At 45.5% G+C, this 1,153,433-nt stretch overlaps 4 protein-coding genes, 4 non-coding genes and 1 pseudogene across 15 annotated transcripts; 4 read left to right on the top strand and 5 right to left on the bottom strand.

Annotated features, from left to right (window-relative positions):
* The first annotated feature begins 2,189 nt into the window (after window positions 1-2,189).
* Window positions 2,190-2,283, top strand: LOC138986165 (small nucleolar RNA U3; annotated as a pseudogene).
* Window positions 2,284-12,107: 9,824 nt separating this feature from the next.
* Window positions 12,108-71,614, bottom strand: LDB3 (LIM domain binding 3). Of its 3 annotated transcripts, XM_070364766.1 has the most exons (15): window positions 71,456-71,614; window positions 71,244-71,359; window positions 61,599-61,750; window positions 61,050-61,125; window positions 54,892-54,914; window positions 53,650-53,853; window positions 48,624-48,793; window positions 47,959-47,995; window positions 35,320-35,502; window positions 32,027-32,169; window positions 26,182-26,623; window positions 24,570-24,750; window positions 23,857-23,977; window positions 18,825-18,940; window positions 12,108-14,912 (listed from the first exon to the last, which is right to left on the bottom strand). In XM_070364766.1, the coding sequence occupies exons 2-15, from the start codon at window positions 71,334-71,336 to the stop codon at window positions 14,823-14,825; spliced, it is 2,031 nt and encodes a 676-aa protein (XP_070220867.1). In that variant the 5' UTR covers window positions 71,337-71,359; window positions 71,456-71,614; the 3' UTR covers window positions 12,108-14,822. The 3 variants fall into 3 exon arrangements, with proteins under 3 accessions (XP_070220867.1, XP_070220868.1, XP_070220869.1); XM_070364767.1 differs by lacking the exon at window positions 35,320-35,502; XM_070364768.1 differs by lacking the exons at window positions 12,108-14,912; window positions 18,825-18,940; window positions 23,857-23,977; ... (2 more) ...; window positions 32,027-32,169; window positions 35,320-35,502 and adding an exon at window positions 41,344-42,128 and having other exon boundaries at window positions 71,456-71,612.
* Window positions 71,615-74,326: 2,712 nt separating this feature from the next.
* OPN4 (opsin 4) lies at window positions 74,327-84,283 on the bottom strand. Of its 2 annotated transcripts, XM_014483044.1 has the most exons (11): window positions 84,140-84,283; window positions 82,727-82,894; window positions 81,822-81,832; window positions 81,586-81,719; window positions 81,059-81,262; window positions 80,225-80,396; window positions 79,623-79,787; window positions 78,645-78,752; window positions 77,611-77,791; window positions 76,322-76,465; window positions 74,327-74,365 (listed from the first exon to the last, which is right to left on the bottom strand). In XM_014483044.1, the coding sequence occupies exons 1-11, from the start codon at window positions 84,281-84,283 to the stop codon at window positions 74,327-74,329; spliced, it is 1,470 nt and encodes a 489-aa protein (XP_014338530.1). The 2 variants fall into 2 exon arrangements, with proteins under 2 accessions (XP_014338530.1, XP_005910045.1); XM_005909983.1 differs by lacking the exon at window positions 81,822-81,832 and having other exon boundaries at window positions 82,749-82,894.
* Window positions 84,284-156,816: 72,533 nt separating this feature from the next.
* On the top strand, window positions 156,817-234,525 carry WAPL (WAPL cohesin release factor). Of its 2 annotated transcripts, none has more exons than XM_005909982.3 (19): window positions 156,817-157,546; window positions 160,267-160,781; window positions 180,981-182,021; window positions 184,007-184,107; window positions 212,441-212,536; window positions 213,586-213,738; window positions 214,009-214,145; window positions 214,857-214,968; window positions 216,762-216,989; window positions 219,933-220,044; window positions 220,395-220,492; window positions 221,168-221,244; window positions 223,788-223,963; window positions 224,279-224,394; window positions 224,613-224,777; window positions 227,131-227,338; window positions 228,105-228,193; window positions 231,587-231,682; window positions 232,193-234,525. In XM_005909982.3, exons 2-19 carry the CDS (start codon window positions 160,289-160,291, stop codon window positions 232,256-232,258), a joined length of 3,564 nt encoding a protein of 1,187 aa, XP_005910044.2. In that variant the 5' UTR covers window positions 156,817-157,546; window positions 160,267-160,288; the 3' UTR covers window positions 232,259-234,525. The 2 variants fall into 2 exon arrangements, with proteins under 2 accessions (XP_005910044.2, XP_070220988.1); XM_070364887.1 differs by having other exon boundaries at window positions 156,820-157,546; window positions 183,989-184,107.
* On the bottom strand, window positions 176,629-176,731 carry LOC138986146 (U6 spliceosomal RNA). The gene has a single exon (XR_011463047.1). It is a non-coding gene; the product is annotated as a U6 spliceosomal RNA (small nuclear RNA).
* On the bottom strand, window positions 189,323-189,429 carry LOC138986137 (U6 spliceosomal RNA). The gene has a single exon (XR_011463038.1). It is a non-coding gene; the product is annotated as a U6 spliceosomal RNA (small nuclear RNA).
* LOC138986151 (U6 spliceosomal RNA) lies at window positions 226,507-226,610 on the bottom strand. Its single transcript, XR_011463051.1, has one exon. It is a non-coding gene; the product is annotated as a U6 spliceosomal RNA (small nuclear RNA).
* Window positions 234,526-308,437: 73,912 nt separating the features above from the next.
* Window positions 308,438-995,705, top strand: GRID1 (glutamate ionotropic receptor delta type subunit 1). 4 transcript variants are annotated; one of them, XM_070364588.1, is made up of 18 exons: window positions 308,438-308,575; window positions 310,710-310,865; window positions 452,900-453,184; window positions 519,030-519,235; window positions 524,449-524,571; window positions 720,204-720,257; window positions 764,052-764,222; window positions 776,881-777,042; window positions 778,956-779,075; window positions 871,184-871,285; window positions 872,668-872,865; window positions 876,075-876,399; window positions 877,578-877,716; window positions 948,179-948,374; window positions 978,590-978,756; window positions 983,352-983,592; window positions 983,853-983,943; window positions 994,699-994,836. In XM_070364588.1, exons 1-17 carry the CDS (start codon window positions 308,497-308,499, stop codon window positions 983,940-983,942), a joined length of 2,814 nt encoding a protein of 937 aa, XP_070220689.1. In that variant the 5' UTR covers window positions 308,438-308,496; the 3' UTR covers window position 983,943; window positions 994,699-994,836. The 4 variants fall into 4 exon arrangements, with proteins under 4 accessions (XP_070220689.1, XP_070220686.1, XP_070220687.1 ...); XM_070364585.1 differs by lacking the exon at window positions 983,853-983,943 and having other exon boundaries at window positions 994,699-995,704; XM_070364586.1 differs by lacking the exons at window positions 524,449-524,571; window positions 983,853-983,943 and having other exon boundaries at window positions 994,699-995,705.
* On the top strand, window positions 691,932-692,003 carry TRNAC-GCA (transfer RNA cysteine (anticodon GCA)). The gene has a single exon. It is a non-coding gene; the product is annotated as a tRNA-Cys (tRNA).
* Window positions 995,706-1,153,433: the final 157,728 nt, after the last annotated feature.

The following is a 1,153,433-nucleotide window of genomic DNA, read 5'->3' as shown; positions in this document are numbered from 1 at the left end:
TTGCTCAGTCGTGTCCGACTCTTAGCGACCCCATGGACTGCAGCCACCAGGCTTCTCCGTCTATGGGATTCTCCAGGCAAGAGTACTGGAGTGGGTTGCCATTGCCTTCTCCAATGCTTGAAAGTCAAAAGTGAAAGTGAAGTTGCTCAGTCATGTCCGACTCTTCGCAACCCCATGGACTGCAGCCCACCAGCCTCCTCCATCCATGGGATTTTCCAGGCAAGAGTACTGGAGTGGGGTGCCATTGCCTTCTCCGATACATATATACCTGTACACAACATTATATATCTCATAGATACATTACATTTTATTATATAACATTATATACCTTTCAGGGCATTTGGGGGAAATGAAAGTGGCAAGATGTATATTTGTCAGAATTAAATCAATTAGAATCCCATATAGGATGTGTAATTAATTAAAATTTTCATTTTGATTTCATTTTCATCAGTGCAAATGCTCAACACAAAAAATTATTCTGTTGTTATACTTGGAATAATACATCATGCCAATCAAAATTTATATATGTACCATATTTCATCAAAATAAGATAACGATTATAAGCAACATTATGTACAACTAGGAAAGAAAAACACTGCCAATTAAATTATGACGTATCATTAATTGTAAGACATCCTAATTTCAGAAGTGATAAAATGTCAAAAAGTGTGCATCTGAGCATTGATGAAACACTGTGTGTTTTAATGCATTGAAAAGGCAAAACACCACCATATGGTCCAGTGGTTTGAAATGTTAAGTTTCTGGGTTTTTGACATATAACTTATTTGTTTATTACACACGATCCTCGAATAATCACACTGTGAAAGTTAACCACAAGAGCAGAGACAGTACAGTTCAACTGTATATAAACATATAAAACAAACATGAATAACTTATGATTCAGTCACATAAAGTTTAAAAGAAATACTAGCATCCAGTCAATGTAATGTAGTATTTGGATTACATTACAAATAAAAAATTAAGTTTTGGACAGCTGCTTATTCTGAAAATGTGTGATGACAAGGAGAATGGACATATTTTTATCCTTGGAAAAGTCAAACTAAACAATCAGAAAAATCTCAGCAGTGCAGTAGAACGACTTTACATTTATCCCGGAAGCTGAACAATAGTCCTTGTTGCTTGTGGGGCCATCAGGAAAAGCCAGCTGTGGGTTTCTTTTTAGTACAATTAATTGCTTCCGCTGTATATAAAATTGAAAGAATTGGGTGCTTTAGTGCGGAAAAAGGATATCCTGTACACTGCTCCTATTTCCTCACAAAAGCTATTATTGAGCCTTTTGCCATTAATTCACATGCATTGGATTATCCTGTGATGAAAGAGCAAGTGGCTTCTCATTTTTATAGTCTCTTATCTCCTATTTATTTGGCACCTCTCTGGAGATACCTGCTCTTCTCCCAAGACTGGTTAATTGCTAGCATGTCAGAAGGTAGCTAATGACTGACTTCCTTTTCTGAGACTAATTGTGAGCTCATCTCTGTACTTTTTCTTAGAGTGGCATTTCTCATTGTTGAGAAATAGTCTGAGTTCTGTTATTATTTGAAATGACAGAGGCAGCATGTTCAGTACCAATTTTCAATCCCTGCCCACCGTTCACTTTGAGATCAGCAAGTGACTCATTATAAATCCTCTGGATAAACCTGAACGGTCCAGTATACAACAGCCATTTGCTAAGTGTGACTGTGTAAATTTTAAATTAGTTAAAAGGAAATCAACATTTAAAGTTCAGTTTCTCAGTCTCTGAGGGGCTTCCCCGGTGGCTCAGAGGTTAAAGCGTCTGCCTGCAATGCAGGAGATCCGGGTTCCATCCCTGGGTCGGGAAGATCCCCTGGAGAAGGAAATGGCAACCCACTCCAGTACTCTTGCCTGGAGAATCCCATGGAGGGAGGACCCTGGTAGGCTACAGTCCGTGGGGTCACAAAGAATTGGACACGACTGAGCGACTTCACTCACTCACTCTTCCCAGTCTTGGCTCATTAAGTGCTCAATAGCCACATGAGGTTAGTGGTTACCATGTTGGAAGAGGGAAGATACAGAACATGGCCATTTTCACACAAAGTTCCATTGGACAGTGTTGCTATAAACTGTGATCTGGTTCCCTCAGGCCTCGTGAATAGTGTCTGAACCCTGAATTGATGTTTCTGTGCTCACCATTGAAAACAAATGGTACAAAGGCTACTTTCAGGATCATTTCTGTAGTCTGTTACTCGAGAATTTTCTCTGAGCATGTGGAGCACCAGAAATGGGGGGCTGCTGTTCATCTGGTATAAAGTTACATAAGGTCTGGGAAGATCCCCTGGAGAAGCAAATAGCTACCCACCCCAGTATTCTTGCCTGGAAAATTCCATGGACAAAGGAGCCTGACAGCCTATAGTCTATGGGGTCACAAAGAGTCGGACACGACTGAGCAACTAACACACACACACACACACACATACTATAAGTGTTCTTACCACAATAAATATATATATATATATTTCTTTTTTTTAATTATTTATTTAGTTTATTTGAGCGTACTGGGTGGTACATCTTAGATCTTTGTGGTGTCGTGTGGGATCTAGTTCCTTGACCAGGGATTGAGCCCAGGCCCCCTGCACTGGCAGTGTGAAGTATTAGCCGCTGGACCATCAGGGAAGTCCCTACGTGTATTTCTTAATGGTAGAAAATTGACGAAAATGCAAATATGCAAATAGTGTCCGTGGTATCTCCAGGTAGAGGGACTATGATTACTTTTTTCTTCCTATTTATATGTGTTTTGGGGGTTTTATTTCTTTCTTAATTAGTAAAAATCACATTTAACATCCTTAAACCCATTCATTTATCACCAGTTTCAAAGTGGTTTTATCCAACCCCTGCCTTAAGAGAGGAAGTAGTCATTTTGAACAACGGTTTCTTTAAAAATTAAACTCAGCCAGCAGTGTAGTTAAGAGATCTGTATTCCCTTCACTTCTAGCATGAAAAGCATCAGAGAACTTGCATTTAGGATGCCCTAGAGCCCCGATAAATAGAATTACAGAACATCCCTCAGGAAGAGATGGCTCATGATCACTAGCAATCCTCTAAACCAGGCACTTGTTGGGCATTTTGCCAGGTTATACATATTTCTAGACTATACTTCAGAGTCTCAGAATCAAGGCCCAACAGGTTAAGGAGGCCTATGGAGCTGAAGAGGGCTCTGGTTTTACCATTGAAAAGAGAACCATAAAAAAAGAATTCCTTGTTTCCTAAAAGTTCAGGCATGATCATACAGGTTTAATTAGGAACAGCCAGCTGTTTACAGCAAATTATAAACTGCATAAGCAGACCTCAGTGGACACTCCCAAAACATGTCCCATGAACCCTTACTTCTCCAAGTCCAGATTCAGCAGATCTGGCTTGGTGAGGCAGGGTGCTGTGATGCCAGCCAGAGGAGTATTCTAGAAGTCCCTTTCCATAGCTTTCCATGACCAAAGGAGAGGGTCAGGAGGGCATGGAAGGCCTCTGCTTTTCTTTCCTTTTGTCCTTGAAACTTAAAGCCAATTCACTGTTTTCTTGACTACTACCGCACCCGCCCAGTAGAGAGGCATTTCAGAAACAAGTTAAGCAACAAGATAAGAGCACCAACTTTGGAGTCAGAATTCTGGCTGAACTTCCTAATTTTTGACCTTGGGCAGAGTTTGTCAACCCTGAATCCCAGTTTCTTCGTCTATAAAATGAGGATAAATAATATCGATTTAATGAGGCAGATATGAGAATTAACCAAGAGTATTTGGAAAACTGTTGGCATAAAATCAACACTCAATTATTTTTACTTACCTTTCCTTTTCCTTCTAGAAGGCGATTGGTCCATTGGTGTTTCTACTGAAGGGGAAGGAAAACAAACTGTAAAACTCTTAATGAGCCTTACTTCAAATACTGCCCAGTACAGTTCAGTAATTAGTATATGAGTTCTGCTTGAGCTTGGGCTGGGTTCCAGTTCTTTGCTCCAGCCTTAGCTCAGGAATTTCCTCCTCTAGAAAGCCTTTGCTATGCAATCCCAAGCTGAGTAAGTGGCTTTCCCAAGTAGTCCCATGGCACTCCAAGCTTGTTTCTATCCTAACCATTTACCTTGCATTCTGCTTCTCAAAACAGCGTACCTAGCATTGAGCATGGAGTACAGGATGTTATAAGGCATCTTCTCCAGAGCATCAATTTTATCTAATAACGAGTAAAACAAAGGGCATGTATATATTTTTAAGATAAGATATTAGATTATATAAGAAATTTCACAATGGCAGAGCATTCCTAGAAGACACGTGCTCATCGTCCTTTGCTTTTAGATCTTCTTTGCAGAGAAGTTGGAGAAGCACGTATTGCCACGTGACAGTGAATTTACACAGTAACTAGTCTGTCTCTCCCAGCAGACCATGAGCTCTGCTAGGGCAGGCATTGTACCTCATTTGCCCCTGAATCACAAAACTTGCCTACATAGCATGAGGCCTGTCTCAAGGTAGAGGCTCCAGGAATGTTTGTGGAGCTGAAATCAACTCTCTGTCTTCTCCCAGTACTCTGGGGAAACTGTAGTTTTTCCATCAAGGAGAGCAACTTTGAAATTGTTTACCTGACAGGACTTCACATTGAGTGCCTGTTAGAGAGAACACAATGCTAGCTGTACTTTTGGGAAAGGTATTTAACCTATCAGACTTTTGGCTTCCCAACCTGGTAGGGTGGTTAAGGCTTAATGAGAAAAGATTCACAAAGTAAATTGAGCTTGGCACATAGAAGGTGCGTGCAAAAAAGCTTCTTTAGTTTTCTCTAAAGTGACTAATCATTAATTAATTATAATCATTAATCTACAAACAAAGAGATGATTTTGGTTATTTCAGTCATTCCAAGCAACTCAAAAGGGACCTGAGCCACTGCCTGAGGCTTCTTCTACAGCACCCTGGTCCTCCTTCCTGAACTTCCAACCTAATATTACCACATCATCCAGCAGTTTCCTTACTGTCTCAGTGACTGTCACATTAAACCTGGACTTAAAAGATAGAGATAATTCAACTAGAAGGTGGAGAAAGGTAACCACCTATTAGGAGAGTGAGCTGCAGAGTCAGGGCCCATTTCAAGCCTTGCCTCACTAAGTAATCTGATTTGCTTTTCCAACTCTGAGGCATGTCTTGATCCTGGTTCTGCAGACAGAATTGGGTCTTGGGCAAAGTTGCCAATTCCTAACTTACAGAATGAGCCAGGGAATCGGGATGCACAAATGGCTATGTCCTTCATTCTATTGGTCTGGGTCCAGATTAACTTTACTCAGAAACTAGTAATGGCGCCCCACTCCAGTACTCTTGCCTGGAAAATCCCATGGATGGAGGAGCCTGGTAGGCTGCAGTCCATGGGGTCGCTAAGAGTGGGACACGACTGAGCGACTTCACTTTCACTTTTCACTTTCATACATTGGAGAAGGAAATGGCACCCCACTCCAGTATTCTTGCCTGGAGAATCCCAGGGACGGGGGAGCCTGGTGGGCTGCCGTCTATGGGGTCGCACAGAGTCGGACACGACTGAAGCGACTTAGTAGCAGCAGCAGCAGTAAAGCTTAAGCTTCAGGGTCCCTCACTATCAAAGGCCCCTGTTTATGCTGAGAGTTGCTTAAAATGTTCTAGGTTGAGAAGGGAAGTCAGGGTATTATCAAGGAGCGTTCTTATGTAAGCTTTTCTGATAAGTTGCCTAAGAGATTTCAGAAGAAAGAGACCTAGAGAACCATGATTCCAGGAATTTGATTCTTTCTTCTCATTCTAAACGAATACTCTGTAGTTTTATTTTGTGTTTGAAATTTTATATTCTTTTTAAGGATGACTCCCAAAAACCTGAAGCTACTTTTATCTATTGCCTGCCTACCCTACAGCTCACCAGAAAGTCACAAGTACAGGAGAAGGGTGTGCAGGGGCCTGTGTCACAATGACTCCATGAGAGGTGGACTCAGCCTCAGTACCTGCAGTCTATCTTCTCTCTCAGGAACCTATTGAACACCTTGTACCAATTTCCTTCCACAAATGCTGGGACCCTCTAGCATTCCCAAGTGCTTTGCTAGAAATAAAAAGATAAAGCCTCTATTAGCTGACTTCTCCCTTGATCTAAAAACAATTTTGAAGTGGTCTTTTTATACCTATTTTTATGCATCGATAGACTTGGTACTAGGGAGGGGTCAGGGGATAACTGACTTGTATATGGAAAGGTAGTCTGTTAAGAATTTTTCCCTTTTTTTTTAAACATTAAAAAATTTTTAATTAAAGTATAGTTGAATTTCAGTGTTTCAGGTATACAGCAAAGTGATCCAGTTTTATGTATATATATTCTTTTTCAGATTCTTTCCATTATAGGATTATTACAAGATATTGAATAGAGTTCCCTGTACTATAAGGCATGTCCTTTAAGAATTTTAATAAGATGTCTTGGATTTTTTTTAAAAAATAGAATTAGTTCGTAAAAAAAGGAACATGGATCCCAAGTAAATGATAACAGTGATGGCATCCTTTTGCATTTCTGTTCCTAATGTCTCCACTCTAATGCCTAACTGTAGATGGAGTTCTCATGACCATTATTAGTCAGTTCAATTCAGTCACCCAGTCGTGTCTGACTCTTTGCGACCCCATGAACCGCAGCATGCCAGGCCTCCCTGTCTGTTACCAACTCCCAGAGTTCACCCAAACTCATGTCCATTGAGTTGGTGATGCCATCCAACCATCTTATCCTCTGTCGTCCCCTTCTCCTCCTGCACTCAATCTTTCCCAGCACCAGGGTCTTTTCAAATGAGTCAGCTCTTTGCATCAGGTGGCCAAAGTATTGGAGTTTCAGCTTCAACATCAGTCCTTACAATGAACACCAAGGACTGATCTCCTTTAGGATGGACTGGTTGAATCTTCTTGCAGTCTCAGGGACTCTCAAGAGTCTTCTCCAACACCACAGTTCAAAAGCATCAATTCTCCAGCACTCAGCTTTCTTTACGATCCAACTCTCACATCCATACATGACTACTGGAAAACCATAGCCTTGACTAGACGGACCTTTGTTGACAAAGTAATGTCTCTACTTTTTAATATGCTGTCTAGGTTGGTCATAGCTTTCCTTCTAAGGAGTAAGCGTCTTTTAATTGCATGGCTGCAATCACCATCTGCAGTGATTTTGGAGCCCCAAAAATAAAGTCAGCTACTGTTTCCACTGTTTCCCCATCTATTTGCCATGAAGTGATGGGACCAGATGCCATGATCTTAGTTTTCTGAATGTGGAGCTTTAAGGCAACTTTTTCACTCTCCTCTTTCACTTTCATCAAGAGGCTCTTTAGTTCTTCTTCACTTTCTGCCATAAGGGTGGTGTCATCTGCATATCTGAGGTCGTTGATATTTCTCCCGGCAATCTTGATTCCAGCTTATGCTTCCTCCAGCCCAGCAGTTCTCATGATGTACTCTGCATATAAGTTAAATAAGCAGGGTGACAATATACAGTCTTGACGTACTCCTTTTCCTATCTGGAACCAATCTGTTGTCCCATGTCCAGTTCTAACTGTTGCCTCCTGACCTGCATACAGGTTTCTCATTATTAGTCGGATAACCTTTGAAATGTATTTTATAGAGATTAAGTAGGATGGCATTAGTGAAGTTCATTGTTTTAAAAAGAAAGCAAATCTCAGAACGGCAGGCACAGTATGATTCCAATCAAGTAAAGCGCGGTGTGGGTGTGTGAGTTTGTGTGAGTATGTATACAAGGATAGGTCTGTGTTTCCCAGATTTCAGAAAACAACACTGTGCTGTATCCACAGAGAACTAGTGTTTCCCAGACTTTACACAACTGCATACACCTTTTTTTTTTTTTAATCTTGCCGCACTGTGGGGCTTGCGGGATCCTAGTTCCCTGCCCAGGGATCAAACCCAGGCCCCCTGCAGCAGAAGTACAGAGTCCTAACACTGGACCACCAGAGGAGTGCTTCATACAACCTTTTGCCATACTCATCCAGAACTACTTGATGAACAGCTTTGACACTTTTTTTCAAAAGCTTTACAAGGAAAATAAAATTTATTCTATTCACAATAAAATTAATCTATTCACTAATAGGGTCAAATATTAACTCTTTGCAACTGGCAGGTATATGAAAACATTGCCCACCCTGACTTCCCGTCACTTACGAGGCCCTCTGTGCTCTTTGCCACCTCTCCTGCTGCTCTTTCCTTACCTCTGCTCTCAAACCCTGTGCCTTCATTGTACCAAAACTGTGCCCTGGAAGCCTCCACGTTTCTTTCCCCCTCAACCTCAAATTTTGGTGTGGTTGGTTTCTTCTCATCATTCAGACCTCAGCCCAAGTATCACTTTGCAGCCAGGTCTTCACTGACCACTTGCCCAAAAGTAGCTTATGCCAGCCCCCAGTATATTGCTTTGTTTCATTTTCCTGTAGCACTCACTATTTCAAATTGTACTGAATATGTGCTACCTGTTTACCGTTGATCTCTTCCCTTGAGTGTAAGCTTTATGAAAGCAGGAACCTTGACTGTACTGTCATCTTCCATCCCTACAATGCTGCTGCTGCTAAGTCGCTTCAGTCGTGTCCGACTCTGTGTGACCCCATAGACAGCAGCCCACTAGGCCCCACTGTCCCTGGGATTCTCCAGGCAAGAACACTGGAGTGGGTTGCCATTTCCTCCTCCAATGCATGAAAGTGAAAAGTGAAGGTGAAAGTGAAGTCGTGTCCGACTCTTAGTGACCCCATGGACTGCAGCCCACCAGGCTCCTCTGTCCATGGGATTTTCCGGGCGAGAGTACTGGAGTGGAGTGCCATTGCCTTCTCCCATCCCTACAACAGAGCCTAGCAATTCAGGAGTGTTCGTGGAATGAAAAGTAATGATTCTGAAATATTATTCAATGCTAAAAAGAAATGAGATATCAAGCCATGGAAAAATATGGAGGAAAATGAAATGTATATTGCTAATTCAAAGAAGCCAGTCTGAAAAGGCTACATACTATATGATTCCTACCATATGACATTTTGGAAAGTGAAAAACTATAGAGACAATAAAAAGATGGGTGGCTGTCAAGGGTTAAGCGGGCGGGAGGAATGAGTAAGTGGAGCACAGTGAATTCTTAGGCAACTATATATGATATTATAATGGTGGATACACATCGTAACTCACTTGTTCAAACCCATATAATGTGCAATACCAAGCGTGAACCCTAAAATAAACTATTGACTCTGGGTGATATGGAGGTGTCTATGTAGGTTCACTGTTTATGACAAATGTAGATTCTGGTGGGGGATGCTGAAAATGGGGAGGGCTTCCCTGGTAGCTCAGTCGGTAAAGCGTCTGCCTACCACGTAGGAGACCTGGGTGCGATCCCTGGGTTGGGACGATCCCCTGGAGAAGGAAATGGCACCCCACTCCAGTATTCATGCCTGAAAAATCCCATGGACCAAGGAGCCTGGTGGGCTACAGTCCATGCGGTTGCAGAGTTGGACACGACTGAGCAACTCCACTACACTTCACTACTACTATGCCTGAGTAGGGGCAGGGAGCATATGGGAAATCTGTATACCTTCTGCTCGATTTTGCTGTGAACCTAAAACTGCTCAGGGGCTTCCCTGATAGCTCAGCTGGTAAAGAATCCTCCTGCAATGCAGGAGACTCTGGTTTGATTCCTGGATTGCGAAGATCAGCTGGAGAAGGGACAGGCTACCCACTCCAGTATTCTTGGGCTTCCCTTGCGGCTTAGCTGGTGAAGAATCACCTGCAATGCGGAAGACCTGTGTTGGGAAGATCCCCTGGAGAAGGGAAAGGCTCCCCACTACGGTATTCTGGCCTAGAGAATTCCATGGACTATATAGTCCATGAGGTTGCAAAGAGTCAGACACGACTGAGCAACTTTCACTTTCACTTAAAACTGCTCTAAAAATAAAGACTATTTAAAAAGCTATACTGACCCAAGTTGTGGATAGTTTCGAGTGTGTAAGTGATCACCGAGTCACATTGCTGCACATCAGACACTAACACACCTTGTAAATCAACTATACATCAATACAGAGGTTTTAAAAGCTTCAGTAATGAGAACAAAAATAATGCTGCTATGAACGTAGGAGTGCATGTATCTTTCAAACTAGGCTTTCTGTGTTCTTTGGATACATACTCAGAATAGCTGGCTCATATGGTGGTTTTATTTTTAATTTTTGGAAGAATACTGTTCTTCATGGTGGCTATATCAATTTATAGTCCCACCAGCAGTGTATAATTGCTTCCTTTTCTCCACATCCTCACCAGCATTTATTATTTCTTGTCTTTTCCATAATAGCTCTTCTCACAGGTATGAGATGATATCTCACTGTGGCTTTGAGTTGTATTTTCCTAATAATTAGTGATGAATATCTTTTTATGTGTCTGTTGGCCATCTATATGTCTTCTTTGGAAAAATAGTTATTCAGATCCTCTGCCCATTCTTTAATCAGGTTGTCTGGCTTCCTGTTGTTGAGTCGTATGAGTTCTGTGTGCATTCTAGATATTAATCCCTTATGAGACATACAATTTAACAGATATGGCCTTTATTATGTTGAGGAATGTTCCCTGTATACCCACTTTGTTGAGAATGTTTCTTACAAACGGGTGCTGAATTTTGGAAAATGCTTTCTCTGCATCTGCTCAGATCATATGATTTTTAGCCTTTGTTTTATCAAGGATGTATCATGCTGATTGATTTGTGGATGTTGAACCATCTCTGTATCCCTTGAATAAATCCTACTTGATTGCAGCGTATGATCCTTTTATGTTGTTGGATTTGGTTTGCTGACATTTTTTTAAGGATTTTTGCATCTGGGTTCATCAAAAATATTGGCCTACAATTTTGCTTTTCTGTGGTGTCCTTGTCTAGTTTTGGTATCAGGGTAATGCTGGTTTTGTAAAGTGTTGAACAAGCAATTTTTATTTGGTCCACAATTCCTCAGTGAAGAGGGAAGAAATTTTGGTATCAGGTAATACTACCAGATTCTGATTCACATGGTTCATACTTCTGCGATATTTGTGTAATATTTATTCTTGCCGCTGGCTTTCCCAGTATTTTTTCTGGATGAACAAGTTGAAGGAGTTTAAAAAATGACGCAGAAGTGAGGAGTTCTGACCCCACTCTACTGCTGATAATAACAACTAACATTTGCATTGAAATTTTCTTCCCAAAGTTACTGTATTTGGCTCTCAAAATAAAATGCAGGTGCTATATTAATAGCTTCATTTTCAGGTAGATAAGCCGGCTTATAGAGAGTCTTCTGATACCACACTGGTGGTATCAGATCAGCCTTGATCTAAACACTGGTCTTACAATGTCAAAGTCCATGTTTATTTCATGGCACCTGGCCGCCTCCCTAGCTGGTTGTGTGCATGCGGGGAAGCCACTTCCCCTTTCCGAGACTGAGTTCTTACATCTAGAAAATACCCAGGTGATCTCTTGGCTTCTTTTCAACTTCAAATTCTGTGCCTATGAATCTTTTTTTCTCCATCATCTGCTTGAAAAATTGCTAAAGCTTTAAAAAGTACTAAAATAAGAATATTTTATTTCTACTTGTAACTGTACAGCTATTTGAAAATCTGATTCAGGTATTAAAAGTCAAATAAGTTATAAAAAATATCTTTTTAAGTAATGCCTAGAAACAGAATATCTCAAAAAAGGATGAATTGGTCATGCGGAAGGCTCCTCAGAGGGGCCTTCATTATTCTTAAAAAAAAATGCCATGAGGAGATGTTACTCTGAGCTTATTTTAAGACAAAAGGCATGGAAGAAAATATACTTCTAGAAATGAAGTTATTTAGAACAGAATAAAAAGAAATAAATATGAAATAGCTAAATAAATAAATCCAAAAGGAAAAGGCCAAACCTGGTCTTCAGGTTATTATTTACTGGTAAATTCACTTTGTATGCATAACATCTGTATTATTCATGTATCCTTCTTTGTTTAAATGGCTGTTAGACCACACAATCAAAAGACCAAGTAAGTTATTTGTTTTTTCTCCTTAGGGCATTTTGTTTTCTCTCAAACTTATATTTGCAGTCATAGAGAAGTAATCTACTTTTGGTTATCACACGAAAAAACTTTACACAGAAAAATCTGTATTTGCACATCCGTTTAGGGTTTTATTTTGCTAAAAAGAATTCACACAGGCCAAAAACAAAAAAACAAAAAACCATGCAAAACATTTTTGTGCACACTTTTTACCACACTATATTCCATTTCTGAAATGTTAAAATTAAAAATCCCAAAGCAAGAGTACTTAGGTTGAAAAGTTAACATTATAAAAGCTAGATTCCTAACAAAACACACTGCAGACATAAATCACTCAGTTGCAAAAAGTTAATGTTTATAAATGTTAAATAAATGTCAACAATGAGGAGACAAGAACTGTAGATCCAAAGTGTACTCCTCACCATGAATTATTAAAACTTGTGTTCGGTGTTGTAGGACATCCATGATGTTAACTGGAAGTAGCTACAACCTTAACCCAACACTATGCCAAACTTAGAAACACTGAGGGAACCATACTAAAAATCACCTCCTTTTCCTGCTACCTTTAAAATGTTTCTGTTGTTGATTTTGGGTTTTGGTAACTAAGAGTCCCTCAGAATACACACTAGCTGTGAAATGTAGAAAAACTGCTTCAATAAATGACTATGATGAAGCTCACCTTTGAGATTTCGCTTTTCTTTTTGATGATCATATGCTTTTTAATGGCCACACTTGTGTGTGTGTATGTGTAAAATCTTTTAAATGATATTTTTGGGGAAAAAACTCTAGGGAACTTTATTCCCTTTCCTTGAGACCAGTCCTTGATAATTTAATAGTTTTTTATTGTTTTTTTTTTAAGAAAATCTGCCTAGAGGCTTTCTGTACAGTCAGCAACCTCCTTGTCCCTGTGTATTTGAACTTTCCAAAAATAACAGAATGCTTGCTTGCAACTCCTGAAAAATCTCCAGGCACTCCCTGCAGATGTTACTCTGCCTGTGCTTCATATTCACTTTCTCCCTGCACCAAAGCTAAAGAAGGGCCCTGTGGTAGGAGCACATTTATGTCCCTCCTGGTGTTCCCTGGGGGACGTTAGTGGCTTCACTCTTGGGGGAAAAAAACAACACGGGCCTTCTGTTAGAGACAAATCTAGCTGCTTCTTTCTCCCTCAGGTAGAAAGGCAGTCCCCGGAAGCCTCAGTTCTCAGAAGAAAAAGTAGTCTAATGCATTCTCATAAAACATTTCAAACATGCAAAGAGAAAATCCAAAACAGGAGTGAGGAGAGGGTAGCAGTGATTGGAAGATGGCCTAAATATTGTGCTCAAGTGAGAAACATCCACTCAAACCGCCTCCTTTGATGCCAGGTTCAGTGAGCATAACAGCGCTTCCTAAAAGGGAAAGAGACGATAACCATTTCCAACCTCAAAAACTAAGTTTCTCTCTTTACCACCAAACAGCTTTAAAATGCTTACTTAACTCAAACTATCACTAATACTTTAAAGAAGTTTGAAGATCCAAGTCTATTTCAATAAATGCTTAAACAATTGCTAGGTCAACTCAGCTCATACTTTTTTCAAAATACTAGCCAAAATGGCAGACGCGTCTACATCAGGCCATCTTTCCCTTCCAGCAGGCAGCACAATTGTATACTATCAGTGTGCTGCATTTAAAGGAAGATACGAGAAGGATGGAGCAGCTCTGCAGTGGGAGGTCCTGCCAGCTCGTGTGTTCTTACTCAGGCTGGCAGAAAGCAAGGTTTCTCTTTCCCACCGGGAGTTTGGGCACATCCTCAGCCTATTCTGCCATCCTGTTTGCAACACTGTCTCTCTCTTCTTTTCCGCAGCTCATTAAGCCTGTTGAGGAAAGGGATGTTGAAGAGGACCTCAGCGGTGAGCACTCACAGGACTGGGAGTGAAACGCATGCACAAGACTAGACATTCACGCTAATGAACCTCATAAAGCCAAACAGGGGCCAAACACAGCCCAGGGTTATTGTGCAATCTCCTCTCACACACAGCAAAGTAAAACTGGAAGAAAGCCCAATTCCACTTGCCCACCACAAGTCAAAAAGAAGCTAAGCTTTCTGGGGACATTGGCTGTTTCAGGCTAAAAGAAGGTGGCAGAAAAGCCCTTCTTTCCCTCAGCCGTCTGCAGCGTGAGCCCGATCCTTTCCCGAAGCCCTGTCGCTTGCCCAGAGGCTCCCAGAAGACGCCCCTCCAATGTCCGGGCTCCCATGAGAATGTTCAAGCCCGTGCAAGGTCTGAAGTCTGATGCGCCGAGGTAGCACCATGACGCGAGGAATGGAATAACACTTCCTTTTTTGGTGAGGAAGGCCCAATCGGTCTTAGCTAACAAGCTCTCAGCTATGGCTCTAAAAATACCCTGCAGTGAGAACTGTTTGGCACTTCATTTTGTTTGTTAGAGGAGCTCTAAAGAACTCCACAGAAAGCTTCAGATTCTCCACAACTACTCTGAGCTCTGTCCCTGCTCTGGTGACCTCAGGGAAGTGTATCGCTTTGGGAAAGTGACTTTTTCTTTTTAACTTTTGAGTTCTTGGAATTCTGTCCTCAATGTTTGAAGTACAGTTCCAGTCTTGGATTAATTACTAGCTTGGTTCAGGAATCTTCATTTGGCTTCTAGTCTGAACTATGCAAATACACGATCTGTGTGCAGAAGAAACGACTAAAATTATACTTCAAAAGGGCTCAGTCGCTTCCTGTCTTCTCCCTTTCCCCCCAAAAAAGAAACATCAGCCTCCTTCAATCCTTTGTTGCCAGCAGCAGGAGCAGCTCCCTGCCCGTCCATATCAGATGCCCTGGGCTCCCTACACGTTGATGGCGTGTGCATGCTTCTTGCACAGGGGTTTGTCCTTCTTGGAGTAGAATGGCTGCCCCTCCAGATTCACGTGGCAGACCTGAAACAGAAAACAGATAGGCATGAAACAGTCCAGGAGAGAGGGGGACATGAGCAAAGATTTCAGCCATCCTTTTAAGACAAAGCACAGTCACAGAGAGACGGGGGGAAAGGCAACAGCCAGCTTCTCCTCACGACAAATGCTTTACAGTAAAGCAGTATATGCACAGCATTTACACTCAGTCGTGTCTGACTCTGTGTGACCCCATTGCCTATGCAGTCCATGGAATTCCCCAGGCCAGAATACTGGAGTGGGTAGCCTTCCCCTTCTCCAGGGGATCTTTCCAACCCAGGGATCGAACCCAGGTCTCCTGCATTGCAGGGAGATTCTTTACCATCTGGGCAACCAAAGGAGACCAAACCAGTCAATCCTAAGAAATCAACCCTGAATATCCATTGGAAGGACTGATACTGAAGCTGAAGCTCCAATACTTTGACCAGCTGATGCAAAGTGCTGACTCACTGGAAAAGACCCGGATGCTGAGAAAGATTCAGGGCAGCAGAAGGGGGCAACAGAGGATGAGATGATTGGATGGCATCACCAACTCAATGGACATAAGTTTGAGCAAACTCTGGGAGACAGTGAAGGACAGAGAAGCCTGGCGTGCTGCAGTCCATGGGCTTGCAAAGAGTTGGATACAACTTAGTGACTGAACAACAACAATTAAGATGATCAATTGATGATATCCACAGAGGTGATTAATATTTAAAGAATTATAAAATGTCAGAAAAATGATCCTTGCTAATAATTAAAGGAAAAATAAATTAAAACCTCTATGAGATACCTGTTAACCTAGTAAAATAAACAAAACAAAAAGCCTCAAAAGCTTGTCACCTTTAGCCCATGTGACTAAAGCCAGAAAGAAAAAAAAAGTGATCAGTCAAAAGTCAGCAATATCAAAAGAGATCAGGCCTACTTGTCACTGTTTAGGGAATGTGAATCAGTCCAGCCTTTGGCAAGGGATGTGGCAACACTGAAGAGAAGCCAAAAAGAGGTGCCTGCCCTGTACCCCAGGAACACCACTCTGGATAATTTCATCTTGCAGCAACTACTCCCCAGAACAAGAAAGCAACATATGCTCAACTACAAACCAGGTGGCCACTAACATTTCTCTCAGGGGATGATGATTAAGTTAATTTTTATGGTGCATTTTCCCAATGAAATGCCCCCATGAAATGTAAATCAAATATGGCAGAGTATATGCAGGAAAATATTACATGAAAAAAAGGCAAAATTATATACCCCCTTGATGACAACATGTGAGTGGAGCTTAAAGATGGAAACACAGCAGAAAGGAAGGACATCAGTAGTATCTGTCAATGTGGTCAAATATGATACCAGACACTCTGTATACACGATCTCATTTGATTTTCACAAAACTTTATGGGATAGGTATGACTCTTCTCTATTTCACAATTGAAAGTTAAGGCTCAGAAAGCCCAAGTATCTTGCTCAAGTCACAGACCTTGTTAAGTTGTAGAACCTAGGAATCCATATTCAGGTCTGCAAGACTCTACTTCTAAGCTCATTTTCCCCATACCTCACAGCAGAAAGGGACTATGTCTACTTGAAATTGTTCTGGGTTTACAGACTTGTATCAGGGTAGCTCACTAAGCCCATGTCAGCTAGGAGAGCTAGTCCTGATCTTCCTTTCTTACTAATTCTTTTTCAAGTTACGGGAAAATATACACTCATTAAAAGTGATTTGGAAATATAAAGTGATGGAAAGAGGACCAAAAAAATCCCTGAAAGTTTTCCAATCAAAATATTGCTTTCCAAAAATTAAAACCACGTTCCCCTTAGATACAGACAGCTTCATGGGGCACTGAGTGCTACCCTGGGCTAGTTTGGGGGAAGGCATAATGGTTCTCTGTGATAATTCTCCAGAGGACGGGAATTGCTTGGTTTCTTTGAGTAGATCCTGTGGGCAGTGCTGTGGGTCTTTCATACCAGACTGGAACTTATTTGTAATCTCAGACTGAGCAACCCCAAGCTTTACTGCTTCTTCTGGTCTCTCTCTGGGACTTGCACCATATCATGATTCTCAGACAAACACAGAAGGCTCGAGGGAGCAGACCCACGCTCACCTTTGTGTGATTTCCTCTGCACGTGACAGACTGCTCATCAGCCTGCTCTTAGAGAACAAGCCTTCTGTGCCACTGTCTTCCCTGAACCTCCTCCAAGTCTCTTAGATCTTTCTAGAAGTTGGGTAACCAGATTTACAGGCAGCATCTTAGGATTAGACAAGCTATGGCTTGAAGGTAAGGTAAGAGAGCCCAGTACTGTGCTTGCTGAGCTGTGGCTCTGCAGGGGACAACCCCAAAACCAGTATATTTACATGGCTTTGTCCCTTTTTGAAGGGAGGTCCTGATGTAATTAAAAGACCCTAAAAGATGATTAGAGGTGTTCAAAGGGCTGGAAAATCAGAGTGCTATGGACTGAATTGTCCCCCCACCACTAAATTCACATGTTCAAGTCCCAACCCTGTGTACCTCTAGCCTACCCAGAACAGGGAAAACAGTGACTTTATAGGGAAATAGGGTCTTTGCAGATTTAATTAAGATGGAGGTTAAGATGATGTCATATGGAGTAGGTTGGGCCCTTAATCCGATATGACCAGTTCCTTACAGGAAGAGGAGATGAAGACACAGAGACAGACACCTGTACAGAGGGGACTGTCACGTGAAGACAGACTCCAGAGGGAAGGCAACCATGCGGCGATGGAGATCGAGACCGGAGCGACACGACCACAGCGCAGGAAGCACTGAGCACGGCGGGTGACCACCGGGAGCTCGAGGAGGCAGGGCCCTGCTGACACCCTGGATTTGGGCTTCTAGCCCTCAGGACTGGGAGCGAATAAGGGCTTCTGTTGCCTAAGCTGTTCATATTGTGGCATTTTGTTATGGTAGCCTTAGCAAACTAATATACAGAGTGAATACAATGCACCCCACAAATGGGAGGGGATCAGACATGCAGTGTAAAAGCTGAAGTGAACTACAGTGAACTTTATGACTGGGGTTGCTCTATGTCATAAGTCTATAAAAAGTATTCAAGTTTAAACTATATAGATCTTTCATATATTCCTAAAATTTATCTTGAGCAGCTCTGGTAAAAAAAAAAAAAAATAGGCCTAGTAGCACATTAACTTTCCCAAATAAAGTTTAGTCAATTACAAACTCATATTACGGAGTTTTATCAGGGACAACTATTTTCTAAGTCTAATGTGGAGTCTAAGTGTCAGCACGTTCATTGTCAGATCCCTTCCCTAAACCAAAGCCCTTGTAAAGAAAATGTCAGTCTCATGGTAAAAATGACCTGGCTATTCAGCAGAAATAAACCGCACGTGGTTAATACTTAATCTAGGACTTATCTCCTGGCAAGTGCATATCAAGAACAGGACCATGTAGGAAAATGAAATTATATTTAGTCCTGGCTTCTAAAGGTTCAGTCAAAAGAAATCTTACCTCAGCTTTTGATAGGATTAATCAATAAGCTCTGATCTAATGTTCATGGTGAACATTTGGGGGAAAACCCTTGAATCACTTCGTCATATCTTAAACAGCTTATAACCATGAGAAGTCATCTGCCTCTATTAAATCCAAACATTGTTCGATCCTCACACTTATTGAGGGCACTGCTGTTGAGGCCAGCTGCTGGTGTGCCACATCCTGAGACACTCCTCCGTCCTTAAAGAAGTGGAGAGTAACAACGCCATGTTGGTTTATAAATCATTATTAGTAACAAAGCTTGGCTCATCTGTGACCTATCAAGGCATCATGGTATCTGCCAGCTTTTAAAGAAAATAGAATATTAGAATAACAGTCGAAAGGTATGTGGAGGGTTTGTCATCTGGCCCCAGCTGGTCGCTCCAATCCCTTCTCAGAAAGTCAGAACACCAGGCTAAAAACATACTGCGCAAATGAAGCAGGTGTCATGCCAGGTGTGGCCCAGGGCTTCGATAAACTTGTCGCCGGCCTCCACGGGGAAATCACAGCCGTGACACTTGGTGCTGAACAGATTGACGTAGTCTGAAATGAAAGGCAGAGTAAGGACCAGGCTGGGAGGGATGCCCCTCCCAGCCACACCAACCCAATACCAGAACCACCCCCCAGATCACTGAGCTTGAGGCAGTGATGAAACCCAATTGGTTACTTGTCATCTGGCACACAAAATTCTAGTTACATGATTGGTTTTTTCCTTTTCCAATGATTTGCACTGGGGTTGTGCAGATTCAGGCTCGTCACCACCCTGTGCTGGTTTGATTTGCAAACACTTTCTGGAACTGTCATTCACTTTCTGCAGGGTGATTTTCTCTGCCTCTGTCACCTCTCATGGCCCAAAGAGACCAATCCCCTAGAAGAAAAAGCAATCCTATTTCCCAGCAACTATGCTTATTTTGGAGAAATGAGAGCCTTTAACATTTTTTTGGAGTTACGGAATGTTCTTTGCTTGATTATTCTTCGGTCGTGAGGTATCTGTGTTGATAATAAATTTTCACTACAAGAAACAGGATTTGATTTACTTTGTCAGAAGTAATTCCCCTCCCCCAGCCAAGAGGATAATAATACCAAATATTATTTATGTAATGCTTTACAGTTTACCAGGAATCCTCACATAGATGGTCTTATTTGCTAGTATCTCAATGTCAAGGTCTATGTATTCGTTTTCTTTGTACTCCCAGCACAGTGCCTGGCACACAAGTTGGTACCCAACACATGTATATCAAATGAATGAGTGAATGAATGAATCAATAAATCAATGATTTGGGGAAAAAAAGATAAGTCAATGAATGAACTTAATCTTTGCAAGATTACTTTTGTTTTCTTTCTTTGGGTGAGGAAACTGAGGCTCAAAGAGGTAAAGGCTGTAGCCAGAGCCACATGGGTGAGACAGCAGGCCAGGTCCCGAGCTTCTCTGCCACAAGCTGTCCTGGCTGGGTCACGAGCAGCACTCCCAATGCACTCACAGTAGAACTCTTCCAGATTCTTCTAGAAAATCTTGATGCCTTTTACAAAGCCTTTATCCCCCCATAAGTGGACTTGTCTTTCCAGCTCTGCCACAGTTGGCTTTTTCTTATAGCAATTTTTAACTCTGATCTCCTTGTGGAAAGTGTGCCCGATCACTGTCTTAGACCACTACTGAGAGTCAGCATGTAGTGGGGGCCATGAACTTGGATTCCGAAGAAAGAAAGACCTGGGCTCAAATCCCACCTCTATACGGGAATTGTTCAAATGCAGGGCAAGTCACCTAACTTCTTAGTGCTTCAACTTTTTCATCTATATAATGTGAATAACTACAGATTAAATATAAAAAAGTATGTGAAGTACTAGGCACCAAAAATGTTGGCTTTCATTTTGAATGCCTTTAAGATGATGAAAGGAGGGAAGGGAACATGATTTGAGCATCTACTATGTGCTAGTATGAGTGCTCTTTTATGTTTCCTGTTTAATCTTCACAGTAGCTCTGCAATGAACTATTGTTTTCATTTTAAAGACCATGAACCTGGCTGTAGCAGTTCCATCACGCAGTGGTCAGGAGCCACAAAGTCATCCCATCTCCCTGACTTCACACTATTTCCAGTTATCTATTTGCCATGAAGCTTTGATAAGTTATATCTCTTGCATATTTTTTCCAATGTATGGTTTCCTCTTTGGGGTTTAATTATACTTTGTCATGCAAATACTCTTACATACATCGCAAGCCATCAATCTTGTTTCTGACAGAATACTTAATTTCTTTAGTAGGCAAAAATCGATTGCCTCACCAGGTAGGAAAACATCATTCTGCTTACTTAAGAGAGTTATGGCAAGTTTATGGTTCACTCTGTGGTCTGCAGGAACTTACTAGTGTGTGATGAGAAGCAGGACTATAGGCCAACCTGCCTCCACTTGAGAGAAAGCCCTGTACCCCACTTATGAGTTCTCTTTCATTCTGCCCAGCTGGTCTCCAGATGCCCTGGATTCTTTCCTCCATCTTCGTGCCTCTTTATGAACCGAGTCCTGCACTCAGAAATCCCTCCCCACTTTGTCTACCTGAATCTCTGCAATTCTTTGGGCAGCCTTCCTTCTAGGAAGACCTCATTCCTCTCCCACCCAAGGGAGATGAGACAGCCTTCCTGAGGGCTTCTCCTGGACTTCTCTCCCTCCCCATTCATTCATCACCCACCCGTCTTTTCACTGTTTCTTAATGGTCTGTTTGTATGCCAGCATATCAGGCGTCGATGGGTCTGCTTGAGGTTCTTCAGGGCAGCGACCCTCTTCTCTATGCTTAGCGCCCTTCATAGCGACTGGCACATGTTTGATGGTGAAATGATGAATGGACAAAGATATGTTTCAAACAGCCTTGTTAAATTTGATTCCTTTTGCTGTTGTGCAGCCTGTTTTTTCTGCCCCCCGACAGATTAAGCTCTTGCTTCCCTGGTGGCTCAGATGGTAAAGAATCTGCCTACAATGCAGGAGACCCAGGTTTGATCCCTGGTTGGATCTGATTTCCAACCTGGGCTGGAAAATCCCCTGGAGAAGGAAATGGCAACCCACTCCAGTATTCTTGCCTGGAGAATCCCTGTGGACAGAGGAGCCTTTGGGCTACAGTCCATGCGGTTGCAAAGATTTGGACACGACTGAGCAACTAAGCACAGCACAGCACAAACTCCTGCAAGGGCTTGAATTTATTTCTGGAATGTCTAGTCCTGTCTACTGATTAATTTCGCTTTGTTTTGTTTTAAACTTGTCTTTGTACTATCTGGAGAACTGCCAGTTTGTTTTGGAATTTGATATCACAGGTCTGACTCTAATACATTGTTAATTAATTATTTACTTATGGGTCTCACAGCCAATGTGGCATGTAGGATCTTAGTTCCCCAACTAGGGGTGGAACCTGTGCCCTCTGCATAAGAAGTGCAGAGTAGTAACCACTGGACGCCAGGGACATTCCCTCATATTTCCCTATAAATAATAAAAAAATGACAAGGTCAGAACCAAACACAATATCCGTGGTATTATACTGGGGACCTTCCCCAAGGCTGACTCTGATATTTTATCTCAAGCGTAGGTTAACCAACCAGGCTTGATTTTACTGCACTATTGGGTCATCTAGCTCTCCTTTCTTTACTTTGTTCATATGAGTGTCACACTTTATCACATTCAACAAGCACACTAAATTTCTAATGCTCTTGCTAGAATAAAAATCAGATTATGTTACTTCTTCACTTTAAAACATCGCAGTGACTCCCACTTCTTAAAGGCCAGGTTTCAAACTGTGCTCCTTGGAGAGCTGTGGGTCTCCCGAAACCATTAGAGGGATGATGCCAGTTGCCCATTCACCACGGGCAGGTGTTCTGTCAAGAACTCTGTGCCCACTATCTCAGCTAATCCTCACAACAGCCTCTGAGAGTTAGGTGAGGAAGGAAGAGACTCAGAAAGGGTAAGCGTCTTCTCCATCATCACACTGCCTGGAAGTGACCCCTAAGGGACTTCACTTGTCAGGGTCTCTCAGAGTGCCTGGGGTTGAAACTAAATCTGCTTCCTTGCAGTCTTTTCTTAATACCTTAAGACCCTTTTTACTCAAAATATCATTTTTGAAAATCTTTTTTGGGGGATTGCTAGGGAGAAGAGCAGTAAGAAGAGTATAGATCTATTATTCTTTCACAAGCCTCAGACATAAACTGTGGCTTATCACACATTATGAAAGCTATCATGCTTTTAGTTGACTAATAATAGCAATTTGTATTGGTACCACAGCAGTTTTTTGGACAACCCAGGGCATGTGGGACCTTAGTTCCCAGACCAGGGATTGAACCTGTGCCCCCGGCAATGGAAGCAGAGTCTCAGTCACTGGGCCACCAGGGAAGTTCTGGTGTCACAGCACTGTTACTAACTGCCGACCATCATCGTTTCCACGTAAGGAGGGAAAAGACAGGCGCTACCTTCTTCCTCTCACTGATACGGAAACTGAGGCCGGAATGACTGAGTGACGTTTACAGTCATCCAATGAGCCTTAGAGCTGGAAAGGGAATTCACCGGGACCTCAGAAACCAAGACGCTTCTTTTATAATTCATTGTCAAGGGGAGGAAAAATGTTTTATTTTGTTTTGCTTTTCCCCTTGAGGAAATGTTTTCTCCTTTCTGGTTTTAAAGTAAACCAACTCACTGTGTTGCCTTTTTTGCCCTCAATTTTGCTGCCCAGTCACTGAAGCTCTGTTATTCGTCATAACCAGCACGTTTCTCTCCCCCTCGTCTGCTTGGTGCTGATCTGCTCAAGTTCTATTGTCTTCACTTTCACGTTTATGCTGCCTTTGTTGGAACCTGCCTCAAATCCTCACCTGAGACAGACAGGCTATGAATAAATGAGTGTGTAAGTGTCAGTGAGTGAGCAAATAGCTAGTTAACCAGGACGCCCAACTCTAACAGAATGCTTTGTCTTCAGAGTTCACCATACCTGACTCCAAGTTTTAAGATAAGATTCAGTATTGGGGGGATTAGAGAAACTCCGAATTCAGAGAGCACATGGCAGGACCCTGAAAGAACACCCAAGTCTGGTAAACATCACAGGAGCTGGGAGGGGACTTGCACATGCTTGGTACTTAACAAATTTCATACTTTCTCTGAGTTTAATCCTCACCACAACTCTATGAGGCAGGTGTTGATCTTCCCCTTTGGCAGATGGGGAAAGTGAGGCTCAGAGAATTTTAGTAACTCATTCAGGGTTACAAAACCAGCCTGAGGTGGAACCTGGAACAAAGGCCAGAGCCAAAGCCTTTTCAGACCAGGCCTCGTGGTCTCCAGATCAAAATCATCTGAAAGCTTTCCTAAATGGTCACAAGATGCCGACTTGGGTCCACATATTTGGTGCAGGGAAGGTAGCAGAGACTGAATGTCTGTGAAAGGGAACTCCTAAACCCCCTTCTTCCAGACTGTGGGGCGTCCCCTTGGCACAGAGGTCCTACCTTTCTCACAGTAGGGCTCCCCATCCTCCATGTGGAAGAGGCTGTTCCCGAAGGGCTTCTTGCAGGCTGCACAGACGAAGCAGGTGGTATGCCATGTCTGCCTCAAGGCATGCATCACTTCCTGGGGAAAAGAGCCTCAGTTCAGGACAGAAAGGCCAGCAGAGAGAAGGAGGCAGGCTTGACGTCCACACTAGGCCTCAGTCACTGCAAGAATGTCCCATCAGGGAGCGGGACAGGCAGCCCAAAAAGCGGGCCTCAGACACATGGAGGAAGGTCAGGGGTGGCAGACGAGGGGCTCCTACTCGCACAGTGCATGCTGGGTGCCAGGTTCTGTGTGTGCTCATATAAACTGTGATGCTTCCCCTCCCATTAAACTTGGGAGGGAGGCTGCTTGTTACAGCCATTTTACCAAAGGGGCATCGAGTGTCAAAGCCACACAGAGGTATACGGTGAGGTGACTTGCTTTTCAAAAGCTCCGCAAGCCACTTCAAGCTGTGTGGCCCAGGGATACGATCATCTCTCACTTCAAGTTCATTCACTCCCTAGTTCACTGGTGCCGAACCGATGCCCTTCCAGGACAGAGATGGAGCTGTTCTTGCTCTGTTAGCACAGCAACTGCTTGGCTTCCAAATGGGACCCCACAACTTTGGGAAGGAGGAGAGACTGGTTGGAAAACAGACAAGGGTCCGAGGAGAAGAATGCTGCCCACTTACCCCCATGATTTTGGTGTTACACTTGGCACAGACTGGGGCAAAGAACTGCTCATAACACCGCTCACAGTAAACGTTGTTCTGCTCCTCCACAAAGCACACATCTGCCAGGGAGGTCTTGCAGTAGGCACAGTTGAACTCTTCTGGATGCCAGGAACGGCCCATGGCTACCAGAAAGGGGCCCCTGGGAAAGCAGAGAACAGTATCTCCTAAGTAGCCCCAAAAGCTTATGACCAGGTATTTCAAAAACTCCCAACAATATTCACACTTTGACCCTGATAACCCTGACTTTTGTGACTGTTCTAATGAAATAACAGGAAATTCAGATAAAGCTCCATGAAAAAAGATGAGGTTGCATCACTTACAAAAAAGAGTAATGGGGAGGCGACTCAAACATCCATGACTAGGGGGCCCAGTAAGTGTATTATGGGATATCCTTCAGTTGAATGCTTGTAGTAAGAAGAGCCATGATGATGGTGCCAATGGCCAACATTTATTAAGTGCTTACTCTCTGCCAGGCACCATTCACGAAGAAATTTGCATTTATTAGTGTGTTTAACTCTCACAACAACTCTATGAAGCAGGTACTATCATGATACCCACTTTTAGATAAGAAAACTGAGGTACAGATGTTAAGTAAGTTGCTCAAGGCCATAGGGCTATTATGCTAGACCCAGGACACAAACCTGGATCTAGATCAGTCTCAGAACACTGAGGCTAAAGAAATGCTTTATATTTTAATTTTTATTGTTCTGAATTTTCTAATTATTCTCTAATGAGTATATTCTTTCTGTTGTTGTTTGGTCAACTAAGTTGTGTCCAACTCTTTTGTGACCCCATGGAATGTAGCCTGCCAGGCTCCTCTGTCCATGGGATTTCCCAAGCAAGAATACTGGAGTGGGTTGCCATTTCCTTCTCCAGGGGATCTTCCTGATCCAGGGATTGAACCCACATCTCCTGCATTGGCAGGAAGGTTCTTTACCTTGTGCATTGGCAATGGGTTCTTTACCACTGAGCCACCTGGGAAGCCCCATATTTTTTCTAATGATACTTTATTTTTAAATAAAAGTATATTTTTCATATACATAAGTTCATCCTCCCCCACACACAAGCACATACTATAAACATGTTATATTCAAAAAGCATCACCCATGATCCTGGGCTTCTAAGTATGAAATGACTTGTTTTCCTTTCAGTGTGGCAGATGGCCACCAAAACCCTGAGCAGCACAGGCCTGACTGAATAGACCCAGAAGCAGCCCCAAAGGAAAGCTGGGGCAAAACCAGCACTGTCAGCCAGCTTGCAACAGGCCTAATAAACCTACCAACCAGACCTGCAATTCTCAGAACCCAGCCTTAGCCCAAGGGGGTGCTGCTGGCCCAAGCACCATACTGGAGCTTTACCCACTGACCTCATGGAATCCTCACAACTCCCTGGGGAAGTGGGTGTCACACAGGCATAGAAGCTAAAGCTCAGAGAGGCTTAGACCAGGGACAGCTAGCAAGAGGGACCTGAGGCTGCCCCGCACGCGGCTTTCTCCCTGCACCTCCCTCCCTCCCATCCCCCTTGCCCTGCCAGCATCCCAGTACAGGGGCACAGTGGGATCTGATCTTACCGGATGATGCTGTTGCAGTGGCCACAGAGCGGAGTCCGGCTGCTGGCTGGGAAGCGCTCGGCCCTCTGCACCGTACCCCTGGCAAGGGGGGACACCTGGGGAGCCGGTGGTGGCGGGGTGTAGGCAGGGGCGCCTCGGGGCAGACTCTGCTTGCTGACAGTGGTGGTGGTCTTGCCAGGGGCAAACTTCTGAGAGAAGCTGTCGTCTGTCACCCATGGGGGACGGCTGGCAGACTCTGCAGGGCCCCCACTATACAGTGTAGGATTATAGCTTGGGGCTGGCGAGGGGGTGTAGGCTGGTGCTGGGGAGGGGGAATAGGTGGGAGCAGGGGAAGGGGTGTACGCAGGGGTAGGGGATGGGGTGTAGGCAGGGGCAGGGGAGGGCGTATAGGGGGTTGGACTGTAATTGGCCCCCGGGGATGGACTGTAGGTAGACGCAGGCACTGCAAGCCAAAAATATCCAAAGAAAAATGTGTCAGGAATTCATTTCTCCCAGCTCCCCCCACCCCCAGCCAGGGAACTGTAAAAGACAACTTTAATATTAGAGCGGCACAATTCCAGTTTTTACACAGAGATGTGTCCCGAGCTTCTTCATGGCCTTGATTTGAATTTGCAGCAAGAAGCCAAGGGAGATAAAGAGCCATGGAGCAGAGCCCTGGGGGAGCTTGGACAGGGCTGGGAAGGGATAGAACTATAAATATCCACAGCTGTGCGGGGTGGGGCTCAGCCAGGCCCTGGCTGCCAGGAGCCTGCCGGAGACAGTGAGTGGGGGCAGGGGGCGCGGGCAAGGCTGGTATCTGGATCCCCTCGGCTGGAGAGGGTGAGAGTGGGTCATTCTGGCCTTGACTGGAAGATGCTCTTGTTTGCACTCTGACCAGTGATTTGACATCTAAAATGCCTCAGTCATATACGTTTGCTGAACCTGGACCTAGTCCAGCCTTTGAGACAAAGCAGATGACGGGACAGTTAGGTTTTCAAGTTTAGATTCCAGGTTTAGTTGCAATCGTGTTTTGTTTGTTTGTTTGTTTGAACAGCTTGGCTTGGTGTGTAATGGGGAAAGTCCATTTTGGTTTGAATTGGGGTGGTGGGTCTTGAAGACATCATTCAGAGGAAGGCTAGACAGAGATGCTGAAGTGACACGACCCAGGTCTAGCTGCTTCCTCAGCCTGTGGTTGCCTCTGGGGGACCCAAGCTCCCCTGCCTCGCTTTGATGGAAACTGAGAGCGTGTCCGAGTGTGTTAGAGGTTACCTTCCAGGCAGGAGGAAAATTCCCTGCCTTGATTCTGGAACTCTCTCCTCCAGCTCACTGAGCGCTGAAAACCCTTTTAGGGCAGCAACACAGAGGAGCAGAGCAGCTGCTCACCCAAAGCCCTCCGAGGTCTGGGCCTCAGAATCCAGGTTTCTAAGTTCTGCTGCCTCTCATTGTGAAACTAACAAGGGCAGACCCAGCTGGCCTGGCACACCTGGTTTAGCCAGCCTTCACTCCTAGGGAGGGAGGTTCCGGATGCCTCACCTCAGCTCACACTTTGCTCCTCTGGAAAGAGGCTTTATTCCTTCTACCCCAGGAAGTATGTCAGGGCAGCCTCCCTCCCCATCCCTGCGTCTGGCCTGGTGAACGGACTATGCTGATAGGTGCGAAGGCAGCCCTCAGCAGGCTCCAGCCTGGAAAGGAAGGTCATTCTCAGGGCTAAAGTTCCTGGCCTGGCCTCTGGTCTCTCCCCACCTGGTTCCCCTGGATTAACCTGCTGCTCCAACCCTGTATCTCCTGCTCCCAGATGATTGGCCCTTCAGAACTGGGTGACATGGAAACCCTATTGCTGGGAATGGGTAGGGACCAGGCCTGTGTTATTGAAAGCAGAAGGGATACAACCCTCCACAGCCCTGCCCTAGAGCCATCCTGGGAGTGAGGCTGGCTTCCAAAGGTAAAAGTTTCTCCATAAGGAATCTTCTTCCCACTTACTAAGGGGATAGGCTAGGAACGTAACAAGTCAACTGGGTAGTCCTCTTTAGAGCTGAGGTCACTGAGGCTCAGACAGAGCTAGTAAGCGGTAGAGTGAGTCTCCAAAACCATTTTTTCTATCACCCCAAGAAGGCAATGGCACCCCACTCCAGCACTCTTGCCTGGAAAATCCCATGGACGGAGGAGCCTGGTGGGCCGCAGTCCATGGGGTCGCTAAGAGTCAGACAAGACTCAGTGACTTCACTTTCCCTTTTCACTTTCATGCATTGGAGAAGGAAATGGCAACCCACTCCAGTGTTCTTGCCTGGAGAATCCCAGGGACGGGGGAGCCTGGTGGGCTGCCGTCTGTGGGGTCGCACATAGTCAGACATGACTGAAGAGACTTAGCAGCAGCAAGCTGACTCTGTGAAAAAACACGGGTCTGATTTCCAGAAGATTTGAGTGTACTCTGTTGATAGGGGTACCTATCAACCTGGAGGGACGCCATGGTCTGGCAATGTAGCACAGTCACCAAGAGTCCTGGGTTCAGGTCCTCGCTCTACTACATCCTGGCTGTGTGTCCTTGGACAAGTTCCTTAACATCTCTAGGCCTGAATTTCCTCGTCTAAAAATGGCAATAATAATTCTTAGTGCCTTATTAGGAGGATTAAGGGAAATAAGAACTGTAAAGGCTGAGCCTAGTACCTGGCACCTAGTACCTGGCACTGTGTATGTGTCACAACATGTTAGTGGGGATGGTGAGGTGAGTGACTCCTGGGTCTCACGGTCCAGATGACCTGTCAGCTCATCTCACAGCCTGATCGTGACATCACCTGAAGGACCCCAGCCCAGGGAGACTGTAGGATTTAGAGGATGGGAGATGTGACCTAATCCTAATACTGTGTTATCTAGTGCATAGTCCTAATGTGGCCATTAAGCACTTGATATGCAGCTAGTCCAAACTGAGACATACTATAAAGATAAAATACACACCGATTTTTAAAGACTTAGTACAAGAAGGTAGAATATCTCACTAATAATTTTATATTGATTGATTATATTGATTAAAGTGATACTTTGAATATACTGAGTTAAATAAAATATATTAAAATTAATTTCACCTGCTTCCATATGCTTTTTTGTAAATTTATTTTTAATTGAATATACACTTTTTAAAAAATGTAGCTACTAGAAAATGTATTGTTACCAGATAGTGCCATCCTAATCGGGACAACAGTTACCAAGTACTGCCTACTTTCACATGCCAGGGCCTTTATGTGCATTATTTCATGTAATACTTGCTGCAATCCAGTGAAGCAGATAATAGTCTCTAGTCCGTTTTACAGAAGAGGAATTGAGGCTTGGAGAGCTTATGCAACACCGAGCTGCAACAGGCGCTCAGGCTGCAGGACTCAACCCCAGATCCCTGCTTAACCACTCCCCAGGCAGAAGAACAGGCTTTAGCACGCCCCTTCCAAATCTGGCCCTAGCCCACTTTTCCAACGTCTCTCTAGCAATACTAACCCTATTGCCTCTGCCAGGCAATCTTTCTCTTCCCTCATCTGGAAGGCCTTCCAGTCTCCATGATTCACTCCCTTTTTCTAAACCCCAAGAATACGAAGGTCTCAGCAGGTCAGAGGCACGCTGGCATCTGGGCACGGTGGGCTGATTCCTTGCCCAAGAGTCCCCCGGCACCCTCCTCCCCTCTACGATCTAAGGCCGTTCCCTTCTTCCCGGCGCAGGCCAGCAGCCTCCCTCCACTATCAGGTACCCAGTGAGGATCGGGGCGCAGGGAGCAGCTGCTTCACAGTTCTCTTCCCTCTGCGCCCTTCAGCCTGGCTGCCCCTGCCATCCCCGACGTGCCAGGAGAGAGACTTGATATCCCATCTCCGAGCCCGAGGCTGTTGCTATTTCTGCTTGATGGAATGAAGCCCGTCCAAATTAGAAGGTGATATTTCATCTCTAATTGGCAAGTTCAAAAGGCCCCTATCGCACTCGGCGGCTCGGGAATGTGTAATTAAACAAGGTGATTTCTGACTCACTCCAGGTCGGGCCCGGCTCCCGCGAGCGCCTGGCCCCCACCCGGCCCGCGGGCCGACGTGGCTTCCCTCGGCCCGTGTGGGGGCCCCTCCGCCCATGGTCCCCTCCCGGGCCCCAGGTGCTCCAGGGAGCGGCCGCCCGGTCTCGGCGCCAGCGATAGGATCCGGGTTGCGAACGCCACGGTCGGCCCGGAGGAGCCTTCGTGAGGAGCTGCGGCTTGGGCTACACACAGGCTCTCCGCCCTCCCCAGGGCCGGGGTCGGCAGAGGCGAGATGGGGAGAGGCCCGGGCCCAGGTTCCCGGTATCTCGCCGGGCCGCCTGCCAGCCTCCCGGGCACTCCACCCTCAGGAGAGGGGGCGGAGGCAGGCCGGCTCCGGCGCGAGCCCGCCTGGCGGCTTCCTTCCCCGCCGGGCAGGAATGAGTTAACGTCTGCTCGGCCTGGGAACGCGGCAGAGGCCCGCAGCTCCGGGGCTCCGGCACGTCTCGCCCGCCCGGGCTCCAGTCCCGGAAGGAGGAGGGGGCGCGCCCGACGAGCCAGGCGGCGCGCGCCACCGGTGCCGTGCCGCCCCCTGGCGGGCCTGCGGAAGAGAGCCGGCGGCCCGGGCGGGGGCGCCGAAGCCCAGGGCCCGCCCCGGAAGACGCCCTTAAGGACCCACCTGGGAGGGGAGCCCGGGCCAGGGCGGAAATGGCCACCTTGCGCCCCGACAGAGCCTCGCCTCCTTTCGCAGGAGGTGCTCCAAACTCCTTATCACCCTCCCTTCTGTGCTCCCCATAGCTGCCGAGCAACTGCTTCCTCCAGCTCCATCCGAGACTTTTCACCCTTGCAGCCGGCTGTAAATTGCTCCCTAATACTATGGACTTTTAATCTCAGAACTCTTGTGTTCTCGCTTCTGAAGAGACAGAGCAGGGCACCTCTTGTGTACCAAGCACTGTCCTGGGTGCTTCATTCTCATCCCCAGAGCATCAGGTGTACACAACATGCCTGTTTTTTAAACGAGGAAATACAGGCTTGGGAGATGGAGTACTTTACCGTGGATAGCAGAGCAGGACCTGGCAATGGAGTCTGATGCTAAACTCACTTCCACCCACACTCGACCCTGCTCAGAGTGCGTTTTATGAAACAGATGGCTGATCATGGCTCCTCTGCCCTACACATCAAGTCAACACCCCAAACAAGGCTCTTCCTGTCTCAGTCCCTGTCTCATTTTCTCAAGTTCACTGAGCATGCCGGAGGAGATACCTAAGCCAGCCTGAGAACTGCCCTGGAGCTCTGGGGAGAGGCCCAACTTTGCCTAGGAAAAGGGAGGACATAGGCTGAGCCCTTGGCTGTGCAGTGATGAGAATGGGGACCAAAGTGATAGAACAGAGCCAGTGAAGCCAGCTACTGGCAGACCCTGTGTGGGTCCCTCTCCCGCCCGTCACATGTGCTTTCCATGGCTCTAGTTAGCCTGTCCCAGCTGAAGAAACCAAAGACCAGACAGGTGAGCAGCTTGCCCAGCATCACATTCTGCAGTAGGTCTGTCCAAAGCCCGTGGCACTTCTGTTACAGCTCCGCATCCACTGGCTTGAATCAGACCCAGACTCCTGGAGGAACAAGACCCTCCCCCCTAAACCGTCTCTTGCTCACTTGGAGCCTGCAACTCCCCAGGCAGGAAATGTCTTGAGATCTAGGAGGCTCCATCACTGCCTGATACTGCCATCTGTCTCTGCAGTGCCAGAGACAGCTTCCGTAGGATTCTGGCCCATAATTGGGAGAAGGGAGGATGAACGTCATTAACCACCATCCTTCTGGGGGATGTGGCTTTAGAGCTGACCCCTGGAGCCCATGCCCAGGCTAGACAGCCTCCCTCCCCGCTCTGCCTCTCACCTGGCTGGTAGACAGAAGGCCGGATGCTGGCAGTGGTAACAACCCGGGGCTTGGGTGCAGGGGCAGCTGGGGCCTCGCTGTATGTATGGGCAGCAGGTGCTGGAGAGGTGGCCACAGCAGGACTGTAGGTGGAGGCCTGGGGCCTGGAACCAAGTGGGGAAGAGTTAGCAGCCAGAAGGACAACCCCAGCCAGGCCCTGGAGCCTGAAGCCACGGTAGGCTGGCTCCCAGATCTTTAAAGAGGCTCTGTAAGAAGGAAACCTGACAAAGACTTGCCTGGGGAGCTGCCAGAGGCTGTGAAGAAAAGACCAGGAGGTCTTAGGGGGAGGAAGCTGCTCTTTGGGTGCTAAGTCTTGGTGAGTCTGGTGAGAGCAGCAGAGACACTGTGAAAATTACAGCCCATTGCTGGAACTACGACCTTAGCAGAGGGAGGAGAGGACCAGTCAGACCAGAGGATGATGGGAAACCCTTCACCCCTTGTGGAGAGACAGAGGGATGGGGGTGGGAAGCTGGGGCGGGGAAGGAGGTTGAGGCAGGAGGAAAGATGGAGACAGTCAAACCTACTTCCCAACCTTTGGGGCACCTCACAGCCTCAGACCACCTGGCTTCCTCCCCCTCCCCCTTTCTATTGTTGTGGAAGGAGCAGCAAAGTCTCAGGCTCCAAGGAGGGGAGGTCAGGAGAAGCCCCCAGCCCCAACATACACAGAGGCTCTTCTGTATAGAATTTATGCTGCCCTCCTCCCACTGCCTTAGCTGCCAAGAGGCCCAAAGCAGGCCTTTTCCCACTTATGACCCAGGGACCCTGGGACCAAAGAGATGGAAAAAAATAGTGTACCAGTTCATTGCCCTCAGGAGATGCTGTGCTTGGCCTCTCCTCTTAGACAACTAAAGACTCCAAGAGCTCCTGCAGCTAAGCAACCTGTTCAGTGTTGTCTGATTCAGTGTTTCCCAATTTCATTTGCCTGGGAAATCCCTCATCTTTTCTTCATTTTAAAACTAACAAATACCTTACAGAACATGTCCCTGGTTGGTCTGTGCATCTTTCAGGCACTAATGGGGATGACATGACCCACACCCAGGGAAAATGGGACATTGACAGGGGTGTGGAGAAATGAGCCCCTGGAAATACACTGCCTCCTGCTTCCTGTATTCCTTCCCTCTATGGGCCCAGGGCCTGCCCCTCTCTGCTGGGCAGAGTCATAGGATAAGGGAGTGCCATCCTCTCCAGGACTCTGGGAGGGGGTTGTCCTGAGCTTAGAATCTACCACCAAGCTCCTAAATGGATCCAGAAGGGTCTGGGTGCTGCCCCAGACAATTAGTTAGAATGCATCTCAGAGAGCCAATGTGCCAGACCTGGGGGCTTGTCCTGCCAAGTTGTCATGTTGCTGGTTGAGTGAGACCACTGTCTGCCCTCTCTGGGGCTGCCCTTCTGTGATATATCCCTGTTAAGACCCATGGAGTAGGAGCCTCAGTGGAAGAGGAAAAGGCCATGTCCAAGTGGTGCCCAGCTTCCACTGTGGTAGAAGAAGACGAAGGGTCAGCTGGTCTTAGTCAGACTCGCCCACCAGCGAAGGATGCTTTCCCAGCATCCAGGAGCCACAGGTGATCTGTCAGAGATTGGCGCTGGGGGAGCAAGCAGAGGCTCAAGATATCCAGCAAGAATTCGGAGGCCATGTAGGGTGTCCATTTGTCTCCCACGGGCTCCCTCTGGCACCACTCCAGCCCGTGTAACAAGGAGGGCAGAGAGCTGGGCCCAGAGTGAGGTCCCCTGGCCCCCTCTGCTCCAGCCTGATGCTGGCAGCCCTCCATGGCTTTCTCCACTCTCCACCCAGGCTTCACATCTCTTTGTAAGACAAAGTGGAGGGAGGGTTTGCTCTGTTGAGGGGGTCCCACGGCCCCCTGGACAAGGAGGCCTGGAACGTGGTGCTGAAGCCTGCCTTTGAGCAGGGCTGGGGCTAGACTGTCCATGGGACCCAGGCATCTAAAGCCTTCCCCTCAAACTGGGGTGGCATCTTCTCACTAGACGGTAGGGGCATGTCTTATCCCCCTCAAAGTTTCTTCTTTGTGTGGGGAGCAAGGCCCTTACTGAAAGAGACTCTGGCGTGGGAAGCAGCTTGCTAAGTGCCCCCAGGAAGCTGGGATATGAGGACCCTGGAAGCCTGGGCCAGGCTCACCCTTGATACTTGAGTTGGGTTGGGGAGAGGCTGGGCTCAGCATTACCCAGGTCACTGTGAAGCCAGGGGGTAGAAGCGGGGCGCACAGGCCACTCTGCCCATCCTTCACCCTGGCTTCAGGCTGCAGCAGGGAACCATGCACCCTGACCTGCTGAAAAGGTGCCCTTTTCAGCAAAACCCTGGGAGGGGAGTGTGCAGACTGGGAAAGCTGGCTCTGACTCCAAACACCAACTTGGCAGCTCCACACAGCCCAGAAAGAGCTGGGCCGCCCGGCCTGTTACACTGCCTGGCCGCTCCAGAATGACCTGTCCAGCCTCCCCCTCTGCCTCCCCACACCTCCCCTCATCCTTTTCAACACCTCCCTTGCCTTGCCTTTGCTGAGTATCCATGAGGGCAGACAGGAATGCAGTAACTTGCAATACTTGAGAGCATTTTACGTGCTGGGTGTTTAATGCACTTTTTCTATCCTGACCCTATAAAATTATGGACATTATGCATTGATGCATTGTGCATTAATGCCTTAGGAGATGAGGAAACTGAGGTTCTGCAGAGTTGAGTCACTTTCAGAAGTTACAGACAGTAAGTGGTAGAGCAGAGATGTGAGCCCCACTGCACCAGGTGTCTCTGGGGCTAGCGTGCTTCTCCATCAAGAGAACAGAGGGTGAGGGACAAGGGCGAGGTAGTTTGTAAATAGTCTGACCCACCTTCAGTGCTCAGGTCAACGCTCCCTCCTCCACGGAGGCATCCTTGATTTCCTTTCTTTCTCTGTAATCCCAGTTCCAGGAACATGGATTTTCCACACAGTCTCTCTGTTATTTAACCTTATGGGCATGTGTGTGTGTGTGTGTGTGTGAGACAGAGAGAGAGAGACTTTTACCTCTTTCCCTAGAGCATGTGCCCCTGGGGCGGGGTGACACGTCCAGCCTCTGTCCTCAGCCACACACACAGTGCATCTCCCTGAAATGCACCTCCAGTATCCCCTTCAGCCCAGGGTCCGAGGGTCCTAACCACTTTGGACGGGCCTTTCCGAGGACCCAACACAGCTGCCGACAGACGGCCCGGGGGAGGCCTCTCCTGCCTCCCTCCCCACGGGCAGAGCCGGCACCTGTGGGCCAGTTACCTTGGACTGTCCGCAGGGCTTGAGGCAGGGGCTGTGGCAGAGGCAGTGGCAGCATGGGCAGCGGCTGTGGCCGGGGGTGGCGAGGCTGTGCTGGGAGAGGCAGCAGCAGGCGACTGGGCAGAAGCGGGCAGCAGTGGGGTGGCGGCCTGGCTGGTGCACACTGGAGCATGCTCAATAGGGGTGCTGATGAGGCGACCAAGAAAGACAACAGGTCAAGGGCGCCACTCTGCAGGGGGGGCGCGGTGGGTGCAGCAGAGGCAGGCTGGGCAGAGGTCACCAGCCTTACTGTGAACAGAGCTGGATCTTCCAGAAGACCTGTTCCCAGGCTGAGGGAAAGAGCACCCCCACAACCCAGGACTCCCAGAAGGAAGGGCTCAGACCACAGGGCAGATCACAGGAACATCAAAAATATTCTCAAGCCTCCTGAGACTCCCCTACATGATTCCCCTTTCTCAACATGCAAGATAAAAACAGTGCGGTCAAAAAGGAGTCTAAATTATCAACCAAGTCTTCTCCCCAATCCTGTTTTCCTCCTTCTTTCACTGTTCCCTCTTTAGTCAGAGATAAGCATTGCCTTTGAGAAGGGGTTATACAAGGAAGAAAACAGAGGCAGGATATTTGGTTGTCAAGGGCTTAAGTTCTGAAGTTGCGAGAACTTGGGCTTCAGGCTGCGAAGGACTCGGAGCACTGATGGTACCTTTGGAAGATGGTAAAAGCTACCCTGCCAGGCAGACCAAGGTCATCTGAACAAGAAAGGGGGCAACGTGCACTGAGGGATTCAAGAATAAAGGGAGCTGTGCCTGTTTTCTGGGCAAACCCTGCGGAAGCGGCAGGGCCACAGGCTCCCCTGTGCTCAGGCCCCTGGTGAAGGGCGGGCAGGCCTGAGGCAGCCCAAAGATCTGCGGGCCATCTTGTGGCCTGGGGGCTATGCACGGCTTCCTACACCCCTGAGAGCGATATGGACACGGCGCTGAGTGCCTGCACATGTGGAAGTCCCTGTGATTGGGATCATGAGAGGTGACTGCTCTGCCAGTACAGACCACTGTGACCAGATGGGAGGGGGATGTCCCAGCAGATGCCAGCACAGGCAGATCATGATCAAGGACCAGGTGCCCAGACTCCCCATCCCACCTGCCTTGGCATTCTGCAAGCACCTCTTCCCCAAAACCACCCCAGACAAAAGAGGAGCATCAGAGCCTGGATCAATGGGATTAGATTTCTGCCCCCTGTGAAATGAGGCAGAGAATAAAAATTAAACTATAGGAAAGCAAAGAAAGGTACATTCTTTGCTCACTTGGGTTATTGGACTAAGATCTGTACTTTCTATGATGGCAACTTGTTGTTCAGTTGTCAAGCCGTGTCGGACTCTTCGTGACCCCATGGACTGCGGCACGCCAGGCTTCCTTGTCCCCCACCCTCTCCTGGAGTTTGTCCAAGTTCATGTGCATTGAATCAGTGATGCCATTCACCCATTTCATCCTCTGTCCCCCAGGATATTGCAAATCCTATGGGTGGGAATGATTTTCCTCATGCGATGACATCCAATTATTGACCTCCCGCTATGTGCCAGGCCTGTCTTAAATCCTCACAAAAGCCCTCTGATGTGGGTATTACAGATTCTTTTTAACAGGTGAAGAAATGGAGACAGAGAATTCCATTGCTGGAGCTCCTAGAACTTGGTAGTGACAGCAGGATCTGATTTAGGTGATAGATTTGAAGCCTTACCCAGTACTTCAAGTGGCCCTCAAACAGGAAGAAAGAACCTTCTTCCTGCCGTCAAGTAGAATCCTTCCCCAGCAAAAGGCACTACTCTTACTTGAAATAATTAGAATAATCCTCTTCCCTCTATAAGTGCATATCATATGCCAGGCCTTGCACTAAACAGCTTATATGAGCAGTACTCCACTTGATCCTTTCAACCTGGCTGGGCAACTGGTATCAAGATCCTCATTTTACAGATGGGGAACTTGAGGTCCAGAAAAATTGAATCTCCACTAAAACATCAGTTTGTCACCAAGTGCCAGAGACGCACGTGATCCCTAACCACTACATCATTTCTCAGACTTGAATATGTGGGCAAATTGGCCCGGAAATCTTGTTTAAAATGCAGCTTCTGGCTCAGAAAGTGGGTAGCGGGGCTGAGCGTCCGCATTTCTAACAAGCCCCCAGGTGATGCTGATGCTGCTGGTCCGCGGACCACACTGAGTAACAAGGTACCACACAGGTCGGTCCCGGAAGGAGTGCCAGGGGCCGCGAGCTGTGCACCAAGGAGTCACAACTTGCTCTCCTCCGTCCAGGGAGGCATATGGTAGAGAAAGGTATGAAACAGCACGAGAGGGTCAGGAGGAAGGGGCCGGAGAAGAGGCAAGGCTGCAAGCTGACTGCCACACGGGGGGGAGCACCGTTTTTCTCCGTGACCACACAGGAAGCATCTAGATGGACAGGGGCAGTGGCCACGCCCTGCCCAGCCCTTTCCCAGCTTAGTGGTCCAGAGAGGCAGCCATGGGCACCGCAGCTCTAGGCTCATGGTGGTGCCCAGTCCTGGCCCACCATGAGGCCACTCAATGCCCCCCGCATGAAAGAACTTGGCTTCTGGAAGCCATGCCCATGAAGTGGCTGCCTCAGAGAAGCAGCTGCAGCCCCTGACATCCCCACTGAGCTGGCTGCTCAGACCCCCATGGCGTGGACATGTTTGGGAAGGCCTGTCTGACAAAGGACACCCCATTTCCTTTAGCTGTTTCTCCCTAACCCTGCCACATGCTTCCAGGGGGCTTCTGGGAACTGCAGACAGCAGCGACAAAAATACCCAGGCTGGGAACATATTCTCTGCAGGACAAATAGGAAACTGGCTTTACCTGTCTCCTGTATTCCAACCCCCTGTCAGACCAGCTTACCTGTTGCTCTCCCCAAGCATAGCTCCACATGAGTCCTGGCTTCTTGAGGGGTGAAGTTGGAGTGGACATGACCCTGGGAAAACTCATCATCTACCCCAGGGCAGGACAAAGGGCACGCTGTGAGCCTGCTGCCCAGGGTTGTGACTGGGTAGCCTATCTTGGGTTACTGGCTACAGACCCCAAGCGGCCGGGGCCTAGGGAACGTAGGAGCGCCGCTGAAGAGCATCCAGAAGGATCTCGGGCTCTTGTCCAGGTCAGTTCATGCCTGAAGCTCCCTGAGGAAGGGGCCTCAGAAATCAAGCACTGCAAAGAACTTACCAGACCCTGGCTTCAGTCCTCAAGACAGTGCCTGTTAGATCACCCCGGCCTGGTCAAGGACTCTGGCCTGATTCATAAATCACCTTAAACATCTAAGCAAAAACCAAGCCAACCCAACGATATCAACTGGCTGGGGGCTGCCTGGGAAGGGTGCAGCCAGAGGAGAAACACAGCCTGGCTACAGTCCCCCTTTCAGTCCATCTCTTCCTTCCACTCAGTTGGCATCAGGGTACAGTGTGCCAACCCTGTGCCCTGCTCTGTTGAAGTGGCCCTTGGTTGTTGCTCCTATTGGCGACAGTGGTGTTGCTGGGCCAGGAGGGGTCTGTGGTCACCGGGCTCAGGCTGGAACTATCGGCAACGCATGCTGTGACTGATGCTGCTGAGCGGTGTTCACCTCTACTGGGGTGATGATGCTATTTGTATGAGCTAAAAGAATGGAATATGAACATCTCTGTTGATTCAGTGATGATAGAATGCCAGTCAAGTGGCTGGTCTGGAAACTACTCATGCTGCCACCCACCTAGTTAGCTGATGGCAGTTGCTCAGGGCGGCCCTGATCCCGTCGCTGTGCAGCAGTGTTGCGCACGGCTCGAGTCCAGGAGCCCTGTTGACCCTGTTGTCTATGCAACGACACCCCTCCGGAACTGCTCAGTGCACAGCCACCCCCACAGGCTGTGGTGTGGACGATGCCCTGCAACCTTCACGAGCTCCACACAGCTTTCGGAACAGAGTCAAAATCCAGAGCCTGGCATTCCAGCTCTGGACCACTGCTAACCAGAACATCCTCTGCCCGTCTTCCATTCCAGTCAAAATAATTAACTCAGGGTTCTGGGACATTCCTTCTCATCAGCATCTCTGCTTTCTCTGCTTAGAATAACATAGGCAGCCTTCCGTGACTGTGCATGCTCCACTCCTGTCTGTTCCCGAAGATCACACACACAGACCCCTTCTTCCAGGAAGCCTTCCTGAATACTCCAGATGGGAAAGCCATCCCTGTCTCTGGACCTCACACAATCAGCCTTTCATCACGGTAAGTCACAACCACATCAGCCATTTCTGATTCCTTGGGCACCCACAGTGGCCAGGAACCCAGTGCCTCGACGGATGCCCATGGACACGGAATGCTGAATAAGGACACTCTCCTGTTTACCTCAGTGCTTCACACAGACCCCTGGCCTGGGGCCACCCAAAGTGCTGCCTGCAGTGGCCTGGGGTCACTGGGGAGGCACCAGGTGGGCTGGAAAGCAAATAGCCTTCCAGGACTTCAATTAGGTGGATCCAAGAGGGTTCCATCGGACAGGCCGGGGGGATAGGGACAGGGGACTGGGAGGCCACCAGCTCTGACGGATTAGCTCAGATCCTCTGCTAGTCTTAGGACACCCACTACCGCGGCCTCACTCTGCCTGGCAGCCCTCAACCCCCAACCTACCCCTGGTCTTGGAAGTCCTCAATAAAAGGTCAACTAAATATGAGCATGCCCGAGGATGCCTAAATGCAGGCAAAAGTGCACCTCTCCCCACTTCCCCTGTTGATCCCCTGGCCAGCCTGCCTTGCCTGGTCCTTGCCTTGACCCTGGGGTCAGACTGCTAGAGGGAGGATGAGATGGGAGGTCAAGTTGGAACAAGATGGTGTGTGTGGGGGTGGGGATGCGGGGGGCACTTTGGGGAGCATCTCAGGGTGGTAGGCAGGATAGAACACGCTCCCTGACCAGCCCTTCTAGATGGGATTGCCAAGGTCCCTGGAGGCAGAAAGGAAGCCTGTGCCGGGCAGTGGGAGTGGGAGCAAAGCTCTGGCCCAGTCCAGTCCCAGGGCTGGCGGGGAGTCCTGAAGGATAGGCCTCAACACCTGTCATTATTTGTCAAGTGTTGATGATCTCATGTTCTCAGCTTGGGGTTCCCTCAGTCAGGGATGAGGCTGATGAGTAGGCAGGTGAGTAGGGAGGACATGAGCCTGCCAGACTGGCCCTTCCTAAATGCTCAGGACTAGGACAGGCCGTAGGTGTGTGGAAGCCAGGAATGAGAACCTTCCTTGCCCTCTTGCCATGTGAGCCAGCCTCCGCCAGGCACACCTTCCAGCTCCTCCCTCCTGAGCCATGGCCTGCTTATGAGGGACCCCTGCAGTCTCCCTGTGAGCCACGCCTTGGTCCAGCTGTGTCCACCTCGGCCACTTCTCTCCCTCCTGGCCAGGGCTGGGCATGCGCAGCGCCTTCCTGGAACCAGGGTTTGTGGTGCGCTTTCTGATGGGGAAGGAGGGCGGGCTCAGCCTGCCGGCTATGGCTGGTGTGGGAGGGGAGGCAGGGAGCACTCACACACACTACCCGAAGGAGGCTAAGGCTGCCCTCTAGCCCACAGAACAGCTTCCCACCCACGGTCCTCTCTGCCTGCTCTCTGGAGCCCTGGGCAGGGCCATAGGGACAGGGAAACAGTGGTCTGCATTGGAAGGACTGATGCTGAAACTCCAATACTTTGGCCACCTGATGTGAAGAGCTGACTCATTAGAAAAGACCCTGATGCTGGGAAAGATTGAAGGCAGGAGGAGAAGGGGATGACAGAGGACGAGATGGTTGGATGGCATCACCAACTCAATGGACATGAGTTCGAGCTAACTCTGGGAGATGGTGAAGGACAGGGAACCCTGGCATGCTGCAATCCATGGGGTTACAAAGAGTCGGACACCACTGAGTGACTGAACAACATATCCCAGGCCTAGTGGGCACTGCCCCTGGCCCTCTCCTGCAGGCACCTGTCCTCTCCCCATCTCAGACCTGCCCCCTTGGGTGATGCGCACACAGGTACAGCAGGACTGGGGCAGGTTTGGTTCATTTCAAATCCTCTTTATTTCAGAATAAGCATGCTTGTATGTACAGGAGAGGGAACTAGGGAGCCAGCACACACGGCACGGAGAGGGGAACACGCGCTCCAGTCTCACCACGGCCAGGACGGGCCTCTCCCTCGTCTACCCTGGGGCCTCCTCTTCCTCTGCAGGGAGCCCTGTCCTGGGCTACCTGGCTCCAGAGGGCTTGAGGGAGTAAGTGGGGCCAGGGAGTTGGCGTCTCAGGACCCTGATCTGTGGGCTGCTCGTTCCAGGATGGCACTAGGCCGGGCTGCTTCTCCCGGGAGCTGGGCTTGGTGGGGGAATGGACCAGTGGCGGTCTTTTTCCCTTGGTTTGGGGGTGTCCTATCAGCAAACCCCATCGCATCCTCTCTGACCTACAGGAAGGCCCTGCGCAGGGGAGCAGAGGCTTGGGCTGTTTGGGGGGTGGCAAAGGTTGCGGTGAAGGGCAGGGGCAGAGTGGGTGCAGGGCTGCGGGGCTGGGCCCGGGCCGTCAGCACTGGGCCGGGCAGAGAGCACAGCTGCTGCAGGTGACGAGCAAAGGTGCCCCCCAGCACAGCTATACATTCTCAAGCATCACCATGGGGCTCACATGCCAGATCTGTGTGGGGGGAAGGAGGGAGGGGTCAGGCCTGCAGGGAATGGGGGGATTCCAGACAGCCTCTTTCTTAGCTTTTAACGTTAAGAATTTGGGCCGAAAGGCCATGGTGCCAGTTGCGTAATTTGGCAAAACGTGGGCTGTTACGTTCCGTTTCAAACCTTTCCCTGTGGCACAGAGAGAAACAAAGAGACAGAGACAGAGAGAGAGAAAGGAAGAAAGAAGGGGTTAGGGGATGTATCCGCCATCACCCTGTCTGACAGCTGGGGCAGAGGGCATGGGAGGGAGGGTTCAGCTTGGAGAGGCTTTGCCACCCATGGGGTAATTTCCAGGTGGTTAGGCCTGTTTGGGGGCAAGACCAGAGTTACAAGGACCAGGATGGATGGCCTACTGTCCCTGACTTGAGTGAGCCATGGAGAAGGGGCCTGGCTAGAGGACCTGAGGGCAGGCGGGGCACCGGGTGGGTGGGGGGTCTCCAGGTTCTCCCTGGCCCGTGTGGTTAGGGCTGGGCAGGGCTGCTTTGGCTGTGGGCTCTTGGGACTGAGCACAGTCCCAAGGCAGGCAAGCGTTGCATGGTCTCTGTCCCCTAGCTGGGCATCAAGAAGGAGGAACACCTGTCCCCACGACAAGGCTGGGTGAGCAGACCTGCCAACTCCCTGTGCTGCCCCAGTCTCTGCCAACCATTCTCTGTCCCCAGAAAGAAGCCTCCAAACACCACCGACTAGCCCGCCCACCTGGGCCTGAGCACAGCCAGGCACACACGCGTGCACATGTATGTATACTCACAAGGCTCCCGGCACACACATACAGGGGCCGGGACTTCCCGCCACTTCCTGCCAGCAAGGCCTCTGGGGCTCAGCCCACAGCCCTCTTAGCTGAGGACATAGGACAAAGCAGGCAAGGAAGAGCCAGAAATACAGATATGGAGGGGAGATTGTGCCAAAATCCTAGACTTCCAGACCAGAGGGACCGCTAACGTCTTCCAGAATAGAGGTGCAAGTTGGTGGGGCCTCATCTAGCCACAAACACAGTGTGTTCAACCGGGACAGTGTTGGAAATTCATCTAAAAAATTAACGGCTACATCCAGATCATAGAATACTACTCGGCAATAAAAAGATGAATGAGCCACTGGTATACTCCACCACTTGGATGAGTTCCCAAAGAACTAGGAGGACTGAAAAAGCCCATTCCATAAGGCCTCAAGCTGTATAATTCCATGTACATAACATCCTTGAAATGACAATATTACACAAACAGAGGACAGAGAACAGATTAGTGGTTGCCACAGGTTAAGGACAGGGCGTGTGCAATAGGGAGGTTGAGAGTGGTCTGAAAAAGCAAGAGAGGGCGTCTGAGGATGATGGGAGCATTCTGCGTTGGGTGGCATAGGTGTCGACACCCTGGTGGGGCACTAGTTTCGCAAGATGCTAGCACTGTGGGTAAAGGCTATGTAGGCTCTCTCGGTATTATTTCTTATAACCACATGCCAATCTGCAATTGTATCAAAAAAAATAGTTTAACAAATGAATTGTCAGCATATAAAAATCAGAAAGATTGGCTTTAGGTCTTTAAAAGTCAAAGGATGGGGCGATGCTAGACTTACATTTCTGCATGATAACAATCCTGTGTCCCCAAGTGTACACCTGGCCACCTCCCCACACCTGTATTACCTGGCAGACTCCCCCTCTACACCTCAAGGCCTGCAAGTGGGTCCCTGTGTGAAGGTCCTGTTTGACAAGAGGGGTCCCCTGCTCACATATTTGCAAACCCCTGGTCCAGACTCTCCTAATACCACAGAGAAGCCAAGGCGCAAATACATCACATGAATAGCCTATAGTCACATGGAATCTCAGAGGCAGAACCATGATCTAAGCACCAGGCATCCCTCGCTATTGCCTCTCTGAGCGTGGGGAGAAGGGGGTAAAGACGGTACGAGCCCAGGCCCTGTGATGGGGCCCGCACAGCCCTGCCTGCTGACAGCACCAGGGGCGGCAACTATCTACCAGCACGCAGAGCCCCCAGGACACAGCTGCAGCCAGTTTGTCCAGCCAGGCCCGAGCCTTTATCATCAGCGCCCGGTGACACGGTCAGGGATGGTCCCACAGAGCTAGCAAGGCTTGTGAGTCTGCTCTGCTTGGAGCTGTTGGGAAATTCACAGCCAGCCAAGACAGGAGCAAGAAGATGGAGGAAGAGAAGAAAGGGGAAGAGACTGCAGAGCAAAAGGGGAAGCGGTCCCGGGAGACCCACGAGGGCTGCGCAGGTGACACCCAGGGGAACTGTTCACTAGAACCAACTTTGTCCTTAACACATGAAGGCCACGAAGAGACGCAGAGTTCTTTACTGAGGTGAGCATCAGGTAAACAGAGACTGAACTTACAGACAGCTGCACCACCCGATGGGGGCTGGGTCAGGGGGTGGGGTCTGAGCTCTGACCACAGCCCTGGAGGATGGTTGGGAAATGCGGTGGGACCCAGAGGCCTGGCAGATTCAAGCCCTGCCTGGGGTGAAACTAGGCTTCCCTGCACTCCCACCCCCCATCAACCTTCTGAGCCATCCAGGCGCTGGAATGCGCTCCTGGGGTCAGATGGAAGGTGTGGTGACCTTTCTGGGATTATAGGCTCTGCTACTTCAGATGAAGGCTGGGGGCCACACTACTACCTGTGCCCACGTGGAAACTGGCAGGAGGCTGCTGTTTAAGCCCACTTGACAGTTTGCTAAGGCGATGGGTCTTTCCTGGGAGAGGAACCATGTCCACAGCCGATACTCAGACTGCTCTGTGGCTCACCCTATGTCCCCTGTAAAGACAGAGTCCCTGGAGATTAGGCCCTGGAGCCTTGGAGGAAAGCTCAAGCTCAAGTTCAAAGTGTTAGTCGTGTCTGACTCTTTGCGATCCCATAGACTGTAGTCCACCAGGCTCCTCTCTCCATGGGATTCGCCAGGCAAGGGAAGACCCGGATTTGATCCCTGGGTCAGGAAGATCCCCTGGGGAAGGGAATGGCTATCCACTCCAGTTTCTTGCCTGGAGAATTCCATAGACAGAGGAACCTGGCGGGCTACAGTCCATGCGGTTGCAAAGAGTCAGACATGACTGAGTGTGGGTTTCCATTTCTTCCTCCAGGAGATATTCCCAGCCCAGAGACTGAATCCAGGTCTCCCACATTACAGGCAGATTCTTTACTGTCTGAGCCACCAGGGAAGCCTTACTTGCTACCAGGTACCAAAGACATTGCCACAGTGCCAGGAGCCAGGGCCCAGGAGGGGAGGAGGGGAGGGCAGGGTAGGGTGGGGCTCTGAGCTGCCCTGGGGCTTGGTGGGGGCTGCCCCAAAGGTGGAGAAGGGGCAGGTGAGGGGCAAGTGTGCAGGTCCCCTGACATGCAGATTATACCTGTCCGGGAGGCCACCCAGTGCCCTGCCTGGTACAGAACAACTGGCGTCCTGCCAGCTTTCCCAGCACGCAGCAACAGAAAGGAAAAAGCATCCCAGCAGACATACAAGCCTAAATAGGCTGCCCGGTGCCCAGGTTGCTGGGCCCCAGATTTACCAAACTCAGGCCATGCTGGAATGAGCTCCCTGGAAGCAAGGTGCAATGAAGCCTTCCTGGGGAGTGCAGCCTTTGTGAGAGACTCTCAGATCCCCCACTGTGAGTCAGGCTCAACTGGGAGCGGGAAAGACAGAGGCCGTGTCTGCCCTCAGCCAACACGATGCATCAGCAAGGTCTGGGGTACAGATTCCAACTTGGGAGGAGGGCCGGATGCAAGTGGGGTTCAGCCCCTCAAGGGAGCAAGATCTCTGACCAGCTTGGACTCAGGGTAGGCAGGGGTAAGTGCGTTCCCTACTGCTCAGATGGCCTCTCGGTTGAGCCTGGGGCCCCAGCTGGGACCAGTGGCCAAAGTCAGTACTTTGGGCATTAATCACAAACAGAACCGAACCACAGCACCCGTTGTACCCCATCTCTCACTGCCCGGGCCAGAAGCTGCTTGGCATTCAGCAAAATAAAAAAGCCTACTTTCCTCCTTCGGCCGTGGGGAGAAGGGGCATTTGGTGGGGTGGCTGTAAGGACAAGCTTCCAGAAATTAAAGTCAGGAAAAGGGAGAAGGGGAGGAAGCTTAGGCTCCTCCAGTCCCAGACAGAGGCTTCCTGGGGGCCCAGAGCCTGCACTGCAGGGTCCAAGACTCAGAGGGAGGGGCTGACAGCGGTGCAGAGCTGTGTGTGGCGGGGTGGGTGCTGCTTTCTTAGGGTGGGTCGAGGTCCTTGACTGAGGGAGGAAGAAGGCTGAGGTTTCTTCTTGGGCCCCTCTCTTCCAGATTTCCCTACAAGGCTAAGAGAGAGACTCCAAGTCCTGCAGCAGAGTTCTTAAGACACCCTGCCTTCTCAAGGGATCTGAATGGAGTTTGTGGGCAATTAGACCGCAGGGTGGGGAAAGGGCCTGGTGGGGAAAGACAAGCAAGCCGAACAGGCCCCAAGAGATGCTTCTGAAAGGAGGGGAGGGGAAGGCCCGCGCCGGACCACCGTGAACACTGCCTTTTGTGTTCTCAGTGACTTCGCAGAGCCTACAAGTATTCCAGGGAGAACACGTGAGACAGAGGTTCTCTACCCATGCTAAATGTGCAGAACTCCACCTTCCAAAGGGAGCCTGGTTACTGAGATGCAGACTGAGAGTGACCGGCCCCAGAAACATAGAGTAACCGGAAGTGCTGAGGAGGGGTGATGGGGGGCTGGAAAGGCAGGGCAGGCCCCTCCTGGCTTCTTGACGGGAGGGACCTGGAGATCTGTGAGCAATTTGCGATGTGTGCTGTAGAGCCGCTCCATCAGACCTTCAGTAAAGACCACACTGCTCACCGGAGTATCTCTGAGCGGCACTCAGAGGAGGCGGTGGGATAAACACAGGAATGACGCAGGAGCAGAGGAGCACGGGGCGGAGAGAGCTGACAGCTTAGGTACGCCTCAAATAGCTCGATACTGCCTTTTGTGCTAAATCAAACACCATCTCATTTCAGGCTCTTTACAGACACACTGCAGGCACCGACAGGTTAAGAACCATCACGGGAACCGCATGCCATTGTTAGCAGGCCGGGGAGGACCACACTTCAGGCTTAGACGCCCCAGCCAAAGAGTGGGAGCAACTTCAATTGGCAGAAACAGAGGCTCAAAAAGAAAATCCACATCAACTCGAGCTGACCCCCGAGTCCCACTCTCCACGTGGACCCGTGGCCACTACACGCTGGTTAGCAAAGACAGAAAGCTTGGCCCAGGGTGGAAAGGCACCTCTGAGCCCCAGCCCCTCACATGGAGGCCACCACGGGACGTGCCGGCCCAAGGCAGGCTCTCCCAGGAAGGACATGCAGACAACACATTTGCTTCTGGAAGTGTAAGCACAGTCACACTGGGCCCCATGCCTGCCCATGGAAGGCCCTAGCGGGTTCCAGTGGGTTCCAGGGCAGTGTGCCCACCTCATGCCCAGGGCTTGGCTTCCTTGCAGCAGCTGTGGTGCTGTGAGCAGTCTGTGGAACTGGTACCTCAACGTGGGTCTGGACAAGTGAGTCCAAAGGCCAGGTGCCCCAGCCCAGCATAGCCCTCCGCGTGCCAGCTAGCTTCCCAGTGCCTACCCTTCAGACTCACAGGGGACAGGCCCTGAGATGAGTGGGCAGGCCAGGCAGCCAGCCCGGTGCCTCATAGAAAGAGATGCCCTCATTCTCAACAGCCCAGCAAAGGCCAAAGCAGCCCTGTCCCTTGCCCAGGGAGAGAGCCGGGAGAGCCCAGCGTCCTTGCTCGTGCAGCCTGGGCCAGGGGGATAGAGACTCAGCTCCAGGCACCCACCTCACTGACCTGGGACACACACACCCCAAGCCAGCATCTGCCAGAGCCCCTCAGGGGCTGGAGTTTTCAGATGCATTAACTTGAGATGTTCCTTCTGTGAGTTGTGTGACCTGGGGGCTGCCCTGGGAGGGATGGGGTTAGGAGGGCCAAGGCCACAGAGCCTGAGTCCAGGCACTTACCTTGACCTTCGCAAAGCTTCTTCATCAGGGTCTTGCACTGTGGGTAGGAAGTTGCAGATCAGGAGGAATCACATGGAACATCAGGAACAAAAGCTACTGGAGCTTGTGGGCAGAGTCCCCACCCATGATGGGACACTTACCGCCTCCTACCTGTGACCTCTGGGAGGAAAAGGCTGTGTGCTGGGCAGAGGGCAAGGAGGAGAAAGGGGGCCTTAGAAGAAGTGGTGCAGCTGGGAGGGAGTGGCCAGAGGTGTGGCCTGTAAGGTTCTCTCTTTTTTTGTTTAATATTTATTTATTTATGTATTTGGCCGTGGCAGGTCTTAGTTACAGCATGCGAGATCTAGTGTCCTGACCAGGGATCAAACATGGGCCCCCTGCATTGGAATAGTGGAGTCCCAGCCACTGGACCGCCAGGGAAGCTCTGCTAGGTCCTCTTAAACCAATCCAGGCACTGCTGGAGTCAGGGAGCAGAAGGCTGATGTCAACATGCCTGCCCCAGGGGGCCAGAAAGGGCGCAAGAAGCCACTATCTATCAAGGCCAGCTCATCTTCCAGGATAGGGGGCTTGACTCCCTGGCTTCTGTGGGACAATGGCGTAGGGCCCAGGACCCTCATGGCCCTTCAAAGTCACCCCTTCCTGCCCCACCCCCAACAGCCCTCCCTTACTATATTCTGTCCCCGTCATCTGGGCCAGGATGCGGAAGGAGCGAGACTGTAGGTTGGAGGAGCGGCGAGCCCAGTCATCAGCCTCATCTTCCGGCTTGTTCTGGTTCTTAATCACAGCCTGATACACTGGAGAGGCGCTGTCCACGGTGAGGTCTTTGATAGGAAGGCTCCTGCAACGCAGAGAGAGGCCGTGGGCGAGGGCAGGGCTGGAGCCTGCTCCTGGCGCCTGCACCTTCCCCACGTCACATTCCCCTGGCACCCGACCCCAACACCCCCAAGCCTGTTGGCAGCCCCCCTACTTGTCTGAGCCCACCGTTGCCTTTCCCCACTGCCATCTGAGAGCCTGCAACAAGGGCTTGGCCTGAATCCTCAGTGCTCAGGGAGGTCACGGTGAGTCAGTGAATTCCACTCATGGAGGGTCAGGAGGCTCAGACCCTCCTGTCAACAACCCGCCCCCCCCCCACCCTCCAGTCTATCTCCAGACACAGGTCTGAAGATACCCGCCCCTCTTGGGAGCTGGATCTCCTTGACGGAAAGCAGAGGCAGAAGACGGCTTCTGGAAGTAATTTTGACCTCCCTAAGCAGTTCCTGAGTTTGGGGCTGGGTGAGGACAGGGTCCTTGGGGACTCGGAGGCTTCCTCCAGGTCAGTCCCTTGGCCTCCTCAAAGCTTGGGGTCCAAACTGGGAGCCAGCACTGCCGTGACTTCTCTGGAAGGACTGTGGGCTCCTGCTCCGCAGAAATAAGCAAGCTCGGAGAGGATGTGGTTGGACAATCAGACAACTGGGCCCCAGAGGCCCAGCATCACCCAGGGATAGTGGGGTTTCTCGTCCAAGGGAGCTGGGAGTGGAGTTGTGGGGAGGGTCACCAGTCCTCTGCCCCAGGGGAGCACAGCCTTTTGAGGGGGACCTGGTGACCTTCTCTGAGACCCCTAAGGTCTGGCATATGGTAGGTGCTCAAAACTTAGTTGAATGAACAAATCCTTGATCTGAACCAGAAGGAACTCCAGAGCCCCTTGAGTACGAGGTCTATCAGCCCAAATCAGACTGCAGGGCAAGATACATTCAAAGCTTTGCGGATGACCACTCACCCAACCAGAGAGGGCTGGGGGATCCAGGCTGCCCAGTCCACTCTCTGGGGAGTCAGGGTGGGCTCAGGAGAAGCTCAGAATAACAACAGCCTGCTGTGGACTGGTGGCCCAGCTCTCTCCTCTTACTGACGCTGAAACTGAGGTCCAGAGAGGCCGGCTGACTAGTTCCAGGTTATGTCATGTAGGGACCCCCATGGAGTTAGAACCCAGGCTTCCCAGCCCCCAGTTCAGCCTTCCTTCCATCAGACTCTCTGCAGCAACAGGCTCAGGAAGGCCACTTCTGCCCACTGGGGATCTGCACACCCCAGGTGTTCCCCACCTGGAGAGATGGCCCAGCCCAGACACTCCCCCTGTCTAGGCGCACCCTGCCTGCTGCTATGGCTGCCTTGACCTCTCCCCCCATCCCCCGAGTGCTGGCTAGCTGCAAAGACGACTCCCCCAGTGCTTCCGTCATCTACCCTCTCGCAAGGAGCTGGACAGAAGAAATGGCCTAGTCTCCCAGGACTGGTCCCCTGTGTCGGCTCAGAGTGGGCTACACGAGCAGAGGAGGAGGAGGAGGACAGACGGTAACTGACCAAGGCGGGGTGGAGCTCCCCTACTTTCCTGAAGGCTTTGCCCTGGCCCAGAGAGCTGCAGGTCCTGGCAGCCTGTGGTTGGGATCAGATAGGGAAACCAGCAGATCCCTAGGAGGTCCCAGCCAGGGAGGAGACTGGGAGCAGAGGAGAGGCTGGGATCTCACTGGGGAGGTCATCTCTAGCAGGGAGGAGTCTCAAGGGGACCTGAATCAGCTGGAAGGCTTTTGCTGCTATTTCCCTGGAATGTTCCCTTGAGGGAACATATTTCCCTGTTCCTTCCATAGCTCCAAGGGCTCAAGAACGAGAGCCCCAGAAGTGAGTCCCTTAGGAGTCCCATTGTCGGCTTCCCTTCCCACAACACTGTGCAAAGACCAGGGACTTGTGGTGCTGTCGCAACAGACACTGGGAACCAGACGAAGGAACTGCTGTGCCTTTGAGAGTCTGGGCCCAGACACAATCTATGCAGAGGGGACAGGACAGGCCCTGCAGTTCTAGGACCCTGGGTCGGAGGCCACTCTCTGGAGCCACTCCCAGAATGAATTTCTTACTACCAAAAACACTCCACAGTCACTACAACCTCAAGGTCACCTGTGGGCATTCACTCCACTGTACACTGCCCCCAAGTCTGACTCTGGTTTCATCTCCTGTGGGTGGTCCTGGTAGGGCCTGGCTCCTTCAGATCCACCTTTCATGAGGATTCTGGGGAGTGGCCTCCAAGAGGCCCCCTCATCACCCTCTCCCTGAGTAATGGCTTGATGTGGATTCTGACGTTCAGGTCTACACCGTCCCAGTGCAGACCAGAAAGGCTGGGGGGAGCCCCCACGAAGCACGGCAAGCAGAACATGAGCCCTAGCCAGGGTGGTGTCATTGCTCTGATTTCCACGTCTGTAGTGATGGTATCTGGGGAAACCCCCGAAGACAAGTACTTGCCTGTAGAGGCCGCAGGCATGTCATTTACCTGTGAGGTGGGTGTGAGGAAGAGTGTGGACAGAGCCACGGTCCTCAGCACATCCCACTAAACCCATACACCATCCCGCAACCAGACAGACGGACGACGGAACAAATACTGTGGGGTCTACTTACGCCAGTGGTGACGCCCTGCCAGGCAGAGGAAAGCCCAGCAGTGAGTGCGTGTCCATCATGGGAGGGCGGGGGGCGGCGCATACACAAGGGAGCAGGGTTAGGATCAGAAATGAGTTATGGGAGCGGGCGGATAGAGGAGGAAGAGAGAGAGACAAAAAGAAAATGTCAGTGAGGAAGGAATCATGGAAATTAAGAGCAGAAACGGAACACCTTATGGCAGACGGGGCACCACGGCAGCATCAGCCCAGCAGGGCTGAGTCAGAGGGAAAGGAAGCGTGTTGCTTCCCAGGCTGGCAAGGGAGAGGAAAAGGATGGGAGGGAAGGTGGTAGGAAGGAGAAGCCTAGATTAGATCAACGGTGCATCATGTTAAAAAAAAAATTACAGCATGGCCATCTTAGAGGTAAAACCAAATGAGAGCAGTCTTGCCCCAGGGTGCAGAAAACACAGAATCAGTGAACAGTAGCTCTTTGCCTATCTTCCACTGTGCTTCCCTTTGGCGAATATTACCATATTAAGATCACACTAAGGACGCACACGGCTAGCAAGTATTAGCAGGAAATCCCTGTTCACTCTTTGGCTTAACCAGACAGTCTTGTTTTCCTGGGCACCCATGAGCTAATGGTTGCATTTTAAAACTTGCATGGTCATATTTTCTGCTTTGAAAGATGGGATTAGATAAGTCAGCACTACCCAGAGAGTTCCACAAAGAACTAAAGCCCTGAGTCCGTGGGGTTTGAGATTCACTGCTCCAGGCAATGGCACCCCACTCCAGTACTCTTGCCTGGAAAATCCCATGGACGGTTGAGCCTGGTAGGCTGCAGTCCATGGGGTCGCTAAGAGTCAGACACGACTGAGCGACTTCACTTTCACTTTTCACTTTCATGCATTGGAGAAGGAAATGGCAACCCACTCCAGTGTTCTTGCCTGGAGAATCCCAGAGACGGGGGCGGGGGGAGCCTGGTGGGCTGCCGTCTCTGGGGTCGCGCAGAGTCGGACACGACTGAAGCAGCTCAGTCGTGAGCTCAGAAGCAGCAGCAGCAGCAGCTCCAGGGAAAGCAACCTCCGCCCCCTGGTGGCCCAAAGGAAGTACTGCGTGCCTGAGAGGGCCAGGCTCCCTCGCATCAGGAGAGCCAGGAAGACCACACCATTTTCTATCCATTGGCTTCTGGAGGCTGCACCTTAAACCTGCACACATATCATGGCCACGAGGACTGGGCTCTGCACAGGCCAAAGACTACAGGAGTTATCCGGGACTTTAGAATGCCTCTATCCCTCTTACAACATCTGGTTTTCCTAGCTTTGGAAAAAAGCACAATCATTTTAAGATTTCTTGCCTTGAGCTGTTACAGATCTTGACTCAGGGATAACATGTTACCCAAAGAGATAATCAGTTTTGAAAGTCAACACTAATGGCGTTCCCAAGTAGAGTACAGTATGGGTTCTGTGTATGTGTAAGGAAGAAAGAAAACAACAGAGACAGAAAAAGATGAGATTGAGACAGAGACAGATAGAGAGACAGAGAGGCAAACACAGAAAGAAACGCAGAGAAGAAAGGGACTAAGATAAACAAAGACAGAAATTCAGAAAGAGGGAGTGAGGTCCCCATTAAACTTTGCACTCTCACCAGTGTCATCCACAAATGATTTTTAGCCAACTCCTTCCCTACTCAGCCCTCAAGTTCCTCAACCGCGGTTAACAAGCAAATTCAGGAACCGGGGAGGTCCTAAGTCCCACCCACCTGAGCCTGGCTTCCCCTGGGCACACAGGAGGAGGCAGGTCCTGGGTGCTCCCCGGGCTCTGTGGCAGCGCTGACTGCCAACAGCATGGTGGGTGACTGGTCTGGAGGCCCCTTCCCAAGCAAGAAACCCAGGCATGTATTGGAGAAGAAAGCGACGACTTCCCCTCAAAGAATGGCTTAGCTGTGAGAGCCAGGGGTATCCAGAATGTGACCCCGGTTAACGAGATTCCAGAAGTCTCCTTCTAAACCAGCCCCCTCAGGGAGCCTGGGAAAATGCAGAGGCTGTGTGGAGCGCTTGGAGGAACCACCGCACGCTGTGTTTCTCTACCCTTCTCCTAAAGTTGACCGTGAAACTGACTGAAGAGCGAACACCATGTTCTGTCTGAAAGGCCCGGTCAAGGCTGGCTGTCTTCCAAGGGCTGTGCCCTGGGAAGCTCAAGACGGTAGAGGAAGACTGGTCCCGACGGCGCTCAGCGGCCCGGTGCCCTCCGCGGTGATGCAGCGGTGGAGTCGGCGCGGGCGGCGGAGGGGAGGCGCTTACCCGCTGAAGTCACTGCCCTGGGCCTGGGCCTGCCCGGCGATGGCGTCCATGATGGCGTCCTGGGAGTACATGCTGATGGGCGTGTTGTACTGCGCGTGGATGATGGTGGCCTTGCCGCCCAGCCCCTTCACCTCGATGGGCTTGTGGGTCGACAGGGCCGAGTCCTTCAGGGCGCTGGGGTTGAAGCGTTCCTGGTAGTCGGCGCTGGGGGAGTTCGGGGGAGGGGAGCGAGGGAGAGGGGTGCAAGGAGAGAAGGGGGACAGGCGGTGTTACACCGGTGAAGGTGAAGGCTGGTGGTGCAGGATGTGGAGAGAGATCTCCCTGAGCCTGATCCTAGGAAGGCTAACCAAGTTCCTCAGATCCACTTGCACTGGCTGGGTCTGGTCAGGAATATTCTCACCCTCCCCAGAGCCCTTTGCAGAAGGTGTTTCTTGCCCGTCTGCTCTTTCCCGGGTCAGTGGAGGCCCCCGCTAAGCCTGAGCTGGGGGGCGTGGAAAGATCTCTCACCACTCCCCCAGGGAAACAGACTGCAGAGGGTGGAGGTGGGATTGGGATTAGGGGACAAGAGCTGGGTCACGAGTCAAACGCAGCAGCAGCCGAAGCAGAGTCCGGAATGCCCCAAAGGCAAAAAACAGCCCCACTGGGCACCCATGGGGATTCTGAGCTTGGTTCCTCCACGAAGGGGCTCATCCGGGGTCCCCCTGGGGCTCTGCTCCTTCAGACTCTTCAGCCCGTGTGCTTCTTCCTCGGAGCAGGGCTTAGGTGCTCAGGGCCCCCAAGTCCAACGCGCTGGGCAGCCCACCAGCTTCTACCCATCAAGACTTTTCCCTTCAAAACGTTAAGTGCGCTCCGCAGACAAGGACAGGGCCAAGCGCAGCCCTTCTGAGGGATCCGGCCAGGCTGGACACGTCTTCAGGCTCACCGGGAACCAGCATCAGCACACACTCCACCCGGCAGCCCACCAGAGCCCACCTGCCTTCTTAAGCAGCTGCAGCAACGGATTGAGAGCACAATGGCCCCAGGCATCCGACGGGGCCCCAGCACCCCTCCCAACGCCTTCACTTCATCCTCGCGGCGTCACACACATGCAGCCTCGCTCAGGGACACGGATGCACCCTCACTCACGCATGCACGTACATGTGCCCATGCTGACACAGGCGCACGCTGTTCAGACCCCAGATACGCGGGCGCATGCTGGGATATGCAGGCAAGCGCACACACGTGCTTTCCTGTGATACTAACTTGGCTGGAGAGTTGGCTACCACCTGGGGAGGAGAGAAAGAGCAAAGAAGACAGGACTATCAGAGTGAGGCTCCTGCCAGAGGGTTTGAGCATAAGGACGTAGGGATGGTCCTCAAACTGGCCTTTGTGGAGGCGGAGTCAGCCCAGACAGGCACTAGGTGAAGAGAGCGCAGAGAGAGGAGTGGGCAAAGCTCAGAGTCTGGATCATAGCCTTTCAGTTTGGGTCAGAGATGCCAACTGCAGCGTGGGTCCACAGTGCCTGAAGCTTTGCCTAGGAGAAGGGTTTTTTGGGTCCATCTTCACGGGTGCTCATTTACCATGTTCATGAATCTCCCACATACAACCTGGCCCTAGACCCTGGAGAGGAAGCCAAAGATGGAGACAGGACCAGCTCTGGCTGCTACAGGAATGGCCAAGGTCCCAGGTGGCTCCTGGCCAGCCACACACAGCCTCTCTAGACTTGTCCTTGTTGAATGAGGGGCGGCTCTGGGAGTGCTGCTCCCTGAACAAGAGCTGCCGTGGTGCTGGGGTGTGTACAGTGGGGTTTCTCACAGCCCTGGGAACATGTTCTCTTTGCCAGAGGAGGGGCAGGCAGCTCTGGACACACCTCCTGGGGCACAGTAGTAAGGGATCTGTGCGGTTTCCAGTAACCACCCATAAAAGCCTGTGGATGGGCAATGATTCAGGATGGAGGAGTAGGGAAGCCTGGGAGAAGTGTGGGCCCTGGCATTTGGCAGGAAGGCCCCCAACCAAGACAGCCCAGCTTGGACACTACAAGTGGGACCCCTCCCTCACTCTTATCTAAGAGCCAGCCTCCTGGAGCATCGTCTCCTTGAAAGAGGCTTTGCCTGCCTTATGTTTCTTTAGATGCAAATTCCTTGCAGTGACAGACGCTGGTCAGAAATCTGAGGGGAGAAGAATGCAGAAAGTGGCGCCCCTGCCCCCACACTCTGCCACCACTCTGGACTCTGGCTGGGAGAGCCTGGGCTTCCATTGGCCTGGCCTGGCCTGGTCATCTCTTGGCCAGGATCCTGGGGATCCAGACCAAAGTCAGGGAGATCCCCCAGTCCCAGGCTCAACCCTGTCTCAGAGCTGATAAAATTCCCTCTGACCTCCCAGGCTCAAAATAGCTGCCAGTGGAGCTATATTAGGAAAGGGCCAGCACAGATCTCCCATTCCTTCTCCATTTTTGGCCAGTGCTGACAGCTGCAGGGCCAGCTTTTGCCCTGACTGGCCCAGTGTCCCCTGTAGAGGGCAGTGTTGGCCTCAGGGGAGGCTTCTGCCCTTCCCCGCCCATGTAGCCAGTTCCTTGTTTAGCCCCCTGCTTAACTTGCGCCTGAGAACCTGAAGGCTGGGATGCCTGCAGCAGACATAGCTCAGAGAGGAGCACCCAGGTCTTGGGGAGAATGAGCCAAAGCTATGAGGCCGGCCTGGGGAGGGGGCCCTTGCATCTACTGGCCTGAGGGACACTGCTCTTCAGTACCAGCCCCAGAGATGAGGAGGAGGAGGGGCTGCAGGCCACGCTGTGCTTGCACCCACTCTGTTCCTCTCCATTCCTCCTAAGGGGATACAAGGTGCCAAGGAATCACCTTGCAAGTTGCCCAGAGAGTAAGAGAAGGAACTTCCTTGTGGAGCCAGACAGGATAGAATTCAAATCCTGACCTTTCCTCTTCCTAGTGCTATGACTCTGAACAAGTTACTTACCTGTCTTAGCCTCCGTCTCCTTATTCATAAAACTGAGAGGGTGGTGCCCACCGCAGAATGAACAGAATCCTGAATGTAAAACCCTCAGCATGGGTTAAGAACAGAATGAAAGGACAGAGGGCTTAGCATTTGCCAACCCTGCCTCCCGTGAGCTGTCAGACACGGCAAAAAGTGGTGGCCTTGGCCCTCGGCTACCCCTGGTCAGAGGCCCCAACCTTCCTGCTGGGGCCGTAGCATCAGCTTTTGCTTTAAATGAGGCACGCACCACACTCCCTCTCTAGCCCATTTCTTCTTCAAAGAAACTCTTGTGCCCTGATGCTCTGAGTGTCAAGTAATAATTTGATAGTTGTCAGGTTCTGAGAAGCCAGTGCACCAATGGGAGGGCACCTCGGGAGTCATGAGAAGCAGGAATGGGGCACGCAGGTAGGTCCCTGTCTCCACGCAGGGAGAAGTCAGATCGACCGGCGTGCCAGTCCTGTCTGCCACTCAATAGCCAGTGACCTTGGGCAAATGACTTGCTCTCTCTGGGCTTCTACTTCCCAGTTATCACATGAGGGAGTGGTACCCACCTCTGAAGCTGCTGAGAGAATTGTGTTAGACAAAGCATATGGACTGTTAGTCAGCCCCCAACCTCCATGGATGGTTCAGTGAGCAGAGACCTTACCATCACTGCAGGTGGGCAGAGGAGGTTTAGATCCACCAGAGCCTGACCTCCCTGCTAGGGAGCTAGTCCCAAAGAGGGCCAGGAAGACCCACCAGCCTTCTCAAGGCAGGAGAAGGGCACCACTTCTACTCTGTCTTTCCCTCAGCCTCCTAGCAGAAGCCCCTTACTAGAAAAGGCCTGGGGTTCGAAGGCTTTGCCACCTTGGTCCAGGGAAGCCAGGATCCAAGTGCTCAGACTATTGATCACCCAGCTTCACTTGGAAGCCCAGAAAGAGCTTGGGGCTCTGGGGAAGCTGGAGATCCCCAGGGAAGGAGCAAGCAGGTGCAGTACAGGTACCGTGTACAGCAAGGTCACAGGAGGGTGTGGGCTTGGATCAGACTGACCCAGATCGCCATGCTGACTCATCAATGTGCCTGCTGCATGGCTCCAGGCAATGATGCCAGGTAGCATGTAGAGAGTGTGCCAGAACAGAGCCCAGTACTACACACGTGTGATCTCCTTCAGTCCTCCCCATAGTTTAGGTGTATGAACAGCCTCATGGAAGAGCCCTGAACCCCTGACCACTGGGCCGTATGCCTTGACTCCGCTTGCTCTGCCTCTAGTCCGGAGATGACACCAATTGCATGGGGCCGTGGGAGAAATTATAATGAGATAACAAACATGCCGGGCTTGGCAGCGAATGCATGCTCTGCTTGGCAGCTCCCTACCCTCAACCTCTCCACAGTGCCCACTCAGCTCTAGGTTTTTTTAATTCCTGTGCTCCAAGAGTCCCATCAGTTAGACCTCAGGGGCCAGGGGGTGGCATGCTGTTCTCCTGCATGGCTCCTTTCTCCTCAGAGTCCTGCTCCCTTGCTTCCCCACCCTAGTCAGAGTTGTTCCTGCCAACCACTCCCCTCACCCCACTGCCCAATCTCTCTGTACCCAGCTCAGGTACTCCCTCCTCCAGGCAGCCTTCCCAGACCACTACCAGACCTAGAGAACATGCCCTTCTAATCCTCAGGGCTCCCAGAAGGGTGGGATCAGTGCATTCCCTGGCAGCAGAGTACTTGGAGGTATTAGGACAGGCTTTGTCCTGCTGTGGTGGGTGGCCTGATGTCAAAGTTTGGGGAGTCTGAGGCTCTTGCATTCAGGCCCATCTCGGCCACTTAGTAGTTGGGCAGCTGGACCCTAACCTTCTCTGAGCCTCAGTTTACCTCTCTGCAAAATCTGACACACCACGCTGGCTTGTGTAAAGTAATGAGGACAAGTGTCAATAGGCTGACTGCGTTCAGGGCTTTTAGCCTGTGCTGCCTCATGGGCTTGGAGCTGGCCGCAATGAGACCAGTCCCCACTCTACCCTGATCAGGCCTCTACGAGCACTGAGGACCCAGGTGGCCCCTGACCACCAGCGGAGAGCTGTGCGCCCGTTACCTACCCTCCTAGGAGTCCAGCACCTGAGGCCTTCCCTCGGCGGCTCATCTGATACATCTGAGCCATCTCCCTCAGGGTCTCTGCTGAGTACAGGCCAATGGGGTTGTTATACTGCCTTGGCTGGCTCGAGCCCAGCGGGGCTTTCGGGCTGAGCGAGTCCAGGGCCCCCTCCAGGCTGATCTTGGCCCCGGGGCCGCCCCGGGGAGGGCCGGGGTCAGAGGCCTCCGTGTGTGAGGAGAAGACGGAGGTCTGAGAGAAGGAGGAGCTAAAGATCTGCCCGAGCTCCGGGGTGCCTGGGGTGCCCGGGCCGGCCCTCGCCTCGGGGTGGGGGCTGGCTGCTGCCAGGCTGCTGTTCGTGTCCAGAGCAGGGTCCTGGCAGGGCAGCGCCATGCAGGGGAGAGAGAAAAGAGCAGTTAGAGGCCACACCCGCCCCAGCGCTTCCACGTGGACCTGAAACAGAGGGGTTAGTGCCAGCGCCCCGCAGCCCACCGCCCTGCAACCTGCAGCCCCCTGCGCCGAGTTCGGGGTGGGGAGACGGCCTGAACACCTGGAGAAGAAGAGTTTTCTAAAAAAAAAAGCAGGGTGAGGCATATGGCTCCTGGCCCTGATGCTATCATCAAACTAGACTAAATGCAAAGCCCCACACAGAAAGCTAGGCCAAGCCAGCCTGCCTGTGGGACTTTAAGTAAGGGGGGTGTGGCCTCAGGGAACTGGGGGGAGACCCCTCTATCCTACATCTGTTCCCCTTCCCCTGTAGGAGGACACTGGTGAGCACAGCCCTGCCTCCTGCTCTGTGACCCCACGCTGCACGTGGCCAGTGGGACGAGCCTCCTGGGCTGGTGAATAGGCAGGGCGGACGTGCAGAGGGGAAGCTGCGGGAGGAGCGGGGCTGACATCTGCTTCCCTAGGTCTGCCTCTGCAGCTTCTCCTGAGAAGCACTCTGCCCACTTCCTCAATCTGTCGTCCAGCCCAGACCCCCGTTATCCTCTTCTTGCCTCTTCTCCCCACCCTGCCCATCAGCCACTCTGCCCTTGTGGACTGACAGGGTCAGTTTGAGGTCATTCAGGGCGGTGGGTGGAGAGTGGTGGGAGCGTGTGGTCCTGTAGGCTTGGTGGGCTGGCCTCCTGTGTTCTCAGCCCCTCAGGACTGAGCTGCTTGGAGGGAGCCAGGGAGGGGCCTGGGGCGAGCGGGTGAGGTGTGCCTGCTGCTGTGCCTGCCTCTGGGCCTCACCAGCACTTCTGAGTGCAGTACGTGCATGAGTGCCAAGTAGCTTCAGTCGTGTCCGACTCTGTGACCCCATGGAATGTATCCCACCAGGCTCCTCTGTCCGTGGAATTGTCCAGGCAAGAATACTGGAGTGGGTTGCCAACTCCTTCTCCAGGGGATCTTCCCAACCCAGGGATCACACCCACATCTCTTGTCTCCTGCAGGAGACAAGGCAGGCAGGCTCTTCAGCTCTAGCACCGCCTGGGAAGCCCTTGCGTGCAGTGCATGCTTAGTCCTCGGTCATGTCCAGCTCTCTGCAACCCTGAGGACCGTAGCCTGCCAGGCACCCCTGGGTGCAGCACAAAAGGAGCTCACAGTGAAAATGGTTCAGTTGTCTCTGACTCTTTGCGACTCCATGGACTTTACAGTCCATAGACTTCTCCAGGCCAGAATACTAGAGTGGGTAACCCTTCCTTTCTCTGGGGGATCTTTCCAACCCAGGGATCAGACCCAGATCTCCCGCATGGCAGGCGGATTCTTTACCCGCTGAGCCATAAGGAAAGCCCAAGAATACTGGAATGGGTAACCTATCCCTTCTGGGGATCTTCCTGATCCAGGAATCAAACTGGGGTCTCCTGCATTGCAGGCAGATTCTTTGCCACCTGAGCTACGAAGGAAGCCAAGGGGCAGGCAATTGGGAGGAGAAAGGAAAACTGGAGGGAGAGTGCCTGTGACAGAGGAGAAACCCTGAGGGCCAGTAGACCCCCCAGGGCTGAGAGCTTTTCCCGCAGTGACTGACTCAAACTGGGGCCTCGGCTTTCATGCCAGAGTCAGCCTCCTGCTAGTGCCCTCAGGATCGTGAGGGTCAGAGCCTTCTGGACACATGTCCCTTCCCTGAAAACACTGTGGACTAAGTAGATTTCCCATCAGCCCAACCGTGAGGCCCAGGTGTTGGCTAAGCACCCAGGTGGAGACCCCTACATTATCACGAAATGAGCATTTCGTCGGAGCTCGAACACATCTCTCTGGGAGCCTGCCCCAGCTCTGCCCCTGGCATCGCTGATTCTACCACCCTGCCTGAGTGGGGCCAGCAGAAGTTCAGGTAGGCAGACCAGGGCTGCACTCTAGGAACCATGGCTGAAAGTGGAGCCTGCCACCCACAGTCAGCACCTACCTTCTGGTGCGGGATCACTGGCAGAGGGGACTGGATCGGGGGCGCTGCCGTGGAGATGGGAATGGGACGCTTCGACCTGGAAAAGCCAGAAATAGGAGCAGGTGAAGACAGTTGTTCTCGGGGCCCAGACACCCACCTGGGCAGGGTTGGCGAGGGGAGAACATCTGAAACCCAGGGAGACGCGGCGTCCCCTGGGCCTGACCAGCAGGGAGAAGTCACGTCTCTTGGGTACTTAGCAGCCATGGGTCTCTGCTAGGTCCCAGGGAGGCTGCCTGTGCACAGAGAAAGCAGGGAAGACCCTGGCCTCCAGACCCAGCTGCCCGCACTCTGGCAGCGCCGTGCCCTATCCTCTCTGAGCTCCTCTGTAAAGTGAGGCACAGACGTGTGCTTGATGCCTTGGGCCTGTCCTCACTCTGGCCCAGGGGCTGTCCTCACTTCGCAGCGCAGTCTGGTAGCACAGGGTTTGGCCCGTGCTGGACAGCTCCTCTCCCCGGGATGCCGGTGCCCACACCCAGCCTCCGCCCCCGCCTCTGGAAAGCGCCCACCTACTTCTGCAGTGTGAGACTCAGGTTGTAGCTGGCAGACTTGATCTTGTTCTGGGCCTCCAGGTGGGTCATGGTATCTGTGTTGACGCCGTCAATGGCCACCACAAGGTCACCCTGGCTGAGCTGGGACTGGGCGGCCTTGCTGCCTGGTGTGATCTGAGAGGATAGCAAATGGAGGGTAAGCAAAGAAGGGTGACCTGAGGATGGGACAGTCCTCAAAGAAGAATCACCAGGGAATCATCCGGTAGAGGCTGGCCATTTTGTCTTTCATTCAATGTAGCCACCAAGCCTGCTTCCTCTTCTTGCTGCAAACCTGACATATTTCTTGGTGCTTTGTATCCGAGTGTGGTCACGAGACTAGCTCTGGCTAGCGGAATGTAGTTTAAAGCAATGCACATCACTTCAGGGCCTGCCCCTAGCAATCATCTTGCCATTCTCAATTCTCCCTGCTTGTCCGCTGACTAGATATAAAGGACCCAGAGGAGATCAGTCGAGCCACTAACTGAAAAGGACCTGGATCCTGGAGTCACTGCTTGGAGGAAAGATGACTAAGGAGCACTGAACTGGATGTTGCATGAATGAGAAATAAACTTTTGCAAGAGACCTGGGGGTTGTTTGTTACACCAATTAGCCTACGATAGCAACTGCACCCTGAAGACCCAGGGCATACTTCCTGGCTCCAGAAGAACTCAGATGCTGCCAGGCCAGCAGGCCAAATGCAGCCTCACAATAGCACCCTAGTGCAAGAGCCTAGTGCTGCACCATGACAGGTGTACAGAGAGGGCTGGCAGAATGTCAACCTGCCTGGGGGAGCAAGATCAGCTGGGACAAGGAACTCAGTGCTCTGTGGTTGGCTTCATATTCCCAGAGGCACAAATGTGGAGGCCAGTTCCCAAATCTTGCACTCTAGTGACATCACAGAATATTAGAGTCCGGGGGCCCCACCCCAGTGTGATCATGCAGAATGCCATGGGTACACCATCCCATGAGCATCACATGTAGTGTCAGGAAGGTTGCACTCCCAGGGACATTACTTGTGATGCTGAGATGGCTGAGACGCTACTCCCAGTGATATCACACACCATGCCAAGTTCTGCACATCCAGCCCCCCAGTAATACCACCCTGAATGTCACGGTGGCCTCCTCTACAGTAACATCACATGAAATGTGAAATTCTGGAGGGCCTGGTGACGTCACCTAAAATAGCTTTGTGGCCAGCCCCTAGTGACATTATAGACAGTGTCATGAAGCTTCACTTCTAAAAGTGTCTCATGGGATGTCATGGAGATGCTGACTCCACCCCCTGCTGACATCACATAGCATGACTTTGTCACCTGACCCCCATGACATCTTCAGGAAGCCCCCTGTGACATCACATGGGATGCCAGGCAGGCCTTGCCTCCAGTGACATCATAGGAAAGAGGAGACCCTGGGAGTCACCCCCCCACAATGAGCTGTGCCTGGAGGGTGTCCCTTGGCTCTTCTTCCCCGACATGCCCACCAGCCAGGCCTCCTGGCTTCTCTGGGCACATTCCAGTCACCTTTCTGGCTATACTCCAAGGACAAGGCTGGCTTCTAACATTGGCAGAAGCCATTATCTGGCCAGGGCTTGGGGACCAGCCTAGAAGGAGCCCTAAGAGGACCTGGGGACTGTCCCTGGATACCAGGCCTCATGGAACCCTGGCCAGATTCTGGACTTCAGACATGGATGGAAACCTCCTGCTAAGCCCCTGTGAGGGGCCCTGCAGTCACCAGCCCTCAGCCCATTCCTAGATGGGCTCTAGGGTAGGCCAGGAACCATGTGTGCTAACACAGGGATTATAGCAATTCTAGGCGAGTTCTTGCTAATTGTCATTGTCTTGCCATTTCAGACACAAGAGCTGTGGTAACTTCTTAAACACTGGCCACCTTGTGCCCAGAGCAACCTCCCCACCACTCCCAGAATCTGCTGAGATGAGGCAAGGACAATACAAAAGCAAATGTCTTAACTGTCAGGAAGCCACGCTGTCCAGTTTGCCAAGCCCCACCTGCTCTCCAGGCTCCCACAGGGGTGTCTTGAACCACGTGGACCATCTCAAAATACATGTTGCCTTTAGTCCCAAATCAATGGCCATGCAGAGCCTGCACTAGTGACAGGAGTTCGTTGTTTCCTTTGATTTAAATGGTTGAACAAAGGGTAAAAAAAAGATAACAAAGAAAAGCAAAACACTTTCTAGACTGAGAGGGGACTCCTAAAGGCAAGCTGAGTTGCCCAGCCAGGCCTGTCCTGCAAGAAAGTTACCTTCCCCTATACCTTCTAGCTTCACGTTCAGACCTCTGCTCTTCCTGGCATTGTATTATAGACACCTTTGAACACAGAGGGGCTTCCCTGGTGGCTCAGACGGTAAAGCATCTGCCTGCAATGTGGGAGACCTGGGTTCGATCCCTGGGTCAGGAAGATCCCCTGAAGAAGGAAATGGCAACCCACTCCAGTACTCTTGCCTGGAAAATCTGATGGATGGAGGAGCCTGGTAGGCTACTGGTGTCTCAGAGTCGGACACGACTGAGCAACTTCACTTTCTTCACTTTGAACACTGAAAGGTGGAACTAATTCTACGGTGAAAACTCAAATGCCCGCCGCTGCGGTTCTACTGTAGCATTTCACTCAACCTGCTGGTCATGTGTCCATCCCTCTCACCATCCATCAATCCATGTCATATTTGAAGCACTTCAGAGACAGTAGCAGATGCCAGCATGCTCCTATTCAGGGTAAACTGCAATGCCTCTGCTGTCTTAGTAGACTGCCCACAGAGCTCCCCCACAGCAGGACACCCCTGTGCTGGGGCTTCCCAACCCAAGGTTCCCCCAGATGCTTCTAGGAATCTACAGAGAAGGGGCCATCATCCTGCAACAGGGAGCTCCCAGGCAGGGTAGGCACATTCCCCAGAGGAGAGGGCCTCATGCCTACAGAAGTGATGCCTGCCAGGCAGGACCAGATCTGTGTCCAGGAGATCATGGTTAAGTGTGAACAAGGACACCAGAATGACATCCAAGAGATGCTGGTGCCAGATCAGCTGGAACAAACCACAGCCATCTGGAATGCCCTCCCTTCCAAGATGCCTTGAGGACATCTTTCTCCCTCAAGCCTGGGGTGCTAACACAATATCTTCCCAAAGGGCTCCCACCTCCCCCTTGCCTGGCACGGCCTGGCTCCCCCTCATCCTCGGGTAATGGACTTAAGTGATTCCCAGGGAAGAGCCCAGCCTCCCCGGACCTGGTCAAGAGCCAAACTCCCTGAGGAGAGCCGCCTAGCTGGCTCCAGCCTGCCCCTGGCGCCTCTCTCTCTGCACCTGTGTCTGCTCATCAGGGCTCAGTTGGCCTGACCTTTGGCTGCCCTGAGCAGGGTTCAAGACCCCCTCGGGCTGGTGGGTGGAGGATGCTATAATCCTCTTTTAGGAAGGTGTTCTGCTAGTTCTGCCCAGGTCTCCTTAGAGAAGAAGGCAGTATGGAGACAGGGACCCTGAGGAGGTTGTCCCTCAGCTCTGCCCAGGGAAGCGTCCTGCCCAGCAGAAGGTCAGGGCCACCCTTGAACCATCACACAGAACCTAAGGCGTGTGGAGAGTACAGTCCAGGCGCGAGGTACCCGTGTATCTCTTGTCTGACTCCCTAGCCCCTTCCCTCTACTGTCCTTGTCCCAGAAAAGACCCAAAGCTGCTAAATCCTTGAAGGATACATATTTTTTCTTTAAAGTTTTTATAGCCCCTTTGGAGAATTTGAAAAGCTCTTTGTAATGGTTATTTCACCCTCATTTTACTTTTCAACTTCTCCAGTCACCAGCCAGCTCTCAGTGGGGAGCCTAGCCACAGGCAGAGCTCCAGGACTAGGGTTCTCTCTCAGAAGCTTCTAGGATAGGCTTTAGGTGTTTAGAGGCCAAGATTGCCACCTAGCCCACAGGAGTGTTTCCTCCTTGCTGGGCCATAGTTTAGGGCATCCCAGAGTGGGCACAGGGACAGCTGGTGCCAGGGAGCAACTGTGGTGCCCGTGACCTTCAGGTGCCTGAGAGAAGCAGCAGAGCAAAGAGCATGGACTTTGGTCTGAGCCAGACCTGAGGTTGCAGCGCCCATCTCCGTGCCCTTTGTGTAAAGACAGCAACGATCCTGTTCTCCCGGAATTCTGGTGAGGATTTCATCCTTAAATGGGATATTATACAAGGACAGCGCAGAGCTGAGAAAGTTTCAGGGAAGCTCCTAAAGGAGGAGATGCGAGTGCCGCCCCCAGCCCCTTGCCCTGGAGTGTGCAGGAGTTGGGAGGCTGGGAGGCTGCAGCCTCCGACTCCACAGGAAACAAGATCAGGAGCTGGCAGAAGGTGGTGTGTGAGGGCCGGCCTGAGCATCAGCTGGAGGAGAGAGAAGTCCTCTCCAGGGCCCCGGGCAAGCAAGATGCCGGCTGAGGCTCTGACCTACCCCTGCGCCTGGCTCCTATTTCCCCAGCTTCCTGGTATCAGAGGGAGCCCCTGGCTCCACAGAGGTTCCTGGCCATCACTCCCAGTGTTAAAAGCCAGATAGGCCATGCCTTCTTTTCCATCTAGACCTACCAGTGTAGATGTGGCAAGGAACGGGGGGCCAGGGCAGGCAGGGGATGCTGTGGACTGTGCAACTTCCAGCATCCCCTCCTGACACCGCCACTAAGGCTGACGCCCCAGGGGATTTCCATGGAGCCCTAAGTGCATTTTACATTGTGTGATTAAATTACTGTCATGCCGTGCTCTGCTCCCTCTCCATCTGGCTTCCCCTGGGGCCTTGCTCCCTCCCTCACTCTCTCACTTCTGTCTTCTCTTGGTCCTGGTCTCCAACTCCACCCTGGCTGATAAAAAAAAGAGCACCAGAGTCTCATCTATGCTCAAAAAGCCTCTCCTTACACAGAGGATTTTTAGAGAAGTGAACATACTCTCTGTGATACTATAATGCTGGATACATGTCAGAATACATCGGTCGAAAACCATAAGATGTACACACCAAGCGTGAACTCTAATGTAAACTATTTGTTCTCTGTAAAAATGACATGTCAGTGTAGCCTCATTGGTTATAATATATGTACACTCTGGTGGGGGATGTTGGTAATGAGAGAGGCTGTACATGTATGTGGGGGGTGCCAGGCATGGGATAGGGAAAATCCCCGTATCTTCCTCTCAATGTTGCTATGAACTTAGAGCTGCTCTAAAAAACTGAAGACTTAAAAAAACAGCGTCTCCCTGTTCATGCCTTAGCTGCCTCAGTCAGTCCCTGCCATGTGTCCCTCCGTTTCTTCACTGCCAGGCTTCTCCAAAGAGTGACCAGCAGGCCTCTGCAATCTCCCATCCCCCTCACATCAGCCATCTGACTTTGGCCCCCGCCACTCCACGCATACCAGTGACCTCCCTGTGCCAAAGCCAGGGGTCACTGGGCCCTTTTCTAGCTGGCCACACACTTTACTGGCCTTCTGAGTCTCTCCTCTTATCCCACAGCTCTATGTCAAGAATGTTACACAGTGAGTCCCCAAGAGTCCTGGGACATGATGAAGACCGCTTCATGCCACTTAGGATGGTTCCTGGGAAGAGGTGGATCCGGGCTTCAAAGGCACAGAGACGCTGTATTTGGGAACAGGAGGGCCCTGGGTGGGGCCCTTGGCAATCATGGCTAGCCCCTAGATGAGATGAAGGTTCAGGGAACTGGGGAGACGTCTCCCAGGCAGGAGGGCTGCCCCAGCAAACCTAGCGGACCTCACCGAGGAAGCTGTACTCTTCACACTCGCTCCTCTCCCACACCTTCAGCCCAAGGAGCCCTGGGGGCTGCCAGTGAAGTTGCCCTTGTCCTGTGTCCTAGCCCAGGACCTCAGAAGGCCCGCTCCCCAGTACCTAGCCAGCCTCATACCCACTTTCTTCGGGGCCCTCCTGGGGTCAGGAACAGCTCTGAGCCCCAGGGAGAGGAAGCATGCTGGGAGAGGGTCTGGCCTGGCAACCTCTAAGCATGCATTTCCTTGCAGTGGGCCTCTGTCCGTTTACTGTCCCCAGTCCTGTTCGTTCCTTTGGGAAGACCCTGCCAGCCCCGCAGCAGCCCTCCCGAGGCTCGCCTGACCTTCAGCGCAGCTATAAACAGAACGGCTGTCAGCACCACTAGGTGCTGCCCAAGAAACAGCACCACGACCTTAAAATTCCAGGGATCGTCAGCGTGGCTGCCCCAGAATAGCCTCAGCCTGTCCTCCTTCCCGTCCCCGGGGACCCTCTGTTCACCCCACCATAGCCAAGAGACTCTGGCAAATACTGGAGCTCAGCAAGGGGCAGCGGCCACTGGGCTGGCGCCCCAGGTGAGCCTGCTGGGTGGGTGGGCGAGGCTGTAAGGAGTGGCGGCTTTGGAGCAGAGAGACAGGACCCCCCTGGGCCCAGGCTCAGCTTCCCTCACAAGCAGCCCTGAGGAAAAACAGGTGTATTTTCCTAAGTGTATATTAGAAAGCACTGGCACATGCGTGCGTTCCCTGATGCATTATCCCCATTTCACAGATGAGAAACCTGAGGCTGAGCAGGTGAACTCACTTTCTAAGGTGACCCAGCTGTGAGGAGCGGAGCCAAACAAAATTTTAACGTCTCTGCCACACAGTCAAGGACCGCAACACGCACCAAGAGGCAAGTCCCAGAGCGCGGCCCTAGCCGTGGCCTAGCCGCTCAGGTACTGGGGCTGGGTCCTCGGAATGTCTCCCTCTCTGCTCCCACCCCTCCCCCACTTCCTGGAGCACTGGCTGGGCTTGGGGGAGGGTGGGGGTGAGAGGGCAGCTCATGTTGCAGGCCCAGCCGCACCTGTCCAGGGATAAATAAAGGCATTTCCCCTCCACCCTCTGAGCCTCTCTCCTGAACCCATTTCTCTGTGGGTCCTCAGGCTGAGACTTTCACTGAACGGAGGACTTGAGGGGCTGTTATTGCTCCAAGGTTAATTCTGTGGGGCTGGTGGGCAAAATGGGGTACATACGGGAGTTACTACTCAGGCTGCAGGTGGCCAGCCTTCTTACAGGAGGAGATGCTGCAGACAGAGACGGCCCCACTCAGGGCTTTATTGCTAGTCCTTAGCCAGAGGATGAGGTTGCAGCCATGGGAGTTAGGAGTTACCAAGGATACAGGAGCGGGTGAGCAAGTTTGAACCTGTTAGTCTGGCTCTGAAGTGAGATGCCCATCCTAGCCCTGTCCGGGGGCCCACAGGCCTCAGGGTTATGGTGCGGGTGCCCCTGCTGAGAATGAGCTGGCCCGGCCTTTGCCTATACCCCGCACCGCCATCCACCACTGATGCCTTGTTTTTGGCAAAGACTCAGGCCAGGACATCTGTTGCCCCTCTATGGGAAGAGGATTCTTCCAGAGAGCTCTGGCCTTGTTCCCTTAGGGAAGAAGTTTCTGCTGCAGAAGGACCTTAAGTGCCCCAGCGAGAAAACGGCCCTGTTGGGAAGGTAGGGCTTTGTATTCCAAGGCCTGCACTGAGACCGGGACGCCCAAGCCCAGGGTATCAGCGGCTCACCAGAGGGTTTATCAAAAGGCTCCAAGCCCTGGGGAGGCCCCAACACCCAGCCCTGCATGTTTCATGATTTGGGGCATGCCCCTGAAGGGAGGTGAGAGGCCCACCCCCCGATGGCCTGCCTGAGCTGCGGGTTCTATTTTTAAAAGTACCCCCTAATCACTGGCCCTAGTACATCCCAATGTACTAGGATGTACCTAGTACATCCCCTGCCTACAGTGAGGACATTCTTCCTGCTGTCTAGCTTAAGGCCTCTGTGCTGCAATATAAGCCCTGGGCTGGCTGGGGCCAGGTGGTGCATAGACCCCGGGTGAAGTCACTGCTATCCTGGGTGCCACTGAGCTGGGAGGGCTAATATCCGCTCGCACGGATGGGGTCGGGACCAGCGCTAGGAGGCCCTGGGCGTGGTAGCACTGAGAGAGAGCTGGGCTGTCAGGCGTGGGAAGCTGGCAGACCCATGAGAGGGGATGGTCCTGCCTTGGACAGGGAGGAGACTTGCAATCAGGGGGTGGGGAGCTGTGCAGGCTTCTGGGGGAGAAGGGGGCGTGTCCACCGGGGCTCAAATGCCCACATGTCACCATATCGTCAGGCAGAGTGTGTGCGTCTCTGGGTGTTCTTTAGTATATGGGGCCGTGGCATCTCCTGGGCAGGGGGCCTGGAGACTCAGGTGAGAATAAGCCAGACCTCCAGCAGAAGGATGGAGACAGTGCCTTTTCCTCGCACTAGAGCCAGGCCAGCACCCAGAGAAGTATGGCCTCTTTTGCTCTTGTGAGTCTCCCATAGCACCCCTGAGTGGGGATTTTCCATGGCAGGGCCCCTCCAAGTGTCCACATTAGGTTCCACAGCCAGGATTGTGCCTGCCGTGGGGACATTGGCTCCCTGCCCCTCTGCCAAGCACCTTTCAGGCCTCTCCTGGCTACCCGCTTCAGTGCCTCCCTGCTAACCTCCCCACCCCACCCCCAGGCCCAAGGCAAGTTTCCTCTGCCCTGGAGAAGTCTCCCTGTCTCCAAGTGGGCAGTGACCCAGACACCCCTGCCCATCCATCACCCTCCAGTGACAGGCTGGGGCCTCAGCCTGCCCCCTTGTGCCCACACCAGCACTGCTGGGGCTCGGCCTTGGCCATACCCCACCAGGCAGGGGTTATCTTTGCCCGGCACATTTCACAGTTCACTGTGAGCGTAGCTCTGCTTCAGCCCGGCTCTGTTGGACTTCCTTTTACTTGACAAGTATTGTCTGAGCACCTAGGTACTGGTCTGGGTACTAGGGACACAGCAATGGTTAAAACAAAGTTCTGTCTTACAGACAGCTTTGTCTCAAGCAGATCTAGCTTCTTGCTTCTCTGGACTTCAGTGTCTCCAGCTGGGCAATAAGATTTCTCAGACAATCTCCAAAGATCTCCGACTTCCCCATCAGGCAGTGCTGTCCCCTGGTCACAGGCACTGCAGGACACACAGTCCGTTTCCCCAGATGAGCATGGGGACCCAGACGTGAGACAAGCAGGCAGAGCAGCTGTAAGTGAATGGCCAGGTGCTTCAGCAGGTGAGGAAGGCCCAGCTCCATGAAGCCAACCCGTGGGAGTTACCCCAGCAGGCCCAGGGAGGCAGGGGAAGAGGGCTGTTATCTCGGGTCTGGGATGGAGTGGGTGTGGGAGCCCAGTTATCAGCCCAGCCCAGTTCTGACTGCAGGACAGCCAAGGTCAGCAGTCTGTCAACTGTCCTGTCCTGTCCACGCTAGGAACGCTCTCTCCCCAAAGCAGCGGCCTACTTCCAGGCAGATGCTCCAGGCTTGGGTGTACCCCAGCACACCTGGAGAAGGGCTTCGGAAGGCCCTGTACTTTCTGTTTACCTGCCTGCTTGCAAACTTAGCATTTCCTGCTCTACTGAAAACATCAGCCACTTGCCATGTTTCATTCTCTTAATAGGCTAGCAAACCCAGGTGGCTAACAGCTGTGGCAGACACCAGAGGCCTGGGGCAGGCAGGATCAGATTAGGTCCAGTCCCAGCCCCCAGACCGGGAAAGTCTGCTCTGCTTTCCAAGAGCCTCTGGGAGGACAGACAGATGGACGGATAGACGCACACACCCTCCTTCTAGCATGCCCCGCCCCCACGGGCGGTAGGCTGCGGGCCATGCACACTCACCCGGGAGATGGTGAGCGGCATGTTGAAGTCCTTGCCGCCCTGCAGGCGGAAGCCCCAGGGCCCAGGCCCCGTCAGGGTCACGCTGTAAGACATGCTGGTGCTGACGCCGGCGGCCTCTGCGGACAAAGGGAGGAGAGTGGAGTGAGAGGACCCTCGTGCCCCCTGCCTCCCCAGTCCAGACCTCAGCCCCAGCCCCCGACCCCCGGCCTTGCCTGCTCTGTGCCTTGCTGCCCAGCCGGGCTGTGTGGAGCTCCTGAGAGGCTCCTAAGAATAGCTGGGAACGAATGCCATCGACACTGATATCTGCCCTCCGCTGCGCCCATAAATGGACTGTAACCCTATACTGTGCCCGCCCGCCCTCAGCCTCCCAGCGGGTCCACCGTGACTCACGCAGCTAATATAGCCCCTGGGGAGGGTTGTCCAGCTCCCAGTACCCCCCAGGGGGCAGGAGAGGGGCCTGGGCGGGTTAGTGATAATGCTCTGCCTCCCTGCTCTCCTCTCCTTGCTCCCTCTGCCCTCTGGAGAGCCCGGTCTGCCCAGCCACACTCTCTGCCTGCTGTACCCACTCTCTTGCCCAGAAGACCATGGCTAAGTTCCCTTGGCCCAGGGCTTTGTGACTTGGGTGTTTGTAGCCCTGTGATCCCTGGAGAAGACCCTGAAGTTGTCCGCTTATCCTCTTATCCCCAAGAGAACTGACAACTTCAGGGCCCAGAACTGTCCAACCCCATCAAAACAGTAGTAGTCATAGCAGCAGCTCTGGGCACAGCCAAGCTCAGCTCTGGGCCCTCCACACCATTGTCCCCTCAGATCCTGCGAGGCGCAGGAACCAAGGCTCAGAGAGAGGTTAACTAACTTCCCCAAGGTCACACAGGTAGACCCAGGCCATACTGGAGCCTGAGCTCATTCCTATGGGGATTTGTGCCAGATAACAGGTTCTGCCCAGTACTGGCAGTACCTCTTGATGCTCAAGCCTGGAACTGGGGAGGCCCTGCCTTTTGAAAGGTACCCTTCGCACGGGGTCTGGACGCAGGTCTGGGACAGGCCCCACACCCTCCAGGCCCTCTGGGGGCCCAACAGTTATTCTTGGCTCTCCTGTCTCATTTGTGCCCTGGAAAACTTGACAGCAGCATGGAAAGCTCCAGCTGCCAGTGTCGCACGCCAGGCCCCTGTGCCCTTTGAGCCGGAATGGCAGGGGCCAGGGAGGAGGGGAGGAGAGGCCATTTGCTCAGCTGCTGGGACAAGGGGCCAGAGGGGCAGCAAGGGGAAAATGTGTGTGATGTGGCCAGCCCGTAACCCAGAGACAGTGTGCTCTAGGTGGGGCCCTAGGCCCCTCGGGACTCCTGCCAGTGTGGTCTTCGAGCCAAGATACCTCTAGAAGCCCTTCCTCAGAAGAGACCTCAGGCTCGACATAGTCTGGAGGTAGATCAAGGCCCCCACTAGTTCCCTGCTCTGGAAACCAAAGCTCAGGGAAGGCAACTGGGCTGGCTGTTCTCTGCCCTCCTGGAGAGCCCTAGCCTGAGCTGGGCCCTGAGGACTCAGAGGAGGGCTGGGTGCAGGTAATTTCCCAGATGCCCGCACCCAGCCTCACACTCTGGGCCTAGCACATACGACATGAATGGCAAGAAGGAGTCCCCACTGCACAGGGGCATTTGGTAACTTGCCCAAGGTCACAGAAATATCAAGTGGAAGAAGCCAGTGAGGGACCTGTGCTCTCTCCCCCACTTAACCACCTCTTCTGCTCCGTGTCATGATGCCCAGCTGTCCTCCCTGCCCAGGCCTGGCCCAGGAGTCCAGCAGCTCATGGCCAGCACTCCCATCCCCTGCCCCTCCCCCAGGTCCCATCCAATCCATCCCTCATTCCAGCTTCATCTCCTTTCCCGAGTGGGGGGAGGTGCATCTGTCCGGTCAGGCTAGAGAGGATCCAGCAGCAGGCCATGACCAGTGTGGGGAAAGGAAGGAGCCGAACCCACACAGGGAGAGGGAGCCCCGAGCTAAGCTGTACCTGGAGTTGCAGGCTCTTTCTCTGGACTCAGGCACCCGCCATGCCGCCTCTGGGGAAAGGGAGGCGTAAGGAAAAGGATGCTCTTAAAGGGGAAGGCCAGCCTCCCTCCATCTGCCTCCCCTGGGAGGTCTGAAGCCAGCCAGAGAGCAGCTGGTACTCACAAGCTGGGCGTGAGCTGCTTTCCAATAACAGCAGCTCACTGGGGAGTAGGGATGGGGGCAAGCCTGGTCTTTCCCCTCCTCCACGCTCCTCCTTGCAGTTTGGGATGGGGTTTTAGGCTTGAAAATCACAAGGTGGAGGACAGAAGGAGAGTAGGAAGAGAGAGGCTGCTGCGGGCTTCAGAGGCCAGGCCCCTGGGCCTCTCCCTCCCATGGCGGCACCAGTAGGTAGAGACTGCTTGTCAGACCTTCTCTGCTTTTTATTTTTCTGCAGCCCTCCAGGCGCACACAGCCCTGGGATGAACTTGGACTACTGATTGAAAACACACTGTAGGCGCGGTGTGTGTGCGTGTGTGCTTGGTGTGCATGCAAATACATCCACACAGGAGCGTGTGCTGGAGAATGAGCGTGTGCACAAGAGGGTGGGCCGTGGTGGAAACAGCGCTCTGCGGGGAGAGCCAGAGGGGAGTAAGTTTCCAGAGAGTGAAGGTCTGTGTGCGGCTTTGAGTGCCGGCCGCGGGAGACACAGTGCTGTCCTTTTTGTGCCAGTGAAATGCCCAGCCCAGGTGCAGAGGCAGCTCATAAACAGCCGGGGTGTCTGACAGAGCCATCGCTGTTGTCATCGCCCGGACAATCACAGCACGCAGCATCCGAGGAGAGGCGGACGACTCCAGGCAGTGGGAGGGCCTGGGCGCCCGCTCTTCCGTCTGAGCCTCAGGTGCAGGCTGTTGGATTGAGAAGTGGGTGCAGCCCACATTGCAGAGCAGGAGTTTCGTGGTTCGGGGCCATGAATCTAGACCGGCATGGGTGACAGGACCGCTCCCAAAGCCTGCAAGCCCACGGGTAATGCTGGGTCTGTGTGCGTGAGGGAGACGTGAAGGAGCTGGACGTGTCCCAGATGGAAGGCAGGAATGATGGTCACCCTACATCCTGGCGTCCAGGTTGGGGAGCAGCCCCTTGGCCTGAAAGCAAGCAGCAGACATCAGTTTAGCCCAAAGAGTGTCCCACTGGAAGTAGTGGCTCAGGGACCCTCTGTGTTTAGGGGCACCTCATGATAAAGGGAGGTAGCGTGGGGGTGGGGAGGGGCAGGTTTTGTCCCGGCTGGCGGTTGGGCCTTCTCCAGGCCATGTGGCTGGAAAATGGAGCTGGTAATGGCCGAGGTTGCCTCCAGGCGGTCCCCCAGGCTGGCCTGTCCTAGGGTCTGGACTCCTGGGGTCCAGACTGAGCTCTCCTCACCTCCACCAACCAATTCTCCACTTTCCCAGGCTTGGGTGTCTCCTCTCTCCCTGTCGTCTTAAATACCTCATTTCTTGCCTATCTACTGACTTGCCTATCTACTGACTTGCCTATCTACTGACTTCCTCCCATCTTCTCTCTGCTGGATCATTCCACGCAACCTATCCTTCTGCAGCTACTGAGGAGAGGCCCAATCTACTCTGCCAAGCTGACCAAGCCCACCTCAGTGCCCCAATAAGTCCTCCAAGGGCTTCCTGTCCTCCAAGGTCCTGACTGGAGACCCCTCATGCCAGCACCTGGTTGGGCCTCCCCATGGCTCCTACCACCTCCTGCCCCTTCTCTATCCTCACCTCCCACTGCTAGAGTCCCTTGGCAGCTCCTAGGGTCACAGAGAGACATTCTGTGTCTGTCTGTTCAGGACACCCTGTGCCCCACTGCGTTTGTGTCGGCTGTTTGCTCAGCCCGGGCCGCCCGGTCCCTGCTCCTCGGCCCCATCCCACCTGGCAATCCCCGTTTACCTTCACCTTTCCCAGGATCCCTTGGGGCCTTGCCTCTGCTTTCAGCACCCTGTGTGCTGATACCTCGATGGCAGTGCTTATCACGCGTGTTAGGTGACTGCTGATGCGCTGTCCCCCTCTGCCCCATGCCCCACCCCAGGCCAGTTTTCCCTCCAGGAGAGGTGCAGGGCCTTTCATCCTTTGCCCGGCCAGCCTGGGGGATGCTGCTGGCCTTTGCCCCAGCCTCTGGGGTCTTGCACAATGCCTGGCCTCAGGGCTGGGGACAGAGTCCTCTCTGGGGCTGGAGCCGCTGGGGAGTGGTGTTCCCTGGCATGGCAACGATGGAAGAGACAGAAGCCCCCCACTTGTAGGGAGCTGCCCAGGGCTCCCCCTCTCTGGGACAGGCAGGGGAGCAGCCTTGAGGAAGGAAGGCAGGAAAGCGCCTCTGGTCTTAGTCTTGCTGCCCTAGAGCCCAGGAACTGGGGGTGTTGTGTGGGTGTGAGTGGAGGGGCAGAGTGGGAGCTGTCAGCTGAGGGGGAAAAGCAGCCGCGGGGCCTGTGCACACGGCATTTCCAGCGTTCCAGAATCCGGCCTTCTCTAATCGCCATCGACATTCCGTTCCATAGGCACTTGGGCTGACAGCTGGCCTTCTTTTAATAGCCACAAGTATTCTGGGCAACGTCCTAATCTCAGGGCATTCATAGCAAGCACATACACAGCTTGCAGCCCCGCCCCCCTAGGTACATCCCGTTTCCAGTCGCAGAGAGGTACATGCCACTCACACTTGGTCACATTCTCAGCTTAGAGCAGACACATTAGGGCAGCACTGAAACCCATGCCCTGTGGTGTCAGAAGGACAGAAGCATGTGCCGGGCACATGGTCACACATTCACATACATGCGATATACATTCATCATAATATAGCCACCACCACCTGCTGTGTATGTGCACAGACAAGGTCACGCACACACACACGCTCTCAGGCGCAGTCACGTCAGGCTTGCTCAGAACACCTTGGAGTCAGAGATTCCCCCAAGACCCCCAGGTGGGCAAGGGAAAGCTGGGAGGTGCAGGGAGGGGGTGATTCCCAGAGGTCACTGGGCCTGCCCCCTTTCCTGACAACTCCCTGGGCTACTTGCTCCTGTCCCACCTTTGTACAGGTTGGCAGGTGTCAGACCCAGTTACCTTCCCGGGAGCCTCTGAGTCCCGTCCCTGGGGCCTGGCCAGGGCCTTGGCTTCCACATCATCCAGGCGCTGACTGCAGGGGGACCATCCGCTCACCTGCTGGCCAGCCCCCCAAGCAGCTGTTGCTTCTGTGTCCATCCAGCCCTGGGGAAGGGGGAGAGTCGCTGTGAGGTGAGGGGGGCATTTGCAGCATTGCTTCTGCCCCCTTCCTGGCCAGGCCTTTCTCCATTCTCCCTACAATAGTTCACTGGGGTGGAGACCATGACACTGTTTGCAGGGCTGCTGGTCACCAAACCCTTGCAAATTGTGAGTGTGTGTGCTGGGATGTGTGTGTGTGTGTGTGTGTGTGTACATGCTTTTGTGATTTCTTAACACATGGGATGAGCACGTCTTCATGAGGTTCTAGGCCTCTCTTAATGGATAAGCTTCACTCCTTGATGTGCGCTACAGTAGTTCAGGGATTCTGACAGCTCCTCCCTCAGCCCCTTCAACTGAGACCCCCAGGGATGGGGGCAGTGGGAGGAGGTCAGTGGAAGCTCTTGGTGAGGCAGGCCCAATGATGGAGGAGCTGGGACAGGAGCCCACGGCACAGGGAACTCTCTTGGGGACCTCAGGGGGCATCACAGTTCCAGGCCCCAAGTAGGTGCTGGCAGACTGGTAGCTCCTACGGCTGACCACAACGTGGTGGGTCATTCACGCGCACCCCATCTAGTATGTAGAGATGATGGCTTTCCCTTTTGGAGAGGACACAGAGCCTCAGAGAGGGTGAGTAGCCTGCATAAGCTCACACAGTGAGACTTGAACACAGGTACCCTGGCTCCAGGGCCAGTGCTCCTTCCGCTGTATCCTCTGAGCTCCTCAAGTCTCCCTCCTCCAGGAGGAGCGGCCTTAACAATGAGGATGATGGGCTTGAGCTCGCACCTACCTGTCTCTCTAGCAGCCCATCTAGGGAAGAAATGCTCATCTTTTCGATCTGAGACTCTAAGGCCCTGGGATAGTGCTGGTAGGGAAAAGAGTTGGCCTGGAGTGGGAAGACCCATGTTCAGTCCCAGCCCTGCTGCTGAGTGACCTGGGGCCAACATGTTGCCTCCCTGAATCTAGTGCCCCTGCCTGGCAGGGAGGATTGTATGAGGGAAGGCCATGTGGAGGCGGTGAGGGGCTCTTCCTGCCAGTGACCCAAGTTCCTGAGGGTTCCTGAGTCTCAGAGGCAGGCCTGCCTGGAGACCTGAGGCTGGACTAATTGAGGAAAGATCGTGAGATGCCAGCCAGTGAGGGCCCAGCCTCCTTACCACCTCGCTCTCAGAGCCCAGGGATGCCTGGCGCCTCCGTCCAGAGATCCAGCTGAGGTCCGAGGCCTGGCTACTCAGCGTGGAGCGATGGGTGGAGCGGTAGCTGGTGTACAGGCCAGTGCGCTGGCCCGACACGCCCAGCAGCACCCCCAGGCAGGGCAGGTGCTGGGCGATGGCCAATCTGGAAGGACAGCACATCAGGTTAGGGGGGTGGACAGATGGATTCGAGGAGATGGGGTGGGTGGACAGACTGACACTGGGCAAATGAAAGTGGGCCAGGAGCCACTGGGGAGTCAGGGACATTCAGACACTGGGGTTATGAAGATGGACAGACAGACACTGGGTCCATGGACGTGGAGGCAGAGCCTTAGGGCGGCAGGTTCAGCCAGATGCTTGGTTTTAGCTCTCAAGTGGCTGGCCCAAGCCACAATTCTGCAAATGGAGACCAAGAACACTTCTGAGCTGCCTCTGAGTTTATGGACTAAGGCCTGCAGCTGGCCTCTGCAGGGCCGCTGAGTTACTGACACCACCAGGCAAAAGGAAGCACTGAAGGCCCCCTCGTGGAAGAGGCCAGCCCTGCGGGGCTTCTATCAGCAGAGAGTGCTCCGGGTCAGAACCAGTCCCAGGCCGCTACCACGGCCCGGAAGCAGAACAGAGCTCTCCCTGCTGCAACCTCTCCAGGCTGTCACTGTCTGGGGGCCTCTCTTGGCAGCAGGCAGCACTGCTGATCAGCCATCCTGGTTGCCTCTTGGCCTCAGTTTTGAAAATCCAGTTAGTACTGGACACTGCCCAGGGAGCTCTGATGTCCCCCCATGCTGAGCCCTCTAGGAAGCTGAGGTAGCAGAGGGGGTCACACCAGCTCCAGATCCCACCCAGGGTCACGAGCTGTTCTCAGTAGCTAGAGTTCCCATCCGATGCAGATACAAAGGACAGGAATGATGGCTAGCCTCCACCCCCATTTATAGGCCCAGGCCCTCCATGCCCATGAGGGTGGGCCTGGGGATCTGGGCCTGGGTCCTGGTGGAGGGTCCCACCTGTACTTGGGGTGGGTGATGGCGTAAATGATGGGGTTGTAGATGGCAGAGGCCTTGGCAATGACAGCTGGCACCGAGTTCATGTAGGGCGTCAGGATATGTGCGTACCTAGGACAGAGAAGCTGAGGTCCCCCTGCCAGCTGACCCTCCCTGGAGACTCCACAACCCACCCGCCCGCTCAGGCACCTTCTTCTTCTTAGGCCAACCAAGCCTTGCCAGGGCACAGCCCAGCCTGGTCCAAAGCGGCATAACTAAGTCATTCCCAGGGGATGCACTGTGATGCCAAGGAGAATTCTGATCTGAGGTGAATGGGAACCCAGGGAGCGGTTGAGGGAGTGGTGCTGAGAAGATGTGCCAGAGTGGGGGGTCTCACAGGTCCCACAGTTCCTTGGAGACTGTGCTGCTGCCAATAACCCCACCCCTCACCCTCAATGACTCTGGCCGTCTGACCAGCCCTCCCCACACCCCATCAAACCCTGATGCCCGCTGCTCCCCTGGCCCTTTGGGAGTTATTGCAAAGGAGGGCCCGACAGGGGACCCGAAAAGGTCTCATAACCAAACACCTGAAAGGATTCACAGTTCTACTGTCTCACGTGCTCATGAAGTCTGGCCAGTGTCCATGCTGTGCAGGTGTCAAGAGTCCCCAGACACTAGCCACAAGAAACCAGAAGCTCTGGGAGGGCTGCATGCTCCCCAGGGGTCTGGAAGGACCTGACAGCCGTTGTAGGCCCTCAGGCCAAACCCACTGTGGCCCAGAACTCCCGAGCATGTCTCCTAGCCCCTCCAGGAATAAGGCAGGCCCAGCTCGGGTGGGGCGTCTCACAGCAGCAGGGAGAATAAGGCTACGAGGCTGGACCTAAGGTGTGAGGATGGCTGGCTTGGGCTTGGGCTTGGACTGGGGGGAGAGAGGCTGCCCCAGGGTCCCTTCACCCTTCTCCCACCCTTCCAGCCCAGCCCAGCCCCTTAGCCACTGCTCACCCAGCAAAGCCCATCAGGGCGACAGTGGAGTAGGGGGCCCAGGAGAGCACAAAGAGAAGGATGACCAGCAGCTCGATCTTGGCCATTTTCCACTCATTCTGTAGCCGCTGCCGCTGCCGGGGACACTCACTGCCACCCTCGCAGGTCCCGAAGGTCTGGAGAGCTCTAGGAAGCATGCAGAGTCTGGGTCTGGCCCCACTCAGCTTGCAGTGAGTGCCAGGGCCATGGCTACTATCGGGGAGCCTTCTTGGACCTGGCCATCCTTTCCATGCAGCAGCCCTGACACCCGGAAAGTCCCCCATGATATCCAGGCTAAGCTGCCTGCCTGTGCTTCTACCTGTGGTGGTTTCTCTTTCCCCCAGACCCCTTGGCCAAGTCTGAAGCCCTCTCTTCAGAAGACTATCTCCTGAGACTTTTCGAAGCACCGAGTTTGCACCAGTCTGTAGGGAACCCACCCCATAAGCACATGTGCTGAGCTGGTCTTTGCCCATCTGAGTCTGGGAGTGCCCTGGGCGGCTGGATACAGACTGAGCCACAGGAAGCCCTGGTGAAGGGGCACAGTCCTCCTCCCATCAAACCCCTCCTTTGCGCCCAGCTCTTACTGGCCCGTCTCTCGGATGGCCTTGAAGATGAAGATGTAGCAGTAAATGATGATGAGCAAGGGGAGGAAGAACACGAAACAGAAGAGCAGCATGGTGTAGGCGCGGACGGACGGCGTGAAGCTCACGTAGTCCCAGGAGCAAGAGGTCAGCAGGCCTTCGGGCACATAGGCACCTGGGAACCAGGGGCAGGGCGCTCAGCCTCCAGGGCAGTGCTGACCCAGGCTCCTGATCCAGCAGGAGCTTTGGATGTGGAGGCTGAGCTTCTCAAACACTGGCCCTGGCCCCGGCCCCGGCCCTGTGCAGCAGAGCAAAGAAACTGGGCACGTAGAAGGGAGTTTTCCAAGCTGGTGCTACTAGAAGATAGCTCATGAAGCCCACTGCTGCCCAATCTTACCAGTTTGGAAGATAGACCTCACCACAGCCCCAGGGTCTTACTCCCTCAGACTTAAGCCAGCTTCCTGGTCCCTCCTTAGAAGGGTAGGTGCCTGCTGCTAACCCTTCTACCTGCTGAGGCCTCATATCCCAACCCTTGCCTGTCTGATGTATTGCAAACTCAGCATCAGATGTACCTGTCACTTCCTGCCAGTCAGGAACCATGTGGTCTTCCCTTCTGTGTATGGGGAAGGGAGCCCAGGTTAGCCTCTGATCGCTGACGGTACAGCCTCAGTACAGCCCCCTGCTGCTAGTCATGTCCCCTGAATGTCCATTTGCCTGAGGCTTCAGCAGTCCCCTGGCCCCTCCTGCCAGCTTGGGGACCCAAGTCCACCTACCTGTCCCTTGAACATGCCCCTCCCAAATTATCTTCCCGTCCCCTGGTTCCCTGAGCTCACTTACTCCAGCCAAAGAAGGGCGGCAGGCTCCAAGCTAGGGCATAGAGCCAGACGCCCAGCAGGACAAGCGCGGCCCGCCTCTTGGACACCATCCCGACGGTGGCCAGTGGGCGTGTGATCACCAGGTAGCGGTCCAGGGCGATGGCCGTCAGGGTAATCATGGAGGTGATGCCAAAGAGAGCCCCACAGAAGGCATAGAATTCACAGCCTGTGGGCATAACTCCCTGACCTCAGTGCTTGGCAGGGAGCCGATCAGATACCCGAGGGCAAGGAGGGTGTGTGGATGGTGTGTACTTAGCTCCAGCACTGGCCTCTCAAGGAAAACAGGCCTGTGTTCCTCTCACCCTGCCTGCCTGCATCTGACAGAGGCTCGTGGAAGCCTCTTGCCAACTCGTGAGTCTGAGCAGGGTGCTACCCACCCATGGCCCAGGAAGAGCATATCACCGTCTCATCTGGGCCACCCTCCACTGTGGACATCCCCTGCCCCAAACCTCCTCCTCCCCCCAGCAGAAGGGAATTCCAAGTGTCTACCTGCTTCTCCAAAGAGCCACTGCTTATAGAGGCTGCTGGCGAAGAAGACGGGGGCCTGAGTGAAGGACATGAGGAAGTCGCTGACTGCGAGGTTGATAATGAACATGTTGGCAGGTGTCCTGAGGCCTCTGCTCCTGGGAGGGGTCAGATGCTGTCAGGAGGAGCTTCTTCTGGGGAGCTTCCCTCAAACACATGTGCACATGCATGCATACCCATGCACACATGTGTGCTTGCACTGAAGCATGAGCTGCTGGGTCACAGACCATCCCGCTGCCCAGCAAGTACCAGCCAAACAGTTCTGGAGCCTGGCATCATGGGCAGAGAAGTGAGACCCTGCAAGGCAGCAACTCATGCCTCTCTCGTCCTCCTCTCCCAGCATCTTTGCAGTCCTCACCCTCAGGGCTGGCAAAGGGGAGAGGAGCTGATGATGGTGTCCACGGGTCAGGTACTTCCACGAACCCTGTCTCTTACAATCATCCATCTGTGTGTCTATCCCCCTCCTTCACTTTGCAGTAAGAACACTGAAGCTTCCACCCGTGAGGCAGCTTGTGATCACAAGACTCAGTAAGTGGCACAGTCAGGATTCACTCATTTGCTGGGCACCACACACACAAAAACTTACTTAATCGTCACATTGACTCCATGAAGTAAGTGACAACTCCATTTTGCAGATAAGAAAAGTTGACTCAAAGGAGATAAGTAATCTGCTTAAAGTCATTTCAGCTAAGGGTTATTCACGCCTCCACATGCCCATCTCAGCCATTCAGCTGGTGAGTGGGGCAGGTAGAGAAGGAAGCCAAGGGTGGTGGGAAGGCTGGCTGCTAAAGGACTGGAAGGCTCAGGATCCCTATACCAGGACTGCTCTTTGAGTCAAGGGAAAATGCCCACCGGGGCAGGTGATGGTGGAGGTGAACAGAGGGCAGAGCGAACAGGCAGAGATGTGTGTGTGTCCTTCACAGGGCGTAGGGGGTGCACCTGGGGCCCAATCGGATATGCCACTCAAGTTGCTCTGGACTACTTTTGGGCTCCTTTCCTGGCTTTGAAGGCTAGGCTCAACAGTGCCCTGGCAGAGTTGGCACCAGAATTTCAGTCCTGTGTTCTGCCCCATCTCTTCCTGGCTGACTGCCCTCAGTGCCCAGGCTCCCACCCTGCCAACTGGGCACCTGCAGAAGGTATAGATGACCGTCAGATTTCCCAGCATCCCCGTAAGTCCCACCAGCAGGATCACCGTGCCCAGGGTGTAGTGGGCGTGGTCTGGAACATCAACCGTGGGGAAGGGGACCCAGGCAGCAGCCTGAGCCCTGACTGCCTGTGGAGAGACAGAGAAATAAGGGCATCCCATGACCTCATCACTTCCAAATAGTCCTGAGAAGAAGAGTTAGGGTTCCCAGTGGGGCAGAAGGCTTAGAGTGGCAAAACCATTTGCTCACACAGCTTGCAGGCAGCTGAGCTGGAATGGAAACATGGGTCTCCCTAAAGTTGAGCGCAAGCTCCTATGGCCCAGAGGCAAAAGTCTTCTAGAAGTATGCTAAGATTACCTGTTGGAGGCTGACAGGACAGACAGACACACGTTTGGCAAGCAGGGACATGGCTGGAGTGGCTCCATGTTTCCTAGAGAAGGCAGAGCCCTCTCCTAGGTGGGTTCCTCCCTTCTGTAGGGGCCCCATCTCAAACACCTGAGACAGTTAGCAAATGTATTCCAGTCCCCTTGTACGTGTGGAGGCGCAGTCAAATTAATGAATGAATTAAAAAATAATAATGTTTTTTAAAACAGAGAATTTATGGGGAATTCTCTGGTGGTCCAGTGGTTAAGGAATTCGTGTTTCCACTGCAGGGGGCACAGGTTCGATTCTTGGTCAAGGAACTAGGATCTTGCATGCTGTGTGGTTAAAAATAAATTTTAAAAAATAAAAAGAAAATTCAGCCCTCCCAAGTCACTGAAGGGAGGTCATCATCCTACGAGGCCAGAACAAAGGGCCTTACAGACCTCCCATCACAGCTGCTTTCCAGGAATGGGAGTGGCTTCATCTCTGTCCTGCCCTGGCTCCTATAGCTACTGGAGCCTTTCCTTCCTGTCCAGAACCTAGGCCAGCATCCCACAGCCCTGAGGGAAGGCTTATCACTCCCCAGCTAACTGTGGGATGTTGGGGGATGGCCCTGGGCCTGGCTAGGATGATGGAGGCAGGAGAAGGCACCAACACCTCACTCTGGCCTGGGACAAATCCTGAGGCCCAGAGTAAGCCTTCCTCTTTGGAAGGCTCTGGGGGCATCCTACCACCTCCAGAAAGAAATGGATGGGCCATTCCAGCCCTTTGTCCCATAAGGCTGGCCTTTCTGTTCCTCAGATGCTCTCCATGGCGAAGTAAAACTTGCCACACTCTCCTCTATTGGTCTTTTTGTGTAGGACAGGTTCGGAGAGGTTCAGTAACATGCCCACCATCCCAGAGCAGAGCTCAGGCCTTTCTATCTCCCTGTCAAAGCCCCTGTTGTCCCTAGGAAGGGCACCAGGGGAGGGGAGGGAGGCTTTGCATGCACACACTCGCCCCAGGCTTACCGTGGGGCTGATGGACGGAGGGTGGCCCAGGCTGGAGGCGCTGCTCCGGGAGCTGTCCCACCTGCTGGAGGAGGCTGGGGTGGCCAGGCAGCTGGATTCCTGCACCGGGCCCAGCGGGGCTCTTGGCCCTGAAGGAGGGTTCATCCTGAGGTGGGCTGGTCCTTTCTCAAGCCCACAGAGAAATCAAGGGCACCAGGAGTTCAGGACGTTAGCTGTGCCCGGCCTTCCAGCTTTCCCCCATCCTTAGCACCCCTTCCTGGTCTGCCGGCTGTCTGCTCCTGTGTCCAGCGTGGACCCAGCCTGGAGCTGTTCTTGGGGGTGGTGGCTGCGCTGCGTCCAGTGAAGCACAAAGGAGAGAGTGTCACAGTTATGGCGACTGAGAGTCACAGGGTCCGTCCCCACCTTTAAGTAGCGGAGCTGGGCGTGCACATGCCCAGCCGCTCGGCGCCTCGGGTCCCTCAGACACAGGTCCCTGAAGATGGCAGTATGCATGTGTGAATGTGTGCAAGTGTGTGTGTGTGCATGCAGGGAGTCTGAGAGCATGTGTCTGTTTGAATGTGTGTGTATGTGTATATTACCGAAGAGATTGCTAGGCTCTGGCTCTTGGACTTCGCCCTTCCCTCTGGCCAAATTTCTTTTTCCCCGAGCTCATCAAACACAGCTTCTGCCTCGCCTAAGACCCCCCAGGTCGGGGTTGTCTGTGGCCTATACTCAGCCTTTCCACAGGGCACCCTCTCATGTCTGCCCACATTACCCATCACCCCTTCACAACCATCCTGTGCAGGACCAAGGCTGGGCACCTGAGGTCACAGACGCAGAAGCTGAGAAGATGTGCCAGAATATAACGCAGCTGAGGGGAGATCAGATCATAAGGCAATTTTTGTTTGTTGCTTTTTGATCATAAACTTTTTCATTGAAGTGTAAATAGGGAAAAAGAAACAAAACCCCCACAAAGCTGGTAGAAACCTGGGAGCTTCCCCAGGCTGCAGGCCCGGCCTGAAGCGAGTGAGTGTCAGAGGCGGAGGGCCACACTCACAGTAGGAGCAGAGTGAGAGCCGTGGAGCTGGAGCAGATGGGGGCCATGCACTCTGCCTCCAGGGCATCTGCGCTGCTTCCAGGGACGTCCTATGCGGTCACTGTGTCCTGGGGCACAGTGCCAAGATTTGAGGAGCCCTGGAGTGGAGAGATATGCCCTGTCCTCTTCCTTGCCCCCAAGTCTTTACAAACAGCTCCCGAGAGCCCCAGATTCGGGCGGCCAGGGCAGGCGATGCCTACCAACAGGTGCCAGCTCATGGTTGAGATGCGTGTCCTCCCCAGGCCCCTCATTACAGGCTCACCATGGTGACGCAGGAGGCTGGAGGAAGAAGCTCAGTGCAGGGTCAGACAGGGTGGGGGTCTTTGAGGACCAGTCCCACCAGTTCCCACCCTGGTTAGTGCACATGCCCTCAGAGACGGACCTAACTTTCCTCCTCTCCCAGTGCTGAGGCTGAACTCAGGGCTCAGTAACACCCACTGGCTCCTGGTGCTTCTGTGGCCCCGGGGTCCCCTGAGTTAACAACAGAACAGACACACACACAGCTCCTCTCTCCAAGGCCTCCCCCTTTCTCCTGCCCATCTTGTTACAACCCATTCTTCCTGCTGCAACCCTAAAGGTGTTTGGAAACACGGATTCCATCAGATAATCCTATGCTTAACCCTTCGATGGCTTCCGTTGCTCTAAAGTCATAGATAAAGACTGAATGTGGCGAGGTGGTCAGGAAAATACTACAAACGTCACCGAGTGTATAGGGATAAGAGGGGGGTTTTATTGGGGAAACTAAACCAAGAATCAGCAAGAAGAGGTGTGCCGTCCCCCACTCAGCGTCTGCTTGTACAGGTCAGGCCGTCCTCACAGGGGACTGTATGCCTAGGCAAAGACCTGCCTCCCCTGCTACTGTCCCTTTTGAACGCAATCTCCACAACAACCTTGCTTCGAGAACTAGCAGCCAAGCTCAGGCGCCAGGCAGTCTGGGTGTGGCTGCCAGCCGAGCAGGGAAGTGTCTGAGAGCGCCAGCTGCCAGCACCTGGAGACCTTCCTGGAAGTTAGGTTCAGGTCTTGGGGGAAGGGGAGTTCTGATCAGGGAGGCGGTCAAGTTCAGCTGCAGATCCTCCTGCTGAGGAGGAGCCAGCTTGGTGCCTGGTGACCTGAGCCTCTGGGCCCGCCCACCGCCCCTGCACTCTCGCCTCTCTGGGCTGGCCTCTCAGACCACAGACTACACACAGTCCTGTGGTCACCCAGCCCCTGCTCACTCGCTGCTCTGGAATCTTCCTCTGCCCCTTCTCTGGGTCTCAGCTCAAACACCATCTCTTCCAGGTGTCAAGGAAGGCATCCTGGAGTCTGAGTGTTCACAGCCTCCTGTCCATTTCCTGAAGCACTTAGCAGTGGTGTTGTTTACTTCATCTGATTGTGTCTGTCTCCCTCTCTAGACTGCAAACAGGTTATTTGTTTCACTGTCGTGACCTAATGCCCAGCAGAGTGGCTGGCACGTTGTCTCAGTAATGCAAAAGCCTCCCTGGTCCTCGATTCTCAAAGTGTGGTCCAAGGACCAAGCACATCAGGGTCACCTGGAGCCTGTTAGAAGTGCTCCAGACCTACTCAGTCAAGTGATCCAGCTATCCATTAAAGGGGAAAATGCTGATCTAGATTTTCCAAATGACATAGGGACTGGTGACAGGTAGTGGAAGCCTGTCTGAGGCATCCAGAGATTAGCAACAGCAGGGCACCACATCCGAGGCTGGGAGGACAGAGGGATTCCAGAGGCTGGAGCTGCCCCCAGGGTGCCCAGGGAGAGGGGGCTCACAGCGGGGCGAGGGAGCTGGAGCCTCCGTGGGGACATGGCTGCCAGCAGAGATGCCACGGGGAACAGAACACAGGGCACGAACGCCCACCACTCCCCTCCCTGATCTCCCGTCTTCCTCAGGTGTCTCGCAGTGGCCAAGCCTACCTGGGAGCCAGAGGTGGGGGGGCCTGAGAGATGCGGTTCTCTCCAACAAAGCAGAGCAGGGAAGTGTTACGGAGCCCACGTGTGTCGTCCCTCCACGCCACCCCCAGCGGCCACGGTAGCCAGTGGACAGTGTATGTTCCTCCAGCCCCAATACCGGCCAGGAGGTCATCCCTCTCACTTCACCTGTAGACACTGTTCTTTAACTTCTCACCCTACCCCAGGGGCTGCTCATGGAGACATGGCCCGTGCCCTGGGTGGGCTGTGGTGCCAACCGCCTATTCAGCCTCCATGTTTCTCCTGGACCGGCCCAAGCCACCCTCTGTTTAACCCGGCCTAAGAGTTTATGGACGATCATACCCATCCCCCCCACCATCCCACTTGCCATGCCAGGGAGATCCGAAGGTGTCGTGCGCCTTGTGGTACCCGGAGCCCTCGCCCACAGCGCTACACTGATTTGCTCTCTGCTCTTCACACTTTGCTGGTGTGGCTGGAGGTGGGAAAAGCTTTCCAGGCCCCTCACTCATGGGGGAGCACCAGGGACATAGGAAGGGGGAGGCCTGAGAGCTCCCCTGGGATGAGAAAGAAGGCTTGGGCATCTGCGCAGCCAGGGGCCAGGGAGGCAGGGGGATGATGTTTGATGTTAGATCACGCAGGAGTCAGAAACGTCTCGACAGTGGGCCCTCAGCACACATGTAACTGCACTTGTCGAGGGATGGTGACCAACCAGCATCATGACACTGTCCACAGGGCCCTGATGACGACTTCACCTACAGGTCTCCCGAGTTCCAGAATTCCTGTCCTCTGCAGAGAAGCTGTAAAAGTCCTTGTAAGAAAAGCCTCATGGTCCTGCATTTCTGGGATTCTGGCCACAGCACCCAGCATCCAGGGAGGGAGGCAGGCCTTCCTGCCCTCCAGCCTGGCCTAGCAGACAGCACAGTAATGCCATTCCCATCCTGTCTACTCCTGGGGATCAGTTTCCTCATCCTGGGGCTGGCCAGGACTCTCTGGTTACCCAGAGACTCCTGGGAAACTCCCTGCACCTGTTTCCAGGGGAATATTAAGTGTCTCAGTGAACACGTTCCTGCAGGCACCCGGCCAACCGCTCACCTGGACCCTCCCTCACCAGGAATCTGCTGGATTCCAGGCAAACCCTGATAGGATAGGGCCCTCCTTCCTTCCCTTAGCCTGAGGGAGAGACCATAAATGAGAAGCTCCTTGTATCATATAGCAGCAGTGTTGCTCCGCTCTTCTAGCTGCCCTGGGCTCAGGAGTGCCATCCATTCCTCCCCCAACCTGGCATGTACCTGCCCACTGGGAGACAGTCAATTGACCTGGTGGTCTGTCAATGTCTCTGTGGCCGACCTCTGTCTCTGGTGCTCTCTCCACCCTCACTTCCCTTCTGGGCGCTCCCACTGAGTTCTCTTCTATGCAGCCTGTGCTGGCCAAGTGGGGCGGGGCAGGGCAGGTGGGGAGAGTTTAGGCCCCAGTACACAGCTGTGTGGGACTGTCTTCTGTTCCTGGGTTTGACACCTCCTGGTCCTGCTGGCCCAGGCGCTCAGGGCTGTCCCCTCTGAGCCCACGTTCCATTCCTGCTGATCCGTGTGGGTCATTTCAGTGAGTCCGGCCCAGGAGTCTTCAGCTTCATCCTCATCCTGGTGCCATGCCTTCATCAAACAGCTACAGCAGTGTGCCACGCCCTGAGCTGGCACCACTCACAGCGGCTGCCCCGGGCAAGGTCACCCCTCTGAGAGTGGTCCCTTCCCCCGCTTTAGCTGGAGGCTTCTGTTGAGGGAGTCGGGGCCAGTTAATAGGTGTGAGAGAGGTTCAGGAAACAAAAAGTCATGGAAAACATAAGTAAGGCCAAAAAAACAAACCTTTAACTAGAGAACTGACCACACACTCTAGAAGGGCATGTGGGTGTTAAAAAAAAAAACCCTTCGAGTGGGTGGTCCTGTATTTCACATACCTTGGGCACACACAGAAGCCCATCAAAAGCAAGAATTTGCTACTGGACTTAACGAAATTTAGAGTGAGTGAATTGGGTGAATGTAGTCAAAAAATAGAAACTTCCAGTTGTAAAATAGCTAAGACCTGCGATGTAGGGTTCAGATGGTTAATAATACTGTATTGTATATTTGAAAGTTGCTAAGAAACTAGATCTTAAAAGTTCTCATCACAAGAAAAAGACTTGTAACTATGTGTGGTAATGGATGGTAACTAGACTGATCTGGTGATCATTTTGCAATATATACAAATATTGAAACATTGTGTTGTATCATATAATGTTATGTCATGAAAACAATATAATGTCATGTCAATTGTATCTCAGTCAAAAAAACAAACAAACATGAAACTCACTCCTTAGCGCCTGTGACATTTTCTAGTTGAGCACTCTACTTGGGGCACACAGAAAGGCTCGATCTACCCTAGGAATTACTACATACTTGTTCTGATCTTTTGGTGATCTGCTGGAACAGCAGGAAAAACAATTTTCTTCTTCAAAATTTTTAGCTGGGGACTTCCCTGGTGGTCCAGCGGTTAGGAATCTGTCTTCCAATGCAGGGCACATGGGTTCGATCCCTGGTTGGGGAATTAAGAGCCCATGTGCCGCAGGGCAACTGAGCCTGTGCGCCACAAGTAAAGAAGCCTGCACACCGCAGTGAAGAGTGTGCCTGCCACAGCTGAGGCCCCGCACGACACGACTAAGACTCAGTGCAGCCGAATACATAGTAAAAAAATTGTTCTGTATCTGTTTAAGAAAAATCTTCTAAACAGTGCATGTTTACAAAAATGCATACATATGAAGCTACACACCTTAAATATATTAGAAGAGCCTCCTGTGGGGAAGAAGGTCATGAGAGTGGGGAATGGGGATTAAAAAGGAAATAAAAGGGTAAAAAAGACTATTAAAAAACATTTTTTTTAGCTGATCTTAACCACAATCCCAGGGAGCAGGGAGCCTGGTGGGCTGCCGTCTCTGGGGTCGCTCACGACTGAAGCGACTTAGCAGCAGCAGCAGCAACCACAATTCTTAGCTGTTCCCCATGGAGTGAAGCATTTTTCCGAGGGCGAGAGGAAGGGAGGAAGGTACACATTTTGACTTAGGACAGTCCGGAGCGATTTCTGACTGCTCAGAGCGCACAGGTGTAGACGACAGGATGGAACCCTACAATTAGCTAGAGATGTTCTTAGTGAAGAGTGATTCTGGATACATCGTGTGTCTGGGTGTGTGCCCACTGACCACCCCACAAACCCTCCTTTATCCGAGCGTGGCATGAGTAGCACTGGAAGACTTTTGAATGAAAATCCTGCATTGAAATCGGATTTGTCTTTTGATGTGACAGTAGACATGTCAGCTTTGGGAGCAGAATCCGGAAACTGTCAACACCGAATTTCCTTTCGCGTCTGCCCAACGCTGCTCCTATCCATAAGCGCCTGGGAAGGAACAAGCAGCATCTCTGAGGCTCAGTTTCCTCAGCCCTAGAATGAGGCGCTAAAACTGCTCTATTCATAAGGAAGTGCATAGAGGACACTAGCAAGCTACCCCAGCGTCAGGGCCCCGGGCTAACAGGGGCTGTCGCGCCTGGAGCTGCACATTTTGGACAGTGCAAACATGTGCATCATCACCAGAGCACGACGGGATCACCCAGGCCTGCACCGCCGCGTGGAACTTTGTGACTTCGGGCAGCTCCTACCTTCTGAGCCTCCTTTCTTGCCTATAAAATGGAGACAGTGGTGCCAGCCTCATTGGCTCCGATGACTGAATTGACAAGAGTGACTCAGTGAGTCACCTGCACAGTGCCCGGAGCTTGGCAGGCCTTGGCAGTGCCAGCCCCCGTGTCTTGCACCTGGTTGCTGAGGCTTAGGGTGGTTACCAAGCCTTCCCTTCTCTCTCTGCGGCCCAGGCAGGTCTTGTCACAGGCCATTTTGTGGCAGAGCCCCTACCCAGACTCTCCGGGAGGCGGCATAGGAACAACAGAAGGAAAGGCAGGTATGCGGACCACAGCCCCTTTCCCAGAGTGGGGAAGTGAGCTGGCATGGGAGCTTGTAGCCAAGCACGCCAGCCCCACAGCCTCCAGGGGCCCCAGCTCCCCTACCTTTAGGAGCCACGGGGGTTAGTTCTTTGCAGAGCAGTGAGTGCGTTGGTGGGGAAGGTGCTCATTCTCTCCTTTTGCAAAACCAGCTAATCCCAGGAGATGCTAGCAATTTCAGGCAGCCAGAGTTAGGGGCTGGTGTTGGCTGGCACCTTCCACATTAGGGTCCTCAAACTCAGCAAAAATTGCAGGGTCCCCCAGTCCTCTGTCCTGTCTTCCCTTCCCTGCTTGGTCCGGTTCCGGCTCTGGGCTGAGCACACAGATGTGCCTCTGTGAGACTTCTAGGGCCTCTTTTCTCTCTCTTCCCACCCAGTTCTCTGTCTTCTGCCTTCACACCCAGCCCCCAGTGCACGCTGGAGTCACTTGGGAGTTTAATAAATTACGACACCTGGAGCCCAACCCCAGAGACGGCTTTAGTTGGCCGAGGGTGTGGCCTAGGCATTGGGATTTTTAAAAAACGCTGCTGAACACAAAGTGATAGGCACCAACCCCCATCTTTATGTCAGTGCCATCCACGCACACATCTGGACTTACACATCTGGACACACTCCTGCCCTCCCACCTGCTCTCTGCTCCATCTCCTTTGTTCATTGCTGCTGCTTTGCAAACTCTCTGTATGGTCAAGCCACTCAACATGGTGGAGCTCTTGCTCTCTGTACATTCCCTGCCTGACCAGTGCCTACTTCATGTAGGTCTTGCTGCTGCTGCTGCTGCTAAGTCGCTTCAGTCGTGTCCGACTCTGTGCAACCCCATAGACGGCAGCCCACCATGCTTCCCCATCCCTGGGATTCTCCAGGCAAGAACACTGGAGTGGGTTGCCATTTCCTTCTCCAATGCATGAAAGTGAAAAAATAAAGTGAAGTCGCTCAGTCATGTCCGACTCCTAGCGACTCCATGGACTGCAGCCCACCAGGCCCCTCCGTCCATGGGATTTTCCAGGCAAGAGTGCTGGAGTGGGTTGCCATTGCCTTCTCCGTCATGTAGGTCTTAGGCATGTGATTGACCTTCCTATGTACTTGCTCCAGGCCCCAGCTGTTGACAATTCTCATCAAGAGGGCGGTGAGGGGCCTGCCCCCCTATCAGTTTCCTTGGTAACTAATGAGCCCACCTGATGTCAACTCTTCTGTAACTGGTGATCTCTCCTTCCACCAACCCCCCAGGAGCAAAGACTGCTGCCCTGTTTTATCCACCGGCTGCCACTCACTATGGTGTGTCCCTCCAGGACCTAGCTTCAGACAGGTAAGATCCCCCTCCCACCCATTAAACCACAGATGTCTCTATTGCTGACTCCTGGGCAAGTACAGGCCTGAGGGGTGTGGCCCAACACTCAGCTTGCTCAGGGCACAGTCTGGGTTCAGACCTCAACCAGCCTGTTTGAGCCCCTGGAAAGTGGGGGAGATGGGTGGTGAAGGAGGTCCAGTACCTGATGCTGAGGGGCAGAGGGGCACAGAGAGGAGCCTGGTGGCAAGGAGTGAGAAAAGCAGATACTATGAGGTAGGGCACCAGGTAAAAGGCAGGGTTCTTAGCCTGGAGTTTGCAGGTTGAGTTTAAGGCAGCCATGAAGTTGGGTGAGAAAAAAAAGGATGCTGTTGTTTGCACTACCCTCTAGCTGAAATTTAGTGTTACATTCAGTATAAATGTGGACAAACCCCATGTACTATTACCTGTGACTTTGTTACCGGTGGAAATCACTGCCCCTTTTCTATGACGGAAGAGTTGTTGCAGACAATGGTTTTGCTCGTCACTACTTCAGAATTGTATGTGCACGCTAAGTCACTTCAGTCATGTCTGGCTCTGTGCAGCCCTATGGACTGTAGCCCACCAGGCTCCTCCGTCCATAGGATTCTCCAGGCAGGCATACTGGAGTGGGTCACCTTCCTCTCCTCCAGGGGATCTTTCTGACCCTGGGAAAAAAACCATGTCTCCTGCATTGCAGGCAGATTCTTTACCGCTGAGCCACTGTGAGAGCCCATGGGCCTGCTTAAAGCCTCCACTAGGTCTTATTTCTGATTTGTTAAGAAGCGCACATATTACTCCATCGCAGTTTATTATTTAATAATAATATTAACCGATTCACTGTAATTGGTTCCCTTTGTAATTCTGTGTATTTTATTTCATGCGTTGAAAACATTCTGGAAAAGGGCTTCGTTTTAGGCCGCACAGCACCCTCAAGGGGTCCCTGGCACAATAGAGGTTAAGAAACATGGAGTAGAAGATGGTGGGGGTGTTCAGAGACCAGCAGATGGCAGCCATGATTGCAGGGACTCGAGGAAGCCTCCCTTGGGTCCCCCCAAGGGCCACCCGGAAGTCTTGAGAGCTACCCGTTCTGCTGGAAGCCTTGGTCTGTGCCAGTCCCGTTGTTCAGGTTTGCCTGGGTGCCCTGAACCTGCCAGAGTCCGGAAGGAATTTCCTGACCTCAAGGCCCCACTCTGCACCCCGACCCCTGAGCCCTGACACCTGGCTGCAGGTCTCGCCTTACCCTTTCGTTGGATAAACTGCAGTCTTGGCAGCCAGCAGAGCTGACCGACGCAGGGAGGGCAGAGTCTGGGGGAGGCCTGGGCCACCAGAGACAAGAGGACCCCAGGGTGTGGAAGTTGCCCCAAGACAGAGTCTGAGCATGGGAGGTGCAGTCCCAAGCAGGGGACTCTGAGCTGTGCTTGGGACCATGCCTCCCTGGAGATACAGGAGCTGCTGGGCTTCCGGGGAGGGCTAGACAGAGTCTGGAGGTGGAGACAGGCTAAGAGTACAGGACTGACTTCCAGCAGAGGGGTGGGGAAAGGGGGTCCCTGCTCCCCTGCCCTCTGACACAAAGGCCGCCCAGACTCACACCCCCGTAGCTCAGACCCTCCTGCCAGGCTGCCCCTCTGCTCTTTCCACTCCCAGAGGCTGCCTCAGCCTTTCCCTGATCATCTAAAAGTATCTCAGAATCCTACTCTGAATTGGAAAAGCCTAAATTAGAACAAATGACCTTAATTTGGGGACTTGAAATAAAACCATTACTTGATTTTACAGAACCCCGAGCATAAAAACCTAAAAGTTTTTAAAGCACGTCCACACTCTCCCCACCCTTCCCCAGGGCCTCCTCTAATCCCAGGTCTAATTAAAAAGCACAATCAGAACTTCAGACCCCTCCCCCAATAGCCAAGCCCTGAATTAGTTTCCTTGGGTTCAAGTTTCCGACTTTTAGACTTCTTGCACAAAAATGATGTTTCCCCACAAGATAGAATCCAGGCTTGGGGATCCCTAAGCATTGTTTTCAAACTCACTGAAGAAAGCTGAACTGCATCTCTCTCCATCACAGGTTCTGCTGTGCCTGCCTCTGGGTAGTGTCCCCGGAGGGGCTGCAGTCCAGGAGGTGTGAGGTTTCTGGTCCCCCCGAGCCCCCTGACATAGGCAAATCTCCATCCTGGGTCCAGCACCTGCTGAGCACACAAAGACAGGTTTTTGCAGGAAGTAGGGGGGAGCTAAGCCTTGAGGAGGAAGCTGGCCTCACAATAACAAAGCCTCCCGGTGCATCAGACCTCCTGTGCCCCTGAGAAGGGTGGAGGTGCTCGTCTGAGCACGTATGTGCCTCACTGAGAGCCATAGCCGCAGGATATCCCACTGAAGAACAGCTCCTTGCCCCACCCTTCTGCCTCCCCCTCCACCCTGCTCTTGGGCCTGGTCTCAGCCCTCCTGTGCTCAGAGATGGCTCCTAACCAGACCATCCAGTTCTTGAGGGCCCACGCAGACAACCCCTTTGCCACTTTTTTTTTTTTCTTCTTGCCACTTTTGATTAGAAATTTCTGGTACTTCAGTTCCAAGAACACTGGGTGGAAAGGACTCAACTGGTCCTGGGAGTGAGGTGAGCAGAGTAGCAAAGGGGAAAGGCAGTCAAAGGGACCATCTTAGGCAAAGTCCTAGCCTTCACCTGATTCTGGGGGGAAGTGTGGTGTGTAAATTACCGTTGAGAGTTGGCCCAACCTCGAGGAAGGGAAGTTTAGCTTTCCTCCACTAGCAGTTCTTGGCTACAGGCTGCTCTGGAGGGGCATAAACACTTAGGCATTTCCTGTTCACTCCAGAGCCCAAGGAACAAGGAAACCCTGATGCCAGCACTTAGAAGAGGGTGAGTGCACAGGACTGGTGAATGAGGGCCACAGGACCTGGGCAGAGTACCAAAAACTCCTGCTACACGGAGCAAATAATTGGAATAAAATTCTCCAAAATACAACAGGTGCTCAGTGCAGCACAGGATCCCTGAGTGGGAGGGAAGGTCAGAGGTCGTTAGTGGACTCTCAGCTTCTGGTCCACCCTCTCTGAGGGAGAATCCCTTCCTCTCGAAGGTTTAACCTTCCAAATTCGTCATCTTCTCTTGAGTCCACCAGAGTATCCTGTCCTCCAGTCTGCGGAGTTGACCAACCCATAAGCTGCTAGAAGAGTCTTAGGCCAATATTTTCTCGGATGACTACTGTGACCCAAGTACTCACCTCGCCAGCACCCCTGCCCATCCACTCTAGTCGACTTTCAGGAAAGGGATTATCTGGCATGCAGAATTTGTATAAATCTAGCCACTGTCCCCTTTCTCCTTGTTCACAGGTTTTAGAATTGACCTATAATAGACATAAAAGCTTCTAGAATTTGCTTTCCTTGCTTTCTGGATAATGGGATATTTGTTCCCCACATCTCTCTTGGTGCCTGTACCCCAAAGGCTCTGGGGGAAGGACTGTACCTGTTGTCTTCAGTACTGCATCCCCGAAGTTTCTCCTGGTGCCCAGCAAACAGGAGGAGGTGCTAAGTGACTATGTGTTGAGCAAAACTGATGTCACAGGGCGATTTTTTGTAAAACAAAGTGTGAAGAATGAGCTTTGCCTCAGCCTCGATTCCCTGGAAAAGTCTGAGGCAAAAGTTTAGATGTTAACACTTTTGGGGGGGATTGAATCCCAGGGTAGCTGGAGTGAGACAGGCAAAGAAGGAAGGAAGGCAAGAGTGAGCTGGCCATAGCACTGTGATAAGCATAGCGATTGCTCAGCTGCATAAGAGATCTTCAGAGAGGCCATAGGAACCACTGTGATACCAAGAAGTCTGCCTCAGGGGAGCGAGGGAGAAGAATAGATCCACAGGATCCCACCTCCTAGCTGCCGTGTTTTCTGGGTGGCCTCACCAGGCACTGTCTAGCCCTGCACTACACGTGCTGCCCCTGTGGCCTCAGCAAGCGCTGGGAGAGCTGCATCTGAAGACCATGGTGGTCTACAGCCGTGGTGGTCTACGGCCGCAGCTTGTAGGGCAAGCCAGGCAATAAGCAGAAGCCAGTGGCACTCCCCACCTGCTCTCCTGCAGCCCACAACTCTGCAGGCTGCCCGGGCTGGCCAACAAGCCAGCAGAGATGCCAGGCGGGCCTGCAGCTTCTTGTGTCTCCATGGGAACAAGCTTCAGAATAGGAGGAAGAGACATGCAGCATGAATTGAGGGTGGGGGGCAGGTGTGCCGCAGGGCTTCCCAGGTGGGTCAGTGATAAAGAAACCGCCCGCCGATACAGGGGACGCAAGAGACACGGGTTCAATCCCTGCATCAGGAAGATCCCCTGGAGGATGAAATGGCAACCTACTCAGGGTTCTTGCCTGGAGAATTCCATGGACACAGGAGTCTGGCAGGCTACAGTCCTTAGGGTCGCAAGGAGTTGGGCGCAACTGAGGGACTGAGCATGCACAGGTGTGCCACAGGGTCAGGTGGTTGGGCAGGGGCCACTAGGCAGACCTGGCCTGTACCACCAGGCTGTGCCCAGTTCAGCAACTCCCTCCTATGAAGATCCAAGTACTCACTGTGCCTCAAGGATATGGAGGCATCAGGCTGCAGCCAACACTGACCAACACCTGCTATTAACATTTAGTTTTCTAGTCTCCCTCTCCTGGAGCTGCAAGCTTACTAGGTTCATTGTCTTCCAGTTTATTGTAGGTGATGGTTTTGTCAAATTCACTCGTGTATAACAGCTTCCGTAATCATCTTCCTTGCCCCACAAGTCAATGCCACAAAAGTCAGATTTTGTTAAGATAACCTCCATCTCCCAGAAGCAATTTTTGTACCAATCAAAGTATGCCAGATTATGACAAAATTTGAATGACATGAAGTAACAAATGTTTGCTTCTTGTTTACGTCGTATGTATCTATTGCAAGTTGCTGGGTCCTCTTCACTTTACACCTTCTCACTCCAGGATATAGGCTAATGAAGTAGTCGCGATCACTGCCATGAACAGTCATGAACACTGCCAAACGCAAAAGCAGAAGTATTGATCTGGAGGGTAACAAATCAGCAACTAGATGTTCTGGCCCTGAAGTGACATACATTCGCGCATAACAGAGTGGCTGGAACTAGTCATGTAGTACCCCATCCAACCACAAGGGGGCCATGAAGCGACAAGGAGTCCTGAAGGCAAAGAGTAGGAAATATTTGGTCAACAACACAATTCAACTGCTTGTGAAGTATGTAATTGAATGTTCTCTGGATCTAGGGAATAGAGGCCTAGTTTTACTAGAGTTTCAGCCCCTCATAATCCCATTTCCAAACTTAAGACACTGATAACCAGTTTTAACAGCACAAGTACATACTATGCACAATTTTACTAGTTTTCCACCAAAGAACTTGAGGTGATTTTGCCAGGTAAAGAAGAACCTCCCAAACTTTCAGTTACAATTGACCCTGGCTCAATAAAACCTCAAAAAAATAAACCCTGGAGTCAATAAAGCCGCTTCCTTGATTTGTAGACCACCAGTTTGGTCCTCCAGTCAGGACTTTAAGAGCCTCAGGTGATAACTGAAACTTTGGCCACGGTCAACAGCAGGCTTCAGTCATCTCCCCAGTTTCTGATTGTGTAGATGGAGCAGAAGACCTGACTGCCATGGAACTGCTCCCTGACTTAAAGAGTAAGCCTATTGTAATAGGAAAAGCCAAGCAGAAGCCACTGGCGCATCCCTTCTGGCCTAAGAGGAAACAAAAAAGAAGTTAGCTCCTTGCTTCCTATGGTTTGAGACTGTTGGTGTTGCATTTGTTTTCTCTCCTGTGCCTGAGTGATTGCTGCCAGCTAGCATGAAGAGTGCCTGCAGCTAGGAGAAAGGAATCTGCGAGAACCCAGCAGAGACTAGGGGCATAGCTGGTGGCACCCAGAGATGGCCAATAACCAGAGACAAAATCCAGAGCATATTCAGAGAGTTCCGTCTGTGGAGGAAGTGAGACACCCGGTCAAGGGCAGTGGGTGGAGAAACTTCATAGAATAAAAAAATAAAGACAAGGGGAGGCAGAGACTTCTTAGGAAATGAGTCTGTCCTTCTATAACTGGAAAATCACCTTTACAACGCAATGCGTGATAACTCTTCATCCAAATAGCTCTACTTTTACAACTTCTGTTCATCATGAATATATATATATATATATATATATTAAACTTTTGAGATATAGGGGGAATAGTTATATCTGTGTTCATCCAGTTTAATAATTCACTCATATTTTAAACCATAGTTTAAAGTGACGTTCAATCTATAAATGTTTCTTTCTTCTATTATGCATTTAGTGAAACAACTCGGTGTCTTTGTTAGTCCTGGGGCCTCCTGTTGAGTCATCCAACAGGTTTCTTGGAAAAGGTCATTTCTTAAGAGCAGAAAACCAAAAAAGCCTTGAGAATTCCAACTCCCCACTTACCATCAAAAAGGCCCCAAGGAAATGCGTTTTCAGATGGTACACTTACTAAAGGTGGAAATGGGGACCCGCTTGACCGCTCTGTGGAGGTGTGAGACTGGTGCAGCTCCAGGGGAGCACCCAAAGCGCTGTCTACAGAAGGGTGGGAAAAGCAGCGGCCCTGGGACCTGTGACATGGTCACAGCGCGTTAGCTTATGCACAAAGGATCTAAAAACATTTCTTAGGTTAAAAAAAAAAAGAGGAACTTTAATAGGTTAAAGGAAATATAAGTCATGTCATCAGAATGCAATGTGTGACTCAAACCAACATTTGGAGATAATCAAGGAAATTTGACCCTGATTAGATATTAGATGTTTCAAAGAAATGATTATTTGTTTTAAAGATGAAGTAATGGTATGGTGTTTATGTTCAAGGAATCCTTTTCTTAAAGATATATAATGTCTAGAATTTACTTTAAAATAAGCCAGCAGCAGAGGTTGGGGAGGAGATAGAGGAAATGTGTGTGTGTGTGTGTGTTTAAGGGGAAAATAAAGAGGAAACAAGATTAGCTACAGCTAATAATTGGCGGATGAGTACTTGGGCACTAATCACACTATTCTCTTTGCTTTTACATATGACATTCTCCAGGGACTCCAGCGGAGAACTGGTGTATCTGTATACCCGTGTTCCTAGCAGCACTGTTTACAACAGCCAAAAAGCAGAAACAACCCAAGTATCCGTCAACAGGTAAACTGATAAATTAAATGTGATATATAAATGCAATGGAATATTATTCAGCCATTAAAAGGAATAAAATTTTGATACATCCTACAACATGGTAGACTTTGAAAGCATTATGCTTAGTGAAATAAGCCAGACACAGAAAGTCAAATATTGTATGATTTCATTCATATAAGGTACCTGGATTGGCACGCAGACAGGCAGAAAGCAGAATAGAGGGTCCCAGGGGCTGGAGGATGACTGGAAGTGGATATTATTATTTAATGGGTATTATTTATGTTGGGAAGGATGAAACATTTTGGGTATAGACAATGGTCATGTAAACAGTGTTGTGAATGTTTTCACTATCACTGAATGGTACTTACGAATGGTTAAAAGGATGAATATTATGTACATTTTACCATGATTTTTAGAAGAATTTTTATTAATTTTTGGCTGCAGTCCACAGCATACAGGATCTTCATTCCCCAGCTGGGGATTGAACCAGCGTCCTCAGCGGTGAAAGCATAAGGTCTCAACCACTGAACCACTGGGGAAGTCCCCACGACAATTGTTTTTTAAAGCTAATTAACAATAATGAGTGGCAAAGTACTTATTGGATCAGACCACCCCAAAGCAAAAACAAATAACTGTGTGATACTGGGCCCTGCTGGTAAATGCTATCAATGGCTCGGAGCGAACAGTCCAGAAACAGAGCCCTGGGCACATGTGCCTGAGGGAGGGCTCCCTAGTAGCAGAGCCTGACTCTGGGATCCTTGTGTAGCAATTTGCTGAGGGACAGCTCTTAGGAGAACTCTTGGGGAGTGAGGAAAAAGCAGGACCAGATGGGCGAGAAGAGGCAGAGCTGTGGGCTCAGGAGAAGCCTAGACTCAGCCTGATCCCTCAGGGACTCGGGAACATGACCGGCACCACAGAGGTTGTCCCAGGCATCAGTAACCTAGTACCCCCTGAGTCCATCAGTCAGTGGCATGCATGGGGTGGGGTGTGACCTTCCAAGCATCTCTAGGCAAGGCAGCTCCTATCAGTCAAGGTCAGCCCTCCCAAGAACAATGCAAGGGTGAGCTGTTAGCAGTCAAGGACTCCAGCAGCAAGAAGGTGGGGGTACCAGCCTGATGGAAGGGCTCTAGACACCAAGAACCTCATTACAATATGGTAAGTTAATAAATTAAAATGCAGCATTTCAAGTCAGAGTGGGAAGGATAGAATATTCAATAAATAATGTCAAGACCATTGATTATCTATTTGGAAAAAAAAAAACAGTTTGAGCTACACCTTATACTATGAATGAAAATAGGTTTCAAATGGACCCAAGATTTACCTATTTTACAAAACAAACAAAGAAATGGATTTGTTCTCTAGATTTACATGACAAATTAGTCCCAAATTTAGCAGCTTTAGACAAGCATTTGCTATCTCAGCTTCTGTGGCTCAGGAATCTCAGAGTAACTTAGCTGGATGGTTCTGGCTCAGGGTCTCTCATGAGTTTGTAGTCAAGATGTCATCTCAATGTTCAACTGGAGAGGGATCCACTTCCAAGATCACTCAGGTAGTTGTTGGCAGGCCTCAATCCCTTAGTGGTTATTGGCCAGAGACCTTGTTCCTTGCCAGGGGAATCTCCATGGTTTATCTGAATGCCCTAAAAATATGGCAGCTGACTTGCCCCACAGTGAGTGACCTAAGAGAGAAAGATGGAGGGTACAGTCATGTATAACCTACCCTCAGAAGTGACAGAGCATCACTTCTCACATTCTTCTCATCACATTGTATGAACTCCTGCACAGGGAAGGAGGGGCCGATGCCATGGTGTGAGTGCCAGGAGCAGGGATCACAGAGGTCATCTTGGAAGCTGCTTACCACACAAAATCCTTGAAAATATATAGAAAAGCATTTTTATAATTGGCAGCTAAGCATGTTAATAAATCCAGAAGGCACAAAAGAAATATTATTTTATCTGCTGTAAGGTAAAAGACATGACCAGTATTTCATTTCTCTCTTTTTAAAAACATATATACCTTCCTGGATTTCTTTTGGAAAATTGCTTCCCCCTGCCTGTGTGTAGCTTTGGTGGCTGTGATAGTCTGAATATGCTCAGTTCAGTTCAGTTGCTCAGTCGTGTCCGACTCTTTGTGACCCCATGGACTGCAGCATGCCAGGCCTCCCTGTCCATCACCAACTTCTGGAGCTTACTCAAACTCATGCCCATTCAGTCGGTGATGCCATCCAACCATCTCATCCTCTGTCATCCCCTTCTCCTCACGCCTTCAATCTTTCCCAGCATCAGGGTCTTTTCAAAGGAGTCAGCTCTTCGCATCAGGTGGCCAAAGTATTGGAGTTTCAGCTTCAAAATCAGTCCTTTCAATGAATAGTCAGGGCTGATTTCCTTTAGGATGGACTGGTTGGATCTCCTTGCAGTCCAAGGGACTCTCAAGAGTCTTCTCCAACACCACACTTCAAAAGCATCAATTCTTCGGTGCTCAGCTTTCTTTATAGTCCAACTCTCACATTCAGACATGACTACTGGGAAAATCATAGCTTTGACTAGATGAACCTTCGTTGGCAAAGTAATGTCTCTGCTTTTGAATATGCTGTCTAGGTTAGGCATAGCTTTTCTTCCAAGGAGCAAGCATCTTTTAATTTCATGGCTGCAGTCACCATTTGCAGTGATTTTGGAGCCCAAGAAAATAAAGTCTGTCACCGTTTCCATTATTTCCCCATCTATTTGCCATGAAGTGATGGGACCAGATGCCATGATATTAGTTTTTGAATGTTGAGTTTTAAGCCAGCTTTTAAACTCTCCTCTTTCACTTTCATCAAGAGGCTCTTTAGTTCTTCACTTTCTGCCATAAGGGTGGCGTCATCTGCATATCTGAGGTTATTGATATTTCTCCCGGAAATCTTGATTCCAGCTTGTGTTTCTTCCAGCCCAGCGTTTCTCATGATGTACTCTGCATGTAAGGTAAATAAACAGGATGACAATATACAGCCTTGACGTACTCCTTTTCCTATTTGGAACCAGTCTGTTGTTCCATGTCCGGTTCTAATTGTTGCTTCCTGACCTGCATACAGATTTCTCAAGAGGCAGGTCAGGTGGTCTGATATTCCCATCTCTTTAAGAATTTTCCACAGTTTATTGTGATCCACACAGTCAAAGGCTTTGGCATAGTCAATAAAACATAAGTAGATGTTTTTCTGGAACTCTCTTGCTTTTTCAATGATCCATAGGATGTTGGCAATATGATCTCTGGTTCCTCTGCCTTTTCCAAATCCATCTTGAACATCTGGAAGTTCATGGTTCACTGTTGAAGTCTGGCTTGGAGAATTTTGAGCACTACTTGCTAGTGTGTGAGATGAGTGAATGAAAACTGACCTTTTCAAGTCCTGTGGCCACTGCTGAGTTTTCCAAATTTGCTGGCATATTGACTGCAGCACTTTCACAGCATCATCTTTTAGGATTTGAAATAGCTCAGCTGGAATTCCATCACCTCCACTGGCTTTGTTCATAGTGATGCTTCCTAAGGCCCACCTGACTTTGTATTCCAGAAGGTCTGGCTCTAGGTGAGTAATCACACCATTGTGGTTATCTGGGTCATGAAGATTTTTTTTGTATAATTCTTCTGTGTATTCTTGCCACCTCTTCTAAGTATCTTCTGCTTCTGTTAAGTCCCTACTGTTTCTGTCCTTTATTATGACCATTTTTGCATGAAATGTTCCCTTGGTTTCTCTAATTTTCTAGAAGACATCTGGATATGCTAGCCATTGTAAAAAAACAAAAACAAAAACAACCTCCAAAACTCAGTCTCGACCCAGCAAAGGTCTCTTTCTGGTTCATACCAAGTCCAACCCAGAGGTGCCTGTTTCAGTGGCTTTCTCAAAAGCATTTAGGGGGTCAGGCTGTCTGTATCCAGTGACTCCAGAGTCCCCAGGGCTCTTGAATTCTGAATCTGGCCACTAATGTGCAATGCAGGAATGTGGAGAGTTACATTAGAAGTTTGAGGGCCAGCCCTGGAAAAGGCACAAGTCACATCTACCCACATTTTCTTGGCCAGAATTAAACATCTTAATGCCAGGGGCTGTGATGCTGTGAAAGTGCTACACTCAATATGTCAGCAAATTTGGAAAACTCAGCAGTGGCCACAGGACTGGAAAAGGTCAGTTTTCATTCCAGTCTCAAAGAAAGGCAATGCCAAAGAATGCTCAAACTACCGCACAATTGCACTCATCTCACACGCTAGTAAAGTAATGCTCAGAATTCTCCAAGCCAGGCTTCAGCAACATGTGAATCGTGAACTTCCTGATGTTCAAGCTGGTTTTAGAAAAGGGAGAGGAACCAGACATCAAATTGCCAACATCCGCTGGATCATCGACAAAGCAAGAGAGTTCCAGAAAAACATCTATTTCTGCTTTATTGACTATGCCAAAGCCTTTGACTGTGTGGATCACAATAAACTGTGGAAAATTCTTAAAGAGATGGGAATACCAGACCACCTGACCTGCCTCTTGAGAAATCTGTATGCAGGTCAGGAAGCAACAATTAGAACTGGACATGGAACAACAGACTGGTTTCAAATAGGAAAAGGAGCACATCAAGGCTGTATATTGTCACCCTGCTTATTTCACTTATATGCATAGTACCTCATGAGAAACGCTGGGCTGGAGGAAGCACAAGCTGGAATCAAGATTGCTGGGAGAAATATCAATAACCTCAGATATGCAGATGACACCACCCTTATGGCAGAAAGTGAAGAAGAACTAAAGAGCCTCTTGATGAAAGTGAAAGAGGAGAGTGAAAAAGTTGGCTTAAAGCTCAACATTCAGAAAACTAAGATCATGGCATCTGGTCCCATCACTTCATGGCAAATAGATGGGGAAACAGTGGAAACAGTCACAGACTTTATTTTTTGGGGCTCCAAAATCACTGCAGATGGTGACTACAGCCATGAAATTAAAAGACTTGTTCCTTGGAAGAAAAGTTATGACCAACCTAGACAGCATATTAAAAAGCAGAGACATTACTTCGCCAACAAAGGTTCATCTAGTCAAAGCTGTGGTTTCTCCAGTGGTCATGTATGGATATGAGAGTGGACTATAAAGAAAGCTGAGCACCAAAGAATTGATGCTTTTGAAGTGTGGTGTTGGAGAAGACTCTTGAGAGTCCCTTGGACTGCAAGGAGATCCAACCAATCCATCCTAAAGGTGATCAGTCCTGAGTGTTCATTGGAAGGACTGATGCTAAAGCTGAAACTCCAATACTTTGGCCACCTGATGCGAAGAGCTGACTCATTGGAAAAGACCCTGATGCTGGGAGGGATTGAAGGTGGGAGGAGAAGAGGGCAACAGAAGATAAAATGGTTGGATGGCATCACCGACTCAATGGACATGAGTTTGAGTAAGCTCCGGGAGTTGGTGATGGACAGGGAGGCCTGGTGTGCTGCAAAAGTCCATGGGGTCGCAAAAACTCGGACACAACTGAGCAACTGAACTGAACTGTATCCAACAGGACTGGTGTCCTTATAAGGATTAGGACATAGACACATGGAGGGAAGACTGCCCAAAGACACAGGGAGAACACAGTCACCTACAGGTCAAGGAGACGGCTCAGAAGAGACAGCCCTGCTGGCACTTAGACCTTGGATTTCTAGCTTTCAGCTCCATGAGAAAATTAATTCCTGCTGCTTAAGCCCCCTGGTCACGGGATGTTGATATGTCAGTTGGTGCTTTACTGTCCCTCGTTCATTTTCCTGAATCTTCTCCACACCTTTATAAGATTATCTCTAGAAACTGTTCCGATGAGCAAAATTCCTTTTCCTGTCAAGACCAGAATTGGCTTCTCCTTCCCATTAATACCAGGACTAATACCTTTCCAGAGATGCCCCTGGCGGCCCCACACCTTCCTGGCTGACACTCAACCCTACCCTCCAAGTCTCCCACCCTGGGCTTGGTTTTTGTTGCCCAGCACCACCCCTCCAACTCTGTCCCCTTGTTTCTCAGGCCCTGACCACTTCTCATGCTCTCCCTTCACACTCCGGAGGAGCCAGAGCCTACAGAAAAGATCCCTGAGGACACCACAGTCTGTACCCCACATCTCCAGCTTCAGCTGTGTCTGATCCCAACCACCCTCTCAGCATTTCCACTCAACTGCTACCCCTCCGTGGGTTTGGGAAGTGGTTGCATTTCATGAATTTGAAATATCCCCTGTAGCTGACTTTCTTTCCTCCAACAAACCACTGAAAAGGGCGGTGAGGTCCTGTGGGCTCCAGGGTCCCGTGACGCTCTCACCGCTCTTCTGGTTCCTGACACAGGTACTACTTCAACCTTTGGTGTCTGTCCTTGAGTAAAATTCAGACTTTCTCTCAAATCATGCCCCTTAGGGAAAGAGGTTGGTTTGAGGTGGAGACATCACTGGGAAGATGGACTCTGCTGTAGGTGGCCTGGTGAGGCCATAAAGCCTGGGCTCAGGCACCCAGCAAAAACCAGCAGAGGAGGCCAAATTCCTGGCACCCCATGGAGGTTGAGTTGGAGCCAAAGGGTGTGCCAGGCTTGCCAGAGCAGCTGTAGGGATTGGTGAGTATGTGGGTTACATGCCCAACCCAGGGTCTACCTGTAGCAGGAACTCAGAGAATGGTGCCTCCCTGTTCCACATCTTGAGAAAGACTCATTTGAGAAAAGCCCCAGGGCTGGCTAGGTGGACATCAGGTAAGAGGGCTGTGTGCCTATCTGTAGGTGAAAGTATCGGGGACTCATGCTTCAAACCACAGAGCTGGCAGCAGAAATGACCTAGGGAACTATCCCCTCCCTCCCTCCCAGAGCAGGGTGTTGAATGACTACCAGGCTTGCTCCTTTCTTCCCATTCAGCATGAGGACAGGGCCTTGGGGAAGAGAAAGGGCATCTGGGGCACAGGCTGGTGTCACCCAGACTTCCAGAGTCCTCTTCAGAGGCCCATGAGTTTCACATTAGGTCACCGGCTTGCTCCCAGTCCACAGGGAGGAACATGTCCCTAAATTCTTCCTGCCCAGATTTGTTATCACTGGAGCACCAGAAGAGCCCTCTCAGCAAAGACTGGTGAGGTCCTTAGGGAGATGGAAGAAAGGAGGGACTTAGTCATTTGAGCTGTCCGTCACTAATGCCCTGGCTGGAACTGTGCCTTAGGCTGCTTGTCTCGAAAATGATCACAATCACAGTGCTGTTTCCACTCTCGTGTGGCCACTTGAAAAGAGATCTCAGAATCTTGCCACTGGACCAATGATTCTCAACCACGGGACACCTGGCTGTGACTGGAGATGGTTCTGGTTGTCAGAATTGGGGGAGGGAGGTGCTTTGGGCATCTGGTGGGTAGATATTGCTAAACATCCTACAATTTGCAGGACAGCTCCCACAAAAGAGAATTATCCAGCCCCAAATGTCAATAATAGGCATCAATTCCTCAGGGCTCAGCCTTCTTTATGATCCAACTCTCACATCCATACATGAGTACTGGAAAAACTGTAGCTTTGACTATACAGACCTTTGTCAGCAAAGTACATTCAAAAAGCTAAGATTGTGGTATCCAGTCCCATCACTTCATGGCAAATAGATGGGGGAACAATGGAAACAGTGACAGACTTTATCTTCTTGGGTTCCAAAACCACTGCAGACGGTGACTGCAGCCGTGAAATGAAAAGACGCTTGCTCCTTGGGGAAAAAAGCTATGACAAACCTAGAGTCAAAGCTGTGGTTTTTAAAGCTATGGTTAAAGCTTTCACCGTATAGTCAAACCTATGGTTTTTCCATTAGCGTCTTATCCAAGTGTGGGTCCCGTCCAGCCCCGTATCTTCACTGCATCCCCCATAGACAGTTTTGGTTGCCAGAACTGAGACGTGAAGTAAAGTATCCAAGGTCACTCAGCCCACAGGTGGCAAAGTCTAGATTCAAACCAGGTATAACTACAGGGAAACTGATGGATATATTTGGGTGATAATTCATAACATATAAACAGAATCATTACATTAGACATTGGGTAGAAATCTTATTTTTTCTCTTCTCTATTTTCCAACTTTTGGACAATATGCTTATATTGTTTTGGTAACCTTGAAATATATTTTAAAATTTAAATAAAGAGATCAGAAAAGCTACTTTATTTCTATGAACTTTGGTTTCCAAGAGAAACTCAGAATTCTCTGTCATCTACCTTCTGCAGTGACTGGAAGTTTTCTGGGAGGAAGTTGCATCATTATTCTTTTTGTAGGTCTTTCTCCTCTTTCTCTCATTTAAACCAATATTCCTGACATCCTGTCTCACACACTTAATTTTACTGAAAGCCGCAGACTTCTAGGGAGTGGGGCTTGAGATGGTTCCCTAGGGGCGGTCACTCAGGCTGGTTTTTAGTTGTGAGGTCATTTCTCTCTCTCCTTTTACCTTGTCCAAGCTCCTCCATCTTCAGTTTTCCAGCCCATGACCAGCAATTTTCAACATTTATATTTGATATCAAGCTGAGCCCCCTTTGGATTTATAAATGTAGCCTGTGATGGGAGAAAGGGGAGACAGAAAAGAGGACAGGAGTGACAGATTCTGTTGCTTCTGTGCTAGAAAAACGGCTTCATGATGTTCAAATATGCAAGGATAGCTACCCTGATGGGAAACTATCTCCACCTGATCCACAGTAAAACTCTCCAGGGTCCCAGCTCCGTAACTCTCCTACATGGCTTGGAGTTATTTTTTTTCTCCTGGAACAAAAAGATGCATTTTAAGCTCTTCTTACAAACATTTCTGCTGCTCCAAATTTCAGGTCAAGGTCTTCAATACCTCCTTCTCTTAAATCTGTCTTGTCATCTTGGTCAAATCACTCTCCCACTGAGTCTAAGACCTCATCAGTAAAATGGGATAATACTAGCTCCCCAGGAGTATTGTGATGGTGAAAGGAGAGGGTGGGTGGAGAAGAAGCTGGCACCAAAAGTTCACCAAATAATAGCCACCTCTGGATTATGGATAATACTGATGAGCTTTTCAGACGGCTGACCTCAACCACAAATAAATTGCTTTTAATAATTATTTGCTTGATTACAAAAACATGTACAATTTTATTTTACCAAATGTGGGAGGGCAGAAAAGAACAAATAAGAAAAAAAAAAAAAAAATTGCCAGTCACTCTGCCCAACCATATTGCAAACTCCCATGCAGTTCTCTCCCAGCTCCATTTTAATAGCTGTCCAATGTACCATTTTATGGATTCATTTCTATCTCCCATGGCTAACTTGTTTGATTACTTAACAGTTGTTGACTGTTGCTAAGAATGTTATGGTAAATCCCCTTAAAGAGAAATTTCAGTGCACATCTACCATTATTTCTTTAGAAGAGATTCTTAGAAGCAGAATTTTTAAGACAAAACACAAGTATAATTGTAAAGGGCCATGTTATTAGGGGTTAACTGATTCCTCAAAGAGAGTTGGGAGTCTGGCTCCTCTGTGATTTACTGACCTGAACGCACGGCCTGCCTGCTGGCATCAATCTTCAGGAACATGACCAGAACGCTCTAGATTTAGAGCATCCCTTTTCGGGATTTTAACCAAGGCTCTGACCATTCGCTTTCTCACTCTGGCTTTTATGCGTCTCCAAGAAAACTGGTTACGTTTTGCCTTTGGATGTTTATTTGATTCTAGAAAAAATTCTAGATTTATCGAATATGTCTTTAACCTTTGAGGGCTTCCCACCTGTAATATTCTGGCATTTTTCCGAGAGAGCAGGACCTCCCACTGCTATGTGAAGAACCACTCCATTTGCTTGACTTTGTTGCCAGGCCCCAGCTGTCAGGAGCAAAGCCATGTAGCTGTCGGGTAGACACAGGATGCAAAAGCTTGAAAGTCGATTTTGTGTTCCTGTTCCCTTCCCCCCACCTCCGCGCTCCTCTGGGGTGCCAGGGTGGCCCCATTCCCTTTTTGCACAGATGAGGGGTTTACTTTTTGCCCCTCCATCTGGACTCAGGTTGGAGGGGTCTGCTCCCTGGTATCTCCCTGTGATCCGTCCTTCTTGGGGAAGCACAGCCCCTCCTCTCACAGCTGCTCCTCCCGTTCTCAACCCTTATTCCTTCTCTGGAATTCAACTCTGATCTATTTCCCTGAGCAGAGAAGCCTTATCCTGAAACTACACGTCATGCCAATCTAAGAAAAAGGCTTAAAAAAAAGAAAAAGGCTTGAGGGTAGGGAGAGGTCAGGAAGGGAAAATTGCATCCTCGTCTGAGATCAGGAGTCTTGGGGCCCCTTATCAGAAAGGGCCTGTAAGTCACTCAGAAGGAAACCGAGGCCCAGGGAGGGGTGTGGCACATCTAAGGATATCCAGTGAAGAAGTGCTACAGCCAGGACTGATGAGGGCCTTCCCCTGCGTCCACTGCTCCCGATGACCAAAGTCAAAGCCTGACTGTTTCCAAGCATGTGGCAGGTGCAGCACCTTCTGAATTGCAGCCATATACCAGCTTGGTGAGGATGCCGTGCATGAGACCCAGCCCTTGCCCCCGGGTGGTACAACTGACTGAGGAATGATAGTGCCAACTAAACAGGGCACAGCATTTGCACATACTTTTATCTCCAGGGACTCATTTATTTCTTACAACCCAGCAGAGCAGGTTGTAAGAAATAAATATTGTTATTATCCTCCATCTTATAAGAAAACAGAGGCCAGTGAAATTAAGTAAACGTGCTTGTAGTCTCAACCACAGATAGTGGGCAAAACTGGAATATGAGTCTAGGCTGAATAAGCTAGATAGAAGAAACTGGGGTCTCACATTTAGGTCTTTAATCCATTTTGAGTTTATCTTTGCGTATGGCGTTAGGAAGTGTTCTAATTTCATTCTTTTACGTGTAGCTGTCTGGTTTTCCCAGCACCATTTATTGAAGAGGCTGTCTTTGCCCCATTGTATATTCTTGCCTCCTTTGTCAAAAATAAGGTACCCATAGGTGCATGGGTTTATTTCTGGGCTTTCTACCTTGTTCCATTGGTCTATGTTTCTGCTTTTGTGCCAGTACCATACTGTCTTGATGACTGTAGCTTTGTAGTATAATCTGAAGTCAGGAAGGTTGATTCCTCAAGCTCCATTCTTCTTTCTCAAGACTGCTTTGGCTATTTGGGGTCTTTTGTGTTTCCGTATGAATTGTGAAATTTTTCTTCTAGTTCTGTGAAAAATGCCATTGGTAATTAGATAGGGATCACACTGAATCTGTAGATTGCAATGGTAGTATAGTCATTTTCACAATATTGATTCCTCCAACCCAGCAACATGGAATATCTCTCCATCTGTTTATGTCATCTTTGATTTCTTTCATTAGTGTCATAATTTTCTGTGTACAGTTCTTTTCTCTCCTTAGGTAAGTTTATTCCTAGATATTTAATTCTTTTTGTTGCAGTGGTACATGGGATTGATTCCTTAATTTCTCTTTCTGATTTTTCATTATTTGTGTATAGAAATGCAAGTGATTTCTGTGTATTGATTTTGTATCCTGCAACTTTGCCAAATTCACTGATTAGCTCTAGTAATTTTCTGATATCATCTTTAGGGTTTTCTATGTACAGTATCATGTCATCTGCAAACACTGAGAGCTTTACTTATTTTCCAATCTGGATTCCTTTTATTTCTTTTCCTTCTCTGATTGCTGTAGCTAGGACATCCAGGACTACGTTGAATAATAGTGGTGAAAATTGACACCCTTGTCTTGCACCTGATCTCAGGGGGAATGCTTTCAGCTTTTCACCACAGAGAATAATGTTTGCTGTAGGTTTCTCATGTATGGCCTTCACTATGTTGAGGTAGGTTCCTTCTATGCCCATTTTTTAAGAGTTTTAATCATAAAAGGATGCTGGATTTTGTCAAAGGCTTTTCCTGCATCTCTTGAGATGATCACGTGGTTTTTATCTTTCAGTTTGTTAATATGGTGTTTCATACTGATTGATTTGCATATATTGAAGAATCCTCGCATCCCTGGAATAAACCCAACTTGATCATGGTTTATGAGCTTTTTGATGTGTTGCTAAATTCTGTTTGCTAAAATTTTGTTGAAAATTTTTGCATCTATGAGAAAAACATAGGCAGAACACTCGATGACATAAATCAAAGCAAGATCCTCTGTGACCCACCTCCTAGAGTCATGGAAATAAAAACAAAAGTGAACAAGTGGGACCTGATTAGACTTAAAAGCTTTTGCACAGCAAAGGGAACTGTAAGCAAGGTGAAAAGACAACCTCAGAATGGGAGAAAATAATAGCAAATGAAACAACTGACAATGGATTAATTTCCAAAATATACAAGCAGCTCATATAACTCAATACCAGAAAAACAAGCAACCCAACAAAAAGTGGGAAAGAGACCTAAACAGACATGTCTCCAAAGAAGACATACAGATGGCTAACAAACACATGAAAAGATTCTCAACATCACTCATTATTAGAGAAATGCAAATCAAAACTACAATGAAATATTACCTCACAGCGGTCAGAATGGCCATCATCAAAAAGTTTACAAACAATAAATGCTGGAGAGGGTGTGGAGAAAAGGGAACGTTCTTGTACTGTTGGTGGGAATGTAAATTGATACAGCCACTATGGAAGATGGTATGGAGATTCCTTAAAAAACTAGGAATAAAACCACCATATAAGCCAGCAATCTCACTACTAGGCATATACTCTGAGGAAACCAAAATTGAAAAAGACACATGTATCCCATTGTTCATTGCAGTGCTATTTACAATAGCTAAAACATGGAAGCAACCTAGATGTCCATCGACAGATGAATGGATAAAGAAGTTGTGGTGTATATATATATATATACACACATACACACACAATGGAATATTACTCAGCCATAAAAAGGAATGAATGCATTTGAGTCAGTTCTAATGAGGTGGATGAATCTAGAACCCATTATACAGAGTGAAGTAAGTCAGAAACAGAAAGGTAAATATCATATTCTAAAGCATGTGTACAGAATCTAGAAAAATAGTACTGAAGAATGTATTTACAGGGCAGCAGTGGAGAAACAGAGGAGAAGGCAATGGCACCCCACTCCAGTACTCTCACCTGGAGAACCCCATGGATGGAGGAGCCTGGTAGGCTGCAGTCCATGGGGTCGCGAAGAGTCGGACACGACTGAGCAACTTCCCTTTCACTTTTTACTTTCGTGCATTGGAGAAGAATCCCAGGGACGGGGGAGCCTGGTGGGCTGCCGTCTATGGGGTCACACAGAGTCGGACACGACTGAAGCGACTTAGCAGCAGCAGCAGCAGTGGAGAAACAGACATAGAGAATAGACCTATGGACATGGGGAGAAGGGAGGAGAGGGTGAGATGTATGGAAAGAGTAACATGGAAACTTACATTACCATATGTAAAATAGATAGCCAACAGGAATTTGCTGTATGGCTCAGGAAACTCAAACAGGGGCTCTGTATCAACCTAGAGGGTTGGATGGGGAGGGAGATGGGAGAGAGGTTCAAAAGGGACACCTATGGCTGATTCATGTTGCGGTTTGACAGACAAAAAAATTCTGTAAAGCAATTACCCTTCAATTAAAAAAATAAATTAATAAAAAAAAAAGTAGTGTCTGCGCTGATCCTGAAGGTGCATTTTAGTAGAGTGGGAAGGGAGAAAGGACAGTAGAAAGGAAGAACAACCTGAGTCTCAGGCAGATACAGCGACCTAGAGCCAAGTCTCTGTGCCCAAGGATTCCAAAGGCATTGAGCCTACTTCTCTGACATTCCACCACCATTTTAACCTTGGCTGGAAAGTGCAAGAAGGTGACCCATTGATGACCTTCACCTCCTGCAGTAACTGGTCTCCACCCGCAGGGGACTGAGTGGACGAGCCCTCGGCGAGTAGCCTTAGTACATACAGCCAGCCCGCCACTGGGTGGCGCTGAGGCTCCTCAAGAAAGGGAACTGGCCACAGTACGGAGTGGGAGTGCTGCTGGGGTTACAAGACAGACGAGAAATAGCTCCGGCCTTCCGAGAGTCCGTGGTGAGACAGACAGACACGTGGATAACGAATTAATTGTTCTGACAAATGGTTCCAACTGAAGGGCCCAAGGGAGGAGGAGGAATTTGAGCTTTGACATCAGATTCTGGGACAGGCTATTCTGGGATAAGATGGCTGCGGTGGTGCTGGCTCCCAGGGCACAGACACGGGGTGGAGGGAGAGGGTTTTGCAGAATCCCTAGGAGTGCAGCAGGCAGGGGCTGAGGCCTCGGTCAGCAGCCTGCCCTGGGGGGCGGAAGGAAGGGTGGGACTCTGTGCACTGGAGCTTCAGTGCCACTCCCCACGCCCTCTCCCATCTTGGGATGCTGTTTATCTCCATGAAGCATTTAACTCAGGGGCATGGAGACGCCTCTGGTATTAGGATAACTGGAAAATGCTGGAAGCCCCTGGCAAGGATGAAAGAGCAGCTTCCTGGCCGTTATGGAGTTCGACCTTCAGTCCCAGCTGTGGTGCCATCTTGCTACAGGACCTGGGCCTAGACCCTGCAGCCCTTGGGGCTCAATGACTGCATCTGTAAAAGGGGTCTTTCATGTGCAAAAATGAAAAAAGTCTGAAGCCACAGAGTGGGGGAAAATCAGTCAAATAGCAACAGAGCAGCCCGTGTGGTTTCCTGCTGACCTGAAGTCAGGCCTGGTCTGCTGCTGGGAGGTGTGGCAGCTGCAGGAGGCAGACTCCCTCTGCTCACTTTAGGCCCGGCCAGGGCCCATTAGAAAACCAGAGTATGTCTTCGTCCTTGAAGAACGTTTATCTCCACAGAGTCTGTAAAATTTGATAGGCTGAGCTTTGCCGCAGGGAAATAAATGGTTTAATATCTGTTAGATATCTTTTCATTAACTTTTAAAAGATGGAACAAAGACTTTCTGTTTTCAAATTTTCTATTCAAAAACTAACCCATCATGATGTTGAAAGCCACGTTCAAATGGCTGAACTAAAATCAACTGCCTAAAACGAAACTCAAGTGAAGATGGACTGGCTGAGCGCATTGCAGGTGGTCGGCATCGGGGTCAGGGGGCTGTTATCCCACACACCCATCAGCTGAAGAGGCTGCCTGTTTTTTTCCCCCAGTCCTGCCACAGGCACGGGCAGGACAGCCTGGGTGTGGGGCTGCGGGGCAGGACCCAGTGTATCTTTTAGAGCAGATATTCTGCGCCTTCATTTGTCATTTATAAGTGACTGGTGAGAGATGATAAGGGGGCTTGGAGGTGCCCAGAGTTTGCCAAGGAGAAGGCTCCTCCTCACACTCCCCTCCACCAGTTTGCAACTCCAGAGCCAGACTTGCCCACCTGAGCTGGGGAACCCAGGTCGCCTTTCAGAGACTCCAGAAGAGGCCACAAGAGGCTTTGCTGCAAGCAACATGTGCAGAGTGCTGCACTATCTTTTCACTTAAACAGTGTATTACAGATTCATACAATCTGCAGTTTTCCAAAGTTGCTGTTAATTATACATTTCACTGTAAAACAACAGAAAATTGATGTAACTATCTGAGTAATGATGAGGGGAGAGGAGGAAGATGGCCTGAGGAGAGCTGATGGGGATTAAGGGAGATAAAGCCCTCTGGTCCTGACTTCTCCTCTGCCCTTGCCCTTTTGCTCCTAAGCAATTACTTTTTAAAGTTACAGAATTGACAGTCATGCAGCAAAAAGGCTAAGGAATACACTTGGCCGAGGCTTTGGGGTACCACACCCTATAGTGAGATTATATGTAATTTCTCGTCCCGAAATTGATAAGGAGCTTTCAGCTCAGATCAGACTAGATGCAAAAATGCTTCAGCACTGAAGCTGGTCTTAGAGGAAGGGCAATTGAGTTTTCCAGGGCATGATGCAACTCCCAGGCACAGATTTATTTTCTGCAACTGTGTGTTCCAGGAAATGATTTGGGGAGAACTGGGAATTTATCTACCCCTCATCTGTTCTGCAGAATGCTTCTAATCTCTTTATGTTGTATCCTGACACCACTGAGTTCCTTTTGTAACTTGTGAAAGTGAAAGTGAAAGTCTCTCAGTCAAGTCCAACGCTTTGCAATCCCATGGGAATTCTCCAGGCCAGAATACTGGAGTGAGTAGCCTTTCCCTTCTCCAGGGGATCTTCCCAACCCAGGGATTGAACCCAGGTCTCCTGCATTGCAGGCAGATTCTTTACCAACTGAGTCACAAGGGAAGCCCTTGTAATTTTTAGATATGCAAATTTATGCAAGTGATGAGATATGTGGTCATTCTATCAGAAAGAGCTTACTCTTGAGTTTGTCAACAATATCTTGGTGATGTATTATCCTTGGAACATAAAGAACTCATATAGACTAAATAAAAAATGACTACCCCAATTGAAACATGGGCAAAAGACATGAAAAATACACTTCACTAAACGTTAAAACACCCAGTGTTAGCTGAAACTGGACTTCACCTTCTATGATTAGGCATATCATTTTATACAATCTATCAGTTGAGAAAAGTTTCAAAATCATTGAATGTGAACACTCTTTGATTAAGCGATTCCACTTCTAGAAATTTGTGCTGTAGAAACTTCTGCCCAACTAAGCAGAGGCAGATGCACAAGGATTTTCCTTGTAGGTCTATTTACTATATAGGCAAATCGGAAAAATCATTTTACATCAAGAGTAGAATGGTTCAAAAAAGGAGTAGATTGGTTAAACTATGTTATACACACAATGGGGCACCATATAACTATTAAGAAGGATACGGTAGATCTGTATTTCTTAATGTATGCCAATATAGCAATATATCCTCAATATATTGTCAAGTTAAAGCAGATTAAAAATTAGTATGTTTCCTGTGAGTTCTTCTATGTAAAAATAGAAATCTATGTATACATAGGAAATCTGGAAAGTTATACAGCACATTAAACTTTACAAGTGGCTAGCTTTGGGAAGGGTTTCAAATTTCCTATTTCTACTCTCCTGGATTTTAAAAAACTTTTATAATATTTCTCAGTATTTTATAATATTTCTTAGAAGTATACTTAGTATTTCGTAGTATCAGTAAAAATAATAGAGTTTCTATCTGGGGAAAAAAGCAAATATTCCAACATTTTAATCCCTCTATCTTTGGATGTTTCGTGAGTTATCTGCCTGCTGTGTATTGGTTTGATATGCTTTCAAACCCACTTGTTCATGAGTAAAGTTGTTTTAATATGCATGTTTATGGCAAAGATTTTTTTTTTAATTGCTTTTAGAGGTAAAATTGTTTTAGTATAGATATGAAGTAAGTCATGTCCAGAGGTCGTCATCTGGTTCGTTGTCACTGGTGAGCATTCAGTGGCTCGGCTGCTGAGCGGCCTCACTGGAGGCTCACTGATAAGAAACGTGCAGAGCAGGCATGCCTCAGAGATATTGCAGGCTTGGTTCCAGACCACCACAATGAAGCAAGTGATACTTTTTTGTTTGTTGGTTCCCCAGTACCTATGAAAGTTATGTTTACACTGTACTGTAGTCTATTAAGTGCAATGGGCTTCCCTTGTGGCTCAGCTGGTAAAGAATGGGTCTGCAATGTGGGAGACCTGAGTTCCATCCCTGGGTTGGGAAGATCCCCTGGAGAAGGGAAAGGCTACCCACTCCAGTCTTCTGGCCTGGAGAATTCCATGGACTGTATAGTCCATAGAGTCGCAAAGAGTTGGACGCAATTGAGCGACGTTCACTTTCACATTCATTAAGTGCAATAGCATTATGTCTAAAAAACGTACATACTTTAAAAATACTCTATTGCTAAAAAATGCTAATCATCATTTGACAACAAAAGGTTGCCACTAACCTTCAATTTATTTTTTAAAAATGCAAATATTTGCCAAGTGCAATAAAGTGAAATGGAATAAAACAAGGCATGCTGGTAAATACTGAGTGTCTGGGCAGGCGGCCCTTTGCTGATCTAAATAGTGTGGGAGACTATTAGACATCAGCTTCTGCGAGGTAAGGGCTAGTCTTTTACTGGCAGTGGGAAAGCCTGGCCGCTGCTCCTCCGAGGAGACCATCCCACCCATCAACAGCAGTGCCTCCCTTCCCTAGCAGTGTGCTCCAGCGACAAGGAGCTTTCACTTCTGTGCTGGCAGCTGGATGTTAGCTAGCAGTTGCTAAGGCATCTGTCCCCTCCCAGCTTTTATAAAGGTACATCACAAGCTGTTTGGACTTTATTCCTTTCTTCTCCCCTTGCCTGGAACAACAGTGTGATTAATCTATCAGTGGTTCGGAATACGTTATTTCTTTTTTTTGGCTTATTAAAGAGACATTACCCTGTATACTCAGCTTTGAGCTTCCCACAGTGAAACTGTGTTAAATAAATTGGTGAGCATTAATTTTACCAAAGTAGAGTAATATAAAGCACTGCCCCTCTCCAGGTCGGAGAGGAGGCCAATAGATTCACCTCAGTTTTACAGATGGGCACCTTGAACCTCCAGGACTGTAGGGAACTTGACCAGCATCATGTGTGTGCTCCTTTATCTTCAACTAGATGTTTCACAAGGTACTTTTTGTTTTTCTTTTTTTATGGTAGCCAGCCCCTGTGCCCTGAAGATCTTTAAGTAGTCACCTTGGTATTCTGTATTTTCCTGTAGCAGATGCTATCGATACCTTACCTTACACACTCTTAATTTTATCATTTCATTATTTGCTGGCCTGACTTCTGAATGCTAGCACTTGTATCTAATTGCCTTCAGAAACAGTCCAGAAGTGACAGAGGGTTCATCTTTCACGGTCACAGCCCTCTGCTTAATCACATGCAGGAATGGGTATATAAATACCCCAGTTTCCTCACTCCTCAGCTGGCGGCACACTGACCCAACTGCTGTACATTGGCTTCCAGAGTTCTTAGCAGACTGATCTCTAGTAACTTGCTTGATAACATATGACTTCTTCCCTGTCTTACTTTCCCAAACCCTTAATGGGATTTTCAGGGAGCCTTTCTGAAATAAATTATGTTCATTTAAATCCTTATGTCAGAATCTGCTTCTGGGCTACTCAAACTAAAATGCCATGTTTTGTTAGCAAGTAGGAAATGGGAGTCAGCCAGGATGGAGGAGCCAAGAGGTTTGAGAAGAATCGGTTCAGTTCAGTCACTCAGTCATGTCTGACTCTTCATGACCCCATGGACTACAGGGCGCCACTTCCCGGAGTTTACCCAAACTCATGTCCATTGAGTCAGTGATGCCATCCAACCATCTCATCCTCTGTCGTCCCTTGTTCCTCCCACCTTCAATCTTTCCCAGCATCGGGGTCTTTTCAAATGAGTCAGCTCTTCACATCAGGTGGCCAAAGTATTGGAGTTTCAGCTTCAACATCCGTCCTTGCAATAAATATTCAGGACTGATGTCCTTTAGGATGGACTGGTTGGATCTCCTTGCAGTCCAAGGGACTCTCAAGAGTCTTCTCCAACACCACAGTTCAAAAGCATCAATTCTTCACTACTCAGCTTTCTTTATAGTCCAACTCTCACATCCGTACATGACTACTGGAAAAACCATAGCCTTGATTAGATGGACCTTTGTTGGCAAAGTAATGTCTCTGCTTTTGAATATGCTGTCTAGGTTGGTCATAACTTTCCTTCCAAGGAGTAAACGTCTTTTAATTTCATGACTGCAGTCACCATCTGCAGTGATTTTGGAGCCCCCCAAAATAACATCTGCCACTATTTCTACTGTTTCCCCATCTATTTGCCATGCAGTGATGGGACTAGATGCCATGATCTTAGTTTTCTGAATGTTGAGCTTTAAGCCAACTTTTTCACTCTCCTCTTTGACTTCATCAAGAGGCTCTTTAGTTCTTCTTCACTTTCTGCCATAAGGGTGTTGTCATCTGCATAGCTGAAGTTATTGATATTTCTCCCGGAAATCTTGATTCCAGCTTGTGCTTCATCCACCCCAGCATTTCTCATGATGTGCTCTGCATATAAGTTAAATAAGCAGGGTGACAATATACAGCCTGATGTAATCCTTTTCCTATTTGGAACCAGTCTGTTGTTCCATGTCCAGTTCTAACTGTTGCTTGAGGGCAATAATCACATCTTAATATCAAGTTAGGAATAACCTTAAAAAAAGGAGAATACCAAAATCCCCCCACAATTCCAGTGTGCTCCCACTCCAGTACTCTTGCCTGGAAAATCCCATGCACGGAGGAGCCTGGTGGGCTGCAGTCCATGGGGTCGCTGAGAGTTGGACACGACTGAGCGACTTCACTTTCACTTTTCACTTTCATGCATTGGAGAAGGAAATGGCAGCCCACTCCAGTGTTCTTGCCTGGAGAATCCCAGGGATGGGGGAGCCTTGTGGGCTGCTGTCTATGGGGTTGCACAGAGTCGGACACGACTGAAGTGACTTAGCAGCAGTAGAAGGACAGGGTTTGGCAAGCTTTTTCTGCAAAGTAGGTAAATATTTTCATCTTTTTGGACCATATGGTCTCTGTTGCAGTTGCCTAGCGCTGTCATTGTGACATGCAAGCAGTCATAGATAATGTGGCAAGGAACGAGTGTGGCTGTATTCCAGTAACACTTTATTTGTAAAAAGGTAGCAGGCCAGCTTTGACCACAGGCTGGGTTTACTGACCCTTGCTCAGGGACAACAAAGAGAGGCTAGGCAGTTAGCTAGCCAGAATGGGGTGCTGGGTGGGAGGTGAGGCCTGTTGCTGCCTTAGACTCTATGAATCCAGCAGCAGGGCTGTCTGCCTGAGACTCCTATGGCTGTGCTGCCAAGTCAGGAAAGCCTCTGACAGCTCTGCCAACAGTGGGGCACTCGGTATCTTAGCTTTCAAGCTCAGGATAAGTTTTCTACTTCAGTTTTATGCTAATAGGTCACTTTTCCCAATGGGAAGAGGTCTGCCCACTAGTGAAAAAAATCTAGTCCCTGGAAGGAAAAGCATCTTAATATTTTAAAAGGCGTATAAAATGGTAAATTCAACTGATGTTTCAAATAAGACAGGTAATACCAAACTTGATTATAAATAATTTTTGGAGCAAGAAATGGAGTTTTTTGTTGTAAACTGAAGATCTAATATTGATAAATGACTGCAAGAGAGACTTTGTTTATGATAGTGAAAAGTACAGAACCAAGTTCACCAAAAGGAAGCTGATCCAAAGATGAGTAACAGCGTTAATAAGCAAATGGTTCTAAATATTGCAATGCAGATTTCCTGATCTGGTGAATTGCATTCTGGAAAACTTACAAATAAACTCACACAACTAGTTTGTTACTCCTTCCGGTTTCCAAAGAAGATTTCTCTGTAATGAACCTCATGCAGACCCAAGATCATGTTGCAGACCACATTTTTGGAGAGGCTGGTTTGTGAACTGACCCAAAAAGGCAGTGAATCCCAGAATGAAGAAGAGACAGTGACAGGCTAACTTTATTTGCTCTTTTGATGGTGGTTACTGTGCTGGTATGTCAAAAAGTGCAGAAGACAGAGGGTGTGGTAGAAATACATTTTAAAATATTAATTTTGTGCTTTTCCCTTTTCACTTCCTAGTATGTTGTGGCCCTTCCCCAATTCTGGAGAATCACCTTCCAATCCTGTGGCAAATCATCCAGGCCCATCTCCCAATCCTGGGTCAAGACAGGTCAATTACTTCAAATTGGTATAGATATCAAAGAACTCTTTGAATTCTAAAATAGGCTTTTAAAATGTGTGACAAAGATTCCACTTTGATAGAAAGGGTTTTAGGATTCCCAAAGCTTTCTGTTGCCTTGGATGTCAAAAATAAAGCCCCAAAGAACTCAGGATATCTAACTTATGTCATAAAATAACTGTTTGGGGGAATTATGTGTAAAATACCAAATTAATCTCACCTCACACATTTGAGATAAAGTTCCAGTTCCCTGGGGACAGGCAGGACAAATATTACCTGGCAAAGATATTAGAAGGGTTCAAGTCAAGATTACATAGACATGAATTGCACGGAAAACAAGATTAGAATCAGCATGAAGAAATGGCCTAGAATGCCCTCCTAAACTTGGAGTGGGGACATCTCTTTTAATGTTAACATTCTTTGAAATCCAGAAGTCAATAAATTTGATTACATAAAATCTAGACATTCCTGTGTGGAAAAAAGTTAGGAACAAAACGAAAACTCTAGAAACAAATTGTCAGCAAACGACAGACTTCCACTTCAAGCTGTCACGGAATAAAAAGGACCAGATTTAGCATTCCACCAAAAGACAAATAAGCGAAACACTAGACAGATTATGTGAAACTGATCTCAGACCTCAAATCACAGTCAACACACAATTGTGATACCTGAGAGAAAGGAGACAAATGAGTTGAGCCCTGTGATCACCACAGCTTTCTGCCTGGAGGTGTATTTCAAACTGTGGAGTGAAGAAGAGGAATCCAAATATAGCCCAGCAATTTTGTTTAGATGAAGAATCAGAGTTCAGGATATCTGAGGTGGCTAGAAACTGCAGGGCAGAGTTCAGAGAGGAGTGGATTTTGGAAGAAAAGAATTCCAGAAATCTCCAGGTACCTCCATGAATCTCTGCTAAGTACTAGCATGTGAATATATGGGATAAAACTTCAAGAGGCTGAATAAAGACCAGCCAGGACACACGAGTTCTGATCAGCCAGAACAGAGAGGTCTAGTCGATCCCTTGGTGTCCTAAGTGGGCCATGCCTTGTAAAAACGCTAACCTTTCCCTAGAACATAGGCCTCTCTAAATCTGCTGTGTTCTTCAGTTCCTCAGTCATGTCTGACTCTTTGCGACCCCATGGACTGCAGCACGCCAGGCTTGCCTGTCCCTCAGTAACTCCTGGAGCTTCCTCAAACTCATGCCTATTGAGTCAGTGATGTCATCCAACCATCTCATCCTCTGTTGTCCCCTTCTCCTCCTGCCTTCAGTCTTTCCCAGCATCGGCGTCTTTTCCACTGAGTCAGCTCTTTGCATGAGGTGGCCAAAGTACTGGAGCTTCAGCATCAGTCCTTCCAGTGAATTTTCAGGATTAATTTCCCTTAGAATTGACTGGATCTCCTTGCAGTCCAAGGGACTCTCAAGAGTTTTCTCCAACACCACAGTTCAGAAGCATCAATTCTTTGGCACTCAACCTTCTTTATGGTCCAACTCTCACATCCATACATGACTACTGGGAAAATCATAGCTTTGACTATACGGACCTTCATTGGCAAAATAACATCTCTGCTTTTTAATACTCTGTCTAGGGGTGTCATAGCTTTTCTTCTAAGGAGCAAGTGTCTTTTAATCTTATGGCTGCAGTTACCATCTGCAGTGATTTTCAAGCCCAAGAAAATAAAATCTGTCACTGTCTCCATTGTTTCCCTGTATATTCGTGATGAAAAGATGGGACTGGATGCCATGATCTTCATTTTTTGAAAGTTGAGTTTTAAGCCAGCTTTTTCACTCTCCTCTTTCACTTTCATCAAGAGGCTTTTTAGTTCCTCTTCACTTTGTGCCATAAAGGTGGTGTCATCTGCATATCTGAGGTGATTGACATTTCTCCCAGCAATCTTGATTCCAGCTTGTGTTTCTTCCAGTCCAGCGTTTCTCATGATGTATTCTGCATATAAGTTAAATAAGCAGGGTGACAATATACAGCCTTGACGTACTCCTTTTCCTATTTGGAACCAGTCTGTTGTTCCATGTCCAGTTCTAACTGTTGCTTCCTGACCTGCATATAGGTTTCTCAAGAGGCAGGTCAGGTGGTCTGGTATTCCCATCTCTTTCAGAATTTTCCACAGTTTATTGTGATCCACACAGTCAAAGGCTTTGGCATAGTCAATAAAGCAGAAATAGATGTTTTTCTGGAACTCTCTTGCTTTTTTGATGATCCAGCGAATGTTGGCAATTTGATCTCTGGTTCCTCTGCCTTTTCCAAATCCAGCTTGAACATCTGGAAGTTCATGGTTCACTGAACTTGTATTGCTGAAGCCTGGCTTGGAGAATTTTGAGCATTACTTTACTGGCGTGTGAGATGAGTGCAATTGTGTGGTAGTTTGAGCATTCTTTGGCATTGCCTTTCTTTGGGATTTGAATGAAAACTGACCTTTTCCAGAACTCTTACAACCTAACAATTTTAAAAATCCAATTTAAAATTGGGCAAAATACTGGAATACACATTTCTCCAAAAAACAGATATACAAATGACAAATAAGCAGATGCTCAACATCATTAGCCAGTAGGGAAATGCAAATCAAAGCCACAGTAAATTACCACTTCGTATCTATTATAATGGCTATAATTTTTTTTTTTTTAATGAAAGGATTTCCCTGGTGGTCCAGGGAAGACTCCACGCTTCCAGTGCAGGGAGTGCAGTTTCAATCCCTGGTCAGGGAACTAAGATCCCACATGCCACACAGTAGAGCCAATGACGTTTTTAAAAAATTAAAAATGGAAAATGACAAATGTTAGCAAGAGTGTGGAGAACCGTCATACATTACTGATAGGAATGTAAATGGTGCAGCCACTGTGAAAAGCAGTTTGGCAATTCATCTAAAAGGTAAACACAGAACTATCATTTGACCCAGCATTTCCACTCCTAGGGGTATACCCAAAAGAACTGAAAGCACGTTCAAACGAAAACTTAAACACGACTGTTCAAACAGCTCAAATGTCCATCAGCTGGTGAGTGGATAAGCACCGTGTTGCGTACAGCTACAGTGGACTTTTGCTTTTGGCCGTTGTCAAGCAGCTTGCGGGATCTCAGTTCCATAGCCAGGAATGAACCCGGGCCTCGCAGTGAAAGCAGGAATCCTAACCACTAGGCCACGAGGGAACTCCTCCTACAACGGATTATTATTCAGGAATAAAAAGGAGTGATGTACTGATACATGTTGCAACATGAATAAACATCAAAAACATTACACTAGGTTTTAAAAGCCAGTTGCAAAAAGCCATAAATTGTATGATTCCATTTATATGACTTTTCTGGAATAGGCAAATCCAAAATAGAGAATCTAGGTTAGTGATGGCAGGACCTGAGGAGGGGGGAATTGGGAGTAACTGGTAGTTACTGCTAGTAATTACATATGGAGCCTTTTTTTTTTTTAAGAAAGATAACCCAATTTTTTAAGCCAAAGATTTAAACAATTACTTCATAAAAAGTAGATACCAAATGGGCAAAAAACAAAAGTTTTCTACATCATTACTCGTCAAGAAAATGCTAATTAAACCTACAATGAGATATTACTATGCCCCTACAGTTGCTAATATGAAAAGGCTAGCAACATCCAGCACGGGGCTTCCCTGGGTGGCTCAGCGGTAAAGAATCCGCCTGCAATGCAAAAGACGTGGGTTCGATCCTTGGGTCAGGAGCATCTCCTGGAAGAAGGCATAGCAACTCACTCTAGTATTCTCGCCTAGAGAATCCCATGGACAGAGGAGCCTGGCAGGCTACAATCCACAGGGTTGCAAAGAGTCAAACACGACTGAAGCAACTGAGCACATATGCACCAAGTATTGGCAGAGATGTAGAGCAATTGGAACTCTCATTGCTGGTAGGAAAGTGAATTAATACAACTGCTTTGGTCTTCGCTGGTCAATCAGTTGGTAAGGAATCTGTCTGCAATGCAGGAGACCTAGATTTGATCCCTGGGTCGGGAAGGGAATGGCTACCCACTCTGGTAATCTTGCCTGGAGAATTCCATGGACAGTGGAACCTGGCAGGCCACAGTCCATGGGATCACAAAGAGTCGAATACGACTGAGCGACGAATGACGCAACACACACACTTTCGAGAAATGTGCTCACTGTCTCCTCAAGATGAACATATACTTTCCCTCTGACCCCATATGAAGTTTATTTTGACAGATAAGAATGTTCAAAAATTTTATAGTATACTCTTTGAATATAGTAAAATTATTGAATTGTACATTTTAAAACGGTGACATTTATGATATGTGACATATCTTGATAAAGCTATAATTAAAAAATGGACCATAGGCTAAGTGAAAAAGCTAAAATTATAAAACATTTGGAGGTAAACATAAGAGAAAACCTTTGCAGCCTCGGGGTAGACAAATACAGTTTAGATAGGACACAAAAAGCACAAATCATAAGGGAAAAAATAATAAAGTAAATTTCAAAAAAAAATGTAAAACTGCTGTTTGAAAGACATCATTAAGAAAATGAAAAGACAAGTCACAGACCTGGGAAAATATCTGTAATATACAAACCTGACCAAGGACTTGTTTTCAACATATATAAATAAATCATTCATTAAGGAAAAAGAGAAAAGCCTGGTGAAATATGGACAAAAACCTCACCAAAGAAGACATATCAACGGTCAGGAAACATAGGAAAAGATGCTCATCATCTGTAATCATCAGAGAAATACAAAGTGAAACAATGATCAGATACCACTACATACCCAGTAGGTCAACTACAACTACAAAGACTGCCAAGTATTCATGATTATAAAGCAAACTAGAACTCTCATCTGTTTCTAGTAGGAGTATGAAAGGCTAAAACCAATAGGAAAACATTTTGGCAGTTTTTAAAAAAATATAAAATGAAACATATTCTAACATAAGATATAGCAATTGTACTCCAAAGAGAAAAAATATATATATTTACACAAAGGCTTATTTATACATGAATATTCATGTTATGAAAGTAAAAGTGTTAGTCGCTCAGTCGTGTCCAACTCTTGGTGACCCCTTGGACTGTAGCCTGCCAGGCTCCTCTCTCCATGGAACTCTCCAGGCAAGAATACTGGAGTGGGTTGCCATTTCTTCCTCCAGGGGATCTTCCAGACCCAGGGATCGAACCTGGGTCTCCTGCATTGCAGGCAGATTCTTTACCCTCTAAGCCACCAGGGAAGCCATTCATGTTATTCTTATTCATAATAGTCAGAATATGGAAACAATACAAATATCCATCAACAGGTAAATGGATAAATATGATTGTATATCCATACAGTGGTATATTATGCAGGAAAAGAGGGAAAAAAGAAAACAAATGAACTATTGATATGCAATATGGTTAAGTATCAGAAACAATCTGCTAAGCAAAAGCAGCCAGACAAAAAGGTACATACTGTACATTCTATTTATATAAAATTTAAGAAAAACAAATCTATAGCTAGAGGAAGAAGAGGTGGGATTTCTTGGATCTGAGAGTAGTGGCTGGACATCTCCTGGGGATGGACAAGGGAAATGTTTAGGTGTGATAAAATTGTTCTGTATCTTGATTGCAGTACTGGTTACATGTTGTGTGTATGTTTTTCTAAACTCATCAGATTGTACTCAAAATAGGAACATGTTATTGTATGTAAATTATGTGTCAGTTGAGCTTATTTTAAAATATTTGCGGTTCAGGGAATTTCCGGGCAGTCCAGTGGTCAGGTACGACTCAGCACTTTCACTGCTGGGGGCCCAGGTTTGCTCTCTGATTGGAGAACTAAGAGCTAATATCCCACAAGCCTCGAGGTACAGCAAATTCAGATCACAAGGCCAATCTCTCATTAATTAATAATAAGGAACTTCTGAAAATTAAGAAGTCAAGGAGCAACAATTTATGCAGAAAATTTCTGCAGAAAAATGTTGAAAGGCATGCATATAACTTTCAGAAAAAGCAATACAAATTGCCCTTAAACATATGAAAAAATGTTCAACTTCACTTATAAAAAGACAATGCAAACCTAAACCACAGTGAGGCTGCATTTCTCACCTATCAGATTGGCAAAAATTCAAAAGACTGATAACATACTTGCTGGGACTGTGGGAAAGCAGTCATGTAGGAGAGTCACATACATATGCAGCTCAAGCATAGCTGGTTAAGATGCAAAATGGCAGCTTTCCCAAAGAAGGGAATTTGGCAATATCTGCCAAATTATAAATGCCCACACATTTTGACCCAGCAGTCTCACTTTTGAGAATGTATCTGACAGATATTCCCATGTATAGACCAAATGCTGTGTTCAGTTCAGTTGCTCAGTTGTGTCTGACTCTGCAACCCATGGACTGCAGCATACCAGGCTTCCCTGTCCATCACCAACTCCCGGAGCTTGCTCAAACTCATGTCCATTGAGTCGGTGATGCCATCCAACTATCTCATCCTCTGTCTTCCCCTTCTCCTCCTGCCTTCAATCTTAACCAGCATCAGGGTCTTTTCCAATGAGTCAGTTCTTCACATCAGGTAGCCAGAGTATTGAAACTTCAGCTTCCAATGAACATCAGGACTGACTTCCTTTAAGACTGACTGGTTTGATCTCCTTGCAGTCCAAGGGACTCTCAAGAGTCTTCTCCAACACCACAGTTCAAAAGCATCCATACATGATTACTAGAAAAACCAAAGCTTTGACTAGATTGGACCTTTGTCAGCAAAGTAATGTCTCTGCTTTTTAGTATGCTCTCTAGGTTGGTCATGGCTTTTCTTCCAAGGAGCAAGCGTCTTTTAATTTCATTAAGATTCATTAAAATTTCATTAAAAATTAAAATGCTGTGTTTACAATTTTATTTACTATAAGATGGTTTTTAACAGTAAATATTGAAAACTCCTATGTCCATTTGTGGGTTTTTAATTAAATAAACCATAGTTCATCCATATAGTGACAGGTATTTTCAAAAAAGATTAAGAAACCTTTTTATATATTGATATGGAAATTTCTCTAGAAAATATTGTTAAATGAAAAGGTAGGGGACAAAATGGAGAAGGCAATGGCACTCCACTCCAGTACTCTTGCCTGGAAAATCCCATGGACGGAAGAGCCTGATAGGCTGCAGTTCATGGTGTCGCTAAGAGTCAGACACGACTGAGTGACTTCACTTTGACTTTTCACTTTCATGCATTGCAGAAGGAAATGGCAACCCACTCCAGTGTTCTTGCCTGGAGAATCCCAGGGACGGGGGAGCCTGGTGGGCTGCTGTCTATGGGGTCACACAGAGTCGGACACGACTGAAGCAACAGCAGCAGCAGCAGGGCACAAAACACTGCCCTTAACATACTACCTGTTTTTGGAAGAAGGAGGTAAAAAATATATAAAATAAACCACTTTATTGAGGTGTGATTGACATACCAAAAGCTGTGCATATTCAATAAAACAACTTCATGAGTAGTAGACACATCTATATTTTCTTTTATTGGCAATGAATAAACACTGGAAGAATCCACAATAAATGAATAAATATAGTTGTCTCCAGAGAGCAGATAGGGAGGTAATGGGCAGATGGGGATGTGAGTGTAAGCAACACTTCTAAGCATGGATATTTTTATACTCTTTATATTTGAACCAGGTAAATGTATTACCTATATTTTTAAAAATTTGAGACAAACCCAACAAAAAGATATCATCAAATCTAATAAGAATGTAATAAAATGATTTCACATATCATACATATGCACACACACAAGCCCCATCTGCATCCTAACAAATGTCATTCATTGCCAGCATCAGAGATCAATTTCTTGATTTTTTTTTTTTTCGGCCATGTCATGTGGCTTGTGGGGTCTTAGTTCCCCGACCAAGGATCCAACCAGGCCCTTGTCAGTAAAAGTGCAAAATCTTAACCACTGAACTGCTAGGGAATTCTCAATTTTTCTTTGAACCTTCAGTATCGCCAGTATGGACTACAGAGTAATGTGGAACATGTGAACTCAGGGTTGTTATTAAAAATTATACACGCTCCAACTGCAACTAAGCGACAGTTCACTGTCACAGATTCTCTATCCTAATGCCACTCGCAAGCTTTTACTGCTGATGATAACTGGCTGAAACTGTCAGCTGTGTGAGCCTGCCAACGCTTCCCTCCCAACTTAGGCCAGAATCCTATGTTCTGGGCAGTGATTAGTGCAGTGACACAGGAGGCCAGAAGAATCTAGCTGAAGATTGGTAGAATGTAGCTTTGACTCTTTTTTAAAGCTGCCAAGCATGAACATATCTATGTCTGTCGGTCAGAGGCAGAGATCATCACTTTCCACGGTGAAAGTCGCAGAGGCTGGACACCCACTTTCCCAGTTTCCTTTGCAAGCAGGCCACATGCACATGCACACACAACACAGGCTTAGTCAGCTGCATCCTCCCTAGAACCTGCAGGGAGAGCCAGTGAGCTCCCTTAGGATCATCAGCTGCAACAAGGGTACCACCCAGGTCCTGGGGCAGTGCAGGTATCCCGGAAACAGAGGTGGTAGAGGGTAGAGGGCTGACGGTGGGTCCAGTGGTGATGTCCCAGATTCCATGCGGACAGACCCAGTGGATGCTGCAGTAGTCTCCTTTTATATCACTGGTTTCATTTTTCAGCATAATGTTTACTGTGGCTCTGGCTGCATAGCTTCCCCTGGACCTATTGTCCAGGCCTCTGTCTCCAAGTCTCACCATATTCACTCTGTACTTTCCATTTTCCTTAAATCTTTCAGAATTGGCTTCAGTTGCTTGCAACTAATAATCCTGATTCAGGCATCTGGATTTTTATCAGGGAATAAAAATTTCATCAGGAATTTTATCTATCTAGAGAATCTAGATAGAAATCAAAGCAAATAAGGGAACCCACAACCTAGCATGGCTCTTCAAGCCTGCACTGCTGGTGGAAAAGGAAAAGAGGCTACAGAAGTCCCATAAATCGTAAAACTGTGTGTGTGTCTCAGGACAGCAGTAGGAGTCAGAGTCAGACGTGAGAACATAAGAGGCTTTCCTAAGAAGAGGCTGCTGGACCAGGATCCTGGCCTATGCTGGGAGGGAAGCGTCTGCAGGTTCACACAGCTGACAGTTTCAGCCAGTTATTATCAGAAGTAAAACTTGCGAGTGGGATTAGGATAGAGAATCTGTGACAGTGAACTGTCGCATTGTTGCAGTTGGAGCGTGTATAATTTTTAATAACAACCATGAGTTCCTATGTTCCTTTTGAAATTTAAAAGACAGATGGGAAAAAGGGATTCAGCCATGAAGGTTTGTGTGACTGCTCCTCTGTATATATCCAATAACACTTCCATTAGATCCAATTCATTTATTCATACAATGCTATTCACTAAGCAGATAAAAAGGTGCATTAGACATGTACATCTAATTTCATTACTCTGAAAACCTCGATAAAACTGCAATAATGGAATTTATAATTACTCTTCATTTGGATTTATATATCTTTTTTATTGTGGTAAAAAAGACATAATATAAATTGTATAATATTAACTGCTTTTAAGCATACAGTTCCGTGGCATTAAGCACATTTCTAATGTTGTTCAGCTGTCATCAGTATCCAGTTCATCATTCCAAATGAAAACTCCACATCCATCACACAGTAACTCCATGTTCTTTCCTCCGTCCAGCCCTGGTGTTTCTATTCTGTTTTCCATCTCTATGCATTTGCCTTGTCTTTGTACCTCGTAAAATGGCATCATACACTATTTGTCCTTTTGTGTCTGGCTCATTTAACTTAGCATAATGTTTTCAGGGTTCAACCATGTTGCAGCATGTGTCATTGCCTTCCTTTTTAAGGCCAAATAATAGTCCATTGTATAGACATCCCAGCTTTTGTTTACTCGTTCATTGATGGGCACCTAGATGTCTCCATCTTCTGGCTGTTGTGAATAACGCTGCGGTGAACATCAGTGCACAGACATGTGTTCACGCTCCTGCCTTCAGTTCTCTCAGGTCTTTTTGCGTATGCCCTGAAGTGGGATGTCTGGATCATGTGCTAATTCTATATTTCACTTTTTGAGGAACTGCCAAGCTATTTTCCATAGCGACAGCATTGTTTTATATTCCTACCAGCAATGTATGAGGGTTCCAAGTTCTTCACATCCTTGCCAACACTTATTTTTCATTAAAAAAAAAAAAAAAGCCATCCCCAAGTGATATCTCAGCATGGTGTATTATTTTTCAATGCATAACCTCACAAAGGCAGGGATGTACATCCAGTCCTGTCTGACAGATATTTCCAGTCCACAACATGGCCCTTCTGAGGCCCAGGCACATTTGTTTTAACAAAGCAGAAGCTTTCCCGACATGGTAGGACTTAGCTTAAACATGCAATGTTTGGCGTTTGTATCTCATCTTTAAGCCTACACCTTGGAATCTTGTTTCAAGAGTTGTGGGGAAAATGAGCCTCAAGAAGGACTAACTTTGATGTATAAAAGTGTCCATGGTAGCATTCTCTTATTTAAGAAAAGAAAAAGCTAGAATAACATAAATGCACAACAGGTATATGTCATATAAACTACAGCATTTCTTTTCAATTAGGTATTATGCAGTGATTAAAGAATGGTAATTATGAAGTCTTTGTTGAACATCGCACCACTGAAAAACACTTAAGTGGAGAAAATGGTCTATAGGTGTAGCAAAATAATATGACTTTACATGAACAAAGCCCAGAAAACACACTTCAAAAGAAAATTGCTAGGATAGGGTGTGGGATTATAGGTGATTTTCTTTTTTAAAAAAAATCACTTGTGTCTTTTTATTGTATTTCTAGTAAGAAAAGGGAGGACAAAGTGAATTGGACACTTCACTGTGTTGCCTGGTGAGTGACAACTAAGTATCAGTTCTCCCTTTTTAAAATCGAGATACAATTGACATAAGGCCTTGTGTGAGTTTAAGGTGTACAACGAGTTGATTTGATACATTTGCACTGCAACACAATTGCCAATGTAGCATTGACGCCCTGTCACATCACCTAAGTATAATTTCTTCAAAGTGATGGGAACAAGTAAAGATTTAGTATCAGCAAGTTTGATTTTATAATCACTGATTATGTTGTCTGTAATCACTTTACTGTGCACATGAATATAATATGATAATGTTGCCTATAATCCCTGTACAAGTGAGCCTTCAGGACTTATTTATCTACCAGTTGTATGCACCCTTATATAACATCTCTCCCGATTCCTCCACCCCTGAGCCCCTGGTAACCACATTCAACTCTGTTTCTTCAAATTTGGGTTTTTAGATTCCACCCATACGAGATATCATAAAGTATTTGTCTTTCTCTGTCTGACCTAGTATAATATCCTCAAGGTCCATCCATGTTGAGGCAAATAGGAGGATTTCCTTTTATCCTATGGCTGAACAGTATTCTAATATATATTTATGTGTATATATGTATAAATAATATTAACACACATATATACATATATGTATATATTTACATATATTAGAATTGTTGTTTAGTTACTAAGTTGTATCTGACTCTTTTGCAACCCCAGGGACTGTAGCTCTCCAGCCTCCTCCATCCATGGGATTTGCCAGGTAAGAATGCGGGAGTGGGTTGCCATTTCCTTCTCCAGGGCATTTTCCTGGACCCAGGGATTGAACCCACATTGAATAAAATAGAATCACATTCTATATATGATAGAATTATGCATATTATATATTATTATATATGTTATCTTCTTTACCCACTCATCTGTTGACATTTTGGTTCCATATCTTAGCTATTGTGAATAGTGTTACAATGAATATGGGTGTGCCTGTATCTCTTTAATACCAGTTTTCATTTTCGTTAGGCAGCCCACCTCGGTATGCTTTTGAAATTTGTTCCGAATCCTCTGCTGGCACCTTTTGCCTAGCTGTATCTTTAGATGGGTTCCAAAAAAAAAGATGTGATTAAAAACATGGGGTCCAGATTCCAGGAGGCCTAGACGGATTGGTCACCTTTGGATGGAAACCATCACTGAGGTGTATGGCAGTTGGTTTGAGGGGTGTATGATGATCCCCACATTTCCCCATGTATTAAGCAACCACTAGATGCTGCTATCAGCTTTGATATACTTCCCAGAGAGGCATCGTTTCTCTTTTCTTCTTCCTGTGGGGAAAGGACAAAAGTGCATTTAAATGTTCTGTGTAGGATACACCTGTATGCATTTTTATGCCAAGTATAGCCCAGTGAATTGGAAGCATCACCTTTTCTACATCTTTTGAGTAGTGAGTTGGAACTAAGGTCTACTGATTGTCTTCTCTAGGCCAGGTACTCTTGATTCATTTTCCATTTAATCTCTGCACCACCCCCATCCAGATCCATTCTCCACCCTTCTCCACCCACTCTGTGTCCCCAGAGGCTGAGCTGTTGAGACAGCATCAGCCAGCTCCTTCCTCCTCCAGCTTCCCCTTGGGTGTGGCTAATGGGGAGCGCCAACAGGAGGTGACCCACAGAGGAGAGAGGTGTTTGTTCCCCATTTTTTACTGAAGGGCCCCACCCCTCACAGGGTAGACCTCCTCACGCCTCTCTGTCTGCAGGTTCCGTCCTTCAGGCCCACGGGAGATGACACCCTTCTTGTTGCTAGCCTCAGGTCTACTCTCGGACGACCACACTATCCCTAGTGGCTATTCTAAACCTCATTCACACCTTTGTAAACAGTCTCTTTATTAAACTCTCCTCAAATTACCCCGTCGAATGTGTCATCGGTTTTCTGCCAGGGCCCTGACCTATAAAACCCCTAAAGAGATAAGGAGTAACTCACCCAAGGTTAAGAGTTCGTAGGTGGCAGAATCATGCTGGGAAACAGGTCTCTCTGCATCCTTTGCCAGGTCAGACTGCACTGCCCAGGAAGGAGCCAACTTGAGAAGTGGGCGATCTGGGAACCCAGGGTGGGGTCCCGCACTGGGCGCAGGGAATGGACTCTTCTCCTGCTCCACACCCTAGGCTGCTGCATATCCTGAGCCCATCCCTTCTCTGTATTTCCTAAAGTTGATGTATGCCCCTTTCATGATTCAAACACTGCTTTTGCCCAGAAAGCCTTTGCTTGCAGAGCCCAGAGCAGTCTCCCTAATGGTTCCTATGGTGGTTTTGAATACATGGCCACAAATTCTTAGAGATTCTCTCCAATAGGAGTGGAGTCTATTTTCCTTCCCTTAAATATGGGTTGTCCCTAGTAATTTACTTCTAGTAAAGAGAATACAAAGAAGTGATATGGAACTTTCAAGGCTAGGTCATAAAAGCAGATCAAGCTTCTGTCTGCCTCTGTCCTCCTGGGACACTCCTTCATGGAATCCAGCTATGAGGAGACCTAGGCCAAATAGAGAGGCAACAGGCAGGTGATCCAGTTGAAATCCCAGCTGAGGTTCTGACCATGAGAAAGCCTTCAGGACCCCACCATGATTTGACTACAACTACATGAGAGATGCCATCAAGAACTGCTGAGCTGAGTTAGGCAGTGACCAAGAAAAATAAAATAATGATCACTATTGTTTTAAGTCACTAAGTTTTGGGATGATGAGGAAATGCAATAAAAAATTTACAAACTGCTTCCTGCATTGGTGTTGTGGAGTCATCAATATTGACTGAAGTGTCCAGGGTATTCTGGGAGGCTCCCCCTCTCTAATTCTCTTAAAAAATCTCCAAATCTCCAATTTTTAGTTTCACCATGACTGTCCTGGATTTTGCTTCTGGATAACTTCTTGCAGTTAGTCTGTTTTCTTTTTAAAAACTTTGTATTTATTTCTGGCTGCTCTGGGTCTTCGTTGCTGTGCATGGAGCGGCGGCTACTCTTGGTTGCAGTGCCCGGCCTCTCATTGCGATGGCTCCTCTAGTTGCAGAGCACAGGCTCTAGGGTGCAGGGACTACAGTAATTGCAGCACATGGGCTCAGCAGTTGGGGTTCCTGGGCACCAGAGCACAGGCTCAATAGTTGTGGCACATGGGCCCAGCTGCTCTGTGGCATGAGGGATTTCCTCTGATCAGGGACTGAACCCGTGTCTCCTGCACTGGCAGGCAGATTCTTTACCACTAAGCCACCACTTCTTGGGATTTAATGTAGCCAGATTTCGTTTAGAACAAGTTCACGTTCTAGGACTTGCTTTTTTCAAGTAATGTATTGTAGATTACTTCCCAAGTGAGTAATTATAGATATCCTGCTTTTTAGAAACTAACTTCATGTTAATAAAGTTTTTGAAGAGTTTTCCCCAAGCTGAATATGCCACCAGATAACATCTGCCTACTACTGAAGAATTTTTAATTCATTCATTGATAACTTCATTTTCTCATTCATTCAAAAAAACATAAAGTGCATACCTAATGGTAGTTTTGAGAATATCAAGAACTTTTTTAGAAGCCTAAGCCTAATTTTATAGAGGCCATTTTTACTTAAGTTAACCAGAGTTGGTTTTTTATTTTGCCATGGAGAACCCAGAATAGAATAGCAGTTCATATGAGGTATGAGGTGTAAGCAGTAGACTCTCAGGGATATGGAGAGCATCCGAGACTGGTCATCTTCCCTCAGTTGGGGTTAAGCTCACGGTGTCAGGCACCTTTAAGACGGCTGCCAAGGACCCCTGCCTCCTGCTGTCCATGCTGTGTTGTAATCTGGACTTAGTGACTCGCATCTAACAAATAGAATATGGCAAAAGTGATGCGTTATCAACTTCCATGATCAAGTTACAAAAGACTATGATTTCCATCTTGTTCCGTTGCCTTCTATGTTTGCACTTTAAAAAAAAAATGCAAATCAAAACCACTATGAGGTACCATTTCACGCCAGTCACAATGGCTGCGATCGAAAAGTCTACAAGCAATAAATGCTGGAGAGGGTGTGGAGAAAAGGGAACCCTCTTACACTGTTGGTGGGAATGCAAACTAGTACAGCCACTATGGAGAACAGTGTGGAGATTCCTTAAAAAACTGGACATAGAACTGCCTTATGATCCAGCAATCCCACTGCTGGGCATACACACTGAGGAAACCAGAATTGAAAGAGACACATGTACCCCAATGTTCATCGCAGCACTGTTTATAATAGCCAGGACGTGGAAACAACCTAGATGTCCATCAGCAGATGAATGGATAAGAAAGCTGTGGTACATATACACAATGGAGTATTACTCAGCCATTAAAAAGAATGCATTTGAGTCAGTTCTAATGAGGTGGATGAAACTGGAGCCTATTATACAGAGTGAAATAAGCCAGAAAGAAAAACACAATACAGTATACTAATGCATATATATGGAATTTAGAAAGATGGTAACAATAACCCTGTATACAAGACAGCAAAAGAGATACTGATGTATAGATCAGTCTTTTGGACTCTGTGGGAGAGGGAGAGGGTGGGATGATTTGGGAGAATGGCATTGAAATACGTATAATATCATGTATGAAATGAGTTGCCAGTCCAGGTTCAATGCATGATACTGGATGCTTGGGGCTGGTGCACTGGGACGACCCAGGGGGATGGTATGGGGAGGGAGGTGGGAGGAGGGTTCAGGATGGGGAGCATGTGTATACCTGTGGCAGATTCATTTTGATATATGGCAAAACCAATACAATATTGTAAAGTTAAAAAATAAAATAAAATTAAATTTTAAAAAATAAATAAATGAAAATAAAAAATAAATTTAAAAAATGAAGTATAGTTGATTTATAGTGTTTCAGGTGTACAATAAAGTGAGTCATATATATATATATATATATATTCACTTTTAGATTCTTTCCCATTATACATTAAGATATTGAATATAGTTCCTTGTGATATATGGTAATCCTTGTTAATATTATACATAGTAGAGGGTATATGCTAAGTGCAAACTCTTAATTTATCTCTCCACTCCCACCCCGCTGTCCTCTTTGGGTTATAGCAGTAAGTTTGTTTTCTATATCTGTGAGGTTTTTTCCTGTTTTTCAAAGAAGTGCATTTGCATCATTTTTAAGGATTCTGCATATTAACATGTGATATCATATTTGTCTTTGTCTGACTTACTTCACTTAGTATGATCATCTCTAGGCCCACCCACGTTGCTGAAAATGGCGTTGTTTTGTTTGTTTTATGACAGACTTCTCTTCCATTGTGTGTGTGTCACATCTTCTTTATCCATCGCCTGTCAGTGGACATTTAGCTTGCTTCCGTGTCTTGGCTGTTGTGAACAGTGATGCTGTGAACATGGGGGTGCATGTATCTTTTCGAATTAAGTTTTCATCTCTTCCAGACATATACCCAGGACTGGGATTGCTGGATCATGTGATAACTCTATGTTTAGTTGTTTGAGGAACCTCCATACTTCTGTAGTGGTTCTACCAATTTTCATTTCCACCATATATTTGCACTTTATAATGAAGCGAATGGACATGTTGGAGACATCCAGATAGCAAGGAAATGAGGGGTATTTCTGACCAGTAGTTCACGAGGAACTGAATCTTGTCAACAACCATGTGAGAGAGTTTGAATATGGATCCTTCTCCATCAAGACAGGATCACAGTCTCAGCCGATACCTTGATTGCCACCTTGTGAGAGACCTTGGCATAGAAGATGCATATAGACTGTACCCAGATTCCTGACCCACAGATGCTGTAAAATAATAAGTATATGTAGTTTTAAGCCCCTAAACTGCAGAGTAATTTGTTATGTACCAGTGGATAGTTAATAGTAATTATTTAGGGATGGGAACTTGTAATCTATGTCATGGAGTGATGAAATAAGTGATTTAAGTATTGCTTAGGGTTGCCTGTAATGAAGTAGCCACTGAGGCAAGGCTCTGGTAGACCCAGTGGCTGACACCAAAATCCAGCATACAGGGAAACAAGGAATTTAAGGACTATGGGCGATGCCATTGCTTTGAACTCCACTGGGTAATTTAAGGGAAGAGATTGATAAGCACAAGATCATAAATTCTTACTCCTCTTCCACTTCGTTTTGCTTTTCCTTTTTCTTCTTTTCCCTTACCTTCCTGAAAAATTCAGTCCTAAAGGCATTAGGTAGGACAGAGCAGGGAAGGCATCTGTGCCTGGATTTTAAGGAACTACAGGGACTCAAAGTGGATATTGATGTCTGAATTGGGTAAAGAGAGCACCTGTATAGGAGGGCTGCCCGGCACAGAGAGTTAGAACTTGAGTTGGCCGAGGAGGCGTTACCCAGGAAGGTGGTCTTGCACAGGTGTTAGAGCCCAGGAAGGGTGGAAAGGACAGCCCTGCAGAGGTCACTCAGGGAGGGTATCCTAGCTGAGGCATGACACTGACAAGTCATCTTCCGCTCCATAGGAAATCACCCCCAAATCTGGTACATTAGAACAATGATCTTTTACTATCTCACAGTTTCTGCGGGTCAAGAATTGAGACAGGGCACAGCAGGAATGGCTGGTCTCTGTTCCTTGACATCTGGAGTCCTGGCTGCCAAACTCGATGGGCAGAGGCTGAAATCGTCTGAAGTCTCAGCTAAGGCTGGGGCATCTGCTTCTAAGGTGGCTCATTTCAGACTTGGAAAGCCGGTGCTAACAATTTTTTTTCTTCCCATGTGGGCCCACCCAGATGTGACCCCCTCCACAGGTCTTGGAGGGGCCTCACAATATGGCAACTAGCTTCCCAAGAGTCAGTGATCCTAGAGAGTCAGTCAGGAAGAAGTGATCCTTTTTATGATCTAGCTGAGAAAGTCATGTGGCATCATTTCCTTCACATTTCATTCAACAGGAGCGAGTCCCTAAATCCAGGCCACAGTGAAAGAATTTGTTCCTGCCTTTTGAAGGGAAGCATATCAGAGAATTCACAGACATATTTTGAAACCACTATAGAAGGCATAGAGGTACAGTCTCTATGCTGTACCCACACCAGTGGGTTCTCACAGTCTGAGCAGGGTGAGAAGGGCGCACACCAAGGGGAAGCTGGCATGAGTTTCCAGAGCCCAAGCAGGACGAGGAAGACACGTGGAGAGACAGACTGGTGTGGGGAGTTAGAGAAGAAGTGATCTGAGGAAGGCATCTGTGCTTTGTGGGGTGGGAGGGGTGGTGGAAGATAGTTTATATGTAGGGGATTGATCATATAAGTAAGTATATTAAGGATAACTGGAGTTTCTCACTGTCAAAAGAGTGAGTTACAAATATGGAATGGGAAAAAAATAACATAAATGTTATGTTATTGAATGTAGGAGTGTTAACTCATAGTTTTCTAGATGGATAGGTAAGTGTGTGTGTGTGTGTGTGTGTATGCGTGTGTGTGTGTGCTTCCTATTTGCTGTCTAGGAGGCTTCGAAGAGGAGAATCCTAATAGCAATGAGCATTCCTAGCACCCAGAAATACCATTTCCCCTAAAAAAGAACCAGTGTTCCTTACAGAAATGGCAGATTCCAGGCTTAGAGCAGGAAATATACAAGAAGAGCTCAGAACATCTTTTTGTACCAGAAGGCAAGGATTTGCTCAAAGTCTGTTGGAGACATGTCAAAAGGACCTGTGAGCCAGCACGAATGGGTTCCTGCTGGCCAAATCTGGGATAGTCTGAGCCCGTCAAAAGAAATGACATTAAGAAAGTACAACTAATTAAAATAAAATAGGAAAGCATGAGTTTGTATGTATTAATAAATAAATTAATTAGGAATGTGATATTCACAGAGTTTCAAAGTAGCCACAAAATATTTGTTAATTTCAAGGAGAAAAAGGTGACTTTACAGTGATGAGGCCTGGCAGACACTACCTGACTTAAGTGGGCAAAGAGGACATCATCAGCAATGTGACAAGTCAAAATAATGCACCATCTGATTGGACACACATTGAAGGAAACAGTATCACTTCGGTGATAACTCAAAACCTAATCATGAGGAAATAGCATACCCAAACCGGGAGCTACAAAAAAATAACTGAGTTATAATCTCCCAAGATGTCAAGGGTATAAAAGTGAGGGAAAGACTGAAGAACTGTTTCAGAGTGAAGGAGATTAAAATGACATGAAAACTAAAAGCAATGTGCCAATTTTCACTGGATCCCATTGTTCTAAATGATTTTACTAAGACATCTGGCAAAACTTAAATGGGGTCTGAGGATTAGATGGTAGTGATGTTAATTTCCTCACTTTGATAAAGGTTGCCTTATCATAGGAACTACATCCTAATTTAGTGTTCTTTCAAAGGAGTAAGCTCTAATATCCTAAGCACCCATAATATAGTATGAATTAACTCTCTCCTAAACATAATGATGCCAAAGGCAATGCCAAAGAATGCTCAAACTACCGCACAATTGCACTCATTTCACACACTAGTAAAGTAATGTTCAGAATTCTCCAAGCCAGGATTCAGCAATACATGAACCATGAACTTCCAGATGTTCAAACTGGTTTTAGGAAAGGCAAAGGAACCAGGATCAAATTGCCAACATCCGCTGGATCATCGAAAAAGCAACCGAGTTCCAGAAAAATATCTACTTCTGCTTTATTGACCATACCAAAGCCTTTGACTGTGTGGATCACAATAAACTGGAAAATTCTGAAAGAGATGGGAATACCAGACCAGCTGACCTGCCTCTTGAGAAACTTGTATGCAAGTCAGGAAGCAATAGTTAGAACTGGACATGGAACAACAGACTGGTTCCAAATAGGAAAAGGAGTACGGCAAGGCTGTATATTGTCACCCTGCTTATTTAACTTATATGCAGAGTACATCATGAGAAACGCTGGGCTGGAGGAAGCACAAGCTGGAATCAAGATTCCCGGGAGAAATATCAATAACCTCAGATATGCAGATGACACCACCCTTATGGTAGAAAGTGAAGAAGAACTAAAGAGCCTCTTGATGAAAGTGAAAGAGGAGAGTGAAAAAGTTGGCTTAAAGCTCAACATTCAGAAAACTAAGATCGTGGCATCTGGTCCCATCACTTCATGGCAAATAGATGGGGAAACAGTGGGTGACTTTATTTTTTGGGCTCCAAAATCACAGCAGATGGTGACTGCAGCCATGAAATTAAAAGATGCTTACTCCTTGAAAGGAAAGTTATGACCAACCTAGACAGCATATTAAAAAGCAGAGATATTACTCAGTCAACCAAGGTCCGTCTAGTCAAGGCTATGGTTTTTCCAGTAGTCATCTACAGATGTGAGAGTTGGACTATAAAGAAAGCTGAGTGCCGAAGAACTGATGCTTTTGAACTGGGGTGTTGGAGAAGACTCTTGAGAGTCCCTTGGACTGCAAGAAGATCCAACAAGTCCATCCTAAAGGAGATCAGTCCTGAGTGTTCATTGGAAGGGTAGATGTTGAAGCTGAAAGTCCAATACTTTGGCCACCTAATGTGAAGAACTGACTCATTTGAAAAGACCTTGATGCTGGGAAAGATTGAGGGAGAGAGGAGAAGGGGACAACAGAGGATGAGATGGTTGGATGGCATCACCAACTAAAAGGACACGGGTTTGGGTAGACTCCAGTAGTTGGTGGTGGACAGGGAGGCCTGGCGTGCTGTGGTTCATGGGGTCACAAAGAGTCGGACATGACTGAGCGACTGAACTAAACTGAAACATAATAATACCAATTATGTGCCATCCTTGGGAGAGCTGGAATAAATAGTCTCTTGAATCATTTTTTCCTCGTCTGTCATTCAGTTGAAGAATGCTGGTTGAAAAACTTTGCACTTTAGTACTATAGGATGATCATGGCAGCAACTTACTCTTAAATGTTTCTGGGAAAAATAAAGTAATTCTGAGATTGTTAAAGGAAATCTCAGAGGTTTCCTTTCCAAGGTTAAAGGAAATAAATTGTCATAATTTTTTTTTGATGTTAGGATAAAACCTTTATTTACAAATATTCTATTCCTTTAAATATATATACAGAGAAAAGGATTTGGAAAAGTATGAAAAAAATTGAGAAGAAATTGGTGACACCTGGAAAATCAAAACCAGTTAAAACTATTACAAGAGGGTCAGGGCAAATAGATGTAGGGAGAACAGCCACATTAAATTTCCCTTGAACCTTCTGCCCACTGCTTTCCTTCCACAAGGAATTAATACTAGCTCATAATTTCAAGGTATCTATAATCTTCTACCCTCCTCACCTAGTGGTGAAGTCATGTATTTAATAAGAACAAAATCAAGGACTTCCCTGGCGGTCCGGTGGTTATGGCTCTGCACTCCCACATGCCGCAACTAATCGCTCGCGTGCTGCAAGGAAGATCCGAGATCCCACGTGCCACGACGAAGACCCGGGGTAGCCAAATAAATAAATCAGTGTTAAAAAATACCGAACATGACGTCAGGGAAAAGGACTGCCTCCATTCGGAGAATACAGGGGGAAAACCACTTGCTCAAAGTGACTGGGGACCCTTTGAGAAATGAAATCGTATAACCTGGGATTGTGCTTGAAAAACCTCTCACCTTTTGTAGCCACGTGGCTGAGGTAGGCAAGAGTCAGACCCGAAGCTTGAGTGCTAGTTTGATAAATTACATGGTCAGTTAAAATCATAACCTCACTGTTGCTATGCTGAAAGTCAAGGCAGTGACGAGGACTCTCAACAGTGAAATGGGGCTCACACTATTCCTAACCACGCTCGCCCTCGTTTGTCTGAGGAGTCACTTTGCTTGAAGACCCCTTAGAGACTCTGAAGTGAGTTACCTGCAGGAGGAGGTGAATCCCGTCTGGCGCTGTATCTAGACCTACTATGAGAACTATGATTCTCAGTCTTGGCTACACATTGGAATCACCTGCGCTGTGCTTAGTCGCTATCTTGTCCGACTCTTTGTGACCCCATGGACTGTAGCCTGCCAGGCTCCTCTGTTTGTGGGATTCTCCAGGCACAAATCCCAGAGTGGGTTGCCATGCTCTCCTTCAGGAGGGCAACCTGGAGGTTGCCTGGCAATCTTCACAACCCAAGGATTGAACCCAGGTCTCCTGCATTGAAGGTGGATTCTTTACTGTCTGAGTCACCAAGGAAGGCTGTAATCACCTGGAGAGTCTTAGAAAACACTGTCTCTGGCTTTCATGTCCAGAAATTTTGATTTAATTTTCTGGGGTTCAATTTACTTCAGGTTTTAACAACTCCCAGAGCATCTAACTTGCAGTCAAAACTGAGAACTACTGAACTATAGCGATCAGACCCAGTATGTCCCCAGGTCAGATTACAACATAAAATCCAGGAACAGCCTTTTATGCAAAAAAAAATTTTCAAGATTTAGCTAATTCACATCAGCACCATGTGTTATTTGGAGTTCTGCATAGGAGATTTTTCTTTCCCACTTATTTAGTCAATCACATATATCAGCATGGAGTCATGGATAATTATTTTATATTTAATAAAATATATAAATAAATTATATGGATTATCATTCAGTACTACTTTTACGGTTCAAATTGCTCCAGCTTTAGTCAATGGGAGCTCTATCAATTGGCTTCTATGTCCCCTTGACACTCCAGAATTGTGGGGCTTTGTTTTTCAGCACTTTCTTACTTTCTCGTGCTACAAGATGCTCCAGACTTTTCTTGTATTAATACATTTGTTGCCACAGTCCTAGAATTAGTTGTTTCTCCAAGGGACCCTGGTTCCTTTTATTGGAGAATAGTATTTGAAACCAAGAGCTGAGAACCAGGTGTGATTTTTATATCCTGCTACAATAAAACAAGGAGAAAGCAATGGCACCCCACTCCAGCACTCTTGCCTGGAAAATCCCATGGACAGAGGAGCCTGGTAGGCTGCAGTCCATGGGGTCGCAAAGAGTTGGACACGACTGAGCGATTTCACTTTCACGTTTCACTTTCATGCATTGGAGAAGGAAATGGCAACCCACTCCAGTGTTCTTGCCTGGAGAATCCCAGAGATGGGGGAGCCTGATGGGCTGCCATCTATGGGGTCACACAGAGTTGGACATGACTGAAGTGACTTAGCAGCAGCAGCACAATAAAACAAAACCCCACATTAAATTTTTTAAAAACTCTGAGTTCCTAGGGTCAACCTTGGAATCCCTTTCCAGGCATCCTTTGAGAGCTGGGTTGGATGTCATCCTGATCATCATCTGTTTGGTGACCTCCTTTCAGGTGGGCACCAGCCTGGCTCAGGTGGGCACTGATAAAACTAACACTTGACAGTAGGAAGTACCCAAAGAGAGGAAAGTAAAGGCGCACAGAAGGAGGAGAAATTAATAGAGTGGGGAGAAGCTGGAAAAATTTCAAGCCTTGAGAGCCGCTCATGGTGTGTTGCTTGAGTGCAGACTCGATGGCTGTCATCGTTTAGACCCCATGCTTTTGGGCTTCCCTGGTAGCACAGCTAGTAAAGAATCTGCCCACAATGCAAGAGCCTGGGTTCGATCCCTGGGTTGGGAAGATCCCCTGGAGAAGGGAATGGCTTCCCACTCCAGTATTCTGGCCTGGAGAACTCCATGGACTGTATAGTCCATGGGGTCACAAAGAGTTGGGCACGACTGAGTGACTTTCACTTTCAACCTGAACTGTCTTGCTGCCTGACACACACCAGTCCTCCATCAGCATCCTGTAGATGGTCCCACTCCACTGAGCCTGAGAAGCCCACAGAATATTAGCAGAGCCCTCAGTTTGGGAAGTCCCAAAGTAGATCTCCAACCCTCTGCTTGTCCTAGGCAGAAGAGTCCTGCCAAGTGTCTGACATTATTTTCTGTGTTTTTTGGAGACTTCTGAACCATCCTTGGTGACATCTCCACCAAAAGCAGCATTTGGGAGATTACCTCTAAAGGCGAAGCTATCAGAGGGGTCCTCCATTCAGCTCTGGTCTAAGGTGAGAGGAGAGGGGACAGAAAAGAGCAAAGTAAAGGCCCGGTTCCAGGTGTGCACTGGTCATAGGGAGACAAACCCACTGAAGAGAAGGGCTAGGAGGCAGCTGGCTCTAGGTCAGAAGGTTCAGGCAGTTGTGTAGCAGTCATGAGGTGATGACCCCTGGCTGTGATGGAGGGTGGGAGGGGTGGGAAAGTTGCAAGGGGTGGCTTTCCTGTGGGCAGCTCACTGCTAACAAAGATGCTGAAGCTAGACAGCCCAGGTACATGCTAGGGAATAACAAGTGTGCCCTCTTGACAGGAGAAAGGGAATAAATAAGGAAGTGGTGTCTGGGAAGGTTTTGGAATGAGATTCTTACACGTGGGCCCCAACACATTCCGTGGTCTGGACCCTGAAACTGGGTGCAAAGCTGAGAGATCATGTGCATTTTCCAGAACACAGTTAACAGAGCATATATCCTTTTCTCAAACATTGAGGCCCACTGCTGTTTCTGGGCAGAGTGAGTTAAAACTCAAGCTGCCTCGCATGGGAACTTACAGTTTATCAACCTGGCCTCAAGTCGAGTGGCCCCTAACTCACTGGGGCCTCCTAAAACCCTTCCTGGAGGGGGAAAGGGGGCTGGTATTATCCTTTTCATTTGACTGACACTGACCATTCCTTACTTTTCTACAACCCCGGGGGTCCTCTTGGAGGTATCTCCCTGATTCCAGAGAATGAGGTGCCCAGTTTAAGGTGAGTGCAGTAGACCCGGATTCATTAATCCAAGGCAGACCTGGTCCCAAGGGAAGTCAAGGCCTGAAGCCCAAAGGGCACACAGCTAATTATAATTGCCAATGCAAGTTTGTGAAATGCAGTCGGGGTCACCGAAGGGTTTGGGGGCAGAGAAGAGACCACGGGCCAAGGCCTCAGATTTTTTGGGTCAGTCTCGGGAGGACTGAGAAAGCAATGCAGCTGTGAGTCTGGGAGGAAGGTGACAGCAGCCAAGCGTGTGGAGACAGCAGCCGGCAGAGTGGCGCATTCCTAGATGGGCATAGCGCGTTGCCTTTTGACTCCTAGGACCTGCTGCAGACCGCGAGTTCGCTCCCACACTTCCATCTTGAGCCTCACAGGCCGCACCTCGATAGGACGCTGCGGGCGGTAGGCACGGAGGCGCGGGTGTCCACTTCATCCGAGCTGGCACGATGCCCGTCGTTGCTAAGCCCTTTTGGACTCAAAATCCTCAGATAAGGAGATCAAAGCCCAAGTGGGGGTGGAGGGGCCAATCCTGCCGCTGCTAGCCGGTCCCCAGCGGCTCCCGAGCAGCGCGTGGGTCAGCAGAGCCGGTGTGCTAGAGCGAAGGCCCACCGGAGCCCAAGGACCCTCCTTGGTTCATCACCCCCCTTTGGTCCCCGGGCCACTGCCGAGTAGCCTCGCGTACTCACTGGGCCATCGATCAGTCCAGGAAGTGCCCGCAAGGTCATCTGCACAACAAAGGCGGCCCCAAGCGGTGCCTTCTGTATTGTAAATACCAGGCCTTGTCCCCGGCGAAGCGGAGCCCCGGGAGAGAAGCTGCCCGAGGAATCCTGCCCCCACTCCGCATCCCTTCCCCACAACTCCGGAGCGCATTCATTTGAAATGTTAATGTTTTGAAGCTTCCCTCTAGGACTGGATCAGTTTCCTTAAAAGAAGGCTGAAGCCTCTGGGCTTAATAAACAAGCCGGCATTTGACTTGGGTGGGAACCGGGTAAACATTTGTTGGTTTCAGAGAGGCAGGTGTACGAGGACAAACGCCGGTAGATTATTACACAGCCTCGCCAGTCGCTTTAGAAAGACTCCTTTGTGCACCGATTCCAGGAGAGAGACGTTTTCCTAATCTACAGACCCTTATTTGCACCCTTCAGGCTGAGGGCCCCAGCGGCACTGGGAGGAATCCAGGCCACAGGTAGAGGGCGGGGCGGGGCCGTGCTAGGGCGGAGCCAAGCCTCGGCCCCGCCCACGCGTTGCCAGGCAGGATCCGCTCCCGAGGCTCAGCCGCCGAGCCGCCGCTGGAATTCCCGCTGTTGTCGGGTAACAGCCGATCACCGCGAGGGTGTGTGTCTTTGGCCCGTAGGCCTGAGCCTAACAAGTCTGGCCTCCGTACCAGGAGGACACAGAGGGTTGTCACAACCGGTGCTTTTTAAAAGTCTTGGCCTATGTCTCCCTCCTCACATTCGATAGTTATCGGGTTATTGCCAAAGTAACATCAAATTGAATTCTTTGCTTAGCCCAGCTGCTAGCGATGATAATGGTACCGGCGAACACTCGGGCAGCACCGACACTCTGCCAGTCACTGTTCGTACCCTTCTCATGGATTACTTTGTGATGAGGTGACTCAAGTCATCGACGCACTTCTTTCTAGAACGGGTACATCACTTACTCCCACTCGTCCTCTCCAGTGAGAGCAAACTGGGGCAGGTGCATAGGAAATGGGGGCTCCAATTGTACAGGTATGACTCCAAGGGCTGGGGGCTCGTGTGTGCTGGAGAGGGGCTGTAGAAGTCACCGGGGTGCTACTGTGGGCCTAGAACGCTGCCAGGCCCCCCGCAGTTCCCTAACTCCAACATTCTTTAATTGATGAAGCAAGCGCTACCTGGTCTTTCAAAAGTTTTGCTTTTCCCTCAAGCTGGGAAAACCCACAGAGGAATGATCCGTGTTTCAACTCTGGGAGCCAACAACACTCATACATAATGAAGCAAGTCACACAAAAGAAAGAATTAGCTCCCACACTCCTGGGAGAGGCCGCTCAGCCCAGAGACTCTCAGAGCTGCCCAAACTATGGGCCGGCCAGGTTAGGGTAGATAGGGAGTAGGAGGCCTCCCACCCAAGAGCTGGAGTTTGTCCCCAGAAGAAATCCCGGTCCTGGTTATTCATAAGCATTGCTTACGCATTAGAAACCCCAATTCCTGCATTTCTTCTGCCTCAAGCTGTGGATTCCCTGGCCAGCTGAGGGACACAGGGAAGGGAAAAGGAACAATGTAGAACAGAGGAGCCCACTCTCTGTCCCAGCAATAGCATTTGGACGGTGTCAGAGGACCCAGTGGACAAGGTGGGAAGAGACTGTATATCACCTGGTTAACATTAGGCATTGTGGCCCCAAACTAGTGAATAAGCCTGGTCTTATAGACACCTGTCTGCCCCTTGACCCTCAGGGTTCACAGATACATATCTCCTAGGGTCTCCTAGATTTGTTGTATCTTCCTTCAAGGACTAGTCCTTTCCTGACTTCAACCTGGCCTCTTCCTCTAAACACCTCCAAAATCTCAACCAGATTCTTTCTTCTCCAGGTAGGCCTGGACCTTTGGCTTAAAATGACAGCAAAGGAATGGCATTCCTCTTCGTGGCCTGATATTAAGGGCCCCGGATAGTACATGCTTCATGCCTGTGACCTTTGGAGAAAGACACCTAAGTAGCTGGGTGACCTTGGGCAAATCATTAAGTTTCCCATCAGCATAGTGGTTGGATAATAGAATCAAAATCCCCGAAAAGGAGAGATAGGGAAATCTGCATTGTAAACTCTGCACCTGGAAGCCCCGCTCACTTGTTTTCTCACACACTCTACTAAGCTGCTGCTAAGTCGCTTCAGTCATGTCCAACTCTGTGCAACCCCATGGACGGCAGCCCACCAGGCTCCCCCGTCCCTGGGATTCTCCAGGCAAGAACACTGGAGTGGGTTGCCATCTCCTCCAATGCGTAAAAATGAAAAGTGAAAGTGAAGTCGCTTAGTCATGTCTGACTCTTCGAGACCCCATGGACTGTAGCCTACCAGGCTCCTCCACCCATGGGGTTTTCCAGGCAAGAGTATTGGAGTGGGTCGCCATTTCCTTCTCCAACACACTCTACTGAGGTTCTACTGTGTGATAGTAGAGATGGTAATGTCACTACTATGCTATCATCTGCCCTGCAAGTGAAATACATGAAACCCAGTCACCCTGGCATCCTAGCTTGGGTGAGCAGCAGTCAGAGACAGATTGACTTTCAGAGCAGGTGACAACCCAAAGGCCTGTCTCCTGTCACTGTAGCCAGACAGTCAGCTAACACCACCTCACAGTTTGGGATGGATCCTGCTCCCAACAGGGTATCCCACTGCCTCCTACCTAGGAGGTGAGCCCAAGCAGATCTTCACTGACATTCAATAGCCTTGTTTTGCTTCCACTGTTTCCATCTCAAGGATATTAATCTCTAGTCCACCTGTGGCTGTCAGAATTCTTTTTCAACACTTCCAAGATTAATACATATATCCATTATGTCCATTTTCTAAACTTACTAGAAAGAGGCACAAAACTTTGAAACTGCCCAAACTCCACATACCTAGTTTTCTGTATCTACTTTTAATTTAGAACTAGGGAAACATGAGATAGAGAATGATTGACTTATATGAGACAGTATGTGATTCATGATAGGGTTTCACAAATGGAGAGGAAGAAAGACTTTTCAGGCAGAGGGGACTGAGTGAGTTTTGCAGTGAAGGCTTGCGATCCTTGAGTAGTGATACAGGTAGAGAGAAGAGGAAGCAGAATGGGAGGTGCAGTCAATGTCACTGCAAATACCAATGGATGTGAACTCACTTCTGGTAGACAGTGGGGAGCCACCAAAAGTTTGTAAAAAGAGGTAAGTGGTTTATTCCATTTATGTTTTACAAATTATCACTCTGGTGGCTGTGTGTGAATTCATTTTTTTAATTTTTTTTTTTAGAACAGTTTTAGGTTCACAGAAAAATTGAGCATATAATACAGAGAATTCCCACATACCTCTCTTCCCACCCCCAGTTTTTTATTGTCTTGCATTAGCATGGTGTGTTTGTTACAATTAATGAACCAATATCGATACATTGTTTTTTTTTCTCTATACATTGTTAACTAAAGTCTCAAGTGTACATTAGTGTTCGTGTGTTTTATGGTTCTATGGGTTTTGACACATGCATAATATCATGTACACACCATTACGGTATCATATAGAATCATTTTCGCTAACCTGAAAAAATCTCCTGCTTCACTCATTCATTACTCCTCCTCCCTCCCTGTAAATCTCTTGGCAATCACTCTATCTCAACTCATCTTGCTTTTCCAGAATGTCATATAGTTGGAGTTAAGTGGTATATGGACTTTTCAAACTGGCTTCTTTCTCTTTGTAATATGTATTTAAGGTTCTTCCATGTCTTTTTGTTGCTTGATAGCTCATTTCTTTTCATAAATATATTTTTTTACATTTTTCTTCAATAAATATTTACTGAACTTTTATAGCAACTTCTATAGATTCTGTCTGTCCAAAAGAAATACAGTGCAAGGCACAAATTTACTTTTTCTAATAGCTATATTTAAAAAGGTAAAAAGGAAATTAATTAACTTTAACAACAAATTCTACCTAACACAGCATATTTAAAATATTTTCATTTCAACATTTTATCGATATAAAAATTGAGATACTTTATATACTTTTTTGTACTATGCCTCCAAAACCCAGTGTTTTATATTTCCAGCACATCTCAGGTTGGACTGAACATGTTTCCAGTGTTCAGTGGCCACACACAGCTGGACAGTGAAGAACTGTGCTAGGGTGCTGAGGACGGAGCAGAGAAATAGAGTGGACAAGGTCTCTGACATCACACCATTGACAGTCTAGTGTGGGAAACAGACAGTAAAGAAGTCAACAAATCATTCTGGAAGGCAGCAAGTGTTATTGAGAAAATAACACACCTCTATTATACTGGGGCTTCCCAGGAGGCACTAGTAGTAAAGAATCTGCCCACCAATGCAGGAGCATTAACAGACTGGTTCCATCCCTGGGTTGGGAAGACCCTGGAGGAGGAAATGGCACCCGACTCCTGTATTCTTGCCTGGAAATCTAATGGACAGAGGAGCCTTGCAAGCTACAGTCCATAGGGCCGCAAAGAGTTGAACACGACTGAGAGACTGAGCACATATCATACAGAGACTGGGAAGCAGACTTAGATTGCCAGGGTAGTCGAGAAAGCTGTTCTGGGGCTGAGACCCAAATGAGGAGGCATTAACCATCAATTATCTATTGACACAATAATACTGTATAACAAACCACTTCAAAATTCACAGGCTTAATAACTAGTTATTATTGCTCATGAGTCTGTAAGTCAGCTGGGCAGTTTGTCTGGTCCTAGGTGGGCTCATGTATGCAACTCTGAGTAGCTGCAGGTCAGGTGGGTGGCTATGCTGATTCTGATTGGGCTTGCCTGTTTGGGATCTGCTAGCTGTTGACTGGTGTAGGATGACCTCAGCTCTTTTCCATATGTCTTCTCATCCTCTAGCAGGCTAGCCCAGGCCTGTTCTTATGGTGGAGGCAGGGATCCAAGAGAAAATGTGGAAGCATTCAAGGTTTCTGAAGGCTCAGGCTCAGAACTATTTATCACTTCTGCCACATTCTTTTGGCAGAGGCAAGTTACAAGGCCAGCCCAGATTCTGGGAGGAGCTGCAAAGTCACATCGTGAGAGGTATGTGTATAGGGAGGGATGGAAAATTCAGGCAATTTTGGCAATTCATCTCCCATATTACTTAAAGCTTTCAACACCACCAGGAAGTTATAACAATGCTGAACTTGTCTGTGCCCAATAAAATATCCTCAAAATATATATATAAAAAAGTAGAATTGTAGAAAAACCTTGACAAAATTCCTCTTACCATGAGAGGTTTCAAAGTAACTTTTGCAATTATTGATAGGTCAAGTACATAAAAAATAAGTAAAGATATAGAAGACTTCAACATAATTTATGAGGTATTTAGTCCATCAACTACAATAATTGTTGAACAAAAGTCAACAATCCCTATCCTCATAGAGTTTATATTCTAGTGGAAGGAAATGAATAAACAAGTTAATATGTAAAACAAACATGACCTTTACGGAGAAAGACAAGAGGGAAAGGATATGGAGTGGGGGATGGCAGGGTGAGGGGTTTAAACCAAGCAGCACAGGGTAGGACAGTAGGGCAGGGTAGGTCCTACAGAGGAGACACGGGAGCCAAGCCCTGAGAGAGGCAGAGGCCAGGGAGGGAGCCCTGTGCTTATCTCCAGGACCAGTGGAGGGAAGAGCTGCACGGAGACCCTGGGGCAGGAGCTGGTTTGGCAGGTTCTAGTTGTAGACAGAGGCAGGCTTGGCAAAGTGGGAAGGGAGAGGGGTACTCAGGGGCCAGATCATGCAGGGCCTTACAGGCCATGGTAAGGATTTGGGATTTTAGTTTTGATGATGGAAAGCACCAGGAGGCTTTTTTTTTTTTTTTTTTTTTTTGGGAGGGGTATCATAGAGCATTTGGGGAGAGGATCCTGGGGAGAAGAGGGCTGTTTCTAGACAAGGGTCAAATAGCCAGTCCTTGAGGGATGGCTGGATACCAATCCTCATCAGGCAGCCTGTCCCCAAAGAATTTCCCTTGCTTTGTCTTTCAATTACCTAGACAGCAGTTTATTCCCCAAAGGATGTCACCACCTCCCGAGAACATATTCCAATTATCCCAGAAAACAAGGTAATTGGGATTATAGTAGTATTCATCATCTCAATTCTCAAAATGAAAACCTATCCAAAGCAAGAACAAAAGGTAGCTCCAGAAAGCAGCCCCCTTCCCCTTGGGAAAACTCAGTGAACAACTTACAGAGTCACAGTTTATATGAAACTGTTGTTAGTTTCAAGTCACTTTCCTTTCAGGATATAATCTTACACAAAAGAAAGAAAGAAATGGGGCTATTTACTCAGCAAAGATCCATGCCCTCATAGAGAAAATATACAAAATATGTGATACGTTGGATGAGGAGATAAATGCCCTAAAGAAAAATAAGGGGGAAATAGGGAACATTTGAGAACAGGTGTGTCACAATTTAAAATAGGCTGGTCAGGGGGAGATTAGTTGAAAAGGCCTATCAGCCCAGTATTCACAGAACAGAGAGAAGTGTTGGGGAGGATCAGTGATAAAGGCAGGGTTGGCCCCACAGCTTGTGACACAGTTGTGTCACACACTGATATGTTAAGTGTACGATTTATTAAGATAATTTTATTCCACGTTCTGTGAAAAGGAAAAATTTCCTCCAGCCAATGTGTGTAGTTCTCTGAATTGTATAAATTGTAATACATTTTACTACACATTATCAGAAAAAGACTGCACAGCTCTATTTGGCAACTCCAGTTTGGACAGTTCCTATGCCAGGGCTGAAACAAAGGCAGGACAACAGTGGCAGAACGGATTCTTCTGTTAGTTTTCTTTGTGGGATTTTCTCTTTTCAGCTAGAGTCCATCTGAGTGCAACTCAAGGTAGCAGGGATGCTGTCCTCCGCTGGAGGCGGCACAAAGGACAGCCCGCAGCATCAAAGGGTACACGCTTAGCTCAGGTCCATTTCAGTTTCTGGAATACGTATGAGAGTTAATGGAAAACAAAAAGCAGACATCTAAGAGCTTTGCATAGAAGCATAACAGCAAAGAGAAAAACACCTACTGGGTGTGTATGTGAGCAGATTCAAATGAAGTGAAGAGAACCGACCCAGGGGATGGGGATGGGCAGGAGGCCAAGCTGAGGGAACTAAGAAACCAAACGCAGTAAAATTAAAAAATAAAACAAAACGGCTTGTCCTTGCGTTATCCACACCACAGTCCAGTTCACTCTCTTTGGTGTGGAACTTCAGGCCATGGCCAAGTTTTTTTGCCTCAGTGGAACCAGGGAGGGAAAGGGTAAAGTGGTGGTCCAGCCTGCACATCCAGAGTCTGACCTGCCCCCAGGAGGGGCCCGGGAGTGAGCAAGCTCTCCACCTGTCTTTAGTGTGGGTCATATGAGGGTGGAGAGCCCTAGCACAGCTCTTTTCAGTATTCATATAGCAAACTTCTACAGACTCAATGCACACACGTACAATTTTTTCAAATCACGTACCAGATTTGTTATTCATTCACTAAGTCTTGTCCAGAAGAGCTTCTCTGGTGGCTCATATGGTAAAGAATCTGCCTGCAATGCAGGAGACCTGGGTTTGATCCCTGGGTTGGAAAGATCCCCCAGAGAAGGGCATGGCAACACACTCCAGTATTGTTGCCAGGAGAATCCCATGGATAGAGGAGCTTGGTGGTCTACAGTTCATGGGGCGAAGGCGGGAGGAGAAGGGGATGACAGAGGATGAGATGGTTGGATGGCATCTCTGACGCAATGGACACAAGTTTGAGTAGGCTCTGGGAGTTGGTGATGGACAGGGAAGCCTGGTGTGCTGCAGTCCATGGGGGCACGACTGAGCAACTGAACTGAACTGAAGTCATGCCCAACTCTTTGCGACCCCATGAACTGCAGCATGCCAGGCTTTTCTGTCCTTCACTATCTCCCAGAGTTTGCTCAAACTCAAGGTCCATTGAGTCAGCGATGTCATCCTACCATCTCATCCTCTGTCGCCCCCTTCTCCTCCTGCCCTCAATCTTTCCCAGAATCAGAGTCTTTTCCAATGAGTTGGCTCTTCACATCAGGTGGCCCAAGTATTGAAGTTTTAGCATCAGTCCTTCCAACAAATATTCAGGGTTGATTTTTTTTTAGGATTGACTGGTTTGATCTCTTTGCTGTCCAAGGGACTCTCAAGTCTTCTCCAGCACAACAGTTCAAAAGCATCAATTCTTCAGCTGGGCTTTAGCAGTATCAGATTTAAGAAGGTCTGTAAATAATAATGTGAATCGAATGCCTAAGAAAAAGTTTGATTCCCTCATTAGTTACAATACCTCGAGCAAATGCCAACATCTCCATTACCTCACTTGTAGAATAGGGATGACTTCCCTCAGGAGATTGGTATTGTATCTAATGCATAGTATGTTCTTAATGTTCTCCCCCATCCTAAGAAAAAGAAATTAGATTGCCATCAAATGCTATGGATATACTTTAAAACAATACTTATTAACCTTTGGGGCTTCCCTGGTGGTTCAGATGGTAAAGAATCTGCTGCAATGCAGGAGAGCCAGGTTGGATCCCTGGGTCGGGAAGACCTCCTGGAGAAGGGAATGGATATCCACTCCAGTATTCTTGGCTGGAAAATCCCATGGACAGAGGAGCCTGGAGGGCTACAGCCCATGGGGTAGCAGAGTCAGACATGACTGAGCAACTAACACGTTAACCTTTAATCTGTGGACCAGTCACCTGGGGGAATCCTGTTAAAGTGTAGATTCTGCTTTTGGGGGAGTTGGGGTGGGGACAGAGATTCTTGCTTTTCCCAAGAAACTTCCAGGTTCTGACTATGGGGGTCATTCTTTAAAGTAGCAAGAATTTAATATTGAGTTCCATTATTTAACATGCCTACCGCACCAAAAGTTCTCAAAAGGAGTTTCATAGACTAGCTATTTCTTTAAAAATTTTACTTTTCCACTTAAGCTTCATGCAAAGTCACTGACCCAGCTAAGTGCCAAGCGCCAGCGAGGCCACGGTGTAATGAGCTGTGTGAGGGCATCATTTGGTCCCAGAGGGTTCACAGTACTCTTTTACAGAAAGATCCTGCAATTGTCTCGCCACCACTTTCAGCTTTTTGATCTTAGCCTTTGCCTCTGATGATAATTACCCCTTAATTAGCACCCACCACCATGTCATCTAAATAATTATAGTAAGTGCAGCTTGCACCTCTGCTGGGAGTCTTCAAACCAACTGATAAAACAAGATGCTATGCCAATTTTTTTAAAAAGACAAAACTGACCCAAATAAAAGTCACATGCTGTGGAACACACAGACCTGTTATAACTTCCATTAGAATAAAGCTATTTAAGAGTCGGTTTTGAAACAATCAAGTATTGATGTATTTCAGAAACTGTAAATGTCAGAATGTAAATTTTGCAAGCAGTTGTACAAAAGTAAAACAGCTCAGTCAAGCTAAAATCCACCTTAAATTTCTGTTGGGAAGGGCTACAGAATGTCTGAACTATTTTTTGTCTGTCTGGATTTTGCCAATATATTGAAGGAGTTTGGTAACTTCTGGGTGCATTCTAAGTAAATTAACTTTTGTGGAAGAAGAGGTAGGTTTTTCACTGAAAACAATTAGTAGTTTTCTAATTTCCCAGGTGGATCATCATTCACCCCTCTCACCAAACAGCAGGGCCACCGGAGCCCAAATAATCACGAAACTCTCTTAGGAGGAAACCAATTGTGTTACTCTTTAAAAGGCTGTCTTCCCACCGTAGTCTTAGAACACCATCACAAGAATTTACAATTTTCTGAATAGGTAATACATTGACAAGGAAAAAACTTCGAACAGCACAAAATGTTGTATAGAGAAAAATAAATTTTCTTTCTTCCCATCATCTACCTCCTTGCCTTCCCCAGAGACAAATCACTGGTTCATAAAATTTTTTATTATGAGAAATTTCAGATATACAAGCAGAGAAATTGTAATAAGCTCATGCATAACACAGCATCAGCAATGAAACACACCCCACTGGGTTATTTTCCCTCCATCAGTGTTTGTAGGAGTTATTTTCCCAGATACTTGATCATTTTATCTGTCAAAACTTTTAGTATTTTGCCATTCCCCCCGCCTTCTCTCCTTAACCTAACCACATTACCGTTATCACATCCAACAAGGTTGGATAATTCCTTAATACCATCCAATATTCTCAGGGGTCACTTTTAACGGCTTCGGGACAGACTGAAGGAGAAAAGAACGACGAAAGGAATCCAGGGGATCCTAGAAGAGCATTAAAAAGCCAGACCGACATCACTTCGGGGTGCGGTCACTGATCGGGTGCCCTGCTACCAGGGCCTCCCAGTTCCCGCCGTCATTAACTGCGCCAGGTCAGCACCAGCCAGTCTGGGTCAAGAGCCGCTCCGAGCCGCAAGCTCCCGGTCTCCCGGCTCCCAGGCGGCGACTCCAGCAGGCCCGGCGCAGCTGCACAACCCACCGTCCCCAGACACCGGCGAGTCCCTGGAGGGGAAACGATTGACACAGACGCCTGCACTGAGCCCCCAGTCCTCCCCCGCTGCACCTGCGTCTCCCGGCGGGGCCAGGAGCTGGAACTCGCTCGCTCGCGAGCCGAGGCCAGCCAGGCCAGCCACAACCGCTCCGCCCGCTGCCCGCTCCCGCGCCGGGCTCTCAGCACCTAGACCTCTCGGACAGGGACTACAACTCCCGTCGGGCCCCACGGCCGGACCAATGGCGGGCGCCGGAGCATGCGGGGCGCGGCGCCTGCGCGGCGGTTTGAGTAAGCAGCCGCGCGATTGGCTGCGGGGTCGGGCGGTCGCGCGGGGCCTGTGGGAAGCGGAGTGACGGAGCGAGCGGCTGTTGGAGGAAGGAGGTGGGGGCCGGGAGCGCAAATGGCGTTGAGATGGTTCAGGGCCCTGTTCAAACTCTAGCGCTGACCATTCACCGACGGAAGCGGCGGCGCAGGAGGCGACGGCGGCCCATCGGGGGCACGTAGCGGGCTCCGGTACCAGCTCCAGAGGCGGCGACAGCCAGGGAGGCCTAGGCCCGGGCCCGGCCGGCGGCGCTCGAGGCGGGGAGGGAAGTTGCGGTGCCGCCACTCCTCCCCCCCTTCCACCGGGTTTCCTATTTACAGAGAGCGGAGTCGCGGGTTCGGACGGTGGCGGAGCCCCTTGCCTCTCTTCGCTCACCAGCCGGCCCCGTTCTCCCGCGCGGGGCTCCGGCGCCCGCCCGTGGGCCGTTGGGAGCGGGAGAGGCGGAGGCGGCCTGAGGCTAAAGCACCCGCCAGGCGCCGAGGGTAAGTGAGGTCTCCAGGGCGGCTGCCTAGGCCCGGAGCTTGCCGAGGGTAGAGGAGGCAGGGGTCTGGGAGGGGGTGATGGAAGTCCTTCTATCTCACCCACCCGGTCTCTGAGGAAGTTGGGCAGCGGAACAGTCTGAAGAACTCTTTTTCCTCTTTTCCCCTTTATTCTGAGTTCTTTCTGGGCGACGGCTGATTTACTTCCCTCCCCAGGCGCGGTCAAGTGTATTGGTTTCAGGCCGAAATCTTTTGCTGCCTTTTCTCCGCCTCTGGCTGCCGCTGAGGCCTTCCACTACCCTGGGGATTCGGTGGCAGAGGCTTCCGGGGCGTCGGAAGCAACATCCCTTTCCTGGGAGGTGGAGGTGGGGGTGGGGAGGAGAAAAGTTGCGTGAGCTTCCAGGGGCAGGGGGGCCGCTTCTCCCCGCCACCTCCTAGCGCACCGCCGCCCCCAGGTGAGGATTTCTGGGTGGTGAGGTTTGGCCTTTCCGGCTTTCATTCCTGCAGGGAAGCCCCTAAGCCCGTGGAGATTTGAAGGACTCGATTTGGTTGGGGGTTAAGTGTGAGGACTTCTTTATTCCAGCGCACTTCCCGAAAATTCGACAAGCTTTGGGCTGAGGCAAAGGCCCAACGACCAAAAAGACTTAGTTGTGAATCATTCTTTCCTTTTTGGTAAGGTAATGTTTGGAGTTTGAAGCCTGAGCAAGATAGCCTGTGTTCTTAACTTGAATATACTTGAAATATAATGTCAAATACATCTACACACTTATTTTTGAATTTCTACATACTTTACACTCTAGTCTTACTTAGATAATGCCATTACAATTGTCTGTCTGGTGACTTAAAAAAAAAAAAAAGGACATGGAAAACTGTATAAAGACCAGCAAAGGGGATATTATATAATGAACTCCCATGTATTCATCTTTCAGACTCAACAGTTATTAACTCTTAACCAAATTTTTCTCATCTCTGCACTTTCCATTCCACACACCTTAAAGTTGGAGAATCACTGACATTATTGCATCAGTATTTCAATGTATATTTTTCGAAGGCATAGGTTCTTAAAAAAAAAAAAAGCATAATTTATCAGTTAAAATAATTAACTCCTTGGTATCAGGTGTTCATCGGCAGACTTTGAGCTTGTCACAGTGAATGCTTTATGGTTCTAGGACCATTTTTACCATGAATTTTTTTGGTGTGGACCTAAAGTAGTCCAAGTCTAGGTTTTTTGGTTTAGCCTTTAGTCAGCATTTTTAGGTAATTACCATGCTAGTGTATCCGAAACGTTTTAGCTTTGTTGGTGTATATGTAAATGTAGGTCTGTAGATTAGGGCTGTACATTCAAAGAGGAATGAAAAGAAATGACTTATTTTGTGTTTCTTGTAGCTGCCAAATACACTTAGTTTCTTTAGGTTATGCTTAGCAAGAAAGACAGGATTCTTCAGTGTAAATCTACAGTAAGAGGGGAAATAGATATCCCTCAGAAAAAAGTTTTTTGACATATTAAAAGGTCTTCAGACAAATTAGAAAGTTTTCTCTTAAAAGTAGATGGGTATAATGACTAAATTAAGTATTATTTTGTCCAATTAGAATCGGCTTCTAACCAAAATATGAGAGGGCAAATTCCTCTGCTGAATATATAGAGATTCCCTATAAACTGGGAGGATTAAGTTAATCAAGGGAAACATTTAAACTAATAGATAAAAACATTAAAAAATATAGGTCAAAATATAACTCTGATTGTTGTATTGTAAATTTCAAGAGTATGAAGTTTTTTTCAAGCCCTTAGGCAGTTGTTCACTTTTTTTCCTGGTTATATTTAATTTATTGATATTTAGATTTTAGAAGGTCAAAGTGTGAGTAATGGATAAGGACTGATAATGTTTAAAAGGTACCTTGTTTGACTCTATTTACTGTCCTGAAATTTTTTTTGTCGTAGTACTTAGCATGTAGATAAATAATTTTATCTTGTCTTAAATCAGAGAGGAACATAAATTCATGATTTTTTTTTCTTTTAATAATCCCTGGACCAGTCAGTGTAATATGCTAGAGTTCACTAGCTTCAGAAAATGTAGTTCAGAAAATGAGCACAGCACTATGAGGACAAGGAAGGAAGAAAGATGAGTATGGTTTCTTGCATTAAGGGAAATGACCAAGTACGGAATATTTTTCAAGTCATAGTTTATATTATGTTAGACCAAAACTCAGGATCTTTGAGGTTGGATTAAAAGTAGCAGGTTCTAATATGTGAGAAAATAGCACCAGTTTTCTGACTTTTCACCCTTCATATGAGTAAGTGCTCTGAAATTTCAAAGAACTATATTTAGTCAATTATTTGACATCTCTAAGATCTTGAAAAAAATTAACATTTTGTGCTTAATATTTTATATTAAGGGTAATTAGCCTATTCAGATTATTTTTTATGGTAAAATTTGATAGAATAGTAAGTAGATTCATTTGAAACTTAAAAAAGCGATGTTAGGCTTTCTTGTTCTGAAAATAGCCTATGAATATGTACTCATATAAAAGATTGATATAAGTATATAGGATAAAAAATGAGCCTCTCTATACTCCCTCCCCTTATTTAACTGTTTTTGGATTTGTATCTTGAATGTGGAAAAGCTGTATGGGGAGAATCCCTATTTTCTTATTTTTATATTCAGTATTAACACTTCTTAAATATTTGATGATTATATATTTTCTTACTTTTTTTTTCCCCACAGAGAATATGAAACAGGTGTCAAAATGACATCCAGATTTGGGAAAACATACAGTAGGAAAGGAGGAAATGGAAGTTCAAAGTTTGATGAAGTCTTTTCCAACAAACGGACCACCCTTAGCACAAAGTGGGGAGAAACCACATTTATGGCTAAATTAGGACAGAAGAGGCCCAATTTCAAACCAGATATCCAAGAAGTTCCGAAGAAACCTAAGATAGAAGAAGAAAATACTGGAGATCCTTTTGGATTTGATAGTGATGATGAATCTCTACCAGTTTCTTCAAAGAATTTAGCTAAAGGTTCCTCTTACACGGAATCTAGTGAAGCTGCTCAGTTGGAAGAGGTCACATCTGTACTTGAAGCTAATAGCAAAATTAGTCATGTGATGGGTGAAGACAGTGTTGTATCTGATAAATGCTTACGTTTGGAGGATACTTTGCTTGGGAAAGAAAAGAGCACAAACCGTGTCTTAGAAGATGATGCAAGCAGAAGTAGCTGTGCTAAATTAATGACTTCAGGTAAGTTTTGATTTTCTTTTTTTTTCTTCTTCACAATGATTTTCTTTATTCTGAGCCAGGAGAGTTTTGTGTAATTTAGTCAAATGCTTTTGACTTTAGATTCTGAAATACTACACCTCTTAAATTTTCTTTCTGCATTTATAATTAATGGGGACCAAAGATAATTTTGTAGAAGAGATTTAAGAAATTCAAGAAACCAATTAGGAGTTGAAATTTTACTTAACTTGGGAATTTGCAGACTGTACATTTTGGGAATGATCTTTCATTTGTCCTTAATCCAGTTCTCGTTAAGAAACATCTCTTTTTGTTGTGTTAGGATTGCACAGTATCTCACTTCTGTTACTGTGGAGGATTTGGATAGTTACTGATAATGAAAATGAGATGGGCATTTACAATAAGGTTTAAGTTTAGGGGTGTTAGATTTTCTTTCAAAACTAGAAAGATTAAGGAGGTATTAAGTGGAAATGTAGAATTGAACTTGACTGCAAATTGAAATTAGTTGGGGGCTTGGTGCCAGTAGTAATTTGTATTAATAGATTTTCATCTACAAAACCAGTTGTATTTTTAAAATGTTAGCTTGTAAATCTGGCATCTAGTGTTTATTCCTAAAACAATATATTTTACTTGTTTTTGTAAAGGATTTGAGACTTACAGTAATAAATGATTAAAAAAGTGCAATTAATTAAAAGACCGTAGAGCTTAGATTGGAGATGGAAAGGGAGATAGCTTGTGGACTTTATCAGTGTAGGGCTGAGCAATAAGGCTCACACTTTGGTCTAAAACAAACCTTAGTTCTTGACTTCTTGGGAAAATTTAGTGATAATAAAAGGTTACATAGTGCTCATATTTTAAAAACATGTAAAGACAAAACTTCTTAGTTTTCTTGAGAGGAATTTGTCCTTTGGGGTCTTTCTTTAAGACACTGTCTTTCTATAAGGCACCTCAAATACTTTGCCTAGCATAGTTCCACAAAAAAATGCTGAACATTTTTCATTCTTTCTCACCCTTGGATGAGAGGATGAGCCAGCTGTTACTGTCATTCCCTTGATCTCCTGGTTAATTCTGATTTGGCTCTTCTTTTCCTTTGCCCACATTTCTCCTGAGCTGTTGTTCATAACTTAAGGTTAGGTTCAGTTTTTATTAAAAATGAGCAGAAAAGCAGTTTCCCAGATCAGCTGTTAAAAATGTTTTCTAATCATAGAACCATTGAGCCAAAATTAACTTGAATTCAGTTCTCTTAGCTTCATAGATGAGATTCAAAGAGGTTAAGTAACAGTCTAGGTTGGGTAGTGGCAAAATTGGACTGAGATTCATTTATTGATATTTCAAAACTTTGACCAGCTGCTCTGTGTCCTCCACTCTTTTAGGCTCTGGAAATGCTCTTCCATGTCAGGTATCTAGTGTCCAGTGCTCAGTGTGAGGCAGATGGGCCAGAAGAAGGGAGATGAGGATAGAGAAGTGGTGCAGTGGGTGAGGTACTCAGACACAGATTTCTCAAGCACTGTGTTTGGAAAAGAGAGGGGCATCACTGGCAGGCAGAGGGTATCAATAGGATAAATGTTGAGGTATGGGGGAACAGGAACTTGGAAATGAAACATTCAAAGGCAGCAACTGCTTATATAGTCTTACTGTTGTTAAACCTACACATGTCCAGACTGCCATTTGAAGTTGTTCGGTGAGAACTGGAAACAACTCTTTCTGTGAAAATGAGGTTTTAGCTTGCCGGTCTAATGTAGCTAAATTGTAGTTCTGGTGTTAATCCTGTGGACTGACTGGGAATCCAAACTCCATTATAACGGGTTTGTGAGGGGAAAGTGTATACTAAAATACAGAAAATAGATGTTCAAGAACATCTTGCTCTTCTTTCTTCACAAGGCAGCCTTAGTTGGAAGGGAATGGTGTAGCACTGTGAATATTTACTTTCTCCTCTCCCTTGACCATCCAGAGCCACAGCACCCCTGGTAGCTTATTGTAGGATAAGAAGGGAACTTTGAGGGAGTACTTCGAATTCTGATGGTCTTACCCTGTCCCTAACATGTAAAAGATAAACTTTTTATGTTTATGTAATAAGTTCAGGGAATACTTCCAAACTTTATGACCTTCCTTTTTTGCCTCTAAAATTTGGGCATCTCTCTGTGCCTAGATTTTTTTTTGCATATGTCTGTCAGTTTGTCGTTGCTTTTACGAGTGTTCAGGAGGCCTTCTGATTTTAGTTGAAGTTTAGAGATTCAGACCTAAGGTTTGGATAGAAGGGGTCTCTATAAATCTAAAGTGTTTCCAAAACTTTTTTTTTAATTAGAGATCTTTGGAGAATGATGAAATTTTGGACTTCAGATTAAAGTGCTGTTAAACCCATTTAGGTCTCAGAAATTCTTTGGAGGTCATGTACAGGCATTTTTTTTAAGAACCTGTGAGAAACGTTATGATCATTCTGTTCAAAGTGCACAAGTTAGGTTCTTTAGTATCCTTCCAGTGGGATGTTCTTGCTCATTCATACCATTTTTTTTGCTGCAGAATTACATCACATCAGTGAAAAGGGCTTATCCAAGCTCAAGCTTATATCATTTTTCCTGGCCTTAAGTTTTAAAGTGGATCTCTTTATAGGGTAGTATATGGTTAACTTTTAGGTACTATTAAAATTCTTTGTTTTAAATGTTTTGTACCAGATAGTGCTTTTTAAGATTGTGGCTTATTTAAAGACGAAATCCAGAGTGAGGTTGTGATAGAATATAGTGGTTGCTGTTTTCCAAATGCTTGATGGGCAAGGGAACCCATCAGGATTACTACCCATGCAAGAGTACAAACTAAATGAGAACTGCAGGGAAGGATTGAGTTGCTAAAACATCCTCATCTTAATTTAAAACACACACACACACACACACACACACACACTTTTAGTATGGAACTTTTAGACACACAAAAATAGAACATTAAAAGAACCTCATGTGCTTGTTTTGTAGCTTCAGCAGTTGTCAATATATGGCAAATCTTGTTCCATCTATTGTATACACTATTCTGTCTCCTGGATTATTTTAAAGTGGATTTAGGATATCTTACTTTATCTGTAGATACTTTAATGGAAGTTTTCATTAAAGCCAGTGAAATCTCAGACAAGTGTGAAACTTAAAAATGACTTAACAGGACCTAAAAACTTGGCCTTTTGAGAGATCTTGGAGTATTCTTATAAAGTTTGGCATCCAGAGCTATGTGCATTAGGGGTAAAAGAAAGCTGCTCTTGCCTTTTATATACAGCTACTCCTATTTTCCATCTTTGTGCGTTTTGCTACAGGTTTTTAATCTGGGTTCTAGAATAAAGTGTGCAAAGACTTGTATTTCTACTTGGCACACTTGCTAGCCAGCTGGGATTCAGTCTACATACCCTGCCAAATATTGAGATAACTATGGCATAGGCTCTTAATTTGCATGCCTGTCTTTGTAGCCAATTTTTTTTTCTATTTGCTTAAAACTGTACTGAGTATTTGTATAAGTTAGAGGGCTGTTACTGTCAAGAAATTAGGAACTTTAATTTAGAACTGAAGATCATTTTTAGAAAGGGAAATGAATTGTTCTATTCCTGAAAGCTTAAAGTAGGCCAGGGACTTGTGACCTGAGAGGCGATTGTCATCTACTCATTGGATAAAGTACAGGTGATTAATGAGGATTAAAGAATTCTGCAAGTATAGCATTGCTAAGAGTTACCTACCTTCATTTAGCTTTGAATATATTTGTCGTATAGAATATACTTGTCATTCCTAAAATCAGCTTCTTTTAAGGGAAGAGGGTAAGATGCCTGTTACTTTGTGCTAAGCTCTTCATATCAGTTGATCTTTAATCTCAACTATTTAAGGGAGGCTTTATTCCCATTTTAGAGGAGGTAAAGCATATTTCAAAGAAGTTGAATCACTTGAACTATTAAGTAGAAGATCTGAGAAACACCTAAAGTGTTCTCTTCATACAGTGCTGCTGTATTCTGATGTGAATGAACTTAATTCGATCATATTTAAAGCTTTATATTTAAAATAACAGGCTGTCACTGTACGAGTTTTCTCTTGAAGTTGGAAATAACTTGGACAAATAACAAATTATGTGTTACCTCTTGCCTCTGTTTAAATAGTTTTCTTTTTAGTAAGAATGGTGGCCAAACCAGTTATAAATACTGAAGAAAGCTGACCTTAATTTTTGCTAATAGGTACCCTCTGTTTGCTAATGTCTAAAAATTCTGTATGGAAATTTAACAATATGCAAATTCTGAGAGAGACAGTGTAATTTCAAGTAAATAGATTTGTTTTAAAGTAGAACTTTAGTTTTTTGTAAAAGATTTTCTTAGTGAAAGGACGTTCATTCTCAGGGTTTGACCAATAACACAAGTGCAGGTAATCACTGATATAACTTGAATAGAAGTGAGTACACAGGGAGCAGTGTGTACTCAGTGGGAAATGGGCTTGGCAGGTGTACACAACTTGTTAAAGATTAAAGATGTTTGAAGGAGAGAAGAAAAGGGGCAGCTAGAGATATATGAGGGGTTCTGGAAAGTTTGATTGCATAAGAGAGTCTTGAAGCATAGGATCCAAAGCCCAGAGAGGGAGAGTGATCTTGGGAGAAGGGACACTGCATTTCTTGGCTGGGCGGAGAGGGGGGTGAAAATGTGAGTTTAATGGGAGGATGGAAGATAAGGTTGTTTATGAACCAAAACTGCTCCCCCACCCCCCCCGACCCCCACCATCCTTTCTTTTATAAAGTGACAAAGGAGGTCATCTCTGAAAGGGAGAAAGAAAAAAGGATGTGTGTGGTGGCTGGAGGGGAGAGGCAAAGTGTTCACATAGATTTTGGAGAAAGTGGAAAAGGAAGGAGCTGTCTAGAGAGAGTAGAATTTCTGGACATCATTGATGCCTTAGTTGAAATTTGTTATCACTGAAAACTCTTGAGCATGTGTGTTTTCTCCTCTCCTTTAGTAGGCCCTATTAGCCAGAATCTGTACAAAATATAGAATATTGGCTAGAATAATGATAATTATGCTGGATTGGCATTTTGTCTGACTAGATATGGAATGAACAGATAGAAAAGAAAGAGAATTTAGGTTATTGACCAGAGAGTGAGTGAAATGATGAACTGTGCACTTTAAACTTGACTAACTGGACAGGGGTGGGTGGATAGGAGGAAGAGAAGAGAGGTCAGTATACTGAGAATCTTAATAAAAGTCCAGAGTAGGAGTCCTGAGACAAGTTGGTTAGCTGGTGGTAATTATGGATTGTCTTATTCTGATATTTAAGAGTTGAAGCATTTTAGGATATGAGAAGTTCCTGCATGAAATTGTGAACAGGTGACTAAGATAGAATGTAGAGGACTTGATGGGAGAATAAGGAGCTGGGAGTTGATGGGGTTGGAATTTGGCAGAATTCAGGGTGATAGCAGAAGTGACATGGAAGGGTGGATTACAGACCTGGTTTAAAACCCTTAGATAAACGAAGAGTAAGAGGCTTATAGACGACAGTAAGAGGGATATTATAGCGTAGCTAGATGGGTGGCACATGCCTCAAAGGAATCGACTTTTTATGAGAGAGGGGAATAGGAGAAGTTTCATAAGAGGCTCTGGAGAGCCAACATGTGAGTAACTGCAAACCATCCTTCTCTGAGATCCTGGAAGGGGCTGCATGAGAAGTGGCACTCTTAGTCGGGTTTCAGTTAGGGTTTCCCTGGTGGCTCAGATGGTAAAGCGTCTGCCTGCAGTGCGGGAGACCCGGGTTCTATCCCTGGGTTGGGACGAGCCCCTGGAGAAGGAAATGGCAACCCACTCCAGTACTCTTGCCTGGAAAGTTCCATGGACAGAGGAGCCAGGTATGCTACAGTCCATGAGGTCGCAAAGAGTTGGACACAACTGAGCGGCTTCACTTCACTTATTTCAGTTAGGGCAAGGAAGTGGTAGAGGGCATGAGCCCCAGGTGTATGTGATGTGCTGATCACTGAGCCTTGGATACTCTGGACTTAAAAGCTGTGGGGTGAGAGGGGGCAGTGGATTGTTGAGTAGAAGATGGGAAAGAAGTATAGGTACATTTTGAGTGTTACAGTACAGGAGGAGGTAGATGGCAAGTTTGCATTTTAATTTATCCATCAGGGTCCCAACTGGAAACATGGCATGCCCCAGTTAGGCTCTTAACCGGAGATTTATTTTTGTAATGGTTAATTACAAAGGTGTGTGAGGAATGTTAGGGAAAGCCTAGCCTGGGTTAGGTGCATTGAAGCTCTTCTGTGGTGGGTCCCTCTTCCCACCTCCAACCCTGGCATCCACTGATCAGTCTTCTGCCCCTGTAGCTTTGTTTTTTCCAATATTTCCTATACAAAGGGTCATTCAGTATGTAGCAATTTCAGCCTGGCTTTTTATTTAGCATAATACTTTTAAAGAGTATTCCATATTGTGTGAATCAGTATTTTTATCGTTGAGTAGTATTCCATTGTATATACCATAACCTTTTCACTATTTGAAAGACATTTTGACATTTGACATGTGGGCTCTTAGTTCCCCAGCCACAGATCCAACCCATGACCCCTGCATTGGAAGCATGGAGTCACATTAAAAACGTGAGAGGAAGTTTTTCTTTAACAACCAGAAGATTTACAGCACCCTTTTTCTTTTTTGAAATTGTGGTTTTTTGTTTTTGTTTTTTTTTGGCCATGTGGCATGTGGGACCCATGTGGAGTCTTAACTGCTGGACCGCCAGGGAAATCCCTTGAAATTGTATTTCTGTCCTACTTCCCCTTTAGGATTTTACCCTAATGAACATGTCTGTTAATGGTCATCTCTTCATAATTTTGTAGTACATACATTTTTTGTGTATAAGTTTGTGTGCTAAGTCACTTCAGTTGTGTCTGACTCTTTGTGGACCATAGCCAACCAGGTGCCTTTGTCCGTGGGATTCTCCAGGCAAGAATACTGAAGTGGGTTGCTGTGTCCCCCTCCAGGAGATCTTCACCTAGGGATGGACCTGCATCTTTTACGTCTCCTGCATTGGCAAGTGGATTCTTTATCACTAGTGCCACTTGGGAAGCCCCATATATAAGTTTAAATGTAAACTTTTAAGAATTTTTGTGATTCTAATGTTCAAAGTATTTGAAAATTCTTCTAGATTATCACCACAATTATGAGTGTATAATTGATCAAATTAGTGTTAAATTGATTAACTATTAGAGTATAATTAGTCAACCGCATTTTAAAGGCAAAGTTTATTGGAAATGTACCTCTTAATGGTATGGGTAAAGCTGTTTTCAATTAGTTCATGTATATATGGATAAATATTGCTGGAATTAAGAAAAAGCTCTGACATCAGTCTGTTCCTATTTTTTAATACATATAAATATGGAGGTACTATATTAATAAAAAATAAGAGTGGAAAGAATTTTGCTATAGTAGTTTCTATTCGGAAAGCAATAAATAATTAGAACCACCTGACATGCAATGGATTTGTTTCCAGGACATTAGAGTAACTCAGTTATTAAGCATGGATGCCAGTAATGTATCATATTATTTCTTTACTGTCATGCCAGAGTAGGAGCAATGTTCATAGTAAGATTAGGGATAAGTGAGTGATATGCCATTATTTGTAATGTGGGAGAATAATTATTAATCCCAGGTGGGTTGGTACATCAGTTTTTGGACCACAGTATATGAGAAAGGTGGGGATTTAGAAATGCATGTCCCTAAAACTTGGGCTTCCCTAGTGGCTCAGTGGTAAAGAATCTGCCTGCCAGTGCGGGAGCCATAGGAGACACTGGTTTGATCCCTGAGTTGGGAAGATCCCCTGGAGGAGGAAATGGCAACCCACTCCTGTATTCTTGCCTGGAGAGTCCCATGGACAGAGGAGCCTGGTGGGCTACAGTCCATGGGTTCTAAGTTGGACACAACGAAGTGACTGAGCACATGTGCACATAAGGAAGACGGGGATTTAGAGATGAATGTCCCTAAAATTTAATTGTGCCTTTGTATGTTTTGGCATGCCTTTCTGTAACTCCAGAAGTCTCTGTATATAGTTGAAAGAGTTAATTTTCTGTGTGGCTCATTGGTTGAGGATTGACTTGGGTATGTGGATGTGTTCCCTATTCTTCTGCAAGGGTGGGCAGAGATAGGCAGCTTGAGCAGGAGGCCATGGGAACAAACAAGCTTCTTGGCGTGTGGGTGGGCAGTGGCAGTGGGCCATGAGGTTCTCCGTGGGCAGCTGTTGATAGGGAATGAGAATTGAGTTGGACTGTTCTGTGTAGTGGGCCCAGCTGAATGGTTCTTTTGGAGTTGTTTTATCTTTAACATTACATACAGACTTTGTGTTTGATAGGTATGTTTTATAAATAATTAAAAAATTATAAATATAATTGAAATCACCACTTGAAATACTTAGCATTTTTTTCAAGTACTTTTTACTTTCCAAATCTTTGAGTAAAACTGATCCACTGAGGAAGTGTGCCATATTTTTCCTTTGACTTCTTAGGTGCCCCTTATAAGTAGCCACACACCTTTGTTGATAGTGAAAAATCAGTTTCCATTCATAGAAGCATGCTGTTGACAGTTTCTTATGTATATTTTCATAATCTTCAATATGCACAGCATGTAAATCTATATATCCCGAAAAATATAAACACATAGATGACAGTGTGGTATACACGTGTGTATACTGTGTATGTATGTGTGTACGGAAAAATCATTAAGATATACACATCAGTATTTATAAAATGTACCTTTTCTTCATGGTTTTCTGTTATATGAATATACCATACTTAAGTCTCTTAGGAATAGTTTGGCTGTTTTGTGGTCATTTGCTATTAACTAAGAAATGCTATATGGAACATCATTCTACTTTCATGTTTGAGCATCATGTTCTCATATATAATGGTAGAAGATGTTTCTAGAAGTGGACTTGAAATAGCATACATATTTAAATATTCAGCTGATATTGCAATATTTCCCATTGACACTGGCTTTTTTCCCCTAGCATTATTCTATTGAACTTTGGAGTTTATCTAGCTGAAAGATAGAAAAAATATCTTCTTTATTTTGGGGGTTTAATTTTTTCTACTTTAGAATATGTGAAGTTTTATTTTTTTTAATGTAAATAAAATTATCTGCACATGGTACAAAATTACAGTGGTTAAAAGCTTCCCCACCTCCTTTTTCCAGTTGTGCCGGTTGTTCTTGGAGGGATTGACCATTCATAGTTCCTTTTGTTACCCTTTCTGACATATGCTGTGTATCTACAAGAAGTTCAAGCAGTTACAAATTTGTGTGTGTGTTAGATCTACAAAATGATGACTTGGTGTTTAATACCTTGCTTTTTCACTTAATATGTATCGGGAATAAGTCTCTGTCAAAATATGGAAGTTTTCTTTCAGGCCTCCTTCTCTTTTTTATTTAAAAATACTGTTGCATTCATGGTATGTCAATTCCCCCTATGTTTTTTTTTTTTTGTAATTTCCTAGCCAGTTCCTTGTAGATGTCAGACTTTGGGTTGTTTCCAGTGTTTTTGTTTTCTTTAAAAAGTTGCTTTATTTTTTAGACAGTAAACAGCACTTAATAACTGTGTGGCTGTTAACTGTCTAGCAACTGAAATCTACTGTCCCTCATGTGCAGAATGGGAGACAGGTTTACATTTCTTTATCTGAAACATTTTAGGCCAGATCTGTCTTGGAATTGGGGTTAGTTTGGAATTATAAAGTATGTTTTTTTAATATGAACCCCCATCAGGTGCCTGGCAGGCAGCACTCTATTCAAAGACAAGTTTTATTCAGAAAAAGAAAATACTATCAATAGCCTTACTTAAATGAGGTCAGGTTTTGCTTCAAAAGGCATTATCAGAAAACTTTGTTTTCAGAGCTTTTTGGATGTTGCAGTTGTGGATAAAGGCTTGTGAACTTGTAATAGTACCTACATCAGATGGTTGCTATGAGATCAAATGAATTAATGGGTGGAAAGTATTTGGGACAGTACCAGGCACATACTGAGGGCTTAGTAAGTATAAATATAGTTCAGCTTTGTTTTACTTTCTTTTTCCAGCTTTATTGAGATATAATTAATATATAATGTTTACTCTTGATTTTTAATTGTGGATGAAGTTGAGTATCTTTTCATAAGTTACTGATTCATTCTATTTCTTTTTCTATTGATCTTTGTGTCTATACCTGCTTTTTCTGCTGGAACATTGATTGACTTACTGATGCATAAGATTCTTATGACACCACTATATTAAGGGAATAAGCCTTTTCTATTTCCCTAATGATTGATGATCATTTTCCATGCTTATTTTGGTATCAGTATAGTTTCTTTGATGTACCCTCACATTTCTTTGCTTATTTTTAATTGAGTTGCTTATTTTCTCATTGAACTTTAAGACTTCTTTATTTCCGATACAAGTATTGTATCAGACATTTATTGCAGATATTTTCTGAGTCTGTGATTTGTTTTTGCTTTCCCTTAACAGTGTTTTTTGCAGGGCAGAAGTTAGTTGTTTTGATCAAGTCCCGTTTTATCAAGTATTTCTGACAATAGAGTACACTCTCCTCCCTAGGCATCCCCTTCTTTAGACAGCTCTAGTTAATCTTTAATGCTGTTGCTTATCAGTCCTTATAGTTTGAATTGAATGATGTCTATAGGTTTAATAAGTTTGTTCCCTCTTTGCATGACAGCCATGGGCACCCCACTCCAGTACTTTTGCCTGGAAAATCCCATGGACAGAGAAGCCTGGTAGGCTGCAGTCCATGGTGTCGCTAGAGTCGGACACGACTGAGCGACTTCATTTTCCTTTTCACTTTCATGCATTGGAGAAGGAAATGGCACCCCACTCCAGTGTTCTTGCCTGGAGAATCCCAGGGACGGGGGAGCCTGGTGGGCTGCTGTCTATGGGGTTGCACAGAGTCAGGCACGATTGAAGCGACTTAGCAGCAGCAGCAGGATAACAGGACCACTGACAAAATGTGGTTCACTGGAGAAGGGAATGGCAAACCACTTCGGTATTCTTGCCTTGAGAACCCCATGAACAGTATGAAAAGGCAAAAAGATAGAACACTGAAAGATGAACTCCCCAAGTCAGTAGGTACACAATATGCTACTGGAGATCAGTGGAGAAATAACTCCAGAATGAAGAGATGGAGCCAAAGCAAAAACAGCATTCAGTTGTGGATGTGACTGGTGATGGAAGCAAGGTCCAGTGCTGTAAAGAGCAATATTGCATAGGAACCTGGAATGTTAAGTGGCAAATTGGAAATGGTCAAACAGGAAATCGCAAGAGTGAACGTCGACATTTTAGGAATCAGCGAACTAAAATGGACTGGAATGAGTGAATTTATTTCAGATGACCATTATATCTACTACTGTTGGCAGGAATCCCTTAGAAGAAACGGAGTAGCCATCATAGTCAAGAAGAGTCCAAAATGCAGTACTTGGATGCAATCGCAAAAACGACAGAATGATCTCTGTTTGTTTCCAAGGCAAACCATTCAGTATCACAGTAATCCAAGTGTATTCCCCAACCAGTAATGCTGAAGAAGCTGAAGTTGACCGGTACTGTGAAGACCTACAAGACCTTCTAGAACTAACACCCAAAAAAGATGTCCTTTTCATTATAGGGGACTAGAACAAAAGTAGGAAATCAGGAAACACCTGGAGTAACAGGCAAATTTGGCCTTGGAGTACAGAATGAAGCAGGACAAAGGCTAATAGAGTTTTGCCCAGAGAACACACTGGTCATAGCAACAACCCTCTTCCAACAACACAGGAGAAGACTCTACACATGGACATCACCAGACGGTCAACACCGAAATCAGATTGAGTATATTCTTTGCAGCTAAAGATGGAGAAACTCTATAGAGTCAGCAAAAACAAGACTGGGAGCTGACTGTGGCTCAGATCATGAACTCCTTACTGCCAAATTCAGACTTAAATTGAAGAAAGTAGGGAAAACCACTAGACCATTCAGTATGACCTAAATCAAATCCCTTATGATTATACAGTGGAAGTTGAGAAATAGATTCAAGGGATTAGGTCTGATAGAGTACCTGATGAACTGTGAACAGAGGTTCGTGACACTGTACAGGAGACAGGGATCAAGACCATCTCCAAGAAAAAGAAATGCAAAAAAGCAAAATGGTTGTCTGAGGTGGCCTTATAAATAGCTGTGAAAAGAAGTGAAAGCAAAGGAGAAAAGGAAAGATATACCCATTTGAATGCAGAATTCCAAAGAATAGTAAGGAGAGATAAGAAACCCTTCCTCAGTGCAAAGAAATAGAGGAAAATAATAGAATGAGAAAGACTAGAGATCTCTTCAAGAAAATTAGGGATTCCAAGGGAACATTTCATGCAAAGATGGGCTCAATAAAGGACAGAAATGGTGTGGACCTAACAGAAGCAGAAGATATTAAGAAGAGGTGGCAAGAATACACAGAAGAACTGTACAAAAGAGAGCTTCACGACCAAGATAATCACAATGGTATGATCCCTTACCTAGAGCCAGACATCCTGGAATGCGAAGTCAAGTGGGCTTTAGCAAGCATTACTATGAACAAAGCTAGTGGAAGTGATGGAATTCCAGTCAAACTATTTCAAATCCTGAAAGATGATGCTGTGAAAGTGCTGCACTCATGCCAGCAAAATTGGAAAACTCAGCAGTGGCCACAGGACTGGAAAAGGTCAGTTTTCACTCCAATCCCAAAGAAAGGCAATGCCAAAGAATGCTCAAACTACCACACAATTGCACTCATCTCACACGCTAGTAAAGTAATGCTCAACATTCTCCAAGCCAGGCTTCAGCAGTACGTGAACCGTGAACAGATGTTCAAGCTGGTTTTAGTAAAGGCAGAGAAACCAGAGATCAAATTGCCAGTGTCCGTTGAATCATCAAAAAAGCAAGAGTTCCAGAAAAACATCTGCTTGATTGACTATCCCAAAGCCTTTGACTGTGTGGATCATGACAAACTGTGGAAAATTCTGAAAGAGATGTGAATATCAGACCACCTGACCTGCCTCTTGAGAAATCTGTATGCAGGTCAGGAAGCAACAGTTGGAACTGGACATGGAACAACAGACTGGTTCCAGATAGGGAAAGGAGTACGTCAAGGCTGTATAATGTTACCCTGCTTATTTAACTTACATGCAGAGTACATCATGAGAAATGCTGGGGTGGATGAAGCACAAACTGGAATCAAGGTCCGCGGGAGAAATATCAATAACCTCAGATATGCAGATGATACCACCCTTATGGCAGAAAGTGAAGAAGAGCTGAGGAGCCTCTTGATGAAAGTGAAAGAGAAGAGTGAAAAGTTGGCTTAAAGCTCCACATTCAGAAAGCTAAGATCATGGCATCTGGTCCCATCACTTCATGGCAAATAGATGGGGAAACAGTGTCAGACTTCATATTTTTGGGCTCCAAAATCACTGCAGATGGTGATTGCAGCCATGAAGTTAAAAGATTGCTTGCTCCTTGGAAGAAAAATTATGACCAACCTAGACAGCATATTAAAAAGCAGAGACATTACTTTGCCAACAAAGTTCCGTCTAGTCAAGGCTATGGTCTTTCTGGTAGTCACGTATGCATGTGAGAGTTGGACCATAAAGAAAGCTGAGCACCAAAGAACTGATGCTTTTGAACTGTGGTGTTGGAGAAGACTCTTGAGAGTCCCTTGGACTGCAAGGAGATCCAACCAGTCCATCCTAAAGAAAACCAGTCCTGAATATTCTTTGTAAGGACTGATGCTGAAGCTGAAACTCCAATACTTTGGCCACCTGATGCGAAGAACTAACTCATTTGAAAAGACCCTGATGCTGGGAAAGATTGGGGGCAGTAGGAGAAGGGGACGACAGAGGATGAGATGGTTGGATGGTATCCCTGACTCAGTGGACATGAATTTGAATAAACTCTGGGATTTGGTGATGGACAGGGAAGTCTGGTGTCCATGGGTCGCAAAGAGTCGGACATGACTGAGCGACTGAACTGAATTCAACTGAGGATAACTGTTAAGTTTAACTTTGTAGGTAATGTCAGAGTGGTGGTTCCCGGTTTTGCTACGACCAGTTGAACTTGCTTTACGTTCTCCACAGTACTTGGCATTGTGAATTTTAACTCTTGGTGGTTTTGCAGTAGCATCTTATTATAGTTTTAATTTGCATCTTCCTAATAACTTACAAATTAAATGTCTTTTAATTTATTTTATATGTTTATTGAATATTCTTTTTGAAATCAAGGGAGTGATCAAATCGCTTGATACTTTTTTTTTTTTTTTTTATTGGATATCTTGTTGTTGAGTTGTAGGCATTGTAATTCCTCTGCCCCACTGGTCTGGGTAGTTCTCTTGAAAAACATTGTAGTTTTTAATCTTTTCTTTTTTTGTGGTTGCGGGGGGGCGGTGCACACTGCAGCATACAGGATCCTGGACTGGGAGGAAATTCCCTAAATAGTGTTTTTTTTTAAGTTTTTAATTGGAGTATAATTGCCTTACAGTGTTGTGTTAGTTTCTGCTGTACAACACAGTGAGTCAGCTACTAGCATACATGCACCCTCTCCGTCTGGAGCCTCCCCGCCTCCCCCGTGGGTTGCCCTCTAGGGCATCGTGGAGCACTGACCCCTGTGCTGTGCGGCAGCTTCACTCAGGGACCTGCTTCACAGGTAGTGGGTGTCAGTGCTGCTCTCTCAGTTTGTCCTGCCCCCCCTTCCTGTTCTGTGTCCACAAGTCCATTCTCTGTGTCTGTGTCTCTGTTTCTGCCCGGCAGTTTCTACCATTTTTGCCCTCTATTTCTGCCATTTTTCCCCTCTATTTCTGCCATTTTTCTAGACTCCATATATATGCATTAATTATGATATTTTTCTCTTTCTGACTTTACTCTTTATGACTGACTTTAGGGTCAGAGTATATGCCTGGTAGTGGGATTGCTGTGTCATATGGTAGTTTTATTTTTCGTTTTTTTTTTTTTTTTTTAATTTTTATTAACGATAATTCTAGTGATAACAGGTAAAGAGATCATTATTTGCTTTTTTTAAAAGGATAAAATTATTAAGCCTGAGGCTATTGTGACTGGAGTTGCAGCAAGCAAATTCATGACTAGGGACCCATGATTCCTAAGCAAGTTTGTGAATGGCAAGTCCAAGATAATATTAAACAGTAAACATAGGCTTTACATCTGTTACCTGTGTAGACCTTTAAGAGGCCCAGCTGCTGTAGCATACATGGTAAAGTAAAGTGAAGTCACTCAGTCATGTCTGACTTTGTGACCCCATGGAGCCTACCAGGCTCCTCCACCCATGGGATTTTCCAGGCAAGAGTACTGGAGTGGGTTGCCATTTCATTCTCCATATTTTTTGTTTTTTAAGAAACGTCCATACTGTTTTCCTGGAGAAGGCAATGGCATCCCACTCCAGTACTCTTGCCTGGGAACTCCCATGGACGGAGGAGCCTCGTAGGCTGCAGCCCATGGGATCATGAAGAGTCGGACACGACTGTGCGACTTCACTTTCACTTTTCACTTTCATGCATGGGAGAAGGAAATGGCAACCCACTCCAGTGTTCTTGCCTGGAGAATCCCAGGGACGGGGGAGCCTGGTGGGCTGCTGTCTATGAGGTAGCACAGAGTCGGACACGACTGAAGCGATTTAGCAGCAGCAGCAGCATTCTGTTCTCCATAGTGGCTGTATCAATTTATATTCCCACCTACAGTGCAAGAGAGTTTCCTTTCTCCACACCTTCTCCAACATTTATTCTTTGTAGATTTTTTGATGATGCCCATTCTGATAATTGTGGTTTTGATTTGCATTTCTCTTATAATGAGTGATGTGGAGCATCTTTTCACGTGTTTGATGGTGGTGCATCTTCTTTGGAGAAATGTAAAAATGTGGGGCACTTCACAAATTTACATGTCATCTTGTGCAGAGGCCATGCCAATCTCTGTATCTTTCCAATTTTAGTATATGTGCTGCCGAAGCGAGCACATTAGTGGTTTTTTAATGGACATTTAATTTTGGTGAAATTTCTTTTGCTTTGGAGAAGGTAAAGAAGTTGGAAGATAAATGATGTTTCAAAACATGTTATTGAATAGTCTTTCCCATAAAGATATGAAGTTCTACAGTTAATATACTGATTTCCCACAGATATTTTGCACCTTCCCTTGTCCTTTATCAGTTAAAAAATATATTTTGGAGTGTGTGAAAACTTGCTGAAATTATAGATACTCTCCCTGAAAACTGTGTGCACAGACATTTTTTTCATACAGTTTCATGAGATTTGTGGAAACCATGAAATCATTCATAAATCTCTAATCAAACCTCCCTTCCCACTTTTTAAGTATTTCAGCGTTCACTTCATCCATGGAAGCCTTAAATTATCCCACCTGAGTAATTTCCTTTATAAAACCATGTATACTCACATTATTTGGACACGACTGAAGCAACTTAGCAGCAGCAGATGTGTTTTTATTTTAAAAGGAATCCTCTATTTCCTTTCAAAATTAAGACTCTTAAGGAAATAGTAGACCTTTAATTAAACTTCTGTGTAAGGTTGCTTACTGTCTTTTAGATAAGCAGAATTAAGGTTAGAGAGGAAATAAGAGTTGCCAAATTTTTACACATCTAATTACTGTCTTAGGTGTGTAGTTCGATACCATGTTTCTCAAATTCCAAATTCCATGTAGTCTTTACTATGCTAAATTCCCTCCCTCATATGCTACCTAATATATAAAAGACTGGGTAGATGCTAAAATCTAGTGACATTAAAAGGCATTTACTAAGTATCTTTGAAGATGGTGCTAGGGTAAGTCTTCTTCTGGAAACTTTCTCCATAATCCAGTCTTCACCCTCTAGGTTAAGGAAAAACAGTAGGCTTTAAAATGTAATTTTGGAATCCTTGCTTGAAGCTGATAGACACAGGGTCTTAAGGAAATATTGATGAATGTACAGGTTAAATTCCACTAAGAAATGTCTCACTAAAAGGTTATTAAAAATATACTCTATATTTTGGCAGAGTTGTTACAATAGTTTGCATTTGTGTGGTGGTCTTTAACCTGCAAGTATCCGTAGTTACATTATCTTCTTTTATCTGTTCAAATTGTCTTTGAGACAGATTTTATTAGCTCATTTTTTCAGGTGAAGAAATTGTCCCCACTTCTTAGGGTGACTTGCCCAAGGTCATTTTAGCCAGTAAGTGGCAGAGCTGGCACTTACCCATTTAACTCCTGAACTTTATCTTTGCTAGAAATGCATTTCTGTTTACATAGCTGGTTTAGCTTAAAACAGAATTAATACTTACCTTCTCTGTTAAAAAAAAGAGTTGAAGGTGCGTACTGGGTTGCACATTTGAACAAAGATAGATGAGTATGCTTTCTTGCTGAGGTGGTGTGAGTGAACCTGTTGGCATTTGGAAAAGAGTTTAGCCATCTAAGAACTGGAAATAAGGAAGATTTCCAAATAGAAATGTTACAGAAGCCCTAAAATTGTCTCAGTACAAGCCATTGTAAAAGAAAGAAAAGAGAAAAACAACCCAATTTTTACTCCCTTTCTCCCTGCCTTGATGTTTTGAGATATAACTTTATCTGACAGGGAAGCTGGGGTCCGTTTGAGGAGGCAGGATAGTTGAAAGTAATTGCTCTTTTGCATTTTAGAACAGGATAGCCTTGCTCTCTCTTCTGAAGGTGTAGTTGAGAATATTTGTTGAAGACATAAATGGTGAAGGACTGTAGAAAGTATTCAGTTTATATGTTAGAATACCGTTGTAGAAAACTTAGGTAGCTTTTCTTGTGCAGAGCTCTTTGTTGATTTACTTAGCTTTTATCTATGTAACATATTTCATAAATTTAAAAATTATAATATACTCATAATTCATCTGTAAGATTATGCTATGTAATTGAATACATGAATAAATTATATTTGCTAGTGACATAACTTTTAGTGACAGTACTTCATTCTATAGGGCTCTTTATTACTCTTTGCACTTGAATATATAAAGGTATGCTCACAACAGAGTTAGATTTACACGTGAAAGGCAGCCCATGAGAATACTCTGATTTTAGGGGAAATGGGAGTGGTAAGTAAAACTTGAAGTAGTAGTTTTTAAAAATGTGAATAATAAAGTTTATTGTTATCATAAAACTTTTTTTGTCAAAAGGATGTTTTTACATAAAACAATTAGAGATAGCTTAAATTTTGTAACATTAAGACAATACTGTGTAGCTGTAAAAATGGTGTGGTATGATATTTGATGATATCTTATACACATCTTTGTAGCTAAGCATACAAAGCATTCCCATAGGCATTTGTTAGCAAATAATTCCATTAATAATGCTGTAAAGTAGTATGGGTCAGTTGCTTCCCTTTTGAACAGAGGAAGAAATTGAAAGCCTCGGGAAAACTCCCTAAGTTAAGGGTCTTCTCTGAGCCCTACATAAGTCTCCAGATTGAGCTACTAGTGCTCTTTCCACTTGTTATAAAAGCAGTGGTATCGTTTCTTAAGGTTTGGTTTTAAACTTGGCTTTGTTTCAGCCCCTTTTAAGAACGTATCAGATGTCAGTCAGCTATTAATTGTTAGCTTTTCAGTATTAGTGATATGATACTTCTGAGATTATGAAAACTATAGTTCCTTGCCTTTGCCTGAGAAATATCTAAGAATAAAGCACGTATACCTGTAAATTAGATGCCTCCTAGAAGTAAGTAAATATAAATTACATTTACAACCATTGGGTAGCATTAAAAATTATATAGTGGATTCATGTAAAGCACCCCTTTGCTTGTATTTGATGGTTTGTTAATTGAGATTTGTAAAGGACTTTTATAAATGTAGTTTTTTTTTTGTTTTGTAACTGTATTAATTTATCATAAATATTGAACCTGGGTTTTTCTACCAACAAGTACTTGGAGAATTAATTGTAATACCAGTTTGAATCATATTTCCACCTCTTATTTAGAAAGATTAAAAAAATATTTCTGATGTCAAAATTAAAGACAACAAAAATGGATTCCCCAGCTATAAAATGAATAGGCAATTCATGATTTACCACTGGTTGATATGGATAAATACGGGCTTCCCTGGTGGCTCAGTGGTAAAGAATCTGCCTGCGGTGCAGAAGACGCAGGAGGTCCTGGGTTCTGTCTCTGGGTTGGGATGATTCCCCTGAAAGACTGCATGGCAGTCCACTGCGGTATTCTTGCCTGAAGAATCCCATGGACAGAGGAACCTGACAGGCTACAGTCCATAGGGTACGAGTCAGATATGACTGAAGCAACTGAGCATGCAGCAGGATATGGATAAATAACCACTGTAGCCATGAAACTTAGGCATCAGAGGCACTGTTTTTAAAAAAGTGTTGAAATTATATGGCTTTCACGATTAGAAGAAGGAATGAAAAGCAGAGTTGACTACAGAAACCTGAATCTGGAACAGGTTTCTAGACAGAACTGACATGCCCTGTGGGCAACTCTACTCTGGAGAAACAGGCATTGCCAGAATGTCTTCATTAATTGTGTTACATTGTTTCATTTCATTTCAGTCACTCAGTCCTGTCAGACTCTTTGCGACCCCATGAATTGCAGCACGCCAGGCCTCCCTGTCCATCACCAACTCCCGGAGTTCACCCAAACTCATGTGCATGGAGTCGGTGATGCCATCCAGCCATCTCATCCTCTGTCATCCCCTTCTCCTCCTGCCCCCAATCCCTCCCAGCATCAGAGTCTTTTCCAATGAGCCAACTCTTTGCATGAGGTGGCCAAAGTACTGGAGTTTCGGCCTCAGCATCAGTCCTTCCAATGAACACCCAGGACTGGTCTCCTTTAGGATGAACTGGTTGGATCTCCTTGCAGTCCAAGTTACATTGTTTAGGTTCTACTAAATAATTTTTAGTTTAAGCATTTCTGTTTGAAAAATCCATTGTACCTCTGAGAAGGTTTGACTATGTGTATGTCATTGAATTGATCCTGTTGTTTAACACTGCTGAAATCTCTTTAATTGAGGGTAAAATTTTAAGGGACTTGGATACCTAGGGAGAGGTCAGTAGAAGACATGAGAGCTATATACTGAAAAGGTAGAAGAATAAATTGTCAGATACATAAACATTTATTTTTTCCACAATTTAAAATTATTACAGTTATTTCACAATTAAATGACTTCTATTAATTAACCAAATGTCCCTTTAATTAACTTTTACATTGATACCACTCATATTTTTATCCTTTGACCTATTTTTCATTTTTATAGATAAAGTGGAGAACTTTAGTGAAGAACATGAAAAGAATAGTCACCATATTTACAAAAATGCTGAAGACAGTACTAAGAAACACAATGCAGAAACTACAGTGGCTTCTGGATACAAAGCTGATGAAATCAAGGAAAATGATACTTGGAATTCCCAACTTGGGAAAAGGTCAGAATCGCCATCAGAAACATCATCAATCAAGGGATCTGTAAGAACTGGTTTATATGAATGGGATAATGATTTTGAAGATAGCAGATCCGAAGATTGTATTTTAAATCTGGATAGTGATCCTCTTTTGGAGATGAAGGATGAGGATTTTAAAAATCGGTTGGAAAATCTAAATGAAGCCATTGAGGAAGACATGATGCAAAGTGTTCTTAGGCCAAGCAACTGTAGGACGTACTGTAGGGCCAATAAAGCAAAATCCTCACAAGGAGCGTCGAGTTTTGATAAGCTAATGGACGGCACCAGTCAGGCCTTAGCCAAAGCAAACAGTGAATCTAGTAAAGATGGCCTGAATCAGGCAAAGAAGGGCAGTGTAAGCTGTGGGACCAGTTTTAGAGGGACGGTTGGACGGACTAGAGATTATACTGTTTTACATCCATCTTGCTTGTCAGTTTGTAATGTTACCATCCAGGATACTATGGAACGCAGCATGGATGAGTTCACTGCTTCAACTCCTGCAGATTTGGGAGAAGCTGGCCGGCTAAGAAAAAAAGCAGATATTGCAACATCTAAGACCACTACTAGATTTCGACCTAGTAATACTAAATCTAAAAAGGATGTTAAACTTGAATTTTTTGGTTTTGAAGATCATGATGAGACAGGAGGTGATGAGGGAGGTTCTGGGAGTTCTAACTACAAAATTAAATATTTTGGCTTTGATGATCTCAGTGAAAGTGAAGATGATGAAGATGATGACTGTCAGGTGGAAAGAAAGACAAGCAAAAAAAGAACTAAAACAGCTCCATCACCCTCCTTGCAGCCTCCTCCAGAAAGCAATGATAATTCCCAGGACAGTCAGTCTAGTTCTAATAATGCAGGTAAGACTTAAAAAAAAATAAATTTGTTTTTCAGGCTTAAATAATAGTTACTTAGTTTTCTCCTTGATAGCTTATAACTTGTTACTACATTTAACTTCAACAGAAGTACCTATTTAGTGCCAACGATTACCTTATCTAAAGATACAGCATTTTAAATGTAAATAAAGTCCTACCTTGTAAGGAACCAATTTGTAAATTGAGGAGTCTTTTCATATTTGTATTTTAATTCTGCCATTGGCACTTGAGAATTTTTAAATAGTGTATATTTGTGTGTATACAGAGATACCAAACATCTTGATGTTTTAGTTTTGAAAAACTAAACCCAATGGAGACAGAGGATAGACTTTGGTCATATAGAATTCTATTGATATTAGATGGTTGAAATGAGGGAAATACCTTGAATTTATAAAGTTAAGATTAAATCTTAAGGATCACCCTCGTAAGTTGACTTAATAAAATTGAAAGATGCTAACTAAAATGTTTTTACATTCTTATCAGTGAAATTAATTTGTCCCTTAAGATAGTAGGACTCGTAATGACTTGAGGATTGATAGTCTTCACTGAAAGACAAAAGAAATAGGTTAGCCTTGCTATGAGTAAATCACTACTTGACAAGAACATTATGATGTGAATTGACTGTTGAGGAAGAGTATGTGAAAGCCTCTGTGATACAGGGGCTTATATTTATTTATATTTAACCAAATACATTTTTCTTATATTGGTTTTCTTGTTAAAGCTTTTGTCCTTTTAGGGTCACAGAACAAGAATCATGGTGAATTAGAGCTATCATGGTGTTTCTGTGTATAGATTCTCTCACAGAGTATGTCATACTTGAGACTACTTAGCATTTTGCTTCAGTTGACCTAAAAATAATTTTGCTAGATTAGAATCATTCTTATTTTCAAAACTAGAATTATACAGGAGTACCCCCTAGCAGCCTGCCTTACTCCCCACTAGAAAAAATAAGACTATTTTCAGAATTCATCCCATGTTGTCTTGAATCCCTTCTGAAGAAATGAAGTCTGCTGCATCTTTGCTAGTCACTTGAGCTATGACTGGGCAGACAGCTTTACATTTGCTTTCTCAGGAGGATGATTAGTAACTGAATACTGAAACCTGAACTCCTGTCCTGCTACAACCTACTTAGTTAGCTTCTGTGCTAACCTTGATAGCAAGTTATCCTAAATCATTAGACTCCCTTTCAGAAACATCAAGTTGGTACCAAATAACATTTAAAAATTAGAGACCATTTGATTGATACATTCTAAGTTGGAATCTAAGTCTTCATACAGTGTGTGAAACAGCAGACAGTTTTAAGAGTTAGGATAGAGAAAAGTCTCCCTTTTTTTCCCCCCTCTTTTTTTTGTTTAGGCTAGGGAAAAAATACAATCTTTTGGAAATTAATCTGATCCTTTGGTTGGTTTTGTGAGAATGCCACAGACCATTGAACTACATTGTACTAGGTTATTCAGTATCTTTTGTCAAGGATAGCTATATCCTTTTTTTTTTTTTTTTTAATGTGGCTTCTGTAGATGTTAAGCAGGCATTCCTTGAAGGCCAACATGATTCAGTGTACTTTAATTCTAGAAAAATGTTACAGGTACATATCATCTGTTGGTGTGTGCATGTGTGTATTTTAAACTAGACTGCCAGTTTTACTGTTGAAGATAACAAGCAGTTGTATGAACATTGAAGAACAAATTATTCTGGAAAAGAATTGATTTTGCTGATAAAATTGGAGCACATGCACTGCAACTAAGTTTCTGATTTTCTTCTAGAGTAGGGTACAAGCAGGGAGTGAGTATGAGAGAGTGAGAATAATATTGGAGTATTTCGTCAGCTATGTGTTGTTTTTATTTTATCTTTTCCTCCCCACAGTATGCTTCTTTCTCCCCCAAATGTTCATTAGTTGTCTGGTAGATAATTTGAAATAATAGAAAGCTAGCTAGTTTTGATTACCATTTCAGAAAACTTGGATTTTACAGAGGACTTGCCTGGTGTGCCTGAAAGTGTGAAGAAGCCTCCAAATAAACAAGGAGATAAATCAAAGGAAAATACCAGAAAGATTTTTAGTGGCCCCAAACGGGTAAGTAAAGCCCTGGCAGTCATTTGTATTATTTGTTGTTGGAGGGCTTAACTCTTAATTTTTTAATTTAAAAGTAACCAGCAAACATCATGGCAATATAATTTTGTCTTTCGAAGGCTATATGGAAGTCAGTTTGTAAAAGCATTGTTACCATGTTTTGAAGTGTGGTAAAACATACATAACATACTCTACTATTATATGCAAGTATACAATTAAGTGACATTAACCATTAACAAATAGCTCCATTAAACGATAACTCCACCTTGACCTGCCCAGCCTCTGGTAAACACTACTTTTCTGTCTCTGTAAGTTTCCCTATTCTAGGTAACTCATGTAAGTAGAGTCACACGATATTTGTTTGTGTCTGGCTTATTTCACTAAGCATTTGTTGTCCGGGTGTTCCATCCCTGTTGTAGGGATGTATCTCATATCAGGATGTTTGTTTTTTATGGCTGAATAATATTACAATGAAACTAAGCCATGGCTGTGGGGCAACCCAAGGCGGGCGGGTCATGGTGGAGAGATCTGACAGAATGTGGTCCACTGGAGAAGGAAATGGCAAACCACTTCAGTATTCTTGCCTTGAGAACCCCATGAACAGTATGAAAAGGCAAAATGATAGGATACTGAAAGAGGAGCTCCCCAGGTCAGTAGAGGCCCAATATGCTATTGGAGATCCGTGGAGAAATAACTCCAGAAAGAATGAAGGGATGGAGCCAAAGCAAAAACAATACTCAGCTGTGGACGTGACTGGTGGTAGAAGCAAGGTCCGATGCTGTAAAGAGCAATATTGCATAGGAACCTGGAGTGTTAGGTCCATGAATCAAGGCAAATCGGAAGTGGTCAAACAAGAGATGGCAAGAGTGAATGTAGACATTCTAGGAATCAGCAAACTAAAATGGACTGGAATGGGTGAATTTAACTCAGATGACCATTATATCTACTACTGCGGGCAGGAGTCCCTCAGAAGAAATGGAGTAGCCATCATGGTCAACAAAAGAGTCCGAAATGCAATACTTGGATGCAATCTCAAAAATGACAGAATGATCTCTCTCAGTTTCCAGGGCAAACCATTCAATATCACAGTAATCCAAGTCTATGCCCCAGCCAGAAACGCTGAAGAAGCTGAAGTTGAACGGTTCTATGAAGACCTATAAGACCTTTTAGAACTAATACCCAAAAAAGATGACCTTTTCATAATAGGTGACTGGAATGCAAAAGTAGGAAGTCAAGAAACACCTGAAGTAACAGGCAAATTTGGCCTTGGAATACGGAATGAAGCAGGGCAAAGACTAATAGAGTTTTGCCAAGAAAATGCACTGGTCATAGCAAACACCCTCTTCCAACAACACAAGAGAAGACTCTACACATGGACATCACCAGATGGTCAACACCGAAATCAGATTGATTATATTCTTTCCAGCAAAGATGGAGAAGCCCTATACAGTCAGCAAAAACAAGACCAGGAGCTGACTGTGGCTCAGATCATGAACTCCTTATTACCAAGTTCAGACTTAAATTGAAGAAAGTAGGGAAAACCACTAGACCATTCAGGTATGACCTAAATCAAATCCCTTATGATTATACAGTGGAACTGAGAAATAGATTTAAGGACTAGATCTGATAGATAGAGTGCCTGATGAACTATGGAATGAGGTTCGTGACATTGTACAGGAGACAGGGATCAAGACCATCCCCATGGAAAAGAAATGCAAAAAATCAAAATGGCTGTCTGCAGAGGCCTTACAAATAGCTGTGAAAAGAAGACAAGCAAAAAGCAAAGGAGAGAAGTAAAGATATACCATTTTAATGCAGACTTCCAAAGAATAGCAAGAAGAGATAAGAAAGCCTTCTTCAGCGATCAATGCAAAGAAATAGAGGAAAACAACAGAATGGGAAAGACTAGAGATCTCTTCAAGAAAATTAGAGATACCAAGGGGACATTTCATGCAAAGATGGGCTCGATAAAGGACAGAAATGGTATGGACCTAACAAAAGCAGAAGATATTAAGAAGAGGTGGCAAGAATACACAGAACTGTACAAAAAAGATCTTCACAACCCAGATAATCCTGATGGTGTGATCACTGACCTAGAGCCAGACATCCTGGAATGTGAAGTCAAGTGGGCCTTAGAAAGCATCACTACGAACAAAGCTAGTGGAGGTGATGGAATTCCAATTGAGCTGTTTCAAATCCTGAAAGATAATGCTGTGAAAGTGCTGCACTCAATATGTCAGCAAATTTGGAAAACTCAGCAGTGGCCACAGGACTGGAAAAGGTCAGTTTTCATTCCAATCCCAAAGAAAGGCAATGCCAAAGAATGCTCAAACTACCACACAATTGCACTCATCTCACATGGTAGTAAAGTAATGCTCAAAATTCTCCAAGCCAGGCTTCAGCAATATGTGAACCGTGAACTTCCTGATGTTCAAGCTGGTTTTAGAAAAGGCAGAGGAACCAGAGATCCAATTGCCAACATCTGCTGGATCACGGAAAAAGCAAGAAGAGAGTTCCAGAAAAATATCTATTTCTTCTTTATTGACTATGCCAAAGCCTTTGACTGTGTGGATCACAATAAACTGTGGAAAATTCTGAAAGAGATGGGAATGCCAGACCACCTGACCTGCCTCTTGAGAAATCTGTGTGCAGGTCAGGAAGCAACAGTTAGAACTGGACATGGAACAACAGACTGGTTCCAAATAGGAAAAGGAGTACGTCAAGGATGTATATTGTCACCTTGCTTATTTCACTTATATGCAGAGTACATCATGAGAAATGCTGGACTGGAAGAAACACAAGCTGGAATCAAGATTTCCGGGAGAAATATCAATAACCTGAGATATGTAGATAACGCCACACTTATGGCAGAAAGTGAAGAGGAACTAAAAAGCCTCTTGATGAAAGTGAAAGAGGAGAGTGAAAAAGTTGGCTTAAAGCTTAACATTCAGAAAACGAAGATCATGGCATCTGGTCCCATCACTTCATGGTAAATAGATGGGGGAACAGTGTCAGACTTTATCTTTTTGGGCTCCAAATTCACTGGAGATGGTGACTGCAGCCATGAAATTAAAAGACGCTTACTCCTTGGAAGGAAAGTTATGACCAACCTAGATAGCATATTAAAAAGCAGAGACATTACTTTGCCAACAAAGGTCCATCTAGTCAAGGCTATGGTTTTTCCTGTGGTCATGTATGGATGTGAGAGTTGGACTGTGAAGAAAGCTGAGCGCCAAAGAATTGATGCTTTTGAAATGTGGTGTTGGAGAAGACTCTTGAGAGTCCCTTGGACTCAAGGAGATCCAACCAGTCCATTCTGAAGGAGATCAGCCCTGGGATTTCTTTGGAGGGAATGATGCTAAAGCTGGAACTCCAGTACTTTGGCCACCTCATGCGAAGAGTTGGCTCATTGGAAAAGACTCTGATGCTGGAAGGGATTCGGGACAGGAGGAGAAGGGGATGACAGAGGATGAGATGGCTGGATGGCATCACTGACTCAATGGACGTGAGTCTGAGTGAACTCCGGGAGTTGGTGATGGACAGGGAGGCCTGGCGTGTTGCAATTCATGGGATCTCGAAGAGTCGGACACAACTGAGTGACTGAAGTGAAGTGAATATTACAGTGTATGTGTATACCACATTTTGTTTATTTACTCATCTGTAGATGGACACTTGGGTGGTTCTCACTTTTTGGCTGTTTTGAGTCACCTGCTTTCAATTGATTTGGATACTTAGGATTGGAATTTTTAGGACATATGGTAGGTCTGTTTTTTGTTTTTTTTTAAAGTGTTTATCGGGCTGTGCTGGGCCCTTCACTGCTGTGTGAGCTTCAGCGGTGGCAGGCAGGGGCTCCTGCCTAGTTGCAGTGTACGCGTTCCTCACTGAAGAGCTCTCCTTGAGGAGCATGTGCTCTAGTGTTCAGGCTTCAGTAGTTGTGTCATGTGGGCTCAGCAGTTGTGGCGCCTGGACCACAAGTAGTTGTCCCGCAGCATGTGGGATCTTCACGGACCAGGTGTTGGTGCCTCCTGGCATTGACAGGCAGATTCTTTACCACTGCGCCACAAGGGACGCCCAGGTCTGTGTTTTACTGCCAGACTTGTCCACCTTGACTGCACCGTTTTTATATTCTTAGTGCATAAGGTTTCCAATTTTTCCACATCATTACCAACATGTTATTGTCTTGAGTTTTCTGATAATAGCTATCCTCATGTGTGGGAAATAGTATCTCATTGTGGTTTGATTTGTATTTTACTAATTAATGATGTTGAGCATCTTTTCATGTACTTACTGGACATTTGTACACCTTTTTAGAGAAATGTCTATTTAGTGCCCAATTTTTAATTGTTTGGTTTTTTGTTGAGTTATAGGAGCTCTTTATATACTAACGCCTCATTAGATACATAATTTGCACATAAATGTTCCTGTACTGTGAGTTGTCTCTTTACGTTCTTGATAGTGTGCTTTAATATCAGTGAAGTCCAATTTATCTTTTTTTTTCGTTACACACACTTTTGGTGTCATATTTAAAATCATTGTGAGATTGAATGTCTACCTTTTCACCTGTTTTTTCTTCTAAGTTTTATAGTTTTAAGTTTTACATTTAGGTCATTGATTCATTTTGAGTTAATTTTTGTATATAGTGTTAAGGGTAAGTTCATTCTTAGGCATTTTATAAGTCTTTTTTTTTATCTTTTATTTATTTTTAGTTTTTTAAAATTTTATTTTATTTAACTTTACAATATTGTATTGGTTTTGCCATATATCAAAATGAATCTGCCACAGGTATACATGTGTTCCCCATCCTGAACCCTCCTCCCTTCTCCCTCCCCATACCATCCCTCTGGGTTGTCCCAGTGCACCAGCCCCAAGCATCCAGTATCGTGCATCGAACCTGGACTGGCGACTTGTTTCATATATGATATTATACATATTTCAATGCCATTCTCCCAAATCATCCCACCCTTTCCCTCTCCCACAGAGTCCAAAAGACTGTTCTATACATCAGTGTCTTTTTTGCTGTCTTGTATACAGGGTTATTGTTACCATCTTTCTAAATTCCATATATATGCGTTAGTATACTGTATTGGTGTTTTTCTTTCTGGCTTACTTCACTCTGTATAATAGGCTCCAGTTTCATCCACCTCGTTAGAACTGATTCAAATGTATTCTTTTTAATGGCTGAGTAATACTCCATTGTGTATATGTACCACAGCTTTCTTAAAATATGAAACGCTTAATGAATTTGCGTGTCATCCTTGCGCAGGGGCCATGCTAATCTTCTCTGTATCGTTCCAATTTTAGTATATGTGCTGCCGAAGCGAGCACTGTGAGTCTTTTAAATATGGTCCTGCATAGGTATTGAGAATAATTTGCTTGACTTTACCCTTGTATTTAAAAATTCCTTTACTTAAATAGCGTATATAATGTTATTGTAGTTTTGTTATTGTAGATTGAACTACTTTTAAGCAACTAAAAAATGAGCGTGTCTATATTATCTGGCCTCATTTTATTTTTAATTCTTTTACCTCTGAAGAGCCAGTTAGGAATCTTTTCAGAGTGATTGTGTTATACTTTTGTACCGCCATGTACCCACCTCCCAGCAGGGGGGAAAAAAGTGCTTAATGCTAATTTCAATGGCGCTAACTTGCTCTGGAGCCAGGGGCTATGGTAGTGTGGTGTAATGACTGTGGTCCTTAATTTTTAGGTGAGTGTTTGATTTCTAAAATTGTGTATGGCATGTGTTGATTTCTAGTGTGAAAGTTACCACATTTTTTGGTCTCAGGACTACAGTCTTAAAAATTTTACTGAGAATCCCAGAGCGATTTTGATTATATATGTTACTATTTACCAGTATTTACCAAGTTAAAAATGAAAACGTATATCAAAGATACTTATAATTCACTTAAAATAATAATAATGATCCGTTATTAATGTAGCATTTTAGTGAGAATTATTTTCTTAAAACAAGAAGTGAGATGAGTAGCAGTGTTTTACGTTTTTTGCAAATCTTTTTATATAGTTTGGCTTAATAAGACAGCTAGATTCTTCAGAATTGTTGTTGTTTAGTCACTGAGTTGTGTCTGACTTTTTTGTGACTCCATGCTGCAGCATGCCAGGATTCCCTGTCGTTCACCATCTCCTGAAGTTTGCTCAGCTCATGTCTGTTGAATTGGTGATGCCATTCAACCATCTATTTTCTTTCACCCGCTTCTCATCCTGTCCTCAGTCTAATGAGTTGGCTGTTTGCATCAGGTGGCTGAAGTATTGGAGCTTCAGCATCAGTACTTCCAATGAATATTCAGGGTTGATTTCTGTTAATATTGATTGGTTTGATCTCTTTGCTGTCCAAGGGACTCTCAAGAATCTTCTCCAGCATTAAAATTCGGAACCTTCAGTTTTTTGCCACTGAGTCTTCTTTATGGTCCAGCTCTCACATCCGTACATTGACACTGGAAAAAACATAGCTTGGATTATTCGGACTTTTATTGGCAAAATAATGTCTCTGCTTTTTAATAGGCTGAAAGAAAACAGCTTTTCTTTCAAGGAGCAAGTGTCTTTTAATTTCATGGCTACAGCCACCATCTGCAATAATTTTGGACCCCAAGAAAATAAAGTCTGTCTCTGTTTCCATTGTTTCCCCATCTGTTCGCCATGAAGTGGTGGGACTGGATGTCATGATCTTCATTTTTTGAATGTTGAGTTTTAAGCCAGCCTTTTCACTTTATTTCACCTTCATCAAGAGGCTCTTTAGTTCCTCTTTGCTTTCTGTGATTAGAGTTGTGTCATCGTATGTCTGAAATTGTTGCTATTTCTCCCAGCAGTCTTGATGCCAGTTTGTGGCTCAACCATCCCGGCGTTTTGCATGATGTACTCTGTATTGTAAGTTAAATAAGCAGGGTGACAATATACAGCCTTGACGTACTCCTTTCCCAATTTGGAACCAGTCTGTTGTTCCATGTGCAGTTCTTTTGCTTCTTGACCTGCATACAGGCTTCTCAGGAGGCAGGTAGGTGGTGTGTTATTCCCATCTCTTTTAAGGATTTTCCACAGTTTGTTGTGATTCACACAAAGGCTTTAGCATAGTCAGTGAGGCAGAAGTAGATGTTTTTCTGGAATTCCTTGCGTTTTCTAAGATCTAACAGATGTCGGCAGTTGGATCTCTGGTTCTTTTTGGGATTAGCAGATGCAAACTAGTCTATTTAGGATGGATAAACAGCAAGGTTCTACTCTTTAGCCCAGGGAACTATATTCAGTATCCTGTGATAAACCATAATGGAAAAGAATATGAGAAAGAATATATATGTATAACTGAGTCACTTTGTTGTACCACAGAAGATAACACAGCATTGTAAATCAACTGTACGTCAATAAAAATTTTTTAAGAGACAGCTAGATTCTCATATCCTCTACATTCAGTACTTTTTATTATATTGTTTTAGTTGAAAAGTATGAAGACATTCTAGCCTAACAGTATTTTAAATAGCTTTTTCAGGTAATCATGGACATTCTGTTTTGCTACTACATCAAAACGCATCAAGCAGGAGTTACTTAAAGATTAATTGAAGCTTGGGATCTAAAACCATGCCAGTGAACTTTTCATACTGTTACATTAAAATCTATTGGTCTGTCCTGCTTTTGAATGAATCTTTTACACATGAGTGTTTTATAACATCATACACTGGTCTTTTGGAAAATACTGATTACACTGGTTTATCCCAGCTTTCATATGATGACACACTGTATTATACAGTATCAAAAATATCACTGTCAGACTGAAGCTGTCAGGTTCAAAATAGTAGATAAAGTTCTCCAAAATTTTAGTTTTTGCTTAAAAGTAGAAATTTTTTTCATTGGCAGAAAATACTTCAGGGAAAACGACTGGTAGTGACAGGCCTGCTTTGTTCATTTTTGAGAAAATGTCTGCCTGACACCAGGTCTGTGTAAGCAGTTTGTCAGTCTTTCACACAAACAACGGTGTTCAGAAAAAAAGTAGCTAGTTCAGCTTGAAACTTGAGCAGTAAATAGTGTTTTTTATTTGATACAACCACACTTTGTATGCAACAGGAGTGTTTTAGGTACACTGATTTTTTTCACATAGATCATTAGTGCACTTAAGGGTTACAATTTAATCAGTAATTTTACCTAATTCATCAAAGGCTTTTTTCTTATGTGACAGTGGCATTTTATTTTGATTGTTTATTTTTCTTTGGGGTGTAGGTGCTTTACAACGTATGTTAGTTTGAAACTGGCATTTTATTTTATAACTGGAGTATGTAGCATTGAAGAATACAATTACTTATATACAGTTCAGAGCCCCTACCTTGATTCATGCTAAGACATCAACAGCTTTACCCAGCATTGCTTTTGCACCATCCCTACAAATATCCACACAGTGAAAAGGGCAGATAACACAATATTTTTCTGAAAATGGATTTTTCTTTGTAGACGCTCTGAAAGTTTCCATAGACCATAGTTTGAAAACTTCTGATTTATAATATTCTACCTTATTTCCCCCTCCCTCAACTTTTTATTATGAAAAGTAAAATTTACACAAGATGTGAAAAAAGCAATGTGATGAATACCATATTCCTCTACCTAGATTGACCTCTCTAGTTGTTGTAATGACACACCAAGGCACCTTCCTCTCCCCTCTTCATGTGTGTATGTGTGTGTGCGTGTATGTGCACATGTGTATTACATAACATTTTACCCTGTCCATTTGAAAGTAAGTTGTGGAGTTATAGATCACATGCATTTCTCAAGAAAAAGGACAGTCTTCATAGCTAACTGTGGTTATATGATTAGTAATTCTTTGATATAATCTGATGTTTAGTCCATATTCAGTTTTTCTCAACTCTCTAAAATGAGACATATACTTTTTTCCCCAAACTGAACTGATTTACGTGTTATGTCTCTGTAATCTTGAGCAGTCTCTTCATCTTTTAAAATTCCCCATGACAGTGATTTTTTTTTTTTAAGAGCCCAGGATATCTGTCTTGTAGAGTGTTTTCACATTTAGAATTTAACTGATTGTTTCTTGATGATATAAGTCATTACCCCACTGTGTTAAAATAGTATAGTGTCATAGAACACTGGAATTAAGTTTGTATGTTTGACTAGGCTGAGGTTAAACGTGTTTTGGCAAGAGTACCTCAAAAGTAATATTGTGTATGTTGTATCACATTGGCAGCTGTGTAACACCTGCTTATTCTGCTTAGTACTGACTGCCTGCTGAACTGCTGGGCACATGGCTGCCTCCACAACTGTCCAGTTGTGATCACTGGAGCCTCAAAAATAAAAGTATATTTTTCCTTTTATAATTTAGTTAGTAAGCTTCTGGGAGTTACTTTGGCGCCATGTGAATATTCTATTGCCCATTAGGTTTGGCCAGCACAACCATTTCAAGCTATTTCTTGTCTCCTTTTGATAGAGCCCCATCATCTTTGAGCACTTTTTTCGCTTTCTGCACAGATGATGACCCAGAGTTTACTTTCAGTCATGGAATCATTCATTCATCTAAAGATCAGTTCTTTCTGTGGGGATTAGTACTTAGAAACCCAGAACTAAGTGCTGTGTGTATTCATTGCTTCTAGACTTGTTCATTGGATAGAGCTATGAAATATATTGAAAATAAACTGAGTTAATAGTTTCATTTCAGATTTAACATTTCAGAATTTTGTACTTTGTTTTCTTGGTTTATTCTATAGCACACATTACTTTTTAAATTATAATACCAGTATTACTATGAACAGTAAATACACTGAAAGAAGTTTACGATTTCTTTCTAGCTCCTTTTGTCTTTAAATTATTTCTCTAAGGATGAAGTGATAGTAACGTGTTCCAAAGGTTTTTTCTTCTTAAATTAATTTTTACTGGAGTATAGTTGTTTTATAGTGTTGTGTTTCTGCTGTAGTGTTTGAAAGTTTTGAGGTAATTTTTATCTTAGGTATTTTAATTTAGTATTCGAGTTCATTTGTACTTAATTTCATTTCTTTAACTTAGTTTTAAACTTTATATTGGATTCATTTCTTTGCTACTAGCATGACTTAGGAGGCAGCAGTGTACATGTACTTGACCCGATTATGAAGGAATCTCTCTGGCCTAAAGTAAATCAGGTCATGCAAGCAAGTAGGCAGAAGACCTATTTACTGTTGATGGATAATGTCAGAAGAAAATTAAGAAAATCATTATTATGAAACCAAAAGAGCTATGAGTTTGAACTCATTTGAAAGATGTAATATAGGTAAAGCCCTGCCTTAAAACAGTAGTGCTGATTTAATCCCCAAAGAGGCTTCAGTAAACTTTTCATTTCATTTTTAACCTCCTATTGAAAGGTTTACCCCAAACCCTTTTTAAGTGGAATTGTGTCAGAATTTTTTTCACTTAGATATTACTACTGTTTAGGTGGATCAGTAAACTTCAAAAATGAGACTTTGATCCTGAGTGTTATAGTACTTTAATGAAAAGTAATAATAATGCTTTAGATCCCATGGAAATTACATATCCTTATGAAAATATCCAAAGAATTTAGAAGCCTACGTCAGCAAGAGAGCAACAAGAAGCTAAGCAGTATAAAATCCTTAGGTCTTAATAAGAAATAGGTCATCCATTTGTCTTCAAGACAGCTAAAGAACTACTTGAATTGTTTAAAAGGAGAGAACCATTGAGAAACACAAAACTGAAATTTAACCTATTGAGTTTCTATGAGTATAAAGGAATAGAGCAAATAAATGGGATCAGAGTTTTAAGCATTTATAAATTCAGTGAAAAGAATAGATTTGTTTCATATATAAGAAATTATGATTCATGTTTTTGATGTTAAAAAAGACAAGCTCAGTTCTTCAAGGAGTTTTTATGTAGGTTACCCCCCAGATCTCCAGAAAAAAAGGAAAGGAGGGGGTCACTAGGTAGTGGGTGTAGAAAGTGTTCTCAGCAGTTGCTCCATTTCTCCATTATAAGAGGAGTACCCCCTGGTATTCACTGGTAGGACTAATAGGTCAGTGAGAGTATCTGGGTCTTCTCTAATCTGATTAAAGGCACTAATGACCTCATTTCTGAGTGGTGGAAAGGTGGCCCATGTCTTGCAGTGGCAAATTTTTCTCCTTACCTATCAGGCTTTCTTGGCTGTTTTGCATTGAGTAAATCTTTGTTATGGAGGGTAGCCCTGTAAATTGGAGAATATTTAGCAACATTTCTGGCCTCTGTCCAACAGATGGCTGGTCCCATTCCTCCCCTACCCCCATGCCCCTGTTTTCAACCAAAAATGTCTTGGATACTACTAAATATCCTATGGGGTTCTAAATGGGCCCCCCTATCATGTATGGCTTGAGAATAAGTTGCAGACTTAATGCTGATTACTCCCAAATACTGGGTTCAGTTCAGTTCAGTTCAGTCGCTCAGTTGTGTCTGACTCTTTGCGACCCCATGGACTGCAGCACGCCAGGCTTCCCTGTCCATCACCAACTCCCAGAGCTTGCTCAAACTCATGTCCATTGAGTTGGTGATGCCATCCAACCATCTCATCCTCTGTAGTCCCCTTCTCCTCCTGCCTGCAGTTTTTCCCCAGCATCAGGTATTGCGTTGGCCAACACAGTACCTTAGTTTATAGAAATGAGAGTACTTTACTCCCCATTGTAGGCAGATGCTTTACCCTCTGAGCTACCAGGGAAGCCCCATAGCTATAGTATACCCATCAAAACCATGTAGTTAATAACACTGATACAGTAATTCAGTGTAATCCACATATCCTGTTCAGTTTTCCCAATTGTCTGAATAATGGCCTTTATAGCAGAACAAATCCTACCCTCCCCAATCTTCCATGATCCAGTCCTGCATCACATGTTGTATTTAGTTGTCATAAATCTCCATCCTTCTTCAGTCTGAATGTCTGTGTCTTTCCTAGTCTTCTCATGGCTTTGACATTTTTGAAGAGTTAAGATCAGCTATTTGTTGAATGTCCCTCAGTATGTGCTTATCTGATGTTTTCTTGTGGTTCAGTTCAGTTCAGTCGCTCAGTCGTGTCCAACTCTTTGGGACCCCATGAATCGCAGCACACCAGGCCTCCCTGTCCATCGCCAACTCCTGGAGTTCACCCAAACTAATGTGCATCGAGTCGGTGATGCCATCCAGCCATCTGATCCTCTGTTGTCCCCTTCTCCTCCTGCCCCCAATCCCTCCCAGCATCAGGGTCTTTTCCAGTGAGTCAACTCTTCGCATAAGGTGGCTGAAGTATTGGAGTTTCAGCCTCAGCATCAGTCCTTCTAAAGAACACCCAGGACTGGTCTCCTCTAGGATGGACTGGTTGGATCTCCTGGCAGTCCAAGGGACTTGCAAGAGTCTTCTTAGGTTATGTGTATTTGGTGGAAATACCTCAGAAGAGATGCTCTGTTTTAACTGCATCTTACCAGGTAGCACACAATGTCAGTCTGTATCATAACTATATATGTTAACTATCCCCTGAAGTTTATCAGGTTCTTCAGCTCCTTATCAAGCTTTTACCCACTAGTTTTTTTAAGAAGTTTAGTTTTGGTTGTTCTGGGTTGTTTCTGTGTGAGCTCTTCTCTAGTTGGGGTGAGCAGGGGTGCTCTTCGTTGCAGTGCATAGGCTTCCCGTTGCTGTGGTTTCTCCTGCTGCTGAGCGTGGACTCCAGGGCGCGTGGGCTCAGTAGTTGAGGCTCCTGGGCTCAGAGCACGGGGCTCAGGAGTTGTGGCTCATGGGCTTAGTTGCTCTACAGCATGTGGTATCTTCCTGGGTCAGGGATCAAACAAGTGTCTCTTGAGTTGGCGGGCGGATTCTTTACCACTGAGCCACCAGGGAAACCCTACCTACTAGCTTTAGCATTGAGTTTTTCATGAATCGATCTTTACTCTGATTGTTGTTGAGTGTTTTTTTTTGTGTGTTAATTGTATTGTTCCTTACATAGTTGTTACTAGTTGGCCTTCTACTGTAAGGTAGATTTTTTTTCCCCCTCTCACTCATGTACATAAAGAATATGTGTATTTATATATTCTTATTATGTACATTATGTATTCATTATTACATATCCATTTATATATTAATTTCTTTATGTCAGTATGAACATGGATTTCTTGTTTTATTCAGTCATTTGTTACTGCTATTTATTTAAATAGTAGCACTATCATTAGTTCAGTACTCAGGTTTTCTTAGATTTGGCCTGTGGGTGTTTTTTCAGACGGGCTTTTAACATGATCCACTATTTTGCATTTCCTTACTAATGACACACTAAGATGGTTGTGATACACATTCCCAGGCCTGGAGTCAGCTATGTCTCCAGGGACCCCTGTTTTCTTAGTGGAGAATGATCTTTAAAAATAAAATCTGGTCCCAAGGTTTGGTCATTTCTTCTGGGGTATCATTGCTTCTAGGCCTACTTTGAGTCAGCAGAGCAAGGAAACATGTGAATATATGCATTTTCTTCCTCTCTCTCACCCCTAGTACCCACCACCCAGACACATATTTATTTCATATCTGTGTATTTTTAGAAACATCACTTCACACTGCTGCTGCTGCTGCTAAGTCGCTTCAGTCGTGTCCGACTCTGTGCGACCCCATAGATGGCAGCCCACCAGGCTCTCCCGTCCCTGGGATTTTCCGGGCAAGAACACTGGAGTGGGTTGCCATTTCCTTCTCCAATGCATGAAGGTGAAAAGTGAAAGTGAAGTTGCTCAGTCATGTCCGACTCCTAGCGACCCCATGGACTGCAGCCCACCAGGCTCCTCGTCCATTGGATTTTCCAGGCAAGAGGACTGGAGTGGGGGTGCCATTGCCTTCTCCTTCAGTTCATACTAGATAGCTGCATTTCTAGTTCAACACCATGTTTTATTCTAGCCTTCCCGCTTTCTGCATTTTACTTCCCTTTTCCGATACTGAGTATCCTTAATACCGTCCTTTTGTATAGAGCCAGTTTCCTGGCCACACAGGCCAGCTCCTCAACTTCAGTGCCACTAGCTGAGACGTCCCACTTTCCTCTACCTGTCTTCCCATGTTAGAAAACATTAACTTTCTGTAAGCTTGCTGGCAGTGAGAATTTTCCCCAACTTCACCAGGAATGTAAAGAAGGGTTGTTTATAACAGAATTGAGGGCTGGCTGGGTGAAAAATGTGTCAGAAAGATGAGGAAGGTAAAAGTTCTGGTAAGAACATATTTAAAATGATTATTCAGAAAAGTTGTCACTTGGAAGGCAGAAAAAGTAAAGACATGGTTTGAGGGATTAGGTTGAAATAAACCTGGTTTTAAGTACCTGTTCTTTCTGTGTGTGGTTTTATTTGAACATCTGGTAATTTAAATTTTTGTTTTTCAGTGCTACCTTATTTCTGATCACTGGCTGTAGCCAGTCTCCCTGAATTCCATTATTTTGTTATTGCCATATATGTTCTGAGAAACTTAGATCATTTCTTTTGCCTGATCTGTTCTTTGATTTTGATCTTTCCATTCAGCTGTTGCCAGTTTGCTCTCTTCGTAAGGGATTATCCATATAATCATCCCAACTAACCTTCTGTGCTTACATTTTACCTTAGGCTTTGGCTGTCTTATTTTGCCAGTTAAGATTATTGCTGGGTCATTGGTGAAACTAACCATAGTGTCAGTCTCAGTTTCAGTTCTCAAATATTTATACCTTCACTTTCATCATTTCCCTGTGGTTTTATGCTGGGCCCATCTGGTAGTGTCTTTTGTTTGACTCTCAAAGGAACATTTTGGACTTTTATTTTTCTTCCCTTCTGTTTTTCAATATGACACAGGATAGTAGGTTTTTTGGGTAAGTAAGTTAAAACTTGATTATCAGCTTGGTAATAAACTTAGCTGTATTTGAAAGTTAAAATTGTGTAAAGCTGTGGTTTTAAAGTGTAGTTTTTATGATTTTGTAAACTCATTTTTTGTTTTGTTTTGTTTTATAAAATGAGTTTATCTAGGTTGTCAGTCAATTTAAACCCAGAATCTTAAAGTTGAAGTGATTTTAAAGAACACCTCTCACTCAAGAACAGATATTCATTTATAGTATCCTTCTCTAACAGAACTCTGATGAAGCAGCTTATTTTTCTTCACATTGTTGGTTACCTTTGTTCTGTGTCTGGGTATTCATTGACCATCCCTGGATTCAGTCATCAAAACAGTATGAGATTTACTGTATTCTCATGGTATAGAGAATGGACTAGAAATCTGAGACACAGACGAATGTGAAGCCTGAGAAAGAGACGCTAACCACTGGTCTGCTGGTGAGAGGGTTGTTGGCCAGAGCATAAACATAAAAAAGCCACTGTTCCCAGGTTGGTGAGTCAAAGAGTTGTTGAAGCTGAGTGTGTTCTGGTTGAACCTGGATATGGAAGAGGGTCAGTTTTAGTTTGCTTTTCTTTGTCATTGTTTTAGTTCAGCACATAACTACATGCATTTCACAGTGCTAGGTATTGGGGGTATGAAAAGGAAAAAGATAAATGTCTTAGTGAGGTATTAATAGAATGTTTTTCCCCATGGAAATTTTTGAGTAGTCTTAGTATTTCATATTTATTCCAAAGCAAGCATATCTCTCTTCCTTTTATATAGGTAGTATTTAACTTAAATATTAAACCAGGTACTTAAATCATTGATCTACATTCTATAAAGATATAGGAAAATGTAAGTTATTTTCTCTATGTGATCTAATTCTGGTGTTTTTTTTCCTTTAATATTCTGGGAGGATTTTAATAAGGCATAAAAATACCATTAATCTTTTTGTTTTCTTTAGTTCAAGTTCCTTTAAAATTGGAAAATTCAAAGTATTTCACTGTGGCTTATTTCCCAGAAAATGAAGTTCAAATTGAGAAAAATGTAGCCATGAGTTAATCAAGAGCATGGGAATTCTGACATACTTGTGACATTTAAACATACAGAGAGAGAGAACGTGTTTTAGGGTGTTTATAGTTTGGAATTTGGTTTTCCAATTTGTAATACATTTTATTTAGAGTTCATTGAGCTTCTGGCATCTAGAATACTTTTTGCTGAACTTATTGATACTCCTATGACTTCATACTAATGATGACCATAAATTAGCATCAGATGTATAATACTGGGAGTTTTTTGAGGATGGTGACCATATATTTTTTCCCCCCCAGCATTAAGTTCCTAGTGTCTGAGCTACAGAAAGTGTACATATATGTTTATTTCTAAGATTTTTGGAAGTATCTTTCTGCAAAGAATGTGTATAGTGAAGTGAAGTGAAAGTTGTTTAGTTGTGCTTGACTCTTTGCAACCCCATGGTCTATACAGTCCAAACTCTCCAGGCCAGAACACTGGAGTGGGTAGCCTATCCCTTCTTCAGGGAATCTTTCCAACCCAGAGATCAAACCCAGGTCTCTTGCATTGCATGTGGTTTCTTTACCAGCTGAGCCACCAGGGAAGCCCAAGAACACTGGAGTGGGTAGCCTATCCCTTCTCCAGGGGATCTTCCTGACCCAGGAATCGAGCCGTGGTCTCCTGCATTGCAGGCGGACTCTTTACCAACTGAGCTATCAGGGAAGCCAAAGAATGTGTATAGTACTAAATATTTGATTTTTATATTTGACAATTGGTCAACATCAAATCTGGGGAAATTTTAGCCAATATTCTTCTAATAGTTTTTGGCGCTTTTCCCCCCTCTGGGGACTGGTCTTACTTTGAATCAGCCTAAAATCAGCAGAAATTGCCTGTAGTCTAACAGAATCAGGCTTATTGACTTATTGCAGTAAAGGATACTGCACAGCAGAGACACTCACGGGGCATCTTACCAAAGAAAAGTTTTTATAGGATTTTGGGGGAACTGGGAAGTTTAGGTGAAATTTAAATGAAATAGTATTTGAGAAGTTCAGGGCAAAGTGGTGTTGTCTGTGAAGGGAATTAATTTTTGCCTTCTCATTTATTTATTGGGCTTGATGAACCTTTTCCCGGTGTGTGCTGCCATTCTATCCATCTTTTTAAAATTTTTTCAGTCTTGGTTTCATTTAGTTAGATAGTTTAGATAGTTTTCTGTTGACCGTTTTCAGGTTCTTCAACGGTATCTGTGTGTGTTAGTCGCTAAGTTGTGTCCGACTCTGTGAATCCATTCACTGTAGCCCACCAGGCTCCTTTGTCCATGGAATTCTCCAGGCAAGAATACTGGAATGGGTTGCCATGCCCTTCTCCAAGGGATGCTCCCAACCCAGGGATTGAACCCAGGTCTCCCTCATTACGGGCAGATTCTTTACCGTTTGAGCTACCCGCTGCCTAGTCAGCTATTAATCCCAATTATTAGTTTGGATCTCTTTTATATCTTCCTTTTCTACTTAACATAATTGTTTCCCTTACCTTTTTACCTATGTGGGATATGGTTACAGTTATTTTCAATATCTTTTGTCACCTAATTCTGTCATCTGTATTGTTTATAGATCTGTTTTTATAGTGTACAGAGGTGAATTTGGTAGAACCAGGTTGAAAAATAACCAGGAGGAAATTGTGCTAAGAAAAAGTATAGATGTGTTAGTCACTCAGTTGTGTCCGACTCTTTGTGACCCCATGGACTGCACCCTCCAGGCTCCTCTGTCTATGGGATGTTCCAGGCAAGAATACTGGAGTGTGGGTATCCCTTCTCCAGGAATCTTCCCGACCCAGGGATCGAACCAAGTCTCCTGTATTGCAGGCAGATTCTTTACTGTCTGAGCCACCAGAGAAGCCCTAAAGATTGGATGAGTTGAAGCTAAAATTCACGCCCTTTGGTCTTTATGGATTTCCTAGGGACCTACCACGAATACAACTATGAGCTTCTTAGAAGCCAGGGCAAAGAAGATTGTCAGGGGCCCACTGGCTTTTTAGGGAAAAATCATTAAAAATAGAAGACTCTTACTAACTTTGGGCAAGGTACAGGTTATGTTCTCATCTCTTTCTGTGCTTCAACTGAGAAGTATTGCTGTTGAGCTTTCATTTGTTATGATTGTTTAATATTTTATTTAAGAACATAAATAAAGGATATCTTTATTCCTTCCCATTTTGTAGCGATTGCCTATATTAAAGTTGAATTATTCTTTTTATTACTCTTTGATTTCTTTCTTTTACTCTTGTCTGAATTTGATTTAGTTGTTTCATGGAAATTAAAATAATTAACTGATAGAATGATGATTTATACCTTTTCTATTTTACACGTTTTCTGAGGGAATTTTAAAAACTTTTTAATATTTTTATTTGGAAATAATTTTTAAAATAGTTTATATTTGGAAATAATTTAAAAATTATAGAAGAGTCACAAAAATAATATAGTACAATGAACATTCCTTACCCTGATTATCTTAATATTTGCTTTTTCATTTGTTCTGAATAGTTAAGGGTGAGTTTGTGTATGTACATATGTATCATTAGCCCTTTACTCCTAAATACAGTGTGTATTTTCTAGTTAATGTCCACATCATCTTTAGTAAATTTAACATTGTTTCAGTATTTTTACCTAATGTGTTGCTTCAGTTTTGTCATTTGACACAGTAATGTGCTTTGTAGCATTTTCCCCTCCCTGGTACAGGATCCAGTCTAGGGTGAGGTATTTTATTTAGCTGTTTAACTGTGTCTTTAGTCTCTTTTAACTAGGAACATTTCTATAGTCTGTTTTTTATGACTTTGACATTCCCCCGATCCTCCCTTCAAAAAATAGCTTCTCATTTTGGTTTAATCTGAAGTTTCCTCATGATTAGGGTCAGGTTATTCATTCTATGCTGAAATACTGTATAAGTGATGATGTATTCTGTTCAGTGTGCCACCTCTGGATGGATGTTAATTATAATCACCCAGTTAAAGGGGTAGGCCCTTATATAGTTGCTGTATGATTATTTTCTTCCTCTTGTAACTAAAATGCAGTCTTTGAAGAGACTGTTCAACTACTTTGTTCTTCATACTCTTCGATTTAATATGCATGATGATGCCTTTCTGATTCAATGTTTAACTGTGCTGCTTGCAAAATAATCATTTAGTCAGTTCTCAACACTGCTGTAAGCATCAACCCATCCCTTTCCCCATTTGTTTTATTTACTTATTTTTATTTGTTTGGTTGTTTTATTTCTGTCATTATGGACTCATGAGTCATTACCTTTAAAAAAAAATGGTTCATAATTCATTATTTATTTTATAAGTACATTTGTCATGATGTGGCTAGTGTGCCTCTTCTGTCACTGTGACATACCCCCATCATTCTGTGAGCACTTTCTTAGTTTTTGGCATAACACAGTGTTCGAGATTCATCTCATATGTGCTCTGCTCCAGCCCTGGAATCAGGCCCATTCTCTGAGTTCTGTTCCCTCTAGTGAGGAGCAGAGACCAAGATTGGGACAGTAGACATGGTCTTCACTTCTTGGCCCTTTTTGGAGATGGAGATAGGAAATGCGCATCAAAACACATCCAGATTCCAGCATATGTATGCATATGCATATAGATTTCCGCACATATCTGTTCTAGAAATCATGAGTGCACACTACAATATTAGCCCGTCCCTGCAGGGTTCTCTCTTGCCTTCTGTCTTTACTCGCAACACTTTTACTCAAACCTGTAATAGGTCTAAAATAGTTACAGAGTTGCTTTGTCCATTCCACTGCAATAAATAACTCTACTAATGTGTTTAGGATTTATTTGTAATCCTGCACTTGTCCTACCCTACATTCTCTGTCTTGAGGTGTAAAGATAAATACTGTGCTCATAAGTTACTGAGATTAGTTCTGTCTGCCCGTCTCTTGGGCTTTCTGTCTTCCCTTCATTGTATTTGCTGTTCATTTGAATGGTGAGTAGGTTTGTTTGTTCTGGTTTGCTTTCACTTTTAGGTTTTTTCCTCCCTTTTATTTGTATTTATTTAATTTATTTGACTGATTATGCACAACATTAACATGCTTCCAAAAGTCAATACTGTACAGAAAGGTAAATTCAATGAAGGGTCACTTTGTTGAGCAGTGTTCTATCCCATCACTCACCCCTGGTCAGGAACTGTTAATTGTTCTCTGCTTTATCCTTTTTCTATTTCTTGCTATAAAAACAAGCATAAATTTTCTTATTTCTCCCCTTTCTTATAGAGTAAAAGGTAGCATCTATATGTGTACTTTTGCACTTAGTTTTCTTTTAAAATTTTTGTTTAGTAGTAATTCTTAGAAATCGCACCATGGAAGTTCATATAGAGATCTTCCTCAGAGTATATATATTATTAACAGGTTTTTTAAAAGAAAAGTTGACTTTAGATTGTGTTTTTTCCTTGTTCTATTCTTGCAGATGTTCTTTATATCCTTCAGATTGTTTCTTTTTAAGATTATATGTGTGTAGGATACATATACACAAGTCTGGTGTTGGCAAAATTTTATGTATTTATCAGATTCCTATCATTATTCATTCCTAACTAATTTCAGTAGCATTTGACTCAGCTAATGTATAAGAAATCTCAAATTAGTTTTCAGTAGCTGGCTTATTTTCTTTGGTTTATCCGTCCTTGGCTGTTTCTCTCTGGACTGTTTTCAAATTGCTATATTGTCAGGGACCCATCTTCCTGTTGTGGTATTCTACCATCTCTATGGAGTATTGAAGAATATGAATAGTAAGAATGGGAAGGGGAGGCAGTCAACATCCCTAGAAGGCCAGGCTCCAGAAGGTGTACTGCACTTCTGTACATGTATCATTGACTAGAACCTGGTCATATGCCCACACATGTAGCAAGAGATGTTGGAAAGTCAGGGCAAGCATGTGTCCAGCTAAATGAAGGGGAGATTGAATATTCTCTATTTAGCCATATTTCAAGATATTTTCAGCTTCTCTTTTTGTGTTTCTAAATTGGATAAGTCATCTCCCTAATACAACTGGTTCATTCTATATTTATTATATTTAGTGATAGTTTTACTTGTAAAACTGATGCTTGTTTCAGCTGATTTTTCTTTTTTTTTTTTTTGACTCCTGCCTCATCCTAGTATCTTTTTATTTTAATAATTGTTGAGCTGTAGCCTGCTTAGTAGTTTTCAGAGTGTCAAGTATTTTATTTTATGCTTTGTTATTTGGACTTTTTAGAGCTTATGCTCAGGTCATGCTGTTTCAGGGTGATATTCTGATGTGCAAGTACCTGTTTTATAAAGTTTTACTAAAATTTTTAGAGCTTATGCTCAAGTTATGCTATTTTAAGATGATATTTTGATGTGGCAATACCTGTTATAAAATTTTATAAAATTGTTACAAATTCTTTTGAAGGTAAAACAGCTGAGTAGCAGATAAATTGTTCTCGTGGATAGGAGTTGACAATTTATTCATAAAAATAACTGTCTCTTGAAAGTTTTATCTGTAGGGTTTAATTGAATCAGGAAAAATCTTCAGTTCTACTCATCCCATGTACTTGTGGATTATACCTTTGCTTAGTGCTCTATCTTCACACTTCTGAATGTCTAGTTCTTAGCAGTAGAGACATTCTTGGTTTTAGTTTAGGGGTAGGTGCAGTTTTTCATCAAATTATGCCCTGAATATTTAAACAAACTAGGAAATTTTACTTTAAGGCTGTTTTGATCATAGTTTAAGACAATCTGAGATTATATCATTATGCTTAAAAGAAAGTTCTAAAGAGCCAAAAGGTACCCTAATCTTTGTGAAACTTTCTTCCTCAAATACTGTCTGCCTCTCCTGCCCATCTTAAACAAAAAGAAACCTTAAGAATTAAAAAAAAAGTGATATCCAGATTAATTTTCTCCCTTCTTAATTGTCACTGAAGTGCAACACACGCACCGTTGTGCACTGTGGCACTCTGCTTTTTCAGAAGTCATTCAGTTGTAGTGCACGCTGACAGAGTTACTGCTGAGAGTGCAGTTGTGTTATGATATCCTTCTGTGGGTAAGGCTGCTGCTGCTGCTGCTAAGTCGCTTCAGTCGTGTCCGACTGTGTGTGACCCCATAGACGGCAGCCCACCAGGCTCCCCCATCCCTGGGATTCTCCAGGCAAGAACACTGGAGTGGGTTGCCATTTCCTTCTCCAGTGCATGAAGGTGAAAAGTGAAAGTGAAGTCGCTCAGTTGTGTCCGACTCCTAGCGACCCCATGGACTGCAGCCTACCAGGCCCCTCCGTCCATGGGATTTTCCAGACAAGAGTACTGGAGTGGGGTGCCATTGCCTTCTCCGGTAGGTAAGGCTGGATGGATTCAAATCAGCTTACTGTATTTGTCCTCATTTAGTACACAGTGCTCTTTAAAACTCAGAAATAAGTTTGGTACTGCTAAAAAGTTCACATGGCTTAAAAGCAGTTATTCCAATTTTTTTCCCCCTTTGAGAGCCAGCTCAATAAAGAATACCATAATATTGTCATTTCTTCTTAGCTTTTCATGAAAAAACTCTTCTTACCTCTTTTTTCTAATTGTGATTCAACAAGCCAATTTGTTAACCATAGCCTTGCATTATAATTATAAAAATTGGTCCATTGTTTTTGTAGAAATTGAATTCTCTCTCATAGATAAATGCGCCATGCGCCATGCATGTGTCACTGGCATATTTTTTCTTTAGCTGTAACACAGTGTTACATTTGAGGTTCTTATTTGTCATGCCCCTGGAGAATTGAAACAAAGGAATAGTATGTTAGTATGTTTAAGATTACTAGGATTGATGATTCCAAATCTTTAGGATGTTAGAATAGTCTTAAGAGCTTTTTTACTTTTTTTTTTTGTTTGTTTAAGTATTCTTCGGAGTAGATTTCAGAAGAAATGGAATCCACAAATAAGTTTAACACTGAAAAGATAAGGAATCTAGTTAATATGATACATCTAGTTTTTAAACCAGAATAAAAATGAACAAGATTTAAGTAAGCCTGGTAGTGCAGTCGAAAGGACTCAGTTACAATTTAGCTGGGTTGCTGAGTGGTAAGAGGGGTTTTGTTTTCCATGAAAAGTTGATGGCTGTCTGGTGTTTTTGTAGGTACTGTACACAGTACCGTGTGTGATGTGTACTTAGGTGCGTGTGAAGTTGCTAGACTATTTGGAATGATGTCAAGAGCTCAGAGTCCGTGTTGGTTGTATCTTACCTCTGACCCGTGCCCCAGTGTGTCCGTATTAACCACATGCATATGTTTTTTTATTTTAACTTTTAAATAGTAGGGTGTATCCTCAAATCCTCCTGCTCCCTATAATAAACCCTATATTAACTTTGTAAAACTTTGAAACAATTAACAGTAGGGAACAGCAGTTCTCATTGGATTCACTCTTTTAGATTAGTCTTTAGCATTAAAATGGCAAAACCTTGTCAAAACTTTTAAAATAATAGTGTTTACTAAGCCACCTTAATTCAACAAAGTAAACAAAATGTTCATGAGTGTATCTTTTGAATATAACTTGTATATTTATTCTGTATACTGTTAAGCTTCAAATGCTTTTCAAAGTTCTTTTTTTTATTGTGATAAAAACTACAACATGAGGTCTACCTCATAGGAAATTGTTAAGTGTGTAGTAACTGTTAAGTGTATGTTAATTGTAAGCACAGTATTGTACTGTGGTTCTCTAGAATTTTTTCATGTTGCCTGACTGAAACTTTATACCCATTGAATAGCAACTCCCCATTTTGGCCCCTGTCCAGCCCCTGGCAACCACCATTTCTATTTTTATTGAGTTTGACTAGAATTCTTACAAGTGGAATCATGCAGTATTAAGTCCTTCTGTGACTGGCTTATTTCATTTAGGGTAACATCCTGAAGGTTCATATTATAGCATATGATAGGATTTCCTGTTTTTTTTTTTTTTTTTTAATGGCTGAATAATGTTCTGTTGTGTGTGTAACATTTTCTTTATTCTCTGTTGATGGATAATTAGGTTATTTCTACCTTTTGCCCATTTTAAAAAATACTGCATTGAACATGGAAGTACAAATATCGAGATCCTGTTCTTAATTCTTTTGAATAAATACTTCAAAGTGGGATTGCAGGATCATATTTGTTGTTCAGTTGCTTAGTCGTGTCCGGCTCTTTGTGACCCCATGGACTGCAGCATGCCAGGCCTCCCTGTCTTTCACCATCTCCCAGAGTGTGCTCAAATTCATGTCCATTGAGTCGGTGATGCCCTCTAGCCATCTCATCCTCTGTCCGCTTCTCCTCTTGCCCTCAGTCTTTCCCAGAATCAGGGTCCTTTTAATGAGTCAGCTCTGCGCATCAGGTGGCCAAAGTATTGGAGCTTCAGCTTCAGTCCTTTCAATGACTATTCAGGGTTGGTTTCCTTTAGGCTTGACTGTTTTGATCTCCTTGCTGTCCAAGGGACTCACAAGAGTCTTCTCCAGCACCGCAGTTTGAAAGGATCAATTCTTCAGTGCTCAGTGTTCTTCTGTTCAAGTCTGTTGCCTGTTTTTCTTTTCCTTTTTTTTTTTTTTGCTATTGACTTATAGGAGTTCCCTGTATATTTTGGATAGTAATCTCTTATCAGACAAATGGTTTGAAGATTTTTCTTCTGTTCGGTAGGTTGCGTTTTCCACTCTTGATTGTTTTCTTTGCTGTGCCGCAGCGTTTCATGATGCAGTGCTAGCTGTTTGTGCTTGCTTTTGTTCCTTGTGCTTTTGTGCTTGTGCTTCATGGCAAGAAGTCATTGGTGTAACCACCGTTAAGTACCGCCCCCCCCCCCCCCCATGTTTTCTGGGAGTTTTAGCTTCAGGTCTTACCTTAAAGTTTTAAAAATATTTTTGTGTATGGTATAAGATGAAGGTCAAGTTTCATTGTTTTGCATGTGGATATCTAGTTTTTCCAGTACCGTTTGTTGGAGAGACTATCTCCACTGGTGAAGATAATTTGACCATATATATGTGGATTTATTCCTGGGTGTTACATTCTGTACACTTGGTCCATATATTTGTCTTTGCATCAGTACCCTACTCTTGATTACTGTAGCTTTGTAATGTTTTGAAATCAGGAAATGTGGGGCCTCTGGGTTTTTTGTTATTTCTCAAGACTGTTTGGCTATTCCGGGTCTTTAGAGAGTCCATGTAAGCTTTAAGTTTGGTCTGTTTCTATAGAAATTACCGCTAGGATTTTGACAGGCATTCCATTGAAGTTGTAGATCACTTTGAGTAGTGTGGCCATTTTAACTACTAAGTCGTCTAATCCATGAACAAAGGGTGTTTTTCCATTTCTTTGTGTCTTTTAATTTCAGCGTTTTGTAGTCCTCAGTGCACACAAATCTTTTGCCTCTTTGGTTAAATTTATTCCTGAGCATTGTATTCTTCTTGATGTTGTGAATGAAATTCCCTTCCATCTCCGCTTCTGATGTCCTCTGTTGGTGTGTATAGTGCAGCCTTGTATCATGTTGTTGTTCAGTCACCGAGTCGTGTCTGGCTCTGTGACTCCATGGACTGCAGCATGCCAGGCTCCTCTCTTTGTCCTCCACTATCTCCCAGAGTTTGCTCAAATACAACTTTATTGAATACATTTTTATTTGTTCTAATGGGTTTTTTTGTGTGTGAAATCTTTATGGTTTTCTATATACAAGATTATGTCATTTGTGAACAGAGAAAATGTTTTTTTTTAATTTGGATGCCTTTTATTTCTTTTTCTTGCCTAATGACTTTTGTTATATGTTCAGTATTGTGTTTAATCAGTGAGAGTGGACATCCTTACCTTATTACTGATCTCAGAGGAAAAGCTTTCATTTTTTTCACTGTTGAGTATGATGTTAGCTGTGGGCCTTTTAAAGTATGACCTCTGTTGAGATAATTTCCTTCAGTTTCTGTTGTTGAATGTTTTTCATTAAAGAGAGTTGGATTTTGTTTAGTGGTTTTTCTGCACCAATTGAGATTATTATGTGATATTTGTCCTTCACCATAAAGGTGGTGTATCACATTGATTGGTTTTCATGGTTGAACCAACCTTGCATCCCAGGAATAAATCCTATATATAGTTAGGATGTATGATCCTTTTAATGTGCTGTAGAATTTAATTTTCTAGTATTTTGTTGAGGATTTTTGCCTCTGTATTTATCAGGGATATTGTTGAATTTTGAGATGAATTAGAACAGTATATCCCAGTCTGCTTTTTATAATAGTATTTGTTAACAGAGTATGTTTATGTCAGTTATCCTTTTTATTGCAGTCCTCTGTTATGTGAGTAGATTGTGTGTGTGTGTGTGTGTGTGTGTACACTCCAATTTTCTGAACTCAGACTTGCACATCATCACATAATAGTTATTATAATTAGTACTATCAGTGATAATACTTGTATACTACATACTGTTTCAGGCACTCTAATATGTGTTTTACATACATTCATTTAATCCTCACAACAACCCTTTTGCAGTAGATACTGTTATGAATGCTGTTTTATAGATGAGAAAAATATTTAGTAACAAGTAGCAGTAGAACTTACTATTTACCTGGATTTTAACCCACACCATGTGGTTGCTGTCTCTCCTTTGTAACTGTTAGGTGTATTGCCACTTGCAGTTAACTAGAAGGGGGTCTGTTTAATATACATCTATATTTTGCTATTAATTAAAAAGATTTTATTGGAGTGTAGTTGACTTACAGCGTTGTGTTAGTTTCCGGTGTAGAGCAAAGTGAATCAGTTACACATATACATATACACACTCTGTTTTAGATTCTTTTCCCATGTAGGCCATTACAGAGTATCGAGTAGACTTCCTGGTGCTACACAGTGAGCTCTTACTTGTTTTATGTGTAGCGATGTGTATGTTTTATGTGTAGTAGTCCCAATCTCCAGGGTCTGTTTAATTTAGAGCATTGACTTCTGCTGTTTTGTTACTGGTGGAAGCGGATAACCTTTATATTATCCAAAATATTCTTACTTGAAATCAATGCTTTTTAAAAATAAGTGCTTCAGGTTTGAGGCACCTATTCTTTTAAAAAGTCTGTTATCTTCCTGGGCTTATGGCTGTGCTTTGGGTATTTGAGGTGAAATGAGGGATCTAACAACTAGCAGGCATGTAAATTATATAGACATTGAGAGAAAAATAGTAAGGAATAGAGGTTTAAAAATTTATGTTGAGTCTGCTCTGTGTGGTTGTGCCTCACAAGGCCTGATAAGTCATTGCATAAACTGCTTTAGTGTACTAACACTGCATTACTTTATGCTAATATATAAGAATCCTAATGTGTTTGTGTACACAGTACAAGTGAGACTTTCTGCTTGATGTAAGTTTCACAGTAGATTCCTCTTCACATTAAGATTTTCTAATAAAATTAGTATGTGAATTAGTTTAAACTCTGTCTTTTGAAAAATCAGTTCTTGAGCTTACACAGTTGTTTTTGTCACAGCATGGTTATTTTGAAGAAAATATTTATATAAAAAGATAACTTTGTATGATGCTCAATTCCAATAATGTTACTTCACTGAGGCTAGTAAGGGAAGATGGTTAATTTTTTATGTAGATTTTTGGCCAGCCTTGAAGTATGTTTCTTTTCTTGTACTCCTTTGTTTTTTATATGTAATACTGAAAATACAAAGATTATTAATTATACTCTTACAAACAAAAAATCTCTAATGAGATTATTTGAAGTTTAAAGGGCATAATTTAACATCATTTTGTAAATAATGGAGAAAATGTTATCAGTCTGTTTAATCAGTTTCCTTTTGAAAATGAAGATTTGTTCCTTTTAATACAGATTTAATTCTGTGGATTTGATTATGCAGGCTCATAGTTATTTATACTCAGTTTTTAAATTCAAAGTGTTAAAGCTGAAGGGTCTTTTTCGTAAAGTTTATTGCATATTGATTTGGCAGTAAACTAACTTGTAGTAGGGTGGGGTGATTTACATCTTTATCCTACCCAGTATGCATTTTTATACATTTTGCATGTATTTTAGTATGTAGTACTGAATTAGATTCCACTGTGTTATGTAATATTTGGTATACATACCATATTTACTTTTATATAAAACCTGAAAAAAAAAACCCTGAAAACTTTAATAATGACACTCATCTGGAAACACACCAGTTTCACCTAAATGAATAAGGACTTTTATCCCTTCTTGTAAGCTGGCTGATTTTCATTGTTGGAAGAATGTAGGGCATGAATCAGTAGTATGAGGAATAAAGAACAGGTTGAATTAACTGTATTGATTAGTAAGTTAATATGAGCCAAACAAGAGGTTTAAATTTCTTTTCTTGGTTGGTAATAGTTGCCCAGAACACTGATTGTTGATTTTGTGTCAAAATAGGACGGTGGCTCCATATCTGCCATTGGCGTGGTAGGAGCATAATGGTAATATAAATCAGAGATTGTGTATCTTGGCTTCCCAGTTGGTGCTAATGGTAAAGAATCCAATTTATATAAATTATTCTTTGTGATTTTTAGTTTTAAAATGTGACAGTCTTATAAGGATGCAGAGTAAGATGGAAATAGTTGATATTTTTCTCTTTCCTCTAGTCTCCTACAAAAGCCGTATATAATGCTAGACATTGGAATCATCCAGACTCGGAAGAACTACCTGCACCACCAGTAGTAAAACCTCAGAGTGTCACAGTAAGTGAACTGTACTCTTCAATTTCATGTTTGTATGAGGAATATTAAGCAGTTGCTATCTTCATTCATAATTTGAAAGTCTCTAGCTTTTCTGTTTAATAGTTTATTTTCAACTTCTTCACTAAAATTTAGTGATTTTAGTTTAATTTACTGGAAAAGTAAGGATTGTGGGCAGGACAACAGAAATTCTGGTGTTACTAGGTTATGAATGAAGGCCTTAAAAATACTGGACAATTTTTGATCCACATTTTATGGAATTTTTAAATGATGGAGAGCTATATCAGTATATCCTACACTGATCTTAAAGTGGCTTTGAGTGATTAATTTGTTTTTTAGAGCAGAACTTTTTTCTTGCATTATACTAATACCTTTCAATTCAAAACACATTTGAAAAAGATTTGTAGCAAATTATTTGCTCCAGAATAACTGGTAGGATCATGCATTAATACTTACAGACTAATAGTGACACCTCAGTCATATGGAGCTATCAAAGAATGAGTTCTTTATAGACAATAAAAAATAGGGATAGAGATCATCCTAAAATGTACAGTTCTCTGTCTTCTTGATATATTAAGCTCCTTTTAGTAGTATTAAACCATTATTGTGCATATTAGGTATTATTGTGCATGCTCTTATGGCTGATTTTTTTCTACCGTGAACTGTGGACTCCTATACTTTACAAGTTCTTTTGTCTATCTGTTGTCGTTTTCCTCTTCCTGTCTCTCCTGAGTTGTTTGTCAGTGCTATTTTTGTATGTCATTTTGGTTCTTTATTCCTTCTAATGATTCTGGACATGGATAACTAATTGTATGAAATGTTAGGTTGAAAAGACCAGAATAAGTTCCTGAGTGGTTCTTCTGTGAGTAAAACACATATAAGTCTTACCTGATAGTGCATGGAATTTTTGAAGTATCCCCAGAGGCCTCCCCCTACCTTTGAGGGCGAGAATTGGGGTTTTATTACTCTAAAGCTAAATTTACCAAGTAGATGAGATGTTACTATTTTTATATATTTATTTAGAACAACTAATTTAATACCTTTATTAATAGGTGAGGCTGTCTTCAAAGGAGCAAAATCAAAAAGATGATGGAGTTTTTAAGGCTCCTGCACCACCACCCAAAGTGATAAAAACTGTGACAATACCTACTCAGCCCTACCAAGATATAGTTACTGCACTGAAATGCAGAAAAGAAGACAAAGAAGTAAGCATCCATATACAGTTTTACTGCGTGTGGATAGAATTTTGTATGTAATTTAGCCTTTTAATGTCTTGAGCACATATCAGTAAACTGAAACTGAGTTTTGAACCACGAACTTACTTTGTCCTACTACTACCAATGTTTTTAAAAGACTTGTTGGTTGCCATCTAATAAACTTACTTTATACACTTTTAAATACAGCAGAGCAAGTTCATAGATTTAAATATGCTACTTCGTAGTTACAGAAGAGGTGGACTTATTTTTTCTTGGCAGTTGTATACTGTTGTTCAGCACGTGAAGCACTTCAATGATGTGGTGGAATTTGGTGAAAACCAAGAGTTCACTGATGACATTGAGTACTTGTTAAGTGGCTTAAAGAGCACACAGCCTCTAAACACACGTTGCCTTAGGTAAGATCTTATTTTTATATTTGAAAATTGTATGCATGCTCCTCATTAAAATTTTTTAGCTCAGTGGAGCCAAACATTTGCAATTTTTGTTATCATAGGTGTAGGTTATAGCCAGTGATGTTAAAATGTGATTGATTTCTTTTAAGGGACTTGATCCTACATGGACTAAAGAAAGTTGGATGGTACAGCATTTTAGCATAGCATAGGCTTCAGTTTCCAGATGTTTGAAAGTGTTATGCCAAAGAATCTTTTCTTTTTTAGCACCAGATTTTATATAAGCAAGTGATAAATGATTTAAGCATGTTTTGATTTGGATCATCTTTGGCATACTATAATGGTTTGAAAATCTTGGTTTGAGTGAATTATCCAGTCATTTGGAATATGTCCAATTATATATTTATACTTTTTATGGATCAGAAACATGGAAGATTCCTAAGATGTTTTTGCGTTTAATGGTAGCAGTAATACAAAGGATACACTGAAGACAGTCGTGTATTATGTGTTTTTTTAATATAGCGTACCTAATCACATACTGTGCATCAGTGAGTATTTAATAAATTTGGTTTGCCCATGTGATCTGCATGGGCAATGCTTTGACACACATAAACCCCCAACCCCCGAGCATTCCATTGTTTATTTAGGTATTATGCAAATTAAAACAAAACACACTAGCTATTTTCAGTCCCCTTCACCTAGTCTCTTTTCTTCCAGTGTTATTAGCTTGGCTACTAAATGTGCCATGCCCAGTTTTCGAATGCACCTGAGAGCACATGGAATGGTAGCAATGGTCTTTAAAACCTTGGATGATTCCCAGCATCATCAGGTATTTAAGTTTCTGGGGTTGAGAAGCATTATTTTAGAATTCTAGTTTATATTTACTAAATTTGTTTTTGTTGTTTAGTAGCTAAGCTGTGTCCCAACTCTTTGCAACCCCAAGGACTGTAGCCTGCCAGCCTTCTGTCCATAGGATTTCCCAGGCAAAAATACTGGATTGCCATTTCCTTCTCCAGGCGATCTTCCCCACGCAGGAATTGAACCTGTATCTCCTGCATTGGCTAGGCAGATTCTTCACCTCCACCAGTGAAGCCCCATATTTGCTAAATATTTAGAAAAACTTAATGCCAGGATTTTTTGCTTAATAAATCATTTCAGACTATTTGCTCAACATTTTTTCCTCCTTGTCAGTTTATACTGTTAACCATTGTCTGACATGACATACCTACCATACTGAATACTTAGTTCTGTAAGCATTGATTACCTTAAATCAGAAAGTACTTGGGGAAGAGGGGGGACAACTTTTACTACTTTGTGATATTAATAGCATGGATAAAAACTTTAGATATTAACATTTTAAATATTTTGCTTGGATGTTGAATCCCATTGTGAAGAGGAATCACATCTTCATCTTTATTATGACTTGACACTTTCTCTTAAAAAATAGAGCATATTTACATATAAAAGTTAGGTTTAACATTTTCAAAGTTAGAAAAAAATCATTACTAATCATAAGTGGTGGTAATTTGAAATGGCTTTATTATATTTTTATTCAGGAAAATTATATTCGAAGTCTAGATTAGGTAACAGAATCTAATACTGAGTCTTCTGAAACTGAAAGCAATACACTTAATAAGCCCAAATGAAGATAAGTCAGTTACCAAGTTGTAGCAGGTTCAAAACAATGAGGAAGAAGAGAAATAAGAATTAATGTGCTTTCTTACGAAGTTATGAGAGGACCAAAGCATTAATATATATTCTTAGCAGCAGTGGATCTCTAAAGCCTTATTTCCAAACATATTTTGCTCTGTAAGCAGTTAATTAGAAACCTAGTTTGAATTTTAGAGATTTAAAGTTTAAATTTTAGATAGTTAATTGTGTTTCTGTGCATTGAAATTCATGTAAGATCAAGTACACTTCAATTAGATATATAGAAAAAATGTTTAAGTACAGAATATCCCAAATGTTGGGAATATTCTAACATAGACCTCTTTGTTCTGTTAATGCTTATCTATATCACCTTCAGTACATGTAGAGTTTATAAGCTGAATGTGCTAACTACCTGATCTGAATGATTTTGAGAGCACATGATATTAATGATTTTTTAAAAAAACTACTTGGTTCAACCAGACCTGATAGGTTTATTTTAAAGAAATGAGTCTGATATGTTTCTTCGAGCATCCTGAGTTTATGTATTAACACAAACTCAGCTGTGTTTATTTTTTTTAAATACATTTACATTATTGATTTTAAATGGAAATTTGACTTCACTATATTATAAAGAGCAAAGAGTGAAGTATAAAGTAGGATTATATAGCTGAAAAAAAGGTCTTGTAAACTCTTCATTTAGCACAGAATGGCCAGAAAAAATATAATTCCACTTAAACACTTCTGAGACATTTGTATAGAGAAAGTCTGTAGAAAGGAAAATTTTAAGCTGTGGTACTTTATGTATTTATTGAAATCACATTTCCCTAGAATATTTTAAGAGGGAGATTTTCACTGAATAAACCATTTTCAAGGTTTCTAAATGTAAACAAATGTCAAAATAGTCTTTTGTTGCCTGAAATTGTCACTAATTGCTTACATTAACTTTTTTTCCCCTTTTTGGGTCTGTTGAAGAATCTGTCCCTTTGTACAGCTGCCCTCATGTACATTCTGAGTAGAGATCGTTTAAACATGGATCTTGATAGAGCTAGCCTAGATCTGATGATTCGACTCCTAGAACTGGAACAAGATGCTTCTTCAGCTAAGCTGCTGAATGAAAAAGACATGAACAAAATCAAAGAAAAAATTCGAAGGCTCTGTGAAACTGTACACAATAAGCACCTTGATCTAGAAAATATAACGGTGAGTTCCTTCCTTTGGTTGTAAAATGAAAATGTCAGTTTTTTTTAAATGTAGGAACTACATTTAGGCTACTAGGAACTTGAATTCTTAACACTATATGGGTTTTAGGAATAAAGATTTAAAGGATCTTAAGAAAGAGCCATATTCAGTGAGCATTCATTTATTTCAGAGTATCTCAGGATGTCTGATTAACTGCTGCAAGGGACCAAGACTCAAAAGGGGGATTCCTAGGCATGAACCCCTCCGTAGAGCAATGTCCCTCATACACAGGGTCATGGCCATGGCTATGCTTATGCTCAGTACAACTCCCCAAGTTTAAGATGATTATGTTGCTTTTGGTTGATTTTAGTTTTACTTTCCTCTGGCTTTTTTAAAAACTCGTAGAATCAAGAATATCCCCAAAGATTAGTAGGCCAGTGGAAGATAACTGGCCTTGTCATTTTGAAAAAATAAGATTATTTATTTATATATACTTGACTTTCAGACAGTTCCAACATTATATAATTATTGGTTTTTCTACTGTCCACTAAACTGAAGACTGCAATATTTGCTTTCAAAAATTACAGAATGCTTTGTGCTAGCCATATAATGACTTATGATTATTGCTCTTCTTAGTTAAGGTAGAGTAGGGAATAGATTCAGGTAGAGTGGGAGTTGAGGGGGAAAGCAAGTTAACATTAAAAGATAGGATACAAAATTGACATGTATTTAGTACTTTCACTTACTAAGATTAGAAAATAGCTATTATGCTCAAGTGTGGATAAACAATCATTCTACCTCACCAAACTATTTGTATCCTAATTTTAAAATACATTCATACTTTTAATGTTAACATTTTTAGAACATATACTGTTTTTTAATGCTATAAAGGAATGTTTGAGCCTATAATTTTTATTTGCTGCATAATTGAATAAATACAGCTTTTAAAAATTATTGTTACTATCATCATTATAATTTTCTCTCCCAACATTTAGATTCTTTCCAGGCATTTGCTCTTAAATAAAGATGATAAACTTGCGTGTTGAATTTTTTCCCATCATTTATTGAATTTACTAGGATGGGAAATACCAGTATAATAACTGTGCTGTGTTAAGTAGTTAACTCACATGATTAAAACGAGAACACACAGTTGCTAATATTAGGATGCGGTGTGCCCCCCGCCCCCCACCCTTCAGCTAATCTTGGGTATTGTGTTCGTTTTAAATTTTAACAATAGACATTGTTTTGTACAGTGACTGTCTCCTACACATTGTTTTATTCATTACTCAACCTGTTCCTTGACATATGTTGCTATTCCTGATGTACCATGGAAAGATATTTTTAAATATTAATTTTATAATATTAAAATATAATTCAAATAACAGAGCTCACAATTGCTGAATAGTATTCTGATTAGTGATTTGGTTGTGTTTTTAACTCTTTGACAACTATTCCAGTTTCAAATAAAATGTTTGAATTGTAGGCTATTTTAAAATAGTAGCATATTATATACTGAATATAGCCTAAAATACCAAACAGTCCTTTTTAATGCCTATAGAAACAAACAATAAAGTTGCTTTTTTGCATCAGATCTTACGAATGTTTGTTGTATTAATATCAAATTACTATGCCCTTTTCTTCTTAAGCAAAGAAAGCCTCATTAGTCTTCATTTTCACTGCTGTGACTCATGAGCTAACCCTGCCCAAACTGATCTTATTACATTACTCTTTCAAGGACTTAGAATGAGAATTGAGCAAAATTATATCTATTTTTGTGGTGTTGAATTCTAGATCTGTATTTGTCACCTTGGACATCAACCTTGTTCTTTTAAAGTACAGAATAAAATCTGTAAGGTATAAAATAAAATCTCTTCTAAATAAGTAATATTAAGATTTTTTGCTGATAAGATCTGTTTTTTTGCATTTCTAAATATCTGATTTATATTCAGTTCAAAATGGGCCCGCAAGACTTAGTGTAAACTTGCATCTTTCAAAGCAGTAAGCTTTGTGAAGATAACCAGGTCTTTTCAGCTTTGTTACATTAAAGCATTTCTTTGGTTATATTAAAGTTCCTTTATTGTCACAGGAACCAAGTTGCCCTTTTAAAAGAAATTGAATTAAAAAGTAAAATTAATAATTGAAGGCAAATGAAGGGATGGAAAAAAACCTAGCCTGGTTTATCAATATGGCTCTGAGTGTTCTTTGCTTCCTCCAGTAGTAGTCCTAAATCATTGTTTATATATAATTTTGTCATAGAGGCCAAAGTATCCAAGCTGCTAACTCTGTAGTATAAAGTTTGAAATTGGTGAATATGAAACCCTAAAAAAAAAAAAAACAAAGTAATTTTGTTCGGAATAGATAAGAAAATATATAGAACAGTAAGTAAAAGACAAGCTACTTTACATGAATATAAAGGGAAGAATATTTGACAGGGGACTTACACTAAAAGAATTACAGGTAACTGATAAATATGTGAAAATAAGCTCATTTGCTATAGTTAGAAAACATAAAGCAAAGCAGTAAGATACCAGTTTTTACCAACAGATAAAAATTTTGACACACCCACACCTTGTTTCTGGAGTATTTCTTCTTACAACCTTTGTGGTAAATTAATCCAGTGTATTGATCTACAGTTAAATATACCCTTTGATTCGCCCTTGAGCCTATATGACGGTACCAGTATACATTTTATCGAACTAGCAAGTGATAGACTAAATAATGGATTTTCTCTGAAAACAAGCCAATGGATAAAAACACTTCTTTAGCTTAAGACTGTTCTGATACCAGTTTTAAACTAGTTTTACTTTTTTTTTAGTTTTACTTTTAAAAAGCATTTACTATATTAAAAAAATACTGTGGGCTGGTAGCATGCAATTTCCTTTTTTAAAAAAGCAATCTCTAGAAGTATTGCCTCGGAATTACTACTTAGAGTCAATATTCATTAATGGTGCTTCTGATTTTCAGACTGGGCATTTAGCTATGGAGACTTTACTGTCCCTTACTTCTAAACGAGCAGGAGACTGGTTTAAAGAAGAACTACGGCTTTTGGGTGGTCTGGATCATATTGTAGATAAAGGTATGATATATTACACATACAACATTTTTTTATTTAAAACCTGAATATTCTGTTCATATATTTCAAAGAATAATTGCATCAGTTTGAAAAGATGTCTTCCTTTTAGTAGCATCTTCAAAATCTTTTAACTTTTAAAGAAAAGGCCATTAATAGTTTGATATTGGAAAGTTAATTATTATAAATTAGAGTCTCATACATTTCAGCATCTCACTGTATAAAACTTAGAATAAGTGTTCAGAGAGGTTCCAACACATTGATAGCATGTATACAGATGACTTTTAATGTTAGTAAAGGGGGTAAGTATTGAAGTGATGAGACATGTTTATCTATGTCCATTTCCTTTCTCCTAGTGAAAGAATGTGTGGATCATTTAAGTAAAGATGAGGATGAAGAGAAACTAGTAGCCTCATTATGGGGAGCAGAGAGATGTTTACGAGTTTTAGAAAGCGTAAGTATGGACAGCTATTTGAAGAAAATGATCTAATCTTAAATGTGCTCTGTGTGTGAGACTGTCATAATTTATATATCTCTAGAGTTTCACTTTTGTTAATCCAAATTCAGATTGTAATGCAGTCTGTCTGTTTTTTGACTTTTATGAATGACTTAGTTCAATGTAGATTAGAATTTATGCTGCCAGTGAATTTCAGGATGCATAGACTATGTTGACCAGATTGGATTAGCTGAGTACTTCATGAAACATCTATGGGAAAATAATCTAGTGTGAATGAAAAGTTCTTGGCACAGATGAAATTCACATTGTTCCTTTTTTCTTCTGGAGTGTCAAGTACATTAAATAAACATCTAATTTTTTAAAGTCTAAATGAATCTACTTAAGAACTTTAAAATATTAGTTTATTAAGTCAGTGACAGCACTTTTCTGACATTTAAAATGCTTGGTAGTTTATTACAATGAATGTATAGTACAGAATATATTAATGGTGAGGAAGCAGTTATAACAGTCGTGTTTTGATTTTGTAATAAAGCAGTAGCTCTGTTATTTTAAATTTAGAACATGTGGGTTGTTACTCCCTTTAGACGACAAGGACTAATTCTTCCTCATCTTTATGTCTTTTAGAGTGCTTTGTGTTGTGTGTGAACAAAATTTCAAAATTTTCCCTTTTAGGTAACAGTGCATAATCCAGAGAATCAAAGCTACTTGATTGCCTATAAAGATTCACAACTCATTGTTTCGTCAGCTAAGTAAGTTTTTCTGAAATGTCATGCTGTTTATTTAAAGCATTTGGATTGACTCTAAAGGAAGTGCCATTGTCAGCTTTCTCCATAAAGTACTTCTGTCTGTCAAGTTTTGTGAACAAAAAGCAGTGCAATAAGGTACAAAAGTTAGGAGTACAGATTCTGAAGCCAGAATGACTTGAGTTTGGATCTTGAGAACATCAGCCCTATAATAGCTCTGAACTTACAGGTTCTTAGAGAAGGGGGGTAATAATTGTGTCTACCTACCCAAGGTTGTTGCAGTAAAAGAATTAGTATATATGTTAATATATTTTAAGTTATATATGATACATATTTTAAATAATACTTTAATTCTAAAAAGATTTTAAAATATCATTTGTATATTGTATATAATATAGATTATGTACTATATATAAGGAGTTAATATACATACGTAAAGCCTAAAACAATGCTTGGCATATAGTAGTAAGCATTAGTCCTTATTTTTATTGTAAATGAATTTTACTAGCTGCTTTCTGCTGTTTGTTTATATCTGTTTTCCCAGATCTATATGTAGCTTCCTTCATTTCACACTCTGCCAGCTTTCTTGACACTGGGCTAATGATATCACCTCAGTGTGTATAAAGTTTCCAAGTATGTCTCCAGTCTTGGTACTAGCTTATTAACAGCAGCTTCTTACTAATAAGTCTGTTTAGTTGTTGCTATCTCTGCCCTGGTACTCTGGCCTCTAGCCTGTCTAATGTTACACCACAGTGGGTTAACCTTCCTCAGATTTTTGTTATGTAAAAATAATCCCAAACTCCCAAATCTGTGTGATTTCTTATCTTTGGATGTATGTCTAAAGTCCTTAGTATCAAAGGCCCACTACAGCCCGACTCAAGTTTATCTGTTTTTTAACTTCTTGTTTTGGAGAATTTCAAACAGAGATAAGAGTAGACAATAATATGATAAGCCCCATTGTACATGCAGCTTGAATGTGATCATCAAACATTGGCCAGTCATGTTACCATGTATATATAACCTTATCCATTCCACCCTCTATGTTATTTTGGAGCAGATTACAGATTTCATATAGTTTCATCCATAAATACTTGAGTATATAATCTGTAAAAGAAGACTCTTTTAAAAATATAACCATAATAGCATTTTCATCTCTTAAAAATTAGTAATTGCTTAATATTATAAGTCCAGTCAGTATTCAGTTTTCCCATAATCCCAAATTTCTAATAGTCTCTAGTTCCCAGTATTCTTATTTTTAGTCCGTAGGTTTTCCCTCCATCCTGTATTTGTGAATTCTGTGTCATACTTAATATCCTTAAGGTATGTGTTCTAGTTGTTCTGTTACTGTTTTACTGTCTCACCAAAGAGTATTTGTGCAAGTTAAATTTGTATCTTATTTTTAAGATGTCTCCTATATACTTAATGACTCCTGACACATGCCTTCTAAAACAACGTTAGGAACCTTTGTAGTTAGGAACTTGTGTCAGTAGACATTAGAATTGGATGTTTGTAGAAGACCACTCCTCAGACTTTCTGAAGCTTTCAGTAGAACGCAGATAAATGCAAGGATAGTATATTGAATAATTAAACAATTACTGTCTCTTCTCACCTCCCAACAGATTTATTTCAGTGCTACTTAGGCAGTTAACAGTAACAGCATGGTAATCTTGGCGAACATCCCCAAACATCTGAACACATTGTTTTAAGTTAGACATGAATACCTTCCTAATTAGAGAGTGTTTTTTAAGAAGCAGCTAGAGGGGAATTAGACATAGTAGTTTTAAGGGTTTTGCATGGTATATAATACATGAAGAATCAACTCACAGTTCGTGGATTTCATCATTATCTCGTAGATATTAAGTTAATGGACTCAGTGATTTAAACAGAGTCTCAGAAATACTAGAACCACTTAAAGATTACATTTCCTTGTTACTTTGGGTAGTATCTTGTGAATCCTTAGATGTAGCTGATACCCTTGCATGACTGCCAGGAGACAAACATGTCAGTTAAATGACCTCATGTTTTTAAAAATGTTCTAATGTTTATGAAGTATTTAGTATCTGTTTATACAAGGTTATTATGCAATATTAATATAAGTAATATTCTCTGCCTGCTGAGAGTTTACATTCTAAAGGACAAACATCTAAATGAAATTCAGAAGTGTTCAGTGTTGGCTTTTAATGGGTTTTACCTTGGGTGAGGTGGGGTAGTAGGTTTGTTATGTTGGAGAGATTGTGAAAATTGGGGACAGCTGTTGGTAGTATAAACTTTTGCATCGTTTATAATTTTCACTTTGCTTAGAAAAATTTATATTATCATTTTCCCAAAATAAAATTTAGCACCTAGTTTGATATCAGACATGTTTGATACATGATTAAAGAGTTCACATAACATCTGGAGTAGAAAAAGATTAATTTGGCAGCCTTTATGACAGATTTAAAGCATTAAGGAAAAAAAATAAATAAATAAAGCATTAAGGTCCAAGTCAGTAGTTCTTAATATAACTATTTTTGTTGAGCATAATAGTCTGTATTTTGTCTTCTCTTAAGGGCATTACAACATTGTGAAGAGCTGATTAAGCAGTATAACCGTGCTGAGAACAGTATATGCTTACCTGACAGTAAGCCTCTGCCTCAGCAGAATGTAACTAACCACGTGGGCAAAGCAGTGGAGGACTGCATGAGGGCCATCATTGGGGTGCTGCTCAACTTAACTAATGATAATGGTAAGTCATATTTCCTGCATATCTTCTCATTGATAGATTATACAATATTACATGTAAAAATAAGTTAATTCCCTTGTTTCTTCTCTCAATGTAATGGTTTTTAAATTGCTGTCATGTAACTCACTTATTCATGTATAGATTTAACTGCTTTTAAGAGCTGTTATTTTTAGAACCTGCTTTGTGGCTTAGAAATATTACAGTCAACAATATATTTTAATAAAGAAATAACTATTTTTTAAGCTATATGTTTTTAACCTTTAATATCTGTGTTAATAGTTTGCCATAATTTCATCCTTTCCCCATTCCCCACTTCAGAATGGGGCAGCACCAAAACAGGAGAGCAGGATGGCTTGATTGGCACAGCCATGAATTGTGTGCTTCAGGTTCCAAAGTACCTACCTCAGGAGCAGAGATTTGATATTCGAGTGCTGGTGAGTTTGAGGGACTTGTTTCATAAATGCGTACTTGATCTAGTAAGATGATGCAAACAACATCTTTGTTTGCGAAGATCATCATTTTATATACTGGTTTTTAACCATGTAGATGGTAGAGCACTGGCTAGCTTTCTGGCTGCCTGTGAGAGACGTATATTGTGTTCATTTGCTTTTAATCCTCACCTGTGGTAACATGCATGTTTTCATTTTTGTAGGGTTTAGGTCTACTGATAAATCTAGTGGAATATAGTGCTCGAAATCGGCACTGTCTTGTCAACATGGAAACATCATGTTCTTTTGATTCTTCCTTCTGTAGTGGAGAAGGAGATGATAGTTTAAGGATAGCTGGACAAGTTCATGCAGTTCAGGCTTTAGTGCAGGTAAGCAACAACTTAAAACCATAACCCTTTGTTTGTTGCATCTGTCCAAATTCTTGATCACTTGCATCTTCTCTCTCCCTTCAGCCTCCTCTCTCTGTCTCTGATATTTTTACCAGTTGAGTGAGAGGTTAGAATGTGTACCATTACTTCATTTACTCTGCTGTTTTCAGCTATGACAGTCACTCATTAGATACTGTTAGCAAAAAGCAGAAATAAGGCCCATTTGTTTATGAATCAAAGATAGATTATTAACAACAAATTAGGAATTAACTTCTAGCCCATCTGGCTCAAGTCTTCGAGCATTTACTGGTCTGATCTGTGCCCAGGACTGTGTGCATTTGAATACTGGGACATACTTTTCAAAGTATGTATGTCTTTGGAGTAATTTCCTAACTTAGAAATTGTTAGAATATGTACTAATATGTTAAAACTGATGTCCCCAACTCACCCCACCCCAAACACTCCCTTTCCTCTCATTTATACTTCCTCCCACAACTATATGTGAGGTTTTGGGGTTTTTTTTTGACAATGCTGGCATTACAGTTTTTATCTTTTCGCAAGCTACTTTTGTCATTTCCTTAAGTGACAGTAATAATGAACCATCCTTTTCATTTTTTTCTGAGGTCTTTGCTAACCTTTAATCCTTTTGGTCTTTTTGAAACTAGAAGTGCTTGAACTGTGTTTTCAGGAAATAATCTGCAACTAGATGCCTGTCATTCTCTTTTCAAACATTTTGATCTCAAGACTTCTTTATACTCTTAACAGTTATGGGGACTCCAAAGAGCTTTGTTTACGTGTGTTTTATCTGTTGGTATTTACTAAATTAGAAGTCAAAACTGAAAAAACTATAAAATATAGGCACACATTCTATTAGCCATTGAAACAGTAGCATAATTACATAGCGTGTAGATTCAGGAAAACTCCACCATACAGTCATGAAAGAATGAAAGAAGTCAGTTGACCTTTTAATATTCTTATGAATGCAGTTTTGACGTCACGTACTCCCTGAAAGGATCTTGGGTTCCTCTTGAACCTAATTTTAAGAAATACTGCTTTATATACAAGTTACATTTTACTTTCTTAAGGGTATTAAAGGTTACATACCATTCTTCTGTATATTTCAGCAAGTTTTTGAGATCTACTTGGCATTTAGTTTTCTGGTAGCTGTCATCAGTAATTTAGGGTTTCTCCAGATCATATTAGCAAATATATGAAATGCTTTCTGTACATTCAACATTGTGCCAGCACAGGGAAATAAGTGAAGGCAAGAGTTTTTTTAGTATGTTCCCTTTTTAGACTTTTTTGGTGTATACTTCCATTGACAATTGTACTTGCATTTTTTTTTTTATTGAAGTGTAGTTGATTTACAGTGTTAATTTCTGCTGCACAGCAAAGTGACTCAGTTACATATGCATTCTTTTTCATATTCTTTTCCCTTATGGCTTATCCCATCAGTCAATATAGTTCCCTGTGCTATGGAGTAGGACCTTGTGTCCATCCATTCTGATGTAGTAGTTGACATCTGTTAACCCCAAACTCCTAGTCCTCCCCTCTCCCGTCCCCCTCCCTGTGGGCAGCTAGTCTGTTGTATCCGCGAGTCTGTTTATGCTTTGTAGGTAGGTTCATCTGTGTCATGTTTTAGATTTCACATATAAATGACATCTTATGGTGTTTGTCTTTCTCTTTGTGACTGACTTCATTTAGTGCGATAATCTCTGGTTGTAAAAAAAAAAATACGGAACACTTCATGAATTTGGTTTCATCTTTGCGCAGGGACCATGCTAATATTCTCTATTATATGTGTTGCTGAAGCAAGCACTATACTTTTATTGTTAATATAGCAGTTGAGATTTAGTTCTCAGTCTTTCTCTGAGAACTTGTTTTCTACTTTCTTTGGTTTTTCTTTCTTTAAATTTCTTTTAAAGAAGCCATTTTTTCCCCCCAATATTATGAAACTTTATTCAGTGTCCTCTCTTCCTTCCAGTTAATTTATCCAGGCTGCTTGGATTTAAAGAATTTTTAACTGTTTTAACTTTTAATTTGTATTTTTTTGCTTGAACTTCCTGCCTGTTATTATCCAAATTAAAGGAAAGTGTTGAGATTTTCATTCTTAAAAATAGAATGCATACATCATTGGTAGATAATTTACTTAATTGAATCCCAGCAGCATTTATAGTTTTATTTTTGTCTTTCAGTTGGATGTAGAGCTAGGGCTTTTATGATACTTAGCCTTTTTACCAGACAGTATGCTTCTTAGGGGTAGTGATGTTTAAAAGCAAATAGAGCCTTATATTTGGGTACATTGATGTTGGTAGGTGATCCCTTTTTAATGATCTTCAAAAATGTTTATCAGCTGTTCCTTGAGCGAGAGCGAGCAGCACAGTTGGCAGAAAGTAAAACAGATGAACTGATCAAAGATGCTCCCACCACTCAGCATGACAAGAGTGGGGAGTGGCAGGAGACGAGTGGGGAGATACAGTGGGTGTCAACTGAGAAGGCTGATGGTGCAGAAGAGAAAAATAAGAAGGAGGAGGACGATGAAGAACTTGACCTCAATAAAGGTATATTTAATTTGACTGGTTTATTTTTTAAAAGATGTGTTTTTTTTCCCCCTGTGAAACTTTTTTTTAATTCATGTTGTCATAATCTTGCTATTTTATGGCCTCTCTAGTTCAGTGCACACAAGCTTTGCTCTTTCATAGCAGTTCTACTCCTAGCAGTGAGAATGGTATATGTGCATTGTTGGAAAGATCTGCTTTTCCTCCCTGGGCCTTTCTTTACTCATCTGTAAAGAGAAGCAGCCAAATAATATGATACCTAAGGGTTTTTACAGTTTTGATATTTTGCCCACATTTTAAATTGGGTTGTCTTTTGTTGTTATTGAGTAAGAATTTTTAGAGCCTCGATTCTTAACAAGTACCTGGTTTGGAGATAAATTCTATGAGTTGTCTTCTTGATGGTGAAGCTTTAAATTTGATAAAGCCTAACTTACGTATTTTTTATATTGTCTTTTGTGGTCCTAGTGTTGTATCTAAGAAACCATGTCCTAACCCAAGGTCACAAATATTTAGTCCTGTGTTTTCTTCTAAGGGTTTTATGGTTTTAGCTTTTATATTAAGGTCCCTCTACCATTTGTGAATTGTCTTTTTTTTTTTAATTTGGTTAATTTGTGTGGGTATTACATCTTCCTAGCACCATTATCAGTGTTTAGCAGTTTTGAAGGAAAGATGGCACAGTTGCTGGTTCCCTAGGTGCCTTTGTTTGTTGTGGTTTTTGGTTTCTATATATGCACATGCACACTATTAGTCTTCTGTTTAATACTTCCAGCCCTTCAGCATGCTGGCAAGCACATGGAGGATTGCATTGTGGCCTCATACACAGCACTGCTTCTTGGGTGTCTCTGCCAGGAGAGTCCAGTAAGTAAGAGTTCTGTGTTTGTTGTTTTATGTTATCGTAAAAGAATTTCATTGCAGCCACTTCACATCGTTACTTAATTATCTTGTTACTTTATTTTTCCTTCCTGTTAAAAACTTTTAAATATTTGGTGAACTTTAGAAAGGTACATTTCAAAGTAAGAGTATATTGGTTTTGATGAGAAAGTTTCAGATTGATAGATAGAGGAATCAATTCACATGTCTTTGGTTGAAGCAAAAGAGCATCATGTAAGACCTGTGCTCAGCTGGCTTAAGGTGGAAAAGTTTAGCCTCAGTGATATCAAGGACTTGTAATTTCTACTTTTAAACTCTGCTGTCCTCTGTGTGTTGTCTCTTGCTAGCTTTCTTCATGGACCTGTGCTGACTATGTGTCTCACCTAGTTAAATAATGCCCAGCAGAAGAATGTGGCCTCTTTGTTTCTCTTTGTTAAAAGAGCAATGGTTTCTTTTTCTTTTCCCTAGGACTTTTCCACACCCAATGCAAAAAGTAGACTTCCTTTACCTTGGCCAACATTGGCTCACATGCTTTTGTTTGATCTACTCATTGGCCGGGAAAATGGAATTACTGTGTGAGATTTAGATCATGATTTAACTATGAAAAATCATGGCTATCCCTGGTGGCTCAGAGGGTAAAGCGTCTGCCTGCAATGCAGGAGACCGGGGTTCGATCCCTGGGTTGGGAAGATCCCCTGGAGAAGGAAATGGCAACCCACTCCAGTATCCTTGCCTGGAGAATCCCATGGACAGAGGAGCCTGGTGGGCTACAGTCCATGGGGTCGCAAAGAGTCGGACACGACTGAGCAACTTCACCTTCACCTGAGATACTATGGGTGAAGCCTTTAATATGAGGTGGGTTTTTTTCCCTTACAAACAAGGGTGTATGGGTTGCAAGAAAGAATGGAGATCTGTTGTATAGTGGGATGGCTAGTTTCTCTTTTCTTAAGACTAGAGGGCTAGAAGAAAAGAACATAATCATGATATGAAGGGCTTCTACCAACCCACCCACATTTCCTCATTTTTGCCATCGAGTTTTCTGCCTTGTCCTTTTTGTTCTTCCTGTGTACCTTATTTGTCTTAAGTCCAGTGTGTTTTTCTGGATCTTTCTTGTTCATTTATTCCATATTGTAGAAAGGCTCTGAGCTAAGTGCACACTGGCCCACTTCGTTGTTGGCCCTTACTGGCACAGCTGCTTTCAGGATCAAGACCAGAGTTCTTACCATGGTGCTACAGGCCCTGCAAATTTTATTTCCTTTCCTGGACTCTCTTCAAGCTCAGCCCTTGTCCTTATTTCCTTAAAATTCAGAGATTTTAAGGGCAAATGGGAAAGCACATACCAAGCAAAAAGGAGGAGGAAAGCACACCCCCCCCAACCCCAAATAAAGAGTGGGTATGCTTGCTATTTAAATATTTTTACATATTTTGCATACACCCTGGTTTCAGTTATGTTCTTAAATAATGAATCTTAAAATTGAGTTTTTTTCAGATGTGAATTATTTCTCGTGTCTAAAGAGAGGTTAGGTTGTAGACAATATTGTTAATTCATAGAGCCCAGGATGTCTTTCTTACCTTAGGGATCATTATGATTAACCCTAAAAAGCTAGCTGATTCCACAAAATCTAAAAGTAATTGGTTTGCCCAGTGTTTAAGTGGAGCAAAGACAAGAAAGCAGGTGGTTATATGCAGTAAGGGCTATTTTAAGGTAAAGTGCAGCATGCTTAGGAAGCCCAGGAGACTCTGGTGTTATTTTCCATTACCCAGTATATATCTGGTGCATTTTAATGGTCAGTCTTCTCTGTGGTCTTTCTGTTCTTGCTGCTTTCGACTCTCCATTCCTGAAATCCTGCATACCACCACCATAGCTAACTTCCTTAAGAGCACATCTGATCATGTTAACTCTCTTCAGTCTCACTCTCGCCAGTCTTTCTTGACTATCATTTAGGAAATGATAGCTTTGTTTACTGCTATAAGACTCCAAACTTAAATGCTTCTCCAGTATTTTATTTTATTGAAGTATAGTTGATCCAGTATTAAAATCTGTCATACCCCTTGGTTATGTTTGTAAATTTCTGATATAGGCCATGCCGTTTCACACCTTTTCTTACCTCCTGTACACTACCATTTATTGCACACTGTTTTAAAATAAACGCTCTGACTCTCCTTCCCATGCCTTGGCTACTTATTGTGTTGTACTCAGTAATTTGTTGATAGAAAAGGATTTGATTTGGGTTGTTGAGAAGCTTTCACTTGAAACCTAGGATCTAATTATTTATTCTGAATGAGAGGAGTACACTTTTCTATTGAGCCATCTTCACAGTCAACATCCTATTCTTCCCACCACTGTGCGGTCATGTCCCTTTCCTTGCGGTTGGTTAAAAATGTTTTTAAATCCAGCATTCCTTCACCTCTGCAGTTAGTTACCATAGCTGTTGCCCTTGCGATATATTCTTCAATATATTCTCAGTGTATTTTTAAAATACAAGTATTAAAGATTGTAAAATATCTCAGGATTTTAGCTGCAGGGTTTTACTGAGTAGCTGTAAAAGTGGGAGAGAGGGGATTGGTTGCAAATTTCCTAAGAGGGTAATATGTACTCTTCCACGTCTTCATCAACAAATATGAAATCAAAAGCATCCCTCTTCCCATCTTTTTTTTTCTTCTTGTATGTGCTTTTTATTATAGGTGAGCCTCCTAAGAAGAGCTTTTTCCTTTTATTCTTTATGAATCTTTAAAGCATTTTAAATACATAATGAAATAAAACATTTTAAGCAGGCCATGTATTTTTCTTACAATAAACTGCTTTATATACAGTTTGGCTGCTTCTTGCTAATAGGGGAGGGAAACATCCTAATCTTCTGTCCTAACATTGCCTACATTTTTTTTTCCATAGATGATACTAGATTTCCTTTGGAAAGATACAGTTAATTCCTAGCCTACTTGAAGAATTTTCCTTGATCTTTTTCTTCATATTCCTAATCAGCTTTTTGCATACATTCTCAGTCTGCATTTCCTTGCTCTTCTTATCCCTGCCTGTCCTGGCCCCCCCCCCCCCCAACTCCCACCCCCAACAGTGCATTGTTATTTCAGGTATTTTTCTGTGCATTTACAAAGGTAAATATGCACATAAATGTTTCTTTGTAGTCTTTGGCAGCTTTATCTTTTTCCTTTCTTTCTGAGGATGGGATAGGGTGGGGTAGGGAATGGACTCACAGGCTTACAAAAGTTAGAGTGTGGAAAAGGAAATTGCATATTAACCAAGGAGTTTAAGGACCTTGTAGAAGTTTGAAATAGGATGTGTGCCAAAACCAACTACACAGAACAAGGTTCACACTCATGTTCCTGCCACCTGACCAGTGTTCCTTTGATTTGTTTCCTTAGATCAATGTGACCACTGTGCGGGAGTATCTGCCAGAAGGGGACTTTTCAATAATGACAGAGATGCTCAAAAAATTCCTGAGCTTCATGAATCTTACCGTAAGTAACTTCTATTGCAGCTTCTGTGGTTTTACATATGATACATTAATGACAGTAGAAATACAGGACTTCTCTGGCAGTCCAGTGGTTAAGACGGCACCTTCATTGTAGGGTGTGCAAGTTCAATCCCTGGTCAGGGAACTAAGATCCCACATGATTTGCAACCAAAAAACCAAAACCTAAACAATACTGTAATTAAAAAAAAAAAAATCAATACTTTTTAAGAAATGATGGTAGAAATACAAGTATTATGGCCATCATGAATAGAAGCAAAAAAATGATTTTCTTTTAATAATTGTGGTTTCTTTAAGGTAACTGAATTATTAGGGCCAAATATACTGATAGTGTATTATGAAAGCCATAGTTTGCTCTCACCTTGTTTTGATTCATAATGTTTGGTTTACTAAAGCTAAATAGTTTAAGCTCTGATTCAGTGCTTTGGAAAATTAACTGTGGCTTCCTCTCCACTCCCACCCCACTCGCCCCCACCTCCACCCCTCCCCTTTGCAGTGTGCTGTTGGAACCACGGGCCAGAAGTCCATCTCTAGAGTGATTGAGTACTTGGAACACTGCTAGCTGCTTGACCTTTGCTTCAGGTGCTCGGTAATGCTGGAGCTATACTTAGACAAAGAAAAGTCACGGAAGAAGTCCTTGAAGATAAACCAAGAACATTCATCAGTATCATTCATATTTGGATTTTTAAGGCCACCTGATTTCTTCTTCGTCATGCATTCTGCATTTGCTAAATGACAGTTACTACATCAATCTGCAACTATCAAAAATGAGGGAAAAGGTTCAGGCTGTTAACAGTTCCACGCAGTATTTAAACACACTTTGGCAGAATTGATACTCTCCCTTGTTCTCTTGCTTTATTCTGGGCAAGTTTAAGGGGAAAACTTGTGCTGCTGTTAGTGCAACTGCTGTGTATGTTGAGCCACTGTTGTCATGCCAGCCAGGTGCAAAGGCAGCTTAGCTACTGAGGTATTGAATGTTCTGAGGACATTCTAGACAACAGCTTAGTTCCTTTTTCAGGCTCATTTGCTTTTGCTTTTTTGTTGAATGATTCCAATCGTAAATAAAGCTTTTAATAATTTTGTGAATTTTTTTTGTTGTTGTTCCCTGAACTACTGTCTATATTTAAAATTAGATGGAATCCAAAGACACAAGGGATTAGTATATTTTTTTATTCTTGATTTGGTTTGGGTTGTTGAAGTATTTTTCACCTTTGAGACCATGACCATACTCATTATCATACCATAGTAAGTCATAGCTATAGATGCAAGAAAACAAATAACAGTTTGAGGGAATATAAGATGATGTGCCCTGTTAAAGGATGAAGCAACATAGACAAACCCAGGGTAGTTTACCCTTAAAGTTAGGGGAGACTCTTGAAACATGATTAAGTTTTGAGGGAGAACTCTCTAGATATATTTTCTAATGTTCAATACAGTAAATATAAGGAAGCTAAAACACCAATGTGGAATTCACATTCCCAGATACCATGTATATTCTTCTATAGGAGTGACAGGATCAAATGCATAAACGCAAAGCCTTAAATTGTTGGTTTAGAGAAGACCCTTTTCTTCATCCAGATTCTTAGTTCATAGAACAGTGTGTGGTTTGGAGCACACAGTAACATATTTTATATATTTAATTTTACAACATTGCAAATTTTTATTGTATTAATTATTGTTCAGACCACTGGTTATACATTTTTTCTTTTACTGATTGGGCCTGAATACAGGCTTTCCAGAGATTTTCATTTAATACTTTAAAATACCTTTCAGGTAGTTATATCATGTTTCTTCATTGGATTTGTAAAACTTGAAGCCATAAAAATATTAGTTTGGTGTGTATTGGGGAAAATAGCTAAAAGTCTAATTTTTACCCACTTAGACTTGGTTATTTCCTTGTATAAAGTGACAAATCGGGGCTCTTGGATCAGTGCCAGCTGTAATGTTTTTAATGCAGTGGCTGCCTTTTATTGTCTTCCTATTTTTGATAATGCAGATTGTTGGGAAATCTATAAGGAAGTAACTGATTTCAGTCAAATTGTTTTCTTCTTCCTCCTCCCCCCGAGCCCCCCACCCGTCACCTTTTAAGAGCATAGTATGCCAGTGTAACTTGAGAAAAGATTGAGGTTGTATTTGCCCTGAGTATACAAGCTAGCTTAGCAAACTATTTTAAATGCTTATTGGTAAATGATATCCATAAAATTGAATTAGTTAAATTATTTTAAAATACATTGATATTTATTAATCATTGGATTTAGGAAAAGGAGGAGATTTTTAGTAAAACTGACTTGTGGCTGAATGGTAAGGGATATTATAAGACATTTGGATAAGAACAATCAGGGCGAACTACATTTTTCTGTTACACTGGTAATCATTTGAGAATTGATTTACCTCAGTGTTTAACAGTTTTTTGTTTTGTTTTGTTTTTTAAATAATAACTAATTGTCAAGCACTGATAGAGATGCAGATTTTGGTGGGGAGTGGTGGGGGAGAAATCACCTCACCAAACGCAGTGCATTTGTGTGTTTTTAACCCTCAGAGAACTCTGCATTTTAGGGTACTTGAGGCTGACTTGCAAATTAACTAAAGTTTTAAAGTAACCTTTTTTTCCATTGTAAATATTTCTGTAAATACTACCAATTGGAAACTAGAAGGTAGAGTACTTTTCTGAATCCAATCCTATTTTTATTTTATACAGTATTTCTCAGCTGTGATCTTTGGAGCAAAAGCCAACGGCAGGAAAAAAATAGTTTGTACCAGTTTCATGAAGTATGTCTTTGGGTTTTTGTAAATAATTTTAACTCAAATAAAATTGCTACTTTCAATACACATGTTGTCTTTAACATAAATCTATTGAACTTTTTTGGAGGAGGAAGACTCGCAAACGATACAGCTGACTAATGGGAAACACAGTGTGTCACTCCAGTGAATTTCACACTTTGAAAATGCACATAAAAATTTAGCCAGTTTTTGTTAAACACTATGTATATCCCTGTGTTTTTAATAATACTCATCTAAATGTAGTGTCAGCTTGGCAGCTCACGAACGGGGGATGGTGGTTTTCTGGTTGAGTACTTGTGCCCTTGTTATGTTTATTAAGCTGCTTTAGTCCTTCTGCACCTCTGAATATGACCTTTGCATTTGAGTTCTGAGAACTGCTTCTTAGTTTTTCAGTTTCTTCAGTTGTCAGCCTTTGAGTTTCCTGTATTTATTCAAGTGGGTTCCTCAACCTCTACTGAATGCTTTTAACTATAAACCTGGATGAAACGATCTGTCCTGGGAGCTTCTGTCTGCTTTTCCCTCTCATACACATAGAGGCAAGTATATAACCGTGTTTTAAGAGTGCAGGCTAAGGAGATAAATCTTAAATCACATGCATAAATTTTGAATATTACTGCTGATGTTTATGGACTTTGAGCAAATTCCTGAACTTTTTTTCTGTTTATTCAACAAGAAATAGGGGATACTACTGGGTTGGCCAAAAAGTTTGTTCCGGTTTTTATGGGTTTTTTGCCAACCCAGTACTTAACCTCAGTGCCATGAAGATCAAGATGGTACACGTAGAGTATTCGCAGTGTTTCAGACAGGGCTTGGTAAATTGTAGCTTTTATCAAACAATTTTCACTCCATCAGGAAATTAAAATACAAAGAACAGAGGAAAATAGTGTGATAATTTTAAACACTGGAGATAATACCTTGTCATATCACTGAGGGCATTGGGTTTGAATTACCTTAACAGCAAATCTCTAATTAATATCTTGGTAGTAACTAATAATGCAGGGGGAAAACAAGTGATCATTAAAAAGTTGCAAACAAGTTTTTATATACTAGAAAGGACTAGAAGAGGTTTGCACAGTTCACTGTCGGTTAATGATCTCATACAGGATGCATAGATAAGTAATTTGATATAGAAAGTCTTTAAACTGAAGAAAAAATTGAATACAGTTGAATGTTTTGATCAAACCTCTGTTTTCTTTGCTTATATGTCTGCAGTTTGAATACTCCAAAGGTCATGCACTGGCTTAAGGAACAAAAATGGAAAACCATACCTGTATATCACCTAGATTAAAGGGACCTTTTTGCTATCCAGAGTTGTATAACAGAGGGTATGGTAAATAGAACGTCAACTACAAATTGGCACTTGCCATGTGTCTCTACAAGGACTAAGTCATGTGCTGTTGGAGCTGCTGATTTTCAACACCCACTAAAAGTTGAGGGTGCACAGAAATGAGGTGCTCTATGCTAGTGTGAGGGGTATGGGGGGCACTGGCAGAACAGGTCTTCAGATACTTCAGGAGCTGATTTTATTAGCCCAGTAGTATCTCCTCATATGGAGAAAAGCACTAAAATCCTTCACAGTGGTAACTGTTCATCTTGACTAGCAGAAAGCTTCATGAGACTAGCAGAAACCTGGGAAAATGTGTGCCTGACTGCATGTACTCATCCTTCACCAAAATCACATATATACGGTCCTTTCCCCACTCAACCTCTGGAGCAGTTTTTCAGAGCTATCTGAGGTGCTGCCTAAGTCCACAATACCTTACTCGCTTACAATAGCAAACATTTTTAAGGAGACAAAATGACCTAAAGTTCACATGGCACTGCAAAGGACCTAAAGGAGCAAGAATCCTGAAGAAGGGTGTACACGAGGGACAAGAGGAGCCTAGCCAGTTACAGTCCATGGGGTCACAGAGGCAGTGAGCGACTTTGACATACACTTCTGAACTTGAGGTTTTGCTACAAAACTAAAAACCATGTGATACTAGCATTAGGGCAAATAGATGAGTACAACAGAGTCTAGAAACAGATGCACATACAATACATCACCAAATTATTTTTGGCAGAGGCACCAAAGCGATTTTTAATGTGGAAGTACTTTTTAACAAATCGTTCTGAAACAATTAGATAACCATTTTTAAAAAACCTTGACCCTACCTCTTACCAAACACAAAAATTCCAGATGATCATAGATCTAAGTGTAAAGGCTGAAACTACAAAGCTTTTAAAAGCATCAAAGAACATCATTTGGGGAGTGGCAATTTTTTTGACAAGATGCAGAAATCAATGAAAACTGATTAAATTCAAGAAATGCATGTTCATATGAAGATACATCATAAGAAAGTGAAAAAGCATTCTGACTGGGAGAAAATGCTCACAAATCATTTGCTTGACAAAGGACTTTATCCAGAATATAAAACTTATAACTCAATAAAGAACAGCTCAGTTTTTAAATGGACTTGAATAGGTCCTTCACAAAGGATGATACATGAGTACTAATAAACACATTTAAAAAGCACTCCGCATCACTAGTGATCATGGAAGTGCACTTTTAAATTACAGATACTACCTATTCAGCAAAACAGCCAAAATTTAACCAATAACACTAAATGTTGCAGAAATGAGCAATTGGAACTTTGTCAATGTTGCTGGTGAGAATGTAAAATCGTAACACCACTTTGGAACAAAGTTTTGGGAGTTGCTTGTAAAAGGTACATTTCTCTTTCAACTCAGCATTTGCTTTTTGTGCAGGAAAAAGCCTTCAACAGATGGTTGTGAAACAATTTTCACAACAAATTTGTGAAAAAATGTTCATAGCCATGTTATTAATAGTAGCCAAACACTGGAAACACAAATGTTTGTCCATCAGCAGGCAATGGATAAACTGTATTTATTTATGCACCAGAATTTAGCAATAAAGGGGAATGACCTACTAATTCAATCAGAAATGTGGATAAATCTCATTTTTAATGCTAAGTGGAAGAAGCCAAATAAGCTTACATATAGCATGAATCAACTGACACAAATTTATAGGACTGGCAAAAGAAAACTAAGGTGAAACATTGACAACAGTTCACTTAGAAGACAATAACAAAAATGAAAAAGTCCTTATGTTTAGAAAATTAAAAGCTAACCTGACAACTTATGGGTTAGAGAAGTTACGGTGGAAAATGTTTAAAAATTAGGACTAACAACAAAAGCCTTAAGATGTATCAAAACCATACTAAGGATAAATGTTTGACTTTAAATGTTAGTATATGAAAAACAATGGCTGAAAATTCTAAAAGACAAGTCTCCATTTTAAAGATAAAACAAGAGCAATACAATAAACCTTTGATAAGGAGAAACAAGGTAATAGAAAAAAACCTTTAAAATTAGCCCAAAATAGACTTTGAAAAGGGGAATTAACTTTGGGGACACTGACCAAGAAGGAAAAATACATATATAAAATTAACTATAAAAATACAAAAGTACAGAGATAGAAATTTAAAAGACATTAATTGAATACTCTGAATAGATACGTTAATGAATTTGATAATGTAAATGAAATTATCAAATTAGAAAAATGAATAAAAATGGAAAGCAAAGAAGCTTTATAACTTCTAAAAAAACGTTTAAAATTCCATAACATATATAACACAAAAGTTCATGATTTTGAAAGTTCTTTCTACTAAGTTTTCAAGAAGTCTTAATTTTACACAGATTCTTCTGGAGCACTGAAAAAGAGGGAAGACCCCTATAAATACCTGATGAAGTACATATAACATTGGTAACAAGACAAGGACAACAAGGAAAAAAAATTGCAGGATTACCCCATTGAAAACCACTGACAGTAAATTCCTTTAAAACATGTAAGTAAATTGAATCCAGGAAAATATATGTATGTCAATATATGTATTGAACCCAGGGCTCCTGCATTTCAGGTGGAGTCCTTACCATCTGAGCCATCAGGGAAACCCCATCACGCTTAAGAATGCATAGACAGAAAAACTCCAGAAGGCTACTAATCAAACACATAACAGTGATTTTTCTGTGGGAAGATGAGATGAAGGGAGATGTCAAGGTGAGTTTTGTTTAATCGGTATTCATTTGGGTTTTATTAAAAATAACATTCATTTCATATAAATTAAAAAAATAGATTTGAAAGGCCAGAAAAATCCAATGAACAGACACAAAGCTGGTATTTTTGCCAATGCTTCCTAGTTGCTGTCTGCAGAGGATGCTGAGAGACTTAATGGTGATCTGGATGGCATCATCAACTCAGTGGACATGAATCTGAGCAAAATCTGGGAGATAGTGATGGACAGGGAAGGCCAGCATGCTACAGTCCATGGGGTCACAAAGAGTTGGACATGACTGAGCAACCAAACAACAAATACTACCTGATGACTAATTTGAAACCTGATGATTTTTTTAGTTGTTCAGTCATGTTTGACTCTTTGCAACCCCATGGACTGTAGCCTGCCAGGCTTCTCTGTCCACGGAATTCTCCAGGCAGGAATTCTTATAAAATATGAAAGATCAGAATTTTTACTGGGACAATTTTTCTCATAACCACTGCAAGGAATTTCTGACATGCAAAACTTGAGCTCTGAAATGAGGATGAGTTGCAACAAAGGGTTTATCTTCCAGTAAAACTGAGCATTTGGGACTTCCTTGGCAGTCCAGTGGTTAAAATTCCATGCTTCCAATGCAGGGGGTGCAGGTTTGATACCTGGTCAGGGAACTAAGATCCTACATGCCTCGAGGAATAGGCCAAAACAATTTTTTTAAACTGAGCTTTTCATTCCACTAGCTACAAAACTGTAAAAGCCCAAAGTTTGTATGGTGGTTTGGGGGAGAATGATTGCAATATGAAATTAATGTTGGCACAAATCCTGAGGTATGTGAACCTTGTGTTTTATTTGGAGAGTTTTCCTGTGACTGTTATGGTCCAAAGTAGTAGTAGGTGCTTTCCCATGTCTCTTCTCTTATAGAATCTCTCCAACATTCTGGAAAGGTGAGTGGTATCTGTATTTCATTGAGAAATAAATTGAGGCTCTGGGAGGTTAAGTTGGTTACCAGAGGTCCCACAAGGGGCAGAATCAGGATTCAAACCCACATCTGCCTGACCCCAAAGGAAAGCACCTACCCAGTTCCACCTGGGATGACCTCTTGTTTCTATTCCCTGCAAGTGTCTCTGCATCTTTCTGTTTCATGGGTTTCCTCATTCAGACTGAGTTTATTGAGAGCACGAAGCTTGAATGCTCAAGGTCCTGATAAAACTAGCTTAAAATAACTATATCTCAACCAATTTCTAAAATAATTCTGATTTCTTAGAGCAAAGAAGAAACCATTTAAAGTTCTAAGGAAGACAGTAATTTGAAGCAGTAGGACTCTAGGAGGGACACAGTTAAGAAAAAAAATTAGGCTGCTGGATATCTCATTAGTTTGAATGTACTGAGGAGCAATTTACATTTCAGTTGGCAACTTGGGATAAGTTAGAGATAGGTATTTAGAAAACCAAGCAAATTGTTAGCTTGGTTGCCAAAGTTCTTGTGCAGGAACTTGATTAAAGAATTGAAATCAAAGCATATTATATACAACTCATCTGGGAATAATATTTACATAATAGTTATTATGAATATTGAATACTGAATATTGATTTCACCAAAACTTGTGATAATAGGTAGGTTGGAAGGATAAGTGTGGGGTGGGGTCCATAGGAGAGGAAATCCCAGTCTTCCAGGGTGGCCAGTTGATGGAAAAAATCAGAAATCACTGTACAAGCATATTGTTTAGAAATAAGGAGGTAACGGGCAGAAGCAACAGCTGAAAGAACAGGAAGTGGGTGCTTCTGGGGAACTGGTGGGGTGTGTTGGAGGAGAGCCAAAGGAACTGCTGTATTTCACTGTCAGCTTTTCCATTGTAAAACTTCTGACTTTAAGGTACGTACATATATTACTTTGATAGAGATAAAACTTCAATTATAAAGTGAGTGGTAGCTGCCACTGTCTGCAGGGTGTAACCCACATCCTGAGTTGAACCTTTAGATCATGGAACAGTTTCTGAAGTACTTGAGCATGAATTCCTACATGATTAGCCATGTGGAGCATCAAATAATTTTTAGTGACTAAACTGAAACAAAAATAAGTATCTGGGGTTTCAGTGCTGAGGTTATTAGTACTCGCCATACAGTACATCATGGAAAATAACACAAATCGAATATTACTTAAGCACATACTGCTATTTCAACTTTCCTGTTTTCTGTTGCTGTCATTCAAGATGAAAATGTAAGCACAGCTTTCAAATAAAGAACTCACCTATACTGAACACTCACTGTATCTGTGCCAGACCCTGAATAAACCACTTCCTGCCTTTAACCTTTGGATCGCTGAACAGTTTCTGAAATGGTAAGCATGAATGACTGCACAAGCTACCGCGACCAGCCAGAAATAGCTTAAGTGGGCTCGTATTAAATACAGCATTTACTTGTAGGGTTTTAGGAGTAAGTGACTGGGGAAAATCATAGAAGAGAAATGAAAATGGAATAAAGCAAACCATCTTTTTAAAGCACCTGTTAATTTTCCACGGACTACCTCATCTTGCCTCTCCAACCTAGGATGGCGTTTTGAGTGAGGTTTTAATGTAAACTGCTAACCTTTTCTCGGCATCTAGGCTGTGCCTGGCACAGTGTCCAGTGTTTAGATTCTTCCACAAGAGTTCTGGGGTTCTGGGGTCCTAAATCTATCCTTGAAGACTTTACAAAGTATGAACAAGCTGATTTGTAACTAAATTTTAAGGCAGTGTGAAGGTGAAAAGCTATTGGAGGCTGTCAGCCTTGCTTGGAAGTTAATGAGTTATTTGTGATGTATTTAACAGTATGTCGCCCTCTTCTATGCATCAAGTTAATATATAATGATGTTTCCATCAAATCTTCTATGTGGTCAAATGACCCACCAGTGCTGGACCACAAGAGTGTACAGCCTCATGTAGGAGAAGAATGAACGATTCTTTTGGAAGAGGCAGTGCCAGGTGGGGACAGCCTACTGGGAATGGTTGCGTGACAGTGATAAAAGTGGCTGGGCACAGCCAGCTGTCTACAGACCTGTGCTGCTCCAGCAGTCCCAGTAGAAGCCGATCGGCTATTGTGTTATCTACAAGGTGCTCTGTATGGTGCTAGGGGCTTTATGCACTGCCTCATTAATCATCACACTAGGAGGAACTGCAGCCTGGAGAAGGCCAGGATCACAGTTAGCAGATAATGACTAAGTCAGTACTGTAACCCAATTCTCTAAGCCTGTCCTGTATCAGCGATGCTCCCTGAGTCTGCAAACTCTGAAGGGCAGTTATGCCCTGCTTGAGCTCCATGGATGTTTTCTGAAATTATCTACTGGTTTAGAAGGCTGATTGATGTATTTTATCTGCAGCCTTTCACATTTATTTCTGTTTTGCTCCATCTGCATTTTTTATGGTACTTTGGTTTTTTGAAGATGTAGCTGGAGTGAGATATACAGGAAAAAGCTAGGTGTAGCGGGTACCAGTTTCAAGAGAGAGGACTGACTTAATTGTCCAGATATGGGTTTACCCCCAGATAAAGTTTTCTTTTGTAAAAGAAATAAAAAATCTTAATCTCCCAATTATGGAATGGATGATACCTCTGTGTATTTCCTTAAGCAAGTTTTCTTAGACACACAGAGGATACCTCATACTGGTGCAAAGCCCAAGGCTGTGGTTTAACATGTTTCTATGTTTGTTTTAGGGACAGTGGCAGCCATTATCTGAAACTTTCACAAGAGCTCAATGGGAAAGGAAATGATGTGTTAAAGTAATGCCTGCAGGCATGTTAAGAAGAGGGAAGCCCTTATTTGAGCTGCCCCAGGTGATACCGGGCTTCTCTTACAGCTCAGTCGGTAAAGAATCTGCCTTCAACGCAGGACACCCCAGTTCGATTCCTGGATTGGGAAGATCAGCTGGAGAAGGGATAGGCTCCCCACTCCAGTATTCTTGGGCTTCCCTTGTGGCTCAGATGGTAAAGAATCCGCCCGCAATGCAGGAGACCTGGGTTCGATCCCTGGGTTGGGAAGATCCCCTGGAGAAGGGAAAGGCTACCCACTCCAGTATTCTGGCCTGGAGAATTCTATGGAGTGTATAGTCCATGGGGTCGCAAAGAGTTGGACATGACTGAGTGACTTTCACTCATAGATGATACTGGTAACATGGAGAAGAAGCCATGCCTACTGAGCCCTGCTCAAATTTCTGACCCACAGAATTATAACTGACAAAGGACTGTTGTTTTAAGCTACTGAGTTTTAGTATACTTTGTTACACAGCTATAGCTGACTGAGACAGAACTTAGGAAGAGCCTAAGTTGCAAAGATTCATAGGCCAAGGTTGAATCCAAGCAACCTAAACTCAAGAGACGTAAAAGATCCACAGAGAAGAGGGTGAAACGGTGAAGGAATGAGGCAAATACAGAGAGAACAAACTAGGGTAGGATGAAGCTAGTTCTGCTGCTGAGGGATGAATAAGATGGCCTGACCCTTAGAGAACTTCCTACTGCGTCTGCCCATGGCAGAAGTTCAGAAAGTATTTGTTGAATAAACAAGTGAATTCATGAGGCAGTCAGCTTTCCTGTTCTACTTATCTCTATCCATCAGAAAAATACATTCCTCTCAGCTGGTTGAGAGGAATGTTCAGCTGGTTTCTTGTTTATCTATGAGCCATACTGTGTCCCTAATAATACTCAATTTATTTGCTGTGTTTGCTCACTGCGATTCAAGAAGCTTTCCTCAGCCAAAATGTCAAGGGTTCCAGAATTATACAGCGCATTCTGGGGAGGAGAAACTGGGTTTAAAGGGGACATGAAGAATTTTTTAAAATTGTTATCACCTACATATGGTAAATACCGGAGAAGGCAATGGCACCCCACTCCAGTACTCTTGCCTGGAAAATCCCAGGGACGGGGAAGCCTGGAGGGCTGCAGTCCATGGGGTCGCTGAGGGTTGGACACGACTGAGTGACTTCACTTTCACTTTTCACTTTCATGCATTGGAGAAGGAAATGGCAACCCACTCCAGTGTTCTTGCCTGGTGAATCCCAGGGACGGGGAAGTCTGGTGGACTGCCGTCTATGGGGTTGCACAGAGTTGGACACGACTGAAGTGACTTAGCAATAGCAATGGTAAATACACAAATCTTAATTGTTCAACAATATGAAATGTGTATATAATGACATGCACATGTATACACCATACAGTCACCACTCAGATCAATATCCAGAACATTTTTATCATCCCAAATTCCCTCGTGTGTTTCCCTAGGTACCATGAGGCAACCACTACTGACTTCTATCATCAGAAATTAACTAACCTGCTCTTGAACTTCATACATATGGAAATATACAGCATGTGTGTATTTGACTTTTTCTCCACATAATGTCAAAGATTTGTCCATGTTGTATCAGTAATTTGTTCTTTTTATTATGCAAATATATCAGCACTTCCATACATTGCTGATGAACATGTAGGTCATTTTCAGTTTAGGGCTATTACAAATAAGGCTGCCATGAACATTTTCATCCATGTCTTTTGTAGACATATGCGTTCATTTCTCTTGGGTGAATACCTGGTAATGAAATTACTGAATGATAGGGTTGAGCATATGTTTAGCTTTAGTAGATAAAGTCCAACAGTTTTCAGAAGAGGATACGATGATCTACTCTCACTCTGAAAATGAAAGCTCTCTATCCTTTTCAGCACTAATATTGTCAGACTTCTATGTTTCAGCTGTCTTGTCTGGTACATGTTGGTATCTCACTGAGGTTTTAATTTGCATTTTCCACATGAGTGATGAGGTTAAGCACTTTCTCAATGCTTATTTACCATTTGGATGGCTCTTTGTGATGTGCCTGTTTAAGACCTTTTTTTTCAAAAAAATTATTTTTGGCTGCACTGGGTCTTCGCTGCTGTGCTCAGGGTTTCTCCAACTGCGGTGAGCAGGCACTACTCTCTGGTTGGGGTGCGTGGGCTTCTCGTTGTCATGGCTTCTCTAGTTGTGGAGTACAGGCTCTCGGGCACGCAAGCTTCGGTAGCTGTGGCTCACGGGCTCCAGCGCACGGGCTTAGTTGCCCCAAGGCATGCGGGGGTCCTCCCAAACAGGGTAGAACTGGTATCCCCTGCATTGCAAGGCAGATTCTTAACCACTGGACCACCAGGGCAGCCCTACAAAGTGCCTGTTCAAGTTTTTTGCCCATTTTTTAGTTGAGTTGTTTGTGCTTTTTTAATGTAGGTGTTCTTTTGTCAGATCGATGTGTTACAAATGTATTTTCCTAGTTTCTGGCTTGCCTCTTAATGAAATATTTTGCTTGACATTAATATTTAATCATCCAAGAGTTATTTTTTAAAAATATGATGTATACATAAATTACAATAGTAATAAAAGGGATACCTGCAAACCCACCCCAAATTTCAGGTCTAGAACATGATTCCTACTTTGGAGCAGCTTACCCTTGAAGTCAAGTACTCCCTCCCTGCCTCTCCCTCAAAGGTAATTCCTGCCTTGAATTCTGTGTTTATCATGCTCATAGTTTTAAGAATAACGTTACCTAATATGGACATATCTCTAAACAACATGTTGCTCACTCGTGCTTTTGGGATTTATAAACAGTGTCATACTGTGTGTCTTCTTAGGCTTTCTTTTTCTTTCTTCCTACTCACTTTACGTTTCCAAGATTCATCTCTATTTCTGCCTGAAGTTGTAGGTCATCCATTTTCACAGCTGGACAACATTCTGCTACGTGATCTTTTTTCATTATTTATGCATTATCCCACCCATGGAAATTCAGGTTGTTCTCAGTACTTGTTTATTTCAAAGAATGCTGTTAGGGTCCATCTCGCAAATATCTTTTTGTGCACCTGTTCAAGGGTCTCTCTGCTGCTGCTGCTGCTGCTAAGTCGCTTTAGTTGTGGGTCCGACTCTGTGGGACCCCATGGGGTGCATACAAAGGAGTGGAATATACAGCTCATAGGATGTGGTCGTATTCAGCTTTGCAAAACACTGTCAAATTGTTTTCCAGAGTGGTTGTACCAATCTATACTCCCACCTGCATTAAAGATACTCCCATTGCTCCACATTTCCCCTAACACTGAAGTATTAAATTTTTTTTCTAATTTAATGGGTATAAAATGATATCTCATTGTCCTGTCCTCTTAACTTCCATTTTCTTCATTACTAATGAGCTGGAGCATATTTATGGACCACTGGTCTTTTGTCCATTTTTCTATTGGGTTATCTTTTCCTTATTTCTTGTTGTAATTATTTATTCTCAATAGTGTTCCTTTGTTGGTTAGATATGTTATGAATATGTTCCCCCAGCTTGTAGACTGACTCTTCACTTTCTTCACTGTCTTTTAACAAAAGGAAGTTCTTGATTTTAATGCAGTTGCTTTATGAGTCTTTTTCATGATTAGAATTTTTTTCTTGTGGCTGTACCACGTGCTTGCAGGATCTTAGTTTCCCAACGAGGGACAGAACGAGGGGCTGCAGCAGCGAAAGCACCAAGTCCTAACCCCTGGACAGCCAGGGAGCTCCCAGAATTTTAAAATATTATTTAGTAAACAATTCTCTACTCAAATTGATAAAGACATTCATCTGTATTACCTTCTAAAAGTATTAAACTTTGCTTTCGTATTTTAAGTGTTTGATTTGGAATTGGCTTCGTCCTTCAAATATCAATTTCATTTTTTTTCCATATGAATAACCATTGTCCTAGCTTGGCAGCCCTTCCTTCTCTATCAGGTCTTTGTGGTAGGCTGAATAACGCTTCCTCAAAGATGTCTACTTCCTAATTCTTGGAACCTGAGAATGTGTTACCTTTTATGGCATAAGGGACCGTGCAGGTGTTGATTAAGGATCTTAAGAAGGAGAGATTACCTTGGATTATGTGGGTGTATCCAGTGCAATCAGAAGGCTCTTCATAAGAGGGAGGAGTGGACTTACAGTCGGAGAAATACAAGGACAGATGCAGAGGTCTGCAGGCAGTCTTTAGAAACTGGAAAAGGGCTAACAGCACATTCTTATCTAGAACTTCTAAAAGGAACAAAATCCCATGGACGCACTTTAGGACTCTGGCCTCCAGAACTATGTGATAATCAATTTGTGTTGCTTTAAGCCACATAGCCTTTGCTAATTTGTTGCAGCAGCCAACGGGAATTAATATAGTCTCTATCATCACCTTTGTCATATATCAAGGTTTCATATTATTCTGAGGCTTTCTAGGCTCTCTATTCTGCTCCACTGAAAGTGAAAGTGAAGTAGCTCAGTCATGTCCGACCCTGTGGACTGCAGCCTACCAGGCTCCTCCGTCCATGAGATTCTCCAGGCAAGAAGAATACTGGAGTGGATTGCCGTGCCCTCCTCCAGGGGATCGTCCTGACCCAGGGATTAAACCCCCATCCCTTACATCTCCTGCATTGGCAAGTGGGTTCTTTACCACTAGCACCACCTATTAATTACAGTAGCTTTATAACTGTTTATCATAGTAAAGCATCCTCCTCCTCCCTATGTCTTGGCTACTTCCTCTTCTTAGGCCTTTGCTTTTCCAGATAAATTTCACAATCTGCCTGTCAAGTTGCTCATAGGACCCTAATGTGGTTTTGTTTAGAAACCTATGTCCCCCCAGGGCTCTTGCACTGGTGCCAAGCCACTCTCTAGGTTCAGCCTTGGGTGACCTATCTTCCCCAGCTTCCAGACACATCAGTGTGCAACCTAGCTCTGAAACGTCCCCTGCTCCCGCCCACCAACTGGCCACGGCTGCCCATTCCCTCTGGAGTCTGAACATCTCCCCATGGCATTCAAGGACCCCCATGGTTTGTTTTCATCACCTGCTCCATCCCTTGAGTCCTCTGTTCTCACTTCAGATACTGCTGTGTCCTCCCATCTCATCTGCAGGCCCAGTACTTCTTCTGAGGGCTGCCAAGCAGGCTGACTCAACCTTCTGCCCCCAAGACCGGCTCTACACTGACAAGCAGCAGTAAGGAGGGTGGGAGATCGCCCTTGGCAGACTCCAAATCCAGGGCTCCAGTCCCTGCCTGCACCTCTGAATGGATGGCGGAGGAAACCTCATCCCTGAGCCCAATCAGGTAGATGTTCCCTCCACTTAGCTCCCATCACCCAGCACGGGAATTGGAGGCCCCCGGAGGAGTACCGCCCAAAGACTACCTGGAGAGGAATCTGATACTGGCGGGTTCTAAGGGCTGCCTTAGGCTGCCTGTCCTTGTCTGACCTCTCCCTGGGCTCTCGCCAGCATGCCGGGCCCAGCGGGCGCAGAGCCAGGATTTGCAGGTGTCACCACTTGGGTAAGTAGGTGGGCGGAGTGACACGTCCTGGCATAGGCCTCGCCTCCAGGGACCTCTCCCTTCCCCTGGCCACCACGGAGGCGCTCCTTAGGAGGTGTTGGCACCTGGTGCCTCCATTCAAGCCCACTCCCAGCCTTCGGAGAAGGGATGGAGGGCCAATCCGTCTCGCTCACTCCCCGCAGTCCCTAGGGAAGCCCATCATCTCTGGATTGACTGCCCTGGACCAACTCCTTCTGGGCCTGGAAGGTGTGACTTGGTGGGTGGCGAGGCTGACCCCAAACCAGTGCAAACAGCTCCAGAGCCCAAGTCAGGCTGGGGTCTGCTTAAGCGGGTCACTGGGGAAGTCCGCAATGTGGGCAACTGCAAGGGGACGCCCAGAGAGAAACGGGAGTCGGCCATAAGGAGCCCCCGGGACAAGCTGCGTGGAATGGGCCGCCTCCTCCCAGGTCCGGATTGTTGCCTGGGGCTCAGCGGACTGCAGGCCTCTACCCTCTTGCGTCGGGTTGCAGGCCGGGCCGGTTCAACAACTGCTCAGGGCCACGTGCTAAGAATTGCCGGTCTGACCCCCGGGCTCGCCAACTGACTGCGGGGCTCAGATCCCCAAGGCCCTCCTCGCTGTCTGCTCTCCGGTTCTGGGTTGGACTGGAGAGGCCTCTGGGCTCCGCAGGGGTCAGGTCCAAGAAATACAGTCCTTTCCTTGATTACAGCACCCCCGCAGTGAGCTTGCAGCACGGTAGCCATTTCCCAACCTTGCCTGGACTAGAGGTCCCTGGAGCCGTCCTTCTTTCCTACCTGACAGACTAGGCTTCTGTGGGCGTATCCTCGGGTGATCGAGTTAGAAGTTCTTAGTCTGTATCAAATATCCAGTATATAGAAAATGACACAAAACCAAATGTGAAGCTTAGTGAATTATTACAAAAAGAATAACCTTGTATGGTTCAGTATCTTCAAGTCAATGTGATATACCACATAAACAAACTGAAGAATTAAAATCATATGTTCAACTCAATAGATGCAGAAAAAACTTGCGGCAAAATTCAACATACATTTATGATAAAAATTCTCCAGAAAGTAAGTATAAAGGGAACATACCTAAACACCATAAAGGCCACATATGATAAGCCCAAGCTAATATTGTATCCAACAGATAAAAGCTGAAAGCGTTTCCTCTAAGATCAGGAACAAGACAAGGATGCCCACTCTTGCCACTATTACTCAACACAGTATTGGAAATCCTAGCCACAACAGTCAAACAAAAACAAAAAAATAAAAGGAATACAAAATGGAAAGGAAGAAGTAAATCTGTTACTGTTCACAGGTGGTATGATATCATACATAGAAAATCATAAAGCCATCATCAAAAAACTACTACAGCTCATCAATCAATTCAGTAAAGTTGCAAGATACAAAATCAACATACACAAATCTGTCGCATTCTATACACTAAGAATTCTCAGAAAGAGAAATTAAGAAAACAATCCCAGGTGCTATCACATCAGAAAGAATAAGACACTGATGAAAGAAACTGAAGATCATATCAAAAGATGGAAAGAATACTGTGTTCATGGATTGGAAAGATTAATATTGTTACAATGACCATACTACCAAGGCAAACTACAGGTTCTATCCAATCCACGTCAAAACACCAACAGCATTTTTCAGAGAACTAGAGCAAATATTTCTAAAACTTGTATGGAAATGAAGACTCCAACTAGCCAAAGCAACCTTGAGAGAAAAGAACAGATATGGAGGTATCATGCTCCTGGACTTTATACAACAAAACTACAGTAATCAAACCACTGTGATGTTGGCACAAAAACAGACAAATAGATCAATGGAACAGAACAGAGTGTCCTCAGAAACAAAACCCATAAATAAACGGTCAGTTAATCTACAACAAAAGAGGCAAGAATCTACAATGGGGAAAAGACAGGGCTCTTCGTAAATGTGCTGGGAAAAACTGGACAGCTACATGTAAGAGAATGATTAGAGCACTTTCTCACACTATATAAAAAAATAAACTCAAAGTGAATTAAAGACCTAATTGTAAGACCAGAAACCATAAAACTTCTAGAAGAAAGCAAACAGAACACTCTTTGACATAAATTGTAGCAATTTTAAAATAATTTATCTCCTAAGACCAGGGAAGTACAACAAAAAATAAATGGGAGCTACTTAAACTTAAAGCTTTTGCACAGCCAAGGAAACCGTCTACAGAACAAAAAGACAAACTACTGAACTGGAGAAAATATTTGCAAACAATATGATTGATAAGGGGTTAGTATCCAAAATACATAAACAGCTCATACAAGTCAACCTCAAGAACGCAAACAACCTGATTAAAAATATGCATAAGACATGAATAGATATCTTCCCAAAGAGACACACAGATGGCCAATAGGCATGTGAAAACATGTTCAACAATATATCAAAGAAATGGAAATCAAAACCACAATGAGATATTACCTCCCACCTGCAAGAATAGTTATCATCAAAAAGACAGCAAATAACAAATGCTCTCGAGAATATGGGGAAAAAGAAACTCTTGTAAAATACAAAAATATCAACTTGAAAAGATACATGCACTCCAATGTTCAAAGCAGCATTATTTACAATAGCCAAGCTATGGAAGCAATTTAAGTGTCCAGCAACAGATAAATAAAATATATATGTAAACTACATATGTGTGTATATATACATACATGTGTGTGTGTGGTAGTTGCTCAGTCATGTCTGACTTTCTGCGACCTCATGGACAGTAGCCCGCCAGGCTCCTCTGTCCATGGGATTCTCTAGGCAAGAATACTGGAATAGGTAGCCATACTTTCTCCAGGAGCTATTTCCCACCCAGGGATTGAATCCATATTTCCTGCATTGCAGACAGACTCTTTACTGTCTGAGCCACCAGAAAAGCCTTATACGTACACACACCAACACACACACACAGCACTACTCAACCATGAAAAAGAATGAAATTTTGCCATTCGCAAGAAGATGGATAGATTTGGGAGGCATGCTTAGTAAAATAAGTCAGAGCAAGACAAATACTGTATGTGGAATCTAAAAAATGAAACAAAGGAATTTATATAATAAAGAGAAACAGACTCACAGATGTAGACAACAAACTAGTTGTTACCAGTAGGGAGAGGATGGAGGGAGAAGGTGGGAAAAAAAGGTTGAGATATGCAAACTGCTATGTATGTATAAAATAAACTATGTGTTGTCGGGAATTATTACAAATATGTTTTACACTTAATCAGGACCCCAGTTTTGTCATGGGGCTTTTTAATGAATGCTGGGGCTAGGGTAAAGCTACCTTTGTAAAATAACTGCAGACTTGCCAACAGCTTAAAGAAATTGGTTTTCAGGTCATCTCTAAGTGAATCTAAGGCCAACTTTTAAAATTCTTTTAAGAAAGCGGTCTGTTCAAAGTTTCGGTTCTTTTTCAATTTTAATAACTTTTGTTTTCCAGAAAATTACTCATGAAGCCTGGGCTTCCCTTGTGGATCAGCTGGTAAAGAATCTGCCTGCAATGCCAGAGACCTGGGTTCAATCCCTGGGTTGGGAAGATCCCCTGGAGAAGGGAAAGGCTACCCATTCTAGTATTCTGCCCTGGAGAAAATAATGGACTGTATAAGTCCATGGGGTCACAAAGAATCGGACACGACTGAGTGATTTTCACTTTCATTTATGAAGCCTAATGTGTCATGTCAATGACATACGTATCAAGTTGTTCATTATCTTATGATTGGTTTTTTTTATACAGTGTTTGTATTACTCCTAATAAACTTTTTTTTATTGACTTGACAGGGTTCATCTATTTCCAAATAGAAACATTACTTTCCTTTTCCAAAAACCAGGATATAGTTGTATCCATCAAGCATAATGTGTGCTTTCCAACTGTTTTCAGTTGGAAAGGTTGTTTTCAGTTCAGTCGCTCAGTTGTGTCCGACTCTTTGCAATCCCATGGACTGCAGCAAGTCAGGCCTCCCCGTCCATTGCCAACTCTGGGAGTTTACTCAAACTCATATCCATTGAGTCGGTGATGCCATCCAACCATCTCATCCTCTGTCATCCCCTTTGCCTCCCGCCTTCAATCTTTCCCAGCATCAGGGTCTTTTCAAATGAGTCAGTTCTTCATATCAGGTGGCCAAAGTACTTCACCTTCAGCAGCAGTCCTTCCAATGAATATTCAGGACTGATTTCCTTTAGGATGGACTGGTTGGACTCTTTGCTGTCCAAGGGACTCTCAAGAGTCATCTCCAACACCACAGTTCAAAAGCATCAATTCTTCAGTGCTCAGCTTTTTTTATAGTCCAACTCTCACACCCATATGTGACTACTGGAAAAACCATAGCTTTGACTAGATGGACCTTTGTTGGCAAAGTAATGTCTCTGCTTTTTAATATGCTGTCTAAATTGGTTATAACTTTTCTTCCAAGGAGCAAGGTTGTTTTAGGTTTTCCATATTAAATTCCTCCTCCCTAAGTGTTTAAATTTTTGTCTTCAACTCCTAGGTTAAATGCATGCTTTATGTAATTTCAATCTTGCTAAATAAAGAAAAAGTGCAAGTTTTTACTAAAAAAAAAAAAAAAAAAAAGAAGCACAGCTGCCTAAAAGAAAAAAGACCCCAGAAACAAGGCGATAGTGAGTGACAGGTGGAAGAATATACTTTCAACGTAAATAGAACAGAGCTAAAATCAATAACATACAAATAATACCACAAATCAAGGGGAAAAAATAGAAAGACTGACAAAGGGATAACAAAAACTCACACCCGAGGAACTGCAACGCTCACTAAATCTCAAAAGATATCCTTGACCTTACCAACTTGTAAGAAAAGGAGCATTTTAGTGAGTTCCAATCACACCAGTACTTTTGTATAAATATGAAAAATTTGTAGCATGCTTTACCTGGCATTAAATGCATCTCTTTCACAATAGAAACCAGCAAACCTTCAAGATGAAATCCTGAGCACATATCTCAATAAAAAAGAACACCCTTGTAACTATCACCCAGACCAAGAAATTGTACTTTTCCACCCGCCCCAGAACACCCTCCCTGTACCTTGTCACAATCTCAACCACCTCCCTATTCCCAAAAGTATTCTCTATCCTGATTTTTATACTCATTACTTTCCTTGAGTTTACAGTTTTTATCACCAAATCATGCTCTCCAGATCTATAGCTTAGACTTGCCCATTTTGTTGATGTCTTTTAAATCTCTTTTAGTCTGCAGGTTCCTTCTCCAATCCTTTCTCTTTCTTCAAACTGTATCCATTGGAAAAACCTGAGCCTTTCCCCCTACGGAACTTTTCAGTGTGATTTTACAGACTGTATTCTAGGATGCAGTTCAACACATCCCTCTGTTCTCTACATTTCCTGCAACTTTTTAAGTGTATTCAGAGGCTTGATCAAGCTCAGAATCAAGATTTTTGATGACACTCTAGGTACTGATGTGCTCTTTTATCGAAGGGCACATAATTCAAGGTATCTGTTGTTGTTTTTTTGAGATACTACCAGAGATGATATCCAACACTTACATTCATTAATCCACTTGGGGTGAAAAATGATGATAGTCTAATTACATCTTTTTTTTTCATTTATCACCTGGATTAATTTTATAAAGACATTCTTCTCTTCATCTACTCCTTGGTCACCTGGTAGAACAGCTTATAGAGGAAGGCAGGATAGGTGTTTCCTACTTTTCCTTTATCCATTATCAAGAGAATGAATTGCTACCCTGTCATCCTTCAAAGATGATAAATTAATTAAAAATGATAAAGTCAAGGATTAAAACCTATTTGATGGCTTTTAATACATTACAGTTATTACATATATTGATATTCAAACTGTCCCATCTTTCACCAGTTGGAACCTCTTCATGTTACTCTTAAGTCATTTTGAACTGTCCCTAATAATCTGAATGCTTTCTGATATCTGGTTTAGCAAGATGTTTTAAGTTCATCTTGTGTATTTCCTGCCCAGGACTAGAATCAGTCATTTTTCCAAGAAGCCTTGGTTTCTTTTAGTAGGAAATAATCCTGAATATTAAATACTGAACACTGAAATGTTAGGGATGCTCCTTGCTTCTAGTTTGGCCATTGTTTCTAGGTCTTTTCAGTGGGAAGAGCTAGATATTACATATAGAATGCTGCTGCTGCTAAGTCACTTCAGTCATGTCCGACTCTGTGCGACCCCAGAGATGGCAGCCCACCAGGCTCTGCCGTCCCTGGGATTCTCCAGGCAAGAACACTGGAGTGGGTTGCCATTTCCTTCTCCAGTGCATGAAAGTGAAAAGTGAAAGTGAAGTTGCTCAGCTGTGTCCAACTCTTAGCGACCCCATGGACTGCAGCCAGCCAGGCTCCTCCATCCATGGGGTTTTCCAGGCAAGAGTACTGGAGTCAGGTGTCATTGCCTTCTCCAACATATAGAATAAACTACTCTAATAGTTTATAAAGGTACATCCAATTCAAATTGAGAACTGTAAGATTTTTACTTTCTCTCTTCTGTGACATCTGTATCTCCTTTCTCCCACACTGTGTTCTCAAGGACACAGGGGATAACTGAGTTAGGATACCCAATCAGTCATTTTTTTCATCTCAACTGATGCACACGTAAGTTCAGATTAACAATATCTATAATAGCATTAAAAACACTAATGATTTCCTCTATGTCTCAGGAAACTCAAACAGGGGCTCTGTATCAAACTAGAGGGGCGAGATGGGAGGGAGGTTCAAAAGGGAGGGGATATATGTATACCTATAGCTGATTCATGTTGAGGTTTGACAGAAAACAACAAAATTCTGTAAAGCAATTATCCTTCAATTAAAAAATAAATAAGTAAAACTATACAACCAAAAATAAATAAATAAAGCCAACACTGATGAAAGAAATTGAAGACAGGACTAAATGGGAAGATATACCATCCTCATGAATTGGAAGAATTAGGTGAAACATCCAAGCTACCCAAAGCAATTTACAGACTAAATGCTGCTGCTGCTGCTGCTGCTGCTAAGTCACTTCAGTCGTGTCCAACTCTGCGCGACTCCATAGACGGCAGCCCACCAGGCTCCCCCGTCCCTGGGGTTCTCCAGGCAAGAACACTGGAGTGGGTTGCCATTTCCTTCTCCAATGCATGAAAGTGAAAAGTGAAAGTGAAGTCGCTCAGCTGTGTCCGACTCTTCGCAACCCCATGGTCTGCAGCCTTCCAGGCTCCTCCGTCCATGGGATTTTCCAGGCAAGAGTACTGGAGTGGGGTGCCATTGCCTTCTCCAACAGACTGAATGCAATCCTTATCAAAATTCCAATGGCATTTTTCACAGAAATAGAACAAACAATCCTAAAGTTGGTATGGAAACATAAAAGACACTCAATAGCCAAAGCAATCTTGAGCAAGAAGGATAAATAGGGAGGCACTTCCTAATTTCAAACTATATTACAAAACTGCAAATATCAAAACAGTATGATATTGTCATAAAAACACACACACTGGTGAATGGAACAGAACAGGGAGCCTATAAATAAATTCATGCATATATGGTCAGTTAATCTATGACAAACAAAGAAGAATACAGAATGGGGAAAGGACAGTCTCATTGTAAATGGTAATGGTAAGTGGACATCCACATGTGCAGGAATGAAGCTGGACCGCTGTCTCACACCACACACAAGAGTTAAGTCAAAATGGACTAAAGTCTTGCGTGTAAGACCTAAAACTATAAAACTCCTAGGGAAAAACAGACAGTAAGCCCCTTGACCTCAGTCTTGGTGACGATTTTTTGGGTCTTACTCCAAAATGAAAGGAAACAAAAGCAGAAATAAACAAGTGTGACTATATCAAACTAAAAAGCTTCTGCACAGCAAAGGAAACAATCAATAATACGAAAAGGCCCCCTTGGAATGGGAGAAAATATTTGCAAATCATGTATCTGATAAGTGGTTAATATACAAAATATATAAAGAACTCATACAACTCAATAGCGTACAAACAAATGAGCACTCTGATTAAAAAATGGGCAGAGGGTCTGAATAAACATTTTTATGAAGAAGATATCCATATGGTCAATAGGTACCTGAAAGCATGCTCAACATCACTAATCATCTGGGAAATGCTCATCAAAACCATAATGAGAGACCAGTTCACACCCATCAGAAAGGTTATTATCAAAAAGGACAACAAATAACAACCACTGGGAAGAATGTCAAGACAAAGGAACCCCTGTGCACTGTTTGTGGGGATGTAAATTGGTGCCATCAGTATGGAAAACAGTATGGAGTTTACCCAGAAAATTAAAAATAGAACTACCACAAGACATAGCAATTCTACTTGTGGTATTTATCTGAAGAAAAGGGAAACAGTAACTTAGAAAAGACGTATGCACACCTATGCTCACTGCAGCATTATTTACAATAGCCAAGCTATGGAACCAATCCAAGTGTCCAATGAGAGATGAATGGATAGACATTTTGATATAGGTATACAGTCAACTATTACTCAGCTAAATGAAAGAATGAAATCACAGCATGTGACAATGTGGAAGGACCTTGAGGACATCATGCTAAGTGAAATAACTCAGACAAAGGTAAATACCGCATGATCTCACTTATATGTGAAATCTTAAAAACAAAACAACATTCCTTACCCCCAAAAAAAAAAAAAACCCCAACAACAAAAACCAAGGTCACAGATACAGAGAACAGATTGGTGTTGCCAGAGGCAGGAGGTGAAATGGAAAATGAGTGAAGGTAAAAAGTACTAACATAGTTTTAATATAAATAAATCATGGAGATGGAAGATGCAGTATGATGACAATAGTCAATAGTGAAGTCGCTCAGTCGTGTCTGACTCTTTGTGTCCCCATGGACTGTAGCCTATCAGGCTCCTCCATCCATGGGATTTTCCAGGCAAGAGTGCTGGAGTGGATTGCCATTTCCTTCTCCAGGGTATCTTCCCGACCCAGGGATCGAACCCGGGTCTCTCGCATTGCAGGCAGATGCTTTACCGTCTGAGCCACCAGGGAAGCCCCCAGTCAGTAATACTATCTTGCATATTTGAAAGTTGCTAAGAGACCGTAAAAGTTCTCACAAGAGAAAAGTTTATACCTATGCTTGGTGACAGATCTCATCTAGACTTACTGTGGTGATGATTTCACAATATATGCAAATAACAAAATATTATGTTGTACATCTGAAACTAATCATGTTAGAAGTCAGCTTACCTGAAAAAACCCATTGTGATATCCTAGGAAAAATATATCAGAACTAGTTGTGGCTTCTGAAAACAGTGAACACTTTCTGCATGCTATTTCAATTCTTTCCTCCCTCTCCCTCATTTTCCCTTTGTGCCATGTCTAAATTCTCTGAACATGAAGCCATTATGAAATGCTGGTACCTGGACCCTCAGCCTAAGCACTTGCATCTGGACAAACATCTTCTGGAGCAACACAACACCAAACAAAAGTCTAAGGGACTGAAAATAGCTGCATTCACATGCAATTAGGAACAATAAGATACAAAAGGCCCCAGACCAACTGCCACTTCTGAGGTGTCAGGAGCAGAAGCAGGGAACTGCACAGGATCCCTGCGCACAGCACCACCAAGGCGGTGCGCAGACTTCCTGAGCCAGACCTGTGGCCTGAGCCAAGGATCCACCCCACCCTTAGCCCATTTAAAGAGCCAGCCCGCCCTCCTGTGAGAGTGAGCAAGGGCCCTGTTACTTGTATTCACTTCCTCGTGCTGCAGCAAACTAAAATCCCAATAAAGCCTCCTCTGCATTCCTCCTGTGGCACCTTATCAATTTCTGTTGATGAACAAGTCCAAGGACCCGAATCTTATCAGTTACACAGTATAATCTCTTTACTCTCATTTAATCTTAATTTTACAAATACCTATATGTTTATTGCACACACTAATCCTTACTGCAATGTCTCTGTACTTTGGTTTCTGAAGCTGGTTCTTTCCTAGATTCCTCAAGGAGGGCTCTGGAACACTCTTCTGTAATAAAGACAGGGATCGATATTACAGATGTCTCTGTTTGCCTTAAGGCTCCAGGATGGTTCAGCCTCAGACTGTTACTAACTCTGCCTTTATCTAAAAATTTGATATGTTACTTATCAAGGGTTTTGAACATTTTTTTTTTTTTTTGAAAAGTTGTTACATTAAAATCTCATTTATCTTGATATCTGAGTTGTCTGGAGTCCCTAAAATTCTGTGCAGGCTGCCAGTGCCTTTCCTGTCTCTCCTGCTTCTAGCCCTTGAGTAGGAGCTTTTCTGTCCTTTATCTTTACTGCTCCTATCCTATTTAATTTTGATTCCACGTCTTATAGCTGATGTCCCTTGTGGGAACCCAGTCCCAAGGGATTTCTGGCACCGGGCTTCCCAGCTAGTACTAGTAGTAAAGAGCCCGCCTGCCAATGCAGGAGACTAAGAGACACGGGTCTGATCCCTGTGTTGGGAAGATTCCCTGGAGAAGTGCAAGGGAACCCACTCCGGTATTCTTGCCTGGAGAATCCCAAGGACAGAGAACCCTGGAAGGCTATGGTCCAAGGGGTTGCAAAGAGTTGGACACGACTGAAGCAACTTAGCATGCAGTGTGAAAATTCAAAGACTTTCATGCCTTACCTTAGACTCTGTTTCATTCAGTGTGGAGTTGGCCGAGTCCTTCTCCCGCTCAGCAGCAGGTCCTGGCCAGGCTCCCGCACTGCACAAGTTCTAGGCTCTGCTGTGGGTCATTTAGTTCCTGCACCGCGCATGCCTCTGGCTGCCCGAAGAAGAACGCATCGCGGGCTCCCGCCACTCCTGCACTGAGCATGCGCCGCTCTCAGGCGTCGGTTCACGCTTTCTTCTACTTGCCCCGCACTCAAGGTGATGCTGGGCAGGGTCGTGGCTGTTGTCCACCCACTTGTATTTTGTGGTCACAGGGGAATACCTTGTCATCTAGTCTTGTGAATACTGCCTATGGGTTTTGGTTTTAGTATCTTATGGATCCATCTGTGTTTATGTGGGGATTCTGGACGACAGAAGCTATACTTCCATGAACACTGCCATCTTTCCAGAATTTATTTTGTTTTAAAAAGAATATTTTAAAAGAAAACAATGGAAAACCAGAATTTTTTTGTGTGTGTGTGTACAGAAAGCATTTCAAAAATACATTAAAAACCACAAAAGAGCCCTGTTTGCTCAAGGTCTACTGCAGTCATTGCTAGCAAAGGAGATTGGAACTGCTGGGAGGTGACAGCTCCTGGTCCCTGCAGGATGTAGATCCCGCAGTCCAAACACCCTTGTGCTACAAACCCCCAGCCGTGTGCTGGCCTGGCCAAGCTCAGAGGAGAGAACGGAAAAGGCCCTGGGAGTGAAGCGGGGAAGGGAAAACCGGTGCAATTTGTGACCCGGCTGCCAGGGTGGGGTCCTGCCACTGGTCCACAGAACGGAGTGAGTGACTGAGCTTCACTGCTTTCTGATGGAAGAGGAGGCAAAGATCAGGAAGGGGCGGGGAGAGACGCCCCTCCCCAACACACACATAAAGCTGAGTCTACTGGTGGACTGTGCCCCTCAGAGAAGGTGGAGTAGAAAGCATTCCACTCACTGAGGAAACTGTCATCTAGGTTCTGGGTGAGGAGGAAGAGACTCCTCTGAGGGATAATCATAGGCCTGTGCTGTGGACTGAATATTTATGTGCCCCAAATTCCTATGCTGACATCTTAACCCGGAGGTGATGGTATTAGGAGGTGGGGCCTTTGGGAGGCAATTGGGTCAGAAGGCAGAGGCGTCATGAAGGGATGAATGTCCTTGTAAAAGAGGCCTGGGAGAGCCCTCTTGTCCCTTCTGAGAGGGGAGGACACAGCAGAAGTATGAACCCGTGAACCAGAAAGTGGGCCTCACCAGATGGAGGATCTGCCCGCACCTGATCTTGGACTTCCCAGCATCTACAACTGTGAGAAATAAATTTCTGTTGTTTATATGCCACCCAGTCTGTGGTATTTGTTACAGTTGCCCAAAGGGAATAAGACAGCCTGTGATTCAGGCCGCTAGTGTCTGATTCTAAGTGCTATCAGTTCAGTTCAGTTCAGTTGCGCAGTCATGTCTGACTCTTTGCGACTCCATGAATCGCAGCACGCCGGGCCTCCCTGTCTATCACCAACTCCTGGAGTTCACCCAAACTCATGTCCATCAAGTCGGTGATACCATCCAGCCATCTGATCCTCTATCGTCCCCTTCTCCTCCTGCCCCCAATCCCTCCCAGCATCAGGGTCTTTTCCAGTGAGTCAACTCTTCACATGAGGTGGCCAAAGTACTGGAGTTTCAGCTTCAGCATCAGTCCTTCCAATGAACACTCAGGACTGGTCTGCTTTAGGATGGACTGGTTGGATTTCTTTGCAGTCCAAGAGACTCTCAAGAGTCTTCCCCAGCACCACAGTTCAAAAGCATCAATTCTTTGGCGCTCAGCTTTCTTCACAGTCCAACTCTCACATCCATACATGACCACAGGAAAAGCCATAGCCCGACTAGATGAACCTTTGTTGGCAAAGTAATATCTCTGCTTTTTAATATGCTATCTAGGTTGGTCATAACTTTCCTTCCAAGGAGTAAGTGTCTTTTAATTTCATGGCTGCAGTCACCATCTGCAGTGATTTTGGAGCCCAAAAAATAAAGCCTGACACTGTTTCCACTGTTTCCTCATCTATTTACCATGAAGTGATGGGACCAGATGCCATGATCTTAGTTTTCTGAATGTGGAGCTTTAAGCCAACTTTTTCACTCTCCTCTTTCACATTCATCAAGAGGCTTTTTAGTTCCTCTTCACCTTCTGCCATAAGGGTGCTGTCATCTGCATATCTGAGGTTATTGATATTTCTCCCGGCAATCTTGATTCCAGCTTGTGCTTCATCCAGCCCGGCACTTCTCATGATGTACTCGGCATATAAGTTAAATAAGCAGGTGACAATATACAGCCTTATTGTACTCCTTTTCCTATTTGGAACCAGTCTGTTGTTCCACGTCCAGTTCTAGCTGTTGCTTCCTGACCTGCATATAGGTTTCTCAAAAGGCAGGTCAAGTGGTCTGGTATTCCCATCTCTTTCAGAATTTTTCACAGTTTATTGTGATCCACACAGTCAAAGGCTTTGGCATAGTCAATAAAGCAGAAATAGATGTTTTTCTGGAACTCTCTTGCTTTTTTGATGATCCAGCGGATGTTGGCAATTTGATGTCTGGTTCCTCTGCCTTTTCTAAAACCAGCTTGAACATCTGAGTTCATGGTTCACGTATTGCTGAAGCCTGGCTTGGAGAATTTTGAGCATTACTTTACTAGCCTCTAAGTGCTATAGATATTAGTAAACAGAGGAAGGGGGTTGAGGTGGATGCAGAGTGAGGGATGCTTTGTTTTAACCAGGGCGATAAGTGAAGTCTCTGTTTTGGGAGGAAAATGAAGGAAATGATATTTAAGAAGAATTCTATAGGTTCATCTCCATAGGGTCTGAAAATGCATTGGAGAAAATTCAATATCCTTTTCTGATTAAAAACCAAAATAACACTTTACAAAAGTGCCAATAAGTAGAAATGTCCTGAACATGACAAAACACACACACACACACACACACACAGTCTAATGCAAGTGGGACTTAAGGATGAGAAATGGGAGGACTGGTGAAGGAATAGATTCGATATTTTCAGAATTTTTGGAAACATGGGTCTACAGACCCAAGTCTTATACAGGAAACATAAAAATAAATTCAAGCTTTGCCCTACAGTAAGGGACTGTAGAAGACAGTTCCATTCAGTTCAGTTGCTCAGTTGTGTCCGACTCTTTGCTACTCCATGGGCTGCAGCATGCAAGGCTTCCCTGTCCATCACCAACTCCCGGAGCTTACTCAAACTCATGTCCATGGAGTTGGTGATGCCATCCAACCATCTCATCCACTGTCGTCCCCTTCTCCTTCCACCCTTAATCTTATCCAGCATCAGGGTCTTTTCAAATGAATCAGTTCTTTCCATCAGGTAGCCAAAGTATTGGAGTTTCAGCTTCAGCATCAGTCCTTCCAGTGAATACTCAGGACTGATTTCCTTTAGGATGGATTGGTTGGATCTCCTTGCAGTCCAAGGGACTCTCAAGAGTCTTCTCCAACACCACAGTTCAAAAGCATCAACTCTTCGGTATTCAGCTTTCTTCACAGTCCAACTCTCACATCCATACATGACCACTGGAAAAACCACAGCCTTGAGTAGACAGACCTTTGCTGGCAAAGTAACGTCTCTGCTTTTAATATGCCATCTAGGTTGGTCATAGCTTTCCTTCCAAGGAGTAAGGGTCTTTTAATTTCATGGCTGCAGTCACCATCTACAGTGATTTTGGAGCCCCCCCCAAATAAAGTCAGCCACTGTTTCCACTGCTTCCCCATCTATTTGCCATGAAATGATGGGACCAGATGCCATGATCTTAGTTTTCTGAATGTTGAGCTTTAAGCTAACTTTTCACTCTCTTTCACTTTCATTAAGAGGCTCTTTAGTTCTTGTTCGCTTTCTGCCATAAGGGTGGTGTCGTCTGCATATCTGAGGTTATTGATATTTCTCCCGGCAATCTTGATTCCAGCTTGTGCTTCATCCAGTCTGGCATTTGCATGATGTACTCTGCATATAATTTAAATAAGCAGAGTGACAATGTACAGCCTTGATGTATTCCTTTCCTGATTTAATTGAAGACAGTCAATTAAATCAGTTAAAGACAATTGAGGACTTTATCACAGAGGAAGGAAGTCAGACGACAGTGAGAGCAAATAGCAGACCGGCTGGCAATCACAGCTCAGGGCAGGACAATGAGGCGCGCCTTCACATGGCGAGGGAAACATCACAAAAATGCCCGTAGAGATTTCACTCTGAACTCTCACTCAAGAATAAAATACGAACTTTTTCAGATAAAAAAGATCATGAGAGTTTGTACCTCTCAGGCTCTCATTAAGAGTGAGGAAGGATGTATTAAAGGAAGAAGTGGATGAATTCCAGAAGGAAGGAATGGAGTGAGACATGGAGGCAAGAACGGGGGAATGCTGGTTTGCGTCAGTCAGTGACTGTAAAACAGCGATCAGGAGCTAGACATTCACCTCTGGGATTCAGTGTGGAGTCCTGGCCCTGCCTGCCAGCGTACCAGGGTTCAGACAGCCTGAGCTGAGGCTGGGAGTGCACATGTATTTACTGAGATATTAACCACTTGAATCTATTTATATAATAAGAATTAGAATCATGAACAAGTGAAATTTATTTCTGGATTGAGAGGACACACCAACCTAGGAAAGTGCATTGGTGTGATACATCACATTAACAGAATGAAGGAAAAAAAATCAGGATCACCACAGTTAATGCTGAGAAAGCAATTGAAGAAGTTCAAGAATACTTTCAAGATTAAAAAAAGAACACGCAACACACTAGGTTTGAAGGTAATCATAACGTACTTAATGCCATGTATAGAATACACGCAGCTGACCTCACAGTCAGTGGTGAAAGACTGAAAACTTTTCTTTTGAGATCAGGAAACATGTAAGCATGCTGAGTTTTACCACTTTTAAGCAACGTAAAAGTGGCAGTTTTAGCCACTGCACTTAGGAAACACATCAGTAACAGAATCAATGAATAAATCACTTACATTCAAATTTTAAAAGTAGAATTATCTCTGTTCACACATGACATGATCTCCTATTTAGAAATCCTAAGGAAGCCACAAAAATAATGTTATAAATAATAATTCAGCAAATAATATGAAAGTCAACAGTGGATATCATTTGCATTTCTATATGCAAATATGAGACTTGGAAAGGAAATTAAGACACTTTTATTTACAAATATGTCAGAAAGAATAAACTACTTAGTAATTAACTTAACCAAGGAGGTGAAGACTGCAAGACAAGCTTGCCTAACTTGTTAAGAGATTATATGAGACAAACCGCATTTTCACTGTTTGGACAATTTACTGCTAAGATAATACTACCCATTGTAATTGATAATTTCACGCAATCCCTTCAAAACTCCATCCTAAATCAAAAAGCCTATCCTAAAATACTTTACATCTAACAGACCCCCAAATAGTCAAGTAATGTTAAGGAAGAAAAACCATGTTGGGAGGACACACACTTCCCAGTTTCAAAACATCGCACAAATACAATAGCCAAAATAGTTTGGTACTGGCATAAAGACAGCATTATCACTCAGCGGAATAGCATTCAGAACTCACATACGTGGTCAACGATTTTTGACAAGAGTGGCAGATAATTCAATGGAGGAGAGACAGAACAGTCCACAGAATGTGCTGGGGGAATGTAACGTCCATGTTGAGAGGAATGAGGATGGACCCCTGCAAACACTGTTTACAAACGTTAACTCAAAATAAAGAACTGAAAATACATAACCTTATCTCTTATCTCTCTCCCCCAATCATTATAACCATTATTCAGTATTCTGACCATGATGCTCCTTCAGAATACACAGGATTTTAGCAAAGTTCCTGGAGGGGAAGCAGACTCAGTGTTTTGGGGACAGGAGACAGTGTGGACCCGACCTTGGCTGTGCTGAGCAGGAGATCTCCCCCCTTTATCAGCTCCCACTGAGACCTACTGATGAAACGACTCCCATTTTGTCCCCTATTCCCACTGTCTTACGAGCAGACCACTTGCCACCCAAAGATTCATATCACAAAGGAGGAGCAACACGATTGAAAAATGTCTCTAACACATCACTTACGTCAAGAGATGTTTCACACACACAGATGGGGGTGCGGTTTGGACACACAATTTCAAATGCTTACAATGTTATCACGAGGGACAACGTCCAGTGGCTCTACTTACATTTATTACTTGTAGTGGATTTTCACTAGTTTCCAAAGGAGACTGGAGAAGAAAAGCAAGTAAATATAATAAATCCTGTAAGTTTCTAAAACGTGTTCTGAGGAAGGCTAGCTTGAAAAGGATCCCTGTTGGAATGGAGCCGTGTGTTGTCATAAGCCGCTACACACCGCCCTCTGATGGCCATGTGAGATAGGGCATGAGTGCTTCAGGGCTGCGTTGCATTGTCCCCCAAAGAAACCAACTTTTAAACGTACACATTTCCACAGTTCTGTTGTTAGAGCAAACCAAATTCTGCAAGACTCAGTGTTTGGGGTGCCTTCTGGTGAAACTCACTGTCTTTACCATAACACAGTAGGCCACTTCCCAAGTGCACTGTTTCGGGGAGTGTTGACTGAGCCCCCGAGTCAGACCCCGGGTCCTCAGCAGAGGACAGGAGGCTGCTGTCAGGGGCCCTGCAGTGGGAGGGTGGGGATGTGCTGGGTTCCTTTGTCTGCATCCCAGCTCTGTGTGTCTGGTGAGGAGAAATTAGTTTATCCAACTAAAGAAGTTGATGGCACTTCTCTGTTTATATTAAAAATGAGAGATTTTAGAAAATTAAAAACTTGTAACTCAACATATCTGAGTAAATTCATCCAAATTTATAGTAAAAAATGGGATTACTTTATATTACCAATCAGTTAACACGAGTAATTATTCCACCTATTTAAAGTTTTAGAATTTATGAATTTAATGGCTCCATAATATTCCTTATGATCTTTGTACTTAAAGGACCCGTTTCTATAGTGCCCGCAGCCAGCTTCCTCCACAACTGTATCTTGCTCATGTCTGCAAATGGAGTCCAAATCTTATCACCCCCAGGAAGCTGCCTAATTTAGACTCATTCCCTGAACTTGCAGAGAAGGTTCTCTTCATCCTTTTCTCCTAGGATAGCAAGGCACTTCATTCCGTCTTCTCTCCTTCTGTGGATTCAGAGCTTCTCCCAGACCAAGATGCTGCTCAATCAATTCTCAGGCCACTCTCAGCACAGCACTTTGCATACGGTAAATATTCAATCATAATTGAGGGCTTCCGTGGTGGCTCAGTGGTAAAGAATCTGCCTGCCCATGCAGGAGACATGGGTTCCATCCCTGGTCCGGGAAGATCCCACACACTGTGGAGCAACTAAGCCTGTGCACCACAGCTACTGAACCAGAGCCCGGGAGCTCCAGCTACTGGGCCCATGTGCCGCAGCTGCTGAAGCCTGAGTGCCTAGAGCCACGCTCCACAACAAGAGACGTCCCTGCAACGAGGAGCCTGGCACCACCACTGGAGAATGGCCCCTCAGCGCTTCTGCCAGCCCGAGATGCTGCTCAGGCAGTCCTCAGTCCGTTCTCCACACAGTGAGTGGCGTATGGCAAACAGTAAAGATTTGAAAACACAGAGAGATCTAAATGAGCTACTCACTATTGCTGACGTCCTCCTAAAATTAGAAATAAATCAGAAAACATCAAGGTTGTCTGGAGACAAAACACTGGTTTATTGTTGGCAGGTTTGCAATCTTTTGACTGTAACTGAATGTAGTTTCCCAGAAGGTGATGGGAGTGAGGAATTTTAAAAAGCAAAACCCATCAAATGCACAGTTGGGAGACTTGTAAGAGGGCTGCATGGCCCCTGCAAGCCTGACCACAGGTCCTCGCAGCTGGACTGCAGTTTGTGATGATAGGCTGTCATTGGAACTTCACCTCTGGGGCTTTTCCAGGTGGGACCCCTAGCAGAATCGGGAGTCAGAGTTTTTGTGATTTTCTAAAATCTCAGAGCACAGCACTTAACCCCAGGTCTGTCGTCGCGGCTTGGTTCCACTTTATTTTTGGTCTCTGTTAGCCACACCAGGTCCATTTTTTATGTACTTTCCTTAGGGGATTTCTCTCATTTTTATTTGTCCTAGGAGATATTATGATACTGTTAATTGTCCATGAAAATCTGCTCCCCAGCCTCTTTTGCGGCCGTAGGGCCACGTCACTGCCAATGCAGCAGGTGAGGAGCTGATGTGTGTCCTTCTAGACTGGGCCCATTATCACCTCCCACAAGCATTTCTTCACATTCTGGCCCCTTCTGCTGATGGGCGTAGATGGGCATGAGGTCCTAGGGACAGAAGAGACCCAGGATGGGAGACTCTGGGTTCCTGAATGGTCACATGAAGAAGTGCAGTCTTCCCAGCGTGACCACCAGGCAGTACTACCATGTGGGGAATATAGTGCAGCTGCTGCTGAAATCCGGGAGTTGCTTGGTCATTCACATAAACTGAAGTCCTGGATATATATTCAAGGAAAACACAAATTGGAAAGATACATGCGCCCCAGTGCTCACAGCCACATTATTTACAACAGCCAAAATATGGCAGCAACCTAAGTGTCCAGCAATGATGAATCGATAAAATAGATAGATTATATATATAGGGGAATACTATTCAGCCATAAAAAGAATTAAATTTTGCCACTTGGAACAACATGGATGAACCTGAAGGATATTATGCTTAGTGAACTCAGAGAAAGACAAATACTGTATGTTATCATTTATGTGTGGAATCTAAAAAATAAACAAAAGTATATGACAAAACAGAAGCAGACTCAGATACAGAGAATAAACTGGTTGTTGGTAGTGGGGAGAGGGGTATGGGGGCAGGGTGGGGTAAAGGATGAAGAGACACAGACTACTATGTATAAAGGAAGTATGTGTTAGGAATTTCACGTGTGCTTTAGACTCAAGGCCCTTGTATTGTTGTGGGGATGCTTATGGATGCTGGGGCTAGGGTAAGGTTGCCTTTGTCAAATAATTACAAACCTTCTGAGAGCTCCAAGGAATCAGTGTCTCAGGCCATGCCTAGGTGAACGCGTGACCAACTTTAAAAATTCTTTTAGGAAAGTGGTCTGTTTGGAGTTTCTGTTCTTTCTATTGATAGACTCAATTCTGTTCACTTTGTTGGCCAGAAAATTATTCATGTAGCCTAACATGTCAAGTATATGGGCAGGAAGCTGTTCATTATGTTTATAATACATTTTTGGTACAGAATTTCTTGTCTTACTCAAAAACTAATTTCTTATTGCTTGACAGAGTTCGTCTATTTCCAAACAGAAAGATAATACTTTCCGTTTCCAAACACTAGCTATTAGTTGTATCACAGCATTTGCCTTCCATTTAGCTATTCAGGTTTTCCATATTAAATTCCTCCTCCATTTCTAGTGTTTAAAACTTTATTTTCAATTCTTTGTCCAGTTTCAGTCTTGCTAAATAAAGAAAAGAAGTTCAAGTTTTTACTGTAAAATGGGAAGCACAGCCACCATAAAGGGAAAGAGGCACCAGAAATGACACCGAAAAAGACACTATAACCCAGGTTATGTGTGTGATAAATGGAAGAATATATTTTGACACAGATAACACAGGAAGGGCTCAAGCCAACAACACAGAGAGCGCCACAGGTTAAGGAGAGCAGAGAACCCAACACAGGGCATGACAGAAAACTCAATCTCAATAACACACAGAGAGCGCCACAGATTAAGGAGAACAGAAAACCCAACACAGGGCATGACAGAAAACTCAATCTCAATAACACACAGAGCGCCACAGATTAAGGAGAACAGAAAACCCAACACGGGCATGACAGAAAACTCAATCTCAATAACACACAGAGAGCGCCACAGATTAAGGAGAGCAGAGAACCCAACACAGGGCATGACAGAAAACTCAATCTCAATAACACACAGAGAGCGCCACAGATTAAGGAGAACAGAAAACCCAACACAGGGCATGACAGAAAACTCAATCTCAATAACACACAGAGAGCGCCACAGATTAAGGAGAACAGAAAACCCAACACGGGGCATGACAGAAAACTCAATCTCAATAACACACAGAGCGCCACAGATTAAGGAGAACAGAAAACCCAACACGGGGCATGACAGAAAACTCAATCTCAATAACACACAGAGAGCGCCACAGATTAAGGAGAACAGAAAACCCAACACAGGGCATGACAGAAAACTCAATCTCAATAACACACAGAGAGCGCCACAGATTAAGGAGAGCAGAAAACCCAACACAGGGCATGACAGAAAACTCAATCTCAATAACACACAGAGAGCGCCACAGATTAAGGAGAACAGAAAACCCAACACAGGGCATGACAGAAAACTCAATCTCAATAACACACAGAGAGCGCCACAGATTAAGGAGAACAGAAAACCCAACACAGGGCATGACAGAAAACTCAATCTCAATAACACACAGAGCGCCACAGATTAAGGAGAACAGAAAACCCAACACAGGGCATGACAGAAAACTCAATCTCAATAACACACAGAGAGTGCCACAGATTAAGGAGAACAGAAAACCCAACACAGGGCATGACAGAAAACTCAATCTCAATAACACAGAGAGCGCCACAGATTAAGGAGAACAGAAAACCCAACACAGGGCATGACAGAAAACTCAATCTCAATAACACACAGAGAGTGCCACAGATTAAGGAGAACAGAAAACCCAACACAGGGCATGACAGAAAACTCAATCTCAATAACACACAGAGAGAGTGCCACAGATTAAGGAGAACAGAAAACCCAACACAGGGCATGACAGAAAACTCAATCTCAATAACACACAGAGAGTGCCACAGATTAAGGAGAACAGAAAACCCAACACAGGGCATGACAGAAAACTCAATCTCAATAACACACAGAGAGTGCCACAGATTAAGGAGAACAGAAAACCCAACACAGGGCATGACAGAAAACTCAATCTCAATAACACACAGAGAGCGCCACAGATTAAGGAGAACAGAAAAACCCAACACAGGGCATGACAGAAAACTCAATCTCAATAACACACAGAGAGTGCCACAGATTAAGGAGAACAGAAAACCCAACACAGGGCATGACAGAAAACTCAATCTCAATAACACACAGAGAGCGCCACAGATTAAGGAGAACAGAAAACCCAACACAGGGCATGACAGAAAACTCAATCTCAATAACACACAGAGAGTGCCACAGATTAAGGAGAACAGAAAACCCAACACAGGGCATGACAGAAAACTCAATCTCAATAACACACAGAGTGCCACAGATTAAGGAGAACAGAAAACCCAACACAGGGCATGACAGAAAACTCAATCTGAGGGACTGCCATGCTCAGCGAATCTCAAAAGACATCCCTAACATTAGTCATAACAAAAAGAGCATTTTAGTGAGTGCCAGTCACACCACTGCTGCTGCTGCTGCTGCTCAGTCGCTTCAGTCGTGTCCGACTCTGTGCGACCCCAGAGACGGCAGCCCACCAGGCTCCCCCGTCCCTGGGATTCTCCAGGCAAGAACACTGGAGTGGGTTGCCATTGCCTTCTCCAGTGCATGAGAGTGAAAAGTGAAAGTGAAGTCGCTCAGTCGTGTCCGACTCTTAGCGACCCCATGGACTGCAGCCCACCAGGCTCCTCCGTCCATGGGGTTTTCCAGGCAAGAGTACTGGAGTGGGCTGCCATTGCCTTCTCCAGTCACACCACTACATTTATACAAATATCTGAAAATGTCAGCATGCTTTACCTGGCAGTAAATATCTCTTCCACAACAGGAACCAGCAAATACCCTTCAAGATGAAATGCTAACTAAGCACAGATCCTTTGTGTTTGTTTAATAGGAGACAGAATCTTGACTGGATAAATGGAATCACACGGATGCTGTGGAGAGTCGTTTCACTCACCTGCTTAGCTTTCTCACAATTAATCCAATGATATAAAATGCTGGGGCGCTGAGAAAGCTTCTTCATGGAGAGACTGATGACAAAGTCTTGTTATATATTAGTTAACCATCACGTCCTTGTATGAAACCAGGATATCACAGACTTGTGTTCCCTTGGTTGTTGTTGATAGGAGTTTCCTTTGGCTTCAGCTGATGAAGGTTTGGTTAAGACGAGGGAAGGCTCTTTGTCAGCCACCACTCACTTCACACCGGGGTTTCCCTACATTCCTGAGCACAACTCACCTAGTGCTTCACAGAGGACTCAGCAGCAGGCCAGGAGGATATACTTTCCATAGCACCCCACGGTGTCTTACTCTCAGACTGGAAAATACTGATTATAATTGTTCACTCTGAGCTTCCTAATTCAGATTCATGGATATACAAATGAGGTGCAAAACCCTGCACATGCTGAAAGTGTACAATTCAGTGAGGTTTGACATATGTATATACCCAGAAAAGCATCAGCCTAATTAAGGTAAACATATCCATCACCCCTGAAAATTTCCTCATGCCCCTTTGTAATCCACACTTCCCTCTTCCTCTCCCATCCCCAGGCAACCACTAACCTGCTTTCTTCCACTGAAAATAACACTGCATTAAAAAAAAATTTTTTTTGTCCTAATGTTAAACTGTATTCATTTTTCCATGATCTATACAGTAGGTCGTTGTTGGTTATCCATTTTCAGTATAGCAGTGTGTACATTTCACATGAATAACATTTCTGTATCTGGCTGCTTTCACTCAGTATACATATTTTGAGATTGAAATAATAAACATCGAGGATACATTTTACAAGCCAGGGAATATAGACAATATTTTAAATAACTTTAAATGGAGTATAATCTATAACATTTTAAATAATTTATTTTTAATTAGAGGATAATTGCTTTACATATAAAATTTCGAATCACTATGTTTTATACCAGAAATGAGTTGTAAATCAACTATACTTAAAAAAAAAAAAAAAAGAATACCCTTGTAACTACCATCCAGGCCAAGAAATTGTACTTTTCCATCCACACCAGAACACCCTCCCTGTGCCTCTTCCAAACCTCACCCGCCTCTCTACTCCCAAAAGCATTCACTGTCCCGATTATTATACTCCTTATGCTCCTTGAGTTTCTTCATTGTTTCTGTCCCCCAAGTGTGCCCCTGAGACTGCGTAGGTTAGGATTCTATAGTTCCTGCAGATTTTCAACTCTATTCAGAGGCTTCATCAGATTCAGGGTCAAAAATTTTGAAGACATTTTTGGTATTTTAGGTATCTTAGAAATTTTAGGTATTTGATGTGCACTTTCACTGAGGTGAACATAATGTCAAGTTTTTTGTTTTTGTTTTTTGAGATGTTAGCTGGGATAACATTCAATGTTAATTCATTCTGGGGTGAAAATTGATTTTCTGACCTTAAAAGTTATCACAAAAGTTTTCATACCTATGTTTGGTGACAATATTACCGAGACTTATTTTGGTGATTATTTCACAATATATACAAATATTGGATCCTTCCTTATGTTTGTACATCTGAAACTAACAATGTTATCTGTCATGATACCTCAAAAACAACAAAAAAACCCAACCCTATGATGTCCTAGGAAAAATATGATATCAGAACTAGTTGTAACTTCTGAAAACAGGCAAAACTTTTTCTGTATGGCATTTCAATTCTCTTCTCCCTTTCCAGTTTTTTGTTTGCACAGTTATCTACATTCTCAGAACATTAGGAGAGGCTGGGACCTGGGTCCCACTACTTGAGCATTTGCACCTTAACAAACATCTCCTGGAGCGACAGAACACAAAAACCTCCAAGGGACAAAAATAACTGCATGCATGCGCAATTATGAACAGGAAGACACACAAAGGCTGCAAGCCAACCGCCACTTCTGAGGCGTCAGGAGCAAAAGCCGGGAACCGCGTATGGTCCCTGCACGTGGCAACAGCAAGGCGGTGGGCAGACTCCCTGAGCCAGCGTCCGGCCTGACCCACCGATGCACCCCACCCTTATCCCACTTAAAGAATCAGTCTGCCCTCCTCAACGAGCAAACAAGAGCACCTGTTACTTGTTTTTGCTCCTTCATCCTATAGCACAAGTCCCAGGAAAGCCTTGCCTGAATTCCTTCTGTGGTGTCTTACCAATTTCTGTTGATTCATGAGTTCAAGGACCCAAAACACTCTCAATTACATAGTATAATCTCTTTTTAACCCTCATTTAATCTTAGTTCTATGAATAACTATACATTTACAGCACACACTAATCCTTACTGCAAAGTCTCTTTAGTTACTTTGGTTTATGAAGCTGGTTCTTCAGTAGATTCAAGGGCTCTGGAACACTCTACCAAAACACAGTAATAAAGATGGGATCACTATTTTTTTTCCCTTTTGCCTCAAGGCTCCAGGTTGGTTTAGCATCAAACTGTTATTATTTCTACCTTTATCTAAAAATTTGATATTTCGCTCATCAAGGTTTCTGGCACTAATTTTGCTTTTTGAAAAATTATTCCATTAAAATCTCATTTATCCCGATAACTGAGTGGCCTGGTGCCCATGAAATTTCGTGCGGCAGCCCAGGGCCTTTCCTGCCTCTCCAGCTTCTAACCCGGAGTAGGAGCTTCTGCTGCCCTTAGTCTTCACTGTCCCCATCCTACTTAATTTTGATTCCACTCCTTATACTTCATGTCTACCCTGGGGTTCAGTCCCAATAAAGCCCTCAGGGCTCAGTGAGAATTCAGAGGTTTTCATGGCTCACCTTAGACTCTGCCTCACTCAGTGTGGAGTTTGCAAAGTCCCTCCAGGCTCACTTGCAAGACCTGGCCAGGATCCTGCACAGCACAAGCTCTAGGCTCTGCCGTAGGTCATTTGGCTCCTGTACTGCGCATGCGTGGGACTCTGCTGGGAACGGGGCGGTGCGGGCTCTCTCGCCTCCTGTACTGCGCATGCGCAGGGCCTCAGCTGTCCAGGTACACTGCTGCTTCCTGCGACTTTCCCCGCAGTCACGGTGATGCTGGGGAGGGTCATGGCTGTTGTGCCCCCACTTGTATTTTGTGGAATCAAGTCTTGTTGTGAATACTGTCCCTGGATTTTGGTTTAAATATCTCATTGCTCCATCTGTGTTTTTGCTTCTGGGAAGAAAAGCTATGACAAATCTAGACAGCATATTAAAAAGCAGAGACATTATTTGCCAACGAAAGTCCGTCTAGTCAAGGCTATGGTTTTTCCAGTGGTCATGTATGGATGTGAGAGTTGGACCACAAAGAAGGCTGAGCACTGAAGAATCGATGCTTTTGAACTGTGGTGTTGGAGAAGACTCTTGAGAGTCCCTCGGACTCCAAGGAGATCCAACCAGTCCATCCTAAAGGAGATCGGTCCTGGGTGTTCATTGGAAGGACTGATGCTGAAGTTGAAGCTCCAATGCTTTGGCCACCTGATGTGAAGAACTGTCTCATTGGAAAAGACCCTGATTATGGGAAAGATTGAAGGCAGGAGGAGAAGGGGACGACAGAGGTTGAGATGGTTGGATGGCATCACTGACTCGATGGATATAAGTTTGAGCAAGCTCCAGGAGATGGTGAAGGACAGGGAAGCCTGGCGTGCTGCAGTCCATGGGGTTGCAAAGAGTCAGACACGACTGAGTGACTGAACAACAACAGTGTTTATGTGGGGATTCTGGTCAAAAAATTATACTTCCATGAACACTGCTATCTTTTCAGAATTCTTAAATTTATTTTGTTTTAAAAAGGATATTTTAAAAGAAAAAAATGGGGGACCAGAATTGTTTTTTATGTACAGAAAATATTTACAAAATACATTAAAAAAAAAAAACCCAAAGAGTACTATTTGCTCAAGGCCTAGGCATGCTCTGGAGAAGGAAATGGCAACTCACTCCAGTATTCTTGCCTGGAGAATCCCAGGGACAGAGGAGCCTGGTGGGCTGCTGTATATGGGGTCGCACAGAGTCGGACACGACTGAAGCAGTTTAGCAGCAGCAGCAGGCATACTCTCACTGTTGACAAGGGAGATTGTAACTGCTGGGATGTGACAGCTCCTGGTCCAGGCAGGATGTAGAACAGGCAGTCTAAACACCTTTGTGCTATAAGCACCCAGATGTGTGATCACCTGGCCAAGCTCAGAGGAGAGAATGGAAAAGGCCTGTGAGTGAAGAGGGGCAGGGAAAACCAGGTGCAAGTTTGTGATCAGGGTTTCAGCTGCCAGGGTGGGATCCTGCTGTTGTCCATGGAGCCAGTGAGTGACTGAGTTTCCCTGCCTTTGATGGGAGAGGAGGTGTAGGGGTCAGGGATGGAGACCCCCCAGCGCGCGCGTGCGCGCGCACACACACACACACAGCCAAGTCTACTGGTGAATTGTGCCCCTAATAGAAGGTTGAGTAGAAAACATTCCACTCATTGAGGAAACTGTCATCTAGGTTCTGGGTGAGGAGGAAGAGACTCCTCTGAGGGATAATCATAGGCCTGTGCTGTGGACTGAATATTTATGTGCCCCAAATTCCTATACTGACATCTTAACCCCGGAGGTGATGGTATTAGGAGGTGGGGCCTTTGGGAGGCAATTGGGTCAGAAGGCAGAGGCGTCATGAAGGGATGAATGTCCTTGTAAAAGAGGCCTGAGAGAGCCCTCTTGTCCCTTCTGAGAGGGGAGGACACAGCAGAAGTATGAACCCGTGAATGAGAAAGTGGACCTCACCAGACGGGGGATCTGCCCGCACCTGATCTAGGATTTCCCAGCATCTACAACTGTGAGAAATAAATTTCTGTTGTTTATATGCCACCCAGTCTGTGGTATTTGTTACAGTTGCCCAAAGGGAATAAGCAGCCTGTGATTCAGGCCGCCAGTGTCTGATTCTAAGCTATCAACATTAGTAAACAGAGGAAGAGGATGGAGGCGGGGAGGGGGGCCTCTTTAACTGGGGTGATAGGTGAAGTCTTTATATTGGGAGGAACAGGAATGAAATATTATTTACAGAGAATTCTATATGTCCATTTCCAAAGGGACTAAAAATGCACTGGAGAAAATTCAATGTCCTTTTCTGATTAAAAACCAAAACAGCACTTTAAAAAATGGTCATAAGTTGAAATGTCCTTAACAGCCCGTATATATATATATGGGTTTCCCTCACGGTTTAGACAGTAAAGAATCTGCCTGTAATGCACGAGACCCAAGTTTGATCCCTGGGTTGGGAAGACCCTCTGGAGGAGGGAATGGCTACCCACTCCAGTATTCTTGCCTGGAGAATCCCCATGGACAGAGGAGCCTGGTGGGCCACAGTCCACGGGATGGCAAAGACTCAGACACAACTGAGCAACTAACACTTTCACACACATATATATATGTATGTATGTATATAAACCTGGCTTGCCAGGTGACTCAGTGGGTAAAGAACCCATCTATAATGCCAGAGATGAGACGCAGGAGACACGAGTTCAATCCCTGGGTTGGGAAGATCCCCTGGGGGAGGGCATGGCAACCCACTCCAGTATTCTTACCTGGAGAATCCCCATGAGCAGAGGAGCCTGGTGAGTTACAGTCCATAGGGTGGATTAGATGTAGACACAACTGAAATGACTGACTGCAAAGCCAGCGAGGGTCCACTATCACCAAAATGTGCCCTGATCTCACCATGGAAAAGAGTCAGCAGTTACTACAAATGGGAGGGTAAGAACCCCAAGACCATCATGAACTAGAATAATTTGATAAAGCTATCAAAGAAATTCCTAGGAATTGGTTAAAGGCCTAAAAATCGTGTTAGAACCATAAGTGAATAGGATACTATAAAAAAAAAAAACACAGGAAAATTAGAAAAACAAAGTAGGATAAAAACAATTTCTAGGACTGAAAGCCAGTGCCATGGAAATTAGAACTCTATTGGCTGGATTAGATAGCAGATCAAACAGGGTTGAAGATAGACTAGTGACCCAGAGCATTGCAGAAAGACACAGTGATGGAAAATAAAAAGAGGGCAAGAGCCATCAGACACATGAAATACACATAGAGGCTAATGTACATGGGATTTTAGGATGAGAAATGGGCGGAGCGGTGAAAGGACAGAATTTGAAGTTTTTAGAATGTTTGAAAACCAGGGATCTGCAGATTCCAGTCCTGAGCATAAAAAATAAGAACAAACTTGAACCTTGCCCTACAGTAATGGTCTGTAGAATATTAAAGACAGTCGAGGACTTTATCACAGAGGAGGGAACTCTGACGACTGGGAGAGCAAACAGCAGACCAGTCAGCAGCCACAGTTCAGGGCAGGATGCAGGGAATAACATCGTCAGATTCCAAGGGAAACAGATGCTTTTCATTCTAAACAACCACTCGGAAATAAAAGCAAAATAAGAATCTTTTCAGACAAAAAAGAGTAAGAGTGTTTGCTTCTCTCATGCTCTCATTGAGAATGAGGAATGATGTATTTAAAGAAGTAAATGAATCCCAGAAGGAAGCAGTGGAGAATAGAGACATGGAGGCAGGAAAGGAGTGAGGGCAGGTCTAAGTTAGACAGTCATTGACAGTGTAAAATCATCAGGGGTTAGTAATAATAATCATGACTCATTAGAAGACATAAACCTCTGTGGTTCAGTGTTGTATCCTGAATATCACCTGCCGACCTACCAGGGTTCAGAAAGCCTGAGCTGAGGTTGGGAGTGCATTACAGCTATTTATATAGTAATTATTCATATCTATTCATATAATAAAGAATTATATACCATGAAAAAGTGGAGTTTACTCCTGGAATGCAAGAATGCTTCAACCTAGGAAACTGCTTTGGTGTAAACACATTAACAGAATGAAGGGAAAAAACACTACCTTTTTAATTAGTGCAGAAAAAGCAACGGAAAAAATTCAACAGCCTTTCATGATAAAAAACACTCAACAAGTTTGAAGGACATTACCTTGACATAATCAATGCCATATATGTAAAACCCAGAGCTGTCACACTCAGTGGTTAAAAACGACAAGTTTTCCTTTGAGAATCGGGAACTGTGTAAGAATGCTGGGCTCTCCTATTTACCACTCCTATGCAACACGGCGCTGGTAGTCTTAGCCATAGCAGTTAGGGCCAGGAGACAGCGAGGTCCTGACTTGTCCTGAACACATCTCCCACTTTACCAACTCCCACTGACACCTACGGCCCACCTTCGTTTTGTCTCCTCGGGAGTCAGGGTCATTTCCACGAGCAGACCCCTTGCCACCTAAGAATTCAGTTCACACAGATGTGACAACATGGTTGAAAAATATCTCATACCATGCATAGATTATCAAAGATGTTTTATACAGATGGATGCTTATGGATGGATGGAGGAAGAGAAGAAGAAACAAAGGCAGACAGAGATAGGAGGTTGGAGGAACACATTCACGTGTCTTTACGCGGCACAAGGGACAATTCCCAGTCAGTGCATCACCTTACACTTGTTATTTATAGTGGATTTTCATTGACTGGACATGGAACAACAGACTGGTTCCGGATAGGAAAAGGAGTACGTCAAGGCTGTATATTGTCACCCTGCTTATTTAACTTCTATGCAGAGTACATCATGAAGCTGGGCTGGATGAAGCACAAGCTGGAATCAAGATTGCCAAGAGAAATATCAATAACCTCAGATATGCAGATGACACCACCCTTATGGCAGAAAGTGAAGAAGAACTAAAGAGCCTCTTGATGAAAATGAAAGAGAGTGAAAAGTTGGCTTAAAGCTCAACATGCAGAAAACAAAGATCATGGCATCTGGTCCCATCACTTCATGGCAAAGAGATGGGGAAACAGTGGCAGATTTTATTTTTGGGGCTCCAAAATTATCGCAGATGGTGACTGCAGCCATGAAATTAAAAGATGCTTACTCCTTGGGAAAAAAGTTATGACCAACCTAGACAACACATTAAAAAGCAGAGACATTACTTTGCCAACAAAGGTCCATCTAGTCAAGGCTATGGTTTTTCCACACATCAGGTATGGATGTGAGAGTTGGACTGTGAAGAAAGCTGAGCACCGAAGAATTGATGCTTTTGAACTGTGGTGTTGGAGAAGACTCCTGAGAGTCCCTTGGATTACAAGGAAATCCAGCCAGTCCATCCTAAAGGAAATCAGTCCTGAATATTCATTGGAAGGACTGATGTTGAAGCTGAAACTCCAATATTTTGGCCACTTGATGCAGAGAGCTTACTTATTTGAAAAGACTCTGATGCTGGGAAAGATTGAGGGCAGGAGGAGAAGGGGACCACAGAGGATGAGATGGTTGGATGGCATCACCAACTCAATGGACATGGGCTTGGGTGGACTCCAGGAGTTGGTGATGACAGAGAGGCCTGACGTGCTGTGATTCATGGGGTTGCAAAGAGTTGGACACGACTGAGCGACTGAACTGAACTGAATTAACTTTACATTTGTTATTATAGTGGATTTTCATTAACTTCAACATGAGTTTGAAGAAGAAAATGGATATATCTGAAAGAAGTATTATAAGTTTATAAAACATGTTCTGAGGAAGGCTAACTTCGAAAGGACCACTTTTGGATTGGATTGGTGTGTTTGTCATAAGCAGCTACACACTGCCCTCTGGTGGCCTTATGAGATATGGCACGAGTGCTTCAGGGCTCCACTTTTTTGGCGGCCAAAGAAGCCAACTCGTAAGCTTAACAGATTTTCAACAGTCCTGCTGTTAGAGCAAACCAAATTCTGTAAGACTCAAAGTTTTGGAATAACTTTCTAGTGGAAGTTATTGTCTTGACTATGACACAACAGGCCACTTCCCAAGTGCATTGTTTCAGGGAGTGTTGATTGAGTACCAGACCCTGGGTCCACAGCAGAGACAGACAGGAGCCTGCTGTCTCAGGGGCTCTGCAGGGAGGGTGGGGACGTGCTGGGCTCTCTTGTCTGCATCCCAGCTCTGTGTGTCTGGTGAGGAGAAACTAGTGTATCCACACAAAGACCACACTTTTCTGGTTTTATTAACAATAAGAGAGTTTAGAAAATTAGAAAATTGTAACTCAACATATTTGTGTAAAATCATCCAATTATATAGAGTTAAAAAATGGGATTACTTTATATTACCACTTAATAGGAGTAATTATTCCATCCATTTAAAGTTTTAGAATTTATGAATTTAATGGCTGCATAACATTTCTTACTATTTCTTGTACTTCAGTTCAGTTCAGTCGCTCAGTCGTGTCCAACTCTTTGCGACCCCATGGACTGCAGCATGCCAGGCCTCCCTGTCCATCACCAACTCCTGGAGTTTACCCAAACTCATGTTCATTGACTCGGTCATGCCATCCAACCATCTCATCCTCTGTCGTCCCCTGTCTTCCTGCCCTCAATCTTACCCAGCATCAGGGTCTTTTCAAATGAGTCAGCTCTTCACATCAGGTGGCCAAAGTATTGGAGTTTCAGCTTCAACATCAGTCCTTCCAATGAACACTCAGGACTGATCTCCATCTCCTTACAGTCCAAGGGACTCTCAGGAGTCTTCTCCAACACCACAGTTCAAAAGCATCAATTCTTCTGCGTTCAGCTTTCTTTATAGTCTGGTTGGAAGTAAGCAAAACAATTGTGTGGACTTTGGGGAGGCTGTTTAGAGCAAACACAGCTGAATGGGCCTTTTTGCCCTTCATTTTTCCTTTCATCTGCCTCAGAAATGAAGACATGGTGACTGGTCAAGGTTGGTCCTCCAGCAGCCATTTTGTGCCAAAGAGACAGATAGCCGTGAGGTTGGACACTGTCTAAAAATGCTGGGGCAGAATAACGGTTGTGGGCTGACTGCTGTGGTGTGCAGTTGAGGGCCGGTGAACTTCCCTGTAGCTCAGACAGTAAAGAATCTGCCTGCAACGCAGGATACCCAGGTTTGATTCCTCGGTTGGGAAGATCCTCTGGAGAAGGGAATGGCAACCCACTCCAGTATCCTTGACTGGAGAATCCCATGGACATAGGACCCTGGCAGGCTACAGTCTGTGGGGTCGCAAAGAGTCAGACATGACTGAGCAACTAACATTGCTATGAACAGCTTACATTCATAAGGAAGGAAGACATTTCCCTCTTGCTGTGCCTGTGGTATTCCAGGTTTTCTGCTATAATCGGGAAATATGGGCATGAGATGACAGTGGTCACTCCTCGGCAAGGCAGACCACCTTGAACTCTGCGGACATCCTGTCCACAACCGTTTAGTCTGCTCACTAACTAGACAGCATCTCAAGCTTCCACAGACTCCAGTGACTGAGGGATGTTTGGGGGTTCTGCAGCGAAGGTATTCTCTAAAGGTGAATCTGGTTTTGTATAGAGACTTTGATGGGAGAAGGCAATGGCACCCCACTCCAGTACTCTTGCCTGGAAAATCCCATGGACGGAGGAGCCTGGTAGGCTGCAGTCCATGAGGTCGCTAAGAGTTGGACACGACTGAGTGACTTCCCTTTCACTTTTCACTTCCATGCATTGGAGAAGGAAATGGCACCCCACTCCAGTGTTCTTGCCTGGAGAATCCCAGGGACGGGGGAGCCTGGTGGGCTGCAGTTCATGGGGTCACTAAGAGTTGGACACGACTGAGCGACTTCACTTTCACTTTTCACTTTCATGTATTAGAGAAGGAAGTGGCACCCCACTCCAGTGTTCTTGCCTGGAGAATCCCAGGGATGGGGGAGCCTGGTGGGCTGCCGTCTATGGGGTCACAGAGAGTCGGACACGACTGAAGCGACTTAGCAGTAGCAGCAGCAGTGACTTTGATGAGATGATTCCTGGCCACTTCCTACAGACCAACACAGAGCCTGTGCTTCTAAACCATTATGGTGGTCCTTCAGTGCAAGCAGCCATTTCCCTTGGTCGCCTCATCTGCTTCAACTGCTCCAAGCTTAACTGAGGGCTTCAGTGTTCCCTCCTCAAGGGAGAGCTCAGAATTTCCTTCAGCTCTGGGGGCTAGACCAGGGGTGGGCAGTGGGTCATTGCTACAGGAGCCTAAGGGGTGGTGAGGCCTGTGCTCAGTCCAGAGCTTGCTGACCTGAGGCTCTGACTTTTCTGAAGCTTCCCTGAGCACCTGCTATGTTTTGATAAAACCCTTTCTGCTCCTAGAATCATAGGATCTGCTACTAATGTAGAGGGATGGGGTAGGAAGGGAGATGGGAGGTTCAAGAGGGTGGGGACACGTGTATACTTATGGCCAATTCATTTTGATGTATGGCAAAAACCATCACAATATTGTAAAATAATTATCCTCCAATTAAAAAAAAACCCTTTCTGCTTACACAAATTCCACTCAGAACTTCCCCTGAAAGGAATACATCCAAGGCCATGGCTCTGACTTTTTATTCAACCAAATTTAGAATTTTTAAACTTTAGTTAAATAAATTAAAAAAATTTTTAACGTTTTTATTTAACCAAAAAAAAAAAAAAAAATCAAATGTTCATCAGTCTCCTCATACATACTTGGCCAGACACAACAAGTCACAAGTTATATGTCACCATTGATATGAAAAATCAGGAATCGGTAAATCCATAGACAGTTAAGGATTATTGGGGGTATCCCAGTGCTGAAGGTGAGAGGAATGAGGAGTGACCAATACATACAGAGTTTCCCATGGATACAAATGTTCTGGAATAGACAGAAAAGGAGTTACATAGCCTTGTGAATGTACTTAATACCACTTACTTGTACAATATAAAATGATCGAAGAATTAAATTGTAAGTGTACTTTATATCATAAAATAACCCCTGTAGTATATGTAATTTAAAAATATTAAAAAATGGAATAACAGGGGAAGGGGAGGAAGCCTCCAGGGCCGCTGCTGGTAGGGGGGCAGGGGCCCGAAGCCTGCTCGTGTGGTGCTCCTGGCTGATCTGGGAGCAGCTCAGGGATGTTGGGGGAGGAGCTGGCTGTGGCACCTGAGTGAACAGAACCGGCTCTGCTGTGGTCTCCAGAGTCAGAAACTGGAGCTGGATGACCCTTTGGGGCCAAGCGCTGGTGCCGAGGCCAAGATGTCTCTGGAGCTGGGGTGACTTAAGCTCTGAACCGAGGCTGCTGAGGACACCGGCTGAGGTTGTAGAGGAGGCGCGAGGTCAGGCTTCCGTGACGATTCACGCCCTGAAGACGGCCTGAGCGCTGCTGCTGGCATCTCGTCTGGATCTAGAATTGGAGCCTGTGTAGGTGTTTTCCTAGCCTTCAGCGTAACTGAGAACAAGGGCAGGAGCAAGCTCTCTCACTCTGGAATTGGAACTGGCGTATTTCTTGATCTGGCCCTTGACCTTGAATGAGGGCTGTGGCTTGAGCCTGCTCTGGCCCTGGAGCTGCAGCGGGCAGTAGAGGTGCAGGGGGCCCCCGGTCTCGAGGGGCTCCCAGAGTTTGTTCTGCAGATGGCGTGATAGTTCCAAGAAGAGAAAATATCAACAGGACTGCTTTTCCACCTGCCTTCCAGAGAGGAAATTTCTCAGTGCCAATGGATGAAATCTCAGTCCAAGATGCCAGAAAGTCTTCCTGATTGCAGTCCAGGGCAATAGTGATCTGAGCCTCCTCGTTGCTCCTGGCCCATGCCAGCCTCGGGAGGCTCTGCTCTGTGTGGCCCAGCGCCTGCCTTCCCCTACCCACTGACTTCCATCACCATCCAGAGTCCTCCTCACCATCACCCTCTGCTTCAGTGGGCTCCAGGTGCTCCAGGAGAAGGTGGGCTTGGTGCTCCAGGTCTGAGCCAGGCATGCTGAGCTCTAGGGAAGCTAATAGCTTCTTCATGCAGGGAAATTCCAGGGACTGATGGAAATCCTCAGGGTCATAGTGCAGTTAGATACCCAGGATGGAGGACATGGCCCTGGGGGGGAGGCAGGTGGGAAAGAGAGTCAGAGGCCTGGCCTATCCTTCCCCCACTGTGATGTGTGCAGTCCAGGGCTCTGCCAGCCCCTGGCCATCCATAGACCCCACATCTCTATGCAGCTCTTTGTTCAATCAAAGCCCTTTTGGGTTTTCAGCTGGTGCAGGGTCCCCCGTCCTCGTCAGAGTAAGGCAGGGTGCACCCATACCTAGAGGAGGCCAGGAGGGTGTCACATGGACCATGCTGAGGGCACATCTGGATGTGATGGCCAGTGTGACAATGTGACCCTCGGGGGGTGGAAGCCCTGGAGGGTAGGACTGCTGTCTGCTCGACGCCTTAGTGGTGGTCATTCCTAGACAAATGCCTCACCTGGCAGGCCTTCCTAGTTCTGTGAAGAATGAGTGAGCCCTGCTGTCCCCATCACACATATCTCGGTGGCCTGGGCTATCCTACCTGCCCCCAGGGATCCCTGCTGTCACTCACTTGGGACAGGGAACCCCAGGGTTCACCTCTCAAATGGGAAAATAGTTCCATCAAGGCCCAGTGACAAATGAGGCAGAGGCCCCCTCATGGGGAGCAGGAAAACGACAACTTAGCATCACTGCAGCCCCTCCAGCGACCTTTCCATGTGGCCAGGTCTCCAGAAGCACTTTCCACGAAGGACCCACTTAGTTCCTACAGTCACCCTAGGGGGCTGGCCCTTTCTTCGCCCCAGTGTGCAGAGGGGCAGGCTGAGGCTCGGACAGGTGGACTGACACTCCCACCTCTCACAGCTAGTAGGTGGCTGAGTCGCCAGTGTTCCAGGAGGGCCAGAGTGCTCACCTCATGAACAGAAGGCCCAGCGCTTGCCGGGTGGTTGCAAGGCTCTGTAGGTGCTCAGGAATAGGGGGCGGGAGAAGGGGTGGCTGCCCAGGGAGGCAGGCTCCAGGCTGCCTGCCAGCTTCTCCAGCCTGCCTCCCTGGACATGCCACACCACGCAGGGCTCCTGCCTGTTCACTGTGGATACATCTCCCCCCTGGGGTGGACTCTCCTCCTCTGAGGAGAGTCAGAGGCAGCACCATGGACACCAGGAGGCTTGGGGCAAGTCCCTAAAGCCTCAGGGACTTGTGGCAAGAGGTGGGACAGGAGTGCCTTCAGCGGAATTCTCCTGGCATCAGCAGTGAAATTGGCGGTAGGCCAATTCAGTGTATTAGGCTCTTGGGGTAATTTGTGGCACAATACTGAGAGCTCCTTCCTGTATTAACTGCATCGTCCCTGTGATTGTTATCAAAATATGTCATCCAGGGGAAGAACACAGAGGCTGATCCCAGGGTGGGAGGGATCAGGATTGTCAGGCCAACAAGGACACCTGAGGATGGAGTAAAAATAGGAAAATCTAGAAAAATGCAGAAACACCCTTGACTTCATATGAAGCGAATCCTGTCAACTATGTGGACAGTAACTGCATCTGGACAAGGCAGGGCCTGGGCCATGAAGACGGGGAGAGGAGCGGGGCCCAGGATCCTTTGGGAGCGGGACTCTAGGAGGGAGCCCAGAGGAGGCCAGGCTCTGGGGTCCAGGCCTTCCCGGTGCGGAGGCTCCTCCCTGGCACTCACCCTGAGCCCGCCCTGGGCTCCGCTGCTGGCGGGGGGCACCTCCTGCGGGGAGAGGGAGCAGGGGGCTCCATGCACGGGCTCCTGCGTGTTCTCCTGTGTGAAGCCCTGTGGACACAGCGCCCAGCAGCCAGAGCCCTGTCCGGCTGTCTGCGCTGGTTCTCAGACCCACCAGCCATCTCCACTCTGCACACACACACCGCCTCTGCACAGACCTCGTCAAGGACGGAAAACAGTTGACGACCTGGGGGCTTTGGATTCACACTGGCACAGATCACAGGCACCTCAGGAATCTGCTTTTCCCCCTGCCAGCCCTGTCCTGGGGTGTGACCACGACAGCACCACCTGTTACCCAGTCCTCACCAACCCGTCCCCGTCCAGAGGGGAAACCCCCTCAAGCCCCGCTTCCCCTACAGGAGAGAGGGGATGTGGAGCTGCCCAGAGAGGGCTCCCAGAGGTGGCCAGGCCTGGACTGGCCTGCTCGCGGCCACCGTGTGTCACCTTAGGCGACCTCCTGGTAAACGACCCAAGGCATCGGGGCTGAGGGTTGAACCACTATCCACAGCATCTGAGAAACCTCTCCAGTATGGCGGCACCTCAAAAAATTATATAAAACTACTATAGGATCAAGCAATTTCACTCCTGAATATATATTTAAAGAAAACAAAAAGCCAATTTGAAAAGCTGTATGCGCCCCAATCTTCATAGCAGCATTCTTTACAATAGCTAAGATACGGAAGCAATCTAAGTGTCCAGCAACAGACGAATGAGTAAAATGGATATGTTTATATAGAAGAGAATACTACTCAGCCATGAAAAATGAAATTTTGCTATTTGTAACCACATGGATGGACCTGGAAGATACTATGCTTAGTGAAATAAGCCAGACAGAGAAAGACGGCATTGTATCTTATCACTTATATGTGGAATCTAAGAAATAAGACAACCAATTGTATATAATAAAATGGAAACAGACTCAGATACAGAGAACAAACTAGCTGTTACTAGTTGAGAGATGGAGAAGGCAATGGCACCCCACTCCAGTACTCTTGCCTGGAAAATCCCATGGATGGAGGAGCCTGGTAGGCTGCAGTCCATGGGGTCGCTGAGGGTTGGACACGACTGAGCGACTTCACTTTCATTTTTCACTTTCATACATTGGAGAAGGAAATGGCAACCCACTCCAGTGTTCTTGCCTGGAGAATCCCAGGGACGGGGGAGCCTGGTGGGCTGCCGTCTCTGGGGTCACACAGAGTTGGACACGACTGAAGTGACTTAGCAGCAGTTGAGAGAGGGAAGGGGAGGGACTGGATCGGGGTAAAGGATTAAAAGCCACAAACCACTGTGTGGAAAATAAATAAGTTGTGTGTTGTTAGGAATTGTATACGTATGTTTTAAATTCAAACAAGGTCCTGTATAACGGGGATTTTTCTGGATTCCAGGGCTAGAGTAAAGCTACCATTGTCAAATAATTGCAAAGCTTTCTAAGAGCTCAAGGGAACATCTCCTTGGGCCATTCCTAGGTGAGTATGTCATGTTTCAAGAAAGTGTTCTGTTCAGAGTTTCTGTCCTTTCTCGATTGAAGTTTTGTTACTTTTGTTTTTCAGAAAGTTATTCATGTAGCCTAACATGTCAAGTATATAGGCAGGAAATTGTTCATTGCCTTTTTAAATAATTCTTTTTTTGGTACAGTATGTCTTGTTTTATTCAAAGTAAACTAATTTTTATTGGCTTGACAGGGTTCATCTATTTCTGAATAGAAAGCCAATACTTTGCTTTTCCAGAAACCAGGACTTAGTTGTATCCATCAAGCATAGTATTTGCTTTTTAATTGGTTATTTTAGATTTTCCAAATTATATTCCTCAACCATTGCCAATCTTTAAAAGCTTGCTTTCAACGCTTAGCTTGAATGCATGTTTTGTATAATCTCAATCTTGCTTAAAAAAAAAAAAGTTCATGTTTTTACGGAAAAAAAAAAAAAAAATGAAGAACAGCTAACATGAAGCAAAAAAGACACCAGGAATGAGATTATAGTAAGTGATAAATGGAAGAATGTATTTTCAACACAGACAAGACAAGCAGTTAAAACCAATTAAATACAAAGAACTCCACAAATTTAGAAAAAAACGTAGGAAACCCGATGAAAAGCAGAACAGAAAAATCTGAGGAACTGCCATGCTCTGGCCTCAAAAGACATCTTAGCAAGTCATAATGAAAACAGCATTTAGTGATTTCCAGTCATGCACTTTTATATAAATATCTAAAAATCATAGCACGTTTTACCTGACATTAAATGCACCTCTTCCACAACAGAAACTGTTACAGCATACTCTTCAACATGAATCGCTGAACACAGCTCTTTGTGTTTTTCCTATAGGAGACAGGATCTTGATTGGATAATTACAGTCACATGGGTTCTAAGGGCGGCACCATTTTATGCCTTAGCCAAGCTAAGAAAGCTTAGCTTTCTCCAATTAATCCAATGATATAAGATGCTGGGGGGCTGAGAAAGCTCCTTCGAGGAGAGACTGGGGACAAATCCTTGTTATATGGTATATATCCATTATAAACTTGTGTGAAACCCTGGGAAATCAAAGATTCATTTTCCCTTGGCTGTTTGTTGATGGTGGTGGTTTCAACTGGCTTCACCTGATGATGGTTTGGTCACGAGGAGGGAAGGCTCCTTCTCTGCTGCCACTCGCCTCATACCAGTGTTTCCCTACTTCTCTGATCACGAGCAGCACAGTTCACCTGGTGCTTTACGGCAGACTCAGCGGCGGAACCAGGAGAATTCCAGGGCACCAGGGGCTTCCTGCTCCCAGTTAAGACTGGGAAACACTGTTTGTAATCATTCCTTCTGTGCTTTTTCATTCACAGTTTTATGGATGTATAAATGAGGTACGAAAAATGGCACATATTTAAAGTGTGAAGTTCAATGAAGTTTGACATATGTTCACTTCAGTTCCGGAGAAGGCAATGGCACCCCACTCCAGTACTCTTGCCTGGAAAATCCCATGGACGGAGGGGCCTGGTGGGCTGCAGTCCATGGGGTCGCTGAGGGTCGGACATGACTGAGCAACTTCACTTTCACTTTTCACTTTCATCCATTGGAGAAGGAAATGGCAACCCACTCCAGTGTTCTTGCCTGGAGAATCCCAGGGACGGGGGAGCCTGGTGGGCTGCCGTCTCTGGGGTCGCACAGAGTCGGACACGACTGAAGCAACTTAGCAGCAGCAGTTCAGTTCAGTCGCTCAGTCGTGTCTGAGTCTTTGCAACCCCATGGACTGCAGCATGGCAGGCCTCCCTGTCCATCACCAACTCCTGGAGTTTACCCAAACCCGTATCCATTGAGTTGGTGATGCCATCCAACCATCTCATCCTCTGTCGTCCCCTTCTCCTCCTGCCTTCAATCTTTCTAAGCATCAGGGTCTTTTCCAATGAGTCAGCTCTTCACATCAGGCAGCCAAAGTATTGGAGTTTCAGCTTCAACATCAGTCCTTCCAATGAACACCCAGGACTGATCTCCTTTAGGATGGACTGGTTGGATCTTCTTGCAGTTCGAGGGACTCTCAAGAGTCTTCTCCAACACCACAGTTCAAAAGCATCAATTCTTTAGCTCTCAGCTTTCTTTATAGTCCAACTCTCACAGCCATACATGACCACTGAAAAAACCATAGCCTTGACTAGACAGACCTTTGTTGACAAAACAATGTCTCTGCTTTTTAATATACTTTCTAGGTTGGTCATAACTTTCCTTCCAAGGAGTAAGCGTCTTTTAATTTCATGGCTGCAGTCACCATCCGCAGTGATTTTGGAGCCCCCCAAAATAAAGTCAGCCACTGTTTCCACTGTTTCCCCATCTATTTGCCATGAAGTGATGGGACCAGATGCCATGATCTTAGTTTTCTGAATGTTGAGCTTTAAGCCAACTTTTTCACTCTCCTCTTTCACTTTCATCAAGAGGCTCTTTAGTTCTTCTTCACTTTCTGCCATAAGGGTAGTATCATCTGCATATCTGAGGTTATTGATATTTCTCTTGGCAATCTTGATTCCAGCTGTGCTTCATCCAGCCCAGCATTTCTCATGATGTACTCTGCATATAAGTTAAATCAGCAGAGTGACAATATACAGCCTTGATGTATTGCTTTTCCTATTTGGAACCAGTCTGTTGTTCCATGTCCAGTTCTAACTGTTGCTTCCTGACCTGCATACAGGATTCTCAAGAGGCAGGTCAGCTGGTCTGGTATTCCCATCTCTTTCAGAATTTTCCACAGTTTATTGTGATCCACACAGTCAAAGGCTTTGGCATAGTCAATAAAGAAGAAATAGATGTTTTTCTGGAATTCTCTTTCTCTTTCAATGATCCAGCAGATGTTGGCAATTTGATTCCTCTGCCTTTTCTAAAACCAGCTTGAACATCTGGAAGTTCATGGTTCACATACTGCTGAAGCCTGGCTTGGAGAATTTTGAGCATTACTTTACTAGCGTGTGAGATGAGTGCAATTGTGTGGTAGTTTGAGCATTCTTTGGCATTGCCTTTCTTTGGGATTGGAGCATCAGCCTAATTAACTTAAAAAACATACCTGTCACCCCTAAAAGTGTCTCATGCCCCTTTGTAATCCACACCTCCCTCCCTCCCATCCCCAGGCAATCACTAATCTGCTTTCTTCCACCAGGATAACACTGTATTTTAGATAAATGACATCTTACTGTATCTGGCCGGAGAAGGCAATGGCACCCCACTCCAGTACTCTTGCCTGGAAAATCCCATGGACGGAGGGGCCTGGTAGGCTGTAGTCCATGGGGTCGCTAAGAGTCGGACATGACTGAGCGACTTCACTTTCCCTTTTCACTTTCATGCATTGGAGAAGGAAATGGTAACCCACTCCAGTGTTCTTGCCTGGAGAATCCCAGGGACGGGGGAGCCTGGTGGGCTGCCGTCTCTGGGGTTGCACAGAGTCGGACACGACTGAAGTGACTTAGCAGTAACAGTACTGTATCTGGCTGCTTTCATTTAGCATAAATATTTTGAGATTTAAAAATAAGCTACAACACAGGAAATATAGCTAATATTTTAAATAACTTTAAATGGAGTATAATCTCTAAATTTTTGAATCACTATGTTGAGTACTGAGACCAGTATAATATTATAAATAGACTATACTTCCATAAAAAAGAACACACTTGTAACCCACCATGCAGGCCAAGAAATTGTACTTTTCCGTCAACCCCAGAACACTCTCCCTCTGTCCCCTCCCAACCTCAACCACCTCCCTACTTCCAGAACGACGCACTGTCCTGACTTTTATGCTCACTCATGTCCTTGAGTATCTTTATACTCTTTCTCACCCAGTGTGCTCTCTCGACCCTGTGGATGAGACTTGCTCATTTTATTGATGTCTTTTAAATCTCTTTTAGTCTGTAAGTTCCTTCTCCATCCCTTTCTTACAATGTAGCCATGGAAGAACCTGAGCCTTTGCCCCCTACAGAACTTTCCAGTCAGGATTTTGCAGACTGTGTTCTCAGGATGAAGTTCAGCACATCCCTCTGTTCTCTACATTTCCTGCAGATTTTCAAGTGTATTCAGAGGCTTGATCAGGCTCAGGATGGAGATTTTTGATGAGACTCTAGGAATTGATGTGCTCTTTCATCAAGGGCTGTGTATCCTGTTTGTCTTTTTTTGAGATGTTAGCAGAGATGATGGTCAGTGCTGATGGTCATTGATCCATTTGCGGGTGAAAATGATATTCTAACAACATCATTTCTCTTTCATGTATCAGCTGGATTAATTTTATAGAGAGACACTTCCCTTCATCTACTGTTTGGTCACCTGGAGGAACAGTTCAGAGGGTAAAGTTAGGTTCGATGCTTCTTTTCATTTATTACTTTTTCTCCCCAGAGAATCTGAAAAGTCTCTCACTCCAGGGTTTCCTGAAGCAGAACACCTGGGGAGTCAGAACACAGCAGGAGAACATCTTTCTCTATGCACTGTCTCCAGCCAAGTGAGCTGGCTACAGGGCTGTCACTAGAATGTGGGTGCCTGGTTATAGGGGTTCCGAGTTCTGTTGGAATCTGTTGTCAGGAAGGTCAGATGTCTGACCTTCCTGGGGTCCCCTTGCTCGAATCCCTCCTCATACAGCACCTCTACACACAGCCCTCTGGGCTGCAGACTCCTCAGCCCCTTCTCCATGCAAACCCACATCTCACATAGTTACACCCGCAGCCCTCTCCACAGTCCCCAGAGAGGGTCTGTGTGCGACTTTGAGGAGACGGACCTGGGGCCCAGACTCATCTCCTCGTTAGTACCTCCTCTCCACCCTGGAGAAGGCATTGTGTCTCTCAAGGCCTGTCTGTCTCCCACCTGCACTGGGGGAATGATTCCAGCATGTTCTAGGGATGTCCTCAGGTAGACTTGGGTTGTGTTAGTCGCTCAGTCGTGTCTGACTCTCTGCGACCCCATGGACTGTAGCCCGCCAGGCTTCTCTGTCTGTGGGATTCTCCAGGCAAGGATACTAGTGTGGGTAGTCATTCCCTTCTCCAGGATAGGTGTGATAAGAGCTCAAAACACGTGGGGGCGATGTCGCACGTAGGTTGTACATCCACCCCTTTTCTTCTTCTTCCCTTCCCTTTGTCTGTCCCTCTTCTGATCACATCACATAGGCCTTATTCAGCGTCACTGTGCACATCTGTGTGTGTGCACATCGGTGTGTGTGCACGTGTGTGTTGGCACCAGCGCTTGCCCTCTGGAGGCCGCAAGAAAACTCCCGCCTAGAGAGGGATGGGCACACAGTGGCCCAGGGACAGGCTGGCAGAGGATGGGCTGCCATCACCAGAGAGACTTGACAATTTCATTTGCTGCTCCCTTTACATTCCTGTCCTTGAATGTCTCTCCCCAAGACTGAGGCCAGCTGGAATGTTTTCTCCTAGCCCAACCCCAGTGAAAACAGAGTCAGCTTCACCAGGAGCAAGAGGATTTTGTCAGCTAGGGTAAGAAGATCCTCAGCCTTGCTCAAAATCCTTTGAGTAGCGGCTTCTCCCAGTGACTTCATCAGGAAAGTGGATCAGAGATGATCTGATCTCATAAGGGTCTAGGTGTCAATTGGCTCCAGACTGCCTTCTGGAGCTCCCTTCCACCCCTGCCCACCATGTCCATGCAGCAGCGGCACCTGCTCAAATCACCTGGGTCTCTGTCTGCCCCCTCTTTCCTCCTCATCTCCGCAGGCAATCAGCTCATCCCCTGTCCCTGGATCCCGAATCTGAAATGCATCATCCTCTCCCTGTATTTCCCTTCCCCCTCCTAGTCCAGACTGCCACTGTCCCCATTTCTGTTCTTTGCTTTTATTTATCATTCCCTCTGATCCTAGAGTGGGAGGTTTAAGAGACAAATCTGTCCCTGTGACTCTGCTAACAAACAGGAAATCTCTCAGTAGCTCTTTGGGGAAAAGCCCCAATTCTCAGCCAGATGTTGAGCCCCTCCTCCTGCCAGCAGCCCCTGTTGCCTGCTCCCCTCAGCCCAGCCACTCTGGCCTCTGTCTTTCCTGCCAAGAGACTCCCCTCCCAGGCCTTCAAAAGCCCCAGGCTGGGACCCCATTTAGCTCTTTACCTGGATGACTCCTCCTTCAGATTTTATCCCAGATTCTGAAAGTTGCTTCTCCCTGAGCCCTCCGTTCCTCCCCCAGGGCTTTTTCCATGGTTCTGGGAGTTGTCGGTCTGCAGTGGCAGGTGGCTGGGACCCTAAGTGACAGGTCCTGGGACCCCAGGACCCTAGAGGAGAACCCTGCAACTCCTCTCACCACCAGCTTACAGGTGAGCCCAGAGGTCTCTGCTGCCCCCTGGCAACCCTGGGAGAAGAGGCCCTCAGAGCTCCCATAGGCCTACCCTGCTGGCTTTCCAAGTGGAATTTAGAGAAGGAGAAAGCCCACCAGTGCCTGCGCGAGGCTCCCCCTTGAAGTCAATACTGTCAGAAACTTACCTACTGCCTCCCGCTGGTCCTGTCAGTGCTGCAGCCTCAGGGGTGACGTAGCTCCCAGGGGAGGATGCGTTATGGGTGCCAGTCGTGCCAATGTTCAGTGCAGCTTGAAGAGTCTCACCTTTGCTTAGCAGGCAGAGGGATCAGAAAAGTATTCATTTAATTTATTTTATTTTATGTTAACTCTGATACAACACACATAACAAAAGTGATCATCTTAACCATTTTGAAGTATCCAGTTTAATGGCACAGATTTTATTTTCTTGGGCTCCAAAAATCATTGCAGATGGTGACTGCAGCCATGAAATTAAAAGACTCTTGCTCCTTGGAAGAAAAGCTTTGATAAACCTAGACAGTGTATTAAAAACCAGAGAGATCACTTTGCCAACAAAGATCCGTATAGTCCAAGCTATGGTTTTTTCAGTAGTCATGTATGGATGTAAGAGTTGGACCATAAAGAAGACAGTGCTGAAGGATTGACGCTTTTGAACTGTGGTGCTGGAGAAGACTCTTGAGTCCCTTGGACTGCAAGGAGATCCAACTAGTCAGTTCTAAAGGAAATCAACCCTGAATGTTCACTGGACGGATAGATGCTGAGGCTGAAGCTCCAATACTTTGACTACATAATATGAAGACTCACTGGAAAAGACCCTGATGCTGGGGAAGATTGAGGGCAGCAGGAGAAGGGGGCGACAGAGGATACGATGGTTGGATGGCATCACCAGCTCAATGGGTATGAATTTGAGCAAACTCTGGGAGATAGTGAAGGACAGGGAAGCCTGGCGTGCTGCAGTCTATGAGATCACAAAGAGTCAGACACAACTTAGCCACTGAACAACAAGAAGTATACCCATGCTGTTGTTCAACCATCTATCTCCAGGGCTTTGAAAACATTTTGCTATTACTCACAGAGATAGAAAACAAACTGATGGTTATCAAACGGGATGGGGGGGGAGGTCAGAGGGATAAATTTGGAGTTTGGGATTAACTTATACACACTGTTATATATAAAATAGATAAACAAAGACCTACTGTACAGCACAGAGAACTATACTCAGTATCTTGTAATAACCTATCCTGGGAAAGAATGGGAAAGAGCATATATATGCGTGTATAACTCAATCACTTTGCTCTACACTCGAAACTAACACAGCATTCTAAATCAACTGTATACTTCAATAAAATAAATAAAAAACATGTTGGTATTATGTTTATTGGTGGTAAGAAATAAGACTTAGCATGATTTTTAGTTTATAACCGCCATGTTACCTAAATATATGAGACTGAAATACTATATAGGTAAACCTGTTACATGTTTCCTATTTCCCTACATCAAACAGCATTTTACATGATTAAATGGAAAAAGTTGAACAAAATTAATTTGTGAATAAATTTTGAGTAAAATAGATATCCCAGAATTGTACAGTTACCCACAACTTAAATCTACCCTAACTGAAACTCCGTAGCCTTTAAGCAACGACTCCCCATCCTCCGGCCCCCAGGTCCTGGTAGCCACCATGCTACCTTCCATTCCTATGAATCTGGCTGCTCTGGGAACCTCAAAAGAGTGGAGTCACAGAGTGCTTGTCTTTTTGTGACTGGTTTATTCGCGGGGTGCTAGGTCCTCAGGAGTCATCCGCGTTCTAGATGTGTGAGGATTTGCTTCCTTTATAAGGCTGAATGATATTCCTTTGTATGTATACACCACATTTTGTTTATCTGTTCATCTTTGATGGGCATTTGGGCAGCTTCCACACTGGCTATTGCGAATGCTGTGAACATGCCTGTACTAATATCGCTTTGAGAGCCTGCTTTCAGTTATTTTGTGTATATACCAGAAGCGGAATTGCTAGACCACATGTAATTTTTCAGTCCATATACTGCTAGTTTTTTTGTAAATTGGGATAAAACTGACATGCAATATTCCATTAGTTTCAGGTGTGCAACATCCTGATCTAATATTTGTATATATTTTGAGATGATCACAGCACGGAGTCTAGTTTACGCTCATCACCATACATAATGAATTTTTGCATGTGTGGCAATGCTATTTTTAATTTTTTGGGAAATGCCATACTGTTTTCCATAGTGGCTGTATCATTTTACATCCCCACCAATGATACATAAAGCTTCAAACTTCTTCACCTCTTCACCAACACTTGTTATTTTTTTGGTAATATTTTGACCCCAATGGGTGTGAAGTGGTATCTCATTATGATTTTGATTAGTGTCTCCCTAATAACTAAAGATGTTGACTATTTGCGTTATTGGCCATTTGCGTGTCTTCTCTGAAGGAGTGTTTAAATCCTTTGCCTATTTTAGAATCCAGTCGTCTGTTTTGTTGTTGCTGCCGGGTTGTAGTGACGGATCTTAAACAGGATGTCATGGTGTGACCTGCAGTTTGGGGAGAACTGAGCTTGAAATTTTTGCAGGCATCAGGGTAAGAACAGGAGGGCCAGGGCTGCCTGTGGACACTGGATACAGGTGTTCTTTACAAAGGCCCACTGGGCTCTCTATCTCTGGATCTTGAGTTGTCTAAGACAAGGATGACCCAGGTCAGTCCTTTAAACTCTGGAGTATTCTGAGATTCTAGCCATTTAAACTCCCTGGGAAAGCTCAGGGAAGTCCTAGGCCTATGTGAAATCCAGGGGCCTCGGTCCTGCCATGTCGCTCAGGCAGAGACTGGTTCATAATCAGGGCTACACGTGTCCGCTCTTCTGCCGTGGTGACTGGAACGCAGGGGCTGGGCTCTAGAAATCGCATAAAGCGGCACTATGGTGGGATACTCTCACTTCCTAGTTGAGCAAGCTACACAGTGTTCTAGTACCTCAGTTTCCTCCTCTGTAAAATGAGGATAATCAGTGTGCCTTCCCTGTTAAGAACTGGGTTAGGAATAAAAGAGTTTAATAATGTATGTAGAGGGCTTCCCTTGTGGCTCAGTTGGTAAAGAATCCGCCTGCAATGCGGGAGACCTGGGTTTGATCCCTGGGTTGGGAAGATCCCTGGAGAAGGGAAAGTCTACCCACTCCAGTATTCTGGCCTAGAGAATTCCATGGAGTGTAAAGTCCATGGGGTCGAAAAGAGTGGGAAACGGCTGAGGGACTTTCACTTCAATGTATGTAGAACATTAGAGCAGTACCTGGCTCATAGTAAATGATGGGAATTATTGTGATTTGGGGCTTTCCTGATAGCTCAATTGGTAAAGAATCTGCCTGTAATGCAGGAGACACTGGTTCGATTCCTGAGTTGGAAAGATCTGCTGGAGAAGGGATAGGCTACCCACTCCAGTATTCTTGGGCTTTCCTTGTGGCTCAGCTGGTAAAGAATTCACCTGCAATGCGGGAGACCTGGGTTCAATTCCTGGGTTGGGAAGATCCCCTGGAGAAGGGAAAGGCTACCCACTCCAACATCCTGGCCTAGAGAATAACGTGGACTGTGTAGTACATGGGGTCACAAAGAGTCGAACAGGACTGAGCAACTTTCACTTTCATTGTGACTTGAATTGCAATCAGGACTTCTCTGGCTTCTGACCTAGCTACCACCCAGCACGGCTTCCCTAACAATCCGCCCCTGGTCAAGGTGTCTGTATAGCCCAAAGCTAGGTCCTATATACTCCTGGAAGCCTCATCACAGTTGCAGCCAGGCCTGTTACCTGGCTGCCGGCAGGGGGCAGCATTGCACCACAGCTGCCTCTGCTCAGGCCTGTAGGCCCAGCCTGGGAAGCCTGGCGCTGAGTTCCTGGCTGCATCTCCTCTCTCTGTCTGGCCTGGGGCTCCTCTGTGGACCTACCTGGTACCTGGCCTCCTTCAGGAGGCTCCCAGCCCTTGGGGTGTTTGTGACCCTTTCTCTGCCCCTTGTGCAACCTGGTGGCACGAGACAATGCTCTTCATTTGATGTACAGTCCCAACAACTGTGAAATGAGGACGCTGTGCTGTGTCGCAGGGTTGCAGGGTAAGGGGCAGATGCTTTAAAACTCCGTGAGGGCCTTCGCTAGGGGTGGGCTGGGCCGGGTGGTAGCCTGGTGGTTTTCTGGGTTTGTGACCAACTGAGGGAGAGTATGGCCACGAGGCCCCAGGCTGTGGCTGGCTTTGTGGGCCTGCAGACGGGGCTGGTCTGGGCACGAGTATGCCTCAGTCTTGATTCCTGAGCCTGCCCAGTGCCTTTGCTTCTGCTTCTTGGAATGCCTCCCCTTTCTCCTTCCTCTAATCCCTCTTAGGCTTCTCAGAAATCCTTAAGAGTCTCCTAAGTCTCTTCAGGCCTGGCATTAACTTTCCTTGGTCCTTGCCAGACCCCATGAGCAGTCCTGTCCCTAGACGTGGCTTCCCAAGTTCCTGCCACCAGGCTCTGGATCTCACACCAGAATACATGTCTTTCCCACCATGGTCCTTAGCAGGGAACCAAAGAAATGGCCCAGCTTCCAGTAAAGGAAGGCCCCAGCCCAGCAGTTCTAGTCCCGGACTCTCAGGGACTCCAGGGGTCTAGCCCTTGACTTTTTTCCCGCACCGTTCCTGAAGAAGTTTGAGCACTGGCTCATGGGACCCATATTGGCCATCTGTGTTCAATAGATGATGCCAGGTTCAGCCTCCCAATCCCCCACAGGAGCCTGGGCCTTAAAACACCTGCCAGAGGGCTACAAGCTGGCAGAAGAACACGCTGTGGCCCCAGTGACCAGAAAATACTCGTTAAAACAACTTTGAGACATAACTGTTGATGTACCAAAATGAAAGAACATTAGAAATTAATAATGCCTAATGTTGGTGAAGGTGGAAAGAAAAACAGTCATAAATTTTCTGTGGAAATATTAATTTGCGGGGAGCCGGTGAGGCATTCCACTCGTGACAAAGGTCATGAGGAAGGAGGCTCGGCATACGCAAAGGCGGGATCGAGCCTCAGGAGTCCCCCCGGATATTCTCGAGCATTTTCCCCCAAAAAACCAGAGTCTGCCTACTTTATTGCTTTGTGCTCTTACCTCTGACTTTACTGGGGGCTGTCCCCTACCACCATCTCTCTCTCTCTGTCAAAGAGTTAACTTACAGCTCCAATTAATAAAGTTCCTGGGCAATTAGGAGTGTTTAAATCCAAACCCCTCTGATGGCTCTCTAACTCGCCTGACAAGTTTACCCGGACTCCTGCAGCTATGCATACGATTGTTTACAGTCTCCCAGCTTCGAGAGGCATGGGAAGCTTAAGATATTCAAATAGCTTAGAGCCTCTCAGAGAGTTAAAAACTGTCAGAATAAACTAGTAAAGGATTTCATTGATGAGTCAATGCTTGTTGCCAAGTTTTCACATCCCCTGAATTGTATCCTTGAATATGTATCAATTAATAGTGGGTATGTAGAAAAAATAAGTAGTGGCCTTGGTGTTAGTAACTTTAGACCCTTAAGGTAATAAATTCTTTCTTTGTTGTAAACCCATTACACATCCGCCCTATAGGAATGCAATTTTATCTTTGGAAGATGGTGCCAAACCTTGAAATAATTACTCTTAGAGAAAATAAGTCTTTGTTGATAAGTCCTTGAGTCATAAAATGTTAGTAGGCCTTCTGGCCAGAAGATGATGTAAATCACCTAAACCATTTGTATACGATACATTTGCAGGAAAGAAACCTTGGTTTTTGATAAGAACCAAAGACTGCTGACTTTGCATCCCCTATTATCCTCTATGTGTAACTTAGGGTATAAAAGCCCCTGTTAAAAATAAAGCTACGGGCCTTGCTCACCAACGCTTGGTCTCCCCATGTCATTCTTTCTTTTAACTTCCAGCTGAGTCTCCATCTGGAGCGCGGAACCCACCACGCTTACTAATTATGCCTGGGCTTCTAAGACCCACTCGAGAAGGTGTCTAGGGTGAGACACCTTCTGCTATTCGAGAGGGCGCCTGCGGCCTACGTAAGTGGTGCAAACTTCTTGTCTTGAAGTTTTATTGGTCTCCCGCGTAAACCAAGCTACTCAGCTTCTTTTCTCCACTGAATTTTCCTACTGAGCTATCCTCAGTCTATTGTTCTCTATATCTCTAATTAGCATATAAATAGTCGCCTAGGCCGTCTCTCCTTCGAATACCCTGGATCAGCTGGGGCTGGTCCCCGGCATTAATTGGTTTTAAAAACTGCTTTTGAAGGCAATTTTGGAAATACATATTAAGATATTTAAATTATGCATAGCCTTTTTAGGCGTTTATCGTAAAAATAATTGCATAAAGCCTGGAATCCATGTAACAGTATTTTTTTACAGTAGTATTAAAAAATGTCCACCAGCAAGTGACTAGTTAAATAAAGTATGTATGATAAGTGCATGGGAGAGAACTGAAATAATAAAAAAACCAGGTTTCGGAAAATAATTTCACCACCAGGGAAGGGTTCACATTAAAATGTTCATTCACTCACTAATTAATTCATTGATTTGGCTAACATTTATTGAACATCTAGACATACCAGACATTGTTCTGGGTACAGGGCATAAAATCATAATGAGATACACTATCCTTCTTCTGAGGCTTTTCTTCTATAGGAGAGACAGACAATTAACAAGTTAATAAAATAATTTCAGGTATGATACTTTTGTCTGCTTGTATCTAAAAATTATACCTGATTAGAAAAGTGGACAGAAATAAAAACATCATCATGTCAACAGTTGTTATTTCAGGTTGGTGGTTATCAGTTACGATTTGTGTTACAAACAACTGAACAATTGACGGCAGCAGTTTAACTAGTTGAGGGCTTGCTGAACAGTCTTGTGTGTCCAGGGCTAAAAAGCTCACCACTGTCATCTGGCGGCTCTGCCATCCTGGGACGAGGCTGTCAGTCTCTTGCTTGGCTTTTCAAGGTCACAAGATGAGAGCTCTCTTTTGGATCTGCGGTCCACATTCCAGGTCTGAAGGAGGAGAGGGGACTAGGAAGAACGAAGTCTTTCTCCTTCTGAGGTGCTTGCCTTTTTGTTAGCCAAGAGCAAAGCTTCAGCCAACATTTGTTCATCCCCTGTGGCTGCTATCAAATTACCACACAGGCAGGGTGTCTTAACACCACAGATATTTATTGCCACAATTCTAGAGGCCAGAAGTCTGAAATCTGGTGGGGCTATGTTCCCTCCAGGAAGGATCTGTCCTTGCCTCTTTCAGCTTCTGGTGGCTGCTGGCATTCCTTGGCTTGTGGCTGCATCAGTACAGTCCAAGTCTCCGTGGACCCATTGTTTTCTGTCTCTGTGTCTATCTCTGCTTCCCTCTCATAAGGACGTGTGATGGAGGTGGGGGGCTTCCCTCGTGGCTCAGACAGTAAAGAATTTGCCTGCAATGCAGGAGACCCAGGTTCGATCCTGGGTTGGGATGATTCCCTGGAGAAGGGAATGGCAACCCACTCTAGTATTCCTGCCTGGAGAATTCCATGGACTGAAGAGCTTGGTGGGCTACAGTCCATGGGGTCGCAAAAAGTTGGACATGACCGAATGACTAACACTTTCACTTTTAGACAATCCAGGACTATCACCTTGTCCCAAATAGTCCTGAATGTAATCACATCTGAAAATACACTTTTATAAAACAAGGTCACATTTACAGATTCTGAGGATTAGGGCCTGAATATCTTTTGGGGACCACCTTTCAACCTATCACATCAGTTAACTGTCCAGGGATTTTGCTGTGCGGAGCCTCGGTGATCTCACTTGTAGACTGGGGATGACAGCCCAATTCTCAGAGGGTCTTGTACTGATCACCAGCTATAGAGCAGGTGATGCGAGGACTGGGTCTCTCTGTGATTGAACTCTGCCTCTCTCCTCTGACCTCTGAGGGCTGTTTCCATCTCCTAGGGCAGCTTCTCCCTCCATCCCCTTTATCATTAACCTGCCCTGATTCTGGAGACAGTTAAAGTGAAGCGGGGAGGCAAGCAGACCCTTATCTCCATCCACAACTGATCCTTTTTCTGGCATCGCTGCCCCTCTGCAGTGAGGTGTGTGCGATACTGCTGTGTCCAGGCCTGGCACTTGGCAAGTTTAGAGCATACACGTTCTCTTCCTCTCTGGGGGGGTCTCCTCTTGGGTCTTCTGCTCTCTGTTCTACTTCCTATTGTGTTTCCTCACACCAAAGTCCTGGGTCTTCCCCTCTATTTTTCAAATGAGTGTCTAGGAATTTAGGGGCCCAGTGTATCAGCGATGGACCCAGGACCTGTGCCATCTCCCTGTCTTATCTGAAGGAGCACCGGGCAGTCCCTGCTCCAAGCTGAGTCCTCAGAAGCATCCCTGGGAGACAGCACCTTCGTCTGTTGGGTTTACAGGGTGCTAAATGTGCCGTGACACCCAGACAGAGAAAATCAATCACAATATCATTTCATTGCCGCATAAAAGAAGAGGTTTACAGGCAAGAAAAATTGCTCATGGAAATGAGTGTGTCCATGACCAGGGTGATCTGATTTGTTAGGGGTTGTATGGAGCTGGAGGCCTGGGTCTAGAGAGGGGGTTATCTGTCAGATGGGCCAGGGCTCCAGGCAGATGCAGTTTCCCCAATCCCTGCCCCATGGGAAAGTTGGGGCTTGGCTCTGAGAGGCTGGAGGCCCAGGCTGATGGGAACAGCAGGCCTGTACCTGACTTGGCATGGGAAGAGGTAGGATGGGTCGAGCCCCTTACATTCACTTCACAGAGTGTCTGGGGTCTCCATGGTGCAGCTCCCAGCCCAGTGGGAGGGGCGACACTTGGGTACCCCATCACAAACAGGGAGTAGGCCGGGTCTGAGGTCCAGTGAGCCTAGGGCCCTACTTCATCTGTGAACACCTGCAGGTGTCTGCTCATGAAGGAAGAGGACACAGGACGGTCACAGAGTGTTGTGTGCAGAGTTAGGGTGGGTCAGCCTCCTGTGAGCTCCCTGGTGGCCAGGGGGACAAGGGCTTACTCCTCTGCAGATCAGTGACTCTTGGGCTTCCCTAAGATGCCCACTGAGGACATGATGGTTGATGCGTCTCTGACTGCTGGGGGCCACCTCGGGCCCCTGCTGAGATGTGTCTGAAAAGTGGTGAGCCTGGCCTCAGCACCTCCCACCAGGATCATTTTAGCAACTTCCATCCTGGCCCCTCCACCAGCTTCTCCTTCACATCTTGCTGCTCTTCTCTCTGTGCTCCTTTACATGCTCCTGCCTCCATACCTTTCCTTTTGCTAGTCTCTCTCCCTGGAACATGCACTGTCTTCCTTACCTCATGGGCTCAACTCAGCCTGTGTGGAGCCCACTGCAGGGACCCACTGCAGCAGATGGCAGGGGCAGAAGGAGCCATGGGCAGTGGCAGGAGCAGAGGGGACCTCTGTGATGCTCCATGTGCTGGTCCTGGAGCCTTTGCAGTGGCTGATGAGGGTGTGGAGGCCTGAGTTTTGCTTTGGAAGAAGACAGAGTAGGCTTTGGTTCCCTGCTACTTGATCCTTTCTGGGGAATTGGGAGCCCCACAAATGCAAAGTTGCAAAGCCCAGGGACAGAATGGAGAAGCCTCCTCAGGCTTCATTGTGGGGGAGCAGGGATCCCAGCATGCAACTTGGGAAGGAAGGGTCTGGGCCAGCCCTTGGGCTCAGGGGAGATGTCAAGGCTGAGATTTTCAAACACAATGGACTCGGAGCACACAAGTTCAAGCCTGAAGGGAATGAGGTTGCTCTTGAGCCCTGGAAGCCAGAACCCCCTCTGAAGAACACCCTGGATCCAGGCTGTGGAACTCATACCTGGAGGATCAATGCTTTAGCAGGAGGCTGGGACACAGGCTGCCCTGGGAGGGCTGGGACTGAGATGACCACTCAGGAGGCTTCCAGGGAACCAAGCCTCCCCTCCTCTTGTTACAGGGAAGAACTAACTCCATGTCGGATCTGTTTCTTTTACTTTAACCTTTGCTTCCTATTGCTTTTGTTCATTGAAAGATACTGTCCATACATAATGGCCTGCCTCAGGAATCCTGCCCCTCTGCCTGAATGTTAAGCCAAATGCCTTTGTTCAGGACTCTGTCCACCTGTGAATGGCTCCTGGAAGGAAGAAATCAGCTCATCCCTTTCCTGAGGCTAGCTGGTCCAGGAGAAACTTGCAGGATTAATAGATTTTTTTCTTTTTTTAACTGTATCTCCTAACCTCCCCCTACCCCCATTCTATAAAAGAACTTGGCAACCAGACCCCAAGAAGATGGTTATTTTGAGATGGTTATTGTGCCATCTTTCTGGTCTGCTGTCTGTCCGAATACAGTTATATTTCTTGCCTCAACACTGTCTCTTGGTTAACTGGCCTACTGTGCGGTAAGCAGAGTGAGCGTCAACTTCAGGTCACACTCTTGCTGCCCTTTGACATTTGGTGGTGCCTTTGTGCAAACTCTCACCGACTTCTGCTCTCAGAGGGACCTATGGAAAGCAGGGAACTGGCTAGACCCCAGGGGCCAAGGGAAGTGGTAGACATCAACAGGAGAGCCTTAGATGGGCTTAGGCTGGCGCTTGGTCCTGCCACCCATCCTGTCTGGAGAGCCTGGGTCCAGGGACCAAACCTATGAGGTTCCAGCTTGCTTTTGTGAGGGAGGCAGATTTTCACATAGCTAACTTTTTGGACTGTCTTGTTCTAAGCGGACTGCACATTCCAAACTGGGCCCTGTTAATTGAACATATAGTGGGAAAAAAAGAAGGGCCTCTGCCCTGCAAAAATGAGCTGCTCCTATCCAGGGTGGACACGCTGTGGGTGACTTCCTTCCTCCACGTTAGCCTGGAGGGTACGGCTAAGAAAAGACTTCCCAGTGGGGTTGCCAGGCGTGGGTAGCTGCATGTGCCATTGGCAGTGTCCTGGAAAGGGTACCTGGAAAGAGTGTGAGGGCTGGGTATGCGCAGGGGGCTGGGGCATACTAGTGGGTCCTACCCTAGAGGCTCCCGAAAGGCATGCGCAGGGAGGCCACCTCCTCTCACTCGCCCAACGCGCACTGTGGGAAAAAACCTAAGGCTAAACGAATAGAATGCCTTGAATAATCAAAAGAGCAGATGCAAAAGATGCTGGCCTCTGAAATTGAAAAGTAAAACACCCAAGAGGCCAACCAGAGTGTAAAGAAAATAAAAATACAATGATATAGAAGAAGATCAAATAAAATAAATACAAGCTGAGAAACAGTAAAAATGAGATCGAAGAGGTTGGCAAGAAAAAGTTCGGAAGACAAAGTAGAGATGGACAATTAACATACGACAGCAGACCAGAGGCAGCAACTGAGGGCAAGTATAAAATAAGTAACAAAGTGTGTGTGTGTGTGTGTGTGTGTGAAGACTAACCCGATGGGTTAATAGAGGAGAGCAGCAGTGGGATTTTTGGAGCTCGGATCCTGACTGACTGTGGACTCCTTGGAGCCTGTGGGTAGGGAAGGCCCCACCTAGAACTGAAACTGCAGTGCATTAAGCCTGGTTCCTCCTTAGATGCCAGCTGACCCCTCCTTGCGGGGAATCGACCCCAGGACTTGGGTTTCCCTGTTCCTTGTGTGCCCAAGAGAGCTGGTCTTCCGGGCCAAAGCCTGCAGAGAACCCCTGAGGCTGGGCCTTGGTCTCTCCTGCCAGTAGTAACCTTTATGCGGGTCTGGGCTGAATTATCTTAGAAATCCCCGTGAGCTCCATGCTGGTGAGGGAGGGAAGGCAGTCTTTCATGGTACAGTATCTTGTCTAACCTGGGGGCTTGCTTGAAGGAACATGCCTGGGGAGTGGGCAGCTCTGCAGGGGTTGAGCAGTGGTGGGTCTACATGGAGCAGACAGCTCCCCACGCAATGAGCCCGAGCAATAGACTCCTGTGGGCTCAGAACTCCAGCTGGTACTTCCTTAAGCCAGTTGTTGAGTACAGTGAGAAACGAGACGACAGAGCTCCACTTTCTGGAATGACAAAGCCTTAAGTAACGATGATTAGACTTCCTAGCAGGTCACCATATTCTTTTTGTCTTGCCACTTCATCTGCAGGTTTGTTGGCAAACCACTCGCTCCCAGTGATGTTCCAGTTGGGATTCCTGGGGGGCCCAGTTTACCTCTTTGCACCTTCCTTTCCAACTGTATACTGAGGCCATCATCTCCTAGAAAGACGTAGGGTGCTGAGCACAGTGCCTGCAGATGGTAAAGGCTAAATAAGGACAGTTGTGCTCAGTCGCTTCAGTCAGGTCTGACTCTTTGCAACTCTATGGACTGTAACCCACCGGGCTCCTCAGTCCACAGGGATTCTTCAGGCAAGAATACTGGAGTAGGTTGTCATGCCCTTCTCCAGGAAATACGTATAGTTAGAATTAGTAAAACTGAAGATCTCTTTAGAAAAAGCAATTACCTGCGTTGGCTGAACTCTGTGCAAATGAAGGATTTATTGACCCAGTTTTAATTTCTGTGAATATGTCTTTGTTTAGCGAGAAAGAAACCAAGAGGACTAGTCCTGGGTCCAGAAAAAACTGGTGCTTTGGGCAAGTTACTCCTTTTGCCAAGCCTCAGTTTTCCCCTCTGTGAAATGGGTTTGTATCATGTCCCAGAGATTTCTAATCTCTCTTCTCCAGCAAGATGATTAGAGTTGGAGTGTACTTGTTCCTCAGGTGGAGTTGCTTCCCTAGGAGCGTGACTTAGCAGAGGCAGTCTTTGCAATCCCAGAGGTTAACAGGGTTTAAAGCGACTGGACTGGCCAAGATCAATAAGTAATTAAGGTTTTGATGAACCTGATAAAGCCCCAATAAGCAAACGTCCCTGGAATTTGGTAATCCCAACTTCAGGTGGCTGAGAGCATTAAAATATTCTTGCCTAGAGGTAAACAAGCGTGTGCTGTGCTGTGCTTAACTGCTCAGTCATGTCCGACTTTGCGACCTCATAGACTGTAACCCGCCAGGCTTCTCTGTCCATGGGGGTTCTCCAGGCAAGAATACTGGAGTGGGTTGCCATGCCCTCCTCCAGGCAAGGGGCCCCAGTAACCTCTGGGCCTGCACCCCCACCCCCCTAGTTCTGGTGGAAATGGGACCTGTGCAGAGTACCCTTCCTGGCCAAAGGATATCCAGGCCATTCCAGTCTGGTACAGAAAACTGGCTTAGCTTGGGAGTATAAGAGGATGAGCATAGGAAATAAGCTTTGTGGGATGGTGAAGGAGCCCACATTATGGGAAATGGAGGGAAGGCAGTACCCAGGAGAGGCGCTTCCAGGGCAAGGCCAACCTGAGTCACAGCCCTCAGGCCCCAAACTAGAGGGGCCTCATCATCAAAATTAGAAGCTGATGAAATCTCCCCCAAATTGAGTGTGTTTATAGGTTGGAAGGGGATCTTGAGACCTGTTTCACTGTAAGCATGCTACCTCTACTTACCATAACCAATATCAAGAAAAACTTCCAACTGGGGCCTGCTTTACTAACATACTAACCAACAAGTGTATTTGGGGATCCCTGACCCCGTGGCTTTTCACCTCAGGTTTGAGCCCCAACAGGGTAAACATACCACCATCCTTCTGAGGTTGTGACAGTCTCCATAGGAACCAAACTGTCAAATAATAAAACCCATTCTTTATTTCCCTTCTCCCTCTAACTTTTCAGCCAGGGAATGAGAATGGAGGCATGGGGGTTTGTAGAGCCTGGGAGGGGTGTGTTTTACAATTCAAGCCCCGCCCCCGCCGCCCCGCCCACCCCCAGCCCAAGATGGATTTCTTGAGGAAGTACCTTGTGGGCACCCCACCCAGCTGGACAGCCCAGCGTCCTGCAGGCATGGCCATTGCTTCCCTCTTGCCCATGGTCTCCTCATCTTGGAAGTCACCCTGCCAGCCTCTGTGGTTCCTTGCTGTTTCTTCAACCCAGCTTCTTCTCTCTGGAGGCTGCCCCTGCAGCCCCACCAACCACTGTCAGGGCTGCCTCACAGTCTCCAAGCCTGCCTTGGCTTTCCCCTCTGCACAACCTCCTCCCCCTCCCGCCCCGCCCCACCTTTCTGAACTAAATGACTTCTGCCAATGACTTCTGTGGCAGGCAGCTTGGGACACCCACACACACACACACACTAAATTCTTTTTCTTTTAACTTGGCTCGCTAACCAGCATTCAATGCCTGGAAGCCTCCCTTCCTTCTCCCTTGGTAACCCCACTCAACCTTTAAAACTGTCACCTCCTCCAGGAAGCCATCCCCTGGCTTTTCCTCTCAGGCTGGGTCACAGCCCAGAATGCGCCTTTGCATACATAGCTTATTCAGGGTCCTTGCCGCATCTTATAATGATCTATTTAGGTGTCTGTCCCTCCTTTGAGCGGGGAGTTCCAGGAAGGTCTGTTGCTGAGTCTCTGAATTCCTCACGCCCTGCGCATGGCCCTGCAAGGCAGGGATCTTGGGGCTAGGCCAACGACAGGGCCAATGGGCGCTCCCGGGCCCGCAGAAGCGGCCCCGTGCTCTAGGCTCTGCCAGGCGCGCCCAGACCGAGCTTCCTCCCGAAGCCGGGTCCGTGAAGGCTCAGCTGTCTCCCTGAAATCTTGGGTGTGCCACGTGGAGCTCAGTCTGTCTGGAACTTGTTTGGGGGCGGAGGCGGGGGGGAGGGTGGCCAGCGTCAGGCTTGCCACCCCCTCCCAGGCTGGAGCCCAAGCGGCATAACGCTCTATCTGGTGGTAGCCGGAGGCATTCCGCGAGCGGTGGAGCGACCCGGCTCTGCGCTGGCCGCGAGGAGCGGGCTCTTCGCCCGGGCTCGCGCGTAAAGGCTCCGTGCAGAGTCGGAGTCTGAGTACGCCGGCCGCTTGAAAGGCTCCTCACGTCCAGGCGCCGCGGTCACGGATGCGCCGGTTTCCGGCCATGAATTGGGCTTCAGAGTCCGAGCCTCCTGCCCGACTCCCGGCTGAGCCTCGGGCCGCAGGGCGGGGGATGGGCGCCCGCCAAGGTCCGTGGGGCCAGCTAAGGTTCGAGCCCGCGGCTGCGGCAAGTCCCCTTTGGCTCCCCTTGCCTCTCGGTGGCTGGCTCAGCGCCTCGCCCGATCTATCTCTGGGCTATCCCGGCCCGGCTCCACGAGGGGCTGTCTGTCCAGGCCGTGGATCATGGCCCAAGACGCTCGGCGGCTGAGGTCAGCCGGGGCCAGGGGGCTCCAGGGATCCCCGAGGGCAGTCGGAGGCCGACCCTTCTCCATTCTCTGGTCCCTGGCGAACGGGGGGGTCATGCGGCCCAGAGCCACCAAGTCTCTGCGCGCCGCAGCCTCGGCCGGTCCCACCGTCCTGCTGGCCTCCGAGCGTCCCTCCGACTGGAGCGCGGAGCAACCGGCGCCCCCTCCGAGCCGCGAGCTGGAGAGCGCCGCGCGGCGAGGCAGAGGCTCCGCAGTCACGTGGTCCAGAGGAGGGCGGAGGGGAGGGAGGCGGGGAGGGAGAGGAGGGGGAGCGGAGTCGAGGGGAGGGGGAGGGGAGGGGGGCGTCCTCCGCAGTTCGCTCCTCGCCGGGGCTCAGACACACAGTGATCCCGGAGCCGCCGCGCCGGCCCGGCTGCCGCCGCCGCCGCCTCCGCCGCCTCCGAATCCTCCCGAGCCGCGGGGAGCGCCGCCGCCGCCGCGGGCCGCCCCCGCCGCGCCGGCCTGGGCTCGGGTTGCCAGCGCCGCCGCAGCCACCACCGGAGCCGGAGCGGGAGCCCGACCGCGCCGGGCTGGGCTGGGCTGGGCTGGGGCGGGCTCAGGGCGCAGGGGCGGGCGCGCGGGGGAAGACGCACGGGCGGGCTCGGCTTTCCCGGGGAGCGGCCCGGGACTGCACCCCGACCGGCGCCTCCCCGCTCCGCGCTGCCCTCGGCCTCGCCCCGGGCCCGGGCGGATGAGCCGCGCGCCCGGGGGACATGGAAGCGCTGACGCTGTGGCTTCTCCCCTGGATATGCCAGTGCGTGTCGGTGCGGGCCGACTCCATCATCCACATCGGTGAGCGCGGCGGGCTCGGGGCCGAGGTTGGGCGGGGGCCCTAGCGGCGCGGGGGGTGCGCGGCGTCCAAACTTGGCTGTTCCCTGGGCCGAGGGGCTCGGCGGGCGGTGCTCCCCCGAAGGGCCGCGCCGCCCCGCGGAGGAGCTGTGCACGGGCCGCGCCGCGCTCCCGCGGGCTCCTGCTACTCCCGGGGCTCCGATCCCCCCGCGGGGCCCCGCGGCCTCTGCCGACACTTAGGGCCGCGGCTGCGGGGAACCCAGGGCTGGACGCAGGTTCAGCCCCGCGTCCCCGGTGGGGCGGTCGGCGGGGTAGGGCCAGCCCTTAGGTGCAGCTCGGAGCAGCGAGGGCAGGGGGCCGGCAGGGCCCGGGGTCTCGCCAAGTTGGTAGCGCAGGATCGAAGAGGCCCGACCGGAACCGTGCGTGAATGTGGGTGGGTGGGTGTTGTCAGCGTGTGTTTCTGTGTGTGCGCCCGTGGCACCGTGTTGGTGTCACTGCGAGGGGGCGTCGGGGTGTGTGGGGCCATCGGAGCCTATGTTGATGCGTGCACGATTTATCAGCCTGTTAGAGTGGACACAGTGTCTGTCTGTTTCCCTGGTGTGTGTCTGTGTATTTCTCAGTGTGTGTGTGTGTGTGTGTGTGTGTGTGTGTGTGTGTGTGTATGGTTGTGGCGACGGCAGCCCAAAGCTGGACAGTCTCAGAGTTTCTTACGGCCCAAGTCTTGGGGGCCGGCAGATAGTCTGGGCAGTGGGAGTCAGGGAAGAAGCCTGGGCCGCGGTGTGTGTGTGCGGACTGTGTGTGCGTGCGCGCTGAGCGGGAAGAGACCGATGGAGGGAGAGAACCCGGAGAGGAGAGAAGACGAGATGGAGAGGAGGACGGGGCGCGCCGGCGGGGAGTGTGTGGGAGTTGGTAGCAGCAGGGGTGAAATCCCAGGAAGTTGGGCCGGATTGGGGCACTGGCAGCGGTTGTTTTTGGGGAGCCCGTCGGCAGTCGTCTTTCCGGAAGTTGGGGAAGACCAGCGAGCCGAGAGAGGCTGGGGGGTTGGGAGGTGTGAGAAGGCAGGGGTGATGGGACGGTGATGGGTGATCAGGGACTAGGCCTGGCCTTGGAACGCTGCAATCCCTGGCAGGCGCCGGGACAAGACCTGCTTCCCAGTTGTGGGTGGAGGTGGTGGTGGGGCTTGGGTCTTGCGGTCAGCATTGCGGCTCTGGGTGTAGCATGGAACGGGACCTCTCTCCTCCTGCCCAGCCCCCAGTTCGGGGATCACTGGGCCCAGCTCTGGGACTGTGGTGACTCTTAGGGCTTGGCAAGGGGGTTGGACTCTGACTTTTCCAGGCTGCAGGGCCAGGCTCAGGCGAGTCCGACCGATCTCGGTGTCAAGCGCGGAGAGTCCGCCAAGGCAGTGCAAAGAGCGCAAAGGCCAGCGGGAGGCTGCTCTGGAGGAGCTGTTCATGGTTCTAGAAGGCCCGTTCAAGAGCGGCTCCTTCTGGGCTCCTCAGCTTCTGGGTTAGAAGGCAAAGGGTCTAGGGACATTCTCCTATCAGGTGAGGGATGGAAAGCAGGAGGCAGAGCCCAGGGAGTCAGGTAGGACTGAGTAGTCCCTCTCTGCCTGCCAACGTTCATCAAAGGCTCCTTTAGAAAGAAGCCCCCAGCACAGGAAAACCACTGGGGACCTGTTTGCTTAGTCCCTACGGAAGGGGGTTGCGTAGGGCAGAAGGAAGTCATCTTTCCATTTTGGGATTGGGGTTGCAAGGGGACTTTCTGGCTCCTGGGATAGGACTCGTGGGACCATTTAGGCAGGGCATTTAGGTGCCCGAGGTCACACCAGCTTGGCTCAGCCCATTATGTGGGGCATGGTTGGTATATGAGGTAGCTTGGTTGTGAGACACTCGTGTGACCTGGTGGCTGCATGGACCACGTGCATATGTAACTCATGTGGACTATGTTGGTATATTTGGGGTGGTGTATTTTTGTGTCGGGGGGCGGTGGCCCACCTCTAAACTATCCTATCAGGCTCAAACCCCAGCCCAGAACTCCCACCACCGGGCAGCGTGCAGTCCTGCCAGCGCGGTGATGGGAGGGGGTGGAAAAGGAGAGCCCATCTCTAGGCCTGGTGTTGATCCCTCTTCTCCCCTAGGTGCCATCTTCGAGGAGAACGCGGCCAAGGACGACAGGGTGTTCCAGCTGGCTGTATCGGACCTAAGCCTCAACGATGACATCCTGCAGAGCGAGAAGATCACTTACTCCATCAAGGTCATCGAGGCCAACAATCCGTTCCAGGCGGTGCAGGAAGGTGAGTGGCCGGCCGCGGTACCCAGGGCTAACAGGGCCGGGCCTGCCTCGGGCGCGGTACTGGAGACCTGCTGGGTTGCCAAGGGTTGGGCCGCAAGCACGGTGCGCGCTCCCTCCCCAGCCCACCAAAGCTGTGCATCGAGGAGTGCCCTGCGCCGCGGGGCTGGAGCCGAGAGCGTGTGAACGGCGAGCCGGGCTCCTTGCGGGGCGTGTCGCGGGCGTGTGCGGCTCCTTTCCAGCTGGGTGGGCGCGTGTGTGCGCCCGGTGCTGGCCGCGCAGGCGTGTGTGGCTGGGGGCCGTCTTTGTTGTTAGAGTGTGGGTGGGCGTGTCTGCGATCAGGGTACCTGTGTTGGTGCACCTCCTCTGACCTGGATGGGCCGGTGTCTTCTTAGCTGCCGAGGAGGAGGAGCGTCTGTGCCCAAGCCAGTGCTCTCCTCTCTCCCAAGCGCATCCCGGGACGCGCAGCATCTCGCTCCCCTCAGTGCTTCGGCTCGCGTTTCTCGGGCACTCTCCTCCTCCCGGTTTGGAGCAGCCGCTCTCACTTGCGGTCCCCGCCGTGGGCGGAGGCATAGCCGCCTGGGCCGGAGGTGGGCGCTGTTTGACCAGGAAAGGAGCGGAGTTGGGCCAGGCCAGGCTGCGGGGAAATCCTAGCCGGCGCCTGGGCCACCTTGGTCCGCAGACTCTGCCCGCAGGCAGGGGCAACAAGTGCGCGACTGAGCGAGGCGAGAGGGCTGCATTTCCTTCCTCTCTCGTTCGCCCCCCTCCCACCTGGCTTGAGCCTGGCTTCGGGGACTCGGGTTTCTCTCCCATGATGCCTGCTTCCTCATGAGGGACTAAGGCTTTCTCTGCCCCGATATCTGCCTGTCTTCGGGCCCCTTTCCTCTCATCTGCCCCCATATCCATGGGTTCTCCTAGTTCCTTATAGCCATGGGTTTGGCTCTGAGGCCCTTGCCCATACTGAAGACATAGGGAACAGCTGGTGGCACAGGGTGTGGGGATTCCTCCCAGGACGAACAAGCATCACAGTGGGCGTAGGGAGGAGGTAGGCTGGCCCGAGGCTCCAGGCAAGTTTTTCGTGTCCCCATCTCCCTACCCCCAACCCCTTAGACCCAGAGACCTCTTCCTGCTTTAGGCTGTATGTTGGCTGCTAGTCTTCTCCAAGGGTAGGGTAACTCTGGAGGCTGTGTTCTGGGTTCAGAACGTTGTGATGGAAAGAGGTTTTGGGGAGTCTCCTGTTCTTGCAGAGGAGGGAGAAGGCCCAGCTCTGGGACCTGAAGGTCCAAGGATGTCTTTGGGTAGTTGTAAAACCTGCAGGTCTGAATGTGTTTTGGAGGTGGTGGTTGAGTTGGGGTGAGGCTGGTTGCCTATCACGAGAGCTGGTTTTCCCAGCCCTGGCCGGTGTCTGGTGTCCACTGAGGTACAGGAGGTGGAACCCATCCTTCTTTGCTGTCTGATCATGCTCTACCCGCAGGACCTGCCCCTGCATGTCCTGCCCTTAGACTTCTTTGCACTCTTACTGCAACTGTTGCATCTTCTTGTGGTGGGCTCTAGCCAGGGGAAGGTGGGACCTCTGGAGGCAGGAATGACCCTAACTCGGGTAAGGATCTCTGGTGACAGAGGCTTTTCCAGTTACTTGCCGTGATTTTCACAGTGCCTCATGCTCCCTTTGCACACTCCCCATGCTCTTGTCTTTGTGGACGTTCATCCTTTGTGCTCGGGAGCTGAGGACACAGCTGGGAGACGCCTGCCCCAGGGAACTCACAGCGCAATGGGGATGCTACTTACGTTTTTGTGGCAGTTTGGCTCTGCCACCTTCTCTGTCGACGTATCTCGTTTCTGTTGACTTGCCCTCTACTGTACTGAGTATTTCAGGTTCATTCATTTTGCTCCAGATGATGCCCATTGGCCGCCCTCCCCACTCCAGCAGCAAGTCCCCAAAGACTGAAGATAATGCTCTTGCCCAGGGTTACTGACTCTGACAGGTAACACGTGGGTGAACTGGGCGCTGGGCCCAGAGGGACTGGAGTGTGGGGTCTGGAAAGGTCATCTCTATCAAAAGGAAGTTGTTCTACAACTTCACCTGATTTTACCATTTGGGAATGAAATCCCGGTGTTATAAATGTGCTGATTTATTTATTTGTTTTTAAAGAGGAGCTTCAAATCTGTACTTTAATGTAAAATCTGATTTCTAACTCTTGTCAACTAACCAAACAAGTTGAGTAACGCAGTACAAGTCAGATCACACAACTCTGGGCCGTTCAGCCTTCAAGCCTTAATGCAGCTTTGTTCTGGAGACACAGGGCTCCACCAGGGGCCTTATCTGGGTCTTAGTTTCTCTGTTTTTATAACTGGAAAATGTTTCAGGCTCTGACACAGTCTCGGAAGGGTGTGAGTGAGGGTGTGTGCACATCCAGAACCAGAGAATTAGATTCTGATGCTGGACAGTTGTCCAGGTAGAGGAATACTGACAAGGTGGTGTCGGACAGACCACCCTCTGCCCAGAGGGCATGTGGTGGTTAAAATTGGCATGCTTTCTACTGATAAGCGGCAGGGGCAGAAATTCACATTGTAATCCCTGACCTTTTGAAGCTCTGGGATGCTATCAGGGATGGGAGGATTGGGCCCCTCAACAGCCTCAGGAGTGCCCGAGCAGAGTGCAGAGGCTCTTCCTCCCTGGCCTGAGGCTTGGTGGGGCAGATGCTCAGCTCACTGGGTCCTTCCTTCTGTGCTCTATGGGATGTTGTCCATCCCATGGCTGGGCCCTGGTTGATGGATATCTCTCTTGTGGACTTGGACAGTCACAGTCCCAGGACATGGGTGGTAGATACAGCTTGGATGGGAAAGGAAAAGACTTGTTGGCTGGGAGTGGCCAAGGCAGACTGGGGTTCAGTCTTCATCATGGACTGGATGAGCTCCCCATGACCACCTACCCCCCCATCCCCATGGTGGATTTGGGATTGAAATGATTGTGGTCTGATAAGAGCTTAGTCTCTGGGGCCCAAGAAACTGGCTTCAAATCTTGCTTGTCTCGTGTGCAGTGTGATATTGGGGGAGGCCTGGCCTTATTCTAAATCTGTTCACATGTCTGCTGAGAGGGGTCCTCCTGCGTTTATTGTGAGGATTAATGAGATGAGACATGTATGAATTGTCTGCAAAAGACCTGCAGTAGGTGTTCAGTAAACATGAATTCCCTGTCTGTTCCTTGACCAACTGTGAGTGCATCTAGCATCTCTTCAGGCTGTTGGTATTTTCAGCTGCATCATTGCTTAAGCTAGTGAATTCCTTGAGAGCGGACCCTAACTGACCTTTTCATTTTCAGCTTTTTGCTTAACTTTCTTTTTCCTGATTATAAAAGAGATGCCTTGCTACAATGAGCATGAATTAATTTAAAAATGTGAAAAAGGAAAAGGGCAACGCATGCTCATTATATAAAATGTGTGGAAGGTGCAGGAAAGCATCAAGAGACAGAACAAAATCGTTCAGAAGCCTACCAGTGTTCTTTCCTTCTAGTCTTTTTTCACCCACTGACTTTCGTAAGTGCTGAGAGCTCCCATTCTGTTCAGTTGTATATTTTGTTTGTTTTTTTGTTTAACATATCAGTGACTTTTTCTGAAATCATGTGAACTCTTTATAAACATTCCTCTTACTGTCTGCATATATTTTAAAATATCCAAAATGACCAATATTTTTTTAAAAATGGAAGCATTTATGTTGAGATATGCTTAAGTATTTAATTGAAGAAAATAAGGAACTCTGCTTTGACTTGTGGGTCCTAAGGTTTATACCTGCAATTTCTTCAGGTTGATTTTGTGCAGGCTTCTTACAGGCTACCTTTTGAAGCAGTTGGTCAGTTTATGTGAAAGACTGGATCATTTTTAATAAAATATGCATTTGTTGAGGATTTAGCAAGTGATAACACAGAATTGATATTTAAATCCCTAAAAGGTGGTATCTTAGATTCAGTTGGCGAAGTCCATATTAACAATAAGTGTGAAAATTTGTCTTCTAGATACTAGAGGAGACACTAATTTGTTAAATTAAAAAATTTCATATTGCTTTAAAGTGCCTGCTCAAGGAGAAGATTATATAAATGCATAAAAGAACTGGCTGAACACGAGTCTTCTCTGTTCACGGTATTATCTTTTACTGTAAGTAAAAGACTTGAGTTATTGGCTATGCTGTAGATATATCTGTCATAGAGTGGAAAGATAACAATTTAGGGAAGAGGAAGGAAAAAGGAATATATGTGAGGCAATATTCCTTTTAGTTACAATAAGCACGGAAGTGTTTTAGGAAGACAGGGTAAAAATCACCCAAGTATAGCTTGGTGCTCACAGAATACAACAAGGAAGCAATGAAGTGAAATGAAAGTAAAGCGCAGTGAGCTCTGTGGTGTCCATCTGATGGGCTTGCTCATAGTATACTGGTCATTCCTAGGTGGTCACTCTGCCCCTGGCGCTCTGTGACAGCTGCTAGGTGGTCTCCCTAACTGAACTTTTGTTGTTGTTTTTCTTTATTTATTAAAAAAATTTTTTATTGGAGGATAATTTCTTCACAATGTTGTGGTGGTCTCTGCCATACATCAATCACAGTGATATATACCCCCTTCCTCCTGAACCTCCCTCCCCACCTTTGCACCCCTCTAGGTCATCACGGAGTGCCAGGCTGGGCTCCCTGTATTTGATGCCTCTGTTGTCTTCCTTGACTTCCCTTCAGGTCCTGTTGAGGCTGTATTTCTGCAGCTCCTGCTGGCAGACCCACTGTTCTCCCTGGGAATAGTGTTATTGGTCCCTGCCTGGGAGACGCTGTCAGCGTCTCCCTGAGTTTGATGTTGGTGTCATTAAAGATGCTTGCAGGCCCACTGCCATAATTCCAATCCACTCAGCGGCATAATTTTTCTCTTGGTGCAGAAACAAATTTTACCATAACTTTGCTGGTTAAAAACAGAAATATATTATCTTACAGTTCTGCAGATCAGAAGCCTGGCATGGGTCTCACTGGGTTAATATCAAGGTGTTTGCAGCACTGATTCCTCCTGGAGACTCTAGGAGAGAATGCACTTTCTTGCCTTTTTGGCTTCCCGGGGCTGCTCGTCTTCCTCAGCCCCTGGCTGCCTTCCTTCAGCTTCAAAGCCAGCAGTGGTGGGTACGGTCCTTCTCACAAGGAGTCACTTCTGTCCTCGCATCTCCTCTCTGATTCTTCTATTTCCTTCCTCCCAGGACCCTTGTGATGGCATTGGGCCCACGGGGATAAGCCAAGCCTATCTCTCTATCTTCAAGTCAGTTGATTAACACCCTTAATTCCACTGCAACCTGGATTCTCTTTTACCATGGCTTAGATGGTGAAGAATCCACCTGCAATGCAGGACACCCGCGTTCAGTCCCTGGGTTGGGAAAGATCCCCTGGAGAAGGAAATGGCAACCCACTCCAGTATTCTTGCCTGAGAAATTCCGTGGACAGAGGAGCCTGGTGGGCTACAGTCCACGGGGTGCGCAGAGTCGGACACGACTGAGTGACTGACACGTCCACGTCTAGCATATTCAGTGTTCCCGGGGTTAGGATGTGGATGTCTTTGTGGGCCCTTTTTTTCTGCTACCACGTTGGTACACCTTGGGGGTGCCTATCGTAGACACTGCCCTTCATGACCCTTCCCTCTCTTCTGCACGGCTGGCTGCATGCCTGCATGCTGGGTGGCATCCTCTTTCTACTTGGAGCATGTGGCCATGTTTCCCTGTCTGTCATCTTCACTCTGGAGGTGGCACACTGTAAGCCTGCAGGCCTCTGTAGACCCCACTGTGCTCTCCAGTGAGACGACAACTTCCCTCCCTGCAAGCTGCTCACGTCTAAGGTTCCTAGAGGAGTCTGTTTTGTGAATAGCCAGACTGCAAGGCTGTGCCACCGTGCAGGCCCATGACCTCCATTTCTTCCAGGCCAGGCTCTTCCAACGCCCCTCCTCTCCCCACCCTCCACCCGGCTCGCCTGGAGCACATGTGGGGTCCCTGCCAAGGTCAGTCTCGCTTACTGACATCCTCAGCTTACTCCTGCCTGCGATGCTTCAGGTCAGAAGGTGCTGGCTGTGGGTGCTAATGGCTGCTCACTAAACCCCTCTCACTAGTCCCCTCTCTGGATTTCTCACAAGCCTGCGTCTGTGTAAAAGAATAACTACTATCTTCATTCAGCTGAACTGCTAGGTTCAGAGCTGTCTTTCGTCCTAGGGTTCCTCTTATATGTCTAAACACACACACACAGTCCCTTTATAGACTGTGCTCCTGCCTTACCCACAGCCTCGTATCTAATGGATTGTTGTTGTTGTTCAGTCGCTCAGTCATATCCTACTCTTTGTGACCCCATGGACTGCAGCACGCCAGGCTTTCCTGTCCTTCACCATCCTTTTTAGTATCCCTGTGGATACTATGCCATGGCCTTGCCCCTAAGTGGGGAAGATGGATTCACTCTTTGTACTGAACAGATAGGCATCCGATATCAGGCGTGTGGGTCAAAGGCTGTGGGCTCTAGTGAGACACTTCTGCTTGTGCTGCCTACAAGCTGCTACTGTTCCCATTCCTGGTTGACAGTCTTCCTGTCTAGAGCAATATGTGGGGGTCATTCCTCTAGACTTTTCTTGGAAGACAGCTAAGGATGCCCCTGAACACTCAAAGCCATATCTTGCAAAGGCAGACAGCCTCTTTCCAGATTCTTGGAGTTGCCAGGTCTAAAGGCCCCTAGCTTTGTCTCCTGTATCAGCCATCTTCTCCCTTTACTCGGCCTTTTCACTACCTGGAAAATGCTTTCGCCTAAAAACTGGAACATTGAGTCTGTACTGTTGGTTCCCATACTGTTTCTAACCCAGACCGATCCCGGATATGAATCTTTTTAGACTTGACCCAGGGAGGTGCCTGTTTGTTCCTGCCCTTTGGTTTTGTTCTGTGGTTCCCTTGGTATCAATCAGGGTAGCCTGAGTTATGCTGTGGTAACAAACAGTCTCCAAGTCTTAGTGGCTTAAGCAACACAAACTCATCTCCGTTTCACGTTATGTGTCCATCACTGGCCAGGTTGGAACTGAGCTCATCATGGTCACTCAGCTTGAATGTTGCTTGTTGCTATGCCAGAGTTAAGAGAGCCCTACGGGGTCTCTGCCTGTATGTGACACAAGTCTTTCTACTCATAACTTGTTGACCAAAACTAGTCATATGGTTCCAAGCAATTGTAAAGGATCCAGGAAGCACAGACCTACTGTGTGCCCGGAAAGAGAGAGAGCTGGAAATGGTGAGTGACACAAATATCCACTAGCCACTTCATGTCCAAACGGCCTTCCTATTTCCTTGGTGACTTGTTAAAACAACAACAATACAGAAACAAAACCCAAAAGGAATTTTAGGTTCTGGATCCTGGTTGGACCAAATCCATGGGTTCCGTCAGTTCCCCTTTGCCCACTTGCTTACTTGTTCCTCGGCCCCAGAAGGCGCCGGGCAGCCTCTGGTGTAGGGCGAAGTCGGGAAGCCCAGGACCCAGCCCTGCCCGGCTCTCAGAAGACAGCCAGTCTTTGTCTACCTGGACAGGCCCAGGTCTCAAAAGACTTGAGCTTGATGCTTCCTAAGGAATGAGGTGAAGACTGGCGTCCGGGCCCGACTGTCCTTGGCACCAGCAGCCGTGGGCTCCACAGCTGGTCGTAAGCAGGCTTGTGCTTTCTCTGGACTCAGCAGGGCTCCCCGTGGCCCCGTTTCTTCTACAGATGCCCCCTGCTTCCTCCCTGTGTCCTCCTCACACCTGCCTTCCTGGGCAGCACCACCTCTCTCTCTCGCTGCGGCAGTGGTCCAGAGTAGAGACTTGTCTCTGCCATGGGCTGGGGTATGACCACACCCTTCCCTGGGATCGGGCCTCTCTGACAGGCATGGGGCCCAGGAAGGCAGCTGGGTCCATGTCCAGTATCCAGTCAGTTGGGACCTCTTAAGACTTTCCCTCTCGCCTATTAACAGCCAGTTTCCTGGCCAATAGCTACAGGTTGGGGAGAGAAGACCCAGGGTTCTCCATTCTAGGCCTGAAGCATAGGCAGGGTGGCTGGGAAGGTGGCTAGAAGGCCCTTTTCTTTCTGTTCCGGGGCCCAATCTGGGCAGAGCAGGCTTCCAGTGGGTGAAGCCAGGGGCTGCTGGCTGGGACCCAGGACTGTCCTCATCCCCAGCTGCACCTCCTCCTCCAGCCAGATCTGGCTATGTGGCTCTGGCTGGCCCTGTCTCCTAGTCTGCTTCCCTTACATTAATTCCTCGCCAGATCCAGCAGAGGCAGCCAGACATGGCTGCTCTGTCTCTGCCTGCCTTGTGCCTGTTCCCAGCCACAGCTCAGCCAGGCCCTCCCACACCCCTGCATGAGAACAGACAGGGTGCCCACAAGCTGGGCTGGGGGCAGGAGTCTGGTTGATCTCATGCACAGACTGGGGTTCCTGTCCCTGCTCTGCCGCCTGACTCTGGGTGGGTTAGCTGAGCTTCCTTGACTGAAAGATGGGAATGAGGCAGAGAACACCGTGATGGTCAGCTGAGGAAGTGAGCTACAATGCCCACCCAGGACTGAGTGCCCAGGTTGGGGTGGTTGCTATACTACCAGCCCAAGTGGTTCCAAGGGGCTCTTGGTCTCCTTCTACTTTCTGACCTGGGCTGGGCAGGCTTTCCCAACCCTTGCCCCATTTGGGGCGGCCTGGAGTTGATCCTGGCCTTGCTGGGTATCCCAGGAGAGCAGGGAAACAAGTTAGATTGATGATTTGGTTTATGTGGTGGCTGCCTGGAGCCCCCGGTGTGGGCTGGGGCCTGGGAGCCTGTAGACCCTCACTGCACAAAGTTGCAATCTTGCCACAGCCTTGCTATTTTGAGTGCACAGGGTGGCCCGAAGCCAGCCAGCCTGACCCAGCCCTGAGCGGCTGGCCATAGTGCCCATAACTTGCTCACTAAGGTGTAAAGTGGTCAGGCAGGTCTGGGTTCAAATCCCAGCTCTGTGACCAATTAGCTGTGTGGTCTTGAAAGGTCACTCGTCCTCTTCAAGCCTTAGTTTTAATATCTGTGAAGTGGGGTTACCTTACTGTTGTGGTGAAGAGTCTAGAGAGGTGACTTACACCTGGTAGATGGAGGCTGTGGGCAAGCGCAGTCCCCTGGGGCCCAGCAGGGTCACACTGAGGGTGTGGGTGGGGACCCACAGTATGCTAGGTAGGCATTGGTTCTCTCTGTAGGCACTGGTTCTCTCTGTAGGCACTGGTTTTCTCTGTTTGCTCTGTTCTCCTGCTCTCCTGCCAGGGCTCCATGACACCCTTTGGTCTTTGCACTCTGCCTGGGTGCTGCCAAATCCCAGGTCAGGGCAGAGACATGGGCCCCATTGGCTGGACATCATCCCTACTCTATCCCCTTGGCTGGAGCTCATGGCTCAGCCCAGCCATGTGCCCGCCCTGATGTGGCCTGAGGCCCTGCAGACTTAGCCCCGGCCTGGCAGGCTGTCCCCCGCTCTCTCCTTCCCATGCAGCTCTTTCTGCTCAGTGCAAAGGCAGAGGCTTTAGGTCTTGCCCTGGCTCTGCTCCTGGCCTGGGGCTGGGGGCTTTCTTCCGTCCTTTTGTCTGAGCACTCAGAGGCCCAGGGGGGAGGGAGAGGCCACTCTCTGGGTCCTGGCCTGGGCTCGGGACCAAAGCTCTGAGACCTGAGCTGGGCCCTGGGCTGGTGCTTGTCTCAGTGGTGCCCATCTCAGCAGGCCAGTGCCAGGTGCTGAGGGGTCCTGACTTGACTCGGCTTTAGGGCCCTTCCCTGTCCTGGCTGCAGACATCTGATGCTGCTCCGCTTCAGCCCTGGGTGCTGCCCAGGGTGCCTGGCTGCTGCCCAGGGTGCCTGGCTGCACTCAATCTCTCCCTCCCTCTCAGGCTCTGGTGGCCCACACAGCCCAGTGGCCTACTCCCAAGGCCTGCAGGCTGCTGGCTGAGCCCAGAGTTCTGGGGGAGCATCTCTCCCTGTCACGGAGCCCCAGACTGGGGCCTCAGCTCAGGACTGGCTCAGGGCTTAGCCTGCATCCCAGATATATGCTTCCGAGAGCTGTGGCATGACCCTGCGTGACCCAAGTGCAGAACTGGGCTGCGCCAGGCACCTACGGCCAGTGTTCCTCCAGAGACTGGGGTGGCCATGCCTCTGGGAGAGGGTGGTATATTGGGCAGTGCTGAGGAGGGGGTACTGTCTAGCATGGGGGTCAGGTTCTTGGGTATTCCCTGGAATCTGAGCATATCACCCCAGGCTGCATGTGAGTTTGTGAATGTGTGTGTGTCCCAGTATTTGGGTGTGAGGTGTGTGCATGGGGGTGTGTGTGCGTACATACACATGGACACGTGGGGAGAGTGCTGCAGGTGTCCGCGCTGCCCAGGCATGTTAGGCAGAGTGAGCCACGGTGCCAGCTGCCACGTGGAGCCCCTGGAGCCCCTCCTGTGGCTGTCCTTCCGGTCTCTGCCCACATGTGGCATCCTCGGGAGCCTCGCAGTGCCCAAAGGAAGCTGGCCTGCCATGTGCTCCTATTGCCCTATGTTTGCCGAGCCTCCTGGAGGCTGTGGGCTTCAGGAAGGGAGGGGTACCTTTATTGTGTCCTGCTGTGTCCCCAGCTCTGAGACAGGGCAATTCCTGAGGCCCACTCAATAAATATAATTTCCCCCTCCCTTCCGGGGGACATCCCTGGGCCTAGATCACCCCCATGAGGTTCTGGTCACTGTGTTGCGGTTGACTTGGCCAAGGTCAGCAGGAGGCTGTGGGCAACAGCTTGGGCCCTTCTTCTTTGTTGGCATGAGGGCAAGAGCTAGCCTTCCTGCACACCCCAAGGAGTGGTCTCCTTGTGCCCCCAGCTATACAGGCAGGTGGACATCATAGGGTTCTGGTGTCTGGAGCTGAGGGAGAGCCCTGCAGAGCCAAGGCCGACCAGGGAGGGCCTGGAAGTGCTGTGGACTGAGTGGTTCCCCTGCCAATTCGTATGTTGATGCCCCAAAACGCAGTGTGATAGTAGTTGGAAGGTGAGCTTTGGGAAATTCTTAGGCTGAGATCTGATCTTGAGAGTGGTGTTTTCCTGCCCGGACTAGATATAAGAAGAGACCAGGTAGGAATTCAGTGGCATCCAGTGGTTAGGACTCCATACTCTCAATGCCAGCGACCTGGTTGGGGAACTAGAATCCCACAAGCTATGCAGTAAAACAGCCAAAAAAAAAAAAAGGCCAGAGAGTTTCCTCTCTCCCTCTCCAGTATGTGAAGACACAGTGAGAAGGCAGCTGTCTGCAAACGAGAAAGAGAGCCCTCAGATCAGCCAGAATTCAGATCAGCCAGCACCTTGATCCTACCCTTGCCAGTCTCCAGACTGTGAGAAATACATGTCTGTTGTTTATAATACACTCCATCTCTGGTGTTCAGTGTAGCAGCCCCAGCAGACTAGAGTAGGAGAGGGTGGGCTGTGGGCAAGCGCTGGCCTGGGACCCAGCCAGTGTGGTGTGAACTTACTGGGGGAGTTGGCCCTCCCAAGGCCTTGGGGCCAACGTGTGTTGAATGCGATCCCCACGTTGCCAAGGATCAGCTATTCTCTTCCCCAGGTGGCCTTTACATTGGGATACACTGAACCGAAACTCTCTACCGCCAGCCCTTTAAACATTTAAAGACAGCCACTATGTCCCTCAGCCCCTTTCAGGCTTCACATCCTGAAGCCTGAATATTTCTCACTGGATTCTCTTTTGGATATGTTCACACGGTCCCTGCCCCTCACGAGACAGCGTTCCTAACAAGAGGCTTAACTTGCTGGTCTCAGCTTTCCTGCCTGTAAAATGGGGACAGAGGCACCTCCCTTAACTGGTTGTCTTGACCAAATGAAGTAAGGACCACAGAGAATGTATCCAGCACCTGGCACCAAAGAGATGCTCCATAAACGGGAGCCAGGTATTGCCTTCATGATGCTGTCTGATCAGTGCAGAGGGAGGGATGGTCACTGCTTGTTCTGGATGCTCTGCTGAGATGAATGAAGCCCTAGCGAGTGCTGGCTCTTGGCCTCTCGTCCCGCCGTGGCTCTGGGTGAACCTCTGGTCCTCAAGCCCAGGGCTTTTGCCCAAGAAAGAGTGATGCACCAGATACCCCCTCTTGAAGCTGTGCAGTTGGCTGTTGGATTCCAGTGTGTGACTTCACACTGATTCCTTAGAGCTCCGAGCTTGTGACTCTCACTTATGCCTTGCAGAGAGTTGTCTCTCCTTCCTACCCTGAGCCAGCTCACAGGGGTGCCTGTGCTGCTTTTATCCACCTCAGACACACTCTGCAGCCTGAGCCCAGCCTGAGCCCGCTGCCCAGCTCCTCAGCCTGCTCCCAGACTTCACGCTGGCTCACTGACCAGCACCCACAGGACACAGGGTCTCATCTGCTGGGAATCACTGGCACCGACTTCACTAATGGCTGCATTCTGCACCAGACTCATCATACGCTCTGTTTCTATCCCTGCACACTCCTTATATATGAATTTTTCAGAATCCCAGCACACCAGAGTCTGCTGGGAGCCTAGACTTTAGACTTTTCCATTTATCTTCCTTTCACTGCAGAAGCCTCATGGACAGTCACCTGGGTGGTGCTGGGAGCCAGCCCAGGAACCTCCGCGAAGGAAGAATGCGATACGCTTGGCAGCTGTGGTCTGCCACAGGCTCCTGGAGATGGCCTGTTAAAAGGCAGCGGTGCCTGTCAATACCCAGTGTCTGCTGACGCCTGTGCCCAGGGCCGTGTGAGCCTCGTCTATGGCCCACCCTGGGGAGCACAAGGAATTATACAGAGAGCAGAGCGAAGCAGAGATGCTTTAAAAAAGCGAAGGATTAGTGGCTGAGTCAGCATTCCCCCTGTTCCTACATGCTGTCCCACTATGCACACGACCCCCCTTTGTCTCAGCCCTTGTCCAGTTCTCTCCATCTCACCAGCTCACAGGCCTCAGCCCCTGTGGTCACGTACTGTCTGTTCCCTGGTTCTGCCCTCCTTTCCAGGCCTCTGTCTGTGCAGCAACTAGAATTATTGGAAAAATCAATCCAGTCACCCCCCCCCCCCATTCTGCTGCAATCCTTCAATGGCTCCCTGCAGTACTAAGAATAAAAGCCAAACCCCTTGCCAGAGCCTGCAGGTCCCTAAGTACCCCAGAGAGGACTGAGCTCATGTGCTTCTCTACGGCCACTCTTCCTGACCCCCTGCCCCAGCCACATTGACTTTCTTCCCATGTCTGCAGCAGGTAAAGCATGTTCCTATCCCAGGGCCTTTACACATGCTGTTCTCTCCATCAGGAAGGCACCTCACATGACAAGCTATCAGCCTCAGCTACTCCTGAGAGCTGGCTTCCTCAGAGAGGCTACCCTTGGTTCCAGGGAAAGTCCCTTTCATTCTCTAACAAAGCATTCTTTTCCTTCTTTGCATGCTTCCTCACCTGCAGTTATTAATTAATTTATTTGTGAGGAGAGTCAAGTCTGTGAGGGCAGGAAAGTGTCTTGTTCATTGTTAGGTTCCCAGAACCAAGCCTGGTGTGCAGCTGGTTGTGAGTGCTCAGTAAGAGCCCCTAGACAGATGACAGGACAGGTGGACACACGAGACCTCAGCTCTCTGAAACCCTTCTCAAGCTTGTGGCCCTGCCTTCATGCTCAGAACCCCTGGGAGTCCCATGGCATGCGGTGCTTGGAGGCTTGTTGCCTTTATAGCAGCCCCATCCTGCCACTTGAGGCCCACTTATGCTGGCCCCTCCCTCTTGATCAGCCTCTGGATGTGAAGGTCTTTCTCCTGGTAAGAAATGCTAGGAGCCGATGGCACAGCCTCTCCCTGGCAGTGGCCACTTTCATGGGGGATTCCAAGGCCCAGCACAGGGATGCAGTTACCACGGAGGGCTTTTCCACACTTGTGGGCTGGAGCAGGAAATAATTTTGGAGGCTCCGTTTCTGGAAGGCGTTTTCCCGGGCTGAGGTGCCCTGGCAGGGGCTCAGGGCCACTGGCCTGTCCATCCCCTCTGAGATGTGCTTGTGGGGATGGGGGCGGGTAGTGAGGCACGAGAGGCTTCCCTGGGCTCCGGGTACTGACCCTTTGGGGCTGTGTGGGCCGACTGCCCCTGGGTGTTAGATGGGAGTCAGGACTGGGGTTTCCATTCCTGTCTCCCACCTGGGAATCCTCTGGTGGGCCCGGGAGCCCCCCGACGTGCGCCTCAGTTTCCACCTGCGTGTACCGGTGATGGCATCGTCCCAGCCACTTGCCTTCCAAACTTGGGCAGCAGAAAGGGCTGGGAGACGGAGGGGCCGCGGCAGGAGGTGCAAGCGTGCAGGGGAGGGCACTGCCGACCCCCCGCCAGCACCCCTACAGGAGCCGGTGTGCAGTGCCCATCTGTGAGAACGTAGCTACCACCCTGATGCGTTGGCCTCTGAGGAAGCAGGAGTTAGAACCCTCCCGGTGAGTGGAGGCTGAAGGGGCTCTGAAGCCCTGCAGTTGTTCACGATGGAATCCCCGTCAGGAGAAGCCAGCCTGAGCGCGGCTCAGGGGACCGACTGTGTCAGGCTACTTAGCTCCTGCCAAGAAAATGCACTGCATGGAGGGGAGGGCAGGGGGTCTGTGGTGAGGATGAGCATGCAGTGCTCCAGGGGAGCCTCGGTGGCAGGGTGCTGTTAGACGGGCGCCACGCCCACTCTGCTCCAGCCTTGTCCCAGGGATGCTCTTCAGGAGGCCCTCCCTGGCTGCCCTGCCTTCATAGCCAGTTCAGTTCAGTCGCTCAGTCGTGTCCGACTCTGCGACCCCATGAATCGCAGCACACCAGGCCTCCCTGTCCATCACCAACTCCCGGAGTTCACTCAGACTCACGTCCATCGAGTCAGTGATGCCATCCAGCCATCTCATCCTCTGTCGTCCCCTTCTCCTCCTGCCCCCAATCCCTCCCAGCATCAGAGTCTTCCAATGAGTCAACTCTTCGCATGAGGTGGCCAAAGTACTGGAGTTTCAGCTTTGGCATCATTCCTTCCAAAGAACACCCAGGGCTGATCTCCTTCAGAATGGACTGGTTGGATCTCCTTGCAGTCCAAGGGACTCTCAAGAGTCTTCTCCAACACCACAGTTCAAAAGCATCAATTCTTTGGTGCTCAGCCTTCTTCACAGTCCAACTCTCACATCCATACATGACCACTGGAAAAACCATAGCCTTGACTAGACGGACCTTTGTTGGCAAAGTAATGCCTCTGCTTTTGAAAATGCTGTCTAGGTTGGTCATCACTTTTCTTTAGGCCAGGACAGGGTCTATCTCCTGGCTGCCACGCTGTCCTTCACATCTCCCCTTGTGTCTCAGGGGTCCCTGTGAGGCCTTTAAGCTCTGCCTCTCAGGTCTCCCAGGGCACGCTGGGCCAGAGCAATGTTTGTTGAGCGGTTGTGTGACTGTACTGAAGGCATGTGCACGTGTGGGTCTGCAGACACACACAGGAGAGCATGCCTGTGTGTCCTGGCGAGCTCACAGACACACCCCTGTAGACAGATAGCCCTCCCTGGGGGAGCCTGTTGGGTGGCCTGCCCAGGGTGTGCTTTGAGGACCCTGCTGGGGCTGTGACCAGGTGGCTGAGCCACGGTGCCCTGGGGTGTATGGAGTGTCCCTGCTTCTCATGCCCTAGGGGAATCTTGTTGCCTCCGTGTGTGTTTGTGGGGCTGCTGGGTTGAACCATCTGAAGATACCACCCCCTGGCAGCCTCACGTCAGGGAATTCTGCCAAGGGTCTGAAATCATGCTCTCTATTAATCATATTAGTCATGTGGGTGTTAGGAACACAAGTGGTGGCCTGAGCAAATAAGGATATTCATCAGGCTGTGTAATGGAAAAGGCCTGCGGAGGTATAGCTTCAGGCATGGCTGGATCCAGGGGCCCAGGTCATATCCTCAGGACACTGCCTCCTTCTCCACACCCTGTCGCTGCCTTCCCCAGGGTGGGCTTCCTTCCCGGGGAGCTCCATCCACTCAGGGCCCCTGGACTGTTGCAGGCTGGGGTCTCATCAGCCAGACCCTGCTCCTTGCCCATGGAAAGAGGGGGCTCTTTAACAAGAGTCTTACAGGGTTCCCAGGCTTGCTGCTCTGTGGCTGGCCGTGGGGACAACCTCCTCCCGGATTCAGCCCTGGTGCCAGTGGAGGGGATGCCCTGATTAGCCAGGCCTGGGGCTGTTGCAGCCCCAAGCTGAGGGTGAGGGGCAGAGCATGGGTGTCACCTGAGGAAGAGGGAGGAGGCTGGGCCCACAGAACACCATGTGCCCTGTGCCTTCTCTGAGCTGCCCTCCAGAAGAGGGAGCAGCCTCTCAGTGTGGGGCTTCTCTGCCCACAGGGCACTCGGGACTGGGGTTGGACCGGAAGCCCTGGGGTCACCCTGGGGCCACTGTTTCTACACACTGAGCTCCAGGAGACCTCAGACTTGGCTGATTTGAAAGCTCTGTGGGGCAGGCAGGGTTAGGAAGGAAGAAGCCAGGCTTTGAGCTCTGTGGTGTGCCCACGGGTGGGCATCAGTGAAGGAGATGGGCTGTGGGCCTGGCTGTGCAGGAAGGCTTTGAGTTAGGGAAGGTTGTGTTTCAGGCATGGGGCAGAATGAGCTGAGCTGTGGTGGCATTTGGGGCAGTGAGGGAACAGTGGGGGCCAGCCTGGCAGGGCAGGAACTTGGGGATCGGAAGAGAGGAGGGGTCCTGGGGTCTGAGCCCTCCCTGGGGGTCCTGAGGGCTCCTGGGGGTGTGGTGTGACCTGGAACTCCTTGGTACGCCCACGTCCTGAAGGGGAGCAGGGCTTGATCCCCAGGAAGTGGAACTCACTGCTCTGTGGCCCCCTGCAAGTGCAGGGGTGTTTGCAGAGTTCTTGGCCCCAGAATCAGTGTTTCCCACCCCAGGAAGGAGGGGGGTCTTTCCTATCCCCACACACCTGTTGTGGGCAGGGGTGCAGGCATCTCTGTCCCCTTCCTCCAGGTGGCCCATTTGTGGCCACCCCTGGGAGCTCACCTAGGTTCCAAGGGAGGAGCAGGTGTCCGGGGGTTGGCAGCCAGAGACCTGGCTTTGCCCTGCACTCCGGGCCATCTCTGCTCATCCTTCTGACCGGTGGGAACACTGTCCCAGGCCACTGTGGATCCTGGGAGTCTGGGCTGGCCATGCCAGAACTAGGAGTGCCAGGGGGGTGCTACCTTATCGGCAGAGGCTCCCCACTCCTCCCAGGCAGTATCTGCCTCCTGCCCCCGAACCAGTAATTGAATAGAAATCCTCCACACACCGTAGGGCAGAGCCCGGGTTCTGCCTAATATCGTTAAGAAGTCCCCTGACAGTCTCATTAGGCGGCTGGCTGCTCAGAGAGGTTTATCTCTGCCCCCCGATGGTTAGGCCCCTGGAGGCTGGACCTGGGATCCAGTCCCCACCCAGCTGCCCTCCACACGTGGGCTCAGGCTGAGGTGAGGCTGCTTAGCTCTGCCAGCCACCAGCAGTCCTTACTTAATCTGTTACGGTTTGCTGGACTTAATTACTTTAAAATTATTAACTTTGGCTGGAGAAAGCTGGTGGTGAGGGTCGAGGAGGCAATGTGAGTCTCTGTGTGGGGCATGAGGCTGGGCAGGGTTGATGGGTTGGTTTTCAGCCCACCCAAGACTGCTCTTTCTCTCGACAGTCCTGGCAGGCTGCCCGTCCTGTCTGCTGTGGCCATAGAGCTGGGTGTGGTAGGAACAGGAGTCACTTCTCCCAGGATGTCTCCCTTGGTTGCTCCCTGGCCCAGGCTGGGTTAGTCACGGCATCTGCTTTCCCACAGGCCCTGGGTCGGCTTCGTTCTCTTGAAGCACAGATCACACTCTTAGGTTCCCTAGCCTGGGCCAGGGAGCAGCCATGGGAGACATCCTGGGAGAAGTGACTCCTGAGCAGAGTCTTAACTGGGGGATGAGGGCTACTTAGGTGGTGAAAGGGAAGCAGGCACTCCAGGTGGTGGAACAGCTTGAGTGAAAGCTTAGGGATGTGAAAAGGCAGGATACTTGTCCAGGGTTGCTGGATGTAGGAGGAGGGTGCTGACCGTCTGACAAGGTCTGCAGGGCTCTTAGAACTTCGTTTCTGTGGTTCTGGCAGAAGTGACTCCAGCTCTGGGATTTGAACCCCTGAGGTGAGCATGGGGTGCAGGCTGTAGAGCTTAGAGGAGAAATCAGGGCTCAGAGCCATACACCTAGATCGGGGCCTTGAGCTGAGAGAGGAGAGACTCACAGGAGTGGGAAAACCCAAAGGGGCCACCACTCTCTTCCCCATCTCCAGCTCTGCCATGGTTGACCCTGTGCCAGCCATTGTGCAAAGTGTATGTGAACACCGCAGACCCGTCTGCATCCTCAGGGACCTCAGGCAAGGGTCAGGGCCTAGGCTCCACCCAGAGATTTTGATTTCACGTGTCAGGGTAGGGCCGAGGCATGGGTGTTCTTTAAGAGTTTCCTGATGGCACTGATGTGCAATGGAACCAGCCCATCAACTCCAGCCCCTAGCGATGGAGAGGAATGTGGAAGGTGACTCCATCCTGCTTCCCAGTGGATGAGCACGTGGGGGCACTCGTCATCACAGATTACTTCATTACAGCCCTGGCTGCTTCTCCAGTTCAGATTGTGTTTAGAAATGTTCACTTCTGGGACTTCCCCTGGTGGTCCAGTTGCTACGATTCTGAGCTCTCAGTGCAGGAGGCCCGGGTTCAAGCCCTGGTCAGGGAACCAGATCCTACATGCTGCAACTAAAAGCTCTCAGGTCCCACAGCTGAAGACCAAGCACACTGCAGCTGAAGAACTGCGCACCGCAACAGAGATCAGAGATCCCACTGGCCACAATGAGACCCGGAACAGCCAAGACCAACAAAAAGAGACGTACACTTCCACAGTAGGAGCTGTTCCTGGCGGGGCTGTGAACAGTCATGTGGTCCATCTCCCTGTCCCAGGCCCTCTGGTATTTTCCCTCCTCAGACTCTGGACTCCGGAGTTCAGTAGAGAGTGGGCAGGGAGAGCCAGGTATCACTAACCGTGAGGTTGGCGTCTCCAGAGAGAACCCACTCTCACGCTGGCTGACACGGGGACCACTTCCTTTCCTGACTTGGGGGCCTCCGCTACCAGACGGTATACTCAGCCAGCATCTCTCAGCTGAAGATGGCTTACCTTCTCTGTAAGGGATATTTCTCTGCAAGGAGTGTTTCATCTCATCAGTAACATAAGGCCGTGGAGTGGTGGTACATGCGTGTCCTAATTCACAAGTTTACAGTAACTTAAAAAAAAACCTCAAGATATTGTTTTTCTTTCCGTTAGTGAGATGGTGGCAGGCAGTAAAGCCCACTGTCTTCTTATAATCGGATTTAAATTGTTTTAATTATACAGCCCATATTCTCCCAGTAACATACTATCTCTGTGAGTTAATGGGCTTTGAAATCTCCTTTTGTTCCATACACTGTAGATACAGATTTTTTTTGTATAATGATTTATTTTATATCTAGAAATTCAGAAAATTAGATATAAGGTGGCTTCAGGGGAGTACTGCGAGATTCTGTTATATTAGAAAAAAGTAAATAAATGTCTACAGAAAACCCAGCCCAAATTCCTGGATGGAATTCTGAGCATCTCCTTGTCTCCAGAACAAGGTTTTCAGAGCACAAGTGATGTACAAAGCCATCAGCGTCACTGACTGTGGCAGAGAGAACATTCCTGTGCTTATAAATTTCTCTGTTGAGCCTTCCATCAGGATATTGGAAAGGAAATGGTCATTCATTCATGCATTCATTTCCTGAGTGCTTACTGTGGACTTGGCCCTGAACTTGGGGACACACAGTAAGGAAAGGCATGATCTTTATCCTTAAAGAGCTGGTGCTTTTCAGAGAAGCAAGCATTTATATACATGACTGTCAAAGAAGACCTTTACTGTGGTCGGCGCTTCTGCATGTTGGGCTTCAGGGAAGAGATTACAGCTCACAGGGCTCCCTCTCTGCCGACGACCGCTAAATGCTGAGGCGGTGCACAGGGGTCTGAGTCAGGCTGCTCTTAGCAGGGGAGTAATGTGACTCTCTAGGAGAAGGCAATGGCACCCCACTCCAGTACTCTTGCCTGGCAAATCCCATGGACGGAGGAGCCTGGTAGGCTGCAGACCATGGGGTCGCTAAGAGTCGGACACGACTAAGCGACTTCACTTTCACTTTTCACTTTCATGCATTGGAGAAGGAAATGGCAACCCACTCCAGTATTCTTGCCTGGAGAATCCCAGGGACGCGGGAGCCTGGTGGCCTGCCATCTATGGGGTCGCACAGAGTCGGACACGACTGAAGCGACTTAGCAGCAGCAGCAGCAGGGCTTCCTGGAGTGTGGGCCTGACCAGGCCTAAAGCTCCTATTCTTCAGACCCAGGGCATTCCAGCCCTGCCCTCCCAGCTCTGTCCTGGGGCCCTGGCCCTGTCTCAGAACCAACTTGAGTAGCTACTGGGACCCAGTCTTAAGTCAACCTACCTCTTACCTGGGTGAGGCTGCCCTACTCAGGCCATAGAGTTGCAGAAAAAGACTCCTGGGTCCTTCTAGCCACTGGCTGAGGATCCACTGGGGGGATGTGTGTGTGTGTGTGTGCACGCGTGTCTGCACTCAAGGCAGTGGGATTCAGCCTCCTTGGTTCCCCTAGCCTACGGCTGATGCACTACTGAAATCGGCGCCTGGGATCAGCCGCAAGTACTGTGTGACCTTGGTGAGCTGCTGCCCTCTGTTCCTGCTGCTGTCTGTGGCAGGCAGGTGTGCAGTGGGGGTCCTAGCACAGTCTCAGGGAGATGTGCCCTTGAGCACGAGGGCAGTGAGCCCCCTTCCTCCTCCAGTGCTTTCTTCTTCTCCCTGTTCTTTCAGTCCACGGGCACTGTGTTTGGAGTCAGCTAAGGGTCTCTTAACAGCTCTGGGGGAAACGGTGAGAATCTCCTTGACGGTTCAGGAGCAAACAGGATGAGCAGGCTCAGGAGGTCCAGCTCCTTCTCACCCCCTCTAGCCCCTCCACTGGAAAAGCCTGGAGCAATTCTTTTCTATAAGCTTCCTTAGCATAGAACCTTGAACTCAGAACCCCTTCCCATGCCATGAGAGAGCTTCTGGAATTAGTACACTTAAAACTAGACCCTTGGAGAAGGCAATGGCACCCCACTCCAGTACTCCTGCCTGGAAAATCCCATGGACGGAGGAGCCTGGTGGGCTGCAGTCCATGGAGTCGCTGAGGGTCGGACACGACTGAGTGACTTCACTTTCACTTTTCACTTTCATGCATTGGAGAAGGAACTGGCAACCCACTCCAGTGATCTTGCTTGGAGAATCCCAGGGACGGGGGAGCCTGGTGGGCTGCTGTCTATGGGGTCGCACAGAGTCGGACACGACTGAAGTGACTTAGCAGCAGCAAACTAGACCCCTTAACCAGGCTCACAAATCCCAGTAGAGCATCCCAGGTTAAAAATCTCTGTGGTGAAACCTCAGGGTCCAAACCTCTACATGGATGCCTCAGAGTAAGAGCTTCAGATTCAGAAGTCTCTGACCAGGAGACCCAGTGGGGAAGCCACCCCACCCAGACCCTCCAAGCTAAGGTCCCCTGTTATGGAACCCCAGAACCACACCTTCGAAGCCAGACTCAGCTCAGAACCTCAGCCCAGTGCCCCACTGTCTGGGCGGGCAGGGATGGGGAAATGGGGTGCTTTCCCACTGCTGGCGGTTCCAACTCCACAAATGTAAATGTTGAGCCCTCGGGAGAGACCACGTGTTGTGAGATGTGACTGACGATTCACAACATGTGGCCTCTCACAGTGTTCCTGGTATTTACAGTTGGCGAGAAGTCCCATAGTTCTGGAAAATGTAAGAAAGGGGATGCTCAGACTGAGAGGGCTGGGGGCTGGGAGCCCTGCAGGGAAGAACCATCGGTCTTCACTGGCTGCAGTTTTACCCTGAGCACGGATAACGCGTTGGTGGGAGGGGATGTGGCTGACGTGGGCCGTTGGCCTCAGGGTTTTCTGCTGTCTTTCTGGCTTGTTTAGTTGGGCAGTGGAGGCCCTGGGGGATCTGCTAGCATGTCATATTGGAATCTCTGTGTCAGCAGTAGGATTTTCTCTGTCCACAGAACACCTTGCTCCCTTTTGCCTTGTGTCTGAAGGGCTCATGTTGAAAGATGGACGTGGAGGGTCAGGGATAGTCCCTGCAGGAGGCAGTGTCTTCAGTGAGGCCTGAAGCATAAGGAGGGCTTTGCTAGGGAAGGGATGGGGAACAGCCTGTGCAAAGGTTGAGAGGCAAAAGGAGCAGTGTCTTGGGGGAAGGACAGGGGTGTGAGGTGGGCATTGGGAGCCTACAGAGCCTGAGGAGCCCAAGAGCATGGAAGCCCTCTGAGAGTTTATAGGATTGGAGGAGCTGCATGGATGTGTCTGCTATAGGGACTGGATGAAAGAGGCCTGGAGTTGAGGGGAACAGGGGACCCACCTATGTTCTCAGTTATGAGGGGCCCGAGCTAGATGGACAGAGAGCTCTGCCTTTCCCTTCCTTCGTGGGCATCCTCCATGCAGTCCTCCAGGGCCACCTCCTCCAGGCAGCCCCTCTGGCCTCCAGTCCTCCCCAGCAGCTCTGCTCTTCTGCCCCTGCAGGCTCTGGCTGCCCTGGAAGGTACAGGGGGCAGGAAGTTCTTTGCCACTCTTTCTTGCTTCCTCCCTCCTTCCTATCTTTCCTCCCTCTCTCCCTCCCTAATTTTTATTTTTTAACAAAATTATGCACGCAGATAGTTAAAAGAGTTGACGACTTCTACCAGGCTGGACGACCAGCAGCTCCTCCTCCCTGCCTTCGTACCCTCAGCACAGCCCCTGTCCCGTCTTAGCGGATGTTGGGTGTTTACCTGCACAGTTCCTTGGGACACTCTGGATTGCACCCCTTGACTTCTCACTTTGGAGGCGGGAATCTGGGGCTCCATCCCCATGCTTTTCCTGTCTCCCCTCTCTCCAGCATCATCATTATGGCAGATGAGCACTGCCTGGAAAGGTTGACCACTTTAGCCCTGCGTCAACGCCCTGAGCTGACTGGGGCGGCCTTTGCCTTTCTTATACCATTTTGTTTGCTCTGGAGTTATTGACCAGTGTTTTGGTTGTCTGGTGCTTCATCCTCCCTGCATTTCCCCCTCATTCGTTCCCACCCTGTTAGCAGTCACGTGCATGCCCTCTTGTTCCCTTCACTCATTCATGTTGGTTGTGGCTTCCATGCCACTTCTTGATCACATGCCCTAAAGCCTTCTGTCTGCTTCAGGGGGTGCTTTTCTTCAAAATACCTGTGGGGTTCATGCTCAGCTCCCCCCTAGTCTCTGCTCAGAACGTCACCACCTCTGAGAGCTCTTCCCTGACACTCTCTAGAATTTCCCTCCGCTCCCTGTCCCATCCCCCAGCTCGCCCCTCAGTGTCCTGTTTTACTCCATGATACTCCTCTGTTTTGAAGGTGCCATTAATCTAGATGGTTGACCTTGTTATTGTGTGTCCACCCTATATGGAATGGAAGCTTTTGAAGGGCAGGGATTGCTGCCTTTTGGGTTCCCTGTTTCTGGCCTAACCCCCGGCACACAGAATGCACCCAGTCAGTGTGGGTTGCATGAAAGACTGCATACCTCCTAGCTGGCTGCCAGATCCTGGTGAAGGAAACTGCCCTGTGATCTCCTAAGGGTCACCCTCACACCTCCCTCCTGAGGTCACCTCTCTTTCCTTGACTCCCAGCCTTCTTCCTCCTTTACACATTCCCTCTTTCATTCTCATGGCTTCCTGGGCTAGGTGTGACCTGCCCTGTCCCCAGGGTGCTCAGTGTGGCCCTCCCTGAGGGCCAGCCTTGGACCCGCCTCTTCAGTGGGAGAAGTCCTACCCCCTCCCGCCGTGTGCATCCTGCAGCACGGGGCTGCCTGGCCCAGTCACAGGGTGCCTCGGGAACTCTGGAACCCCTGGGAGCAGCAGGTTAATTAGTGTGGCTGAAGTAATCACCGGATCTGGATAATTAGCAAATCCATCCCCAAGGGCAGGCATGTGCCTACCCTAGCCCTCACTCAGCCCACCCTCCTGCATGGGGCTCTGAGGTGCTGTGGCCCAGCCTCTGGCACACTTCTCTGTCCCCCACGCTTTGCCTCTTCTTCCTCTCCCGCCTTCTCGTGCCTTTCCCCTTCTATGGGGATTTTCTCTGGAGGGCTGCTTTCCTGGGAGGCTCCTAGGAGATGGCCAGGTGTGGTACTGGTGGGGGCATCTTTTCGCTTCCACAGATGTTCACTGGGGTCTCTCTGGGCCAGGCACTGTGCTGGCTGCTGGGTTGGTGGTGGACATGGCAGATTCATGGAGCTTGCCATCTAATGGAGGAGGAGTGAGAGGCAGCACTTTGGAGGCAGACCAGCTGGGTCTGAACCCTAGCTCTGCCGCTTACCAACTTGACCTTGAGTCTTACTCAAGCTCCCTGAGCTTCACTTTCCTCATCTGTAAAATGGGGATTGACATAGCACCCGGCACCCCCGGTATTTATGTGAATTTAAAGGGACACATGATCCTAGGAGGTGCTCACTGAACCCGGTCCTGTCTTCATCCTCAACACACATCAGAGCAGCAGGCGTGAGTCAACCACCTGCTGTGTGCTGGGTGTGGTGAGGAACACAGAGGCAATCTTGCCCGGCCTCAGAGCTCCAGGAACTCACGGTGGAGGGAGAGGAAAAGGGGAGGGCAAGGTGAGAGCCATGCTGGACAAAGTAACGGAGAAGCAGGACAGAGTGGTTAGTTCAGCTGGGGCCTGGAGAGTCCCTGACGTGGGGGGACCTCCATGCTGGACATTAAAGGTTGGACTGAGCTTAGAAAAGAGGAGCAGGGGAGGCTCCCCTAGGTGTTGGAGTAGGCACCACGGGGATCTGATAGCGAGTGGGCTCCTGAAATGAGAGAGGGTGGCAAGCTCCCCAGTGAATTCCAGTCAGGGCTCCTTCAGTAGTATGGAACAAGGATCCAGTTCACTTTGGCCTTTGCCAAAAGGGGACTCAGGAAAGACTGGATCCTGGACTTTGGAGTGAGGTCTTTGTGACTCTGCTTGACTTCATTCTTTTGCCAGGCTTCCTCCATATGTCAGTCATTCTTCTTGCTTAGCAAAAATTCCACGGTAGGGGGATAAGAAACCCCTTCTCTATTCACTCCAAGGAAGACGACCTTGGAGGACTCTGATTGGCCTAGTGGGGGTCATGTGTCCATCCAGGAACCAATCAGTGCTGCTGGGGTGGAAGCGTCCTGATTGGCCCAGCCCGAGTCATGTGCCCATTCTTGAACGATTGGTGTTACCGGACCTAAGGGTGTCCCCACTGGCCGTGTGCTTCTCATCTTTCCAAGACTGTGTTAAATTGGAAGAAAAACTTCCCAAAGGGAAAGAAAAAGACTGTGAGCCGAATGAAGTGAATGAGTAAGTGTGCTAGTCGTTCGGAACTGAGGAATTCCACCATGGCAGCACTCCTCATGGGTCTCGTCCTCATAATGCTGTTTTCAGGACTGGGTTAGGCCTCCTCTGTTGAACAGTGCCTGTCACCTTTACAGCTCCAGGGGGGATTTCAGAGGCGGGTCAGTGTCTCCACCAGACCCGGACTTGTGTGGTAGTGTACCTGGGGCTCAGCTGTGGTTGGGAGCCGTCTTCCCCTTACAGCACAGTGTCTCAGGGGTAGGCGCCCTGGCCATAGACTCCTCAAGGATCAGAGGCTCCTGGCTCCTGCCACACCCTGAGTCAGCCTCTGGTCCTGTCCTGTCCACACTCACAAGGGGTGGGTGGACTCTCTTTTAGGGGCTGGGCTGCATTCCTCATAGCTGGGCCTGGGCTTGTGGTCAGTCCATTTGTTGACTGATCAGGCAGTCAACTAGAGTGGGCCAGGCAGTCAAGTGGGCTGTGTGACAGGGTCTTTCTAGAATGTGTATAGGCAATGCTTGCATGAAATAAAACAACTGTCAGAAACAATTTATAGCCATGTTCCCATGGAGCCAGGCCTGGTTATGACTTTGCATGTTGCCTCCTGGCAAATGAGGTTTGTCACCTAATCATTGCACTTTAGTGCCTATAATGAAAGGCAGCCTGCGGATTGGATTGCGGGGGGCACCACAGGGCTCCTGTCCCCCAGGGGATGCTGTGCGGAGCTAGTCCAGGTCTGGGAAGGCATGGAGCTGTTGTGGGTGGGACGCAGCCCCAGTGGGTCACGGTGGAGTGGTCAGGCTGTGGGTGGGATGCAGCCCCAGTGGGTCACAGTGGAGTGGTCAGGCTGTGGACACATGTTTGGATTTCTTCTTCAGCTTCTGGTTTGGGCTCTAGAAGAGCCCCTGAACCATCAGGCTCCGTGTGCTGTGGCTCTGCTTCTGGAACGTTGACTATCCTGGAGGCTCTCACACCCTGCCCTCCTGTCTCTGATGTGTCACAGTTTTTTCATTCAGTCACCAACCCTTTCTGATACCTGAATGTCTGCTTGGCTTGGGGTTAGGGGTTAGGGATTACAGTGGAAACTAATTAGTATCTACACGTGCCATGTTGAGCCCTATTAGTGTTTTCTTAGTGTGAATGTGTAATGAAAAAATCTCCTTCTGAGACACAATGTTGGACTAGTAAGTCCAGTGATCAAACTCCCAGGAGGGCAGCCTCAAGTTGTCCATGACGAACACTGGCTTCAGAAAAGTAAAACAGCCGCTGCCAACTGCCTGGCTCCAATTAGGGTTGACCTTTGTGATCAATATGTGTGATGTTCACATGGCCACTGGATTCCTGCCCCTTTACTGGCTGATGAGGCTCCATGGAAACCATGCTCAACAGAACTTTGGGAGGATCTGCGAAAGGGTTAGTTTGCCCTGGGCCAGGACCAGGCCAGGTGCCTGTACCTCCTACCCCATCTTCATGGTTCCCTGGGGAGGTCAAAGTGGCGAGGGGCCCTCCTCTCATTTTGGAGAAGCAGTCATGGGAAGTGCAGGGAGTTGGGAGTCAGATACTTCCAGAAGGCTGCCCCAGCTCTCCCACTTGTGCATTTCTCCTGGCATCGTTTCCTGAGCTGCAGTTCCTAATTGTGTGTCAAGTGCCTGCCCTGCGTTGGTCTCCAGGCTGGGTTCTGGGATACAGCAGTGAATGGCGGAGACCTCATGAATCTGTCTTTATTTCTAAGATGGGGACAGCTCTACTTTCCTCGGCTGTTGAGGAATGAGATACAGTAACAGCATGTTACAAATTGAGTTCTGCACAACTGATTCTACAAAATGTTATCGAAGAAACAACACATGACCCAGCTAGATGCTTCTCTTGGAGACATCACCACATGCATTGGCATATTTAAGGCTCTGAGAAGTCCTGCAGTCAAGAAGTCCATTAGCTTTTGTGAGCTCAGCATTTGCAGGCCCAGTTGAGCGTGGAACTTTCTTTGGCAGAGCACCTAATAGCATTCTGTGTAATTACTGCTTCAGAAAACCCATTTTGGGAATGCCAAGATAGCATATGTAAAGTACCCCATGGAGCACCCTGCACCTGCAAGGCGCTTAATACCTGAGTCTCTCCCTGCTTCCATGTCCTGAAGGAGACACAGGGACCAGGCAAAGCCCAGCTGCCCACAAATCAGCCTGCTGGAGCTGACGGTAGCTAACACACTCAGGTATTAATGGTTACAGCAACAAAAGTCAAAGTGAGTTTAATCTTAAAAAGGCAAGGAGTGATTTTCCCGATGCTCTGCCAACAACAGGACTTCATAAATATTGCAGTGGGGTGTGTTGGGTGCTGGGCACTGCTCCTGGCTGCAGAAATCTCTGCCAAGCAAGCAGCATCCAATAGCAAAGCCACACTCCTCCTGTTCTCGTTAGCAGGACACACTGCTTGACAGATTTACCTGGCAAGCCACTGGCTGGTCTGTGGATGGCAGTGAATCTTGCAGGCCTGTGTTCTGGAAAAGGCATCCCTGCAGTTACTGATTTGGGGAGGGACTGAGGGTGAGGAGGCTCTGCAGACCTAGCCACATCCTGAGTCTCCCAGAAGTGTTTCAAGATCAGAGAGCCTCTAATAGTTGACTTCTCTGGACGATGGGGGTCATCATGCTCAGGACTGTGGGTGTCTTGAAGTAGGGACTGCATCCTTCCCTACTTGTGTCCCCATAACCCAGCACAGATGAAAATCAGAATTGGGTTTTGAAGGATGAATAGGAGTTTTTTAAAAATACATGTAGTAGGAGAAGGGAATTCTAGGCAGACAGCACTCCATGTACAAAGACATGGAAGCCTGAGAAAGTCTGACCTGTGACATGAACCATACATGATAAAGTTCAGGGAATGTGTAAGGACTGAGCAAGTGACAGAAAACCCTTCTCACCTGAGTTGGATAGGGCAACCTTGGCAATATGCTTCCTCTGCCAGAAGAGACACCAGGAAGGGAAGCATGATATGTTCAGAGACAAGAGTGATCCCTTCCACGCGCCCACCCCATGCTGGGGAACTGGCTGACTTCCACCTGACAGCCAGCAGCAGCAATAAATGAGGGAGAGGGAACATGTTATTTTAATTATATATTCTCACCACCTAATTATAATTTTAATTGATACGTGTGCAGGTGCTGTGCTCTTCAAAGCAGTTTAAGGCAGGCGCATTCCTGGAAAAGGAGTGCAGGTTGTTCGGTTCATCAGTCAAGCAGATGGATCGGCTAGAAGAGCCAGGAGGGGCCAGGGGGTCATGAGGCCAAGAGGAGGGGACGCAGCTTTTGCCCTGAGAGATGCAGGAGGGGAGGGTCCTGCCCTGGATGGGCTGAGCACGACATGAGAAGAGAGGAGTGGAGCGGGAGGCAAGGCAGGGGAGGGGAGAGGAGGAGAAGGTGGCTGGCATCCAGCGCTAGAGTGGATTTACTCATTTATTCCTTCAGTTGTACTCTCAGAAAACATCTATTGAGAGCTCACTGCCTGGCAGGCTCTGTGCTAAATGCAGGGGTTTCCAGGATGACTACAGTACAATTTCTTCCCTCAACACGCTCCCAGTTTGGTGGGGGTGGGGGGGAGGGCGAGGATAGACATGGAAACAAATAATTATAGTTCGTGGAATAAGTGGGAGGTTATCATAGAAGCAGCATAGAGTAGGGAGAAAGCTTTGTTCTCTAGTGATGTCAGAGAAGGCTTCTGGAGGACACTTTTGTTGGGGTTTTGAAGTGTGAATATGAGTTGACCAGGTTGTCTAAGGTTAAGAATAGGAGATGTTCATAGGGGATGGCGGGACGTTGTATGGGATGTGTAGGCAATGCTTAGTGTTTGCTGCATCTCTGGCATGAGGAAGGATCTGGTAGGAGAGGAGGCTATTGATTTGAGCGGTGAGTGGGTCTCCCAAGGAGAGGAACTAGAGCTTCACCTGATAGCAGAGAGGAGCTGGGAGGGGTTCGAAGATGGGGTGATGTGATGAGGTGGTTTGTGTTTCTGGGAGATTATCCTTGTGGAGGTGGGCTGGAGAGGCTGATAACGCAGCCAGAGAGGAAATGATGAGGGTTTTCTGGAAGCCAAGGTAGGAGCATGGAGGTTGGATTTGGGATATTGGTGTGAGGGAAGGGGAGGGTCAGGGTGAAGGCTAAGTCTGAACTTAGCCCTTCAGGGTGGGCACGCTTGGGATGGACAGTCAAGGAGGAGCAGGGAAAGGCCGTGAGGTCAGCCAAGACCGCAGAGTTTGGGTGCCTGTGGGTCCTTCTGGTGAGATGTCCAGGGTAGACGGCTGTGCTGGGGGCCACACTTTGGGAGTCAGTGTTGGAAGGAGGGAGGAGGAAGCTCCAGCAGGAATGAAGCAGGCACTTGGGAAACAACTTTAAAAATTAAAAAAAAATTCGAATCTTTATTGCTGTGGTTAGAGCACTGAACGTGGGATCCACCCTCTTAACAGGTTTTGAGAGCACAGTGCAGCGCTGTTAACTATAGGCACCATGGTGTGCATCAGGTCTCTGGAGCGTACGCATCTTGCATAACTGAAACTTGATACCCCTGAAGGGCAGCTCCTCATTTTCCCTGCCTCCCAGCCCCTGGCAACCACATTCTGTTCTTTGTTTCTGTGAGTTTGACTCATACACGTGGAAATATGCCTCATGTGTCCTTCAGTGTCATGTCCTCAAGGCTCGTCCACGTTGTCACATATTGCAGGATTTCCTTTTTTAGGGCTGAGTAACATTGCAGTATGCAGATATGCGGCATTTTATTTATCTGTTCATCTGTCCATTGACGGATATTTAGGTTGCTTTTACATCTTGGCTATTGTGAATAAGACTGCAGTGAACATGGGTTTCCTAATTTCTCTTCAAGATTCTGATTTCATTTCTTTTGGATAAACACCCAGAAGTGGAATTGCTAGATCATAGGCCAGTTTTATTTTAAATTGTTTGAGGAACCCCTGTGCTGTTTCCTATAGCAACTACACCATTTTTATTCCCATTAAAACTATACTCGGGATCCAACGTCTCCATATCCCACTGATGCTTGTCTGTTTTTTTTTTCCTTTTGATGATGGCCATTCTGGCAATTGTGCTTCCTCATTGCATTTTTGATTTGCATTTACCTGTGATGGATGATACTGAGCGTTTTCCATGTACCTATCAGCCATTTGTTTGTCTTCTTTGGAGAAATGTCTGTTCAAGTTCTTAGCCTATTTTTGAGTGAATTATTAGTAGTTTTTGTTTGTTTATGTTTGAGACACATAGACCAATGGAACAGAGAGTCCAGAAATAAATCTACACATATACAATTAATTAATCTTCGACAAGAGTGCCAAGAATACAGAATGGAGAAAGGATAGTCTCTTCAACAAATGTTGCTGGGGAAACTGGATATCCACATGCCAGAGAATGAAACTGGACCGGTGTCTTATGCAATACACAGAAATTACCAAGTCAATTCAAAATGCACTTAAGACTTAGACGTAAGACCCCAAACTGTGAAACTCCTAGGAGAAAACATAGGGGAAAAGTTTCATGACATAGGTTTTGACAGTGATTTTATAGATGTGACATCGAAAGCATAGGCAACAAAAATAAACATAGACAAGTGGGAGGACATCAAACTGGAGAATCTGCTGCCCGGCAGAGGAAACAGTTAGCAGGGTGAAAAAAGTCACCCTTCGGAATGGGGGAAGCTATTTGGCAGTCATATATCTGACCAGGGATCAATTTCCAGAACATATATAGACTTTTAGACTTTTAGGAGGCTTATTAGTGGGAGCTCTTGGTATCCATGCCTGGGAAAGGATGGGCGGGGTCAGAGTCAGGCCTGGGTAGGGGAACAAGACAAGGAGTGGGGTCATCCTAGGGCTCTGTAGATGCGATGCAAGGACCTTTCACCTGCATTCTGACATGGTGTCAGGGGGGCTGGGCCCGACACACCCCACACTACTCAGCCCCGGGGGGACAGCTGCTCCAGGAGTGGGATGTGGTTTGGGAACAGGGTTTCTCATCTGCTGGGGAGACCCACATCGGGGACTGACAGTGAAGAGCATCTGAACGCAGCATCCCAGGAGCTCTTCACTCCCAGAGAGAGCGTTGGAGCACCTCCCATTGTCCTTCACGCATAGAGGGGAAGGAGAATAGAAGAGGGTCCCCAGCCCAGCTTCCCAGGCCCGCATCATGCTACTTCTTGTGTCTCCCTGGTCTCTGTCTACCCCATTTTCTCTTCCAGAATGGCTCCCTCTCCTCCCTTCCTCTCCTCTCCACAGACTATTCTTACCCATCCTTCACCTCGCCAGCCTCCCCTCCGGGAGCAGACAGTTGACCTTGATTCCAGAGCACTAGAGGAGGGCTGTGAGGGGGCCAACCAGCCGTGAGGGCTGGGAAGGCCAGGGGCAGCCGACTTTGTGTCCCAGGCCGCTGCTGGCTGGCTGTGGGACCTAAGGGAAGTCCCCTTCTCCCTGGGCTTCAGTTTCTCCATCTCTGAAGTGAATGATCTGGACTCGGCATGTTCTGACATACTCAGGTAGCTCTGGTGTTGAGGGCCTGCCCTGAACTGCCCCTCCTCCGCCTGGCCTGTGCCCTGTCGTCAGTTTCTGTTCTCTGTGTCATCCCTGTCTGACAAGAAGGCCAGCGTCCTGGACAGTGGACCTGTGTCTGATTCAACTCTGCCTGCTGCTGCTGCTGCTGCTAAGTCGCTTCAGTTGTGTCCGACTCTGTGCGACCCCATGGACTGCAGCCCACCAGGCTCCCCCGTCCCTGGGATTCTCCAGGCAAGAACACTGGAGTGGGTTGCCATTTCCTTCTCCAATGCATGAAAGTGAGAAGTGAAAGTGAAGTCGCTCGTCGTGTTCGACTCTTAGCAACCCCATGGACTGCAGCCCACCAGGCTCCTCCGTCCATGGAATTTTCCAGGCAAGAGTACTGGAGTGGGGTGCCATTGCCTTCTCTGCAACTCTGCCTACCATAGTTCAATTGGTAAAGAATTCACCTGTAATGCAGAAGACTCTGGTTTGATTCCTGGGTTGGGAAGATCTGCTGGAGAAGGGATAGGCTACCCACTCCAATATTCTTGGGCTCCCCTTGTGGCTCAACTGGTAAAGACTCCACCTGCAATGCGTAAGACCTGGGTTTGATTCCTGGATTGGGAAGATCCCCTGAAGAAGGGAAAGGCTACCAACTCCAGTATTCTGGCCTGGAGAATTCCATAGACTGTATAGTCCACAGGGTTGCAAAGAGTCGGACATGACTGAGTGACTTTCACTTTCACCACAGTAAGACCCAGCAGTGACAGTGGGCCTGATATCCTTTTTTTCTGGAGAGGAGGCAGCCTTGTTACCTATTTTTGTGCCAACTACATTGCAAGTATTAATGCGTTTATTTTTCAAGATAACCTGTCTGTGGATGAGGAAACAGACCCAGGGACTCTCATACCTGCCCCAAAGCTGGGATAGAAGTGACAGCCGAGTTGAGAACTCAGGTCTGCTGACCCCAAGTTCTGGGCTCTTTCTGTTCTCCCAGCTTCCAGAGTCCTGGGGAACACTGTGGGGAGATTGGAGGTCTGTTTCCCTCCAGTCCTGCCTGGCTGGGGCCGCTCTGGCCATGCAGGTTCAAATGGTGCTGTGGGCACCTTGCCCACCTCCCTGGAGGTGGGGGACAGGCGGACACTCCTGTGGCAACTGAGCTTTGGAGTCACTTACCCCGGCTGTCCATGGAGCTGCTTAGGCTCAACTGTGTTGTGACCTACCTGGGTAGGAGTCCTGTCTGGGTGGCTCTGGGTGTGCTTCCTGTCCCACTTAGAGGTGCCCAGAATGCCTAGTGAAAACATGGGGAGAGGTCTGTCTATGGGCTCCCTCTTGGAGGTTGGACTGGGTCCTGCGGCACTGAGGATCCTCTGGTGATGCACTTGCTAAGCCAGTTGTGGCCCGTTTGGCCTTGAGGGAGACTCCCTCCAAGTTCTCCAGGAAGATCAAGGCCCTTGCTCTTTGTGGTTGAATCTTGAGTTGTCCAAATTTTGGGTGGGGAGGAGACTGGAATGCTGAGTGAAGCAGAGTCACCAGTGGGGCTCTGTCCCCTAGGTCTCTGCAGCTCAGACCTCCTGGTTCTGCCAATTGACTGGTCAGGGGTCAGCAGTGTAGTGTAGGGAATGGGCACAGAAGGTGACATATGGGTGTTGAAGGTCATTTGGGCCATTCTGTCATTGCCAGATGGGGGAATTCACTGCCTCCTCCCCCCAGCCTGCTCCCATCCTCTGACTCAAAGACAGGAGGTCCTTTGTCCAAAGCTCTTGCAGGCAAGGTGGCCCACAGGCTTTGGTCCTTCCCTCTTCCTGGTTTTCACGGTGATGTGTTGGGGGTACTTGTCCTCTAGCCACTTGGGCTTGCTGGGGGCTGGTGATCCTTTGAAACCACAGTACAGTTACATGCCTCAGAGGGTCCCTGAAGTCCTGAAATGGTTGGGGATGCTCAGGGACATGGCAGGGCTCTAAAGGGGGGTGGAGGCAGGCCAGGCTTGGCAGCCCAGTGCAGCCTGCAGTGGGCGGTGTGTATGCTGCCGACTGGCAGGGCTGGCAAGGGCAGGCGAGCCAGGCGGCCACCTTATCATTTCCCTTCAGAAGGTGAGAAGGGATCCTGGCATCTACCCACACACATGGAAGAAGATGCTGGCAGGTATTTGCTGAGGACCTGCACCCCTGCTTCTCCTCAGCTGGGGCTTCGTGCTTTAACCACCTACCCCAGGGAGGCAGGTCTTTGGAAGAGAGGCACTCAATCCGTGTGTCCTGGAAGGTCCCAAGTTCAGCCTCTCAATCTGAGGCCCTTGATTCATTCTCCTACAAGCTCCTAACAGTACAGGGAGGTTCTGAGCCCAACCATAGGTAGGGTCCTGGGGAGAGCCATAAGCAGAGCAAAACCTCATGCAGTGAGTCACCGGATCCAGTGATTCCTCAGCTTGCAAGAATGGTGAGTCTGAAAGGCTGGTATGGGCAGCAGGGGTCTTGCCAGCTGCACAGATTTTGGGGCTCCCTCTTGTCCCTGAACCAGTTCTCAGAATGTGAGGGAATTACAAACAACCTTTCCCAGTGGGAGCAGCGGGGCACTGGACATCCGTACATAAAAAGATTTTCTGAAATTTTCTGATTGTAAAAACATCACAGAAAAATTAGGACATTGCCCCAAAGCAAAAGAAAGTAGATAACTGTTGCTAGGAACCCAGCCATGCAGAGAACCACTGTTCACAGCTTCCAGCCTCTAGTCTTGCAGACTTGCGTCTTCACAAGGTTGAGTTCATATGGCTTCCTTAGTTTTGTCTTGAACCTAACACTTCTGTTTCTTTAGATGTCACAAATAACACACAAATACCTCTCACTATCGAAGACTTAAGAGCTAATTATAAGAAAAAAAGTCCCATTTCCCTCCATTGATGGAAAACTGGAATCAGATTGCTCTGTCCTTCCATAACTTTCTATGTTTACATTTATGAATAGACAAAATGGAATATAGAGTTTTGCTTTGTCTGTTTGGAATATTGCTGACTGCGTGTACTACATTGTACCTTGCTTATTTTCAGTAACTGATATGTCTTGGTGAACTCACTGTATGCTGCGTCACATAAATCTACCGCATTTTACACAAAGTCTCACAGTGTGTCTCCCCGTCAGTAGGTGTATGTTGGGTACTTCTGATTTTTCATAATTGTAAGCCATAGGGTGAACTCCGGGAGTTGGTGATGGACAGGGAGGCCTGGCGTGCTGCAATTCATGGGGTCGCAAAGAGTCGGACACGACTGAGCGACTGAACTGAACTGAACTGAAGCCATATTGTGATTAAAATTCTTATACATGCTTATGAGTATTTATGTAGGTAGATTCCAAGATTGCATGTGTGCTTGGCTGAACAGAAGGCATGGTAAAATTTTTAAAATATCTTCTGCAAAATTACCCTCAGGAAGACTGGATCAATTTGCACTCCCACCCCACAGTTTCAGAAGAGCACTTACTTCCTCACATTTCTGTCAACACTTGATGTTGTCAGCCTTTTGATTTTTGCCAGTCTGGTGACTAATAGGCAGTCCCTCGTTGTTAGCATAATTTGCATTTCCCTAGTTGCTGTGTGTCTTTTCCTACCACCTGCATGGCATATGCCATTTTAGCAGACCTTCCTTGGTAATAAAAATATCATTTCAATTTATTTATCCAAATACCTCATTATAAGTGCAGTTAGTATAGGCACTCTCCTCTGATCCAGTACTTGATGAGCCCAGGGATGAAACCTTTGTAAAAGCAGCATAGAGCGCTCTGGGGCTGAGCCCTGTCAGTGAGTGATTGATTGGTGCCCACCAGTGTGTGTGCTGCTGTTCTCACATGGATTTGCTGCGTGTATAAACTTTAAAGATGATTTTGCCAAAGGGTGGGGTCTCTGGCAGTGGACAGAGTAACCAGGGTTACAGTGAGGCCCTTGGAATCTGTGAGCACTGGGATTTTAGACTGCCGAACCTCCGTATCTAATTCAATAAAACCAGCCCAAACTATAACATAGATATAAGGATGTCTAACAGTCAGGTTAGTTTTCTCAGGATGACTAACTATGAAATTCAATTGTTTTAAAAGTACCTTCTTATTTTGGGGCTACCGCTCTGCTGGTCACCTGCTGGGTAATGCGGTGCGCGCTTCGTTCCTGCCTGTAATCTAACTTGAGATGCGCCCATAGTCGTGGCCCCGCCTCCCGCATTACGTACATCCGTGGGGCTTTCAGTTCACCGATTACTGGAGCCGAGTACACGCAAGTACCACCCACCCCAGCGAGGTAGGACTGTGTCCGATAGTGCTTGGTCTGATAATGCTCCTTCCCTGCTCTTCCAATCATGCGTCTCTTTCTTTAATGCCCTTGTGTGACTTTGTGGCCCTAGGTTTTAATTTTCCTGTCATGGTCTATTTAAACTGTCTTCTACTATTTCATTATAATTTTTCTTTGATTTCTTAGAGTTTGTCCATGTGATTCAGACCATTTTACCCTTCTTCAAACTTTCAAACACTGCATTAAGTAAATGAGTGCGTAGAAAATGAATGCAGTTCTTACACACAGTCATTAGCTACTTGTCACATGTGTTAGCAGTTATAAATGAAAACGTGTGTCTATCGCTGGATGCTCTGAGTATATAGATTAACAAAGTGAGAACTGTCATTTCCTCACACTGAGAGTTACCATCTAGGAGCATACTGTGTCTCTTCCTTTGTGCAGAGCCTTTTATTGCTTTTAGTAAAGTTTTACATTTGTCTTCATATAGATTCCTTGCACATTTCTTATTAGGTTTATCCCCAGGGATTTTATAGACTTTTTTTCTAATATGAATGAGCTTTCTTTTGTATTATATTTTCTAATTGGGAGTGCTGGTGTACACAAAAGTTATTGATTTCTGCATATTGATCTTCTATCTAGGAGTTTTACTGAACTCTCCTATGAGTTCTGATAGTTTATTTGTTGATTCTCTTAGACCTTATATAGGTAGCTGCTCATATTTTCTACAAATCATGCCAATTTTGTTTCTTCCTTTTCAACGTTTCTTTTCAGGTGTATCACATCGTCTAAGGCAATGTTATTTATTGATAGTGATAGAATATCCTAAAATTTCTCTATCAAGTATGACTTTTGCTGTAGGTTTTCAGGAGATGTCTTTTATCAGGTTATGGTACTTCCTCTCAATCCCTAGTTTACTAAGACTATGAGGGTTTTTTTTTTTTTAATTGTTTTAATGTGGACTGTTTTTAAAGTCTTTACTGAATTTGTTACAACCAAAACGTTGCTTCTGTTTTATGTTTTGTTTTTTTTTTTGGCCACGAGGCATGTGGGATCTTAGCTCACTGACCAGGGATCGAATCTGCACCCCCTGCATTAAAAGGCAAAGTCTTAACCACTGGACTTAACCAGTCAGGGAAGTACTATTCAAAGGGTTTTACCGAGAGTCCTATTTTGGTCAAATCCAACAGGTGCCCAGTTCAGATTCATTTTAATAGTTTGGAGTTTCTGTCATCATGTTCTCTTCAGCCAGAACATATATATTGTATAAAAGGATATTTCAAGTTTTCTAAGTAGATAGATTGCGGACAGTTTCTTTGTATTGTTAATCCCTAATCTGATTACATTAGACTCAGTTAAGGTACAATAAATTTTTAATTAATTTTCTCCTCTAGGATTTCATTGAAATTTCCACTGTGGTGAGTTGGGTGTGCGTGGAAAAGACAGCGCTGTTTCTGTTACGTATTATGAGAAGGGCTCAGAAGTGGGGATTGAGAGCCGACTCTGGGGTGAGCACTGGGGCTTGAGTCTCAGTCCGTCTCCCACTGGCTGTGTAATGGTGGCAAGTGGTTGGATGTCAGTTTTCTCATGTATAAAATGATCATCATAGTAGCACCTACATTTTAGTGCTGTCTAAGGATTAAATTGGGGCTTCCCTGGTGGCTCAGCAGTAAAGAATCCACCTGTAGTGCAGGAGATGCAGGAGATGCAGGTTTGATCCCTGGGCTGGGAAGATCCCCTGGAGGAGGGCGTGGCAACCCACTCCAGTATTCTTGCCTGGAGGTTCCTATAGACAGAGGAGCCTGGTGGGCTGCAGTCCATAGCATTGCGAAGAGTCAGGCACGACTGAAGCGACTGAGCACAAATGCACACAAGGATTAAATTAATTAATATATATGCAAAACTTTAAAACAGAACCTAGAATGTAATTCAAGTATTTAATGAAATAAATATTATTGGATAAATTTGTAGGTGAAATATCATATCTTCCATATTATTATTTTTTGTCTACTGAATCTGAAGTAAAAAAGTTAACGTTACTACTGTGAATTGGCTGGTTTTCTCTTTAACTACTGTTGAATTTTGCTTCATCTATTTTGAAGTTGTGTGTAAAGTTCATAACTTGCTGGGACTGTTATATTTTTGGTGTGGCTTGTTGTCTTTTTATCAGTATGAAGTTCCCATGCCTTCTCCTTTGAGCACTTTGCACCTTGAATGCCATTTTGTCTGATAAGCACCTTCTTTTTCTGGATTACCTTTTGTTTAGTATTGCCTGTCTCATCCTATTATTTTTAACCTTCCTAGGTATTTATCTTTGTAACTTTCTGTAAAAAATTTAAAACATCTGCTGCATTTATTGAGGTATTTCTTAGAGGAAGTTAATTATATTTAAAGAGATTACTGATATGTTTGACCGTTATTCTTGCTAGTTCATTGTTTCTCATTCGCTCTGCTTTCTTGTACAGCTTTTCCCATTTCCTGCCTTTTATTGTGTTGATTGGATTGTCTTTGTCCCAGTTTTTGTTCTTTAAAGCAATGCTCTCAACAGGGGGTGCTGCTCTCATTTTGGGCAGGACTGTGCCTGGGGATGGGGTTCTCTTCCCTACCTTGTTGAACATTGAGAATTCTCAAACACCTAAAACATAAAGCAAAAAAAAAAAACAAAAAACCAAATTTTGTCTCTCATCATACAATTGGTATTTCTGTTATTTCCCAAAACAAATCAAGAACTTTCACATGCCTTCACTGTGTCTACACCCAAACCTTATTACCACTCAAGGTGAGACCAGCTGGAATTTTAGTTCCAAATTTTAGCCCTTAATGATAGTCAGTAGATGGTTTTTAACAGTTGATTTAACATTTTTCTCACTGCTGTTTTTGTATTTCATGGATTTGTTCTTGGATTCATTTGTTGTGGTAAAATTCACATAATATCAAATTGATGATTTTAACCATTTTAAAGTGTACAGTTCAGTGACTTCCAATGCACTCAAGTGTTGTACAACCATCACCACTCTGTAATTCCAAAACATTTTTATCACACCAGAAAGAAACTGTTCCCGTTATGCATGGTCATTCCCCACTCCCCCCTCCCTCCAGCCACTGGTGACCACTCATCTGTTCTCTGTTAGATTCATTTTTATGGTGGCTGGAACACACTACTTGGTAATTCTTTTTGAGAGGGTATGAGAAGGTATATAGGTGATGAACTCTCTGTGTCCTCAACACATCTGAAATTGCCTGTTCCCTTCCCAAAGACTGAGTAGAGAATTCAAGATTTATACCATGTCCACCTAAGCATGTCTGAGACACTGTTTCATTGACTTGTGTGCATCTAATGATCTCATAACCATAAGGGCTAAGTCTCACATGATTGGGTGTTCTGTGCCAGGGCTTCACAGATGTCAACTCACCTAACTCTGATGTCACACCCCTGTGAGGTAAATAACGTGCTTCACACAAAGATGGAGAGAGTGAGATGGAGTGAGGAGAGGCCCTACCGCTTGGAAGGGGTTGAGGCTCCTACCCAGGCCACTTGGCTCCCAGGTCTCCATAAGTCACTCTGAATTCTGTTCCACTGTCGGCAAAATCTGTGTCAGTTTTCCCCTGAAAGAAGTTGACGCTTTTTCTTTTTCCTTTGGGTTTTTAAATTTCACCTTTCTATGCCTAAATATTGTCTTTTTGGAGAAGGCAATGGCACCCCACTCCTGTACTCTTGCCTGGAAAATCCCATGGACGGAGGAGCCTGATGGGCTACAGTCCATGGGGTCGCGAAGAGTTGGACACAACTGAGCAACTTCACTTTCCCTTTTCACTTCCATGCATTGGAGAAGGAAATGGCAACCCACTCCAGGGTTCTTGCCTGGAGAATCCCAGGGACGGGGGAGCCTGGTGGGCTGCCGTCTGTGGGGTCGCACAGAGTCGGACACGACTGAAGTGACTTAGCAGCAGCAGCAGCCTTTGCACTTGGTGAGTTTTTTCAATCTGAGGACTTGTGTCTTTTTGGACTTATTTCTTTTACTAATTTCCCGTATTTGCTCAGATTTCTCTTTGGAACTCCTTTTAGATGGTGGTTGGAGTTTAAATGGAGTTTACCCTCCACTTCCCTTTACTTGACTTTTATCTGTTCGATCTCTGGGAGATCCTCTGCCATCTGGGAGAATTCCCGTCTCTGTCTCCAGGTCACTGCGTCGATCTTCTTCAGTTCTGTGCTGTTCTTCAACCCCTTTTTATACTTCAGAATGAACTGTTTGGTTCCCAGATCCTGTTCATTCTTTTGTGGAAGCAGCAGCCTCTGAGACCCATCACTCTGAAGGTTCTACGGTGTCATTCTGTTTGTCTTAGTCGCTGTGTATCCTCAGGAGTTAGTTCTTGTTGTTGATGAGTTTGGTGTGCCTCTTTCAATGTGTTCACTTCAGTTCAGTCGCTCAGTCGTGTCCAACTCTTTGTGACCCCATGAATCACAGCACGCCAGGCCTCCCTGTCCATCGCCAACTCCCGGAGTTCACTCAGACTCACGTCCATCGAGTCGGTGACGCCATCCAGCCATCTCCTCCTCTGTCGTCCCCTTCTCCTCCTGCCCCCAATCCCTCCCAGCATCAGGGTCTTTTCCAAGAGTCAACTCTCTTCAATGTGTAGATCTTGTAAATGTAAGGGAGTGACTCTGGGTTGTGTACTTACTTGTCTCTGCGTTTGAAATTTCCCATTGGCATGTCTGTGAGGCAATGGTTGGGTCAGGTCCCTGACTGCTCTGCTGGCAGCACCAGACTCTAGTGTTTGGGGTGTGGTATTCCACTTTCTTCTGAGTGTTGGTGCCAATTTAGGGCTGCCTGCCCCTTGGGAATCAAGTACTCCTACTCTTTGCTCCTGTGGGCAGGTCACTGCTTGGCGTTGTGGGGAAGGGGCACCTGCATGCCTCTTCCAAGGACCCATCAGCCACCTTCACGTTTGATCCAGGGCTTTCTCTGTGTCCGCACTTCCTCAGCCACCTGCTTTGAGGCTGCTACCGTCGTGGTGGCCTTCACCTGAGTGTATCTGGGGCTATGGTGCCATTTCCAGTCTGAACCCATTAGCTTTCTGCTGTTCAGGGATTCCTCATGCTTTCTGCCCTGTGAAGGGTTCCATTCTTGTTTTCTAGCACTGAATTAAAAAAAAAGATTTTTAGAACAGATTATTTACTTTTTATGTCATTTTAAGTGTTTTGTGTTGGGAGGGAGAGATGGAGCATGCCCTTAGGCCAATATTTTGATCCAATCTCTTTTCGTTTTTTATGGATGACCTTGTTCCAGAGGGACCTACAGTGTTACACCCCTTTCCATATAATCATTGTGATATGGCCATCATTTCCCGGGTCATTAAAAGTTCCTTGTAATCACTATATTAATGACTGCATGATATTTCTTCTGGTGGGTATACTTTAATTGACTCAACCATGTCCGTTTTCTTCTCAACATTTTACTGCAACCAAAAATGCTGGTACTTCCCTGGTGGTCAGTGCTCCCACTGTAGGGGCCTGGGTTTGATCTCTGGTCAAGGAACTAGATCCCACATGCTGCAACAAAGATCAAAGATCCCACGTGCCACAAGGCTCCACACAGTTAAATAGATAAATATTAAAAAAAATGCTGCAGTGAACCTCTTATACTTTGTCTACTGTTGGGATTATTTTCCTAAGAGAGAGTCTTAAGAAGGGGTGTGTGTATGTGTGCGTGTGTGTGTTTGGTTATGGTGGTAAAACGCACCTAACAAGTTTTATCATTTTACCCACCTTTAAGTGTACAGCTCAGTGGCATTAAGTGCACTCACAGTGTTGTACAACTGTCGTCCATCCCCAGAACTTTGCTTACCATCTTTTTAATTTTTTTTTGACCGTGTTGTGCAGCTTATGGGATCTTAGTTCCCCAACCGGGGATGGACCAGCGCCCTTGACAGTGAAACTGCAGAGTCCTGACTACTGGGCCACCAGGGAATTCCCTCTCACCATCTTAAACTGAAAGTCCCTGCTTGATAAACAACTGCCCACCCCTCCACCCCCAAACCCCCCTCCCCCGGCCCCCTCCCCCAACCACCATTCGACTTTGCGTCTCTGTGAAGTTGAGTAACTCTTGGTACTTCGGGTAAGTGGAGTCATGTAAGTGTTTATCCTTTTGTGCCTGGCTTATTCACTTAGCGTAATGTTTTCAGGGTTCATCCATGTAGTCGTGTGTCAGTTTTAAAGCGCTGTTCTGCCCCCTCTTCCCTTGCCCGCCTCTCTCCCTCATGTAGTCGTGTGTCAGCTTTAAAGCGCTGTTCTGCCCCCTCTTCCCTTGCCCGCCTCTCTCCCTCATGTAGTCGTGTGTCAGCTTTAAAGCGCTGTTCTGCCCCTCTTCCCTTGCCCGCCTCTCTCCCTCCAGGTTTGGGAGTCCGCAGTGCTCTTGCAGGAGGCGCTTTCCTCTCTCTTCATTCCTGTGCAGAGGGGCTTTTCCCGGAGACTCTGCCATCCTCATTTGCTTAGTGATTCATCTTAGAGCCAGAGCCAAATGAAATGGCATTTCATTCCCAGCAGTGCTGGTCTGAAAGTTTGTGCTCATAAAGTTACTTTACAGTAATCTATACACTGAACGCTCGTGCTCTGTCTGCTCTGTTTCTCCTGTCTCTACCAGTTGCATTTCTGCAGTGGGCTGAGGGGCCCAGGCCCGAGGGAAGGTGTCAGGATGCTCTGAGCCTGTGGGGTGGGTGGGCGACAGGGGGGCGACGGTATAAGCATGGAATTGCATTATTATTTGATTATCGCTGGTGCAGGAAGGGAGTGAGGCAGCTTCCGGTACAGCTGCTTCTTACTGCAGTTCACTCTTTAATATCTGGCCCTAGCAGGGAATTTGGAAGAGTCCACGGGCAGTGGGGGGATGGAGAGGGCCAGCATCTGTGGCACCCTGGACACCAGACCCAGCAAGTCCTCACGAGGGTCCTCAGCGGCAGCTTTGCCACTCTCATGGCCCGGGTCAGCAGCTTCTGCAGACACAGACCTCCCAGACTCCCTCGGGGGCCTCTGAGGGAACTGTTGCTCTGGCCATTTATGGAGGGGTAAGTGGAGGCTCATTGGCCAGTGTCACAGCCCAGGTTTGTTCTGGTGGCAGGTTGGGTGCTTACCCATGGGGCGAGGGGAGAGGTGAGGGCTTTCAGAAGTTCCCTGAGCCTGGAGAGGGCGGAAGGCATGATGCACTCTTGCTCTGCACTCGCTGGGGCTCTCCCAGAACTCCATATGGTCTGGCACCTCCCTCCCTCCCTCCTGCCCAGGGCAGGGACTGCCGTGGGGAATGTGCAGGTTAAGCCAGCCAGGTGGTGGTAGGCAGAGTCTTTGCAGGATCCTGGGGCATCATGCTGGAGCCCTGGCTTGGATTCCCAGCTCTGCAGTCCTGACTGAGTGACCTGGGGTCACCTTCTTGACCCCTCTGAGCCTTGGCTTCTGCCGTCGTGTCACCCTGCAGGGTGTGGTGAGTTTTGTAAGGTTGATGCGTCAGTCTAGTGTCTCTGCCTTTATTCCTGGCCCGGCTGTCAGGGTAAGCCTTCTACAACAAAGGCAGATCACATCCCTCTTCTACTTATAACCTGCCACGTCTCTCCATGTCTCTTAGACCTGGAGCCTGTGCGGCCCCTGGTGACCTGGTTCCCTGAACCTCGTGGGCCTCGTCTCCGCCCTCTCTTCCCATGCTCCCTCTGCTCCAGACCCAGTGGCCTCCTCCCGGCTCCTTGCGCGCCCGGGCATGGTTCAGTCTCAGGGCGTTTACATCTCCCTGTTCCTCTGCCTGGAATGCTCTTTCTAAGACACCTGTGTGGTTTCCCTTCCCATCTTCTCTGATTATTTGTTCATATGTCCACTCTGGGTCATGGACAATGGACAGGAGCTTGAGCAGACTGTGGGAGATGGTGAAGGACAGGGAAGCCTGGTGTGCTGCAGTCCCTGGGGTTGCAAAGAGTTGGACGCAGCTTAGCAACTGAGCAACAGCAGCAATTTGGTGAAGCCTTTAAATGAAAGCCCACAGCCCGATCCCGACTTCCCTTCCCTGCTTTCTCCGTAGAACACTCACCACCTGTAACCCCCGTGTGTTCTGTGTGTACTTGTTTTCTCCTAATACTCTTTTTCCTGCTAGAAGGCACACTCCACGAGGACAGGTCCTAAATCTGTTTGGTTCTCAGATGAACCCCTAGTACTTGGTACCCAGTAGGTGCTCAGTTGAAAGAATGAATGAGTGAGTGGATGAGAGTGTCTAGCATGTCCTACCGATGGCAGGGTCTCAGGAAGGGCAGGGCTTTCCCCTCCCACATCCTCTCCTTCTGCCTATGACCTCAGGCCCAGCCCCTTGGCTCCGGTATGTCCCAGCAGGAGGTGGATAGGCAGGACATTGAGCCTAGCCTGTTCGGGCTTTTTCATCTTTTGATCCCAGCATATCCCTAGGACACTGGAAGTGGGGTTTTTACAGTTAGAGAGCAGCCATGTGAGATTTGCTCACCCTGTCAGCCTGTGTGATGTGGCTGTGGGTAGGCCCCGGCAGCTGGAGGCCTGGGGCTGGGAGTAGGGACTGGAGCAGAGTAGAGATTGACTGGGGACGGCAGGGGCATTTTCCAGCCCCGGCACAGCTTTTGCGTGGCAGCTGTGGCCATGAGCATGTCTGAGTTCAATGCAATATGTGGAATAAAAGCCAGAGTGAGACTTCGTCTCTGGGGTCAGCCTTGTTTTGTTACTGAGAAGACTGTGGGGGGCTGACTGCCTAACTCATGTGCATTCCTTGGGCCTGAAGCCCCTACACCTGCCTCTCTCACCCTGAGAGTCCTACGGATGCTTGACTGGGCTGACTCTTAACAGGGGTCCTGGCACTTTGGAGAGAACCAGCCCACTACACTTACTCGATAACAATGGGAGCAGCTGGAAAAGAGGAGTCAGAATCTATGAAAGGAATAGTAAAAGGCTGTGTCCCTCATGGTCTGAGAGGGGCCTGGGCACCTTGCTGCTGGGGAGGCTGGGAGGAGGCTAAGACCACCAGAAGCATCTGGTGGGTGTCCATTCAGGGCTCTCTTGCCCTTGGGTTCTTCACCCTTGCCTAGTGGGTACTAAGGCCCACAGCGGTGGGGGCACAGTGGTCACACTTGGCACCAGCACTCAAGTACTGAGTCATTGCTGGTACTTGCCTGTGCTGAGGTGGGCCACGGCCCTTTTTATGCCTCTGAAATGCAGGCCAATGGTGGGGTGAGGTGCCCCAAACACCCAGAGCCTTTTCTTTCCACTTGGGAAGCCCAGGCTGGGCTTGCAGACTGTATGAGTCAAACTGACACCGTGTGGTTGGTGTCCTTTGGCCTCCTGCTCCTTAAATCAGAGTCAGACAAGAGGACCCACTTGCCTCTGTGGCCCAGCCGGGGCACTGGCAGAGCTCCCTAGGCACTGGGTGCCTGCTGCATGCAGCCGCCCGCCTCCCCTTGCTATTCCAGCAGAGGCAGCCTGTGAGAACGCCAGGTGGGTGCTCCTGAGAAAAACAGCAGTGTGGAGAATCCATTTTCAGAAGGTGAGATGTAATTGTGGGTAATTGAAAACACTGTCAAGCTATTTGTCATCATTTTTACAAGTGCTTTCTCCTTGGGTCATTCATAATACTTGCAGAAATTCACAGGCCCAAAGAGCAGCCACCCACTGTTTCTCTCCTCCGTGGAGTCTGTTTTGTTCTGTGGATGTGGGGGTGGGAGGAGGGCCTTGTGGGTGGGTCGGCCTAGCAGGCAGGAGTATGCAGGCATGGGTGGGGAAGGTTCTGGGTTCAGGGGGCTGAGCACTGCGGGACAAGGCAGTGTCTGGTCCTAGCAGTGAGCTGCACGCCCAGTGTTTAGAATCAGGGAATGAGGCAGTCAGAACAGAGGGGCAGCTATGCTCACATGGGCTGAGCCTGGAGGCCCTAAGAAAGGGCCTAGTATGGGCTGGTGGAAGGCAGGGGTCTGCTTTTTGCATGGAGGTGAGGGGCAGGGACTCAGTTCTCAGGAGATTTAGATGTGTTTTCTTATGAGTGGTCCTAGGGCCACCTATATCGGAATCACCAAGACTGGACTTCCGCCCACCTTCCTGCTCCCACCAGCCCCACTGAGTCTCTTGGGGAAAGGTCTGGGGGTCTGCATTTCAGCATAGATAGTTCTAGTGCCTCCTGTGCACACTGTAGTGTGAGAAGGTTGGGAATTGGGGGTTCCGAATTCCAGCCTGTTCCTGTCTCAGACAAAACTACACAAGCCCAAGACAGCGACCTTTGCTGGAGGCCAAATGGCTTAGTTTGAGGTTTTTACATTTGTGATCAATGCCCGTAAAGATGGCCTGGGAGCTGGGAAGGCTGGGGTCCAGGTTTCATGAATCACTGCTGGGTCCTTCTAGGCTGGACCCACCTGCCTGTCTTCCACTGGGTCTGGCTCTGCCAAGGCTGGAGGGTTCGCCTGTGCTATCCCAGCTTGGCTGGGGGCACTTTTGACGGGCCTCTGGGTCCAGCATTGAGGAAAGGCTCTTTTACTTGGTTTCAGGAGTGGGCAGAACCTTGAAGCCCAGGCTGGGCCTGCTGTATGGGGCCACTGGAGCTCTGGAGACCCTGGAGGGCAGTGCTTTATGATTGGAGTCTCTTGTAAAAGTCAAGGTGGCAAAGTCCCTGGCATGAAACAGCTGGCAGTCCCAGCTTATAGGAATGCATGGTGAGGATGGAAAATGGAAAATGAGTGAAGTGAGATCCTACTAGAACATTCTGGAGGTACAGAATCTGGCTAGGGGATCAGGGAAGACTTCCAAGGATGCAAGCCAAAAGGTTTGGGAGGCGTTGGCTGAACGGAGGTTCCCAGTATGGACCAGAGTGGACAGGGTTGCCATGAGCTAGGTCTGTGGCCTGTGCTAACCCCTCACGTTGTGTCCAAGACGCTTCTGCTTAGTCTTAGGAGAAGAGCAGGGGAATGGAGTTTGGTTGGATATGTAGATGGCTGGGTAATAGTGGATGGGTGGACATGTAATTGGATGGATAGATGGACGGGGACTGGATAGATGAGTGGATTGAATTTTTAGATAGGATTTAGAAAGATGGGTAGACATACGTATGTATGTATGTATGGACAAATGTTTGATTGAATTTATGTCAGACTTTATTTTTTGGGCTCCAAAATCACTGCAGATGGTGACTGCAGCCATGAAATTAAAAGACGCTTACTCCTTGGAAAGAAGGTTATGACCAACCTAGATAGCATATTCAAAAGCAGAGACATTACTTTGCCAACAAAGGTCCGTCTAGTCAAGGCTATGGTTTTTCCAGTGGTCATGTATGGATGTGAAAATTGGACTGTGAAGAAAGCCGAGTGCCACAAGAATTGATGCTTTTGAACTGTGGTGTTGGAGAAGACTCTTGAGAGTCCCTTGGACTGCAAGGAGATCCAACCAGTCCATCCTAAAGGAGATTAGTCCTGGGTGTTTTTTGGAAGGACTGATGCTAAAGCTGAAACTCCAATACTTTGGCCACCTCATGCGAAGAGTTGACTCATTGGAAAAGACTTTGATATTCAGAGGGATTGGGGGCAGGAGGAGAAGGGGATGACAGAGGATGAAATGGTTGGATGGCATCACCGACTCGATGGACGTGAGTTTTGGTGAACTCCGGGAGTTGGTGATGGACAGGGAGGCCTGGTGTGCTGCAGTTCATGGGGTCACAAAGAGTTGGACACGACTGGGCGACTGAACTGAACTGAACTAAACTGATGGCTGACTGGGTAGTCAGTGGGAGAATGTGTAGATGGTGGATTGATGGGAATTGAAGTTGGATAAGTAGACGAGTGGATGAATTGGAGGGTGGAGATGGCTGGGTGGATTGATGGAGTGTAGATAGTGGGTGGATGACTGGAGGGAGATAAATAAGGGTGTCTGAAGGAGAAGATGGATAGGTGGGGGTATATGTGTGTGTAGGAGGATGAAGGGATGAAGGATGGATGGATGAATGGATGGATTAATCTACAGGTGGATGGGATAATGGGGTTGGAAGGATGGGTGGTTGGGTGGGAGGCAGACCAGATGAATGATGAGGCTAAGTAATAGAATATAATATTAAACTGCAGCCAGATATGCAGATAGCCAGGTTCCTTGTGGGACTTGAAGAAGCTGAAGGGGTTCTGAGAGGAGCTGCTCAGTCTCAGACCCATTCAAGAAAGCATCCCCGTACTGCCCATCCTGGGCCACCAGACCATTTCCTGCCTTGCGAGGTGCTCTCGGCCCTGTGGCCCCAGTCATCCTTGCCTGGTGGAATCTAGAGAGTCCTGCCTGGGATAGGGCTGGGCCTGGCCAGGGTGGCAAGGTGAGGCCCATGATGTGGAGCTTGGAGGACAAAGGGCTGAAGGGAGAGAGAGACTTTTGTTTTATGGAATTCCAACCAGGCACTGTACTGAACATGCCATTTCATCCTTATGATAACTGAGGAGACTTGGGCCTCACAGGGCAAGAGAGTGAAGCTGGGGGAGGGTGGGTGACTGGCTCAAGGTCATCCTGTTTGACAGGGACAGAGACTGGAGATCCAACAGAGGCTGGGGCTCTGGACTGGGGACGTCACAGTGGGATCTGGGGCAGGTCAGTCCTGGGAAGGACAGACTGGATGGAGGATCCTGATGGCAGGCCCAAGCAGAGGGCTGGTGTCGGGAACATTTCCTTTAGGATTAATGAACACAAGAGCTTGGTGACTCAGGGACAGGGTCCTGAGTCCTCTCTGGGTGTCACACCCATGTGGTCTTTCTTTTTTTATTTTTTTAAATTGGAGTCCACGGTGGTTTAGTCGCTAAGTCATGTCCTACTTTGCGACCCCATAAACTGTAGCCCGCAGGGTTCCTCTGTTCCTGGGCTTTTCCAGGCAAGAATACTGGGGTTGGTTGCCAGTTCCTTCTCTAGGGGATCGTCCCGACTCAGGGATCCAACCTGGGTCTTCTGTACTGCAGGCAGATTCTTTACTGATTGACCTTTAGTTGATTTAAAAATGTGTTTGTTTCAGGTGTACAACGAAGTGAATCAGTTATACACACACACACACACACACACACTATATGTATGTGTGTATATGTATATATATATACTGTTGTTGTTTAGTCAGTAAGTTGTGTCTGACTTTTTTGTGACCCCATGGGCTATAGTCCACCATGCTCCTCTTCCATGAGATTTCCAAGACAGGAATATTGGAGTAGGTTGCCATTTCCTTCTCCAAGGGATCTTCCCGACCCAGGGATGAAACTCATGTCTCCTGTATTGGCAGGCAGATTCTTTATCACTGAGCCACCTGTAAATACATATATGTATATATATATATATATATATATATATATATATATATATATCTCCACTCTTTTTAAAAATTTATTTTCTCATGTAGGCCATTACAGACTATTGAGTAGAGTTCCCTGTGCTATACAGCAGGTTCTTATTAGTTATCTATTTTATATATAGTAGTGTGACTATGTCAGTCCCAATCTCACAATTTATGCCTACCTCCTTTTATCCTCTGGTAACCATAAGTTTGCTTTCTACATCCAGGACTCTACTTATGTTTTATAAATAAGTTCATTTGTCTCTTTTTTTTAGATTCCATATATAAATGATACCATGTGATATTTGTCTTGCTGTGTCTGATTGACTTCACTCAGTATGACAATCTCTAGGTTCATCCACGTGGCTGCATATGGCATGATTTTTTCTTTTTTATGGCTGAGTAATATTCCATTTTATATAAGCACCGCATCTTCTTTATCCATTCCTCTGTTGGACATGCGGCCTCTCTGATGCTCCTGAAAACTAGGTCTTAGGGGACTGGGCAGGGCTCTGGAATGTCACCCCCATATACTAACTGGCACCCCTGTGACAAGTGCTGGGAGAAGGGCTGCCCAAAACCCAAGGTGGCTTCATAGGAGACCTGACCTTCAGAGCTACTTTCTCAGGGGTGTCTCTCACGAGCTTCAGGCACTCCCTGCAGCCCACTGACACTTTCATTCCAAGGGCTTTGTGCCATGATTTCCCAGGCTGGCAGGAAACATCCCCAGAACTCCTGAAGTTTCCTCGCCTCTGCCTCTGGGCCAGATCATGGGTTCTTCTGATGTCTTCCTAGTCTGGGGCTCTAGACAGGGCTGAGGGGTTGGTAGAACAGATGGCTGTTTGACACAGGAGGTTAAAGGATGGGAGGAGCCCTGGTCTCAGGGATCTGAGCCATCTCCATGCCACTCAACACTTACCTGGAGCTTCTAACATCAGGGCAGGACCAACTTGGCTTATTTTCTGGGGGTTTCAGGCTGGGGAATTAATGCTCATCAGTTCAGACCCTGGGCACCAGTTGAAGGAGTGAGCCCCACTTCTTGGTGAGAGAGTCTGGGGGTGGGGAAGGGAGTGGAGCACGGGAAGAAGAGAGGAAGCTGGCTCTGAACTGGCCTGAGCAAAGAAAGCTAAAGCAGGAAAAACAGAAAAGTAATTTTAGTGCATTAGACTAGGGAAGGGAGAATGTTTACAGATCATTTAGTTTACAGATGGTGATAGGTTAGTGCTTAGATTAGCAGGAAGCCAGTCAGCTCGAAAGGAGGGAATTAATTTATGAGATTGCAAAGGGGAAAACTGTTTGCAAGAAATACAGGAGTTTTGTTGTAATAGCATCGGGTTTAACAGAAACAAAGCAGGCCCGGCTGGCCACCAGGGAGCCAGCTACCAGGGCGTCTGTGGGCCAGGGCTGCAGGGGCAGGGACACCCAGCTGGGGGACAGCCTGGCTCTCATCTGCTCCCCAGCCAGAGGAGGCTTTTCCTGTCCTGTGAATTTCCAGGGTTTTGGTATTGAGGTTCCGAGCCTGGAAACTGGAGTAAGGGTCAGAATTGGGAGAGCCTTGGCCACTGGGTGGGGGAGGGGTCAAGACACAGGATGTCACTCAGTCTTGGGCCACACTGCGTGCCTGCCGGGCCATCTGCACTGCACCTCTGGAGGGGAGACCTCTCTGCTACAGATACCTGGGAGGGGAGACTCCCAGGTGGCTCTTCCTGCTCCTGAGTCACATGAGAGATTGGGAGGCGGGGACCTGAACAGGAGAGTGCTCTGTGCATGACATCAACATCCCTTTGCTAGGCTCATGTGTGCAAGAGATAGGTAAGGCTTAAAGGACTGAGCTCCAATTCCAGCCACACTACCTACTGGTTGAGTGACTTGGGCAAGCTGTAGAGCCTCTCAGAACCTCTGTATCCTCATCTGTCAACGTTTCAAGGTCGTCATGAGGATTACCTGAGAAGATGTGTGTGAGGAGCTTGGTGCAGTACTTGGCATGTGGTTTGTGCTGGGTGATGGCAGCTGTCTATCTAACTCCTGTATTATTTAAATGGCAGAGCCATTGCAGAGAACCTGCCAATCGGTGCCCTCATCTCATTGCCCGCCCTCAGCCCTGGTCCTTTGCATAGGACATGGCCTGTCCCTCTTGGTACCAAGGAAAGAGCCCCTGGGTTTGACATCTTCTTTGCTGGTTTCTCATCCTACAGAGCTGCTTTGATATCCCATTGCTCCTCCAAATAGGATGCCAAGGTGGGTGAACCACTGCGGATGTTACTGGCATTGATTTTCCCACAGCCCCCTCCCACAGGAGTGCAGGCTTGGGCACCCTTTGGTGTAGTTTAGGGGAATGGCACTTTGGGGCTGGGGTAGATGGAAACCCTGACAGCACTTAACTGTTAATAAATGGCCCAGTCTTCTTAGTTGCCTTGGAAGATGTGACCAGTGGTGGCTTCTAGGTGAGGAGATGGGAGGGGAGGCAGAAAGGTGAAGCATCCTGCCCAAGTTGCAGGGCTTATATGTGATGGAGCCAAGATTTGAACCTTCCTCCCGCCACCCTGTCTGTGCCATCACCTCTTCCCATTCTGCTGCCTCCACGCCCAGCCTGACCTTTGGGGTTGGAGGTCTGAGGCAGCACCACCTCCATGGAAGGTGGCGAGGCGGAACCAAGGTCTCTGCCTCCATTCCCAGGGGCAGACCGAGAGAAATCTCTCTCTGGGGGAGTAGCTTGGAAGGAAAGGAAAGCAGTCACTTTCCCTTTGCTGACTAATGAAGGATGAGCTGCCCCTTGGGAGGTGATGAGTGGGCACTCTTGTCATTAGCTCCAGCAGAGAAAGGGACAGTGAGTAGGGTGGCGCCGGGGACCAAGAAGTGCCTGTCCTCCACGCACTGCTCAGCACCACCATGGAAAGCCATTTTCCAGGTTGGGGTAATTTCTGTTTTGAAAGTGGAATGACTCTGATGTCATCTGGACTTAACAGAGTGAAACCACCTGGAAACATCAGGAGATGGCTTTGCTTTGTTTTCACCCACATTTAACTTAACAGTATCCCCCATGGTCTGAACTTTACAAAAGTGCCCCTGTCAGCAGAAAGAGCCTGCACAGTAGCATTCAGCCAGGAGGCACTTTGCTCAGATTACAAGTGCTGGGAAGTGGAAGCCAGCCCCAAGGGAGAAGCTGGGCTCCCCACTTCTGTCCACGTGGGGCAGGCACCCTGGGCTGAGTCACTGGGAACCCTCGGAAATATGGACCCAAGGGTTTCAAAACCAGCTAATTAAAACAGACTGTAGTTCTTCCAGTGGGTTTTGCTTTAGCTTCTGAACCCTGAGGTCAGGTTGGAGGGAAGGAGAGGCAGGGAGAGTGAGAGGGAAGGATCATGGTACATTTCTTCACTCTGGTGGCTCAGTGTACTCAGGAGCTGGGAAGCCCCAACCCTTCTCTACTCTTGGGTCATAAAGATGTGGTCTAGGGGAGTGGTCCTCAATGTTTTTGGCACCAGGGACTGATTTCATGGAAGACTGGTTTTCCACAGACTGAGGGATGGTTTGAGGACGCTTCAAGTGCATTACATTGATTGGGCGCTTTATTTCTAATGCCGCTGCTGATCTGATAGGAGGTCCCCACCCATGGCCCAGAGCTTGGGGACGCCGCTGCTGATCTGATAGGAGGTCCCCACCCATGGCCCAGAGCTTGGGGACGCCGCTGCTGATCTGATAGGAGGTCCCCACCCATGGCCCAGAGCTTGGGGACCCCTGATCTAGGAACTTCCCTGGTGGTCCAGTGGCTCAGAGTCTACGCTCCCAGCACAGGGAGGCCCCGGTTCACTTCCTAGATCCCACACGCCACAGCTAAAGACCCTGCCGTGCGTGCTTAGTCCTTCAGTCATGTTCAGTTCTTTGCGACCACATGGACTGTAGCCCGCCAGGCTCCTCTGTCCATGGAATTCTCCAGGAGAGAATACTGGAGTGGGTTGCCATGCCCTCCTCCAGGGGATCTTCCTAACCCAGGAATCGAACCCATGTCTTCTGTGTCTCCTACATTGCAGATGAATTCTTTACCACTGAGCCTCTGGAGAAGCCCAAAGATCCTGCATGCTGCAGCAAAGACGGAAGATCCTGTGTGCTACTAAGACCTGATACAGCCAAATAAATAAATATTTTAAAAAAGATGTGGTTTAGGTGTTTAGGTACTTGCCCTTCCTGGTTGAGGGTAGGGCATGGTCCATGAGGGCACCAATGACACTCTCAGGCTTTGATGGATGGAAGTCTTGTTATGGGTAAGCCCTCTGCATGATGAGCTAGAATGTTATGGGAACAAGCATGAAAGGGCAGATGACACTTATCTGCTGTGACCAGGTCTCCCAACGGCCGCAGCGTTTCCCCTACTGCCTGTTGGAGACTTCACGACACAGAGTAGACAGGAGTATCTCACACCCAACTGTCAGAGTTTGCATTTGTAGGCTATGTGATTTCAAGGATACTTCTTAACCTCTCTGAGTCTGGGTTTCCTCATTTGTAAAGCAGAATGACACTTGCCTAACAGACTTTTGGGGGACTGAACAAAATATCAATAGAAGATATCTTGGCTCCCATGCTGGCACAAGCGAGGTGCCCAGAACACGTTCTGCGGTCCTTCCCAAACTGCTTCCTCCTCTGCCCCCTCTTCTTCCTCTTCCCCACCTCCTTCCTTCCCTCCTCCATTTGGACCGTGAGGCTCTTTCAGGATGGGTTGGGTGGAAATCTATCACGCTCACCTTCCTGTACCCTCTGGTGTCTGGGCTGGAGAGATCTGAGCTCAGAGATAGCAGGCTATTACTGTGCAGACCGCTGCACAGTCTTAGCAAACATGGCCAAGTTGTAAATTCCTCTGACTTTGGCTTTTTGGAAGCTCCAAAAATGAATGTGGGGACATTTCAGGCTTCAGCAGACTGGAGTGCATGTGTCTTTGGGATAAGACGACAGAAGGGCAGCCGTTATGTCTGGCTGGGTATGAGTGGCATCAAACGCCTCTTTTGGAATTTCCAGCCTCTGTGCAGAAACCACAGACCAGGCAGAGAGATGCCTGGAGTCTGGACCCGTATATGCCCTTCTTTCCAACACTCAGACACTGCAAGAGCACTGGTGGATTGATACCCTAAACTGTGATTGGGGTCCTGGGGACTCGGAGCTCATTGGTGGGACACAGGCTGAGAGCTGTTGGAGTCCGGGTTCTATCACTCTGCCCCTGGGCTGGGAAGCACCCACCACAAATACTGGCCCTGGAGGGAGTGCTGGGGGGACACCAGGTCCAAGTGTATAAAGATCGATGTGGTTCTGTTCTGAACAGAATCTTGGGGTTCAGTCTACTGAGAGGTTGGCTGAAGATTTGGGGCTTTGGGCTATCTCTGTTAAATTTACTAGTAACTGTGGGCGTGGTTAGAAGGATCTGAGCTTGGGGATCTGGGGAAGGAGAGTGTGAGGGCTGTTGCTAAATAGCTCTGGGACAGGGCAGATGCAGTGGAGAGCAGGATGGGGAATTTTTGGCTCAGGTGATAACAGGAGCAATCAGAAGCTACACAGATGGTGGAGCTGAGGCTGCTGACCCTGGCAGGTGGCCTCACATCAGCCAGTTTGGACCTGAGGGGACGATGGTAAGCTTGCACAGATCTGGCTCTGAGTTCTGAGGAGATGGGTGTGAGATAGAGTGACTTTGGCTCGGTCCTGGATGTGTTCATTTTGCAGGGGAGGGATAGAGGGGAGGGTTTAGAGCTCCAGGGGCTGAACTCATTGAGGCATTGGCTTCCAGGGTCCAGTGGAGAGGATGGGCTCCCCCAGCAAGGGGGCTTTGAAGGACCAGGAACTTCAGTGTAACCTCTGTTGTGCACATTGCATGTATGTGTTTAGGTGCTGAAGGATATTGACTCCACTTCACTTGTTGGTCTTTGCTTGGGTGTGGGGTTCTTGAATGGCCTTAACCATGGAAGCAGAGGCCACGCTGCTAGTAATTCAAGCCTCTCGTAAGAGTACCAGGGAAACAAGTGCGCTCTCTCCTGCCCAGGGCTCTTTCCAGGTAGAAGCGGCGCAGTGCAGACTCCTGCAGCTCTTTACAGCGCTTTGAGACCATGCCCTTGAGGGACGCAGCAAGCAGCGCCCTTCCCAGAACTCTCCAGAACACAGGCTCATTGGTTCCTTTTATGGAAAACCCTGGCCCTCGCAGTTATGTCCCCCCGCTCCACATTTTTGCTGGCTGTGGCACACAGATTGTGAGATCTTAGTTCTCAGACCAGGTATTGAAGCCTGCAGTGGAAGCGTGGAGTCCTAACCACTGGATCACCAGGGAATTCCCTTCGCCCTCTTTCTTTGTCCTTTGCTCGGTCCCTCCAAACTCCACCCCAGTACCTCAGCCAGGTAGTTTTTACAGCGCTAAATGTTCCTGCTACTTCATTTACTGTGACTTTATTAATTATCATTCATTAGCATGAGGAGGGGTCCCTTTTATGGGTGACTGAGAATAGAGCCTGCAGACTTTAGTCTCAGCTGACCCTTTTCTCACTCTGTCAAATCTAGCTGTGTTTAGGAGTTGCCTCACTCTGTGGTCTCAAGGAAATTAATGCTCTGCAACTTTCCCCCTTACCTCACCTACGACTTTATAAATCCAAGTCTAAGACAGATTCTCCTAAATCCACTAATTTACTGTATCATCTTCCTATTAGCATAAAGTATATACTATTTCTAAAAATAAATAACCAAATAATTATATATTTAGAAACCCTCTAAGTATATTTTATGTACTTACTGTTGAGCCTAGTACCTTTTCCTTTTCTAGCACAGCAGATTTCTCTTTAATCAATATCACCCTACAGGAGGATTTATGACTTATGAAGAATGACACAGGATCACTTTGAGACTGATGCTTTGTTCTTACTCCTCCTGTACGTTTGGGCATAGACTCCCAACTTGTCACAGTGTACAGGAGCAGTAGCCTGTTTGAACCAAATATTCACTTTTTCTGAAAGTGACTCTGGGGCTTCCGCCAAGTGTCAAGGCCTCACCCCAAAGTTTGGTGGGCTTTTGTTCAGGTCTGAAAGTGGAGGGACCCATCCCTTAGAGGTGGGCTCCATGAAGCTAAAGATAAGTTGCTTCTAAGGCAGGGTTCAGCTGCAAAGATAAGTGTCTGGGGAGAGCAGGCAAGAAGGGCGGGGTGACAGGAGGTGAGGCAGAATTAGTGTGTGGATCCTTGATGGTAGAATTCACATCAAGGTGGGTTAAAGATGGTGATTCTCCTCTTCTCTTTGATCACAGTACATACACTTCAGAAGGCTAGGCCAGCACCTTGGACAGCTCCAGGACAGCGTCATCACCCTAAGCAATTCTGAGATGGAGCTACAGTTCAGATGTCACTGGTACCTTGCTCTCTCTCTGGATCTTTTATTTTTATTGTATGTAACATTAACTCAGGACTCTGGATCTCTGTGTCAGGAGGTCCCTTGTTTTCTAGGCTGGGAAATACATCTAGACTACAAGTAACTGGCCACCGTGGCCTACCCAAATGACACAGAACAGTGACCACCACAGTTGGGGACGGTGTCATCCAGCAGCTTAGAAGTGCTCCTCTAGCCCATGTTTATATCCAAGAGGCTCAGAGATGAAAACTCTCCATACCCTGACCATGCAAAGAAGGTGGCTTTTTTTCTTCTTCTTTGACAGTTGGCTTCTGGAAGCCAGACTTGTGGCAAGGGCAGGAGGGAAAGAACTGAGGAAATTGACCCCAAACATGGGGGCTTTAACCATCTTAGAGATCCTGTGGTTTCTGATCCCAGGTCACCACGACTCTTTATTTGGGAGTTTCCACATAGCATCTCTGTTTCTCCCTGGAATTTGGATGTCTCCTTGAAACAGATAAGAGAGAGCCAAATGTGATTAGGAACAATTTTAAATTAGTGAGAGAAAGTGATTGGGGAAAGATACCCTTGGAAAGAGACTTCTACATTGGCTGGGCTCAAGACAGCCCTAGACAAGCCATTGTGCCATTAACACCATAGCTCTTATGGGAGCCAAGGCCAAAGCTGGGGCCACCCGGGGCCTGGGACTCCAGCAGGAGGGAGACCTCAGCTGGACCAACTGGGGTGGGGGACTCATCCATTCTTATTTTGGAGAAGAGGCAGGGAGCCCAGTTTATCTGAAGATTTGCTTAAAGAGTCTTGGTGAGATGATCCCTGAAGGCAGTTTCTCTTCTCTGCTTTCACATCATGTCAGATAGAGTCAGCATTTTCCATGGCCAGAAGACATCTGAGAAAGGGGCATTTCTAAGTGTAGTCAGGTAAATTGGAGCACTGATCACCTTCTCAAGGTCAGTGGGAGGATTTGGGCTGCAACCAGGAACTTGCATTTTTGAAGTCAAAACACTCATTTGTAATCCTGGCTCCCAACCATCTTGTTGCAAGGCCTTTGGAAAGAGGGCTGTGACAACTCTTGAGCCTCAGGCTCCTCAACTGTAAATGCGGACAGTGTTACTTTATTGGATTGTTGGGAAGATTAGAGACAAAGGGTAGAAAGTGCTCACTGGGAGTGTCAGGTCTTCCTTCTCAAAGGATCCAAGATATTGTGTGATCCTTCTTTCTGAAGTCCTGGGAGAGTCTTAGTGGTCTGGCCTTGGGGGAGGACCTCACTGGAATTCCCAATTCCCACTATTTCTGGGAGCTGATACTGGGACTAATAAAGACTCCACTCCCTTCTGTCTGCACAGAGAGGCTGAACTGAAGATTTTCTCTGTGCAGAAGTGCTCCCAGCTATGGTGGCACTTCCGCTTCTGCTCCTGCAGCATTTGGGACCTCCGCTGTGGATGTTAGATATTCTGTTGCTTCCTCGGGCAAGAAGGAATGAGGGGCAGGGATGAGGTCTTGGAATCACATGGTTATAAACTAATAGCTCTTTCTTTTGAGTTTTATACCTCATAAAGCCAAGATCAATCCTTAACAATGTTGCTTCCAGTCACTTTAAGAGAAATAAAGGAAGTTTTATGGGACATATCTCAGGGCGGGCATAGGTCCTGCTTCTCTGCTTGCCTCTCAGCACCCCCATACTCCTGACCAGCAACAGGATCTTGACAAGGGCTTGCTCCAGGGAATATTTTATTCATCGGAGTTGTCCTGATAAACAGAACCAATAGGCATGCTTATTTCTCTCTCTCTGTCTCTCTCCCCTCCTCCATCCATCCATCCGTCTGTCAAAAGCAAGAGCAACAGATAGTTATTTATTCGTTTAAAGATCGACTCACATGGTTGTGGGTGCTGACAAGTCCAGATCTCCAGAGCAGGACAGCAGGCTGGAGACCCAGGGAGAATTAATGTTGCAGTCTTGGATCTGAAGGCAGTCTGTAGGCAAAATTCCTTCTTCTCTGGGGGACCTTGATCTTCTTTCTAAGATCTTCAACTGATTAGATGAGGCCCACCAGCATTATAGCGGATAACTGGCTTTATTCAAAGTCTACTGATTTAAATGTTAATCATTTTTTAAAATACAATTACAGCAACATGTAGACACTGGCTGCCATAGCCTAGACATGTTGGTACATAAAATCAATCATCACAAATGGGGACAATGCCATTCAGTGACTTTAAAATGCTCCTGCACCCCATATTTAAATTTGTGAGTTTCAGGGCTGAGAACACCCTCACCCTGACCGTTGACAAAGTGTGACTTTTGAGTGTACCAGGCTGGATTCTGATCTCTGCTTCTCACGCTCTTGGCAGTGACAGGACGTTTTGTCCTCTTAGCCTTAGTTTTCTCATCTGTAAAAGGGAGCCCATAGTTCATGTAGCCTGCAGGATCGCTGGAGATTAGTGGAGATCGTAGACAGGGCAGAGCCAAGCACAGGGTTAGTTTCCTGTCCATTTCTCCTCCTGCCTTTGGGAGCCTCTGTCTGCAGCCCTGGCACCTGCCGTGCCTTCTGGGCTGGGAGAAGCAGACAGAGGCAGAGTTCAGTGGGGCTCAGCAGATGCTTTTGGGGTCCACATCAGGGGTCCATGAGCAGCTGGGACCCCCTTTGAGACCCCAGCTGCAGAGCTGGGAGTAGGGAAGGGCCAGACTTCACAAGGAGCCAAATGTGGCCGCTGAGGATGAGACACATGGAGGATTTATTCGGAGAAACCCTTTCTGCCGACGCCTCCCTCCTCTTAATCGTGTCCTTGTCAGGCCCTCCTTTGTCCTGGTGCACCTTAAACAAGCAGCTTCTGAGTTCCCCAGGGAGCGCATGTGGCGTGACAAGGGGCAGAGTGCGTTTTGAAGCTGGTTGTTGAAGAGGCAGGTCAGGTAGGTCGTACAGAGAAGTGCAGCGGAGCGAGCTGGGGACTGGGCCCTTGAGACCCGCTCAACGCCTCTTCTGAGTGAGGTGAGAGCTGAGAGGGTCACTGCCAGGGTCAGGGGTCCCAAAAGCCTGCCAAGGAAGAATGGCAGAGGACACTTGACATAGCATCTTCTTCTGGCACAGCTAATAGGTATACCGTGAGAGCATCCAGTCAGAGCGGGAGGAAATACTGGAGAAGGGAAAGGGCAGTGTAATGAGAAGTAATGACCTGAGACTAAAAAGGGAAAATTGGTTGGGTCTTTAAAAGGTCAGTAGCTGTGAGGTCAATTAGCCAGGAGATAACTTGCATAGGCAGGTCTAGGAGGGGTGTCCAGAAAGGCACCAGTGTGGGCGGGAAGTGCTCAGGGGGAGCCTCATCCCCGCTCCTGCCAGCTTTGGGGTGCCCAGAGGAGAGTTCAGGTGAGGCTCCTCAACTAGCTCCCTGGGGAACCAGGTGGGCTGCTGCTGTGTCGGAGAGAACTGGGGCTGTCACTGAAATCCAGACCCCCATCCTTACCCAGCTGTGTGATGTGGGGTGATACGCCACCCACTAGGCAGCTCAGTTTCCTCGTCTGTAAAATGGAGCAGATAAGACCTGCCTCGTGGGTGATGCACGAGCAAGGGACTTCCTTGCTGGTCCAGTGGTTAAGACTTCGCCTCCCAGTGCAGGGGTGCCAGTTTGAATCCTGGTCGGGAGCTAAGATCCCACATTCCTTGCTGCCCAAAAATTAAAACCTAAGACAGAAGCAAACTATACCAAATTCAATAAAGACTTTAAAAATAGTCCACTTAAAAAAAATCTTTAAAAAAAAAGACAAATGAGGAAAATAAACAGCAACTACCCTTGTGCCTAGGAGGTAGTAGGTATTCAAGCAATGTGTGTTCTCCCCTTGCCGGCCCCTCCTGCACTCAGTCACGTCCAACTCTTTATGACCCCTAGCCCACCAGGCTCCTCTGTCCATGGGATTTCCCAAGCAAGAATGCTGGAGTGGGTTGCCATTTCCTCCGTGAGGGTATCTTCCTGACCCAGGGATCGAACCTGTGTCTCCTGTATTGACAGGTGGACTCTTTTCCACTGTGCCACCTGGGAATCCCAAAACAAACACCCTTGTGCCCAGCAGGGAGTAGGTGCTCAAGCAATGCGTGTTCTCCCCTGCCCGGCCCCTCCTCCACTGACTGCCTTCCTGCAGAGCCTAATCCCGGCCAAGCAGGGAAACAACTTGAGCTGACTCCTACCTGAGGAGCACTCTCCTTTTTGTTCAGAAAATCTCTTTAATGCAGTAAAAGATTCTTTCCTTTTATTTCACATTTTTATCTTAAGTTTTTCATACATACAGAGAGGTAGTAGAATAGTATAATGGACACCCACATATCCATCACTTGGATTTAACAGTTGTTAACATTTTGCTATGTATCTGCTTCACCTACTATTTTTTTCTTGTTGAAATATTTTGAAGTAAATTACAGACATGACATTTCATTCCTAAATACTTGTGTTTATCCCTAAAAATTTCAGCACATTTTCCTACACAATCACAACACCATATCATGCCGAGAATAATAATCATATTCCTTATTGTGATCTAACAATCCATATTCAGACTTTCCTAGTTGTCCCCTAAATGTCTCTTAATAACTGATAGGTTCACGTCAAGATCCAGTCAAAGACTAACTGTTGCCATCCGTTGTTATTTCTTCTAAGTTTCTTCTTATTTATACCAGTGCTTGTGAAATTTTCATGTGCGCCTATGAACCACCTGGAGTTCTTGCTAAATACAGATTATGATTTAGGTGCTTGAGAGGGGCATGAACTTCTGCATTTCTAACAAACTCTAAGTGCTGCTGCTGCCGGTGGCCCATGGAATACACTCTTGAGTAGTCAGGGTCTAAAACAGTACTGCCTCCATACCGCCCCCGGGCTCCCACCCACCGGGCCCGTTTCTTTCCTATGACGTTGACTTGTTGTGGTGCACGGGCCATTTGTCCTGAAGAAAGTGTCCCCTGCTGCATTTAGATGGTGGCTCAGATGGTAAAAAATCTGCCTGCAGTACAGGAGACCAGGGTTTGATCTCTGGGTTGGAAAGATCCCCTGGAGAAGGGCATGGCACCTCAGTCCAGTATTCTTGCCTGGAGAATTCCATGGACAGAGGAACCTGGCGGGCTGCAGTCCATGGGGTCTCAGAGAGTCGGATGTGACTGAGCAACTCACACTTTCACTTTCCTTCATGGTGTCATTTAACTTGTTCATCTTTCCTTGTATTGTCTGTAAACTGGACATTAGGTTTGGGGGCAAGCATGGCCCATGTGAGGCCTTTGTGGAGAGACGCATCATCAGGTCTGTGTGCTTCATGTTCCATGCCATCCAAAGGCATGGAAACATGTCTTCCAGTGTGATTCATGGCTGGGCTTCAAGGGGCCCTTTACCACCTGGAATTGTTGGTGGATGTTGTTGGGTGTGAGTGTACACATTTGGGGAGGTGGGGAAAGGATTCATTAATTGCTTCGGGTTCTCAAAGGAGTTTTCACTATGAAAGACAACCATCAGATCAGATCAGATCAGTCGCTCAGTCGTGTCTGACTCTTTGCGACCCCATGAATTGCAGCACTCCAGGCCTCCCTGTGCCTCACCAACTCCCGGAGTTCACTCAGACTCACATCCATCAAGTCAGTGATGCCATCCAGCCATCTCATCCTCTGTCGTCCCCTTCTCCTCCTGCCCCCAATCCCTCCTAGCATCAGAGTCTTTTCCAATGAGCCAACTCTTCGCATGAGGTGGCCAAAGTACCAGAGTTTCAGCTTTAGCATCATTCCTTCCAAAGAAATCCCAGGGCTGATCTCCTTCAGAATGGACTGGTTGGATCTCCTTGCAGTCCAAGGGACTCTCAGGAGTCTTCTCCAACACCACAGTTCCAAAGCATCAATTCTTCGGCGCTCAGTCTTCTTCACAGTCCAACTCTCACATCCATACATGACCACAGGAAAAACCATAGCCTTGACTAGACGAACCTTTTTTGGCAAAGTAATGTCTCTGCTTTTGAATGCAGCCGTGAAGAGATACCCCACGCCCAAGGTAAGAGAAACCCAAGTAAGACGGTAGGTGTTGCAAGAGGGCATCAGAGGGCAAACACACTGAAACCATACTCACAGAAAACTAGTCAATCTAATCACACTAGGACCACAGCCTTATCTAACTCAATGAAACTAAGCCATGCCCTTGGGGCAACCCATGACGGGTGGGTCATGGTGGAGAGATCTGACAGAATGTGGTCCAGTGGAGAAGGGAATGGCAAACCACTGCAGTATTCTTGCCTTGAGAACCCCATGAACAGTATGAAAAGGCAAAATGATAGGATACTGAAAGAGAAACGCCCCACGTCAGTAGGTGCCCAATATGCTACTAGAGATCAGTGGAGAAATAACTCCAGAAAGAATGAAGGGATGGAGCCAAAGCAAAAAGAATACCCAGCTGTGGATGTGACTGGTGATAGAAGCAAGGTCTGATGCTGTAAAGAGCAATATTGCATAGGAACCTGGAATGTCAGGTCCATGAATCAAGGCAAATTGGAAGTGGTCAAACAAGAGATGGCAAGAGTGAATGTCGACATTCTAGGAATCAGCGAACTGAAATGGTCTGGAATGGGTGAATTTAACTCAGAAGACAACCATAGTACTTCCCAAACCCTTAAGGACATCAGAACCATCCGTGGTGGATGGCTTTTTGTTCCCATCTCCTCATTCACAGAAGTGCCTCTTGCTGCAGATGAGTCTCCTCAGGAGGTGTGTTTAGCTCTGTGGAGCGAGTCCCAGGGAAGAACTTGGTCATAGGCACTGCTGTTGTCTGTGATCTACCTGCCAGGCAGTGGCCCACACCAGATGCCAGGGCAGGGAGAGGGTGCATGGTCGAAGGAACAGAGCTGTGCTGAGTGAGATGGGGCCTTAAACAGAGAAACAGCTGCCAGGTTGAGAGCCAGGATGGTGGGAAGTGGAGTCAGAGCTAGCAGGGTGAGTGACTCAGGAAAGAGGTGGTGAACTATGCCCTGAGTCAGCTCATTGTTAGCGGTGTGAGAACAGCTCTGATGGCTTAAGAGGCCCCTTCAGGTTCAGAACAACCTGAGACTGCAGAATGTATTCACTTGGATCAGAATAGCTGTTATGCAAAGGCTGAGAACAGTTGCTCTCTTTAATAGCCCTGAGGCCTTAAGAAGAGGGAAGAGCCCAGTGGTAGAAGGGGATCATACTAACTGGAGTCACCTATTAGTGATGATTGTCATCCCCTTGACCAGTGATGCTAATGGTTCAGGCCAGCACAGCTCAGAGGCAAGGCAAGCAGCTGATGCTAGCTCTCCCCTCTAAGACCTTTTAGGTCCCTGCTGGTCCTTTCCTCAGGCTACAATTCAGGCTACAAGGTTGGAGTGATACTCCATGTTTGAAGGTCCATCTACTGGACCAGCGAGCCCCTTGAGAAATGGGTCTAACCTGGGGGAGATTTGTGCCCACTCCTTTCTTTAAAGAATCAGCAGAGCTGGAGAGAAAAACACATGTGCTCAGGCTCAGGGGAAAGATAATGCTGTATAATTTTATATCTTCTTTTATACTGTGGCTTAGCCACACACCATTAGCACAACAGGAAGGAAAATGAACGGAAATGAGGGGTGTCAGTGGCGGAGATAGATAGATGGGGATGATTGATCTGGGGTTTTTCTTCAGTGCAACCTGAAGCAAAAAGTCGACGAGCCACCCTGAGCCAGAGTGGGCCAGGGCCAGGGCCTGGGCAGCAGGGCCAAGCTGGGAGCCATGGGTCATGGACCCACATGCCCCTGAGCTCATCTGTGACTTGCTGGGTCCCCATGGGGAGCTGATCCAGCTGTCTCTTTTCTGCTCCTATGAGGGGTCTATTTTACTTTTCAAATAAGGACTTATTTTGATTTTTTTGCCTTCCTTGGAGGGCAGCAGGAACTTGCAGGGCCTGCCTGGCCTGCAGCCATGTGTTAGCTCTGCAGGATGGGCTGTGCCATGCTCCCTGCTCTCATAGGATTGCTCACTTTCAGCGACTTCTCCTCTAAGATCGCCCAGCTGCTAAATGCTGCTGCTGCTGCTAAGTCACTTCAGTCGTGTCCGACTGTGTGCAACCCCATAGATGGCAGCCCACCACGCTCCCCCATCCCTGGGATTCTCCAGGCAAGAACACTGGAGTGGGTTGCCATTGCCTTCTCCAGTGAATGAAAGTGAAAAGTGAAAGTGAAGTCGCTCAGTCGTGTCCGACTCTTAGCGACCCCATGAACTGCAGCCCACCAGGCTCCTCCGTCCATGGGATTTTCCAAGCAAGAGTACTGGAGTGGGTTGCCATTTCCTTCTCCGTGCTAAATGCTAGAGGTGGAATTTGAACTCAGTCTTCCTGCTTCCAAAGCCCTTGCTCTTCCTGCTGTCTTGTGAGGCTGTGGGTCCGTCTTGCCCTGTCTTTCCTTCCTGGCCCAGGATCCCGGGGCCCCACACTGGACTTTAAGCCCCTTCTCCGGATGGGGGTGTGGAATGGCTGGCTCTACTGGGGTGCAGCCCGGAGTCCCAGGGCTTTAGGGGCTCCACCTCTCCTATGTCAGAGTTACTAGAGTTTCATTCATAAGCATTGGATGGTTCTGCTGGGACCTTGAAGAGGTCAATCTGTGTGACCCTAAGGGCAGGACCAGACAAGGAATGGAGCCTCTAGAGAATTCCACCTGAGGAGGGCTGTTTCCAGGTGGACTTGGGAGGTGTCTTGTCCACTTTCTTAGGGTTTCTGTATCAAGTTACCACAAGCTGCATGGCTTAAAACACCAAAGTGTATTCTTCTTCTTTTTGGGAGGCTAGAAGTCTGCAGTCAAGGTGTCAGGAGGGCCATAACTCCCTCTGAAGGCTTTAGAGAAGAACCCTTCCTTATTTCTTTCTAGCTTCTGGTGGCTTCTTGCAGTTGGGATTCCATGGCTTGTAGACGCATCCTTCGAGTCTCTGTTTCCATCTTCCTGAGGCTTCTTCCCTTTGTGGTCTGGTCTCTGGTGTCCTCTCATCTCCCGTAAGAACACCAGGCCTTGGAGGATTTAGGGCCCACTCTAATCCAGTAGGACCTCAATCTAAAGATTACACCTGTAGTTACCTTATTTCCATTAATAAGTTACATCCTCAGATTCCAGTGGATGAAACATTTTTTGGGGGAAACTGCTGAACCCACTACATATTCCACCTGTGGGGGTGCAGGCAGAGGCTTGGATCGCCCAGGCAGAGGTGAGTTAATGGTGCCAGCATTTCTTGCCCTCACGACTCTCCAGCCCATGGCCCTGCCCCATTGTCCAGTTGGGGTGGCCACTGATGCTAGGAGAGTGAGTGAGAAGTAGTCTCTTTAGGGCGGGGAGTATGGTTGGTGGCCTCTGTGGGTGGGCCTCGGGACGAGGAAAGGGATAAGCCTGGATATTTCTGCTGTCTCTACTAAGACCTCACAATCCGCATTAGCAAAGTGTTATTGCTCATCTGGCGAGCCAGTCCCTGTACCAAAGCTTCCCTGTGAAATAGACAGGCTGACTGAAGTTACAGGGCAAAGGCACAACCTTTGGGTCAACAGATTTGTTCACCTCCCAGCTGTGCACGACGTTACCACACTGAGCTGTCAGGGCATCCATAAAGTGGGGGTGATGAGGGTTCCCCCTACAGGGCTGGGTGAGGATGGAGTGGGTAAGGCATAGACAGTCCCCAGTTTCTCGTAAGGGTGAGCTTCCTTTCCTTTTCATCTAATCTGTGAGCTTCTAGAAGGCTGGATGCCATTCCTTCCTCCTATGTACTTTTCCACGTGACCCCTCCCCCCACCAAGTTTTGGTAGAAAGTGGGAGCACAGTAATACCTAAAAATGAGCCTGTCTTTCCTGACGTCCGCTCTGTACCTGGTTGGAGCTAGGACTTCAAACGTAAACTGGACAGAATCACTGCCCTCAAGAAAACCCCCAAGCCAAGCAGGAGCTGCACAGATGCACTGGCAACCCTGTCTGGGAGAGGTGCAGTATTGGGTACTGAGAGGGAGTGAGAAAGCCTCATGGAGTGTGCAAGCCATGGGGTAAATCCTGAAGGATGGGGTTTTTCCAAGGAGGTAAGTATGGTGTTCCAGGCATCCCAGGAGAAGCACCACACAGATCTGGGGCACCCACTGAATCTGGGCAGGCCAGATCCTGGGGGGCGCCCCAGGCCTTGACCGAGAATGGTCAGGGCCCACCAGAACCCCTCAGTCTCAGCCCAGGGTTTCTAAGTGGCAGGTGAGGCTAACCCCAGAGCCAGAGGCTCCTTTGTCTGAGTTTTAATATAGTAGACAAAAATGCTATTACTTTGGAATGGAAATAATAGAAGCAAGCCCCTTGGTTCTATTTTCATTTTCTATATTCCCTTCTAGTCCTTGGTCCATGGGCACATTTTTAATCACAGCACAACTACAGTTTTGGTTACAGCTTTCTTCATTATACTGTAAACATTTTTCACTGTAGCTACAGAGTTTCCATAATTATCATTTCAACGGCTGCATAAATTGGCCATTAAGTTGATGCTCTTTAATTTGCTTAAACATTCCCCTTTGTTAGAGGTTGAGATGGTTGAGATTATTTTTAGTTTCTGGATGTTACAAATCATGTAATGCTGACCATCTTCTTAAAGTAGGCTTTTCCTTCTCGCGAATTATTTTCTTGGGGAAAAAAGTGAGATTATTGAGTCAAAAAGTGTGGGCATTTTTGTGGTACTTGTAATGGTAATGTCAAGTTATTTTCAAAAAGGATCACTTCTCATCAATATGTGAGAAGATGAGTTGACTATAACTCATGAAACATTTGGTGTTGCAATGACAACCCTTTGTTTTTCGCTGTTGCTATTTTAATACCTGTGAAATGACTTCCCATTTATTAACAGAGGTGTATGGAGCGCTTCTGTTCATGTGTACTTATTTAAGGCACCCATTGGTACGGGGATTTTTTTTTGTTTAGCCCATTTGTCTGTTGGCATCTTGAAGTTTTCAGAACGATTTATGTGAACTCTTAATATTATAGAGTTATCAACACTCTGCCTGACACCTTGCTACAAGTATTTTTCCTAGACTGTTTCTATTTTAGTTATCTTGTTCCTTTCCTGCAAAGCTTTTGTACTTCTATATTTTTGAATCTGGGTGTGTGTGTGTGTGTGTGTGTGTGTGTGTGTGATTCGTACTTTCTTTTACCAGCATGAAACTTGAGAAGTTATCATTCCCTTCAAAGAACAGATAAATATTTCTTGCTAATTTTTTGTTTGTTTGTTTGTTTTCATTTGACTTCTTCACTTGATTCTTTAATCTCTCTAGAATTTATATTTTGGAGTGTGTGGTAAAATGTGTTTCTGAGTTAATTACTTTTCCTCAAAATTACTGGTTATCACAGCATAATTTATCAACCAAGAATTCCTTTCTCCATTGTTTAGTATTCCCTACTTTGTAATACATTAAATTCTTAGTGCAGTTAGGTCTGGGTTTTTAAATGCAGATTCACATTTCTGTATTTCTGCCAGTTCTATAGTATGGGGTTGATCAAAAAGTTTGTTCGGGTTTTTCCACAACATCTTACCAAATATTTTAAGTTATTTTGCTTTATAATATGTTTTTATAGCTAATTACCTCTCTTTTTTTTCCCATTTACAGATTTACTATTCTCATCTGTTTATTTTCAAAATGATTTTAGAATAATTTAATTCCTTTAAGGAATCCTTTTGAGATTTTGATTGGAATCAAATTAAATTTATAAATTAACTTTGGGAAAAACTGACATCTTTATAACATAAAGTCTTCCCATCTGGGAACAGTTATTTCTCTATTTATTCAAGTCATCTTTTATAACTCCAATAAAGTTTGGTAGTTTTCTTAAGTAGGTCATGCATATCTCTAGTTTAATTTATTCCCAAGCAGTTACACTCTTTGATGACTCTGTGAATGAGATCTCCTTTTTAACTTTATTTTATATTTATACCTGTCTAGAATACAGTGATAGAATAATCAATTTTAATAATTATGCATTTTATTTATTATATATCCAAGATGGTAATAACAACTGCAGAATTCAAAAAGGAAACAAGGGGGTAACCCACAATGTCACCGTTTTAATAAGCAAATAGTTTAAATTTTTCCGTGGCTCCTTCTAGAGCTTATCCTCAGACAGGTGTTGCACATAGCTATAACCTCAATGATGATCTGTTTGGCATCCCGTGGCTTCTCTTTTATTACATCATAAGCATTTTCCCTTCTTGCTGTAGAGTTTTGCTAATGACTCCCTTTAAAGGTGAGCCATGGGGACTGAATGTTGGTTCTCGGACATCCTGAGGAGCGTATGGGGGCAAGGGAGGCATATGGCTCTGGCCGTGGTGCAGAAGATACTGTGATTAGCATGGAGCTGGTGGAGCAGGCAGTACAGGGCTCCACCTTGTTCCCAGCAGGGCTTGCCAGGGCTGGGCTAGTCCCAGCTGCATGAACCTTCATGGAAACAGGAGGAGCAAAGAATCAGAAGCATCAATCTCAGGAGAAATGAGGAGGTGAGTTTGGAATTAACTGATGGAAATGGCCCTGTAGAGTCAGAGGGACAGGATACTTTTCAGATCTCTGGCTTTGGTGCCAGGGGGGCACAGTGTACATCTTGTTGGTATGCCTTCCTCATCTTTTCACCTCTTTAACATTTACCAAGTACCTACAGAATGTTGTTAGGTGCCAGAGATACAGATGGACAAGACAAGCTCAGATGTGACCTACAATATCACCCCCACTTGCTGCTTCTGGTGGAGGAAAATGAACAGGCATGCTGACCAGTCTCAGTTTAGTTCAGTCGCTCAGGCGTGTCCGACTCTTTGCGACCACTTGAACTGCAGCATGTCAGGCTTCCCTGTCCATCACCAACTTCTGGAGCTTGCTCAAACTCATGTCCATCAAATCAGTGATGCTATCCAACCATCTCATCCTCTCTCATCCCCTTCTCCTAATGTCCTCAATCTTTCCCAGCATCAGGGTCTTTTCCAATGAGTCAGTTCTTTGCATCAGGTGGCCAAAGTATTGGAGCTTCAACTTCAGCATCAGTCCTTCCAATGAACATCCAGGACCGATCTCCTTTAGGATGGACTGGTTGGATCTCCTCACAGTCCAAGGGGTTCTCAAGAGTCTTCTCCAACACCACAGTTCAAAAGCATCAATTCTTCAGTGCTCAGCTTTCTTTATGGTCCAACTCTCACATCCATACGTGACTACTGGAAAAGCCATAGCTTTAACTAGATGGACCTTTGTCGGCAAAGTAATGTCTCTGGTTTTTAATATGCTGTCTAGGTTTGTCATAGCTTTTCTTCCAAGGAGCAAGCATCTTTTAATTTCATGGCTGCAGTTACCATCTGCAGTGATTTTGGAGCCCAAGAAAGGAAAGTCTGTCACTGTTTCCATTGTTTCTCCATTAATTTGCAATGAAGTTATGGAACCAGATGCCATGATTTTAATTTTTTGAATGTTGAGTTTTAAGCCAGCTTTTTCACTCTGCTCTTTCACTTTCATCAAGAGGCTCTTCAGTTCCTCTTCGATTTTTGCCAGAAGGGTGGTGTCATCTGCATATCTGAGGTTATTGGTATTTCTCCTGGCAATCTGGATTCCAGCTTGTGCTTTATCCAGCCTGGCATTTCACATGATATACTCTGCATATAAGTTAAATAAACAGAGTGACAATATACAGCCTTGACGAAAGGAATTGGGAATTACTTTCCCGGTTTGGAACCCGTCTGTTGTTCCATGTCCAGTTCTAACTGTTGCTTGTGGACTTGCATATAGATTTCTCAGGAGGCATTTTACTGTTAGTATTTTTTTTCCCGGTGTCAAGATAGTTTTATTCCGGTTTTCTTGTGAAAGCTTGGAATGGCAAGACAGGACTTTAGAAGACAAGGCCCTGAATCAGTGTATAGTTCATAAGCACAGTGCAACAGCACGGGGCTGTCTGGCCTGCCTCACTTTAGTCCGTGATGTGAGGGGCTGTTTACTTGCGCTGGCTCCATCATATTGTGTTTCTCCATTCCCTTTGCCTTTCCTTCTCTTTGCAGATCTCTAATGTCTTCTCTCATCTGTGCTGCCCATTCTCCACTAGCAGAAAACCCTCTTCCTCTATATTTCATTGATAACTAGAAGCCAATGGAAGAGAACTCTCCCTTGCTCTCCACCAAGTTGGCTTGCCCAGCAGTCTGCGCTCCAGATGATGCTCTGGGTCGCTTCTGATGTGTCCGCGTTCTTTCCCCTCCTCTTGAGCTATGCACTCAGTCCCTTTTCACTCAAGGCCGCTGTCCCAGCAGATCTCCCTTCTCTTCTTTGTTGTCAAGTTTCTTTCTCTGTTGATCTTCTCTATCAGCTTAGGCATGTGTTGTGTGCTTGGTCGCTCAGTCATGTCTGACTCTTTGTGACCCCATGGACTGTAGCCCGCCAGGCTCCTCTGTCCATGGGGATTCTCCAGGCAAGAATACTGGAGTGGGTTGCCATGTCCTCCTCCAGGGGATCTTCCCAACCCAGGGATCGAACCCAGGTCTCCCACATTGCAGGTGGATTCTTTACCATCTGAGCTACCAGGGAAGCCATAACTTAAGCAAAGAACTGTGTTATCGTCTTCTGCCTTAAAAAAGCCCTGGTCTGGCCCCACTTCTTCATTATTGTACCACTTCCCTGCCCCTTTGCAGCACCATCTCTGCTCTGGGCTCCAGTGCCTCCCCTCCAATCACTCCTGAATCCTCTGAAATCAGGAGTGAGCCTTCGAGACTGTCAGAACTCCCCCCTCGGGATGCATGTCACTCTAGTGACGCAGTCATCTAATCTTTCCTGGCCTGACCTGTCTGTAGCCTTTGGGACACTGGACACTGGACACTTTCCCTCCTGTGCACTTTCCACAGGGCTGGGGAGCAGGGGGAGCAGGGGGAGCAGGGGAGCAGGGGGAGTGAGCTTATTCCTCCTGGCTGTCCAGCCAGCCTTCCTGGTTCTGTTGCTGAGTCTCACCTCCCTGACCTCTACACATTGCAGTGTCCAAGCCTCAGACTTTGAGCCTCTTCTCTTTTCTGTGGCACTCCCTTTCCTGGTGATTTGAACCTTTTTAAAATACCATGTACATACCGATGCCTCCCAAGTATAGCCAGCCACTGTCCTCAACCGTAGACTGACTTGTCCACTTGGATGGCTTCTTAGTTGAGCGTTTCCCCAGCCAAGCTCAGTTCTTCAGCCCATGCAGGCTCCCCAAGTCTTCTCTATCTGTCCATCACTCCCAGTGCTCAGGCCCCACATCATGGAGTTCACCTCACTGCCCTCTTTTCCCCTTGCCCCAGCAGCCCATCCTTCCATATTGCCCCAGTCCTCACCCCAACAGCTGCTACTCTGGTCTCAGCTACCACCATCTCACGCTCAGATTATTGGAATGGTCTCCCTGCTTCCACCCTTATCCCTTCAGTCTGATCTCAGTGGCAGTCAGAGTAATGCTGATATGAACAACTAACTTCACATCACTCTAATCAAAACCTCCAATTACTCCCTGCATCACAGGGCAAAAGCTCCCACTGTGACTGGGGCTGATGTTCCTGGGAGCTGACAACTGGTCTTGTTGGAAAGTTTGAGGGTTATGGATGCTTTGGCTCTCGTGGATTGTGCTTCTCAGTCAGCGTGGTGGGGTCCATTGGTCTATCAGTCTGATAACCTTGAGTGACATGGACTTAGGAGTTCACCTGTCAAGGCTGTAGTTCTGATGGCCATGGGCTCTTGGGCCTCAGTGAGATAAGGGCTGTGAGGCAGAACATAGTTTCATTTACATTTAAGCTGCAGCCGACATAAGGTGTGGGTAAGACCACTTCCTAATGCTTAATGGGGGTCAGGGGAGGTGGGGAGATGGAAGGGTCTGCCGCTCTCCTGCAGGCATCCCCCTGGAGCTTGCCTGGGGTGACCTGGTGCCCACACTGCCTGCCATTCATGAGGCTGACAACCTCTTGTCAGCAGCAGTGATGGCTCAGAGAAGGGCCTTGGCAGTTATCTGGCAATTTGAGTGCTCCCTCTTGGGCTTGTAGTGGTAATGGTTGTGGTGAAGCCTGAGAGCCAGCCCCCAGGTGCCATTTTGGGGTGGCTACCTGGGATTTCTTTGGAAGGAATGATGCTAAAGTTAAAACTCCAGTACTTTGGCCACCTCATGTGAAGAGTTGACTCGTTGGAAAAGACTCTGATGCTGGGAGGGATTGGGGGCAGGAGGAGAAGGGGACGACAGAGGATGAGATGGCTGGATGGCATCACTGACTCGATGGACGTGAGTCTGAGTGAACTCTGGGAGTTGGTGATGGACAGGGAGGCCTGGCGTGCTGCGACTCGTGGGGTCGCAAAGAGTCGGACACAACTGAGCGACTGAACTGAACTGAACCAAGCCAGATGCTTTTCCCCTAGACTGTACCCGAAGGGCCAGTGTGGGTGTTCAGTAGGACTTCTGGGTCCTCATGAGGTTCTATCTTGTTTACAGTCTCTGACTCAATTCAAGAGCAAGTTTCTAGAGTGAATGTTAATCACATTTGAGAATCACAGTGCCAAGAAAAGCCTCCTTCTGGGCTTTTTGACCCAGGTCTCGAGCTGAACATTGCTACAGGGAACCTCCCCAGTCGATAATGTAAATGAACACACACTCTTCAAATGACAGGCACCATGATTGCCCTTACAGAATCCTGGCTGGAGACAGCGAGCTCTCTTAGCCTCCTTGAGCGTGTTCTTGGTGGGCTGTGCTGGTCCTTCGAGCTGAGGGGGTTCTTGTCCAAGACACACTGGGGGCTCATGGTATCTGCTGCTGCTCGCAGCTTTGGCATGGCAGGGAGGGGCATCAGCGGCGAGATTCTGTAGGGAAGGCAGCCCGTGGTAAGTGAGAGTCCTATCCTCTTGCACACACTCAGGTTCTGCCATGCACAGCTTGTCATCTGTCAGTGCATCTCTGGGTGGCCGAGAGCACTGCCACGGGGGTCTTTTCCCCCAGAGGCGACGGTGTGACGCAGTAACCAGCACCTTTGGTGGGGGCAGAACATAGCAGGGACGGAGCATCTCTGGGGCGGTGGCACTGAGCCTGCCAGAAGAGCATGTCAGAGCTGAGGACACCACCCTGGCAGTCTGGGCACACCCCAGGTGAGATACCGAGGAAGGAGGAATTTCCTGGAATCTGCACGTACATCCTCTGTTGATCTGGATCCCAGCCACTTTCTGGCATGTCTAAGTAGCCTCAGAAAGTCCCAGGACAGCGGGAGTTCTGAGCTAAAAACACATGACTCAGAATTTAGGTTGATTGCATCCAACACGGGAAGCCTCTGAAAGCTGGTGCTATTAATAATTATGCCAAAACACAAGTGCATCCCAGCTGTGTGGGGCAAACCAGGAGGTGTGGTCACCCTGCTGGGGTGTACATCGTGGAGGGGGCTGGCTGGCTGTGTGCTGAGGTCTCTCTGATGGCCCGGTTGATGGGCAGAGGTCTGCCTGAGCATCACATCCTCAGGATGAGCCGCCCTTCCACTCTTTTGGGTCCTGACACAGTCCAGACAGACCATTGAATCAGGGGGCTGGGCCAAACACAAGTATAGTCATTCATGTGCATTTTTTTCTCTGTTGCAAAAGGCACTTGATAAACCAGTAGCAGCAGCTGCTTTTAATTGATAAGTTAGTTGAGGCCCTCACACAGTGCTTTGGCCTTTTCCTTCGTTATCTCCTGCTTTGAAGTGGGCACATAATTTTCAGCGAAGGGTGACTTTGTGAACGCCTAACCCATTCCTTCAGGAATATGGTGGAGACTTTGGTGACCTTTAAATCTGAGCTTCTTGTGTGGTATATGTGTTCTGTCTAGCCTTGGTTCCTCTCCTCCCTCACTGGAGCTCCTTCCCACTGGTCCTCTTGTGCCCCAGGCTACATCCATGCCTCCAAGCCTGTCTCATGCATCTTTTTGCATCTCACCCACTCCTCCTTGAGAGCCCTGCTCCTTGGAGCCTTCCAGTTGCCAAACAGAGTGGTCCCCCTCTCCCGCTCCCTAATCCCTCACTGCTCAGCAGGAGTGTGTTTCATGCGTCCTGTGTCTGCCTCCCCCACCAGCCTGGGCTGTCCCGAGAGGAGAGACCATGATGTAACCATTAAACATGGTTTGACTCAGCAAACACATGTGGCTGTTTGTGTCTGACCCAGGCTCTGGGACCTTGAATGTGCCCAGACAGTGGTGGCCCAAACCAGTGGGCTTCTTGCTTGGAGGGGAGGGGGGCAGGGTCCTGAGGGCCCTAGTTTTCCCCTCTGCTTCTCCGCGTGGGCGCTGATGGCGTCTCAGGGACACCAAGAGTAGGTAACACTGATGGAGCTTTTGTGCGATGCCAGGCCCCGAGCAGAGAGCTTTATTAACTCTACCACGTGGTGTGGGTATCGCTGTCATCTCTACTTCACAGATGAGGAAAAGAGGTTATAAGTCAGGTGACTCTCTCTTGGTCACGTATCTGGTGCCTGGCAGGGCAGTGATTTCATCCTGCATCTGATCCAATTCCAGGATCTTAACCATATACCGAGCTGCTGAGAAGCATTCCCTCCCTGCCCTTTGTGGAGGGCAGTCTTGCTGCAAATTCCCCGCTCTGCTTCCTGTGGCCTCACTCGTGGGAGGGAGCTGGGGCCTTGTGGAGCCCGTGCTAGTTTCTCTAAACCAGTGGAAAGGCAGGAAAGGGAACCATAAAACCCAGACATTTCCCCCTCGGTGATAGCATCTTGGTGATTGCCTCCATCTCTGTCCTTTGAGTGTGCAGAGATGGGGGTACACAGGCTGCTCCCAAGGCATATTTCCTAGGTCCATGATGAAGGGCCAAGTTCCCACGGTCACTGCCCAGTGGTGGTCCAGGCTGCCTGCTACCCTTGTTTCCTCATCTGTAAAGTGGGAAGGTTAAGTATCTATTCCCTGGATTGTGGTGAGGGTTAAGACAGAGGCTTAATCTGTATATCTCTGCCTCTATTTGTGTCTATATCTGCCTATGTGACTAATCTGGACCTAGAGCCGCGTTTGTATGTATTAATATATAACGTATGTATTGGCTTCCCTGGTGGCTCAGCAGTAAAAATCTGCCTGCCATTGGAGCCGCTAGTTCAATCCCTGGGTCGGTTGGGAAGATCCCCTGGAGAAGGAAATGGCAACCCACTCCTGTATTCTTGCCTGGGAAATCCCATGGAGGGAGGAGGAGCCTGGTGGCCTACAGTCCATAGGGTCTCAAAAGAGTCGGACACGACTTAGTGACTAAACAACAGTAGCAACAACAATGTATATGCTAATCTGGATGTACGCTTATACCAGTAGCTACACGTGGCTGTCTCGGAGCCGTGCTGGCAGGCCGAGTGCTGTACCTGTGTTAGGCGGCTTGGGATTATTCTCACTGAAGCCAAGTGCTGGGGCACAGCGCTGGGCCTCTCTGAGGGTCTGTGAGCATGCCTGCCTTACTCTCCCACCCCGTGCTGCCCTCTGTCTCCTCCTTGCCCTGCATGGCCCCCAGGCCTGACCTGATTGTGTGGACAGGCTTCCTGTTTCGCTGATCTGTTTGGCAGGGACTCAGGACCTGGACATTTAAGCAGCTTGTTTATTAGAAGCGGCTCCCTTTCTTTCTGTGTCTGACGTCTCCCTGGCTGCATCTCTTTTGCGGGTCATTAAGAATGTCACATTTGGTTTAGGCGAGCGTGTCACCACGGGGCTTCTCTGAGAGCATCACGTACAGGGCGGTCCTGAAGGCGCCTCCCAGGAACTCCCTTGCCGGCTGCCTGAGACCGACTGAGAGATGGCATCTGGCCCACGCGGCGTCCTGATGGCGCCAGTGCCCTGGCTCTGGGGGTGCAGAGCCTCACCAGGCCACTGAGTCTGACAATGCCAGTGCTGGGAGTGGTGCTTGCAGGAGTGCCCTGGGCCCTCACCTGGCCTGAGAGAGGCAGAGGTCAAGGTCTCTGACCGCCAGGAGAGCCCCCTTCTCATCTGTCCTGATGCGGCCTCACCACAGAGGGAAAACTGTTGACAGACGGAGTGTTGGGGTGGACAGAGCCCATGTGGGGCTGGCTGCAGGCATGGGCATGACCGCACCGCACCCTCCGGCCACCCTCTGCTGTGTCCCTCTTGTGTGTCAGGACACTGGGGCCTGAGGATGACAGGGCTGTCCCAAGCCAGCCTACAGCTTGGGGCAGAGCCAGACCCGAGTGACCACAGTCCCCTTCCTTCTGCTGAACCACAGTGCCCACCAGCTCCATTCTGCCACCTACCTGCAGGCCCCTCACTGAGACTCTGCCCTTTCCTCAGAGTCTGAGCTGGGATTCCAGGACCCCCAGTGTATTTTGCTCTGATATTTGCTATGGGAATCTGGTTGAGCTCCTGGAAGCAAATCTCACAGATCCCTTCTATTATTGGATCCCCCTGGAGTTTTAACTCTGAGTTGTCCACAGTGAGCCTCCAGTAATTCATCAACTACAATTTCAATTTTCCTGCCCACCACTGGTTTCCGTAGGTGAGTCTCTGCTCCAGTAAACTGCAGCTGCCTGTATTCACCTGTTGGTGACTTTCCCTGTGTACTCCTCTCGTATGGATCCAAGAGGAGTTGGTGATTTTCAGTTTGTTATGCTTTTTACTTTTTGACGGAGTTATGAGTTCTAAGCTCCTTATATGTAGAACAGGAAACTGCAAGTCTGCTCTTTTTAAAACAAATTCTTAAATAGAATCTGAGGTCATTGAATTCACTCTTTTATGAATATGTAATATCCTTCTTTGTCTCTCATAACAGTTTTGGCTTAAAGTTATTTTTTCCAGATATTAGGATAGTCATCCAGGTTTTCCTTTGGTTATCATGTGCAAGAAATACCTTCTTCCAGTCTTTCACTTCCAACCTACTTATGTCTTTGGACTTAAAATGTTTTTAATAGACAGCATATAGTTGAATTATGTTTTTAAAAATCCATTCTTCTAGTCTCTACCTTTGATTGGAGAACGCAACTCATTTATATGTAAAGTAATGATTGATAAGGGTTGCCTTATTCTGCTATTTAGCTGTTTGTTTTCTGTATGTCTAATAGCTTTCCTCTTCCTTTCTTTATTACTGCTTTTTGGGGGTGTATATTTGATTTTTTGTGGGTAGTGAGATCAGATTACTCTTTCATTTTCTCTTGTGTATATTTCTGAGATATTTCCTTTGTCGTTACCATGAGGATTACATTTAATCTCCTAAATTTATGTAGTTTGAATTGATTCTAACTTAAGTTCAGTAGCAACTAAAGAGCACAACGAGGCTCCGAAAACAGTTGCATCCCCTTTATATCATTATCACAAGTCATGTCTTTGTACACCGTGTGTCCATTAACAGAGATTTACAATTTGAAAAAAGCATTTGTCTTTTAAATCATGTAGGAAATAAAAAATGGAGTTACAGACCAGTGATACAGTAGCAATAGCTTCTGTAGCTGCCTTTACTGGGGATCATGATGTCTTCACACAGTTTTGAATCGCTCTCTAGCATCCTTTCGTTTCAGCCTGAAGGAGTCTGTTTAGCATTTCTTATAGGGAAGGTCTTGTGGTAACAGTCTCCCTTATCTTTTGTTTATCTGGAAATGTCTTAATTTCACTTTCATTTTTTATTGTGTATATATATATATATAAAAACATTGAATTTGTCATTTAACCATAGTTAAATGTGCATTTCAGTGACATTAAGTATGTTCACACTGTTGTGCAATCAACACCCTCCATCTGCAGAACTTTTTTTTATCTTCCCAAACTGAAGTCTCTGTAACTGTTGAACAAGAACTCCTTATTCCCCTACTCCCCTTCCGCTGGTTACCACCATTATACTTCCTGCTTCTATGAATGTAACTATTCCACACACCGTATGTGAGTAGAATCATATAGTATTTGTCCTTTTGTGATGAGTTGATTTCATTTGACATAATCTGTCTCTCACTTTTGAAGGCAAGTTTTGCTGGATATAGAATTTTTGGTTGTAAGCTTTTTTCCCCCATAGCCTTCTTAACTCCTTCCTTTCTGATGAGAAACTGGCCGTTAACCTTACTGAGTGTCAGGGATTGAATTATAACCCCCTCAAAATTCATATTAAAGGCTTCGCCCACAGTATTTCAGGTGAAGGTGAAGTTGCTCAGTTGTGTCCGACTCTTTGCGACCCCATGGACTGTAGCCCACCAGGCTTCTCCGTCCATGGGATTCTCCAGGCAAGAATACTGGAGTGGGTTACCATTTCCTTCTCCAGGGGATCTTCCCAACCCAGGGATCAAACCTGGGTCTCCCACATTGGAGGCAGACGCTTTAACCTCTGAGCCACCAGGGAAGCCCTAGTATCTCAGAATGTTACCTTATTTGGAAGTAGGATCACTGCATATGTAATTAGTTAAGATGAGCTCATTATGGTGGGCCTTAATCCAGTATGACTGCTATTTTGATAAAAAACAAATTGGAACACAGAGCTAGACATACATAAAGAGAAGACTATATGAAGAGACACAAGGAGAAGACAGCCGTATGCCAGCTAAGGAGGGAGGCCTGAAACAGTCCCTTCCCTCACAGCCTTTGGGAGAGACCAGCCTGGTGGGAACGGTAACTTTCTGCTTTGCAGATAAGTTCATCTGTATCATTTTTTAAGATTCCACGTGTAACTGATATTGTGATATTTGTCTCTCTCTGTCTGACTTGTTTCACTCAGTTTGGCAGTCTCTGGGTCCAATCGTGTTTCTACAGGCGGCATTATCTCATTGTTTAAACGACTGTGATGTTCCGTTGCATATGCACCACACCTTCTCTATCCATTCCTCTGTTGGTGAATGCTTAGGTTGTCTCCGTGGTTTGGCCATTGTAAATAATGCTGCTATGAACTTTGGAGTGCATGTGTTTTTTGAATTACAGGTTTCTCCAGATATTTACCTGGGAGTGGAATCACTGAATCACATGGTAACTTTTATTTTTATTTTTTTAAGGAAACTTCATACTGTTCTCCATAGTGGCTTACATTTACATTCCCACCAACAGTGTAGGAGGGTCCCTTTTTCTCCACACCCTCTCTAGAATTTATTATTTGTAGACTTTTTAATGGCAACCCACTCCAGTGTTCTTGCCTGGAGAATCCCAGGGACGGTGGAGCCTGGTGGGCTGCCGTCTATGGCGTCGCACAGAGTCGGACACGACTGAAGTGACTTAGCAGCAGCAGCAATGGCCATTCTGAGCAGTGTAGGATGGTACCCTCTATTTCCTTTTGGATACTTTCTTTTGCTATGTCTTTAAGTTCACTAATCTTTTTTTCTACTATATCTAATCCAACATTAATTAATTTTTTAATCTCATAAATTGGAATTTTTCCCTCTAGAAGTCTAATTTGCATCTTATTTTAATTCTTTCATGTCTCTCCTTAGCTTTTTAACACATGGCATTTAGTAATAATGACTGTTTTAATATTCTTGTCTGCTAATTCGGACATCTGTGCCAGTTCTGGTTTGGTTTTGATTGGTTGATTTTCTCTTCATATGGTTTGCATTTTTCTGCTTCTTAAACATGCCTCCTGAATTTTGTGGGATTTCCTGCATTGTGATGGGTATTTTTATATTTTTAGAAGTATCCTTGAACTTTACTCTGGGGTATAGTTAAGTTACTTGGAAACAGTCTTGATTTTCCATTTGTCAGGCAGGACCACAGCTACTGCTGCTGAGGCAGAATCTGTGTGTGTCCCTCCCACTGTCCTGTAAACCATGAGGTTTTCCAGTCTGGTTGGAAACAGGCACTGTTTGTAGCCCTGTGTAAATGTCAGGCACTAGTCCCTCAAATCTTTTTGAGGTTCTTTTCCTGGTGTTGGAAAAGGTTTACTCTGCTAAAGACTTAAGTGGGACCTTCTGAAAATTCTGATTTCTCTGTCTGTATACTTCTCTCTCTTTTCTGGTCTGTGAATTCTGGCTGTCTTTGTCTTCTTGAACTTTCAGCTTTAAATCCTTAACTCAGGACACCTGCATGTCATCTGTGTCCCCTCCATGTCTGCCCAACCCCTGTGTCACCCTAGAAACTCTCTTAGGACAGGATAATGAGGCAACTGTAGAGGCGCCTTGCTTTCCTTTCTCAGGGTCTCAGGATCTGTCCTTTGTTGTCTCATGTCCAGTGTCTTATAAACCATTTAAAATATATTTACCCCCTCCCTTTGTTTCAGGAGTCAGGGTAAATCTGGTCCCTGTTACTCCATCTTGGTCAGAAACAGAAGCCCAAATGTTACTGTTTTTTTAAAAGAAGATTTTGTTTGTTTACTTATGGCTGCCCTGGGTCTGCACTGCTTCCCGCACTCTTCCTGTAGTTGCAGTGAGCAGGGGCTGCTCTCCAGTTGCGGTGTGCGGTCTTCTCGTGGTGGGGGCTTCTCTCGTTGCGGAGCTCGGGCTCTGGAGTGCACAGGTCGCAGTAGTTGCTGCACAAGGGCTCGGAGAAGGCGATGGCACCCCACCCCAGTACTCTTGCCTGGAAAATCCCATGGACGGAGGAGCCTGGTGGGCTGCAGTTCATGGGGTCACGAAGAGTCGGACACGACTGAGCGACTTCACTTTCACTTTTCACTTTCATGCATTGGAGAAGGAAATGGCAACCCACTGCAGTGTTCTTGCCTGGAGAATCCCAGGGATGGCGGAGCCTGGCGGGCTGCCGTCTGTGCGGTCGCACAGAGTCGGACATGACTGAAGCGACTTAGCAGCACCAGAAGCAGCAGCAGCACAAGGGCTCGGTAGTTGTGGCTTGTGGGGCTCCAGAGCACAGGCTCACTAATTGCAGCTTACGGGCTTAGCTGCTCTTTGGCATGAGGATCTTCCCAGACCAGGGATTGAATCCGTGACCCCTGGCCTTGGCAGGTGGATTCCTTACCACTGGACCACTAGGGAAGTCCTGTTATTTTTAATGTTGATAATTTGGTTTTATTTAGTGATTGAGGGAACAGAATGGATAAAGTGTGAGGGATGATGGAGAGGAGACAATTGTTGGAATGAGGTGGGAAGGGATGATTTAATTATTTTACTTGTTCTTGATCAATACTCTTTGCCACACTCCAGAGTGTATTGGGTGGAATAATTTATAGCCCCTGCCTTTTAGAAGCCCAGGATCTGAAGGGGTGGAGGAGGTGGTTTATAGTTGTTTTAATCAGGAGACACAGTTGCCGAGACAAAGCAGGTGTTTCATGTTTCCAAACTATGAAGGATTAGGTTCATTTAAAACATTTTTTATTGAAAGCAATTTTAAATGCTATTCCAGGAAGGGTTACAAATCAGGGAAGGTTTGTTCAGCCCTTAAGGGAAGAGGATGGTTAATTCTGTGAAGAGGTTGTAGGAAGGAGCCTGAGACTTGGGATCAGAAGATTCGTATGTGAGCCCCTAGGGTCCTCTCCCCTTAGGGAGCATTAGCTTCTGCATGCACAGTAAAATAAGATAATGACAGGCATCTTGGAGGGTTTTCATGAGGTGCACATATAGCGTACCCAGCATGGTGCCTAGCACCTAGGAGGTGATCAGCAAAAGTGGTTCCCATGTCTTTGTGCAGAATGAGCCTTGCTTTGTATCTTTGCACAGCGTGACTCTGATGGGCATTTCCTCATGAGTCCCAAGTACCCAGTCATGTCAGACTTTCCCCAGAAAGGAGCTGTTGAGGCTTTGGCTTCTGGACTATATTATGAGAGGTGCAGTTTCAGGCTCTAATGGGACCCCTTGTTCATGAGGAGTAACCCCCTGTTATGTCAGGGCTTCCCTCATGGCTCAGATGGTAAAGAATCCACCTGCAATGCAGGAGACCTGAGTTCTATCTCTGGGTTGGGAAGATCCCCTGGAGGAGGGCATGGCAATCGACCCCAGTATTCTTGCCTGGAGAATCCCCGTGGACAGAGGGGCCTGGCGGGCTATAGTCCATGGGATCACAAAGAGTTGGACATGGCTGAGTGACTAAGTACACACACACCTGTTATGTCCCTAAATAAGACAAGTCTGAGGGCTTAGAGGAACAGCAGAAAGCAAATGGGAGGTGCCCCCGTCTCCAAGAAGTTGCTGCCAACCTGCCTCAAAAGTGTCTTCTGCTTGGGCACTGAGACTGAAGGACAGAGAAAGCAGTCCTAGGTGGGGCCTGAGGAAGGGGCCACGTCCTGTGCTCAGGGAGGAAGAGAGGAAGGACTAAGTGAGGACGGAGACGAGAGGGCTCTTAAGCACAAGGGATAAGTGGAGGCCAGGATTCAGCTGCCCCAGAGGAGCCAGAAATGGGACTTCTCAGATGCTCCCATCTGTCTGTGTGTGTAGGGGGGAGCGTGGGAAGCATAACTTGGAGCGCTGGCGTGGTGGCTTCAGAGCACCCAGCTCACCCGCAGCCTGGGCCTCTGTGTGCCTTGTGGACGACAGGTGGTGGTATCTCGGGTATAGCCTGTCCTAAGGCGGGTGCTGGTGCCCCTGCCTCCCATGCCAGGGCTTAGTGTTCAGTCTGGATCACCCTGCTCCCTACTCCCCAGACATCTTTGATAAAGTTAATCAGAGGAACTGGCAGCCATGAGCGCTGAAGGACTCCCAGAGCACGAGGCACTTTGCATGCAGTGTTTGTGCTCTAGATGGTTTAAGAATGCCCTTGTTGGGCAGGTATGGTGGCATCTGTTTTATGATCAGGAAGCTGAGGTTCACAGAAGTGAAGGGACTTGTCCAAGGTCACAGATATGTCTTCACTTGGATTTGAACGCAAGTCTATCTGCCTTGAGACCTCAGTCTTTCTAACATGCCCCAGTTTCTCTTCCTTGTTTGGATTTAGTTGTGTGAAACACAGTCAGAGTAGGCTGACATCGAAAACCACTCCCTGTTAGTGGTGTCCAGCCGAGTCCTGACGTCTGCACTTTCCTGGGCAGGTATGGGGAGCATTGTTCCTTCTCCCCTTGCTTTGCCACAATGCGACGGTGACAAGCAGCTTGCAGATCTTGGCTTATTTCTTGCTCAGGTCACATGTGCATCAGGGGCTGGCCCAAGGCTGCTTCCAGCCCGTCGTCATCTTCCTCACTCCACGAACCAGCTGGGGCAGCAGTGCACTGAGCCACCGTTGGCGATATGGGTAGAGAATCAAGGACCAGCTCTGAAACTTCTGCCCGGAGTGAACACATATCACGACTGCTTGCATTTCATTGGCCCGAGCAGGTCACCTGCCAGGCCTGGCTCAGTGGCACGGAGGAGTGCTTGGGCGTTGATGACAGCAACAGTCTGCAGTGGGTGCTCCATGCTGTCTCATCAGGGGTGACTTACAGAGTCCCTGTGACACTCTCCTGAGCTGGGGATGCTCAGGGGAGAAGGGTCCTGCTCCCTGCCTCTAGGAACTCATCATGTAGCGGCAGGATAGTCAATCCTGTCAAGAGAGGGATGCTTCTGAGTGAGAGGAACTGTGTGTGATACAGACGAGGTGTACACAGGGCTGTGGGGTACACGGGAGCAGTGATGTGTTCTGCCTAGGGAGAACTGCAGGTGAGGGGCAACCTCTGAACCCTTGGTTCAGAGCTAAGAAATCCAGAGCAAGGGTCAAGGACAGGGGCTCTGCCTTCTAAAGGACAGGATGTGTGAAGCATAGAGAGAGCGTGGGGATAGGTGGAGCCAGTGACCTGTATGTATGAAGTCCAGGGGCCCCTGGGACTGTGGCAGGAAGGGGAAGAAGATGGCGAGGTGGGAGGGCCAGGAGTGAGACTTCTGCGGTTTTGCTGTCTTGTTGCTGAGCTGCGGTTGGAGTTCTGGCCGGAGGGTGTGGTGGGCACTGAAATGCCTGTCCAGAAAGCCTGGCCTGGCTCCCCTCCCCACATGCAGTAGCCTAGCCTGGGTTGCTCTAGGCTGCAGAGTGGGTCTCAACGCGCTCCCCTGCCGGCAGCCTGTGCTGTTCCCCCAGGGGGGATGAATCAGCTCCATTCTTCAAGAACAAAAGCTCCTGGGTTGCCAGGGAGATGCAGGGGGCTGCTGCCTGCACTTCCTGGAGCTGTGGTGTGGTGTCAGGAAGAGATGGGCACGGGGCTCTGGAGCCCTGTCCTGAGTAGGGTGGGGTCGCACACCAGTGGCCTGTCCCCACGTCGCCCTCGTTGGACGGGGCTCTCTGTGCGTCAGAGCTGAGCAGAGGCTCTGCAGTGGGACAGAAACTTGTGCTGGAACGTGGCTCTGTTAGTTGATGGTTGTCCTCAAACCGTTTGAGGTAGTAATACCCAGCTTGCAGGGTGGCTGAGATATTGCATAAGGGAATAGATGGAAAGTCCTCTCTCCGTTCATTTATTCAGTAAATGCTTCTTGTTGTCAGCGGTGCCGAGCGCTCTCCCAGGGCTGGAATCCACGCAGTGACGTGAGGCTGACATGGACTGCGCTGGCCAGACAGCCTGGCTGGCACCATCCTCAGCACATGGGGACACTCACTAATGGTAGTTGTGCTTCTTCCTGAGGTCAGGAGATCTGCGGGGCGAGGAGAGGAGTCCTCCCAGGTTTGGAGTATTTCTGGGAAGTAGAGGAATCGGGGAGTCCCACTCCGTGGTGTCATCGCCCTGCTGGAGAGGGGGTAGGGCTCATGGGAGGATTCTGTGGACTTAAGCTCTGTCCTGGCTGTGAGTCCCAGAAAGTAGCGGGGAGAGGGAGTTTCCTGAGCCAGTGAAAGCTGCTGCAGTCGACTTTGGAACTCACCGTGGAGCCACGGTCCAGGGCCGAGTGGGTCTTCCCCATCTCTCTTAGCAGGCCGCAGAGCCGGCTGTGGAGAGCTCGGCTGGAAGGCTCTGAGCTGAGCTGACACCCCATCAGCTGATTTGGGAGTCGGAGAGTGGGGCAAAGGCCCTTCCCTGGGAGAGGATCTTTCTGTCCCCACTGTATTAAACCTGCCACCCAGTCACACGTGGGTGGAGGAAGCCTTGGGCCAGATTCAGGCAGCACGGGAGGGAGGGGAGGGTAGGTGCCGAGTCTAGGGGCCCCTCGGCTGTGTGGAAGTGCTGGGAATCTCTGACGTGCACGTGGGGGCCACATATGGTGGATTGGGGGTTGTTGACGGCACCCAGGAGCGCTGTGTGTGTAGATTCTCCATGACGGGGTTTGGGGGATTGGGAGGGGTGTGCTGGAGGAGCTTTCTGTTGGGGTCATTGGTGCTGTGCATTGTGGGGCTGATGGCAGGTCCTGGAGTCAAAGGTGTGTTGGAGAGTAAGTGATGATGGCTATTTAGGGAAGATGGTTGACGATGTGGTGAAGGGCAGGGCTCAGCGAGGATGGGGTGGGGACTACTGGCCATGGGATCATCAGTGCCCCTTCCTGAGCTCTGTCTGCGTACCCCAGGGGGGCAACTTCAGGCTTTCCTGGATAGAGAGGCATCTGGATCTGAGGAGCAAGCGGATGTGAGGGGCAGGCACAGAAGGGGAGGGGTTGAGCCAGCAGCATAGGAGCCTGGGCTGCTGCTCCACGACTTTGCAGACCCACAGGGTCATTACTTGTCATTGTCACTGGGGAAAGTTGCAAAATGAAAATTAACTGTCGGAGAAGATTGATTCGTTTGATGTCTAACCAGGAGCAGCCTTTTATTGCTGTAAAATGTTGATTTTCTCTCTCTGCCAGAGACAGGTAAGTCTTAGTGGCACTGAAGGAAGACAGACTCCTGATCAGAATCTTACCGAAAATGTGGCCCATGGGGTTCAGTCCTCCTTCCTCCATCCTCCAAGGACGCAGGGGTAGGACCTGGTGTGTGATTTCATTCAGGGGGCAAAAACATGTCTGTGGGCCTGCCAGCCACGTGGGCAGGGCTGGGGATAAGGCTTGGGGCGCTGGGTTCAGACACATCTGGGCTTAAATCCAGACTGGGCCACTTAGAAGATTTGTGTCCTGGGCAAACCTCAGTGTCCTCATCTCTAGAATGGGAGGGATATACCTAATTATGTCTTAGACCCTAAATCTCAGCACAGTGCCTGGCCCAGGTTATTAGAGGGTGGGCCTGGGTCTTGCTGAAATGATTAGAAGCTGATGTGGTCTAGGACACAGGTCACTTTCCAAGTAGCACTCAAGTGTGAGCATGAGATTGAGGGCAAGACACGGATCAACGGAGGGAATAGTGAGGAAAGTAGAGTAGGAAGCCAGTGAGAATAGCTCTTTAAGATGAGACTGTCCAAGCTGGGAGTGTCAGGAGCTCAAGCCTACTGAGGGCTGGACAGAGTGAAGCTTCAGGCCAGACTGGCCACCTGAAGCCCCGGCCTATCCCCATTGTGTGGCCAGGGGGCTTCTTCTTGCCATGACATTTTTCTTGCTTAAACATGCCTTGGAAGCCAGGAATTGGGCAAGTGCCTGGCTTTGATGGCAGATGGCATTATTCAGGGGCTTTCTGTGGGTTAGGAAATAGCCATCCTCCCTTGGGGAGCTTTTGGATGACCAGGTGCAGTCAAGTTCAGATTGGAGGGGCTTCTGAGTCTGCGGGTCTGAGGAGGAAGGGGCAGTAGTGACTCGGCGGGCAAGCATGTGGGGGTCTCTGTGTTGGGCGTCTGTCTGCCCGCATGCCTGCCTCTCTGTTGCTCTGAAGGAGGCAGGGGCTGGGCTTGCAGCTGCCTGGGCAGAGCGGATCCTGCGTGGGACACAGCTCTTCTCTCTGGTTACAGACTCACCGCTTCGCTCCCCACCTACCTCGACAGTCAGCGTGGGGCATCCGGCCAGGTTCTCCCGGGCGAAGAGATTGTGGAAGTCTCGTTCTCCAGGCAGAGCAACCAGCCCTCTGGAGGGTGTTCAGGGAATGGCCTTGCAAGGGGACAGCCCCTAGAGGGGTGTGGTGAGCTCAGACTGGGTATGAGCTGGGCAACGATACGTCCAAGGAGCCTGCATCTGAAGCTATGTGGTGGTGGGGCGGCGGGGCAGGTAGCAAAGCTCAGGAGTCACCCAGCCCTGGGCTGGCCTCCAGCAGATGAGCCAGGGTGCAGACTCTGGCCCTGAGGGTGGGGGCGTGTTATTCCCAGGGGCAGACAAGATACAGGGAGGAGAGGCAGGGAGTTTCAGCAAGTTTCCAGACCAAGGAGATGCTGCAGAGACCCAGAAGAGGAAAGGAGATGACAGAAGAAGCACAAATGGGCAATGGGGTTGCCAGTCTCCAAGGTGGGAGGAAATTGAAGTCTGAGGGTCCCAGGGTTTTACCTCCCATAGGGTGGTTGGCACTGCAGCTGCTGGGGTGGTAGAGGAGAGTGCCCAGCTGGTATCGTTTGTGGATCAGCCTGCCCTGCTAGAGAGGCTGTTAGGTAGAGAGGCTGAAGACGAGGTGAATGCATCCTGAGGTCCGGTACTAAAAACAGTTTAAAAAACTTGACCTGGGGGTCAAAGGTCTAGATTCTGCTGTGAGCTTGCTGAGAGCCCTGGGCAAGTCCCAAGCCCTGTCTGGTTTTCCGTTATTCTTCTCTTTAAAAAACAAGGCATGGCTTAAAAAAAAAAAACTTTCAAACATTTCAAGCAGTGTGACTACTGGTTCAAGTGAAATGTTCTAGTACTGTTTCTATGCTTAACTGAGTGAAGGAGGTAGGATGGGTGGGGTGGGGATGCTGGGCTCTGCTCACCTTCCTTCTCATTACAGGACACGTTTAGGGCCCAGTGGTTGAGCCTGTTTCCACCGCTGTGCTTATAAATGCTTGCCTTAGATTTTTAAAATTATATATACTTTAAGCCAATGTTTACTGAGCACTTGATATGCGCTTGGCACAGTCTAAACATTTCACGAGTTTTAACTCATTTACTTCTCACAACAACCCTAGGAATGAGATGGGGAAGCTGAGGCACAGAGAGGTGAAGTGACCATCACAAGGTCACACAGTTAGCGAGTGTCCCGGCTGGGATTCCAGCCCAGGCATCAGGGTTCTGGGGTTTCCCATTCTCCCCTGTGGCCCATCGATTTTGGTGGAAAGAGGTGGCTTATTTTGCTGGGTGTAAGGCCACCAGCGTGTGACTTCAGGGAGTGTGGCTGCACGCTGGGACCCTAGACAGACAGCCTCTGGAGAACAGGGACCTGAGTCTGGGAGAGCTGGGAGAGGCTGGATCCTGCCTGCTGCCCTTTCCATTTTTCCGCTGGGACCGTCGAGGCCCCGGGGTGTCAAAGGCGGGTTTTGTAATGGCAGCGACGCACAGGTTGGCACCTAGGAGATTGAATGCAGGAGTTTCTCCGCCAGGTACACACTCTAACCACCAAATTTATTTAAGCAGATAAAATGCAGGGGGTGTAATGTCAGATTAATGGATAAATAACCGTTCTGGTTTTTGGCAGGATGGCAGGGAGCGGCAGTGAGAAGCCTCATTATGTGCCGCTCTGCCTCGAAGAACAAGTCTCGCGCTGCAACCCCAGCACCCGGGCCCGCGAACAGAGCATTAAATTGTTGGAAATGGCTTCCCTTCACTTGCAGAACAAAGATGTTTTCTCCAGAATAAATTGACTCCCTCTCTGCGCGCTGAGTCCCGGTTTCCCACAAATGCAGCCTATGCTCCCGCTCAGCTCGCTGCGGGAGGGAGGGAGCCATGGGCCTGGGAACGGGGCTCGTGGGGGGATTCCCGCTGGGGTGAGGGCACTGTCCCCTGGGGGCTCCTGGCTCCTGGGCTGTCTCTTGCCAGGTCTCTGTGGCTTTGGGGGGAAGGAGCCAATCTGCAGTTGTGTGGAGAGTGCAGGAGTCTGGAGGAATGGGGCTAGGATTAGAGCTCATGGAAAGGCTGTGTATGTGGTGGTTTTGGCTTTGTGTTTGATGTCTCTGGGTTTGGGTGTTGCTCACCAGCTGTGCAATCTTTGCATGTATGCGGGCTTAGTCACTCAGTTGTGTCCAATTCTTTGCGACCCCATGGACAGTAAGTAGCCTGCCAGGCTCCTCTATCCATGGGATTATCCAGGCAAGAATACTGGAGTGGGTTGCCATTTCCTCCTTCAGGGGATCTTCCCAACCCAGAGGATCTTCCCGACTCTGATTGAACCCACGTTTCGGGCATTGCAGGTGGATTCTTTACCACGGAGCCACCTTCAGTCTTTAGGCAAGTTATTTTACCTCTCTGAGCTCAGTTGTTACCAGGGAAGTGGGGATAACAGGCCCCTTGCATGAGAGATAACACAGTATGAGTGAAGGACCTTGGACAGCGCCAGCCACAGCCAGCCTTTGGGGGTGGAGCCGTGGGTGCAGTCCAGTCAAGGCTCTGCCTCCTCTTTGTACAAACTTGATCCCCAGGGGAGAGGGGTGAGGCGTGGGGACCTACGGAGTCCCCTGTGAGGAGCCTGCTGTGCTGCTGGGCCTTGACCTTGTGGTATGGATCGGGGGCCGGGCTGAAGGGCCCAAGCTCCTCAGGTGACTGATGGCTGGGCCTTGACCTTGTGGTATGGATCGGGGGCCGGGCTGAAGGGCCCAAGCTCCTCAGGTGACTGATGGTACAAAGCCCCCTTCTGACTCGCCACAGTCTGCCCAGTGCATGGCAGGCTCCTGTTTGGGTGGGACCAGAATTAGGGGAGACTTGGCTTTGCCTTGGGGTGAATGTAAAGACAGGCGTTTTTGAGCTGCTGCCCTGGCTGACCTGGGCTTGTAAGAACAGAGTTCAGGGAGGCTGCTCAGGGGAGATTAACTGCTTTCTGCTTTAGAAGAGCCCTTTTCTCCCCCTCTCTCCTCCTTCTAGAGGCCACGTGGTGGCAGTGGGAAGGGCAAAGTTTTTGAGGCCAAGACTCAGGACTGTCAGCGCTTAGCTGTGTTGGTCTGGGCACGTTGCTCTCTCTCTGAGCCTCAGTCTTGCCATCTTTGGACACTGGAACAGTACTTCCAAAGGTCTGGAAAACTGGTGATGAAACGTGAAGCTCCTGGTACAAAGTAGTCCCTTTGGGCAGTCACGTTCTGTAACAAATATTTATGTACCAGGCCTTGGGCTGGTCTCCAGAGATAATGTGATGAGCAGAGCAGCCATGTTGTGACCTCTAGGAGTTGAACAGCAGCTGATCTGATGCCAGGGGTTGCCAGAATGCGTATATGTCCTTATGTGCTACCTATGTGCCCCTGCCCTGGGCCCTCAAGGGTGGGAGGCCTGGGGTTCTGCTGCATCTGGCAGGATCTGGCCTTTCGGGCAGTGGGCTGCCTGTGTCTTGTTCTGCCTTTTCCCTCCTTCATTCCTCCCTTCTCATCCCCATCTGCTCCACCAGAGCTTCTGTCTCACCCAGCCCAGAGGTTGAAAAAGAAAAGTTCAGAAAGTGTCCGGGTCTGGACTTGGTCCGCTAAAGCCTGTTGCAGGCCCATGGCACATGGACCCCTGGGTGTTATGGAGCATCTCCTTGCAGGTGTCCTCAGGCACTCGGGTCCCAGGTGGGCAGAGTAGAAGTCTCTGTCCTCATGGAGCTTTCCGTCTTCTCAGAAAACAATTATGGAGCCCTTTCGGGCTTTCCTCATAGCTCAATTGGTAAATCATCTGCCTGCAATGCAGGAGACCTGGGGTCGGAAAGGTCCCCTGGAGGAAGAAATGACACCCCACTCCAGTACTCTTTCCTGGAGAATCCCATGGACAGAGGAGCCTGGTGGGCTGCAGCCCATGGGGTCGTGAGAGTCGGACACGACTTAAGGCACCACCCCCATTCCCGTGTCTGTTTCTCTGCCAGTGCTTTCCACATCTGATCTTCACCATGGAGTGGGCAGCCTGTGGCTGGTATTGAGCCCTGCCCCCTTCCCAGGCGAGCACAGTCTGTATGGCCTCCCTGTCTCCTAGAGTCCTGCAAGGCCTGCCCAGATAGAGCTCTAGGCTCAGACAGGGAGGACTGGGACTTGACTTGGTCCTTTTACGTAGCAAGTCACATCACTTGTCTGAGTTTTCCTCATGTACGAATGAGGGATACTGCTCGCATCACCTCCTGGGGTGTGGGGAGGAAGCCGCCAAGCACAGTGCTCTCCTGGGGCTTGTCAACCTGGCTGGGTGTTTTGTTCCCTGGGAAGTGGGCTCTGAGGTCCCAGGCTGTGTCCCAGAGTGGGGGCCACGCCCTCTGCAGCCCCAGCCCTGGCCTCTCCTCCAGTTTTGGAAATGTGTGTTTGGGATGGAGCAGGCTCCCTAGGCAGCATTCCATCTCCTACACGCTGGGTCTTTGTTTAGCTCCAAATTAAAGTAAAAGCAGAAAACACAAAACATTTCCTGCCTCTGGAGTGAAGGAACTGTCTGTCTTGTCAGCTCCAGAGCTGCCAGTGAGCCCAGGCCCATATTGTGGAGTCTGGCAGTGGGGGCCTCTCCTGGGAGGCTCCTTCCATCACTGTCCACGTCTGTTATCAAGGTTATCACACTCCCAAGCAGACTCGGGGAAAGCAACGCTGACCAGAGATTTTCCGTGTTCTGGAGGTGTCGCTCTTACCTGTACTCACTCGCTTGTTCTACTGGCCTAGCTCCTTCCTGTCCCACTGGCCCCCACCTTGAGCCTTCTGCCGTGTCAGTTGGCATTCATGTAGTTTATTTCAGTGTGTCTGTCTGTGTTCCCACTGAGACCATGCACTCTTGAACACTTGGCTGGGGTTCAGGCAGAAGTGCCCTGCAGGGACCATTGAAGAAAGTCGAAGGAGGAGAGCATCGGGGAGCTTAATGGGGAGTACAAGCCTCAGAGGCATGTGAAAAAGTGGGAGTGAAAATGTTAGTGCACAGTTGTGTCTGACTCTTTGCGACCCCATGGACTGTAGCCCGCCAGGCTCCTCTGTCCATGGAATTCTCCAGGCGAGAATACTGGACTGGGTTGCCATTCCCTTCTCCAGGGGACCTTCCTGACTCAGGGATCGAACCCAGGTCTCCTGCATTGCAGGTGGATTCTTTACCAACTGAGCCACCAGGGAAGCCCTCAGAGGCATATACTGGCTTGGAGTCTAGCTCTGCCACTTGCTGTGTGAACTTGGGAAGGTTATGGAACTTCTCTGAGCCCCACTTCTCTCATTTCTGAAATGAGGGTGATGGTGATACCCGCTGCTGTAAGCGTTGTCCTAAGGATCATCACAAAGTCACATCAATGGCGTGTAGCTTAGTGCCTTAGCATTGGCACGTAGTCAGTGCTTAGAAATGCTGGCTCTAAAGTGACAGGAAGCCATGTGGGCACTGCTGAATTTCCCTGGTGAAGGCAGAGCAGAGAACAAGTCCCAGGAAAAGAAGGGTGATCGTTGCCCACATGGCTGTTGCACGGGGTTCCCATGGGTGGGGGCAGTCTCCATGGGCTGGGGTAGGGAACAGACTCACGGCTATCTTAGGACCAGGTGGGAACTGAGTCATACTAACCAAACTTATGAGTGGTTGACTTTTGGCTGAATACATGTCAGTGTTTCAGTTTACAGGGAGAAACCAGGAATCTCACAGGCTCCTCCAATGAGAAATCCTGGCAAGGAGTCCAATTTCAGCCAGTTGCTCCATGAGCCAGGTAGTTGGGAGCTTCCCAAATTATCTCCACCAGGCGCCCCTCCTGGGTGTGTCTCAGCAGACGTCTGGATTGCCATTTGGAGCCTGGGTGGAAAGAGGTCAGGGCGGGGCCTCTCGCCGGCTCCTCTGCTCCTTGCGTTTTGTCTACTGGGCTCTCGCATCCTCTGCTTTTTCTTACCTTTGCCATCTTATTTCCTCTCTTCTCGTCCCCTCCTCCAGACGTGCACTATTAGAGCTGCAATTCCAGCTGGACTCCAGGCTTAAGTATGTTTGAAAAAAAGCAACCTTTTTTCTGATTTGAACCTTTCGGATTTTTTTCTCTCATGTTGGCGGTGCCCAAGTTTCCCCTTGTTCTTCTTTTACGTTAATATTCTTTGTGTATAATTTTATATATAATTATAGATTTGTATGGTTTTCATATTCTTTAGTGATTCAGAGACATTTTGTTTTATGCATGCAAATAGTTTACAGACACAGATGAGGAAGGATGGGCACCAGACCGTCCTTGGTGAACAGGGGCCGATACAAATTTATGAGAGGAGAGAAGACGACCACAGAGGTATGGGACCAGCCAGTCCTGTCTTTGCGTGAATGCTAAGTTGCTTCAGTCATGTCCGACTCTTTTCGACCTTATGTACTGTAGCCCACCAGGCTCCTCTGTCCATGGGATTCTCCAGGCAAGAATGCTGGAGTGGGTTGCCACGCCCTTCTCTAGGGGATCTTCCCAGCCCAGGGATCGAACCTGTATTTCCTGAATTGGCAGGTGGGTTCTTGACCACTAGCACCACCTGTCTTTACATATTTGGGATGAACGATTGAGCTGATAGTTTGCAAAGAGGTCATCCTGGGCTACCTGCCCTGGGCAGGGGACTGGGCTCCTTGAAGTAAGTGAGTCCATATTCTCAGGTGTTCTCTTGAGGCTTCCAGGGCACAGATGTGGAACGGGTGTAACCAGCTGCCTCTTGTTGGGCTAGCCCTGTCAGCACTCACCTGCCTGAGACCACAAGTGGCCCTGTTCCTTCGTTAGAATATCTTGCTCTCCTTTTCTTCTAAATTGAAACATGACTCAGTCACGATACTTCATATTCCTTTCAGTGTGCAAATTTTTCCTTAGACAGGGTGTGTCCTTTTGATTTTTAATCTCAGTTCTTTGTTAAGTTCTGGGAACTCTTTTGGTGGCCTTGTGAAGGAGCTATGATCTGTCTCTTACATCTTCTTTGGGAACCAGGGCCCTTGCTATAGAGTTCTTCCAACATTTTCCAATTGTCATCTTCCCCACTCATTTACTCTGTGTCCTGGATATGTGTGGTATATCTTGCTAGAAGTTTCCACAGTGGGAGGATTTATGGGTGGCTCTGATGATGTCACCCTGCTTATTTAACTTATGTGCAGAATACATCATGAGAAACGCTGGGCTGGAAGAAACACAAGCTGGAATCAAGATTGCCGGGAGAAATATCAATAACCTCAGATATGCAGATGACACTACCCTTATGACAGAAAGTGAAGAGGAACTAAAAAGCCTCTTGATGAGAGTGAAATTGGAGAGTGAAAAAGTTGGCTTAAAGCTCAACATTCAGAAAATGAAGATCATGGCATCTGGTCCCATCACTTCATGGGAAATAGATGGGGAAACAGTGGAAACAGTATCAGACTATTTTTTTGGCTCCCAAATCCCTGCAGATAGTGACTGCAGCCATGAAATTAAAAGATGCTTATTCCTTGGAAGAAAAGTTATGACCAACCTAGATAGCATATTCAAAAGCAGAGACATTACTTTGCCAACAAAGGTCCGTCTAGTCAAGGCTATGGTTTTTCCAGTGGTCATGTATGGATGTGAGAGTTGGACTGTGAAGAAAGCTGAGCACTGAAGAATTGATGCTTTTGAACTGTGGTGTTGGAGAAGACTCTTGAGAGTTCCTTGGACTGCAAGGAGATCCAACCAGTCCATTCTGAAGGAGATCAGCCCTGGGATTTCTTTGGAAGGAATGATGCTAAAGCTGAAACTCCAGTCCTTTGGCCACCTCATGCGAAGAGTTGACTCATTGGAAAAGACTCTGATGCTGGGAGGGATTGGGGGCAGGAGGAGAAGGGGACGACAGAGGATGAGATGGCTGGATGGCATCACCGACTCGATGGACGTGAATCTGAGTGAACTCCGGGAGTCGGTGATGGACAGGGAGGCCTGGTGTGCTGCGATTCATGGGGTCGCAAAGAGTTGAACAGGACTGAGCGACTGATCTGATCTGATCTGATCTGATGCTCTCACTCCTGGTCATGTGACCAGGGCCGATGAAGTAGAAATGAGTGTGACATAAGCCTCTTTTGCATAGAAGCTTGAAGAGCTGCCATATGATTCTGGCACGTCTGTTATTCTCTCTGCCATGAGAAGTGGGGGTTGCTCCTTTGGCCTGGATCACGATGCCACAAACAAGAGCTGCAGTCAACTTGCAATACACATGTAGTATGAGAGGAAGATAATCTTTTGTCCGCTTAAGCCACTGAGATTTTGGGATCGTTTGTTATGACAGTGTATCTTAGCTTAAACTGATTAATACAACACTGATTTCTCCAATGTGTTTTTTGTTTTACTGGTACAATTTTTTGGCAGTACCGTTTCTGTTTTTCACTGTTTCCAACTGTGAGTTTATTAGAATCATGGAGATATTACTTTTGTTTTGAGCTCTATTATTCAATCGATGAAATGTATTTTTTTTTTTCTCTTTGAAAACAACTGGTACCATTTTTCTAAAATCTTCTTGTGCTCCATGTGTGAGTCTATTTTAGGGTTGGCCATGTCTCTGAAATTGTGCTTTCCTTTTTTTAAAATTGGATTGGAGATTTTATTTTTTACCTATTTACTCATCCCTATGTTTTCTCTGTTGTTCCTTCCTGTGTTGCTGAGAGATTTAGTAGAGTCTTCTGGGTAGAAAGCTGGCTTGTGAGGCTGGAGGGGGACACCTACCCCAGCACCCTGGCTCCTGGCGGGAAGCATGTGTTTTGAGGCCACGGTCCGATTTTGCTCTTGACTGCTAGTGCTGCCGATGTTCTTTTTTCAGTGATTGCAGACAATTTTAATTGGATCAGGGAGAGAAGGTCCTTGGCACTGCTCCCTTGTCCTTTATCTTCCAGGAGATAATCCCTTTAGCGGTCTGGAGCCGGCTCTCACATTGCCTTCTTTCTCACTGGCCTGCCTCTCCCCGGCTCTCTCTGGTCCCCTCAGTAGCATGCTCCGTGGTGGGTCTCTGTGTCCTATACACCTGGCCTGGCTGTCCCCTCCCGAGCCTCCTCCACAGCACTTCCCTGTCTCTTTACAGCCCAGGAGGGAGCTGAGCTCTCAGCTGACACTTGGCCTGTTCTCTCCTTACCCTGCATGCCGTCCTGTTCATTCACCCATCATTGTTCTGACAGCCATGTTAGTCTGTTGACTCAGATTCAGCCTAAGGGTGGCTGCACCCAAGTCTTTCCCCCATAAGCTCCTCATGAGTCTTCACCTCTTCTTATGCTTTTGGCTTTCTAAACCTCCCGTCCTCCGTCTCTCTCTGTTTTGTGAGTATGGCCCATTGTTCCATGTAGCTTCCAAGTATTTGGGTTCCAAACACTTCATTCTGTGTACTAATTATCTCTTCCATGAGATCGGGAGCAATCAATGTCCTCTGCTAATCCCTTATAAAAATGTTGAGCAGACAGGTCTTAGGACAGAGCCCTCAGGTGTACCACTGGAGACACTTTTCTGGTTGTTGTGAATCATCCTTCTTTGGGTCTGGTTAATTTGATCTCTGAGTCCACCTAATTGTACTGGCACTCAGCCCACCTCAGAGGACTGTACAATACTTTGCTGAAATCCAACCCCACATCAAATCCTAAAGGTATAGATCGTCCAGGTGAGGTCAGTGTTGGGCAAGAAACAGACCACACATTCCCAGGGGTCATTGAGCAGAGTTGAATGAAGAGGAACCAAACAGGGATAGTGAAGCAATGAGGAGCAAGTAGGGAGCTGCACCATGCCTGGGCCTGAAGGGTCAGGGTAGGGTCAGTGTTACTGAGCCCTGAGGGAAGGATTCAGCAGTCAGAGAGGGGCTGCCCGCTGGAGCTGTGTCCCAGGTGTGGGAGCACAGCCACTGCGAATCCAGGCCCAGCTCAACCCTCTGATGACCTGATGATGCCTTCCAGTATGTATAGCCAAGTAGAAACCAGGAAGCAAGGAAGCCCAGGAGTGGAGCCCCCAGAGGCCAGCCTCGCCGGGCACTCAGCAGGGTGGATTGGGAGGTATAAGAAGAGTAAGTGGCTCACCAGTTCAGGCCGTGGTTGCGTGCAGTTCTGTGACGGTGCGCTTGACTTCAGCCTGGAGCTGCACGCAGTTACTTATTGATGTTCCAAACAACCTTGTGAATTAAATGTTTGTTTGGGGGCTGACCCTCCTGGAATGGAGATGGGGCTTGTCTGTCTCTGGCATCACTCATGGGCTCTCGTGCCAACAAGGTGAATGTACTACGATCGTGGGAATGTGATGGCACTTACGTAGTCTGGCAAATTAAATGTCTGTGGGATCTAGCTGGGCCATGTCCTGGTGGGAGCGGAGCCCCTGCTCTGGCCAGACATGGTGGCCTCAGACTACTGAGGAGGGGAAGAAGAGCTGGCAGAGCCCCCAGGTGTGGGGAGGGTTGGATGGGAGGCCATGGAGTTGTGCCTCTACCCAGGACTATTCTAAGCAAGACATATAGGTACAGTTCACACTGACAAACCTGTGGGCTAGGAGAGCTGTGTCATCTTCTGAAGAGCTGGATGGTGCCTGTTACATGCCTGCTTTTGAAGGAAAGGCAAAGGCGAGCTGGGATCTGAATAATCCTGGTTTCCTCTCTGGGAGCTCTGCTTACTAACTGCCCTGTGCATCCACGGGAAGGCGATGTGGAGGATAGAAGAAGCTGAGATGAAGTACGTGCTGGGGTGGGCAGCTGAGGTGAGGCCCTCGGACCCCTCCTGCCTGTCCACCTGCTGACCCAGCCTAGCACAGGTGAGTGGACATGGCCAGACTCTCCAGCTGTGATATCCAGGGCCTCTGCCTGGCAGGACCAAGCTGAACTCTTACGGGCACAGTGCCGAGGCTACCCCAGGATTCTTAGGGGCAGTCAGGCATCCCTCTGAGGCCCAGGGCTGGCACTGTGCCAGAAAGCTGGTGACGGCGGGAGAAGCAGGGCCTCCTGAGCCGTGGGTGCTCAGAGCCCAGCCAGGTGAGCACACAGGCTGCAAGGGAGCTCAGCCCAGGCATCCCCAGTGTGCGAAGGCCAGGGAAGGTGCTCCTGAGGTGATCAGTGACCGAGGCCCTGAGGGATGGAGACGTTTTATTGTAATTATTAATTTTAAAGTGTTGAGAATTCCCTGGTTGCCCAGTGGTTAGGATTTGGTATCTTTCACGGTTGGGCCTGGGTTCAGTTCCTGGTTGGGGACCTAAGATCCTGCAAGCTGCAGGGCATGGCTAAAAAAAAAAAAAAAAAACAAAGGCAGTATAATTATACGACAGAATCTTTGAAAAAGAAAGGAAAGAAAAAAAATCTACCTTTACCACAGTCCCTAACCCAACCAGGGTTGCCTTTTGACTTGTTGCTTCCAGGTCTTTCTCAAATAATTGTGATTCCTCAGGGAGTGGAGGAGAGGCGTCACAGTGGGCTGACGCCCAGGCGAATGGGGGCTGACAGAGTAGAGAGAGAGCTTGGTTCCCCAGGGTAGGGCCTGGCCTGGGGCTCTGGGGCCAGGCTCATGCAGGGTTTATCCTCAGTGGGTTCCCATGTGGCTCATCCCAGAAGCTGGTCCTCAACTGGGCTTCCCATGTCCTTGAAGGGCTCCCCTGTCATCACGGGTGGCCCTCAGTGAGGTCATGAGTGGCACCTAGGCTGGTATGGCCAGAATGGGTCTCTGCAGCCCAGGGATCCCTGGCTGGGGTGCTGTAGCAGGCATGGGTCTGGCCAAGTCTGCTGCCAGGAACTCTGGTCCCCTGGACATTTTTGTGGCCGATAAGGGAGCTGTTGGACACCAGGCAGGTGATAGCCAGTCTCAGGTGGGGGTACCTCTGCCCGTGGCCCAGCCGGGGCCTTGTTGGGCCTTCTTTGCCTTTCCAGAGAAGCAGACGGCACCAGGTAGATGCATGTTACAGTTATGTGGGAACTGGTGAGATCCGTGACACCATGGCCCCCTCGTTCTGTGGGTGTAACCTGTCTATCAGGGTTTCTGCAAGCTCCCAAGGTGATTCTAAAAAACAGACACTGTGGTTCTCAAATTTCATGTGCATCACGATCAACTGAAAATCTTGCTAAAAAACATGAATTGCAGGGCCCCACTTCAAAATTTTCTGATTCACTGGGTTTGGGTGGGGCCCAAGATTTACAACAAATTGAATTCTGACAAGTTTCTAAGGGGTGCTGATGCTGTTGGTCTGGGGACTGCACTCAGAACCACTAGATTAGGGGAAAATGACCGGGGAAGTTTCTGGTGCTAGCATTTGGTGAGGGCAGGTGTTGGCTGCCACACAGAGATGGTGAGAGGAGATGTTTGTCAAAGATGGTGAGGAAAGAGGTTGGCTGTCACAGGTGTGGAGGGCAAGTGCTGGTTTCTACCCAGTGGGAAGGAAAGGTGTTTGCTGTCACACCCAGGCGGTCCAGGGAGGTGGTGGCTGTCACGGGGAGGAGGGTGTCTGGTTGGTATCAGGTAATGAGGAAAGCTTTTGGCTGAGGAGGCGAAGGAAGGTGCTGGCTGTCCGTGTCAGTGAGCCAGGACGAGAGCTGGTGAGGGAAGTGCTGCTTGCTGCAGGTGGAGAGGGAAGGTGCTGGGCCACCAGGTGGCGAGGAGAGCTGTCGGCGGCAGGCGCGTGAGAGAGGGAGGCGCTGTCCGCTCTCGGTGGAGAGGGCGGTGCTGGCCCTTCTGGCTGCTGATGGGGCGCCAGCCCCGCTCTCCACTGAGGCTGAAGCAGCCTCTGCCTCTTAGGTTCCCTAGTGTGTCCTCCCGTTTCTTCTTCCCCAGGCCCTCTGGCCTGGCTGGTCTGCCCCTGTATGCCACAGGAGTCTGAGAAGGCCAGTGGAGCTCAAAGAAAGTGAAAGCGTTAGTCGTTCAGTTGTGTCCGACTCTTTGCAACCCCGTGGATATAGCAGCCAGCCAGGCTCCTCTGTCCATGGGATTCTCAAGGCAAGAATACTGGAGTGGGTTGCTATTCCTTTCTCCAGGGGATCTTCCCACCCAGGGATTGAACCTGGGTCTTCTGCACTGTGGGAAGATTCTTACAATCTGAGCCACCAGGGAAGCCCACTCTAGTGGACTCCAAGACTTCCCTTTGGATGGGTGCATTTCTTGTCCTTGGAGGGAGGGGTGTGAAGGTTGGGTGGGAAATGACAGAGTGTGGGGGCTTCTGTGGTGGGGACATGCATTGCACGATAGCACACTGGCCATAAATAATGTATTCTCCACAGAAGGATGGCCCCAGGAAGCATGACTTCCCAGCACACATTCAGGAGGTACATTTTGATGCAGAAACCACAGGAAGAGTACATCCTTATCTGTCTTTTATCATTATTTTCCAATCGAGAATCACAGAAGCCCATGTCCTAGGGCTCCAGCCTGGAGCCTGTGGGGAAAACAATTTTCCCAAGAGCAGGCTGCCGAGATGCGAGATCTGGAGCCCAGACTTAGGAGATGGCAACCTGTAGCTGAGCCGCTCGTTCTTGGGGTAAAAGACAAAGCTGTCAGCCTGGTTGAGTCTGATGTCCCTTGTTTCTATAGCTACAGTAAATGTAATTACAAAAGAGTAACCCTTTGCGGATTTCACTGTAACCTCAGATAGCTAATGACATTTACTGGGTTTCTAGCAATCTGGGACAAAATGCTCATTTTGAATTTAACATGAGTAATGCCATTTTCCATCTTAGTTAAGTACTTTGTGTCATAAAAGAGTTATCTGTACAGAGCCCCCGGTCCTGTCAGTAAACATATTACAAATATTATCACCACTTATTTTCTGGATGAAAGATGTGGAGAAGGCCCAGAGAAACAGTCCTCCTTTACATTTATGACTCTGCTCGGAGACTCAGGAAATTCAGCATGAAATCATCGTGTAGGTAATTCAGACTGTGCACCAATATTTCACACGTAGCTGGAGGCCCCCTGGAAACGGTAATGTTATCTCAGGGAGCACAAACTATGTAAATACATCCTTCCACCGCCCAGCCACAGTCGGTGTCAGACAGTGTCACTTGGCTACCAACACAGATGACGGATGCTGAGTGTCTTTGGTCGAGGATAATGGAAGTCACTGACTGCAGCTTGTTAGGGGGGAGACACGTTTCCTCACTGTTCCTGGAGACATAAAGAATTTGCACACCAAATTAGAGTCGGTGCCAAACCACATATTCGTTTGCTCATCCATTTATTCATGCATCCTGTGGATCTGTTCCCCCAGCCCTATCAATAATCCTGTGTGGGCAGTGTGCTGGGGCTCTGGTGGAGGGGCACCAGGAGTACTGGGGTTGGAGGGAGTATGGTGGGGGCGGCATGAGAACTGCCCAGCAAGCGGGTGGTCTAGGCAAGTCCTCGGGGAAGAGACCACTCAGCAAGGTCTGAGTGGAGCTGGTGCCTTTGGGCAGCCTGAGGCTGAAGAAAGATGCTCCAGGCTGGGCGTCATAGTGAAGCTCTTCTCGGCCAGTCCAGTGTCTGGCTAGAGGGAAGACTGGCGTCTCCCTACTTCCCCCTGGACTTATCACCACTGCAGGGGCCTGTGGAATGGAGGGAAAAGTTACTGTGGGCCTGGGTGTCAGCTGGACCGGGGTTCTGCACCTGGTGTGCGTGCGTGCTAAGTCACTTCAGTCGTGTCTGACTCTGTGTGACCCTCTGGACTGTATGGGATTCTCCAGGCAAGAATACTGGAGTGGGTGGCCATGCCCTCCTCCAGGGCAGATTCCTGCCGCAGGGATCGAACCCATGTCTCTTATGTCTCCTGTGCTGGCAGGCAGGTTCTTAACCACTAGTGCCACTTGGGAAACCCTCTGCACCTGGCACTGCCACTCAACAGCAAGGTCACTTCAGGTAAGGTCAGAGCCTCAAGTTTCCCTAGGTGGAAAATGAAGACACCCATGCCTACCTACCAGAGCAGTGGTGAAGATGTCATGAAACAGCTTACTTACCCAGATGCAGGTGCTGCTTCATTCAGGTCTTGCTCAAGGCACCTCGTTTAGGTAATGAGAGCACCCATCAGGGTATTCCCCTAGGAAGTCTGTGCTCACAGAGCTTCCCAGAACAGCCCTCGGCCCAGCTGGACCTTAGAGTGGCTGCCGCAGGTGTCTGTCCCTGAGCTGCCTCCTGGCCACGCAGGTGTGTGCGAGGCATCTGTGTCTGCGCCGCATCTGGGTCTCTGATCCCTGGTGATACCCTGAGTGACCAGAGAGGCAGCTGGCTGATTCACTCCAGCCGCTGTCTCATCCTGGCTCTGACTCTCATAGGCTGTGATTGGCGACACATTCCGAAGTGTGAGCTCTTTGGAGGAGGCACTCCGTGTTGCCATTCCCCGCAATGGATTGAGTAGATTCAGGTGGTAGTGCCTACTGCTGACTCAAAAACCCGCAGGTCGCTCCATCTGGGGCTTGACATTCTGGGGAGCTGAGCAGAAGGGTACAAATTGAGGATTTTTCAGGAACAGCTGGGTGGTGGCCCTGCAAGGCTTGGGCACCAGCTCCTGGCAGAGGTGGGGGCCTGTGAGTGTGGGTACAGGGATTGGCTGTAGCTGTGAGACTGTTTAATTTGGTGTTAAGTTTATCTTATTGTATATAAAAATACACACAATTTTTAAGGGTTCTTTTTTTTAAGTTGAAGTATGGTTGATTTACAATATTATGTTAGCTTCAGGTGTACAACATACTGATTCAATATTTTTATAGGTTATACTCCATTTAAAGTTATTATAAAATATTGGTTATCTTCCCTGTGTGGCACAGTATATCCTTGTAGCTTATTTATTTTATACATAGTGGTTTGTGCCTCTTAATCCTCTGCTCCTACTTTGGTCCTCTCTCTTTCCCTCTCCCCACTGGTAATCACTGGTTTGTTCTCTATATCTGTGAAATACACACAGTCTTAAAATGCTTCTAGGACAAGACTGCTGAGTGTCTTAATGGGGACCTGAGATGCAGCACGCTTGCATGAGGAGCTGGCTCTGTAGAGCAAATCGGAGGCTCGGCACTCTGCTGCTCACTGAGGGAATTTTCCTGTGCCCAAAAGACACTCCCCACACCACTCTTCTTCCAGAAGGCTGAGCAGTGAGAATATAACCATGGAAATAAGGGGACTGCTCAAAGGCAGCCGGAGGGGAAATGCTGAGGGGATGCTGGTGAGGTTACATCATCCCCCTTTGCCTCTGAGTGGGGCTACCCTGAATGCCCTGCGCAGAGGGAAATGTGTCATATTCGCAGTTTGGCGGGGCCTCTCCTGCATGGAGTGAGTCTTGGTCCCTGGAGACAGTAGCCATACTGGCTTCTGCCTTTGCATCTTCTCTATGTGGCATCCCTGTGGGACCTCTTCACTTATGCACTCATCAGTCCCTGATGAAGCCGTCTGTGAGCCCTGATCAGTAAATGAGGACTGGAAGGCTCCGTGGGGGAGACAGACACTAAAGCAAGCATGTGTAAGAGGAACTGGGGGCCCAGTAGTTTGGTGGCAGTTGGAGACTTTCTCAAGGAGCAGACACCTGGGCTGATGTTAATTCTGAAGATTAAAGAAGGCATTAGCTCTGCAAAGCAGTGACTTGAGGGAAAGGAGTGCCAGGCAGAGGGGACTGCCTGGGCTAAAGCACTGAGGCTTGGAATAGCTCTCTCCTCTTGGTGGGGTGAGGGATTGATTGGTGTTCAGGTAGGTTTGTCTGAGGTCAGAGACTGGGGGGCATGTATGGGGAGGAGAAGCTGATTCAGCTGCAGTGCGGGCCTTGAAGGTGGGGCCTGCAGTGGTGACTGCAGCTGGCCCTTGGAGGCCAAAGGAACTGGACCCTCTTCTGCCTTCCAGTCTCAACCCCAGTGCACACGTCCTGCTCTCAGGAAGGGACACCCTGAGAACCCCCACCTCCTAAAGAATAGAGGGAGCCTTAGTATGGGATCATCTCTCCATCTGATGGTATCATGGTGGTCAGAAGAGTGAGGTATTTAGGGGGAGGCTTCCCAGGTGGCCCTAGGGGTAAAGAACCTGCCTGCCAGTGCAGGAGACAGAAGAGATGGGGGTTTGATCCCTGGGTTGGGAAGATCCTCTGGAAGAGGGCATGGTAAACCATTGCAGTATTTTTGCCTGGAGAATCCTATGGACAGAGGAGCCTGGCGGGCTATAGTCCATGGGGTCGCAAAGAGTTGGATATGACTGAAGCAACTCAGCACGCAAGCACAAGTTTCCTGGGGGCTCTTGTGGGCTGCATTGCCCCAAAGTAAGTGCAGGTGTCAGGGAGACCCGAGTTTTCTCCTGGAGAAGTGAGGGTGGTTATGGCTCCATTTCCCCCGTGCCTGCGAAGTGCCTGGTCCTGTGAGCTGATGTGCTTTCTCTGGTTCCTTCAGTCCTGATGAAACTGAAAGATGGAGATTGTCACACCCAGAGACAATCTGACTGAGAAACCGACTTGTCCCAGGTGATATGACCCGCACAGAAGGTAGAGATTTCTTCTAAGTCTGCTAATTCCGAACAAAGCTCATGGATGTTTTTGGTAGAGTCTTGTAATATTGTTATTGTTGTTTCAGCCATTTCTGGCAGCAGCTCTCCCCTGCTGTCCTCCTCCCAGTTTGGTTCTGCAGATCTGCCTGACTGTGGCCACCTGTCCAGTGAGAGGCCTCTGTGCTCGGGCAGCCCCTAGCCTCCTGGAGTGGGGAGGGGGAGTCCAGGTGGGTGAACATGATCACCTCATTAGATAGTGCCTTTGCATCTGAATCCACTCCTGTGCTGTGTCCCTGCTTTGCCTGTGGGTTTTGGGAAAGGAGTTTAATAAGCAGAGATGAGATTCTGTGCATTCTGGGGGAAGTGGGAGCACTAGGAGGGGTGGGCAGCCCCCTCTATTGCTGGTGGTCCCTGGGTCCAAAGATTCATTTCTCAGGGTCTAGAAATGGGGTCTAAACTGAGGCCTGAGCCTCCTTGGCCTCCTGCTCTGCTCAAAAGGGGCGGTCCAGCTTTGTCCAAGGACGCACCACCTCCTCCCTGGCCGGGTTAGTACTGACTGTACCTGGACTCTGGGCCAGGGCCCGTCCACAGCCCAGCCACACCACAGCCTCTGGGGAGGGACTCAATCCATCTCTAGATTCTGTTCGTGTGTAGCTGTCAGAGTGGTCAGAACCACATTCCAGGCCTGCCTGGAGGACCTGGCGACCAATAGACACGCTACGGACTCAGGCTCGGTGTTCTGAGCGTTTGGCAGGGGGCCCACACTGGTCCTGTCAGCCTCTGCCGGGCTCCCTAGAAGGTGGAGTTCTGCCCCATCCCATGTCTCCAGCTCATGGCTTGGTGCTCCCTGGGGCCTCTTGGGGCCCAGTTGGTGCTGCTGTCTGCTCTGCCTATGCCATTGGCTCAGTCACCTCCCCTTCTTGACCTCAGACTCCATTTCCTGCCTCTTCTTGGTTGCCCCTGCTTTGGAGAGACCCTCAGGAGGCAGGCCTAACTGTCATGGCCCCTTACTGAAGCCCTTAGGGCCTCTCCTCCTGGCCTATTGCCCTTGGAGACAGTGTCCAGCCAACTCTTTGGATTTGGGGGGCTGGCTGGGGGTCTCTTTTTGGTTATTGTTTGAGAGTTCATCTGTTCATCCATCTGTTTGCCCATCCCTCTATTCTTACATCCTTCTCCCCATCCATCCATCTGTCCATCCATTCATCCATCCATTCACCCAACCTCCCACTCACTCACTCACTCACTCACTCATCCATCCTATCTGTCTGTCCATTTGTCCCTCTAGTTATGCAGTCATCTAGACAAGTATTTATTGACACCCACAGCTTCCAGGCACAATGCCAGGGACTCTAAAGTAGACGAGTCCTGTCTGTGTTGAAGAGATCAGCCCATTCCTCATCTGTGCAGAGGGGCCACCAGTCACCCTTAGGGACACTTGTGCAGCCTTCTTGGTGACTCAAGGCTGTCATGAGCTTGCTGAGCTTCCCAAGGGTTCTGAACAGGTGGACTCATCACAGTGGCTACTACTGTGAGGCCATGTGAGCTGGATGTGGAGGGGCAGATAGGAGTCAAGACTGGCTGTGGGAGGCCCTGGGTGGGGCACAGCTTTGGAGAGGTGACCTCAGTGAGGACCCCAAGGCCTGGAACAAGCTTTTGGGTGGTGTCAGGGAGATGAGGGGGTGCTCTTGGGCAGGGTGCACTGGGTAGGCAGGGCCCCTGGGCAGTGGTGACCCAGCACCCCTGGGAGGAGAAGGGACGGGCTTGGGGGAGGCAGAGGCAGGGGCTGAAACAAGGGATGCTGGGTGGCCTGTGGCAGGTATCAGTGAAGGAGACGCTGGGCTCTGTGGCCTGTGTGGCAGAACAGACCTTCAGACTCCTCCCAGAGTCACATTTCACTGCCCTGTGAGCTGGCCTGCAAGTGGCCAGGTTTGGGGCATGGAGGGCCAGCTGGAGTCACTGTCAGGAGCTCCTCTGCTTGATTCTTCTGGAGGTGGCTTGAGCTCAGATGGGCCAGGGTTTTTTTTCACTTTCCAAACACACAATTCCAGGTGCCAGAGAGGCCCCAGGAGAGTGAGGAGAGGTGTCCACACCAGGCCCTTAGGGAGCTGCATGCGGGCAGCATATATTCCAGGGGTCTTTGGCTTTGCCTGAGTGGCCCAGGTCAGAGGGGGCAGGAAGTGGCAGGGCCAGTGGGGAGAGGTGAGGGAGAGGGTCCTCCGCCCCCCAGGCTGACCCCGAGCCAGTCAGAGAGGCCTAGGGGTGGGATGGTTCTAGCCAGGCCTGGTCTCCAGATAATGTTGCCTTAAGCATCTAATATGTACTAGCTGTGAGTAAAAGAGTAAAGCTAATGATAATAGGAGTCATGATAATAGTAATAATGAGACTTGGGAATAGTTCACCATCAGAGGTGAGAGGTGGGTGCTGGGATGTGAGCTCCTGGTTGGGCAGCACCCTGACCTCCCAGGATGCTAGGCCATGTCTCGGGCCCCCTTGCCCTGAGGGATTTCTGTGCCAACCCCAGGACTGGCAGATGGGTAACTCTCCTGCTCCCTCCTGGATGGAGCTAGTCCCCAACAGCCTGGGAGGGGGAGCTTCCAGGTGTGGGAAGCTAGACATATGCCCCTTGGTCTGCCAGGAGTCCCAGGCCCTGTGCCCGGCCAGGGACCTAGTCTTGCCATTGCCACGGGAAGAGATAGGGAAAAATGAAAATGTTGAATCAATGAGATAGGGGTCTAATTACCCTGGGTGGCCTCAAACCTCTAATTTTGGGCACGGGTGCTCCTTTTAATTTGGGGTGTTTAAATATTTACCTGAAATGGAGGGGGAAAAAAATCTTTTGGGCTGCAAAGCTATTCTGGCAGCAATGTGCTGAGAAATTCATTAAACCACAGTTAATTAGGGGATGAAAGATACATATATAGCTCATTAGTTCAACCCACATAATTTACGTCTCTGAGGATGTGTGAGTACTAGCTTAGCCCCGGCTCTGGGAGATGATGTCTTGAACATGGCCTCTCACTGTTGTTGCCTCTGGGTCTGCAGGACTAGGGAGGGGGCTGCGGCTGCCCTCTGTCTGTCCAGCCATGAGACGGAGGCCCTGCTGTGCCCTCTGTTTCCCGCTGGAGCGGGTAGTGGCCTGGCTGGCTGTGCTTCTGCCAGGGATGATAGACGAGGCGGCACAGCCGCCTTGCAGCCGCACTGCTTAGCATAATGGTGCCGTGTCTGAGTAGATTTTAAGCTGCATCGGAATCTGGTTCCTAGAGTGGGGACATTATCCCTGATTTAATCGGTAGCAGTCAGAGAAATCAGGGCTGCAGCATCAAATCCCCATGTCTCTTTCCCAGACAACAGTTCTCCTTCTGGTGCCTGCCTGGGCCTCTTGAGTAGCCGGGGTCTGCCCTGGCCCTGCAGAGCCTTGAGCCCAGCCTGGCCTTGGACATGCAGCTGGTCTCTTGAAGAAGAGCACCTCCTCTTCCTGCCGATCTGGGGCTCTGATGGGATTCCTGACATTGCTGGGGGTTCCCATATAGCTGCTGCCTCTTGTGCGGAGCTGGGAGAAGCTGGTGTTGGTTTGGAAAAATTTCTGTCCTGACACCACCCAGTGCTCACCCCGATTATACCTCCAGTGTGGGAATAGAGTTGTGGAGAGGAAGCTGTGTGTATGTGTCTGCATGTGCAGAGTGACGGCAGTGAGGGATGGCTGGATTAAACATCCTGAAGGAGAGAGTGGTCCCCGTCCACCCTGGCGTCTGCCTGATTTGCCCTGGGGACCTTGAGTGAAAGGAGAGTGACTGTCATCGGTCTTGAGAGTTTGGATTTCACACATGCTAGAGGGTAGATGTGACAGTTTGGTATGTAATGTTCACTTCCAAGCCTTGGTTTCCTCATTTGCAAACTGGCAGCAATAATCCTGCTCCTTTTGAGAATTAAGGGGATAATGCAGGTGAAGCTCTTTCTCCGGGGCCTGCACAGAGCAACTGCGCAACAAGTGTTGGCTCTTTGCAGTGTTATTTTTTTGTTACTGTACTTCTCTGAGCCTCAGGTTCCTCATCTGTTGAATAGGGTTAATATTGCCTGGCTCGCAGGGTGGTGTGTGGTGCTGAGTGCCCGCTGGCACCTGGCATATAAGACCCACCAGGCCCTGTGGCTTCGGGTCCTGTGGATGTGTGGAAAGGCAGGCGAGGGCCGGCAGTATTCTTTTCCCTGGTCTGTGGTGTGGCTCTGAGAAGGAGCCCCTGAAGGGTCTGTCTGAGGACAACTGTCCCCATCCTGGCCTCCTGCAGTGGAGACCCACTCCACTGAGCTCTGGTCTGTTGAGTGAGACTTTCTCTTTTTCTTTGGGGGGTGGGGCCTGTTCCTGACGGCCCCACACCTGTGCCAGATTTTTGGCTACACATCACCACTTCCACCACAGCCGCGCCAGCACCGAGAGTGACGGGCCGCATGCACTGTGCCCATGGGCGGGGACAAGCGCTGTCCCGGGAACTGATAGCCTCACCTTTGCTCTGGGAAGATGGCGCCCCTAGGAACTTTGTTTCAGAGATGAGGTATGGGGAGCTTGAGCCTGGTCCCAGGCCATGCCAGTGGCAGGGAGAGTGTGTGCAAGGCTGGGGAAAGGGCGATGGAGAGGCCGTGTCTATCTATCCATTGGCTATCAGGGTCAGGTTCCTGCCCTGCCACCTATCACTGTGACCATGGGCAAGTCACCTGTCTGTGCCTGAGCTTGCTCATCTGTGGCGTCACTCGGAGAGGATGGGGTGAGTTCACCTGTGTAAAACCCTTAGCGCTGTGTCCAGCTTATGGAGAGCTCTGAGTGTTGGTGAGGGTAGAGAATGGGAAGGAGACTTCTGGGAAGAGTTGACCTGGAGCTGGTCCTGAGGTATTGGGGTGGCGTGGGCCACTTCCATTCCTCGGGAGCCTCCCAGACTCTGGCGCTTCACTCTGTCAGCTGTCTGACCCACTTGGACTTATGGAAGTGATCCAAGTGGGGCTTAGCCGGGGCGTGTAGGGTGAGGTTCCCATGAGGTCTTCCTCTTCTGGCAGGCAGGCAGCTCCAGAGTCTGCCGTGCCACCCCTCCCCACCCTGGCCCCTATTCCTTTCTGGAAATGGAAGTGTCTCTGGAAATGCAGGCCTCCACTTGGCTGACCTGCAGCCTGGCTCCCTCAGGCTCTCAGTGATCATGGAGAAGTAGGGAGGAAGTCTCCTTGTCCCTCCATGGCCTGCTCAGCATCAGATGGGGCTCCTGCCCCAAACACTCCCCTAATGATCCAGAAACTGAGCTCCCGGGTCGCTGCTGTCCCCCCGTCTGCAGGTCCTTGTGCTTGCCCTCCCTTCTGCCCGGGATGCCTGGCTCTACTGTTTACTTGGTGAGCAGCTCAGCCTTCAGTGCTCAGCTCCTGCTTTTAGGAACCCCTACCAGGCAGGGTTGCCACCTTGATCAGACCCCACCGTGTCTCCAGAACCTGGCAGATGCTCGACAATGTGTAATTGAACTAGCGCACATGATTTCTGCCGGTGTCCTCCCTCTGTTGTTTCCTTGTGAGCCCTTGACACAAGGTCCTCCTGTGTCCAGGGCTCTAGCATTGCACACAGGAAGCACCCCCTGAAGATCTGTTCAACCCAGCTCCATACCCTCCCCTGGGCTCTGACCAGATTGGGTCGGGTTGGAGTGTCTCCTACCCCTTCTCGGACCCAGGCTGGTCCATGCGTTCTCAAACTCCAAACAGGATATCTTTCTGCTAGTGCTGGTCTCCCTGGGGCAGTTTTCGGGAACGTGTCCCAGCAAGACTTTGAGCAGGAGCTTGCACTTGAACACTCATAACTAATTAATTATATTGTGGAATTGAGACGCATTCCCATTACTCAGTGATGAGAAAATTAAAGATCTATTGATATTAAAATAATTAATTGAACAAAAAGTGGAAATAACCATGCAAACTCTCTTTGGGGTTAAGTCGATGCTTTTAACTCCCTGATTGGATAGGGATGAAGATCCCCAAGTAAGGGGAGTGTGGGCTGGTTGAGGCCTGGGGACCTTGGTTGTCCATCAGGGAGGGAGTGCAGGCTGGCAGTGCTCTGTCTGGCCCTGTTGCCGGGACTTCAGCATCAGACTGTCTCCTCATGTGGATCTGTAAGATGCGGTGTCCGCTTGGGTTGCAGGCCTTCAGGGGCCCAAGGGGCGTGACTCAGCCTGGCAGGTGGTGCTTGGGAATGCTTAGAGGATGGAAGAACACATCTGGCCTTTGCACGCGGTGGAAAGCTGCTCTGCCCTGGCCCTCCTGCTGCTCTGTGCTTTGGGCTCCTTGAGGCTGGTCTGGGGCTCTCATTTTTAAGAAAATGTATTTACTTACTTATTTGGCTGCGTTGGTCTTAGTTCAGCACTCGGGATATTCATGGTGTCATGCACGACCTTTCACTGTGGCACACGGATTCTCTAGCTGTGGTATGTGGGCTTCTCTAGATGTGTGTGGACAGCAAAGCGTGTGGGTGTCAGCAGTTGCAGCGTGGGGCTTAATTGCCCTGCGGCATGTGGGATATTAGTTCTCCAATCAAGGGTCGAACCTGCATCCCCTGCATTTTAAGGTGGATTGTTAGCCACTGGACTGCCAGGGAAGTCCCTGGGCTCTCATCTTCTCACCTCGGAGGATGGAGGCCTGGGGTGGGGTCTGAGAAGGGGTACAGGTGAGCCACAGCTTGGTGGCGGCCTGGGTGCTGTGGCTGGAATACCAGAACATTCTGGCTGCTGCCTTGCTGATAGGGAATCCCAAGTGGACACAGCACCAGAGATGGAGGGCGCCATGGGGATGACCTCCTTGGATTCTGGGTCTGTGTGCCGCCCCTCGGGGCTGCTCTGACTCTTCACCGGGAAGCATATCCCATTGGCAGGCAATTGGTCTTTCCTTCTCTGGACATAAAATCCACTTCTGGTGAGTCCTGGCCCTGTCCCTGGGGCCCTAGAGCGTGGCTGGCGGGTCCCTGAGAGGAGGTGGGTCCCCAGGGCACATCTTCCCTCCCGTCTTTCACACCCAGTCCCTAAGGTCTTGCTCTGAGCCTGCTTCCGGTCTTCCCACTGACCTGCTGCCTTCTCTGCTCTTTCTTCTGGGTGCCTCTTGCTCCTCCAGTGTGGCGCTTGGTGCTCGGGGAGAGGATGCTAAGCTCTTGTCCATCAGAGGGTCCCTGGGCCCCTCTGTGGGCCAGGCATCATCTAGGCAAGGTTCTGTGTCTTAGTGGGTGAGGTCAGGGTGCAGGATAGAAATCTAGGGATCTGAAGCCAGACAGCCTGGGCTTGCCTCTTTTCCCAGCTGTGGGCCTCAGGCATAGTGCCACCCTCTGAATTTCAGTCTCCTTGTCTGGAAATGGGACATTCAGTTGACTCTTGAACAACATGGGGGTTAGGGGCACTGACCCCCCACACAGTCAGAAATCTGTGTATTATTTATCATCAGCCCTCTGTATACACATGTACAGAGGATTCCTCTGTATCCTGGTTGTTCAGTTCTTCTGTATCCAAGTTTCTACACCTGCAGAGTCAACCAACCCTGGATCACATAGCACTGTAGGACGTTTTTATTTGGGGAGAAAAACCTGCATGGACCCATGCAGTTCAAACCTGTGTTGTTCAAGGGTCAACTGTATTAGTTTGCTAGAGTTCCCATAACAAAGTACCAGAGCTTGTGGGGCTTAAACAAGAGATTCAGTCTTTATTTGTTGGGGGTTGGAAGACAGAGGTCACGGTGTGGGCAGGGCTGGTCTCTGTCTCCTTGGCTTGTCAGTGGATATCTCCTCACTGCGTCACGTGGTCTTCCCTCTATTGTGTGTGTGGGTCCTCATCTCCCCTTCGTGCAAGGACAGTGGTCATATTGGATTACAGTCCACCCTAATGATCTCATCTTAACTTAATTTAAGGGCTCTCTCTTCAAATGCAATCACATCCTGAGATGCCGGGGGTTAGGACCTCAACCTACGGACTTCAGTTCCTTACCGTACTCAGCCCACAGTGTGGAGTGGTGTTACTTCCTGTCATGCCTGCGGTGAGAGGATGACACAGTGTCCGGACACAGCCCCTGGCACAGAGGGTGCCCCTCTGGTTCTCCTTGGGCTTTGGGCTTCTAGAAGCAGTGTACTGTGCCATCCTGGCAGCACATGGGGTTAAGTGTTCTTCATGAGGGCATCTTGCCATGTTGCCATGTCAGCAGAGATGCCCCAGGGGCTCTGGGATGGCCTGATTCTCCAGAGCACCGCCCCTGCCCCCACCCTCCTGAGTGACCCTGATAGCCAGGCTGGCTGCACACCCTGGGTCGGACACGTATCTCTGATCCGGGCTCCCAGAATGTGACATACACTTGTTCTTCCTCTTGCTATGCCCATGCTGTACCCACTGCTAGGACATCTTGTTATTCTCCCCCTGCTGGTATGCCATCACAAGTTCCTCATGTGCTCACAGGGGGCCTTGCCTGCTGCCCTGCACTTTGCTTTGCAAGCACCAGGGCTGGTGCTACCGAGGGTAGATGGGAACCTGGAGGGAACACGCAAGGAGAGGCCAGCATGGGTGGGGACCCAACCTGGCTGAGGTCCTCCTCTGCACCAGACCCCACACTGGCTGCTCCAAGCCACAGGCGAAAACTGGACATTGACCTCCAGGGGCGTTGACCGTGGTGCTGGTTCCAGTTGCTGCAGGCCTAGTGTGGGGCAGGCCTCAGGCCGGGGCTTCATGCACATTGGCCCTGCTCTTCTCTGTGGTGAGGAAGGTGTTATGGGACACTTCATTTTGCAGATAAAGACATTGAAGGGGTTGAAATATTGCCTAAGAGGAAATATTTGCCAATCACGTATCTGGTAATGGATTTGTATCCAGAATATATAAAGAACTCTTACAACTCAATAACAAGAAGGCAAAACATGCCGTACAAAATGGGCAAAAGATTTAAATAAATACTTCACCACAGAATATAGAAGGATTGCAGATAAACACATGAAAAGATGCTCAGCGTCATTAGATCTTAAAGAAATACAATCAAAGCACAAGATATACTTCACAAAACACAACTCACCTACTACGATGGCTGTGATAAAGACAGACAGCAACAAGTGTTGGGATGATGTGAAGCAACTAGAACCCTTAACACTGCTGGTGGGGATGTAAGATGGTACAGCTGTTATGGAAGATAGTTTGACAGTTTCTTAAAAGATACACATATACTTAACCATGTTATTCAGTTGTTCCATTCCTAGGGATTCACACCAGAGAAGTGAAAAGAGATGTCCATATGAAGACTGGCACAGGGACGGTCACAGCAGCGTTATTTATGAAAATGCCAAACTGGAGACAACCCACATGTCCATCGGCTGGTGAACAGATAAACAAAAGTGAATGTGTCTGTTTCAGTGGAATCAACTCAGTAATAAAATAGAATGAGACACTGACACATGCTACAACATGGATAAACCTCAAAAGCATTATTCTAAGTGAGAGAAACCAGTCAAAAAAGAGTCCATGTTGTATGATTCTCTTTAGGTGAAATTTCTTGAAAAGGGCAAAACTGTAGAAACAGAAAGCATATTTATGGCTGCCTGGAGCTAGAGGTGGAAGCAAGGACTGACTGTAAACAGGCATGAGGGGACTCTTGGGGGATGGTGGAAGTGTTCTGAAACGGAATAATGGTGGTGGTTGTACAACTGGATATATTTGCTAAAACTCAAATTAACTACAGTCTTAAAATGGGTGAATTTCATGTAAATTATAACTTAGGCTGCTAAAAAAAAAATCTTGCTGAAGACCACACAGCTTGCAAATGACCAGGATAGAATTCAAATCAAGGTCTGCCTTCTTTCAAGCCCCAGCCTCTGGGCCCCACTGCCAGGCAGAGACAGATCAGCCAGGGCAGGAGTTGAGAGGCCCCTACCTTTAGCAGGTGGGGAGCCCCAGGTGAGGCAGTAGGGATTTGGGAAGTGCCTTGGGGAAGGCCCAGATCTTGCAGAAGGGTGTGTGTGTGCAAGCGCAGGGGATGTGTGAGGGTCTGGACTTAGGGGTGGGATGCTGACGGGGCTGGCCTGGCAGCTCCAGGTCTTTTCTGGAAAGTCGATCTGTATGTATGTCCATCTATGGAGCTGTTTCTCGTCCCTGCTGCACCTCCTTCTCTTCAAGTTTTCTCTACTGCTATTGATTGGGCTGGTGGTTCTGCCATCAGTGCGCCTGCAGGTAGCAAGCCCGCGATTTTCCCCGCAGCATTTCAGCTCATTAAGGAAGCCTGGAGCTCCCTGGGCCTCCAGAACGCCTGTTGTATTTTGCTGATAGACCGAGAGAGGCTCGACCATGGAGGCTGCTTTCTCATCCTCCCAGTTCCACCATTAGCATTCCAAAGTGGAAAACAAGGCTGGTGCTTGCTGCCTAAATATTTATGGAATACTGCTGGGGTCAGAGGATGAGAGCAGCAAATGAGATTAAAGATTTACACCCAAATACCAGCCGGGGAGGGTTTGGGCCACGGTTCGCTTTTTGTGTTGCTTGGAATAAAGGGTTTTCTCTCTTCTTCCAAGAAATTTAGTTTTTATAGATTTTTGAAGCCAGAGGCATGAATTTTAATCCATTGCTTCACATTGCATCTTCGTAAGTTGTTAGTTACTAAGGAGCTGGGGTGTGGGCACTTCTGTGTGTCTGGGTGCACACTTGGGGATTTTGGAAAAACCTATTCCTTTGCTTGGTTTGCATTCTTATGGTCCCAGTGGGGAGGAGCACCCTGCATGTAGTGTGGGGAGTGGTGCTCTGTGTAAGGCAAATTAGGTGGGGGCAGAAGTGCCCGATTGGGAGAGTCTCAGTAATCCTGAGAGCCACATATTTCTGTTTCTGGGGCTGCCTCTGATGAAACCACCTGCCTCACATTGAGGATGGAAAGGGACACTGGAGCATCACTTCTGGATCAATTAAGAGCTGGCAGGAAAGGGCGGGTACACTCAAAGGGTAATCGGAGTGAGGTCAATGAACTGAGTCTTTACAAAAGTCTGGGTCAGCTAAGATTTTCGAAGCACGTGGGCTAGTGCTGCCAGGGAGATGGCATCTTCTGCTCCCGAGGGAGCCAAGAGGGGATGGTGGCTAAAGTGCAGATGCAGCCGTGGCCAACCAGTAAGGAGGGAATGGGGGACAACCCCGCGCTTCTCCCTGCCCCTCTCATTTCCTGCTTGAGTCCCCCTTAGCCGTCCCTGTGCTCTGGAAGGCTGGCCATCATGGACATCATGGCCAGGACTTCCTGTCCTTCAGCTCCTGTTAGGATCTGGCCAAGTGAGGTGAAGTGATGTCATTCATTCACTCTTTGCGACTCTATGGACTGTAGCCCACCAGGCTCCTCTTTCCATGAAATTCTCCAGACAAGAATGCTGGAGTGGGTTGCCATTTTCTTCTTCAAGGGATTTTCCTGAACCAGGGAGACCCTGATCCATGGGTCTTTTGCATTGGAGGCAGATTGTTTACCTTCTGAGCCCTGGACAGAGAAGCTTGGTGGGCTACACTCCATGGGGTTACAGAGTAGGACACGACTGAACGACTTTCACTTCACTTCCCTTGGCCAGATCCTAATGGGAGCTGGAGGAAGCCATGGCGTCCGTGGCTGCCAGCATTCTGCAGCCCTGGGTGGTTCAGCAGGGCGGGAGCACATGGTCACCGCTCAGGCTCCGTGGGAGCAGAGCTTGGGACAGGGGCAGGTGGTCTGTTGGGGAGGCAGATTAGAGAAAGAAAGAGCCACGCAAGGATGTGGTGTCATCTAAGTCTAGCCCATCCCCACTGGGGAGTCTGGGACATAGGGTTGTCCCCTCTGGGGATGAGGAGGAGGCCACCTTCTCTACCCACACTGTGACTGTAGGTCACTGGCTGTGAGCTACCCTCAGGTGGGGAGGTGGGGAGTGGGCCATCTCTCCTGGGCAAGGTGGCTCTCTCAGGGGAGGACGGTTTGCTGGTGAAGGAAGTGGCTGTGACTCTCAACCCCCTGATGCTCTGAGAAATAGACACGACAGCTCGGCCCACTCAGAGAATGGCGGCCACACCACAGCATGCCTGTAGGGGTGGGGGGAGATGGATGTCAATTAGCAAATGCCTTCGGATGATAGAAGCCCAGCTGCTTGCTCCCCAGCCATCTCATCTGGCTATTTAATCTGAGCACCAGTCTTTTCAGCAACTGCTTGGAGCCTGGATGAGTTTGTGAGAGCTGAGCCAGAGACCCCTCTGAGGCTGATGGACTTCCCTTTCCAGATGACCGGAGCTGCTCAGCTCTCACCCTGATACTCCTGCCTGCCACTTACGTGCTCTTGCTTCCTGTCCCCTACCCTGGCCACCAACAGAGACTTCATGGCTTCTGCAGCGGTCTGGCTGAAGTAGCTTTCTCTGGTTACCCTGAGAAATTATACTGAAGGGTTCCTGCAAGTGAAGAATTTTAGATGAGGATATTTATCAGAGCCAAGTATTAATAATAAATGCTGCATGATTTTTTTATTAGAGGAGCCACATAAATGTGGCCGCTTCAACTTTTTAACTCTCTGGAAAGCTTGGAGTTGCGGGCCACTCTGCTGTGGAAAAGTGTCGGGCTAATCAGTTTCCATTCATATGCAAAGCACTCACTTAGCTGAGTTCATCAAAATTCAGTCGTTTCTTAAAAAAAAATATTTATAGACTTCCCCTCCCTGCAATGGATTGCGGAGAAGACAGATAGTGAAAAAATACAAATTGTTAGTACCCTGGAAAGGAAGCCTCACTCTGAACCCTGCTAAGCATTCCCTATTCTTAGAGAAAAACTTAAAAAGCCGCTTTTGTACTAAAGTGTTTTCTACGTCTCTTTTCTAAACTCTCTCCCTCCTCTTATTCCAACTGCTTCTCAGTGTCTCTCTCCTTTGCAGGCTGGCCAGATTTGTCAGGCTGGTGGTGGTGGTGGTGGTTTCCGGAGTGGACAAGACATGAAATGGGGGAGGAAGCTGTACTGTGTCCTGCCTTGACCCTGCCTGCCACTGCCCAGGCCCTGGGCTCGTGAAACATCGCTGAATTTTCACATTAACTTTGTCCCCATTATAGAGACTAGAAAACTGAGGCTCATAGAGATGCCCAGGGAGCGCTGGCTAGAGAACCCTCGTTGTATCAGGGCTTGCAGGACTGGAGCTGCTCAGCTTTCCTTTCTCTTGGCTTCATTAACATGGCTGCCCTGTTACTCTGGGGCCCTTTTTGGCTTCCTAATTGCTGCATTTTCACAGCATAGGGGAGCTAGGATTCAGGGCTTCCAAGAGCCCTTTTTCTACCTCTTTTCCCACTCTCTAATCCCGAAATGCAGAGAGGATGGGGAAGCCTAGTCCTGGGGAGGGAGAAAAAATGTCAGTGCCAATATATGGGAGGGTTGGCAGTAGGGGACCCAGCCTCACTCCATCGCCTACCCAACAAGCGATTGGTGAGTATATTCTGTGGGTCTGTTGTGGGGAATCATGGTAACAGAGGTCTTGGACTGCCTGCTTTCTGGGGGAGAGAGGCTGGCATATGCAGATCACTGTGGAGGGCTTTGGCTGAGGAGTAGATGAAGACACTGGATCTACACACGCAGTGGGTGGGCACGGAACAGGTTACCAGCTCAGCATCACGTGTCCCGTGATCCCATGGATGGTTTACAGTAGCTGCTCACCCTCTGCTACTTCCCCTGAGAGCAGACTTTCTTCCCATTTGTCGAGTGGGAAAACTGAGGTCCTTGGAGATGCTATGTCCCAATTGTGCTCTTCATATAAAACTCTGGGTGTGACATATCTTGGGGCCCTACCTGGCAGATGGTCCCTCGGGGCACCTGTGGTGTGAGACAGTGGTTGAACGATAGGATCCTGTGCCTGCATAGGCGTGGCCTATTCCTGGCTCAGGGCACAGAGCTTCTCACAGTGAAGCTGGAATTGGGTTACAGGTGGGCTGCTGGTTCAGAAGCCATGGAGCCAGAGCCTCTGTCCTGTTACAGAATGAGCGGTCCCTGAAAGACTGTGCCCTGAGTACTCGGAGTTGGTGAGAGAGGTCAAAAGTGTGTCCTGACCTCCCAGGAACCAGCCTTGGATCCTTTGCCACCCTCCCAGGAGACACTCTCTTCAGATATTCAGGCAAATTAGCAGGGACTTCGGCAAACCAACCGTGTCCATTTGGAATTTGAAATTGATCGTGGACAGTTTTCTGACATGCATGTCTCCTGCCATTTGCAAAGCGTGCATCACAGGCCCCTTCTGGAAAGCCTGACTGGCCAGGCAGTGTTTCTTCTTTCCCTAGCCATCACTGCAGGTTTCTAAGTTTGCTGAGGCCAGGGTTGTGTTTAGAGACCTGGAAAGAGCCCAGTGCTCAGCAAAGTCTCAGGGAACCTGGGGTGGCAGCTTGGACAGTTACAGGGCCACCTGGGGCCCATCACCATCCACACTGCAGGGCAGAGGTGACAGCACATCATTCACATACCATCTGTGGAAGGGACCCATCTGCCAGGGCTCTTTCCTGCCAGCCCTCGGCAGGGGATCAATAGATGGCTTGGATATGACCCTCTGTGGAAGAACTCACAGACCAGAGCAGGAGGTAACTCTGGGAACTCAGAGGAGGGACCTGGGAGAAATCAGGGAAGACTTCCTGGAGGAGCTAACAGTTGAGCAAATTCTTCAAGTATGAGTAGGAGTTTATAGTAGCCAGGGGAGAGTTCTGCAGATGGAGGTAACAAGGCATGCAAAAGTACAAAACCCTGAAGGGTGAGGTTGTTCCGAGAATGGTATTTCAGGTGTGGAGATAGTAGGGAATGCCTATTTCCGTGCTTTGGGCTTGTTGCTGATGGTGACTCAGAGTTGATCAGGTGGAGCTATATGTGCTCTATACGCTGCCTCTTCGTTGTGTATCATGTAACCCAGTGGCTTCTGGGAGAGGGCAGCACGGTTCCCATGTCTTTACTCTGAATCCTACACTCTTCCATGGTGTTGGGTGTTTTTTTGGGGGACTCTCTTCTTCCCCGGGAGGCGGGGCACAGGCCACGTTGGCCCCATGCTCTGGCTGGGACTGAGTGCCCGGGGGCATCAGAGAGGCATGGAAAGTATATGGCTGGAGAGACTGAGGAAGCAGGGGGCTGGGAAGGAGGGGTTCACAAAGTAGAAAGCCCAGAAGAAATCACGTGGAAACTCTTTCTGAGCTTCACAGAGTCTTCATTTGTAGAACAGAGAGCCTCCATCTGGGCCAGAGTAGCCCCTCACCACTGGGTTGCCAGTTGCCCCATATAGTCCACCCTTGTTTGGCGGTACCCTTGGGCATGTGGAGGATCTGGAGGGCATGCGCTCCTCCTCTTCACTGCCTCGAATAATGACCAAGATGCCACTCAGTTTTTGCTGTTGAAGAGACTGCTTATTCTTAGGCATGAAGCCCTTAAATGTCCTTCCTCCTGGTGCCAACTCTTGAGAGTCTTGAACAGTCTAGGAGAGTAGCTGAGGGCAGGAGGGGACCCATATGTCTATTTCCTGAGATTGACCCGGCTCCCTTGGAGGTGCATGGTCTCCTGCGATCTCCAAGCTCTTCTCTGCCTGCAGCTCATAGGCATGAGCTCATGTTGTCCCTCTTGGACACTGGGGACCCAGGAGGGTGACTTTGCTTCAGCCTTGGCTGAGCGGGCCCAGCCCCTGCGATCCCTCGTTTGGGGCTGACATCTGGAGGCTCTGAGTTTCCCAGCCAGGGTGTCATGTGGAATTAACTGGCAGCAGGGACAGGTGGGTGTTGATTGGGGATGATTGTTGGGAGGCAGCGGCTGCAGGCTGCACAGAGCTATTTCCAGCCACTCCAATTGTATCAAGGAGGCTTAATCCATCTAAGTGCCTTTGTGCTCTGGCAGTGTGGAGTGATGGCGGGGGCCAAGGCCAGAGCAAGGTCAGTCTTGCCCCAGCTGTCTGCATTTCCCTTCGCTTCTACTCACCAATCCACCCATCTACCTACCCGCCCACCTATTTGCCATCTACCCATGTATTACTCATTCACCCACTCACCACTCACCCCTCCACCCATCTACCCACTCCTCCATCCATTCATCCACCCTTCCATCCATCCATCCTTCTGTTGCCATCAGGTAGTAACTCATCCCCTCTGAGTTCATTGTTGATCTGCCATGTGCCAGGTACCACGCTGGGCCCCAGCATCCTGGCTCACAGTCTAGTGTTGGAGACAGAGCACCACAATTGCGGCGGTATGTCTTGAGCTGTGTCCTGGGGACCAAGCAGGGAATTCAAGGGTGGGACTAGCTGTCTAGGCAGAGAGCTGGCATGGACAAGGGCTCAGAGGCAGGAAGAAGGGCAGCAGAGGGCAGGTGGTCATGCGTGTGATGTAGTGTGAAGGGTGGGGCAGATGTCAGGGAATGGAGTGGAGAGCTGGGTGAGGCTCAGCTCATAGGGTGTTGGGCCAGACCTTCTAGGGGCTGGTCCCATGCAAATGGGAATCTTTGGCGATTTTAAGCAGGGGAGGGTTTCCAGATGGCTTGGGTGAGCAGTGTGCCTAAGAGGCAAGGCTGGAGGCAGGAAGATGAAGCAGGACCAAGAGAGCTCCCTGCCTCTTGGGGTCTCCTTTCTATTCTCCTTGAAGGCAGCAGGCTCTGCTACTGTCCATCTGGCTCTGCAGGAGTCCTTAGGGTGGCCCCCAGAGCTTTAATGCAGAGCCTGTGGGCTCCCATAGGTGCACAGTGCCCGTCCTCCACCCCAGAAAAAGGGCCTCATGGAGTGGATGGGGTGGCTTCAGCTGCCACTGCCCTCTTTTCCCTAACTGCACCTTCCCCCAACCTCTCCTTTCCCTGCGATCTGTCCAAGGCCTCACACCAACTGGCAGAGGGACCTGCTGTGGCTGCACCCAGGCCCAGGGGAGATACAGCCTTGGAGGACCCCCCTCCTTTTTCCTGGTGGTTTTATGTGCATCTTGGGCTCTTTCCATGAGCTGCATGAACATTCCTGTGGCTCCTGCTCCAGGTGTGATGGTGCCGAGGAGGGTCTCTGGGCCCTGAAGCCTGGGTGGGAGGAACACACACGGCAAGTCTGAGATGATGGCAGGGCCGAGCCTGGTGATTCTCCGCGCTGGTCTCCAGGCCTCCTTTGGCTTCTCAGTTTCCTAATTAGTGCTGTAAGCTGGGGAGCTTGGGGAGGGACTGGGTCTGTGGAAGGGGCTGTGTGGGCAGTGGGGTCCTGCTGCTTCTCTGCTGGGGCTTCTCTCTGAGCTGCTTGTGGAGGGCAGGAGGGAGGAGGCTGGTCTGGGACTCGGGGCACCTGCTGGGTTGGCTTCTACTCCTCTGGGAACACAGAAGGTGGGAGGCTGTGCTGGGTGGGCTCTGTCCACCACTTCAGGCAGTGTCAGCTCAGGAAGGCGGCTTTTCCAGTAGCTTTACATAGGAGTGAGTGTGTGTGTGTGTGTGTGTGTGTGGTCAGTGTGCTGTGTGTTTAGTATGTGGTGTGCGTGTGTGTGTTTGTGGTATGAGGTCTGTGGCCTGTGTGTGTGTGGTACTTGGTGTGTATGTACAGAATGGGTGTGTGTGGCGAGTGTCATGTGTTGTATGTCTAGGGTTTGTGTGTTTGTGTGTGTGTGTCTGGGGGCCAAGGATGGGTGGGTAGGAGCAGACCAGTCCCCTCTTTCTGGGTGTGTGGCTCTGCATCTTCTGGGATGCTTATGATGGGATCCTTTCATCCTCAGCCTCTTCTCTCCGTGTCTTTGCCCTGTGCCCCATCAGCCCACCTGCCCATGCACAGGTCTTGACATCTTCATCTGGCAGCTGTTAACTGAACCAGGCCTGTCTGCTTAGTCATTCAGTCGTCTCCGACTCTGAGGCCCCATGGACTGCAGCCTGCTAGGCTCCTCTGTCCATGGGCATTCTCCAGGCAAGAATACTGGAATGGGTTGCCATGCCCTCCTCCAGGGGATCTTCCCAACCCAGGGATCAAGCCCAGGTCTCCTGCATTGTGGGTGGATTCTTTACCATCTGAGCCACCAGGGAAGCCCAAGAATACTGGAATGGGTAGCCTATCCCTTCTCCAGGGGATCTTCCCAACCCGGGGATCAAACCAGGGTCTCCTGCATTGCAGGTGGATTCTTTACTACAGGAACTAGGCTTCAGTTCAGTTCAGTTCAGTTGCTCAGTTGTGTCCGACTCTTTGCGACCCCATGGACTGCAGCACGCCAGGCTTCCCTGTCCATCACTAACTTCCGGAGCTTACTCAAACTCATGTCCATCGAGTCAGTGATGCCATCCAACCATCTCATCCTCTGTCGTCCCCTTCTCCTCCCACTTTTCAATCTTCCCCAGCATCAGGGTCTTTTTTCAAGGAGTCAGTTCTTCCCATCAGGTGGCCAAAGGATTGGAGTTTCAGCTTCAGTATCAGTCCTTCCAATGAATATTTAGGACTGATTTCCTTTAGGATTGACTGATTTGATCTCCTTGCAGTCCAAGGGACTCTCAAGAGTCTTCTCCAACACCACAGTTCAAAAGCATCAATTCTTCAGCGCTCAGCTTTCTTTATAGTTCAACTCTCACATCCATACGTGACTACTGGGAAAACCATAGCTTTGACTAGATGGACCTTTGTTGGCAAAGTAATGTCTCTGCTTTTTAATATGCTGTCTAGGTTGGTCATAGCTTTTCTTCCAAGGAGCAAGCATCTTTTAATTTCATGACTGCAGTCACCATCTGCAGTGACTTTGGAGCCCCCTGAAATGAAGTTTCTCCATTGTTTCCCCATTTATTTGCCATGAAGTGATGGGACCCACTGGATGCCATGACCTTAGTTTTCTGAATGTTGAGTTTTAAGCCAACTTTTTCGCTCTCCTCTTTCACTCTCATCAAGAGGCTCTTTAGTTTTTCACTTTGTGCCATAAGGGTGTTGTCATCTGCATATCTGAGGTTATTGATATTTCTTCCGGCAATCTTGATTCCAGCTTGTGCTTCATCAGGTCCGGCATTTCGCATGATGTACTCTGCATATAAGTGAAATAGCCTTGGCATACTCCTTTCCCGATGTGGAACGGGTGTGTTGTCCCATGTCCAATTCTAACTATTGCTTCCTGACCTGCATACAGATTTCTCAGGAGCCAAGTTAGGTGGTCTGGTCTTCTCATCTCTTTAAGAATTTTCCAGTTTGTTGTGATTCACACAGTCAAAGGCTTTGGCATAGTCAATAAAGCAGAAGTAGGTGTTTTTTCCTGGGACTCTCTTGCTTTGTCGATGATCCAGCGGATGTTGGCAATTTGATCTCTGGTTTATCTGTGTTTTCTAAATCCAGCTTGAATATCTGGAAGTTCACGGTTCACATACTTTTGAAGCCTGGCTTGGAGAATTTTGAGCATTACTTTGCTAGCATGTGAGATGAGTGCAATTGTGTGGTAGTTTGAACATAGGAACTAGGCTTATGGAATTCTAAAGCCTCATGGAGTGGGTCCCCGGGGGTCCCAGTTCTATAGAGGCTGCATGAGTGCTCCCAGCCTGACCCTCACGCACACATGACCACCGTGTTGCTATGGTTGGTATAATCACTTGCAAGTTTACTTCCTGAAGGCTCAGGATGAATGCTCTCAGCCAGTGGGTGCTGGTAGAACAATTTCCTCAGGTAGGGACCAATCCTGAACTTTAAAAAAACGTTCCTCCCTCAAAGAGGCATGGGGACCTCTAAGTCAGGACACCAGCACCTCTTAAGGTGCCTCCAGGCCCCACCGTCGCCACGCCGACTTCTGGCATCAGTCCTTGCGTGCAAAATAATGTGCTCTAAGGAGACTGTGAGTTGCAGTGAGCAATATATAGTCCTCATCTGAATGCAATTATGCTTAAACACTATAAATATTCGTAATTCTCAGCCTGGAGTAGTGCCTCTGGTGTTATATCCTTTTACAAACCACTTGAGAAACCAGCCGTTTAAGGTGAAGAGTTGTGCGACTGCGGGCAGCTGCCTCCGCTGGTACCCCGACTGGAAAAGTGCAGAGGGCGGATGGAGACAGCGAGTGGTGTTTGCATCTCAGTTCCGTGATGCACCGGGGCCCTGGTCGAGTCACCGGGCAGTTCAGCTCACGCCTGGCCTGTGAGAGAGGCTGGAAATGGCATATCCTTCCTTCTTCCCTCCCCTCCATCTTCACACCTGGGTCCTCAGCTGGAAACTCGAGCCACAGTTCTGTAGGGCAAAATCAATACCTTCTACGAGAAATGAGTCCTCAGCACCTTGGCTTGATCTACCTCAACAGTTTCACTCACTCCTTCAATAAACTTTCCCTGGGCAGCTGCATCTTGGACCTTGGACTGGCCTTGACATGGTCCCAGACTTCCAACAGCTCACCGTTTGGTGGCAGAGACACAAGGTGATCATTCAGAGTGACAAGTGCCAGGCTGAGCTGAGCTGGGGTGTTGGGGGCGGGGAGGGTTCCAGGAGGCTTCCTGGAGGTGGAAGCTCTTGAGTTGAGCTTTGAAGTGAGAAGAGGAGGGTACACAGAGCTTGGGTGGTGGTGTGGCCTTGGCCAGTGTTCTGGCCTGGGTGGCTGTGTCCAGGGAGTGATCCCTGAGTGCACTAAAGCTGTTAGCATTTGCCTCCTCAGGGTGGGTCAGAGGCCCTGGAGCATGATGGAGGTGCCGCCTGGGGGTGGGGTCTTTGGGAATAGGTTGTGTCTGTTCCATGGACAGAGGAGCCTGGCAGGGTACAGTCCATGGGGTCACAGAGAGTCGGACTCTACTGAGTGACTACACTTTCTCATCCCATCGTGCCCAGACTCCATGTGGCCCTGTCAGAGCAGAAGCAGCCATGCTGGAAGGGCCAGGGCAGGGCCAGTGGGGCAGGGTGGCATGGGTCTGACCATAGCCTGGTGGGCTGCAGTGCCCCAGTGCCGCCCCGCCACCCCTCCCCCGCCTTGCATCTCCCTCTAGAGAGACGTACCCTAGTCAACACTAGACTCTGAAGTTAGAGATGGTCTTTGGTTAACTGTGTGGGAGTGTGAGCAGCTATCTGGGAAGGAGGAGGAGTGGTCCAGGGTCAGGAGAGATGCCCTCTCTGTAAGGCTCTGCCCAGATAGTTGCTGGGATGCTGTCATTGAGGCTCACTCAGCCTGATGCTGTCATGATTTAAATAGATGAGGAAATATACTTGTGAACCTCTGTATGTTGGGCGTGTTGGGCGGGGATGCCTGAGAGGGTGGGAGTTCTGGGAGTTCAGTAGGAGATTGGAAGGGGAGGAATACAACCCAGTTAGTGGGAACACATGGCTAGGATAAGAGCAGGAACGTTCTCCTTCTTTCCTTTTACCACGTGGCTTTGAGCATCTGCCTGCTGCCTGCTGGCGCTTGGCGTTCACTCTGATCCCTGGACTTCACCCGCTGGTCCTTGGCCGTCACCTGTGTCTCTTGGGAGAATGGGAATAGCAGGATCTGTTAAGTTAGACTTACTTGAATTTGAACTCAGACTCCCTCGTCTGCTTGCTGTGTGACTTTGGGCAAATGGCTTCCCTCTCGGAGTCTCGGTTTTTTCATATGAAAAATGGGATCAATAATCTTACCTCAGAATTGTCAGGAAGAGCCAGTAAGATAAGGAAGAAGCTGCCTTGCAGAACAGTTTGCTCACTGAGTTAGGTCTCTCCTTCGGTCCGTTTTGGCCACAGCATTACCGTGTGTCTGTGATGAGACGCAGCCTATGTGCTTGTCGCTTGTTGCTCATGCCACCTCAGCTACATCTTGGAAAGCAGAGTCAGGGGCGCTGCCCACACATACGGGCCTATGGGAGGGAGTGCTCTTGCCCAAAGGGCTGAGCCGAGCTGCCCTTGGTTGGGGTGTCAATCCCTGCAGAGGAGAGACAACGCCGAGGCAGGCCATGGAGTTCAGATACCTCCAGAACTGCCTGGAGTCATCCCTGCCAAATCCCTGCTCATTGGCTTGGAGTGTGGCTTGGGCAGCCGCCAGGGGATCTCCTCTGTGCAGAGTGGTGTGCATGCATGCTTGCTGGCTGGGGCATTCAGAGGGACCAAGCCCCTAGCCCACAGCTTCCCTGTCCCCTTCTGGTGTGGGCACTGCTGGCTGTGTCTTCCTGCCCCCTTGTCCCCTTGTCTTCTCCAGGGAAGGTGTCTGGGCAGAGGAGAGATGGGGTGCTGTCTTCCTCACCCAGAGCAGGGCTGGAGCTGGGCACCACTTCAACCTACTGTAACCTGCTATACCTTCTATATCTAACCATCCACAACGAGCCTCTTTTACAGCGAGAAAATGCCTTGGGGAGTGCAGATCACAATAGCAGCATGCAGTGCTGGTTTCTTTGTGTGTGTGTGGGAGGGGTGTTTCTCATTTATCCCCTGAGCCCTCCCTCCATGCCCCAGGTTTGATGCACACACAGCCCTCCAGAAGCAGGCCGGCTGCAGGGGAACTTGGGTCCCCAGGCTCCTCTCCCAGCAACTGGGACCTCACATAGGGTGCCTGTGCCCAGATAAGCTTGCCCTGGGGAGGAGGACAGGCTCACAGGTGCCCCCACCTGCGATGGTGCTGTTCTGTGCGTGTACCTGGCATTACTGTCTCCTGCTTGACCGAGATGCCGGTGCCTGATGGATGATGAGGAAGGGGGTGCCTGCTCCCCTCAAGCTGGCCTGTCTGGAAAGGCTCATGTGCTGCGTGTGCCCACTGTGACTTGGAGAGTTAAGGGACATGGCTTTGTCTGTGGTTACACCATCGGGGTCTTGGACGTGATCAATTCCAGTGACAGGTCCTTGAACGTCAGGTCCCCCTTGGCTCTGATGCCCTGTGTGCCTAGGCTGCCTCCCCTAGGGTGCATCCTTCAGCCTCTTGTCCCCTTCAGCACACAGGCCCGGCGCAGCCCTGCCTACTGCCTCCCAGGTGTGCCAGTGTGGCTGGGCCCCAGACATACCCTGGCCTGCAGCATGCGTGGCCTCCGTGGGGTTCCCGTGAGGGCAGAGCTGGGTGGGGACACTCCATTTCCTTTAACCCTCATCTTCTCTCCTCTACCAGCTTCTTCCCTGGCACTCAGGCCTCTCCAAGCTCTCTGAAGCCTCAAAGGGTCTCCTCGGATGCTGACTGCAGGCTGATGGACTGGCCTCATTCCCTGAAGAGCTGGGAGGCACCGGCTCTTGTCCTGTCCTGTCCCTTGGGCCCTCGGCCCAGGCTCGAGGTGCCTCTCAGAAGGCCTGAGTTTTCTAATTCATGCTCATTTCCCGGGGGTGGATCAGACCTAGCAAGAGACCTCATGTCACTAAACCTGAGCTGTCCCTTCTGCAGGGGGGATTTGTCTTCCTGGGCCTGTGAATGCCGGCTTGTAAGGGCAGTGCGTGCTGCTAGGCGACAGGCGCCCTCCTTCGGTCCTGCTGGTGCTGGGCTGGGGCCTGGGCTCCCAGGCCTGCCCCTCTGTTTGCCCCCCAACTCTGTGCTTCAAGCTGACGCTGTCCCCTGACCTTTAATGGCCTCGACTGTGCTCTCTGCCTCCTCCCCTGCGCTCCTTGACCTGCGTCCTTCCAGGACGAGGAGCAGGAGCGGTCAGCCTAGGCCTCCTGCCCTCTTGCTGTGCTCTCACTGGGGCCTCTTTTCCAAAGGCAGGCCTTGCCTGTGCTCAGGACCCTCCAGGGCTCCCTGGTGCTCAAGCAGTCAAAACAAAGCCCTTCAGCTGAGCAGGCAAGACCTCCATGGTAAACCTACCTCCTCACATTCCCCTCCTGCCAGAATGAGTGGTCCATTCCTGGCAGATCCGCCTGTGGCTGATCCATGGCAAAACCCATCATGCTATTGTAAAGTAATGATCATCCAATTAAAATAAACACACACACACACAAAGCTACGTGTGGGCCTTGGCTCTCTCCAGGCCACTCACCTGGTTGCCCTCTTTCTCTTGATCCCCCTTTATCCGTGTTTTGGTCCAGCATTTTTAGCTCTGTCCTTTGTGAAACCCTTTGTACTCCAGGCCACATGACCACCTACCCACACGCCTTCTGCCTGCCATCCTTCCATGGACACTGAGCCACGTCTGGTCCCTGTTTTGGGTCCCCCTCCAGATGACGTTCTGGGACCTGGGGCCAGATCTGCATCATCCCTGTGTTCCCAGCATGGCCCCCAGCTGGGCACATAGTAGGTGCTTGGAGACATTTGGGATGGGCTCTTGGGGGCAATTTCACTACCTGGTGGGGAGGACCTGGCTCCTTTCTAGTGCTCTTGTGGTTAGAAAGGTATCAGTGGGAACATCGAGCCCTCCGACCATGTTTCTCTTAAGTTCCTCTCTGGTTTGTGAAATTGGTTGTATTGTTTTTTTAATTTTCTGCAAGCATCTGCTACTGTGAAAATTTTCATTATCACTGGCAAAGATCCCTTCTCATCCCTGCTGGCTCCAGGAGATTTCTGGTTTCTCTCTCCCCATCTGCTTCAAAGCACCTGAGAGCTGGGGTGGGTGATGTCCCTGCACCAGCTGGGCTCTCCCGTGCATATCTCAGGCATGAGATGTCCTCTAGACTGCGATCAGCAGAGCTGGCCTGAATGGCAGGGTCACACAAGCCACAGCCTGTGTCCTGAGGGTTTTGCTTTTATTTCGGGTTGCAGGGCTGGTTCAGATGGGAAGGCTGCCTCTGGGGCCAGGCCAGCACCCTCACCATCCTCTTCTCTTATCTTGAAAGATCCTCAGGTCATGGCCACTGGGAGCAGGGGCAGCTGCCTCCTTTAGTCTCATTCTCTAAAAGGGGCTCTGTCTCTACAATTTTAGAGGCTGGGTGTTGTCATGATGGCTGTTAGGGTAATGAGGAGCTGTTAGAACTCAAGGGCGTGCAGGGCCCTGGGGTGAAGGAGCAAAGCGGCTGTCGGCTTTGGCAGGCACCCAGGCTGGGTGTTGGCCTCCTCCCTGCCCACCCCTCACCAGCAGAGCTGCAGCTGGCACGTTTCTGGGCTTGTGCACAGGTGGGCCGAGGTTGGCCTTGGGCGTGCCCAGCACTAACCAGCAGCCCAGGCCTTGCTCCGCTGACCTGGATCTGGGTTTGAACCCAGCTGGGCCACTTCCCCCTCTAGTCTTAGCTCACGCCTCATGCAATAAGGTGGTCAGTTAACTGGACTTGGTGGTGGTGGCCAAGGGGCTTCTTGGGTTCAAACTCATCTGATTCTCCTTAGTGCCCACTGGTAGGCACTCTGTTTTGTGTTTGTCTTTGTCTGGTTTGCTTGGTTAAATGCGTTGATCATATTTGAAATCAGTGTTGTAATTCCATTTTTAATGTGGGGTCTAGAGAGGGTATAACTTGCCCAAGCCACATGTAACTGTAACTCACGCCACATGTAACTTGACTCTGTAAGAGCAGAGTCAAGACGGTTCAGCGCCAGGACCTGTCCTCTGACAGTTGCACTGTTCCTCTCTCTGTGACAGACAGAGTGCTTCCTTTCTTTCTGCTTTTGCCCCAGAGGGCTGGACAGTGTGTCAGTGGGTGTCCTCTGCACTAATGTGGGTTTCAGTTTAAAGGAGGGTGCTAAGTGCTTGAGAAGTGAATGAACAGACTTCCCAAGAGGAAGGAATTAGCATCCTAGAATTGATTCAAGATGTATTTTGTGCCAGAGGTTTCTTCTCATGTCTTCTGTGTAATGTGGTTGCCGTGACCCATCCCTCCCTGCCCTCCTCCCATTAAAAAAAGATTAGACGATGACATCTGACAAGTGTCCAGCTCAGGCTCCTGGATGCAAGGTGACAGGAGGTGGCTTGGGTTTCTAGATTGCTGCCTCTTGGGAGAGTATCAGAGGGCAGGATGGAGAGTAGTGCACGCCTAAGAGACACGTCAGGAATTTGTGGGGCCTCTTCCCCTCGACCGTTTTGCTCAGTCTGCTGTGGGTTTGAAACAGTAAGTGTGGATCACTGCCTGTTTGGACTTGCCCACACAAGGACCACGACAAGGCCATGAAGAACGTGGCAGGACCCGGGTGGTGTAAGCAGCCCCATCACCTCCCTGGTGTTGCCCAGCATCCTGCCTCCTGTGCCATTTACTGAGGGCTGTGGGGGAGCCGTGTATGAGGAGTGGGGAAGGTGTGAGGGGCTGCCCTTTATTGCTTGTCTTCCTGGGCTTGGCTGCAGAGCATGGAGGCTGGTGATAGCCAAGGCGGGCTGGCAAGTAGGCAGGGCACAGTGAGGAAGCGGCTGAACTGTGGAGGGGCGGGCCTGGAAGAGGGTCAGGCAGCCAGGCCCCTTGTTGGAGGGACATCTGGCAGTTGGCCGTGTTGAGCTCAAGGCTCACATCTGGAGCCTGGGTGTGTCTCTCCAGTCATGCAACCCGGGAAGGCGACAGAATGGACTGAGGGCTCCTCTGGGCAGTAGAGCCCAGAAGCTCGGAGTTCCACAATGATTCCCTACCCTGGAGAGTGGCTGTCTCTGCCATTCGGGAAGGCTTCTGGCGTGGGTCCAACCAGGTGACAGGCCAGGGAGTGACACGGAGGGCTGGATTCACCCAGGCCTGCCCTGCCCTGGCTGTTGGAGGGGAGCTGAGGTGTGTGTGGGGGTCCCTGCGGATCCTGACCCTAGAGACAGCCCCATAGGGTGGTGACAAAATACGGCCTTGAGGGGTTCTTGGTGAGCGCAGCCGTGGGGCTCCCATCGATGGTGGCAGGTCGGGGCCAGCATCGTGTTCATGCAGCATTGCCCTGTTGTCGCCTGCTCCCTGAGACACCTCCATCCATCCCAGCTGGGTGCTAGGGATGGAGAGGTGTTACGGGGCTCATTCCAGAGGTGACAGAGACCCCTAAACAAACAGTGACACTGAGCTGTAATTGTGTGTATGGTAGGGAGACATCAGGGGAAGGCTTGTGCTGTTCTGATTGGGCGAAGGAGACCCCTGGATGCTTGGTCTGGAACGATGAGGAGGTGACAGCGATGTGGATTTCTAGCAGGGGCATGCAGGTGCAGTGATTTGAGCCTGACATGTCTGGCCTCAGGGACTCCTGCTTTGTACCTGGGAGCACAGAGGCTGCCTTCTGGAAGCCTGCTGGCAGGCTTAGCATGCGGTCTTGTGGCTGGAGATTGGAACCGAGCTTGGCAGGATGGGGATGTTGCTATCCCTCCCCATTTTCCTGAGAGGGGCCCTGGCCCAGAGGTGAGACTTGCTCTTGCCTCACTAATTCCCTGGGGTGGGAACACTGGAGAGCTGAGGGCCTGACAGGTGAGCATCCATGGGTCAGCTTCCAATGGACGGAGAGTAGGTGCCAAGGCATAAATGTGCGGGCTCAGTCCCTCCTGGGTGGTCAGTCCTACAGGCAGAGAGAGTAGAGGCTGGTGGCTTGTACTAGAGAGAGATTCACATACAACACATTCTCTATCTCTCTGACAGAGAGCTGAGACTTAGAAAGTGGGAAACAGAGAGAATAAGAGAGAGAGCCAGAGAGAGCTAGAGGAAGTCAGACACAGGTTGAGATGCAAAGGGAGAATCGGAAGCCCCGTGTAGCCTCAGGTCCCCATTTGAGAGGGTCAGTAGGCCTGGGAAAGAGTGCCAGGCTGGGGCCTGGTGTCTGGATGGCCTTGGCACATGCAGAAGGAGGGAAGGGCAGGCATGGAACTGGCCTTGGGCAGCCTGAGGACATGGGGAGAGCTAGGGGCAGGCCCCACGGTCTGGCCTGTCCATGTGCATGCAAATGTGACCTCTGGTTCACGGTGCTCATTTAATCCTCATGAGAGCCCTAGAGGTGGGGCCTGTTCTTAGCCCATTTATAGGTGAGGAAATGAGTCTCAGAGAGGTTAAGTGACTTGCTTGACAGCACAGAGCTATAGCAGTGGTCCTGCCTGCCTCCTGAGCCCACATACTTAACTTTGCAGTCAGAGACAGCTCAGGGTTACAATCCAGGCCCTCCTGTGGCTTCAAGCAACACTCGAACCTTGAGTCTGTGCTCCTGCGCTTCCTGTCTAGAATAGGGTAACAGAACCCACTTCCCTGGGAGGCTATGGGGCTAGGATTAGTTGGATGGGCCCACATGGTGCCTGGCCCCTACTATGCCTTTCAAACTCCTACTCATCCCTTTAGACCCATCCCCAATGCTTCTTTCTCTATGGAACTCTTCCCTGACATCTCTTTGCTAGGCAAAATTAATCATTCCTTTTCTTTCCAGATGTAGCACACTTCTGTTGAGTATGTATTATTTGACTTTATGCTGAATTTCTAAGGTTCCCAAGAAAGGGGACTGCATTTCATGGCTTTCCATGTCTCCTGGCTCAGGGCCCAACACAGTGAGGATTAGAGGATTTGGGGTGAAGAAATGAGTAAGTGAAAGCACAGATGCAGGATGAGGGGAGACCAAGAGGAGATGTCTGGGCTTGGAAGAGAGATGCTGCAGAAATCGCGTCCCCACCGCGTCCCCCCCACCCCCACCAACACACACACCGCCAGCCCAGTGCTCGGCTGCTTTCGAGGTTCTCCAGGTCTCCCAGGACTCATCACTGTCCTGATTTAACTTCCACAGTGGAGGCTTCCGGTGAATCCCAGTCCGGGAGCCTAGCGTTCCATTGGCGGAGCAGTAAAAGTCATTAACGAGGAGCCGGAGAGCTATAAATAAGCCAGCATGATCCCACCCAGTGTTCCTGTGTTTTGCATCTGCGGGAGCAGGGAGTCAGTTTGATTCATTAATTGGCATCAGGATAGGGCCCCAGAGACAGGCATGGAACCACTGGCCCTCCCCTAACTGCCCCTCCTGGCTGGTTCCGTGCATCCTGCCTGCACCAGCTGCACACCTGCCCCAGGCTCCAGTCCAACACCCAGCGGGACCCTCTGGCCTTGCTCCTCTTTGCTTCCTTGGGCTAGGCTGACCATGAAGCAGGAGGGGCATAGGAGCTGCCAGCCTGGAGGGGCTCCAGGAGAGGCCCCTGCCCAGAGGCTGCTGCCCAGGCCAGGCCTCAGGTTCAGCCAACTTCCTCCTCACTGTCCCCTCAGCCCCCTCTATGCTCTTGGTGAAACCCGCCTTAGAGTGGAGGGTCGGCTTTAAGAAACTCCCTTTCTCCAGACTGTAGGATATGGCTTCACTCTGGTGAGGAACTGAGCATCTGGGGACTTGGGCAAGTTTGAAAGCTCTGCCTCACCGTGAAATATGGACACCCATAGTGCTGATCTTGTGAGTTGCTGAGAGTATTAAGTAGTTTGTTGCTCTGTTAGGCCATGCTGGGCACTGGGCCAGAGGCCAGGAGGATGAGCAGTGTGCAGGTGTTTCTGCTCACAGGCTTGTGGTTCCGAGGATGACTGACAGCGGCCACATGAGATAGTCCATGATTACAAACATCTGTGGGCCCTCTATAGGAAGAGTACCATGAGAGAGGGCTGGGGTCATGGAACGTTCTCTTGAGGGAATCACAGTTACCCCCAAAAGTACAGGATGAGGAGAGATAGCCAGACAGAACTGAGAGGAGTGTTGCAGTCCAAGGCGGGTGGACGTGAGGGGACCCACAAGTGGGCAAAATCTGAGTTCCTGCATGAAAACCGGCACCTGGAATGCAGGGCCCGGGAGTGGACGGCGCAGGACCCTGTTGGGGTTGTGAGCTTTGTTTTAAGAGCAGTTGGGAGCTAATACATTTAAGCAGGGACAGCACTGTCTGGTTATCATTTGAGAGGGCCAGTGCATTGCGGTGTGCAGAGTGGATGGCATGTGGATCCGGGGGGTTGGCTGTGTGGGGGTCCAGTGGGGAGGCGACAGTGGTTCAGAGCAAGGTGATGACAGTGGAGAGGGAGGAAAGCCAACAGACCCAAGGTATATTTTGAAGATAGACACTCAGGACTTGGTAAAGGCTTGGTGAAGACTTGGGTGCAGAGGCTCAGGGAGAGAGAAGGCTCAAGAGCAAGTGGGTGGCTGGGGGCGCCCCTTTACTGAGATTGAGCGATCGGGAGGGGCAGGATCACACCCTGGAGAGCTCAGTGTTGACGCACCAAGTGTGAGTTGCCAGTGGACTCACTGGGGGAGACCCCCTAGCTGGGCATCAGGAGCCCAGTGAGGGCTTTGGGCTGGAGCAATAACAGGAACTGTCCACAGAACCGAGGTTTAACTTTCAAAGGGATGGGTCAGATATATTAATATAAGGTTGATGGTTCCACAGAGAAGACATAGTGATGGGTCTGGGTCTGGATCTCGGAGAAGGCAAGTGGTGGGAGTAACCAGAGCTCATAAGCAGGAATCAGCCTAAGATGGGAGAAGGTTCCTTCCTCAGCTTTTAGCACAAACACAGATAGGTGTGTAGATCTGCTGATAAGTAGGATGAGTTCCTTTTGACGCTGGCTACTGTTTTTAGTCTATGAAGAATGAAGCAAGGTCATTAGTTGAATTTGGGGGAGAATCCTGGAAGGTTTGAGGAGAATGAACGAGGCAGGTGGTGGAGAGGGTGTAAGTGGATATGGCGGGTGTGGAGCCCTGTTGAGGTTGGTGACCCTGCTTTCCCACTTTGGGTTCCCACTTTGCTGGGTGTGTGGTCTTGCTGACTCTCACAGACCTGGAGAAGTGGGTGGGCAGGTGGACCCACCATGGCTGACCCTGGATTGGGATTTCAGCAGCCATCCTGCATTAGAAGAGAGAGCAGAGAGAAGGAGTTTGCAGCAGAGGGACCATAACGATAGATGGACAGAGCCAGGAGTCAGGAGTGAAGGCAGGAGGATGCTGGGAGGATAGTTACTTAAGCACAAGGTCGGCAGGACGAGATGCTTGTCAAGCCTGTCCCGTGCTCAGGAGGGTTGCGAGGCCCGGGTGCCCTCCCCTTTGGGGGCTGATGGCGGGTGGTGATGGGTCAAGGCCCCGCCGGGCCTGAGCTCTATCTCCTCGGTCTGGTGGTGCCATCCGTTCCCCCCGCCCTATTCCATGGTTTTGTTTACCTTTTAAATGTCTTAATAAAACATGAAAAATATTTATTCTTCATGGATCAATAATTTACTGTGAGTTATGACAATACTAAGTTTGGTCAATTATTCATCGACCATAAAGTATTTATAAATGCGACCTTAATTTAAAGCATTAGCCACCAGAATTCAAATATTAATAAAGACTGTGCCAGCTGAAAGGAGGAAAGGAAGGGCACAGATAATGAGGGTGGCTCAGGGGAGGGTGTGTGCTCCTGGCTGTGAATGATTGAAGTAGTGAGGTGATAACTGGAGCCCAGGTGTGGGGCAGACAGAGGTGCTGGACGGCCGGGGACTGGCCTGCTGGGCCTGGTCAGAGAGAGATCATTACTTCTGGAGGGCAGAGCTGAGCCCAGGGCTGCCCACAGCCTGGCCCTCCCTTCGGTTGCCTGCTATTACCAACAGAGGCTTGCCAGGCCCCTCTGATGTGAGGGCACCTCTACCAGGCTGCTTCCACGCAGGCAGAGCACCCTGTCTTGCTTTGTCCATCAGGAGAAGTCCTGTCCTTCTTTAAAGGGCTACCCAGAGGCCAGTTAGCTCCTGGGATGGGGAGGCTTTGCAGCCTCAGAGGAGCCTGTACTGCAAGGTGGATCTCCTCTATTTGGAGACCACGTCACATCTTCCAGGAGGAGCAGGTGTGCATGTGCCCGGGGCATCATGCATTCAGGGCACGTGGTGGAGAAAAGGGCTGGGGTGGCTGTGACTAGCATCACTGTCAGGCGTCAGCACCAGCAATTGTGCATCTCTTCCAGCACAAGCCTCCTGGGGTATTGCTTCTCCCAGTCTTGGCCTTTCCAGCACAAGCCTCCTGGGGTATTGCTTCTCCCAGTCTTGGCCTGAGAATTTTCCAGGAGTTCCCCTGGGGATGGAGAAGGCTGGGTGTGAATCAGTAGTGGTCAGGGGCACCTCTCATCTCCAGTGCCAACCTAAGGCCCCAGGTGACTTGATGAGCCAACCATTTGCCTGTAGCAGAAGGAGGCTGTGTTCTTGCTTGCTTCCTCCTTCTCTGGGGCCTGTGTTGAGAGTGCATCTGCCCCAGGAGTTTCCACCCAGGGAATGGCCGGTAGAGTCGGTCATGGAAGCCTGGGTTTTGTCCTCTGCTAGCCACCATCTCTTCCTGGGACTGGCTGCAGAGGTACCTGGTGGTCTGGTTCTGATGTTCTTGTTGCCATTTACTCTCTATGACCCTAGTCAAGTGGTCAGCCCTGTCTGTGCTTCAGTTTCACCAGGGGATCAGAAAGCTCATCTGGGGTGACAAGGAGGGCGATCCTGTTTGCCCTTGAGGGGGCCTGTGCTATGCCTGGTGCGTCCTTCCATGAGAGTTGTGTGTCTGGAGAATCATGAATCAGCAGGATGCTGGCACCTCTGGGGAGGCTGGCAGGGATGTAATGGTGGGGCTGTCTGGGAAGGCTGGCTGAGCTCCTGGATCCTCTTGTCTAGATCCAGCCCTGAGTTTGAACGGCCTGCTTCTTCTCCTTTCTGGGAATCCGTCATATGTCCCAGAGACCTCTGTTCTCCTAGGCCACTGAGCTCAGGTTAAGGGCACTCAAAGCTCTTCACTACATTCATCTTTACTACTTACTTTCCCAGCTGATGAGCCATTCTTGGGGAGCTCTTATCAGTCCATCAAGCCTGCATTGTTATCATCAAGAGGGAGATCAGCTTTATGACCATATGCTATTAGAGGCAAAGAATTATAACAAAGGCTGTTATCTTCTAGCGAGCTGAAAAACACCTCTAAGCTGGAGACAGAGTGACTTCTACTCCCATTATGCACCAGCAGTGCCAAATGGTTCTTCACGTACAAAGGCCTTTCTGAGAACGTGCACGACAGCTCTGAGAAGGGGACGCCATCATTTTTCTTTGACAGAAAAAACAGAGGCCTGGAGGCCGAGAGAGGGTCAGCCCCTCCCTCACTCAGAGTCCCACAGCGTGGATACGACAGGGTCGTGGATGTGGCGCTGGGGTTCGGTGTCTCTCTCCCCAAGAGGAGGTGTGAATTGTGTGATACCCTGTCCTAGGAATGAGGACATTCCATAACCTTGTGGAAGCTAATAGCTGGTGTGGCTTTGATCTGATGTATTTTGATCTTATTATTTTTATGTTAGGAGCCTCTAAATGACCATCATTTCAACAGAGCCCCAATTAGCAGGCCATTCACAGCGGATTAGAAATTGACTTGTATTAGGCCTCTCCATTAGCGCCTAGGAGAGGCTTCCACCCTTAATTACCCACCTCGTTGATGGAGGAGGTGGGGGCCTTGAGGGATTTCAGTGCTATTGCAGGTGGCCGTCCTGGGCTGGGTCAGGGTGCCACCTCCGAGGGGAGGGCTGGTCAGCAGCAGGAGTGAGGTCATTCTCTGCTGTAAACTCCTATGTCTTGGGCTCCTGGACAGGATTTGGGTGGGATATTGATAGGGAGGTGGGGATGCTCAGGGAGAGGGGCAGGAGACTGACTGTGTTTGGCGTCTTTCTTGGGCCCAGCATGGGGTTGGCACTGTGGTCCACATTATAAGTCAGAACTCCCATAGCTCTGCTGTGATTTGTATCCTGAATTAATAGACAGCAGGGATTCGGGAAGGAGACATGCCCATGGTCACACAGCTGCTGACCGGAGGAGCCCAAAGCAGGACTTTGTGAGATTCTAGCGCTCCTTCTGCTGCCCTGGGGAGCCCAGGCCCAGCCAAGAAGCTGGTGTCTGTGGCTGCCACTAGGGCTGGGGCATGGGACCTGCTCCCTGAGCACGTTCCTGGTACCCAGCCCCTGTGTCTGTGTCACATTGCACCCCTCACTCACCCTGCTCCCCCTCATCTCTCCTGGTCTACATCCTTTTCTTCCTCTGAGGCTCTGATGCTAACCCCATGTGAGTTCACCCTCCTCTGGGTCCCAGGGACCTTCCTCTCTCCTTCCTCCCAGGCTGAACTGTGGAGTCCAGCTCCTTGGTAGATGCTAAGCTCCGCAGATGGGGCCTGTGTGTGTCCTGTTCCTACCCTGAACTCAATGCTCATTGCAGGGCTTTGTGCTTAGAGGGTGTGCTGAGCGTATGCATGAAACGCATAGCGGGGAAGAAACAAGTCCATCCACGTGGGAGTACAGGATGTGGGCTCGGATGGAGAAATGGAGCCTTGGGGGCTTCAGTGACTCAATGACAGAGTACCTGTGGAATGGGCACCAGCGGGGACAGGGAGGGGCGCTTGCCATCAGACGTCAGGCAGTGACCTGAGACGGAGCAGGTGGGGGTGCGTGATGGAGAGCTGAGACCCTGCGATGGCGCAGTGAGTGTCCTGGGTGGGACCAAAGACTTGAGATCCTGGGCGACTTTACACCCTCGTGATGTGTGGTGAATTCTGCAAGATTGCTTCTAAGAGGTTTCAATGCTGTGTTATTGGCATTAAAGAGAATATGTACAAGAAAGAAAAATCCATTTATCATCACAGACCTTGGCTTTTAGTATTTTCTCTTGTCTTTTTCATAAGCGTGCTTTTTACCTAATTGTAGAAATTGTTGTAATCCTGGCGAGTATGAAATGTCATGCTCTGGTTTTGTCACAGTCGCCCCGCAGAAGCATCTTTAGACAGGAAGGCGTCTCAGTCCGGCCTCAGAAGGCGTATCAGTGGTGCGGCTTCACAACTTGTTATCTGGAAAATAGACACAGTGATGCCTGCTGTACCGGGATGTCATGAGAATAATGCGAACTCATGTATAGAGAGGATTCGACAGAGTATTCAGCACAGAGAAAATTCTCACAAAATAGTCCCTCCTCCTGGAGCTTCTTACTTATCCATTACCGAAGGATTATTTTTCTTTTGTAAAAGAATAATCTGTTCACAGCATGAAATTTTGGCAAAGTACAGAAAAAAGGGAAAACCACGTTGAGGCTTCACCTAAAATGCGGTCACTTTGAGTGTTTTGCAATATTTCCTTTTGGTCTGTCTTTCATGCATGTTAAGTTTTATTTGATTGATATCATAAAGTACGTACAATTTTGTCTGACTTTCACATAACTTTTTAATGACAGATGCTTTCCCATGTTACTGCAGTATCTTCATAGATAGTTTTAAAGGTTGGGTGTGCTTTCAACAAGTGGAACACTTTTGTGTCGCTCACCTGTTTGCATCTTTTCGATTGTTGGCAATATATCAAGAATCTGGATAAGTATCCTCTGAATGTTTTTGGATCTAAAGCCATTTTTTTTCCTTAAGGTTTTTTTTTTTTTTGTGATGTGGGCCATTTTTAAAGTCTTTATTGAGTCTGTTGCGTATTGCTTCTGCTTTATATTTTGTTTTTTTTTTGGCCCTGTGGCATGTGGGATCTTAGCTCCCTGACCAGGGGTTGAACTGCAGCGTCTGTATTGGAAAGCAAATTTTGTAACCATTGGACCACCAGGGAATTTCCTAAAGTTATTTTTATATTATAGTTTGGGTAGATGCCCAAAGTGGAACTGTTGACCAGAGGGCATGCAAATGTCAAGGACTGTGGTATTATTGTATGAGTTTTTACTGACTGCTGTGTGCCGGCAGACACGTTGTGTCCCTGGATGAGGATGGTGAGTGTAAGGGCATGACCTTTATTCCCCTGGAACCTGAGGTCAAGTGGCAGAGAGAGACAATTCAGTATCGCGAGAGGGGAGGTGTGGGGTGCAAACGGAGTGCGTGACAAAGGTCCTGAGCCAGTCTGGGGTGTAGAGTCTGAGTCTTGGAGCAAGAGTCAAGGTCCAGAAGGCAAAAGGAAGTGCGATAGGTTCCAGGGAACAACGACAGGCGGACAGTGGGGCAGGGCGGCAGGGGGGACCTGAGGCTGCAGGCGCTGGGGAGCCTGCCCTAAGGAGTTTGACTCCCTGCCCAAGGCTCTAGGGGGCCACCAAGGGCTTTACTCAGAAGCACGGCAGGATTGGATCACAATTCAGGAGTGAGCTTGGCCAGGTGGAGCCTGAATGCGAGGGCCCAGAGCGTTCAGGTGGTTCTGTGATCTTCAGTAGGGACTGTAGAGAACCTCTGATTTAACCACCCCCTCCTTCTGCCTTGTGTTGAAGCCCAAGGGTTCCTCAGGAAGAGTTGTGGGCAGTCAAATTGTCCTCGTGCTGAAGCCCATGAATGTGCAAGGTGATTGTCCCTGCGTGGGGAGCCACTGGCCTTTGGTATTGGAAAGCCTGGGGGTGTCTTCCTCTTCCCGCACCTTCCCAGCCTCCCTCTGCCTTGCTCCTTGGGGTTCCTCCCTCTGGTCTTCATCTCCTTCTCCCAGTCTGGTCTGAGGCATTGCATAAACCCACGTGCTCTCAACTGAAAGATCTGCATTGTCAAAGTTGTTCAAAAGTCTGCCGTCTGCAGCAGATGGCCTGCTGACATTCACAGGCTGTGTTTTGAAACTGCATCTGCTTTCCCACATTCCTGCCGTCACATAAAGCATTATTAATAAATGTTTGCTTCAAAACTGGTGCAGTGGGTTGCAGTGTTGGGAGGTGCATCGTTCTATTAATTGGTCTGATGTTCCAAAAAGGCGTAAGAGTGTGGCTAAAAGGGGTTACTGGAACTCATGGTGACTGGATGACTTCAAAAGGCGGTCCCTAAGTGTTCCCACCCTAGAAATGGCTGCTGACACCTGATTGTGTTCCTCCTCCACACCTGCAGTCAGTGCCCCGCTGTGGGAGCCTCTTCCTTTTGTTATTGTCAAGTGGCTTTTAAATAATCCTGGTCTTCTGGAACCAAATACTTCCCCGGGGGTTTGACCCAGTATTTTTATGGTATGAATCAAGTGGACTTGGCCAGGAGACTGAGGGATTCTGGGATTCGTTGCCTACAATCTGGGTCTTCGGGGGTAAGTGTCTCCCTGGCTTTCCAATGTAATTCATTCCCTTCCGCCCCAATCAGCTCAGTTCAGCCAACGATTGTAGAGTACACAGTACATTCTTGGCCTGTGGCTTGGCCTTGGGGATACAAGGATCAACAAAATGAGCTTGTGGCTCTTAAGAGGCTCACAGCCCAAGTGGGAAACCAGATAGCTAATATAGTAGCATGGCTGAATGTCTCCAGCAGATGTGGGTAGGAGCCTTGTTCTACTCTCCCTGTTTGAGTAGCCTAGGATGAATGATTATGCCTCTCTTGACCTCTGTTTTCTCATCTGTTGAATGGACACAAGAGTATCTAGTTGGCAGCGTCACTAGGGCATCACAGACTGTGGCTGTGAAAACCTCTGGGCTGGCCTGACAGGGTTCTTGGTCCCTGGAGGGAGACGGTGTTTCTTGGAACTCCAGGAATGAGCTGCCCAGTGTGAGCTGTGTGAATTGAAGCCAGGGCAGCATCACCCCCATGCTGACCCCTCCCTCTCTCTCCCCTCTCTTTCCAGCCTGTGACCTCATGACCCAGGGGATTCTGGCCTTGGTCACGTCCACTGGTTGTGCGTCTGCCAACGCCCTGCAGTCCCTCACAGACGCGATGCACATCCCGCATCTCTTTGTCCAGCGCAACCCAGGGGGCTCTCCGCGCACCGCCTGCCATCTGAACCCCAGCCCCGATGGCGAGGCCTACACGCTGGCCTCCAGACCGCCCGTGCGCCTCAATGATGTCATGCTCAGGCTGGTGACAGAGCTGCGCTGGCAGAAGTTTGTCATGTTCTACGACAGCGAATATGGTGAGTGGGGGCAGGGGCTGCTCTGGGGCTCCAGTGGGGGCACAGCCATGGTGAGTGGGGGCAGGGGCTGCCCTGGGGCTCCACTGGGGGCACAACCAGATGCCGGGAGACCTGCGAGCTGGACCTCACTCGTGGAGGCTGAGCCCTTTGGAGAGGGCTGCGTGTGGACGGCGGTTGGTGGTCTGAACCGAGTGGGTCTCTGGGTGGTGGGACCCAACCTTGAGCTTCGTGAGTAGGGGATGAGCTCTGAAAACAGATCTGTAGACAGGCACTAAAGTTGCCTAGCAACAACACCTTATCATGACAGCTGAAGTTTGAATCATCTTTGAGTTTTCAATAAAATATTAATAAACTGCTGGCAGGGGTCCGAGGGCTGCACGCAGGCAGCAGTGGTGGGGACTGGCCAGCGTGGGTCCTCCCGGAAGCCTCCTCTGCAAAGTGTCCCCCTCCTGCTGGACGCTCTCCCAGCCTCCCCAGCTCCTTGCCTCCCTCCATGCTGACCTGCCCTTAGTTTCAGGGTTTCAGGCTGGGGCAAAGGTCAGGGAGAGGGACAACCTTAATGTCGTGGACCCAGGTGGGCATCGTGTGGGTCTGGGGACACAGGGCATGGCTGGATATGGATTCTTTGAAGGCCTACTGTATAAAAAAAATAATAATTTCGTTGTTAGGAAACTAGAAAAATGGGCTTTGAAGAGATAGCTTCAGGTTTTCTATGGCTGCTTTGTGAAAATGGAGACCGGTTCTGGTCCCAAGATAAATGGTTTAAAAATAAAACCTTTTCATTGAAAAAAATTATATGTTTAAAAAACCTGTTTATTTTTTTATTCTGAGATAATTGAGACTTACATACAATTATGAGAAATAATTCAGAGATCCTGTGTGCTCCAAAATCTTGCCTAACTGTCACGGCGTACCACGAGCAGGACTTCCTCCTGACATAATCCGTGGCCTTGCTCACATCCACCCGTTTGCACGCACTTGGGTGTGTATTCGCTGTGTGTGCAGTTCTGCCACGTGTGGATTCGTGTGCCCACCACAGTCAGATTCAGAGCAGTCCCTCACGAGGACCCGCACGCTGCCCTTTTATAACCACAGCCGCTCACCGTACATCTTTAAAGGTGAGGGTTGGCGCCTCACAGCTGGGGCCGGGGTAGGATGAGGTGGACCCTCGAAAGTCCTTTTTTCCTCTCTTGGTGGATAATCCCTTTGCCAAGACTGTAACTAAGAAGAGAAAGCAGCATATGTTTGCATTTGCCTAAATACTCTGCTTCTCTAAGACTGGAATGTTGTCCTCAGCTCTTAAGCAAATATGCTGTCTGGAGTCTTCCAGAAGGAATTGAAAAGCAAACAGTCACTGTACTGAAATTAAGATGAGGGGGGTGATGGGGACAAAGGAGGCCAGAGGCTCCAGGTGCTTGAACTGGACTCTGTCCAGGGCCTGGCTTCTCCCTCCCACCCCCGCTCAACCCCTGACTCTGGGGAGGACTTGGAGAGACCATGTCATAGTCTGGGGGCTGGTACAGAGAACATGGACCTTTCAAGGAATTTTAATGTAAGACAAAGGAGAGATGTGGGGGAGACAAGGCAAGACCTTTGAGGTGAGCTAGGAAACATGTTTCGTTCTGTAGCTACACTCCTCTGCCCCTCTCCTCTCCCATCCAGACCCTCCAGTCAAGCCAAAAGGTGCACTCCTCTTTTGTCACACGGAGACCTTTGCTATCTCTTGTAGGATTGAAGTTACTTTTCAACCAGACTGACCTTTATTAGTAATTTTATAAACACACAGGGTTACCAATAGGTTTTTTCGGGTGGATCACTGCCGGCAATTGGCTGAACCTTGATTGCTTTGTTGGGAAGGATTCTGAGGAAGCATATGGCCTTAGCAAGATAAACCGCTGTGATTGCTCCATGAAGCATCATGGTGCAGGGGATGGACTGGCAGCAACCCGCCCTGTTTGCTAAAGGTGGCTGTGAATCAAGCGTCTCAGAGCTGCTTACACATGGCTGTCACTGTCCAAGGTGCTGACCGTTTGGCATTAGCCTTCCTGGAGGCCAGTGCTCTTTCATTGGGTTCTATGTAGAACCTCCTGCCTTTGCCTGCCCTGGCCATTACCCTCCTGATTTGACAACCTTTGAAGCCAGCTTTCTACCCCAAACATTCTCTGTAAAACCACTCCAGCACCTGTGACTTGTTTTGACCTTGCCCCTTGCACACAGTCAAATCTGTGGCCCATTTTTAATATGTTATGTAAGCCAAGGGTGTAGAAACACACATGCTGTTTGATGCAGCCCCAAGAATCCAGAGTGTGAGTGCTCCTCAGCTTGGCTGGCATTGGCCTGTCTGAGGGCTGTGGATGGATTTACATTACTGATACATCCAAGACAAATGGCGCCTCCACAACCCCTCAGGGCCCTTCCTCCACCCGACCACTGTAGCACTAGCTGCGATGAGCCCAATTACAAAGCAAATTGAGTGTAAAGACTGTTTCATTTCTTCCGAAGTCACACAGAAGTGGGCTGGGATATAGTAACTTTGTTTTTTTGATGCTGATCTGCAAGTATCTTTACATATATTTATTAAGGCTATTTAGTAACTGTCTGAAGTGGGATTATTGCTGCATTTTACAGATGAGGAGCATGAGGCTCAGAGAGATTCCTTTTGACTTTGATGCCCATGCACTTAGCCATGGCACCATCTTATTACTGTCATCTGGGGCTTGCTAGGCTCCAGCCTTCTCTTATCACCAGCCAGGCAGAGTTGATGCCAAGGATGGCGTGTGTGGAATGGACTTGGCATGCCCTAGGTTTGTGCAGTCAGTCACTTGGATAAATGTCATGTGTAAGATCCTACCCCTGCAAGGTAAGGACTGGTCCTTCCTCCTTTGCCCCTCAGCCTTCCTTTAAACCAAGGAATGTCCTGCCTTGGGTGGAGCCTGAGGACTGGGCATCTGGGTCAAGGGTCAGAAAGGCAAAAGCAAGTTCTACGACAGAATTTGGCAGAGTGGTGGGAGAGGAGTTTGTATGTTTAAGGTTTACAGAATGCAGTGCCATTTGGTAAAATTCCATTGAAAATACTTGTATGCTTGTTGTGACAGCGAAAGGAAAAATAAAAGAGAAGCTGACATTTGGGAGAGAAAATCTGTAACATTAAAATACCAAAAGTTTGGACTGAACAGAAGAGAGAACTTTCTGTCTTGCCACTTGGATTTCTGGGCTATTCATGTGTGTTCTGGGGAGGGTGTGCTAGAAGCTGCAGCCACAATTTCTCCCCAGTGAGCACATTTGGATGAGGGATGTATTTATGGTGGGATCTTAGAAACCATTGACTCATTCATTCAACAAATATTCACTGAGTCCCTACCATGCACAACTATTTTGCTAGGTACTCATTTTAGATGTTGAAACAGATGGTTGGAGTATCTTGGCTAAAGTTGCACAGGGCTGGGATGTGAAGTTAGGACCCCAGGGCTCCTTCCTCCATAGCATCTTTGGGGTGTGATGCTCCCTGTTAGCCTCTTGAACCAGCTTGCAGGCCTGGGATGAGTTGGCAGCAGGGATTCCACAGAAGCAAAAGCTTGGGGCTCTAAATGTGTGTCCATTTCCTATTTGTGCTTGTTTTTAAATTATTTTTTTAAGTTAAAAGTTGCACACTTTTACAATGTATATGTCAAGTTAAAAGAATGATAATGAAGTGAGCTCCCACGAACCCAGACCAGTTTAAAAAATGTACAGGAGAGGAGGGTTCAGGAGGGGGAACACATGTATACCTGTGGTGGATTCATTTTGATATTTGGCAGAACTAATACAATTATGTAAAGTTTAAAAATAAAATAAAATTAAAAAACAATAAAAAATGTACAGGAGCCTTAAGTGTCCTCATCGTATCATGTCATCTACCTAGGGGATCTGACCAGTATCATGATTGTGTTCTAATGAGCTCCTTGCTTTTCTTTATAGCTTATCATACAAGTATGCATCCTAAAATACTTACTGCCTAGTTTGGCCTCTCCATGAACCTTAAACATCTTGAGTTAAACTACTGTACACTTTTGTGATTGCTTTCTTTTCTTAAATGTTTATTTATTTTTAATTGATTGATGATTGTGATTGCTTTATTTTTTATTAAATATTGTGAACTATTGGGCCTATGCATGTTTTACTTTGTTAGATCATTCCAAATTACTTTCCAAAGCATTTCTACCTATTTTCACTGCTATCTGCAATGTAAGAGAATTCTCGAAGCTCCCCAACCTCACCAACACCTGGCATTGCTTTTAGTTTTAAGATTTTCATGTGGAAGGTGTCTCACTGTGATTTTGATTTGTATTGCCATGATAAAAGATGAAGCTGAGCGTATCTTTATGCGCTATTTTTGTTTGCTCTTCTAAATACCCATGTGTAGTTTAAAATTTTTGCCCATTTTTAAAATTGAGACTTTTCTTTTGTAAGTTAGGGATGTTAAATGCCTTCTTTCAGTTAGCTGCCTTAGTTGGCAGAAGTTCTATACTGTAGTATCCAATTTATTCATCTTTTAGACAAGTAGCTCCATTTCCTATCTCATTTAAGAGGTCTTTCCCTATCCAAATGGTATAAAGATATTCTCCCGCGGAAACCTTCCTCTCTGCTCTGAGAGCAGATGTTGCCCTCCAGCCTGAGTGTCCACAGCTAGGTCCTGGCTCTGAGTATGCCTGGATCCCTATGGCTAGACCATCTCTCCCTGCAGCTATGGCCTGACATTCTTCCCTGACACTGCTTTGCTCTGCTGTGGCCATGGAACTGATCTTATCTTAGTGGTGACTGCGCAGCTTGTGGCATGGTGGTTCAGGAGGGCTTCCTGAAGGAGGTGGCATGTACGCAAGCCTCTAAAGGACTTGAAGTAGGAAATAGGCAAGCAGAGGGCACTGGGGGCAGATAGGAGGAAGAGTGTGCCAGGCAGAAGGAAAGCATGCTGGAAGGCCTGGGGGCAACAGAGAGGGAAAAGATATGGCTGGATTGTGGGCAGTGGCCAAGGGTGGGGCTGGAGCTCGGGGCCAAGCAGGCCTTAGAGGCCTCACTGGTGAGCACAGAATCTCCAGAAATCCTTGAGAGCCATAGCTCGCCTCCTCAGGTGGTACCTCTGGGTCCTATTCATTACACCCAGTCCAGAGGCCTGAAGACAGACTCGGGTCTTCTTTTCTGGAGGGCTCTGGTCTTTCTGTTGTCTGTGTCCAGACTCATTGGCTTCCTCTGAAAGGAAAGATGCTAATGCACAGGAACAAGCTGAGGACAAATCCCAGACCCCGAGGCAGGCCCTGAACTTCCCAGGTGACCAGGCGGCCCAGATGTCTGTGAGTCACAGTTCATGTTTCTCCAGCCTCACTCCAAGCAGGGCGCCATGCAAGCACTGTGCGTGCTCCAGCTCATGGCATCCTTACAGCAATCCTTCGAAGTGGGTTCATACCACCCTCGTTTTACAGGTGAGGAAACTGTGACTCAGAAAACTGAGTGAGTGGCTGGTGAGTAGGGGGTTGGCTAAGTGTGATTCCTGAAGCCCAGGTCACCACAGCTTTGCTCACAGCCTCTTAATCCTTGTGGCAAAGCTGTGGGGAGCAAGGCCCGCAGGTAGACTCTTCACTTAATGTACAAGGGTTTACTGGAGCACTGTTGGTGACCACAGATACTGCCAACAACCATAATGGTTAAATATGTTATGATACATACATAATGGGAAACCACGATTCCTAATGAACCAAGAGGCCATGGTTCCAACGCAGGGTACTGTTAGCTCATAGCAGCAAAGTGAGGGTGGTGGTGTCAGTATTGCTCTGGGTAGAAGCAAGGTCACGTGTGTGTGTGAGTACACGTACAGTGTCAGGGGAGAGCTGTGTCAGGGAGGGAAGCACAGTGACTTGGGACAAAGATGGGAGATCTGTTTTTTTGTTTAACGTCTTTAAAGTTTTCTATCAAGTACCAAAAATAGTAAATACAACAGTGAGGGTTGCCATCCTTCCCGCTGATCGCCCATGGTGAATTCCCTTTTTGTCATCTAAGAATAGGGATGGTAATTTCTGAGCTGCAGATTAAAACCCCTGGCAGAGTTCCGGTACGTGGCAAACGGTCTGTATGATAATAACAAATCATGAGTGGGAACTAAGAGTGGCAGTCGTCAGTATTCTTCCTTCCCAGGACTGGATGTTGGCATAGGGCTTGGTAGAGTCTTGGCGTGAGAGCTTTGGCTGTTTGTCCCTCCTCAGGATTATCCTTGAGTACAGTGGTTAGGAGCATGGACTTGGGAGCAGTCTGCTTCAGCTGAATGCTGGCTCTGCCTCTATAGCTGTGTGACACTGGACAAGTCACTCAACCTCTCTCTGCAATGGTTTCCTGATCTGTCTAAGGGGAATAAAGTAATCATTCCTATTTGCTGTGCTTGCTGTGGGGATTAAATGCATTAATACATGCCAAGGGCTTAGTTGGCATCACCAAATCAATGGACGTGAGTTTGAGCATATTCTGGGAGATAGTGAAGCACAGGGAAGCCTGGCATGCTGCAGTCTATGGGATTGCAAAGACTCGGACACGACTGAGCCATTGAACAACCGTAAGAGCTTAGCACAGCGCCTAGCACCTGAGTGCTCAGGAAGACTTCCTTACTCAGAAGCTACAACTGCTGGAGCCCCCTGGCCTCTGAGCTGGCTCATCTCTGCTATGGCTTGTTCTGCAGTCCAGGAAACATCTTGCTTACGTCCTTGGTGCTTGCAGGAAGAGAGAGAGTTCAGGGTCAGCTCTCTCACCTGCAGGGGACACTCCAGGCCACCTTGGTGGTGGAGGGGAGTTGCTAGGAGTCCCCAAAGACTCACTGCGCAGTCCCAAGTGGCTCTGATGAGTCATCACACCTTCTCAGCTGGACAGCCTGACAGGTTCCCTTGGTGAACATCTGTTGGCAGTTGGTCTTCACCCCGAGTCCTCCTGATAGGAAACTCCTCAGAAGAAAGAGAATTGGACACCTACTATTTTAACCAATGCTTCATGCCAACAAAGTCTCCTTTCTGATGTCTGGCATAGGAAGTCAGACAACTGAGCTGCTCCGGTGAGCCTTCTTATTAATAACACGTATCATATCATTATGGCATTAGTTTAAATTGAAGTAATAAATACTTTTTCCAAGAGAAATGAGTAAGTGAGTTTAATTGCTAGGAAACCTACCAAGAAGTTCGACAATAACTTTACTGGGACGAGTGTTTTGGGTTTTGTTCTTCGATCTAATTATAAAGCAACTGCACTTCAGGGCACGTTAATTGTAGCATTTGCTGGAAGATTAAAGTTCATTAACTCTGAAGTTCCATCACCCTTCTGTCGGATTCCATGGTGCGTCTGAGGACGTAAGGAGATGCCGGATGAAGGACAGGAAGACAGGGGTGCCGGCCACCCTCGCCCCATGGCCCGTTGCACAGCTGGACCGAGGGAGTTGCCACACCAAGACCTTGGCCAGACCTACACTTCCTTCTTCCCATGCAGTGCCACAGTGCCCCCTTGGAAGACAAATACGGCCCCCTTGACTTTCCCATCCTGCCAACCCTGCTTCTCCAGACCTCCTCAGCCCCAGCACACAAGAGGGAACAGGTTTTTCTGTTAAATATTAGAATTCTACTAGAATTCTAGGAAGGGTATCCACAAGATGTGGCCCCAAACATCTGGAAGGACCATTGGCCCAGTGAGACCCCTGCCCGCTCTCCTAGTGAAGTGAAATAGAACGTCCTCTTCATTGTCTCAACTGAAGCATCTCTTACCCTCCTCTCTGGGAGAGCATGGCTCTTTCCTAACAGATCCAGCAATGTCAGGGGAGTCCCTTCATTTTTTGAAGTGAACTGTATTGAGGCATAATTGGTATGCAATAAAATGCACTCATTAGACACGTGCTGTTTGATGGATTTTGACAAATATGTGTAATAGAGTAACTGCTATCCCAGTCGAGGTGCAGAATGTTGCCAGGTATATAGAAATGCCTTTGTTGTGAAGAGAGACCATCATAACTAACTTCCTTCTGGCCCCAGTCACTTCAGCAGTTGCTGGAAGACCATAGGCCCTGAAAAGAATGTTATGTGCCTGGAACCTGCAGTGTCCTCTGCTCCTAGGAGCATTTTCAGAGACCTGGAGTGCCAGTGTGTCTGACCAGAAGACAGGGAAAGGACAGGGAGGCGTGAAAGGCGGGGGAGAGGAGGGGAGAGCTGTGGAAGCCCCGCAGCAGCTGGGAATGGTGTTCAGGCTAAAGCTGTCTCCATCCAGATGAGAGCCCTGACCGTCTGCTCGCTGGCCAGAGATGACTTGTTTTCCCTTGCCAGGCAAGATCTGGCACCTCCTTGAGAGGTGACATTTGGGTAGTTATGAGCACAGACTCCAGCATCAGAAAAGAACTGCACGTGAGTCCCGCTTCGTTGCTTATTGCATCCTGGGTGAACTGTGGTTGCCCTTCAGAGCCTTGGTTTTACTGATCTGTAAGATGGGTATCATAGCACTTCTTTCCTAGGTTCCTGGCAGGTCCTGGCCAGGCACATGCTCAGTGCTCTAGCGGGTTGAGAGTCTTTAAAAGTTTTCCTTTGCTTCTTACAAAGGGATCTCAGCAGATGGCATCCAGCTCCGAAGTACCCTTTTTTGAGGCCTGGGAAGTGGGTTTCCTTTCCTGGTTGCTCAGCAGGTGGGACCTGGGGGTGGGTGGTCATAAGTCTTGCTTGACTTGTGTTTAGACAGCATCTCTGAAACAGTGTTAAGAATGCCCTTCTCCTCGGGAAGCTAAGGATGCAGAAAGGCCCCAGGAGCCCCTAAGAGGTTGTGTGGGAGCCTCAGATCTAAACTCGAAGGTCCATTGTGGTGACTGAAACTGTCCCCACTGCTCTGGAATAACAGCCACGGTCCTTGCAGCTGGCCTCCCTGCCCTGCTCACTGTCACCCTCTCTCCTCACTCCACCCCGTCTGCCCGCCTCCTGCTCTCCGTTGCTCCATGAACGTGCCGGGACAATTAGGCATCAGAACCTTTGCACTGGCTGTTCCCTCTGCTTGGGACACGCTTCCCATAGATATCTGCAGGCTGCGTCCTCACCTTCAGGGCTTTGCTCCAATCCCCTCTGCCCCCCACAGGCCTTTTCTCATCAATTGATTAAAAAATTGAGCTCCTTTTCCTCTTGACGCCCTCTTCTCCTATCCATGCCTTTTTTTTTCATTGAATTTACTGACATTTGCTTATTTTTTGATGTTTACCTTCCCCTAATGAGGATGTGAGTTCCACTCAAGCAGGGATCCTGTGTGTTTTGGTAAGTAATGCTGCATATCCAGCATTTAGAATAGCACCTGGAATATAGTAGGTGCTCAAGAAGTATTCAGTATATGAGTGGATGAATGTATGACTGGGGGCATTTCACTGACTATTTATTTTTCTAGGAAACATTTGTTTCTTTTTATGAGATTCCCAATTACAACAATAATATATGATTTCATGGAGTCCAGAGATCCCTTCATGGGAAATAGATGGGGAAACAGTGGAAACAGTGTCAGACTTTATTTTTTTGGGCTCCAAAGTCACTGCAGATGGTGACTGCAGCCATGAAATTAAAAGACGCTTATTCCTTGGAAGGAAAGTTATGACCAACCTAGATAGTATATTGAAAAGCAGAGATATTACTTTGCTAACAAAGGTCCATCTAGTCAAGGCTATGGTTTTTCCAGTGGTCATGTATGGATGTGAGAGTTGGACTGTGAAGAAAGCTGAGCGCTGAAGAATTGATGCTTATGAACTGTGGTGGTGGAGAAGACTCTTGAGAGTCCCTTGGACTGCAGGGAGATCCAACCAGTCCATTCTAAAGGAGATCGGTCCTGGGTGTTCTTTGGAAGGAATGATGCTGAAGCTGAAACTCCAGTACTTTGGCCACCTCATGCGAAGAGTTGACTCATTGGAAAAGACCTTGGTGCTGGGAGGGATTGGGGGCAGGAGGAGAAGGGGACAACAGAAGATGAGATGTCTGGATGGCATCACCAACTCGATGGACATGAGTTTGAGTGAACTCCGGGAGTTGGTGATGGACAGGGAGGCCTGGCATGCTGTGATTCATGGGGTCGCAAAGAGTTGGACACAACTGAGCTACTGAACTGAACTGAACTGAACTGAAAGGTCAGGTGAAACCTCACCCTCCTCCACTCCCACCAGAGCACCAGTGTGTTCAGCCCGCTGAGTTTCTGTCTACACTGTCCTCCTTGGCAAGTGTGGAGGGAGCATTGTGTACTCCACAAGGTTTGGGGCTTGGCGAGATTTCAGATGGGCCCAGGCTTGAGAAAGCTTTCTGCACAGTTACACAGGAGGATTAAACACAAAATCCCTGTGTGTATCACAGTGCGAGGTTAGCAGTGCCGCTGAAGTTTTGTGGGTGAACATTTTGGGAACCTTGTGTTCTGTTCCTGCCTCAGCCTTTTTTCTCGCTCATCTCTGGACTATTGACAAATCTTTCTCATCCTTGGTTTTCTCATTTTGGTACTGGGGATAATAAAAATGCCTGCCTCAAAGGGTTCTTGGGAGATTGAAATGAAATGAAATGATGGATATGAGAGTGATTACTCATTTGTCTCTCTCCTCTTCAGTACCCAGGACAGTGCCCCAAGTGTTGGCATGTGATTGCAGAGCCTTGCAGCCTAAGCTACTCCCCAGCCCATCCCAACTCTGCCTTGGGAGGCGGTGGGTTTTGAATTAGCTGGGAGCAAGAAGGGCTCCATCAGGTAGAGGAGGGAGGAGGGAAATTCCAAGTGGGGTAAACCTGTGTGCAAAACATCAGGGTGTGAAATAGCACACCGTGTTCTGGAAGAGGAGAGTTTGGAGGACCAGCGGCTTGTGCTGAGAGCTGCAAGTGATGGAAAGTGTCAGAGGGAAGGGTGCAGGGGCCTCAGGCAGCCTGGCCGGGCGCGCCTGAGTGCGTGATTCATCGTGTCCACGGCAGGGCTTCCCTGCTTTTGATGTGAGCTGCGTGCTGTGTCATCAAGGCTCACCCTCCCGTGGGAACTCTCCTGCCTAGTGAGACGCTTAGGAACAGAAGCCTGTTCTCCTGGGTTGCGTCACCCTGGAATGTGACAAGAGTGGAACTGCTTGTACATTGTGTGGCCAGATCGCCATTGTGAGAAGTCTGGGGGTTTTGATTTGGGGGTCAGCTGCTCACCCCATGTTTCCCACTGGAGGCTCTGAGAGTGACGACAGACGATGGGGCTGGGGAGTGGGGTCACTCTAACACGGCCACTTTCCCTATAAATGGCATATGTCTTCTTCCAGGATTCTGTTTTTCCAGTCTCTTGCTGGAAAGTACCCTCCAAGTCACCTGACCTGGTACCGTGAGGGCTCTCCTGCTTCCTGCGCCAACACCCCTGGTCCCAGGCAGAAGCCTCCCCCCGGGCCTGGCATGCTCTCATGATTTTTGGTTTATTATTTTGGGATGCCTTGTTCTTCTGTTTGCTTACTTGTTTATTTCTTGCACACATCCAGAGAAGGTTTGCAGAGGCTTCTAATGAGGCAGCGGCAGTCAGAAAATAAACACAGGGCCATAGTGGCTGTGCTGGCTGGCAGGGGTGGCAGAGATAACTGTAAGCATGCTCTCCTGGCAGGCATGAAGTGGGGAGGGAAGCCGTGGGTACAGGGCATCTGCATCCTCTGAAAGGAAGGAGCAGGGTGGCTTGCTTTTCAGAGGGACCAGGCTTCTCCAGCACTTCAAAGAATTCCCCCAGAGGGACCTGGTCTGTGCCAGGGACACGGGAGACAGAATGGATAGTATTTCTGGCTCAACTTCAAAGCAATGCAGAGGAGGGTTTTGTTTGACTGTCACTCACAGTTCACTGACTATGGAGGTAGTCCTAGGCTGAAGCTCACGATTCCGGGAGGGTGAGCTTCCTTTAGGCTGGTCATTATGGAGTCGGTGGATTCTTGTCGCCCACTGAGCGAGGCCTGCTCTATCTAGTCAGTCCAGTTTCACTGGTCAGACATCCGCTGAGTTCCAGGTGCTGTGCTGGGGAACTGGAAGTGAGGGAGGCAGGTGTGGCTTTTGCCTTCTTGGTCCCAAAGGTAACTACTGTCAGTGGGGAAGAGGGTTGTGATGGAGGCTGTACTGTGACAGCCACTGGAACTGTGGCTGGGAGCTTGGCTTGCCCGGCAGAGCCTGGGAAGTCTTTTGGGATGGAGTTCAGTCCTAATGGAGTGAGGAGGGCTGACATGAGGGGAGGGTAAGATGGGCAGATGTGGGGGTCCAGGGGTGAGAGAAAGCAGGGATGTTCCAAGACTTGGAGGAAGTTATGCCTGGCTGGAGTCTGGTATCTGGGATCAGGGACCCAGATGTGGAGTGCTTGGCTTGGGTGGCAGAGGGACTGTGTATTCTAAAGGCAACCACGGAAGCGTAGGTCACTCCTACCCTTTATTTTCTTTGTTGATTTTCCTTTGAAATTAGTCTTTTAAAAAAATATTCATTTATTTAATTTTTGGCTGTGCTGGGTCTTCACTGCTGTGAGGGCTTCTCTCTAATGGTGGCAAGAGGGCCTCTCATTGTGGTGGTCTCTCTTGTTGCAGAGCATAGGCTCTAGGGCTCCTGGGCTTAAGCAGTTGTGGCTCCTGGGCTCTAGAGCACAGGCTTAATTGTTGTGGCACATGGGCTTAGCTGCTGCATGGCATGTGGGACCTTCCTGGATCAGGGATCGAACCCCTGTCTCCTGCGTTGGCAGGCAGATTCTTATTCACTGAGCCACCAGGGAAGCCCCTGCAGTTAGTCTTTTTGCCATGCCACATGGCATGTGGGATCTTAGTTCCCTGGGGAAGGATCCAACCCACACCCCCTGCAGTGGAAGCATGGTGTCTTAAGAACTGGATCGCCAGGGAAGTCTCTGAAATTAGTGTTGATTGTATAAGTAATACATGAAACGAACATGTGTTGTGAAAAAGAAAATAAGCAACAGAGGCAGTTAAGGCGAAAACCACATGTCCTTTATGCTCCCTCCCCCGCGCTCCTCTCTAGAGCTAAGTTGAGGCCTTGTCTGGGCTCATCACTCTTTCTTATGTGCATACATTCGCATGGAAATAACAGGGAGCTTTTCCAAAGCAGAAGCTTTGGCCATGTACTCTTCACTTGAGGTGCTTCAGAGCCTTCGCTCTGTATCAGCCCGTTTGGTTCTACCCTGGTCTTACCTGCTGCCTGACATCCTGCAGAGTGGGGTTGATGGATCCACTTCCTCATTAGGGTGGTTTCTGGGGATTTTGCTCTGACAAGCAGCGCTAGAATGCACACCCTTGAAGGCACAGCTTCGTGTATGCGCCCGAGTATTTCTCTGGGCTGGATTGCTAGAAAGCAGTTGCTGAGTTGCAGAGAACCCTGTGTTTTCCAGTTAGGAAGCTAGAAAGATAGTGCTGAGGTGCCAGGTACCAAAATAAGGCAGGCAGGAAGAGAGAAGTATTTAAGTGTTTTGAAGAACAGACCCCGTTCTGGTCCCTGTTTTTTCTTTTTTTATGGTTTAGAGGAAGATAGTTTCTTGAATGTCACGTTGCTGAGAAAAAGTGTGATTAGACAGAAAGTCAGGGATGAAATCCAAAATCAGAGAAGCAGATGCGGTAGAGCAGGGATCCTCTTAGGTCAGCAGCAGCTCTTGCGGAGTGGAGTCAGCTACAGCTCGGTGGGGATGAGCAGGGGGAACAGGGTGGTCCTGTGGTGTGTCCTGCTCTGAAGGGGTCTCACTGGTGGGTGGAGCCAAGCTGACATGTGTTCATGGAGGAGAGACCCTGCAGTCTCAGGAGGAGCAGCTGACAGTCTGGAGCTGGGGAAGGGCTGCTGTGAGCCGAGGGCTCCAGCCTGCTCTGAGTGATACTAGGACTGGACCTGGACTAAGGGGGAGGTGGTGCTGAAGTCACGAACTGTCCATCTGTCGGAGCCCCCAGGGCCACTGTGGCAGGAAGTGTCCCTGTCCCTCGCCCACCCATGTTGGGGGTAGGGCGCATCTTTGGGTGAGTCATTGTTAACCAGAGGTTCTCAGGTGGCGCTAGTGGTAAGGAATCCACCTGCCAATGCAGGAGCTGCAAGAGATGCGGGTTCGCTTCCTGGTTGGGGAAGATTCCCTGGAGGAGGAATTGGCAATTCACTTCAATATTCTGGCCTGGAGAATCCCATGGACAGAGGCACCTGGCAGGCTACAGTCCATGAGGTTGCACAGTCAGACACAACTGAACGTCTGGGCATGTATCCCATGGAAGAGGTCTGTCTTGTCTTCCCGGGGCCTGCAGGCTTACTAAAGGGCGTTGGGCTGAGCTTAGCTTATGGCCCATAAGCAGAGTGAGGAGCCCTGCACGGCTTCTCCCAAAGGAAGGGGATCGCACACTTCCTGTGCTGTGACCCTGTGCTGGACACCCTCACAGTTCTTTCCTGTCTGCATAGCCACTCAACAGAGTCGGCACCTGCACACCAGCTGGTCTAGGAACCTGAGGCTGGGAGGGATTTCAGCTGCAGGTGGCGATTTAAGTCCCAAACTCTGCCTCTCCCGACTGTCTCTCCACTGCTCCAAGTGACAGATATGTGTTCCCCTGGCGTGATGTGGGGGGGACAGGTAACACCTTGAGGGCCCCTGGGTCAGGAGATGCTGCTGTGCGAGCCCTCAGGAGGCCTTTCCCGGCTGTCCCACCCTCTCTGCCTCGCCCCTCCCCGGACTGCACTCCCACCCTCCAGGCCCTCCTGACTGCCTCGCCCCCTCCCCCTCAGACTGCACTCCCGCCCTCCAGGCCCTCCTGACACACACGCCCTGGGACGCGGACGTCTCAGAGGCCTGCTTTGGAGGCTGTACCCTCACTGTATGGCCGAATGGGCTTTGTTGCTGGAGACCTTCACGTTTCTGTGGCATTGTCACAAATGTCGATATGAAGGGCGTCGCCTGTGGGTCCTTGTGACATGTAGTGGAGTCCATGCAATGCGACGCTGGGAATGTCCCGCTTTGCTTCTCTTTTGAATTGTGGTTAAATCCATACAACACAGAGGTCACCACGTTAGCCATTTTCAGTGCACAGTTCAGCGGCAGTTAGCATATCCTCACGGCTGTGGAACTGACCCCACGTCGGTGTTCAGAACTCTTTTCATCTTGTGAAACCGAAACTCGTACCCGTTAGACAGTAACTCCCCGGGTCCCTCCTGCAGTCCCTGGGCGCCATCCTTCTCCCTCTGTCTCTCCAGACTTTGAGGTAGTGGGATCATACGGAGTTTGTCTTTTTGTGACGGGCTTATTTTACAGCATAATGTCTTCAGGGTTCATCCCTGTCCTAGCGTGTGTCAGAATTTCCTTCCTTTACAGGCTGCACAATAGTCCAGTGTGTGTATACACGCGTTTTGTTAATCCGTTCTGTTGACGGATATTTGGGCTGTGCACCTTTTGTCTACTTTGCTTTCTGAGAGTACTGAAAGAAACGTGTGGTCTCTTGGGAGCGTGTGTGTGTGTGTGTGTGTGTGTGTGTGTGTGTGTGTGTGCATTTGCGTGTTATAACCTTTTGGAGGATATCCATTCATTCTTCACTCTGTCACCAAAGTCACCTTTCTCCAGCTTGCAGCCCAGCAATGGCAGCCCTTCTCCTCAGGACAGAGTTCAGATCTCTTCAGGGAGCCCATGAGCCTCAAGGTCTGTCCCTTGGCCTGCACCTTCTCCACCTCTTCTCCCATCATCCCCCAAGCCGTAGGTCCTGGCTGCTCAGGATGTCTCAGCTGGAGTGTATCCAGGCATATACAGTCCACTCCACATCCTTCAGGCTGAAGGAATTTATCTACTGACAAGTGTCCCCACAAGTGAGACAGGTGATGTGGAAGCAGCCCAGGCTAACAACTTTAGGAAGGCACCAGGATACCCAGGGTTAAAGGGACAAATGGGAGGAGATGGTCCTGGAGTCAGGACCACCCAGTGGGAGTGGGGACTACCCGGGGGGCCACGCCGAGGAGCTGGGAGCATGGAGGACGCCTTGAGCTGATGCTTGTTGTATGACATGGGTCAGTTGTACAGAAATAAAAGGTTCAGAGATCTGAAGGCTTACACACACACATACACACACGCAGGCCTACACGCACACACCCCTCAGGTGCCTGTGGTAATTAAAGTCAGAGGTGCAGATGAATGTAGTCCTCGACCAGCTATGAATCTTGCTAACAGTCACCAAGAAAGATCAATAAATTTGCTTCTTTCTAAGCAGGCGCCAGATTTCACTGCAGGGCCTAGGGCAACTCAAGGAGAAGTCTTCCTGAGGACTTCCAGCTAGGTGGTCTGTGTGGGGAGGGATGCAAAATGAGTGTCAGGCATGCTCCAGACCCGCAGGATGGGATGGCATGTCAGGGGCACCTTGCTATCCGGAAACAGGGACTGAGGGAGAAATTGCCTCCCCAGGGGCCCACCTTGGCTCTCTCTTTTGGCTCAGTGACAGCCACTGTGGTCAGGAGCCCTGGCTACAAAACCAGGCCATGGCCGTGGGTGCTGCCCCCACCTCTCCTGGTGACAGCAGAGGACAGGGCCAGCACAAAGAGACTTCTCGGTCCCCACATCTGCTGTGGGGACGGGGCCAGTGACAGGAGGAGGTGTGTGTGGTGACCTGGAGCCAACGTGCATGGGCTCACTGGACCCACGGGCTACTGCTTCCCAACTCCACATTCAGCAACAGCACTTGAGTAGCTAGAAATTGACCATGTAGGAGTATTTACACTGTGGAAACCAGCAAGGGCTACACACCAGGGCTTTCTGACAAACTGATTTTAAAGTTCATACCGAAATGCAAAGTACTTAAAATAGAACAGTTTTGAAAATGAAGAATAAACCTGCTGCTGCTGCTAAGTCGCTTCCATCGTGTCCGACTCTGTGCGACCCCATAAACGGCAGCCCACCAGGCTCCCCCGTCCCTGGGATTCTCCAGGCAAAAACACTGGAGTGGGTTGCCATTTCCTTCTCCAATGCATGAAAGTGAAAAGTGAAAGTGAAGTCACTCAGTCGTGTCCGACTCTAAGCGACCCCATGGACTGCGGCCCACCAGGCTCCTCCATCCGTGGGATTTTCTGGGCAGTAGGACTGGAGTGGGGTGCCATTGCCTGATGACCTAATGACCTCAAATATTAAAAGTGATAATAATCAAGGCAGTGTGTTTTTGGTGCATACATAGACAAACGACCGCTGGGACAGGATGGAGAACCACCAGATAGACCCAACGTGTGGATGATTGATTTTCAACAGAAGTGCAAAGGCAGTTCAGTAGAGAAAGAAGAGACTTATCAACAAATGGTGCTGGAACAAGTAAACATGTATGTACAAAGAAATAATCTTCCGTCCATAGCTTGTACTACATATAAAGCATAAGAAAAACATGGGCCACAGACTGTAAAAACACTAAAATTATACAACACCTATAAGAAAACACAAGAGAAAATTGTTGTGGTTTTAAGGTAGGTAAAGATCATAATCCATAGGATAAAAAATTGATAAACTGAATTTAACTAAAATTAGGACCTTTGCCAACAAAGGTCCGTCTAGTCAAGGCTATGGTTTTTCCAGTGGTCATGTATGGATGTGAGAGTTGGACTGTGAAGAAAGCTGAGCGCTGAAGAATTGATGCTTTTGAACTGTGGTGTTGGAGAAGACTCTTGAGAGTTCCTTGGACTGCAAGGAGATCCAACTAGTCCATTCTAGAGGAGATCAGCCCTGGGTATTCTTTGGAAGGAATGATGCTGAAGCTGAAACTCCAGTACTTTGGCCACCTCATGCGAAGAGTTGACTCATTGGAGAAGACTCTGATGCTGGGAGGGATTGTGGGCAGGAGGAGAAGGGGATGACAGAGGATGAGATGGCTGGATGGCATCACTGACTCTATGGACGTGAGTTTGAGTGAACTCCAGGAGTTGGTGATGGACAGGGAGGCCTGGTGTGCTGCGATTCATGGGGTCGCAAAGAGTCGGACACGACTGAGCGACTGAACTGAACTGAACTGAGGATCTCTTTAAGAATGAAGCTCTTTGAAAGACACTGTTAAGAGAATAAAAAGACAAGCCATAGAATGGGAGAAGTTATTTTCAAGTTATATATCTGATTAAGGAATCAAATATAGACTATAAAGAACTCTTAAAACTCAATAGTAATGAACACCACAATGAAAAATGGGCAAAATATTTGAATGGACACTTTACCAAAGAATATATATATATATATAAAACAGGTAGGCACATGGAAAGATGCTTACAAGTTACTGATTAGGAAAACACAAGTAAAAAAGCACAGTTAAAAGCTACTGCCTACCTGTTAGAATGGCCAGACTGATAATACCAAGTGTTGGTGAGATTACAGAGCAACTGGAACTTTTTACTTTTACTTTTTATTTTTTTAAATGAAAATTTTTATATTGGAGTATGATTGATGAACAATATTGTATTAGTTTTTGGTGTATAGCAAAGCGATTCAGTTTTACATACACAAGTATCTATTCTTTTTAAATTCTTTTCCCATTTAGGTTATTACAGAATATATAGCACAGAGTTCCCTGTGCTATACAATAGGTTCTTGTTGGCAGTCTAGTTTAAATATAGCACTACAGGTCAATCCCAAACTCCCAATGTATCCCTCCTCCCCAACCCCGCACCCTTTGCCCCTGGTCACCATAAGTTCATTCTCCAAGTCTGTGAGTGTCTCTGTTTTGTAAATAAGTCCATCTGTATCTTACATTCTTTTACATTGGCCATTTTTCATTACAAGATTTCTCATGTACATGATACCATATAATATTTGCTTTCTCTGTCTGACTTACTTCTTTTAGTATGATAATCCCCAGGTGCATCCATGTTGCTGTAAACGGCATTATTTCATTCTTTTAATGGCTGAGTACTATTCCATTGTATATATGTACTGTGTCTTCTTTATCCATTCATCTGTCTCTGGATATTTAGGTTGCTTTCATGTCTTGGCGGTTATAAATGCTGCTGGTGGGAATGTAAAATGAGACAAGCTCTTTGGAGAAGAGTTTGATGGTTTCTTAGTGAAACGTACACCTACCATATTATCCATTCTGGGTATTTGTCCAAGAGAAATGAAAGCATATATCCACTCAAAGACATGCATGCACACTAAGTCGCTTCAGTCGTGTCCGACTCTGTGTGACCCTACGGGCTGTAGCCCACCAGGCTCCTCTGTCCGTGGGATTCTCTAGGCAAGAATGCTGGAGTCGGTTGCCACTCCTTTTCCAGGGCATCTTCCTGACCCAGGGATTGAACTCTAGTCTCTTGCATTGCATGTGGGTTCTTTATAGCAGCTTATCTTGTAGTACTAAAAACAGAAAAACTGAAATGTTCATTAGCAAGTGAATGGACAAAAACATTGTGATGTATCTATCCAAAGGGATACTATTCAGCAATAAAATGCAATCAGTTATTGGTATAAGCAACAGCATGAATGAATTTCAGAGTACTTAGGTTAAGTGAAAGAAGACAGACTAAAAAGAACACAACTGAATGCTGATGTTTGTATAGAACTCCAGAGCATGCAAGCTAATCTGTAGTGACAGAAGCAATTCAGCGGTTGCCTGGGGGCTGGGCTGAGTGGGAGAGGCCACAGAGGGGCACGAGGAAGCTTTGGGCAGTCATGAAATATGTTCGTTATTCTGAATGTGGCGATACATATGTTGAAGATGTGCTAAACTTGTATACTTCAATATTTGCCATTTATTGCATACCGATTATACCTCAATAAAGCTGTTGAAGATTTCATTGCCTTTTCCAGACACCATGCTGCCTGTCGTAGGGGTTCTGTTTCCATGCCAGAGAAACCATCACGCCTGAATTCATTCAAACAATTGCCTCTCCCTTAGGGTTTCCAAAGACGTGTTAGTTTGAGAATCCATCTGTGTAACATCCACCACAGAAGTGAATCATGCTGGCTTGTTGGAATTCTGTCATACATGAGATAGAAAGGGTGGAACTGTCAGGATTGGGGCCCTGAATGCAATGAGTGATTTCAACGAATAGTCCTTGAAATGCACTACAAAAGAAGCAAAGTGGATCGTGATCTTCTAGCAGCTGACATCATGGTTTTTCATCTCAGCGTTCTAAGTTTCTTTCTTTATCAACTGTCTGCATTAGGGTTGATTAGTAAATCTCTGGCCTGCTCCAGAGCCATCAGGTGGGGACAGATTAGCATGTCAGTTATGGAACAGCGGTGGGGAGAATGATCAGATGTACCCAGACAGCATGGTAATTAGCATGCCCGAGACACCAGGCTCCCGCGCTGGGGTGGCCTTGGCCAGTCTCACTGTGGAGCAGTTTGTTCCTCTCCACAAAGAAATTCATTAGAGGAGATCAATGGCCAGCAGTGTGGAGGCACCCCACCCCTGCCCACCATGGCCTCACATCTTCATGGCCTGGAGGCTGAGGTATGCAGGCTCGTTTGCTGGCTGCTGTCTGGGGCTGGTGGGCAGCGTCCTCAAGGCAAGGCTTCCAGAAAGTGCCCACAGAGCCTGGAGTCCTGCATGCCCCACACTGTCTCAGGCCACACCTCACCTCACGCTCCCAGCTGGAACTCCCGTCTGTACCTGTGGAGGTCCTTGTGGAACTGACTGCAGGGCCTAGTTCTGGTGGGAGGGGTCTAAAGTTTCCAAGTCGAGTTAATAGAAACAAACTTCTTTGTGATTTGTCCCATGTCCGTTTGCTGACCAGTGGGAGCGAGGCCATAGCAGATTCTAAAAACTGAAGCACAAAGCTGTAAATCCATTGATCCATCCAGTAAGTGTCTGTGACGAGCCATCTGCATGCTGGGCTCTGCTCTAGGTACTGGGGCACCAAGAGAAAGGCGGAGTCAAGGTTCCTGCCCTTGTTGAGCTTATAGTCTAGCGTAGGAGACGGAAACTAGAGAAATAAGGAAGCAAGAAGATAAGTACCAGTAAGTGATTAATAATCTTATTCTTACTTAACACACAAAATGCATATGACTTCCTCTCATTCAGAGGTTCTCTTCTTGGGTTCATAGACCCCCTAAGCACCTTGAAATTGTGTGAAAAAGTGTGTGTTTGTGTGTGTTTCTGTCCTTTTTCTCTGGGAAAAGTCCACCTAATGCTTAAAGCATGCATGCTCCAAGGAAGGGTAGACATGTATCTCTAGTTCACCAGCCCCCTCATGTCCATGGGTACAGATCCATTCCTCCTTCTTTCCTGGACCCACCATGACTCTCTCCTCCTCGTCTCTCTAAGTCATTTCACTTCCAGTGAGGTCTATGCCCCTCCGTTTTTCCAGTCCTACTCTGCCCTGCCCCAGTGGGTCCCAAACTCTCAGCTCTGCCTTTGTTTTGGGCCTTTGGAGTTCCATTTTCTCTGGGTGCCCCAGGCCTTTAAGCATGGTACTGACCCCTCTGGGAGTCTTTCTGGACCTAAAGCCTGGGATTCTCCCTGCCCATGTGCAGCAAAGGGGTTTGGACAGATGTAAATGAGCAATAATGGGAGCCCTTTCCTCTCTTCCTTTGTAGGAAGCTACCTTTTAAAGGGAAGATGGATTTCCTTAAGATCACCTGGGGACAGTGACTTTTCACTGTTCACTTTTCAATCACTCTCTTGATTAAGGTGCTGAACTCCTAGCGAATGTTTATTTAGACCCGATTCACTGGTTTGGGCTAGGAGGCTCGTCTATAGCTGTCGTGACTGGTGGTTCTGGGACAGGGCAGAATTGTGAAAGCTGTGGCCCCCTGCCTCAAAAAGACATGCCCATGGGTGGAAGAAGGCTGTCCCGTAGGCTGGTGGTGCAGTAACTGGGGGACTCAAGGAGAAGAAGGGGCCTTGAGGGTCCCACAAAATTCTATCACCTGTAAGAGCAAATGAAATCCAAAATTACATTGTGGCTCTCCATTTGCAAATTATGTGACCTTGGACAAGGAAGGGAAACTTTCTGAGCTAGAGTTTCCTTCCTTGAAATCTAGGGATGGAAGTGACTTCCTGCTTGGGCTGGGGTGAGAATCAGAGGGGCTGACCTGATGAGCATGCCTGGCACATCATCAGGGGGAGCCTGAATGAATTTGGGTGAATAAATGTTCAGCTGGATCCCAGGGGAGTGAGGAAAAGGAGGGAGGGGGAGGGAATAGAGCAGCTGGGGGCTGGCAGGTGCCCAGCTTGATCTGATGCTGGAAGCTCTGTACTCTCGATCACATTCATCTCTCAGGCCAGGCTGGGACTCTGGACCGACCTGAGGAGAGTGAGGCTGGGCTAAAGCTTGAAGATCAGTCAGACACTGAAGACTCTGCACTCCTGCCCACCCAAGATCAAGGCCCTCAGCTCAAAGTAGCAGAGAAAATTCTCCCCATCAGAAAACTTACAGATAGTCATGACGCTGATTTCAAGAGTCTCTGGAAAAGATGACCCCACTCAGAATTAAGCAAGAATTATTGGAGAAGGCAATGGCACCCCACTCCCATACTCTTGCCTGGAAAATCCCGTGGACAGGGGAGCCTGGTAGGCTGCAGTCCATGGGGTCGCTAGGCGTTGGACACGACTGAGCGACTTCACTTTCACTTTTCACTTTCGTGCATTGGAGAAGGAAATGGCAACCCACTCCAGTGTTCTTGCCTGGAGAACCCCAGGGGCGGGGGAGCCTGGTGGGCTGCCGTCTATGGGGTCGCACAGAGTCGGACACGACTGAAGCGACTTAGCAGCAGCAGCAGCCACCACTGCAGCAGCAGCGTGGGGAGGGGTGGTCTGCTGAGAGGAGGGTGTGGTGGGGGAGGAGGGAGAGAAAACTAAGCCTCTCAAAGTCAGAGAGTCTCAGGAAGACCTGGCTGTGGCTCCCACACTCCAAAGTACAGACCAAGGGGCTGCTTGATTTAAGGAGCCCCTGGCTCATCGTGTGGGAACACGGTTTGAGGAGTGGGCCGTGTGTTGGTTAGCTGGAGGCCTGCGTGTGGGAGTGTCTCTCTTGAGTCTGTCCTCTGTGGCAAATGGCTGCAACCCTTGTAGGACCCCCCCAGAAGCAGCCAGATGGTCCTCAGGCATGATTCTGGGGTGTGGGTGGGAGCAACCTGGATGCCCTCACAGACAGCCCTGTGCTGATTTGCCAAAAATCAGCCCAATGTGTCCTTAGAGCAACTCACTTAATAGTCTCTTTGGTAAAAGACTGGAGACACTTCCCCAGTTTTGCCTTGGCTGTAGTCTTCATCTCTGCCCCTCGGTGTTTCTGCCTCTGCCTCTTCCTCTGCTGCTGTTTTATGTGCAGATGGTAGGTGGAGGGAGGGGAGAGGCAGAACCTTTTAGAAAAAACCCTCCTTAATGCCACGTGGCGTTTCAGAGACGTGTGATTTTGTGATTTAGCTTCTGGCTGCTAGGAGAACTGGTCACTTGGTGATCTGGTCATTTGGGGAACAGACATTGGAGATTTGGTTTTTGTTGAGTCGACCTTATTTCTGAAGTGAATTGTCAGCACAGAGGTTTATAAGGAAGCCACAGGCCTCCGCCTCTGGAGAAAACTCACCTCACCCATTATGACCCTGAAGGCTGTGAGTCTCTTGTCTCCTCAGAGAGAGCAGCTCAGCGCTCTCTTCTCACTGACGGACTGGGCTCCCCACTCCGGTCTCTTTCCCTTTCTCCTTCTCTCTCTCTCTCTCTCTGTCTCACACACACTCACTTGCCTGAAACTGCAGGAGACAGAAGTTGGATGTCGGGCAGCCTTTTCCCATGGGCTGGCTCAGGAAACGGCCCTAATTGGAGCGGATAGGGAAAGACAATGCACTGTAATTGGTCTAAACACCCCTTCTTGCTGAGTGTTAAGGCAAATAAGTTCTCCAGGGGCAGACACAGCCATTCTCTCCCCTGGGTTTTCTCTCCGCCTTGGAGGTGCTTGTCCCCGGTGGTGGCGCTCGCCTCTCTCCCCTGAGGGCCGGCGGGGGCCCCAGGTGCTGCTGGCCTTCGCTGCTGTAGGGGTGAGACGCTGGACAGCGAGGTGAGGGAAGCCAGGCTGCGTGCCTGCGGCTGTCTCACGGGCGCAGCCTGTGGGCTCACTATTCTCCCCAGGTCTGGTCCCTCCTGTCTTGGCTGGCGGCACCACCCACCGATGGCCCATCCTTCCCGAGTGCGCAAGTGTGAGGAGGGCTTTCAGGCGGTGGGCTGCTGGGGAGGGGTATTCCATCGTTGTGGGCCCCTCCGTGTCTCTGCCTCTCTCTTCTGCTCCCTCTTTGTAGAAGGTTTTGTCTGATCCTCTCTGTCTCTCCCCCATTTGCTTTTTTAGTTTTCTTTTGGCCTTCACTCTGACCTTCCCCCAGGCTGGACCTATCTAGAGTCTCAGAAGTGAAAAATGAAAAACTAGACTTGAATCTTCTCAAACTTAGCTTGGCATTTTCTTCTAGCTTTTTTTTTCTTTTCTGCTTTGATGGAGATAGGAAAGTAAAAGAAATGTTCCTTGGGGAGTAAGTGAGTGAGAAAAGAGGGAGAGAAATACGTAGAAAACAATCAACACTTGGAGACATTTTATTTGTATTTACATCTATATCTATATTTGCGTCTTATATTTACACCTATAGCTACATTTGCATCTGCACCTATATCTATATTTACAGCTATATGTATACATATATACTCACACACACATACATACATTCACACACGTATCATTCTATAACTTTTCATACTTCTCAAAGGTCCCGTGGAACACTGGCTGTTCTGGGGGAGAAAAGGAAACAGAGGGACAAATTATAGATTAAAGTGACCAAAGAGATGCATCAAACAATTGGCTGTATTTCGTGGACTCCATCAGGATCCTGATTTGAAAAATTTGTTAGAGAAACATATGAGATTCTTGAGAAATTTAATTGCTCAGTTGGTAAAGAATCTGCCTGCAATGCAGGAGACCCCGGTTCAATTCCTGGGTTGGGAAGATCTGCTGGAGAAGGGATAGGCTACACACTCCAGTGTTCTTGGGCTTCCCTGGTGGCTCAGCTCGTAAAGTATCCATCTGCAATGTGGGAGACCTGGGTTCAATCCCTGGGTTGGGAATATCCCCTGGAGAAGGAAAAGGCTACCTACTCCAGTATTCTGGCCTGGAGAATTCCGTGGGCTGTATAGTCCATGGGGTCTCAAAGAGTCGAACATGGCAGAGCGACTTTCACTTTCACTGGATATTGGACAACGTTAAAGGATTATTCACTTTTTTAGGTGTTCTCAGAGTGTTGTGTTTATGTTTTTGTCTTTTAACCATGTTGTATTAGAGATAGAGTTGAAATGTTTATATGTGAAAAATATGATGTTGGGGATCTTCTTCAAAATGATTTGGGGGTGGGTAAGGTGCGGTTGATGAGAGTTGAAGCTATGTGATAGATCCATAGAAGTTCATTCCACTATTTTGAATGTTGAGATTTTCCATAATAAAAAGTAAAATAAAATCATAAAATAGTATTTTTCCTCTAGTTATGAAAGGAATACTGTTTAGTTTTTATTTTAGGTTTTATGCCTTAACTTTTCTGTAATCTTAGGTGCTGTTATTACTTGCTGGCTAGAGAGAGGAACAGATGGCAGGATGAATGGATAAGTAATGAGCAAATATTAATGAGAACAGGAAACTATCAATCGAGTTTCCTGGACAGCTTGCTTTTATCCCTGGATATTTCTGCAAAATTACATGCATATAATATAGTCATATTATTTTTCATAAGACAGTGATTCATACCATGGGATTCAATAGGGCAGGACTTTGAATAGGTGGTTAGTAGAAGCTCAAGTGGGAACTCTGAAGGCAGACTGCCTGGCTCTGCCTGTAGTCATCCTCTGACCTTGGGGAGTCACTCTCATTCCCCATCTGCAAAATGAGGATAAAGATAGCACCCACTGTATCCCAATGCAATGGAATATTATTCAGGCACAAAAAGGAATGAAGTACTGAAACGTGGGTGAGACTGGAAAACAGTCTGTTAAGTGAAAGAAGACAGTCACGAAAGACCATATATTGTATAATTCCACTTACATGAAATTTACAGACTAGCCAAATCCCTAGAGATAGAAAGTGGTTGCCAGGGACAGCAGTGGGGTGTGGGCGGGATTAGGAAATCTCTCATTCTGTCTGAGTGGCTATAAAAAATACCATAGATAGGGTGGCTCATAAATAAAAAGTTAATGTCTCATAGCTCTGGAGGCTTGGAAAGTCCAGGATCATGGCACCAGCAGATTCAGAGTCTGGTGAAGGCCTTTCTCTTTTTTCAATTTGTTTATTATTATTTTTTTAAATTATTTTTTTAATTTTTAAAAGTTAATTAATATTTTTGGGTGAAGGCCTTTTTCTGCCTTGTAGACTGCTGGTTTCTGGCTGTGTCCTCATATGATAGAAGAGAGTAGAGAGCTCCATGGGTTTTTTTTTTTTTTTTTAAATAAGGGCGCTCAACTCATTAGGAGGGCTCCACCCTCATGACCTAAGCACCTCCCAATACCATCACATTAAGATTTCAACAAAGAATTTTGAGGGGGACACAGATATTTAGACCATAACTGGGAGTGACAGCTAATGGACATGAGATGCCTTTCTGAGATGGTGAGAATCTTCAACAGAACTCTGAATATAATGAAAACCACTGAATTACACACTTAAAATGGGTGAATTTTGTGTCATTTAAATTATATCTCAATAAAGCTTTTTGAAAATAAAAAACACCTGCATCATAGAATTGAGTTAAGGATAAAATAAAATGCTATGTATAAAGTGTTTAGAAGCGTGCCTGGCATGTCACATGGGGGTTATAATTCTAGATGCTTTACTGAAATCATTGGGGGAGCATTTTCTTACAGCATTTATGTTCTGAATGTTTAATATGTATTATGCTATGGAAGCTTTGGATGTCAGTGTTTTAGCTAGAATTACAATCTCAAGGTTTTAATGACTATACACTGGCCTGGAATTAAAAGTCTTCTAAGCAGCCCTAAAATAGATTTTTCGTTTATCTCCACATTTTCGGTCTTAAAATGTCTCTTAAACTTGAAAAAACTTTGGACAGTCTACAACATGTCATTTTCCTGCTCTGCTACTCCCCACCCCAATTTAGACAATCCTCTAATCCCGTATCCACATTTTTCAGGTGTGAATGTCTGAATCTTGATACAACTTCAACTTTTAGAGTCTTCCTTCCATTAGCAAATATAAAGCTAATTAGTAACTAACCTAATTGATTCAACATCTCTTAATTTATCTCTCTTCCTTCAGTGATTTCTTAATTGACTAAACCATTGTGAGTGAGACAGAGAGAGGCCTGACCCACAGAAGTGATTGAGAATTGGCCTTAATGTTGAGGACTTTCCTTTCCTTTCAAGTTCCAGGCTTGCATACCCAACCCATGGGCTCGAGGCTGATGGCCTCAGGTCTGACCCTGGTCCCTTTCCTGGTCATTTCTTGGAGTATGAAGGGAAGGCCTAGTTTTAATTTTATTTGTTTGCTTATTTAGTTTTGTTTTTGTCCATACCATGCAGCTTGTGGGATCTTAGTTCCCAAACCAGGGATCGAGTCCCTGTCCCCTGTAGTGGAAGTCCAGCCATTGGACCGCTAGGACAGTCCCACTTTTGCTTTAATTTAAACTTTTTCTGCTCTGGCAGGGCCAAAGTACACCTTACATAGCGGTGGCACGTCGAATCACTTGGGGAGTTTAAAAAAATACTGGTAACTGGGTCCTGCCTCGAGATGCTCTGATGTTAGTGGTACAGGGTACAGAGATGGTTCAAAGCTTCTGGATGATTCTAACATGCAGCCAAGTATGAGAACTACCACCTCTGAGGGAAGACACGCCGAATGGGAGGTCTGAAGGCAGAAAAATCATGAGTGTTTAATTAGTAAGGGGAGAAAGTGCAGAGGGTAAACACTTGTCTTAGCTTGCGTGTAGAGGAGAGCCTGTGTGTAAATGTGCTATTTAAAACCGTTCGGGTTTCTGCTGCAGATCGTCAGGGAGCCTGGGTCCAGCCATCCATTCGGTTTTTAGAACGGGGACCAGAATAGCTCCCCTTCTTCTCTGACACACCCTCGGGCATAACTTCTCCTATTTTGTCAACTAGCATGTCAGTTGTTGTCTTCTGGCACTGGGAGCGTGTGTGCCCGTGTAACAATAGCAAGGCTTGCTCAGCCCTGAGCCCTTGGTGGATTGCTTCTCTGTGGTTGTTCTGTCCCTGAGGAAGCAGAGGCTCGTATCCTCCAGAAGATGACCAGTCCCACCAGGGAGAGTGGTTCGTTCATTAAAGAACAAGGAGCTGGCCTCTTCTGGAGGGGAGGGGGGCTCTGGAGGCTGGCACTGTGCTGGGTCCCTTATCTCCTGCCATCTTCAGACCTGACTCCAGTGTCCTAGCTCCACTTTACAGGGGAGTAAACTGAGGCTGGGGGTGGCAGGGCATGCATTCAAGGACCCATGGATGGTGGGTGGTAGAGCATGAATGAGGACCTGAGCAGGTCCTGGAGGGAGTACAGCAGGGGGGACATCCCGCAGCTGCTCTGTGCGAAACGTTGCCGGGACCCCACCCTGGGGGCCAGGCCAGAGCTGCACAGGCACCGGGGCTGGCTTGGACATCCTCCTCCTCCTCGGCCCCTTGATTCCCTGGAGTCCTAGGTGTGCCTGGAGGCTTCCTGGGAGAGGCAGCTTGGGAAATTTACTTTTCATTAAGTGTGCTGGGAAAAGTCGTCCTGCCTGCTGGGAGCCCCTGGCATTGTTGATTCAGAACTTGCATGGGCCCCTCTCCTGCCTCCCCTCAGCCCCTGAGCAACAGGACAAAAGGGGGTGACTGTACCTTGAAGAAGCCGAGTTCTCAGAGCGCCAGGCTGTCACATGGATGGCCGCTGCCCTGTTTCAGCAGCAGATTTCTTGCAACAAGGCTCCTGTTGGCAGTTCCTCTTGTAGGATTTGATTCTTTGCCTCTGGAACAGGGGGTTTCCTCGGCTTGGGAGGGACCGTGTTCCAGAAATCCTAGCCTGGATTGCTGCTGGGAAACCGCTGGGAGACTTTCATCTCTAGGAAGCCTTGCCAGTTGCCCTGTTAGCATTCCCTGAGGGTCTGTCTTTGGTGCCCACTCCTGTTTCTCCTGAATGGCATGCCCTTCACACCTCTGGAATAGAACAAGGCACATGTGGGTGTCTCCAGGGCAGGGTGTGCTAGGAGCGGCTCTCGTTGGTTGGCGTCCTAACTCCACGCTCAGTGATGTCACTTCGACAGCTTGAAATTGACCCTGTTGGATGTATTTACACCAAAGAAATCTGCAGATACCACAACTCAGGGGGTTATTTATTTATTAACGTATTTTCTGAGAGTCTGTTGTAAAGCCTTTATTAGCACTCTTGGGGCTGCAGGATGGCCTGACAAGCCCACGATTTGCTTGTGTTATCTTCTACCTGTCCCAGTCCAGCATCATCGGATGCCTGGGTACTTGGCTTTCTCACGGCAATTCCAGAGGTCGCTTGTAGCCCTTTTGCTGTGACTGAGTGCATAGATCTGACCCAAGCCCTTATTGCCCTCATGTCTAGCTCTTGGCTTGGTCCTGTGTTGGCTTGGATCACTCCATAGAAGCCAGTCCATGTTCTGCAGCCTCTGTGAGATGCCTGGACGCCTCAGCAGCTCCATGCATCCATATAGAGGGCATGTCAGGGTGGGGTAAGGAGGTGGCAGGGGCTATGGGCCTGTGCTCCCCCTTCTCATTGACTTCCTTTCCCCACAGTCCCAGCTGAGCTCACACAGTCTCATTCACTGTCTCTGGGCCTATGGACTTTGAATGGTGCTGCCTCCCATGTCCCCTCCCTCTGATGTACCCCTTCCCCAGGTCCTCTGCCCCGTCCCTCTGGTGTAAGTGGATGGGTTAGAAGAAGATCTGGTGGAGGCCAGTGTTCTCAAGTGCGTGTGTTTGACTCCGTGAATGAGTATTTCTGTGTGTCTCTGTGTCTGTGTCCCCCCACCCTCAGTGCCCTACCTGCTGGTTCTGCTCTGGATTCGCTGGGGCTGCCTTGGGGCTGGGTGGGTAAAGGAGGGTAGGTGGCTGGGAATCCTCCCACACCTCGCAGGGCAAAGGATGCCAAGTCAGCAGGTGGTGTGTGAACAGCAGGCTCAGTGAGTGCAGGCGATTATCTTGGGACCAGAGGTGAGATCTCCTTGGGGCAACTCGCTTTGCCTGACCTGCATTGTCTCACTAGCTCCCCATACCAGCCTGGTGAAGTAGATGTCGTTGTGCCCATTTTTCAGAAATGGAAACTGAGGCTCGAGAGGTTCAGTCCCTGACCAAGGTCACACAGCCCCTAAGTGCGAGGGGAAAGATTTGTGTTGGTTTCGAAGCACTGTGCTCTTTCTTTCCATCTGTGCGCAAATGATGTGGAAATAGAGGTTGGTGAGCAGACACTTAGATACGGCTGTGGTAACCAAAGGATGCTGCGTCCTGGTCACAGATAACCTGGTTTGGGGAAGCAGAGATAGAGTGATTAGTTTCTCTCGAAACCTTAAATGTCAGCCAAGCCAGCTTCTGCTGTGGGCCAACAGTTGAACGATGCTGCCTGCAGAGCCTGCTTTGTCGTCTCCCAGCTGTGGGATTGAACTGAGTTCCCCGTCCTCCCCAAGCCTCAGTGTTCTCATTGCAGAATGGGGCAGTAACATCGACTTTACAGAGTTCTCTTGAGAACTAAGTGAGAAAACACATGGAAAGTACTAGAAGAGCTGGACCCAAGGCTCAGTAAGTGGCGCTGAGATGATGACGATGACATAAAGGACTGCTGAGAATGACAGACCTCACATAATAGAGGCTGGTCCGTGGATGGCAGTGACTCCAAAGTTAGCTCAGTAATGATCCACGGCGTGTTTCCCTGTGTCTTCAACACTCTGCCATCTCCCCTTGCTCTAATGGCCACTCAATAGGACTTGGGCCCCTGTGAATGTGGTGGGGGCCACTGCCCTGCCCAGGGTTTCTGGCGGTGAGAGCAGAAGGCGAATCTCGCGTCTTGAATCCCAGGTCCCAGTGCATATCAGTTCCTGCTAGTGTGTTACTTCCTGAGGCCACCAGCATCTCACTCTAACCTGGCCCTGCAGCAGGAACCATCCCGTGCTCCTCCTCTGGTGTCCCCCAGTGCAAGGCAGGCTGGGGGCCAGACTCAAAATTCCAGGCTAAAGGCAGGGATGATGACAACCTGACATTCATCCTAACCCCAAGCCCCCAAACTGAGCCTGGGCCTAATCTCTAGCCCCGGACTCAGTCTTGTGTGAAAGTCGTTCAGTCGTGTCTGACTCTTTGTGACCCCATGGACTGTAGCCCGCTAGGCTCCTCTGTCCATGGGATTCTCTAGGCCAGAATACTGGAGTGGTTAACCTTTCCCTTCTCCAGGGTATCTTCCCAACACAGGGATCTAACCCAGGTCGCCCGCATTGCAGGCGGATTCTTTACCATCTGAGCCACCAGGGAAGCCTGGACTCAATCTTAACCTAAGCTTAACCCACGACTCAGCCCCTGTGGCTTAGTCCTTCACTCCTGCTGTTACTCTCTCCTGATGCTCAGTATCCTCCTACTCCCCCAGCCCTCCGTCCCCAGGAAGCCAGTAAACAGTGCTGCAGCCTGTCTCTTGGTCCTGCAGAGCCCGGGTGTTCTCTGTCCCCTTTCCTCAGTCTAGGTAGGCACTGCCTCAACAAGTCCTGACCCCGAGCATTGCCGCACCTGCTGCTGCTCTGACATACCACTCATCTGTACCTTGTCTCAGATCTAGCTCTTCGTGGGGTTCCTTGCCCTCCCTGTGCTCCCCAACCCCAGGATGTAATAATAGAGAGCAAGAAATGTGCACTGCGAGGAAATGTTCAGGATCACAGAATTCTTTTTCCTTCTAGTGGGTACAGCTGAGTCCAAGGGAATCCCAGTGGCTGCTCTGTGGCTATTAGTTCTGCCAGGCGCCCAGGCTTCCTCTGGGAGCACATGGTAAGTCCTCTGAGGGCAGCCCCGCTCTCCTTAGGCTCTGTGGATTTTCACCACTCATTTGCTTCTGTCCACTGTTCTTTTTTTTTTTTTTAATTAATTTATTTAAAAGTTTTTTTTTTTTTTTTTTTAATATTTCTGCTGTACTATGCAGCGTGTGTTATCTTAGTTCTCCTCCCAGGGAATGAACCTGAACCCCCTGCATTGAAAGCATGGAGTCTTAACCACTGGACCACCAGGAAATTCCTTCCATCCACTGTTCTTTGCACCCTTTTCCCTGGCTTGGATGCCAGGCCTGTCTTCTGGGCTGTGAGTACACACAGACACGCTTCACCACTGCCTACATGGCCTTTCCGTGCTGCTGATGTTCAGGAGGAAGTCAGCGCCCCCACCATCATCCTCTACCCCTTGGGGCCCTGGGGGAGGTGCTGAGTAATTGCAAAGTCCAGTGGCTTCTCAGGTCCTTGAGGAAATCAAGCTCCCAGCCTTTTTCCTGCTCTTCCGTCTGCTCCAATGCTGTTCCTGCATGTGGCCCTGGGGCAAATTCCTTGTCTAAGACTCAGCTGAGAGTCATTTCTCTGGAGGCCCTCCACCACCCTCCCGACAAGCTGTACTTTGCCTTCGTTTAATTACAACATAACTATTTGATTGTGCCATTATCAGTTTAATTACACATCTGCCTCTCCGCTGTGCCAGTGCCCGTGGGGACTGTCCTCCCGGCCTGTGTGGAGCAGCCTGCCGGAAGCACAGGGGCCGCCTGTGCATCTCTGTTCCAAGCTGGGTGATCTGGGGCTGGGCATCAGTGTGGCTTTCCTCCTCTGCTCTGGGATGCTGAAGGGGCTGGGTCCACCCTGGCTCTGCCTTCCTGTGAGTCACCCATACCCCCTCTTCTGAACCTCTTTCCTCTGAGTTCCTAGGCTGCTGTTCCAGGTCACTGGGCTGGAGCCTCCCCCAGATTTTGTCCTTTAAAACTCATTGATTTTTGTGCTGACTTTTACAGTACAAATGTCATTGTTAGATAAAATAATTGAAGCGGGTAATCTATTCGCTGAGCTCGCAAGGCCCCTCCCGCTCTGGCTGGCCTGGTGTGTCTGTGAAGGCACTGCTGGGGTTTGTCTTAACAACCTGCCCTGACCTGGGGTCCAGGGACCGGGGTCAGCTGGGCTGAGCAGGTGGTGCAGAGGCGCCTGGCTGAGACCTTCCCCTGCACACCAGTGCCTTCTGAGGTGGACTCCGTGTGATGCCAGGCTGTGCAGGGACTGCTCACCAGCCAAATCCAGGTCCACTCTCCACTCTGCACTCTCCAACATTCAGTTGGGGTTGTTACAGAAGAAAATTAAATGAAACCACAGGCAAGTGGTCCCCATTGTCCCTGACACTCAGCAGGGGCTCAGCAAATGTGCCCGCTCCACCCCCCTCCGCCCCCCACAGAATGAATCCTCTGTGTATGGGAGGGGCCCAATGACCAGCAAACTGCGTAGGTGTTATATATAGCTCGAAAACAAAGGGGAGTTGGGTGCCCCAAGAAAAGAACTTTATCTCCAGAATATAAACCTGCCAGTCTTTCCTGGTTCAGGAGCTTTCTTTAGGTAAGACTTGGAGTGGCTCACACCCAATTTCCATTTCCAGTTATGCAAAGCTAATCTTCAAAAGGACCTGCCTGGTGGCTCAGTGGTAAAGAAACTGCTTGCAATACAGGGAGATGCAGGTTCCATCCCTGGGTCGGTAAGATCCCCTGGAGGAGGAAATGGCAACCTACTCCAGTATTCTTGCCTGGAGAATTCCATGGACAGAGGAGCCTGGTAGGCTACAGTCCATAGGGTCTCAAAGAGTCGGGCATAACTGAGCACAGCGCATCGATCTTCAGAGGCAGAGGGCTTCCTGTATGAGAATAGGCATCTTGGGGGCCGTCTCTTCAAAAGCAGAGAGACACAGGTTTTGGGCCTGGAGCTGGCTGGCTGTGCAGTGGCAGGCAGGTGAGCATGTTGGGTGGGGCTGTTTGTTCTGCCAGTCCTTGGAAATGGGTGTTCTGGGGCTGTGGAGAGGGGAGGATGAGTCTGGAGGATGGGGAGGAAATGGCCTGGGCTTGGATGCTGTTGAGCTGTTAGGTAGAAAGACTGGTGAGAGGAAAGCTAGGGCGGAGCTCTGGGTCCATGGGGCAGCACCTCGCTCTTTCTGCCTGGTGAGCTCTCCTGGGATTGGGCCAGCAATGTGCAGAAGCTCTACCTCATGTGTCAAGAAGCACCGAGTTACAGCCATAAAAAGGAGCACAGTTGAGTCAGTTCTAATGAGGTGGATGAACCTAGAGCCTATTATACAGAGTGAATTAAGTCGGAAAGAGAAAGATAAATATCATATACTGACACATGTATATGGAGTCTAGAAAGATGGAACTGGTGAATTTACTCACAGGGCAGCAGTGGAGAAACAGACATAGAGAACAGACTTATGGACACAGCGGGAGGGGAGGAGGGGGTGAGATGTATGGAAAGAGTAACATGGAAACTTACATTACTATATGTAAAATAGGTAGCCAATGGGAATTTGCTGTATGTCTCAGGGAATTCAAACAGGGGCTCTGTTTCAACCTAGAGAGGGGACGGGGAGGGAAACGGGAGGGAGCTTCAAGAGGGAGGAGACATATACACACCTATGCCTGATTCACGTTGATGTTTGACAGACAACAACAAAATTCTGCAAAGCAATTATCCTTCAATTAAAAAAATAAATAAATTTAAATGATGCAGAAAAAAAAAGACGCACCGAGTCTGGGTGTAGGTTCAAATTCTGCCACTCCGGGCTGAGGTACGTGGGGCCCATCGTGTTAGCAATCCAAGCCTCCATTCCCTGTCTATGGAAGGGTGTCCACCTATGGGGTGGGGTGCAGATTAAGAAGAGTGGATCAGGGAGGCATGGGGTGTGGGCCATGCAGGTGCCAGCTTGGAGCCTCCATTCCCCCAAATGAGGATATGCACTTCATGGGTGCTGGGCTTCCTGGTTGAGCAGGGCCATGATGGCCTCGGAGCGCAAGGAAGAGAAGGAGTAGACGAGGTGAGAAGGCTGGCCTCCAGCAGGGAAAGGCAGTCTTGGTCACGGAGGCAGACTGAGCAGGCGTGCCGGGAGGTGGGTGGAGTCAGGGTGGAGGTGGAGTCAAATCAGGACTGGGGCTGAAAGAATGCAGTGGGGAGCCCAGAACTCTGATGGAGCTGTCGGGCCTGTGGGCTGACGGGCATGTCTCAGGAAGGCAGTAATCCTTCCCTCCTGGTCCACATCCCAAATCCACTGGCTGCCTCAGCCCTTCAGCAGGGGAGAGTGAATCCTTCTGCCCTCCCACCCCTCATGGGGCCGTTGGGCCTCCCCTGGGAGCTCTGCAAGGCTCGGTCAGACCCAGTTGGCCCGGGCCTTCCTGGCTGCCCCCACAGCACCTTTGAGCCTTCGTGTCTTAAACATGGTCTGGCAACACATCAGTCAGTTTTAAACCAGAGATGAGGACTTGAGAGGCAGGAGTGGGGCATCCTGGACTGAAAGTCAGTCAGCTGATGTGAGACACGGACAAGGGGTCAGAGGCCAAGACGTCCCGTGCCGTCCCGTGCCGGGGTCCTGCCCTGGCTGATCCAGGGTACTCGAAGGAGAGACGGCGTCGGCGAGGGTCAGGATACGATAGTTTCAATTAGATATTAATTAGAGATATAAAGAGTAATAGAATAAGGATAGCTCAGTAGGAAAATTCAGTGGAGAAAAGAGGCTGAGTAGCTTGGTTTACGCGGGGGACCAATAAAACTTCAAGACAAGAAGCTTGCACCACTTACGTAGGCCGCAGGCGTCCTTCCGTTCTCCCGAAGGAGAGGAGACACTGAGGCCTCCCCGGTCGGATCTTAGAAGCCCAGGCAAAATTAGTAAGCTTGGTGGGTTCCAGCTCCCAGATGGAGACTCAGCCGGAGGGAGAGAGAGACATGGGGAGACCAGTATTTTGAGAAACTGATCCCAATTCTTTATTTTCCAGAGTCTGTTTTTATACACTGAGATGTTATACAAAAGTCACGTGGGGACAGCAGTCCTGACTTTTATTAAAGTCAGGTGCTTCACACAAATGTATACAGAGGTCTTAGGGGTGTTACATCATCTTCTGGCCAGGGGGGCCTGCTGACAATTTACGACCCTCTCCTTGTGACAGCGGTCAGTCAATCAGGACACTTATTTCTCCAGGGCTGATTATTCTCAAAACAGACGCCACCCAAATAAAGTTACATTCCTACAGGGTGAGGGTGTAATGGGTTTTAGTTAAGGAAAGAATTTACTTAGCCTAAGGTCTAACATGATTAATATCAAAGGTTAATACTTATTTCTTCTATATATTCATTAATGTGTGTAAGGGCAGGGGATGTGGAGACTTAGCAACAAACATTGGCTCAACAAATGAAAAACCCTTCACCAACACAATTTCTAATTAGCCCATTATACTTATACTAATAGTTTTCTAACTTCTCTAAAGAACCTGTTTTTAGAGGGTTTAAAGCATCTTGTGCCTCTCACGGTTGGGAGGCTGTGAGCAATCACATGTGGCTGGACGAGCCTGTCAGGCAGGCTAGAGAACCTTCAGAGGAGTTTGTAGGTTAAAACACTCTTGTCACACCCAAGAGTTTTTATTGACTGGAGCTCTAGGTTAACTCCTTCTCCGAAAGAGGTGGTGGGGGACAGCCCCCCGTAAAGTCAGAGGTGTAGGTGAGAGCACAAAGTAGTAAAGTAGGCAGGCTCTGGTTATGGGGGTAGACGCTCGAGGATTTCCAGGGGGACTCCTGAGGCTCGATCCCGCCTTTGCGTATGTCGAGCCTCCTTCCTCATGACCTTTGTCACGGGCGGAGTACCTCACTCTGGCCCCCAACAGTCCCGTGTGTGTGCCCTGCTCCTGGATCCTGACTGCCCCTCAGTCACACACAGGTGGTGCTGCAGGCTGCACGGACCCAGGCCACGGGCAGTGGAGGCAGCAACCAGGGAGGCCGGCTTCCACCAAGTCAGGGTCATTGGCTCATATCCCAGGGCCCTTGGCGTAGCCTTCCCCTTAGGAAGCAGGAGGAGGCCCTAACCGTGCTACCTGCCAGGACACTTGAGGAGGAACACTGAGGAGGGGATGCTGGACGGCCGCCAGCCCGCCCAGCTTTGTGGATGCTCCGTTTTCATGGTCCCCTTGAAGGTGCTGTGGCTGGGAGCTGGCTGACCAGGGTTTTGGTTGTAGCGCTACAGGAACCACCTACCCATGTCCCCTCCTGGGTCCGGGTCAGTGGAGACAGCGTAGAAGTCCCCATGGTTTCACCTGTTTCCTGTCTTGGCCCCTGGCAGTCCCTCCCTGTGTATCCACATCCTCTTCCCCTTTCCTCCCTGAGCCTTGTTGCCCAGGATACAGGGAGTCATCTGGATAAATTGCTAACACCAGAACACATCCATTTATTTAACATTTAATAGGAGTTAGAAGTAAAATTTCACCCCAAAACGTGTCTGGTCCCAGCCCCACTGATGGTTAACGTGTCTTGCTGACTCCTAGAACAAGCCGGGTTTCAACTAGCCGTCATGAGTGCTCCTGTGTGTCTGCCAGCATTTTCCTCCTGTGGACAGAGTATTGCAATGGGAAGTTCGTAGAAAACAAAACACACTTGTTTTTCTGCCTTCTTTATTGATTTGGTTTTAGCAGGGAGAAGCTGGATGTAATTTTTGTTTGATTTTTCCTCTTGGTTTCCAAGTGGATAGAGATGTTCTTATCAATTCCTCCACCCCTAGCCCTGTCCGTGATCCACTTTCTCTGTGACCACCATCATATGCTTGCAAGCCTTGTGTGAGCAAGTCAGCCAGCAGGTCATTGCTGCCTCCTTTGAACCATGGTGACATGGCTGAGTTCTGCAGTATATTTGGGAAGGTGAGCTCTGACTGATGTGAAGGCAAATCCTTCTGGAGACTACCTTAGGTCCGCAGGCCCTAGAGGGGTTCCTCCTCAGAGCCATAGCCTCCATTGCTGAGGTTATTTCCTGGCTTGACATATTCTCCAGACCTCAGTGTTCTCATCTGTGCAAGGGACTTAGGGCATTTCTCCTGAAAACCAGGAGCACTCAGCAGGAAACACATGTTGACCACCTACCCCCACCACCTGGCACAGTGTCCCTTCCTACAGCTGCCTGTCCTGGCTCAGCTTCTCAGACTGAGTCACTTCTCCAGGTGTCCCAGCCCTCTCTTGGGCCACGCATGAGGCTTCAGAAATCCCAGCATAAAAATCCCCACATTTTCTGAGCTCCCTGAGTGTGCTAGCGTGTCAGGGCAGGGCCCAGAATTTGCTCATTTTCCCCCTTGATGCTCTTGGGATCAGCTTATCTTCTCATGTCGTCTCTTACTTCTAAGAGCATGGCTGGTATCAAGTTCTCTCGGTCACTGGGTCAAGTGGGAGGCGGTTTCTTTATGGTCGTGGCTTCTTTTAGGTTTTACCATCAGCTTGTCTGTCGTTGTTAGCAGTGACAGCTGAGAGGTGGGAGGCTGGGATGGATGCACCGCTTTCCCGAGAGCCAGCTGGGCTGACGCTTCCCTGGTTCTTGGTATTGAGAGGAACTTTCAAACAGATGTCGAGAGATCGATGGTTTTTGGCTTCTACGAATAAGGATGCTTTGAGTCCTCATGTGCTGAGTTGTATAGTGGGCTACATCGTAATAAGAGAACAGCTTTTGAGCCAGGTTCCCTAGATTCCATCCTCTGCTCCCCACCCTTATGCCCTGTGTGAAGTTGGGCAAGTTACTTCACCTTTTTGAGCCTCAGGCTGCTGATCTAAAAATGAAGGTGCTTACTCCCACCTAGAAAGCTTGTTTTGGGGACATGGTTCCTGGCTCATAGTAGGGCCTCAATGCATGAGGACAGCTTTCTTCACCTTGTAATTCTGGGACTTGCTGCTCATGATCTTCTCTCTGCCCAGCATGTCTACAGCAGAGTCGTGGGCAGACACTTGGGCTGGAGCATGGTGACCTCTAGCAGGTTGCTGGCTCCTAGACACTCAACCTCAGGACCCTTTGCTGACCACACCTGCTTTTTCCCTCCCCTTTGTCTACCAGAAGGTATACATTGAATGTCCTTTCTGTTGGCATGGTTGTGTCAACTGTTGATCTCATTCTTCCTAAAGAGTTACTTGGGAGCAGCCGTGGCAGGGTTGGCCTTCAGGAAGATGACAGCTGGGGAGGAGGGGCGGTGGAGGTGGTCTGGACAGAGCTGAGCTGGGAATTCAATATAGTTGAGATGGAATGCATGCTTTGGACAAGGGCACTCAACATGGGGGAAGACAGGCACAAGTGAGCACTTGGAGGTCTCTTTCATCCTCACCCAGACTTTGAAAATATTTGCCAAAGCTTGTACATGATGGACCCTCTGTATGGAAATAAGAGGCAACCAAGCCCAATTCCCAACTTAAAGATTGGTGTCATGGAGGTACAGGGGGACAAGTGTGCTTTGACCCACATGATGGTGGTAGTAATTCAGTCCTTCGCTCAGTTGGACTCATTGTTGTTGTTCAGTCGCTCAGTCGTGTCCGACTCTGCGACTCCATGGACTGCAGCACGCCAGGCCTCCGCGTCCTTCACCATCTCCTGGAGCTTGCTTCAATTCATGTCCATTGAGTCAGTGATGCCATCCAACTATCTCATCCTCTGTCGTCCCCTTCTCCTGCCCTCGATCTTTTAGTACTTACCACATGCTTAACTTAGTGTGAGTTAATTCTCGTAAGCATCCTGTAACTTGCTACAGTGATTATCTCCACTGTATATGTGAAGAACAGAGGCAAGAGAGGTTTAGCAAAGTGTCCAGTGTCAAGGGGTGGAGGCTGACATTGAACCCTGGCTGACTGAACCCTTTGCCACCCTGCTTCTTTCCCGAGCATGCTGAGCAGCCGTGCTAAGGGAGGCAGTGCCCTGTGGAGCAACCAAGGCTATGGCCCAAAGATACCTAACAGAAATACAGCATGAACCATATGCATAATTCAAATTTTAGAAAGCATTACTAAACAGGTCCAGGTGAGATTATTTTATGTAGCTCAGTTCATTTATTTAATCCATTATTGTCTTTCCAACATATAATTAACATAAAATTATTCATGATATATTTTGTATTCTTTGTTTTGAACTAGGTCTTTGAAATTTGACATCTGTTGTATAGTTACAGTGTTATCAATTGGACTGGCCACCTTTTACGTGCTCAGTGGCCCCATGTGGCTCGTGACTAGCACAAGATCACCCATCCCCTGTCCTCTCACGGCTCCTGGGCTGACTGGGAGACAGACGGCCTTGCTTTCTGCTTTGCGTGTGCCCCACACACGCTGCTGCGCCTCCCGGCTCCCTGGCCGCCTGGCCCCATGGCTCTCTAGCACACCCCTCCGGGTAGTTTCCTGTCTGTTTCATACCTCTGTCACTTCACAGAGGTGCTTCTTTCCATCCAGGAGCCCTTTCAGGGCTGGAACTGAATCTTCCAGGACAGAAGGAATTTGGAAAGATCAGGAGTGGGGGTGCTGGGGTGGTAGAGATGATTGCAAGCATGATTAGGAGGTGGGTTTGGGAATTTCTGATGATGGGCATAGTAGGTGCTATTTACTGGGCAACATGCCTGACATTGTTCACAAAATTCTCACAGTCACCCCACACTGTAGATGTGATTCCCCTTTTTATTTTAGTGAGTAGATTTGCTAGTAGGGAGACTGAAGCACAGGGAGGTTAGAGGTACCTCAGCCAATGGGTGGTGAAGCCAAGACTGAGGCCCAGGGCTGTCTGATTCCCAAGGCCAGGCATTTCCTTGGTCCTTGGCACTTAGACTCAGTTCGGACCGAGGAATGGGAATTACCGTCTGTAGGGACCAGGGGGCCTTGAGGCTTGAGGACAGGGGATGTGTTGGGACAAGCCTGGCAGACGGAAGACTGGCGAGGCTGCATTGTATTTAGCTCGATGGATAAATGCAGGTGACATGACATGACATCATAGAAAACCCCAAATGCTCCCGGATCGGATGGACTGCTTGGGATAAATGTTACTCTTCAGGCTCTTCTGGTCCATACTTCAGGAGTAGAAGCATCCCTCTGGGGCAGACACCTTGCCGGCCTGGGAGTGAAGCTGGGAGTCAGACTGAGAGTCCCAGACAGCTGTCCTGATGGTCAGGATGCAAGAGCCCCATCAGCAGTGGGCGGTCTCCGGAGTGCTACTCCTAACAAGTGATAATGAGAAGATGAAGGTGGATGTTTTTATTGACTGCCTGCTATCAGCTTGCATTTACACGTTGGGCAGATTCCAGCTTATCCCTAGGGTAAGCTCACTTTCACTCCCTGGACTCTTCCTCTGCTTTCTTGCATGGAGACAAGGTGCCCAAGGAACTTAGGTCACAGGCACATGCCCCAGTTCTGAGCTGCCTGTGGGAGGATGCTCTGCAGGTGGACACCATCAGCTGTGCTTTAAGGAGATAAAGGGTGAAGCATGGCCTCTTCCTGCCCTGTGGGCTCTGAACTGGGACACCGGGTTCCCTGAAGAATCCCTGTGCATCTGTGCTGTCCCACAGTGGGACCCACTGTGCGTGAGGTCCTGTCCAGGGCTGTGCTGAGCGCCTCTTTGGCAGAGATTTCAGAGACTCCAGAGCCCTGGGCCTCTGCCCTCCTTTCTGGATCAGCAGAAGAGAAGGCAGAGGGTCAGGGGCTGCTGTGTGTGCTTCTAGGATCCCCAGCAAGGAGTGGCGTTCAGTACGTAGAATCTGCTCCCACTGTCTCCTTCTTTCTTCCTGCATCAAGGTTCACAGCCTGGCTTCCTAGCACTGAGGCCCTAAGTAGGTTACTAAACGCCTCTGGGCTTCCACCTATTTCTTTATCTATGAAATTAAGGCGACCGACTACACCTCCTTAACAGAATATGTTGAGGATTTGGAGCAAACTCACTCTGGTCCCACTTGGCAGCCAGCATCCATTTGGTTGTTTGTGTCCATGCTGAGCTGCATGTATAGATCTTGAACGTCGTCCTGCTGCAGTGGGTAATGAGAGAACCAACATGCCTGCCCCTCCTTCCCCCCAATCCCGACCAACTCTCATCCTCTCTGTTTCGTTCAGGAGCCTTGTCTCTCAGATCAGTTCCTCTGTTTCTTATTTCAGTCTTTCCCTTGCATCAGTCCCCTCGGGTTCATCCCCCCATCCTAACAGGGCGAGGACACTGGCTCCTTGCCCTGCCATCCTGCCTGTCCTCCAGGCTCCCATCTTCCCTTCGAGCAGGAGTCTTGAAAGTGTCATCAGTATTTATTGGCCCTACCACCTCTTCTTCACTTCTGCTCTGGTTGGTTTTATATGTCAACCCATTGAGGCAACGCTATTCAGTGATTCAATAAAACACTAATCTAGGTGTTGCTTTGAAGGTACATAATCTGTAGATGGAGTTAACATCTACAATCAATTGACCTTAAGCATAGGAGATTAGCCTGGATAATCTAGATGGACCTCGTCCAGTCAGTTGAAAAGTCTTGAGACCAAAACTTTCCCTGAATGAAGAAATTCTGCTTCTAACTGCTGCATCAGCTCCTACCTGAGGGTTTCCAGCCTGTTGTCTGCCCCACTGATTTCAGACTTGCCAGCCCCCACAATCACAAAAGCTAGTTCCTTTATATCTGGCCAAGGCTCTCTCCCCAGCTTTCCCCTTTGTTTCTCCACTTGTTTGTTGGTTAATTCCCTCAGTTTTGCTTACCCCAAAAGACAAGAAACACGGCAGCTCTCACCTCCAGAGCTTAGGTGATGTGCTTTGTCGCTAGAGGGTGTACCCTCTTCTCCTAGCTCTAGTGTGAGAAAAACTGGGGGTGGGCTCTGTTGGCCTGGTGTGAATTCTGTGCCCTCTCCCCATCCAGTGTATGGGCAACAGGGGCCTCTGGATGTCTGCCCCTTGAGAGCTGCAAGATCGGAGTAGGGTAAGGAGACATTCCTGAAACAAGAGCAGGGTTGTTCCTAGAAGAAGAAGGATTTGCTCCGCAGACAACAAGCTGGGTGTCCTCTGTGGTTTTGTGACAGCGAGGTCTCCCCTCTGGTCCCATGACATTTACATGTGCCTCTAATATAATTTGTAATTTGGCTGCTTGACCCGGCGTTTCCGAGTCTGGCTTCTTCCCCAGCCCACCAGCTGCTCCAGGGCACTGCTTGCGCTTGTTCATCTGTGGTCTCCTGGGCCAGCAGAGTGCCTGGAGCATGGTGGATGCCCAGTATGGACATTTCTTTCCTTTTTACCTGCTCATATATCATTTTTCCAATTCCCACTTTGGCACAGGTATTTTCACATCTGCTGTTATTGCTTTTAATAAAAATAGTGACTATTTGCTAAGTTCATTCCAAGCACCCTACATTTGCTATCTCAGGGAATCCTGGCATCCATTGAGCAAAGGAGGTTTTATTATTCCCATTTAAAAGATGAGATAATTGATGCTTAGAAAGATTTGAACTGATTTGCCTAAGGTCACATAGGCCAGGAGGGGCTGAGTTGACTTCAAACCCAGAGCAGTCTTGTTCCAAGCCTGGTTTTCCCTGCGGCAGCATACGGCCCCTAATTCTACTTGGGCCATCAGTTAACATTTGGTAACTGCCTGCTATATGCAAGGCACTGCTCTGGTTCCTGGGGACAAGTAGAAATGAGACATGAGGACTGACTAATGAAGTGATCATTTCAGGAGGTGAGGGATGTTAGGAAGAAGAGGGAAGGGGATGTGGCAGAGACTCACAGGTAGGGGTGGAGATGGGCTACCTGCAGCTCAAGGAAGGTCTCTTTGAGGAGGTCACATTTGGATCCATAACACAATGCACTGAAGGAGACAGCAAGATAAAAACTGGGAAGAACTTTCGAGCAGGGGGAACAGGAGGTGTGAAACTCCTGAGGTGGCAATGAGCTTGGAGTGTTCAAAAAGGAGGAGGAGAGCTGTGTGGCTGAAGGGTGGCAAGGAGAGAAGAGAGAAAGATGTTGGATTGGAGATCAAGCCAGGGACTGTGTCATCCGGAGCCTCTTAGGTCCTGAGTGAGAAGCTGGGATGTTATGCTGAATGTGCTATGAGGCTGGTTGGGTGTTAAGCTGGCAGAGAGATGTCTGCTTTACACTTAGACAAATCACTCTGTTTGCCATGTGGTAGGCAGATTGTAGGAGGGCAAGTGTGGAGGCAGGGGGGCCAGGCAGGAGGCTGTCAGAATAGCCTCTGGGAGAGATGGTGGTGATGTGGACCAGGGAGGCGACAGTGGTGATGGGGGGAGAGGTGGGCTTTAAAGTCTCTGGTGGATTATGGAGTGAGGAGTGAGGAAATGGAAAGTCTCCAGGAAGACTCCCAGGCTTTTGGCCTGAGCAACTGGCTGTTGCTGCTGCTAAGTTACTTCAGTTGTGGCCGACTCTGTGCGGCCCCATAGACGGCAGCCCTCCAGGCTCCCCCGTCCTTGGGATTCTGGAGAGGTGTTATTATTGCTGTTTAATCACTAAAAAGTCATGTTTGATTCTTTCACGACCCCATGGACTGTGGTGTAGCCCTCCAGGCTGTCCATGGCGTTTCCCTGACAAGAATACTGGAGTGGGCTGCCATTTTCTTCTCCAGGGGATATTCCCAACCCAGGCGTTGGACCTGTGTCTCCCAAGTCTCTCGCATTGCAGGTGGATTCTTTACCACTGAGCCACCAGGGAAGCCCAGAGAGTTGGTGATGTTTGTTGTTTATTATAAAGGGGAGCAGAGCTAATTGGAAATCAAGAATTGAGAGTTCGTTTTGGGTGAAAATTGGATCATTTGTAGAGACGTGGATGGACCTAGAGACCATACAGAGTAAGTCAGAAAGAGAAAAACAAATATTATATATTAATGCCATATATGTGGAATCTAGAAAAATGGTATAGGTGATTTAATTTGAAAAACAGAAATAGAGAAACAGATGTAGAGAACAAACATATGGACAGTGAGGGGTGGAGGGGAGGGATGAACTGGGGCACTGGGATGGACATATATACACTATTAACGCCCTGTATAAAACAGAGAACCAGCGAGAAACTGCTGTATAGCTTGGAGAACTTGACTCAGTGCTCTGTGGTGACCTAAATGGAAAGAAGTCCACGAAGGAGGGTATATATGTGCATGTCATCCGCTGGATCATGGAAAAAGCAAGAGAGTTCCAGAAAAACATCTATTTCTGCTTTATTGACTACGCCAAAGCCTTTGACTGTGTGGATCACAATAAACTGTGGAAAATTCTGAAAGAGATGGGAATACCAGACCACCTGACCTGCCTCTTGAGAAATCTGTATGCAGGTCAGGAAGCAACAGTTAGAACTGGACATGGAACAACAGACTGGTTCCAAATAGGAAAAGGAGTACGTCAAGGCTGTATATTGTCACCCTGCTTATTTAACTTATATGCAGAGGACATCATGAGAAATGCTGGACTGGAAGAAACACAAGCTGGAATCAAGATTGCTGGGAGAAATGTCAATAACCTCAGATATGCAGATGACACCACCCTTATGGCAGAAAGTGAAGAGGAACTAAAAAGCCTCTTGATGAAAGTGAGAGTGGAGAGTGAAAAAGTTGGCTTAAAGCTCAACATTCAGAAAATGAAGATCATGGCATCTGGTCCCATCACTTCATGGGAAATAGATGGGGAAACAGTGGAAACAGTGTCAGACTTTATTTTTGGGAGCTCCAAAATCACCACATATGGTGACTGCAGCCATGCAATTAAAAGACGCTTATTCCTTGGAAGGAAAGTTATGACCAACCTAGATAGCATATTCAAAAGCAGAGACATTACTTTGCCAACAAAGGGTCGTCTAGTCAAGGCTATGGTTTTTCCTGTGGTCATGTATGGATGTGAGAGTTGGACTGTGAAGAAGGCTGAGCGCTGAAGAATTGATGCTTTTGAACTGTGGTGTTGGAGAAGACTCTTGAGAGTCCCTTGGACTGCAAGGAGATCCAACCAGTCCATTCTGAAGGAGATCAGCCCTGGGATTTCTTTGGAAGGAATGATGCTGAAGCTGAAACTCCAGTACTTTGGCCACCTCATGCGAAGAGTTGACTCATTGGAAAAGACTCTGATGCTGGGAGGGACTAGGGGCAGGAGGAGAAGGCGACGACAGAGGATGAGATGGCTGGATGGCATCACTGACTCAATGGACATGAGTCTGAGTGAACTCCAGGAGTTGGTGATGGACAGGGAGGCCTGGCATGCTGCGATTCATGGGGTTGCAAAGAGTCGGACACGACTGAGCGACTGAACTGAACTGAACTGAGAGCTGATTCACCTTGCTGTAAAGTCGAAACTAACACAGCATTGTAAAGCAACTATACTCCAATAAAAAATAATTTAAAAATAAGTTTGAAATATATATTTAAAAGATTAATTTATTAAGATTTTAAAATTTTATTTTAATTAGATGATTTAATTTTAATTAAATTTATAATATTGTGATGGTTTTGCCGTACATCAGTATGAATCAGCCACAGGCATACGTATGTCCCCTCCCTCCTGAGCCCCCCTCCCACTTCCACCCCACACCGTCCCTCCAGCTTGTCACAGAGCGCCAGCTCTGGGTCCTGCATCGTATATCAGACTCCCACTGGCTATCTGTTTTGCATACAGTACATGTTTCAATGCTGTTCTCTCAGATCATCCCACCCTCTCCTTCTTTCAGAGTCCAAAACTCTGTTCTTTATTGAAATACCTATTTGTGAGTGGCTAGATGAGTCTGGAGATCCTGGGAGAGTCCAGGCTAGTAATGTAAGTCAGGCGTGGATGGTATTGGAAGCCACAGTACTGGATGATATCATCTAGGGGAGATAAGAGGTTGGTTAGGGCTTTGGAGAGAATAGGGTGCTGACTCCTGAATTCCAGTTAAATGGAACCCCTGGCAGGTGCTGTTCCCCACTGGCTGTAGGGATCATGACAGTAACACTGTCATCTCAGATCCCCCCTCCCTTTCCTTCTGGGATCCTATGCTGGTCCTGATCTCTGAAATCCTGATTCTGCCTCATTGTATTAAGAATACATGTAATATTCTTATATGTAATAAAAGAGTTGGTGATAAAATATAATAACGGAGTTGGCAGTTCAGCACATGCGTGGTGATCTCTCATTTCTGACCTCTTGGCTTCCAGGAGGAGTGTGAGTTCAGAGTGTGGGCTGGACCAGACCCTGGGTATCTGGGGGCTTGGTCCTACCCATCTGCAGACCTGGTCTCTTTTGAACGTTTTAAGCCATCCTCATCCTCCGGATATTTCTCTGCCTCTCTATCCTCCCCAGGCCTGAAATCTGTGCAGCTGACCCTCAGAGGTTTCTTGAGGGGCACACGGTGGAGCCCCACCTGAGATTCATGACTTTCCCCACACCACACTCTCCATGCCCCCTCCCAGAAGAGCGCTCTGAGGACCATCAACCTGACCATCCCTGTTGCTGATGTATGTAGTCAGAGGAAAAGGGCAAGGGAGCGGAGATGAGAAGGGGACCTGACACCAGAGCTTTGATTCCTCCCATTGCCCAGGAACTCGAGCCAGCCAACAGACAACTGGATTTCCTTTTTGTCCTGGTGACACGGCTGCATATATTTCATTTCCTAACGGAGTTTTATTGCTGCTTCAGGATGGTAGGAGTAATTCTGAATGCTTTCCGGGGCTCTCATTTCCTTCCAAACTGGAGATCACTAGGATCATGATGAAAACTCTGACCCAGAACTGGAAGCTGCATCTTTAACTGCTCTTGCAAAGTTGTGGGAAAAGGCAGCTGTGGGTTATGAAAGAGCCTATTTGGTGCCCAGAGCAGAGGCTGCGTGGCTGCTGCTGTGGAGAATGGCAGGCCGGCTGTCCACCCGGAGCTGTAGAGCTCCATAATGTAGGCGCTGAGCTGCCAGCTGCAGACTGGGGCAGCTTGGTCCCAGGGCCACCATAGGGCAGTCCCCACTCTGGGAGTGCTGGCCTGAGAGGGGGACCCTGGGAGAATATGGGTTTATTTTAACTGTTGGTTTTCCTGGAAGGCAGAGGGAGCTAATAATAATGAGGGGGTTCTGTGTGGCAGATACATCCGCATAAAGCAGAGAGGCTAAGGGCAGAGGCTTTGGAGTGGTGGCTCTAGCACCTACCATTCTTGAGTCTCAGTTTTACCATCTGTAAAATGGGGATGATGATAGAACTGCCTTGCTGGGGTGAGTAGATAAGATGGGGAGAGCTGGGCACAGGGCCCAGGGCCTGGCGCACTGCCAGGATGTCCCCCAGGGTCGCTGCTCCTGGGGAGGACATGGTGGGCGGAGGCATGTGCTCCATGCCAGCCTGCGAACAGCAGCCCTGCCAGCTGCTCCTCTCCAGATGCAGGACCCAGCTCTAGCGTGGGCTTCTGCTTCAACCAGGAGTGTCTTCTTGGACATGGACTTCCTTCTCTGGACAGAGAATTGCCTTTAATTCATTAATTTGCACATTTTTTCCCCACGACGCTTTGTTGAGCTGATATTAGGCACCAGGCTCCATGCCTGGAACTCAGGATGCGCAGTGATGAATCAGATGCTCAGAATCCCCGGCCTCTGACCAGATACACCTGCTGCTGCTGCTGGGCTTGGGCCCCTGGGATGCTGTGGCCGGCCCAGAGTCACACAGAAGTCAGGGGGCTTCCTGGAGGCCAGGGCATGGACTGTGGACCTTGGGGCTTGACGTTCTATTGTATTCATTCCTCTGGAGGCGGCAGAGTCTGGTGGAGTCAGATCTGCTCTGTTTCTGGAGTGATGGAAGCTCTCTGGACTCATTTTCTCACCTGTAAGCCAGGAATAGGAACACTGCCTTCACAGGCAGGCTGTGAGGAGGTCGTGAATTGGAGCATGCGGGGCTAGCACACCGGAGATACTCTGAGACTGGTCTTTGTGCCCCTCCTCCCCCACCCAGTGCTCCTGGCCGGGAGGACGTTTGCCCTTGGGAGGAGGAGCAGGACTGACCTTGGCTCTGGCGGCCACGTTTCTGTCACTGTGGTCTGCCCCACTGGCATTGATCAAACTATTAGCCTAGTTGTCCCCACCCTCCTCTGAGCCCTGGAGCAGCCCTGGCATTTCCAGGACCTTCCAGAGCCTGGTGATGGATGGTGCCACAGTCCAGGCCTCGCTTGTGATGGGCCCAGGCGGGCGTGGGCATGTGATGGATCAGCCTGCGGATGGTATTTTGGAAGGAAAGTTCAAATTATATTTCAGGATAATACCCTGCCTCCCCGGCCCCCACCCTGAATCCCATTTGTAATCTGGCCCAAGAAGTTCTGGCGGGAGTTAACTAGCTTGTGATGGATGGGCTGGCACTTCCGTTCAGCCTGCAGATCCTGACTCTTAATTAATATAGATGTGGGTTTAATTTGGGGGGTTAGCAGGCCTGCATGGGGCCACAGAAGCCCTTGGCCACCTGTGCTTGTTCCCAGACTTGCCTGGGCCAGGGTGTCCAGCCGTCCCACCCATTCTCCCAGAGCTCCTGGTCTCTGTGGACCCCTGGCTCTGTTATGACTGGTCTCTGCCATCCTCCTGCTTTTATTACCAAGGGAGGCGCCCTCCAGGTGGTGCGGGGAGGCTGCTGCACAGGCACCATCTTTGGGAGTCAGCTCCCCGACCCAGGGGAGGGTGGGGGAGGCCAGGGTGAGGGGAGGGCACAGCTCTCTCCTCCTTCCCGGGCACGGTTGTGGTTTCTGACCATCTGCGTGGTGTTAGGGGAGATGAACTGCTGGCGTGTGTGTAAGAGAGTGGGAGTGCATTGTGTGTGTCCGTGTGAGTGTGTGTGCATGAACTGAGTACCCCTGTGTGAGTGTAAGTGTGTGTGTGAGTGGGTCATGGGTGCAGGTGTGCATACATGAGAGTGGGGCTGATGAATGTGTGTGAGTGTCGTGAGCCCTGGTGTGCTGGTGAGTGTTCAACAATGGCTTTCCAAGGAAACAGAAAACTATAGTTTCGCTGGTTCCTGGGGTGTAAATACTCCCACAGTGGCTGATTTTGAGTGGTGTGATGTCCTTGAACATGTAATCGGGAAGGGATGTGTGTGTGTTAGATGCTCAATTGTGCCCGACTCTTTGCGATCTCATGGACTGTAGCTTGCCGGGCTCCTTTGTCTATGGAGCTCTCCAGGCAAGAATACTGGAGTGGGTTACCATTCTCTTCTCCAGGGGATCTTCCCAACCCAGGGATTGAACCTGGGTCTCCTGCATTTCAGGCATTTTCTTTACCAGCTGAGCCGCCAGGGATGATGTACCATTGTGTGGTATTTCAGATACAGCAGACATTAGTAGCTCTGTGAACACAGATAATAGTAAAGTATAGCCAAATAACTAGGAAGTGATGAGTTTTGTGTATTTGTCAATTTTATTTGTAATGTAATTTGCTTAATTATATGTTTGTTATTTGATTTATAGTGACTGCGTTGGGTAACTGGCTCACAAAACTGAAAATTTAACAGTAGCCTCTCATGAGATGGTTCAGGCTGGTTCCAGCATACCACTGTGTGAGTGAGTGTGTGAGATGAATGTGAGTATGTGGGTGTAGGTGAGTGTATTTGAGTGTGTGTGAAGGTGTGAATGTGAATACATGAATGTGAGAATGTGGACCTGAGTGTGAGTGTGTGAGCACAAGTGTGCCCGTTTATGTGTGAGCATGCAAGTGTATGTGAATGAGTGTGTGGATATATACACAAAGTCAATGCGTTTCGGGGCTTCCTTGGTGGCTCAGTGGTGAAGGGTGTGCCTGTCCAGGCAGGAGACGTGGGTTCAACGCCTGGCCCGGGAAGAGGCCACACACCGGGAAGCAGCTAAGCCTGTGCGCCACCAGCACTGAAGCCGGCACGCTCTAGAGCCTGTGCCCTGAAGCAAGAGAAGCCACCGTCATGAGGAGCCCGTGTAGCAATGAAGACCCAGCACAGCCAATAAAGAACAGAATAAAATTATTTAAAAACATGAGCTTTAAAGGACAAAATCAGGGGCAGGCTCCAGCCCAAGAACTAGGAGGGAAGAGGCTCAGATCCGAGGGAGACTGAGACGCCCAGCACAGCAGAGCCTGGCTGGGCCCAGTCCCATCAACATTCCGGAGCAGAGGGGAAGAGGGGAGGGCTTCTGTGCACCTAGCCTAGGTCTGGGGCTGAGTGTCTGTCTTCCCACAGCCGAGCCCCTCTCTTGTATTTCTGCTTTTGGTTCCCCATCCACCAGCCTGGAAAGTATAACTGGTGTCCCTGATACTTTATTCCTCCCTCGCCTTCCTTTCCTGCAGCCAAAGGCCCTCCTCTCCACCCCAGCGCTCCTGCCTGTGTCCAGGCTCCACTGGGTCATACCTGGGCGGTGGTTTGGAAATTTTTATGACCGATGGCCTTTGCCCTCCAGGTCACGCTCCCTCTTGCAGAATTGTCAAGTGGATTTTTCAAAATCCAACCCTTTCTCCCACCCCATGCTGTGTCCACACTACTTTCTGTGGTCTGCCATGACTTAGACTTCAGCCTCATCTATACGACACCCCTGGGACCCCCACTCTGCTATACCAAAGAAGGCGCTGGTGATGCCGTCAGCACACCCACTGCCTCTGGCTCAGTTTCACACCCCGCTTCACCACTTCCTGGGTGGAGGACTCCTGCCCTCCTTTCAGCTGGCACTGCCCACACTTCCCTCTGGGGCTGGCACAGAGAATCCTTCCCCAGACCGGTGTTTATGCACTGCTCTCCACTGTGAGGTCTTCATGGACAGCGATCCTCACCAGCCTGGCCCCCATCTGGCACCGGGAGGTGTGAAGCTCCACGCACGGGTGCCTGTGTGAGGGCAGAGACTGGTCCTGCTGCAGAAGCTGCCTTCAGAGGCCCCCAGAGGGGCAGGGGCACCCGTGAGCCCCGTGCTGCGCTTCACTCCTAGCCGTGGTTGGCACTGCCTCTTCAAAGGCAAGTTCCAGAGGAAACAAATTAAATCTGAGTAAATATCAGGGGGTCATTATGTAAATTAAATGCATAAGTAAAAGAACATTTGTCATGAGGTCAGCAGAGAGCTGTGAAGACTGAGGTTTCCTGAGCCGGGGCTGTGGAGGAGCAGGAGGGGCAGGGTGGTGCTGGAGGTGGCATGGAGGGGGCAGTGTCACTGGGGAGACAGGCCCATCGTTCCGAGCCCTGCTCACATGCAGACTTTAGTCCAGGCGCTTGTATCCATCCTCCTGCGTGCTCTCTGTGGTGGTCCCCACAGGAGGCCCCACCCTGCCCATTTTACAGAGGTGGCAACTGAGGCTCCGAGAGCTAAGTAGGCATGATCAGGCTATAGATGACAACATGTATGAGCCCATCTCCTAGTGTCAGGCTCCAAATCCCGACTCTCCTGCCTGGGAGCCAGAGCCCTGCTTTGGAAAGGCCCCAACAAGAGTTGGGCCGCAGCTGCTCAGGCCGCCTGGCTCTGGTCATGGGGGATACTCAGGCACACAGGGGGATCCGGGCTGCCTCCAGAGCGACTGACTTTGCTGCCCCCCAGTCCTGCCTCTGCTTCAGAGACTTGGAGTAAGCCATAGGGTGGAGATGGTGTGACCGGGGCCACAGTCCTAGTCCCAGCTGACCCAGGGGTCCCTCTGATGCCATTCCTTCTGTCCTGCTGCTTTCTGGCCAGTCCCAAGAATGCCGCTGTGGCTCTCCCCCTCAGGAGCTCATCGGGCTCCGTGTCCCTCACGGCCACACAGAGCCATCAGCAGGTCTGGGCAGGCTCCAGGGTCCAGGAGATCCTTGGTCCTGATGTTCTCTTGGCCTGGAGCACACGTCTCTCCTTGTGGGAAAGACCATCTAGGCGTACGGGCTCCAGGGCTGAGCTCTCTGAAGGTTTCCTGGAGACCCGTCCTCCCCCAACACTGCCCCAGAAAACAGACTGCTTCTTGGGCATTTTTCATGGGTCCTAACGCAGCTTCACAGAGAAGGCAATGGCACCCCACTCCAGTACTCTTGCCTGGAAAATCCCATGGATGGAGGAGCCTGGTAGGCTGCAGTCCATGGGGTCGCTAAGAGTCGGACACGACTGAGCGACTTCACTTTCACTTTTCACTTTCACGCATTGGAGAAGGAAATGGCACCCCACTCCAGTGTTCTTGCCTGGAGAATCCCAGGGTTGGGGGAGCCTGGTGGGCTGCCGTCTATGGGGTCGAACAGAGTCGGACACGACTGAAGTGACTTAGCAGCAGCAGCAGCAACGCAGCTTCAAGCCTTGCATGTCTGTTTCCATTGAGCTCCTTGTCTGATCCTCTCTCAAGCCTCCACAGTGGTTATGGCACAGTGGACAATCAGACACGTACTTGCAGAAAGCCTGAGTCAGAGGCCAGTCCCATCTTCTTGGCACTGGACGTGGGAGGCTGCTGCTGGTCCTAGGGCAGTGAGGAATGGTGGGGGCAGTGAGGATTGGGGTCAGCCAATGGCGTCCCTCGGCCTTCCTCCCCTCCCCCTGCCTTGAGCAGGTCTGAAGATGTGGAACCCAGCTCAGAGCAGTTTCCAAGTCAACCTAGTTGAGCTACCATTTCCAGGAGCGTGGGCTTTTCCCCACAGTGATAATTTACGAAATTAATGAAGATGCTGCATTTCACTGTGTAATGTCAGTTATTAATACTGATTGCAAATTAACAGCTGGTAATAGCATGCGTCACATTTCCATCTTCTTTCCGTTTCTAAAAGCTAGACTCTAGCATTTGGCCAGCTTGCTGTGAAGCTTCTCTGGAGCTTTGTGCACCTAATGTGATCACTCTGTAGGCTTGGGTAGGGGTCTGGCCTACCACCAGCAAGTCCCATACCTTGATGTGACACAGAGCAGAGTCTTTGACTCAGTGTGTGGCTGTGGGGTTGAACCAGCTCCGTTCAGAGCTGGGGGCTAATCTGTGAAATGGGTGTCATCTGGCAACGCCCTAGGGGTGTGTGAGGCTCAGGTGGAGTGTGTGTGACGGGACCTGCCTCTGCGTGTGCACATGGTCAGGGGCTCTGACCTGCCTCCTTCCCATCCCTCCCCAGGAGCTGTTGGCTAATTGGCAGATGCGGGTAAAGAGCTCTGACTCCAGCGATCTAGGTTTGAACCCCAATCCTGCCTCTAATGGGCTGGATGACTTTTGGCCAGACATTAGCGTGTCATGGGAATTAAGTAAGACGATACGTGCCAAATGCTTAGCATGGTGCTGGCACATCAGGCCTTAATAAGCAAGTACTGTGATGATTATTCCATCATCCTCACCACATGGCTTTGTTCCTGCCATGCCTCCAAGGCAGGTTGTTTGTTGATGGCATTATCAAGGAGCAAAGTCACTGTCTTTGGGGGCCCCTTGGACATTCAAATGTGATTTTTTTGGCTAAACACTTGGAATTCTAGATTTGCTTCCAGTTGTTGCAGTTCAGTCACTCAGTCATGTCCAAGTCTTTGGGATCCCATGGACTGCAGCATGCCAGGCTTCCCTGTCCTTCACCATCCCCTGGAGTGTGCTCAAACTCATGTCTGTTGAGACAGTGATGCCTTCTAACCATCTTATCCTCTGTTGCTCCCTTCTCCTCTTGCCCTCAATCTTTCCCAGCATCAGGGTCTTTTCCAATGAGTCAGCTCTTCTCATCAGGAAGCTCCAAATTGTTGGAGCTTCAGCTTCAGCAGCAGTCCTTCCAATGAATATTCAGGGTTGATTTCCTTTAGGATTGACTGGTTTGATCTTGCTGTCCAAGGGACTTTCAAGAGTCTTTAGCACCATAGCTTGAAAACATGAATCTTTGGTGCTCAGCCTTCTTGATGGTCCAACTCTCACATCCGTAATGCCTGGAAATCACTTTTCTAGGTTTGCTTCCAGATCTTACTTAAATTGAGAAGAGTCCAGGAAAACATCCAGAAATGTCTCAAAGCATGATTGTGGGTTGTTCCTCTTGCTGGCTGTGTGATGTTGATGGAGGGACTCCTCTGGTTTCAGTTTTCTCATCTGTGAAATGGGATGGTTGTCTCTTCCTCTGGAGAAGGCAATGGCAACCCACTCCAGTGCTCCTGCCTGGAAAATCCCACGGACGGAGGAGCCTGGTAGGCTGCAGTCCATGGGGTCTCGAAGAGTCAGACACGACTGAGCGACTTCACTTTCACTTTTTACTTTCATGCTTTGGAGAAGGAAATTGCAACCCACTCCAGTGTTCTTGCCTGGAGAATCCCAAGGATGGTGGAGCCTGGTGGGCTGCCGTCTATGGGGTCTCACAGAGTCGGACACAATGGAAGTGACTTAGCAGCAGCAGCAGCAGCAGCAGCAGTCCCTTCCTCACAGACTGTGGGGAAGGAGGACATAAAAGACACATGTAAGGATTCAGCAGCAAAAGGAGAGGGAGTTTCGGTTCTGGGCTTGCTTGCCGGGCTCTAGGGACCTAAAGGCATGGGGTGGCCTTTTGGGGCTGGTGGTCGGTTTCCTTAGGGACCTTGTGCTCAGCCTCCTCCGGGGCATGTCCAGTTTTTTCAGTGGGGTCTTGGTTCCTTCCTGAAAGGTCTGTTGGTGCAAGAAGTGAAGGAATTTAAGCCAATCCTACCTATCTTGGAGGAAGAATTGCTAAAATCAATACCAAATACCTAGTAAGTGAGAGGTGACAGGAACATCAAGCTTTATTTGTGAACATTTTAAGAATCATTAGTGTATTATGGATTCTTTAGAAATATGATCTCAGTCCATTGATGGAAAGGAATTGCAAATCAGAGGGACTATTTATTGCAGTGGGAATAAGGGGCCTGCCAGATTAAGAAAAACTACTGAAGGAGCCAGAAATTTGAAACATGAAAGACAGTAGCAGATCAACACTGCAGAATTTTATCCAAGTACTGGAACCCAGCTTGGAACAGAAGTTGGTGAGGGATTATTTTATAAACCTATTTTCATCATAACATGTGTAAAATGCAAATTTTGATCATTATGTAAATTAGTTACTTGGTGTAATTTACTTAATTCAAAGCACTTAATGCAGCGTGGTATGTTTTTTTTCCAAAGTGCCAGAGTAGACGTTTATTTTAAATTGTTTTTAATCTCGGTCTTCCAGCGTGATTATTTACAATGTTTTTCCCCTTGTGTTTGTTTTTTAAATGGAAAAGAATAGAGTTTGGGGGAAGTGAGCATGTTGTGATCCCACGGTGTCCTCCTTCGCCAGGCTCCAGACAGTGGGTGTGAGTCAGGCTCACACATGGACCTCTATGTCTGAAATGACACGCGTGTGCACATGCTGTGTGAATGTGCTCACAAGAAGTTTTCCAGACGACTCTTTCTTCTTTACAGAATCTGCTCACGTATGGTTTCGTGGCTTGTTCTGAGACCTGTTTGAACAGAAAGCTCCTGGATATTATTGACCCCTATTATGGGCAGAAATCTGCTCTCTTTCTCACAGAGTTTTCAGTGTCAGCCCTTCCCCTTCAGCCACTTTACAACTTTGGAATTTCCATTATCACAGAAGGGAGAGCTGACCTTTTTAGTCTTCTATTGTATCATTCGATTGTCAGGATGGCACCTCCCTTCTTGATGAGCCTCTAGAACAAGAGAGATGATTTGTTCATTTGGGAACCTTTTGGGGCCGTTTCCAGCGCTGATATAAGGTTGGGAGGGAGCTGGCAGCCACTGAACATCTATGTTGCCCTGTGGCCTGGTAGATCCTCAGTGGAGGATCACAGTACTCCTTGGAGGCAGGTGGGGTTAGCCCTGTTTGCAGATGAAGGGATGGGCTCAGAGAAGTGGCTGCCCACGGTCGCGGGGCTTGTGAAGGGTGGGATTTGAATGCTTGCTTGTGCTTATTCTGTGGCCCCTGGAGTGTGGCCAGTGGGGCCACTGCTGTGTGCCTTTCCTTCAGCTGTATCCCTGGTCACCATGCCAAGGGTGTTGTGTTATTACTTAGGTAAGACAAGGCTGGCAGATCAGGAGACAACTCCCATTGAAAAGATAGTTTGTGACAATCCCCAGATGGAGGGGGTACACCATGCCTTGGGTGGCCACTGAGGGAGGCACCAGGGCTGATCAGGAGGCTGGGGAAGGGAAACTATGGGCAAGAGCCCTTTATGTGATTTCTATAGTAAAGAATGGGTGAAGTGGGGTAAGCAGGTTCAGAGTTGGCTGCTGCTGCTGCTGCTGCTAAGTCGCTTCAGTCGTGTCCGACTCTGTGTGACCCCATAGACGGCAGCCCACCAGGCTCCCCCGTCCCTGGGGTTCTCCAGGCAAGAACACTGGAGTGGGTTGCCATTTCCTTCTCCAATGCATGAAAGTGAAAAGTGAAAGTGAAGTCGCTCAGTCGTGTCTGACTCCTAGCAATCCCATGGACTGCAGCCCACCAGGCTCCTCTGTCCATGGGATTTTCCAGGCAAGAGTACTGGAGTGGGGTGCCATTGCCTTCTCCGCAGAGTTGGCTAATTGGAATAATTTTGGCAGACTCTGGGGCATGGGGTGTCCTGAGTTGTCTAGTACCTGGTCCTGAGATGACTGGAGCAGGTGAATAGTGGCTCAAAATGTGGGAGTCCCATGGAGGAGGTGGTCGGGGTGTGGGCTTTGGGGTGGCTGGTTTACATATGAACGGGGTGCTTTGGGGCAAGTTGTTTACTATCTTTAAGAGTTGATTATCCCTCTGAGGGGCGGTTCTCCAGGGTCAGCAAAGTGCCACATGTCAAAGCGTCTGAATACCAAAAATAAAAGACATGGTTAATACAGAGGGCAGGGTTTTGGGGAGTTGGGGGTGGGAAGTCACTCTGAAGGACTCCCAGGGCCAGCTGAGCAGCTGAGATTGTGACCAGGACAGGGAAGACCTCCTTCCCAGATGAGAACCTCTGCAAGAAGCCGTAGAACAGCAGCACTGTGCCACCACGAAATGGGGGATAGCACTTGAGGGCCCTTCTGCTCACCTGTAGCCAGCCCCTGCCTGGGCCCTGGGGGCATTAGCTCTGGGGTGACCTTGTCACCTCATGACAGGGAGAGGCCTGCATCCTGCTTTCCTGAGAGCCGGCTGGATGCACCACACCTGTGGGTGTCTGCTCCTCTCTTTGCTGAACTCCCATGGGCCTGCTTTGTGACCACCTGACTTCCCTGGAGATGGCTTTTATCACACCCACACGGACTGATAATGCATCCGTGAAATGCAGTCTGCAAATGAAGCACTCTCTTGTGTTTCTTGGCATGTGGGCGGTGCTCGGTGAACGGTGGGGCGGAGCCACTCTCTGCTCTGACATGTGGGCGGTGCTCAGCGAATGGTGGGGCGGAGCCACTCTCTGCTGCGGGTTCAGTCTTACATGCAAGACTGAGAGCTCCTTGAGTTCTTGAGGACAGGGCTGTCAAGTTTCCAGGTTCTGCTGTTCCCAGAGAGGCGGTCAGGAAATAGTCAAGGAAGGAGAGGGGGAGAAGGGAGTCAGGGACCCACAGCTGGGCAGCTGAGTTATGGGAGGTGGGGCACCAAGTGGATTCTGAGAAGAGGGAAAGGGCATCAGCTTCTGATCGAAGCCACAGCAGGCGGGTCTTTGTGATCTCTTACCTTGGAAATTGTGGGTGCTTCCTCCTCTGCAAACCCAGCCTCCGTCACACCCCGGTTCTGTAGCTATTCCATGAATGACATGAAAGGTGGCATTTTGAATTGGTACTGGGGAGGGGAGTAAGCAATACGGGGAGAGAGGAGCCTGAGCAGAGGTCTTGGAGATGAATTTGAATTTGGGTAAACTATTTGAACCATGTATTTGGAGGCCAAATACAAAAGGAATTTTTCTAAAAAAGTCAGTAGAATGAAAATTGTGTCTCAGCGTTGGAAAATTTGCCAAAAATCCCCAAACACTTCTAACTGTGAACTTCTGGGTATGAGGTGGCAGCCTTTATACATACATATGTATATTACAGATGGTAAAATATTCTTTATAAGTACTCTCAGTGCTTGGACATTTCTTGGAAATTGAAAATGGTATAGGAAGCAATTTGAAATGTGTCCTTTTCATTTCAATTACTTTTCAGAAAGTATTTAAAATACTCATGACTATATGATTTTTTTTTTCCCCTGAAGGAGTAGTGAGATAGTTAGAGATATAACCTTAAATTCTGGGGGGAAAAAGCTTGCCCAATTTCAATTTCTTGTTTGCCTCCATCGGATACAGGACAATTACATTGTTGGTGAAGTTGCCCTGGGTTTTAGCCTGGTTCTTGCTTTGGTTCAGTTTGTTCCACTGACTTTGGCTGTACGTGACTCTGTGCTAGCCATGGAGACTTGGGCTTGGACAAAGACATGAGAGAGATCTAGTTCTTGCTTCCCTGGTCCTCGAGCTTTGAAACTTGGGGGACATATGAATTCTGACTTGAGGATCTGAGATGGCCTGCAGGGAGGTATGGTTTCAATTGGGCCTTGATGGAAGGATAGTAGTAGTGTTAGCAGCTCAGTCGTGTCCGACCCTTTGTGACACTATGGACCATATAGCCTGCCCGGCTCCTCTGTCTGTGGAATTCTCCAGGCAAAATACTGGAGTGGGTAGCCATTCCCTTCTCCAGGGAGTCTTCCCAAGCCAGGGATTGAACCTGGGTCTCCTGCTTTGCGGGCAGATTCTTTACCATCTGAGCCACCAGGGAAGCCCGATGCAAGGGTAGGGCTCTGTAAATTTCAAACTGGGTGAATCTCAGCTGAGAGTGTAAGTGCACACATGGGGGATGTATATGGGAGTGCTGTGGTGGTGTACTAGGTGTGTGTGTGTGTGTGGAGGGTGTCCAGGGAAGGGCAAAGAGCTTCTTTTTCTGGAGTTTGGGTGTGTGGTTTCTGCTGGTGGAGGCAGGTGATGGTGATACAAAAGTAAAAATTAAAAAATGTTGCTAAGACCAGAGAGTCTCTTATGTATCAGACTAAGATGTATGGAGTTTATTTATGTTCAATAATAAAGTCTCTTGAAGGTTTATTGTTTGTTTGTGATTGATGGCTTCTTTTGAGAATATTAATTTCTGGGCAAATTTAAAAGAAATGTATTATTCATGGAAAGTTTTAGAGGAGAGCTTTATCATAAGCAGATGTGAAGTCTGCAAACATCCTGGCGGACGGCACTGGTGGGGAGGGCCACAGGGTCAGGGGGACCTCCTAGGAGGCTGTGGCTGAAGTCCCGGGGAGGAAATGATGGTGCCAGAACCTGTGAAGGGGCCGTGGAGATAGGCTTGCGCTGGGATGTTTAGGAGGAGAGGAGAGCCCTTGGCCAGCCTGGGTGTCTGGTACTGATGTTCCCTGAGCCCGGCTGATGGGTGATACTAGAGGGAGGCTCAGGAATGTGGGGGTGTGAGCAAGAGGAAAGAGGAAGGAGCCGAAGGAGCCCGAGAGCGTCTGGAGGCCCAGAGAGAAGAGAGAGGGCTTCAAGGTCAGGTGGTCACAGGCTGGGTGTTCTGGAGAACCCATGGAAAATGAAGAGAGAGAAGGGCTGCTGTTGGTTGATGGCTTTCGCAAGAGCTTTAGAGCACTGTGGAGTGGGTGGTGGTAGGCAGAGAAGTGAGTGTTGGGACCTGGGCCCAGCATTCGGAAGCTGGTCCGTGGAGGGGAGGAGAGATGGGGCCGGGGAGGCCTGGGGCTCGGGCACTGTGTTCACCTCCTCCCCTGCAGGTGGTGGAGACTCCGGCTTCCTTGCCTGGTGGCTCCACACTTCCAGTCCTCCCTATGCCCAGTCCCCATCATGGGGCGAGCAAGGTCCTTCTTCGTTCTGCGTCCCACATGCTTCCTTCTGCAGCTTTTCACGTGCTCTCTCTGGTCAGGAGCGTTCTTCCCTTGGCAGTTTCCAGGACTGGCTCCCACCCTGACTCTGCCAGCAGTTTCCTGAACCCCAGTCTCTACTTTCTTCGCACTCACACCACTGTTGGAAATTACCTACTAGGCATGTTGTTTGTTTCCAGTCTGTTCTCCAGCCCCTGAAATGTAAGTCCTGTGCCAGCAGGACGACCATGGGCTCATTTGTTCTTGTGCCCCAGACCCTAGGAGGGGGATCAACACAGAGAAAGCTCTCTGTGAATGTTGGAGGGAAGAAGGGATGAATGAATGTCAACAGGATGACTTGCATTGGATGGACTTCTGGGGACCAGGTCCCTTGAGGGTGGGCCAGTGCAGCTGAGGTCCATCCTGGGGTGCTCACATCAAATTCCTCACAGGAATGTACTTGCCCCTGTTCCCTAAACTGCTTCCTTTCTCTGGGGAGCAGGGTGCCTCTCCCGGGAGCCTCTCTCTGTCATCCCTGTGGGTGATGACAATGTCCTTGTTCATGGTTCTTCCCCCGCCCAGCCACCTTGGAGAGCTGTTAGCCATTTGCCTCCTCCTGCCCTTTCTGGGGCTGACGGGAGGCCCCTCTGGCCCCATCGTCTCCCTCTCTAGTGGAGATGGGTCTGGTTGGAGGACCTGCACCAGTGAAGGTGGGATGGGCTGGCCAGTCTGCACAGAGAGGTCCCAGTGGAAGGGCCTGGGCCAAGGTCCAGACCTCTGTAGGGGCCAGGGGGCTCCTGGGATGGTCACTCTGGTACCCTGAGAGCAGCCCCATCTCTCTGGTTATCTAACTTCTTGGGGAATTCTCCCTTTTTGGGGAGCAGTGGTGGGCAGCTGACTTTGTTGGGGGGTGGGGGTAGGGTGGCGTTACAAACTCAGTCTTACAGGGAGGAAGGGACTTTTGCTGGAGAAGCAGGCCTCCTTGGCCCCATTCCTGGGGAACAGCAGGCAGGCGGCAAAGTTTACTTGTGCTCTTGACTGTCATTCTGTCCCCAGCCACCCTCCCAAGTGCAGCTGAGCACTGATTTCAGAGGCTGAGAGCTGACCTTTTCAACCTAGTGGGAGCAGGCAGCTGTAGCCAGGGGCTGTGGTCCCATGGGAGCGCTGCCTTCAACCTGCATCACTTATTCCAGGTATGAGGAGCCAGCCGCTGGCAGGGAGCTTAAACTCTCTCTGATGGCTCGGCTCCATCAGGGGCTGCCCAAACAGAAGGCGGAAACCCAGCAGCTCAGGGGTTGCAGTGCGGGAGCTCTGTGGGCTTGTGTTCTCTGTGTGTGCATGCCTCTGTGTGTACCTGTGGGTCCCAAGACAGTTGCCACCCCATATGGAACCTCCTATTCCCTGAGGAAATGAAGCAGTCTTGTGAGTTGAGATGGATTTTGGCAGGGGGACCTCAGGGAAGAGACTGGAGTGGACTTCTCCCCCAGCTTCTGAGAACTGGTCATGCTGGCGTGACACATGAGGATCCTGGACCCCTACCAGACTCATGGACCTGTGGGCGCACACACAGCCATGTTGGAGCCCTCATTGCACATATGCTCATGTAAAGCATGGCTCTGCAGATGTGGCCAGTCTCTGCCACTTTAAAGATTTGCAGTGGCCTTGAAAGGCACCGGAAGTGGGGTGGGAGCTGGTAGATGGTGGATCTCAGAGTACTACCTTCATGCGAGTCCCATCAACTATGCTCAGCTCTGGGTCAGAGCCAAGGCCATGGGGCAGTGAGGACTGTAAGTGTCCAGGTGAAGGGATAGGGCTTCAGAAGCTACCAGTGTCCTCCCTGGACTGGCTAACACTCAGTACCCCATGTGGGGAAGCTGTGTGTTGGAGTGACTTTTTATGATACAGGTCTTGCTCTTTCAGTGAACTTTTCCTAAGGCGTATTAGATATGATGCATCTGATGAATTTGGTTTATCAGTTAGTTATTTCTGAGAAGCAGACCATCCCCGGAATTAGTGGCTTAGAACAAGTCATTTATAAATAGTCGTTTTTGTGTATTTGTGAGTGTGTGTGTTTGTATGTGTGTGTGAGTCTGTAGATCTCTTCAGTTCAGTTCAGTTCAGTCGCTCAGTTGTGTCCAACTCTTTTGGTCTCACTGGAGCATCTGAATTCACGTAGCCCGGGGTAGTTGCCTGGTCTACCTGATCCTTCTCCACATGTGTCTGCATCCCTCTGGAGGCTAGCCGAGGGCTCTTCTCCTGGTGGTGGCAGAGTCTGAGGGTGGAAACAGAAATGCCCACTTACTCTAACCTCTGCTTGTACCAAGTAATAGCGGTCTTATGAGTCAAAGCAGGTCCTGTGGTTGTGTGTAGGGGCTGGAAGTGTCTTCAAAGTGGCAGGGCAAGAAGCACGGTAATAGGGAGGCCCGAGTGCAGCTCGTCTCCTATGTTTGGACCATTGCTTACACTGCATTGGTTAAAAGACAGTTTCTCAGGCAGACCTGCACTGGAACTTTCTGAGATGACCCATCACATATGGTCTATATTTGTGCTATTCAATATGGTAACCACCATCCAGATGTGGCCATTGAGTATTTAAAATGTGGCTAGTGTGACCAAGGAACTGAATGTGTGATTTTATTTAATTTTGATGAAACTAAGTTTAAATTTAAATAGCTACAGGTGGCTAGTAACAGCCCAGATTGAGGGGGGAACATCATGGATCATTTGGGCACAAGCTGTTGCGTGCCTGGCGCAGGAGGCCACTGCTGATTTGAATGTGGGTGTTTGCTGGGTACTGAGATATTCACAAGCTTACCCTTAGCAGGCGCGGACTGTGCCGTGTGCTCAGGAGAGGGAGGGGCCAGGGTTGACACCGGCCCTGAATTGTTCAAGTTGGGGTGTTGCATTTCTGGTCCTCGAGCCATCTCTGCCCATGTGTCCTGCCATTGCCTCTGATAGGTGAAGAAGCTCTGAAGAACCTCTTCACACTTTTCTTTCTAAGGCTAAAGATATCTAGGGTCCCAAGCAGGTTGGTGGGGACTGCATAGCCTCTCTGGGGGATCCAAGGGTTATTGACAGCCTAGAGCCTGTGTGTTGGGAGCCCCTGATGCTGGGGCAGATGTAAGCCACTGTGTGGTCCTCCACTGGTCACCTTTGCGGGGGAGTTCGGGGGCTTGATGCAGAGGGCCCATCCTGCTGCTTGGTACCCTTGAAACCCTCGTGCTTTGTCAGGCAGGCATCTCTGGGCACATGTTTGTGCTCCGGGGCCCAGGCTGATGATGGACAATGCTGGCTGAGGTCATGGCTGGGCTAGAACACATGAGCATGAATGTCAGTCAAACATTTGCGATCTCTCGGGCTCTCATCTGGGGACTGCCGTGTCCTCTGATGGACGATTAGGAGGTCAGCTCTCTGTGGATCCCAGATGCAGGCCCCTGAGATGCAAGCAGGGGGTAGCTTCATGAACTGTGGTTCCTCACAGTCCTCTGAAAATGACAGTCAGGGACTTTCATTCCCAGCAGACAGACGAAAACACTGAGGCACAAAGTAGATGGATGGTTTGCCTGGGTGTTAAGGGGCTGCTCTAGGCTGTACGCATCTGAGCCTGCGGCAGGTGCTCAGACCTGTTCCAGGGCTTCCCCTCGTGACGGGAAATAGGGACCCTGTGCACCCACCCCCCGGAGCCCCAGTTATGACTCCACGATGCTGTGGCCTCCTGCCTGGCACTGCGCTTGGCTTTCCATGGCCATTCTTGTCATATCCAGCTAGGACTAGACTTACTGTTGAGCCTGACCTCTTGGCAAGATGGGCAGGGAAGAGACCACTGCTTGCATGCTGCAGCTTGCATGGTGCCTGGCACATGTAGAGTTCAAGAATATTTGTGGAATAGGCATGAAGTGAAAGTTTGTGAAAAAAAGATTGGTTGGAAAAACAACTGGGTTGAATTAACACTGTATACTTTGAATTTGGGTGACTGGCTGGGCCAGAGTGTGCCCAGGGAAGCCTATCGACAGCCCAGGTGCTGGAGGAGGACAGTTTGTGTGATTCAGGCTGGCCCAGAGTGTCCCCTGGAGGAGGTGGCTCAGGGGCAGGGCCTGCCTTTGGGAGCTGGGATACAGATATGGACCAGATGAAGGAAACATCCCAGGTCTGAAAAAGTGGCCTATGAACTGAGACTCTGGGCTGCAAGAGATAGAAATCCAGACCAAGTTGGCTCAGGTGGGAAAGGGTGTTTTTTGACTCGTGAAACTGAACAGTCCAGGGGAAGCAGGCTTCACAGATGGATCCAGAGGCTTGAATGACATCAGCAGGACTGTACCCTACTCTCGGACCTGCTTGCTGGGTCCATTTTTGGGCAGATCACCTTTTGGAGAAGTCAGATGCTCATGCAAGGCTGCTGCTGAGAGATTTGGTCCTAATTAAAAAATGTTCAGCAGTGCTTGCCATCACAAGAGTAAGTTTTCACCAATGAGCGACATAGCTGGGCCCCAAACTCCTTCTGGACCCCTGCTCCCTGGTGATTTATTCCAGCTCCTCATGGTCCCCTCCCGCCCTGGGCTTTCATTCTGCCCTCTTGGTGACCGCAGGGGAAACAGCAGACCTGTCTCCCAGATGCTCCACCAAAATGCCAGGATGGCGCCCAGTCCAGGACCATCCCGGACGACCTGCTCACCCCTGATCCAGTCAGGATGTGCAGTTCTCATTGGACTTGAGGGGCAGTCACTTCAGCTGGAAAAAGAGGGGATGAGGAAAGTTCATCTAGGAAAATCAAGTCTCTGGAACAAGACCATGCCCCAGACCTCAGGGCTGGGGGGTGAGGGTACAGGGTATTCAATTATAAGATTGGGGCAGGGACCGAGATTGGAACCACGCAAGGCCAGGTCAGTCAGTGGCCTTAGCTCATCACTGAGGGTCAAGGAGTCACAGCCCTGGGGAGCAGAGCCAGGTAGAGGGATTGGGGGTCCAGGGTTAGGGGCCACCACCACATATAGCAACCAAGACAGAACTGCCAGGACTTTCACTCCTATTGGATGAAAAAAATAGGGAGAGAAAGGGAAATTTTCACGCAGGACACTTTTTGGCTCCAGAACCTGTTGGTGGCAGGAAGTGCTCCCTGCGGTGGGAGACACTTACCCGGGGGCTGGATGCTGGTATAGAATGTTGGCACCAAATAGACGTCTTGCATTCCTTTGTTCATTGGTCCACGGAGGCAGACTTGAGTCCTTGTGGAAGGCTTATATGGGGGGTAGTAGTGTTAGACACCCTCCAAGGTCCCTTCCTGCTTAAAGATGGTTCTCTCCCCTCCTCTTCTCCACTGCTCAGATATCCGCGGGCTCCAAAGCTTTCTGGACCAGGCCTCGAGGCTGGGCCTTGACGTGTCTTTACAAAAGGTGGACAAGAACATTAGCCACGTGTTCACCAGCCTGTTCACCACGATGAAGACGGAGGAGCTGAACCGCTACCGGGATACGCTGCGCCGTGCCATCCTGCTGCTAAGCCCGCAGGGGGCGCACTCCTTCATCAACGAGGTAGGTGATGGGGCCTGGGGCCCCAGGAGCTCTGCCCAGGGCTCCCTGCGGGGTGATGCAGGTGGGCCGCGGGTGCTGTCTGCTCGGGCATGGCTGGAATGGGTGTTGGAAGCCCTGGATGCTGGGCCCACAGCTCATACCACAAAGGGGGAGCCCCCAGCACAACTTGGCTCCCAACTGGTCCCTGACAAGTGGTGCAACGTCTGCCCAGATGCTGAGAGGCTTGGGGCTGCTAGAGGGAAGCCTGCTTATAAGTCACTGCCAGGGATTTCTGTGGCAAAGTCAGGCCTTTGTTGCTGTTTGTTTCCTTTTAAGTTTCCTCTCTTTGTTGACAGGCATAAGCCTCTAGGGATAAAAGAGATTTCCAGCTCTCTGCAGAGGTGGGCTGCTCTTCTTGGGGATGTGTTCACACCTGGAGGAGGTGTCGTTTGCATATGCTTGCACATGTGCTTACTTTTTTGGTGCCTGGGATAATCAATGCTTTATTTTCTAAACACCTCTATGAGGGGTTAGGACCTTCTAATGAAGACAGGGCCCGCAAGTGTTTGGGAACAGACAACTAGAAATACCCTATGAGCCAATTGATCGGTGGGACCTGGTGATCTAAAGGCAAAGAAGTGACAGTCTGGAGTTGGACTCCTGCCTCTCTGGCCTGGGTGGACTTGGGACTGAAGGAATCAGGGTACTGCCGAACGCTTCCTGCGGCTTTCTTTCTAAGCCCGGTCACTTTGTTGGCCCTCTCTGAATGTTAAATGAAGTGAATGGCAGAATTATCCTAATTCCACTTGATGTCCTTTGCTTGCTTCCTCTGCTTTCCCCTCTAATTAATTATTACTCAAAATGCTACCTCATGTATCAGGAGCCAGCACGAAGCCCACTGCTGGAGAGCTTAAAATTCGGGCATGCTTAATTTCATGCAGTTGGCCGGCCGCCATGCTGCTTTGAGCTAATCAGGCCCCGGATCACGCTGGTGGTCCAGCCAGACTGTGAGGTCTGGGCGGCGGCCGGCATCTTCACCAGAACACACTTCCCTGTATGAAGTGACTCAGGCCAGTCATAGGCAGGCGAGGATTAGCAGCACTAATGCGCTCGAGGCTTTCTCAGAACGTTCCTGCCTGTGTCCTGGCCGGTGTCTGCCCCTAGGCAAGCTTTTCTCCTTGCTGAATTCCGTCCACTCTAGGAGTCTGCTCTGGGCTGGTGTCTGCCAGTGGCGCCAGGCTCCACCCCTCTCTCTTCTCGCCAATCCCTTGCCTCTTCTCCTTGCTTGCAAGTAGGAAAAACGTTGGTTTTGGAGGTAAGGGACTTTGGAGTCAAGTCCAGCTCCCCCCCTGACTCTGTGTGACCCTGAGTGATTTGCTTCACCTCTGAAACTTCAGTATCTTTATCGGAAAGTAGGGATGGAGGGGGTGACGGACACAGAGCTTCTCAAGAAGCATCCGTGCTCATACAGTGTTCACACTCAGCATTTCCCTTCCAGAGGAATTCAGCTCCCCACTCTCTTTCTAGGCCCTACAAGGATTTACCACAGAACCAAGATGGGCCTAAAGATAGCATTTCCAAGTGGTTAATTATGCAGACTCCTGCAGGGTTGGATGCACATGACTTGGCTTTGGCCGGTTGGCTTCTTGATCCCCCAGCGCTTGTTTGCAAAGCCTTTACTTTGCTGGGTGTGCAGAGCTGGGGTTGCCCGGAGAGTGGCTGCTCTTAATATTGGGCAAGAATGACAAGGAGGGAGAGATGGCAGGAGTCCGTGGGGGTTGGAGAGCCCCTGGGCTTCATGGCCTCCATCTCCAGCCCCTCAGAGTCTTGGTCTCTGGTGCCATATACCTGCTGTCAAGAGGAGGGATTGCCATCAGTTCCTGGGTGCCCACCACAGCCTGGCGTTCTGTGTGCCTTCTCTAAGCCTCACACTTTGAAAATGAGGCAACTGGAGCTGAAAAAGTTAAATGACTTGCTTAAAGTCACGCAAGCAGCCATCAGGGTTTAATCAGGACTCAAGCCCAGACTGATCCACTCCAAAGCCCCTGTATGCCATGTTGCTCTGTATGACTACAGGCACATCTCGCCTTATTACGCTTCCCAGATACTGTGTTTTTTGCCAGTTGAAGGTTTGGGGCAACCCTGTGCTGTCAGATGATAGTATCTTTTAGCAATGAAGTATCTTTTAATTAGGGTATATACATTGTGTTTTTAGACAGAATGCTATTGCAGACCATAGAATACAGTATGGTGTAAATGTAACTTTTATATATCTGGAGAAACAAAAAAATTTGTGTGACTCATTTTATTGTACTATTTGCTTTATTGGGGTAATCTGGAACTGAATCCATGCTATCTCTGAAGTCTGCCTCTACGGAAAATACAAGCATAGACGTTACTGTATTGGGTAAAACTCTGCTGTGCTGGTTTCAGCTGCACAGCTGAGTGCTGTGGGAAGGTATAATTCAGTTGCCTCTGTCGGGGGTCTGATGGAAGTTTTTAGGGTGCTTATGCTCAAAGAATTTTAGTGTATCTACTAAGCATGGTAGAGGAGGGACTCTGGACTGTGGAGGTGAACGTGACCTGAATGGCTGGCTAGCTTAGCAGGTCCCTTAAGAGAGACTTGATGATGCCAATCCTGGAACAAAACCTCTATTCACTGCTCCCAGGCATTGCTTGGGCTTTTCAAGCAGAGTAACCCAGCCTCTTCTTTGTGATGACAAGGACAGAGGATGTTCACAAGGGTGTCCCACTGCCAGGACATGTCCTGAATTTTACAAAAGATAAGACGTTGGTGTGGGGAAGTAAATGGCCTGACCACCCTTACATTGTTGATGATGTGTTGATGTCAGACAGTTAGGGATGGGCCAGTTACAGTGGGGGTGGGTGATGTGGCCCTCCCAGCTGTAAGTCCTTCCCTTCCCTGCTCAAAGAGCCTGGCTGATGGGAGTAAGGGAGGACAGGGTCCCGCTTGACTCTTTCACATTTTGCTACATGTGAATCTGTCGGGTGGACTGGCATTTTCATGGTCGTAAATGTCAGATTCTATATGACGTGGACATGGCTGTCTGGGACCTGCCAGGCTGTTCATATGCTATGCTGGGAGCCACTTCCCTGTCCAGCATCCACGCACACTCAGTCCCTGCAAGGAGTTTGGCCTGGGAGCCCATGTACTGCTGGCCCATCTGTGATCCCACTTGCTAGGGGCTACCTTGACCAGGGTTTGTGAGCTTGGAGAATCTAGCCTTGATGGCAGGTGAGTCAAATGAAGTGCTGTAGGCCAAGGCACTGGAGTCCGCTGTGGGGCCCTGTGGGCTCATATAACAGGCCCTATCCCTGAGGGCTTGAGTGGTAAAGAATCTGTCTGCAGTGCAGGAGATGGGAGACATGGGTTGGATCCCTGGGTCAGGAAGATCCCCTGAAGGAGGGCATGGCAACCCACTCAAGTATGCACCTGAAAAATACCATGGACAGAGGAGTCTGGTGGGGTGCAGTCCTTGGGGCCGGGCCACGAAGAGTCAGACATGACTAGGCACACACACATCTCAAGTTTCCCTCAGCTTTTATCTCTCAGCACTGTATCCACATTTCCTCCTCTGAGATCTCTCTCTCTCTTTTTTTTTTTTTTTAAATCACAGTCTCAACAATTACTGCATCAGTGCATTATCTTTAAAAGGCTCCCCTTGGGGATACTGGGCTCAGAGGTGACAGAAGACCTGGAGACCCCTGTGAGGCTGCCCTGGGTGGGCAGTAAGGACACAGGCCATGAAGGGGAGCTTTCTGTGGGCTCAGCACTGGGGCTCCCTTAGTGAGCAGAGGCGGCACCTCCCAGTCATCCCTAATTGGGGCTGAGTTGGACTCACTGTGAGCCTCACTTCTTCTCTGGGCCATTGCTGCTAAGCAGGCATTCCGGAGGATGGTGACAGCAATCTCTGATGCTATACTCGAGGTAACCTGTCAGCCCAAACCACCAGCCAGGGAAGGCGGTGGCAGTCCTGAAGTAATCAAGGGGACAGCTGCTGAGAGGGGCTGAGGGTAGGGATCTTGTTCCTGGCCACCGGAGCCCTCCCCTCTGCTCAGAAGTTCCTTCTCTCTCTCTCTGTTTCACAAACAGATGAAATATTTTAATAGCTTTCATTTAATTCATTTGTGAAATCCCCCCAAACTGGTATTTTGATTAGAGTTGCTTTGGATTTATAGATTAATTTTGGGAGAAATAGTAACTTTACAATACTTCTTATTCAGTAACATGTATTTCTTCATTTTTTAAAAAGCTTTCTTTAATGTCCTTCAGTGAGCTTTTGTAGTTTAAGTTCAATTTGTGTACTTATTAAAATATATGTTTCGCAGTGCAAAATGTTTGAAAATGGCTGGAATAAGGAGTTAATTAGGAGTTAAAAGAGCACATTTAGTATATATACAAAGGAGTAATAATTCCATGATCCTGGACTTATTAATTTTTTGTATATTGCTTTCTTTCTGCTGCAGGCTTTTGTTTAGGAAAGGAGCTCCTTCTTTAATTTGTCTAGCATTTAATGAGTCTGAGTGCTGGGCTGAGTTCTGTGTGTGTGTTAGTCACTCAGTCGTGTCAGACTCTTTGCAACCCCATGGATTGTGGCCCGCCAGGCTCTTCTGTCCATGGAATTCTCCAGGCAAGAATATTGGAATTGGTTAACATTTCCTTCTCCAGACCAGGTTCTGCGGTGGGTACTAAAGCTACTGTCTCTGCTCTCAGGGGTCCCCCAGCTTGGTGGGGAGGACAGAGGTGTTAACAGCCCCCCTCACCTATAAAAAGCAGCGGTGTGGACCAGGTTCGGTGAGAGCTCTGAGGCTGGAGCTATGCCCTCTGCTCCAGGAGAGGTGGAGTGGTCAGGGGGCCAGGCCTCCCTGGAGTGAGGGACACTGGGTCTGGATCTCTAGGAATGAAATCTCATCAGCTTCATGGTCAAGGTGAGGCTGGAGACAGGGCTCTGGAGAGCCCCTGGGTCTTCAGGGTCGCACGTGTGGTGTGGTTGCCACAGCAGGTGTGTTGGGCAGGGAGTGGTGAGGCTGAGGCTGAGAAGGCAACAGGAAGGGGCTCCCTAGTCCAGGGGTGGGAGATCCGAACTTCAGGACTGCTTTGTTCTTGGAGTCCTTTCCAGGGTTTTCAAGATCAGTTGTCTATAGTGGCCTCTATAAGCTTAGCCCCTGTTCTGTTGGGAGATGTGAATGTCTTACTGTTGTTTCTTCTCCAGGTCAGGTTTGATGCAGAGCACTCCAGTCCACAGTCCATTTTGGCCCTGGGCTTCATCTCATCTTCTTGGAGGAGATTCTGTCCATCCATGTGTCCATCTGTCCATCCACCTGTCCATGCATCCGTGAGTCCTTCCATCCATCTGTCCGTCTATCCACACAGTCATCCATCCATCCAGTACAGACTGGGTGTCTGCTATGGACCAGGAACCGTATCAAGTACGAGCTGGAAACGCAGTGATGGTGCCTTTTCCTGGAGACCTGACGTAGCATCACACGCTGTGGCTACACTGTGGCAGTGGTCCTGCTGGGCATGTGCGCTGGTGACCGAGAGGGGGCGCCTCAGGGCCCTCCTCCACCAGAGCCTCCTCTGGGTGTACGTGGGACTCCAGGACTTTCCTTCCAGGTCTCATCCACCGTTTCTCCGCTTCTGTTTGTAACTGTATGGGGCTCCCTCTTTCCTTTTGTATCCTCTTTCTTTCTCTCTTCTCCCTCCCCGTCTCTTTTGTTTTACTGGGAAAAGTAGAAAAATTAAGCTCTCTCAAGCATTTATGGAGAAGAATTGCCAGTGCTTGCTCACAGTTCACGAGGCAGGCGCTGTCCACGCCCTGCCGTCCATGCACCGTCCAGCTCTGTGGGGCCTCTTCCTCCCACTGGAATGTGACCTCCTCGAGGGCAGGGACTGAATGTGTCCACTGTTTTATCTTCCAAGAGCAGCACAGGTCTTGGCCCACAGTAGCTGTTGAGGGAATGAACGGATGGATATTTTATATTTCTTACCTTCAGTGGAAAGCTGTATTTTTCTGTATGTGCCTCCGTTGCCTGTTTTGGGCTGGTCCTCAAGTCCTTGGCCAGCTTATCCTCAAGGGCTTTGATCTTAAAACTTCTGCTTTTGGGAAGGCTTAAGTTTGCTTCAGAACCGTGCCTTGGCCTGGTCTTGGTTCCTTGGTCAGCGAATGGGGTAGGCTGTACCTGTGGGTGGCATGTGGTACCCCGGGAAAGAGTGGTGTGCAGGGAGGCGAGTGGATTAGGAGAGGCCTGGCAGTAAGTAACTCTGCAGACAGATTGGACGACTGGACACACACACACACACACACAAACACACACACACGGACATAGGCTGACAGAGTGATACTAGCCAACCAGCCACATACACCGGTACGAGCAGACCGTCAGACTAACTAGCACAGTGCAAGAGACACTGACCTGTGCACATACACAAGCGCGCGCGCGCACACACACACACACACACACACACACATCCTGAGAGGCATTGCTGGTGGCAGAGCAGTCTGGGGAAGGCATTGAAATGCTGGGAGATAAACAGTGGCACTCAGGGATGGCTGCAGCTGATGGCATTTGCCTTTGCTATTAGCATGATCTCTGTAGTCGCTTTCTGCAGCGAGAAGGATGGGAGAAAGGACAGCGAGGGGAATGGCCTGTTGGTGGGACAGTTCCCCGTGGCTCTGGGAGTGGCGATTGTCTTTCTCTCAGGCTGGGAGGAGGGGGTGAATGTGAAGGGACAAAGGTGGACAGCACCGTTTCCGACATCCCTCCCCACCCGCCACAGGACTGGCTTCCCAGGCAGCGAGTGTGGCCGGAGGCCAGTTTAATCTTTACTAGGAGCACAGTCTAGCTGGGAAAGATTGAAGGCGGGAAGAGAAGGGGACACAGAGGATAAGATGGTTGGATGGCATCACCAACTCGATGGACATAAGTTTGAGCAAGCTCTGGGAGTTGGTGATGGACAGGGAAGCCTGGTGTGCTGTACTCGGACGTGACTGAGTGACTGAACTGAGAAGCACAGTCGGGGTTAATGCCTGGCTTCAAATCAATTGCTTCTCAGAGTTTGCTGCAGTGAGTGAGTTCGCTCCCACAATTTGAATATAAAGATGGCACTTTTTAATACATTCATAGCAAAGGTAAATTAAATAATCGCAGCGTTCTGTTGTCCCACATGATATATGCAAATATTTCTCATTCCAACATGGTAAATCTTCAGCAGATGACTTTATCACTCAGAGCTAGGATAATTCTGTGCCATTTAAGTATCATTTATCAGAATGTTTAAAATTACTAATTAATTATAGAAGATTAATTTTTAAATGTGGCCCCGCATTTGCATTTAATTATATCCCACTGTTTACGGATTTTAAAGCCTTCATACTGTAGCAAAAGTGCAATGAGTCTGAGAAATTCCCTTTTTTTTTCTTAGAAATTCTTAGAAATGAGCTCAGAAGGAAGAGAGATTTGGTAGAGATATTCTGGCAGGTTTGGAGCTCAGTGATGTTCAAAACAGCTGGAACTCTTGGCTTGGCCAAGACGGGAAGGGCAGAGAGCTGTGCCACCAGGGCCTGTGTCCTGGCCACTGTCCCCTTCCTTCTCTGTCCCCACACTCCTCTCATCCTTCCTAAGCCTGTGCATACTGGGAAAGCTGTCCTGGGCCTGCAGCATCCTGGACACCCTTGCATGGCTGCCCCCTGCCCCCCACCACCACGCTGGGAGCCTTTTTGTAGCTCTCTTCCCAGGAGACCTAGGAGCACAGGAGCGCAGGAGCGCAGACACATTCATCTCTCTTAACGGCCTTTTCGGGCCCATGAATGATGGTTTTCAAAGGCATGCATGCAGGGTGCACTCCTCAGCCCTGGCTTCTGTTCCAAGCAAATAATCTCCAGATGCTCAGTTACCCAGTGGACAGAGTAAACACAGTCTTAACGTTCAGCCCAAGCAGGAGCACCTGAGTAGGAGACTGTTTTGAAAGAATTTAATGTTTGGTTTTTAAATTTCAAAGGGCCATCCAAACCCTCATCCAGGGAAATGCTTGAATGATGCTGGACATTCTGGAGCTTGTTTTCTGTTTGAGCGCTGTTTCTGTTTCAAGTTACATGTTGAATCCGCCACCCCATTCCCGATACTCAGGGAGGCCTTTCTCAGCTGTCTGTTCCTTCCTGGGTTGAAGAGAGGGATCTCAAATCTGAAGGGTGGGGCTGAGACACCTGGTGTTCTCTTCCTCCTTTGTGGGCCGTTACATAGCCAGTCAAGTGTCTGTTCCTCCCTGCAGGAGTCTCTGTGGCTTATTAGCAGGTAGCCCTTGGGACTTGGGAGGCGACAGGCTTGAGAAATAGGCGTTTACTAAGGGAAGCAGCCTGAAGCGGTGGAATGACTCAATTACCCTTTCTGCTCCGGGAGCCCCCAGGGTGCTGAGCCTGGGGAGGCCTCCCCTGAGGTGGTGAGTCAGCCCTTTGTTGGCTGAACATCTGGGTGGGGAGCCCAGTGGGGAAGAGGCAGCATTTCCTCAGCACTGCAGGAAGCCAGAGGAAGACTGGGATTTTAGAGAGGCAGAGTTTGCGGCGAGGTGACTCCATGCGGTTCATCTCAGAGACGCTGTCTACTCTGTGTAGCCCACATCTGGTGCCATCTTCTCCGTGCCACCCTATGGAGCCCTCACTTGGTGCTATCAGGAACTCGGTCTTGGTCATCTGCTCTTTTGTGCTCAAGCTGCCAGTCGGCTTGGAGAAGAGAAGGCCCCTCTATCAGTTAGCTGGTGCAGCGTAACAAACCAGCCCCCAGCTCAGCATCTTGAAACAATAATGTTCATGCTCACAAGTCTCCTGGTCAGCAGACCAGGGTCAGACACAACTGATTTTGTCTGGGCTTGCTTGTGCATCTGTGGTCAGCTGGCTGTTCAGCTGGGGCTGGTGGGTTGGCTGGCTGTAAGTTGTGGTAGTCTGGCACCAGGCTCTGGGTCTCTCATCACCAGTTGCTAGCCCACACTTATTTACAGGGCACCAGCAGAGTTTCAAGAGAGCGAATGCGGGTGCTCGGGGCTGCTAGAAGTCTAGGTTCAGACCTGGCGCATCATGGTTTCTGCCAAGATCTCTTGGCCAAAGCAAGCCAGCAGGTCAGCCTGGATTTAAGGGCCACGGGAGGGAGCCTTGGGGAAAACTCTTGGGGGAACTGCAAGGCCATGTTGCAAAGGGAGTGGACACAGTAGGGGAAGGCGAGTTGGGGCCAATTTGCAGTCTGCTGCCAGTTCCCACACGGGCTGCCCAGGAGTCAGGTCTGTGTGACAGGGGCCATATGCCTCCTTCCTCTAACTTTGTTTTGACCTTGCTCAACTTTGGGGTCAGGGTGGCGAGGCAAAGGGTGTGGAACCATGGGAGAAATTAAAAAAAGAACCTTTATCAAGCTTGCTTATGTGGACCCATGAGCTCACCTAATCTTCTCAGCAGTGCTGGAGAGGAAGGGTTGTCACCGTGCTCTGGGGCCCGGGATTTAGGGGTTTTCTTGTGCTCCCACAGATAGAGTGACAGAGCTGGGATGGGAATTCAGAGCTCCTTGACTCACAGCCCAGCTCTTTTCTGCTATATGCCACTGGGAGAGGGAGGAGACTTGCTGCCTCTGACAGATCAAAGGGGAGTCCATTCTCCTCCTAGAATATGTCGAGTGGCGGACTCGATGATAGTCACTATTGAGGAGCAGGTAGGCTAGGGTTCCAGAAGTGGACTGGATAGCCTCTGAGAGTCATCTGGGGAATGAGGGCTCCCTCCCTCCCCATCATGTCCTGTCTCTGCCCACACACCTGCAGAGAGTGTGAGGGGTTGGACAGGCCGCCTGTGCCTCTCTCCTTGGCAACAGGAAGAGTGTCTTCCTAGAGACCCTCTGGTTACCAGACGGCCTGAGGGCGTTTGGCCTAACCCTTCTGTAGCGTGGTTAGTGGGACAGAGAAGAGCTCTGCAAGCAGACTTGGTCCAGCATCTGTCCCATTTCCCGTCCCGGCATCTTTCTGAGCTCTGCTTACCTATCTGTGCAAAGGAGTTAATGATACTTGACTCACCAGGTTACTCCAGGGATTAAGCATGGGGAACGTTCTGGGATGTAGATCTCCACTTTTCCTCTTTCACAGGGTCTAGCACACGGGTGGCCACCAGGAGGTGTCCAGTAACTAGTGTGTCAATGGGGAGATGGACAAGTCTGAGGAGATGTAAAGCTATGAGGCACTGAGGGCGCTGAGAAAAACAAAATCTTCTATGACTCTGGGCAAGGTCAGCATTCCAAATTTTGAAATGCGCTGGTGGTTGACATCAGACCTGCTGCTGGGTCAGTTGATCGAAGGACAGGCGTGGGCATGGTTGATGGGCCATTAATAGGTGTGCCTCAGACTCATTTCTCAGCTCTTTTCTGTACAAGGTGGCATGGTGTCCTCCTTCCTCTGGCGTGTTACCCACATGTCTTCAGTATCTGCGTCCATGAATCATGTCAGGGAGAAAACAAAGAACAAGGTTTGTGGTCCACGGTTAGAGACATGGAGATTAGGGAGAATGGAGATGCTGGGGGAGATGAATGTGAAGGTGTGAGGGAAAAGAACTAGATACAAGCAGGACATAGTAGGGAATGTTTCCTAGGAGATGACTGTGTGCCTCCCTCAGCCCCACACATAAAGCCTCAGCACATAGGCAGGCAGGGACGGAAGGCTTTGGGTTCCTACCCTATGAGATTCAGGGCTAGAAGCACTTTAATTTCAGTAACAAGAGCCAGGTCAGAAGACCTGAAGGTCAGCCCCCTTTTTTCGTCTTCCCTCCACTTCCAACCTAGTCCCCTCTTCTTGGAGGCTTTTAAATCCTCAACTGGGGACATGATGGTGCGTCTTCAGGGACTAAGGCTTCTAATAGCACAGAAGAAGGCGCATTGCCTTTGGAGCAAGTAGACACACAGTGAGATCCCAGCTCAAAATTGATGTCATCCTTTTGAGCTGTTCCCTGGTGTGTTAACTGGGATAGTAATACCTTCCCCATGTCTTTGGATGGTGTTTGGCTGAGACTGTAGAACCAATCTGGGCCACTGGGGTCAAGGGTGGAAGTGTCAGTGGCTCAGAGGAGCAGTGCTGTGACCAGCCTTCCAGAAGGATGGCTCCTCATTCCCTCCACATCAGGATGCAAAGCTCTGGGAGCTGTGTGGGGAAGACCAGATGCAGGGTGCACCCAGAGATGATGGCAAATGGGGCTAGCAGAGAGTGATAAAGCCCTCAGAGTCCTCAGCCAGCTCAGCTGGAATTGAGGACTGGATGCTTGTCCCAGTTCTTGGCTAGAGAGAATGTTGGCATCCATGGGGGTGTGGAGGAGGAGAGGACACCTCAGTGCTCCTGATGGGTCTGATCCTGCCCAGGAGCAGGGTCGGAGCACACGGGGCACCTCCCATCTGGGCTCTTGCTGGCCCATCCCAGACGCATAGCCCTCGTGGCTTCTCAGGACTGCTGGTTGCTAGGCTGATGGAAGTAGGGAGAGCTGCTGGTGCTTTCTACTCTTTGGATGAGAGGGATTCCTTCAGCAGCCTGTCAGGGGGCCAGCCACCACCAAGACACCATGGGCCCTTTCCCACAAAGGGTGGCCAAGTGGGTGCTTTGGGGGAGAAGGATATAGGCCCTGCCCCCAAAGAGTGGCCAAGCTTAACTGGAGAGAAAATTCACATTCCGAAACAGTTATGAGCAAGAGAATGGGTACCTGACTGTGAGACCCCGACTATAGACAGCACCATGCCTACAGCATGTGGGGAAGGGTGCTGTGTCCGCTCCTTCCTTGTGGCTCTGCAGTAGTCACATGGGTCCATCCAACTCAGGCAACCACAGGAACCACTCCTGGATAATGCTGTCACATGTTGCTTTTCTAAGGGTGCGCCCTGCATCTGGTCTTCCTTACACAGCTCCCGGAGCTTTGCATCCTCATGTGGAGGGAATGAGGAGCCATCCTTTTGGAAGGCTGATCCTCTGAGCTACTGATACTTCCACCCTTGACCCCAATAGCCCATGTTGGTCCTACAATCTCAGCCAAATACCATCCAAAGAATCACTAAAGTTGTTTGGAATGCCGGCCAGGTATAACACAAATCACAAACCTGAATGCCCGCAACATCTAGGCAGGGATAGCTAAGTATAGAGCAGGTGGACTGTGAGAAGAGCAGAGAGTGTAGCGCCTGTGGGCACCTGTTTCCCTGGAAGGGATGTTCAGGCTCCAATAAGGTTCCCAAGTGAAGGTCCAGTGCAGCTACTGATTTCTCAAGAGGAGGCAGAAATCTGGACTTTACTGTGAAATCTCTTAATTCTTGAACATTGGCAACTAATTACTAAATTTTTAAGCTCTCTGTTGGCCAACTCTGCCTGTGGCAGGGCTGATAAGACTTGCAGACTGCTGAGTGGCAATGTCTGACTTGCTTATGTACTGTCAACTTCAGCATATTAAAATATGGGCATGGAGTGAAGTGAGTCCACTCTCCTTTCCCTGTACTCTCTCACCAGGAATCAACAATCATCCTTAGCACAGTGTTTCTGAGTTCCTATTTCCCCCCTGGAGCCTCAAGGTACCCCCCTTTCTGTGCGTCTGTTATTCTTCTTGCCCTTGCTGCTTGGTGCCACGTTTTGCTGACTGGCCTTAGGATCCTTCTTTGTATTTGCAGGAAGTCCTTGGGTTTATTATCCATCATTTTTCAAAGCCCATGTTAAATGCTAATTAAGTGTATGGAGGTCAACTCTTTAGATAGAGGTTCATGTTATTGGTTTGGCCCCTAACATCACTGCTGCTAGTTGCTCATCCCAGAGCTGGCAGCGTCCTGTTTGTGGGCCTGGTAGCTCTCCAGGGCCCTGGGGGTTCCTGAATGTGATACTGGGAACTGGTCAATTTCTTCAAAGCCTGGCTAATGTACTTGGTGACTCTCTGAGCTCCTACTCTGCACAGACCTATCTGAGCACTGGGAGGCAACTGAGAGATGAGGTTGGTTGCTTCCTGCAAGTGACACAATGTTTAGAGAAACCTGAAAAGTGAGCCTATAGCTCAAGGCAGTAAATGCAGGAGCTCTGCTTAGGCCAGGCTCCCCTGGGACGCTGCGCCCTCTGTGACTCTAGCTCCTCTTCAGGTAACAGTGTGCTTTTCTTGAAATGGATTAAATATTAATCGAACAGCTAATATGCATCGGGCTCTTCTAGATACTGGGGTTACAGAAGGACTGAGACACACATGGTCTCTGACTTCAAAGAGTTGACATTCTAGTGGAGGCAGTGGGAAGACACTGAAAAAAAATCAATGAATAACCTGAAGTAATTTGTTAGTGATAACCTCCCTGAAGAAAGATAAGGCAAGGTAAAAAGAGAGTAGTTTGCTGGGACACTATTTTAGTTGCCCTGATCAGAGCTGATGCTTCCAAGGAGGATGATAAGGATGTGATGGAAGCCATTAAGCAAGATCTGACTGAAGAGCAATTTCAGCAGTCGGAAAGCAAGTGCAAAGGTCCTGGGGCTGGAATGATCTTGGCACACACTGGGGATCAGTGAGGAGGAGGGTGTGCCTGGACCAGGGTGAGCCAAGTGAAGGGTTGGGGGGTGGGAGGTGGATGTGGGAAGGGGTCCAGGATGCGAGCACAGAGTGGCCTCTGGAACCACCGAGAGGGCACTCGAGCTGGTGTGGGGCTCCTTGCATGGGCCCTTGGTGTGGGAATTAGACAGGCCCCTGCTTCGTGTCTTAGCAAGCAAATTCACAAGCGTGAGTGTAGCCTTCTGGCAGCCACGTGTCCGCTTCCTGCAAGGAACAAGTAATCAGCCTAAAGAGCTTTGCATTTTATTAGTGTGTGTGCATATAGGCCTGCCCTGCTGCTCCAAGGACTCTCCTTCTGGAAAGGCTGAGAGGACATGCTCTTTGCAGAAACATCTTTCCTCTGTCCTTCAGCAGGGAATTCAAACCCAACCACGGCTAACCTTTCCTCAGTCACCTGATGAGAGTCAGGCAGGACTACTCCTGAGCCCGTGCAGGCCTCTTCCCTGTCGGCTCCTGCTTGTTTGCGCTTGTGCCAATATGCACACAGATTTGGACTGCTGTTGTGTGTTGTGTGCATGTGTGTGTGGTGGGGTGGGTGGAGGCCAGTGTGCTCTTGGGTCCTTCCTTTGTCCGTCTGCCTCCGCCATCCCACTTCCGCTGGATTCTCCATGTATTCAAACCCCATGGGGTCAGTCCAGTCAGGGGATGAGGCTATACTCTAGGCAGAATGGGAAGCCTGAGAGACAAATAAAAAGTGGGGAAAATACTTTTTCTATATAATGAGGGACACTGTTTGCACATTTAATTCAATGACCAATTAAAAAAAAAATTATGACCTTTTCTTTCTTTGAGGGGAGTTGTCCTTTCAAGTCTGGCTACTTTTAGCTTCCAAAAGAAGGGAAGCGGTGGAATAAGCTAGCCTGGCACAGAGGGGCTCCAGAGCCAGGAAGACGATGGACAGGGAGAATTTTGCCCTGGGGCTGTGTGTCCCCTTCTAGTTGTTTGGTGTCTCTTCCTATGAGGATGGAACCAGGCCCAGAATGGCTGCCTGCCCCAGGGAAGGCAGAGCAAACACACCCTGGGTTCATTAATCCCTCTCAGTGAATGTACAGGGAATGATCCCGCTTCTTCAACATGGTCAGACAGAGGGGCCTTTCCCAGTGGCAGGTATGACCCCCCTCCAGGTTGGGACACAGTGGGGACATGAAAAAGAACAAGGGCTTCGGGCTTACACAGCTGGACTCACTCTTTTTTAAAAATTATTTTAATTGGAGGCTGATTACTTTACAATATTGTGGTGGTTTTTGCCATACATTGACATGAATCAGCCACAGGTGTACATGTGTCCCCCATCCTGAACCCACCCTTCCACCTCCCTCCCCACCCCATCCCTCTGCTGCTGCTGCTGCTAAGTCGCTTCAGTCGTGTCTGACTCTGTGTGACCCCATAGGCGGCAGCCTACCAGGCTCCCCTGTCCCTGGGATTCTCCAGGCAAGAACACTGGAGTGGGGTGCCATTTCCTTCTCCAATGCATGAAAGTGAAAAGTGAAAGTGAAGTCACTCAGTCGTGTCTGACTCATAGCGACCCCATGGACTGCAGCCTACCAGGCTCCTAAGTCCATGGGATTTTCTAGGCAAGAGTACTGGAGTGGGGTGCCATTGCCTTCTCCTGCATCCCTCTGGGTTGTCTCATATCTGTAAAATGAAAGTGAAAGCTGCTGAATCGTATCTGACTCTTTGCGACCCTATAGACTATACAGTTCATGGAATTCTCCAGGCCAGAATACTAGAGTGAGTGGCTGTTCCCTTCTCCAGAGGATCTTCCCAATCCAGGGATCAAACCCAGGTATCCCACATTGCAGGTAGATTCTTTACCAGCTGAGCCACCAGGGGAAGCCCTTTAAATCTGGGGTCACTGGTGAAATAGGGAAATTAATCCCTACCTGCCCCTAGAGCTTGATGAAGTTTAAATGAGACAATGTGTGGGAAGCGCCCCATGTTCCCTGGCCTAGAGCAGGGGATTAGTAAGTGATTGACCCCTGCCCCTTCCACGACACAGGGTCCCTGAGGTCGGACATTCTGCCCAGAGCCAGGCTGTTGTCACCACTCCCATTTTCCAGATGCAGAGACTGAGGCACTGCAGGTTACATCTGGAGGGTCTGGGTTCTCCAGTGGAAATTTTCTAAAGCAATTCAGGGTGAGGAGCCATGGAGTGGGCTTGAGGGAAGAGGAGCCAGAGCAGTTGAAGTGTGCATGGCCTTTGGAGTTAGTGCATCTGGGGTTAGAATCCCAGCACTGGCTTTGTGGCCAATGGCTTGAGCAAGTTACAACTTTGTCTTCTCATCTTTACGATGGAGATGGCTGTGGGACAGCACCATGAGAAAGTGACGAGAGTTTGACTAGATAAGGCATTTGCAGTTCTTAGGATGGGCCCTGGTGTGTAGCAAGTGCTCCATAAATGTTCCCGGCAGTACTGTGGTAATGCTCCTGCTGACAGTGGTTATGGGGATGATAATGATGGTGAAGGTGATGGTGGTGATGGTGGCGATGATGGTGACGATGGTGATGATAATGATGGTGAAGGTGATGGTGGCGATGGTGGCAATGATGGTGACGATGGTGATGATGGTGATGGTGAAGGTGATGGTGGCGATGGTGGCGATGATGGTGACGATGGTAATGATAATGATGGTGAAGGTGATGGTGGTGATGGTGGCGATGATGGTGACGATGGTGATGATGGTGATGGTGAAGGTGGTGGTGGCGATGGTGGCGATGATGGTGATGATGGTGATGATGGTGATGGTGAAGGTGATGGTGGCGATGGTGGCGATGATGGTGATGATGGGGATGATAATGATGGTGAAGGTGATGGTGGCGATGGTGGCGATGATGGTGACGATGGTGATGATAATGATGGTGAAGGTGATGATGGTGATCATGGTGGTGATAATGATGGTGAAGGTGATGGTGGTGATGGTGGCAATGATGGTGATGATGGTGATGATAATGATGGTGGTGATGATGGTGATGATAATGATGGTGAAGGTGATGGTGGTGATGGTGGTGATGGTGGCGATGATGGTGATGATGGTGATGATAATGATGGTGAAGGTGATGGTGGTGATGGTGGTGATGATGGTGATGATGGTGATGATGGTGATGGTGAAGGTAATGGTGGTGATGATGGCAATGATGGTGATGATGGTGATGATAATGATGGTGAAGGTGATGGTGGCGATGGTGGTGATGATGGTGATGATGGTGATTTTGATGGTGGTGGTGATAGTGAGGGTGATGACGGTGGTTATGAAGGTAGTAATGACGATGCTGGTGCTGCTACTGACGTGCATGTCAGCGCAGTTTGTGTTTCCCGTCAGATCTATAGCCTTTGGTACCGCCTTTATCTTCCTTGGAGACATGAGGTCTTAGCTCAATAGGCTTTTTAAAAAAATTTTATTATTACATTTGTAATTAGTGGGTGGGAGTAAGATATGGGCAAGGAATCCTTACTGTGTGGGGTTAATGGGGCCTGGGAATTCGAGGCCTTGAGACTGTGGGGTGTGAATAAATGTTTCAGGGAGATGTTTGAGCAGAAGCACCAGTACATTGGAACGTCCTTCTCTGTTCCCTGGTGGGACCAGCACCACTATGAGAAGTGGAAGTTGATTTTGGCTGCTGCCATGAACTGTTCCGGAGAAGGCAATGGCACCCCACTCCAGTACTCTTGCCTGGCAAATCCCATGGACAGAGGAGCCTGGTGGGCTGCAGTCCATGGGGTCGCACAGAGTCGGACACGACTGAGCGACTGAGCAGCAGCAGCAGCGTGAACTGTTCACCACAGTGGCTCTGATGTTGGGTCTTTGTTCTGGTTATCTGTTGCTGTGTGACGGACCATCCCCAAACTAAGTGGCTTAAAACAAAAATCATGTTATTATCTCTCATGTTTTCCTTGGGTAAGAAATTTGGTAAGGGCTCAGCTGGACGATTTTGAATTGAAGTCTGTCCTGCTATTTCAGTCAGACAGTGGCTGTGTCAGACACGGGGCATCGAGGGGAAGGAGAAGCTGGAGGCTGGCAAGGCGCCTCTCCTTCTTCACGTGGACCCTCTGAATACACTAGCTTGAGCTTCCTCACGACATGGTGGCCTTAGGGTAGCAGAATTTCTTCCGCGGCAGCTCAGGGCTCTAGCATAAGTGTTCTGGCAAGCCAGGAGGGAGCCTGGACTTGTCTGTTCCCGAGTCCTGGCTGGTTCTAGGGAGAGAGCAGGGCCAGGGTGGGACCCTGCATCCTGTTTTTGGCTTTTGTGGCCCGAACATTCATGGTCCTCTTTTCATGGTCCTCTTTGAGAGTAGCCTGAAGGCAACTGATGGGAAACAATGTTTCTTTTGTCAAGGCACAGAATGCAGTCAGTCTAAGGGTAGAGCTAGAGCCAGGCTTGTGAGTGGCTGAAGGAGAGGGCCTGACTACGGGTGGAGGTCCGAGGTGGGACCTTCTTGGTTCACAAGACCTGCAGCATCCCCTCCCTGAGCTGGCTGTACTGTTTCTGCCTTGACATAGCTTCTGAGAGTCCCTCACTTCTCATGGTTGTTCTTACCTGTTGAAATGAAGGTAAGTGGAGGTCATGAAGGAATGAGACTTGGGAACCTCCCAAGGGTCCCAGAGAGAGCCCTTGAGAAATTCCTCTGCCTAAGGTGCTTGGTTCAGCTAGAGCAAGTCCAGGTATGGTGGTCTGTGCCTGGGTGTGTAAGAGATGGGGCTCATATTAGGGTCAGGGGTGCCATGAGCCAGCCTAAAGCCAGGGTGGAGGCGTGCTTCCTGGAGGACAGTGGCAGCTGGCAAACAGATGTTCTACTTGGCATTGCTTCCCCCATGATAAAGGTTCTTCTCATCAGAAACTGGTCTTTCCAAGCACAGGCATCACAGAGGTAGAAAATAGTCACATTGAAGGTGATATTTATGTCCAAACTGGCAATACCTTCACATTAATTATCCTGGTATAATTAAATCTAGTAATCCATTATATTGCCATTACATAGGGCTCTAGTGAGGATAATGGGACCCTGAAGAATAAGGTTTGTCTTTTAAAACCCAGGACCAAAAACCTGGAATGCTATCTGATTTTTTTTACCCCTCTTTTTCCCCTAGTGACTTACTCCGCATTGAATAAACATTTGGGGAAAATCGGCACTAAAAATACAGGCGTGAGAGCACTGTGCCTATTGTGCTTCAACACAGGATCGATTTCAGTGTAGGGAGGATTGGAATTCACCAAAGCCAACATAGCCATCCTGGGGTCAAAGAAGGCTTTCTGTAGGAAGTAATGTATGAGCTGAGTCTTGAAGGACAGGCTTAAACAGTGGGGAAGAGACATTCCAGTTGAGGGATCAGCAAGTACAGGAGTGTGAGAGGGAGGCCAGGGAGCTGCAGGGATAGCTTTTTCGGGAAAGTACAATAGACAGTTAAAGGAAGAATAGGAGTCAAGGAAGTGAAAAGACCCTGGATACCATGCTGAGGGCTGGAATCAACCCTGAAGACATGGGAGCCATCAGAGTGAGGGTGTTGAAAGCTCTGGGTGGATTGGGTGGGGGCCTGGGGCCCGGGAGGAAGGGTGGTCCCAGTATTTGGGTGAGCATTGACATAGCCCTGATGAAGGCAGGAATAACTGGGGGAAAGGGAACACTTGTGAGGACTATTTTGGAAGTACAGAACTCGGGATGAGGCTCCAATTCTTAAAAATAAACTTTTAATTTTAGAATAGTGTTTGATTTACAGAAAAAGGGCGAAGATGGCACAGAGAGTTCTCATATACCCCACACCCAGCTTCCCCCCTATTATGAGCACCTTTTATTTGTGTTGTACATTTGTCACAATTAATGAGCCATTACCGATGCATTTTTATTAACTAGAATCTGTGCTTTATTCAGACTTCCTGCTGTGCCTCTTCTGCTCCAGGTTCCCATCCGGGACCCCACATTGCTTCAGTCATCGTGTCTCCTTAGACCCCTCTTGGTTGGGACAGTTTATCAGACTTTCCTTGATGTTGATGACCTTAACAATTTTGAGGAGCACTGGTTGGGTATGATGTGGCATGTCCCCCAGTTGGGATTTGTCTGATGTTTTCTCATGATCAGGTTGGGGTTATGGATTTAGCAGAGGGTTTCCTAGGAGGCTCAGTGGCAAAGAATCCACCTGCCAAGCAGGAGACATGAGTTCCATCCCTGGGTCTGAAAGATCCCCTGGAAAAGGAAATGGCAACCCACTCCAGTATTCTTGCCTGGGAAATCCCATGGAAAAGAGGAGCCTGGCTACAGTCCATGGGGTCCCAAAGAGTCAGACACGACTTAGCAACTAAGCAACAACAAATGGATTTAGGGGAAGAAGAGCACAGAGAGAGAGTGCCCTTCTGCTCACATCTCACCCAAGAAGCGTGCTGTCAACATGACTGATCACTGTTGCTGTTGACCTTGACCACCTGGCTGAGGTTGTGTTTGTCAAGCTTCTTCACCATAGAGTTATTTTTTATCTCCCTTTTCCTATACTGTCCTTTTGGGAAAGACGCCACCGTGTGCAGCCCGCACTTAAGGAGTAGGGGTTATGCTCCACGCCCTCGTCTGTAAGCCCCAGCCCTGGCCGCGTGGCCTGTCTCACAGCTGCCATGCTCTTCTTACCAAGAAGCAGAGAAGGCCATTCAGTTCAGCTTAATTCAAGTCAAACCCACAAGCACTTTTGCATGTTGACTTTTGCAGGTGTGTTAGACCTGGCACTGATCTCCAGAAATGGAAAGATGAGGGAGCCACATTCTCAGCCCTTGAGAAACCTGTCCCTCGTGCACACCCTCCTGCCACACGCAGTCTTCAGCCTCATGGCTTCCAAGACCATCTAAATTCACTGGAGGTTCCAGCCCTGCCCCTTACAGCTTCTCACCCCTGGGGCGCCTCCCTGAGTGCTCTGTTGAGGAGAAGGGAAGAGAGCAGCCTTATTGCTTTTGGGCTTTTGTTGACAGATTCTGGGGGTAGAGGCATTGCAGACATGCCTTAGCCTCAACGTTGGAGGCTCAGTCTTTCCAAGGACCTATTTTCCATGTTACTGCTGCATCTCTGTGGAATAAAGTTTTGTAAACACTTACTGATTATAGCCAAGAAGGTGACAACTGCATTTGGTTGACTTTGCTGCCATTTAACCCTGAGCTGTTAGGAGAGACACACGTGCTTTAGCCTCTCAGGGTAGCAGCCCACAGGCTCCTTTTGACGGGAGCAGCTGGGATGGGGTCAACCCCATGTGGGGGGTAGCTCGCTCTGTTAGCCCTTTTCGACAGGTAGGTTGGACCTCTGCACAGGTCAGTGGAGTAGCTAAGCACGTGGGTCTGGAACCATGCTCCTGAGTTGGAATTCTGGCTCCAGCACTTACTAACGGTGGGACCCAAGGTGAATGTCTCCCTTTTCTCACCTGTAAAGTGCAGGTCATGTTATTACCTACCTCCTAGATGGCACGCCTGAAGCGACTTAGCAGCAGCAGCAGCAGCAGAGGATGGCTGTCAAGATTTAAAGAGTTAATGCATGTAAAAAGGTGCCTAGCACAGGGCAGATCTTTACCTAGGAAGTGTTGGCTGTTAAGCTGTTAAAATTTCGCTCCCAGGCAGGAGAGACTTGTGTCTTTGTGAGTGAAACAATGGATGTGGGGTTCTCATTTATTTACTTATTCATTCATCTGCTTAAAAATGTTTTAACATGACCAATAAAATTTATTAAACATATTTACATATATTCACATATTCTTTCATAGTTGAGCACAAAAATAGACATTTACAGTCTCAGAATTTTCACTGGAAGTCTTTCTTTCTGTGCTGGGGAGAGTAATAGACTTTACTGTGAGATGAATAAGGAGCTAAGTTTCTTTGTGTGACTCATTCTAAATATGGCTGACACAGTAGTCAGAGGTACTGTCGCTGGAGACTAGTGTTTCCTTCATTTGTAATCCAAATATAACTGGTGGTGCCCCATGTCCCAGTCTCATTGTTGAGTCACTTTAGGAAAAGAAAACACCAGGAAACATAATATGTGCTTAACGATTCTTCACTGAATCCTTTGAAGACGGTCAGAAGATCCAGTTCATAACTCACGTCTTAGAATACTCGTTCTGTTTCTCTCTCCCGCTTGGTCTCTGGTAAGCCGCTGTCTCCCCAGACTCTCCAGATACGTCACCTTTTATTGTCCACTTGTGCTCTTGACTCTCTTCTTTGCTCCTCCTTCTTTTTGCCCCTATTTTTATCCTACAAAAGCCTACAAATCATCCCAGGGAGCCTGAGGAGATGGAGATATAGTGGCTGACAGTGAGTTCCTGTTAGGGCTTCTCTGGTGACTCAGTGGTAGAGAATCTGCCTGCCAATGCAGGAGACACAGTTTCTATCCCTGGGTTGGGAAGATCTGCTGGGAGAGGAAACAGCAACACACTCCAGTATTCTTGCCAGGGAAATCCCATGGACAGAGGAGCCTGGTGGGCTACAGTCCATGGGTCACAAAGAGTCAGACACGACGGACTGACTCAATAGCAGCAACAACATTGGGTCCCTGTTAGTGGGCTGGGAGCGAGGAGCATTCTGACGTGACTTGTCCTGGCGCATCGGTTCTGAGTGCCTCCACATGAGTGCCTGTCCCAGGTGACGGGAAGGAAGCTGTGGTGTGCATAAGGAGCCCTGTGCCTGCCCAGGGCTGGGAGGCGGGGACACGAGAATATACTCATCTCACCAGCTTCCTTCCTAACAGTCGTGAGCCGGGTTGACACAACTGGGAACTGAATGTAATTCTGACTTGGGCTCAACTTGGCAGATGCAGTGGGCCTCAGTTTCTCAGGAGACAGGGAGAGGAAAAGGCAGAATGAGTTGAGACTATTTCCAACTGGGCAGTCTAAAACAGGGAGGGAAGTGTCTGTCCCGCTGGGGATCAAGGTGTCAGGATTGCAGGTCCTGGCATCCTTCAGATCTGAGCTCTGCTCTCAGCATCGCCTGGACCCACTGTAGGACTGGACCAGAAGCCTGGCTTCCCTGGGCCTGGGTTTCCTTGTCTGGGGCTGCAAGGCATGTCAGCCCCTCCCAGGGCTGTGAGGAAGACTGACTGAGCTAAGTGATCAGAATACAGGTTTTGTTTTTCTGTGATGGCCCCTCTTCCTCTTCCACCTCCTCTCCTGTCCATGTACAGGCTTGTGTCCCTGGATGAAAGCACAGGCCACAAGCTTAGCCCTGCCAGGAAGGTGCCCAGCTCCACATGGGGCCCCCTGGAGACAGCCCTGCCTGGAGCCTCCTGCTTTCAGCTGAGAGGCCATCAGGCCCATTTGCTTCCCTCCTTGTCTGGTGGACATGCGTGCTCCATTTGTCACCATGGCCCTGCCCTGTGCAAGGTGCTGTGGAGCCGGAGAAAGAGTTCCTGCCCTTGCTCAGAGGATTATGATCTGGGCGGGAGGATAAGATGGAGAAAGAAGAAAGCAAAGTGGGTGCTGATGATGGCTGTGGACTCAGGAACACAGAAGAGTGTTCATCTCTCGACTTCATGGGCACTAGCGGTGGTCTCTGCTTACCTCCAGAGATGGGGAGCTCACCATCTCCTGAGGAAACCCATTCTCTTGCTGGGCAGCTCAACATTGAGAAAGCTCCTACTTAATGTTGGGCAAAATCTGTCCTATGACTTCTCATTGGTCTTAGATCAGTGTTTTGGGCCACATAACAATTCTACTCTTTCTCCCATGTCAGTCCCTCAGTTATCTGAAGGTAATATGCATTCACCTTGTGGTTCTCTTGGTAAACCAAACCCCACCAGTTTCCTACTGACCTTTTAGTCCATCAGTATTTACTGAGTCCTTGCTTTGTGTCTGGTGCTCTGCAGCTCTGCTAGGTGCTGGGGTGTGGTGGGGAAGAAGACAAGTGAGATCGCCACAATTACGCATCTTACATTCTAAGTGCGAGAGAGAGGCAGAGGCAAAAAGCAAGATGAGCTCAAATGATATCCATAAGGAACCCAGAATAGGGTGACATCGATCAGGGGTGACTGGGGGCCACTTTTGACTTCTGAGCTAAGACCTGTGTGATAGAATCAGACCTGTGAAGGCCTTTGCTTCTGCAAGGGAGACCTTTGCCATCACCAAGATCCCGAGGTGGGAATAAAGGTTGACTGGTTAGAAGAACAGAGAGAATGGCTGTATGGGTAGACCTGAGTGAGAGGAGGGGAGACAGTGACCAGGGGAGGGAGGTGGGGGAAGGTACACCTTCTGGGCTCTGGGCTTTGGGGCCTAGGTGAGGAAGTCGGTTTTAAGTGTGATGGGAAATTATTGGAGGGTTTTTCTGAGACAGTGACAGGGCTATTTCCCATTTAGTGATCACTCTGGCTGCTCTGTGAGATGAGCCTATAAGAAGGCAAGAGTGGGAGCAGAAAGCGTATCATTGCCCAGGATTTGGATCCTAGGAGACTGACTTTGACAAGCACTGGACAGATCAGAAGCTAAATGTCTGGTTTTTTGCAAGGCCTGGGGTCAATGAGAGCCTCTGAGTCTTGGTTACTTGAATACCCAACTCCTATGGGTATTTTCTACTCTTGTAAAATGTGTGTCTCTCCTTATTTCCCCCCATTTCTGGGTAACCCTGGCCAGTAGGAAGCCTGTGGACATTGGTCAAAGCCCCCAGGCTCTGGGAATGGCCCGCTTCAGGGAGACGAATGCACAGGATGATTCCTCCGCACTTCACAGTCCCCGAGGCGCCTGGTTCTCATGATGTATCATTAGGAAACATATTGGTGAAAACTGGCCTTTCATCTTCATCAGCATCACTTTTATGTTGCAGAAAAGGCCCATCCTCATTAGGAGGCGAGGAGGAGGTGAGATCTGGAGCCAGAGCTCCTCGGCAGATTCCACCATCACTCCCCCCTCCCTAATCCTAGCTCAGCCACAGTTGCCATCAACCTGCATTTCACTCCTGCTTTCATCCTTCCCTCACTGTTTGTCATTTTTGGAGAAGGATCCTCTCTGTTAGCACTTTTGGAAACCTATTTCATTGCAGAGGAGAAGGGAACAATACAGGTTTTCATCTCAGACTAATTATGCCTCCAATACACTGATGCTAAATAAAACCAAGGGGAAGGTAATTGGAAATTCTTGACGTGAAATTCACAGCTTTGAGAAAAGCAGATGTTCACTTGAGGAGCTGGGAAGAGAATGAATATTCCTGCAACTAGCCAATGAGATCCGTTCCAGGAGGTTGTGGGCCACCTCTCATCTGACAGATGTGGCATGGGGATTCTCCACGAGCCCACCTGATCCTTGTTGGCCTGGCCTGTGCTCTGTCCTCACCTGGGACAACGTGGACAAGTCCTGTGCTCCCATCTGAGGCATTTATGGCACCTCAGGTCTTAGAACAAATGGCACCGTGCAGCCTTGTCTCTGTCCCCATCAGCTGTGGGGCTCAGGGAAAGGACTCTGATTTCTATGATGATGTCCATTTCCTCATCCATCAGATGGAGCCAGCATGCCGCAGCATCTTACGGGTTTCTTAGGGGAATTTGATGAGACCATATCTGTAATGCACTCAGAATGTGGAAGTCCTCCAGAAGTTTCCATTTTCTTTCTAAAAGATGGTACCTTCCTGTAACTCGGGCTGGGTCAAATCATGGGTGCTTCTTCTCATCAGTTTGAATTTTTCGACTTCCTTAAATGACATGACTGATCAAGCAGCCCATCTTTGGCTTCCATTAACCTAGGAAACTATGCACCTCAGATCCACTTCCTTTTTCAAATAAACACTTTCACCACATGTGAGTAATAGTGGAGAAGTGAGGCAGTTGAGTGTGTCTTGGGCAAGCCCCTTTATGCCTCTAAGTTGCTTCTTCTTCACCTGTCAAATAGGGGTGAAGACACCCTGGTCTAATTTATAGGACACGTATGTAGAGGGAATGAGATAGTGAGCAATCCTTTCTGGCTAGAAAAGACTCTGGGTCCCAAATGACCCTGATGGTTGGGGCACATTACACTGTGTTGCGGTTATTCTTGACACATTGCACTCCCTGTGCAGACCAGGAGGAGCTATTGAAGAGCAGAGGCTGGGTGTAGCCAGTTGACTAGTGTCCCCCCAGTTCTCCGTCACACTCTTGCCATGGCCTCGTGATGAATGGGGTGGACTTCTCTGTGGTTTGACTTGGTTTGGCTGTGTGTCTTTCTTGAGCCAACAGCATGTAGACAGTGTGTTCTCCTTCCCAGGAGCTGGGTGCTTTAGCGGGGTCTTTCAAGAGCCCTATGGCAGGTACTGTGACCCGAACCATCTTCCCTACTTTTTGGATAGTTGGCCCAACCTGAGAGCTGGACACAGGGGGCCTCTCCATTTCCCTCTGAAAAGCCCTTTGCAGAGGCTGCCTGGTGGACAGGTAGAGAATTGGGATGGGATGACCCCGGATGAAAGAATAACGGGAGTGCCTGGTGTTTACTGAGTGTTTACTTTGTGCTAAGCTCTTTACATGCATTTTCTACTTTATATATCGGAAGTGTTATTTGGATTCCCCTTTTTATAGCTGATGACACTGAGGCCAACTGAGGTTGGGTAACTTGCTGGAGGCAGATTGTGGAAGTAGGATTTGGATCCCAGCCACCTGGCTCCTTGTAGCTCAGTTGGTAATGAATCTGCCTGCAAAACAGAGACCTGGGTTCAATTTCTGGGTTGGGAAGATCCCCTGGAGAAGAAAACAGCAACCCACTCCAGTTTTCTTACCTGGAGAATCCTGGAATGGACAGAGGAGCTGGCAGGCTACAGTCCATGGGGTTGCAAGAGTCGGACATGACTTAGTGACTGAGCCACCGCCACCACCCAGCCCCAGCATTTGAGCTCTTGGAGGTGTAGTGGTCTCACGCTAGCCCATGCGTTGGAGGCATCTAGGGAGCTTTCAGACAGCTTTGAGGCTCAGACCCAACTCTAGATCATTTAGGAGGGAGCTATAAGGTTGAGACCAATCATATGCTCAAAAATCTCCCCAGGTGATCTGATGAACATCTGGCTGGGACCATCAGGTGATGTCCAGGCCTTATTGCTTGTGGCTAGGCCTGAAGGGCCATCTGGCATCTGGACACGAGCAGTGGGTACTGCTGTCCTTCTTTGCAGTTGAGTGTGCGAGGGAGTGGCATGGCCTTGGGGAGACCCGTGAGCCTGCTTGGCCAGTGTGACCTCGGCAGTGGCCACTGCCCCTGGGCCCGATGACTGGCCCTCTGGGGCAGATCCGTGAGGGCCTCTGTGTTGGGTGGCTAAGCACTTTGCTGCGAGTTTTGTGAGCCACGCACATGCCTGGCAGGGCTGGGTGAGCGATATAGCTGCACATGCAGTTTCTTTTTCTCTTTGCATGTCAATTTGCTCCTTTCTCCCTTCATTCACTGATGAGTTGCTAAGCAGAGGCCTCACTGGAGTTTTGGGATTGGCTGTTTTGTCTTACAGACAGCAGGAAGCACCTTAAAGCAAGACATACAGGAAGGCAAATGTGTGTTGTGCTAGATCATCTCTGAGCATGGCTGGAAAAGGATCAGGAGAAAAGCAAAGGACAGAGAAAGGAAAGTGGAATGAATGTTTGGATTTCTTGAACTTGGTTGGCGTTCAGGGCTGGGCAGGGTATTCAGGTGATGGCATGGAGGGAAGGAGGGGCTTTGAGTGGGAAGGGGTCAGGGTGGGGATGGATGAAAGGCAGCTGAGGCAAGGACCACTCAGATAACTCAGGGAGACCAAGTGACCAAACGCAAAAAGTGCCACGCTCACAGGCACCCATGGGCCCTCTGATGCATGGGCCTCTTCCACAAAGTGCTGACAGAATTTTGAAAGTGATCAAAGACCTCCGCTGTTGAACACAGGACCGACAAATCAAAGAATGTAGGGAATCAGAAAGACTAGAGGAAAGGCAAATAAGAAAACGTAAGCAACTCTGTGGAGAAAAGCAGAGGGCAGTCTGATGCAGGCGGTGGGCTGTGGGGCTGCCTCTGAGCCGGGGTTCTGCTCCTGGGCGGGGATGGAGCTGGGTCCCCAAACAGCCCCTGTGCGGGTGTGTGTGTGCTGGTGTGTGTGCCTTTGTGTGTGTGCTTGGCTGTGTGCACATACACCTTTTCTCCTGGACATTTCTAGTGCCAGAGGACAACAGATGGACCACGGCTCTATTCCAAGCAGTCAGCAGTAATAGCAGCTAATACTGGTGGAGGTTGACCACAGGCCAGGCACTTTCTGAGCGCTTTCTGTGTCTTGTCTCACTGAATCCCCTCAATTCTATAAGGTAGGGATGTGAACAAACTGTATCCCCATTTCGTTTGGGAAAGCATTAGTCACTCATCCGTGTCCAACTCCTTGTGATCTCATGGACTGTAGTCCGCCAGGCTCCTCTGACCATGGACTTCTCCAGGTAAGAATGCTGAAGTAGGTTGCCATTTCCTTCTCCAGGGGATCTTCCTGACCTAGGGATTGAACCTAGGTCTCCTGTACTGCAGGCAGGTTCTTTACGATCTAAGCCACCAGGGAAGCACTGACATGCAAAGAGATTACTGACCTCACCAGGGTTTGGGCTGGCAGCCTGGCTCAGAAATTGCTGCTAACACTTGCATTTGCTTGTATGTTGCACAATTTCAAGGGACACCTTTCAGATCATGGTCATGGTAGCTGTGAATATTATCATTATCAAGCTGACAGTGCTTCTGTTCTCAGCGCTCTTGGGCTGAACAGCTCTTTGGTCTGGTGTAGAGGTGCAGCCCTCCAGTCCGCTCCTGGGTTCCCTTGCAGAGCAGCAAGTGAACAAGTGAGCCCCTGGCAAGGCTGCAGATGCGTGGCAAGCTGCTCAGGGCCCCTCTGGAAGCTCATGGACATGCCCCTGAGGTTCGGTGTCTTGGCAGCCTGGAGGAAGTTGATGCTGGGCAGATTGGAGGAGTAGTAACTGCAGGCTGAAGGCCTGTGAGCCCATGGTGGCATCAGCATCAGTGTCGGGACTGCCTACAGCAGTAAGAGTTGTGCTTGGTGAGACAGCACCAGGAGTAGCAACTGGGTCTGAAGTCTCAATGTTCATGCTGTGTCGCCTCAGGGAAAACCTCCTTTTCCTGGGTCTGTAGTGCAATAATTTGCGTCTGCTTGGGGTTTTCTGTAAGCAGATTTGACTTCAGCCCACCCAAGTGTCTGGGTTCTCTCATCTCAGAATTCTCTTGATCCACAAGCCTTCTCTGGTAGACCTTACCCCTCTCCTAGCTTCCTCCTTGTCATCATCAGTTCATTTTCCTCTTCACCTGAGTGCTTTGCGTTCTCCATTCATCTTAGCAACCAGCTCACCCTGGAGCTTGCCCAGCCCCAGAACGGCTCCACCTCCACTCTCTCATTCGAACTTTCCATCCTGCTCATGTCCTCACTGAGACACTCCCACCCTCACCTGATCAATAAGCAGGAATCAGAGAGGGGAATGATTTAGCCCAAGTGTGCCAGCCACGAACAGAGCTTTAACGTGAACTTGTCCCCCTCCTCCCATCCCACGCCCGCTGGCAGGTCCCTCCTCCCATCCCACGCTTGAAGGCAGGTCCCTTCTATTTCCAGGACCTGAAGACAGGCTCCTCCTCCCATCTCACACCTGACTGCAAGTTCTTCATACCCTCTAGCTATTTTGCTTATTTTCAAGCATTCTGACAATATTAGGAAGAATCTCATAACCTTCCTGCTTAGCACAGTCTCTTTTTTTGTTGTCTATATTCTTCCATAACTACATGCGCACCTATTTTGTGTAGAGTCACTCATAATCTAGATGCAATTTTGTGTTCCGCTTTTTTTTCCGACCTAACATCCTGGCACAAACATGTCCTGTGTTGTTGCAAAGCCCTCCTAATGATCATTTTAAATGATCGCGTTGAGATAAAGAATTGATGTTCCATAACCTACCTAATGTTTCCTGTTATTGGACATTGTAACTGTTTCCAATTCTTCGGTCAATTTTTGGGGACAATGTGTCATTGAAAATCCTCACGTGTCAGGTTTTATTTTCCTCCTTGGATTGTTGCTGATGGGAAGTTTCTAGCATGCAAAGGGCCAGGGTGCCCATCTCCTGAATGGCATCATCTTGGTCTTGGCTATCATGCCCTATAGGAGGAGAAGGGGGCGACACGGGATGAGATGGCTGGATGGCATCACCGACTCAATGGACATGAGTTTGAGCAAGCTCCGGGAGATAGTGAGGACAGGAACGCCTGGTGTGCTGCAGTCCATGGAGTGGCAGAGTCAGACACGGCTTAGCGCCTGGACAACAACCATGCCCCGTGGTAGTATCGTCACCGTGCTTTTACAAATAAGAAAACTGGCCTTTCCAGAATCTTCTCACAATCTTCTCCCTGGAGTAAGCCCCCTGCTCCTGTGCCCACGTTGCCCACCTCACTAACTTCGTCATCCTTCCCATTTCAGCCTGGTCATGGCTTCTCGGGGCAGCTTTTCCTGGGTGCTCTGCCATACCCAGGCCATTTAGACAGGCACATGGCACCCTGCACTCTTCCTGCAGAGAGCATGCTTCACTCTGCAGTGATGTATCAGTCACTTAATTATTGTGACTAATGGGAGTATGGCCACCTTCTCCCTGCAGTGTCAGCCTGGTGCCTCGCATGCAGAAGGGCCTTCCTAAATGCTTGCTGAACAGGGACAGCACTGGTGAGGGGCAGCTGGCCCCTCCTGCTTTGCTGTCTTTGAAGAAAGTGTTCCCAACGTCATCTAGCTGTGTGCCTTAGAAAGATGTATCTCACGCTTGAGGAGAGAGTGTGAGCAGCAGGAGACTAGAGCAGTGAGCAAATTTGTAATGCTCTTGGGAAACAGCGTGGTGCGGTGAGGCAAATAAGGCCGCGGCGGCAGTGATGGCAGTGCTCCTAATCAACACTGCGCTTGGTACCTGTTGGGTCTTGGGCTCAGCAGTCAATGGCTGTGGGTCTCAGTTTTCTCACCTGGACAGTTTGTGTACACTGTGCCCCCCACTGGCACTTGTAAGGAGGGACCTTCCCTTCCCTCCTTGTCTCCTTGAACAAATGAAGACTACCTTGGTTCCCATATCATTTGACTTTCTTCCTGGGTCTTTGAGGGAGGGTAACACTTCTTATGAAAACACAGCCCATTAAAGTCAGAGTGTTCCTCAACTTCCTGGGAAGAAATGCAGTGCTTTCCAGGTTACGGCAGCTGTAAGTCAGTTCAGTCGCTCAGTCGTGTCCGACTCTTTGCAACCCCATGAATCGCAGCACACCAGGCCTCTCTGTCCATCACCAACTCCCGGAGTTCACCCAGACTCACGTCCATCGAGTCAGTGATGCCATCCAGCCATCTCATCCTCTGTCGTCCCCTTCTCCTCCTGCCCCCAATCCCTCCCAGCATCAGAGTCTTTTCCAATGAGTCAACTCTTCGCATGAGGTGGCCAAAGTACTGGAGTTTCAGCTTCAGCATCATTCCTTCCAAAGAAATCCCAGGGCTGATCTCCTTCAGAATGGACTGCTTGGATCTCCTTGCAGTCCAAGGGACTCTCAAGAGTCTTCTCCAAGACCACAGTTCAAAAGCATCAATTCTTCGGTGCTCAGCTTTCGTTACAGTCCAACTCTCACATCCATACATGACCACAGGAAAAACCATAGCCTTGACTAGAAGGACTTTGTTGGCAAAGTAATGTCTCTGCTTTTGAATATGCTATCTAGGTTGGTCATAACTTTCCTTCCAAGGAGTAAGCGTCTTTTAATTTCATGGCTGCAGTCACCATCTGCAGTGATTTTGGAGCCCCAAAAATAAAGTCTGACACTGTTTCCACTGTTTCCCCATCTATTTCCCATGAAGTGATTTTGTAAAACTTGGGTGTAATTACGTGAATAAATCATGAAGTCAGAAGAGGGTTGGACTGGTGCATCAGGTAGATTCATCTCAGCTGCAAGCGGAGGCATGTGGGGCCCGGGACTTGTTGCAGCCCCGTCACTGCTGTAGAGTTTCCGGCTTCCTAGTCCTTGCTTGTGGCCGCTGCCCTCCTGTCCTCCGTGCCTTATGGTCCTGACCCTGCCTTCTTCATGGGATAGTACTGCGTGACCACCAGACACATGGATAGTGCACTCTGTTCGGCTCTGGAGGTTGTGGGAGCAAGGTACCGGGGCTGGCTTCCAGCTGAGCATGAGCACAGTGTGACCTGGGTGCGGCCGTGTGTCTGAGACTGAAGGTGGAGGCAGGGCCCTACTGTCCGGGGGCTGGGGTCGGGGGAGTAGTATGCGTCCCGTCAAAGGAAGCATGGATGGCTGTTGGCACTCATCCGCTGAGGCTTCCCTCAGGTGTGAACTGTTCTCTGGGCCTTGCTCTCTGACTGTCTGCTGCCAGCTAAGACTGGGCCTTGAGTCATATTGTACATGGTGGACACACCCTTGTCTGGACTGTCCTTGTAGCAGGGACCTGTACCCAGGGAGGGGACCCCAGGCCCCTGGCCAAACAAGGGGTTGTGAGTTGTGCCCCTCCATAGGTTAAAAATATGGGTGTGAGAGGCCTGGACACCCTTGAGCTGGCTGAGGCCTTGCCCAGAGCTGAGGCAGTTTGCGGGTGTGGGATGGTCCCAGGCTCCAAGCTGGGCTGACTGGTAGTTTTGCAAGAGGACTGAGCTCTTCCTGTGTGCCAGGCACATAGCACATTGATTTCTTACAGCTTGAGACATCTTGCAGGTGAGGAAGTTGAGGCTCGGGGTTAAATAACCCCACTAAGTTCACAGCCAGAAAGTGGCCAGTTTGAACCCTGGCCCAAGTGCCTCTAAGACCTTGCTCTTTTCCACTCTGTGATGTTGAAAAGAGTGAGGCAGGCAGGGGGATGGTGCCTCACTAGTGGAAAGGGCTCCTGCCTACCTCTGCGCAGACTGGATTGTGTGTGTGTGTGTGTGTGTGTGTATCAGAAGCCTGGAGACGTGAGCCAGGAGGTGGCCTGCGGTTTGGGGGTATGGTAGGATCTTTCTAGAGGTCAAATTGTGAATCTAGGTCCTGGCACTGAGCTGAGGTCCATGGTAGGCAGGGGGCTGGGGCCTCTGTCACAGCTCACACGGAACTTCTGAGGGGACCAGAATTCTCCATCCAGGCTCCAAAAGGAATTCAGTACTAGCTCAGACCTCTAGCCCCAGAGAGAAGCAGGTTGCCGTGGACGACCTCGGGCAGCCCCACACTGCCCCTCCCCCAGCCTTCCTCCTGCAGCATGCTCAGACTCGGGGGGGCTGAAGAGTGTGGGGTGTGGTCAGGGCCACCAGCTCCTGCTGGTTGCTTGTCCTCACTGCATATTCTCGCTCCCAACCCTCCCGCAGGCTTTATATCCTGGTTGTGAGCAGCAGCTTCCTCTCTTGGGGCCTGTTGGTATACCCCTAGGCAGGGCCTTTCCTGGATAGGGGCACGTTTGTGCTCTCAGAATGGAATTGTGTCTGGAGGACTCCCAACATGCCATTTCTCCTTTGGAGGAGAATTTTTGCTCCTTCCTTTTGATGTAAGGCAGATGGTGTGATGATGCCAGGCAACTGGCTGCTAGAATACTGTTCCTGGCTCTGCTGTCATGATATGTGGTCACGAGCAAATGTCTTATGTGCTCTAAGCCTAGAGTGTTCTCCTCTGTAAAATGGATGGAGCATCCTTCCTTCGCTTGCTCGTGTCAGAAATCCTGGTGGTGTTTTTGATGCTTCACTTACTCCTCATAATTAACCCATCAGCAATACTGTCTGCTATCCCTTTGGTGTGTCTGGAATCTGATAATTCCTCACCAGTGCCATGGCCACCTCCCTGGTCTGTCCCACCATCGTTATGGCAATAGCCTCGTGATTGGCCTTCCTGCTTATGGCTGTTGACATGTCAGCTGAGCATGTTATTCCTCTGCCTGTAGCTTCCCATCTCTCCAGGGGAGCAGCCACAGCCCCTGCTTGGACCTAAGGCAGGGGAACATACTTCGCATCTTCAGGAGTTGGTCCCTGTTTACACCTCTTGTTCCAAAAGAATTATTCACTCTTGGAATTGTCCTGGTTCACTGTGTGCCAGTGCTTGTAGTGGCTTTATTAACGATAGCCCCAAACTGGAAACCACTCAGATGTCCTTCAGCTGGTGAATGGATAACATCCATGCAATGGGATATTATTCAGCATTGAAAAGGAACATACTACTGATACACATAGAAACTTGGGGTGACTCTCAGAAGCATATGCCCTGAGAAAAAAGTCAAACTCTAAGGGAAAAGGCAATGGCACCCCACTCCAGTACTCTTGCCTGGAAAATCCCATGGATGGAGGAGCCTGGTGGGCTGCAGTCCACTGGGTCGATAAGAGTCAGACACGACTGTGTGACTTCACTTTCACTTTTCACTGTCACACATTGGAGAAGGAAATGGCAACCCACTCCAGTGTTCTTGCCTTGAGAATCCCAGGGACGGGGGAGCCTGGTGGGCGGCCGTCTATGGGGTCGCACAGAGTCGGACACAACTGCAGCAACTTAGCAGCAGCAGCAGCTAAGGGCCTTATACTCCAGATTCCATTTAGTGATGCTCTGAAATGGGCAAAAGTAGAGGGTAGAAAACTGAGCCTGTTTGCTGGGACTGTCAGCAGCACTGACCTAAGAGACAGAGGAATTTTTGTAGGTGATGGAACTCCTCTATGTCTTCATTAGGGAATTGGTTACATGATGATCTAAGATTATTAAACTCATAATTGCATACTGAAAAGATTGTATTTTACTATATGAAAATGATACTTCAATTTTAAGAGCGTGTTCTGGTTTGGATGCTAAATGGTCATCCTGCAGCTAATGTCTTACTCAACCTACCCGTGCATCATCTCTTTGACTTCATTTCCTCCTGTCCTCTTTCTTATTCCCTTCGTTCCAGCCACCCAGGCCTTGCTGTCCCTTGAATGTTCCTGGTATGATTTCTTCTCTTGTTCTCTTCTCTGCCTGGCACAGTCTTCCCCCAGATAGTCACATTGCTCCTTCTCCCACTTCCTTGAGGCCTTTACCCCAAAGTGCATCCAGTCACCAATATGACTGTGTCATGCTCTGTAAAAAAACGCCCCCCAGTTTCACTGGCATTCAGCACCTCATGGGTCCCTGCAGGCTGGGTCCCCAGTTTCACTGGCATTCAGCACCTCATGGGTCCCTGCAGGCTGGGTCCCCAGTTTCACTGGCATTCAGCACCTCATGGGTCCCTGCAGGCTGGGTCCCCAGTTTCACTGGCATTCAGCACCTCATGGGTCCCTGCAGGCTGGGTCCCCAGTTTCACTGGCATTCAGCACCTCATGGGCCCCCTGCAGGCTGGGTCCCCAGTTTCACTGGCATTCAGCACCTCATGGGTCCCTGCAGGCTGGGTCCCCAGTTTCACTGGCATTCAGCACCTCATGGGCCCCTGCAGGCTGGGTCCCCAGTTTCACTGGCATTCAGCACCTCATGGGCCCCTGCAGGCTGGGTCCCCAGTTTCACTGGCATTCAGCACCTCATGGGCCCCTGCAGGCTGGGTCCCCAGTTTCACTGGCATTCAGCACCTCATGGGTCCCTGCAGGCTGGGTCCCCAGTTTCACTGGCATTCAGCACCTCATGGGCCCCTGCAGGCTGGGTCCCCAGTTTCACTGGCATTCAGCACCTCATGGGCCCCTGCAGGCTGGGTCCCCAGTTTCACTGGCATTCAGCACCTCATGGGTCCCTGCAGGCTGGGTCCCCAGTTTCACTGGCATTCAGCACCTCATGGGTCCCTGCAGGCTGGGTCCCCAGTTTCACTGGCATTCAGCACCTCATGGGCCCCTGCAGGCTGGGTCCCCAGTTTCACTGGCATTCAGCACCTCATGGGCCCCTGCAGGCTGGGTCCCCAGTTTCACTGGCATTCAGCACCTCATGGGTCCCTGCAGGCTGGGTCCCCAGTTTCACTGGCATTCAGCACCTCATGGGCCCCTGCAGGCTGGGTCCCCAGTTTCACTGGCATTCAGCACCTCATGGGTCCCTGCAGGCTGGGTCCCCAGTTTCACTGGCATTCAGCACCTCATGGGCCCCTGCAGGCTGGGTCCCCAGTTTCACTGGCATTCAGCACCTCATGGGTCCCTGCAGGCTGGGTCCCCAGTTTCACTGGCATTCAGCACCTCATGGGTCCCTGCAGGCTGGGTCCCCAGTTTCACTGGCATTCAGCACCTCATGGGCCCCTGCAGGCTGGGTGGGCGACTCAGCCAGATGGGCTCGTAGGTTTCGCTTCTACTTGTGGATTTTCTTCCTTGCATCTCAGCTGGGGCCGAGGCTGAGGAGCAGCTCTCTTGTTAAGAAGCTCTCTTTGGCTATGGCCAAAGCAGAGGCAGGCAAGTGTCTGCATGTATTTCAAGCTTTTGCTTGTGTCACGTCTGCTAACATCCCATTTGCCAAAGCCAGTTGGGCCGTGCAGTATGTACCACCCACGGGAAGAGAGGGATGAATGTGACCAATGATCCAAACTGTCGCTGTTACCTTCCCAGGGGAGTCTTCCTTGACCAGCCTTCTGAAGTTTTAATCCCCAGCTTGACATTTGCTATCCTTCTTCTCTGCTTTGTTGTTTTTCTGAACACTCATGACCCTGTAACTTAATGCACATTTTATTTGTTTATCTCATTTACTTTCTCTTTTTCTCACTGGAATGTGAGTTCCACCAGAGGAGGCTCATGTGTGTGTTTCATTCACTACTGTACCCAATAGATATTTGGCTCAGTGATTGAATGAGGTTATGCTAAGAATGTACTGAGATGAATTCAGGAGATCTGTTTGAAGTCCTACACACAACAAGCGCTTGGAATTGGTAACTCTTTTCTTCCTACAGACTGACTGCTGTTGGGAGAGTCGGGGATTCTGTATAACGCTCTTGGGAGAGTTATAGAAATGATTGCAGTAATTTGCATGATTGACCTTTGAAGCAAGATCTGTTTTACCTGACTTCAGAGATAAGGCGTTGAGGCAGGGAGATGCTGTCACTTGCCCAAAGTCGTGTGGTGAACCAGAATCCCTTTCACTGAGAGCTCATGTATTTCTCCCATTCCACCCTGCTTCTGTACCTCCCTTCGTGTCAATTTCCACGGTCTGGCCTCTTTCCTTGTACCAGAGTCCCTGTAGAGTCAGAATAACTGATCAGATTAGAGCCTAGTCCCACAGAGGTGCTGACAGCAGACCCCAAACACCCGTCTCAGCTCCCCAGGAGTCAGGCACAGTGTGGGCATCAGGGACCAGTGGCTGTTCTGTGCTCCTTCCATCCGCCAGTGGCCCTGCGTGCTGAGACCCCAGAAGGGCAGCTCTGTGCAGACTCCGAAGTGGTCAGGCTCTGAGGATCGGCGGCTGGGCCTCTGCCAGAGATCATAGAAGTGCATGTTCATGAAAAACGTAGGCTCCTCTTGCTGAGGGCAGAGACGTGGAGGAAGGACTTGATGGATGGGACGTGGGAAAATTTATGAGTCATTCTGTTTGGTCTGGTAACCCCTTATGGATGACATTGGGCTGAAGCAGCCAGACTGCCCAAATGAGAAAGATCAGAATGATGAATTTGACCTTGAGTGATGGATGTCTTCGTGAGGGGACAAGGAGTCTAGGGCATGCCCGGTCAGTGCCTTGAATGTGCTTCTGTGGCATCTGCCATGTGGACTGGCACTTTGTCTGTGTTCCCTGCCAGCCTCTGAACTCCTGCATTCCCATAGTGAATTTCCAGGGCCCAGCAGAGTGGGCCCAAAGGCATCAGCGAGTGTTTAGGGAATTTTTAATGATTTATGGAGCAGTTATAGTGAGCCAGACACTGTGCATAGCTTGATACGTTCATGATCTCGTTGGACCCTTTCACCTGCCCCAGGAGGAAATTGCTGCTCTCACTCCTGGGGCTTGGAGCGGTCTGCCCATTCAAGGTGCTGCAGGTGGTCAGGGCAGAGCTAGTTTGCAGAACTGGACTCAGAGCTTTTGTACTATCTTGCCTCCTGAAATTGAAGGACACATTCTGGTCCCCACCTTGCTATTTAGTAGGTCGTGTAGAAACCTAACCACAGTGTGTCTCTACTCTCTGCTCTGTAAGATGCGGATTACAAATCCCACCTGTCCTACAAATAGGACTGTTGTGAAAATCAAGCCAGAGGTTGCCTGTGTTGAATGCTCTATAGATCTAAATTTCATAACTAGTGTTATTTCAAGTGGGCACCAGTGGTGGGCAACAGATAAGGGAGTCATAGCTGAAGGGGTGACAAAGAGCTCTTAGGGAAACTTAAATGTGATACTGATCCTTCTCAGTAGATAAATGTGCAAAGAACATGATCCAATAAATCACAAGAGGAAATCCAGCTTGTTAACAAACATATGGAAAATCACTAAAACCTCAGCTGTAATCAAAGCAAAGCAAATTAAGACAGGATGCAATTTTTCACCAGTCAGTTAAAGAATACCAGTGCTGGAGAGACTTTGGTTGAATGCACGCTTGCCTTTTCTACCATACACTGGTGCAGACTTTCTGGAAGATAATTTAGTAATGTGTATCCGGAGCCATTAAAGTGTTTAAACCCTTTGACTCAGTAATTCCATTTCTAGGAATCTCTCCTAAGGGATTACCCTAATTACACAGAGAGCCTTCTGCACGATGTAGTTCAAAACTGCTGAATTAAAAATTGGTGATAATCTAAAGAGGGTGGTTAAGGAAACTGTGGCACACCCAAGTGATCAGTTATTGTTCCATGAATGTTTGCCCAATTGCATGAGATGAACACAGAGACTGCGAAGAGCAAAGCAGGCCACAGGGTTGTACACATCGTGTGACAACCAGGTGAGAGATCCCAGATAGCTTTGCATAGAACCGAATCCAGAGGGAAGTTAAACAGAAACGTTAGCAATGCTTGTTTGAGGGTGGAATGAATAACCGTGCTTTAAACTCATTGTTTTGGTAGGAAGCACGCACTTGTTTCACAGGGGACAATATTGTGTTGTCTGCATTGACATGGGGTTGTGAATACAGACCTAGATGCTGCCAGAATAGAGGTGCTAAGCAAAGCTGGGTCAAGGAGCTACTCTCTCACAGTATTTTCATCTGAAAAGTTCATTTTGCAGAAAAGAAAGAGATGGTTTCTGACGATAAGCTGTGCTGGAAAATTGCCACTCGATTGCATTTTCTTCCTATCTGGAATTTTTTGTTTTGTTTCATATTTAGTTCCTATCACTTTCTCTTTTTTCTTGAAAAGTACCTTGAATATTTTTCTTCTGCTTATGAACTTAAGAGACAGTTGTATCAACTTCAATCATGATCAATCCCTATGCAAATAAAAGTGAACAAGGCTTGTCTCCCACCCTTGAGAGATAATCACCATCAAAGGTTCAATGTATATCTGCCCATCTTTCCCCACAAATATAGTGTCATGTAATTATAGCTTATTCTTTTTTTTTTAAGTTTGGGTCATAGTATGCATTTGCTTGTTTTTTTTTTTTAGTAAATTTTCTTGAACATTTTTCTATTTCTTTATAGAAGTTGTAGGCAAATGTTCCCTTTCACAAACTGTTGGCCAGAGTGTAAATTGGTAAAAAAATTTCAGATGGCAATTTAGCAATATCTATGGGCTTCCCAGGTGGCTCAGGGGTAAAGAATCTGCCTGCCAGCACAGGAGATGCAAGAGACTCAGGTTCGATCCCTGGGTTGGGAAGATCTTCTGGAGAAGGGAATGGCAACCCACTCTAGTATTTCTGCCTGGAAAATTCCATAGACAGAGGATCCTGGAGGGTTACAGCCCATAGGGTCGTAAAGAGTCGGATGTGACTGAGTGTGCGCATGCTACACACACACACACACACACACACACTATAATAAAAACCCCTTATCCTTGTTGACCTCATTCCTGAGACTGTGCCCTTCAGAAACACTCTGCTATGGACGGAATGTTTGTGTCTCCACCCCCAGCCATCCTAATCATGTGCTGTAGTCTTAACCTGAATGTTGTGGCATTTGGAGGTAAGAAGGTAATTCGTCTGACTTGAGGTCATGATGGTGGGATTAGTGTTCCCAGAAGAAGAGGAAGAGACCCAAGCTCCCTCGCTCTGCCATGTGAGGGTACAAGAAGGCTGTAGTGCCAGAATCTGCTGGCACCTCGACCTTGCACTTCCTAGCCTGCAGAATGAATAGAGAAAAGCAAGTGTTTGTTGTTGAAGGCACCCACTCTATGCTGTTTTACCCTGATCTCATTAAGGTGGTGAGCTCTTCACTGCAGAGGCCGGGAACCATTCGTTTGGGTCTCCTGAATCTAGTGAAAGTCAGGAGTAGATCATCATTTTTCAAAGTGTATTTGTTGCAATCATAAAGGAAGTTGCATGGCAATCCATTTCTCTGGCCAAACTATGAAACGTTGGCAGATTGTTTACAGAGCCTTCAGTGTGCTGGTGTGCACTAGGAATTGTCAAGAGGGGCGTGAAAAATGCAATGGTTCCAAACTAATCTGACCACTGAATCCTTTCCCCAGAATATCTTGTAAACCTAGGGTTCCCCAGAACGGACCCTGGACAAGAAACTTGCTTGACACCCTTTCTACTTGTTAGGTTCAAATTCTGTGGCTGGCCTAGAAGGTATCTTTCTGAGTGACCTGTCTCACTGTCATTATCCTTCCTGTGTATTCATGAGCCAGAGCTGTGCCTTTGGAATGCGGGGATTCTGCTGTCATCTCCCTTTCATGGCCCCAGCCTCTCAAGGCACAGGCTGTGACGGGCAGCAAAGGACAGTGGCCATGATGGGATACCGTGGAGCATCTCCATTGCTGTCTGGGTGCCTAACAGAAGTGGTCTTCCGGTCTGCTCCTGTCCTCAATTCTTCCAGTGCCATGAGCTACTGAGGATCAAGAATGAGGCTGCTTGTTTCTGTAGTTTCTGGAACTCATTCAAGCCACCTCTGGAGATGCTGGTTGGAATCCTGAGTGCCTGACTTTTCTCTGCCCTCAACTTTTTTTAAAATTAAACCTTTTATTTTGAGAGAGAGTTTCACATGCAGGTATAATAAATAATACAGGGACCCAGTGCGCTTTTATCCAGCTTCCCCCAGTAGTAACATCTTCCAAAGTTATAATTCAATATCACTACCAGGATATTAACATCAATACAGTCAAGATACAGGATATATGGACATATGGATGGACTTTGAGGGGATTATGCTTAGTGAAGTAAGCCAGAGAAAGACAAATACTGTCTGATCTCTCTTATGTGTGGAATGTGAGGCATATACACAAAGCAAATGAAACAAACAAAAAACAAGCTTATAGATACAGAGAACAGATTGGTAGTTGCCAGAGGTGGGGTGGGTGTGGGGAAAAATGAGTGAAGAGTGTCAAAAGGTAAACATTTAAAAAAAAATTTAGGAAAAGTAGTGGAAAATCCCATGGACGGAGGAGCCTGGAAGGCTGTAGTCCACGGGGTCGCTAAGAGTCAGACACGACTGAGCAACTTCACTTTCCCTTTTCACTTTCATGCATTGGAGAAGGAAATGGAAACCCACTCCAGTGTTCTTGCCTGGAGAATCCCAGGGACGGGGGAGCCTGGTGGGCTGCCGTCTCTGGGGTTGCACAGAGTCGGACACGACTGAAGCGACTTAGCAGCAGGAGCAGCGGTGGTGATGGAGAAGTGGTATCTTGGACTATTAAAAAAAGACACATGCTTTTCTGAGCAGTTTTTGGCTATTAGGAATAATGCTTCTGAAAACATTCACGTGTGGGTTTCTGTGTGAGCATGCTTTCATTTCTCTGGGATAAATATTCAGGAATGCAATTTCTGGGTCATATAGTAGTTGCATGTTTTGTTTTATTTTGAAGAAACTGTCAGTCTCTTTTCTAGAGTGGCTGTACTATTTTATAGTCCCACCAGCGCACAGATGATCTAATTTCTCCTCATCATGAGTATTTGATGTTGTTACTATTTTTTATTCTAGCTATTCTAATAGGTGTGTTGGAGAAGGAAATGGCAACCACTCCAGTACTCTTGCCTGGAGAATGCTATGGATGGAGGAGCCTGGTGGGCTACAGTCCATGGGGTCGCAAAGAGTCGGCCACGACTGAGCGACTTCACGACACGCCGATGAATAGGTGTGTGGTAACAGAGCACTGTAGTTTTAACTTGCATCTCTCTTGTGACTAGGATGTTAAACATTTTCTCACCTGCTGTGCTGTGCTAAGTCGCTCAGTCATGTCCGACTCTGTGACCCCATGGACTGTAGCCCAGCAGGCTCCTCTGTCCATGGGATTCTCCAGGAAAGAATACTGGAGTGGGTTGCGTTCCCTTGCCCAGGGGATCTTCCCTACCTAGGGATGGAACCCGCGTTTCTTAACCTCTCCTGCATTGGCAGGCAGGTTCTTTAACAGCAGTGCCACCTGGGAAGCCCATCTTTTCATGTACTTCTTTTCTAATTGGATTTTTTTTTAACTGTTGAATTTTGTGAGTTCTTAATATTCTAGGTAGCAATATGTGGCTGGCAAATACTTTCTCCCAGTCCGTAGCATTTCTGTTCTTCCTTCTGTTGGTTGAAAGAAACATCCCTGGATATTTTACAGACAGAAAATATTTTATTTTGATGAAGTCCAGTTTAGCAATTTTTAATTTTACGGATCATGCTTTTGGTGTCAAGTCTAAGAACTCTTTGCTTCTGCTTATGTAAGATTTTTTCTTATTTTTTTCTAAAAGTTTTATAGTTTTACGTTTTACGCCTAAATCTGTTATCTATTTGGAGTTAATTATTGTATTAGGTGTGAGAGTTAGTTTGAGGTTATTTATTTATTATTTTTTTGGTCTGTGGATGTTCAGTTGCTCCAGCACTATCTGTTAAAAAGACTGTTCTTCCTCCACTGAATTACTTTGCATCTTTGCTAAAGGTTCGTTTGGTGTATTTGTCTGGGTCTGTTTCTAGGTTTTCTATCCTGTTCCATTGATCTGTGTGTTTTGCTACCAATACCACAGTCTTGGTTTCCATGCTGCTGCTGCTGCTAAGTCACTTCAGTCGTATCCGACTCTGTGCGACCCCATAGACAGCAGCCCACCAGGCTCCCCCGTCCCTGGGATTCTCCAGGCAAGAACACTGGAGCGGGTTACCATTTCCTTCTCCAATGCATGAAAGTGAAAAGGGAAAGTGAAGTTGCTCAGTCGTGTCTGACTCTTAGCGACCCCGTGGACTGCAGCCCACCAGGCTCCTCCGTCCATGGGATTTTCCAGGCAAGAGTGCTGGAGTGGGGTGCCATTGCCTTCTCCCTTGGTTTCCATAGCTGTATAATAAGTCTTGAAATTCTTTGTACTTTGTTTCTTCCCCCTCCTTCAGAATTGTTTAGCGATTCTACTTATTTTGCCTTTCCAAATAATTTTTAGATTAATCTTGTCTATATCTAGAGAAATTCTTCTGGGATTTTGATAGGAATTAGACACAAGAGATGTGGATTGATCCCTGGTTTGGGACGATCCCCTGGAGTAGGAAATGGCAACCCACTTTAGTATTCTTGCCTGGAAAAGTCCATGGACAGAGGAGCCTGGCTGGCTATAGTCTGTGGGCTTGCAAAGAGTGGAACGTGACTGTATGACTGAGCATGCGCACAGTTAAATCTCTACATCAACTTGAGTACAATTGGTATCTTTACTGTGTAGAGTCTCCCAGTCTATAAATGCACTGTGTCTTCTTTATGTAGATCTCTTTCCTTTAATTGCTTTCAATAGCATTTGGTAGTTTTCTGCATAAAAGTCCTATACATGTTTTTCTTTATTTGTTTAGATTTATGCTTAGGTGTTTCATTTTTTGTCAACAATAAATGGCATTTTATTTAAATTTCAGTGACTATATGTTCATTGCTAGTGTATAAACATGATGTTAAAAATTTTATTGGTATAATTGGTTTTGTGTGTGTATCATACCATGTGGCCTTGCTAAATTCACTTATTATCTCTATTTTTTCTATATTCCTTGTGGTTTTTTACAGTGAGGTCATCTGCAAATGGGAGGAGTTTTCTTCTCCTCCTGTCTGAGGCCTTTTGTTTCCATTTCCCCCTTGGTTGCACTGGCTGCAATTTCCAGTACTGTGTTGCATGAGACTGGTGAGAACAGATATCCTAACTTTGTTTCCTGAATAAGTGAAAGAGGAAAGCATTCAACTTAATTTTGCCATTAAGAGTGATGCTAGAAGTAGGTTTTGGGGTAGCTGTTCTTTGCCCAGGGAGGAAGTCCCCTCTATTCCTTTTCTGGAGAGTTTTTATCATAAGTGGATGTAGAAATTTGTAAAATACTTTTTTTGCATCGATGGATATGATCATGTGAACTTTCTTCTTTGGTCTGTTAATATGGTAGGTTATTAAATGATTGATTTCCAAATATTGAAGCATTCTTGCATCCTTGGACTAAGCCCTGCTTTGTCATGTTGTATAATCCTTTTTATATATTACTGGAATCCATCTGCTAACATTTTGTTAAGGATTTATTCTTCTATATGCACCAATGATATCAATCTAATGTTTTCTTCTTTTGTACAATCTTTGTCTGGTTTGGTTTCAAGTACTGATAGCTCCATAAAATTAATTGAGACAGGTATTTCCTCCTATTTTTTGGGGAAGATATTGTATAGAATTAGTGTTAATTGATTTTTAAACAATTGATAGAATTCTTCAGTGAGAACATTTGGGGCCGGAGATTTATTCTTGGGGAGTTTTAAAACTATGAATTCAACTTCTCTAATAGTGCCAGGGCTATTCAGATTATGTTTCGTAATGGATACGTTGTGTGGTTTGTGTTTTTTGAGGAATTGAGCCATTACATCTTCCGTTGTCAACTTCAGATGTATAGAGTTGTTCACAATAGTCCCTTATTATCCTTTTGATGTCTGCAGGTCTATAGTGATATCCTAGTTTCATTACTGATACTGGTAATTGTGTGTTTTTTTTTTTTCTTTGTCAGCCTCACTAGAGGTTTGTCAATTGTATTGATCTTTTCAAAGAACAAACTTTTTAATTTATATTTTCTACTTGTTTTTCCTGTTTTCAATCTCATTGATTTGGGGTTTTAGCTTTATTATTTTCCTGCTTCTTTTGGGTTTACTTTGCTTTTCTTTTTCTAGATTTTTGAGGTGGGAACTTAGTTTATTGATTTGATACTTTTCCTCTTTTCTAGTGTGTGCTTTTAGCTTTATAAAATTTCTCGTCATTATTGCTTTAGCTGTGGCCCACAAGTTTTGATATGCTGTATTTTCATTTTCATTCAGTTAAGTATAATTTTTGGTGTGGTTTTCTCTGACCAATGGACTACTTTGTAGTATGTTGTTTGGTTTCCAGTTGTTTAGACATTTTGCTGTTACTTTTCTGTTATTAATTTCTAGTTTGAGTCTATAGTGGTCAGAGAATGTACTCTATAACATTTCATTTTTTGTATGTATACATATGTAGTATAATTTTACATATTATGGATAGTAGTAGACTGTTGACTTTTTTTAAAAAAAACCTTTTATTTTGTATTGGCGTATAGCCGATTAACAACATTGTGATAGATTCAGGTGGACAGAAAGTCTCAGGTGGACAGACGTACATATACTTGTATCCATTCTCCTCCAAACTCCTCTCCCATTCAGTCTGCCACATAACGCTGAGCAGAGTTCCCTGTGCTATGCAGTAGGAAGGATTTCAATTTTACAAATTGGTTGGCATTTTTTTTTTATGACCCAGGGTATGGTCTATCTTGGTATAAGTTCTCTGGGCACTTGAAGAATGTGTGTTCTGCTGTTGTTGATGGAGTGTTTTGTAGATATGTATCAGATTCTGTTGGTTGATGGTGCTATTAGATATTTCTGTACTGCTGATTTTCCACCTAATCTTTCCATCAATTGTTGAGAGAGATACACTGAAGTGCCCGAGTATAACTGTGGATTTGAATATTTATCTTTTCAGTTCTATCACTTTTTCTTTATACTTTTTCCAGCTCTGCTGTGTGGCACATAAACATCAGGGATTGCTGTGTCTTCTTAATGGATCGACTCTTTTCATTACTTAATATCCCTCATGTCTTTGTAGACTTCCTTTGCTCTGAAGTCTACTTTATCTCATAGTAACGTTATCATTCTTGCTTTCTTTCGATTAATGCTGGTGTAATATAACATTTTCCATTCTTTTCCTCTCAACCCCTGTATTGTTATCTAAACAATATTCCCACAACAAAATTGATTTTATTTTTGTAGACCGCATATAATTGGACTTGGTTTTCAATCCACTCTGCTGATTTTTCTTTTTTAGTTGTATTTAGGCCATTTATATTTAATGTCATTATTGATATATTTTGTCTGCCATTTTTTTCTGTTTGTTTTTCTGTTTGTTTGTTTCTCTTTCTTTTCCTCCCTCCCTCTTCTTTGCCTGAACATTTTTTAGAATTCTATTTTGATTAATCTGTAGTGGTTTCAAGTATATTGCTTTGCTTCGCCTAACTTTTAAAGTGATTGTTACAAGTGTGATTCTGTCTCTCTCTCTCTCACACACACACCCAACCATATAATCTTGTTACAATATACTGATGTTGACATTTTACCAGTTCAAATGAAGTGTCAAAATCCTACCTCTCTTTTTTTAAAAACAAAATTCCCACTGTGTAATTCCCTTGTCTTACATACTGACATACATTTAGAAACACATCAGGCAACGCTGTAATTTTTCTTCCAGGTTCAGCATAGTTTGTAATGCTTCGTAGAGAAAACATATTGTTTGCCCATATTTTTGCTTAGTGCATTGCTTCCACCTTTGTGATATTCTAAGCTACTTTCTTTTATTGTTTGCTTTCTGTTCAGAGCACTTCCTTTAGCCATTCTTAGAGACAGTTTATTGGTGAGAAATTTTCTTAGTGGTCCTTTATGTGAGAATGTCTTTATAGTTCCATAATTCCTGGAAGACATTTTTAATGGAAACGAGATTCTGGCTGACAGGTCTTTTCTTCCAGCACTTCAGACATGAGACACTTGCTTATGGCTCCCATGTTCTCATGAGACATCTACTCTCATTCAGATTGATTTCCACCTACAGGTAGGGTGCTGTTTATCTCTTTCTGCCTTAAGTAATTTTTTTGTCTTTAGTTTTCAGAAGTTTGATTAAGATGAGTCTTGACACGGATTTACTTGGGGTTTTCCTATTTGGAGTTCACTCAGCTTCTTAAATCTGTAGATGTAGGTCTTTCACCCAATTTGAGAAGTTTGCAGCCGTTAATTCTTTAAGCACTTTTTTTGCACCCCCTCTTTCTCCTCTCCTTCTAGGACTGCAAGAATACAATTGGTAGACCTATTTCGAATCGTCTCACGAGTCCCCGAGGCTATATTCCTTTTTATATTTTCCAGTCCATTTTCTCTCTGTTGTTTAGACTGGGTAGTTTCTATTCTTCTGTCTTTCAGTTCATGGCTCTTCCTTCTGGTCCCTCCATTCTGCTGTTGAGCCCTCTACTGAGTTTTATTTTCAGTTATTGCATTTTTCAGTTCTCAAATTCCATTTGGTTCTTGTGATATCTTACACGTGTTTGCTGAGACTTTCCGTTTTTTCATTCGTGTCAAGTATGGCAATTTCTCAATGAGGAATCATTTTCCATGATGGCTGCTTTAAGTCTTTGCCACACACTTTTCTTAACCACTTTCATGATCTCAGTGTTGTGTTCTTTCATTGCTTGAGTTCTTCCTGGATCTTGGTAAGAACAGTGATTTTCACTTGAATGCTGGACATTTCTGGCTATTATACTATGAGGTTCTGGGTCTTATTTCAACCTCTGTTTTTGTTTGTTTCTTATGACTCCACTTTCGGAGAAGGCAATGGCACCCCACTCCAATATTCTTGCCTGGAAAATCCCATGGACGGAGGAGCCTGGTGGGCTGCAGTCCTTGGGGTCACTAAGAGTCAGACATGACTGAGCGACTTCCCTTTCACTTTTCACTTTCATGCACTGGAGAAGGAAATGGCAACCCACTCCAGTGTTCTTGCCTGGAGAATCCCAGGGACGGGGGACCCTGGTGGGCTGCCATCTATGGGGTCGCACAGAGTCGGACACGACTGAAGCAACTTAGCAGCAGCAGCAGCAATATGACTCCACTGTAGGGAGAAGCTAGCTTTCTCATTACTGCCAATTGAGAGTAAAGTCCTGATTTTCCTCTTGGCTTCTGTTAACACTAGAGGTGAGATTGTTGGACAGATGTGGGAGTTTAGGCTCCTCCCGAAGGTCTCACTTGACCCCTTCCTGGCTGGGAGAAACAGGAATGTCCCGTTACTATTCCCTACCTGTGCTAAAACCATAGGGGTAACCTCTTTACTCCCGTGGTGGCTAAAGCCCTGACTCTCCACTGAGCTTCCTGTAACATCACCAGCGGGGGGAAAGGGAGCCTTGTTACAGCCTGGTGAAGGTGGGCCTCTAGGGTCTCTCTGTGCCTTTGTGGTCAGAGGGTGGGTGGGGTCACACCTTTTTCTGGGGTGTTTGGCTGCAACAGAGTGCATACTGTCCAGAAGTTTTCTATCTTTTTCAGCTGCCCCCTTTCCTGGACCTTTGGCTAGAGAAAGCAGGCTTTGTCTTTTTTCAGCCTGTGGCTGTTTATGGGTTGTCCAACTCTTCAGCGCCAAAACTGGAATACATGAGACAGAAGGAAAACTCAGGGATCTCATCACCGTCTTCCTTGGATTCCAAGGTTCCTTGCTGGCTGACTTTCTCTTCACTGTTCAGATTCTTCTTTGGTTTCTGTTTGGGGATTTTAGTTGTACTTAGGAGGAGGAATAGAGGAGAATATCTCTATTCTATTTCCCCAGAAGCTAAAGTCTAGACTATGTCCTGTCCTCAACAAGCTGCTTTTGGTTGAGCCAGAGTTCCTTCCAGTGATCCCAAATTTGTCCTGGAGAAACAGAGTCACTGTGTCAAACCTAAAGTTTCAGTGCTCCCTGGGACATGTCTGCTGTTCTTTAAGCAGGGAGATACAAAGTTCGTTAAAGCACAGTTGCTCATTTCTCTGGCATGATTAATGCTAGAATTCATTTGCATGCTAAACAAGTATATCTGGACTCCAAGAAAACTATTTAAGGATCTCAAGTGGAGGATATTTATTTAGTTCTGAATTAACAGTTGTGATCTCTCTCTTTTTTCCTTTTTATTTGCCTTTTATCCCATTGTTGTCTTTTAATTAAACAATTCTTTCACAGGATGTTCTTTCATTGAGAATTATTAAAGATGTAAGCCCTTCTTTATCAAAACGTGGGCTGTGTAATTGTGTACACTTTACATTTGACTCTGGGGAAATTTTAGAATTGCGGGAGAGAAGGTGCTTCATTAATTGATTGAGCAAGATTGTGCCTTTAATGGAAACAAAGCCACGGAAGTGTTCGTGGGGCTGGAACAGTCCGCAGTTGTTGGTGAGGACAGAGGCGGCCAGTGTTGGGGGCTCTGCAGACAGTTCCTCCTTCTGCACTGACCACACGACGTGTGCTGCATGAACTGATGGAGGGCGAGGGGGTGGGGAGGACCGGCCTCTGCAGGGGCCTGAATGGGAGCTGGTGGCTGTGCTGTGGGCCTGAGTGGACCTCTGAAAACGTAGACTGCCTTTTCAAGGTGGGGTGTCCGTAGTCCAGGGGGGTGGAGGGGGCTGAGGCAGACGGGGTGGAAGGATGAGCGGTGGGTAAGTAGGGACTGTCTTCTTTGTGCTGTCTGGGCTGGCTAGGCCGTCATCACTGTGATGCTGGGAGGCCCTGTGGTCAGGGATCCAGGGGAAGGGTAAGCCCCAAGGTCACCTGCTGTTAATTAACAAATTAGTTGGTTTTTATTGGACAGTCAGGAAGTGGTTGGTAAGAAAAAACAAAGGAGCCCACCTGGACTCTCACTTGTCAGGAATTTACAATCTTGAGGGGGAAACGGGAAACACACACATGCACAGACACACACATGCGCAGACACACACACACACGCAGACACACACACACACACACACCTTTGCATGTAGAATCACAGCTACAAGTAGCTGCAGCGTGTCACAGGTGCACACAAACACATCCACAGAAACGTCCAGACCTCACCTATGACTTCACCCACCCAGACACACACACACACACACACACACACACTCAGATCTGCATGTAGGTTCAGCCAAAAATAGCCCTAATAATACATCATATGCACACATGCTCGCACACACACACACATGCACAGACAACCCCAGACTCACACAGAAGACCCCACCCACCCAGATACACATAGACTCACACACACATTCCATCTTCCACGTACGGAGGTGATGTAGAGGTGGCGAGGCCCAGACAGGAAGTGCATAGAGACGTCAGGCACTTTGATGGCTCCAGGCCTCACGCCCTCTAGGTCAGTATATTCATTGTTTACCCCTAAGCTGTTGCTAAGCTAATCTCTGGAGGCTCAGGTGTCCTGTCTGCCCTGACATACACATGGCAAAGAGCACAGGAGCTTAAAACAGTTATTGCTCACATGGAGATGGCTCGTGGATTTGCGGTTAGTTCAGCAAACTTTTATTGAAGCTCAGCTGAAGGCCCTGTGGAATGTTCTGGGCACAAACATATGAAATAGATGAGGGTCTTCTCCTCCAGGAGTCTCACAGGCTTGTGTGGAGGAGCCATGCCCAAGCCTAGGGGCCCCAGGCTGGTGCCTGGCGAGCACACATACAGAGATGCTTGCACAGTTTCATTTACTTCCTATGTCCCCTGAAGGCTCTGCAAGACCCTCAGACAGATGTGGCTTTGAATCCCAACCCTGTGTCTGTCTCACTGTGTGCCCTGGGCTCGCTCAGTTTACTCATCTATAAAGTGGGGGTGGTAATTCCCATCTCAAAGTGAGTTCCTGGTAGATCAAATGAGATGATGGGTATGAAAGTGCTTGGCAGATAATATTCATTCATTCATTCATTTTACAGATATTTTGACTCTTTTTTGCCCAGTACTGAATCTGGGTACTAGGGCAAAAATGGCAGACAAGTTCCTTCATGGGCTTATTAATATAATGCTGCTAGGAGGAGACAGACAGCCAACAAATAAGGGAATAAACAGAGCAGGGGATGCGACAGAACATCTGGGTGGTCAGGGAGGGCCTCTTGGAGGCATGACATTTGAGCTGAGACCTGAAGGATGAGCTCAAGCCAGTCCTGGAGAGATGGGGGAGCAGCAATCCTGATGGAGGGGACAGCAAATGCAAGGGTGATGAGACTCCAAAAGGCTTGGTGAGCTGGAGGGACAGAGAGATGCTCAGTGGGGCTGGGGCATTGAGAGCCGGAGGTCAGAGAGCTGAGTGATGCGATGGGCCTGTTGGCAGTGGAGGAGAGCCTGGGTTCTGTCCGTGGGGTGACATGCTGGGGAGTGTCAGGAACCTTCCTGTCCCCCAGCCTGTGCCTGGCCCGGCACCATGGAATGTATGATCAGCAGGGAGTGTGGGGTCGAGGTCCTCTATGTGCCTGCAAGCCTATGCATCCAGGGACCCAAAGGGACAGGGAGACCACTGGGTGAAGGCGACTGTGCCCAGCTGCCATCAACTTCCTTGATGGGCATTCAGTGAAGGAGACATTCCCTGTGATTTTCCGTTTGTTCTATGAGAAGCTCTGGTTCTTTGAGCTTTGTCTCTTGGGGGCAGGCCAGCGGTTACCTTTAACTCCTGGAGAGTAGCTCCCATGGGTGACAGTGGGGCAGGGCTGTACGCTCCTCACTGGCCTGACCATCTGTCCTCTCCTGACCGTGCTCTAGGGGTGTTTCTACTTGTACTCTTGGTTCCACTGTTTCCTCACACTTGCCTGCCTGCCTCTGCTGGTCCCATTGTAATTCTCATCCTTGAGGGGTGCTTTTGAGGGCTGGCATGGCAGGGCCGGTGGAATGAGCAGAGCGAAGCAGAAGCTCATGGGCAGGCAGATCCGAATGGATCAGGACGTAGCAGAACTAGGTGAGCCCTGAAAGCCCAGCAGGACAAACCGAGGACCCTGGGCGCTCGCTGGCTCCCTAGATGTCCCTGCAGGGTGCTAGTACCCTCCCTACCCCGTGGCCCTAAAAGGCAGCGAGAGAGGCTTATCACAGTGCTCCTGCCTGAAACGCTCTCCCCGGGAGACTCCATTTCATTTTCGTTTATTTTAAAAATTGTGATAAAATATACACAATAGTGCTCTGGTCAAGAGTTCACTCAGGTTTTTCCGTGAGATACTGGTTACCATTCTAACCTCTTTCAGGCGCAGTTCAGTGCCGGGTCAGTGCGTTTTTGTGCAATAATCGCCACCATCCATCTCCAGAACTTTTCCATCTTCCCAGACTGAAACTCTGCACCCATTACATGTGAATTTTATTTGTCTCCCACTTCCTGGAACCCCTGGAAACCACCAGTCCACTTTCTGTCTCCATGATTTTGACTCAGTACCACATAGAAGTGGAAGTATTTATATTAAGCATATAGCAGTTGTCTTTTTGGGACTGGCTGATTTCACTTGGCATAGTGTCCTCAGGGTTCATCCATACTGAAGCTTGTGTCAGAATTGCCCTCATTTCTAAGGCTGAATATTCCACTGTGTGACTAGACCATATTTTGTTTATCCATCCGTGCATTGAGGAGAATTTGTGTTGCTTCCGCCTCTTGGCTTTTGTGAATAATGCTGCTGTTAGCGTGGGTGTACGGGTATCTCTTAGATCCTGCTTTCAGTCCTTCTGGACATACACCCAGGAGTCATTCTAGTTTGAATTTTTTTTTTTTTGAATTTTTTTAAGAACTGCCATACTGTTATCCATAGCGACTGTACATCTTTGCATTCCCACTGCAGTGTACGTGGGGTCCAATTTCTCTATGTCCTCATGAGTATTTATTTTCTGTTTTTGTCTTTTGCTTTTTTTAAAGAGAAGCCAACCTAGTGGATGTGAGGCCTTCTCATTTTTCCAGACCCAAGTCAACCATCACCTCTTTCTGGACGTCTTCCCTGGTGTTGCCAGCCTAGCAGGGCATCTGTCCTCTGTGCTCCCTCGGCCCCCTGTGCCTCCCGTGATTGGTCTGTGTGTACAGCTTCTCCCTAACTGGCCTGTGAGCAACTAGACGGATATGCTGTGAATATTCAGTCCTCATTCCCCCTCTTCATCCCACCCCCATCCATGCCAGGGTCTGACGCTTTGACCCACAGGAGGTGCTCAGGACATCTTTGTGGAGTGAATGCCCAGCACCTACACCCAGGCTGGCCTCCAGAGTCTAACAACGGGCTCCAGACTTACGAGAAGAGCCTGGTCACCTCCCCTGGGGTTGCTCACCCGAGGACACGGGGAGAGTTTCTTATGGGTTCTGGCACGATCCTAGAAAGCAGTGCCACTTCAGGGTCTTATAGCTGGAAAAGCAGAAGCACAGCTGCGTGTGAGCAGAATTGGTTTGGTCTGCACGGGTATGAGGCGTTCAGGCAGACAGCGGCACGGGAGCACCGTGCCGAGTGGAGGTCATTGGTGGCACTGATCGAGGTGACTGAATGATTCCTGAAGCTAATGGTGGCCGATTTGTCATTCTTCTTCCCAGTGATAAAGATGATGATATAACTTATATTCCTTGTGATTTAGTGACAGCCCCTTCATTTCTTAGAATGGCCGAGAGACCTGGAGCTAAAGGTGGGACGGTCTTTTACTATCATCTGAGAAAGCAGCATAAGTGGGAGCTGTCCTTATCACCAGCAGGGATGTCTGCCTCTGAAAGGAGATTTAAGGAGCAGACTTCTTGACAAGGATTGTCCCATTCCAGCAAGGAAGGGAATTAGTGGGCGAAAATTAAGCACCTACTGTGCAGACCTTCAGTGCGCTTTATTGTGGCCTCACAAGAGTGCACGAGGTCGAGATGGGAGCCAAAGGACGCTGAGCCTGGGCAGCTGGAGACAGTGGCAGTGCCCCTGTGTCTGTCTGGCTCAGGGCCAAGCCCCGCAGAGTCCCATGCTCTTCTCAGAAACAGACTCTTTCTCCCGGCGAGTGATGCTCCATGAGGCTGCATGAGAGGATCATGTTCCAGGGAAGAAGAAAATGCTGCCTTACATTCCAGGTTCTGGTGGCACTGGGCTAGGTGATTTCCATCCGTTTACACTCAGCCATTCGCTCAGGCATCGCACCAAGTTTCCTGAGCCCCACCAAGTTTGGCTTTGTGCTGGCGGTGGCAGGGGGAGGGTGGTGACGAGAGGAATAATGCACTGTCTTCTGTCTCTCTGAAGCACCTTTCTGGTGGAACAGAAAGGCAGATAAGCCCTTCCACTGCACAGGCATAAAAGCAGAAATGGAAACAGTATTCCGGAACCATGAGAGACCAAACTGCTTCCTCAACTCCTCCTGAATGTGCCAGGGAAGCACTGCACAGGCAGGGGCATGAGAGCTGGGGGTCCAGGGCAAAAGCGAAGGAAGGGGGCAGGGCAGTGGGCAGGGGGCAGTGTGTGCACAGATAGAGTCGTGGTTTGGGGAACCCTGTGTGGCAGGAGCAGAGGGATTGGAGGTGGATGGGGAGCCGAGGTAGGACAGTCAGGGTGAGCCTGGGTGGCTAAAGCCTTGCTGTGTGTCACCTTAGGAGCCTCATGTTTGTCCTGTAGGCAACTGGGCACCAGCAGAGATTGCGAGGAGGGAGAGGAATTCCCTTGAGTGAGTTTTCTTCAAAGCTCCATCTAGCAGTCATGTTGAGGATGGACTCTCATCAGAAGGGGACCCGTGAGAAGCTCTTACAGTGGCCCAGGAGAGAAATTGGGGGCAAAGGAGAACATTCCAGAAGCATGTTTGCATCCACATCCTGGGTGAATCCAACTCCCCAACCCCTCTGTACTTACAGCTGAACCTGGGCAGTCAGATGTGGTTGGAGGAAAACACACAGCCAGGCTGAAGCTGGTCTGTGTGACCTGGCTGCCACCTCAAGTGACCCTTCCTGCCCCTCCACCAGGCCACTCATTCTCCCACTCTGGAGAAGAGAATTTCACAAGTTTCCTCTCTTCAGTTCTCCAAAAGTTCCTCTATGCTTATTTTTTGCTGATGTTTTTTTCTTTTTGAAAACTTATCAGACTTTACTTACTTTTCAGAGTAGATTAGATTTACAGAAAAGTTCAGCAGAAAGAATAAAGTTCCACATACCCCTCCCTCTTCTTCCCAACTTCCCCTATTAATATCCTGCACTAGTTAGGTACATTTGTTACAACTGGTGAGCTAGTATTGGTACATCATTATTAACCAAAGCGAACAGGTGACATTAGGGGTCACGCTTGGTGACAAATGTGTAATGACATGTATAATCATTATGATGTCATACAGAGTTGTTTGACTGTCCTAAATATCCTCTCTACTCTCTCTTCATTCCCCTCCCCCTGCCCTAACTCCTGACAACCACCAATCTTTCTACTGTCTTCATGGTTTTGCCTTTTTCAGGCTGTCATATAATTGGAATCCTACAGTATGTATGTAGCTTTTCAGATGGACTTCTTTCAGTTAGTAATATGCATTTAAGGTTTTTCCATGTAAACCTTCATAGCTTGAGAGCTCATTTTTTGGTGCTGAATAATATTCCATTGCCTGGCTGTACTACAGTTTATTTATCCATTCACTACTGAGGGGCATCTTGATTGCTGCTGCATTTTTGGCAATTGTCATTAACGCTGTGATAAGCATGATGACTTTGCTTTTTAAATCATTGAGAAACCAGAGCAGTGAGGACAGAGCAGATCTGCGCACTCGGGGCCACCAGCCCTGGTGGAAGCCCACCAGCCCCCATCATCAGTTCCCAGAAGCCTGGGTTCCCTGCCCTACTGCTGTGCGTGAACACCGTGTGGGCCCCTTGTAAAGCCAGCCCCTTTCGCTGGAGACTGGAAGCCGTTCTCTGTCACCTTCTCTAGAGAGAAACTCTTAGATCCTTTAAGAAAAGCTTTTTTTTTTTAACTGGAGTATAATTGCTTTTCAATTTTGTGTTGGTTTCTGCTCTACAACAGCATGAATCAGTGATACGTATACATATATCCCCTCTCTCTTGAGTCTTCCTCCCATCCCCACGTTCCACCCCTCTAGTCATCACAGAGCAATGAGCTGAGCTCCCTGTGCTGTACGGCAGGTTCTGTCTCCTTTTTTTCCTCCTTGTTCCCAATATGTTATTCAGTTTAAGTTCAGTTCAGTTGCTCAGTCGTGTCCGACTCTTTGCGACCCCATGGACTATAGCATGCCAGGCTTCCCTGTCCATCACCAACTCCCAGAGCCTGTTCAAACTCCTGTCCATCGAGTCAGTGATGCCATCCAACCATCTCATCCTCTGTTGTCCCCTTCTCCTCCTGCCTTCAGGCTGCATCCATCTGCCTCTTTGTGCCCAAGGGTTTTTTCTGGAACCTCAAAGACTGTGCTCTGCTTGCACTCATAGCAGGCAGAAGCTGCTGGGGAATTAGCACACCTGGAAACGGCCCTCCTCTGAAGATGGATGGCAGCTGGGGTAAAGACACCCTGTCCCCTGTCCTACAGGTGGTATGATCCTCAGGCCTGCATTGTGTTCAGATGTTCCCCACAGGAGGAAGCTCCAGCCATTGTGTGGAAGTTTCCTGATAAAACCCCATTCCTGGCTGACTTCCCTTCCCTGTACCACTTCCCTCTGCCTCCCAAATTAACCCCTTTCACATGAATCTGTGTCTTAGAGTTTGCTTCTGGGGACCCAAATTCAGACACTTTCCAATAAGGTGATGCTCACTATCTGAGCACTGCTCCTGTGTGGTCACCAGTGACCTCCATGGGCCCAAGCCTGGCTCATTCCCATGGCTTCATCTGACCCCACTTCTTGCAGTCTCTGGCTCTGCCAATTACTTTCTTGTGCTCAGAATATATCCTCACTTGGACTTTGGGACACTATCTTTTTTTTATGTTTACTTTTCTGGCCCATCCTTTCATAGTCCTTTGTTGGCTGTTTTTCATCTTCCTGACCCCAGCACTCACTGCCAGGAAGATCAGCCAAAATATACACAAAGGAAATAACACACTGCAAACAGAGCAGGGGTTAATTTCGTCTGTGTCTTTTAAGTCGAGGAGGGAGGTGACTATGGAGCGACCAGTATATGCGAGGCACTTTGCATCATTAAGTCAGTTGATCCTGACGACAACCCATGGTGGAGGTGCTGTTTATTGCTGTATACAAAGGAGGAAATAAAGGCTCAGGCAGATTGAAGAGAGGCTTGGTCAAGGCCTGTCCTCCAGGGGTGGTGCTAGGATTCAGACCATGGACTGTCCCACTCCTTCCCCCATGAGGAGGCAGATGTGGCCTGAGACAGCCGTGTGTAAAGTGGGCCCTGATTTCTTTCCCATCTTTCTCCCCAGCTTCCTGGTCTGATGATTACCTTTATTCCCTCCAGCCCAGTGCCCCAAGCCCTTGATTTGGTTGAGCCGCTGAATAAGCCCCAGAGAAAAACAGTTGATTAACTCATCAATGGTGCGGAGCCCCAGCCACTCGCAGGAGGCCCTTGCCCCTGCTGTCCGGAGCATTCAGCCTCCATCAGGGAGATTGAGGCTGACTTAGAAATTCCTTTGCAGAACTGTGTTTGGAGGGTAATCAGCCCCCATCCAGGCCACTTGTTGAAACAGGGCTGAGTGATTCAGAGGCGCTCCAGACAGTCCCTATGATTTGGTCCACGTCATTGAGGCTGATAATGGGGCTTCCCCGAAGTGACGGGACCTCATCCCGACACTCACTTCCTTGAAATGTTTTCCTGTGACTGGTGACGGAGCATGAGGCATTGAGAAGCAGCAGAAAGAAGGCCCTCCACGCCATAGGAAGGGAACCACAACTGCTGGCCTGTCGCTCGGTTTCTTGGGGCTGTGATGCCATGGAGGCACCTGCGCCCTGGCAGGGGGTCTGTGGTCAGATCTGTTGACCCCCCGGAGGTGCCCTGAGTCTACACAGCTCCCAACACAACGCCTCGTCCAGTCAGGCTTTCAGTCACGTACCAGTGTGTACCAGCGAGGAATGCCTTGCTGGCTCCCCTCATGCCACTGCTGCTGAGGGGATGGGAGAAGGCTGGCATGGTGCTAGAGGTTTAGTGGCAATGCCCAGGGCAGCGGGGGTGGGGGTGGGTGGCTCGGATTCTGTGGGGAAGGCTGGCTTCAGATGTATGTCTGCTTCTCTCAAGTCCTTGCGCATGGCTCCCATCCCCAAGCCAGCTTGGGGCCCAGAGTCATGCCTGCAGCTCTGTGAACAGTGGGGACAGATGCTGTTGGAGGCAGAGCCACCTGCTCCCATGTCGGTCCTATGTCTTATTCCTTGTTCAGGGGTGGTGCAGGACAAGAGACAAGACGTTCAAGAACATAAAGGCTTTTGAAAAGAGTCTGAGCCCCTGATTTACAGGATAGGGAGGAGAGAAGGGAGGGAAAGGGAGGCAGAACCAGGGGAAGGTGTGTGGAGAGGCTGCTGCAACCACAGGGACCACCTGCTCTGCCTTTCGACTGTGCCCAGGGTGGCCAGCTGCTGACCATCCATGAGGGGACATTTGTGATTTACAAATTGTACTCTCCCGGGTTTTTGCCGTGAAGCAGCAGCTGTGCATCTTAGCAGGAAACTGGAGGGAGGCAAGAAGCCCAGGAGGAGAGGATCCTTGCGCCACGGAAAATCCATTTCAGGGCTTTGCTAAGCATATCGTTGGAGTCATCTGCCTCCTGGTCTTTGGAAAAGATAACCAGTGAAATTGTGGCTCTTTTCTAGCTGCAGAGCTGAAAATCAAGGCCTGTGTAATTTACTCTGAGACAGCCTGTGGGTGCTTAGGGTGAACCCTGCCAAGGGAGAGGTGAGTGCTGGCCGAGTCCCTCTTTAATCTATGTCTTAGGGAGCCCTGGAGCATTAAAACTACTGAGTTGGCTGCGCGTCAGGATGTTGGCTCCTGCAAGTGCCCTGGGCAGCCTCGGGGGACCTTCGTGGTCAGGTTTGGAACCAAAGCTCCCTGGGCTTGCCGCGTAGCCCAGGTCAAAAGCACTATTATTCTTGTTACTTAACAACCATGCAGAGGTGTGTGGGGTCTGAAGCCAAAGTTTCTTCCCAACTGTGGATTGTCTGCTTTCCATTCATTCTTGCCTCCCATCCTGACATCAGTCTCCTAGGATATGTCCTCAGAGGGCTGCAAGAGCACAGTCTACATGTGGAGACGGCTTAGCCACTGGCCACATGGGGGTGGGGCAGACGCCTTCTTCCTCTGACACAAATCACCAATCCCAGTTATGCAGTACCTGCTGTAGTGGAGCTCTCTGCAGATGGAGACGTGGGAAATAGAGGATGTGATCCTGTCCACAGGGAGCAGGGAATGCTTTGTGGATTAATGTGGGGGGGGGTCCCAAGTAGCCCCAGCTCATGAGTTCCAGATGGGACAGATGAAGCTTTGTAAATTCGATTTTTTTCATCTACCCAATACCAAAGCTACAATATTTGGAAATATCCAGCTAACTGATGGAAATTTCCCTGCTTCTCCAGATGTGTGGCTTTGTGAGTCTGGAGCATAAGGAACAGATACAGAACAACAGCTCTATTCATATTTCCCATTGGTAACTTACTTGTAAAGGAAAAAAGTCTTCGCTTGTTAAAGGGATTTGGGAGACATTAACACCCCCAGAGATTTCAGTAAGTGAAATTCTGAATAAAATGATTAGCAAAGTAGAGACTCTGCACACATCTAAGCAGACTCGTGCGTGTGAGCATGTGTGAGCCCATGCGCCTTTCTCTCCATTCTGTAGACAGTGTGTGCTGTGCAGGAATCGGTATGTTTTGCAGGATGCAGTGGTGTGGGTGAAGTGAGGACAAGTATATCACTTGCTTTCCTACACTCTGCAAAGCAGTGAGCATATATTCTTGGTGCAGACTCACATCTGAGGCCATGAAAAAATATGGACTAGAAAGATGAAAACTTGTGCCCAAGAACACACAGTCGTAATGTGAGAAACGAGAATATTGATCAGATCAGAGATGCCTTGTGTAGGGGGGCTCCTCGAGCGGGCATACGGCTGGATTTTAGTTTTTGATTCAGCTTGAGAACTTATGCTTGCCATGCTAAAAGAAATGCACGGGTCTTGTTTCTGACATTTTATTTTATATTTTTGTTTTCTTGTCGCTCTGATTTTATATTTTGGGATGAGGTCTGTGCCTCCATCGGTGGTTACTTTCCTTAGGAGTTCGGAGTGAATGATCTTGTTTTACTTCCATGGTGCTTTACTTTTTTGGGTCTTTAATGACCTATGCTATTTTAAAAATGTATCTGTGTTTCCTGAAACAACATACGTGTATTTTGTTACCCAATAGAAATGAGAGAGAGAGAGAGAGAGGGAGGGAGAGAGGGAGGGAGATCATGATTTTTCTGGTAAGATGAGGAAATAGCTATTTCTGTCTGGAAAAAGAAATCTACTGGCCTGAAAAATGGCCAGGCATTGTCTTGTCCACGAGTCTTCTTTTAGCAACTTAGATGTTACAAATTGCAGAGGTCTCTCCTGGCATCGGGCCTTTGGTTAGTGATAAATCCTCATTTACAACATTTTCATCTTGGTCTGAGTCACTGTAGATTTTTTGGAGGGAAGTTGGCTGAGGTATGGATTGTGGCAGGCACTGTCTTAAACTCGAAAGTCCAAAATAGAAAACTTAGCTTGTCACTACCCTACAGACAACACTTCCATGGTTCTCCACTGTCCCAGAGTACCGTCTATTCCTTTAGCCCCCATGGGGTCCCCAGAGAGCTGGCCACCCTCCTCCGCCTGATGCCGCCGCTCCTCTTTCCTTCCCCTTCCTTTCCAGCAGCACCAGATGACCGGTGGGCTGCCCTCCTCACTGCCCTCTGCCTTCCACTCCTCTCTCGCCTCTGTATCCTTCACGTCCTTCAGGGCTCACCCAGGTGCTGTCTCCTCCTGGTAGCCATTCTGAGCTCTTGCTCCACTGACTGGGGAGGCTTCTTTCATGGCAATGCTCCTCTCATGGCAATCTGGGCTTCCCTCTGTTCACTGGCTACCGTCTCATACTAACATTACAGACCGCTTAGGAGTAGCAGACGATGAACTCCTCAAGGGCTGGGTCTCTGTCCCACCCCCTCCACCCCGCCTTAGCACACATGTAGCTCAGAACCCAGCACATTACAGGTGCTCAGAAAATGTTTGCCATAACTTGTGAAACAGCGAGACAATCAAACCAGTTAATCCTAAAGGAAATCAACCCTGAATATTCATTGGAAGGACTGGTGCCGAAACTGAAGCTCTAATACTTTGGCCTCCTGATGCAAAGAGCCGACTCTTTGGAAAAGACCCTGACGCTGGGAAAGATCGATGGCAGGAAGAGAAGGGGGTGACTGAGGATGATATGGTTGGATGGCATTGTGAACTCAATGGACATGAGTTTGAGCAAACTCCAGTGTAGTGATGGACAGGGAAGCCTGGTGTGTTGAAGTCCACGGGCTCAGACACACTTTTGTGACTGAACAACAGCAACAACCTGTGGAAAGAAGGGTGTCAACCTCTGTTTAGTTGAAAGCGTGGTGTATGAGTTTATTGGAATGGGGTAAAAGTAGAGTAAGGAGATGACGTCGATTTGAAGATCCAGGCCACTGTCTGCGTTACCTTTTCCTGAGGCTCTTGCTCACCATCCCCAAACAGCTGAGAAAGTTTTGTGGACCCCATTTCATGCATGAGGGACCTGAGACTCAGTAAGTTGCTGGCAGACCCTGCCATATACCACCACCTGCTGCCTCTGAATTCTGGGCACTTATGTCAGACCCATAAGTGCCTGACACAGGTGAAGCCTGTTCATTGTCTGGACAATGGACCAGTGTCTCTCCTCTCTCAGAGAGGAGCTCCCTCAGAACAGGCTGTGCCTGCATGTGCCCACTGGGAAGACACTCTGCTTGAGTTTATTCCTAAGCAATTCTTCTTGTGCACGTGTCAAAATCAGGCCAAGTGATTACAGATAATTCATACAAGTTGACTCAATAAATGTAGTAGATAAACTGAGGGCTGCACATCTAGAGGGCTCTTGGGTTTTCAGATTCAGCTGCACCTGTCAGCTCAGAATTGAGGGGCAAGGTGCAGAAATTGGCCCCTGGGCATGCTGATGGCTGGATGGCCAGACACTTCCTTCATTATGGGCTCCCATCTGTTAGCCTCAGAGTTCCTCCAAGAACTCCAAGAACAAAATCTGATCAATCCCATTCATCTCTATATCAGCAACGCCGAGTTCAGTGCCTGGCACAGTCAACAGCCACTTTCTGGTTGCGGTGCCTGGGCTTCTCATTGCAGTAGCTTTTCTTGTTGCGGAGCAGGAGCTCTGGGGCAAGTGGGCTTCCGTAGTTGTGGCATGTGGGCTCAGTAGTTAGGGCACATGGGCTTGGTTGCTCCAAGGCATGTGGAATCTTCCTGCACCAGCGATTGAACCCGTGTCCCCTGCATTAGCAGATGGATTCTTAACCACTGAGCCACCAAGGATGTCTGTCAATGACTGTTTGATGAGCAGTCACTCCGGTGCACAGATGAGTGGATGGGTGTAGGAAGGGGTCATGTCACCAGATTTGCCTTCTTTCCTTGCTGCTCTGGGGATTCTGAAAAGGCTGATGGAAGTTTCCAGATGTCCTCTGTAGAGAAAAGGGAGCTTGAGCATCTTTTGGGATTTCCTTTACCTCGTTCTGGTCCAGACACCATGTGGGTAAGGGCTCCTGGCGAGGGTTTTGGGGGAACTGTGGGAACAGGTAGGATGGGGAGCCTGTGCCCATCCCAGCCTGGCCAGATTAGAGTTTGAAATAATTACACTAATTTGAGCATAAGACCCCAAGGACTCTGCTGGGAGGAAAAGCTTCCATGGGAAAGATTTGGGTCTGGCGGGAGAGTCTCTGGTAGAGGCGAAAGTGAGAGTGTTGGTTGCTCCATTGTGTCTGACTCTTTGCAACCCCACGGACTGTAGTCCACCAGGCTCCTCTGTCCATAGCATTTTCCAGGCAAGAATACCGGAGTGGGTAGCCATTCTCTTCTGCAGAGCATCTTCCCAACCCAGGGATCGAACCCGGCTCTCCCACACTGCAGGCAGATTCTTTACTGTCTGAGCCGCCTCTGGTGGAGGTGGGGCTGGGTAAAGGGTGTGAACAACGAGGCGCAGCTCAGCTCCCGTCAGGGGTTCATGTTTTGTTCCACTGCTCCTTGGCATGCTGGCACTGACTACCCCTAACCCATGCACCCCTGCTGAGGCTCTCTTCCAAGCCTGGATACTGGTTACTCCTCTGGTTAGCCCTGCCAAGAGAAAATGACTGAATTTCCAAACCCTTCTCTGAACTCTGAGGAAAAATAATAAGGAGGTGAGCATGGGGTACATCTGGTGTTCTTGGGGCTCATAACCAGGTTTCGATTCCATATACCTTCTGAAAAATGGTCCTTGTAGCTCCAAAGCTGAGAGCAGGTACCATTTCAGGACCCGTAGTGACCTGGGTGTTTCCTCTTGGGTATCCCTGTTTCTCCACATTCAAGAGCAAGTGGTTCACTTATGGCTACTGTGGGGGAAGGATGGGGGAGAGGGATAGTTAGGGAGTATGAGATGTCCACACTGCCATATTTAAAATGGATAACCAACAAGGACCTACTGTATAGCACAAGGAACTCTGCTCAATGTTATGTGGTGGCCTGGATGGGAGGGGAGTTTAGGAGAAAATGAATACATGTATATGTATGGCTGAATCACTTTGCTGTGCAGCTGAAACTATTACAACTTTGTTAATCAGTTAGACTCCAATATAAAATAAAAATTAGAACTCCAACTATAAGAAAAGAACAAGTGGTTCACTCTCCTTATCCATCCAATACCCCCTTAGGGCTTCCTGGGTTTTCTTTACCAGGAATGCCTTTATCCATCCATCAGATCTCAGTTGAGGCATGAAGGAGTGCTCTGGCCAACAGGAAATGAAGATACTGCTGGGCCATCTTGCTTCATGACTTCCTGGGCATTTTTCTCGCTAGAAATGGGAAATGCGAGCTTGGCCTTACTGATGAAGGCTTTTGGCTGTTGAGGATGTCAGGGAAGGAAGTGTTTTCACTCGTAGTGCACTCAGTAAGCTAGCTCTGTGGTTAGAGCAGTACCCCCTTCCTGAAAGCCAGGGTCTACTTAGAATCTGCCCACATCTAGGCTGAGTGTACTTGGCAGCCAGGACCATGTCTACAGTAGCAAACGTGGCTGGAAACCTGGTCCCATGAGCAGAGCTGCCTCCTGCCTGTAGCCATCATTTGGGAATCACAAGTACGTAAAGACATGTACACTCCAACCTTGTACCCTTTTCCTGGTCCTCCATAGCCCAACCTTCCCCAGTTGTGCACACACCCTTCCCCTTGCCACGGCATCCTCAGGAATTTGTCAGATCAATCAAGCCAGAGGCAAAGGGCTGCAGACCAGACTGGAGTTTCTGACTGTGGCCATGGGGGCTAGGACTTGCTGGATGCTAGGTAGGGCAGTGTATGGATGCAGAAAGGTGACCTGATGAGATAGAGGCTTCTCCCAACTCCTGCTGCTGCATGTTCCTGTCAGCTCTGAGATCACGGGGACAGTAATTAATGCCTTACAGGGCTGACATTGCACCGTTGGCTTGTTTGGCTTGGAGTTAGGCTATCTGCCTTCTTAGGAATGGCGGTATCCTTGGACAGCACTATCTGAGTAGGTTGCTTCTTCAGAAATGCTCATCACAGAGCGTGTTCTAATTAAGCTAGGGTATGTATGACTGTCGCTTATAGGAGCTTTCTTTACCGTTACAGGAACTGTGAGCTCCTGTAGGCTGGAGCCCCAAGGAACATTTGCCTCAATCTGTGGACCAGCGAAATATACATCCTAAATTAAAATGTAGAATATGCTTTACAATTGTGAACCTGAGAGGCGGCAAACAATTGGTTTCTTGCCAAGCAATAGTGTAGGCTCTGCTGGGGCTGTTGGGAGCTTACAGAGTGGTGATTTGAGTCCCTCAGCTCAGTGCTGGGGAAGTTTTCTTTCTTCCTGCTGATCTGTCAGCTCTCAGCCTCATGTATCTTGTCAAATATGTATCTTTATCAAGCTCTGTTCTCTTTTCTGCTGACTCCACACAGAATGTGGTAAACATGGGGAAGCAATGTGGTGTCATGGAAACAGACCTGCTCTGACTTCAGCATCAGCCAGTCCTGGGCCAAGTCTTGCTGCTGCCATTTAAGTTCCATGTCGCCTTGGCCAGGTCCCCCATTCAGAGCCTCAGTTTCCTCACCTCAGTGATTCCGTGATTCCATACCTCACAAGTTTACTGAGGAATGTTAGAGAAACAGAGTATAGAAATGTCTAATAGCACCCTGCACTTAACAGGGATCAAACACGAGTAGCTCTGACCATCTCCTGAACTCAAATCTGGTTCCCTGGAAGCTGAGTCTGGCATTGCACAGGTGATGTATCCTGGGGCAGCTCTCAGGTGAGGTCCGTCAGGGGAAGGAAGGATAGCAGGAAGGAAGCAGGATAGCGCAGGGGAAGAAGTTGGGGCACAGCTGACATGTGACTTCAGCCTCATCCCAAGAGAAGCTTGGAGGGGGAATTGCACCACAAGGTTACCCCAACTTGAAGCAAAAGGGCTGGAGGTTTGTGTCCCATCACAGTCATCCATTGTTGGCTGGCTCCAGGCCACCTGCAGAGGGGGAGGTGACTTCCCAGGGATTTCTGAGTGAGGCAGAGCCCGCATGCAAAGCTGCTGGGGGGATGGGTACAGCAGCTGGTAGAAGGAATCTGGGTCAGAGAACCAGTGGCATCTCCTACATTCCCCTTGACTATTTTGAAACCTCTTATCCCACGAGTTTTTGTAGCAGTTCAAAGTGTAAGTGTGCTGAAGAAAACTTTGACTGCTTTCAAACATGCCTGATACCTAAAGCTTATTCGAGGCAGGAGGGATGTGTGTCAACTTCATCAGCCTTTGGGGGTGCAGTCTGTGAAGCACTTCCTGCTCACTATATCCCTGGGCACTAAACTCAGGCTTGATGCCAGTGGGCAAGCCCTACCTGCCAGGCAGCTGTGAGGCACTGGAGATGCTTCCTGCTGCTGACTTGGGATCACTTCCAAATTGAGAATCTCCCCAGGCTTAATTGGCCAACCCTGCAGTGTGTGTGCAAAACAGCGGGCTCCATGCTTCTGGAGCCACCTCTAATCAGCAATTGCTAAGGTTTATTAACACCTTGGTGCTTGGGACGACTCAGTGTACACTCCCTTGTCTGCAGGATTATCTCACTCTGGGAAATTTGAAAACATTAGATGTGGAGCCATCTTGCATGCCTCATTAACTGTTCAAAGCATGTGTGGTTTGAGGACCATTGGGGGGAAATCTATCAGCTCCATGTTACTTTAAAGAAGGGGTGATTGATAGGTTATTCCTGCAGCACCAGGAGCTCCTGGGCAAGGCCGACAACCGAGCCTGAGGCCCTGCCTGTGCCTATGAGGTGTTTGTACCCAAAGGCAGCCCCAGTGGGGTCTGGGCTATGGCTCAGGGTGTTTGGCATTTAAGCACACTGTCACTCTGCCATCACGCCAATACACATGACCTTGAAGGAGAGGAGGTGACCTCATGACAGGAAAGAACACACAGAGGTTTCTGAGTTCAGCAAACTTGGGTTTGATCTCAGCTCTGCTGCCTACAAGTTGTGAACTTGAATGTGTTCCTCAGTCTCCTCCTCTAGAAAATGGGGATACCTCTGTTATCCTTTCAAGAGATGATAAATGTAACCCCCCTTGAAATATAGCCTATGGGAAAGTTCCAGATGCACACTGGCTGCTCAGCTGTTAGTGACAATTTTCATTATTGCTGTTGGATTTTGGATCTCAACTTGGGTCTGAGTTGTGGAAGGTCTGTGGTCCCTCTGGGCATGTCTTTGCATCAGAGCTACTCATGGAGGACCATCTCTGAATTTCTCCCTCCAGGAAGGGACTGCGGGATTGAGAGGTTTGATGAATAACTTTTCTTCCAAATCTTACATTTCAGTCAACTTAGCCTCCTGCGGTGTGTGGGAAATTGCACCATCTTAATATTTCTCTCCCCCCTCTTTATTCTGTCTTTTCAGAATGTTCTGTCAATTAGAAAATGCTTGTCAGTGAAGTGACTATTCGGGAAAACAACCTACATGACTTCTGCAGCACTTGAAGAGTTTAAAAGAATGGAAGGGGATTAACGTGCAGGGGAAGGCATTGTTAGGAAGGAGAGCTGCTATTCAGCACTGCGTGCTAGTCTGTGCAGTTTCATTAATAACACCTTTCATTCTATAGCCCCTCACATCTAGAAGGATCTTGAGTGATTAACAGATGCTGTGAATAGGAATTACTTCATCTGCTGCTGAAATATTGCTTCTCCTGGAGCTGCTGGCAATTGATGCTCGACATCCTTGTCATGTCAGAGGGTGGGGCTGAGGCTGCCTCTCACTCACTCTTGCTTCAACAGATTAGGGGCACATAAATGGTCACCAGGTGAGTTGATTCAGTGCTCAGACAAGCCCCCGAGTCCCTGACTGGGTCCTGGCTCTGTGCTTGATGCTACAGAGGGAGGTATCAAAATTAGCCCTTGCTCAAGAGAATCTCAGTGCATAGGAAGTCCGAAGGACAGGTGAACAGCCCAGGGCTACATGGCAGGGAGTGCATGTACCAGAAGGGTAATGAGTGTGATCAGAAGCTGGCACAGGGCTGAACTTTGCTGGAACTGAGGCTAAAAGAATGGAGGTTAGGGGTTGAGAAGGCTGGCTAGCTGCTTGGGTGAGATCCCACCATGCTAGAGCAGAAAAGCTCATATTTGAGTGGTCATCAGAATTTCCCAGAAGGCTTGGAAGTGCACAGATTTCTGGGCTCCATTCCTGGTACTTAGAATTCATATTTCTAACAAATTTCTTCCCTATTGGCCCAGCGAGTAAAGAATCTGCCTGCAATGCAGGAGACACAGGCGATGCGGGTTTGATTCCTAAGTCAGGAAGATTCCCTGGCGGAAAAAATGGCAACCCACTCCAATATTCTGGCCTGGAGAATTCCATGGACAGAGGAGCCTGAAAGGCTACAGTCCAAAGAATTGCAAAGAGTTGGACATGACTGAGCGACTGAGCACACACGTTTCTAGGTAATGCCGATGCCTCTGAACGGAGGAACACACTTTGAGAACCACTCTGCTGGAGCATTTAATTCAGGAGCCAAAATCTTAGATGGACAAGAGGCCAGCGGGGGAGGCTGGGAAGTGGCGCTGATGGGGTCCATGGCCAGCCACAAAGCATGTACCCCCTGAAAAGAAAACAGCTGCGCCTCAGCCACAGCCTGTGGTTGCCATTTGGAAATGTGCTGTGAGCGTTATTAGATTCTCCACTTGGTCTGGATAAAGTCTGGGAATCTCAAAAAAATTTTATGTCAAATGTCCTTATTTTTACATAGGTCTGAGAAAGTACATCTACATCCTTCCTGGGGCCAGTGAGTTTTTAGTTTGTGATCTTTGTTTTTAAAGAACGAATAGGAATTTATCAGGTGGCTGGGAAGGGAAAGAGCTTTTCATGCAAAGGGAACCAATCTCATGTGCAAATGCTCAGAAGCACAAAATACCCTGAGCCTGGAAATGCAAAGCCATCTGATTGGAGCACAGAGTGGATGCCCTGGATGGGGGAGGGGAGAGGTGGAGGAATTGAAGGGAAGCAGGCAGGGAACGTTTTGATCTGGTCTTTCCTGGCCAGATTTGCTTGCTGACCTCAGCTCTTCTGTGTTCTGGGATAGATTGATATGCGTTACAGATGGCCCAGCAGGCTGGTGGCCACTGTGGACTTGGTGACCACGTGCAGAGTTCTGATGCCTCAATCCTTGGTGTGATGCTTCCCATCCAGGCCAACTCCCCGGAAGAGAGTCTGTGGGTTATGGTGATGCCTCTTCTTGGCAAGGGGCCTCTGTCCCTGTCTTAGGAGAGGGGCTTAGGGACCTACCTTCCACTGAGGTCCTGAGAAGGTCTTTGGGTCAGACAGACTCAGGCTGGGGTCTTACCTGTACCACTTACTGTGTGACTTTGAACACATTGCTAGAACTTTCTCAAATTTGGTTCCTCAGCTATAAAATGGGGAAAAGTATTGTAAGCATTAATGCAATTATTTTTAATGTAAATATGCCAATAGATTATTTTTCTATGTTATTTGCTTTTTTAGATGATTTTGCATTATCATGGTAGGAAAAAATATAAGTATTATGTAAATAGATAAATATATATAAATAATATATAACTAGGGATAAAGAAAAACGAAATTAAAATTACCCAACTTTCTTCTATAGTACCTTGAAATAAACATCATTAACATTTTGATATTAACATCTGATATCTATTCTTTTAGACCAGGGTTAACAAACTCTTTCTTAAAGGGCCCCAGAGTAAATATTGTTTGCAGCACATATGGTCTCTGTCCAAACTATTCAACTTTTCCCTTGTAGCCTGAAAGTAGCCACAGAAAATTAAATTCATAAATAAATGAATGTGGTGTTTTCTAATAAAACTTTATTTGTAAAAACATGCCCAAAGATTGTAGTTTGCTGACCCCTGTTCTACACTATGGAAATTACACCTTATATTTCAGAATCAGTTCAGTTCAGTTTAGTCACTCAGTCGCGTCTGACTCTTTGTGACCCCATGGACTGCAGCATGCCAGGCTTCCCGGTCCATCACCAACTCTCAGAATTTACTCAAACTCAAGTCCACTGAGTCAGTGATGCCATCCATCTCATCCTCTGTCGTCCCCTTCTCCTCCCACCTTCAATCTTTCCCAGCATCAGGGTCTTTTCCAAAGAGTCAGCTCTTCACATCAGGTGGCCAAAGTATTGGAGTTTCAACTTCAGCATCAGTCCTTCCAATGAATATTCAGGACTGATTTCCTTTAGGATGGACTGGTTGGATCTCCTTGCAATCCAAGGGACTCTCAAGAGTCTTCTCCAACACCACAGTCAAAAGCATCAATTCTTCGGCGCTCAGCTTTCTTTATAGTCCAACTCTCACATCTATACACGACCACTGGAAAAACCATAGCTTTGACTAGATGGACCTTTGGTGGCAAAGTAATGTCTCTGTTTTTTAATATGCTGGTTGGTCATAACTTTTCTTCTAAGGAATAAGCGTCTTTTAGTTTCATGGCTGTGCTCACTGTCTGCAGTGATTTTGGAGCCCCCCAAAATAAAGTCAGCCACTGTTTCCACTATTTCTCCATCTGTTTGCCATGAAGTGATGGGATGAGATGGCATGATCTTAGTTTTCTGAATGTTGAGCTTTAAGCCAACTTTTTCACTCTCTTCTTTCACTTTCATCAAGAGGCACTTTAGTACTCCTTTGCTTTCTGCCATAAGGGTGGTGTCATCTGCAGATCTGAGGTTATTGACATTTCTCCCAGCAATCTTGATTCCAGCTTGTGCTTCATCCAGCCCAGCATTTCTCATGATGTATCCTGCATATAAGTTAAATAAGCAGGGTGACAATATACAGCCTTGATGTACTCCTTTCCCAATTTGGAACCAGTCTGTTGTTCCATGTCCAATTCTAACTGTTGCTTCCTGACCTGCCTACAGATTTCTCAAGAGGCAGGTCAGGTGGTCTGGTATTCCCATCTCTTGAAGAATTTCCCACAATTTGTTGTGATCCACACAGTCAGAGGCTTTGACATAGTCAATGAAGCATGGAATGGTTAATACTTTTTCCTTTTTAATCTGATTGTTCCCTTTACAATATAGGACAATATAAATATATACTCATTTGTGTTTTCATGTCTAGGAGCTGCCAGGTACTTCTCACCATAGCGGCCTGGATAAATAAATTATTGGACATTCATAATTGATGTAACCAGTCTAGAAGTGTTGGATGCTTTTCCAATTCGTTTTTATTAAACACAGTACTGAGGCTAAGCTCTGCCTTATGTCTTTGTACACTTGTCCAGTTTTGAAATCACCTCTTTAGAGGCCAGCATTGTAGAACTTCAAGAAGCATTCACTGATTGCTCTGGTCTTTCTGTCTTAGGCTCCTGCATGGCGTTTCTCATCCACCTCTGTTCTTCTCTATCTAGTTCAGTCAGGGGCTGGGTTGCTCAAGTGGGAAGCAAAACACAACTTTATCCTCCCTGAACTAGAATGTTAATATCCTCTCACTGGACAGATGGAGAAACTAGAGAGAGAGGGTTTGACTAACTCATCATACTGTGTGCGGGAGCCAGGGCTGCAGCTCGGCCTGGAAGGGAGGGTGAGCATCTTGTACTTGAGAAATGGGAGCCCTCAAGGACAGACTGTGGAGGAGGGGTCTGGGGGTGGTATCAGTGCCAGGTTGTAAATGCAGAACTGATGGCACTTTGAAGGTAGCAGAGGGACAGAAGTAGTCTGAGACCACAGGCTTCAGGGAGGTCCTATATGATGGTCATGAGGGGCCTGAAGGGACAAATGACCATCTGGAATGCCAAGGGAGGAGTTTGCCTCTCCTTGCTAAGTGGCAGGGAGCCCTGTCAGCATCTGATGAGCCCCTGGCTGGGATTTGAGGAGTGGGAATCTGGCAATAGGAGCAGGACAGATTGGAGGGGAGAGCCAGTTTGCAGGGCCACCTTTTTGAAGGCTGATGTCAAATGTGAGGTGGCCTCTTTCAGGACAGAAATAACTCCCCAACAGGAGCAATCCTTGGATGGGATTTCCTGCCAGTGGAAGGGAGCAGGGAGAGAGAAGAGTCAGAGGCATCGCCTGGGCTTCTTGCCTGAAGGATGCGTGGCCTGGCCTGCCAGAGTGGACATAACTCATGGGGGAAGTGGTTGTCAGTGTTTGGTTCTCATGAGCTGCCTTTGAAACCTCTACATGGTGAAGATGTCTGCAGGCATTTAGATTGGAGAGTCCCAGGTTCTGCAGAGCAGTGAATGAGGCCCTTAAGTCCACCTTCAGGAGAGGGCAGGAGGATGAGGGAGCGGAGGCACCAGGATGGTACCTCCTTCCTATGCAGGAGGCCACAGGAAGGATGGTGCTGGCATCAGGGGACGTGTGGGGCCCCTGTAGAGTGGGGGCTCGCTGCCCCTCCCTTGGGAGCTTTGGGGAAGGTGGACTTCTGAGTCCACTGATCTCTTGGTGGCCAGAGGTGAGTGCTCAGCTCACTCGCCTCGCAGCTCTGTTAGGAGGCACCTGTGCAGAGGGCTTTGGCATCCATAAAGGAAGGAGCTGCCAGCGGACGGGAGACAGATTCACATGTCAGCCCATAGAGGACCCAACGAATGGAAGGGGCTACCAGGCACAGGGCTGCCTGTGACCTGGAGGCTGTGCGTCTTGAACCTGGGTGCCGTGCGCTCAGCTGGGGGAGATGGAGACACAGTGGGGTTCTGCTCACCCTGAACTCCCGAGCATGCTGTGTGCCACAACAGGAGGGCAGGTCCCTGAGGCCAGGGCTCTGCTGTGGTGGCCCTGCAGTGCTGACGCCTGGGGACATCAGAAGCACTTAGTGACAGGATTTCAGAGTGAGGCAGATTCAGCTGAAGCCCGTTTGTCCTTGCGCCTGTGTCCATGAGCCAGTCAGCCTCCAGGGCCTCTCTGGACCCGATCCCTCATCAGTGAAACAGGGATGTGTTATCTCCAAGGTGTGGGCATGTGTCTGGAGTGTTCTGGCCAGTGGGGCCAGGCTGCTTCTATCTGGTGGGTAGAACTGGGTGAGATTCCACTTCACTCCTTGTAGCAGGCTCCCTTAAATGCTGAAATACAAAATAGCTCCCCATAGAAAGTGCTTTTTGCATTTCCCAGTGGGAAGAGCCTATATTTAGGGGAGAGGGTCAACTTGAAGTTGAACATATAAACTCTTCAGGAGGTAGATGAAAGAGTTAGATCTCTATATATAGTCCTGGATTTATTAATTTAGTGACATATACATATTTAAACTCACATGTTATGTAAAATAGTATGATAATTTAGAAATCCTGCTTTCTTTTCCCCTCTTACGTTTGATGGAGCAATTTTATTCAAAGCCTCTTCTTTGGCAGCTGTGCTTCTATCATTGCCTGAACCGCGACAGGCAGTGGCTAACCTAGTTTTTAGGGCGCAAAATCTCTGCTTCCATTGGAGTTGTTTGACGTCCGGCGGTCTGTGGATCTGTACAAAATGCTGTCACTGGAGATTCTATCCCAAGCCACCTGCACTCATTTGCATAATATTAGAAGAGTTTTTTCCCTTTTGTTCTGTAGGTATATTCATGCTCCCCGCAGTATAACTACTTATGGTATTGCTTTTTAAAGTGATTTGTAGCAAGATTGTTTAGAAAAACACCCCCAGCTTGCTATTCTAAGGTCATACTCAGGAATAATTACTAAATAGGGGTTAAATAGCTTTGCCTCCTTTTTTTAACAGTTCCATCAGGAAACCTCTCATAAGCATCCAAAACTTGCATTGATTGAGGTCATTTCAGGCTAATATCTTTTCCCCAAATGGTACTTTGTTTGTTAAAATAAAGTCAGTGAGAGAACTGCCCTTAATAGGAAAGAGTTTGTCATGAATTTGAATATAAGTTCACTCACTCTTTTTTTGAAGGGTAATTTTGGTAAAAATTACCCTTGCTGCTTACTTGGCCCTGAAGAGTAGCCATGGATCTATAGCTATGTGTTGAATTGAATGAATGAACGAATAAATCTAAGGATTTCATAAATGAAACTCTTTATGTATGGCACAGTGCCTAAAACATAGGAGTTGCTCAGGAAAGGCCAATTCTTTCCCTTCTTGTCAGAGTCCCACTGCATCTTTCCTGGCTCTCTGTTTAGGGTGTGACCAACGGGTCACCTTTGCCTACCTTCTGTCATTCGTGATGTTGTCAGGCCTCCCAGAAGCAAGGTCCCTTGGCGTTATCCTGCATGGCGGGATGCAGGACCTGGATGCCACACCTGCCTCCAGCATCCCATCTGCCATCCTCTGTCCATCTACCCACTTGGTCCAGATCCCCCTTGCACATGCTGTTCCCTCTGCTACACACGCTTCCTGCTGTGTGGCCCCGCTCCTCATTTACTCCTCCATCCACCTCTGTCATCCTTTCCTCAGGGGGGTGTCCGACCTCTAGATGAAGTTAGTCCCCCCGCACCCCATGTTACGTTCTAGAGCCAAGTACCTTTCCTTCCCAGGTTGTAACTGAACATGCATTTGGGTAGCCAGTTGATCGCTACATGTCTCCTCCTCTGGATTATAACTTCTCCCAGGGCAGGGACCTCATCTGCCTTCACAGCTGCGTTCCCAGCACTCAGCATTGTGCCAGACACACAGCAGGTGCTCAGAACAGCACTGGCTGGGCTTTTGACTGAGTGCGTGGTGCTTGCAGACGAAGTTTGATGGAGGAGAAGTATTAGTCAAATCATAAAATCTTGACTTGCTTTGGGTGTCTTGAACACCCCCTGGCAGAACTCTGGCAGATGTTGGCTTCTGTCTGTTTGCGTAAATAGGGTGAGCTCCGGGAATAGAGCAGGTGGGTGCTCGGGGCCTCCAGCTCTGGGTCGGGGTCTCCAAACAAGGTGCCATTTCTTCCTCTGGAAGGAATGAGTTGGATCTTTCAGTGTAATCAGCCAGTTTTGGGATAACATGCAGCCGCCAGTAGGGGCTGAGACTTACCTGAAAAGATTCTTGTACTGGAGGAGCTGAAATTGTGTGCTAATGAGAAACCAGTGGTAGAGTGTAGCAGGGAGGTTGGATCCCAGAGCTCCTGAATCAGCGTGGCTAGAACTTGGGGCCGGAGTCACCATCAATCAAGTAGAGAGCCAAATAGAAATGCACTGCTTCCTGGCTTTCTCCTACCTGTCCTACCACGCACGCAGGTGAGCATCCAGCCTCTCCTCCTCCCTTCCTCCCTACCCCATCTTTCCCAGACCTCTATTGCAGGGATCTCCTTCTCCCTTCCTTCCTACTCAATCTTCCCCCAGCCCTCTAGTCCAGGGGTCGCCTCCTCCCTTCCTCCCTACCCCATCTTTCCCAGCCCTCTAGTCCAGGGGTTGCCTTCTCCCTTCCTCACTACCCCGTCTTTTCCAGCCCTCTGTCCAGGGGTCTCCTTTTCCCTTCCTCCCTACCCCATCTTTCCCAGCCCTCTGTCCAGAGGTCTCCTTCTCCCTTCCTCCCTACCCCATCTTCTCCCAGCCCTCTAGTCCAGGGGTCTCCTTCTCCCTTCCTCCCTACCCCATCTTTCCCAGCCCTCTGTCCAGAGGTCTCCTTCTCCCTTCCTCCCTACCCCATCTTCTCCCAGCGCTCTAGTCCAGGGGTCTCTTTCTCCCTTCCTCCCTACCCCATCTTTCCCAGCCCTCTGTCCAGGGGTCTCCTTCTCCCTTCCTCCCTAACCCATCATTCCCAGCCCTCTGTCCAGGGGTCTCCTTTTCCCTTCCTCCCTACCCTATCTTCCCCCAGCCCTCTAGTCCAGGGGTCTCCTTCTCCCTTCCTCCCTACCCCATCTTCTCCCAGCCCTCTAGTCCAGGGGTCTCCTTCTCCCTTCCTCCCTACCCCATCTTCTCCCAGCCCTCTAGTCCAGGGGTCTCCTTCTCCCTTCCTCCCTACCCCATCTTCTCCCAGCCCTCTGTCCAGGGGTCTCCTTCTCCCTTCCTCCCTACCCCATCTTTCCCAGCCCTCTGTCCAGAGGTCTCCTTCTCCCTTCCTCCCTACCCCATCTTCTCCCAGCCCTCTAGTCCAGGGGTCTCCTTCTCCCTTCCTCCCTACCCCATCTTCTCCCAGCCCTCTAGTCCAGGGGTCTCCTTCTCCCTTCCTCCCTACCCCATCTTTCCCAGCCCTCTGTCCAGGGGTCTCCTTCTCCCTTCCTCCCTACCCCATCTTCTCCCAGCCCTCTAGTCCAGGGGTCTCCTTCTCCCTTCCTCCCTACCCTATCTTCCCCCAGCCCTCTGTCCAGGGGTCTCCTTCTCCCTTCCTCCCTACCCCATCTTTCCCAGCCCTCTGTCCAGGGGTCTCCTTCTCCCTTCCTCCCTACCCCATCTTCTCCCAGCCCTCTAGTCCAGGGGTCTCCTTCTCCCTTCCTCCCTACCCCGTCTTCTCCCAGCCCTCTAGTCCAGGGGTCTCCTTCTCCCTTCCTCCCTACCCCATCTTCTCCCAGCCCTCTAGTCCAGGGGTCTCCTTCTCCCTTCCTCCCTACCCCGTCTTCTCCCAGCCCTCTGTCCAGGGGTCTCCTTCTCCCTTCCTCCCTACCCTGTCTTCTCCCAGCCCTCTGTCCAGGGGTCTCCTTCTCCCTGCCTCCCTACCCCGTCTTCTCCCAGCCCTCTAGTCCAGGGGTTGCCTGTACACACCCTGGTTTTCCCTTCCTTTGTTTTCCCTTTTGTCCTTCCTATCTTCCTCCCTGTCTTCTTTCCCTATCTCCCCTACTCCTGGATCAATTTTTCCTGGTTTCACCCCCCAAATAGATTGACTTGTACTCAAATTTTTGTCCCAAGATCTGTGTCTGGGAACACCTAAGCTAAGACACCATGCATCCTCCATTTCCCAGAGCAAAACTCCCAGTTAGAATTGTTGCAGTTCTCCTTCATCTATCTATTCAGTCAACAAATATTTGTTGAGTGTAAACCGTGTTCCTGGCACTGTGTTAGCTATTGAGCGTACCAGTGTGAGCAAAAGCAGACGTGATTTCTGCTCCCATGGGGGTTGCTGGCTAGTGGGCAAGACAGACGTTAACTAAAAAATTACATCAACAGGAATATAACTTCAAGATGCATTAAAGTACTGTGAAAGAAAGGGATGTGGTTCTATGAGAAGGTAAATCTGAGGGTGCTGACCTGAACTAAAGGGCCAGGGAAGACTCCCCGCTGAAGTGATACTTAAACGATACCTAAACTCAGGGGAAACAGTATGTGCCGAGGCCTGTGTAGGCGAGATATGGCTTGAGGACTGAAGGAAAGCCAGGATGCCTGGCAAGATGCCTGGGACCCGTGAGCGAGGGCAAGAGGGAACAGGCAAAAGGCTAGTAGAGAGGGTAAAGGCCAATCTGTAGGCTCTTGTAGATTATATGGAAGACTGTGATCTTTGTTGAATAAAAAAGTGAGTCATGGCTTGGTGTCGAGCAGTGTATGGGCAGTTAGTAGGGTGGGGATCTTGGCCATCTTTTTGGTCACTGCAGAAGAATGTGAGCTCAGATGCTGGAGAGTGTGGCATGTTTAGGAGGTAACACAGAAGGCGGAGTTCTCATCTACTCCCTTCCTAACTTGAATCCTAGATAACTCCTGGGGCAACCTCCAGAGAAGTGATCCTAGGAAAGAGCTTCTTGAAGGCCCGGTGCAGAGGTTCTATCCTCTGAAGAGCTTTCTTTAAGGCTCTTCCTATCCTCTCTCCCTCTAGACCAGAAGCAATGATCTTTTCTGCACTCCCAGGACTGTATACACCTCTGTGGGCCACCTACTACTCGACAGAGGGTTCCTTGAAGACTGCAATCATGCCGTGTTCATCAGAGTGGCCCCAGAGTCCTGGAGACAGCAGCCCTTTGCCTCTGTGCTGAGTGAACTTCATCTTCTCTAAGAGTTTCATCACAGCCTAAAGGCTGGGGCAGTGCTCCAGCTCCAAGGGAAGCACGCACATCATCCTCTGATGCTTTGTGGCATCTGAACTGAGGCTCTGTCTTTGCATAGCAGATGGGCCCCAAGCCCTCGGGGCTCCTGATTACTGTGTGGTTTGCAAGCTCTTAGAAGTAGCTGCCAGGCCGCCATATGCATGGCCACAGCCAAACTGCTTCCATAAGCTATAGCCCTTGCTACAAGTGCCTTGTGTGGCCTTGGAGAAGCTCTCAGGATGACCCAAGGACTTCTAGGTGGGCATTCATCTCTGCTGCTGCCTTTATGATGCTGGTGGGCTGAAGCGGCCTCATGTCCTTAGATGCCTGCTGGGGACCTAGGTCTTATCATCTGCCCACGCCATGTTGGCTGTGGTCCAGCAGGCTGATTCATGGAGAAGAGCTTGGGGAAGGAGGAAGATGAGGTCAGAAGTCATGAGCAGCTCCTATGAGTTTTGGATCCCGAAACTCGTAACTGGGACGCTTGGGGCACTAGTGTGGGGAGCAAGAAAAGACTTACCAAAGGACAATTCTTTCTTGCTCTCATTATGCTTTGAGAGACGGAGAAGTCTAGTGTGGACCAATGAGCATTTCTCTTGGGGCTAGGCACATTTACTCTAGTCTCTTCTTTGCCTTCACGTACAGCCTGACCTTGGACAACTCATTTGGATCAACCAATTTTCACCATTATCATCTATGTAACCAGGGAATTGGAGTTAATGCCCTCCCAGTCTGTGTCTGGCTTTGGAATTCCAGGGGCCTCGACATTTAGGATTTAAGGATTGCTCAGGACAGAGAGCAGCCCAGTGGGTGTGGTTGATGAATTCCTAGAATCAGGGTCTGTCTGCTGTGATCACAGCCCCGAGGCTGGGTGGGAAGTCATGAATGGTTCTTTAGGGGCACAGGCTTTGGGTTCTCCCTCTGTCACCTGCTAGCTGTGAGAGCCTGCCTTAATCTGCTCTGGCTGCCATAACAAAATGGGGATTAAACAACAAAAATTAACTTTCTCACGGCCCTGGAAGCTGCAAGTCCTGTATCTGGGTGCAGGCATGGTTGGGTCTAGTGAAAGCCCTCTTCCTGCCTTGCAGACAGCCACCTTCTCACTGTGCGCTCTCATGGCAGAGGAACAGAGAGACAGAAAGAGTAAGTGAGCACCATTATTTCTTCTCTTAAAGGCAATCATCCCTTGAAACTAGGGTCCTACCCTCATGACTTCATTTCATGCCAATTACTTTCTGAAGGCTCCATTTCCAAATATTAACACAGTGGAGAATGGGGTTTCAACATGTGAGTTTGGGGCGAGGGGACACATTCAGTCTGTAACAGGAAAGCTTCTCCTTTCTCAGGTTGAGTTTGGTAATAACAAGGGTACTCACTTGTACCCAGCTGTCTATTGCCATAACAATTCAATATAGCAGCCTATCCCTAAACTTAGAAGTTGAAGATGACAATTGTATAATATTTCTCATGAATCTACGAGTCTCCTGGGTGGTTTTGTTGATCTGAGCTGGCTTGGCGGATCGTGGCTCACTTATGTCTGTGATCAGCTGGATAGCTGGCTGGCTTAGGGTGGCTTTGGCTGGGATGGCTCTTCTCCAAGGGGCCTTTCATCCTCCAGGAGGCTACCCCAGGCTTATTCTCATAAAAGTAGCAGAATTCTAAGAAAATGAGTTGAGCAAGGGATCCTGAGATCTAGACTTAGAACTGGCACAGTGTCGTCGTCTCTGATTCACTTCTTTAGCCAAAAAAAGTCAAAACATTTGCCCCAAGTCAAGGGATGGAAATGAAATATAGACTCCACCTTTTGATGGGAGAAATCACATAACACAGTGTGTGGATACAGTAAGGAGTGGAGAAGTGGGACCGCTTTTACAGTGAGTCTCCTACTTCTTCAGAGCCTTGCTGTTAGGTTAAAATGAATTTATTTATGTTATTGCAGCACCTGATAAATAGTGAAAACATGATAAATGATCAGTGCTATTAGATTATTATTAGACTGATGACTTTTCAGAACAGACAGGCCAGCCACTTTATGCAGCCGGGGGCCAAAGTGAGAAGTACTTCAGCCTTTGCAGGGCATGCTGTTCCCTACTTCACACTCACAAGGAAAAAGCTGTGGATACAGGAGGGGGCCTTGCCTGGAAGGGAAGTCAGCAGGATATTGGTCTTGACCTACTATTAGAGTTGGGGGAAGACCAGCCCAGGTCTGCATCTCAGCATCAAGTCATCTTTGATGGCAGATGTGGCTCGGTAGACTCTCAAAGACTAACCCATGCTGTGCTTGGGCATGTGCTGAAGGGGTGGGGAGGGGTCTCTGCTTCTCAGGTGCCTGCTCTGGTTTCTTCTTGCTCTCCCCCCACCATCTCGCTCTCTAGCAGACAGACAAACCCACACTGTGTCTCCCTGTGAATCCTATTGATTTGCATCCCTGGGCCTCACTCATTCTGTCATCTGCCTGGGATAAAAGCCCTTCAGACTCATCACCTGAGTTTTGAGAAGACATCTCTGGGGGTCATGAGAGTTAAATAGTTTCTTGGTTCTTGGACTAGGCTGAAGGACAGAGCTTCATGGGCTAGTATTCTGGTATCTTTTCATCTGTCAAGTTAAATCTTAGGCAGAAGGCCTATTTGTGAAATGTGAAAAAGTGGAGCTACTCTTTGTGTTTGAGTGTGTGTGTGCGCGTGGGGATGGGAGGACCAGAGTGTGGGGCAAAGCCTCAAAACCTGCCTGCTCTCTACAGTTTCTGAGGAAGCCTTTGGATTTTACCATAGTGTGATTTTAAAAATTATTAGAGTAGAGAAACTAGGCAAGTGATGTCCATTAAGCTAGCGCTCTTGGATATCAATCAACTAAGCTGAGGTTTTCTTTTTCCTTTTTTCCTTTTTAATAACTTTTATTGTTTTTTTATTACACAAGTAATACATATTCATTGTAGAAAAATTAGAATATATTAATATGCAAAAGAATAGAAGTGATCCATAATTCCAGTCCTAGAGATAACTGCAGTGAATATTTTAGTGTATATCTTTGCTAGCAGAGAGTAAACATCTTTTGGTATGATCAAACATTCAGCGACATAAATTTGGTGCCTGCTTGGCATTCCATCGTATGGGAAGCCATGATTTATTTAATGAATCGTCTATTGTCGAACATTTGTGTGTGAGGTTCACCTTTGTAACACATTCTTGGTGATTTCCTTAAAAGAGATTTATAAATGTACAATTGCTGGGGACAAAGGGTATTTTTTTCTGGTGGCTCAGTGGTAAATAATCCACCTACAATGCAGGAGACGTAAGAGACGTGGGTTTGATCCCTGGGTCAGGAAGATCCCCTGGAGGAGGGCCCGTATTCTTGCCTGGAGAATCCCATGGACAGAGAAGCCTTGGCAGGCTATAGTCCGTAGGGTCACAGAGAGTCAGATATGACTGAAGCGACTACATACACATACTTTGCTCATGAAAATGTTTTGAATTATGAAATTTATATAAATTTGTGTATACATATGAGTTTATATAAAGTATATGTATATAGTAGCCCCCTTTATCTATGGGGGATACATTCCAAGATCCCCAGTGGGTGCCTGAAACAGGATAGTGATAAACCCTGAATATATTTTACTGTGTTTTTACCTGTACGTACACATCTGTGATAAAGTTTAATTTATGAATTAGGCAGTGCTGCTGCTGCTAAGTCGCTTCAGTCATGTCCGACTCTGTGCGACCCCATAGACAGCAGCCCACCAGGCTCCCCCGTCCCTGGGATTCTCCAGGCAAGAACACTGGAGTGGGTTGCCATTTCCTTCTCCAGTGCATGAGAGTGAAAAGTGAAAGTGAAGTCGCTCAGTCGTGTCTGACTCTTAGTGACCCCAGGGACTACAGCCTACCAGGCTCCTCCGTCCATGGGATTTTCCAGGCAAGAGTACTGGAGTGGGGTGCCTTTGCCTTCTCCGAAATTAGGCACAGTAAGAGCTTAACTAATAATAAAATAGAACAATTATAACAATATACTGCAACAGAAATTATATGAATGTGCTCTCTGTCTCTCTCTCAAAGTATCTTATTGTACACACTTAATGCCTTTTCCATCTTAACCAGCACTTATTTATCATGCACTGTGGCTGTCACTTTTGTAGTTTAAGGTGTGACAGCAAAACTAACATGAACTTCCTTTTCCTTCTTCACAATTTCATGGATAGAAGATTTGCTCTTACTGCAGATCTTAGCAAACTCAGCATATGATTTTTTTCTTTCCGTATTAAACTGAGACCTTTCACCTTTTCACTTAAAGGAAGCAATTTATGGCTTCTCTTTGGTGTATCTGAATTGCCTGCATCACTACTTTTGCATTTGGGGGCTATTGTTGAGTAAAATAAGGGTGACCTGAACACAAGCACTCCGATAGTCTGATGCTGTCAGATCACTTTAATAATGATCTGATCATCGAGATGGCTAGTAAGTGACTAACGAGGTGGGTGGGATATGTTGGACAAAGGGATAATTCACATCTCCTGCAGGATGATGGGACTTTTTCATGCCACTAGAATTACATACAATTTAAAACTTATTAATTACTTCTGGAATATTCCATTTAATAATACTGGACTGTGGTTGACCATGGGGAACTGAAACCTTGAACACTGAAGCCAAGGATAAGAGGAGACTATTGTAGTTAGAAGATGCTAGAATGCGTATTTCTTGTGTATTATTTCTTCATGATCCCAATTATCTACACTTGGCACTTCCATTTCAGTCCTATAGAGTTTTGCTCATTTCCTTTCCTATCGTTTGTCTCTTTTATGTCCTTATCTCTGTAGTTCTCGAGTTTCACTTTATTTTGTAGCCTTTGTGATCTAGTCCACTGGCATTTATCTTTTGAAAAAAATGAGCATATTTATTTAATTTTTGAATAGACAGTACATTCCCATGACTCAAAAAGGAAGTGTAGGGAGAAAATTCTTCTAAGCTCCATTCAGCTCCATTCCTTCCCAGGCCCTCAAATATAAACACAGTGTTCATTTTAGGGGAGTTCTTCTAGATTTTCATAATGAACTGTAAGCAGTTATGACTATAAACTCACATTTTCCAACCTCTTCATGCTAAAGGGGATGTACAATGCATCCCTCTTCTGCACTTTGGTTTTTCACTTGATAGCACATCTTAGAGATATTTCTGTAGTATTATGTGAAGAATTTGCTCATCCTTTTCCCAGCTGCACAGTATTTTATTGTATGGATGTGCCATTACCTATTTAACCAGCCTCCTAATGACAATATTTGGCCCTATCCAGTCTTTTGCTGTCAAAAATAGTGCTTCAAAAATAATGCTGTAATTAGGTCAGTTTGCATTTTTCCAAGTATCAGATAAAGTTCTAAAAGTGGAATTGCAGAGTAAAAGGATTTTTGCATTCGTAATTTTGATAGCTACTGCAAAATTCCCTTCCAGAAGGGCCGTGCCAATTCATCCTCCTACCAGCAACATATCAACACGCCTGCTTTCCCATAGCTCTGTCAACAGAACACGGTATCAAACTCCTGGATATTTGCCAATCTGATGGATAAAAATAGTGTGGGAGCATAGGTTTAATTTGAATTTCTCTTTTGAGTGAGATTAAGCATCTTCTCACAGGCTTAGGAGTTATTTGTATTTCATTTTCTGTTAATCATGTGCTTTGCTTATTTTTCTATTGGTTTTTGGGAGCTCTTCATAATTAGAGATTTTATCCCTTGATCTCTAGAATGAGTTGAACATACTGAACCCAGTTTGTTGTTTGTTACTTTGCTTTTTTTCATGAAGAAGTTTTTTTGATTTATATGTAGTAAAATTATTGATTTTTTTTTTTGGCTTCTGAATTTTAGTTCATAACAAAACATACCCCAATACAAAGTTTTAAAGGATTTTCTTAGATGTGCAATAGTATGTTAGTTTCAGGTGTACAACATAGCGATTTACCATTTAAATACATTATGATCACCACAGTAAGTCTAGTAACCACATGTCCCCATACAAAGTTATTACAATGTTACTGACCACATCACTTATGCTGTATATTACATCAGTATATCCCCATACAAAGTTATTACAGTGTTACTGACCACACCACTTATGCTGTATATTACATCAGTATATCCCCATACAAAGTTATTACAGTGTTACTGACCACATCACTTATGCTGCATATTACATCAGTATATCCCCATACAAAGTTATTACAGTGTTACTGACCACATCATTTATGCTGCATATTACATCAGTATATCCCCATACAAAGTTATTACAGTGTTACTGACCACATCACTTATGCTGCATATTACATCAGTATATATATTTTATAGTGGAAAGTTTGTACCTCTTAATCCCCGTCTCCTGTTTCATCCAGCTCCGCACCTCCTTCCCTCCGCTGGCACCCATTTATTGTCTGCATCTGAGTCTGTTTTCATTTTGTTTTGTTTGTTCATTTGTTTTGATTTTTAGATTCTACACGTGAGTGAGATCACATGATGTTTGTCTTTCTCTGTCTGACATTTCACTTAGCATAATGCCCTTCAGATCTACTTATGTTGTCTCAAATGGCAAGATTTCTTTTTTTTCTAATGGCTGAGTAATACTCCAGTGTGTGTACGTATGCCATTCCTTCTGTATTCATTTATCTATTAATGGACACTTAGCTTTCTTCCATGTCTTGGCTGTTGTAGACATTGCTTCAGTGAACATGGGGGAACACGTGTGTTTTGAATTAGTGTTTTGGTTTTGAGGGGTAAATACCCAGAGGTAGAAGCGCTGGATCATAAGACAGTTCTGTTTTTAATTTCTTAAGGAACCTACCTACTGTTTTCCATAATGGCTGTACCAATTTACAAGCCCACCAGCAGTGCCCAAGTGTTCCCTTTCCTGCACATCCTTGCCAACATTTGTTATTTATTGTCTTTTTGATGATTACCATTTGCGTTTGGGCTTCTCTGGTGGCTCAGTGGTAAAGAATCTTCCTGTAAAGTAGGAGATGCAGGTTTGATCCCTGGGTCAGGAAGATCCCCTGAAGAAGGGAATGGCAACCCACTCCAGTATTCTTGCCTGAGAAATCCCATGGGTAGAGGAGCCTGGAGTTCATGGGGTGGCAAAAGAGTCAGATATCACTTAAAAACACTAAAATAGATATCACTAAACAGATATCACTAAAAAACAACAATAACACATCTGTGCTTAATTTTTTAAAAGTTTAAGTAGAGAATCAGAAATAGAGACTTATAAAGTGTCACTGCCAACTTGTCGCCCCTCGTAAATGTCCTGACTTGGTTTTCCAGCGATCCCTGGATATGTGTCATCTGTGGAAGCACATCGGGCTTTCTTGTGACAATGCACCGCACTTTCACGTGCACAGAGCCTGTCATTTCCCCAGTGCCCGCGAGGTTTTGGAGAATTGGACAAGCAAGCAATTTGAGATTGAGTTCTGGCCAGCGCTCAGCACACATGCCCTTGCTCCGTCGGAAGAATGGGAAGAGATTGTCCCTTTTTAAAACCAACCACGTAAAGGCAGTGTGGATGTTCTGTGTAATGTGAGGGGCAACGTGGACATCTATATAATGTGAGGGGCAATGTGGACATTCTGTTACAGGAAGACTGGCAACCGTGTGACAGGCTTGAGAGGGTGATGAGGAGAAGAGTTGAGCTTCATGGAGAGATGAAATATGTCTTAAGAGGATTGTTATATTTCTTAAGGGTTTGGACAAGTAAGATTATTAGGATGGAGTTGCATCCCAGTGGTAGTCAGAGCCAGGCAGTGCAGCCAGACCCACCAACAGGCCTGGTGGTTTGGAAAATGCATGGCATCTGTGGCCGCCCTGATTCCCACGGGTCCCCCTGCTGCCTAACGGCAGGGTTGTCTCAGTGCCAGTGGGAAGCAGTCCCTGCCTTGTTGAGGGGCCAGTTGTGCCTGTCCGTGGTTTTTAATACCAGACTTGCTTTCTGTCTTCTGGCTTAGTCACTCACCTTTACTACAAACCACGCTTTTCCTGGCCACACAATTGCCCTTTCCCCACAGTCCTCTTTATTCAGGAATAATATGTTGATGAAGGAAATTTTACAGCTCAAAAATTTCTCTGTTGTTAGCATGTTGAGTCAGATCAAACAGAACAAAATTTGATATGAATCAGTGCAATGTGTAAGAGACCGCCTGTCCATCCCAATGATCCAATGGAAGTCAGTGGGGTAGGGTGGGAGTGGAGGGTGCAGCTGTGCCTGCTGAATGAGGGGCGATGTGTGGCGGTGATACACCCAGGATTTGTTGTCACCACACGGAGTTTACATCTCACCTCTGCTGTTTACTAGCTAATGGCTTTTGGGCCAGGTTGCTTAACTTCTGTGAACCTCAAGGTCCCATCTGGAAAACAGGGACAATGATGATATCAAGTTTGTGAAAAGACTGAGGATAAAGCAGCACATATAAGGTGTCTGGCACGAGGCTTGACATACAGAAGAGCTTTTTTTTTTTTTTTTAAATCTCCCATTCTCAATTCTTGCACTGATTCCCTGCGAGAGATGAGTTACTATTTCCACTTTACAGAGAAGGAAACTGAACCTCAGAAAAGAGAAGGAATAAAAGATGCATTCCCAGGTCTGTAGGGCTCTAAGTCCTGTGAGCTTTTTACATCTCCTGCAGAATTCCATGTTATTATTATTATTGACATTACAAACAAGGTCAATCTTCAGTGCGACATGTCAGGAATAAAAAGCAATGTGGCTTTAGGCCACACGGAGCCACACAGCTCGCAGTTCTCTGTCCACCCTACCTTCCAAATGGCATCTGTACCCACAACCACTCACCCAGACTCTTCCATCGGGAGGGAGAAGCTGTTAGCATCAACCAGAAGCTCTGCTGTGGACACCAGGCGCTGGACTTTGAGTCCATGCCGCTGGCCTAGCCCCATTTTCCCCCACTATGGCATAATTTCCTAGTCTCATTGTGTATTCTGCCTCTGGGACTGGGGGGTCCTGACTGGCCTCCCCTGGTAGTCTCTTTAACTTAGAATATTAGCTCGCAGTGGTTGGGGTTTCAGTATCTTGTACCGCAGAGGCCCCTGAAAGCCTTTACAAAGCTCCAAAGGAAGTGATTGTGTTAATAGACTCAGACTTCCAGGCCGTAGCTGCCTCTCTGCCCTACTTTTGCCTAAGACGGGCATTCAAGTGATCCTTCAGAGGTCAAAGAAGTCAATGTTTCTATTTTAAAAATATAGTTGTGTGTATATATTTATGTGGCACTCTGTTTAACATGCCCATGAACTTGAAATGCATGCAAATTAGAGGCCTTAACTGGTGACCTTTGATCCTGGAGCCCCAGAATAGTTTATCTTTCACACTAGGCATTCAGAGTGTGCTTCGGAACGTGAGGCAAACCTACACATGTGTTCATTTGTCTGCCAGGATGATAAGCTTGAGGTCAGGGCCAGGGGAGCAAAAAGCGGGAGCTGACGGAGGGCACGCAGCCACCTCATTGCCACTTGGGGGTGTTTCCAGTGAGGACAAAGCAGCCATTATTTTCCTCCTGGGAAGTTCTGGTCAGACTGAGAACAAAACCCCCAAATACCTACATCAGCACAGTTTATGCTTAAGTTCTTGCTAGCTCTGAGAGCGGAAGCCCAATATTACAGAGTGCTCCCTCGCTTGTGGTTTTGTGGCTGTTTCTGTCTAATTGCACATGTAATTCCATTTTCCAGTCTTGATTAAAACTCATTTTTCTCCCTGGAAACCACGTCTGCAGTGCCTCTTCTGTACTACGGAGGGCATTCAGGTGGCTCACGTGTGGATGAAAGGCCATCAGGACTCGGCTAATCCAAGATCACCGTGAAAACCATGTCCAGCAATCACTGCTGGGTTCTCCTTAGTCCAGAGCTTCTTTGATTGCCTCAGTGCTTAAAGTTGCCTTCATCACAGTTTAAAGGCAAGGAGAGGGGCAGGGTTAGGAACTCTGTTTAGGTTAGGTGATACAGCGGAGCTCCCCCACAAAGCCCTAATTAACCATGAAATTGTACACATCGCCCTGGTAGTAACGAGTCCCTTAACATCTCCATTCACTGGGAGTAATTGCATCATTTCTCAGGGCTGCTGCCATGTCCTAGGAAAGGGCCAGCACTATTAATCACCGAATGCAGAATAAGTGATTTTTAGCTTATGTTTTAATAATGTGCACCCAGCTAGGATGCTTGTACTCATGGCTTGGCTCCACTCTGCGCCCGTGGATTACTGTTCAGCCTGTGGCCATACTCCTTTCTTCCATCAGCGCCCAGGTAGCTCAGGAGAATAAGCTATTTAGATGAGTGGGTTTCCTGCTGGGGAGTCGTCTTTGATGATGAATTCAGGTTTGGTATTTTTAATCATTAAGGGTGAGGCTTCAATGAGCTTAACGAAAATTAATTGGTTTTGAATATGAGCAGCTAATTAGTTTTAAGGCGATCCTTTGTTCTGATGCTCAGCGGACATGGTATTGAGCAGGGGGGAAGTTTTGCAACCGTTGTTCCAGTGGCCTGTCTTGAGAGAAGTGTGAGTGCGAATAGGACTTGCCCTTTGCTATCAAATCAACAGACCCGGGTGGTGCCCACTTGACCGTTTGCTGACCACACAGCCTGTGTGATGATTTGACCTCTCTGAGGCTGCATGTCTCCTGTGTGCAACGTGCTTAATGATTTTCAGCAGTATTGCCGAGATTTAATGCATTTACATATATGTAAGGAGCTTGCATACATGTGATCAATAATTTCGAGTTATATGGAGGTAATTGTCCAAAGATGAACACCTGGCGTGTCCTTCTTTGACAGAATCACTTGTCAAGGTAAGTCCTCCTTCCTGCTCCTCTGGCATGGGGAGGGCAATCCCGATGGAGCAAAGTGAGTTTAGGGTTAACTGTTATGATCTTCATCAAATTGGCTCTTTGGGGGATTAAACTTTGAGAAGAAAATAAAGAAATTCTTAACTGTCTACCTAATGTGGTCATGTCAATTATAACCAAGAACTTCCCCACTGGCCACTCTGTGCCTTGAGACCAAGGTGAAATGTCCCCCAAACCCCTGCCCAAGTCCACGGCCAGTGGAAGTTCAAAACTCACCGAGAGATAGTGGCATATCTCCAGAGGTTTTCCAGTCTTCAGGCTTCTTTATCTCTGAGCCAGCCTCTGCTGTTCACCATGTATTCAGAATGGGAGACTTAGCCTTCCTCTGATTGCAACAACCAGAACAGTCCCCTAGTCAGCAATCATCACACCAATCAGTTATGAGATTGGTAGGCTTTCTTTAAGGTTTGCTGATGGTGAGAGGGCATCAGTGATGATCAGCCATCACTCAGTCCTTAGCCTTCCTCCTGCCATCTTGCTCTCTCTTCTCTCCCTCCCTCCATTTCTGCTTCTAATCCTTTCCCTCCAAGACTGTTCCAGGAGCCCCACATGCTTCTCCTCTAGTACAGCTTCATTCCCCTTCCTCTAAAGCTTGGGGTCAATCAACTCAAATATTTATTGGGCAACTTTCATGTGCCAGGCTCTCCTCTCAACACAGGGAAAAAAGACTTACAAAGCCTTGCTCCCATGAAATCTACAGTCTAGTAGAAATTATTTCAGCAGAAATAACATTTACAGAGATATCTGGCTTCTCATGTGGCCAGATACTGTTCTAGGAGCTTTATTTTTATTAAATCATTTAATCCATACACACCCAGTGGGGTAGATTCTATTCTTGTTGTTCAGTCACTCAGTCGTGTCCAACTCTTTGCAACCCATGCACTACAGCACACCAGGCTTCCCTGTCCTCACAATCTCCTGGAGCTTTCTCAAACCCATGTCCATTGAGTCAGTGATGCCATCCAACCATCTCATCCTCTGTTGTCCCCTTCTCCTCCTGCCCTCAATCTTTCCCAACATCTGGGTCTTTTCTAATGAGTCATCTCTTCTCATCAGGTGGTCAAAGTATTTGGAGCTTCAGCTTCAGCACCAGTCCTTCCAATGAGTATTCAGAACTGATTTCCTTTAGGATTGACTAGTTTCATCTCCTTGCTGTCCAGGGACTCTCAAGAGTCTTCTCCAGCACCACAGTTCAAAAGCATCAATTCTTTGGCTCTCAGCTTTCTTTATGGTCCAACTCTCACATCCATACATTACTGTCCTTATGTTGGGAATTCCTTGGAGGACTTGATAATAGCATCTCTGTGATGTGATCGGTAGGTTTTCTTCTTTTGAATAAGGTTTTCAATGGAGGGAAGGTCTCAGGAGCCCTGAGGGAACTGGCTGGGGTGTCATAGACTCAGTTGATAGGAAACAGAAAGAAGCAGGGTAGAGAGATGGAGTTGCTTGTGTGAATGCCTAGTTCTTCATTTCTAAGCAAATCATGTGTCCTCTACAAATTAGCAATGTTTCAGGCCTTCCTGACTCTTCGGAAGGACTTGCAACTAAAACATAACCAGAGTTAACACTCGCTGGCATGTTTGAAATGGTTAGGACAACGTAAGTTCCTAAGTCTTTGCATTGTGATTATTGAGGAGGGGAAGGAGGCAGTCAGGCTGTGTGGATGCTTGCCTGAAATTTGAAAAATAAACACCGAATGCACTGGCGTGTCATTGATTCCTTTACCCCTTCATTTAGCAAACATTTCTGTCACATATTACATGCCTGTCACTTGCCAAGGAGCTGGGGTAGAGAATTTAACCCAGCATAGTCCAGCTCTTGACCTTGACAATCTTATTGCCTTAAGCAGTGTTTGTGTATGGGAGTCTGATAAAACAGCTATTTCTCTAGTGCTCTGTTGAAGAGATGTGAACTGGTATTGTATAATTATATACTACTTGCTTTCTTAATATTGAACATATGTTGTACATGATGGTTATTAAGTATTTAATCGTCTAAATATTTTATTTTCATTTTCTGTTGTCATGTATTCATTCTCACTGAAATTTAGAATCTCATAGGTTCATAGCACATGGGATAATTTCCCTTGTCAGTTAAGATCCAGCTATTGAAAGTTTCAGAAAGTATAAGTTTTTGTAGATTGGTGAAATTCAGTGTCAGGGCTGATGTGGGATCAGAAATGGAGGATGAGAAGAAATTGTTTCGGAAAGAGTAGTCGGAAATCTGGTAGTTGGATTATTTATGATGCAGTGTACTGTTCTGGAGGGGTTTTTTATTGAATTCAGTTGAGCTGTGAATTTGCCAGAAATCAGATTGAAGCTCCAGCTGGATACAGAGCCGAGGTAGGTCACCCATAGCCTGCAGCCTGCCCACTGCGCTGTTTCCTGTGGCTCCAGGCCCATCCAGTTGGTAATGAGGGCAGGGGTCAGTGGGCCGCGGGCAAGAGGCCTGGACTTCAGGACACTCTCGCGGGGGGGCCTTGGGCTCCCCGACATCCTCAGTGCAGGGTCTCAACCCCTCTGCTGTCAGGAAGGTCTTCCTTATGTTGATTTAACTCCACTGGAATGGAGACGGAGAACTTTATTTGTGTCTGGTCCCAATTCATTAATAGTCTGATGGAGCTGCAGAAGGGGAAGGCTAAGGGTGTTTAGCGAGGAGCGAGTCTGAGGGAGGGGCCCTGCTGGGTGCCTGGGCTGGAGAGCTCAGGGCTGAGGGAGGCAGCTCCTGGCTGGGACTTTCAGGTGTGTTTACGGTTGCTGGAGCGTGTGTAATGCTATTCTCCATTGGTGGACTTGACATTTTGACGGCCTCTCGGGAAGTCTTTCCTTTGTGCTGGCATCTTGGGCTTTCTGAGCAGCTCAGAGATGAAGAGGAAGATGCTCGGAGTGCAGCTTGGATGGTGCAGGAAGGCAGGACCACCTGCTATCCTGGACAGGTTCCCACGGAGTTCTTTGGAAGGAGCCTGGTAGAACTTGAGGCTGCCGTTCGCCTGCCGCTCTGGTGTTGGGAGCATCTCCAGCTACTTTCAAACCTCCAGGCTCCTAGAAACTTCTTGGACCATTGAACAGACCTTCCAGCTGCACAGAAGCCTCTGCTCACTGGTTGGTCCTGGGAGGCAGGGCAGCTGGGGCTTTAGCTTTCTAGGTCAAGTGCCCCTTCCCTCTCTAGCTTTGTTCAGGCACTGCTGGCCCCATTCTGCATCTGGAGGGGTCTCTGTCCCCCAGGGAGGCTCCCACTCTTCTGGAAGCTGTGTGTGGTGTCCAGAAACCCAGAGGCCAGACTACCAGGCCAGGCTGACCTCCTCTGGCTGAGGAAAGACTCCAGGCACATAGACAAGCATCCTCTCTGTCCTGGGGGTTTGGAGACAGTCATCTGGAAGGGTTAGGACTCGGCCAGCTGCTGTACTGACAAAGCCCTTTGTAGGATGGTCTGCAGCCCTCACGAGCCCTGTCTGGCACCCTCAGTCTCCTGATTGCATGTCCAGACTGTTTGTGGAGCCGGTTGACTGGCCCTTGTTTATGGTGGACCTGCCCTTGTTTCTGGGCTGAGACTGCTCAAAGGGGCTGCCATTGGACAAGATGATTGGCTTTGCTCGGTCTCTTTGGAGAGGTCCCCAGGATAGGGCTGGAATCCGAGGGGAGGGTTTAGCTACTCAGGCAGGAGGGCCTGGTGGGCCGATCCTGCTGTGACAGGTGGCAGGTTATCTGTGGTGAGGGATGGTGTGTTAACACGTCCCATGAAAAGGGGTGGGAACAGAGTTGGAGATTCATCAGGGCTGCAGCCGGAAGCTCTGCCCTCATGCTTCCTTAAGAAGACATAGCTTAAGTGACTCTGGGGAAGCCAGGCTGCTTCACAGGGGTCCCGTGGTGGCCCCACCAGGGGAGAGAGCAAACTATCATTGCTCTTTCTGCCACCCTATTTCAGGATGCCACCTTGTAAACAGCACTGGCCAAGGAGGTCTCCAAATAAGGTCCTCCCCATGGGTCACAGGACAGGGCATGGCTCGTGGACTTGCACCTCAAAGGCCTGTGTGTTTCTTTCTGAGCCCCTGGTGGTGGTGATGGTAAGGGCAGACGAAGGTTCTGTTCTGTTGTGGTGGTGTTTGCAAGACTTCAGGCCTTGCCACCACCACTGACACCCTGGGAGAGGAGATTTTAGTGGATCTGCTCTATATACCATTGGTTTCTGGTGTTCTAGGAGGTCTCCAAGGGAATGAGTGAGTGGAGCATGATTCCCCTTCCTCTAGGATCCAGGGATAGTTGGCTCCCCAGCATCAATGAGCGGCTACATCACAGATCACATATGTGGGGAGCAAGAGAGAGGCAAAGAGATAAGCAGCAAGAGTGAAAGGAACTAAGAGAGGAGGTGGCAGAAGGAGGCAGAACCGCAGAGGGAGTGGGCTGTGAGCAGCATCCAGTCCCTCTGTGGTGAGTACATCTCTGCTGTACACTGTAAAGGCTTGGGTCCTGCAGCCCAGAGACTACCTTGGCCCTGCTCTTTCAAAATGTTCACGTCCTGCAGCATTTGACGCCCCAGTGAAGTAGGATGGATACTCGCTGCTTCTACAGTGCTTCCTATTCAGTAGGGAAAAGGCTCAGTCACTGTCCTCCGGGGGCTCACGGTCCACTGGGAGAGACCGACAAGTCAGCAGATAATTACTACTCTGAGAACAAGTCTGTTCCTGACACACGTTCTGGCTTCCAGGGGCTAATTATTCATACTGGATTCTTCTGTGAGTTCTGGACCATGGAGAAACATACATAAGAGTCAAATAGGGATTAAGATGTCTGTTTTACTGCTGAATTAAGACCCATTTTGGAGCTGAGGTCAAAATGGGTTTTCTGCTATTTCCTCTCAAATGCACCTGTTGAGCCTTACACATGGAGACGGTCAGCCTGCAGATCTGACCTTCATTCAGACACCTGTCTTGGGCCCCAGTCCTTACCCTTCTACTCATTCTTGCTGGCCACTCTAGATATGTGAGCCAATAGGTAGCAAACTCCTGCCTTCTCCACTAGCAGGTAAAACCTTTCCCTTCCTAAAGTGAGGAATCTGTGAAGGGTGAAAGGAAGAACAGCAGCTTTTTGTTTTGTACATTTAAGGGATGATGTTTCTTCTTTAGCATCTGGGATAAAGCATGAGGAAAGCGAGTAAGATTTTCCTCATCATGATCTATTGACATCGAGTGGGAAAACTCAGAAAAGGGTTTTGAAGGGTGAAGAGGAGTTATCCAACTAAGGTTGGGGAGAGAATTTTGAGTGGAAGGAACTACATGTGTAAAGACACAGCATGCAAAGTGTAAAAGTGTTACTCAGTCATGTCTGACTCTCTGTGACCCCATGGACCATAGCCCTCCCGGGTCCTCTGTCCATGGAATTCTCCAGGCAAGAAGACTGGAGTGGGTAGCCATTCTCTTCTCCAGGGGATCTTCCTGATCCAGAGGTTGAACCCAGGTCTCCTGCATTGCTGATGGATTCTTTGCCATCTGAGCCACCTGGGAAGCCCCAAAGACGCAGCATGGGGTCTGCTGTATCCTCCAGAACTACCAGAGTTGAGGATAGGGGTTGGAGGAACAGGGGAAGATGACCACAGAGATACCGAGAAGGGACAGTGACAAGATCAGTTTTGCATTTTGAATTCCCTTTTCAAGCTGAGTTAAGGAGGGAAGGAATGGAAGGTGTAAGATGAAGGAAAAGCGGAGCACTTGGCTGGGGGACAATGGAAGGGTCCTGGCAGAAGACAATGAGAACCTGAGGAAACAAAGTTGGGGTGGACAGGGAGTAGGGGTGGGTTTCAGGACCATTCAGAAGACAGAAGGGATGGGGCTTGTGGACTGGTTGGTCTGTCACCTCAAGGATAACACTGGCTTAGGGTAGGATTTGGGGTTACACATCTAGCCTGTTGAAGAGTAAGGGCTGTTGTGAGGTGACTCTATTCCAAGAACTAGGAAATAATAGAAATAAGAGCATCCTCCGAGTGTTATCACTTTAGCCAACACAGATGGATCTACATGGACATGCACAAGAAAGCATGGACTGGCTGCCTGAAAGAGTGAGTAACTTCTATATCAGGATATTCAGAAGGACTGAGAAGTGGAGGGTGGTCCTCCCAGAGACAAAGGCAAAGGAGAGCTGGCCGTGTCCCTCTGACCCCAATGCAAGTGAGGCGGGGGAAGCCCTGGGCCCGCTAAAGGTATGGTTTCATGACAGGCCATCACCAGTGACAATGGCACCTGAAAGCTAGTGGACTCGCGGGCTTAAGGACACGATGGTCAGCCCTGCAGACAATTCACATTCGGCTAACTCCACTTGTCCCATTGGGCACCCTGCTGCTTCTGAACCGGCAGCCTGGGAGATTTGCCTCCAGAAAAAGAATGCAGCTTGTCCTCTGGAGGCAGGAGGTCAACCCCAGGCTCAGTTTAGCCGATATCGTGCTAGACCAGCTCGCACCTGCTTGTGAGCGCTGATCGTGTGCATGTCTTCCCAGCTCTGCTGTGTTCAGTGACATCATGCTGATAGCTTGAAATCGGTCATGGTGGGAGTATTTATAGCATGGCAGATCCTTCAGCTCAGGGCTTCCGCCTCTCCCCTCCCACCACCTGAGAGCTGGTTATTAAACACTTACCCGCATACCACTGGTTAGAGCCCTCACTGCCATTCATTCATTGGTCTTTTGGTGTCTATGTACATTTCACTGAACTTGGTGATTCCTCAAAGAGAAACAGTTTTGAGTTTCTGAACAAATAAAGCTAGACTATCCCTGGAAGAAAGGATGGATAAGGCGTCTAATCCACCAGCCCACAAGGCTTCCTAAGACAGTGCCCTCTTGAGCCTTCCAGTGGAATTGCATCTTGCAATAATAGAGACAGGTTTTACTGGCCTCTTCCTATGGACCAGGCCCTGGTCCAGGCACTTGGCAGGCAGTCACACATCAGCCCTCACAGTAACCTTGCAAGGTAGGTAGCATTACTATGACCATATCAATTTCTGGATGAGAAACCTGCCTAACACCAGGTGCCGCTAATAGATGGCCAAGTCAGGATTCTAGCCCCGCAGTCTGGTGGCCTTGATCATTACGCTCCTGAGGCCCAGCGTCTCTCCCTTCACACTACCTTGACTAATTAATTGTTAATAACACTTTTCCAGATGCCCGGTCTTGGCCGTTGACAGTCTGTTCCCCTTCCAGGGAAAGAAGTAAATCTTTGCGAACTCTTTTGTGGTTCAAAGCTTGAACGGTAGATTTGATGATATTTCTAAATGCCTTGAGCCCCTTGTTCCATCCCGGAAAGTGGTGTCAAAAGGGCACTTTTAGAATTCACTCTGATTGCATAAGTACGTATAATAATACATCTGTAATTTGTGACATATATTTTCTAAGCAAAATATAGTAAGCCATGCTTCAGGGAACACACTGTGCTGCTGTACTAATTAATTTGTCAAGTTGTAGCTAATTATAAAATGCAGTGTTGCTTATTTTGATTTGTAATGTAGCCTGCGTTGTTTGAAGCCAAATGGGAAGTGGCAGTGTGTGGGGGACGAGGTTCCCTCCAGGCTGTCAGAGCCCTGGCCTCTGTTACCCACGTCATGAGCGTGTGTTCCAGCCCCGCTCGCCACTCCTGGAAGCCCAGAGGTCCTCTTGGACTCCAAGCTCCTCTGTCAGGCCATTCTTCTCCCACCAAGTGGACAGCAGAGGGCCCCCTGCTTGTCAGCTGCTGAACACACCCACCTGGATATGGTATTTTAAGAAGGGCTCATGAGGGAAATTCCCTAGAGGTCCAGTGGGTGGAACTCCATGCTTTCACTGTCATGGCTGGAATTCCATCCTTGGTTGAGGAAATAAGACCCTCACAAGCTTTGTTGTGGGGCCAAAAGAAAAAAAGAAAAAGAAGGGCTCACAAGCCCTTTCAAACCAAAGACCTTGATTTCCAAGCCCCCTGGGACTGAAAGGCCAGACACGGTCACTTCTGCGGGCCTCTGCTGGCCACAGAGAGTGTCAGGGGAACTGACTCTGGACTTCTGCCTAGGGTTTCTTGGGGTTGGAGGTGACGAGGATGTGGTCAAATTGCCAGAAGCCCCTTTCCAAGACTTCTGGGGCCAGAGGTCCTTAGGAGATTCGTCAAAATGCAGGATTTGGTGTTTGCAGTGAATCCTTAATGGAGAAGGCAATGGCACCCCACTCCAGTACTCTTGCCTGGAAACTCGCATGGACGGAGGAGCCTGGTAGGCTGCAGTCCATGGGGTCGAGAAGAGTCGGACACAACTGAGCGACTTCACTTTCACTTCACTTTCATGCATTGGAGAAGGCAATGGCAACCCACTCCAGTGTTTGCGGAGAATCCCAGGGATGGCGGAGCCTGGTGGGCTGCCGTCTCTGGGGTCGCACAGAGTTGGACATGACTGAAATGACTTAGCAGCAGCAGCAGCAGCAGCATCAGAAGTGAATCCTTAAAGCTTGATTTTGTCAGCATGTTGAGAGGGACTCTTCTCATACCAAGGGAAGAGGGGCAAGTTCATACCAAGGAAACTTCCAGCTCAGGAAAACCCTGTGTGATCCCAGGCCAGACTACCTGGGGGGTGCAAAGCCATAACTCTTGCCTGCCCAGGAAGCCCTGTCTCACTGTGGGAGCATCACTTGTCTGGGCCATCACCCAGGACCCCCTGCCCCAGGCCTGGCATGCTCAAGTTGAGGGCCTTGGGCACCCTCTCCTTGGTACCACTTGCATGCGTGCCCCTAACTTCTGCCTCTTGGTGCTTCCTCCATGAGTTTCAGGCTTATCACTTCACTTCTCTTTTCCCAAAGTAATAGGAATACATTTGGTGAGGTGCCCTCACAGCCTTGCCCTTTGGGGTGGACTATAGGATGCCCCCTAGGCTTCAACCTGAGGCTTCCACCCCAAGTGTCTGATGATGTCAGTTTTCTGATATTTCCCCATATTTTGCTATCCCAATGTTATTCTATCAAAACAACTGCTATATTCGTTGGAGTGTATATCTCAGCTTATAAATATGTGCGTATTTACCTGTTCAATCTCTAAGTCACGTCCAACTCTTTGCAACCCTGTGGACTGTAGCCCACCAGGCTCCTCTGTCCATGGAGTTTTCCAGGCAAGAATCCTGGAGTGGGTTGCCGTTTCCTACTCCAGGGGATCTTCTCATCCCAAGGATTGAACCCGCATCTCTTGTGTCTCCTGCATTGGCAGGCAGATCCTTTACCTATTTATTAATATTTATTTATTTATGCGTATTGTCTCCCTCTCAGACCATATCTGTTTTGTTCATCAGGACACACCTGGTGTCTAGTCCAGGCCTGGCACCTAGTGAGTGCTCAATAAAATAGTTGTTTCGTGCACAGAAAGTTTAGCCCTGAGGGAGGACTCCAGGGATACCTCATGGACCTGCTGGACTCTGCAGGCCCCATTGATGGCATTTGCCTGGGACCTGTGGGCATCCAAGTGGGGCTGAGTCCCGCCCAGCACACTCCCTCCGTCAGTGCTTTCATAATCGAGAGGGTACTTGATGGAATTTAAAGGCTGCAAATGTAAAACAGACACGTGGGAACACTATTTTTGGCAACATACAATTAATCAACCTTTGGAACTCAATTCTGCAGGATATCATTGAAGCAAATAATTCAGCATGGCTAGGGAGGGGATCAGAAACCTCTCTGAATAAGAATAGCATCTGTTGGCAGGGAGCATCCCTTTCCAAAGAAATCTGTCCCAGGGCTGGTAGGCAAAGTCTTACCACCAGCTGTGATGGAGGGATCACAGGCCTATTAGAAGAAAGAGGATAAAATAAGAGGGGCTGGTGAGAGGGTGGGTGCAGCCACTGCCCTTTGATTGGCCATGGAGAGAAGCCCTGACTTAAGACAGCCCAGTTCCCAAAGGTTCTTGAACAAATAACCATGGTCCCTGACGGCTAGAACCTAGACTCAGTAAGCCCTCTCTGATTCCATCCTTCCATCCATTTATCTATCCACCCATCCATTTATTATCTATCTGTCCATCCATCCATCCTCCCATTTGCCCATCTGTCCTTACATCCAAGTGCAATGTGGGGATAAACAGGTGAAAAGATAGACAAGACCCTTGACCAAGAAACTCATGTCCACTAAGGGAGACCAAAGAGAAACAGACAAATGCAATGGTTGCATAATCAGTGTAATTACTGAGGACTTTTAAGAAGCTTTGGGAGCCCAGGGGACGGACTTGTTTCTAGGAATTGAGACTTCAGCCTGTTCCTGAGAAGCAGTGTGTTATAATGGGAAGAATGTTTGCGTTGGAACTTGTTAGAAATGGATTTTAATCCTGGCTCTGCCATTTGTGATTTGAGTGACAGAGGGCAAATTATGGAGCCTCTCAGAGCTTTAATCTTCCTCACCTTTAAAATGGAGACAATGATGTCCAGCCCAGTGCTATAAGGAATTGGTGAGATGTGGTCTGTGAAGGGCTCAGCTGAATACCTGCCATTAGTAGCTGGGTGTTAAATTTTGGTATCTTTTCCTCTCTTTGTCCTGTGCAAATCCTCTCTTTGGTTAATTTGTTTATAAAATACAGATCCTGTTTAAACATGTTTATATATCCCATATTTTACACATACACACTCACACACATCCATAGAATTTAAAACTCTCAGTTCAGCATTAAAGCTCTCCATTTTCCTTGGCAACTCAAAAGGACATCTGTTACCTTGATGCCATTAGCTGTGTTAGCACACGTATAAGTACCTCGTTAAAAAAAATCAAATATTAACACACATAGCGGAGCCTTGGGCTTTCTATTTGATTACTCTGAAGGGTAAGTTTACTTAATATAAGCAAATTTATGATTCTGAAGTTGTAAATTTGAATAGCACAGTTCCCAGAAAACTTTCTTCCCATAATCCAAGTGTAGACATAAAATCCGTATTTTCTGTAGAGAGACACCATGGTATTCAAATGGGGATGAGGTGATACCGGGTGATAATCAAAGTCGGCAGGAATGCTGTTAGCACCTTTTAACACTGGTGTCAAGATGATGAGAATTTGGAATGTGTTGCTGTGATAGGAAGTGATTTCCATTTCTCTCTCGTGGTACCCCCAGCAAGTGACGGGAGAGAGCTAGCATTCTCGCCTCCCTGGTGGCTGGTCCAGCGGGAGGCCCAGCCCCTTTCGAGAGGGCTCGGGGAAGAGGGGAGAACCCATAAACATGGGGCCATCGGAAGGAGGCCATAATGTCTGTGTGTCTGGGGGCTGCTCTGGACTATTTAGTTTCCATGCTTCCGTGGACAAGGGTAAGGCCGCTGTCATTTTAACAAAGCTTCAGGAGATTTCCACAAAGGCCTACGTTGGATTTTTTTTAGTGAAGCCCAATTCCCATCTTGTCTGCACCAGATTTCTAGCCTGCCTTGGCTCTCCGTTTTCTGCTCTGCCCATGGACAGTGCAGAGGCTGAAGCATCATTCATATTAATGGGCCTCCCATTGTTTGCTGTTCTAGTTTTCCCTCTCCTTCTCAGGAGCCTGCCAAGCAGGGCATCATGTGCTCATGGGCCCTTAATAAATGTTTGATGATGATAATTAGATCATGGGCAATTTGTTACCATAACATTTATTTTTCACATTTTTCTTAGAAATGGTATCTGTCTTCAGCTCTGCTTGACTCAGGACAGTGATTTCAATTTCTACAAAGAATGTGTCTCAGAGCGGCAATTCATTGTTGAACAAAGAGCAAAGGTTTTAGAGCCTCACGGCCTGGGCTCACATTCTTGGCTTTTCCACTTTCTGGCTGGCTGAAGTTAGACCAGCTTGAATTTCTGGCCTTGAATAAATGGTAAAGATGCCAGTGTATCTAAAGGCAATTCTGATTCGCTAACCTCGTTGAGTATATAAAATTCTTTCCCAGAAGTGGGGAACTTGGGAAGTGGTCTGACTATGGATATATTTTGAAGGCAGATTGATAGCATTTGCTGACAGTGTAGATGTAGGTATTGAGAGGAATAGGCGTCAAGAGTCAAGGACGGGGCCTTCGACTTTGGTTTGAGCAATGAGAATGGAGTGGCCATTTCCTGGGGTGAGGATTGCAGGAGAGTGGATTTGGGAAATGTGAAAACTAGGAGTTTGGTTTTGGCCATCGTAAATTGGAGGTGCGTCTTGGACATCGATTTGGAGGCTTAGAGGAGTCAGTTGGGTTTGCCATGCTGGGGTTGGAGGGAGGTCAGGGCTGCAGATCCAGTGTCAACAGCATCCCACAGACTCAAAAAGCCAGGATACCAGTGAGACCCACAGGTGAGGCAGGAAGTGAAGGGGGGAGAAGAGAAGAGGTCTGGGGATTGGTCTCAGGAAGACTGATTGTAAGGACTGAAGATGGGAGCCTAAAGTAGTCTCTTTTCTGCCTCTCACCCCAGAGATTTCATGGGATTTTTCTGACCTTTGACTCTTTCAGTTTAGAAGTCTTCTACTCAAAGACCAGGGATGCTTTCTAAAAATTGTGGATGTTTTGCTCATGATAAGGCAAACATTAGTTACAGAATTGTCATGTGAGGTGGATAATGATCCCTTTCTCATGGCTCCTGAATTCCTTCTACCAGACCAGGGATGCCCTAGGACCCTGACTGAGGGGTGGTGCCAAGGGGAGCCCTAACCCTTCTGATTGTGTTGGACTCTAGTAAGTACTAAACATCACTGTCTCCCCTTCTCTGGATTCAAGCTCTGCTCTTCCATGTAACTCTGCAAAGGAGTAGCTAAAGATACCAATATCTGAAGACAATTCTTGCTGTTCCTAGTCCAGACAGCACATGTCCATTTGCTGGCAGGGAGGTGAGGGCCAGTTCAGTGGACTGGCTCACCTTAAATCAGAGAGTAACTCAGGACAGAGGCCTGGGCTTCGAGCCCCTTGTCCTAGAACCCCAGTTCCATAACATTTCATTCCCTTCCCAGAATGATGGAGGTGGAAATGCCCCTTGAACCTAGTGTACAAGGACAGCACATGTATGTGTGTGCTCAGTCATGTCCAACTCTTTGTGACCGTGTGGACTGTAGCCCACCAGGCTCCTCTGTCCATGGAATTTTCTAGGCAAGAATACTGGCTTGGGTTGCCATTTCCCACTCCAGGGGATCTTTCTGGCCCAGGAATGAACCTGTGTCTCTCGTGTCTCCTGCCTTGGCAGGTGGGTTCTTAACCGCTGTGCCACCTGGGAAGTCCCCATACAGGGACGGGAGCTTCATTTATTCCTAGACAGGCAGTAGTCCTCAGTTTGACGGAGCAGGAAGCATCAGGGACTATGGGAGACAAGCGGGAGCGTGCTAAGATGGCTTGGTGTTGATAATTATACTATCAAGGATGCTTTGACTTGTCACACAGGGGGCATCGTTGGAGCCAGACACACCTGGGGGCCGAATGCTCACTCAGCCTCTCATTAGCTGTGTAATTTGAGACAAGTCAGTTTATCTCTTTGAGCCTGAATTTTCTCATCCATGTGACAGGGGATGTTAACTCCTACCTCAGAGGGTGGTTGTAAAGATCAAGTCAGAGAAAGTAGATAAAGGAGCCAGCATAGAGCCTGGTAGGAATCCGGCATGCCCAGTGTTTATTCTCTTCCCTCATCTGTATGCAGCCAACAAGAAATTCATGATGATAAAAGTTAATGATGAATAGTCTCTGTAATGACTATTGTAATAATGTGAGGGTGGATTTCACATCAATAAATCAGTTAGGAAGCCTAAAACACAAGGTGGGGCCTGACGTGTGGGCAAAACAAAGAAGGTGTGTGTGATTGGGAAAGCCGTTAGCCTCTGGCTTTCCCAGAAGAAAGCTTGGAGAAGCAGCTCTAGACCCCTTCAGGATGATATGATCTGAGTTGGTGAACACAACACCCTGCAACTGAAGCAATATTGTCGCCATCCTTGAAAATCAGATACAAGTTTCTAGCGGCCCTATTCATTGTCGGCAAAAAGGGGAAGCACCCTGAATGTCCATTAACCATTGAATAGATAAACAGAATGTGGTCTGTCCACATGTGGAATATTATTCAGCCATAAAAAGGAAGGAAGTACTGACAAATGCTACAGTGTGGATGAAACTTGAAAACATGTGAAAGAAACCAGACATCAAATGACAAATGTGATTTGTTGTATGATTCCATTTATAGGCAATGTCTGGAATAGGCAAATTCATGGAGACAGAAAGCAGGTTAGTGGTTGCCAGGGCTGGGGAAGAGGAGCCCCGGCGAGTGATTGCTAACGGATACAGGACTTCCTCTTTGGGTGATAAAAATATTCTGAAACTAGACGCAAGTGACAGTCACATGATACTGTGAATGCACTGAGAGGCACTGAGTTGGGCACTTTAATGTTGCTAAATGGCGAATTTCATGTTGTGTGTATTTTCCCTCAGTAAAAAAAATAATCAGATAAGGGATTCTGGAATTTTACCCTAAAGGCTCTCAAGCAGGTTGCTATCTCCACGTGGAGCTCTTTTTCATGTCTCCACCTGCCCCTCTGTGGGCTAGGCACAGTCCAGAACGCTTCAGACACGATCTGCACAGCAGCTCTTATGAGGGTGGAGGTGTTAGTCCTGCTTCGTGGACCAGGAATGTGTGGTTGAGAAAGTGTCGTTCATTTTCTCAAATCACAGAACTAGCACGTGCTGAACTGTCTTTCAGACCAACTGTGTCCATCCACATTAGGGCTGGACTTGCCACCACAAGCACCAGCCTTTTGTTAACCACCGTAGTCACTGCCGTTTATCAAGCACTGGCTGTTTGTGGGGCTCCGTGCTGGGTCTCGGCTGCTGTCTCCCCATCTGGGTTCACTTCCGGGACCCCGTGCTTAGCACAGCATATGATCCCTGTCAGCGGGTAGAAACTGAGTGTGTGTCTGATAAACACGTGTCAGGCTTTTGTCCTAGAGATTGGGGACTTGGTGGTAGACTGCAGGCTGGATTGGTGGAATGGCTTTCTCTTTGACACCATTCATTGAGTGATTTCTACAGAAGTGAACGTGACTCCTAATTTCTCTGAAATAAAGCCCCTTGAAACCCTATCCTCCTTTTCCTCGAGACTTGGCACCCACAGCATACCAACTGGTTGAAAATTATTTCTGTGTGCAGAAATGGACAATTTGATATTGTAAATTTTGAAAATTAACAAACTGTTGAAGGATCAGTGCTCTACAAGTGGTGGCAGAAAACGAGCATTTTAGCGTTTGCAAGAGCAATGTATGTATATGTGTGTATCAGCTATTACCCATTGAATACAAGCATCTGTCTACAACCCGCCATCTATATGCAAATAGTTTGTGGTGTGGTGCATATATTCCGCACAAACAGTGTGAAATGTATATAAATTATGCAATAATATAGATGTGGCACATATGTTAGTTTGAGCTGATTGTCGTCAATACTCTGGGCATATATGGGTTTGTGATGGGTGTGTTAGCAACACATTTGCAGGCCTGGGAATGGCAGGGGAGAGCTGGGTAGCAGTGTGGCCCAGGGAGGCGGCTGGCTGGCTGCCTCGGGGCGCAGAGGGCTCAACCCCAAGGCAGAAGTCCTAGATGCACGATCCCCAGGCCAGGGGCCTGGCTTTCAGTTTCGCAGACCTGAAATTCAAGTATATGGGGGCCCTGGCAGAGGTAGAAACTGAGTGTGTGTCTGATAGATAAATGTCGGAAGAGGACACCAGGGAGTGAATGGGTCAGAGGCACGGTTCGAGGTTAACTGAAGTGCTGAGACTGGATCATTCGCAGTTAGCAACCCAGTGTCAGCTGGGTAAGAGTCTCACCTTGATCGAGTAACATGGACTGCCCTTGCTGACACAGTCCAGGGCATGGGCATCAGATTCTTCTCTGGATTCAAAACCTAGCCCTGGCACTTCCTGGCTGTGTGTGGGATCCCTGGGGGAGACGCTTACCTTCTCTAAGGGTCTGCTTTCTCTGTAAAATGAGGGGAGAACAGATCCTCTCTCAGGGTTGTGGTGGGAACCAAATAAATACCACACGAAAAGAACTTGGCAGGTATAATTAGTGCCCGTTGGCGCGTCCCATGACTAACTCTGACTGTAGGGACGCTCCACAGGGGAAGCTGATTCTAATGAGAAGACTGGTCTCCCTATCAGAGCTGGTGACCCGATGGCCCCATCAGTGACCAATGAGGTGGGATGCAACCATCTCCACATTAGGGCTGGCCCCACATCACACAGTCCAGACACAAGGGAACTGATATAATCCCTGTTTTTGAGGACCTACTCTGTGCCGGGCACTGAGTATTTTATATGCACTTTATGGCCTGTTGCCTCCCAAATGGAGAGGTGGTCCCATTACTATCCCTGGCCTATAGCTGAGGCAGCTGCAGCTCAGCAAGTGGAACTGTGTGCCCAGGTCATGGAGCTGATCAGAGGGAGCCAGGTTTTGAGTCCAGTCCTATCTGGGTCGAGAGAAGACTGCTCTGTGGCCATCTCCTTCTATCAGGGCAGCCCCTCTCTGAAGAGTGCTGGCCATGTGGGGGTGTCTTTCTGCATCTTGAGCCCCTCTCATCACATGCTCTGTATTTAAGGACATTTCAAACCACTGGTGCTCTATCAGGTTTCTGCTTATTGGAATTGATGTTGTAAACTCCCCAGGCCTGCATTCCTGGGTGTAGCCTGGTATAAAAACCCCTGGGTCTCAGGTGACATCTTGGGATGCCTGGGCTCGTGTGCTCTCTGGGTGTTTTCCTTGTTCATGTCTTGGCAGATGGTGCTGAAGATCTCTCTCTTTCTCTAGGCTTCTTGTGCTGGGAGCTGGCAGCCCCCTGTATGCTGGGCCCAGCAGTGAGTGATGAGTCAGGGGTGGGTACCCAGAGAGGAAGCCACCAGGGACAAGAGGGAGATGCGCTCTGGCCCAGCAGGACGCTAAGGCTGCCGGGAAGCAGCCTGGTGGCCACAAGGACTTCTGGACTGCAGCCAGCCGGAGAAGTGGGGCCCAGAGCTGGGGACGTCATTTGCTGGGAGGAGCGCCCTGCGCCTGGCTCCTTACGTGCTCACCGTGTGGATTCCTGTCCCCGTCACCTTGTACTGAGGTTTCTCACCATGCCTTCTTATGAAACACAGGGTACCATTTAGAGCATCACATAGGTAAATTTAGCCAAGCGTATTTTGGGCCAATTGAAGTTGTAGGCATGCTGCCTGGGGAAAAAATAGATCTTCTCTTATTTGATGTGTGACACATGAGAGCAATGGAGAAGCCTGCGCACCCCATCCTGCACCCAATCCCGATTGCTGCCTGGGCTCCAAAGGCTGACTCCCACATTCTGCTTCTCATCGTCACTTCAGAGATGTATAAATGTGTCGTTCCCACCAGATGATTGGGCAATCATAGAAAGGGGTGGCAAAGAGGGAGCAGGAGGGTTTTTCTGCAGGATAGTAACCAGGTCTAGTCTCTGCCCACCAGTCTGGGAGCTGGGTGATTTCATCGCAGATGACCCATTCTAGCTGTTGCTTTGCCTCCCGTGGCTTTTGGGCCGTCAGGACACCCACCTCCTTCTCATTGTACTATTGGAGGGTAGGGACCCTTGTTAGGGAAATCTGACAACTTATACCATCTGGTCCCCCTGGAGGCATAAATGGCTGGCCTTGGACAAGGGTGGGCCACAGAAGGTAGAATGAAGGGGAAGAAAGAGGAAAGCAGTAATTTAGCACAGTTAGTAACTGCATGCTTGTTCTGTGCTAGGCATCCAGACGTGGTTGTGATTATTACTTTCTTTTTTTTTTAAAGTACACATGAGCCAACTTTTAAAAAAATATTTACTTATTTATTTATTTGGCTGCATCGGGTCTTAGTTGAAGCACTCAGGGTCTTTACTGTGTCACATGGAACCTTTGCTGCAGCGAATGGACTCTAGTTATGTGTGGGCTCAGTAGTTGTGGCTCGGGCTCAGTTGCTCCATAGCATGTGGGATTTTAGTTCCCCAACCAGGGACTGAACCATATCCCTTGCTTTGCAGGGCAGATTCTTAACCACTGGATTGCAAGGGTGGTCTTGTGATTATTACTCTTTTGTTTGTGAACTTGTGCGTTTGTTTTTTGCTGTAGCCTAAGTAAAAGCTGGTGCGGCACAGAAGTGGGAAGGGACTAATTTGGGTCGAGTATAGGGTTGGTGTAATTGAATGTAGGGAGAGAGGAGATAGGTGAGACATAAGACAAAGGCTGGGGTGAGGCCTGGGTGCTTCTTGTGTGAATGTGTAAGTGTACACTAAGGAGAAGGCGATGGCACCCCACTCCAGTACTCTTGCCTGGAAAATCCCATGGACGGAGGAGCCTGATAGGCTGCAGTCCATGGGGTCACTGAAGAGTCAGACACGACTGAGCGACTTCACTTTCACCTTTCACTTTCATGCATTGGAGAAGGAAATGGCAACCCACTCCAGTGCTCTTGCCTGGAGAGTCCCAGGGATGGGGGAGCCTGGTGGGCTGCTGTCTATGGGGTTGCAAAGAGTCGGACACGACTGAAGTGACTTAGCAGCAGCAGCAGCAAGAAGGCGGCAGGAAGAATGTGTGGCCAGGGGGAGATGCAGAGTGCAGCCGTGGGTGTTTTGGGTGTGCAGGGTTGGTGTGGTGTTGCCTGCAGGTGTTTTCAGTAACCAGATGGTACTAAAAAATGGTGTGCAAGAGAGAGCCCTGGCCAGGAGGCCTGGGTCCATAGGTAGTTATAGCAGCAGTGGACATGTAGCAGGTTGTTGAGAGAGTCTAGGAGGAAAAGGACTCAGGGGCGGAGCCAGAATAGCTGAGCTGGGCGGAGGCAGTGAGAGGTCAAGGGCATCCTTGCAAAACAAGGTCAGAGAACGTAGCTTGTGCGGTTGTGAGAGTTTGTTGAGGTGATGCAGGCTGGGGTGCTTATCGCAGAGCACCAGACCCTGAATTGGCAGACTAGGCGCATGGCTGCTGTGGGTTTTGGCTTCAGTTGGTCTCTCCAGCCATCCTTGGGGCACACCTTTCAGCTTTGCTCAGATGTTAGTGGGTGGGGAGCTGGGACTTTTGACTACTTCCCTCAGGGCAGAGGAGACCCTGAGACACAGAGAATGAGGGGACCAGCCCAGGGCTGGATGGGAGGTTGGGAGGGCTGAAGTCAGTCTGCCTGGGAGGCAGTGGCTAAAAATCTATGGGCCTCCCCACAATGTGACTCTGCTTTGAACCCTCATCTCTTAACCATCTTGCATATCTTGAAAAGGTGTTTGCCAGACCGCTCTTTCCCCAAGTAGACTAGCAGCCTTGAACTAGCCATTCACGAAGACTTTGGGAAAGAAAGAACTTCAGAGCCACCCTCACTTTTCCACTTTTAATTGATTTTGGCATCATGGGGATAATGGCCATCATGGGCCAAAGCAGGCAGCGGATGGACTGTGGGCCTCCCCTCCTTGCCCTGTGTTCCTGCTCTGACCAATACAGGAGGCCCAGCCACATATGGCTAATCAGCACTTGAAATGTGGCAATGTGACTGAGGATTTTTAATAATATTTAATTTTAATGAAATTTTAAAAACCAACATTGATTCAAGCATTAGAAAAATTTTAGGTGTGTTTGGAACAACTTGATTACATGAGTCTACTTTTCTAAAGGTAAATTTTATGAAATCTAAATTTGGATCAAGTATTTCTGATGAAAATTTAGTGCTGAGATGTGCCATAAATGTAAAATACACATCAGTCAAGGATACTAGACTGTAAAATATTAATAATTTTTTATTGATTACATGTTGAACTGATATTTTTGGATACATTGGGCTAAATGAAATCTGCCGCTACAATGAATTTCCCATGTTTCTTTTTAAGATGGCTACTGGAAAACTAGAAACTGGGGAGACCTGGCTTAGCTTCCTGTCTGAGAAGCCCATGGCTCTGGGCTCTACTTAGAGAGTATGCCATGGGGATGGATGAGAAAGTTTTGCAGATTTGGAAATCTGTACATCGACTGTAATTGAAGCTCTGGACTTTGGGTGCTGATGTTGTGTTGGTGTAGCTCCATCAGTTGCGGCAGGGGGACCGCTCAGTAGAAGATGTTGCTAATGGGGGCGGTGTGCTTATGTAGGGGCAGAGGGTGGGTGGAAATTCTATTTTCTGCTCAGTTTTGCTGTGAACCTAAAAACTTTTCTAAAACTTTAGGCAGAAGAGTACGGAAAACAAACAAACAGGACACAATAAGACATCTCCGAGTGCTGTCAGTGTTTTGGGGGCAAAGATGGTTGCTCGGTTCATCACTAATAATCAGGGAAGGTGCCTGTTCATCAAAGCAGCTCATCAGCAGAGCATACTTGACGCTGCCTATCTGCACAGCACAGGACAGAGCTGCGAGCAGAAGCCGCCTGCCTTGTCAAGAAGGCTCTCCTGAGACTCTCACCAGGAAACTCGGAGAGGCCCAGAAAGGAAGACAATCCCTTTTCTTGCTTTGGCTGGCCTCCGTGTTGGAGACAAGGCCTCAAAGCAAACCCTGCGATCACAGGTGAATTCCATCCAAGCTTCGATCATGGATGTGCTCATGGAATTCTAGGGCGACTTTCAGACCCTCTGATCCTCCTCCCAGGCAGGCTGGTCCAGGGCTAATGTTTGAGAATCAGGAGGTGAAAACACCTTGGAAAGTGGTCCCTGAGAGTTCTAGTGGGGATGCTAGTGTTCAATTTCCCCATCTCTGTGTATTCCTCTATGAAAACTCACCAGTCTTGAGGATTTTTTGCACTTTTCTGTTTATCTCTTCCACTTCAGTAAACATAGTTTCTTTAACGAAAGGCTCCAGAGTTAGCTGTCACTGTCTTCAGACCCATGAGGAGCCAGCAGAATGCGGTTCCCAGAATGGCTTTCCAGCCTCCCTAGGGAGACTTGGCTGCCTTGCTTGCTTTGCATGCTGGGGATCGGTAGTCTACCTGAAATGACATGATGTTTCAGGATTGTACAAATGGCAGGGATAGAATTAATGATGACGGATGACAAAGTACTTTCTACTATTTTTCCTGTGTCTCTTACTTCCTCTGACCCACAGTCACCTTCGCAGACCTGACTTCATTTTAATAGGCTGGAAATGGAGGCTTAGAAAAGTCAAGTAACTTCAGCAAGGTCACTCGGCAAGGATTTGACTTCAGTTCAGCTCAATTCTCCTGGGTCCCACAGGCTGCACTCAGGACCATCCAAGGGGCCCTGCAGGCTGGAGCTGAGTGGGTGGACTGCTCATCTCAAGCTGAGCCAGTTTGTCAGTGGCCAGGAACCATCCTGCCAGTCACAGGGGATGGAAGCAATCAACTCAGCTTTTGTTTTTCTCCCGTGTTGCCTGTCCTTCCTCCTGTCTGGCACTTTACAAATGACCGAGGGGTTTCCCCGCCTTCCGCCATCTAAAGTCAACCAATTTTTCTCCCACGTTGAAACAAGTTTGCTCATAAGAGGATCTGCACCGTCTCCCCTCTGACTGTGCGTTACTAGCCCTTGGAGGTGAGTGGGCCGAATGCTAAATGAGCTCCCTTGACGTTACACCTGAGACATGTTTGTGTTATAAATGGGTACAAATTGAGTTTGGTTTTAGGTGATGTATGATGTCTGCCACGTTTTCCCCTGTGGTAGGACAGCTAGAGGAGAGCTAATTTGTTTGGAATTGGGCGTTTCCAAGCCTTTGGTGGGTTGGGGATCACCGTTTCCCCTCTGTAATCACCAGGATGGAGCCAGCAGTGTGGGGTGCGGGGCTGTCAGTGAGCGGATCACTGCCACCAGCATGCTCTGCTCATGCTGCTGACCCTTGGCAGCCTGCCCAGAATGGCTGGTGGCCCTGACCAGATGTTCCTCTGCTTTCTTTTGGCCTTGGCTTTGAGTCAGAGAGATCTCTGAATCCTGATCTGCTTATAAGCTACTGTAATCAGAGGTGTGGCTTGTGGCAAGTCACGTGCATGCACCTGAGTGCTGAAGTGCCCTGGAGGTGTCTGGGAGGGGCACGCAAGCAATCTGACACGGGCCTGGCCAAGGTATTCCGTCCACATGGATGGTAAGAGCCGCTGGGTCGGAGTGAGCAAACTGGAGCAGGGCTTGGTTTCCTTCATGGGCAAGAAAACGGGAAGAATCTTGTGCTGTGGAGTCCTCCAGTCCCCAGGAGCCGACGGTTGCTGCCTGCTCCCTGATGGGGATGCTGTGACCTTCCTGGTGACAGCCTGGGGCGGAGGCACGGGGGTGCGGCTGGCCATGGTGGTCCCCGTGGGAGCCCTATCACATCAAGGGGACAGGGTGTCTGTGCAGAGGGCAGCTGTGAGGCAGGGCATGCAGTTGTTGGCACTGAGGTCAGGGCTCTGCAGGGGTGACTAGGCACCCTGCAGTGCAGGAGCTGAATCTGGTCAGGATGTGTCCCAAGGGGGCTTCTGGGGCGCAGCCAGGCCTGTGGCTCAAGCCGCCCACGTTCCTCCCTCTGCACTCTCATGGGGGCACGAAGGCATTTCATTAGAGATGCCTTCCTGTCTGATAGGAGCTGCTGTGTCCTTCATTGTCCTTGCGGTCTGGCATCTGTATTAGGTCTCGTGATCATGCATCCTGATTTGGGGTTTGCAGACGCCTCACTCTGCATCTGGACTATGTTTTGGAGGAGCGCCATGGAGGGCTGGATGTGCATGCGCTCTTGGGATTTCCCGAGTGCAGAAAGCATCTGGTTGCACCCTGAGGAAGGCAAGGACAGTGGATCGTGTCGGAACCCTGGGCCTGTGGCTGGCGGGAACAGTGGGACAGAGTGGCAAGACGGGTGACAGGCCAGTTTTGAGGTGTGTGTGGGCTGTCTGTTCGGAGCTGGTGAGTTCCGCAGGCTGGGGATGGATCACCTCTCTTTCCCAACAGCTCCAGCTGGCAGAGGCTCGGCCCAGATGAAGGTGTGGGCACCTGCAGTCGTGTGCCGTGTGCCCAAGCCAGCTGTTTGTGCTTGGCCTGGGAGCAGCAGTGAAGAATCTGGACCTGTTGGGGTGAGAGGCGGGTTGTCGTGCTGTGCTGAGAACGCCGCCTGTGCAACTGGATGCGGTCCTCCCAGACGTTTTGGCACGGGGTGCTGTCTGTCGTGTTGGCTGCTTCTCACAGGCCTGTCTTATCTCTCCACACAGAGTTGTGTGAGGCCAGAGAGCAAGGTGCTGCCTCTCACATCCACCATAGAGGCTCACAGAACTCTGACCGAGCTGGGTCATCTTTGGTATGTTTCTGTGAGAGGTTTCTGATGCCAGGGCTTGGTTATGGCTTGTGGCATAAAGGAGCTCATGAGAAGTGTGTGTCCGCATGGCTGAGAGGATGGCCATCCACGGAGTGGATGGGAGCAGCAAGCTTATATATGATATCTATCGGGAGTTTCCTGGTGGTCCGGTGGTTAAGACCCCAAGCTTTCACTGCCAAAGGCCTGGGTTTGATCCCTGGTCAGGGAACTGAGATCCCACAAGGTCTGTGGCATGGCCTAAAAAAAAATAAAATATCTATTGCCTCTAGAATCCAAAGAGGTCCACCTTGCATTGCGCCTCTTTATTAATGACCTGGTATACAAGGAACTGGAGAAGGAGATGGCTACTCACTCCAGTGTTCTTGCCTGGAGAATCCCAGGGACGGGGGAGCCTGGTGAGCAGCCGTCTATGGGGTCGCACAGAGTCGGACACGACTGAAGCGACTTAGCTGTAGCAGCATCTTGTTCTGTTTTCTAGAGCACATTCTTAAAGACCCCAGAACATTGGAACTCCAAAGAAGTTGACCAAGTCTGGCAAGTTTCTATACTTTCGTAGAAGTTATTGTCTACTATATATACATGTGTCTTGCCAAAGCACTTGGTACGTGTTTATTTCTGCTCTCCACGTCATATCAGCATGAAGTCATCAATGAATTAGCGTGATGTTCTCCTAGATGATCAGACAGTCAGATTCTTGTGGACTGTGTAACTCAGAGGCAGAAAATTGATACGGTCCTCAGCACAGTGAAGCTAACTCTTACTAGTGGTTTTTTGTTTGCTGGGTTAGAGGGGAAAATACCAATGGATCAATAACTGCGTACCAGGTGCTAGGGTCTGTATTGATTTGATCCATAAGGAGACCATATCAGGAACAGCGGGACACAGTTGGAGTCATCACTTGATTAAGTTGATGATAATCCACTGTCGCTCCTTATGACTCATTATCTTCTGTGTCTGCCAACCTAGAAAGTTACATAAGGATGTGACTGGAATCCTTTGCTTTGCACTTTTCAAATATTTAATGATGATGCTAATTTCTCAGATTTCCTTGGGGATAGAGCAGTGTTTCTGTTTTCTTATTTTGACAGGGAGAGGAAAATGCTTTCTACTTCGCCCTTTCTGCCTTCTTAGCTCTTAGTCGATTTTCGGAAAGTCAATTAGGAAGTTCATCTTATTGCTGAAGATTTCTAAATATTCACTCAGGAAATGGCCTGGGGCCCCTTGGATATTCTGTAAGGCTGACTTGGGTCAAAATTTGACTTTTTGTTTGACTTCCATTAGCCTCCATTCCAACTGATAGGCCCTATCAGCGTCCTGGTTTCTAGGAATTAGGAATAGCCAAGATCCATCATTCAGTAACACCCCGTGGGTTGTGGTATTTCCTTTTCTCCAGGGCAAAGCTATCTTGATAAATAGTTTCAGATCTCTTTAAGAAAGGCCAAGCAGAATATTCACAACACTTAATTGTGATGCTTCAGGGACAGTTTAGGTCCTCCTCTCATTTAAAGAGTATAGGATCATTCATTTCAAATAAAAATTCTGTTTCTATTTTTATAGCTTATAGGAGGACTCTCCCCTTCTCCCCCAAATGATACAAATTAAGTAAGATCTTGGCGGGTCACCTGTTTACTTTTGTTTTGGGGACCTCAGAGTCAATTAATCCCAGTCAGCTATCCCAAGTGGCGCAGTGGTAAAGAATCCGCCTGCCAGTGCAGGAGACCCAGGAGACGTGGGTTCCATCTCTGTGTCAGGAAGCTCCCCTGGAGAAGAAAATGGCTACCCACTCCAGTATTCTTGCTTGGAAAATTGCATGGACAGAGCCTGGCGGGCTGCAGTCCATTGAATGGAAAAGAATTGGACATGACTGAGCAGCTAAGCACATACCCAGATCCCTGCAGATAAGAACGTTCTGGTAACACCTCTTGTCTTGCTGCTTCTTCCAGTCACCAAGCTCACTTTACCCCCAGTGTTTGGGTACTGCCACATGACCTCTGTCCCCTCTGTTGCAATCAGGGGTCCAGGTTCAAGACCACATTTGAACCAGAACTTTATAGCTTGTAGATGCCAGGCACTGAAATGTTTAGGCACAAGGCTGGTGCTTCCCTCACCTTTGCATTTATCAGCACTTGGTGAAGGGCATGGCTTGTGGGAGTGCGGTTAAGGGTAAGCAGAGGGAGATAACAGATGTCCGTATTCTGTGGTCTTTGGGCTACTTCATCTACATAATGCCAAAGCAATTCTGGCATCTCAACCTCATTTAGAGTAGATCACTGTTGGGTTTAGACTCCTGTTAAATAGTTGAGCAAACAATTAGAACCACTCCCAGCTGTTTGAACTAAGACATTGAACTTAGAAGTCTGGTGAGTGCTTTCATATCAGTGAACTAAGCCTGGTCTGAGATTGTCTGTCTCTTTGGTCTAACCCTCTTGGAGTCCATTCCTGTATATCCTTTCCTGGTGTAAATTAGCTAAGTCCTGCTATATTTGTGTGTGGTCAAGACTCTTCTCCCAGGCTTAATTTTGTAATTGTATTCCGAGAGAAGCTAGGATAGTACTCTAGTTATAGATGAGGAAACACTGTGTGGGTCTGTGTGTGTCCTGTGGGTTTGGAGTGGTTGGAGCTTGATGAAAATGAGCTCCTTGCTTCAAAGTAGAAGCTGAAATCTTCCAATAAAGTAAGATTGTGCCAACAGGAAAGGGAGGAGGAGCTGTTTCAGCTGATAAGGGAGGCTGAGTGGCATTGGGGGTCTTGAGGCCACTTAGAGTCATCTTAAATTTTCCCGTTAATATTTGTTTCAATTATCAGCTCCCTGTCTGTTCCCAGTTAATGCCATCACTTTACCATAAGACACTTGATGACGTTTTAAATGCAACTAATACTATAAATCAGTACTTGTAGGGCTTAAAGTTCAGAGATCTGAGTTTTTCTTTCTCTCTCTTTCATTTATATTATATAGTTAGACCCCTTCCTCCCCAACTCTATAGTTATTCATATCTTCATGCTTTTTGTACTGCTCTTTGGGATTTTAACCTCACTTCCCCAAAGTCTTGCCTTCGCTGTATCCTCTAACTACTATTTAATAAGCATCTATCGTTTACTAGGTATTATTCTAGGTGTCAGGATAGAGTAGAGGAAAACAAAAAACTGAGGAAAATCCCTAACCTCATGGAGTCCCCAGTCTAGCAGATATTTTATTTCAGATGATCACAGGTGATAATTTAATGAGCTATTTCATCATTGCAAAGAATTGGCTTCAGCTTCTCATTCCTGAAGCCTGGTGATAAGATTCTCACCACTTGAGTCCACAATGGGGCCAGAATATTAGTCCCAGATATCTCTTATTGTTTCTTGTTGAAGTAGACTATTAATTTGTCTTCACATATTCACTTTGAACACCTCTAATCTTCATCCAGGATGATTTTTTCCAACAAACAAAAAGCAGAGGTCATCCCCTGCATCTGCTCTTTCCTGCCCCAAGAGGAAATTAAGATTTCCATTGAATTTAAGGTATAGACCACAATCTTAAGCATGGTCCTCATGGTCCATTTACCACCTAATTTTGCACATATTCCCCTTGACTGTTTGCTCCTCCATTCAAACACACACACACACACACACACACACACACACACACACACCTTCAACAGGTACTTCCTTTTCATTTTGCATAAATCAAGTTAACCTTTTACTTCCCAGCCCCACTCCCATCCTTGCCAACATGATCTGGTCCCCAGCACCTTTGCATGCCTTTCATAGCCCTTGGTTCAAACTGTCATCAAGCTTACCGCATTACGACTACCTGATGAAGGGTCTCTCGCTTGGCAACAAGTGGGTCTGAAGAAAGCAAGTAGCATCTCTGTATTTGCTTACTGCCATGTTCCCAGCATGCAGCATGCTGTCTGGCACATTGCAGTATTCAGTGATACTTGTTTAATGAGTGAACAGCACCATGGTATCCATGCTGGTGACTGCTCAGTCTCAAATGGTAGTGACACCGTTGTCCCTTGGGTAAGAGGCCCTTTAAGGCTTCCAGGGGCAATCAGGCTTCCTGCAGGAGAGTTTAAGTTGTGAAATGAACTGGGTTTGTTTCTAAGTGGGTATTTGACAGTAGCCTGGGTCTTTTTGTTCTGGCTGTATTCTGCCTGCTATTCCAACCTGAATGAGGTAATTGTTGGTTTTAATTCACTATCTGGAGTCAAGGAAGTGGAAAGAGGTAGTAATATTTTTGTCTCAGTCTTCAGAGACCATTGAGACACAAGTTTTTAACCTTGTAACCTCTCTGCTCGTTTATCTGAAAATGATTATGCCCCAGCTTCTGAGAGTTATCCCCTTTTTGTTCCTTCTGGTGTCTGAAACAGAGAATTTAAGCAGCTTACAGACCTCAGCTTAGGCTGGGTTAGGGAATGTCTGGTTAATGTATCCATGTCCCTATCTTTCCTGTATTCAGTCATGTCTGACTCTTTGTGGCCCCATGGACTGTAGCCCACCAGGCTCCTCTGCCCATGGAAGTTTCCAGGCAAGCATACTGAAGTGGGTTGCCGTTTCCTACTCCAGAAGATCTTCCTGACGCAGAGATCTAGCCTACGTCTCTTGCGTCTCCTGCATTGGCAGGCAAATTCTTCTAGCACCACTTGGGAAGTCCATCCAAGTCCCTAGTTCTTCAAAATTCTTCAGGAAAGTGAGAAGGCCTTTTCAGGGGAGGAGCGTAAACAGTGCTTGGGAAACTGAAATCTAACAGCCTTTTCCGTTGTTCCAGCTCTATTTACATTCCTTCACGGCGAGGAGGTTACCTCCTTTATCATTGCTTGTTCATTTGTCCTATAAACTCCTGATTATCCATCTTCAGCAGCGTGGCCTGGCTTTATCTCAAGCAATCGGTTCCAGCAGACAGACTGATTAGAAGCCATTTCCTTCCCCAATTCTGTAGCTTGACGTTCCTGTTATCTTTTACCATCAGGACTGGAGAATTCTCTGCCTGGATGCATACATAAATAAATATGGCTGCCGCTAAGCCTCCATCCTCTGCCACTTAAATCCCAACTTATCTCATTCCAGGATGCTGGGGTAGATATTTCATTTATGGCATTGGTTTGAGGAATGTCAGGAAGGACTTGCTGTTAAAGAACTTTTATGCCATAAACATTTATGCCCTTTGCAAGGATGAGACCACAGCATTTGTCTGACCAGGGAAAGATAGATATCCTTTCAAAGACTTTTTTTTCCCCACTTAACTTTTAGACCACAGAATTGGATTAATTGTAATCCCTGGCTTATGACACATTTTCATGATTAATATGTGTAGCCAGAGTTAGTTATGTAGCATTTTGAGTACTATATAATATTACAATGGGCTGCTATTGTAAACGATGTCTCCTTTTTAATCCATTCTCCTGTTGATGGGCATTAGGCAAGATGCCAAGATTCTGCTATTATGAACTCTGCTGCTGTGAACATTCTTGTGTGTGTTTCCTGCTCTACATGCACAAGTTTCTCCTGAAGTGGCATTGTTGAGTTGTCAGGGACTGAATGTTCAATTTTACAAGAAAATTACAAATTATTTTCTAAATTGACTGTATCAGCTCATTCTCCTACCAGCAGCATATAGGAGATGGCCTTGATCCACACACTCTGCAACAGGTAAAGGCTTCTTAATCTGTGTAGATAGAATATGCGTAAAATGGTATTTTATTGTAGTCTTTATTTGCATTTGCTGATCACACAGGAGAATAAGGATCTTAGAGCTGTATTGTTCACAGGTGTTTCTTTTTCTGTGAACTGCCCATTTATGTCTTTTGCTCATTTTTCTATTGGTTTTGAAGATTTATTCTTATTGATTTGTAGTTCTTTATATGTTATTGATGTATTAGTCCATTGTCTTTTATAATCATTTACAAATATTATTTTCCTAATTGCCTCTTTATTTTCTTTGAAAGTTTCCATAGATAAAGAGGGGTTCTAAATTTGGATACAGTCAAAATTTATCACCTATTTATTTTCTACAGGTTTTTTTTTTTTTTGAGATGGTGGCTTAAGAAATCCTTTTCTATCCCTAGATCAGAAAGACGTTTACCTGTATAAGAGTGTTAAAGTTGGCTGTTGTCATTAAGTTCTTAATCCAACGACATTTTACTTTTATGTATGAACTGAGTTAGGGATTGAAATTCACTTATTTTCCCAAGTGGATACCATATTTTCTAACTCCATCTATTGAACAAAATTACTGAATAGTCCCTTATGTGTCCCATGGCCTGCTTCCTGTGTCATTTAGAACAGAGGTCCCCAACCTCTGGGATCTAATGCCCAATGATCTGACATAGAGCTGATGTAATAATAATAATAGAAATAAAATGCAATAAATGTACTTGAATCATCCTGAAATCATCCCCTTCCCCAGTCCATGGAGAAATTGTCTTTCGTGAAACTGGTCCCTGGTGACAAAAAGGTTGGGGGCCACTGATCGAGAGCATCTCCATATATCTACACTGTCTCTTTCAGGGCTTTGTATTCTCTTGTGCTGGTTAATTTATCTATTACTGGAGTAGTACCACATGTCTTAATGGCTATGGTTTCATAATAATTCTTGAACCTCTCTTCATCAGTCTTCTTTCTCACAAGTGTATTGGCTATTCTTTATTCTTTCATGTAAATTTAAGAATCAGCTTCTTGGACCCATGAATCCTGGTGGAATCTTGAGTAGAATTGCATTAAGGATACAGATAAATTTGGAAAGATTTTACACCTTCATAATACTATATATTCCTCCCAAGAGGATGGTATGTGTCTCCATTTAGTTAAGGTTTTCTTAGATCAGATAGGACCTTGTATTCCAACATTTCTCTTGCTGTCGTGGATGCCTTAATCATCTATTTTCTCTATAGTCATAACATGAGCTATGCCCGATAATTACACGATCCTGTATTTTGTCTTAATTCAATGTCTGCTCAATTGCTCAGTTACTCTTAGGTTCCCTTACATTTACCCCATTTGTGTTTCATTGCTGGCAGAGCCAAGTCACACCCACTATCTTGGCCCTTGCCATATGCTTTAAGGAAAGGCGTGAGATTTGAGCATAAAAGCACTTTGCCTGATGGGAGCTGTCGGGAAGTTATTTAGCTTTCTTGAGCCTCAGTTTTCTTCCTATAAGATGGAATTAACAGTAGCTACCTTGATGTTCTGACAATTGGTGGCTTCTTGTGATTCTTTTTTCAAGAATCCAAACAGGCGGGAATAAGAGCAACCCAGACAGGCCTTGTTCCATCTGCCCAACAACAGCTGCTCTAGGCCTGCCTCTGCCGGGCAAGAGCTGAAGGGGAGGTGTGTTAGTCAGAGAAACAGCACCAATGGGAGATAGGCATGCACAGCTCCGGTGGAGAGAGAGAGAGATTTTAAGGAGGAATTGGTTCACACAATTTTGGAGGCCAGCGAGACTAAAATCTGTAGGGTGGGCCAGCATGCTGGAGACGGAAGGATGAGCTGTTGTTGCAGATGAATCCGAAGGCAGCCTACTGGCCAAGTTCTCTCTTGCTGAGGTAGGTCAGCTTTTCATTCTATCCGGCCTTCCACTGATTAGATGAGCCCCATCCACATTATGGAGGGCAATCTGCCTTATTCAAAGTCCATTGATTTAAATGTAAATCTCATCCAAAAACATCCTCACAGAAACACCCAGGATAATGTCTGATCAAATATCTGGCCACTATGGCCTGACCAGATTGAAACAAAATGAACTACCCCAGGGGGGCTTTGGAACACTCTTTCTTGTAATACTTTTCCCTCTTCTGTAATTACATTGTTCGAACATATATAAACATCAGGAAGAACTGCAATGTGCCTCCACATCCGTCCCACAGACAGGACTCTATAGAGTCATTAGGAGCGCAGATACAGGGCCACGTGGCCTGGGTTTGGATCCTACGTGGGTAACCGTAGGCATCCTCTCAATGTGTCAGTTTCCTTGTTGGTAACTGTGGGTAGATAGGTAAGTAGCACGTTACCCTCACAGAATCGTAGTGGGTATTAAGTGAAAATTCATGTGAAGCATAATCCTCTTTCTATCACTCACCTTTTAGAGTTAACGAATCTAAACATTATGATATGATCTGTTTCAGCTAAATATTTTTAATGAAGCGTAATATGCGTTGTTGAAACCTCCTTTGTTTCTCTCCCCAAGCTCATTTCCCTTTCTTCTTCCTTGAAGGAAGCATTGTCCTAAGCTTGGCATCTAATATGGCAGTTATATTTTTCTTCATTTTAACTACATATCCATTAACAAGAGAGAGCAATGTTTTCTGTGTTTCAAATGATGAAATGTGGTATCATGTTTTGCATAATATTCTATAACTTGCTTTATTCTCACTCAGCAATATGCTGTTGGGAACGAACAATTCTGAATATACAGAGAATTGTCTCATTTTAATGCTGATTAGATTCCTTATATGAATAGCTTACCTCCCTGTGCCTGTACTCCTGAAGCTTGTGGAGTTTCTCATGTTTTATCGTCACAAGCAGTGCTGTGAGGGATACAGCTTCTGGCTGTCTTTCTGCCCTTGTGTTGGGTTGTAGGGCATGGCAAACAGGTTGGAGGTTCCCCGGGTAGTAACACAGAACTCTCAGAAATAGTTGTACTTTATTATTCATACCCTGGCCAACACGTGGTTGGTATTGACAGACCTTAAAGTCTTTGTCCGATGACTTCAAGTGTGTCTTGTTATCACGTACTGCTCCCTGTTTGCTGATGTTTGAATATATTTTCAGACGTTCTTCCCTGGTGGATAAGTTGGTAAAGAGTCTGCCTGCAATGTAGGAGACCCAGATTTGATCCTTGGGTCAGGAAGATCCCCTGGAGAAGGAAATGGCAACCTACTCTAGTGTTCTTGCCTGGAGAACTCCATGGACAGAGGAGCCTGGTGGGCTACAGTCCATGGGGTTGCAAAAGTTGGTCATGACTTAGCGACTAAACCATTGGTTTCCAAAACCTTATAAAAAGGAAGCCACCTTCACATTTGATGTCTGCAATGGCAGCTTCCCCAGTGTACCTGGGCCTGCAGAAAGTTGGGAAGGTGGCCAGGCCCACCTGGGGCTCTGTGAGCCATCTGCGCTGGGTCTTGCTGGCTGCTGGTGACAATGGGAGCTTTGAGAAGCCACCTGAGCTCTTAGGAGTTCAGAGCAGTTGGGCTCCCCTGATTAGTCACTGAAGTATTATTCTAAGTGGGGCAGAAGTGCCAGAGAATTAAAAATACTTCTGTTTTTGGATAAGAAGCTGACATGTTCTCAGGACAGCAGGGCTATATCTGGATGAGCAGCTGTCGGCTGCCTCGCGGGCTCTCCCAGCCAGCTGATGTGCTAAGGGCTCCCCATTCTCCCAGAGTAAGTCTTGAGTAGATGAAGACTCAGGGAGGACTGCAGAGTGGCTCTCCACCATCATTAGCCCTCGGGCCTGGCGCAGCACTTGGCATACTATAGCGGTGTACCTGCATTTGCTAAGTGAATGTCAGGTGTCTCTGGTTGCCCTGGAAGTTCTGGACCATAATGGATAGGGGAGATAGAAGGGGGAGAAGACGTCTTTGTTCTTATGGGTTTGCTATGGACATGGTGAAGTGAATTAAACTAGTTGGAAGGTAGTTACCCCCTCACTCTCCAGGAAGAATTAGAAGCAGCCCCTAGGTCCCAGGAAACCTTATGCTGACACCATGAGAACACTTAGCGCTGACTTTCGTCAGTTTTATGGCTCTGTCCTATTTGTCTTTGTGTGTGTGTGCTAAGTCATGCCCAGCTCTTTGTGACCCCATGGACTGTAGCTTGCCAGGCTTCTCTGTCCATGGCATTTTCCAGGCAAGAATGCTGGAGTGGGTTGCCATTTCCTCCTTCAGGGGATCTTTCCAACCCAGGGATCGAACCAGCATCTCCTGAGTCTCTTGCATTGGCAGGCATATTCTTTACCACCGTGCCACCTAGCCAGCCTGCTGTATCCCCAGCATAATGCATGGGCATGGGGTGTGGAAGATAGTACTTGCTCAGCGAATATTTACTGAGTAAATAAATAAACCAACAGAGGAAGATGAAATGATCCTTGCCAACCGTGGTTTTGCAATGCCACTTTTGTTTCTATCTACTAAAAATGTTAAATTTCACAATCTTTTAATGTATGCATAATTCAACATAGTCCCTTTAAACAAAAGAACACAGCAATAAATATGGCTTCTTCCAACTGGAACACGTGGCTGAGTCTCGGGGAGTTATAAGGGTAGAGAGATCTGTTTATACCCCTCCCAGGCCCAGTAACTTCCATGATCGTTTTGTGAAAAAGGCCAGACGGTTAAACAAAACTTTTGCTGAGACTTGGGAAATCAAAACACAGGAGAAATGCAAGTGCAAAAAAAAAAAAAAATCATTAAATTTTACATCTGTGAGGGCTGTTTTGAAAACTTTGAATAGTGTTGCAGCCGGCATCATATAAGAACGTACAACTCTGGGGGGCTCTGTTTTTCCCAGGAACTCAAAAAGGTGATTCAAGATACGGAGAGCAGAGACTTCATGCCAGTGAGCTTCTTTAGAAATCTTTGCTATTAGTACATCAAACAAACAATGCCAGTGCGGTTACTGCACCTTTCGACTCCTATTTTCTATGAAATCTTAATGTTATAGGTTAAATTGTATCACATCAAAAGGTCTATTGAAATCCTAATTTCCCATACTTATCCCCATACAAGCTGTAGCTTCAACAACCAAGCCATTGGTCAGATGTACACCCCATGTGAAGGAAATTTCTAGATCGTTGGATGCTAAACTGTGTGTCCTTATTTGGAAATAGTGTCTTTCCAGATGTGATCAAATTAGAATGAAGTCTAATCAGAGTGAGCCCTAATCCAATAGGGACTTCCGAGGTGGTGCTAGTGGTAAAGAACCCGCCTGCTAATGCAGGAGACATAAGAGACAAAAGATGAGTGGTCGATCCCTGGCTTGTGAAAATCCCTTGGAGGAGGGCATGCAACCCACCCCAGTATTCTTGCCTGGAGAATCCCATGGGCTATAGTCCATAGGGTCCAAAGAGTTGGATACAATTGAAATGACTTAGCATGCATGCACTAATCCAATATGACTGGATTATTCATAAGAGAGAAAATGTCGTATGATGACATGCAGAAAGGAAACGGCCGAGTAAAGATGGAGGCAGAGAGTGGAGTGATGAGGCCACAAGCCAGAGGATGCACGGGGCCTGGAAACTGGAAGACGCAAGGCAGGATGCTTCCTCTGAGGCTTTGGAGTGAGCCCCCTGTCAACACCTTGATTTTGGACTTTTAGCCTCCAGAGTTGTGAGAGAATATATTTCTTTTTATTTTAAGCCATTCACTTTGTGCTTACTGTTATAGATACTCTAGCAAGCTAATATATTTGAGGTAACTATAGTTTCAACAGTCAAGCCAATTGTCAGCTGTATAACCCACATTAGGGAACTTTCTAGATTGTTGGATGCTCAGCTGTATAGCAGAATCACAGACATCACTGAAGCTGAATTCCTGCATTTGTAGCAGGTACTCTTCTATTGCAAGGCCAGTCTTTCTTTTCAGACTCTGTAGACAGTAAGTTTGAGGACCAGTGCCGTAAGAACTCACTAGATTCAGGGGAAAGTGGCTGAACAGTGCTTCAGGCTCGGGAGAGGGCCCTTACCGACCTGCTCCTTCAGTGCCTTATTTAAAAACTTCACTACTATTATTATTTTTGGTTGCACTGGGTCTTCCGCTGTGCACGGGCTTTCTCCAGTTGTGGCCGGTGGGGCTTCTCTTTGTTGTGGTTTACGGGCTTCTCGTTGCGCTGACTGCTCTTGCTGTGGAGCGTGGGCTCTGGGCGTGTGGGCTCTGGTGGTTGCGGTGTGCAGGCTTAGCTGCCCCGTGGCACGTAGAATCTTCCCGGACCGGGGTTGGACCTGTGTCCTGTGCCCCGGCAGCGACAGTCCCTCAGCAACTTATCATTATCCTTCTGGGTCTTCTGATTTCCAATGAATTTTCTGTTTGGTTTATGAATTTTCAGCTTAAGAAGCTTTCACCCAAGGCCTTGGAGACTGATTGCAGTCTGCCACGGTGCCCCGTCTAGCGTGCCATCGTGGTGTTGTTTGTCTTATTTTTGTTTACTGTTCCCTGAATGTTAACACACATAGAGATTTGTGATGTAGCCACCCCAATAAGGATACACAACAATCCCATCAAAAACTCCCTTGTGCTCTTTCCTTTATAGTCCCACCACTTCTCCACTCCTAACACCTGATCTGTTGTTCATCATGATCATTTTAGAATTTCCAGACTCTCCTGTACACAGAGTGCGACAGGAATGTAGCCTTTTGAGATGGGTTTCTTTGACTTAGAATAATGGCTTTGAGACTCATCTGTGTGAGCCTCAATAGTTCGCTCATTTTACGGCAGAGTAGGACTTTATTGGATACCGTGGTATGTTTATCCATTCACCTGCTGAAGGACATTGATTTTCTCCCCCCAGTTTTGGGTGATTATGAATAGTGCTGCTGAAAACATTTGCATTCATGTTTTTGTGTGAAGATTTTATTACTCTAGGTGTGTATCCTAGGCCATCTGGTTAGTGCATATTTAACTTATTAAAACTGCTGAACTTTCCCATTATGGCTGATCCATTTTGAGTTAATGTTTGTATAGTTGTCAGGCTTAGTATTAGGTTCTCTCTCTCTCTTCTTTGGCATATGAATGTCTAGTTATTCCATCAACATTTATTGAAAGGACTATCCTTTAAGCATTGAATTTCTTTTGCGCCATTAAAATCAATTTGCCATATTGGTATGGGTCTATTTCAGGACTCTTTATTCCTCTGATCTATTTGTCTCCTTTCACCAGTGTTGTCTTTTTAAAAATTTTTAATTGGAGTATAATTGCTTTACAATATTATGTTGGTTTCTGCTGTACAAAAAGTGAGTCAGCCCTGTGTATACATATATCCCCTCCCTCTTGAACCCCTCTCCCACACCCTCATCCCTACCCTCTAGGTCATCACAGCACTGAGCTGAGCTCCCTGTGCTATTCAGCAGCTTCCACTAGCTGTCTGTTTCACACAATGCTGTTGTTTAGTCGTGTCTGATTCTTTGCGACCCCATGGACTGTAGCCCACCTGGCTCCTCTGTCCATGGGACTTTTCAGGAAAGAATACTGGAGCAGGTTGCCATTTCCTGCTCCAAAAGATCTGCCCAAACCCAGGGACTGAACCCTCACCTCCTGCACTGGCAGGCAGATTCTGTACCCCTGAGCCGCAGGGGAAGCCCCGTGCCAGTGATTCTGTGCAGTGCTACGCGCTCACCTCATCTTGCCCACTCCTTCCCCTGCCGGGCCCCCAATTCCATTCTCAGTGCCCATGGCTGTATTCCCCGCAAACAGGCGTATCAGTATGTGTGGTCCTGGTTACTATCCTTCTTGAAATTGGATACAGTGACTCTTTCAACACCTCTTTAGAAATTGTTTCAGCTATTCTAATTCATTTGCCATTCAGTTTATATTTTAGAAACAATTTCTTTATATTTAAAAAATCCTCCCAGGATTTTGATCAGAATTACTTGAAATCTATAGACTTATTTGGGGAAGAACTGATATTGCTACATTGAGTCTTCCAATCTGTGAACATGGTTTGTTCTTCTACTTATTCAGGTTTTTGATTTCCTCTCTCAGTATTTTGTACAGATGCTTCACAGTTTATGCTAGCTTTACAACTTATTTCTTATTTTGGAGCTATTGTAAATAGTAGTGTTTTAAAATTTTGTGTTTCAACTCTACATGACTAGCATATAGAAATACAATTGGTTTTTGTGTGCGGACCTTGTATTCTGCAAAATTGCTAAACTTAATTTTTGATTCTAAAAATTGTTCTGTAGATTAATTAGGACTTTCTACATACACAGTCTTGTTGGTTGGAAATAAGTCAGTTCTGTTTCTTCCTTCCCAGTCCATGCGCTTTAATTTGTTTTCCTTACTTTATTGTACTGGCTATGACTTCTAATAACACTCTATTTGCCTTTTCTTGTCTTAGGGGGAACTTTCAATCTTTCAATATTGAGAATAATAGCCATAATTTCTGTTGTTGCTTTGTTTGATGTTTGTTTTTTGAGTTTTGTGGAATTTTTGGTGGAACTTAGATGGGGATCTGTCTTTAGATTCTGTTCTCAGTTTTTAATATCATGATTAGGATCCTATCTATGCCTGAACACTCAGGAGTGAGTCCAGGAGTTCATAAACAACTTGATACGGCTACTTTCCTGAACTGCCTGTGACATCACCAGAGTTTTCCAGTTCCTGGGGAGTTCCCCTTTGAAAAGTTCTTTCAGGCACGTAGGTGTGACCTTCGTGATCTTGACTTGCTGCAGACTTTCTTTGCTGTGCCTGCCTCTAGGACCAAGTGGTAAGAGGAACAGAAGATAAAAACTTGGTAAATTGAAAGCCACTCTTGTTGTGTTTCAAACTCTTGTCTTCTTCATATGCTTACCATTATTTACTTTCCAGATTCCTCTAGTAGCTGGTGTATGCCGCTGTCCAGGCTTAATGGTTACATTCAAGGGGAGACTCATGGTGGGCTGTGCCTGCTCCATCATGTCCCATCAATGCTTCCTAACCAGATGTTTGCTTCTAACTCAGCTGGAGAGTGTTTTTTCACTTCTGTAGGGTTTTTTTTTTTTTTTTTTTAATGGCGCTCTTCAAGTGGTGTTTGCAACCTTTCATCATACCCAAGCCTGGAGACCCTCAAACAATGTAGCCATGGTGGGAAAGTCCCTGTAAACTGAGGCAGAGGCAACAGATGGGGTGAGAGGATCCAGGCACTCACCCACTGGGGCTGCTCTGCTAGCTCCATGTGCTTAGGACACTTGGTGTATCCAGAAACAGAATACAGAATAGCCAATAGGTGGCAAATCAGAGGGTTGGCTCTTTTTTATTTTTTTGAGTCACAAAATGGAAAGAGGGCATAGAAGTTATATATGTCTGATTTACAGAACTAATTTTAATTAATTGTAGTGGTGTGTATTGGACCTAAAGTTTGTTGCAAAAGAATGAAGTGAGAAAAACAAATATTGTATATTAATGCATATGTACAGAATCTAGAAAAATGGTACAGAAAGCGTTGGCTCTTGATACCATAGTGCTTTGTTCCTAGATGATGCCTCTGTGTGGAGTGGTTGGAAGTGAAGCTTCAGTTTCCTATGGACACAGTGTTATTTTCTATGGGTGCAGGATTCTACTTCTGGAAAATCCCTTTGTAACATAATACGCCCCCTCCCAGTCTAACATGAAATAAGTGAAAAGAATATAAAACATAAATGAGTGCCTTTGAAAACATTTATGGTGAGTTTGGGAAGCCAGACAGGGTCTGTAAAGGTTAATTTCACATTTGCATCTATTTCAACCAATCCTGGGTTGGGCTAGCAGAAATGTTTAAAAATGTAAGCCCAGTGGCATTTGGACTGAAGATAGCATTTTCTCTTCTTAATAAATCTTACACGTGAAGTGCTTTTTATTCCTCCAAGAACCTTAAACTGCATTAAAAATAGGGGATTCTTGTCAGTAGAAGGCTCCCTCTTTAAAATCAAAGGCTTCCTTTCCTAATCCTGCCTGGGCAGCTGAAGATAAGGTTCCAGCCATGGTTCCTAATGTAGGGTGGCCATCAGGATGACCTCAGCACTGAGCCCACTGTCACAGGTGCACACAAGTGTGCAGAGCACACAGTGGTTCACCAATAAATGAAGCGCATGCCTGGTGCCCTGGCCAGGACAGACCTCTTTTTCTCCATTCCTGAGTTTCCCATCATCTCTTGGGTTTGGTTGGTTTTATAGGTACATAGAAGCGGGGACCTGGGACTCATGTGGTCCTCAGCCTCTGATTCCAGGTGTGCAGTACAAGGGCAGAGATGTCTTGTGCAGGGATTGTAGTTGTTGACAGTTACTGGTGGACTTTGGGCTGTTTCTGTCCTGACTGGTCAGCGTTTCCCCTGGACACTGCCCTGCATTGCCTCTGCCTGCTCACAGACGCTGCCACTGCAGTCTGGCAGGCCAGACTGCCATGCTGTGGGTCACTGCACAGCATCTGCAGGCCCAGATGGAGGGCCTGTTTCTCAGCTGGAGGAGCTGTTTGGGGGGCACTGGGTCGAGCCTCTTTCTGGGTCCAGTTTGCTCATTTTTTCTGTCCTGTTGTTTGTTGTGTTTGAAGAATTGAAACAGCTTTCAGCCCCTGCCCCAGCACATGTCCGATTAGCGGATTCATCACGGGGGATAGCTGGGCAGGGCCAGAGTCCAATGAGGTTAAAAGATGTGGTGTCTGTCTCCGTGGCAGGGGCACCTGCTCTGTATTTAAGCTGGTCTCTTGTTGGGGCAGAGGCCTGGCAGAGCTTGGAGCAGACCTTCTGTGGGCGGGCTGCCATGCCTCGGCACGTCACCTCCAGCAATGGAAGGGGGTGCCTTGCCTTTGACTTTGGGCAAGACTCATTCCTCTCCAGGTCACAATTCTGTCATCTATATAATGCGTACATACATAATTTACTTTATAGTTTTGTCGTGAGGATTAAATAAGACGATGCATATGAAAGCAATTAGCCATAGTGTGCTGCAGTAAATCTAGATGTTGCTCTTCTGTTACTTACTAGTCGCAGGCCCTGGGTGTGGTACCTAATTGCTCTGAACCTTCCCCTCAGGTGTAAATTGGGAACAATAATACTTTCTTTGCAGGTTGTGGGGGGATTAATGGGACACAGATAACCTGTCCTGTGACCAGTGGGTTGTCAATATTAGTTGCTCCCCCAATATGCCTTATTTAATATATATGTCTATGCTTTGGAAGCATTTTCTAATATGTAAAGAAAGACCTGTGTGCAGAAAATAGCCACGTGAGGTAGTGCCCTGGGCCTAACCGCACCATCTACTAGAGAATTCGAGACCTTGGCTCCAGCAGTGAGTCCATCCCCGCTACTCATTTGTCAGCTACCATCAGCCTGTTTGCCTCAAAACTGTCCCAGAATCTTCACGACCTCCACCTGTTGGCACTTCCCAGCCCCGTTCCTCTCCGTTTGCAGCTGGTAGCCTGGGGCCAGCAAACCTTCCAATCTCCTTCTCTTCCCTTTTTCTGCTTACCTTAGCTCACACCTCGGTATCCTCTTGGGACAACCTGTCAAGTTGAAGGTCTTTTCTCCTTACACAGTCTGTAGGAGGTAGCTTCCTTCTTTCACATCACCACCTGCAAACCGTTTCTTTTCCTCCTTTCTCCAATATCTGTCATTTTCTAGCTCACACCACTGCCTCCACCACCCTCTCTCCATCTTCACGCTCAACTCACTTCCCTTTCCTAGGATTCACTGAACCTTCTGGCTCTCTCTCCACCCCAAATTTGGCTCATTCCTAATGACTTTCACAGCTTGGCCTTTTATTTCCTTAATCTCTGCATCTCCATCTTCTCCCTTTACCTGAACCTTCTGCCTTTGTGAATGTACCACTTCAGCCAGGCCCACCGGCAATAACGATACTGGATCTGAAATCACGAGCACGATATACTATTCTCCAACCAGTTATTCCACTGAAATATTATTCAACCTTAGTGAGACCTACATTCTTACTTTTTTTTTTTTTTTTTTTTTAACAAAACCCTTGCCTTCATAGCTTCTGAGTTAATCTGCAAAATTTTGTTACAGGATAATCCCTCCTTTGCCTGACCAATTTTTGGATTCCTTTCCTTTGGGATATTCATCAGGCAGAAATCCAGCAGGAGCTGAACCTGGCCACCACCTTTGCATCCCGCACAGAAGCACTGAGTGTTGCCATGGAGAGTCACAGAGCTGATGAGCTGGTTTTACTTTGCATGTTCATCTCAGTTCAGTTTTTACTCTTCTTCCCCAATCCCCTATTTCATACTCTGTGTTCTTCCCTCAAACCCCCATCCTCCCCCTTTCCTATTTCTCAGCTGCTGGATGGCAGCCCACTCATCTCCCATCTCCAAACTTAGAGGCCTTGCTTGCACTTGCCTGTTGACTCATGGCCCTGCCCTGTTACTCTAGAGAGACTTTGGCCACTCCTTGCGAAAGTCCACTTCTTCCCTGGGCTCTGGATCCATCCCCTTTCTCCTCACTAGGCTTTTTCATTTCTGCTTTTCACATCTCTCTCTTGCATTATCAGTCACTCTCTCCCCAGTCGTTCATTTCTGCCCTGCCTTGAAGCTTGTTTTAGAATCTTCAAGAAAAGAAACACAAAATGTTCCACACTCCCTTCTAGTGGCCTTCCTGTTTCTCTCATCCCCATTTTCTCTCTGCATGTCCACTTATCAACCCACCACGGTGTGACACTCTTCCTGCCCTGAAACTACCCTGTCAAGGCCTTTGGTTTTCATATTTCCAGTTCAGAGCTTGTTCCTGTTTCCTGGCTCTTTCTATAACATTTGACAGGGTTGAGGCTGGAGGGCGGGAGGTGAAGTGGAGAGGGAAGGAGGTGAAGCCTCCTGTGAGTAAGGTAAGGCCGAGAGGGAGCACCTGATCCTTACGAGTGGGCCTTTAAAAGATGGGACGGTGACTCCGTCCAGGGTGGGTTTTAGTTAGAATGATCACCCTGAGTGCTGGGGAGCTGGCTGCCTAGGGACGACTCTGAGGTCTGGGCCTTAAGTGGCTGCCCTGTCCTCTGCACTTCTGCCCCCACCCCCAGGACAGGCCTAGATGGGAAGAACGGCTCTCACGGGGCAGGGAGGGAAGCTCTGGCCACTCTTGAGCAAAGGCTGGCAGTCCTCACCTAGGACTCTGCACCTGTGGCTAGAAGATGCTGCCGCGCCAGGATGGGGCTGCTCTGGGCCAGGGTACTGAGCAGGGGATGGGGCAGGATCCTGGCTATGTTGAAGAAACTGAGCAAATGGGACTGTTGTTCACTTTCCCACTCACATGAACGCTGAGAGAGAAGAAAGCTTTATCTGAGTTGTCCTTTGCTGTATCTTCAGTATCCAAAGTGATTCTTTGGTCTTTGTGCTCAGCAAACACTTGTTGAAGAAATGATATTCCACAGACATTAGACTTAGATATAGATGTGGGCTGAGTTGACTGAGGGGTCAGGGCAAGTCTCAGAAGGTGCCGGCATCCTTGTCCGCCCGCTCACCCTCCGGGATTGATGCTGACATGCTTCTGCTTGCTCACACTTTTACCTTCCCCCAGTGTGCCTGGCGAATGGGGTGCACTGATGTTGCAGGCAGGATTTGGCAGTGAGGTCAAGCTTCTCCAAGCTGCTGTATCTCCCCGATGCTCCTTGCAGCTGGCCGCCCTGTCAGGCCTGTCTCTGCAGCTAATGCTATTTCTTCAACAGACTGCACAGACAAATGCCTCAGACAACAATCTGTATTATTATGATTTCTTTTTTCCTATCAGACTGACTGCTTTGGCGCCCACCAAGGGCTCTCCCAGGGCATCTCATTTGAAAATATTCTGGGCTTGCTATCTGCAGGCGATTGCCTTTAAGACAAAGGCAGTCTGAGACAACTTCATTACCTTTCAGATTGTTCTGTATTAAATTGGGGAGCCTGACTTATCGTGGACTTCTTAGCATACATTTAGATATCCGCCCAATCTATCCGTGAGTTCAAAAACACCTGGGAGGCATGCAAAGCTTCCCTCCTAGTCGTGCTTCGTATTTCGTAATTCCATTAAATGAGTGATTTATTGAGCGCTATGCTGGGCATTTAGCCTCCAGTGTCTGGTTTTATTTCCACTCTGTCCCTGTGAGGCAGATATTATTATTTTTGTTCTCTGGGGGAGTAAATGAAGGCTTTGTGAGATGAAACCATTGTTCAAAAATTTGTCAGAATTTGTACCGAGTGGCCAGATTGTGCCCTTTTCCCCTTGTGAACCCGACCGTGGGGGAGACAGACGACACTGACTTGTCCTACTATGGTCTCTCCCACTGGGCAGGTCAAATCTGGGAGGTCATGGGGGGCTGTGTCTGGAGATGCTGGATTAGGTCCTGCAGATAGAGAGATGGGTGGAACAGAGGAGCATGGGGGGAGAGGCGCAAACACCCCATCAACCAGGTAGGGACTATGGGTTCCAGGGGCTTCATATGCACGAAGCAGCCATCCTGGGACCCTGGGGATGTTGGCCCTGTGCTGAGAGTGGCTCCTACAAGGAGGGCCACCTTATGGGTTCCCTGTGCTGTGAAGTGAGCCCTACCTCTGAAGGCCATAGTCTGGGTACATCCACAGAGGTTACTTCTGTTTTACTATGGAATTCAGACATTTTCCTTTTGGTTACAGTAGGGGAGACTGAGGTAGAGAGACTTACTGTTGCTCTTTGTATCAGGAGATAGAGTTATATAGTGGAAAGTGCCCTGCACTTTATATCAGAAAGTCCTGGGTTCAGACATGGAACTCTGCCACTTGATTGGTGACCTTGGGCGAGTCCAGGAAGCTTCTCTGAGTTTCGGCTTTCTCACTGCAGCTTGGGGTAGAAGGTTTCTATCATAAGGATTAAATGCTGTATACCAGTCATTCACAGATCAAGTTGATTGTGCCTTCCAGGAGGTATTTTGCAATGTCAGCAGAGGTTTTTTATCATCTTGACTAGGGGATAGAAGACTGTGGTATCTAGCCCAGGGCTCTGCTCAGTGTTCTATAGTGCAGAGGTCAGCCCTCTGCCAGGAAGCATGATCCAGCCCAGGATGTCAGGAGAGCGGAGGTTGAGAAACTCAGGTGTGAATGATGGAGCTTCGCCTAGTTCTTAGCACCCAAGAGGGTGTTAATTAGGATGAACTGAATCCAATTCAGGGTGTTAAGAGCAGGAGACCTCCTTGCTGGGACTCCTGCCAGCTACTCAGATGCTCCACGACTAGCCTCTGGGATGTGGGGCAGGGTGCTGTGAGTGGGGTTATTCTTTGTCAGGGGGCATGAGTAGGTCCTGAGCCTGTTGTTGTCAGAGGGCACTTCCCGCTCCCTTTCTGCCCGTAATGCGATAGGTCTGATAGCTTCTGAGAGGCAGCCAGCTCTGATGTTCTTCCTTGGCTTCTGATCAGGACTGGAGTTCTTGCAAGCTTTTCACTGGGGTCCTGCCCTGCACTCCCGCCAGCTTGGGTTTCTGGACCCCCTGCAGCTGCTGGAGATTAGGCATGGCAGTTTGTAGGGTTAGGGTTAGGGTGGTGTACCTCTCCCCAGGACCCTCAGCATGGGCATTCGCCCTTGGAATAAGGAACTTGTGCCTTGGCCCCAGGCAGCCATGTGGCATCAATAGATGGCTACTAGGGCTTCCCAGGTGGCGCTAGTGGTAAAGAAGGCACCTGCCAATGCAGGAGATGTAAGAGACTAGAGTTCAGTTCCTGGGTTGGGAAGATCCTTTGGAGGAGGGCACAGCAACCCACTCCAGTATTCTTGCCTGGAGAATCTCATGGACAGATGAGCCTGGCAGGCAACAGTCCATGGGGTGGCAAAGAGTGAGAGATGGAGAGGAGGAGCCCTCATTTCTCAGCAGTTCCCAAGGCCATGGCCTCAGTTTTGAGTCTTGGTCCCTTCACCATTGATGGAGGCCTGGCCAGGGAAGGAGCTGGGCACTGCCGTGGAGACTCTATGGGACCTTTCTTGGCCTGGCCAGTTCCTGTTGACCATCCACAGGGTCAGAGGCCCATTCCAGTCTGATATCCCAGGATGTGACCTACTGGCCCAGAAGAGGTTGGGCAACTGGGACTCCTTGGTCATTTTGGAAGGAGGTCTTCAGTCTTCCTATTCCCTCTGTAAGCCCAGAGGTGAGCAGATTTTCTCTTGGAATAATCATTTCTGCCCTGTTTGTCTTACAGGGCAGTTGTGAAAATTAGCTGGGCTCCTGTCCAAGGCCATGCAGTACTGTGAACCCAGGAGTCACTGCTGGCCTCAGTCTCACCAGTGAACTTATACACCCACGCCCTGTTCCCATCTTCCCCTCCCCGCCTTCTGCATTTTGACTCTCCCAGTGTTCCTGGTTTGACCTGGGTCCTACCCCAGGTGCAGAGTCCACCAGCATGTAGGGGGAAAGGCCCTATTTCCTCACTTAGTAACTCAACAGAAGTTGTCTGGTCACACTCACTGCAGACAAGGAGGTGGGGGCAGGAGTGGGCTGCATCCAGGTCATGGCCAGCGTTTGCTCCCTCTTGGGCAGTTCCCTGCCTCTCTGGGGCCACCAGCCTCTGGAAATCTGTGTTGTTTCTGGGCCTCAAATTGGCTAATTAGATCAACAGCAGAGGGCCTTGGGAGAAAGCCATGTGTGTTTCTAAAGTGTTTTTAGGGAGCCATAAAACTAGCAGGTTGTCTTTTTTTATGATGGTTTTTAAGGCTTTGATTTAAGAAATTTTTTTGAGCTTTCTTGTTTTTTTGCCCATGGGGTGCTCTTGCTGAAGGCATCCTCTGAGGGAGAACCTTTTCCAGCCACAACAGCCACTGTGGGGAGATATTCTTCCCCCAAATAGAGATGATGCTGGAAGAAGAAAGTCCTGATAAGACGCAGCCGCGGCGTACAGCCCTTTACATACATTATCCCATTGCATTCTTAGGAGGAGACCACATGACACTGAGGCTGTCCAGAAGCAGACAGTGAGCTCAGAGAAGCCTCCCCGTGCATGTGTGCATGCTCAGTAGCTCAGTAGTGTCCGACTCTGTGCGACCTCACGGACTGTAGCCCACCAGGCTCCTCTGTCCATGGAATTCTCCAGGCAAGAATGCTGGAGTGGGTTACCATTTCCTCCTCCAGAGAATCTTCCTGACCCAGGAATTGAACCCACGTTTCCTGCCTTGGCAGGTGGATTCTTTTACCACTGATTCACCTGGCAAGTCTGAAGCCTCCCTGACTTGTCTCAAATCACACATCTGTCAAGGACTGGGCTCTCCAGGAGCCAACACCACCCGGGCCACCTTCCATTCCTGCCTAATTAACCACAGACACAGGAGTTTTCACCTTTGACTTCTAGAGATAAATCTCCATGGAGTAACTGATTGACCCTCATAAATATAACTCAGATTTTTTTTGCTTAGATCAGTGGCTTTCATTCTCACTTAGAATAATATCCAAAGTCCTGTTCAGCACCTCCAAGGTTCTCATGAAACGGCTGCTGCCCTCTCTGGCCTTGAATCCACCGTCCCTCCCCTGTGTCACTGGGTGCCCTGTGTATGATCCTCAAACACGCCAAGCAGGCTCGCACCTCAGGGCCTTGGCACTGACTGCCTCTCTAACTGGATCCCTAACTACCCCGCAGACAGCGTAGGTTCACCTCCTTATCTAGCTGGTCCTTCTGCATGATGCTGCCTCATCAGAGAGGTCGCCCCTGACCACTTTTCCTGAAACAGCACTGACCCTGCTCCCCTCTGGCCCCTCCCCTGCTTTCCTCCATGGTATTTATCATGACTCCGTATTGTATCAGATGCTACTTTGGTGGTCACTTGACTCTGTCTCCCACCAGTCTATGACAAAAAGGGTCTATGTCTGTCCCACCCTTGTCATAGCCTCCATGTCTGCAGTGGCAGCTGGCGCAGTCAGGACTCCATGTACTGGTCCATGAAGCACCCCTTGAACAAAAGCCAGGATCAGAGGGGCGCTGGTGTGGGGAACACAGAAGGTAACAGTAAGGGAAGAGAAGGCCGGATCTTTTTAGACGGCGCTTCCGAAGGCACCCATCTGGGCAGAAGTCACCAGCCTGCCGGGGAGCCCGGGCAGGGAGGCGGCAGAGCTTCGAGGAGCTCTGGCACCATTTGAAGGAGACCAGCATGAAGTCCTTAGCCAGGCTTCCTAGTGGCTGCCAGGCTGCCATCTAAGGCTGGACAGGCAACGAGGCCCTTGTGTAGTCAGCGCTATTGGCAGCCAGGTGCTGCCGGGTTCCCCTCTACAAAGGCTAGTAATCCTCGAGGGATTTTCTCTGGAGTGACTCCGTCCACAGCCATTGCCTGCACGTTTCTGCATGTACGGTAGAGCCAAAATCAAACAGGTCTTGCCTTTAGCTGTTTATCTGACCAAAGGTGGTGCTTGCGGAGATGAGGGTGTGAAGTGGCTACATTCCTCTCAGTTGGCTACTGGTGGTCTTTTCCTCCAGGGGTTGGACTGGAACTTGCCGTCTGTTGGTCAGTTCTTAACACTCTGTGCTCATTGGCTGTGGCTGAACTGAGATTTAATCCTCACACAGCCTTTTGTCCCATAGCCTTAGTGGAAGCCAGTAGCCCCTTCACACTGGGGCTGCCCAGGCTACAAGTGTGGAGGCAGGAAGAGACTGCTGTCCTTGCTTTAGTCCCTGCAGTGGCCAGCATCCAGGCAGGCATTCGTGATCTCCTGAGTCCTCGCTGTGAAATGCACTTCAACGTTCGCTCCCATTTTACAGAGGAGGGAAACAGGGTTCAGAGAAGCCATGCAACTCTCCCAAGTTCCTGCCCCCATATCCTGCAGAAGTAGAATCGGATGCCTCGTTTGGGAACTCCAGATCCAGGCTTCAGTTCATTACAGTGTGTCAGGAGGTGAGTCCCCCTTGTGACCCGACTTGGGGCACAGCCAGTACTACTGCCTCTTATCACTATTGCTCTCTTATCAGCCTTTTGCTCCATAACCTCTGGGGGGCAACATGACATTTCTGTGGAGAAGGAGCAGGGAGGTTTCTCTCCTGGCCTGTAAACACTGAGAGATGAGCTGCAGAAGGAGGGAATCAGGGCTGCCCTGGATAAGCCCCAGCCCGGGGAGCCAGTGGAGCTTTGTGGTTGTGAACTCAGTATCAGGAGTCAGATTGTGTCAGCTGTGTGACCTTAGACAATCAGTTCTGGTCTCAAAAATTCCGCATCCTCATGTATTATATGAAAATTAAAGTTGTCTTTGTATGTAAAGCTTCTAGAGCAATGCCTTAAGCCTAGAAAGGATTTAACAAGCATTCACAAAAAGAAAGTGATCCAGGCTCATACACTTAAACAAATCACTGTCACACTAGGTCTTCACGTGACAAATACGGATCTACCAGCATGTGATGGGCGGTGTTCTAGGTGCTGGGGGTGGGGTGGGGGTCTAATGGGGGCAGAGAAGTCTTGACGCCGTTACGCTGGGTGCTGTGCTCTCATACAGCTGACCTTGGAAAGAAAATGTCTGAGCTGGATATGATGGGTGAGAAGAACTTAACCGTGAGTCCCAGGTTGGGGAGGATGGCAGGGAGAGTGGTTCAGGACCCAGTGCAGTATTTGGAAAGTGATAAGGGTGGAGTGGCTTTGGTCTCTCTTCTGAAATTAATGGGCAGCTTTCTGCGAGCTTTTAAACAGTGGCTGTTGTTACCTGATTTGTGTTTGTTTGAAAAGTGCATTCTGGCTGCTCTGTGGAGCCTTGATGTGGCTGACAGTTGTGGAGAGTGGAGACCAGCCAGGAGGCTACTGAGTTGTTTTGGCAAAGGATGAGGGTGGCTAGGAGTGGCAGCGGACAGACGTGGAACCTGGCTGCGAGCCAGTTCTTTGCTCGGCGTCCTGATCCTTCCTGGTCCCTGTGGACACCAGCATCTGTCACAGACCACACCTGTCTGTGCTATAGCCTTCTTTTATGGATTGAGTCCCCTCTCCTAATAAAAAAGATCCGTCGGTCTTAACCCCAGCACCTCAGCATGTGTACCTATTTGGAAATGGAGTCTTTATAGGTGATGAAGTTAAGAGTGGGTCAGTAGGGTGGGCCCTGATCCCATATGACTAGTGTCATAAAAGGAAATTTGGACACAGAAACATACAGAGGGAAGGTTGTGTGAAGATACAGGGAAAAGACACGCATCTATAAGCCAAGGAGAGAGTCCTGGAGCAGATTTTTCCCACACAGCTCTCAGAGTGAAGGTAATCCTTCAGACACCTTGATCTTGATCTTGATCAGTCTTGGTCTCCAGGACTGGAAAGGAAAATTTCCGTACTTTAAGCCACCCAGTCTGTGGCAGGTTGTTACACAGCCCTAGCAGGTTAATACATCCTTCTCTCTTCATACAGAAAACTTGGGAACCTTTGAAACATCAGCATACCCAGGTCCCACTCTTGGAGATGCAGATGTGTGGTGGTGGAGGGGGCTCTCCTGGTGATGCTGATGAGCATTTCAGGATGTGGAGAGGGCGGGATGCAGAGCCTAAGTCATTTTCCCCTTTGGTCCTCAGTTCTATCCTTGGGGGGAAGCCCCAAAGCCCTGTGCGCGTGGCCTTCGTTATGTCCCCAGACTTAGAGTTCCCTACACAAAGTGGCAGCTTTTGTCAAGGGTCCTACAAGCAACAAGCAGTATGGAATCTGCCACAGTCTCTGTGGCTGACATAGTTATGGTGTATAGTAGAAAGAAGTTGGATATGGGAGTCAGAGCATGCAGGTGTCACTCACTGACTTGAACTTGGCCCAGACATTTAGGATTTTGAGTCTCGGTGTCTCTGTTTGTGAGACAGAACCATGTCCTTGCAGAGTCGCTGTGAAAATCAGGAAAGATGCACATAGACGTGGCCGCCGCATACGGCTGGGCGGGCTGTGTCCTGCGTGGGGGCCAGGGAGTGAGTCAGAGCTGGACTTAGTCAGCATGCGCTCACCACCTCACCCACCTGGACTGTGGTCAAAGCCCCTTCAGGCTGAGGGGCCCTGTGCATCAGGGGCCTCATCTCATTCCCAGCATGTCGTCAATGTGTAACAAGGATTTACTTTTTCCCTTGAAGAAATTGTCCGTTACCTCAGTTGGAGAGTTATCTTTCAGAATTTAGGAAACATTTGCTTCCTTTGCCCTGGCATCATGATCCATGGAACTGAATGTATTTCCTTGTTTTGCTCTCACCGCCAGGAAGGTCAAGACTGTTAATTCTCAAGCCTGCACAATTGTATTCCCCTTTTCCCTTCTTCTAATTTATTATGCTTTATTTATGTTGTACCAGTTGATTAAGCACATTCTTTGTGATAAGCCATCCCACTTTCTCTGGGGAAACCATTCAGAAGTAAATACAGTATATTTTTAGAGTTTGGCTGACGGACTTTGTGGCATTTCTGGGTCTTTAAGTCCAGCAGACAGTCAGAGGAGAACGGAGCAACCCTGGGAGCTGCATGGTGTTAAGCCTGAGCCCCAGGGATGTGTCTTCAGGGATGTTTAATCACTGAGTGCATGGGGAAGGTGCTCCATGGTCTGGGAGAATGCCCATCCCTGCCTCACTTTTTGATGGCTTTATTTTATACAGTGAACAAGAACTATAGGGATAACCTCAGCTATATGGGTGAGTCCTGGAAGTTTAGCAAAGTGCTTTCCGAGAGCTGAGTGAGTTCTCTGACTCCTTGGTCCCTCTGGTCCAGCCTGATGCAGGTGCCCTCACGAGGCCCTGCCGTGTCTGACTGTTATCAGACCCGCTCACCCCGCAGTGTATTGGATCGGCCAGGTGTTTGCCCAGGCTCCAGAGTGTGGGCCACGAAGGCACGCGGGGGTTCATTCTTGGCACTCTGTTTAAATACGGGTTGGGATTTCATTTTGAGTGGAGGGTCTTTATCAAGTTGTGGGTATTTGCCATATGTACATTAGCCTGATGTTTCTGCATGGGAATTGGGACTTGTGATCTAATCCAGGAAAGTGAAGGGGACCCCTTGATGGCATTGAGTCCTGCAGGGGCAGCCTTGAGTGTGTTCATGCAAGAGGGGGAGTTTCTAGGCTCAGCAGGTGTGCCTGCTGGCCTTGCTTTGTTTGATATGCTCCCTTTATGTTGTTAGACTTGTTCTGCGGCTATTTTTATTCCTTTGTTTTCCAGAAGTTTCTGTCCTGCAGAGTTGAAAACTCACAGCCTCTGGGGTGAACCCAGCTCAGGTGTGTTTGGATGGCTGGCATAGTAGTTTCTGCACACACACGGGGTACCTTTAGGTAGGGTGTGCGTCCTCGGGGTCAGCCCTGGGGTCGCGGGCTCATCCCTGTCTGTTCCTCCCCCTCCTCCCCGGATGACCCACCTACGACTAAGTCTGTGCTTCTCTGGTATCTGCATTTTAACCACAGTAGGCTGTAGGATGGAAGAAAAATATTTACTGAATTTCTACCATGTTCCAGTCATGTGTCTAAGCATTTTAAAAAACCTGGTTGTTGTTCAGTCACTAAGTCGTGTCTGACTCTTTGTGACCCCATGGACTGCAGCACAGCAGGGTTTCCTGTCCTTTACTGTCTCCTGAATTTCACTCAAATTCATGTCCGTTGAGTCAGTGATGCCATCCAATTGTCTCAACCTCTGTCACCCCCTTCTCCTCCTCAGTCAGTTCAGTTCAGTCGCTCAGTCGTGTTGGACTCTTTGCAACCCCATGGACTGCAGCACACCAGACCTCCCTGTCCATCACCAACTCCTGGAGTTTACTCAAACTCATGTCCATTGAGTCAGTGATGCCATCCAACCATCTCATCCTCTGTCATCCCCTTCTCCTCCTGCCTTCAATCTTTCCCAGAGTCAGGGTCTTTTCAAATGAGTCAGTTGTTCGCATCATGTGGCCAAAGTATTGGAGTCTCAGCTTCAGCATCAGTCCTTCCAATGAATATTCAGGACTGATTTCCCTTAGGATGGACTGGTTCGATCTCCTTGCAATCCAAGAGACTCTCAAGAGTATTCTCCAACACCACAGTTCAAAAGCATCAGTTCTTTGGTGCCCAGCTTTCTTTATAGTCCAAGTCTTACATCCATACCTGACTACTGGAAAAACCATAGCTTTGACTAAATGGACCTTTGTTGGCAAAGTAATGTCTCTGCTTTTTAATATGCTGTCTAGGTTGGTCATAACTTTTCTTCCAAGGAGCAAGCGTCCTTTAATTTCATGGCTGCAGTCACCATGTGCAGTGATTTTGGAGCCCCCAAAATAAAGTCTCTCACTGTTTCCACTGTTTCCCCATCTATTTCCCATGAAGTGATGGGACCAGAAGCCATGATGTTGGTTTTCTGAATGTTGAGCTTTAAGCCAACATTTTCCACTCTCCTCTTTCACTTTCATCAAGAGGCTCTTCAGCTGTTCTTTGATTTTTGCCACAAGGTTGGTGTTATCTGCATATCTGAGGTGATTGATATTTCTCCTGGCAATCTTGATTCCAGTTTGTGCTTCATCCAGCCCAGCATTTAGCATGATGTACTCTGCATATAAGTTAAATAAGCAGGGTGACAATATACAGCCTTGACGTACTCCTTTTCCTATTTGGAACCAGTCTGTTGTTCCACGTCCAGTTCTAACTCTTGCTTCCTGACCTGCATACACTTTTCTCAAGAGGCAGGTCAGGTGGTCTGGTATTCCTACCTCTTTCAGAATTTTCCACAATTTGTTGTGATCCACACAGTCAAAGGCTTTAGCATAGTCAGTAAAGCAGTAGACGTTTTTCTGGAACTCTTTTCCTCCTGTCTTCAGTTGTTCCCAGTATGAGTCTCCTCTTCGTAGTCTTCTTCGAACTATATTAATCCTAAAAATGTGGATACTGACTGCATTTCCGGTGGACAGGGCTGCACCCCATGTCAGATGTGTAAGCAGAGTGTGTTCCAGGATTTCCTCATCCTTGGTTTCTGCGTGGGCTTCGTTGCTTTCTTCTCTGCCTTGGGAGCTGGGCTTTGTCAGAGGGAAAGGACTACTCTGGGGTCCCCAGGCCAGGGCCTCCAGCAGGAATAAACCTTCCCTCTGTGCCTTCCGTATGTGCTAGGAGAAGGAGAATGCATCCTTTGATGATTTCAGATCATTCATGGTCCCAGAGCATAGAGATCAGTTTCCAGTGTGGTTGGAACAAATCCCTGCCAGTGTTTTATATTTTCCTGGGGCCTCAGGAACTCTGTGTTTCTGTTTTTGCCTGTCATCTGGAGCTTTTGAAGACTGTCACGCCCGAAGGCAGACATTTACAAAAAGTGACATGGAGATTAGGAGATACAGGCTGTGGCTGAGACAGAGGCTGCTGTTTCTGCTCTGGCTGCTGTAGGGACAGGAGGGTTGTTTTTCTGAGTGTCGCCTGGGATGTGAGTGCCTCTTCAGTTGGTTGCACACACCTGGGAGGGTCTGGGGCAGCAAGGGGCTAGATGGGTGGGGCAGACTTTATAAGGAAGGAAGCAGTAGTTTGGCCTACCAGTGAGTTCTGGGAGGAGCCAGGATCTGGCACCTTCCTTCAAGGTCAGTGGGAGCTGCTAAGGGGCCGCCCTTCTCTGCAGAGAGGCAGGCATGCCTCATGTGAGCAATAACTCAGATACCTTTACCCAGTCTGGAGGCATCTCTTCTCCTGGGGCAGTGATTCTAAACAGTTGACTGCAAGCCACTCTGGTAATTGTGCTGTATTGATGGAACATGGTCCTAAGTCGTGATTAACGGGGATCACAGTGCTCAGCAGAACACGGCCTTAAAGACAGATTAATTGCTGCAGGAAATGATCACAGTTTGATCTCTGGTTGTTTTATTTTTAGTTGAAAACAGAACAAAAAACTGAAAATCAAATTAGAGAAATAAATGCTTTTATATTAATAAAAAAAAAAAGGAAGAGAAGAGCACAGACATGTTAGCATTCTAAGAAAGACAAGACACACACCACAAAGGCATTAGCATCTAGCAGACGGCATTTGCTAACCCAGCAGTCAGCTGACAAGTAAATGGAAACAGAGCGGGCCCTGAGCCTTAGGTGAGTTCTCGCAAGGCTTCCTAGCACATATGGCACACCATTTTGGATAGATAGATTTTGAAAGAATAGTAAAGACAAGACATATAAATGTTCATTTTTTATGTAGGTGAAATATATTTTATAGGGAAAAAAATCACTCTAGTCTTTTTTTAGGGCACAAATTCACCTAGTTGTTAGAACAGATGGCCTTTCACACAGCTTGATTTTCTTGATCACCTGTTGGGTGGTCACCTGTCTGGAGGGAACTTGGTTGAAGGAGGGCTCCCTGAAGACCCACTGACTGTAAATCAGAACCCAAAATAGTCCATCCCTAGAATTGTGGGCTACAACTTTAGCCTACTACAAACTGGCCTCAGCTCATCATCCACAGTGAAGCTAATTAGCATCCTGTGTTTGAAAATTCTAGGCTGACCCCTAAGCTGATCCCAGCCATGCACTAGCATCTGCTAGATATCATTGGCATCATATAGCTTTTTGACAACTTTATTTCCCATATAACAGAGAATCCAGTGAGGACAATTGCTACCTTGGCTCTAAATGGGGATGATACAGAGAAAATTTTTTGGTAAAGTAGAAGGAAGAGAGAGGTACAAGGGATGTGGGTTTGATCCCTGGGTTGGGAAGATCCCCTGGAGTATGAAATGGCAACCCACTCCAGTATTCTTGCCTGGAAAATTCCATGGACAGAGGAGCCTGGCGGTCTACAGTCCGTGGAGTCGCAGAGTAGGAGACGACTGAGCGACTGACTACACACACACGCAGAAACAAGAAGAAACCTGTGATAGCCTGCCCAGATGATCTTTTAGTTTTTGAAACCAGGAAGGGAAAGCTGGACAAACACATGCTCATCCTACACTTTGGTAAAGGAGATTTCAAAAGGCTCAAAGAAATCCCAGTGTTTTTTTCTAAACAAGGGAAGAGATGGTTCTTCAGGCTATAGAGACTGAACTGAATGTGGACAGATAATTGGGAATTTCCCTAGAGGAGACAGGGAAGATGGAAATAGACCAGCAGAGCCATATCCAGAGATTCTGGACAAATTCATACCTATGACAAGGACACACAACAGGGGCGGAGAAACTTAAAGCAGCGTATTCAGATTTACACAAGGCTGTTGATCAGCCCTTGTAAAGAAAATGGAAAAACATAATTTTAAGCAGGACAGTTAGGCAGATGTGTTAACTTTAAGTGCATGTACCCAGAGGTTATTGATTCACTGATTTATGTCAATCAGAAGCAGGCTTCAGGGTTGTCCTATCTCCCTGAACACGTCCACCACCCATGAAGAGCAATGGCACAGTGATTGAACATGCAAATTACAGCAAGTCAACAGGGAAAGCTCTTTCATCAGCCCTGCACAAGCCAGCTAGGTAATATATGGGAAACCCACTTAGGGTAGTGCAATCAGAATTTATTTACTTGATAGATGATGATCCTAAATATCTCCAGGCACTGGAACAATGTGTCAGAGATAACAGGCTTGAAATCTGATGTGGAAAAATGGAAAGTCTCCACCTGGGTTCAAAAGGTCAATTGGAGTATCTGCTCTGTAATTAAAAACAATCATAATGTTTGACATTTACTGTGCTACTCATCAGGTACAATGCTGAGTGATTTTCAGACATTATTCCATTTAGTCCACAAGGCAGCCTCATGAGATGAGTAAGTGATAATCTTCTTTTACAAAAGAAGAAAACTGAGACTTGGGCTTTAAGTGAGTCTCCCTAGGTCATATGGTGGTGGACTGAATTATTGTTCATTGGATATTCATTCCCTTTCCTAAATATTCATTGATAACATTTAGTTCTATGCCCCATGGATGCTGGATCTGGCCATGAATTTGCTTTGGCCAATGACATTTGGGCAAATGTTAGCGTGCAAATTCTGAGCCTAGGCCTTCAATGGCAAGGCATGATTCCACCTACCCCTCTGCTTCTGATCACATGTGGATGAGAACATGACCCAGGTACTAATTGCCCTCCTGCCTGGATCCAGGAAAGAGACACGTGGAGCAAGGTCATCCCGCTGACCTAGAAATCTGCTGGTGTGAGAAATTCATCCTCAACGTTGTGTGGTGCTAAATGAGATTTTATGGTTGTCACTTAGCAGTGCTGACTGATACACATAGCTGTATATATACAGTTTATAGCCAGGCTGGGATTCCAACCCAGATAATACAACTCCACAGCCCATGTTCTTTGGCATTTCATCATATTTGATTGAAAGAAATAGGGAAGAGTAATCAAGAAGACTTACTATATTCCTGGGTGGAGTCTTTGGCTAAATATAAAAAAGTCTATTCTTGATTTATAATTGTAGTTCAATCTCTATCAAAATCCCAATCAATTTTCTTATTGGATCTTCTACAAAATAATTAGGAAATTATTCTAGAAAGAGAAACATGGTTAATGTAAAATATTCAGAGAACAGGAAATAATGAAGAGGGACAATATTAGCAGATTTTAGAACACATAAACCAAGAATAATTAAATTAGAGAGATATTAGTGGAAAGCAGAGATTTATAGCTGAAAACATTCTCTTACATAAAGTACGTGAACCATGAACTTCCAGATGTTCAAGCTGGTTTTAGAAAAGGCTGAGGAACCAGAGATCAAATTGACAACATCTGCTGGATCATGGAAAAAGCAAGAGAGTTCCAGAAAAACATCTATTTCTGCTTTATTGACTATGCCAAAGCCTTTGACTGTGTGGATCACAACAAACTGTGGAAAATTCTGAAAGAGATGGGAATACCAGACCACCTGACCTGCCTCTTGAGAAACCTATATGCAGGTCAGGAAGCAATAGTTAGAACTGGACATGGAACAACAGACTGGTTCCAAATAGGAAAAGGAGTACGTCAAGGCTGTATATTGTCACCCTGCTTATTTAACTTATATGCAGAGTACATCATGCTAAATGCTGGGCTGGATGAAGCACAAACTGGAATCAAGATTGCCAGGAGAAATATCAATAACTTCAGATATGCAGATGACACCACCCTTATGGCAGAAGGGCTTCCCTGGTGGCTCAGACGGTAAAGCGTCTGCCTGCAATGCGGGAGACCTGGGTTCGATCCCTGGGTTGAGACAATCCCCTGGAGAAGGAAATGGCAATCCACTCCAGCACTCTTGCCTGGAAAATCCCATTGACGGAGGAGCCTGATAGGCTACAGTCCATGGGGTCGCCAAGAGTTGGACACGACTGAACGACTTCACTTTCACTTTATGGAAGAAAGTGAAGAGGAACTAAAAAGCCTCTTGATGGAAGTGAAAGTGGAGAGTGAAAAAGTTGGCTTAAAGCTCAACATTCAGAAAACTAAGATCATGGCATCTGGTCCCATCACTTCATGGGAAATAGATGGGAAAACAGTGGAAACAGTGTTAGACTTTATTTTGGGGGCTCCAAAATCACTGCAGATGGTGACTGCAGCCATGAAATTAAAAGACGCTTACTTCTTGGAGGGAAAGTTATGACCAACCTAGATAGCATATTAAAAAGCAGAGGTATTACTTTGCCAATAAAGGTCCGTCTAGTCAAAGCTATGGTTTTTCCAGTGGTCTTGTATGGATGTGAGAGTTGGACTGTGAAGAAAGCTGAGCACCAAAGAATTGATGCTTTTGAACTGTGGTGTTGGAGAAGACTCTTGAGATTCCCTTGGACTGCAAGGAGATCCAACCAGTCCATTCTAAAGGAGATCAGTTCTGGGTGTTCATTGGAAGGCCTGATGCTAAAGCTGAAACTCCAGTACTTTGGCCACCTCATGCGAAGAGTTGACTCATTGGAAAAGACCCTGATGCTGGGAGGGATTGGGGGCAGGAGGAGAAGGGGACGACAGAGGATGAGATAATTGAATGGCATCACTGACTCGATGGACATGAGTTTGAGTGAACTCCAGGAGTTGGTGATGGACAGGGAGGCTTGGTGTGCTGTGATTCATGGGGTTGCAAAGAGTCGGACACGACTGAGTGACTGAACTGAATTTATGTAATAGATAAAAGGGGAATCAAATACCATGGAGAAAGGAAGGATGGCTTAATAAAAGATATTGGTAGAATTTATTACTAGGAAAAAATAGCCACACATCTCATAATGAGCCCAAAATTAATAGTAGTCCTATTAAGGAATTAAATATTTTAAATTAAGTTTATTTTAAAATACTTACTTACTGGTTTGGCTGTACTGGGTCTTGGTTGTGGAATGTGGGGTCAAGTTCCCCGACCGGGGATCAAACCCAGGCCCCTGCACTGAGAGCCCGGAGTCTTGCTGGACCACCAGGGAAGCACCAGGGAATTAAGTATATTTTTTAAATCTTGGAAAACTAGCAAAAAATGGACCACAAGATTTTTTTTCAGATAATTTCCTAAATTTTAAATGGTACACATGCAACGAATACAGTCAACTATACTTCAATACAAAGGAATTTAAATAGACATGACTTTATTTTATAATTAAAGACAAAAAAGACAGAAATGATGGAAGAAAGAGCCCTTGTTACAAATATAACGATGGAAGTGTTTGCCTCGCCTCATTCAAATCAATGAGGCCAATAGAGAATCCCAATTTAAAAATGGGCAAAAGGCATGAACAGTGCAGCAGAAGAAATAAAGTTCAGTTCACTCAAAAGGTGTCCACTGAGCTCCTTCACTGTGCTGGCCCTGTGTTAAATGCCAGAATTTCAGAAATTAACATGGCAAAACGGACAGCTACTGGAGTGCTCAGATAATTGCCAAATGAGGCAAAATCCATGAACTCATATCTATTGTGTTTGATTAAAAGTTATAATAATGTTGCCAAGGTTGTGATAAAATTCTTGCCTTTGTATGGTTTTGGTGAATATGTCCATTAGGAAATCATTTTGCAACACATACCTAAAATAATGTGTTTGACCCAATGAACTCACTCCTATGAATTTTGCCTAAAAGTATAAGTAAACTTAAATAAGACAGGTGAGTATATAAGGATTTTATTGCAGTGGTATCTGTCATAGTGAAAAATTGGAAACAGCATAAATGTTCAGTGCAGAGTAGTTAGGTAAATTGTGGGTGTAGCCACACAATAGACTATTCTGAGGGTAATAAAAATGATAATTATAAAGATGATGAAGAGATGGGAAATATTTATGATTTAACAGTATGTATATTAAAAAGAATAGCAAATTTGTATCTAGTGAGGTGATTATCAGTACATAAAAATTAAATATGTTAGTGGACAGGAACTGGAGGTTCCTGGAACTCGATGATTTGTGGCATGGCAAGCCAAAATTTTCCTCTCCGAACTGCATTTGACTTTCATTAAGGTTGTTACGATTTGCAGTAACAAGTGATAATAATGACATTGAAAACATTGAAAACATTCATAAGGACAGAATGAGGACAGTAGGTCCTAGCTGGGCATGGGAAAAAGAAAGTCAGGGATTTTAGTTGACTGAAAGTTTACTGTGAATCGTTAGTATTTTAGGTCAGTGAAAAGTGCTCAGGAAGTCCTTGACTGCTTTAATTGCAACACAGCGTAAGACCTTCAGGACATGGGGACACAGACATGCTGTGTTTCTGGGGCAGACCCAGGCTGGAGTTCTTGGTGCAGTTATTTTTTTATTATAATTTATTTTATTTTGTTAAATTATTATTCAGTCTATTTTAATCTTTGATGATGTGATTTAAAAACTTTGAAATCATGGTTTGGTCAAGTGTATAAATATGTTAATTTCAACTGTAGAGGTTTTTTCTTTAATTGTGCGTATGCACACTCATATGTAACTACCACCCAGATCAAGATATAGAACGTAATAGTATTCCAGATGCTTCTATGGTGCTCTGGTCTCAGTCATTTCTCATCTGTTTCTCATCTGGAGGTGACCACTGCTTTTTAATCACCATCAGTTAGTTTTCTCTGAATATCATATAAATGGAATCATACAGAGCATACTCTTATTACGTCTGGCTTCTGTCATACAATGTAATGTCTTAGAGATTTCCCCATGTTGTTGTATCTTCCATGGTTTTTTGCTATGTAGCCTTCCATTATATGCTGCTGCTGCTGCTACTAAGTTGCTTCAGTCGTGTCCGACTCTGTGCGACCCCATAGACGGCAGCCCACCAGGCTCCGCCGTCCCTGGGATTCTCCAGGCAAGAACACTGGAGTGGGTTGCCATTGCCTTCTCCATCCATTATATGCATATTCCACAATTTATTTGTCCATCCTCCAGTTGATAGACATAATTGTTATTTCTAGTTTTGTGGTATTGTAATGTTCACGTTCCTGTCCATGCCTTTTGGTGGTGTCAATCGCTGTCCATTTCTCTAATACATATGCATAGGAATGGGATTGCAGGATTATCAAGTATGTGCATGCTAAGTTGCTTCAGTCATGTCCGACTCTTGGCAACCCCATGGACTGTAGCCCGCCAGGCTTCTCCGTCCATGGGATTATCCAGGCAAGTATACTGGAGTGGGTGCCATTTCCTTCTCCAGGGCATCTTCACAACCCAGGGAATGAACCCACATCTCTTACGTCTCCTCCACTGGCAGGCGGGTTCTTCACCACCAGCAGAACCTGGCTTTTTTTTCTATACAATGGATTGCTTTAACAAAATAAATCCAAAAAAAAAAAAAAAAAAGAGAGAGTAATGGGCTGGCTTTCTAGTTGGGTTTTGGGTAAAATGTGCTTATGGTGAAGAAGGAATTCATAGGGCATGGACTCCATCTTAGGTCTGTTCATGCTGATCATGCTTGGCCACCTTTCTGATGGACTCTGAACTCTGTGTTTAGTGCCTATGAAAACAACAACAGAAGGATAAGACCCCCTCCAGACAGGGGAACCTTGAAGATCGTATCTAGGTTACTCATCACCTAAGAGAAAACATGCACTAATCACCCCTTCCTCCAGACAGGCCATAAATTTTTCTGTATCTATTGGAGTGTAACCTCGGGTTTATTAATTATTGGCTAATTTTTTGAGCACATGAGCACATAGCACGTGAATGATGGGGTTATTGGGGTTGTATTTTCCTTGGTTTATATAAGTCTCAAGGAATTTGGGGAGGTGGGTTTGGACACGTACACATGGAGTATGAAAGATTTTCATAAATGCTGGTCGGAGTCCTTGGCTAAGAGGAGACTCTGCCTTGGGCCTGCCGGTGTAATAAACTGCACTCCACTAAAAAAAAAAAAAAAAAAAAAAAAGAAGAAGAAGATCCTGTCAAACATTGTCCCTAAGTTTGCAGCATTTTTCACTCCCACAAGCAATGTATGAGTTACAGATATTTTTCATTCTCGCCAGCTCTTACTGTTGTCAGTCTTTTTAATTTTAGGTCTACTGAGGGGAATACTGTGGGGTCTCACTGTGGTTTTAATTTTTATTTCCCCAATGACTAAATATTTTGAACATCTTTTCGCATTCTTACTGATCATTTGGATATCTCAGCTCTTTTGCCCACTGTACATTTACAATGGGTGTTGCTGTTTTTCTTTTTGATTTGTAAAATTATTAAAATATGTGTTCTGAATATGAGTCATTTTTTTGGTCATATTTTGGATATTAGCCTCTAATTAGATGGATTATTTGCAAATAGCCTCTCCCTGTAGACTGCCTTCTTATTTGTCTACAGTTCTTTCACTGTGCAAAAGTTTTCAGTTTGAGTTGTCCCATTTGTTTTCTGTTTTTGCTTTTGTTTCCCTGAGGAGACATATTCAAAACAAATTTCTAAGAATGATGTCAAAGAATGTGCTGCCTTTGCTTTGCTCTTGGAGCTTTCTGGTACCAGGTCTTCCATTAAGTCTGTAATCCATTTTGAGTTTATTTTTGTACCTGATGTGAGAAAGTAGTCCAAACGTAGTGGTCTGACCTAGTCGTCTTGAAATGACTGCAGCGAGAGTCGGAGTGTGTGGGATTTTGTCCGCACCTTTTAAGGGTGGAGTCTGCTTGCTACAGCTCTTTCTCTCTCCTGTATGTCAGTTTCACCGGCCTTCAAAGCCAGACATTCTTGGGGCTCTTTTTCCTGGTGTGAGGCTGCCGCGCTGGGGAGCCTGATGCGGGTCTTGGCCTCCTCAGTCTTTGGGGGAGAACCCCTTCCGTTGTGATTATCCACCCACCCGTGGGTCATCACCTGGAGTTGTGGGTCTTGACTGTACTGCATTTCTGCCCCTCCTAATCTGCCTCCCCGTGGTCCCTTCTTTGTATCTTTAGGGGTGGAAAATCCTTTCTGCTAGTCTTCAGGACCTTCTCACAGATAGTTGCTCTATCAATTGTTGTAATTATGGTGCGCCTGTGGCAGGAGGTGAGCTCAGAGTCTTTCTGGTCCACTTCCTTGGCCCTACCTCTATCTTTGAATCTAAAGCTTGTTTTCTGTAGACGGCATCTGGATCTTTTCAGTGATTACTGGAATTGTTTAGACTGGATCTTTTCAGTGATTACTGGAATTGTTTAGACTGGATCTTTTCAGTGATTACTGGAATTGTTTAGACTGGATCTTTTCAGTGATTTATATACTGGAATTGTTTAGTCTGTTTACATCTGATATAATTCTTGATAAAATATAATTTTCATCTTTCACTTTGTCATTTGTTTTCTATGTACCTGATGTGTTTATCCCTCTGTTCCTCCGTTATTACCTTAATGTGCATTAATAGATGTTTTCTCGTATAACCTCTTTATTCTCTTGTTTGTGTCTTTTATTACAGATGTTTTTGAGTTATTGTCTTAGTGGTTGCCCTGGGGATTATAATTAATATCTTAACTTAAAACAATCTAGTTCAGATTAATAGTAGCTTAATTTTAGAAAGTGTTGGTTGCTCAGTCATGTCTGACTCTCTGGGACCGCATGGATTGTAGCTCGACAGGCTCCTCTGTCCATGGAAGTCTCCAGGCAAGAATTCTGGGAGTGGGTTGCCATTCCCTTTTCCAGGGGATCTTCCCGACCCGGGGACTGAACCTGGTTCTCCTGCATTGCAAGTAGATTCTTTACTGTGTGAGCCACTAAAACTCTACCCCAATATACCTGTTTTCCCCTCCTCCTTTGTGCTATTATTGCCATACACATCACCCAGAGAAATGATGGCCAGCACCTGGACTAGAGCAGTAGCAGTGTACAAGGGAAGGAAGAGGTGGAGTATAGAGAGATTTTAACAGTGGGCGCTAACAGTAGGTTTGTTCCTGGCGTTTCCAGACTTGACAGATACACGAGTACTTGCTCAACACAGCGGATGAGTCTGGTGGTGCTAGCTGGACTAAGGGGCTACAGGCAGGGTGAGGTAAACCAAATGACTCATGATAATCGGGTTTTAGTTTGGGGAGTAATTTAGTGTTTTGAAAGCACTTTCATATATATTATCTCATTCTGTCCTCAGAGCAATGCTGTGAATGTTTTATTACCGCTGCTCTTTCCAGAGTAGAAAATCTGGGCTTAGAATGATCCTGCCACTCAATCAAGGCAGGGACCGCTCCTGAGATGCATGAGACCCAGTTCTGGAGCCCTCCCTCCCAGGACCAGGACAGCCACACAAGAGAGCTGTATGCCGGCCTGTGTGTGTGTGCAAGACGAAAGACCCCACCGGGATGGGGTCGGGGGTGGGGGGCGGTTTCCCTCTCTCAGTCCTCAGGGAGAAAGTAAGGCCTGGAAGGGGCTCTGAGAAGCCCCTTTTCCCTCCCCAAGCCATCAGGCTTGGTGTTCTTCTCAAAAGACTGAAGGAAATGTGCTCCCTGAGAGAGATCAGTGCTCAAAGTTGTGCATCCAAGTGGAGAAATCAATGTTCCAATTGAGTGAGACAGGCACGCAGAGAGAAGTGATTAACCCAGGCTCTATTCATGTATTCATTCATGCCATTGTTCATCACCCGTGTGTAATGCCAGGCATGGGGAGAAATTCTCAGGGGTAGGGGTTAGAAGGAGAGACTCTCAGGTAAATAAGATGAAGCTCTGCCCTTGAACCCTTGACCAGTAGAAGCATATGGTGCTCTCTCTCCCCCAGCATGGCCAGTGCCGGGTGGACACTGTTGCCGTGCACACTAGAGGGACAGAGGCAGTTTAGAATTGAGGGCTCGAGACGGCTTCTGCAAGGCGGGCCCTCCAGACCTGGCTGAGGATTCTCATCCCTCTGTGACACTGCCACAGCCTTTTCCAGCCTGCATGCCCTGCAGCCCCAGAGAAACACCTCTCTACGTGTCTGTGGGCCACAGTGATGTTCAGGCTGTGCTCTGGAAATGGAAGGTGGTGCAGTCACTTTGGGCAATAGTCTGTCCATTTCTCATAAAGTTAAGTGTAAACTTGGGCTCCCCTGGTGGCTCAGATGGTAAAGAATCTGCCTGCAATGCAGGAGACCAGGGTTCGATTCCTGGGTCAGGAAGATCCCCTGGAGAAGGGAATGGCTACCCACTCCAATATTCTTGCCTGGAGAATTCCATGCACAGAAGAGCCTGGGGGTTGCAAAGAGTTAGGACTGAGCGACTTTAAGTAAGTGTAAACTTACCTTATGAAACTACTATTTGGTGCCTAAATATTTACCTAGAAGAAATGAAAATACATTTCTATACAAAGACCTGGACATGAATATTTAGAAGAGCTTTAATCTTAACAGAAAAAACTGGAAATAATCCAAATTCCCATTAACAGGTGAATAGATATAGGAATTATGATATATGTGGATTTCCCTGGTGGCTCAGATGGTAAAGTGTCTGCCTACAATGCGGAAGATCCAGGTTCGATCCCTGGGTCAGGAAGATCCTCTGGAGAAGGAAATGGCAACCCACTCTAATACTCTTGTCTGGAAAATCCCATGGATGGAGGAGCCTGGTAGGCTACAGTCCATAGGGTCACAAAGAATCAGACATGACTGAGCGACTTCACTTTCTAAATATTTACCTAGAAGAAATGAAAATACATTTCTATACAAAGACTTGGACATGAATATTTAGAAGAGCTTTAATCTTAACAGAAAAAACTGGAAATAATCCAAATTCCCATTAACAGGTGACTAGATAAGGAATTATGGTATATTCAAGTAACAGATAACTGTGCAGTAATAAGAGAAAACACCGTATTGTTAACTGCAGAGGCAAGGATGAGTCTCAAAAACATTACACTGAGCAACAGAAGCCAGATTTTAAAGAGTGCCATATGTATGATTGCATGTGTATGGATCCCTAGAAAAGACTAATCTGATCCTTGGCTATGTAAAGCAGGTCACTGGTTTCCTGGGATAAGGTGGAATGAGAGATTGACTAGTGCCTAACACACACAGATTTAATGAGTTTCCACTTCTAATTACCAGATGTTAAATGCTGGTGACATTTGTGGGAACACATGTAAGATCAGACTGGGTCCCTGTGCTTTCAAAGATTGTGCTCCATTGAGAGAGACCGTTGTCAATAAGTAGTCACCCTAGGAAATAAAATTCAGACTGCAACAATGTCCACAAAGGAGCCGTGTGGGATCCAGAGCAGCCCTGGGTGACGCAGCTGGGTGTCAGGCGGGGTTTCCAGAAGACTGTGGCCGCAGGTCGGCTGAGGGCTACCTTTGTGGTCTGCTTGCTGGGTTCTGCCATCACCAGCCTATCTAGCTAGCATGTTTCTTGACCTCCGTTAGAAGTAGTTTCACACATTTTGTTCTCATTTTAACCAAAAGTAGCTCAATTTGGGGGAAGGTCCCTGCTTCCAGCCGGCCTCACTGTGGCAGGCGACAGCTAAGTTTGCAGAAGCGCCTCTGACTGGTAGGTTCCCCTGATGAGCCACAAGAAACACCCCAAGTCTTGCTGCCTTTCCATTAACCCCTTGTCTCCTGAGCTCTGGGGAGGGATTAGTTGGGGAAGCGTGGCTCACCTTTAGGATGGATGCAGGGAGAGTCTGCGGAGGAGACGGGGGCCTTGCTAGGCCAACCCTGGCTGGGATCTGGGGTTCCACCCTGCCATGGGGACTCTGAGCATTAGGACATTCTTATCTTCATTTTCACCGGGGGTATAGTCACCCTTTCGTCCTCACCGTTCTCTGCTTTTCTTTTGGAGAGATGACTTTTGTTTCTGTTTATAGTCTGTAGGAGATTTGCCCACTAAACAGATGCCAAAGGGATCCAATATTTCTTGTCAGTCCCTAGTACAACCAGAGATTGGAATATCAAGGTCTCATGTGACATACTTCCTTGTGGATTTGAAAATCTGAGGACCAAAGACCTGGCTAGAGATTCACCTCGGGGCACGGAGCTGGGGGACAGTCTGGTTACAGTGTTCCCGCTCTAAGGTCATTTCTATTGTTTATTCTCCAACCTCCTGGAGCTGTCTTATATCTGAGCTTCATTTTCAAGTCTTTGGCAGTGATTCTGTGAGCTCCCAGATTCCTCCCAAGGATTCTTCAACTTTAATTAGAATTAATTTCTGTTATTTGCCCTGAAAAAAAAAATCAGTGATGGTGGTAGCTTCCCGAACCCACTTCAGATTGATGCTTCCCATTCCTGCCTCTTTCCTGCACTGACCTCATCAATATGAGGAAGGGCATTTTCAGATCAGCTCAGTGGACCTCTTTTAATTAGAGTTTGTAGAATGCTGGCCTCTGGAGGGGTTGTTCTTATGCTGCTACTGAATGTTTGGGCAGCTTATGGTGATCTGACCACATGGCATGAACACAAATCAGGCTAAGATGCTCCCCAAGGGGAAAAACTGCACTAATCCCCACCTGCTCCCATTCGGAAAGAGAAAACCTGAGCATCTATTTCTTTATACATGACATTTATGTAATGTACTGGAGTTGTAAGGATCTTCATGAACTTTCAAAGGAATACCATCAGCAGCTCGAGAGGGTCTAGAGAAGAGTGATGGGCAAGTTTGGGCTAGAAGGTGCTTTCTGGAACAGGAATTGTTCTGGAAGGGAGTTGGCATAGCCAACTAAAGGCTCAGGTGGTCAGTGGTATCTAATTGTAAGGCCGTTTGTCTGGACCTCTGGAGCCAGGAACTTGCCAGGCAGGCTCAGACCACTTGAGGCAGTAGTGTTACGATCCAATTCAGGAAATTATTTTGATTAAAATTAAAATAAGAAAAAGTATGTGGATAATGAAACATGGTGTAATGGATGTTGAAGGGAGAAAGTATGAGACCTCTGGCTTGCTAGTGAGGCTCCTTGGTAACTCGAGCATCACAGATCCTGAGTAGCCATATCTGGACTGGAGTCCTTCACTTCAAGGGCTGTATTGAGAATCAACCCTGCCAGGGTGCCTGGGTGCCCAAAGGTGACTCAAGTCAGCCAAATTCACAAGAAATGATCAGTCATGTATCCCTTACTATACTGAGAATTAGACAGGGTCTGGGAGCCCACAGTGTCTGATAGCAGGCCAGCAGGCCCTCTTGTGGAAGCTGAACTGGAGGAGCTTCTATGGGGGTATGGCAGTATCTGAGAGCTGGGGAGGGAAGATTGAGTGAATGAATGAATCATGGTGTCCAGAAGCCTCTGCTTGTCTATTGATAGAGACCTCTCTGTCCCACTGGACCCTTTTCATTGCTGCCTAGAACTTTCTTTCTTGCTTATCCTGGAGGCCTGGGAACACTTTTGTATCCTTCACTCTGCCCTGTGTCTTTCAGTGGAGCAATACCTTCATGAGTTTCTGTTCCCAGGTCATTCTCTCTGGCTTTGACTACAGAGGGACAATAGGAAGCCTGTCAGATGCCCCGCCTCCCCCACCCACACACACACCTCCACATATTTCACCAGTTTTACTCTTGAAAGAGGCCCTTGCATGCAGGCTCTTGGTACTTACAAGCCTCCTATGGCTAGAGGTCGGTCACCTGGGTGCAGATTCTCAGGGGCCTTTTGGGATCTCCATGGACTATTTGCTCACAGCTAGAGGTTTACCACCTTGGTGCTGATTGCTAGTCCCTGGGAGTTGGGACTCTGGACCAAGATCAGAAAAGCTCCTGTTGCCCCAGTTCCTACTAAGTGAGCACTACCCAAAGGACAGGGGGAGAGCATCTCTCCTTCAAGTCCCATCTGCTCACCCTCTGAAACTGTGAGTCAGTGAACAGGGGTCAGTGGTCCTCTCCACTCCATCACATGCGTTGTCTGCTTGGGGAACGGGCTGAACTGACGTGCGTGTGCCAGAGCATTTAGTATTCTTGCGCCTGTGGACTCCAATCCTTTACATCTCTTTCACAGCAGGTACTAGAAAGGAGAAAAAAACTAATGTTCATCGGGCACCTGCAATGGGTTTGACACCTTATATCCATGACCTCATTTACGTTTCACAACAACACAGTGGGGAATTGTGGCTCAGAGAGATTAAGCGATTTATTCAAGATCACACGATTACTAAGTGTTTGAGTTCACACGACTTCAGTAGTTAGTGTAATTTACTACCTTGATCTGCATTTCAGGGGTTTACCACAGTTCAGCAAGCTTGTGAGGCTGGTGTGGGGACACCAGTCATCCGATTTTGTTATTTTCTGCTTGTATGCGAGCACACAGTTTATCAGAGCAGCCACATGGTAGAGTAACCTCAATTTCGGGACACCTTCCTCAAATATGTCAAAAGTCAGCTATCTGTATTTCAAGAGTTAATTCTTTTTAAAATAAAAGGTAGAGAGATTTTTTTGCATGCTAGAGTGCTGTTGAAAGGGTCATTTGTATTTCCTGTATTTACGACTTAAATTTTCATGTAGATTTAATTTTGGAAGATTTCCCGTGACTGTAAGTTACTCTCAGTTCATTGAATAGGTAGGGCACAGGGTAAGAAGAGATGTGTTTATATTCATTTGGTCCAGTAACTGGCAGTCATGGATTTGCAGTGAAAATGCAGTTATTTTTTTCTAGTTTATACTGTATTTAATAGAATATCCTTCCTCTCTTGTTGTCACCCACCTATTCTGAGAGTGCCATCCAGTTATGAACTTCTTTAATGGCATTTCATGCTGTGGTTTTCTGGGGCCAGGATTTCCCACTGGCTCCCCCTCTTTCCTCCATCTTCTGTACTTGTTAATTTCAGGTCAGTTTCAGCTACTCCCAGTAATTTGTGGAGCAGCCACAGCCTCTTCCTTCTATCTGACTTGGTTATGTCATGGCAAATTCCAAGATTCAGAAGGATTTGTTATTTGGAAATTATTTTGCCCTCTTTTGTAAATTAATTTTCTTCCCTGCAAGGACAGCCAAAGCATCACAATGATTTTCTACCACTGAGAGGTAATGAGGCTTAGGGGAAAATGTTTAATAGGAAAACATTGTCCCACACTGAGAATTAGGAACTCTAGGCTAAGAAGCTGATGAATATTAAAACCAGAAAGTGTGATGTTTCTCTGTGAAGGTTTCTATAAGTGTGCATGTGCTGTGCTGGGAAACTATTATGCCTGTGCCTTCACGCATATGAACTTGAAGAAAAGACTGTGAAATGGTTAAATGATCAACCCCTCAGGGGCTGAAGCAGAGTTGAGGGGATAGAGTTTAATGCTGGGAAGCCCAGAGTACCCCAGAACTCAAGGATTCTGTACAACAAGGAAGATTTTTTTAGTTATATGTGATTGGGAAGTTTCTTCTCACAAAATATCCTAGAAATGATACAATTCTCCCAAGGTGACAGTCCAGCTCAGTGGAGGAAAAAATGCATGCCTGGGAGCCTACAGAACTGAGATTCAATTTGCAAGACCCTGTTCCTAGGGTTTTGTTTATTTTGTTCTGTTGGTGGTAGAAGACTTGTGTTTTTGGGGAGGGAGGTAAGCTTGGAGGAAAACAAACCTGCTTAAAGAAACAGGTTGTTGTGTATATATTCAAGGCATTGCAGGAACATTGAGATTGATTTCTAAGTGCCCATTTCATCAAAGATGAATTGGGGAATTTAGATGAGTTAGGAATTTAAGAAACATTGAGGAAAATCAGTTTAACAAAAAGGATTTTCAAATTCCCTTGTCTAGATTTTCCTCTGGATTCAACTAAAATAACATGCCATTTTGGTTGTTTTCTGAATGATTTTGAAATTTTAGCCTGTTCTAGAAGTTTGCTTCTTTATACTGTGTTTACAGATTTGTGTCATAACATTTATTCCTCCTTGTTTAGTAAAAATTACTAACTCCATGCAATTACTTCTTCATTCCTTCATTCACACAACCACCTCCTGTTCTTAGAATGCCATGAAGCACTGCATTACAGGAGACAGGAGGAAAGATCCATATACATTGGCTTTGAAGAGATTTGTAGGGAAGTTGGGACGTTACCTTAGATCAGATTTCTTTAACGCAGAGCTTGGCATGGAGATTTGTTAGCACTTTATCAAGGAAAGGAGACACTCAAAAAAGAGTGAGAGATTGGGGTAAAGGAAGGGGTGGAGCTATTCAAGAATGTGGTTTCGGGAGAAACCTATCTTGAACCTGACTCTGAGGAGCATGGATCTTGCTGTGGAGTGTTGTTGCCTTGAGGTGAGAGGGCCAGCTCCTGTTCTCCAGCGAGTTGGCTATGGAATGGGGCTGTGGCCCTGTGGGTAACTCCTAGGCAAGTCTGGGCTTTAGTAGCTCTAGTGACATTGTGAGAGCTGTTAGCCCAGCACCTGTAGCCTCCCAGGCAGGACCATAGCTGCTGGACCACAGGAGGATCCTGGGGTTGCTTCTCGGTGGGGCGCTGATGGTGTCTGCTTCAGTGTGTAAACCATCTTAAATCAAGATAGAAAAATAATAAATGTTACTAGAAGGTTTAGATAACATGTAAGTGTAATTGGAAAATATAGAGGGTACCTTAATCTGGGAACATCTTGGAAGCCTGCATGACAGAAGTATCATATGAAACAAATCTGGAGGGGTTTGAACTGAGCATGCATAGGGTCAGGTCTTTTAGTTGTGACAGAAAGCCAACTCAAGTTAGTGTAAGCAGAAAGACAGACATGGAACACGTGAGCGGACTTCATTTGGAAGTCTAAAGGGCACACGTTCAGAATTCTCTCTGCATATGGCTCTCCCTGTCATATTACATACCTGCTGGTCTAAATGGACCCTGTCACATTCATTTATTCATTCAAAAAATGTGCAGGCACCAGGTAACAGAGACAGAACCCCTGCCCTTACGGAGCTCAGAGGCCAGTTTCCCCTCATGGTGGGTAGGATGCTGGTTGGCAGCCCCAAGCCACATGTTAATGACTTCTGATCCCAAGGCAAATAGAAGCTGAGTCTGTCCCCAGGTTCATCTGTCACTTCCCTTAGAAAGGCTGTGTTTGGCCTGGCCTGGGTTCTTGTGCTCTGCGCTGGTCACTGTGATCAGGAGGATGTAGGCCTGCGATGGCCAGGTATGAAGTAGGATCTTGTGAGTGATATCTAATGGGAATCAGGTGAAGTCTTGTCGGTACCACTTCCAAATGGAATGGGGGTGCCAGCAGGTACCCAGACCCCAGGTGTGCACTGCATCCTCCAGCTGCAGGGCACAGGTCAGGCAATCGCCGTCACAGGAGGGGGCTCCTGCCCGGTTGTGTGATCAGCGTGTAGGGTTTGTTGAGGGGAGTGGAACAAGTCAGGCTGGAACCAAATTAGGGAGGACTCTGGATGCTAAGCCAGTACTGTAGATTTTCTTCTGTAAACCACGGAGGACTAGCGGGCCTGGCAGGATCAAGAATAGGTTTAAGGTGATCTCTCATGCAGGAGGTTTGTATTGGACATAAGGTTTACAGGGTTTGGGAACAGATTGGATTAGAGGATGAATCAAAGGTAACTACAAGGCTGTGCTTCTAATTTAAAATTTTTCTTATAGGCCTTTGAGATATTCTCTGCTTCTGCTCCTTGCCAGGATTACTTATTACAGTGTGGTCAGTTTTGAGTTCTGGGACCCTCCTATATATGTAGCTGTGTCATTTTTAAGAGTCTTAATCTTGCTTTTCTGGGTATTTTACGATCTCACTGGTCACAGGCTGGGATACACTTTTTGTTCTGTAGAGCTTGACCCTCCCTGGCTGATCGCTATTAAAGTGACAGGCCACCTTTTCTCAATGCTCTTGTCGCTCCTGTGACCTGAGCCACTTTCCCTTAGGTCTGCGTAGAGCCATCTGTTCCGCTTCCCTCGAAGTCAGGCTGCTGTCACTTCCAGATGCATTACTCAAACAGGTACCTTAGAGGATCTATCTCTTGCATTACTTCTGTTTTGTCTGCTCCCTATTTCTGTGAGTAGACAAGGAGGAATATTAAGTTTCAGTTCAGTTCAGTCGCTCAGTCGTGTCCGACTCTTTGCCATCCCATGAATCGCAGCACGCCAGGCCTCCCTGTCCATCACCAACTCCCGGAGTTCACTCAGACTCACGTCCATCGAGTCATTGATGCCATCCAGCCGTCTCATCCTCTGTCGTCCCCTTCTCCTACTGCCCCCAATCCCTCCCAGCATCAGAATCTTTTCCAATGAGTCAACTCTTTGCATGAGGTGAGTACTGGAGTTTCAGCTTTAGCATCATTCCTTCCAAAGAAATCCCAGGGCTGATCTCCTTCAGAATGGACTGGTTGGATCTCCTTGCAGTCCAAGGGACTCTCAAGAGTCTTCTCCAACACCACAGTTGAAAAGCATCAATTCTTCGGCGCTCAGCTTTCTTCACAGTCCAACTCTCACATCCATACATGACCACTGGAAAAACCATAGCCTTGACTAGACGGACCTTTGTTGGCAGAGTAATGTCTCTGCTTTTGAATATGCTATCTAGGTTGGTCATAACTTTCCTTCCAAGTTTATTGATCACTAATTTTTAAAATTCCCCGTATGCCTTGTTAGTGAGGAATAACTCCTGCTGGGCCTCCTTACCTACCAGGTATCTATTTATCTGTCTATTAGTCTGTGCATCCATCCATTCATCCATCTGTCCATCAATCCATCCACTAAGCCATATGTCCATCCATTTTTATTTCTGTATCTATCCATCTCTCTCTCTGTCTCTCTCACTCCTTACTCTCTCCATCTCCTGATAACACACTTATCAAGGAAACTGCTAGATGTTTTTGTTCATGTAATTTCACTCATTAATGTAAACTTATTTAATCCATACACTTTCCTATAAAGCAGATATTATTTCTAATAAAATGAGGGCACTGTGTTTCAAGGAGGTGAAATGATGCATCCCAAAGCACAGAGTTTGTTTTTGCAAGGCCAGGATGGTAGCTCAGAGGGCTTGTTATAAAGACCATGCTCATCAGAGCACTAACAATGTGGCAGCATCATCTGTAATAGCAAGAAACTGAAAACACAGTAAATGAAAATCAATAAGAGACTGGCTAAGTAATTTAAGGTTCATCCGTAAAATGGAATACGATGCAGCTTTTCAAAAGAATGAATTAGAGCTATATACACAGGGTAGAAAATACCTATGATGTACCGTTTCACGAAGAAATAAGCAAATTATACAACAATATGTATTGTATTATTCCATTTCCATTAGGATCATCTCTCTGTATTTGTATATACATAGAAAGAGTCTGGAAGAATGCCCTCAAGTGTGCAGCTATCAGTGGTTACTTCTGGGAAATGAGACTGGGTAATAGAGAGGAGTTTTCAATAAAAACTCTTTTGAAATTTTTATAAATATTATTTTAATAATAGTTATGCCTCAGTCCATGGGGTCACAAAGAGTTGGACATGACTGAGTGACTAACACACCCACACCCACACCCACACCCACACACACACACACACACACACACTGTTATCATAAATATTTAAAAGCCTGTTTAAAACCACATGCTGATACCAAGGAAGAGCTAGTATCTCTCTCTCCCTCCCTCCCAAGCATCTTTCCTGCTCTCACAGTGAAGGCTTTTCCTTTATCCTTTCTGCCCAGATTTAGCCATCGTGTTCACATCTTTTCACCCCTCTCCAGTTTGTGTGTGGGCTTAAAGTTTCTTTCTGTAAACCTTTACTTTATTATAAAAAGAATAACTAAAGTGTAAATTACAACAACAATAAAATATCATACTATCTTTCAGAATGATCAAGGTATTTAGGCAGAAGGTTTTATATATATGGGCTTCCCCAATAGCTTAGTTGGTAAAGAATCGGCCTGCAGTACAGGAGACCTGAGTTCAATCCCTGGGTTGGGAAGATCCCCTGGAGAAGGGAAAGGCTACCCACTCTAGTATTCTGGCCTAGAGACTTGCATGGACTGTATAGTTCATGGGGTCACAAAGAGTCAGACGTGACTGAATGACTTCCACTTTCACTTATACACACACACACACACACACATTTCTTTTTTGTCCTTAAAGTACATTTCTCATTTAATTAAAAAAATGTGTATACTTCCAAGCATTCAGAATGTCAACAAGACAGTTACAACCTTTTAAAAATTATAAACTTGTATTCAGTTCACAGAACAATGATTTAATATAAGCTATATATCAAATACAAAACTACCAACCCATATATAATTTGTATTATATGCGATCTGCCTTAAACTTTCATGCCAATTTACAGTCCCGAACTGTACCATTCAAGGTTAATGGCATTGCAAATATCACTGAAATGCAAGGTTATCTTAATACTAGCTTTACTGCACAAAAATGATCTTACATACCCGTGTGATTTCAGTAGTCTTTTTTTTTTTTAGCAAGTGAGATGTGTAGAGGGCAGTTCATTCCTTCAGAGGAAAAGGTGCAGTGGAACCAACACCAACTACGCATTGACTTATCTTCAGCTGTCTTCTCCTCATCTTTCGCTTCTGGGTCTTTTCATTTTTGACAACGTCTCTTAAAAAAACAAAACAAAACACAACACTATTTTGTACATGAACACACATTGCAGACCCTCATGGAGGACTCCAAACTTCTGCTAAAACCTTGGGGTCAAGGAACATTTCATTGGGTTGTTTGGCCCACCCCTCCCCTCCCCTTGCTTATTTGGGTGTCACCTCACTTAAATCTCCTGCCACCATCATCAGTTCACCCAGAATGTACAGTTTACAATAAATAAAAAAGAACAAATGGAAGGATTTTCTCTCTTGGTGGAATATGCAGAACTTGGGATGTTTTGGAATAGGTTTTGATTATTGAACATAGTACAGAGACTTTTTAGAAATATATGAAACTCACCCTGTTTTCCCTTATGTTAACAATCTCATTTAATCAAATCTTACTCAATTATGGTACACTTATCAAAACTAAGAAACTGACCTTGGCTCATTACCTTTAAGGAAACCCTGGACTTTGAACTTCAGCAGTTTTTCTACTGAAATCCCTTTCTGTTCCAGGATTCCACCCAGAGTCTCACACTATCATGGGGACATCTTCCTTTCTTCCTATGCCAGACTCTCCTTTAACCTGGTATAGCAATGTCATTTTCCATTTTTTTTTTCCTGGCTTAGCTGATTTCTTAGACAGTTGCTCATCATCCTTAGCATTATTTAGCATTCTCCAAATTCTTATGCAACATTTCCAAGATGCTCAGCCTTGATGTCTGGGTGATAGGCAGAACAAACAAGAACACGGTCGAAAGAAGCTGTTTGGTGCATTAGGATTCTTGAACCTCTTTTCTTTCCCTTCAGAGGGAAGTGAGGCGTCTGTAACAAGGCTTGTATACTTTTGACATGTTTTCAAGTTTCTCTCCCTCCTTAGGAGACATGGTGGGCCTCTTCTGTGCTAAACATTCTTAAGAAAATTCTGTGACTCTGACAGAAGCATCTGGTTCCTGCTTTTTGTGCTCCTAACGATGCCAGAACCCCCTGTAGAAACATCACAAGGCCTTCCATGCAAAACTATTCTCCGATGACCTAGGGGTGAACCACAAGCCCCCACCCTACTTCCAGGATGTGGCTGAGTCCTCGAGGGGAGTCTGTGATCACAAATTCACTCACAAAACCAGCCAGTCTGCTGGTAATTTCTCAACACATATATTTTAAATATATATGTTAGCTGGCACCGGTGGTAAAGAACCTGCCTGCCAGTGCAGGAGACATAAGAGGTGTGGGTTTGATCCCTGGGTTGGGAAGATTCCCTGGAGGAGGAAATGGCAACCCATTCTGGCGTTCTTGCCTGGAAAATCCCATGGGCAGGAGCCTGGCAGGTTACAGTCCATGGAGTCGCAAAGAGTCGTACACGACTAAAGTGACTTAGCACAGCACACACTAGTTACAAAAGTTACAAATGGCCATCAGGACAAGTAAAACGACATCAACAAGCATCAGCTAGTGATTCTTCCCCTACCCTCTACCACCCTCTGATCCCAGCCTGTTGGACTCAGCCCTGCTCACAGTAGAGTGTATCCTTGTATGTCTCCCGTAAGCACAGATCTTTAACATGTGTGGTGGGTAATTGTCTCAAACCACAAATGCAGAACTAAAAACAGTAACTTTCTGTGCCTTCAGCTGAGGTTAATGTTTATCTTAAGCTTTCCTTTCTGCTTCAGTTGTCTTAGCCAAGGTGAATTTCCCTTCCCTTGTGGAGGAGTCTCTCTGATTGGTGGTGAAAATGGTGATGATGGTGCGGATTGATGGTGGGGACTGGTCTGGTCCAGGTTCATCATCTACCTCCCTTCTTCTGAGCTACAGCACATCCCTTCCGGAATTTCCTGTCTTTCCTGCTCCACTCACGTCTCCACGTCTTTAGCTTTTGGCGCTTGTACTGTGTCTTTCTCAACAGCACCTACGATTGTCCTTGTCCACAGCTCTCAGGTCACCAGGCAGCTCTAGGCACCACACTGGGGAGTGTGAGCAGGGTTCTGTCAGGGACCCTACATCCTTCTTTCTAGATGCCTGGGAACACTAGGCTTCTTGGCATCATAGCCTCCTAACAAAATTAAAGTCCAGTAGGGCAGGTGGCAAGGAGATCCACCCAGTCCATTCTGAAGGAGATCAGCCCTGGGATTTCTTTGGAAGGAATGATGCTAAAGCTGAAACTCCAGTACTTTGGCCACCTCATGCGAAGAGTTGACTCATTGGAAAAGACTCTGATGCTGGGAGGGACTGGGGGCAGGAGGAGAAAGGGACGACAGAGGATGAGATGGCTGGATGGCATCACTGACTCGATGGACGTGAGTCTGGGTGAACTCCGGGAGTTGGTGATGGACAGGGAGGCCTCGCGTGCTGTGATTCATGGGGTCGCAAAGAGTCGGACACGACTGAGCGACTGAACTGAACTGAACTGAGGGCAGGTGGCGCTTATGGTAAAGAACTCGCCTGCAGTGCAGGAGACATAAGAGATATGGGTTCGATCCCTGAGTTGGGGAGATCCCCTGGAGGAGGGCATGGCAACCCACTCCAGTATTTTTGCCTGGAGAATTCCACAGACAGAGGAGCCTGGCGGGCTACAGTCCGTAGGGTTGCAAAGAGTTGGATGGGACTGAAGTGACTTAGCATGCACGCATGCACATACCCCGGGCTGGCCTTAGCTTGGGGCCAGGGCCCAAAGAGTAGGGACACCACGGCTTTCAGGGACCCCACTGACTCCATTCTCAAGCACCTCATGCTCTCGATGCTTGCCCTAGCAATGTGCTCTTATCTCCTTGTGGCATACAAGGTGTTTTTCTAAGTGGCTCATTTAGGGCAGTGATCTCCAGAGTGGGTTGTACAATTGATCCCTTGGGGTATGAGAGGAAAACTTTTAAATGTCTGTTTCTTTCTCTTTTTTTTTTAATTGAAAGGAAAGAAACTACGTTTTCCTAATATTTGATATGAGTTTGCACTTGGACCAAGTGTAATGGACAGTGAGGAGTGTATGGAGTGGGGACCACTCCATCCCATGTAACCTGCCATGGGTACCAGTGGCTGATTGCTTTGCTAAAACCAAGACTGTTAAGTGGTAGAATTCTTTAAAGTACTCTGTAATGGAATGGGAAGACATTTTGAAATCTCTTTTATCATCCAAAGCTTCACTGATGATTTCATGGCAAAGTGTTTAAAAGACTCGTTGAAATAGATACCTTTTCTTTCACAGAAAGGCATTTAAGTTTACCGACCTTTGTTTGAGATGACAGTGTTAGTCAAATGCTACCTGGCAGGTATTTTTGAAAAGTTAAACATATTTAATTGGTTCCTTCAATGGAAGAAGAGTGTTTAAAAATTCATGAGAAAGCAATTGCTTTTTGAAAGGAACTCTTGCTCTTGGAAGGCATTCTGAAAGTGAATGTTTGGAAATATTTCTATTATTTTATTGTCATTACCACAAACAGCATATGTCACCCATAAATAATATTTTTAAAAAACCTTCTCATGTCTGCCATTTAAAAAAAAAAACCAGGAAACAATATTTTCCAACCCATATATAAAAGTCTTCCATAAGATTGTTCTATACATCAGTGTCTCTTGGGGCTGGTGCACTGGGACGACCCAGAGGGATGGTATGGGGAGGGAGGAGGGAGGAGGGTTCAGGATGGGGAACACATGTATACCTGTGGCAGATTCATTTTGATATTTGGCAAAACTAATACAATATTGTAAAGTTTAAAAATAAAATAAAATTAAAAATAAAATAAAATAAAATTGATTTGTATAAACAGAAAAAATAAATAAATAAATAAAAGTCTTCCAAAGTGCAGAATTTGTGTGTCTAAATGATTTTCTAAAAACATGAAATTACATTAAGTTCTGAAGCCTTTGCAAGAAGAGCTGATTAACATCTCTGGGTGGATGAAACTGTTTCAGTGAACTTTTGACATATTTTCTAATGACTGAGGTTGAGACACCAAAGCCACCATAGATGAACTTCTTTAATTTGGACACTTGAGACTCTGAAAGTCACCTCTTGTAGCTATCAGGTCAGATCAGATCAGTCGCTCAGTCGTGTCCGACTCTTTGCGACCCCATGAATCGCAGTACGCCAGGCCTCCCTGTCCATCACCAACTCCCGGAGTTCACTGAGACTCACGTCCATCAAGTCAGTGATGCCATCCAGCCATCTCATCCTCTGTTGTCCCCTTCTCCTCCTGCCCCCAATCCCTCCCAGCATCAGAGTCTTTTCCAATGAGTCAACTCTTTGCATGAGGTGGCCAAAGTACCGGAGTTTCAGCTTTAGCATCATTCCTTCCAAAGAAATCCCAGGGCTGATCTCCTTCAGAACGGACTGGTTGGGTCTCCTTGCAGTCCAAGGGACTCTCAAGAGTCTTCTCCAACACCACAGTTCAAAAGCATCAATTCTTCGGCACTCAGCCTTCTTCACAGTCCAACTCTCACATCCATACATGACCACAGGAAAAACCATAGCCTTGACTAGACGAACCTTTGTTGGCAAAATAATGTCTCTGCTTTTGAATATGCTATCTAGGTTGGTCATAACTTTCCTTCCAAGGAGTAAGCGTCTTTTCATTTCATGGCTGCAGTCACCATCTGTAGTGATTTTGGAGCCCAGAAAAATAAAGTCTGACACTGTTTCCACTGTTTCCCCATCTATTTCCTATGAAGTGGTGGGACCAGATGCCATGATCTTCGTTTTCTGAATGTTGAGCTTTAAGCCAACTTTTTCACTCTCCACTTTCACTTTCATCAAGAGACTTTTGAGTTCCTCTTCACTTTCTGCCATAAGGGTTGTGTGAGCTATAATCACCATTAAAATCAAGCATTGGAATAAAGGAAACTGGAACCAGGTCTTTGAATTACTGTGTTATACAGAGTTAAATGATGATTTTTAAAAAGAGTATTTTCAATTGCTCTGCTGTCACTAAAAATTGTTTATGATTGAAAATACATATTTTTAGTCATAGCAAAAAGATTCTGTACTCTTAATGAGTTGTATATAATATAAACTGATTAAAATAATTTATATCTCCTTATGGCTCTCCCTTTTATATTTATATTTTTTCATATTTTATGTGCTCAGTTGCTCAGTCGTGTCTGACTCTTTACCCACTGAACCATCAGGGAAGGCAATATGTTTTATATTGCATAGTAATTCATGTACATAAATCTCAAGTAGTTAAGTACATATATAACGGAGTACCTGCTTCACAGGTTTTATAGACAGGCAAACACAAGATGTTTAGTAGTCATGGTTTAGACAAGGACCTCAGAATTTGAGCCTCAAAAGCCACAAATTAACCCATGTTTCTATAATCTGCTGTGACTTGTGTTATTTCTATCTTTAGGAGGGTCACTGAATTAGTGATATGAAAGCATGTCAATATTATTCTGAATTATAAATATTCAATTATATTCTAAAATATAAGCATGCACATCTTTTTTATTTTAGAAAGAGAATTATATACATTACATTATTAGCTGCTTTAAAAATTCAACAGTAAATCAAGTTAATTCCTCCGAATTGGTAGAGATGTATCTAATTCATCCTTTAATATTTATCTGATTATCTATAATATGCATGAACTACATTTTATTAAGCATTTTCCTTTTCAGAGGTATGCATATTTTCTTAGAATTTCTTTTCTTTCTTTCTTTCTGTCCTGCTCTCGTTTTTCCTTTTCCTCTATCATCCTTTCTTTTTTTTCTTATTTCTTTGATGATTTCTCCCCAACCTACACCAATCTAGACAATGCTCCGATAAATATCTTTATACGTTTTTAAATTTCTGTAAGATAAGCCCCTCCCCCAAAGTGGTCACAAAGTATATTACTAGGTGGTTTTACATTGTTCTTCATACAAGTTTGCAGCAGTCTACACTCCTGTCAGCAATGAATGAAAGTATTTATGTCTTCACATCCTTGCCTGAACCGAAGTTATCATTTTTCTTCATTTTTGTCACTTCGATGGGTAAAAAATGATGTTTTCTTTAAATTTGCTGCTTGTGAGTTTGCACATGTTTTTATTTATTAGCTGTTTCTGTTAGCATTTGTTGCATAACAAACCAACCTGAGACTTAATGGTCTACAGCAGCAGCTATCCATCTAGCTATGATTCTGGGGATCCGCAGTTTGGGCTGGGTTCCTGCTACTGCTCTCAGCTCCCTCGTGGGTCGGGGGTTGGCTGCTGTCAGTTACATGATTCTGGTGTGTGGTAGTTGGCTGACCATTGACTGGGGTGAGGGATATGTGCTGAGTGGGCCATCTGTCTCTCACCATCTACCAGGCTGGCCTGGACCTATTCACAGGGTAGGTGTTACACAGTTCCTCCAAGCAGCCGGACAGGGCATGCTCCATACCTAGCACTTTTCTTTGCTTGCGTCATGCTTGTTAATTTCTCATTGGTCAAAGCAAGACACATGGCCAATCCAGGCTGGGGTGGAGTGTGGAGAATTAGATTCTACCTCCTGATGCGAAGGAGAAATTGGGTGGCTGTCGGTTGCAACCTACCTTTCCAATGGCTTTCCTGCATTGCTTTTTGCAATTTTTTGTTTTCTTTTTTTTTCTCATCAGTTCTAAAGGAGCTCCTTGTTTTGTGATATTAACCAGTTTGTGATACATTTGTAAATACACTTGTAAATTTGTCATACACTTGTAAATATTTTCTTTAAACTTTCATTCATCTCTTGGCTTTATTTGTGGTATCTCTTACTGTATTAAAAACTCTCTTTCTTAAGAAGTTCTTCCTCATTCCAGTATGAGGTAATACTCATGTTTCTACTGTTTTTTTCTTCCTGATTTAGCCATTTTACTCTTTCCTATTTAGAGCTTTAGTATACTGTTTTGTATATGATATATATCTTACATATCTTTAACTTATCCTGATTTATTCAAGTATTTTTGTTATACTTATTTATTTAATGAGCTATCATTTTTACATGGAATTGAATTTTTAACCTAATATTATTCCCATATATATTTTACTGGTGGGAAGCTATTTAACAATATCCTTTGACATAAAAAATTGCCCTCTAAGAATTTATCCTCCAGAATAGTTGATCAATTGAACAAGAGATATGAACAAGCGTGTGCCTTGCAGCATTATAAAAGTGAAAAATTGGGAAGCACTCTCTTCTTGAAACAGAGGATTAGATAACCAAATAGGACAATAGCCTATCACTCAACTATTATAAAGGATGTATTAGCTCAATAACTTCAAGACCTATTGCTCAGTGAATAAAGGAACACCGTGGAAAGTATGAGTGGTCTGATCCCACTGTGATACTATTATTAAACTATGCATCTATATTTCACACACCCAAATACACAAATACAGTAAGTTAATATTTTAAGACATTAACAGATGTTTTTATGTTTTTTCTATGCCAAGCTCACTGACACCCTCCCATTTCAGGCAGCAATTAGGCCCCTTCTTGCTCCTGCTCTAAGAACGGAATGGTCATGAGAGTGCAGAACGCGAAGCCCCAGAACCCAAGCTGGTTTCCAACTTTGAAATTTTAAAATAGACTTTTATACTCCACAGTAGAGATAGTGGTTAGAAGAGAAGACCTATGTAGTCTCCAGCCTGAGGCAAAGGGTTCCTGACATGAGATTTATGTCATTAACCTCAGATACCCAAGCTTGTCATCCGTCCCACACAGAGAAGTTAAAGATCACAGATCACACTGGTCCTGGAGAGGAGAGAGACTGAGTGGAGACTGATCTCGGAGCGCAGGGAAGTCGAGGATGCCTGAGAAGGGCTCCGTGTCCTTGAGGCTCTCCCTGAGTGAAGCAGATGGGCGATGTGAGACCATACCAGAGCTCAGCGGGTGGTGGCCCTCAGAACATCCGCTGAGTCCGGTGGCTGCAGCTTCAGAAGAACAGAAGTTTCTCTCCGAGCCTGGGAGAGAGCCTGAGAAAGCCCCTCCCAGGAATGAGTGGAAGACCATCCAGAGGTTTTCCACTGGCGCCCTTCAAGAGGAGTTTGCCCCAAGTATTCAGCATAGTTGTTAAGTAGATTTGGGAAACTTGACCTTTTGGAGTCTGTTAAGGTACATCCTGCAGACCAAGGCCAGACAAAAAGTCTGTTACCAGTTACACTAACAAGGTCAGATGATAAGTGAGTGGCAGACACCCCCCATCCCCTTACCTTGGTGTCATCCCCCCAGGATGAAGGCACAAGTCCAGGGAGGAGATCGGGTGGGTAAGTTAAATCCACACTTCATGCTAGTTCTCAGTCGCTCAGTGGCATCTGGCTCTGCAAACCCATGGACTGTAGCCCACCAGGCTCCTTGGAATTTTTCAGGCAAGAATACTGGAGTGTGTTGCCATATCCTACCCCAGGGGATCTTCCCCTCCCAGGGATCAAATCTGTATCACTTGTGTCTTCTTCAATACACCAAGCAAATTCTGTACCACTGAGCCACCTGGGAAGCCCTAAATTCACAGAAAACCCTTATTTGCCTGAGCTTTTTCTCTATTGCTTAAAATGAAGTTTCTGCCTAGGTGGAATGGGGACTCAAAATAGAAACAAAATTTAGTTACAGAGAACTAAAGCTGCCCTCTTTTGCACACCTGAGTATGTGGCCTGTGAAATGCATGCCCTCTATGGATGTATTTAGATATGCGTAGAAAAACATCTGGAAGGACTCATAACAAGCTGTTCCCAGTGGTAACAAAGTTTAATTTCCTAAACTGAACATGGATCACTTTTGCAATAAAAATGCAAATCTAGAAAATATTTCAAAGTATGTCATGTTCATTGTAGGCAATTTGAAAAATATGAAAAGTATATTTAAAAATTAAATCATCCAAATTCCCACCATGAAAATAACCATCGTTAATATCTTTATATGTTTTCTTTCATAGGCATATGTGCAGATAGATTCAAAGTATATATATTCTTTTTACAAAATCAGAATTGTGTTAGTATTTGTCATCTACTTTTTTTGCCTTTTCATGTTGTTAATGAGCATTTCCCTATGCTATTAAATATACTTTGAAAGCATACTTTAAAAGGTGCATGCTCTGTGAGGTATACTATAATTTATATATACATATGTAATGATTTCTAAGTACAGATTATATGTGTATGTGTGTGTGTATATATATATATAAAATAATTTCTAAATACAAATGAGAAGGGTTCAGTTCAGTTCAGTCGCTCAGTCGTGTCTGACTCTTTGTGACCCCATGAATCGCAGCACGCCAGGCCTCCCTGTCCATCACCAACTCCCGGAGTTCACTCAGACTCACGTCCATTGAGTCAGTGATGCCATCCAGCCATCTCATCCTCTGTCGTCCCCTTCTCCTGCCCCCAATCCCTCCCAGAATCAGAGTCTTTTCCAGTGAGTCAGCTCTTCGCATGAGGTGGCCAAAGTACTGGAGTTTCAGCTTTAGCATTATTCCTTCCAAAGAAATCCCAGGGCTGATCTCCTTCAGAATGGACTGGTTGGATCTCCTTGCAGTCCAAGGGACTCTCAAGAGTCTTCTCCAGCACCACAGTTCAAAAGGTTAATTAACTTACCCAAGGACACCCAACTAGCATATGCTATTGTTGGGATTTGAACCTGTATCTTCCTGATTATTAAGACCAAACAATCCTCCCAAGGTTTGAAGAATAAATGAATAAATGTCATAGGTTGATGTACTTGGCATGTGTTGGTCCTTGATAAAATTTTTCTCCACCTGCCTCGCTTTGCCTTCCCCTGGCAGGGCAATGCTTATTCCCTACCAGGGTTCCTCCGTCTGTCCCACTCTTCCAGGACACTCTTGTTACTTGAGTTGCCGTTTCCGGAGCTTTTCCCTTCGGCCCCCAGCCTCCGCCTCGCTTTGCCGTCCTTGGTTCCGGCCGGCGTCTTCTCCAGCCCTCCACGCCGGCTCTGCCTCCTTTTCATGCCCCACCTCCGGCGGCGCTGTGTTTCACCAGGGTCTGCAGCGCTTTGTGTCCAGGTCACCCAGAAGTATAGCAGGACCCTTCGAGAGGACAAGATTTAAGCAGTTCAGGCAGCCAAAGTTCTCCCAGCGCCCCTTTAAATTTAACCGATCAATTCAATGAGTTATTGTGGAAGCAGTAACTGGGTTTCAGCTGGGAAAAGTCTAGGGTCTGTAAACTTCAGATAAATCATTCTGGAGATATATATGTCTCGAGCTGTAAGTCACCCAGACATCAATGGAAACAAACACTTCTCCAGTTTCTTTTCTGGAAGTCACATCAGTGTATGTGTGTGTGTGTACCCCAGAATCTGCATTCATTGTTCACTCCAATAACTTTTGGGAGGACTGCAGATGGCATAGTGCCAGGGATTCCTGGGGTCCATTCATAAGACTACTCTTAAGAGAGGAGCCCAGGCTAAGCAAGCCCGGGCCTCTCTTGAAGATTTGCTAGACTTGGTTTGGAAACCCAAATTCCTCCTGGATTCCAGCAGATAATGTAAATGAGGGTCAAGGGTGAAGAAAGACAGTCAAGAGTGGTAGGGGGACTTCCCTGGCAATCCAGTGGCTAAGAGCCACCCCCCTCCAAAGCAGGGCTTCCCTGGTGGCTCAGGTGGTAAAGCATCTGTCTGCAATGCAGGAGACCCAGGTTCGATCCCTGGGTTGGGAACATCCCCTGGAGAAGGAAGTGGCAGCCCACTCTACTACTCTTGCCTGGAAAATCTCATGGGCGGAGGAGCCTGGTAGGGTACTGTCCATGGGGTCACAAAGAGCTGGACACGACTGAGCGACTTCATTTTCACTTTTCCAAAGCAGGGTTATGGGTTCCACCCTGGTCAGGGAACTGAGATCTCATGCATGGTATGGCCAAAAAAAGTGGTAGAGACTGGGCAAACTGGAAATGATGTGTCCCATAGAAGGGTTATGAAATTCAATTGAGAAATTATCATGGGGGCCAAAGTCATCTGACAGTTTGTTGCCCCATCTGAGAGGTGCTCTGGCAGGCAGACTAATGCCTCTCCACCTTTTTCTTCCCACCAACCCCCAACCATGTCCTAACTCCTGAAACCTGTGAATATATTAGGTTACATGGCAAAGGAGAATTAAAGTTGTAGATGGAATTAAAATTGTTAATGAGCTGACTTTAGGGAAATTATCCTGGGTTATCCAGGTGGGTTGATATAATCACAATGGTCCTTAAAAGTGGATGGGGAGACAAGAGTAGGAGGAAGATGTGATTACTGAAGAAAGGCACACAGAGATGCAATATTGCTGATTTTGAAGATGGAGGAAGGTACCACCAGGAATGGAATCTGCTTCTGGAAGCTGGAATGGGCAAGGAGATGGGTTCTATCCTGGAGCCTTCAGAAGGGAATACAGCCTTGCAGACACCTTGATTTTAGATCAGCGAGACTCATATTAGTCATGTAATCTGTAGAACTCCATGATCATACATATGTATTGTTTCAGCTGCTAAATCTGTGGTCAAATTTGTTGCAGTGTCCACAGAGAGCTAACACAGTGGTATATTTTCTACGAACCAATAAAAAGGGAATCTCAGTGTACATCATTTGGCGCCCGACACGATTTCCTCGTGTAGGCTAAGGTGGGAAGGCATAGACCTGACTTAGTTGCTGACACAGGCAGTTCAGGGCAGTTGGCAGGTAATGCCACAAACCAGGTGCCAGGTGGAATTGGGGCCGAGCATTGACCTACTTGTGGAGGATTGGCTAGGGGGCACAGCCATTTGGCAAGGCCCCGCTTTCTGGGGCCACAGCTGTCACTGTGCATTCTTTTAATCAAGAGCCCTTGGCAGATGTGCATAAGTATGGTCAAACATGTTTGATTATTTTTGTTTTTTGAGAAAACTAATTTTAAAAAGGGATTTTATTTACATAATGTATTTCTGTATGACTTCCTTGGATCCAATATGGAGATTATTTTATTGCTGGCATTAGTGCACTAAAAATTTTTAAAGTTTTTGAGTCCAGGGTTAAGTGACTATCTTCAATTGTTCAGATAGCAGCTAACAAAATTGATTTCTGGCCTATTTCCAATCTGTTGCTATGCTGTTACAGGTGATGTCTCATAGAGGACTAGGTTGTTGACAGCTGTTTGGCTTTCTGGATTCTGCTGACCAGAATTAGGCTTTTGTACATTTTCAGCATGTTTACTCACCATTTCTGAGGTGAAATCCTGGCTGTGTTGTATCATGATGTATTATCATGTGTCTGCACCTCATTTTTCTTATCTGTGTAATAGACATCATGATAGAAAATACCCACAGAGTTGCAGTGAGCATTCCAGGAGTTAAGCCATATAAAATTCTGAGCCCATCACCTAGTGTGAACTGAGTACTCAAATAAAAATAGCAGTTTATCTCATTGTTATTATAAATTTGTGCTATAATATGAACACCTGTAAGAAAAATGAAAAATTTAAAAATGTATGAATGACTGAAGAATTGAGGGTCAAAGCAGGTCTACAGGATGGAGTATGATCCCATCAGAGCATTTAGGTGCTACTGATCCAAGAAGGGGTTCCAGCTGGAAGTTCCTCCTCAGTATTTAGCCCTAATTATAGATAAATGTGTCCAGATATCTTCCCCCTTAATTTAGGTGGATTTTCATGGAGAACAAGCCCTAGGGAGTCGGTCTTTTCCATCTGCATTTCTTTTGACAAGAACTCTGGGACTGTCATGGGAATGGAGGCATTCAGACCTCCTGAGAGAACTGTGCTGCTTAATATATTAAGTTCAAAAGCTTGTCAAATGGAGACCAGATAGCTAACAAATCTGCTATGAGGAGCCTAGATGTTTATAGATCACAGTGGTCTTATCTGGATGATGATTATGTGGGAGAAGAAGAAATTTCTTTTTTTTTTTAAATTGAGGTATGGATGATTTACAATGTGTTAGTTTCAGGTGTATAGCAAAGTGATTGAATTATACGCACAGATATTCTTTTTCAGATTCTTTTCTATTATAGGTTATTGTAAGATATTGAATATAGCTCCCTGTGCTATACAGTAGCGTAGTACATCCTTGTTGTTCATCTATTTCATATGTGGCAGTATGTACCTATAAATGCCAAATCTTAATTTATCCCTCCCTGCCCCAAGCAGAAAGCTCTTGATGGGAATATCTTTCTCATATTTAGTGCCAAGTGTTGGGCTTCCCTGGTGGCTCAGAAGTAAAGAATCCTCCTGCAGTGCAGGAGTCACCAGAGGTGCTGTTTCGATCTTAGGTCAGGAAACTCCCCTGGAGGAGAGCATGGCAACCCACTCCAGTATTCTTGCCTGGAGAATCCCATGGACAGAGGAGCCTGGAGAGCTACAGCCCATAGGGTCACAAAGAACTGGACGTGACTGAAGTGACTTAGCACACATGTGTCAAGTGATAGACTAAACCAGAGTTTCTCAACCTGGACAATACTAACTTCTGGGTCCAGATTATTCTCTGTGGTGGGGAACTGCCCCATGGCTTGTAGGATGTCTGGCGGCGTGATTTCCATCGACTAGATGCCAGTAGCACTCCCCCTGGAATTGTGGCAACCAAAAGTCTCCTGATACCCCCACATGTTCCTGGGGGCCACTAAATTGCCTCTATAGTCCTGAATATTCATTGGAAGGACTGCTGCTGAAGCTGAAACTCCAATACTTTGGCCACCTGATGCGAAGAACTGACTCATTTGAAAAGACCCTGATGCTGGGAAAGATTGAAGGCAGGAGGAGAAGGGGATGACAGAGGATGACATGGTTGGATGGCATTGCTGACTCAATGAACATGAGTCTGAGTAAACTCTGGGATTTGGTGATGGGCAGGGAGGCCTGGTGTGCTGCAGTCCATGGGGTCGGACACAACTGAGCAACTGAACTGAACTGAGAACCACTGGGCTAGGGAATGGGGGTTCCAAGAATTAATCAGACAGCCCTTGCCATTGAAACTCTTTCAATTTAGAGAGGAGACCGCTATGAACAATGGGCCATGACAATACAGTCAGGTTAAACTTTGGGCTGAAGCCAGAGGGGAAGATAAACAGGACAAGGGGGTGGGCAGTGCCCTCTCCACAGCAAGTTTATTAGATACAAAGACAAAGGGTCCTTTTCTTGGGAATATAGGTGAATATATTGAATATCAGTTTTGGTTTCCTGATGCCACAGGGGCCAATTAGAGAGTACTGCTCTTTGAGCCTATAGCAAATGACCCCAGACCACTGTACATTTTGACTTTGTGTGTCTGTTGGGCAGTTTTCACTTCTTATTGTTCAGAGTCTGTCTCCAGCTTCTTGTTTTTGTCTGAAAATGCTAAGGCTTGCTCAGGCCCCTCCTAGAATAATGAAGTCAGTATTGGAAAAGCTGGAGCCTAGACACAGATTTTTTTTTAAGTTTCCCAGCAGGTTAGGAACCAGTGGCCTCAAGAGAGAGGAGAGTGAATGAGGGTTTGTGCAAAGCAGAGCAGGATGTGAGCTTGCTGTATCTCTCAAGATGAAATCCAGTCTCCAGGGGTTAGGTTGGTTCAATCTCTGGGTTGGGAAGATCCCCTGGAGAAGGAAATGGCAACCCACTCCAGCATTCTTGCCTGGAGAATTCCGTGGACGGAGGAGTCTGGCAGGCTACAGTCCAGGGGAATCTTAAAGAGTCGGACACAACTGGCAGACTAACACTTTTACTTTTCACTTTTCATCTTTTAAGTTGAATATCAAACTAGCTCAATAAAAATATTGAATGCCCAGTTTCTTTCAAACTAGTGTCACGTTCTTCTCTTGAATGGATTCTACAAACTAGTTTTCAAAACATTTAGTTTTCCTTATATAAACTCAGAAATAAGGAGGGATCCTTATCAAATTCAAATCATTTCAGTTGTATTTATTAATAGTTCAGTGCAGCTCACTTCAGTTTCTATGGTGCCTACTATGTGTTCAGCACAAACCTGAAAATTGAGATGCAGATGAGTGAAGAACAGTCTTTGAGAAAAGTGGGCTTTCTTCGTGGTCTAGTGGTTAGGAATCTGCCTTGCTGGTGGCTTAGATGGTAAAGAATCTGCCTGCAATGAAGGAGACCTGGGTTCAATCCCTGGGTCGGGAAGATCCGCTGGAAAAGGAAATGGCATCCCACTTCAGTATTCTTACCTGCAGAATTCCATGGGCAGAGGAGCCTGATGGGTTGCAGTTCATGTGGTTGCAAAGAGTCAGACATGACTGAGCAACTTTCACTTTCACTTTGCAATGCGGAGGACACTGGTTCAAATCCCTAGTCCTGGAAGATCCCACATGTCACGAGGCGACTAAGCCTGCAACTATTGAGCCCATGCGCTGAACCTACTGAAGCCCACACACCTTAGGCTTGTGCTCTGCAACAAGAGAAGCCGCAATGATGGGAAGCCCAGGCACTGCAGCTAGAGAGGAACCCCTGTTCTCCACAACCAGAGAAAGCATGCTCACAGCAAGGGGGCCCAGAGCAGCCAAAAAAAAAAAAGTAGAAGCCCCATTGGGGGTTTTCCTGGCAGTCCAGTGGCTAAAAAAAGAAATTCATAAGATCTATATGCAGGTGAGGAAGCAACAGTTAGAACTGGACCTGGAACAATAGACTGGTTCCAACTAGGAAAAGGAATACGTCAAGGCTGTGTATTGTCACCCTGCTTATTTAACTTAGAGTACATCATGAGAAACGCTGGGCTGGAAGAAGCACAAGCTGGAATCAAGATTGCCAGGAGAAATATCAATAACCTCAGATATGCAGATGACACCACCCTTATGGCAGAAAGTGAAGAGGAACTAAAAAGCCTCTTGTTGAAAGTGAAAGAGGAGAGTGAAAAAGTTGGTTAAAGCTCAACATTCAGAAAATGAAGATCATGGCATCCGGTCCCATCAATTCATGGGAAATAGATGGGGAAACAGTGGAAACAGTGTCAGACTTTATTTTTGGGGGCTCCAAAATCACTGCAGATGGTGAATGCAGCCATGAAATTAAAAGACTCTTACTCCTTGGAAGGGAAGTTATGACCAACCTAGACAGCATATTCCAAAGCAGAGACATTACTTTGCCAACAAAAGTCCATCTAGTCAAGGCTATGGTTTTTCCAGTGGTCATGTATGGATGTGAGAGTTGGACTGTGAAGAAAGCTGAGCACTGAAGAACTGATGCTTTTCAACTGTGGCGTTGGAGAAGACTCTTGAGAGTCCCTTGGGCTGCAAGGAAATCCAACCAGTCCATTCTAAAGGAGATCAGCCCTGGGTGTTCATTGGAAGGACTGATGCTAAAGCTGAAACTCCAGTACTTTGGCCACCTCATGCGAAGAGTTGACTCATTGGAAAAGACTCTGATGCTGGGAGGGACTGGGGGCAAGAGGAGAAGGGGACGACAGAGGATGAGATGGCTGGATGGCATCACTGACTCGACGGACATGAGTTTGAGTGAACTCCGAGATGGTGATGGATAGCGAGGCCTGGCGTGCTGTGATTCATGGGGTCGCAAAGAGTCAGACACGACTGAGCGACTGAACTGAAGGAAGATACACTGTGACTCTGGTCTGGTCACTCAACCATCTATTCAGTGCTGGGCCAGAAAGTGTGATGAATTAGGTAGGGGATCTGAACATTTGGAAATGTCCCCTGTGAAAGGCAGAAAATAGCTGGATTTAGAACCACCATAGAGAAGAATGGAATGTTCTTCCTGCAGGGGTTGCATGGGGGCCATACAAACTGTGGTCAAAAGGAGGACATGGCTGGAACTTGACCAGGATCCAAGAATCACGGGAGTCAAAGCAGCCAGGCAAGACCACCAGGACGTCACCTAGTTTGGAAACCACCCAGCAACCCTACCAGCAAGACCAGCATGTGGGGCAAAGTAGCAGTCCAGACCAGACCAGCTGCATCAGAGGAGAGAGCTCCATACAGTGAGAGCATGAAGCCTCTCCATGGGGAAAAGGAGCAGGAGCAAGGAGAGGATATATAGAATACTGAGCATCCACCAAGGAGGCCAACTGAATCTACAGCGACTGAGACAGTCTGTCTGTGGCTGACCGATTGTGTCTTTTGTAGCCAAGTCTGTTTCCTTAGTGCCCAAGAGTGGGGCTGGAGACTTGTGAAGAATGTTCTGGAAAACAAAGAGGCCATGTTATCTTTGCACATCTGAGTAAAAGGAGGAGTCAAATCAAAGCTCAGCTTTGTATTGCATCATCTGTTCAGAACTGTTGTTTGTTGTCATTCGTTCACTCAAGCAGTATTTATCTTGAATGGTGGTATTCTAAGTATGTGAATACTAGTATTCTAAGACTAGTATCTATCCGATAGCTCCTAGGGCTAGGATTTGTGTTAGGCAGCAAGAGTGAAACAGTAAGATATTCACAGTCCTCGCCTTCATGGAGACTGTCGTCTAGCCTGGAGAGAGCAAATGAGGCTGAGATAACTTTTGTTAAGTGCCTGCTGTATGTCACGTAATGTATTCAGATGCATCATCTCTGTAACACTTCATAGCAACCTCGTTTTGTGGATAGGGATAAAAAAGCATTGGTCATACCTAGACGGGTCATGAGAGTTAGGGTGCATTTGAGCGCGCGCACACACACACACACACACACACACACAGGAAAACCGACACACACATCTGAAAGATGGCGGTGCACCTCCATTCCCTGCAGTTATCTCAAATGCCTCTCAGCATCTGGCCTTGATGCTTGGAGTCCCCAGAAAACATGTCTTCAAAGCTTTCTTGAAGTCCTGGAGGGGGTCGTGCCTGGAGAGGTGTGAGGGATGAGTCTTTGTTGTGTTATGAGAGGACCCATCCCGCAGGTGGCACATGGGGGCTGTTTTGGCCCTTTCATATTTTACTGCAGATGTGTGTTCATCCATTCTGGGTGTAAAGGGACACTCAGCGTTTAAAGAAAATAATTGGAAATTGTAAGTATTAATAAGTTGGGGATCAGGGTGGCTTTGGGTGTTAAGCAAGCCTACTCAGCTGTTTTCCACATGCACTGCATCGCAGTAGCATTGGTAACTATAGGTCTAGTTTTAAAACAGTGTGTGTGTGTGTGTGTTAGTCACTCAGTCGTGTCCATCTCTTTGCAACCCCATAGACTGTAGCCTGCTCAGCTCCTTTGCATATGGAATTCTCCAGGCAAAAATAATAGAGTGAGTTGCCATTTCATTCTTCAGGGGATCTTCCCAACCTAGGGATTGAACCTGGGTCTCCTGCATTGCAGGCAGAGTCTTTACTGTCTGAGCCACCAGGGAAGCCCTTTAAAACAATATAAAACCACAAATTCATTAACATAAAAGTACATTGTTAAGAGCCAGATAACCAAGGGCAATGGAACTGTAGGCCAGAAAACATAGGCTAATGGAAGCTGTTAATATTAGCCTCAGTTCTGAGCTTCCTGGCAGGCAAGGCAACAGTAGAACTCGACAGAATGCATAGTCTTCAATGCTTACTATGAAGATGAACGCCACTGGGAGAGAGGCTTCTATTTCTGATTTTATTTTTTAGTTTAGTGCTCTGGGAGGCATTTATCACATGAGTTTCTAGATAAGGGACATAGAACAACATAATGGATAGTGTCTTTGCTTGCAGTTTTACAAACAATGCAAATGTGATTCATATGGCTGCTTCTTATATCAGCTTTGGCTGAAAGCCAAAGGCATAAACAAAGAGATTCTAGTTAAGTACAAATTTTTCTGGGGAAAGCCGGAATGATATCACCCAGACTAGGAGCTTCCTAGGGATTTGACCTGGCACAAGGCATAGCTTAAAAGCTTTAGAAGAATTAAAAAGTGGTATTTCTTAGATTGTCTTGCTGGGTTGCTTCTGTTCATTTTTAAGATGTAGCTCCAGTATCATCTGTTTCAAGAAACTTTCCCTGACTCATTGAGGGGGGGTTAGATGCCCTTCAACATGCTCCCTTACTGCCCTGAGCATCCTTCCCCTCCCAAGAGCCCCTGCCTCATTAGACCTGGATGTGTGTGTGTTGAAGATGGTGACATCCTGAGAGGTAGGCATGACCGCAGCTTTGTTTGTATTCCCAGGTCATACAGCGGCTTTAGCACATAGCAGGCCTTTGTGAGTCTTCCTCAGGCATGCCCAAACTCAGAGCAGTTCTTGGAGTAAGGAGAAGTAGTGTACAGAATGGTTAGTGTCTGGGCTTGGCCTCTACTATTGTTTAACCTTGCCACCTTGAACAAGTTAAACACTCTGCTTCAGTTTACTCATCTGTAATATGGGGCTAATAAGTGTACCTTCGATGTAGGATTGCTGAGGATATTAAGGGGATTGATACACAGAACATAGTTAGCACAGCGCCTGGTGCATCCGTCTTGCTTTGAGTGTAATTAGCCATCAATAGTGAACAATGTCTGCTGTCTCTGCAGCTCTTTTGCAAATGTTAGTAGGCAGATGGACTAAGCTATGATCTGTCCATACTGGGCCTTCACATGGCCCCTTGTTGGTCACTTGAAAGCCCTTGGGCTGGTGGGGAACCAGGCTGATACTCTATGCTCTTTGGCTCTCTCAGCTGCCTTTGTCTAGAGGTTGGGCAACCCCATGCAGCTATACTGGGGCAGGTTCGTGGAAGGATATTTGTGACACCCAGGTTGGAACTCCATCTCTGACGCTCTCCAGCCTTCTTCCGGGGCTTCTCACCTTGCCTCAGTTTGCTTTGGGAGGCAATTGAGTCTGTGGCCACCAGCAGACTTGGGATCCTCTTCTGGCTCAGTCTCTTATTTCCTGTGTGAACAAGGGTGGGTCGTGTGACATCAACTGTCTCACCTTTAATCATAGGGATGATGGCTATTATGAAAGGGCTTCCTGGGTGGCCCTAGTGGTAAAGAACCCACCTGCCAATGCAGGAGACATAAGAGATGTGGGTTCAGTCCCTGGCCCGGGAAGATCTCCTAGAGAAGGGAATGGCTATCCACTCCAGTGTTCTTGCCTGGAGAATCTCAGAGACAGAGGAGCCTGGCTTGCTCCTGTCCATAGGGTCGCAAAGTCAGACATGACTGAAGCGACTTAGCACACACGCAGCCTCGTAGGGGGGGCTGTTGTAGGGATTCGGCAAGGCCATCTGTTATGTACCATGCTTGTCTGAGGCCCAGCACGTGATTGGCACACACCCAGTATCAGATGCTATTCCTCTAGACTTTGGGAAGCTCACTTCTCTGATGTCTACACCAGCCTTTTTCTCCATGACATGAATACCCTTTAGAATTCATCTTTTTGAAAACAGCCAGAAAGACGCAGGAAGCCTTAAAGTTTCATGGTGGCTTTATATGAACCAAGGTCCCCAGGGCTTAGTTGTGGGCAGGGGCTGGTGTTTGCCAACCACATCTTGGAGTTAGAGGAGCCCCCGGACAAGCCCTTCCTGCCAGGCCCTCCTGCAACAGACAGGCAGGCTGCCTGACCCTCAGGCCTGGCTGGCCAGTGACGCCAGCCAGCCTCACTGGCCTCCTGTCTGCCTGTGTATATCTAGGCCAGGATGGGCTTCTCAGGGCCCTCTTCACACTAATTGCATTTTCTGCCATAAAAGACACACAGATATTTTACTAGAAAAGGATTCAGGAAAAAGAAAAGAGACATACTTTTCACCATGCTTGTGTAGAACGTGATGTGTGAAGTGGCTTTTTTTGTTTCTTTTTCTTTTTGAGAAGAACATATTATTTTGTTAATGTAAATATAGTGTACTGTGTACTAGAGTCAAAAAGGAAGCCTTAAGTTTAGGCTTTGTAGAAATCATAGCCCTGGAGGGAAATATACACACACCTTGAAATATGCATGGTGCAGGGGCCACTCACGTGAATCTCTTCTCTCAGAGGGATCCCCTAGACTCTGTCTCTGTCCCTCCCCCTGGCCTGTTGGTACATCCTTTCAGCTGAATGTGTCCTAGGTGAGTGGCTACCTCTGCTATCCCCAGCCATTCTGGGATTTTCTTATATTTTCTGTCTCTGTCAGTAGGGATACTTCCAGCCACTATTTTGGGGCATCCTGTGGGCACTCTGGACTCAAAGCCATTTGTCTGTTTCCTTATTGTTACTTTTGAGGGCAGAAACGTGTTTTGCACTCTGTTGTCTTCACCATTTTGCTCATCGTCCCTCTTCCTACCTAGGGCTTTTAATGGCTTCCTTCTTCCTTTAAGTCTTTCTAAACCTTCTTATGCTTCCAGCCCAGGCCCTCCATGAAGCCTTTCCCACCTTCCAGGCTGCTTCCCCATCTCCCTTTCAGAGGCCCCTCAAGCCAGCTCACCCAACCACAGACTGCATGCACACCTGCTTTTCACCCCTCTCTTCCCAACAGAACAGGCCTGACTGGGGAAAGACACATCACCCATGGCTTCCCTCGTTGCCTTCAGGCTCACCTTCAGCGAGGACATGCCTAAGAAACCCTCAGCCTGGATTTATGTTAAAGGAGCCCAGGTTTCTGAATTCTACAGATTCTTAAATCTTTCATCCTTCTAGAGGGATGTGTTGATCAAAGTGAGTCAGTATGTTTGAACTATTCCTTTGAACAGGCTATTATGCATCCCCAAATCTCCCACACATCCGATTGATACCATGTCATTCCCCAGGTTGCAGATGGGTCCTCCCCTGTCCTTACCTTGGGTTACCCGATGTATGGTTATTTAAATGGGCTGCAGAATGAAGCTGTTGAATAAGAATCTGACATTCTTCCCCTCTAGGAGTGATAAACAGAGCCTGAGCCCAAAATGTGCATGTGGGCTTGATCAAGAATTCTCTATGAAATTGTACCTTTTCAGCAGCATGATCGTGCAAAGAACACACTGCCCCAGACAGTCTCCAGGGGCTATAGACTAGAGCAGAGAAGAGTAGCTATCCCGTTCTCATCTCCAAGTCTGGGTGAACAGTCTCTACCACCCTCGCCCCCCACCCTGCCCCAAAGTTTATGAAAATAAGTTAATAAGTTCTGCATGAGAAGTTTTGGAGTTTGAGTTCTCAGCTAGCTTTCCAGGCTCACTGCAGGAAAAATGATGTTCCTTTTAATCTAGTTTTTCCTCCACCTTGCCCTTTTTCATCAGCCCTGGCACAGGCCATTCTCATCCCTACTGGGCCCTCCGTCAGTCTTCTTGGGTTGGTCAGCGTGTTCAGTTGCCAACAATAAAAACCTACTCTAGTTATCTTGAGCATATAAGGAAACTGCTAACCTGAGTGACTTCAGTTTTATTGATTTCTGATTGATGAGACAATTCTGATTTGCTGCCCATGTTTAATCCCTCTTTCCCCCAGACTATTTTAAAATAACAGTGACGTTAAGTGTTAAAAACCCACAAGGTCAAAGAGTCCATGGAAGGAGACAGCAGTGGGTGAGATCTTGGGGCTAGTTTTTGGAAAATAGACAGTGAGTGGCGGATGGTAACTGATTCAGCTGAGGAGAGGGTGTTATAACCCTGGTGCCCTATCATAAAATGCTGTGGTTCCACCTGCTTGACAGCCTTAGAACCCAGACATCACAGAGAGTGGGAAGAGGCAGGTGGCAGAAACCAGCAGAAGTTAAACAGAGACTTGCTTGGTGAGTAGTGGGACCTTTCCTTCCTTTTCTGGCTCTCAGAATGCCAGTAGCTGGCCAATAGCCTTCAGGTAGGATATAGGAAGAATCTTTTCTGGAGAATCTGAACTGGAGAAAAGACTTGCAGAAGCTGAAATTATGGAGAAGAGAGGTGCTTTCCAATGCAAAAGCAAGGAAGCCCTCCAGTCCATGATCTACAGACCACATTCATGGCCTCCAGTGAGCTTTTGAATGGCCCCGGTTGAAGTATGGTTGATTTACAGTGCTGTGTTAATTCTGCTCTACAGCATATAGTGATTCAGTTATACATGTATATACATTGTTTTTTAAAACGTTCTTTTCCATTACGCTTTATCATTGGATATTGAATACAGTTCTCTGTGCTATACAGTAGAACCTTGTTTATCCATAACCCTGTTTATCCATCATATGTAAAAGCTTACATCTACTGACCCCAGCCTCCTCCTCCATCCCTCCTCCAGCCCTCTTCCCCTTGACAACTAGCAGTCTGTTCTCCATGCCCATGATCCTGTTTCTGTTTCATAGACAGATTCATTTGTGCCATATTTTAGATTCCACATATAAGTGATATCATATGGTATTTGTCTTTCTCTTTCTGACTTGCTTCATTTAGTATGATAATCTCTAGTTGCATCCATGTTGCTGCAAATGGCATTTGAATGCTTCACTTGAAACATGAAAGAACAACCAAGGATTATTATGCATTTGAGGGACATCTCTTCGAGAGTACAAAACAAAAATGAAAAAGGGCAACTTAGTTCAGGGAACAGAATAAAACATCAAAAACCATATTACTGATGATCTTCAAGAAATTAAAAATGTTTCTTGCTTAAGACACGAACAGAAATTATGTAAAAGAATGGAGAGTGCAACATAGCAACTGAAGGCAAAAAAATAAGACTGAGTTTTAAAAAATCCAATAGAACTATTAGGCAAAGTTGAGGAAAGTATAATCAAAAGTAAAGAGATATAAAATGAGAGACAAAACTTGACAGAAGTTAATGGTTCAGTCTATAAAGTTCAATATTCTTCTAGCAGAAATTCTAGAGAAAGAATAGATGACAATGAAGAGAAGGCAAATATCAAAGACATAAACAGGAAAATATCTAGGAACAAAAGGAATATGTCTTCAGACTAAAAAGTCCTATCAACCATTTAGCTCTTAGCCAAAATAGAGGAAAAGAAGACTCACATTAAGGTACTTCAATGCCAAGTTTCTAAGCACCAAGGAGAGAAAGGCAGGAATGTGGCACAGGGGTTTGGGGTGGGTCATTGAAAGAGGGAGAGAGGAAGAAAAGAAGGAGAAGGAGGAGAGGGGGAGGATGGGCAGGTGACATAAAGGGAACAAGGAGCAGAATGACATCAGGATGCTTAGGGTTAATGATGGATGTGAAAAAACCCTGGAGAAACAACTATTTCCATGGATGAGTTAGTGCGTGCGTGCTAAGTCACTTCAGTCGTGTCTGACTCTGTGCAACCCTACGGACTGCAGCCCACCAGGCTCCTCTGTCCATTGGATTCTCTAGGAAAGATTACTGGAGTGGGTGCCATGCCCGCCTCCAGGGGATCTTTCCCACCCAGGGATCAAACCTGTGTCTCTTACGTCTGCCTGCTCTGGCAGACGGGTTCTTTACCACTAGTGCCCCCAGTCCCCTATTATGTCTAGGTAAAATCATCAATTAATGTGATAGAAAAAAATTTAAAAATTGCCAAACATGCATAGACTTGCAAACTGACAGCCCAAGTCTATGAACCTTTTCTTAGGAAGATGTTGTAGCATGAGCTTCAGAAAAATAAAACAAAAACCAAAAAAAATAAAAGGAAGTAAAAACAAGTATGGACAATCCAGCCAGCCGAACAGATAAGGAGAGTCTCAGGACAGCCCCCTGTCATCCAGCAGGAGGGCAGGGGTCCGCACAGGAGCAGGGGAGAGGGGGCTATCTCTGGGGAGGAGGGGGACTGAAAGCCTCTGTTCTGTGGCTGAGCATTTGGACAAGTATATTCTAGAACTTGTACAAATAAATACAAATCACAGTAATTCCTAAGGTAAGGAAAGCTAACGTTGTACAAGCAATAAAATACTCATCATAGTTCACTGCTTGGCTTAGTAGGGGCTGGTGTTTTCATAATATGTCTCTCAGTTTCGGAGGTTGAAGTGCAAGATTAAGCTGCAGGCTGGCTTCCTCCAAGGCCTCCCTTCCTGTCTTGTAGTGAGTTTTGCCTTCTTTCTTCACCCTTGCTTGGCCTGTTCTCTGTGAGCTTGTATCCTTGGTGTTTCTTACTCTTTGTTATAAGGACACCAGACAAACTGGATTAGGCCCATCTTACTGGCGTCATTTTAATTTAACTCTTTAAAGGCCTTGCCGCTAAACATTGGGTTGGCCAAAAAGTTCGTTCATTTTTTCCCATAGCACATGATAGAAAAACCGCAACGAACTTTTTGGCCGACCTCATACAATTGCATTTTGAAGGGCTTCCACATATAAATATGGAGGGGCCACAGTTCAGCACATAGCCTTCTGAGGACGTTTCTGTGAATGCCTTTGTGGTTCTTCAAGGTAGGGATATAAATACAATATATGTCAAACTTTCTCAGCGTAGATTTTTTTTTTTAAATAGGAGAACTTTTATCATCTCCTAAACCTTTTCCATTTAGTAGACCACAGTCTGGAAGCTCGCAGTTCACAGGGTAAAAGCCAGATGTGACTGCATAGCATAGGCCCTGCTGACGGGGGCCTGGCAGTATTTCAGCTTGTAACTCATGCTTTGTGCTACGAGCCCTTCCACCCCCGATTATGGGCCACAGTGTGGCCATCAGTGAGGTTGGCTCACATGCACATTTAACTCCAGTTCAGAGCTACTGGAGCCAGACGATGCTGTGACTGCCTCACCAACAGACCATGGGCATGGTGAAGCTGCATATCATAAGAAAGAAACTGCTAGAAAGAATGGATGTGTGGTCTCAAGGGCTTCTCCACAGGGCTGGTCTACCTTTCTGGAATGCAGCTCTAACCATATGTCTCCCCTCCTCACTTGCAAGGCCAGAGGAGATTCTGGTCAGGACGTTTGGAGAGCTCCGTGATGTGACAGGCCAGGGCAAGGTACGTGACATTACAGGCCTGGGCAGGTGAGTGAAGAGTTAGTGAATACACTCCGGGAAATAAATAAATTAAATTAAAAACAAACAAACAAACAAAAAATTAACTTGAAATAAAAAGTTTCTGTAAATCCAAAAAAAAAAGAAAGTGAAAGTGATGGTCTTGTTCGACTTGTTCGACTTGTTCGACTCTTTGCAACCCCATGGACTATGTAGCCCACCAGGCTCCTCTGTCCATGGGATTCTCCAGGTAAGGATACTGGAGTGGGTTGCCATTCCCTTCTACAGGGGATTTTCTTGACCCTGGGATCGAACCTGGGTTTCCTGCATTGTAGGCAGATTCTTTACCATTTGAGCCACCCAGGGAAGGAAATGAAGCTTTAGTTGAGGGCTGCCATAGAGAAACATTGGTTAGTGCAAGTTAGAGGATTGGCTATAGGGTTCAAATTGTATTTTTCTGTACTATACTTCATCCATGAGCTAAGAAACCTCCATGGCTACTTTTGATTATAAATGATTTTTACCTTTTCTAATTACTATAGAACTACATCCTTATTCATAAAATATGAAGATATGACTCAGCCACCATGATCTATTAACTGAATGCCCCATTTCACCTCCAGGGTTGCACATGTTGTCTCCTTAGACTGAAAGACCCTCCCGTCCCATCAGGACCCACCCCCAGCATGGGGGCTTCCACTTGCCAGAGGCAGGAGTTAGTATCTGGTTCTTGATTTTCTGAAAACATCTTCATCCCTGCACTTTATCCTTTGGCCTAGTGGAATTCTCTCTCTGTTTGGGTTTGTCTCTCCCTGCCAGCTCGTTTTACTCAAGGATGGAGCCTGAGACCGCCTTATCTCCATGTGCAGCATCCTTCCTGACACCTGACCTCGTAGATACCCTGGGCATGCTTGCTAAATGGGTGTGTGGGTTCTGCTGCTGTCTCCCTCTCACCTCATGGCTCTTCCTGAGGATGACACCTCCTCTTTGACTTCTCCATCCCACTGATCTCATTAATCCACAATGTGGATGAGTCAAGGAATCCTGTTTTTCTCCCTGGGGCCTCCATCATGCCCTGCTGTTTCTTCAGGAGGCCTGTGGAGTGAATTGCTTTCTAGCCTGAAGCTTCTTAACTTCTGCTGGTGGCCTTCCCCTGGGCCTTGTACTGCTAGCTGGGCACTAGCCAGCACTTGGCCCTTCCCTGGGCCACAGCCGACTGGTACCAGGGAGGACAGAGTCAAGATGAGTCATGTCCACCCTGACTGAGCACTCAGGGTAGGGGTGAGCCTCTCCTGAGCTTCCTGGCCCTCTGAGTCTGTTAGGACTGATGGCTACTCAAGACATGGGAACAGGCTGTCCTGTGCTATTGTGATTTGGGCTGTGTACCTGGGCCCTCCCTCCTGGGCAGAGATGATGTTATTCCTGTCTGTGACTCCAAAGAGCTGACCATTTAGCTGTAAACTGTTAACAGTTTGTAGGCTTCACTGTCTTCTTCTATTAAGAGGCTATCATAATTGATCACCTTCCATGGTTGTTGCAAGGATTACTGACAATGTAGTTGAGGTTTACATTTTAGAATAAGCGTGTCATAGTTCATACAGAAAATCTGGTCATGGAAAGATGAGTGTGGATTTGAGGCAAGAATTTCAGAGGGCTACAGTAATGCCTGTGTGGACATTTTATGTTTGTTGATGCATTAGTATTAATCCTTTTTGTTTGTGTCCCATTTTCCTCCCACAAAGTGAATGAAATACAGTTATTTGTGTGTGTGTGTTGTGTATATATATGCACACATGCATGGAAATAGGAGAGTTTAAGGTTTAAAACTGTCCTGGGGGTCAAGGTCATGCCCAATACCAAGATGATTAGATGAAACCAGTGGGGTGCCTCACATTAAGGCAGGTGGCAGGATGTGGTTGGTGGTAAATTCCTTCGGTGTGTCTTCTACTCCGGGCACTGAGCTTGGAAGCCTTGTGTTCAGAGAGTTTTCTCTCCAAACGATGCCATCTCGTGGGTAGTGCCTTTCCAGGCTCTTTGTGCTGGCAGTGGTGGTGGAAGGCGGGCAGCTAGGCCACATCCCTGGGGATGAAGCACGCCTGTATTTGGCTTCTGCATCTCTTCAGTACTCCTTTTAGCAGCTCAATGCAAAGTGTCACGGCTTCACTGTTGGGCTCAGAGGACTCCTAGGCTCCTGACCGCACCTGGGTCTGGGTTCCAATTGTACAGAGGCTTTGTACTTGATAAGAAACCATCTCAAAGGCTGTGAAGCAATTTCTACTGTGGATTCTAAAAGAAATAGATTCCTCCTTCTTTTCACTGAGTTTGCCACACCCTCTCTTCCTTATTCCCCAAGACTGTGGAGCCCCGCCCATGAACTCTGAATCATTTTCAGGGGATCCATAATCCCAAGCCAAGCGCCAAGATGAGCAGCTGTTGATACCCCAGCTCCCCAGCCCCCTGTGCCCATCCTAGCACAGGGTGTTTCCTGGGTTTCCTGGGTCACGAATCAGCGACTTGTTTTCTGACAACTCCCGAGCCAGGGAACTCCTCCCCAGCACCCCGAGGAAGAAGTGGTTCTTGTCTCCAGAACTAAAAAGAAGAGATTTTTCTTCCTATTTCGTTCTCCCAAAAGTCAGGCTCATAAAAAAGAATACAAATTGCACCCAGCAGCTCTTATCAGCTTGGTAAAGAATTGCTACTTTCAACTTTATTGCCTTAAAAAGAATTCAAACGCTTCCATCTTTTAAAAACAATTTAGGTTGGGAAAAGGAACTAGATATGTGTGCAGAAATGGCTTGCCTGGTACGATTTGAAGGGGTCATGGTGTTAACCTTGAACACTGATGCTTTAATTGAGCGACACAGACAGTGTAGTTGTTCTCCCAATGGATGTCCCACTGTGGGTCTCAGACTCTGGGGCTGAGAAACCACACGTGTGGGACAGGCCTCTGAGGTATCATGTGACCCAGTGGCAGGGGAGAGACATTTCTGCCTCAAACAGTCCCCATTCTCTCCTTCAGCAGCATCTGATGCTGTGGGTCCCTGGAGCTGGTCTTTGCATGCACACAGCACTGGTTCAAGCTCTAGTATCAACATGCAGATACCTGTGGGAGGGAGAATAAGAAAGCATTTAATCAGTTTTAGACTTTACTTTGCTTCTGTCTGAAAATCATTTGAAGCTGGAGCTGAACAGCAGAGTGTATGAGGAATAGTTCAGTGCAGCCACCTGCCACCCAAGATGAGTGTCCCCTGCCCCCTGGGGGTCCGTGTGGTGAGATTGTACACAGCCCACTGCAGAGACTGACGGCTGCTCTCATCAAATCAGAGCAAGTGTAAATAAGCTCAGAAGCCTTGGCTTTACTGTACACCCTAATCCCCCAAATGATTATGGAGATCATTTGGTATTCCTGGTATACCTGGAATACCTTTCTCCTCCATCATGCAAGATTGGCAGAAAAGCTGACTCCCACCCCCTCCCATCAGGACAGCTTGGGTGTCTGTGAGAGTGAGAACATGGAGGGCCTAATTTGGCTTCTCTGCCCTCCAGGTGGCAGGGAAATTATGGACCACTGATTAAAATCCAAGTATCCATCAGTTGCTACTCATCGGTACCGCCTGGCTTCACTTCTTCAAGTTGATCTTATTAAACAGATCGTGCCTGCGAGCAGACTCCATTTCATTTTTCTGCTGATATTAATGTTTCCTCATAAATTGTCCACATGTAGCATATTCTCACTTTTTATTACAGTCAATTGCACTTCCTGCACAGCCCTGGAACCTGTCTCTATTTCATCTGAAGCATCAAGAAATGACCTGTAATGAATCTTCATCCCCCAGAGGCCGTGGGCTGGCCCTTCTGCCCTCTGTGCAAAGTGGGAAGGCAGTTTAGAAGAGCTGTTTATCTCAGACTTGGTAAACAGTGGGGACCGAGGCCAGGGATGCGTCATGATTGACTAGAAATTGTTAGATCCGTCAGATTTTCACATGTACTTAGTCCATTATGCTTTCTTTTTTTTTCCCCAATAGCAACATAATAGTTTTTCTGAGATCAAAGCAAGTCTAAGAAACAAATCTCATGAATAACTCTCTCTGGTGTGATGGTAATATCCTTTTAAATGCCATTGATGGACCAACCAAGCCCAGAAATTAGTGTATTGTTAGGCGGGATATAGGATAAACGGGGACTTTCATCAGGAGGTTCGGAACTCAGCAGAAGTGAAGAAATGATTACCTTCCCACAGAAAAGCTCTAAAATTTGATTATGTTTCCATCAGCTTCTAAAGGTCATGATATCTTTCATTTATCTGTCTTTCACATTCACTTCATTTCAGTCTCAGGTTCTCTCAGAGTTGCAGAGAAAGGATGCTGCTTTGAAATACAGGCAGGACTTACTTTGCATGGCATGATGTAAACTGGAAATCAAATGCATGTTGATCCCGTGGGAAGTGAGGACACAGGTCTCATGTGTGTGGCTTTCCATTAATTCGGTACCTGCTGTGCAGAGCTGTGGTTGCCTGTATGTCAGTATCCCCTTGTGCTGTACTGAGCTTCCTACTTATGCCCCTGACCTTCCTCATACTGAGCACCAGCAAATATCCAGGAGTGTGGACGCACCCGTTCATTCCTTCCATAGACATTTTTCCGAAGTTCGTCATCTGCCAGGGCTGTGTGGTGACTACATCAGACCTCAGCCCTGGAGGAACTCACTTCTTGGCGAGGGGCTGAAGGCTGCCTTCCATATACAGAAGCCCTGTGGCAATCAGAGGATCACTTGACCCAGGAGTTCTGGGGAAGGATGGTGGCAGGAAACTCCAGAATCTGGGACCCGACTTTATAGAAGTCTGTTTAGCTCCACATGCCAGGCCTCGCCACTGTCTGCATCGCCTTCCAGCTCCGCTGTCGATTTTGCATTAAACATCTACAAAAAGTGCCGAGTGAGCGTGTCTTTGCTCAGTTCCCAAGTCTGCACAATATGCTCAAAAGCACACGGACTCTGGTGTCTGAAAGGCTGGATTGTACTGCCTCGGCCGCACTGACTTGCTGGGAGACTTCCCCACCTACAGGCTCAGAACCTCTGTCAATGAGCTATCCTGAGGACCCAGGGAGGTTTCACCTGTAAAGGGCTTAGCTCCAGGTCAGGTGGCAGAGTTGTTCAGCAAGTGTCAGTCATTGGACCCAGTATGTAAGTAACCCTCACCTCCGTCCAGCCTGGCCCAGCCAGAGTACTTCCTGCATTCCCAGGCTATAGGCTCAGATCTCCCTCTTCAGTGTCCCAGAGTTACTTTTGGAAGCTACACAAGATTAATTCTGCCACACCTTCCCCAGACGGCCTTGTGTGGCTGTGATACAGGACCCAAGATTCCTCAGTGAGATCTACGAGTAAGGATGGAGCCAGAAAAGCTAAGGAGTAAGAGTAAGGAGGAGCCATGGGAGATGTGGGGAGGGGGAACAGATGAGGGGAAATCCACCAGTTTTCTGGTGAAAGCAAGGCCCCAAGGGGTTCTGGAGGCAAGGCTGGAGTACAGAGGGCGAGTATCTGGACCAGAAGCTCAGGCCTTTTCCCGAGAAGGCAGCCCCTGGGAAGCACGGTGTGGCATCATGCAGCTCAGTGCTAACTGCCCTTAATGGGTTTCCTCATGGTAGTTCTGGGCATATCTTCTGAAACTTGGGCCTCATGGTGACTGCTTTGCTGGTCTCCTTGAGCTCCTGGGGACCATTCCTTGGGCTCCCGGGACCATCCATAGTCTTGCAACCAGCTCCTCCCCTTCCTTGCAAAGAGGGGCGTTGCACTTGATCATGCTCCAGGGGGGTGACATTGCATAGACAGAATTGTTCCTAAATAGCATGCTGTTGCAAAGACAGCAGTGGGTCTTTAAAGTTAGCTCCATGTCTGTCCTTGGGAAAATGCCAGGCCTTGGGCTCCAGGGGGGGACTGTTCTGAAATGTTAGAGTTGGGGTTTTAAAAAGATGCTTATCGTCGACAAGCTTTCATTATCTCAGGCTCCCAGTGTTGGGGGAGGGGGATGGAGACATGGCCAACAATTAACACATACACAAATAGTCAGTGGCATTTGCACTTTGTAAAATAAATCCTCAGTGATGTTGCTGGAAGGCTTCCATGTGGAGGTTTTTTCCACTCCATTTAGTATTTCTTGAGGCTAAGATAAAGTGAAATAGGCTCAGACTTGAGAAAGGCAAATGAAACAATGGTCTCAGACTTAGGAGGACAAGTTAACCTGGGAAGGTAGGCGCCATGACTCATAAGGGTATTTTCTTAGATACGAAAAAAGAAAAGATGGTTTTGTTCCCATGGTCAGAGGGCCAGGCCTGAAAGCTTGTACACTTGCTCTGATGGGTGACCAGGCTTTTGGGAGAGCCGCATGCTCAAGGGGAAAGAACACATGTTTAGGGGACAAAAGGGCCCAAGTTCAGATTCAGTCTCTGAATCTGAGGGGCCTATGCAAGTCTGAGTGTAGATGTAGATCTTAGTTTCTCTGCTGTGAAATGGGAATGAGAACTTTCCTGGCTTCTTAGGTTGCTGTGAATAAAGTGAGACCTGTGGCTTGTGAAGTAGATGTGTTGTATTGAAGTATCTGGCTGGTGCTTGACAAAAGCAGTTTCTCCTCACTCTCAGAAATAGCTGCAACTTGGTCCTGCCTGAAAGGCTGAGAACACAGGACCAAGCTGGAGCTACTTCTACTGATCCTTCAGGACCCCTCTCTTCTCTGTTTCCTTCCAGGCATTTGTATATTAGCACCGATTCTTACCTCTGTGTGGGCAAGAGGCCTCTTCAGCTCCTTCCAGGCAAGCAGCCCCACACATCCCATTCTTGGCTGTGCTTTCTGTCCAGAGCGTTTGGGAACCAGGAGCTGGGGTTTGGTCTGCATCTAGTTCTCTATGAAAACTGTGGGATCAAAGTAGCTGGGTGGCCAGGACAGGATCTAAATGTCCCCTGGTAGGTCTGTAGGCTGGCATGTCCCATGTCACTCATACCCCAGCTCTGTAGATGCCACTGGCCATGGAAAAAGGCTCTCTGAGGTTCAGACAGGAGCTGCTGCTCACAGACGAGAAGACGCATTCCCTTCCTCAGGTGTGGGAAGAACAGCTGCTTTCCGTTTCCTTTAAGTGGGGTCAACCTATGATAGTGTGCTTTATCAGAACCAGGGCAGGTGTCCAGTTCAGCCTCTGTGTGAGATGTTCCTTCCTGTGGCTGCTTATGTCCACTATCCCAGCCCTAGCCTGGGCTACATGCCACCTAAGCATCTTGGGTCTCCTCTTCTATTTGCAAGGGGTTAAAGCAGGAGTCAGTATGATTCTTTACAAGTTTCCACCTCCTCAGTTCTTCTTCTAAAGCTCTCTTCTTGCCAGTCTATTGAGGGAACCTAGGAGCCAGGCCTTTGGGCTCTGATGGTCAAGGCATGGCCTTTTAGGGACTCACAGCAACCACCTAACCAGGGCTCCTTTGCTATTACTATAAGCAGCCCTTGGGTTCATTGAGACCTAGTTTCTGGGGCCCGCACGTCTGTGCAGAGCTCCTGCAATTGCTCAGGACTCTATCTCCTGCTACTGCATTCTTTAGTGAGGAGTCTCAGTGCCCCACTGCAGGAGAGAAGCGTGGTTTGAGGAAACCAGCTGCCCTACTTGCAGTGGGCCAGCGACCAGGAACCCACCCAGAGCAGAAGGTCAGGTCTGCTCCCTGCCCTGCTCGTGGAAAGAAGGGGCCACCCTTTACTTATCTAGCTGCCCAACACTCCTCTGCAGATGCCAGCAGTAAACCTGTGGCATGGCTGAGATGACAAAAGCAGAAACCCACTTTGTGCTGCTTTGAAGGGTCTATGAACTCAGGGAGGAGGAGTGCTCACCACATTTGCATGGTGTGTTTATTATTGGTCTTTAGGCCACTTTTGGCTCTGTGATGTCATGGGATGAGACTCCTGGCTCTCACCAGTAACCAGGAGAGTTGAAACAGCTGCTCTATGTGGCTAGTGCTATCTACTGAATGAAAAAAACAGGAACACATGAGTAATTACTGTGTAATGTATAGAAATGTATAGAGATTTCTATGTATTCAAAAAAGACCATCGAGTGACAACCAGGCAAGAGATGTGAGTGAAAGGAATGGGGAGGGTCTTCGTGTTCACTGATCATCCATATGAGCTTCTTTCTGGGATGGAGGCTTCAACTTAATTTCATGTTAGTTCTCACAATATTTGTAAGATGGGGGTGCTTGTCTCAGGTTGGGTTCCCAGAAGCCAACTTTGATGTGAGAGTTTGTGTGATGACGATTTATTAAGAAGTTTTCCCAGGGGAATTAAGAAGAGCCCAGCAAGGGAGTGGGAATGTGGATCACGGAAGTAGAGGCAGCCAGCAGTGAGGCCGTGTGGGCTGGTCCGGCAGAAGGAACCTGGAAACAGTTGAGCTTACACTCCAAACAGTCCCCATAGTGGAACGGGGCAGCTGGGCATCCCCAGTCCTTCGTGAGGGTGTACATTTCCATGAGTGCCAAGGAGAGTTCCGACAGTTGGTCAGTGTCTGCCATTGGCAATGGATGCGCATGGAGAGCCAGCGCGCTCAGAATTCCCAATGGGATTTGAGGGGGCCCAGGGCACAGCATCGATTGTGCTGCCGGCATCTTAACACCCTGCAGGCATGGGGCTGCCACTCAGAGAGGTGGAGTAGCTAACACAGGGGCACTCAGGTAAGTAGAGGCAGACCTGGGATTTGACCATGCTCTGCCTGCCTGCCTTGTCCTGACCTTGCTGGCTCTGAGATAAAAGGGAGATCTCAGGGGCTTCCACCTGCCTCACTTATGGTTGGAGAAGATGAGGGAAGGGTACTTAGAAGGGGACACCATCCTCTGGGCTTGGAGCATTTAGGGCTCTGCCCAGGGAGCTGGCAGCAGTTCTCCAGTCATTGGGGGAGGGGAGGGTGTTCTCGCTAAATCTGCAGTTGCATCTCCTTCTCACCAGCCATCGCAGCTTCTGTGTGAGTTGCACCCTCTGAAAAAGGCTGCAGCCAAGTGCTATTTATCTCCATGTGGGGAAAAGAGGCTTAACAAATTAGCTAATTGCTAATTGGTGAGGGAAAGTAGGACAGGAAAGTTGGCCAGTTGTCCTGTGGGTTTTCTGATCAATTCTCTCCATCATTATCTTCCACACATGAGTCTGAGACCTGGTGGGAAGATGCCTTAGTGTAGCCGGGGCTCTCACCTGCTGCATGGGATGTCCTGGCGGCTGAGTTAGGTCTGCACTGCTGGCTCCTGCAGGGACAGTGGAGGACCTCTCACCTGTACAGGTGCGCCTACACCTTCAAATTCACAAAACTACACATTCTGGACTACAGAGCTCCCAGCTTTGGAGGCTAAGATTCAGGGTTCAGAGCTCTGAAAGAACACAGTATCTTAGGCACATGACCATTCCCAGTGAATTAGGATTCCAAGGAGTAGGGCCCCAGGGTCTGCATTTTACAAAGCTCCCTAGGAGGTTCTTACATGTAGCCAGACTGAGATTCATGGCTGCAGAATGCCAGTGATGATGGGTGTTCCCCCTCACCCATGGTCAACCTCCATGCTGATATTCACTTACCATTCACTGTCCAACTATCTGCCTTCCATTCAATCATTTCTTCGATGAGACCTTGCTGCTCCCGGGGTGGCAAACCATTCCATGTTGAACTCCTTGGAAAGTCAGAAAGTTCTGTCTCATATTGAGTTATTATCTCCTTACCCGAGCACTGGAGACCTTGGTCCTGAATCAGCGCTCAGACGCTATAAGGATCAATTCCAGCCTCTCTGCATTCCTGGACTGTCCCTGGTGACTATAACTGGCCATCAGTTTACATTGTCCAACTCCATGACCGCTTCCAGTCTGCAGTGCCCTCCATCAAGCAGACTGACCTTCTAGTCAACTCCCCAAGGGCAGCACAGACCTTCTAGCCCCTGCCTTTTCATGGGTCTTCACTTTGAAGTCTCATCTCCCCATGTGCCCTTCTGCTCCTGGAAAATAAGTGTAGGGCTTTGAGTTCAGCCTTGTTCAACTGTGTGTCTTTAGATTTGGCTCAGTGTTTCAGCTTTCTCAGATGCCATGACACCCCCAGCTCTGTATCATGTGCAGATTTGATGAGCATGTTACTGGTTGTCCTCTGCTAAGTCACTTCAGTCATGTCCGACTCTGTGCGACCCCATAGACAGCAGCCCACCAGGCTCCCCTGTCCCTGGGATTCTCCAGGCAAGAACACTGGAGTGGGTTACCATTTCTTTCTCCAATACATGAAAGTGAAAAGTGAAAGTGAAGTCACTCAGTCATGTCTGACCCTCAGCGACCCCATGGACTGCAGCCTACCAGGCTCCTCCATCCATAAGATTTTCCAGGCAAGAGTACTGGAGTGCCTTCTTCTCTACGTGAGCATTAAGGAAATGCTGAGGTGTCAGGAATGGAGGCAAGTCAGAGCCTGGCCACGTGCTGCAGTGACTTCACATCACCTGTCTCACGTTTCCCTCCCCACCTCCTCCTGGGCCTCTGAGCTTCTGAAGACATTCCTGACAGTCTGTGTATTGGGAGGAAGGAAGCTATAGACTGGGGGGCTCTCCCTTCCCCACCCTGCCTGAGGGTCTAAGGGTTCCTCGGAGAGCCGCTGACTCCGAAGTCCCTGTGCCTTCTTTGCAGTATGGTTTATGGAATTTGTAGAGTGTCGAGAAAGGAGTCTTCAGTTCATGGCCCCACGAGGGACCCAGGCATAGCGCATGGCCTCTCTCAGTGCTTCCTTCGTACAAGTGCAGGAGACGGAACGCTTGGCAACTTCTTCCTCTGGCTGGGAGGGAGCGGCCAAGGTATTCTTAGACATAACTCTTTCATCCTGAGCAAGAAAGCTTTTCATGGGCGCCTGTCTCTTAAGGGAAGGACTCCTGTGGCCAGAGGAGACTCTCAGGATCTAAGAATGTAGATGAGTCGAGAGGTAAGGATGGAACTCACAAAGGATGGGGATGCACACTTCCCATTGCTGCTTTCTGGGAAGGGCCGGGGCTTCTCTGGACACTGCTCTGTGTGTTTGCTGCTTCTTGAGACCGAAATATTACACCTACATAGGCAGACAAGAGGAAGCAAGTGTTATGTACATTTTACAGATAAGCAAACAGAGACCAGAGTGGTAAATGCCAGCTGGTGGAGGCCATCCCTCCAGTCCAGTCTGGACTCCTGTCCCCACTTGTCTTCACGGGGGATGGTACCTTTTCATTCATAGGCTGGAGAAGGAGCACCTGTGGCCTTCGCCAATGACCACCCTTAGTGTCCAAAGGACTGGGATGCTAGAGCTGGCCCAGGCACCCCCACAGACCCCATTTCCATGTGCTTTTTGTGTTGACCAGCAAACACGTTCATTCCTTGCAGAGGTGTGGTTCTCACTGAGGCCCTGTACAATGGCAGTGCCATGTGTATGCTGGGTCACTGGAGCCTGCAGGCTTCTTACCCCTCTATGCCTCACCTGTTAAGAAGAACAAATCAAACCTCTGTGTACTGATGAGGAAAAGATATTCTTCATACACTGATAAGTCAAAAGTGATAGTTGAAACCTGATGTGTGTTTCATGACCCCATTTTGATAAGAACATCAGTTTGCTAAGTGTATGCAGACACATGCAGACGTGACTAAAAACTTCTGGAAGGGGCCATTTGGAATAGTCCCTGGGGGATGAATTTGGAGGGATACATGGGGAGTTTTCACTACTTTAACACATTAAAAAATGTGGTAGGTTTATGGGATAATTTTGAACATTTGCTTTTTTCTGTATCTTTCCAAATAAAGAGTAATAAAAATTACATTATAAAAATATAAAAAAATTAAAAATAAAAGAGAACTATGATCTGAACTCTCTCCCATGTTCATAGAAGGCCTGGCACATTGCCTGGCACTCAGCAATACTTGGCACGTGCTAACTGTGAGTATTCTTACAGGACAAGCTGGAAAACTATCAATTCCTCCTCTTTTGTCAATCTACATACACTTACTCTTTTTATTTGGAAAACTACAGAAAAATTTAAATGTTCAAAATTATCCCATACACCTGCCCCACTTTTTAATGTGCTAAAGTAGTTGGATTTCCAGTCTAAAAAGGGAAAGAGCACTCCTAAAAACATGTGAGAAGCAAAATAAGTAACTGGGTCCCATCTGCCTAGCCCTCCTATCCTTCATTCATATGTTCAACAACAGTGTTCTTTATATATTGAACACTGCCTATGTGCTGGTTATAGTGGAAGGTTTTGAGATGCAAATGTGACGGCCATAGGTGTGGCCCTGACCTCATGGAGACCCCAGTTGGTTAAAGGAGATAGATAATAAGAAATAAATAAGCTGAAAACTATTCAAGTACAGACACTGCTGCTAAGTCACTTCAGTCGTGTCCAACTCTGTGTAACCCCATAGACGGCAGCCCACCAGGCTCTCCCGTCCCTGGGATTCTCCAGGCAAGAACACTGGAGTGGGTTGCCATTTCCTTCTCCGATGCATGAAAGTGAAAAGTCAAAGTGAAGCGCTCAGTCATGTCTGACTCTTAGCAACCCCATGGACTGCAGCCTACCAGGCTCCTCTGCCCATGGGAGTTTCCAGGCAAGAGTACTGGAGTGGGGTGCCATTGCCTTCTCCGTCAAGTACAGACATGGCAAGTGCTATAAATAAACAGAACAAAATGCTCTAATAGAGAATGGTGGGAGGTGGGGGTCACTGCTCTGGAGCAAAAAAAAGAGTCAGTTCTAGGGTCCTTGATGGGTTCTTTAGAGCTGAAGGCAGCTCAGAGCCCTGGCTGTGAGCCGCCATCTTCCTGGGTGTTGTTTAGCTTGGCTGGCCAAGCAGCTGTAAATCCCTTGTTGCAGATTCCTGAGTCTCTAGCCTTGGGGAATGATGAGGCATCCCCCACCCCAGTAACCCTCTAGAAAAGAGTTTGCAGGCAGTCTCTGAGATGAGAAAGGGAGGGTGTCCCCGCCCGTGATGCCTTCAGGAGCTGTAGCTTCTAACCTTGCTCTGGGCTGGTGCACGCGAATTCCAAAGAACAGCAGGAAATCAGACGTCCGTGTTCAAATGATGCATCCAGCAGCTGAGGCGGCCAGAGCTGCCCAGGGGGATGGCGTGTTTTGTGAGGAAAAAATTCTCCAAGAACAGTGTTTATCAAACTCCGTCTCAGCAGTCATCCTGTGTGTCTGCCAGCCTCTGGCTTGCTTCTGTTCATGTTTTTTTCTTACATTTCTTTTTCTCTGCAGGCTGTGGAGACCAACCTGGCTTCCAAGGACAGCCATTGGGTCTTTGTGAATGAGGTAAGAGCTCCAGAATGGTGAAGGGCGTGGCTTACATTGAGCTCCCGCCACTCAGAACGTACAGAGTGACCGGTCAGGCTCTGCTCTGACTTGGGGTGCTGGAGTGGAGTCCAGGGCTTCACTGAGCGAGACAGCAGGTGAGAGAGTTGGACGGGCCATGCCAAGCTGCTCACCTGGAGCAGGCGGGAGCCAGGAAAACAGTGCAGATTTGAGTCCAGGAGGAAGTGGCATCAGGCTCTAGATGTGTTGGGTGAGGGGAGGCCACGTACCAGGGGTCAGAGACTGGAGAGATGGAGGCTGGCCAGAAAAGGGGGATGCAGAGGGGATGTGCAAAGGAATGCAGAACGGGCTAGAGGCTGCATTTCCTGTAGGAACCTGAAGGTATATGTGTGTTATGTGACTGTGTGTATGTAAGAGTGCATGGGTGTGAGTGTGTAACTGTATATATTTGTGAGAGTGTGTATGGATGTGTGTGCATTAATGCATGCACATGTCAGTATGTGTGTATGTGTATCTGTATAGGTGTGTGTCTGTGTGCGCACATCCCCCTGTGCAGCTGGTCAGGTAGTGGGTCAGTGTAACCTTCTAAAGGGGGTAAATGGTAAATCTCTCCCTCAGGTGGCCTTCCCACTGGATTGGGCCCTGGGAGGAATGGGGACATCGAGATTTCATGGTGGCGTGGTCTGCTCTCCACCACTTGCACCCTACCTGGCCCTGGCCTGCTCACGCCGCACACATTACATGGGCTCGCTTCCCTGAAGCAACATGCCCTCGCTTCCCTGAAGAGCCCCCTCTGCCTGCACATCCGTTCAGGAAGCACCCTCTGGGACAGTGCATATGACCCCAGCCAGCTATTAATATAGCTGACTCTTCAAAGTGCTTCCTGGCACGGGCTTTCATCAGCCCGTGGCCTTCCGTTGCTCCTAAATTAACTGATTGATTTCTAATGGCCACATTCTAGAAGATGCAGGGTTTATCGTGCAGGTAATTTATGCTTTTATGATGTGTGTTTCTTCATTAGCTCAGTGCTATCATTGCTGAAAGAGTTTTGGGTGGCTTACTTTCTCATTTTGCAGGTAGTATCAGATAGTAACTGCTTGCGAGGCCCACTTTTCATGGTTTTTGTCCATAAATTCATATCTTGTTAACTCCGTGTCTACACAGGCCAATTGGAGACCTGCAAGGTCCATTTCCCTGGGGTTGCAGATGGTTGTGCTGGTAATTAGGAGAAGGGACATGACGGCTGCTTTCTTCAGAGCCTGCCGGAGTCCTCTTGGTGCTGGGAGGGTTTGATCCTCTGGGCTTTGCCAGCTTCTTTATAGGTTTCTTTTGTTCCCGGAGACGGAGGGATTCTATGTGCCCCATAAGGCAGATGTCAGATGCTGGCTTTATTTTGGGGAGGGCTCCTCCAAATCAGATGGCCAGGGTTTCTATATTGTCAGTCTTCAAAAAGTACTGTTTTTACATTTCTAACTGATTTCCTTTTTCCTTCCCTGAATCCTGACCCACTCCAAGGACTCTCTTGTCTGTCCCTCCCACCCGCTCTCCAGGGCTGGGGTTAAGACTAACCAGTGTGAGGTGTCCTCCGGGTATTGTTGGGTGGCAGGAAATGCCACCGGGAGGTGTTGGATGTGGGCACAGCTGTCAGGGCCACACTGGAACAGCCTCACCCAAGAGGACTGCTGAGCTCCACCCCAGTCAGCCGCACATCGCACCGTGAACTCAAAGACGAATCATGTGGCTGTCCCTGGGATAAATGTCCCCAGAAGTGACCCCTCCCATTTTCTGAGTTTCCTTTTCTACGGGGAGGCCAAGCACTTGTCAGGGCATTTTGTGTTTGTTACCACCCTTAGCCCTCATTCACAACCCTGTATGGTAGTTATTAGCATCCCCATTTTACAGATGGGAAAAGGTAGGCTTGAGAGGTTGAATTACTTGCTCAAGGTCATACAGCTATTGAAAGGTGCTTTTGGGATTTTGTATGAAGACTGTTGGCTCCAGAGACCTTCACACCAAATGACACCATCCTGCAGGTAGTCCTGGCAATGATCCTTTAACCTACAGTCAGGGTCTGATTCCGTAAGACCAATCAGTAGGGCTCTGGTATGCATACTGATGGGGATGCCCTTGAGCTGGCCTTGGTGTGCACTCAGGGACATTCTTGAAGTCTGAGATCTGATGGTGGGTCCTTTTGTAAAGCTTTGACTCTTAGACCCCAGTGTGGCCTCTGGTTAATGACTGAGATGTTTTCTAAATCACAAGTCAATTTATCCAAGCCATATTCGGAGCTGCTGTTTCCTAGTACAGCATGACCCTCTTGGAAACAAGTCCTATTATTCTTAGGACGGTTACAGCATTCCAGGCTCTATCCAAATACAGACCCACAGACCAATAGTTTCCCAGTTGCTTCTCTGTTTATCATATGTGATGGCTCGGAAAAAATAAAATGGGAGGAGAAGAATCAGGGGCAGGAATTTAGCAGCTCCACCATGATCTCCAGGCTCGAGCACCTACACGGGGACTCCATCTCTCGCTTCCCGAACTGCTCACCACTTCTCTGGAGGAAGTTCAGCCCATCAGACGCGCTCACAGTGTCTCTTCCTACCACATCTTTCCCCAGGGTGGCCTCCGTGGTGATCCTCCAGCTCCACCCGCTGCTTCCCTCATTCCTCACGGCTCTGTCCTTCAGTTTTTCTTTCTGTATTTGACTTTCTTAATGTGTTTTCCTGGATTCAAGATAAACACTCAAGGGCACGTGTTTTTGTTTGTTTTCTTCATGCAGTGGTTTTCTTAATATGTCTGCACCCTCACTGGTGAATATTGGTGTTGCATATTACAGGTCTGTTTTATTTGGAGAAGGGGTAATTGGATGCAGAGAAAGGCTGTGAGTATGTGAGCCTTGCTGACAGTTTCTACAGATCCTTGGGCTCTACTGAGGGAAAGGATACTGGCAAGCAGATGTGCTTTGGGGCATAAACTGTATTTTTATCAATTGATTAAGTTACACATTAACTTGGAGGGGGATGGGGGATTCAAAAGAAGTGTGAATAGCAAATTTGAATATTAGTCAAGGTAGCCACTAGGCTGTGAGTCCCCTGGGGACACGGACAGGATCCAGGTCCCCACTGAATCCCAATACCCTGTATTAAGGGTAGATTCTCAAAAGGGTTTGGTTGAAGGCAGGTCATTGTACATAGCATAGGGTAGAGCAAGTTGCTTTGAAGAGTACTTCCCAGTCAGCCTCCAAGAAAAGACAAAGGCAAACAATTAAGATGGGAAGCCCAGGGATGGAGGGAACTGCTGTGCGTCATTCATCAGAAGCTGCCAGTTTAGGACCCATCAGACTTGACTTTGGCTCCCAGAACCTGTGTCAGCTGATCTGGAGAGCCTCCTCCCCACGTGACTCTGGCTTAGTGATGCGCAGGTGTCTGTGTCCTCAGCGCTAGGCAGGGTCTGGATGCAGACCGGGGGCAGAGGAGAACGCTCTCCTGAGACATTCTGCATCCAGGCAGGACACACCTGCCTCATTGTCTGGCCTCTTGAGAAGCTTATGGGGGAAATTCTTTCATGGAATGTCTGTCTTTCCAGCCTCTTCCAAAACCATCTGTGAAGGGGACCTGAAGCACCCCCTTTGTTACTGGATAGCTCTCACTGTCAGAGTTCCTCCAGACATGGGAACAAAGCAAACTTTTATGCAAATGGTTCAAGAAATGCAGAAGCAGGTACATAACGCTTGTGCTTAGGTTTTGTCAACAACTGATGCTCTGGGTGGGCTCTGTTCTGTGGTTCAGCAGGTGCCCAGGGGGAGGCAGGTTCTAAGGAGGGAGGAGGCAGAGCTAGTAGGCCCTGCCCCACCACTAGCCTATTTCCATGACCCCCACACCCCATATCTTTTTCCTCTGAGCTCCAGACCCAGGGATCCAGATGCCTTCTGGACTCAGCTGCTTGCAAGCCTTGTGATCACCTCCAGCTCAGTGCCTCTCTCTGAATCCATCATCCTCCCCTCAGCTGTTTCTCACCGTGTTCCAGTCCCAGGGACCAGTGTTTCCAACCTACTGGCTGGTTCCCTAGTCAATGAAAACCTACATCCTGCCTGCTGCCTCAGAACTCATTCTAGGATGACCCATAACACCTCTTCATCCTTTCCTTACTTCTGCCCTCTGCCTGCATGCCCGTGGTTTATCCCTACAAGCAGTGGGTGACTTGTTGTTTCCTCTATTTATTTTTCTGTCTTGGTTTTGGACCTTTGCTAGGATTTTCTTTTAGGCCTGGAATGACCACCTCTGACTGTCAAGGATTTACCTTTCCTGCAGGAGTTTGCTAAGCATTGCCTCTGCCAAAAGATCTCCCTGGATTTATTCACCCTTCTGCCGTCCTGTACTCCTCACCCCAGCTATGCTGTGTTGGGGACTTGATACACACATCTGGCTTCTGGAACAGCCTATGAGTGAGGGCTGCACCTCCTTTCTGTCAGGCTGCCTGGAGTCCCCAGCATGAGGGGTTCACACACAGAGGAGGTGCTGGCTTAAGCCTCCCACTGCTACATCTGCCTCTTGCTTCCTCACCTTGACTCTGATTTTTTAATTGCCTTCATGGAGGGGAAGAGACATTTATGACCTCCCAATTCTTCATGAGCTCAGAAAGCTGTGATCCTGCTTTACAAACTATGACTGTTAGCATCTCAGGTTCCACTGCACCTCCCTTTCCTAGGCTTGCATTCTCCATTCTTGACCAGGCCATCAGCGGGTGATGGAGCAGCCAGGGAGGAGGACAGGGGAAGCACCAGCCAGGCTTCCTACAGCAGTCTCTACACCATGCCCCAGGGAACCTGTATTCTGCTAATTCGTAGGTGTTTTGTGGGAAAAGGATTCCATGATCAAAGAAGGCTGATAAGTTAGAGTTAAACAGCAAAAAACAGGTTTCTCCTGCAGGCACCTTCATCTCTGATGCGTGCTGTGCTTTCCAAGGATGAGGTGGTGCACTCTGGCTGCTACATATACTTGTGTTTCAGACACACTCATGTGCTTTTTCTCTCAACATCTGCTCACGTCTCTGCTGGAATAGGTCTTCGGCAGATGGTGGGGTGTCAGGGCCCATAGGATGGAGTTCAGATTCTTTCACGTGGTCCATGAGGCTGTTCATGAACTGACTTCAGAGCCCTCTCTGGTCTCAACTCCTGCCATTTCTTATCATCTAGAGCTGCTCTGCCTGTATCATGAGATATCCCTGCCACCCCTAGCAGAAGGTCATCCCAGCATCTGAACCTCTTCAAACCCCTCTCCCCAGACTGTTCTCCTGCTATTGCCCCTGAGGCTCCAGCCCTCACCTTGGCATCTTCATTGGTTTTTCACCAACAAATATTCCACAAGGACCCTCTGAGTACAGACTTGGCTCACACCAGAGGAGACTCCTGTCAACAGTCCAGCGAACATCATTCCAGACTTTTAAACCATTCCTGCCCCCAAACACACGCTGAGTTAAAGCAAATGAAAATGGGATTAGGCTACACATGCATAATGCAGGGGAGAGAAATGCTAATAAACTAATTGAAGAAAGCAAGAACAAAAGACCATGATATGCATGGTGAATGAAATAGCTTCAAGAAATCTCTATTCGGGACACACAGGAAGAGAGGGAGGAAGAGATTTAATTTTTTTTCTTCCTTTCATTTTGAAGATTCTAATTCTGTTCGAACATTAAGTCCCTGTAACATTTACCATCTGAAAATTTCATTTAGCAACACTCTAAAACAATTATGTTTATTGTAATCGATTCACTTGTTTCTCTCCCCAGCCCCACTGAGGAGTCCTTGAGCACAAGGATCACATCCTAGCCAACTTTGTAGCCCCACTGAGAGCCCAGAAGCAAGACTGGGATCTGCCATTTGTCAGACATTAGATGGAGCCAGGCACTGTTTTTGAGCATCATTTTTTAAACCTATTTTTTTTACTTAAAAATAACCATTTTATTTAGGTTTAATCACATACAATAAACACACATGTGTGTGTACAGTTTTGTTTGATGTATGTATGCCCCTGTGAAACTGTAACCACGATGAAGGTGCTGGACATATGCATCACCCAACAGTCCCCCTGTGCCCCCTGGGAATCCCCACCCCAGTCCTGTTTTCCCTGCTCCTCAGGTGGTTATTCTTGTTGTTTAGTCGCTAAGTCGTGTCTGACTCTTTTGTGACCCCATGGACTGTATCCTGCCAGGCTTCTCTGTCCATGGGGTTCTCCAAGCAAGATTACTGGGGTGGGTTGCCATTTCCTTCTCCAGGGGATCTTCCTGACCCAGGGATCGGACCCACATCTCCTGCATTGGCAGGTGGATTCTTTACAGCTGAGCCACCAGGGAAGCCCACTCTTCAGGTAGTCTGTTTGTATTTTCAGATGGATTGTTTGTATTTTCTAGAGATTATTTGTAGGTAAACGTTACAGATTATTTGTATTTTCTTATATTTTCTAGAGTTTTATATAAGGGAATCATACAGTATATTCTCTCTTCTTCTGTTTTTCTATGGCTGTTTCCCTCCAGATAATTATTTTGAGAGTCACCCTTATTGCAATATACAGTAATAGTTCTTTCCTTTTATTGATGAGGCATGTTCAGTTGTATAAATATACCACAACTTGAATATATGTGTATTCTTGATGGACATTTGGGGCATCTGAGATTTCTGGTGATTTCAAATAAGGCTGCTGTTAACATTCATGTACAAGTCTTTGTATGAACACAGGCTTTCATTTTAGGGGGAGGGTACGTACTTCTAAGTGGAATTACAGTGCTGTATGGCAGGTGTACTTGGAACTCTTTAAGAAACTTTCAGGTTGTGTGAGAATCCCAGTTGTTTCAGATCTTCAGTACCCGATTTAATCAGAGCATTTGCCATCAGTCATTGTGGTGGATTGTAATGGTGCCTCATTATGGTTGTAATTTTCATTTTGCTAATGACTAATGATATTGAGAATCTTTTCAGGTGTTTATTTACCACCTATATCTATAGCTTCCTTGGGGGGAAAGCTGAAATCATTAATTTGAGAACTTTATTTTTCTTTACCACTTGAAACTTCCTTTAAGTGATTTAATGCCATCTCCAAAATTTTCATTGTTATTCAGTTCAAAATACTTTCTATATTACCTTTTGATTTCTTCTTTGACCCATGAGTTGTTTAGAAGTGTTTTATTTAGTTTCTAAATATTTATATATTTTCCAGACATCTTTATCTTATTGATTTTTAAAGAGTTCCATGTGGTCAGAGACCATAGTTGAATTACTTGGATATTACTTGAATCCTTTTAAATTTATTGAGAGTTATTTGATAGTCCAATAGATTGTCTTTTCTGGTAAATGTTTTATGTACACTTGGAAAGGAGGTATAATTATTGTTGTCAGGAATGTTCTGTAAATGTCAGTTAGGTCAGTTCTGTTCATAGTGTTGTTTATGTCTTCTGTATCCTTGATTATATTTTCTCTACTTGTTCTATCAATTATTAAGAGGGGGGATGAAAATAGTCAGCTTTAATTATGAGTTTGCCTATTTCTCCTTGTAGTTTTATCAGTTATTGCTTAATATATTTTCAAGCTTTGTTATGAGAGGATAAATGTTTAGCATTTTTATGTCGTGTTGATTTATTGATCTGTATCATTATGGCATGACTTTTCTTATCCCCCTGCCATGAAATGTCCTTTGCTCAGAAATATACTCTATCTGATATTACTGAAGCAACAGTTAGAACTGGCATGGAACAACAGACTGGTTCCAAATAGGAAGAGGAGTACGTCAAGGCTGTATATTGTCACCCTGCTTATTTAACTTACACGCAGAGTACGTAATGAGAAACGCTGGGCTGGAAGAAGCACAAGCTGGAATCAAGATTGCCAGGAGAAATATCAATAACCTCAGATATGCAGATGACACCACCCTTATGGCAGAAAGTGAAGAGGAACTAAAAAGCCTCTTGTTGAAAGTGAAAGAGGAGAGTGAAAAAGTTGGTTAAAAGCTCAACATTCAGAAAACGAAGATCATGGCATCTGGTCCCATCACTTCATGGGAAATAGATGGGGAAACAGTGGAAACAGTGTCAGACTTTATTTTTCTGGGCTCCCAAATCACTGCAGATGATGATTGCAGCCATGAAATTAAAAGACGCTTACAAAAAAAAAAAAAAAGACGCTTACTCCTTGGAAGGAAAGTTATGACCAACCTAGACAGCATATTCAAAAGCAGAGACATTACTTTGCCAACAAAGGTCCATCTAGTCAAGGCTATGGTTTTTCCTGTAGTCATGTATGGATGTGAGAGTTGGACTGTGAAGAAAACTGAATGCCAAAGAATTGACGCTTTTGAACTGTGGTGTTGGAGAAGACTCTTGAGAGTCCCTTGGACTGCAAGGAGATCCAACCAGTCCATCCTAAAGGAGATCAGTCCTGGGTGTTCATTGGAAGGACTGATGCTGAAGCTGAAACTCCAGTACTTTGGCCACCTCATGCAGAGAGTTGACTCACTGGAAAAGACTCTGATGCTGGGGAGGGATTGGGGGCAGGAGGAAAAGGGAATGACGGAGGATGAGATGGCTGCATGGCATCACCGACTCGATGGACATGAGTTTGAGTGAACTCCGGGAGTTGGTGATGGACAGGGAGGCCTTTTCCAGTCCTGTGGCCACTGCTGAGTTTTCCAAATTTGCTGACATATTGAGTGCAGCACTTTCACAACATCATCTTTCAGGATTTGAAATAGCTCAACTGGAATTCCATCACCTCCACTAGCTTTGTTCGTAGTGATGCTTTCTAAGGCCCACTTGACTTCACATTCCAGGATGTCTATCTCTAGGTGAGTGATCACGCCATCATGATTACTGGGTCATGAAGATCTTTTTTGTACAGTTCTTCTGTGTATTCTTGCCACCTCTTCTTAATATCTTCTGCTTCTGTTAGGTCCATACCATTTCTGTCCTTTATCGAGCCCATCTTTGCATGAAATGTTCCCTTGGTATCTCTAATTTTATTGAAGAGATCTCTAGTCTTTTCCATTCTGTTGTTTTCCTCTATTTCTTTGCATTGATCACTGAGGAAGGTTTTCTTATCTCTCCTTGCTATTCTTTGGAACTCTGCATTCAAATCGGAGTATCTTTCCTTTTCTCCTTTGCTTTTTGCTTCTCTTCTTTTCAAAGCTCTTTGTAAGGCCTCCCCAGACAGCCATTTTGCTTTTTTGCATTTCTTTTCCATGGGGATGGTCTTGATCCCTGTCTCCTGTACAATGTCATGAACCTCCGTCCATAGTTCATCAGGCATTCTGTCTATCAGAAATAATCCCTTAAATCTATTTCTCACTTCCACTGTATAATCATAAGGGATTTGACTTAGGTCATACCTGAATGGTCTAGTGGTTTTCCCTACTTTCTTCAATTTAAGTCTGAATTTGGCAATAAGGAGTTCATGATCTGAGCCACAGTCAGCTCCTGGTCTTGTTTTTGCTGACTGTATAGGGCTTTTCCATCTTTGGCTGCAAAGAATATAATCAATCTGATTTTGGTGTTGACCTTCTGGTGATGTCCATGTCTTCTCTTGTGTTGCTGGAAGAGGGGGTTTAACCTAATATATTTTTTTCATTCTTGTTTCTTTGAAGTATGTTTCTTGAAGGCAGTTTCTACTTAGATCTTGCTATTTTATTCATTAGGACACTATGCTTTAATTCCCTGGTGGCTCAGATGGTAAAGCATCTGCCTACAATGTGGGAGACCTGGGTTTGATCCCTGGGTTGGGAAGATTCCCTGGTGAAGGAAATGGCAACCCACTTCAGTACTCTTACCTAGAAAATCCCATGGACAGAGAAGCCTGGTGCAGGCTACTGTCCATGGGTCTCAAAGAGTCGGACACGACTGAGCAACTTCACTTCACTCATGCTTTAATTCAAGTGCTTAGATAATTTAATATGAGTATAGATATGGTTAGAAGAGGGTGGAGTCCTGGAAGCCTCATGAATAAACTGTTTCAAAGAGAAGGGAGAGTTCATTGACCTCAGGTGCTACTGCCTTGAGGGTGTGATGACCTTGGGGATGAATGTTGGGAAAGGATTGGAGGATAAATTTTCAGATACTCAACTTATATCATTCCATTTTACAGATAAGGAATCAGAGGCTCTGAGAAAGGGACTGACTTTTCGATGTCACTTAGTAAGTGGCAGAGTCAGGATTTGAACTTAGGTATGAATGACTCAGAATTTAAGAAACACACACCTTATGTCACACTGACTCTCTCTCACCTTTTCCCTCCTCACTCAGCATTAACTAAATGCCAAATATATGACTGAATTCCAGCAATATTTCATTTTTAAAAGTAATTTGGAAGTGGTAATATAATCTTGTTGGGGAAAGTCCGATTATAATTTTTTATTGTTTACGATTAGCTTTCTTCCCTTTGTGCTCTTTTACATATCAGCACCTTGTTTTTAAAATATCCTACGAAGAAGGTGAAAAAATCCTGAAAAAACCCACACAGGTAAACTAATGCATGTCATATGAGTAGTGTCTGAAAATAACAAACCGTATGTATTAGAAATGTACTTCCCTTTGTCAACCAGAATATATCTATTTTCCTTTCTCAGCCCCAAAGGAATCTATGAGAGTTAACACTTATGGTTACAGATAGATTAGGAAATATTTGTTATATAATATCATTCTTCAGTCCTTTTCGAAGCCCCATGAGAAGAGTACTTGGAACTGCACAGATGGTGGCTTTGAGGCTCAGTACTGAGAAAGTGATAAGGTACCACTGTTTTAGATCAGTCTTGGGGAACATACCATGGATAAGGTTTGACTCTACTGCTGACCACTTCTTTGACTTTGGCAAATTTTTCTCAAGATTTTTTTTTATGTGGACCATTTTTAAAGTCTTTATTGAATTCATTACAATGTTGCTTCTGTTTTATGTTTTGGTTTCTTGGCCCCAAGGCATGTGGGATCTTAGTTCCTTAACTGGGGATTGAACCTCCTGCATGAAAGGTGAAGTCTTAAACTGTTGAATTTTCAGGGAAGTCCCTGGGGAAATTGTTTTATTTCCTTCCTGGAACTTTATTCTCCTTATCCACTCAATAGAGTTTATAATAAACATCTCATGGGAAACTTCAGTTCAGTTCAGTTCAGTTCAGTCGCTCAGTCATGTCCGACTCTTTGTGACCCCATGAACCGCAGCAGGCTAGGCATCCCTGTCTATCACCAACTCCCGAAGTTTACACAAACTCATGTCCATTGAGTCAGGGATGCCATCCAGCCATCTCATCCTCTGTCATCCCCTTTTCCTCCTGCCCCCAATTCCTCCCAGTCTTTTCCAATGAGTCAACTCTTCGCATGAGGTGGCCAAAGTATTGGAGTTTCAACTTCAGCATCAGTCCTTCCACTGAACACCCAGGACTGATCTCCTTTAGGATGGACTGGTTGGATCTCCTTGCAGTCCAAGGGACTCTCAAGAGTCTTCTCCAACACCACAGTTCAAAAGCATCAATTCTTTGGCATTCAGTTTTCTTCACAGTCCAACTCTCACATCCATACATGACCACAGGAAAAACCATAGCCTTGACTAGATGGACCTTTGTTGGCAAAGTAATGTCTCTGCTTTTGAATATGCTGTCTAGATTGGTCATAACTTTCTTTCCATGGAGTAAGCGTCTTTTAATTTCCTGGCTGCAATCATCATCTCCAGTGATTTTGGAGCCCAGAAAAATAAAGTCTGACACTGTTTCCACTGTTTCCCCATCTATTTCCCATGAAGTGATGGGACCAGATGCCATGATCTTCGTTTTCTGAATGTTGAGCTTTAAGCCAACTTTTTCACTCTCGTCTTTCGCTTTCATCAATAGGCTTTTTAGTTCCTCTTCACTTTCTGCCATAAGGGTGGTGTCATCTGCGTATCTGAGGTTATTGATATTTCTCCTGGCAATCTTGATTCCAGCTTGTGTTTCTTCCAGCCCAGCGTTTCTCATGATGTACTCTGCGTGTAAGTTAAATAAGCAGGGTGACAATATACAGCCTTGACGTACTCCTTTTCCTATTTGGAACCAGTCTGTTGTTCCATGTCCAGTTCTAACTATTGCTTCCTGACCTGCATATAGGTTTCTCAAGAGGCAGGTCAAGTGGTCTGGTATTCCTATCTCTTTCAGAATTTTCCACAGTTTATTGTGATCCACACAGTCAAAGGCTTTGGCATAGTCAATAAAGCAGAAATAGATGTTTTTCTGGAACTCTCTTGCTTTTTTGATGATCCAGTGGATGTTGGCAATTTGGTTCCTCTGGTTCCTCTGCCTTTTCTAAAACCAGCTTGAACATCTGGAAGTTCACGGTTCACGTATTGCTGAAGGCTGGCTTGGAGAATTTTGAGCATTACTTTACTAGCGTGTGAGATGAGTGCAATTGTGTGGTAGTTTGAGCATTCTTTGGCATTGCCTTTCTTTGGGATTGGAATGAAAACTGACCTTTTCCAGTCCTGGAATTCCATCACCTCCACTAGCTTTGTTCATAGTGATGCTTCCTAAGGGCCAGCTGACTTCACATTCCAGGATGTCTGGCTCTAGGTGAGTGATCACACCATCTGGGTGTGATTATCTGGGTCGTGAAGATCTTTTTTGTATAGTTCTTCTGTGTATTCTTACCACCTCTTCTTAATATCTTCTGCTTCTGTCAGGTCCATACCATTTCTGTCCTTTATCAAGCCCATCTTTGCATGAAATGTTCCCTTGGTATCTCTAATTTTCTTGAAGAGATCTCTAGTCTTTCCCATTCTGTTGTTTTCCTCTATTTCTTTGCATTGATCACTGAGGAAGGCTTTTTTTAATTTCTCCTTGCTATTCTTTGGAACTCTGCATTCAGATGCTTATAACTTTCCTTTTCTCCTTTGCTTTTTGCTTCTCTTCTTTTCAAAGCTCTTTGTAAGGCCTTCTCAGACAGCCGTTTTGCTTTTTTCCATTTAGGAGCTATCCCAAGTCCGAGGTCGGGGCGGCGGCTGAGGCGAGCTACCCCGTGGGAAACTTAGGACTACTAAATGGGATAACTCATGAGAAACGACCAATCACAGGGTCTGTCATACAGCAGACACTCTTAAATGATAGCTTTTCTTATTAACAACCAACTGATGTTCTGAGGGCAAGTTTGGAACTTAATCAAGGAAGTACTGATATTTAAGGACTTGGTAACAAGGAATACATGTCTTTATGAGGAGTGTAGGAGGTTGGGGACATAACTTGATTCATTGCTGGGTGAACTTGAATTGCAGTATTTATAACTGTGGTTTTTTCTTCCTGGAACTCTAGTTCTCCTTACTCTATTTTTCAAACTGCTATGCATCCTTTATGACTCATATCAAATTACCATTTCCCCATGTTGCAAGACCTCTTGATTTCTTCCAAAACCTTTCCTTCTTTCAATGCCCCGGAGAGAACTCAGGCTGTGCTTCTTTAGTGGTCCTTAACTTCTTGCTCTATCTCCTATTTCCCTGCCTGAATCTATAACTCTTCACCACCTATCATTCATTTAGCATCTGTGTATCCAACACCTATGAGGCACTTGGGGTGCTTATGAGAATCAGAGAGAGATGCTCCTCACCCTCAGAGAGCTTGTATGATTGTGGTAGGAATGTGTACCTAGCTCACTGAACTACAGGAAGGCAATATTGTAGGAGCCACTCCAGATCCTCTGCAACTGGCACTCAACTTCAACCTCCCTACCGACAAAATGGCTCAGCCAGACCCCCACCATTGCTGTAGAATCAGACTCCATGTTTCAGACGTGAGTCAATTGTTCCCAACAAGTGTTGTTTTGCAGAGTTTTGACAGAAGAATGCTTGGGAAAAGCATTGGAAAAGGGAGTGCTGACACTTAGGGAGCTATAAAAATAGCTTTAATTACCACGTGCAGCAAATGTGTCTGAAAACTAAAGGTTAGTGTCTCTACCTTTCTGCATTCCCATCCATCGCCCTTCCCACAAATGGGTTCTGATGGATTCCGATGAACTTGTTGCTTGTGCCAGAAAGACCCTATTATCTGTGCTTTCTACCCTGTTATTACACCTGCTTTGCCAGGCTGGATAATCATCAGGCACCACACAGAGAAGTGAAAAGCAAGTGTGTGTACACACACACACACACACACACACACACACACACACACGGCTACTGCGTTTATGTGCCCCTCCTGGTGGAGCTCCCAGGGAGAGTCCTTTCAAAACTGGAGTATGAAAGCAGAAATGGAGTCAGGAGAACACTTAAACCCCCAGAACTTCTTGGGCAGTGTCTTAAATGATGTGTGAGGGCTCATAGAGCCCATAAACTCAGCTTTGGGTTTTTTTTTTTCTCTGCTGTCTCAAACCAGATGATATGCACACTGGGGCAACCTGACTCTCAGAGCTGGTTGTAGAATATAAAGTGAGTATCGTGCAGCAAGGGGAAGAAACCCTTTAATTGTCAGTAACCAGAAATGTGAGGCAGTTTCCTACAGCCCTAGAGACTGGCTTGTCAGTTACCACGGCAACGAGAGACTGAGGACCAGATGCTGCCCCCATCATGCCTGATGTTACTCCTGGTCAGCCGTAGAATGGGCCTCCTGGTCAAGGATTGCTGAAGAGCCCCCCTTGTAAGGCCAGTGGGTTCTGAACAACCTTCTTCTGCCCTCAGATCTCTGCTTATTTGCTGTGGGGTGTTGCATAAAATGGTGAGCCAGCTGGTTTGTCCTCAGAAGCAAGGAGACTCACATCACTGAGTACCTACTGTGTGCCAGGCCCTGCTTTGAATGCATTATAGGCAAAACAAGTGATATCTTCCCTTGAAATCCCATTTAAAGAGATTGCAAGAAATTTGCAGCCATTTTAACAGGAGCTTCCTCCCTGCATGTGTGCGTGCTAAGTCACTTCAGTCGTGTCTGACTCTGTGCAACGCTATGGACTCTAGCCTGCCAGGCTCCTCTGTCCATGGGATTCTCCAGGCATAAACGCTGCAGTGAGTTGCTGTGTCCTCCTCCGGGGGATATTCCTGACCTAGGGATCAAACTCGTGTCTTCTGTGTCTATCCGCCCAGGCAGGTGAGTTCTTCACCACTAGTGCTACCTGGGAAGCCCAGCTTTGTTCTTACCCTCAGGAAATTGTGTAAATTTTGGATTTTACCCTGTCAAGGTCAGTCATAGAAAGATCTCTATGGACACTCAGGAAGTTCCAATTCACTTGCTTAGGGATGGTGATATTTTTCCCGAGCCTGAGAGACCCCATGCTGGGGCCCAGCCCTTCCTAAGTGGCCACCAACCTTTCCTCTCACATCTTCTGCCCCTGGGACTAACATGGATTAGGGATGGGTAGGCCACAAGCTTCTGTTTCGTTACATCTATATTTACTGGAAACTTCCTGGCTCAGGCCACTTGACCACCCCCGCCCCCCGCCCCATTGTCCAAGCCACAGAGGGCTTCTCAATCAGCTGTCATTTCAGTTCACCTGTATTCAAAGAAAATATTTTGGGAGAAAGATGAGCACAGGCTTCCTAGAGCATGAGTATTCCTGACCTCTGTTTGGGCAGGTGTGAGGTGGAGGGGGAGGGACTGGGATAGAGGGAAAATGGAGAAAAATCGCTCTCATCCTTTCTGATTCTTCTACAATACTAAAACAAAACACACAAAATCAGTATACCACCAAAATTATCCTGTCAAGCAGCTTTATACATGTAGCTTGTTTTGCCAGATTGAGGTTTTTCCTGTTCTGTTCAGTGTTATGTCCTACTGTTGCCAATTAATAATGTATCATTAGCATTTTATCAACTCAGTAAATAGCATTTGGGATAACATGTAATAGCCTTGCAGTAGTCTGCCACTTGGAGGAATTGTAATGTAGGTAAATCTTCACCATTTTTGGAAATGTGGGTTAGTTAATGCTACTGCAAATAATACAGCGATGAACATCATTATACCCAGATCTGCTGATGTCTCTAATTTCTTATGATGGTAAAGTATTTGTTTCAGAGTGTGGGAGCTCCCAAAGACCTGAGCACCTTATATCAGAGTGCCTGTCTCATCCCCCTCTTATGTCTTGTGAACATGAATATAATCAACGTAGACCAATATATATTAGTTTTCCATTTTTAGCAATTTTTTAGATGAAAAAAGTTCACACTGCTTTGTTTTAATTTGCATTTCTTCGCTTACTAGTCAAGTCAAACACTTTGAACATTTCCTGGTTGATCACGCCTGTTTCTAATTGTGTGACTCATTTGCTTCTGTCCTTTGTGTGAATGTGTTCATCTTTTGTTATATGACCAGGTCTTTCCAACACCAAGAGATACATTATTTTTAAAGATGCTCATTCGTTTATTCGGCCGCACCCGGTTTTTGTTGCAGCGTGTGAGCTCTGAGCTGAGGCACGTGCCTGACCAAGGGTTGAGCCTGAGTCAGCTGCCGTGTGAACATGGACTCTCAGCCACTGGGCCACCAGGAAAGTCCCTAAGAGATATATCATTAATACAGGAAGACTGATCATAAAATTGAGGCCTAAAAAATGTGTGAGGTTAAAAGACAAGATGGAATTTTTAGCTCAAGTTGATCTCATTTCAAAACCTGTGTTATTTCCACATAGTATTGCTTTTGAATCAGCCCAGATCTACCGTAATGGGAGATTTGTATTGATTCATGTCTTTTAAGGGTCAAATTTCCTGCACCAAGGCAAGGAAATATTCCAGTTACTATATTGGATTAGATCATTTTAATTTCTGCATCAAAACTTGGTTTTGAAACTGAAATATAATTTTCTATTAACCTTGGTTGCTGCTGCTGCTGCTCCTGCTAAGTTGCTTCAGTCATATCCAACTCCTAGTGACCCCATAGACGGCAGCCCACCAGGCTCCCCCATCCCTGGGATTCTCCAGGCAAGAGTACTGGAGTGGGGTGCCATCTTCTTCTTCATTAACCTTGATTAGGGAACAGAAAAGTCATGAAACTTTCTCTAATTTTCATCCAGTTGAGTAAATGAGCAGGGTCAAAAGGCCAATGGAAGACATTAAGTTGCTTTTATGATTAAACTTGAAGAATCTTGCTTATTCAAGGCCTTGGCTCTGTTCTGTGGGAGTCTTCAGTGGCCCCCACATGAAGGGCCTCCAGGAAGACTTTCAGGGAATGGGTGAGCACTCTCCTTCCTCTTACAGGGAGTTAGAAACATATCCCGATTCTCTTTCCCCCTCAAGGAAATGTTCCTCTCTAAATCCTCTTTGCTTCCATTTTGATTCTTCTGGACTTTTTATATCTTCCTTGTGGGTGAGAATTTTTGGAATCAAGAAATTGATTCTCAGTCATTTCCCTTGGCCCATCTGCCTATGCACCAGGCTCTTCACTATGGAATTTCATATCATTAAAGCTCAGTGCCTCCGAGGGAAATTCCAATTTAGTGTAATGGTTCAGTTTAATATAAAATGCCATTTCCTCCCCCAAATACTGCCTTCAGGAAGAAGGGCTCTATGATCCATTAGATTTTTGTATCTCCGCTCACAGGACACAGCCCTGGGAGGGATGTGTACCCTAGGTGAGAAGCAGTCACAGCAACTAGGCCTGGGAAGCGCGTTGACAATGGGGTGTCAAAGCATGGACAGACCTCTGATAAGGGGCAGTGACGTGGAGTGGGAGGTGGTGGTACCTGAGCGAGGTTATGAGGCGCCCCAGCTGCACCCTTGCTACCAGGGCTTTCGTTTTCACTCTGAGTGAGCTGAGGAGCCACTGGGACTTTCTGAGCAGAGAGTCGTGTGATCTGAATCATACTTTGGAAGGACCACTCCTGGCTTCTGTGTTGAAAATACACTGTGGGGCCTGGGGTGAAAAACATTTTTAAATTAAGGCCTTTAGGAACTTCCTGGTGGTCCAGTGGCTAAGACTCCACACTCCCAATGCAGGGGGCCCGGGTTCGATCCCTGCTCAGGGAATTAGATCCAACATGCTGAGACTTAAGATCCCACGTGCTGTAACTAAGACCCAGTGCAGCCAAATAAGTAAATAAAGAATTTTTTTTAATTAAGGTTTTTAATTAGAGATGATGGTGGCTTGGTCTGGGCTGATATGCACATAGGAAGTGGGATGTGCTCAGATTCTATAATTTTGAAGGTAGGGTTGACAGATATTGCTGACCAAACTGAAATGCAAAGAAGGCAAATGGCTAGTCTAAGGGTAGGCTCCTAGCAAGCATTTAAATCAGGGAAAGGGAGATGAGAGTTTAGGGTGTGAGTGAGGTGAATGGTAGTTTATGTAGGGTGCTCTGGCTTTGAACCCAGGCATTCTAGCTCACTTGCTTATACTCTTATTATTTTTTTTACAAGCTTTTGGATGTATAATCAACATTAAAAATACCACATAATTTGATGAGTTACACTTTGGAGTTTTGACCTATATACTTGTGAAACTATCACCATAATCATGATAATGCACATTTATATTACCAATGAGAGTTTTCTTATGCCCCCATGTAATCAATTTCTGCCTCCACCTGATCCCAGGCAACCTCTAATCTGCTTTATGGCACTATAGATTAATTTACATTTTCTAGAATTTTGTATCAATGGATTTACGTTGTTGTTCAGTTACTCAGTTGTGTTCGACTCTTTGCAACCCCATGGACTGCAGCACACCAGAGTTCCCCATCCTTCACCATCTCTCAGAGTTTGCTCATGAGTTTGGAGCCACTAAGTCAGTGATGTTATCCAACCATCTCATTCTCTGTTGTACCCTTCTCCTCCTGCCTTCAATCTTTCCCAGCATAGGAATCTTCCAGTGAGTCAGTTCTTGTCATCAGGTGGCCAAAGTATTGGAGCTTCAGCTTCAGCATCAGTCCTTCTAGTGAATATTTAAGACTGATTTCCTTTAGGATTGACTGCTATGATCTTCTTACAGTCCAAGGGACTCTCAGGAGTCTTCTTCAATGCCACAGTGTGAAAGCATCAGCTCTGCAATGCTTAGCCTTCTTTATGGTCCAACCCTCGCATCCATACAGGACTACTGGAAAAACCATAGCTTTGACTAGACGGACCTTTGTCGACAAAGTAATGTCTCTGCTTTTTAATACACTGTCTAGGTTTATCATAGCTTTTCTTGCAAGAAGCAAGTGTCTTTTAATTTCATGGCTGTAGTCACTGTCTGCAGTGATTTTTGAGCCCAATAAAATAAATTTTGTCTCTGTTTCTATTATTTCCCCATCTATTTGCCATGAAGTGATGGGACCAGGTGCCATGATCTTTGTTTTTTGAATGTTGAGTTTTCAGCCAGCTTTTTCACTCTCCTCTTTCACCTTCATCAAAAGGCTCTTTAGTTCCTCTTCTCTTTCTGCAATAAGGGTGGTATCATCTGTATATCTGAGGTTATTGATATTTCTACCAGCAATCTTGATTCCAGTTTGTGCTTCATCAAGCCCAGCATTTCTCATGATATACTCTGCATATAAGTTAAATAAGCTGGGTAACAATATACAGCTTTGATGTGCTCCTTTTCCAATTTTGAACCAGTCTGTTGTACCATGTCCAATTCTGTTGCTTCTTGACCTGCATACAGATTTCTCAGGAGGCAGGTAAGGTGGTCTGGTATTTCCATCTCTTTAAGACTTTTCCACAGTTTGTTGTGATCCACACAGTCACATAGAGTACACGTTATGTTTTCCCAGCTTATTTCACACGGCGTAGTGATTTTGTCATTCATTTGTACTGTAGTGTATGTTAATATATGGTGTGAGGTAAGGGTTGATGTGAAAGATCTTTTTATTTAATCTTCACATGAATATTTAATTCTTTCAGCACCAGTTGTTGAAAACAGTATACTTTCCCCTTTGAATCGTTTGCTGAAAATCAATTGGCATTCAGTATTTGCATCTGTTCCTGGCTCCACTCTGTTCCACTGGCCTTTCTGTTTATTTTCACACTGGTGCCACATTGCCTTTATATTGCAGCTTTATACTTATCCTGAATCAAATGGAATACGTCCTCCACCTTTTTCTTTCTGAAAAATGTGCTTCCACCTTCTAGGTCCTTCACATTTTCATAGGGCTAGGATTACAATAAGGCAACTGAGATGAAAAATTTAAGGGGAAACGCCCTCTAAGTGTGTGCAGACGTCTCACCCTCGTTCTGGCCTGCTTTTCCTTGTACATTTTATTTTTTTAATTTTTTATTTCAAAATATTTACCTGATGTACAATGTTATGTTAGTCTCAGGTGGACAGCAAAGCAAATCAGTTATATATGTACATTTACTTTCTCTTTTAAAGATTCTTTTCCCACGTAGGCCCTTCCTGAGTATTGAGTAGAGTTGCCTGTGCTCCTATAGTAAGTCCTTATTAGTTATCCACTTTATATATAGTATAGTATGTGATATGTCAATCTGTCTCCCAATTTATCCCTTCCCCCTCCTTACCTCATGGTGATCATGTTTGTTTTCCACATCTATGACTGTATTTCTGTTTTGTTTATAACTTCATTTGCACCCCTTTTTAGATTCCACATATAAGCAATACCATATATATGTCTTTCTCTGTCTGACTTACTTCACTTAGTATGACATCATTACTCAGCCATAAAAAAGAAGGAAATAATGCCATTCGCAGCAATACAGATGGACCTAGAGGCTGTCCACATACATTTGAGAATTTTCACTTTCTAGAAAAAGACTTACGGAATTTTAATTTCTATTATATTGAATCTAGAGATAATCTGAGGGACAGTTAAGATCTTTACCATATTAAATCTTCTGATCCATGAACAAGGTGTATATATATATATTTTAATTTACTACATCCTTCTTAATTATTTTTAGTAATGTTTTGAGTATTAAGTGTGCAAAATCTTGTGAAACTCATCTTTGTGTATCTAATCTAATATTTGCTACAATTGTAGATGATGTTGCTTTTTCACTTTAAATTTGCAGTTGTTTGTTGCAAATGCAAGTGATTCCTGAATATTAACCTGTATCCCACAACTTTGCTCTAAACTCGCTTAGTTGTAGCGCTGTTCTTTCGTTATGCCATCTGTGAATAAAGACAGCGTATGCTTCTTTTCCAATATGAATTTCCGTTATGTCTTTTTTTTGCCTGATTGTACTGGCTAGAACCTCCAGTACAATGTTGAATAGATGTAATAAGGGTGGATATCTTTGTCTTTTTCCTGCCCTTAGGGGAAAATATTCAGCTTTTCACCATTAATTATAGTGTTAGATGCGTGTTGATCATAGATACCCTTGATCAAGTTAAAGAAGTTTTCTTTTATTCCTGAGGGTTTTTAATGTAATTGGAAGTTGGATTTTGTCAAATTTTTTTGTGCATCTATTGGGATAATCACGTGCTTTTTCTTTTCTTTTTCTTGTTTTAAAATTCTGTGAATACAGTGAACGAAGTTGATTCATTTTAATGTGAAACCAGTCTCACAGGACTGAAATAAACCTCATTTTTATCATGTTGCTTTGGGTTTTTTCCTTTAACTTTTGCATTTAAACTTAGCTAAAGCATTAACTAAGATATTTTAAAGAAATTTTGTGTGTGTGTTCACAAGGGATGTTAATCTGTATTTTTCTTATCTTGTAAATCCTTTGTCTGATTTTGTTATCAGGGTAGTACTGGCCTCCTGGATGGGATGTATTTACTTATCTTCAATTTTCTGAAAAGGGTTTTATAGAACTGATATCATATCTTCTTTAAACATATTTTAATTCAAAGCATATTTTGAATTATTTCTTATTTTTTTCTCTCCTGCCATTTCTCTCTTCTTCATGGACTATAACATGTATATCAGATTACTTGAAGTTGTTCCACTGCTCATTATTAGTGATCCATTGATTTTTTTCCAGTCTTTTTTCCTTCACTCTGTGATTCATTTGGAGACTTTTTGTATCCACACGTTCAAGTTCATTTATTTTTCTTCTACAGTGTGTAATTTCCTGTTGAGTTCATCTAGAGTACTTTTCATCTCAGACACTCCATTTTTATTTGTAGAAATTCATTTTGTGTCTATTTTTCTTCCTGTCATGCACAAATTTTCCTCTGTCTTCTTGAACATATTGTGTGGATTTATAATATTTACAGTATCTTGTTTTAATGTCCTGTTCTACTAATTCTACCATCTGCAATATTTCTGGGCCTGTTTCTATTGATTGATTTGTCTCCTCATTATGGGTTGTATTTTTCTATTTCTTTGCATGCTTAGTAATTTTTGATTAATGCCAGACATTGTACAGTTTACATGGTTGATTGCTCGAATCCTTTTTATTCCTTTAAATTCTTCTTTTTCCCCCAAGTTACTTTGGAACATTTTGATTTTTCAAGGCTTGCTTTGAAACTCTGGTAAGCAGGTCAAAACCACTCTTAGTCTGTTGCCCTTTGACCCGCCTTTGACGATTGTGAAACCTGGTTTGTAGGTGGTCCTTTCCTGGTAGTTTCCTCATGCACATGTTTGTGTGAGCATCTTCAGTTACTTCAGTTGTGTCCAACTCTTTGTGAACCTTTGGACTATCGTCCACCTGGCTTCTCTGTGGGGTTCTCTAGGCGAGAATACTGAAGTGGGTTGCCATCCCTTCCTCCAGGGGACCTTTCCAACCTAGGGACTGAGCTGTGTCTCCTGCATTGCAGACGAATTATTTACCCACCTGGGAGCCCGGTTTCCTCATGCGCATATGCTAACCAATACTCAGCTAAAGACTCCAAGGGAACTTCATATTTGTAGACTTTTTCTGAGTAGCTGTCTCTTCTCTGGAATTCTGCTTCCTTGGACTTCTCAAATCCCAAACTCTCTTCCACTCATGGAGATCATCAGGCTCTGCCTAGCTTTTCCATCCTCTGCAGCAACCTGGAAAGTCTGTTGGAACAATAAATGCAGGATTATTTCATTTATTTCTTTTCTCTTGAATATCACTGTTTAGCTATGCCTGTTTTCCTATATCTGAGAACCACTGTTTCATATGTTTTGTTTGTTTTTTAGTTATTTAAGATGAGAAGTAAGTTCAACCTGTATTAATCCATCATGGTCAACACCTATACATACTGTGTATCTTGTCTTCTGAATTTATAGTCCCAGATCTTTACACTTGAGCCTTCACAATTGGATCCAGTTTACATGTAAGGGCTTTGGTATATTAAACACAGGCCTATAAACTTCAGAATCATCCATTTCAGGGCTCTGGGCCATGCAATTTTGTTTTCATATCATCTTTGGAATTTGTTTTGGGTAATATTTCTGGATTTTAAATTATAAATGCAATTAAAAACTTTAATTTTCTGTCAGCTCCTTGGGGATTAAAAAAAAAAAAAACTGTGAAGTGTTAATGTGAAACATAGGGTCTCATTTTCCTATTGGTAGGGTACTTGTGCACAAATAAAAGCAGATTTAAATACTCTCCCAAGATGAACGAGTGGGTATTGCAAACAAAATAATTAAAGTGGTTTGTAGCAAGCAAGCAAACGAATGCTATGAAGGATCAGCTGCTATTATCTATATATATATATATTTTCCATTTTGAATATCTGCCTGGGGAGTAAGCTGCAAACTGAAGCCTCAACCAGCTTTTAAAACTTTAACAGAATGAAAAAGCATTGGTTTTGTGTTATAGAGATTGTTACTTAGGTCAGAGCTTTAAAAGTTAAACTTTTTGAGGTTTTCATCTGTGTGTGCGTGTTTGATTCTGAAGAACTCCTTCCTTCCACCCCTCCCTTTCTTTCTCTTCCTCCATCCCTCACTTCTTCCCTTCCTCCTTCATTCTTTCCTCCTTCCTTTCCTTCTTCTTTCATAAGTATTTGCCAGGCTTAGTGCTCAGCATTAGGAAGGCAGCGGAGAATGAGAGATATGTGCCCTGACCTGGGCACAGTCCAGGTCCAGTGGGAATCAAGTGGTGGTTCCAACCCCAGCGTAGGTGCAGTGGTAGACTGACAGCTGCAGTTGTCTTCAGCGCAGGGAGCACTGGGAATTCATAGCGCCCCAGATCTGAATCAGAGTTGTGGGTATACAGTTAAGGACCAAAGGACCTGGAAAATGGGGTTTCCTTTTGTAGCTCTGGAGACCTCTTTCTGGGTATATTCTTGCTACTCTGCTGGGGGCACAGGACGGTATGAGGGGCCACTTCTCTGCCCGTGACTGTAGAGTCCTGTTAGGTGGAGAATTTCTACTCAGACTCTGCCCTGAGTTGTTGAACTGGGCAGACTGTGATTTGTTCTGCCCTCTGAATGGCATAGCCAGCTATTTTTAGCCTGTCCTTACAGTTATTTTAGTGTTTTAAATGCTGAGGTCCAAACCTACAGAAATACACATTTCAGGTCCAACTTAGAGTGTATTTTGGGAATATCACATCTGAAAAAGAGAGGGTAAGATTAGCAGATCCTGAACCAGTTCTGGAATTGTTCTGACTTACCTTAGATGTTCTAAGTCCATGGGAATGAAGAGAAACTGTATGAGTAGAGATGAGTGACGTGGGGTTGTAAGAATTCAGAACTTGCAAGGTTGGAGGAAGCGTGAAGCCTGAAGAAGATGGAGGGAAAGGATGGCTGAAGGACAAGGAAACAGAGAAACGAAGAGGGAGAGACAGGAGACAGTGGAAATAGGAAAGAGTGAAAATCAGAGACAGAAATGAAGAAAGAGGAGAGAAAGGGTGGATGAATCTCACTGTGCCCCCTCAAGCCCGTCCACCATCCATAAATAACCAGCCAGTCAGAGACACTGTAGGAACTGTCCCCAGTAAATGCTGGACACATGTGTGTCCCCTGGCTTATCGGAGAGCAGATATCCACCTTGTGCTCGGGGCCAAATACAATAGAATAAAATGTAATGAAATAAAAACTCTATTAAATGAAATAGAATAAAAGAGCCACTAAAAATGCAAAGCTCTGGGGGAATTTAACCTTCTCACACAAGACAGAAGGTTCTCCTGGTAAACCAGCAGGCTGGAGAGGGTTTCACAGAACTGCACAGAGAGCCTGAAGGGGCATCTGCTGTTCTGACCACAGACAGCTATTGGTCTTTAAGGGACAAGTTCAGCTTCTTATTGCTGGCTGGTCTGACTGGACCTCTTGTGGGAATAGGCTGTGATAAAGGAGATGAGGTGGGGAGAGCTCTGCCTCCTATACCCCTGGCAATGTGATAAATTATATACCAACTTTCAATCAATGGGTCATTTTAAATAAAATGATGGAATGGTTGAGTTCTGGTATGATGTCTCTTGGCAGGGAGTCAAGTGTATGCTGGAGTCTCTTAGAAACTGCAGTTGGTCAGCTATGGGCTCCCTTAGGGGTGTGAAGGAGGCTGCAGAAGCAATGGAGTGACAGGGAGGGCAGGAAAAGGGCTGCCCTGCCTGGCCCACCTGGAGACCAGGCTGAGGTGGGTCTTCTGCTGGCATTCTAAGGTTCTAGAAGAAGTTTTAGTTTTTGAGTTAGAAGGGGTAGTCACTGCAAAACTTTGTTGGATCCCATTGAATTAAAGTCACTGAATTAAAAAGAAATACCCTGGGAAGTACTGTTATCCCCTTTACAAATGACATTCAAAGAAATTCAGTGCCTTGTCAAAGTTCCAAAGCCAGGAAGAGGAGATGTTTTGGATGGATCCCAAACCCATCTGATTCCAGATCCTACAGCCTCACCACTTCACTGTGTAATATCTTAGACCAGTGCTTCTCAAACATACCATTCCCATGAATCACCTGGGAATCGTGTTAAAATGCAGGTTCTAATTAGATAGGTCTGGGCAGAGAAGGCAATGGCACCCCACTCCAGTACTCTTGCCTGGAAAATCGCATGGACGGAGGAGCCTGGTAGGCTCCAGTCCATGGGGTCGCTAAGAGTTGGACACGACCGAGCAACTTCACTTTCACTTTTCACTTTCATGCATTGGAGAAGAAAATGGCAACCCACTCCAGTGTTCTTTCCTGGAGAATCCCAGGGGCAGAGGGGCCTGGTGGGCTGCTGTCTATGGGGTCGCACAGAGTCAGACACGACTGAAGCGACTTAGCAGTGGCAGCAGGGTGGAGCCTAAGAGTGTGGAATTCTCATAAGCTGGCAGAGATGCAGATTCTTTTGGTCTATGGTCCACACTTTGAGAAGCAAAGGGGATATTCTGTGGCAACTTTTCTATCAGTTCAGTTCAGTTTAGTCACTCAGTTGTGTCTAAGATGTTTGTGATGTCTTTGTGACCCCCATGGACTGCAGCATGCCAGCATTCCCTGTCCATCACCATCTTCCAGAGCTTGCTCAAACTCCTGTGCATCAAGTCAGTGATGCCATCCAACCATCTCATCCTCTGTTGTCCCCTTCTCCTCCTGCCTTCAATCTTTCCCAGCATCAGGGCCTTTTCCAATGAGTCAGTTCTTCCCATCACGTGGCCAAAGTATTGGAGCTTCAGCTTTAGCATCAGTCCTTCCAATGAGCGCCCGGGACTGATTTCCTTTAGGATGGACTGGTTGGATCTCCTTGCAGTCCAAGGGACTCTCAAGAGTCTTCTCCAGCACCACAGTTCCAAAGCTTCAATTTTTGGTGCTCTGCTTTCTTTATGGTCCAACTCTCACATCCATACATGACCACTGGAAAAACCATAGCCTTGACTAGACGGCCCTTTTCTATAGCTTATATAAAGCAGGGAGACCTGCGCATACCCATGTGTTCTTGCATGAGTCCTCAGTCTCCCAGTTGCATCCAGCTGTTTGCAACCCTGTGGACTGTAACCCACCAGGCTCCTCTGTCTGTGGGATTCTCCAGGCAAGAATACTGGTGTGGGTGCCATTTCTTCCTCCAGGAGATCTTCCTGACCCAGGATTGAATCCACATCTCCTGTGTCTTCTGCATCAGCAGGCGGCTTCTTTACCACTGAGCCACCTGGGAAGGGGACAAATAATGAGGCAAGGTATGTTCTAGTCAAAACAATCTTTCAAAAGGTGCTCTCCTTCCACCACCCTCTGTCCTGGAAATGAACCAGTGAATGTTTGGCAGCTTTCTCCCACCCTTTCTTCCTCAACAGGATGTCTTTGTCTTTTTGGAGCCTTAGCTTGCCTCATCTTCAGCACTCTGTAGGGACCTGGATACAGCAGGCATTCTGAAAAGCCTGTTGACTTCACTGGGAGTAATTCTTTCATCACAACTTTATAGGATCCTCCTTCTATTTTCTCAGCTTTGCTCAAGCCAGCCTTGTCTGTGAAGTTCCTCTACGATCATCAACTTTAAATTACTGACACCATCTTTTTTATGAAGAAAATAAACTTTATTATTTTTTCAGAGATAGAATAATGTTGCTATCACACAGATATTTGATCTAGGTCTTTCTAAGGAATAAAAAGAAATGACTAATAATGTGATTGTACAGTTCTATATAAGTTTAGAGCTCTAAAGAAATATTTAATAATAGTCTCCCCTGATATCAGAAGGTTCAGAAATTTTACTGAAGTCTTAGAGATCAGACAAAAACTTATTTGTGTATGAGGTTTATATCTTGTTTGCCAAAATGAATATTTGGAAAAAAGAGACTCTTATCATTTTAATTGCTATTTTGAAAATTTCTCCTCATTATAAAAATGTATCCTCTTTGCTATTTGGACTCAGAATGAGACCTCTTTAGTGATTCTCTGTTTTAAATAAAAGAGTTTTAAGAAGTTTAAAAGATACAGAATATGATCTAACAAACACCTACATGTCCACCATTCCAATTTTGCTGTATTTAAGATAGCAGTTTTTAGGAAATTGACCATTCAGATATATTTGGAGTCTGTTCTCTACCCACTTACAGATCCCATTAAATTCTGACTCAGTCAGATTGATGACTATAAATTACAGAAAGATCTGAATCTACTTTCTTTAAAGTGACTGAGATTTTACTATCTCACCTTGTTCAGTTGCTAAGTGCTGTCCCACTCTTTGCAACCCCATGGACTGCAGCACGCCAGGCTCCTCTGTCCTCCACTGTTTCTGGGAGTTTGCTCAGATTCATGTCCACTGAGTCAGTGATGCCATCTAGCCATCTCATCCTTTGCTGCTCCCTTCTTCTTTTGCCTTCAGTCTTTCCCAGCATCAGGGTCTTCACCTCAGAGAAGACTCAGAGATGGGCCATGAGGCTGCAGGGCAGGGTGATTTGGGGGCTAAGGAGTATACTTCGGACCCCTGTTCTGTCTCTTGTCCTCTGTGTGCTGGGGCTGCCCTCACATGGAATCTCCTTGTGATTCCAACTTCCCCAGGCAGAAAGGTGTAGTCTCTTCTTGGTCTTCTTAGGATTTAACAAATCTCAGAGTCTCTCAAGGGGAACTTCCTCCTCGCATCTCAACAATCACAAATGAAATCATGTACCCTCCCCCTAAAATGGCCTAAAGTGCTAGGCCCACCCAAGTGGGCTCGGACCCAGCAGGATATACCTCTGGTTCTGGACACAGGGGTCACCCCTGCTTGGAACACCATGGTGGAGGGAAGGACACCTGTTCACAGGAGGGCTGTGCCAGCCTGGATGTGGGGTGAGCTGATCAGGGAGACAGCAGATCTGCGTGTTCCTCAGTGACACTCATTCTCCTGAAGTCAGGGTGTGTCCTTCATAATTGTGTTTTTATTGTCCTATCGCATATACTTCTGCTGTTTAGTATATCATTCTGGGATTTGCTCTTCATGGTCTTCCTCTCTTTTTCTGTTTTCCTTAACTCTGTTATCTACATCTGTAAGGTAATAACATAGTCCTGTAGATTAATTCCGTCTTTTTTATACCTGATAGAAGCTCACCATATAAATTTCACTGCTTCTTTGATTCTGTTTCTGATGTTGTCACTGTTGATTCTGCACCAGAGGCCTGAATGAAAGTGAGGAAGAAACAGCTGACTGAGTCTGACAGATACTGAGACTCCTGTATCTCCAAATTATTCTGTTGGTGTTGTCATTATTATTTATAGTCTTCTCATATTTGGCAGCAAGAAGGACTTAAATTTTTTTTCACTGAATTAAATATTTACTTGTATATGTTTATATGAATATGCTGGGCCTTAGTCGTGGCATGCAGAATCATGTTATCTAGATTCCTGATCAGGTATCAAACCTGGGCCCTCTGCATTGAGAGTGTAGAGTCTTAGCCACTGGACAAGCAGGGCAATCCAAGAAGGACTTTAAAAAACCCTTATAACTTGCATATCAATTGTTTATTATCTTTATGGAGTCAAATGCTTCTTTAGAAATCTGTGGGCTTTTCTCCACAGGAAAATGCACATATATTTGTATACTTAGCATTTTGGTGGAAGGGTGAGCTCCCCTGAAGCCAGCCTGAGAGCCTGACTGAAGAAATATGTTACCTCTGAATGGAGGCAATCAGATTCCATTCTGTTCCTTTCTGTGCTAACAAGAACAATTTTGCTTTTGATCAGTGAATTAAGTATGTACCATCTTGGAGGATGTGAACATTGGATTTTCTTCAGATTTCTTCTAATTGGGCTTCTCTGGTGTCTCAGTCGGAGAAGGCAATGGCACCCCACTCCAGTGTATTCTTGCCTGGAAAATCCCATGGACAGAGCAGCCTGGTGGGCTGTAGTCCATAGGGTCTCAGAAGAGTCGGACATGACTTAGGGACTAAACAACAACTTTTCTTTGGTTTTACCTCTTTGTAAGTGGAGATTTGCAGAGGTTTCCTAATAACTTAATTAAGCCAAAAGAGGTTATCTAAGGCTTCCCTGGTGGCTCAGATGGTAAAGAATCCACCTGAAATGTGGGAGACCTGGATTCAATCTCTGGGTTGAGAAGATCCCTGGAGGAGGGTGTGGCAATCTGCTCCAGTATTCTTGCTTGGAGAATCCCCATGGACAGAGGAGCCTGGTGGGCTACAGTTCCCAGGGTCGCAAAGAGTCAGACACAATTGAGTGGCACAGATCATCTGAGCTTCTGTATGTATTCTCAGCATACAACTAGAGACAGTGAATATTTTTAATATTTAGTGCATGCTGCAAGTCTCACATGTTATTGTTTTCATAGAAATCTTTCTTCAGGTGTGCTAAAAGACAAAGAAGAGTCTCTTTTCCTCTGATGACTGACAAGAAGGATGGAACGTTGCTGGGAACTTCATCCCTGTTTTTTTCTCTGCTTGTTTTACTTGTTACAATATTTTCCTTATCAAACTGCATATAATTCTCCCATTGAAAACGGGGCTACTTCCAGCAGTGGTTTGCTGTCCCTCTTTCACTTCTGCTGTCAATATATGCTCCCTCTCCTTTATTCACCATTTCTAAAGAGGATCCATTTACAACCACCCTAGTCCAGGCTTCCATCTTCTCTCACAAAGAAAATCTCTTGAGTGAAAGAGGACTTATAGTGGAAACTAGACTGCAGGAGAAGAAGGCAGCAGAGAAATTCAGGGAGGATATTTCTGGAGCAACACAAAAAAATTAAGATGTAATCTGCAGAGTCCTTACCTTCTTCCACCCGTAATAATGAGATGATTTAAGAATACAGTTGAGATTTAACCAGATGGAAAAGGTTGCACATGCTTCTCTTGGGCCCCTCAGAAATAGGCCTCCTTATAATATTAATGACAGTGAACTTAGGAAAAGGCAGGCAAATGAGGCAAATGTAAATTGTAGCATAAGAATTGAAGTTTAGTCAATCACACAGCCAAGACATATAGAGAGGAATTTGGGAGTTAGGTGTTCCAGAAAAAGGCAGGGTCGTGCCTTAAAGAATTACAATTCTATGTCCAAGATTGAGTAATATGTTTTTATAGAAGCATCAATTCAGTTCACTTCAGTCGCTCAGAAGTGTCCAGCTCTTTGCAACCCCATCGACTGCAGCATGCCAGGCCTCCCTGTCCATCAACAACTCCTGGAGCTTGCTCAAATTCAAATATGTCTATTGAGTAGGTGATGCCATCCAACATTCTCATCCTCTGTCATCCCCTTCTCCTCCTGCCGTCAATCTTTCCCAGCATCAGGGTATTTTCCAATGAGTCAGTTCTTCACATCAGGCGGCCAAAGTATTGGAGTTTCAGCTTCAGCATCAGTCCTTACAATGAATTTTCAGGACTGATTTCCTATAGGAATGACTGGTTGGATCTCCTTGCAGTCCAAGGGACTCTCAAGAGTCTTCTCCAACACCACAGTTCAAAAGTATCATTTCTTCAGTGCTCAGCTTTCTTTATAGTCCAACTCTCACATCCATACATGATTACTGGAAAAACCATAGCTGTGACTAGGCGGACCTTTGTTAGCAAAGTAATGTCTCTGCTTTTTAATATGCTGCATATAGAAGCATAATTAGCTTCAATGACACTCCCCAAAAAGAAAAGAACTAAAAATTCTGAATGTAATAAATTTGGAAAATATTAAAAATCACTGAACAGTCAAGAATAATGTCCTCAGGAACAAAATATAACAAAGGGAACTCTGGGAAATAATAGAGTTTCAGGTTAGGTTTTGCCTTAAACCTACTGGTCAAACATGGAGACCTTGAGCTTTTGTTCCTCTGGCTAATGAGACATAGAACCCATGAGATCCAGTGTAAGGACCAAGCAAATGAGAGGTTTCCACAAAAGCTGGAACTCTATATCCTCAGTTTAGCATTGATGAGAAATGAACCCACTGTGCAGAAGGAAATAAGAAGGAAAATTTTCTGTCTTGACTTTGGAGTTGTCTGGAAGAGGGACATTTTCTTGAGAAGTGATAACTGCAGAAGCCTCATGCAGGCTTGTGATCCAAGTCACATCACCTATGATGTCTAGTAAAGCATGAAAGAAAATTTAATGTTAAATCATGTGGTTTAGATTGGGTGCGATCCTAGGTTCACGATAGAAAGAGGCACAAGTATTCTTTGAAGCAATGCCAGTCTCTGTGGGCAAGAATCCCTTAGAATAAATGGAGTAGCCATCATAGTCAAAAAAAGAGTCTGAAATGCAGTACTTGGATGCAATCTCAAAAATGACAGAATGATCTCTGTTCGTTTCCAAGGCAAACTATTCAATATCACAGTAATCCAAGTCTATGCACCGACCAGTAATGCTGAAGAAGCTGAAGCTGAACATTTCTATGAAGACCTACAAGATCTTCTAGAACCAACACCCAAAAAAGATGTCCTTTTCATTTTAGGGGACTGGAATACAAAAGTAGGAAGTCAAGAAATACCAGGAGTAACAAGCAAATTTGGCCTTTGAGTACAGCATGAAGCAGGGCAAAGGCTCATAGAGTTTTGCCAAGAGAATGCCCTGGTCATAGTAGACACTCTCTTCCAGTAACACAAGAGACTACTCTACACATAGATATCACCACATGGTTAATACCCAAATCAGATTAATTCTATTCTTTGCAGCCAAAGATGGAGAAGCTCTGTACAGCCAACAAGACTGGGAGCTGACTGTGGCTCAGATCATGAACTCTTTATTGCCTAATTCAGACTTAAATTGAAGAAAGTAGGGAAAACGACTAGACCATTCAGGCATGACCTAAATCAAATCCATTACAATTATACGGTGGAAGTGACAAATAGATTCAAGGGATTAGATCTGATAGAGTGCCTGAAGAACTATGGATGGAGGTTCGTGACATTGTATAGGAGGCAGTGATTAAGACCATCCCCAAGAGAAAGAAATGCAAACAGGCAAAATGGTTGTCTGAGGAGGCCTTACAAATAGCTGTGAAAAGAAGAGAAGCAAAAGGCAAAGGAGAAAAGGAAAGATATACCCATTTGAATGCAGAGTTCCAAAGAACAGCAAGGAGAGAGAAGAAAGCCTTCCTCAGTGATCAACGCAAAGAAATAGAGGAAAACAACAGAATGGGAAAGACTAGAGATCTCTTCGGGAGAATTAGAGATACCAGGGGAACATTTCATGCAAATATGGGCTCAACAAAGGACAGAAATGGTATGGACCTAACAGAAGCAGACAATATTAAGAAGAGGTGACAAGAATACACAGAAGAACTATACAAAAAAGATCTTCACGACCCAGATAATCACAATGGTGTGATCACTCACCTAGAGTCAGACATCCTGGAATGTGAAGTCAAGTGGGCCTTAGAAAGCATCACTATGAACAAAGCTAGAGAAGGTGATGGAATTCCAGTTGAGCTATTTCAAATCCTGGAAGATGATGCTGTGAAAGTGCTGCACTCAATATGCCAGCAAATTTGGAAAACTCAACAGTGGCCACAAGACTGGAAAAGGTCAGTTTTCATTCCAATCCCAAAGAAAGGCAATGCTAAAAATGCTCAAACTACCGCACAATTGCACTCATTTCAGTTCAGTTCAGTTCAGTCGCTCAGTCGTGTCCAACTCTTTGTGACCCCATGAATCACAGCACGCCAGGCCTCCCATCACCAACTCCTGGAGTTCACCCAAACTCATGTGCATCGAGTCGGTGATGCCATCCAGCCATCTCATCCTCTGTCATCCCCTTCTCCTCCGGCCCCCAATCCCTCCCAGCATCAGGGTCTTTTTCAATGAGTCAACTCTTCACATGAGGTGGCCGAAGTATTGGAGTTTCAGCTTCAGCATCAGTCCTTCCAACGAATATTCAGGACTGATTTCCTTTAGGATGGACAGGTTGGATCTCCTTGCAGTCCAAGGGACTCTCAAGAGTCTTCTCCAACACCACAGTTCAAAAGCATCAATTCTTCGGCGTTCAGCTTTCTTCACAGTCCAACTCTCACATCTATACATGACCACTGGAAAAACCATAGCCTTGACTAGACGGACCTTTGTTGGCAAAGTAATATCTCTGCTTTTTAATATGCTGTCTAGGTTGGTCATAACTTTCCTTCCAAGGAGTAATCACTCATCTCACATGCTAGCAAAGTAATGCTCAAAATTCTCCAAGCCAGTCTTCAACAGTATATTGTCACCCTGATTACTTAACTTCCATGCAGAGTACATCATGAGAAACTCTGGGCTGGAAGAAGCACAAGCTGGAATAAAGATTTTTGGGAGAAATATTAATGACCTCAGATGTGCAGGTGACACCACACTTATGGAAAAAAGCGAAGAACTAAGCCTCTTGATGAAAGTGAAAGAGGAGAGTGAAAACGTTGGCTTAAAACTCAACATTCAGAAAACTAAGATCATGCCATCTGGTCCTATCACTTCATGGCACATAGATGGGGATACAGTGGAAACAGTGAGCAACTTTATTTTGGGGGCTCGAAAATCACTGCAGATGGTGACTGCAGCCATGAAACTAAAAGACACTTGCTCCTTGGAAGGAAAGCTATGACCAATCTAGACAGTATATTAAAAAGCAGAGACATTACTTTGCCAACAAATGTCCGTAGGTCAACAAATGATATGAGTTTGAGCAAGCTCCGGGAGATGGTGAAGGACAGGAAAGCCTGACGTGCTGCAGTACGTGGGGTTGCAAAGAGTCAGACACAACTTAGGAACTGAACAACTAACAACAACAACCAGCTGGAAAAGAGGTTAATAAACATGAAAAATAGAATGATAAGCTCTACTATACTGTTGATTGGATTTCTAGAAGAAAATAGGAAATAGCAGGGAAAATAGTATTAAAAGATAGTATGGTTTAGATTTCTCTAGAATTATTGAAGAAACTAAAGTCCAGATCTAGGAAGCCTAAGAATCAGGAGCAGAATAAAAATTAAAAATACACTTCATGTTGTGACTGCAGAACACCAGAAACGGAGAAAAATCTGAAAAGTATCCATGCAGAAGAGGTCATCTTCAAAGGAATGACAGTTAAACTGAATCCTAATAACTCGAGGTTGTGGGCTGAATATGCCTGCCAATATTCTAATACCAGCCCAGTGAGACTGATTTTTGGGCTCCTGCTCTATGGAACTGTGACCGAATAAAATTTTGTTGTTCCAAGCCACCGAGTTTGTGATAATTTGTTATTACAACCATAGGAATCTAATACACTGAACTTAAATGGAAGCAAGACTATAATGCAATATTATCTTTACTGTGCTATGAAATATACTGTTCAATTTAGAATTTTTTTATTTTAAGAATGAGATCCAAATAAAAATGCTTTTTAATAAACAAAAACTAAGTTTGTCACCAACAAACCCACATTTAAAGGAAATTCTAAATGATATACTTCAGGGCAAGAAAAATAATCTTAGACGTAAGGTTTGAGGGCTACAGAAGAATGTTTAACAAATATATCTATAAATATTGGTTAAGTAGATAAATATTTACTGTATAAAATAATGGAAATTATGTGTGATAAGAGGGCATAATGAAAACTAGAATTAAAACACTAGACATCGTTACGACATTAGCTGAGATGATGATGATTAGAGATAAAGATTGAGAGAGTAAGAATATTGATTAATTTCACACTTATGCAATTAAAGTATTCATGATATCCAATGAAAAAATATTGGACAATATTGTTATAGCTTTGAAAAGAGAATAAGAAAATGAAAATACAAAAAAATCATTTCAAGAAGCTAAAGAGAAGGAAAAAAACAGTAAAATATGTAATGTAAATAGTATGATAAAATCAATTCATTTATATGTATGATCATTGTCCAATATAAATGAATTGAGATTTCAACTAAAATGTCTAGGATGGATATAAAAAATTGAGTATATTTTTCTTATAAGAGTCCCAACTAAAATGTGATAGAGGAAGATTGACAGCAAAGAAATAGGAAAATAACAGCGAGATACTAACCAAAATGAAAGTAGTGTATATATTAATAGCAGTAAACTATAAGGCAAGATACGTTACTAGAAATAGAGGATGCATAAATAATGATAAAAGTTTCAGGTGAGCAAGGAGTTATCATTCTAAACTTATACGTAATTAAGAAAACTCCAAATATGATTTTTGGAGATAAAGACTGAATACAAACAGAAATGGGAAAACTCCTCATCTAATGGACCTAAAAATGGGCCACTGAAATCAGCAGCAATTGGACAGTGGAAACGGAAAGCATTCATGCAAACTGTCACAAAGTGAGTCTCAATAAACTTTAAAGGATTTGAATCACACATTCCACATTCTCAGGTTATAATACGTTGAAGATTCAGTTCAGTTCAGTTCAGTTCAATCGCTCATTCGTGTCCAACTCTTTGCGACCCCATGAATCGCAGCACACCAGGCCTCCCTGTCCATCACCAACTCCTGGAGTTCACTCAGACTCACGTCCATCGAGTCAGTGATGCCATCCAGCCATCTCATCCTCTGTCATCCCCTTCTCCTCCTGCCCTCAATCCCTCCCAGCATCAGAGTCTTTTCCAATGAGTCAACTCTTTGCATGAGATGGCCAAAGTATTGGAGTTTCAGCTTTAGCATCAGTCCTTCCAAAGAAATCCCAGGGCTGATCTCCTTCAGAATGGACTGGTTGGCTCTCCTTGCAGTCCAAGGGACTCTCAAGAGTCTTCTCCAACACCACAGTTGAAAAGCATCAATTCTTCGGCACTCAGCCTTCTTCACAGTCCAACTCTCATATCCATACATGACCACAGGAAAAACCATAGCCTTGACTAGATGAAACTTTGTTGGCAAAGTAATGTCTCTGCTTTTCAATATGCTATCTAGGTTGGTCATAACTTTTCTTCCAAAGAGTAAGCATCTTTTAATTTCATGGCTACAGTCACTATCTGCAGTGATTTTGGAGCCCCCAAAAATAAAGTCTGACACTGTTTCCACTGTTTCCCCATCTATTTCCCATGAAGTCATGGGACCAGATGCCGTTATCTTCATTTTCTGAATGTTGAATTTTAAGCCAACTTTTTCACTCTCCTCTTTCACCTTCATCAAGAGGCTTTGTAGTTCCTTTTCACTTTCTGCCATAAGGGTGATGTCATCTGCATATCTGAGGTTATTGATATTTCTCCTGGCAATCTTGATTCCAGCTTGTGCTTCTTCCAGTCCAGCGTTTCTCATGGTGTACTCTGCATATAAGTTAAGGGTGACAATATACAGCCTTCATGTACTCCTTTTCCTATTTGGAACCAGTCTGTTGTTCCATGTCCAGTTCTAACTGTTGCTTCCTAACCTGCATACAAATTTCTCAAGAGGCAGATCAGGTGGTCTGGTATTCCCATCTCTCTCAGAATTTTCCACAGTTTATTGTGATCCACACAGTCAAAAGCTTTGGCATAGTCAATAAAGCAGAAATAGATGTTTTTCTGGAACTCTCTTGCTTTTTCCATGATCCAGCAGATGTTGGCAATTTGGTCTCTGGTTCCTCTGCCTTTTCTAAAACCAGCTTGAACATTTGGAAGTTCACGGTTCATGTATTGCTGAAGCCTGGCTTGGAGAATTTTGAGCATTACTTTACTAGCGTGTGAGATGAGTACAATTATGCAGTAGTTTGAGCATTCTTTGGCATTGCCTTTCTTTGGGATTGGAATGAAAACTGACCTTTTCCAGTCCTGTAGCCACTGCTGAGTTTTCCAAATTTGCTGGCATATTGAGTGCAACACTTTCACAGCATCATCTTTGATTACTGAAAAATAATTACCTCATGTTTGGAAAAATTTAAAAAATCTCTAGTAAGCTATTCATGAGTCAAAAACATTTCAAATAGGAATTTTAGAAACAATGATACAATTAATATATATGATAACTTGTGGGTCATAACTAAAGCATGTTTGATTTTTAGATCTATAGTCTTAAATAGTTCATTAGGAAAGAAAAAAATGTTTAATATTCATCAGCTAGGTTTCATATGGAAACAGCTTCAAAAATAACCACTTAATAAATCAAAAGAAAATGGAAAAATAAAAATAATAAAGATAAGAGTAGACATTGATGAAAGAGAAAACCAGCACATAAAACAGTATCTGTTAAGGTAAAACTTACTTTTTAAAGGACAATTTATGAAATATACTAACTTATAGGATCAGAATAAGAGGGAAGATACACAAATACAGATTATTAGAAATGCATGATGGCACACAACTTTCGATGCATTGGAGAGAATAGAAGAAGTAGAATGACATTGTGAACAACTTATGCCAATCAAGTGAAAAATTTGGAAAACATGACTAAAAATGACAGGGGGAGGAAGGCAAAACAAGAAAATTCCTATAGAAATAAGGAAATTTAATTAGTAATAAAAATCTTTTGACAAAGAAAACACCAAGTTGGATGAATTTATAGCCTAGTTTTACTTATTAATCTAGAAACTAGAGAAGGTATCTGTAGCATGTGATAAGAACTTAATATCCAGAACTGAAAAAAAGGTCCCATAGATCAACATGCAAAATATAAAACCCAGTGGAAATTAGACAAAGATCACAAGCACACAAAAGGAAACAGATGACTCATGAGTGTATGAAAGATATTTAACTCTTTTAAGTATTAGGGAGTGGAAATTAAAGTCTAGTGATGTACCAGTTCATTCTCACCAGACTGGCAAATATTAGGAAGTCATAGGATATCAGGTGGGGAAGGAAATGGCAACCTACTCCAGTGTTCTTGTCTAGAAAATCCTGTGGACGGAGGAGCCTGGTGGGCTGCTGTCCATAGCGTTGCACAGAGTTGGACACGACTGAAGTGACTTAGCAGCAGCAGCAGCAGCAGGATATCAGGATCAGGAAAGGAAGAACAACAAGAACTCTTCAGCACACATGATTATAAGTGGATACAAATCATCTGGAAATTTGGTATTATCTAGTAAATTTGAATACATTCATATTCTCGTATGGTCTTCCCTTGTGGCTCAGGTGGTAAAGAATACTCCTGCAGTGTGGGAGACCTGGGTTTGATTCCTGGGTTTGGAAGATCCCCTGGAGAAGGGAAAGGCTACCCACTCCAGTATTCTGGCCTGGAGAATTCCATGGAGAAGTCCATGGGGTCACAAACAGTCGGACATGACTAAGCAACTTTCACTTTCATATTCTCCTGTGGAGGAATTCTAATTCCAGGTATGTAGAGTAATTCTTAAAGGTGTGCACCAAGACACACAGGCAAGAAAAATTGTTCATAGAAGGTTTGTTCCTAATAGGGAAGAAGCAAAAACATTCAAATGGTAATCACAATACCATGAATGCATTGTGGCAGAATCATACAATGCAGAGCATACAGCTGTGAAAATGAATAAACCAGAGCTGCATCCATCACCATGAATAGATCACAGAAACTTAATGTTAAACCCAGGGGTTTTTAGATGTTGGTGAATACTGGAATTATGTGGAGAGCTAATGTAGAACACAGAAGCTTTGCTTGTTGAAATGGGACAAGACCGGACCTCTGTAATTTTGTCAGTTCCCCAGGTGATCCTGATACACGACTCAGTTTGAGAACCACTGTGTTAAAACACAATGGTAAGAGACTGTTTAGCTTACACAGAGCTAAACACAATGTGCAAGCCTAAGATGTGTATTATCGAGGTTACATCCGTCATGGCGTGACAAAGGGAACTCCTGATGAGGAAGTGGTAAGCATTTGGGAAAGAGGCATCCAATCAAGATGCAGCTTATATTTTATTTCTTGATGAAAGGTACACTGAAATCATTTATTATTCGTACTTTATGTAGGGTTTGTGCATTAAGGTCTGTCTAGTCAAGGCTATGGTTTTTCCAGTGGTCATATATGGATGTGAGAGTTGGACTATAAAGAAAGCTGAGCTCTGAAGAATTGATGCTTTTGAACTGTGGTGTTGGAGAAGACTCTTGAGAAGTCCCTTGGACTGCAAGGAGATCCAACCAGTCCATCCTAAAGGAGATCAGTCCTGGGTGTTCATTGGAAGGACTGATGTTGAAGCTGAAGCTCCAATACTTTGGCCACCTCATGCGAAGAGCTGACTCATTTGAAAAGACCCTGATGCAGGGAAAGATTGAAGGCAGGAGGAGAAGGGGATGACAGAGGATGAGATGGCTGGATGGCATCACTGACTCGATGAACATGGGTTTGGGTGGACTCCGGGAGTTTGTGATGGACAGGGAGGCCTGGCGTGCTGCTGTTCATGGGGTCGCAAAAAGTTGGACACGATTGAGTAACTGACGTGAACTGAACTGAACTGTGCATTAAGATATATTTCACAAGACAAACTTAAAAAGTAATAAGGAAGATTTATTTTGAGCCTGTGCCCTTCCACGCATCAGCACTTAGTTGAGTGTATGGATATGATGTGTTACTGTTACATTGCTGCCTTGCTGACTGTGGTGAGGTCAGTGGACGTCACACAGTATACACACATTGTCTTGTTTCTTCTGCTAGTAGCACTCTCTGGAAGGAATGTTCAGCTGAGACAAAGGGAAAGTTTGTTCTCCAAGTTGTTTATGTAAATTGGCTGCTTGATTGCCCTCTGCACCTTTAGGAAGACCCAGAGTTTGATCCTCTTCCCAGTAGTCCAGAGGTTGACCTGGTGTGCAGCCTGGAAGCAGTTCCTGGCATCAGTGAGCAGGGTGTGAGCAGATACCTGTGTGCAGCCCAGTAATACTAAAGGACCTGGTGGGGCCATTGGAACAGAAGGCCTGGCATGGAGCTGAGGAGCTGACTGATGGTGCAGACTTGGGTATCTCCAAAGAAAAGGATAAATCCCTGGGAGAAGTGACCCTTTTCACTGCCTCCAAGGGACCCAGGGGAGTTGCTTCTGTGGATTCTTAGCATCTGATTGCAGCTATCTCTGTACTAGATACTAGGGATAGGCCCAGAGGTGTGGTGGAGAAGGCGATGGCACCCCACTCCAGTACTCTTGCCTGGGAAATCCCATGGATGGAGGAGCCTGGTGGGCTATAGTCCATGGGGTCGCGAAGAGTTGGACACGACTGAGCGACTTCCCTTTCACTTTTCACTTTCATGCACTGGAGAAGGAAATGTCAACCCACTCCAGTGTTCTTGCCTGGAGAATCCCAGGGACAGTGGAGCCTGATGGGCTGCCATCTGTGGGGTCGCACAGAGTCAGACAGGACTGGTGTGACTTAGCAGCAGCAGCAGAGGTGTGGGGAGGTGGCTAGTAGTGCTTTGAATCAGAGTGACTGGGTGAGAACAGGACTGTGGGAGATTATGCAGAGATCCTTACGGCAAGGGAGGCGTATAGCAGCTAATGGGTTGGAGGAAGCTATGCCAAGTTCTCATCTCTGTCCTGGGAAGGTAGAATTGGAAAGGAATGGTCTGGAGATCAGGGCTACTTGCGGGAGGGCTTGACTTGCGGGACCCTTGACTAGGTCCTGGCTGCCCTGACATCAATCCCCCCATATGCTGCTGCATATTGTAGGGAAGTGAGAAAGGTACTGTGTTCTCCTATCAGTCAGGCCCCCTACAATTTCCAAGGTTATTGTTGCGGGGTAGTAGGGAGGGTTCATTGCCGTTGACTCTCCTGTCTGGAAGTTAAGGGTGCAGGAGAGGTTTAATTAAAGAGTTTCTATGGTAACCTCTGCCATCCAGCTGCTGCTGCTTCTGCTAAGTTGCTTCAGCCGTGTCCGACTCTGTGCGACCCCATAGACAGCAGCCCACCAGACTCCCCCATCCCTGGGATTCTCCAGGCAAGAACACTGGAGTGGGTTGCCATTTCCTTCTCCAATGCATGAAAGTGAAAAGTCAAAGTGAAGTCGCTCAGTCGTGTCTGACTCTTTGTGACCCCATGGACTGCAGCCCACCAGGCTCCTCCGTCCATGGGATTTTCCAGGCAAGAGTACTGGAGTGGGGTGCCATCACCTTCTCCGCTATCAAGAGTAAGTGAGAAAAACAAAAGGTATGTCACATATCCATTTCTTAAGTGTGCTGACTTTGAGGAACCCTCTTATGCATAATTTGAATTGTTTCCTCATGACCTTATGATTTTTCTAGGTTACCTCCCACCCATGAAGACCTCACCTCTATATTCCTTCTTCAAGTAAAGCTGACCATGCTGCTCACTGGTCTTTCTTACAGTTTTATTTTTTAGTAGGTTAGAACATGAGTTCTCTCATCCTGCTATCCTACTTGGGGCAATGTGTCCATTAGCAAGGCAGCTAAGAGCAGGGCACAAATGTCCAGGCTCAGCTACATTCTCTGCTTTGTTTTCTGGAGCCCAGCTGGATCCTGGGCTCTTCTCACTTGGTTGTCCAAAGATATGAACATTTTGCAATTTCCTCACCATTGATTGTCAGTTGGTCCCAATCCAATATGATCATCATTCCTTAAACAGACTTGTCCGAAATACAAAGTTTAAGTGGTTGAAACCCAGATTCAGTATGTATAAGCACTTTAATTCTTTAGAAATGCCTGCAGTTTTGCACATTTGGGAACTATTGATCATTCTAAAAGGATTCAACTCTTAATTTCTTCCTTTCTCCCAGATCTAGTACATGGTTATAACTGACCAGTCTATACCCTTATATTGAGTACCTAGGACAGTTCCTGAGAGTGCTTTGTTTACCTTTAAATCCTTAAACGTGTTATGTTCTTGTTTATGTGATTCTGCAAATTCTCGATCACTATTTCTAACCTCATTAACTCCATTTGTACCATCTCATTGTCTCAAAGCTAGGCTGTGTCATCTGCAAGGAGGAAGACTTAAGGCCAATTTTAAAACACAGTTATTCATGGTTAAAATCTTGACTTGCAACCAACACAGATAGAGTCACTTCTTAGAACCAGTGAACCAGAGGTTTCTTAACCTCTCTTCCACCATTAAAACCCTTGGTGAATGTTCATTTTTTATAGTCCCTTTGTTGATCTCAGACATGGACCTGTTTTGTTACTCTCTAATCCTCTCTCTGTACAGCAGTCAGAGATTTTTAAAAATGTAAATTTGATTGTGGCTTATTGGGGCATAAGATCTTTCAAGTGCTTCTCATCATCTATAGTGTGAATGTTTTAGCAATATTTCCTGAACCCCATAACCACATCTGGTCTAGGACACAGATCCCACACTGCCTTTGATCATTCCTCTCTCCTGCCAGTGGCCCTGCCCCTCCCTAGGTTGGAGGGACACATTGCTGCCTGAACCATTGCCTCCATCTTCAGCAGTACACAGCAGTACTACCACCAACTCTACTCTTCACTGTCCTGCCTGCTCGCCTTTACAAGCGAACACTTTGCCTAATAAGTTCATCCTTCAGGTTCAGCTTCAGTGCTAATTCCTCACAGAAGCCTCATCCTGGGAAGAGCTCCCCTTGGCCTGCTCCCTTTGCTCTTTTTATGCATCAGAGTGCTCATTTTAAATATGGTAATAATAGGACCTACCTCATAGAATTCCTAAGGCTGTTGCAAGTACAAAATGAGATAATGTGTGTAAAGAACTTAGCATATGGGCCCATGTGGAAGTTCGATGGGTTCCTTTGCTCCTAGATTTCGGTATGACATCACTCCATATATTTCAGCCTATGATGACGTTGAGTTTCACCAGAGGGAATTAAGCCTGACTCATTCACAGCTATACCCCAGTCTTAACATGGAACAAAACACTGAAGAGCTGTTGGGTAGATTTTGTGCAATGAATGAGTGGATGAATGAATGGATATATTTTAAAATTTTGTATGTATGCAAATCTTTAAAAAATCTAATTGTTAAAGAATTATGGGAAATTTAATGCATTTTGTTCAGCTCTGTCAGAGGAAGCCACTTTTCCTTGTCTACATCAGGTAGACAACTCCCAACAGGAAACTGAGCCTTTTATCCCAGCTAATGCCTCTCATGACACTTGACAGTATTGGTTCTTTTAGGGTTTGACTCCATGGAAGCCAGTGCATTGGTGGTTTAGCTGCAGATTATCTTTTTCTGTCCTTCAGGGAAGGTGTTGAACAATCCTGTTTGCATTTTAGGGTAAACAAGTATTATTTGTAAGTAAGCAGCTAATAAGGCTCTTTGACCTTGAGCCCAAACTCATAACCCCTTTGGCATTAACTATTTGGGCTGTCAACCTAGACATCTACTGGTAAGTCTTCTGCAGAGATTATGAGGTCATAAGTCAATGGTAAGCATTTCTGGTTATCTTCCCAGGAAATCAGTGACCCAGAGATCCTGGATCTGGTCCACAGCGCCCTTGGCAGGATGACTGTGGTCCGGCAGATCTTCCCTTCTGCAAAGGACAACCAGAAATGCATGAGGAACAACCACCGCATCTCCTCCTTGCTCTGCGACCCCCAGGAAGGCTACCTCCAGATGCTGCAGGTCAGTGCTGGCCTCCTAAACTTCTTCCAGGAGGGAGTCTCACCCATACCCTTGGCCTGCCTCGTGCATCAGTGTGCCTCAGCTCTAGTTGAGCACACTTCCCCACCAACTGTAATTATTAGAACTCTGTGCTGAAATTGAAACCAGTCAACTGGGCAATACCTCTAAGCACATTAGCAGGCAATTATGGCCGATGTCAGCAGATGCAGCATATTAGCTCACTGGGTGCCTCTTGTATTTAAAAGTTGTACACTTAGGGAGTAAGGAGAGTCCTGTATCTTAAGTTTCTGTGATGGCTGTGTTAATGGGGAATGATTTCGTCTGTCAGAACTGGGGACAGAGCCTTCCTGTGGAGAGTCATGATTTTGAACCTGTTTTAAGTTCTTCTCTGTAGAAAGTCAAAAATATGGAAATAACTGGGAAACGTCTCAGCTCATCTTCTGAATGCTAAGTCTTAAGTCAACCAGAACATTACTGGAATCCTAGCTGAGCAGGAGGGCGCAAAAGGTAGAAACATTACTTGCCCACCTGTTCCCTTCCTTCCAAGATGAGAAACACAGAGTGTGTATGATTAGTCCCCCCACTAGTCTTTGACATAGGTGCAATCAACCTAAGAGAAGAGGTTAGCTTCTCTTAGGCCTGGGAGGTGCATGTGGAGCTGTGCACCCATTGTGAGAGGTGGTTTTCTTCCTGGATATTTGGGGGTAACGGTGAAGATTGTCTGTTGGTAGACTGGCATCTGAAACTCCACTAGGAACATGGTCCCTAAGAAAATTTTCTTTCGATGCTTGGTGGGAACCATATAACAGAAGGAAATTTTTCCCACCTAGGTTTGTGAAAAGTACTCATAATTTATGCATGGGATATGGTTGCCACTCAGTGTTTGAAACTAGTTTACCCCTTCTTTCCACCTGGCATAGGGACTATAGGGCAGTGATGGGCTGTGTCTGCCTATAGAGTATCAGTCCCATCCCAGTACATCTTGGTATCATCTAATCATGGGGCATATATTTTGGGAGGGGAGGTTATTATAATCTCTAGGATGAACTATGTACATGTGTGATTTGTCAAAGTACCAAATCCATGCTATAATCTTAATAGGGGAGAGAGGAAGCGTTCTCCCACAGATGGCAAATGCTAGAAATATGTTCTTGGTTGATAAGGAAACATAGACGACATCAGGATTTCATTGGAGTAACTCCCACTAGCCCCACATCCACTGCTCCAGGGAGACATCACAAGGTCTGGGATCTTTCACAGATGGTGAGGGGCTGACCAGGAAAGTAGATGAAAGACCTCTGTAGGGTTCATGGGCTCAAAAGCCCTGGGCATATGCAGCAGGCGTGGAAGGTGCTTTTATTTTAGGGCGCTGCTGTCCTGCTCTGCCTTCCTCTTTTCTAGAGTTTGGAAGAAGAGCTGAGGGCCTCTCACACTGCCTCTGTATTTAGCACCTCACTCTCCATGTGGATGGAAGCGTAGTGTGACCACGTGGCCCAGGCAATGTGTGCTCGTCCCCACCCGGGGCCGGAGGGGGAGGTGCCTGCCACTCTCTGTGGGGGCCAGACCCCGAGGGGGTCTCACTCCCAGGAAGGTCTCTGTGGGTTCTCTCTCCACAAAAGGCTTCATCCTTCCCCAAAGACACACCAGCCCTGTTCCACCCTGCGCCATACCCCCTGTTCATTTCCCCGTTTCTTTCTTGCCTTACCGTACTTATTCTACTCCACAAGAAAAGAGGGCTGCTTCCTATTTCACCAACATGTCCTGCCCTGGCAGGGTGGAGGGAGAGAGACAAAGTATGTCTCATCAAGGTCTTGATTACTCATTTTGCCATGGACAGGAAGCTCAGGTGAGCTCTTTCGTTCATATCAGTCACATTGGATGTAAAGAATCTGTCCTGGAGGACAATAGAGGAAAAGACACTGATTGTAGCAGAGAGGAATGCAGTAGAGGACTTTCTGAAATGACACACATTTATTAGGAGGATGAACAAAGCCATGGCTCTTCGGTGGGTGGCTAATCGTCAGGTGAGGTCAGTGCAATATCGAACACAGAATCCTGGCCACCCTACCTCTCTCTGTTTCTGATGAGATCCAGACACCATATGAAGAGCAAGATTGAAGAGCTACATCACAGATCTTGTAGCAGTAGTGGTAGCCACAGTAGCAGCAGTAATAGCAGCAGTAGTAGTAATAGCAGTGGTAGCAACAGTGATAGTAACAGTAACAGAAGTAGCAGTAGTAGTAGCAGTAGTCACAGAGGCAGCACCAACAGCTATAGTAGTATTAGTAGAATCAACAGTATTAGTAGCAGTAGCAGCAGTGGTAATAGCATCATAAATGGTGTCATATCAGTAGCAGCAGCAACAGCAGTGATAGTAATAGCAATAGCAGTAGCAGTGATAGTAGCAGTAGTCACAGTAGTAACAGCTATAGTAGTACCAGTAGTAGTAGCAGTGCTAGTAGCATTAGCAGCAGCAGTAGTAATATTAATAGTAGCAATAGCAGTATCAGTGGTAATAGTAGCAGCAATAGCAGCAGCAGCAGTAGCAATAGCAGCAGTAGTATAATAGTAGCAGTAGCAACAGAAGCAACAGTAGCTATAGTAGAAGAAGAAGTAGCAGCAACAGCACAGGACCCAGGTTGCTTGGGTTCAAATCCCAGTAAATCTAGCTACTAATTATTTATTATTATTTATTTGTCATTCTATGCCTCTGCTTCCGTCTCTGTACACTGGGGATTCAAATATTCCCTACTCCTCAGAGTCATAATGAAAATAAATGAGAGGATGTACAGAAAGCAACGAGAACAAGGCTGAGCTATTAACAGAACTGTCCTTCTAGAGGATGTGGCCAGGTGTGCTTGGGTTTCCATGGGAAGACTGAACACGGCCTCATTATTTTTTGTACAGTGTGATGTAGTCTACTTTTGTCCTGAGCATGCTCTGTGAAAGTCTCACAGTGGGTGGGAGAGCTTTACTTCTGTCTGGCCCCTCATCACCGGTGTTGAGCATCACTTACCATTGCCTCAGTCATGCAGGAACTTGATCAGTGCTGCCTTGGGTGGGAGAGGGGAGGCCAGTGTCTTTGCAGCCTGCATAGCTCTTCAGACAAGACCCTGCTGCTTGGAGATTCCGATAAGGACTAATGGGGTAGATCTGTTAAGAATGCAGGTCTTAACATAAGTTAAACTGTCTCTGGAAGCCTCTTTATATATCTATAAATAAAATACTTTATTAAATGAATCTATCTCCATTTGTTGCATCTGCTTCCTTGTACAGGCTCTGACGAGAGGCAAATGTGGATTTATTTACTCATCCCACCCAACAACCATTCGGGCAGCTTGTAGATTCATCTCATTTACAAGCCATTCCCTTCAAGTTTTCTCTGTAGCTATTACCACTTCTTTCTTTCTTAATGACAGTGTAGAAGGCAAACTAATTTCTACTAGCCTCTAGCTGTGAGATTTATTGAGAAGATTCTAACATGTTTAGCACAACCAACTGAAGGGAAAAAAAAATACAACATTGATGTCATGGATTATTAACTTTGTCTTGATGGAATTAATGAAAATTCTTTTGGAAATGGAGCTCTCAAGTCCATCTTTAGTTCTTCCCCCAGACAGCTTCTCTTGGGATGATAATTCTGGGTTAGAAGTTTTCAAGAAGACTATCAAAAGCAGGGAATTTTTGCAAGATCATCCATCTCTCTGCTTCTGCACTGAGCTGACCTCAGAAGCTCCATCTTCTTCTATTAGGCCTGTGGTCAGGGCTTTTTGTGCTGCAAAGCCAACCAGGCACTATTATAGCAAATCAGTTTGGTTCCTGTTTAGTAAAGAGAACATCTTTTGGAAGAAAAGTACCTCAGTAAGTGGCTTCTATTGGCTCCAAAGCCATGCTTTTGCAGCGTGTAGCGCTTTGTTTATTTTTCCCTACAAAGCACTGTCTTATTTGGGTGCTTCTCGTTCTTGTTTTCTCAACAGGTTTGTTTAGGGGTTGTCTGACCCAGCCAGTGATAAAAAGGACAACAAGACCCTAAGAACCCCTGAGGCTTTGCTCAGATTTTATGGGCAGCCTTGCTCAGAGAAGCATCTGAACCATCCTTGGTCTTTAGGACTGCATTGCCTGATGACTTCAGCGCTACAATTAACCTAACAGATGAATTGTCACATTGTTACTCCACTTCTATTCAAATGTGTTTCCAAAGTGGGACAGGCAAATGATAGAAGCTGTATTGTCTGGTCACTGTGGAGCCCCAACCTTCAATTAGGCTGCAGGAGCTAATGTGGTATTATCATAAAATGCTCCCTTAGGTTGGGATTTCTCTTGTTTGAGAATTTTAAAATGATAAGATGGCTTAATAGATGGAATCATTGCTCCCTCATTCAACCTGTTACAGCATTTTGACCCCACTCCCCACACCACCACCTCTTACATCCCTATTTCTTTAAGGCTTTCTGCACACTTGTCCCAAGCTGACAAGTTTCTTGTCAACCTGCCTATAGAAGCCTTTCCTCTGCAGCAGCACTGAACCTCTTCACACCAGAGTTACTTTGGACTTCATGTCATTTTTGCTGGTTTACTTCACCCTAAAGACCCAGATGGAACATGTAGTGACCAGCATGGATCGATGCCTTTGTCAGAGACAGGTGCACAGGTGGTCCCCTTGGGTGCAGCTGGTTGCCGTCCTGGCCACGGGTGGCTATATGAACAGCTGGAGGCCAGAGAGCCTTGGGTATAGCAAATGACCCTCAACGCTCCACCCTCCTCACATCTTGGATTCAACATGAGGAGCGCTCCTGCCACTGTCTGCCCTCTGCCACCATCTGTTCCCTTCTCAGGCCAGGACATGGCTTCCCCTCTCAGGACAGGTAGGCTGGCAGCTGGTTGGCAGAGAGGCCGCACCTGGAGATGGATTTCTCGAGCTGTGCCATCTGGGCATCGGCTTGTCCTCCCAGCGGGTCCCTCTGCTGGTCTGAGTGTGCTGGATGGACAGAGCCTGTCTGAGAATCTGGTTAGAGGTCAGTTCCTGCTGTTGGCCTCTGTGAGGTCTCTCTGCACAGTCCACTTTGCTTGATTAATGATGGAGGCAAGAGAAAACCAGGCTCTTTGGAAAGCTGGAGGAAATGCAGCCTTTCTTAATGAAAACATTTCTCGCATTGCCAGCTTTGGTGTTGGGCAAATAATGGTCTGGTGGTGAGATGCAGCTGGCCCACATGGCTGTGACTCTGGCCTTCCATCCATCTTCCCACGCCTTCCAGGATGACTTGTACCTTGATAATGTAAATGCCCAGCACCTCCCTGGGCCCTTGAGTATAAGGGAGGCAAGGCTGGAGCAACCTAATATGATTTGCCTAAATTCTGATATACTGTGGAGAAATGTGCATGGAGCTCTGGGAGGGCAGATAGCTGGCACCCTAGCAGAGCCATCGTCGTCCTCGGGGGCCTCTCCCTTCCACTCTGATGGGGATGCACACAGGGCTCAGCCTGCTGAGGGTCAGATAGAACCAAATGTGTATGGCTCTGCTGAAGAGCTCAGCACATTTCATGGGAGTGGGGCGGGGGGTGGGGGGGCTCTGTTTCCATTACTGCTGGCCCTCATCCTGCTTCTAGGGACTCAGTAAGTAAGTAAACAAATCACCTGGGCTTCTGATGGGACTGCTGCTACCCCATCTAGTACCAACCCAGATGGGAAATCAGAGCCTTTCCTGGTTTCAACAAGACAATACATCTCAGTCTCAGAGATGGTGTCACACGTAGTGGGCTTTTGCATTGTAGCCGCACAAACAGCTTCTCAGGTTCTAAGTCTTCCCTGATGAGATATGACTGCTCCTCTGCTGCCCCATCCCCCCCATCCTGTGCTTCATCCTTTCTCCGCATCCTGCTACCTCCCTTTCCGATCAGCCTCTATTTTCCCCCCACTGGGTCTTGACTCCAAAATAAATTCTCCTTATTTTCTCATGAAGATCAATTTAACAGTTTTACTGGTAGCCTTTGCTCCTGCTGACACAAGGTATTTTCTTAAATAAAATATAGTTACTGATGTAGTGGGGATTCTTGGTGTTAACTCTTAGGAAAAAAATCTATCTTTCTATCCTTGGTCCTCAGTTGGCTTCATGTGATTGGTCTTTAATTATACAGCAGCCAGGAATGTCTACCTGGGTTTCTTAAAAGCTGAAGCCCAGTCAGGAACTCATAGCTGAATTCTCTCTTATGTCTCCTGCAGATGTGACCTCACCTTCCTTGTTTCCCATCTGAGGACCTGCCTCTTACATAGGGGACTGACTTTGGAAAGACAAGCATTGCCAGGATGCCTCCATCCCATGGAAGCATATAACCCATATTCAGATTACAGATGGACAGTTCCACATAGAATGTATCCATACAGAGGTCCTATTCCCTTTCACAGTGTGGCTTCTCCCCTCGATCACTTTTATTCTAAGAGGCATCCTCTTTTCAAACACTTTGACATCTCCTTGTTTCTTCCTAAGAACCGATTTAAAACTATTCATTCAACATCCATTAATTCCGCAGACACACCTTAAGCACTTATTATATGCCAGTTCTTATGTTAGACATTTCACAAATGTTGTCTCTCTGATTCTCACAAACTCCAAATAAATCAGAAATTTTAATCTTCATTTAGTAACACTTTCCAGTTATAGAGAATGTCATGTGTCAAGGCCCAGAAGCCAAGGAAAGCAGGAGTTGAGTTTAATGTGTCTGAGGCAAGAAGTACTGGGAAATCAATTAGCGAGGAGAGCAGTGCCAGGGAACGGAGGCCAGGGTGGGTAGCCCTCGGGGATATGACAGGGCAGAATGTGCCTATGGTGGGATTGACAACTCAGTGCAGGGTGGAAGCGGAGGGCCTGGGCTGGGAGACAAGGTAACCGGGGATTGCCATATCGCTGGGGAGAAATAAGGGCATTTGAACTATGTGGAGGCTGTGGGAAGTGACCATGTAGAGACGATGTTTGGAAGCATCCCCAGGGGTGAAACTGCTAAGCCCCAGCAGGGAATGGACAGCTGGTGACAGGGTGCAGGGCAGGGCACCTCCCACAGGTACAGGGCTGCAGCTGTCCCTGTTCTAGCTCTAGTCCCCTCCTACCTGTCCTCTACCCTCCCCCGTGCACCTGCATGGTCTTAGTGCTGGACTGGCTGTGCCCTGGACTCTCATGGCTGAGCCAGCCCTGCAGTGCAAATGTCAGGCTTTAAAGTGCGCCCAGCCATCTCCCTTTCAGGAACCTGGGTCAGGGATTTGTGCAGGCCCTCACTCCAGGCCTTCCTATATTGGCAGCTTGTATAATGCACCCCGAGAGCAGAGAAGTGGCCTTTTCCTCAGAGGGCAGCCCTGCAACACCTTAGGCCATACAGACCCAAAAGGCCCAGCTCAGGTCCAGGGCACCATGGCAGTTGTGACCTTGCTGCTGGGCCAGGAGGAGGCCAGGGACCTGCACCCAGGTGAGCAGCTTTCTGTGCTGGTCCTGATCCCCAGGGCTGATCCCTGCTCAGTCTTTTGACCCTGAAGCTGCAGGAGCCATGTATGACCCCTGCTTGCCCTTGAAAAGCTTTCAGGCCAAGGGGCATTGGAGGAGAGGCGAGTGGTGTTGGCAGATCAAAGTTTCTTTTCACAATAGCCTCCACGCTTCTGCGTGACAGACTCACACCGGGCCCTGGCCACTGGAGACACCCCTGGCTGACAAGCTCTCTGCTGACCCACATTGAAGTCAGGAGCCTGCCTGGGTCCTTTGTTTCTCCTTCTATTCCTTTCTGTCCCTGTTCCCTCCAAAAATAAAACTAAATTCAGAGAGCTTGGGATGGTACTTGGCTACTTGGCACCAGGGTTATCCCTATCTGCATTTCACAGGGATATTTCACAGGGTGAGTAAATCAAAACCGCCCACTGCACCTCTCCAGGGACACTGAACATACTGTATGTTATTGTAATCAAGATAAGGCTAGAGCTTTTAAAAATCATTTTTGTCTTTTTTTTTTGGCTGCATTGCACAGCATGCAGGATCTTGGTTCCCCGACCAGGAATCAAACCTGTGCCCCTACAGTAAAAGCGCAGTATCTTAACTACTGGCCCACAAGGGAAGCCTCAGGGCTAGAACTTTAGATGACTTGTTCAACATCACCTTGCGAGTGAGAGTAAGAGGAGAGCCAATTCACCCGTACTTTGAGCATCTATCAAGCACATGCTATGTCTATGGGCTGCTGTCCCCGCTGGGGGTTCAGCAGTGGGCAGAGCTGGGCCAGGTCAAGCCAGGCCCCGGGCCAAGCTGCACAGTGGTAGAGTGAGAGCTCTGCTGTGTGACACAGAAGAGGACCCCAGTGTGCATCTCTAAGGTGGCTCACCAAACCAGCCGGGCCCCCTACAGCTGCGTGTACACTTGGAAAGGAGGCTGTAGGCTCCCAGGAAAGCCTCAGGTTCCTCTTCCGGCTCTGGCTCTTGTCTGCCTCTGACTTTACTCCATCTGGTATCTCTGACCCAGCTCCAGGCCTTTTGCTGTGCATCCGGGTCTTTGCTCTGCCACGCCCTTGGCCCAGACATCCTGGGCTCTCTTTAGCTTGTCCAGTCAGCTCTCACCTGAAATGCTTTTGTAGTCTTTTCTCACTTTTGGGCTGCAGTGCTCTTAGGCTAGCCAGAGTCCTGGGCTCCCACTCTCAGAGGAATGAGGTGACAGTAGCTGCCTGTCTGTCTTTTGCTAGAGAACTCTGTGCTGGGCCTCACCTGAGACACGAGAGAGAGAGGCAAGGGCTCCTTCAGGCCATGCCCCCTTCTCTGAGCCTGCCACCTGTAGCACCAGCTGAGGCTGTTTGCTCCTCAAGACAAGCACTGAGTGAGAGTCAATGAAGCTGGGTGCCTCTCTCTTGCTAGATCTTTCCTTTTGACTCAGGGACCTGGCTTCACCAATCCGGGACATTAGCACACTGGTCTTCACCCTCCTACCCCAAGGAAAGGTTTCTGTTTGTCAGGATCTGGAGGGAGCCCCATGGAGAGGCAGCCTTTCTACTGTTCTTGATCTTTTTTCCCCTAAAAGTTCCTTCTCCTGACAACCCTCCCTTGTATACCCACCAGTGAACCTAGCAGGTCACCTAAGTTAGAATGCTGAGGTTGGTGAGAAGACCATGGAGCCGTAGATGAGTACTGGAGTGTTAGCTTCTGCCCAAAGCAGGGAGAAGTACTGAGACAGCCCCTTGTAGGAGAAGGGGCAGGAGTGAGGAGAAGATGGAAGCAGCTCCAAGTGAGGCGCAAGAAGACATTCTGAGCAAACTATAAATGAGAAACGAATGTTTGTTTGAATAAAGCATGTCGCCTCTCAAGTCAAAGTTGGGGGCATAAAAATCTCTTTTTCCTGCTGTTTTCTACATTTTATCTTTTTGTGAACTAAGATCAATGTGTACATTCTTAGTACAGATCCATCCATCTGTTCACCTATCTATCCACCCATCTTCCCTGCCAACCTCCACATACCCATTCATCTATATGCATCCATCCATCAAACATACTTTAAGCACCACCCATGTACTTTGGTTGGTGTTGGGTTCTAGAGATAGTGGAAATACCAATACATAAACCTGGAAAAGAGCATTGCTCAAGCCTGTTCTTCCTTTGGCCTTTCTGAGTCACATCCTGTTATTTTCCTCTTCATGGCAGGCCTTTCTGCATTCATACATTTGTATTGCATAAATCACTTATGTAATTAAGTACCTTAATTTATTGTGACTAGAAGTGCTGGAGGGAAAGAAGGAAATTCCACTGGGTACCAGCCTGGGCCACTGCAGAAGAGTGGCCCTGTGTGTGTGCGCGAGAGTGTGTGTATAGGCGGGGATGTGGGTTAAAGGGTCCTAGCTGGGTGAGTAGCGTCGGCTGTGAGTGGGTGGCTGGGAGGTCCATAAATGTCTTAAGAAGATAAAGCTTCACATCATCAAGGACTCTCAGCTTTGAGATATCCTTTAAAAAAAAAAAAAGCAAGTAAAAAATAACACCAAGGCAACTCTAAGTGGCTTACATCCTCTTAGAACATTTCCATTATTGGTTTGTATTTCAGAGGGGCAGTAGACATGTCAGAATAATTTTGCAGTTGTAGGGACTCCTGAGAGATGGGGGCTGACAAAAGCAGGCAGTGGGTTAATATTTCTCATCAAGGCTGTGCTCCTAGGCATCAAGAGGGAGGAGATGGTGTTCTGTCCTGGTGTTTGCTTCAGGATGGGGGGTGGATTCTTGGACCTTTCTCTGCTGTCAAGTAAGCACCTGTGTAGTGCAAGGCCCCCCAAAAGGTCACCAGGCACTGACTTGCCTGCTTCCCTACAGCCTGAGGTTATATTTCAGTCAGCAGTTGGTTATAACAGGCACACTCATGCCATCCGCCATCTACTTCTTTTTTCACTTTATTTAGTTATTTATTCCGGCTGCCCTGGGTCTTTGTTGCTTTGCGTGGCTTTCTCTGGTTGCCTCGAGTCGGGCACGGGGGCTTCTCACTGCCGTGGCTTCTCTGGTTCTGGAGCATGTACTCTAGGCTCTTGGGCTTTAGTAATTTCGGTGTATGGGCTTAGTTGCTCCAAGGCATATGGGATCTTCCTGGACCAGGGATCAGACCTGTGTTCCCTGTACTGGCAGGCAGATTCTTAACCACTGGACCACCGGGGAAGCCTTTCCCCTACTTCTTACACCTACAGGATGGACAGATGTCAGGTATGCAGGCCTTTGTGGCATACATCCCTGTGCCCACTACAAGGCTGAGAGATGAAAGCAGATGGAACAGGGCAGTGCAGGAAGGTCAAGCACAGGGACATCCATGGAGGAAGGGGTCAGCTCTTCTCAGACATGTCATGGCAGCGGTGACCCTGGGAGGTTAGCATGAAATGGGGGAAGAGAGAAGAGGCATGATGGAGCAGGTGTATATGATGACCTGGATCAGCTCCCTTGGGCCACGTCTGACTGCAGTTGCAGAGGACAGTTCCCACACCCAGGTTCCTGTCTGGGCCTCTGCTTTGGGAGTATCCTGCCGAAGATGTGGGAAGAAGGGGATGGCAGGCTGAGAAGAAGGCTCAGAGGTGTTGGGAATGTGAGGGACATACTGGGGAGTGGCGGGGGACAGCAGGCATGATTCCCATAGCCCTAGGATCTCATTTGATCTTCCCAGGAGTCCGGTGAGGCCAACATATTCTCCTATTTATATCCAGTGATTTTGTTTTCCTGGAATATTTTTAGCAGACACCTTGCTGGTGAGGTGTGCAGAGAGCCATCCCCTTGACCCACTTTGGCTAATGGTTGTTTGTGCAACAGTTACCCCGAGGGGTCACAAATCTGACCCGGGATGGACGTTACCTTGTCACCTCCCTTCATGCTCCATGTCAACCCTTGGAGGAGCAGAGAGGGCTGGGGTAGGGTGATGATGCAGGGCTGACCTCCTCCCCACCGAGGGCTCCTGTGACCTCTGGAGTCCAGGCTCATGCACGTCAGGGTCATACTCACGGTCAGGAGGGTTCCCAGACCGGTTCTACCCCTGCCTCTCATTGCTGTGGGGCCACTCTGCTCACTGTTATTATGAATTCTCCCTCATTGTTGTGATCTCGAGAGTTCCGAGATGGGCTGTTTCTCCTCTAAGATCCAGCTGAACTGTGCACAGCTAAGCTGAGGAGTAGTTCTCACATGCTCACAGCAGCAACTTCCAAGTGCATCCCCTGGCTGGCAGGGACATCACTGCAGGGCAGGCTCCGTGTCCTCTGGACCCTCACAGCAGCTGCCAGAGTCACTCAGGCCACCACAGCACCCTCGGTGGAGGTCCAGGGACCAGAGTGACCATTCTAAGGCACAGATCTGATTTCAGGCACAGATCCTGAATCCACCTACGTTTTTCCTCTTTAGCATGGCTCACAAGGCTCTGCATGGCTCCATCCTTGATCCCTGCCTCCCTACTGTCCCTTTGATGCAGACATATTGAACTGTCTTTAGTCTCTCCAACTCAGGGGTTAGCAAACTGTGGCTCACTGTCTATATTCTAAGTAAAGTTTTATTGGCACAGCCTCTGTTTATGTATTGGTTTGGCCAAAAAGTTCATTTGGGTTTTTCTGACTCATTGCATAGGAATCACGGTATCATTTGTGACTGCTTTCCTACTAGAATAGCATGGCTGAGCAGTTTCAAAGGAGACTATAAGGCCCACAAAGTGTAAAATCTTTACTGTCTCATCCTTTGCCAAAAATGCTGGTGGAACCTTCCCCATGTGGCCTAGCTTCCTTGCACCTTCATGCCTCTACTACTATGGTGCCCTCCTTACAACGCTCCCCACCATTTATCCTAATCCTCCTAGACCGAGCTTTCTGCCCATCCTTCCCTCCATCCTTTGTAATACCTGAGTGGGATGGCCCCTCCAGTCTTCCATAGAGCCGTGTCCAAGACTCAGTCATGATTCTGATCACCCTGGTTCCACTGATATATGGATCCACCCCCACTTTAGTTCCTGAAGCAGGACCAGGTCTGATTCTACTGAAGACTCCAGCTGGGTGCTTGAATGGCCACCTGGAAGCCAGAGGATCATGGCCTAGCTGTCGGGCCTCACTTCTCAGTGTTGGCATCCGGGGTCACTCCAGCCCTCTACTGGTCTCTCCCCATCCCTGGGAATGTGCCAAATGCATTGCATGTCTGTCTTTGCAGATCTCCAACCTCTACCTGTATGACAGTGTCCTGATGCTGGCCAACGCCTTCCACAGGAAGCTGGAGGACCGGAAGTGGCACAGCATGGCAAGCCTCAACTGTATCCGCAAGTCCACCAAGCCGTGGAATGGAGGGAGGTCTATGCTAGACACAATCAAGAAGGTGTGTGCAAGGGGTAACCTCCTGGCCAAGGCAAAAGACAGGCCCCTCCGCACATCCCCACGCTCCGCCCCTTCTGGGGAGCTGAGCTGTTTCTGTGGTCAGCCAGCCAGGCCCCTCCCAGGCCTCTCCCCTGGCCACTCTTCCTGTCCCAGCACTTGAGGCCTGGTGAGCTGGGGTTCAGGAATATGTGTTATTTGTTGTTGTTCAGTTGCTAAGTCGTGTCTGACTCTGCGATCCCTTGGACTGCAGCACACCAGGCTTCCCTGTCCTCCTCTATCTCCTGGAGTTTGCTCACATTCATGTCCATTGAGTCCATTAATACTATGTCTTACCATGTCCATTTTATATAAGGTGATCAGACTTCAGAGAGGTTATGTAACTTGTCCAAGATCACAAGTAAGAAAAATAGTGAAGGAACCTGGCTCTCTCATGTCTGCCAGATACCCACTGTGCAGGCTGCCACTGTCCCCAGGAGAGTTTGTCTCGGTTGGCAGTGCCAGTGCAAGAGCACACTATGTATGTGTCCGTGTGCATGTGCGTGTGTCTGTCTGTGCACGCCTATGTGTGCATCAGCATACCTGTGACTTGGTGGATTCTGTGTCACACCTCAGCATGTAGGACATCTGTGTGTCCTATAGGCTTAGGTGTGACATTAAATCCATCAAAAGACTAGACTGACATGAACTGGGCAATCCACACAAGACTTGTTAGAATGAATGGGCTTTGAGAGGCTTCAAAAGGACATTTAGGGAAATCTATGGCACCCCACTCCAGTACTCTTGCCTGGAAAATCCCATGGATGGAGGAGCCTCGTAGGCTGCAGTCCATGGGATCGCTAAGAGTTGGACACGACTGAATGACTTCACTTTCACTTTTCACTTTCATGCATTGGAGAAGGAAATGGCAGCCCACTCCAGTGTTCTTGCCTGGAGAATCCCAGGGGCAGGAGAGCCTGGTGGGCTGACGTCTATGGGGTCACACAGAGTCGGACACTAATGAAGTGACTTAGCAGCAGTATAGTGCCAGAAGTCTTAGTCACAATAAATTCTGCATGGTTTTGATAGCAGTGAATGTAGTCTGATACTGGTTTGAATCTGCTGAGCCCAGGTCTGAGCAGGGGCCCCTCTGGGGCCAGCTCACTGTCTGGGACTTTCCCGACTCACAGTATGTGGGAGATCAAGGCTGGCTGAGAACCCCTCACCCCAGGCTTGAAGGAAGAAGAGGGCTCAGCCCAGGCTCACTCAACCCCTTTGCCCCCTGCTCCTCCAGAGCCTCATGGGACTGCCAGAGAGAGGTTGAGGGCCAGTGCACCCCCCATCTGGTCTTACCAGACACCACACTTTGTACACATTTTCTCCTTTGGTCCCTGCAGGCTCTGTGATGTGGACTTAGTTAATTGCAGGCTGAAGCTGGGAGATGGGAGATGACTTACCCAAGGTGGCAAAGCCAGGATTTGAGCTGGTTTTAATGTTCACACTCACTGTCCCGGCACTTCCCACCACATGCCTGAGATGGCTCTCGCTGACCTTGGCCTTCCTTGGCTCAGGCTAAGGTGAGCCCCTGGAGCTGGTTGCAGTGGGAGACTGTAAACTCCAGGAGGGTGGGGACGAAAGCTGTCTTTCTGTAATCTCAGGGCTGGCACATGTGTGGCACAGAGCAGATGCTGTAATCATATCAACGGCATGAATGATGGGCAAAGCTGGGGAACGTTGCTTGTGAGCAATGGCCTAGGAAGTGCTGGTCCTGCTTGGAGGCCCCAGGACCGCCAGCCTCTCTGCTCTTACTGCAGCGTGTCCATTGCTGCCCAGACCGTGACTGTCTCCCTCTTGGCAACCACTTCCTTTTTCTTCCTTGCCTTTGGGATTCCATCCACGTTTGACTATCCTCCCATGGTTTTTCCTTCTGTCCTGCAGGGCCACATCACTGGCCTCACGGGCGTGATGGAGTTTCGGGAAGACAGCTCGAATCCCTACGTGCAGTTTGAGATCCTTGGCACGACCTACAGTGAGACCTTTGGTAAAGACATGAGGAAGGTAAGCCTCAGCGTGCCCACCTCTCTCTCCTCCTGCTGCCGCGTATTGGGCCTGTGTTCCGAGCTGATGGTGACCAGCACAGAAGTCCCCTCTCCAGTCTCTCTCTGCGGCTGCTGCTGTTGATGCTGGTGTTTATGGGGTGTGGTGGGGAGGAGGCTCCAAATTGATACCAATGCTGTCTGTGAGTGCAGCAGGGACCCCTGGTGCCAATGGGTCCTACTGCTTGGGCCTGAAGGACCCATCCTGTGGTCCTGGGTGAAACCAGAAAGGGTAATGCATTTTCCTGGAGTGGCTGAAATCATCCCAAATGCAAGAACAGGTGTGACTCTTACTGAGGCAAGAGGCAGAGGTTATGGCTAGAGAATATCTCCCAATCCAAGAGAGAGGCAAAGCCAAAAAATGGAAAATGAGCCCCATGGAGGGTGAGAAGCAGGCAGTGCTGGCCCCCATTGGAGACAGAAGTGAGAGACAGGTGAGCCACAGAGTTCATGGTGGGCTTTGGCTTGTTTTGACTTGGTGCTGAGGTGAGTGGCAAGCCTGAGGACCCCTTTCAGTGATACATCGTCTCATCCTTCTCCACACGGGGGGTGCATTTTCAGGGCTGAGGTCCGGCAAGGTGGCCTTTACCCAGAGTTGGAACTTCCAAGTTGAAAGGGAGGCCTGTGAAATCAAGATTCTAACAAGAAGTTGGGGCCAAGAGGTCAGTGTGGCAAGCTGGGGTTGGGGGTGGGGGGTGGAACAGTTATCCAGCAAGGGACTTCAGATGAGGTCCTTATGAGCCAGTGTGGGGCCAATGGTGGGGGTGCAGGGAAGGGCAGTTGCTGGCTGTTCAGTGATGCTCTCCCAGAAATGGCCTGCACAGGAGGACCACTCGTTGGCTTGTTGGAGCCAGAGACGGGAGCACCCATGATGTAAAGGGGTCACAGGGCTCAGTATAAGCAGGAAAGCATAAGCTGATTGGTATAGACTCAGGCAGAGGCTCCTGCAATCACACACACACACACACACGTTTCTATACATTTGGGAGGAAGACATATCTACTAATGACAGTCTCCTGGAGATGAAGGGCATGGTGAACTCTCAATACGTGGGGTAAACCTCTGACAGAGAGCCCTCTAGCCTGGCCTCCAGCACGACTGGGGGCAGCAGCGGGGCAGGAAGGGCTTACATGATGCTGGAGTCCTGAGAATCTGGGAAGGCATTCTCTAGTTGTCTCCTTGAGGACTCCATGGAAGGACACATCTGTGGAGTCATGGACAGTGTGAGAGCTAGAAAGCACGATGGGAACCCTCATCAGTTAGAATGTGGGGAGAAGGACTGGCTTGCTAGGGAGAAGCTGGGATGGCTGGGTGTCCATGTGAGATGTGCAGATGGGGGACTTTCAGCCCATTCAGTAGAAAGTAGAGTCATGAGTTGGTCAAATAATAGGAAGTTCAATAAGTGATTGTGAGGCAATGGTGACGATGACATGGGGGAGCTCAGAGGATTGTTTGTGCCGTCAGAGAGGGGGCTGGTGACTGCGGTGTGAAGCCTTGGAAAGACAGAGTGTGGCCTGCACTGTCCAAGATGACCTGCGATGTCTGTTAGGGTTGCCCCGAGCCATGAGACTTGGTGGGTGGGAGCCTGGGGATGGATGGTCAGGGTTGGTCTGGATATTCATAGATAGCCACAACAGAAACTGGCTTGTGCTAGGACTCCTACCTGGCAAGGGGAAGCCAGGACCAGGGAGCCCTTTCAGTTACTCTGGTGTGAAAGGAGTTGCCTGCCGTGGTGACATTCATTTTTGCCATGGTCCTTGCCTTCATCCCCAGGTGTCCCTCTGAGCTCCTAGATAACCAGGCCCTGTCTGCTGGCTTCTTTGCTGGCCCCCATCCCCTTTTGGAGGGGCTTCCCAGATGGTGGTAGTGATAAAGAACCCATCTGCCTAATGCAGGATACGTAAGAGATGCAGGTTCAATCCCTGGGTTGGGAAGATCCCCTGGCAGAGGGCATGGTAACCTATTCCAGTGTTCTTGCCTGTAGAGTCCCAAGGACAGAGGAGCCTGGTGAGCTACAATCTATGGTGCCGCTAAGAGTCAGGCACGACTAAAGAGGCTTAGTATGCATCCCTTTTCTTTTAGCTCAGCTCTAACCCCAAGATCCCACCACTGGGTGGGAATGTTAGGAGTAGGGCTCCCTGCCTCGACTTAGGCAGCTGACTGGGGTCATGCTGGCCACTCCAGGTGTCTGAGAGAGGGAGAGATACTGTGTCTTCCACTTCCCATTTCAGGTGTCGGGGCCTTCCGTGTTGCCATGGCAACGCTCCTCCAATACCCTGAAGCCAATGGGAGCTGGAATCTCTCGGTATGAGGAGCTGCGGAGCAGGAGGTCTGAATGTGATTGAGTTGGAAGGGAAGCTGATTTTCAAGTGGGCTTTATTTTTAAATGTATCCTTTTGTCATTTTAAAATCTGCCCTTAATAACTGCATATCCTCGTTGTTATCTGTCTGCCTGGCAGCTTATCTCTGTTAAGGAGAAGTTATCTGGGAAGCAGGGAATGGGATTTACCATAGCAAATGTTTGTTATTTAGGCCCAGGGTGCCTTAAAGCAAGGTCTGGGAGGTTTCAGGAGGAAGCGAGGAGGAAGCATGGGGACGAGTGGCACACGTCTAGGATAGCATTTAAAGGCAAGGCTGGGTGTCGTTCCTGGTGGGAGGTGGGGCTGGGAGGGATAGGCCTGGGAAAGTGGGGCAACCTGAAAATAAAGTTTAGGGTGGGCAGCAGGTGAGAGGGGAAGGGTTCAGAGGCACACAAAGGCAGTACAGAGATGAGTGATCCTGATCGCAGAGGAGGTCCCCTCAACTGTATCTCTGTGGCCAGTAAGAGTGGATAGAGGACTGATGACCGGATGCGCTTATGGTGGGGAAGGGTCAGGGTTCCCTGAAAAGATATTATTTATCTTAATATATGAATATATCACATCTTAGTATATGAATATATCATATATCCATCTATCTATATTGAAAAACAACAGCAGTAAACACACACACACACACACAAAACCAAGTCGTTTCTTTAAGATTTAAATCAAGAGGAACTGTTTAAATTAAGGAGCAAATGCATGTTTTCTTAAAGTAAATACCCTGCAGGGAACTCTCGGGAAGGGTGAGTCACCCAGACGTTTTAGATTAAGAGGCATCAAGAGACTGTACCTTACTTAGCCCGCTCAGAAGATGGAAGGAGTGGGTGATCGCCTTTCACGGCAGGGTGCCGGACAAATACTAATTAAATTATCTCATCCAGGAAGTGCGTTCTTGTTGAAGGAGTACGGTATGGCAAAATCAAAGGTCTATGTCACCCGCTCGCTGTGTAACTGCAGACAAAACATTAATTATCTTTGTGTTCTGCTTGGAGCTGTCTGGCATGGGTGATTACCAGGCAACCAGGCCAGGGCCAGGCTTTGTTGGAAAGTCACATCTAGCTCCCACAGGACTTGGCTTGACATTTGTCCTGGGGGTTGATGCTTGTTCCTACTGGAGCCTTACAAATATCTAGTTGGCTTTCTTTGTTCAGATGGAAATCTCCAAAGGAGGGTCCCCTGGAGCTGTCCATGCAAATGTCCTCAGCTCCTGACAGGAGCTGGGATGGGATTAGTGAAGACCGCCTGTAGGAAAGTTTTCAAAGGTGGGGACAGGGAAAGCTGTTTAAAGCACAGGACAGAGGGAGCCTAGGAGGGACCACTGAGCACCTACTGTGGACAAAGACGCATCACACATGTGTTGTCTCCCTGAATTGGGGGCCTTTGTGACACTCCTGGCTCTGCTTCTCCTGAGCTTTGCAGCCACTTCCTTTTTTTGAACTTTCATTTTCTCAGATGAAAGGTACAGACAATAGGAACTTTCTGGGTGAATACAGGGGTCAGTCCATGTAATGACCCTGATGCAGCACGTGGCAGTGAGAACTCTACATCAGCTTCAGGTGACTGGAATTTTAGACCTTCTCTGAGTATTCTATCCCGGATCCCACAAGAGCAGAGAGGCACAGAGAGGCCTGGCTTTCTGCCTGGAAGTACCCTGTATGGCAGCTCCTCTCTACTCCTGTGTACCAAAGCCTGAGGCCAGAGACAGTGCTTTGCATGGTGAGCAGTGCTCAGCTCCTCTTCCATGTCTGGGGAGAGATATCCACTTCTTATAAAGACCAAGAACTGAGAGGGAGCTGGGGGCTTTAGCTCTGATGAGATTTTGTTTTCAGGACCGTTTTGATGTAGCGAATGGAAGAAGGAAAACTTCTTCTCCAGAAGCATGGCTTGCTTGGAGTGTAACATGAGCTACAGCTTAGCAGAAACATTTTGTTCATGGGGTGATTGCTGAGGATATCTGCCCTTCTCTGTCCTGAAGATTCTGTTGTGGGGAAATCATTCCGTTCCACTAATATGGGTCCCTGGTACAGTGAAAACTCTGGGAAAACTGCCAGCTTCCCGAAGGCCCTTTGAACCTCATTTCCCATGGGCACCATCCACCTAATTCACTAGCTCAGTGGAGGTTAGCCTGTCTCCTTGGGCAGGAGGGTGGGGAAGTGGGCGGAAAGCATCTGGAAAGACTGTGGGTTTGCTTTATGCATTGACATTCCAGGACAAAGGACACCCTGGTGTGATGAGAGAGAGAAAAGGCTTTTTTTTTTTTTTTAAACTGCTTTCCATAGAGTAGAATTGAGTTAAAACCAAGAGACTAAGAAAGAATTTTTAGCTCAGTGGTTTTCCTGCTTTTCTCTAGTCCTAGAAAATCTGTTGCAGCAGTATCTTACTGCAACCCGAATATATTAGACAGTTGTGGAAGCAGACATGCAGTGGTTTGGAGTTCAGCTTCACATTAACAGTCTCTCTGGTCCCCAGCCTCTCCATGGTGTTCTGTGCAGCTCTGCTTGAGAAACTGAGGCCCAGAGCCTGGAAAAACTCAGTTAGGTGGTATCAACAAGCAGGTGGCTGTGCTGGGGCTGGAAGGCAAATTTCCTGGGGTGGGGGTTGGGAGATACGTGGCAAAAGCCTGGACCATCGTTTCTGGCCTTGGGATAATATACTTATGTGACTCCCCCACTCCCCCGAGCCCACTGTCCACTTCCTCCTCCTACTTCTGACCGCCTGCCCTCCTCCCAGCCAGCACTAGGGCCTCATAGTCCCTTCCCATTGATCTAGAGGCTGCTGACATGAAGTTCCACCAATGCCCTTGGCTTAGCTTCCCTGTTCCAGCAACTATCCAGGGAGATGGGAGGGCTTCATTTTCCTTTACTAGTTTAAGGCATTTTTCTGTCTTCTCTGTCAATTTTGATTCTTCATAAAAGCTGGCTTTGGACAGGAATCAAATGCCTCTCTTGATGTCGTGTCCCCGGGAGGGCCTTGTGGCTGCTGATAATTCACAAAGTAGTAATTGCTCATCGTGTAGTGATTGTCACACCGTAGGACCCCAGCCCTCCCTGGGCTTGGAAGTGCGTCATTAACATTCTTAGCCAGGTCTGCTGCGGTGTGGCAGTGTCCCACAGTCTCAGGGTTCAGGAGTTCTAAGCAGTGAGGCCAGGTAGAAAAGGCAGCAGCCAGCAGACAGGAGCGTCCTGGTAATGAAGCAGGAGCTGCCTCTTAGAGCCCAGGTGGGATCCTTTACCCAGTGGCTCCTGAAGCCATGCAGTGGGTTCAGTAATGGGGAAGGGGTGGTGGGTGGCGGTGGGGCTGGGAGGATCCAGCTTGAGAATTGTTCAGTGTCTATTAAGCTGTTCAGATAGAGAGTCCGACTGTGCACAGTGAGTTACAGAAGAGGAATAAGCTTCACCCTCCTCTTGGATTAGCATTCTTGCAGCGTGTTTCCCAAGTAAAATGTCAACCGCCGTTCCAAACCCTTGTGCAGAACCACCTTTGATGGAGCTGAGAACCGAAACAAGCGCTGCGGCTGCTTCTGAGTAAAGGGAAAGATACAATTAAACATTTCATTTTAAGTGACATCACTTTGTTTTGCAGATATAGCATCGATACATGCTCATTTAGGGTAGAATGTTTAGAAAATACAGATAAATGAAAAGAGGAATATAAAAGTCAGCTATAATCTCTGAACCAAGAAATACTGTTAGCATTTCTGGTGCATTTTCCTTGGTTTTTTTTTTTTTTTTTCTCTTTTTTCCATCACCCTGTACATAGAGATAGAGATAGTAATATATATATTTATCAAATGGTTATTTATTGCACATAAATTTTATATCCTGACTTCTTCACTTAATGCTGTCTTGGGAATATTTTCTCACTTCTTTATTCTTTACAACGATGATTTTTAATGGAAACACATTACTCAACTTACAGGGAGCCGTCATTAATTTTATCTTCCCATATGATGAATCTTTAGGCATTTTCACCATATTCTTGTAGAATAGTGTTGTGACAAATATCCAAAATACATATACTTTTATTATAGCTATATTTCTTTAAATTTTTTTAGTAAGTAGAAGTTGAGCGAAGGATAATAATTTTAGGTTCTTGATGTTCTTGATACATATTTTAAAATTGATTATAGAAAGATTTAATAATTTAGACAAGCATCAGTAATATATGGAAGTCTCTGTTATATCCTATACTCAAAAATTGAATGATATATTAAAACATGCTTGCTAATTTGGTAACATTATGAAAAAATAATGTTACTACATTTGCATTTTAAGAGATTGTACGTTAAAATGTAATCATTGGTCATATACATTTCATATTTTATAAGTTATACCTCAGGTCCTTTGCTTTTTTAATATCAAAATGAGATTTTTCTTGTTAACTCATATAACCTTCCTTTCATATGAGAATTGACAATTATTTATGTCAAAATTTTGTTCCCATATATTGTTTGCTTTTGAGTTAAGAGAATATTTTCACATAGGGACATTTAAAAATGTATGTGCTTGTATTTTTTAAGAAAGCCATACCCAGTTTGCAAAGTAGATACTATTAACCCATACTTTCTTCTACTATTTTTATGGTTCAGTTTTATTTCAGTGGAGTCTGCCGCATGGGATTGATTTGGGATAAATTATAATGTTATGGTTCATCATACATTTTACATTTTTACATTTTTTAGTACTGGCTCCTTCTATCACTTATTCAGTAATCCTTTCTTTCCCCACAGACTAGGACATCATATTTATCCTATGCTTTACTAAATTTTACATGTTTCCTCAGTGGTTTTTTAAAAAAAATTCTTAGTCTCTTTTCTCTCTCTCTCTTTTTTTTCCTGTGCATAAATGTAATTCATCTTTGTATATTATTAGAATGTACTTGTCTGAAAGTAACAATGCTCACCTTGAGTGGATTAAACAGTAAGGGAGACATTATCTCACATGAAAAGAGGACCGGAGCTCCAGCGTTGGCCACTTCAGACATTCAGTGCCAAGATCAAAGGCTCTGGTCGTTTTCATCTTTCTCCTTGGCTGTCCACAGGGCAGAGTCTGAGCTTCCCTCATAGTTTTAGGATGGCCGTGGCAATTCCAACTTCCATGCCCAGAAAGACAGCTACACAGGGAAGAAGAGGGTATTCTCTTCTTTGTGTCTCCATTTTATAAATGAGAAGAGCTTTCCCAGCAGTTGGCCTTGGCTTCCTAATTCTTATAATGGTTCTTTTGCTTTTTTGTTGCTGGGCTTGAAGTTTTCCACCTAGATGCAAATGTGACCTTGGCCAGTAATTCCTCTCTCAGTTGCTTGTATTTAACCTGTATTAGGATGTACTCTCTTCATGACATAGATAAGAAATTGCTCATTCTTTTGCCCTTGTATGGACAGAGCTCTTGAAAGTTGGAAAAAAATTAAAATTATCTGAGCTGGGTGTTGATGTTGGAGCTATTACTTTGATATCTTAAAACATTTCTTTTCTGCTTTCTGTATTTCCTTTAGTCATTTTTAGTAACCTGTTTTATAGAAAATCTTATAAAACACTGGCATTTTCAAATGTTTCATTAAAGCTTGATATAGTATTTGCAAATAACTTAAAAATATCTACCTGTTGAAATATATTTCTTTTCGTTGATTCTGTTGTGTTTTTGTGCTGCTGCTTTTATTTTTTAATTAGACTAGATGGAATTTTTTTTACTGATTGCTTCAAAGAACTGGTTCTAATTTGTTTAATCAATTTTGTTGCATTTTATGTTACTCTAATTAACTTGTTTGTTTTTCCTTCTTGTCTCCCTACTGCCTACTATTCATTTTCATTGTTAATTTTTAAACTTATTATGTGAGGTGTTAGATAATTTATTTATATTCTTTCCAGTTTTGGAATGTTCTCTATTTATTTGAATATAGTTTTGACGGAATCCTAGTGGTTTTTCTCATGTAAACTGAGGTGTAACACTCGTACAGAAAAATGCCTAAATCATGAGTAAATCACAGTGAATTTTTAGAACACACCCATGCAATCAACACCTACAACAAGAAACAGAACATCACCAGTGCCCCCAGAGGGTTCCCTCGTGCCCCGTTCTGGTCATTACACTCAGCGGTGGAAACATCGACATCCAACACCCTTCAGTTCAGTTCAGTTCAGTTCAATCGCTCAGTCGTGTCCGACTCTTTGTAACCCCATGAATCGCAGCACGCCAGGCCTCCCTGTCCATCACCAACTCCCGGAGTTCACTCAGACTCACGTCCATCAAGTCAGTGATGCCATCCAGCCATCTCATCCTCTGTCGTCCTCTTCTCCTCCTGCCCCCAATCCCTCCCAGCATCAGTCTTTTCCAATGAGTCAACTCTTTGCATGAGGTGGCCAGAGTACTGGAGTTTCAGCTTTAGCATCATTCCTTCCAAAGAAATCCCAGGGCTGATCTCCTTCAGAATGGACTGGTTGGATCTCCTTGCAGTCCAAGGGACTCTCAAGAGTCTTCTCCAACACCACAGTTCAAAAGCATCAATTCTTTGGCACTCAGCTTTCTTCACAGTCCAACTCTCACATCCATACAAGACCACTGGAAAAACCATAGCGTTGACTAGACGAACCTTTGTTGGCAAAGTAATATCTCTGCTTTTCAATATGCTATCTAGATTGGTCATAACTTTTCTTCCAAAGAGTAAGCGTCTTTTAATTTCATGGCTGCAGTCACCATCTGCAGTGATTTTGGAGCCCCCAAAAATAAAGTCTGACACTGTTTCCACTGTTTCCATCTGTTTCCCATGAAGTGATGGGACCAGATGCCATGATCTTCATTTTCTGAATGTTGAGCTTTAAGCCAACTTTTTCAGTCTCCACTTTCACTCTCTGACCTCTTTTATAACTGCCTTCTTTTGCGCACCGTCACACTGTGAGATTTACTACTATTGTTGTACATAGTTTTAGTTCGTTCATTCTATTGTGTTGCCTGCCACTGAAAAGATAGTTTATTACAATTCCCAAGAGGAGGAGGCACAGCATAGCATTCAGGGCCACATGGGGAAGCACCAGGCTGAGTCAAGAGGCAGAAGGAGGAGGGGAAATGTGAACTTGAGCCTTTATTGTGGTTTGTGTAGGAAGGGATCGGCAAAGCAAGGTAAGTGGGCTTAGAATTGGCTAGCTTGAATAATTTCAGCAGGCTCCAGGGTGTGGGGCTTGCTCCTAGTTGTCAAATATCTTGTCCTAGGATGATTAGGGCAGGGGGATAGTAGCTGAGAGTGTAAGAGGTCCACAGAGGAGGTGGTTGGGAGATGTGGGCTCTGGACTGGTTAATTTGCATTTAAAAGCATGCATGCAGGACAGTCATTTACTGTTACAGAAATTGGCTAGCCCTGGCAGGGACTATCTCTCCAGGGGTAGCAGGGCCCAGCTATCAAAGCACCAGAAACATAGAAAATAAAAGATATGATTAATATATATTGACATATCATATTCCTTTTGTGAATATCTCACTCTTTGTTTATTCTATTATGGAGTACACTTGAGTTGTTTCCAGATTTTGTCTATTTCCTGTAATACCGCTGTGGGCTTCCCAGGTGGCACTAATGTGGGAGACATAAGAGAGAGATGAAGGTTCAATTCTTGGTTTGGGAAGATCCCCCTGGAGAAGGAAATGGCTACCCAGTCCAGTATTCTTGAGTGGATAATTCCACGGACAGAGGAACCTGGTGGGCTATATAGTCCATGGGGTTGTAAGTAGTCAGACATGACTGACGTGCCTTAGAATGCAACAATTCTGCTATAAACCCTCTTAGATGCATCCTTTGGGGGGAACATGTGTCTGTCTTTTTGTTGTGTGTGTACCTCAGAGTGGAATTACTAGGTCAGCGGATGTGTGTGATTAGTAAATTCTGCTAAACTTTTCTAAAGTGTTGGTGCCACTTTGTGCTCCTGTCAGTGGTTCCTAAGAGTTCCAGTTACTGCTTCACCAACCCTCAGTGGACTAATGTGGATTGTCACTCGGGTACACGTGAGCTATTCTTGGGGAGAGGGTAATGGTTTTTCAGTGTGGTAATTTTATTTCCATAGTTATTAAGAACGCGGATTGCCTTTTCATGTTTATTGATCATTTGGATGTCTCCACTGTGAGGTGTCTGTTTGTCTTTCATGCATTTTTTGACTTGGTTTTCAGCCTTTTCTCAGTGATTTGTAGGAGAACCAAATATGTGTCATTTATAAATCTATGCATTGAGGTCTCTCCTACTCTGTGGCTTGCCTTTTTGATGCCCTTAATGATGTCTCTTGATGAACAGAAATTTTTAATTTTAATGTAGTTTTTACCCAATTTAGCTTTCTATTTGGTTATTACATGTGGTGTGTTATTGAAGAAATGTTTACCTAAGAATATGAAGATATTATCCTATATTTTATTCTAAATGTATTCTGGTTCTGCAGTTCATATTCACACCTGCATTACATCTGGAATTGATACTTGCTTGTGGTGTGCGTTTGGAGGCAAGGTATATAAAACACAAGTGAACCAACTAAACAGCCCATTAACCCAATACCATTTATTAAAAAAAAAGAACTGTTTTGTTACTGGTTTGCCATACTACTTTTCTCATAAGTCTGGCCACTGTATATTGTAGATATGTTTTTGGACCGCTTCTTTTCCATTCCATTTAGCTATTTATCTCTGTGTGCACCAATATTACATCATTGTAATGATCATAGTTTTATAATAGCTCTTGAATTCTGGTAGTGTAAGTTCTCTAGCTCTTTCTCTCTTTTTTTTTTTTTTCAAGACAGATTTGGTTGTTTTGGGCCCTTTTCACTTTTTTATAAATTTAGCATTTCAATTGAAATTGCATGGACCCTAGATCAACTTAGGGAGAATTAACATCTTACCAATATTGAGTAATCTAACTCATGGACATGGTATCCCCTGAATTTATTTAGGTCTCTGATTTCTCTCAACACAGTTTTGTAGCTGTTGCTATAGAGATCATGAGTGACTTTTGTTTGATTTTTGCCCTCAGATATCGACATTTACAGTAATCTTATACATGGTGTATAAGTGTAAGTAAGTAAGTGTTAGTCACTCAGTCGTGCCCAACTCTTTGCGACTCCATGGACTGCAGCCCACCAGGCTCCTCTCTGTCCGTGAGATTTTCCAGGCAAGGATACTGAAGTGGGTTGCTATTTCCTTCTCCAGGGGATCTTCCCAATCCAGGGATAGAACCCAGGTCTCCTGCACTGCAGCCAGATTCTTTACCGACTGAGCTACCAGGGAATATATTTAGATTTATTTTTCTACTTGTTATTGTGCATATATAAAAATATAGTTGATTTGTATATGAAACTTGTCTCTAGTGAACTCTAGTCATTGATTTATTCTAATAGTTTACCTGAAGATTCTTTAAGATTTTTCTATAAACACTATCATATCATCTATGAAAAATGATAGCTTTTTTTCTTCTTAAATTTTTATGTATCTTATTCCTTTCTCTTTTACTTATTGTACCACTTAGGGTCATTAATTCAAGTTGATTAGACGTAATGATAGTGGGTATACTTATCTGGTTCTTAATCTCAGAGGATAACTTTTTATAATGCATCATTTTGTTTACCACATATTTTTGTGTTCATTTTTCAGGTTGAGAAAATCCCCTTGAATTCTAGCTTCCTAACAGCTTTGTGAAAGGGGGTATTAGTCAAAAGCATTTTTACATTTAGTGAAAGTCTCTTTTACATCTATTGAGATAATTATATTTTTACTATTTCCTGTTAATGCAGTAAATTCCATTGATTTACTTTTTCCTTTTAATGGTGGCTTGTTAATTCTCTTTTTTGCATAAGTACTAGACCTTCATGTTTGAATATTTTTATTTCATAATATGCTCCAGTATTTGGAAAGATTGATACCTCCTAATTTCTCCTTTTCATAATGTTCTTTTTCTAAGTTAAACTTTTATTTTGGGATTAATGTAGATTCACATTCGGTTGTAATAAATAATGCAGAGAGATCCTGAGATCAAATATACCTTTTATGTTTCTTTCAATAGTAGACATTGATATAGTATATGAATCTAATTTACTTTCAGATTTCCTCAGTGTGTGTGTGTGCGTGCGTGTGTGCGTGTGTGTGTGCGTGTGTGTGCGCGTGTGTGCGTGTGTGTGTGTGCGCATGTGTGTGTGTGTGCGCATGTGTGTGCGTGTGCGTGTGTGTGTGCGTGTGTGCGTGTGTGTGTGTGTGTTTTGCTCTGGGTATTACAGTATACACATGTGACGTTAGTCCACTGGTCAACATTTTACCGCTTTGAGTGACATATGGAAATCTTGCTTTCATTTGACTTTATTTTCTTCACCTTTAAATGTAATTGTCTTGAGTGTCAGATAGTATTATATTTTCTGTTTCAATCATCAAATTTGACATATAAAAACTTATGTGGAGGTCAGTCTATTGTATATACTCATATTTGTGCTCTTTCTGTTGTTCTTATTTCTGATGCTTCATTTAGATCTATTTTATAATTTTTTTTCTTTGCTGAGATTTTCTATTTTTTCACTCATTTTAAGAGATTTTGTAATTTCTTGTTGAAGCATTTTTATAATGAAATTTAAAATCTTCATCAGATAATTCTAACATCTGATTGTCTTGGTCTTAGCATCAGTTGATTGTCTTCCTTTAAATCTGAGTTGTGATTTTCCTGGTCCTTGATATGATAAGTACTTTTTTTATTACATCATGGTAATTATCTTAGGGGACTGTGTTTTATTTAAGTCTTTTATTTTAGTAGGGATTTACCCTGTTTAGTTTAAGCATGCATGTCTGGCCTGTTTTTGTCTGCTGTGCTTACAGTGACTACTTAATTTTAAGCTGTGTGTGTGTGCTCAGTCATGTCTGACTTTTTGTGATCCCATGGACTATAGCCCACCAGGCTCCTCTGTCCAAGGAGTTCTCCAGGCAAGAATACTGGAGTGTGGGTTGCCATTTCCTATTCCATCTTCCTGACCCAGGGATCAAACCCACATTTCTTGCATCTCCTGCATTGGCAGGCAGATTCTTTACCACTGCTCTGCCTGGGAGTTGGTGCTACTGTGTGCTGCTGATTTGATCTGCTTGGTTTACCTGGTGCTATTGGGCTCCTATTGCTCCCTCTTCATGCTTCCTGGGGAAGGTGAAGGGCTTTCTCCAGGATGGATCCCACCTGGTACTTCTTTGTGAGGAAAAGAATCTCTGGCCTGTGAAGATGAGGAGCACTTCCCAGGCTGGGCACCTGAGGCTAGACCACTCTTCTGGGGAATGGAGAGCACTTCCCTGGTGGAGCCCAGGCTGTGGCAGGATGCACCTTGCTAAGGCCACCCATGGCTCTTAGTGATGGAGGGCATTCTCAGGCCTCTGGGGAAAAAGAGGTTTCATGGACTGAACACTTGCTGTGGTTGAATCTCCCTCATCGGTCCTGCCTACCTGCCTCAGTGTCTCTTTGTAAGGGAACAGAGTTGTGCCACAGCGATAAAAGGAATGCCTCGGCTGTATGAGTGTAGTGAGACCCCTTTCCCTGTGCTGCCCAGCTGCCTGATACATTTTGGTGGGCCAGGAGAGGCTCAGGCTGGTATGGAAGTGGGTAGTTTCCAGATTGGGTCCTTTGTTGCCAGGTGGGTTCTTGATGGATCTCCCTTACCAATGCTCCTGGCTGGCTGGGTGAAGAATGAGCCTAGGTGGACCGCCTTCTTGCTGGATCGTAGTTCCCAGCTCTAGGCTACACTTTCTTTTCTTGGGTGAGGACCATAGGGTGTTCTGTCCCTGCTGTTCCTCCAGTTCTTTAGCTACTTTGCCCCTTTCAGATTTATCTTTTGGTGGCCTGTGGCATTATTTGCAAGATGTATAGTTGTACCAGGGCTTCCCAGGTGGCGCCAGTGGTAATGAGCCTGCCTACCAATGCAGGAGACCTAAGAGACACAGGTTTGATCCCTGGATTAGGAAGATTCCCTGCAGGAGGGTAGGGAACCCGCTCCAGTATTCTTGCCTGGAGCCTGGTGAGTTATGGTCCATAGGGTTGCAAAAGGTCGGACACAACTGAAGCGACTTAGCACTCATGCCTAGTTGTACTTAGGGAGGAGCAGGGAGAACTGAGTCGACACCATCTCATTCAAAAACTTTCACATTCATTGATTTTTGAAAGTTGAGCAATTTTTCATTGTTCAAATAAGCCCTGCTGCTGCTGCTGCTGTTGCTAAGTCGCTTCAGTCGTGTCCGACTCTGTGCGACCCCATAGACAGCAGCCCACCAGTCTTCCCCATCCCTGGGATTCTCCAGGCAAGAACACTGGAGTGGGTTGCCATTGCTTTCTCCAACGCATGAAAGTAAAAAGTGAAAGTAAAGTCGCTCAGTTGTGTCCGACTTTTCGCAACCCCATGGACTGCAGCCCACCAGGCTCCTCTGTCCATGGATTTTCCAGGCAAGAGTACTGGAGTGGGGTGCCATTGCCTTCTCCGCAAATAAGCCCTGCTATGTCATAATTCCTTATCCTTGTTATGTGTCACCACATTCAATCTGCTAATATTTTGTGATAATTTCTTTATGTTCTTTATGTTGTAATTATCCTATGTGGTAATGTCCTTGTTAGGTTTCAGTATCAAGATTTTTGAGGGTTGAGGTTCTTAAAATGAGATAGAAACTGTTCCCTTGTTTTTATTTCTGAAACAGTTTATAGCATGGGTGTAACTTCATTCTTAAACATTTGGGGGATTCCATTAGTGAAGCAAAGTGATGTTGATCACATGTGTACATGCAATAGGATGTGTATTTAGGTTCTGTGTTATTTCTTGAGTCGGTTTTGATAAGTTGTGATTTGTAAGGAATCTCTCCACTTACATTATGGGAGATATGTTTAAGGGTCTAACTTATGTTGTCTCTCTTTGATGAGTCGTTCCTTCAGTTTATTATTATTATTATTATTTTTTGCTTTTATTGGAACGTGGTTGCTTTACAATGTCGTGTTAGTTTCTGCTGTAAAGCAAAGTGCATCAGGTGCAGATATACATACATCGCTTCTTTGACACCACAGAGCCTTGAGCAGAGCTCCCTATCCTGCAATTAGGTTCTCATTAGTTAACTATTTTATAGTAGTGTAAGAATAGCTGCTTCTCTCACTCTTAAAATAGAATTCTTACACCGAGGATACAGCTTTCTGGGGTCTCAACTGAAAGTGATTGATATTCATCAAGATATAAAGTGTAACGTATCTCCAGCATTCTGAGACTCTGAAATTCCTTCTTATTTCTCTATGCTTCTAGCAAGTCCATCACATCCTTGTAGATTCTGTGCAAGGTGGATACATATCTTAGGAGTCATCCAAGAACATGCATGCAATTCTTACAGAGATATTTTGTCCTTTTTCAGTGTAGCTGTTCCTCTCTCTTAACATGCTTCACAAATTTATCTCACCGTGGTACCACAAACTGTTTCCTCCACCTACTGAGCCTGCTAATCCGTGATTTTGTTTGATATCCATGTAAAATGGATTGAAAAATGTCTTCAGGCAAGACGATCTAGCGTGACTGTTGGGTTCCTCTCATGTTTTTTTCATGATTTCAAATGTAGTCTTATACTGGTTGATATAGAAAGGCCTGAAAACAGTTATTTTATACATTTTAATAGATTGTTTAGTTATTTGATCATGGGAAGTTCCACTGTGTGGATCACAACAAACTGTGGAAAATTCTTAAAGAGGTCTGGAATACCAGACCACCATACCTACCTCCTGAGAAACCTGTTTGCAGGTCAAGAAGTAACAGAACCGAACATGGAATAATGGACTGGTTCCAAATTGGGAAAGGAGTACGCCGAGGATGTATATTGTCACCCTGCTTATTTAACTTACATGCAGAATGCCTGGCTGGATGAAGCACAAGTTGGAATCAAGATCGGCAGGAGAAATATCAATAACCTCAGATATGCAGGTGACACCACTTTTATGGCAGAAAGTGAAGAGGAACTAAAAAGCCTCTTGATGAAGGTGACAGAGGACAGTGACCAAGCTGGTTCAAAACTCAACATTCAAAAAAAGAAGATCATGGCGTCTGGTCCCATTCACTTCATGGCCAATAGATGGGGAAACAGTGGAAACAGTGGCAGACTTTATTTTCTTGGGCTCCAAAATCACTGCAGATGGTGACTGCAGCCATGAAATTAAAAGACGCTTTCTCCTTGCAAGAAAAGCTATGACAAACCTAGACATCATATTAAAAAGCAGGGACATTACTTGCTGACAAAGGTCTGTCTAGTCAGAACTGTGGTTTTTCCAGTAGTCATGCATGGATGTGAGAGTTGGACCATAAAGAAGGCTGAGTGCCAAAAAAGAACTGATGCTTTCAAACTGTGGTCTTGAGGAAGTCTCTTGAGAATGCCTTGGACTGCAAGGAGATCAAACCAGACAATCTTAAAGAAAATCAATATTCATTTGAAGGATTGATGCTAAAGCTGAAGCTCCAATACTTTGGCCACCTGATGCAAAGAGCTGACTCATTGGAAAAGCCCCTGATGCTGGGAGAAATTGAGGGCAGGAGGAGAAGGGGACTACAGGATGAGATGGTTGTGTAGCATCACTGACTCAATGGACATGAGTTTGAGCAAACTCTGGGAGATGGTGAAGGACAGTGAAGCCTGATGTGCTGCGGTCCATGGGGTCGAAAAGAGTCGGACATGACGGAGCAATTGAACAGCAACAATCACATATTTGTTTATGAGCCACTGTCTTCCTGTTTGAAGCAGTTTAGTTTAAATAGTTTTGAACTTTTAAATAAGGATACCATGTTGTAAATATTCTCCTGAGACTAAAATTTAAATTTAACTTTATGTTAATAAAGTTTGTTCTGTGTACTTAATGTTAAACGAGTTAATGTGTCGTGTTAAATTTGTTTAGGTAACCACCAGTCTATTTAAGGGATAGAATGTTTCCATGACCCCCCAAATTCTCTCATGTCCCTTGGAATTCAGTTCCCCCCTCGACTGTATACAAATGATGATCTGGTAGCTGTCGCTACAGATTTTGTGTGCATGTATTCAGTTGCTCAGTCATGTCCAGCTCTTTGCGGCCCCGTGGACTGTAGCCCACCAAACTGCTCTGTCCATGGAATTTTCCATACAGGAATACTAGAACGGGGTGCCATTTCTTACTCCAGGGGATCTTCCTGACCCAAGGATTGAACCCTCATCTCTTGCATCTCCTGAATTGGCAGGTATATTTTTTGTCACTAGAGCTACCTGGGAAGCCCAAGTTTTATCTTCTCTGGAAAATATAAGTAAAATATATAGTCATTTTTTTACAATACTTTTTTACTTAGCCTAATGTTTTGAGGTTTTTTGTATATGAGTAGTTTCTGTTTATTGATGAATTGTATTCCATTATATGAATATAATTTTATGGATATTTATATTCTTGGATCGTGAATAAAGCTACTAAGTGCATTCATATACAATTCCTTATGTGGACTTATGCTTTCATTTCTCTTGAGTCAATATCTAGGGACATTGCTAGTGTGTGTCTAGCTTTATAAGAAATTGACAAACTGCTGTCCATATTGGCTGTGCCCTTTTGCAGTACCACCAGCATAGTATGAAAGTTCTAGTGCTCGACATTCTTGCTAGCTAACATAGGTATGTCTATTACAGTTTTGTCATTCTAGTGATATCTCTTTGTGATTTCAAATTTCTCTTCTATAATGACTAATGAATGATATTGAACACCACTTTATATGCTCATTTGAAATTTTTATTATGTTCTTTTCTGAAATATCTATTCAAATATTTCCCCCCTTTTTCTCCTTTTATTGAGTTGCATGATTTTTAAAAAATATTTTAGATATTAACTAGTTGTTGAATATATGTATTACTAACATTTTCCCCCAGCTCATGGTTTGCCTTTTTATTTCCTTAATGTTGTCTTTAAAGGTTTTAAGCATTTGAATAATTTTAACCAATAGTTTAATGTTTAGTGGGATCTGATTTACCAGTTTGACTTTATAGCCAATATCTTTTGTTTCTTATGTATTGTTGTTCAGTCACTCAGATGTGTCCGACTCTTTGAGACCCCATGGACTACAGCATGCCAGACTTCCCTGTCCCTTGCCATCTCCCAGAGTTTGCTCAAACTCATGTCCATTGAGTTTGTGATGCCATCCAACCATCTCATCGTCTTTAATCCCTCCTTCTTCCTGCCCTCAATCTTTCCCAGCATCAGAATGTTTTCCAGTGAATTGTTTGTTTGCATTAGGTGGCCAAAGTATTGGAGCTTCAGCTTCAGCACCAGTCCTGCCAGTGAATATTCAGGGTTGATTTTCTTTAGGATTGATGGGTTTGATTGATCTTCTTGCTGTCCAGAACTTTCAAGAGTCTTCTCCAGCACCACAGTTCAAAAGCATTTCTTCAGTGCTCAGCCTTCTTTATGGTCCAGCTCTCACATCCATACATGACTGTTGGAAAAACTGTATCTTTGACTATATGGACCTTTGTTGACAAAGTGACGTCTTTGCTTTTTAATATGCTATCTAGGTTTGTCATAGCTTTCCTTCCAAGGAGTAAGGGTCTTTTAATTTCATAGCTGTAGTAACCATCTGCAGTGATTTTGGAGCCCAAGAAAGTAAAATATATCACCTGTTTCCACTTTTCCCCCCTTCCCTTTGCCATGAAGTGATGGGACTGAATGCTATGATCTTTGGTTTTTGAATGTTTGAATTTTAAGACAGTTTTTTTCATTCTCCTCTTTCACTCTTATGAAGAGGCCTTTTAGGTCCTCTCCAATTCCTGCTGTTAGAGTGGTATCATCTGTATATTTGAGATTGTTGATATTCCTCCTGGCAATCTTGGTTCTAACTTTCTTAGATATATGTTTTTAATTTTGAAGTTATTTTTTAGTGCTTGTGCTAGGGTGTATCATATATATCTTTAATTTATTATCTTCTACCTTCAAATAATATTATACCTGTTCACATATAGTGAAAGAACCTCACAATAGTATACTTTCAATTTCCACTATCCTACCTATATTTAGCTAGTATTGTCATTACTTTTATTTTTACTTATGTTTTTTAATATATTTGTTTTACTGAAGTATTGTTGACTTACAGTATTTCAGGTGCACAGCAATGTGATTCAGTTATACAAATACACATATATTATTTTTGAAATTATTTTCTATCACAGGTATTGATAAGATATTGACTTAGTTCCCTATGCTATACAGTAAACCTTTGTGGCTTGTTGTATATCTATTTTTTAATTAGAAATCTAGTATTCTACTATTCATACTAAGTCAAACAAGTGGAATCAAAATGTCACTTTTTTTTCTAGTTAGGTAAAAATTCATAAGTTTTCTAAAATATGTATATTATACATATTTTTATATATGTATATGAAAGCTTTTCTACTACACTTGATAAAGGTTTGAGAAAGAACATCAAAAGAAAAAGAAGAGATGGAGAAATTAGAGAACATAAACTAAATGAAATGGGAGCACTGAATATAAAATAGGAAAAGTGAAATAAACTAGATAAAAGTGAAAGATCATCATACAGTCCAGTTGTTTTTAAACATGATTGCTCATTGTCTACTTATCTTGAGCTCTGGATAAAATAAGCAATACCTGAGCATTTGTATTTTAAAAAAAATTTCAAGATAATTCTGATATGCATTCAGATTTTAAAACGTGATTACAGGCTTTTCTATTAGATTCTAGTTTTGGTGATATAGAGTCCTATTATTTTTCTGTTGACCAATCATGATACAATAGTATTGAGTAATAGTTACATAATCACAGCAGTAAAAGATGTTTATCAGTTTTCACAATCAGTAGCCAGACCCACCCCCCCCCACACTCACCAAAAGATAATTACAGTCACAAGCATTAATGGGAACATGACTAAATTAACAATATAAAATAATTGCATACAATTTGGGGAGCTCAAGCAGAGTGATACGGTAAGTGTAAGTGCATATGTTCTCATGTTTTCCTCCACAAGCCAGTCTATGTCCTTTGGGTGGTGCATTTAATCCATTTACATTTAAGGTAATGATATGCATGATATCCTATTACTGTTTTCTTAATTGTTTGGGGTTTATTTTTTCTAGGTCTTTTCCTTCTCTTGTGTTTCCTGTCTAGAGAAGTTCCTTTGGCATTTGTTGTAAAGCTGGTTTGGTGGTGCTGAATTCTCTTAACTTTTGCTTATCTGGAAAGCTTTTGATTTCTCCATCAAATCTGAAGGAGTCTTGCTGGGTAGAATATTCTTGTCTGTAGGTTCTTCCCTTTCATCACTTTAAATATATCATGCCATGCCCTTCTGGCTTGTAGAGTTTCTATTGAGAAATCAGCTGATAGCCTGAGGGGAGGTCCCGTGTATGTTATTTGTTGTTTTTCCCTTGTTGTTTTTAATATTTTATCTCTGCCTTTAATTTTTGTCAGATTGATTGCTATGTGTCTCGATGTGTTCCTCCTTGGGTTTATCCTTCCTGGGACTCTACGTGCTTCCTGGACTTGGTTGACTATTTCCTTTCCCATGTTTGGGAAGTTTTCAGCTATTATCTCTTCAAATATTTTTCCAGATCTTTTCTCTCTCTCTTCTCGCTTCTCCTTGCTGCTGCTACTGCTAAGTTGCTTCAGTAGTGTCCAACTCTATGTGACCCCAGAGATGGCAGCCCACCAGGCTCCCCCGTCCCTGGGATTCTCCAGGCAAGAACACTGGAGTGGGTTGCCATTTCCTTCTCCAATGCATGCAAGTGAAAAGTGAAAGTGAAGTCACTCAGTCGTGTCCGACTCTTAGCGACCCTATGGACTGCAGCCTACCAGGCTCCTCCATCCATGGGATTTTCCAGGCAAGAGTACTGGAGTGGGTTGCCATTGCCTTCTCTGCTCGCTTCTCCTTGGGACCCCTATAATGCAAATGTTGGTGCATTTAATATTGTCCCAGAGTTCTCTTAGGCTGACTTCATTTCTTTTCATTCATTTTCTATATTCTGTTCTGAGGCAGTGCTTTCCACCATTCTGTCCTCCCAGTCATTTACCCATTCTTCTGCTATTGATCCCTTCTAGTGTATTATTCATCTCTTTTTGTTTGTTCTTTAGTTCATCTAGATCTTTGGTAAACATTTCTTGTATCTTCTCAATCTTTGCCTCCATTCTTTTCCCAAGATCCTGGATCTTCTTCACTGTCATTATTCTGAATTCTTTTTCTGGAAGGTTGCCTATCTCCACTTTATTTAGTTGTTTTTCTGGAATTTAACCTTGTCCCTTCATCTGGCTTCCCCTGTGGCTCAGCTGGTAAAGCATCTGCCTGCAGTGAAGGAGACATGGATCTTCCCAAGCCTGATCCCTGGGTTGGGAAGATCCCCTGGAGAAGTGAAAGGCTACCCACTCCAGTATTCTGGCTTGGAGAATTCCATGAACTGTATAGTCCAAGTGGTCACAAAGAGTCTGACATGACTGAGCAACTTTCACTTCATCTGGGACATAACTTTCTGCTTTTTCATCATGGTTAACTTTCTATAATATGGTTTTTGTTTTAGCCACTGTAAGATTTTGCTTCTTCTTGCTTCTTCTGTCTGCCCTCTGATGGATGAGGCTAAGAGGCTTGTGTAAGCTTCCTGATGGGAGGGACTGGCGATAGGAAAAACTGTGTGGGCAGGGCCATGTTTAGTAAAGCTTTAATCCAATTATCTGCTGATGGGTGGGTTTGCACTCCCTCCCTGGTAGTTGTCTGGCCTGAGGAGACCCAGCCTGAGGTCTGTGGGCTCTATGGTAGGGTTAATGGTGAACTCCAAGAGGCTTTCTGCCAAGGGGGACCTTCCGGTGCCCCCGTCCCAGTGGCGACTCTGCTGACCCACACCTCCGCTGGCGGCCCCCCACACTAGTATGTAGTTTGGCTCAGCCTCCTGTGGCGTCATTGCTCCTCTCCTCTGGGTCATTTTGCATGCAAAGTTTTGTTTGTGCCCTCCAAAACTGGAGTCTCTGTTAACCTTAGTCCTCTGAAAGGCCTATAATCAAATCTCGCTGGGCCTCAAGGCCAGATTCCCTGGGGATTCCCAGTCCCTTTGTCATATCACCAGACTGAGAAGCATGGTGTTGGGGTTCAGAATCTTCACAACAGTGTGAGAACGTCTTTGGTATTATTGTTCTCCAGTCTGTGGATCACCCACCTGGCAGGTATGGGATTTGATTTTACCAGGATTGTGCCCCTCCTGCTATCTCTCTGCAGCTTCTTCTTTATTTCTGGACGGGGGGTATCTTTTTTTGATGGGTTCCAGCATCCTCCTGTTGATGGGTGTTGCAATTTGGTGCTCTCACAGGAGGAGATGAGTGCACATTCTTTTACTCCACTGTCTTGAACCTGGTCCCTTTACTTAATGTTTTAAAAACACAGTTTATGGCTAGTAATTTTGTTTTACACATTCAGGTATATTTTTAAAATGACAAACACTTAAAATCTATTCTATATACACAATTTTCTCCATGCTAATAAAGATCTGTTAGTTCCTCATTTCCATGTGATAATTTTTTCCAGTAGCCTGAAAACTTCCTTTAACATTTTCCCATGGGTATTTTCTATGTGTGTGTCTGTGAATGTGCTTTACTGTACTTTATTTTTTGAGAGATTTTATTTGGATTTTATTTGAGGGATTTTAATTTCATTTTTAAAGAGTTATTGACAAATTTATCTCATTTCTATTTATTCAACAGTACTTTTCCTAATGATTTATGGTGCTTCCTCATCTCCATAGCAAGTTTACGTAGACACGTGTGGATCTGTTTCTGGGTTCTTTATCCTAACGTGTTGGTCAGTTGACTGATCCCAGTACCAATACTAAACTACTATAATTTCTGCGGCTTAATAATAAATGTATAAAATATACTATCTTTTAAGTTGGGTCCTGTCTCCCAATTCTTCTTCAGAAATGCCTTAGCTATTCTTAGTTCTTTATTCTTCCAAGTTTGAGGGGAAATACTAATAGTATTTTGCTCAGCATTTCTCTGCTCATACAGATCAATTTGAGAAAATTAGTATCTTTACCCTTATGTGTGTCTTTTCTTCTTCATGAGTTAACTGTTCACTTTTTAAAGTTCTTTAATGACTTTCAGTAATTTTTGTAATTTTCTCAATATAGATCTTTCCCATATTTTGTTAGATTTATCTGCTATGTTATTATTTTAAGTGTTGTTCTTTAAAGATGTTTTTTCTAATCGTTTGGTACACAGACATACAGTTGACTTTATATTAAATAGATTTTTCAATCACTCAGTTTGCTAAATTCATCTCTTAGCTAAAGATTCTTCTCAAGATCATTTTTGTTTTATATACACATAAATCTAATCTGAAACAGTGATTCATTTTCTCTTTAAAATCTTTACGTCTTTTTTCCCCTTTTTTCATATTGTATACACTGGAACCTCTAGTATCATGTTGAATAGATTTGATAATGGTGATCATCCTTTCATCTTTCTGATTTTAAAGTAATTGCTTTACTATTTCCCCATTTAGGATTATGTTTATTAAGTGCACTTTGTAGATACCTTTTATCAGATTAAAAAACTTTCCTCCTATTCTGTTATATCATGATTTTCATTATGAATACATATTGAGTATAATGAAAAGCTTCTTCTGCCACTATGAGGTGAAGATGGATTTTCTCTATTAATGTATTTAATTTAGTTTAAATGCTGTTGTAACAGTTGTTCAGAATTTGTTTTCAATGTTTTTGCCTGAATATTTTACATCTATATTTATAAATGAAATGGTTCAGGAAAATCTCATGCTGCATGTATTTTTTGTTTTGTTTTGTTTCTTTGGGTATCAGAATTAGAGTGGGTCATGGGTTAAGGTCTTCTCCTTCTTCTTAAAATTTCTAAAAGGACCTGTTCTTTATAAACTTATGGGAAATTGCATGTGAGGCTGTCAAGAACTTATCTGTGCACAAAATTTAACTACTATTTTATTTTTAAATTGAAAAATTATCTTATACTGGAGCACAGTTGGTTAACAATGTTGTGTTGATTTCGGGCGCACAGCAAAGTGGTTCAGTTACACGTGTACGTGTCTATTCTTCCTCAAATTCTTCTCCATTTAGGCTGTTAGAGAATACTGAGCACAGAGTTCCCTGTGCTATACAGTAGGTCCTTGTTAGTTTCTGTTTTACATACAATAGTGTGCACAAATTTATGGTAACCGAAGGGGGGAAAGTGTGGCAGGTATAGACTAGGAGTCTGGGATTAATATGTGTACAAACTACTGTTTTAAAATTCATTTAAAAGCTACAGGAATTTTTGTATTTTATTTCTTCTTAAGCCATTTATGCATTAGTTTTAATCAATATCCTTGTTAACTTTTAAAAGTTACTGGCATAGAGGAATTACTAATATTCTCATACATTTTTAATCTCTCCTATATTGGTAATTATGTCACTTTTTCCTTAATAATGGTATTTATTTTAACTTCTTTCTTTTTTTTATTATTATTTTTTTAACTTCTCTCTTTCTTGAAAAATCAATAATCCTAGAAATCTTTCCATTTTGTTATTCTTTTTTTAAACAAATAGCTTTATCTCTGTTTGATTTTTTCCATTTTAACAAAGCAAAGAAGCCCAGTTTTGTAACCAAATCCTGGCTGCGGCAGTTGCTAGCCACATGCTCTTGTAGAAATCATTTCAGCTCTTTGTCTTTCGGTTTGCACCTTTGCCATTGCGGTATGGTTTTTATGATGTCTAGATGAGCTACTAATTGTAAAAGACTTAGCGCAATACCTGGCGAATAGTTGTATATAATTACTTTTTTAATAAACAATTCTTTTGTTGATTTCTGTTATCTTTACTATCTCCTTTCTTATATGTATTTGGAATTATTATTATCCTCTTTCTAAATTTTTAGATCTTTTCTTCTAAGAATTAGAAGCTATACATATTCCACAAATTACTACACTTTTGCTGCATTCTATAAACTTTGATCTCTTGTGATTGTATTAATTACTTAGTTCTAGGTCGTTTTGAAATATCCACCATGATTTTTCCTATGCTCTCTGAGTTATTTAGGTGGTGCAGTTGGTAAAGAATCCTCCTGCCAGGGCAGGAATGCAAGAGATGTGGGTTTGATCCCTGGGTTGGGGAGATACCCTGGAAAAGGAAATGGCCACACACTCCAGTATTTTTGCCTGAAAAACCCCATGGACAGAAGAGCCTGGTGGGCTACAGTCCAAAGGGTCACAAAGAGTTGGACACTACTAAGCGGCTAAGCACACACATCAAGAAATTTGAATTTTTCTATGATTTGAAAATTTAATGTGAATTATCCAACTTTTTCTTCCTTTTAAAAACACTTTTTGCCTTTTTCAAGTGGTAACAAGTGTAGCTGCTCTGTATCATTAACGTCTTCCGTCACATCATCTTGCTCTTTTCTGGAATTTTGTTTGGTTAGTTATGGATTTACTTTGTCTTCCCTTTGGGGGATGCTTTTAGCCTTTTAAAGACAGAAGGAAACTTAACAGATATTTTTTTCACCCCTATTTCAGGAATCTCCTACAACATCTACTTTCTTCCTTTTTTTTATTTGAGTACTTTCTCACAGAATCTTTTTAAAATGGGCCTTTGTGTGACAAGTCTAATGAAGCCTTCTATGGCAATTATTTTATGACATTGGAAAGGCAATTTGGCTGGATATAAAATTCCAGGTTTAATGTACCTTTGCTTCAAACACCTTAAAAAAATATGACTTCATTGTCTCATGAACACAGTGTTGCTATTATGAAGTCTGATGTCGAATGGCTGTGATGGGTCATTGGCTCTTCCTTTCAGGCAACTGTGAGTTTTTTCTTTGTTTAGAATATTTTAAAATTTCATTATAATGTCAATTTTCTTATTTCCCTGTGTTTCATCCTGTGGCACTTTCAAACCAATTTAACTTATCTTTCTTGAAGTCTTAAGTCTTAAAAAATTTATCTGCAGTTATCTCATTTATTTTCTGCTCTGCCAGGCCTCACCCAGACTGATTTTCATCTGTTTCTTCCTTCGTGCCCCTCCTCTGCTTTGCTGTTGTGTCCAGGCTGGACTGGGATGCTCACATCTACATTTTGCCTTCTTATGTTCCGAACAAGGGAACTAAGTATTGCTTCTTGATAAACTTCCTACTTTTGAGAGACATTTAATTATCAGAAATCCCCAAACTGGAATTAACACATATGCACTATGTGCTTAAATTATTCCAGTGTTCAGCATCACTGCCTTTGGGGTATGACTTGCCTGTCTTGGTTTCTGAACTCTGTTATCTCTTTCAGGTGGCTGGATTTTATATTCATGCTATTTTTCCAATGTGCTGGATTATGAATTTATGCAATTATTCCAACTATATCACTTTTTATTAATTTCTGGGCTTTTATATCTGGCAATGCCATTCTTAACCTCAAAACCACTTTTCTTGTGTTATTACATAAGCTGAAGACATTTACTCCTTTTTCCTTGTTTTTAGTATAAGGAAGGAAAAATCTGAAGTCAATCTGATTTTAATCAACAGCATTATTTTTCTGTAAGAATTTGTTGTAATATGTACTCCTTGTTCAAGAAAAATATCTATTTTACCAGAAAACATTTAGATTTACCAGAAAATATGGCACCCCACTCCAGTACTCTTGCCTGGAAAATCCCATGGACGGAGGAGCCTGGTAGGCTGCAGTCCATGGGGTCGCTAAGAGTTGGGCACGACTGAGCGACTTCCCTTTCACTTTTCACTTTCATGCATTGGAGAAGGAAATGGCAACCCACTCCAGTGTTCTTGCCTGGAGAATCCCAGGGATGGGGGAGCCTGGTGGGCTGCCGTCTATGGGGTCTCACAGAGTCATATATGACTAAAGCGACTGACTTAGCAGCAGCAGCAGCATTTAAATTTGAAATAATATTTCAATATTGTAAGTCTCTTTGATTTATAATGAATTCTTCTAGAATTCAAGAAACATTTCTTCATTTGTGTCTTCCTTTGGTTGTGTTAAGGTTTCTTGTGTGTTTGCAGGTTTGTGTATGTATTTTCTAAGAATCGTCTGGAGTTCTATCCTTGCCCCCCATCCTTGGTCCTCTCCATGTGTTTCGTCTTAGTCCTTGATGTCTCTGTCGTTTCCCTCATGTAGCTGGGAAAGGGAGCACCGCTTCAGCGTTTCGTCTTAGTCCTTGATGTCTCTGTCGTTTCCCTCATGTAGCTGGGAAAGGGAGCACCGCTTCAGCGTTTCGTCTTAGTCCTTGATGTCTCTGTCATTTCCCTCATAGAGCTGGGAAAGGGAGCACCGCTTCAGCACTTCAGTCTTCTCTTAGTGCAGACTTAAATCTTGGGATTGGAAATTTGGTTTCATTGGCAACCTTTCCTTCCTTAACTCACCAAACGCCTCAAGCTTAGCTTGTTATCTTTTTGTCTCTTTCTGTGACTTTCCTGTTCTTTTAGTTCTTTGTAAGTTTCATTAAAAAAAAAAAAAGTCCTCTGAATTGTTTTGCAGGTGTTGTTGACCACATTGTACATTGTTCTGTCTATGGTCACTTTCTCTGACACTGAAGAGATTCAGTAAGCACCTGCAGTTCCTGTCATAGGGCGTTAAGCCTCTCTCCAAATCTGTCTCATCCAGGCGTGCTTTGCTGGGAGGGATTGCACTTCCCAGAATGCAGTGTGTCCCTCCCTGTCCCCACACTTCTCCACTTCTTACTCTGCTGTTCTCTGGAAACTTTTCCCTAAATGGATTTAGAGCATCTTCTGAAAACATGTTTCAGGGAGCGGTAGTTCCTCCAAATGTGTGTAGTTCTTCCAAATGTGTGTATTTTTCACATTAAGTGAAAAATAAAAGTGCCATGTATTCAAATGCCTTTAAGAAATAGTGAAACAGAACCATAAAGGATTCTTTACTGAATGTCCGCTCTGAGATTTTGATGGCTCTATAACTCCTCAAGATGGAGCTGGATGAGGCTCTTTGAGATTCATCTTGTAAGACTGATGTTCTGCAGATCTCCTTCCAGGAACCCTAGCTGTCATATTTTGGGGACGATGGAGAACTTTGCTAGCTTCCCAGGAACAGAAAGCAAGTGCTCGTGGAACTGCTGTGCACTCTTCAGGTTAGCTTAGACCCTGGGTGCCAATTTCAAGAGCAAGCAGGGAAGGGAAGGATGATGTTAGAATACATGCTTATGCTATTTCAAAAGGGCCAGGCTGTCCTGTCTTTTGTCAAAAAACATAAACAGTTATATTTCTCAATCCATAACCATCAACCTTATATTCAATGGAAATTCCCCCAATATTTGCAATAGTGTGATTGCCAAATTGTCTTCATCTTTCTTCTTCGATTTTTAAAAAGTCATTTCTGTGTTTTCATAAATATTTTCGTTAGAATTTTGGGGAAAATGTACCATCTGCCATTTTAAAGCAAAGATTTAGGTAAACAGTGCAAGAGTTTGGTAAATAATCCACATTGAGTTTGCTGTGTCTTTGGGGGCAAGGAAAGCAATCATTTGGAAGCACGGCAGCTTCATACCTCTCCATGAGCCTCTGACCTCAAGGGCCTGGCTGTGTTGTCTCATGATGACAGCAGGCTGAGCAGGAGATAAGACCTTGCTTTCGTAGCATATGTTAGCACCCAGTGGTGAGTACGGGCCGCACCCCAGGTACGTGCTTAGAGGTCAAACTTTGAACTTGCCACTGCTCAGTCGCCATGAAAGGCAGCTTGAGAGAAACAATACTTTTAGTAGATCAGTGGTGTAGTTGCTAAGTTGTGTCCGACTCTTTCGACCCTTTGGACTGTAGCCTGCCAGGCTCCTCTGTCCATAGGATTCTCCAGGCAAGAATACCGGAGTAGATTGCCATTTCCTTCTCCAGGGGATCTTCCCAACCTAGGGATTGAACCCGAGTCTCCTGCTTTGCAGGCAGATTCTTTACCAACCGAGCTTTCAGTAGATTACCTGAAAGCTATTCAATCCGTCAGTCCTTTGGACACTCTAATACTTATAATCTGATATGAAGCTGGCATCAGATGAGCTTCCTCTGTCGAGAATTGCTTTTCTCCATGGAGACCCATTTCATCCAGTATTTTTGGTGTCATGTCATTGGCTGTCATGTAGAGACATGGTTAGAAATACACTTATGAAACTCATTATTGACTTTATTTGGAGCCTGATCTTGAAAACATTGGCAGCCTGACACATGTTTTCTCTGTAGGCACTGATGCACAGAGATTCAGTCTCAGCAATAGAAAAAGCCTGCTTGTTGTGGTCCTATGATATTATAAATCATGTAAATGATTAGGTTACCGATCATATTAACTAGCTAAAATGATGGGTGACAGAGATGATATTTAAATCATCGTGGCAGCTGGTAAAGGCTACCAAACAACCTCAGCAGGGGAAAATCTACAGCCTTCAAACAATTGAAACACCTGCCCTGACAGCAAGATTAATTCGGCTTTTCCAAAAATGCGTTGTGAGCAACCATACTTCAAGGAGATTCTCCCCAAAGGAAGAGCCCTGGGGAAAACTAAGTATGGGAAAGGCTATATGTATCTTATGATCATTCACAGCACTTATTAACATCTTAAAAGTTTGTAGTAAAGAAATGTTTCATTTTTATTGTTGCCATTTTTTTCTTCCAAAGTTCATGGACCGCAGGACTTTGCATGTTGTTTTTGTTGATGTCTTTCCTTACAGGACCTCATACTATTTGAGGAGTGCCTGAAAGAATTCACTTTAGAAAATGCTGGGTGAAGTCATTTAACCTAAAAGACCAGTGAATTTTCCCTTATTCTGTGGACTCTCTCCCACTCTCATGGTGCTTTTATTTTTTCATAGACGCTTCATTATTTGCCTGGAACTTTTTCTTTACAATATCAGTAACAGCTACCATTTGTGGGATATCCAGGACATGTTATACATTGTATGCTGCTGCTGCTAAGCCGCTTCAGTCGCGTCCGACTCTGTGCGACTCCAGAGATGGCAGCCCACCAGGCTCCCCTGCCCCTGGGATTCTCCAGGCAAGAACACTGGAGTGGGTTGCCATTTCCTTCTCCAATGCATGAAAGCAAAAAGTGAAAGTGAAGTCGCTCAATCGTGTCTGACTATTTGCTACCCCATGGACTGCAGCCCACCAGGCTCCTCCATCCATGGATTTTCCAGGCAAGAGTACTGGAGTGGGGTGCCATCGCCTTCTCTGTATACATTGCATACATTTAATAAAAATAAGCATATGGAGTGTCCTGAAAGGTGAGGCCTTGCACTGTAGAGGTTGGAGGACTGCCTGTGACAGCTGGTTGTTCAAGAGCAGGACTTGATTCCTTCATGCAGATCTTGACTGACTGTCTTCCAGGCTTGTGCTACACTCTGTGACTAAAGTTATAAATATGATATAGATGCTGTCTCCAAGGGCTTACCATCCAAATGGTGACAGACAAGCGAACATGCAGGGCCCAGCAGATAACAGTGCCTGGGGTAAGAGACTCCAGGGGAGGAAGTGAGTAGTCTTGGGACATGAGTGAGGAGAGGTCACCTGAGCCGCTGGATGGACAGGAGCTGCCAGGTGGGTTGCTGGCTAAGGATATCCATCAGGGAAGCCCGGCCACATCCCTAGAGTGTGTGGCCCAAAGATGTATGTAAAGAACTGCTAATAGATGCTTCTACTTGAGGCAGTGGGTAGAGTGTAGCCAGATCACAGAACCTCTAGGGAGAGGAAGAAAGACGGAAGATAGTACTGGAAGGATCACCAAAACCCATCCTCAGGTGCTGAAGTACAGCAAGTGGGTATCTTTGCAAGAAATGCTGTGATCTAACATCTGCCACTTGCCAGACATTTAATCATGAGAAAGCTACACTGAGACTTGATAAAGGCCTTTTTTCTTTACTTGTTAAATGGGGATAGAAAATGAAAGTCACTCAGTCATGTCTGACTCTTTGTGACCCCATGGACTATATAGTCCATGGAATTCTCCAGGTCAGAATCCTGGAGTGGGTAGCTGTTGCCTTCTCCAGGGGATCTTCTCAATCCAGGGATCGAACCCAGGTCTTCTGCTTTGCAGGCAAATTTTTTACCAGCTGAGCCACCAGGGAAGCCCAAATGAGGGTTAAAGTGGAACTTAAAGGCTTAAATGAGATACCATAGGCTTTGCCTGGCATATCCTCTGAGTTCTATATAGGTACATGTTATACATGTTATAGAATAGCTAGTTATTCATTATGAAAATCCCTACTGAAGGTTGTGGGATATGTCCAAAGGCAATGGAGAACCACCACAGGCTGTTAGAAGAGGTGATGGCATAGTTGTGTTCTTTTAAGAAGGATAATCCCATGTGATGGGGGGTTGAAAGGAAGAGAGGTGGGAGGCATGGAGGCTGGTAAAGAGACCATTGGAATAGTTTAGGAGTGAGCTGTTGAGACTATAGACCAAGGCCCTGGCAGGGAGGCTTGGAAAAGCTTGAAGGACTTGAAAGAATTGTAAGAAGGAGCTGGGGTTTGAAGCTGTCTTGGGATGACTAGGTACCACTGATAATTGAGGATGTATCTTCTACAAGCATATCTGACCCTAGAAGTGGTCCTAGGACAGTATGTCATATGGGGATACGGGGTGCGCTCTGTGCCATTCCAGAAGGGAGAGATTATAGGAAGACAACTGCACCGAAAGTAAATTCCTAACAGAGCTGTCAGAAGGTAACACAGGCTGTCCGGGTAGGTAATGACTGCCCTGTCCTTGGGGGTATTCAGGCAGAGTCTAGATAAAATGGAGCAGGTTTCTGTTGTCAGATTTTTGATGTGCTGACCTCCTATATTCCTTCCCATTCTAGGCTTCTGTAATTCCAAGCCTCTCCCAGATTCTGAGATATTCAGGGGTTCCTAAAACCTTAGTCATAAAGATGGGGACGGATTTAAGACCACACCACACAAAGGACATGAAACACGGTGCTTTTCTTTTGTCACGATCGACGTGTATTTGGATCCAGCTCATGCTGGATTTGTGTCGACGTGTATTTGGATCAGCTCATGCTTGGTGGCCTGATGGCCTTGGAGCCCAGGACAGAATGCATGTACTCATTTGTGGGACCCCAGCTTCAGTGCATGTTGAAGGCCAGTGCTGGGTATGCTGGGCTTCCATCTCCCTAGAGATATGGATACAGATTTCCTCCACTGTAGACTCAGGGCATCAGGCCTATTATCCATGAACAATTGTTTTGTTTAAAGGTGATACTACTAATAAGAAAGGACCATGATGACAGTCCTGGAGTTTGTGGGAGTTCTGTGGCTGGGCCCCCAGAGACCTGGCCAGCTTGATCCACCAATGTCCATGGCGAGTTCTCTTACCTGCTGGATGCCTGCCTCGGGTGGGAGTGGGGTGGGACAGGTGTGCCAGAGCCCCGACAAGGCATCTGACTAAATCAGACACCAGGCATCATCCTTCCTGTGTCTTTCTGATAGGTGAGGGTTTCCATCACTTCTGCCTCTCTGGTGTGCTGTTTCCAAAGCTTGTGCTCTGGTATAGTTTTGTTGGAAAGGAAATTAGACCCAGGATCCCTGTGGCTCCGCGTGTGGAACCCCGGGGGATTGTTTCCATTGTCCCATTGGGGTATCAGGAGGGCTTCAGCTTCACGGGGAAGAAGACAAGCTCCTTTGGGAAAGCCTGGGATGGGCCTGCTTTGAACCTGCCCTGTGAACCTAGGTGCTCAGAGTTGCAGCTGTGGCTTTATTCAGCCGATTCTGTGAAGATGGCAGAGGGGACTAGGGCCGGAGGCTTTCAACGATGCTCCGCTTGGTTCGTGAGCTGGATTCCAGGGTCATAAACCTTGCATCCTGCCAGAGAACAAATCATTTCAACAAGAAAGAGAATTTTGGCTTCCAGTGTCTGATGACTGATTATGAAGTAGAGCCAAGAGGGAAAAAATCATTTTAAAAATATTGAAAGGCACCTCGCCAGGGCTCCCTCCGCTGGCGGAAATATCAATACAAGATTCATTTGAGGCCCCGAGTCCTGTGGCATCATCCAGAGACGGGCCGATGCCGCCAGCATTTCAGAAGTGACAGCTGCAGCGTGTTTCTCCCTCTGCCGCTGTTGGAAGCGTCAGGACCGATGCTCACTGGCGGCACCGGCAGTGCGGATGCGACGGTTCGGCGAGGCGGGCAGTCCTCCGGCGGCTGGAGTCCCAGGCCTGCGGAAGGAGGATTTGGGGAACGCCCTGCTCCCTGATTTGGCAGGGGGTGAAGAGAGAACTTCAGTCATGCCCTGACCTGAAAATGCACTTCTCTTCAGGCTGCTCCTCCGCCTGCCCAGGGACTTTGCGGCCCCAGCTTCAGGGACTTCTCCGCTCCCCTCCACCTAGCGCTCCCTGCTCCAAGTTGAATAGCCAGACCCTCCCCTCTAGACCTCCTGCTGTGCCCCCTAAAGAGTCTCCTGGCTTCTCTTTCTTCAGCTCCACTGTTTGCTTTTTATCTCCGTTTGTTGTTTTATAATCTCTTCTTTGAACTCTCGTCTCTCTTCCTAGCTTTCTTTTCCCTTAGAGAGACCATGTTATCTGTAACTTCTTTGAGATTGGGGAGAATATTTGTTTGAACTCTTCATCTTTCTCTTTTTTCTCTCCCTGAGAGATAATTCATTATGATGGATTTTACGTTTTCTTTATCTGCTGTTTCTGATGTTCCTTTCTTTCCCCATGCCTGATCCTCCCTCGCTCCATCCATTTTGGGAGAAAGTCTGCTCGTATATTCATTATTTGCTTCCTTTCTGGTTGTTAGCCATCTTTGAGGACTGCTAGCTCCTTAAGGAAGAGCAGGGGGATTTGGGACTGGGGGTGAGAGGAGGTGGGGCAGCCCTGGACCTCCATCTGATTCAGTGATCCTCTCATGGAGTCTGCAGTTCACTCTGTCCTGGGTATGTGCCTGGTCATACTTTTCAGGATTCCAAATGTGAATGGTTTTTCCTGAAAATCACCTTGAGAGCCACATTATCTTCATGAGAACTTGGGGAGGTCTGCCCTCCGCTCCTTTACTGCACCTCATTTTGGGGGCATCTCTCCTGGCTGGGCCCTGACTGAAGACCACCACATGGCCATGCACTTGCTCCATCCTCTGCTCTCTCTAGGGGTGGGCCTGACCTTTTCTGGGACATCACACTTCTTCTATGGGCTCCCTGCCACAGTGGGGACACTTGTTCTGGCTCATTCGCATCTGCCTCCCCACTCAGATGTCACCCCCAAACAGGTGTGCTCTGATCATTGTGGATTGGAGTCTCTGGGAGTAAAGTTGTTGTTTGGGGGAAAGTCAGGATTAAAATGGGAGCGCATTAAGGGTGACAGTAGAGTGTATTGCCACTGGCCCTCAGGAAGACCAGTGGATTTCTCATCTCTGCTTCCCACAGTGTCGGGCTGTGGCTAGCACCTTGGAAATCTTCCTTAACAGAGCAGGGGCTGGGTCCCAGAGGGCCCGTGATGAGGGCTTGTTCTGGGCAGTGGGTCGGGATGGAGAGGAGGGGGCTGATGAGGAGGTATGACAAGACAAATGCTCCTATGACAACAAGGTATCTGATTCCTTTAAAGCCCAGAGTGTCGGCAGCCACCTCTATCCTCTGCCTCTGGATGCCCACTTATCAAGCAAGATGTGTGCCCAGCCAAGCCAGAAAGCAGGCTGAACCCAGGGCTACCCAATGTCAGGCACCTCCTGGTCTGATTCAGGACAGCATCAAATACAAAGCCAGTGACCCCAGTGTGCACCACTTCTCTGTCCTGATGGGGCCTGAACCCTCTCCACATCACCCCACCTCTGCCCACCCAGCCCGTTCTCTATGACAGAGCTTCCTTTCTTCCCAGCACTGAATCCTGGCTGTGGTTTCTCTGTCCTAACATCTCCTCACAGATGGAGACCTTGTTTGTTTCTTGCCAGTTTCCCTTTTACCAGGGGATGGCCCCTGGGTAAAGAGCCAGGTCCCCTGAGGACAGTGGCCTTGTGATAAACTGTTGCTGCTTGGTGGGCTGAGTGTCATCGCATTTGATCATCTTCTGCTCAATCTATATTTATTGAGTTCCTGGTAGCTGCCAGTCATGGGCTCCGATGCTAGGGAAATTCCAGGGGACAAAAGGAGACATAACTTTGCCCTCTCTCCAGTCCCGTGGCTGGTCCTCACCCCATCCAGTAGACATTTCCAGCGATGCCCTGAGTGCTGTGATTGGGAGGGCGGGGAACAGGGTATTACAGGAGGAACACAGCAGTGTTCTCAGCCCGGCCTGGGGGCAGCAGCAAGAAGGGCTTCCAGACAGAGTAACATCTAAGCTGAGGCCTGAAGCAGAGTCAAGGTAAGAAGTGGAAAAGGGACGGAGCTTCTTGCAGCGGGAGGAGCAGGTGTGAATGCCATGAGGCATGAGAAAGGAGGGTGCAGCCATCAGAGAACTGGGTACTCTTCAGGGTGGGTGAAGCTCAAGAGAGCAGGGGCCGAATCACTCAGACCCTCATACCTGCAGTTGTGTGTCTGGACTGTGCTCTGAGGGTAGTGGGAAGGTTTGCGTTTTGTGAGACCAAATGCTCAGTGTGGGGATGCTGAGGACCAGTTGCGGCTGGAGCCTGGAGTATTGCTGCATCTCTGCTCCCTACCTCTTTCACCCTGGCCACAAGGCCCCAGAATTATGTGGGTGCTTGGGGGTCATCTACTTTATGGGCAAGTCTGAAGTCAGCTCCATCCCTTCATTCAGTTCAAGAGCATCTTCTGCTTTAACTGTGGCCAAGAGCAGGTGAGGCTGAGCCTAGAACACAGCATCTGAAGACCACATGTGCAGCAGGAAGAGTTGGAGATATCAGGTGCCATACATTGTCCCAGACAATGCCCCAGGAGCTCTGCAAAATCCCCTTGTCATCCTCAGAGATGCTCTTTGTCCAAAACCTCCATTTCCACTAAGTTTGAGCTGAGGCCCAGGAAGGGATATGACTACTGAGAATTACTATGGATTCATGGGACCGTCCAGACCTGGCATGCTGCCAGTCCCCCCATGGAAGCTCCGGCATCTTCCTCAGGCATCTGAGCTGCTCTCAGCCTGCACTTGAGCTGCAGGGCTCCATAGATTGGCAACTTGGGCAGGTGTCTCTGTCCCAGAGCCAGCCCCGTGATTCCTGCTTACACAGTCAGAATCCTAAAATTTGAAAATAGATCACAAATAGACACATGGGTGACCTAAATCCTAGTGGAGTGGGGCACCCTGGGAGATGATGGAAGTTATTTATTTATATTTATTTATATCCTGCCTCATTCCAAAAAAGGATTAGTTGCCACTTACAGAAATACTTAATATACAACTGAAGGTTTTTTCTTTTTTCCCCTAATCAAGAAATTGGGGAAATCAGGGCAAAGAGAAAAATGAGGGCAGGGATGTAAGCAGAAGACAGTGGAAAGATGAGTTTATAATGTGCATGTACTCACTCCCCCTCCCACCCTACATTCTCTAGCCCAGTTCTGCTTCCCAAGTGAGTCCTGATGGGATGAAGCCTGTAAAACAGCCAAAGGCCTCCAGGCTCCTGTGCTTGGTATTCAGCAACTCATCTAAGAATGTGATCAGTTGCTAGAGGTCGGCTCCAATGCTCCTTGTGTGCTTAGGAGCCTCCTACTGGTCACAGTGAAGAAGGGAACAAGTGCTGGTCAAGGTGCTGGGCTTCCTAAGGCAAAGATAAACCAGGTACCCCAGAAGAAGAAGAGCCTCCCCAGATCCTCACGACTGAGGAAATCTTCCCGTGGATGATTGATGTGTAGAAGCAAATAGAGTTTCCTTTCAATAGGGAATGAATTCATGTGATCAGTCAACAAGCCCTTACTGACCTTACTCTGGTCCAGCCACTGTGTTCACTGCTGGAGAGGGGCTGTCAGGAGTTAGACCGCAGATAGGACACATAGTAAGTGCAGGGCTTAGCGAGTGTTCAGAAGGGACTGGGTGGGGCTCTGATGGAAATGGACAGTGCTGTTGGCAGGGCTGTGATCTGCAGGGTTCTATTGAGGAGGTAACACACCAACTGAAACCTGCACGTTGAGAGGGAGAATGCCACAGGAAGAGTCGGCGGAGCCACGTTGCAGGCAGAGGAGAGGAGGGGCCAGAGGCATCAAGGGGAGACACACCTTAGATCATTCCAGGGACTGAGGGAAGATAGTGCCACCTCCATGAACTTTGACTCCCCGGTTTCTGTCTCTACCCTGGAGCTCCAAGGACCTCAGCCTGAGAGCCTGACCCTGGCACTTAGTCCTGCTGAGAGTCTGTGCTCTCCTGGAGGCAGGAGAGGCTCAGGAAGCTTCAAGGGTTTTGGCTTTTAAAGCAGAAGGAGTTTATCTGTCCTGGGTGGATGCTGGGTAGGGCAGCTTGGGGTCAGTGGAGGACTTCATCTTCTCTGGTCAGGCTTGACTTTACCTGATGAGAAAGGGGAGGAGCTGGAATAGGAGCCTGCCTGGCTGAGGGGGAATTTGAGGATTTGGGGGTAAGGATCAGAGCATAGCACCAAGGACAGGAAACCAGGCATCCTTTAAGAGTTGTCCTCATCTCCAGGGAGCAGGCGGTTCCTCTAGGAAGTGTCCATGGCTAGTAATTTTCAACTCAGATTCTCCCTGAGGATGGCATGGTGAGGAAGTGCATTCAGGGGCCACTAGTCATTGCCTCAGCTTGCCCTCAAGACAGCAGATGGGGTGTGGGGGCAAAGTCAGCATTATATTTAGGACCTGGAGGAACATGACCTGCCTGACTCCCCACCATCAGTGAAATCTGATCATGGGCATTGCATGGTACAGAAGAACCCAGATCAGACTTAGCCCACTTTCACTTTATCAGATATTGGCTTTACGAGGCACCAAGAGGGATGTTGAGAGAATGTGGAAGTTCTAATATAGAGGCCACCTTGGATAGAACCTACCACAGGGCAAGCAGATTCTGAAGATTTTCCATTGAGTGGTTATCCTTCTGAGCTTCTGTGGCACTACAGATGCTCCTGAGTTGACTGTGACAGTGGGGAATAGGGGCGAGAGCTTGGTTTTTGGGGCGATGTCACCAGATTTCCCATGCTCTTGGTTTGTGGATACATCTGTCCTTTGGTTTTCTATCCAGACAGCAGGGGCCAATGGGCAAACTCGGGAGCCTGGAAACAAAATCTGACCTGGTAGCAACTAGCAGATTTTCAGAAAAGCATTCCATTTAGATTCAGTTTTTCTTCATGAAGATAAGGAGCCAAGATAATAATCTAGCAACCCAAGCCAAGCTGTACAAGTCCCCGGGTTAAGCCCTGGGGTTTCAGCTCTTGCAGGAGTTGCTATGAGGTAAGAGGGGTCACAGATTTGCTAGTTTCCTTGCATTGACCAAGACCGTGTCTCCAGCGGGGAGGATAAGCTGGTCACAGGCAAGGTTTTCCAGTTGCTTCCAGGCCTCCTTCCTGATTTGGCCAGCATACATCCTTGTCTAGCAGTGCACTGAGCACCTGCTTCTTCTGGCCAGATACACTGCACCGTCTATCCCTGACCATATTCTGTAAGGAAACTCTCCCCAAACAGAGAAGGAGTAAACCAAGAAAGTTAAAAAAAAAGGCTGGCAAGCTTCTAGGCATCAATACTTTCTTATTTTTTCAGTCATTCATCAACTCTTAATTGGTGTCTGCTGTGTGTCAGACACTCTGCTAAGGGGTAATTAAAAGACAAAATAACTTCTTTTTTTTTTTTTTTTTTCATGAAGTTTATAGCCTTCTGAGGGTGACCGATGAGTAAGCAGATACTTAAGATATAATAAGTATTTTGCAGGAAATAGGAGATGAAAGCAGAGAGCGTAACTAGGAGCCAAAGTGGGGAGTGAATTTGAACTGGGTTCTGTGAGCTGCAGGGACCTTTCTCAGGGCCAGGAACAGAAGTGTCAGTGTAGGAAGAATGGGGACTGCCTGGCTCCATGAACCCCCAGCTGATGGGCATCAACAGGACAGAGCATCAGAGGAGGGGACAGTAGACGCACTTATTGAGACTGGCCAAGGGATGGTCTGGCCTGGGAGACGGTGGAGGGCCAGCGCACTGGGCTGGGCACACGCCTGGCTCCATGCATGGTTTGGATGAATGGGTAGCCCTGGGTGTATGTAGTGGTAGGTGTCACTGAAGCTGGGCGGGTTCTGGGAAGCGAAATAGGATTGGTTGGGCAAGAGATATTCATGACTTCAACTTCCAGTGATTCTTCCCCAAGAATCAAAATAGCACTCTAATTCCTATAGCAGAGATGAGTGAGAGGGAGAGGGAGGTCTGGACACTGGAGACCAGCATGGACAAGCCAGGAGCTGCTCCTGTGGTAACCCCACCCATGGAACCTTTTATGAACGGGATCCAAATAGACATCAGAACTATGACTCAGAGGGCAACGCACATTTCATGGCCAAGGCAACTGTGGGCTAAGTCTTCCTGCCAAGGTCAGCATGTTCACACAGCGGGAGAGGCAGGCTGGGAGTGAGGATGAGAGCGCCAGCAGGTCCAGCGGAGGCTGGAAGTGGCCAGAGCAGGGGAAGGAGCGGTCACATTAACCAGGCCCTCCTCCTTGCCAGGCACAGTCCATCCTGGACGCTCTGTGTCTGATCTCACTCCAGCGTTATATGCATGGAATGGTCTTTTCATCCCCCAAGGAGGACAGCGAGGCTCCGAAAGAGAGCCTAAGTCACTTGCTAGTATTCTGGTCATCCTTGGTGGGTGCTGTGCTCCAGGCAGGCCTGTGTGGCCCCAGTGGCAGATGGCTGACCAGAGCTGGAAGTTGAAGTCTTCCCACAGAAGGGTCTCGGTACCCGAGTCCTGGACCACAATAGGAAACCCAGCTACCACTCTGCCCCTCACATGGGCTGTGGGGTTGGCTGGTTGTGACCCCCCAGGCAAGCTGGCAAGAGACTTCATTCTCTCATGGCTGTTCATTTCCAGGTTGAAGCCTTCTCCCTCCCACTGCCCCTCCTCAGCTGCCCTGCCCTTTGCAGCCTGGGCCCTGGGAGGCCTTAGTGACAGCCAGCGCTCACAGCAGGTTCATCGCCTTCTGCACAAATCCCCTTCATGTCAGCCGGGTCCTGGTGGGGGGTGGGCGTGCTAATCTAATGGGCCCATTCCCCCTCTGTAATTACTGTAATCTATAACAATAATTACAGTCCATTTTATTTTAGTGCCACTTATCTAAATGTGGATGTGCACTGCTGAGACTGCCAAATAAGCCCCTGGGTGAGGTCGCAGGGTGGGGAGGGCTGTGGGGGAGATTGCTGCCTCACAGCCTGTGTCCATTGCTTTTGCAAGCCCGTTACTGCCCCTGTGGCCCCTCCTGGGACACCCCCACTTGCCCCTGGAGTCGAGCATGTCTGCTGGTGGGTGGGCCATTGAGCTTTTGGGAAAAGGCAGGCTGGTCAGGTCAGTCCTAGGTGGACTAACTTCCCAGGGCGGGGGTCATCCTGGACATGAAGGCTAGAGTGACCACCAGCTACTGTGCCCGGGAGGTAGCCACTGCATTCTGTTTGCAGAATTTTTCCAGGATGGGCATGACAGCTCCTACACTGAGTTTCTCAAGTGCCTAATGTGATGTTTGGCACATGGTTGGTGCCTAATGAATCTTTGGCAAATGATGTAAAAGCAGCATTAAAAATAAATATTGTGTCATTTAGGCTGGCTGTTGATCTAAGCAGCTTTCTATCTGCGAGTTGGGACTCACTGCCTCTGTAATCTGAAAAAGATGATTGCTTGGGGGAATAATTTATGAAAAAAGAATTTCATTTTGCATAGCATTAGGTATGTAGTTGGGCTAGAGATTGTGTGTGTGTGTGTGTGTGTTGCGCGCGCGTGTGTGTGTGGTGTGTGGTGTAAATGTGTGCTGCATGTGTATGTGTACCCTTGTTTGATGTACTTTTGTGGCCATTTTTCCTTTTTCTTCTATTGAAGGGGCTCTTATCTGTCTTCAGCCTTACCCTGAGTCAGACACATTTCCTGATTTGATTCCAAGGTTTAGAAGTCTGGGGGTTGGTGGTGGTTGTGGCAGTAGAGATTTGGATACAAACAATTTATTACTTGGGGCTTTGTCATAACTGTCAATGGGATTTGTTTGCTGAAGCGCCAGACCCCAGGAACACAGCAAAAAAAAAAAAAAAAATCACCATTCCTGTCTCTAAGGATTGGTGGAGAGGGTTCCTTCCAGCCCACAAGCCTCAGACTCTGGAGGTCATGCTTGTGTCAATATGCAAAAATGGCTGAGTTTTTAATCCACATTATGATGGGACCCCAAACCTCCCCTAGATATCTCAGGGATGCTTTCTTCCTCCCAGTCACCGTCTTTCTTGTCACTTTCCGAACTCCAAGAAATTTATCTCCTCACCATTTCATCTGAGTCTCTGAGATTCTGACTCTGAGTCTCTTTCCTTATCGTTGCTCTGAACCACTGCAGTTCCAAACTCTTTTCCTTTGATTTACAAAAGTGACCCCAAGACGAGGCTGTTGCGGTGGTAGAGTTTCAGTGATGGATTGGGGATGCCCAGAGACCAGCGTAAGACATCCCTTACCTGAATTTTTGGCCTCTGAGTTTATTTCTCATTCATATAAAATCCACAGAAGTGCATGCGTGTGTGTGTGTGTGTGTGTGTGTGTCTGCTCCTCCTAGGCACGTGCTGTGCTCCACACTGAGTGACTGGTTCCAAAGCAGTGCTAGGGGAGACAATCCCGTCTGCAGAGGAGAGCACGGGAGGCTCCTTGGAGAATCACTGCCAGGCCTAGAAGTGTCACTTGTCACATCTCATTGAGCAGCACTCTGTCACACGGCCAGACTGAGATGGAAAGAAGGTTGAAGATACAGCCTAGCTGTGGACTGTGGGAAAGAAGCAGGGAAGTCCATTACCAACTCAGGGCCCTGCCTCACTTGGCCCACAGTGCTGCGTCTTTCTGCCCTCACACGGAACATGCACACACCCATCCCCAATGGCGACAGCTCCTAAGTCTGGTGCAGCCTCTGTATCTGCTCCAAAGGCTGTAAATTCTGGATTCTGTTGGCTTATGATGAGATTCCTTGTCCTGCTGTTTAGGTGCTGAAATAACCAGTGTCTCTGGTTGGCTGCTGCGCTCTCCCCAAACCACATACACAGTCCTGGAATTGAGGTAGGATAAGTGCAGTGAACACACCTACTCAGGAAAAAGAAGAAAGGGCAAAAGACAACAGTCATTCAAAGTGACGCTGAGTTCCTAGAAAGCCCTTGTGAGCCCTTCTTCCTGCAGCGGCCAGTGTTCTCTGAGCAGAGCCTGCTTCTAGTCTCTGGGGCTAACTTCCTTGACCCGTGTCCTCCCCAACTTCTGATTCCTTCTCTAGAGGTTGCTCTTTACCCATCAGCCTTTGTATCGCATCTGAGGGGGTTGCTGTGGAGAATGCTCACAGGTTTACAGGCTTGACAACTGGCTTCTATAGTCAAAGCTCTTATCTGATATATGTTTATACAGATAGTAGTATATACACATGAATGCAGCTATTGAGATGAGAATCAAAAATTTTTTCATTTAGGAGCTGATATGCTTTTAACATCTTGAACTGAAAGATTCCTGGTCAGACAGTAAACCCTCCAAGATAAATTCTTCCAAGAGAAGGTCCATGTTTTTTTGACCTTCCAAAAATTTATGTTATTATCTTTGCTAATTGTCCCCCAGATATTATTTCATCTGTAGCTGATTTTACTGAAGATTTGACATGATGCAAGTCAGTGTATTCCATCCCCGCACAGGAAGCCACAGAGAAATTTAACATTGCATGTTCACATTCTTAGAAAGCCCTTGGCTACCTTGATGCCAGGGGTGTCCGTGACCTCAAGTAGCTCCCTCTACACAAACACACACACTTTCTCTCTCTCTCTACGTCTCTGTGGTTTCCTAGGTGCGTCCGGGTATGGCTGTCATTTCTCAAATGATGCAGTTCTCTACGTGCTCTTAGGGGGTTATATTTTGTCTCAAACAGGTGTCTGGTGGCAATGCCTTTGCATTTTTTTCAGAGTAAAATTATTCTGGCCCTGCTAGATGACAGGGAACATTGGATCGGTTCCTGACAGCCCATTTGCCCGTGCCCTGAAGCAGATTCACGGCAGTCTTCTGGGGTGATTCCTGGTGCCACCAGCAGTAATTCTCAGCTCACCTCATGACACAGGTGGAATGCATTGCTATCAGGGTTCGTGGATTCTACAAAAGGATGTCACCTCTCCCTGGCTGTATTTCCTGCTAAGTCTCAACTGGCGAACAGAGAACCGCATCCCTGGGGATCGTTGGGCACTACCGGACAGTCCCAAGCTCACCATTGCTCTTTCTGTCCATAGTTCAGCTGCAAGAAACCTAAACCAGTGAGGGTTACATGAAGGACAGGAGGCCTCACCTCTCTTCTTGATGTTTTATAATACACTATAAAGTCAGTCTACCTGTCTAAAGGTGACACCTTGAAACACACAGTCCTCCCAGCACCCTCAGCAGAATTAAATTACTTTGAGTGCCTTGCGCTTTGCTACCCAAGAAACAGTCTGGGAAGCTTCTAGCTGCATTCATTGTGAGGATGCTGCTAATGATGATGTTGGTCACTTTGCTTTACACAGGCGGGGTTTATGATCCCCCAGGAGAGTCTTTTCTGATTATAATGCCGAGGATGTTTGTAACCCCAGAGAGCACTTGGTTTGCATGTGTCTTCTGGAGGTCAGGCATTTGGTGACAGTGTTCGCCTGCTCCTGCTGATTCCCAGGAGGCTGACGTAAAAGAGATCACTTGTTGGAGATGCGGAGCACATCCTTGATTTCTAGTTAGGTTCTGGCTCCAGTTTATTTTCATCCTCATTTTTTCCCTTTCTTCTTTTGATTTCATGTTAGTGTACACTAATTTATTGCAATGCATTTTTTTAAGGTGCCTCAAATCCCTCATGGAAAGAGGACTGCACATGTGCCCATGTATGTGAATCTTTTCCAGAGTAGGTCTTGAAGCCAATGCAGTCTGTCATCCCTGACCTCCCAGACTCCTCCTCAGTTGCCTTGGCCTCCTTTCTGCTCCTTTTGTCTACCAGGCACGCACCTATCCCAGGATCTTTGCACTTGCTCTTCTTTCAGCCTGGAATGCTCTTCTCTCTGACGTTCATTTGACTTGTTTCCTCAAATCCTTCAGGTTTTCACTTAAATATCTCCTATTCAGTGAGGATTTTTAGGGTCCATTTACTTAAAAATTTAAGGTTTGAGTATTCCTTATCTCTCTTCCCATATAAATATTTGTAGTAGTCCACTAAGGCTCCCCATGAATATATATCCCCATGAAGTCATATATATATATATTACTTCATATAAAAATTCATATAAAAATATGTATATATTTATATGAATTGGGTCACAGATTATGGAGACTGACAAGTTCCAAGATCTACAGGGTGAGTGGCCAGTGGGAAGCCCAGGAGAGTTGGTAGTATGGTTCCAGTCCAAACGCTGGCTGGTGAAGACCCAGGAAGAGCCAATGTTTTATTTTGGTCTGGAATGCATGATAAAGCTGACATCCCAGTCTGAAGGCAGTTAGCAGGAGGACTTCTCTTTTACTTGGGGAGTGTTGGGTCAGCCTTTTTCTTTCACTCAGGCCTTCAATTAATTGGGTCAGGCCACCCACACTGGAGAAGGCACTTTGCTTTACTCAGTCTCTAGACTTAAATGTTCACACATGTAACTAAAACACCCCCACAGAAACACCCAGAATAACATTTCACCAAATATCTGGTCAGCCTTATGACTCAGTCAAGTTGACACATAAAATTAACCATCATGTTATATAGCACTTTCTTTCTTTTGACTTGTTTTGCTTTTTGTCTGTCTCTTCCCACTAGATTTTGACATACAGGAAAGCTGTGATTTGTGCTTGTTTTATCTACTGCTGGGTCCCCAAGGTTTAGCAGAGGGCCTGGTGTGCTCAATCAACATGTGTCGAATGAATGAAGAAATTCTGTCTTCAAGCTGTTGATAGACAATGATGCTGTCCATCCCATAGACTCTTTGTGAAAGACTCTGATTGTCAAAAATTCAGTCTTATCATATGATATCTTATGATATAGATTCAGGCTGCTGTGTGTGCGTGTCTGGTTCTGGGCTGAAGGTTAACTGTTAAGTGTCGGTATTAACATTGCTGCGGTCATTATCGTTTTGTACTAACTGCTGTCGCTCCCAGACCTGGCTGACTTTTCAACTTAGGAACATCATGAAGTTCTTAAAAGAGTATTAATTTGGATTCATTATAATTAAAAACTTATTTGAGCCTTGAGGAAGATTAATTTTGAGACAAAGGACTAACAAAAAGAGGTCAAATCAATGCCAAACTGTTGAGAATTCCTGGCCTCCTTAATAACCAACAAAGTCTAAACGACCTTGTCAGGGCTTAGTGATTAAGATCAGGGCTTCTGAGGCCAAATATTTTGGGGTTCAAATCCAAGGCCAACCACTTACTGTATGCAAACTACTTTGAACTACTTTTTAAACTAGTTTTTAATGCACAATAGATGAAATAATAAAAATACTTTGAACTAGTTTTTAATGCACAATAAATGTCTATTTCTTTGCTGGAAAATGGAGAAAATGGTATTTACTTCACAGACTTATTTTAAATAACTCCTTTGTGTAAAATGCCTACTACAAGGTCAGGCGTGTAGTAGGGGTTCATTAAATACAGGTTTTACTCAAGAGGTTTGAGGGACTGAGTCAGCATTTCCAGAGTCCAACCCTCAGGCTAGAAAATGAAACATAGAAACCGAAACATAGAAACCTGCCTATTAACTGTGTCACAGCATTTTCACACCTGAACCCGTGTTTATACTAGTCGAGCACCATTCTATTATAGTTTCTATCCTCAGTTTTACAAAACCTATGCCACAATTTACAAAAGCAAAGCTTCTTCATTTGTCAGAGACACACTATAAAAGCATAGCACTATGCATTTCTGAGGACAAAGAATTAATTTCTGGTGGTGCCAGAAGTACTTGCGTGGCACAGAGGAAGCATAAAGAGGTGTCTCAATATTTGAAGGGAAATGTTCTTTCCCAAATGATATTATGACTCGGGAATGCAGGAAAATTAGCTTTCGTTTCTTTCTAGCAGAGGAAAAATTATCCTTGATTTGATATTGATTTTTAAAAATTAGACTCTGCTGCCTTCACATTCAATCTGAGAGCAGAGATTCAAATGTTAGGCTTTTAATCCTGGGAGCACCCAAGTTTTCATCTTCCCTTCTGGCTGGGGAGCCAGAAGTCTCCTACAAGTGATGTCAGTGGTAGAGAACCTCCTGCCAATGCAGGCGATGAGAGAGACGTGGGCTCCATCCCTGGGTCGGGAAGATCCCCTGGAGGAGGAAATGGCAACCCACTCAGTATTCTTGCCTGGAGAATCCCATGGACAGAGGAGCCTGGTGGGCTACAGTCCATGGGGTCACAAAGAGCTGGACACGACTGAAGCAACTTTGCATGCACGCATGCTGCTATACAGGGATCAGAGGACACACTTCTTGTGATACAGAGAAGCATTCATTTCCATTTCTGTCTGGGTTTCTAAGCACACCTGTGTCTGTCGTGGAAGGGCCAAGCAGGGCATCTGTATCTCTGGACAAGACTACATGTTCTGGAAATCATAATAGTAACCCATATTTATTAAGCACTTAAATACATGCCAGAAATTATTTGAAGCACTTTATGCTGCTGCTGCTAAGTCTCTTCAGTCGTGTCTGACTCTGTGTGACCCCATAGACGGCAGCCCACTAGGCTCCTCTGTCCCTGGGATTCTCCAGGCAAGAACACTGGAATGGGTTGCCATTTCCTTCTCTAGTGCATGAAAGTGAAAAGTGAAAGTGAAGTCGCTCAGTTGTGCCCGACTCTTAGCGACCCCATGCACTGCAGCCCACCAGGCTCCTCTGTCCATGGGATTTTCCAGGCAAGAGTACTGGAGTGGGGTGCCATTGCCTTCTCCGATATCTGATAACTAATTTAATCCTCATACTTCTGTGACTTAGGAACTGATCCTGGTCTCCAGTTTCTTAAAAAGAGGCATAAGGAGGTATATAACTCAGCCAGAATCACATAGTTTAGAAGGGGTGGAAGTAGGGCCTGATCCAGAGGGGTTGCCTCCAGACTGGGTGTTAGGGACGTTGGCTCATGAGTATCATTGAGGTAGCTCATCTCACATCAGGCTTGCTGCATGCCACCTTTTAGGTATCATCTGTCCTTGGGCTTCTCTCATGGCTCAGATGGTAGAGAATCTGCCTGCAATGCAGGAGACCTGGATTCGATCTCTGGGTTGGGAAGATGCCCTGGAGAAGGGAATGGCTGTGCACTCCAGTATTCTTGCCTGTAGGAGTGCATAGACAGAGGAGCTTGATGGGGTAATCCATGGGGTTGTGAAGAGTCGGATGTGACTGAGTGATTAACACTTTTATTCCATCCTGGCAGCTCCCCTCTAGGAAGGATTATGGTCCACATTTTCCCAGTGTGGGAACTGAGGTTGATTGAGGTTGAGCAACAGGAGAGATAGGATCTTAGCCCAGTGGTGGAGGGTGAGAAGCAGGCTCTCTTTTTCTCCGTAACCCCATTTCTCACTGGTTCTCCTACTTCCAGCCCTCCCACGACCTCCTCCAAGCACATGTTGGTTTGTGAATCTGTGGGGATCTGTGGGCCATTGAAGTTCCCAGAACCCCAACTGCTGGTGGCCTTGGCTTTTTGTTCATTTGGGCTAGAGTGCCCATGGGAGCAAAGCAATTCATGGACAGAGGTCTAGCAGCCCCTCCTTTCCCATATAGAAGATTTACTTGGAAATCCTCAGGCTGGGTGTAAATGAGGGGCTGGCAGTGTCCTCTCAACTCTGCGTGATGACACAAAGTAGAGCTGCTGTAGTGCTCGTGTCCCATCCAGTCCTGACCCGGTACCTCCTGAGTTGTACCAAATGATGCCATCGGGACTCATGCCTGTGGAAGGTGGATAAACTGAGACTCTGTCCACAGCCGCCCCCTGCCCTTGTCAGCTCTCCTTTCTTGGTCCCAGCAGGCATCTCTCCATCACTCCTAGACCCTAGCCAGCCAGGTCCCAATGCAAAGGACCTGGACTCAGCAGCATGTGGAAGCCACCCAGCCATCCCCTCTTCTGCATTTTTCTTGCCTGTTTCTCATTCCATCTTCACCTCGGCAGCTGACTGGCCAGTGTCTGTTGTGTGAGATTAGCTGCTATTGCTGACTGCTCGCTCAGGGGCAAAATGATAGGAGAACATGCCTGGGAGGGGCAGTTAGGAGCTCTTTAGACGATGTAATTAACCTCATCACGTTTCTGCTTGTAGAGTGGATAACGTTGTCAAATGCTGTCCGATCGTTCTGGTATTCGACATGTTTTAATTAGAAGAGAGAAGCAGGGACTGTGCAGGGAGAGGAACAGCTGAGGCTGTGTTTCTTTTCGGATTTTCCAAGGTGTTTATCGTCCTGTCAGGCTCCCTCCTTCTGAAACATCTGGGAGTTGGTGTCTTCCAGGAGCACTGGGCCTGGCACAGAGTGTGTGCAGGCCTGCTAAGTCGTTTCAGTCATGTCCAACCCTCTGCAACCCTAAGAACCATAGCCCACCAGGCTCCTCTGTTTATGGGATTCTCTGGGCAAGAATACTGGAGTAGGGTGCTGTGCCCTCCTCCAGAGGATCTTTCCAATCCAGGGATCGAACCTGCATCTCTCACATCTCCTGCATTGCAGGCAGTTTCTTTACCACTAGCGCCAACTGGGAAGACCTGCTTAGTAAGCAGTGCCTGAGTTGAATGGCAGTGCTAAACTCTGGCAGGAAAACTGAGGCAGCCCCCACTGGAGAGTAGAGATACCATGTCCTCAAGGCAGGGTTTAGATTTCTCTGGCAGAGAAAAGCAGGGAAACAAAAAGCGAGTCTTGTTTCCATTTGATGTGTTTTCCCTGCTTGCCTGAAGGCCTTCATAGCGCGAGAGACACCAGCAAATGAAACAAGGCATCCCCGGGCCAGGGCCTTTCGAGGCGCATGCAACCCTCACAAGAAAGCTTTGCCACCCAACTTTCCTCCAACAGCAGCTCAGCTACATGAACAGCAGGCAGAAAGAGATGTATTGTACTTCTCTGAAAATATTTTGAAAAATGACATCATAAAAACATTTCTGTTTAAATAGGCTTCCCAGGTGCTTTTTCTTTCCTTCGCATCTCTTTAAATATTGTTATTTCCTGGGGATGTTGTACTGCTTCACACTCTTCCTAGTTGGTATCTGTCACGGCCCAGCTTTGAGGAACTTCTCTGTTCTTCATCTCCAGCTCCGCAGTCTTTCTGAAGTTCATTACTGAGGTCTTTTTTTCTGCTGGGAATTTTTGGTTTCTTATTGACAGTTAAAATCCTGAACGTCAGCGTCACACACGCAGCCTACTTGTCTCCTTGCTCTGAAATGGTCTCTTATGGGTCCTTCCCATCCACTGGAAAGTGAGCTTCCTGAGGTCAGGAACGGCATCTTTTGTGTTCAGAGCAGTCTCCCAAGGGCCTATAAGTGGCAAGTGGAGAAGAGAGGCACAATACTTCTTTTTTAAAATGAATTTTTATTGGACGATAGTAGCTTTTACAATGCTGTATTCGCTTCTGTTGTATAGCAAAATTAATCAGCTATACCTATACACAAATCCCCTCCCTTTTGGGATTTCCTTCTTATTCAAGTCACCATGGTGTATTAAGTAGAGTTCTTGAGAGGCACAGTATACTTTTTATGTATTTATGGTTCTTTGCAAGCTGGCTCTGGAGGAACGTTGCTAGCTGTCCCCACTGCCTGCTCATCTTGGCTCGCCTTGCCGGCTGCATCTTTCCTCCTTGAGCCAGCTGATCATCACCGCGTCCCTCAATACCTTGCTCCCCTGTCTATGAGCCCCACTGGGCTTCCCTCCTGCCTCATAGGGTGGAAAGGCGTGTTGCATGTGGGCTCATCCCGTGAGCCTGGGCTCTCGGCTGATCCCACACCCCCAGGACCCCCTTCTGCCAGGGCTGGTGCTCCCCGTGCCCCCGGGTAACTTACAGCGATTGCTTGTCTGTGTGGGAGGGTCTGAGGGCGGCAGCCTGAGTTGTGGCTCTTGGTAGCAGCCCTTCCATTTGGGGGTCTGGCCGCTAGGATTGCTTTCACTCATGTCCCTTCCTTTCAGTTCCTTGGTGCTCTGAGTCACGCTGAGTCGCCCACGCTCTGCACAGGCGACCTTAGCTCTGCCCCAGCCAGGATCCCAACACTGTCTTATGAATGCGTGTTTTCTATTTTCCTCATGAGGGAGGGGCATTTCTTATTTATTTATTAACCTTTTGTATTTTATCGTCTATCACTTCTCTGTTCCATGCCCTTTGTTGAGGAAATCATTAAATTGACTTAAGACTGACTTTTCTTATTTATAAAAGCAGGATTGCTTTGAGGATTAATTTTATATCATAGACATATGTTCAGTGCTCATTCTTGGGCCTATGGCATCCAGATCTGCTGGCTAACTTTCTGTAGCTTCTCTCAGAGCAGCAGAGGCCTTACCTCCTGTCTCCTCCAACATGCAAGGCCCAGGGGTATTGAGTGATCCTCCAGGATCATGGAGCGGGTTATGGCCAGGGTCGGCATGCACACCCAGGGCTCTCAGCCCACAGCATCTAACTGGCCAGCTCGCTAATGACACCACTAACAGAAAGTATTTGTCAGTTTTTCTGATGATGGGGAACACATGTATACCTGTGGTGGATTCATTTTGATATTTGGCAAAACTAATACAATTATGTAAAGTTTAAAAATAAAATAAAATTAAAAAAAAAAAAGAACTCAGGGAGGTACCATTATTAAAGTTCATCACACTAGAATTTTTTTAACTTGTAAATTAATTATGTAATATGTTCACAGGGGTCGAAAAATCTCTTTAAGTATTAAAATAGTACATAGTAGAAATGCTCCTCTCTACCTGGTCCCCACTCTGACAAGCAGACCGGCTCCTGTGTGTTCAGTCCTCATTTCCTCCCTGCCTGAATAGACACCTAATACCGTTACTTTCTTCCTATCATTTTTTAAATGGCATACAAGCACGTAAGAATATATAGAGACCTTAACCCCTTCCCTTATCTCCTGATATTCTTGTTGTTATTTTAATAATTCAGAAAGTACTTCTTGTTTCAGGTTTTACACATGCATGTCTACGGGTATTTTATTTGTCTATTTATAGCTATAATACTTTCCTGTGAGTGAATGGAGCGTGACTTATCCTACCAGTACCCAGTTGAGGGGCATTTAAGCTATTTCTAATCTTTTTCTATTGAAAACATCATTGGATGACTAACACTGAATATATATTAACTCATAAGCTTGTGAGAATAACCTTTAAGAATAAATACCTAGAAATAGAATTGCTGATTTAAAAGGATGTGTGTGTGTGTGTGTGTAATATCACTAAATATTGCCAAGATACCCTCCATAGGGATCATGTCAGTTTCCACTACCACCAACAATGCACGGAGGTACCAATTTCTTACAGCCTTGTTAGGACCCTTTCTTACCAAACTGAGATACTTGCCAACTTGATAGGTAGAAAAGTAACAGAATAATTGGAATTTACATTTATAAAGGCTATGTATTTGAGGAGAAGGGAACAACAGAGGATGAGATGGTTGGATGGCATCACTGACTCGATGGACGTGAGTCTCAGTGAACTCTGGAAGTTGGTGATGGACAGGGAGGCCTGGCGTGCTGCGATTCATGGGGTCGCAAAGAGTCGGACACGACTGAGCGACTGATCTGATCTGATCTTTCCAAATGTTTTAGACCCACTTGTTTTTCCTTTCCTGTTAGCCACTATTTATATAACTCTCCATGTTAAAAATTGGGTTGCTGATATGTTTCTTTCTTGTTGGTTTGCAGACGTTTGTATACATAAGGGACATTAGGACCCTTTGTGCTGTGCATTGACAGTATTTTCTCTAGAATATGGTTACTTTATACTTTACTTACTGTTATTATTATTATTGTCATCATCATTATTTTCTACCACATGGACGATGTTTGTAAGTCCATTTACCATCTTTTTTCTTTTAATGGACTGCTGCTGCTGCTGCTAAGTCACTTCAGTCGTGTCCGACTCTGTGTGACCCCATAGACGGCAGCCCACTAGGCTCCCCCGTCCTGGGGTTCTCCAGGCAAGAACACTGGAGTGGGTTGCCATTTCCTTCTCCAATGCATGAAAGTGAAAAGTGAAAGGGAAGTCACTCAGTCATGTCTGACTCCCAGCGACCCCATAGACTGCAGCCTACCAGGCTCCTCTGTCCATGGGATTTTCCAGGCAAGAGTACTGGAGTGGGTTGCCATTGCCTTCTCCCCTTAATGGACTCTAGGTTGTTAAATAAAATTTTCGTGTTTTCTTCTAGTATTTTTTGTAGTTTCAATTTGATCCCATTGAAGCTATGATAATTTTGGAATTCATCTTGGTGTGTTTTGTGCCTTGTTAGAAGGATGGATCCCACTTAATATTTTTTCCAGGTGGTTGCCTAGTTGTTCCAATACCACTTATTGAATAATTCACATTTTCTGCACTTTCTTAGAGTTTGGTTAAGGGCAAAACATTCTCAACCCTCAGCTTGCCCTAATAGATTTTAGCTTAGGATTTCCTCGGAAGATGATAAATCTCTTCATCAAGACCTCTGGTATGTGTGTTTCCTGTTCTGTTTGGGATTGCCTTGCACTCTTTAACTCTGTCACCTGCTTTCCAAGCCTTTGTGGTTGCCTCCTTTGGTAACAGGATTTTTTTTTCCTACAAAAAATCACACAAAGACCCAATGTGTCTGATGTGCATTCATGGTGATTCCAACTATCACACCAGCTATAGCCATTTGCCAACAGAGAGTTCTCAACAAATACCTCATAGCTTGTTCATTTCTACCAAATTATTCTACCTCAGCACAGGATGGGTGATGCCAGACAAGGAAGAAATATTGACAAGTGGGATGGAGCTATGTTTGGGAAATAAAAATATAAAGGTGGGAGGAAAATATCAGCTGTTAAGCGTATGAAGAGAGAACTAAAGACATGCCTACACCCTTCACCTGAATTCCACCCTCTCCCCTTTCCATCTCCCTCATCCAACAACTCTTGCCAATGGGATGATTAACCACAAGCTGAAAATTCCATTAAAATGTAGATAACTCAGGACTTTCGGGTCCTGTTTGTAAATGAATGCATTTCTATATAAAGTTGACTTCTCCTTATAAAAATAAGCATGTTCATTGTATATAGAAAGCTTTTTAACTTATTTGAATTTTTAATGAATCTAATTTAATAAAGAATTTGAAGCAGCTAAAGAAACTAAAGCAGATAAGAAAGAATAACTGGCAGAATTTGATAATGAAGGACAAGAAAGTCATAAAGCTGGGGCATTGGGGATGATGGTTAAAAAGGAAGACGGGCTCATAAAAGTGTGACTTAGATGTATTGGTACAATTGCTGCATTGCACCAATTGCTGCATTTGCACCAAATGCTGATTTGGCTCAGTGTTTTCTAGCAGGCAAAGCAAAAAAGGGAAATATTGGTTACAACCCTTACAGTAAGATAGGGAGCTGCACATGAGAAATCTAACTTCTGATATCAAGTCCTGGGGCCTTGTTCTCCAAAAGACTCAAATATTCATTAAAAAGAAATTCTAGACCTCTTTGGGATTGACAATCATGTGTGTGAATTTGATTGCAGAGGAATCAGAGGGACATAGATGAATCTTTACACTGTGAAGAAGATCTTTCAATTCTGGTTAGCTTGGCAGGCAGGATGCATCCAGGTTTTGTGAGCAGGAAGTGTATGCAATTTCAGAGCATTTTTAAGGAAAAGAATATGAAATTGTGAATATGAAATCAGACATGAAAATGAATATGTATTCTCAGAGAATATAAATCATAACACCAATCATTTAAAAAACATGAAAAGGATGTCAAATACAACAAATCACATATAATACACGCAGACTGCCTGGCACATGGTCTATAAACTTTCCCCTGTGTCTGTAGGCTACTGTTTGACCCTCTCTTCATATGACATTTAATTTTATAGAAGAAGAATAGAAAGATAATTAAATCTATCCTCTAATATGGTGATTGAAAGCTTTTTAAATTAGCAGTTAGAAAAGTTTTATTCTGCTTCTCGTCATTGTTAAGGTCTTGTATATTTGATTATTGTCAAATTTGGGTGTCCATATGTGAGTTGTAAGATTTAGAAGATTTTTCCACAGCTTGCTGCTGACATGGTTTATTTCAAACCTTGTTTCTCCTCTGCTGCCACAACACTTCCTGTGCCAGGGTATATTGCCATGACATGACCTCACCTCCTCACCTTGGTGGCATGAGGCCAGCTAAGGGGACAGTGTGGCTTACAGAAATCCTGGATTGCCTCCTGGGAGAGCTGGAAAGAAGTTAACTATGGGAGATCAGCCCTGGGATTTCTTTGGAGGGAATGATGCTGAAGCTGAAACTCCAGTACTTTGGCCACCTCGTGTGAAGAGTTGACTCATTGGAAAAGATTCTGATGCTGGGAGGGATTGGGGGCAGGAGGAGAAGGGGACGACAGAGGATGAGATGCCTGGATGGCATCACTGACTCGATAGATGTGAGTCTGAGTGAACTCCGGGAGTTGGTGATGGACAGGGAGGCCTGGCGTGCTGCGATTCATGGGGTCGCAAGGAGTTGGACACGACTGAGCGACTGAACTGAACTGATGCACAGAAATGCCCTTAGACCATGGAACAGTGTCCCACCAGACTAGAACCAAACACGCCAAAATTTAACTTCCTCAAGTTTCTACCTGCTGCTCCAATGGTAGTGCAAGTGTTCGTCACTCAGTCGCGTCTGACTCACGACCCCATGAACTGTAGCCCGTCAGGCTCCTCTGTCCATGGAATTCTCCAGGCAAGAATACTGGAGTGGGTAGCCATTTCCTACTCCAGGCTATCTTCCTGACCCGGGGATTGAACCTGGGTCTCTGCATTGCCAGGCAGATTCCAACAGTAGTAAACATAAGAAAAAGTGTGGCTAAAGGGAGTTGGAGTGGAATTGTGGTCTTAATTGATTTCAGTTATGTATTGTACTTTTGCAAATTTTACAGAATTAAAGGGGAATGTGAGCACATAGCTAGGGGTCTCCCTTCACCATATCACCAATTTGCTAGAGCAGCAGAATGGTCCTGAGGTCTAAATAATCCCCTTTAGTTAAATCTCCCACTGTGTGCAGAGCTCCACAGGGTAACCATTGTCATTTCTTATACCTTCCGGAGGGTTTCACATATGAGAGTTGATGGAAGATTCCCATTCCCAGTTTGTTGTGGTGTGACCAAGGGATAGTTGTGTAACTTTTCTGAGCCTCAGTTTCATCTGGTTGATCTGCGATATTCCCAATAATGTGAATGTATGGGATTCTTTTAAATGAGATATATTTCAGTTGCTTTGTATAGCACCTGAAACATCATAAACTCTAGATAAATATCTGTATAAAGATACACTGGGCATCCTCAAAAAGGCCATCTAACCACTTGCTTTGTTCTTTATGGGACCGAATCCTTGCTGTATTTGTACTGTATAGTCTGATGACGCTTCATGCTTAGAGCTATAAAGTCTCACTTTGAGACCCCCTGGTGGGACAGTGGTTAAGACTCTGCTTCCACTGCAGGGGGCATCGGTCCCATCCCTGGTCCAGGAAGTAAGTTCCCACATGCTGCGTGGCATAGCCAAGTAATATCACGTATTTAGTGATTCTGATTTTTGTTTTCCATTTTGCTCTTTTCTTTGAATCACGTTTTCATTCAGCATTAATCAGAGGTGTAAGCTAAAGTGAGAGCAAACTCCAGCTGCTTTTTTGTGAGTGGATTAAGGGTGATGACAGTATACATTGGGGAGGATTCACTTGAAGATACAGGTTTGCTAACCTAGTTGGAGTAGATTTGGGAATAAAGTCTAAGTGTGTTTCTCAGGGTTTCCCCATAGCACAGGTTCGACATTCATCCACTTATCTCTGCCCATCGTGTCCTGGGTCCTAGCTTGCTCTGGACTGTTTGGTGCCTATGGATTGATTACCTACAGCTGCCCAGATGGCTGAGTTTCTCCACACCCAGAAGGCTGGTTCTTAAAGGGACCAGGGAGGCCTTCTTCACTTCTACTTTCTCTGTCCCTTTAGGGTCTCACTGAGGGTTTGCGATCCTACCAAAAAGTGCCACTTGGAGCTAGGCAAAAGACCTGCATTTATTTCTAAGGCCATGTGGTGGGTGTATTTGCCACATGTCCCGCTACTAAAAATCACTCACTGGGGGTTTCTGCACTGCCCTTCTGGAACCATCACTCTGCAAGACAGCACCCAGCAGTGTAGAAAGATGGCACCCCTCTCTGATTATTATACATGGCTGCTCCATGGTCCGGGAAGGATTTCTTGGGCATTTAGGAATCACCTGCCCTCACCCTTCATGGAAAGTCTCACCATTTCATAGGCTCATCATCCTATTTCTGAACAAACTGGATTTCTGTGGGCAGAAAACATATTTATTTAACTTTTATTATGAACTAATTTTGAAGCATCCAGCCGTCTCCAGAGGTCTTCTCTGTGGCCTCTGTAATTTATGTATGATTTAATCTTCAAATGCAGTCTCACAGAGACCTTGCCGGATTTCCTCATCTGCCTCCCCGCACAGAGATGAAATTATTCCCTGAGTGTCTTAGATCACGAAACGCTACCTTTTGGAAATGAAAAGATAATACTGTTTATGTATGAGTATGAGAGAATTACTTTACTTGTCTGTAGTAACACTGATTAAATTGAAATGTCAGAGCTAACGTTACAGTTAATAAATGTTATACATATTCAAATCTGTCTAAATACTGAAGATTCTAATGAATGCAGAAGATGCTGTTTAAAATCGCAGGAATACCCAAATCTCCTTGTGATTGCTGTTTTTGCTATCCATTTCCGGGGAACGAGGTAAAAATTGTGTTATAAATGAGACCCATGTTCGTGGTTCTGCGGGTGATGTTTCGTCACTTGGTGTTTACTTAACCAGATAAATCGGCACTCTTATAAGAAACTGACCTAGCGTTGAGGACATGTTTTTATGAGATGCGTTGCATCATGTAAATCAGAAGGTGATGGGGTAGAGGTGCATTGTCAGGGTGTGATGGGAAAACGGAGTGTCAGACATTAGTCCACCAGGAGGCCTTCAGTGAGAGGCAAGGCAGTGGGCAGCCCCAGGTCCTCCCCAGCACAGCCTTGCAAAGTATATCATGGCTTCTTCTCTCCTTCATAAGAGAAACTATAGCCAAGGACTGTCATCTCAGTGGGCATCCTTGACCAGGTGGCCATAGCACCCTTTCCTATAAGGAATAGAACACAGATAATCTGATGGGGAAGGCAGACAGAGGAGAGGGGATTCTGGCTACTGTGGGGCCGTGGGGGCAGCTGGTGTGGGGTCACTAATGACAGAGACCGAGACTCCAGTGGCCCCACCTGTTTTCCCAAAAGTTGTCTTGATTTTTGAAGGAGGGCTCAGGCCACAGAGGATCTTTGCCAGTTTGCTGTCCACCCACCTCCTCTCCCCAGATGCTCTGTGTTCCCCTGTGATTTCCAAGTTTCCAGAAAGAACATGAGATTTTGAGCTCCATAGATAAATGGTAGTTGCTAATTCTAGCCTGCCCTGCGCTAGCTGTGTGGCTTTAGTCTAGGTTTAAATGCTGAGGCTGCTCAGGGAGCTTTGTGTGCTAAAGAGGGGTAGACACAGCCATCTCCTGGGATCATTCTGTTAATCAGTGAGCTAATGCTTCATCAGGCACCTGGCAAGTCACCTGGTTCATCGCAGGCACTCACTTCTCCCCCTGGCTCCAACCTGTCATGCATTTTTAAACATTAGGACTAGGGGTTCCCTTTTCCTCCCCACTACCCTCTCTGTCCTGGCAAAGCCCTAGTCACCTTTTGGGTCAGCAGGAAGAGAGCAAGTGGCCCATCCCTTCTCCTTGGCCTGTGGAGTTGTCCAAGGCTTAGCTAGAGAGAGGAGGAAGTTGATTGAGACACAGTCCTTGCATCAGGGCAGATAGGGGAGGGACTTGCAGTGAAATGTCTGTGACAGGGCAGTCAGCATCCGCGGACAGGTAGCTTGGCACCCTGGGAGAATTCTAATTTGGCAGGATTTTACCAGCAAATGACTGTAACAAAGAAAGGATATATTAAAGTGTGCATTAGGGATTGTGGTTATTATAAATTATATTCTTTGAACTCTCATTTAGATCCAAGAAACAGACTGCATAAGGCAGGCTCTGAGGATTAATCCTTTCAGAACAATGGAATGTCAGTGATCATTTGGAAAAGTAATTATGCCAAATTTAATTATCATGCACGTGCGTTTCTTCGGTGTAACCAAGCACACCCAGAGGACAGTGGGGGAAAGACTGCCCCAGCACGGGCTCTTGATTGAGGAACGTGGTACAAAATTATACATGTTGTAATTGAGCGTCACTTAATATGAGGCTTGATGGATATAGAGATGGTGGGTGGAGCAAAAGGGAGGGTGCGTTTGGCCTCACTCAGCAGATGTTGGAGATACTTGGAAAGGCTTTTCAGTGTTTTCAACATATCGGAGAGAAGCAAACTACATTTCAAGTAGGCTGGTTAAAATGTTTCTCTGTTTTAAGCATTTCTTTTGTTCTCTGTTCTTGTAGTAGCCTCACCTCTTCTGAATCGCAGAATTCAGCTTGGAATACTCAAGTGAGCTGCTGAAGGGGACTTTGAAAGAATGCGTGTGTTTGGGGGAGAATATGAAGGTGTTATGAAGTGTGTGGTGGACAGATGGACCATGGCAATGTGGATCACAGGGATTTCAGAGTTTGTAATATTAGAGCCTGACCTACTGGGAACACGCCAGGTTTATCTGTCTCCTGGCCTCCACCCCTCCTTCTTCCCTTGGGTTAACTAACACCGGCCCTTTAGAACTTCTTGTCACTGCCTCCCCTGAAGACCAATATCATATGATATCACTTATATGTGGACTCAAAAAAATAATACAAACGAACTTATTTACAAAACAGAAATAGACTCACAGACATAGAAAACAAACTTTGGTTACCAAAGGGGAAGTGAGGGAGGAATAAATCAGGAGTACAGGATTAACAGGTACAAACGACTACGTGTAAAACAGATAAACAGTAAGGATTTACTGTGTAGCACAAGGAACTATATTCAGTATCTTGCAGTAAACCTATATTGGAAAAGAATTTTTAAAGGACATATGTATAATTGAATCACTCCACTATAACCTGAAATTAACACAATATTGTAAGTGAATTATACTTCAATAGAAGAAGAGGGCTCCCCTGATGGCCCTGGTTTGGGTTGGGTGCCATGCACTTCCTTGCATAGGACAGCAGCATCAGCATTTATGCTAATTTAGAGGGTAAGGGTGTGCCTCTTACCCCTGTACACCGTGGGTACCCTCTGTGAGAGCAGGGGCCACATCGTTTGTTCAGTCCTGGTTCTCCAGTCCCCAGCTTAGCTGTATAAAAAGGGATCAGGAGGTGTTTGTTAGAATGTGTGATCAAAAACTGGAAAGAGCAGGAATCAAGTCTTCCTCTCCATACACCCCTAACTGTGCTGAAACCTAAACAAGTTGTCCTCAGAGATCCTTGGTTAGGGGTGTGAGCTATAACACCCTGAGTGAAAGCGCTCGCGTTTGAAATGCGGACCTTCCATCTGATGCAGGGGCAGGAGCTGATAGGTTGGCTTCTCTGGGGTCAAGGAGGTGTAGAAAGCTGGTCTCTGAATCTCTGAGAGGACAAACAGTGTATGGCAAATGCCTGGAGGTCCACCGGGCCCCCGTCTTTCTAGGATACATGTAAAAAGTTACTTTTCATTTGTTCATTTGAGCTCAGAGTCTCATTATCTATTGAAGATTGGGTCAAGATTTCAGTAAGGGTCCACAAGCCAGGAGCCTTGACTCCAGGTTAGAGGTGTTACTATTGGATTATCAATGCCACGGACCTGAAGCCACATGGGTGTGAGTGGTCGGTGGGCAGATCTGCAGTGCTGAAGAAACAGCTTCTGCCCATGCTTTCCGCTAACTCTGCTGCCACAGGTGGAGTTTGATGGCTCTGCTGGGACTTGGTATCTGTGAGATGCAACTTTCCCTGCCCTGGAAGGTCAAGAACCTTCAAACTGCTACAGCCAAGCAGAATGGCTACCATACAGGAAATCCAGGGGTAATTCCATGGGGCTCTTAGGAGAGATAAAATGGGAAAATTTGGGATATTGTGCTTGAAAAACCATGGAGAATATTGCAAATACACATTTACTATTGACTTTTGTCTCCCTGGTGCTAAGTTGCTTCACTCATGTCCAACTCCTTGTGACCCCACAGACTGCAGCCTGCCAGGCTCCTCTGTCCATGGGATTCTCCAGGCAAGAATACTGGAGTGGGTTGCTGTGCCCTCCTCCAGGGGATCTTCCCAACCCAGGATTGAACCCGCATCTCCTGCATTGGCAGGTGGATTCTTTACCACTAGCGCCACCTGGGAAGCCCCCAGTGAGTTAATAAGATGAGGGTGACTATTATCAACTGCTCTTCCAAGATGTGAGCGGGCTTAAAGATAAAGGCCTGCAAGATGCCTATGGCTTGCTGAGTTAATTCCATTTTCCTGGCAGCAAACAAATGGGGCAAACTGGAAATTGGCAAAGAGAGGGAACCAGATTATTTTGAAATTGGCCAGTATGCTGGGAAGGGACCTAAGTACGTTATCTCATATAATTCCATCTACTTTTCCAGACAACCTGAGGAGTAGGTGGTGCCAGCTCCATTTACAGCTGAGTCGCCCAACTCCTGCAACTAGTAATAATAAAAACATCTGAAATCTGTTGAGCACTTGCCATATATTGCCATTTCATAAAGCTGAACCATATAAAACTGCCATCTGAGAAGATAAAAAACAATGGAAGGTCAGTTCTTTCCACATATCTTATTTGTGACTGAACTAAAGTCAGGCCATGTGACTCCAAATTCCCTGCTGTGACGCTGCCTCCCAAGGAGGTGAGCTTCTGTACTACTGCCAAAACAGATGTCAGAATGCCATGTTATATATTCATAAGAACAAATAGTTGTTCCTAGAGGTGGATGTGGTGTGAGGGAAGTGAGCAAGTTCCCATGGACCATGCTCTGGGCTCTGTTCCTTTATCACGCTCTTTACCTGCATGGCAGGGTACCCCAAGAGGTGGAAGACGCTTTTGCTGTATTAAGTTTAAAATGTCATCACTAATTAGCTAGGATTGCAGGCTGGGGCAATGCAGCACTGGGCCTGGGGACTTAACTTTATAGACAGAGAATTTAAGGGAAAAATACATTTTCCAAACTCATTTTAAAAATAGTTTCCCTTGGAAATTAAAACCATTAAATGTACATCATTATGTAGATCAGTATTCATGCTTTAAAGAAACATAATTTTGCCTTCATTTAATTTGTTTCTCCAAGACCTAATTATGGATTGGATAAAAAATGTTATTTTTCTATCACCGTGCAAATCATCCTTCACCACCCAGGAGGATGGTTCTCTCTGGTTAGGGAGGGTCATTTTTATGCAGTGATTAGTCAAGGAGGAGTCAGGGAGACCTACTCAAGACGGAGCTGGTTGTTCCTGAAGACGAAGAAACACAAGTGCTCTTCTTTTCAGGAAGACAGAGGGGTCGGGGTCAGCTTGGCTGGGACTGCGTATCTCTCCCCAAGAGCACTTGCCTTCAGCTGCTTGACCAGGTCCTGGGAATGGAAGGGTGTCCAGCTCCAAGGCCAAGGACTGGTAGAGGAACCAGCCCCAAGTTCCATCAGACGGGGCTGCCTGGCAGAGAGCACCAGGGTAGTGGAAGCATTAATAGCACTTGATTACCTTGACTACCATTCAAGGATGGGGCAGAAGAGAGTGACTGTAGAAGTCACTTTGCTTCCTGGGAAGTGCTGATGCCAGCAATCTGATCCAGAAGACTCAGAGGTTGTGGTGGGTTGGGGTCGTAAAAGCAGCAAGCCCTCCACCATGTGCCCAATGTGTCAGGCGCTCTTGTGTTGTTAAACACTAGTGTTTAACTTAGTGTTAACTTCAGTGTTGCTCAGTGTTGTTAAAGCGTGTTTCCAAAACTTTACAAACACCCACTTATCTAATCCTCCCAGCAATTATAGAGGCAAGTGCTATTATTATCTACATTTGAGGTGCATAGGAGTTGAGCAGCTTGTCCTGAGTCACACTGCCAGCGATGGAGGAACTCCAGCAGTTTGGCTGGAGTCCCTTGCTTTGACCACTCTGTGGTCCCACATCTCAGGATAAGCGGGTCACTCATGACTCACGAGTGACATAGATTCACACATGTGTTTAATCCTCTCAACAGCTATATAAGGGAGGAGGGATGATGGTGAGCTGCTATTCTGGTGGTCTTCTCCGCTCAGATGGTAAAAAATCTGTCTGCAATACAGGAGACTCTGGTTCTATCCCTGGGTAGGGAAGATCCCCTGGAGAAGGGAGTGGCTCCCCACTCCAGTATTCTTGCCTGGAGAATCCCACGGACAGAGGAGCCTGGCGGCTACAGTCTATGGGGTCACAAAGAATTGGAAAGGACCGAATGCCTAACACTTTTCCTTTCTTTTCAATGAATCACAGGTTTCCACGTTTCCATGCCCTTTTGTAGTTCCCTCACCTTGAACTTGGGCTGGCCTATGACCCAATTTAGTCAATAGGTTGTGGCAGAGCTGACCCTGGGGCTATTCTGGGTCTCAGTCTTATGTCAACCTTTATTTTATGCTCTGGGGGAAGCCACCTGCCATGTAGGACATCTGACTACCCTGAGGACACCATCCTCAGCAATGAGGAGAAGCTATATGGAGGGAAACTGAGGCCCCAGCCAGTAGCCCCTGCAGAGCTCCCAGCCTGTAGTCCTACCACCTTGCCAGTTAGATGATCAAAGCCATCTTGGAAATAGACTCTGCTGCTCAGTGAGCTTCCCCGACGAGCAGCAGAGAGCTGAGGCTGAACTCTATCCAAATTGCAAAGGTGTGAGCAAAGAAACAGAATGATTGAAAATGCTTTTTATCTTAAGCTACTGTTTTGCAATTGTTTGATAATGCAGCAAAACATAATTGAAACACCTATTCACTTTACAGATAAACAGTGTGAGGTACAAAAGAGGCTGTAGAACATGCCCAAAACGATATAGCTAGGAAGTAGCAGATACAAAATTAATCAAGCAGTGTGAGTGCAGAGATGCTCTCTACCCCCTATGCACTATTCTCTGTTCCCTCTGTTGGTGCATCTTCCAGGATTTACTGTATATACAATAGTGTCGTAAGTGAGCCCTGACTTCCTGCCTGTTGGGCCTTCTCAGTCTGGTTGGATTTTCCATTCCCCCTTTAGAATGTCTCCCAGCCCAGGGCATGCTCAGACTTTAATGAACTCCAAGTATGTACTAGACACTTTTCAGCAGCCTTATCGTGCAATCTTAACCACAGTTAAGATGAGTATCCCCACTTTGCAGATAGCAAAACTGAGGCTTGGAGATTTAATTTGCTTAGGTTAACATAGTATGTTTGGAATGTGCACCTAAAATTTGACCCTGGTCCAGCTCCACCTTCATACACAGTCTGTGGTCTGACTTTGCCTCCTGTACCCCCTATTCAGTATCCCTAGCAGGCTCTGGCCCTCCTTCAAGCTGTTGCTGAACTCTGTCCAAATTCAGCTCCTTACCCTCTCCCTTCTTCAACATCAAGGTCAGCCAGTACCCCGGAGGTGCTTTGCAAGTTTGTAAGACCACCCAGACTTGGTAGCCCCTCCTCACTCCCCTGTTCAGAGACCACAGTGCTTGTTTTTCTGGGCATGCCAACTTCCATGCAAGACAGATGGGAGAATGTCTGTGTTCAGAGGGGCCATCAGCTCCTCTCAGCATCCTGAACACTGTTCTGAGCACAGCGGCAGCATGGCAATCTTGCTTTCCTGCGGCTCTTTCGGGATCAGGTTCTGGCTGGGCCATAGGCAGGTCTCTCCTCCTTACCTGGAGAGAATGAGCAGGGAGGAGTTCCTAAGTGAGGGCTGGAGTTTCCCAGGGAGCAGGGGCGCAGAGCCTCAACAAGGAGGTCAACACATCTACTGATGGGTGAGCCCTGAGCCCCCAGGCTCTCCTCTGTGGCTCGGTATATTTCTTCATCTTAGGTCTGGTGCTCAGATCAGGGCACATCCCCGCAGCTAGAGCCATGTGCACGAGTAGCCAGCAGACATGAACATATTTGATCAAAAAGTGCAGCCACCTTCCCTTAAAGATCGAAAACGACTCCCTACCCTCTTTCCCATTGTGCTTGGAGTTCGTAATCATGGTACCTCATTAGGCTGTCTTGAGGACTAGAGGAGTTCATACGTGTACAGTACTCTGGGCAGCACCTGGCATAACCTATGTATTTGTTGCTTTAATCAATAAAGAAGGGATGGCTACCTCAGGGTACAGACAGATGGACACATGGCTGGGTGCCTGTGGATAGGTGAGGGATGGAAGAGGGAGGAATGTACAGAGATCGCCATGGTGAGGGAAGTTTCAGCACTTCTTCCCGGTCCAGTGCGTGGCTGGGTCTCAGTCAGTCCTTGTGGTGGTAAAAGGGCTCTGTGAGGTCAGAATACCACCCCAAGTTTTAGGATGAGATGCCTGATGCCCTCCCAGGGCCGGGGGAGAGACCTGTATACTTTGGAGTACCTCCGTATCAGACCTTTCCTGTCCCCGTCACTGTCACCAAGGTCAGGGGTCCTGGGAGGGGCTCGGGTATCAGGGCCCCCATCACATGTGTTTTTGGGTCTGCTTTGCCTTCCAGTTCCTCTGCGCAGGTGTCCCTGAGCAGAGGTGCCACATCAGAGCTGAGAAGTGAGCGTGGCACACTGCCCTGCTCTGGTGTGGTGGCAGGTCCCTCTGTTCAGCTTCTGTGCTCCTTCACTGGGCTCTGCTGCTTCTGCCCTCCAGACAGAGAGTCTCTTGATCTACCCTGGGAATCTAGCCTGGCCAGTGTCATGCTTTGGTCAATAGAATATGGCCGAAGTGATACTGTGGAAGTTTCTGGAGCCCCAGGAAGTTGCTCTACTGCTACTTTGCACACTTGGATGCTCACTGTAATTGTTTCTGACCACTAGGTTTGGGGATAGTGTGTTTTGGTAGATCATTGAAACACCTGCCTAGGTCAGATCAGGCATGGAGTCTTGGGCCCTTTCTGACTGCCCCTCTACTCATATATGAAGTAAAATTGGACTGTGTTTAGAAAAGGGCAACCACAGAATCATGACTCATCGGGAATGTTAGGAGGAGCTGTTGAGAAAAAAAGACTAAAAACTTCCCAGAGGCCCATTATTTGCATCCACGCATGCTCATTCGTGTCTGACTCCTTGCGACCCCCTACACTGTAGCCCACCAGGCTACTCTGTCCATGGGATTTCCCAGGCAAGAATACTGGAGTGGGTTGCCGGTTCCTCCTCCCAGAGATCTTTCTGATCCAGGGATTGAACCCACTGCTTCAAATACCAGGAGAGCAGTCCTGTTCTAGAGAGACATGAGACTGATCTAAAAACATCCAAGTGCTTTAAGAGAAACTGTAACAATGATAAAAATATGAACTTCCAATAAGCCAGTCATTTTACATACAGCCTACCCTAATCCTATAAATACCTCTTTAAGGTTAGAATTCATTATTTTGCAAGTGAAGAAACAGAATCAAAGAGGTTATTTGCCCAAGATCACACAGTTGCTAAAGGGGACATGCTACTAGAATTTAAGCCTAAGTTTAGGTCCCAAGATGGGCCTCTCTCCAGTATGCCTTGCTATCTCTTTCTTGGCCTACTGAATAGAACACAAGGAAAGGGGACATTCTTTTCAGGGACGGGGCAATCTCTGGGCCTTGAATGCTCGGTTTCACCTCTGCTACACTGCACATGCTCTTCCTTTAACCAGCAATGACCTTTCTGTTCTTTGTTTTAAGGAATCCTATTCACCCTTGAATATCATGTCTTACTCTCTTAGTCCTAGGTTTCCCTAGACTTCCAGGCTCAGAGGACCATTCTTCCCTATCTTTCCAAGTGCATTCTACAAACTCTCTCATATGCAGCCCATGGTTTTAATTACTTTATATCACTTTACCTTTCTCCCTTCAAGATCATAAATTTCTCTAAGACAGGGGCTGTGGCTCATCCATCTTTGTGACCACTGCCTGTCAGGTTCTGGCCTGTGACAGGCTTCAATAAATATTTGTTTAGTTAATGGATATATTGATGAGTCAACAGAAGAAATAACTCAGTGAACCATTGCCTGTATTTGGAAAATGACAACTGGGATAGAGGTGAGCCCCTTCCCTTCCATCGGTTGAGTGCCTCAGTAGTCATTTAGGCTGATGCTGTGTGGATTCTGATATCATATGGAGATTTCACTAGATGAGTGACCTCATGAGTGAAATGGACCATTGAGTGACAGAGGGTAAAATTAGAACATTTCTTTATAGGTTTTTATTTTCTAAAACTTGAGAAGGAAACGAAGCTCTGCAGTATGTGCTACATAGGTTGACATTGGTGCTGGTATTGCCAATGCAGCATGAGGTCTTAGCCAGTGGACACTCAGGGAAGTCCACTGCGGTCATTTTTGATGTGCGGCTAAAGGACCCAGGAAGGCAGCACGTTTGGCCACGCTTCCTTTGTCTGTATACGTAATAAACTATCTGAATCTACAAGCAACTGACGCAGCTTTACCAGCTGAATCGTTCAGGGCTCGGTTCTGGCCGTACCTGTGTGCCTGACGGCACCTTCATGCGTCACCTATGGCAGAGTTTCTCAACTATCTACAATGAAGGACCACTTAGTTTTGCTTTTGATCTACCACTAGCCAATACTTTCACTCATTTCATAAAATGAGTTTCTAAAAAGATGAAATAAAAGACCTACAAACATAAGTCCCTCCCTCTTTGGGTTAAATTACACTACTCAGGGTAATCTGTCAAATTGCTGGATGTGTTTATACACTTGATTTTGATTTCTCTGCTTATCTCATTGAGTGCTAGAAGTAGTTTGAGGGCTGGCACTGGTCCATAGATCACACTCTAGGCAATACCGATGTGTAGAATGTGGGGTACCCCCAGGGAAAAGTAGGGATTTTAGAACACAGATGGCTCACCAGAGTACCCACCTTTTTATTTGATTTCAATAAATTATAATGTATTATAATTCATATATGCCTATCAAGGGATTTATAGATAATACTGAGTTTTGAGTAAAATGATCCTTAGAGAATGGCACAAAATGGCTTAAAAAATTACCTGTTAATAATTTTCAGATTGAAGGTAATATAAAAAATATGAAACTGACGAAGTGGACATTTCTTCAGATTTTAGTGTGAACTCTTTGTCAGCCATAAGATAAAAACAAGGACAGTATGTTCTGATATTGTAGAAAACTGGTTAAAAACATTCCAAGTTATCCATGGAAGTATTTAAGATATCAAATTAAATTTAGAGTGGTTAATAATGAACCTTTCCTTAAGTGTATATTGAATCTTGAAATATTCCCTAATGAAAATATAATCTTCTAAGCCTGGCAGGATATTTAATGATAATTGATTGCATCTGTGTCTCCACCTGAAAAATTGGACTTTATTTTTTATATTATATGCAATGTGCTGTGTGTAGGTCGCTTCAGTTGTATCCAACTCTTTGCAACTCTATGGGCTATATAGCCTGCCAGTCTCCTCTGTGCATGGGATTCTCCAGGCGAGAATACTGGACTGGGTTGCCATGCCCTCCTCCAGGGGATCTTACCAACCTAGGGATTGAACCCATGTCTCTAAAGCCTCCTCCACTGGCAGGCATGTTCTTTATCACTGGCACCGCCTGGGAAGCCCACTGTATGCAGTATGTTCATATACATGAATTACTGTTGTTATTCACTTGCTGAGTTGTGTCAAATTCTTTGTGACCCCATGAACTGCAGCATGCCAGGCTTCATAAATAAGCATAACATATTGTCTTGGGGCTTAACATACTTTCACTGAAGGAGTAATGTCCAGGAAATGTAGAGACCATGGCACGAGGTCACCTCCAAGACCTTCCTGACCTTGGAGAACATGACCAGGCACGTCTCCACCTTTTACTCTGGAAGTACAGGTCGAGGTTTCTGGCCAGTCTCCAGCTGGAGTGTGTCTCCATGAGTCTGAGCTTAGGGCTGGCCCTGGAATGTGTTTTCCACCAATTCGAATTCATAAAGGGCCTGAGGGCTGGAATTGTGTGTGCTTTGATCTTGTACCAATTACAAGGATCATAAAGACACACCCAAGGGGCACACTGACTCTTTCTACAGTTTGTCTGTTCCAAGCTTCATTAAAGAATGTGGATTAAGGAAAGACCATTTTGGGAAGGCTTGTGTGGCTCTGTCCTGGCCAGAGTAGGCTGGCAACAGAAATGTGGGGATGCTGGCTTTCAGTTGGTCACTGGCATGGCAGTACCCCTCGGCTTCTCTGCCAGGGAACGCTGAGCCTTCCTGTGTCAAAGCATGGCTTAATTTCAAACTACAGTTTATTTTTCATTACAGAAGGAAGTCAAGCTCATTATAGAAAGTTTTTTAAAATGCACTGAATTCTAAACAAAAAAAAATCAGCAATAATTTCATTACTTAAAAGGAATCATTGTTAAGTTTTCTATCTGTCTATTAATATCATGTGTTATAGCACCCCATACTATATTATACTGGGGCTTCCCTGATGGCTCAGAGGATAAAGGGTCTATCTGCAATGCAGGAGACATGGGAGATGGAGGTTTGATCCCTGGATCGGGAAGATCCACTGAAGAAGAAAATGGCAACCCACTCCAGTATTCTTGCCTGAAAAACCCCATGGACAAAGAAGCCTGGCAGACTACAATCCATAAGATCACAAAAGAGTTGGACATGACTTAGCGAGTAAACAACATCTATCTATCTATCATGTATTATAAAGACCCGTACTATATAGATACCACATGCATAGTATATAGTTTCATATACACATATATAACAATAAGAATATATTTATCATTTCCTTGTAAAATCATATTATCTTGGTTCCCTACCTTTGACCTGTGCTGACCCCCAGAGTTAACAAACTAAACAAGTGAGGCCTGTGGACTCCCTGCTGCGATGGGAGTGGCAGAAGATACGTGTTTTCAAGCTCTGGCAGCACTTTGTTTCTATTTTGGCTGTGACATTGTCACTTTTTGTCTCCTGCACAAACTCTTTTCAAATTCTTCACCAGCCCTACCCCAAAGCATAGCTTCTCAGAGTCAACCCAGCTCTTCACTAATACTGCTAACTTCATTTGCATATGACTTGGCCCATTTATAATACCATCACCAAGAAAAGGAGGCCTGTAACCAGGGCAACCAGAAGGGGTGCCTTTGCAATTCAGACTTCAACAGACTTTCTGCTCCTTTTAGTTGGATTCTGATCTACTCTTGACTCCCTTCTCTCTTGAGGCTGTGAGAGTGGAAACACCCAGAATCTGCCTTCATCTGTGTCCTCTTTTCCAGGGCCTCCCCTCAAACCACATGCACAATACAATCTATTTCTACTGACAAAACACTTCTTCAACAGTTACAAGAGTCCCCTTCTGATTTCACTAACTAACATTTAGGGTCATGACATTTTCTAATGTTAGTGCGATCTCTAGTAATTGTTTTTAGCACTGTATGATATTATATCTTGGGGTGGACCATACCTACTTAACAGTTCTCATGTAATTGGATTTTAAATTACCCTTTTTGGTTTATTTTCTCTATTGTATTTAATTATTTGATGATCATCTATGTGGGTGATATTTTTTGTCATTAATGAGTAGAGTTTCTTTCCTATGAAAGTCCCCTAGAATTGAAATGACTGGTCAAGAGGTATATTTGTTAAGCTCTTGAAGCAGACTGTTAAGTGCCTTCCACAGAGTATCAATTTACCCTGTATTATGATGGTGCTCGTTTCAATGTATCATCAGCTAGGTATTTTAATTTCAAAAATATTTTATAAGCAGGAAATAGTACATCTCTACAACTTATCTTTTTATGACATTAGATATAACATAGTTCCATGATTGTTAGGTAATTACATATTATCTTTTATGGAAATATTTGGTTTTGTCTTTTTCCATATAATTACTGGTTTTCTTTCCTTTCAGTTTTAAAGATGTTTTATGATACAAGGCTTTTTGACTATGAGACTGGGGGGCAGAAGTGTGTGTGTGTGTGTGTGTGTGTGTGTGTGTGTTTGCTCAGTAATGTCCAACTCTTTGCAACCCCATAGACTGTAGCTGGCAGTCTTCTCTGTCCATAGAATTTTCCAGACAGGAATACTGGTGTGGGTTACCATTTCCTCCTCCAGGAGATCTTCCCAACCCAGGGATCCCATCCCCGTGGCTCCTGCATTGGCAGGTAAAGAATCCATCATTCTTTACCACTGGGCCACCTGGGAAGCCCAGGTGTTTGACACCTTTGAAGCATCACACCTTCAGCCAATCATGAGAGGTGATCAGATGCCTAATTCTTACCTGATCATGAGTCAGAAGAATCTTGTGCTTTTGAGCATAACTGTCTTCCCTGAATTTTGGGTGAGGGAAGTTGCCATATGATCTTATATTAAGATTCTTCCAGATCCAGGATAGATGTTTCTGTTGGAATTCAAGTAACTATAAAAATAGGCATGAATATCTGCATTACTGGACATTGTGATAGTAATAATTATTAGCTTTTATTGAGTGCCTGGTCTGTACCTGGCATTTTCATAAGTGCTAAGGGCACTGCTGAAAATGGGTCAAAAGTATTTTGTCCTCATGTAGCTTATATTCCAGTGAGGGGAGATAGACTACACCTTTATTAAATTTTTTAGTAATTACATAATAAAATAAGTTGCATAATTTTATATGGTGACATATACTATTCAAAAATGAAACCAGAAAATGAGACAGAGAGGGACTCAGCAGGAGAATCTACTTAGGATTGACAAGGAATCTCTAGAGAAAATGAGAACTGACTGAAAATGATGCAAAGAAGCCAACTCAGAATAGTTCTAAAGTAAAAATGTTTCTAGAAGAATAACATGTACAAAGGCTCTACACTAGGAATAGTTGTAGAATGTTTGAGGAATAAAAGGCCAGCGTGGCTGTTTCAGGTAACCAGGAAGAAGTGATACTGTGCTATCAGAGAACAAATAGGGATCAAAATGTGGAGAATGCTGTAGGTCATGCTTAGGATTTTGGATCTTATTTTAATTGAGAGCTAAGGGAGCATTTTAAATGGAGTGATACGAGATCATTTATGCTTCTGAATATCACTCCACCTGCTGTGTGAAGGATGGACTACGGTCAGGATAAGCTGGACTGTGCTGCTGTCAGAAGCCTAATACAAGTTCATTTCTTGTTCGCACAAAGTTAGTTGCTTCTGCAAAGACTTCGTAGTCATTTTTGATTTCACCTTCTGCATAAAAACCATATGCTAGTCATAAGCCCCTGTGCCCAAATTTCTAACAAATGGGGATGTTTGCAAAAGGGATCCTTACTTTTTGTCAAGAGCGTATAAGAGTTGTGCGCTTTTCTTTTCATGTCTTTGTGTCATGGATATCACGTGTTGATAGAGATAATCACAGGATAGATGTTGCCGGGATCCATGAGTCAACACATGGAGAAGGTATTCCCTAGAGGTAGCCCCACCCTCACTGAGGAAGACTGAGAAATTTAAGGAAAACGTACTGATATTGGTGAACAGTAACTGCCTATAACCACATGCCGCTGGCATGGAAATGGTCATTTTAGGGATACCAGTTACAGGCGGTCTCAAGGATCTAAATGGTATTGTTGGCTGGGACTTGGGAGGCAGCAACAGAGATGGTTCAGTTTCAGGACATATTTCAGAAGCAGATGGGTTTTATGTGGGAGGTGAAATCAAAGATAACTCTGATGTCTTTGGCTTAAGCAACTAAGTGGATGATGGTGCTTGTAACTGAGGGAATGAAAATAAAACAGTAGTGCATAATGAATATTTCAGGAGTGTGAGGATCAAAGTTATGTTTGGTATTTGTTTGAATTTGAGTTGTCCATTAAGTATTCAAATGGAGATGTTAAGTTAGAACCCAAACACTGGAACCTGGTGGCCAGGGAAAAAACCTGGTCTAGGAAGAAATATTTGAAAGTGATCAGAACACTGGTAGATTTTAAAACTCAAAAGAACCTACCATCAAGGCTACTATATTCTCTATTTAAAAATAGCAAAGCTTGAGGTTGAAAAGGGTTAAGTAGCTTGGTCAAGGCTATAATTACCATGTGACTAAGTTAGGGTTCAAATTCAAGTCTTTTCCAACTCATTCTGCCAAAGATAATATTTGCTTTTGTATTATTAATACAATATCAACTTTTTGTTCCATTTTAGCTCTCAGCCCTCTTTTTTTCAGGCAGGGTTTCACTAGTGGAGAGAGTTGAAATATAAACTCTCATCTCCAATTTTCAGGTGATGACTATGGGACATAGAATATTCAAGTTAACTGGCTGAGGTCATATGATATATTTCAGGCAATCTTACTCTTGATTTGTAAGTTTTTCAACCCTAGTACTTTCTACGACACTGTACTGTCTCAATCAATAAGAAGTTATATGAACATTTTACCCCACTCCATTTATTTTCAGTTCAGTTACAAATGACCCTCCTGGGTATTTGTTCTGAGCCCAGGGAGGCCACAAAGATGTAGATACTTTCAGATGCTGACCTTTCGACGTACACAGTCAAGATGACCGATACCCTTTATTGCTATGACTCATAGTCTTAAAGCTCATGCGAGGCAGAGTCTTCTCTGAAGTCCTCTTACAGAGTAGTGTGATGTTCACTTTGTTTCCACTGTTGTAGAAATAAAGATGCTTTATTTGGTTACTTTCAGATCTGAGTTACATGTATAATCTAAAGAAGAATCACTGGGACTGGAAGCAAATATCATTTCCTCTCTGATTATGGACTATGGAAGAGAAGATGAGAAACAGGAAAAGCCATCTTTCTCTTCCTAAACTATCTCTATAGCCAGCTCAAGTCTTTCCCATCTCCCATAACAAGAAATGTTTTCAAAATCTCTCTCACTAGATTCCTACTATATAAAACAATCACCTTCAGGGGTAGGTCTTAGCTCCCTTATTGCCACCCTTATTTACACTTTCTGGGTAATATTAATTGTTTGATTCTGGTTCTGTCCATTTACCTTCTGTGCAATTGGACAGACCTCTAAATTGTGAAGCTAAGAAGAAGAGACCAGAGAACAGAGGTCTGAGGCTGTGAAGTTTCCAGATTGCACCAGTATAATGATCTGGTTCCCAGAATGTCAATAAAATGTTGGGAGAAATTTAAGGACTTCAGGAACATGTCTGGATTCTGCCCCTCATCTGTAATCCTGGAGTCAGAAGAGATTCTATCACTGCGGTTATTAACAGCCTTGGAGATATCTGTCCCTTCTTTCTTCCTTTATGAGACAAGAAGATGCTTATGAAGGCCCTACTATGTGTGGAGGGAGAATTTTACAAGAAAATCCCAGTGGTCTTAGATTCAGAAATCTTGAGTTTACAGCCTCCCTCAACTATTTAGTAGACATACAAGAAAGAAGTCATATGACTTCTCTGAGCCACGATTTCTGCACTCGCTAAACTGAGAATGCTAATTCCTATTCTGCTTAACTCATAAAGTATCTGTGACACTCAAATGAGATGTAATGTGTGGTGACGCCTTGTAGAGTGAAAGAAAGGCCACTTAATGTTTGGGAGGCATTACTATAGACACCTTAAGAATACAGAGAGAAATGAATCCGTTCATACCTTTAAGATGAGCACAGGAGGGAATTCCTGGCAGACTAGCAGTTGGGACTTGGCGCTTTCACCGCCATGGCCATGGATTAAATCCCTAGTTGGGAAACTGGATCCTACAAGCCTAAAAAAAAATGAGCACAAGGACAAATGCAGAGGAAACTGTTACTGTTTCTTTAAATTTTATATATTTATTTTTGGCTGTGCTTGGTCTTTGTTGCTATGCGGGCCTTTCTATAGTTGAAGAGAGTGGGATACTCTAGTTGCGGTGCATGGGCTCCGTAGCTGGGACTCCCGGGCTCTAGAGCACAGGTTCAATTGTTGTAGCACAGGGGCTTAAGTGCTCTGTGGCATGTGGGATCTTCCTGAACCAGGGGTCGAACCCATGTCTCCTGCATTGGTAGGCAGATTCTTGCATTGTCAGGCAGATTTTTTTACTACTGAGCCACCAGGGAAGTCCCAAAATTGTTACCACTGATGCATAACAAACTACCCCCAAATTTAGTGGCATCCGACAGCAACATTTCATTATGTCTCGCAGATCCTGGTGGTCAGGACATGGAGCAGGCTTAGCTCTTCATGGCAACAGCTGAGATCTCTTGGTTGTACTCAGCTGGCAGATGGGCTGGTTTTTGGAGAGTCAAGAGGACTTCGCTGGTATGTCAGGTTGCTTGGCAGTGGAAAGGGAGACTGAGCTCATCCAAGACTGTCTTCCAGGGAACCTACATGCAGTATGACAGTCTCAGGGCTGTTAGATTTCTTACAGCTGGGTGACTGACTTCCCTCAGAACAAGTGTCACAAAAGAACCAAGTGGATATTGCATGCTCTCTTAGAATATAGCTTCAGAAATCAGTGTCACTTCCACCACAATTTATAAATTCCAAGAGAAACCAGTCAAAAGTCAAGGGAAATAACCTATGAGATTTCTTTGCATCAAGAACCTCATTTATTTTGGAATTTTCTGCTCCAGGAGACTTGGGTTGAGAAATAATTTTATTTTTGAATCTAACAAATCATGGCTTCTATATATTTTCTGTAAATTTTGCTTGAAAGCAAAATCCCTTCTGTACTCCATCTTTGAGCTGTCTATGCTTCTTTGTTTACATTATGATATATAGCTAAGAGAGGACAAAAGATACTTCAAATTCTGCCTGATACTTTGTGTCGCTAGTGGTAAAGAACCTGCCTGCCAGTGCAGGAGATGTAAGAGACATGGGCTCAGTCCTTGGGCCTGGAAGATCCCCTGGAGGAGGAAATGGCACCCACTTCAGTATTCTTACCTGGAAAACCCATGATAAGAGGGGCCTGGTGGGCTACTGTCCATGGGGTCGCAAAAGAGTCAGACATGACTTAGTGACTAAACCACAATGATCTGCTTATTAAGTTGATTTTCTATTTTCCAAATTACTGCAGGTAACAATTTTGCTTAGTTTGCTGCAATTATATAACAAGGGTACCCTTTTCTCTAACTCCCAGTAATATTTGCCTCACTTTCCTTTAAACTCATGAGCCTCCTCAAGGTTCACTTTGCTTCCATTAAAAGTCTCCTTAAGGTCCTTCTAGATTCCTTCTGCTCCACAGTCCCAAAGTCTATTCCACACATTTTACATTTTCCCCATCGGAATGCCACCATATTTCCAGATACCACATTCTGTTCAAGTTATTACTACTTAATAACAAATGTCACAGAACCTGCTGTTTTAAACAATAATACTGTATGTCAGGTATCGTGCATGTCAGAAATTTGATCAGGGCTTGGCTTGGTGATTCTTTTGGCATTAACTGAGATTGCTTGATGATACTCAGCTGCCTGATGGATTGATTCTAAGAGTCTAATATGGCCTCACTCACAAGTCTGGTGCTTTGGCAGAGGTGGCTGGAAGGCTGGATTCATCTGGAACTGTTGACTAGAAAACCTATGTGTGGTTTTTCCAGCATGGTAGTCTCAGGGATGCTGAACGTTTTGCTTGGTAGCAGGCTTCTCTTAGATAAGTGATTCTACATGGAGCATGATTCTGTCCCTGGGGGAATATTTGGCAATGTCTGGAGATATTTCTGGTGGGGGCATGGGGATGGGGAAGATGCTGCTCAACATCCCACAGTGCACAGGGCAGACACCCCACCCCCCAGGTCCACAACAAATACCTGGTCCCAAATGTCAGTGTGGTCAAGGCTGAAAATTCCTTTCCTAGAGCGAGCATCCTAAGAGTCAAGCAGAAGTTTCTGATCTAGACTTGAAGACAAGCAGCATCATATTCAGACCAGATTTTAAGAGAGAAGGGAATTAAACATCACTTCTTGATAGGGGGTGGTGAAGTCACATTAGAGAAGAGAATGTGGGATGGGAAACATTGCCACAACCATCTTTAGAAAATACAATCTGCTCCAGGAGCTGTCAGGGAACTCTGAATGCGATCTGAGCCACAGAAAAGGGGCAAGCAGAATGCTTTAAGGATGCGGGAGGATCTGCCTCTTCTGGTTGGAGGGATAAAATGGGATTTCCAGAAAACATGACAATTCAGCAATTTTTTTTTCAGTGATAAATTAAACCTTGAAAGAAGTGGAGTATTTTGAAAAACTCAGTTGGAGACACAAACATTATAGATAGAAAGAACAATAGAAATAAAGATATTTATTCTTAAGGATCAGCAGACTATGGGTTTTGGATTAAATCCAGCTTGTTATTTATTTTGTAAGTAAGATTAATTGGCACCAAGCCATGTGTACTCTTTGAGTAGTTAACCACAGGGACCATGTGGCCCAAGGAGCCTAAATATTTACTGCCTGGCCCTTTATGGGAAACTTTGCTGATCCCTTAGACTAATTCATGAATTTATTTGGTTTTTTCAACAAATACTTCTTAAGTGGATGCTATATGCCAGAAATGTATCAAAGGTTGAATATAGAATGGTGAGCAAAACAAAGAGTAGAACAGATAGAAGCAAAAAGTAGTTATTTTGGAGGGCGATTTTGACTATTAATAATACAATATTTGAGAGCTGTAAAGAAAATAACAAAGTTCTGTGCTTAAGCATTTTGAGTACTTGGGAAAAGTGAGCTGGAAAGACTTTATAAAGAGGATAAAGACCTGCCAGATGAGAAAGAGCCAACAATGGGATGTGAAGGCTGGTGATAAGAATTATCGGGAAGGTGAAGAGGGTACACAGAGTTCCCAAGGCAGGAAATAGTGTGGCTTGAGAGAGGAATTGAAAGGTGGTGCATCTTGTTGGAACTTAGTAACTAAGATGGAGAGCGTGGCAGGGGTTTAGTTTGAAGAGCAGGCCTGGGACAGGTCTTGGAAAGTTTTATAAGCCGTGAAAAGGACACATGCTTTTAAATCCAAGTTTAACAGAGAACCACTTGAGAATTTTGAGAAGGAGAGTGAAATAGAACAATAACAATTTTTATTAGAAGAGGAAAAGAAAGAAAATTCTGGCTGCAGAGTAGGGATTAGATAGCAGGAGGAGAAGAGGCTTTGAGAGATAGGTAAAGCAGCTCATAAGGATTCTAGATCAGAAATCATGATAGCATGATCTAGAAATTGTGCTTCTCAGCACATTAATCTTGTTAATATGCAGAAGCTGACTCAAGAAACATGGGATGGAGCCAAGATTGTTTGCTTTAAATGAATTTCCAGGTGATGTGATGCCCTGGTCCAAGCACCACACTTTGTGCAAAGAGAGTTTAGAGGTAAAGATGTAAAAAAAAAAGTGGGTATTTAAAATGCCTTTTGAAACATTCATTTTACTAACACTTTCCCATGACCAGAAGTCTTAAAGTAAGTATGCAAAACAAAATCATGCAAAAGAGAAAATCCAGCCCAGGCACTTGCAACCATTATAAATAAACCAGAAGTGAGTGAGAAAGCCTTTTACAGAGCTTCAGATATGAGATGTATCCTGGGAGCTAAGAGTTTGTGAAGAGCATGCAGTTTCAACTAGTTAATGAAGAACTGCCCAGGGGATGATAAATTTTATTAATTTTTCTAATAAAATTTTATTGAGGGAATCAAAATGAGGAAAAGAGAGTCTCTGCCTTAAAAGAGATAGAGTATATTTGTGAAGAATAGACATGGAATGTTAATATATCATGAAAAGCATTTCCACAGGGTCAAGGCTGGAGTGCTATGAATTGGGATCACCAAAGGGAGACGCGTCCTCCTGGTGAAAGGTTCAAGGATGGATTTCTAGAATGATCTTCAAGGATAACTCAGACTCAGAGGACAAAGGACAAGCAGAGAAGATAGCCCAACATTTAGAGACGGTATAATGAGAGACACAAGCTCCTTTTTCAGTGCAAAGACTCATAGTACTGACTGTCAGGAGGTATCTTGTCAGATTTCAGACTGATGTATAGTGCCATTAATTCTAGTCAATTCACACTAGCAAAAATATCCTAAGCTGTTAGCATGGACCTGAGCATAGTAAATACCTGAGAAAAAAAAGTATCGTCAATAACACTAACTAATGCCTAGTAATAACCAATAACAGATGCTGACACAGGCCAAGAAACAATATAACCAATTCAAGTAACTTGCCAGAGGTCTCCCAGCACACAGGTGGGAGAAGCAAATTCTATCCTGGCTTGTTTCATTATGGATACTGCCTTTGGTAGAACTTGCAGTTTATTTAGAGAGACAAAACCAATACACCTAAAACAATTAGAGATACGAAATCAGCATTTCAGTTATACTCCAGATTGCAGTGCAGCTTCAAAATGAAAATAGCTTATTGTTTTTCTTCTGATTTCAGAAGCAATGTTTCCTCTCTGTAAAATAATTCAAACATTACAGGGTAGTATTGGGCAAGAGATGAACATTCCCTGCAATCTCATCACTCTACTTAATTCCAGAAATAGCCACTTACAACTGCCCTGTTGTGTCTTAGTCACCCACGTGTGCCATCTCGCAAAATGAAATAAGCATGAAAACAATCAGATCACACTATATATAATGTTATGTAATCTAATTTTTCTCCCACACAAACCCACAAACCAAGGAACTATTTGAAGGTGAAAATACCCTTATGTTCTTCCTAAACCTTTATAAAGATGAATTCAATCCTTCTAGATAGATAAATGATTTCTTGGCCACTTGATATCCATCTAGCTCTGGCTAGTTCAGGTACAATTGCCTGAGTGTACTAACACTGCCCATCATGTTATTCTGAGAGTCCTCTCATCTCACCGTCCTTACCAAAGGGTCATAGATGGGTCTCATGATAGATTAGTTCCACTAGCCCACCTCTCCAGCACATGGCTCCATCCTTTGCCAAGTTATTATCAAGATGTGTGTATGTATATAGAACAAGTTGGGTTTATTTAGATGCAATTACTTGCAATAAATTCATTGGTTTTTACAACGTGATCAAATTGTACACATTCATCAGTTGTACAATGTGATCAGCTCTGGCAAATGTAAATGGTAGTATAATCACAGTCACACTTCCATTATCCCCAAGTAGCCTCCCTTTTACTTTTCACTTGATACCCTCCTCCCATTCCTGGCCCCAGGCCAACACTGATCTATCTTCTGGACCTACTGTTGTTCAGTTGTTCAGTTGCTAAGTCATGTCTGACTCTTTATGACCCCATGAACTGCAACACGCCAGGCTTCCCTGTCCTTCACTATCTCCTGGAGTTTGCTCAACTCATGTCCACTGAATCGCTGATGCCATCCAACCATCTCAACCTCTGTCACTCCCTTCTCCTCCTGTTCTCAGTCTTTCCCAGCATCAGAGTCTCTTCCAGTGAGTTGGCTCTTTGCATCAGGTGACCAAAGTATTGGAGCATCAACTTCAGCATCAGTCCCTCCAGTGAATATTCAGGGTTGATTTCATTTAGGATTGACTGATTTGATCTCCTTGCTGTCCAAGGGACTCTCAGGAGCTTTCTCCAGCATCACAGTTTGAAAGCATCAATTCTTTGACGCTCAGCCTTCTTCATGGTCAACTCTCTCATCAGTACATTACTACTGAAAAAACCATATCTTTGACTATTGGACCTTTGTTAGCAAAGTGATGTCTCTGCTTTTTTAATATGCTGTCTGGGTTTGTCATAGCTTTTCTTCCAAGGAGCAAGCATCTTTTCATTTCATGGCTGCAGTCACTGTCTGCAGTTATCTTGGAGCCCAAGAAAATAAAATCTGTCACTGTTTCCACTGTTTTCCATCTATTTGCCTTGAAGTGATGGGACTGGATGCCAGGACCTATAATAACGCCTTTTCAAGGAAGTCATATAAGTGGAGGCATAAAGTCTGTGGTTTTTGTGTCTGGCTTCGTTCCCTTGGTGTAATGCTTCGAACTTCGTCCATGCTGTTGCCTCTGTCATAGTTTTTTTGCCAGGAACGCTGAAGAAGCTGAAGTTGAACGGTTCTATGAAGACCTGCAAGACCTTCTAGAACTAACACCCAAAAAAGATGTCCTTTTCATTATAGGGGACTGGAATGCAAAAGTAGGAAGTCAAGAAACACCTGTAGTAACAGGCAAATTTGGCCGTGGAATACAGAATGAAGCAGGGCAAAGACTAATAGAGTTTTGCCAAGAAAATGCACTGGTCATAGCAAACACCCTCTTCCAACAACACAAGAGAAGACTCTGCACATGGACATCACCAGATGGTCAACACCGAAATCAGATTGATTATATTCTTTGTAGCCAAAGATGGAGAAGCCCTATACAGTCAGCAAAAACAAGACCAGGAGCTGACTGTGGCTCAGACCATGAACTCCTTATTGCCAAATTCAGACTTAAATTGAAGAAAGTAGGGAAAACCACCAAACCATTCAGGTATGACCTAAATCAAATCCCTTATGATTATACAGTAGAAGTGAGAAATAGATTTAAGGGCCTAGATCTGATAGATAGAGTGCCTGATGATCTATGGAATGAGGTTCGTGACATTGTACAGGAGACAGGGATCAAGACCATCCCCATGGAAATGAAATGCAAAAAAGCAAAATGGCTGTCTGGGGAGGCCTTACAAATAGCTGTGAAAAGAAGAGAAGCGAAAAGCAAAGGAGAAAAGGAAAGATATAAACATCTGAATGCAGAGTTCCAAAGAATAGCAAGAAGAGATAAGAAAGCCTTCTTCAGTGATCAATGCAAAGAAATAGAGGAAAACTACAGAATGGGAAAGACTAGAGATCTCTTCAAGAAAATCAGAGATACCAAAGGAAAATTTCATGCAAAGATGGGCTCGATAAAGGACAGAAATGGTATGGACCTAACAGAAGCAGAAGATATTAAGAAGAGGTGGCAAGAATACACAGAAGAACTGTACAAAAAAGATCTTCACGACCCAGATAATCACGATGTTGTGATCACTCACCTAGAGCCAGACATCCTGGAATGTGAAGTCAAGTGAGCCTTAGAAAGCATCACTACGAACAAAGCTAGTGGAGGTGATAGATTTCGAGTTGAGCTATTCCAAATCCTGAAAGACGCTGCTGTGAAAGTGCTGCACTCAATATGCCAGCAAATTTGGAAAACTCACTCAATATGCCAGCAAATTTGGAAAATTCACCTTTTTGCCACAGGACTGGAAAAGGTCAGTTTTCATTCCAATCCCCAAAAAAAGCAATGCCAAAGAATGCTCAAACTACTGCACAATTGCACTCATCTCACACGCTAGTAAAGTAATGCTCAAAATTCTCCAAGCCAGGCTTCAGCAATATGTGAACCGTGAACTTCCTGATGTTCAAGCTGGTTGTAGAAAAGGCAGAGGAACCAGAGATCAAATTGCCAACATCTGCTGGACCATGGAAAAAGCAAGAGAGTTCCAGAAAAACATCTATTTCTGTTTTATTGACTATGCCAAAGCCTTTGATTGTGTGGATCACAATAAACTGTGGAAATTTCTGAAAGAGTTGGGAATACCAGACCACCTGATCTGCCTCTTGAGAAATCTGTATGCAGGTCAGGAAGCAACAGTTAGAACTGGACATGGACCAACAGACTGGTTCCAAATAGGAAAAGGAGTATGTCAAAGCTGTATATTGTCACCCTGTTTGTTTAACTTATATGCAGAGTACATCATGAGAAACGCCGGACTGGAAGAAACACAAACTGGAATCAAGATTGCCGGGAGAAATATCAGTAATTTCAGATATGCAAATGACACCACCCTTATGGCAGAAAGTGAAGAGGAACTCAAAAGCCTCTTGATGAAAGTGAAAGTGGAAAGTGAAAAAGTTGGCCTAAAGCTCAACATTCAGAAAACGAAGATCATGGCATCTGGTCCCATCACTTCATGGGAAATAGATGGGGAAACAGTGGAAACAGTGTCAGACTTTATTTTTTGGGGCTCCAAAATCACTGCAGATAGTGACTACAGCCATGAAATTAAGAGATGCTTACTCCTTTGAAGGAAAGTTATGACCAACCTAGATAGCATATTCAAAAGCAGAGACATTGCCAATAAAGGTTCGTCTAGTCAAGGCTATGGTTTTTCCTGTGGTCATGTATGGATGTGAGAGTTGGACTGTGAAGAAGGCTGAGCACCAAAGAATTGATGCTTTTGAACTGTGGAGAAAACTCTTGAGAGTCCCTTGGACTGCAAGGAGATCCAACCAGTCCATTCTGAAGGAAATCAGCCCTGGGATTTTCTTAGAAGGAATGATGCTAAAGCTGAAACTCCAGTACATTGGCCATCTCATGCGAAGAGTTGACTCATTGGAAAAGACTCTGATGCTGGGAGGGATTAGGGGCAGGAGGAGAAGGGGACGACAGAGGATGAGATGGCTGGATGGCATCACTGACTCTATGGACGTGAGTTTGAGTGAACTCCGGGAGTTGGTGATGGACAGGATGCCTGGCGTGCTGCGATTCATGGGGTCGCAAAGAGTCGGACATGACTGAGCGGCTGATCTGATCTGATTCCATTGTATAAGTATACCCCACTTTGTTTATCCACTCATTCACCAGTCACCATGATTGACATGTGACTGAAAATATGTGACATATTTCCACTTTGGGGCTATTATGAATAAAGTCTCTGTGAACACCCACATCCTGACCTTTGTGTGTACATATTTTATATTTCCCTTATGGAAATAATTAGGAGTGGAGTTGCTGGAGGGTGTGCTCAATGTACATTGAACTTTATAGCAAATTGCCAAACTGCCTACCAAGTGGCTGCACTTTTGCGTTTCAGATCCTCACCAGCACTCAGTAACATCAGCCTTGATTTTAGCCATTCTTATGTGGTATAGTGGGATGTCATGTGGTCTTGTTGGATGTTTCCCTGATGACTCATGATGTTGAGTTTTCATATGCATATAATCCATTCACATATATTCTTTGGAAAATAAGTTCTTTCTCTATTTTTTGAAATTGAGGTGTTTGCCTTTTTGTAATTGAGTTGTAAGATTTCTTCATGTATACCAGATACAAGTCTATACTAGACACTAATATCTTGTATCTGCTATCATCCCATGGCTCACGAGTTCCGTTTTTCTTTCTGCACCCAGTGGAGGCTTGATGGAAAGAGCTAATGAGTGGATGTGGCCCCCACAGTAGGGTCGCCCTTGAATCTGGGCTCCCAGGGAGCCTCAGCTGTCAGGCTGGCCCGCACATGCCCTTTAAGAACTTGGTAAAGTTTCAGGGTTTTTCCTTCCTATTCACTCATATAACTATTAATACCACCTCTTTTGTGCCATTTTCTGCCAAAGATGAAATATTTCTTATATCCTGTCTCTCCTTGGAGGAGTTTCTCATTTGAAATTCAGTTTGCCAGATGGTCTTATGACCACAGGGTCCTCAGAGGATTTTTAAAAAATAGTTTTGTTGAGATTTCCCTGGTGGTCCAGCGGTTAAGATTCTGAGCTTCTGCACTTCCACTGCAGGGGGCATGGGTTCCATCCCTAGTCGGGGATCCCGAACTAAGATCTTGCATGCCTCGCAATGTGGTAAATAAATAAATAAAGTAAGTAATTTAAAAATAAATAAAATATATTTTGTTGATCTGAATGTTTGTTTGTTTGATTGGTACAATGAGAGCAATGTCAGCTTTCCACTTTCTGTATCTTAAGCTGAAGTTGGACTGCCACCATCCTCCCTGTGGATGTGACAGAAGAATTTTATTGCTGGCACCATTGGAGGTGGTTAGTGTGAGCCCAGTGGGCCCTCTGTGCCTGGGGCTTTCAGAGAGGAGAAGCTAGAGTTTGGGTCTGTTTGTAGCTCCATCGTGAGCAATCTGGGTCAAGGGTATGACTAGGTTTCCTTGCCCTCCTCTGTAATACTACCAGGGGAGTATCTTTCTCTGATCCTTGCTAAAGATTTTTTCATGAAGCTCTCATATATGATATTTCTCCAGAGTATTTCATTTTTCTTTCATTTTCTAAGGGCTCTTTCCTTTGGACATTTAGCCCAAGTTCTGCTGGGTCTTGTTTTCAGAAAGTACAACTTTCACCAAATGCTTAATTCTTTCAGAATTTCAGTTATCCCATGCCTCAGAGGGAGAACCCTTCCCTCTCCTTATACAGCAGATCCGGAGCCTCAAGAGTGGTCCTGGCACCTTTCTCCATGGGTATATCCGATCTGATGACCCTATCCTGTGGTTCATATTCTACAAGCCTGCCCTTAGTAACCCTGATGCACTGAAATTCCCAAAACAAATTCTCAGAGTAGGCCTTCTTTAGGGGCCTTGGCTGCACATATTAATATCCTATTTTCAGATGCTTACACTCTGCTTCCAGGATGCTCTGTGTCTAAACATATTGTCCTTGCATTTAGCCAAAGTTTAAAGGGTGCGTTTCCTGACTGAGATCAGTGCTGGCTGAATCACCGAATTCAGGGTGATGCAAGATGTGGGTTCCCCCTTCACCCCACCCCTACCCAAGGCTCTGATTCTTTGAAACACATATCAAATGGTTTTATTTTCTAATAAAAATGGGCTGAGAAATAAAAGCTAATAGAGGAGTTATTATTTCAGAAAAGCCCATGTACTGACATGATGATAAACTCAATATGCCATCATACCAAAGCCTGTATCCCAGCCGAAGACGTCTGCACTCAGTTGATGAGGATACTGCTCAGATGGGGCTCCAACTATGGCTGTGAGGTCTAATAGGCACGGTCATAAGAACTTCACTTCCTGCTTCTAGTACTCTCTTGAGACACGTTTACTACCAAAGTATTGCCTACTCAGTTGCAAAAATGTGATGATAGAGGTTATTGATCTATTGTCTTGCTGGATTTAGCTGAATGAGATTTGGGGTTGGGCTTCCCCAGTGACTCAGCGGTGAAGAATCTGCCTGCAATGCAGGAGACACAGGTTCAGTCCCTAGGTCGGACTAGGTTCAGTCCCCTGGAGTAGGGAATGACAACCTGCTCTAGTATTCTTGCCTGGAGAATCCCATGGACAAAGATGCCTGGTGGGCTACATTTCATAGGGTCACAAAGAGTCAGGCACGGCTGAAGCGACTGAGCGTGCACACATTCATGAGATTTGTGGTTAAGCAAACCTACTTTCCTTCTTCTCTTCCCCCTTCCCTCCCAAAGAATTGGCAAGGCTCAATGTATGAAGCTGGTCATATTCTGGGCTGTAAAGCAGTTGGATTGCCTCTTCTCTCCTTCTTCCTCCCCAGGGAAAGAAACCAATACTTTACAACACCTCTATAACCAGATGACAGACCACAAAGCCCAATCTTCCAAATGAGGTTCATCTCATTTAGGGTTAATAGTCCTGCATTTAATAAGGATAGGCCACAAAGTCCCAAACCCCTGTATCTCACAACTCAAATGCTAACATGAAGAACACCCTGATTGACTCAAAGAAATATATTTTCCTGAGACCAATGGTTTATGAAATTTATTCTCCAATTGGCTGATCTCTTGAACAGTTGTTTGTCATCATCAGATTTTGAAACCATGTATCTCTTTTCAAGTGACGATTGTGCTGTAACCTCTGGCTCCATCTTCGCTTCTGGTTTGGGTAGAGCAGATCTTGGCAATGAATGAAAACCATAGCTGTCTTATCAAATAGCGGCAGTTCTCATTTTAACAGTGCTGGAAATTAGTTTTTCAGGCTCTGATCTTGACAGGTCAGCTGTCAAAAGTGGGTGTCTGTGGCCATAAATTCATCGATCCCATAAACAAAATTCTGTCTGCAAAATGCAAGAGGAAAGTCAACGAAGATGCACTTATGCACAAATGAAATGGTCTGCAGCTGTATGACTGAGTGTCAGGACTTCTCCGAGTGAAAGATTTTTCTGGCTTCCCATTTATCAAGCCTATCAGCCTCATTTAGATTTTATTATCTGAAAATTTTTCTCCAGCTTTCTGAACTGGGACCCCAGGCACCCTCAGGAGGGAGGCAGAACACAGTCTCTCCTAATCTTGATGGGCTGCAAGTTTGGGAATCCACTTACAGGCTTTTATTTTACTTTATTTTTAATTTCCACTGCAGTCTTTTAAACAAAAGATTTTGTTTGAAAAGGATGTGACTTTCTGTGTTCTGATCTTACATATCAGGTGCTCAGAGAGATGGCCTCAGAAATAATGAAAGTTTACCACTCTGGTCTTAAGATTTGGGCAAGAGCTCAAGTCTTTGGGAAAATAGGGAGATTCACTCAGCTTAGGGCGCTTGGCTTCAGGCTGATGTGAGGGAATAATAAACTTTCTTGCTCGACTTGAAGGATCCAAGATCCTGGAACATGGTTACTTTGATGTGTTTGAAGGCAGAATTTTGGTTTCTCTTTGAAGTATTTTTTCTTTCTTTGTCAGAGTACAGGATGCCTGGAGGCCAGGGAGAGAGAAATCTGTATTGAAAAACAATAAAATAAAAATCTTTAAGCCCTAAAAACTTTCAGACAAAAGAAACAGGAATAATAATTACAGGTTGGAGGAATCTTTTTTTTTTCCTCATGTAGTTGCACTTTGATTTAAATGACTTAGCCTTGGGATGGCTCAAGAAGTAACTAACATAATTTGGGGCTGTGCTTCTTCCTTAGTGGAGAAAGATTGCCTGTCTGCATGGAGTTGGGTTCTAGGAGGGGCCACTGCCCTGTCTCAAACCCAACAGTTGGGCCCCACAGCATCTTGGAAATACCTTAGAATATAAGATGCTGTCCCACAGAACCTTGATGCTGGCCTCCTCTAGGAGATGGGCACCTCAACCAAAGCTCCTTGTAGCCAGAGGACTGTTGTATTGAGTTCTGACTCTCACCCTGGCCTTGACCTTCTGACAGATAATTTGACTCTGATTGCTTCCTTCCACTCAGCCCTCAATCACATAAGTACACGTGATGGGATTTGGCTTCATTACCTTTGCTAGTTATTTTTATCAAAATCTTATTTTCTTTTTTTTTTTTTGTGAAAGGAAAGAAAAACCTGTTAAAAGCCTAGAAAAGCATAAAGAGGTAATCATGGTTATTCATAATTCCACCACTAAGATAAATTCAAATATTACATTTAAATATATTTCTTCCCACTTTAACCACTGCCTTTAAAAAACACACACAATTAAGGTCACATTGCACATACCTTTTTATATCCTGATCCGTTACTTTGTTATTATGGATTTTTAAACTACTGCTTTTTCTTAAGTTTTTAATAATTTTATTTATTTTTATTTTTGTCTGAGATGAGTCTTAGTTGCTATGCAGGCTTTTCTCTAGTTGTGCAGAGAGGGGGCTACTCTGTAGTTACAGGACTAGCTGCTCGCAGCAACTAGGATCTTCCCAGATCAGGGATTGAACCCGTGTCTCCTGCATTAGCAGGCAAATTCTTTACCACCGAGCCACCAAGGAAGCCCCAATTTTTAATGTATTATTTTAAAATCATTTTCTCCTTTGAGTAGCTCTTCAACATGGTAGGCAGAAAGGCATTTTTATTCCATTTTATAGATAAGAAAATGGAATTTCAGTGAAGATAAATTTATTCAAAAATATTTATTGCCTCTTGTGATTTAGTACTATGCTGTAAAATGTGCTGAGGTCACTAAGGTGAGTGGGGGAAACATACCTAGAACATAGATCTATTGGCTCCTAAATATATGCTAATTTAATATCTCCAAGTTCCCAAAAATCTATGCTAGTAATAGAGAGTTGATCTTCTAGAGGAGAATGGCATTCAGGCAAGGTTAGAAACTCTGGAGATTGGAATAAGCAAGGCAAGGTTCAATCCAAGAGCCTGAGCCTCTAGAGACAGTTTATGAAGACAGGGTTTTGATCCCAGGGAACAAGATAAAAAACCCAAATAGCACAGCAGGATCACAGACTTAGGTCCAGAGTGGAAGATCATTTCTACTGCAGCTCTGTATCAGTGGTGGAGATTTGAGCTAAATATTTCATTAGTTATGAGGCTCAGACATGAAAGAATCTGCCTGTAATGCAGCAGATGCGACTTCAATCCCCAGGTCAGGAAGATCCCCTGGTGAAGGGAATGGCAACCCACTCCAGTATTCTTGCCTGGAGAATCCCATGGACAGAGGAGCCTAGCGGGCTACAGTCCATAGAGTCGCAAAGAGTTGGACATGACTTGGTGACTAAACAACAACACATTTTCTTTAGTTCTTTTCTCTTTATAAGTGGAGATTTGTAGAAATTTCCTAAAACTTAATTGAGCCATAATAGATCTTCACTAGTGGCTCAGACAGTAAAGAATCCTCCTGCAATGTGGGAGACCTGGGTTCGATCCCTGGGTTGGAAAATCCCCTGGAGAAGGAAATGGCAACCCACTCCAGTACTCTTGCTTGGAGAAGTCCATGGACAGAGGAGGCTGGTGGGCTATAATCAGTGGGGTCGCAGAGGCAGACACTGTTAAGGGACTAACACTGTGAGGAAATGTATGCTGATACTAAAGTAACGCCTTAACTACAAGAGAAACTGGGCGTGGGGTTTATGGACAGTCTGTGCACAATCTCTATGACTTTTTTTGTGAATCTAAAAATACTACAGTTGAAAGCTTTTCTTTTTTATTGTTTTAGAAAATTGAGGGACTTCCCCGGTGGCCCAGTGATTAGGGATATGCGCTTCCACTGCAGGGAGCACGGGCTCAATAGCTGGTTGGGGAATTAAAATCCCGCGTACCTCTCGGCCAAAAGGAAAAAGAAAGAAAGAAATTGAGTAAGAGTGTAGCAGACCCCGTTGAAGAGAAGTGGCATTCCAGGCAGAAGGAACTGGAATGTGGAGAGGAGGGAACACCATGTGCGTGAGGAAGATGAGGGACTTAGTAGAGTTGGCGTGTGCTGGAGCTGACTGTCAGGGTTGGGTCTCGATCAGAAAGGGCTTTCTTTTGGCTGAGTGTAAAAGTGTTAGGACTTATTCTCTAGGAAATAGGAATTGATTAGGAAATTTTAATTAACATAGTCCATGTTTGATTTTATTTAAGATAAACATCAGCACAATGGAGGAGGGTTGGAAGACAGTGTGATGAGATCAGCAGAAAGGCTGTTGCGATAGCCTGGGGCAGAGATGCTGCTGCCTTGAGCTGGGCAGTGGGCTAGAAGCAGAGGATGGTGTGGACAAGCATGAAGAGGTGGAGCCCTTCTCACAGCGGAGCTAAAACCCTAGACAGACAGGCCTTATCCCAAGTGCTTCTTCCTGCCTCCACTCCCATGACTGATTATAATCCTAGTGGAAAGACAGATGAAGTCTGATCAATGCCAAGCAGAACCTCATTCCAGGTATTCTGGAATCCAAGCCAGAGCAGCACAGGGTGGAGATGCCCCTTCACCAGTGCTGAGGAAGTTGGGCAGCAGGTGTCAGGAATTCAAGTCCTGGTGCAGAGCAGAATATCCAGTCCCTGGAACTGCCATGTCATCACTGCTTCCATCGTAACTCTGTAAATCACAAGAGAGTAAAGGGAACCTTCATCACACCACCCAATCCAGGGCATGCCACAGACCACACAGGGTTAAGCAACCCCAATGCCTGGGCTGAACAAGTCTGGGGATGAGATGCAGGCTGCCCAAATCCATACCACGAGTCCCCTAAGTCCAGTATCACAGGGTCCAAAGAATGTAAGGAGCCAAGACCCTAAATCTGTTTGTCCGAGTTTGTCTTCTCACTTTGGCCAGCATCTGCACCCAGCTGCAGGAGCTGATCCCGAGTCCCAGGGCTGTTTCCTGAGACTTGGTGGAGAGATAGCCACCAGGTTTCCTTTTCACTATGCCAGTTTCCAGAGTATGACATCTTTGATATCTTTGCAGAGGGCTTAGGATAGATCTTAACTTTGCTCTTCACTGAAATGCCCCACAGTTGAATTAGTGGTGGCTGTGGGGGAGATCCTCAGAGTATATGGCCATGCTCTAACTAAATGATCCTCATCGCTGCCAGGCATCCTGTTATTTAGGGTGAAGTGGGTCTTAGCTGGTATCACATCCAAAGTGACAGCAGGAGTTTCTAGGTTCCTTTAAACTGGTTCTAGAATCACATAGCTCATTCTGATGTCTCTACTGTAGGCTTCGGGGTTCTAGTATCTTCCAGGCAGAGCGGCCCCACAGATTCTGAAACTGTGGCCTCATACTCAAGGCTCAGTGTGCGCTAACCTTGCTGAAGATATCAGGGCTATGAGAAATGCTGGGAGAGTAGAAGTGTCCTTAAGTGATGCTATTGGTGCCTCCTCTAGGGCACCTGGTGACACTTTTCCACGGAGGGGTAATTCTTTTTGCTCAGCCTAACTAGGGGTCTTGTGGGTTTTCTCTGATGAAGGGTAAGATGCTGTCTGTGACAATCTGAATTTTAACCCCTTGCTACTGAACTGATGGTCCATGGATCAGCAGCAGCAGCACCTGGGAGCTTGTTAGACAGGAATAATCTCAGGTCCCAGGATCAGAAAGTGCATGTAAAACCCCTGGGTGATTTGTCTGCATATTACGGTTTGAGGATCACTGCTTTCATCTATAGCAGTGGTTCACAATCCAGGCTGTGCCTTAAAATCTTCCAGGAGATAAATGGTCCAATCCACTACTGACCAATTAAGTCAGAATCTCTATGGATGGGACTCAGGCTTTAGGATGTTTTAAAAGCCCTCTTAAGAGATTCTAATGTGCAGCTAAGTCAGAGCCCCAGTGACCTGGAAGAGTAGAGGTTTTCAACCAGGATCACTGGGAAAGCATTAACTTTTCTCATGCCCAAGCACTAAGATCCCGGTTATGTTGGCTCTAGATGGGGCCAATATCTATATTATTTACATCTCACCAATTAATAATTGAAAATCACTGATTAGACAAAGGGTTTATCATTGTTGCTCAGGCCCTGCAGGGACGCAGGGAAGGGAAGCAGTCTCTAGGGCATCTGTGTCTGCAGGTGTTTCTGAGCCAGGCTAGCGTCTCCTTGACCATCTTAAGGTGCCTGACAGAGATGGGATGCATCTATTAGATCCTGCAGGCTTGGGAGGATGTGGCAGACCCAAGGCATGTGTATTCTTGACTTCTATCTACCTATCAGGGAAAATCATGAAGTTTGTGGTAAGACAGTGAGCTCTTGGTCCTGCTTATGGTTGGCATCAGGGTGCAACACAAGCTTTAAACCTGAGTCTTTGTTACTTGCTTCACTGTTAAACTTCATCTTTCCCTGGTGAAGCAAGTGATCTCAAGGACCACTGGCCTGGGCAAGTCAAAGGAGCGGTAAAGAAAGAGAGTGCTTTGTGGGAGGCTCGATGATATGGCCTCAGTGGGTGGACAGAAATGTTTATTCCGTAAACAAGTTTCTACAAGTTGATTTCATTTCAAGCATGTGTTAAGTCTTCAAGATCCAGGTGAGCTGATGGAGGAGGTGGAGCTCTATCTGTCACACCTTTATTCTTTCTAAGGTTGTGAGATGGCTCTGGGTCTCTGGGAGACTTCTAGGGCTGCTGTCTTCGTAGCTGTCTGACTCAGGAGCCCACTTCGGCGGTTGATTCCTAAGGTCTGCAAGGTGCCCGTCTGTCCCTCACATTCCCTTTTTCCTTCACAGCTGGCGACGTGGGACTCGGAGAAGGGCCTGAATGGCAGCCTGCAGGAAAGGCCCATGGGCAGCCGCCTCCAAGGACTGACTCTCAAAGTGGTGACTGTCTTGGTAGGATCCTGGGCACATGGGGGAGGTCTGTCATTCAGGCTTTGAGTCAGGAGCTTCTCTCTGTTAGGCTTAATGCTGAGTTTGGAGACAAGGGGATCTTAAGTAGTGGCTTGAACTTTCATAGGCTTTTCACTCAAAGAATTTTATGAATAGTGAAGGAAGAGTAAGATTGGAGATTCTGCTCCAGGGCCTCTGAGACCCTCCATGGCAGGTCGCTGGCCTGCTCTAGACAAGGACCACTCATCCAGAACCAGGGCTGAACGCCAGAGCGGGGATAACAGCTCTATTTGTTTTGGGACGTAGGATCTTAACCTACAGGTTGTCCTTAGGAGATTTTTGCTGCTAGCTAGAGTCCCCAGAAAGATGTTGGGAAGACATCCTTCTAAAACCCAACACCACTGATAGGCCCATGTGACACAAAGTTTACAATGAAGACCATTGGTTGCAATTTCTCTGCATGGTTGTCCTGGAAGCACAGACTTTGACTTCTTTCAGTTACCTTCAAAGCATCTTCCTTCCCATTTCTTTCTTCAACTTTTTACAACTGGAGGAGACATTTTAGATTTATCTCTTATTAGCTCGGAAGACAGGCACTGACATTCCTGCTGTCCCCATATGCACACCATGAATAAGCATTGTACCTTATCCCCCCACCCCCAGATTAAATTAATGAAATGAGGTCTCTGGGGCTGTTGCCATAAGGCCCCTTCTTTGTCATTTCCACAGGATGATGGTGGGGAAGCCTGAGGTGTTTTCCAGATGACCATGTGCCCTACAGGAGCACATGTGACACAGCACAAAATGTGTTAATGTGCCCATGGCCTGCCTTTGGACTTTTGGACAGTGAGGTTTAATCTGCTGTGTGGTATGACCTTGTCTTGTGACTCGGCATCCATTTTTCTAGTCCAGTCTGATAGATGTAATAGTCTTCTCTCAACCTGGTTCACAGACCTCTGTTGTCATTTATTATCCCAGATGAGAGGTATTCACATTTCTTGTGTGTGTCCTAAAGAATTACAGCATTTCCAAAGGACAGAGTCCTGAATGTCACAAATGAAGGCATGAAAACAAGCCATGTTATCCTAGGAGAATGGGATGCTGAGCTGAGTCCGAAATGACAGAGGACAGATAAATCTGTTCCTCCGTCAGTATGCTGGTTGGAGGGATTTTCCTGTGCACTGTATCCTGAGTATCCATAAACCACTTTAGAAAAAGTCAGAAAGGTTCAGACTCCAGGCTTAAATTGGGTAAATACAGTGCATGTGTCCACAAATGTTCTGAAATTATGGTTCATCAGATTGGTCTCTCCAATAAGACCCTGGAAAGATGTGTGTTAATGAGCCAGTGATTTAGTTGAAGAACATTCATTCTGTTGTCCTCAGGAAGAACCTTTTGTGATGGTGGCTGAGAACATTCTTGGACAGCCCAAGCGCTACAAAGGGTTCTCCATCGATGTCCTGGACGCACTGGCCAAGGCTCTGGGCTTCAAATACGAGATTTACCAGGCCCCCGATGGCAGGTACGGTCACCAGCTCCATAACACCTCCTGGAACGGGATGATCGGGGAGCTCATCAGCAAGGTAGGTCCCAAAAGCAGATCCCTGGGGAGGGGCCCCCTAGTCTGCCTCTGGGGTGATGTCTTAATTGGGCCCCTTATGAAGTTGGAACCTCAGGACCAGCTGGACAGATCACAGTTACCCTTCTCCACACGATAAGGATCTCTTCCTCTACGCTCACCCTCCTCCCTGCTGTACTCATTCTTCCTTTTATTTTCCAATGCCCAGGCACTCTGGGTTTTCCTTCTATGTCCATTTCTATCATTCCTTTGAAGCACCATGTGCCCTTCATGAAATCCACCCCCACATTTGAGCTGCAGTAGGAGCCCAGTGCTCACGGGGACGGGGGTGTGGGGAAGATGGGTGCGTGCTTAATCTCTCTCCATGGCCCACAGCAGCGGGCGGGTGTGTCTTGTGTGTGTGCGCGTGCATGTGTGTGTGTGAATGAGTGTGCAGGTGTGTCTGCGTTGCTATGGTAAGTGAAATCTCAGTCCCTAGTGCCTCAGGTCAATTTCAAATCTTTCCTCTTCCTCTTTGCCGTAGAACCTGGTCCCCACGGCACGAGGCCAACTCACTGTGTCCCTCTCCTCTCCCTTGCCATCCTGTGGCCTCTGGGTTATTTACTGACAGCCGTTTACATTGGTGGATCTGCTCAAGTCCTCCCTCACCATCAATCTGGACATTTCTGACATCCCTACAGATAACCCTGGGCTTCCAGTGCTTTGACCATTCATCTCCAGTGACCTTGGAGCACCCGTCCCCGTGCATCCTGTTAGCATCTTACATGTTGCTGTCACTGTCCCACTCCATGACTACAAGCTGTCATCCTTCTGACTCCGGCATTTTATCTTAAAACACAAGCCCTTTTCTTTATAAACCCATAAATGCAGACAGGATACCTGTGTTCTCTCCAGTTTCTCCTAAGCTGTCATTTTTTTCCAGTAGCATGCATTCTAATCCTGTTAATGATAAGAAATTGCTCATTAAATCAACTTAATATAAAAAAGGAGGTGAAAACAAAAGCCAAACCCATAACAACTTTATTGTGGAATAATTTATATATAATCTGTACCCATTTCAGATGTATCATTCATGATTTCTAGGAAATTTAGTGAGCTGTGCAACCATTACCATGTCTAATTTTGCAACACTTCCATCACCCCAATGAGATTCGTCATACTCATTTACAATTAATCCCATTCCAACCCAGCCCTAGGCAACCCTTAATCTACTTTCTGAGTCAATAGATTTGCTTTTGCAAATATGTACTATAAAAGCAGTCATACCATACCAGTCTTTTGTCTCTGACACTTTTCACTTGGCACATGTATTTGAGGTTCATTCTTCTCTAAGATTTCTATGCCTTTCTGGTATGGCATCCTTTCCCGCCTGGCGTGCCCTCTGTGGTTGTCCAGATAAACCCCTGTTCCTTCATCTTTTGTGATTCTCCTAAATTATTTTTGATTTCTTGTTACCTTGAAACCCTGACTTGGTTCTATTACCTACCTTCTGACTCTGACATCCAGGCGGCTCTGTGCAATTAGAGGAGAAAACCACAAGTTTGTCCAGATAGATGCATAAACGATGTGTGGCCATCACCTCGGCTGGGCCTTCAGGACAGCCCCAGTTCCTTAACATGGCCTTTACTGGGTCCCTTGGCAACATTCCTTAGAAACTGTTGCAAAATTTTATCTTTCTCCTCAAGCAACCTAATAATCTCCTATCTTAAACTAGAAAAAAGAAGTACTTCTCTATTAAGGAAAGAAATGAAGACATCTGGACATGAGATTCTATTTCAACTTCCTATAAAGATCACATCTGCAGACATGTGCTCTCACCTCCAGATTCAGAGCGGGGAGTGTTTTTCCTCCTATTACAGCTCAGCCCTCACTGGTGTCACCAGTCACCTCCCTCGCTTCTGCTCTGGACCCGGTTTCATATGTTAGTTTCCCTCCATCCTCTGTTGTTAACCTATCCTGATCCCCTAGATTTCCTTCTCAGTCCTTAAATATTCTCCAAGCATAAACAGAACAAACAAACAAAAAACCCTCCCTGGATCTTGGGTTTCTGAGAAGAGAAGCAAGAACGAGAAATGCACATGTGGCAAGTTTGAGAGCTGACATGGTCACCTCCAAGAGTTTTTCTCTTTATCCTAGGTATGTTAGATTTCAGTTTGGCAATCAGTATATCTGCCCCTCCAGCCTGTGTATTGGACCTGATAAAGTTCTTCTACGTGGTTTTCCCCAGTTTGAATATGTAGTTTGGATAAGCTGCCACAACTGGTCATTCTAAAATAAACCTAGTTCTGACAGTGCCTCCTACTTAGAGAGCCAAGATAGAGATGATCACTGTACAATTTTAATGCTCTTATGCCAGCATCAACTCCAGTGTAAGGATATTAGTCTGTACCAGTCTTGGCAGCTTTAACCTCACAATCTAGTTTCATCTTAATGGGGTCTTTGTCTATTTTTAAATTAAGCTCATCTTGGAAAGCAAAAATCTTGGGAGGTACTTTTGAGGTCACAGCAGTGGATGCCCTGGGGGCCCCTTTACTGCATGGCTTTACTAAAGGAAGAAGCAACCATATGTCTGAGAAGCCATGAGTTAAGGGAAGTGGAAGAAGGAAGATGATCCCTTTTTTCTTGGAATATGCTACTCTCTGGCATAGAGCCTGCATATAAAGCAACTTAGGACTGATGCTCTAATGAGATTCAAGGTAGTTCTACACTCTCCATATAACTTCAAAAGTATTTTAGAGAAGAGATATATCTGTGTGGGCTGATGGAGTTTGGAGAGGTTTGATGGAATAATGGAGTGTCCCTGTGGTCCTGAAGTATAGGAAGGATGAAGACAAGTCCAGAAGACAGGTTGGGGAGAAGGGTGGGCAGTAAGATGGAAATACCAGTAAAAGTAAAAAGATAGTTCACTAAGGGAATCATTAAGAAATTGAAGAAAACCTACAATTCACACAGAAATGAAAATGGTGATAGACTCTTTCCTCCAGAAGTGGTTTCCAGGAGTTTTTGGGGTTTAGGGAGACATATGTAAGTTGAAGGTGGTAATGGCAGACAACCTGATGCTGGATTTTCCTTACAACGTTCAAAGTCATGAGGCGTCAACACTTGCAGCCTTTTCCTCTGAACAACCCAAAGGGCAGTGGACAGGCCTTGGGCGAAGGTAGAACCCAGAGTAATCTGAGGACTGCCTTCTGACCAGATGGGTTTGCCTTTCAGAGAGCAGATCTGGCCATCTCCGCCATCACCATCACCCCGGAGAGGGAGAGCGTTGTGGACTTCAGCAAGCGGTACATGGACTACTCGGTGGGAATCCTCATCAAGAAGCCCGAGGAGAAAATCAGCATCTTCTCCCTCTTCGCTCCATTTGATTTTGCCGTGTGGGCTTGCATTGCGGCAGCCATCCCCGTGGTTGGTGTGCTGATATTCGTGTTGAACCGGATTCAGGCCGTGAGGGCTCAGAGTGCAGCCCAGCCCCGGCCCTCTGCTTCCGCCACCTTGCACAGCGCCATCTGGATTGTCTACGGAGCCTTCGTACAGCAAGGTACCTTCCCGGTTTCTGCATGCTGGAGTAACCCCAAGGTCCTGGAAGGACTTGTCCACTGACGACATTCTTAGGTTCATGTTCCCAAAGTCATTTTAAATGCAATTTTATTTAACTTCTAAGATGGTCCTAATATCATGCTGTACTCCACGTATTATCAGATAGAAAGTAAATGAAATGATTAAAAAAAAAAAGAACTTTGAGTCCTGATTTTCCTCTTTAGATAAAATTAACTTCTAGTTCTGCCTTGCACTTTCCTCCCCTCCCACATTAGATTGATTGTTATGCAGACGGGGTTGTCAAATGAAGCTATCTTGCTTAAATGTGAAGTCTTCATGGGCTAAAAAATCACAATTGTTTTGCAATCATCGAAGCAATACTCCAGCCATTCTTGAGATTCAGTCTCCTATCTCAGAGAAATCTAGATAGCAGTTGGGGAGTTACAGTTTTGATGGGAAACAACAGAATTGCAAAGTTCCTAATGTGAGTCCTGGACTTATCTGCACCATAGCAAAATATGTATTATCTGCTCGAGAGGTTATATAATAACAGTCAGCAAGGAGCTTTCTTCTGCTACCCCCTGAGACACCGAGGAGGAACGATTGACCTCAAAGAGGCAGCTTCGGACTATAAGTCATATACAGTGATTTCTGAAAATCATAGAAAAAAGTCATCTAGTGAGGGCCGAATGTTAATAAAAGTGATATGGTGCATCTCATTTCTGAGGCTTAAAAGAAAGCTAGAGAACCCTCTAGGTATAAGGCAATTTTACATTTACAGAGTTCCTGAGACTGTTTCATGTGAATTTAAAATGGATAGGGACCTTACATAGGGTTGCAACCCTGGAAATTCTCAACACAGTGAGGAGAATCTTCTAAGGGGAAGAGTTTGATATTCAGAACTCTACTGTTGGCATTTTCAAAAACATCCTATCACTAAAAATGCCAAGCCTAGCTTTCCTGTATTTTGTGGTCCTCCACCCCTTTCTGAGGTTGGTGGTCCTAGGATTTTATTTCCGGAACTGTCAGAGTCCACCATAAGCAGCTGGCAGTCACTTTCTTGATCCTCAGCTCATCACCAGGGGTGGTTCCCTATGCCTGGCTGCAGGGCAGAGAATTTCTGGGGATAGGAGTGAGAGCAGAAACCCCAGACCAATCCCCTTTGCTTGTCTCCTGCAGGTGGAGAATCCTCAGCGAACTCCATGGCCATGAGAATTGTGATGGGCAGCTGGTGGCTCTTCACTCTTATCGTGTGTTCCTCCTACACAGCCAATCTCGCTGCCTTCCTCACGGTGTCCAGGATGGACAACCCCATAAGGTAAGATCCATTACTCCTTCCAGAAGGCTGTAAAGAGAGAATGCAGACCTGGCCATGGTGGCCTGGTGTCGTGGAGGCAGAGAAGGACTGCCTCTGGATCTGCAGTTTGATGGTAGTAATCTTTAATGCATGAGGACCTTCACTCCTGTTGGATTTTATTTTATGTACAATTAAATACATGCATAAATTCACTGACTAGTATTCTCTGAACATTTAAATTCTACCTGTAACTAATAAGTCAAAAAATAAAAAAATCAGCAAATGAGATGTCCTCAGACATTTCAATATTGATTACAAACTTATTTAATCAAAATTTTCTAAACATTTCATTAAAACCACAAATCTAATACATTTCTCCAATTCTCCAATCTTCAAACATCTAAAAAAATATTTTTTAAAACATGCTAATTATTGTAGTGATTAGGAAATGTATTTCACTTACAGTTATAAAATTGTAAAATTATTGAAACCAAGAACTAAAAACGTTTCATTTTAACCAAAATGTTAAAAATAGGGCATAAAAGAATTAGTTCAACATAGTGAAATAACTCAGAAATGCCTTTGCTTTATAATCAGATTCTCACATACTGTGTGAATTACAAAAGAACTTGGATAAAATGAACATCTGCTGGCTATGTGGTTGCTGAACTGACCAGTGGCACAGATTTAGTCCACACTTCTTTGAGTGCAATATCAACCTCAATATCACTTCTTTCTTTATCCCTGATTATGCTTTTCTGTGTCCCTGCCTTCGGTAATTTCTCCTTTAATTCATCATACTTACTGTCATTATATCAATTCTTTTGATCCACGATCCTAGTCAAGTCATCCATACTCAACCAGCTTTGGTAGCTCCCAAGTGCCTATTTGAAAGAGGAGAGATTCCTTGATTAGGATTAAAAATTCAGAATGATATGGTCTAGTTTTAATTTTAATTGACATTTTTATTGAGAGAATTGTAGACTAACTTGCAATTATAAGTAATAATGCAGAGAGATCTCAGAATATCATTTAGCCAGTTTCACCCAATGGTAGCATATTGCAAAACCAGGATATGAACATTGATCCAATTGACTGATTCTATTCAAATTTCTCATCTCATCCTTGTACTCATTTCTCTGTGTGTGTGTGTATGCATTTGATTCTGTACAGTCTTATTGTATACGTGGATTTGTGTATCCACCACCACAGTAAAGATACTAAGTATGATGATTTTGTTTCTACAAGAATTCCTTGTGTTGTTCTTTTATAACCACACCCACCTCCTTCGCACTTCTTTGCCTCTTGTCCCATTCTTAACACCTAGCAGACACTAATGTGCTCTCTGTCTCTGAAATTTGTCATTTCAAATATGTAGTGTATAAATAGAATCACACTTTGAGGATTAGCTTTTTCTTTCAGTATAATTCTCTGGCGATTCTTTCGAATTGTTATGTGTATTAATAGCTCATTGCTTTTCGTTGCTCAGTAGAATCTAATGTAACACAATTTATTTAACAATCCCCCCATTGAAGGATATCTAGGTTTTTTCCAGTTTGGGGCAATTAAGAAAAAAGCCATTGTGCATATTTGTGTGAAGGTTTTTGTGTGAACATGCATTTTCATTAATGGGTAATACATATCTAAGAATGCAATTGCTGTATCTCATGGTAATAGCATGTTGAGTTTTATAAAAAAAAAATGATCAAACTGCTTTCTAGAGTAACTGTCACTTTAAATTACTACTATGGATGTAGAAATGATCTAGTTTCTTTGCATCTTTGCCAGTATTTAGTGTATCAGTGTTTTTTTACTTTACCTTCTGGTAGTCATGATGTGGGAGAAGGCAATGGCACCCCACTCCAGTACTCTTGCCTGGAAAATCCCATGGACGGAGGAGCCTGGTAGGCTGCAGTCCATGGGGTCACTAGAGTCCGACACGACTGGGCGACTTCACTTTCACTTTTCACTTTCATGCATTGGAGAAGGAAATGGCAACCCACTCCAGTATTCTTGCCTGGAGAATCCCAGGGACGGGGGAGCCTGGTGGGCTGCCATCTGTGGCACAGAGTCGGACATGACTGAAGCGACTTAGCAGCAGCAGCAGCAGCAGTCATGATGTGATAGTGCACTGTGGCTTTTTGCTCCCCTAATGACTAATTATAGTGAATTCCTTTTCCTGTGCTTATTGCTGTATTTTCTTTGATGAAATATATCTTTATGTATTTTGCCCATTTTCTCACTGGATTGTTTATTAACGTTGAATTTTGAAAGTTCTTTATATATTTTAGACACTGGTTCCTTGCCAGATGTATGGTTTGCAAATATTTCCCCCTGCTCTGAAGTTTGTTTTTCAAGTTCTTAACAAAGTCTTTCACAAAGAAAAGTTTGTAATTTTTATGAGGTTCAATTTACACATTTATTCTTTTGTGAATCATGCTTTTGGTGTTGTCTAACTCTGCCAGGTCGTAGACCTGAAGATAATCTTGGATATTTTGTTTGTTTTTCTGAAAGTTTTGTCATTTTCCGTTTTGTAAATTTGGATGTGAGGTTTCCATTTTTAAAATTCATTTGTGGAGTAAGACATTGAACAGGAATCATAAACAGTTGGATGTGACCTGAATTTACTTTGCAAGTTTGTAGGGGTTTTTGGCAGCTTTGTATGCTGAGTATTTAAATCTGAATGACTTTGGTGATGGTAACACTCTTCAGGTTGCCTCCGGTCCCACTGTCCTCTACTTTATTACATGTGCTAGCTTCACACTTTCACATATTCACTTTTCACCATCAAATCATACAAGTTAGTATGCTGTGACAGAGAAGCATACTGGTTGACTCTTGGTGAGATAGCAAGACTTACACATCCATGCTATTCATTGTGTGGACCCAGACCAGTATTGCTGGCATAAGGCTCTCAGTCCTTACCTCAGATCTCACGAACCAGAATTTGTATCTAAGTAGGTCTCCAAGTGATTTTTATTCACATTAAAGTTTGGACAGCTCTGCCAACAATTAGAAAAAAAGTGATCTATGAAATCCTAATAGCCTGAAGCGATTGGCTGCAACTAACAAATGCATTTTAATAGAGCTATCCATCAGTTCCTGCCTTCAGGGTACCACAAACTGGAAAAGAAAGGTGGTGCATATTAATGGTACTCAAGACAAAGAATATGAGACTTACTCCACATGCCATGATAAGTTACAGGTATCTGACTAGACCTCCTATCATTAACAGCTATAAAACTGGAAAAATCTGCTGTTTACAGCATTTTTAACATAAACACAGGTAGATTGCCAAATTCAGACTTAAATTGAAGAAAGTGGGGAAAACCATTAGACCATTCAGGTATGACCTAAATGAAATCCCTTATGACTGTACAGTGGAAGTGAGAAATAGATTTAAGGGATTAGGTCTGATAGACAGAGTGCCTGAGGAACTATGGACAGAGGTTCATGACATTGTACAGGAAACAGGGATCAAGACCATCCTCAAGAAAAAGAAATGCAAAAATGCAAAATGGCTGTCTGAGGAGGCCTAACAAATAGCTGTTAAAAGCAAAGGAGAAAAGGAAAGATATACCCATTTGAATGCAGAGTTCCAAAGAATAGCAAAGAGAGATAAGAAAGCCTTCCTCAGTGATCAATGCAAAGAAATAGAGGAAAACAATAGAATAGCAAAGACTAGAGATCTCTTCAAGAAAATTAGAGATACCAATGGAACATTTCATGTAAAGTTGGGCTCAATAAAGAACAGAAATGATATGGACCTAACAGAAGCAGATGATATTAAGAAGAGGTGGCAAGAATACACAGAAGAACTATACAAAAAAGATATTCATGACCCAGATAATCACGATGGTGTGATCACTGACCTAGAGCCAGACATCCTGGAATGTGAAGTCAAGTGGGCCTTAGAAAGCATCACTACGAACAAAGCTAGTGGAGGTGATGGAATTCCAGCTGAGCTATTTCAAATCCTAAAAGATGATGCTGTGAAAGTGCTGCATTCAATATGTCAGCAAATTTGGAAAACTCAACAGTGGCCACAGGACTGGAAAAGGTCAGTGTTCATTCCAATCCCAAAGAAAGGCAATGCCAAAGAATGCTCACACTACCACACAATTGCACTCATTTCACATGCTAGCAAAGTAATGCTCAAAATTCTCCAAGCCAGGCTTCAGCAATATGTGAACCGTGAACTTCCTGATGTTCAAGCTGGTTTTAGAAAAGGCAGAGGAACCAGAGATCAAATTACCAACATCTGCTGGATCATCGAAAAAGCAAGACAGTTCCAGAAAAACATCTATTTCTGCTTTATTGACTATGCCAAAGCCTTTGACTGTGTGGATCACAATAAACTGTGCAAAATTCTGAAAGAGATGGGAATACCAGACCACCTGACCTGCCTCTTGAGAAACCTGTATGCAGGTCAGGAAGCAACAGTTAGAACTGGACATGAAACAACAGACTGGTTCCAAATAGGAAAAGGAGTATGTCAAGACTGTATATCATCACCCTGCTTATTTAACTTATATGCAGAGTACATCATGAGAAACGCTGGGCTGGATGAAGCACAACTGGAATCAAGATTGCTGGGAGAAATATCAATAACCTCAGATATGCAGATGACACCACCCTTATGGCAGAAAGTATAGAAGACCTAAAGGAGAAGGCAGTGGCACCCCACTCCAGTACTCTTGCCTGGAAAATCCCATGGATGGAGGAGCCTGGTAGGCTGCAGTCCATGGGGTCACTAAGAGTCGGGCACGACTGAGCAACTTCACTTTTCACTTTTCACTTTCATGCATTGGAAAAGGAAATGGCAACCCACTCCAGTATTCTTGCCTGGAGAATCCCAGGGACAGAGGAGCCTAGTGGGCTGCCATCTATGGGGTCACACAGAGTCGGACACGACTGAAGCAACTTAGCAGCAGCAGCAAAGAGCCTCTTGATGGAAGTGAAAGAGGAGAGTGAAAAGTTGGCTTAAAGCTCAGCATTCAGAAAACTAAGATCATGGCATCTGGTCCCATCACTTCATGGCAAATAGATGGGGAAACAGTGGAAACAGTGTCAGACTTTATTTTTTGGGGCTCCAAAATCACTGCAGATGGTGATTGCAGCCATGAAATTAAAAGATGCTTACTCCTTGGATGCAAAGTTATGACCAATCTAGACAGCATATTAAAAAGCAGAGACATTACTTTGCCAACAAAGGTCCATCTAGTCAAGGCTATGGTTTTTCCAGTAGTCATGTATGGATGTGAGAGTTGAACTATAAAGAAAGTTGAGTGCTGAAGAATTGATGCTTTTGAACTGTGGTGCTGGAGAAGACTCTTGAGAGTCTCTTGGACTGCAAGGAGATCCAACCAGACCATTCTGAAGGAGATCAGCCCTGGGATTTCTTTGTAAGGACTAATGTTGAAGTTGAAACACCAATACTTTGACCAACTGATGCAAAGTGCTGACTTATTTGAAAAGACCCTGATGTTGGGAAAGATTGAGGGCAGGAGGAGAAGGGGACGACAGAGGATGAGATGGTTCAATGGCATCACCGACTCAATGGACATGAGTTTGGATATACTCCGGGAGTCGGTGATGGACAGGGAGGCCTGTTGTGCTGTGATTCATGGAGTTGCAAAGAGTTGGACACGACTGAGCAGCTGAACTGCACTGAACTGAACAGGTGGATTGAGAAAGAAAGAAAAGATATACCATGCAAATTGTATATATAAGAGACTGTTATAAAAGTATAAGAGACCATCTCAATATTAGACAAAGTAGACTTTATGCCTTACAGTATTATAGGGGATGACATAGTGATAAAAGAATAATTCCAAATATGTTTATACCATGTGACAAACATCCAAGTTTATGATATAAAATTTGACAAGTCTTTCCACCCTTGGCTGGATCACTGGCCCGTCTTCACATTTCACCCCAGATGACTATAGGTGTCCACATCAGAATGATACAGAGTTAGTAGCTTTTTCTGAGGAAATGCTGTTCCAGTATCTCCTAACTTTTGTAGTTATTTGTTTTATATTTCTGAATTATTGTATCAGATTCGAGGCTCTGTTATTATACAAAATGATTTTTTAAAATGAAAAATACAATAGGACAAATAGAAACATCTAATATAGTCCAAATTTTAATTTCATTCTCTTAGAACTTGACATAACGAATAAGCAAAAACAAAAAAAAACACCTTATAAGGCTATATGCTGTGCTGTGCTTAGTCGGTCAGTCGTGTCCGTCAGTTATCACCCCATGAACTGTAGCCTGCCAGGCTCATGTGTCCATGGGAATCCTCCAGGCAAGAATACTGGAGCTGGAGCGTGTTGCCATGCCCTCCTCCAGAGGATCTTCCCAACCCAGGGAGCACATCCAGGTCTCCCCCATTGCAGGAGGATTTTTTACCATCTGTGCCACCAGGGAAACCCTAATAAGGTTGTGGAACATCTAAATAACACTGTCAACCCATGTGACATAATTGATGTTTACAGAACACTGCCCAACAATTGCAGAGCACACATCTTTTTCAAGTATGCATTCACCAAGACGCAGCGTTCATTGGGCCATGGAGTTAAATCTCAGTCGCAGTCAATTTCAAAATCTGACGAAGTATGTTCTAGCACTATAATTAAGTTAAAATAGAAATCATTTAAAAAAAACTAGAAAATTCCCAATGAAATTTAAATAGCATAATTCTAAACCTATGGGTCAAAGAAAAAATCATAAATGTAAAAACATACTTCTAAGTAAGTGATAATGAAAATACAACATATCAAAATGTGTGGAATGCAGGTAAAACCATGCTTAAAGGAATGTTTATAGCCTTAAATGCCTAATAAGTAACAAAAAATGCTTAAATTTGAGATCTTAGTTTCCTTCTCAAAAAAGATTAAAAAAATAAGAACAGGCTAAACTCAAAGCAACTTTTAAGAAAGACATAGAGTATGTTTAACAACACAGAAAATTAGCAAAGTCTTAATTTGATTTGGTTGTTTGATAAGTTTAATAAAGCTAATAAACCTCAAGCAAGACTATTCAAGAAAAATTGGAAAAAACTGAAAGTATTAATATCAGGATTGAAAGTGGGGATTTCACCATAGATCTTTTAAACATTAAGTGAATAGTAAGATGATATTATGAACACCTTTGTCCCAGTAAATTTAACAGCTTAATGAAATGGATACATTTGTTTAAAAACAGTTTATGAAAACTGATTAAAAAAAAGAAAATATGAATATTGATAAATCTATTAAAGATATTAGATTTGTAAGCCTCACTACAAATGAAATTCCAGGCCCAGATAGCATCAATGGTATGTTCTAGCCAACACTCAATTAAATAACACTAATTGTAAACTCTTTCAGAAGATAGGGAGAAAATGTTTTTTAATTCATTTAATGAAACTGATATAATTCTGATACCAAAAGCCAAAAAAGATATTACAAGAAAAGAAAGTCACTGCCCAATATCCCCTATGAACTTAGATGTAATATCCTCACCAAAATGGTAGCACATTGAATCTACAAATATATAAACAGGATAATACATCATATTCCATCACAGTCTTATCCTTGGAATATAACTTGTTTCAATATTTGAGAGCCAATTAATGTGATTCAACACAAAAAAAATCAAGGACAAAAATCACATATGTGATCACCTCAAATGATGCAGAAAATAATCTGACAAAATAAATTCCCATTCATGATTAATGAATAAATATATAAAAAGAAATTTCCATACCCTGATAACAGGCACAAACAGATAACTGACTAGTAACAACAGATTTAATGATGCTTTTTCCCTAACATAATATTTCAGGCCCTTGTGTGGCCAACAAGCAATAAAAGAAGTAAAGTTGTATAGACGTGAGAAGGGTCTTCCCTGGTGGCTCAGACAGTAAAGAATCTACCTGTAATGCAGAAGACCCGGGTTCGATCCCTGAGTCGGAAAGATCCCCTAGAGAAAGGAATGCAACCCACTCCAGTATTCCTGTCTGGAGAATCCCATGGACAGAGGAACCTGGTGGGCCACAATCCTTGGGATTACAAAGAGCTGGACATGACTGCACCACAGACACTTTCACTTTCACAGACTTGAGAAATTCCACTGTCTATTTTCTGATGACATCATCATCTTTGTGAAAAATCCTAACAGTCTTCTAATAAAATTGTCTAATAAATAAATCTTCATAAGTTTCCAGAAACAAAATCCCTATATAAAAACCAATTATGTTTTTACCTACTAGTAAACCAACAATTGGAAGACAAATTAAAAAAAAAATTACAATATTCCCAAAGGTATAAAGTTCATAGGAATATTTTTTAAAGTGTATAAATATTAAACTCTTAGCAGAAAATTTAGTGGAAAATGTCATCAAGAAAAATTAAAAATCTAAATAAGTGGAAAGATATCCAATATTCATGGATTTGAATTCTCAATACTGTTGAGAGGGCGAATCTTCCTAATTGAGCTACAGGTTCAATACAATATCCATTAAAACTCCAGCAGACTTCAGAACATAGAACTGGAAAAGATGAATGAGGAACAGAATTTTGAAAAAGAACAAAGTTGGAAGACTGGCACTACGTGATTTCTGACTTTCTACAAAGCTGTAGGGGCATTCTGCATGTCCTCTGTCTGCTGCTGCTGCTGCTGCTAAGTCGCTTCAGTCGTGTCCGACTGTGCGACCCCATAGACGGCGGCCCACTAGGCTCCCCGGTCCCTGGGATTCTCCAGGCAAGAACACTGAGTGGGTTGCCATTTCCTTCTCCAATGCATGAAAGGGAAAAGTGAAAGTGAAGTCGCTCAGTCGTGTCCACTCTTAGTGACCCCATGGTCTGCAGCCTACCAGGCTCCTCCGTCCATGGGATTCTCCAGGCAAGAGTACTGGAGTGGGGTGCCATTGCCTTCTCCCGTCCTCTGTCTAACTGTATTTAATCTTTTTTCTTAGTGCTCTTGCTTTCCTGGCTTCACAGTGCTCCTTGAAGATTACAGTTAATTTTCTGCTCCATGGCCTTCACTAAGCTAGTTATTTTGGGGATGCTCTTCCATGCTTTTGACCTAGCCAACACTGACTCATTTTTCAAGTCTCTACTCAAATGTCACCTCTTCATAGTGGCCCTTCCTGGGTACTCCTCAAATTACATCACCCTTTTCTGTTTTTCTCTTTCATATACTTCAGTACTTTTCTTTCTTAGCAATTGTCACATCGTGTATAAATGAGTTTATGTGTTTACTGTTTGCTACGATGCATCCATCTTTCTAGATCAGAAATTCCTTGGATCTGGATACTGAGTTTGTTTGTTCCCCATTGTATAACCAACCCTTGGCACAGTGTCTAGCACAGGTCAGCTGCCATAACAAAATATCATAGACCGGGTGACCTAAACAATACGAATTTATTTCTCACAGCTCTAGGAGCTGGGAAGTCCAAGATCTCAGTGCCAGCGGGTTGGTTCTTGGTGAGAGTCTTCTTCCAGGGCTTGCAGATGACCTTCTTCTCTCTGTGTGATGGAGAGAGAGGGACCACTGGTCTCTTTTCTTTTTGTATAAGGTCACTGATCTCATCAAGGGGCTCCACCCTCATGACCCTGTAGTAGTGTAGTGTAGTGTTAGTTAGTCATGTCTGACTCTGTGCGACCTCATGGACTGTAGCCCGCCAGGCTCCTCTGTCCATGGGATTCTCCAGGCAAGAGTACTGGAGTGGATTACCATTTCCTTCTCCTGAGGATCCTCCCAACCCAGGGACTGAACCTGGGTCTTCTGTGTTGCAGGCAGATTCTTTACCATCTGAGCTACAGACCCACCTCCAAATATCATCACATCAGAGATGAGGGATTCAACAGGTGAATTTGAGGGGAGAGCCAGGACACAGCATTCAGTCCATAGCGTAAACTATGCATGCCTAATATATAGTAAATGACTGAATTAATTTTTGAAGGAAAATTTGTTCTCTTTGTTAATATATAGGGAATGGGGAACTTTGAGTCGGATTAGTCAAGATAGAGAGTTTAGCTCAGCAACAAAATGTCCCTTCCTGGTGTCAAACCTATCTGAAGTTGAATGAACACCCTTGGGAGATGATGAACTGCACACCCCTAGGAGTGTGTCTGCAGCAGCTGGGGATGAGGAATGTCACTCCTAAACTCTGATGTAATATGTTCTGTGCTCCCTGTACTTTGGGTCACACTCCATGTATAGATCTGTATGCAAAGGAGCTGGCTTTGTTTTCTGTTTGTTTTTCTTTCTTTCTTTTTATCTTGAGGGCAAAGGCTTATGTTAGATATACAAGTCTGTCTCCTGCTGGGGAAAGTGTTAATAGAATACCTTTTACTAAAGGTCACATTGGAGATTTTCTGTATCTTTGATTTTTTTCTCGTTGTCCTTTTTATTCCTCTGTTGCTCCTGTACTCATGGACCCATCAGCATCGCAGGAAATGCAGCCTGCAGTCTGTGCGCTGCTTCACGTTGGAACCATGCGATTCCTGGATTGAAAAGCTCCAGATTTTTATGGCTGTGATAAATCATCCACAGGCACAAACTGGCTGTAGCATTTGTATTCAGACTCAGGCTTATGAGTGTGCAATGTATTAGCAAACTTGATATAATTCAGGAAAACTGGTTTCATGAGGGGGAAATGAATTGTACCACTCCTGTAATAGGGTGCATTTTTGTTTCTTTCCTGTCACCTCCAGAGCTAAAGCATCATGTGGTGAAAGAAACATGAAAGGCTTGGAACCCAGTTTGCTGAAGCCGGTGTTGGGATCCTAAATAAATGTAGAGACAGGGCTTCCTCAGGCTTATTGTATAGACTGTTCAAGAAGATGATCCTTCTCTATGGCTACCCTAAAGCGTCATGCCCCAGGGACTCAAATTGCAATTTCTCACACCTTCTAATTTTGAAAACTAGACTGTGTTCTTGAATGGTTTTAAGTTTCCAGGAAAATTGAGTGGAAAGTATAGACAGTTTCCAAATACCCTCTCCCCCAATTTCCCCAATTATTATTCAGCTCAGTTCAGTTCAGTTGCTCAGTCGTGTCTGACTCTTTGCGACCCCATGGACTGCAGCATGCCAGGCCTCCCTGTCCATCATTAACTCCCAGAGTTCACTCTAACTCATGCCTATTGAGTCGGTGATGCCATCCAACCATCTCATCCTCTGTCGTCCCCTTTTCCTCCTGCCCTCAATCTTTCCCAGCATCAGGGGCTTTTCCAATGAGTCAGCTCTTTGCATCAGGTGGCCAAGGTATTGGGGTTTCAGCTTCAACATCAGTCCTGCCAATGAATATTCAGGACTGATTTCCTTTAGGATGGACTGGTTGGATCTCCTTACAATCCAAGGGACTCTCAAGAGTCTTCTCCAACACCACAGTTCAAAAGCATCAATTCTTTGGTACTCAGCTTTCTTTATAGTCCAACTCTCACATCCATACATGACTACTGGAAAAACCATAGCCTTGACTAGATGGACCTTTGTTGGCAAAGTAATGTCTCTGCTTTTTAATATGCTGTCTAGGTTGGTCATAACTTTCCTTCCAAGGAGAAACTGTCTTTTAATTTCATGGCTGCAGTCACAGTCTGCAGTGATTTTGCAACCCCCCAAAATAAAGTCTGACACTGTTTCCACTGTTTCTCCATCTGTTTGCCATGAAGTGATGGGACCAGATGCCATGATCTTAGTTTTCTGAATGTTAAGCTTTAAGCCAACTTTTTTACTCTCCTCTTTCACTTTCATCAAGAGGCTCTTTAGTTCTTCTTCACTTTCTGCCATAAGGGTAGTGTCATCTGCATATCTTAGTTTATTGATACTTCTCCCAGCAATCTTGATTCTAGCTTGTGCTTCTTCCAGCCCAGCATTTCTCATGATGTACTCTGCATATAAGTTAAATAAGCAGGGTGACAATATATAGCCTTGACATACTCCTTTTCCTATTTGGAACCAGTCTGTTGTTCCATATCCAGTTGTTCTAACTGTTGCTTCCTGACCTGCATACAGATTTCTCAGGAGGCAGGTCAAGTAGTCTGGTGTTCCCATCTCTTTCAGAACTATTATTATTATTTTGCATTAATGTGGTACATTTGCTGAGCTGACAGTGATACATTGTTATTCACTGAAGGTCATAGTCTACCTAGGGCTCATTCCTGTATTGTGCGATACGTAGATTTTGATAAATGTATAATGAGATGTATCCAGTATCATGGTAGCACACAAATAGCTTCACTGTACTAAAAGTTCCCTGTTCTCTATTCATCCCGTCCTCTTTCTCTTTGAATTTCACTTTTTATTTTATTTATTTATTTTTATTTCTTGGCTGCACTTCAAGGCATGTGGGATCTTGGTTCCCCAGCCAGGGCTCGAACCCATGCCCCCTGCATTGGAAGCTCAGTGGGTCATCAGGGAGGTGTCCTGAATATTATGTGTAACTGAGCAGAAACTGAGATCCTTCTAAATACCTACCTATTCCATACTCTCCAGACAACTCTGTAAGTAGATTATTTCCCTTTTACCTCCAAAATTTCTCAAATGGGTGTCATTTCTGTATTCTTTCTGCCATATCCAGGTCTTGATGACCATTAGTTTATTACAGCAACCTTCTTTTTCTTTCTTGGAGAATTCTTTCAAGCCAGAGAGAAACTGTGTTGCCAGCAGAAGCATCTTTGTAAAATAAATTCTGATCAAGTCAGTCCTTCGCTTTTAAACTTCCAATGGTTCTGCATAGATTTCAAGTTAACAGTTCAGCTTCTTAACACATTATCTTCACTTAACTTCAGCCACCTCTCCAGATTCAACTTTATAACTATATATATGTTTCATTTTTTCTCAAATTGCTTAACCTTGGTGGGTATGTCAATGTATATACTTCAAGTACTTACCTAGTGTACGAGTTTATTTTCTTTAAGATGCAGGTTTTAAAAAATCTTGTATGGTTTTCCTTCCCTTTTTTTCATGGCAGCTTCCTTATAGAACTTCTTAAACTGAATTTTAGCTGTTGATTTTTTTTGTTCTTTTTGTGTTTCTATCATCAGACTGATTAAATTGAGTTGTTACTTTTCATTTATGTCTCCTACACTAGACCATGAACTCTTTGAGAGTAGAAACATTCATATTAGGATTCTCCGTCATAAGTAAAGGACTTGGCATTTAGCTAGAACTTAGTAGAGTTGGACAAATGCTTGAATGAATGGATAAGGGAACAGACTCAGGTGACCTAGAATTAGTAGGAAAATAATAATGAAGATGAGCATTTGGGAGCTGGAGGAAGAAATGGCTGGATGTAGAAATAAAGTAGTGAAAACAAGGCTGCTGGTAAAACCAGGGAGAAAAATATGTTGCTGATAATGAGCTCCTCAATGGGCTTTTATATTGTCACGTGGCACATTTGGGTACCAGCAAGGCTCTATCAAGCACTACCAAGAACGAGAGGGATACAGTGACAATTTGAAGTGAGATCACCCAGTGTACAATAGGACCCCGATTCCAGGATCCTCAGCAGTGGAAATGAGATAGTTTCACTGAACTGGTGATTGCTCTTAGTGTTCAGTGACTATGGAACCATCCATCTTCCAACCAATCCATAGTATTGGTTCTTGGTATTCAGTAACCCAAGAACACGTGTGTTTCTTTTTTTTTATTTTTTTAACTGTCATTAATGGTTGTGTTTAGGTTTTAATTTCTGCTTATTAAGCAACATATTCATTCTTAAATATACAAATCATAATTACTAAAAAATACAGCATCTCCTTAAAAAGTGAGTGTCTTGTTATAACTAGCTAATGTTGCTTTGTAAACCCAAAACCTTTTAGTAAGTTTATATAAAAACTCTCATAAAGTTTTAAAAACATCTGTGATAAACCACACACAATGCAGTAATACCCACAGAGAGTTGCTGAGAGTAGTTTCTTATTGCCTTCAAGGTCCATAACTCTGTTTTAAGATTATGGAAGGTCATTCATTTTGTTTCAATAAACTTAATATAGACTTAACTAAATCCCCTAACAGAAGTTAATGGTTCTTAATTATATGACACAATTTTTTTTTAAAGAAGGCACTATTATTGCTAAAATTGTCCAATTTTATATGACAGTAAAATTAAAGATGACACAGCAAAGATGGAAAAATACCCCTTGAATTGGTTTTCACTTCTCTGTGTACCTGGACTTCTTCCAACAAGCCCAGGTCAAGTGTTTAGAGAGTAACCAGGGCATTTAAATATAAATCATAACTACTAAAGGATATGGCATCTCCTTAGAAAGTGAGTATCTTATTATGGCATATTTGGGGCCATGTGGTTCTGTTCACATTTTAATTGTTATAGAAAGAAAATAATGTGTTTATAATGCAAGTTATGAGAAGTTTGGGGGAAAGAGAAATTGTCTTATTGAAATTTATTATAATAGACACAAAATAGAAAAAGAGCTAGGCATAACTTGGCAGTTATCTAGGATTATAAGAAATCTCTAAGGTCTTTAAGTAATAAATGATTTAAATATTAAAATGATGATTGTCTCATCACAAGTGATCCCAGTGAGGAACGGATAGCAAACTGATGCTCAGGGCATCTCCCATGGGGTCAGGTGGCTCAAAGACAAGTACAGAAGTTAGAGATAGTACACAGGATACTAAGATAGGCATGTCACTTGAGAACATTTGCAGGTAGGACCAAGTTGCAGAATTAGCTTCAACTAGGGAAAAATGCTGAAGAAAACAAAGGTAGAGTTTAGGTAGAATTAATTTCTAAACTCTAGTTTTGATTTTGAAGCTATCACAAAGAAAGGTGGTCTGAATGGATGACAAAGCAGAATCACTGCTGCAATATGGGAATCATGGGATTTCAGCACTGTGCTAGCATAGTAGCTTGCTGTCTGTGTGATCTTAGGTGGTCACTTCATAGATCAGAGTCTTAGCTTTCTCTTCTCCAAAACAGACAGAAACCTACCGGTTCAGTGATGTGTTATGTCAGTTAATTAAGTTGAACTTTATTAAATCCAGCATGGTGTTGGCATTTGGTTGGTCCTCAATCAATCAGTCGTCTTTCCCTTGATGCCTTTTAAATCTTGCTTCCAGACTGAATTGAATAACTATCCCAAGACACTGGAAATCTGCAGATATATATGCGAGTGTACTGCTTATAATATTTAAAAATGAAAATAGTATCAGATTCTTGATGATGGTTAAATATCTAACCTTTTGAAAAACAGTTGGATTTTTTATTTGGTAGGTTAGTGAATTAGATGCGCAACTATGGCAAAATTTATAAATGGTTAATTTGAAAAGAGACCCTTCGATTCTTAGAAAGGAAAACGTGATTCCGAGAAGGTGGTACCGACTCCCCCAAAACAAATCATATTGGGTTAAGCTAGCCTCTTTCAATTTGTGTTTGATTGTGTTTGGCACATTAGATTTGCAAATTAGAATAATGGTATATTATATCTTAATTTAAGCAATATATTTGGTGGGCTTATATAGTAACCTTGTGAATAAGATGAAAATGTGGTTTATAGTTAGATAGATTTTAGTTTGGTTTAAAAATGTCCCAAACTGTTAATAAAATATTTGATTTGACTTGGCAGATGGTTGCCTGGTTGAGAGGCATAAAGTTCTGACCTTGGAACCACTGTATTCAATAATCATCAAAGACATATTAAGTCATACTAATCAAAGACATACAAATCAATTTCCCAGAGGAAATAAAATTTCAAGGACATATACTATGTTTTATTATGAAGTTTATTAAAAATATATATTAATTAAAGACAAATGCACAAATCAAAGTACAAAAATACAAGACTGTGCATGTTAATGTATACTTATTTTATTGCAGATTTAATTCATGGCAAATTCAAATAGGTATAGTTTATTAAAATCTTTCTCTTTAAGATAATTTTGAAAAGTAGAGTGTTGTTCCTGCTGATGATATTTTTGAAAATCCTTTTTATATGCAGTTTTTTCCATATTTGGGATTTTATTGTTAATTTAACTCTTGATTGGTTGAAGTACATTTTTAATAGGGGTTTCAACAACAGACGATAGGCATTTTCTTTTCAAAACTGCTTCGTTTCTGGTTCTTCAGCTGTGAAGGACAACTCAGTGGATCCACATGTGTATTCACTACCATCTAGACTGCACCTCAGATGCAGCTTTAATTTTCTTCCTTTGGATTTGTCCTGCTCCCCGTTTTTTAAGCTCGAATTTTAGGGTTTTGACGGATTTATGTTGGTATGTGCACAAAGAGTGTAGATTTATTTTCGTTGGTTTTCCTTTGAATGGGATGAACCCTTTCTACTTTCCTGTTCTTACATTTTGTTGTTTTGTTGTACTTTACGATTTTTTTTAAGTGCGACTTTGGCTATTATTTCCACCATACATGTTGACTTGTACCGTAGTAACTCCTGTATTCTTTTACTCCGGATTCAGAGCCATCTTTTGAACTGTGTCCTTCATACAGTTTATCCTACGTTCTCTGCTGTCAACATGGATTTCATCTCAGCAATTACAGCTTTTCATCTGCAGTTCTTTATTTTATAAACCTTTTTCCTTTATAATCACCCTGTTGACTTTTCACTGCTTAGTTTTCTATGAAAACTCTTTTCTTCTCAGGCTTTCTGTACCAGTTCCAAAAATGTTTGCAAAGGAAGAGTGCATTTTCTGTTTTACAGAATTGTAATTTTTGAGTGATTGTGACATTTTATCCTTTTCCATGGTTATTTTACTAGGAAGTTGGGAAACCAGTGATGTTAGACAGAAACTGTCTTCAGTCGAAACATCTTAGGATGGTTAATATGTTGACTGATAGAATCAAGATGCTAAATGATATCAACAAGATGGAACAAAGTGCTGAAACCAACAAGCTGGATAAATGAAATCTGACAGGCTGCCTAAAAATAATCAGCTGCTTGTGTACAGGACAGAAAGGGGGATGCCTGACTGGGTGTATTTCCAGCTTACACATTCAGCTCACTGCTCTGCTCATTCTCCTGACCTTCCCAGCCAATCTCATTCATTCTGAAGGCTTCAATTACCACCGGATGCAGAAGATGTGACATTTGTGGCCCTGGTCCAGGCCAAGCACCTCAAGTCAACTTCCCCCAAACCATCCCACCAACATTATTTACTTGTTGAAGAGCATCACCATCCACCAGGTCACTCAGTCGTCCTTAACCCAACCTGTCCCCCTTTCCCACAGGAAATCATTTGCCACCTATAGATTCAGTGTACCTCATTATTATTTCTCAGACTCTTCCTTCTTCACTGAACTTTTGGATCAAGGGTTCATACACGTGAATGACTTCCTCCCTGTGTGTTTAAATCCATCTTTTTTGCTTTCCTTTTATCCATTTCCTTCTCAGCATCTTTTTTAAAAGACGAATTTGATCATGTTATTTCCCATTTCCACCCTACTCTAAAAAGTCTGTTAGTGATTTTCTGCTAGAAGTAAGCTCTTTTAGAAATCACTGAAGGCAAGAACATTATCGTGGCCTGCCTTTGCAGCCTCACTCTTCTCCATTTCTTCTCATTCATGTTTTAATCACAACAAATTGTCTCTGTCCTTTTGCATCATTTTTTCCATCATGGAATACTAACCCTCATCTTCCTGGAAAATTCATAATTTTCTGTTTGAGAATCTGTCCTCTATGAATCCTTCTGTGATCTCCCTGACTCTGAACAATCCTATTTTTCTATCCTTTTCCAGAACTTTACACATATCAGTATTAATGGCCAACTCCCTCTGTGCTTAGTCACTCAGTTGTGTCCGACTCTTTGCGGACTGAAGTCCGCCAAGCTCCTCTGTCTGTGGGGATTGTCCAGGCAAGAATACTCTAGTGGGTAGCTGGAGAAGGCAATGGCAACCCACTCCAGTCCTCTTGCCTGGAAAATCCCATGGACGGAGGAGCCTGGTGGGCTGCAGTCCATGGGGTCGCTAAGAGTCAGACACGACCGAGTGACTTCACTTTCACTTTTCCCTTTCATGCATTGGAGAAGGAAATGGCAACCCACTCCAGTGTTCTTGCCTGGAGAATCCCAGGGATGGCAGAGCCTGGTGGGCTGCTGTCTGTGGGGTTGCACAGAGTCAGACACGACTGAAGCAACTTAGCAGCAGCAGCAGCCTTTCCCTGCTCCAAATTGTATCATTGATATACTGTGTTTCCTATACAGTATATTAATATTTAAATATTTAACATTTAAATATTTTAGTATTTAAATATTCCTGTGTTTTTGAATACAGTTATTTTACCGTCGGTGTATCAGTCAACTTCAAGTTAGTTTCTCCTGCTCCTGACACACATTCAGCATCTGTTCTTTGGGACACTACTCTTCCAGGCCTGGTAAAATAGTCTTTTCTTTTTGAGTTGTTCTTGAACTTTTCTAATTTAGTTGGTGTTCCTCTCTTTAAACTTCCTTGTCACACTGTCCTTCTCTGGTATGTGGTGCTTCGTTGTCATTGCCGCATGAGTCTTAAAAGAATAGTTGTTGTATTCTTTTTGATAAGTGTGTCTTATACTTACCATAAAAATTCAGGTAAAAATACTAACCATTACTAAAATTCCTCCCCTTCCCTCTAAAATAATCAATATTTTCATTTGTAGAAAATAATTTTAGGTGTCTGGCTCTGCATATTTATGAATATAAAGAGGAAACAATGGGATCATATGGTCAAATTTATTTTTATTAAAAAAAATTACATTTTACACTAATTTTTTTCTTGACTTTGAAGAAAAAATGAAGAAAGTGCAACTAAAGATATTCCTGAAATTTGATAAATATTTATTTATAGCAGGAAATATTAGTTGCTAAATTATTCTTTGTAATTATAAAATCAAATCTGAAAAACTCAAGGAATCCGAGTACTTTATAACCATCTCCTTCAACTAGTTGAATCTCTAATTTCTACTATGAAAAGAACAGAAATACCATAAACAGATATTCTCTCCATTTCCCTGAGCATTACTTTTCATTTTTAAAATTAATTATTATGTTTACATGGTAAAAATTATGACATTTGCATTACTTTTCTGTAACCACATAACTCAGGATTGCCAAATGTTAGTTCTGTAAGTTCATGAATTCAGGATTTGCTTAATATTTGTAGTGTAGTTCACATCTCATTAGTTATCTTGGGTTTTGTACAAAACATTTAAATTGTGAACAAAAATAAAAAAATAATATAACAAAGACTTATGCCCCACCACCCAAATGTAGCAAATGTTACTTAATCAGTTTGTTTCAAGTTATGTTTTTGAAATAAGATCTTATAGACACAGTTGAAGACACAGTTTCATTTTCTTTTATTCTACCCAGATGCATTTGTAACATGAATTCAGAGTTTTTTGAGTTTACATATATATGTATGTGTATATATAATTTTATCATATACAACATGCATCTATAAATAAAAAATAGTATTATTTTCATATATTTGATATCTTAATATATTCATATCTCTATATTTAACATATTCAGTGTAATATTTTTATTACCTTCCAATATATATGGATAGTATTATAGCATATAATCTGTCTACAGTAGAAGATCTTCTGTGTATTGTCTTTTACAATCAATATTTTATGCATAGAGTTTTAGTCCATTTATTTAGACACCCATATGATGGAGTATATTTTAATTATTAAGCATATATTTACCTATCTCCCCACTACATTGGATTGTTTCCAATATTTTGCCAGTATTGACAGCACTGCCTTATGTGTTTCTGTATGTGTTTGATGAATACATGGATATGTTTCTTGGGATACAGACTTGAACTAGAATTGCTGGCTCATTGGTAGAGGCCCATTTGATTTTATTAGATATTGCCAAAACACTCTCTAATGTGGTTTAGCACATTTACATTCTCAATAACTGTGAAAGAGAATACTCATTGTTTGTCAATGTTCTGAATATTTGATTTCACACATTTCACTTTTGAAAATTTTATGTCTGACACAATATTTTATGACTATATTAATTTGCAGTTTCCTGATTACAAGTGAGGCTAAACATTTTTTCATAAGTTTATTTCCACTTAGGCTTTTTTTTTTTTTTTGCACATTTCCTTTTCATACTTCTTGCTTTTCTTCAATCGGATTATTAGTTTTAATCTTATTAAGCTTGCATTTATCTGTTCCATGTATACAACTATTTTCTTCCTGTCTGGGCTCATGTTTTATTTTTTTTACAGTATCTTTTATTGTGAGGAAGATTTTAATATTAATAGAGTCAGCTTTATCAGTTATCCCTTTAGGGTTTGTTCTGTTTGTATGTTATTTTAAAATATCCTACCTAACTCCAGGTCATATAATTTGTCTTAAAAATTGCACGACATTGGTTTTTCACAGATAGATTTTTTTATCCATCATGAATTTATTTTAGAGAATATCATTTAACGTGTATGAATGAACTACTCTTACAGCACCATTTATTGAAAAATCCATGCCTTCCCCTGTTATTCTTTTAGATAAGTATTTCATTTTAGAATAGTTTTTATTTACAGCAAAGTTGAACAAATAGTGTAGAGGATTTCTGTATACTTCTCACCTAGTTTCCCCTATGGCTAACATCTTATATTTGTCACGACTAAAATCCCACATTTGCCATTACTTTTAAAATTACTATTAACTAAATGCCACAGTCTATTTGGATTTCACCAGTTTTCTCCAGTGTCCTTCATTCATTCCAGGATTCCATCCAGAATCCCAATTACATGTAGTTATGTTTCTCCTTAGTCTGTGACTGATCAGACTTTCCTTGTTTTTCATGACTTTGGAAGTTTTGAAGAGCATTGGTCAGATATTTTGTGGAATGTTCCTCAGTTGGGGTTTATGTGTTGTTGTTGTTTTTTTCATGGGTTTTTGGGAGGAAGACCATAGGGAAGAAATGTCCTTCTCACCTTCTCATGACATCATATAAGGTTTACGTTCTGTGACATTACTTATTACTGATGATGTTAACCTTGTTCATCTGGCCAAGTGTGCACCAGGTTTCTCCACAGTGGAGTTATCTTTTCTTCCTTTTTGATGTGGACCATTTATAAAGTCTTTATTGATTTGTTACAATATTGATTCTGTTTTACGTTTTGGTTTTTTGGCCAAGAAGCATGTGGGATCTTAGCTCCCTGACCAGGGGTTGAACCTGCACCCTGTGAATTGGAAGGTGAAGTCTTAACCGCTGGGCCACCAGAGAAGTTCTAAGTTACCATTTCATGTTTTCCATACTCTGTCCTTTGGAAGTGAGTCCTTAAGCACAGCCTACAGTCAGCGTTTAAGGGTTAAGCTCCACTTACTGGAGGAGGGAATATCTATATAATTTATTTGAAGTTTTTCTTGAAGGGAAATTTATCCCTGCTCCCCATTTATTCAGCTATTAATTTTTATTAGTATGGACTCATGAATATGTTATGCTTCAAATGATAATTCAATACTACTGCATTTATTATGTTGCTCCAGTTATTTCAGCTGTGGCCATTGGGAGCTGTTTTGGGTTGGCTCCTTTGTCCTTTGACATACCCCTTTTCTTCGTTTTTTTAATTTATTTTTTAATTGAAGGATAATTGCTTTGAAGAATTTTGTTGTTTTCTGTCAAACCTCAACATGAATCAGCCATAGGTATACATATATCTCCTCCCTTTTGACTCTCCCTCCCATCTGCCTCCCCATCCCACCCCTCCAGATTGATACAGAGCCCCTGTTTGAGTTTCCTGAGCCCTACAGCAAACTCCCATTGGCTATCTATTTTGCATATGGTAATGTAAGTTTTCATGTTACTCTTTCCATACATCTCACCCTCTCCCCACTCTCCTCATGTCCATAAGTCTGTTCTCTATGTCTGTTTCTCCCTTGCTGCCCTGTAAATAAATTCTTCAGTACCATTTTTCTAGATTCCATATAGATGCATTAGAATACGATATTTCTCTTTCTCTTTCTATTTCACTCTGTATAATAGATTCTAGGTTGATCCACCTCATTAGAACTGACTCAAGTGCATTCCTTTTTATGGCTGAGTAATATTCCATTGTGTATATGTACCACACTTCTTTACCCACTCATCTGTCGATGGACACCTAGGTTGCTTCCACGTTCTAGCTATTGTAAATAGTGCTGCAGTGAACAGTGGGATACATGTGTCTTCTTCAGTTTTGGTTTCCTCAGGGTATATGCCTAGGAATGGGATTGCTGGGTCATATGGTGGTTCTATTCCTAGTTTTTTAAGGAATCTCCATACCATCTTCTATAGTGGCTGTATCAATTTACATTTCTGCCAACAGTGTTCCCTTTTCTCCACACCCTCTCCAGCATTTATTGTTTGTAGACTTTTTGATGATGGCCATTCTGACTGGTGTGAGGTGATATCTCATTGTAGTTTTGATTTGCATTTCTCTAATAATGAGTGATGTTGAGCATCTTTTCATGTGTTTCTTAGCCATCTGTATGTCTTCTCTGGAGAAATATCTGTTTCGGTCTTTTTCCCACTTTTTTGTTGGGTTGTTTGGTTTTCTGGTATTGAGTTGTATGAGCTGCTTGTATATTTTGGAAATTAATCCTTTGTCAGTTGCTTCATTTGCTATTATTTTCTCCCATTCAGAGGGTTGTCTTTTCACCTTGCTTATAGTTTCCTTTGCTGTGCAAAAGCTTTTAAGTTTAATCAGGTCCCACTTGTTTACTTTTGTTTTTATTTCCATGACTCCAGGAGGTGGGTCACAGAGGATCTTGCTTTGGTTTATGTCATTGAGTGTTCTGCCTATGTTTTCCTCCAAGAGTTTTATAGTTACTGGTCTTCAATTTAGGTCTTTAATCCATTTTGAATTTATCTTTGTGTATGGTGTTAAGAAGTGTTCTAATTTCATTCTTTTACTTGTAGCTGTCCAGTTTTCCCAGCACCATTTATTGAAGAGGCTCTCTTTGCCCCATTGTATATTCTTGCCTCCTTTGTCAAAAATAAGGTACCAATAGGTCCATAGGTTTATTTCTGGGCTTTCTACCTTGTTCCATTGGTCTATATTTCTGTTTTTGTGCCAGTACCATACTGCCTTGATGACTGTAGCTTTGTAGTATAATCTGAAGTCAGGAAGCTTTGATTCCTCCAGCTCCATTCTTCTTTCTCAAGATGGCTTTGGCTATTTGGGGTCTTTTGTGTTTCCATATGAATTGTGAATTTTTTTGTTCTAGTTCTATGAAAAATGCCATTGGTAATTTGATAGGGATCACATTGAATCTGTAGATTGCATTTGGTAGTATAGTCATTTTCACAATATTGGTCCTTCCTACTCAGAAACGTGGAATATCTCTCCATCTGTTTATGTCATCTTTGATTTCTTTCATTAGTGTCTTATAATTTTCTGTGTAGAGTTCTTTTGTCTCCTTGGGTAAGTTTATTCCTAGATATTTAATTCTTTTTGTTGCAATGGTGAATGGGGTTGATTCCTTAATTTCTCTTTCTGATTTTTCATTGTTAGTATATAGAAATGCAAGTGATTTCTGTGTATTGATTTTGTATCCTGAAATTTTGCTAAATTCACTGATTAGCTCTAGTAATTTTCTGATACTGTCTTTAGGGTTTTCTATGTACAGTATCCTGTCATCTGCAAACAGTGAGAGCTTTCCTTATTCTTTTTCTTCTCTGCTGTAGCTAGGACTTCCAGAACTATGTTGAATAATAGTGGTGAAAGTGGACAGCCTTGTCTTGTTCCTTATCTTAGGGGGAATACTTTCAGTTTTTCACCATTGAGAATAATGTTTGCTGTAGGCTTATCATATACAGCCTTTAGTATGTTGAGGTAGGTTCCTTCTATGCCCATTTTTTGAAGAGTTTCAATCATAAATGGGTGCTGAATTTTTTCAAAGGCTTTTTATGCATCTATTGAGATGATCATATGTTTTTTATCTTTCAGTTTGTTAATATGGTGTATCACATTACACACCATGTATTTGCATATATTGAAGAATGCTTGCATCCCTGGAATAAACCCAACTTGATTATGGTGGGCATATCCCCTTTCTTTTTATGTTTTAGCACTTCTTTGCTTTCTAAGATGACCAGATGATCCATGATCATCTTGTATATATCCTGCCCCAGCCTAGAATCAGCCATTTATCCAAGGAGCTTAGTTCCTTTTGTTTAAGAATGGTATGGGAATCTTACATACAGGTTCTAGCTGTGCTCATTGCCACTGGGACATCACTGTTTCTAGATTCTCTCTGAGGTTAGAACTAGAAAATTATTTATCTATCTGTCTTTCCATCCATCCATCTACTAACCCATGTGTCTATTAATATAATTGTTTCCTTAGCTCTTTATCTGTTTCTTTACTATGTAACACATGAATCCATGGTGTTGTCTCTTACTGTAATCCAGTGTCACATATTACTGTCTAGTTTTCTCCCTTTGCTTCTCTGTAATTTCTCTTTCCAACAGGCAGAAATCTGGGTCCCACTGTCTGCCTTCCATTTACTTATTTACTTATACACGAACCAGTTTCAGAATTGATACCCTTATTCCATGAGACACCAATTTGCCAGCTAGAACACAGCATTTATGGACGTTGCCTTTTGTTCTTACCCTTTTACTTTTCACATTGTTTGTCTAAAGAATCTTCCTACAATGCAGGAGATGCAGGTTCAATCCCTGGGTCAGAAAGATCCCCCAGACGAGGAAATGGCAACCCATTCAGTATTCTTGCTGGGAAAATCCGATGGACAGTGGAGCCTGGTGGGCTACAGTCCATGGGGGTCACAAAGAGTCAGACACAACCAAGCGACTAAATACACACACACATTCTTCCCCTTACCTTTCAGCGGTTCTGAGATACGTTTGTATTACAGTTAGATTCCTGCATCACAGTTTACATAATCTGCGTTCTTTCTCTCTTTCTCCTATAGAGAGCTATGGGTTCTGATAAGTGCCTCTGCGCCAGCCACTGTTGCCGGCACCTTTTCTGTCACCTAAGCAGGCTTTGTATGTCCTTAAGACTATGTCTGGGCTTTCTTTTCCTTTGAATGATCCATTTGTCTGCCCCTATGTGATGTATACTTTTGTAATTGCCACACTCATCTTTGTTTTTCTTCTCTAGAACTGTCTTGAAGCATTGTTCATTCTTTCATGCATTTTAAAATGAGCTTCTTATATTTCACAGAAACAAAACTGATATATTTGTACATTTGGGGATAATTGGCCCCTTTTTGGCATGAGTCTTTCTACCTATGAATATAGTGCATCTCTTTTTCCATCTATTTATTTTGATTTTTTCCTTCAATATTGAATAGTCCAATCCATGTAAATGGTAGTCTCTCCATCTATGTAAGTATTCTTTCTTTTGGTTTAATTTCTCTCAATGATGTCTTTGTGACAAAGGCGTGAACACTGTTTGTTAGGTATTTGAAATTTTGACACCCTTTAAAATTTTTAACTTTATTTTGAACATTGGCTATATGTAGAAAAGTTGTTTATTTAGTTTCTTTATTTAAATGTAATTGCTTTTCAGAGCAATTAGTCTTATTAATTCTAGTAATTTAACTATACATTTTTTTGAATTTCTATGTACACAATCATATCATTTGTGAAAGTCCAGCATTTGGTTTATTTGTTCCATTCCTTAGCATTCATCCTCCTTTCATTTAATGCACTAAACAGGAGTTCCAAAATAATATTGAATAAAAACAGTGTTAATGAATTCTTTTGGACTGAAATGTGTCTCCCCAAAATTAATATATTGAAGCTCTAACCTCCAAAGTGACTGTATATGAAGACTGGGTCTCTAGAGGGTAGTATGATACGATAAAGGAGATCACAAGGATGGGGCTCTAATCTGATAGGACTGTGGCCTTATAAGAAGAGGAAGAGAGATTTCTCTCTCCACCTTTCTGACATGTGAGGTCACAGTGAGAAGGTGAGCATCTGCAAGCCAGAGGAGATATTTCAGCAGAACCTGACCATGCAGGCACCCTGATCTCGGACCTCCAGCCTCCAGAATTGTGGGCAAATACATTTCTGTTTTTCAAGGTATCAAGTCTTTGGTATTTTGTTATCATAGTCTGAGCCTAATAGGTATTCTGTGATGCCTCAGTGGGTAAAGAATCTACCTGCAATGCAGGAGACATGAGTTTGATCCCTGGGTCAGGTAGATACCCTGGAGAAGAAAATGGCAACCCACTCCAGTATTCTTGCCTGGGAAGTGCCATGCGACAGAGGACCCTGGGGTGTACGGTCCATGTGGTTGCAAAGAGTCAGACATGACTGGGCACGCAGCACATGGATTTGGACAGTCTGAGCTAATACAGATTTTGATACAAAGCAGTGTTATACTCTAAGAGATATCTAAACTTGTGGAAGCAGCTTTGGAATTGGTAATAGATAGAGACTGGCAACAGAGAAGGCAATGGCAACCTACTCCAGTACTCTTGCCTGGAAAATCCCATGGACGGAGGAGCCTGGTAGGCTGCAGTCCATGGGGTCACAAAGAGTTGGACACGACTGAGCGACTTCACTTTCACTTTTCACTTTCATGCATTCGAGAAGGAAATGGCAACCCACTCCAGTATTCTTGCCTGGAGAATCCCAGGGACAGAGGCGCCTACTGGGCTGCCGTCTATGGGGTCGCACAGAGTCGGACACGACTGAAGCGACTTAGCAGCAGCAGCAGAGACTGGCGAGTTTTGAGATCTGTGCTAGTAATATGGATATTGAGGGAAATTCTAGTGAGGTCTCTGATGGAAACAAGAACATGTTTCCGGAAAGTGTCAGAGTACAGTCTTTACTATAAAGTGGTCAAGAACATGACTGACCTATGTTAGTAGTTTGTGGAAGGTAGAACTTGCAGCCAAGGCACTTAGATGTTTAGCTGAGGAGATTTCCAGGCAAAGTGTCAATGGAGCAGTTTGGTTTCTCCTGACTCATTATGGTAAAATGTGAAAGTAGAGATGAACTGAAGGAGAAATTGTTAAGCAAAAAGGAAACAGAACTTGAAAATTTGGACAATCCTCAGCCTCAGAGTAAGGGTTTGGCAGAACAACCATTTAATAAAGAGCACCCAGGTGTGCCTCGTGGACCTAATCAGCCATCTCGGCAAATCCAGGAGTAGACTGGGATTAACACCAACAAAAGCACTGCCAGCTTGAACTAAAGGAGACAAAGTGGGATGGAAGGCAGGAAGCCACCGGAAACCTCTTGGATTCGATAGGCCTGGAGCATAGATTTCTTTGGCTGTGAGCATATGCTAGTTTTCAGGGAAAGGGGAGAATGACTGGGTAGATGATTCAACTGTCTTCAAGGCTGCCACTCCCACCATAGACCCAAGGACAAGGTTAGTTTTGCCCTGATTTCAAAGGGTAAGGCCCACCTCTCTGGTTTCAGTGGGATAGGTTCTCTCACCCTAGTGCCTCAGGGGTGGAGTTACTCTCTTCAGAGAGCCTCATGTGCAGGGCCCTTGGAGAGCCAAGGGGGAGAGTGGGCCTATAGAACCTTGAGGGTGGCAACCCCAGTGGAGGGCAGGGTGTTGACCAAAGAGTATGATTTTCCAGTCTTAAGACCTAATGGAATTTACCTTAGGTGTTTGGAGCTTGTTAGGGGCCTGCCATTCCTTTCTCCCTTCCAGTCTCTCCCTTTAGAACAAGAGTGTCTGTCCTATGCCTGTCCTACCCTTTATCTTTTAAAAATATATCTATTTACTTGACTGAACTGGGTCTTAGTTACAGCGTGCAGGATCTTTAGTTGCAGCATGAGGACACTTAATTGCAACATGTGGGATCTAGTTCCCTGACCAGGGATCGAACCTGGGCCCCCTGCACTGGGAGCAGAGTCTTACACACTGGGCCACTAGGGAAGTGTCCCCCATCATTCGTACTTTGGAAACACATAACTTGTTTGGGTTCATAGGTTTAGAGTTGGAGACAAATTTTGCTTCAGGATGAATTGTATCACAATCATCACCCATGTCTAATTTAGAAGTTTAGATAAGACTTTGGACTTGGTATTGAAATGAATAAGACTTGTCTATTAGAATGGAATAAATTTATCTGGACTGTGATGAGGACATGAATTTTGGCAGGCCAGGGATGGAGCGCTACAGACTGAATTGTGCCCTGGCCAGTCCTCCAGAACTCCACCACGATCTCAAACTTCCAGCCTCCAAAACTGTGAAAAAATATATTTCTGTTGTTAAAACCACCAGTCTTTGGTTTTTTGTTATGGAAGCCTACTCATCTTGTTTCTTGTCTCAGCAGAAAGCTTTCAGTATTTTGCTGTATAGAATGATGTTTCATATGTCTTACAGATAAGCATTATTGAGAAATTCCTTCATTCTTACAAAGCTAAGTTTTTCCTTCAGATGAATGGACATTGCATTTTTATTTGATACTACTTCCATGTTCATGAAGGTGATCATAGGTTTTCTTTTCCTGCTTTATTATATTAACATGGTAAATTACATTGATATTTCTAATGCTAAACCAACTTTGCATTTCTGAAAGAAACCCAATTAGGTCACAGTGTCTATCTTTTAAGATATATATTATTATATTCATTTTCCTGATATTTTGTTTAGGATTTCTACATTTATATTTGTGATTGATTGGTCTGTCATTTTCCATTCTCCTACTATCTTTGTCAGATTTTAAATAAAAGTTATATTTAGTTTCATCAGTTGGGTTGGGGTATTGATCACTTCAGTTCAGTTGCTCACTCCTGTCTTGACTCTGCAGCCTCATGGACTGCAGCACGCCAGGCTTCTCTGTCCATCACCAACTCCCGGAACTTGCTCAAACTCATGTCCATCGAGTCGGTGATGCTATCCAACCCTCTCGTTGTCTGTCGTCCCCTTCTCCTCTGCCTTCAACCTTTCCTAGCATCAGGGTCTTTTCCAATGAGTCACTTCTTTGCATCAAGTGGCCAAAGTATTGGAGTTTCAGCTTCAGCCTCAGTTCTTCCAATGAATATTCAGGACTGATTTCCTTTAGGATGGACTGGTTTGATCTCCTTGCAGTCCAAGGGACTTTCAAGAGTCTTCTCCAGCATCACAGTTCAAAAGCATCAGTTCTTTGGTGCTCAGCTTTCTTTATAATCCAACTCTCACATCCATACATGAGTCCTGAAAAAAACATAGCCTTGACTTGATGGACCTTTGTTGGCAAAGTAATGTCTCTGCTTTTTAATATACTGTCTAGGTTGGTCATAACTTTTCTTCCAAGGAGTAAGCGTCTTTTAATTTCATGGCTGCAGTCACCATCTGCAGTGATTTGGGAGCCCCCCCCCCAAAAAAAATAGTCTCTCACTGTTTCCATTGTTTCTGTATCTATTTACCATGAAGTGATGGGACCAGATGCCATGATCTTAGTTTTCTGAATGTTGAGTTTCAAGCCAAATTTTTCACTCTCCTTTTTCACTTTCATCAAGAGGCTCTTTAGTTCTTCTTCACTTTCTGCCATAAGGGAAGTGTCATCTGCATATCTGAGGTTATTGATATTTCTCCCGGCGATCTTAATTCCAGCTTGTGCTTTATCCAGCCCAGCATTTCACATGATGTACTCTGCATATAAGTTAAATAAGCAGGGAATCAATATACAGCCTTGATGTACTCCTTTCCCATTTCGAACCAGTCCATTGTTCCATGTCCAGTTCTAACTGTTGCTTCTTGACCTGCATACAGATTTCTCAGGAGGCAGGTAAGGTAGTCTGGTATTCCCATCTTTTGAAGAATTTTCTACAGTTTATTGTGATCCACACAATCAAAGGATTTAGTATAGCCAATGAAGCAGAAGTAGATGTTTTTCTGAAATTCTCTTGCTTTTTCAATGATCCAATGGATTTTGGCAATTTGATCTCTGGTTCCTCTGCCTTTTCTAAATCCAGCTTGAGCATTGACAAAACATGGGGATATTGATATCTGTCAGATTAATCTATATATCATGACAACAAATACAAAAATGTTAATACAGTTCATTTTGGAAGATTATAGTCTAGACTCGTTTAGGAGCCTCTTTTTGGCATGGGGTGATTAAGGGTCCATCATCTCATCTTAATGTGTAGTTTTCTTAGATTGCCATGGAAGGGGAAAGACTCAGGGTTTGTGGTCTGGTCTATAATTTTTATACATAATTTATGCCCATATATTGTTAATTTTAATCTAGTACATGGTCCTATCTAATTTCCAGGAAGGTTAGAAAATGTAGTTTTCTATTGTGCCCAGTAAGAGGAAGCAGGTTTAATGAGTATTTAGACACTGATGAATACAAGGAGAAGCCTTCATTGGCTGTTCTCTGCAAGAGTTTGTTGAAGATGGGGAATATTTAGTTCTTCAGTATTCAGCAGCACATTAATGAAGCTAAGTGGGCCAAGTGTTTTTAATGCAGAAAGTTTTCAAGATATGGATTTAGTTTCACTAATACTTATAGGACTATTTAAGTGTTAAAAAATTTATTCTTGTATTGATTTTACTAGAATTCTTGAGTACTGTATTTTCAAGCATTTATTCATGACTAAAGTCACCATAAAAAGCTGGAATCCCAAGAATTACATGGTAAATTTTTTGCTGCTTGTAATGAGGAAAGGAGGAAACTTGTTTGCTTTAGAGTGGATGCCATGGCCTTAGTATGGTCTGTGACATCATGTCTCAGATTACCAGTCCTTAGGACCCTTCTTATGCCCATTGTCCAGTCTTCATTAAGCACTCTAAAACAGTATTGTGAAGATTCATTCATATTTTGTCAGATCAAAACTTTTAAAATTCCCTCTCTTAAGGTCTAGAGATCACCTATCCAATCAGATCTGTATGTTGGCATAAAGAGAAACTTGGAATTCACCCTATCTACTTTGGCACTCACACATCCCTAAAAATATCTCTGTAGATGATCATTTTCCACTTTTGTCCAGGGAAAGTTCATTTCCCTGTTTTCCTTCTTCATGCCTACAACACATCTCTAGGATTTTCTGTGAAGTGAGGTCTCTGATGTTGAGTAGGTTTCAGGAAGAGATAAGCAGGATCTCTCTTGGAACTGCTGTTTATTGGGGAGTGGTGCTGAGCTGAATGGGAGGGCTGCTAGTCCAACATGTTGCCATAGGAACTGAGTATCACTTAAGTACTGATTATAAGAAGAGGTTGCTTTATCAGAGTGACTGAGGCAAATTGAGGTAGAAATTAACGATGAAAAAAATGTAGGGTGTGCTTCACATCCTTAGAAATTGAAAAATGACCACAACTGAAAAGTTGTCTAGCTGTGGGCCATCTTCCCTGGAGAAGAATGTACATGTGAGAGAATCCTCAGAACAGGCCAGCTCGTGATTCTAAGAGCCTGCATTCCATGATCTTGGCCCCCCCAGGCACAGTGGCTCCGCCCATTCAAGTCTGTGCTGCTGAGGGCACGCAGGCAGACTCAGAGGCTGCTCAGACTCTGGGAAGGGTGCCTGAAGTCCCAATCTTTCCTCCATACCCCAACTGAAAGTCATAGTTTTTCTTTTTCCACCTGGCAGAGAAGTCTATCTGTGTTTACAGGGAGGTGGAGAGTGTGGCACATGGAATTAACATTTGTGTGTGTGTGTGTGAGAGAGAGAGCGAGCGAGGTATAAGCAGTGATATGTTAGACTCGATGAAGTCATAGTCTGGTGACATCATGTTGCTAGCTTGAAACTGGCCAAGGAGGGGCTAACATATCATAGAAATTGGAAAACTCTACAATTCAAGGCTTTTTTTTTTTTAAGATTTATTTACTTGCTTATTCTTTCAGAGTCTGTTGTTGGACATTCTTTCTACTGACCATAGTCCATAAACGCTGTAAAACTACTATGTGCTAAACTCGCTAGTAAATGTATTATAAATATAATGCTATTATGGTTCATAATCTCATTATCATCACAGCTTTCTAGGAGGTGGGTACCAATTTATTCCCACTTCACTGAAGTGGAAATAGAGGATCTGGGATATTAAGAGCCTTGCTTACCATTACCTGACAGCTCATCAAAGCTCTGTGTTCCTGAGCTTCATCCCATATTCTCTCTTATTGACTCATCACCTCTATCCCTACCTTCAGGGCCTCAGTTGAGACCCTTATCTCTTGCTATCGAGAAGCTCTATGGTTCTGAGAAGGCAGTCTTTCCTGTTATCATCATCCAGGACCTGTTGCTCTCTGCTGCTGCTTTCTTGTAAAAAATGCTCCAGCCCATGATAAGAGAGGGGATGAGATGCTTTCCCCTTGTTTGCTCATGTGTAAGCTCTTCCAGCAAGTACACTGAGAGGATGCTTTTGAATGAAATGCTGGGGAGCCCCGACATTCATTCAACTCTAGTTGAGCATCAGCTCCGCATGTGTGGGCAGAGTAGGGGCATGTACTGCCGTCCCTGGAAAGGACAGAGAGATTTCTGTTTGACAAGAGAAATAAAAGAGAAGCAGAAATGCCAGCAGAACAATCCAGAGAGATGTGTCAGATGCGTGGGCCAAAGGCAGTGTGGAGGAAATAATTATTCTCAGCCGAGGTGGCAGGAGAGGAGCTGGGTTGTGAAGGAGGTGTAAGATTTAGAAAGTGGTGGTGAGTGGGGCATTCCAGGTAAAGAAGCAGTGCGTGCTGGGTAAAAGCAGAGGTGGGAATTCAGAGAGGATTCTGGGGAAGCATCGAGTTGGAGTGAAAGGACATCAATGTGGGACTGTCAGACAAAGGCCTGAGTCCTTGACCTGGAAATTAATGAACCTTGCTCAACTTAAGTTTTCTGGTTCTCTTTCCTTTCTTTTCCAGAAAGAATTGAAAACACTAATTATGAGGGTTGTTTGGATTTTTTTTTTTATGTATGGCTGGACCCCAAAGAGGTGTGCAAAGTGCTCCTTTTCTTTGTTCCTGGGTTCAGATTAGGTGGAGAACAGGGCTCATAGGGGAGCCAGGGAAATAAACTTGGGCCAGAGGTTGGGCCAGGTTCTTGGATGTAGGGCCCTGCAGAAGAGATCAGAATTTTTGAGAATGAGGGTTTCAATCAGGAATCGGCCGTGATCATGGTGACAGACCCTTTGGGAGATGTGTTTGTGTGACTATACAGGAGAGAGGAGTCGTGAGCCCCTGGGCTAAGGGAGGGGTGAGGATGTTTCCACGGGCAGCCTGAGTGGGAGAAGCAGCAGTGGGAGAAGGTGCAGCGGAGGGTGTCTGGTGGAACGTGGGTGCTGGTGGGCACGGCCTGAAGAGGAGTCGAGAGAGCAAGCTTGGCCTTTCTGGATCTTCCCGCCACCTAGTTCCCTTGTCCTGTTCTGCACCGTCCTCCCATTCCATGCGCACTCTCTCACCGTGACCCTTCAGTATTATTGGTAGTTCTGGGACTTCCATGGAATGGCCAGAGGGGCAGGTTTGGGCATAGAAAGGAGGACTGGGTTGGGGGTGGAGGTCATCACCTGGCCTGAAATGGTCACGGTGAGGACAGATGTGGTAGAACCCAAGCTACCGTCCCAGAGCCACATGACAGCTTCTGAAACACCCACACTGACACGTACTCCCTCCCTTGGCCGTCACCATCTGAGCAGTGCCTGCTCACCACTCTTCTGCTGCTCCTTACAGGCAGTAAGGCTGCCTCAGTGACAGGAACTGACGTGCATTAATGTCACTGTAGTGGCTCTTGCCAGTGCATTGCCATCATATCCTGAAATTAGTTTATGGACACTTTCTGCCTTGCTAATGTTCGTAGATATTCTTTTAGTTTCTTTTCAGCTAGCCTAGCTGTCATTTCTATGGAAACATTTTTGCCTTATGCACTTCCCTACCCCCACCAGTGACACATTTCCCTAGCAGACTGGGGGCTCCCTGGCTCTGTGTCCCCTATTCTACATCCTTCCCCTTCTGCCTGGAACACGCTGCTCTCCTGCTTCTCCAAGGAACTTATATCTGTATCTGTCCCTGAAGACTCAGTTCACTTGTTACCTCCTCCAGGAAGTCTTCTCAGATTCTCCTAGAATGGATTGACGAATAGCTGAAAATATACACCTCCTGGTCTGAGACAAATCAGTTCAGTTCAGTTCAGTTGCTCAGTCGTATCTGACTCTTTCAACCCCATGAATTGCAGCACGCCAGGCCTCTCTGTCCATCACCAACTCCCACAGTTCACCCAAACTCATGTGCATCGAGTCAGTGATGCCATCAAGCCATCTCATCCTATGTCGTCCCCTTCTCCTCCTGCCCCCAATCCCTCCCAGCACCAGGGTCTTTTCCAATGAGTCAACTCTTCATAAGAGGTGGCCAAAGTATTGGAGTTTCAGCCTCAGCATCCGTCCTTCCAATGAACACCCAGGACTGGTCTCCTTTAGAATGGACTGGTTGGATCTCCTTGCAGTCCAAGGGACTCTCAAGAGTCTTCTCCAGCACCACAGTTCAAAAGCATCAATTCTTAAGCGCTCAGCTTTCTTCACAGTCCAATTCTCACATCTGTACATGACCACTGGAAAAACCATAGCCTTGACAAGACGGACCTTTGTTGGCAAAGTAATATCTCTGCTTTTTAATATGCTATCTAGGTTGGTCATAACTTTCCTTCCAAGGAGTAAGTGTCTTTTAGTTTCATGGCTGCAGTAACCATCTGCAGTGATTCTGGAGCCTCCAAAAAATAAAGTCTCACACTGTTTCTACTGTTTCCGCATCTATTTGCTATGAAGTGATGGGACCAGATGCCATGATCTTCGTTTTCTGAATGTTGAGCTTTAAGCCAACTTTTTCACTCTCCTCTTTCACTTTCATCAAGAGATAAGGACTGCTAAATGCAGAGCCTTCAGAGCCCCTGGCAAGAAATGCACTCGTCATTGTGGAAGTTAATGAATTCTCAATGGAGATACTGCGGACTATAAAATCAGGAGCCTTGGACAGGAGGGTAGGGTATGACTGAGGAAGAGGAGAGAGGTCTATGGTTAGGGTGGGGGAGAGCCCCCATGGAGCTGAATTGACATGGTGTTCAAGGAGCAGGCATTGTGGAAATGCAGTGGTGTGGGTGGTGGTGGGGGAGTGGTTGGTCTGGGAGGTTGAATCTCCCGGGTCGGGGGAAGTTGAAAATATGCCCCGCCCACCACTGAGAATCGCTTCCATGGCAATTAGGCTTTGTTGCCACTAGGAAGGTGTCTTACCTCTAGATGTGATGTTTGGGAACTTCTCTGGTGGTTCAGTAGTTAAAATTCCATACTTTCAATGCAGGGAGCACAAATTTGATCCCTGGTTTGGGAACTAAGATCCCGTATGCCGTGTGACACGGGCCAAAAAAAAAAAAAGAATAGTTTTGATGAGGCATGTGAGACTAGAACACACACTGGATTAAGTGACAAATGGAGTCATCAGCACTCTTTCAGAGCCCATTTTCTCTTTTGGCAGGTGTAGATTACCTGTAATGATGCATGTTAAGTTGCAGTGGGAGACTTGGCTGAGTATAGCTCCCTCTCTTTTATCCATAGAGAGAGAAATTTAGTTGCATTCTAAGGGTGTAATTTAAATTTCAAGGAGTATAAACCAAACTTGAAGAAGTAAGGATATACTGTTGTTGAAAACTTTATTGTTGACAGGCAGGAGCGAGCAGACGGTAGCTTGCAGAGGTGGTGTTGATAGGGTTGGTTGGGGGAGGAACTGTCCAGGGAGACTTGGATGTGGTAGTTATTGTTTTCAGATGAGGCAGACCTGGTTATGCTTCTAGAATGAGAATAACCAGAGATAAAAGAATGGAAACAGTGACAGACTTTATTTTCTTGGGTTCCAAAATCACTGTGGACAGTGACTGCAGCCATGAAATCGAAAGACGCTTGCCCCTTGGAAGAAAAGCTATGACAACCCTAGATGGCACATTAAAAAGCAGAGACATCATTTTGCTGACAATGATCCGTATAGTCAAAGCTATAGTTTTTCCAGTAGTCAGGTCCAGGTGTTAGACTTGGACCATCAAGAAAGCTGAATGCCAGAGAATTGATGCTTTTGAACTGTGATGCTGGAGAAGACTCTTGAGAGTCCCTTGGACAGCAAGAAGATCAAATCAGTCCATCCTAAAGGAAATCTTTCCTGAATATTGATTGGAAGGACTGATGCTGAAGTTGAAACTCCAACACTTTGGCCACCTGATGGGACCAACTGACTCACTGGAAAAGACCCTGAAGCTGGAAAAGATTGAAGGCGGGAGGAGAAGGGGACGACAGAGGATGAGATGGTTGGATGACATCACTGACTCAATGGACATGAGTTTGAGCAAGCTCCGGGAGTTGGTGATGGACAGGGAGGCCTGGTATTCTATAGTCCATGGTGTCACAAAGAATCGGATATGACTGAGCGATTGAACAACAACAACAGAATAAAGAAAGGCTGATCAAGGGGTCAAGTCTCTAAGAAGACTGGAGAAAATGAGATTAAAGGTGAGATTCAGGTGGACAAGAGAACCAGAGAATAAAGATGCAAAGGCCATTTGAGGTGACAACACCTCTCCACAGCACTACATGGAGAAGAAGCTCATGTTTGGTTTTGATGCTTGTAAAAGGCCACTCTTCCCAGTTTGTGATTTCTGCTCTTAAAGCTTGAGAAAGGGCACAGGGGAAGCCTGGAGCCATAATTGTCTTTGAACATGTTTGAAGGGAGCTGGTGGAGAAGTAGAAGTGAGTGCATTATGTCCGGCCTTTGATCTTTTCCATAAGGACAAGAATAAGAAAAAATGGCTCCTCTGCTGAATCATCCCGGTTGAGTTTCCTCCTGGAGTAGATTGACACCCAACAGGGCCCTGAACTTCCTGCTCCACTGAAGCCTCATTTGAAGTGACAACTCATTAGTGACAACCCCACTCTTGCCTGGAAGCCCACCCCAGCCCTTGCCTCAACTCTGACCAACTTCAAGTTTGGGGATAAGGGACTGGTAGTGGAAAAACAGGATTCTTGACCTCTGAGTGCCATTCAACTGAAGAATGAGAAACAGCATCTTGCTGCCCATTTCCTGTTTTAAAGCCCCTCTATAGACTCCAGTACTATACTGGAAACTCCAGTACTTTGGCCACCTGATACAAATAACTGACTCATTTGAAAAGATGCTGATGCTGGGAAAGATTGAGGGCAGGAGGAGAAGGGGACGACAGAGGATGAGATGGCTGGATGGCATCACTGACTTAATAGACATGAGTTTGAGTAAACTCCTGGAGTTGGTGATGGACAGGGAGGCCTGGCGTGCTGCGATTCATGGGGTCACAAAGAGCTGGACACGACTGAGCACCTGAACTGAACTGAACTGATAAACTCCAGTGTGATGTTTTAGTGTCTGAGGAGGCTCTGGAGCCTTCACTCTTTGGAGTTTCTGTGTGTGTGTGTGTGTGTCCCAAGATGGAGGACTATGAACTCACTTTTCCCTAATCTCACCAGTCTGCAAAATACATCATGTCCTTTTATTTAACTGAAGTATAATTGACTTACTGTATTGCATTAATTACTAATGTACAACAAAGTGATGCAGCTATACATATATTTATATGTGTGTGTATATGTATATACATTCTTTTTTAACTATTATTTTCCATTATGACTTACCATAGGATATTTTAAAATATTTATTTATTTGGGCTTCCCTGGTAGCTCAGATTTATTTATTTGGCTGCACCAGGTCTTGGTTGAGGCACGCAAGATCTTCACCGCAGCACGTGGAATCTTTAGTTGCGATGTGTGGGACCTGGTTCCCTGACCGGGCACTGAACCTGGACTCTCTGTTTTGGGGACACAGAGTCTCAGCCACTGGACCCCCAGGGAAGGTCCCTGTCACAGGATACTGAGTATAGGTCTCTGTGTTGTGCAGTAGGACCTCATTTATCCATTACCCATCATTGCTCATGCTGTTCCTACTCCCTGGAATGTCCTTGCAGGTTATTGACCTGCAACATTTGTCTTTTCATTCATGACTCAGCTCAGAAACACTCAGGTTCAGACTCAAAACGCCATCTCTCCAGGGAAGGTGCCATCCAAGTCAGATTCCAGAAAAATATTGAGAGTAGAATGGCGGTGGGTGGGAGTCACCTGAACTTTGGTACTAGATCAGTGTAGCTTGGTGTCTTCTCAGCTCTGTTTCCTGGGGCTGTTAGGCAGGAAAATGATTCCCTTCTCCATAAATCTGTTGAAGAGGTCCATAGAGATCACCATGTGAATACACCCAGCACATGGTAGGTCCTTTACTGGGATGACTGCCTCTCTTTTCATTCCCTCTTTTAAATCCCTGATTCTTGATGCATTCAGGAACATATTGATCTCTGATCCCCACTTTCCTGCCACCCCACAATCAAAAGGGTGACTCAGGTGAGACAGACCCTCTTCCTCCTACTTGCTGGCCCCTTAGTGCTGGGCAGGCTGTGTGGGTGTGGACTCTCGGTCCACTTGGTGCTGGGAAGGCTGTGCGGGTGTGGACTCTCGGTCCACCTGCAGCCAGCACACGTGACCTTGATCTTAATTAAACCTTAACTGTCCTAGTCCCACTTTATCTCTTGTCCTGTTGAACATTTTGGCTCTTGAGACATTGTTCTAGACATAGATTCCAGGCTTACCTGTGAGTGGCCCTGACTGTTTTGGAGGGTCAGAAAGCCCTGCTCTGAGATGTTGTGTCACATAGTCCAAAGTCATCAGGACAGCTTGGAATGTTCACTCCATACATGGGGGCTGAAGAACTGGTTTCTCAGCTTGTCTGCAAGCAGCAGTCACTGTGAATCCGGTTTTCTCCCAGGCCTTATTTGTTTTATTCCTTTCCCAAACAGAAAAATGATTGTTCTGATAACTCTGGCTGCTATTAACTAATGGCAAACTCAGTGACTAATTGTGCTTGAATCTGTTGAGCAAGTGAAATTAATTGTCCTTGCAGAGCCTGACTCCTGAGGACTTAGGGGGAGCAGAAGTGCAGGTGTGCAGAGAGCCAGCTGTAAGAAAATACGGCATTTTTTCAATCAAGTCAGACTTCCAGGTTTTAGTGAGTGCTTACGACATGCTCAGTTCTGTGCCTCATAGCTTTCTGTAACTTGGAAGTGTGTGCCTCTCAGCTTCTGTCTGCCAGCTGGGGCTGGGAAGAAGCTCGCTGAAGTCTGCATCTTCATTATATGTTTCATCCCCAAGCTCCAGGCCTCCTGCCTGAAGTTGGGATCCCTAGAACCAGAGTCTGAGCCAAGGAATGTTCCACAAATGTTTTAGGGGGTTAGGGGTGAGGGGGAAGAATCTCAAGAGATACAGAATGAGAGAAATAGAGACGGGCAGGGAAAATTGCTAAATTCAGTTCAGTCACTCAGTCATGTACGACTCTTTGCGACCCCATGAATCGCAGCACACCAGGCCTCCCTGCCCATCACCAACTCCCAGAGTTCACCCAGACTCACATCCATCGAGTCAGTGATGCCATCCAGCCATCTCATCCTCTGTCGTCCCCTTCTCCTCCTGCCCCCAATCCCTCCCAGCATCAGAGTCATTTCCAATGAGTCAACTCTTCACATGAGGTGGCCAAAGTACTGGAGTTTCAGCTTTGGCATCATTCCTTCCAAAGAAATCCCAGGGCTGATCTCCTTCAGAATGGACTGGTTGGATCTCCTTGCAGTCCAAGGGACTCTCAAGAGTCTTCTCCAACACCACAGTTCAAAAGCATCAATTCTTCGGTGCTCAGCCTTCTTCACAGCTAAGAGAGGATGTAATATCAGCTGGAAACTAGCTCTAGACTATATAAGGGCTCTAGTGTGTGAGCTGCTCTAAGAGATGGTCTTATCCTCAGGTGAAAGGGCTGGGCTCTTTCAGCCTCACATCATTCAACTGTTGGCTGTGAGCTGCGCCCTGCAGAGGAGCTAGGAGTGGGTAATCTGTAGGGGTGAGAGCTCCCATCCAGAGCACAAAGCTCCTTTGCTGTTAGCCGCCAACACTCACAAGGATGTGTACATCCTTGCAAAAAGGGGATCTAGGCAAGACACCAACAGTATACCCTACAGGTCTGGCTGACCTCCCTTCCATAAACAGGGACTCAGATTATAGCTGTGTTTTTACTGCTATGGAAACTTTCCTGCTATAGCTGCCTCAGTGGCATTGCAGAGCCTGTGTAGTGAAAAAGTACATGGGGAGGGTCAGGGCAGGAGGCAGAATCTGCCAATTGCTCTTTGACCAAGCCCAGGATTCTAAACTTCAGGCCTAACTGGGGACCTTCAGTTCCTAATTACTGCTTCCTCTAAAGCTCCCAGTCCTTGCAGGCTGCCTGAAATGTTCATAACGCCAGCCTGTGGTCCCCTGATACACACTCCATCCCTGGCCTCTGACTTGGCCTCAGAGATCAAGGACCAATTGTGTCTCTCTTATGCATACCCGAAGCGGACGCATCCAGTTTTGCCTCGACAGCTTAGTGTCATGCCAGATTCTACAGCATTTTTATACCAGGGGTTCTGCTGGACAGTGAGAGGACATTATTCTTCTTATTCCTGAACTTCATATGCTGACTTCATCGTGTTTATGACCTCCGTCTGTTTGAGGAGAGATAAAGATGGAAAGAGAGAGGGGATTGATTTTCCACCATATAAGCACGTTTTAATTAGCTTGCTTTGTCGTTTGCTCAGACATCTCCCTTAAGGATCTTGAGCCATAGTCTGCAGGACTGGTCCAGGGAAGCCCCTAAATGACACACATGTCATACACTGTGATTCCTCAAAACAGCCTCCCTGCCCCCAACAGTCATCATGCATCCTTATTCTAAGGTCAAGCTCCTTCTGCATGATTTTGCTCCAGGTTGAGTTCTTCATTGTCCCTTAACCTGGGAGAAACTGGAGCAGAGGGGAAGAAATGGAGGAGGAAGACACTTATATTCCAAACTGTCCATGCTGGTCAGTTGTAAACCCTAATGTACCTCGTCACGCCCTGCTTGCCACAGCTCTGACGTATGTGCTGCCTCAGGGTTGACACTGACGTTAGATCCCTTCTGAACCCTCTCATAGTGTGAATAATTTCTGAAAACTTTCCCTGAGATGTGTTTCTTTTTTTTCTGGACAATTTTCCTAAGAGGAAATGACACAAAACAGCAGCATTGAGCCTGATGGACGGTTTCTTATCTCCTCTGAAACAGCTGTAAAACCATTGATAGATCATTGAACATGAATCTTGAAATGAGCTTTAAGACATAATTTTCAATAAACTCTGATGGAATATACCAGCAATTCAAGCAGAGGGGCTCTGCACGTCTAAGTTCCATGAACGGAATTTGTCCCTACATCTATCCCCTTTTGGGATGAAGGACCTAGTGTGTCGTTGGTTACAACTTGCATTAATAATGAGCGAGCTTCCCATGGACATACACTGACTAGGTCGTGGCAGGAAACCCATTGGTCTCTGCTACGGATGGATTTATGTGGCACTTAGTCCAGAGGATCACAGGGAGCAGGACACAACTGTGTGCCCGCGCACACACTCACACACACACACACATTTACAGTGTCAGCTCCTCACTTCTTTTGTGATATCTGGTAGAGCAAAAATAGAAGATAAGGTTTCATACAATACTAGCTCTGTGATTCAGAATAACCCTTAACCTCTCAGAAACCTGTTTCCTCATTTTTAAAATGAAAAATAACTGCAGTTAATTTCAAAAAATAGTCATCTTGATCAATCAGTGTGCTGATTCCAAGAGTATTATGAAATGTCTTCTGAGATATAACATATAAGCTTTTATAAACCATCAGTCTGTGGAATAGGACTCCTATAATTTATATTTCTTGAGCTTTGAGCTGTGCACCAGAATATGCTAAAGCTCTTCTATTTGATTTCTACTTAATAACCATTTCCTGGGTACCTGGCCTGTGGGAGGCTTTCTAGAAAAGCCTGCAGGGACATCTAGAACCAAACATAGAAAGATGTTGACATTTCCCTCCAGGTAAATACAGGGGAGATCAGACTTGCCCAGAGCATGGTAACTGTGGGACATATGAGCCAGAGAAAAGGACCAGCTCACACATGCAGTGTGGAAGGATTCATAAAAGGAAGCAGAAGTGAAACCTCATCAAGCAGGATGGACAGAGATGTTGGAAAGAGGAGTAGCAATCCTTAGCATAAGTCAGGTTTAAAAAATGGTTCTATAGATTAAGAGCATTCAGAGAAATTTGTAGCTGGGCTCATGCAGAGAGAGCTTGGGAGAGTGGAGGCCTGAAATGAGAATACTACAATAATTGGTTAACTGAGAAAGAAACTGAATTTAAAAAGGACAGCAGCAGAAATGAAAGAAAAAGTGAGTTGGCAGTAGAATTTTATTAAATATGACAATTATAGAAAAGGAAAGGATTCATAAATAGTGGTAAGACTTCATGTTTGGGGGGCTGAAAGGATGACAGCATCCACACAGGATATAGAGAAGTCAAGAGGAGGAGCTGATCGTGAAAGAAGTTTGAGTGATGGGGTTCTTGCAGTGGAAGGACCCTGTGTTGGCATCATGGAGGCACTTGCTGTGACCCTGTGGGAATAAGAGGGCTTGAGGGATAAGGGAGAGGCAGCAAACCATCTATAAGTGGATGAGATGAGGTGGAAGAGATGAAGAAGGTGACCGAGGATTTGCAATCAGAGATGAAAGAGAAAAGGCTGAACAGTGCATCATCAATATGGGCACAAAGAGATCAGGCAATCGCTTGGAGCTGGTGGTCTGTAGGGTCTACTAATTAAGCAGGGTGGGAGACTCCATTGACCGATGGGTGGGAGCAGAAGGTGAAGTCACAGGGATTCACGTGTGCTTTTCATGCTCTCAGTTGTCCTCAATTTTGTCCTTAGGCCCCAAAGACTGCACCTTTATGTTATTTTGTGCCTCGCTCTCCTTTTAAACTTCAGATATTGTTTTTAGCTCTTTTTTGGAGGTGTCATCCTTAGTAGGTTCTCTTTCTTGAGGAGCAGAGTTCCTTCAGTAAATTATTCAAGATAGAAATACAAGGGCTTGTAAAGGAGGAAAACAGTCCCGAATGCCCTGTTTCTGATCCAAGACTCAATGCTGACTCAGTGTTTGATGCCCATTCTAGAGCCTTCAGGCCCTTGGACAGTCTATACACCAACATTTCCAAAAGTGAATTCACAGTAATTCTATTCTCCTAAGATAGAACAATCTGGGCTAAATAAAGTTAAAAGTTTTCTTTTAGAGGACTTCTCAGAGTCTTTACTGTGTTATCATGCTTCATAAATCTCCAGGAGAGAGCCGCAATGTTCAACATTTCCCCAATGTTTTCTACTAATGAATTTTGTTTTTTTAAAAAGTAAAAAATATTTATTTCCTAAAAGAAGATGAGAAAGAGAATTCGATAAGCTAACTTGATAAAAATATTTCATCACATTTTTACAGGAAACATAATCCATTTTTTATGACACAATTTTGCCGGTGTCTCTTGGTGTAAGCTGAAACACCGCAGACTATGTTCTAGGAGGGGGAGACTGCAGTCCTACCTCAGGCAACTTGATCTAAGCATGAATCAAAACTGGATTCATGGATCTACCAGGGTCCTCAGGACCTACCAAGAGGACTGAGGTAGGATGCCATGAGGTGTAAGGCTAGGTGGTCACATTGGAAATGCAGGAAGAAACCTGGGTCAGGAGCCATACCAGAGGGTTAGGGGTATGGAGGGTGAAGCTGGAGGCTTAGAAAAGTGTGAGCATTGTTGTCTGTGGATGTGTTTTGCTTTTTATGTTCCACAACCAACTTGTCCATATTGGGAATCATTTGCCTTTCAAGCCTTTCCTCATGTCCCCAGGAGAAGCACTGGGAGTCTTCTCAGAACCCCAGTTCCCTCCTCCATGAGACAGCAGTGACTTCCCAAAAGTGCTGTGATTGTGAAAAGAGATTCCATTAGGAAAGGGCTCTGCATAGTGCGTAGCACAGTCAATAGATCTCCCATCATCCTCCACTTGTACTTCATCCCATCCTTCACTTCACCCCACAGCCCCGCCTAAAACCATAGGAGAAGACAATGCCCTGGCTTCAGGTCATGGCCATGGAATACCCACTGACCAGAGACAACAAGCTGAGCTGGCCAGGGTCACATGCAAGCTTGGGCTGGAGTGGAGAATCCTGCGATTAAGTGTGTGTCATTTTCTGGGGGTAATCAAGAGGTTTCCTACCTTGGATGGTGCTCTCCAGACACCCAGCTTCATCCGTGCAGATCCACAGTGGCTATCCATGTGTACTCGGGGTCACCTCTTTTCCTTCTGACCTCTCGAGCCCTGAACCCCTTGGACCATGCTCCATTGTCATGACTCGGCTTCTGTATTCTCAAGAAGAGTCCTGAGCACTTGACAAGACACTGACCAGTGAGACCCGAATGTGCCGCATTGAGTGTGAATCTGGGCGGCCTTTCTTTAGGAGCCTTATCCTACTCCACTACTGAAACATGGGGCAAAGTCTGCCTTTAAGCAACAGCAGTTTCCGTGGCAGCCCCGCAGGTGCTGTGCAGAGTCTATGAGTAGGGTTCTGGGGGTCCTGGCCAACTTAACAGCTGTGTGTCCTTGGGAAAGTGTCCTTCCTGCACCTCACTTTAGTTATAAAATAGGGGAATTTTACAAGATTTCTGAAGTTTCTTCCCACTCCAAGAGTCTGCAGGCTTATCAACAACTTAGCCCTAAGCCTGGTCTGACACAGTAGTTTCTGTAGGGGATCTCGGAAGTGGCTTCTCTTGGCCCAGCCCACTAAGCAAAGCAGGCTTCAGACTAGGGTCAAGAACAGACACTTCTTCCATCCACTGCAGAGCTTTATGCCTGGAGGACGCACATCAGCTCACACATACACACCCAGAGGTGGCCAGACAGGTAGACACACACAGACACACACACACACAGACACACACACACACACACACACACACCCCAGAGCCATACAGCCCGCTGCGCATACCCGGCAGGGAACCTGATCTCTTCGTGTAGTGCTCTCTCCTACTCCCCTCTCTGCTTTTGGCGGAGAAGGACAGGGCTGGTGGTGCGTTTCTCTCTTGAGGATTCCTCTTGGTGCTTCTTAGTCAGAACATTCCTGACTCCCATGTCTGACAAGCTGTGGGATGTGTGCGTGTGCTTGATGCCCTCATGTGGCTAATGTGCTTTATATCATAACAATGATGGTCAAAGCGCACAGCAGGTTGGCACAGGCTTTTCCACTGAACATGGCGGGGATGGGTGGGGAACGTGGCTGGTGAGATGTGTGTGATTTCTGGAGCGATGGCCCTTGCCTGTTGCTTAGGGGACTCTGGGGGTGGGGAATGCCCTCCCAGGGGGAGCGCTGGTTCAGCCTGCGTGGAGGGAGAGGTGGGGAAGGAGGAGGTGCCATTTCCTGCAGGACAGGGAAGCCACATCAGAGAGTGGAGTCAGGAGCAGAGTGTTTTGGAACCATTGTCAGGGCTTACAGTGATGACACACACCGCCACAGGACCATCTGGACTCATCCACTCACCAAATTTTTATTGACCACCTCTATGCTCCAGGCACTGTACTCAGTTCTAGGACCTACTGGGGAATAAGGCTGACCTGTGAAATGTTTTCATGGCACTCAAAGCCTGGAAGGGATGCAGGCTAGGGAGCCAGATTGCTTGAACTCACACTGGGGACCCAATATTTAATGGAGGAATGACTTTGGGTGACTTAAGTAACGGTAGGTTGAGACTATAATAGGCCCTACCTGAAAGAGTCATTCTGCAGATACTCACAGCGGTACTCTATACATAGTAACCGCTCACAAATAATCTCCTCTTATTTGCTTTTCTTCCTTTTTAAAAAATAACAGCTTATTAGGAGAAGAAGCAAGCTAATACGAGATATATAATACAAGACTTTGATTAAAGAAGAAGTGTTACATGTCAGAATTCCTACCCCTGTGACATGGGGGTCACGGAAGGATGCTAGGGTGGAATCCACTCTGCTTTCCTGCTCTTAATGAGACTAACTAAGCTGATTCTGTCTGCTCCTCTCCGCTTCTGCTTAGTTCTCTTCTCCTTACAGCCCAGTGAACATGCTCTATATTTTCCTGAACTAGGGCAGCGGTGCTGTTGGAGGGGGAGGGGAGTCTGAGAAAGACTGAGGAGGTCAACTTGATCATGCCTGTTGGGATATGACAGATGGGAGAAAAGCTGAAATGAGGATGCAGGGCAGCCCAGGTCCTGGCTTCAGGGCTTGGGTGGCTGGTGATGCCTGACCTGACATGAGGTGTGCAGTGGAGGAGCAGGTGAGACCAGATAAGGTTCAGATGCTCATGGATGTCCAGTGGAGATGGCCAACAGGTACTGACAGTGAGGGAGCTCAGAATGAGGTAAGTCCCATCTCCTGTAGCATCTGAAATCAGGACACACAGCACCACTGGCTGTTAAAACTGGTTTACTGACTACAGTGAAATTGACCTAAATAAAGCAGTATAAACATGGAGTCTCTACCGTCATCCACCAGTCTCATCTCATACCTTACAAGTTAACCCCAGCTAACTCTAGTTCTTCTCCATAGAGAGTTGCTGGTACCAGCCGCTCTCTAGGGAGAAGAGCTTCCCTGGCTATGAAGTCCAAGTCTCAGTGAAACCTCTGCTGTTGGGAGGGGCAGCCACAGGCCATGGGCTTGCAGAAGGAAGCTCTGACCTGGAGGGATGTCCAGTCAGAAGGGCTATCACAGGACTGGTCCCCTGGACAAAGTCTTCTCTTTATTCCTTGGCCTCTGATGCCTCCCATTTGATCAAAACAGTGCAAGGCAGTGATTTAAATCAAGCATGGTCTTGAATTCTGCTGAGCTGTAGACTAGCCATCCTGAGCCTCAGTTTCTTCATCCAGAATGATGCCACTCTGTGTCAGTATTTGTGAAAATTGAGTGCATAATTTTCCCATTAAATATGAGCTACTTCCAGGCCATATCAGGTGTGTATTATTCGCACCGTCATGACTGACTCCTTGCGGCCCCATGGACTGACTTTTAGCCCACCAGGCTCCTCTGTTCATGGAATTCTCCAGACAAGAATATTGGAGTGGGTTGCCATTCTCTTATCCGGGACATCTTCCCAACCCAGGGATCAAACCTGGATTTCCTGCATTGGCAGGGAGTCTTTAGTGTCTGAGCTAAATTCGCAGGCCATATCAGGGGACGTTTACAAAAGTGATGGCCTAGTTTTCTACAGATGGAGAAGGCAATGCCACCCCACTCCAGTACTCTTGCCTGGAAAATCCCATGGGTGGAGGAGCTTGGTAGGCTGTAGTCCATGGGGTCACAAAGAGTTGGACATGACTGAGCAACTTCACTTTCACTTTTCACTTTCCTGCCTTGGAGAAGGCAATGGCAACCCACTCCAGTGTTCTTGCCTGGAGAATCCCAGGGATGGGGGAGCCTGGTGGGCTGCCGTCTATGGGGTCGCACAGAGTCAGACACGACTGAAGCGACTTAGCAGCAGCAGCAGTAGCAGTTTTCTACAGAAGAGATGGGGTAGCAGCTATTAGCTGTTGGTCTAGTTTCTCTGTCTGGTTTGGGGAGCTATTTGCAAAAACCACAGCCGTGACCTCCAGGGTAAGCTGTGTGCACTCCTCTCCCCCTCCCCTGGTGGAATTATGCTGATCTTGCCTGGCAACGTGCCTCTCTTCTCGAGACAGCCTGGAGATGCATATTTATGTATTCCCAGTCATCACCCAAGAGCTCAGATTTTCCTGTCCTTGGTGTCACTTTAATTAATACACTCCCGTGTGCTGGGTGACAAAATTAGGTTGCAGGGGTGGCAGGCGTTTATATCACGAAGGGAGAGAAAAAGGTGTTTTGCACCATTTTCCTTCTTGAGCTCCGTTATTAATCTTTGCAATCAATACTCCTTTATTTTTGGCTCCAGAAGGTGGTGGGGTGGAATCTGACTGTCAAGCCATTTAAGGCCACATCTGCATAAGTAATAGAGATGGCTTGTTACTTTCATTCTAGGTGAGGACATGTCCCTGGCCAGATGTGGCAAGGCCAGGCTCTGTGATTCTTATGCCAACTTTATGATATGTTTGATTTAGGTAAAGTGCCTGGAACCTGCTGGGACTAAATTGTTATTAAACACCATCTGCAGTTTTCACTTTAATTAATATCATAAGAACTAGGATCTCATGCTTTCATTACCATGCTAACCCTTTGTGATCATGGGAAAAAGTGGGAGAAAGTGGCAATGTGGATCAGGAGTTTTCTTTAGAGGCCTTTGGATCTGTATCTTGATGTTCTTGATGTTCTTCATCCTGAGCCCAGGGCTGTGAGTGCATGTCTTGGGTTATAGCCCAGGTGTGACCCTGGGGCTGGAGGGCCTTGTGAAGTGAAAGTCGCTTAGTCATGTCCGACTCTTTGCAACCCCAAGGACTATACAGTCCATGGGATTCTCCAGGCCAGAATACTGGAGTGGGTAGCCTTTCCCTTCTCCAGGGGATCTTCCCAATCCAGGGATCAAACCTAGGTCTCCTGCATTGCAGGCAGATTCTTTACCAGCTGAGCCACAAGAGAAGCCCATTGAGGGCTTTGATTGTGTGAAAGGGAAACTGGAGTGTTTGGGCCCAAGAGAGGAGTCTCCTGAATATCAATCACCCATTCCCCTTACTCTGTAAGGGAAATTACTTGCACAGCAACACCAAATAATAATAATTATAGTAATAATTATAGTGATAACATTGATGCATATTATTTATTGGAGAAAGAGTTAAAAAATCTAGGTATGTGTTAGAAGTTGCCTAAGTGCTTTACATAAATGTTATCATTTAATTGTTACCCTGTTGAACTGTTATTACAGATGAGGAAACTGAGGCAGAGAACCAGTCCACACAACTGGTAGGTAGGTAGCTGGGACTGGATTCAAATGTAAGCTTGTTTGAACCAAAGCCAAAGCTTTTTGCTGCTGTACATCATTTAAAAAGATATTTATGCTAAAAAAGTGAAAGTCTTCAAGTTGAGAGGGGACCTGTTGTACCCTCCTGATTTTCATTTCCTCTGGGGAAATGAAACCTCAGAGTCTATTATCTCTGCCACCACCATCTCCAAGATACCCAAGGCTGTAGCTTCAAGATCAGTTCTAAGCAAAGAGACTGAGCTCATCCCTTGGGTCCCAGGCACAGTTAAGTTTGGCTGGGACTTGAAAATGATTCATCAACCCATGGAGGATGATAAAACATGAGTACAGTCAGATATTACAAGACATTGAAAACTGAAAACATAGATTGTGAGTCTACATCTGCATGCTCAGTCGTGTCCGACACTTTGGGACCCAGTGGACTATAACCTGCCAGGCTCCTCTGTCCACGGGATTATCCCAGCAAGAATACTGGAGTGGGTTTCCATTTACTCCTCCAGGAGATCTTCCTGACCCAGGGATCAAACCCAGGTCTCCTGCACTGGCAGGTGGATTCTTTACCCCTGAGCCCCCTGGGAAGCCCGAGTCTAAGAACAGCCTCAACGTAATCCTTTGATTCCAAGGGAAGAACATTTTGGAGTCAGCAGATACCTCTAGGAGGAAATCTTTACTCACACCCCTGCTGGCTGCAAGACCACAGATAAATCCCTTATTTCATATGCCTTGGCTTCCTCAGAGGAACATTGAGATGTTCATATTTAATTGTCTTGAGTTTCCTGGGGAGTTGACAGGTGCTTGACACGTAGTAGGTGTTCTTTAAACAGTGTGATTCCTTTTGCTGGAGGCTTTTACATGTGGGCTCTCAGACTCTGGTTCTTGTCTTCCTATTAGGAGCTCCTTACTGAGAATTGACCTCTGTCAAGTCAAATTCAAGGGAGTATTCCACGTGGTTAAGTTCATCTCAAGGAATGTGACACCAGGAATGAACTCACAGAAGAAACTGCCTTCTACATTTTGAGAAATCCCCAGTCTCTTCATAGGTTAACTGATGCATTTATTCATCCACCTGGCAGCCATTGCACATGTATGGTACCCAGACTGGGCTGGGCGTTGGTGGAGTAACAGTACTGCAGTAATATCTCCACGTAACTGGCACAACCACCATTTTGCAAGAGTTGCCCATAACCAGAGATCGTCCTCTTCATTCGTTCGCTCATTTCTTCAATCACTCACTTATTAAGTCATTCATTCATTCCATTCCTCACTCATTTGTTGTTTCATAAATTCCTGCACCAAAGAGCTCTTTTATTCCTATTATATGCCTGGCATCGTGTTAAGCTCTAGAGATTAAACATCTAAGTGGTAGACACATGGTCTCCACCTTCATGGAGTGGAAGTTGGAAACTCAGAGGAGCAGGCAGACCAGTGACTCAGGAGTGTGGGACAGGTGCTATGATAGGAAGGGTGGTGATTGTCAGAGCACATGGAGAGGAGGTTTGTTAGTTTCTTGGGCCTGCCATAACAAAGTACTATGAGCTGGGTGGCTGAAACAGCAGAGACTTATTGTCTTCACAGTTCTGGAGGCTGGAAGTCCAAGATCAAGGCAATGGTGGGAGTGGCTCCTTCTGAGGGCCGTGTGTGGAGTCTGTTTCATGTGTCTCTCCTTGGTTCTGGAGGTTTGTTGGCAATCTTTGCCATTTCTTGGCTTGCAGATGCACTACTCTGATGTCTGCTTCATTTCCACACGGCATTCCGCTCGTGTGTGTGACTTTCTATGTCCAAATTTCCCCTTTTTATAAGGACACCAGTCATATTGAGCTAGGTTGTTGTTGAGTTAGGTTAGTCGGGTCTGACTCTTTGCGACCCCATGGACTGTAGTCTGCCAGGCTTCTCTGTCCATGGGATTCTCCAGGCATGAAGACTGGAGTGGGTTGCCATTTTCTTCTCCAGGGGATCTTCCCAACCCAGGGGTCGAACCTGCATCTCTTGTATTGGCAGATGGATTCTTTACCACTGAGCCACCAAGGAAGCCATTGGATTGGGGCTCCCCCTAATGACCTCATTTAACTTGGTTACTGCTGCAAAGACCCTGTCTCCACATAAGGTCATATTCTGAGGTACTGGGAATTATGACTCCGAAATATCTATTTGGGGGTGGGGGCACCATTCAACCTGTGATGTGGGGGGGATGTCCTAGACTGAAGCCTGGATGTAGTGATATATAACCCAAGACCCAGAATATGAGAAAGTGCCTGTGTGTTTCGGAAGGAGAAGTGTTCCATGTGGTAAACAGGAAGGATTAGAAGTGAAGGAAAGTGAGGTGGGCTTGAGAACCCACTTTGGGAACATAAAATGTAGGGATGGTGGCTGGAGGACTAGGTGGGCACGGTCCCACAAAGCATAGAGTCATGTTTACAAGGGGTCACTTTGTTTGGAGGAGAATGGGAAGCCAGGAAGTTTTGTCCAGACAGCATCATGGTCAGAACTCATCACAGCCTCCTGCTCAGAAGCTTGTCACCTGGTATAGCAGGAAGCAGGCTGCCCACAGTGCAAGGTCCAGCTCTGTCTGGTCAGCCTAGTTTCCCCACCAGGCCTGACTACAGAGCAGGGCTGCCCAGGGCTCCATTCGGGCACAGGAAGATGTCCCCTCTTTCTCGGGGGACCGGTCCCGTAGTTTAGGAGACTGGCATTGGATGTATGGGGAGGGAGGAGATCTGGGAAAGTGATGGGCAGCAATGCGTGGGGCTGGGAGAGAGCTGGGGCTCCGCAGGATGACCAACTTTTCCCTCTGCTCAATCACTGGTCTTTTCACACCATCGCTTGGCTTGTGAAGTCCCTCATCCTTGCATCCGAGCCCTTGCCTACCTCCCCTCATGCCAGTATCCTTTCAGTCCTTCTCTCTTTGCTCCTTCCAGCCTGGATGATCAAATCCATGGAGGGTGTTTTCAGAAATGCCTTTAGAGAGAGGTGCAAGAATCCTCTTGTTTACCTGATCAGTGTATCTGGAATAGAAGGCAAGAAAAGCATGGTTGTGGCAGCAGAGATGTGTGCATAGACATCATTCATCCACTCAACCAAATGGAAATGCACTGTCTCCTGAGTGACTCTTGTGATCTGGGCCTAGAGATCTAGGTACAGCCTGATCCTGGAACTCTAGGGTCTGACTCCCAGGAGACATAGGAGGTAGCTGTGAATGTAGATAGCTTCTGAACATGGCAAGAGGGAAACATTTCAGACAGAGCCTTGATTTTGGCAGACATAGAAATCTGGAGGGCTGGCAGGCACAGGGCACCCCAGCTTTGAACAACACAGTCCTTTGAGGGTTCCCATGAAATGCTTTTTCTCTTGATGATGACAGCCAGCATCCTCCTAAAATTTACCGTCAACTCTCCCTGTTCCACTGAAGAAGGAATTGGGTTCCCTTTGGGTTTGTGGCTGGTTTTTGTGCATTTTCTTTTATCCCAAGGCACCGTGGGGACAATATTATGCTGCTAAGAGTCAGGGAAGCCCACAGAGACCTGAGTGAATGACATTGAAGGTGGTTAATTTGCTTTGCTCCATTGAGTAGGTTCTGGCCTCAGCCTTGGTGTGACTTGGAGACCACCTCCCATGGTCCCTGCTTCTGGGAAGGTGGCTGCCGGCTTCCCACAGGGGCAAAGCTTCTGGCATCCAGTCAAACTGGATTTTAATTGCTAGAAGCCTCTTCTTTGTGGGATCCTCCCCGTGGTAGTCCTGAGTCCCTATAGACACTGCAAAAAGAGAATCCAGTTTTCAGACAAAATACCCATGTTTCAGAGAAAACAGTCCACAGTGCCGCTACTTTGTCAGAAGAGAGAATCCTAAGTAAGGTGAAGTTTTGACTTCCAGCCCAGGCCACAGGTTCATGAAACCTCAGAGTCGGGGAGACCTAAGATATCATCTTGTCCAGGGGTTTCAATCATAGCTGTTTACAGAGCAAGGCAGAGAGTGTCTGGGCAGGTCTAAGAGCAAGGAGACCACTGGAGCATGTGATGACCCAGAAGTCACGTGTCCAATAAGGACAGGGAGGAGCGGGAAGCGGGGGACATGTGTGTGCCTATGGCTGATTCTTGTTGATGTATGACAGAAAACCACAAAATTCTATAAAACAATCATACTGCAATTAAAAATTTAAAAAGAACATTCAAATTCAACGTGAACATCATGCTAGCTAAACCAGCCACTTCTGGACCTGTCCTGAGGATGACACTTTATAACCATGACACAGCCTAATTTCACATAGAATAATTGAGTAACTGGGGCTTCCCAGGTGGCTCAGTGGTAAAGAATCCACCCGCCAATACAGCGGATGCAGGTTCGATCCCTGGGTTGGGAAGATTCCCTAGAGAAGGAAATGGCAGCCCACTCCAGTATGCTTGCCTGGAAAATCCCATGAAGAGAGGAACCTATAGTCCAGGAGAGAGGGTCTACAGTCCATGGGGTTGCAAAAGAGCTGGACATGATTTAGACATGTTGGACATTTTGGACATGTTACTAAACAGCAACAATTGGGTAACTGAGGCAAGCATTGCTTTTCTCCCAGGGTCAGCACTTCCGCAGGGCTTTGCCTGAATCCACTCAGTCTTGTGAGTACCTCTGTTGTATAGATGAGGAAACCAGTGCACAGAGAAGTTGAGCATCTTATCCAGGGTCGCAGAGCTAGCAGGGTAGTGTGATACAACCACGGTCTGTCAACCGTACTAAAGCCCTGGACCGCTGCACCGTGATGTCACAGCAGTAAGGGTGCCTCCTCAGAGCAGGGAGCTTCCATGTTCTCTGGGCAAGACCCAGAACCCCGGCCCCAGACTCCCAGGTTATATAATAGCACCAAACTGGCCCATGGCACTTCCCTGATTTGCTCCCATTTCTCAGGAGGCATCAGGCAAGGAGTAGAGGCAGACTGCAGCCAGAAGAGACAAATGTACATACTCAGCTCTAGTGCTGATGCCCGTGACCATGGGTAAGTTGGTGTGAGTCCTTAATCCTTAGGAAAGTTAGTTCACCTTTCAGGGTCCTGAGAGTGAGGACTGAGATGACTTCCACCCAGTACTATGATCCAGTAAAAGAGGAGATAGCACCAGGAAAGGTTGCATGTACTTGGATGCCTGCCTAAGTGCCAGCATCCTTCTCTGTCCACCAGGCTGTAGAAACCACAGAATTCCAGAATTTCTCCTTGGTGTTTTATCTAGTGTTCCCCAGCTGGGTGTTTTGCTCCCATCCCATAGTCTCATGTTGGACACTGGCAGATTTGTCCTGAGTATCTTGCCCGAACCCTAAGAAGTTAATGGGATGAATGATTATCTTAGAGAACAAGAAGCTGGACCACGGTGGAGTTCTGCCAGCATTCCAGTACTGCAGCTGTAGGCGTTGTGCCTCTGAACGGGCACAGGTGGCTTCCGATGGTGTCCACCTGGGGAGTGAAGCAGACAGTCTGTCACCAGCCAGAGAGAGTGCCAGGTCGAGGCCATTTGGCTCATGGGTCTTCTGGGTGGTGTGGCCGGCACCTGGCATTGCTAATAGAGCTAGAGCAGCCTTTTGTTCAGGAGAAAACAGCTGTAACTGAATGGTGCCCAGCAGGGACATCATCTCCAGTTGGAGCTGATTTGGGAGGAGCTCTCAGGCATCTCAGAGCTGCAGGCCTGGGGAAGCTCAGCATCAGACAGACCAGCAAGCTCAACCTGGCCCTGGAATGGGGTCAGCCCTAAAAACCTCATCATTTCCTCATCTAGGAAGGGGTCAAATAACTTATCACAATGGGTGATTCCAAAGATGAAATGAGTCAGCTCTCACACAGCACTTGGCACAATGTGGAGGCTCATTCATCCCTGAACCAAGCAAGCCTCATCAATATCAGAACATGCAATTCCTTTGTCCTCCCAGCTCCCTTCCTCAACCTTTTCATCAGAGTTCATAGCCTTGTTAAAGTGATTATTCTACAAACTGATGCAGAATGACTAGCATCTTGTAGCTTCGAGTTTAATTACAGCTGGGTTTGTGTTCAATAGCAGACTCACATATGCTAGCGTTTCCTCTCTGGTTTTCCCACGTGGGAAGGGCCCGAGTATCCATTTTCTTGCATGAGGCGTGCTGACCACCCAGGCCTGTAAGCATGCTCGAGTGGGCAAGATGTCTCCTGTGCTGTGATCCCTGCAAGAGCTGCTCTGGTTAGTTTCCTCGTCATACAGATCTTCCTCCTGTGAGGTTGCCATTCCACTGCTGTTTTAACATTTGTCATAGCAAGTGGCATCTCTGAATCGGAGTGCCCCAGCCCTCCAGCCATACCTTCTCCCCCTTTCCCGTCTTCTTTCTGTCTTGGGGGGTCTTCCTTGTACATGCATGCATGCACGTTTGCCGTCGTTGTTTAGTCTTTAGGTCACATTTGACTTTTGAGACTCCAGGGACTGTAACCCATCAGGCTCCTCTGTCATTTTCTAGGCAAGAATACTGGAGTGGGTTGCTATTTCCTTCTCCAGGGGATATTCCCAACCCAGGGATTGAACCCGCATCTCCTGCATTGGGAGACAGATTCTTTACCACTAAGCCATCAGGGAAGCCTCGTGCGTGCACATTCCCAGGCCCTGAACACATATGCATAGACATGTGTGCACACTTGTGTGCAAGCACGTGGCCTCACTGCAGCCCCTCAGCCCTGCCTTCTAAACACGTGTGCCAGCTTTCTTCGGTATCCTCCACCCTGCCCACATACAGACATGCCCAGCTGCTCATCTCACACGTGCTCAGACCCTATAATTGTCCAGAGAACACTGGCATTTGTGCGCTTGCATTCCATTAGATTCAGTTCAGTTCAGCTGCTCAATCCTGTCTGACTCTTTGCGACCCCATAGACCACAGCACACCAGGCCTCCCTGCTGCTGCTGCTAAGTCACTTCAGTCCTGTCTGACTCTGTGTGACCCCACAGACGGCAGCCCACCAGGCTCCCCCGTCCCTGGGATTCTCCAGGCAAGAACACTGGAGTGGGTTGCCATTTCCTTCTCCAATGCATGAAAGTGAAAAGTGAAAGTGAAGTCACTCAGTCGTGTCCGACTCTTAGCGACCCCATGGACTGCAGCCTACCAGGCTCCTCCATCCATGGGATTTTCCAGGCAAGAGTACTGGAGTGGGGTGCCATTGCCTTCTCCGTATCCATCACCAGCTCCCAGAGTTTGCCCAAACTCATGTCCATTGAGTCAGTTATGCCATCCAACCATCTCATCCTCTGTCGTCCCCTTCTCTTCCTGCCTTCAATCTTTCCCAGCATCAGGGTCTTTTCAAATAAGTCACCTCTTCACATCAAGTGGCCAAAGTATTGGAGTTTCAGCTTTAATATCAGTCCTTCCAATGAACACTCAGGACTGATCTCCTTTAGAATGGACTGGTTAGATCTCCTTGCTGTCCAGGGGACTCTCAAAAGTCTTCTCCAACACCACAGTTCAAAAGCATCAATTCTTCAGTGCTCAGCATTCTTTATAGTCCAACTCTCACATCCATACATGACTACGGAAAAACCATAGCCTTGACTAGATAGACCTTTGTTGGCAGAGTAATGTCTCTGCTTTTTAATATGCTGTCTAGGTTGGTCATAACTTTCCTTCCAAGGAGTAAGCCTCTTTTAATTTCATGACTGTAGTCACCATCTGCAGTGATTTTGGAGCCCCAAAAAACAAAGTCTGCCACTGTTTCCCCATCTATCTGCCATGAAGTGATGGGACCGGATGCTATGATCTTAGTTTTCTGAATGTTGAGCTTTAAGCCAACTTTTTCACTCTCCTCTTTCACTTTCATCAAGAGGCTTTTTAGTTCTTCTTCACTTTCTGCCATAAGGGTGGTGTCATCTGCATATCTGAGGTTATTGATATTTCTCCCAGCAATCTTGATTCCAGCTTGTCCTTCATCCAGCCCAGCGTTTCTCATGATGTACTCTGCATATAAGTTAAATAAGCAGGGTGACAATATACAGCCTTGATGTACTCCTTTTCCTATTTGGAACCAGTCTGCTGTTCCATGTCCAGTTCTAACTGTTGCTTCCTGACCTGCATATAGGTTTCTCAAGAGGCAGGTCAGGTGGTCTGGTATTCCCATCTCTTGAAGAATTTCCCATAGTTTATTGTGATCCACACAGTCAAAGGCTTTGGCATAGTCCATTATATTAGCTTATAAGTATTTTATGAGTAATTATTTCCTCAATCCTATCCTTAGTGCTTCCTAATTACTTATCATTTCTGCTCCCTTATAGTAAACCGTTAGTAGTTCCCAGAAGGTTGTCTCTCAAGACATCCATGGTTTGGAAATATGATCACCTTTTCACCTTTTAGTCCCTTTCTGTGTTAATTTCCGCTTTTTAAGTGTCAACCCCCACCTTTCCTCCTAACCCTGTATCCTTATCTCCACCCTCAGTCTCTCTTCTGCCAAGCTGGGATAGCTTCAGCGTCACAGTCATCCCTGTTCTAATGCCTCTGAGCTTATTTCCAGCAATATATCCTGCATGATATTTTTGATCACCTGCTTACTTGCTAATTCTCCCCACTTAGCTATGGGCTTCCTAACATTGCTATAGGATGGCATTCAAATGTTTGGGTTTGGGATCAAGCCAGTCCTGAGTGGGGAGATGCCTCTTCTCCTTGCCGCTTCTGTTACTTAATCTCCTTGAGCCTTGATTTCTTCATCTGTAAAATGGAGGGATAATAATAACTTTATGAAATTGTGGTCAAGGTGAAATGAAGCAGTGCCAATGAAGTCTCAGTTCAGTGTCTGATCAGATCAGACCAGATCAGTCGCTCAGTCGTGTCTGACTCTTTGCGACCCCATGAATCGCAGCACGCCAGGCCTCCCTGTCCATCACCAATTCCCGGATTTCACCCATACTCACATCCATCGAGTCAGTGATGCCATCCAGCCATCTCATCCTCTGTTGTCCCCTTCTCCTCCTGCCCCCAATCCCTCCCAGCATCAGAGTCTTTTCCAATGAGTCAACTCTTTGCATGAGGTGGCCAAAGTACTGGAGTTTCAGCTTTAGCATCATTCCTTCCAAAAAAATCCCAGGGCTGATCTCCTTCAGAATGGACTGGTTGGATCTCCTTGCAGTCCAAGGGACTCTCAAGAGTCTTCTCCAACACCACAGTTCAAAACCATCAATTCTCCGGCGCTCAGCCTTCTTCACAGTCCAACTCTCACATCCATACATGACCACTGGAAAAACGATAGCCTTGACTAGACGAACCTTTGTTGGCAAAGTAATGTCTCTGCTTTTGAACATGCTATCTAGGTTGGTCATAACTTTCCTTCCAAGGGGTAAGCGTCTTTTAATTTCTTGGCTGCAGTCACCATCTGTAGTGATTTTGGAGCCCAGAAAAATAAAATCTGATACTGTTTCCACTGTTTCCCCATCTATTTCCCATGAAGTAATGGGACCAGGTGCCATGATCTTCGTTTTCTGAATGTTGAGCTTTAAGCCAACTTTTTCACTCTCCACTTTCACTTTCATCAAGAGGCTTTTGAGTTCCTCTTAACTTTCTGCCATAAGGGTGGTGTAATCTGCATACCTGAGGTTATTAATATTTCTCCTGGCAATCTTGATTCCAGCTTGTGTTTCTTCCAGTCCAGCGTTTCTCATGAGGTACTCTGCATATAAGTTAAATAAACAGGGTGACAATATACAGCCTTGACGTACTCCTTTTCCTATTTGGAACCAGTCTGTTGGTCCATGTCCAGATCTAACTGTTGCTTCCTGACCTGCATACAAATTTCTCAAGAGGCAGATCAGGTGGTCTGGTATTCCCATGTCTTTCAGAATTTTCCATAGTTTATTGTGATCCACACAGTCAAAGGCTTTGGCATAGTCAATAAAGCAGAAATAGATGTTTTTCTGGAACTCTGTTGCTTTTTCCGTGATCCAGCGGATGTTGGCAATTTGATCTCTGGTTCCTCTGCCTTTTCTAAAACCAGCTTGAACATCAGGAAGTTCACGGTTCACATATTGCTGAAGCCTGGCTTGGAGAATTTTGAGCACTACTTTACTAGCATGTGAGATGAGTGCAATTGTGTGGTAGTTTGAGCATTCTTTGCCATTGCCTTTCTTTGGGATTGGAATGAACACTGACCTTTTCCAGTCCTGTGGCCACTGCTGAGTTTTCCAAATTTGCTGGCATATTGAGTGCAGCACTTTCACAGCATCATCTTTCAGGATTTGGAAGAGCTCAACTGGAATTCCATCACCTCCACTAGCTTTGTTTGTAGTGATGCTTTCTAAGGCCCACTTGACTTCCCATTCCAGGATGTCTGGCTCTAGGTGAGTGATCACACCATCGTGATTATCTGGGTCATGAATATCTTTTTTGTATAGTTCTTCTGTGTATTCTTGCCATCTCTTCTTAATAGCTTCTGCTTCTGTTAGGTCGATACCATTTCTGTCCTTTATCAAGCCCAACTTTGCATGAAATGTTCCTTTGGTATCTCTGATTTTCATGAAGAGATCCTTAGTCTTTCCCATTCTGTTGTTTTCCTCTATTTCTTTGCATTGATCGCTGAAGAAGGCTTTCCTATCTCTTCTTGCTATTCTTTGGAACTCTGCATTCAGATGTTTATATCTTTCCTTTTCTCCTTTGCGTTTCGCTTCTCTTCTTTTCACAGCTATTTGTAAGGCCTCCTCAGACAGCCATTTTGCTTTTTTGCATTTCTTTTCCATGGGGATGGTCTTGATCCCTGTCTCCTGTACAGTGTCACAAAGTTAGCATTATTATAGCTTTCTTCTAGCATATCAAGTGACTGCCTGCCAGGGAAGCTGACATAATAGAGGGGCTCAGTCAGACATTTGGAAAGAAGAAGAGGGAGGCGAGGAGGGTGAAAATGAAAAGCAACAGGGAGAGAGGAGACTCAGGCTGTTTCTCTGGAGCGCAGGGGACACAGGCTTGCCGAGAGGTGGTGAAGGCACCTTCACACCGTCCTGCAGGGCTGCTGCTCTGATTTGCATTTCAGTCACATTTATGACAGCCTCATAATGGATTAAGAGCCCTAGCACTGATATATTAAAGCTTAATGGTGCATCTTACTTTTGTATTGATTTGTGGCAGCAAACATTTGCTGGTGTGGAGAGCTGGGAGCCAGCCATGTTCTTGGCATGGTGAAATTGCTGCCTGGTGGGGATCCCGCCGAGCGGGAGGGATGTGGGAGCTGGGGATGAAGACAGCATCTGCTGGCGATGCAGACCCTGGAGGAGACTCTCAGCCAATGCTGATTTCCATCCGATCCACAAGAAAACTTGATCTTGAAGCTTCAAGACCCCGAGAAGGAAGCCTGTGGACAGCCTGGGCTGATCCCTGGGCTTCTTGGTGATTTGTTCTGTTCCTCTGTGCTGTGCCCCCCAGCCTAGGGCTTCAGTTCTTCTCTTCGGTCCTCCCAGGCCATTGCTGTGCTCACTTCTCTGCAGGTGAATGGCCCATGCTTATCCTCAAAAGATAACCCAAGACCTTTCCAACAGAATATCCAACCTAGGTGATTGGAAAGTGAGAAGAAGGCGAATTCATTAATGGATTATTCATGCACATAATAGCCCATGTTTATTGGAACATCTACTGTATGCCAGGCACTATTGTAGATAGAGGCAGGGAAAACTACCACAATTTGGCTAGAACTTCCCTGGTTTTAGTACTGAAAGTCCTATATCCCAGGAAACCTCTCTGTTCTGTACAAACTAGGAAGATTGGCCGTGCAGGTGTAGGCACTGTTGATACCGCAATAAACTGGACAGTTCCATTCTAGGGGGAGAACGGCCATGAAAGAGCCTGCTGTGTATTTCTTTGTTTTTATCATATAATTTAAAGAGGGTGATATTTGGAGAAGGTGGCTACAGGGGATGAACTGGTTGGATGGCATCATTGACTCAATGAGTGTGAGTTTGAGCAAACTCCAGGAGATAGTGAAGCACAGGGAAGCCTGGTGTGCTGCAGTCCATGGGGTCACAAAGAGTCAGACACAATTGAGTGACTGAACAACAGTTGTACAGAGCGTTGTCAGCAGAGGTCTCATGAAGAAGGTGACGTCTGATGTTCCCAGAGCACTGAGGGAAAGAGCTGATTAGAGATGTGAAGGAAGAGTGTATCACACAGAGCGAACCCCCAAGGCAGGAAGGCAGGGCAGCCCATGTGGTGACAGCAGAGCTCTTGGGTCCAGATCAAGTGTGACCTTTCAGGGTACCTGAGGATTTGGGGTGTTTCTTGTAGATGTGGGAAGCACATATGAGGCATATATCCTTCTTTCAAAAACTCTTGTCTGGCCACCCCGGTCTGATTTAGCAGCCAAGGGAACCTGGGCTTGGGAGAATCCAAACAGAAGGTGTGCAAATAAGGGAAACTCCAACCCACTTTGGTTCTGATGGGCCCTGGATGCCCAGGATGGCTCAGACCCCATGGGGTTAATCCTGGCATGTTGGTCTTACTCTGGGGATGGAAGATTCAACTCCCAGAGCCCCTCGGAGCCTGCTCCCTAAAGACTGCAGGGCCTGTGTTCAAGGGCAGGAGAGAGGCCCCTCTCTTCCAAGTGGATCTTGGCTGTGGGGGCAGTTGGCAGAGTGAGTGGAGGACACAGGAGAGCACACAGCTAGATTTCCAAGCCTTAGAACTGACACTTGGCAGCAGGAGGATCCGTTAAATTATTCAGATCACACATGTTTATTATGTTTTTGCATCATAAAAAAATACAAACTTTACAGAAACACATTTGTAAAAAGCGGAAATCTCCCTACAGTTCAGTGCCTATTCCTCCTATTTTCGTCCTGATGTTTACTTCCATTTTTAATGGTTACTTTTGACAAGACTGGAAAAATACTGTATGCAAAAGCATCAAGTGTTTTTTTTTTTCTTAGTATGTTTTAGGCATTTTTGAATTTCAATTGTAATCAAAGAAATGGGATTAGAGAGCAGAGCATGTGGAGGAAGATTGCAGGAGGGAGTGAGCGCACGTCAGCTGAGTGCCCGGTTTGCCCATGCCCACCTCCCCTTCCCAGACCCTCTCCCGGCGCCCTGCGTCCTGCAGGGATGCCTCTCCTGCCACACAGCTCCTGTCCTGGTGGGTCACTGCGTGTCCTCATTGGTGTTAAACTGACGGTTTCCTGAACTGGGGCACCGATCTGCAGCCACTCAGACCATAGCCTTTCACCAAGGAGCCCCATGCAATAGCCAGCATTGCCTGCTCCAGCCTCTCAGAGGGGCCCAGAGGATCCCTGGTCTCCAGGGAAGAGATGCTGATAAGCTTCGAGCTTGCCGGTCTCTGCTTTTCAGAAGGCATAGCATCTCCACGGTCTCAGCCCTGCCCTCAGTGGTCTCTCCTCACAGCTCCTCCCAGACCAGCCCAAGAAAAGGTAACAAAGGAACACGCGCCCTTGATGTCAGCTCCGATGGCTAAAACAGCACCCGCCTGCTGCATATAATCACTTCCTCCATCGTTTTCTGTGATCCTTACTCTGCTTTATGACTCTTCATAGCACTTTTCATCACTGGAAACATGACAATGGGGGTCGGCTGATTACGCCCCCATGGGCCACATCTGGCTGGCAGCCTATTTTCCTGCAGCCTGCAGGCTAAGATTGTTGTCCTTTTTCGGAAACATTTTTTTATAGTGTTCCAAAAAAAAAAAACAACCCACAAAACCAAGGGATATGCAGCAGAGTGGTGTGTGGCCCTTATTGCCTGCGAACATGCACTGAGTCCCTTCGCAGACAGCTTGCTGACCCCAGCATTTCGTAATGGTTGGTGTTGTGTTTGCTGTTCATATGTGTGCTGCTCTCTCTCCCTGCCTCCTCCATGCAGACTTCATGAGAGTGGGAACTCTGTGCCGCTCATAGCTTTAGACCTACAACAGTGCTTGAGAGAGGCATATGCTCAGGAAATAGGTTATTTTTTCCCCCATTATATGAAAGAAAGACTAAAGACCTTGAGATGCCTTTCAGAGCCCAAGGTCGAGAAGCATCTTGGAGTGTCTTCACTTTACCTGAACTCCTGTTCACCTTGAAGTACCCAGGTTTGGGGTGGAGAGAATGGGAAATGTGGTAGAGCCTCAGTGGGCATCTCTGCATAGGAGAAGGATCAGAGACTCCCAAAGCATGGCGGTGCCCTGGCGAAGAAACTCAGGAAGGGCAGAGAAGTGGGCAGCACTCCTGCTCAAGGTCCTGGAGGCTGGGTATGGAAGCCTGACCATGCACTCCCACCTGATTGGTGCAGCGTCCTCTTTTGTAGAGTCAGAAATGAGAGCAAAAAAGCAGGGCTGCTGAAATGATGGTAGAGGCATCTGTGGGCTGTAGTTACGACAGCTTCAGATTACAGGAATGAGCCTCCCCACCCTCCTGTGACTTTGGGGTCACTCCATTACTTCCTTTTCTTTCTTTCTTTCTGTCTCTCTTTTTCTTCTTGGCTGAATTGTGGCATACGGGATCTTAGTTCCCTACCAGGGATGGAACCTGTGCCTGCTGCAGTCTGGACTGCCAGGGAAGTCCCCTTCCTCTTCTCCTTAAGGAGATTTATCAGGCCTGTGATGATGGCAACCTCATAGTTGTTGAAATCAGTTCTACACATACTGTATATTGATTCTCTTTTTGTTGCAAGTGTATTTATCTCCATTGCCAATGTAAATATTTCTGTAACATGCAAAGTTGTATTTATGCATTCTGTATTATTGATTTTTCTCATGCTGCAAACACATTTGTCTCTTTGTTAATGAAAATGTATCTGGGAAATAGTAAGATTGATTTATGAGAAGGGTGAGGGGCGGGAGGGAGGTGGTGCTGGGAGGGGTAGACTGTCCTTGGCCATGGCTGAAGGAGACGATGTGGGACTTTCAGGAGGTGCTGTTCAATTGGAGGAAACTGCTTTCAGAGGCAAGGGATGCTGATAGAGTGCTTCTGTAAGACAGTCTGATGTGCTCAGTCAGCTGTGATCGCAGCTAAAGACCCCCACACTGGCAGTCCAGGACAGAGCAACAGCTCTATTGGTCCCACCCACCAGTTTCCATAAGGTTTTGTTGTTGTTCAGTTGCTAGGTTGTCTTGATTCTTTGCAACCCCATGGGCTATGTAGCCTGCCAGGCTCCTCTGCCCATGGGATTTCCCAGGCAAGAATACTGGAGTGGGTTGCCATTTCCTTCTCCGGGGGATCTTCAATAGGGTAAAAGATATTGGCTCAATGGAAAGCCTGGAAGACAGGCTAAGCTCTGCCAAGGGAAGATTATAACCCTCATCATGAATAAAATGGAGAAGGCAATGGCACCCCACTCCAGTACTCTTGCCTGGAAAATCCCATGGATGGAGGAGCCTGGTAGGCTGCAGTCCATGGGGTCGCCAAGAGTCAGACACGACTGAGTGACTTCACTTTCTCTTTTCACTTTCATGCATTGGAGAAGGAAATGGCAACCCACTCCAGTGTTCTTGCCTGGAGAGTCCCAGGGACAGGGGAGCTGGTGGGCTGCTGTCTATGGGGTCACACAGAGTCGGACACAACTGAAGTGACTTAGCAGCAGCAGCAGCATGAATAAAAAGGTGAAGTAAGGAAACAAATAGCCAAGCACAGAGCTGGGGCTTGGCTGCTTAAATGTGCATGCCTCCACGGGACACTTAGTCAGTCAGTGCGTGCCCAGGCAGACTTACTCTTCTAGAAATCCTTCCTTTAGCTCTGGCCAATGAGCTAGGTGCTGCCCCCCCACTTGCTTCCAAGACCCCTCATGCAGCAGCTTTCTCCTAGTACTTCTCACATTGTTTAGTTACTGTTGGTTTACTTCTCTAATCACTCATCCCCATCACTATGAACCCCTCGAAATGCCCACATACCTCCCTTGCCTCTGTGCTTTACCAAATGCCCACTAACTAGTTAACTGTGGATTGGACATGTGGTTGAATGACTTCAGCCAGTTGCCTCATTCATGATTTGGGTTTAGAGAGACACCACCTGTGAGAGGAAGATCTCCTTCATCTCTCTGTGGTGGGGGTGCTTGGACACTTTCTAGCAGTTGTGGCTGAAGAGACTAATTTGGGAAGCATGCTAGATTAAGTGTGTTGCTCCTGGAGCCTTCTCCGGGTTAAGCCTCCCTTGCTAGTTTGGATGGGAGTCCTATTGGATGTGGACATCTGTCTTCTGCTGACTGTTGACTTGGACCCGGCTGGCTGGCTCTTCTTTGTTCTTTCCTTCCATGTCCCTTCCAAAGCTGTGCCCTAGGACAAGAGGGTGAGTGCCCCTGGGTGTTGTCATTTTGGGTCCATGATTAGTTGGGCCCTCTTGCAAGCCTCCACAGAGCCTTGCTGCTGCTGCTGCTGCTAAGTCACTTCAGTTGTGTCTGACTCTGTGTGACCCCATATTTGGCAGCCCACCAGGCTCCCCTGTCCCTGGGATTCTCCAGGCAAGAACACTGGAGTAGGCTGCCATTTCCTTCTCCAATGCATGAAAGTGAAAAGTGAAAGTGAAGTCGCTCAGTCGTGTCTGACTCTTGGCGACCCCATGGACTGCAGCCTACCAGGCTCCTCCATCCATGGGATTTTCCAGGCAAGAGTACTGGAGTGGGGTGCCATTGCCTTCTCCAGCAAAGAGCCTTAGATAGGTTTATTCACTCTGAAATATGATGGTAGTACCTCCCATGTGTTAGTGAGCTTGGAAATTTTCCTTGGAAGAGGGAATGTTCATTAAAGATGCATAAAGCTGGGCAATGGATCCCTGTACACAGACTAATGGCTATGAGTGGCGAGGGATGGAAGCCATGGGTCTGGTTCAGCAAAGATGGCAGTGGTATTTTGGGGATGACAACGATGACCTCTACAGGGACAGAAATGGACATGAAGTCCTTAGTACTGGGGCTGCCTGCTTGTATTCCAGAACGGCTCCCTGAGCCTCTGACCAGGGGCACCGTCATGAATAAATACCAAGAGGAGAGAGGAAATCTCCATTTCAAATGTGGGGATGAAGCAGTACTTCTGAACTCCTTGGCAGTTACACACCCATTCTAGGCTCATGGAGACTGCAGTGATTTAGAGCAGTTCCAGTATTTAGAATCAACTGTGTAATTCACCCTGATGTTCCCCATTCATCAAAGACTTGTGTTTGTTTGTATTACCATGAGAAAAATAAAAAATGCAGGAAAAAAAAGATCCCCCTTCCTTTCATTACAGGCAAATTACGACAGAGTTACAACCCTTGGGGCCCTTCAAGCAAAGGAACATCTTGCTTCAATTAGATATAAATAATGAACAATAATTAGAAAGATTTCTTCCTCGAATTTGTTATTTTATGTTTTCTTTCATCTGTAATGTATTGAAACGAATACAGAACTCTGTTTGTGGGCCATGCAGCAGGGCCTGAAGGAATTCCATGGAGGGTATCTCCAGAACGGGAGAAAGCTAGCTACATTGCTGGCTCCTCTGTGTGCAGGCTGCACAGGCTGGCTGCAGCCCTGGGTCTGGTGCTGAGGATGCAGATACGGAGCTGCTTTGGCTCCGTCTACTGAGGACCCCTAATGGCTCAGCAGGTAAAGAATCCGCCTGCAATGCAGGAGACACAGGTTCGACCCCTGGGTCAGGAAGAACCTCCGGAGGAGGAAATGGCAACCCACTTCAGTATTCTTAAAATCCCACAGACAGAGGAGCCTGGTGGGCTACAGTTCAGAGGGTTGCAGAGTGTCAGACGTGACTGAGAGACAGAACACACACACACTGAGGACCCCGACCTATAATAATAGCACAGAACACCTGCTCCTGGTGACGGCCACTGAGTTTGCATCAGTCCCTGCTCTAAGGACTGAACACACGTCACCTCATTTCATCTTCACAGCAACCTCTGCTACGGGCTCTACTTCTAATCCTGTGTTTGTGTGTGTTGTGTTTTGTTTTTTATTTAAGGATTTGGAAACTGAGGCTCAGAGAGGCCAGCTAACTAACAGAGGGCCCTCAGTGTTAGTTCTGATGGGACTGAGAGGCAAGGCAAGTAACTGGACTCAGAGCCCGTGCATTACGCACTCTGCTGTGATTTTCCTGTAGTCACGGTGAGCTCTTACTGCCATAGAAACCACACAGGGTATAGAGGTGGCCAGGGAGCTGAGGGATGCTGATGTTTTCCCATAGGGAAAGGCGGCTGCTGGAACCTCAAGGGGTTTGCAGAAGTGTATCAGGTGGATGAGCAAGATAAAGGGATTCCAGACAGAGGGAGCTCTGTGGTCTGGTGCCACAAATGGTGATCCTGTGCAATCTCTCATTTTAACCTTAGCTCTGGGGTCATGTGGACGCAGATGCAATAACCAAAGATGAGCTCAGAAGAAGGAGGGTTGTGTGGATCAGGTTGAAATGATTGGGTCTTTTCGTGGAAACAGCGACTCAGTGAGTGGTGGGGATGATGATTCTGGTTGATGAAAAGGAGAGACAGATAAATAAGCAAAGAGGGATCCAGTTGGAGCCTGAAGAGAGAGACTGGCTCATCAGTGAGCCTTATGATTTTTGCAATTCTATCCTATCAGCACGTTGAATCAGGTACTGCTCATCTTGTGTCAAATGAAAACTTTAAGCCAAGTTGGTCCTCCCTGATCTGACTCGTGCTCCCTATTCCAAAGAAGGCGCAGCTCAGTCTTCTGCTCCTTGGAGCTGATGGACATTCCTGATCCACCTGCTCCCTGCATCATGCACCTGGCCTGAGCTGCTTGCTTTTCCTCCATGGACAACAGACAGAGGCTCTCAGAGGTGCTTTGGTTTATCTTCACCACCATTTGAATAACCATCAACACTCCAGAGTCAAGAAAGCTCATATACAAACCCAAATTCCTTTCTTTATTCAAAAACATATTAGGGGGAGATGCTTCAGTTCAGTTCAGTTAAGTTGCTCAGTCATGTCCAACTCTTTGCGACCCCATGGACTGCAGCACACCAGGCTTCCCTGTCCATCACCAACTCTCACACTTTACTCAAACTCATGTCCATTGAGTCAGAGATGCCATCGAACCACCTCATCCTCTGTTGTCCCCTTCTCCTCCCGCCTTCAATCTTTCCTAGCATCAGGGTCTTTCCAGTGAGTCAGTTCCAAGTAGCCAAAGTATTGGAGTTTCAGCTTTAGCATCAGTCATTCCAATGAATATTCAGGACTGATTTCCTTTAGGATTGACTAGTTGGATATCCTTAGAGTCCAAGGGACTCTCAAGAGTCTTCTCCAACACCACAGTTCAAAACCATCAATTCTTTGGCGCTCAGCTTTCTTTACAGTCCAACTCACACATCCATACATGACTACTGGAAAATCCATAGCTTTGACTAGATGGACCTTTGTTGGCAGAGTAATGTCTCTGCTTTTTAATATGCTGTCTAGGTTGATCATAACTTTTCTTCCAAGGAGTAAACGTCTTTTAATTTCATGGCTGCAGTCAACATCTGCAGTGATTTTGGAGCCCAGAAAATAAAGTCGGTCACTGTTTCCACTGTTTCTCTATCTATTTGCCATGAAGTGATGGGACCAGATACCATGATCTTAGTTTTCTGAATGTGGAGCTTTAAGCCAACTTTTTCACTCTCCTCTTTCACTTTCATCAAGAGGCTCTTTAATTCCTCTTCACTTTCTGCCATAATGGTGGTGTCATCTGCATATCTGAGGTCATTGATATTTCTCCCAGCAATCTTGATTCCAGCTTGTGCTTCATCCAGGCCAGCATTTCTCATGATGTACTCTGCATGTAAGTTAAATAAGCAGGGTGACAATATATAGCCTTGACGTACTCCTTTCCCAAAATTGAACCAGTCTGTTGGTCCATGTCCAGTTCTAACTGTTGCTTCTTGATCTGCATTACAGATTTCTCAGGAGGCAGGTCAGGTGGTCTGGTATTCCCATCTCTTTAAGAATTTTCCACAGTTTGTTGTGATCCACACAGTTAAAGGCTCTGGCATAGTCAATAAAGCAGATGTAGGCATTTTTCTGGGACTCTCTTGCTTTCTTGATGATCCAACAGATGTTGGCAATTTGATCTCTGTTTCCTCTGCCTTTTCTAAATCCAGCTTGAACATCTGGAAGTTCACAGTTGACATACTGTTGAAGTCCTTGCTTGGAGAATTTTGAGCATTACTTTGCTACCGTGTGAGATGAGTGCAATTGTGTGGTAGTTTGAATATTCTTTGGCATTGCCTTTCTTTGGGATTGGAATGAAAACTGACCATTTCTAGTTCTGTGGCCACTGCTGAGTTTTTCACATTTGCTGGCATATTGAGTGCAGCACTTTCACAGCATCATCTTTTAGGATTTGAAATAGCTCAACTGGAATTCCATCACCTCCACTAGGTTTGTTCATAGTGTGCTTCCTAAGGCCCACTTGACTTCGCATTCCAGGATGTCTGGCCCTAGGTGAGTGATCACACCATTATGGTTATCTGGGTCATGAAGATCTTTTTTGTATAGTTCTTCTGTGTATTCTTGCCACCTCTTCTTAATATCTCTGCTTCTGTTAGGTCCATACCATTTCTGTTCTTTATTGTGCCCATCTTTGCATGAAAAGTTCCCTTTGTATATCTAATTTTCTTGAAGAGATCGCTAGTCTTTCCTTTTCTATTGTTTTTCTCTATTTCTTTGCATTGATCACTGAGGAAGGCTTTCTTATCTCTCTTTGCTATTCTTTGGAACTCTGCATTCAAATGAGTATATCTTTCCTTTCCTCATTTGCCTTTTGCTTCTCTTCTTTTCATATCTCTTACGAAAGCTTATGGTAAGGCCTCCTCAGACAACCATTTTGCCTTTTTGCATTTCTTTTTCTTGAGGATGGTCTTGATCAGTGCCTCATGTACAATGTCACAGACCTCTGTCCATAGTTCTTCAGGCACTCCCTCTGTCAGATCTAATCCCTTGAATCTATTTGTCAGTTCCACTATATAATCATAAGGGATATGATTTAGGTCATACCTGAATGGCTTCCCTGGTGGCTCAGATGCCTGCAGTGCAGGAGACCTGTGTTCGATCCCTGAGTCAGGAAGATCCCCTGGAGAAGGAAATGGCAATCTACTCCAGCATTCTTGCTTGGAAAATCCCATGGTTGGAGGAGCCTGATAGGTTACAGTCCATGAGGTCACAAAGAGTCGGACATGACTAAGGACTTCACTTTTACTTTCTTTGAATAGTCTATTGGTTTTCCCTACTTTTTTCAATTTAAGTCTGAATTTGGCAATGAGGGTAGATGCTTGGAAGGCAACAGTTGGGTGGAATTTCAGAACAGCTGCAAGCTTCGGAGGAGACATGCCTCTTCATGGGCACAATCTCTGAGTGTGTGCCCACCATACACTAGCTCTGAGTGTCAGAGACCAGTCACTGTTTTGGGTCTTGCCATGGTGTTTCTCTTTCCTTTTGTGGGCATTTGAGCTGGAGCCCTTCAGGGTACAGCCTCCTGTGACACCGTCACTCGTCTGTCATGATGGTCTGCCTATGTGTTTCTACAGTTAAACTCTAAGCTCCTCAAGGACAGGATTCATGTCTTATTCATCCTTTTGTCTCTTAGGCTCAGTGGCTCAGCATAGCACCTGGTTTTAGGCATTTCATGGCCTTACTGAATTAATCTACAGTGAGGAAAAGTGACTTGGATAGACTGGGATCCTGGCAAGTCACGTTCCAGGCCGTGGGCCTCATGCCACTGGGGTCTGGGAGTGAGGGATGTGGACAGTGGGCCGCACCTGGCTCCCACCTCAGGCGGGCCTCGTGTGGGTCCCAACAGGGTGCCCTGTATACCCATGTTTCACATCCGTGTTGTGTTTTAGGACGTTCCAGGACCTGTCTAAGCAAGTGGAGATGTCCTACGGCACTGTCCGGGATTCTGCTGTGTACGAGTACTTCCGAGCCAAGGGCACCAACCCTCTGGAGCAAGACAGCACGTTTGCTGAGCTCTGGCGGACCATCAGCAAGAATGGAGGGGCTGACAACTGTGTGTCCAGTCCTTCGGAAGGCATCAGGAAGGTAGGTGGGAGCTGGCCTCCCAGGCATGTGTGTGCTATGACAGGGGCCGTAAGGACTGTCATCCTTGCGGTAGGAGACACCCTCCTAGAGGCATCTCCTTTGAGTATCCCTGTCACCTGCAGGGTGACCCATCTTCAGCAGCGTCAACAGGCATTTTTCATAGACATATGGGTAAAGAGGCTCACATTCTTCAGGTAGATGGCCATTTTTGGCAGGAGATGCCAAGGGGCTGGCAGAGGGAAACTTAAGGCCCTTCTAAGTTTTCAAAGGATCAGGGAAGGGCAGGGAGGTTAAGCCCAAGACCTGGATCTCCCTCTTCCTGGGCTAATAGGATGGTGGTACAGAGGGGCCTGCCCACCCAAGTAAGAACACTCAGTAAAAGCAGACACAGAGGACCAGGGGAGAGGGAGAGGAGGTAGGCCAGGGTTCAGGGAAGGGTGGGCACCATGTGGGACCACTGTGAGCAGAGGTGTGCTTGGGAGACAGTTGTCAGGACAGCAAGCCCAGCATGGAGACTGAATGGGGGCGGGGTGGAACTGAAGGAGCACTGCGTGAGAAGAGCCCACGCCAGAGAGGATGGGTGGGAAAGATGAACCTGTTCTGCAGAGATGACTAGACGTTGCTAACTTATTTCAATGAGTTTCCACAGGGACCCAAATTCATCGTGATTGTCCCATTATGCAGATGAGAATCAGACGTGGGTCACACTCCTCATTAGGTTCTCATGCCTGGGGTTCCAGACTGAGGGGTTTGGTGTTTATCCGCCACGTGCTGCAGAACATGTGAAGGTCATGGTGGGATGAAGGCAGGTATCGTAAGGATGTCTTGGGTGGTGGCACCTTCTTCTCAGTGACCCTCGCGTACAGAGGCTACTTACTCTTGGTCATCAGTGAACAACACAAGAAAGATGTGCACAGCACCCAGCACTCCTGTCTCTCTGGGTAGACCTCTGTCCAGCCCGTCTTGCTCAGCATCTCTTCCCTTCTGTTCTCTATTCAACCTGCCCCACCACTTCTGCAGAATCTTCACACATTCACACGCGTTCACACACACACACGCACATGCATCCAGCCTGCCTCAGTGTGTCTTACATTTCCCTACCCATCGATGCTACCTCTGCAGAACATTCCTACAGGCTCTCACACATAGTCACTCATGCACGTGCTCCCACTACACAAACACACACACACTAATGCGCACACATATGCACACGTGCATGCAAGCAGCTGTGTTCTACATCCCTGGTCATTTGGCAGAACCTTGGATTTACTGTGGACTTCCCGGTGGTGCGGTTGTAAAGAATCTGCCTGCAAATGCTGGAGATGCAAAAGGCACAGGTCTGATTCCTGGGTCTGGAAGATCCCCTGGATGAGGACATGGCAACCCCTCCAGTATTCTTGCCTGAGAAATATCATTGACAGAGGAGCCAGGTGGGCTACAGTCCATGGAGTCACAAAGAGTTTGGCATGGCTGAGCACGCACACACACGCCCTGGCCTTACTGCAGAGGGCAGTGGGTATAAGGGGGAGACTCCAGAAAGTTTCAAGGCCACTAGAGTCTACCCACCTTGCTCTTCATGATGAGAAAAGCCCTCAGTAGTTTGCCAACCCCTCTCAAGAATGGGTCCAGGGAGAGAGGCAGAGCCTGAGGCCTGCTTCAGAAGCAGCAGCCTGGCTCCTGGCATGGTGTCTTGAGGCAGGGCTCTGCGTGGTCTAGGAGTCCCTGTGGTCTGCATGCTCACGGGGCAGTCAGCTTGGGGTGGCTTTTCCCCGTCGTTTAGCAAACTGAAGCAGCAGAGAGTGTCTGGGCTCTGGAGCCTGGCACATGTGGGTGTGAATCCCAGTTCCACAGCTCACCAGTGATGTTTACATGGAGCACCCGGTCTTCTTGTCAAACCTCTGGGTGTTAAGAGAAGCCTGGTCAATTTCCCGTTTGGGGGGTCTCTTTAGACACTTGAAACATTTAGAAGGACATATTGTGGTAGATTTGAAATGTTTATATTTAAGCAAGGGATATCATAACAAAAATAATAGAATGCAGCATAGATGTGCTAGTCCTCTGCTCACAAGGTTTATTAAAACTTCTTATGTCCTCGTGTGCAAAGAAATACGGTGCTCTCACCTCGAGCTGCTGAGTCTTCTTTCACCCCTGACAGTGGATCTTTGTGGCTGTAGGTGACCTCATTTGCGGATAATGAATACAAAGTTGATTTAAGGCCTTTTATAAATGTAAGACTTGAGCCAAATGGCCTTTGAGTTTCCCTTCTCTGCTTTCTTTGTCTCTCATGGAGAGCCAATACGCCCATCCAAACGGGATGCTTATGAAGATTCATTGCAACAAGGCTACAAAAAGAACTTCTAAAAGAGAAGATGCCGCTTTTGACTTTATCTCACTTCTGTGCGTTACAAGACACTTTATAAAGAAAATAAAAAGGCAAGTCACACACTGGGAGTGAGTATCTACAGTGCATGCAACCAATAAAGGGTTAATATCCTATATGGATATTACATGAAAAACTTTTACAAACGAATAAGGAAAGTTCAAACAATTTAATAGAAAAATGAGCAAAAGACTTGTACAGGACTTTCACAGAAGAGGTACCACGTATGGTCAGTAATCATGTGAAGAGGTGTTCAGTCATTAGTGTCTCCAGAAAATGAAAATCAAGACCATAAAGATATATCACTTTGTATCAACTAGACTTGCCCCAAAGGAGAGGTGGTGGAGAGGACTGAGTAGCAGGTGGTTAATTGCTGGTGGGAGTGTACTCAGTATTGCCACTTTGAAAACAAATTGTCATTCTCTTAGAAAATGGAGTTTTTCATACCCACTGACTCAGCAATTCCACTCCTATGTATCCATCCCAAACAAACTTCTGTAGCACCTCAGACAAAAGAAAGGCCATGGTACTCTTGCCTGGAAAATCCCAAGGACGGAGGAGCCTGGTGGGCTGCAGTCCATGAGATCGCTGAGTCGGACACGACTGAGTGACTTCACTTTCACTTTTCACTTTCATGCACTGGAGAAGGAAATGGCAGCCCACTCCAGTGTTCTTGCCTGGAGAATCCCAGGGACGGGGGAGCCTGGTGGGCTGCCGTCTACGGGGTCGCACAGAGTCGAACACGACTGAAGCGACTTAGTAGTAGTAGTAGTAGTATTGCTTATAGAGCCAGGATTCTGGAAGCAGTCCAAATGAGCATTAACAAGTTTTAACATTAGACCTGCAGGGAAATGACTAAAGCACAGCCTCATGCGATAGTGTGGGTGAATCGGAACTGAATAAATATTGGGTAAAAGGAGAGTGAAAGTGACAGCTGCTCAGCTGTGCCTGATGCTGTGCAGCCCCATGGACTACGATTCCCCCGTCCGTGGGGTTATCTGGGCCGCAATACGGAGAGGGCCGCCATTCCTTCCTCCAGGGGATCTTCCCAACCCAGGGATTGAACCTAGGTCTCCCGCACTGCAGGTGGACTCTTTACCAGCTGAGCTACTAGGGAAGCCCCAAAGAAGAATATTAAAAGCAATTTCACATGGGTCAACTGATAGAAAATAACAGTCAACATAGCAACCTCTTCAGTTCAGTCGCTCAGTCATATCCGACTCTTTGCGACCGCATGAACTGCAGCACGCCAGGCCTCCCTGTCCATTACCAACTCCGAGAGTCCACCCAAACTCATGTCCATTGAGTCGGTGATGCCATCCAACCATCTCATCCTCTGTCAAGCCCTACTCCTCCTGCCCTCAATCTTTCCCAGCATCAGGGTCTTTTCCAATGAGTCAGCTCTTCACATCAGGTGAAGTATTGGAGTTTCAGCTTTAGCATCATTCCGTCCAATGAACACCCAGGACTGATCTCCTTTAGGATGGACTGGTTGGATCTCCTTAGAGTCCAAGGGACTCTCAAGAGTCTTCTCCAACACCACAGTTCAAAAGCATCAATTCTTTGGCGCTCAGCCTTCTTTATAGTCCAACTCTCACATCCATACATGACCACTGGAAAAACCATAGCTTTGACTAGACGGACCTTTGTTGGCAAAATAATGTCTCTCTTTTTAATATGCTGTCTAGGTTGGTCATGACTTTCCTTCCAAGGAGTAAGCCTCTTTTAATTTCATGGCTTCAATCACAATCTGCAGTTATTTTGGAACCCCACAAAATAAAGTCAGCCACTGTTTCCACTGTTTCCCCATATATTTGCCGTGAAGTGATGGGACTAGATGCCATGATCTTAGTTTTCTGAATGTTGAGCTTTAAGCCAACTTTTTCACTCTCCTCTTTCACTTTCATCAAGAGGCTCTTTAGTTCTTCTTCACTTTCTGCCATAAGGGTGGTGTCATCTGCATATCTGAGGTTATTGATATTTCTCCCGGCAATCTTGATTCCAGATTGTGCTTCCTCCAGCTCAGCATTTCTCATGATGTACTCTGCATATAAGTTAAATAAGCAGGGTGACAATATACAGCCTTGACGTACTCCTTTTCCTATTCGGAACCAGTCTGTTATTCCATGTCCAGTTCTAACTGTTGCTTCCTGACCTGCATACAGGTTTCTCAAGAGGCAGGTCAGGTGGTCTGGTATTCCCATCTCTTTCAGAATTTTCCACAGTTGATTGTGATCCACACAGTCAAAGGCTTTGGCATAGTCAATAAAGCAGAAATAGATGTTTTTCTGGAACTCTCTTGCTTTTTCGATCATCCAACGGATGTTGGCAATTTGATCTCTGGTTCCTCTGCCTTTTCTAAAACCAGCTTGAACATCTGGAAGTTCATGGTTCACATATTGCTGAAGCCTGGCTTGGAGAATTTTGAGCATTACTTTACTAGCGTGTGAGATGAGTGCAATTGTGTGGTAGTTTGAGCATTCTTTGGCATAATGTATAAAACACAGGCGTACATTCATCCAAAGTAAGGTAAAATATAAGACTCAGGGTAGTGGTTACTACACATGGGAGAGGCAGAGCAAGATGGAGAGAAGTATATTATTGGATGGAAGTCGGGGTCAGTGTTAGCTTTACAGTCACAGGTTTTTTTGTTTTTATCTTTTATTTCTCATTATGAACCAAAGTTTGTGATTATTCTTATTCTTTGCACCTACCTATTTTTTTTAGATAAATAATTCCAGGCTAGCCAGGCAGAGTTTGGCTCCCAGACCACGCCAGCTCCCTTCTCTCCTTGCAGGCACCCAGGTACATGACTTCTCTCACTCCTGGAGTACATCAAGAAGGCAGCCACCACCAATAAAGCCCTCTGGAGCACAATAAATCTGGAAATGGGTCCTCAGAAGCATCTTCCCATCATCCTATTTACATTATCCTCTGATGATATTTAGGGTCTTACTCATGAATAAAAAAAAATATTAAAGAATAATTGGTGGAAGATGCAAATAAGAAAAGTGAAAGTGAAGTCGCTCAGTCGTGTCCGACTCTTTGTGACCCCATGGACTGCAGCCTACCAGGCTCCTCCGTCCATGGGATTTTCCAGGCAAGAGTACTGGAGTGGGGTGCCATTGCCTTCTGCATTCTTTATAAAGGCCTAAAGCTTCATGGTACAGAATCTAATCTTTTTCCAATACAGACTTGCTTTTATGATACCTTCCTTTTATAAACCCCAAGCAGCCTTGGAGGTCACAAATCTCCTTCTTGCATTTGGATCTTTAAGGAAAACAAACAAATAAGCAATCTGTCAGCACTAGGCAAATGTTAAGGGTTTTATAACTGGTGTCATATAAGTGAGTTTATGGTACTGTCAGAAAGTAGAGTGCACTGCGTTTTTTTACAGCAAGGAGTGCTCAGATTCATTCCCAAACCCTCCTTCTACAAGTGCCTGTTTTGGTGGCTACTGTGCCTACATGCTTATCTGAAGCTCTTTCTGTGTCCTGCCCTTATGGAACTGCCCTCACCCCCCAGACTATGGCTTCAAATGCCTTGTGAATCCCTGGCAGACTTGACTAGGTAGGGTTATGCCCTGAGTGAGGGTGATATCTTGAATCTAGAAACTGTAAGGAAAAATCCAGCATCCTGGGAAATATGAGCATGGTCTTGGTATTTAGGGAGGCAGGACTTCTCCAAATCCCAGACAGAACTCGCTTGGGTGCAGTGCAGGCAGCCTGGCAAAGATGAGGACTGGATGCCCCCAAAGAATAACAAAGGAAACTGCCTTCGCAAAAGCAGGATTCTCCCATTTCTAATTTCAAGTTACTCATTGGTGACCTGGGTCCATTTCCAGAGTGCTTGGTAGTGGAACAATGTCTAATTGCTGCTAAAGTCAAGGAGCTTGATATTGTGAGTAACCTCAGAGAGCTGCTATTATTTTTTTCCTTGGGAGTGCTGCAGCTTTTAATGACTTGAAACCAATTTAGGTGGGAAATTGCTTAGCAAGAGGTGATCACTTTTGCCCAGTATCAGAACCAGAGAAAGAAATTATGTCATGGTTGCCCCCGCTACTGTGACCTATTCTTTCATGCCAGCCATCACTCAGATAAGGAGGAGGCAGCCCTTTCTGGGCCCTGGTGAAGAGAGCAGAAAGGAATTTGGAAGGGGAGAGAAGTTCTGTTTATTTATTGAAAGCCTACCGTGTGCAGTTTTTAGAGCAAACCTGCCTGGCGCCCATTAATTCTCAATAGATACTGGATTGTCCCTGAATGAGTCATCTGTTTGTTGTTGGACTGACCAGAAACACATAAATCGGCAGTGTAGTTGGTGCCATCAGTGAGCAGGCTACCCTCTGTGAACTCCTTGATGGGCGGGACGAGGGAAATGGCTTTATAGTTGCTTTCAGGCTCAGTACCCGCCTGCTAGGAAGGAGATTCTGTTGATCCTTGGTGAGCAAAGTGAGACTGCTTTCATTTCCCTCAGCCACCTGCACTTGTCAGGAAAGTGTCTACAAACTATGACCCATGGGCTGAATCTGGCCTGTCACTTGCTTTTACAAATAAAGTTTTATTGGGACACACATTCGATTGTTTACACAGTGTCTGTGGCTGCTTTTCTGCTACTTAAGTACAGCTGAGTAGTTGTGGCCATATGGTCTGCAAAGCCTAAAATATTTATTATATGGCCTTTTATAGAAAAAGTTTTGAGGCTCCCTAGTCCAGAGCAATGGGTGCTCCAGGGATATTTCCTCTAGGGTAATGTCATTTGATAGCTCATAGACATATCTGGTAGCTCATCATCTAAGCTCTGTATCATCTAAGAATGCATGAGCACATCGAGTAGGTAGTCCTCCTCTGCCTTTACATCATCTAACAGCACATAGGCACCTAGTTCTATACCGTCTAGCAGCATACGGGCTGTGTCCTTTCTTGTCCTTTCCACCTAACTCTGGTGGCACACAGACTTCCCCCTCACTACCCTGGACCCAGCCTCACTCCTGGCCTGGCCTAATTCCCCCCTGAAATCTGTTGAGCTGTCTCCATGTACCAGGCACTCTGCCAGATGATCTACATATATTATTCTTTTCATCCTAAACAGAACTACTTGATTGTCATCTCCATCATGTAGAAATGGGACCAACCCTCAGGGAGATTAAGTGGCTTGTTCAAGGTCACACAGATGTGAGTAAGCCACAGTACAGTCATATCTCACTCCAACTTTGCCTCTTGCCGTGGGGTTACATCCCCATTTCCATAACCAGTGTGTCTGCACCCTCCTTGCGTACTGCTCACTTGTGCTTCTATTTCCCTTCCTCTTTTACACCAAGGCAGCAAGATACATGGCTGGCTCCCATGTTTAAAAGCCTTACCTCTCTTTCCATGTGACATAGCAGAGGTTATTTAGGTCTGCAATTGGATCTTTTGATTTCCCAATTAGTAAAAATATCAATTAGAGAAACTCTGGGATGCAGAATTGAGCTGGCAAGTGGTTTGAATTTATATGATAACAACTATGTCACATGAAATCAGACTTTAAATGTTGTTGGCGGGACTTTATTTTTCTTGAGCTTGATCAACTCTCTCAAGTAACATCCAGCCATAACACAGTTTCTGTGCAGTGTCAGGACTGACCCAGGCTGCCAATTTATTAAGCCTTTCCATAAATCAGACCTAATATTTAATAACATTGTCAAATAGAATATAGTTTAATAGTTTAAATGTCAATCTGCACAGCTCACTGGGCTCTTTGAATAAATAGACAAGTAGCCAGTTTCACACCCTGTGGCTGGAGACAGTATTTTTCTGAGGGAAGTCACTGTGGAGTCGAGCAATCGTAACAGAAGGTGGTTTTTTTCCACTCAGGAAATATCGCTGAGGTCATAAAGTGTGAATGCAAATACAGGAAGAAAACGGGCTCACAAATCTTATTTATTTCCACTCTGATCTAATGCTTGCCCTGGCGCCAGATTGTGTGTGGGTATCACCCATCAACACCTCCCTTTGTTTCTTCCCCGGGGCTCTCTGCTTTGTGCCGGGGGATGCTCTCATTGTGTACACTCCCCACCGAGTGCCAGGGACCATACCTTATGGCAGAAAAGGCACTACAGTCTTCCATGGGAGGATCAGGAATTTTGATGCCCCACATTTGGAAGGAGAGACGTGAGGAAGCATTCTGGTTCCATGGCATATTGGATGTCCTTATGGAGGAGCAGGAAGAGGCTTATCTGGGATGACACTTCTTTGTGTTTGGGAGATGCTGGATTCAATGATCAGGAAGATTTTGTCAAGTCAGTGAAGGGGACCACTGATGCAGGTCTGACCCCACTCCCTGCTTCCCCCACCACCTGCAACAGAAAGGGCTGATACAAACTAGGCAGCCTGTGCAGTGGAAGCCAGCAGCTCTGTTAGCAGCGGTAGGCCTTGTAGGCATGTCCCAAGACACACTTTTTGTCCTTTTCCTGCTTCCAAGTCAATGCAGATTGGGGATTCCAGACGGCTCATTCTTCTCAGACACTCACACTGGATAATCATCCATCTCTCTTCTTTTCCACTTGTTCAAAAGGTACTATATCCTTTTTGCAAGTTCAATGACCTCTTTGTCCATTTATTTGCTAATTCATCCATTCAAGACATGTAATTTGAATAGTTTCCACCTAAGAGCTTGGAGATGTGAATTTAAGTTCCACTTTCCACCAAATTAAATCGGTGGCTTTGGTCAAGAGAATTCACCTCTCTGAACTACCTGTGAGACCAAGACAAGGCTGCCCAGATTAGTTGTGTTTACCAGTGCAGAAGTGGTTCCCCTTCTGGTACAGTGTCCCGTGTGGACTCCAGTACTACAGCTGACACTGAGTAGCTGTCAGCAAATTGCCTGGCTGCTGCTGCTGCGAAGTCACTTCAGTCGTGTCCGACTCTGTGCGACCCCATAGATGGCAGCCCACCAGGCGCCCCCGTCCCTGCGATCCTCCAGGCAAGAACGCTGGAGTGGGTTGCCATTTCCTTCTCCAATGCATGAAAGTGAAAAGTGAAAGGGAAGTTGCTCAGTCGTGTCTGACTCTTAGCGACCCCATGGACTGCAGCCCACCAGGCTCCTCGGTCCATGGGATTTTCCAGGCAAGTGGACCTTAGCACTTACTATATATTAGAAAAAGTATGATAAAAATATGAAGACAAACAGTATTTAGTCTTTTTATGAGGTATAATTGACAAACAATAAACTCATGTATATTAAGTGTTTATTTCATGGGTTTAGACTAATGTATACAACTATGTGATCACCACTCCAAAACAAGATATAGTCATCCTTCAGTATCTGAGCGGGATTTGTTCCAGGACACTGCAGATAGCAAAATTCATGGGTATTCAAGTCCCTTATATAAAATGGGTAGTATTTGCATATCATTGCAAGCATCCTCCTGTATGCTTTATTTTTTTTTTTTTAAGGTTCCTGTATGCTTTAAATAATCATCAATCATTATAAGGTTACTTGCAATACCTAATACAATGTAAATGCTATGTAAATAGTTGTAAATACAATGTAAATGAAATGCAAATCAGTGCCAACAAGCAACAAATTCAAGTTTTTCTTTTTGGAATTTTCTGGAATTGTCTTTTTATATTTTCCATCATACACAGTGGTTGAATTCACAGTGCAGAACCCACAGATACAGAGGGCCAACTGTGTAGAACATTTCCATCATCTTCAAAAGTCTTCTCATGTTACTTTCTAGAAACTTCTCCCCCTGACCTCAACAGCAACCAGCATGAATTTCTGGTGGGCTTCCCATGTGGTGCTAGTGGTAAAGAACCAGCCTGCCAGTGCAGGAGACACAAGAGACATGGGTCCATTCCTGGGTCGGGAAGATCCCCTGGAGTAGGAAATGACTACCCACTTCAGTATCCTGGCCTAGAAAACCCCATGGGCAGAGGAGCCTGGCAGGCTACAGTCCATGGGGTTGCAAAGAGCTGGACACAGCTGTGTGACTGAGCACATGAAGCACTTGATGAATTTCTGATGCGTGAGTGCTTCTTCAGTCATTCAGTCCCGCCTGCCTCTTTGTGACGCTATGGACTGTAGCCAACCAGGTTCTGTCCATGGGATTTTCCAGGCAAGAATACTGGAGTGCATCGCTGTTTCCTCCAGGGGATCTTCTGACCCAGGGATCAAACCGGTGTCTCCTGCATGGTGGGAGGATTCTTTACCACTGAGCCACCTGGGAAGCCACAGATTATATTTACATGTTCTTACACCATTTATTTAAGAAGGCTGAGCATCGAAGAATTGATGCTTTTGAACTGTGGTGTTGGAGAAGACTCTTGAGAGTCCCTTGGACTGCAAGATCCAACCAGTCCATCCTGAAGGAGATCAGCCCTGGGATTTCTTTGGAAGGAATGATGCTGAAGCTGAAACTCCAGTACTTTGGCCACCTCATGTGAAGAGTTGACTCATTGGAAAAGACTCTGATGCTGGGAGGGATTGGGGGCAGGAGGAGAAGGGGACGACAGAGGATGAGATGGCTGGATTGCATCACTGACTTGATAGATGTGAGTTTGAGTGAACTCCGGGAGTTGGTGATAGACAGGGAGGCCTGGCATGCTGCGATTCATGGGGTCGCAAAGAGTCGGACACGACTGAGCGACTGAACTGAACTGAACACCATTTATTAAAAATACTTATATTTAATTAACAAATGACTAGATGCTTTGATTGAAAATCAATTGGACATATATGTTGGTCTGTTTCTAGATTCTAGATTCTCTATTCTGTTGCACTGATCTACTCTTATGCTAATAAAAGGTCTTAATCACTATAGCTTTATAATAATTCTTTAAATCGGACTGTGCTTTCAACTAACATTATTTGGAAAGTTCTAGAACTTTTGCACTTCCATTTAAATTTTATAATCATCTTGTCAATTTCCTTAAGAAAACTTGAGATTTTTGATAGCTATTACATTGAATCTATAGATATTTGGAGGGAAAGTTATAACCTTATACTATTGAGTTTTTAAATATGTAAACATAGTTTTTCCTTTTTAAACATCAACTTTTGATATTATTGACTTTTCTCAGTTGTTTTATCTTATTGATTCAGATTTTTGGTATTTTTTTTTTCTTGTGTCTGTGCTTGTTACCGAAAGGTATGCATGGGGGTGTCTGGCTGCTCATCACTCAAAAGCCAGTAAACAGGCCAGGTTGGTGGAAAGGAAAGTTTGCTTTATCTCTGATGCCAGCAACTGGCAGGGGGGAGGGTGGCAGACATCTGTCCAAAGGCTGACTCCCCCACCCCTGAGAAGCAGGGGGTGAGAGCTTTTATACAGAGTGGGGAGCGGGCTACATGCAGAAACAGCACAGTCATCTCTAACAGTCATCTTCAAATTGGTCATCTGTGGTGTGACTGGCATCATCTTGGTTGTTTTAGATACAGTTCATCGTCAGTTTTGGGGTCCGTTTGTTCCCATTTCTTTGCTGTCAGTTCTTGGAATTGTGGCAGCTCTTGTCCTGGGTCCAGTCTGGTCATCATGTAGTTGACTTCTCCACCTGGTGTTCTGGTATCTATAAGACAGCTCATGAGATATGGCTTAGAATATCATCTATAGCCCTTGAGAAAGAACTAAAGGTCCTTGACAATTCCTTATGACTACATTATTATTACTTAGTCTCCTTTGACTGTTTTTCTTTGTTTCAGCATTTCTCACTTCTCTGATTAAACTTATTTTTTGACTAAAGTTTTCCACCGGCAGAAGGCAGGTAGAGGACAGGGTGGAGAGGCAAGGACCACATGGTCCTCTCCGTTTCATGCTCAGATGCTCAGTTGTGTCCGACTCTTTGGGACCATGGACTGTAGCCTGCCGGGCTTCTTTGTCCATGGGATTCTCCAGGTAAGAATACTGGAGCAGGTTGCCATCTCCTACTCCAGGGGATCTTCATGAACCGGGGATCGAACCAGAGTCTCCTGCCTCTCCTGCATTGGCAGGGAGATACTTTACCATTGTTTCACCTTTGCGATGTTTTCCTACATCTGTTTATTTTGGTTTCAATTTGCTTTTACGCCTTCTGTCTTTATAGTGTTGAAACTTAGATCATTGACTTTACTCCTGTTTTCTTTCCTAATACAAGGATTTGTTGTTGTTTAGTCGCTAAGTCATGTCCAGTTCTTTTTCGACCCCATGTATTGTAGCTCCCCAGGCTCCTCTGTCCATGGGATTTTCCAGGCAAGAATCCTGGAGTGGCTTGCCATTTCCTCCCCCAGGGGATTTTCCTAAGCCAGGGATTGAACCCGTATCTCCTGCATGTCCCCTGCATGGCAGCTGTATTCTTTCACTACTGAGCCACCAGGGAAGCCCAATACAAGTATTTAAAGCTATACATTTCCCTCTAAGCACTGTTTTAGCTGAATTCCATGAACTTTTATATGCTGTGTTTTCATTAGCATCGAGTTCAGAATATAAAGCACTGGACTTAGCTGTTGTTTTTTTTTTCAAGGTATCCCTATTGAGTTCTGAAGGATAAAAAAATGGCTGTGAGTTAGTGTGGAAAAGGGTAGGAGAACAGAAATCGAGTATTTATTCTGCTTAGTGAGGTTAGGAAAGCTTCCTAAGGTAGTCCTGTCATGTACCTTCATTTTGCAATCCAGATTCCTCAATTCCTTTTCAGTTTTGAAAACACAAATGTGAGAATGCGAGAGAAAACTGACAAGCAGGAAATAAAATACAGAGAAAAAATAAGGGAAAGCAGAGAGGCAGAAAGGAGAGTGGAACACCATGAGAACAGAACCCATTTTTATTTCTACTAAATGTATAGTTTCCTTGTAGGAGAATGACGGCAGTGGTATTTTCGTTGTTTAACAGTTGCTATCTGCAGAACCCCTTCTCTGGGTCTCCGGCAGAGTTCTGAGTGTCTTGATCTTGTAATACACTTGAGCCTTCTTCACACGATTTAAATCTGTGAAGTGAAAGTGTTAGTCGTTCAGTCATGACCGACTCTTTGCAACCCCATGGACAGTAGCCCACCAGCTTCCTCTATCCATGGGATTTTCCAGGCAAGAATACTGGAGTGGGTTGCCATTCTCTTCTCTAGGGGATCTTCTCAACCCAGGGATTGAACCCAGATCTCCCACATTGCAGGAGGATTCTTTACCAGCTGAGCCACAAGGGAAGCCCCTTTAAATCTGTGGTCCAACCCAATTCCAAGGGCACTTAGATTAAATATCCCCCAATCCATGCCAACATTTAAAATAAGAGGTTTTGAAAGGAAATATTAGATTATACATTTATAATTTGAAAATATATATCATTTAAATAAATATCACCATTTTTAGAAGGTTGAATATTTCTAAAAATAAACAGAAAAGAACCAATCAAATGTATATTTTTCAACCACCTAACCAAGGCTCTAGGAACTCTTGTATTTCTGGGAAGTCTTTTCAAATCTCTGTAAATATTTTACATAACTAGGATGTTAGAAAAAATATATTTTATCCTGCACTTTCTAACACTGTTGTGAAACTTTAAAAACCATTTTAGTGGCTGCTTAATATTTCATCAAATATAGGTAAAATTAAGCATTTCCTTCTTGAGTATTATTTGGGTCTATTACAATTTTTCACGAATTACAAATAACACTATAATGAACACCTTATTGCCTAATGGTTGTTCAGTTACTATATTTATTTCCTGAAGTCAAATTTGCAAAAGTAGAAACATGGTGTCGAAAAAGGATATAAACATTTAAAGCTCTCGACAAAATATTACTGAGTGTTGCCAGAAGCACAGCTTTGAATAAATTACATTCTATCTTGGGGATCAGAAGAATACAGGCTTCAGTGTTTTTTTTCCCATTAAATCCTTGTGGATTTATCTTTAGTAGGAAAAGTCTTTTTATAAATTGATATTTTTCTACTTTTCTAAAATCGTTTATTGTGATTTATAAAAATTTCTTTCTCTTTCTCTCCTTATAGGTATATATGTATTTTGACTTTATTTTGCTTTATTGTTCTGGGGACTAAATGGAGAAGAAATCACTTTTTCTTCAACTCACTTTTTCCTTGGCCCAGATTAGGCAAAATTCATGAATTTTGGTGCATTCGAGGAAATTGAATAGATGGTTAGATACCTACCTTTGTTTATTAATCAGAACTGATGTACATAAAAACACGAGTACACAATGATTTGCTCTTTGAAATATTTGAGTTTTTCATTCATTCATTTATTCATTCATTTGTTTGTTAGTCAACTCATTTAGGAGTGCTGAGCTCAGTTCATATGTAAGAGTGTGCTTGATGCTCTCCTCTTTAAATTGAGTTAGGTTTGACAAAGGCTGGTTTGGTATGGTCATGTTATTTCAAACATATGTGTTTTCCTTTCTTACTTTACCCAGAGTTTTCCTTCCTTCCTTTGGGGCCTCGCATCAGTGTTTGAACAACCAGAAGGTTAATTTAATCGTAATGGCTACCATTAAAGAGGCCTGGGATGGATCAAGGGTGGGAATTTGAGTTTTTTCCAGGCATTAAATTAGCTGAACTGGACTTCTAGACAACTTGTTTACTAATTAGGAAACTAGAGTTTAAAGAGGGCAAGGGACCTTCTGAACATCAAGTTTGAGTCAATATCGAACCCAGGTTTGAACTCAATACTTTTCTCACTCTAGCTCCTGCGTCATTAACCTGATGACACTCTGCAAAAAATGGAAGAGATGCATGATCAGAATGAAGCCTCAGCTCCTACTCCCACTTACCTGGTGTCTTCATCACAGGAAAGCTGAGCAGCGTCTTCCCCTCTCCCCTCCTCTACACACCAGGATCCTCCTGCTTGGAAAGCCTTCCCTTTCCTTGTTGGCCAGGCTGACTCTTGGTCATCTCTCTGGCCTCAGCAGGAGCATTTGCTCTTCCTGACCCCCACTGAAGCTCCTGCTTTCTCAGGGCAGGGTCAGGGGCTCCCCAAAACCCTGTGCCTCCCAGAGCCCAGGTCCATCAGATGCCGCCCCATCCTCAGAGCCCTGCTCTGTCGCATCCTGACTGGACTCTGAGCCTCCGTAGTGGCAGGCCTATCTCTTACTCATCTGTTGCCCCAGGGCCTGGAGTGGAGGTAGGTGCAGGGACACACGTGGACATCCAGAGTTTTATCTTTTTAAAAATCAAACAAAATAAATAATCAGTAAGTGAAAAAGAAATGGTAGTATTCGGAAATACACCCATGGGCATCTTTCTTCAAGAAGAATGAGCAGGACTGCTGGGATCTAGCTACTGCTGCTGCTGCTGCTAAGTCACTTCAGTCGTGTCCGACTCTGTGCGACCCCAGAGACGGCAGCCCACCAGGCTCTCCATCCCTGGGATTCTCCAGGCAAGAACACTGGAGTGGGTTGCCATTTCCTTCTCCTAGCTGCAGGGAGAGCAAAAAGGGGTGAGGAAGGGTGGGAAGGAGAGGTGTTTAGTCAGTCTCGTGAAGCAGGTTTCCACACAATCGACTAAGTTGTCCCCCTCATAATGCCCTGCAGCTTAATTTTGTTTGATGATGATTGGTTTGGGATAATACAGTGCAAAGATCAAGGAAAGCCCCCTCTGCGCCTCCTTTATAAAATTACTTTGCTTTGGATTTTGAACATTGCCAAGCAAATCTCGTTATGAATTCTTCAATTACTTTCTTCTGCGATTTTTATAATTTGGTAGGATAAGCTCTGGAATCAAACCAATATCCGTGCCATCATGCTAACGCTGATTATTTTCAAACTCCTCATTAGAAGGGTGGGAGGACATTCACTCCCCCTAAACCTGATTTTATTCTTCAGATTTCCTCTGCCCTGTAATTTGCTTTGCACCCAGGTCTCATACACTTCACCTTAGTGCTAGCTATAAATGTGGGCTGATTCCATTCTGTGTGTTCCACTGAATACTATGGCTTTGAGTTTTATGACTTACGTTTCTGTATTTTGAACTGAATTGTTTTGTTTTTTGGTTACATTAAAATCCAGAAGCAGTCACTGGGGAGGACAATTTTGATCTATTGTGTCAAACGGTTGGCACTTTTTGTTTATTTTATCTTTATTTCCATTTTCTTGGTATAATATTGTTTGTCCAAGAACAAAGAAAGAGAAGAGGGGAAGGAAAATAACATTTGTTAAGACATTACTATGTGTGGTATTGTGCCCATACACTTTGTTTTCACCACTGAGGGCATCTTGTGATATTTCCATTTTGAAAATAAGGAATGTAAAACTCAAACTTTAAACAATTTGCCTGAAGATTATTGCACTCTTTCTACCTCCATGTATTTACATACATCATAGAATACTACTCAGGCATAAAAAGAATGAAATGTTGCCACTTATAGCAATGGGGAGGGACCTAGAGAATATTATGCACGGTGAAATAAGTCAGAGAGACACAAGCACGGAATGATATCACTTATGTGCAATATCTAAAAACTACAAATGAATGTGTGTGCGAAACCGAACAGATTCACAGGCATAAACACACATGGTTGCCAAAGGGGAGGAGGAGCCGGGGAGGGACACAGGAGGAGTGCGGGATCAACAGACCAAACTGCTGTGCGTAACATAGGGAAGCAGCAAGTGTTTACTGTCCAGTACAGGGACTTACCCCCAATATCTTGTAATAACCTACAGTGGAATATAATCTTCAAAAACCAAACAAAAAACTAAGTCACTATGCTGTACACGCAAAACTCACAACATTGCAAATCAACTATTCTTCAGTTTAAAAAATAAACAAAACAACAAAAAACCTTTTTGAGTATAAGCAGTTGTTTCCACTGTGATGGGAACCTCTGATGGAGTTTCTTTACTCTCTAACATAGAGACACTAAGATTGGCCTTGAACCTTAAATTTAAAAATTTTAGCGTGTGAGTGTGTGTGTGTGTTTGTGACACACACAAGCAGAAGTGGACAAGGAGAGGCAGAGAGAGAACTGAGAGGTGGATTAACTCAAATCAGGGAGAGTAATAACAGCAAGAGCTCAGAATAGCATGCCTCCCGAGGCTCAGACAGAGGAAACTGGAGTGGTGAGGAGCCTGGTAAAGAGCACGCTCGGCAGGGAAATTTGGTATTTCTGATATTTTAAGAATCTTCACATGGAAGGAGTCCTGAACCTTTCCGTGCAGCCCAGGTCTCAGACCTCACTTGGTAATGTGGGGATGTGGTGAGCAGGCATCGTCACCCTTTGGAGTGAGTGCTCTGTGTCCCTGGACCATGCAGCTGTCTTCTATCCGGGCCGTGCCCCTGCAAGCCCTCTAGTGGCTCATCGTTCTGACTCTTTGACTTTACAAAGCTGCACCTCCTGATAGGTAGAGCTTAGAGCTGGTTCTGTGAGGGATGGGAGTCCATTTGGATCTTTTCAGTCAGGACGTGACCTCTTTTGTGGCTCCTCAAAGTGTGAAAGGCTGTTGTGAGAGCCTTTCTCTCTCCCTCCCTCAAGGCTGACATTTTAGCAAAGGCCATAAAGGAATCCTTAGCTACAAATGGGATTAGAGAATGAGACAACTCTTCAACATAAACCCTGCAGGGATGGTCTCTGAACCAATTAAAGGATAGTTTTTAATATGAATCATGATCACATACAATTTTACTGCTTCTCTCCTCGTCCTTTATAGTCTGAGTTGCCAGTTCCCAAAGACCCTTTATGGCTAAAGAAACACCAAGATGTGACTGCAGACAGCAAATACAGGCTGGCCTCAGGGTGTGGCTTCATGAATCTGACTGGCACTTTGTCTCGGCGGGGTCGAGTGCTCAGTTAAGACCACATGGCAGCCACTGAGTGTGGGGTTTGAGTTAACGAGAACTGGGTTTGTGCCAGAGATGAGATCTTGGCTAAGTTAACTTACTGCTGAACAAAGTTATCTCATCTGATAAAAGTGTGAATAATAATACTGGGTCTTTCCAGATTTATTGTAAAGTCCAGAGGTGATGTCAATGGATGAGTACAGCGCCTTGTAGAGTGTATTTTAACACAGTAGTTTTCCAGGGGTGTTCTTTCGGCCTTTAGCATCAGCCTCATCCAGGAACATGTAGAAATGAAATTCATGGTCCCTACTTTGGACCTAATGAATCAGAACCTGGAGAAGGCATGTTGGGGGGAGGCTAGTCATCTGTATTTGAACATATCGAGGGGATTCTTAGGCCCTCTCAAATCTGAGAATATATGCTTGAATGAACAGTACTTACTGGCATGATTGCTGTTTTAATTATATCAGTATTTGACTTATTCTTGAATCTTAGGAAGTGACTCGTAGCCAGAAGCCAAGGTGACCATTGATACTATCCATGAAATCAGCCTCTGAAAGACGTTGCCGGAAAAGGAAGGGTGGAGGGCAGACTGGGAGGGACAAACAGGATGGAGCCAATGCAGCTTGCTTTAAGTACCCAGGCGTCTCAGATTCTAGTACTTACGCCTTCAAATTCTGCATTTATCACTTTACACGTTTATTCAGCACCAACTGTATGCCAGACATCATGCTAGGGCAGTGAAAAGGACGTGCGTGGCCAAGGGGCTCACATCCTTCCGTGTGTGTGCGTGTGTGTGTGCGTGTGTGTGTGTGTGTGTGTGTGTGTGTGTGTGCGTGCATGCCTGTGTGCACACAGGGAGTATCTTCAAGGCCCTATCTCTGGGCTTCTCCACGGAATATTGGACCTCATGGATGCCCGTTCTCTGCTGCGTGGGTTCGTGTATTCTTGGGTTGTTTCCCTTTCCTCCACGGGCCTTTCTCATTCTGTATTCTTGTCTCTGCCTAATCTGTTCAATATCTAAGCAAAGCAAATTACTCTTTCTTTAGATCATTCTTAATCTTTCCCATGGAATAACTCAGATTAGATTGTTGTTGACCATGGTGTTGGGACAATTTAAAGTTTTGACAAACCACTGAAAATCGATGTGTCCCTTTGGCCTGCTGAGAAGGTTGTTTATGATCCCAGTTTTGCTGATGGTGTACAACTTCAGACTTCTGAAGAAGGAGCTATTGATTCTTCCAAATTAGGGCTTTTCTTTTTTCCTTGGTACCAAACCAGCTTCTCCTCCCTGGGAGATGTGAGAAACCTTCTCCCACTGAGACAGTACTTGGTTCACTAAGATTCTTTCTCCCTAGAGTGCTAAAGGCCCTAAAACGGAAAACAGCCATAAAGCTTCCATAAGGTCAGGTGCTGAAGGTGGACATCATTAGCAAAGTTTGTCCAGAATTTGGCAGTCTGATAGGAGCCAGCTGCTCAGGGAGCTCTAGATGCCTCTATGGGGCTACTGATGTTGAACTTTTGATGTGGGATAAAAGAAGGCCGCTTGTGGCCAAGGAGACCTGGGATGATGCTGTGCCACAGTGGCTGGTTCTATAGTCTCAGGCAGTCTTTCCTGAGTCTCAATTTCCTTGAGAAATGGACACAGTTTGTACTGTGGAAGTTTATCCTGAACTATTTTGGAAGAGAATGGATGGGAAGGCATCAAGTAGAATGATTTTCTGGAAGAAGATGTAAAGTGTGACTTTGCTTTAATGTTTGCGTTTAGTAATCTTGGTCTCAACCCTGTGTGATTCCCTCTTCCATTTTGGGCCCTGGCTCAAGACCCTAGAGCCATAATATTCTTTTCCTTCTTAAACCTACTCTCAAGAGAAGATCAGAAATTCATTTCACTGAGGTTTCTATCATTGGATCTCAATTTTAGCACACATCAGGGTCACCTGGAGAGATAATATTAAGACAGATTGGTGGTCCCCACTCCTAGGGTCTTTTATTCAGTGGGTCTGGAATAGAGTCTGGGGATTTACATTTCTCTGGTGATGCTGAAGCTCTTGGTCTAGGGAACACTCTCCGAGAACCACTGGTCTGTATTTTAAACTTGGAGGATGTTAAAGCTGGAGAAGATCTTAAGGACTGTCTGGATTCATTTTCCATTTTTACAAATTGATAGTGAGTGAGTAAGACTGTGACCCCATCTTACAGGTTTTCTAATTTACCAGGCTGGTGGCTGAGGACAATTTCAAACGTTATTTTCCCCGAGGCAACTGCATTTAATGAAAATCCAAACTTTAAGTTGTAAGGATGATGCTGGTGATGATTTTCGTGATCACAAGGATAGTGTCTTACTGTTCAAGTTCCTTTGCCTCAGACACTTTCTGTGCTGTCTATTGGCGTGAGAAGGTGGGGGCTGCTACTCCTGTCTCCTGGATGAGGTGACTCAGGCTCAGAGGGTTCAGGTGCCTGGCCAAGGACACTAGAAAAAAGGCCTGCTCTGCTCATCTCCAGGCCCTTGCTCTCACACACATACCACGCCACGCTTTCTATGAAATGGAGTTGAAGATTCTGTAAAGGAAGTTGAGGAATCCAAGAGAAGGTAATGTTAGGGTGAGAGCATTAAAGGCCTGAAAAAGGGCTTGGCGTTCTCTCCACCACTAGCTCTGCTCCTCACTATTCTGTGTTACTCCAGAACACAGGAGTGCAAGAAGCAGGAAGGTAATCATTGGCAGAGATCATTTTGCAGACCTGCCTAGCCATCAGAAACTGTTTTCTGCTGCAATTGCCCTGGGGTGGCTCTATCCTCTCACCCAGGTAAGGGGCAGCCTCACTTGACCAACCACCGAGACAAAACTTCAGGGCTCATGCCTGTGCTCATGGCCACGCACACACATGCACGCATGAGACGTCTCCCCACCAGGTGTTCTTGCTGCCCCTTTGGTTGTGTTATCTCATTGTCAGCTCCTTCCTGTTCACTCTGGTCTGAAGCCAAGAGCTGAATTGATTTTGTACCCTGTGGATGCTTTAGGAAAGCGGCCACGGCATGAATCGTGGGAGAACCCAGCTGCCGTCTCCTCCCACCCACCCCTCCTCTCCACTGAACCTGGCCTCCTTTGCCTGTTGGTTCTGCTCCAGGGGCTGATCCAGGTGAAGGGTCATTATCTTTTGCTCCTTGGGTAGCAGGTTTCCTTGCAGCCTCCTGAGGAGGCCATGGGAACACTTCCTAGGGTCCTGCTGAGTGTCTGCCTTACATTTTCACATCATTTTGGAGGCCTCTTTCTTCTCTGCTGAGAGACCATCGAGATGTCTCCAGCTGAAGATCTCCTTTTTCTAAACTCCGTTTGGTCTCTAGGTGCTTAGTATCTGAGTTCAGCTCTCTACTGCTTCCCTGGGGTTTGTGGTGCTCGCATGCACACTCGTGTGTGCACACGAAATTCCACACATGCATATGTTCATGCACAGACATCCTCACGGGCACACACACACCCCCACACACCCCACACACAGCATGCTGCTGACTTAGTCAAGGCAGAGGAATGATTGGCAGGAGGGGTAGAGGTGGGAGGAAAGATGTGTTAGTGACAGCTGATGGATTGATCTTCAACATCGAGCTGGGGGCTGCCAGAGGAGAGGAAGGAGCTTGTGTCGGTTCCGCTCTGTGTGCCAGGCACAGTGCGTTGTCTCCTGTAACTTCATCCTCAGAATAGTCCTCTAGGAAGGGATTATTAGCCCCAGGTCTACAGATTCACCAGGCTTCCCATGCGGCTCAGATGGTAAAGAGTCCACCTGCAATGCAAGAAACCTGGGTTCGATCCCTGGGTCAGGAAGATCCCCTGGAGGAGGGCTTGGCAATCCATCCCAGTATTCTTGCCTGGAAACCCCATGGACAGAGAAGCCTGGTGGGCTTCAGTCCGTGCTGTTGCAGAGAGCTGGACATGACTGAACAACTAACACACACACACCATAGGTTCACCAAAGAGCCGGGATGTGTCTTCATCCAGAATCCTGCTCTTTTCACTGCCCTGTGCTCTATGATGGAGGCCGGATCACTAAAATGACCCTCTTTGGCAGCTGCAACCACAAAAGAAATGTCCACTGAGTTGCAGAAAACATCAGGCACCGGAGACTAAAAGAAACCAGCAGAAGTCGCCCGTGATGGCATGACCCAAAGATAGTGTTTGATACTTGGTTTTGATTCTCCATAAAGATGAAGGTGAAAGAGGAGAGTGAAAAAAACTGACTTAAAACTCAGCATTCAAAAAACTAAGGTCATGGCATCCAGTCCCGTCACTTTATAGCAAAAAGATGGGGAAACAATGGAAACAGTGAAAGGCCTTATTTTCTTGGGCTCCAAAATCATGCAGACAGTGACTGCAGCCATGAACCTAAAACACGCTTGCTCCTTGGAAGAAAAGCTATGACAAACCTAGACAGCGTATTAAAAAGCAGAGACATTACTTTGCTGACAAATATCCATATCATCAAAGCTATGGTTTTACCAGTAGTCATGTATGGATGTGAGAGTTGGACCATAAAGAAAGCTGAGCACTGAGGAATTGATGCTTTTGAACTGTGGTGTTGGAGAAGACTCTTGAGAGTCCTTTGAATAGCAGGGAGATAAAACCAGTCAATCCTAAAGGAAATCAATCCTGAGTATTCTTTGGAAAGACTGATGCTGAAGCTTAAGCTCAATAGTTAGCCACCTGATGTGAAGAACTGACTCATTGAAAAAGACTCTGATGCTGGGGAAGACTGAGGGCAGGAAGAGAAGGGGACAACAGAGGATGAGATGGTTGAATGGCATCACTGACTCAATGGATATGAGTTTGAGCAAGCTCCAGGAGTTGGTGATGGACAGGGAAGCCAGGTGTGCTGCAGTTCATGCAGTCACAAAGAGCTGGACATGACTAAGCGACTAAACAAAAAAAGTTAGTTCTTCAGAGATCAGATCAGATCAGTCGCTCAGTCATGTCCGACTCTTTGCGACCCCATGAATCGCAGCACATCAGGCCTCCCTGTCCATCACCAACCCCCAGAGTTCACTGAGACTCACGTCCATCGAGTCAGTGATGCCATCCAGCCATCTCATCCTCTGTCATCCCCTTCTACTCCTGCCCCCAATCCCTCCCAGCATCAGAGTCTTTTCCAATGAGTCAACTCTTTGCATGAGGTGGCCAAAGGACTGGAGTTTCAGCTTCAGCATCATTCCTTCCAAAGAACACCCAGGGCTGATCTCCTTCAGAATGGACTGGTTGGATCTCCTTGCAGTCCAAGGGACTCTCAAGAGTCTTCTCCAACACCACAGTTCAAAAGCATCAATTCTTCGGCACTCAGCCTTCTTCACAGTCCAACTCTCACATCCATATGTGACCACAGGAAAAACCATAGCCTTGACTAGATGGACCTTTGTTGGCAAAGTAATGTCTCTGCTTTTGAATATGCTATCTAGGTTGGTCATAACTTTCCTTCCAAGGAGTAAGCGTCTTTTAATTTCATGGCTGCAGTCACCATCTGTAGTGATTTTGGAGCCCAGAAAAATAAAGTCTGACACTGTTTCCACTGTTTCCCCATCTGTTTCCCATGAAGTGGTGGGACCGGATGCCATGATGAGCTTTAAGCCAACTTTTTCACTCTCCACTTTCACTTTCATCAAGAGGCTTTTGAGTTCCTCTTCACTTTCTGCCATAAGGGTGGTGTCATCTGCATATCTGAGGTTATTGATATTTCTCCCGGCAATCTTGATTCCAGCTTGTGTTTCTTCCAGTCCAGCGTTTCTCATGATGTACTCTGCATATAAGTTAGTTCTTACATAATTTTAAAAGGATATCACAATGTAAGTACTCTATTGCACAGATTCTTTTTCACCAAACAATATAATACTGGTTACCATTTATGCCAGGTAAAACCCTAAGCATGTTGGATCACCATAACTCTGAAGTATGGACGATTTTCCATCCAGGGGAACTGAGGTTCAGAGATGTTAGAATATTATTGGCACTCACACAGCCAGCAAAAGTGGAGTTGGTATTCGTATCCATCTGGTTGGAGTCCAGAACCCAAGCTGGTTCTTCTTCAGCATGGGCAGAGTATGTTCTTTTAAAACAGCATAGTAACGGTAACATAATATTCCATCATCTAACACATCATTTACCTAGCTGATTCTCAATTGTTGAGCATTTAAATTATTTCCAATTCTTGCTAGTTTAAACAGTGCCCTGAGACTCTTTGTACAAACATCTTTTCTGAAACTAATTCCTTAGAGTGAATCCCTAAGGATAGATTTGCTACATATGCACATTTTAAAAGCATTTGACTCTCCCCACCGCATTGCTGTTCCAGAAATATGCCAGCCACATTCCTACCAGCAGACTGTAAAATTGTCCTTTTCTGCATAGATAGTCTAGATTTTACTGTTGCATCTTGTGACTTGGCCTCGTGCGTAATAACAGATCAATGTAGCCAGGATTCAGGCTACCTGTGGCGATGCGTTGTCATTTTGTGAACAGACCATAGGAGCTAAAATTTGGGATGCCGAGCTCTGCTTTGTGAGGGTCAAGGGTGGATAATGTGTCACTGGATGGTTACTGCCCATGAGTCTGCATCAGCTTTCCACGGCGTCCCTCATACCCTAACACCCCCATCCGCGGACGGCACAGGCTCCTGTGTCCTCCCTCACAGCTGTCAGCCATCCCACGAGCCACCTCTAAAGCTGGAGGAAGACAGTTCCTGGGGCCAAAGAAACCTCTGCTCTGCTCTCTGCCCTGCTCGGATGTGTAAATGGAGGACTGGGGAAACTGCTGTGGTGCCTGGTCCTCTGAGCACTTCCCAGGGGAATGCCGCTGGTGATAGAACCCACGGGAATGGCAATGACAGCCTTTCTCCTGGCTCTACTACTCACTATCTGGATTTATTTGGGACAAGTCATTTCATTTTTCTGAGTCTCAGTTTCCTCATCTGGAAAATGGGGTTCATGTTCAGCCCCTCAGAATTGTACCATGGAAAAGGAATCAGGTTTCTGACAACCCAGCATCCAGCAGGTACTTCATACCTACCCTGGACCTGGCAATGCAGATGCCTGATTTCCTTTAGCATTTCTTTTTTGAGAGCATTTGTGTTTGATGTTTGTAGCAACTGCATTCTTGTTTGGGGGGGATAATGTGTTTGCTTCTCCCTTTCCAAATGCAGTTAGGATGGAGTAGGAGAGTGGTGTGAAGCTCTTGCCTCCAAGGCTGTTGTCTCAGAAAGTTCGTGCCCCAAGTGAGTTCTGGGGAGGGCGAATCAGTGGTGCAGTGAAGGGCGATGCAGTCTCATTTTATTTCCAGTGTGCAGCCATGGAGATGAGTCATCCAATATCCCAGCTCACCTGTGGCTCTGTATATGGTGCCCAACCTTCCTCCAGCAAAATAGGCTGATCATGTCCCTGCAAATGAAGGGAAGATGCTCTAAGCACTGGAGTCAGATAGCCCCGTGGTCTGAGTCCCCGTTCATCTGTAGTAGTGCACCAGTGTGTGGCTGGAGGAAGGGGGCTTCAGGGATGGCCTTGGATCCTGTTTGCTAAGATGCTTCCCGAGAGACAAACTAGGGGTGGTCTGTGTACCTGCTGCTGTCCTGGCATCCTGGGAATGAATGCCCAGATGCCCTTGACTTTCTCCAGTGTCAAAGCTGTTCTCTCCTCTTTTCCCCAGAGTCCTCACATCTGTTCTTGTATGTGTGAGCCAAATGCCTTTCCTGTTTCTTGTAGGGAAAGAAAAGAGTGAAATGAAGCCAAATGTCTAGATGCAGGCCAGGAATAAAAGGGAGACTTTCCCAGGTTGTTTGGGTTGTGTCAGGGAGCCGGTGACCCGAGGAACTGGAGAGCTCTGGCAGGCCTCTGTGTTCTGTGGACACGCAGAGGTGCCCCTGGGAGCACACAGGACAGTGGAGACAGAATCGGGTCTCTGTGTGTGTGTGTGTGTGACATGCAGTGTGTTACAGCGTAGATTGTGTCACAAGATTAAAGAAAATATTTCCATCAACTTGTCCTAAGAATCCTCACTAATCCCACTCCATTATGTAACATTCCTGCCCATCTACTGGCATATTACCTTTAACATGCATACAAAATGGTCAGTCAGTGATTAGAAATGAGGAATGCACTTAATATTTTAAATAGGCCAGCCAGAGGTAATCTAGCTCATTAAAGGTGTGACATCTAGTATTTGTTTCTGTTTGGTTTTAACGCAAAATACAAATCTATGGTACCGCTTTCATCTTTCCCAAGCTTTAAAGATGAATGTCAATAATCTATTTGTGAAGAGCTCACCGCCTATTGAGCAAACTCCAGGTGACAGTGAGGCACAGGGGAGTCGGGTGTTCTGCAGGGTCACACAGAGCTGGACACGTCTTAGCAACTGAGCAACAGCATTGCCTATTACTCCTAATCTCAGATAACATTCCGGTTAACTCCCCACAGCCGCCTGGGAAGTAGGGGAAGGACAGGGCCTGGAGACGCAAGAAAGGATGAGTTTGTATGAACAGGAAGTGGCGAAAGAGCCACCTGTAGGAGTGTTGCTCCATGTAACCAAGGCACTCCCAGGCTCCTGCAGGAAGGTGTCTGGCTCACCCTTTTCTTTCTCTGTGAGGAACAGCCAGTGGCACACAGTTGAGAAGAGACTAGATTCCTGCCAATACTCTGTCTCCCCAAGAGACTGGAGGGAAATCCGCAACAGAAAGAAGTAGCTAATATAAATAGGAAACAACAAATATGCCACAGTGTGAGAGGTCTCTGGCATGGAGTTGAGGAGAAGGAGGATGCAGGGTGGAGGGGGAGCGGTAGAAATGCCTTCACAGTGGTAGCAGTGAGATAAGGGCTGAGCTGCAGAGGAGGGAACTATGAGTAGAATGAGTAGAGATGCTCAGACTCAAGAAAAGCAGAAGATGAGCCTGCAATAGGAGGGGAGAGAAAACGAGGAAACTCTTGGGTCTCTCGGAAGCAGATTTTTGATATATTTGACGGACCCCACATATGGAGAAGCTAGACATTTTGGATAAGCAGCACAGAGTAAAAAGATGGATACATAGTTACTAAGGGCCACCTGGAAAACAGATTCTGATCCCAAAGGAAGAGTCTTAGGGAGGTTGTGGGGCATTTATTCTGCATGGAGCAAGAAGAGGGTTTATATACAGGGGATATAGCCATGATGGATGTCATGTTTTGGGCTTCTTATAGCTGGTGTTCAAAGTGATCCTGAGGGTATGGTCCTGCCCAAGAAGCCTTCTGTCTCATACAGGGGCTGTGACACACCTGGAAGCTTGGGGAGCTGTCAGCAAGGTCCGGGAAGTTGTCCTGGAAACTGATGGGCTTGGGAAGCTCGGGAAGGTTTTGGTGGTGCATTTTACACAGCATGAGACTGGGGCTAGGAAAGGAGGACCCAGGAAGCTCTGGGATGCTGAGGAAGGGATGTTGGAGATGAAGAGTATTTTCTAAGGATAGAGTCCCTTTACAACTGTAGCATCTGAGTTGGCCCACATATAAGGTGTGGCAGCTAAGGCTCCCCAGGTCCTCCCTGTTCTGGCATCATCCTATAGATTAGGGACTAGCCACATGCTTCTCGAAGAAGTTATATGGTAATAAACGTAAGCCCTGTTTCCAAACAGGGAGAGTGAGTGTTTGTGGTCATTTGGAAACTCAAGACGGAGGACTTCTATTTTCTTGCCCTGACTGCCTTCCCGGTTAGCAGGGATTTGTAGCTGAGACATTGTCAGCATCCCTCCCGTATGTTTCTGCATTCTCAGCTTAGGCAGCAGGACCGTAGATGCAGCTTCCTTCAGGCATCTGTGCTCATCTGTCTCTTAGAACAAACTGGAACCACAGGTGCACGTGGCTTGACGGGTCCAAGTGGCCCATTAAAATGGCCATAACAGGCTTTTGTCAGAGTCAGTTTCCACTCGAGCTGGGCCAGCTTATTTCTTTCTTCTTCTTGGGACATCACTTGAAACACAGAATCGAACTTGATCTTAATTCTTCCTTCAGCATGACATGCCCTTCTGAAAGCGTGCAAATAACAATGTCTGATTGTCATGCTGAATTGTGAACATGGGTTATGAAATGCTCCAGAGTTGGGTGGAAGCCAAATATTAGGTCATAAGTCAACATTTTGTCGAGAAACTCGGTTACTAAGAGGTGGAAAATGTATATCTTTTCATGAGAAAACATGTTTGCCAACAGGAAAAAATTTCAAAGACTGTTATCTTCCCATGTGGAAGGAGAGAGATGAGTGTAATTTTGCAACCTGGGTCAACGCCCTTTAGGGACTCCTGAAATTGACTTGGCCAAGGAAAGAGGCTCTGAGGTAATATTTGGATTGTTCCCTGAGGTGAACATCAATGGGTGGCGTGGTGTGTGTCATTTCTTACAAGGTCGTCAGGCACAATTGTGTGAATGGCTATTCCTGGCAGAGGGAGGCCACCACACTCTGTCCACAAATCCTTCAGATGGAAAATTCCTGAAGAGGAGATAAGCCATCATCCCTGGTGGCCCCACTGATAAAGAACCCACTTGCCAGTGCAGGAGATTTAAGAGATGTGGGTTCAATCCCTGGGTCAGGAAGATCCCCTGGAGAAGGAAATGGCAATGCACTCCAGTATTCTTGCTTGGAGAATTCCATGCACAGAGAAGCCTGGTGGGCTATAGTCCATGAGGTCACAGAGAGTCAGACACAGATGAGCACGCATGCCCCATGGCCCATGGGCACTTAGGGCCCCCAAAGAAGCAAAATTTAGACAGACTTCATCTAAAGCAGCTATGGCATTCTCTGGAAAATCTCAGTGGACAGGAAGACTCAGTTGAACAAAAGCAGGAAAGTGGAATAGTACCCCTGACAGTGTCACGAGGCTTGTGGCTTCCCAGCTTGACCTGCGATGTTTCAGCCCCATCAGCACCCCAGACTGGGATCTTCTAGCATCTAGTATGAGCTGGAGTAGGAAAGAAGAGGGCTCAAGGTGTCTGTCTGTTCACTAGAGAATTGAAACCAGGCTCTTTCCTTCACTAAGAACCTGATGCTCTGTTTTAAGCTGGCCAAGTGACAGTGTCTATATTCTTCCAAAAAGCAAGCAGCTCACATTCCTTATGAGGGCCTAAACTCAAGGCCAAGTCAGGATTATGGCTCAGGGGGTGGTGCTAGTGGTGAAGAACAAACCTGCCAGTTCAGGAGACATAAGAGACAAGGGTTCCATCCCAAGGTCAGGAAGATCCCCTGGAGAAGGGCATGGCAACCCACTCAGTATTCTTGCCTGGAGAATCCCATGGACAGAGGAACCTGGCAGGTTACAGTCCATAGGTCGCAAAGAGTTGACACGACTGAAGCAATTTAGCACACTTGCATAGAATTTAAAGTCTGCTATGGATGGGTGTGATGGAAAAGGGCTTGAGCTGTGGCCGAAGGCAAGTTCCTGATGGAATAATCTGCCATTGTTGTGTGGGTATAGAGATACTGACACCAGAACTCTGTTCTTGTGTGTGAATGCGAACCTACAGGGGTGTGTGTGTGTGTGTGTGTGTGTACACTCTTGTGGCGCCATAACAATCAAGACCCTATCCTTAATGGATTCCTCCCCAGGCAGAGGAAGTCTGTGACTTAGATACCAAGTTGCAGCTACTCAGGGACACTGATCCTAGGGCTGTCTCCCTTCTTCTCCTAAAGCAGGGTTCAGTCAAGTTCTAAGTGGAAATTAAATGAATACTATTGTGCAGCCCTCTAAATCGCTGATCAAGAAATTTCAGTTCCCTGGGGTCAGACTTTCTGCAGTCTCCAAGGTGAGCTTGCTAATCTGAGAAACAGGTACACGCCGCTGCAACCAGGGGCTAGCTTAGAGCCCACGTATAGCTCACCTTACCCACGTCTTTCTGGAGATGTGCAGAGATAGCATCCCATCCTTCTATGTCCAATCGCAGTAAGTGGCATCAACCAGGGATGGACTCTGCAGATCCGAAAATAGGAGAGTTTGCTGTGCCAGCTGATTGGGCAGGAGGACCATTCAGGAGGGTCCCCAAATCCAGCCATTGAGATTTTTCGCTGCTCAAAACTATTACGGGAGGCCAGGTCTGCTTAACCGCAAGGTGATTTTGCTCTTTCAGGCAAAGAAGGGGAACTATGCCTTTCTGTGGGATGTGGCCGTGGTGGAGTATGCAGCGCTGACGGATGATGACTGCTCTGTGACCGTCATTGCCAACAGTGTGAGCAGCAAGGGCTATGGCATCGCCCTGCAGCACGGCAGCCCCTACAGGGATCTCTTCTCGCAGAGGTAGGCGTGGTCAGTGAGGAGAGGCCGACAGCACCTGTGCCGGGGTGGGGTTTAACCTTCGTTCAGGGCATGAGAGCCAACACAAACTTGGTGGTTCACCACGTTTTCTTCAGCGCCGACTGTGCACCAACGCATGCTCCTCCCCACACCACATCCCCACATCATCCTGGGCCAGGTCCTAGAGTAAAAAGAGGAAGTGTATGTTGCCTTCCCATGAAGCTGCATAGTCTTAGTGGGAGCTGAGATGTAAGCAGGTGATGCTTGAACAGGGCAGTCAGTGAGACAGGATATTCTGGGGGTGGAGGAGGGTAGAGGAGGGCATCTGACCAGACCCAGAAGACCAGGGAGGACTTCCCGGAGGAGGTGGCACCTGAGGCCTGAAGGTTGAATAGGAGTTAGCTGGAGATAGCTAGTAATTTAAAATTAAATGAAAGATTAATTGGATCTGGCAAGGTCACAGTGATAACTTCTTAAGATAAATGTTAAATGGGACAGGTTGGTGTAGAAATGTGAACACAAGTGGGGCCAGAGAAGCAAATTGACTCCATATTCACCTGCACAGGGCCTGAGGGAGCAGGTGCTACCTGCTGTGGCAGGAGAGGGACCTGGCCCTCACTTGCCTGCCTCCTCCCCATCCTGTCCAGATCAGCTTCCTGGTAATTAACACTAGCAATGGTGGGCATATTGGGGAAGGTGGGGGAACAACAATGGCGCCCCACTCCAGTGCTCTTGCCTGGAAAATCCCATGGACGGAGGAGCCTGGTGGGCTGCAGTCCATGGGGTCGCTAGGAGACCGACACGACTGAGCGACTTCACTTTCACTTTTCACTTTCATGCGTTGGAGAAGGAAATGGCAACCCACTCCAGTGTTCTTGCCTGGAGAATCCCAGGGGCAGGAGAGCCTGGTGGGGCTGACCTCTATGGGGTCACGCAGAGTCAGACACGACTGAAGTGACTTAACAGCAACAGGGGGAACGACACTGTAGACAGGAGTGTTCTGGACTAAGCAAAGACCCGTAGACCTCATCCACCGGCAATGACTATGCAGATCTAGTTTGCATTGGCCTCTTTACTTCCTCTTTAGATTTTTCCGGTGCAAGTCCATCCCTTGAGCTTAATCTTCTCTGGGTTCTTGGGCGTGATCAAGTTTCCAAGTGCTCGGTCTGGACACCTGGCCAGCCTCCTTGAGGAAGATAGTGTCTTGTCATCCATTTCTCGCTCCCCCGTAGGAACTTTCCTTAGTCTTTGATCAGGTTACCTGGCCCCACCGAGAGGGTGTAGGTGAAGAGCATGGGTGAGCTTGGTGGCCTTTTCCAAGGAGCCAGCCTGCTAACAGGGGCTCATGTCCCCAGGGATGTCTAAGCCCACCACTCATGTATGTGTGTGGGGTGATATCCTGGCCAGTGAGGGAGCAGAACAAGAGCTGTGCCTTGATCTACCAAAATCCAGACTGTGGCTAAAGCATCCAGATGAAAAGGCCAGGGGGCACTGGGGTTTAGGGGCAGCCCCCTCTTGCCTGGTGAGCACATGCTTTCCAGAATTGGAAGAGCGTCCACTTGGAGGGGCCAGAGTTGCTAAAGACCACTCATTTAACATCCTGAAGCTCAGAGAGGTAACGTGTGCTGAGGGCGGCTCAGGCAGCTACTGGCAAAGCTGAGAGGAGAAAGCAGGTCCTCCAAGCCCCAATTCTGTGCCCTTGTGCTGTCAGATCTCTGAGACTTACTACCTCCTCCTACCTCCTACCGGGCTCTTCTGACCATGAGCACCCAAGCCTAAACCCCTTCAGGGAAAAGCCGAGGAGGAGCGCCTGCTACTCATTCGTCCAGTGGCTTGTTTGCAAAACTGGGAAAAGGGGTAGAACTAAGTTCAATGAGGCTTGTGGGTTTTCTCTAGAACTTAATCAAATGTGTATCCTCTGCCTCCCTTGCTCCCCGGAGCAGAGAAGGGTGACATATGAGAGAAGGAGGAGGAGTGGTTCATCAGTTGCTTGGATTAAGGCACAAAGAAAGGATGGCTTTGCTCCAAGATGTATAAGACAATGGTGTTCTTGAGGTTTACCCTATTTGGTTTTCTGAGAGGGGCTGGTCAGGGAATTTCCCAGGCCATCTACCTGTGATCACCTCTCTGAAGCAGATGGTAAGGGGACTTGTGGGACCAGCACAACAGCATCAGCACCACCAAGACAGCTAATGTGCCCCAAGATAGTGCTCACAGAAGTGCAGGGTCCCCACTACAGAGGGCTTACAGTCCCCATGCACTCAAACTGCTCAGAGATCCCTTGAAAGTCTACTGAAGTGAACACTGACACGCCGGAGAGGAGAAAGCTTGGTTCCCAGCTAGATCGTTCAGTGGACATGAACAGCAGTGGCTAGTCCAGTTCCTGTGATATTTCAGCAGGAAGTGATTCGTTACTCCCTGCTTTCATCAGAAGGCCACGTGCTCTGTGACTGTAAGTAAATGTCCCCCGTGGACTGTGCTGGCCCCCTGAAGTGTTGTCCTTCCTGGGCTGCAAACCTCCCCCACTCCCTCACCTGGGGAGATGGCTTTGTACCTGGGGGAAACACTCAGGACTTCAGGTTTCCGACTTACTGCTGCCAGTGATTCTTTAAGAGGCCCCATTATATGATTCAGGCAGAATGGTGAGCCACCCCTCTGTGGGGCATGCCTGAGAGGAGGAAGATGGCAGGTTCAGAAAACAACGAATACTCCATGCCATTGACAGAAAAAGGGTCCTGCGGAAATAGCAGATCCCGGGCTTCTCTGGAATTTCTGTAGCCTTCCTTCCCTGAGTCCCAAGAACTAAGATATTTTCCTGAATACCAATGTGTGTTGCCTTGCTTTGGTAGGGGACTGGGTCTTTAGGCTACAGTGTGTGTGTGTGTGTGTGTGTGTGTGTGTGTGTGTGTGTGAGACTGGGGTTGAATGCTGTAGCCCTTTTGTGGACCATGGCGTGCAGAGTAGGCATTCAGCAAATGTTTAGCAACTTAATAGCCATTTATAGAGCACCTACTGTGTAGCAGGCTCCACGGCTATTGACTACAGGAAAGCACCTGCAATTATATCTGTCTGGAAAATAGAAGGACTGGCTTCAGGAAGTGGCTATTATCGCTCTGGTTTACTCACAGGCAGGAGTAGAGATTATTATGGTGTGCATTAGTTTAGCCTTGTTCCAGGAGGCATTCTGTGCCCATGGCTTGTTTTGTCTTTCCTCTATTGCTTATGTATTTAAATTTTCCTTTGAATCTGCTTGTTTTTTTCTTTTTTTATTCTTTGTTTTCCTATACATTGCCTTACATTGTTCCTGGAATAATATTGGGCATAAAAATGCATACGATTATAAAGAGCAGGAAGAAGGGAAGCATCAGCAGAGTGAAGCTGCCTGCCTAACATCTCAGTTAGTGAATGGAGGAGCAGGAAACCAGCCCTACAGCCCCTCTCTGGTCAGTCTCGCATGCCCTAGGCTGGAACTGACTCTTGGAGAGGAGAGCAGGCTGACTGCATTTAGCAGCCTGGCATTCTGGAAACATCATGGCCCCCTGGGTCAGTGTGATCCAGCTCTGAGCAGCAGCTTTACCCCTTGCTAATTGCAACTGGGGGCAAGTTATCTAGGTTCTGAGCTTCAGGTCTCCCATCTGTAAACCTAGAAACTGATTTTCAGGCTGTTGTGAGGATTAAAACAATATAAAATGGTCAGTCCCTACTGCGTTCTCAGTGAAAGGCGGCTCATGTCAACACTGGACGGATGGGGCTGCGGGCCACCATGGCACCAGATTTCACTTTTCTATGCCTTCATTTTCCCCTCTGTAATAATGGGGACATGGAAGTAGCCTTCTCAAAGGGCTGGCATGAGAATTAAACAGTTTGTCAAGCACTTAGGAGATTTCCTGGCACATAGGTATGCGAAACTCATGTGAACTGTTGGCTCCTTGATGAGGTCTCACCACACCCCCCAGTCCAGGCCATCCCATTGCACCCTTTCTTCACACCTCTACTTTAATTTTGTTGTATTGATCACAGCTTCTGTCTCTACACTGACTCATCTAATTATTTCAGTGTCCAAGTAGGTGTGTCTAGACTGTGCTCTCAGCAGCGTTGAATGTTGTACTTGGCACAAACCAGATGCTCCTCAAATCAAATGAGTGAATAAATGAACGGTTTGTTGGATTCTAGTAGGAGAGACTTAGGATGTAGTGAATTGACATTTGAAAGAGAGCCTTTTAGCAGGTCCACAGTCTGAGTGTTTGCATCATCCATTTCTGTAATTTACTGATTTTATCCTCAGAGTTTGCCCCAGGCTCCCACGTGAAGGATCCTTACATGGTTTGCTATTGGACTCGGTCCATGGGCAGTGGGACAGGGTGGGAGAGGACATGAGAGCTCTGAGGAGGAGAATGACGAAATCTGCTAAGTGCTTTGAGAATGGTGCTTTGACAATAGAGTGGAGAATGAATCAGAAAGTGAAAAGCCGAGACAGAGAGCCACTCTGATGGTGCAGCGTTGTCTGTGGAGGGGCCGGCATGGTGGGGAAGGGACCAGGGCGCCAAGCTTGTGTGGATGAGGCCAGCGCTGTGGCTCACATGGGGTGTATCTTGCAGGATCCTGGAGCTTCAGGACACTGGAGACCTGGATGTGCTCAAGCAGAAGTGGTGGCCGCACACGGGCCGCTGCGACCTCACCAGCCACGCCAGCGCCCAGGCGGATGGCAAGTCCCTCAAGCTGCACAGCTTCGCTGGAGTCTTCTGTATCTTGGCCATTGGCCTCCTCCTCGCCTGCCTGGTGGCTGCCCTGGAGTTGTGGTGGAACAGCAACCGGTGCCACCAGGAGACCCCCAAAGAGGTCCGTTTCCTGGGCCCTGCTTCTCCTTTCTGCAGCCTAGAGGCAGGAAAAGTCCCCTGGGCGACTTGGCGGGTGGTTCTCTTCTAGATAGTATTTGCCCAAACCACTTGTCTGCACACAGCAGTGTTTTATACTGGGGAATGGTGACATTGTTTTATTTTGTACTGAAAGCCACAGAACAAATGAAGGGGGTGTTTTCATGCTTGAACAAAATGCCAAGGCAGCAGGCATAGCCACTAAAGTCGTGTATCTATCTATAGAGCGGGTACAGCATGAGCAGCGCCAGAGAGCCCTTCCCCACCCTGCCCCGCCCATGTGCCTCCACCCTGACCTGGAGAGACCAGCTGTAGGGTAAGAGAGGAAACTGCATTCCTTCCTGGTTCTCCTTGTTCACCCAGGGCCACGAGCCCTGCTCTCCCAGCATGTTGAAGGGGGATCGGCTCCTGTCCCCTCATCATCCCTTCTTCCTCTCTTCCTCCTTGCAGGGCCCAGCCCTGCCTCTGTCCCTCCAGGGACACCCAGCACAGGGCCCACTGTGGCTTTGTTCTGATTCCAGCTTCTGGGCACATTTCCTTCCCTGTGTGTGCCAGCCACAGCTGATTCTGCCCTCCACACTTCCTTCTTTTGGGGTTTTGCTGGTTTTCAAGCTCAATATTTTTGGGGTATGGGGTGGCAGGGGTGGGGAGGGTGGAGTATAAAGTCCTCATGGAAGTTCTCTTGGAACCGATGCCCCTAAGGGAGGGTGGCAAGGTGAATCATTTGGTAATGATGCTCTCCTGGCGGAAACTATACCCAAGCACGGTGGCACAAGCCCAGCCACTCCAGTGTAGCACTGTCCTTACCTGATACATACATCTCAGCTACTTCTTGAATCACAGCTTCGCTTACAAATGATGTTGACACAAGCAGGTGTAAATTTCAAACAAGGAGCAATGAAGTAACCAGCATCATGTTCAAAGAGGCAGCATCACCATGGACACCCTTCTGCAGCCTAGAAAGGCTGACTGGTCATGGGCCCATACCTCAGTCTGTAACAGAGTCCCTGGCATGGCTGGGAGTGAGGGCAGACCCACCCTTCATAGCAGGCAGTGAGCTCTTTGCTGTCATGCTTAGATTTTCCTGGAAAGAACTTGCTGTTTGATTCAGCATGTCTGAACTGTTCTGAGGACATCCATCGTTCTCTCACATCACCTGTAAACCTCCATGTGAAGGAACGCAAGGCTAGAGTTTCCCACAGACGCAGGGCTCTCCTGTCACTCCTGAGCCATAAGAGAGAAGGAAGGAAATATTTTGAGGAAATATTTGAGGAAGGCCCACTGAAAGGAACAGTTAATGATTTTGTCCTGAGCTTCTTTTGCTACTGGAAAATTTTCAGTGAAGTTTATAGCAAACGTCCCTCTGGTTAGGGGAGGAGGACAGGTTTTCTGGCTGGCTGAGCAACGCGCTGTCACGGAGGCACCGTGCTAGGACGTCACAGGCAGTGTGGAGCCCAGAAGACACAGGCCCACTCCTCCAGAATGTCCCTTGCGAGGCAGGTTCTGTGAGAGGCAATTTTGTCTGCTTCCAGTCATGTCTCTTCTCATCCCCTGGTTCAGTATCTAGTGCCAGGTCCAGCCTGGACAACCCAGATGAATTGTCAGTGTGAGAGAGAGGTGACGGGGGGTCAGGGTGGGGAGGCAGGTGGGGGATTACTTGAGAGACATAGAAGGCAGAGGTGAAAGGAGAGGAAGACCAGAGAAAGCATGAGATGAGCTAGCTGAGAGGAACGGCTCCTTTCTTGTCTGAAAAGTATCCCATCTTCCTGTCTGGCTTCTACACAAGCCCAGGATCTCAGACCCAAGAGGTTGCAGTGCTTAGAAAACGTGAAACTTTCTGCCCAGGGATGCTAGCCTGCTCCAGATAGGAAAGAGAGTCGATGCAGACGCAGGTTGAATAAAACACAGCTGCCTTTCCTCCAGCCCATTTGGGTGTTACATGGTAAAAGGAGGGAATATTCCAGTTTTCTGAGTTTCTGGTTTTCAAATGAAATTTCTGCCTTCCTCTCTCCTTCTTCCTTTAACAAGTATGCCTATAAGGACACAGTCTTTGTCCTTAGGGGGCTTACCTTCGTGTGGGCAGATGTGGCAGAGGTCAGCCAAGTGGTTTCCATTGTCCATTGATCAGGGCCATCCTGGAATGAACTATAGGTTCCATCCAGGGCTTGGGGGCACCCAGCCCAGATGGGACATGGTAGAGTTACAGAGGGTAGTGATGCTGGTTAGTGAAGAGTTCCTGGGGCTTGGGGTTGTTAGAATTGAGTGATGACGGATCAGTACTGATCCTCAAGCTGAAGAGGAGATGTTGCCTTTGGGGTAGGGTGACCAGCGTGGGGTAGACAGAGTCATCACACCTCCCGGAGCTCTGGGGCATCAGCAAGGAAATTCAAGTAGAGGAGGCTAGAGTGCAAAGCAGAGACTTGCTCTAAAGGACTAGATGCCAGGCTAAAGGTTTTATAGCTCATCACAGGCAACAGGAACCAGGAAAGGGGTTGAGACAACGGATTTTAGAGGCATATATTTAAAACCTTTGACAAATAATGATGGTATTTAATCCAGAACTACTTTGTGTTACTGGTTGCCTGTATTTTATGGAGCAGCATTTGCAATTAGGTGAGAGTGTCTGCTTGAGCTTAGAATGCTTCATTTTGGGCCATTGGCCATATTTCTTAAAAGCCAGAAACCTGTCTTTGGGTGGAGTCCTGGTCGTATTTAACAGCTTATGCCGCGACGTCTTCAGAGTTTAGACACCTACTTGGAGAAGAGTAGTAATGTACGTTCAGCCTCTTAATATTCATGTGGATTTGAGGTCATATTTTTTTCCAAGGAGTCAGACGATTATGTAGTTATCCAGCGCAGGTGAGTGCACCCCGCTCCGCAGATGCAGTAAAGAGCCACCCTGTAGATTTATGGGGGAAGTGGAGCTGTTGCTCTGAGAATAAAATATTCATGAAATAAAGATGAGAACTGCACAAATGAGAGATGACATGAGAAGTGGGGGATGAATCGTCTGTCACTGGGCTGGGAGCTTGGAATTCTTGTTGCTTCCGGCCGCGTCTGCTCTCCCCCAGGCCCTGCTTCCACTGCAGACAGGGGCTGACAGAGGCAGGGCAGGGGCCAGGCAGTAGGAGTGGAGCAGCAGCCAGGCTCCTCTATCCTGGCCAGCGGGCTAGCTTTTATCTGCAAACTCCCACAGTGTGCTCCTGCTCTCCAGGGGAGATTCGTTGCTGGGGACATTCGCCTCAAATGAACACCTTTCCCCACCTCCATCCTCGAATGCTTCTTCAACTGCATGTAGAGACTTCCTCTCCTGTATCTTTGCCCTCTTCCTTTATGCCAGCCTCACAGTGTTGCTCTGAGGCTCAATGAGGGATGATGTATAAATTTCCTTAATCAGCATCTGACCCTTGGGAATGTGCTTGGTGGATGGTGCCCAAATGGTTGCTCCCTCTCAAGGACCCTGTGATAGGCAGAAAGGGCTGTGAGGAAGAGGAGTCACATCTTAGGATACCTTCTCTATGCCAGGAAAAGTACATGTTATCTTTTTCTTTTTATTGGATTAAAACATGAAATACTTAGTTCAGAGTTTCTGTGGGTCAGGAGCCCAAGTGGAGTTTAGCTGGGTCTTCTGTCTCAAGGTCTCTCGCTTGATGTAACCAAGTTGTTGAGCAGGGCTGGGGTCTCCTCGAAAGGCTCTACTGGGGCCAGATCCACTTCCAAGCTCACTCACATGGTTGTGGACAGGATTCAGTTCCTTGTGGGCCATTGGTCTGAAGGCTGCCATCTCTGTTGTTGCCATCTCTGTTGGCAAGGCAAGAAGCCTTGCCAAACCAGACTTGGGATCCGCCTCTGTGGCACTATTAGAAATATAGACCCCCAGGTCCCACTCCATGGATTCAAAGCTGAACCTGGGTCTTTTTTTTTACCCCCAAGGCCCCCACATGAGTCTCAGGTTCCCATGTTATCTTCTTCACTCTTTTGATTCTCTTCCACAACATTTAAGGAGGGCGTCCATGTCCCTGGAGAAACAGGACTCAGAAGTAGTAGGGGCAGAACTGGAATAGGGATTGTGTGTCCGCCTCTGGGCCTGGCATCAGGAGTGTGCAGGAACAGGGGTTCCTACCTGGCTTTTCCAGATGGCTTGGGGATGAAGGGTGTAATTGAGAACTCTTCCTAAGCCAGAATCCTGGCTCCTAGCTAGGTATTTACATCCTCTGAACCCCAGAGGGATTAGGTTTAGCCCCAATCCAGAAGGGTTCAGAGCTTCTGACTGTTGAGCCTGGCCCAATGGCTACACTGCTACTATCGGATCTCTTGGCATGAGGGTAAGAAAGTGAGCGTGTGCGCCTTTTAGTAAGAGGTCACTGAACACTTATCATACACCAGTATGTATATCAGAACCAACTCACACATCACTCGCCTCTGTAAAACCTCCCCTTGCCCGTCGCCATGGGCCTCCTTACCTCTCTGTGTATACACTCATGTTGGGTGTGACTCGAAATTACAACTGATGGTTTACCTGCCTGTCTCTGCTTTAAGTCTGTTGGCACTATCCACCTCTGTATTCCCATCACTTTGCTCAGTCTCTGGAACAGCGAGACCTCTCATTAAGGGTCATGAATATAAAATATCGAGCACTTTCTATGTGCCAGGGGCCGAGATGGATGCTTCACGAGGAACATTAGCTCCTCTGGTAGTAGGAGCTCCAAAGTGTTTACTGAACGAGTGAACCAGTCTGGGATCCCATAAAGAAAACGTTATTAATGTTAAACTGCTGTAGAGTAATTGCACCTGGATCAATGGCTTTCCGTTCTGGCTGCACATCAGAGGTGATCCATCCTGGAGCTTTTTAGAAATACAGATACCTGGGCTCCATTCTCCAAAGGGTTGTATCAGGCAGTTGAGGACAACTGTAATTTCTAGAAGCTGCCCATATGCTTCTGATAGCCTGCCAAGGAGGAAAACTACTGCTTTACACTGTCATGCCAAGGGGAAGTTGAGCGGAAAACAACTCAAGGTTTGAAACCAGGCACACGTGGCTGTCATCCTGGTGCTCCATTTATCACAGAATTGTGTATCCTCGGTAAGTCCCTTCACGCCATGTGTACCTGCTGCTACTACATATGGTGGGAGGTGTCTATTGACTCCCTCCTTTCACGGTCCTCCTCTACAAAATCTGCAATTAAGCTCACCAGAATTCTTTCCTACAACATTCTGAAACAGAGGTCCCCAACCTCTGGGATCTGATGCCTGATGTTCTGAGGTGGAGCTAAGGTAATAATAATAGAAATAAAGTACACAATACATGTAACGAGCTTGAATCGTCCTGAAACGCTTCCCCGCAGATCCATGGAAAAATTGTCTTTCATGAAACTGGGCCCTGGTGCCAAAAAAGTTAGGGACTGCCCATCATACCCTGCGGCCACTTCACTGACTCAAAGTCCAGCTTCTTTGCTTTTACCCAATCATTACTCTCAAACTTCCAGCCAGTCCTTTAGGCTTGAGCAATTCTTTGGAGCAATACTTAAGAAGATCACAATGATGTGTGTCTCCCAGTCCGTTGAGTCTTATTTACCACCTGGTTGGTCTGCGGTAACAGGAGATCACCTCCTACAACCATCCTTGTCACGTGGGAAGTCCCTAATCCCATTTTGTTCCTGCCTAACTTAAAGTAGGAGCTGTTGGACTCCAAATAAAGTCGGTTCTAATGAGTCCCACGTGTAACCTGCTGTTACATAGATGATAGTTTGGTTAATTACCGTTTTCCAGTACAATGTTTTATTTCCACATTGGTGAACAGCGGCTCAATTACAGAACTTTCTGTCTCTTCAAGACAATGCCTGCGAGAGGGTGTCCAGTAACCTCTGCTGGTGCATGAGCTATCATATTTAATTCCAACACAGAGCTGGAATTCAGCAGGATTCATGAATAAATGCCATCAGTGAATTTTATGTCCTATTCAGGGCTGTTTGACTAGGTCAGTTACCTACAGTAAATTAATGAATGCAGCAGCAAGCTTCTGAGTCTCTTTCCACAGCTGTCATTACCTGGTTGAACACCGAAACCTTGAGATAATGAGGATGTAAACTGATGTAGTGCACATAAAAAAGTCCATTATTTGAATTTGCATAACATAATAGAATGCCCCATTTTGTGTAAAATATAGATAATTATTCAAATCACTCCTGCCTCTTTCCTTGAGCAGGCAAATTATGTCTGCCTCCTGTTTCCTTGGCCAGGAGGGCACCAGAAATGACTTCATGTGGGCTCAATCTGGTCCAAGAAGACAGTGTTTTCAGAGTTTCCAAAGAAGGTGGTTTTCTCCCGTTGTCTGCACTTCCACTCTGGCCTCCTAACCAGATGCCTGATGGAACATATTGGGAGACTCAGAAATGGGCCACATGTGTTTTCCAGGGAGGTATTTGCCTTGTGTGTGTTAGTCTCTCAGTCGTGTCTGACTCTTTGGTAGACTGTAGCCCACCAGACTCCTCTGTCCATGGGATTCTCCTGACAAGGATACTGGAGTGGGTTGCCAGTTCCTTCTCCAGGATATCTTCCCTACCCAGGGCTCGAATCCGGGTCTCCCACATTGCAGGTAGATTCTTTACTGTCTGGGTCACCAGGGAAGCCTACTCATTTTCCTGTCCAGTTAAACATCCAACGTAGGGAGCTCAAGATGGCACCCTCTTCTCCCAGGTGTGACTTTGTGTTGGGTCTGCCAATAGTAATGGGCTTCCTAGGGGGTGCACCGGTAGAGAATCTTCCTGCCAATGTAGGAGACGCAGGAGACTCAGGTTCCATCCCTGGGTCAGAAAGATCCCCTGGAGTAGGAAATGGCAACCCACTCCAGTATTCTTGCTTGGGGAATCCCAAGGAGGGAGGAGCCTGGTGGGCTATAGTCCATGGGGTTGCAAAGAGTCGGTCATGACTGAGTGACTGGGCAGGCACTACCCACAGTAATAGACTTTGAATAGAATGAGGCCCACCTGTGTGGAGGGAATGGATTTCTTGACTGCCATTTGGAGTAGGAAAGTCAGCATGGAAAGTCTGTTCAATCGGAGTGGACATTCTCTCTGTGTCTTGATGTGGAGGGGTTATAGGCTAATGAATAGCCTCAGTGGAAACGAGACCCACCGCAGGCTTTGCAGCCTCCTTGAAACGGCTTCATTTGTCCTTAATTGGAGGCAGGAAAAAATATGGATTTAAAAATACTACTTATTGAAGTGCTTTATTTCCAAAATCCTGACTCTAGGGTAATTGGATGTTCTCCACATCCACTCTGCAGTCTAGATCAGGGGCCCCAACCTCCAGGGTCTAACGCCTGATGATCTGAGGTGGAGCCGATATAATAATAATAGAAATAATGTGTACAATAAATACAATGCACTCGAATCATCCCAAAATCATCCCCCATGCCCTGGTCCAGGGAAAAATCGTCTTCCACAAAACCAGTCCCTGGCGCTAAACAGGTTGGGGACTGCTGGTCTAGATGCTTTGCTGTTACCTGGCCGACCCCTCAGCACTGTGATTATTATGCTAGACTCGTGCCTGTGCCCTACGTCTTTTATAACACTACCCACCAAACCTCCTCTCCCTTGTCCTTCACTGCTAAAGGACTTCATCTTAGAGACCTCGTTTGTTCACAAATGTTTCTTTGGAAGATGTTGGTTGGTTTGTCTTCCCCCAAAGCTCTCCTTTTCTCTGCTTCCCTGGCAATAGGTAAGAGGGCTCCCCTGTTCTCAACTCTCTGTCTCCCTCTGGCTTTCTTTGGCAGGAAGTTATCCCTTCTCTACCTATAGACCCCAACAACGTGAGGAGCATCTCCTGAATACTTGTCTTGTCTGAGTGTTCCATTGACTATGAAAAGAAGGGCCAAGATCTCTTCTCTAAGAGAGAAGGGGGCTTCCCTTGTAGCTCAGTCACTAAAGAATCTGCCTGCAATGCAGGATCCCTGGGTTCGATTCCTGGGTCGGGAAGATTCCCTGAAGTAGGAAATGGCAACCCATTCCAGTATTCTTGCCTGGAGAATCCCATGGACAGAGGAGCCTGGTGGCTACAGTCCACAGGTTTGCAAGAGTCAGACACAACTTAGTGACTAAACCACCACTAGCTCTTCTCTAAGGCCAGATTCCAGAGTGAATACAGCTGGGACCACGACATTTACTTCCTACTCCAAATTAGTCTACTTTTAAACTACTTATTTCCATCCTCAAAAGGATTCTTAAAGCCCTGAAAAGGACATAGAAAGGAAGTAAAGGCAAGATTATACAACTAACTAGTTCTTCCAGTGATCCCAGGACCACATTTGGTCTTCAATTTCCTTCATCAGCTAAAGGCTCTGCCAGCCAAGGCACTCAGCTTGTTTATTCTTCTAGCTTTGCTGGCTGCAGGGAGAAGGGAAGTTTGTATTATTAAACTTCAGAAATGACCGAAATTCTCCTTCACTTTCTCCAGCTTCCAGGCTTTCTGGTACTTATCTTGTGTCCTTCATTTATTTTGAAGTGCAAATAGCCTGTAGATACAAATATTTACCAGCACAGCTGTGCACTGGCTGACACACGAAAACGCTGACCAGGAGCTCATCAGGAGCTCAGAGCAGCCGTGAGAAGCCTGGAGAAGCCTGCCCGGCGACGCGCAAAAGTCCAGGCTTGTCTGGAGAGCTGGGAGGCAAGATCCAGAAGGGGGATCATGCAGTGCAAAGTTTCTTGAACTGTCGCCGTCATGGACCATCAAACATCTTCTTTGTCTCTTTATCTCTTTGTTCAGAACTCAGATGCAGTTCTCTTGTCCTTACCTGGGGCATGGTCCTGCCTTTTGGCTACAGGTAGACAGGGAACAGCCACACTGTTATCCAGTGGGGGAAAAGCAGTTCCCGAAAGTGAAACAAAACAAAGTAAAGTAAGGTCTTCTTGGGAAGGGAGAATTGATGCTTGATGGCTGTCAAACAGCCAGTGTCTAACATAAGAGTTTGTTGTTGTTCAGTCGCCAGGTCGTGTCCGACTCTTTGCAACTCCACGGACTGCAGCATGCCAGGCTTCCTGTCCTTCACTGTCTCCCAGAGTTTGCTCAAATACTCAAAAATGGAAACGAAGCATATAAACAACACAGGGAAAAGACCAAGAGAGCACAGAGCTTGGTTAACCATGCTATAACTTAATTAAGAAGAGAACTTGGATTTGGTTTGTTAACATTTTACAAACTGTTGAAGGAGTCCGTGAAAGACGTTGTATGTACCGTGTTTAGTCTAAGTAAAGCCCTAGTACCCTTCCCCCAATTCCACCCATTTGCCACCCAGACGTGTCCCATACTTGGAGCTGGTCTGCCAGCATCAGCAAGCTGAGCTCTGCTGTGTGGGGCTTCAGTTCGCTGGAATCCTGGCTCTGCTGATGGGACCATGTCAGTGATTTCTGATGTAAATTCTATCTACAGTCCGATCTCCTCACCATAGTCCCTTCACCCTCACACCAGTTGGCTTTCTTTATCCTCTTTTTCATGGCCTGGAATGAGCTCCTCATTGTTGTTCGAGTGTTTTCAGATTTCTTGTTCTGGGGAAGATAGTAGATCTCCCACCAGAAGCCAAGCCCTATGTGCTGGTCATGACCTCAACAAGGTGGTAGAGAGCAGTGACCCTGCCTCCTCCAGGCCAGGGGGCATTGGGAGCACAGAGTGGACGCCAAAGGCAGCTTCCTTGCCTGAGGAAACCTGGGATGAGACTTCATGGGGGTTAGACTTCCCCTCTGAGAGAGGAGCTCATGCCAGTTATTCAGGCTTGCCGCTTCCTGGGGAACCAGCCTTAGAGGAGCCCCGAGACTCACTGAACTGGCCCTTGGGTTTGTGTGGCTCCTTCTTTCTTCATTTGAAATCATATTCAGGGCGTTTACCTCTCATGGTTATTCCTAACGAGCCTAAGGGTCAGCAGGGGACAGGTTCCTCTCTCTGCTGTATGAAGACTGGCATTAGACAGCCTGTGATGTCCTGTTTTGGAGCAAAGCTTCAACATGGTCTTTCTCTTGGAGTTTGACACCAGGGATGCATAGGTGGAGGGACTAACCTTGCCTGACACATAGGCCCTAATGCTGCCTGAAAATGGGACTGCAGCTTCTAATACCTCATTGAGGGGTTGGTATGGCTCTTCCACGGACATCTGGTTTTGTACCCCAAGTCACTGGGGAGAAACTGAGGAAGTAGATATATAGTCTTTGTCTTTAAGGAACTATCAAGTAGTTTGGCCTCTTTGACTTATTCTGGCATTGAAGACAAAATACCAGTGATATTTGTTCTGTTTCTTAAGCCAATAAATAATTGAACAAACAAAATATCTTCCTTGATACCATCCGCCTTATGGCAAAAGAGGTATGCAATTCACTACATGGAGAATCAGCTGTGAGGGTCACCCATCTCGGCAGCCTCAAACCTTCACGATACCAGGAATGACAGCTGATCCCGGGGAATTCCCTTTCCTCACCGTCCCATGCCCCATCCTCATCCAGGCCCCCAGCCACATGAGCTTCCAGACAGGGACAGGCCCCCTCCCCAGCATCTCTGAAGATTTCGTGTACTCCAGGCTTCCCATGCTGCCTCTGCTGCTCACTGGGCTTATGGCTCAGGGAGGCCATTGACCTTCCTGAACCCAAGCCTCCTTTTGTGTTCAGTGGGGATGATCACACCAGATCTTTTGAGCACTGTAAACACTAAATTGCAAATCCATGGGGCATATCAGGGGCTCAAGGACCACACCTTTTTATTTCCATGGGACTCCTTTCTTCCATTGCTTCTGTCAGTTGTTCAAAGCATCTTCTCCCAAGGGTTGCCTCTGGGAGAGGCATTTGGGGGGGCAAATGCTGCAAAGCCCTTATTGCTGGGTCCTTGCTACCTGGGAGCAGTGTCCTAGGCTATCGGTATTCCAGGTAAGGAGGGCTGGCCATGCAGTTGGGGGAAGGTGGGAGGAATGGGGCCCCGCTTTACCCTACTGCCCAGCAAGCTGTGGTCTCCAGCCTCCCAAAGTTTGTAGAAAACCAGCTGGGGCTCCCCTTAGGGCTTGGCCTGACCCTCCTCCTGTGCTCTGCCTTAGGACAAAGAAGTGAATCTGGAGCAGGTCCATCGGCGCATGAATAGTCTAATGGATGAAGACATTGCTCACAAGCAGATTTCCCCAGCGTCCATTGAGCTCTCGGCCCTGGAGATGGGGGGCCTGGCTCCCAGCCAGGCCTTGGAGCCCACGCGAGAGTACCAGAACACGCAGCTCTCGGTCAGCACCTTCCTGCCGGAGCAAAGCAGCCACGGCACCAGCCGGACACTCTCATCAGGGCCCAGCAGCAACCTGCCTCTGCCACTGAGCAGCTCGGCCACCATGCCCTCCATGCAGTGCAAACACAGGTCGCCCAACGGGGGGCTGTTCCGCCAGAGCCCCGTGAAGACCCCCATCCCCATGTCCTTCCAGCCCGTGCCTGGAGGCGTCCTTCCAGAGGCCTTGGACACCTCCCACGGCACCTCCATTTGACCGCGCCGCCTGCCCTCCTGCCCGCCCATCCACCCACCCGACCAGCAGAGCTTTTTAATACCAGAAAACTACAACACAAACCACACACACACGCGCATGTGCGCGCGCACACACACACACAGAGACTCTTTCATTTTTCTTGTATATACGTGTAAATAATGACAGAATGGAGTGGGGTAAAAGTGTATTTTGAATATTCCCAATTTTCGAAGTCAGTAAAAAAAAAAAAAACCTGTATGAATGACTTTGTAAATTTTGTTCTATATGAATAAAATGGCAAATTACTTGTGATCATTCTGAAGTGCCAAAGAAGCCCCCTGTTCCTGGGCCTTTCCGAGGGCGAGGGCAGGAGGGGTGATCAGAAAAGGACGCCCCCTGCTGGTGGAGAGGGGAAGGTGCCCAGCCAGTCCCTTTAGAGGAGCCCGGGGCGCTGCCTCCTTCCCTGTCTCGTGGCTCCTGCCGTGTTCCTCTGCCCCTGGCCTTTTTCCATTTACTCCTCTCACGTAGATAAAGGGTGAGCCTCGAGCCAGCGTTGGCCTGACCCCTGGGTCCCTGTGCTGTAGGGGGATCCACTGTGCCAGTCAGTCTGGGACTGAGGAGGCTCCCGGGACCGGAGCTGTCCTCTTGGTCACCCCACTTCACATCGCGGTGTGCCGTGGGCCCAAGAGAAGCACCCAGGCCGATGGAGCCGACTCTGAGGACTTGGAGGCCGACGTGTTCTAGGGTTATCCTGTTGGCCTTGTGTGTGTGTGTGTGCGTGTGTGTGTGTTTGACTTTCTTTTCTTAATAAGAAGCATCCACAAGGAATCTGGGAGGAAGAGGGTGGGTCCCACCATTGCCTCAGGGAAGCTGAGCAGAGGTGGGCTTGGCTTCGTCCATGGGGATCGGAAGATGTGAGGTCTGGTGTGTGGACCAGGTGAGGCGGAGGGTGCGAGAAGCCAGGTAGGGGGAGAATATTCACTTGGGTGTGGGCCCGTGTTTTCAGGTAAAAGCATCCTGTTGGAGGAGTGGAGAGAGGTACTGAGGTGGGCAGACTCATGCTCAGGGGATGCGAGTGCCCACCATAGATCAAAAGGACCGTGCAGGTAAGAGGAAGCCTTGGCTCTTACAGAAAGAACAGCGTGACTTGTGTGATGCGGAGATAAGTAATTCCCAGCCTCCAGAGAAGAAGCTCCAAAGTGAAAGGATGTCTCTGGGTCTTAAACCCCGCAGACAGTCTGCCAGACAGGGCTGAAACCCAGCATGAGACTTCACGTCCTGCTTTGGCACCTGCTCCAAACCGGAAGCTCTCAGGCTGTCATCCAGCCCATGGCAGGGGCTGTCCTGGCTGAGGGCATCGTCTAGTCTCTGAGCTCTCCGGCTCTATCCCCGAGCTGATAAGCCTGCTAGGAAACTCTGTTTCTTCAGGCTCCGACGACCTGCTTCCCTCCATTGCCCTTTCTGGGGCAATGAAACTATAGAATCAGGGAGAAGAAATGACTCTAGAAGCAGTCATTCAAGTGCTCTAAGCTGTATGTAACTATATGTAACTTTAGATCTTTTTCTTCTGAAGACAAAGGTGATTCTGCTTTCCTAACCTGCCATGGTGCTGAACACACCGCACATCTGGCACCAAGAAGGGCGGGGCTCCCTCCCCCAGCAGTAATGGGGGCGGGGCTGAGAGCTGGGGTCTGTGGTCCTGGGGAAATACAAAGTCCTATTGATTGCCTCTCCTACAGCCCTGTGGAGTTACTCCAGAGATGTATTTATGAAGGTGATAAGCAGCCTGGGATTGATTTCTTTCCCAAAGTCCCGTGTGACATGATTGAGCAGTAAGGAACGGCTGCATCAGAGTCAGCTAAAAGCACCCTGGGAGGGGAGTGTTTATAATTATGTTATTTATCTCTGGATGCTGCGAATGGCCTGATACTCGTGCTACCAAGACAATCCATTGACATTCCTCTAATCAGAGTGCGTAGAGTTTGCAGCCGGGTGCATGCAAGCGGGGAAGCTTAGGTGGGCTACGGTAATCCTGGGGCAGAACAGACTTCATTTTCTTCCCATCAGCACTTTGAGGGGGCCTTCCCTGGATGGTCAATTTTTTCATATATGTATTTCTCTATTTTCTTAATCAAATTCTGGTCTCACTGCCTTATTTCACGCTCAAGTCTGTTTTTATTTTCCCTGAAATGACCTGTCTTCTGGAGTATACCATGGGTGTCTTCTTGGGCAGTTTGCTTTGAATGGGTGTCAGGGAGAGGAGAGTGCTGGGGTGTGTGTGTGTGTGTGTGTGTGTGTGTGTGTGTGTGTGAAAGAGAGAGAGAATGAGAACAAGTGGATCTTTAAAGGAAAGGTATTTTGCTTATAAAAAAGAAATCTAAACAACTCATGGTATTATTCCTCGCCATGTTTATGTAATTTAAAAAAAAATCCTATCCCTGGCATGAGGGGAAATGGCTGATACTCAAGCAAGTTCTCTAGAAAAAAATTCCTCCCAACTCAGATTTCTGTGTCGGCTCAGAATGTATCTTTTTTTTTTTTTTTTTCCTTCATGCTTTGCTCTTTGGATTTATAACTCTGTTTAGACTATTCCATACATTTTAGGTATATTTTGTGCCTTCAGACACTGCAAATAATAATCAGCATTTGGATTAAAGTTGTTTAATAATAAAACTTGGCTTTGCTCCCTACCCTCTTCTTCTCTGGGGTGAAGAAATGCTATCTGTGTGTTCCTGGACACCAGCTATACTCTGTCCCCTTGGTGTGGACTGCTGTGAGAAGTTTCTCAGGCCAAGTGGCTCTCAAACATGCCTGGGAGTGGAGGCGCATCCCCTCACCCAGTGTGCATGCAGAGCACGCCTCTCAGCTGGGCAGCAACCCGAGGGACAGGCTGAGAAGCGATTCTAGTGCTTGGTTGGCTGGACAGTTTCCTGCTGGAAACGCCTAGAGAGAACCGGGACACGTTACATAGGGAAGTGTCCCCACAGCCTTGTGGGATGAGCACCCTTTTAAGAGTTGAGTGATTTTGTTTCTTCACTCAGATCTACACCCACTCCGATCTCGGAGAAGTTGCTTCCCTGTGCTTTGGCCTTAGGGTTAAGGCTCTGTCATGCTTTGAGGCCCTATAGCTTGGCTTTTCAATATTTGACCCTCAGGTGGTCTGGGGTACCATTTTTTCCAGTGAATATCCATATACCCAGTCATTGCTATGACCCTGGGATCACCAGTCTGGCCCTTGCACCTTCAGAGTCATATGGTCTCCAGTCCCACTTCTTTGCATCACAAAGTTCCCCTCTGACCTTTAGGCCTTTGGAGGAGAAACAGCCTCCTGGCAGCCTTGGGCCAAACAGGGCTGATCTCAGGAGTTTGGTTTTCATAATCAAAATCTCAGCTTTTGGAAACTGAAAGGAGCCGGTCTGGCCCTTGTCCTTCTGTCCCTGCACCAATGAGAGGCTTCGCCAATGTTGAGTGCAGACTTGAGAGGCTGGGGACGGGGAGGCATAGAACCCTCAGGCATTCCCAGATTATCTGAACAGACAGATGGATCTAGACAGGAATCCCAAAGTGTTCTATTTACTTAAGAAAAAGCGACTCAGTTCTTACATTCTAAATCATTCTAAATCTTACCAAGGTGAAACAAATTCGATACTTAATCCTGTCTTTTCAAGCTCTGAAAGGAGACAAATGGCACATGAAGGAAGAAAAGACCACGAGCCCTAAAGGCTTTGGTCACATGGCAGGAACGCTCAGCTCCTCTGGTCTGTGGTCTCACTTAATCACCATGGGGGGGCGGGACAGGCCCCTGGGGAACTCGGGTCTCTATGCGACCTTATGCTTCCAAGACTAAGCGGTTAGCTCCTTACCTTTCACTCCCACAGGAATATGCTCATAAATTAGCATCTATGTCTTAACAAAAGCCTTCTTTTGCTCTCCTAGCTTAGATAAAAGTTTAGATAGATAAACAAGAGAAGACAAGATTAGGTAAAAGTTCAAAATATTTTAACTGACCTTCCCTGGCTATGAACACAATAAAAGAGACAGCATTTCTGTTCCTAAGGTGACTTTTTTTGTACTTAAAATATTATTTTTTCATGCCTTTAGTTGCTTTTAATAAATGAAACTATGTTCTATCTTTATTATTCTCACCCTTCATACCAGGAAACTTCAAATAGGTAACAACCTCCTGTGCCAATAACTTTAATTATTGTCTTTTTTCCCTCTCTGTGGTATATAGTGGAGATTACTTATGAGAAAAGTACAGATGTTCCAGATAAATCAGGTGAGCTAATAATCACCTTCTACAAGGGAGAAAGGGACAGTTGTCAATGATATCAGATCCTCTTTCCAGCTTTCGTTTTCTGACCTCTGAACTTAACTTTGGGTGCTGAGCTCTAGAGAAAGGAGAGGTTTTCTCCATAACAAGAAAAAACAACTCCTGCTACAGAAATTTGCAATGGGCAATGGCCAAGATCTGGAAGAGAGGGCATCAGGGTGAGCAATCAAATGTCTCAGGAAGGGCTCTGTTACTGGCAGATCCAAGCATATAGTTGCTACGGCAACCAGGTATTCAATCTCTGAGGGAAACAAAATATCCATCAACACACTGAGACTTATTAGCAAACAAGGTAAGTGTACAGGGGCACATGCAGGTCTCCCTAGGCGGCACAGTGGTGAAGAATCCACCTGCCATTTCAGGGAATGCCAGAGATGCGGGTTCGATCCTTGGGCTGGAAGATCCCCAGAGAAGGAAAATGCATCCCACTCCAGTATTCTTGCCTGACAGGGGAGCCTGGAGGGCTACAGTCCAGGGGGTTTCAAAGAGTTGGACACGCCTGAGCACACAGCACACAGGTGTATGTACACATATACACATGCTCTTGCATGAACACTGAGGTCCTTGCACACACACTCAGCACTGTACACACAGGCACGCAGAGTTTAAAAGCACACAGCTATGCACTTGGGCAATGGGAGCAGGTCCTTCTTCTCAGATCTGGGAAACAGAGTCCGGGGAGGACTGTTTCAGAGCCTTTCTGTCCAGTGTATACTCTCGATGCAACCATCAGCCAAGTGGTGCTCTGCAGTCAGCCACTCTGGAGGGAGATGCGTTTCCTGCTTCTGTCTGGTCTCTCTCTGGCCAGGCGCCCAACGTGCCCAGTGAACTGCCCACTCTTACCAAACCATTATTGTGAAATGCTCCTGATTTTCAACCCAAATCCTGCAACTATGCAAAGAAGTCTCCAGCATTCTCCAAGGAATCTAATTATTTCCATTTAAGAATAGACATGATCACATCCATTTCACTGACTGTTTATTGATCAGGTGCCAGGAGACCTTGCAGATGCTACAGGTTGAGTTCCAGACCATCACAATAAAATGAATATCACAATGAAACAAGTCACATGAATTGTTTTTAATTCCTGTTGAATATGAAAGTTATGTTTACATTACACTCTAGTCTATTAAGTGTATAGTAGCATAATGTCTAAGAAAACAATGTACCCACCTTAATTAAAAATATTGCAAAGAAATGCTAACCATCATGACATCAAAGATTGCTGATCACAGATCTAACAGATACAATAATGATGACGAAGTTTGAAATATTGTGACAGTTACCAAAATGTGATGCAGAGATACAAAGTGAGCAACTGCTGTCAGAGAAATGGTGCCCATAGACGTGTTTGACACAGAGATGCCACAAACTTTCAGTTTATAGCCAACGCAATATCTGTGCAGTTCAATGACATGCAGTGCAATAAAATAAGGTGCGCTTGTGTAGTGTTCTAGGGTCTGCTCTCTATGTTTTACATACAAATGCTCTCTTATTCTCAGAGCAGCCCTGCAAGGTAGAAATTATTATCTCAAAATTGTAGAAAGGGAAGGTGAGACTCAAAAAGGCCTGGTTCCAAAGCTGGTAAGTGACAGTGTTGGGAGACACATTTCCTTGTCTGTCTGAGTCCATAGCCCTGTGTTCCTGCCAACGCGGCTGGCTCTCCCTGGATAGGGAGCAGCCCTGCTGTCCCTCAGCCGCTGGACCCATGCCGACCTTCTCTGCCCCAAGGCATCGTGGCGCCAGCCCCACCAGCTCCCTCAGCTTCTGCCTTTGTTGCTTTCTCTCCAGTGGCCTCAGGTGAGTATCTGCTTTTACACCCATGCTGTGGCCTTGGCTAGCCTGGGCTAGCGGGGTCATTCCTATCCACAGAGTCTGGGCCAGGTACCTGCTCCTTTAAAGAACCCTTAAACAGGTAGGGTGTCAGGATCTCCTAGATTTACTCAGAAAACAGGCTGCTTTTAGGTGGGTGTCTATTCTTCCCAAAGCCCCTCCTTCTACAGAAAGTAAACTGTGTATCAGGTCAAGGGAAGCTCCAGGGCCAACTAGTGCTGTAGAGTACTTAAGGATTCTTTCCAGGGCAGGAATTCCTCCCCCGAAGTCCCTGGGTAAATCTCTGAGGTGCCTGAGAGAGTTTTTAAATTGTTTGTTAAATTGTTCGGTTACCCTGTGTGTGTGCTTGTTTTTCAGAAACAAGATCCATATCTTCTAGGATATTCTTAAAACTTTTCCTATAAAAATTTTAAGTCTCTGCCTATAAGAGATGGGATTCAGATGGGCCCTACGTTCCAATCTCCCAATGCTGGTGTTCAGATGTGACCCCAGGTCAGTACCCATTTGAGGGGGAAGAATTACAAAACATTACCCAGAGGAAAGGGTGGGAAATACACTTCAGATGGAACCCTGGGACTTTAGCCCAGAGGTAGGGAAGTCCCGCTGGCAGAGCACACAAGGGACCGCAGGATGAAGGGGCCGTGGAGTGATTCTGATGCTTTAATCCTGGCGCAGGGGAGCATGGTCCAGAAGGCAAAGGGACAGCTAGTGCAACTGTCCAGGTGTGGGCTGGAATCCTCTTCTGGCACATAATGGTCGTGACATATTGAGTACAGTGGGTTTTTGCTGTTGTTTTTATTTCCTGGAATCTGACTGCTTTATTTATATATTGATAATGATAATATATATCATCCCATAGTTGAGATTCCCATAGTTCGTAATCATCAGCATAGCTGCAAGTTACTGAGTGTTTATTACATGCCAAACTTCTCTCTATATCATCTCATTTGTTCCTGTTTTGATCATGCATTGTAGCTAAGGGAGAAAAGAGATGCTCAGAAAAGTTCAGTAACTTACTGACCTGGTAGAACAGGGCTGTGACATCCAGGCAATCTGAGTGCAGAGCCCATGCTTTTACTCGTGACACAGTATTAGCACTTTACACTGAGAGTGTTATCACGGGGCCTGGAGCAGAGCAACACACGTTCTCCTACGCTGGGCTCATTGTGGGATGGGACAGGGAGAAGGGGTTGGGATCCCTCAGACCTCCAGCAAGGCAACTGCCAAGTGTCACTAAAATAAGCAAGAGCTGGCTGTTCATTTAGCTTCTGGGCCTTTTAGCTCTGTTATCCCGGATTTAAGGTAATAAGAATGTCTGTAGAGCTATCTGTGAGTTCTGACAACAAAGTTTTCCCATTTCATACGCTCCCCTCTTCTGATATCTGACCCACCTGTTGAACCTACACAGAAGCTGACAAGCAAGAGTTCTTACCTTTGCTTCATGGAGGTCAGATTGCTTTCTTCCATATTAAGGTAGAGCCAAATGAATGTCTATGGGGACCAGCCTGGCTTAACACTCATACAATAAGTAGAGACTGAGGGTCAAACAAATCTGGCTTAAACTCTGGTCTTTGTCACTCACCATACGAGTATCCTTGGTCCCATCACTCTCAACTCCAAGCCTCTGCTGCCTTTACCTAAGAATGGGTCCTGAGTCCTGATCAGCTGTGAGGATCTGTTGTAAAGCCTCTGCACAAATACAGTCTCAAAAATGGCAGCTCTTGGGGTTATCTGCATACCTACAGCACCCTACTTCTCGGTGGGAACTGCTCAGCCTCTGAGTGTAGCCAACTGTCTCATTCATACTGTTCACACAGGGGACACTTCCTTTCAGCTTGGGCAGAAGGCAAAGTTGCTTGCCAGGGCAAAGAAAAACAGCATTTCCATTTTCACCCCTAGGACTGGGACACTTGCCCTATGCCCCAGCCCTGTCCCACTGGGAGCTGACGATGCTTGCAGCTCTCACCTCTATTCCTGACACCTGCTCAGATAATAATTCTTCATTGTTTCCCGAAAGCAAATGAAAAGCAGCCTGGCTTACCTACAGTGAGTGGCACAAATCGACTGAAAGCTGTTCAGTCAGTACCCTGACTTCCCTGCTGCTGCTGCTAAGTCGCTTCAGTTGTGTCCGACTCTGTGCGACCCCATAGACGGCAGCCCACCAGGCTCTGCCGTCCCTGGGATTCTCCAGGCAAGAACACTGGAGTGGGTTGCCATTTCCTTCTCCAATGCATGAAAGTGAAAAGTGAAAGTGAAGTCACTCAGTCATGTCAGACTCTTAGCAACCCCATGGACTGCAGCCTTCCAGGCTCCTCCATCCATGGGATTTTCCAGGCAAGAGTACTGGAGTGGAGTGCCATTGCCTTCTCCGCTGACTTCCCTATGTGCTTATAATGAAATGCAGATGTGAGAAGAAGCAGGCTCTGGGGAGGACCGGCCTCCAAAGCCACAGAGGCACTGAGTCTTCAAGAGTATAAGGAGTGAGGTTTATAGTCACACATTCCATAAGGCCCCAGATGGCCAGGGGCTTCCTGGGGTGATGGCTCTTTGCTTCTGAGACAGGACCTAACTCCCTTATGCCTGATGAAAAAAGTAGATGCATGAGTATGTGTGCTGAGATCGTTTTACATTTACTCTGTACCTGTTTTTCAGTTTCTGCCACCACCCTAGGTGTGAAGCTCACAGTGGCTGGTCTTCCTTGATGAGCGACTTGTCATCTGGACAAGCTAGGTTTTCTCAGGTAGAAGGTGTTTCTCAATTCAGGAGATAAAGACAGAGCAGGCTGTCAGATCAGTAAGGATCCTGCCCAGTAAGAAACAGAGGGCACATTGAAGCTGAGGAATTTGAGGAAAGGGGCACCGTTCAGAAAGATGTATGCAGGCAGCGGTAAGAATAGTGAAGAAGGCTGTGGATGGCGGGAGCAGCCCGGTCTTAGCCCCTCGTGGCCAGAAAGGAGAGGAGGAGGAAGCATGTGTTTTAACTGGGAGAGAGGAGGTGTGAAATGGGCTGAGTCCATCTCCAGGGGATAAGCCATCCGATGGCGACCCCACAAGGAGCCAGAAGGGGGAATACGTACTTTGACTTCGCTGGTTCCCCACCTCTTAATCTTCTGCCAGTTCTAAGAGCAGAGAGCAGGAGCCCACCAAGACCCACATTGGCCAGCCTCCTGGAGCACAGAGCAGGGTGGAGTGGCTATGGTGAGGGTGAGAAATGAAAGATGCTTAACATGTCAGGATGCAGAGGAGGAAAGGGGGGATTCCCATGGGTCATATGCTTATCATGTTCTATGAGAATTAACTCATTTCTTATCTTGGAAAATCAAGAAATCTCTTTTTTGGCAAATGAGGTAAAAGAGACTCAGAATAGTTAAGTGGTTTGCTCAAGGTGGTCAGGTGGTCCAGCCACCTTATCAGCCTAGATAAAACCTGTGCTGTCTCCATCCTAGATTGCCCCACGTGTTCAGAAGATATAGACATGAAATGCAGAGACATCAGGCAGAGGGCTATTTTCCTAGATCTGGAGCTCAACCAACACAGATCGCAAGCTTGTGGGTGAAGGCTGGCAGAATGGAGTACGTGACATTTGTGGAAAAATCATTCCTTTCCCTTTTCACAGCTGAGGCAGAGACTGTATCCCTCAAAACTCTAGTTGTTGGAGGCCACCCTTCTAAATGGAATCCCAAACAATGCCAAGGTGGGGAATTACAGAAGAGGCACTGACCTGCAATCAGAAAGGCATGCTTTTGAAATCAAGTTCTGCTATTTTTATTTCTATATGACTCTAAGTAAGTCACTTAACCTGAGTATCAGCTTCCACATCTATGAAATCTATACAAAGAGAGGAGCAATCCCATCTCAAAGGATGAAATAATAAAACTTGGAATAAAGCATCAGGTACCAGCATTAGTGGCTAGCACATAGCAAGTGCTTTAATCAGTGATGAACATTATTAGTGTAGAAAATACGGTTGCAAAGAGCCCAGCTGACTACAGGGGCACAGTTTGAAAATATATCTTGAAACAAAATTATTGAATACACCCAAAAATGTGCGCAAATCATAAGCGTACAGCTTGATTCATTTTAACAAGGTGAGCACTCTTGCATAGCCAGCAGTCTAAATAGGAATAGAACATTTCCAACTTCCTAATTAATGCCTCTGAAGCCCCAGAGTAAACCATGCCTCCTGGTCCTGTAACCACTGGTTAATTTAATATATTTTTGAAATAGGTACAGATAGACTCAATTATCCTTTTTTGGGCCTGAGTTTTTTTTTTTTTTTTTCATTCAGTGTTGGCCTTAGAGGTTTCTCTTCATTTCTATGTGAAGTTCATTTCATTGCTATAGAGGATTTAATTATATGAATATCACAGCTTATGCAGCCTACTGCTTATAGACTTGGTTTATTTTTATTGTGTTGTTACAAATAGTGTCCCTGTGAAGATTTTATTGTACATGATTTTGGGCAGATTCATGTATGTGTTTCTGTTAGAGTGCTGGGTCAGAGGTATACACTGGTTGGACATTATATAGATACTGCTAAAATGTTTTCAGATGCCGTTGCACTGATTTATGCCCTTTACCTGTGATGTCTGAGAATTGCAATTATTGTAAATCCCCACTAACACGAGTGCTTTCAGATATTCTAATTGTAGCCATGCGCTAGTGGGAATGTAGTATACCAAATTGTGGATTTTATTTGCATGCTCTTGTTGACGAATGAGATTGAGTCTTTACATACACTTATCTGAATATTTGCTTTTATGAAATGTCCCTCTTCCACACCATGGCTTGCCTTCTCACTCTCTACTACCTTTTGATGAACAGAAGTTCTTAATTTAACTGTAGGTTCAGGCGTCAACTTTTCTCTTACTGTCAGGATCAGTTTGTCCTGTTTCTGAAAGCGATGCCTAACCCAGGGCAGGGAGACATTCTCCTATGTTTTCTTCCGGATGCTTGGTTGCTGTCTGTCTGGCTTTTCACATCTACACCTATGATCCTCCTGGACTTAATTTTTAAATTAAAAATAGAAGTTAAAGGCCATTTTTAAAAACACAGAGATTCAATTATTCTAGCACCACCTATAGGACAGAAAGCCCCTTTGTCATCTCACGGCCATGTCAGGTTCATCATAAACCGAGTGAGCGCTACATGCTAGACTGCTTTCATATTCCGTTCTGATGGTCTATTTGTCCATTTTCACTAAGATCACACGGTCTTGGTTATGGCAACTTTGTAATCAGTTGTGATATCTGGTCATTTAAGTCAGTCCTATGCATTCACACATCACTTTTAGAATCACCATCCTATTCTTCACAAAATTCCTCCTGACATTTTGATTGAAACTGCGTTGAATCCAGAAATAAATTTGGAGGAAATTGACACCTCTCCATTCCTTACTTTCAACTTTTTCTGTGTGCTTATATTTAAGGTGTAGCATTTGTTAGCAGCTGGAAGTTCTATATGAATGTGTGTGTGTGCTGGGGGTCAGGGGTGGGTCCTGTGTTTAGTTTATTTTTAAAAATTATTTACTTGTAGTAATTAGTCCATTTGCATTCAATGTAATTGCTGACACAGTTGGGTTAGATCTATAATCGTATTCTTTTTCTACTTGTTCCTCTAGTTCTGTGTTAATAATCTTCTTTTTGCTTATTTTATATTCAAGACAATGCTTTGTCTTTCAATATCTTTGCTAGCATGTTGGTTATACATTCTTATATTCTCTAAATCCTTAAAGGAATTCTCTTAAAGATATAAATATGTATTCTTACAAAACGGAAGACAATGTCAGTGTCTTAAACAACTTTAAACAAATTTAATATTTTATTTCCCACCTTTTGTTACTTTAATTCTACATATATCTTTGACAAGGGCCAGGAGAAGCAGTAAACGTTTATCAAAGATAACAACATGCAGGGCAGCAGCTTCCTCTGGGGATGCAGAGATGCACAGAAATTCCCATGGAGATATCAAAGTATACTGTGATGAGTCTATAATGAGGATGACCTTACATCCTCATCTGCCAGGGACATTATGCTTATTGTTCTAGCAGAGTTAGTACTAATAGCTTCAATTAGAAGGATAAATTATGTGGTCACTCTAGCTATCACTGATGTGTTGATTACTTGTTTGTGTCAACTTGGCTAGAGACATAGCACACAGATATTTGGTCAAACACAATGTCTCCGTAAAGGTATGTTTTAGAAGACACTAGCATTTAAGTCAACAGACTTTGAATAAAGAGGATTATTCTCCATCATGTGAGGAAAGCCTTAAGAAAAAATAAGTCAGTTGAGAGCCTTAAGAGAAAAAATGGAGGTCCTCAAAGAAGAGGGGCTTCCCTGATAGCTCAGTTGGTAAAGAAGCTACTTGCAATGCAGGAGACCTGGGTTCAATCCATGGATCGGGAAGATCCCCTGAGAAGGGAAAGGCTACCCACTCCAGTACTCTGGCCTGGAGAATTCCACGGGCTGTATAGTCGATGGGGTCGCAAAGATCAGACATGACTGAGCAACTTTCACTTTCAGAGAAGAGGGAATTCTGTTCCAATTCTGTATTCAGACTCAAGCTGCAACATCACTTCTTCCTTGGCTCTCTAGCCTACTTGTTTGTCCTGCAGATTTTGTACTTTCCAGACTCCTCCATGGGTTTCCCTGATGGCTCAGACAGTAAGGAATCCACTTGCAATGCAGGAGACCTGAGTTGGATCCTGTGTCGGGAAGATCTCCTGGTGAAGAGAAAAGCTACCCACTCCATTATTCTTGCTAGGGAATCCCATGGACAGAGGAGCCTGGCAGGCTACAGTCCATGGAGTCACAAAGAGTCAGACACGACTGACTGACTAGCATTCACTCAGGCTCCTCCATTATTGCGTGTATAATTGAATGGGTCAGTTCCTTAAAAATCCCTCTTTATTCACACACACACACACACACACACTCATACACATCCTGTTGGTTCTGTTTCTTTGGAGAACTGTGACTAATATAATAAGCTTTTGCATAAGGGGCTCTGGGGCTATGGAGGCATTGCTGTTTAGCTGCTCAGGAGTTTCCAACTCTTTGTGACCCATGGATTATAGCCTGCCAGGATACAACCCATGGATTATATCCTCTGTGCCTGGGATTTCCCATACTGGAGTGGGTTTCCATTTGCTACTCCTATGCAGCCTAGTTGCAGGCAACACTGTTTCTTCTGGACCCACAAATCTGAAAGGAAAGTAGGCTAAATGACAAGGCTGAGGGATGCTGAGTTCTGTGGCTGGAAGTTGGTGGAGGGCCTGGAAGAGAAATTAGGGGTAAGCTCTGAAGGGCCAAAGCGGTTTGCACTTCAAATAAAGTGCTCTCCAGGTACTGGGGAACCACCGGAGAATTTAAGGAGAGAAACCCTGGGGGTGTTGACTTCTTCCTAAGGCTCTCTTTAGCAGTGGATGGGTGGTCAGATCAGATCAGATCAGATCAGTCGCTCAGTCATGTCCAACTCTTTGCAACCCCATGAATCTCAGCACACCAGGCCTCCCTGACCATCACCAACTCCCAGAGTTCACTGAGACTCACGTCCATCGAGTCAGTGATGCCATCCAGCCATCTCATCCTCTGTCGTCCCCTTCTACTCCTGCCCCCAATCCCTCCCAGCATCAGAGTCTTTTCCAATGAATCAACCCTTCACATGAGGTGGCCAAAGTACTGGAGTTTCAGCTTTAGCATCAGTCCTTCCAAAGAATACCCAGGGCTGATCTTCAGAATGGACTGGTTGGATCTCTTTGCAGTCCAAGGGACTCTCAAGAGTCTTCTCCAACACCACAGTTCAAAAGCATCAATTCTTCAGTGCTCAGCCTTCTTCACAGTCCAACTCTCACATCCATACATGACCACAGGAAAAGACTCTGATGCTGGGAGGGATTGGGGGCAGGAGGAAAAGGGGACGACAGAGGATGAGATGGCTGGATGGCATCACTGACTCGATGGACGTGAGTCTCAATGAACTCCGGGAGTTGGTGATGGACAGGGAGGCCTGGCGTGCTGCGATTCATGGGGTCGCAAAGAGTCGGACACGACTGAGCGACTGATCTGATCTGATCTGATCTGACTAGATGAACATTTGTTGGCAAAGTAACGTCTCTGCTTTTGAATATGCTATCTAGGTTGGTCATAACTTTCCTTCCAAGGAGTAAGCGTCTTTTAATTTCATGGCTGCAGTCAACATCTGCACTGATTTTGGAGCCCACAAAAATAAAGTCTGACACTGTTTCCCCATCTATTTCCCATGAAGTGATGGGACTGGTTGCCATGATCTTCGTTTTCTGAATGTTGATCTTTAAGCCAACTTTTTCACTCTCCTCTTTCACTTTCATCAAGAGGCTTTTTAGTTCCTCTTCACTTTCTGCCATAAGGGTGGTGTCATCTGCATATCTGAGGTGATTGATATTTCTCCTGGCAATCTTGATTCCAGCTTGTGTTTCTTCCAGTCGAGCGTTTCTCATGATGTACTCTGCATATAAGTTAAATAAACAGGGTGACAATATACAGCCTTGACAAACTCCTTTTCCTATTTGGAACCAGTCTGTTGTTCCATGTCCAGTTCTAACTGTTGCTTCCTGACCTGCATACAGATTTCTCAAGAGGCAGATCAGGTGGTCTGGTATTCCCATCTCTTTCAGAATTTTCCACAGTTTATTGTGACCCACACAGTCAAAGGCATAGTCAATAAAGCAGAAATAGATGTTTTTCTGGAACTCTCTTGCTTTTTCCATGATCCAGCGGATGTTGTCAATTTGATCTCTGGTAGGATGGGAAAAAATAGATAGCAGGATCATGAGGAAGTACTGGCCATAGCCTAAAGTATAAGAACAGGGTTCTGAGCTTATGCAGCAGCTGGAGAGAATGAGTAGGATAAAGATGGCTTTGAGAAACATTATCCTTTATTTCTCCTTATTGTTGTACCTGTTTGATGACATCTGTGCCCTGAATAAACCAACCACCTGTTATCTCTATTCCTATAGCCAGAAAGTAGATGTAAGTTTATAGGTGATGTAAGTTTACAGCAGACCAGGTTGCTGTCCTAGTAAATTCATGATCACCAGTCTCAAGGAGACCTGGAAATTCTACTAGGACATTCTAAACCAATTCAATCTTCATTTTCCCCAGAAACTGTTCACACTTTCGAAATGCATGAACATGCCTTCCCCTTCCCTCACTCAACATTTTAAAACTGAAATTTAAAAATCTTTGAGATAATTATAGATTACAGAAATAATACAAAGAAATGCAATGAGCCTTCAGTCAGTTTCCTCCAATGTAACATCTTACAAACCCACGGTACAACATCACACTCAGGAGATGGATGTCAGTTACAGCCAAGACAGAACATATTTTCACCATCACACGACTCTTCATTCTGTCCTTCTATAGCCATATCCACTTTCCTCTGCCTTGTCTTAGCTCCTGGTAATCACCAATCTTTCCTGCACTTCCATAATTCTGTCATTCCAAGAAGGTTATGTATGTGGAATCATGCAGTATGTAACTTTTGGGGATTGGCGTTTATCACTCAGCATAATTCTCTGGAGATTCTTCCTCACTGTTTTGTATATTCATATTGCTGAGTGATAGTTCATTGCATGGATATACCACTGTTATTTTAGCCATTCACCCACTGAAGGATATCTGAATGTTTCCAGTGTTCACCTGTTACAAATAAACCTGCTGTGCAGACAAACAGGTACAGATTTAATGTGAACATAAGTATTCATTTTTATGGGATAAAAGTTCAGAAGTATAGTTGCTGGGTTGGTATTGCTATGATAGTTATATGTTGGTTTTAAAAGAAACTGCCATCGGTATGGACATTCTTTCACTTGTAAGTGCTATGTTAGGTGTAGATTTTTTTAAAATATTTTTTTGTTGTTGTTCTTTATCAAGTGGAAAAGTTTGTCTCTATATCTATTTTCCTGAGTGTTTTTGTCTTTGTGTGTTTGTATTTTTATGTATGTGGTAGGTTAATTATGTTCCTCGAGCTTGAAGAAGTGGCTTTTTGTAGGAGGTGTCTCTGCGTCCCAGCAGCCCACTCCCTCTTGTCACCAAAGCTGCATGCTCTAGGGTAAGTGTCCCCAACCTCCAGGCCGCGGACTGGTACCTCCTGTCAGATCTGTGGTGGCATTAGAGATGAAGTGCACGATAAATTTAATGTGCTTCAGTTCAGTTCAATCCCTCAGTCATGTCCGGCTGTTTGTGAAACCATGGACTGCAGAATGCCAGGCCTCCCTGTCCATTGCCAACTCCTGGAGTTTACTCAAACTCGGTAATGACATACAACCATCTCATCCTCTGTCATCCACTTCTTCTCCCGCCCTCAATCTTTCCCAGCATCAGGGTCTTTTCAAATGAGTCAGCTCTTTGCATCAGGTGGCCAAAATATTGGAGTTTCAGCTTTAGCATCAGTCCTTCCAGTGAATATTCAGGACTGATTTCCTTTAGGATGGACTGGTTGGATCTCCTTGCAGTCCAAGGGACTCTCAAGAGTCTTCTCCAACACCACAGTTCAAAAGCATCAATTCTTCAGTGCTCAGCTTTCTTTATTGCCCAACTCTGACATCCATACATGACTACTGGAAAAACCATAGCCTTGACTAGACGGACCTTTGTTGGCAAAGTAATGTCTCTGCTTTCCAATATGCTTTTCAATATGCTGTCTAGGTTGGTCATAGCTTTTCTTACAAGGAGAAACTGTCTTTTAATTTCATGGCTGCAGTCAACATCTGCAGTGATTTTGGAGTCCCCCAAAAATAAAGTCTCTGTTTCCAGTGTTTTCCCATCTATTTGCCATGAAGTGATGAGACTGGATGCCATGATCTTAGTTTTCTGAATGTTGAGTTTTAAGCCAACTTTTTCACTCTCCTCTTTCAGTTTCATCAAGAGTCTCTTTAGTTCTTCGTTGCTTTCTGCCATAAGGGTGGTGCTATCTGCATATCTGGGGAGAAGGCAATGGCATCCCACTCCAGTACTGTTGCCTGGAAAATCCCATGGACAGAGGAGCCTGGTGGGCTGCAGTCATGGGGTCGCTAAGAGTCAGACACGACTGAGGGACTTAACTTTCACTTTTTACTTTCATGCATTGGAGAAGGAAATGGCAACCCACTCCAGTGTTCTTGCCTGGAGAATCCCATGGACGGAGAAGCCTGGTAGGCTGCAGTCCATGGGGTCACACAGAGTTGGACACGACTGAAGCGACTTAGCAGCAGCAGCAGCATCTGCATATCTGAGGTTATTGATATTTCTCCCGGCAATCTTGATTCCAGCTTGTGCTTCATCCAGCCTGGCATTTCGCATGATGTACTCTGCATATAAGTTAAACAAGCAGGTGACAACATACAGCCTTGACGTACTCCTTTCCCTATTTGGAACCAGCCTGTTGTTGCATGTGCAGTTCTAAGTGTTGCCTCCTGACCTGCATACAGATTTCTCAAGAGCTTGAATCATACCAAAACCATCCCCACCCTTCATCCCCATCCACAAAAAAACTGTCTTCCATGAAACTGGTCCCTGGTGCCAAAAAGTTTGGGGAGTGCTCCTCTAGGGGTTCCCCTTAAGAGGGCTGCCTTGATCCTTATGTTGTGGCAGGCTGACTATCGGCGTGGTCTGGTAGGCTTGGGTGGCCCCTGGCCCAGTAGATTGCCAGGACTTACCTTGTGGGGGTTGCTGCTGGCTGTATGTGGTTAGTAGGGCCTGGTCATGAGGCGCCTGACTGCCAAATGTCAGGGAGTGCCTGGGCTAACGCAGGCTCACTGCTAAGTGGATTCAGGGTCCGGAAGAATCTGAGGCCGTTGCCAGACCACTGGTGGGCGGAGCTGCAACTTGGCCCTCTGATAGGCTGGGCTGTGTCTAGGGGCGTGTCCTGAGGTGGCTGGCTGTGAGTTTCTGAGTCTGTAAACAGTGTCTTTACTGATGGCTGGGAATGTGTTCCAGCACAGTTAGCTGTTTGGCGTAAGATGTCCGACCACTGGCAACTACAGGCTGCTGCGTGGGCCAGGTCTTGATTCTACTATGCTAGCAGGAGGAGCCCACAAAAGTACAGCCAACATGTTTTCATGCGGTAGACTGTTTCCAAATCTGGCTGCCGTCAATGCCTGTGTCGCCACCATGAGCGCCCCCCGTCTTCTCCTGGAAGACTCTCCCGAACCAGCAGGTAGGTCCATTCCAGGTTCCTAACAATTACCTCTTTTGCCTTGGATCCCAGTGCATATGAGGTTTTGTGTATGCCCTTTAAAAGTGAAGTGCCTTTTTTTCCTATCCTTTGGAACTTCTGAAATTAAGCCCTTCTGGCCCCTAAAGCCAAATGCCCTGGGAGTTTTTCTTCCTGTTGCTGGACCCTGGGCTGGGGAACCCGACATGGGGCTTAGAATGACTCACTCCTGTGGGAGAACCTCTCCTGTATGATTATTCTCCAGTTTGTGAGTCGCCCACCCAGGGGTCTGTACTCAGTCGTTCAGTCGTGTCTGACTCTTTGCAACCGCATGGACTGTAGCCTGCCAAGCTCCTCTGCCCATGGAATTTTCCAGGCAAGAATCCTGGAGTGGGTGCCATTTCCTACTTCAGTGGATCTTCCCCATCCAGGGATCTGACCCAAGGGTCAAATCTGTGTCTCTTGCATCTATTATCAGGCAATTGTTTACCACTAGCACCGCCTGGGAAGCCCTACTCTGGGATATGAGACTTGATTATATCTGGAGGATATTATATTATATGTGGATTATATCTGGCACCCCTCTTGCTAGTCTCCTTGTGGGTCCTTTGTGTCTTTAGTTATAGAAGATCTTTTCAGGTAGATTCTGGTCTGTTTCATTGATGACTGTTCTGCAGATAGCTGCGGTTGTGCTGGAGCCTCCCAGGTGGCACAGTTGTAAAGAATCTGCCTGCCAACGCAACAGACACAGGAGTTTTCGAGTTAGATCCCTGGCTTAGGAAGATCACCTGGAGTAGGAAATGGCAACCCAATTCAGTATGTTTGCCTTGAAAATTCCGTGGACAGAGGAGTCTAGCGGGCTACGGTCATGGAATCACAAAGAGTCGGATACAGCTGAGCGGCTGAGCAGGCACACATGCACACATGTGGTTGTTACAGGGCCCTTTACAGATTCTTGGAAGGCAATACCATAGAAATAAATATCACTTCTATAAGATTCTTGAACAAGCAAAGCTTTGTACTAAAAGAGATTGCTTGTGCACAAGGGAGAAGGCAGAAAAAGTGGCAGCTCCCTGCGTAGAAGGGATACGTGGCTTTTATAACTAGAGCGAGGGTTTGTGTCATGATCACTGATAATTTGCTGAAATCCTCAAACTTCTTTAATCAGCAGCAGGTGGCTCCATGGTGGCTGTCAGGAATAGGGAGCACTCCTGTGAGTGGAAAGAAATGCATGAGAATTTCCTGTAAGAAAGCCCAGGAACAAAGTTAAAATTTATAGTTGAGCTTCCTGTCTTGTGGCAACTAGGTATACTTGTTAGTGTAACAGTAATAAAGTTAGTCTTTTATTCCTGCAAGCCTGGTTTTTGTCTCTGGGACTTTGGCTCTCAAGGCCTCTGTTCTTTAGCTTGCAAGACTTGTTTTGCTCAAGGTCATTCCACATTTCCAAAATGGTTGTACTCTTGTCTTCCTGTCTCAATTTTGGTGCATTCCTGAGAAAACGTGAGCTAGGGTCTTTCTACCATCTTGACCAATCTCCTTCCTGAGTATTTTTGTCATGGGGATTGAATTTAATCAAATGTTTTTTCTGCATTGACTGATATGATCACTTTTTTTTCCCCTTTAACTTTTTAAGGTGGTCAATTATATTAATTAATTTTCAAATATTGATCTCTCCTTACATTTCAGGAATAAAACTCACTTGGTAATAGTATAATTCTTTCTATACCTTGCTGAATTTTGTCTACTAAAATATTTTTAAGGATTTTACATCTATATTTAAAGGATAAATATGCCTGTAGGTTTTGGAGTTGTTTTTGGTTCTTTGTCTTGGTAACAGATAACAGTAGCTTCATAAAATTAATTATTACTGCTTTCTTGGAGTGATTTGTACAATGAGTATTAGTTCATCTTGAATGTTTGATAGAATTCATCAGTGAAATCTTCCTGGTCTGCATTTTGTGGGGGGGGGATGTGGTGATAGTTCAATGAAAAATTCAGTTTCATTATTAGTCCGTTAAAATTATGTCTCGTATTGGATGAATTATAATAATTTTTTTGCTTTTTGAGCAATTGATCTGTTTCACCAAGGTTGTCAAATACTTTTTGTAGAGTTTATATTATTTTATTTTCTTTTTATCCTTTTAAAGTCTACAGAGTCTGTAGTGATATCTTTGATTTTATTCCTGATATTGGTAATTTGTATCTTTTCATATTCATCAGTATTGCTAGAGGTTTGTCAGTTTTATTGATCTTCTTAAAGAACCAGATCCTGGTTTCATTGATTATCTCTGTTTTTCTGTATGCAATGTTATTTATTTCTATTCTTTTCTTTGTTGTTTTCTTCCTGTTGATTGTTGATTTATTTTATTCCTCTAGGGTCTTGAGGTGAAAGTCTATATTATTGTTTTGAGACTTTTCCTTTTTCTAATGTATGTATTTGGTGTTAATTTTTTTTTTCTTTTAGCACTGTTTTTTTCTGTGTCCCATAATTTTGATTTTTTTTAAATTTTATTTTATTTAACTTTACAATATTGTATTGGTTTTGCCATATATTAAAATGAATCTGCCACAGGTATACATATGTTCCCCATCCTGAACCCTCCTCCCTCCTCCCTCCCCATACCATCCCTCTGGGTCGTCCCAGTGCACCAGCCCCAAGCATCCAGTATCCTGCATCAAACCTAGACTGGCAACTTGTTTCATGTATGATATTACACATATTTCAATGTCATTCTCCCAAATCATCCCACCCTCTCCCTCTCCCACAGAGTCCAAAAGACTGTTCTATACATCAGTGTCTCTTTTGCTGTCTCGTATACAGGATTACTGTTACCATCTTTCTAAATTCCATATATATGCGTTAGTATACTGTATTGCTGTTTTTCCTTCTGGCTTACTTCACTCTGTATAATAGGCTCCAGTTTCATCCACCTCATTAGAACTGATTCAAATGTATTCTTTTTAATGGCTGAGTAATACTCCATTGTGTATATGTACCACAGCTTTCTTATGCATTCATCTGCTGATGGACATCTAGGTTGCTTCCATGTCCTGGCTATTATAAACAGTGCTGTGATGAACATTGGGGTACACGTGTCTCTTTCCCTTCTGTTTTCCTCAGTGTGTATGCCCAGCAGTGGGATTGCTGGGTCATAAGGCAGTTCTATTTCCAGTTTTCAATAAAATTTTTTATTCTGTTAGAGATTTTCTATTTGATCTTTGGATTATTTAGAAGCATATTCTTTAGTTTAAGTGTTTGGAGATTTTCTTGTTGTATTTACATTATCAATTTTTAGTTCAACTTCATTGTAGTCAAAGAACACATTCTGTACAATTTCAGTTTTTAAATGTGTTGAAGATTATTTTATGGTGCAAGATATTTTTATGGTCATATAAATGTTGATATATGTTTTACATGAACTTGAAAATAATATGCATTCTACTGTTGTTGGGGGAGGTGTTCTATACATGTCAATTAAATCTTGTTTGTTGGTGTTATTAGGTTCTCCCATTTTTTGTCTATTTGTCATATTGATTGTGGAGAGGGGCATAGTAGCATCTACAACTGTAATTGTGGATTTGTCTATTTTCCTTTTCAATTCTATAGGTTTTTCTTCACAGTTGCAGTTCTATTATTTTGTAAATACATGTATAGATTCAGGATTTCTATGTGTTCCTGATCATTGATCCTTTCTAAATCATATTATGTCCCTGTTTCTGTAATACGTTTCTTTGCTTTGAAGTCTATAATACTTTATCTGATAGTAACATATGCACTCCTACTTTCCTTTGTTTAATGTCTACATAATACAACTTTTCCATTATTTTATCCTCAACTTGCCTGCATCATAATTTTTCTAGAGTAAAAAAGAAACAGTATATAATGGGGTCACATTTTTAAACGCACTCTGCCAATATTTGTCCTTTATTATAATTATTCCTTTGCTAGGGCTAAAGTCTCTCATTTCTTTTTCTTCTCTCTCTCTTTTCCATTTCTTTGTTTCCTTCTACTTTTTTCTTTGGATTATGTGAATCTTTTTTTCAAATTCCCTTTCCATTTTTATATAGCATTTTTGAGTGCATCTCTTTGCATAGTTTTCTTAACGGTTTCTATAGATATTACAATGTTGCTATTGTTTGGTCACTAAGTTTTGTCCAACTCTTTTGCAACCCTTGGACTGTAGCACTCCAGGCTCCTCTGTCCATGGGACTTCCCAAGCAAGGATACTGGAGAGGGTTGCCATTTTCTTTTTCAGGGGATCTCACTGACCCAGGCATGGCAACCACATCTCCTGCATTGACAGGTGGGTTCTTTACCACTGAGCCATGAGGGAAGCTTACGGATGTAATATGTGCACAGTATCACTGTCCATGAGTTGCAGAGAGTCAGACACGACTTAGCAACTAAACAACAACAATAGCACTATCTACTGACTTTGTCCTTTTATCCACTAGGATGATATGTTATAACCTTACATCTATTTTCATTCCTTTACTTTTCTTGTTTATACTATAATTACCTTAAATGTTTTCTTTCCATACATTTAGAAGCACATCAGACATTATAATTTTGCTTCATCCGTTGTAAATTCAAGGAAGAAGGGAAGTCTGTCGCCAGTGTTTATCCTGACACGTTCTTCCTTCCTTCCTCATGTCCCAGGAGTCCTCCTATTATGTCTTCTTTCTGTTTCAAGAACTGCCTTATTCATTCTTTTAGGGTCCATCTGTCAATGACAAATTCTCTTAGTGTTACTTTATCTGAAACTGTCTCAATTTTGTCTCCTTTCCTGCAGGATATTTGTGCTGAATATAAGATGATACTAGGTTGACTATTCTTTCCTTTCAGCTCCTTAAAAATGTTGTATGCTTCCTTTTGGCCTCTGTGGTTTCTAATGAGAACTTCATGGTCTTCCAAATTGGTTTTCCTTTTAAGGTGAGGTAATGTTGATCTCTTGCTAATTTCAAGATGTTTTCTTTGCCTTTAGTTTTCATACATATGACTGTGGTTTTTCTTTATGTGGATTTCTCTGATTTATCCTATTTGAAAGTCAGTCAGCTTCTTGAATCTATACATTTATGTCTTTTGTAAAATTTGGAAAATTCTTAGCCAGTATTTCTTCAAGTACTTTTACAATCTTGTCCTTCTCTCTTGTGGGACTCCAGTGACATGAATGTCAGATATTTTTATCATGTCGCACTGTTACTTGAGGTTCTGTTCATTTTTATCGCTGTCTATTTTCTTTCCTTTGTTCAGATTGGGTAATTGTTTTATCTTTATGTCCACTGATTCCCTCTGATCTCTCTGTTCTGCTGTTTAGCTTACCATTTTTAGCTTTGTATTGTATTTTTCAGCTCTAAAATGTTAAATTTTAAGTTACTTATTCTTCTTTGTTGAAACTTCCTATTTGTTGGCTGAGACATTCTTTCTTTTGGTCGTTTTAAAAAATTTATTTCAAGCTCAGTGCTAACATCAATAGCTCATTGAACCTTTTTTTTTTCTAATTATAGTGACTTTAAAATATTTGTCAATTAATTCTAACATCTCTGTCTTCTCAGTGTTGGCATCTGTTGATCACCTTATTTCATAGTTTGATAACTTCCTGGTCTCAATGAATAAGGCCTCAGTAATGAATGCTTTTCAATGGAAATCTGGACATTTGTGATATTATAAAGCTGTGGATTTTCTTTAAAGCTTTAGCTTGCTTCCTTTTACTGATACTGCTCTGATAAGAGTACAGTGCTCTGTAGCCCTGCCTGGTTACTTTCACAAGGGGTAGAAATTCAAGTTCAGACTTGGCTTCCAATGACATACAATACTGGAGGACTGTTACTTTTAGATAGAGGTGGGAGTTTCGGCCTCACTGACACCATGGTCGGGGTTGCCTCATTACTGTTGAGCAGCCAAGAATGTCTTGACTTTCTACCAGGTCTCCTTGAATACCTTCCAGTTAAATAACACCCTGGTTGGAGGAGAAGTGCTTTGTTACAACCTGAAAAAGGCAGAAGTCTAGATCCCCCACTTTGTTTTTGTTGGCATGGATAGAGGTGGGGCTGTGATTTCTTCTGTTATGTTTCATAATAGTGGAGAAGTTATTGTCTGTGGCTTTCTGTCTTCATCAGCTATCCACTTCCTTGTCCTTTGTTAGAGAGAGTAGGGTTTTAGTGAAGGGTTTATTTTTGATTGTGCCTATTAGTGTTCCCTGATGGCTCAGCTGGTAAAGAATCCACCTGCAATGCAGGAGACCTGAGTTCGATTCCTGGATTGGGAAGACCCCCTGGAGAAGGGAACAGCTGCCCACTCCAGTATTCTGGCATGGTGTATTCCATGGACTGTATAGTCCATGGGGTCACAAAGAGTGAGACACGACTGAATGACTTTCACTTTCATTAGTGTTCCCAGACTTCCCAGGTGGCTCCAGTGGTAAAGAACCTGCCTGCCAATGCAGGAGACATAAGAGACGTGGGTTTGATCCCTGGGTCGGGAAGATCCCCTGGAGGAGGGCATGGCAACCCACTCCAGTATTCTTGCCTGGAGAACCCTAGGGACAGAGGAGCCTGGCAGGCTGCAGTCCATGGGGTCACAAAGAGCTGGACACGGCTGAAGGAACTTGGCCTGCACGTATGCATTAGTGTCCCCACGTTGCTTGCTCCTTGAGCTCCATGTCTGGGATATATGAGACAAAGTAGAAAACCCAGGGAACTCACTGCCTCCAATCTCATCCCTCCGTTTTCTTGCTATAAAAGAGAAGATTTCCCATCTAGGAGTTAAGGCCAACCCTCCTGTTAAACAGTAGATCTCATCCACTCCTTCTTCCCCAGGAGAGCTGAAACATAGATTCCCTTTTCCTTACACATAGATTCCTCCCATGACTAGATTTTTCTATTTGCTTTTAATTGTATTCAAGCCCTTTCCATGAAATACAAGTCTGTCTTGGCCTTACACTCCCTCTGGCTCCTTTCTTCTTTGAATTTCTTGAAAGAAAATGTCCTTACTTATTTAATTTTTAATTTTTCCTACATTCGAATGGAACGTTCAACCATTCCAGCGCGATGCTGGTTCCCATCGTTGCACCTCCAGGCGGCCCTACTGCATTTCCGTATGTTATGTTTCTTGGATTCTTAGCCTCTTCCGGCTCTGAAGATCACTTCCTGATTCTTGAACCCCCTCTGCTTTTAGCTTCAGTCAAGCATCACTCCCCTGGTTTTTCTATTCTCTTGCCATTTGTCTGTTTTCTGAGCTCGTTCTCTCCTACTTTACTGCTAAATTCTATTCTCAGAGCTGACCCACATGCTCTCTTCTCATATCTTCCAAGTTTTCTCCCTGGATAGTCTACCAAGACAGAAAAGTGCCCTGGACATTTTCATTTATACCATGGCTTAAGTTATTATCTATGTAGACGTCTCACACTTTTATATCCAGTCTCATCTCTCCTCTGAGTTTTATACTTGTATAATCTCTCTTGGAAGGCTGAAAGTCTCTGCAAACCAATATGTCCTGAACTGAAATCAAGATTTCCTAAGCAATTCCCTGTCTCCTTAATCCTCTTCCCCTAGTCTCTGCATCTGTGAGTGGCACCGTGGTCCATCCAGTTATAAAGGTCAGGAAGCCATATGGGCGTCTTCTCCTTTATCTTCTAATTCTGTACATCTCTGTGATCTGTCGATTATGCCTCCCAAATAATTCACAGGCACATCTTGTCTCCAGTCCCACTGCCCCCACCCTGATCTTGGCACCATCGCGTCCCTCCTGCCATGGCTATTGTCATAGCTGCCTAAACCTTCCAAACATCTGCTCTTGCTCCTTATCAAGCTGGTTGCCACACTGTGGCCAGAGGAGTTTTTTTATTTCAAAATTCAAATTAGATTCCCTGACTCTCTGTCCCTCTGTTTCTCTCCAGGTGTCTCTGACTCTCTCCCACATACCACACCACACACACACACACACACACACTTGCTCAAAATCTGTAGATACCTCCATTGACTTGCCAATACTTTTAGAACAGAAACATGACTTGATTATGTAGACTAAACTTCTGTTTGATCAGTTTTTCCCCTAACCGTCAGTCTTATTTGCTGCTATTTTCTCCCAGTTTCTGCTTCAGCCACATTGGCCTTTTAGTAACAAGGATGTTCCCTGGTGCTTCTGCCTGAGGGGATTTGCCTGTGTGTCTCTACCTGAACCCATTTGTCTTCCTCTATTCAATTCATTATCTCTTCCTTCAATTCCTGGCTCTATTATCATTTCCTGAATTATCTAAGCACTGTTTTATTTATCTGATGCTTAAAGTATTTAGATTTTCAGATCCATGAAGACAGAGGATGTCATTTACTGCTTGTTGTTACATCCCCCTGTGTACAGCTCAGTACCTCACAGAGTCACTCTGTTGCACAGAATGCAGGATATCCCTGGAATCATGCATTGCTATAGCTGGAATTATTTACATCACACCCAAAGGATTTATAATAAATACTGTAGGATGAATGAATGAGATTAAATCAATGAGACTTAATATTGAATTGAATATATGCATAGAAGTAGTGCATCTTTTCATGCAAGATCCGATCAGATCAGATCAGTCGCTCAGTCGTGTCTGACTCTTTGTGACCCCATGCATCACAGCACACCAGGCCTCCTTGTCCATCACCAACTCCCGGAGTTCACTGAGACTCACGTCCATCGAGTCAGTGATGCCATCCAGCCATCTCATCCTCTGTCGTCCCCTTCTCCTCCTGCCCCCAATCCCTCCCAGCATCAGAGTCTTTTCCAATGAGTCAACTCTTCACATGAGGTGGCCAAAATACTGGAGTTTCAGCTTTAGCATTATTCCTTCCAAAGAAATCCCAGGGCTGATCTCCTTCATGCAAGGATGGGCACAATAAAGGACAGAAATGGTATGGACCTAACAGAAACAAAAGAGATTAAGAAGAGGTGGCAAGAATACACAGAAGAACTATACAGAAAAGATCTTCATGACCCAGATAATCACGATGGTGTGTTCACTCATCTAGAGCCAGACATCCTGGAATGTGAGGTCAAGTGGGTCTTAGGAAGCATCACTATGAACAAAGCTAGTGGAGGTGATGGAATTCCAGTTGAGCTATTTCAAATCCTAAAAGATGATGCTGTGAAAGTGCTGCATTCAATATGCCAACAATTTGGAAAACTCAGCAATGGCCACGGGACTGGAAATGGTCAGTTTTCCTTCCAGTGTCAAAGAAAGGCAATGCCAAAGAATGTTCAAACTACCGCACAATTGCACTCATCTCATATGCTAGCAAAGTAATGCTCAAAATTCTCCAAGCCAGGCTTCAAAAGTACATGAATAGTGAACTTCCGGATGTTCAAGCTGGATTTAGAAAAGGCAGAGGAACCAGAGATCAAATTGCCAACATCTGTTGGATCATCAAAAAAGCAAGAGAGTTCCAGAAAAACACCTACTTCTGCTTTATTGGTTACACCAAAGCCTTTGATTGTGTGGATCACAACAAACTGTGGAAAATTCTGAAAGAGATGAGAATACCAGACCACCTGACCTGCCTTCTGAGAAATCTGTTTCCAGGTCAAGAAGCAACAGTTAGAACTGGACATGGAACAACAGACTGGTTCCAATTCACAAAAGGAGTACATCAAGGCTGTATATTGTCACCCTGCTTATTTAACTTATATGCAGAGTATATCACGTGAAATTCCAGGCTAGATGAAGCACAAGCTGGAATCAAGATTGTGGGGATAAATATCAATAACCTCAGATATGCAGATGATACCACCCTTATGGTAGAAAGTGAGGAACTAAAGTGCCTCTTGATAAAAGTGAAAGAGGAGAGTGAAAAAGTTGGCTTAAAACTCAACATTCAGAAAATGAAGATCATGGCATCCAGTCCCATCACTTCATTGCAGATAGATAGGGAAACAATGGAAACAGTGAGAGACTTTAGTTTTTTGGGCTCCAAAATCACTGCAGATTTTTGACTGAAGCCATGAAATTAAAAGACAGTTGCTCCTTGGAAGAAAAGCTATGACCAACCTAGACAGCATATTAAAAAACAGAGACATTACTTTGCCAACAAAAGTCCATCTAAGTCAAAGCTATGGTTTCTCCAGTAGTCATGTATGGATGTGAGAGTTGGAGTATAAAGAAAGCTGAGCACTGAAAAATTGATGTTTTTGAGCTGTGGTGTTGGAGAAGACTTTTGAGAGTCCCTTGGAGAGCGAGGAGATCAAACCAGTCGGTCTTAAAGGAAATCAGTCCTGAATATTCATTGGAAGGACTGATGGTGAAACTGAAACTGAAACTTCAATACTTTGGCCACCTGATATGAAGAACTGACTCATTGGAAAAGACCCTGATGCTGGGAAGATTGAAGGCAGGAGGAGAAGGGGACTACAGAGGATGAGATTGTTGGATGGCATCACTGACATGATGGACATGAGTTTGAACAAACTCCAGGAGATGGCGATGGACAGGGAAGCCTGGTGTGCTGCAGTCCATGGGGTCGCAAAGATTGGACAGAACTGAGGGACTGAACTGAACTGAACAGGAGTAATTGATTAAAAAGAAACAAAGTGTTGTTCTTAAGTTTTAACTCTGGGCAATATGATTGATGTTAATGCCAATTACAAAAGCAGAAGTCACAAAAGCAATTTTAGGGGGTGGAGGTTGGGTTTACTCTTTGACATATGATTTTTTTTTTTCTATGTAAGTACATATCTCCAGCATTCAGTTCAGGTCTGGCCTTGGGAAATTGATTTTGGAATCATTAGCTCTTAGATGGTATTTGTAGTCAAGTGAAGGACAGGGTGGCCTGATGCACTGTAGTCCGTGGGGTCACAAAGAATCGAACATGACCTAGTGACTGAACAACGACAGATGTGCATAAAGTCTATTCAGTGGAGGGGGGATCTGATCCACCCTAAGATTATGAATGTGTCATCACAGACATCACAAAGGAAAGAGGCTTCAAAAGGAGGGTATGGTAAACACTATTATAAGCTGCAAGTTTCCGTTAAGATGAGGAAGGGAGTGGAGACTGTAGAGTTAGTCTTTCCAGAGTGGCCATGGGGAGATGCAGTGCACTGGAGAGTGGACGGAATGACTGATGATAAATGTGAAGACACAGCAGACACTTCGTGTCAGGGTGTGATCCCTGGAACTTTTTGACAAAGTGGGGTCCTGCTGAAAACCAGGATATTTGAAATCTAAGGGACAGGTGGAGGGCAGAAACAGGCAAGGTATGGGATTTCAGGAAAAAAAAAAAAAGATGAAAGAGTTTATGCTTAATGAGCTCAGTTTTCTCAGTGACACGGACCACTTACAGGGGAGAGAATGAGGGCGGGAGCCTGATGGGGTGCCTGACAATGAAGACAAGACTGAGAGTCATCTCTGTGGGGAACAGGAGAAGGAGCTAGCTTGAGCAGGATAAAGGATTTGGAGTGAAACAGAAAGCTCAAAGACAGGTGAGTTCATACATGTGTAGTCCGCTTGAGCCAGTGACACTCCACATCCCCAGGCCAGCCAAGGGAAAATAGGTGGTTGTATTAATCCAGGTGTGGACATCATCAGAGTCAGTGCTCACAAAGGTTAAGGGATCAAGGGAGTGGAGGAAGTCAGTAAACATGGAGCTGAAATGACTGACAACAGCAAGGAGGCTGATAAGGAAGGAAGTGAAGCTGGGCTAAGGTTGATGGGCTGGAAAGATAAAGCAGGACTCTGAGACTGGAATTCTCCATGAAGCCTAGCTTAGAGCAGTTCTATTGAGTCAGTGGAAGAGAGAAACTGTAGTCAGACACTGAAATGTTAAACCAGAGGCTAGAAAAGAAGCAATGTGAAACCGATAACAATACGTACTTTGACGTTAGACACACCTGTGTATAAATCTTGTCTCTTCGATATTAACTGTGTGAACTTGGAACTCAATTGCTTAATCTGTAAAGTCGAGATAATAATAGTTCCTATGTCAAAAGCTTCTAGTGGAAATTAAATGTGATAATGCATGTGAAGCCCTGTAGGTGGATATTTATATTCTTAATTTTATGTGATCATGATGTGACCTTAGGATGTAATTGTGACTGTAAGAGGCTGAAGAAATGCAGAGAGGCAGAATTTCAGAGTGGAGAAGACTTGAGACCAGGGTGTAGGAAGGGTAATTCAATGGCTGTTTGGGTGAATAATAGCATTTTTGCTTTGTTTCCATAACTGACATGGGCGCCACAGTTGTAGGCTGGAGATGGTGCTCTTGGCTTCCTTTGCTTTACACGAGGCATTTAACAAAGGCAGTCTGAGACTCAACCCAGTTGGGACCCTCTTGCAACAAGAGTGCATGTGCAGCCAAGTTCAGCTTTGTTTGCTTGTAGTCATCCTGCGTATATCACAGTGCTTCATTTGCATAAAAGGATGTCCAGGTTTTAGCAATGAGATCTTTTTAATTGTTTGGTTTCTGCACATGAAATTGGTTCTGAGTCAGCCAAATATGCTCATAATTAGGAAACAAACAATAGAGGCCAGTCGGTAGCATTTTCTTTTGCTTATTTAAATAGCCTACTTGGAGTCAAGCCATATTGATTCTGAGAAAGCTTTATTCAATTAGTGCCCATGTGTGCATTCAACACTGTGTAGTCAAAGAGGACTCAGGTGGGCTTGAGAGTGACCCCGGGTACTCTCCAGGGGTGTTTGGTGATTGTGTGCCCTGCATAGAAGATAGAGAGAATCTGGCTCCTGCAAGATGGCACTTATGTGCTGCCTCTGCAGACACCAACCATGTTGGCACCTTCAGGGTCCTATAGTCCTGTCCCATTAAAGCCCATAGTTGGTGACTCATTAAAGCCCATAAATCTGGATGTTCGACACAGGCTGAAAGACCTGAGGGAAGATCAGTTATGATTCCTAGCCTAAGAGAAGAACTGAAGCCATCAGTGAATAACAGCCTTCTGTGAGCCAGGCAGAGTTTTAAGTGCCATTAGTGATCACAAATCATTTAATTATTTTTAAACAACATGTATTTATTTGGCTGCATTGGGTCTTAGTTGCTGCACAAGGAATCTTTGCTGCATCATATGGGCTCTTTCTGAGATGTTAAATGTCGTGGCACATGAACTCTGTGGTTGTGGGGAGTGGGCTTAACTGCTCCATGGCATGTGGGATCTTAGTTCCCTGACCAAGGATCGGACCTTCATTCCCTGCATTGCATAGCAGATTCTTATCCACTGGACGATCAGGGAAGTCCCAATCATATAATTATTACCCCATCTTACAGGAAAGAGAACCAGCCTCAGAGAATTAAATGCCTTGTCTAAGTTCACACAAAGTGGTGAAGCTGCGATATGAACCCAGGTGTGATGAAGTCTAGCATCCCTGGCAGCTCAGTTGGTAAAGAATATGCCTGCAATGCAGGAGACCCAAGCTTGATCCCTGGGTGGGGAAGATCTCCTGGAGAAAGAAATGGCAGCCCACTCTAGTATTCTTGCCTGGAAAATCCCATGAACGGAGGAGCCTGGTGGGCTATAGTCCATGGGGTCACAAAGAGTCAGACGTGACTGAGCAACTAACAATTCTTGAGCAAATGAAACCTAAGGCTTTGAAGAAAAGCTATGACAAACCTACACAGTGCATTAAAAAGCAGAGACATTGCTTTGCCAACAAAGGTCTGTATCAAAGCTATGGTTTTTCCAGTAGTCATGTATGGATGTGAGAGTTGGACATAAAGAAGGCTGAGTACTGAAGAATTGATGCTTTTTGAACTGTTGTGTTGGAGAAGCTTCTTGAGAGTCCCTTGGACTGCAAGGAGATCAAACCAGTCAATCCTAAAGTAAGTCATTCATTGGAAGGACTGGTGCTGAAGCTGAAGCTCCAATACTTTGGCCACCCAATTCGAAAAGCTGACTCATTAGAAAAGACCCTGAGGCTGGGAAAGATTGAAGGCAGGAGGAGAAGGGGATGACAGAAGATGAGATGGTTGGATGGCATCACCGACTCAATGGACATGAGTTTGAGCAAGCTCCTGGAGTTGGTGATGGACAGGGAGGCCTGGCGTTCTTCCATCCATGGGGTCACAAAGACTCAGACATGACTGACTGACTGAAAAACCACAAAGGCGCAGATGCTTAGTGAACTGTTAGTAGTTTTTGTTTGTTTGTTTGTTTGCTTGTTTTGTTTTTTCCTCTGTGTGTATAGGTATTTTGGAAATTTTTTTCAGATTTTACTGGAAATGTAAGCAAATTATATAAAGGACTATGTATTTATACATAGCTTGCAAGATCACCTATGTGGGGAACATCCAGGACCAAGGTGAGATATTTGGGTAGGTTAGAGCATAGCACTGGGTGTCCAGGGGCTCAAGCCTTATTGGGAGGGTGGTAATGAGAATTACTGGGGCTGATGGGTACCTATTATTAAGAAAACTCCAGGCAAAGATTCAAGAAGACCAAAGATTAAGGTCTGTTAGTCTTGAATCTAACTGGAGATTGCCGCAGTGCCGGAGTGACATCCATCTTTTCTTTGACTTAAACAACCTGAAATTAAGTGAGAAGACATGAGGGAAAGGAAGACAGAGGGGTGATTTCAGAATGTAGGGTAGAGGGTCACAGAAGTTCCAGCAGAAGAAGAATTTCATTAGGATAACTTGCAGAGTCAACATGATAATCCCTCAGCAGGAAAAACCTAAATAGAACAGAAATGGCAGTTCAGTCCAGGAGTGGGGATTTTGGGTGCTTAATCAATCAGCTTCCCTAGACTGTCTTGGCTTTTCACTGAAAGCTGTACTTCTAGAAAATCCCTGTGTCTGGAGTGCATGGAGAATGAGTCATCAATGCAGATTCCAGGAGAGTCTCAGGAAAGGCATCAAGAGGGATGGTAGGGCGGCTAAGTTCTTGTCACTGAAATCAATTCTCTCTCAACCTCAGCATCCTATGTTTAAAGAAGGGAGGAGGGATTCCTCTTGTGTGTGGTCACTGTGAGGTCTGGGCTATAATTGTGCTGAGTTGCTCAGTTGTGTCTTTTGACCCCTGGACTCTTTCGACCCTATGGACTGTAGTCTGCCAGGCTATAATTAGAATTGGAGAAAAAGGGACAAAGAACTAAAATCATGGAGCATTCTCTCTGAACCCATGCTGGCACTACATCTCCTGTAATGCTTGTTTGTAATACTATTATTGTTTTCTTTGTTTTTTAGATAAGAAAAAAATGAGTTAATGAGACACTGTCACTTGTCCCAAATTATATGACTAGAATGTAGTAGGCTTACCTTTGAGAACCAGATGGTAGGGATTTGATGCAGGGGTTTGATGCAGCTGAAAGAATTTCCTTGAAAAATATAGGCTTGGGAGCCCCAGTGCCCCAGTGAGGCACTTCTGCTGAGAAGAATGGCTAGGGATAACATTAGTTTGAAGTGTCTGAGCCACAGGGTGGTGACTGTTTCTCAAAAGAGGTAACCTTTTCAACCTGAAATTTTATTTTTTTTTTAAGAAGAAAAAGAACCACTCCTCTGAATTTCTGTTAAGGAGAGAGTTGGCCATTTCAAGAGAATAAGGCAGAGATAAAATGAAATAGGATCTGTTGCAGTCTTTGCCCAAGAGTGCTTGTCAGGGATTGTTTCTTCTTGGCTTGAAAGAGGATAATCAGCTCAGAAAAGAGAGTATGCCTTTGGGTATGAAATCTGTTTTTATAGAAGCTGGCTGGTAGGCATTTAATCAGGTAGAGATACCCACACCTTAATCCTCTGCAACCCAGATGCCCACATGTCTCCATTGGGAAATTAATCATTTCCAACTACATTATTAAGGAAAGACCCTTTCCAGAATCAGCTCCATGGGAACTATGTGCTCCCTGGGAGACCCCTGGGTAATGGCTCCTGAAACTTCATGGAGTCCTGGAGCTGCCATCCTGCTCTGATAAAGCAAAGTCCAGTCAGACTGGCTCACACCCTGCACTCCAGAATTACAGAGGACATTTCCAAAGGGCAAGTGACCTGCAGATGTTGATCTTTGAAATAATTTTCTAATTCTTATTCATTAGCTTTCAGTTTCTGTAGAGATGTTTCAGAAAAGGGGAGGCAAAAATGAGAGCTAATCAATGTAGAATTTGAAAATCACAAATTTGCAACCTCAAATGTAAAAATTTATCCTAGCAAATATTACCAATTGATGCAAAAAAACTTTGGGTGAATTTTTTTTTTTTTTTTTTTTTTTTTTTGATGAGGGGGAGAAATTCAGACAGTAACAAATACTAGTGCCCAGTCACTTACAAATTATTTAAGGTGTAGGTGTATAAAGCAGGGCAAATGGCTGACACTTTTTCCAAGAGAACCCACTGGTCATAGCAGGCACCCTCTTCCAGAAAAGACTCTATACATGGACATCACCAGATGGTTAATACTGAAATCAGACTGATTATATTCTTTGCAGCCAAAGATGGAGAAGCTCTATACAGTCAGCAAAAACAAGACGAGGAGCTGACTGTGGCTCAGATCATGAACTCCTTATTGCCAAACTCAGACATAAATTGAAGAAAGCAGGGAAAACCACTATACCATTCAGGTTGACCTAAATCAAATCCCTTTTGATTGTACAGTGGAAGTGACAAAGAGTTCAAGGGATTAGATCTGAGAGAGTGCCTGAAGAACCATGGAGGAGGTTCCAGAGTTTGTACACTGACACATTGTACTTGAGTCAGTGACCAAGACCATCCCAAAGAAAAAGAAATGCAAAAATGCAAAATGGTTGTCTGAGGAGGCCTTACAAATAGCATAGAAAAGAAGACAAGCAAAAGGCATAGGAGAAAAGGAAGTTCAGTTGAGTTTAGTTGCTCAGTCGTGTCTGACTCTTTGCGACCTCATGGACTGCAGCACGCCAGGGCTCCCTGTCCATCACCAACTCCCGGAGTTCACTCAGACTCACGTCCATCGAGTCAGTGATGCTATCAAGCCGTCTCATCCTCTGTCGTCCTCTTCTTCCCCCGCCCTCAATCTTTCCCAGCATCAGAGTCTTTTCCAATGAGTCAGCTCTTTGCATCAGGTGGCCAAAGTATTAGAGTTTCAGCTTCAGCATCAGTCCTTCCAAAGAACACTCAGGACTGATCTCCTTTAGAATGAACTGGTTGGATCTCCTTGCAGTCCAACGGACTCTCAAGAGTCTTCTCCAACACCACAGTTCAAAAGCATCAATTCTTTGGTGCTCAGCTTTCTCTACAGTCCAAAAAGGAGAAAAGGAAAGATATACCTATTTGAATGCAGTTTCAAAGAATAGCAAGGAGAGATAAGAAAGCCTTCCTCAGTGCTTAATGCAAAGAAATAGAGGGAAAAAAAGAATGAGAAAGACTAGAGATCTCTTTAAGAGAATCAGAGATACCAAGGAGCATTTCTTGCAAAATTGGGCAAAATAAAGGACAGAAATGGTATTTACCTAACAGAAGCAGAAGATATTAAGAAGAGGTGACAAGAATACACAGAAGAACTATACACAAAAAATCTTCATGACCCAGATAACCACGATGGTGTGAACACTCACCTAGAGCCAGACATCCTGGAATGTGAGTCAAGTGGGCCTTAGGAAGCATCACTATGAACAAAGCTAGTGGAGGTGATGGAATTCCAGCTGAGCTATTTCAGATCCTAAACAATGATGCGGTGAAAGTGCTCTGCTCAATATGGCAGCAAATTTGGAAAACTCAGCAGTGGCCACAGAACTGGAAAAGGTCAGTTTTCTTTCCAATCCCAAAGAAGGGCAATGCCAAAGAATGCTCAAACTACCACACAGTTGTACTCACCTCACATGCTAGCAAAGTAATGCTCAAAATTCTCCAAGCCAGACTTCAACAGCACATGAATAGTGAACTTCCAGATGTTCAAGCTGGATTTAGAAAAGGCAGAGGAACCAGAGATCAAATTGCCAACATCTACTAGATCATAGAAAAAACAAGAGAGTTCCAGAAAAACATCTGCTTTATTGGTTATGCCAAAGCCTTTGACTGTGTAGATCACAACAAACTGTGGAAAATTCTCAAAGAGATGAGAATACCAGACTACCTTACCTGCCTCTTGAGAAATCTGTATACAGGTCAAGAAGCAGCAGTTAGAACCGGAGATGGAACAACAGACTGGTTCCAAATCAGGAAAGGAGTACATCAAGACTATGTATTGTCACCTTGCTTATTTAACTTCTGTGCAGAGTACATCATGAGAGATGCTGGGGTGGATGAAGCATAAGCTAGAATCAAGATTTCCAGGAGAAATGTGAATAACCACAGATATGCAGATGATATCACCCTTATGGCAGAAAGTGAAGAGGAACTACAGAGCCTCTTGATGAAAATGAAAGAGGAGAGTGAAAAAGTTGGCTTAAAGCTCAACATTCAGAAAACTGAGATCATGGCATCTGGTCCCATCACTTCATGCAAATAGTTGGGGAAACAGTGGAAATAGTGAGAGACTTTATTTTCTTGGACTTCAAAATCACTGCAGATAGTGACTGCAGCCATGAAATTAAAAGACGCTTACTCCTTGGAAGGAAAGCTATGACCAACCTAGACAACATATTAAAAGCAGAGACATTACTTTGTCAACAAAGATCCATCTAGTCAAAGGTATGGTTTTTCCAGTAGTCATATATGGATGTGAGAGTTGGACTATAAGAAAGCTGAGTGCAGAAGAATTGATGCTTTTGAACTGTGGTGTTGGAGAAGACTCTTGAGAGTCCCTTGGACTGCCAGGAGATCCAACCAGTCCATCCTAAAGGAAATCAGTCCTGAATATTGATTGGAAGGACTGATGCTGAATTGAAACTCCAATACTTTGGCCACCTGATACGAAGAACTGACTCATTTGAAAAGACCCTGATTTTGGGAAAGATTGAGGGCAGGAGAAGAGGATGACAGAGAATGAGATGTTCAGATGACATTACCGACTCTATGGACATGAGTTTGAGCAAGATCCTAGAGTTGGTGATGGACAGGGAAGCCTGGCATACTGCAGTCCATCGGGTTGCAAAGAGTCCGACATGACTGAGGGACTGAACTGAATTTACTGAGGAATATAAAGCAGTATTATGTTACATAGATATGAGCAAAAAAGTTGCAAACGATAAGGAAGAAAATGAAACTGCACTGTGGGAAAATCCCTATATTTATGATATAGGGATTTTTATACCATAAAAATCGTTTAAAAGATTCTTAATATAATTCCTAAAGCAACACTAAATGTATAACACAAAGAACTGTATCTAAAAATCTAATGGACACATTGAATCAATTTCTGAAAAAAAATTTAAACAAAAAACAATACAAGAGTAATAGAGGATGAAAAACAGGATAAATTGAAACAAAGTAATACACTGTATCCCTAAATATATTGAATGAAGAGAATAAAGCACTGCAGTTAAAGGGACAGCCTATAAGCTTAGATTATTTAAAAATGACAGTACTTAGTTATATTCTATGAAGAGCTGAGTTTTATACTCAAATGGTTGAATAAAAATTGATAAAATAATACTATGAAACCCATAGCCAGAGAAAACTGAGTGCAGTATTAATATACCAAAATGCACTGCAACTCATGGAAACTACCAGGGAGAAAGGAGAATATTTCATAAAGATAAATGTGTTGGTTTTTTAGGAACATGTATCAGTAATAATATATGTAATTTACAAAGTTGCAGAATGAATCAAAAACTTACAGAAATAAAAAGCAAAACAGACAAATCCCAATCATAGTTGGAATTTTGACATTTATTTCTCAGTAAGTGACAGAACAACTGGACACAAAACCAGTAAGGATATAGAATTTCTAAATGATATCTATAGGCTATTTAAACAACTTCAAATTAAACATTCCTTTCAACTATATATAAAAAGTTCATTAAGAGTAATAATGTAAATCTCAAGCTATTTAAAAATATTTAAAGCTAACAAATATTTGGCCATATAAAATTAAATTATGAAAATAAATACAAAATACTAACTCATGGTTCAAAGAATAAGTAATGAGAAATTGGGAACTATTTGAAAGTACATATTAATAAAATATAATATATCAAGATTTGTAGAATAAAACTAAACTAGTGGTTAGAAAGAATTTAAAGGTATCAGTGGTCATATTAGAAAAGATTCAGAATAACTTAATGTTTTGCCTTAAAAATCTGGTAAAAGGGGACTTCCCTGTGGTTAAGACTGTGGTTAAATACAGTGGTTAAGACTGCACCTCTGCAGGGGGCACAGGCTCCATCTTTTGTCTGGGAACCAAGATACTACATGCTGCTTGGCACAGCCAGAAAAATATCTAGAAACATGTAAGTAAGTTGAACACAAAGCACATAAAGAGAAGGCCATGTTAAATATAGTAGCAGAAACCAGTGATAGAAAGCAGACAGATCATGCAGAAAATGCAAAAATTATCAGAAAAAATTAATAAAATATATAATCCCTGAACAAGACTTATCAAGAAAAGAGAAAACAAATTATCTTTATTAAGACAGTAAAAGGGGACATTACTACAGGTTCTACAGTTATTAAAAGAATTTAAAACTATAATTGAATGCCAATATATATCACCACTCAAGTGAAACAATTTCTTGAAAACTATGTTAATAAATAGTTGTCTATTTAGGAAAATGATTTACATTAAAAAGATTTTATGTTATGTCCAAATACTATTTACCTTCACTTATGAATTCTATTGAACACTTGGAAAAGAAATAATATCAAGTATTCATAAACTCTTTCAGAAAATTAAGGGGAGAGAAAGACTCTCAACTTATTTCACAAAGCCTCCATAACACTGACATCAAAATCTGAGAAAGGTATTACCAAGAAAAAAAGAATTACAGGCAAATACCCTTATGAATATAGATACACATCTTAAACATAATAAATGCAAAGTGAATTCAGAGTATATAGAAAATAGATAATAATGAAACAAGATTTATTCAAGGAGTGCAAAGTTATTTTACTTTTGAACATCAATGTAATTTACCAGATTTTCATAACTAAAGTGGACAACATATGATTGTAGTTACTGATGCCTAAAAATAATTTGATGATATTTAAAACCCATTCATGTTGAGAAATCACAGAAAAACTAAAAATAGAAAAAAAATTCCTCAAGATGAAAAAAGTCATATGAAAGACTACACCTAACAAAACACTCAATGATGAAATATTAAACTTTGTCATCTTGTGGTTCAGATCAAGACAAAGATGCCTGATCTTATCAGTTCTATTTAGCATTGTACTGGTGGTCCCAGCCAGCACAGTAAGGCAAGAATTAAAAAATAAAAGGAGTAAAAATAGAAGTTAAAAAGTAAAAAAAATAATACTTGGTAAAATAAAAAAGTTGTGTTAATAGACATGATTTTTACATAAAAAATCTAGACAAATCTATAAAAAACCCAACTTGGATGGTAATTAAATTTAGTAAGATAGCAGGATATCTGAGCAATATGATTGCTCAGATCAACTGATTTCAGATCAGATCAATTTGATTTCTACATCATGGTGGTAGTTTAGTCGCTTCAGTCGTGTCCAACTCTTGTGAGCCCATGGACTGTTGCTGCCAGGCTCCTCTGCCCATGGGATTCTCCAGGCAAGAATACTGGGGTGGAAATATTGCCATTTCCTTCTCCAGGGCATCTTCCCAACCCAGGAATCGAACCCAAGTCTCCTGCATTGCCCGCAGATTCTTTGCTGACTGAGCTATGAGGGAAGCACACTTCTATATCATAGCAGCAGATAATTAGAATATGGTTTATTGAATATAGATAAAAGATAGTTAAGTTTTTGTTGGAATTTGCCATTTAATATTAGAATACATTCTTAATAAGTGTGGTTATGTTATATATCATTTTAATGCACATTTCTTACTGTGCTGCTGCTGCTGCTAAGTCATTTCAGTCATGTCTTACTCTGCGACCCCATAGACGGCAGCCCACCAGGCTTCCCTGTCCCTGGGATTCTCCAGGCAAGAATACTGGAGTGGGTTGCCATTTCCTTCTCCAATGCATGCATGCATGCTTAGTCACTTCAGTCATGTCTGACTCTGTGTGATCCTATGGACAGCAGCCCACCAGGCTCCCCTGTCACGGAATTCTCCAGGCAAGAATACAGGAATGGGTTGCCATTTCCTTCTCCCATTATGTATTTTTAATATTTATTTTTGATTGATTGATGATTGGTTTACAATATTGGTTTGATTTCTGTCATACATCAACATGAATTAACCAAGGCAATGGCAACCCACTCCAGTACTCTTGCCTGGAAAATCCCATGGACAGAGGAGCTTGGAAGGCTGCAGTCCATGGGGTCGCTGAGGGTCGGACACGACTGAGCGACTTCACTTTCACTTTTCACTTTCATGCATTGGAGAAGGAAATGGCAACCCACTGCAGTGTTCTTGCCTGGAGAATCCCAGGGACGGGGGAGCCTGGTGGGCTGCCGTCTCTGGGGTCGCAAAGAATCGGACACGACTGAAGCGACTTAGCAGCAGTTAGCAGCATACATATGTCTCCTCCTTCTTGTATCTTCCTCCCATCTCCTGCCCATTCCCACCCCTCTGGGTAATTACAGAGCCCCAGTTTGAGTTCCCTGAGTCATACAGCAAATTCCCATTGGCTATCTATTTACATATGTTCATGTATAGGCATCCATGCTGCTCTTTCCAAAACGGTTAAAAATCAAAATGCTTAGGACTAGATATAATGAAAGCCATGAACTAAAAAATTAATACACAACTGGCTACCTTGGTGGCTCAGAGTCTGCCTGTGATGTGTGAGACCCAGGTTCAATCATTGGGTTCAATCCTTGGATCAGGAGGATTCCCTGGAGAAGGAAATTGAAACCCACTGCAATATTCTTGCCTGGAAAATCCCATGGACAGAAAAGCCTGGAGGATTGCAGTCCATGGGCTTTCAAAGAGTCGAACACGACTGAGCAACCAACTCTCACTCTTTCACTTGAAAGAAATTAAAGAAGACCTAAATAAATGGCAAGATATAACATGTTTATGAACTAGATGTCTCCACATTTTGTGATGTCAATTTTTCTAAATTGTTTGTAAGCTTAAGGTAATTCTAATCATAATTTCAGTTGGTGTTTTGCAGAAATTTAGAAGCTGATTCTACATCCACAAAAGCTTTGAAAAAATGAGCAAATATAGAGGAATTAAATTTTATGCTTTCAAGACAGTAGAAAGCTAGATTTATCAAGAGAGCCAGCTTTTAGTGTAAGGGTAAGCAAATGGATCAACGGAAGAGAATGAAGAGTCCAGAAATAAAGTTACACTATTTCTTAGAGGTAGTGTTTTAACTTTTAAAATAATTTTTATTGAAGTATAATTGACAAATAAAATTGTAAGATACTTACAGTGTATATAATGTGATGTTTCAATATACCTACAAATTGTGAAAGGACTCCCCCTATTGAATTCATTAATACTTCCATCAGGTCACATATTTACCTTTTGTTGTTGTTAATATCTTTTTAATGTGGACCATTTCTAAAGTCTTTATTGAATTTGTTACAATAATACTTCTATTTTACATTTTGTTTTTTTGGCCATGAGGCTTGTGAGATCTTAACTCCCAGACCAGAGATTGAACCCGCACCCCTGCATTGCAAGGGGAAGTCCCTGTTGTTAACGTTTAAGTTCTGTTCACTTGGTAAATGTCAATTATAGAGTGCAGTTATCAATATAGTCACCATATTGTACATTAGATCTTTCAGACCCTATTCATCTTTATAGTTGAAAGTTGTACCCTTTACCAAGCTCTGCTTGTTTCCCCCACCTTCAATCACTTTTCTACTCTCTGCTTCTATGATTTTGAATTTCTTTTAATACATAAAGAGCTCCAATAATTTAATGAAAAACAAGTAGAAAAACTGAACAGAAACATAACAAAAATGGGGTCAGATTGATTAGTCAGTGATGCAAAAGCATTAAATATCGTCAGTCCCTCCCTCCCTCTCTCTCCCCCTGCTTTACTCTGAGACTCTCACTTGCTGTGTGAAGCAGGGCACAGTGCTGTAGGCTCCCCTTTGGAGAGGCCGGTGTGGTCAGGAATTGAAGCCCACTAGCTAATGCTAAAGAACCGAGGTCCTCAGGCCCAGCAAGCTGCTAGGAACTGAATCTTGGCCACAGTGGCGTGAGTGCGCAGCAGATCACATCCTTTCCTGGGAGTGCTTTGCGGTGGTTAGGGCTCCAGCCACACTTTGCAGTCCCGCTAAGCTGTGCCTAGATTCCTAGCCTACAAACATTGTGAGATAACAGAGGTTTGTTACTTTGAGCTGCTAAGTTTTGTGGTAATTTGTTACATGGTAGTAGATACCTAATATGGTGACTTCATCAAAAATAAAATAATTTATTGGCTCCATTTCTGGGTTTTCTAATTTATTGACCTGTTTATCTGTCTTTGCCCTCAGAACACACTCATTTCTTCAGTTTTTCAAATTAGATATTGCAAATCCTCGAACCGTATTATTTTCTCAGATTGGTTTTAATTATTCTAGGTCCATTGTTTTCTGCATTGATTTTAGAATAATATTGTCAATTACTAAAATAAGTAGATAAATAAAAATGAGAATCTCATGTGATGTTGATTGGTATTGCACTGAATATCAATTGGAAAGAATTGCCATCTTAACCAAGTTGAGCTTTCTAATATAAGAATAAGACAGATACCTTTATTATCTATCTTTACATCTTTCTCTTTGTTGTCTTTAATTTCCTTCTGGTGCATGTTTTGTAGTTTTTTTAGTATAAAAGACATGCAGATTATTTGTTAATTCCCTCCTAAATATGTTTATGATATTATTGGTAGTATTGCATTATTGTTGTATAACTTATCTTTGTTGATTTTGATTTGCTAGTATTAGAACTTGATTTTGGTTAACATTACCTTCTGTAACCATGCTAAATTTTATTTTTGCGTCTAGTAGACATTTTTTATTAAATTCCATAGGGGTTTCTATATACAAAATCCTTATCTGAAAATGATAACAGGTAACAATTTTGAGATTACCTCTTCTTTTCCAATCTCTATCTTCCTTCCCCACCCCTGCCCCCTTTTTTTAATTAGTTTGAACTTCCAGTATAATGTTGAATACAAATTTGTTGTTGTTCAGTCATGTCCAACTCTGATACCCCATAGATTATATAGCATGCCAGGCTCCTCTGTCCAGCATCATCTGCCAGAGTTTGCTCAAATTCGTCTCCAGTGAGTCAGTGATGCTATCTAACCATCTCATCCTCTGCAGCTCTCTTTTCTTTTGCCTTCAATCTTTCCCAGCATCAGGGTCTTTTCCAAAGAGTTGGCTCTTTGAATCAGGTGGCCAAAGTATTGGAGCTTCAGCTTCAGCATCAGTCCTTCCAATGAATATTCAAAATTGATTTCCTTTACGAATGATTGGTTTGATCTCCTTGCAGCCCAAGGGACTTTCAATTTGAATACAAATTAAGAGCAGATATTTTTGCCTCCCCCCTCGCCCATCTTGGTAGAAAGGGATTCGGTATTTCACAATTAAGTATGGTGTTAGCAATAGGGGGTTTTTTTGTTTGTTTGTTTTAGTTGTATAAATGTTCTTTATCTGAATGAAGAATTTCTCTTCTGTTCTTGGTTTCTTCAGAGTTATTATCATGACAATGTGGCAAATTCAATCAAATGCTTTTCTGCAGTTACTGAGGTGATCATTTCTTTTTCTAGTCATTCTGTTGATGTGGTAAATTACATTGCTTGACTTTCACATGCTAGAACAACCTTGCATTCCTTAGATAAATTCCTTTTGGTGGTTTATTATTCTTTTTTTACCAACTACTGGAAAAGATTTCCAAATACTTTATTAAGTATTTTGTGACTGTGTTTATTTTCCTTCTAATGTTTTTATAAAGTATTGGTATTAGTATTGGTATCAGTTCCATGAAATGGGTAATAAATTGCCTTTTTCTCCTGTATATTCTAAAAAGTTTGTGTGGAATTTGCATTATTGCTCTTAACGTTTCATTGAATTATTCTGAAGTCATGTGGGGTTTGAATTTTCTTTGTGGAATGATTTTTTTATTGTGAATTTCATTTTTTAGGAGATATTGGGACTTTCTGCTTTTCTACTTCTATTAACCTTGATTAAGGATTTGTTCCTTTAAGCTATGTTAAATAATTTATTTTTGAAGTTCTTCATACAGTTCCCTTATTAGCACTCTGATGTTAATGGATCTATAATAATAGTCTCTCTTGCCTGATGTTGGCATTTTGTGTTTTCTCTTTTTAGCTTAACCAGTGTTGCTAGATTTTGATTTATTTTATTAGTTTTCAAAGTTTTCAATATTTTTGTTGTCATTTTTCTATTTTACTGAACTACTAATAATTTTATTTATGCTTAAGTTTGGTGTAATTTGATCTCTTTGCTTCTTAAGGTAGAAGCTAAGGTAATCGGTTTCACCCCTTCCTTCTTTTCTAATACAATCATTTAAAGCTATTTAATGCTGTCTAAGCACTTTTTTAGCCATAAACCACACATTTAGATATGCTATGTTTTCATTATCACTTACTTTAAAGTGCTTTTTAATTTTCTTTCTGATCCATTGACTCATGAATTATTTAACATGGTATTACTAAATTGCCAATTATTGGGGGATTTTATTGATGTTTATAATTTGAAATATTTTTAGCCAGATAATATATTCTGCATGATTCTACTCTTTCATATTAGTTAAAACTTCTTTTATGACCTAGAGTATTGGTCTCTTTTGGTGACTTTTTAATATGCCACTAAAAATAATAGGTATACTGCAGTTTTGATGTGAGGTGTTCTATAAAAGCCAGTTAGATCGAGTTGCATGACTGTATTTTTCAGATCTTGTTTTTTACCCGTTTTTGTGTACTTGCATGCATGTACATGCTCAGTTGCTCATTTGTGTCCAGGGATGGAACCCTAGTCTCCTGTTTCTCCTGCACTGGCAGGCAGATGCTTTACCACTGAGCCACCTGGGAAGCCATTTGGTATATACTTACTCTATCAGTTACATAGAGAGGAGTGTATACCAAACTGCAGTTTCTCTCAGCTCTCCTGCTCTCCCCTTAGCTGTCCAGTTGTGGCAAGCCCTGCTTGCCTTGATAGATCAGTTTCTTTCAGTTCTCTTTCTGACTCTGCTTTGGAGGATATTTGCCTTGCACTTGAGGCAGGGTCCAGGCACCTCACTGGGATCTGTTTCAGCTCTTGCCCTACATTTAGCCTTTCACATGGTACCCCTGAGCATTCAGTGAAGATCCATGGGAAAGAGTTGGTGAGTAAGGAAGACTTACTCTGTGGATGAGGTAGCTAGAATTTCAGATTATTATACATGCCCACTCAGGACCATGGCAAGTGTGTTAAAAGTGTTTGTACATTCCCATAAACCTTATCCATGATGGAGTTTTCCTCTTCAGACTTCTCCATGAGCCATCAATTCAGTTCAGTTGCTCAGTTGTGTCCAACTCTTTGCAACCCTATGGACTGCAGCATTCCAGGCCTGGCTGTCCATCACTAACTCCTGCAGTTTACTCAAACTCATGTCCATTGAGTCAGTGATGCCATCCTCTGGCATCCCCTTCCCCTCCTGCCTTCAATCTTTCCCAGCATCAGGGTCTTTTCCAATAAGTCAGTTCTTCGCATCAGGTGGTCAAAGCATTGGAGTTTCACCTCCAGCATCAGTCCTTCCAATGAATATTCAGGACTGATTTCCTTTAGGATGGACTGGTTGGATCTCCTTGCAGTCCAAGGGCCTCTCAAGAGTCTTCTGCAACACCACAGTTCAAAAGCATGAGCCATCAGTTTCTCTCTTTTTTTTTGGCAGCACCATATGGCGTGCCAGATCTTAGTTCTTCCACCAGGGATTGAACCCTTGCCTCTTGCAGTGGAAGCACAAGGCGTAACCACTGGACTTCCAGGGAAGTCCTGGATCATCTGTTTCTTTTATCCCAGAATGTGTTTATCCTTTTTTGGAATTTAGTGCATTTGCATTCTCAAGTTACTGATGAGTTTTTTTAAAGCTGTAATTTTATTGCATAACCAGCTTGTTTTGGTTGATAGAATAAGAACAATGATTTCTTGCTACTTTCTAAATACTAACAGGAGGAGAAAGCCTGTTTCAGTTGCTTTTTCATTTTGGGGATTGCTTTTTAAAGTCTATTTTAAATATGTAAAACATTTACTTGGTTCAAAACCAAAAGCATATAAAATGTATTATGAGAACTTTTTAAAAAATTCTTTTTTCTTTTTAAAAATAATAGTTGTGCTTTGCTTGTTTATTTTTTCAGTGTTTCTTTTTTCAAATATAAGCACGTATGTGTGTGTGTGTATGAGTGTATGTATCTAGATAGGTAGATAATATGGATATATACATATTTATTTCCCATCCTTTCTTACACAAAAGGTTGCATTTTAAAGAGAGTTCTGTATCTTTATGGTAAACTTAGAAAATTAAAATTGACTGTAATACAGAAAAGGATAGAAATGCTAAAAATTTAGCCTAGAGATTGATTATGAATGAACCCATATATATAATCACTACATTTTCCAAGAAATAAAATATTAATAGAAACCCTTAAACTTCCCTCATGTCCCCTCTCAATTATTATGCTCTTTTCTCATCAAATATAACCAATATCCAGATTTTTACCATCACTTATCAGTCATGCAAGCTTTTGAAATTTTATAGATGAAATCAGACAAATATTCTATTGTGTCTGGATTATTTACTCATTAATACATATGTAAGACTCAACAACTTTTTTATGTAAAGCCTTAGTTCATTCACTTTTATGGCTGAATAATATTCTATTATATGAATAATATGTACCTTATTTTGCTATTCTACTTTTCATTAAACTTGCTATTGGAAATTATACATGTAATTTTGATATTATTAAAAATAAATATGGCTCTATTATGTCTTGATTCTTTCCTTTGCCCTATGATATTGAAAAGGAGTAAGAAGGAACATATGAGTTGCTCAATATCATAAGGTTTTTATTTTTTGAAGATTAAGGCAAAGATTTATATTCAGAGTTTGCTAGTAGTTTTAATTTTTGTCACCAATAGAGCTTGAATTTTATCAAAAGATACCCAGGCATCTATTGATGCAGCCTTTGACAAATTCAGCACCTATTTATGATTAAAACTCTTCAAAATATGGGCATAGGAGGAAATTACCTCAACATAGTAAAGGCCATATATGATAAGCCTACAGCAAACATTATTCTCAATGGTGAAAAGCTGAAAGCATCCCCCCTAAGATCAGGAACAAGACAATGGTGTCCACTTTAGCCACTATTATTCAACATAGTTCTGGAAGTCCTAGCTACAGCAATCAGAGAAGAAAAAGAAATAAAAGGAATCCAGATCAGAAAAGAAGACGTGAAGCTCTCACTGTTTGCAGATGACAGGATACTGTACATAGAAAACCCTAAAGATAGTACCAGAAAAGTGCTAGAGCTAATCAGTGAATTTAGCAAAGTTGCAGGATACAAAATCAATACACAGAAATCACTTGCATTTCTATATACTAACAATGAAAAATCAGAAAGAGAAACTAAGGAATCAGCCCCATTCACCATTGCAACAAAAAGAATTAAATATCTAGGAATAAACTTACCAAAGGAGACAAAAGAAACTTACACAGAAAATTATAAGATACTAATGAAAGAAATCAAAGATGATATAAACAGATGGAGAGAGATTCCATGTTCCTGGGGAGAAAGAATCAATATTGTGAAAATGACTATACTACCCAATGCAATCTACAGATTTAACTCAATCCCTATCAAATTACCAATGGGATTTTTCATAGAACTAGAACAAAAAATTTTGCAATTCATATGGAAAGACAAAAGACCCCAAGTAGCCAAAGCAGTCTTGAGAAAGAAGAATGAAGCTGGAGGAATCAAAGCTTCCTGACTTCAGATTATACTACAAAGCTACAGTCATCAAGACAGTATGGTACTGGCACAAAAACAGAAATATAGACCAATGGAACAAGGTAGAAAGCCCAGAAATAAACCCATGCACCTATGGGTACCTTATTTTTGACAAAGGATGCAAGAATATACAATGGGGCAAAGAGAACCTCTTCAATAAATGGTGCTGGGAAAACTGGACAGCTACAAGTAATAGAATGAAATTAGAACACTTCCTAACACCACCACACACAAAGACAAACTCAAAAGGGATTAAAGCCCTAAATGTAAGACCAGAAACTATAAAAATCTCTTAGAGGAAAACATAGGCAGAATGATGACATAAATCAAAACAAGATCCCCTATAACCCACCTCCTAGAGTAATGGAAATAAAAACAAAAGTAAACAAGTGGGACCTGATTAAATTTAAAAGCTTTTGCATGCAAAGGAACCTATTCAGTTCAGTTCAGTTCAGTTGCTCAGTTGTGTCAGACTCTTTGAATTTCCATTAACCGCACCATGCCAGGCCTCGCTGTTCATCACCAACTGCTGGAGTCTACCCAAACCCATGTCCATTGAGTCAGTGATGCCTCCAACCATCTCATCCTCTGTCGTTCCCTTCTCTTCCTGCACTCAATCTTTCCCAGCATCAGAGTCTTTTCAAATGAGTCAGTTCTTCGCATCAGGTACCCAAAGTATTTGAGTTTCAGCTTCAACATCAGTCCCTCCAAGGAACAACCAGGACTGATCTGCTTTAGGATAGACTGGTTGGATCTGCTTGCAGTCCAAGGGACTCTCAAGAGTCTTCTCCAACACCACAGTTCAAAAGCATCAATTCTTTAGCACTCAGCTTTCTTCACAGTCCAACTCTCACATCCATACATGACCACTGGAAAAACCATCTAGCCTTGACTAGATGGACCTTTGTGGACAAAGTAATGTCTCTGCTTTTTAATATGCTGTCTAGGTTGGTCATAACTTTCCTTTCAAGTAGTAAGCATCTTTTAATTTCATGGCTGCAATCACCATCTCCAGTGATTGTAGAGCCCCCAAAATAAAGTCAGCCACTGTTTCCACTGTTTCCCCATTTATTTGCCATGAAGTGATGGGACCAGATGCCATTCTCTTAGTTTTCTGAATGTTGAGCTTTAAGCCAACTTTTTCACTCTCTTCTTTAACTTTCATCAAGAGGCTTTTTAGTTCTTCTTCACTTTCTGCCTTAAGGGTGGTGTCATCTGCATATCTGAGGTTATTGAGATTTCTCCCAGCAATCTTGATTCCAGCTTGTGTTTCTTCCAGTCCAGCATTTCTCATGATGTACTCTGCATATAAGTTAAATAAGCAGGGTGACAATATACAGCCTTGACGTACTCTTTTTCCTATTTGGAACCAGTCTGTTGTTCCATGTCCAGTTCTAACTGTTGCTTCCTAACCTGTATACAGTTTTCTCAAGAGGCAGTCAGGTGGTCTGGTATTCCCATCTCCTTCAGATTTTTCCTCAGTTTATTGTGATCCACACATAAGCAAAGTGAAAAGACAACCCTCAGAATGGGAGAAGATAATAGCAAATGAAACAACTGACAAAGGATTAACTTCCAAAATATACAAGCAGCTCATATAACTCAATACCACAAAAACAAATAACCCAACAAAAAGTGGGAAAAAGACCTAAACAGACATTTCTCCAAAGAAGACATACAGATGTCTAAGAAACACATGAAAAATGCTCAATGTCGCTCATTTTAGAGAAATGCAAATCAAAGCTACAATGAGATGTTGCCTCACACGGGTCAGAATGGCCCTCCTCAAAAAGTCTACAAACAATAAATGCTGGAGAGGATGTGGATAAAAGGGAACACTCTTGCCCTGTTGGTGGGAATGTAAATTGATACAGCCACTATGGAGATGGTATGGAGACTCCTTAAAAACCTAGGAATAAAAGCACCATATGACCCAGCAGTCTCACTCCTAGGCATATGCCCTAAGGAAAGCAAAATTGAAAGAGACACATGTGTCACATTGTTCATTGCAGCACTATTTGCAACAGCTAGAACACGGAAGCAACCTAGATATCCATCAACAGAAGAATGGATAAAGAAGTGGTGGTACATATACACAATGGAATATTACTCAGCCATAAAAAGGAACACATTCGAGTCAGTTCTGATGAGGTGGATGAACCTAGAACCTATTATACAGTGTGAAGCGAGTCAGAAAGAGAAAGATAAATACCGTATTCTAACACATGTATACAGAATCTAGAAAAATGGTCCTGAAGAATTTACCTACAGGGCAACCGTGGAGAAACAGGCATAGAGAATAGACTTATGGACATGGGGAGAGGGGAGGAGAGGGTGAGATGTATGGAAAGAGTAACATGGAAGGTTCCATTACCATATGTAGAATAGATAGCCAATGGGAATTTGATGGATGGCTCAGGAAACTCAAACAGGGACTCTGTATCAACCTAGGGGGTGGGGTGGGGAGGGAGTTGGGAGGGAGCTTCAGAAGGGAGGAGATATATGTGTACCTATGGCTGATTCATGTTGAGGTTTGACAGAAAGCAGCAAAATTCTGTAAAGCAATTATCCTTCAATAAAAAATAAACTAATTAACAAACAAACAAACAAAAAAACCCAATAATGATCAGGATAATAGAACAAAAATCATCAGCCTGCACCAGATGATATATGAAGCCTGTTTTGAATTTTTAAGGCTAAGTTTTTTCTAAAATAATTTTAAATTGAGGCATAAACTATTCCATAATAAACTCATATAATAAGATGATATGATTACAGGTGTGTTATAAAAATTGACATGTGAAAAAATTGCAAATTTTCTTTACAGTTCAATCTGAATGCATAGAATCCATTGTTCATAATTAATAAATATGTAAAAATAGTCTCCTTAACAGTTAGAAATATTATACAATTTTTTCCTCCTTAAAGTTTAACTTTGTTTATATTCAGCCATATCCATAAAATTAGAATTTAATGTAATATATTTTTGTTTTTGAAAGTCTATTATTGTTAATTCTATCATATTTCTCTCTAAAAAATGAATATATATTATAATTTTTATTGTGAAATCTGTTTAAATATAAAGGTCTAGATATTTCAGAACATATTCAAGATTGAGTTGCTGTTGCAATATTTGGAACAAAATTGATTAGAACCACATGCATGTGTTATAAAATGTGAAAAATTATTAACCTGTATTACTATAAATACTTCCTTTTAGCAAATAAAAAAAAAGATACATAGGCATCTATTGAAATAATGTTTTTCTCCTTTGTTTTGTTAATGAGTCATATTACACTGAATTTTGAATGATAAACCAACCTTGCAATCGTGGGTGAAACCTAAATTGGACATATATTTTATCATTTTTATATATCACTGCATGTTTTTGCAAATATTATCTTTTAAAATTTCATTTATGTTCATGTGTAGGATTGGCCAGTACTTTTCCTTTTTGTTTTCATTTTGTTTTAAAGCCAAGTTACTCTGTTTTGTAAATTGAAATGGTGGATCATCTTGCATCTCCCATTCTCTGGAAAGATCTCTCTTAGGTTGATGTTATTCTGGCCTAAAGGTTTACCAGACTTGCCCTGCTGAGTAAATAGTGGACTGCCATCACTTGTGAGTTTTTTTTTAATTATTATTTTTTTAAATGATACTATTTCCTTGATAGAGAAAAGACCATTTATATTTTCTCTTTGTTCTTATGTCAATTTTAGTGAACTATGATTTTTCTAAGAATTTGTTAATTTCATTTAAATTATGAAATTTATTATCAAAAAGTTGATCACAATACCTTTAATTTTAAATGTGACTTTCTCCTCTTCTTTCCTGACTTTGGAAATGTTTCCTTTCTCTTTTATCTTCATTAGATTAATTTTTTAAAATCAGTTGTTTACTCTTTGAATAACCAATCTGTGTTTTATCAGTCCATTTGGACTTCCCTGATAGCTCAGTTGGTAAAGAATCTTCCTGCAGTGCAGGAGACCCCAGTTCAATTCCTGGGTCAGGAAGATCCCGCTGGCAAAGGGATAGGCTATCCACTCCAGTACTCTTGGGCTTCCCTGTGGCTCAGCTGGTGAAGAATGTGCCTGAAATGCAGGAGACCTGGGCTCAATCCCTGGGTTGGGAAGCTCCCCTGGAGAAGGGAAAGGCTACCCACTCCAGTATTCTAGCCTAGAGAATTCCATGGACTGTATAGTCTGTGGGGTCGCAAAGTGTCGGACATGACCGAGTGACTTTCACTCTGTTATTTTTTGGTTTTCTGTTTAATTTCCTTCTTCTCTTATCATATTGGTTTTCTTCATATATCTCTTTTGTGCTTCCTTTTTGGACTTAGTTTACTTTTTGCTATCTTCTGACTTTCCCACATGGTGAATCATTCCCTTTTTTTTTTTTAAGCCCATCTTCAGCAGAGACTCATTGTCTAAGGATACACTAATTGTATAATAATTAATCTGGATTGCTTTACATATAGCTTTGTCAGGCAGCCTAAAGGGTTTTCAACAGCTGGAAACAACATTTTACTTTTGTTTTTCTCGTTTGTGAATTGTTGATATGATATCATCTTGAGTGAGTAGAGAGAATTTTGATTTTATTTCCATACATGAATTAAGTTTATGAATAAAATTTCCATAGAGACCTGGAAGATATTTTTACCCACCCAAAGCCCTAGGCAAAAGCTGCTGGCTTTTCATTTCCCACGGTTCCCGGGGTGAGGGAGTACAGGCATCCTCTTCAGCCTGTCAATCACCTAGGTTGTTGTTGTTATTTAGTTGCTAAGTCATGTCTGACTCTTTGCAACTCTGTGGACTGTAGCCCATAAGCCTCCCTCTTTCTGTCCATGGGGTTTCCCAGGCAAGAATACTGAAGTGGGTAGCTGTTCTCATCTCTAGGGGATCTTTCTGACCCAGGGTTCTATCCTGGCCGGTGAGTTCTCTACTACTGACCACCAGGGAAGTCTCAATCGTTATTATCCTCCCGTGATTCTGATTCTGAACCAGGCCTCATTGGGCCTTCTGTACCTCATTTGTGCTTGAAGCCAAGTGTTCTATGTTTGAGACAGTACTGGGATGCCAAATCTTCCCTCTGAAGCCTCTGTTTGTCTTGCTATGGCTTCTGCAATAACATCTATAGGTCTTATTATTCTGCTTAACTTTATTCAATGCTTCTGAGTTTTCTTTACTTTAAAATTTTTGACTAGATGGGTGGTACTACTTTGGGATAGAGATCCCTGCTAAGGCTTTCATCATCTTGCCTAACTCTCAATTCTAGGCTACCTTTATAAAAGTTAGACTGGAATTTGATTCATTCCTCATTTGTATGTTTCAAATGAGGTGGTGGGGATGGCAGGATAAATGGGGATAATATGGAAATTTAAGAATGCATTTGGGTGATCAGGAAAAAAGACAAAATAGATGAACTGTGTAACATATATTTTATTGTGCTTGCAAGATAGCCAACACAGAAAAATATCACTCCTGAGACATTTTAGATATCAAACAAGTCTTGGTAAAAAATTTCCTGTGGAATTAAGCATAAATAAATCAGAACACAAGACTTGTGCTTCTTCATAATGTAAATATATGTGAGATTTGAGGTTTAAAATAAGTCTACACTGGGAAAAAAATTAAGGCCATCAGTTTGTACTGGGTTTTAGTGAATTTGACTGCACTCAGCCCTAATTTAGAGTGTACCAAAGTTTGCAATTAAAAGCTACAGTTGACAAGTGCCTGAACATAGGCTTATTAGTAGAGAGTTACAAAAGCTCAACAAAAAACCACCTAAATTATAGACCTTCACTGTTCACAGGGCTTCCTCTGTTTTGGCAAATCAATGTTTTTAAAGGGCGTGTGGTTATGGAAGAGATGGTGCTTTTATTACTCACTGTATTTATTTATATCAGTCTTTCACTGTATCTCAGATTCAGACATGTACGTGATTTGAACTTCACTATTCAATTAGCCAGTAAAAAAACTTTTCAGATTTTGTTTTTTCTTTTGCTGTATTTTTTAAAAAAGCAATTTTAGATTCAGAGCAAAATTGACAGGAGTTTACAGAGATTTCCCAGAGATCTCTTGCCCCTACACCTTCATGGTCTTCGCCATTATCAGCATCCCTCACCAGGAGTGGTGCCTTTGTTATAACTGATGAACCTTCATTGACTCATCATAGTCACTCCAAGTCCATAGCTGATATAAGAGTTCACTCTTGGTGGTGTACATTCTGTGGGTTTGGACAAAACCATGTATGCCATATTTATATATTATGTACATAGGCAGAGATATTATGTTTATAGATATTTATGTTTATGAATTCACAAAATTATATATAATTTGAATATATTTTAAATATATTTAATATTAATGTAAATTAATATTGGCATCTATGCAAATATTGGTAAATATGTATATAAATGTATGTAAATGTTTACAAATTAATATCGACATGTATGTAAATAGTGGCATGTATCATGCAGAATATTTTCACTGCCCTAAGAATCCTCTATTCTCTGCCTACTTATCCCTCCCTTTCCCCTCTCCCTGGCAACGTCTGATATTATTATTATCTCCAGAGTTTTGCCTTTTCCCAGATATCATGTAGTTGAAATCATACAGTAATAGCCTTTCCTGATGACTCTCTTCATTTAGTAATATGCATTTAAGTTTTTATTTTACCCATCCCTAACTTCATTTCTTTTTCTCAACAGTTGTCATAATGTGTAAAATCTATATGTTTAGGGGTATATATTCATTCTGAAAAATGGGAAAATTGTAATAGATAATGTTGGTAGCCTGCTGCATGCTTAAACTGTCATGAATGTTGACTGATTACATTCCCAGTTGCCCCTTCTCTAGAGAATTATCGTTAGCTGCATGGGAGACCTCTCTCTTGCCCTATATAACTTCACTCATTCTCCTCTCAAGAGAAGCATGTCCAGCCTCTCCCTCAGGCTCTGCCTTTAGAAAATCTAACCTGAGACCCAGGTTTGTCATACAAGTTAATGATTTACATATACATGAGACATATATACATTATATAAAATTTTTTATGAATTTACAAAATTATTATAAATTGAATACTTAAAAATATATTTAATAGTAATGTAAAATTAATAACTTGAAAAATATATAGCACTGAGAATAGAATATTTTCAAAAAGAAGAATAAGAGCGGGGCATTTCTTTGGTAGATATTCTGACTATGACAACATTATAATCATTTAAAGAGTGAACTTTTGGAACACAGAGATAACAGTTTCAGTAAAGGAATAGAATAGAAATCCAGAATGAGACTCAGGAACAAATATTTCATCATTAATATATAACTAGTTCTTAGGAAAGAGTTGAATACTTGGTAAATAATAGAAATATGCTGAATAAAAGGCAAAGTGATATGTGACAGAGTTGACATTACAAATCAGCCAGGAAAGAAGGGAGTTTTCAATAAATGTTCCTGGAGAAATAACTTACCCATATGAAAAGAAAATGTGTCTCATCTTCACACTATACAAACATATCAGTTTTAGTCAGTTAAAGATCTAAATGTGAAATATAAAACTCAAAAATATTTATCAGAAAATATCTTTATGACCTTGGCATAAGAGTGTAGTTTTTCTTTTTTAATACATCAAGAAAATATGAACAATAAAGGAAAAATATGGATGCATTTTAATAATTTAAAAAGTTGTATGTCAAAAACAAATTGAAAAGATAAGTCACAATCAGGAGAAATATTTGCAATATATAAGACTGACAAATGATTAGCCTTTGGCATATATAAATATTACTGTGAATCAGTAAGAAAACAGATGAAAATAGAAAATAGACAAAGTATATAAACAGGCAAATCCAAAGACTAGATAAAAGCATAAGATTTTCAACCTCAGGAGATTTTTTTCATGTTCACAGGTAAATATAATAATAATAAACTAATGGCAATCCCTGAATATGCCACATTTTGGTCAGGATATAGAGGGCCAGACGCAATCATGTGATACTGATGAACCTGTAAACTGGTATTACTACTTTGGAGAATCACTGATAATATCTAGGGAAATGCAAGTCCAAATGCCACAGAAATTTCAGTCCTAGTTTTATTCCATAGGTGAACTCATGCACACATGAATGAGAAGATATGTACAAAGTTGCTCAACTTTACTTGCAATGTCAAAACTATTGAAACAATTTCATCAACAAGACAAAGAAAAATAATATATGGTATATCCATGCAATGCAATGCTCTACAGTCGAAATTAATATACTTGATGTACAAGTAACAGTAGGGAAAAAAATGTAAGTATAATGTTGAATAAATCAAGCTAGCTTTAAAAGCATATGTACAGTACAATTCTGTTTTCTAAAGCTTTAAGCATGTAGAATAATATTATATATTGCTTCTGCATGAGTACGCATGTAAGGAAAATATGAAAACATGAGTGGAAATGATCAGCAAGGTCAAATTAGTTTAAACTCTTGTCAGAGGAGAGGGGAATCTGTTCTTGGAGATTTCTCAATTACACTTGGAGTTGGATTTTACATGTAATGTTTTGTTTCTTAAGCTGAGTAGCAAGAATATTTGTTTTTTTGTTATAATGTGCATACATCTTTATGTGCAACAACTTTCTTGATAAAAAATAAAAATGTATTTTATGCTGTTTCCTATGTATTTAAGTTTACATATCACACACACAGAAACATTGGTGTATTTTTACTCTACTCCCTCAGGATTTATTTTGTTCTTAATATTAGTTGTATTGCTCTCTACTGATCTGCAGTGATCCTGAGTGCTGTGTGCATTCCAGCATTCACCTCTCACATTTGCCTCCATTCTTCTAGTGATGGATCCCTTCCAGCATTTTACCTGTCCTCTTTGACCTGCGCAGGAGTTTTCTTCATGTATTGCTGGATCACAGAGTGTGCACGTATGCAATTCTACTATGTATACCCAGATAGCTCTTAATCAGCTCCAAATAACATCTCATTTCACACTTCTACTGGGAGTGGATGAGGGATTCTATTTTTCCATGATCTTCTCTGAGTCTGTTATCAGAAAACAAAATCTACAGCATCCTTTATTAAGTGGGAATTCTTAAATGTGTTGTGGCAAGGAAGTACAGTTCCTTGGATTCTCTTGGTCAGAGAACTCTTCTTTATCTGCAAAGGTCACCCTTCTCAGCCACAGGGGCAGTTTCAAGAAGAATTCCCATGGGGGTGTAAGGGAGAAGACTGCATTCAGACACCCCGAGCACAGGCAGCATCCTGTACAATCAGGGGAGACCAAGCTGTTCCAAACAGGACATTCTCTTGTGTGGGTTAGGAGACTTGAAATCAAGACAACTCAACCACGCCAGACACAGCCTTTCCCTTTCTATATCTCAGTACTTTCCTTGTGTAACATGGAGAGGATGGCCAATAACATCTCTACTGTCTGCTTCAGCTGAAACAGTACATGCAGAATGTATGTATTTAACAATTTATAAGTTGAATCATTCTGGAGTTATAGGAGTCAAGTTTGGTGAATTTCTCTTGTGCCCTAAATCACGGTTTATGGGTGGGGCCATATTAAACTGTTTACTATGTTTATATGATGCTGAAACTCCAAAACTTTGTCCACCTGATGTGAAGAGCTGACTCATTGGAAAAGACCCTGATTCTGGGGAAGATAGAGGCCAGGAGGAGAAGGGGGTGACAGAGGATGAGATGGTTGGATGGCATCACTGACTCAATGGACATGAGTTTGAGCAAACTCAGGGAGAGAGTGAAGGACAGGGAAGCCTGGTGTGCTGCAATTCATGGGGTCACAAAGAGTCAGACACTACTGGGCAACTGAACAACTATGTGTGTGTGTGTGTGTGTGTGTGTGTGTGTGTGTGTGTCTATGTGTGTGTTAAGCTCTCAGTCGTGTCCGAATCTTTGTGACTCTGTGGACTGCAGCCCATCAGGCTCCTCTGTCAGTGGAATTCCCCAGGCAAGAATCCTGGAGTGGACTGCGGTTCCTCGCTGTTGTTGTTCAGTAGCCAAGTCGTGTCCGAATCTTTGTGACCCCATGGACTGCAGCTCACCAGACTCCTCTCTCCATGGGATTTTCCAGGCAAGAATACTAGAACAGCTTGCCATTTCCTCCTCTAGGGTATCTTCCCTACCCAGGAATCGAACCTGTGTCTCCTGAATTGCAGGCAGATTCTTAACCACTGAACCACAGGGGAAGCCTGCCTATCTATCTCTCTCTTTTCAAACCTCAGTGATTTATCAAAATATAAACAAATTTCTCACTCATGTGAAGTCCAGTTGAGGGGTTTTTGGTTGGGTGGCTTTCCAGGACATCACTTAAGAGCCCAGAATTCTTCCATCCTGTGGTTCTTCCCTTTTCGAGGTTCTTGAAGTTCTCTCTGGTCACCTTCCAGACAAGAAGAAAGAACAGAGCTCACCGTGGGAGGATATTTTGAAACTGAGCCTTGAAGTGGCACACAGCACGGCTTTGTCTTTGCTGAAACTTGATCCCATGGTTACAGTAACAGACTAAGAAGTCCAGTTTGTGCACCATGAAGAAGACATAACTTCTGGAGAACACAGAACAGTCCCTGCCACAGCAGGAGTCCCTGTCAGGCATCTGCAGAGCACAAATTCGTTTTGTTTTAATTATAGAAGCAATGTAACATTAAAAACAGTGCTTCAAAATTAGAGAGGAATTACTTACAATGCCAGGAACAAAGTATCTATTAGTGTTTATGCAATTTTACATAGCCAGGAACTTAGGGGGCATGCACTTGAGTAGTCCTCACTCCCTTACTCCCCTCCTTATTGACTTTTCAATTTCTTTCTTTAAACATTTCTCGTTTTGTTTTGTTTAAACACTTCTTGGTTGCCAAACGGTTACAGATCATAAGACACAAAATTTGGGGAATTCCCTGGCAATTCAGTGGTTAGGACTCTGCGCTTCCCCTGCAGCAGGCGTGGTTTCCATCCCTGGTCTGGGAACTAAGATCCCACAAGCCAAGTGGTGCAACCAAAAAATTAGACCCAGAATTTTAAATCTGCCTTCAAGTTCCACCAACGTGAGATCAGGCAAATAACCACCTGTTATATCATGACGAAGTACGTGATAGACATAAATACATGATATTGGGCAGCACTTATCCCAGAAACAGATGTCTATAGAAGGTGGTATCTTAACTAGTAATAAAGGATAAATAGAAGCTAGTGTGGTTAAAAAAAAAAAAAAGAGTTCAGGAGCATTCCACAGTGGGAGAGTAGGGGTGCCATTCTCCAAGGCCTGGAGGTGTGGAATACAGCAGCGAACTGTGCAAAGTACGCACCGTTCAGGTTGATTGGGAAGCACAGTGTGAACGGGAAGTGGTGAAAACTACATCAGGATGGGGTCAAATTGTGTAAGACTGTCAACTCTGCTAAGGAGACAAAAGTTCAGTCTAAATGCAGGAGGAGTCATTGAAGTATTTTAAGCAGAGGCATGATTTAATCAGAAACTTGCTTGAGAAAGGTAGCCTTGGTTGCTCTGTTTAAAAAGACACGAGAAGTGGACAGAATTGAAGGCAAGAGACACGTTAAAGGACTACATGCATTATTCATATGAGATATGATGGTGGGTTTACTTGGGTTATGATTGACATTGGAGAGAAATATGTAACATTCAAGAGATATTTAGATGGTACAACCAACAGGGCTTAGGACTTGATTGGATGTGAGTAGTTAAAGAGAGGAATATGTTAGGGATGACCCAGAATTTAGACTTGGTTGATTGGATAGAAAATTAAGACAGGGACTATTGGAAAAGAGAAGACAATGAATTCCATTTTTAATTTTGAGGTACTGTTGGAATTATAACTAGAGGCAACTGTTAGGAAGTTGGCTGTAAAATTGAAATTCAGGAGAGAACTACACTGAAGTTAAGATTCCTAATTAAATGTATAGGAGTAAAGAAGGCTGTTCAGAGATCACATACAGAGTATGAGGACCATCATTTAGGTGAATGATAAAAGAATAAAAGCTGACAACACAGGTTATAAAGGAAAAAACGAATAGAAATGAGCAATAGAGTAAGTGTATTAAATCAGAGACACGAAGGGAGGAAATTTTAAGTGCTAAGAAGAGATCAAGGAAAATAAAGATAAAAAGTGCCCATTAGATTTGGCATCAAACAGTTCATTAATACCTTTCTGAAGGATCAGAGAGAAGTGAGTGAAAAGTGAGGATTTATCTCTTAATGGCAGTTGATGGTTATCAATAAGAAGAGAGAATAAGATAGTTGCTCTCATGTTTATCTGAACATGATTTTTTTTTTCCCAAAACTGGAAAAGATTTGATGAAGTGTAAATGCTTTGGGGAGAAATTTTGTCGAAAAGGATACTTTGAAAATAGTAGAATGATAACAGAGAGAGGAGTAATTAATAGGATGAGGTTTCCAGAAGCAAGAGCAGACCTGGAGGATAAGGCTTCTATTTTAATTAGTAGTGGGAATTTCTGGTAGATCTCATGTACTGATTCCTATTGTGTTTTCAATGAAATGCCAACTGCTGAGGGAAAGCAGGATGGTACGGCCAGATATTTTTAAATGGAAAAAGTTTTAAATTACTGTTATGGAATAAGATATCACACACACAAATAAAACATGAATATTGAGTGGTGCTGGAAGCTTCCTTGAAATCAGATATGCTACAATGAGCAGCATCCCAGTGGTAACCTACGGGAGTTTTCTCTAGCAGGGGCAGTGTCCTATGTGTGGAGGTGAAGAAGGGAAGTAGCTGAATAGTCATACAATTGCCAGGTAGGTTTGACAGAAGGACAAGAGAGGCAAAGATAATGCCAAGAAAGAGGAGAAAATGATCAGCCAGAAAAATCTAAGCTGACTATGAAAAGTGGTAAAAAGCTTCACAGGACTGGAGAGTCTCAGAAGATGGAGATTAACTGACACTGATTAAGTGAAAGAAAATGAAGAATAAATACCAGTACTCTGAGTAGAGGTTTAACTTTAATTTCAAAGTCCATGGGGCTCTAAATAAATATTTGTTGAATGATGACTGAGTGGATTTGCCCATAGGCACATATAACCATTACCCTGGTATTGTATTCCTAGGTTGTTTTTTTTTTTTCCTACCTAGATTGCTTTTATTTTCAATTTTAAATAATTAATACAGTAAAATATATTTTTTTTCTTTTAGTATATGGTTCTGTGACTTTTTAGCTAATGCAATTTATTTTTTAGAGCAGTTTTAACTTTTCAGGAAGTTGAGCTGATATTACAGAATTGCTATATACTACCTTTCTACCCCAGATTCTGTATGAGGTTACTAACATCTTACATTAATGTGATATATTTGTTATAATTGATGAACTCATGTTGATACATTATTATTAACTAAATCCCATAGTTTACACTATGACTCACTCTGTGTTATACAGTTCTATAGGTTTTGACCAATGTCAATATCATATTTTCACTATCCCTATTAAGCACCAAATGAATATAGGCTCACTTCAGTTCAGTCTCAAGTCCTGTCCGACTCTTTGCGACCCCATGAATCGCAGCACGCCAGGCCTCCCTGTCCATCACCAACTCCCGGAGTTCACTCAGACTCACGTCCATCGAGTCAGTGATGCCATCCAGCCATCTCATCCTCTGTCGTCCCCTTCTCCTCCTGCCCCCAGTCCCTCCCAGCATCAGAGTCTTTTCCAATGAGTCAACTCTTCGCATGAGGTGGCCAAAGTACTGGAGTTTCAGCTTTAGCATCATTCCTTCCAAAGAAATCCCAGGGCTGATCTCCTTCAGAATGGACTGGTTGGATCTCCTTGCAGTCCAAGGGACTCTCAAGATTCTTCTCTAACACCACAGTTCAAAAGCATCAATTCTTGGGCGCTCAGCCTTCTTCACAGTCCAACTCTCACATCCATACATGACCATAGGAAAAACCATAGCCTTGACTAGACGGACCTTAGTTGGCAAAGTAATGTCTCTGCTTTTCAATATGCTATCTAGGTTGGTCATAACTTTTCTTCCAAGGAGTAAGCATCTTTTAATTTTATGGCTGCAGTCACCATCTGCAGTGATTTTGGAGCCCCCAAAATAAAGTCTGACACTATTTTCCCATCTATTTCCCATGAAGTAATGGGACCAGGTGCCATGATCTTCATTTTCTGAATGTTGAGTTTTAAGCCAACTTTTTCACTCTCCTTTTTCACTTTCATCAAGAAGCTCTTTAGTTCCTCTTCACTTTCTGCCATAAGGGTGGTGTCATCTGCATATCTGAGGTTATTGATATTTCTCCCGGCAATCTTGATTCCAGCTTGTGCTTCTTCCAGCTCAGTGTTTCTCATGACATACTCTGCTGCTGCTAAGTCGCTTCAGTCGTGTCCGACTCTGTGCGACCCCAGAGACGGCAGCCCACCAGGCTCTCCCATCCCTGGGATTCTCCAGGCAAGAACACTGGAGTGGGTTGTCATTTCCTTCTCCAATGCATGAAAGTGAAAAGTGAAAGTGAAGTCGCTCAGTCATGTCCGACTCCTAGTGACCCCATGGACTGCAGCCTACCAGGCTCCTCCATCCATGGGATTTTCCAGGCAAGACTACTGGAGTGGGGTGCCGTTGCCTTCTCCCATGATGTACTCTATATAGAAGTTAAATAAGCAGGGTGACAATATACAGCCTTGACGTACTCCTTTTCCTATTTGGAACCAGTCTGTTGTTCCATGTCCAGTTGCATTATTAGTATGGAACATAAATTATTGTTCTTTGTAAAATAGACCTTTGTGGGGTTTCTTGTTTCTTTTTTACAGGAGAAAAACACTAAGTTTAATAACATGTACAACACCAGTATACACAGGAGAGATCCAGGAAAATTGAGTAACTCCTAGACTTTAGTTTTAGGGTAGTTTTAAGTTCACAGCAAAACTGAGGGGAAGCTACAGAGAGTTCCTGTATACTTCCTGTCCCTATACATGCACAACCTTCCCTTTTATCAACATCCTGCACCAGGGTGGTATGTTTGTTACATTTGATTAACCTCCATTGATATATCATAACCCAAATTTGATTCAGTTCAGTTTAGTTGATCACTCGTCTCCAACTCTTTGTGATCCCGTGTACTGCAACATGCCAGGCTTCCCTGTCCATCACCAACTCCCGGAGCTTGCTCAAACTCATGTCCATCTAGTCAGTGATGCCATCCAACTATTTCATCTTCTGTCGTCCCCGTCTCTTCCTGCATTTAATCTTTCCCAGCATCAGGGTCTTTTCCAATGAGTCAGTTCTTCACATCAGGTGGCCAAAGTATTGGAGCTTCAGCTTCAGCCTCAGTCCTTCCAATGAATATCCAGGACTGATTTCCTTTAGGATTGACTGGTTGGATCACCTTGCTCTCCAAAGGACTCTCAAGAGTCCTCTCCAACACCACAGTTCAAAAGCATCAATTCTTTGGCTGTCAGCTTTCTTTATGGTCCAACTTTCACATCCATACATGATACTGGAAAAACCTTAGCTTTGACTAGACAGACCTTTGTTGGCAAAGTAATGTCTGATTTTTAATATGCTGTCTAGGTTGGTCATAGCGTTTCTTCCAAGGAGCAAGCATCGTTTAATTTCATGGCTGCAGTCACCATCTGCAGTGATTTTGGAGCCTAAAAAAATAAAGCCTGTCACTGTCTCCACTCTATCCCCATCTATTTGCCATGAAGTGATGGAACCAGATACCATGATCTTCATTTTTTGAATGTTGAGTTTTAAGCCAACTTTTTCACTCTCCTTTTTCACTTTCATCAAGAAGCTCTTTAGTTCCTCTTCACTTTCTGCCATAAGGATGGTATCATCTGCATATCTGAGGTTATTGATATTTCTCCCTGCAATCTTGAATTCAGCTTGTGCCTCATCCTGCTGGGCATTTCACATAATGAACTCCGCATATAAGTTAAATAAGCAAAATGACAATATACACCCTTGACGTGCTCCTTTCCCAATTTGAAGCCAGTCTGTTGTTCCATGTCTGGTTCTAACTGTTGCTTCTTGACTTGAATACACATTTCTCAGGAGGCAGGTAAGGTAGCGTGGTATTCCTATCTCTTTAAGAATTTTCTAGAGTTTGTTGTGATTTACACAGTCACAGGCTTTAGAGTAGTCAGTGAAGTAGAAGTAGATGTTTTTCCGGAACTCTTGCTTTTTCAATGATCCAGTGGATGTTGGCAATTTGATCTCTGGTTCCTCTGCTTTTTCTAAATCCAGCTTGAACATCTAGAAGTTCACGTACTATTGAAGCCTAGACTGGAGAATTTTCAGCATTACTTGCTAACGTGTGAGATGAGTGCAATTGTGTGGTAGTTTGAACAGTATTTGGCATTGCCTTTCTTTGGGATTGGAATGAAACCTGCCATTTTCCAGTTCTGTGGCCACTGCCCAGTTTTCCAAATTTGTTGGCATACTGAGTGCAGCACTTTCACAGCATCATCTTTTTTTTATTTAATTATTTTATTTTTTAAAATTTATTTAATTGAAGACTAATTACTTTACAGTATTGTAGTGGTTTTACCATACATTGACATGAATCAGCCATGGATGTACATGTGTTCCCCATCCTGAACCCCCCTCCCTCTTCCCTCCCCATCCCATCCCTCAGGGTCATCCCAATGCACCAGCCCTGTGCACCCTGTCTCATGCATCAAACCTGGACTGGCGATCTGTTTCACATATGATAATATACATGTTTCTTTGAAATAGCTCAACTGGAATTCCATCACCTCCACTAGCTTTGTTCATAGTGATGCGTCCTAAGGCCCACTTGACTTCACACTCCAAGACGTCTGGCTCTAGGTGAGTGATCACACCATCCTGGTTATCTGGGTCATGAAGATCTTTTTTGTATAGTTCTTCTGTGTATTCTTGCCACCTCTTCTTAATATTTGCTGCTTTTATTAGGTCCATACCATTTCTGTCCTTTATTGTGCCCATCTTTGTATGAAATATTCCCTTGGTGTTTCTGCTTTTCTTGAAGAGCTCTCTAGTCTTTCCTGTTCTGTTGTTTTCCTCTGTTTCTTTGCATTGATCACTCAAGAAGGCTTTCTTATCTCTCCTTGCTATTCTTTGGAACTCTCCATTCAGATGGATATATCTTTCTCCTTTGCCTTTAGCTTCTCTTCTTTTCTCAGCTATTTGCAAGGCCTTTTCATTTTGTCTTTTTGCATTTCTTCTTCTTGAGGATGGGTTGATCACCACCTCCTGTACCATGTTACGAACCTCCGTCCATAGTTCTTCAGGCACTCTGTCTATCAGATCTATTCCCTTGAATCTATTTGTCACTTCCACTGTATAATAGTAAGGGATTTGATTTAGGTCATATCTGAATGGTCTAGTGCCTTTCCCTACTTTGTTCAATTTAAGTCTGAATTTGGCAATAAGGAGTTCATGATCTGAGCCACAATCAGTTCCCAGTCTTGTTTTTGCTCACTGTATAGAGCTTCTCCATCTTCAACTGCAGAGGATATAATTGATCTGATTTCGGTATTAACCATCTGGTGATGTCCATGTGTAGAGTTATCTCTGTTGGAAGAGAGTGTTTACTATGACCAGTGCATTCTCTTGGCAAAACTGTTAGCCTTTGCCCTGATTCATTTTGTACTCCAAGGCCAAACTTGCCTGTTACTCCAGGTATTTCTTGACTTCCTCCTTTTGCGTTCCAGTCCCCTATGATGAAAAGGGCATCTTTTTTTTTTTTTTGGTTGTTAGTTCTAGGAGGTCTCTAGGTCTTCATAGAACTGTTCAACTTCAGCTTCTTTGGCATTAATGGTTGCAGAATAGAATTGAATTACTATGATATTGAATAGTTTCCCTTGGAAATGAACAGAGATCATTCTGTCCTTTTTGAGATTGCACCCAAGTACTGCATTTTGGACTCTTGTTGGCTATGAGGGCTACTCTGTTTCTTCTAAGGGATTCTTTCCCACATTAGCAGATATAATGGGCATCTGGATTAAATTTGCCCTTTCCAGTCCATTTTAGTTCACTGATTCTTAAAATGTTGATGTTCATTCTTGCCTTTTCCTGTTTGACCACTTCCAGTTTTACCTTCATTCATGGATCTAACATCCCAGGTGCCTATGCAATATTGTTCTTTACAGCATTGGACTTTACTTTCATCACCAGTCACGTCCAAAACTGGATTTTGTTTTCACTTTGGCTCCATCTCTTCATTCTTTCTGGAGCTATTTCTCTACTCTTCTCCAGTAGCATATTGCACACTTACAGACCTGGGGAGTTCATCTTTAAGTGTCATAACTTTTTGCCTTTTCATTCTGTTCATGGGGTTCTCAAGGCAAGAATACTGAAGTGGTTTGCCATTCCCTTCTCCAGTGGACCACGTTTTGTCAGAACTCTCCACCATGATCCATCCATCTTAGGTGGCCCTACATGACACGGCTCATCAGATCAGATCAGTCGCTCAGTCGTGTCCGACTCTTTGAGACCCCATGAATCGCAGCACGCCAGGCCTCCCTGTCCATCACCAACTCCCGGAGTTCACTCAGACTCACGTCCATCGAGTCAGTGATGCCATCCAGCCATCTCATCCTCTGTCGTCCCCTTTTCCTCCTGCCCCCAATCCCTCCCAGCATCAGAGTCTTTTCCAATGAATCAACTCTTTGCATGAGGTGGCCAAAGTACTGGAGTTTCAGCTTTAGCATCATTCCTTCCAAAGAAATCCCAGGGCTGATCTCCTTCAGAATGGACTGGTTGGATCAATCTCCTTGCAGTCCAAGGGACTCTCAAGAGTCTTCTCTAACACCACAGTTCAAAAGCATCAATTCTTTGGCACTCAGCCTTCTTCACAGTCCAACTCTCACATCCATACATGACCACAGGAAAAACCATAGTCTTGACTAGATGAAACTTTGTTGGCAAATTAATGTCTCTGCTTTGGAATATGCTATCTAGGTTGGTCATAACTTTCCTTCCAAGGAGTAAGCGTCTTTTAATTTCATGGCCGCAGTCACCATCTGCAGTGATCTTGGAGCCCAGAAAAATAAAGTCTGACACTGTTTCCACTGTTTCCCCATCTATTTCCCATGAAGTGGTGGGACCGGATGCCATGATCTTCGTTTTCTGAATGTTGAGCTTTAAGCCAACTTTTTCACTCTCCACTTTCACTTTCATCAAGAGGCTTTTGAGTTCCTCTTCACTTTCTGCCATAATGGTGGTGTCATCTGCATATCTGAGGTTATTGATATTTCTCCCGGCAATCTTGATTCCAGCTTGTGTTTCTTCCACAATTTGATCTCTGGTTCCTCTGCCTTTTCTAAAACCAGCTTGAACATTCACATATTGCTGAAGCCTGGCTTGGAGAATTTTGGACATGGCTCATAGTTTCATTGAATTAGACAAGCCTGTGATCAAGTGATCACTTTGCATAGTTTTCTGTAATTTCATAGTTTATAGTTCACATTTGGTTTTGGATTTTGACTAATATATAATGACATATAGCCACCATTGTAGCATCATACAGAATATCTTCACTGTCCTAAAAATCCTCTTCTCTCTACCAATTTATCTCTTCTTTCCCCTTAATCCCTGGAAATCATTAATCTTATTAGTGTCTATAGTTTTGCCTGTTCCCTTTCAGACTGATTTCTTTCACTTAATAATATGCATTTAAGGTAGCTTCATGTCTTTTTGTGAATTGATAGCCCATTTCTTTTAAGTGCTAAATAATACTCCATTATCTGGATGTACCAATTTATTCATTCACCTACTGAAGGAGGATATCTTGGTTTTTTCCTAGTTTTGACAGTTATGAAATTAATATGTAGGTTTTTGTGTGGAACTGCAAGGAGAGATATTGTATGGTAATATTGGATTGTATGGGAAGACTGTGTTTAACTCTGGAAGCTAGTGCTAGACTGTTATTCCTAAGGGATGATTGAGAGTTCCTGTTGCTCTGCCTCTTCACAGCATATGATGTCAGTGTTCTGGATGTTAGCTATTCTAGTTGGTGTGTAGTGGTTTATTGTTATTTTAATTTGCCATTACCTAAAGATATATAATGTTTTACAACTTTTCATATGACTATTTGCCATCTGTTTATCTTTTTGTCTGTTTGGATCCTTTACCCATTTTTTAATTGAGCTGTATGTCTTCTTATTTTTTCTCTTAAGAGCGCCTCAGATATTTTGGGTACCAGTGCTTTATCAGATATGCATTTGGCAATTATTTTGTCTCAGTTTGTGGCTTGTTTGTCCATTCTCTTAAAAGTGTATTTCTTAGAGTAGATGTTTTTCATTTTCATGAAGTCCAGCTTATCAACTTTTTCCTCCATGGAGTATGCTTTCCTGTCATATTAAAAAGTCAGACAATCTCAAGACACCTAGATTTTCTCCTCTGTTAACTTCTAGAAGTTTTATAATTTTTCACTTACATTAAAAAATAAGTTTACTTATTTATGTATTTTTGGCTGTGCTGGGTCTTCATCGCTGCGTGGGTTTTTCTGTAGTTGTAGAGCAGGAGCCAATCTCCAGCTGTGGTGCTCCACCTTCTCATCGAGGTGGCTTCTCTCCATGCCTCACATGGGCTCCATGACATGTGGGCTTTAGTGGTTGTGGCCGATGGACTCAGTAGTTGTGGATCTTGGGCTCTAGAGTAGAGGCTCAATAGTTGTGGCATACGGGCTGTTGTTTTGTGGCATGTGGGGTCTTCCTGGATCAGGGATTGAATGAATCTGTGTGTCCTGCATGGACAGGCAGACTCTTCACCACTGAGCCACCAGGGAAGCCCTTTGCATTCATATTTAAACCTATTGTCCATCTTTAATTAAATTTGGTTAAAGGTGTAAGGCCTGTGTCTAGATTAATATTTTTGTGTGTGGATGTCCAGCTGTTCCATCAACATTTGTTGAAAAGACTGTCTTTTCTCTATTGAATTTCCTTTGCTCTTTTTTCAAAGTTTGATAGATTCTATTTGTGTAGGTCAATTTCTTGGCTTTCCATTCTGCTCCATGGATTTATTTGTCTTTTCTTTTGCCAATACCATACCATCCTGATTAATGTCATTTCTATGAATTTAATACACGTGTAGATTTTTGTAACCAGCACAATAATCAGCATATGGGACAATTCCATCACTCAAAAAAATAAATAAACTTCCTTATGTTTTCTCCTTATATTCACATTTCTTATGCACTTATGTCTGGCAACCACCAATCTATTTCCAGCACAGTAATTTTTCCTTTTTGTGAATATCAGATGAATGCAATCATATGATATATAGCCTTTTGAGATTGGCTTCTATCAGTCAGCATAATGGCTTTGGAGGATCATCCTTTTTTAAATGAGTATGAATAGTTGTTCCTTATTTTGGCTGAGGAATATTCCATGGTATGGATTTAGCATAATTTGTTTATTCATTCTTTATTTGAGAAATATTTGGGTTATTTTCAGTGTTTGGTGATTAAGAGTAAAGCTGCTGTAAATACCCACATACAGGTTTATGTGAACATAAATTTGCATTTCTCTGGGTTCAATACCGAGAAGTGAAATTGCTGGGCCATAGTAAGTACATGATAAACTCTTGAAGAAACTACTGATCAATTTTCTATAGTGGCTGAATAATTTTATATTCCTACCAGCAATGTATGTGAGATGCAGCTGTTCCACTTCTTCTCCAGTGCTTGGCATAGTCAATAATTTTTAGTTTGGACATTCAGTGGATGGCAATTTTGTTTCATCATGATTTTAATTTGCATTCACTAGCTAATCATGTTGAATATCTTTTCATAGGATTATTTGTCATCCATACATCTTTGATTAAGTGTCTGTCAACATATTTTGCCCATTTCAAAAAAATGTGTTTTTTTCACTCTGAGTATTGATAGTTCTTTATTATTATGATTAGAAGTCTTTTGTCAGATATATGATTTAGAAATGTCCCCAGTTGGCAGCTTGCTTTTTTCATTCTTCTGATAGTACCTTGTGCAGAGCAAAAGTTGTTAAGTTTGATGGTTTAATTTATCAAAAAAAAAATTTTTTTTTATGTCTTAGGTTTTTGGTGTCATGTCTGAGAATTCTAATTCTTTGTATAGCCCCAGGTTATGAAGCTTTTCTCCTAAAATATTTATAGTTTTGCATCATATCTTTAGATGTATAAACAATTCTGAATTAATTTTTGCATAAGATGTGAGATGTAGGTTAAGGTTTATTTTTTTGTCTACATATATCAGATAGTTCTAACACTATTTGTTGAAAAAGAATGTCTTTTTCCCTTCAGTTACTTTTTGCATGTTTGTATATGGATGTGAGAATTGGACTGTGAAGAAGGCTGAGCGCTGAAGAATTGATGCTTTTGAACTGTGGTGTTGGAGAAGACTCAGTCCAAGGTACTGAAAGGAGATCCAACCAGTCCATTCTGAAGGAGATCGATGCACGTGAGTCTCAGTGAACTCCAGGAGTTGGTGATGGACAGGGAGGCCTGGCGTGCTGCGATTCATGGGGTTGCAAAGAGTCAGACACGACTGAGCAACTGATCTGACCTGATCTGATATGGCCAAATATCAATTGGCCATATGTGTGACGGTCTACTTCTAGACACTGTTCTGTTTCATTGATATATGTGTTTATCCTTCACCAACACCACGATTTCTTGGTTACTATAGATTTATAGCAAGTCTTAAATTTAGATAGTGTGATTTCTCCAAATGCTTGATACTTGATCAAAAGTGTTATGCTATTCAAGTTTTTTTTAATATTTTCATGTAAATTTTACAATCAGCTTGTCTAAATCTACATTATTTTTTGCCGAATTTTTTGTTAGTATTATATTAACTTACAGATCAAGTTGGGAAGAATTAATGTCTTTTGTATATTGAATTGTATCCACCTATAGAATCAATATTTGGTTACATTGATTTTTATTTTTTAGCTTTTAGTTTTATTGAAGTTTACTCTCTTTTATCTTCTTTATGCTACTTTGGGCTTATATCATTTTTCTTTTTCTCAGTTCTTAACTTAGAAGCGTGAATTATTGACTTGAGACCTTTCTTATTTTCTAACAAAAGCTATTGCTATGAATTTCATTGCAAGCATTGCTCAAATTGCACCCAGACTTAATATCTGAATTTTTATTTTCTCTAAGTTCAGTTTTTTGTTTTTGTTTTTCTTCTTTATAATTTACTTCAGTGCTCCTTCTTTGACCCGTGGATTATTTAGAAGTGTATTGTTTGATATTTAGATGTCTGAAGATTTTCCAGTTAGCCATTATTGATTTCTAATTTAATTCCTTTAAGACCTGAAAACATAATTTGTAGGATTTAATTATTTGGACTTTGTTAAAGTTTGTTTTATGACCAGAATATTGACAATCTTGGTGAACGATCCATGTGGACTTTAGAAGAATGTACATTCTGCTGCTGCTGGGTGGAGTGTTCCATAAACACAATTAGATCAGTTGGTTGATGGTGTTGTTCATTTCTTCAGCATCCTTGCTAATAGTCTGTCTACTACTTCTATCTGTTACTGAGTGGTATATGTTAAATTCTCTAAATATAATTGTGAATGTTTTTATTCTCCTTTAATTTCTGTCAGTTTTTGCATATTGATGCTCTGTTCCTAGGTACATCAGTTCAGTTCAGTCACTCAGTCGTGTCTGACACTTTGTGACCCCATGAATCACAGCACGCCAGGCCTCCCTGTCCATCACCAACTCATGGAGTTCACTGAGACTCATCCATCCAGTCCAGCGCTTCTCATGATGTACTTGGCATATAAGTTAAATAAGCAGGGTGATAATATACAGCCTTGACGTACTCCTTTTCCTATTTGGAACCAGTCTGTTGTTCCATGTCCAGATCTAACTGTTGCTTCCTGACCTGCATACAGATTTCTCAAGAGGCAGGTCAGGTGGTCTGGTATTCCCATCTCTTTCAGAATTTTCCACAGTTTATTGCGATCCACACAGTCAAAGGCTTTGGCATAGTCAATGAAGCAGAAATAGATGTTTTTCTGGAACTCTCTTGCTTTCTCCATGACCCAGCGGATATTGGCAATTTGATCTCTGGTTCCTCTGCCTTTTCTAAAACCAGCTTGAACATCAGGAAGTGCATGGTTCACATACTGCTAAAGCCTGGCTTGGAGAATTTTGAGCATTACTTTACTATCATGTGAGATGAGTACAATTGTGCGGTAGTTTGAGCATTCTTTGGCATTGCCTTTCTTTGGGATTGGAATGAAAACTGACCTTTTCTGGTCCTGTGGCCACTGCTGAGTTTTCCAAATTTGCTGGCATATTGAGTGCAGCACTTTCACAGCATCATCTTCCAGGATTTGAAATAGTTCAACTGGAATTCCATCACCTCCACTAGCTTTGTTCATAGTGATGCTTTCTAAGGCGCACTTGACTTCATATTCCAAGATGTCTGGCTCTAGGTCAGTGATCACACCATCATGGTTATCTGGGTTGTGGAGATCTTTTTTGTACAGTTCTTCTGTGTATTCTTGCCATCTCTTCTTAATATCATCTGCTTCTGTTAGGTCCATACCATTTCTGTCCTTTATCGAGCCCATCTTTGCATGAAATGTTCCCTTGGTATCTCTAATTTTCTTGAAGAGATCTCTAGTCTTTCTCATTCTGTTGTTTTCCTCTATTTCTTTGCATTGATTGCTGAGGAAGGCTTTCTTATCTCTTCTTGCTATTCTTTGGAACTCTGCATTCAGATGCTTATATCGTTCCTTTTCTCTTTTGCTTTTCGCTTCTTTTCTTTTCACAGCTATTTGTAAGGCCTCCCCAGACAGCCATTTTGCTTTTTTGCATTTCTTTTCCATGGGGATGGTCTTGATCCGTCTCCTGTACAATGTCACGAACCTCATTCCATAGTTCATCAGGCACTCTATCTATCAGATCTAGGCCCTTAAATCTATTTCTCACTTCCACTGTATAATCATAAGGGATTTGATTTAGGTCATACCTGAATGGTCTAGTGGTTTTCCCTACTTTCTTCAATTTAATTCTGAATTTGGCAATAAGGAGTTCATGATCTGAGCCACAGTCAGCTCCTGGTCTTGTTTTTGTTGACTGTATAGAGCTTCTCCATCTTTGGCTGCAAAGAACATAATCAATCTGATTTCGGTGTTGACCATCTGGTGATGTCCATGTGTAGAGTCTTCTCTTCGGTTGTTGGAAGAGGGTGTTTGCTATGACCAGTGCATTTTCTCGGCAAAACTCTATTAGCCTTTGCCCTGCTTCATTCTGTACTCCAAGGCCAAATTTGTCTGTTACTCCAGGTGTTTCTTGACTTCCTACTTTTGCATTCCAGTCCCCTATAATGAAAAGGACATCTTTTTTTGGTATTAGTTCTAAAAGGTCTTGTAGGTCTTCATAGAACCGTTCAACTTCAGCTTCTTCAGCATTACTGGTTGGGGCATAGACTTGGATTACTGTGATATTGAGTATAATTGTTATTTCTTTTTTGTGAATTGAATAATTGATTAATATGCAATAGTTCTCTTAATCCCTGATAATTTTCTGTGTTCCAAAGTCTTTGTCTGATATTAATACAGCCACTTTAGCTCTCTTCATGTTAACCTTTGCATAGAAGTAATTTCCCATCTGTTTTATTTTTAATTTTCCTATATTGTTATATTTGAAGTGAGTTTGTTATAGGCAGCATGTATTTAATAGGTTTTTTTTATTTAAGTATAGTTGATATACAATACTGTATGTTACAAGTGTTCAATATAGTGATTCAAAAATTTTAAAGGTTATAATCCATTTATAGTTATTATTAATTATTGACTATATTCCCTGTGTCGTACTATTTATCCTTGTAGCTTATTTTATACATTGCCATTTGTATCTGCTTATCCATTACCCCTTAGTTGCCCCTCCCTCTTTCTTCTCCCCACCGGTAACCACTGCCACTATTCTGTTACCTTCATCTGAGTCTGCCTCCTTCCTGTCATATGCACGTTTGTTGTGTTTTTTAGATTCCACATGTAATGATATCATACAGTGTATGTCTTTCCCTGTCTGACTTATTTCTGTAGCATCATGCATTCCACGTCCGTTCGTAATGCTGCAAGTGGCGAAACAGACAAACAGAACCCATATTTTCGTGTAATTGCTGTGTTTAGATCAATTGCATGGAACATAATTATTGATAGGTTTTGATTTAGATCTAGTATTTTTTTTCTGTTTTCTGAATGTTTCCTCTAGTTTTTCATTTCCGTTTGTCCCTCCTTGCCTTCATTGGGTAAATTTTACATTTTTATTATATTTTAGCTTACCTATTCTCATAATCACAGTACACTTTTTGACTTTCATTGACTCCTAATAATTTTATCTCATCAAGTGGAATTGTAAGTTTCTGTCTTTTATGTTGTAATTGTCTTACATTTTACAGTTACATTAAAAAAAACCCTCATCATACAGTGATTATATTTTTTGTTTTTAGCAACTGAATATTATCAATATTTTTAAAATTGAGAAGAAAAGAATAGTTTATCATTAATAGTTATTTACCACTTCTGTGGCTCTTCCTTCATTCCTAACATTCCAAGTTTCCTTCTGATATCAGTTCCCTTCTGTATGAAAAACTTTGGTCTGCAATTCTTTGTGTGCAGATCTTCTAACAACAAATTGCTTTCATTTTCCTTCGTGTTGGAATATATGTATGTCATTTTGTATCCAGAGGATATTTTTACTGTGTACAGGATTTTTGGTCAATAGATCTTTTCTTCATAAGTTTAAAAATGTTGTGGCATTTTCTGGTTTCATGCGTTCTGATGAGTGATCTGCGGTCATTTGAAATAAATTTCTTTAAAGGTAACGTGTTGGTTTCCTCTGATTATTTCGTGATTTTTTTCTTCATCTCTTCATTTTTAGCAGTTTGATTATAATGTGAGTAGGGAGTTGTTTGGGTTTATCCTGGTTAAATTTCACTGACTTTGGCTATATAGGTTTACGTCTTTTGATGAAATTGGAAAGCCTTCAGCCATTTCTTCTTCAAATACTTATTTCAAACTGTGCTTTTTCTCCTCCAGGTCTAGAGTTCCCATAACATACATGTTAAGTCTTATGTTGCTGTCACACAGTTCCCTGGATTTCTGTTTGCTTTTGTTATCTCTTCTCTCTTTGTTGTTACTGTTGAACCCATCCAGTGAGTTTTAAAGTTTGGTTAGTATATTTTTCAGCTCTAGCATTTCTGTTTGTCTCTTCTTCACATTTTCTAGTTCTTTGCTGGCTTTCTCTTTTTCCACTCTGGGGTACTTATTCTTGCTTGTGATGCTACTTCCATAATAGCTGCATCCATGTCATACTGGCACTTGTACCTGTTAATTATCTTTTCCATGCAAATTGAGAGTTTCCTGGTTTTTTGGAAGAGAAGTGATTTTGGACTGTTTCCTGCTATTCTGAAAATCATGTGTGTACCTCTGGGTCTTATTTAAATTCTATGGAAACTGTTGGCATTGTTCTTCTAGCAGTCAGTTGACCTGGTTCGCTTCAGACTACAAGGTTCATCCTGCCTTTGGTTGACTGTGGATCCAGGCTCAGTTCAGCGTTCAGTGCCTTGCAGTGCCGTTCAGTTTTGCCCCAGGTGGGCGCCACCCCGAGGTCAGTCTGGGCCTAGGCAAGTGTCTTTGTGTTGGTTCGGTTCTTAAATTTTTTTTTTCTGCTCAGTAGAATCAGATCCACGTGTGTGTGGCTTGAAGACTAGTTCTTACACAACCTTATAGGGTTGTTTTCTCAACACACTTCCTCTTCACAGTTTACCATGTGCAGTATGTCCGTCAGTTTTTAACAGATTCCAAAGGGCTCGTGGCACTCTTGGTTTCTGTCCTCCAGACATAAGTGCTGTGGCTTAATCTTCCCTGCTCTCCCCTGTGCTTCCAAGACTGCAGCTATGTTTGGGGTCAAGTGTAAGGAGCACATGAAAAGAAAATGCTGATTCACTCCACACTCTTGGGATCCCAACCCAACTTACTGCAGAGGTCTTTGCAGCCATCACGGTGTTAATGCTTAGAGGCTGGGCATAAGTTGCCAGAGATGGGAAAACAAACACACAAATAAAACAAAACCTGGGATTTCCACATTCTCTTTGAGATTTCAGAATTCCCTCACAGCTCCCAGAGCCAGAAAGGGGGGGTCTCTCTTAGAGCTGATTGCCACCTTTAGGTTTTCATTTGAATTGAGTTTAGGCCAATGGATCCTGGAGGAAAAAGACATGCAGACTCACTGCTGTTTTGATGTTATTTGGAATTCTGATCTTCTTTCCTGATCTACTTGCTACTACTTACTTTCCAAATCCTAAAGTAGTTCCTACAGGCATGGTAGTCATAGCAGTGGGAAGTATAGTTATTCCACTTAACAGAACTGGAATCTCTCCCATGATGTTTTGTAAAAAAATTTTTTTTTTTTTTTGCAGAGTTTTGGCTTTTTCTTGGAAACTAACTTTAGGCTCACAGAAGTTGCAAAAATAATACAGGGAATTTCTGTGCATGCTTCTCCAGATTTCCCCAGTGATAACATATCACAGTGCATTTCAAAACCAGGACATTGGCAGTGGCATGATGCTATCAGTTAAACTACAGACCCTGCTTGGTTTTCATCAGATCTTTGTTGCTGGTGGTGGTGTATAGTGCTATGAAATTCCAACACTTGTGTTACCACCACAAGGAAGATACAGAACTCTTCTATCACTACAAAAAAAAAGAAAAGAAAAAGAAACACCTCCAAGCTACACCCCAACTCTAACCCTGGGTAGTCACTGATTTATTCTGCATCACTACAATTGGTGGTCATTTCAAGGTTATTCTACAAGTGGAATCATACAGTGTATCCGTCAGTTTTAACAGAGTTCAGTCTTTGGCACTGAGTGCTTTCCTGCTATCAGGCATTCAGACATCAGGCAAGACTCTCTTACTGGGACAGAAGCTATGACCTACTGGTCCCTCCTCTCAAGTCCCTCTAACAAGTATGGGAATTTAAAAAGAAGGAATTAGAGGCCAAGGTGTGTGTGTGTGTGTGTATATATGTATAGTGACTAGGGTCTGTTAAAGGAGCAAGCATCCCATTATTCTGAGCACTCAACTCCTGGCCTTCAGGAATCAGAATGAAACCAGATTCCCTGGACATAAAACATCTGAGTCATTGCCTCAGATCACAAGGGCTGACAAGAGGTCAATGTATGTCTAACCCCAAGTGGCCCACTTTGCCTTCATGTGACTGTAAGAGCCGGAGGAAGGTGGGCTAGCATGGCCCAGGGAAGCTGTGCTCAGAAGGGCACACTAAATACACCTATTATCCCTGTGGCTTTGTCAACAAAATATTTCAACCCCTGATGAATCTCTCTGTGTTCCTAGATTTATTTTTAGGTGCAGCACAACAGATTGTTTCTTTGTTTGCTTTTCTGTTTGCTCATGGTTATTACTTCCTCCTGAACGGTTCATCATAGCGGCAGTCATACAGTAATCATCTAGCAGTATATTATTATTTATTATGTATCCAGTACCATAAAGGCTCATAAAGCTTACCAGGTGCCCATGACGATACCAGCCATTGACTGAAGAGCTTAATGTTGCATTCGGGCACTTACTGGGGAGCTGGAGCTGGAGGCTCAGTGATGAGGCCGACTGTCCTGGGACCAAACTATTACTCCTACTTCCTCCTGGCAGTGTAAAGGGATGCAGAGTTCTAGAAGCTCCATGCAGTCAGGACACAGAGAAGGACATGGACAGGGCAGAAATCTTGATATGGATGGAACAGGAGAAGGAGGTGGTGCTTGTAATAGCATGGTTCTCATGCTTCTGAGAATGAGAAACCTGATTCTCATGTCTTCTGAAATGGACTCTATAACTGGGAGGATTGTTGCTGTTTTTCAGTAGCTCAGTCATGTCTGACTCTGCAGCCCCATGGACTATAGCCCACCAGGCTCCTCTGTCATGGGATTTCCCAGGCGAGAATTACGGAATGGGTTGCATTCCCTTCTCCAGGGACCTTCCCAACCCAGGGATGGAACCCTCATCTTTCATACCTTCTGCACCAGAGCTCCTTTTTCTGTGTTGCTCTTCACTCTATCAGGGAAGAGCTCAGGTTGGTGGCGCTGGCCACTTTCTCCAAGCTCACAAGCCTGAGGTCACGCATTCAATTATTTTCAAATACTGCCTGTTCAGATAAAAAAGGAACGGAGGAGGAAGACAGCTGGCTGAGGCTGAGGCTGGTTGCAGACTTGCTTCTTGTCCTCATGGTGGCTGGCAAGTGGAGCTCTGTCAGGGATCCCTTGCCTCCCGTGTCAGACAGACTTCAGTCTCAGGAGGACGGCTGTGCTTCCCTTGTGGCTGTGCTCACTCTTTTCCCTCCAGTGCTAGATTCAAGATAGGATTCCACAACCAGTCCCCCATCATTCACTCGGCATCTGCAAATCCCAATCAGACAAGAAGATTTTGTCAGATTTAATTTTTGAAGTGTGTTTATGGACCAGTTCTCTCATTGACTCTGCCTTATCAGCCTATTCGATGCCTCTCTAGACTTTCAGGCATGCCTCTTTATTTTCCCATGGTTGAAAATAAGGTTGAATTTAGAAATCCCTCAAGTTTACTTTTCATTTTTGATTGTAACCCAAGCCTGATTAAAAATTTTTTCTCCCTTTTCATTATCTATCAATCTTTCTAATGAAATCAATGGAGATAGAGGCAAGATACCTTTGCTCAAGTCACTATCTTACCCAATTCCTATGCAAGACCAAATTTTATATATTTTGACTAATATATCCCTCAGGTAAGCCTGCTTGCTGTCAATAGGTTAAGTCTTCCTGTTTGATTCCATCATCTTTCCAGTGTAGACACAGGTGAAGTCTAGAGTTTCCAGGAGACAACAAAACACTTCTCATGCAAAACAGGGACACTGAGTGCCTCAGCTGTAACTGTTACTCTGAACAAACTCTGTCACACGATCACATGATCTTCAGCACTTGACACATGTCTATCAGAAATAGAACTTATGAAAAGAACCCCATTTACAATTGCATCAAAAAGAATAAAATACCGAAGAATTTAACCAAGGAGGTAAAAAAAACCCTATAATGTGAAAACTATAAAAAAAACCCAAAAACTATTGAAAGAAATTGAAGATAACACAAATAAATGGAAAGTATTTCATGCTAGCAGATTGGAAAAATTAATATTGTTAAAATGTCCATTTAGTAACCAAATCAATTTACAGATTCAATGCAGTCCCTATCAAAATACCAATGGGGTTTTTCACAGTACTGAAAAAATATAATTGTAAAATTTGTATGGAGTCAGAGAAGATCCCAAATAACAAAAGCAATCTTAACAAAGAAGAGCAAAGCTAGAGATAATCATGTCCCAGATTTCAAACCATACCACAAAGCTATAGTGATCACAACTGTATGGTACTGGGATAAAATACTTAGTTTTAATCAAGAACTTTCTTATTTATCAGTCTTTTCCATATCTGTTTACTCTAGTCTTGTTTTTTTTTTTTTTAATATAATAGTTAATGGAGAAACATTGAGTACCAACTATAATCACAGAGTATTTCCAGGCATTAAATATATAATATATAATCCAGCACCTCAGAGAACCTAGCTCAACAGTATTGCTCTTTCTAACACAAGGAAACTTTGAGTTTGTATATATTCCTCTTCAGAACTTGGGTTTGGCTCCATCTGAGAAGATTCAATTTTTCAATAATGATTTCAATGATTTTGAATAATGATTCCTCCTCAGAACTTGGGTTTGGCTCCATCTGGGAAGCTTCAATTTTTTCAATAATGATAACTGAAGAAAATTGTCTAGCAATCTGTTGTATTTGACTTCTCACTCTGCCAGTGTTACTGTGTTGACTTTTGTTCAGCCTCCCAACCTTGAAGAGATATCCTCTTCAAGAACATTCAAGAGAAGACAGAAGAGGAAGCAGAGTAGCAAACAATTTTTTTTTTTTTTTTTGTAGAGGTGTCCCTGTGGCAGGCAGACATTCTAGGAAAACACTCAAGATTCTACATCCTTCTGCCTGGAACCCGTGAACAGGAAGAGATATTATTCCTGTGGCTGTGTTAAGTTACGTAGCACACTTGACCCAGAAAAGGGGAGATGATTCAGATGGAGCTAATCTGGTCACATGCTCAGTCTCTCAGTTCTTTCCTCTCTTTGCAACCCTATGTACTGAGCCCGCCAAGCTCCAGTGTCCGTGAGCTTTTCTGAACAAGAATACCGCATGGGTTGCCATTTCCTCCTCCAGGGGATCTTCCTGACCTTCTGTGTCTCCTACATGGCAGGCAGATTTTGTGAATCAAATCACAGGTGCCCCTAAAACACAGAAGAAAACACAGAAGGAAAATACAGAGATGTGAAGAATAAGGACTGATGTGCCCCAGCTAGTATGAAGATGCAGAGGACCCTGTCAAATGCAGGGGAATCTAGGTGTCTTCCTGGGGCAGACAGCACCTCTTACTGATGTTCAAGAAGGAATCTGGCCAACAATGTAAATGAATTTGGGAGTGGAGTCTTTCCAGAACCTCCACAAAAGGCCCTAGCTGGGTCACACCTCGCTTTTGCTTTGTGAGAACCAGAATTTAGAACCTAAAAGAGGCCTCCCTGATTGCTGACCTCTAGAAGTGTGAGCTAACAAAAAACTTTTGTTTTATGTTGCTAGTCTGCGGTAATTTATTACAGCAGCAAGGGGAGGCTAATACCTACTCCTTCATGTGTAATTAAGTTCTAAACGGAAGAGGTAAATGGAATTACTGAAAAGCAAACTCTCAGAAACAAAATTAGAAAGTAAGCTCGTTTGCACAATAAAAGAATTCTTTACATTGCAAAAGGATTTAGAGGTTCCTTTAAGTAGCACTTATTTAAGTATTTGTTTACAGATCATTACTTGCTTAACAGAGGGAGAAACTAAAAGCTGAAGTGTTCCAAGCTTTTGCTGATTAAATAGCAATCAAAAATGAAGATAAAGTATGAGATTATAATAATAACAAATGTGCATTTATGCAGGCATTTCAAATGTTTTCATTTTACATAATCAAAAGCAAAAGTCCCAGGATCTGCAGTTCTCTCCAGGACACTTGTCCTTCTTATTCAAGTCATATTTAGTGCAAGCAAGCAACTGCGCAGCACTGAAGACCTTGGGAGTACAAAGAGGAGGCAAGGAATTCTCGTCCTCGGGTCCTTTGCTCCAAACTAACTGATGCTTTCTAACTGTGGTGCTAGAGAAGACTCTTGAGAGTTCCTTGAACAGCAAGGAGATCCAACCAGTCAATCCTAAAGGAAATCTGTCCTGAGTATTCATTGGAAGGACTGATGCTTAAGATGAAGCTCCAATACTTTGGGCACCTGATGCAAAGAGCTGACTCATTGGAAAAGACCCGGATACTGGGAAAGATTGAAGTCAGGAGGAGAAGCGGATGACAAAGGATTAGGTGGTTGGATGGCATCACTGGCTCAATGGACATGAGTTTGAACATACTCTCAGAGATAGTGAAGGACAGGGAAGCCTGGCGTGCTGCAGTCCATGGGGTTGTAAAGAGTCAGACATAACTTAGGAACTGAACAACTAACAACAACAACAATTTTGCCACATAATTATTTCTAACCCTGAAATTTAGAGCAGAGGAGGAGCCAGGAGGATGGGGGGATGGGGGAGGGGGTCGGGGGAGGGGGGCAAAAAATATCAAAGATCTGGAAGGTTGAGCAGAAGCATCCCAATAGTAGGGTCCTTGATTGTGGGGCAAGGAAAAAGGGAAACTTTGTCAGGTCCCCCACTCCAGGGACTGATGGTAAGAGGAAAAAAAAAAAATTCAATGCCACTTGTTAAAGGCAGTAAGGCAGAATTTACTTAGGACGATTACCACAGGACCACTGGAGTTTCACAGGAAAGATATTAGGCTCAACTCTGAATAAAAATGGGCACATGGCAATTTTAAGCCAAGGAACAGGATGGGGTTACTGGATGGAAAATTACTAAAAAGAAACATCAGGGGTAAAGGAGGTTCTGGTTAAACTGATCTAACAGGATTCTGGCAGGCAGCAGGCCAGAGTAATCAGACATTGCCCAGGGGATAGATGGTGCAGGATGAAGAACTTGGTCCATTATCAAGGATGAGGGTGATCAGATATTGAGAGTGGAGGAATTCTTTGCTAAACTTACTTACAAGGGTTCTTGTTAAAACTAGATTTTATGAGGAAGTACATTCATGGACACAAAAGAAGGTTTAGAAGCCTGACTATACTTTGGTCAACAAAAGAATCTTTGTCACTGGGTCAGGCCCCCTTGACTTATATTATCTCACTCAATTCTGCAGGGTGTACAACTTTACCCCATGCTTCAGGTAAATAAACCAAGGTTCCAAGAGGAAAACCAATTAGTGCAACTTTACGAACATTTAAATAAAGGGCCGAGAGTGCCAGGCTGCGATGGCGCAGGAACGGCCGAGAGGAGCTACCCCACGTCCGAGGCCAGGGGTGGCATCTGGGAGGAGCTACCCAGCGCCTGAGGCCAGGCAGGCGGCCAGGAGGAGCAACCCCACGTCCAAGGAGTGGTGGCTGCATGGGCACAGGAGAGCCTAGAGGAGCTATTCCACGTTCAAGCTCAGGAGGGGCGGCAGTGAGGAGATACCCCTCGTCCAAGGTAAGGAGGAGCGGCTGCGCTTTGCTGGAGCAGCTGTGAAGAGATACCGCACGTCCAAGGTAAGAAAAACCCAAGCAAGACAATAGATGTTGCAAGAGGGCATCAGAGGGCAGACACAATAAAACCATAATCACAGAAAACTAGTCAATCTAATCACACTAGGACCACAGCCTTGTCTAACTCAATGAAACTAAGCCATGCCCGTGGGACCACCCAAGATGGGTGGGTCCTGGTGGAGAGATCTGACAGAATGTGGTCCACTGGAGAAGGGAATGGCAAACCACTTCAGTATTCTTGCCTTGAGAACCCCATGAACAGTATGAAAAGGCAAAATGATAGGATACTGAAAGTGGAATGCCCCAGGTCAGTAGGTGCCCAATATACTATTGGAGATCAGTGGAGAAATAACTCCAGAGAGAAGGAAGGGATGGAGCCAAAGCAAAAACAACACCCAGTTGTGGATGTGACTGGTGATACAAGTAAGGTCCAATGCTGTAAAGAGCAATATTGCATAGGAACCTGGAATGTCAGGTCCGTGAATCAAGGCAAATGGAAGTGGTCAAACAAGAGATGGCAAGAGTGAACGACGACATTCTAGAAATCAGCGAACTCAAATGGACTGGAATGGGTGAATTTAACTCAGATGACCATTACATCTACTACTGCGGGCAGGAATCCCTCAGAAGAAATGGAGTAGCTGTCATGGTCAACAAAAGAGTCCAAAATGCAGTACTTGGAAGCAATCTTAAAAACGACAGAATGATCTCTGTTTGTTTCCAAGGCAAACCATTCAATATCACAGTAATCCAAGTCTATGCCCCAGCCAGTAATGTTGAAGAAGCTGAAGTTGAACGGTTCTATGAAGACCTACAAGACCTTTTAGAACTAACACCCAAAAAAGATGTCCTTTTCATTATAGGGGACTGGAATGCAAAAGTAGGAAGTCAAGAAACACCTGGAGTAACAGACAAATTTGGCCATGGAATACAGAATGAAGCAGGGCAAAGACTAATAGAGTTTGGCCAAGAAAATGCACTGGTCATAGCAAACACCCTCTTCCAACAACAGAAGAGAAGACTCTACACATGGACATCACCAGATGGTCAACACCGAAATCAGATTGATTATGTTCTTTGCAGCCAAAGATGGAGAAGCTCTATACAGTCAACAAAAACAAGACCAGGAGCTGACTGTGGCTCAGATCATGAGCTCCTTATTGCCAAATTCAGAATTAAATTGAAGAAAGTAGGGAAAACCACTAGACCATTCAGGTATGACCTAAATCAAATCCCTTATGATTATACAGTGGAAGTGAGAAATAGATTTAAGGGCCTAGATCTGATAGATAGAGTGCCTGATGAACTATGGAATGAGGTTCGTGACATTGTACAGGAGACAGGGATCAAGACCATTCCCATAGAAAAGAAATGCAAAAAAGCAAAATGGCTGTCTGGGGAGGCCTTACAAATAGCTGTGAAAAGAAGAGAAGCGAAAAGCAAAGGAGAAAAGGAAAGATATAAGCATCTGAATGCAGAGTTCCAAAGAATAGCAAGAAGAGATAAGAAAGCCTTCCTCAGCGATCAATGCAAAGAAATAGAGGAAAATAACGGAATGGGAAAGACTAGAGATCTCTTCAAGAAAGTTAGAGATACCAAGGGAACATTTCATGCAAAGATGGGCTCGACAAAGGACAGAAATGGTATGGACCAAACAGAAGCAGAAGACATTAAGAAGAGATGGCAAGAATACACAGAAGAACTGTACAAAAAAGATCTTCACGACCAAGATAATCATGATGGTGTGATCACTGACCTAGAGCCAGACATCCTGGAATGTGAAGTCAAGTGGGCCTTAGAAAGCATCACTACAAACAAAGCTAGTGGAGGTGATGGAATTCCAGTTGAGCTATTTCAAATTCTGGAAGATGATGCTGTGAAAGTGCTGCACTCAATATGCCAGCAAATTTGGAAAACTCAGCAGTGGCCACAGGACTGGAAAAGGTCAGTTTTCATTCCAGTCCCAAAGAGAGGCAATACCAAAGAATACTCAAACTACTGCCCAATTGCACTCGTCTCACACACTAGTAAAGTAATGCTCAAAATTCTCCAAGCCAGGCTTTAGCAATACATGAACCATGAACTTCCAGATGTTCAAGCTGGTTTTAGAAAAGGCAGAGGGACCAGAGATCAAGTTGCCAACATCCACTGGATCATCAAAAAAGCAAGAGTTCCAGAAAAACATCTATTTCTACTTTATTGACTATGCCAAAGTCTTTGACTGTGTGGATCACAATAAACTGTGGAAAATTCTGAAAGAGATGGGAATACCAGACCACCTGATCTGCCTCTTGAGAAACCTATATGCAGGTCAGGAAGCAACATTTAGAACTGGACATGGAACAACGGACTGGTTCCAAATAGGAAAAGGAGTACATCAAGGCTGTATATTGTCACCCTGCTTATTTAACTTATATGCAGAGTACATCATGAGAAACACTGGGCAGGAAGAAGCACAAGCTGGAATCATGATTGCCGGGAGAAATCTCAATAACCTCAGATATGCAGATGACACCACCCTATATAGCAGAAAGTGAAGAGGAACTCAAAAGCCTCTTGATGAAAGTGAAAGTGGAGAGTGAAAAAGTTGGCTTAAAGCTCAACATTCAGAAAACGAAGATCATGGCATCTGGTCCGATCACTTCATGGGAAATAGATGGGGAAACAGTGGAAACAGTGTCAGACTTTATTTTTATGGGCTCCAAAATCACTGCAGATGGTGACTGCAGCCATGAAATTAAAAGATGCTTACTCCTTGGAAGAAAAGTTATGACCAACCCAGATAGCATATGAAAAGCAGAGACATTACTTTGCCAACAAAGGTTCGTCTAGTCAAGGCTATGGTTTTTCCTGTGGTCATGTATGGATGTGAGAGTTGGACTGTGAAGAAGGCTGAGCGCCGAAGAATTGATGCTTTTGAACTGTGGTGTTGGAGAAGACTCTTAAGAGTCCCTCGGACTGCAAGGAGATCCAACCAGTCCATTCCGAAGATCAGCCCTGGGATTTCTTTGGAAGGAATGATGCTAAAGCTGAAACTCCAGTACTTTGGTCACCTCATGCGAAGAGTTGACTCATTGGAAAAGACTCTGATGCTGGGAGAGATTGCGGGCAGGAGGAAAAGGGGATGACAGAGGATGAGATGGCTGGATGGCATCACTGACTCGATGGACGTGAGTCTGAGTGAACTCTGGGAGTTGGTGATGGACAAGGAGGCCTGGCGTGCTGCGATTCATGGGGTCACAAAGAGTCGGACATGACTGAGCAACTGAACTAAACTGAAATAAAGGGCATACTCAGTTTGGTTCCCAAGACCCTACCGTTTTTGTTTTAACAAACTATGTCTCCAGACATATGCCCAGGTGGGCAGGTGATTAAGAGAAGTTACAAATCAACACTAGGGCAACATCAGTTCTGTCTCTGTAATAGCAGCCTTTGGACTCTGACCAGGTAGCAACAGGTTCAACATCTTGATTAAAAGTTTCCTAAGTGCTTAGACACTACCTCCTCCAATAAATGCATCAGCACAATTGTGGTTGGTCCTAAATTTTTTTACAACTATCTTTAAAAGTTAGACTCAAGATTTAGTTGAAATAGAGAAACATCAGGTACACATAGCCTGCTGTCAATCAAAATCTGCAGTGAAGGGGATTTGCCTGGTGGTCCGGTGGGTAAGGCTCTGCCTGCCAATACAGGGGACTTGGGCTCAATCCTAAGTCGGGGAACTAGGATCCTACATGCTGTGGAGCAACTAAAGCCCACACGCCACAACTAGAGAGTCCTGCACGCTTCACTGAAGATCCCGCATGCGGCAGCTAAGATCCTATGCAGCCAAATAAATAAAGAATTAAAAAGAGAAAAACCTACCGTGGAACTAAGGACCATTTGTTGCCAGGATATCCTATTGCCCTGAACTCAAATTTCACCTTCAGGATACTAAAGATTTTAGAAGTTATCTACACCAAGTAAACATCCCTTTACCTTCACTGCAATTACAGCTTGGTGAATGCTATAGTAGTTCATCATATAAGCTTAGATTTACTAAATACTTCACCTGGCATAAAGTAGACATCCCATAAGCATTTCTTAAATTAATAATATTGGTCTCTGGCATTTTCTTATAACCCCATGGGTTCTGGGAAGCAGTCAGGCATACTCTTACCCACTCTCTGACTCATTAAGTCATTAAAACTCTTATGATCAGCTTTGTCACATTTATATTCATTTTCCTCATTCTCTTGAGTGATTTTTTGAGTTCAGTTAAGAGTTCAGCATTTGTTGAATGATTTCTGTGTAGCAAATAAGTTCCCCCCAAACTATTTATTAATTTTGATTCATGTCTTATGCATAATGATCTATATGGTGGTAGTAGGAGCCTGAGCATAAGTGCAAACCACTAATTCATTCATTCAACAAATGTTTGCTGAGTGCCAGCTGTTTGTCACATGCTGGAATGCAGATACAGAGGTGATTCACAGGTCTTCTGTCCTTGACAGAGCTGCCAGTGTATGTGAGAGAAAAAGAAGAAAGTATTAATTATAAGAAAAAGTAGTAAGCACTTCTTTGTTGACAAGATTAGAGAAGAGACCTAACAGATGGAAGAAGAGGGTAAGGGATGATGAAAGCTTTTCTAGAGGAGTGAAAAAATGAGGGGGACGGTGAAAAGTGAGTGGGCCTCGGCCTGGTGGATAAGAAAGAGGTGCAGGACAAAGCATATCCTTTTGAGAGTGATATTCTAAGGGGTGTATTGAGAAGCTCAGACATGACTGACTGATGTGTGGAAACAAACCACAAGAAGGGGATGGGAAGCTCAGCCTAATTCCGTTGTGCTTTTGGCTGTGCTTACACGTGGGCTGAGCAGATAACTGTGTTGTCCGACAAGGTCCTGGCTGAGAAGTAAAGCTGACAGACGCCTGGCTTCTGCTCACAGTAGAACACTGCCCCTGTAAGGTGAGACTGCACTTGTATGAAACCATCCACTCAAATGAGAGGCCAGAAGTATGTGATGATGAGCACTGGGGCATCTTTCTGCAAACATGACTTTGTGAGTAGGTGTTCTTGGATCAGTTGCTATTGCCAGGAAGCTCAAGAGGCCCAGATGAGATCAAAATAAAAGCAGAATGGAGTCTGAAATAGTCAAGCCAGAGGTCCAGAGAGAGTGGAGAAGAATCGGACAAACGCCTGCCCCCCCGCCCTGGTGCACTGTTTGGTTCCTCTGGGGCTCACTGATTTAGGAGAAATCCAACATTTTTCCTTTCCTTTTTGAGACATAATGTGATCCTGACTCATATGCTAGGGATAGACATTTGGGAGAGACAGTAGCCCAACACTGGGGATGAATAAACCTGGCCTGGACATGGTTTCAGAAAAAGATACCCAAATCCTTTTTTAGCAGAACATTTAATTTCCAGTTTTTCAAGCTCCACACCACTCCCTATTGCATCTGATTCATTTACATATTCATTTTCTTTCCCTGACCCTCTAGGTATTTGAGTTTAAGACCTGTGAGAAAACAAATAACCGAACTCTAGGAGAGACCAGGCCAGCTTGGGGATGACCAAGTAACAGCGATCAGAGGGAGAGCAGTAAGAGGGGCGTGATGGAGGCCTGAAGAAAGCATGACTGTTAGCAGAGAGAGGAAGATGTGAACCCGAGTGCGATGTCAGAGGAAGGTCAGGGAAAATGCATATTGGTAACATCCCTTGCGTGTAGCTCTGAGCAAAATGAAACTGTGTCCTGTTTTGTTGCTGTGGCCTTGTCCAGATTTTTGAATTTTAAGAAGCAAGCTTATTAGGGTCAATTTGCTTCATTATTGTCTTCTCTGCCAGGATTCTGATGAATACAATCCAAGTTGTATTCAGATTGTCAAGTGTATGCTGTGTGCTAAGTCCTTCAGTCATGTCTGACCCTTTGTAGCCTTATGGACTGTAGCCCACTGGGCCCCTCTGTAGTCTAAAAGGAGAACACTGGTTACCCCTTTCCCCAGGTTTTCATCCCTACTTCCTGAAACCCATTCTCAAATCCACCGTGTGTGTATGTCTGGCTCAGTTGTGTCTGACACTTTATGATCCCATGGACCGTAGCCTGCCAGGCTCCTCTGTCCATGGAATTTTCCAGGTGAGAATACTAGAGTGGTTTGCCATTTCCTATACCAGGGGATCTTCCTGACCCAGGGATCGAACCCATGTCTCTTGTGTCTTCTGCATTGGCCCACAGATTCTTTACCACTAGTACGACCTGGGAAGCCCATCCACCTCCATAGCTTATCTCTATCCACTTTTCCCAATTTGAGTTCATTCTGTTCTTTAAATTTCAAGCTCAAATTCTTAGGACATGTTCTTACTGCTTTTCTTCAAGGCTGAGTAGATTTGAACCATTACTGAAAGCTTTTCCCTTGTCAATTTCCCTGTCCATTGCAGCTGACCACTTTGCTTGACAAGCTGATGAGGCCTGTGTAATACCTAGACATTTTCCTCTTCCTCTTTCAAGGGCATCAAGGCAGAGCCTCCCAACATTTGAAAATGAGGAAAAATTTTTGCAAAGATTACTCACCAGAAGCCAGAAAGGGATGAGTAGATTGTCAGGTAATGGAGCCAGGGTTGTGAGAGGGTAGATTGGCTGAAGCTTCCCATTACTTTCCTAACAAGGGGATCCTTTCTTCTCCTCCCTGAGTGGCAAGGACCTGAGAACAGTGAGGGAAGTTGTGAATCTATGGAGCCTGGATTCCACTCTGCTGGCTCCTGCCCCTGCTGACTCTGAGCTCAGGCCCCAGGAAGGCAAACGCTCCAATAACCCTGTATTTTCACTGCCTTTTCCCAAGTCATCATTTCACAGTTGGCTCTCTGGATCAGAATGCTTCCTAACATCTATAAAGATAACTTCTCTTCACATCTGCATAAGAATCTCATACATCTTTGGCAGCCTTGAGTATTTATTATCTCATTTGATCCTTATCCCTGTCTTGTACAATCACAATAATGATGATAAAAATTATTTAATGCTTAATCAGTTCTAGGCAGTGTCCTCGAAGTTTTGTACTGCCCAATTCAGTTCTCCCAAACCTTATCATGGAGAGATTTTATTTTTAAACTTTTTATTTTGTATTGGGGCATAACTGATTAACAATGTTGTGATAGACTCAGATGAACGGTGAAGGGTCTCAGCCATACATCCATGTATCCATTCTCCTCTAAACTCCTCTCCTCTCCTCTCCAGGCTGCTACATTGGGTAGAGCAGCATGTGCCATACAGTGGTTCCTTGATGGTTATTCATACTACTCCCATTTTTCAGAGATAAAAACTGAAATTTAAATATCCCTTAGTCAGAAGCATCAAGCTTTTCAAGGTCATGCTACTTTTGGTAATAGAACTGTGAAGGGTGGCAGAATATACCACACCAAAATAGGTCACTTTGGTATTCTGAACTGAAGGCAATTGAGAAGAAGCTGACACAAGAAAAGCTCCCTGCCTTTCCCCTATTTGCCTAAAAGTAGGTCATACATTTGTAAAGGTGTTCCCACTCCACCACAAAGCACAGAGGTTAATCAGCAAGGATAATTCCAGACCCTCATCAGCCCAGAGACAGCACCAGAGGAATACAGACCATAAACTTTGCTAAAACTAGCCCTTATCTACCATTAGTTTCCCCGTATGTTTGCTTTTCCACAATTTGCCACCTCTAGAAGCTCAAAATCCTTTTTCTTTTATCATGTCACTGCTCTTAAAATCTATTGTTTTTTGCTAAGGTGCTATATAAGCACATGGACTTCCCTGGTGGCTCAGATGGTAAAGCATCTGTCTACAATGTGGGAGACCTGGGTTCGATCCCTGGGTGGGGAAGACTCCCTGGAGAAGGAAATGGCAACCCACTCCAGTACTATTGCTTGGAAAATCCCATGGACAGAGGAGCTTGGTGCAGGCTACTGTCCATGGGGTTGCAAAGAGTCGGGCATGACTGAGCAACTTCACTTTCACTATATAAGCACAAGTTTGAACTAGCCTCTGAGTTACTCATCTCTAGGTCTCCTCACATGAATGGGTGATGTACATGCTGATAAACCTCTGCTTGTTTTTCTCTTGTTAATCTGTCTGCCAGTCTAGTGTATAGGGCCCAGCAATGAAACTAAGATGGGTAGAGGGAAACGTTTTTCTTTCCTCTCCAACAGTTGGTACCAAAGATCAGGTACCCCAACTCATGATCTTGTACTTGTTTTATTACACCAGGTTGCTACAAATATATTATAAAACAGCACTTCTCTTCTTGAAACTTACTGTGCACAGAATCACTTGGCTATCCTGTTAAAATGCAGATACTGATTCAGTAGATCTGGGGTGAGACACAGAAATTTGCATTTCTAACAAGCTCCTGGGTGATGCTGATACTGCAGATCCAGGGACTATATTTTGAGTAGCAAGGTATTTGGAGATTGGATGTATGGCTCCAGTCGTCAGTCCCCTTTTTGAGATAAAACTACTTTCAAAAGAGGATTTTTGTTACCTGATCCTTATCTAGCTTGCTCTGACAGCCAGGGAAACAATGGCTTTGAATGAGCAGCTGAGCTGGCTGTGTGAAAGGAAAAGAGCAATTACTGAAGAATCTAAGAGAATCTGTATTATGGGGTATCATATCCTTTACTTGGGAGCTGGGGAAGGTATTGGTAATAAAGAAAAGAGCCAGGGCCCTTTGCCTCAAAAATAAAACCAGAAAATGTCTTACTTGATATGAAAGAAGACTGAGGCAAGGGACATGCACTTTTTATTCCACAGAATGCATTCCCCCCCCACCTCAGATTATCAAAACATTGTGTATTTTTTATAAATCATTTGCAAGATACTTAAAATAATGGCATAACTGTTTAACCCACTCAGAAGCTCAAAATCTAGCAGTAACCACTATTTACAATTTTGATGTATTTACAATGTGATCTTAAGCTAGATGAAGATGTCAATTGGTAGATAAAACAGTTGAGCTCACACTGCATTTTTAGATTTATGTCCTGCAATCGGTTCACAATTTTGTTAGCAGTATCTCCCTGCATTATTAGGGCTTCTTTGTAAACATCATGTTTGATGGTTGCATGATTTTCCATTGTTTGTTCTCATCGTAATTTCCTTAACTATTCTCATATTTCTGTTCTTTCAAAGTTATTTTCAAGTTTTCACTGTTAGGGATCAGTGTTGAAATAAATCTTGGTTTACATTTTCTACGGTTTCCTTATAATCAATTCCTGGGAGTGAAATTACTAGAGCAATGGTTTCAGACATTTTTAAGACTCTGGTTACATATTGCCAAATTGCCTAACGGAAATGCAGTCTTCCGCAAAGGAAGTTTTACAGGTGTCTTTTTTAAGACATGACCCTGAGTCGGGATGTTGAGCCCATCCTCAGAGCCTCTGTCTTCTCGGAAGTCCACACTGGGTCCCCGCCATTTGCTTGCCAATTGTTTCCCAGGCTTTCCTCCCTCTCATTATCACAAAAGTAGCAGTGGACCAATTTGGTTCCTAATGCATTTTCACTAATTGCACCGTATGTTACACATTTGGGTCACGGTAACTTTGGATTCTGTTTGTGTGTCTTCAGGGAAGGAAATGGAAAGAAGCCAGCGGAGGAAGAAAGCCGTGATGAGGGAAGCCCAGTGCTTGGTGCCCGCAGCTGCAGTCTCCATCCCAGTAGGTCACAAGATACGCAGAAGGGGACAGGGTACCAAGACCCACCCCAGTTTACCTTTTCAGTCCATTCAATTATCTGGTTAAATGGTTAAACTGTGGTTTAGATGAACTGATATTAAATTGTCCGTGACTTGATTGTGGGTTCTCCTGTGCCCCTAAGGTTATGTTTTATTGTTGTTCAAAGTCATGTGTCTTAGGGCACATTTCCTTGTGGAAGATACGAGAATAGCATGCGTTGTATGGGAGGCGTAATTCTATATCACCCAGTAGTATCCCGTATCACCCTGGCATTGCCATTTTGGAGCAGAGCCTTGTCTGTATTGGGCATGAGGCAGGGCGTAATACTAAGGACCCCAGATAGCCCCTGGTCTGCAAGGAAGAAGGACACATGTAGGAGCGGTCGTGGGCACAGTGACATTGACTGTCAACTCAGAGGTGAGTGAGGGAGAGGATGGGGAGAGAAATGAGCTCCAGGTCTGCAGAGTAGGCTCCAGGTGGTGGAAGGAAGGTACTGAAGCACAGATCTGATAAGTACACAGTTTGATCTGAGCCTGGCCTCAGATGTAGCCCAGTCCCGAGACTAAGCATTGGTTACAAACTGCACCTGTCCTCAGGCTCACTAAACCCTGACCAATTCTCCATGTTAATTCAGACTCAGGCACAGAGTTAAGCTGTAACCTGGCAAGTTTCTGAGCTGTAGCCTCAACCTAGAAGAATCCTGTTTATCCATTCAAATAATATGTTTTCAGTGCTTGCAGATTTCAGGTCATTCTCTGACCTTGAAGCCCCTTCACCTTTTCTCATTATTAGTGTGAAGGTAAATAAGATAATACACGTTCCAGGTTAGTGCAGTTCCTGCACACAGCTATCACCATTTCCTACCCTCACCACCTCCTGAATCCCTACCATTTCCCTCACTATTGGGAGGACAGTAGTCTTCTTTGGATGCAAAGAGGGGCTTTTACAAGGTTTCCAGTAGTTCTCATAAAGGCTTGCCTCCACTGGCCTTAAATCAGTTTTCTGGGTCTAATAGCTGAATACCCTGTGTGGGGCCTTCTTGCTCTCTCTGGTCCCCAGGCCACCTGCCTGTATCTTCACAGCCTCACTCTTCGTACACTCCTGTCATGGAAATACTCCAAGAGAAGACTCTTGGATGAAATCTTTCCTTCTTTAACTCCTCTTCACACACAAAGCTGTTTCCTTTCAGCGTCAATGTTCTGATTGTAGAAAAGACAGCTGGAGTTTAGAACTAGATGTTCTTTTGTCTCGTCCAAATGCAATGATGTGCCCTATCTTAATTTGGTCTTCTCTAATGAATGACTGCAGATACACAACTCATAAACAATAGAAATTTATTCTTCACAGTTCCAGAGATTGGGAAGTAAGACAAGGTACCTGCAGATTTTACCAAATACATTTACAGTATCTGGTGAGGACCCACTCCCTGGTTCATAAACAGCCATATTCTCACTGTATCTTCACACAGCAGAGGAGCAAGGGAGATCTTTGGGGTTTCTTTTGTAAGAGCATGGATTCCATTTATGAGGGTCCCATGCTTATGCCTTAATTACCTCCAAAAGGCTCCAACTCCTAATACCAACACATTGGGGATTCGGAGTTCAACACATTAATTCCGGGGACAGAAACATTCAGTCCATAACATTCTCCATTGATGCTGGACAGAGTTCTGTATCCCCAGTCTGGGACAGAATGTAGGCAGAGGTTGCCACCTGCTAACGACTCCAAATGATCATTTCAGATTCATTTATGATTGAGCTACTGCTAAGCCTCTAGTGGTATACGAGGGCCTGTGACATCATCTACCTGGCTTCTTCCTCCAAAGGTAATTACCTGGGTTTTCTGAACATTTTTGCTTGGAATGATGTCTGCCATTCTGACACATTCCTACTGTGGACCACCCCCCAGAGTACAGAGGCATTGTCCAATAACTCAGAGGTAACCTTGAATTCTGAATATGCTCTCAGTCATCCTGTCTCATTGGAACTGTCTGAAACAACTGTTCAACTCTCTCAGAGACTCAAGGACTGAGGATTGGTCCAGTAGAAGCCGCCAGCATGGGCCTGCTTTTTTTTTTAGCAATAGACCCACCCAGATTCCTGGACATCAGTCATTGGGAGGCATGGGTTGTTGCCTTTCTTATACGAAGGAATGGAAAGGTCATTTCACTTAATCATGAATGCAGGTTTTTAACAGTGTGATTATCCCTATCTGCCTGGTGTAGAAATTGAAACTTGGCGATATTAGGGAAACTGCAAGCTCATACAGTTAGTGACCCAAGTGGGACTGAAAGGGACCATTTCAGCATTCAAACGATCATGCTCCAGCATCGAGAAAACCACAAAGAAGTTTTGTGGAGCACAAGAGTGAACTTCAGTTTGTCTGTTTTGTGCGATACATTTTATTTTATTTTTTTTGTGTGTGATACATTTTAACCAGATCTTCTCCCCTTGTTCCTGCTAGTATGTCTAGAACTTGAGAGTAAGAGGGAATCTCACAGAACCCTAGGCCAACATCTGTGCTTCGTAGCATGGATCAGGCTGCTCAAGTGACAAGCAGATTACCAGTGGGAGGGATTTTCCAGGCCAGAGGTGATGTGGTGGAAGAAAGATAGGAAAAAAGCACAAGTTTTATGATAGAACATAGATATATTTTTTAACATCTTTCAAACTTCTTTGTTTCCTTACCTGTAAAATGGGTATATATTAATATCTGCGATCCAGGGCCATGGAAAGAATGAAATGAAAGTACATTTCTCAAATATCTGTCATTGTGCCATACAAGTTTAAAGAAAAAAATAAAAATGTTCCAAATTGTGACTCTAAACTCTAAACAGTTTGGAACCCAGGTTAGTCCTTCTTGATTCTGCCTCCCTGTCTCCACCAGCCTTTCTCTACCTGCCTCCTTCCTGCGGACCCTTCCTTCAAGCTCTGCTGCAGCCCATCTGCTCTCCACTCCCAGCAGCCTCCCTCCCACAAGTGCACTTTGTTCAAGTTCAACGTCTAGGCTCTCCCTCCTTTCCCCTACTTTCTGCTTGTCCCAACTGTTTCCAGCTTCAGTGAACACCCGTTTAATTGGATTTCTGCCTTCTTCCTGGCTCACAAATGGTTCTAAACAGGGCTTGATCTATTCCAGCAGTTTTGGAGTGGTTTTATTCAAGGGGCTGTAAGACCACCAGGGGGAGAGTTTTCATCCCATTACAGCTGAGTGCAGGTCTCAGTTCATGAGAAAAACACCAGGCATGTAGTGACCGTAATGGTGTAGAACAGTGCGTAATGTGGAAGATGGAAGAGAGGGAGGCAGGGGCTTAGCATCTTCTGGTCTTATATTCCTCTTCTTCTTTCTTTTCTTCTTGTTGCTCTTCCCAACCCCTGATATACACACTAACTCACTCTCAAATACACTCACACACTCACACACTCACACTTAGACCTTAGCAAAACAGAGCCCAGGGCTGGATCCATTTTAACACAGTAAAGCCGTGTGACTGGTTTCTTTTAAGTTCCAACTGCCATGAGCTCTGGTTTTGCCCATGAACATTTCAGGATGACTCTATTTCTGTGTGGTAACTCAAAGACTGTGCGTAATTGCCTAGCTCTCTGACTCCTGATGGAAAGGCCCTTCCTCAGCCACGCGAGGTCTGCATGGTGAAGGAGGAGGGGACAAAGAAACAGGCCTAACTGAGGTACGGTTCCCCTGAAACTGGAGGACTGAGAGAAATTTGAGCCTAAATGCTTTCCAGAAATTTCTGTAAGACTTGCTTTAAACCCACGCCTAGCCCAAAACTACACCTGTAAAATCTGACAGAACACATTTAATCCCCCTGACCCCCAAACACACACAACAGTCTTGCAGTTGCTCCCAACCACCTCAGAAACAGGAGAAAAGGGACTCAGAGCCGAATCACATTACCGCTGATTTGATTTCTTTCTCAGTTTCATGGATCATAGGTTTAGGTTATTTTGAGAACTGCTGCAGAAGAAGAAAGGCAAAGAATTCAATATAATAACACTAGTAATGTGACTTAATAGGTCTGTGGAAACTTCTACTTGCTCCTCCTCCTCCCCTTCTTCCCATGCATCGTCCTCTCCTCGCTCTCCCGAACTAAATGTATTGACCCCCTCAAGCTATAGACTAGGTGCTGAGGACAAGGAGGTGTGTAGGGACAATACCCTCCCCTTGTTCACAGGCCAGTTGGTGGAGGGGCAGCATAGCGGGGGCCCAGTTTCTGGTCAGGACTCCACCGATGACTTCATTTCCTTCTCCACACCGTGCCTCAGTTTTTCCTGTCATTACTGCTATCTCTTGGATTCAGTGACATCAAAAGGGTGAAACCGTGATGAAAAGAGGATCAAGCAAGAAGGAAGAGGTTGCAGCAGATGGGATTATAGCCGATTCTGAATTTTAAGATTCTTCAGGCTTCATTCCTTTTTTTGCAATATTTTTCTTAGACTTCGTAAAGGCAAAATAGCATCTCATTGAAGAAACATTGTTCAAAAAAAGATAATAGGCCATATTTGTTAAGCTCCTACTTGGTCACTAGGCCCTGAGCAAAGTGCTTTACATGAGTCATACATCTCATTGGTACTGAAACGTAGAGAGATTGAGTTATTGAGGTGATGGGCAAGTAGATAGCAAATCAGGATTTTAATCAAGGTGTGTTGACTTTGGAGAGCAGGATCTTGACTACTAACGTGCCTTTCCAAGAAAAAAAGAGGCCACTTAATTCCCTTGTAAAGTCATTTTGATTAGTACACTTCCTGCTTTCTGACATTCACAACCCAGTTTTGATGCCAGTTACTTTGCATTCCATTCCCAGGTTGGTACTCAGTACCACTGGCAAAGAAAATAAAAACCACCATGAAAAATCGCCTCACACCTGTTAGAATGACTATCATCAAAAGGACAAGAGATGATAAATGCTAGTGAGGAAGTGAAGAAAGGGACTTACTCTTGGTGGGAATGTAAATTGGTACAGCCAACATGGAAACATAAAACAGTATGGAGTTTCCTCAAAAAATTAAAAAATAGAACTACCATATGATCTGGGATTCCAGTTTAGGGACTATATCCAAAGGAGACCAAATACAAAACTTGACTGAGATGAAAAAGATATTGAATTAGGGCAGATTGGAGAAAGGTTGAAAAAAAGAGAGAGTGAACTTTACTGATATAGATATATGGATCAGTATCATTCAGTCTGACACATAAGAGTTCTAGAAGGACTAATTAGTCTTCTAGAATACTAATTATTAGAATAATAATAATACAGAAAAATAATTGAAATATAATCACCGAAAAGTTACAAAATGTGATGAAAACTTTGAATTATAGGCAGAAGAAGCTCAGTGAACAACAAACAGGATAAATACAAAGAAAACCACTTCCTTGCATATCATAGTCAAACTGCTGGAGACCAGAAAAAAAAAAAAAGCTTGAAAGCATGCAGTAAAAAAAAAAAAAAGTTGTGTTGTATATATGGGAACAAAGATGAGACTGACTCCTGACTTCTCATCAGGAAGACAGAGGACCAGAGTGCAATGGAATGACCTGCTTACATTGCTGGGGTGATGGTAGTGGCGTCAGTCCACTGGAATGCTATATGAACTAAAAACTGTGTTCAGAAGTGAGAGTTTAATAAAGAAATCTTAAGAGAAAACAAAAGCTGAATTTGTTGCCAATATACCTACAATAGAAGAAATTCTAAGTAATATCCTGAAGCCAAAATGGAAATGATATCAGAGAGAAACTCAGATATCTAGGAAGTAAAGAAAGGCAAGAGAAGTGGAAAAGAAGCAGGTTAACATAAAAGACTGCTCATTTTCTCCTACTAATAATTTCTATAAATTTGAATGGTTTTAAAATAAAATGAATAACATCATAAGGTAGAATTGCTAATGTATTTAGAAAAACACAATGACACTACAGAAAGGGATTGTATGTATAAAGTAGTACTGTTCTTTAGACATTCCATTTGAAAGATGCTAAGTGGGAAGGGGAATAGTGAAGTGGAACACTGTGATGTCAGGAGTGGAGCACTCAGGTGTGAAGTCGTACAATGCATTCAACCCAACTAGACGTTAAAAGTGAAAAATAGAGCTTGTTAGTCCTGGAGTAAACAAAACAGCAAGCTAACAAAATAACAAAAGATGTCTTTCTAAGAAGTTGAGGAAATAAAAGAGTTTCTTATATTCAAGTAATGCTCCCCAAGCTGATGCCCCTCACCCCTCCCCCCCCCAAAAAAAAACACAAAAAGAGGTAAAAAAAGGCAAGAACAGCAGAACAAAATCATAAGTCACAGCTTTCCAGTATGGAAAAAAAAAAAAAAAAAGATCCAACCCTATGTTCCTTACAGGAGACACAAAGAGATTCCAGGCCCACGTGGTTTCACCAGGGGAATGCTAGCAAATACTCGAGCGAGAAATAATTCCATTTTCACAGATACTTACAGAAAATAAGAAGAAGATGCTGCTTACCTCATTTTATAAATCCAGCATTACCTAGATTTCCAAACCAGACACATCTATAATTGAAAAATAAAATAACAAATGCCTTCATAAACCTATGCACAAAACTCCTTAAAATATTAGTCAGTTGTGTCTGTCATTGGGCCCTCTTTCTCATTCCAAGTGTTGATATATTGATATTTTCTCTTTTAGTCCTTAGTTAAATTTATCAGAATGTTTTCTGTTTTATTGGTATACATAAAAGCCCATAAGGTATTAATTTTAATTTATGTCTTATTTTAATATAATTTTAGCTTTCTGACTGTATTAAGAGTCAGTGTGTGTCTAGATTGTAATATTACGTTTTTCTTTCTGCAATATACTATGGTCATTTAAAAATATGGTAGCGTACAATATATATATATCTGGCAAATAAACTTTATTTATTGTATTATTCTGTTTCCCTGAAACCCATTTATTCCTGTCTATTTGATCTGTTAAAGATTTAGAGAATTGGATTAGTCTCCAAACTTGATGATAGTTCCATTAATTTCCCCTCATATTATAGCAGTCATTATATTTACGTTGATGCAGTGTTATTCCCCATAAACATTTCATGGCAGGTCTATTGAGGGCATTTATCATTATCGACAATGCTATTAATACTAAATATACTTCCCGCTTATCTTTAATATCCAGTGCAGGAAGCACCTCCTTTAGGTCTTGCCCTGGTCCTCTAGGCTCATTTTTCTACATCCCCTCAGCACCTTTGTGCTTAATTCTTTATTAATATGGTGCTTTGTGTGGTGTCTTTTCTCATTAGATTGTGAGTTCCATGAAAATGGAGTTTATGCCCTGTTTCCTTTTAAGTTGCAAGTTTCAGCCTAGTTCATGGATTTGGGATGAACCTGGGTAAATTTTCACTGAATTGGATTGAAATAAAAATGACCTAAACCAATAGGTATTTAGAAATAATCATCACAGACCTGGGAGGTTATGCTGGATGTGAATTGGAACAATGGGAAGAATTTGAAAACAAACATATTAATAAAAACGGAAGATAGACGCACCCAGCTTGGAAACTGCCCTCACCACTCTAACCCCTTCTTAGCCTTCTCCAGTCCTGCTCTTTGCCCACTGTCCTTTCAGCATATGTCAGCCACCTGCTCCCCATCCATTCCACCCCTGCACTTTCTTCTCTCACCTTTGGCCCTGGAGCAAAGCAGGTCAGCTGGCATTCTGTTTGTATGCAAGCCTCAGGGATAAAAAATACTGTGTTTTGACAGCTTGGTGATGTGAAATCATTCTTTCCAAGGTACATCTGCGTGGTCTGGCTTACCTGGGAAGAGGATAAGAAGGCAAAGATGCTCTGTTGAGATAGGAATGGGCAGTGGGAGAAATGAGTGTATCTGTTTCAGCATCAGGCATCAGGGCATGCAACTCAAGGAGTGATCTAGGATAAGACAAGCCTGGGACAGGAGAGCAGCACCTTCAGCCCCAGGGCTTCACCAGTTCTGACCTGTTGATTTCTAAAGGGTCCTGAGCTGCAGCCTCAGCTGGGGATCAGTCGAAAGGGAGACAGTTCCAAACTACTCAATCCATTACTGTTCATCTCCACCCCTGGTCAGTCTCTGCATCTGGGGAGGAGGGCAGGAGGGGGTCTGACCAAAGGGACCACTTGCAAGTCCTGAAAATAGTATTGTGTGCTTTATACTTTGGCCTCTGCATCTGCTATTGTCTCAACCTGGAATGCCCACAGCCCTCACCCTCTGCACCTCTTGAAATTCTATACATCTTTCAGGAACCTGGTCAGATATCAACTCCTCTAATCCAAAATCACTGCAGATGGTGATTGCAGCCATGAAATTAAAAGACACTTTCTCCTTGGAAGGAAAGTTATGACCAACCTAGACAGCATATTGAAAAGCAGAGATATTACTTTGCCAATGAAGGTGCGTCTAGTCAAGGCTATGGTTTTTCCAGTGGTCATGTATGGATGTGAGAGTTGGACTGTGAAGAAAGCTGAGTGCTGAAGAATTGATGCTTTTGAATTGTGGTGTTGGAGAAGACTCTTGAGAGTCCCTTGGACTGCAAGGAGATCCACCCAGTCCATCCTAAAGGAGATTAGTCCTGGGTGTTCATTGGAAGGACTGATGCTGAAGCTGAAACTCCAATACTATGGCCACCTCATGCGAAGAGTTGGAAAAGACCCTGATGCTGGGAAGGATTGGGGGGAGGAGAAGAAGGGGATGACAGAGGATTAGATGGCTGGATGGCATAACCGCCTCGATGGACATGGGTTTGAGTGAACTCCGGGAGTTGGTGATGGACAGGGAGGCCTGGCGTGCTGCGATTCATGGGATCGCAAAGAGTTGGACACGACTGAGCAACTGAACTAACTAATATAGCATGGTCATTTAGGCTGTATTTTAAAGTATAGACAATAATGAATATTTTTGTCAAGATATCTCTTTCTCTTACTAGTATGTGGGATTCTTTCAGACAGGTCAAGATTTTATTCATCCTTTGCATTTTTAATACCTAGTGGTTGGTACATGGTAATACTCAATAAAAGTTGTAAATTTATTGGAATTGGAGGGGTAGATGCATAAACTCACTGGTAACTGGACAGAAGAATGCTTTAGCGTGGAAGACTGGCCTTTCTGGAAATGTACCTGGTATTTCTGATTTCTAAAATGTCTCATTCTTTACTCATGTTTTTTAAGGGCTAGTAAGAATTTTGTGCACTTGACTGAAAGGAACTCCAGCTTTCCTTAACCACTAAAGCAACATTGTCTACAGGCTCTGGGTTCCCACAGATATGGAGTCACATTTCTATTCTGTTACTCAAGACTTGGTTTTGGTCAAAACTTTTTGGGCTAATTTATTCATGTACTAAATTGCAGATGTTGACTCCTACTTCTTTTGGCATAGCCAACTGCCTGTGAATTTTTTATTCTAATAATTTTTGTATGAAATCTACCCTGTGATTTATGGTGTTCCTGACCTTCCCAGAACGTCATGGAGATTAAATGAGATGACATAGATGACGGATCAGAATGGCATTGGGAGTTCACGCTGTGAACCTCGCTGTGTTTTAAACACATCAGTGATGGATAAGCAGTGCTCACAAGCAGGCAGAACCTCTTGGGGGCCCAGAGCATAACTGCAGCCCTCAGCGGTGAGCAGAGCCATAGTTACAGCCCTGCTGAGCGCTCCGTCTGGAAGCGGGCAGAAGCAGCCTGGAGTGAGGATGACATGTGGGGGGAATGGGAACCAAATGTACTCCACGTGGGGTGGGTGTCCCAATCCAGCACATTTCATGAGACAAGGGTAAGCATGGTATTCTCGTGACTGGTTAAGAAGGCTGAAAATGATACTACGGCCCCTGTCCCGAGGTGTGGCTTATATAAATCATGCATGCCTTGTCTGAAGAAAGATTTATAAAGTTCACTTAGAATTTGTCATATCTTGCTAACACACGTCTGGACCTACCGTGTGATGGTTGCATTATCAGTCCTGGATATAAGCCCCAAGCCACTAATATAAGATGTGCTCATGGACTGGATGAAGCCGGGGTCATACGGATTAAATTGTGAAGCCACTAGATAGCAAGGAGTGAGTTTAGAGAGAAGACAAATAAAACACCCCAGAAAGAAAACAGCCTCTCAAGGATGAGTCTGCAAAGGGCAGCTCCAGACAGCCTGAAATGTACCAAGAAATGGTAGAATTTCCCTTCTGTCTTCAGTGGCCCTATCGCTTTCTACTTTTTCTTATACACTTACTGTGTAAGTGTGAAGTGTTAGTCACTCAGTCGTGTCTGACTCTTTGCAATCCCATGGACTATATATAGTCCGCCAGGCGCCTCTGTCTATGGGCTTCTCCAGGCAAGAATACTAGAGTGGGTTGCCATTCCCTTCTCCAGGGGATCTTCCTGACCCAGGGATCGAACCAGCATCTCTTATATCTCATGCATTCCCAGGCAGGTTCTTTACCACTGAGCCACCTGGGAAGCCTTATCATGTATAAGTCACCACGCTTTCCTTCTAGACAGCGTGCTCCTTGAGGCCAGTGGCTTTCTCTAAGTCCTCCCTCCTCCCTGCAGGGCAAACAGTGGAAGCTCTGTTGGCTTTTGGCAGGACTCTGTGGACACCGAATGCTGAAACTTTGTAGTGGAATCATTGCAAAGAGCACAGTGGGTGTGATCAATGTCTGTGTGAGAGAGAGTTTGAAATTCTTTTCGTTGAACCATTTCTGAAGACTGAGTAGTTGCTCTGGGGAGACTTTCCTATTTCTTAGCACTAATAACATTCTCTGCAACACAACTTCAGTGCACAGGAATCCTTCTGGCCATGGATGCAGCTTCCATCACAGAGCAGGAAAGTCCCAGGCCAACCGCCTCCCGAGTTCAAGGCTCATCAAGTGTGTTTCATTTTTCCAGCTGCCCAGTACTATTTAGTGTTATTCTCTCTGCTATCCTTCAGATCTTTCTTTCTTTACCGCATCTATTTCACTGGCTTGGGTTGGCAGCTGCACGCTCAATAGTAGGAAAAAGCCAGTTACCTTCAAAACAGTAGGATAGTTTCCTTTGTTTTTGTTTCTTTTTCCTCCCAAGCGTTTGATTTGATGTTTTCTGTGAATTTGATATCATTTGGTAGCATTCCATCAGTGCATGCCCCGAGGCTAGAGTTAATCTGTAAATGAAGCTAACTTTGCTTCTAAAATTCTCTCCATTGGTTATTGCTGCTTTGATCCTCCTCCGTCAGCCCATGTTCATCCTTCAGCTTCTCTCGTTTTCACTTCTGTCTCCCTATCACTCTCTTTCTGTTCTTAAGCACTTGCATTTCAAGAGGAAGAGTCCTGTGTCTTGCCAAGGCAGTCCAGTCACTGCCATTACTAATCAAGCAAACTCCCGCCTTTGTTTAAATGCCATGAACTGGCAGTGGCACTGAATTCACATTCTCCTTTGAACTCGCAACAGTCTCATTTGATTAGAAGTCAAGATCCGTGTGAGCCATTACAGAGTGATTGTTTCCAAATCAGCCCATCCCACTCTGATGGTCCCTCTCTGGTCATAGCTCACTGTGTCCCGTCTTCTCCATTTTATATCAGGCACCATGCTTCTTTCTGGTGTTGCCAATCTGTGCTGATTAGAGCATCTGAGATGGTTTTAGAGAAGGATCTAAATCTACCTGGCTTGAAATACTCACCATGCTCCATTCACTGTTGGCTGTCTGCTATAACCCTGACAAAGTTACCAAAATTTGCTGATTTTTATCCAGTCCTCCTCCTAGTGTTGTAAACTTTTCTCCTCTGTCCATGTGTGGCTTCTTGCTAATCCTACTCCCATGCCCTCCCATTGCTTCTGGGCGCTGGTCAGGGAATAGATCTGGAAGCAAACCAGATATTAGACTAGCATAGCCCACTTTTCTGCTACTCACTATTGAGTCTCAACTTCTACCTTTATTTAACTTGCAAACGGCAGCAACTTCATGACACAGAAGTGACGACACAATGTCCTGTTATTCGCTGTACCCACCTGGAAGCCTCACATCTCCAGTGACATACCATCTTCCCGTTAACCTCTTGATGTGGCTTCTAGTGTTCTGTGAACTGAAATGCAAATGTCAACACCACTTATATTGATATATCTCTTAACTTAATAGAAAAAGGGGAAAATAAAATAAGAAATTATATATATGGGCTTCCCTTGTGGCTCAGCTGGTAAAGAATCTCCCTGCAGTGTGGGAGACCTGGGTTCCTTCCCTGAGTTGGGAAGGTCCCCTGGAGGAGGACATGGCAACCCACTCTGGCCTGGAGAATTTAATAGACTATGAAGTCCATGGGGTCACAAAGAGTCAGACATGACTGAGTGACTTTCACTGTATATATTTATATACATACTCTCATATATGTGTGTGTGTGTGTGTGTGTAGTTGACCTGAATAGCAGGGATTTGAACTGTGTGGGCTCACTTATATTTGGATTTTTATTTTGATAAATATTTTAGAAGTGTTTTTTGGGGATTTGTGACAAATTGAAAAAATTTGCAGATGAACTGGGTAGCCTAATTTACTGAAAAAATTAAGACAAAGGTGTATGTCCTGAATACATAATATATCTGTAGATTTTAATCCATTTTATCACTTACTACCATGGAATATGCACAAATCTATTATAAAAAGTTAACATTTACCAAAACTTGTGCACACAAACACTGACCACACCACTGACCAAATGGCATACGTAGTGCCATTTCCAGTTGAGGGATATGGAGACAAATGTAGAGATGGGGCATGAACTCGTAACTGCATACATTTATCTATAGTAATACTCTCCTACTGTAATTAGTTCATAGCCACCTCCTGTTGCTGTTGCAGTGAACTCAAGTGTTGTGAGTTCACTTAGAACATCATTTTCACTTGGAACATCATGTGATGCTAATCATCTTTGTGTGAGCAGTTTGTCTCTCCAGTAAATTTTGTGTCATAATAAAAAGTGATCTCTTGCTGTTCTTGTATATTTTTCATTGTGTTTAGTGCAATACCATTAGCCTTGAATAATACCAGGGGACCCATATGAAGAGCAACTAGTGATGCTAGAAATGCTCCCAGGAAACAGAGAAAAGTCATGACATTAAAAGAAAAAGTTGAATCGCTTAGTGTGTACCATAGACTGAGGGCTGCAGTTGTAGTTGCCCACCACTTCAAGATAAGTTAATCCAGCAAAAGGGCCATTGTGAAAAGAGAAAAGGAAATCTGTGACGTCATGACTCCAGCTATACCTTGCACTTTTCATGAAATACCTTTCTATATCATTGAAAATGCAACTTTCATGTGGTTGCAAGATTTCTGTAGAATCTATACGATTTAAGAAAAAGCAGAGTCATCATTTAACAACTTATAGCAAGAAGAAAGAAAAGGATCTGAAGCTAGAGAATTTAATGCCAGCAAAGGATGGTTCAATAATTGTTGAAGAGGTTTAACTTAAAAAAAAAGTCAAGATTACAGGAGATGCTAGCAGCTTGTGCCAACCAAGAGGCAGGAGACAAGTTCCCAGATACCTTTAAGAAAATTATTGAGGAGAAAGGATATCTGCCTGCACAGGTTTTTAATGCAGACAAACGTGCCCTATTCTGGAAAAGATAAATGCACCAAAGGCTGTTTATCAGGAAGGAAGAGAAGCATGCACCAAGATTTAAAGCGGGAAGGGATAAACTAGCTGTTGTTTTGTGCAAACGCTGTCAGGTTTGTGATCAAGCCTGGCTTTATCTATAAACCTGCTGACCCTCAAGCCTTGAAGGGAAAAGATAAACACAAGCTGCCAGTCTTCTGGTTTACCACAAGGTGGCCTGGACAGTGAGGCTCCTTTTTCTAGATTGGTTCCATGGATACTTTGTCTCTGATGTCAGGAGTTACCTTGTCAGTAAGTGATTGTCTTTGTAGTTCTTTTGATCATGAGCACTGTCCCTGCTCACCCAGAGCCCCACAAGTTCAACACCAAAAGTGTCAAGATGGTCTAATTGCCCCCAAACACAATGTCTCTAATTCAACCTTCAGATAAAGGGGGTCATAAGAAACCTTTCAGGCTCATTATACACAGTACTCAATGGGAAGGATTGTCAACTGTATAAAGAGAACCCTGGTAGGGGGAACATCATAAAAGTCTGGAAGGATTACACCATTGAAGATGCCATCATTGTTATAGAAAAAGCCATGAAAGCCATGAAGCCTGAAACAATGAATTTTTGATGGAGAAAACTGTGCAGATGTTGTACATGACTTCACAGGATTAACTGCAGAGTCAATCAAGGAAATAATGAAAGAGACTGTGGATATGCCAGAAACAGCAAAGGGGAGGTGACGGGTTTCAATATGTGGATCTTTGAGAAATTTGCATTGGCTTGATAGCTGGTTCCATGGGCAAGATTGGAATTACAAGCAGGACATGAAGAAAGAATGGAAGAGACTCAGAAGTAATCTCAGGAGACCAACATGTCTAATGGGCAGGCAGGGCAAAGACCTGGGAGTGGAGACTGATGAAGAACAGAAAAACATCAGAAAGAAGATGGTATTTTGCTTATCATGAATACTCAAGAGAGAGAAAGATGGTAAGAAGAGTTAGGACTTGAACTTATAGGAATCTGAGATGTAAATACTCTATTTGGCATTAGAGAGGTTAGTTTCAGTAAGTGGAGGGAATGGAAGATAGAATGCATTGGCTGAGCAGTAAACATGAGGTAAAGAAATCTGATCTTTTTTTTTTTTTTTTTTAAGTCATAGCACTTCTGGCTGAATTTTGCATTCTCAGTGATCCCCTGTGGAGAATCTGGCTCAGGACAGATGTTTAACAATATCCTCATTTGCTCCCTTGGAGTCTAGGTCCCTCTGCCTCCTCTAGGGGTCTGCTCTGGGCACTCCCACCCGGATCTACTGTTCCTCCTAAGGATGCTTGACATGCGCCCTTGTGAGCTGTGGCATTAAGCTCCCAGCCTCAGTTCTGTGGTGGCTGACCTTGCCTGCTCACTACTGAGGACTTGATTCTTACTACGCCAGAGAGGATAGAGAAAGCATTGCAAAATACACAAGATTTTGCCTAGGTAATCACGGAATGATGACAGTCCATCCATGATAAGTGCAAATGTTAGAATAAAGGAAATACGCTGGTTAACAGCTGTAGATTTAAGAGATGGCATTGTCAATCATGATTTCTCACTGGGCAATGACATTTTTAATTAGCTGGTTTGAGTAAACAACCAAATACAAACTGTTTATTTTCCTGGGCTCCAAAATCACTGTGGACAGTGACTGCAGCAATGAAATTGAAAGACTCTTGCTCCTTGGAAGAAAAGCTATAACAAACCTAGTATATTAAAAAGCAGAGACATCACTTTGCTGACAAATGTCTGTATAGTCAAAGCTATGGTTTTTCCAGTAGTCATGTATGGATGTGAGAATTGGACCATAAAGAAAGCTAAGCACTAAAGAACTGATGCATTCGAACAGTGGTGCTGGAGAAGACCTTTGAGAGTCCCCTGGACTGCAAGAACATCAAACCAGTCATTCCTAAAGGAAATCAACCCTGAATATTCATTGGAAGGACTAATGCTGAAGCTGAAGCTCTAATACTTTGGCCACGTGATGCAAAGAGCAGACTCTTGGAAAAGACCCTGATGCTGGGAAAGATTGAGGGCAGGATGAGAAGAGGGTGACAGAGGATGAGATGGTTGGATGGCACCATCAACTCAATAGATACGAGTTTGAGCAAACTCTGGGAGATAGTGAAGGACAGGGAAGGCTGGTGTGTTGCTGTGCATGAGGTCGCAAAGAGTCAGACATGACAACAACAATACAATTATATTTATAATATAAAGTAGATATGTAATTCAGAGAAGGCAATGGCACCCCACTCCAGTACTCTTGCTTGGAAAATCCCATGGACGGAGGAGCCTATTAGGCTGCAATCCATGAGGTCACTAAGAGTCGGACACGACTGAGCGACTTCACTTTCACTTTTCACTTTCATGCATTGGAGAAGGAAATGGCAACCCACTCCAGTGTTCTTGCCTGGAGAATCCCAGGGACAGGGGAGCCTGGTGGGCTGCCGTCTATGGAGTTGCAGAGAGTCGGACATGACTGAAGTGACTTAGTATAGCATAGATATGTAATTATAAAGCTTCATCCTTGTTAGATTAATTTTAGATGTCATGTTTGGTTTCAGTGTTAAAAAATAATATGATTTACCACAGGAACAAATAAGGAAGAATGATCATATTATTAGTATAAAAGATGAAAGGATGTTGATAAAATTTAACATCTATTCATCCTTTAAGTCTTTAGCAACCTAGGAATAAAAGAGAATTGGTTGATCTGATAAAGAATATCTGTAAAGAATTTTGTTGCAAATGTCATACATAATGCAGTATGATATTCTATAAATTATACAAGGGCTCCACAAAAATAGTAAACAGCCCAGATGCATACATACTCATAAATAGTCACTTGTTTTAAAAGGAGGAATTGCAAAGCAGTAGGAATATAAATATAGCAAATAATAAATGCTGTTGAGTCAGTTGGATATCCAAGTGAACAAAAATGAAATTTGACTCCTATCTTGTACATGACACAAAAATAAATTTCAAGGGGGCCGTAAGTATGGATTTTCAAAGCCTCTATGGACTACAAAACAATGAGGCTTCCAAAAGATAATGTATGAAAATATGCTCATGATCTTGGCGTAGGAAAAGCTTTTTGAAATGACCTAAATATATGTAACTACAGAGGAAAATATTGAAAAGTGGAACTATATTAAAGTTAGGCATTTTTGTTTAAAAAAGACTTGTAAAAGGATTAAAAGGCTACAGAATGGACGATATTTTAAGCCCATATAACCAATAAAGCCTTGTATAATCTATAACTATTTCGCTAAGAAAAAATAATAGACTACCCAATAGAAACATTTGCAAAAGAACTGAACAAACATTTTACTAAGGTGTCTGTCCAATTGACCTTTAAGGCATATGTTTGAAAAATGCTCAATTTTATGATAATAATAAGAAAATATAAAATTTAATCATGGTTTAATACAACAGTTCACCAGAACACTAAGAGAAAAAGAAGAAAAACTGACTAATATTTCTAAGTGCTAATGAATATGATGTGGATCAAAACAAAGCGAAAAATCCTCTCATATATTACTAATGGGAGTGTAAGTTGGTGTGTTTTGGAAAACATTTTTGTATTATACTAGTGAAATATCTATTCAAGTTGAAGATATGTAAAGCCTGTGATCTCTCACTTTTGCATCTATTGGTATTTACCAAGAGACATATGCAAGGATGCATGTTCATACAGCATTATTCATGAGTCCCAAACTGTAAACAACCCCATGTCTATCAATAATCAAATAAAGAGTCATGTATATATAATGGAAGACTTTTTAACAATGAAAGTGTATAAATTGCAGTTTTGTGCAACATGATGACTCTCACAAACATGATGTTGAGTCAAAGAAACTAGATACAAATAACTTTATACCATATGGTTATGAGTTTAAAATATCAGACAAGATAAACTAAACAATAGCATTTAAGGATGCAGACATAGATGGTAAAGCTACAAAGTAGAAGTAAAAGTGCTAAGTAAAATTAAGAATAGTTCATTTTGGAGTGTAGCAAGAGTAGACGCGGGAAGAGCAGATGAGGGGGCTCCGGAGGTGCTGACTCTGTTCTCTTGTTCTGTTGATGGTTGTGGCAGTTCGTTGCTTGCTGCCTTTTTGTAAATGTATGTTATATTTACTAATTTTGAATAGTAATTGCCCATCTGTGTGTGTGTGTGTGTGAGAGAGAGAGAGAGAGAGGTGGAGAATGAGATGTGAGAAATTGCTTATGAAGACAACTTTATAAACAATTTTGTCTATAAAAAGAAAAAGGGAAGCATCATGGCAGATGCCAAGGGAATGTGGGCATCAATGTAGTTGATTTTTAACATGGGGGTATTATAGTGTGTTTGCATATTAATGATAATCCTGCAGAAGGGAAAGGGACATAAGTGAAGTTGAACCCAGAAAAAGTGACAGAACATGAAGCCCGTGAAGAGTGGGAGTGAGCTGCAGACCCTGAATGAAGGGATGAGCCTAGAAAAGGAGCTCCTCAGAAAAGGGTCTTGAAGGAGGTTGAGATGAGTGTAAGTGCAGCAGAGTTTGCACGTATGCATCTTAGAAAACCATCTCTTTGCGTAGTGAGCTCTGTACCCCCATACCCCCACAGGTCCCCCTCAGCCTTAGCAGCTCTCTTTCCATTCCTGCAGAGGATCCTGCTCCTCCCTGCCTCATATGCACCTCTGCACATGCTGTCTACTGCACAGAGTGATTGTACTCTTGACCCCTCCCACCTGGTTAATGTCTGCACTTCCTGTAAATTTCAGCTGAGCCACCATGAGTACAGGAAAGCCTGAGCTGACTCCCCAGGACACACTCTCAGCTTCCAGATCACCTTTCTCTCACAGCTCAAATCCCTGTTGTGACTTCAAATTCACTGAATGTAGGCTGTCCTACCACAAAACAGTATGTGCTATATATTCAAGGATTATTTCCTCTTTGATCTACCCATGGCCCAGTGCCTAGCATCTTGTAGGTACTGTTTTTTCAAATGCATGAACACGTGAATAAATGAAGGTCATCTTGCAGAATATTCTTAGAAATATTATTTGAAGTCAGAATTTGTTCACAATAATGTTTCTGTTCACTGATCAAACGCTTTAATATATTTAACCTAATAAATCATATTTTCCTTTAGACAGCCATTCATTAATAAACATGTATTTAGTAATGATGTTATGGGAACGGTCACAGAAACAATTCAGGCTTCATGTAGGCAAAATTGTTCTGTGAGAGTAGCCCCTGGCTTTGGAGTTTATATTTTGAATTTTAATTCTAGCTCTTTTTCTTACCTTTTATTATTATTATTTTTTTTTTACACAGGGTAAGTCCTCTAAATTCTTTGAGCCATTGTCTCCTTATTAGTAAAGTACAACTCCTCCTTTAGCTCTTGCATTCTTTTTGTAAAGGTGGCATGTAGTTACCTACGTAAAGACTTGTAAAATGCCTGGTTCAGAGTTATGTCCTTCCCTTGGTTCCTATCTAGGTGGAGAAATGAGGCAGGAAGCTTATTATATACCCTGAGTCAGGTTCTACACATTAATGGGGCATGGGACTGCTGCTAAAGAAAGTCTTGAGTTGATGCTCCCATCCTTAGACAAATAGAGCGTCACAGCTGGAAGGAATTTAAAATTCATGCAGTCAGAATGCCTTCTTTATAGGTGAGGCCTCTCTAGCCCTGAGAGGGGAAGGGCGACCACAGGTCACTGGCTTCATTTTGGAGCAGAGGGCAGCCCGTATCTTAGAGAGAGCACACCTCTTCCTTCCTTGTCTGTATGGGCTCTCGGCTGGGGTGCTAACAGGCAGGCTATTTTGAGCCAGGAGTTGCATACAGAAAGACTCACAGCAGTGTCCAACCTTGGTCTTGCCATTGTGTTGGCCTCCTGTGATGCTTCCCTCCTTGCAAGGCACTTTGTGTCAGCAGGAATGTGAGGCAAGTTGTGAAATTCAATTAATTCTACAGCCAGCCCACATACTTCCTTCCAGGGCTGGCCCAGCCAGGTCTAGGCAGCATTACCAGCTCTAAAAACAGGAGGCTGTCTGACATCCTGCCCCTTCCCTTCTCCCAGCTTTTTCTTAGATCTTCCCTCAACCTCCCCATTCAGCTCTTGATAGAAGACAAAGCTGATCTATGGGGATGCGTTTCTATATTAAAATACTGTTGCAGACCTAAATTTGATTTGGAATCTCTGAAAGCTTGAATTATGCAACTGCTTTTGTTGAAGTTGTGAGGGAGTGGCTAAGATACTCTCATCTCTCTTGAGTACATACAAACAGAACAAAAGCAAAAAACATGAATATCTGTATGACTCATGTGTTTCCAGGATGTACCTGTAAACCTTAAATATAAGAGTTCCAGTTAATTAAAGCCAAAATAGGGCCACCAGTTTTCTCGGCTTTGAAAGAAGGGGTGAGGACAGAGACACGCCATGCCTGGGTGAGACAACAATCAGTACTCGTATAACAGACCTCAGGAAGTGAGAACCGGAGGATATGATTCAAGTATTGAAGCCAATTTGGTGCTCCCACTAAGCCAGCCAGTGTCCTGGACTCTAATCACATACAGAAAGAAAAAAAATGCAAGAGTGAGAGGAGAGCTGAAAGTATTCACTCCACTAGTTTCTTCTTCTGGGAGGTAAAGAATGTTCTCCTTTTTTATGGACAAAGTGAACACAGGGAAATGCTGGGTCTCTTCTCACATTCTTCAGAATATTAATCTTGATATACGAGATGTGGGAGTCTACCATCCGTCAGAACTCTAGTTGGCATTTTTGAAGCTAGAGGTCTCTGATGTTTCAGAGGAGGCCGTCTTTCCTTTCTTGAGGTCACTCTTGATTAGAGGTGGAAGCTCAAATCAGCTCCTCCACCTGGGAGACTCAGAAACAGATTAGAATGGGCAGTTAATTCCATTAAATTGTAAGGTCAAGTTATGCCCTTGGCAAATGGTTTACCCATGATTCTCTTTCTTGTCTCGTGTTAAGTCCAGACATAATGCCCAACAGAGAGTACCAAGGACTGTGACGTAATGAACAGTGCATGCTGCCAGCACCTCCAAAGTTGAGTTATCCATCTTTCAATCTGTTATTCTCCACTTTTGTGAGCAGACCACAGGATCACATAAGAATCACAGTGTCTGCACACACACCAAGACACAAGAAAGGTTCTCATTTTTCTGGTAATTGTTGTCCCCTGGACCACAATATAGTGTATAATCTGTGCATTCTGCATGCTAAGTCACTTTAGTAGTATCCAGCTCTCTGGGACCCCATGGACTATATAGCCTACCAGGCTCCTCTGTCCATGGGTTTCTCCAGGCAAGAATACTAAAGTGGGTTGCCATGCACTCCTCCAAGGGATCTTCCCAACCCAGGGATCAAACCTGTGTCTCCTAAGTCTCCTGTATTGGCAGGCAGGTTCTTTACCACTAGCACCACCAATCTAGACTTAACATTACTGTTGCAAATCAAAGATTAGAGCAGGGGCTTAATACTATGTAGAGGCTTGTAGATAAAGGAGAAAATGGGATATAAAAGGATAAATATTCTTGGTGTAAGCATCACCAGTCTGTCAATCCTTCTAGTGACTCTGTTCCAGTTGTGTGGTATATGTATAATACATGAACCTCTCTGAAATGGGAGATATCTTCCAGTGAGAGTTCAATTGTGAGATTTTTTCAATGAGAGTTTCCTTATCATGAAAAACAATCAACTGTTCACACTTTCCTTTCCAAATAAGCATTTACGGCGGCGGCTAAGTCGCTTCAGTCGTGTCCGACTCTGTGCAACCCCATGGACAGCAGCCCACCAGGCTCCCCCGTCCCTGGGATTCTCCAGGCAAGAACACTGGAGTGGGGTGCCATTTCCTCCTCCAATGCATGAAAGCGAAAAGTGAAAGTGAAGTCGCTCAGTCGTGTCCGACTCTTAACGACCTCATGGATTGCAGCCTAACAGGCTCCTCCGTCCATGGGATTTCCCAGGCAAGAGTACTGGAGTGGGATGCCATTGCCTTCTCCAAATAAGCATTTAAGATATTGTTTATTTTGAAATATTTAGAAAATCGTTGTGGTGACACTCTGCATCAGTATTCAGGTCTAATTTGAGACTTCCCTCTTCCCCTCGCTATGTATCACCCATATTTAAAATCACTTTAATTTCTGTTTTCCTTTCATTCCTGACATCAGAATGGTGACTGTCTAGGGGTCCCTTTTCTCTTGGTAACAAGTGAGTCTAGTTTTGTAAAACAGAAATTCCTCTGGCACATTTCATTTCCTTATATTCCTCAGAGTTCCAAATGTTTGCTCTTATATCTGTAATTCTTTGTCTCAAATAAGATCTTAAACAATTTTTCTCAAGTCTTTTAAATTCCACATGAACTCAGGAACTACTGAGTTTTTATTGGTGAAGCACAGTTTGAGAAATACGGTTCAACACAATGAAGGAACAAGGTTTACCACGGTGACTGTGGTATATTATCAAGCTCTTAGTTTCTGTAAAAAGCAACACAAAGGTCTGCCCAACAAATGAGAAATTTTCATTTATTAACAAATATTATCAAGTATCTATCAAGTGTCAGGCACTACTGTAGGTGCTGAAGATATATCCCTGAAAATACAGCTGAAATCGCCTAACTTGATAGAGGTTACATTCCAGCAAAAGGAGACAGAAAATGGTCAAAACAACGAAGTAAACACAAATAGTATGTAGAAGTGTAAAAAGTGTTATGAGGGAGAATAAAGGAAAATGTAAAAGTCTAGAGGTTGCTGGGTGGCGGTTATTGCCATTTTAAATGTAGTTTGATGGGGAATTCCCTGGTAGTCCAATGGTTGAAGACTGGGTGCCTTCACTGCTGTGGGCCTGGAGTTCAATTCTTGGTCAGAGAGCTAAGTTCCCCACAGCCAAAAAATAAAAAAAGAAAGAAAGAAAAATTAAAAAAATCATCATAATTTATAATCATAATAAATAATAGTGGTTTGAGAAGATATTGCTGAGAAAGAGATATTTGACATTTGATAATAAATTTGGCTAATATTAGAAGTGCTTTGTCGCTAAGTCATATTCAACTCTTTGTGACCTCATGGACTGTAGCCCACCAGGCTCCCCTGTCCATGGGATTCTTCAGGCAAGAATACTGGAGTGGGTCGCCATTCTCCATCAGGGGAGCTTCCCAACCCACATATCGAACCCATGTCTCCTGTGTCTCCTGCGTTGCAGGCAGATTCTTTACCTACTGAGCCGTCAGGGAAGCGCACTATCAGAAGAGAAGTCTTGACTATGTGCATGCACACTGGCACAAACACACATACACACACACACACACACATGCACACACACTGTGTGTAGGGAGGAGAGAGAGATAAAATTCTATTATCAGAAGGTATAGCTTGAGGGTCTGGGTCACTTGCAAAGAGAGGTATCAGAGTCGCATGTCTTGTGATAATATCTAGAAGGAAAAGTCAGAAGCAAAGTTGTTACAACCTGACACTGGCAGAACAGTTGCAAAAGTGACCCTAAGGCTATAATTAAGTAGTAAATATAGATTAAATTGGCAGGATGAGCCTAGCCACTAGGTTAGAATAAATCATGGAGTAGAATGAGAGGATTATAGAAGATAAAGAAACTTTCAGTGAGTTTATATTAAACATTTATGGAGTCTAGACCTGTGCTGTATATTTCACAATGATATCTCATTCCATACACTAATAGCTTTGCTATGCTATGCTATGCTAAGTCACTTCAGTCGGAACTCTGTTCGACCTCATAGACGGCAGCCCTCCAGGCTCTCCTGTCCCTGGGATTCTCCAGCCAAGAACACTGGAGTGGGTTGCCATTTCCTTCTCCAATGCATGAAAGTGAAAAGTGAAAGTGAGGTCGCTCAGTCATGTCCAACTCTTAGCGACCCCATGGACTGCAGCCTACCAGGCTCCCCGTCCATGGGATTTTCCAGGCAAGAGTACTGGAGTGGGGTGCCATTGCCTTCTCCTAGCTATAGGAGATGCTAAAGGTTTGCCTCCTTTGACAGTTGAAGAAAATTAGACATGAGATGGTTAAGTGACTTGTCCACTTGTCCCACAATAAACTTTATATTGTCATTTTCTCTAATCCGATACCTAACTGAAGATCTTGCATTGTATTTCACTGTTGTGAGCTTCATTCCCCTTTAATACGGAATCGTTCCTGAGGTTTTCTTTGTGTTTGTTGACCTTGATGTTTTTGAAAAGTCCAGTCACATTATAGAATGCCTATTATTAATAGTTTGTGTTTGTTTGATATCTCCTTATCATTATTTTTATGTTTTTGTTGTTTGGAAATAGTAGGAATGTCATGTTCTCTTCAGCGTATCAAATCAAGAATCACATGATTCCAGATATCCTCAATATTATTGATATTAACTCTAATAACTTGGTAATGTGGTGTTTACCAGGTTTCTTCACTGTGAAATTACTATTTTCTCTCTTACAAAAAATAATTTGTAGGTAGATACTTTGGACCAAAAAATATACTTTCCCCATTAAGTGTTAAATCACTAGTTTAGGATCAATGAAAATTTTCTAAATTTATCATCCTTCTATAGTTAGTTGACATGCTCTTATAAGGAAGAGTTTTGCTTCTCCCATATTTATTAATTCTTTAGTTATATTAATATGAACTCATGATTTCTTACTCCATTTAAGTATGTATTTTTTTTGCTCAGTTTGTCTAACAATTGGCTAATAGGAGCCCTTCAAGTTGGCTCTTATGACCTTTTAATATACCCATGAAAAAGGGAGCATTACTATGAAAGAGGGGACATTATTAATCTTACAGAAAAAAAAAAGGATTATAAAGAAACAATTGTATGCTGGAAAATTACATAACCTAGGTGAAGTGGAAAATTCTGAGAAAGATATTAACTATTAAAACTGATTCAAGACAAAATAGACTCTCTAAATAGGTTAAAAACAAGAGATTGCGTTAGAAATCAAAAAAATTCACCACAAAGAAAAGCCTAGGAGGACCACATGGCTTCCCTGGTGAAATTTATCAGACATTTAAAGATGAATTAACACCAGATCCTCATAAACTCTTTGGAAAAATGGAAGCGGAAGGAACGCTTCCCAACTTATACAAGCCAGCATTGCCCTGAGAGCAAAATCATAAAAGGTATACAAGAAAATAAAATAGTAAAGAATGATATCCCTTATAAACACAGATGTAAAAGTCCTCTTATAAGATACTAGAAAACTGAATCCAGCAGCATATTAAAGAGGATTATATACCAAATGGCATTTAACCTGAAAAATGCAAGGTTGATTCAAATACAGAAATAAATCAGTGTAAAGCAGCATAATAATAGAATGAAGGGGGAAAAACACATGCTCATCTCAATAGAAGCATGAAAAGCATTTGAAAAAATCCAACACCCTTCCATCATAAAACCATATAGCAAACTAGGAACAGAAGGGAATTAACTCCATCTGACAAAGGCTGTTTATGAAAAACCCATGATGAACATCACACTTAATAGTGAAAGACTAAAAACTCTCCCTGTAAAATCATGAGCAAGACAAGGGTATCCATTCTTGCTGCTTTGGTTCATCATTCTATTAGAGGCTCTAGCCAGGTTAAATAAATGTCATCCAAATTGGGAAGGAAGAAGTAAAACTATCTCTGCTGGTCCATGACATGATATTAAATGTAAAAACCCTTCATTGATTGTTTAAATCAATGAAAAAATGCCCATGCCTATCATAACTAGGAAACGAGTTCACCAAAGTTGTAGGATAGAAAATCAATACATAAATATCAGTTGTATTCCTCTACAGTAGGAAATAGCAATACAAAAATGAAATTAAGGAAACAATTCCATTTATGAGAACATTATAAATATTAAATGATAGTACTAAATTTAACAAAGAAATATAAGACATTTAAGGCTACAAAATATCAGGAATTCCCTGGCAGTCCAGTAGTTAGGACTCAGTACTATCACTGCCATGGGTGAGGATTCAATCCCTAGTCAGGGAACCAGGACCCTGAAAGCTGCTCAGCGCTGCCAAAAAAACAAAAAAACTACAAAATATTGCCACCCACCCACCAAAAATGAGAAAGACTTGAAAGGCATCCTTTGTTCACAGACTAGCAGATCAAATATCATTAAAATGGAAATACTCCTCAAATTTATCTAAAGATTCAGTATCATCTCTTTCAAAATTCCAGCTGCCCTCTCTACAAAAATTAGCAAAAAGACCCTGAAATCCATGTGGAAGTGTAAGAGACCAAATAGTCAAAATAATCTTGACAGTGGTGAGCAAAGTTAGAAGACTTACACTTCTAGATTTCAAAATTTGCTACAGATCTATGGTAATTAATTCTTTATGGTGATACTGGTACAAAGACAGACGTGTAGCTCAATGAAAGAGAACTTGGAGTCCATAAATAAACACACTAGTACAATAAGTACATTAGTGTTCAATTGATTTTCAATAAGTCTGCCAGGACAGTTTAGTGGGGGGGAAAGAACAGTTGTTTATTTTTAACAAACGATGCATGACTACTACTTATATGAAAATAACTCAAAATGTATTAAAGAGCAAAATATAAAAGCTAAAAGTACAAAGTCCTTACAAGTAAATAGGTGTAACTCTTCACAATCTTGGATTAGGCAATAGTTCCTTAGATATAACACCCAAAGCATGAGAACCAAGATATCAATTGGACCTCGTCAAAATTAAAATCTTTTGTGAATGAAAGGATAGTATCAAGAAAGTGAAAAGACAACCCCCAACTAGGAGAAAATATTGAGAAATCATGTATTAGATAGGAATCTACTATCCAGAATATATGAAGAACTTCTACAATTCAACAAAAAGTGAATACCGTAATTAAAAAATAGGCAAGAATCTGAATAAATATTTCTCTAGAGGAAATATATATACAAAATTTTTGGCCAGCCTGTATGCTTTCAGCTGCCAAACATAGCCTATCAATCGATGATAAACGCAAGGAATGACTAGAGCAGTTAACAAGCCTAGAAGTGGCAGAGTCCTATCTTGCCTGCATGTTTTCCTGTAGCCTAGAGAGAGTTGGACACGATTGAGTGCCTGAACTGAACTGAACTGAACTGAGAGAGAATGTAAGTTGAATGTATGAAAGTACATATGAATGTGAATATGTCACAGTGAAGCTGGAAGAGTGAACTTTATGCCTCATGTAATATAATCAACACAAGGCCTTGCCCAGCAACATCACCAAGTTTCTTGGGGCTCACTAGGCCCTAGGATCTGCTAGTGGTAAACAGTTCTATCCAGTGTCTTATGTGAAATCTTCAAAATATCCAACCATCCTGCCTCATGTACACACACCCCACCGCCCCTTGCATTCTTGGCTTTTCTCAAATGCTGGGGCCTTTAGGATCTCACTGAATGTTAAATCAACACATGCCTATCATCATCCAGACAGGATTTTCCCTCTACCGGATAAAACTGAGATCCCGTATCGCTTAGGGCAGGGGTCCACAACCTCCAGGATTTAATGCCTAATGATCTGAGATGGAGCTGATGTGATAGTAATAGAAGCAAAGTACAATATAAATGTAATGGGTTTGAATCATCCCGAGACCATCCCTCACCACCCATCTCCCAACCCCCACCACCCCCTGTCCACGGAAAAATTTTCTTCCAATGAAACTGGCCCCTGGTGCCAAGCACGTTGGAGTCTGCTGCATACGCACACTGATTTCTGGCATGCCTCTTTAACAGATGCTTATGATAAGGTACAAGTTCAGCTTCTTCATCCTGTTCCCCCTCAGCGCCTTTCTAATCTATTACTCTACACTCTTAAACCTGGCCTCTCACTCACAGCAGGAGTAAAATGTGCACAATGAATAAACGGGTGGCCTAGAAGAAAATTCTGCTTTTTATTTGACCTTTCAGTGTTCATTTGTAAACTGCGGAGAAGAGCAGTATATCCCCCATAGGGGCACTCTGAAGATTAATATTAATATATATACTAGTGGTGGGTCACAGAAGGTACGTAATAAATCTTGGCAGTTACAATGATGATTGTTTGAGACATGATACCCAGCTATAAAACTCTCTACTGCCCTATTTTTGCTGTCTGTCTAGTCACTCATCACAGTTTGAGTGACTTGGTCACCTGGTCGAACGTCCCTAGTATCTGCTTTCACTCAGGTCACATGCAGAAATAGCCATCTGACATCTTTGTATCTGAGATCTTTTCATTTCTGGATCTTACTGCTCTCTGAACTTTAACTTCTATGCCTTCTGCAATTTAGGCCCTTCATTTAATTCTTCAATTTGTTAAGACCACAGACCTTTCATTTTCTATGTTCTCCCATATCAATGACCTTTCAGATTTACTTTTAAAAAATATAGAGCATTCTGGCAGATATCTTCATCTCCTTCCTGCCTCTGTTGCTAAATGATTCAGTGAGCCTGGATAAATACAAACATCTGCCTTTATTTATGTTGCTTTGGGACTACTGGATACTTCTAGTGAAAATTAGACAAAACTGAAATCTTGTGCTGCTTTAGGGACATGATCACCATTGTCTACAGGGACATTAGTATTTCCCGATAACCTTTCCAAATGGTCCTTGTTCAGTCACTCAGTAGTGTCTAACTCTTTGCAGCCCCATGTACTATAGCATGCCAGGCTTCCCTGTCCTTCACTCTCTCCCAGATTTTGCTCAAGCTCATGTCCATTGAGTTGATGATGCCATCCAACCATCTCATCCTCTGTCACCCCCTTCTCATACTGCTTCCAATCTTTCCCAAGCATCAGGGTCTTTTCCAATGCATCGGCTCTTGGCATCAGGTGGCCAAGTGTCGGACCTTCAGCTTCCGCATCAGTCCTTCCAATAAATATTCAGGGTTGATTTCCTTTAGGATTGGATTGACTGGTTTGATCTCCTTGCAGTCCAAGAGACTCTCAAGAGTTTCTCTAGCACCACAGTTTGAAAGCATCAGTTCTTTGGTGCTTAGCCTTCTTTATGGTCCAACTCTCACATCCATACATGACTACTGGAAAAACTATAGTTTTGACTATACATTTGTTTCGACTTTTGTTAGCAAGGTTATGTCTTCACTTTTTAATATGTGCCTAGGTTTGTTATAGCTCTCCTTCCAGGGAGCAAGGATCTTTTAATTTCATGGTTTCAGTCACTGTCCATAGTGATTTTGGAGCCCAAGAAAAGTCTGTCACTGTTTCCACTTTCTCCCCATCTATTTGTCATGAAGTGATGGAACCAGATGCCATGGCCTTAGTTTTTTTAATGTTGAGTTTAAAGGACCAAATGGTTCTGCCTTATCTTACTTCTATTTTTCTTTCCATTCTCATTTAATAATATAACTATTTAAAGAAAGTTTCCTTAATACCAAGCTAGTTGGGTATTCCTCCTCCATGCTTTTGTAGCATCCTAGCTTTTCTCTCTCACAGCTCACATCAGAGTGGGTGGTAATTTCTTCCTTACTTATCTCAATCTATCATTAGACTGTGAGCTCCTTAAGAAGAGTGTAGTCAGTTGACTAGTGTTTTCCCAAAATTCCCATCCATTTGGACCTTCAGAATGTGACCTATTTGGAAACTGTTTTTGCAGATATAATTAGTTAACTTAGGGAAAGTGAAAGTGATAATCACTTAGTTATATCAGATTCTTTGAGACCCCATGGACTGTAGCCTGCCAGGCTCCTCTGTCCATGGAATTCTTCAGGCAAGAATACTGGAGTAGACAGCCATTCCTTTTTCTAGGGGATCTCCCTGACCCAGGGATTGATCTTGGGTCTTCTGCATTGCAGGTAGATTCTTTACTGTCTGAGCCACTAGGGTATTAGGATGGACTCCAGATCTAAAACCTTGTATTCTTATAAGAAAACCATACGAAGACACAGAGACACACAGGACAGAAGATTCTATGATGACATAGGTAGAAATCACAGTGATGAATGTGCAAGTCAAGGAATGTCAAGAACAACCAGAGGCTAGGAGAGGGGCATGGGACCGATTTCCTTCAGAGCCTCAAGAAGGAACTGACTCTGCTGATATTCTAATTTTGAATTTTTGACCTCCACAACTGTGAGAGAATAAATTTCTGTTGTTTAAGCCCTGCAGTACGTGGTACTTTGTTACAGCAGCCTAGGAAACTAATATAAACTGGGACAGTGTCGTTCATACCCATGCATTTAGTTTCTACCTCAGAGCATGGTGCGGGGTTGGTTCTTAGGAAATGACTTATTTTTTGGCTGTGCTGGGTCTTTGTTGGTGTGCACGAGCTTTCTCTAGTTTCAGCAAGCATTGCCAACTCTCTAGTTGGCCTGCAGGCTTCTCATTGTGGTGGCTTTTCTTGTTGGGGAGTAGAGGCTCAATAGTTGTAGCCCTCAGGCTTAGCTGCCCCACACAGGTGGAATCTTCCCGGATCAGGGATCGAACCCATGTCCTCTGCATTGGTTGGCAGATTCTGAGCCACTGGGCCACCAGGAACGTCCAGAAAATGATTATTGAAGAATTCACTTCTTGGCACCCAGCAAAGCTTAACCTCTCTAATTCCAATGAGAATTTGGCTAAAAACACTTAGCTCATCCTGCCTTGAGAGCCAAGCACAGCCATCCTATTTTACTAGCAAATGTTATTAAAGGGAAGAATTTGTTTGGAGCTATCCACCAGTCATTTTTCTGCTCCTTTTGTTTGCTTCATCTTTTTACAAATGCATCCCTGGGCTAAAAGCCGTTCTTGTGTTCCTTTTACTAGAAGCCTAAATTCAAGCACATAAAAGATGTTCTTTGGTAGAATCACACATGAAGCCATCTCAGTAATTAGCGCGTGCCATGGATTTAAGCAAAACAACAGGACTGCTAGCCTGGAACCAGGAAGCCTTGTTGAAGATGATACCATTCACGAATCTGTCGTTTTCTAGCTTGAGGATCAGTGGCAGGAGAAACCCATCATAATTTCCCTTTGAGCTTTTGAAAATCCCATCTGGGAATTTTGACTCATTCACATCACTGCCTCATCTGTTACCAGATTGGGCTCAGGAGTCTCCTTATTGCTGGTGTGCTATGGTTGAGGCACAGATTTGCCAAGTCAAGCAAAGAAAGTCAGGAACTGAGGCTGGTTTGCCACAAGGCAAGCTGAAATCTGGAAGGGATCAGAGAGAGCAACTGAAAAAAAGCTAGGATTATAGAAAGGGACTTCCCTGGTGGCTTAGATGGTAAAGCGTCTGTCTACAATGCGGGAGACCCGGGTTCGATCCCTGGGTTGGGAAGATCTCCTGGAGAAGGAAATGGCAATCCACTCCAGTACTATTGCCTGGAAAACCCATGGACAGAGGAGCCTGGTAGGCTATAGTCCATGGGATCGAAAAGAGTCGGACATGTCTGAGCGACTTCACTTAATAGAAAGGGAAAGAACACAATGGAATTCAAGCTGCTAGAGTGTGGCAGCTCCCATGTTTCTGGAAACAAGGGACTTTCGGGCATCAGTGTGAATGCAAAGGAAATTAAGGCCAGCAGAGAACTGTAACGAAGCGGAAATAATGTAGTTATTTAGACTGCAAAACTAAGAGCAGCAGCTCTGTGTTCTTACAACTTGCTCTACACTTCTGTAAGTGCTTTCTGTGTATTGACTCATTTGATCATCACAGGGCCCAGGGCCAAGCAAAGGAGGAAATTGAAGCAAGGTCACACAGCTAGAAACTGGCTCTTCTGGGGCCATGAATTTCAGTGGCATGGCCCCAGGATCCATTCTTTCAACCCCCAAGCTATATTCTCTCTTGTGCTTTATGTTTATTTGTTTTCGTTTAGCTGGTCATGGAGATAGTGCAATGATTCCTTTTTGCCACCTATGATTACTAGCTCAAGGTCAGGAGTCCAGTAGGGTAATGGCTAGGCTGACCATAAAGTTTATTGAATTAACATGATATCATTTGGAAAATATTTCTATATTGATTAGCAACTGATTTATTTGTAGATGTGTGAAATTGTTCTTTAAAAGAAAAAGCTTTCCATAATTATGTCTAAAAGAAAATAGTGATATATTTCTAAATACATTAAAACGAAATTTAAAAATATATATTGATTATCTGAAAAAAAAAGTATTAAAGCAATGCATTTTTGGCATACACTTATGTATATTAATCAATTTTTTAGCCTTATGTAGCTCACTGGTATTTTTGAAGATTGCATTTTTTAAGTATAATCTTATTTTTAAGATTATACTAAAGTAAAATTTTCTGAAACTTCAAGGTTGCATGTTATGATTAATAATTTTCAAGTTATGACATTTAATTTAACCATTCTCTGTTGACCATAACATTTTTAAATGAAAAAGTATGGTATAAGTGCTAAGATATTTTGTAATTACAATGTTTACATTTATTAGTCTAAACAGGACCTATTCATAATTCTAAAATTTGTAATAAAATTGATATCTATTTTGCACATATATTTCCATAGCACTGTTATTTTGCCTCAAAAATGTTTATCTTCCTCTGAAAAATATTTTTGCAACTGAAATCTGATCAAATTATTTTGAATGTTTCAACAAATGTAGATACTGTAAAACCAGAGAGACCATTTCAATTTCATTCTTTTCCGGTGTTAAATATCAGTTTGCCGAAATAAAAATAGGAGCTCCATCAAAAGATTCTTCCCACAGTTGAGATATTTGAAAGAGTAATTGCAGAATTTAAAAGTTAAATCTTCAACACCATTCGAATTCTCTCTGTTTAATTTGTTCAGCTTCACGTTTGCTTTTGCAGAATTAAATTTAAATGCCTTCCTGTTTGCAAGCTTTGATTTCAAGTCTCAATTTGCTGAAAGCACAAAGGCTGGGTTTCTTTGGTACCCCAGTTGTTGAGTATACTAATTAAAGATTTACAGCTGATTTTTAATAAAACACATGCCAGATTTAGAAAAGTCTTTTTAAAATGTTTAATATCATTATAGAACATTTTAGTCAATTTACAAAGTAGTTCTTCAAAAGCTCAAACATTTCTGAAACTTGACTGATGTTAAACAACAGTGAAAGCATGTGTCGCCATGCTGAATTTGTGTAGTCAACATTTTTGTCACGGTGATTCTGTAGTTAAGTTACTGTGTGTATCTGTAAACATTTCTGTATTTTGACTACAGTTTTTTACTGTAATCATTAGATTATTAGTGCTTCTTTGAAAGCAATTAGGAACTATGTGTTCACTGCAAAAATTTCTGAGCACATTTATGTTCCATTGGTCCATTAACTCAGAAAAAAAAAATGTTCTTTTTCTGCCATAATGCTGTCATGCATCATTAAATTTCTTGTTTTGATTTTACTGAAAAACAAATGAATTCTCAAAGCTGAATTTTCAGCTGAATTTAAAATTGCATTCACAATAACATCAGATGTTTCACCTTCAATAGAATGAATTTCTAACAACTTTTTATTTCAGTTCTCTGAATAGAGTAAATCTGACCCACTACTGGAATTAACTTGACTTTTTTTTTGATGCTTCTGAAAAGACATGTAAGTCTTACTACCTCTAATTATTTGCAAAATCTACTTTCTACAATTGAAATAACTTGTTAGCAACTATCCTCCACCCCTATGTATATTCATAAGAAAGTTCAGGATCAAATAGAACAAATTAATTTAGAAAATCTCTCATTTGATCTAAAGGAAAAGTCATGTTTCATTATATAAATATAACTTGTGCAGTAATGCTAATCATCATTCATAGGCATCATTTAAAAACAATGTTAACTCTTGAGGTTGTTGCTAAAGTTTAATCAAATTGTTATCTTTTTGTTTTAATGTGATCAGTGATATCGCTATAGTTCCCCACTGTAAAATATAAATAAAGGCCAGGAAGTGGGGCGTTAAGACAATGCATTTACAGAAACTTGAAAATATCAATGCAACATAGATGAAGAGATCTTGTGGCCCGTGGTAGGATGAGTTACTTTCTCCAAAATGAAAACATGACATTCATGTCCGCAAAAGAGACAGAAAGCCACTTTACATTTTCTGTGAACAATTTTGTATTTTTTATATATATATATAATATATATATATATAATAGTCGACATATATATATATGTATATATATACACACATATTATAGTGAACATTTTTTGTTACAATGATTCTGTAATTCAGTTACTTTATATATCTGTAAACATTTATGTATTTTGACTATACTCTTTTACTGCACTCATTAGATTATCAGTGCTTCTTTGAAACAAATTAGAAATTAGTATGTGCACTGCAAAAATTTCTGAGCACATTTTGGTTCCATTGGTCCATTATATATTCAAAATGTGATATATGTATACTTCCCTGGTGGCTCAGTAGTATAAAATCCACCCGCCAATGCAGGAGATGCAGGAGACAGGTTCAATCCCTGGGTCGTGAAGATCTCCTGGAGAAGGGAATGGCTACCCATTCCAGTATTCTGGCCTGGAGAATTCCAAGGACAGATGAGCCTGGCAGGCTACAGCCCCTGGGATCACAAAGAGTTGGATGCTAAGTGACTAACACAATGTATCATATTTGAGGGTCTGCTTTGAACCACTCATTAAGCAATCTATAAAGCCACTGGTTTTGAGAGGGATATGGAGCAAAAGAAATTTTGTTGCAGAACTGAACTTTTTTTTATCCACTGTGCCTTATAATATAGCAGATCCAATGGGACTTGAAGTATCTGAGGTCCTTAAAGATTCTGAATGAAGCCCTTGGTAAAGGGATAGGAGAGAAACGGTACAAAATCACTAGAATTTTGGATCAAAGACCTGTGTCCTCTAGAGAGATACCTTCTTTGTATACTTCCTTGAGGTGAAATTTACATAACACAAAATTCATCATTTTAAAGTGAATAATTCAGTGGCATTTAGTACTGATAGCAGCTTTCCTCAGCTTTGATTTATCTGGGACTGCACTAATTTCTCTTTCATTTTTGAAAGGTCATTTTGCCAGATTCGAATTCTTGGTTTACAGTGGTTTTTCTTTCAGTTTGACTATGCCATCCTTCCTTCTATATTTTCTTTTGTAAAGTGGGTTATTAATCTTATTAAAGATTTCTTGTACATGGTGAATTGTTTTACTCTTGCTGCTTTCAAGATTCCTTTTGTCCTGCCTTTTGACAGTTTGATTACAATGCGTCTCAGTGTGGATCTATTTGCATTTATTTTACTTAAACATTATGAAATTTTGTGGGTTTATAAATTAATGTCTTTAATCAAATTTGGGAGGCTTTTGGCTATGATTTTTTCAAATATTTTTTCTCCTCTTTTCTTTCTCTCTTTTCTTTATTCAGTTCAGTTCAGTCACTCAGTTGTGTCTGACTCTTTGCGACCCCATGAATTGCAGCACGCCAGGCCTCCCTGTCCATCACCAACTCCCAGAGTTCACTCAAACTCATGTCCATCGAGTCAGTGATGCCATCCAGCCGTCCTATCCTCTGTTGTCCCCTTTTCCTCCTGCCCCCAATCCCTCCCAGCATCAGAGTCTTTTCCAATGAGTCAACTCTTCGAATGAGGTGGTCAAAGTACTGGAGTTTCAGCTTTAGCATCATTCCTTCCAAAGAAATCCCAGGGCTGATCTCCTTTAGAATGGACTGGTTGGAACTCCTTGCAGTCCAAGGGACTCTCAGGAATCTTCTCCAACACCACAGTTCAAAAGCATCAATTCTTCAGTGCTCAGCTTTCTTCACAGTCCAACTCTCACATCCATACGTGACCACTGGAAAAACCATAGCCTTGACTAGACGGACCTTAGTTGGCAAAGTAATGTCTCTGGTTTTCAATATGCTGTCTAGGTTGGTCATAACTTTCCTTCCAAGGAGTAAGCGTCTTTTAATTTCATGGCTGCAGTCACCATCTGCAGTGATTTTGGAGCCCCCAAAAAAAATAAAGTCTGACACTGTTTCCACTCTTTCCCAGTCTATTTCCAATGAAGTGATGGGGCCAGATGCCATGATCTTCATTTTCTGAATGTTGAGCTTTAAGCCAACTTTTTCACTCTCCACTTTCACTTTCATCAAGAGGCTTTTTAGTTCCTCTTCACTTTCTGCCATAAGGGTGGTGTCATCTGCGCATCTGAGGTTATTGATATTTCTCCCGGCAATCTTGATTCCAGCTTGTGCTTCTTCCAGCCCAGCGTTTCTCATGATGGCAGGGTGACAATATACAGCCTTGATGTACTCCTTTTCTTATTTGGCTCTCTTAATTTTTAATTTGGTCTGCTTCACGGTGCTCCACCGATTTCTTAAGTTCTGCTAACTTATTTATTCTGTTTTCTTTCTGCTCCTCAATAAATTCATTGATTCTTTTTTCCCCCTTCCTGCTCAAAACTGCTGTTTAACCCCTTCAGTGATTTTTCACTTCAACTATCGCACTTTGTTCCTTTATGTGTACATGGTTTCCTTAGCCCTTTGATCATATTTAAGACAGTCATTTTAAAGTGTACTTTTTCCTAGTGAATCCAATGTCTAGGCTTCCTCCAGGATGATTTCTGTCAACTTATTCATGTATTTTCTTTGAATGAGGCACCCTTTACTGTTTCTCTGTATTTCTGTGATTTTTTGTTGTTATGTTGAAAACTGAACATTTAAGTATTTTATATTAAATAATATTATAATGTGATAATACTAGAAATAAGATTCTCCTCCTTTTCTAGGGTTTTCTATTTTTGATTGTTAGAGGCTATAGCTATCCATTTGGTTAATGACTATTCCAGGCTATTTCTGCACAAAGTATATTCTTCATTTGGCTTCCCAGATGTCTCAGATATAAAGAATCTGGCCTGTCAATTCAGGAGACAAAGGAGACATGGATTTGATCCCTGGGTTGGGAGGATCCCTTGGAGTAGGAAATGGTAACCCACTCCAGTATTCTTGCCTGGAAAATCTCATGAACAGAGGAGCCTGGCAGGCTACAGTCCAGGAGGTCCCAAGGAATCAGATAGGACTGAGCAACTGTTGTTGTTAAGTCACTAAGTCATGTCCAACTCTTTGTGGTTCCATGGACTGCAATATATCAGCCTCCTCTGTCCTTTACTATCTCCCAGAGTTTGCTCAAATTCACGTCCCTTGAGTCACTGATGGTATCATACCTTTTCATCCTCTAGCCCTCTTCTCCTGTTGCCTTCAATCTTTTCCTAGCATCAGAGTATTTTCCAATGAGTCAGCTCTTCGCATCAGGTGGCCAAATTATTGGAGCTTCAGTTTCAGCATCAGTCCTTCCAATGAATATTCAGTGTTGATTTTCTTTGGGATTGACTGGTTTGGTTTCCTTGTAGGCCAAGGGACTCTCAACAGTCTCCAGCACCACAGTTCAAAAGCATCAATTCTTCGGCGTTCAACCTTCTTTATGGTTCAGCTCTCACATCCATACATAACTACTGGGAAAACCATAGCTTTGACTATACAAACCTTTGTTAGTAAAGTGTTGTCTCTGCTTTTTAATATGTTGTCTACATTTGTCATAGATTTCCTTACAAGAAGTAAGTGTCTTTTAATTTCATAGCTGCTGTTACCATCTGCAGTGACTTGGGAGCCCAAGAAAATAAAGTCTGTCATTGCTTCCATTTCCCCCCCTTCTGTTTGCCATGAAGTGATTGGACCAGGTACCATGATCTTAGTTTTGTGCATGTTAAGCCAGCTTTTCCAATCTCTTCTTTCACCTTCATCAAGAGGCTCTTGGGGCTTTCCTGATAGCTCAGTTGGTAAAGAATCCATCTGCAATACAGGAGACCCTGGTTCAATTCGTGGGTTGGGAAGATCTGCTGGAGAAGGGAAAAAGCTACCCACTCCAGTATTCTGGCCTGGAGAACTCCATGGACTGTATACTCCTTGGGGTCACAAAGAGTTGAACAGGACTGAGTGACTTTCACTTTCACTTGGGCTTCCCTGGTGGCTTAGCTTGTAAAGAATCTACCTACAATGTGGGAGACGTGCGTTCGATCCCTGGGTTGGGAAGATACCCTGAAGAAGGGAAAGGCTACCCACTCCAGTATTCTGGCCTGGAGAATTACATGGACTGGGTAGTCCAAGGGGTTGCAAAGAGTCAGACGCAACTGAGCAACTTTCGCTTCACTTCACTTCACTTCGTAAGAGGCTCTTGAGTTCCTCTTCACTTTCTGCCATCAGGATGGTATTATCTACACATCTAAGGTTGTTGATATTTCTCCTAGCAATCTTGATTCCAGCTTGTGGTTCATCCAGCCTGGCATTTTGCATGATGTACTCTGCCTATAAGTTAAATAAGCAGGGTGACAATATACAGCCCTGTCATACTTCTTTCCCAATTTTGAACCAGTCAGTTATTCCATGTCTGGTTCTAACTGTTGCATCTTGACCCACATACAGGTTTCTCAGGAGACAGGTAAGATGGTCTGGTATTCCCATCTCTTTAATAATTTCCCACAGCTTGTCATGATACACATAGTCAAAGGCTTTAGTATAGTCAATGAAGCAGTAGATTGAGCACACACATATTCTTAGTTTTATGTGGTCCCTGAACACCCTGCTTCTTTAGCTTGTGTTTTTAAAAAATAATTTTATTTATTCATTTATTTTTGACTGTGCTGGTTCTTCATTACTTTGAGCTTTCTTTATTTTATTTTTTTATTTTTCTTTTTTAATTTAATTTTATTTTTAAACTTTACAATATTGTATTGGTTCTGCCATATATCGAAGTGAATCCACCACAGGCATACATGTGTTCCCCATCCTGAATCCTCCTCCCTCCTCCCTCCCCATACCATCCCTCTGGGTCGTCCCAGTGCACCAGCCCCAAGCATCCAGTATCGTGCATCGAATCTGGACTGGCGACTCGTTTCATATATGATATTATACATATTTCAATGCCATTCTCCCAAATCATCCCACCCTCTCCCCCTCCCACAGGGTCCAAAAGACTGTTCTATACATCAGTGTCTCTTTTGCTGTCTCGTATACAGGGTTATCATTACCATCTTTCTAAATTCTATATATATGCGTTAGTATACTGTATTGGTGTTTTTCTTTCTGGCTTACTTCACTCTGTATAATAGGCTCCAGTTTCATCCACCTCATTCGAACTGATTCAAATGTATTCTTTTTAATGGCTGAGTAATACTCCATTGTGTATATGTACCACAGCTTTCTTATCCATTCATCTGCTGATGGACATCTAGGTTGCTTCCATGTCCTGGCTATTATAAACAGTGCTGCGATGAACATTGGGGTACACGTGTCTCTTTCCCTTCTGGTTTACTCAGTGTGTATGCCCAGCAGTGGGATTGCTGGATCATAAGGCAGTTCTATTTCCAGTTTTTTAAGGAATCTCCACACTGTTCTCCATAGTGGCTGTACTAGTTTGCATTCCCACCAACAGTGTAAGAGGGTTCCCTTTTCTCCACACCCTCTCCAGCATTTATTGCTTGTAGACTTTTGGATCACAGCCATTCTGACTGGTGTGAAATGGTACCTCATTGTGGTTTTGATTCGCATTTCTCTGATAATGAGTGATGTTGAGCATCTTTTCATGTGTTTGTTAGCCATCTGTATGTCTTCTTTGGAGAAATGTCTATTTAGTTCTTTGGCCCATTTTTTGATTGGGTCATTTATTTTTCTGGAGTTGAGCTGTAGGAGTTGCTTGTATATTTTTGAGATTAGTTGTTTGTCAGTTGCTTCATTTGCTATTATTTTCTCCCATTCTGAAGGCTGTCTTTTCACCTTGCTAATAGTTTCCTTTGTTGTGCAGAAGCTTTTAAGTTTAATTAGGTCCCATTTGTTTATTTTTGCTTTTATTTCCAATATTCTGGGAGGTGGGCCATAGAGGATCCTGCTTTGATTTATGTCGGACAGTGTTTTGCCTATGTTCTCCTCTAGGAGTTTTATAGTTTCTGGCCTTATGTTTAAATCTTTAATCCAAATCCCTTGCATTCCTACACACTAATAATGAGAAAACAGAAAGAGAAATTAAGGAAACAATTCCATTTACCATTGCAATGAAAAGAATAAAATACTTAGGAATATATCTAACTAAAGACCTATATATAGAAAACTATAAAACATTGGTGAAAGAAATTAAAGAGGACACTAATAGATGAAGAAATATACCATGTTCATGGATTGGAAGAATCAATATAGTGAAAATGAGTATACTACCCAAAGCAATTTATAGATTCAATGCAATCCCTATCAAGCTACCAATGGTATTCTTCACAGAGCTAGAACAAATAATTTCACAGTTTGTATGGAAATACAAAAAACCTCAAATAGCCAAAGCTATCTTGAGAAGGAAGAATGGAACTGGAGGAATCAACCTGCCTGACTTCAGGCTCTACTACAAAGCCACAGTCATCAAGACAGTATGGTACTGGCACAAAGACAGAAATATAGATCAATGGAACAAAATAGAAAGCCTGGAGATTAATCCACGCACATATGGACGCCTTATCTTTGACAAAGAAGGCAAGAATATACAATAGATTAAAGACAATCTCTTTAACAAGTGGTGCTGGGAAAACTGGTCAACCACTTGTAAAAGAATGAGCTTTCTTTAGTTGCAGCGAGTGGGAGCTACTCTCTAGTTGCCATGAGGAGGCTTCTCCTTGCGGTAGTTTCTCTTGTTGAGGGGCAAAGGCTCCAGAGTGCATGGTCTTCAGTGGTTGCGGCCTGTGGACTCTAGAGCACAAGCTCAGTAGTTGCGGTCCACAGGCCTAGTTGCTCCGCAACATGTGGGATCTTCCTGGACCAGGGATTGATCCGGTGTCCCCTGCATTGGCAGCCAGATTCTTTACCACTGAGCCACCAGGGAAGCCCTAGCTAGTGTTTTGACAGAAATTTTATCAAATACCAGATCCTGCAAATAAAATATCAGTGAAGAAACAAATCACTTCTCCTAGACTTTCAGGATTTTTTCTGTGTTGGGGTGTTCCTTCGACACTTGGCTAAACTGCTTTCACTGAGCATAAAGACCAGTCAGTTCTGAAAGCCTAGGGTCTTCTCAGGTTTTTCTGAACATGCATCCTGACCTAGGGTGCATATGTTGCTTTTGAATGTTTTCATTTTCTAAGGAGTTATCTCTCCAGCTTTTCCTCCAAGATTTAAGTGATCTATTGCTTGTCTAAATCAGAATCTTTTGCCCCAGGTAGCTACAGGACTTTTTTGTTCACATTGTAATGCTTTCTAGGACTAACTGCTGCTTTTTTATGCTGCTTGAGTTCTGAGTTAGACCAAAAATGAATGCCTTGTAGCAGTCTTTCAGGGAGCTCCCAGAAAGTTTAGAGCAAACACAATAATTTGTGGATAAGGTCTGCTCTGGAACCGGATCAGGACTGTTCCCATGCTGGAAACAGTCTGCGGTCTTTAAGAAACTGTAGGAGAGGGGATAGGGTGGGGCAAGTGTAAATGCCTTCGAGTTTTTCTACCATTATGAAATGTTTTTCTTGATTCAGCATTTGCTTGGTTGCTGTAGGCTTTTGAATATTTTTCAGAGTTCTGACAAAGTTAGTTCATATTGTTTCTGCTTGTTTTTTAGAGTTTCTATGAAGTAATGGAAGCATGTTGTTGCCAACTCCAAGTTGCCAACTCCATGTTGTTGCCAACTACCAAGCATGATGTCACGCTTTTTGAGAAAGTTTCTAGCTTCTTATTGGAACCCGGTAGTCATTGGATATATGACAACAGCACCCTAATTTACTGTCTACTTGATCACATTATAATGTCAGTGGTTTATATGAGTTTAGGCTTGAGCAGATACTGAAAAAATCAAGTGAGTTTAATAAAGAAATAATTCAAATTTCCATGGCATCTACCTATTTTGTATTATTGAAAACCTTTCTTTCAACCCACATTTTAAACCTAAGAAAAATTAAAAGAAAGTTTTTTTTTTTTTTTTCCTGATAACACAGTTTATTCTGATAATATGCCCATAGCAACCAGTTTTTATAGCCCCAATCAAGAGTAGCCATAAATTACAGTGGGGAAAATATATTCTCTCATTGGGCAAAATTTTGGCTGGGTAATTTGTTTTCTCACTTTGAAAGAAGAAATAGAGGTATAGATGGGCAAGTGGCTAATGCTGTGTCTAATGGGCAGAGATTTGGAATGACAAAATTTGAGAATTAGTGACAAGGAATCTGGGGGAAAAAGGTGCAGGTATACCTTGTTTTCTTGTGTGTCAACTTTTTGTGCTTTGCAAATATTACATTTTTTACAAACTGAAGTTTTATGGCAACCCTGTGTGGTCAGATAATGGTTAGCATTTTTAGGACTAGGGTAATTAAGGTGTGTAAACTTCTTTAAGATAATGCTTCCATCTAGTCAAGGCTATGGTTTTTCCAGTGGTCATGTATGGATGTGAGAGTTGGACTGTGAAGAAAGCTGAGTACCGAAGAATTGATGCTTTTGAACTGTGGTGCTGGAGAAGACTCTTGAGAGTCCCTTGGACTGCAAGGAGATCCAACCAGTCCATTCTGAAGGAGATCAGCCCTGGGATTTCCTTGGAAGGAATGATGCTAAAGCTGAAACTCCAGTACTTTGGCCACCTCATGCGAAGAGTTGATTCATTGGAAAAGACTCTGATGCTGGGAGGGATTGGGGGCAGCAGAAGGAGACGACAGAGGATGAGATGGCTGGATGGCATCACTGACTCGATGGACATGAGTTTGAGTGAACTCCGGGAGTTGGTGATGGACAGGGAGGCCTGGCGTGCTGCGATTCATGGGGTCGCAAAGAGTTGGACATGACTGAACGAATGAACTGAACTGATTGCACACTTAACACATTACAGTTGAGTGTAAACATGCTTTTTATATGCTTTTCAAAGCCAAAATTTTTGTAACTTGCTTTATTGCAATATTTGCCTTATCGTTGTGATCTGGAACCAAATCCCCAATATCTCCAAGGTATGCTCTCTCAAAATAAAGGATATTTGTTTTCTTTGTGTGAATGCACACCAAAAGTAGTCCTTGGTAGAGGAGTCTTTCAACAATCAAGGTGATAAAATTACAAAACTGTGGCTGTGGTTGACCATTTTCCTCAGTCAGTAAAGTACTTTTTCACAGAACTCAAGAATAAAGTAACTAGAGTAACAGGGATGAAAGATTATATGTGGCTAAACAATGTAGGTTTCTTCTGACCAAGACTTAGTCATCCATCTTTTATTTTACATGTCTGCCTGCTAATGACAGGGACCAAAGTTGAGCTTCTAATACAACCACCTTCCACAGGCAATCAGTTGTCTGCCTAGTGTCAGGTTATTTGCAATGACCTTCTCTATTGCGAATGGGATTTCCATTGTGAATGTACTCAGTAGAAAGCCTCCTGCTTTAGACATGGATTTGCCTTAATATCCCAATATTTTTCCATCATCACCATCCATAGATTTATGAAATGCCTAATTCACTAATATTTATCCCAAACAATATTGCTTCTGGCCAAGGAGCTCATTTTTATCTTGTTTTCCAAAGTGGTTTTTATCACTATATGCTCCTGTTGGAAGTAGGTGAGAGTCTCCATTAATATGCCTGCTCAACAAACACTGATTATTCAGTTCTATTTATGGGTAAACAGTTTGTCATTTCCTGGTGAAATTGAAAGTAAGAATAATTTTTAGCTAGCAAATCATTTCAGCAATATTTACCCTAAAATGCTCTTGAGAAACTTTATGCTAAGATATGTATATAAATGTTCATATCAGCATCATTTATGGTAACAAACCTATGGAAACTATCTTTATGTACATCAGCAGTGCAACAGATAAATAAATATTGATGTATTCACACAATACAGTATTGGGAAGCCATGAAAATAAATGAATTAGAGTTATATATTTCAGTGTGAATAAATCTCAAAAACACATTAAGCCAAAACAGAAGCCCAGAAGCCATGGAAGAATATATACATTATGATTCTGTGTGTATAAAGTTCAAGAAGAGAAAAATCTCTTTTCTATATGTGTGTGTGTGTGTGTGTGTGCAAGTATTAGAATCTATAAAAAAAAGAAAGGTATTGATTAACACAAAATTTAAGGTAGCATTTTCCTGTGGGAGGTTTGTGAAATGGATGTTTTCAGTCACTAAGTCGTGTCTGACTCTTTGCAACCCCATGGACTGTAGCCCACCAAGCTCCTCTGTCCAAGTCTCCTCCTTGTCTTAATTTCCCAGGCAAGAATTACTGGAGTGGGTTGCCATTTCCTTTTCCATGGGATCTTCCCAACTCAGGGATTGAACCCACATCTCTTGCATTGGCAGATAGATTCTTTACCACTGAGCCATCTGGGAAGCCCTGATGAATGAAGTAGGGCTCATACTGACTTCTATGAGACTGTAAAAGTCTATCTGATTCTTGAGTGGAAGGTATAGAGCAGTCACCTGGTTATTCAGATGGTAAAGAATCTGCCTGTAATTCGTAAGACCCAGGTTCCATCCCTGGGTTGGGAAGATCCCCTGGAGAAGAGAATGGTTACCCACTCAGGTAATTATGGCCTAGGAAATCAAGACAAGGAGGAGTCTTGAATAGAGGAGCCTGGCAGGCTGCTGTCCATGGGGTAGGAAAGAGTTGGGCTCAGCTGAGCAACTAAAACTTTTACTCTGTCTTCCTGAGTACATAGAAACACAGCATTTCTCAGCCCTTCGCCATTAGGGAATCCTATGGCATCAATTTTAACCAATGAAATGTGAATGGTGCTCCTCCTTTCCAGGCTGATACAGTGAAAGCTACCACATGATCTTCCTGGCACACTCTTCTCATGCCATTTTGGCATATGTTGAGATGGAGACTGCTTAGACCTCCTGGGTCTTAGACGTGTTCTTACTGTGAGGAGGTGCCCTGGAGAACCAGCCTCCGGACATACAGTGGGCTTTGCGTGAGTGAAAACGATAGTATTTGTGGTTGGTTACTGAGATCAGGTGTTTGTTACTAAAGCATAAGCTAGTCTTTCCCATTGACTGTGATGTATTTATGTGATTTATTTATTTACTCTGGCGCATATAATAAATTTCCAGATATAAAAACTAAAATCATGCTTTGGAACCAGACATCCAGAGAGAACGTTTCATGCAAAGATGGGTACAATAAAGGACAGAAATGGTATGGACCTAACAGAAGCAGAAGATATTAAAAAAATGTGGCAAGAATACACAGAAGAACTATACAAAAAAGATCTTCACGACCCAGGTAACCATGATGGTGTGATCACTCACCTAGAGCCAGACATCCTGGAATGTGAAGTCAAGTGGGCCTTAGGAAACATCACTACAAACAAAGCTAGTGGAAGTGATGGCATTCCAGTTGAGCTATTTCAAATCCTAAAAGATGTTGCTGTGAAAATACTGCACTCAATATGTCAGCAAATTTGGAAAACTCGGCAATAGCACACAGGACTGAAAAGGTCAGTTTTCATTCCAGTCCCAAAGAAAGACAATGCCAAAGAATGCTCAAACTACCACACAATTGCACTTATTTCACATGCTAGTAAAGTAATGCTCAAAATTCTCCATGCCAGGCTTCAACAGTATGTGAACTGTGAACTTCCCAATGGTCAAGCTGGATTTAGAAAAGGCAGAGGAAGCAGAGATCAAATTGCCAACATCCACTGGATCATTGAAAAAGCAAGAGAGTTCCAGAAAAACATCTACTTCTGCTTTATTGACTACCCCAAAGCCTTTGGCTGTGTGGATCACAACACACTGTGGAAAATAGATGGGAATGCCAGACCACCTGACCCACCTCCTGAGAAATCTGTATGCAGGTCAAGAAGCAACAGTTAGAACCAGACCTGCAACAACAGACTGGTTCCAAATCAGGAAAGGAGTACATCAAGGCTGTATATTGTCACCCTTCGTATTTAATTTCTATGCAGAGTACATCATGCGAAATGCCAGGCTGGATGAAGCACAAGCTGGAGTCAAGATTGTGGGGAGAAATATCAATAACCTCAGATATGCAGATGATACCACTGTTATGGCAGAAAGTGAAGAGGAACTAAAGAGCCTCTTGATGAAAGTTAAAGAGGAAGTGAAAAAGTTAAAACTTAAAAAACCTTAAAACTCAACATGCAAAAAACTAAGATCATGGTTTCTGGTCCCATCACTTCATGGCAAATAGCTGGGGAAAAAATGGAAACAGTGACAGCCTTTATTTTCTTAGGCTCCAAAATCACTGCAGATGGTTACTGCAGCCATGAAATTAAAAGGCACTTGCTCCTTGGAAGAAAAGCTATGACCAAGCTAGACAGCATATTAAAAAGCAGAGACATTACTTTGCCGACAAAGGTCCATCTAGTCAAAGGTATGGTTTTTCCAGTAGTCATGTATCGATGTGAGCGTTGGACTCTAAAGAAAGCTGAGTGCTGAAGAACTGATGCTTTTCAAATGTGGTGTTGGAGAAGACTCTTGAGAGTCCCTTGGACTGAAAGGAGATCTAACCAGTCAATCCTAAAGGAAATCATCCCTGAGTATTTATTGAAAGGACCGATGTTGAAGCTGAAACTCCAATACTTTAGCCACCTGATGCAAAGAACTGACTCATTTGAGAAGACCCTGATGCTGGGAAAGATTGAAGGCAGGAGGAGAAGGGGACGACAGAGGATGAGATGGTTGGATGGCATCACTGACTCTATGGACATGAGTTTGAGCAAACTCAGGGAGTTGGTGATGGATAGGGAAGCCTGGCATGTTTCAGCTCATGGGGTCTCAAAGAGTCGGATACAAGTGAGCGACTGAACTGAACTGTTGCAGAGAGTAGTTGTGGGGGGAAAGTCAATTACAGTTCTATTCTATATTAGGGATACTCCTTATTCAAGGAATTAACTTCGAAGAATGTCAGTATCTTCATTAAAAAAAAAAAAAAAGAATAATAGTAACTACCTTACAGGGTTGTCTGGACCTCCCATGGGCTCAGGTGTGTTGTTGGCTTAGTGAAATGCCAAGTAGTGCAGGGGACTGAAGCTGGATTCCTTGAAATGGACTTTTTCATGATAAAATTTGTTTTTCTGTGTGTTTCTCAGAAGCTATCCTTGCAGGCTGATAGTGGGAGTGACCTTTTAGGAAAGGGGATAAAGGCAGTCTGGATGCCCTGTGGGACCCTCTCAGCTCTAATTTCTCTCTATTGTAATGAAGCGTGTGCTCAGTCACTCAGTCGTGTCTGACTCAGCGATTGCATGGATTGTAGCCCGCCAGATTCCTCTGTCCATGGGATTTTTTCTAGGCAAGAATACTGGAGTCGGTTGCCATTGCCTCCTCCAGGATATCTTCAACCCAAGGATCAAATCCCTGTCTGCTGTGGCTCCTGCATTTCAGGCAGATTCTTTACCATGAAGCTATCAGGGAAGCCCCCATTGTAATGAAGACTGAAGGGTAATGGTAGCTTTCTACCCAAGGGCCTGTGTGGTTCTGTAGAAATCATTTCCCACTGTGGCACATTTGGTCTGTAGGGAGAGGATGGATTGCTGGAGGCAGACATGCTGACAGGAAACCAAATCCCGGCTGGCCTCACATCATCTGATTCCCACTGTACTCAGTTGGCCCAAGGGAACCACGTGTCCTCCTTCCTCCCCAAGGTCAGTTGAAGAACAGCCAGGCTGATGGTCACCTCCAGTTACAGCCCTTTGGGGCAGGCTCTGTGGAAGAATGTGATTCCATTAAAACACAGCCGTCCCTCTGGGGCAACTGAAGAGACAATAATAATCTTTAGATTCAACCCTGAAGGAAATTACTGAGAATAAAAACATGTCAGCACATTTTGGGGAAAAAAAAAAAAAAAAAACTAGACTGAGTCTAAAGCATTTAGGGAAACTGGAATGAAGAGGAAAACTTAGATTTCCCGAGCACTTTCTAAGTACCTGGTAATTTAAATACCTTTGCTAATTGCACATTCAGGGAAATCCTGGAAACTGGAATTTATCATCTTAATTATATGAAGAAGTAAATGGGGCTTGGAGAGAGTATTTGATTTGCTAAAGTGTGGTGAGCAGCAGAGTGTGGCTACAGAGCTGGAACCAGCCTGACTGCACAGCCATATCCATGACCACATGACCCTGCTTTTCAAAAGGTTAGGCTTCATTTGGGTCAGAATTTAGCTGGCATCAGGGGACAAAATATCTCTACACATTGAGTCTGTGTCTTTAATCTCCTATGGAGGATCCACACATTTGGCCAGCTCCACACTTTGGCCCTGGTGCCAATGGAATATTCCACTTGTTTTATCCTTAATCTTACCTGCAGAAGCCAGCCCAGAAGCCCAGTGGCTAATCATTTCCTTCTGTAGCTCACACTTCCTGGAATCTTGCCCTCTCAGCATTCCTGTGTCACCAAGGCATCTTTCACTGCATTCATTCATTCCTCGGATCCCTATTTAGTAAGAAGTACCTTCTCTATGCCAGATAATTCTTTTAGGTTTTGGGGACACCAGAGTGCACAAAAGACATCAGTTCCACCTGTGTAGTAACAATAAAACTATATTGTTTGATTTCAGCTGGGGAGAATAGCTATGATGAAAAATACACTATGTTAATGGGTCTAAGCGGGCTTCCCAGGTGGCCCTGGTCGTAAAGAACCCACCTGCCAATGCAGGGGAGGTAAGAAAAATAGGTTTGATCCCTGGGTCAGGAAGACCCCCTGGAGGAGGGCATGGCAGCCCACTGTAGTGTTCTTGCCTGGAGAATCCCATGGACAGAGGTTCCTGGCCAGCTACAGACCACAAAGTTGCAAAGAGTTGGATATGACTGAAGTGACTTAGCATGCATGCATGCACACAAGCAGTCTAAGAGTGTTTGGGGCAGGACCAATTAGACAAAGAATGGTTATAAAAGGCCTGACTGAAGATGACCTTTTGGAAGATACCTAAGGCTGTGGAGCAAGTGATGTGAAGATGTGGAGAGATGGGTATTCCAGGCACACGGAGCAATGTGTATTGAAGCCGCTGAACTGGGGATGAGTTGATGTATTCATTCATAGACCGGCACACAGTCCAGTCCTGTGTGGCCAGAGTGGATTAAACTAAGGGGATAATGGTTGACAATATGATCGTAAAAGCTAGGCAGACTGTGAACAGGGTACCACTTCCTAACTCAGCCTTTGCCAAGGCAGTTCTCTTTTCTGAGCCCCAATCTGCTTGTGTGAAAAGTAGGGATGATAACATGCATTATGGTGGATTGTTTGGATGATGGACCAAGAGACTGTGTAAGTGGCCTAGTTTAAATAGACTCAACCATATTTACTTTCTTATTTTTCTCTTATTTTCCAATGTCTTCTCCATTTTTCCCTTCCTTCTTATCTTCAAAAAATAAAACAGAACTATCCATCCTAGAATGAGAGAGCCTGTGGTAGTCCTTGGGCATATGGAACGGACATCACCAAGTTTCCTGTTCTCACTCTTGGAGGAGAGGGTCACTGCGACGGTAACACTTGCATGGCGATCTCCTGAGGACTGGACCCTACCTGCAGGGACAGGAGGAGGAAGTAAGGAGCTCTGCCTGATGGTGTCAGTGCTACTGGAGCTGTGTTTTAAAGAAAGTCTAGAATAGTTCAGGGAATTCCAAGTAGAGAAAAGTGTGTTCTTTGTGGTAGGAAGAATAATGCCGCCCACCAAATCTACATCCTAGTCCTCAAAACCTGTGAATGTTACCTTCCAAGGCAGTTGGGGCTTTGCTGATGTGACTGAGGTAAAAACCTTAAGACGTAACAAAGATCAAACACAAAGAACAAATATTAAAAGCAGCAAGGGAAAAACAACAAATAACACACAAGGGGATTCCCATAAGGATAACAGCTGATCTTTCAATAGAAACTCTTCAAGCCAGGAGGGAATGGCAAGACATACTTAAAATGATGAAAGAAAATAACCTACAGCCCAGATTATTGTACCCAGCAAGGATCTCATTCAAGTATGAAGGAGAAATCAAAAGCTTTTCAGACAAGCAAAAGCTGAGAGAATTCTGCACCACCAAACCAGCTCTCCAACAAATACTAAAGGATATTCTCTAGACAGGAAACACAAAAATGGTGTATAAACTCAAACCCAAAACAATAAAGTAAATGGCAACGGATCATATTTATTAGTAATTACCTTAAACCTAAATGGGTTGAATGCCCCAACCAAAAGACAAAGACTGGCTGAATGGATACAAAAACAAGACCCTTACATATGTTGTCTACAAGAGACCCACCTCAAAACAGGGGACACATACAGACTGAAAGTGAAGGGCTGGAAAAAGATTTTCCATGCAAATTGGGACCAAAAGAAAGCAGGAGTCACAATACTGGTATCAGATAAATTAGACTTTAAAACAAAGGCTGTGAAAAGAGACAAAGAAGGTCACTACATAATGATCAAAGGATCAATCCAAGAAGAAGATATAACAATTATAAATACATATCCACCCAACATGGGAGCACCGCAGTATGTAAGACAAATCCTAACAAGTATGAAAGGAGAAATTAACAATAACACAATAATAGTGGGAGACTTTAATACCCCACTCACACTTATGGATAGATCAACTAAACAGAAAATTAACAAGGAAAAAAAAAAAAAAAACATGTATCTATAAAGCTCACTAAAGCAAAGCACAGTAAAATGAGGTATGGCAATAAAAGGCATTAAATTTAAAAAAAAAAAAAAAAAAAAACCTTAAGACGTGGCGATTATCCTGGATCATCTAGATAGGCCTAATGTGATACTAAGCATCCTTATAAGTAAGAGTGGGAAGCAGGAGAGTCAGAATCAGAGAGGTAACTGAAAATGTTAGTCTACTGACTTTGAAGATGGAGGAAAGTAGCCTTAACTCAGGGAAAGTTGGCAGTTTCTGCAACATGGAATATGTCACGGAATATCTCCTCTGCAGCCTCCAGAGAGAACATAACATTACCAACTGTCTTGACTGTGGCCCCATAAGACCCATTTCAGATTGCTAGCTCCAGAAGTATAAAATAATAATTTTGTATTATTTTAATCAATTATGTTTATGGGAATTTTTTCTGGCAGCAATAGGAAACTAATATATTCTCATTCCCAAGGCAAGGAAATACTGAACTGGATTCAGAGAGATGCATGACCTCCAAACTGAGAAGGGCTTGATCCTTCAGGTAGCTTTATCCTTTAATCCAGGGACATTTATCCCTTCCCTCTGCTTTTTCTCCAAGTATTTCAGCATCTAGCAGATGACACATTTAAAACCCTGGTTACTAGTTCTAAACCAGCTTCACTGTTGCAGCCCCCCTTCCTCACTTCTCCCTTATCAGTCACCACTGTATTCATGCCTACTTTATGGCAGACATTTTAGACCCTTAACTGACCCCAGACTATAACCTCTTATCTCAATTTTCACTCCTTTTAAAAACCCATCGGAAGCTTCAGAAGATGGCGGAGGAGTAGGACGGAGAGAACACTTTCTCCCCCACAAATTCATCAAAAGAGCATTTAAACGTCGAGTAAATTCCACAGAACAACTTCTGAATGCCGGCAGAGGACATCAGGCACCCAGAAAAGCAATCCAACTCTTCGAAAGAAGCGCGACTGAACAAAGAGAAGAAATACAGTTCCACCCATCAGAACACTGACACAAGCTTCCCTAACCAGGAAACCTTGACAAGCCACCTGTACAAACCCACACACAGTGAGGAATAGCCACAATAAAGAGAACTCCACAAACTGCCAGAATACAGAAAGGACACCCCATACTCAGCAATTTAAACAAGATGAAGAGACAGAGGAATAGCCAGCAGATAAAGGAACAGGATAAATGCCCACCAAACCAAACAAAAGAGGAAGAGATAGGGAATCTACCTGATAAAGAATTCCGAATAATGATAGTGAAATTGATCCAAAATCTAGAAATTAAAATGGAATCACAGATAAATAGCTTGGAGACAAGGATTGAGAAGATGCAAGAAAGGTTTAACAAGGACCTAGAAGAAATAAAAAAGTCAATATACAATGAATAATGCAATAAATGAAATTAAAAACACTCTGGAGGCAACAAATAGTAGAATAACAGAGGCAGAAGATAGGATTAGTGAATTAGAAGATAGAATGGTAGAAATAAATGAATCAGAGAGAATAAAAGAAAAACGAATTAAAAGAAATGAGGACAATCTCAGAGACCTCCAGGACAATATTAAACGCTACAACATTCGAATCATAGGGGTTCCAGAAGAAGAAGACAAAAAGAAAGACCATGAGAAAATACTTGAGGAGATAATAGTTGAAAACTTCCCTAAACTGGGGAAGGAAATAATCACCCAAGTCCAAGAAACCCAGAGAATCCCAAACAGGATAAACCCAAGGCGAAACACCCCAAGACACATATTACTCAAATTAACAAAGATCAAACACAAAGAACAAATATTAAAAGCAGCAAGGGAAAACAACAAATAACACACAAGGGAATTCCCATAAGGATAACAGCTGATCTTTCAATAGAAACTCTTCAAGCCAGGAGGGAATGGCAAGACATACTTAAAATGATGAAAGAAAATAACCTACAGCCCAGATTATTGTACCCAGCAAGGATTTCATTCAAGTATGAAGGAGAAATCAAAAGCTTCTCAGATAAGCAAAAGCTGAGAGAATTCTGCACCACCAAACCAGCTCTACAACAAATACTAAAGGATATTCTCTAGACAGGAAACACAAAAATGGTGTATAAATTCGAACCCCAAACAATAAAGTAAATGGCAACGGGATCATACTTATCAGTAATTACCTTAAACGTAAATGGGTTGAATGCCCCAACCAAAAGACAAAGACTGGCTGAATGGATACAAAAACAACACCCCTACATATGTTGTCTACAGGAGACCCACCTCAAAACAGGGGACACATACAGACTGAAAGTGAAGGGCTGGAAAAAGATTTTCCATGCAAATAGGGACCAAAAGAAAGCAGGAGTAGCAATACTCATATCAGATAAAATAGACTTTAAAACAAAGGCTGTGAAAAGAGACAAAGAAGGTCACTACATAATGATCAAAGGATCAATCCAAGAAGAAGATATAACAATTATAAATATATATGCACCCAACACGGGAGCATCGCAGTATGTAAGACAAATGCTAACAAGTATGAAAGGAGAAATTAACAATAACACAATAATAGTGGGAGACTTTAATACCCCACTCACACCTATGGATAGATCAACTAAACAGAAAATTAATAAGGAAACACAAACTTTAAACAATACAATAGACCAGTTAGACCTAATTGATATCTATAGGACATTTCATCCCAAAACAATGAATTTCACCTTTTTCTCAAGCGCACATGGAACCTTCTCCAGGATAGATCACATCCTGGGCCATAAAGCTAGCCTTGGTAAATTCAAAAAATAGAAATCATTCCAAGCATCTTTTCTGACCACAATGCAGTAAGATTAGATCTCAATTACAGGAGAAAAACTATTAAAAATTCCAACATATGGAGGCTGAACAACACGCTGCTGAATAACCAACAAATCACAGAAGAAATCAAAAAGAAATCAAAATTTGCATAGAAACGAATGAAAATGAAAACACAACAACCCAAAACCTGTGGGACACGGTAAAAGCAGTCCTAAGGGGAAAGTTCATAGCAATACAGGCACACCTCAAGAAACAAGAAAAAAGTCAAATAAATAACCTAACTCTACACCTCAAACAACTAGAAAAGGAAGAAATGAAGAACCCCAGGGTTAGTAGAAGGAAAGAAATCTTAAAAATTAGAGCAGAAATAAATGCAAAAGAAACAAAAGAGACCATAGCAAAAATCAACAAAGCCAAAAGCTGGTTCTTTGAAAGGATAAATAAAATTGACAAACCATTAGCCAGACTCATCAAGAAACAAAGGGAGAAAAATCAAATCAATAAAATTAGAAATGATAGTGGAGAGATCACAACAGACAATATAGAAATACAAAGGATCATAAGAGACTATTATCAACAATTATATGCCAATAAAATGGACAACGAGGAAGAAATGGACAAATTCTTAGAAAAGTACAACTTTCCAAAACTCGACCAGGAAGAAATAGAAAACCTTAACAGACCCATCACAAGCACGGAAATGAAACTGTAATCAAAAATCTTCCAGCAAACAAAAGCCCAGGTCCAGACGGCTTCACAGCTGAATTCTACCAAAAATTTAGAGAAGAGCTAACACCTATCCTGCTCAAACTCTTCCAGAAAATTGCAGAGGAAGGTAAACTTCCAAACTCATTCTATGAGGCCACCATCACCCTAATACCAAAACCTGACAAAGATGCCACAAAAAAAAAAAACTATAGGCCAATATCACTGATGAACATAGATGCAAAAATCCTAAACAAAATTCTAGCAATCAGAATCCAACAACACATTAAAAAGATCATACACCATGACCAAGTGGGCTTTATCCCAGGGATGCAAGGATTCTTCAATATCCGCAAATCAATCAATGTAATACACCACATTAACAAATTGAAAAACAAAAACCATATGATTATCTCAATAGATGCAGAGAAAGCCTTTGACAAAATTCAACACCCATTTATGATAAAAACTCTCCAGAAAGCAGGAATAGAAGGAACATACCTCAACATAATAAAAGCTATATATGACAAACCCACAGCAAACATTATCCTCAATGGTGAAAAATTGAAAGCATTTCCTCTAAAGTCAGAAACAAGACAAGGGTGCCCACTTTCACCATTACTATTCAACATAGTTTTGGAAGTTTTGGCTACAGCAATCAGAGCAGAAAAAGAAATAAAAGGAATCCAAATTGGAAAGAAGAAGTAAAACTCTCACTGTTTGCAGATGACATGATCCTCTACATAGAAAACCCTAAAGACTCCACCAGAAAATTACTAGAACTAATCAATGATTATAGTAAAGTTGCAGGATATAAAATCAACACACAGAAATCCCTTGCATTCCTATACACTAATAATGAGAAAACAGAAAGAGAAATTAAGGAAACAATTCCATTCACCATTGCAACGAAGAGAATAAAATACTTAGGAATATATCTACCTAAAGAAACTAAAGACCTATATATAGAAAACTATAAAACACTGGTGAAAGAAATCAAAGAGGACACTAATAGATGGAGAAATATACCATGTTCATGGATTGGAAGAATCAATATAGTGAAAATGAGTATACTACCCAAAGCAATTTATAGATTCAATGCAATCCCTATCAAGCTACCAACAGTATTCTTCACAGAGCTAGAACAAATAATTTCACAATTTGTATGGAAATACAAAAAACCTCGAATAGCCAAAGCGATCTTGAGAAAGAAAAATGGAACTGGAGGAATCAACCTACCTGACTTCAGGCTCTACTACAAAGCCACAGTTATCAAGACAGTATGGTACTGGCACAAAGACAGAAATATAGATCAATGGAACAAAATAGAAAGCCCAGAGATAAATCCACGCACATATGGACACCTTATCTTTGACAAAGGAGGCAAGAATATACAGTGGATTAAAGACAATCTCTTTAACAAGTGGTGCTGGGAAATCTGGTCAACCACTTGTAAAAGAATGAAACTAGAACACTTTCTAACACCATATACAAAAATAAACTCAAAATGGATTAAAGATCTCAACATAAGACCAGAAACTATAAAACTCCTAGAGGAGAACATAGGCAAAACACTCTCTGACATACATCACAGCAGGATCCTCTATGACCCACCTCCCAGAATATTGGAAATAAAAGCAAAAATAAACAAATGGGACCTAATTAAACTTAAAAGCTTCTGCACATCAAAGGAAACTATTAGCAAGGTGAAAAGACAGCCTTCAGAATGGGAGAAAATAATAGCAAATGAAGCAACCGACAAACAACTAATCTCAAAAATATACAAGCAACTCCTACAGCTCAACTCCAGAAAAATAAATGACCCAATCAAAAAATGGGCCAAAGATCTAAATAGACATTTCTCCAAAGAAGACATACAGATGGCTAACAAACACTTGAAAAGATGTTCAACATCACTCTTTATCAGAGAAATGCAAATCAAAACCACTATGAGGTACCATTTTACACCAGTCAGAATGGCTGCGATCCAAAGGTCTACAAATAATAAATGCTGGAGAGGGTATGGAGAAAAGGGAACCCTCTTACACTGTTGGTGGGAATGCAAATTAGTACAGCCACTATGGAGAACAGTGTGGAGATTCCTTAAAAAACTGGAAATAGAACTGCCTTATGATCCAGCAATCCCACTGCTGGGCATACACACTGAGTAAACCAGAAGGGAAAGAGACACGTGTACCCCAATGTTCATCGCAGCACTGTTTATAATAGCCAGGACATGGAAGCAGCCTGGATGTCCATCAGCAGATGAATGGATAAGAAAGCTGTGGTACATATACACAATGGAGTATTACTCAGCCATTAAAAAGAATACATTTGAATCAGTTCTAATGAGGTGGATGAAACTGGAGACTATTATACAGAGTGAAGTAAGCCAGAAGGAAAAACATAAATACAGTATACTAACGCATGTATATGGAATTTAGAAAGATGGTAACGATAACCCTGTGTACGAGATAGCAAAAGAGACACTGATGTATAGAACAGTCTTATGGACTCTGTGGGAGAGGGTGGGAAGATTTGGGAGAATGTCATTGAAACATGTGAAATGTCATGTATGAAACGAGATGCCAGTCCAGGTTCAGTGCACGATGCTGGATGCTTGGGGCTGGTGTGCTGGGAAGGCCCAGGGGGATGGTATGGGGAGGTTGGGAGGGAGGAGGGTTCAGGATGGGGAGCATGTGATTTTTTTTTAAATATTTAATAAACAAACAAACAAACAAAAAAAAAAAAACCCATCGCCTTGTGATTTCTCAGGCTTCCCTTGGTGGCTCAGATGGTAAAGAATCTGCCTGCAATGCAGGAGACCTGGGTTTGATCCCTGGGTCAGGAAGATCCCCTGAAGAAGGGAATGGCTAACCCCTTCAGTATTCTGGCCTGGAGAATTCCACGGACAGAGGAGCCTGGCGGGCTATGGTCCATGGGGTCACCAAGAGTCAGACACAACTGAGCGACTAACACTTTCACTTCACTTTTGTGATTTCTGACATCAGATCATTCTTCCAGCTATTACATTTAGCATCTCACTTTGGATGTCCTGCAGCAGCTTCATCTTATAACTGAAATATATGTCCCCACAATAATCCTGCTCCGTCATGATGAATGACATAAGCATCTTCCTAAAAAGACAGTTAAAAATTTCAGAGGCGTATTTGGCTTCTCCTTCTCCACCCCGCCTTGATGTCTAGGTGCCAGTGTGCTTTGATGAAACCTCATAATGTTCTTTTTTGCAGCAGTCCCTTTCTCCCTCTCCCACTGCCTGAGTCATTTTCCCTCTCTACTGTTTTCTGTTTGACTGGTCTTCTGCATCCAGCCTTGGTGTCCTCCAATCTGTCCCACACCCCAGTTCCCTAGTGAAGGTGGTGCCCCGGCACATCTCAGGCTGAGTGAGCCACAGCCCTCTCAAACGTGCCTCTCACATATATAAGAACATTGTTTCTGTTTGCATTCCCAAATCTTCCCACTTTAACACTAGTCTACATTTTCATGTGAATCTTACCACGGTGGACTGCACATTGCACTGTTTCTGGCAATTTCACCAATCCTTAAATACACCTTTATTCTTGTGATTTTCTGCCTTTGTTCAAATTGCACCCTGAGTGCTATGACCTTTTCCTTATTGCTTTCCCTTTAGTCCAGACCTACAGGAAACATTAATGTTTTTCCAAAGCCTTATGAGAGTTCCTTATCTGTCTTCTAAATTAATGTCCCTCTCTTCTATATTGTAGTATTGAATATGGTAGTGGAACTCTTGTTGTAATGAGAATTAAATTCGTGTGGTATAATTTCATGTCTTATCATCTTTAAAATGTGTAATCACATCTTTCATTTGAAGATGAAAGAAGGGACACCAGGTTGAATAGTCATTTATTAGGGTATCTCTCCACCTCTCCCCAGCTTCCTGTCTGGAACTAAATGTTCATCTTTAGGGCTATATTGCTTTCAAATATAGTTGCATTTGGGAAATGGGCTTGGCATCTTCTGCTTTTCCCTTCAACTTTGCTCCTTACCCTTCTCTACTCTGCTGTGCATCCCCAGAGGGTAAACTGTGTGGATTCTATTGATCTGTTCCTTTGCAGACTGGTTTTGGGTTGAATTTGTCCAACGGGGAATCTAGAGATTGGAGAAGAAGAGAGAGGTTTGTTCTGATCACTCCTTCTGGTGGCACACATTGAGGCTGGATGGATCCTTGATCAAAGGTCACAGCTTCTTTCAAACACTCCCCCTCTCACTTGACTGTTTCAGCCTCATGGAGGTGGGATAAAGATTCATCCTTTTGTTACAAACCATACAGGATACCACACAATTCTTGGTTTTGCTTTCCTAAACCCTGCCTGTGTCTAATTTGCATGCATAATCTGTGTGTCTGGCTCTTTGTGACCCCATAGATTGTAGCCCACCAGGCTCCTTTGTCCATGGGATTCTCCAGGCAAGAGTACTGGAGTGGGTTTCCATTTCTTCTTCCAGGGGATCTTCCCAACCCAGGGATCAAACCCATGTCTCCAGTGGCTTCTTCATTGGCAGGCAGATTTTCTTTCTTTCTTTCTTTTTTTTTTTTTTGAAGGATAATTACTTTACAGAATTTTGTTGTTTCCAGTCAAACCTCAGCATGAATCAGCCATACGTATACATATATTCCCTCTCTTTTGAAGCTCCCTCCTGTCTCCCTCCCCATCCCACCTGTCCAGGTTGATATAGAGCCCCTGTTTGAGTTTCCTGAGCCACACCGCAAATTCCCATTGGCTATCTATTTACTTTTGGTAATGTAAGTTTCCATGTTACTCTTTTCATACATCTCACCCTCTCCCCCCTCTCCCCATGTCCATAAGTCTATTCTCTATGTCTGTTTCTCCATTGCTGCCCTGTAAATAAATTCTTCAGTACCATTTTTCTAGATTCCATATATATGTGTTAGAATATGATATTTATCATTCTCGTTCTGACTTCCTTCACTCTGTATAATAGGTTCTAGGTTGATCCACCTCATTAGAACTGACTCAAATGCATTCCTTTTTATGGCTGAGTAATATTCCACTGTGTACATTTAACACAACTTCTTTACCCACTCATCTGTCGATGGGCACCTAGGTTGCTTCCATGCTCTAGCTATTGTAAATAGTGCTGCAGTGAACAATGGGATACATGTGTCTTTTTCAGTTTTGGTTTCCTCAGGGCATATGCCTAGGAATGGGATTGCTGGGTCATATGGTGGTTCTCTTCCTAGTTTTTTAAGGAATCTCCATACCATCTTCCATAGTGGCTGTATCAATTTACATTCCCACCAACAGTGCAAGAGCATTCCCTTTTCTCCACACCCTCTCCAGCATTTATTGTTTGTAGATTTTTTGATGAGGGCCATTTGGACTGGTGTGAGGTGATACCTCATTGCAGTTTTGATTTGCATTTCTCTAGTAATGAATGATGGGGGAGCCTGGTGGGCTGCCGTCTATGGGGTCGCACAGAGTCGGACACGACTGAAGTGACTTAGCAGCAGCAGCAGCAGCAGTAATGAGTGATGTTGAGCATCTTTTCACATGTTTGTTAGCCATCTGTATGTCTTCTTTGGAGAAATGTCTATTTAGGTATTTTCCCCACTTTTTGATTGGGTTGTTTGTTTTTGTGGTATTGAGTTATATGAGCTGCTTATAAATTATGAAAGTTAATTCTTTGTTAGTTGCTTCATTTGCTATTATTTTCTCCCATTCTGAAGGTTGTCTTTTCACCTTGCTTACAGTTTCCTTTGCATGCAAAAGCTTTTAAGTTTAATCAGGTCCCACTTGTTTACTTTTGTTTTTATTTCCACTACTCTAGGAGGTGGGTCATAGAGAATCTTGCTTTGATTTATGTCATTGAGTGTTCTGCCTATGTTTTCCTCTAAGATTTTTATAGTTTCTGGTTTTACATTTAGGTCTTTAATCCATTTTGAGTTTATCTTTGTGTGTGGTGTTAGGAAGTGTTCTAATCTCATTCTTTTATGTGAAGCTGTCCAGTTTTCCCAGCACCATTTATTGAAGAGGCTGTCTTTGCTGCATTGTATATTCTTGCCTCCTTTGTCAAAAATAAGGTACCCATAGGTGCATGGGTTTATTTCTGGGCTTTCTATCTTGTTCCATTGGTCTATATTTTTGTTTTTGTGCCAGTACCATACTGTCTTGATGACTGTAGCTTTGTAGTATAATCTGAAGTCAGGAAGACTGATTCCTCCAACTTCATTCTTTCTCAAGAATGCTTTGGCTATTCAGGGCCTTTTGTGTTTCCATATGAATTGTGAAATTTTTTGTTCTAGTTCTGTGAAAAATGCCATTGGTAATTTCATAGGGATCGAGTTAAATCTGTAGATTGCACTTGGTAGTATAGTCATTTTCACAATATTGATTCTTCCTACCCAGGAACATGGGATATCTTTCCATATGTTTATATCATCTTTGATTTCTTTCATTAGTGTCTTAAAATTTTCTGTGTACAGTTCTTTTGTCTACTTATGTAAGTTTCTTCCTAGATATTTAATTCTTTTTGTTGCATGGTGAATGGGATTGATTCCTTAATTTCTTTTTCTGATTTTTCATTGTCAGTATATAGAAATGCAAGTGATTTCTGTGTATTGATTTTGTATCCTGCAACTTTGCCAAATTCACTGATTAGCTCTAGTAATTTTCTGATACTATCTTTAGGGTTTTCTATATACAGTATCATGTCATCTGCAAACAGTAAGAGCTTTACTTCTTCTTTTCCAACCTGGATTCCTTTTATTTCTTTTTCTTCTCTGATTGCTATAGCTAGGACTTCCAGAACTATGTTGAATAATAGTGGTGAAAGTGGACACCCTTGCCTTGTTCCTGATCTCAGGGGGAATGCTTTCAGTTTTTCACCATTGAGAATAATGTTTGCTGTAGGCTTATCATCTATAACCTTTGCTATGTTGAGGTAGTAACACAGTAAACTACTATGCCCATTTTTTGAAGAGTTTAAATCATAAGTGGGTGCTGAATTTTGTCAAAGACTTTACCTGCATCTGTTGAGATGATCATATGATTTTTATCTTTCAATTTGTTAATATGGTATATCACACTGATTGATTTGTGTATATTGAAGAATCCTTGCATTCCTGGAATAAACCCAACTTGATCATGGTGTATGAGCTTTTTGATGTTTTGATGAATTCTATTTGCTAAAATTTTGTTGAGGATTTTTGCATCTATGTTCATCAATGATATTGGCCTGTAGTTTTCTTATTTTGTGTTGTCTTTGTCTGGTTTTGGTATCAAGGTGATGGTGGCCTTGTAGAATGAGTTTGGAAGTGTTCCTTCCTCTGCAAATTTTTGAAAGAGTTTTAGAAGGATAGGCATTAGCTCTTCTCTAAATGTTTGATAGAATTCTCTTGTGAAGCCATCTGGTCCTAGACTTTTGTTTTTGGGGAGATTTTTGATCACAGCTTCAATTTCAGTGCTTGTAATTGGATTGTTCATAATTTCCATTTCTTCCTGGTTCAGTATTGGAAGATTGAGCTTTTCTAAGAATCTGTCCATTTCTTCCAGGTTATCCATTTTATTGCCATGTAGTTGTTCATAATAGTCTCTTGTAATCCTTTGTATTTCTGCATTGTCTGTTGTAACCTCTCTTTTTTCATTTCTAATTTTGTTGCTTTGATTCTTCTCTCTTTTTTTCTTGATGAGTCTGGCTAAAGGTTTGTCAAATCTTTTTATCATCTCAAAGAACCAGCTTTTAGTTTTATTAATCTTTACTATTGTTTCTTTCATTTCTGTTTCACTTTTCTCTGGTTTGATCTTTATGATTTCTTTCCTTCTACTAATTTTGAAGTTTTTTTTTTTTTGTTCTTCTTTTCCCAGCTATTTTAGGTGTAAAGTTAGGTTGTCTATTTGATGTTTTCCTTGTTTCTTGAGGTAGGATTGTATTGCTATAAAATTTTCTCTTAGAACTGCTTTTGCTGAATCCCATAGGTTTTGAGTTGTCATGCTTTCATTGTAATTTGTTTCTAGAAATCTTTTGATTTCTCCAGTAACCTATTGGTTCTTTAGAAATGTATTTAATCTCCATGTGTTTATGTTCCTTACAGGTTTTTTTTTTTTTTTTTCTTGTAATTGATATCTAGTCTCATAGTGTTGTGGTCGGAGAAGATGCTTGATACAGTTTCAATTTTCTTAAATTTACTGAGGTTTGATTTGTGACCTAAGATGTGGTCTATCCTGGAGAACGTTCCATGTGCTCTTGATAAGAAGGTGTATTCTGCATTTGGATGAAATGTTCTGAAGGTATCAATGAGATCCATCTCATCTAAAGCATCATTTAAGACATTTGTTTCCTTATTAATTTTCTGTTTTGATGATCTGTCCATTGGTGTGTGTGGGGTGCTAAAGTCTCCTACTATTATTGTGTTACTGTCAACTTCTCCTTTTATGTCTGTTAGTGTTTATCTTATGTATTGAAGTGCTCCTATGTTGGGTGAACATATGGCAACCCACTCCAGTACTGTTGCATGGTAAATCTCATGGACGGAGGAGCCTGGTAGGCTACAGTCCATGGGGTCGCCAAGAGTTGGACATGACTGAGTGACTTTACTTACTATGTTGGGTGCATAGAAATTTACAATTGTTAGTCTTCCTCTTGGATTGATCCCTTGATCATTATGTAGTGTCCTTCCTTATCTCTTGTAATCTTCTTTATTTTAAGATCTATTTTGTCTGATATGAGGATTATTACTACAGCTTCCTTTTGCTTCTTTCTTTGGCATGGAATATATTTTTTCATCCTCTCACTTTCAGTCTATATGTGTCTTTAGGTCTGAAGTGGGTTTCTTGTAGACAGCGTATATATGGGTCTTGTTTTTGTATCCATTCAGCCTGTCTGTGTCTTTTGGTTGGGGCATTTAGTCCATTTACAGTTAAAGTAATTATTGATATATATGGTCTTATTACCATTTTCTTAATTGTTTGGGGTTAATTTTGTAGATCTTTTTTCTTCTTTTGTATTTCTTGACTATATAAGTCCCTTTAACATTTGTTGTAAAGCTGGTTCAGTGGTACTGAATTCTCTTAACTTTTGCTTATCTAAAAAGCTTTTGATTTCTCCATCAATTTTGAATGAGATCCTTGCTGGGTACAGTAATCTTGGTTGTAGATTTTTCCCTTCCAGTACTTTAAATATATCCTGCCATTCCTTTCTGGCCTGCAGAGTTTATGCTGAAAGATCAGTTGTTAAATCTATGGGGGCTTCCCTTGTATGTTACTTGTTGCTTTTCCCTTGGTGCTTTTAATATTCTTTCTTTGTGTTTAGTCTTTGTTAGTGTGATTAGTATGTGTCTTTGTGTGTTTCTCCCTGGGTTCATCCTGAATGGGCCTCTTTGTGCCTCTTGGACTTGATTGACTATTTCTGTTTCCATGTTGGGAAAATTTTCAACTATACTCTCTTCCAAAATTTTCTCATATCCTTTCTTTTTCTCTTCTTCTTCTGAGACCCCTATAATTTGAATGTTGGTGTATCCTTAGTTCTTTTCATTATTTTTGCTTTATTCTGCTCTTCAGAATTTATTTCCACCATTTTATCTTCCAGCTCACAAATTCATTCTTCTGCTTCAGAGATTCTGCTATTGATTCCTTCTAGAGTATTTTTAATTTCAGTAATTGTGTTGTTTGTCTCTATATGGTTATTCTTTAATTCTTCTAGTTCTCTGTTAATTGATTCTTGCATTTTCCCCATTTTGTTTTCAACGTTTTTTTTTTTTTAAATTAATTTTATTTTATTTTTAAACTTTACATAATTGTATTAGTTTTGCCAAATATCAAAATGAATCCACCACAGGTATACATGTGTTCCCCATCCTGAACCCTCCTCCCTCCTCCCTCCCCATACCATCCCTCTGGGTCGTCCCAGTGCACCAGCCCCAAGCATCCAGTATCGTGCATTGAACCTGGACTGGCATCTCGTTTCATACATGATATTTTACATGTTTCAATGCCATTCTCCCAAATCTTCCCACCCTCTCCCTCTCCCACAGAGTCCATAAGACTGTTCTATACGTCAGTGTCTCTTTTGCTGTCTTGTATACAGGGTTATCGTTACCATCTTTCTAAATTCCATATATATGCGTTAGTATACTGTATTGGTGTTTTTCCTTCTGGCTTACTTCACTCTGTATAATAGGCTCCAGTTTCATCCACCTCATTAGAACTGATTCAAATGTATTCTTTTTCATGGCTGAATAATACTCCATTGTGTATATGTACCACAGCTTTCTTATGCATTCATCTGCTGATGGACATCTAGGTTGCTTCCATGTCCTGGCTATTATAAACAGTGCTGCGATGAACATTGGGGTATACGTGCCTCTTTCCCTTCTGGTTTCCTCAGTGTGTATGCCCAGCAGTGGGATTGCTGGATCATAAAGCAGTTCTATTTCCAGTTTTTTAAGGAATCTCCACACTGTTCTCCATAGTGGCTGTACTAGTTTGCATTCCCACCAACAGTGTAAGAGGGTTCCCTTTTCTCCACACCCTCTCCAGCATTTATTATTTGTAGACTTTTGGATCGCAGCCATTCTGACTGGTGTGAAATGGTACCTCATAGTGGTTTTGATTTGCATTTCTCTGATAATGAGTGATGTTGAGCATCTTTTCATGTGTTTGTTAGCCATCTGTAAGTCTTCTTTGGAGAAATGTCTATTTAGATCTTTGGCCCATTTTTTGATTGGGTCATTTATTTTTCTGGAGTTGAGCTGTAGGAGTTGCTTGTATATTTTTGAGATTAGTTGTTTGTCGGTTGCTTCATTTGCTATTATTTTCTCCCATTCTGAAGGCTGTCTTTTCACCTTGCTAATAGTTTCCTTTGATGTGCAGAAGCTTTTAAGTTTAATTAGGTCCCATTTGTTTATTTTTGCTTTTATTTCCAATATTCTGGGAGGTGGGTCATAGAGGATCCTGCTGTGATGTATGTCAGAGAGTGTCTTGCCTATGTTCTCCTCTAGGAGTTTTATAGTTTCTGGTCTTACGTTGAGATCTTTAATCCATTTTGAGTTTATTTTTGTATATGGTGTTAGAAAGTGTTCTAGTTTCATTCTTTTACAGGTGGTTGACCAGATTTCCCAGCACCACTTGTTAAAGAGATTGTCTTTAATCCACTGTATATTCTTGCCTCCTTTGTCAAAGATAAGGTGTCCATATGTGCGTGGATTTATCTCTGGGCTTTCTATTTTGTTCCATTGATCTATATTTCTGTCTTTGTGCCAGTACCATACTGTCTTGATAACTGTGGCTTTGTAGTAGAGCCTGAAGTCAGGTAGGTTGATTCCTCCAGTTCCATTTTTCTTTCTCAAGATCGCTTTGGCTATTCGAGGTTTTTTGTATTTCCATACAAATTGTGAAATTATTTGTTCTAACTCTGTGAAGAATACTGTCGGTAGCTTGATAGGGATTGCATTGAATCTATAAATTGCTATGGAAGAAATGAAGAACCCCAGGGTTAGTAGAAGGAAAGAAATCTTAAAAATTAGAGCAGAAATAAATGCAAAAGAAACAAAAGAGACCATAGCAAAAATCAACAAAGCCAAAAGCTGGTTCTTTGAAAGGATAAATAAAATTGACAAACCATTAGCCAGACTCATCAAGAAACAAAGGGAGAAAAATCAAATCAATAAAATTAGAAACGAAAATGGAGAGATCACCACAGACAACACAGAAATACAAAGGATCATAAGAGACTATTATCAACAATTATATGCCAATAAAATGGACAACGAGGAAGAAATGGACAAATTCTTAGAAAAATACAACTTTCCAAAACTCGACCAGGAAGAAATAGAAAACCTTAACAGACCCATCACAAGCACGGAAATTGAAACTGTAATCAAAAATCTTCCAGCAAACAAAAGCCCAGGTCCAGACGGCTTCACAGCTGAATTCTACCAAAAATTTAGAGGAGAGCTAACACCTATCCTGCTCAAACTCTTCCAGAAAATTGCAGAGGAAGGTAAACTTCCAAACTCATTCTATGAGGCCACCATCACCCTAATACCAAAACCTGACAAAGATCCCACAAAAAAAGAAAACTACAGGCCAATATCACTGA

The sequence above is a fragment of the Bos mutus genome, chromosome 28, assembly GCF_027580195.1.
Source record: "Bos mutus isolate GX-2022 chromosome 28, NWIPB_WYAK_1.1, whole genome shotgun sequence".
Classification (NCBI taxonomy): Eukaryota; Metazoa; Chordata; class Mammalia; order Artiodactyla; family Bovidae; genus Bos; species Bos mutus.
The sequence above is the reverse complement of the archived record's forward strand: the minus strand, read 5'-3'. Positions and strand labels throughout refer to the sequence as shown.

Bases quoted from the DNA above. Each gene is read 5' to 3' on its own strand.
- WAPL (XM_070364887.1), top strand. From the start codon at position 160,289: ATGACATCCAGATTTGGGAAAACATACAGTAGGAAAGGAGGAAATGGA. The intron at 212,537-213,585 runs GTAAGTGAACTG...CTTTATTAATAG, and splicing joins TAAAACCTCAGAGTGTCACA to GTGAGGCTGTCTTCAAAGGA. The intron at 231,683-232,192 runs GTAAGTAACTTC...TCCCCTTTGCAG, and splicing joins TGAGCTTCATGAATCTTACC to TGTGCTGTTGGAACCACGGG.
- OPN4 (XM_014483044.1), bottom strand. From the start codon at position 84,283: ATGAACCCTCCTTCAGGGCCAAGAGCCCCGCTGGGCCCGGTGCAGGAA. The intron at 82,895-84,139 runs GTAAGCCTGGGG...GTCTCTCCACAG, and splicing joins CTCCGTCCATCAGCCCCACG to GCAGTCAGGGCTCAGGCTGC. The intron at 79,788-80,224 runs GTAAGAGCTGGG...CATGCTTCCTAG, and splicing joins GCCATCCGAGAGACGGGCCA to AGCTCTCCAGACCTTCGGGA.
- GRID1 (XM_070364585.1), top strand. From the start codon at position 308,497: ATGGAAGCGCTGACGCTGTGGCTTCTCCCCTGGATATGCCAGTGCGTG. The intron at 779,076-871,183 runs GTAAGCCTCAGC...TTTCCTTCACAG, and splicing joins TTGGTAAAGACATGAGGAAG to CTGGCGACGTGGGACTCGGA. The intron at 983,593-994,698 runs GTCCGTTTCCTG...GCTCTGCCTTAG, and splicing joins ACCAGGAGACCCCCAAAGAG to GACAAAGAAGTGAATCTGGA.
- LDB3 (XM_070364766.1), bottom strand. From the start codon at position 71,336: ATGTCTTACAGCGTGACCCTGACGGGGCCTGGGCCCTGGGGCTTCCGC. The intron at 35,503-47,958 runs GTAAGTGCCTGG...TCGCCTCATCAG, and splicing joins GAAGCTTTGCGAAGGTCAAG to CACCCCTATTGAGCATGCTC. The intron at 24,751-26,181 runs GTAAGATCAGAT...CTGCTTTCCCAG, and splicing joins CACTGCAACAGCATCATCCG to GGGCCCCTTTCTGGTAGCCA.